Source organism: Eurosta solidaginis, chromosome 5 (assembly GCF_040869045.1).
Source record: "Eurosta solidaginis isolate ZX-2024a chromosome 5, ASM4086904v1, whole genome shotgun sequence".
Classification (NCBI taxonomy): Eukaryota; Metazoa; Arthropoda; class Insecta; order Diptera; family Tephritidae; genus Eurosta; species Eurosta solidaginis.
Window position 1 is genome coordinate 29,022,723 of NC_090323.1, and position 1,153,433 is coordinate 30,176,155.

At 38.4% G+C, this 1,153,433-nt stretch overlaps 11 protein-coding genes, 2 long non-coding RNA genes and 2 pseudogenes across 47 annotated transcripts in view; 4 read left to right on the top strand and 11 right to left on the bottom strand.

The window, feature by feature from the left end:
- Nucleotides 1-7,119: 7,119 nt before the first annotated feature.
- On the bottom strand, nt 7,120-744,853 carry fz (frizzled). 7 transcript variants are annotated; one of them, XR_010953993.1, is made up of 8 exons: nt 744,410-744,853; nt 740,560-742,082; nt 638,153-638,272; nt 613,958-614,152; nt 611,016-611,241; nt 424,342-424,739; nt 60,067-60,119; nt 13,327-13,379 (listed from the first exon to the last, which is right to left on the bottom strand). XR_010953993.1 is itself a non-coding variant. In XM_067792099.1 (6 exons), exons 2-6 carry the CDS (start codon nt 741,292-741,294, stop codon nt 12,847-12,849), a joined length of 1,809 nt encoding a protein of 602 aa, XP_067648200.1. In that variant the 5' UTR covers nt 741,295-742,082; nt 744,410-744,853; the 3' UTR covers nt 7,120-12,846. The 7 variants fall into 7 exon arrangements, 4 of the variants coding, with proteins under 4 accessions (XP_067648200.1, XP_067648201.1, XP_067648203.1 ...); XR_010953995.1 differs by having other exon boundaries at nt 13,328-13,379; nt 424,342-424,711; XR_010953994.1 differs by lacking the exon at nt 60,067-60,119 and having other exon boundaries at nt 13,363-13,379.
- Nucleotides 410,704-427,270, top strand: LOC137254451 (uncharacterized). Its single transcript, XR_010953998.1, has 3 exons — nt 410,704-414,569; nt 425,583-426,790; nt 426,856-427,270. It is a non-coding gene; the product is annotated as an uncharacterized lncRNA (long non-coding RNA).
- Nucleotides 418,764-425,572, top strand: LOC137252703 (uncharacterized; annotated as a pseudogene).
- LOC137254452 (uncharacterized) lies at nt 474,384-476,294 on the top strand. Its single transcript, XR_010953999.1, has 2 exons — nt 474,384-474,814; nt 474,879-476,294. It is a non-coding gene; the product is annotated as an uncharacterized lncRNA (long non-coding RNA).
- A 5,187-nt stretch (nt 744,854-750,040) lies between the features above and the next one.
- LOC137254449 (uncharacterized) overlaps nt 750,041-1,153,433 on the top strand; it is a 447,929-nt gene continuing 44,536 nt past the window's right edge. The window contains exons 1-3 of one of the 4 annotated variants that reach the window (XM_067792139.1): nt 750,041-750,367; nt 949,855-949,993; nt 1,048,318-1,048,815. In XM_067792139.1, the coding sequence (XP_067648240.1) occupies nt 750,359-750,367; nt 949,855-949,993; nt 1,048,318-1,048,553 (384 nt within the window). In that variant the 5' untranslated portion in view covers nt 750,041-750,358 and the 3' untranslated portion in view covers nt 1,048,554-1,048,815. Of the gene's footprint in view, nt 750,368-907,809; nt 908,267-949,787; nt 949,994-1,027,129; nt 1,027,264-1,027,343; nt 1,027,482-1,048,317; nt 1,048,816-1,115,150; nt 1,115,329-1,153,433 lie in introns of those variants that run through there. The other 3 variants (XM_067792138.1, XR_010953996.1, XR_010953997.1) reach the window with 3 other exon arrangements.
- Nucleotides 785,019-786,358, bottom strand: LOC137254448 (collagenase-like). The gene is made up of 2 exons (XM_067792137.1): nt 786,103-786,358; nt 785,019-785,976 (listed from the first exon to the last, which is right to left on the bottom strand). Exons 1-2 carry the CDS (start codon nt 786,273-786,275, stop codon nt 785,412-785,414), a joined length of 738 nt encoding a protein of 245 aa, XP_067648238.1. The 5' UTR covers nt 786,276-786,358; the 3' UTR covers nt 785,019-785,411.
- Nucleotides 812,456-813,439, bottom strand: LOC137252710 (collagenase-like). The gene is made up of 2 exons (XM_067788756.1): nt 813,171-813,439; nt 812,456-813,038 (listed from the first exon to the last, which is right to left on the bottom strand). Exons 1-2 carry the CDS (start codon nt 813,437-813,439, stop codon nt 812,456-812,458), a joined length of 852 nt encoding a protein of 283 aa, XP_067644857.1.
- Nucleotides 830,241-834,880, bottom strand: LOC137252711 (collagenase-like). Its single transcript, XM_067788758.1, has 4 exons — nt 834,858-834,880; nt 832,520-832,542; nt 832,365-832,461; nt 830,241-832,232 (listed from the first exon to the last, which is right to left on the bottom strand). The coding sequence occupies exons 1-4, from the start codon at nt 834,878-834,880 to the stop codon at nt 831,644-831,646; spliced, it is 732 nt and encodes a 243-aa protein (XP_067644859.1). The 3' UTR covers nt 830,241-831,643.
- On the bottom strand, nt 838,076-897,978 carry LOC137252714 (serine protease 3-like). Its single transcript, XM_067788765.1, has 6 exons — nt 897,769-897,978; nt 897,505-897,707; nt 866,132-866,218; nt 839,132-839,154; nt 838,977-839,073; nt 838,076-838,844 (listed from the first exon to the last, which is right to left on the bottom strand). The coding sequence occupies exons 1-6, from the start codon at nt 897,976-897,978 to the stop codon at nt 838,256-838,258; spliced, it is 1,209 nt and encodes a 402-aa protein (XP_067644866.1). The 3' UTR covers nt 838,076-838,255.
- LOC137252447 (collagenase-like) lies at nt 900,206-901,772 on the bottom strand. Its single transcript, XM_067788149.1, has 2 exons — nt 901,337-901,772; nt 900,206-901,204 (listed from the first exon to the last, which is right to left on the bottom strand). The coding sequence occupies exons 1-2, from the start codon at nt 901,594-901,596 to the stop codon at nt 900,616-900,618; spliced, it is 849 nt and encodes a 282-aa protein (XP_067644250.1). The 5' UTR covers nt 901,597-901,772; the 3' UTR covers nt 900,206-900,615.
- On the bottom strand, nt 916,489-917,727 carry LOC137254450 (collagenase-like; annotated as a pseudogene).
- On the bottom strand, nt 924,589-926,046 carry LOC137252169 (collagenase-like). 2 transcript variants are annotated; one of them, XM_067787514.1, is made up of 2 exons: nt 925,633-926,046; nt 924,589-925,508 (listed from the first exon to the last, which is right to left on the bottom strand). In XM_067787514.1, exons 1-2 carry the CDS (start codon nt 925,896-925,898, stop codon nt 924,929-924,931), a joined length of 846 nt encoding a protein of 281 aa, XP_067643615.1. In that variant the 5' UTR covers nt 925,899-926,046; the 3' UTR covers nt 924,589-924,928. The 2 variants fall into 2 exon arrangements, with proteins under 2 accessions (XP_067643615.1, XP_067643614.1); XM_067787513.1 differs by having other exon boundaries at nt 924,589-925,517.
- Nucleotides 943,510-945,118, bottom strand: LOC137254447 (collagenase-like). 2 transcript variants are annotated; one of them, XM_067792135.1, is made up of 3 exons: nt 944,996-945,118; nt 944,509-944,927; nt 943,510-944,398 (listed from the first exon to the last, which is right to left on the bottom strand). In XM_067792135.1, the coding sequence occupies exons 2-3, from the start codon at nt 944,775-944,777 to the stop codon at nt 943,816-943,818; spliced, it is 852 nt and encodes a 283-aa protein (XP_067648236.1). In that variant the 5' UTR covers nt 944,778-944,927; nt 944,996-945,118; the 3' UTR covers nt 943,510-943,815. The 2 variants fall into 2 exon arrangements, with proteins under 2 accessions (XP_067648236.1, XP_067648235.1); XM_067792134.1 differs by having other exon boundaries at nt 944,509-945,117.
- LOC137254137 (uncharacterized) lies at nt 1,056,937-1,065,214 on the bottom strand. The gene is made up of 4 exons (XM_067791877.1): nt 1,064,969-1,065,214; nt 1,064,438-1,064,896; nt 1,058,339-1,058,422; nt 1,056,937-1,058,279 (listed from the first exon to the last, which is right to left on the bottom strand). Exons 1-4 carry the CDS (start codon nt 1,064,994-1,064,996, stop codon nt 1,056,937-1,056,939), a joined length of 1,914 nt encoding a protein of 637 aa, XP_067647978.1. The 5' UTR covers nt 1,064,997-1,065,214.
- Nucleotides 1,085,095-1,153,433, bottom strand: part of nuf (rab11 family-interacting protein nuf) — a 268,745-nt gene continuing 200,406 nt past the window's right edge. For 11 of the 24 annotated variants that reach the window (XM_067792115.1, XM_067792114.1, XM_067792118.1 and 8 more), the window contains 5 exons: nt 1,092,380-1,092,514; nt 1,090,089-1,090,542; nt 1,089,896-1,090,023; nt 1,089,354-1,089,392; nt 1,085,095-1,085,366 (listed from right to left, as the gene is read on the bottom strand). In XM_067792115.1, the coding sequence (XP_067648216.1) occupies nt 1,085,241-1,085,366; nt 1,089,354-1,089,392; nt 1,089,896-1,090,023; nt 1,090,089-1,090,542; nt 1,092,380-1,092,514 (882 nt within the window). In that variant the 3' untranslated portion in view covers nt 1,085,095-1,085,240. Of the gene's footprint in view, nt 1,085,367-1,089,353; nt 1,089,393-1,089,895; nt 1,090,024-1,090,088; nt 1,090,543-1,092,379; nt 1,092,515-1,092,908; nt 1,093,282-1,101,036; nt 1,101,177-1,110,213; nt 1,111,298-1,151,666; nt 1,151,923-1,153,433 lie in introns of those variants that run through there. The other 13 variants (XM_067792109.1, XM_067792106.1, XM_067792105.1 and 10 more) reach the window with 10 other exon arrangements.

The window sequence follows — 1,153,433 nt, forward strand, 5'->3', positions numbered from 1 at the left end:
TTGTTGATAAAATAACCGACTAATCAAAAAAACTCTTGTTTCATAATAATATTAATAACGGCTAGATATTTCGATCTGTTATCAAGCACTATGTAAATATATGCAAATAAAAATTGCTTCTCGCCTAGCATAGCTTATAGCGAGCACTCTGCCGTGAGGCTAACACTTTCAAAACTTATACAAGGAAATTCTATGCATTACTTCTGGTTTGGCACGTTGATATTTAAATCTTTCTCACCCAGCTCAATGAGTTCAAGGAATTCCAGGACTACTGTGGTGGTTAGCCACGCAAGGTAATTGAAAACGAAGTATCTTGGCACAAGAAATATTTTAACTCGAAGACAGAAGGAATCAAATGCAAAGGAGATTTGATTTTGGAAGAAATGTTTTGTATAAAATTATTGCCGTAGGTGCTAGCAAAACCCCTGAGACCTGGGATCAAAACTCCCACTTACTGAATCTAGGCTCTGATATGAAGTTTAAACGTTAAGGGAAAAAGAAAGCATCTATAAAAATAGCACTAACAAAATTGCCTAGTTTCATTTATGATTTACTGAGTTTTCCACATACGTAGTTCGGCAACACCAGAACGCAAATTTTGAACAATTTCTTACTAAAACCTAACTGCACTATACATTTTATTGCATTGCAATCAAACATAATGCTAGACCCAAGAGCTTTGTGACCAAAACTTGACAACCAACTTTGGTTGGTGAAAGACATAGACTTATCCTATGTCAAAATATAGTACCATTTGTGGTTGCATCCACATATTATATAGAAACATCCTAAAATTTTGTATTTTATACTAGTAAAATAAAACAAAAATTTGGTCCTTTTTTTCGATGAATTTTGGTCCCAAATGAAAACATGGTGTGGAAACCGTGTTCGCTTTACCGAAAATGTCTCTCTTGTAGATACGAGGTTAACGAATAATCGGGACGATGTGTATATGCATATTGTGCATGATAAGTTTCTACATAGGTATATTGTAATTTATTCTGTGAAAGTACATAATGTAAACAAATATGTATAGCAAGAGGCAACACTTTTTTACTATTATCTTTACTTATTTGTGCTTACAATTCTTTATTTTTCAGTTCTGCCTTTTTCTAAGCAACAGCTGTTGTGTGGTTATTTCGATGTAACCGCCTGCTTTTGTGAGTAAAAAATTATCCGGCTATTTTAGCGGGTAGAATACCAAAAGGGTGTAAAAGTTACTACATGATTTCGTTACCGTGGTGAAGAATGTTGTTACCACACTAGAATCGGGGCGTTAATGGCCATAAGACTGTCAGTTTTATTTGCCGTTTGTGGATGCTGCTTATTCTTAAGAAGCCCTATACCTTCGGTTACGGTAGCAAAATAATTGCGCTTACAAAGCTGCGATATAAGCGGAATATATCCTACTAAAAATTCGCTAAGTCCACAATGAATCCGGAATGAGTCGCAAAGGAATATGCGGCTAAAAGCCAGCTTTGATCTCTTCATATGGGTTGGAGAGATCGCTTTGTTTGAGCATGTCCAATCAAGAGACCAATTGTACCTGTTTATGCCTGAACGGGTAGTCTCGGGTGGGTTCTCTTTATACCCTTAAGGGTACTGTCGGACAGACCCTTTTTTTTATTTCGACGCGTCCTCTTTATACCCCTACGGGAACTGTCGGAGGGACCCATTTGCCCGCCTTAGGTACAGTCGGGCAGGAATTTCTGCTGGGTAATTGATCTCACCAAGCTCGGTACCTCGGGGCAACTTGAGCGCCGACCATACGGCCATAGTAGTATAGCGTCATCAATCACAAGACGAACATACTACCTGATTCCTATCTGCGCTGCGAGGGAGATCTTAAGGCCACAATAGAGGTGGACGGTTGGCGCAAGGGTGCTCAAATGGCGGACGAGGTGATACATGTGTACACAGATGGTTCCAAAGTAGTGGATAGAGTAGGGTCTGTTGTATACTGTGCTGATCGGGAAAAATAAACAGACCCTACAGGCTGCCGGAATACTGTAGCGTTTTCCAACCGGAAATATTAGCCGCAACCACAGCAGCAGAAACACTGGAACGAATAGCTTAAGCTGCAACCATGTTAACTTTTATATCGACAGTCAAGCAGCAATTAAGGCAATAAGCTCGCATAGCACAGCATCTAAATGCGTGTAAACAAATAAATAAATAAATAAATAAATATTGGGTCCCAGGGCATATGGGAATAGATGGTAATGAAAAAGCAGATGAACTAGCTCAAAAGGTCGCATCCCTTGAAGCTTGCTCCGTAGATGTCCCAGTTAGAATGGGCGAGATTAAGCGAAGGCGAGAGGTGCACATGATCGACCAAGCAGGAAAGGCGTGGGTTCAAGCACTGGACTGTAAGGTGTCAAAGATTATGTGTACGTCTTACAACCTTAGACTAATAAAGTTGCTTCTATCATTAAAGAGAGAGGGCTGTAGACTCATGACGGGTATTATGACTGGACACTGCCTGCTGTCGTCACATGCCTTTAAACAAGGCTTGGTCAGTGATAGCAGATGTAGGAAGTGCGGGTTGGAGGAGGAAACAATCGAGCACGTTCTGTGCTCGTGCCCTGCACTTGCCAGGCTAAGACTCCAGCTATTAGGAGTGATATAGCTGTCAGATCAAGAAGCAGCAAGTGGCTTAAGTCCTAGGAAGCTTCTAGTATTTGTCAAGAGGACGGAGTTATTTTATAACATAGGTCCTGGTTTTTGATAGGGGTTTTCAGTTTGGTAGTTAAAACAAACTTCTGGCAGTACGACTGATTCATTCAGCCTATGTGAGGTCCTCATGTACCGGCGAGTTCAACCTAACCTAACCTAATTGGTGTCACTATAGATTTGCTGCTTAATAAAATTGTTTCGAGTAAAAATATTAAATACATGCATAAAGTATAAAATAAAATAAAGTAAATGACCTAACTGATAATAGTTTTGGATTCAAACTACTGCTTGAGTCGGATACTAGCGGTTAAGGGAGAATGGAGGTCCTTAGAGGTCTTTATGTAAATTAAAATGTTTTAAAATAAGACATAAAGCAATGTGTTAAGAGTGTTGGAGTTCGACCATCATACGATTTTCAGGTTAAATCAAATGATGTAAATGAAAACTATCCCGAAATAGGCGCTCATAACCAAATAATTATTTCGAAATGGCTGCTGAACGAAATCAAGACGATTCTATAAATAATAAATAGATTTCGAAGTAGTACCTAAAACAACGCCGATGTGATCTCAAAGCAGTACCGGAATAATTCCAACATTACCAAAAAAAAAAGTTTGAAAATGTTTCCAAAATTATCTTCGAACCGTCCAAAAATGAAGCGGCTCTAGGTTCGAAAAGAAAGTTCTTGGAACGATTTACGGACTTCTACGCGTTGGCGACGGCGAGTACCGTTAGTAAGTCCTGAACAAAGTTGTTTCCTTTTTTTTTGGAGAAGTATTGCGGGAGATTTAGCATATTCAAAGTGTTTACAAAAACCAACGAGAAAATTATAGTTGGAGTATTCATTCGTTTTGTTGGATGCAACAATGTCGTGTACTACTTCGTTATAGTTATTATAATAAAATAAAATATAACGAAATAACATAAAATTGAGAAAAAATACAATAAAGTAAAGTAAAGTAAATTAAAATTAAAAAAAAAAAAAAACTAAGTGAAATAAAATAGAATATAATAACATAAAACATAATTATGTAAAATTCAATAAAATGAGATTAAAAAAAAAAAAAAATAAAATAAAATAAATAAATATATAGCCTAAATGGAGTTAACAGAACGGAGTAAAATAAAATAAAATAAAACAAAGTGAAATAAATTACAATAAGGTAAAATAAATTTAAATAAAATCAAATACACCGAAAAAAATTAAATAAAACGAAATAAAACAAGTAAAGGTGTCTAAGTTCAGGTGTAACCGAACATTATATACTCAGCGTGAGCTTCAATTGAACATTTCATTTCAGATAAATTAATTTTCTACATAACACGTGGAACCACCCGTTTAAAAAATGTTTACCAATTTCCTCTTACAATAAAACTTGATAAGTGAAATATCATGGGTTCAAAACAATTTTTTTCTCAGTTAAAGCTCATTATTTTCGTCTACGACCCTTTTAAAAATCTTTTATATAGAAGTGGGCGTGGTCCTTAACCGATCTCGTCCATTTTTTCCAGAAATATTTCCTGCTACAGGGAATATATGTTTACCAAATTTCATTAAGATCCGTTAATTTTTCCTCGAGTTATGGCTCCCGAAACATAGAAAATTGCTTAGTCATAAAAGGGGCGGTGCCCCGCCCATTTTTTTAAATTTGAAGTCTTTCCTATTTATTGCTATAAATACACTTGGGAAATGAAATACCATTGATATAAAGCTCTTTTTGCAAAGATATAGCTTATTTTATTCGTCCACGACCCTTTTAAAAATCTTTTATATAAAAGTGGGCGTAGCCTTCAACCGATTTCGTTAATTTTATAAGCTTTTATTTAGTTTCACTTTTGTTGTCTGTAATGGAATCTTGCAAGTTAAATTTGATACACTTCCCGGTGTCCGATTGAGCTGAAATTTTGCACACATGTATAACTCAGATGACAATGCAATATTACTTTGTTAGAATTCGATAAATTAATCGATCACACAGTTATCGGTAAAGATTTGTATTTACTTTGGCATAACAGCCTAAGTCCCATACAAACCCGCCGGTACCTATCCGTGGATTCTGATATTTGGACGTGGTGAATCACGCGTGTCACGCGTGGTGAATCTCAACGCTTGCGAAAAGCGGAGACACAACCTTCTGTTGTATTTCTGTGTATAACCAACATAGCTGAATTTTTAAGGCTGTTTAACTCTGTAATCTTTTCTGTAATTTATTTTGCTTTTGGAAAAATTACCTATTTCAAAAAAGCTGGCTGAAAAATATTGGCATAACAGCTTAAGTTAAATCAAGAATGGAAAATCTTGGAAAATTTGAACAGATGTGGCAATTTCGCGCATCCGTTGAACGAAATATTGACAATCTGCTGATCATCGCTAGGAAATTAGCGACATTCCATCAACTAAGAAGCACTTTAGCAATACTACTGTTATTATTTGGCCGCTCAAACGCACACATATTAATTGTGCATTAAATCTAAAATATACAAATACACCATAATAATTTACACGGCCAAAGCCATAATAATTTACAGGGGGCATAAATTCTTTCTCTGATTCAAAATCTGAACTACCAGCGCTACCGTCAACAGCTCAGTGTCATCATTGCCAGTAGCGCCAATAACACCAAACTCGTGCCTGACACACAAAAGTCGTTTCACTCAATAGCGCAAGTAAAATGTACTACGCACTCACTATTAAGTAGCGTCAAAACTTCGCTTGGAGTCATTTCGTCAATGAGCTACCATTGAGCTGGCACCGCATTGGCGCTGGCGCCATGCAATTTACATCACTAAAATTGCGCGAATGCCCAGGCTCATGACTTCAATACTTATATTTACTATGCTTTAAACTTTGAATACACCTCTGAAGTTGCTGCGCATAAAATGTGTACTAATAAATTCCAATCCGCATTATACGCAGATGTAACTGAAATATGTGTTTTTAAAGAAAAAAAAAACTTTTTTAAAAATAAGCTTTTATTACTTTGGTTAATAAAATTAACTAAAAAGTAAACAATAAATTGACTCTAAAGAAATATAACACTTTATAAGTTCATTGTAAGCTTAAACGATAATTAGGCTTTTTCGTCTGCGACAAAAAAATTCTATATTGTACATAATTATATATTTTTAACATTAAAATTTTACACCTAAATTATTAAATCTTACAGTTTATATCACAGTCCTAATTGTTCTTATAAAAGCGTGTTACATTGCGATAGCAAGAAAATGAGATCCTAAATGTTCTTAATTATACCATCAAAATTTAACACGTTTTTTATTAGAACAACTAGGACTGTGATATAAACTCTAAGATTTAATAATTTAGGTGTAAAGTTTTAATGTTAAAAATATATAATTATGTATGTACAATATAGAATTTTTTTGTCGCAGACGAAAAAGCCTAATTATCGTTTAAGCTTACAATGAACTTATAAAGTGTTATATTTCTTTAGAGTCAATTTATTGTTTACTTTTTAGTTAATTTTATTAACCAAAGTAATAAAAGCTTATTTTTAAAAAAGTTTTTTTTTCTTTAATTTTATTTCTTCAAAGTATTCCTTATAGTAAAGGCAACCTCTCTGCTGAATATTGTTACGATAGGTTTAACGATTTTTGATTTATGACTAATAATATTTGTAAAAATTATTTTATCACAAGTGAGCGGTGACATGCCCATTTAAACAAATTTTCCAAATTTTTATCAAGGGTCTCAATATCAGTCCACAAATCTAATTTCAACATTCTAGGTTTATTATTTACTAAATAATCAGGTTTTTTGTGTTTTCCAAAATGTTATATATATAAAAATTGGGCGTGGTTATCATCCGATTTTGATCATTTTCAATACCAATCTATTCTGGGTACAGATAAGCTCGTGTACCAAATTTGGTGAAGATATCTCAATATTTTTTCATGTTATCGTGTTAACGGACAGACGGACGGACGGAAGGACACATGGTTCAATCAAATTTTTTTTCGATACTGATGATTTTGATGTATGGACGTCTATATCTATCTCGATTCGTTTGTACCTGTACAACCAACCGTTACCCAATCAAAGTATATACACTCTGAGTATAATAAAATAGAATTGCGAGGGAAAATGCATACTTAGTTTCCGTAAATTCTTTAAAATGAAACACTCTAGTTTTCAGTCTTTAACAATTAATATTTTTTATTCATTTATTTCCTTAATAGTACAATCTATTTAATTAAACTAATCTTAAACTTTTTGCATGCTTTACGAAAGTGTTAAGAAAGTACATTATTTTACAAATAGAGAAAAATATGTGTTTACGTAAAATTTTTAATTAAAATTTTTGATTTATAAGTAGTAAAAGATTTTCAAAATAGAAATTACTAAAATTATAAAGACTGCTTTTTAAAGGGTTTTAAAAAATGTATGAAGTTTTTGAATATAGTGAAAGGACTTAGGTTTTTAAATGCTTACTTAGCACGTTGAAGTTTGACGTGAGAAATGTCAAGCAGCTCCACTGCTTGGCTTCCATTAGGTCAAAATGACTGACATCAAAAACTGCGTCAATCTAACAAGCTTGTCAGTTGGGGTCAAAATTATTTCCATTATGTCGAATTATTCACTCGGAGTCGATAAAGCAGTGCGTGGTAAAACCCACGCAAACATTTTCCTGTTCATTTATTTCACAACCCATTTCATTATTTGTCGGTGTTTCATATGCTGTGGCATCATAAATTGATGAGATGCCTGTGGGCAAACGAAAAAAAAATATGCCAACTTGTTGACAAACAAAGTTTTAAGGTTTAGTTGTCCGTATCGTTGTGCAATTGTCGTTTTCACTTCTTGGTCAATTTAACTGTCGGTTTGTATTAACAAACGGACGACGAAGGCATTTGACATCGTATGACAAATCGTTTAATTGATCTACCCAAGTTTCCGGTAAAATTTGATCTAGTGAAAACCAAGCATAATATTAAACCCTTCCATGCTTTTATAAGTACGATTTATCAAGTCTAAAGTTTTGAACACTAATGCATGGTTTGCACTAGGTCAAATTTGACCACAAACTGGGTAGTATCAGTGAAAACGGCCTGTCATACAACGTGTAATGCGTTTACCATCCATTTTGACTATTATGTAAAAACGGCTATTGCTCAACAGCATCGCGAATTTTACATTCAAATTTCATTCGCTAACGTCTTGGCAACAAAGTATTGTTCGCCAACAGGCGTCCCATCAAAAAATAACGTCAGAGAGTGTGAAACAACGGCAAATTATGAAATGGATTGTGAAATAAAGGAACATACAATTTTAGCGTGGCTTTTCACCAAGTACTGCTTTATGAACTTCGAGTCTGTGATGTGACATAATGGAAACGCATTTGCCCATAACTGAAACCCAACGGGCAGTTTTTGATGAGTCCTTTTGAAAACTAAGGATTACTCTTTTTAACACGTTTATTTTGGCGTCACTTCTATGTATGTAACTCTCTTTTATACCAAAAAATAAAAATAAAATGTTACTTCTACACAGCGGTACCCGTCTTTTCTGGTGGCCCGGATACGTAATTGGTTAGCTTTTAATGAAATAGCGTGCTTATGCAAAGAAATTAGTATTTTTAAATTTTTAGATTTTACTTAGTTTGTTTATTTAATAACCGGCGGGAATTTGCGGTCCTGTGAAGGCATTTTTTGTTAATCAAATTTTGAATAGCAGTAAAAATTTTCAACTTGTTTATTTGACTAAAAAAGGTGTCAAAAGTTTGGTGTTCGCCATGATTCAATTACTAGAGGTTTGTTCTTCACTGACGGCAGATCTTTGATACTCCCAAATTGAAAAATCTGGACGGGTTGCTTTTAGGAAGTAAGAAAAACGGGGAATAATTCAATCCCCTTCAGTGAAATTGTAGTAGATAAGTATCTTTGGTAGTATATTAGTAGTGATAATTAATTTGTAAATGCCAAAAGTTTTTGGGGAAATAATTCATTTTCTACTAAATATTTCGTGAATTGATAAAGTTATGTTGGTTTGGTCATTCTTTCAGAAATTTTTTGAAGAATGCCGTACGTTAGAATTTTATTCAAAAATGCACTATCTCAAAATTTGTTTCCAAAACTCCCTACATGAGCATAAGTTCAATGCATTTTGTCATAAGAGGGAGTTAATGAATAGCATTCTGAGATGAAGCGTTCTTCAATCTAACTCTAATATAGCGCGGCTTTCCGACAAATCCTGAATTGGGAATATTTTGAAAAAGATTTTGAGATAGCATGATTTTGAACAGGCAGCCCACATGGGGCTACTCCGCAGCCGCAATGAACTGACAAAAACAAAAATAAAAGAAAATGGCTTATTGTCTTAGAACTTTATATTCCTACCTTGACTTTAACAGAAGAGTTAAGCTTTTGTGCGGTCCTGCTACTCAGGGAGTATTCACCTTTTTATTCTGAAATTTCGGAAAGCTCTTTTCCGTTAAGTATTCATGGAAGCGTTCCGGATAAACCGTTAATTTAGAATATTCGGAATACCTTCATTTGATACTACCTCAAAAGGTTCGAATATGCATAATATTCGAAATATAAACCGAGTCTCCAAATTCGTAAATGGAGACGAATGTTCAGAACATACGGAATTAATATAACAGAAGGTGACTTTTAATACGTGCCCAAAAATGTCGAGAGAAGTGTCAAAAGACGTGCATTGACCTCGGAAGTAAAAATTTTAGCTCGTTCAAAAGATATTGACGAAAAACAGAAAAATGACCCCGGGTTGTGATGGCGGGCTTTAGCGGAGCTTATAAAAAATTACCCTGGTCGGTCCATCAATGAGGTGGGATCACAATTAAATGCATGCAAAATCCCTTTGTACACAAAATCTTTTTCAGTGCACAAAAAAATTACAACAACCACATGAAACTTGCCAACTTCAACTGCAAATATCTCCGGACAGAGATACAATTTTTCTTTTCCGCCTTAGGATTATTGTTGTCGAAGTCACCTCTCTCGATATTTTTGGACTCGTATTAGCAGTAGACTCCTGTTCTAGACTTTTACCCGAATAAGTTAACATGCCCAATGAGTACATTTCGTTATGGCATCCCCATTGTTTACTAATGACATTTATACGTGAATCGATTTACTAGTCGAGGTTTTGACGTTGAACGATGAATTTTGAATTGGTTTAGGTTTCGTATGTTCATAGGCTTACGAAAGTGTGCGATTCCTTAGTGTCCGTACTTTTCATAAAACCTATGTTCAGCCACACTAATAGATCATGGCATAGTTAATAAATTCATCATAAAATTAAAATAACTGTTCTAAGAATTATACAGTTAAGTACTTATCGGGTATTTGTAAACTGATTGCATTCTGTTTCTACTACTAATATTTTTGGAAAATTCGCAAAGAAACAACACAGTTAACGGATGTCAATTCGGTTTTGGGGGAAAAATGGCTGCAGTTGTCAAAAAATGTGTCTGTCGAGCAAACCTCTTGTGATTGAATCATGGGTGTTCGCATCATTTCACTTTTCAATTTTGTTTAAAGAGGAAAACACTATAATATGACTATAACGTCATTTATATAAAAGTCCATTGCAATATTTTCTAAGGAAAAAAAATTTATAATTGTATTTTTTATTTTTAATTTGAGTTTTTTTATAATTAACTTTATGTGCTTAGTTTTTAACATGCATACATAACTATTTTTGTTGAAAAAGGGCTTAGTGCTATTCTTATTTTTACTTACACTTTATATATATTTTAACAAATAATACAAATTTTTACATTACACATTTTTTTTATAAATATTTAGCACATGGAGGACGTTTTTCTTGCGGTTCATTAGTGAAAGTAAAATTTTCATTTTTGTTTAATATAAATTTAAGGGATTATTGCTTCTTTTATAATTTGAACTCATTTTATATTGCTTGAAGAGGAAAAAGAATGAAAAAAGCTCAAGAGAGGTAACTAAAAAAGCAAAAGAAAGACAGGCGTTGAATTCTGGTTCTTTTAAGTAATAAAGTGAACGAAAATCACCATTACATTTGAGTATGATTTTTGTCTGAATTTAATTTTTTTGTTCATTTAACACTTCAATGAACAAGATTTTCTTCCCAGGATAGCACCACATTTATTGGAAAATGCCAAACTTCTAACGGAATTCAGAAAGGAGCAGTAATTTTCGGTATAATGCATGATGAGCATAGAGCAGAGATGCAGAACGCCAGCAGAGCTTCGAACACATATGCAATATTTTTTCTGGCGATAACATTGCGAATCGATCAAGTCCGCAAAGGATTCAGCAAGGCTTGCAAATATCCTAGCCAAACTTCATTCAAATAAGACACTTGTCAAGAGCGATGATGAACATTGGCAGGAATAGCAGCTGAAATCATGAACATCCTTATCGATGCTCACTTTCCTTATGGCCCCGGATAGACAGTACAAATAACAGAAACGGCACAGCAGGAAACAGTTGGCGGGCTAACAGGAAAGATCCTGTCAAAAAATGAAATTTCCTGGGGAATAAATAGCACTTCGCTATATAAATCACCGGGGACTGATGCTATTCCATTAAGCTCTAGGCACGAATATGAAAAAAGTTTTGGCATAGAACTGGCACATGAGAAGTTAACTGTTTGAAGTAAAAGCAAACACTGCGGTACTGTTTGCTTTGCTGAATCGCAGTCGCTGCGCTCTCACGAATGTAGGTGAATACCGAATAGTTTTTCCTTGCTTTAGGAATCTTTCAAGGGCCCGCCTTCTCTGGAGCAGCGTTCGCCAAAATTTAAACTATGGCTGTGTTGGTAAGGGTAACGCTACCGTATTGCTGGTGGTTTAGTCGTCGGTTAGCGTGCAACGTATGCACGCATGTTTGTTAAAATGTCACGTTCGTTTTGGCTTGGGCGTAACTTTTAAAATAGATATTATTTGCAGCGTTCATTGGCTGTATTCGTAGAGAAATATTGAAGACATTATTCGCAAAATAAGAGAAAGAAGCGATTATAGCACCTTAGGCATAAAAAGTGAGCGTTTGCTTATGCATTAGTTTCTGAGCTTATGTTCGCTTTTTATGCATAAGAGTAACAGTGTCTCTCCCTCGAAGCAATGAAAAATTTTATCCAAAACCAAAATTTAACTCACCGTTTCATATCCATTCTACAATTTTATAAAATGAGCTCAAATTCGTAATAAAAAATATTCATAATTTCACAACTACATAGTTTTAGGGCACATGTAAAGCTTTTTAAATTATAAACTAAAAACATAAATTATATCTACATTTACATAAAGTCGTCACTGCGATAAAAGCCGCTTTGTCCTTGAACCTAATTTTACAGTAGAATGAAAAACTCAACTGATTGGAAACTGCACCTAGCCTTGAAAATTTCCAAATGTATAGAATTTGTATAGAGATTTTTATAATTTTTTTTGGTGTTATCGAACTTTCATACTATATATCAAAATAAAAGCCCTAATTTCCTTAGTAGGCCGATTTTTCTAGTTCATGTCTTAAAATAACACAAAATTGCTCCAGATTTACATGGAGCTATTTTTCATTACTGATTTTTATAAAAACACGTTAATTTCAATTGTTTAATTTAAAATAGATAATTTTCTTTCAGTACTATGTTGAGAAATCCGCAGAAACGAAAAATCATTTTGAGCGAACAGTGAAATGTTGAGCTTTTATTGCCGTTATGACGATACATTTAAAAAAGTTTACGTAACCATTTACGTATACTTAACATATTTAATGCTTTTGTTTCTACACATAAATTTCACTTCAAAACTAATTTTAATTAATTCTATACATAAAATTTAGAAATCGCTGAGCTTATTTGACATTTGCACTCAAAGTTTGCGAAAAATCACTTAAAATAGTAATTAAACTCAATAAACACTCAATTAGCTTTGGGTGAATTAAAAAACACTCACTCATAACATGCGGTAATAAAATTGTTTAGACAAACGCACATTCATACATAGATAGCAACAAACTCCACTTCTAGGGTGGATCTCTCAATACATAAATTTTAAACGCAGATTAAATAAAATTGTAGCTCAAAAGTTTACATTTCTGAACGATTGCTAAACATCCACACATTCACAACTATACACCCTTTATTCTTAATAGCTAAGTAATATTAATCTAATATACATACATGAATACAAATATACACACACAACTAAACTAAACATAAGCTTGAGCACGCGCACTTCTCGGATCCTTCCCTTGCAGCCTTTCAACGAAATTACGCCAACTCACCATCGTTTTACCCGAATACAACCACACACTCGACGTTACGCCCACTAACATTGAACACAAATATTTTACCATATATATTTGAAATATAGGTCTCGCTTCTAGACCATCTTGTCGCATTTGTGGGCATGGTATTGAAAAAGGTTTACATATATCACGATGCCATTGTATCATCCATTCATCGAAAAAATAATATTCATAGAAGAGACAGCCAAGAAAGCCGAGCGCTGGTAATATAAATAGGCCGGAAAAGAAGCCAATGCGCATCATTAGACGTTCCAATTTATCTGTGCGTTTGCCATCTGTTTTCATAACGGTGCGTATGCGAAAGAGTGAGACAAAACCGGCTAGTAGAAAGAGTGCGCCAATCGAGAGATAAATGCACAGTGGTAGTATGAGGAAGATACCAAGTGAGTGTGTGTCCAATTGACCAACAAAACAAACGCCGGAGAGGATGTCACCTGAAAAGAGAAAAACATAAGAAATTCGTTTGTTAGTTTACTTTGAAAACGCAGATAAAAGCTTAAGGATAAAATAAATTTTATTGGTTTTAATTTTATCACAACTCGTGTCTCAGAACTAAAGGATTCCTTTAGAGTTAAAGACTTCAATTGTCAAGCTTAAACCACGGGTGCAAGAAAATTTTTAAACACAAATTCTTTTTTTGTGTTTTTTGTTTTTAAATTAATGTTTGGGAAGAAATTGAGAAAACGCGTTATGAGGACGGACAAGGTGACATCACTTTCGATAATAACAAGACTTGTCTCCCAAGAATTGTTTTCGAAACCGCACTTCTGCGTTTATTGAACTGTTGAGTTATTTAATTTACCTCCAGCTTCTATGTTTAGCTGTATCTCTGATATTTGGTCTGCAGTTTACTTCTTTTCACAACCCAAAGGATTCTGTAGTTTTGTTTCGAATATTGTCTGAAGAGAGACCTGTATAAACAAGCCTATATTTCCAAATTATTAGTTCTTACTTGTGAGCTAAGCAGAATGGCGACGGAATTAATATTTTGAACTAGTCCCAGACCTTAGTCCCAAGTTCGCAAGTTTCTTCATGTTTATTTCTTTCTAGTCTTATGAGTTTTACTTTTTGTAGTTGGCTTGATTTAGGTGTTGTTATTGTGGTCTAGTTCTTTTTGTCCTACTCGTGTTATCTTACTACTATTAAGTTGCGTTCATTGTCGTTCTCTTTTAGTTGTATCCTTATTCCCTAACTGTTGTTGTCCTACTTTCATTGCATTAATCTTTTTGCCTTACTCTTGTTGTTTTAATCTTATTGTCTTACTCTTGTTGTGTTACTCACGTTTCCTCACTCTTGTTGCCTTACTCCCGTTCCCACACTCTTGTTGTCTTACTCTTGTTAGAAACTGTACTTATGTTAAATTTAGTACACAATTCCAGTTTCCACTGATATCTCGCCACTAAAAGCCAGGAGAATGAGTTGCCATTTTGTTTATACTGAGCACCTAGGATTGAAACTCCAATTCTACTAACTATACATGCGATAAAACTTTGGAACATAGATAATAGTTCCATTTGTTTCTTTCCCTAAAGGGTTACGATACAAACTAGAACTATGTACTTACGCAGATGGCTCTGAAATTTCAGTTTAGGAAGGGTGGCTGAAGATATTGGGTTGGCAAACAAACAAAATGAATACATTTTCCTATGACCATAAGGAACTATCTCAAACTTCATCCATCCCAAACTCAAATACAGATGAGTGTTTGTAAATATGGTTGCGAAAGGCATACCTTTTAGTATCAGATAAAGGTTTCGCGTAGTCTTAAAACTCCGAGTCCATTATTTCTGGTTTCTTTCTACCGATATGCGTTCGGGAACCCCATGTTCGCAAATTTTTATTCTGAGGAGGCTTGCTTTTCACTTGATTTCTAACAGCTCTGTTTTGAATGCGATGCCTAGTTATCGAAAAGCCATCTTAAAGTAGTCGACGGTTTCTCAAAGTACATGTTCCTCTCTTTTTCATCTTCTTGCAGCAGTACGCTTCCCATGACAGCCGGTTCTATGTACTGGAGCGACTAAGTGCTGTCATTTCAGTGTAAACCCATTTTTTTTTGTAATTTTTACACACCACCAACGAGTTCTATATGTCACTTCATTCGATGACTGATAGTATAAAAACTACTTTAGAACCTATTTGGTATTTCAGTAAGACAATCTTGTACACTCAGCATAAACTGAAGAAGGATAATCCCAACCAAACCAAAATATCTCCCATAAAAATGACAGTAAACAACTCACCATACAATCTTATCTCAATTCGGGATTATTTAACATATTTAAGTACCTGAAATGCCTTAACACCTTTACGCCGCAAAGCGCTTTCACGCCTTGTGGTGTGTAGTCTCAAGGTGATGACGAGCTTTCTGCACAGCTTAACACTTTCATCATTCCTTAAATGGATGTTGCATATAATCGTCGAATGCATTTGACGTGAGTTCAAAGTGACAAGCGTTAAAAGTGTCACCTTAGTGACAAGTCGTTGTGAAGTGACGCGAATTAAATATACTACTTGTTGTTGGAATATCGGTATGTCAACTAACTGTGCGTGGATAGATGCCTAAGGTGATGAGTGCATGATATAAGTTAATGCAATTGACATATAGCAGAGAAATTTTGAGGCTTTAACGATGACACTGGATATCTTGAATATAGCTTTACTGTATGCAGCGTTGCCAGAAGGCGGATTTATGTTCAAAATTATGATTTGTGAAACATTTTATTGTGTTTTTGATGTGCAAACATCTTTGCTCAAGGTATGGGGGATCTAAAATTAAGGCGTTAAGTAAAGCCGTCGATGAGTTATCGATTCTTTATTGATTTCCTAACTAAATGATATCGACTTCCCAATATTTATCGAAAAGTTATGGATATGTTATCGAAAAGTTATTTATCGGTTATAAGGGTGTTACCAATTTGTTGGCGACGTGTTAGCGATTTTTATCGGTGGGAGGATTTCTTATTGAAGAGTTACCGATTCGTTACGAGGTATTACTAATTTGTTATCGACATGTTTTTTGTTTGCTAACGACGGCTCGTCGGTTTGTTATGAAATAGATACCATAAAACTTAAATATAAAATCGATAACACATATGCAACCTGTCGATAACAAGTCGACAAGAAACCAAAAAGAAACCGATTACTCTGCGATAGCAAGCCGATGATTAATCGATAGCTTGACGATAATAACTCGTTATATATAACTAGCCAATAATAATAAAATTATTATTATATTTATTTAGGTGTATCGTGCTTGACCTTTCAGCCAATTGCTGCATGTGGAGACTTTTCAATGTATTAAAGTACATATTCAGGCTTTCTGCTTCACATGACGTAGGGATTAAGAGTCACGACATCTAGATGGTGGAGTATCTGCCTTGTCAGAGCGAGGCATTCGCAAAGAATGTGAACCGCTGTTTCAGCCTCCAGCTCACAAAAGCGACAGATTTGTGCTTCCGATCGATTTAACTTGTTTAGATGATATCGTAGACTGCAGTGTCCCGTATACCACCCAGCGCGAAGTACGTACATCCTCTCTGCTTATAGATTAATGAGTTTGGCTGAAACTCTTGTTGCTGAGAGCATGATAAATTTGGCCTGTCTTTCCGCTGGGCATTCAATCCGGTATTTTCTTAGTTGTTTTATTTCCCAGTTGCTTACGGGCTTCATAGTGTGTGGCTTTGTTAGTCCAGAGAAGGCTTCTGGCCCATAGAATACTACCTTAGCACCTTACTTGGCTAGGTAGTCCGCTGTTCGTTGCCTTCATGCCTTTTATGTGCGGGGGCCAAATTTAACAAAACCTTTTTTTACTCCCATACTCATTTAAAATTCCAGTGTATTCATCCACTAGTCTAGTAGTAGTTGTGTAAGACTGCAAAGCACGCAAGGCTGTCTGGCTGTCTGGCTGTCTGACATAATGAGGGTACTCGTCGAGGATAAGTGTCTCTCTCTATTGCAATCTTCTATTGCTTGGAATTATGCATGGAAAATAGTGGAGTAGCATCGCGTCGGTATCGATTTCTTGAAACTCGGCTTATAGATACCAGCTCAAATTTTGATCCATCCGTGTACCACACCTCTATGTCAGGTATAAGGATTCCCTGTTTCCCAAAGAGTTTTGCCCACAGTGGACACACCACAACTTCGTGAGATACTGAGCGTAGTGGCCATTGCATCACGTAGTTGTAATGTGGAATTCCTTATGAATATTCTTTTCACTTTCATATGCGAATTCATGTCTCCGCTCTTTAGCTCAGAGATATTTTGAAATCTTGGTGCACCATTCTTTTAGAATAGAGAAGGAAGCTATTCTCGCAAAGCCACAATGTCCATCAGCAGGCGAAGTTCTCATTGCACCCGTTATGCCAATAAAAACTAGTCGATGTTGGTTTGCTTGACTTTGTTATTGACTTTCTTTGCGTGGTCTTCGGCCACCAAACTTAGGAAGCAGAGGTGACCTTTAATATTGATAAGGTATACTGATATAAATATGACCGACTTTCGGTTAGCCCTTCTCAAATTTGGTTTAGAGAAATCCCTTGTCGAATTTGCTTCTTACTTAGGCAAATCAGTTTTGGCGTCTTCAGGGTATTGTTTCCCGTTTCGATTATCCCCTCTGCCGCACTTCGTGATTACAGCCATATTAGCGCGCCCAAGTTGGGTTAAAGAGTTTCGAAACGAGTTAAGCCCATTTGAAATCAAAAGATGTTCATAAAGATATTGTTCTTAAAAAATGAAGATATTTAGACTTACTCCTCTGTTAAAACTCTCAGGACGTATATATGTATACATGTATGTGTGTGCGTATCATCTTGACAATTGAAGTGCTAGATATCGAGTGTTTTACTGATAACGTCAACAGTTAAGCAAATATTTGCGCCGCAAGTCAACAATACACAAAGTATAGATAAATATGTATGTATGCATGTAAAAAGATAAATATATACTTATGTTTGTTTAAGTATAAGAAAGCATTTCAGAAGTGTTGCAATCAGTAATACGAGTATGCTAAAGAAAAATGTGTATGTGCTTTGTTTACAGCAACTTGTCAACTAAATAAATAATATTTTATGTTGATCAAATAATAAAATGAAATATGAATAAGTGTAGTAAGTGTGCTTGTAAGTGTGCATACATAAACGTGTAGGTAAATATGACTTATATATAATTAAACTTCAAGAATAATTTGTATGTGCAACAATGTGTTTGACTTATCTCTACCCTTCTTGCGGCAACTTATAACTTAGACAGACGATGCATTTATTCGAACCGTATAAACAATTTGATTAAGAATCTCAAAAGTTTTTTTAGAATTGAGTGGTGTTCGAGAGGTGCGTTGACTTCGAATCGGGTTAAAAGAGTCGTTAATCTACATAAGTCGTTAATCTACGTCAGCAAGTTTACACCTGATACAGTTACTTCAGCTCAAGTGAAATTAAATATTTGTATTGCGGCATTAACTTAAATAATGTTTACTTTCAAGCGTTTGCTGTTGTTTTTACCATTTCTCTTACAATTCGTAAATGTTATCAGACTTTAAGCTTTTAATGTAGTAAGTACTAACACATAATCACTGGATTTGTCGAGCTCTTGTTTTTGTTTGAGTTGAAATAATCTTATATATTATTCTAATTGCTGTTTTTATGTACAGATCCCTTTTTCGCTCTTATTTGGAATCCAAATCTATAAATAAAGTTTTGGTTGTAAAGATGGACGTATGCAAATTTATAAATGTTTGATTGATAGAACAGCTGATTTCTGTTTATATTTGACATGACACTTTTATATTTGTTGCGCAAGATGCGCACGTGTCCGGCTCGTTTATAATAATAACAATTTGTCTCGACATATTTAGGAGAAGAGTTATGCTCAAAAGGCTTCTCAAAGTACTGCCAAGGGGCGACTCCATTTTTGAAAATTGTTTTCAAAAATATAGTTTATAGTTTATATTAGAGCTGATGTTGTTGTTTGTGTTCATGCTGCCAACAAGGGTGCCAACAAGGGTGTGGTTGGCAAGAGGCAAATGGGCTGAATCTTTGCTCAATGACAGCTGGTACGCCGTTTTGTCTTCATACAATAATAACCACCTTTACCGCTTCTTTTTCCAGTTTGCAGATTTCATCGTGTATGCTGAACTTTCCTACCGTGTGTCCAAAAACATCTTCTTTACCTACCCTAGCGCTAAAGTCGCGAAGCACGACTTTTATATCATGCCGGGGGCAGCGCTCGTATGTGCGTTCTAAGCGTTCCTAGAAAGCGTATTTCTCCTCTGTCAGTGCATGGACGCTGAAAAATGATATATGTATTAAAAAATTTTCCTTTTATTCGGATAGTCGCCAGACATTCGTTCACAAGCGTGAACGTCAGTACTTGAACACAAAGTCCATATCCCGAGAAGAATCCGACGCCTTATTTGCATGGCCACTCCAGTAAATGTCACAATTTAAAATTTTCCTTCCTTGATTCGTTCATTGCAGTTCTTGGATGGCAGTGATGTCGGCTTTTGCTTTCACGAAGACATCAAGAAACCAGGCATCTGCACCAATCATATTAAGGGAACCGACATTGCAGGTGCATGCCTTTAAATCATAGCCCTTAACCGGTTATGACAGCGTGACCTAGCTGGTGGCTACCCAGAGGTTACTTGGCTGCAAGCGGCCGGAAGTAGTGAACTGCAGGAAGCGCATGCAAAATAATCACCGGGCCATTCGCTGGTAAATGCAAGTCAGAGGCTTTCCCCACTTACGTGGAATTCGACACAATGCTCCCCCTTCCTTAAAAGTAACAAGATAAAATGTCAGTGCGAATTTCGATTTCAAATTAAGCTTTGTTTAAAAAGCAAACAATTTTCTCGCTTGCTTTGGCTAATAGCAGATTTCCTACTAAAAATCCCAAAGCAAGTCCCCTTGGGATATTGACAACTATTACAATTGCATAGGTAAAAGTCAAGGCGGAATGCCACAGCTGCAAAAGATCCGCAGCCGCAGTAGCAGCGACGATAAAAATCGCCGCTGATTGAAATTAAGTTTAAATTGTGTACAATAACATCATATTAAAGAAGTCACTTGATCAGATCGCAAAGAGCAAAGCTGCACGCCGTGACAGCAAAACAATGCGATTTATCTATAAATATGTATGTATTTTTGTGTGTGTGTGTGAGCGTTTCATGAAACGCGATCAATCGATTGACATTCAATGTTTTCGCATTGAATAAACAGCGTAGAAGAAGAAGATACCAGAGATACTTGCGCTGTAATAAGCTAAAAAAAAGGAAGAATGCATAACAAACAGAAACAAGAACAATTGAGCGTTTAAAAAGGACGCTAGAACCGGATTCATACGCATTGTGTAAAGCGAAATAGCAAACGAAGAGTTATTGCGACAGCACATTGAGTCCCAACGCACAAAACAAAATTTATCATTTCAATGAAAATTTTGATATTTTTCCAAATTGTCAACTGCTCTTACTGAAATGATATCATGTGCGCCTATAAGTATGCAAAATTTGTTAAATTGTCCCCTATACAGTGTTGATGTGGTCACATTTGGGTGCTTACTTGTCGTTGTTCTGGTAGCGACAATCCTTAGCTGAATATGATTGATATAAGCTCCGGTACTAGCAGCTTCTGGCACTAGAATGGCTGCACGGGAACGCTAACCTTCGGGTACTCTCGCCGTTTTTTTTTTTTTTTTTGTTTATAAAAGATGAGAATGAAAGTAAGGATTGCAAGTGAGCGGGGAAAATGAAGCCGACGTAAATCTCGGCACATTTTACAACAACACATCAGCTCAGCTCAGCTTTCTTTAGTGTGAGAGGCTTGCCGCTTAAACATTGCATACTTTTAGGCGCGTGTTATAGTTTTTTAAAGCAATTTTTTTTCTATACACGAAAACATTACGTTATTTATATATATGCAGAGTTGTATAGTTAACGATGTCGGGTTGTCGGGTTGGACGGGATTTCAAGCACCATAGTAGAAGTTTTTTGATAGGCTCGAAATAAGTTTTAAATCTATCATCCCCTACATATAGTAGAAAAAACCGATTGCCTTGTTGATGTTGCCGTGATGGACGGAATTTCGAGCACCATCGTACGAGTTTGTTGATTGGTTCGAAATGATTAGAATAGTGCTATCAGAATGGACCAGATTTCTAGAAGCAGATGCCCAATTATTACACATTAATTAGAGCTGCACTTTGTAGGAGGTTGAAAACGACGTATTTCCAAGCCACGCGTCGAGATTATTGCCTTGAATAATTTAGTTAGGCTATAAATGCTACTTTGGTCTAGGTAGGTAATTGAAAAGTAAAGCCCTCTCTCGGCAAACGAAAATCATACTCCACAAGTCACTTATCGTACCCGTCCTGCTATATGGTGCAGAAGCATGGACCATGACAACATCAGATGAAGCGGCTCTGGGAGTGTTCGAGAGAAAAGTTCTTCGAAAGATTTATGGACCTCTACGCGTTGGCGATGGCGAGTACCGAAGAAGATTTAACGATAAGCTGTACGAGCTCTAAGCAAACATCAACATAGTCCAGCGAATTAAAACGCAGTGGCTGCGCTGGCTAGGCCATGTTATGCGAACCAAGAAAGTGTTGCTATCGGAACCCGTCTATGGAAGCAGAAGTAGAAGGCGGCCCATACTCCGCTGGAAGGACCAGGTGGAAAACGATTTAAACTCCCCTGATGTGACCAATTGGCGCCGGTTGGCAGAGAAAAGAAGCAACTGGCGCGCCTTGTTGGACGGCCATATTTTATTTAGGCAAAGAGCCATTTTGTTTTATACTATTTCCAGAAGGGTGCGTGTTGATATATACTGAAACCATTAGCCGTATCCCCAAGGCAAGTATATTAAATGGCACGTACGGTGGCACAGCGACGAAACCGCTTTGCCAAGCCAATAGCTAAGACACTCTGTGTGATATATATTCGACCCACTACTTGGTGCAATTTTTCACTCAAACCAAACAGAGCTTAAATAACTATGTCAAAAATTATAAAGTATCTTTATCTCTTAACATACTGCAAGTGCCGTCAACATTTTTCTGCTTGTTGGGTTATTGTCGTCTGATAAAATTCTTTTTTTTTTTCAACCGTCACATTCCCCTCTACGGTATCATTGTACGAATTGCGCTAGACAAGCCATTTTTCTGTTGTTCATGAAAAGTATACAGCTCAAATGCTGTCCTATACAAATAGGGCTAAAACTAGATGACGAAGTATCTACTAATAGAGCTTGTAACTATGTACAAGTTAGTGAGCACTTTCTTTTAGACACAAGTGACTCATCGGAAACCACAGTGTGAGCTTGAATTGCTGCTCTTTTCTAATAAGCTCCGTTGCCGATAGCTACAGATTCAAGTAGTCAGACTCTTAGTATATAAGCAAACCGTTCACAGTAGTTTTAGATTTTCCTACAGGGTACATTGCTGACATACATATAAAAAATTCTTAAAGGCGGATCTGTTTAAGGTATGATCGTCTATAGTTTTGTTAAATGCTTGTTTTCCCGTCACCCATTGATCATTTTAAGCTCTAAATAATTAACTTGTTTATTAGTAAACTTATCACGCACAATCTCAGTTGTTGATATGAACTACGGGGTAAATTTTTATAAGTAGTTAAAAATAGAGTATGAGTAGCATAGTGCTGGAGAAATAAGGTATAATGTGATATGATGTTACTCAATTCTTAGCATAAATGAACCTTCCTTTTCTCTTCCTTTTTTATTAAGTTGCTCAGAGTCGAAGCATCTTCAACAGCTATGTTACAAAGGGTTGACATTGCCGCCGTGAGGTTTTGACTTGGTTGCGTCCACGTTATTTTATTGTGGAAACCGCTGATTTGAGACTATGAACATACTTAAGCTATGCTTTAAGAATATTTCATAAACCGGTTGAGAATTGCAGTTTTTTGCGTAAGCGAGTGAAAAAAATTTTTAAGGCGTATTTTGAAAACAAAATGCTAAGTGACTCACGTACACAGATACATGCAAAACTCTGACATGGAAACCCCTTTAAACAATCTTCTTATCGTAGGTGTGTGGCGGCTGTAGATGATTACAGGATACATCGTTAATAAAGGCTGAATTTATAAACATAGACTAACTGTGTTCCAAGATGGCCATAGGAGTGCCAAAAAAAGCTATTACTTATATAAGGGGTATATAAGGGGTCATAATCGCGTCATGGGTATGTTTGCAAAAGTAGACAGCACCACCTCCTCTCCCCCGTTTTATATCGCTATAACTCTTGGACCATTACTTTTATACCCAAAAAGTTTGATATCTAGGTTTCTTAGATACAATTCCAAGAAATTGTGGAAAAAGGAACAGCATCAAACTCTCCCTAAGTGTCCTCGCTACCTCTTCCCCGAATCCAATCCTTATATATCGAGCTCTAAGAAAATGAGAAAGTAAGCCAGTTTCATCTGCCCCTTCTTATTTATTCATCGCTTCGATGCCACTTCAGGATATTTCGGCATCGTTGTGCAATAACATGGAGAAGATTCCGGGATTTTTTTCAGAAGAGATCCGTATACATTTTGAGTTAGGTTTTGGCCTACTTACGCATAATTTCGAATTTGTTCTTGGGATAATTTAGCAATTTTTTTCGGATAATTTGTGGATTGGGACGGTTTATTGGAAATCGGTAAAGATCTTTTTGCACTTTGTCATAAATACGAATACTATGAAACTTCCTCAGTACTTTAGATGCTTGGCCAATTTATATTGCAGCGACAGCCGAGATAACAAACGGAAGCGGACAGATGGCTCGGCTAGTTATCTATACCTGGACCCTATTTCAAATATCCCTTTTCCAAGCGCTTGAAATAGTTGACTAATTTAGCCTCCTCAACAGTAGTAGAAGCTTCAACATCTAAGCCAGCTTCAACAAAACCAGCATGCAAAAAACATCTCAGTCCTAAAAGCAGCTCTTAGGCAACTGAGGTGGAGTCTAGAAACGAACTACCGATCAGCTTTTGTTCTACGGTTGATACTCTGATATCGTACGTTAACTATTGCGACTATTATAGCTGTTAGTTACTTTGTTATTATTGCTGTTGTCTACAGCTGCTTAGATGTTGCTGATCATGCGTCATCTAAACCTAAAATTACTCTCCGCTTTAGGCTTCTCCGTCCCTTCACACCCCATCGACCGGACCAAATTCGCTTTCTTAATTCCTGTATACGGAAAGCTGTCGTCCGTCTAACGACTCAGAGAGTGTTTTTACGTGTGTTCGATCACAGCACAGAAGTACCTAATTTTTATTCAATGGCGGTTTGTTGGACATCTGTTGTCTTAGTGAAGATTTGTTATCGTAAAAAAGGTCCCAAGTACTCGAGAAATTCGATGGGTAAACATACAAAAATACGTCTAGAAAACTGACGTTTTTAAGTGAACTAGAGCTCGCCCAGGGGTTGAAGTTAAACCATAACAGAGGTAGCTTTACCAGAAACAAACACTTTCAGGCGTTTTGAGAAGAGCTTCAAAGAATCATAAACGTCGAGCTATGCACAGCTGTGTTAACGATTTCATATTAAAGTTTTTTCTGTATCTGTTTCATTACAAACCGATGAGTCGCCGATAACAAGTCGATGACACGCAGATAGCAATCCTAACAGTGGGACAAGAAATCGCAAATTTTTCGATAACAAATTGGTAATACTCATATTACAAATGGATATCTTTTCTAAAAGCAATCGATTACTTTTTGATAGAATATCGATAACTTTTCGTTAAATAATCGATAAATTTTCAATGTTATTTCGACAAATTGTCGATAAGAAATCGGCAACTCATTCACATTTTTTGTTATCGATAGCAAATTTATAACATACCAATCGATAACTCTTCTGTACCTAGTCGATAACACACCTATAACAGACCGATAGATAGTCGCGTATACTATCCCCACTCACGCTTACATTCTATATTCCCCCGTATATCATACCACTTCCAAAAACTGAGCACAGAAACAACACCTATGCATATCGCACTCTATTTTCAGTAATCACGCACCTGTGACCAGAACAAAGATAAAATTAAAATCAACAGTTTTTACCTAACCAACCACAAACATCAAGGAGTTTAACGATCATATGCAAAATCTTTCTCCGATTATATCAAATCAAAAACACCTGCCTATTTTCACATGAGATAATAAATATTCGAATATGATAAATGTCGAATGGTTGTGGTTTAACAAACGATAAGTTACTTTGAAACGGCTAAAAAGGATGCAAAAAAGAAACAAAAAAATGCGCTGTTACGAAAGCATCAAAAATATATAAATAAAAATCAATTCAAAGCAAAAAAGGATTAGCAAGCAAAAAATTGCACCATCCAACAAACCATCGATTGATGAGAAGGCAAAGAACAATCGCATCAACTCAACAACCAACCATTGGCAACCAGTTAGTCTGCTAAACAACACAATCAACTAAGCTGCGAAACGGACTACCATACATGGAGCCACACAGTCCTAAAGCAAAAAGAATGTAAAGCCAAAAACTCGTTATAGCCATTTTGAATTGAAATTTGTGAAGATAAAATTGTATAGACAGACTGCTGGCGCATTGATTGTTGTAAAGGATGAGCAACAGAGAACCGGAGTGTTTTTGGTTTTGGGTGGGCGGAAGGAAGTGTAAGCGGATGCATGTGTCTACCGACAGACAAAAGCACAAGCGTACCTATGTAAGTACATCGCAATGTAGGAATCATTGGCAAACGCTACGGCAACTTTTGTGTGACAATTGCAATGCGCACAGCAGGCGATTGTCAATTGAACAATGAATTCAACAGAGAGGCGGGTGACACAGAGGCAGAGTGACAGGTGGAAGGAATAGCAATAGGAAAGGGGTGCGTTAAGCAGTAATAAACTAAATGACACACACATACACACATAAATATAGAAACCAACGATGTTACGTCGATGCTCTTATTCAGTGGTTACGACTAATACATTTACTATGATCGTGTACTTAGTCGTTCCTAAACCCTCCAAAAAATTCGATTAGTCTAGGATAAATCGCAAAGGAGTATGCGACTAATGCCAGTTTTGATATCTTTGTATAAGTTGAATTGTTTTCTTTTATTTGAGCGTGTCCTATGAAGCGACTTATTGTACCAAATTATACCCGAATGGGAACGATAGGACCAATCCCCTTTGTACCCACATGGGAACGAATGAATACTAATCCCTTTTCTAATAAAAAGTGTTATATGGTAAGAGGTTATGTACATGTTAAACGCAATATTAAAACTTGTAAAATATTGTTAGATACATCTATGTAAAAAAATTATTAAATCGCCAACTCATTCCAAGAGATATGGGTCGATAATAATGGAGCATATGGTTCAAGTCATTTACCTGTCATCACCTGCAATCTTTTGTATTTAACTCACTTCGTTGCCGCTTTTTTTATGTTTCTTAAAATGCGCCACATAGAATTCAACCTGACTAATCCCAACCGTACCCAAAAGGGAATAGAGGGGATCATTTATGCCCCAATGTAGACAAAAGAGATCAACAGGAGAGCGCTTTCTTTATGGACAAGTCGTACTATTTTTTGCAGGGAAGCATCATTACAAATATTTATAAGGGCCAGATTATGTATGACGCCGTGACAGTTTTCGTCGCAGTAATTCCCATTCATAGTCACCACTTTATTATATACAAAACTTTATAAAGGCATTCGGGTTTACTGTCACTCACTGTAGTGATCGAATGCTTTAAAGTTATAAGAGTTTTAGTACGCACGAGAAAAAACGACTCATTGCGTCACGTTAGGTTATAAGTACATAATTTGCCTCATTAACTCAATTTAGAATTTATCTCCAAGTGAAGTGGTTGGAGCACAATTTTGTAGCTCTTAAAATTTGGCTTGCCTCGGCCACCTAATCCTACTGGGGATACCCCCACATCTGGGATTAACAACACAAGCTGTGCCTTTATGGCATTTTATAAACTTGTTGAGAATTGGGAGCTAATGCCAAAGCGAGTTACATAAATTAAAGGATTTTTGATTTGTAAGCAACTTTGTCCACGGTATGGGGGGAACCAGTTTGCATGCCTAGGCGTAGCCGTTTGAAGTGGTATACTCTATGAGGCAATACAGAATATAAGCGTAAATGTAGTCATTACTCTCTAGCATAACAGGGGAACAATGTACGTATTAGAGTTGATATGAACATAATGAGACAACAAATTAGTAAATGGAGATGAATGTAGGCAGAAACACCAAACCGAATATATTTAACGTAGAAAGTGAAACGATAAAGTAAGATAAAGAAGACTATAATAAATATGTCGGTAATAACTGACTAAATTAATTGGCGCTTAACGGTTTAAACGATTATGGCTGTGCAACTAGACGCGTCAGTGCCTTCTTCATTGGGTTAACTGGCGTTAATTGGTCACACCAAGCGAATTTATATCGTTTTCTCCCTGGCGGAGTGGGGACCGCTCTTCCGGAATGAGGACCGCTGCTTCCATAGGTCAGTTTCGATAAAAATATTTTCTTAGCCGGAGCATAATCTTTCATTTGCATTGCCAAGCCAGCGCTATGTTGAAGCCTGCATAAAACTCGTACAGCTCATAATTAAATCTTCGTCGGTACTCACCGTCGCCGAAGCGTACACAGAGGTCCATAAATCTTTCGAAGAACTTTTCTCTCGTACCCCTCCAGAGCCGCCGCATCTGATGTTGTTATGGTCCATGCTTCTGAACCATAGAGCATGATCTTCGTTTGCCGAGGGAAGACTATCAAACCCATATTTTTCGTTTCCTTTTCAAGTTTGAAGTACGTAGAACTTGCGGTTTTCAGGCCTACGATGTCAATGTCTTCAGCATACGCCAGTAATTACACACCCTTATGTCGACAATGGCGCAGAAGGTAATAACGATGCTTCCAAGCTATGTTCACGGGTGCGGAAGCTAAGGCAAGGCAAGGAAAGGTAAAGAAAGTAGAGACATGAAGCCAAAAACCAAAGTCGGAATCGCAACAAGACCGCTTGTTGCCAATTTGTTATCAGAGTGTTAACGGTTTGTTATCGAAGTGTTGTAAAATATTCATCGCTAACAAACATTATAGATGAGTTATCGATCGATTTATAAACTAAAAATAGTCGATTAATATCGAAAGTGTTATAAGTAGGTCATCAAAATGCTACCGACTTATTATCGGAATGTTACCAACTTGTAATCGACAAGTTATTTATTTTGTATCGAAGAGTTATAAATGAATTGTCAAAAAGTTATCAACTATTTATCAAACGGTAAAAATTATAGACGTGTTCGAAATAATTCTCTTTTTATCGAAATCTATCGATTTTATATCAATTAAAAAGTTGTCGATTTGTTATCAGAGCGTTACCAATTTGGTATCGACGTATTATCGATTTAGATTTAGATTCATTAGCTCGTTCTGAAACAGGTACTGATAAAACATCAATATAACATCGATGACACATCTGTAACGCGGCAATTACAAGACGATAATAAATGATAATGACTCGAAGATAACAAACCGGTAACTCGATGAAACTTTCCCTTTTGTCAAGCATTGATGTTGGGATATTCAAGCTGTCACAGTAGCGAAAATTTTAAGGACAGCTGAAGGTTTAATGTGGTCATGTAAATCATTCCCGAGATGGTCGGGCTAGTACCTTAATGGTGCTTTATTACCGGAGCGTACCGGATCTATATCCGGAAAAGGCCCATCAACATCGTTAAAACTCCCCAGGATCTTCGGGGAGTGTCTTTATCGTTAATACAACAATAACAGGGACTTTTTGGGTAAGTTGAAACGATGAGCCTTGTCAACCTCTGCAGTTATTGGATAGTTAGGCGAAGAAAACTACTTAGATCGCAAACTCCAAGAGGCAGTACTATCTAAAGACAGTTATTAACTTTTGCCTTGATCCGGTACTTCACTACACATATGCCCAGCAATTCCTTACATAGCACTCAAATACTGTAACTCTTAGCACAAAAAGCAAAAACAACAGCGCATGACATCTGCTTATAGCTTTTGCCGCATAATAGCATACAAGGACGCACCTACACACACATATAAATATCGAAAAACACTAGCTTATAAAATTTTTATGTATGTACGTATGCACACACCTAGTTGCAACTTTGTTTTTGTTTTGCCATTGCGTTTTGCGGTGGCACCAAGAATGCGTGTTGCAAAGTTGCTTGTTTGCAAGTTTGCTGCTGGTTAACGCATTGTTGTAAATGCAATGGCAGTAGCAACAAATTTGTATTCTCATTGCGACTTCAAGTTGTTGTTTGCAATTTATTATGGATTGTTGTCTACTGCTTTATGTTTTTTACATTCTCTTAAGCGTTGTTGTTGTTGTGCTTCAGTTTATTGTTGTTTTTGTTGTAGGTATCACTACAATACCTTCTGCTTGCAATAAACTGGTCCTGGGTTGCCGCTATTTGACATTTGTTGTTGACATTACATATATTTTGTATTGTTATTGTTGTATTTTTATTTTTTGAAGTACCGAGAACACAGTTACCATTTTCGGTTTGGAAATATATGAAAAGGTTAAGCAAAGGACAGAAATGAAAGAAGACATAGAATAAGTTCCCAATGCAGTGAAAGTTTATGTGATTTATGTTTATGTGTTTCCCTATAAAATAAACGCAACAAACTTTACACACACTACGGACACATTCAGTCTATGCGAGATTCTTGCGTACCGGCCGGTATAACCTAACTTTTATAAACCAAAAACTCGAGTTGTGAGACATTAACATTACAGTCAGCAAAAAAATGCGATAACTCTACCGTTTTTGCAGTAAGTTGAGTTCTGACGAGAGATTTATATACCAACTTCAAAGTGGTAATAGAAAGCCAAGCCAAAGCCACTGAAATATACGCTGTATACAGACTAAGTATTTTATTATGACATATGATTTTTGATGGGTAAACATCATTCCTCACGATCTGGAGGAATCCAGAAAACATGAACCGAAACCCGACCCAAACTGAACCGAAAGCGGGACTGCAATTGGACCCAAACCGGATCCGAAATCGAAATCAGATCAAAACTAGAACCGTAATCGCAACAGAGACCAGAATCGGATCGAAACTGGAGCGGAAACGGTAAAAAAACCGGAACAGGTACCAGACGGAAACCGCAACAAAAACCTTGGCCGAAATCAAATCAGAACCGAAACTCAGACCGAAGCCAGGACCGCAACTGAAAACGAAATCGGAACAGAAACTGAAAACGGGACCATAATTGGGACAGAAAGGATACAGGTCTTAACGGATCAAAACCGGACTAAAACCGAAACACACACCGAACCAGAACTGAAACCGGAACAGAAACATTGACAGAAAATTCAGGCGGAGCCGAAAATGGACCGAAACCGGCATAGAAATCGGATCAAAACTTGAGCAGTAATGAGACCAAATCAGGTACAGAAAGCAGGTCGGAAGCCAATCGAAAATAGGTCCAAAAAGGAGTGAAACCGAAACAAAAAACAAACCAGAAGCGAAGCCGTAACAAACATGTTGACCGAAAAGGAACCGGAACCGGAAATTGAGACCCAAGTCCGACTGAAATGTGTATTCAGTGCTGAGAACTAAGTCGTAGCGTAAACCAGATAAAAGCCGTCGGAACCGAATAATAAACACAGCCCGAATCAAAATCGAAACCGGAAAATACATCCGAACTAAAACCGAAACTGAAATCGAAGCCTAAACAGAAACCGGAACGGCGATGACCCGCGGTAAGAATACTCTGCCCTATTCTTCCCAGAGTGTTTTTATTTTCAAGTTAAATATAAATGCCGAAATGTTTTATTAGGTACCTGGTTCTACAATTAGTCAGGAGAGCAGTTCAGCTAATATGACTCGCGTCTCGCTTTATTGTCTGCGTTTTTTGTATGTGACGATTTGCTATAATTATGGCTATACTCAGGTGAGTGTTTATAAAAGAGTTTACCGGCATACCTTCAGATCAAACTATCATCTACGCTTATCTATTTGTTATCGATTACTTATCCAAAATTTATCAATGTGTTATCAAAAAGTATTCGATTTGTTATCGGGGTGTTTAAAATTTGTTATCGGCATGTTATTGATTTGGTATCAAAAAGTTATAGATTTGACATCGAAAGGTTTTCGATTTGTTATCGGAGTGCTTAAAATTTGTTACCCGCGTGTTATCGATTTTTTGTCGATGACTCGTTTGTTTGAAACCGCTACCGGTAAAACTTCAATACAAAATCGATGATACATTCGTAAATCACCGATAAAAAACGAACAAGAAACCGAAGACTGAGCGATAACAAGCTGATAAGGAATTCGCTATCGATAATAGGACGATATCAAAACATTAACATGTCAGTATTGGTAGAGTTAGTTTAGATTAGGTTGAAATGGCTGGTCCGTGAGGATCTCACATAGACTGAGTGTTACATAGTGTTGCCACAAGTTTGCTTAACGACCAAACTGAAAAACCCCACCAAAAACCATGATCTATGTTATAAAATAACTCTTTATCCTCGACAAATACTAGAAGCTTTCTAGGACCTATGCTCCTTAAAGCTCCTAGTTCTCATAACTGTATCACTCCCAATAGCTGGAGTCTTAGCCCCGCACATGATTTTCGACATTTTACAATCCCGCGCCTCGGCCCGCTCCTTCCCTGCTTTCTCGACCATAAGCAACTCTCGCCTTCGGCATCGGCAGTTACCGATAAGAAGCCGACAAAACTCTTATCACAAACGCCGAAAAAGTTTCGGCCAAAGTTACCTGAGTTGTGGTTTAACTTCAATCTGTGGGCGAGCTCTAGTCAAAATAAAAATTTTAGTTTTCTGGAAGTATTACTATATACTATGTCTACTCATCCAACTTCACGAGTATTTGGTACTCACGCCTTTTTCAGCTAAAGTTTTATGAGGACTTTTACTTAATGACTGTTGGTGTGTCCTCACACAGGTCAATTTCGCCAAATTTTGTGGCATATGGTTCCAGATGCATAACTGCATACCTACAAATGAAAATATGTACATTGTTGGAAGATGTAGCTGTGCCTTAAACTCACTAAACTGTGCTTACAAATAAATAAGTGCACATGGTTACAGTTAGCATCAAGGATGAGCACGAAACGCAGTAAGCGAATATCAAACTCACGCAAGCCCAAATACTTCAGCTGGTAAGCAAGCATTACCAGTGTGGCGTGATAAGTAGGCAGAGGCGTAGGAGCATACGAAATAATTATTTAAGCTACTGTATGCGGGTGGGCGTTGTAAATGTAACACCTAAACTCGAGCAAGTAAATGAATTGTAGGGTTGAGTGAGTGCTTGTGTGTGGCTGTCTGTGTGACTGTCTGCCATATGCATGATAATCATTTTATTCATGTTGCTACGTCACTGAGTTCACAAGCGTCATGGTAACTTCATTTATGGCATGTTAAGGGTCAGTCAGTGGACACATTTATCAAACATGTTCATCCTTGGCTTTGGTTTGTTTTGCTTTGCTTTGCATGACTTGGTTATTGCGAGTATTATACAAAAACAAATAACTCTACATTTTGCTGCTATGCAAACAATTAAGCTGGTGGTTCATGTCAACTATATTTTAATCGCAATTAAGGCAGCAGAGTTTTGGTAAATCAAAAAAAAAAAAAAAAAAAAAATGGGAAATTTTAATTTGCATTTGTTGGAATTTTGCAGAATGCATGTACAGATAATTTTTATTCGCCATCCTATAACAATTCGAATATTTTTATAGAAAGAAGACGACCTCTTAACCCTCAGGCGGACTTCTTAAATAATCTCTACTAGGCTTTAATATTAAATAGGTCCGCCGCACCAATGATAGATTGGAAAAACAACAAGAACTCAAAATCTCAATCACCGAAACGCTTACCCTAAGTGGTCGCTAGGACATGCTCTGATAATCAAGCTACAAAACTACTTAATAGGTTGAAGGTAGCAATACATCGCACAAAGTAGGTAAACGAACGGTCCTTTCGGTGTACCACAGCGGTGGTGCGGGTACCGGTTTAGTGTAGTGCACCTAGGTGCTTTGCCTCTGAGAAAGGCACCGAAACAAGCCAGATCATACCGTTAGCAAACTTTGGTCCATCTATCGCTGCGCGCACTGGTGTGCCCATAAAAAGGACAGAACCGTGAATAAATCTTAATTTGCTGTGCTAAGATCCATTTATTGAGATATTAATCACTGCTATCTGAATGAATCTCCAGACGAATGTGAGGTAGAAAACTTTGTTGTTGTTGTTTTTGGAGGGACAAGGACACTCCCCGAAACCATCGTTGATGATCCTCTGTCGGATATAGATCCGGTACGTTCCAGTAACAGGCATGATTAAAATACATGCCCGGCCATATCGGGTACGTTTTAATATGACCACATTTAACCTTCTAGGCAATCAAACCCTCCACCCCCTAGTTCCGCTAGTAGCTTAGAATCGCCAGAGTCTCGCCTGCTAAATATGTGAATGAACAATTCATATTTGTAACAGGATATGTGTCTCATAGACAAGGTTGCGTATTGGGTTTCGGAGGCTGTGAATTGCGCTTATTAACCCCTAGAATCGCTGTGAAGTCCCTCTTTGGCCAGGTAACGAAGGGGGAACATAACATTTCACAAAGCTTATTTCTGCTGAAATCGATGGCATTCCGTGCTACATTATACCTTCTAATTAATTCACCTTTTTATATTTAAACGAGGCTGGGCTTTAGCTCATTGAGTAGTGCTACAACAGGCCAGTCATCCTAGAAGTGTGTCTTTGCCAGTTTCTAAAGCGCTAGACCTGAAACACTGGAGGTTGAATGACTACAACGGCCATATAATATCTAAAGATGATGAAGCCCTTCTATTGCGACCAAATCCATTGTCATTATTCAACTGGCTGGTTTCAGGTCAACGCGTCATAAGCTTTATAGCTCCAATGGCATCAGTTTCGAGTGGGACTGTATCCAATCGACATATTGGCAAATGAAGCAGTGATGATTTATAAGAAGGAAAGAGACATCAGCACACAAAACTTGCAGATGAAATGGAACAACTCGCCAAAATAACGCTGGACACATCGGCGCATCCCCGTTCTGAGGCGCTGGATGGCACGAATGCACGGCGAAGTAGATTTCTACCGAACTTAAGCCTTAACCGGCCATGGATCTTCAAAGCAGTACCTTCACCGGTTCAAACAGGAAGATACTAACATATGCGATCACTGCGGAGGTGAAACAATAAACATCTTTTTCGAGTGCCCAAGGCCTTATATCTTCAGATATATATAGCGCAGCATTTTTGGGGGAGATTACACTCCCGAAACAATCGTAGATCATATGTTCCAAGGTATCGTGAAACTGCCCCACGTAGTATACTATTTTAAAAACTACGTTTACAAGTACACTTTCCATACCATGAGCAAAGAAATTTAGAAAAAACAAGTAAGGAAGGCTAAGTTCGGATGTAACCGAACATTACATACTCAGCTGAGAGCTTTGGAGACAAAATAAGGGAAAATCACCATGTAGGAAAATTAACCTAGGGTAACCCTGGAATGTGTTTGTATGACATTGGAATCAAATGGAAGGTATTGAAGAGTATTTTAAAAGGGAGTGGGCCATAGTTCTATAGGTGGACGCCATTTCGGGATATCGCCATAAAGGTGGACCAGGGGTGACTCTAGAATGTGTTTGTACGATATGGGTATCAAATTAAAGGTATTAATGAGGGGTTTAAAAAGGGAGTGGCCCCTAGTTGTATATGTGAAGGCGTTTTCGAGATATCGACCAAAACGTGGACCAGGGTGACCCAGAACATCATCTGTCGGGTACCGCTAATTTATTTATATATGTAATACCACGAACAGTATTCCTGCCAAAATTCCAAGGGCTTTTGATTTCGCCCTGCAGAACTTTTTCATTTTATTCTACTTCATATGGAAGGTGTCACACCCATTTTACAAAGTTTTTTCTAAAGTTATATTTTGCGTCAATAAACCAATCCAATTACAATGTTTCATCCCTTTTTTCATATTTGGTATAGAATTATGGAATTTTTTTCATTTTTAGTAATTTTCGATATCGTAAAAGTGTGCGTGGTCATAGTCGGATTTCGGTCATTTTTTATACCAAGATAAAGTGAGTTCAGATAAGTACATGAACTAAGTTTAGTAAAGATATATCGATTTTTGCTCAAGTTATCGTGTTAACGGCCGAACGGAAGGACAGAAGGTCGACTGTGTATAAAAACTGGGCGTGGCTTCAACCGATTTCGCCCCTTTTTACAGAAAACAGTTATCGTCATAGAATCTATGTCCCTACCAAATTTCACAAGGATTGGTAAATTTTTTCGACTTATGGCATTAAAAGTATTCTAGACAAATTAAATTAAAAAGGGCGGAGCCACGCCCATTTCGAAATTTTCTTTTATTGTTGTATTTGGTTGCACCATATTATTACTGGAGTTGAATGTTGACATAATTTACGTATATACTGTAAAGATATTAAATTTTTTGTTAAAATTTGACTTAAAAAAAAAATTTTTTTTAAAGTGGGCGTGTTCGTCATCTGATTTCACCAATTTTAATTTGGGTCACATATAGGAATAGGAGTAACGCTCTTGCCAAATTTCATCATGATATCTTCAACGACTGCCAAATTAGAGCTTGAAAAACTTTCAAATTACCTTCTTTCAAAAGTAGGCGGTGCCACGCCCATTGTCCAAAATTTTACTAACTTTCCATTCTACGTCATAAGGTCAACCCACCTACCAAGTTTCATAGCTTTATCCGTCTTTGGTAATGAATTATCGCACTTTTTCGGTTTTTCGATATTGAAAAAGTGGGCATGGTTATAGTCCGATTTCGTTCCTTTTAAATAGCGATCTGAGATGAGTGCCTAGGAACCTACATACCAAATTTCATCAGGATACCTCAAAATTTACTCAAGTTATCGTGTTTACGGACAGACGGCCGGACGGTCGGACATGGCTAAATAAATTTCCTTTTTCGCCCAGATCATTTTGATATATAGAAGTCTATATCTATCTCGATTAGTTTATGCCGTTACGTATTACCGTTATGCGAAAAAAGTTAATATACTCTGTGAGCTCTAATAAAAGAAACGTTTTTTCGCCCTATCTAATATTTTGCATACTTGACCTGCAATTTTCACAAAAATCCTAGTTTGCAAACATAATAAGGCTTTTGGAAATTCCATTCACAACGCAAATTGACTACACTTTTCAAATATTTTCCTGAGTACCATTAAGCAAGCAAACCAGCACTATGCTCCGTGGTTACAATTAGTAAAATACCAAAACCAACAAAAGTATTAGTGGTTCATGTTTGTTGTGGTAATTTCAATAATGTTCCAACTACATTCAACACACTTTTTTTGCACCAATACACACAGGACGTACATGTAACGTAGTTATGTAATGCCATGCCTGTAAGCCTTTGGAATAAGTTACTCATACGTCATGGCATCGCACTCTCGTTGCATTCATATTCCGTGTACGTTGGCATGCAAAAAGGAATAAAAAAAATTTCAAAATATACTGTAACAAAAAAAAGCAGTATTTAAATCGTTTTAATTACTCTGTCACACAGTAGCTGTTATAGTTGTTGGTGTTGCAACACATCTACATATCTACTACTTATACGAATACGAGCGCATGTGAGCAGTTAGGAGTACGTACGTCAAGTGGCATTTGGCTGCAATCGGCTGTCGACTGTTGACTGCTGGCATGCATTTATGCTTGCAATGCTTGTGGCACGTACTTTCTACTCGTATTACATGCGCTCAAGTGAAACTCATAAACAATTACAGTTAGGTGTGGGTAATTCACACTTTTTCACTTTTCGCTTTTCATTTGTTTGTGCCACAAATAGTTTTGCGCTAGTTATTACTAAAAATTTTTCAGTTTGACGCGTTAAATTAGTGTGATGATTAAAAAAAAAGTTTCAGTTCGAAACTAAATAGTGAACACATTTCATTATACATACTTATTATTTGTTAAAAGCTAACAACAACAAAAGTAATCGCCATTAAATGGCGCTTAGCTACCTTCTGCGCTATATCTTAACTCAGTGCGGTGACCGTCCATTTCTACATAGCCAAAGTCGGCTTCAAATAGCAGTATTTTGTAACATAAATAGCGAAGCCTTTTCTACGTTTGCTAAACGGTAGGTAACATAAGTCTTCGGGAGAACTTATCACGAATACTGTAAAGGTAATTTCATCTGACGTTTAACAGAGTCAATGATTCCGAGCCTAACATCATAGTAGCTATGATGGAGAACTAAAAGAATACCCAGAAACCTGGGCATCCCAACATACATTTCTTTGAAGTGACCCCGCCTCCCAGAAACTTAACAAGTCATCTTCGTAAGCACTATGAACAAATGCGGATTTTAGGAGTTCGGGCATTTGAAAAAGAGGAGCATGACAAGGCTCTCAAAAACCTTGTTCCTAAAGGCAAATACCCTAAACTCGCAGTTGATGAAAGTAAGTTCCCCAGGGAAACGTACGTCACTCTAGCTCATCTTTGATCTGAACACTGCTATAGGTTAGACTCTGACTTACTCTCCCGTTTGTAATGTGGCATGACACCAACCATCTTTTCAATAGCAACGTGGAACTAACGCAACGCCTCTAACAGCTTTTTCTCTCTGGTCCAACCCTGCTTAAACTACAAGTTTCCTCGGACACTCATTAGAGAACATTAATTATAATCAGTGAAGACAGTTGGATAAGGAGAAGCACTGCAACAACAACAACAATAACATGAACTAAAAAAGTTTGATCAACATTTCCTGAGGAAGAAATTTACTTCTTCAATGTCTTCAAATATTTGCTGGAAAGAATAATTTTCGGTTGAGCTTCTAGATTACTTTGTTTTTACCTTTAATAATTTTAGGAATATACGAAGCACTCCACCATTTCGTTCACAACAAGACTCATCTCTTTCACCTTTTTATCAAGACTAGAGAAGGCAGAAGTTACGGTGGTTTGCTCAAGTCAATAATTTCGATTCCGTCAGCACACGCCGGCAAATGCGCGATCTTATGATGAACTATAGCATTAGGGCTGGGAATAATGCTGTGCATTATCGGATACCAATACTAAATTTGTGGAAATCAAACATTTGATTAATAAATGTGAAGAAACAAAAATGAAAGCCGTTGATATTAAACAGATAGTCGAGCAGATATTTTGTAATAAATTCTCCCAGATTAAAAGTAGCATTATTACGGACTTCAACTCCCTTTTAGAGCATAACATAGAAGTAAAATTGATTGCAATGAAGAATGAGATAGTAAAAGATTTATCTAATGAATTAAAAAAGAGCAATGAATTGCTTAACGATTTACGCGTGGCAAATGATCAGCCAGAAAAACTATCTTATGCTCAGGTCGCTTCTGTAAATGAGAATAAAATTGTCATTAAACCGAAAAAGAAGGGCAAAAAAGCTAAGGAAACCAAGGAAGCTCTAAAAAAGTTGTCGAACCTACCGAAGGTCTTGTTAAAAATGTTAAAGAAGTAAATAGTGGTGCGCTTATTGTAGAATGTAAAAATAAAGACGCCTGTGAAAAAGTCCAGCTAAAGGTAAGAGAAGGTATTGGAAACGATTACGAAGCAGAGAAAACAAAAAATAAGGATGAAATAAAAAAGAAAATAAAAATTGTTGGTTTAACTGAAAAAGTTAGCAATGAGCGTTTGGTAGAATGCTTAACTAAGCAAAATGACTCATGTAACGGAAAGGATTTTAAAGTGTTAAAACTGTATGAAAATACCAATCATAGAGAAGTAAGCTATATTGCGTTAGTGGAAACAGATGCAGTAACATTCGATAATGTGTTGCAACAAAAGAAAATATATATAGAGTGGGATACTTGCATCGCTTACGAGCATATAAGTGTTCTGAGGTGTTTTAAATGTCTGGGATATAAGCACAAAGCAGCTGAGTGCACGAATAAAGTAGCTTGCAGCAAATGTGCTGGACCCCATGATAGAAAAGAGTGCACATCTAATATTGTTAAATGTGTAAACTGTAGCGAACTTGTTCAAAAAAAAAGTTATTGACGTCGATGTTAGCCATTACGCCTTCAGCAAAGATTGTCCTGCGTATAAAAAATATTCGCAGCCAAGAAATAAGGCACGAGTTTAGCAACGAATATCAGAGGAGCTAAGTTGTATATATTTAAATATTAGTAGTATCGTCGCCAATAAAGCTGAACTAGAGCGTCTGATAGATGTACATAAACCACATTTAATATTTTGTTCGGAGACTTGTTCGACTGAAGAAATAACGAATCAAGAGCTACAGATACAAACATATAAACTTGTACGGTGCGATTCCCACAGCAGGCACACAGGTGGTGTGCTAATATATATAAATGAAACAATTGAATACTCAATAAGTTACAACAGAACATTAAACAAGAACATCTGGTGTATTATACTAAAAGTTAAAAATATTTTCCCCCAATATCAAATAGCTCTGATATATCACTCACGGAGCTCAAGTGATGCAGAATTTATAACGTACTTATACGACATTTTAAATAATAACTGCGTAACTCAGGATAATATTATCTTCGTGGGCGATTTCAATATAAACCTTTACAAGAGCACAACTTATAGTAAACAGTTAGTTGACTTATTTCGATCCTTTGCTATGGAGCAAAAAATAGATTTTTATACACGAAAGGGCGATAAGACAGATACATTGATCGACTTGTTATTTACAGATAGTAGCTCTATATCATGTTTAAAATTAGAAGAGTTTCAGATTTCAGATCATGAAACGATTAAATTCAAAATCAAATTACATAAGTTATTTCAGATGAGAACGAAGAGAGCAATAATTTCCTGGGAAAATTATACAAGCGACAGCCTTGTTGATGAATTACGCCAGCTTAACTACACTGACTTTGAAAATCTGAGCATCGAAAATAAGGCAACATTCCTATATAATACGCTATCAAGCGCAGTGACCACCCTGACATACTCTAAAGAAGTCAGTGTCAAACTTATGAACAAGTGGTATGATTTTGAGCTGGCTAACTTAAATAAACGTAAGCTAAATCTTTACAAGATCAGCCTATCCACTGGAGAATGGAGTGAATATTATAGTGCGAAAAGCCAATATAAACGGCTAATTAAGATAAAAAAAGCCAAGTACATGGAAAACAAAATCAACCATAGTGCTGGTGATAGTAAGGTCATGTGGAAAAACTTGAAAAATTCCATAAGCATGGCTAAAGAAAATAATGGTATTAAAAAAATTAAAATAAACGACCAACTCTACACAGAGGAAAATGAAATAGCGCAGTCTTTGAATGACTATTTCATTGATAGTATATTGGAGATTAGCATGAATATTCCTACTTCTTTTAGTAATGAAGGTACTATAGATGAGCAAAATGGCCCTAATGTTTTTAAGTTTCAGAAAGTATCCACTTCAGAGATAGTTGATATAGTAAGTAAGTTTAAAAATAAAATTGGAGGGAAGAAACTTGTGTCGGAAGGAGTCGTTAAATACTCCATAACGTATACAGGTTTCTTCTATTCTCAACTTGTTAATGAGAGCTTAGATAAAGGTCTCGTTCCTAGTTTATGGAAATCTTCTATAGTTGTGCCATTAGAAAAAGTTAAAAATACCATCAAAGCTGAGGAGATAAGACCTATTAACACGTTACAATGTGATGAAAAAATTTTGGAAACAGTGGTAAAAAATCAGCTGGTAAAATATTTAGAAGATAATGTAATTATTATACCTCAACAATCTGGTTTTCGAAAGAAACATTCATGTGAAAGTGCTTTGAATTTGGTTGTAGCTAACTGGAAAGAAGACTTAAGCAGGAAAAAACACATATTAGCTGTGTTTTTGGATTTAAAACGTGCATTCGAGACGATCGACCAAAACTTAATGCTGAAAAAGCTTTCTTGCATTGGCGTTTCTGGTATAGAACTAAAATGGTTTCAAGACTTCCTAATTAACAGATACCAAAGAACAGTGATTGGAACGTCCGTATCGGATAAAAGGGAGGTACCTGTTGGTCTACCTCAAGGGTCTGTGCTGGCACCCATACTGTTCAATATATATATTAATGATATAACTAGCTCCATTAAGCACTGTGAAATAAAATTGTTTGCTGATGATACATTGCTGATGATAAGTGGGAACAATATTACTGAAATATATGCTAAGCTGCAAGAAGATCTTAACAGCGTATATGGTTGGTTATGCGTAAACAGACTAAAAGTGAATGTCAATAAAACGAAATTTATGGTTATATCTAGACGCAATTTTCAAAACAGTGAGCTACAAAACTTAAATATAAATAACGAACTAATTGAAAAAGTCAGCACCTTAAAATACTTGGGAATAAAAATAGATGATAAGCTGAATTTCAACGAGCACGTGGATTATACGGTAGGAAAAATAGCGAAAAAGTTATATTTTACACAACGAACCTGCAAATATTTAAATAGAAGGTATAAAATCATCGTCTACAGATCTATAATCGAACCTCATTTTATTTATTGCCCAACTATATTTTTCATCTTGCGAGATAGTCAGATATACAAGCTACAAAAGCAACAGAACCGCGCTATGAGATTCATTCTCAAAAAACGGTATGACACACCTATCAGAGACATGCTATGCTCTCTTAATTGGCTTAGCATTAGACAGCAACTTTTTTATTATACCATAAAATTTATTAAAAACATAATAGAAGGAACTTTGCCTGCGTATTTGAGGACGAATATAAAATATGTAAAAGATATACACTCTGTAAATACTCGTAATAAAAATGATTTTAATCTGCCGGCTTATAAAACTGAAGCAGACAAATGTAATCTGTATTATAAAGGTCTTAAATCCTATAATGAACTACCGAATGATATTAAATCATGTCATTCCAATAAATTTAAACAAAAATTGTACAATTATTGCAGAACACTACCAATTTAGTGCTGGACAGGCGGACTTCCATAGCATCGATAGAAGTGCAGCGAAACTATACTCTATATTGCTATGTAGCGCCAAGACTTCCAAGCTCTTGTACGCATACAAAAAAGGTTGCCGAAGCACATACTGAAGCGCATCACTCGATTAACTCAGTGCATCGCCGTGCAGATGTTGCCTTCGCGCTTTACTAACATGCGTAAAATGCCTACATACTACACAAGCACAACGCTTTGTTCGCATGATCTGGAAGTCTCCCATCCATAGTACTCCAAGGTAGGACATAGATGTAACTATTCTAGATTGCATAGTCCAGAAGACAATTATAAACATGTAAAATAGATTTAAGTTAGGCTTAGGAAAGCCGTAATAAATAAATACATTACATTACATTACATTACATTATCATCCCCCAGCAAAGTTTTGAAAAAAATCGCACAATAGGGAGACGTTTTCTTCGAAGCCTCAATTGGCTTCGAATTGCTCGGAGATGGTGATGGGATTACTCAACGTAAAAGCTTTGAAGGAACTCTTAATCAGAGGAGTTACGTACAGACAGGTTCTTTTTGTGCTATAAAAAACCGCTTTGTAATCGTCAAAGGAATGATTCTCTTTCTCATATTATATGTCTTTTAAGGTACTGGGCGAACAAGTTTGTTACTGTTTCAGCTGCACATAGTCGTGTGCCTACGTTGGCATCCAGAAAGTAATGGACCGAGTCTTCGTTGAGTACTTTTAGAATGCGCACCTTAATGCCGTAGGTCACACCGCTATCAATTCATTTTGTTTTCTTTGGTAGCAGCAAATAGCTTGGTATTTCTCTTTTTTGCACTCTGGTTCCATAGTGAACATTATTTTTGGGGCAAGACGAAGACGATCAACTTCTACCAATTCATCTACTCTCATCATCTCTGGCATAAAATGGTGATTCTAATGTAACGACGCACGGTGGGGTATTCGATCAATCTAGCTGCCCAAAACTAAAACAGCATTTATTTCTGCTAAAAAAGTGGTTGTCTCACTTCATTGTTATGAATGGAAATTTTTGACAGTAAATTAACGGTGTTCCGCGCAGAATTACTTGGATCGAGCCCCCGGTTTCGGAGGGACGCAGGGTAATTTTTCGGCATTACATGAGATATGTATGTCAATATGGGTATCAAACGAAAGGTATTTTACTCCGCATTTCTATTGACACTTTGAGGGTTGCCACTTAGGGTTGCCTCACCTCCTTTTTTATATTTCTTTGTATATCCACTACCATCTCGAAAATGGCTCAACCGATTTGTATCAAATTTGGTACATCGATATAGTATTACATTTTAAGACTTTTCATCCAGGTTTTGCTACTGAGGATGTTTTCACAAGGTTGACACCTTTTGCCAATAGGGGTATCAGTCTCTTACAAAATTGATCACCACTAAAAAAATTGCGGTATGCGCAGCGGTTTTTGGTATTAAACTTTGAAACAAACATAAGCTAATGTATTGCACAAAAAATTACTGATATGATATGTCATGAAAAAAAGATATATCTTTTTGTTTGCAAAGGTTTTAAAAAATTTAATATTGAAAAGTAGTAGCATTAAAAGTGGAATAACTCAGTTAAAACATGCGGTATAAAAAATCTAACATATGAATTAAAAACACATTTACCAGTCCTAAAAGAAAATTTAACTATATTTGATTAAGGATAAACAAGTGTTCAGGTATTTAGGTTAAAACTGTATATTGCTTTTTAATCCAAAAATACATCGAACTGCAAACAATTTTTCTGTAACTTTAGATGTGCGCGGTTAGCTCCGTTGACGCTGCAGATGGGTTTTGGGGTATGTATACTATTCAGTGGACATTTAGGAACGCCAGTGAGAGTATTTAAAAAAATGGAATATTTTGAAAAATCGACTTTTGGCCAGCTAAATTGATCAAATACCTCACCGTGCGACGGGAGCAGCGATCAAATGTCGCTTATACAAGTGCTCGCCTCACCTTAGAGCGCATAGGCGCAGATGACAAATTGTCTGGATGCAGATAACGACGAAATGATCGTTTATAGGCGTCAACGATAATAGCTGGCAGCGAAGTCTCTGCCAAACCACAAAACCAATAATGTCGTCCTCTTTCCTTTTACTGGTCACGTGATAGATGTGGCAAGGCCTAACTATAGTACTGCTTTTTCCGTTCACAGAAATTTCTATATGGTGGTGCAGTCATCCTTTGCTATCAATTGGGATACTAACTAGCCAGGTATTTGCACGCTCGCGCACGGGCGTTGTGGAATCTGTAGCGATGACAATCGTATTGTATCTCTGTCTATGTTTTCCTACAGTTCCCGAAGATTTGGGGGAGTAGTGCGGATATGGGCAGTCCGCTCCTGGGTCTCATTATGATATTCTTTGGTACTAGCACCTACTGATAGAATAATTTTTCACCCCTTGAACCTTCGGGCTGTGAATGTTAGTTGCCACTAACGACAGACATGCCTATCGCGGGCATATGCGAGTGTAAGCAATCTCTGGAGAGAATTGGGACAGGGAGAAGCATATATCTATATTGGATCCCAGGGCATATGGAAATAGATGGGAATGAAAAAGGGGATGAACTAGCTAAAAAGGGTGCAGGTATGTGTAGGTCTTACAACCTTCGACTAACAAAGTTGCTTCTATCATTAAAACAGAGGACTGTACATTCATGACGGGTATTCTGACTGGACACTGCCTTCTGGCGTCACATGCCTTTAAATTAGGCTTGGTCAGTGATAGCAGGTTGTAGGAGGAAACGATCGAGCACGTTGTAGTGTTGCGTGGAATTCACATCACTTCGAATGCGCTTAACGTTACAAATATACATACACACCAATGTTCATATTTAACTGACCCAGATAACCACTATGAGTTCATTCGCATTTGCCAAACCGCCCAATATATTGATTCGTCATACCAACCAGCTTGTGCGCGGATCATATTGGCAATATGTAGGTCAATAAAATAAAATGCTGATAAACAATTATTCATTATGAAATCATGTTCTTTTTAGTATGTAATCATTAATGTAAGTATGTATGTATAGGTTAAGAACTTTTGTATAAATAGAAATGGATTTCTTTAATAAACAAGAATCACTATTTAACGCTACACATCGGCGTTCCTGTATTATTTATTTTAACGTTTTACATGGCGATCCTGCCAGTTTGGTCATTTTCTAGTGGAAAAATTTGCTAATAAGCGAAACTACTAAAAAAGACAATTCCAAAGGAAAACCAATATAAAAACCAGAAATAAATAATAAATCCTAAAAAGGATCTAAGTAATTTTCCTAAACATTTTTTTTTAAATCGGTCAAAAACAAAACTTTCATACATCTTAAATTAAAATGCATCAACTCTGAGGACGAAAGAGACTAGAATTTTTTACTGGCAAAAATGCAACTCACAAAATGGAAGGCTAAAAAGGCGTATAGCAGCAAAGGACACTAAGGAGATGCAGCAAAGCATAAACAAAGTGGAATAATCACAGCGAATTTCAGCCCGACGGACGGCATAATTGTAACTAACAAACTCCTTTTTCCTACTGTATGCATAAAAAGGGTGGAATATCTACAATATTGATGACAATAGATCAGCACTAAGATTGGCAGCGTAAAATATGAACATTGGTGACCGACAACATTCTGACTGGCAGCAAGTTTTATAAGTATATTTTTAGAATAAATTGAGCGACCGCATGGACGCTAAACCATTAGCAAAAACTTTTGTTTTTGTTTAGGAATTTTTTTTACATTAGGACTAGTTTAATTGAAATTTTAAATTGATTCTCTTTTACTAAAATTTTGTCTTGATTAAATATTAAAAATCAATTAAAAAATTAAACCAGTAAATTACAATGCTTAGTTAGAAGAATAAAATTTTCAAATAATTTGTCAAAAAGAAATCTAAACATTCCCTTGAGAGATGGCACAAATACAGCCTAATATAGCATCCAGCATAATATGGCATAGAAAAAATAAAAAGAAAAAAAATAGCATAGCAATTAAAATTTTTTAAATATTTTGAAAATTTTGTAAGAAAATTTTAAATATCTGAATTAGAAATGTTAAATTAAACAAACTTTTTCTTTAAGAATAAAGATTTTTTCTAAATAATAACAATGCTAACTAAATAAGAAAAAAAAGATAATAAAATAAAATGGAATGCACAGTATAAAGAATAAAATCCAAAAATTTTATAAAAAATTAAATTTAGTTCATTTCACACAGAAGCAGGCAAAATAATTATAGGAAAAATTCAACATGGCTTGGTGGACAAAGATTGCGCACGACATCCGGATAGCGATAGCCGGCTACGAATTAGGTAAAGAAAATTCTGAAGTACTAGAGAATAAAATGGTTAAATACGAACCAGCAGCCGAGATAGATACAAAAAATGTTCCAAACATTCCAGACGTTTGGTTAGCAGTCGTAATTTGCGCATTCATGCTATTGATCATCACAATAATTATATGAAGCACAAATATGGGCAGTTGAAAAGCGTACAGGACCGTATCTAAATTCTGTTTACCCAAACTGCGGAACAGCAATAGACAATTAGAAATACACCTTCAAATAATAACTCTCAAAATGTCGCAATCAACAGTAAAGGCAGACTCATTAACCCTGCCAAAGTTTAACAGCAAATCAAGAATTTGCATAATTTCTTTGAAAGCTCCTGATATCATTGAAGACAAAGATAATCAGGAAGCTTCACAATAGTAGTTCCTATGGAAGTTATCAAGGCCGTCAAAGTAGAAAATTTAGACCACAGCCCTGACAAAACAATAATTCTTCATCAGCATTGGTTGACTAAAAAGCTTTATAAGTGGAAATATGCAAAACATACGAAAAAAAAACTAAGAACGACAAAAAAACACCCAGCCCATAATATACAGCAAGAATGAAGAAACGTCACGAAGAGAACCTATAAATATAAATAAAGCGCTATATAAATTTGCAACAATGAGACATGTCGCGCTCCATTTCATAGAAAATGGTAGCGTAAGAAAAACAAGCAACTTGATTGTTAATGATAAAATTTACTTAGGACAATTACTTATCAGGCTGTGCCAGCAATCTAGGAGTTGTAAAGGATAAAAAAGACAGTTGTCCTGAGGGACAAATTGGTGATAAATAATTGAATATTTACTGCAGTAGGCAAATTTAAAATAATAAAAGTGGGTACCCACTTTCTCTAAGATCAAATAATTGCACAAACCCAAGAGGTTTTGCATGTGACGAATCCCGGAAAAAATTGAATAATTCTTCATAAAATCATGACAATTCTGTCCTGGTGGCCGCCGCAGAAATCGCATGACACACATAAGGTCAAAAAGATATTGCTGGAAAATAGGAAAAATATGACAAATATAAAATGAATATATAAAGATACGACAATTTTTGCACCATTCTTTTAACCATTAACTGAACTACTACTATTATACATTACCTTGCTCTTCCACCAACTACAGCTACTAAATTTTTCGTATAATTAATCGCAGATTTCCTACCTTATATGTTCTTAGTTTAGTAGAACTCAATAAACAACCAAAAGCGTTGTTTAATAAAAATAGTTAATATAAGAATCATTCATCTTTAGTTATTAGAAATACCACATTAAAGAAATAATTATAAATTCATTAGCCCGGGTCTCATTTAAGAAAACCTCACAACTAAAGAGGTCCTAATTTTACATAATAGGAAAAATATTTTAGAAAGTAGTAATAGGAAAATATTTTTACTTTAACCTATCTACAAATAAAGAAATAACAGTCCATAAGAATAGGCTAAAAACAATATAAGACACCTGCTAGTAACTCAAATAATCAAAAACAAAAAAGTCTCAACATAAGCATTCCACGATACTTACAATTATCAATAAACAAAAAAAAAAAAAAAAAAACAACACTAACGAAGGGTCCACTCAATATGTACACTTGAAAAAAAAAACTGATATGTACAAATGCAAGAATAGAAAAAAACCCAGAGTCAGCATATTTTGAAAAAAAAAACCAGAGTCAGCATAACGGGTACATATGTAAAGTAAATGCAAACGAATAGAAGCAAAAAGAAAACACATAAACAAACAACTCATTACTTATAGTATCAAGTTACCACTATGACATAAATTACAATTGAATGTGAAAGACAAAAAAGAAAAGAATGTAAAATTTGGTAACACCAAGCTGACCATTAAACGTAAAAGAACACAACACGGCACACTTATAACAGTGACATTAGAGTGACTGTCTATAATTAAGCGCGAAATAGTAGTGTTGCGTGGAATTCACCTCACTTCGAATTAATTAACGTTAAAAATATACATACACACCAACGTTCATATTTAACTGACCCAGGTAAGCACTATGAGTTCATTCGCATTTTCCAAACCGCCCAATATATTGATTCGTCATACCAACCAGCTTATGCGCGGATCGTATTGACAATATGTAGGTCAATACAATAAAATGCTGACAAACAATTATTCATTATGAAATCATGTACTTTTATGTAAGCATTAATGTAAGTATGTATGTGTAGGTTAAGAACTTTTGTATAAATAGAAATGGATTTCTTTAATAAACAAGAATCACTATTTAACGCTACACATCGGCGTTCCTCTATTATTTATTTTAACGTTTTACAATATTCTGTGCTCGTGCCCTGCGCTTGCCAAGCTAAGACTCCAGCTTTAGGAGTGATACAGCTGTCAGATCTAGAAGCAGCAAGTGGCTTAAGTCCTAGGAAGCTACTAGTATTTTCTAAGAGGACGTAGTTATTTTATAACATAGGTCCTGGTTTTTGATAGTATTTTTCAGTTTGGTCGTTAAAACAAACTTCTGGCAACACTACGGACTCATTCAGTCTATGCGAGGTCCTCATGCACCGGCCAGTTCAACCTAACCTAACCTAGTCCTTTAGGGTCATACGCCGGGGTGGGCGTGAGCTTAGCATCTGCTAAGCGACCTTATATGTATACGATAAGCGAGAGCACAATGGCTACTTCTCCAAAATCAACGACAGCTATTTTAGTTTGATTTCGATGGTCGTACAGTAAGGAAGTGTCGCACGCGCGCTTAAAACAGAGTACCAAAGAGTGCGTGTGACACGTGCTCACCGTTCAAGCATTGAAATCAAACTTAATAAATAATAGGTTTTGGTTTCGTACACGCTACGCGTTCGTGTATACTAACATATTATCAATTTGGTAACCGTGTAAATGTAGTGGTGCCCACCGCTGGTCATATCTCTGTCAATCGAACTCACATGTATACATTTGTAAACTGCCCTTGCCTTAAGGTAATCCATAGCTGCAGGCCGTGATCAAAAAAGTATAAAGCTTTCGCAAATATTTCCTCAAAAAGTCAACGAACGTGGTTGTCATTTCAAATGCAATCCGTTATTTTGTTTGAACAGCAAATCACTGTGTGCCACTTTTCAAACACAACTTAACATATTAAAATGTTGGCTTGTCGCTTAACGCCTGCAATGATTGGTTGTACAGCGTTTGCCCGAAGGGACAAATGTTAAATGCACATTTGTCTAAGTTCAAATATGTAGGCATCATTATGGTGTGTTTTAGACAAAAAGTTAAATACAATTATAATGTTGCCATAAATATGCGAAGCGAGTATGTTTCAAGCTCAGTATTCAGCAACAAGTTGAAAAAGTGAAAAATTCGTAAAATCAAAAAAAAGAAAACAACAACTAAAAGTCTGTACCACTTTGCTTGCTGCTCATATGTCGCCACGTTGCTTAGCGTAAATGAAATAAATTTGTACATTTTAAATTAAAAGACCACCCGACGCATTTCATGTATGTAGACACAGTGGCGTACATGAAAATAGCAGTTTTCGGAGAAGATCGAAAGTTGAAAAACTTAGAAAATATTTTACGAAAATTTTTAACTTTTTATTAAGACTTAAGATAAAAAAATCCATGAATTTTATCACTGAAACTTTGCAAGATAAACTCAAAAACGTTTTCGGAAAAGTTCGAAAATCCGAAAAAAGTTTACGAGAGAAAACTTAGAGAAAACTTAGAGAAAACAAGACCATGAATTTTATAACTGAAAATATCCAAATCAATCTCAAAATTAAATTAAAAAAAAAATTCAAAAATTCGGATAAATTTTTGTCGTAAATTTCGAACTTATTTTAGTTTTCTGAATTTTTTTGAGTATGCAGCTTTGTAGCAGCAGCAATTTTGGTCCGAAAAATAATAAGTTATAGGTCTCTCGAAATTCTATTGATTTAATATGAATAATACGAAGAGAATTTAACACACATTACAAAAAAAATTTTTTTAAATCAATACGAAGTTTAAGAGCCCTGTGAGACAACAATTTTAATCTATAAGACTGAATACACAAAAAATCAGAAAATTATAATAAAAAGTTCGAAATTTTCGAAAAGCTTTATGGATTTTTCGAAATTTTTTTTATATTTTTTTTTTGAGATTGGTTTGCATATTTCAGTTACAAAATTCATGGACCTGTTTTCTCTAAGCTCTGAATAAAATGTTTTAAATTTTTTCGGAGTTTCGAACTTTTCCGAAAACGTTTTGAGCCTATTTTGCATAGTTTCAGTGATAAAATTCATGGAAGTTTTATATTAGATTATCGAAAATAAAAAAATAAAAATTTATCTAACGAAATTTTGATAAAAATAACCACTACTATTTTCTTGTACGCTAGTGTATGTCCCACATAAGCAACATTTGGCTATTTCGCACATAACAAAACCCCAGATGTGGCATACAAAAACTAAAAAAGCTACTGGTGTTAACTGAATAAGGCGACGGAGGCACAAAAGCTTCTCTTAGCTGGAGACTATAACAATCATTAGACCATCGATCATAAGCAATGTCGGCTGCTAAAAGCAGTTGTTGCGCATGCGTACAAACAAAAATGAAATGAAAATATGTAAATTGTAATGTGTATTTAAAGTATTTTAGAAGTCTTAGAATATGTATGTATGATCATTGGGATTATATTCTTGCCAATCACAGCTTATTCGATAGGTTGATGTGTCATGCTATCGAAAATCTCTGATATATCAATAAAAGCACAGACTTCAGACTTCAAAGCCTCTTCAATTTTTTCCGTGAGGCTATGATAAGCTCTCTGTGGATTTTCCTAGCTGATAGGAAAATTGATTCCTAGACCAAGGGAGATTGTTTAGGTTGACATAGCTAATGCTATTTTCCAAAATTTTCTCTATTCCCTTTAGGGGAAAAGAACTGTGGCTAATTGGTCGCTACGAAAAAAGCAGTTGCTCGGGTTTCCATGGCTTTAGTATGAATATTACCTTAACCTCTGTCCACCTGCTTGGAATGTAGCCGAGCAGTAGAGATACCTTAGGTTAGATAAAGATGGCGCTATATGTTTTATTCCCTCCTATAACAGACAGGCATAGACCCTATTACGTCCTAGTGACTTGAATCGGCTGAAAGGAGATAAAGCTCATTGCACTCGCTTGACAGTGGTGAGCTTTGTTCCTAGGCTTTTTTTCTCTACCAATAGTGGTCAACAAGCCTCTCATTTTATGTGAGTGTAGATAGCCTGCTATACAGTCTGGAAAGTGGGTTTAAAGTAAGAGTTTACATGTCTCTTTAGGCTGCTTAGCATAGCTCCCTTCTGTCCTTTTCAGAGTACCAATTACATTCCTGTGACCGCTGTTGGAAGGTCAATAATCATTTTGCGATCTTCTCTCCAGGTAGCCCTCGCAGATCTTCTAAGTTCTTTTCTGTATGATGTTAGAGCAAGTCCGTACGGATCCCACTCAGCAGTAACAGTTAAAGAGCTTCCAGGCTTGGCATTTTAGCTGTCCCAATATTTTATTTAACCAAGGTATATCACGTTATATACGTATCTATCCTTGGGAGACAACTCTCATTGAAAACAGTTCTGTTTAGCCGCCTTCTCAAGCTTCTGCACCGTTATTATGGGTCTATGTGAGCTATTTATTGCTTCTTCAATGGTAAAGCGCAAGGGTTTCAAGTTTGTTTTTCTAGGAATTTTAAAATCTAGCCTGTGCTCGGGAGAGTGACCAATGCCGACTTAAATGTGTTTTTAGGGTCCGACATTGACTCCTTCCCTGAGACATGCCAGTTAGTGACAATGGTGACAATTTTATGGCTGCTCAGAATAGAAGTTCTCCTCTAATAGGATTTACAAACAGGGGGTCATTGTCCCGGTTAATAAAGTTTATGTTATTATTACTAATAAACACATAAAAGTACTCACCCCTAGTTTTTATGTTCATGCTCCCCCACAGTTTATGATGAATTTGCATTCGATGAGGCCCTTTTATTAAATTCGGGGCCATTTACTCCTCACACGGGAAGTTTGCGGAGGCTAGGCCTGCTACTTCTTCACTCTTTTGGGGTTAGAGTTCTTATCCACACTCAATAAGCCGTCATGAACTGTAAAAGCGGAAAAAATTTAGTTTATTTCTTAAAATAAGCTCGCCGCTCGGGTGCGAGAGCTGTTGATATAGATTAACTTACCATCAGTACTGTTCCAGCGTTCCTGGATGAAGGCTATCCCCAGACCTTCATGAATGAAAATATAACGTTCCAATTTTTTTGGTTAAAATTATCTTAAATTAACTCTGGGAAAATTTGATTAAAACCATGAACCGTATAAATGATCACATTTGTTTGCTCATACGCACCCATCCACACGTTTTTTTGTATGCCGTATTTAGCTATGACATATATACGCATATTTCTTGAGTGCATTCATTTGACTTGTGCTTTGGTGCTATTAAAGTGTCAAAGTGTTCTCACAGACTACGACGACAAACGAAGAAAACTATGGTCTGATCAGATAGGTACAATAACAATAGAGAGTCGCTGGCAATAAGACATTTACCAATATTTTCTTCCGTTGAGTAACAACAACAAAATTTAACTTTTTTACTAGATATTCGCACTGCCCTACGGTGTGGGGTCATTTCCGGCTTAACGATAGCAAAGCCTATCAATTCACATATGTAATCTTTGTAGCTACAACAGATAAACTAAAGATTTCATCGCGCCCTTCATCAACGTACGCAGATAGAACAATACCAACAATAAAAAAAAGTTTAAGAATACAAAAAGATTGAGAACATCATGTATAAGAATGGGGGTATATAGAAATGGGGTGGTTTGGCGAAATTTTCAAAATCTGCAGTCCGTATATGACGGGCTGACAACTATCTGATAACTTTTCTCTAAATGAAACGATGATACTAGCTTTTCGTTTATATACTTAAGAAAGAACTCTTTTTTAGTAGATAGTATTAGTAGTAAAAGATTGCTATTTACTCCAAAAGTTAGCTAAAATATTTCTTAAATGTTGGAGAATTAAATTCTACAATTGTACTGTACAGCATTGCTATAAGCGAACGAAGATTCAGTGCTGTTGCTCTTCATTTATTCGGCTAATGAACTGGTTTATTGCGTGTGTTGTGTATCATTGCTTAATTCATATTGTGGTGAATATTAGCATCACTATGCTGTTAGTAAAAAATCACAACAGCAACAAGTAAGGAAGGTTAAGTTCGGGTGTAACCGAACATTACATACTCAGCTGATAGCTTTGGAGACAAAATAAGGGAAAATCACCATGTAGGAAAAAGAACGTAGGGTAGCCCCGGAATGTGTTTGTATGACACGGGTATCAAATGGAAGGTATTAAAGAGTATTTTAGAAGGCAGTGGGCCATAGTTCTATAGGAGTGGGCCTTAGTTCTATAGGTGGACGCCTTTTCGAGATATCGCCATAAAGGTGGACCAGGGGTGACTCTATAATGTGTTTGACCGATATGGGTATAAAATTAAAGGTATTAGTGAGGGTTTTAAAAGGGAGTGGCCCTAAGTTGTATATGTGAAGGCGTTTTCCAGATATCTACCAAAATGTGGACCAGGGTGACCCAGAACATCATCTGTCGGGTGCCGCTAATTTATTTATATATGTAATACCACGAAAAGTATCCCAGCCATGATCCCAAGGGCTTTTGATTTCGCCCTGCAGAACTTTTTTCATTTTCTTCTACTTAATAAGTATGGTGGGCGTCACATCCATTTTACAAAATTTTTCCAAAGTTATATTTTGCGTCAAAAAACCAATCCAATCACCATGTGTCATCCGTTTTTTTCGTATTTGGTATAGAATTATGGCATTTTTTTCATTTGCGATATTGAAAAAGTGGGCGTGGTCATAGTCGGATTTCGCCGATTTTTAATACCAAGATAAAGTGAGTTCAGATAAGTAAGTGAACAAATTTTAGTAAACATATTGCGCTTATTGCTCAAGTTATCGTGTCAACGGCAAAGAGGAAGGACAGACGGTCGACTATGTATAAAAACTGGGCGTGGCTTCAACCGATTTCGCCCATTTTCACAGAAAACAGTTATCGGCATAGAAGCTTTGCCCTTACCAAATTTCACAAGGATTGGTCAATTTTTTTTCGACTTATGGCATTAAAAGTATTCTAGACAAATTAAATGAAAGAGGACGGAGCCACGCCCATTTTGAAATTTTCTTTTATTTTTGTATTTTGTTGCACCATATCATTACTGGAGTTGAATGTTGACATAAAGAATGTTGACATAATTTACTTATATACTGTAAAGACAATCTGACGACTATTAGCAACACTAAGGGATACTATCATCTCTAAGGCGATGCTAAGCAGTGACTTGTATGCACATCAATAGATCAATCATTATGTCTACACATATGTACGTACACGCAGCGGAGAAGAAATGCACAAGCATATGCAGATATCTTATCTGAGATGCTCCCAAAAGTATGCAATTATAATTGTGGAAGTGTCGCTCACAAATACACGCGCATATGAGAAGCTATACACGTGCATATGTAGTTATAATTTTATAGCAGTAACTAAGTAAATTCTGGAAGCGCCTAGAAGATGCAACGAGGAAATCACAGAGTATAAAAGGCAGCAACAGCAGAGGCGCTACAATCAGTTTAATTTAAGCAAGCTATTGGTTGTGAAGTATCAGTGTTATTGTGAAGTATTTTAATAAAGGCCATTTTGCATTATTAAATATTTGAGTTATTTATTCAACAGTTCAACGATACGAACGTTAGTAGAAGGTTGCAAATAAGAGGAATTGCAGAAAATTTGTTACAATATTAAATTTTTTGTTAAAATTTGACTTTTAAAGTTTTGTTTTTTAAGTGGGCGTGTTCGTCACCCGATTTTTTATTTAGCACACATATGGTAATAGGAGTAACATTCCTGCCAAATTTCATCATGATGTCTTCAACGACTGTCAAATTACAGCTTGTAAAGCTTTTAAATTACCTTCTTTTAAAAGTGGGCGGTGCCATGCCCATTGTTCAAAATTTTACTAATTTTCTATTCTGCGTCATAAGGACAATGCACCTACCAAGTTTCATCCCTTTATCCGTCTTTTGTAATGAATTATCGCACTTTTTCGGTTTTTCGAAATTTTCGATATCGAAAATGTGGGCGTGGTTACAGTCCGATTTCATTCATTTTAAATAGCGATCTGAGATGAGTGCCCAGAAACTTACATACCAAATTTCATTAATACCTCAAAATTTACTCAAGTTATCGTGTTTATGGACGGAGAGACGGACATGGCTAAATTAATTTTTTTTTTCGGCCAGATCATTTTTAATAGAAGTCTATATCTATCTCGATTAGTTAATGCCGTTACGGATTACCGTTATGCGAACAAAATTAATATACTCTGTGAGCTCTGATCAGCTGAGTATAAAAACAGCAATCAGCCACACTTACATATGTACAAGGCAACGAAGAATATCCCGTACACATAACCCGCAGCTTGAAGCAGAGAGATTATTTCACATACATATGTATATGTAGCCGGCAGCTAAGAGCAGAAGTTGTTACTCAAACATACACACGCATATAGCTAAATAACCAAGTATGAGATACAACTGTTCAAGAACACATGTTCGTGAGACGACTATACCTTAGGAGGAATGGGCGAACGAGGTAACCGAGAGCATACAAGTAGCGCAAGCTGAGGAATCAATAATCAGTTTGATTTAAACACGCTACTGGTGAAGTATGTATTATTGTGGAGGACTAATTCCAAAGTAGTCTAAATAAAGACCATTTTTCAATAATATTGTAGTTAATTATTCGACAGTTCAGCGAGTCGAACGTTAAAAGAAGGAGCAAAATAATTGGAATCCCCCAAAATTCGCTACAATATAAAGCATATGTGAGTGTTGTAGATTACAAGTGGGTTATCGAAGAAAAAAAAAATTTACTTTGCGCGAATGCTTTTCCTTGGAATGACTCGAAAGCTTTTAAATTTAAGTAGCTTATCATGCAGCTGCATAGTAAAAATGCGCCAAATGTGGCAACAGGAAGTCGATTGCAATTTAGCGATTGTTGTTGCCGTTGCTGCCACATATCATCATAATTTCTCTATGTTTTCTCCATAAATGCCAAATGCAAACAAAGCGATATGAGGAATGCAATCAGCAATGAAAACCAAAACAAAAAAAAAAAAAACTTTACAAATGACAACAACAAAATTCGTCTACAATAAAGATACAAAAACAACAGAAAAAGATCTGTAAAACACCGAAAAAGAAAACCAAAACCGCTTAACAACACATAAACATGCAAAAGTTGCACAAACAATTTTGAGACAAAAAACCAGCTATTGACGATACCAAACGCAATCGCTGTATAACATGCAAACAAACGACAACAAGCCTACAAACATATCTACATCTTAAATAACAGTAGCAAATGACAACAGCTGAATTGCCAAAATAAATGACAATAACAATGCTGCAACAACAAAAATTAAACAGCAAGCTGAAACAGTAAAACCATGAATAACGACAATTGTTGTTGTTGTCACAATAATAACCAACATGAAAGCATTAAAAAACAACAACAAAAACAGACAAAAGGTAGTAAGGTGGCAACACACATACAACACCCAAAAACTCAGAGAGTTTGGTAAGGCGTGCTAATAATTTTCGCACAACAAATGCATCAAATGCAACTCAAAAGCTCATAAGCCGATTGTTCGCACCAATAGCCGCAACGGCAAGCAGCTCACTGAACAACCTGACACACCCGCGCACCTTTCTTTACTATTGCAGTATTTTTTGGTCAGCTCTCAACTCTGCTGCTCGTGCTGTATGACTTTTGTTGCACTATGTTATCATTTATATGTAAAACTTGTTTTTGTTGTTGTGGTTTGTCGATAAAACAGTCGCCGAATTGCAATTGAGGACATAAACCCAATAAGATTATATTTTGCCTTTTTGTTGTTGTTAGAGCTCAACGAAGCTTACCGTGTTTATTTTGCATTAATGCGCTTACCACCGCTTATTTGTGTATTCGGTTGCAAAACGGATGTTGTGGCTAACGAATAGCGTCTTCCTGTATTTGGATAATATTTGTTGTTTCTGGTGTTGCATATTTAATGCCTAATTTACTATGTTTGCATGTTATTGGCATAGTTCGATACATAACGGCAGCGTGCAAATATAGAGAATATTCTAGCCTTTAGTATGGAGAAGGTAAAGTTCTAATCTTTAGAGCCTGCGAGGCCGTAAACTGGAGATGGCCAACCACTTATCCTTAGCGGTAAATAGCGCCAGCTCGGAACACCAAGGGATATCAGTTCCACTCGAAACGCAGAAAGGACTCTCCCCATCCTCTGCGGGCAAATTTATATCTAAATAATCTTGAGTACCCAGCAGGCGTTGCCCGTTTTTTTCCTACTTTATTTTCAATTTCTCCTTTTCATTCCGACATTCTATTTTACCCCTCCACGCCAAACCCTTTCACTCACTCACACTACCACTCTTACTCCCACTCCCATTCCTTCTTATACTTCCATTCCCATTACCGCTATCACCTCAACTCCCAATCCCATTCCAAATCTTACTATCAATCCAACTCCTAATCCCACTTCCATGCCAACTATCAGTCCCACTCAAACTCTTGCTCTGACTGCAGTACTTACTCCTACTCCAATTTCAACTTCCAATCCTACTCCAACTCCCAGGCTCACACCTACTCTAGCATCCACTTCTGCTCCCCCCAACAACGCCATCCCCAGTCCCACTCCCATTCCCACTTGCACTAATACTCCCGTTAAGTGCTAATCCCTTTGCGGTCTTTATATCTAATATGCTTTAAATTTCAACTCTCCAAAAACCTTTGCAATCGCCATCAAAGAAGTTAACTTCAAAAACACTTAAATTGTGAATCTAAACCATTCTTAAATCAAACACACATAGCTTATGTACGTCGGCACAAACCGCACTGATACTCAGAGAGTCTGAGTGCTGGAAGGATACTCATAGTGGGCAAAGCAGTATAATTTATTTGCTTTTGCCGGCATAATCTACACTGATGGCTCAAAAATGGAGATGGCACGTAGGGGCTCAGCATAAGGAAGGGAGGGAAAAACCAGCGTCGAGGGACACCTCAAGTTTTTACGTGAACAAAGCTGTGCAACAGTGGAAGCGCAGCACGGATTGTGCAATTTCAAGGGCTACATTCCCGGAATACAATTAAAGGAGGACAAAGTGACTACTGGGAGGATCTATGGCTGACACCCATTACCTCATAGCGTTCTGCAGCGGTCATTGGGTATTCCGTATAATGACCGTTGCAGAAAATATATAGTCTTAACTGCAATACAGACTGTCGAGCATTTTCTGTGTCAATGTCCGTCTTTAACTACAACACTTTGAGGATCTTTCGGAAGGCCTGTTTTCTTGAGGCAATAGCGATTCTAAATATTCTTGAACTTATAAAAAACTCGGGCAGATTGTAGTGCAAATCAGATGTACCACTCAATAGGCTCAGACGAGTTTTATAGCATCAACACGGCTATTCTAGGGCGAGTGTGTTACAGCCATTATACCTACCTACCTAACCACCTTTTAATGTAAAAGCAAAAAATAATAGAAAGAGTGATTCTGCGCTGAATTTTTAGGCTGGCAAGAGTTTAGATTGCACAGCTGGCTCCAAAGCCTTTCTCAGTCTCAAACTTGTATTGGTCAACACTATGGACTCATTCGGTCTACGTGAGGTCCTCACATTATTGGCCCGTTCAAACTATCTGTCAATATAGACTTCTTTTTGTAATGCAGGCAATTTATTCACCGCAAGCTTTATTTCTTTCTATTATTTATTTAGGATAGATAAAGCAGATATTTTTTTGCTGAGATGGAAACGCTTTGCATACAGGCATTTGATCCCCCGGCGGGTTATGGGGCTTAGAATATATCCGCGGCAGGTATGCCTGTCGTAAGAGGCGACTAAAATACTAAGCTGATTCAAGGGGTTGTGTAGCGCAACCCTCTCAAAAAGTTGCCAGCGCAATATATAGCTTCTCCAACCCAATTGTCAACCTTACCTACCCGTGGCGAATTCTGTTTCATTAACAGCCGAGGCGACCTCGAACTTCTGATGGGGGTGGAGGGCGGTATGGCCTAGAAGGTTTCATGTGGTCATACCAAATCGTTCCCGAGATGGTGGGGCTAGTACCTTTATGGTGCTTGTTACCCGAACGTACCGGATCTGCATCCGGCAAAGGACCACCAACATCGATAACACTCACCAAGGCCTTCGGGGAGTGCCCTTATCTCTACAACAACAACATGCATTTGCTTTTCGCGGTAGAGCCTGAGTCTTAGCAAATGCTGGCTTTTTATGCATACGGCCCATTGAATTTTCATCTCACTTATTTTGTAGTTTATTTTTATAAATCAGTAGAGCTCTATATTTTAGGCTTCAGGATTCGATTCTTGGTAGATATAATACTAAACTAATTTTAACGCGCCATAAGTGAATTTCGCGAGTAAATTAATTGCGCAGTCCTACTACCATAGTAGTGTTGTAAATAAAACGTTTCAAGAATATAAACCGACACAACTCTGCAAACGGCAGTCGAAACGACCATCTATCGGCAATCATACTTCTAATGGCTTATTCATTAAAAATTATGTTAATTTTCTTATGGCTCAAGCCTTATTATTTTTATGGCTTCAAGTTATGAATTTGTGTAGTCTTAAAACAACTTAAACAATGATCTTCGAAATTACTCACCCCTGCAGTAGTAGTATAATGTTTACAGTGTCAAATTTAAATGTTTTTATTACCTGAAAGACAAAAGATAAAATATATTAAAGACATGTACATAGCTATCTCATAAAATAATAAGTATGAATAAATACTTGACGAAACTTTCCTCCGAGGAGATTTAGGCCTAACTTTACTTCAATTTGAGTCATGCTCCTTTTAATTTTTTCTACAAATTAACGTCCCGTACATGTTCTATGTCGGCTCCGAACGTCATCTGCAAGGCAGATGAATTTTCACTGAAAAGCTTTTCATGTCCTAATCATTGCCGAGATGCGACCCCGCTTAGAAAAACTTTCTTCTAATTCTAAAAACTGGCTTCTTTATTCTTAATATTGCTTTGTCTAGGACTTGGACACAGGAGCTCGGTGCACGGAGCACGGAACGCGCTACCACCTTAGGTGTAAAAAAAAAGTTCGAAATTTTCATAATTTTTTTTGAAAACCCTTGAATTATCGAAAAAAATTTAATTCATAATATTTGATAAAACTGCTAATTTCGTGTTCGCTGGTGAGTATAATCATTCAATAACATATTTTTGTTACAACTTTAGCTGCAGATCATTAAGCAAATTGCATTATGAAGAGTTCGCTTGAGTTTGAAGTTTTTGGACAACTTTCAACTTTTCAATTGAGCTACAGAGTAATTTTTTTTATTTACTGCTGAGTTTATCAAAAAATAAAATAAAATAAAACAAGTAAGTACGGGACTGTCTTCGGCTGTGCCGAAGACTTCATACCTTTCATGAATGGGGCTGAACAATAATCTTATCCCGTTCGTAATCTCCAAATAATCGGATGCATAATATAAGAAATATATAGTGAACAAATGTACATACCTAAACGATTTTTAAGATAAATATAAAATAAAAAATGGCAAAAAGCCCCTTATCTGAACGATCGGGTGCATGGGATATATATTATATATAGCTCCGATCGAAATGATTTTTACAGGAAATCTTCTATGATATATTAGAATAAATATCACCAAGTTTAACGTTTTTATATTGGAAACTAAGGGAGAAATGGCCAAAAATCTTTCTATCTGAACGATCGGTTGCATGGGATAAGTATATACTATGTACATATAGCTCCGATCAAAGTGATTTTTTCAGGAAATCTTCTATGATATATTAGAATAAATATCACCAAGTTTAACGTTTTTATATTGGAAATTAAGGGAGAAATGGCTAAAAATCTTTCTATCTGAACGATCGGTTGTATGGGATATATAGAATATATATCTCCGATCGAAATCGAGTTTCACGTTTATACTTTCTAAATTAAGGGAGAAATGGCCAAAAATCTTTCTATCTGAATGATCGGTTGTATGGGATATAACTATATATAGCTCCGACCGAAGTGATTTTTTCAGGATATCTTCTATGATATATTAGAATATATATCACCGAGTTTCACGTTTATATATACTTTCTAAATTGCGGCAGGAATGACCAAAATCGTCTTATCTGAACGATCGGTTGTATGGGAGATATATGTTATAGTGATCCGATCCTACCGGATACGACAAATGTCTAATATAATACAAAAATACATCCTTGTGCCAAATTTCATTGAGATATCTCAAAATTTGAGGGACTAGTTTGCGTTCAAACAGACAGACGGACGGACAGACGGACATGGTTATATCAACTCAGTTCGTCGTCCTGATCAATTCGGTATACTTAATGGTGAGTCTATCTTCTATATTTCTCACTGTTACAAACATCGGCCAAAGCTAATATACCATTTCATGTTCATGAAAGGTATAAACAAACACGATTAAAAGTAGATGTCGTCGTAAGTTTTGTGCCATTCGTTTGTGCTGTAAACGAGGAGGTAATGGCAAGGGCAAACCAATGTATCTGCATTTGTGGCAAATAACAGCTGGACGATGATTTAAATTGATTACGCAAACTAACTGCAAGTTTTTTAATGTTCTTTAAGAAAGCTCATTATGTAGTTACTGTATCTTTTAATGCTCTGTTATATAATAATTGCTCTGTTTTATAATATTTGTTTTGAACGTTGTTTGGAACGAAAAACCATGTATGAATTTTGTAATGGTATTATGCAAGCACGGTTGCCACATCATGTTTTAATTTGGGACCAAAATTCATCAAAAAAAGGACCAAATCTCAAGGAAATGGACGAAATTTTTGAAGTTTTAATTGGTTTACACACAATTCGGCAATTCTCGAATGTGTCGATTTCTTTGTAAAAACTTTAATTTCAGGTTGTAGTGAAGTACAAAGTCACACACACTGTCATTCCAACAAAAAGCCTTATATAAATAATTGTTTTAACGAAAAACCTTGGAGTAAACCCCGTGCCGCAAGCCAAACTAGTTCTGTTTTACATAATAATCTTATTTTTAAACTAAATTTCTCCAGAGCTTGGTTGTATCAATTTTATTATAAAATCAGTCTAAAACTTAAAAGAAAAATTTTTTTCCAATAGCTGGGTGCTCCAGTTTCTTTTTTTAATTTAATTCTTTACTCTTCCAGTTCACCCTCATGCTTCAATTTTTTTATTTATGGCCTAGATTCAGTAAGTGCGAGTTTTGAAATGTACATTTGTTCCATATAATTTGTGTTAGGAAAATATGTACATTTCAAAACTCCCATTAATTGAATCTAGCCACAGTCCTCAGATTTACTATTCAAAAGCCTTAAAAGTTTGAAATGTGTAGTAATGGTCGAAATTCTATTTGACGAGATACGAGAAATAAGTTATAAGTAGCTGGGCGACAGAGCTTTGCGTGGCAATCTTCGAGTATGCCGCATAATATACTTTGTTCTACATGTCATCATTAATCAAACTCTACTTTTTTTATATGAACACTAGCAAACCCGGCAGACGTTGTTCTGCCCTAAATTTGGCCTATCTACATACATTTTAATAAGCTTTTTCCGTCTAACTCTGCCCTACCCCTCTACACTTTTTCCTAATCTTTTTATTCACTCCTCCCTCCGTCTTTTTCGCTTCATCACTATCTCTTTCTCGGTCTCTTTCTCTCTTTTCTCTTCTCCCAAGTTTTTCTCCTTCTTCTTCATCTCTTATTGCCAGTCATAGAGGGTGGTATGTATTTTGTTCCAGTCCCATTCCGAGTCTCAGTCCTGTCCCAGACCTAGTCCTAATCCCAGTCCCAGTCCGTCTCTGGTATACTTCCCGGAAAAAAGCATAGTAAATACTAATATAGGCAAATTTATATACGATATTTCAGGCAAATCGAATAGGACGTATGTAAATAGGTATGTGGGTATTATTAATTCTTGTCTTTATTTCGGCTTAGCATGCATATTTATCAGTTTTGCCAGGTTTATGCGACTAAATCGAATATCACAATGAATGCGGGTTAATGTTTTGGCCTATATCTCGAGACCGTAGTCACCCAGCGGTGTAAAACTTACTCTGTACTAAAGCACACATCACCAGCTTCAATTTGATACCCACAATTTAAAAACCTTGTCTAGGCGCTCACAGGCCCACGCTTGGCCCATATCTCCAGACCCTAGTCACCCAGGGGTATGAAAATTATCCTCTACTAAATCACTCATCAACAGCTTTCATTTGATATCCATATTGTATAAACACATTCTAAGGTAGACGTTGGCAGATCCTCAGACCTACCCAATATGTTCACAAAATTTCATGAGAATCGGTTCAGTCGTTTCGGTCGGGTGGTATGACTCGGATTTACCATTGGCTGAAGGCGTCAAGATGTCGAAGTATAATGGCTTGCTAATATAGTAAGGTTGTACTGCGAGCTCCACTCTCGCTGAAGCAGTCATCCGAGCATGTCATTGCTACCAGAAGTGTCCATTGGGTGTGGTCTTTATTGCAAATTTGTTTCCAAACCTCGGACCGGTACAGTCCCGACGTATCACGACGGAACGTTCCGAGAGTAATTCGTATTCATCCATGGAAGGGCAATGTTTTTGGGAAGTCAGGCGATGTTCATAACACAGCCCCATGATTGTGTCACCGTAATCTTTTTAGTGTACAACAAAATGCACTTACTTACTTACTTAATTGGCGCTTAACCGTTTAAACGGTTATGGCCGTCCAACAAGGCGCGCAAATCGCTCCTTCTCTCTGCAAACCGGTGCCAATTGGTCACATCAAGGGAGTTTAAATCGTTTTCCACCTGGTCCTTCCTACGGAGTGCGGGCCGCCCTCTACCTCTGCTTCCATAGGCGGGTTCCGATAGAAACACTTTCTTGGCCGGAGCGTCTTCTTTCATTCGCATAACATGGCCTAGCCAGTGCAGCCGCTGCGTTTTAATTCGCTGGACTATGTTGATGTCTGCGTATAACTCGTACAGCTCATCGTTAAATCTTCTTCGGTACTCGCCATCGCCAACGCGTAGAGGTCCATAAATCTTTCGAAGAACTTTTCTCTCGAACACTCCCAGAGCCGCTTCATCTGCTGTTGTCATGGTCCTTGCTTCTGCCCCATATAGCAGGACGGGTACAATAAGTGACTTGTAGAGTATGATTTTCGTTTGCCGAGGGAGGACTTTACTTTTCAATTGCCTACCTAGTCCAAAGTAGTTTTTATTGGCAGTATTGATTCTTCGCTGGATTTCAGAGCTGATGTTGTTGCTTGTGTTGATGCTGGTTCCCAAATAAACGAAGTCATTTACTATTTCGAAATTATGGCTGCCAACAGTAGCGTAGTTGCCAAGGCGCATATGCGCTGACTCTTTGCTCTATGACAGAAGGCACTTCGTTTTGTCCTCATTCGCCATCAAACCCATCTTTATCGCTTCTTTTTCCAGTTGGAGTAAATAGAACTAACGGCGCGGTTGTTTAGGCCGATGATAGCAATGTCATCAGCATACGCCAGTAATTGCACGCTTTTATAGAATATTGTTCCAGTGCGGTTAAGTTCTGCAGCTAGTATAATTTTCTCCAGCATCAAATTAAAGAAATCGCACGATAGGTGGTCACCCTGTCTGAAACCTCGTTTAGTTTCGAACGGCTCGGAGAGGTACTTCCCAATTCTGACTAAGCTGCTGGTGTTGCTCAACGTCAGTTTGCACAGCCGTATAAGTTTTGCGGGGAAACCAAATTCAGACATAGAGGCATATAGGCAGCTTCTTTTCGTGCTGTCGAAGGCGGCCTTAAAGTCGACGAAGAGGTGATGTGTGTCGATTCGCTTTTCACGGGTTTTCTACAATATTTGTGCATTGTGAAAATCTGGTCGATGGTAGATTTACCAGGTCTGAAGCCGCATTGATAAGGTCCAATCAGTTGATTCACGGTGGGCTTCAATCTTTCGCGCAACACACTTGACAGGACCTTATGTGCGATATTAAGAAGGCTGATTCCGCGATAGTTGGTGCAGTTTGCAGTATCCTCTTCTTGTGGACTGGGCAAAGAACACTTAGATTCCAATCGTCGGGCATGCACTCGTCCGCCCATATTGTGCGAAGAAGCTGATGCATGCGCCTTACCAACTCCTCGCCGCCGTATTTGAATAGTTCCGCAGGCAATCCATCAGCGCCCGCGGCCCTGTTGTTTTTTAATCTGGTTATTGCTATTCTGACTTCGTCATAACCAATAACCAGGGGGGGGGGGCTTTTATTCCATCATCATCGATTGCGGGATCTGGTTCATTATCTCTGTGCGGTAAATCGTTGTCTCCATTTGGGAGAGCAGAGAAGTGTTCCCTCCATAATCTAAGTACTCTCTGGACATCAGTTACAAGGTCGCTGTTTTCGTTCTTACCGGAGTTTGCCCCGGTCTTAAAACCTTTCGTCTGTCACCGAATTTTTTGGTAAAATTTTCGGGCGTTATTCCTGGTGGCTAGTAGCTCAAGCTCCTCGCACTCACGCCTTTCTGCCTCTGCTTTTTTCTACCTGAAAAGGCGTCTCGCTTCCCTTTTTAACTCTCGGTAGCGTTCACACACTTCTCGTGTTGCGCTCGCTTTTAACGTAGCCCTGTAGGCAGCATCTTTTCTTTCGGTTGCAACGCGGCATTCTTCATCGTACCAGTTGTTTTTCCCTGGCCGCCGGTAACCAATTTTTTCCTCGGCGGTAGTACGAAGTGCTTTGGAGATATGCTCCCACTGCTCCTGTATTACTTCAGGCTGAGTTGTGCTCTCAGAGAGCAGGTGTGACAGTCGAGTTGCGAAATCATTGGCAGTCTGTTGTGATTGCAGCCTTTCAACGTCTAGCTTTCGTTGTGTGTTGTTCCTTGGTTTTAGCCGCGCTGATGTGGGTGCGGATTTTGGCTGGGACTAGATAATGGTTCGAGTCGATGTTAGCTCTTCGGATCGTGCGCACATCTAAAACACTAGAGGCATGCCATCCGTATATCACAACGTGATCGATCTGATTGCGAGTATTTCGATCAGGGGAAATCCATGTAGCTTGATGTATCTTTTTATGCATGAACCTCGTGCTGGGTATGACCATGTTTCGAGTACCAGCAAAGTCAGTCCATTAGGAGAAGTTTCATTGTGTAGGCTGAACTTTCCGACTGTAGGGCCAAAACACCTTCTTTGCCCACCCTGATGTTAAAGTCGCCAAGCACGACTTTTATATCATGGCGGGGGCAGCGCTCGCATATGCGTTCTAATTGTTCATAAAAAGCGCCTTTCACCTCATCGTCTTTCTCCTCTGCCGGCGCATGGGCGCAGATGAATGATATAGTAAAAAATGTTGCTTTTATTCGGATAGTGGCGAGACGTTCGTCCACAGGCGTGAACGCCAATACTTGGCGACAAAGTCTCTCTCCCACCACAAATCCGACGCCGAAACTGCGTTTATTTGTATGGTCACTCCAACAGATGTCACAATTTTTAATCTTCTTTCTTCCTTGCTTCGTCCAACGCATTTCTTGAATGGCGGTAATGTCAAATTTTGCTTTGACGAGGACATTAACCAGCCGGGCATCTGCACCAATCCCATTCAGCGAGCGGACGTTCCACGTGCATGCCTTAGCTTGATGAGGAGTGTGATGACTAGTACCTAGGACCTACCTAATTATTTTCTAGCTTTTAGTATTATTATTACTTCATGTAAGTATTGTTTTCAATAAAACCGGTTAACTTAAAAATCTTTTTTAATTATTTTCCTTTTCTATATAGTTGGACAGTCTCATATTTATCGCCTGGGTACAATAATAGTTTTCCACCCGTGATCGTAAGTGACGATACGGTCCCAGAATTTTTTTTGAGTACGCAGTCTTGTAACCCAATTAGTTTTAGTCAAGGCGAATCCATACAAGGTGGTGACAAAGCGAATTCAACGAATTCGCTGTACAGAAGAACGTCAAGGCAAAAGAAAATTTCCATTGATTTCGATTAACTGACATGTTGTAGTAAAAGGCGATGTATGGAAAATTAACAAGAAGAAGCAATCAGCTGTTGGCATAACAACACCTGGTACTGAATTCTGCTTGGTTTTAGTCTAACAAATATGAGTTATAGATCTCTCAAAATCTGCGTTGATTTTTGACAATTTTTATACCTTTCATCAACATGAAATGGTTTATTAACTTTGGTCCGATGTTTGTAACGTTGAGAAATATAGAAGATAGACTCACCATTAAGTATACCGAATTGATCAGGGCGATGAACTGAGTTGATATAGCCATGTCCGTCTGTCTGTTTGAACGCAAACTAGTCCCTCAAATTTTTAGATATCTCAATGAAATTTGGCACAAGGATGTATTTTTGAATTATATTAGACATTTGTCGGATCCGGTAGGATCGGACCACTATAACATATATCTCCAATACAACCGACCGTTCAGACAGAAAGATTTTTGGCCATTTCTCCCTTAATTTAGAAAGTATAAACGTGAAACAAGGTAATATATTTTAATATATCATAGAAGATTTTCTGAAAAACTCACTTTGATTGGAGATCTATATAGTATATATCCTATACAGCCGATCGTTCAGATAGAAAGATTTTTGGCAATTTCTCCCTTAATTTCCAATATTAAAACGTTAAACTTGGTGATATTTTTTCAAATATATCATAGAAGATTTCATGAAAAAATCATTTCGGTCGGAGCTATATATAATATATATCCCATACAACCGATCGTTCAGATAAGACGATTTTGGTCATTCATGCCGCAATTTAGAAAGTATAAACGTGAAACTCGATGATATATATTCCAATATATCATAGAAGATTTCCTTTAAAAATCATTTCGATCGGAGCTACATATAATATATATCTCATACAACCGATCGTTCAGATAAGGGGGTTTTTTTGCCATTTTTTATTTTATATTTATCTTAAAATTCGTTTAGGTATGTACATCTGTTCACTATATATTTCTTATCTTATACATCCGATTTTTTGGAGATTACGAACGGGGGAAGATTGTTGTTCAGCTCCATTCAAGAAAGGTATGAAGTCTTCGGCACAGCCGAAGACAGTCCCGTTCCTACTCGTTTTTTTTTAAGGGTGTTACAGATTTTCTCTATCATATAAAAAATAAAGCTATGCGCCCTTCAGAAACAATATTTTCAAAAATGCATGCGAGTTTTGTGAGACCTATAAGTTTTATACTTACTACTAAAACATCTTCACAGCAAATTTCTATGCTCGCACTGATTATCTTAATTTAAGAGGTAAGTGCTTTCGCCGCTAAACCAAATTAGATAATTTTTTTAATTATACGCTAAAACATTTTTTCTAACTTTGTTTCATAGCATTTATTTAATTTTCTACTAAACCAAATTAGTAGCACAGTGGCAAATTATGATTAAGATATTCATATTAATTACAATTAACTCCAAAAATTTTATTGCCATATAATTGGCAGCTACTTATTTACAATAAATTGGTTATGAATAGAAACACAAACTAAAAGCAAATTTCGAAGATTAAGTGATTGAATGGAAATTAAATGAATTATTTATGGTTCGAGTGTGCTTAATGGAGCTTCTCACAGAAACAAATCACACATAGGTAAATACGAGTATGATGTGCATACAGTTAACTAATTTAAATTAATGATCACTCGTTTTAATAAAGATTTGCTAAACAGTATGTTCTCTACTTGAAAAGTTATAAAACGAAGCGTTAGTCATTAAAATAATTTGTTTCTTATGATTTTAAAATAATAAATTATCAAATAAGCGCAAAGCGAAGCGATGTTAAGTGTTAAGCTAACTCAGTAAGAATTTAGTTCGAGCATAGCTCTTATGCTTAATTTATATTAGTAAATGGTATTTATTATTAAATTTTTTCATGAGTTTTTCCATCCATCATCATCGAAATGATATTGTAACAAAACTTATAGATTCTCGATTCTTTCAGTCTTCAATTATCGTTCGACTCGCGTAACTGTCGAATGAATAACTCAAATCTTCGGCATACTAAAATTTTCTTTATGCACAGCACTACTATGGAAATAGAACTTCACAATTGAAATTATTCGCGTACTTCACTTACAACGTTTTAAAATCAAACTGTTTGACTATTTCCCAGACTGCGCTGCTTATATACTCTCAGCTGCCTCGTGCGCCTATTTCTCCCAGCGTCTAGTTGCTCATTTACCTTTCTCATATATCTGCATCTCATACATGCTGTTTTCTTCTATGCATCTGGGGAGTAATGTCGTCTGCGCTCCTTGTTGCTGTGTTCATGTGTGTGTAATGCCGTCTACAATCTTAGCTGCTGTGTAGGTGTTATTTGTTGACTCATCTGCTTATATTGCTCGTGTGGTAGTACAAATTATCCTTAACTAACTTTTTTTGCATATCTTTTTTAACTCATACCACCACCTAAGCGATCATCTTACTACTTATAAAAAAAAATCCTGACTCCTAAACTTTTAACACAATTACGTACAATTTTAAAGCACGTACACCGAAGGAAACTAAACTGATAAAATCAATAAATCAGGTTTGTTGTTCTTGAGTTAACATACATTCAGTTAAATTTTATCGCATACTGTTTGAACTCGCATCCATGTATATAAAAAAATTGATTGCGACGCCGCCAAAACTTATTTGAATATTTTCCAACTGCATGGGTCGCGTTTTTTCATGGTCGTAAAGCACTCGAACAAACATTTCGTGCGCAATTCGGAATGGGGTGGGCTAGTGGATGCCCATGATCTTTCTTAGTGTGTTGTCTCGAAAACATAAAGAGGTGTATTCTTTAGATCTACGGAGCCTTGTGAGCAAAAATTAACGATGCAGAGCTTTACGAGTGAAAATAAGCTCTCTTTGTTCTGAACGTTGATCAATACTCAAAACTTGGAAGGAAAGCATTGGGTAATGTCATCCCCCTTTCAAGGCGAATTCTATGCCTCGATAACAAAAAAAAAAAAATTTATGTAAGGCGCGGTAACCTCCGAAGAGATCTAAGGTCGAGCTTCTCTTCCAATTTGCGTCGGGCTCCTCTTGATTTTCCCTACAAATTGGCCGGACGGGACCTACATGTTTTATGCCGACTCCGAACGGCATCTGCAAGGCAGATGAGTTTTCACTGAGAGCTTTTCATGGCAGAAATACACCCGGAGCGCTTGCCAAACACTGCCGAGGGGCGACCCCGCTTAGAAAAATTTTCTTCTAATTGAAAAACCTTATTTCTAAAATTTTGATGTTGTCTCGATATAGGGTTTAAGAAAAAATTAACCCGAGCTAAGTTCTTTTGATAGTCACAAATATGAATTAAAAAGACAACAAAACAAGAAGCTTAGAGAAAAGATCAGAAAAAGATTCCAATGTACCTAACGATCAAAATGGAGTCTTAAAGTAAACCATAGTTTCCAATATAAAATGATAGAAAATTGTGCTGGAACGGCTCCAAAATCCATAAAAAACAAGTAAATGTGTCTAAGTTGGGGTGTAACCGAACATTATATACTCAGGGTGAGCTTCAATTGTACATTTTATTTCAGATAAATTACTTTTCTACAGAACACGTGGCACAGCCCATTTAAAAAAATGTTTCCCCATTTCCTCTTACAATAAAACTTGATAAGTGAAATATCATTGATTCAAAACAATTTTTGTGTGGTAAGTTATAGCTTATTATTCTAGCCTACGACCCTTTTAAACTTGTTTTATATCTAAGTTGCCGTGGTCTTTAACCGATCCCGTCCATTTTTACTAGAAATATTTTCTGGTATAGGGAAAATTTGTGTACCCAATTTTATGATGATCCGTTAATTTCTTCGAGTTATGGCTCCCGAAACATAGAAAATTGGTTAGTCATAAAAGGGGCGGTACCACGCCCATTTTTTAAAATTTGAAGTTTTTCCTATTTATTGTTATAAATCCACTTGGGAAGAGAAATACCATTGAAATAAAGCTCTTCTTTGCAAAGATATGTCTAATTTTTTTCGCCCACGACCCTTTTAAAAATCTTTTATATAAAAGTGGGCGTGGTCCTTAACCGATTTCGTTAATTTTTCTTCAAAGTATTCCTTATAGTAAAGACAACCTCTCTGCCGAATTTTGTTACGATAGGTCTAACGATTTTTGATTTATGATAAATAATATTTGTAAAATTGATTTTATCACAAGAGGGCGGTGCCACGCCCATTTAACAATTTTTTATTTTTTTTTATTTTTATCAAGAGTCTCAATATCAGTCCACATGTCAAATTTCAACATTCTAGGTGTATTATTTACTAAATTATCAGGTTTTTTGTGTTCTCCAAAATTTTATATATATAAAAAGTAGGCGTGGTTATCATCCGATTTCGCTTATTTTCAATACCAATCTATTCTGGGTCCAAATAAGCTCGTGTACCAAATTTGGTGAAGATATCTCATTATTTATTTAAGTTATCGGACATGGCTCAATCAAATTTTTTTTCGATACTAAAAATTTTGATATATGGAAGTCTATATCTATCTCGATTCCTTTATACCTGTACAAGCAACCGTTATCCAATCAAAGTTAATATAATCTGTGTGCAAAGCGCGCTGAGTATAAAAAGGGTCACAAATCGATCAAATTTCATAAGGCTCGGAGTATATGACCTCTAGGTCCTAGGCAAGACTGTTTTTAGGTCTCTTTTCAGAAAGCTTGTATAAAAAAAAATTCAAGCTCATCAGGACTGCAAAAAGAGCTCATTTCTGAGGGAATTTCTGTCAACCATAAGAGTTTTAAAGGCTTGAAAGGAATTTTTCTTTCGCTCGTTTTGGTTAGGTGGACATGCATTTTTATTTCGGCTAGCAATGTGTTTTAGGACTACTCGTTCTGGGTGTTTTGTTTTTTTTCCATAAATGTCTAGCTCTAATCACGCTATAAACTTTGATTTTATCTACTATTTTGCGGTATGCTACTTATTAATTTTCCGTAAAATAGAAAAACCTTCATGTTTTATGCCATGATTGCATGAACTTAGCTTTTGGTTCAGCAAAAAACTTTCGATGATAATTGAAATCAAGTTTTCTTCAAAGCTTTGTAGAAGATATTATATACATATACTAGCAGACCCGGCAGACATGGTTCTGCCCTAAATTTGGTCTATCTGCATACATTTTAATAAGCTTTTTCCGTCTAACTCTGCCCTCCCCCTCTTCACTTTTTCTTAATCCTTTTATTCACTCCTCCCTCCCTCTTTTTCGCTTCATCTATCTCTATCTTCGTCTCACTCTTTCTCAGTCTCCTTCTCCTTCCCTATTTTCTCTTCTCTCAAGTTCTTCTCATTCTTCTTCATCCCTTATTACCAGTCCCAGAGGGTGGTATCTATTTTGTTCCAGTCCCATTCCGAGTCCCAGTCCTAGTCTTAATCCCAGTCCCAGTCCGTTTCTGGTCCACTTTCCGCGGAAAAGGATCGTAAATACTAATATAGGCAAATTTATATATAAAATTTCAGGCAAATCGAATAGTACGTATGTAAATAGGTATGTGGGTATTATTAATTCATGTCATTATTTCGGCTTCGCATGCATATTTATCAGTATTGCCAGGTTGATGCGAATAAATCGAATATCACAATGAAAATTACTTTAAAGCTCTCAGCAGCAGCCTTCATTTGATATCCATATTACCCACACATTCTAGGGGTATCCGGGTTCACGTTTTGGCTTATATCTCGAGACCATAGTCACCAATAGGTAAGAAAACTACCCTGTAATAAATCACCCTGTACTAAAGCACTGCAAATTAACCTCTACTAAATCCATATTGTATAAACATATTCTAGGGGTACCCGGGTCCACATTGTGGCCTATATATCGAGACCCTGTCACCCAGGGGTACAAAAAATTTCCCGTATTAAAGTACTCATAAACAGCTTCCATTTGATAGCCATATTGTACAAACACATCCCAGGATTACCTTAGCATAAAAAATATATTGAAGAATTAAATTTCCTTAGTGCACATATATTAGCATATACATGCAAAAATACCAAAAAATAAAACTTTTGTTTAAGAATTTTAAGGAAATGTTCAATATTTTTAACGAAAGGGTATTTTTCAAGAGATGTTTGCATTCTTAACCATTTATGTTTCATTGACTTGGCAACAACGCATAAATATGTATGTACATACATATGTCAAGCTGATATGATAAGCATGAAAATACATACATACATCGATACATATAAATGTACTCCCGAAGTTAACGCAGCGAATGCTGTGTAGCCTCACTCAAAAGCAATTTGCGCGCATAGTTGACGGCGAACAACCACACACACGTATTTTTTGGTAAAAATGTTACTTTTGTTTAAAAAATTTGGCTGATATAAGAAAGGAATCAATTATTTTTTTTTTTGATGCGGAACGAAGGTAAATATTTCAAAGTTTTACTGAAAAGCAGAATTTTTTAAATCCATCCATCCGTTTATGAGTTATAGCTGTGTAAACAAAAATTTTATGATTTTTTACTACATTTTGGAAATTTGCCACGCCCCTATATTATACACCTTCAAATTATATTAACTGTACCATCTCACGTAGCTAAGCTTTCAAATGCAAAAAAACCGTTTTAAAATCGAAGCATTCTGTGTGAAGTTATGTGCGTACATGGCATTTAGCGACTTTATTTTATAAGATTTATAGATTAAGATATTGATAGATAGATAGATACATTCTAATGTTATCTCTTGAGGTAGATTACTATGATGACGCTTCGCCTTGGACATACCTCCAAGAGCTTTAAAGCGTTCTGGATTACGAGAAGAAATATATTATGCAGTCCCTAATTGAATACCAAACTCTTTGTTAAGTCGTCAAATAAGCACCTGAATTTTCCTTGGCTTCGAAGAGATATTGTTACCTTTTTGCCCTTTTTTTAAAACTTAACTACTTTCTGAAGACTTTCAACACTTAGACTAGCAAACTAAAGCGTCTGGCGCCTGATAGAACAATCATCAAGCCTTCAACCAGAATTACATGTTAAAGCTCACCGCAAAATACTATCTTTCTTATGGAATTTTCTTATTTTTTTTCGTATTTTCTATCATTTTCATTTAATGCCTTAATTAATTGCCTGTCACGTTTATTACGTACCTAGTAGAACGTATAAAACCACAAGCAAAGGAAAGCAAAACTATGTAGGCATTCCAAGTGTTGTTGAGTATTACGCTGTCGCACCGAATGAAATAAAAAGATTACGAAATTCACAACCCAAGAAACCATAGCCATAGCTCATTGCTAATTGCCCATGCAATTATTTCAACTACTGGCATTGAAATGAGATCGGAAAGGGAGGTAAGTATAACGAATCCAAATTGAAATTGTGCGGTGACGAGAAATTAAAAGTCATATTACAATGTTGCAAAGAAAATGCAATGAGAAAGGGAAACAGAAAAATATTCAATTAAAGAAAATAATGAAAAAATTGCAAATAATAAATGAGAAATTAAAGAGAATATAGAAAGGAAAGAAAATTGGAAAATTCTTGTCGCTAGCCATATGAAAGACCGTTGGCTTGGTAAACAATTCGTTTTCAAATTAAATCGAGCTGAAAGTGAAGGGTGACGTAAGAAGATCTTGGAAAGCAATGTAGAATGTGTGGAAATGCAGAAGTCACAAATGGCTGAGTTGGCAGAAGAAATGTTGTTGAGTCTTTTGTAAAAACATAAAAGCTTATGTATATAAAACTTAAGTACATAAGAGCATATGCTGCATTATATAAATAGAAATAATAATAAAACCGTATGGGAACTATAATGACAACTCCATTTATTGCAGACACATCAATGTTGCAATGAGCTCGAGATGATTGCAGCTTGCTTAGCAAACAAAACGCAATGTTGCAACCACTAAATATAGCAATTATTGTTAATGCTGACACAGCTACATGATTATGCAAGGGAAAGTGCAATGAAATAGCAATAATAAAAGGAAATATGTATGAAGGCACAAAAAAAATCACTTTCAAGAAAAAGTTAAGAAGACATCTAAAGTGTATTTTATATGCGAAAAGCGAAGTAGACAAAAACGAAACAAAATGCGCGAAGAAAGAAAAAGAAAAGAAACTCTATATCTAAGAGCTTAAATTCTATTTATGAGAACTATCTATATTATCGGTCACACAAACGAGCCAATAGTGAAGAAACACTTAAGAAAGTAATAAGCGAACATACAAATATTAACTCTGACAAAAAATGCGAACCCCTATACCTAGATAATCGTACTATGGGCCGAACTTCAAGAAATCGATACCATTGGGATGCTACACCACCATATTTCAGGCAGAAATCCATGCAATAGAAGTCTGTGGTAGAGAATGTCTGCGGAGAGGCTCAACATCGAAGAGCATCTACATTATGTCGCATAGCCAGGCGGCCCTGCGTGCCTTGCAAGTGGATGACTGCACTGAAATCCTCAAAGGCCTGGAGCCAAGAACAAGGTTTTGTTAGGATGGGTTCTCGGACATCAGGGACATGAAGGTAATGAACATGCAGATTACATAGCAAAGCAGGGTGTTATAGCAGAATTCTATGGTCCAGAGACCTTTTGTGGACTTACAAAAGCACACACCAGGGAAACTATAAGTAACTGGGAAACTAAACAATTCAGACGTCGCTGGATTGACTTCCCAGGGCAAAGACAGGCCAAACTTTTTTGTACTTCCGGCAACAAAAGTATCAGCCAAATTCATGAATCTAAGCAGGGAGGACCTAAGAACTCTCACTGGGTACTATACGGGACACTCTGGTATACGATATCAGCTAAGTAAATTAAATCTATACGATACTCAAATTTGTCGTCTCTGTGAGCTGGATGACGAAACGGCGGTTCACATTCTCTGCGAATGCGTACTCTGGCTAAGCAGAGACTCTCCCATCTAGGTGGTGTGACTATTAATCTCTATGCGATATGGAGTAAATACCTGAAGAGGTACTTAGATACATCAAAAGCCTCCACATACAAAATCTGGCTGAAAGATCATGCACAACAGATCTGCACAAAGGTCGCAGTGCTTCCAGGCCTAGTAATAAAAATAATAGATAATCGTACAAAGTGCCTTAGTAGCGTCAAACATCTAGAAATATATTTTAAAAAAATCATTAGACAAGGGATGGCGGAAAATCGTTCCATTATACATCAATTAATCATCCTGTTGGAAAATCAACACAACAAAACGAAACTAACAGTAAATCTGACGAAAAATTGTAATTTTTAAAAGTGGATAATCGTACAAAGCGCCTTGGTGGCATCAAACTTTTTCTTTCCAAGTTGAACATCTAGAAATATATTAAAAAAAAAAAAATCATTGGACCGCAGAGTAATAAACGAACAAACAAGCTTTAATTGTGACGAAAAATTTGAGCCTTTCAGACTGGCTATTTATAAAATGCACCTTGGTCGTCAAACCTAGGCATGCTAAGGAGAGCAGCTAGGAATCTTCTTATAACAAGTAAGGAAGGCTAAGTTCGGGTGTAACCGAATATTACATACTCAGCTGCCAAATTACAGCTTGCAAAACTTTTAAATTACCTTCTTTTAAAAGAGGGCGGTGCCACGCTCATTGTCCAAAATTTTACTAATTTTCTATTCTGCGTTACAGGTTTAACCCACCTACCAGGATTCATCGCTTAATCCGTCTTTGGTAATGAATTTCGCACTTTTTCGGTTTTTCGAAACTTTCAATATCAAAAAAGTGGACGGGGTTATAGTCCGATTTCGTTCATTTTAAATAGCGATCTGAGATGAGTACCCAGGAACTTACATACCAAATTTCATCAAGATACCTCAAAATTTACTCAAGTTATCATGTTAACGGGCGGACGGACGGACGGACATGGCTCAATCCAATTTTTTTTTCGATCCTGATGATTTTGATATATGGAAGTCTATATCTATCTCGATTCCTTTATACCTGTACAACCAAACGTTATCCAATCAAAGTTAATATACTCAAACATGTGCTTGATTCCTTTCTGATACGAGCAAAATTGTTTAAACAAAAGTAACGTTTTTACCAAAAAATGCAGAGCGTGTGTTTGTTCGCTGTAAACTATGCGAGCGGACTTGCGTTGAGAGGGACATTATGCAGGATGTTATGTGCAGGGTACGACCAAGCAGATTCTTTCTGACAAAGAACGATTGTCACATGCAAGCATAGGTTTAATTAGTAAAACAACCGTCAGAGCAACGAAGGATGGCTACAAACTCCCGGGTGTCTGACATTTAAGAAAACCATGCCAAAGTACCCATACTTGTTGTAGGTGTACTAAGGACATTGCTATATTGGCGCATTTTCGTCGTTGCTGTAGGAGTTGTAAAGATGACGAAGAGGCTGAAACAGTGAATCACCTCATATGCAACTGACGTGAGCGAGGTGCCGCCAAACTGCACTGCTTGGGAGTTCATTTTCTGGACCAGCCACAAAGAGGTTTGTGTCCTTGATGACCTGCTAGCCTTTATCAGGTCCTCAAATTGGTTCAAAGAGGATAGTTCATGATGTATCCATGCAACAGTCACTTAAACCAAACCTTAACTATCTCCGGTATCGAGATTAATGCAAAAAGAAATACATCAACTTCACTCAATGCTTCATTGAGCTTTATTCTAAAATCTCAAACTGTTTCATTATTCCAAAATCCAGACACTTTCAGTGTCGACCTCGCCATCTCAAATACCTATGTTCCTCCGCATTTTCGCATTGCATTCGGTGGTAGGTTGATGTGTGATAGCGACATTTGTAAAATATTCAAACGCCTGTCCATTCTTTTTACAGTGGAGGCCACACAATTAGCACTAATTTAATTTTACTGAAAACCCTAAACGGTAGTTAAAGATGTATAAGATTCTTTAAAGTTTGTGAGAAGCTTCTAGAGAGAGAAGACGTAATTATTAAAAGAGTCTTGTTACGATTTTTCTGTATTCTGTCTATGAGATATCCGCATAACTTCTATTTGACAAGGAGCCATCAGAAGCAAAGTCACAAAGCATTATTGAATCTTTGGTGTGTCAATGATTTCGTCAGACTGCCTCACATCCATTTACGGCCAAGCGGACCAAGCTTTGTCCGTCCTTACAGTCGAAATTCAAATCGACAGCAGCTTACCATAGCACTTTTTCAAGACAAAGGATGCACGTGATAGTCGCTTGGAATATGACTCAACCCTGATGATTCGACCTTCAAGTGATTCAAGACAATGGGCGTTTTCACACTAGCCGACACGACACCGACAACGACAACAGTGGGAACAGAAATTCATATAATTATATGGGCACGCTTTCACACTTGACGACACTACAGCTTTATTCCATTGGCGGCAACGACATGTGGGCGGGGAAGCAAGCATCCCGCTCGTGTCGTCGTCGACAAGCTGTTTTTATTTGTTACATTATTTGTTATTTTATGAGCAGTGTTGTTAAATCGTGTCGCGTCGTTTATAATGTGTAAGTACTTTGAAAAAATCGTATTGGTGTCGGTCAATGTGAAAACGCCCAATTGCGGGTGAGGTCTGGTACTCCCTGGATGGCTCTTCTTTCAACTCGAGGCTTCTTCCTCATCAAATTGGTTGCAGAACTGATTAATGTTCGTAGCAGTCTTTGTAGGAAAGCTGCCTTCGATATGCTTTCATTGTCTTACGCGCTCATGCCAAGCGCTAGTTTTCGCGGTCGATTGGATCGTATACTGCACTCAAACGCTGCAAAATTCTTAATGCTGACTGGTCTCGTGAGAGTGTTCTCTTAAAACGCGTCCGAATCATCGCTAATAGCGATTTCTTTTTCCCAGGCTTTTGCCTTTTCCTTCTCATACTTCCTTTGTTTTGAAACTTTTTAATTTATCTTGGTCTTACGACCATCTGCTCGACAATGTGAACTCAGTGCTCTAATGTTAAATAACCGTCCGACTCAGCAGCGCTACTTGATGTGGCATGGCCATCGTTACTTCCCGAGGCGGCAAAGGATCGGGTACCACCGACTCAGCTACACTTTTTCTTATTGCACACTTTTTGCTACCACCGGTGTATGTTTTCTGGCTTCGTAATTTGAAGTAGCATCAATGAAAACAAGCTAGGAATAAAGCAAGAACGACAGCTTACGCCTCAACGCTGTTGACAACGATAGTGACAGTCATGTGCATGTGATGTGGTGTTAGTGACCGAACACACCAGTTTTGAAAACTTGTCCTGTGTGGCAATCAAGCAATTAAATTGAAGACGAAGATTGGAGCCAACGAATACTTGGTAAAAGAAAACTACAAGTGGCAAGTATGAAGTCACCAATATGTATAACAAATGTACCTTGTAAATAGAAAAGAATCACGTTACAGCGATCAGTGATTGCACCCATATTACGTTTGTACGTTTGTATTCACAGAAAGGGCGTTGCACGACATTAGTGAAACCATTAACATAAAAAAAATTTAATAAAAAAAAAATCAGAGCAAACAAGAACTGAGCTTGTGGCGACAAAACTAAATCGCAGCAGGTTAAAAATTAATTAGCACGAATGTTGCAAGCACATGTACACACGCGCCATATCACCTTACATACGCCGTGCATAACATGAACGATTGACGGCGACTTACAACATTCAAATGAAAGTAGGCAAAAAAGAAGTTGCCGCAAAGTCAACAGAGATTAAATTAGAAGTAACACAGATATCAAACACATACATATAGCTGCGTACAAATACATATGCATATGATGTGGCAAGTTTGTGTCTATATGAAAAGGCCCGCTTCAATTTGTGACGCGCCTCTGCACCCGCTTTTGCGGCATCCGCTCTAAATACGTAAATTTTTTTGTTGTTGCTCTTCCTTCCTAACATATTTAGCATTGTTTAAGCAAAAAGAAGGAAATCTCAATGCATATCTCTATATCAAAACCAGTATTCAATAATAATTTATTAACCATGCTTTAGTTTTACTGCAGCTCGCATTCAAAGTAGTTCGACCTGGTTACGATGATGACGAGCTTGATTGCATCATATTTGTATGACAACTTTATCGTTGCATCAGCTAATTAAAAATTAATCAAAAAGTAATGATTTTTCATCGTAGATAATGCATTTTTGAAATGAGTTAGCACCGTCTATGTATATCAATTTTAAGCTTGAGGTAAATATCTGGCGGTAATCTGGAATCCCAGGATCAAGAAATGGTACTGTGGACAGTGCTCAAAAAAAAGCACTATTCACAGGTACAACTTGCTGCGATAATATATACCAACGAGGCGGTGCTCTTTACAGCGACCATAAACACACCATATACTGTGTCAGCACAGGTAACTTATGCGCTGATTCACATTGTTGCATGTAATGGTTATTCTGTAACGAGAGCAATGATTCTGATTATTGTGAACAGCGATTTATATTATGGACAAATCACGGGAAAAATCACAGCGACTTAAAAGTCAAATCACTTTTTCCAAAAAATCCACCAGTTCTTCAAACTTTAGCGCTTAGTAACACCTTATCAAAGATCGCAGTGCTTCCAGGCCTAGTAATAATAGTCCCTGAGACTTAAGAGTATAGCTAGAAAGGTTTAGTTGTGCTAAGTGGTACTGTGCTTGCAAACTTTGAGCAGTTGAGCATAAGACGTGATACAATTCCACTTTGTAAGTGCAGTGTTCTGCTATAAGACCACAAGTTCTATATAAAAGTGCTTGCGTAAATCATAAACTTATGACTGACCGCTTGGCGCTAACATTTACTCTCATGAACATCGCTACTTTCAAGAGCAGAGTCGTTTCAAAGCTCCTCGGCTTCCCTCAAAGCACATTTAAACATGGCTCTTATAGTTCCATGGTATCTTTCGCCTAGGCAACGTAAAAGCGAATTCGTTTGACTAACGCATTTTAAATCCATTTTACTAATGTCGCAATGCTTACTTTTGGCATAAATAAAATATAAATGAAAGGGGCGATAAGAGATTTAAGGCCGATCTTCTCTTCTAATTTGCGTTGTGCTCCCCTTAATTTTTCCTACAAATTGGCGGAACGGGACCTACTTGTTTTATGACGACGGCGGCCGTGATGGCATAAATTCAAGGCAGTAATTCGTTTTCGTCGTTTGTAATACCGCTGTATTTAATGCCACCGCAGCTGTTAAGCTCGCCGCATTGAAGATAAACTGGCCTTAACAGAGATCGGACTACTAATTCTATTATAATATAACAGGGAGAAAGGACAAAACATGGGTCTCTAGGTACATTTTTTGTGATTAAAGCTCCAAGTTTGAAAAATCAGATTTACTTATATGTTGACAGGGAGCCTTTGAGTATAAAGCCCTTAATCATATAATGTCTGATTTCAGAGAATTGAAGAGTCTCTGAGAGCACAACTCAGCCTTAAGGAATACAGGAGCAGTGGGAGCATATCTCCAAAGCACTTCGTTCTGCCACCGAGGAAAAAATTGCAGAAGCAGAAAGGCGTGAGTGCGAGGAGCTTGAGCTGCTAGCCACCAGGAATAACGACCGAAAATTTTACCAAAAAATACGGCGACATACGGAAGGTTTTAAGACCGGGGAATACTCCTGTAGGATCGAAAACGGCGACCTTGTAACCGATGTCCAGAGAGTGCCTAGATTATGGAGGGAACACTTCTCTGCTCTCCTAAATGGAGGCAGCGATTCACCGCGCAGAGGTGACGAACCCGATCCCGCAATCGATGATGATGCCCAGTCCACAAGAAGGGTGATACTGAAAAATGCACCAACTATCGTGGAATCAGCGTTCTTAATAACGTATATAAGGCCCTTTCATGTGTATTGTGGGCAAGATTGAAGCCCACCGTGAACGGGCTGATTGGACCTTATCAGTGCGGCTTCAGACCTGGTAAATCTACCATCGACCAGATTTTCACAATGCGCCAAATCTTGAAAAAAAAAAACCGTGAAAAGAGAATCGACACACATCACCTCTTCGCCGATTTTAAAGCCTCCTTCGACAGCACGAAAAGGAGCTGCCTATATTCCGCTATGTCTGAATTTGGTTTCCCCGCAAAACTTACACGGCTGTGCAAAATGACGTTGAGCAACACCATCAGCTCAGTCAGAATTGGGAAGGACCTCTGATGACTCTACAACTTTCTAAAATATTATTTTGAATTTATAATGAGTTTTTTTCCGTACGTTTATATGTACATTTTTTTCTACTCGAACTCCATCTCAATGGAGTTCCCAAAATAATTTAGTCACCAGCTCTGTTGATTTAAGTCAACAAAAAAAAAAAAAACAAAACAACAATAACAACAGCTGCAAGACAAAAGACTCAAATGTACGCGCTGGAACACAAATGAAGTAATTACGAGCTGCTGCTTTTAGAAAAATTACTTCTTACCCTCATTTGTGTTGCTTTACATTGACAAACATTCATTTCATTGCGCCTTTTTTCACATTTTTTCCAATTTTTCTCTTTCACTTAGACTTCACTTATAATTTCATTATTTTTTCTGCATTCAGCTGCCCGCGTAACTAAAGGCAAAAACGGTAATAATTGACAGTGCCACAAATACTTGACAAACTCAAGTGGAGCAAACGATTGTCCCAGACCCCATGAAGAAACTCGATATTTACAATACATAGCTACATATAATAAAACAACAATGCGGCGAGCAAACCAGTCTGAAGTGCACATTGAATGTGTCCAAGGAGTAGAAACATAAACAAAGGAAAAATTTAAACTCAAATAAATAAATATGTAGGAGCACTAGGGTGGGTTGGTTTTTTTGTGACATCGGTTTAAGAATTCTATGGCAAAAAATTTTAATTGTAAGGGCTGAAACTGTGACTGTATTAGTAGGAGTATTATGATGGTATGGGTAGTGGCTTAGTGGCTGATCAACTAGCAATGAAGTAGGACGAACGCACGCATTGTTTGCTAACATTCAGCGACGACTAAACGAAATGTGCTATGAAATGACGACCCCTGCTTTAAAGTCGGTTTCGAGTTCGCACTGTTTTGAGAGCAAATTGGCTTGGAATAGTGAGTATGAGCATAAGCTTTGATTCAGCACTATTCAAAGCTGAAACTGTGCCTGTGCTCGTAAGAGTATTATGATCATAGTGGTAGTGGGTAAGTCGTTGATTAGCGAGCGATGACGCAAGACGAACGCACACATTAGCCGTGTTTTTTTTCACACGCGTATAACGTATATAGAGGTAAAAAAAAACACAGCTTTTATTCGCTAACATTAAAAAAATATTTGGTAAATATACTATGAATCAACAATGGTCTCTTTCTCATATATGTATTTCCTCATCGCTGATTCAGCGAAGACAAAACGAAACATTCAATAATCGAACATTGTCACATCCAAACTGACCCATCCTAATATATACATAAGTACACTATGTATAACATGAAGTCGACATAAAGTCAAGTGGTAATATGTATGGCTACTGTGCAAAGTCAAAAGAGGATGACGATGTTATATATGAGATCGTATAAGTAGTATATTTCTTGTGTAGTGCGGTCTCTTTAAGCGGAAAGAAATTGAATGCTTAAAAAAAGAATAGAAAGAAAGAGGCAACTCTGGATTTCGGATCGATCCGATACTTATAATTTGTTTTAAGATTGGCATTATTATTTGAAATTTTTGTTCGTCTTGGGCAACACCAAGTTTTCCAGAATGATTATAACAACTGAAAGCGTGGATAGTACACTCTTGGCTGCTACAGGCATCCACTCAGAGAAGTTTAAGAATGCGTAAGGCCGAGAAATCTAAAGCCATAGTCTTTTGATATTTTATTATTAGCCACAGTAAAAAATATCATGGATCGAGCTCCTTTACTTTATAAACGACAAATCAACAGCTCTTATATTAGGCTTTATTTATTTAAAAAAGAAATCTCAAAAGGCTTCTTTGCACTCACTCACATAGACTGAATGAGTCTGTAGTATTTAAGCTCCTGCGTTCAGGAACGTTAAAACCTAATTAAGAACAGGGACTAAATAATCAAAAATGAACTCGAAGCGAGCTTGTTTGCTGTCACTTTGTCTAGCTTGAGCTATAGCTTTTAACTCAGTGGCCCAGTATTGCAAAATCTTGTTGGGAAAGCGTGATATATAACATGTCTAACAGGGCAAACATATTTAACAAGCTTTTTGAAATCACTTTAAGCTTTAAGCTCAATAGTACTTGTTGCAATACTTAAAAGCTGAAACAAAAATTCGCGGGCCAACGGGAGAGACTAGGCATGTTTTACTATGATAAGAACCTCAGAACCTTTTTTCATTTTGGCAAGCTTTAAGCTCGTAACTATCTCAATACTCTCTTGTACTCTTAAGTTAAACACTTAAGAGCTTTCAAAAGCTTTTTGCAACAAGTTTGATAAGTCTCCAGTCCCAACATTTTTAGAGCTTGGCATATGTTGTACTCTTAAGAGCTTTCGAAAGCTTTTAGCAATAACTTTGGCAAGCTTCAAGCTCTAGCCCTCAGTACGGTAAATAAATGTTGTTGATCTTGTTGGTAATATACTGTTACGAATATTAGCAACACTAAGGGGTACTGTCATCTCTAAGCGATGCTAAGCAGTGACTTGTATGCACATCAATAGATCAATGATTATGTCTACACATATGTATGCACACGCAGCGGAGAAGAGACGTATAAACACATGCAGATATCTTATCTGGGATGCTCCCAATAGTATGCAATTATAATTGTGGAAGTGTCGCTCACAAATACACGCGCATATGAGAAGCTATAGACGTGCATCTGTAGTTATAATTTTATAGTTTATAGCTAATTAGTAAGTTCTGGAAATGAAAGCGCCTAGAGGAAACCGCACAGTATAAAAGCAGCAACAGTAGAGGCGCGACAATCAGTTTGATTTAAGACGCTATCTGGCGAGCAATAGAAGTGTTATTTTGAAAGTAGTCTAATAAAGACCATTTTGCATTATCGAATATTGGAGTTATTTATTCAACAGTTTAGTGATTCGAACGTTAGCAGAAGGTTGCAAATAAGCAGAATTACAGTAAATTCGTTACAATACTATTAAGCAAACAGCTTTATATGGATGAAATAAGTTTAAGTACAGGCAAAATGCATCTTTTTCTGGACAAATTTTGTGCCATCATCAAAATTATTAAAGGTCTGCTCGTCAGAAATCTTTAGTCGGTTTTAGCTACAGAAAAAGTATTCCAAAATTGAGCTTGATTTGGTTATCAAGGAAACTCGTACAAGAATACTTTCCACTTATGTTTTGCTCCAATTTCTTGAAAGGTCATGTGTTCTTTTTCGTGATTGAGCTTTAAGCTTCAAGCATTCAAGTTTAAAACGTTTCGAAAAAAAATATAACTAATTTATTGAAACTGAACAATTTTCGGTCATTTAAGGACCAGTTTTTTAATGCAAACATGAATATAAATCGGAGTATCCTTGAATAAATTTAAGGAGCAGAATGGCCTAGCTCTCAGGAATTGGCTACCCTCATCTCTAGCCATATTACTGGCGTGTACATCTCCTGTATAGCAAAAAGTGTCCATTAATATGAAGGTGACGAAGCTCTGAGATAGTCTCCAATCTTCCGAAAAGTTCTGCCGAGCTTTTTCGATTGAATTTTTCTCTGGTATGATGTTTGATGTGCAAAATTTCATGACTCACTGTAAGTCTAAGACGAAAAAAAAGTTACCTACAGCGTGTTTGTGTGCCTCATCAATGTGAATAATGTATCTATTTTTAGATGATCTAAGACGAAGCGCTGTTTAACCAGCAAAAATGTTGACAATACATATTGACAGACAAATTCAAAAGCGGGGCCAAGAAACTACTTGAAGTAATTCGCTGGTATGAAACTTTATATGCAACTCATCGCATTTCTTTTCGCTTCACAGAATTGCGACGGAAAGCAAGCAAATAAAAAAAACGGAAATAGCGTTAAAGTCAATATTGCAACAGCAACAAGCCACAATATCGAAAGTATGATGCCAAAATGTCGATATAAGAAGGAAATACCATAAAAATTAAAAAGTAAAACAGCAGGACTCAAGATTCAAGATCCAAGAGTAACAGTTAAAAAAGAAAACTTCTTCGAAAATTATTGACTCCAAAAAAACTCTAACAAACACAAAAAGAAAAGCACTTCTTCATGATTTCTATAGAAAAAAGTAATAGTAAATGCAAATAAAGTAGGAGGTTGCTTTATACAACGAGTCAGCGCTAGCCCTGAAGCAGTGATGCACAATGTAGCCAGAGTCCATACGAATGTTTGAGCATAAAATCCATGCATGAGACGTTTACTGCTTGAAGTACAAGTTAAAACTGATAGACTGCTTGCTTCATGCAGGGGCGTAGCGAGGAAGGGTAGTTAAACCTTCCACCCTCCCCCCCCCCCCCCCCCTCTTGCCTCAGGATCCTTTGATTTTTTAGGTCTTTACAATTCAAATATTAGATGTTTTTATGTCTATGTTAATAAATTTCTTTATAATTCTGCACGTATTTTCTTTGTTGGTGATATTATATTTTTAATATGTAAGCATTTGTATGCACGAAATGCACGCTTATATATTTTAATCATATTCTGTTTCATAATAATTATGCAATTTATTAAATATACAAATGTACATGTTAACTTTCACTATAATTTCAAAAAGAAGTTTCCTTTTAAATTTACCTAACGACCATCTACATATATATCAGAGAACAGCAAAAATCGAACACAAAAACATTCGATTACATTCGGCAACATGATCGTGTAAAATTATCCAACTTGCTTAAATGAAAATAATCGACATTGATTTAAAATCAACCAACTTATTTATGTGTGAATATAATCAATTCAGGCGTTTGCTCGTTTGCCTCAACAGCGATTACATTCATCGGAATGAAAACGCAAATATTTTTAACATTTAAATAATGTTAAATTTACAGCATTTTTTTGAAGTACACATTTCCTATTTTGAAATATAATGCAAAATATAAAATTCAAATTATTTTATAAATGAAAAAATAATGTGTTTTTCACATTTTAAAATGTAAAAAACACATAAGTGTACGCTTCCAGTAACAACGGCAAGGAACGAGAGATCTTTTTCAACTCTTAGGCTGATTAAAACCTGTTTGAGAAATACGATGAGTTGGAATGGCTGTGCATCACTAAGCATCCACCGTGATCAAATTGTTACCGTTGATGAAGTTTTAGATGAAATGGCAAAGAAAAGCCGACGAATGCGCTTGAGTTTTTAATGTAACCTATTTCATTTTTGGTAATTTTTATAGCCTTATGCGTTTACGTTATGTTAATAATAATGAGCTTAAAGGCCGTGGATTAGTTTACACTTACTGTACTTTAAAATTGTATACATTTTTGATGTTTATTTTACTTTTGTTTTCCGAACATATGATCAGTCGATAAAGAATAACCACAAGTGTAAGTTGGGTCTCGTTTATATGTATACCTAGTTGCATAACGTAAATTTTAATGACCATGTATCTGAAATGAATGTCCCCTTTTTATACATTTGTGTTTACTTTCAGTCCTGAAGATGGCTTCAGACTGAAGCCGAAATATTGACAAATTAAAAAAACCAATGAAATTTTAAACATTGTGTTTTATTTAACCACGGCCTTTAAGCTCATTATTATTAACATAACGTAACCTTTTTCATATCTTATTCTAAATACTTGAGTTTTTAATGTAACCTTTTTCATATCATATTCTAATTAACGTACTTTAATGTTAAAGCTAAAGACAACATTTTTTTTTTTATTTATTTAACTGAAAAAAAAAATTTTTTTTTTTGAACACCCCAAGGAAATTTTCTGGCTACGCCCCTGCTTCACTGAATCTCTGTCGCTGCGCTCACACGACATGTAGATGAACGCCGACTAGTTCTCCGAAGCTCTACGAAGCCTCGAGTGCACCGCTGCAATAGATCAGCAATCAGTTTCAAAAACTTATAATGCATGAAAAAATCAAACAAAACTTAAACGAAAAGATACTTTAAATAGCGCACATTACCGGTTTTCAATGTAGCAAAGTGAATGTCCCCGCTCTTCTCCAAAATCTGTGTAGCAGCTCATCAGCGTTTCTTCGCTTTCAGAAACTAACAAAAATGAGTGGATGAATCTTCGATACAATTGTGGCACAATCTTCTGCTCTTAAGCGTGAATAGGCAAATATGACGCTAAAAAGTTGTTATGTAACCATACAAAATGATTTTATGGATAAAGCGTTAATGGTACTTAAGTCGACATCAAGAGGAATGAAGAAAGAACTGCCGGAAATATGATATTATCGAGGAAATTTGAATAGAAAGGAAATGATAAAAAAAAATGTTTCATTTGAGAAGCAGAAGAGGTGGGGAGTATGTACATATTTATACTACAGATTTGTTGATATTATTTTGTCTTTTAAAAAATGGATTCTTTTTGTGGGATAAGTTGCGAAATGTATTGTATTTGGAGAATAGGAAAGCCATAATTTTTAGGCAATTTTTTCAAACAGTCTTCCAATATGGGATACGGCGTCGCTTTCCGGCATATCTCTTTGTGGAACATCGAAGATTATAACAAAACCTCTGCTGCTACCACCCGACTCAGCGAATATCGAAATACTTAACTATGTCTAAAGTTGTAAATGAATGAAAAGCATAGACCAATGAAAATATAAAATTTTTAAGTGAGATCAAAGAACCTGAAGCACACCATGTTCCGATTCTAAACCCACCACAAGCATACCTCTAAGAATCGTATACACTTTCCAAAACAAAAACCATATCTTGTGCATTGAAGTAGCGGGATAAGGATCAATTATAAGCAAAGTTGTGCATCTGGAGGATCACATAGGGCGTACATCTTAGCGATCTACACGTCAGCTATTATCCAACGTAACCAGCTCGATAATATTATATGCAGCTCCAGTATGGCAAGGATCTAAAATGGTCCACCAAAAAGATATATTAGCAGCTTACCGTGTTATTGCTATACGAATAGCATGTGCGTATCGAACGGTGTCCGACGACGCGATCCATGTTTTGTCGAGGAAAATTCCAGTATATCTACTCTCAGGTGAAATGGCCGATCTGTATGGCATTGGAATCAGCCGACCATCTGAAGATGCTAAGAAAAGAACAACGTCACGAACAATAGTTAGGTGACAAGAACGGTGGGAAGAATCGAGAAAAGGGCGCTGGACCTTCAAGCTACTTCGGAATGCGGAGTTTTTGGAGAGGATCCTTCTATTAGGTATTTAGTTCGCCGAATGTGCGGACAAATAGATTGTTGGACTGCTGTGAGCAAGATGTTCTTTATAGTTATGACGAAATTGATGCATGCTAAAAGGGAGCGGCGAGATATGCGCATACGAAGTAGTGACGACTTAATCGCCTTTCGCCCCCGTGACGTTATGCTAACGGCGGTCCCGCGGGGTGCGGACACATGAACAGGATTAGCCTGGTTTCATTGGGCCACTTGAGGGTAGTGCGCTACCCCAACGTCCAATAAAAAAACGGGGCGTACATCTTGAAGCAAAGAATCGACACAACCATTATGCAGTTTTGACAGTTTTGTTTCTGGCGAAGTAGATGGAAGACTTGTTGGCCAATGAAGACAACAGAATTCTGCAGAAGGTGCCTAAAAGGTATCGAACATCAATTTTAGTATTGCCACTTCCAGTCCATGCTTGTAAATGCTCGTCAAAACTGGAAAAGAGGAAGACGAGTACAAGAATGAGGACAAAAAGATATATGAAAACAGTGAGTAAAAAGAAATTAAAAATGACGAGTACCAGAACGATAAAGAGAAAAAAAGAAAGCAACGACAAATATGAAACCAAAGACACCCAGCAGAGTATAACGGCGGATCGCGGAAAAGCTTGCCTATCGAAAAATACGACTATAATCTGAAGAACTGAAGATTCTAGGGTCAAAAAAATCGATTTCCACGACAAAAACAAAGAACTAGAAAATAAAGACCAGAGCGTAAGAGCACATTATCTTGGAATCAAGTGCTGTTGCTTCAAATAGGGCTAAGCTACTACGATCAAACCAATTGGTTCGATCAATGAACTTGCTAGGGAGTATTTAGCAACTTCCTGGAGGTTCGACAGTATATACATTCACAAATACCCATAGTTTGAAATATAGTGTGTACTAAAGCTGGGTATTTGTGCTCACATAGTGCGTGAATGTTTCTTTTCTGCTCTCCTCGCAGCTCCTGTAAATCCTATGAAAAGGGATTCACATTCTCAGCATGCAAGCGAAGCTGCCAGTGTCCCGTGATTGTGGCAGCAATATTAAAGATTTATTTTCTTGACCTAATTAGCAGATTCTCTGTTCTCCTACTATCGTAAGTTCGCCAAGTATACTTGGTTATCTTGCGGGTGTCCGATGATTAACAGCTATATATTTTCCTTTCTTTGCAAGTTTGTCTGCCTTCTCGTTTCCACCAATGAACCTGTCACCTGGAATCCATATTAGAGTGATGTGTTTCGATGTTAGTTGCGACATGAAGCGACCTCTTGTAGCTGCTGACAGCCTTAGATGAGAGGATGGGGAAGTGCTGCTTGGTCATCTAAGAAAATGCATACCTCGCGTCCTCCCATCGCGTCCTCCGATATGAGCGAAAAGTCCTTCTCTATATTTAGAACTTTTGCTTGGAATATAGTATCCGAGTTGGGAAAACGGACAGTCAGCGATCGGTTAAGCTGTTCAGAGAAGACAATAGCTCCAACCTCGCAGTCAAGTTTGAACCCGTCGATCTATAGCGTAATTGCGTCCTTTCTATGCACCACGTCCCCCTCCAGTACAAGACTAGTAAAAAAATATTTAAATCAAGACGAAAACAAGGAATAAATGAAGCCGAATGCAAAAAGGCGAAGATCAACACCAGGGCTAAGACAAAAACCAAGATTCCACTAATAGTGGAACACCAACAGTAATTTTCAACTCAATTTTGCCGCATCACTTATAAAAAGATAAAAAAAATTAAGTTATTTAATGGACATTTTTCGGAAAAATCCCAACAACAAGCAATCAGCTGTTCGTATGTCATCACCTTGAAAAAAATTTAAAATATGTTCAGTCAAGGCGAATTCAGCGCAAGGTGATTTTATCAGCTGATTGCTTGTTTTTGCGATTTTCCAGACAAAACTTGTACAGAAGTATGTCAGTAAAATTAAATCGAATTTTCTTCTATACGCTTTAGGAGGGTTGATTCGCTTTGCATCACCTTGTATAGGTTTGCCTTGATTCGAACAAAGCGAATTGAGTACGAGTTGATGGTATACCAACAGCAAGGCGAATCCATACAAAGGTGTTGGCAAAGCGAATTCAACCAATTCGCCGTGCAGAAGAATGTCAAGTCAAAAGAAAATTTTCATTCATTTCGATTAACTGACATATTATTGTACAAGGCGTTATATGGAAAATTATCAAGAAGAAGCAATCAGCTGTTGGCATAACAACACCTGGTGATGAATTCGCCTTGAGGCATTTTATGTGAAATAATCAGAAAACAGCAGTCAGCTGTTGGAATAACAACACCTGGTAGTAAATTCGCCTTGGCTAATTGGTAATTTGATTTTGCTGACAAACTCTGTATGTTTAAATGTGTTTTAAATTGACTATTAGAGGTACGGCGAATTGGGCATCAATATGATTTGCTATCACCTTGCATAACTTGCATGCCATAAAGCACAGAACTCGCCAAATTAGTTCACTTCACCCATGAACGGTTTAAGTTATTTATTATATAATGTGATTCATGGAATAGCAACAAAAATAGAATGTGATTACTACTTTTAAGCCACCTTATAAATTTCAACTACATATAAGCATATGCATAAATAGCTTTTCCTATACACACTTTTCCGACTAAACAGCCTAACTCCAAATGCCATCGCTAAAATATGTGCGATTTTAAACGCTTATAGCCCAATTTAGTCATCACTAAAATCGCTTGAATAACTTAACTGTTGATAACTTTATTCTTGTAAGTGTCAAACGCATACAAACAAATTCAAACATACATACATACAAATAAACGCATACAACATACTCGATCCCCAAGAAGGCAATACATTTGCAATGCTTTCTTTAGACACTTAATAGTGCAACGTCAATAGAAAAAACCAGCAAACAGAAGTGGGAACGAGTGGGAAGAAGCTGGAAAATTGCATATCGACAATTTGTTATCGGTGACTTCGTATCTAAACAAGCGTTTAACGGTAAACTGCCACACTTGCTGGTCAACAAGCGACGCGATTGGAAATGAGCAAGACGAAATAAAAATTGCATACAAAAAAAGTTTGAAAACACAGCAACTAAATTTGTTTGCAAATGCGTAGAGGCATGGCATGCACGCAATGCCGTAAAATGGGTGTTGCAAGTTGAGAAGTAAACCGAAAAAAAAACTAAAATTGCAAGCTGTGCGCAAATTTGAGCAAATAAGCAACCCGCTTTTAACAAAACTTAGTTTTTGGTCACAAACATGGTAAAATTACAGCACCAAACAACAACTGCAACACTTATAGACAACACAGATGTTGTAGAGCAAATAATTCTTGGAATTACTCACAGCAAAATGGCACTAAACAAGATTTATTATAGTCATAGTTCAATCGATATATGTATGTATATTCAAAGGCGTATAGGCAGGGCAGGGAGTGCTTGTCTTGGCGGCCACAGCTCAAGAATTTGTTTAGTTGAGGAAAGAAGTATATAATATAGAAAAACGAAGTGCAATCAATTATGTGGGCAGTTAATACGTGTTGCAAGTGCCAAAGAAAGGTGGCGGATGTGGCACGTATGGCTATGCGTCGAAAAAATGTAACAACGCTTGTAAATGTTGTACTTTTTAAGTTACATATTTGAATTTTACAACACTGTTGCTATTTACACTTCTAATTGCGATTTATCAGCGAATGAGTTAAAATTATTATTCAACTGCGTTTGCTGCTAATGTGCTGTAAATATACGAGAGAGTACTGATAAGTTTGTGATAGGTCTCTTAAGCTAACCCAACCTTTCCAGCCCAATCAAAAAACGAAAACGTACCTCATTACACCATTTTTAATGCTAATTTAATACGGGTTAATTAAATTTATTACACTTGTACTTTTTTTAAATAGCGAGCCTAATATATATGCCCATTAAAAAAACGAAAACGTATTAAACTTAAGCCAGCCCAACCCTCGTTTTCATTTTTGATTCGGCATATGGGTTGGGCTAGCTTAAGTTTAATTTTGAAAAAAAACAAGTGTTATAAATTTAATTAACCCATATTAAATTAGCATTTAATATGGTATAATTAAATACGTTTTCTTTTTTTAGTGAGCACATGGGTTGGGCTAGCTTAAATTTTTTTAAAAACAAGTGCAATAAATTTAATTAACCCGTATTAAATTAGCATTAAATTGATGTGGCACGTACATTAAAAAAAAAAAACAAGTGTATAAAATTGAATTAACCCGTATTAAACTTAAGCTAGCCCAACCCATGTGCCCAATCAAAAAAACGAAAACGTATTTAATCACAACATATTTAATGGCAATTTAATGCGGGTTAGCTCAATTTATTATACTTGTTTTTTTTTTTAAATAAAACTTAAGCTTTCAATAAATACATACATACATAAGCTAGCCCAACCCATATGCACATTATATTTAAAAAAAGTCGAATAAATCTAATTAACCCGTATTAAATTGGCATTAAATATGGTGTAATAAATACGTATATTAAAAGCGTATATAATAAGCGGCCACCGTGGTGTGATGATAGCGTGCTCCGCCTACCACACCGAAAGCCCTGAGTTCATATCCCGGGCAAAGCAACATCAAAACAAATTTTTTTTTTCAGTTAAATAAATAAAAAAAAAAATGTTGTCTTTAGCTTTAACATTAAAGTACGTGTATTTAGAATATGATATGAAAAAGATTACATTAAAAATTCAAGCGCATGCGTCGGCTTTTCTTAGCCATTTCATCTAAAACTTCATCAACGGAAACAATTTGATCACGGAGGATGTTTAGTGATGCACAGCCATTCCATCGATTTTCACTCATCGTATTTCTCAAATAGTTTTTAATCAGCCTAAGAGTTGAAAAAGATCTCTCGTTCGTTGCCGTTGTTACTGGAAGCGTACACAAGATTTTCAAAACATGTGAACATTAGGAAAAGCCACAGAATCGCATTCCTGTAATGTTAATCATAGATAAATTGATAAAAAAAACCGAAGTACCTCCTTCAGGAATAAGTAGACTTCATGCTTTTTGAGCATATGCATGAGATCTAAAGAATACGTATATAAAATTCAAATGAAAGAAACTGATCGAATAGAAAAAAATATAATTTAAAAAAGTCATGTCTACACGGAAAAAACACTTATGTGTTTTTTACATTTTAAAATGTGAAACACATTATTTTTTCATTTATAAAATAATTTGAATTTTACATTTTGCATTATATTTCAAAATAGGAAATGTGTACTTCAAAAAAATGCTGTAAATTTAACATTATTTAAATGTTAAAAATATTTGCCTTTTCATTCCGATGAATGTAATCGCGGTTGAGGCAAACGAGCAAACGCCTGAATTGATTATATTCACGCATGCAATAAGTTGGTTGATTTTAAATCAATGTCGATTATGTTCGTTTAAGCAAGTTGGATCATTGAACACGCTCATGTTGCCGAATGTAATCGAATGTTGTTGTGTTCGATTTTTGCTGTTCTCTGATATGAATGTAGATGGTCGTTAGACAAATTTACAAAGAAACTTCTTTATGAAATTATAGTGAAAGTTAACATGAAACATGGAAGCTCATATCTCACTTATTACATACCATTATTGCGGACAGTGTTGCCAGGTTAGCCTTTTCGAGGCTAGATTTAGCGTTTTTTTTTTGCCTTTAGCCTCGAAATTTTGGGTTTAGCTGCGTGACTTTTTTCTAGCCTTTTTTATTCCGAATGTATTTTTAATAATTTCTAAAATAAAATAATTTCAATAGTTCCTTAGAACACCTTATACATAAGCAACGCCAGGGAATATTTTATATAAATAATTACTTTGTAATATTTTTTTATGTATATACACATTTGCAATCATTTAAAGTAATTCCATGTGCTAGTCAAGGAAAATGTGCCTGATATATTTTAAAACAAGAAGTTATGTTTAAGTTGTGTTTATAAGTTTTTATTTAGAAATGTCTAAACTAAAATATAAAAAAAATTTAATGAATTTACCAAAAAAATGTCTGGCCTTTTTTTAGCTTCTTTTTTTTTAAATTTAGCCTTTTCTAACCTTTTTTTTTTGCCAATCTAGCCTCTTTTTTTCATCACCTGGCAACACTGATTGCGGACATCATAGAGTTTAAGCAAGTGCAAAAAAACAAATGGTTATGATGATGAACAATGTCACGCGGTCTCTTAAAAGAAGCAACACCACTTGCGCAGTATTAAAAAAATAAATGTAAGGCGCGATAACCTCCGAAGATATCTAATGCCGAGCTTCTCTCCAATTTGCGTCATTCTCCTCTTGATTTTCCCTACAAATTGGCCGGACGGGACCTACATGTTTTATGCCGACTCCGAACGGCATCTGCAAGGCAGATTAGTTTTCACTGAGAGCTTTTCATGGCAGAAATACACTCGGAGCGCTTGCCAAACACTGCCGAGGGGCGACCCCGCTTAGACAAATTTTCTTCTAATTGAAAAACCTTATTGCTAAAATGTTGATGTTGCTTTGTCCGGGAGTTGAACGCAGGGCTTACGGTGCGGTAGGCGGAGCACGCTACCATCACACCACTGCGGCTTGCGCAGTATTGGTGAGCGGTATAAACACGCGACGAGAGTAGAGCGATGCCCGGTAAGGAGAGAGAAATATGAAGGCAAATAGGATGAGTTTGTGGAGTGTTATTAGATGCTGGTTGATCGGAATAATTTTTCAGAAAATCCGGCAGATGACGCAGGATTTCAAGACAGTGAGTATCGTTCATACAAACAAAGTAACTGGGGTATAGAGCATGAATTTAGATAGAGATTAAGACCTACAGTTGATGGTTCGCATGGTGGTTGAAGTATGTCTACTGAAAGGCGGAAACAGTTTGCTTAATACTGCATGTAAGAGTCTATGTGGCGTACTGTGTGAAAAATTTAAGCTCAAAGTCGACAACGTGATTTCACCTTAACCTGATTAATCCCCACCGGACATTAAATGTGTTATTTAATAAAGAAATGCCAACACCTAAGCGTCCCAACTTGTCAACCGCCCCCTGTAGTTGCATATAATTATGTTGCTGTAGAATGTAGATACTCATACCTCACAATTTACCAAACTACTTCTTTGGAAAAACTATAAACAACGCTTATAAAATTATTTTTTATACCTTTTCTTTCTTTAAATTAAATGTCCTCAAGTTTATGGTTACGCCTATAAACCATCTAAGTAAAGTGCTTCTATGTATGCCCAACACATTTAAAGATCTTTCCTGGAATCATGCTAATCACAGTGATTGTGCGCTGGTAAAGCAATGGAAAAAGTCATCAAAACATTTAAGACATTTGTGCAAAACAGTTTAACGTTGGTTGTATGGTAGCTTTAATATGTCTAAGACACGTCGTCGACATTTTTAGTTTATTTAAAAAAAAATTTTTTTACGATGTCATTAACGTGATTTTTTACTTTAACTTCTTTAAAGCTCACAACCATTTAGAAACTAGAACAGTGAACTGAGCTGGAGTATTTGAAAGGTGCTCGTATTTCAATGTTGAATTCCAAAATTTTTCTTTCCTTGATTTATTTCGTAGGTCCTCTGTTCTCTTTCTTAACTAAACCAGGTTTAATTGCAGGTATCCGAGGAATACCAAAGGGGGGGGGGGGGGGGGGTGCTAACTCCTTGCATCTGCTGTGCATGTTTCTTTTGATTGATGTAAGTGAATGATGCATCTCGACCGCCTACGCAGCATCCTGCAGCGCCCTTGGCAAGTTCGTCTTCCTTCTCATTGGAATCAACATTGTTGTGACCAGGTACCCATATAAGAGTTATGTTTTCGAAGTAAACTGCGGCTTGTACCGCTTGCTGCTTTTGACAGCTGAAGCCGAATTTATGGAGGAGTGAAGTCCTCTAGCCATCCTCAAGGAGCGTACACGCCATCTCTACATCCAGAGCTTCATTGGAGAATTTTTACACCTCTACAAGGATCGAAACTAAGAGTCTCTAAAACTGTGTCTTTTCTAGACACAACCCAAACCAAATACTAAAGTTCATTAATCAAACTATAGTAGCTTAAGAGCCACAGGCTTTTGTAATTGTAGTTTTTGTGTACATCGGACCACATTTTGGAATCTAAGTATTTCGGAAATCGGTACAGATATTGAACTAAAGTTAAAGTAAAGTCATAGCCTATATTTTCTAACCTTTTACTTATCGAAACTTGCTAACTATGAAAGGAAAATTGATTCTCATATCGCACAAATAGAACAAATGAGACCTAACTCGACATTTTCGAGATCATAGATACTGCGAAGTTCCTACGGGGCTTATGATTAGGCAAGGTTAGATGGATGCTGCCCAGTTAGGGAACAGCTCACTTGGGCACTTTTATGGTCTGTTGTGCGCCCATTATTCAATCGGTGAAACTGTCTCACAGTAATTTAGCGTATGGTTTCACAGCAGGCTAACACCGATCTTGGAAAGTTAATCCGAAGTGTCGAGTACGTTCCGACCGAGATAAGTTTGCCTCATTCTCGCAGAGGCTCGACAGTTTAGCATACAGTGACTGGATGATTCTATTTTGTCGTCTTGCATACAGCTAACATAGCTGCGATTGTTCAGTATATTAAAGCATATGGCTTGGACTCTCAATAGAGAGTACCTGGTTAACAATCCAACAACTATGGATAGACTAACTCTTGTAAGTCCTACTACCTCCGCCGAGACCTCGACATAAGAATAGAAATGCTATCAGCTCAGAATTTTCTTAGGTGGCTCGATGCCCACCTGTCCAAAGCAGAGAGCAAGTGGCCAGCCTAATCCAAAATTCGCAAATGGCAGACACGTTTGATTCGCCTGTGCCTTCCCGGGTCAAGAGATCAGGCTGACAATTGCTAGGGATATCTCTTTCCCTGGCACCTAGCTAATTTGAATAAAAAAGTTGTCCGATGCCACCGAAAGTGAGATAAAGCAATCACACAGCGCCCTCGACCTCCCGATGGCAGCACTTAGGGCTTCTATAGCCGTTTGACTATCTGAATAGATGTTACAACGCCGGAAGTATTTCATCCACCGCATCTTTTAAAGCGGAGACCTCCGCCTGGAAGGCGCTGCATTGGGCAGACTAAGTTTCCGGCTAACGCCGAGCTCAGTCCCAATTTGATTTCACACTACACTCCTCCCATGAGGGAATATGACTGTCGAGCTCGGCCTATGTATTGAAATTCTCAGAGTTCACAAGCCAAATGCTAGCCGATCTGAGTAATGGGATCAATAATAATAATAAATTTGCTAATCGCTGAGAAAAGGTAGGTATGGAAAAAGCGAAAAGTTCCTTTAGTCTAATCTGCCAAATATTATGAAAATTTTAGTACAATACCTTTCATCAGTATCGAGATTTGTATGCTTAGGAGTAGGCAAATCACGCAATATCTGTGATTTGTGACTCTAACTTTTCAGTGGCAACAATTTCTATACAATTTTTTCAGAGAACAATGAATGCTCTATACGTACGCATTTGGTGAAATTTGAAGGTTCTAGCTGTTAAAATGAGAGAGTACAACCGGTTGTGGGGGATATATGCTATATATACCACCGACCTCATCCATTTTTTTCATACAACAATATGTGCAATATACGAAAGCATATGGTGAAGTTTGAAGCTTTAATGTGGTAAATTAAGGAAGATATGAGAAAAATCTTCTTTTCTGAAAAATCGGTTGTATGGGGGATATATGCTATAGTAGTCCGATGCGGCAGGTTCCGACAAATGTCTAATCGTATACCTATATATACTCGCTCACCAAATTTTATCAAGATATCTCAAAAATTGAGGGACAAGTTTGCATACAAACAGACAGACAGACATGACTAAATCAACTCAGCTCTTCATGCTGATCATTTCGATGTACTTATTTGTGAGTCTATCTATTTTCGTTTAAAGACTTACAATTATGAGATTCGTGACAAAGTTAATATACCATTAAATTTTCAAGAAATTGTGATGGAACGGAGATGACAGCTACTAAATTAAAAAAGCACTATAACTGTGTGGTTCTTAAAACCTTCCGAAAAAGGGTTCTCATCGACAAACATTTTTTGCTCTCTTGCCACACTGTATGACTTTTATATCCACCAAAACTGCCTGCATGTAACTCGTCAACCAACCAGATAAGCCATACATATAAATCATTAAAAATGATTTATGAAAATTTGTAGCAATTTTTCTGGTAGATTTGTCTAATGTCTATTACTTATGCTTAATGTACTGAGGCAGATATCCATATATACATTTATCTGCATAAATGCTTAACCTGCCTGTATATATGTACATACATTCGTAATGAAGTTTTGTGTAAAGTTTTTGGGTCATATTGGCCATCAGCACTTTGTTCATGACTTGGGGCTTGAAAATGACAAATGTTCATGCAATAATTGGAAGTGTTTGACTGAATGTACTTACATATAAACATACGGACATATATATGTACTGGTGTACATATATTTTATGCTAAAAACACGTTTATGCATTTATGAACATAATTAAAAATTTTTTCTTAAATTTAGTTTCTTTAATTTCCCCTCAAACGAACTTTGTCGGGTTTTCAACTCATTTGTCTAATTTACGTAAGATTAGCGTAGTGACATGAGGTACAAAACAAGGGTTAAGAAGTTTAATTAAAGCTAATATGTGAATAAAGCAGTAAGAAGTAAAAAGTTTGTTAATTACATTAACGGTCGTAAATTAACCACGTTTTGTGTGAGTTAGAGTTATGGCCAAATCGCAAATTTTATGTGAACTCATGTTATTTGATAAACGTCTAAAGGATTGTCTCTCAATCTAAACAAAACCTTCCCAGTGTCATTTACCAGAAGAAGAAGACTAACCATAGCAGAACCACCAAAATCAGATTTTCAATGGAACCAAATTACCTAGGACTTGCACCAGTCAGAACCCTTACGACGTATACTCATCTGGATGCTAACTTACACAAAGCAACAATAGCTTTCTTCGCCTGTACTTGAATCTGTGGCAAAACATGGGGAATATCTCCCAAAATGGTATACTGGATATTAAATACTGTTGTAAAGCCAATAGGCATCTATGTTTGCTTAGTTTGCTGGCCGAAGACCACACAAGGAGCAGCAATAGCAAAATTACTCCAACTGCATCGACAATTTTGTATTTGCGTAAATGATGCGATGAGAACGTGTCCTGCTGATGCACTTGCTGATCTAAAACTTCAAAATATCTCTGAGCAAAAGAGCGGAAACATGACAGTGCACAAAATAGTTATAAGGAAATCCCGTGTTGCAACTAGGGGATGCAATGATCGATACTACACCACTGTTTTTCAGACCGCAATTCATGCAATAGAAGTTTTGCAGTAGAGAAAGTTAAGGAAGAGGCTTAGTCTTAAGTCAGTAAGAAAGCTTGATAAATAAAAGTCTGTTTCTAGTTATGCAACGAAAATTTGATTGCAAAAAGGTCAACGATGAAATTAGAACAACGCAATGAAGACACAAAAAGGTCACATGAAATGATTCATTAAGTAACTTCCTTGTTCTTTAACAAAATAACTGCCGCCAACTAATCTGAGAAGCTTCAAACAAAACTTTCACCGAAAAAAGACAGAACATATAAAACAAGGCAAAAAGGTAGCTAAAGATATAGAGAACGAAAATTGTAGAAAAGTATAGCTCATTGAAGTGTACGAACCTTTTGATTGGAAAAAGTTGACAAAGGTATAAAATTAACTCTGCAATTCAGAAAAAAAAAACGAAAACATATGAAAAATTCAACTTGTCACTGAGTTGTACGAGTACAACAACAACATTCGCAAATTGCAAGCTATTTACAGACATTTCACTTTTGCTGTCAAATAAGAATTACAAAAAATTTAAAATGTAGATTAATGTGCCTGAGATGAGGAACGGTCGCGCATGCTTTAAGCGGGTTTTGCAAATTTAGCAAAAATTGCAATTAGAAATTTAAAATTGATTAGAGCACAATTGATGAATGAGGGCTATCCAGCAGTGCATAATTTGCAAGTGGAAAATAAAAAAAAATTTTAAAACAAAGTAAAATTTTTTCTAATAAAATTTAAATTTTTGGAAGTCAAATGAAACTTTTTCAAATCAATTGAAACTTTTTTGTAATCAAATGAAAATTTTTTGAAGTCAAATGATATTTTCGTCAAATCAAGTTTCAAATCATATAAAACTTCTTTCAAATCAAATGAAATTTTTTCAAGTCTGATGAAACTTTTTTAAATCAATTAAAATTTATTTTTAAATCGAATGAAACTGTTTTTAATGAATTTTTTTTTTCAAGACAAATAACTTTTTTCAAATCAAACAAACCTTTTTTCAAATCTAATTAAACTTTTTCAAAGAAAATGAAAATTTTTTTAAACCATACAAAACTTCTTTTCAAATCAAATCCAGTTTTTTTAAATAGAATAAAACTTTTTGCAAATGAAATTAAACTTTTTCAAATCAACTAAATTATAATTTTTTCAAGTCAAATAAAACTTTTTTCTAATCAAATAACATTAAACTTTTTTTTCAAAGCAAATGAAAGTTTTTTCAATTAAACAAAACTTTTTTTCAAATCAAATGAACTTTTAATTTGATCAAATGAAACTTTTTTCAAATCAAATTAAACTTTCTTGAAAATCAAAGGAGTGGCACAGTTATTCGATTTAAAAGCAGCTCGTAGGACCTCCTAGAAAGCTTTTAGTATTTGCCAAGAGGACGACGTAATTTTATAACAAAAGCAGGCCCTGCTTTTTAGTACGGCTTTTCAGTTTGATTTTTTTCAGCCGATATCGGCTGATATTCCACTCAGCAGTCGATTGGCTATAGTGAGAAAAAGTTCGATAAGTAGTACAAGTAGGATAGTTAATATGGGCTGTGTGGTCATCGTCATCGTTCAACGGCGTTTGGTGGCCCTCGCCAGTTCTTCATGTTATTAGTTGCAACCAAGAAAATAAAAAATTTTTCATTTCATGTTCCTTAGTTGTGTGCGGACTTTTTTAAGTCAATAACTCAAACGGTCCTTAACACTTAACTAGAACAATATGCTCTAAGCAGCTTAGCGATGACAAGATTTAAAAATATTTAGGTATGAGTATGAACATAATATAATTGAAGGTATGAAATATTATGCTTACTTACAAAATAGATGTAACAGGCAGAAAGAGAAAAATAAGTCTAAAGTAATAAGTTTGACGGAAGCCATATAAAGTAATATGCAGAAACAAATATGACAAGACTTCAGTTCAGTAGTCTAGCTAATTTTGTTGCGAAAGTACACCGAAAGATATGACGCTAGCAAAGTCAATAAATCGAGTTTGTTGATATTGAATTAACAGACATTCGCTAATATTGTTCGCATTGTGGTTAAGTCAATCGATTTTTTTTGTGACGAGAACAAAATTGGTTTAGTCATTTTAGCAGAAGAGAAACTGTTGGCTTCAAGTTAAGAATATTCTGAAAAAAATTGCAGATTATCCAACAATCTAATTGATTTTTCTGTAAAAAGAACTGTTTTCATTAATCATTTCAAAAACAAACAACTGTCAATATAATGTCGGCTAGTTTTAAAGAGAATCTTACTCACGTCGGTCGCTGCTTTTTTCTTATAGCCATCGTGCAATAGAAAGCTCTGTCACATCAAGAGCCTACACTGTTAATTTTATGTTGACAGATATCTGTTATTTTAACACTTTTCATTGGTATTCTTAGGGTGACAGTAACAATTGATAAGTTACCAGAGCTATGGCTAACGTATGATGACATTTCTTTGTTTGTTGATTTGATTGTTGAAATGAAATGGGAAATTCAGAATCAACAATTTGTGCTCAGTTGATTCAGAAACTATTTGAGAATTTCTGTTTGAACTGACCCAACTGAAATAGAATGGAAGATTCAGAATTAACAATTTGTGCTCAGTTGATTCATCACCTATTTGAGAATTTCTGGTTGAACTGACCCGTAATCCGATTGATTTTTTCTTTCAGTGTAGCAGAGGGAATTGCATAAATGTTATTGCACCGTACATAAAATAAAATTAGTATTTTCTCTCCTTTTACTACTAAACTACCGTATACATTAGCAAAATAATTGCTCTATTAGTTCCGCGTTTGGCGGGTTTTAAAACCTTACAACGTTTGAATGAGCTCGGACGTCTATATTATAACCACACAAACAGAATCCGTCTAATTAGGGAACACTTACTTACAATAGCGTACCTAATTATGAAAACATTAAGAAAAATGTGTGTAAGTATACTCAAAGTAATTATTGAAGCATTGTATCTCCTAAATTTTTTCGGTTGAGATATTTCTTCAGTATGGTCTCAATTGGCGCTACTGCCATTAAACCTGGTATTTGGATAGTCTATGAGTAAATCATAAAGACTAATCGGAATATATTCAAGGATGCCTGATTTGATGACTCCATCTCAAAAAGGAATTCATCTATGGCATTTTAGACATAGAGAGCATCTTCGTAACGTTGCATTTAGGTACGACTCTTAGCCGAGGTGTAGATGATGTGCCGGTCAATTGAAATCCACAAACGCCATCGGAAAAACTTATTGGGGTTCAGGCAAAAAAAATCTCAACACATAAAATGTTGGATCAGCAGGGGTTGTCTTAGGCTAACTGACGCTTGTTGAATGACTCACTTCTGCTGACGCTTACTAGGCCTACAACGTATGCCTCAACCCATGAAGATGGAGTAGCGGATACTACTTTAAGTATGATTGATAACTGACTTATAGAAGTCACAATTTAGATATCCTCCGAAGTTAAATACCTTGGAACAAATCTAGATATTTAGTAGAAAACTTCAAAAGTTAAAAACCGTAAAATTTATTGCCCTGCACATATATTTACTTTATGAACCTTCAATTCAAAGATTAGCCCATTATGAGCTATACATCTGAATATAATCTTAATCAATAGATTGTCAAACTGCAAAGGACGACCCCTGTTTGAGGCGCTAAGTTTCTACATAACATAAACTGTATTAGGCTTGGTAGTCAATTCAGGGGTTGCTGGACTGTTTAATAGGTAACTTGTAACTATGGGAAAGTTGCTCGAACACCATGCTACATATAAAGTCTTGCCTTGTTTTGGGCTGCATGTACATTGAGGACTCTAATGTATTTATCCAGTAGCTAAAAAACTAAGTTGTGTAAGACTGCAAGGCTATCTGGCTATTTGAATTAATGTATGTAGTGTTAAAGATAGGCGTGTGGCACCTCTTAGACCGGATGAGTATACGGATTTCTTGTTTCCTAGAGCACTCTGAGCGCTGTTGAAAAATACGAAACGATTCCAAAAATGTCCTGAAATATTCCCCAACTGATTTGAAAGACATTTTCGAAATTTTCCCTAAGCAAACACGAAATCGTCAGGAAAACAATCCCGCAACAGCTCTAAAGTGATTCGGAAATGGTCCGAATAGGTGAAACGTTATGTTTTGTTTTTTGCTGTTATAATGAACCACCTGACCATCTTTGAAACTTTATTCTGAAATATTTCAGAAATGCATGAGCTAGTCTTTATTATATGTAGATATGCTGTTCGAGTTAAATTGAAGAGTCTTTTTTTTTTGAAAGCAAGTTGCTTTTCAATGCGCTCAGTGGTAGTTGAGACTACTAAAATTTACAATTCCTGACTTTGATTTTTAATATGTGCGAGCGTAAAATTTTACGAAAATTGCTTGGTTTTTACTATAAAAGTCCTAACCCTGCTTGCGCTCTAAAGACTGGTTATGGCTTCGGCGGTAATTAGTGACTCTTGCAGGGCATCTTCGTGAATTTAAAGCTTCCTGCGAAAGTTCAAATGACGAGTATCAATACGGCTTATATGAAAAGATGGGTTTGCGCTTAGTTTTTCTAACCTTTGATGGAAGTGCTAAGCACGCAAAAAGCCTATTCATAAATACTTTTTTTTTTATTATCTGATTTATTAATATCCATCGTAATTAAATTATAAACGCGCTAGAGCGCGATCGCTATGATTAAGGCGAAAATAAAAAAAAACATGGTTTAGCAGATTTCTTTTTATAGAATTCTCCTCACAAGATCATGGCAACAAAGTTGCATAACCACAGGCTAAATCGATCCAATAATAGAAACAACCTCAACTAGTATTATGTATGTATAGCAACAACGTCCATCAAAGTAAAATTAAATCATATCACAATATCGTATAAAAATTCAAAACAGCTACAACGAATTTCCGCGCAAAAATTCTTTGCCTATAAAACAAATAAAAAAACAATAACAAAAATGCGTCTAGCGGCTAGCTCGTGCATTTAGCTATTAGTTTTAGTTTTCCTTTTCGAATTGCACCCAACTTCCAACAACCCGCCTTCAGCAATTTATCAAACTCACTGAGAAATTAGAGCAACATTCAACACTGCATGCTAATAAAAAATTATATTTGCTTACGAAGAATGTGTTTATATAATAAATTTGCACAGAAAATACATAAAAATAAATGTGAAAAGAAATTGACTTAGAAAGCGCAAAAAATGTTGCCAAAGCAGCAGGTGGATAAAGGAAAAGCGCAAATCGCGCAAACAACAGCAAAGAAGCTAAGTAAGTGAATACTAGCACTATTTGAGTTGAGTTCTTATGAGGAACAGAGGGAGGAGTGTTTTATACATAGATGAGCTAAGCATATAAGCTTTGTTAGCATAACGATAGCTTACTGCCGCATGGACTTCCCACCCTATTATTCACGTCAGCTTGCAACAAGAAACCCGTATACTCATCCGTCCTAAGAGGTTTAGTTCGCGGCTGGATCCAAATTTGGTGATTGTCAAGCTAAATCTCTTATCTATCAGCCGACCTTCAAAACGCACAATACCAATTACATGCCATACGCCTATCTTTCGGAGTACATCCATGTACTTAAACAGCCAGAAAACCTTGTAGTCTTATACAATTCAGCTACTAGATGAATGCAGTAGAGTCTTCAATACATCGGGATCCAAAAAGCAAGGTAGGCTTTTTGCCTTGAACGGGATGATCCAGCAGCATTTTATGGTCCACAGGCTTTTTAGAGGCTCACCAAAGCACTCATAGATAAAACAATCAGTAATTGGGAAACAAACCAATCAAGAAAACACTGGATTGACAGCCTAGGTCAAAAACATGCCAAGCTGTAAAGAAAATCAGTCAAAGTCATTTATTAAAACTGACAAGACATTCGTACCGCGTGACGGCGGCATAATGAGTTTAGCCCACTCACAGACTTTCGATGATTCACAGTTTCGAATTTTCAATAAATTCGAAAAGTTTCTGACCGTCGCCTGTTCTGGCCCCATCTTGGTCAAGAGATAAACCGCCGCATTCAGACGTGACCCTAAATGCACCGGGGATCTTGAATTTATCTCAAAATAGCCGTAAAATGTTTCCCAAGACAGTCTCACAACCTTTCTGAATTTAATGCGAAATACTGCCGGAAAAAAGCTCGAAATTCGCCCGACTAGATGGCAACCCATTTGTTTTTGAAAATTATTTATTTAAGTATGGAAAGTTTTGTTAGCAACCAGAACAGTTTAAAGAGGGACTAGGCTTTTTTCTTTATTGGCAACAAAGTTAATAATTAAATGTTCTCCATTTTATTCTTGAAATACATGAATAAGTGCACTGCAAGGCCTTAGCTGCTTTAACCTTCTGAACCGTCATAAGTTATCACAGCCTTCGTACTAAGGCTGCTTTCAGTAGCATCACTACTGTAATAAGCGTTTAGTAAGAAAACAGCACACGCACGTTTGATGCATACATACATAATGCAAGTGAACGCTTGCTCTCATTTCGTTCGGAAGGCAATTGCTTAAACTTCTCAAACACGTTGTCGTGTCTTATGTATAAGTACACTGATTATCGGGGGATGATTATGAGAAGCTGCTGTTTTGTACCATTTTGTACCGACTGTAGCCCATTGCACTTGGTGTATCGAGAACCACGTTAAGCATCTTGCATCATCTATAGAGCGTTGGCAGCCATTCATCTATCGAATATGTTTGATGTTATTGTTCGTTTCGTTTCGTTAATTTTGGCATCAGCACTGATCTACTTCGATTATAGCTCAGATGAACCTCTCGCGGTTTAATCATTCAACGCCCCCGTCTACCAGTCAGCGGCTTACCACTTACCACGCACAATTCTCTTAAATAATATCTCCTAATTCAAACAGTCATTATGAATACCAGAAAGCCGTTTAATGATTCATCGATTTCACTGATAATTTAGGGTACGCGACTATCGGTTCAGTATTACTTTTGCCTCAACTATAACTGCCCAGTTCACCTTTTACACCGGCGTTCTTGGCACTGTACACTGACTGCGCTGTTCAACGGTCAGCTTAGTCATCAAATCTAGATCTTAAAGTTTCATACTACTAAAAAAGCTACAAAATATAAAATGTCTCGCTCTCTCAGCTTCTGTCAGCCTTTGTTAGTGGTCTTCAATTATGAAAATCATTTATTCAATTGACTGATTTGAACTGAAGGTTTGACCGGAGCAGAAAGCAATAAATGGAGAGAGGAAGAGTTATTGAAAGAATAATCAATCATAATTGATGGAAATATTGAAATAATAGCTATCAAGTTATGTGAGTATCGGGTAAGCAAGAAGCCATACAACGACAAGTTACAGGCAATTTCACAGACATATGTGCAACATGTTGCAAGGCGTTGCAATTGTGAAATGTTGAAGATAGTACATGATTATTAACAATCATTTTTTATATCCTGATTTTTTTTGGAACTACATACATACATACATACAGAAAGTGTTGTTGTTACTTGTCGTACATATGCCATAACAACATTTTTTTTTTTAAGCATGCATGAATGATTTTTATGCTCACTAATATCATCACATGATTACTGCAAATGCCGGTCATGCAATATACTTACTCTTGCGTAATGCTACAGTCAGTAATTTTCTTGATTGTGTTGTATGTGCATACATACATGTACACTAACCTGGGTCGATTTGCATGGACGAAAGTTAACCGATATCGCGCCATATATTTTTCGATAGGATTTGGGTTCAGGAAAAAAAGTTCTACTACGCATACCCAAACAATTATTTTCGAGGCTGCGAAAAGAAATGGCGAAAGGGTAAATTTTTCGACCAAAACACAAAAAACTGCTGTAAAGACGTTGGCGATAACAGTTTTATGAAAAAAAGTCTTTTTTGGGTTTTGGGGAGTGTTTTGGTCGAACAATTGATCCTTTCGCCATTTTTTTTCGCAGGCTCGAAAATTATTTTTTGGGTATGCGTAGTGGAACTTTCTTTCCTGAACCCAAATCCTATCGAAAAATCGATGGCGCGATATCGGTTAATAAATCGACCCAGTCTAATGTATACTGTATATATGTATGTTCCTGTCTGCATGCTAATTCAATAAATCAACATATTGATAAAGTTCAATTTGTGGCCAATCAATCATGTTTTAATGAATGGCACAACAATAATAACACAAACATAAATATCGAACAATTTCAAACTTGCAACAAACGGCAGCAGCAACACTCGGCGCTATCACAACTCGCAGTTAATAATCTCTTACGTACGTATATATGCAATTATTTATAAATGTTTGTACATACAATCAGCAATACTTGCCACACTTGTTTGTTCTAGCCAGCAACAACTTCTTGGCTGTGCAAAAAAAAATCTTTGTAACGTTTTAAATATTGCTTGCAACAAGTTTCGGCTAACATAGCTAGCGCTTATGCTTCGATTGTTGTTGCATGTATCGCGTTTGCATCGCTACTAGCGACATCAATTATCTTTAACTGGTTTTGTGCATCATCCATTACGCTCATTCGTTGCTGCAATAAAATGTGGCAAGTAGTAGTTAGAATTCTATGTGGCGATTATATTTGCCACTCGCAGCAAAGGAGCTATATTTTTACTCAGACGCTACTCAATCAAATGGGTGAGATTCATTCAAAGCCTTTTACGTTGCCATGAAGCGATTGACTTTATAGGGGACCAAAGTACAATGGCTTCTTCCTTTCCCAAGTGCGCCTCTCGTATCAGAAACGTATTTAAAATAGATCTTGTTATAGGTGTTTTATCTAGATGGTGTAGGCGAGCTTTCGCTTTGTTAACGAAGTGTTATGCATTTGCTATCGATCACAAAGTTTATCGATGAGTTATCATTTTTATCGACGAATTTCGATTTGTTATCGATTTTTTTATAGAAAATTTCTCGATTTATTACCGAAAACTTATCGAGTTGTTATCGATATATTATAAAATCAAAGATTTTCTATTAAAAGGTTATCGATTTGTAATCGAAGTGTTTTCTGACAGCCAGAAGCAATAATCTCGAATAGCACAACATGAATCAAAATAGGGAGAAGCATTCATCTATGTTGGGTTCCAGGACGCATCCTTCGAAGCTTGTACCGTAGACGTCCTAACCAGATTGGGCGAGATTAAAAAATGCGAAAGTTGTTCATGACCGTCCAAGGAAGTGGCTGTAAGGTGTCGAAGATCATGTTACAACCTAAGACTGACAAAATTAATCTTATCTTTACAAAAATAGAAATGTAGGCTGACGGCGGGTATTGAAGATTGCCTTCTGGCGTCACATGTTTTCAAATTAGGCCTGAAAGAAGTGCGGGTTGAGGGAGGAAAGGGTTGAGCACGATTTGCTAGCGAGGCTAAGTCTTCAGCTATAAGGTCCTAGAAAGTTTCTGGTATTTGCCAAGAGGACGGAGTTATTTTATAACATAGGTCCTGATATTAAATCGGGTTTTTCAGTAACACTTTGAACTCATTCAGTCCATGTAAGGTCCGTGAGGGACCGACCAATTCAACCTAATCTAACCTAATGGGAGGGTTACGAATTTGTTATCGAATATCTTGTTTTCGAAAACTCATCGGTTGGTCATTAAAAATTTTTCGATCTCTTATCGAGAAATTGTCGATACATTATCAAAAAGTTATCGAAGCATTACCAAATTGCTATCGGAGAGTTAACGATTCCTTTTTGTTATCAAAAATGTATCGATTTCTGATCGAAAATATATCGATTAGTTATCGAAAAGTTATCGTTTAGTTATCAAAGTATTGTTAATTCGTTAACGACGTGATATCGATTTGTAAACAACGGCTCATCGGTTTCTTACGGAACATATACCGATAAAAATTCAATATACAATAGATGACACACCTGTAACGAAGTTCGGGCTTAGAACTTTGCAATGCTGCTGCTAAATAGATCTATTTGAACTTTAAAAAATTAATAAAAATCTTAGAAGCACTAGCGAAAATGGGAGCTTTGGAGCTTTGGAAGTGATAAAGACCAGTTTGCGGAACATTGAAGTTGTCTCCTTTCCAAAGCTTAAGGTATGTTTATATAAAACTTTTACCGATCCGTTTTAATGAAAGCTCGAATTTAGAAAAAAATCTTTGTAACGAAGCATATACCAATACAATTTCATTATAAAATCGATAACAAATCTGTAATGAATCTCGCAATAAAAACTTTACAAAACTGTTCGCAAATATGTTTTAACTTTGAAAAATAAATAAAAAGTTAAGAACTGCTGGCAAAGCCGAAAGTCGAAGAGAATATCAGTTTGCTGTATGAGGCCTTTATATCAATGAAAGCTTTAAGCCGCTGAGCTTTCACGTAAATACTAAAATCCACACTTTTGATATGCATTTTTTTCCAAACTCTTTTTAGATATTCTTCTTCTCACAAGTTTTGTTATCATTCCTTACCCTTGCATCCTTTTTTACCTCATTTTCCAGTCAGTAAATGCGAAATTAAAAAAAAAGCTTTAAGCTCCTATAAACGGTTCCTACACATTTACACTTTGTGATTTTTTATTGCTCGTAATCGAGCTTAGACAATCCATGACGGCACCATTAAAATACTTTTCGTCAGAGAGGGATTATAAAAGTAAATAAATATTATTAATACAAACAGATATGCAAGATACGCGAGGAATGAATTAGTACAATCGTTACTCCCTCCCGGAAATGCTTAATGTCTATGATGTTTTTTTTTTTTGTTAGAGTTGATGCGATTTACAAATGCTTTTCAGGAGATTTCAGTAACGGATTATAGCAAATGCCTAATAATAAACAAGAAGAAGAAGCATTTTGTACATTTCAATGGCCTCTTGTTCCCTACTTGCTAATGTTGATGTTGTTATTGTTGTTACACATTGGTGTTGGATACCTTGCCGGCTGGGAACCAATAAAGCAAAGCAAAGCAAAGCGCAAGCAATTTATTACCTCTGTCGAAAATATTAGCGTAAACAGACAGAAGAAGAAGTAGAAGCGAACAACATTGGCACATGAAGCCAAATTTGATTTGCCGGCAATGAATGTGTCGGTGAATGGTGTTTGTATAGAAGGTAAGCAACGCAGAAGAAGAAAGTAGGCAGGCATTTGAATTTACAGTTGAAAATCATGCACAATCGTTGTGTTGATTGCACGTGTATTGTTGCCACATTCACGACTTTAATTGGCTTTCATTGTTTTCGCAATCGCGACAGTCATTAATCAAAATAACAACAAAACAATTGATGCTGAGTGGGTGCGATGTGGAGGATGATACAATGCATGATGGATAAAGGAGTGAAGGATAAAGGTTTTTTCACGTTGGATTTATGCTTATTTATGGGTTGCTGATTACGGTAATATTTTGCACATTTGCAGCAATTGTTGGTTTAAATGTATGCATGTTTCAACAATTGACAAGCGGAAATGATAAGAGATTGAGGGAAAACTTATGGTGCGAGATGAATGAAACAAATGAGCAAAGCTGCAAGAGACGATAAAATAAAACAAACGCGATATCAGGACTTACAAGGCGACATATTTGTCGATTATACCTTGTAAGTCTCCAAAGCTTGGAAAAATTATCGATGGTATCGATTTTTTATAAAAATGTTATCGATATATTACCGAAAAATTATTTTATAAAAAATTTATCGATCTTTTATCAAAATGTTATAAAAATGTATCGATTTTTTATCTAAAAGTTATCCAATTATTATTATGTATCGATTTTTTATCGAAAGGTTATGGGATTATTATTGATGTACAGTAGACGCTCACAAATTAGAACCACTTTGTTTTTATGGTGATTCTAATTTCCGAAAAATTCTAATTCCTGGACGTTTTTTTATTTGTATAAAACCGTCAAAATTAAGTCAATTTGTATTAAAAAACTACAATGAAATTTTGTCTTATTCAATTTTATTCATAAAAACGAGAAAACATAAGATAACAATCCAGTACAATACATATCACATGTTTTTTTTATTAAATATACATTTATACATAAATACGCTAAACCAAAAAAGATCCAAAAAACAAATTACCTACAATAAATATATATTTTCATTAAAAATACATAAAAGATCGATAGAAACACATTAAAAAAGCCAAGAATGAAACAAAAACTTCACAACTATTATTCAGCGATGTGCAATGATTTTTCGTTAGCCTCATGATAGATATTAAAAATAACGTTTAAAATTAATGGTTTATTCGAGTTGATATAGCTGCTTGCAGATGGCGCCACGTCAAGTGCTAGGCCTAACCGCTTCCCTTGAATACCTTTGTCAAGTTTTTCCAAGGTCTGAACTCTGGTTTTCAAGGACAAAGTATTTTTCCTACGTTTGTTTGGCATTTCAGCGAATTACTTTTACTTTTAAACAAACAAAAATTCGTGCACGCGCATCAAATTTCACACAAAAACTAACAAAAACTGTACAGAACCGTGAAGAAAATCCAACGACTAACGAGCGTAGCATGAACAAATTTGGGATTCCCCTTTTTATATCCATTTTGCAACAAAAAGCAAAATACGTTCAGAAACTAGAATTTTCGATACTAATTTCAGATCGTGTAATGTATTGAAAAAGTTGAACATTCTAATTACTAAAGGTTCTAATTTGTGAGCGACTACTGTATTACAAATTTTTTATCAGTGTGTTATCGATTTCTTATAGAAAATTTATCGATTTTATAATTATTTATTTTATAATTTTTTATCAAAGTATTATCGATTAGTAATCGAAATATTATCAGTTAGTTTTTATCGAAAAATTATCAGCCATTTATCGAAGTCATCGATTTGCTAACGGCTTTTTATACCCAGCTGTACTTGTACAAAGGGTATTATAACTTTGATTGGATAACGGTTGGTTGCACAGGTATAAAGGATTCGAGATAGGTATAGACTTCCATATATCAAAATCATCAGTATCGAAAAAAAAATTGATTTAGCCATGTCCATCCGTCTGTCCGTTAACACGATAACTTGAGTAAATATTGAGATATCTTCACCAAATTTAGTACACGAACTTATATGGACCCAGAATAGATTGGTATTGAAAATGGGCGAAATCGGATGATAACCACGCCCACTTTCTTGATTATTTAGTAAATAATACACCTAGAATGTTGAAATTTGACGTGTGGACTGATATTGAGAATCTTGTTAAAAATTTGAAAAAAAAGGTTAAAATGGGCGTGCCACCGCCCACTTGTGATAAACTCAATTTTGCAAATATTATTAATCATAAATCAAAAATCGTTAAACCTACCGTAACAAAATTCGGCATGGAGGTTGCATTTACTATGAGGAATGCTTTGAAGAAAAATTAACGAAATCGATTAAGGACCACGCCCACTTTTATATAATAGATTTTTAAAAGGGTCATGGACGAATAAAAAAAGCTATATCTTTGCAAAAAGAGCTTTATATCAATGGTATTTCATTTCCTAAGCGGATTTATAACAATAAATAAGAAAAACTTCAAATTTTATAAAATAGGCGTGGCACCACACCTTTTATGACTAAGCAATCTTCTGTGTTTCGGGCGCCATAACTCGAAGAAAAATTAGTTCAGAATAGAACCATATGTATATGTATTATTGCGCAGCCTTGTAACACTAGCTGTGTTTTTTTTTTTTACTTCTATATACGTTTACGCTTAAACTTCATATGGACTGCTAAGCGACAAACTCTAAATACACCTCTGAAATTGCTGCGCATAAAATTTGACCTACTAAATTTCAATACGCATTATACTCAGATGTAACTGAAATATGTGTCTATGTTTCACCCTCTACACTAATTCTGTGTATTCTATGAGTGTCCACAATTCATCGCAACTGATTCAGCTATATGTTATACCCTATGGCCATCAGAGGGTTGTGTCTCCGCTTTTCGATACACCCTGTGCTGTAGCTGTTGTTATTTAACCACTACCGCTAGATGGGTATCCTCTCCATTATCTAAGCGAGGATAAGCGTTTTTTTTTTACGAGAAAAACGTGAAAAAAAACACGGCTACTATTAAGCACACAAAACAACAGCATTTCAAGTGTATAGTGTGTAATCGAAATATTATCAATTTGTTTTCAAAAAGTTGTCGATTTGTTATCGAAAAGTTATTAATTTGCTTTTAAACGTTGTTATATGTTTGTTACCAACTTGCTGCTTTAATTTTTTTCAGCGTTTTTTCAACTTGTTATCGATTTGTAATCGAAAATTTATCGATTTTTTATTTATGTATTCAAAATTTGTTATCAGCGTGTTTCCGCTTTTTTAATGAAAATATACCTATTTGTTACCAGCTTGCTATAGTTTTTTATCAGCATATTATCGATTGGTTATCCATTTGTAATCGAAAAACTAACAATTTTGTTTCAAAAATTGTCGATTTCTTATCGAAAACTTATCTACTTGCTCTTATACGTCGTTATATGTAAGTTACCTATTTTCTATCAAAGTTATCCATTTTTTTAACAAAATGTTATTAATTTTTTACGGAAAAATTTCGATTTCATTTCGGAACGTTACCAATTTCTTCCCGGCGTATTATCGTTTTATTAGCAGCTACTGATCGGATTTTTATAAAACAAATACCGATAAAACTTTGAACAAAAATCGATGAAACTACTGTAAACCTTCATTAACAACCCGTTAAGACACCTATAAGGAGCCGATAACTTGACGATAAGAAGCTGATAACAAGCCGATAACTCGACGAAACTTATGCGCTATCGATAGTAGGTAAGTAAGCCGATAATTAATTAATTACATGTAGGTATCAGTTGTTACCGAAGTTATTTGTTTATAGTAAAGTTGCCTCTGTTCAACTTCAACTGCCGAGCGAACTCTAGTCAATTTTAAAACATTCCTAAATCGGCTCTAACTGACGAGATCTTACTCATATGACCTTAGTAGTCAGTGTCTTGTTTGTATGCTCATAGTGTGCCTTAAGTATTCTCTCTTTAGGAGAAATGAGAAAATTTGTGAGTCTAGAGTAGTAGGATTTGAAGATGATGATTGAAAATTTTGTAGCCACTGTGCTTCTGTCAACGCCGTTCCTGCTTAATGGAACATATGCAGCTCCTGTCTACGAAACGGATGGGGACGTCTACCGTCGATTAAGGAAGTGCTGTACCACCATTTGCCAACTAATCGGCCTTTTTGTTGCCTGCTATATCTGTATAATCTGGAACCCAGTATAAATGTTAGGTCTGGCCTACCGAAGTCTTTCCAATACTACGGTTATGCTAATCATTGATAAGCTCAATATCCTCTCTATTTTTTTTTGGTTTAATGGTGTATTAATAATTCATTCTTTCAATGATCGAATGATGTTAACGAGTGAATCAATTTTTCTCATGTAACTAAAATTAATTAAAAAATTGATCAACGTTACTAGATAAAACATGTGAAACAATGAACTGTTTTTGTCGATGAATTATGCAATGAAAGATTTTTTCAAGTTTAAGGTTGTAGTGACATTTCCTTCTTTCAATTAATAAAAAACTAAAATTGATTGCAAAATTGATCAACGATCCTAATAAAATATGTTTAACACAATAGCTATTTACATTTATTTTGAAACCAATTTCTACAAAAATTTTAATAGTTTGGTGACTTTTCATTCTTTCATGCAACTGAAATCGATTGCAAAATTGATCCACGTTAACACCTCGAAAACAAAAAATTTGGGCTCTGAACCTCGGAGCAAAATCTCTAGCCGTCAGGGAAAAAATACATTGAAATATCAATGACTGTAAATTGGTTATGATTATTTCTAACCTTAAGTTTTCAATTTAATGAATTAAATTCACAATTAATTCAATAACAGTTAGTTAATTCACATCAAAATAACATCTTTCCAAACTACTAGTCCACTAGAAATAAATCTTCTTTTCAATCAAAAATCTCCTTCTATACACCCCGAAGATTGCATGACTCCTAGGCATTTATGCTGTGATTTATCTGCGATTGCAAAATAAATAAATCACACAGCGGAAATAAATGCTTGCAACAACAAAGTACATTCCAGCAAATATGCATACACATGCACATGCATAAAAAAAGTTTGACGGCAAACGAGCCAATCCTTTGTAGTGGCCTGAAGGGCAGAAATCGTCGTTGAGATCACATTAATGTGATTTCTGCTTGAATACGTTGCAAGTTGCACAGCCCTGCAAAAATCGCGAGTGCTCCATGCATGCATGTATGGAGTACTCGCTATGGGCCAACCGAGTACTCCAAAATTAACCACAATTCATACAAAAAATATGGTCCAATTAACATTGCGATGTCCTAGGAATGGACCATATACTCCAGCTCCGCATTACATCAGAGTAATCCATGGAGTACCTACAGTCCAATAAACATCGCGTAGTGATTACAATCGTTAAAAACGAGCAATGATCGGCTTACAATGTGTTCGTGTAGAAACATGAGTTGGTCCATTGCTGCATTACAGAGGAGTATAATGGTAAGTACTCCAGTGGACCACATGATCCAACGATTTTTGCAGGGAGACAACTAAGTACGGCGCGAAGACTGTGCAGTTAGTAAAATGTTTCATATTCGCACGTCATATTGTTGCATGTTTGCAATTAAAATAAAAGCGAAAACAAATAAGTCAATGACACAACGACTTCACTAAAAATATGTATGCAACATTTGCCAAATGCAATGGATGGGGGATTTGTATGTGGCATGCTGATTATTGCAAAGGCAATGAATGCAACAAAGGTGAGGTGTCTGATTATTATTATGGCGACATTTACCCACGTATGCCACATAAGCAAAGTAAATGGCAATTGTTAAGTAAGATCAATTTTCGAGAATGTTGCACGAGCGAGATTTCACGATTGTTATTGTAGGTGCAACATGCAATTTACACGCAAAACAAATTATATGCAATGATTTGGTGTTAACGGTGCAAGCAAATGAATAAATATATTGCCCACTCAAAAAAAAAAAAAAGGTTTCTGAAAACTAGGGAAATAGCTATCAACATAAGGAAAAATACTATAAGATATTTAATAATAATAATAATAATACCCAACGGATTAATACCCTCCAAAACCCACCCGACCGGCGCAAGGGGCGCATCCGCTTGACGCACGGATTGGTTTTTGTTTTTGCTGAGTTCTTGATAGGCGGAGGTTTGTTATGCGTTGAGATCTAAAACTGCTCAGCTACAGAATAAAAATCATTAGCTGAGTACTATACATAACAGTTAGAAATTATACTAACACATACTACATTGTTAAATTAGAGAACATTTTTAGTTTATTCGATTGTTTTTAATATACTCAGCTGAGCAGAGCTCACAGAGTGTAATAACTTTGTTCGCATAACGGCAATCCGTAACGGCATAAACTAATCGAGATAGATATAGAGTTCTATATATCAAAATTATCTGGGCGAAAAAAGAAATTCATTTAGCCATGTCCGTCCGTCCGTAAACACGATAACTTGAGTAGATTTTGAGGTATCTTGATGAAATTTGGTATGCGGGTTCCTGTGCGCTCATCTCAGATCGCTATTTAAAATGAACGAAATCGGACTGCAACCACGCCCACTTTTTCGATATCGAAAATTTCGAAAACCAGAAAAAGTGCGATAATTCATTACCAAAGACGACTAAAGCGATGAAACTTAAAAATATGAAAATAAAAGTAATTTTCAAAATGGGCGTGGTTCCGCCCTTTTTCATTTAATTCGTCTAGAATACTTTTAATGCCATAAGTCGAACAAAAATTTTACAATCCTTGTGAAATTTGGTAGGGGCATAGATTCTATGACGGTAACTGTTTTCTGTGAAAATGGGCGAAATCAGTTGAAGCCACGCCCAGTTTTTATACACAGTCGACCGTCTGTCCTTCCGCTTGGCCTTAACATGATAACTTGAGCAAAAATCGATATATCTTTACTAAACTTAATTCACGTACTTATCTGAACTCACTTTATCTTGGTATAAAAAATGGCCGAATGACAACGCCAACTTTTTCGATATCGAAAATTACGAAAAATTAAAAAATGCCATAATTCTATACCAAATATGAAAAAAGGGATGAAACATGGTAATTGGATTGGTTTATTGACGCAAAATATAACTTTAGAAAAAACTTTGTAAAATGGGTGTGACACCTACCATATTAAGTAGAAGAAAATGAAAAAGTTATGAAGGGCGAAATCAAAAGCCCTTAGAATCTTGGCAGGAATACTGTTCATGGTATTACATATATACAGTGTACTCTCTCATAACAGGACGCGGACACTTACTTTTTACCCCAAGGGCTTTTTAATTTCCTATAACCGGACAGCTTACAACACTTTTGTTCATTTACTCTTTACCATATTCATACGTGCATGGATGTAGGGGAATCCCCTAAATACGAAGGACCTGTTTTCAATACAGTAAAAAACATAAAAATGTATGTACCTATTGCATACACGTAGTTAGTATGTTCTTGTGTGTGTACGTACGTGAATCGCAATGCCTAAAGTAGTGTTGAGTATTAAGACAAAGTTAATGTCATTGAAATTCATAAGAAAGAAAAACTATGTGTACGAGAGTTGGCAAAGAATTGTAAAATCAGCAAAACGCAAGATGCTAGCATTATCAAACACAAGGATCAAATTTTAAGTTTATGGGACACTGACGTCAACCCGGAGAGAAAAAGGAGTCTGCTGAAGCCCAAAGGCCTTAATATTGATAAATTGTGCTACGAATGGTTTGTGAAGGCTCGAAATAAGAGCATTCCTCTGTCAGGCACACTTATAAGGAGCAAAGCTAAAGAAATTACAGTGAGACTCAATTACGACGATTTTAGTGCATCATCCGGCTGGCTGGAAAGGTGCAAAAAACGTCACAACATAACTTTCCGTACATTTCTGGAGAAGCTGGTAGTGTAAACCATGATGACGTCAAAAGTTTTTGCGCAAAAGTACCATATGATTCAAGAAATATTTATAATGAATATGAGACTGGCTTATTCTTCCGAGCATTACCCGATAAAGCATTGACATTAAAAGGTGAAAAATGCACGGGTGGAAAACTGGCTAAAGACAGGCTCACGATTTTATACTGCGCCAATATGGCTGGAGAAAAATAACGCCTTTTTGTTATTGGAAAATCTGCAAGGCCTAGAGCGTTTCGCAACATTAATTTAAACAATTTACTAGTTACATGGCGGTCAAACAAAAAGGCTTGGATGGCATCTGATGTGATGACAGGTTTTCTCGTGCAGTTCGATAGAAAAATGCAAGTTGAAGAACGAAACGTCGTGTTATTTCTAGATAATGCAGCTTCCCATCCTCGTGATCTAAAACTGAAGAATGTTAAAGTAATTTTTCTCCCTGAAAATACAACAGCGTTTTGTCAGCCGCTTGATCAAGGTGTTATAAAAAACTTAAAATTTATGTACAAATCGTTATTTTTAAAACATATTTTGGTACGGATGGAAGATTCAAATTCTGCTATGGAATTATCAAAATCAATAAATTTGTTAGACGTTGTTTATTTTATACACAAGGCGTGGGAGCAAGTGAGTCTGAAGACAATACAAAATTGTTTTATTAAAGCTGGGTTTGTGAAAACCGATTTGCCCAATGATGAAAGCGGGTGGACTGCAGAAGATGAGCTTCCTTTATCAGCACTTGCCCAGTTCTCTAGAGTTATTAATCGAGTTCAGAGCGAAATCCAAATTGACATGGAGGACTGTATTAATTTAGATAATAAAATCTCTATTAATGATGAAGACGTGGAAAATATCAATATTGAAATGTTACCTGACACAAGAATCGCTGGCCATCTTGTCTGAAGATGAAATAGAAAATGATATTGCTGACAAGATTACTTCTAATAAAGAGGCTTACTTAGCTATAAAAAAACTAAAGGATTTTTCTTTAAATCACAGCGACCTTAGGAGTATTGAACTGCTAACTGATATTCAACTACATACATCTTGAAGATATTGAAATTAAAGGAAAAATATTTCTGACTTTTTCAAATTATTTTTAATATTTTGTACACAAAACTTTATTCTTTAATTTATGAACAAAGCTTTATGGACCTCCTTACTAAGTCTTATTTGTATGTATTAATATTCTGGTTTTGGAAATAAAACTGTTTAAACATTCATCAATAATACTTTTCTTATAAGCAAATTTGGCAGTCCCTTAGATGTCCGTTTAAGAGAGAGTACACTGTAAATAAATTAGCGGTACCCAACAGATTATGTTCTGGGTCATCCTGGTCCAGATTTTGGTCGATATCTCGAAAATGCCTTCACATATAAAACTAAGGGCCACTCCCTTTTGAAACACTCATTAATACCTTTAATTTGATATCCATAACGTGCAAACCCATTCTAGAGTCACCCCTGGTCCACCTTTATGGCGATATCTCGAAAAGGCGTCCACCTATAGAACTAAGGCCCATTCCCTTTTAAAATACCCATTAACACCTTTCATTTGATACCCATATCGTAAAAACACATTCTAGAGTCACCCCTGGTCCACCTTATCTCGAAAAGGCGTTCACCTATAAAACTAAGGCCCATTCCCTTTTAAAATGCTCATTAGCACCTTTCATTTGATACCCATATCGTACAAACACATTCTAGAGTCATCTCGGGTCAACCTTTATGGCGATATCTCAAAAGGCGTTCACCTATAGAACTAAGGCCCACTCCCTTTTAAAATACACATTAACACCTTTTATTTGATACCCACATCGTACAAACACATTCTAGAGTTATCCCTGGTCCACCTTATCTCGAAAAGGCGTTCACCTATAAAACTAAGGCCCATTCCCTTTTAAAATGCTCATTAGCACCTTTCATTTGATACCCATATCGTACAAACACATTCTAGAGTCACCTCGGGTCAACCTTTATGGCGATATCTCAAAAGGCGTTCACCTATAGAACTAAGGCCCATTCCCTTTTAAAATACCCATTAACACCTTTCATTTGATACCCATATCGTAAAAACACATTCTAGAGTCACCCCTGGTCCACCTTATCCCGAAAAGGCGTTCACCTATAAAACTAAGGCCCACTCCCTTTTAAAATACACATTAACACCTTTTATTTGATACCCACATCGTACAAACACATTCTAGAGTTATCCCTGGTCCACTTTTAGGGCGATATCCCGAAATGGCGTCCACCTATAGAACTATGGCCCACTCCCTTTTAAAATACTCATTAACACCTTTCATTTGATACCCACATCGTACAAACTCATTCCAGAGTCACCCATGGTCCACCTTTATTGCGATATCCCGAAATGGCGTCCACCTATAGAACTATGACCCACTCCCGTTTAAAATACTCTTTAATACCTTCCACTTGATACCCATGTCATAGAAACACATTCCAGGGTTACCCTAGGTTCATTTTCCTAAATGGTGATTTTCCCTTATTTTGTCTCCAAAGCTCTGAGTATGTAATGTTCGGTTACACCCGAACTTAGCCTTCCTTATTTTTATACTCAGTTGAGCAGAGCTCACAGAGTATATTAAGTTTGATTGGATAACGGTTGGTTGTACATATATAAAGGAATCGAGATAGATATAGACTTCCATATATCAAAATAATCAGGATCGAAAAAAAATTTGATTGAGCCATGTCCGTCCGTCCGTCCGTCCGTCCGTCCGTCCGTTAACACGATAACTTGAGTAAATTTTGATGTATCTTGATGAAATTTGGTATGTAGGTTCCTGAGCACTCATCTCAGATCGCTATTTAAAATGAACGATATCGGACTATAACCACGCCCACTTTTTCGATATCGAAAATTTCGATAAACCGAAAAAGTGCAATAATTCATTACAAAAGACCGATAAAGCGACGAAACTTGGTAGATGAGTTGAACTTATGACGCAAAATAGAAAATTAGTAAAATTTTGGACAATGGGCGTGGCACCGCCCACTTTTAAAAGAAGGTAATTTAAAAGTTTTGCAAGCTGTAATTTGGCAGTCGTTGAAGATATCATGATGAAATTTGGCAGGAACGTTACTCTTATTACTATATGTACGCCTAATAAAAATTAGCAAAATCGGAGAGGGACCACGCCCACTTTTAAAAAAATTTTTTTTAAAGTAAAATTTTAACAAAAAATTTAATATCTTTACAGTATATAAGTAGATTATGTCAAGATTCAACTCCAGTAATGATATGGTGCAACAAAATACAAAAATAAAAGAAAATTTAAAAATGGGCGTGGCTCCGCCCTTTTTCATTTAATTTGTCTAGGATACTTTTAACGCCATAAATCGAACAAAAATTAACCAATCCTTTTGAAATTTGGTAGGGGCATAGATTTTATGGCGCTAACTGTTTTCTGTGAAAATGGGCGAAATCGGTAGATGTCGCGCCCAGTTTTTATACACAGTCGTGCGTCTGTCCTTCCGCTCGGCCGTTAACACGATAACTTGAGCAAAAATCGATATATCTTTACTAAACTCAGTTCACGTACTTATCTGAACTCACTTTATCTTGGTATGAAAAATGAACGAAATCCGACTATGACCACGCCCACTTTTTCGATATCGAAAATTACGAAAAATGAAAAAAATGCCATAATTCTATACCAAATACGAAAAAGGGGATGAAATATGTTAAGGTAATTGGATTGTTTTATTGACGCGAATTATAACTTTAGAAAAAACTTTATAAAATGGTTGTGACACCTACCATATTAAGTAGAAGAAAATGAAAAAGTTCTGCAGGGCGAAATAAAAAACCCTTAAAATCTTGGCAGGTATTACATATATAAATAAATTAGCGGTATCCAACAGATGATGTTCTGGGTCACCCTGGTCCACATTTTGGTAGATATCTGGAAAACGCCTTCACATATACAACTACCACCACTCCCTTTTAAAACTCTCATTAATACCTTTAATTTGATACCCATATCGTACAAACTCATTCTAGAGTCACCCCTGGTCCACCTTTGTGGCGATATTTCGAAAAGGCGAACACCTATAGAACGAAGGCCCACTCCCTTTTAAAAATACTCATTAACACCTTTCATTTGATACCCATATCATACAAACAAATTCTAGAGGCACCCCTGGTCCACCTTTATGGCGATATCTCGAAACGGCGTCCACATATGGAACTAAGGATTACTCCCTTTTAAAATACTCATTAACACCTTTCATTTGATACCCATATCGTACAAACGCATTCTAGAGTCACACCTGGTCCATCTTTATGGCGATATCTCGAAAAGGCGTCCAGCTATAGAACTAAGGCCCACTCCCTCTTAAAATACTAATTAACTCCTTTCGTTTGATACCCACATTGCACAAACAAATTCTAGAGTTACCCCTGGCCCACCTTTATGGCGATATCTCGAAACGGCGTCGACATATGGAACTCAGGATGACTCCCTTTTAAAATACTCATTAACACCTTTCATTTGATACCCATATCGTACAAACGCATTCTAGAGTCACACCTGGTCCATCTTTATGGCGATATCTCGAAAAGGCGTCCACCTATAGAACTAAGGCCCACTCCCTCTTAAAATACTAATTAACTCCTTTCGTTTGATACCCATATTGCACAAACAAATTCTAAAGTCACCCCTGGTCCACCTTTATGGCGATATCTCGAAAAGGCGAACACCTATAAAACGAAGGCCCACTCCCTTTTAAAAATACTCATTAAAACCTTTCATTTGATACCCATATCGTACAAACAAAGTCTAGAGTCACCCCTGGTCCACCTTTATTGCGATACCTCGAAAATGCGTCCACCTGTAGAACTAAGGCCCACTCCCTCTTAAAATACTCATTAACTCCTTTCATTTGATACCCATATCGTACAAACAAAGTCTAGAGTCACCCCTGGTCCACCTTTATGGCAATATCTCGAAACGGCGTCCACCTATAGAACTAAGGCTCACTCCCTTTTAAAATACTCATTAACACCTTTCGTTTGATGCCCATATTGTGCAAACAAATTCTATGGTCACCCCTGGTCCACCTTTATGGCGATATCTCGAAACGGCGTCCACCTATGGAACTAAGGATTACTCCCTTTTAAAATGCTCATTAACACCTTTCATTTGATACCCATATCGTACAAACGCATTCTAGAGTCACCCCTGGTCCATCTTTACGGCGATATCTCGAAAAGGCGTCCATCTACAGAACTTAGGTCCACGCCCTGTTAAAATACTCATTAATACCTTTCATTTGATACCCATATCGTACAAACGCATTCTAGAGTCAACCCTGATCCACCTTTATGGCTATATCCCTAAATGGCGTCCACCTATAGAACTATGGCCCACTCCTTCATAAAATACTCTTTAATGCCTTTCATTTGATACACATGTCATACAAACGCATTCCAGGGTTTCCTTCGGTTCATTTTCCTACATGGTTATTTTCCCTTATGTTGTCACCATAGCTCTCAACTGAGTATGTAATGTTCGGTTGCACCCGAACTTAACCTTCCTTACTTGTTTTATTTTTATTTTGTTACGAGTTAAGATAAGATAATATAGTTTTCTTTATGATAAAAAGTGAATCCTTTATATCAAATGAATTAGAATGGTGTTAAACTTATGACACCAACACCGAAAAGGTTCATTCAATTCGAAGTTAGCTCTACACTGCCTCAAAAGAAGAGGTTTGTAATGTCTTGACACTCGTGATGGCACGTTAAAGTTTACTTCGTTTAAATGAATTGACTAAAAATCAATCCATTCAGGAGCTTAGTCATAAATATAATGCCTAGCATTTCTCTACGACTTGCAAGAGTTGGAAGATTGATAAGCTTCAACCGACTAGTATAAGGCGGAAGATTAAACCCAGACTCCCACTGAAAATGTCTTTAAAGAAAAAAGTAGAAATTGCTTTTGTATTGATCTATGAGTCTATCTGCAGGAACTCGGTATTGTGGATTCCAGACTGTTGATCCGTATTCTAGTATCGGTCTAACTAAAGTGATGAAAAGAGCTTTAGTTACATAAGGGTTACTAAATTCTTTAGACCATCGTTTCAAGAATGATAGAACACCTCTAGCCTTATTGACAGTATCAAAAATATTATGGTTGAAACTAAGTTTAGCATTTATCGTGACTCCCAAGTCCACAAAATAATTTACTGATAGAAGACAAAAATTATTAATTACGTAAGAGGCGGCTGGCAAAGATCTTCAAGAGAGGGACATGAATTTGCATTTATTGAGGTTCAGCGGCATTGAATTTACGTTACGCCAATTAACTAGGCAGTTTAAATCCGCTTGCAGCAAGGGACGTTCTTCGATAGACGTATAAGACCTAAAAATTTGTACATCATCAGCATACATTAAGATTTTGGAATATTTTATAGTGGTACAAATATCATTAAAAAATAGCAAGAACACAATTGGACCAAGGTGACAGCCCTGTGGGACGCCAGAGGGAACATGGATGATATTTGATAGAGTATTTTTAAACATAACTTTTTGCGTTCGACCGCAGAGATACGACGAGATCCACTGGGTGGGACTAAGTTGGGAGCCAAGCCGATCCAGCTTGTAGATAAGTAAGGAGTGGGATACTTTGTCCAATGCTTTACAGAAATCAGTATAAATAACATCGGTGTGAAGATTTTCTCTATATACATTAGAAACTTGAGTTGTGAATTCAAGTAGATTTGTAATGGTAGACTTACCCTTACAGAATCCGTGTTGCGGTTCTGCAATCAAAGTAGAAATGGAAAATGTTAGCTCATTGGTAACGATAGCTTCAACCAACTTTGGGATGGCCGACAACTTTGCTATTCCTCGATAGTTTTCTACACACGACCTACTACCACTTTTGTGCAGGGGTATGAGAAAAGATTCCTTCCAAGCAGAAGGAAAAATTTCACGTTTTAGGGACAGATTAAACAAATCAATTAGAGGCTGATAAATGTGTTCAGCTCATTTTTTAAGAAAACAAGTGAGAATTAAATCAGGACCGTACTTGTAAGATTTTTTCAAAGACGTTAAATATGAAAAAACTTGATCGGGTGATCTGGAATATTAATTGTGTTAATTGAGTTAAGTTGAAATGGTTATTCACTTGAAAAAGAATTAAATTCCGTGGAATAGTTGGACTTGAAAAATTGTGCGAAGTAATTAGCAATATCTTGATCATCCTGGTATTTTAAAGCAGAGGGAAACCCTTTAACCCTACGTTTATAGTTCACGAATTCATAGAAGGCTTTCGGATTGCAAGTTATTTTCCTTTTGATCTTACAGATGTACGTATTATAGCACTTTTGTTTAATTCAAAATATTTATGACGCAAAACAGAGTACTGCAAGTAATCGGAGTGAGGGCCCGACCTTTTGAATGATTTGAAGAAGTGCGATTTTCAGAAAGAATATGAGATGCAGAGGTATGAGGGAAGTAACTAAGAAACTAAACGAGAAGGCTGTTCTAGACCCTGGGAGCAGAGCGAGGGAACTGAGAGTATAAAAACGCGGTACAAGTGATAGTCAATCAGTTTGATTTTAACCATATATGTAATACTTCTATATCACTACTACTGAACTGTGCAGCCTGTCAAACATTACAGTACAGATATAAAACGAGAGAAGGGGACAAGATCTCAAGGCTGTCGTTAAATTTTTGTAAAAAAGGGGCTTAAATATATGTATATTTCAATAGCCGTCTTGTTTCTATCAATATTGTACATTAGGATATTTCGTTCTCCAAATGAAAAAGTAAGCTTTTGTTTTCCATTAGTATTATAAAATTTTCAAATCATATTGCAATTTAAAGACGCACGCGCAGGGATTCTTGGAATATATATCTTCATTGCTAATGGCACCCTTCTGGTTCAATCTGACCGGCAAACAGGATTTGTTGGTATGATCGTTGCTTTAACAAATATTTTTGCACTATTTGAGAAGCTTAAAAATTTTGGCATGACATACCTTTTAACTTATAAGCGTTTACAAGACTTCCTGGAAACCTTTTTTGGTGCAGTTAGGGCAAGAGGAGATTTCAACAACAATCCCAACGCAGTTCAATTTAAAAAGGCATACAGACGACTCTTAGTAAGGCACGAGTTAAGTGCAATTGAAAGTGGAATTGTACCTTCGACGGCGAACCCATTCTAGAGGGATCATCAGCGTCTACTAGTATCCTTAAAAAAAAAATAGCGAGGTAATAGATTTCAAGTTAGGAAATGTTTATGTTAATACGATGTGGGATTGTATATGTGGACAATGTTGTTCGTTATATTGCTGGCTATGTTGCTTGGAAGGTACAAACGAAAATGAAATGTTCCACATGTCAAAGACAATTGATAGGTGAAGAAATGACTTTACTTTCAGCGCACAAAAATATAGGTCCGTTTGTTGCATCATCTGTGGACGTATGTAATATTTGTATAGTGCCAGAGAAAGCTTTAAGACAAGTTCTCAAGGCATTCCCAATTGGAAATGCAAAATTAAGTTTAATAAATAAAATTTTTCAAAATACAAGTGATGCATTCTCCAATAGTATCATGGACGATCACATAGCCATCGAAAATTTATTTAGCAATGACATCTTTAATAATCACCGGACACAGCTGTGTAAGGAAGTAATAAATTTTTATTTGGATATTCGTTTGTTTTTTGAAACGAAAAAAAAGGACGAAAAAAAGTTTGTTAGAAACAAATTTACAAAATTGATATTATTTCCACACCAATAGCAGCCATCCCAGTACTCATATTTTATTTATTTCATTTATAATTTACTTCATTAAAAACTCAAAATTAGTAAAATTTTGAAAACGTTTATATATCGTTTGTTCAAGTTAATTCACTTTAAATTATTTTTAAAAAAGTGTAAAGAAATGCTTCTTGGGATGTATGTATAAGTATATTTTTATACATGTACTAGCAGACCCGGCAGACATTGTTCTGCCTTAAATTTGGTCTATCTGCATATATATGTTAATAAGCTTTTTCCGTCTAACTCTGCCCTACCCCTCTACACTTTTTCCTAATCTTTTTATTCATTCTCACCCCGTCTTTCGCTTCTCTATCTCCATCTTCGTCTCATTCTATCTCTTTCTCAGTCTCCTTCTCTCTTTTCTCTTCTCTCAATTTTTTCTCATTCTTCTTCATCTCTTATTGTCAGTCCCAGAGGGTGGTATGTATTTTGTTCCAGTCCCATTCCGAGTCTCAGTCCCAGTCCCACTCCGAGTCTCAGTCTCAGTCCCAGTCCTAGTCTTAATCCCAGTCCCAGTCCGTTTTGTTTTGGCCTATATCTCGAGACCGTAGTCACCCAGCGGTGTAAAACTTACTCTGTACTAAAGCATACATCAACAGCTTCAATTTGATACTCATAATGTAAAAAGACATTCTAGGTGTATCCGGGTCCACGTTTTGGCTTACATCTCGAGACTTTAGCCTCCCAGTTGTATGAAAATTATCCTGTACTATAGCACTCATCAACAGTTTTCATTTGATATCCATATTGTGTAAACACATTCTAGGGGTACCAGGGTCAACGTTTTGGGCTATATCTCGAGACCCTAGCCTCCCAGTTGTATGAAAAATATCCTGTACTATAGCACTCATCAACAGCTTTCATTTGATATCCATATTGTATAAACACATTCTAGGGGTACCCGGGTCCACGTTTTGATCTCAAGACCCTAGGACTTAGTGAAAAAAAGGTAGACGTTGGCCGATTTTCAGACCTACCCAATATGCTCACAAAATTTCATGAGAATCGGTTCAGCCGTTTCGGAGGAGTTAAGCCTCTAACACCGTGACACAAGAATTTTTTATATTAGAAGATATTTAAATTTTTTTCATTTCAAAAATATGAATTCTTCGCCTAGTTTTTTTGTTTACTATTTATTTAAATAATGTACTTTGTATGGCTGCAGCTCATGTTTAAATATAAAATACATCAAGCTCTGTATTGTATTTGTTGGCCTTTTCGTTGTTTAATCGACTAAACTGAGATTTTATAACAATTGGTATGCAGAAGTTGGGTAAAGGGGATAGTGACCCGTTGTTACCCCTTTAATACTTTTTTTATACACGCTACAACAATTTACTAACACTAACAGAGCCCGCGCATGCCCAGAACATACATTTGCACAGTTTCAGCAAATAATGATTGACAGAAAGTTTGCGCATTAGGAAGATAGGAAGGTATTGATATAGAAGTATTATATATATGATTTTAACACGCTATAAGTGAGGTAAGCGAGTAATTTAATTACTAACCACTACTACTATAGTTGAGTTGTAAATAAAAAATATATTGCCATACTGAATTGTGTAGTTATTTATTCGACAGTTCGGCGATTTGAACGATAACAGGAGGCGCAGAATAATCGAGGATTGCTTAAAATTTGCAAAAATATGGTGATATATATTTGTTCAAGTATTCTTCATAAAAAATATGAAGAAAAATTTTCCCTGAAATTGATGAAAAGTTTTAAAATAAAAATTTTGAATTTCGTACTCATTAAATTAAAATTTTCCTCAATTTTAAGAAAATTTTTTTTAGATACAAATGTTTTTCTCATTTTTGGTAAGTGTTTTTTTTTTCTGAGTGCAGCTTAGAGAAATTTAATTTACTTATGATTTTTTCGCACAAAATTACAATAATACTTATTTATGCATTTCATTACAGCAACAATGCGCATTCATATTTTCATTCCACGTATAAATTCAATTCATCATAATTTCCACGCCAGCTTATTCACCTCACTTTCATTATTGTATCATTCCACTTATATTCATAAGTTGCACATATGTGCATGTTTGTGTTGCAATTGTTGCAATATCATTGTTGCATTTTCATTGCTTTAATGAATTGTTGTCTTAACAATTACTGCAATCACAGTTTTTATACTCAGTTGAGCAGAGCTCACAGAGTATATTAAGTTTGATTGGATAACGGTTGGTTGTACATATATAAAGGAATCGAGATAGATATAGACTTCCATATATCAAAATAATCAGGATCGAAAAAAAATTTGATTGAGCCATGTCCGTCCGTCCGTCCGTCCGTCCGTCCGTCCGTTAACACGATAACTTGAGTAAATTTTGAGGTATCTTGATGAAATTTGGTATGTAGGTTCCTGAGCACTCATCTCAGATCGCTATTTAAAATGAACGATATCGGACTATAACCACGCCCACTTTTTCGATATCGAAAATTTCGAAAAACCGAAAAAATGCGATAATTCATTGCCAAAGGCGGTTAAACTTGGTAGGTGGGTTGACGTTATGACGCAGAATAGAAAACTAGTAAGATTTTGGACAATGGGCGTGGCACCGCCCACTTTTACAAGAAGGTAATTTAAAAGTTTTGCAAGCTGTAATTTGGCAGTCGTTGAAGATATCATGATGAAATTTGGCAGGAACGTTACTACTATTACTATATATGTGCTAAATAAAAATTAGCAAAATTGGATGAAGAACACGCCCACTTTTTAAAAAAATTTTTTTTTAAATTCAAATTTTAACAAAAAAGTTAATATCTTTACTGTATATAAGTAAATTAAGTCAAAATTCAACTCCAGTAATGATATGATGCAACAAAATCCAAAAATAAAAGAAAATTTCAAAATGGGCGTGGCTCCGCCCATTTTCATTTAGTTTGTCTAGAATACTTTTAATGCCATAAGTCGAACAAAAATTTACCAATCCTTCTCAAATTTGGTAGGAGCATAGATTCTGTGACGGTAACTGTTCTCTGTGAAAATGGGCGAAATCGGTGGAAGCCACGCCCAGTTTTTATACACAGTCCACCGTCTGTCCTTCCGCTCGGCCGTTAACACAATAACTTGAGCAAAAACCGATATATCTTTACTAAACTTAGCCCACGTACTTATCTGAACTCACTTTATCTTGGTATTAAAAATGGCCGAAATCCGACCATAACCACGCCCACTTTATCGATATCGAAAATTACGAAAAATGAAAAAAATGCCATAATTCTATACCAACTACGAAAAAAGGGATGAAATATGGTAACTGGATTGGTTTATTGACGCAAACTATAACTTTGGAAAAAACTTTGTAAAATGGGTGTGACACCTACCATATTAAGTAGAAGAAAATGAAAAAGTTCTACAAGGCGAAATCAACTTTGTAAAATGGGTGTGACACCTACCATATTAAGTAGAAGAAAATGAAAAAGTTCTACAAGGCGAAATCAACAGCCCTTGGAATCTTGGCAGGAATACTGTTAGTGGTATTGCATATATAAATAAATTAGCAGTACCCGACAGATGATTTTCTGGATCACCTGGTCCACATTTTGGCCGATATCGCGAGAACGCCTTCACATATACATCTAAGGGCCACTCGCTTTTAAAACCCTCATTAATATTTTTAATTTGATATCAATATCGTACAAACACATTCTAGAATCACCCTGGCCCACCCTAATGGCGATATCTCGAAAAGGCGTCCACCTATAGACCTAATGCCCACTCCCTCTTAAAATGCTCAGTAACACCTTTCGTTTCATACCCATATCGTACAAACATTCTAGAGTCACCCCTGGCCCACCCTAATGGCGATATCTCGAAAAGGCGACCACCTATATACCTAATGTCCACTCCCTCTTAAAATGCTCAGTAACACCTTTCGTTTGATACCCATATCGTACAAACATTCTAGAGTCACCCCTGGCCCACCCTAATGGCGATATCTCGAAAAGGCGTCCACCTATAGACCTAATGCCCACTCCCTCTTAAAATGCTCAGTAACACCTTTCGTTTGATACCCATATCGTACAAACATTCTAGAGTCACCCCTGGCTCACCCTAATGGCGATATCTCGAAAAGGCGTCCACCTATACAACTAAGGATTACTCCCTTTTAAAATACTCATTACCACCTTTCATTTGATACCCATATCGTACAAACACATTCTAGAGTCACCCTGGCCCACCCTAATGGCGATATCTCGAAAAGGCGTCCACCTATAGACCTAATTCCCACTCCCTCTTAAAATGCTCAGTAACACCTTTCGTTTGATACCCATATCGTACAAACATTCTAGAGTCACCCCTGGCCCACCCTAATGGCGATATCTCGAAAAGGCGTCCACCTATAGACCTAATGCCCACTCCCTCTTAAAATGCTCAGTAACACCTTTCGTTTGATATCCATATCGTACAAACATTCTAGAGTCACCCCTGGCTCACCCTAATGGCGATATCTCGAAAAGGCGTCCACCTATAGACCTAATGCCACTCCATCTTAAAATGATCAGTAACACCTTTCGTTTGATACCCATATCGTACAAACACATTCTAGAGTCACCCCTGGCCCACCCTAATGATGATACCTCGAAAAGGCGTCCACCTATAGACCTCATGCCCACTTCCTCTTAAAATGCTCAGTAGCACCTTTCGTTTGATACCCATATCGTACAAACATTCTAGAGTCACCATTGGTCCACCTTTATGGCGATATCTCGAAAAGGCGTCCACCTATAGAACTAAGGATTACTCCCTTTTAAAATACTCATTACCATCTTTCATTTGATACCCATATCATACAAACACATTCTAGAGTCACCCCTGGCCCACCCTAATGGCGACATTTCGAAAAGGCGTGCACCTATAGACCTAATGCCCACTCCTCTTAAAATGCTCAGTAACACCTTTCATTTGATTCCCATATCGTACAACTAGAGACACCCCTGGTCCACCTTTATGGCGATATCTCGAAACGGCGTCCACCTATGGAACTAAGGATCACTGCTTTTCAAAATATTCATTAACAGCTTTCATTTGATACCCATATCGTACAAACATATTCTAGAGTCACCCCTGGTCCACCTTTATGGCGATTTCTCGAAAAGGCGTTCACCTATAGAACTAAAGCCCATTCCCTTTTAAAATACTCATTATCACCTTTCATTTGATACCCATATCGTACAAACACATTCTAGAGTCAGCCCTGGTCCACCTTTATGGCGATATCCCTAAATGGCGTCCATCCATAGAACTATGGCCTACTCTCTCTTAAAATACTCTTTAATACCTTCCATTTGATACACATGTCATACAACCACATTCCAGGGTTACCCTAGGTTCATTTTCCTACATGGTGATTTTCCTTATTTTGTCTCCATAGCTCTCAACTGAGTATGTAATGTTCGGTTACACCCGAACTTAGCCTTCCTTACTTGTTTTATTTTACTTTTGTTATTATTATGTAGCCAGGCAACAGACAGCTGTAAATCATTATTGTAGCTGTTGCCATGAAATAAGGAAAGATTAAGAAAAAATAAATATGAAATTGCTCAAACCCGATTAGCATTGCTATGATTTCTCGCGCAATTTGCCGCTGAACGAATGCAAAAGTGCCTCTGGCGCACGCGTGCAACACTTTTGTTTGCCACATTTCGCTCTCGATTGAATTGCAGTCATATATCATATATTGTTTAACATTGTTGTCTTTATTTTCTTACCATTATCTTTTTTCATTTTTATCTTTATTGTATTCATTGTCGGCATCCTCTGTTGTTTATTGGGATTTCCGTTGCCACTTGCCACTGATGATAATTTACATACAACATGCGAATTCAACATTAGTAATATGCCGCCTTTGTATGTGGATAATGGTAAATATTATTAAGTATGATTATTTATGTATGTTTGTAATGATGTATGTTTGTTATCATACGTTGCTGTTATCTTTATTATTCTAGAGGAAATAAATACTACATTCAGCGATATTTATGCTTAATACAGACACGGACAGTTGAGCAAAAAAAAAAAAAACAATATATAAATAAGTAAGGAAGGCTAAGTTCGGGTGTAACCGAACATACATACTCAGCTGATAGCTTCGGAGACAAAATAAGGGAAAATCACGATGTAGGAAAATTAACCAACGGTAACCCTGGAATGTGTTTGTATGAAATGGGTACCAAATGGAAGGTATTAAAGAGTATTTTAAAAGGGAGTGGGCCATAGTTCTATAGGTGGACGCCATTTGGGGATATCGCAATAAAGCTGGACCAGGAGTGATTCTAGAATGCGTTTGTACGATATGGGTATCAAATGAAAGGTGTTAATGAGTATTTTAAAAGGGAGTGGGGCTTAGTTCTATAGGTGGGCGCCATTTCGAGATATCGCCATAAAGGTGAACCCGGCGTGACTCTAGAATGCGTTTGTACGATATGGGCATCACATGAAAGCTGTTAATGAGTATTTTAAAAGGGAGTGGGCCATAGTTCTATAAGTGGACGCCATTTCGGGATATCGCCATAAAGGTGGCCCAGGGGTGACTCTAGAATGCGTTTGTATGATATGGGTATCAAATGAAAGGTGTTAATGAGTCTTTTAAAAGGGAGTGGGCCTTAGTTCTATAGGTGGACGCCTTTTCGAGATATCGCCAGAAAGGTGGACAAGGGGTGACTCTAGAATGTGTTTGTACGATAAGAGTATCAAATGAAAGGTGTTAATGAGTATTTTAAAAGGGAGTGGGCCTTAGTTCTATAGGTGGACGGCTTTTTCGAGATATCGCCATGAAGGTGAACAAGGGTTGACTCTGGAATGTGTTTGTACGATATGGGTATCAAATGAAAGGTGTTAATGAGTAGTTTAAAAGGGAGTGGGCCTTAGTTCTATAGGTGGACGCCTTTTCAGGACAACGCCATAAAGGTGGACCTAGGGTGACTCTAGAATGCGATTGTACGATATGGGTATCAAATTAAGGGTATTAATGAGGGTTTTAAAAGGGAGTGTCCCTTAGTTGTATATGTGAAGGCGTTTATCGTCCAAAATGTGGACCAGGGTGACCCAGAACATTACCTGTCGGGTACTGCTAATTTATTTATATATGTAATACCACGAACAGTATTCCTGCCAAGATTCAAAGGGCTTTTGATTTCGCCCTGTAAAACTTTTTCATTTTCTTCTACTTAATATGGTAGGTGTCACACCCATTTTACAAAGTTTTTTTCTAAATTAATATTTTGCGTCAATAGACCAATCCAATTACCATGTTTCATCCCTTTTTTCGTATTTGGTATATTATTATGGCATTTTTTCATTTTTCGTAATTTTCGATATCGAAAAAGTGGGCGTGGTCATAGTCGGATTTAGGCCATTTTTTATACCAAGATAAAGTGAGTCCAGGTAAGTATGTGAACTAAGTTTAGTAAAGATATATCGATTTTTGCTAAGGTTATCGTGTTAACGGCCGAACGTAAGGACAGACGGTAGACTGTGTATAAAAACCGGGCGTGGCTTCAACCGATTTCGCCCATTTTCACAAAAAACAGTTATCCTCATAGAATCAATGCTTCTACCAAATTTCACGAGGATTGGTAAATTTTTGTTCGACTTATGGCATTAAAAGTATTTTATACAAATTAAATGAAAAAAGGCGGAACCACGCCCATTTTGAAATTTTGTTTTATTTTTGTATTTTGTTGCACCATATCATTACTGGAGTTGAATGTTGACATAATTTACTTATATACAGTAAAGATATTAAATTTTTTGTTAAACTTTGGCTTTTAAAAAATATTTTTTTTTTAAAGTGGGCGTGTTCGTCATCCCATTTTGCTAATTTTTATTTAGCTCACATTAAGTAATAGGAGTAACGTTCCTGCTAAATTTCATTATGATATCTTCAACGACTGCCAAATTACAGAATGCAAAATTTTTAAATTACCTTCCTTTAAAAGTCCAAAATTTTACTAAGTTTCTATTTTGCGTCATAAGGTGAACCCACTTACCAAGTTTCATCACTTTATCCGTCTTTGGTAATAAATTATCACACTTTTTCGATTTTTCGAAATCTTCCATATCGAAAAAGTGGGCGTGGCTGTAGTCCGATTTCGTTCATTTCATCAACATACCTCAAGATTTACTCAAGTTATCGTGTTAACGGACAGACGGACGGACGGACATGGCTCAATCAAATTTTTTTTCGATACTGATGATTTTGATATATGGAAGCCTATATCGATCCCGACGCCTTTATACCTGTACAACCAACCGTTATCCACTCAAAGTTAATATACTCTGCGAGCTCTGCTCAACTGAGTATAAAATCGAAGAGCACATTCTCAAGCGAAACAACCCTGTAACAAATGCGATTAATCTAGGATGAATCCGGGATGAGTCAATGGAGCCAGACTTGCTTTACACATATTCTTAAGCTGCGTACGTACACAAATTTGAGCGAAATTTATGCCCATAGTGGCAACGAAAAAAATGTTGCCATTGACCTGTTTGAATGCATGCTTATGCAAACATTAACTTTTTCCAATTTAATTTTTGATATTGTAAAAGGCCGGAATAAATATTAAATAAGTATAAATAGATTACATATTTATAATCTGCACTTTTACATAATTATTTCGAATTATTTTCACATGTTTTAAAACTTTAATTAGGTGTTTTTGCATGAAACTGCAAACGGTCAAAAATTAGCGCACAAAAGTTTACTAGGCAACTCTGTCTAGTGAGAGAGCGATCAGCTGACACGTTCTTACGGAAAAAATCAAAATTGTTTTGATTTCTACGTTCCGGGCTACGTACGTACGGGCGTTGCACGTCGGTGAGTTTTCGTTTACATTGCACACTCATAAGATAGGTCGTGTCAGCTGACACGTTTTTTCTACGTACGTTCGTGAGTAACCACGGCTTTACTCTCCATCATCAGTCGTTAGCGAGACAGCAACGAATAAACACTGCGCACGACTAGAGAATTTAAACACAATGAGAAGGAGTTTTTTTGGCATCCACTGCTTACGATCCATTTGCATGTGACACGTCTTGCACTTCACCACTATTCCCCAAATTCATGTTAACTTAACAGGGTGCAAGACGTAACAGAAAATTCTCTTAACGATTTTCTCTGTTCGTCTGTTACCAAAAAATTCTCTGATCAGAGCAAGTATATTGCAAATTTAATTCTCTGATTTTTTGTAAATAAATTATGATGGTTGGAAGGTTGAAGTCTTCGGCACAGACGAAGACAGTCCTGTCCTTAGTTGTTTTTTTTATATTCAAAGTGTGAATTTGAATCTGTGCCTATGATTCAGGGCAAAACAAAAACAAAAGTGCTACAAGTGTATAGGGGTTGAGCAGCTCCGATGTAAAGAAATATTTTGACAAGTATAAAATACATTATTCAGTCAACAAATATAGTCAAAAAAGACTCAGAAAGCTGAATTAAAAATTATTATAAATTTTTGATCTCCTAAAGTAAACACATTTGATTCAAATATGATTCCAAAATGTGGTTGAAAAAATATATTCAGTGTTTGATCATCTAAAGTATTCATACTTGATTATTTCTTTTGTTCAATTGTATGGTAACTCATTATTTTGTCAGAAAGAGTAATCAAATTATATTGATATGTAGGGAAATTGAAAATTTAATCACCTAAATGGTGAGTGGGTATAAACAAACCTAGATTGGTATATATGTACACACATATATTCCTAAACTAAAGATCAGCCTACACCCCCATTTCCCACCCACTTCATTGATACCAATATATCCATGCATAAGCTAACAAATGTTTGTACATTCACATGTTCAAATAAAAGACAAACTGTTTCAATCAACCACTTCCTACAAAAACTATTCTTACGCACAATCATATGTACAAATCTATGTTCATATGTAAGCTAAGAAATATTTTTATATTCGCATGTTGACAAACAAAACAAAATTCACTTCAACCATCCAACCATACGCACAAGCACACATACATATTTACATATGTATGCTCATGTTTTGTATGTGAATCACAAAATCCTGAAAACTAGCTTCCTCTTGATTTTTCATTCATAAATTCTTCTTCTTAAGTTGTCCAAATTGATGATAGAATTTTGCAATTCGGCAACATGGCATTTGATAAAATCGTCAAAAGACAAATTTTTGCGATTTTATAAATTCCAACTTCGATGCATACCCCCAAGGTATTCATTATGACGAGCATAACTACTTTCATAACCCCGCACTTTTCCTTTGAAATAATACCAAACTATTTATAAGTCTGTATGAAAGTACTAATATGGTAGTAAAAAATACAAATAAACATGCACAGATATTGCATGCATATTTCAATTTGCATACATTTTCCTAACATTTTAATTTATTAACAAAAAGGGATGGGATAATTCATAAATGTATGATTAATTTACATACATTTCATGAAAGGGGATATTTTGGGTATATGAATAGGTTTTTGTTTGTAAAGAAATAAGCAAAATTTCTGCGATTTGCATCAACATAAAAGAAGCAAATATATTGCTATTATTATATCAATTAAGTTCAAATTCATATTAAATCATAAAACAAGCAAATATATTGCTACAAGTAATAAAATTTAAATTTAATTAATCCTACTAAATACCTATATTCCCACAAAGAAATCATATTAAGAGAAAATCCAGAGAATTTATACACCAGCTGAAACTGTTGACAGAGAAATTTCTGCTGTTAACTGGTTAACATTGAAATTAGATTGTGTGGTGAAGTGCAAGACGTGTTCACATGCAAAAAAGTTGGAATCTAGCAAAAACGCCTTCTCATTGTGTTTAAATTCTCTGGCACGACTGTCGCAAAAATGTTTAGGTTCCCTGTGAAAATATTACGATTGGGAAACGTAACTGGTATGACGGCGTTTCCATATGATGAATTTCATATCAAAACCTATAAAAAAAAGGCACATTTTCAACCCAATCCCCTCAGATCTTGATGAAATTTTGCATAGAGGTACACTTTACCTATACAAACAACACCACGTTAGAAATTGCATATTTGAAAAATTATGGGCGTGGCAAGGTGTCAAAGCTGTGAAAAATATAGGTACATTTGAGCTGTGATAACTACGGAATGGCTCAACCGATTTCAAAGATCTTGGCATCATTGGAAAGGTATTCAGATCCGCTTTCAAAAATATACACTGTAAAATATTTTTAATACACTGAACACATTTTTTTCTAAAATAAAATTTTAAACTTGAAAAAACTTCAAAGGCCAAGCGTTTTAAAATAAAACCAAATTTTTTTTAGAAAGGTCTATTTAATATATTTAACATATCCAAAAACTAAAGTGGCGTATTTTTTCTTTTTCTTTTTTTAAATTTGAAGTAAATGCATCTCTTTATTTTTATACTGAGCGTGCATTGCACACAGAGTATATTAGCTTTGATTGGATAACGGTTGATTGTACAGGTATAAAGGAATCGAGATAAATATAGACTTGCATATATAAAAATGCTGAGGATGAAAAAAAATTTGATTGAGCCATGTCCGTCCGTCCGTCTGTCCGTCTGTCCGTTAACACGATAACTTGAGTGAATATTGAGATATCTTCACCAAATTTGGTACACGAGCTTATAACTTAGCAAAAAATAGATTGGTATTGAAAATGAGCGAAATCGGATGATAACCACGCCCACTTTTTATATATATAACATTTTGGAAAACACAAAAAACCTGATTATTTAGTAAATAATACACCCAGAATGTTGAAATTTGACGTGTGGACTGATATTTAGACTCTTAATAAAAATTTGAAAAAAATTTTTAAAATGTGCGTGGGTGGCACTGCCCACGTGTGATAAAATCAATTTTACAAATATTATTAATCATAAATCAAAAGTCGTTAAACCTATCGTAACAAAATTCGGCAGAGAGGTTGGCTTTACTATAAGGAATGCGTTGAAGAAAAATTAAATAAATCGGTTAAGGACCACGCCCACTTTTATATAAAAGTTTTTTAAAAGGGTCGTGGACGAATAAAATAAGCTATATCTTAGCAAAAAAGAGCTCTATATCAATGGTATTTCTTTTCCCAAGTGGACTGATAAGAATAAATAGGAAAAACTTCAAATTTTAAAAAATGGGCTTGGCACCGCCCCTTTTATGACTAAGCAATTTTTTATGTTTCGGGAGCCATAACTCGAAAAAAAAATTAATATATCGTAATGAAATTATGTACACATATTTTCCTTATAGCAGGAAATATTTCTAGAAGAAGGGGACGAGATCGGTTAAATACCACGCCCACTTTTATATAAAAGATTTTTAAAAGGGTCGTAAACGGAAATAATAAGCTAAATCTTTGCATCAATAGAATTTTACTTTCTTAATTTAACTATAACATTAAATTGGAAAACACTAAAATTTTTGAAAATGGGTGTGGCACCGCCCCTTTTATGACTAAACAATTTTCTATGTTTCGGGAGCCATAACCCGAAGAAAAATTTATATATCGTAATAAATTGTGTACACATATTTTCCATATAGCAGAAAATATTTCTATTAAAAATGGGCGGGATCGGTTAAAGACCACGGCAACTTAGATATATCGTAGACTAGAATAACAAGTTATAACTTAGCAAAAAATAGTTTTGAATCAATGATATTTCACTTATCAAGTTTTACTGTAAAAGGAAATGAAGAGACATTTTTCTTTTAAACGGGCGGTGCCACGTGTTATGTAGAAAAGTATGTTATCTGAAATGAAATGTACAATTGAGGCTCACGCTGAGTATATAATGTTCGGTTACACCCGAACTTAGACAACTTTACTTGTTGATATTATGGTACTTTTGAGCTGTGATAGCTACGGAATGGCTCAACCGATTTCCAAGATCTTGGTACCATTGGAAAGGTATTCTAATCCGCTATCGAAATCGTACACTGAAAAAATTTTCATTACACTGAAAAACATTTTTTTGTTTTTAAATGCTTGATCTTTGTAATTTTTTCCAAGTTTAGTTTTTAAAAAACTTAAAAAAATGGGTTTCTTCTTTGTTCGCCTATAGATACAATCCTTCTACAAGTATAAGGATTCTTACCGATTTTGAAATTGACTCTTATACAATATTTTAAATTTTTGGAAAAAATTAAGTATTACTAAAATGGAACATATGATCCAAGTATTTTAGGTTCGGTATAAAGCCCCGCATTTTTTTAAATAATTCTTTTCAATTCTAAAAACTTTTTTATTTGACCTATTTCGTTGCCGGTTTTTATTGTTTCGTTTAAATCAAACCTCGCCAGAAACATCAGATGTAGAAAGTGCGAGCTGCAGGTTGAAACGGTTGAGCACGTTCTGTATTCGTGGTCTGCGCTCGCGATATCAAGGTTCTAGCTACTGGAGGCGGCAGAGTTGCCAAATCTCGAAGCAGCTATTAAGTTAGACCCTAAAAAACGTATAATATTTGCCAAAGGACGGAGTTATACTATAACATAAGTTTTGGTGCCTAATTGGTCCGTTTGGTGGTTGAACAATTTTTGGTAGCACTATGGACACAATCAGGTATAAGTAATGTCTTTATTGAACGACTAGTTCCACTTAGCTACATAAATTTCAAACTGGCTAATCACAACTATACGCAGAAGGGCCTAGAGGGAGGGGTTAGTTATGCTTCATTGTAGACAAAAGTGATCAATCGCAGACCACTATCTTTGGGGATTAGTTGCACGATTTTTGCAAAGTTTGGGCGTAATCAAATATTATATACTTAGATGTGAGCTTCAAGTGTACAGTTCATTTATCGAGCCTCAGAGAGATTTATTTTAAAAGCTCGCCCAACGCGAAATAAATTATTGAAAAAAATCATCGCTTCTTTATCGCCTCATTGTTATCCCATCGCCTAAATCAAATATCGTCACTGTGATCGTTGTGTTATCGACCTGCATTCTTTTTCGTCATCGTTATCATAAGAGCCTAGTCGTTATGTGTTCGTTTTCAACAAAATGCATCGTCGTTGCCACCCTCATCGTTATCATTGTCGTCATGTTGTTGTTGTATCAACGATAAAGACACTCCCTGAAGGTTTTGGATACATATCCGGTACGTTCCGGTAACAAGCACTATGAAGGCACTACCTCGACCATTTCGGTAACATAAATATGACCACATTAAACTTTCCAGCCCATCGCCCTCCTGCTAATTCCATGAGGCTGACGATTGGGTTTGCGTAAGCTCATCAGCGACGTCGGCATATGTATTGTCACTGCTATTATTATTTTCATTGTAATTGGCATTTTCATTCCTCACCCAATGTTCTTTGAAAACAATGTTTCTGTTAGTGAAATATTTTTACTTAATCCATTGGAATTTATTCCGTCAGATCGATAAAATGATATCACCCAAGTGGGCGCCGCCAGATTTGGTTACCCATATATCGCATTTTCAATCAACCTTACCATAACATCAGACCCGGGTTCTCGCATTCCTGGAGAAGTTTCTTAGTGGCTTCAAAGGCTTGCCAAATGGCAATCAGTTTCAATTTTCGGAGACCAATACTTTAGAAAAATCCAGAGTAAGACGATTTATGGCTCTTAGATTTTTACTATGCGTTTGCTTACTTCACAAATAGGGAAACTGGGGCTCAGTGAAACACACCACTCACATAAGTGTTTTAATCTTTCATTAGGCACTTATTTTACTTCTGACCTCTAAAAATTTGGTAGGTTTTTCGGAATGCCATACTGTTTTTATCAAATTTATATTTATGAACTGAAGCGAATGATTTCCTATAGCACTTTCCAAAGCTTTTATATTTTTCGTTACAACAACAGCAACAGGGTCAGGGAGCCGTAATATTGACCACGTCAGTTACTGACTTCTATATCTAGAAAAAACTAGACCGTAATAAAGGACAGTGATAAGTAGTAAATGGAACTAATTTAGCCTATATATTCTGCTGTAAAGGTCAATGAAACAACTGGACTCATTCAGAGCTCTACAAAGGGAAGTCTGCACCACAGGGAGGCTAGTGGATTTCTTCGATGAGGTAAACTAGCTACAACCAACATAAATATTTCAGTCTAAGGTTAGGTCACGTTGAAGACATAGTAGTCACAACTGATTAAATGCAGTCTTTCTGGCGTACATCTCTAGGTTGCTCTCTTCTGAATTCTCGCCAGTAGCAGTAATGAACGATATTGCTGATGAGTTGACCAAGCGATGATATTCACACAAACAAAGATTTTTCCAAAATAGAAGTGATTTGTGGCTATAGGAATTTTGCCCACAAAGGAACGGAATTTTTTCAAAAACCTTTTTATTGTAAACAAGTGAGGAAGGCTAAGTTCGGGTGTAACCGAACATTACGTACTCGGCTGCCAAATTACAGCTTGCAAAACTTTTAAATAACCTTCTTTTAAAAGTGGGCGGTGCCACGCGCATTGTCCAAAATTTTACTTATTTTCCATTCTGCGTCATAAGGTCAACCCACCTAGTTGGTAATGAATTATCGCACTTTTTCGGTTTTTCGAAATTTTCGATATTGAAAAAGTGGGCGTGGTTTTAGTCCGATTTCGTTCATTTTAAATAGCGAGTGCCCAAGAACTTACATACCAAATTTCATTAAGATACCTCAAAATTTACTCAAGTTACCGTGTTTACGGACAGAAGGACGGACGGACACCGAGATAATTTTGATATATAGAAGTCTATATCTATCTCGATTAGTTTATGCCGTTACGGGGTACCGTTATGCGAACAAAATGAATATACTCTGTGAGCTCCGATTAGCTGAGTATAAAAATGCCCATTGCCGAGTTTCAACGTGTTTGCTGTAAGAAAGATCTTTACTGAACGTAGTCTACGTTTAACTATTTATCAATTATTTATCGAAGCACAAAGCTTTGTTGAAATCGGTTCTATTTAACCGAAATTCTAAAACAATTGAGCAATAAACCTTTAACATAAACGATTTTAATGCGTCATTAAAATTCTCAACAAACAACAAAATTTAATTTAATTCTACAAAACTAACTCATCCTCAAAATCTTATGCAACAATGAAAAGACGTTCGTTCCACAACGATTACGTAGAATTCGTTCAAAGGTTGAACTGACAACGGCCATTGAATATTTTACATTTAACGGCTTGCTTGTCACAAAATGACTTGTGTAGTTTGGTTTTAGCTTAAGTGGCACAAAATTTAAAAATGTTTAAGTTTATGTTCGTTGTAGTTCCTTGTTGTTGTTATATAACAATAAAAAATATGCCAAAAGCATGTACTATTTGTTTGAAGATTTTGCATAAACGGCTTTGTTTGGATCTTTTCGAGATAGAGCGCGCTTAAAGAATGGCAAAGAATATGCAATGACATGAGGAATTCAAGTTTCTTTATTATTTTTAAATAGAAAATTTAAAAGCAGAGATACACAAAAGCTATGTCTGGTATTATTAATTTTAATGGTTTAAGGAGCATGCGGCAGAAGATTTGCCTGTTGCGAGTAAAATGTTTGCGGTCAGAAGGTGAATTTGAGAAACACGAAAAGCAACACAAATTAATGTCGATTATTAAAATACAAATTAAAGCAAAAATGGTCTTTGCTGAAGAAAGTTGATGTTTGGCTTAGACAGGAAACTCAGGAAATTGACCACTTCCTGAAAACGTCGTGTATCAATAATATTTATCGTTATAATACAATACATAAATACATCGATCATATGCCAGAAGAAATATTATCAACCGCTTTCCCTTATGCAAGCCAAAGTAAGCTTGAATTACGTGATTTATGTGCCAGGAAGAAAGCACGAATACATTAAATAAAAGAGTTACGAAATTAATAAGCAAACAGGAACGAGAAGCTTTACAAGTACCGTAACTCTGGCTTTTCATGCTTCAACAAAAGGGCATCATCCGAGCTCTGTGTTTGGAACCTACATGTGCGAGTAATTAAATAAACCAAATGTCATTCGTTTGTCCGTATTTTTTCCAGGAAAAATTTCGTTTGTCCACCATTTGCTAAAAAGTTATTACAAAAATATTTTTTTTTTCGAAACCCAAAATTTTTTTGTTTGCTTTATTGCGCTAAATCATATGTCCGTCGTTTGTCCAGCAAAAATTTCCGTTTTGTTCACGTTTTGTTAAAAAGTTATAGAAAAATTTTTTTTTCGAAAAATCCCAATATTTTTTCGCTATTTTGTCCAGGAAAAGTTTTTGTTTATCCACCTTTTGTTATAACATAAATATTATTTTTTTTTTCGAGAATACCTCAAATTTTTTTTCGCTTTATTGTGCTAAATCGTATGTCCGTCCTTTGCTCATCGTTTGTCCAGCAAACATTTTCATTTTTCCACCTTTTGTTTAAAAGTTATAACAAAAATATTTTTTTTTTACGTACTTACTTACTTACTTAATTGGTGCTTAACCGTCTAATCGGTTATGGCCGTCCAACAAGGCGCGCCAGTCGCTCCTTCGCTCCGCCAACCGGCGCCAATTGGTCACACCAAGGGAGTTTAAATCGTTTTCCACCTGCTTCCATAGGCGGGTTCCGATAGAAACACTTTCTTGGCTGGAGCAACACCTTTCATTCGCATAACATGGCATAGCCAGCGCAGCCGCTGCGCTTTAATTCGCTGGACTATGTTGATGTCTGCGTATAGCTCGTACAGCGCATCATTAAGTCTTCTTCGGTACTCACGATCGCCAACGCGTAGAGGTCCATAAATCTTTCGAAGAACTTTTCTCTCGAACACTCCCAGAGCCGCTTCATCTGCTGTTGTCATGGTCCATGCTTCTGCCCCATATAGCAGGACGGGTACGATAAGTGAATTGTAGAGTATGATTTTCGTTCGCCGAGAGAGGACTTTACTTTTACTTTTTTTTTACTGCATTTATATTAAGTCCCTTTCATGTTTGTCCCCTCATTTCCATATGAAATTTTGACCCACGCAAAACTCGTTTTCGGTAACTTCCCGTTGAGCTAGATACTTGATACTTAGTTCAGATCTGGGGGACATTACAATGCAAATGAATAGAAAATCCGCTAGGTGGCGCGTGGATCGAGATATACAAAAAATTTATTCTAAAATGGAAATCTTGCGATCGACTTTTAACTAACTTCTCGGCGATCCAGAGACTTGAAACTTAGCACATAGTTCGAGACCCGGTGACAATACAAGAGACTTGAAACTTCGCACTTAGTTAGAGGCCTGGTGACAATACAACGTATAGAAAACAAAGTTCCGCTATGTGGCGCGCTAGTCAAGATAACTGCAAATCCTTTAAAAACGGGAGGAATCTTGTGATCGATTTTCGAGTAACTTCCCGATGAGCTAGAAACATGAAACCTGGGCCGTAAGTCAGATCCCGGTGATAATGCAATATTTTATCAAAAAATTCCGCTAAGTGGCGCATGGATCGATATATTGAGAAAACTATCTAGAGACTTGAAACCTGAAATATAGTTTAAAATCGGTGATAGTGCAATGTTTGATCAAAAAATTTTAGCTACGTAACGCACAAGTCGAACTATTTAGAAGATTAGGCCATACCTTCATGGCTAGCCTCCTGCGTGATGCAGGCGTTGCAGAAATCCACCTCGTTGAAGGCCCAACTTAATGCACGTTCTTGCATACTTTTAGGCGTACGCGACTTTAACCACGATTCTTTTAGACTTTCAGGCGTATGCGAATTACACCACGATTTTCAGCTGTGCAAATTAAGTAGCTGACAAACGAGGTGGAATTCTGTTGTTTTAGCCAGTGTTGTCAGCAAAAATTCCACTAATTCTCTTAAATCTTGCTATTTTGAACAAATAAATAAAGATAAGAATTTTCACTTAGGAATTACTTAAATTACTAATCAAAGTTACAATTGCCTTTTTTGTAGGCAGTACTAAAATATTGAAAATAAAGAGATGATAAAACAATTTAGTTATATAAATGGACCAAAAAATAGAAGGCAATTTTTCCTTTAATACAGACATAGTCTTGTTGAATTTTGATTAAAAAACTTTAACAATAGCTCTTGTAAAAGAATTTTGGGATTTAAAATTATAAAGGTAATACCTCAAATTTTTTTTCGCTTTAATGTCCTAAATCTTATGTCCGTCGTTTGCTCATCGATTGTCCATGTTTGTCCAGGAAAATAATATAAAAAATTGCTAACACCGTAAATTTTATGTAAATTTTAAAAGTTTGACTTGGGTTGCACTAGCTTAAACTTAAACTTAAGCTAGCCCAACCCTCGATATTAAAAAAAAAAAACAAGTGTAATAAATTTAATTAACCCGTATTAAGTTAGCATTAAATATTGCGCAATTTAGTACGGTCTCGTTTCTTGATTGGGCTGGAAAGGTTGGGCTAGCTTAAGAGACCTCTTTTGCTTTACCGTTTTCAATCGTCTTGGGAAGGAGAACGCCTAACCTGGTAAATATATATGTGGTCATAGCAATAATCGCCTAAGTCCCATGTAAAAGGATATACTTAGGTGATTATTGCTTGTGACCACAGATATGCCTATACTCACATTTCTAACAAGGGCCATAACGTGTAGGTGATATTTGAACTTGTTTGATAGGCTTTAATCAATGCGATTCACTCCTAGATACTAGTTGGGGATAGGGACGCCAACTTTAATAAATGTCTATTCGGGAGGCTTGGGTGTTGAATGATGAAGTGTGAAACCCAAAATTAACATTTCAAACGCTATTTTATAGTTTCGGAAATAAACAATGGAGGTTTGAATATAAGGCCAACTGATTTTTCAAACCGTTATCATAGGTAGCTATGTACATATACCTTCAACTTATATAAGAAGTGAGAGTCTAGGCCTTATTTGGGAATGTGGGATTGGTCCACGTGTAAATAAACAAACAATTGCAAAAAAATTTTGTTTTCAAAAAGTATAGCAAAATGCGTCATTTCATTTCGTTAGAATATCAAAAAATTCATTTGATTTGTTATTTAGATAGAGCAAAATATGTTTGTTCAGCTAATTAAAACAAATAAAAAACGAGTAAGGGTGTCTAAGTTTGGGTGTAACCGAGTAACATATACTCAACGTGAGTTTGAATTGTACAGTTCATTTCAGATAAGTTATTTCGAATTTCGTTACGAGGAATTTATTGTTTCGAAGCATTCTTTATAGTAAAGGCAACCTATCGAATTTAGAGACTTAATATCAGTCCACACATCAAATTTTAATATCCTAGATGAATTATTTACGAAATAATCAGGTTTTATATGTTTTGCAAAATTATATATGTATATGTAAAAAGTGTGCGTGGTTACCATCCCATTTTTCTCATTTTTAATAGCGATGAGAAATGTGCGCCAAGGAACACAATACCAAATTTCAATATTTTATTCTGAATATGGACGGACATGGCTAATGCGTTTATGCACGTTACGAAAGTAAATACACTCTGTGTGCAAAGCACGCTGAGTATAACAAGCTTGACTTTGAGAAGTTTTAACTTAAATTTATATGTATTTTTGTTATTTAAAATTCCTGAAATATTGTTTTTTATTTACACGTCTCAAAACAGATAAAACTAATTAAGCGTATCCATTGTACTTTTCATAAAAAATACAGTAGAATATCGAAAAAGTTAACCAAAATGTCCCAAGGGTAGTTTACTTTTCCGAGATATTAACTTTTCCAAGCGATTTTCAAATTTTAAAACATGCAGTAATAAACATAATTTTTTGGATGTAACACATTGAATTTATTTAAATGACTTAGTTTTAATCATTACAGAGCATAAACTTAGATTTTATTTGTACTGGCTGATTTCAAGTTCACAGAACATTATTATTATTATTGTGACGAATATTAGCAACACTAAGGGGTACTGTCATCTCTAAGCCAATACTAAGCAGTGACTTGTATGCACATCAACAAATGAATCATTATGTCTACCCATATTTTCATACAAGCAGCGTAGAGAAAACGCACAAACACATGCATATATCTGAGATGCTCCCAAAAGTAGGCAATGGTTTGTGCAAGTATCGCTCACACATACACGCATATATGAGAACCTATACACGTGCATCTGTAGTTATAATTTTATATTAGAAACTAACTAGTAAATTCTAGAAATGGAAGCGTCTAGTAGTATGCGAACGAAAAATCACAGAGTATAAAAGGCGGCAACAGTAGAGAACTGATTGTCAGTTTGATTTAAGACGCTATCTGGCGAGCAATAGTAGTGTTATTCAGAAGTACTTTAATAAAGGCCATTTTGCATTATTGAATAGTGGAGTTAATTGTTCAACAGTTTAGTGATACGAACGTTAGCAGAAGGTTGCAAATAAAGGGAATTGCAGTAAAATCGTTACAATTCGTGTCAGAAGAGGAATTGTTGAATAAATTCCGAAGACTTAGAATACAACATGGACATGGCAAAGTGGAGTGAATTGAAGATCCAGCAACTGAAGAAGGAGTTGGAGAGCCGTGGATTGAATACAACCGGCAATAAACTCGAACTTCAGGCACGACTAAGAAAGACAATGGAATTAGAGGGAATTAACGTGGAAGAGTATGTCTTTCCTCCTGATGGCGAGTAGACAACAAAAATTGAAGAGAAAAATGAAACATCGCAGACAGTTACGAGCACAGACTTGAACATGATATTGGCTGCAATATCTGCACAAACATCGACAGTAACATCAATGTCGTCGCAAATGGCATCTCAACTAGAATCCCAGGAGAACCGTATAACATCCAAGATGGAAGAACAGAAGACACGTATTGCAGAAATGTCGTCAGAAATAACATCGAAGATTGAGCACAAGAAACGCGTATTTCAAAAATGTTGAGATAGATAACAGCCAAGATTGAAGCACAGGAAACACAAATTTCATCACAGCTGGAAGAGCAAAATACATATATGGCAACTCAACTGAAAAACAAGAGACACGCATTACAGTAAAACTAGAAGCATAAGAGGCGCGTATATCATCAAAACTCGAAGCGCGCATGGACAAAAAATAATGCAGTTTGAAGAAAAATTCGAGGCAGAGGTGGATGCTTTGAGAGGTCGTATACAGGAATTGCAACTTAATCGCCCGGCTGCTTCAGCGAGTAATACATAGGTAAAAACTCCATCTTTTGACGGTTCTGTTCCTTTCCAGGTCTTCAAGCTACAGTTTGAGAAGACCGCAGCTGTGAACAACTGGAATGCGGATGATGAAGTGGCTGCACTGTTCATGGCATTGAAAGGGCCTGCAGCTGAGATCTTACAAACAATTCCAGAGGGCGAACGGAACTGTTCTGAAGCAATGATGGGCGCTCTAGAGAGACGATACGGAACCCAGCATAGGAGACAGATATGCCAAATGGAGTTACTGAACCGCTTCCAGAGGCCTGGTGAAACATTGCAAGGGTTTGCGTCGGATGTTGAAAGGCTGGCACAGTTAGCGAATGCGGACGCACCCGTGGAATACACTGAAATGGTAAAGATTCAGAGCTTTATAAATGGCATACGGGACGTCGAAACAAAGCGAGCTACATACGAAAACCCAACGCCAACATTCGCAGAAACGGTATCACATACTCTGATTCAGGAAACAGCGTCGCTTCTGTGTAAGCCAGTTTTCAAAGCACGCCGTGTGGAAGTAGAAAGACCAGAGTGGGTAGACGCAATTTTAGAAGCTTTAAAAGGAACGCAACAGAAGAATAATGATTCAATCAAATGTTTCAAGTACGGTAACCCAGATCACATTGCTCGTTATTGCAGCACCTGTCCTGGTAGTTCCAACTTGGGTGGCCGTAAACGCAAAGCTGGAGGAGATGAGCAAGAGCGTGCCAGATGTAAAGATCGAGAGCTAGCTCCACCTGTTGAATGTCTTGTGATATCTATCTCAAAAATTGGAAGAAAATCGAGCAGTCTTGCCGTCAAACGAAAGATGGATGGCAAGGAGCGTGTACTGACTGTAGATACGGGCGCATCTCACTCCTTAATCCGATCTGATTTGGTCAATAGGAGAGTAAACCCATTACCTGGAGCAAGGTTGCGTACGGTCACTGGCGATTATAACCAAGTCCACGGAGAAGTGATCTGTGAAGTCTTAATTGGGAATGCCATGGTTCTACACAAATTCGCTGTGGCGGAGATCGTTGATGAAGTCATGTTGGGAGTAGACTTCTTAGTTGACCATGACATCAGGATCGATATGCCGAGAAAGATTATGCGCTATGAGAACCAGGATGTGCCACTTAACTTCAGTTTGGAAAAACGGTTCAGCAGTAATCGAGTGCTGGTGAAAGAGACTCGACAAAGACCACGAAAGTCAAAGGCAAAGGTTGATGGATCGAATGGGCCAAATAAAGCGAAATCAAAAGTACCTGCGAGAAAAACACTGGCATTGACAAACCCAAATGGACGCACAAAAACGAAGGAACGAATTTCCCTGAAAGAATGTGAGGGTAGTTTCAATTCGGGCGCACTACTGTTGTGAAACGTGGGAACGATACTGATTATGCGAAGCCAATCCGCCAAGCGCAAGCTCTACGAAGTAGTTTCGTTGGCCAAACAACAGAGTGTGAGGGAACGGCCCAGGGTAATGAGCAGTAAGATGAAACACAGGTACGACACGAAAGATAATTCGGAAGGTTTCCGGGAGGGAGATTTGGTACTGCTATACAACCCTCACCGGCGGAAAGGTGTTCCATCCGAATTTTGGTGCAGTTGAGAAGGCCCGTACAGAGTTCTGAAGAGGATCAGTGATGTCATCTACGGCATACAAACAATTGGGAAGCCACGAAATTGAAGAGTGGTACATTTGGAGATGCTAGCGGCGTTTAGATCAGGAAATTTGTCTGATCGGGACGATTAGACCTAGGTGGAGGGCAGTGTGACGAATATTAGCAACACTAAGGGGTACTGTCATCTCTAAGCCGATACTAAGCAGTGACTTGTATACACATCAACAAATGAATCATTATTTCTACCCATATGTCCTTACCAGCAGCGGATCGCTCACACATACACGCGCATATGAGAAGCTATACACGTGCATCTGTAGTTATAATTTTATAGTAGATAACTAACTAGTAAATTCTAGAAATGGAGCGCCTAGAAGTATGCGAACGAGAAATCACAGCGTATAAAAGGCGGCAACAGCAGAGGCACGACAATCAGTTTGACCTAAGGCGCTATCTGGCGAGCAATAATAGTGTTATTCAGAAGTACTTTAATTAAGGCCATTTGGCTTTATTGATAAGTGGAGTTATTTATTCAACAGCATAGTGATTCGAACGTTAGCAGAAAGTTGCAAATAAAGGGAATTGCAGTAAATTCGTTACATTATTATTATTATAATTATTATTATTATTATTATTACTAGGTCTGGAAGCACTTGGACCTTTGTCCATATCACATAGGGATTAAGAGTCCTACCACCGAAAATGTAAACCGGCGGTTGATCATGCAGTTCACAGAAACGACATATTTGGGTATCGGATAAATTTAACTTACTTAGGTGATATCGTAAACCGCAGTGTCCCGTAGTGTACCCAGTGAGAGTTCTTAGGTCCTCCCTGCTTAGATTAATGAGTTTGGTTGATACTTTCTTTCCGGAAGTATAAAAAGTTTGGCCTGTCTTTGTTCTGGACAGTCAATCCAGGCTCTGGACCATAGAATGCTGCACCCTGCTTTGCTGGTAATCTGCATGTTCATTACCTTCATGTCCCTGATGTCCGGGAACCCATTCTAACAAAACTTGTTTTGGCTCCCAGGGCATTGAGGATTTCAGTGCATTCATCCACTAGCTTAGATGTAACTGTGTAGGATTGCAGGGCACGCAGGGCCGCCTGGCTGTTCGACATAATGTAGATGCTCTTCGATCTTGAGCCTCTGCGCAGACATTCTCTACCACAGACTTCTATTGCATGAATTTCTGCCTGAAATATGGTTGGGTAGCGTCCCATAGGTTTCGATTTCTTGAAGTTCTGCCAATAGAACATACATATAAAATTTATTCACATTGTAAATATCGACGTGCCATACGCAAAGTAAAACTTTAAAATTTTTTTACAAAGAAATCCTATAAAAAAAATTTGCAAGTATTACTTTTCGTATGGCACGTCGATATGTACTTATTAATTTGTAAGAGCTGGTTTAAAGAAGCAGTTGAGACTTGTTTGGTTTTTTTTTGCAATAGCTCTTGACAATTTTCACCCGCATATTACTAAGATCTGATATCTGATTTGTATCATTATTGTTCTCATACCACTTTATCAAGGTTTTGATGCATCCAACTGCTTCCGAAAAACTCGCTTTCTGTTGTTGCGTATCTGGTTCGATATCGGATTCACCATTATCATTACCGTACACTCTGCAATCTTCGTCATCTTTCGTAATTTGAACGTCATTCCAACTTTCAATGTCATCAATGCTGACCTCAACACCACCCACCTTTGACAACAACACAGAAATAGGGGAATATCCGCACTTGTTTTTATTGGCAAACAAACTGTTGGATTTGAAAAAATTTATGAGATCAGAAAAGTTAACTATTTGGTTAACTTTTCTGAGCGGGACATGGACGCTCAAGTTTAGTCTAATTAGCCGAGCATTTAACTTTCTCGAGAGTTAACTTTTTCGCGATTCTACTGTACATTCATTGTACACGTGTAAACTTAATAACACGCTTTGCAAATACATATGGGCAAGTCCTTGGTAAAGCACGCATTTCAACCTGCATAAAAGAGAACATGAGTAGCGGACTGAGCGGATATTACAATATCTGAAGCACAAATTGTGGGTACCTCAAAAATGTAAGTACATACATATACATATATATCTGTGGCAATTTGAAAAAAAAAAACAGCCTAATTCGAGTTAGGATAATGGCGATACATAGACCTTTATCTGAAAAGCTAGCCACAATTACCCATTGTAACTTCATATATTTTATAGCAGCCATTCGACACTAAGGCTATGAGTAAATAACACAGGGAGATCTGTAACGTATTTCTGTTATGAAGCCAGAATATCACTTTTATCCTAACTCGAATTAAGTTGTTTTTTAAAATTGCCACAGATATATGACCATATATAAAGAGATTCGGACGCGACAAGAAATATAAGTACTAATTTTTTAATACGAAGCAAAGAGAAAAATAGAAGTTGAAATAAAGACCCAATGCCTGTATATTTTCGAAATCTGAAATATCTTTTTAAAACGCTTAAGTACGGTTACGGAATGTTTCTAAATGATTTACACTAAATGACATAGAAAATATATTATTTGCAAGCCATCAAGTTTTAGTTCTAGTAGAGTAAACAAAATGTGCATACCTGGAATTTCAAATACGCCCTAAAAGTCCTTAAAGTCCGGGATATGAGCCCAAAACCCCTTTTTCATAAGTGAAGACATATACTGGTATGTAACTATCCCTCTGTTTATTCATCGATAAATTTTTAAGTCATTCAATAGAGCACGTAAATCGAAGCTTTAAAGAGGCAATATATAATTTTGCGTTCAAAAACTCACGAATATAATAAATCCATTGAAATCTGGATAAGATATTCCCATTTAGCCATTTCTAGTCGACAAATCTACATATATATATATTTCAAGCAGATAAGATTCACAAGAAAAATGTATGCTAGTTTGTACTGCTTTCTTTTGTGTCTTCATATGAAATTGTTGAATACACCAATAAAATCTACTTTCATTTTTAAAATTCATACCTGGTTAAAATGAGAACTGATTTTAGATGTTCGTCAGATAATCCTTTGTATATAAGAAATAAAAAAGAGATACAACAATTTAAATGTTCGTTATATTTTGTAAGTTTTCTCTAACATCACCAAGAATCAATTAACAGTTTATACACTGCTGAAAGCGCAAAATGCCCACTTTCTAACAACATATAAGTTTTGTTTGTTGACTACACAGAAATAAAGTTAGAGGCCAATATATGGAAAAGAGATAATGGACAAATTTTAGACACCAATAAAAAATGTTACCCGAACTTTCCGGAAAAATTTTAGTAAACAGACCTATTTAACATCTGAACGCTTTTTTAATTTCAAGCACTAGCAAAATAATAAGGATAAGGGCAGTTTCAATTTATAAAACCACCGTTTTCCAAAGTTTTTCTTATACTAAATAATAAAAGTCTAGACAAAATTGTATTAAAAGCAAAAATATAGATCTGGGTTTAATATAAAGAAAGACGTTATATTTTGTTAGTAGAACATTTAAATTTGCAAAACCGATGACTTCTTTGAAATCATGTTTCGCTGTCCAGGATGAGGGGAAAGAACAAACTATTTGATTTCCACATCATACATATATTTGACATTTAATCCCAAGTCTGACCACTTTTGATTTTCGGTTCCTGATGGCCCTTATTTGGGATTTCGCCCACATTTAAATAAACAAACAATTGCAAAGAAATTTTGTTTTGAAAGAGTATAGCAAAATGCGTCATTTCATTTCGCTAGAATATTTGTTATTTTGATAGAGCAAAATCTGTTTGTTCAGCTAATTAAAACAAACAAAGGAACTACCCAATTAGGTATAAATAGCGCCCACAAAATTATTCTTGGTGTACTTTATACTTTAAAAGTGGTAGAAAAGGTTTAAACTAAAAAAAAAAATGAATCAAGGAAATCAGTTCGTGCTGCTGTTTTTACTGCTTATCTCGCTTTTAACTTATACGAAGGCGCATTTTCGCGTTATAGGTGGCCAAGAGATAGATATAGAGGAGAGCCCACACTCAGTGGCAATATTATATAAATTTAAGTATTGGTGCGTTGGTTCTATAGTCAGCCCTAAATCGGTTGTCACAGCTGCGAATTCCGTAGCATGTAGACCTAAGTTTCATTTCCGCGTTATAGCTGGTGAAACCGATATATACAAAGAAATCGTGCGTCCACACTTTGTGAAGGAAATATATATTCCTGATGATTATAATGCAGAACCAAATTTAATGGACATAGCCGTGCTTGCAGTAGATCCACCATTTGAATGGAGTGCTGCAGTAAAAATGATAGCAATTAGGAACGAGCCAATAAGGTCGGGCGATTGGTTAGAAATTAGTGGATGGGGTTGGGTAAATGCAATGACTCCTTCTGATCCTCTTCTCAATTCTACGCGCGTGCAAATAAAAGAACCTAAGGCTGAATATGAGAAATCACCAAGATCGCGAAATGTAGCAGAAACAACTTTGTATGCTGGAAAAACTGGAGGAGACGTATGGAAGGGAGATGGTGGAGCAGCCGGCGTTCTGAATAACCAACTTTGTGCAGTGGAAATACATCTGTGTAGAGACTTCAATGTTCCGTGTTTATATACGAATGTAACAAGTTCAAAAGTTCGTGACTTTATACGATCCAAGATTAGTATAATTGAAAATCCGCAATAGATTATATAAATTGACTGTTGATTGGAATATCACCCTAACTCGACTGAGCGCCGATTTCGAAACATTTTGAGATAGCGCGTTTTCGTAACAGCAGTTGACATATGCTGATATTCCGCTCAGCAGTCGAAAAAATTATATTGTTTTTCTTGTATTATGTACAAATAAATTGATATAATTGTGAGTAAATAAATATTTTTATTCCCAGTACAGGCAGCTGGGGTTATCAACCTTGCCCATTCTGTGCAGGTATTTGCGGAAGTAACCGTGTCCGGTTAGAAACTGGGTCAGGTAAAAGTCTACCTCTCCGGGTGGTCGCTTCAACCATGGACTCAGTTCAGGGATTAGTCCCCGAGACCGTCCGAAGCTATTCGCAGCACCCCCTCTTCGTTGGACCGAGGCGAGGGCGACTCGGTTCTTCCGATATTTCATTGCGTTCGCCCAGATTTCTGCCATTAATCTACTCAAATTCGCTGTTGTGCGCGCAGCTATTTCGCGGGCTCCTTGTATGTGATCCGAGAAGGTGAATTTGCTGTCTAACCTCACTCCCATATATTTCGGTGAAGTGAGTGCTTCTATTGGCTGGTCCCCAACCGTCATATTCCTGGTGTGGGAATCCGTCCTTTTGTGAGGATGACGACCTTCGTTTTTGCTGTTTCTAGCTGGAGACCGTGCTGAACCATACATTTATTTACATTACGCATGACCGGGTTTAATTTTAGCTGTGCCAGCTCGCGGTATGGTGCTGTTGTCACATCTGCCACTTCATCTGCAAAAGCAGCGAGGAAGGTGCTTTCCGACATGCGTAATCCAAGAAGACTGTCCTAAGTTATATTCCAGAGATCGGGACCTAGGACCGAACCCTGGGCTGCTCTACCTGTTATTTTTACCTTTTTTGACCGTGAGTGGTTTCATATAGTAGATACCTGTCTCTTAAGTAGTCCCTTAAAATTTCTAACAAATATTGCGGTACCCTGAAACTGCCTTCTAATGCTTCAAGCATGTCCTCCCACCTGGTCGAGTTAAACGCGTTTTAGAGTCCAACATGACCTGCAAAACTATAGGTCTTGCTCTGTGGCACGCTGTGTTGGGATCTCATTTCCCTTTTGGAATGAGAACCAGTCGAGCTGTGCTGTCTTCCATATGGTGGGAAAGTTCTTTCTTCGAGACATTTGTTGCACATGTGCAACAAAAGTTCTGGGTAGTTATTTGTAGCTAGCTTAATTGCCTCCGCGGGTATTCCATCGGCCCCAGGAGCTTTTCTAGATTTCATAGTTCGCACGGCAGTTTTAAGCTCTTCTTCTTGAAATGGTTCCACGTTGCGGTCTTCATGGGTAACGTGCCCGTCCTCCCTGGGCCGTTGGGTGGGTAACAGAGCATCCACAATGTTTTTTATTTGGTTCTCGTCCATCAGCTAGTTTGGAGGACGGAACTTCTTCTGCCCCCTGGGGTCTCGATTACTTCCTCGCAAAGCGCTATCCAGTACGTAAGCTTGCTTTGTTTAATGGCATCACTAAGACCATTCTTCGCTCCTTTGTTAGCTTCCGACTTTTCTAGAGTCTCAGGCCTGCCGCGCGCACGGTTTGCTTAGCAGCAGCTTACTATTGTGGTATTATTCGTAGTTACGTGGACGTAGCCTTGTCCGGCAACATTAATCACAATATTGGCGTTTGCATCTGCCATCCAGATTACAGCGGTGCAGGTTTCGTCTATGTGCCGATCATTTCGGGCTCTATAAAGTTCGCTGATGATAACGCAGTTAGTTTTATGGTCTAACCTCACCAGCAAGCCTGCTCCGGTTTAGGTTGCCTTGGATAAAACTAATCACTATTGAATTGAGAGTTTGGCCTTTGCAACAGCGAGTTCCGCCCTGAAAATGCTGCATGCTCCCAATCCAGGGTCATGATCGAGGTTCTGTGAATTACACAGGTAATATTTTGGAGCTGCAGTACAGGCCGAAGCTTTGTGGCCGCTTTGCCCGCACTTCCAGCAGGCGTTACTCCTGTCTGGACCCTTGCAGTCAGCCTTCCGGTGCCCGTAGTCGAGACACCTAAAGCAGCGTTGCACTTCTGCTTGCTGTCTGATTCGGCACTGTATCCACCCGATAGGAATTTTACTTCTTCTTTGTAGGACGTTACCAATATTCTCGTCCACTTCGACAACCGCCATTTCCTGTTCTCTTTGGTTCGCTGCGAACACAGAGACACGGAGGTGTAGACATGTACACATCTATCAGCCTCTCAAACGTTTTTAACAAGAATGGTGTTAAACTAGTAAGCCTGTGGTTTTTTGGATACATATGCCTATGCCTATTCCACATGCATATGGAATAGATTATTGAAAACTCCCTCGACGTCAAGAAATGTACGTGGTTGAACCTGCTTTACGCCCAATAATAGAGTAGAGTAGTATCAGTGAGTTTTCTGGGGAATATAATTTTTTCTCGTTATTAAATGTAAAAGTTATTTCAGCATAAGGTGTGCGAGTATACCACCCCATCCTCCTTCCTATGTATGTGCCCATGACGACCAAATAAAAAAAAAAAAATAATAATAAATGTAAGGCGCGATAACCTCCGAAGAGATCTAAGGCCGAGCTTCTCTTCCAATTTGCGTCGTGCTCCTCTTGATTTTCCCTACAAATTGGCCGGACGGGACCTACATGTTTTATGCCGACTCCGAACGGCATCTGCAAGGCAGATGAGTTTTCACTGAGAGCTTTTCATGGCAGAAATACACCCGGAGCGCTTGCCAAACACTGCCGAGGGGCGACCCCGCTTAGAAAAATTTTTTTATAATTGAAAAACATTATTTCTAAAATTTTGATGTTGCTTTGCCCGGGAGTTGAACCCAGGGCATACGGTGTGATAGGCGGAGCACGCTACCATCACACCACGGTGGCCGCCGACCAAATAAAAGAGCAAACATAAATTTCGGCTATGCTCACCTCAACACAAATACACAGAGATCGCAATGCAACTACAACTTTGTCAAATAAAAAGAGGAAGGCACAAAGCGAAAAAAATCAAATAAATGAGCGCGGAAGTCAATGCAGCGAAATCGCACGCAAAACCACCCACTTCGCTAATCAAAATATGCATTCAGTGAAGTCAGTGAGTAAAATGCAAGTAATCTAGATGGGTAGATCATTGTGGATAAGACAAGTGTGATATCTCCTGCATAGACGTCAAAATTACAAATAGAATGGATCCCCTGATTGTTTATTGCCTATCGCTGTCTCATTCTGTATCTCTTTCTATCAACCGCTGAAGATAGGCGGCCTTATGCGCCGCCATATTGAACACTCTGTCAAAATGCTTAAAAGTAGCCATATTGAACATCCTGTCCGGCACTTAACGGATAAGATATCACACTTGTTTTTTTTTGTTTTATCAATCGGGTAGATGATAGGCGCATGCAGCATAAGTACAGAGACGTATACGCGTTGGGTTTGATTTTTTACAATTTTTTGTTTGTTTTTTAACAACAGCGCGGCAATCTACGCTGTTGTAATCAGTATGGCCCCAGTTGATTGCATCAGTTTTATATAAAAGAAATCAGCGCCACCTCAACAAAGTCAAAGATGCGTCTTATTGTTGGTGAGTTAACGGTCGAAAAACGAATTTTACGGAGCAGTAGAAAATCGCGATTTCATGCCTGACTTGGTTGTGGCTTCTAATGGTTTGTTAAGTTTGTTTTTCATTTTTATACTCAGTTGAGCAGAGCTCAGAGAGTATATTAAGTTTGATTGGATAACGGTTGGTTGTACATATATAAAGGAATCGAGATAGATATAGACTTCCATATATCAAAATAATCAGGATCGAAAAAAAATTTGATTGAGCCATGTCCGTCCGTCCGTCCGTCCGTTAACACGATAACTTGAGTAAATTTTGAGGTATTTTGATGAAATTTGGTATGTAGGCTCCTGAGCACTCATCTCAGATCGCTAATTCAAATGAACGATATCGGACTATAACCACGCCCAATTTTTCGATATCGAAAATTTCGAAAAACCGAACAATTGCGATAATTCATTACAAAAGACAGATAAAGCGACGAAACTTGGTAGATGAGTTGAACTTGTGACGCAGAATATAAAATTAGTAAAATTTTGGACAATGGGCGTGGCACCGCCCACTTTTAAAAGAAGGTAATTTAAAAGTTTTACAAGCCTTAATTTGGCAGTCGTTGAAGATATCATGATGAAATTTGGCAGGAACGTTACTCCTATTACTATATGTACGCTAAATAAAAATTAGCAAAATCAGAGAAGGACCACGCCCACTTTAAAAAAAAAATTTTTTTAAAGTAAAATTTTAACAAAAAATTTAATATCTTTACAGTATATAAGTAAATTATGTCAACATTCAACTCCAGTAATGATATAGTGCAACAAAATACAAAAATAAAAGAAAATTTCAAAATGGGCGTGGCTCCGCCCTTTTTCATTTAATTTGTCTAGGATACTTTTAACGCCATAAGTCGAACAAAAATTAACCAATCCTTTTGAAATTTGGTAAGGGCATAGATTTTATGACTGTGAAAATGGGCGAAATCGGTTGATGCCACGCCCAGTTTTTATACACAGTCGTCCGTCTGTCCTTCCGCATGGCCGTTAACACGATAACTTGAGCAAAAATCGACATATCTTTAATGAACTTAGTTAGTTCACGTGCTTAATTGAACTCACTTTATCTTGGTATGAAAAATTAACGAAATCCGACTATGACCACGCCCACTTTTTCGATATCGAAAATTACGAAAAATGAAAAAAATGCCATAATTCTATACCAAATACTTAAAAAGGGATGAAACTTGGTAAGGTAATGGGATTGTTTTATTGAAGCGAAATATAACTTTAGAAAAAACTTTATAAAATGGTTGTGACACCTACCATATTAAGTAGAAGAAAATGAAAAAGTTCTGCAGGGCGAAATAAAAAGCCCTTGGAATCTTGGCAGGTATTACATATATAAATAAATTAGCGGTATCCAACAGATGATGTTCTGGGTCACCCTGGTCCACATTTTGGTCGGTATCTGGAAAACGCCTTCACATATACAACTACCACCACACCCTTTTAAAACTCTCATTAATACCTTTAATTTGATACCCATATCGTACAAACGCATTCTAGAGTCAACCCTGATCCACCTTTATGGCTATATCCCTAAATGGCGTCCACCTATAGAACTATGGCCCACTCCCTCATAAAATACTCTTTAATGCCTTTCATTTGATACACATGTCATACAAACACATTCCAGGTTTTCCCTCGGTTCATTTTCCTACATGGTTATTTTCCCTTATGTTGTCACCATAGCTCTCAACTGAGTATGTAATGTTCGGTTACACCCGAACTTAACCTTCCTTACTTGTTTGTGTTGGAATTTATTTATAACTGCTTGTATAATGTTTTTAACAGTGCTACCAAGAATTAGATAGGCATAGAACCAAAGTTCATGCTGTATGCGTTATAAGGAAGAGTGTTTTCAGATGTAGCTACATGAGACAAGATTTTGGCAAGCGCAAACGATAACAATAAGGAGATAAGTCACATACATGAAAAAGAAACAACAAAAAAAAAAAAAGGAGAAGGAATTAGAAAGAAAAACGTTTTTCGGTGCGGCTCATATCATACGTAAGTAAAAACAAAAAATAAGACTATAAAAGGAAAAAATTTTGCAGGAACTCAAGTTGCATAACAAGCAAAAAACGAGAAGCACGCTTCGAAGGAACAGTAAAAGTAGCTGCATAAAATTCTATTGCCGTTCCATGGCGAATGATGGGTACATGCGAGTAACAAACGGTCAGAAGTGTGGCTCGAAACATGGCCTACAACATGGTGCAGAAATTGGTTGCAAGTAACGAACTTGCGCTGCATATATAGTAAAAATTTGAATATACACAAAAAGGAATAAATAAACAAAAATATAAATAAAGAAAAGGACTACAAGACACAAACATTTTCAGAGTTAGTTACATAAGACATTGCAGTGACTTTAACTACATTTTGCCGTTTACGTAAGACAAAACCAATGTTTTATGGCTTGCATAACAAAGCCAAAGTCAAGTTTAAGTCAAAAGGCCTTGTCGTAGGTGTTTTACCACGAAAAATGGTTAGTGTCGCTTAACGAGGCGTTGGCTACGATTATGCAAAAAAAGTTTTGAAACTTCCTCAAATTCATACAATCTAAGATATTTGCGAATTTTTTTTTTGTGCAAACATCGGAAAGCACTGCGACAGTTGGTAGAAGCGTGATTATAAACGAAACAATTGGTGCAAAATCGGATTTGTTTTACGAAGTTGAAGCGCTCAGCTACACTGAGCTTTTGAAATTCAGGACAGGATTTTAAGGTGTGATTTTCTTTGCATAATTTGCAAGTCAACGCAAGTTTAACTCTCGAGCGATTAACTGAATCATAGGTGATGATTTTGTTGGTATCGATCTGGTGCTTTTGTACTCTTGTAGTCGTTCGACCACTTCGTAACGACTAGTTAGAAATTGGTTCATTTGGAACCAGTTAGGAAGTTCTTTTCTGGATTTTAGTGATTGCTCCCAGAGAGATAATGTTTCATCTGATAGTTTGGAAGAACATAAATAAATTAAGATAGGGTCCCAATCAGAAACTGAAATTCCTTGCGATTTTAAGATTACAAGACAAACGTTGATAGTGTTCTGCACCTTTTGAATTCCTTCGCTATTTTCCGAGGTAACGGGAGAGATATTGAAAAGCAATTTCAACTGCTTGTCTATTAGCATTAGTTTGTTTTCGAATCGGGCTTTTAGCGCTTCTCGGGCTAAAGAGAAATTGTCATCGGACAAAGGGTATTGCTTCACTATTACTCTCGCTTTTCCTCGAGTCTTATATCGCAAATGGCATAGTTCCTGTGCGAAAGTCAGTTTCGGATAGTAGAGGTAGACGGCCGTGAACATGTCACGAAAGGATGGCCACTTCTCATAGCTCCCGTAGAAAATTTCCATACGCACGGAGGCACCTTGACATATGGTATAGAATTTGGTTTCGAAGACAAGGGCTGACGTGAGGTATTATTTAGCTGGGCTGCATTCCCTCGGAAGAATTTTAGTTGGTCTAAGATGTTCGATTTACAGGTATAAAATGAATCGGCGCAAAGCTGAAATTTGTTATGGACTTCCTCTTTAAACTCCGTAGAAACAACGAATTCTGTTGCTATGAAGACGTTTACATAGACGGTTTTCAACGTGGTCCAACTTAACATCCAATAAAGATTTCGTTTGGTCATCCGGATCTTCTTTTTGAAAGTTTGTGCAAAACTTCATTATATTGTTGGAGTCGTAGATAAACTTGGACATGATTGATGTATATAACGGCATGATTGGATACTATGTAAAAGGTTTTATTTGAAGAGAAAAGGCAAAATGATTGGCTAGATGAGAAGAACTCTTGTCCATAAAAGTAGTATTGTGCACTGAAATTCGGATAAGGTGTGAAAGAAACGGGGAAATTTAACAACGTAGAAGCAAGCCGAAAAACACCGATCAGAAAATTTGCCTGCAACACGAAGAATTAAGGTGGATAATACCGAAATTCGGAAATAGAATGAGCACTTAGCCGGTTTTGCACCGTTAGTGAAGGGATTAACGACAAAAACCTTAGAAATTTTAATTAGGGAATGACCCACAGATTGCGAAGGGATTTCACAGAAAAAATAAGCACGGTTATTTAGGGAAAACTTACTGAAATATACGTGTGATATTTAATGTTTGTGTGATGTAATGTGTAGAATAGATGAACGATGATAGAAATGTGTATATAAGATTGGTATTGTCACGAATATTAGTGACACTAAGTGATACTCACATCACTAGTCTGATACTAAGTAAATGAAGCCACAACAACAATAAAGCAGGCAGTCACTTGTATCTACATAAACGAATCAATCATTATGTCTACATATATGTACGTACACGCAGCGTAGGGTAAACGCACAAACACATGCATATATCTTATCTTAGATGCGCTCAAAAGTAGGCAATAATTTGTGCAAATATAACTCACATAAACGCGTATATGAGAAGCTATAAACGTAGCTATAGTTGGTAATTTTATAGCTGCTAACTAACTAGTAAATTCTAGATTTATGAAGAGTGTGACGACTAGCACCTAGGACTTACCTAATTATTTTCTAGCTTTTAGTATTATTATTATTTCATCTAAGTATTGTTTTCAATAAAACCGTTTAACTAAACATGTTTATACACAGTTGAGCAGAGCTCACAGAGTATATTAAATTTGATTGGATAACGGTTGGTTGTACAGGTATAAAGGAATCGAGATAGATATATACTTTCATATATCAAAATCATCAGTATCGAAAACAATTTTGATTGAGGCATGTCCGTCCGTCCGTCCGTTAACACGATAACTGGAGTAAATTTTGAGGTATCTTGATGAAATCTGGTATGTAGGTTCCTGGGCACTCATCTCAGATCGCTATTTAAAATGAACAATATCGGACTATAACAACGCCCACTTTTTTCGATATCGAAAATTTCGAAAAACCGAAAAAGTGCGATAATTCATTACCAAAGACGGATAAAGTGATGAAACTTGGTAGGTGAGTTGCACTTATGCCGTAGAATAGAAAATTAGTAAAATTTTGGACAATGGGGGTGTCAGCGCCCACTTTTAAAAGAAGTTAATTTAAAAGTTTTGCAAGCTGTTATTTGGCAGTCTTTGAAGATATCATGATGAAATTTGGCAGGAACGTTACTCCTATTACTGTATGTATGCTTAATAAAAATTAGCAAAATCGGATAACGACCACGCCCACTTAAAAAAATTTTATAAAGTCAAATTTTAACGAAAAATTTAATATATTTACAGTATATAAGAAAATTATGTCAACATTCGACTCCAGTAATGATATGGTGCAACAAAATACAAAAATAAAAGAAAATTTCAAAATGGGCGTGGCTCCGCCCTTTTTCAATTAATTTGTCTAGGATACTTTTAATGCCATAAAATATAAAAATAAATGTAAGGCGCGAAAACCTCAGAAGAGATCTAAGGCCGAGCTTCTCTTCCAATTTGCGTCGTGCTCCTCTTGATTTTCCCTACAAATTGGCCGGACGGGACCTACATGTTTTATGCCGACTCCGAACGGCATCTGCAAGGCAGATGAGTTTTCACTGAGAACTTTTCATGGCAGAAATACACCCGGAGCGCTTGCCAAACACTGCCGAGGGGCGACCCCGCTTAGAAAAATTTTCTTCTAATTTAAAAACCATATTTCTAAAATTTTGATATTGCTTTGCCCGGGGTGCGAACTCAGGGCATACGGTGTGGTAGGTGGAGCACGCTACCATCACACCACTGTGGCCGCCATAATGCCATAAGTCGAACAAAAATTTACCAATCCTTGTGAAATTTGGTAGGGGCTTAGATTCTAGGACAATAACTGTTTTCTGTGAAAAAGGGTGAAATCGGTTGAAGCCACGCCCAGTTTTCATACACAGTCGACCGTCTGTCCTTCCGCTCAGCCGTTAATACGATAACTTGAGCAAAAATCGATATATCTTTAATAAACTCAGTTCATGAACTCACTTTGTATTGGTGTAAAAAATGAGGGTAATCCGACTATGACCACGCTCACTTTTTCGATATCGAAAGTTACGAAAAATGAAAAAAAATGCCATAATTCTATACCAAATACCAAAAAAGGGATGAAACATGGTACTAGGATTCGTTTATTGACGCAAAATATAACTTTAGAAAAAAACTTTGCAAAATGGGTGTGACACCTACCATATTAAGTAGAAGAAAATGAAAAAGTTCTGCAGAGCGAAATCAAAAGCCCTTGGAATCTTGGCAGGAATACTGTTCGTGGTATTACATATATAAATAAATTAGCGGTACCCGACAGATGATGTTCTGGGCCACCCTGGTCCACATTTTGGTCAATATCTTGAAAACGCCTTCACATATACAACTATGGGCCACTCCCTTTTAAAATACTCATTAACACCTTTCATTTGATACCAATATCGTACAAACACATTCTAGTGTCACCTCTGGTCCACCTTTATGGCGATATCCTGAAATGGCGTCCACCTATAAAACTATGGCCCACTCCCTTTTAAAATACTCTTTAATACCTTTCATTTGAAACCCATGCCATACAAACACATTAGAGGGTTACCCTATGTTAATTTAGCTAAATGGTGATTTTCCTTTATTTTGTCTCCGAAGCTCTCAGCTGAGTATGTAATGTTCGGTTACACCCGAGCTTAGCCTTTCTTACTTGTTTTATATATGTTTTTTCTCATTTTTGGTTTTTTTTCTGAATGCAGCTTACAGAAATTTAATTTACTTATGATTTTTTCGCACAAAATTACAATAATACTTGTTTGTGCATTTCATTACAGCAACAATGCGCATTCATATTTTCATTCCACGTATAAATTCAATTCATCATAATTTCCACGCCAGCTTATTCACCTCACTTTCATTATTGTATCATTCCACTTATATTCATAAGTTGCACATATGTGCATGTTTGTGTTGCAATTGTTGCAATATCATTGTTGCATTTTCATTGCTTTAATGAATTGTTGTCTTAACAATCACTGCAATCATAGTTTTTTTATTTTACTTTTGTTATTATTATGTAGCCAGGCAACAGATAGCTGTAAATCATTATTGTAGCTGTTGCCGTGAAATAAGGAAATATTAAGAAAAAATAAATATGAAATTGCTCAAGCCCGATTAGCATTGCTGTGATTTCTCGCGCAATTTGCCGCTGAACGAATGCAAAAGTGCCTCTGGCGCACGCGTGCAACACTTTTGTTTGCCACATTTCGCTCTCGGTTGAATTGCAGTCATATATCATATATTGTTTAACATTGTTGTTTTTATTTTCTTATTATTATCTTTTTTCATTTTTATCTTTATTGTATTCATTGTCGGCATCCTCTGTTGTTTATTGGGATTTCCGTTGCCACTTGCAACTGATGATAATTTACATACAACATGCGAATTCAACATTAGTAATATGCCGCCTTTGTATGTGGATAATGGTAAATATTATTAAGTATGATTATTTATGTATGTTTGTAATGATGTATGTTTGTTATTATACGTTGCTGTTATCTTTATTATTCTAGAGGAAATAAATACTACATTCAGCGATATTTATGCTTAATACAGACACGGACAGTTGAGCAAAAAAAAAAAACAATATATAAATAAGTAAGGAAGGCTAAGTTCGGGTGTAACCGAACATTACATACTCAGCTGATAGCTTCGGAGACAAAATAAGGGAAAATCACGATGTAGGAAAATTAACCAACGGTAACCCTGGAATGTGTTTTTATGAAATGGGTTCCAAAGGGAGTGGGCCATAGTTCTATAGGTGGACGCCATTTCGGGGTATCGCCATGAAGGTGGACCAGGGTTGACTCTGGAATGTGTTTGTACGATATGGGTATCAAATGAAAGGTGCTAATGAGTATTTTAAAAGGGAGTGGACCTTAGTTCCATAGTTCTATGCCTTTTCGAGATATCGCTATAAAGGTGGACCAGGGGTGACTCTAGAATGCGTTTGTATGATATGGGTATCAAATGAAAGGTGTTAATGAGTATTTTAAAAGGGAGTGGACCTTAGTTCTATAGTTCTATGTCTTTTCGAGATATCGCTATAAAGGTGGACCAGGGGTGACTCTAGAATGCGTTTGTACGATATGAGTATCAAATGAAAGGTGTTAATGAGTATTTTAAAAGGGAGTGGGCCTTAGTTCTATAGTTCTATGCCTTTTCGAGATATCGCTATAAAGGTGGACCAGGGGTGACTCTAGAACATGTTTGTATGAAATGGGTACCAAATGGAAGGTATTAAAGAGTATTTTGAAAGGGAGTGGGCCATAGTTTTATAAGTGGACGCCATTTCGGGATATCGCCATAACGGTGGCCCAGGGGTGACTCTAGAATGCGTTTGTATGATATGGGTATCAAATAAAAGGTGTTAATGAGTATTTTAAAAGGGAGTGGACCTTAGTTCTATAGTTCTATGCCTTTTCGAGATATCGCTATAAAGGTGGACCAGGGGTGACTCTAGAATGCGTTTGTACGATATGAGTATCAAATGAAAGGTGTTAATGAGTATTTTAAAAGGGAGTGGGCCTTAGTTCTATAGTTCTATGCCTTTTCGAGATATCGCTATAAAGGTGGACCAGGGGTGACTCTAGAACGTGTTTGTATGAAATGGGTACCAAATGGAAGGTATTAAAGAGTATTTTGAAAGGGAGTGGGCCATAGTTTTATAAGTGGACGCCATTTCGGGATATCGCCATAACGGTGGCCCAGGGGTGACTCTAGAATGCGTTTGTACGATATGAGTATCAAATGAAAGGTGTTAATGAGTATTTTAAAAGGGAGTGGGCCTTAGTTCTATAGTTCTATGCCTTTTCGAGATATCGCTATAAAGGTGGGCCAGGGGTGACTCTAGAATGTGTTTGTACGATATGAGTATCAAATGAAAGGTGTTAATGAGTATTTTAAAAGGGAGTGGGCCTTAGTTCTATAGGTGGAGGTATCAAATGAAAGGTGCTAATGAGTAGTTTAAAAGGGAGTGGGCCTTAGTTCTATAGGTGGACGCCTTTTCAAAATAACGCCATAAAGGTGGACCTAGGGTGACTCTAGAATGCGTTTGTACGATATGGGTATCAAATTAAAGGTATTACTGAGGGTTTTAAAAGGAAGTGACCCTTAGTTGTATATGTGAAGGCGTTTTCGAGATATCGACCAAAATGTGGAGCAGGGTGACCCAGAACATTATCTGCCGGGTACTGCTCCAAGATAAAGTGAGTTCAGATAAGTGCGTGAACTAAGTTTAGTTAAGATATATCGTTTTTTGATTGAGCCATGTCCGTCCGTCAGTCGTCCGTCTGTCCGTCTGTCTGTTAACACGTCAACTTGAGTAAATATTGAGATATCTTCACCAAATTTGGTACACGAGCTTATCTGGACCCAGAATAGATTGGTATTGAAAATGAGCGAAATCGGATGTGGTTATCATCCTACTTTTTATATATATAACATTTTGGAAAACACAAAAAACTGATTATTTAGTAAATAATACACCTACAATGTTGAAATTTAACGTGTGGACTTATATTGAGACTCTTGATAAAAATTTGAACAAATTTTTTAAAATGGGCGTGGCACCGCCCACTTGTGATAAAATCAATTGTACAAATATTATTAATCGTAACAAAATTCGGCAGAGAGGTTGCCTTTACTATAAGGAATGCTTTGAAGAAAAATTAACGAAATCGGTTAAGGACCACGCCCACTTTTATATAAAAGATTTTTAAAAGGGTCGTGGACGAATAAAATAAGCTATATCTTTGCAAAAAAGAGCTCTATATCAATGGTATTACATTTCCCAAGTGGATTGATAACAATGAATAGGAAAAACTTCAAATTTTAAAAAATGGGCTTGGCACCGCCCCTTTTATGACTAAACAATTTTCTATGTTTCGGGAGCCATAACTCGAAGAAAAATTGACATATCGTAACAAAATTGGGTACACATATTTTCTTTATAGCAGGAAATATTTTTAGAAGAAATGGACGAGATCGGTTAAAGACCACGCCCACTTTTATATAAAAGATTTTTAAAAGGGTCGTAAACGAAAATAATAAGCTATATCTTTGCATCAATAGAATTTTACTTTCTAAACTGAATTATAACATTAAATTGGAAAAAACTAAAATTATTGAAAATGGGTGTGGCACCGCCCCTTTTATGACTAAACAATTTTCTATGTTTCGGGAGCCATAACCCGAAGAAAAATTTATATATCGTAATAAATTGTGTACACATATTTTCCTTATAGCAGAAAATATTTCTAGTAGAAATGGGCGGGATCGGTTAAAGACCACGGCAACTTAGATATATCGTAGACTAGAATAACAAGTTATAACTTAGCAAAAAATAGTTTTGAATCAATGATATTTCACTTATCAAGTTTTACTGTAAAAGGAAGTGAAGAGACATGTTTCTTTTAAACGGGCGGTGCCACGTGTTATGCAGAAAAGTAATTTATCTGAAATGAAATGTACAATTGAAGCTCACGCTGAGTATATAATGTTCGGTTACACCGGAACTTAGACACCTTTACTTGTTGATATTATGGTACTTTTGAGCTGTGATAACTACGGAATGGCTCAACCGATTTCCAAGATCTTGGTACCATTGGCAATCGTACACTGAAAAAATTTTTATTACACTGAAAAGCATTTTTTTGTTTTTAAATGCTTGATCTTTGTAATTTTTTCCAAGTTTAGTTTTTAAAAAAACTTAAAAAAAATGGGTTTCCTCTTTGTTCGTCTATAGATACAGTCCTTCTACAAGTATAAGAATTTGTGGCGGTTTACTAACTAGCCTTTTTACAATAGTCAATGAGAGTCATTTTACTTCGCGACACGATTCACATGTCATTCAATGATAAATGTCAAAATGAGTTTTATACTCTTTCTTACTTTGTTCTTTGTTCGAGCGGCCGTGACAAGCGCACGCATTCATCATAAATTTGTAAAAACTAAATCGCAAACACTGTGGTTCATCCGCGAATAAAATCAAGAAATATTTATATAAAGTTATACAGTGTGTTTCCTTGATTCGGCAGCGATAAAGCGTTTCATTAGAAACCATCATTTGTTGGAATAATTCTGCCGACAAAGAAGCCCACATTGGTGACCCCGACATATAACAAATACAATACAGTGAACAAGGTGCAAATACATATTCGCATTGCCCTCATCGTTTATCGACTCGGGAATGGAATAAACTTACCAAAAACATTAAAGCATCGATATTTTCACAAAACCAAAAGTGAATTTAATCAGAAAAGTGCAATCAAAATCGTCTTTTTTGCAAAAGTCAAAAAATTAAAAACGCACAAATTTCACCAGCTGATTCACACATTACGTCACTTGTGCGCAACAAAATTAAATTGTTTGCAACACAAAAACATTATTATCCAAAAAATTGATTTGGGAAACGTGCCCAACAGAAGCCGAAGTGGAAGATAACCAGTATCTTGACGATTTCAACCAGAGCTTTCGGATGATATTCAAGATGGACGAATCGAACAATTCAAATGGACAATCAGCATCAAACGTAAGTACCGCTAGCAATTTTCCTTTACCTGAAATTAGTAGAATTACAATAAGGGCACCGACGTTCGTAAAAAATGAACCGGATTTATTTTTTATTCAAATGGAAGCTCAATTTACCAACGGTGGAATCACTAGAGATAACGCTAAATATAATCATGTCATTGCTGCACTCGATCCTCAATATTTGTCAATGGTTTCTGATTTGATTCGTAATCCGCCGGACGACGGCACAAAATATGAAACATTAAAAGCGCGTTTAATTAATGAATATACAGCATCTGATCAAAAGAAATTAAAAGTTTTGTTAACAGAAATCGAACTCGGTGATGACAAACCATCGCATTTATTGCGTAAAATGCGTGATTTAGCACGAAGTTCTATGAGTGATGAAGCATTAAAATCACTTTGGATCGATCGTCTGCCCGAAAATGTGAGAGCGGTTGTAGCCATTTCTAACGATAATTTGAACACATGCGCCACTCTGGCCGATAAAGTAGTGGAATTAACTTCTTCGAAACAAATCTCCGAAATCAAAACGGAAATAAACCCTTCTTTGTCACAATTAAAAGCACAAATTGATGAACTCACAAAATCGTTTAATGACTTTAGGGCAAGTCGAAGTAAAAGTCCCAACCGAAACAACAACAGTAACAGACGTTCTCGATCTAAATCAAATAGAAAACATCCATATTGCCGTTATCATTACAAATTCGGGGCACTTGCTCGCAAATGTGAACAACCTTGCCGGTTCAAAAAACCTGAAGGCAGTTCAAACGATAATTCGGAAAACTAAAAACCACTTCGCCACCGACGGTACACGAAGTGGAATCAAATCTCACTCGCCGTCTCTTCGTCACTGATCAATCAAATCATCGTAAATTTTTAGTCGACACTGGCGCAGACTTATCAATTTTGCCAAAAAATTTATTCAATAAATTAAATAAACCAAATTCCTATAAACTTTTCGCCGCAAACGGCACACCCCTAGAAACTTTCGGTAGCATTACTTGCAATGTCAATTTAGGACTAAGACGTGATTTCATTTGGACATTTTTGATAGCAAATGTGTCCAAACCCATTCTTGGCGCTGATTTTCTTGATGAATACGGATTGCTGGTTGATATAAAAAATAAACAATTGATCGATGTTCATACAAATTTACGAACTAAATGCAATTCTCATCTTACACATTATCAAAGAGTCTCTTCGGTTCATTGCAAATCTGATTTCAGCGAAATAATAAATGAATTTGTAGATCTCACTCTGCCTCCAACCTTCAATAAACGTGATAATTTGAAACCTAGTACGGTAAAACATCAAATTATTACAACGGGTCGTCCCACTTTTTCACGAGCACGTCGTTTAAACCCTGAAAAACTTAAACTAGCTAAAGTTGAGTTCGAAGCAATGCTAAAAGCGGGAATTTGTCAACCAAGTAAAAGTCCTTGGGCAAGCCCATTGCACATAGTACCCAAAAAAGGCGGCACATGGCGTTTTTGCGGTGATTATCGTGCTTTAAATGCCGTTACAATTCCTGATCGATATCCCTTACCTCACATCCAAGATGTAACACACATATTTGCAAACAAACAAATTTTTTCAAAAATCGATCTCGTTAGCGCATACAATCAAATCTCAATAGCAGAAGAAGACAAAGAGAAAACTGCAATCATTACACCCTTCGGCTTATTTGAATTCAATGTGATGACTTTTGGTCTCAGAAACGCATCTCAAACTTTTCAACGTTTCATGAACAGTATTTTTCACGATCTTGATTTCGTCGTTGTCTACATCGATGACATTTGCATAGCTTCAAATGACATGAGCGAACATTGAAAACATTTGAAAATTGTCTTACAACGTCTTAAAGAAAAAAACATTAAAATCAACCTTGCCAAATGCGAATTTGGACAACAAAAAATCACTTTTCTCAGTCACATCGTCACAAAAGATGGCATTTTACCAAAAACTGAAAAAGTTGATATCATTAAAAATTTCAAAAAACCTGAAAAAGCACACGAACTCCGTAGTTTTTTGGCAATCCTTAACTCATATCGTCGCTTTCTACCGAATGCTGCTCAAATCCAAGGCAAACTTCAGCTGCTAATAAAAGGCAACAAAAAAAAAGATAATTCGCAAATTGCTTGGAACGACGATGCATCTTTAGCATTTGAAAAATGTAAAGCTGATATCGCCAACGCTGTCCTGTTAGCTCACCCAATTCCCAATACAACTTTGGCATTACACGTGGATGCTAGTAATCACGCAATAGGGGCAGCCCTTCACCAAATCAACAATGGTCAACTTCAACCATTAAGTTTCTATTCCAAACGATTAACCGATACCCAAAAGCGTTATAGCACCTATGATCGTGAACTTTTGGCAATCTTTCAGGCAATCAAACACAACAAATTTATGATCGACGGACGCAATTGCATTGTGTATACTGACCATAAACCATTAACATTTGCCTTTCGACAAAATCCCGACAAAGCTTCACCCAGACAAGCACGTCAACTTGATTTCATTGGTCAATTCACAACGGACATTCGTCACATTTCCGGCAAAGATAACGTTGTTGCAGACTTATTGTCGCGCATTGAAGAAATCAAAGTTAACGATATCAGCTTAGAACTTCTAGCAAATTCTCAAATAAACGACAACGAACTAAATGACATTCTGGAAGGAAAAATCCCATGTTCTTTAAATTTGAACAAAATTTATCTTCCTGGTTCTAATCTGCACGTTTATTGCGACACATCTTCTAAGCAAATCAGACCCTTTATCGTCGGTAACATGCGAAAGAGAATTTTCAATCTGGTGCACAACATCTCGCATCCTGGTAAAAGGGCTTCTGTCAATTTATTAACCGAACGTTATGTATGGCCAAACATCAAATCGGATGTCTCTAAATGGTCAAGTGAATGTGTTAATTGCCAAAAAAGCAAAGTTCACAAACATAACAAAACTGCTTTAGCTAATTTCAATGCACCTGACGGTCGTTTCAAACACATAAATATTGATATCATTGGACCTTTGCCGTTATCCAAGGGATTCCGTTATTGCTTAACATGCATTGATCGTTTCTCACGCTGGCCAGTTACAATCCCCATCGAAAACATGACAGCTGAAACGGTAGCCAATGCACTCATTCGTGGATGGATTTCACACTATGGCGTACCATTATATGTCACAACCGATCAAGGTCGACAATTCGAATCGAATGTATTCAAAGAATTGAATCGTCTTCTTGGTTGTAAACACATCCGTACCACTCCCTATCATCCACAAGCCAACGGCTTGATTGAACGTTTCCATAGAACTCTGAAGGCATCAATCATGTGTCATCAAAACGAAACTTGGTATGACGTGTTACCTTTAATCATGCTCGCATTAAGAACGACAATTAAAAATGATTTACAAGCTTGTCCAGCTGAATTGTTATACGGCACAACTTTAAGATTGCCGGGCGATTTTCTCGATGACAAAACTACTGATCTCTCGACAGATTTTGTTAAAAATCTAAAAAACGTCATGAACCAAATCAAAACCATTGTCACTTCGAATCACTCTGTGAACCATTGTTTCATTCAAAAAGAACTTTCGAATTGCACACATGTATTCCTACGTGATGATTCCGTTAGAGCACCATTTAAACAGCCATATGATGGTCCATTTGAAGTTGTTAAACGAAAAGAAAAAAATTTCGACATTCGGGTAAATGGAAGATTGGTAACGGTATCATGTGACCGTTTAAAAGCAACTGTATCATATAAGGATAATAATGAAACGAATACCAAAAATTTTATTGTAAAAAATAATGTTAAAGAAAACAATGAACCTCTTAGTCAAAAATTTGAACATGCCAAAAAATCCAATAACGTTAACTGTGTACCCACAGAAGTTAGAACACGATCAGGAAGACTGATTAGAAAACCCAATCGTTTTGTAACTTTTTCAACGTGATCGGATCACTGGTGGAGGAGTATGTGGAGGTTTACTAACTAGCCTTTTTACAATAGTCAATGAGAGTCATTTTACTTCGCGACACGATTCACATGTCATTCAATGATAAATGTCAAAATGAGTTTTATACTCTTTCTTACTTTGTTCTTTGTTCGAGCGGCCGTGACAAGCGCACGCATTCATCATAAATTTGTAAAAACTAAATCGCAAACACTGTGGTTCATCCGCGAATAAAATCAAGAAATATTTATATAAAGTTATACAGTGTGTTTCCTTGATTCGGCAGCGATAAAGCGTTTCATTAGAAACCATCATTTGTTGGAATAATTCTGCCGACAAAGAATTTTTTTAGACTCTTATACAATATTTTAAATTTTTGGAAAAAAATTAAAATTAAGTATTACTAAAATGGAACATATGATCCAAGTATTTTTGGATCGGTATAGAGCTCCGCATTTTTTGAAATAATTCTTTTCAATTCTAAAACATTTTTTATTTGACCTATTTCGTTGCCGGTTTTTATTGTTTCGTTTAAATCAAACCTCGCCAGAAACATCAGATGTAGAAAGTGCGAGCTGCAGGTTGAAACGGTTGAGCACGTTCTGTATTCGTGGTCTGCGCTCGCGAGATCAAGGTTCTAGCTACTGGAGGCGGCAGAGTTGCCAAATCTCAAATCAGCGATTAAGTTAGGCCCTAAAAAACGTATAATATTTGCCAAAGGACGGAGTTATTCTATAACATAAGTTTTGGTGCCTAATTGGGATTTTTCCGTTTGGTGGTTGAACAATTTTTGGTAGCACTATGGACAAAATCAGGTATAAGTAATGTCTTTATTGAACGACCAGTTCCACTTAGCTACATAAATTTCAAACTGACTTATCACAACTATACGCAGAAGGGACTAGAGGGAGGGGTCAGTTATGCTTCATTGTAGACAAAAGTGATCAATCGCAGACCACTATCTTTGGGGATTAGTTGCACGATTTTTGCAAAGTTTGGGCGTAACCAAATATTATATACTTAGATGTGAGCTTCAAGTGTACAGTTCATTTATCGAGCCTCAGAGAGATTTATTTTCAAAGCTCGCCCAACGCGAAATAAATTATTGAAACAAATCATCGTAAGGATGGTATGGTCGCTTCTTTATCGCCTCATTGTTATCCCATCGCCTAAATCTCGTCACTGTGATCGTTGTGTTATCGACCTGCATTATTTTTCGTCATCGTTATCATAAGAGCCTAGTCATCGTTATGTCTTCGTTTTCAACCAAATGCATCGTCGTTGCCACCCTCATCGTTATCATTGTCGTCATGTTGTTGTTGTATCAACGATAAAGACACTCCCTGAAGGTTTTGGATACATATCCGGTACCCCGACCATTTCGGTAACATAAATATGACCACATTAAATCTTCCAGCCCATCGCCCACCCGCTAGTTCCATGAGGCTGACGATTGGGTTTGCGTAAGCTCGTCATCGGCGTCGGCATATTTATTGTCACTGCTATTATTATTTTCATTGTAATTGGCATTTTCATTCCTCACCCAATGTTCTTTGAAAAAGATGTTTCTGTGAAATATTTTTACTTAATCCATTGGAATTTATTCCGCCAGTTCGATAAAATGATATCACCCAAGTGGGCGCCGCCAGATTTACTTACTTACTTAATTGGCGCTTAACCGTCTAAACGGTTATGGCCGTCCAACAAGGCGCGCCAGTCGCCCCTCGCTCCGCCAACCGGCGCCAATTGGTCATACCAAGGGAGTTTAAATCGTTTTCCACCTGGTCCTTCCAACGGAGTGGGGCCGCCCTCTACCTCTGCTTCCATAGGCGGGTTCCGATAGAAACACTTTCTTGACCGGAGCATCATCTTTCATTCGCATAACATGGCCTAGCCAGCGCAGCCGCTGCGTTTTAATTCGCTGGACTATGTTGATGTCTGCGTATAGCTCGTACAGCTCATCATTAAATCTTCTTCGGTACGCCACCAGATTTGGTTACCCATATATTGCATTTTCGATCAACCTTACCAATACATCAGACCCGGGTTCTCGCATTCATGGAGAACTTTCTTAGTGGCTTCAAAGGCTTGCCAAATGGCAATCAGTTTCAATTTTCGGAGACCAATACTTTAGAATAATCCAGAGTAAGACGATTTATGGCTCTTAGATTTTTACTATGCGTTTGCTTACTTCACAAATAGGGAAACTGGGGCTCAGTGAAACACACCACTCACATAAGTGTTTTAATCTTTCATTATGCACTTATTTTACTTCTGACCTCTAAAAATTTGGTAGGTTTTTCGGAATGCCATACTGTTTTTATCAAATTTATATTTATGAACTGAAGCGAATGATTTCCTATAGCACTTTCCAAAGCTTTTATATTTTTCGTTACAATAACAGCAACAGGGCCAGGGAGCCGTAATATTGACCACGTCAGTTACTGACTTCTATATCTAGTAAAAACTAGACAGTAATAAAAGACAGTGATAAGTAGTAAATGGAACTAATTTAGCCTATATGTTCTGCTGTAAAGGTCAATGAAACAATTGGACTCATTCAGAGCTCTACAAAGGGAAGTCTGCACCACAGAGAGGCTAGTGGATTTCTTCGATGAGGTAAACTAGCTACAACCAACATAACTATTTCAGTCTAAGGTTAGGTCACGTTGAAGACATAGTAGTCACAACTGATTAAGTGCAGTCTTTCTGGCGTACATCTCTAGGTTGCTCCCTTCTGAATTCTCGCCAGTAGCAGTAATGAACGGTATTGCTGATGAGTTGACAAAGCGATGATATGCACAAAAACAAATATTTTTCCAAAATAGAAGTGATTTGTGGCTATAGGAATTTTGCCCACAAAAGAACGGAATTTTTTCAAAAACCGTTTTATTATAAACAAGTAAGGAAGGCTAAGTTCGGGTGTACTCAGCTGCCAAATTACAGCTTGCAAAACTTTTAAATTACCTTCTTTTAGAAGTGGGCGGTGCCACGCCCATTGTCCAAAATTTTACTTATTTTCCGTTCTGTGCCATAAGGTCAACTCATCTACCAAGTTTCATCGCTTTATCCGTCTTTGTAATGAATTATCGCACTTTTTTGGTTTTTCGAAATTTTCGATATCGAAAAAGTGGGCGTGGTTTTAGTCTGATTTCGTTCATTTTAAATAGCGATCTGAGATAAGTGCCCAGGAACTGCGCCATAAGGTCAACCCACCTTCATCGCTTTATCCGTCTTTGGTAATGAATTGTCGCACTTTTTCTCGAAATTTTCGATATCGAAAAAGTTGGCGTGGTTTTAGTCCGATTTCGTTCATTTTAAATGGCGATCTCAGATAAGTGCCCAAGAACTTACATACCAAATTTCATTAAGATACCTCTAACCGTCTAATCGGTTATGGCCGTCCAACAAGGCGCGCCAGTCGCTCCTTCGCTCCGCCAACCGGCGCCAATTGGTCACACCAAGGGAGTTTAAATCGTTTTCCACCTGCTTCCATAGGCGGGTTCCGATAGAAACACTTTCTTGGCTGGAGCAACACCTTTCATTCGCATAACATGGCATAGCCAGCGCAGCCGCTGCGCTTTAATTCGCTGGACTATGTTGATGTCTGCGTATAGCTCGTACAGCGCATCATTAAGTCTTCTTCGGTACTCACGATCGCCAACGCGTAGAGGTCCATAAATCTTTCGAAGAACTTTTCTCTCGAACACTCCCAGAGCCGCTTCATCTGCTGTTGTCATGGTCCATGCTTCTGCCCCATATAGCAGGACGGGTACGATAAGTGAATTGTAGAGTATGATTTTCGTTCGCCGAGAGAGGACTTTACTTTTACTTTTTTTTTACTGCATTTATATTAAGTCCCTTTCATGTTTGTCCCCTCATTTCCATATGAAATTTTGACCCACGCAAAACTCGTTTTCGGTAACTTCCCGTTGAGCTAGATACTTGATACTTAGTTCAGATCTGGGGGACATTACAATGCAAATGAATAGAAAATCCGCTAGGTGGCGCGTGGATCGAGATATACAAAAAATTTATTCTAAAATGGAAATCTTGCGATCGACTTTTAACTAACTTCTCGGCGATCCAGAGACTTGAAACTTAGCACATAGTTCGAGACCCGGTGACAATACAAGAGACTTGAAACTTCGCACTTAGTTAGAGGCCTGGTGACAATACAACGTATAGAAAACAAAGTTCCGCTAGGTGGCGCGCTAGTCAAGATAACTGCAAATCCTTTAAAAACGGGAGGAATCTTGTGATCGATTTTCGAGTAACTTCCCGATGAGCTAGAGACATGAAACCTGGGCCGTAAGTCAGATCCCGGTGATAATGCAATATTTTATCAAACAATTCCGCTAGGTGGCGCATGGATCGATATATTGAGAAAACTATCTAGAGACTTGAAACCTGAAATATAGTTTAAAATCGGTGATAGTGCAATGTTTGATCAAAAAATTTTAGCTACGTAACGCACAAGTCGAACTATTTAGAAGATTAGGCCATACCTTCATGGCTAGCCTCCTGCGTTATGCAGGCGTTGTAGAAATCCACCTTGTTGAAGGCCCAACTTAATGCACGTTCTTGCATACTTTTAGGCGTACGCGACTTTAACCACGATCCTTTTAGACTTTCAGGCGTATGCGAATTACACCACGATTTTCAGCTGTGCAAATTAAGTAGCTGACAAACGAGGTGGAATTCTGTTGTTTTAGCCAGTGTTGTCAGCAAAAATTCCACTAATTCTCTTAAATCTTGCTATTTTGAACAAATAAATAAAGATAAGAATTTTCACTTAGGAATTACTTAAATTACTAATCAAAGTTACAATTGCCTTTTTGTAGGCAGTACTAAAATATTGAAAATAAAGAGATGATAAAACAATTTAGTTATATAAATGGACCAAAAAATAGAAGGCAATTTTTCCTTTAATACAGACATAGTCTTGTTGAATTTTGACTAAAAAACTTTAACAATAGCTCTTGTAAAAGAATTTTGGGATTTAAAATTATAAAGGTAATACCTCAATTTTTTTTTCGCTTTAATGTCCTAAATCCTATGTCCGTCGTTTGCTCATCGATTGTCCATGTTTGTCCAGGAAAATAATATAAAAAATTGCTAACACCGTAAATTTTATGTAAATTTTAAAAGTTTGACTTGGGTTGCACTAGCTTAAACTTAAACTTAAGCTAGCCCAACCCTCGATATTAAAAAAAAAAAACAAGTGTAATAAATTTAATTAACCCGTATTAAGTTAGCATTAAATATTGCGCAATTTAGTACGGTCTCGTTTCTTGATTGGGCTGGAAAGGTTGGGCTAGCTTAAGAGACCTCTTTTGCTTTACCGTTTTCAATCGTCTTGGGAAGGAGAACGCCTAACCTGGTAAATATATATGTGGTCATAGCAATAATCGCCTAAGTCCCATGTAAAAGGATATACTTAGGTGATTATTGCTTGTGACCACAGATATGCCTATACTCACATTTCTAACAAGGGCCATAACGTGTAGGTGATATTTGAACTTGTTTGATAGGCTATAATCAATGCGATTCACTCCTAGATACTAGTTGGGGATAGGGACGCCAACTTTAATAAATGTCTATTCGGGAGGCTTGGGTGTTGAATGATGAAGTGTGAAACCCAAAATTAACATTTCAAACGCTATTTTATAGTTTCGGAAATAAACAATGAAGGTTTGAATATAAGGCCAACTGATTTTTCAAACCGTTATCATAGGTAGCTATGTACATATACCTTCAACTTATATAAGAAGTGAGAGTCTGGGCCTTATTTGGGAATGTGGGATTGGTCCACGTGTAAATAAACAAACAATTGCAAAAACATTTTGTTTTCAAAAAGTATAGCAAAATGCGTCATTTCATTTCGTTAGAATATCAAAAAATTCATTTGATTTGTTATTTAGATAGAGCAACATATGTTTGTTCAGCTAATTAAAACAAATAAAAAACGAGTAAGGGTGTCTAAGTTTGGGTGTAACCGAGTAACATATACTCAACGTGAGTTTGAATTGTACAGTTCATTTCAGATAAGTTATTTCGAATTTCGTTACGAGGAATTTATTGTTTCGAAGCATTCTTTATAGTAAAGGCAACCTATCGAATTTAGAGACTTAATATCAGTCCACACATCAAATTTTAATATCCTAGATGAATTATTTACGAAATAATCAGGTTTTATATGTTTTGCAAAATTATATATGTATATGTAAAAAGTGTGCGTGGTTACCATCCCATTTTTCTCATTTTTAATAGCGATGAGAAATGTGCGCCAAGGAACACAATACCAAATTTCAATATTTTATTCTGAATATGGACGGACATGGCTAATGCGTTTATGCACGTTACGAAAGTAAATACACTCTGTGCGCAAAGCACGCTGAGTATAACAAGCTTGACTTTGAGAAGTTTTAACTTAAATTTATATGTATTTTTGTTATTTAAAATTCCTGAAATATTGTTTTTTATTTACACGTCTCAAAACAGATAAAACTAATTAAGCGTATCCATTGTACTTTTCATAAAAAATACAGTAGAATATCGAAAAAGTTAACCAAAATGTCCCAAGGGTAGTTTACTTTTCCGAGATATTAACTTTTCCAAGCGATTTTCAAATTTTAAAACATGCAGTAATAAACATAATTTTTTGGATGTAACACATTGAATTTATTTAAATGACTTAGTTTTAATCATTACAGAGCATAAACTTAGATTTTATTTGTACTGGCTGATTTCAAGTTTACAGAACATTATTATTATTATTGTGACGAATATTAGCAACACTAAGGGGTACTGTCATCTCTAAGCCGATACTAAGCAGTGACTTGTATGCACATCAACAAATGAATCATTATGTCTACCCATATGTCCATACAAGCAGCGTAGAGAAAACGCACAAACACATGCATATATCTGAGATGCTCCCAAAAGTAGGCAATGGTTTGTGCAAGTATCGCTCACACATACACGCATATATGAGAACCTATACACGTGCATCTGTAGTTATAATTTTATATTAGATAACTAACTAGTAAATTCTAGAAATGGAAGCGTCTAGTAGTATGCGAACGAAAAATCACAGAGTATAAAAGGCGGCAACAGTAGAGAACTGATTGTCAGTTTGATTTAAGACGCTATCTGGCGAGCAATAGTAGTGTTATTCAGAAGTACTTTAATAAAGGCCATTTTGCATTATTGAATAGTGGAGTTAATTATTCAACAGTTTAGTGATTCGAACGTTAGCAGAAGGTTGCAAATAAAGGGAATTGCAGTAAAATCGTTACAATTGGTGTCAGAAGAGGAATTGTTGAATAAATTCCGAAGACTTAGAATACAACATGGACATGGCAAAGTGGAGTGAATTGAAGATCCAGCAACTGAAGAAGGAGTTGGAGAGCCGTGGATTGAATACAACCGGCAATAATCTCGAACTTCAGGCACGACTAAGAAAGACAATGGAATTAGAGGGAATTAACGTGGAAGAGTATGTCTTTCCTCCTGATGGCGAGTAGACAACAAAAATTGAAGAGAAAAATGAAACATCGCAGACAGTTACGAGCACAGACTTGAACATGATATTGGCTGCAATATCTGCACAAACATCGACAGTAACATCAATGTCGTCGCAAATGGCATCTCAACTAGAATCCCAGGAGAACCGTATAACATCCAAGATGGAAGAACAGAAGACACGTATTGCAGAAATGTCGTCAGAAATAACATCGAAGATTGAGCACAAGAAACGCGTATTTCAAAAATGTTGACACAGATAACAGCCAAGATTGAAGCACAGGAAACACAAATTTCATCACAGCTGGAAGAGCAAAATACATATATGGCAACTCAACTGAAAAACAAGAGACACGCATTACAGTAAAACTAGAAGCATAAGAGGCGCGTATATCATCAAAACTCGAAGCGCGCATGGACAAAAAATAATGCAGTTTGAATAAAAATTCGAGGCAGAGGTGGATGCTTTGAGAGGTCGTATACAGGAATTGCAACTTAATCGCCCGGCTGCTTCAGCGAGTAATACAAAGGTAAAAACTCCATCTTTTGACGGTTCTGTTCCTTTCCAGGTCTTCAAGCTACAGTTTGAGAAGACCGCAGCAGTGAACAACTGGAATGTGGATGATGAAGTGGCTGCACTGTTCATGGCATTGAAAGGGCCTGCAGCTGAGATCTTACAAACAATTCCAGAGGGCGAACGGAACTGTTCTGAAGCAATGATGGGCGCTCTAGAGAGACGATACGGAACCCAGCATAGGAGACAGATATGCCAAATGGAGTTACTGAACCGCTTCCAGAGGCCTGGTGAAACATTGCAAGGGTTTGCGTCGGATGTTGAAAGGCTGGCACAGTTAGCGAATGCGGACGCACCCGTGGAATACACTGAAATGGTAAAGATTCAGAGCTTTATAAATGGCATACGGGACGTCGAAACAAAGCGAGCTACATACGAAAACCCAACGCCAACATTCGCAGAAACGGTATCACATACTCTGATTCAGGAAACAGCGTCGCTTCTGTGTAAGCCAGTTTTCAAAGCACGCCGTGTGGAAGTAGAAAGACCAGAGTGGGTAGACGCAATTTTAGAAGCTTTAAAAGGAACGCAACAGAAGAATAATGATTCAATCAAATGTTTCAAGTACGGTAACCCAGATCACATTGCTCGTTATTGCAGCACCTGTCCTGGTAGTTCCAACTTGGGTGGCCGTAAACGCAAAGCTGGAGGAGATGAGCAAGAGCGTGCCAGATGTAAAGATCGAGAGCTAGCTCCACCTGTTGAATGTCTTGTGATATCTATCTCAAAAATTGGAAGAAAATCGAGCAGTCTTGCCGTCAAACGAAAGATGGATGGCAAGGAGCGTGTACTGACTGTAGATACGGGCGCATCTCACTCCTTAATCCGATCTGATTTGGTCAATAGGAGAGTAAACCCATTACCTGGAGCAAGGTTGCGTACGGTCACTGGCGATTATAACCAAGTCCACGGAGAAGTGATCTGTGAAGTCTTAATTGGGAATGCCATGGTTCTACACAAATTCGCTGTGGCGGAGATCGTTGATGAAGTCATGTTGGGAGTAGACTTCTTAGTTGACCATGACATCAGGATCGATATGCCGAGAAAGATTATGCGCTATGAGAACCAGGATGTGCCACTTAACTTCAGTTTGGAAAAACGGTTCAGCAGTAATCGAGTGCTGGTGAAAGAGACTCGACAAAGACCACGAAAGTCAAAGGCAAAGGTTGATGGATCGAATGGGCCAAATAAAGCGAAATCAAAAGTACCTGCGAGAAAAACACTGGCATTGACAAACCCAAATGGACGCACAAAAACGAAGGAACGAATTTCCCTGAAAGAATGTGAGGGTAGTTTCAATTCGGGCGCACTACTGTTGTGAAACGTGGGAACGATACTGATTATGCGAAGCCAATCCGCCAAGCGCAAGCTCTACGAAGTAGTTTCGTTGGCCAAACAACAGAGTGTGAGGGAACGGCCCAGGGTAATGAGCAGTAAGATGAAACACAGGTACGACACGAAAGATAATTCGGAAGGTTTCCGGGAGGGAGATTTGGTACTGCTATACAACCCTCACCGGCGGAAAGGTGTTCCATCCGAATTTTGGTGCAGTTGAGAAGGCCCGTACAGAGTTCTGAAGAGGATCAGTGATGTCATCTACGGCATACAAACAATTGGGAAGCCACGAAATTGAAGAGTGGTACATTTGGAGATGCTAGCGGCGTTTAGATCAGGAAATTTGTCTGATCGGGACGATTAGACCTAGGTGGAGGGCAGTGTGACGAATATTAGCAACACTAAGGGGTACTGTCATCTCTAAGCCGATACTAAGCAGTGACTTGTATACACATCAACAAATGAATCATTATTTCTACCCATATGTCCTTACCAGCAGCGGATCGCTCACACATACACGCGCATATGAGAAGCTATACACGTGCATCTGTAGTTATAATTTTATAGTAGATAACTAACTAGTAAATTCTAGAAATGGAGCGCCTAGAAGTATGCGAACGAGAAATCACAGCGTATAAAAGGCGGCAACAGCAGAGGCACGACAATCAGTTTGACCTAAGGCGCTATCTGGCGAGCAGTAGTAGTGTTATTCAGAAGTACTTTAATTAAGGCCATTTGGCTTTATTGATAAGTGGAGTTATTTATTCAACAGCATAGTGATTCGAACGTTAGCAGAAAGTTGCAAATAAAGGGAATTGCAGTAAATTCGTTACATTATTATTATTATAATTATTATTATTATTATTATTACTAGGTCTGGAAGCACTTGGACCTTTGTCCATATCACATAGGGATTAAGAGTCCTACCACCGAAAATGTGAACCGGCGGTTGATCATGCAGTTCACAGAAACGACATATTTGGGTATCGGATAAATTTAACTTACTTAGGTGATATCGTAAACCGCAGTGTCCCGTAGTGTACCCAGTGAGAGTTCTTAGGTCCTCCCTGCTTAGATTAATGAGTTTGGTTGATACTTTCTTTCCGGAAGTATAAAAAGTTTGGCCTGTCTTTGCTCTGGACAGTCAATCCAGGCTCTGGACCATAGAATGCTGCACCCTGCTTTGCTGGTAATCTGCATGTTCATTACCTTCATGTCCCTGATGTCCGGGAACCCATTCTAACAAAACTTGTTTTGGCTCCCAGGGCATTGAGGATTTCAGTGCATTCATCCACTAGCTTAGATGTAACTGTGTAGGATTGCAGGGCACGCAGGGCCGCCTGGCTGTTCGACATAATGTAGATGCTCTTCGATCTTGAGCCTCTGCGCAGACATTCTCTACCACAGACTTCTATTGCATGAATTTCTGCCTGAAATATGGTTGGGTAGCGTCCCATAGGTTTCGATTTCTTGAAGTTCAGCCAATAGAACATACATATAAAATTTATTCACATTGTAAATATCGACGTGCCATACGCAAAGTAAAACTTTAAAATTTTTTTACAAAGAAATCCTATAAAAAAAATTTGCAAGTATTACTTTTCGTATGGCACGTCGATATGTACTTATTAATTTGTAAGAGCTGGTTTAAAGAAGCAGTTGAGACTTGTTTGTTTTTTTTTTTTTGCAATAGCTCTTGACAATTTTCACCCGCATATTACTAAGATCTGATATCTGATTTGTATCATTATTGTTCTCATACCACTTTATCAAGGTTTTGATGCATCCAACTGCTTCCGAAATCTCGCTTTCTGTTGTTGCGTATCTGGTTCGATATCGGATTCACCATTATCATTACCGTACACTCTGCAATCTTCGTCATCTTTCGTAATTTGAACGTCATTCCAACTTTCAATGTCATCAATGCTGACCTCAACACCACCCACCTTTGACAACAACACAGAAATAGGGGAATACCCGCACTTGTTTTTATTGGCAAACAAACTGTTGGATTTGAAAAAATTTATGAGATCAGAAAAGTTAACCAAATAGTTAACTTTTCGGAGCGGGACATGGACGCTCAAGTTTAGTCTAATTAGCCGAGCATTTAACTTTCTCGAGAGTTAACTTTTTCGCGATTCTACTGTACATTCATTGTACACGTGTAAACTTAATAACACGCTTTGCAAATACATATGGGCAAGTCCTTGGTAAAGCACGCATTTCAACCTGCATAAAAGAGAACATGAGTAGCGGACTGAGCGGATATTAAAATATCTGAAGCACAAATTGTGGGTACCTCAAAAATGTAAGTACATACATATACATATATATCTGTGGCAATTTGAAAAAAAAAAAACAGCCTAATTCGAGTTAGGGTAATGGCGATACATAGACCTCTATCTGAAAAGCTAGCTACAATTACCCATTGTAACTTCATATATTTTATAGCAGCCATTCCACACTATGGCTATGAGTAAATAACACAGGAAGATCTGTAACGTATTTCTGTTATGAAGCCAGAATATCACTTTTATCCTAACTCGAATTAAGTTGTTTTTTAAAATTGCCACAGATATATGACCATATATAAAGAGATTCGGACGCGACAAGAAATATAAGTACTAATTTTTTAATACGAAGCAAAGAGAAAAATAGAAGTTGAAATAAAGACCCAATGCCTGTATATTTTCGAAATCTGAAATATCTTTTTAAAACGCTTTAGTACGGTTACGGAATGTTTCTAAATGATTTACACTAAATGACATAGAAAATATATTATTTGCAAGCCATTAAGTTTTAGTTCTAGTAGAGTAAACAAAATGTGCATACCTGGAATTTCAAATACGCCCTAAAAGTCCTTAAAGTCCGGGATATGAGCCCAAAACCCCTTTTTCATAAGTGAAGACATATACTGGTATGTAACTATCCCTCTGTTTATTCATCGATAAATTTTGAAGTCATTCAATAGAGCACGTAAATCGAAGCTTTAAAGAGGCAATATATAATTTTGCGTTCAAAAACTCACGAATATAATAAATCCATTGAAATCTGGATAAGATATTCCCATTTAGCCATTTCTAGTCGACAAATCTACATATATATATATTTTAAGCAGATAAGATTCACAAGAAAAATGTATGCTAGTTTGTACTGCTTTCTTTTGTGTCTTCATATGAAATTGTTGAATACACCAATAAAATCTACTTTCATCTTTAAAATTCATACCTGGTTAAAATGAGAACTGATTTTAGATGTTCGTCAGATAATCCTTTGTATATAAGAAATAAAAAAGAGATACAACAATTTAAATGTTCGTTATATTTTGTAAGTTTTCTCTAACATCACCAAGAATCAATTAACAGTTTATACACTGCTGAAAGCGCAAAATGCCCACTTTCTAACAACATATAAGTTTTGTTTGTTGACTACACAGAAATAAAGTTAGAGGCCAATATATGGAAAAGAGATAATGGACAAATTTTAGACACCAATAAAAAATGTTACCCGAACTTTCCGGAAAAATTTTAGTAAACAGACCTATTTAACATCTGAACGCTTTTTTAATTTCAAGCACTAGCAAAATAATAAGGATAAGGGCAGTTTCAATTTATAAAACCACCGTTTTCCAAAGTTTTTCTTATACTAAATAATAAAAGTCTAGACGAAATTGTATTAAAAGCAAAAATATAGATCTGGGTTTAATATAAAGAAAGACGTTATATTTTGTTAGTAGAACATTTAAATTTGCAAAACCGATGACTTCTTTGAAATCATGTTTCGCTGTCCAGGATGAGGGGAAAGAACAAACTATTTGATTTCCACATCATACATATATTTGACATTTAATCCCAAGTCTGACCACTTTTGATTTTCGGTTCCTGATGGCCCTTATTTGGGATTTCGCCCACATTTAAATAAACAAACAATTGCAAAGAAATTTTGTTTTGAAAGAGTATAGCAAAATGCGTCATTTCATTTCGCTAGAATATTTGTTATTTTGATAGAGCAAAATCTGTTTGTTCAGCTAATTAAAACAAACAAAGGAACTACCCAATTAGGTATAAATAGCGCCCACAAAATTATTCTTGGTGTACTTTATACTTTAAAAGTGGTAGAAAAGGTTTAAACTAAAAAAAAAAAATGAATCAAGGAAATCAGTTCGTGCTGCTGTTTTTACTGCTTATCTCGCTTTTAACTTATACGAAGGCGCATTTTCGCGTTATAGGTGGCCAAGAGATAGATATAGAGGAGAGCCCACACTCAGTGGCAATATTATATAAATTTAAGTATTGGTGCGTTGGTTCTATAGTCAGCCCTAAATCGGTTGTCACAGCTGCGAATTCCGTAGCATGTAGACCTAAGTTTCATTTCCGCGTTATAGCTGGTGAAACCGATATATACAAAGAAATCGTGCGTCCACACTTTGTGAAGGAAATATATATTCCTGATGATTATAATGCAGAACCAAATTTAATGGACATAGCCGTGCTTGCAGTAGATCCACCATTTGAATGGAGTGCTGCAGTAAAAATGATAGCAATTAGGAACGAGCCAATAAGGTCGGGCGATTGGTTAGAAATTAGTGGATGGGGTTGGGTAAATGCAATGACTCCTTCTGATCCTCTTCTCAAATCTACGCGCGTGCAAATAAAAGAACCTAAGGCTGAATATGAGAAATCACCAAGATCGCGAAATGTAGCAGAAACAACTTTGTATGCTGGAAAAACTGGAGGAGACGTATGGAAGGGAGATGGTGGAGCAGCCGGCGTTCTGAATAACCAACTTTGTGCAGTGGAAATACATCTGTGTAGAGACTTCAATGTTCCGTGTTTATATACGAATGTAACAAGTTCAAAAGTTCGTGACTTTATACGATCCAAGATTAGTATAATTGAAAATCCGCAATAGATTATATAAATTGACTGTTGATTGGAATATCACCCTAACTCGACTGAGCGCCGATTTCGAAACATTTTGAGATAGCGCGTTTTCGTAACAGCAGTTGACATATGCTGATATTCCGCTCAGCAGTCGAAATATTTATATTGTTTTTCTTGTATTATGTACAAATAAATTGATATAATTGTGAGTAAATAAATATTTTTATTCCCAGTACAGGCAGCTGGGGTTATCAACCTTGCCCATTCTGTGCAGGTATTTGCGGAAGTAACCGTGTCCGGTTAGAAACTGGGTCAGGTAAAAGAGTCTACCTCTCCGGGTGGTCGCTTCAACCATGGACTCAGTTCAGGGGTTAGTCCCCGAGACCGTCCGAAGCTATTCGCAGCACCCCCTCTTCGTTGGACCGAGGCGAGGGCGACTCGGTTCTTCCGACATTTCATTGCGTTCGCCCTGATTTCTGCCATTAATCTACTCAAATTCGCTGTTGTGCGCGCAGCTATTTCGCGGGCTCCTTGTATGTGATCCGAGAAGGTGAATTTGCTGTCTAACCTCACTCCCAGATATTTCGGTGAAGGGAGTGCTTCTATTGGCTGGTCCCCAACCGTCATATTCCTGGTGTGGGAATCCGTCCTTTTGTGAGAATGACGATCTTCGTTTTTGCTGTTTCTAGCTGGAGACTGTGCTGAACCATACATTTATTTACATTACGCATGACCGGGTTTAATTTTAGCTGTGCCAGCTCGCGGTTTGGTGCTGTTGTCACATCTGCCACTTCATCTGCAAAAGCAGCGAGGAAGGTGCTTTCTGACATGCCTAATCCAAGAAGACTGTCCTAAGTTATATTCCAGAGATCGGGACCTAGGACCGAACCCTGGGCTGCTCTACCTGTTATTTTTACCTTTTTTTGACCATGAGTGGTTTCATATAGTAGATACCTGTCTATCAGTAGTACCTTAAAATTTCTAACAAATATTGCGGTACCCTGGAACTGCCTTCTAATGCTTCAAGCATGTCCTCCCACCTGGCCGAGTTAAACGCGTTTTAGAGTCCAACATGACCTGCAAAACTATAGGTCTTGCTCTGTGGCACGCTGTGTTGGGATCTCATTTCCCTTTTGGAATGAGAACCAGTCGAGCTATGCTGTCTTCCATATGGTGGGAAAGTTCTTGCACATGTGCAACATAAGTTCTGGGTAGTTATTTGCAGCTAGCTTAATTGCCTCCGTGGGTATTCCATCGGCCCCAGGAGTTTTTCTAGATTTCATAGTTCGCACGGCAGTTTTAAGCTCTTCTTCTTGAAATGGTTCCACGTTGCGGTCTTCATGGGTAACGTGCCCGTCCTCCCTGGGCCTTTGGGTGGGTAACAGAGCATCCACAATGTTTTTTATTTGGTTCTCGTCCATCAGCTAGCTTGGAGGACGGAACTTCTTCTGCCCCCTGGGTTCTCGATTACTTCCTCGCAAAGCGCTATCCAGTACGTAAGCTTGCTTTGTTTAATGGCATCACTAAGACCATTCTTCGCTCCTTTGTTAGCTTCCGACTTTTCTAGAGCCTCAGGCCTGCCGCGCGCGCGGTTTGCTTAGCAGCAGCTTACTATTGTGGTATTATTCGTAGTTACGTGGACGTAGCCTTGTCCGGCAACATTAATCACAATATTGGCGTTTGCATCTGCCATTCAGATTACAGCGGTGCAGGTGTCGTCTATGTGCCAATCATTTCGGGCTCTATAAAGTTCGCTGATGATAACGGAGTTAGTTTTATGGCCTAACCTCACCAGCAAGCCTGCTCCGGTTTAGGTTGCCTTGGATAAAACTAATCACTATTGAATTGAGATTTTGGCCTTTGCAACAGCGAGTTCCGCCCTAAAAATGCTGCATGCTCCCAATCCAGGGTCATGATCGAGGTTCTGTGAATTACACAGGTAATATTTTGGAGCTGTAGTACAGGCCGAAGCTTTGTGGCCGCTTTGCCCGCACTTCCAGCAGGCGTTACTCCTGTCTGGACCCTTGCAGTCAGCCTTCCGGTGCCCGTAGCCGAGACACCTAAAGCAGCGTTGCACTTCTGCTTGCTGTCTGATTCGGCACTGTATCCATCCGATAGGAATTTTACTTCTTCTTTGTAGGAGGTTACCAATATTCTCGTCCACTTCGACAACGGCCATTTCCTGTTCTCTTTGGTTCGCTGCGAACACAGAAACACGGAGGTGTAGACATGTACACATCTATCAGCCTCTCAAACGTTTTTAACAAGAATGGTGTTAAACTAGTAAGCCTGTGGTTTTTTGGATACATATGCCTATGCCTATTCATATGCATATGGAATAGATTATTGAAAACTCCCTCGACGTCAAGAAATGTACGTGGTTGAACCTGCTTTACGCCCAATAATAGAGTAGAGTAGTATCAGTGAGTTTTCTGGGGAATATAATTTTTTCTCGTTATTAAATGTAAAAGTTATTTCAGCATAAATCCCGCCCCATCCTCCTTCCTATGTATGTGCCCATGACAACCAAATAAAAGAGCAAACATAAATTTCGGCTATGCTCACCTCAACACAAATACACAGAGATAGCAATGCAACTACAACTTTGTCAAATAAAAAGAGGAAGGCACAAAGCAAAAAAAATCAAATAAATGAGCGCGGAAGTTAATGCAGCGAAATCGCACAGGTCCGTCAAGCTGGACCTCCCCCCCCGATGGATTCGAAATTTGGTAGGCCAGGTATTATGTGCTATTTATGTGCTAATTTGTTCCCAAAATAAAAAATTTTGTGCTCAAAATTTAAGTACTTTTTTTTTAACCTCAAAATGCGGGGTCCAGCTAGACCCCCCCCCCCCCCTCATAAGCACTAGGTCAAACAAAAAAATTTAAATGTGGGAATTATGTGCTATTTATGTGCTCCAACATAAGCTACGGTCTGTCCATAAAAACAGAGGGGTGACAAGGGGGGAGCGGGGGCATATAACCCCAGACGGAAAAATCGAAACGGGATAGGTGCAGAATTTTGTGCTATTTATGGGCTCGATAGTTCCAAAAACGATTCGTTTTTTTGACAACTTTTAATGTTTTTTTTTAAAACATCAAAAGTGGTGGGTACAGCTGGACGTCCTGCTAGACCCCCCCTCGTAAGCCCTAGGCCTAACAAAACAATTTAAATGTGGGAATTATGTGCTATTTACGTGCTCAATAGTGCCAAAAAGAATTCGGGTTTTTGACAACTTTTAATGATTTTTTTAAAACTTCAAAGTGGGGGGTCCAGCTGTACGTCCAGTTATACCCCCCCTCGTAAGCACTAGGCCAAACAAAACAATTTAAATGTGGGAATTATGTGCTATTTACGTGCTCAATAGTGCCCAAAAGAATTCGGGTTTTTAACAACTTTTAATGATTTTTTTTAAACATCAAAAGTAGTGGGTCCAGCTGGACGTCCAGCTAGACCCCCCCTCCTAAGCACTAGGCCAAACAAAACAATTTAAATGTGGGAATTATGTGCTATTTACGTGCTCAATAGTGCCAAAAAGAATTCGGGTTTTTAACAACTTTTAATGATTTTTTTTAAACATCAAAAGTAGTGGGTCCAGCTGGACGTCCAGCTAGACCCCCCCTCGTAAGCGCTAGGCCCTACAAAACAATTTAAATGTGGGAATTATGTGCTATTTACGTGCTCAATAGTGCCAAAAAGAATTCGGTTTTTTGACAACTTTTAATGATTTTTTTAAAACTTCAAAGTGGGGGGTCTAGCTGGACGTCCCCCCCCTTAACAGTTCCAAAAACGATTCGTTTTTTTGACAACTTTTAATGTTTTTTTTTTTAACATCAAAAGTGGGGGGTCCAGCTGGACGTCCAGCTATACCCCCCCCCCCCCCCCCCCCCCTCATAAGCACTAGGTCAAACAAAAAAATTTAAATGTGGGAATTATGAGCTATTTACGTGCTCAATAGTGCCAAAAAGAATTCGGTTTTTTGACAACTTTTAATGATTTTTTTAAAATTTCTAAAGTGGGGGGTCCAGCTGTACGTCCAGTTAGACCCCCCCTCGTAAGCATTAGACCAAACAAAACAATTTAAATGTAGGAATTATGTGACGTCCAGCTAGACCCCCCACTTTTGAAGTTTTAAAAAAATCATTAAAAGTTGTCAAAAACCCGAATTCTTTTTGACACTATTGAGCACGTAAATAGCACATAATTCCCACATTTAAATTGTTTTGTTTGGCCTAGTGCTTACAAGGGGGGGGGGGGGGTCTAGCTGGACGTCCAGCTGCACCACCCACTTTAGAAGTTTTAAAAATATCATTAAAAGTTGTCAAAAAACCGAATTCTTTTTGGCACTGTTGAGCACGTAAATAGCACATAATTCCCACATTTAAATTTTTTTGTTTGACCTAGTGCTTATGAGGGGGGGGGGGGGGGGGGTATAGCTGGGCGTCCAGCTGGAAAAAACCGAATTCTTTTTGGCACTATTGAGCACGTAAATAGCACATAATTCCCACATTTAAATTGTTTTGTTTGGCCTCGTGCTTACGAGGGGGGGTCTAGCTGGACGACCAGCTGGACCCCCCACTTTTGAAGTTTTAAAAAAATCATTAAAAGTTGTCAAAAACCCGAATTCTTTTTGGCACTATTGAGCACGTAAAGAGCACATAATTCCCACATTTAAATTGTTTTGTTTGGCCTAGTGCTTACGAGGGGGGGGGGGGGCCTAGCTGGACGTCCAGCTGGACCCCCCTCTTTTGAAGTTTTAAAAAAATCATTAAAAGTTGTCAAAAACCCGAATTCTTTTTGGCACTATTGAGCACATAATTCCCACATTTCAATTGTTTTGTTTGGCCTAGTGCTTACGAGGAGGGGCCTAGCTGGACGTCCAGCTGGACCCCCCACATTTAAAGTTTTAAAAAAACCATTAAAAGTTGTCAAAAACCCGAATTCTTTTTGGCACTATTGAGCACGTAAATAGCACATAAATCCCACATTTAAATTGTTTTGTTTGGCCCAGTGCTTACGAGGGGGGTCTAGTTGGGCGTCCAGCTGGACCCCCACTTTTGAAGTTTTAAAAAATCATTAAAAGATGTCAAAAACCCGAATTCTTTTTGGCTTTATTGAGCACGTAAAGAGCACATAATTCCCACATTTAAATTGTTTTGTTTGGCCTAGTGCTTACGAGGGGGGGCCTAGCTGGACGTCCAGCTGGACCCCCCACTTTTAAAGTTTTAAAAAAACCATTAAAAGTAGTCAAAAACCCGAATTCTTTTTGGCACTATTGAGCACGTAAATAGCACTTAATTCCTACATTTAAATTGTTTTGTTTGGCCTAGTGCTTATGAGGGGGGGTCTAGCTGGACGTCCAGCTGGACCCACCACTTTTAATGTTTAAAAAAAAACATTAAAAGTTGTCAAAAAAACGAATCGTTTTTGGAACTATCGAGCCATTAATTGCACAAAATTCTGCACCTATCCCGTTTCGATTTTTACTCTGGATTTATATGCCCCCGCTCCCCCCCTTGTCACCCTCTGTTTTTCTGTACAGACCGCAGCTTATGTTGGAGCACATAAATAGCACATAATTCCCACATTTTAATTTTTTTGTTTGACCTAGTGTTTATGAGGGGGGGTCTAGCTGGACGTCCAGCTGGACCCCCCACTTTTGAAGTTTTAAAAAAATCATTAAAAGTTGTAAAAAAACCGAATTCTTTTTGGCACTATTGAGCACGTGAATAGCACATAATTCCCACATTTAAATTGTTTTGTTTGGTCTAGTGCTTACGAGGGGGGGGGGGGGGTCTAGCTGGACGTCCAGCTGCATCACCCACTTTAGAAGTTTTAAAAAAATCATTAAAAGTTGTAAAAAAACCGAATTCTTTTTGGCACTATTGAGCACGTAAATAGCACATAATTCCCACATTTAAATTTTTTTGTTTGACCTAGTGCTTATGAGGGGCGGGGGGGGGGGGGTATAGCTGGGCGTCCAGCTGGAAAAAACCGAATTCTTTTTGGCACTATTGAGCACGTAAATAGCACATAATTCCCACATTTAAATTGTTTTGTTTGGCCTCGTGCTTACGAGGGGGGGGGTCTAGCTGGACGTCCAGCTGGACCCCCCACTTTTAAAGTTTTTTGAAGTTTTAAAAAAAATCATTAAAAGTTGTCAAAAACCCGAATTCTTTTTGGCACTATTGAGCACGTAAAGAGCACATAATTCCCACATTTAAATTGTTTTGTTTGGCCTAGTGCTTACGAGGGGGGGGGCCTAGCTGGACGTCCAGCTGGACCCCCCTCTTTTGAAGTTTTAAAAAAATCATTAAAAGTTGTCAAAATCCCGAATTCTTTTTGGCACTATTGAGCACATAATTCCCACATTTCAATTGTTTTGTTTGACCTAGTGCTTATGAGGGGGGGGGGGGGGGGGGTATAGCTGGGCGTCCAGCTGGAAAAAACCGAATTCTTTTTGGCACTATTGAGCACGTAAATAGCACATAATTCCCACATTTAAATTGTTTTGTTTGGCCTAGTGCTTACGAGGAGGGGCCTAGCTGGACGTCCAGCTGGACCCCCCACTTTTAAAGTTTTAAAAAAACCATTAAAAGTTGTCAAAAACCCGAATTCTTTTTGGCACTATTGAGCACGTAAATAGCACATAAATCCCACATTTAAATTGTTTTGTTTGGCCCAGTGCTTACGAGGGGGGTCTAGTTGGGCGTCCAGCTGGACCCCCACTTTTGAAGTTTTAAAAAATCATTAAAAGATGTCAAAAACCTGAATTCTTTTTGGCTTTATTGAGCACGTAAAGAGAACATAATTCCCACATTTAAATTGTTTTGTTTGGCCTAGTGCTTACGAGGGGGGGCCTAGCTGGACGTCCAGCTGGACCCCCCACTTTTAAAGTTTTAAAAAAACCATTAAAAGTTGTCAAAAACCCGAATTCTTTTTTGGCACTATTGAGCACGTAAATAGCACATAATTCCCACATTTAAATTGTTTTGTTTGGCCTAGTGCTTATGAGGGGGGGTCTAGCTGGACGTCCAGATGGACCCACCACTTTTAATGTTTAAAAAAAAACATTAAAAGTTGTCAAAAAAAACGAATCGTTTTTGGAACTATCGAGCCATTAATTGCACAAAATTCTGGACCTATCCCGTTTCGATTTTTACTTTGGATTTATATGCCCCCGCTCCACCCCTTGTCTACATCTGTTTTTCTGGACAGACCGCAGCTTATGTTGGAGCACATAAATAGCACATAATTCCCACATTTTAATTTTTTTGTTTGACCTAGTGCTTATGAGGGGGGGTCTAGCTGGACGTCCAGCTGGACCCCCCCCTTTTGAAGTTTTAAAAAAATCATTAAAAGTTGTCAAAAAACCGAATTCTTTTTGGCACTATTGAGCACGTAAATAGCACATAATTCCCACATTTAAATTGTTTTGTTTGGCCTAGTGCTTACGATAGGGGGTCTAGCTGGACGTCCAGCTGAACCCCCACTTTTGAAATTTAAAAAAAATCATTAAAAGTTGTCAAAAAACCGAATTCTTTTTGGCACTATTGAGCACGTAAATAGCACATAATTTTCACATTTAAATTGTTTTGTTTGGTCTAGTGCTTACGAGGGGGGGTCTAGCTGGACGTCGAGCTGGACCCCCCACTTTAGAAGTTTTAAAAAAATCATTAAAAGTTGTCAAAAAACCGAATTCTTTTTGGCACTATTGAGCACGTAAATAGCTCATAATTCCCACATTTAAAATTTTTTGTTTGACCTAGTGCTTATGAGGGGGGGGGGGGGGGGGGTCTAGCTGTACGTCCAGCTAGACCCCCCACTTTTGAAGTTTTAAAAAAATCATTAAAAGTTGTCAAAACCCCGAATTCTTTTTGGCACTATTGAGCACGTAAATAGCACATAATTCCCACATTTAAATTGTTTTGTTTGGCCTAGTGCTTACGAGGGGGGGGGGGCCTAGCTGGACGTCCAGCTGGACCCCCCTCTTTTGAAGTTTTAAAAAAATCATTAAAAGTTGTCAAAATCCCGAATTCTTTTTGGCACTATTGAGCACATAATTCCCACATTTCAATTGTTTTGTTTGGCCTAGTGCTTACGAGGAGGGGCCTAGCTGGACGTCCAGCTGGACCCCCCACTTTTAAAGTTTTAAAAAAACCATTAAAAGTTGTCAAAACCCCGAATTCTTTTTGGCACTATTGAGCACGTAAATAGCACATAAATCCCACATTTAAATTGTTTTGTTTGGCCCAGTGCTTACGAGGGGGGTCTAGTTGGGCGTCCAGCTGGACCCCCACTTTTGAAGTTTTAAAAAATCATTAAAAGATGTCAAAAACCTGAATTCTTTTTGGCTTTATTGAGCACGTAAAGAGCACATAATTCCCACATTTAAATTGTTTTGTTTGGCCTAGTGCTTACGAGGGGGGGCCTAGCTGGACGTCCAGCTGGACCCCCCACTTTTAAAGTTTTAAAAAAAACCATTAAAAGTTGTCAAAAACCCGAATTCTTTTTGGCACTATTGAGCACGTAAATAGCACATAATTCCCACATTTAAATTGTTTTGTTTGGCCTAGTGCTTATGAGGGGGGGTCTAGCTGGACGTCCAGCTGGACCCACCACTTTTAATGTTTAAAAAAAAACATTAAAAGTTGTCAAAAACCCGAATTCTTTTTGGCACTATTGAGCACGTAAATAGCACATAATTTTCACATTTAAATTGTTTTGTTTGGTCTAGTGCTTACGAGGGGGGGGTCTAGCTGGACGTCGAGCTGGACCCCCCACTTTAGAAGTTTTAAAAAAATTATTAAAAGTTGTCAAAAAACCGAATTCTTTTTGGCACTATTTAGCACGTAAATAGCTCATAATTCCCACATTTAAAATTTTTTGTTTGACCTAGTGCTTATGAGGGGGGGGGGGGTCTAGCTGTACGTCCAGCTAGACCCCCCACTTTTGAAGTTTTAAAAAAATCATTAAAAGTTGTCAAAACCCCGAATTCTTTTTGGCACTATTGAGCACGTAAATAGCACATAATTCCCACATTTAAATTGTTTTGTTTGGCCTAGTGCTTACGAGGGGGGTCTAGCTGGACGTCCAGCTGGACCCCCCCCACTTTTGAAGTTTTAAAAAAATCATTAAAAGTTGTCAAAAACCCGAATTCTTTTTGGAACTATCGAGCCCATAAATAGCACAAAATTCTGCACCTATCCCGTTTCGATTTTTCCGCTCCTCCCTTGTCACCCCTCTGTTTTTCTGGACAGACCGTAGCTTATGTTGGAGCACATAAATAGCATATATTTCCCACATTTAAATTTTTTTGTTTGACCTAGTGCATTTTGAGGTTAAAAAAAAAAGTACTTAAAGTTTGAGCATTTTCGAATCCATTGTGGGGGGGGGGGGGGGGGTCCAGCTTGACGGACCTAAATCGTACGCAAAGCCACCCACTTCGCTAAGCAAAATATGCATTCAGTGAAGTCAGTGAGTAAAATGCAAGTAATCTAGATGGGTAGATCATTGCGGATAAGACAAGTGTGATATCTCCTGCATAGACGTCAAAATTACAAATAGAATGGATCACCTGATTATTTATTGCCTATCGCTGTCTCATTCTGTATCTCTTTCTATCAACCGCTGAAGATAGCCGGCCTTATGCGCCGCCATATTGAACACTCTGTCAAAATGCTTAAAAGTAGCCATATTGAACATCCTGTCCGGCACTTAACGGATAAGATATCACACTTGTTTTTTGTTTTTTTTTTTTTTTGTTTTATCCACAATCGGGTAGAGGATAGGCGAATGCAGCATAAGTACAGAGACTTATACGCGTTGGGTTTGATTTTTTACAATTTTTTTTTTGTTTTTTAACAACAGTGCGGCAATCTACGCTATTGTAATCAGTATGGCCCCAGTTGATTGCATCAGTTTTATATAAAAGAAATCAGCGCCACCTCAACAAAGTCAAAGATGCGTCTTATTGTTGGTGAGTTAACGAACGAAAAACCACTTTTTCGGAGCAGTAAAAAATCACGATTTCATGCCTGACTTCGTTGTGGCTGCTAATGGTTTGTTAAGTTTGTTTTTCATTTTTTGTGTTGGAATTTATTTATAACTGCTTGTATAATGTTTTTAACAGTGCTACCAAGAATTAGATAGGCATAGAACCAAAGATCATGCTGTATGCGTTGTAAGGAAGAGTGTTTTCAGATGTAGCTACATGAGACAAGATTTTGGCAAGCGCAAACGATAACAATAAGGAGATAAGTCACATACATGAAAAAGAAACAACAAAAAAAAAAAAAAGGAGAAGGAATTAGAAAGAAAAAAGTTTTTCGGTGCGGCTCATATCATACATAAGTAAAAACAAAAAATAAGACTATAAAAGGAAAAAATTTTGCAGGAACTCAAGTTGCATAACAAGCAAAAAAAGAGAAGCACTCTTCGAAGGAACAGTAAAAGTAGCTGCATAAAATTCTATTGCCGTTCCATGGCGAATGATGGGTACATGCGAGTAACAAACGGTCAGAAGTGTGGCTCGAAACATGGCCTACAACATGGTGCAGAAATTGGTTGCAAGTAACGAACTTGCGCTGCATATATAGTAAAAATTTGAATATACACAAAAAGGAATGAATACACAAAAATATAAATAAAGAAAAGGATTTAGAACTACAAGACAGAGTTAGTTACATAAGACATTGCAGTGACTTTAACTACATTTTGCCATTTACGTAAGACAAAACCAATGTTTTATGGCTTGCATAACAAAGCCAAACTCAAGTTTAAGTCAAAAGGCCTTGTCGTAGGTGTTTTACCACGAAAAATGGTTAGTGTCGCTTAACGAGGCGTTGGCTACGATTATGCAAAAAAAAAGTTTTGAAACTTCCTCAAATTCATAAAATCTAAGATATTTGCATTTTTTTTGTGTGCAAACATCGGAAAGCACTGCGACAGTTGGTAGAAGCGTGATTATAAACGAAACAATTGGTGCAAAATTGGATTTCTTTTACGAAGTTGAAGTGCTCATCTATATTGAGCTTTTGAAATTCGGGACAAGAGTGATAAGATTGAATCATAGGTAATGATTTTGTTGGTATAGATCTGGTGCTTTTGTACCCTTGTAGTCGTTCGACCACTTCGTAACGACTAGTTAGAAATTGGTTAATTTGGAACCAGTTAGGAAGTTCTTTTCTGGATTTTAGTGATTGCTCCCAGAGAGATAATGTTTCCTCTGATAGTTTGGAAGAACATAAATAAATTAAGATAGGGTCCCAATCAGAAACTGAAATTCCTTGCGATTTTAAGATTACAAGACTAACGTTGATAGTGTTCTGCACCTTTTGAATTCCTTCGCTATTTTCCGAGGTAACGGGAGAGATATTGAAAAGCAATTTCAACTGCTTGTCTATTAGCATTAGTTTGTTTTCGAATCGGGCTTTTAGCGCTTCTCAGGCTAAAGAGAAATTGTCATCGGACAAAGGGTATTGCTTCACTATTGCTCTCGCTTTTCCTCGAATCTTATATCGCAAATGGCATAGTTTCTGTGCGAAAGTCAGTTTCGGATGGTAGAGGTAGACGGCCGTGAACATGTCACGAAAGGATGGCCACTTCTCATAGCTCCCGTAGAAAATTTCCGTACGCACGGAGGCACCTTGACATATGGTATAGAATTTGGTTTCGAAGACAAGGGCTGACGTGAGGTATTATTTAGCTGGGCTGCATTCCCTCGGAAGAGTTTTAGTTGGTCAAAGATGTTCGATTTACAGGTATAAAATGAATCGGCGCAAAGCTGAAATTTGTTATGGACTTCCTATTTAAACTCCGTAGAAACTACGAATTCTGTTGCTATGAAGACGTTTACATAGACGGTTTTCAACGTGGTCGAACTTAACATCCAATAAAGATTTCGCTTGGTCATCCGGATCTTCTTTTTGAAAGTTTGTGCAAAACTTCATTATATTGTTGGAGTCGTAGATAAACTTGGACATGATTGATGTATCTTGTCCATTAAAGTAGTATTGTGCACTGAAATTCGGATAAGCAAGCCGAAAAACACCGATCAGAAAATTTGCCTGCAACACGAAGAATTAAGGTGGATAATACCGAAATTCGGAAATAGAATGAGCACTTAGCCGGTTTTGAACCGTTAGTGAAGGGATTAACGACAAAAACCTTAGAAATTTTAATTAGGGAATGACCCACAGATTGCGAAGGGATTTCACAGAAAAAATAAGCACGGTTATTTAGGGAAAACTTACTGAAATATACGTGTGATATTTAATGTTTGTGTGATGTAATGTGTAGAATAGATGAACGATGATAGAAATGTGTATATAAGATTGGTATTGTCACGAATATTAGTGACACTAAGTGATACTCACATCACTAGTCTGATACTAAGTAAATGAAGCCACAACAACAATAAAGCAGTCACTTGTATCTACATAAACGAATCAATCATTATGTCTACACATATGTACGTACACGCAGCGGAGGGAAAACGCACAAACACATGCATATATCTTATCTTAGATGCGTTCAAAAGTAGGCAATAATTTGTGCAAATATAACTCACATAAACGCGTATATGAGAAGCTATAAACGTAGTTATAGTTGGTAATTTTATAGCTGCTAACTAACTAGTAAATTCTAGATTTATGAAGAGTGTGACGACTAGCACCTAGGACCTACCTAATTATTTTCTATCTTTTAGTATTGTAACGAATTTTCTGCAAATCCTCTTATTTGCAATCCTCTGCTAAGTTCGAATCACTAAACGGTTGAATAAATAACTCCAATATTGAATAATGGAAAAATGGCCTTTATTAAAGTACTTCACAATAACACTTATACTTTGCTACTCGCTGGCTTAATAACCAAACTGATTGATAACTCAAATGAAACTCTACTATTGGCCGCCAGATCGCGTGCTTAATCAAACTGATTGATAGCTCAACTCAAACTGAATTACAGCGCCTCTACATCTGTTGCCTTTTATACCCTTTGGTTTCCTCGCTCGCATTTTTCCAGAATGTACTAGCATTGTCCATGAGCTCTCAAACTTCTCAGCTATAACTAAAATTGCACAATTTTATACATCTTTTAGGCGCTTCCAGAATCTACTAGTCCAGTAGCTCTCAAACTTCTCAGATATATGCATGTGTTTGCGCATTGACTCTCCGCTGCTCGTATTCGTACATGGTAGCTATGTGTAGACGCAATTATTTATTCGTTTATGTAGATACATAAAGATTGAATTATTGATGTGAATGTTTGTAGTTTACAGTCTCTCGCGCGCACATAGGCGTATAAGTAAATGCATCTGTGTGTGACATCTCTCTGGGCTGCCTTATATATGTGTATACTTGATTTGATTATTAACGTAAATACTGCTTGGCATGGCCTTAGCATCGCCTTAGTGATGGGATAACTTAGTGATGCTAATATCCGTGACAGTATTATTATTATTTCATCTAAGTATTGTTTTCAATAAAACCGTTTAACTAAACATTTTTATACACAGTTGAGCAGAGCTCACAGAGTATACTAACTTTGATTGGATAACGGTTGGTTGTACAGGTATAAAGGAATCGAGATAGATATATACTTTGATATATCAAAATCATCAGTATCGAAAACAATTTTGATTGAGGCATGTCCGTCCGTCCGTTAACACGATAACTTGAGTAAATTTTGAGGTATCTTGATGAAATTTGGTATGTAGGTTCCTGGGCACTCATCTCAGAACGCTATTTAAAATGAACGATATCGGACTATTAAAACGCCCACTTTTTTCGATATCGAAAATTTCGAAAAACCGAAAAAGTGCGATAATTCATTACCAAAGACGGATAAAGTGATGAAACTTGGTAGGTGAGTTGCACTTATGACGTAGAATAGAAAATTAGTAAAATTTTGGACAATGGGGGTGTCAGCGCCCACTTTTAAAAGAAGTTAATTTAAAAGTTTTGCAAGCTGTTATTTGGCAGTCGTTGAAGATATCATGATGAAATTTGGCAGGAACGTTACTCCTATTACTGTATGTATGTTTAATAAAAATTAGCAAAATTGGATAACGACCACGCCCACTTAAAAAAAAATTTTTATAAAGTCAAATTTTAACGAAAAATTTAATATATTTACAGTATATAAGTAAATTATGTCAACATTCGACTCCAGTAATGATATGGTACAGTAAAATACAAAAATAAAAGAAAATTTCAAAATGGACGTGGCTCCGCCCTTTTTCAATTAATTTGTCTAGGATACTTTTAATGCCATAAAATATAAAAATAAATTTAAGGCGCGATAACCTCCGAAGAGAGCTTCTCTTCCAATTTGCGTCGTGCTCCTCTTGATTTTCCCTACAAATTGGCCGGACGGGACCTACATGTTTTATGCCGACTCCGAACGGCATCTGCAAGGCAGATGAGTTTTCACTGAGAACTTTTCATGGCAGAAATACACCCGGAGCGCTTGCCAAACACTGCCGAGGGGCGACCCCGCTTAGAAAAATTTTCTTCTAATTTAAAAACCATATTTCTAAAATTTTAATGTTGCTTTGCCCGGGGTGCGAACCCAGGGCATACGGTGTGGTAGGCGGAGCACGCTACCATCACACCACGGTGGCCGCCATAATGCCATAAGTCGAACACAAATTTACCAATCCTTGTGAAATTTGGTAGGGGCTTAGATTCTAGGAGAATAACTGTTTTCTGTGAAAAAGGGTGAAATCGGTTGAAGCCACGCCCAGTTTTCATACACAGTCGACCGTCTGGCCTTCCGCTCGGCCGTTAATACGATAACTTGAGCAAAAATCGATATATCTTTACTAAACTCAGTTCACGTACTTATCTGAACTCACTTTGTATTGGTGTAAAAAATTACCGTAATCCGACTATGACCACGCCCACTTTTTCGATATCGAAAGTTACGAAAAATGAAAAAAAATGCCATAATTCTATACCAAATACCAAAAAAGGGATGAAACATGGTAATAGGATTCGTTTATTGACGCAAAATATAACTTTAGAAAAAAACTTTGCAAAATGGGTGTGACACCTACCATATTAAGTAGAAGAAAATGAAAAAGTTCTGCAGAGCGAAATCAAAAGCCCTTGGAATCTTGGCAGGAATACTGTTCGTGGTATTACATATATAAATAAATTAGCGGTACCCGACAGATGATGTTCTGGGCCACCCTGGTCCACATTTTGGTCAATATCTTGAAAACGCCTTCACATATACAACTATGGGCCACTCCCTTTTAAAATACTCATTAACACCTTTCATTTGATACCAATATCGTACAAACACATTCTAGTGTCACCTCTGGTCCACCTTTATGGCGATATCCTGAAATGGCGTCCACCTATAAAACTATGGCCCACTCCCTTTTAAAATACTCTTTAATACCTTTCATTTGAAACCCATGCCATACAAACACATTAGAGGGTTACCCTATGTTAATTTAGCTAAATGGTGATTTTCCCTTATTTTGTCTACAAAGCTCTCAGCTGAGTATGTAATGTTCGGTTACACCCGAACTTAGCCTTTCTTACTTGTTTTATATATGTTTTTTCTCATTTTTGGTTTTTTTCTGAATGCAGCTTACAGAAATTTAATTTACTTATGATTTTTTCGCACAAACAATAATACTTGTTTGTGCATTTCATTACAGCAACAATGCGCATTCATATTTTCATTCCACGTATAAATTCAATTCATCATAATTTCCACGCCAGCTTATTCACCTCACTTTCATTATTGTATCATTCCACTTATATTCATAAGTTGCACATATGTGCATGTTTGCGTTGCAATTGTTGCAATATCATTGTTGCATTTTCATTGCTTTAATGAATTGTTGTCTTAACAATCACTGCAATCATAGTTTTTTTTATTTTACTTTTGTTATTATTATTATGTAGCCAGGCAACAGACAGCTGTAAATCATTATTGTAGCTGTTGCCGCGAAATAAGAAAAGATTAAGAAAAAATAAATATGAAATTGCTCAAGCCCGATTAGCATTGCTATGATTTCTCGCGCAATTTGCCGCTGAACGAATGCAAAAGTGCCTCTGGCGCACGCGTGCAACACTTTTGTTTGCCACATTTCGCTCTCGGTTGAATTGCAGTCATATATCATATATTGTTTAACATTGTTGTTTTTATTTTCTTATTATTATCTTTTTTCATTTTTATCTTTATTGTATTCATTGTCGGCATCCTCTGTTGTTTATTGGGATTTCTGTTGCCACTTGCCACTGATGATAATTTACATACAACATGCGAATTCAACATTAGTAATATGCCGCCTTTGTATGTGGATAATGGTAAATATTATTAAGTATGATTATTTATGTATGTTTGTAATGATGTATGTTTGTTATCATACGTTGCTGTTATCTTTATTATTCTAGAGGAAATAAATACTACATTCAGCGATATTTATGCTTAATACAGACACGGACAGTTGAGCAAAAAAAAAAAAACAATATATAAATAAGTAAGGAAGGCTAAGTTCGGGTGTAACCGAACATTACATATTCAGCTGATAGCTTCGGAGACAAAATAAGGGAAAATCACCATGTAGGAAAATTAACCAACGGTAACCCTGGAATGTGTTTGTATGAAATGGGTTCCAAATGGGAGGTATTAAAGAGTATTTTGAAAGGGAGTGGGCCATAGTTCTATAGGTGGACGCCATTTCGGGATATCGCAATAAAGCTGGACCAGGAGTGATTCTAGAATGCGTTTGTACAATATGGGTATCAAATGAAAGGTGTTAATGAGTATTTTAAAAGGGAGTGGGACTTAGTTCTATAGGTGGACGGCTTTTTTGAGATATCGCTATGAAGGTGGACCAGGGTTGACTCTGGAATGTGTTTGTACGATATGGGTATCAAATGAAAGGTGCTAATGAGTATTTTAAAAGGGAGTGGGCCTTAGTTCTATAGATGGAGGTATCAAATGAAAGGTGCTAATGAGTAGTTTAAAAGGGAGTGGCTTTATAGGTGGACGCCTTTTCGAAATAACGCCATAAAGGTGGACCTAGGGTGACTCTAGAATGTACGATATGGGTATCAAATTAAAGGTATTAATGAGGGTTTTAAAAGGAAGTGACTCTTAGTTGTATATGTGAAGGCGTTTTCGAGATATCGACCAAAATGTGGAGCAGGGTGACCCAGAACATTATCTGTCGGGTACTGCTAATTTATTTATATATGTAATACCACGAACAGTATTCCTGCCATGATTCCAAGGGCTTTTGATTTCGCCCTGCAAAACTTTTTGATTTTCTTCTACTTAATATGGTAGGTGTCACGCCCATTTTACAAAGTTTTTTCTAAAGTTAAATTTTGCGTCAATAAACCAAACCAATTACCATGTTTCATCCCTTTTTTCATATTTAGTATAGAATTATGGCATTTTTTTTCATTTTTCGTCATAGTCGGATTTAGGTCATTTTTTATACCAAGATAAAGTGAGTTCAGATAAGTGCGTGAACTAAGTTTAGTTAAGATATATCGTTTTTTGCTAAGGTTATCGTGTTAACGGCCGAACGGAAGGACAGACGGTAGACTGTGTATAAAAACTGGGCGTGGCTTCAATCGATTTCGCCCATTTTCACAGAAAACAGTTATCCTCATAGAATCAATGCCTCTACCAAATTTCACGAGGATTGGTAAATTTTTGTTCGACTTATGACATTAAAAGTATTTTATACAAATTAAATGAAAAAAGGCGGAACCACGCCCATTTTGAAATTTTGTTTTATTTTTGTATTTTGTTGCACCATATTACTGGAGTTGAATGTTGACATAATTTACTTATATACTGTAAAGATATTAAATTTTTTGTTGAACTTTGACTTTTAAAAAATGTTTTTTTTTTTTAAGTGGGCGTGTTCGTCATCCCATTTTGTTAATTTTTATTCAGCTCACATTAAGTAATAGGAGTAACGTTCCTGCCAAATTTCATCATGATATCTTCAACGACTGCCAAATTAAAGACTGCAAAACTTTTAAATTACCTTCCTTTAAAAGTCCAAAATTTTACTAAGTTTCTATTTTGCGTCATAAGGTGAACCCACTTACCAAGTTTCATCACTTTATCCGTCTTTGGTAATGAATTATCACACTTTTTCGATTTTTCGAAATCTTCCATATCGAAAAAGTGGGCGTGGTTGTAGTCCGATTTCGTTCATTTCATCAACATACCTCAAGATTTACTCAAGTTATCGTGTTAACGGACAGACGGACGGACGGACATGGCTCAATCTAATTTTTTTCGATACTGATGATTTTGATATATGGAAGCCTATATCGATCCCGACGCCTTTATACCTGTACAACCAACCGTTATCCACTCAAAGTTAATATACTCTGTGAGCTCTGCTCAACTGAGTATAAAATCGACGAGCACATTCTCAAGCGAAACAACCCTGTAACAAATGCGATTAATCTAGGATGAATCCGGGATGAGTCAATGGAGCCAGACTTGCTTTACACATATTCTTAAGCTGCGTACGTACACTTATTTGAGCGAAATTTATGCCCATAGTGGCAACGAAAAAAATGTTGCCATTGACCTGTTTGAATGCATGTTTATGCAAACATTAACTTTTTCCAATTTAATTTTTGATATTGTAAAAGGCCGGAATAAATATTAAATAAGTATAAATAGATTACATATTTATAATCTGCACTTTTACATAATTATTTCGAATTATTTTCACAATTTTAAAAACTTTAATTAGGTGTTTTTGCATGAAACTGCAAACGGTCAAAAATTAGCGCACAAAAGTTTACTAGGCAACTCTGTCTAGTGAAAGAGCGATCAGCTGACACGTTCTTACGGAAAAAAATCAAAATTGTTTTGATTTCTACGTTCCGGGCTACGTACGCACGGGCGTTGCACGTCGGTGAGTTTTCGTTTACATTGAACACTCATAAGATAGGTCGTGTCAGCTGACACGTTTTTGGTACGTACGTTCGTGAGTAACTGCCGCAAGAGCGATCAGCTGAAACGTTCTTACGGAAAAAATTAAAATTGTTTTGATTTCTACGTTCCGGGCTACGTACGTACGGGCGTTGCACGTCGGTGAGTTTTCGTTTACATTGCACACTCATAAGATAGGTCATGTCAGCTGACACGTTTTTTCTACGTACGTTCGTAGTTAACTGCCGCATTACTCTCCATCATCAGTCGAGACAGCAACGAATAAACACTGCGCACGACTGTCGCAAAAATGTTTAGGTTCCCTGTGAAAATATTACGATTGGGAAACGTAACTGGTATGACGGCGTTTCCATATGATGAATTTCATATCAAAACCTATAAAAAAAGGCACATTTTCAACCCAATCCCCTCAGATCTTGATGAAATTTTGCATAGAGGTACACTATACCTATACAAACAACACCACGTTTTTAGAAATTGCATATTTGAAAAATTATGGGCGTGGCAAGGTGTCAAAGCTGTGAAAAATGCGTGAAAAATGACTGTAATAGGTACATTTGAGCTGTGATAACTACGGAATGGCTCAACCGATTTCAAAGATCTTGGCATCATTGGAAAGGTATTCAGATCCGCTTTCAAAAATATACACTGTAAAATATTTTTAATACACTGAACAAATATTTTCTAAAATAAAATTTTAAACTTGAAAAAACTTCAAAGGCCAAGCGTTTTAAAATAAAACCAAATTTTTTTTAGAAAGGTCTATTTAATATATTTAACATATCCAAAAACTAAAGTGGCGTATTTTTTCTTTTTCTTTTTTTAAATTTGAAGTAAATGCATCTCTTTATTTTTATACTGAGCGTGCATTGCACACAGAGTATATTAGCTTTGATTGGATAACGGTTGATTGTACAGGTATAAAGGAATCGAGATAAATATAGACTTGCATATATAAAAATGCTGAGGATGAAAAAAAATTTGATTGAGCCATGTCCGTCCGTCCGTCTGTCCGTCTGTCTGTTAACACGACAACTTGAGTAAATATTGAGATATCTTCACCAAATTTGGTACACGAGCTTGTCTGGACCCAGAATAGATTGGTATTGAAAATGAGCGAAATCGGATGTGGTTATCATCCTACTTTTTATATATATAACATTTTGGAAAACACAAAAAACTGATTATTTAGTAAATAATACACCTAGAATGTTGAAATTTAACGTGTGAACTTATATTGAGACTCTTGATAAAAATTTGAACAAATTTTTTAAAATGGGCGTGGCACCGCCCACTTGTGATAAAATCAATTGTACAAATATTATTAATCGTAACAAAATTCGGCAGAGAGGTTGCCTTTACTATAAGGAATGCTTTGAAGAAAAATTAACGAAATCGGTTAAGGACCACGCCCACTTTTATATAAAAGATTTTTAAAAGGGTCGTGGACGAATAAAATAAGCTATATCTTTGCAAAAAAGAGCTCTATATCAATGGTATTACATTTCCCAAGTGGATTGATAACAATGAATAGGAAAAACTTCAAATTTAAAAAAATGGGTGTGGCACCGCCCCTTTTATGACTAAACAATTTTCTATGTTTCGGGAGCCATAACCCGAAGAAAAATTTATATATCGTAATAAATTGTGTACACATATTTTCCTTATAGCAGAAAATATTTCTAGTAGAAATGGGCGGGATCGGTTAAAGACCACGGCAACTTAGATATATCGTAGACTAGAATAACAAGTTATAACTTAGCAAAAAATAGTTTTGAATCAATGATATTTCACTTATCAAGTTTTACTGTAAAAGGAAGTGAAGAGACATGTTTCTTTTAAACGGGCGGTGCCACGTGTTATGCAGAAAAGTAATTTATCTGAAATGAAATGTACAATTGAAGCTCACGCTGGGTATATAATGTTCGGTTACACCCGAACTTAGACACCTTTACTTGTTGATATTATGGTACTTTTGAGCTGTGATAACTACGGAATGGCTCAACCGATTTCCAAGATCTTGGTACCATTGGCAAGGTATTCTAATCGGCTATCGTACACTGAAAAAAATTTTATTACACTGAAAATCATTTTTTTGTTTTTAAATGCTTGATCTTTGTAATTTTTTCCAAGTTTAGTTTTTAAAAAAACTTAAAAAAATGGGTTTCCTCTTTGTTCGTCTATAGATACAGTCCTTCTACAAGTATAAGAATTCTTACCGATTTTGAAATTTTTTAGACTCTTATACAATATTTTAAATTTTTAGAAAAAAATTAAAATTAAGTATTACTAAAATGGAACATATGATCCAAGTATTTTTGGATCGGTATAGAGCTCCGCATTTTTTGAAATAATTCTTTTCAATTCTAAAACATTTTTTATTTGACCTATTTCGTTGCCGGTTTTTATTGTTTCGTTTAAATCAAGCCTCGCCAGAAACATCAGATGTAGAAAGTGCGAGCTGCAGGTTGAAACGGTTGAGCACGTTCTGTATTCGTGGTCTGCGCTCGCGAGATCAAGGTTCTAGCTACTGGAGGCGGCAGAGTTGCCAAATCTCAAATCAGCGATTAAGTTAGGCCCTAAAAAACGTATAATATTTGCCAAAGGACGGAGTTATTCTATAACATAAGTTTTGGTGCCTAATTGGGATTTTTCCGTTTGGTGGTTGAACAATTTTTGGTAGCACTATGGACACAATCAGGTATAAGTAATGTCTTTATTGAACGACCAGTTCCACTTAGCTACATAAATTTCAAACTGACTTATCACAACTATACGCAGAAGGGACTAGAGGGTCAGTTATGCTTAATTGTAGACAAAAGTGATCAATCGCAGACCACTATCTTTGGGGATTAGTTGCACGATTTTTGCAAAGTTTGGGCGTAACCAAATATTATATACTTAGATGTGAGCTTCAAGTGTACAGTTCATTTATCGAGCCTCAGAGAGATTTATTTTAAAAGCTCGCCCAACGCGAAATAAATTATTGAAACAAATCATCGTAAGGATGGTATGGTCGCTTCTTTATCGCCTCATTGTTATCCCATCGCCTAAATCTCGTCACTGTGATCGTTGTGTTATCGACCTGCATTCTTTTTCGTCATCGTTATCATAAGAGCCTAGTCATCGTTATGTCTTCGTTTTCAACCAAATGCATCGTCGTTGCCACCCTCATCGTTATCATTGTCGTCATGTTGTTGTTGTATCAACGATAAAGACACTCCCTGAAGGTTTTGGATACATATCCGGTACCCCGACCATTTCGGTAACATAAATATGACCACATTAAATCTTCCAGCCCATCGCCCACCCGCTAGTTCCATGAGGCTGACGATTGGGTTTGCGTAAGCTCGTCATCGCCGTCGGCATATTTATTGTCACTGCTATTATTATTTTCATTGTAATTGGCATTTTCATTCCTCACCCAATGTTCTTTGAAAAAAATGTTTCTGTGAAATATTTTTACTTAATCCATTGGAATTTATTCCGCCAGTTCGATAAAATGATATCACCCAAGTGGGCGCCGCCAGATTTACTTACTTACTTAATTGGCGCTTAACCGTCTAAACGGTTATGGCCGTCCAACAAGGCGCCCCAGTCGCTCCTTCGCTCCGCCAACCGGAGCCAATTGGTCACACCAAGGGAGTTTAAATCGTTTTCCACCTGGTCCTTCCAACGGAGTGGGGCCGCCCTCTACCTATGCTTCCATAGGCGGGTTCCGATAGAAACACTTTCTTGACCGGAGCATCATCTTTCATTCGCATAACATGGCATAGCCAGCGCAGCCGCTGCGTTTTAATTCGCTGGACTATGTTGATGTCTGCGTATAGCTCGTACAGCTCATCATTAAATCTTCTTCGGTACTCCGCCAGATTTGGTTACCCATATGTTGCATTTTCAATCAACCTTACCAATACATCAGACCCGGGTTCTCGCATTCATGGAGAACTTTCTTAGTGGCTTCAAAGGCTTGCCAAATGGAAATCAGTTTCAATTTTCGGAGACCAATACTTTAGAATAAGCCAGAGTAAGACGATTTATGGCTCTTAGATTTTTACTAAGCGTTTGCTTACTTCACAAATAGGGAAACTGGGGCTCAGTGAAACACACCACTCACATAAGTGTTTTAATCTTTCATTATGCACTTATTTTACTTCTGACCTCTAAAAATTTGGTAGGTTTTTCGGAATGCCATACTGTTTTTATCAAATTTATATTTATGAACTGAAGCGAATGATTTCCTATAGCACTTTCCAAAGCTTTTATATTTTTCGTTACAACAACAGCAACAGGGCCAGGGAGCCGTAATATTGACCACGTCAGTTACTGACTTCTATATCTAGTAAAAACTAGACAGTAATAAAAGACAGTGATAAGTAGTAAATGGAACTAATTTAGCCTATATATTCTGCTGTAAAGGTCAATGAAACAATTGGACTCTTGCAGAGCTCTACAAAGGGAAGTCTGCACCACAGAGAGGCTAGTGGATTTCTTCGATGAGGTAAACTAGCTACAACCAACATAACTATTTCAGTCTAAGGTTAGGTCACGTTGAAGTCATAGTAGTCACAACTGATTAAATGCAGTCTTTCTGGCGTACATCTCTAGGTTGCTCCCTTCTGAATTCTCGCCAGTAGCAGTAATGAACGGTATTGCTGATGAGTTGACAAAGCGATGATATGCACAAAAACAAATATTTTTCCAAAATAGAAGTGATTTGTGGCTATAGGAATTTTGCCCACAAAAGAACGGAATTTTTTCAAAAACCTTTTTATTATAAACAAGTAAGGAAGGCTAAGTTCGGGTGTACTCAGCTGCCAAATTACAGCTTGCAAAACTTTTAAATTACCTTCTTTTAAAAGTGGGCGGTGCCACGCCCATTGTCCAAAATTTTACTTATTTTCCGTTCTGTGCCATAAGGTCAACTCATCTACCAAGTTTCATCGCTTTATCCGTCTTTGGTAATGAATTATCGCACTTTTTTGGTTTTTCGAAATTTTCGATATCGAAAAAGTGGGCGTGCTTTTAGTCTGATTTCGTTCATTTTAAATAGCGATCTGAGATAAGTGCCCAGGAACTGCGCCATAAGGTCAACTCACCTTCATCGCTTTATCCGTCTTTGGTAATGAATTATCGCACTTTTTCTCGAAATTTTCGATATCGAAAAAGTTGGCGTGGTTTTAGTCCGATTTCGTTCATTTTAAATGGCGATCTCAGATAAGTGCCCAAGAACTCTGTGAGCTCCGATTAGCTGAGTATAAAAATGCCCATTGCCGAGTTTCAACGTGTTTGCTGTAAGAAAGATCTTTACTGAACGTAGTCTACGTTTAACTATTTATCAATTAGTTATCGAAGCACAAAGCTTTGTTGAAATCGGTTCTATTTAACCCAAATTCTAAAACAATTGAGCAATAAATCTTTAACATAAACGATTTTAATGCGTCATTAAAATTCTCAACAAACAACAAAATTTTATTTAATTCTACAAAACTAACTCATCCTCAAAATCTTATGCAACAATGAAAAGACGTTCGTTCCACAACGATTACGTAGAATTCGTTCAAAGGTTGAACTGACAACGGCCATTGAATATTTTACATTTAACGGCTTGCTTGTCACAAAATGACTTGTGTAGTTTGGTTTTAGCTTAAGTGGCACAAAATTTAAAAATGTTTAAGTTTATGTTCGTTGTAGTTCCTTGTTGTTGTTATATAACAATAAAAAATATGCCAAAAGCATGTACTATTTGTTTGAAGATTTTGCATAAACGGCTTTGTTTGGATCTTTTCGAGATAGAGCGCGCTTAAAGAATGGCAAAGAATATGCAATGACATGATGAATTCAAGTTTCTTTGTTATTTTTAAATAGAAAATTTAAAAGCAGAGATACACAAAAGCTATGTCTGGTATTATTAAATTTAATGGTTTAAGGAGCATGCGGCAGAAGATTTGCCTGTTGCGAGTAAAATGTTTGCGGTCAGAAGGTGAATTTGAGAAACACGAAAAGCAACACAAATTAATGTCGTTTATTGTAATACAAATTAAAGCAAAAATGGTCTTTGCTGAAGAAAGTTGATGTTTGGCTTAGACAGGAAAGTCAGGAAACTCAGGAAATTGACCACTTCCTGAAAACGTCGTGTATCAATAATATTTATCGTTATAATACAATACATAAATACATCGATCATATGCCAGAAGAAATATTATCAACCGCTTTCCCTTATGCAAGCCAAAGTAAGCTTGAATTACGTGATTTATGTGCCAGGAAAAAAGCACGAATACATTAAATAAAAGAGTTACGAAATTAATAAGCAAACAGGAACGAGAAGCTTTACAAGTACCGTAACTCTGGCTTTTCATGCTTTAACAAAAGGGCATCATCCGAGCTCTGTGTTTGGCACCTACATGTGCGAGTAATTAAAAAAACCAAATGTCATTCGTTTGTCCATGTTTGCCCAGGAAAAGTTTGTCCACCTTTTGTTAAAAAGTTTTTTTTTTCCAAAAAAAAACCCCCAAATATTTGTTTGCTTTATTGCGCTAAATCATATGTCCGTCGTTTGTCCGGCAAAAATTTCCGTTTTGTTCACCTTTTGTTAAAAAGTTGTAGAAAATATTTTTTTTTCGAAAAATCCCAATTTTTTTCGCTTTTTTGTCCAGGAAAAATTTTTGTTTATCCACCTTTTGTTATAACAAAAATTTTTTTTTGTCGAGAATACCTTTTTTTTTCGCTTTATTGTGCTAAATCGTATGTCCGTCGTAATGTCATTCGGTTGTCCATGTTTGTCCAGGAACATTTTCCGTTTTTCTACCTTCGTTAAAAAGTTATATCAAAAACAAAAAATTCTATGTGAAGTTGCCACCTCCATATGCGAGTAATTAAATAAACCAAATGTCATTCGTTTGTCCATATTTTTTCCAGAAAAATTTTCATTTGGCCACCTTTTGTTAAAAAGTTATTAAAAAAATATTTTTTTTTTTCGAAACCCAAAATTTTTTTGTTTGCTTTATTGCGCTAAATCGTATGTCCGTCGTTTGTCCAGCAAAAATATCCATTTGTTCACCTTGTGTTAAAAAGTTATAACAAACAATTTTGTTTTTCGAAAAATACCACATTTTTTCGCTTCTTTGTCCTGGAAAAATTTCGATTTATCCACCTGTTTACGCGGCGTAGGCTGCCACTCGCCCCATCTCCCCCTTGTACATACGTATATCGATGAATTTATAGATATTCCGTATCTTGTAATGTATTTTATTATGGAATTGTATTAGAGTGAATTACCCGCATAATCCATGAATTGTATTTACCCTTTAAATTCCCTATTGGGAACACTAATGGACGTGTGGCAGCCTCCACCGCGAAAATCCACCAAATGTAATTCGCCGCAAGGACAGGATGGCGATCTGGCATGATCGCCATCTGTCAAAAAACCACCACCTTTTTGGCCATTGCTTAATTTTCTTAGCTTGTTAAAAATTGCAAATTTTTATTTGTGCTCTGCAAATCCCCGGTTTCATTTTCTTTTATAATATTATAATCAAAAAAGTATTGTAATTCGACAATCCGCAGTTTATAATAAATCTAGCGCAAATACGCAAAGTTGTTATCTGATTTCTGTATCGAAGAGGTTCTCCGCAAACAATTGATTCTAGCATACATAGCTCCATAAAAGTGTTTAAGACAAACCAGTACCGAGCAAAATAAATAATTGGTGTTTCCGTTAAGTGCCATAAATTGGGGCAACCTACAAAGTGCTGAGTGTATTCATATACGAAGTACCTACCAAATCTTCAAAGCAGATCAATAAAGAGTTCAAATCAAGCTGTAAGCGAAAGTCACGCATCGCTAACCAGGATAAATCGACGCATTCAACACAGCGCCAGCGAAGTGTCCGCGTAGCAGCACAACACCACCAGAACATCATCACCAACCATTTACACAAAGCGGCAATCCACCGAAATACCCGGGTAAGTCTCGATTAACTAATGGTCCTTCGTCGCCATTGACGGAACCAGCGTTTTTCAATAATATAAAAAACACGTACATACATTACGTATATCCCCCGACTAAAATTTGGTGGCTCCCGCCAAATCCAAATTTCTCCCGCCAGAATTATAATTTCCCGCCAAAAATACATCTATATATATATATATATACAGTATCACCCCCATATACACCTGTACGTAAAAGCGGTGCATTAAAAAAGTTCGAGGCAAATCCCACACACACTTGCACAAAGTTAGCTCATTGCCCTGTAATACTTGAGTCCCTTGCGGTATAAATTAAATACATATCTCCACATTTACATTGTTGACGATACCCAGCAAAAAATTCGGCCACTTTCACATAGTCTGAAATACCCAGCAGCAAATTCTGCAGGTCATCCCAACTGGTCTCAGACTACTCCCAATTAATCTAACTGGTCCTAACCTACCCACTCTTGACCGATAGGAAAGCTTCTGCCTTTGGTATTCCCTCATAAATAAACACCAGGCAGTCCCAAAAAATTCCCAAAATAGCTAAAGTAAAACTAAGCAAGTCCTTTTTTAGAATGGCTACCGTGGTCGAAAATAAATTTATATCCGAAACGGATCTCTTTTCGGATTACTGCGCTCGGTTCGGCACAACCGAGATCCAAGATAACACCGAAGCATCCCTAAAAATAAAAGATAAAAATATAGATGTGTTCTGGGAAAGGGTACAGAGCGCATATGACGCCGTCGTAGAGTCAGATAACAACGACCTTCCCGAAAACTTTAAGGCCTCAGCCTTCAATAAATACCGCGCCTGTCTTATAGCATATGAAGACACAAAGGCAAGAATAGGCGATCAGCTCCAGCTAAGGGTACTAAGCAATACCGTCCCCACTACAACTACCACTCCCCAAGAAAGTTCCGGTATGCACCTCAAGGTACCCGCCTGTGACACCGAAGTATTTTACGGGAGTTATGATCAATGGCCGTCCTTCCGTGACATGTTCACGGCGGTCTATATCAACCACCCCAAACTCTCGAGCGCCCAAAAACTGTACCACCTCAGGTACAAAACCCAAGGAAAAGCCGGCCAGATAGTAAAACAATTTCCACTGAGTGATGACAACTTTGCACTGGCTTGGGAAGCTCTTAAATCCCGTTATGAAAATAAAAGAGTCCTGGTCGACAACCAAATCAAAGCCCTCATGACCCTCAAGCCCATTCCGACTGAAAACAGCGAAGACATCCAGCGATTGCAATCCTCCGTTAATAACTGTCTCCAGATATTAGCAACCCAACAAGTCTCGACAGACAGTTGGGACCCCATATTAATATATCTGGTAACCTCATAACTGTCGGAAAATACAGTTGCGCTTTGGGAGCAATCTTTAAGCTCCAGAAGAGACCTACCGAACTGGTCCCAAATGGATCAGTTTTTGACTACTCGCTACGAGATAGTGGAAAGGGTGGATCAATGGCGACCAGCCAAAACCCGATATAACCCACCCTCCACTAATTTCTCAAAGCCTCCCGCAAGTCAAAACAATCCCCAGTTCAGGCAGGCTCAAACCCCTAACCAAAGTCGCAACCCCCCGCAGAACAACAACTACTCTCAAACTCGCACAAATGCTCATATGGCCGAGCATCAAAAAGTATACGCCTGCAGAAAGTGCAAGCAGAACTCCCACAAGCTACAAAGCTGCTTGCATTATAAAAAGCTGGCAATCCCCGAACGGAAAAAATTCGTGAGAGAAAGCAATCTCTGCGAAAACTGCCTGTCACAGACCCACCTCGTAAAAGATTGCACAAGCACAGGAACGTGTCTATACTGCCAAGGTTGCCACAACTCCACCCTCCACGATACCGGAATATCACACCAAACCAATGGTCCTCGAAGAACGGCAGCCCAAGTAGCAACTACTCAGGACGTTACCATCCCAGATCCCAACGAGGAACTTCCAACCACCTCAAACGCTGCCCGCATCCAATCTTTGCATGCGGAAAATGATAGCAAGATCATTCTCCCCACAGCGATAGTGTCCATAGAACACCGAGGGGACTGCTTCAGGCTCAGAGCCTTAGTGGATCAAGGGTCAGAGCGTAGCTTCATCTCGTCGAAAGCTCAAATCAAGCTAGGCCTCCCATATACCCACTCCCTATTTGAAATATCGGGAATGGGAGGCGGAGTAGTACAAACCTCCAACAAGCTATGCTCACTGACCCTAGTCTCAAATGACCACAAGGTAAAAATAAAGGCCCAGGCAATCGTGCTACCTCGGCTCACTAGGCAACTCCCAACACTCACGCTAAATAACGACCAAATGCGTAAATGGTCCCATCTCAAGCTAGCAGACCAGAACACTCATAACCCCTCTCAAATTGATCTGGTATTAGGCAGTGATCTTATCCCTCAAATCATGCTAAATGGCATAGAAAAGATCTCGCCCACACTGCTAGCACAAAACACGATATTTGGCTGGATAATAAGTGGCCAAACCCCCGAAAAGGTCGGATCACACTCCTCTCAAGCGTGGGAAGTGACGAATGTCCAGCTGAATGAACAGCTAAGGCAATTCTGGGAAATCGAAGAAATACCCAGAGTGCGAGTGGAAACCCCAGAAGATAAAATGTGCGAAGACTTTTATCAAAGCACAACCACTCGCATGGATGACGGTCGATATATGGTTCGGCTCCCCTTTAAACCAACATTTCCGAACGATATCGACCTAGGTCAGTCCCGTACTGCAGCCCTACGACAGTTCCACGGCATGGAACGTTCCCTCTCAAAAAAGGGCGATCTCAAGCAGCAGTACGACCAGGTACTCGAAGAATATCTGTCCCTAGGCCACATGGAAGAATGCAGTCCCAACGAAATAGAATCCCTGGGTAAATACTGCTCATTTTATCTCCCTCACCATGCAGTCGTAAGGCCAGACAAAAAGACAACAAAAGTCAGAGTTGTGTTCAACGCCTCCAAAAAGTCGGGTTCCGGTCACTCCCTCAACGATGTTTTATGTACCGGACCAACCCTCCAACCCGATCTCCGACTTATGTTGCTGAAATGGCGAACATATAAATATGTGTTTAATGGCGACGTCGAGAAAATGTACCGCCAAATTCTCTTGCACCCCGAGGACCGAGACTATCAACGGATAATATTCCGAACCCCCGAACATAGTCCAATAAAGGAACACAAGTTAAAAACGGTCACCTTCGGGGTTAACTGCGCGCCCTTCCTGGCTATTCGCACTCTACACGAGCTGGCGAAAGACATAGCCGATTCCCATCCACGCGCAGCCCCAATACTAAAATCCGAGACGTATGTTGACGATATTTTATCTGGCAGTCATGATCTTCAATCAGCCGAGCAATCCCTAACAGAGACTATAGATGCTCTCAATTCAGCCGGCTTTCCCCTAATAAAGATCACGGCAAACCATCCCAACATCCTCCAAAAAATATCGAAAACTGATCTGCTGGAAACAAACTTTCTCGAGTTCGAAAAGACTAGCACAGCCAAGACCCTGGGCATCCAGTGGAACGCCCTAACGGATACATTCTCGTATACCGTCGACTCAAATCCGGCATCCACGGTAGCCACGAAGCGGCAAATCCTCTCCTCCATTGCGAAACTTTTCGATCCCGCAGGGTGGCTAACGCCAATTATGATCCAAGCAAAAGTCTTGATGCAAGAGCTATGGCTAGACGGGACTGACTGGGATGAGCCTGTGAAACCCCTCCGTCTCATCAAGTGGGCGCAGTTCGCCGACAATCTCCCAACGATCTCGGATATTCAAATACCACGCTGGATAAATTACCACCCCGATAAACCAGTTGAGCTCCATGGCTTCTGCGACGCTTCGGAAAAGGCTTATTGCGCGACACTTTACGTAAGAACCACCGTAGGAACTCAAGTATTCTCTCACCTTTTAGTCTCTAAAGGGAAAGTGGCCCCCCTAAAAACCGTAAGTTTGCCACGACTAGAGTTATGCGGCGCGGTCTTATTAGCCAAGTTAGTCGCAGTTGTCCAATCCCATCTCGGTCTCAATCAGCGAAAGTTAACCCTGTGGTCTGACTCCGAAATCGTTTTAGCCTGGCTTGAGAAACCACCTCATTCCTGGAAAACCTATGTCTCCAATCGAACTGCGCAGATCATCGACCTCATCGGCAATGCCACTTGGCGACATGTACGCAGCAAGGATAATCCCGCAGATATGGGCACCAGAGGATGCACCCCCCTCGAGCTAGCTAGCTCATCGCTATGGTGGAATGGCCCAGAGTGGCTTTCCCGACCCCCCGAGGACTGGCCAACACCAACGGCCAGGAATATTGTACCCCCCGAACTTCGCCGAGTCGAATCACTGCATGCAGCGGAAGAGTCGGAAGACTTCTTGGAACGGTTCTCCTCCTATCCCCGCGCCCTACGCGTAACAGCGTACATGCTGAAGTTTGTAATCCGGCTGAGAAATGCTGTAGGAGGCAATCGTACCCCTAACGATCCCGCCCTCTCTTACGCCGACGTCATGCGCGCGAAAAACCGTCTGCTAAGCTTGACTCAGTCGAGATTCTTCGCTTCCGAAAGAGCCTCCCTCGAAAATTCAAAACCAATCGGAAAGCGAAGTCCCCTACTGGCACTTGACCCCTTCCTGGATACAAACGGGATTCTCCGTGCCAACGGCAGATTGGTAACGCCGACATGACCTACAATGAGTGTCATCCTATCATTCTCCCCGAAAAGGCAAGATTTACTTCCCTCTATATAAGGTTTCTACACGAGAGCTTCCTCCATGCGGACCTCCGCCTCCTGCAACAAGCTATGAGGCAGGAATTCTATACCCCCCGACTCAAACCTCAGCTAAAAAAATGTATATTCCAATGTAAAGTCTGCACCATTCATAAGCGACAAACGCAATCCCAAATAATGGCAGCTTTACCCCCCCAACGATGCACTTTCGCGCCCCCCTTCACTACTACTGGCGTAGACTTCGCCGGCCCATTTCACATCAAAGCTTCGATGCTCCGATCTCCAACCCTCGTAAAAGGTTATGTGGCCGTTTTCGTTTGCTTCACTACCAAGGCGATCCACCTGGAATTGTGTTCGGATCTCACTAGCAAGGCTTTTCTCGCTGCCTTCGCCCGGTTTGTAGGGCGTCGAGGTTACCCGAAGCAAATGATGAGCGACAACGGCACAACATTCATTGGTGCTAAGCGAGCTACCGAAGTAGAGTTCGTCACCTTCCTCAACGAAGTTTCGACAGATATTGTCCAAAAGTATGCGCCACAAGGCATCGATTGGAAATTTATACCCCCCGGCGCACCCCACATGGGCGGATTAGGGGAATCCGCCGTCAAAAGCTTTAAAACCCATTTAAAAAAGGTTGCAGGAACACACAGCTTCACCTTTGAAGAATTCTCGACTCTATTAATTCGTGTCGAGGCCGTTCTCAATTCTCGCCCTATCTCCCCGCTTTCCCAGGACCCAGCGGATCTCACCGCCCTCACACCTGGCCACTTTCTCCGAGGCGCACCCCTCCTGGCCATCCCCGAGCCGAACTATGAGCACCTCTCTATGATCAACCGTTGGGACCGGTTGAAAGTTTTACATCACCAATTCAGCAAGCGCTGGAAGAATGACTATCTCATGGAGTTACATAAGCGTTATCGATGGCAAACCGCTCAACCTCCCCCTAAAATCGGCGATCTAGTCGTCATTAAGGAAGACAACCTACCCCCTACCGAATGGCGCCTAGGACGCGTGGAAGACACCCATATAGGAAGAGACGGCCATATCCGAGTAGTCGACGTACGCACGCAAAATGGTGTGCTCACCAGGCCTATCACAAAATTGTGTTTCCTGCCACCAGCGGAATTCGACTCAGAACCCCACGGTTCTTTACCATCTCCCCAACCAACTACAGTCCACTAAGCTTAACTATCGATACCATCTCAGAACAAACTGAATCATACCGCAACTCTCACAGGCAGTCCCTACCTTGATGTTCACCTCAATATACAACACACATTCACATACTCCTTTTTTCAACAGATGAATCGTCAACGTGCCCCGGTTCCTACACCGCGTCGCTCCTTGGCGTCCCAAGTGACAGTGCCAACGATCTCACCACGAAATGCCGATGCCGTCGCCGACTATCGACGATGCCGTTTGTGTATGCGGCACCACGCGCTCTCGACTTGCCCACTGTTTACGGCCATGGAACCCCAACAACGCGCCATGATTGCCAGGGCGCACAAATACTGCACCAACTGCCTGGCATTGTCCCATCACACGAGCGTGTGTACGTCCCGCGAGCGCTGTCACGTATGTGGGCTCCATCACCACATACTACTCCACCGCGAAACAGGGAGCCGCCAACCCCCGCAGCCGGGGCGCCATCATCGTCAGTCAGGCCGCCAAGCACCCACCGAAGAGGAGTCTCATCAACAATCACGCCGCCGCGTCGCTACACATCACGGTCGTCGTCGTCAACAGCAGCCTGCGAGGTCGCCTCAGCGCGCGCCTACCGCGCATCCAACCCCGCGACGCAGCATCGAAGAGCGTACCATCCGGTGCACCGCGACCGGCTTGCGCACCGCCACATACAAAACGAAGGTGGGAAAAATCCTGATCCAGGAAGCAGTACGCGCCTTGCAGGAACTGAAGCACACATTAGGCGCTTAGTGCGCCTAGGCGGCCCAGGATGTTTACGCGGCGTAGGCTGCCACTCGCCCCATCTCCCCCTTGTACATACGTATATCGATGAATTTATATATATTCCGTATCTTGTACTGTATTTTATTATGGAATTGTATTAGAGTGAATTACCCGCATAATCCATGAATTGTATTTACCCTTTAAATTCCCTATTGGGAACATGATCGCCATCTGTCAAAAAACCACCACCTTTTTGGCCATTGCTTAATTTTCTTAGCTTGTTAAAAATTGCAAATTTTCATTTGTGCTCTGCAAATCCCCGGTTTCATTTTCTTTTATAATATTATAATCAAAAAAGTATTGTAATTCGACAATCCGCAGTTTATAATAAATCTAGCGCAAATACGCAAAGTTGTTATCTGATTTCTGTATCGAAGAGGTTCTCCGCAAACAATTGATTCTAGCATACATAGCTCCATAAAAGTGTTTAAGACAAACCAGTACCGAGCAAAATAAATAATTGGTGTTTCCGTTAAGTGCCATAAATTGGGGCAACCTACAAAGTGCTGAGTGTATTCATATACGAAGTACCTACCAAATCTTCAAAGCAGATCAATAAAGAGTTCAAATCAAGCTGTAAGCGAAAGTCACGCATCGCTAACCAGGATAAATCGACGCATTCAACACAGCGCCAGCGAAGTGTCCGCGTAGCAGCACAACACCACCAGAACATCATCACCAACCATTTACACAAAGCGGCAATCCACCGAAATACCCGGGTAAGTCTCGATTAACTACACCTTTTGTTATAACAAAAACTTTTTTTTTTCGAGAATACCTCAAATTTTTTTTTCGCTTTATAGTGCTAAATCGTATGTCCGTCGTTTGATCATCGTTTGTCCAGCAAACATTTTCATTTTTCCACCTTTTGTTTAAAAGTTATAACAAAAATATTTTTTTTTTACGTACTTACTTACTTACTTAATTGGTGCTTAACCGTCTAAACGGTTATGGCCGTCCAACAAGGCGCGCCAGTCGCTCCTTCGCTCCGCCAACCGGAGCCAATTGGTCACACCAAGGGAGTTTAAATCGTTTTCCACCTGCTTCCATAGGCGGGTTCCAATAGAAACACTTTCTTAGCCGGAGCATCATCTTTCATTCGCATAACATGGCCTAGCCAGCGCAGCCGCTGCGCTTTAATTCGCTGGACTATGTTGATGTCTGCGTATAGCTCGTACAGCTCATCATTAAATCTTCTTCGGTACTCACCATCGCCAACGCGTAGAGGTCCATAAATCTTTCGAAGAACTTTTCTCTCGAACACTCCCAAAGCCGCTTCATCTGCTGTTGCCATGGTCCATGCTTCTGCCCCATATAGCAGGACGGGTACGATAAGTGAATTGTAGATTATGATTTTCGTTCGCCGAGAGAGGACTTTACTTTTACTTTTTTTACTGCATTTATATTAAGTCCCTTTTATGTTTGTCCCCTCATTTCCATACGAAATTTTGACCCACGCAAAACTCGTTTTCGGTAACTTCCCGTTGAGCTAGATACTTGATACTTAGTTCAGATCTGGGGGACATTACAATGCAAATGAATAGAAAATCCACTAGGTGGCGCATGGATCGAGATACACAGAAAATTTATTCTAAAATGGAAATCTTGCGATCGACTTTTAACTAACTTCTCGGCGATCCAGAGACTTGAAACTTAGCACATAGTTCGAAACCCGGTGACAATACAAGGGACTTGAAACTTGGCACTTAGTTAGAGGCCTGGTGACAATACAACGCAAAGAAAACAAAGTTCCGCTAGGTGGCGCTCTAGTCAAGATATATGCAAATCCTTTAAAAACGGGGGGGAATCTTGCGATCGATTTTCGAGTAACTTCCCGATGAGCTAGAGACATGAAACCTGGGCCGTAAGTCAGAACCCGTGGATAATGCAATATTTTATCAAAAAATTCCGCTAGGTGACGCATGCATCGAGATATTGAGAAAACTATCTAGCGACTTGAAACCTGAAATATAGTTTAAAACTCGGTGATAGTGCAATGTTTGATCAAAAAATTTTAACTACGTAACGCACAAGTCGAACTATTTAGAAGATTAGGCCATACCTTCATGGCTAGCCTCCTGCGTGCTGCAGGCGTTGTAGAATTCCACCTCGTTGAAGGCCCAACTCAATGCACGTTCTTGCATACTTTTAGGCGTACGCGACTTTAACCACGATTCTTTTAGACTTTCAGTCGTATGCGAATTACACCACGATTTTCAGCTGTGCAAATTAAGTAGCTGACAAACGAGGTGGAATTCTGTTGTTTTAGCCAGTGTTGTCAGCGAAAATTCCACTAATTCTCTTAAATCTTGCTATTTTGAACAAATAAATAAAGATAAGAATTTTCACTTAGGAATTACTTAAATTACTAATCAAAGTTACAATTGCCTTTTTGTAGGCAGTACTAAAATATTGAAAATAAAGAGATGATAAAACAATTTAGTTATATAAATGGACCAAAAAATAGAAGGCAATTTTTCCTTTAATACAGACATAGTCTTGTTGAATTTTGACTAAAAACTTTAACAATAGCTCTTGTAAAAGAATTTTGGGATTTAAAATTATAAAGGTAATACCTCAATTTTTTTTCGCTTTAATGTCCTAAATCCTATGTCCGTCGTTTGCTCATCGATTGTCCATGTTTGTCCAGGAAAATAATATAAAAAATTGCTAACACGTAAATTTTATGTAAATTTTAAAACTTTGAGTATAGTTTAAAAAAAATTGCGCTTTTTCATTGTATTGTAAAATTTTTTTGAATGGAGTTAGCAGCACAACATAACTTTCATTAGAGACCAATGGTAAAATATACTTTGCCAAATTGACTTTAGGCTGAAATGTTACGTTGTGACGTGGATATCCACAGTGTCTTTTCTCAGTTTTGGACAATTTTCTAAATCTTTAAGTTTTCACTTATATTGGCTTTGGCAACCTTTCTATATGGTTTTTTTTTTCAACCCACATTCCCGTGAAACTTCTGGAACAAGCTTTAAAAACAGTACCTCCTAAAATATATTTGATATTTTGAACCTCTATTCTTTCAGGAATTTCTAAAAGGAGAAACTGGTTGTGGTTTTAGACAAATTTTTTGTGTCTATGAAATTTTTGAAGCCTGCATAATTACGGTATTAATGGGTGACTATCTCCATAACTACTTTGACTATAGAATGGCAACGGATTACATTGGTTTCCGTTTTGTAAAACTTGGCATTTGGGCTTTCGCAAGGGCTTTTCGTAGCAAAAATTTAGGGAGTCACTATTGGGTCCAGGACGCCGCTGTCGAAATCATAAGCTTTTAAGTGGATATCATTGCGTATCTCGTGAGTGAAAATCGTATAATCCTCGGCGCGTCGACATAATTTTAATTTTATAAGGATACTGGAGACAATTTTTAAAATGTAGGCCAAAATTTGCACACGCTTGTGTTGGAAACGGCCTCCGTTAAACCAAAACGAAATTTTAGAATGAAAGTCAACGGATTTAAAATTGATAGATGTTAATGGTTATATGCCCAATCCAAACTGTATTTTACCGGCCCTATGATTTAAGAGTTGACTATGGATGACTGCGTAGCTTCAGTTTTGAGACTAGTACGACTGTCCACTACGCTATGGTAATAGCACACCCGGTCATTTGGTAGACTGTCTTGGAGAAGCTTTTGCTTAGATCCCTTAAGCTAGCCCAACCTTTCCAGCCCAATCAAAAAACGATACCGTTCTAAATTGCACAATATTTAATGCTAATTTAATACGGGTTAATTAAATTTATTACCCTTGTTTTATAAAAAATAACGAGGGTTGGGCTACTTTAAGTTTAAGCTTAAGTTAAGCTAGCCCACCCATATGCCCAATCAAAAAATGAAAACGTATTTAATTTCAGCATATTTAATGCTAATTTAATACGGGTTAATTAATTTTTCAATTAGAAGAAAATTTTTCTGCCGTAATTAAATACGTTTTCATTTTTTGATTGGGCATATGGGTTGGGCTAGCTTAAACTCGAAATTTTTTAAAAACCAAGTGTAATAAATTTAACTAACCCGTACTAAATTAGCATTAGATATGATGTAAATACGTTTTCAGTTTTCGATTGGGCGTATGGGTTGGGCTAGCTTAAACTTAAGCGAGCCCAACCCTTGATATTTTTTCAAAAACAAGTGTAATAAATTTAATTAACCCGTATTAAGTTAGCATTCAATATTGTGCAATTTAGTACGGTCTCGTTTTTTGATTGGGCTGGAAAGGTTGGGCTAGCTTAAGAGACCTCTTTTGCTTTACCGCTTTCAATCGTCTTGGGAAGGAGAAAGCCTAACCTGGAAAATATATATGTGGTCATAGCAATAATCGCCTAAGTCCCATGTAAAAGGATATACTTAGGTGATTATTGCTTGTGACCACAGATATGCCTATACTCACATTTCTAACAAGGGCCATAACGTGTAGGTGATATTTAAACTTGGTTGATAGGCTATAATCAATGCGATTCACTCCTAGATACTAGTTGGGGATAGGGACGCCAACTTTAATAAATGTCTATTCGGGAGGCTTGGGTATTGAATGATGAAGTGTGAAACCCAAAATTAACATTTCAAACGCTATTTTATAGTTTCGGAAATAAACAATGGAGGTTTGAATATAAGGCCAACTGATTTTTCAAACCGTTATCATAGGTAGCTATGTACATATACCTTCAACTTATATAAGAAGTGAGAGTCTGGGCCTTATTTGGGAATGTGGGATTGGTCCACGTGTAAATAAACAAACAATTGCAAAAACATTTTGTTTTCAAAAAGTATAGCAAAATGCGTCATTTCATTTCGTTAGAATATCAAAAAATTCATTTGATTTGTTATTTAGATAGAGCAAAATATGTTTGTTCAGCTAATTAAAACAAATAAAAAACGAGTAAGGGTGTCTAAGTTTGGGTGTAACCGAGTAACATATACTCAACGTGAGTTTGAATTGTACAGTTCATTTCAGATAAGTTATTTCGAATTTCGTTCCGAGGAATTTATTGTTTCGAAGCATTCTTTATAGTAAAGGCAACCTATCGAATTTAGAGACTTAATATCAGTCCACTCATCAAATTTTAATATCCTAGATGAATTATTTACTAAATAATCAGGTTTTATGTGGTTTGCAAAATTATATATGTATATGTAAAAAGTGGGCGTGGTTACCATCCCATTTTTCTCATTTTTAATAGCGATGAGGAATGAGCACCAAGGAACACAATACCAAATTTCAATATTTTATTCTCAATATTTACTCAAGTTATCGTGTGCACCGACAGATGGACGGACGGATGGACGGACATGGCTTATTCGTTTATGCCCGTTACCAAAGTAAATACACTCTGTGTCCAAAGCATGCTGAGTATAACAAGCTTGACTTTGAGTAGCTTTAACTTAAATTTATATGTATTTTTGTTATTTAAAATTCCTGAAATATTTTTTTTTATTTACACGTCTCAAAACAGATAAAACTAATTAAGCGTCATTGTACTTTTCATAAAAAATACAGTAGAATAGCGAAAAAGTTAACCAAAATGTACCAAGGGTAGTTTACTTTTCCGAAATATTAACTTTTCCAAGCGGTTTTCAAATTTTAAAAAATGCAGTAATAAACATAATTTTTTGGATGTAACACATTGCATTTATTTAAATGACTTAGTTCTAATCATTACATAGCATAAACTTAGATTTAGTTTGTACTGGCTGATTTCAAGTTCACAGAACATTATTATTATTATTGTGGCGAATATTAGGGGTACTGTCATCTCTAAGCCGATACTAAGCAGTGACGTGTATGCACTTCAACAAATGAATCATTATGTCTACCCATATATCCATACAAGCAGCGGAGAGAAAACGCACAAACACAAGGATATATCTGAGATGCTCCCAAAAGTAGGCAATGTTTTGTGCAAGTATCGCTCACACATAAACGCGCATATGAGAAGCTATACACGTGGGATTCAAGGGGTTGTGTAGCGCAATATATAGCTTCTCCAACCCAATTGTCAACCTCACCTTCGAGCGGCGAATCCCGTTTCACTAACAGACGAGGCTCTGGCGACCCCAAACTCCTCATGGAACTTGGGGGTGGGGAGGGAGGGATGACTTGAAGGTTTAATGTGGCCATATAAATCGTTCCCGAGATGGTCGGGCCAGCACCTTAATGGTGATGTGTTACCGGAGCGTATCGGATCTGTATCCGACAAAGGACCATCACATCGATAACACTCCCCAAAGCCTTCGAGGAGTAACCTAATCGCTACAACAACAACAACAGAAGCTATACACGTGCATCTGTAGTTATAATTTTATAGTAGATAACTAACTAGTAAATTCTAGAAATGGAAGCGCCTAGTAGTATGCGAACGAAAAATCACAAAGTATAAAAGGCGGCAACAGTAGAGAACTGATTGTCAGTTTGATTTAAGACGCTATCTGGCGAGCAATAGTAGTGTTATTCAGAAGTACTTTAATAAAGGCCATTTCGCATTATTCAATAGTGGAGTTATTTATTCAACAGTTTAGTGATTCGAACGTTAGCAGAAGGTTGCAAATAAAGGGAATTGCAGTAAAATCGTTACAATTGGTGTCAGATGAGGAATTGTTGAATAAATTCCGAAGACTTCGAATTCAACTTGGACATGGCAAAGTGGAGTGAATTGAAGATCCAGCAACTGAAGAAGGAGTTGGAGAGCCGTGGATTGAATACAACAGGCAATAAACTCGAACTTCAGGCACGACTAAGAAAGGCAATGGAATTAGAGGGAATTAACGTGGAAGAGTATGTTTTTCCTCTTGATGGCGAGTAGACAACAAAAACTGAAGAGAAAATGAAACATCGCAGACAGTTACGAGCACAGACTTGAACATGATATTGGCTGCAATATCTGCACAAACATCGACAGTAACATCAATGTCTTCGCAAATGGCGTCTCAAATAGAATCCCAGGAGAACCGTATAACATCCAAGATGGAAGAACAGAAGAATGTCGTCAGAAATAACATCGAAGATTGAGCACAAGAAACGCGTATTTCAGGAATGTCGACACAGATAACAGCCAAGATTGAAGCACAGGAAACACAAATCACATCACAGCTGGAAGAGCAAAAGACATATATGGCAACTCAAATGAAAGAACAAGAGACATTACATTACAGTAAAACTAGAAGCGCAAGAGGCGCGTATATCATCAAAACTCGAAGCGCGCATGGACAAAAAATAATGCAGTTTGAAGAAAAATTCGAGGCAGAGGTGGATACTTTGAGATGTCGTATACAGGAATTGCAACTTAATCGCCCGGCTGCTTCAGCGAGTAATACAAAGGTAAAAACTCCATCTTTTCACGGTTCTGTTCCTTTCCAGGTCTTCAAGCTACAGTTTGAGAAGACCGCAGCAGTGAACAACTGGAATGCGGATGATAAAGTAGCTGCACTGTTCATGGCATTGAAAGGGCCTGCAGCTGAGATCTTACAAACAATTCCAGAGGGCGAACGGAACTGTTATGAAGCAATGATCGGCGCTCTAGAGAGACGATACGGAACCCAGCATAGGAGAGAGATATGCCAAATGGAGTTACTGAACCGCTTCCAGAGGCCTGGTGAAACATTGCAAGGGTTTGCGTCGGATGTTGAAAGGCTGGCACATTTAGCGAATGCGGCCGCACCCGTGGAATACACTGAAAGGGTAAAGATTCAGAGCTTTATAAATGGCATGCGAGACGTCGAAACAAAGCGAGCTACATACGAAAACCCAAAGCCAACATTCGCAGAAACGGTATCACATGCTCTGATTCAGGAAACAGCGTCGCTTCTGTGTAAGCCAGTTTTCAAAGCACGCCGTGTGGAAGTAGAAAGACCAGAGTGGGTAGACGCAATTTTAGAAGCTTTAAAAGGAACGTAACAGGTGAATAATGGTGCAATCAAACCTTTCACGTACGGTAACCCAGGTCACATTCCTCGTCATTGCAGCACCGGTCCTGGTAGTTCCAACTTGGGTGGCCGTAAACGCAAAGCTGGAGGAGATGAGCAAGAGCGTGCCAGATGTAAAGATCGAGAGCTAGCTCCACCTGTTGAATGTCTTGTGATATCTATCTCACAAATTGGAAGAAAATCGAGCAGTCTTGCCGTCAAACGAAAGCTGGATGGCAAGGAGCGTGTACTGACTGTAGACACGGGCGCATCTCACTCCTTAATCCGATCTGATTTGGTCAATAGGAGAGTAAAGCCATTACCTGGAGCAAGGTTGCGTACGGTCACTGGTGATTATAACAAAGTCCAGGGAGAAGTGATCTGTGAAGTTGTTGTTGTTGTTGTTGTAGCGATTAGGTTACTCCCCGAAGGCTTTGGGGAGTGTTATCGATGTGAAGGTCCTTTGCCGGATACAGATCCGATACGCTCCGGTAACACAGCACCATTAAGGTGCTGGCCCGACCATCTCGGGAACGATGATCTGTGAAGTCTTAATTGGGAATGTCATGGTTCTACATAAATTCGTTGTGGCGGAGATCGTTGATGAAGTCATGTTGGGAGTAGACTTCTTAGTTGACCATGACATCAGGATCGATATGCCGAGAAAGATTATGCGCTATGAGAACCAGGATGTGCCACTTAACTTCAGTTTGGAAAAGGCTTCAGCAGTAATCGAGTGCTGGTGAAAGAGACTCGACAAAGACCACGAAAGTCAAGCAAAGGTTTATGGATCGAATGGGCTAAATAAAGTGAAATCAAAAGTACCTGCGAGAGAAAAACTGGCATTGACAAAACCAAATGGACGCACAAAAACGAAGGAACGAATTTCCTAGAAAGAATGCGAGGGTAGTTTCAAGCCGGGCGCACTAATGTTGTGAAACGTGGGAACGATACTGATTATACGAAGCCAATCTGTTAAGCGCAAGCTCTACGAAGTAGTTCATTGGCCAAACAGCAGAGTGTGAGAGAACGGCCCAGGGTAGTGAGTAGTAAGATGAAACACAGGTACGACAAGAAAGATAATTCGGAGGGTTTCTGGAAGGGAGATTTGGTACTGCTATACAACCCCCACCGGCGGAAAGGTGTTCCATACGAATTTTGGTGCAGTTGGGAAGGCCCGGCATACAAACAATTGGGAAGCCACGAAATAGAAGAGTGGTACAGTTGGGGATGCTAGCGGCGTTTAGATCAGAAAATTTATCTGATCGGGACGATTAGACTTAGGTGGAGGGCAGTGTGACGAATATTAGCAACACTAAGGGGTACTGTCATCACTAAGCCGATACTAAGCAGTGACTTGTATACACGTCAACAAATGAATCATTATGTCTACCCATATGTTCTTACAAGCAGCGGATCGCTTACACATACATGCGCATATGAGAAGCTATACACGTGCATCTGTAGTTATAATTTTATAGTAGATAACTAACTAGTAAATTCTGGAAATGGAAGCGCCTAGAAGTATGCGAACGAGAAATCACAGAGTATAAAAGGCGGCAACAGCAGAGGCACGACAATCAGCTTGATTTAAACGCTATCTAGTGAGCAATAGTAGTGTTATTCAGAAGTACTTTAATAAAGGCCATTTGGCATTATTGAATAGTGGAGTTAGTGATTCGAACGTTAGCAGAAGGTTGCAAATAAAGGGAATTGCAGTAAATTCGTTACATTATAATTATTATTATTATTATTATTACTAGGTCTGGAAGCACTTCGACCTTTGTGCAGATCTATTGTGCAAGACATTTCAGCCTGATTTTGTATCTGGAGGCTTTTGATGTATCTAAATACCACTTCACGCTTTTTACTCCATATCACATAGGGATTAAGAGTCCTACCACGGAAAATGTGAACCGGCGTTTCATCATGCAGTTCACAGAAACGACATATTTGGGTATCGGATAAATTTAACTTACTTAGGTGATAACGTAAACCGCAGTGTCCCATATAGTACCCAGTGAAAGTTCTTAGGACCTTCCTGCTTAGATTAATGAGTTTGGTTGATACATTCGTTGCCGGAAGTATATAAAGTTTGGCCTGTCTTTGCTCTGGGCAGTCAATGCAGTGACGTCTGAATTGTTTAGTTTCCCAGTTACTTATAGTTTCCCTGCTTTCCCTGTGCTTTTCTAAGTCCACAAAAGGCTCTGGACCATAGAATGCTGCACCCTGCTTTGCTAGGTAATCTGCATGTTCATTACCTTCATGTCCCTGATGTCCGGGAACCCATTCTAACAAAACTTGTTTTGGCTCCCAGGGCATTAAGGATTTCAGTGCATTCATCCACTAGCTTAAATGTAACTGTGTAGGATTGCAGGGCACGCAGGGCCGCCTGGCTGTTCGACGTAATGTAGATGCTCTTCGATCTTGAGCCTCTCCGCAGACATTTATTGCATGAATTTCTGCCTGAAATGGGGTAGCGTCCCATAGGTTTCGTTTCGTATGGCACGTCGATATGTACTTATTAATTTGAAAGAGCTGGTTTAAAGAAGCAGTCGAGACTTTCTTTTTTTTTTTTTTTTTTTTTTTTTTTTTTTGTAATAGCTCAATTTTCACCCGCATATTACTAAGATCTGATATCTGATTTGTATCATTATTGTTCTCATACCACTCAAGGTTTTGATGCATCCAACTGTTTCCGAAAAACTCGCTTTCTGTTGTTGCGTATCTTGTTCGATATCGGATTCTCCATTATCATTACCGGACACTCTGCAATCTTCGTCATCTTTCGTAATTTGAACGTCGTTCCAACTTTCAATGTCATCAATGCTGACCTCAACACCACCCACCTTTGACAACAACACAAAAATAGGGGAATACCCGCACTTGTTTTTATTGGCAAACAAACTGTTGGATTTGAAAAAATTTATAAGATCAGAAAAGTTAACCAAATAGTTAACTTTTCAGAGCGGGACGTGGACGCTCAAGTTTAGTTTACTTAGCCGAGCATTTAACTTTCTCGAGAGTTAACTTTTTCGCGGTACACGTGTCAACTTAATAATACGCTTTGCAAATACATATGGGCAAGTCCTTGGTAAAGCACGCATTTCAACCTGCATAAAAGAGAGCATGAGCAGCGGACTGAGCGGATACCTCAAAAATGTAAGTACATACATATACATACATATCTGTGGAAATTTGAAAAAAAAAAAACAACCTAATTCGAGTTAGGATAATGGCGATACATAGACCTTTATCTGAAAAGCTAGCCACAATTACTTCCTATATTTTATAGCAGCCATTCGGCACTAGGGCTATGAGTAAATAACACAGGGAGATATTTAACGGATTTCTTTTATGAAGCCAGAACATCACTTTTATCCTAACTCGAATTAAGTTGTTTTTTAAAATTGCCACAGATATATGGACATACATAAAGAGGTTCGGTGGCGACAAGAAATATAAGTACTAATTTTTTAATACGAAGTGAAGGGAAAAATAGAAGTTGAAATAAGACCCAATGCCTGTATATTTTCGAAATCTGAAATATCTTTTTAAAACGCTTAAGTACGGATACGGACGCGACAATTTTTTCTCAATGATTTACACTAAATGACATACTATGCGAGACATCAAGTTTTAGTTTTAGCAGAGTAAACAAAATCTGCATACCTGGAATTTCGAATACGAGCTTAAAGTCCGGGCTATGGGCCCAAAACCCCATTTTCATAAGCGGAGGCGTGTATAACTTTCCCTCTGTTTATTCATCGATTTTAAAGTCATTCAATAGAGTACGTTATTGTGCTTCTAACGATGCACAAATGTTAGTTTTATAGAAGAAATAGAACAAAAGTACAAAATAAGTCGAAGCTTTAAAGAGGCAATATATAATTTTGCGTTCAAAACCTCACGAATATAATAAATCCATTGAAATCTGGATAAGATATTCCCATTTAGCCATTTCTAGTCGACAAATCTACATATGTATATATATATTTCAAGCAGATAAGATTCACAAGAAAAATGTATGCTAGTTTGTACTGCTTTCTTTTGTGTCTTCATATGAAATTTTTTAATACACCAATAAAATCTACTTTCATCTTTAAAATTCAAACCTGGTTAAAATGAGAACTGATTTTAGATGTTCGTCAGATAATCCTTTGTATATAAGAAATAAAAAAGAGATACAACAATTTAAATGTTCGTTATATTTTGTAAGTTTTCTCTAACATCACCAAGAATCAATTAACAGTTTATACACTGCTGAAAGCGCAAAATGCCCTGTTTCTAACAACATATAAGTTTTGTTTGTTGACTACACAGAAATAAAGTTAGAGGCCAATATATGGAAAAGAGATAATGGACAAATTTTAGAAACCAATAAAAAATGTTACCCGAACTTTCCGGAAAAATTTTAGTAAACAGACCTATTTAACATCTGAACGCTTTTTTAATTTCAAGCACTAGCAAAATAATAAGGTTAAGGACGGTTTCAATTTATAAAACCACCGTTTTCCAAAGTTTTTCTTATACTAAATAATAAAAGTCTAGACAAAATTGTATTAAAAGCAAAAATATAGATCTGGGTTTAATATAAAGAAAGACGTTATATTTTGTTAGTAGAACATTGAAATTTGCAAAACCGATGACTTCTTTGAAATCATGTTTCGCTGTCCAGGATGAGGGGAAGAACAAACTATTTGATTTCCACATCATACACATATTTGACATTTAATCCCAAGTCTGACCACTTTTGATTTTCGGTTCGTGATGGACCTTATTTGGGATTCGCGCATATATAAGTAAACAAACAATTGCAAAGAAATTTTGTTTTGAAAAAATATAGCAAAATGCGTCATTTCATTTCGCTAGAACATCAATAAATACATTTTATTTATTAATTTGATAGAGCAAAATGTGTTTGTTCAGCTAATTAAAACAAACAAAGGAACGACTCAATTAGGTATAAATAACGCCCACAAAATTATTCTTGGTGTAATTTTACTTTAAAAGTGGTAGAAAAGGTTTAAACTAAAAAAAATGAATCAAGGAAATCAGTTCGTGCTGCTGTTTTTACTGCTTATTTCGCTTTTAACTTATACGAATGCTCATTTTCGGGTTATAGGTGGCGCAGAGATAGACATAAAGGATAGCCCACACTCAGTGGCAATATTCTATAAAAATAGGTATCTGTGCGTTGGTTCGATAGTCAGTCGTAAATCGGTTGTTACAGCGGCGAATTGCGTAGCATGTAAACCTAAGGGTGATTTCCGCATTGTAGCTGGTGAAACCGATATATCCAAAAGAAGCGTGCGTTCGCGCCGTGTGAAGGAAACATATATTCCTGATGATTATAATGACGAACCAAATTTAATGGACATAGCTGTGCTTCACGTGTATCCACGCTTTGCGTGGACTGCTCAAGTAAGAAGGATAGCAATTAGGACTGATCCAGTAATAGTGCGCCAATGGTTTCATATTAGTGGATGGGGTCGGACAAATGTACTCGAAAACACTCGTTCTTCTCTTTTTCTCAAACGTACGCGCGTGCAAATAAAGGAACGTACTGATGAATATGGGGAACCACCAACATCGGAAAGGGTAGCAGAAACAACCTTGTATGCTGGAGCAAGTGGATACGATATATGGAAGGGAGATGCTGGAGCAGCCGGCGTTCTGAGTGACGAACTTTGTGCGGTGGCAATACATATATGTAGCTACTTCAATGCTCCGTGTTTATATACGAATGTAACAAGTCCAAAAGTTCAGGACTTTATACGATCCAAGATTAATATAATTGAAAATTGATAATAGATTATGTAAATTGACTGTTGATTGGAATATCACCCTAACTCGACTGAGCGCCGAATTTCGAAACACTTTGCGATAGCGCGTTTTCGTAACAGCAGTTGACATATGCTGATATTCCGCTCAACAGTCGAAATAATTATATTGTTTTTCTTGTATTATGTACAAATAAATTGATATAATTGTGAGTAAATAAATATTTTTTATTCCCAGTACAGGCAGCTGGGGTTATCAACCTTGCCCATTCTCAGCAGGTATTTGCGGAAGTAAACGTATCCGGTTAGAAACTGGGTCAGGTAAAAGTCTACATCTCCGGGTGGTCGCTCCAACCATGGATTCAGTTCAGGGATTAGTTCCCGAGACCGCCCGAGGCTATTCGCAGCACCCCCTCTTCGTTGGACCGAGGTGAGGGCGACTCGGTTCTTCTCACATTTCTAGGAGATTCCTTGTGCATGACTTTGGACCACCTGTTTTTGCCATTATCCTACTCAAATTCGCTGTTGTGCGCGCAGCTATTTCGCGGGCTCCTAGATATGTCGTTGAAGTGAGTGCTTCTATTGGCTGGTCCGTCGTTTTGTGAGGATGATGATCTCCGTTTTTGCTGTTTATAGCTGGAGACCGTGTTGAACCATACATTTATTTACACTACGCACTACGTTTAATTTTAGCTGTGCCAGCTCGCAGTTTGGTGCTGTTATCACAGCTGCCATTTCATCTGCAAAAGCAACGAGGAAGATGCTTTCTGGCATGCCTAATCCAAGAAGACTGTCGTAAGATTCCAGAGATCGGGACCTAGAACCGAACCCGGCTGCTGTACCTGTTATTTTTACCTTTTTTGACCGTGAGTGGTTTCATACATTAGATACCTGTCTCTTAAGTAGTCCCTTAAAATTTCTAACAAATATTGCGGTACCCTGAAACTGCCTTCTAGTGCTTCAAGCATGTCCTCCCACCTGGCTGAGTTAAAAGCGTTTTAGAGTCCAACGTGACCTGCAAAACTATAGATCTTGCTCTGTGGCACGCTGTATTGGGATCTCATTTCCCTTTCGGAATGAGAACCAGTCGTGCTGTGCTGTCTTCCATATGGTGGGAAAGTTCTTGCACATGCGCAACATAAGTCCTGGGTAGTTATTTGCAGCTAGCCTAATTGCCTCCGCGGGTATTCCGTCGGGCCCAGGTGCTTTTCTAGGTTTCATAGTTCGCACGGCAGTTTTAAGCTCTTCTTCTTGAAATGATTCCACGTTGCGGTCTTCATGGGTAATGTGCCCGTCCTCCATGTGCCGCTGGGTGGGTAACAGAACATCCACAATGTTTTTTATTTGGTTCTCGTCCATCAACTAGCTTGGCGGAGGGAACTTTTTCTATACCATCTTATATCCTTGCCCCTGGGGTCTCGATTCACTTCCTCGCAAAGCGCTGTCCAGTATGTAAGCTTGCTTTCTTTAATGGTAGCACTAAGACCATTCTTCGCTCCTTTGTTCACTTCCGACTTTTCTAGAGCCTCAGACCTGCCGCGCGCGCGGTTTGCTTAGCAGCAGCTTACTATTGTGGTATTATTCGTAGTCACGTGGACGTAGCCTTGTCCGGCAACATTAATCACAATATTGGCGTTTGCATCTGCCATCCAGATTACAGCGGCGCCGTTGTCGTCTATGTGTCAATCATTTCGGGCTCTATAAGGTTCGCTGATGATAACGCAGTTAGCTTTATAGCCTAGCCTCACCAGCAAGCCTGCTCCTGTTTAGATTACTTACTTACCTACTTAATTGCCGCTTAACCGTCTAAACGGTTATGACCGTCCAACAAGGCACGCCAGTCGCTCCTTCGCTCCGCCAACCGGCGCCAGTTGGTAACACCAAGGGAGTTCAAATCGTTTTCCACCTGGTCCTTCCAAAGGAGTGGGGGCCGCCCTCTACCTCTGCTCCATAGGCGGGTTCTGATAGAAACACTTTCTTGGACGGAGCATCATCTTTCATTCGCATAACATGGCCTAGCCAGCGCACCCGCTGCGTTTTAGTTCGCTGGACTATGTAGATGCCCGCCAACGCGTAGAGGTCCATAAATCTTTAGAAGAACTCTTCTCTCGAACACTCCCAAAGCCGCTTCATCTGCTGTTGTCATGGTCCATGCTTCTGCCCCATATAGCAGGACGGGTACGATAAGTGACTTGTAGAGTATGATTTTCGTTCGCCGAGAGAGGACTTTACTCTTCAATTGCCTACCTAGTCCAAAGTAGCATTTATTGGCAAGATTGATTCTTCGCTGGATTTCAGTCCTGATGTTGTTGCTAGTGTTGATGCTGGTTCCCAAATAAACGAAGTCTTTTACTATTTCGAAATTATGGCTGCCAACAGTAGCGTGGTTGCCAAGCAGCGTATGCGCTGACTCTTTGCTCGATGACAGCAGGTACTTCGCTTTGTCCTCATTCACCATCAAACCCATCTTTACCGCTTCTCTTTCCAGTTTGGAGTAAGCAGAACTAACAGCTCGGGTGTTTAGGCCGATGATATCAATGTCATCAGCATATGCCAGTAATTGTACGCTTTTATAGAATATTGTTCCAGTGCGGTTAAGTTCTGCCGCTAGTATAATTTTCTCCAGCATCAAATTAAAGAAATCGCACGATAGTGGTCACCCTGTCTAAAACCTCGCTTAGTTTCGAAAAGCTCGGAGAGGTTCTTCCCAATTCTGACTGAGCTGATGGTGTTGCTCAACGTCATTTTGCACAGCCGTATAAGGTTTGCGGGGAAACCGAATTCAGACATAGCGGCATATAGGCAGCTCCTTTTCGTGCTGTCGAAGGCGGCCTTAAAGTCGACGAAGAGGTGATGTGTGTCGATTCTCTTTTCACGGGTGTTTTCCAAGATTTGGCGCATTGTGAAAATCTGGTCGATGGTAGATTTACTAGGTCTGAAGCCACAATGATAAGGTCCAACCAGCCGGCTCACGGTGGGCTTCAATCTTTCGCACAAACACTTGAAAGGACCTTATATGCGATATTAAGAAGGCTGATTCCACGACAGTTGGTGCATTTTGCAGTATCCTCCTTCTTGTGGACTGGGCAAAGAACACTTAGATTCCAATCGGCGGGCATGCACTCGTCCACCCATATTTCGCGAAGAAGCTGCTGCATGCGCCTTACCAACTCCTCGCCGCCGTACTTGAATAGCTCCGCAGGCAACCCATCAGCGCCCACGGCCTTGTTGTTTTTCAAACTGGTTATTGCTATTCTAACTTCATCATAATCGGGCCGCGGGACATACATTCCATCATCATCGATTGCGGGATCGGGTTCGTCATCTCTGCGCGGTGAATCGCTGCCTCCATTTAGAGAACAGAGAAGTGTTCCCTACATAATCTAAGCACTCTCTGGACATCAGTTACAAGGTCGCCGTTTTTGTTCCTACAGGAGTTTGCCCCGGTCTTAAAACATTCCGTCTGTCGCCGTATTTTTTGGTAAAATTTTGGGGCGTTATTCCTGGTGGCTAGCAGCTCAAGCTCCTCGCACTCACGCCTTTCTGCTTCTGCTTTTTTCTTCCTGAAAAGGCGTCTGGCTTCCCTTTTGTACTCACGATAGCGTTTACACACTCCTCTTGTTGCGCCCGCTTTTAACGTAGGCAGCGTCTTTTCTTTCGGTTGCAACGCGGCATTCTTCATCGTACCAGTTGTTTTTTCGTGGCCGCCGGTAACCAATTTTTTCCTCGGCAGCAGTACGAAGTGCTTTGGAGATATGCTCCCACTGCTCCTGTATTCCTTCAGGCTGAGTTGTGCTCTCAGAGAGCAGGTGTGAGAGTCGAGCTGCGAAATAGTTGGCAGTCTGTTGTGATTGAAGCTTTTCGACGTCTAGTTTTCCTTGTGTTTTTTGTTCCTTGGTTTTAGCCCTGTTTAGCTTGCCTTGTATAAAACTAATCACTATTGAATTGAGATTTTGGCCTTTGCAACAATGAAAATGCTGCATGCTCCCAATCCAGGGACATGATCCAGCTTCTGTGAATTACACAGGTAACATAATGGAGCTGCAGTACAGGGCGAAGCTTTGTGGCCGCTTTGCCCGCACTTTCAGCAGGCGCTACTCCTATATGAACCCTTGCAGTCAGCCTTCCGGTGCCCGTAGCCGAGACATCTAAAGCAGCGTTGCACTTCTGATCGCTCTCTGATTCGGCACTGTATTCATCCGATAGGAATTTTACTTCTTTTAATTAGGACGTTGCCAATATTCTCGTCCATTTCGACGACCGCCATTTTGTGTTCTCTTTGGTTCGCTGCCAACACAGAGACAGGGAGATATCTATGTACACATCTATCAGCCTCTCAAAAGGTTTTAGCAAAAATGGTGTTAAACTAGTAAGCCTGTAGTTTTTGGGATACATATACCCCACCTACCCCGCCTTAAATAGGAAAGATGCACGAGCAGTTTTCAGCTCATTGCTCCACCATAGCGGCTCTGCTTTTCTTCTGAAACTTCTTAAAAGGCAAGTTCTTTTCATTGGACTCCTACGGTTTTGTTTCTAGATGTTTTTGAAATCTCGCTCAGTTCGTTGACCTAGGCTCTTCAAAGGCTCCTTCCTTCTCTACCCTAGTTAGGGGTATGCTGAAGCTGATATACACATTGTCGGAGAAGGATGATTTAGCAAGGACAATCCATGCATACCTTGATATATCACGTTCAGAACTCAATGTAATATCAAGAACATTGCAGTATGTTGGACCAACATATGTATGTGGAGACACAGGGGACGTTGGCTATCTGCAAATTGGTTTACAATATGTTACGAAATAGAGACTGCGGTGCACATTTGCATCTCCGCCTATAACCAACCGTCCTTTGCACCTCTTGTACTTGCCGATAGCCCAAAATTATTATCTGAGGTATTGCAGTTTAGATAAAATTGGCTGGGTTGGTCTCAAGTAGCTGATCGAGTCCATAGCGCCATCTCTTGGCCACGTTGTAAGCAATAGATTTTTGAAAACTCCCTCGACGTCAAGAAATTTACCTGGTTGACCTTGCTTTACGCCCAATAATAGAGTATAGTAGTAGCAGTGAGATCTCTGGGGAATATAATTTTGTCTTTTTATTAAAGGTAAAAGTTATTTCAGCACAAGCTGCGCGAGTATCCCGCCCCATCCTCTTCCTATGTATGCGCCAATGACGACCCAATAAAAGAGCAGACATAAATTTCGCCTATTCTCACCTCAACACAAATACACAGTGGTCGCACTGCAACTAAAAGTTTGTCAAATAAAAAGAGGAAGGCACACAGCGAAAAAAAATGAAATAAATGAGCGCGGAAAACCTTCTACTAGCCTTGCTAATCAAAATATGCTTCAGTGAAGTCAGTGAGTAAAATGCAAGTAATCGAGTTGGGAAGATAAGTACGGAGACGTATACGCGTTGGCTTTGATTTTTATAAAATTTTTTGTTTGTTTTTTAACAACAGCGCGGCAATCTACGCTGTTGATTGCATCAGTTTTATACAAAAGAAATCAGCGCCACCTCAGCAAAGTCAAAGATGCGTCTTATTGTTGGTGAATTAACGAACGAAAAACGACTTTTACGGAGCAGTAAAAAATCACGATTTCATGCCTGACTTCGTTGTGGCTTCTAATGGTTTGTTAAGTCTCTTTTTCATTTTTTGTGTTGGAATTTATTTATAACTGCTTGTATGTTTTTTGTTGTTGTTGTTTCATTCTCAAACAGTGCTGCCAAGAATTAGATCGGCATAGAACCAAAGTTCATGCTGTATGGGTTGTAAGGAAGAGTGTTTTCAGATGTAGCTACATGAGACAAGATTTTGGCAAGCGCAAACGATAACAATAAGGAGATAAGTCACATACGTGAAGAAGAAAACAAAAAAAGAGAGAAGGGATTACCTAGAAAGAAAAAAGTTTTTCGGTGCGCATCATATCATACGTAAGTAAGAACAAAAAATAAGACTATAAAAAGAAAAAATTTTGCAGGAACTCAAGTTGCATAACAAGCAAAAAAAGAGAAGCACGCTTCGAAGGAACAGTAAAAGTAGCTGCATAAAATTCTATTGCCGTTCTATGGCGAATGTTGGGTACATGCGAGTAACAAACGGTCAGAAGTGTGGCTCGAAACATGGCCTACAACATGGTGTAGAAATTGGTTGCATGTAACGAACTTGCGCTGCATATATAGTAAAAATTTGAATATACACAAAAAGGAATGAATAAACAAGAAGTAAGGAAGGTTAAGTTCTGGTGTAACCAAACATTACATACTCAGTTGAGAGCTATGGTGACAACATAAGGGAAAATAACCATGTAGGAAAATGAACCGAGGGAAACCCTGGAATGTGTTAGTATGACATGCGTATCAAATGAAAGGCATTAAAGAGTATTTTATGAGGGAGTGGGCCATAGTTATATAGGTGGACGCCATTTATGGGTATCAAATGAAAGGTGTTAATGAGTATTTTAAAAGGGAGTAATCCTTAGTTCCATAGGTGGACGCCGTTTCGAGATATCGCCATAAAGGTGGACCAGAGGTGACCCTAGAATTTGTTTGTACAATATGGGTATCAAAAGAAAGGTGTTAATGAGTATTTTAAAAGGGAGTAATCCTTAGTTCCATAGGTGGACGCCGTTTCGAGATATCGCCATAAAGGTGGACCAGGGGTGACCCTAGAATTTGTTTGTACAATATGGGCATCAAACGAAAGGTGTTAATGAGTATTTTAAAAGGGAGTGGGCCTTAGTTCTATACTTGGACGCCGTTTCGAAATATCGCGACAAAGGTGGACCAGGGGTGACTCTAGAATGTGTTTGCACGATATGGGTATCAAATTAAAGGTATTAATGAGGGTTTTAAAAGGGTGTGGTGGTTGTTGTATAGGTGGTCGCATTTTCGAGATATCGCCATAAAGGTGGACCAGAGGTGACTCTAGAATGCGTTTGTACGATATGGGTATCAAATGAAAGGTGTTAATGAGTATTTTAAAAGGGAGTAATCCTTAGTTCCATAGGTGGACGCCATTTCGAGATATCGTCATAAAGGTGGACCAGGGGTGACCCTAGAATTTGTTTGTACAATATGGGCATCAAACGAATGGTGTTAATGAGTATTTTAAAAGGGAGTGGGCCTTAGTTCTATAGGTGGATGCCGTTTCGAAATACCGCCATAAAAGTGGACCAGGGGTGACTCTAGAATGTATTTTTAAGATATGGGTATCAAATTAAAGGTATTAATGAGGGTTTTAAAAGGGAGTGATGGTTGTTGTATAGGTGGTCGCCTTTTCGAGATATCGCCATAAAGGTGGACCAGGGGTGACCCTAGAATGCGTTTGTACGATATGGGTATCAAATTAAAGGTATTAATGAGGGTTTTAAAAGGGAGTGGTGGTTGTTGTATAGGTGGTCGCCTTTTCGAGATATCGCCTTAAAGGTGGACCAGGGGTGACTCTAGAATGCGTTTGTCCGATATGGGTATCAAATGAAAGGTGCTAATGAGTATTTTAAAAGGGAGTAATCCTTAGTTCCATAGGTGGACGCCGTTTCGAGATATCGCCATAAAGGTGGACCAGGGGTGACCCTAGAATTTGTTTGTACAATATGGGTATCAAAAGAAAGGTGTTAATGAGTATTTTAAAAGGGAGTAATCCTTAGTTCCATAGGTGGACGCCGTTTCGAGATATCGCCATAAAGGTGGACCAGGGGTGACCCTAGAATTTGTTTGTACAATATGGGCATCAAACGAAAGGTGTTAATGAGTATTTTAAAAGGGAGTGGGCCTTAGTTCTATAGGTGGACGCCGTTTCGAAATATCGCCACAAAGGTGGACCAGGGGTGACTCCAGAATGTGTTTGTACGATATGGGTATCAAATTGAAGGTATTAATGAGGGTTTTAAAAGTGAGTGGTGGTTGTTGTATAGGTGGTCGCATTTTCGAGATATCGCCATAAAGGTGGACCAGGGGTGACCCTAGAGTTTGTTTGTACAATATGGGTATCAAAAGAAAGGTGTTAATGAGTATTTTAAAAGGGAGTATTCCTTAGTTCCATAGGTGGACGCCGTTTCGAGATATCGCCATAAAGGTGGAGCAGGGGTGACCCTAGAATTTGTTTGTACAATATGGGTATCAAAAGAAAGGTGTTAATGAGTATTTTAAAAGGGCGTGGGGCTTAGTTCTATAGGTGGACGCCTTTTCGAGATATCGCCATAAAGGTGGACCAGGGGTGACTCTAGAATGAGTTTGTACGATATGGGTATCAAATTAAAGGTATTAATGAGAGTTTTAAAAGGGAGTGGTGGTAGTTGTATATGTGAAGGCGTTTTCCAGATATCGACCAAAATGTGGACCAGGGTGACCCAGAACATTATCTGTTGGCTACCGCTAATTTATTTATATATGTAATACCTGCCAAGATTTTAAGGGTTTTTTATTTCGTCCTGCAGAACTTTTTCATTTTCTTCTACTTAATATGGTAGGTGTCACAACCATTTTATAAAGTTTTTTCTAAAGTTATATTTCGCGTCAATAAAACAATTCAATTACCTTACCATATTTCATCCCTTGTTTCGTATTTGGTATAGAAATATGGCATATTTTCCATTTTTCGTAATTTTCGATATCGAAAAAGTTGGTGTGGTCATAGTCGGATTTCTTTCATTTTTTATACCAAGATAAAGTGAGTTCAAGTAAGCACGTGAACTAAGTTCATTAAAGATATGTCGATTTTTGCTCACGTTATCGTGTTAACGGCCATGCGGAAGGACAGACGGACGACTGTGTATAAAAACTGGGCGTGGCATCAAGCGATTCCGCCCATTTTCACAGAAAACAGTTAACGTCCTAAAATCTATGCCCCTACCAAATTTCAAAAGGAATGGTTAATTTTTGTTCGACTTATGGCGTTAAAAGTATCCTAGACAAATTAAATGAAAAAGGGCGGAGCCACGCCCATTTTGAAATTTTCTTTTCATCATTACTGGAGTTGAATGTTGACATTATTTACTTATATACTGCAAAGATATTAAATTTTTTGTTAAAATTTTACTTTAAAAAAATTTTTTTTTTAAAGTGGGCGTGGTCCTTCTCCGATTTTGCTAATTTTTGTTAAGCGTACATATAGTAATAGGAGTAATGTTCCTGCCATATTTCATCATGATATCTTCAACGACTGTCAAATTACAGCTTGCAAAAGTTTTAAATTACCTTCTTTTAAAAGTGGGCGGTGCCACGCCCATTGTCCAAAATTTTACTAATTTTCTATTCTGCGTCATAAGTTCAACTCATCTACCAAGTTTCGTCGCTTTATCTGTCTTTTGTAATGAATTATCGCACTTTTTCGGTTTTTCGAAATTTTCGATATCGAAAAAGTGGGCGTGGTTATAGTCCGATATCGTTCATTTTAAATAGCGATCTGAGATGAGTGCTCAGGAACCTACATACCAAATTTCATCAACATACCACAAAATTTACTCAAGTTTTCGTGTTAGCGGACGGACGGACGGACATGGCTCAATCAAATTTTTTTTCGATCCTGATTATTTTGATATATGGAAGTCTATATCTATCTCGATTCCTTTATATATGTACAACCAACCGTTATCCAATCAAACTTAATATACTCTGTGAGCTCTGCTCAACTGAGTATAAAAATATAAATAAAGAAAAGGATTTAGAACTACAAGACACCAACATTTTCAGAGTTAGTTACATAAGACATTGCATTGACTTTAACTACATTTTGCCATTTACGTAAGACAAAACCAATGTTTCATGGCTTGCATAACAAAGCCAAACTCAAGTTTAAGTCAAAAGGCCTTGTCGTAGGTGTTTTAGCACGAAAAATGGTTAGTGTCGCTTAACGAGGCGTTGGCTACGATTATGCAAAAAAGAAGTTTTGAAACTTCCTCAAATTCATAAAATCTAAGATATTTGCATTTTTTTTGTGTGCAAACATCGGAAAGCACTGCGACAGTTGGTAGAAGCGTGATTATAAACGAAACAATTGGTGCAAAATTGGATTTCTTTTACGAAGTTGAAGTGCTCATCTATATTGAGCTTTTGAAATTCGGGACAAGATTTTAAGGTGTGATTTTCTTTGCATAATTTGCAAGTCAACGCACGATAAGATTGAATCATAGGTGATGATTTTGTTGGTATAGATCTGGTGCTTTTGTACCCTTGTAGTCGTTCGACCACTTCGTAAAGACTAGTTAGAAATTGGTTTATTAGGAACCAGTTACGAAGTTCTTTTATGGATTTTAGTGATTGCTCCCAGAGAGATAATGTTTCCTCTGATAGTTTGGAAGAACATAAATAAATTAAGATAGGGTCCCAATCAGAAACTGAAATTCCTTGCGATTTTAAGATTACAAGACAATCGTTTATAGTGTTCTGCACCTTTTGAATTCCTTCGCTATTTTCCGAGGTAACGGGAGAGATATTGAAAAGCAATTTCAACTGGTTGTCTATTATCATTCCTTTGTTTTCGAATACGGCTTTTAGCAGCTCTGTGAAGTTGGCACCTACTTTGGCGAATAATTAAAAAAACCATATCTCATTCGTTTGTCCAACGTTTGTCCATGTTTGTCCAGGAAAATTTTTCGTTTGTCCACCTTTTGTTAAAAACTTATTTCAAAAAAAAAAATCCTATGTGAAGTTGGCACCTCCATTCGCGAGTATTTAAAAAAACCAAATGTCATTCGTTTGTTCATCGTTTGTCCACGTTTGTCCAGGAAAAATTTTCGTTTGTCCACCTTTTGTTAAAAACTTATTTCAAAAAAAAAAAAAAAAAATCCTGTGTGAAGTTGGCACCTCCATTCGCGAGTATTTAAAAAAACCAAATGTCATTCGTTTGTCCATCGTTTGTCCACGTTTGTCCAGGAAAAATTTTCGTTTCTCCATCTTTTGTTAAAAAGTTATAACAAAAACATTTTTTTTTCGAAAAAACCCAAAAAAATTTTTGTTTCGCTTTATTGTGCTAAATCGTATGTCCATCGTTTGCCCATCGTTTGTTCACGTTTGTCCAGGAAAAATTTTCGTTTGTCCACCTTTTGTTAAAAATTTATTTCAAAAAAACAAAAATCGTGTGTGAAGTTGGCACCTCCATTTACGAGTAATTAAAAAAACCAAATGCCATTCGTTTGTCCATCGTGTGTCCACGATTGTCCAGGAAAAATTTTCGTTTGTCCACTTTTTGTTAAAAAGTTATAAAAAAAAATTTTTTTTTTTCGAAAAAACCCAAAAAATTTTTGTTTCGCTTTATTGTGCTAAATCGTATGTCCGTCGTTTGCCCATCGTTTGTCCATGTTTGTCCATGTTTGTCCAGGAAAAATTTTCGTTTGTCCACCTTTTGTTAAAAAGTTATTTCAAAAAAACAAAAATCGTGTGTGAAGTTGGCATCTCTATTTACGAGTAATTAAAAAAACCAGATGCAATTCGCTTGTCCATCGTTTGTCCACGATTGTCCAGGAAAAATTTTCGTTTGTCCACCTTTTGTTAAAAAGTTATAACAAAAATATTTTCGAAAGATATTTCGAAAAAAATCCAAAAAATTTTTTGTTTTGCTTTATTGTGCTAAATCGCATGTCCGTCGTTTGCCCATCGTTTGTCCATGTTTGTCCAGGAAACATTTTCATTTGGCCACCTTTTGTTAAAAAGTTATAACAAAAACGATGGACAAACGAATGGCATTTGGTTTTTTTAATTACTCGTAAATGGAGGTGCCAACTTCACACAAGATTTTTGTTTTTTTGAAATAACTTTTTAACAAAAGGTGGACAAACGAAAATTTCTCCTGGACAAACATGGACAAACGATGGGCAAACGACGGACATACGATTTAGCACAATAAAGCGAAACAAAATTTTTTTTTGTTTTTTCGAAAAAAAAAATTTTTGTTATAACTTTTTAACAAAAGGTGGACAAACGAAAATTTTTCCTGGAAAAACGTGGACAAACGATGGACAAACGAATGGCATTTGTTTTTTTAATTACTCGTAAATGCAGGTGCCAACTTCACACACAATTTTTGTTTTTTTGAAATAACTTCATAAAAAAAGGTGGACAAACGAAAATTTTTCCTGGACAAACGATGGGCAAACGACGGACATACGATTTAGCGCAATAAAGCGAAACAAACAATTTTTTGGGTTTTTTCGAAAAAAAATGTTTTTGTAATAACTTTTTAACAAAAGGTGGACAAACGAAAATTTTTCCTGGACAAACGTGGACAAACGATGGACAAACGAATGGAATTTAGTTTTTTTAAATACTCGCAAATGGAGGTGCCAACTTCACACACGATTTTTTTTTTAAATAACTTTTTAACAAAAGGTGGACAAACGAAAATTTTTCCTGGACAAACATGGACAAACGGTGGACAAACGAATGAGATATGGTTTTTTTAATTATTGGTCCAAGTAGGTGCCACTTCACAGAGCTGCTTTTAGCGCTTCTCAGGCTAAAGAGAAATTGTCATCGGACAAAGGGTATTGCTTCACTATAGCACTCGCTATTCCTCGAGTCTTATATCGCAAATAGTATAGTTTCTGTGCGAGAGTCAGTTTCGAATGGTTGAGGTAGACGGCCGTGAACATGTCACGAAAGGATGGCCACTTCTCATAGCTCCCGTAGAAAATTTCCGTATAAAATTTCCGTACGCACGGAGGCAGCTTGATATATGGTATAGAATTTGGTTTCGAAGACAAGGACTGACGTGAGGTATTATTTAGCTGGACTGCATTCCCTCGGAAGAGTTTTAGTTGGTCTAAGATGTTCGATTTACAGGTATAAAATTAATCAGCGCAAAGCTGAAATTTGTTATGGACTTCCTCTTTAAACTCCGTAGGAACTACGAATTCTGTGGCTATAAGACGTTTTCATAGACGGTTTTCAACGTGGACCAACGTCCGTTGCGTTCTTCCAACTTAACATCCAATAAAGATTCCGTTTGGTCGTCCGCATCTTCTTTTTGAAAGTTTGTGCAAATCTTCATTATATTGTTGGAGTCGTAGATAAACTTGGACATGATTGATATATATAACATGGTTGGTTACTATGTAAAAGGTTTTATTTGAAAAGAAAAGGCAAAATGATTGGCTAGATGAGAACAACTCGTGTCCACAAAAGTAGTATTGTGCACTGAAATTCGGATAAGGTGTGAAAGAAACGGGGAAATTTAAGAACAAAGATGCAAGCCGAAAAACACCTATCAGAAAATTTGCCTGTAACAGGAAGAATTAAGGTGGATAATACCTAAATTCGGAAAAAGAGCCGGTTTTGCACCGTTCGTGAAGGGATTAACGACAAAAACTTTAGCATTGTTAATTAGGGAATGACCCACAGATTGCGAAGGGATTGCACAGAAAAAATAAGCACGGTTGATTAGGGAAAACTTACTGAAATATACGTGTGATATTTGATGTTTGTGTGATGCAATGTGTAGAATAGATGAATGATGATAGAAATGTGTGTATAAGATTGGTATTAAACACGTTATATGCAAAATAACGTGGGATATTTATAATTTGAGAAAACCAAGATACGCGATTTTTTTATGTTGCTGGTTAAACGTAAGCTAGGTAATAACGCATTTATTAACGTGCAGTAAAATTAGTATCAAGTTTTCCAATCAATTTAGTGATAATTTTGGTTTTACAACTTGTGGAAAAAACTTCTTGCAGCCTTGATTGGTTTTGGTTTTTCGCTATTTGGATATTGGAATGACTGAAGAAGAAAATCGACTAAAACGTTCAGACGTACATACATATGTACATATGTTTATATGTATATACGAATTTGCCTTGTAGGAAAAGATCACCAAATAATGAGAATTAAAATGACGTATTTTGTATAAATGTTTCGAAAATTTACTAAGTGAATGGTTAGTAAAGTAGATGAGATAATTTGATTGAGATTTTTAGAAAAAAATAATTAAAAAAATATGTAAAGTTAAACGGTTTTATTGAAAACAATACTTAGATGAAGGACTAATAATACTAAAAGCTAGAAAATAATTAGGTAGGCCCTAGGAACTAGCCATCACACTCCTCATCAACCTAGGGCGTTGATCTGAAAATTAAATAAAAGCGTTGGGCGCATGAAATTTCTAAAAATGTGACGCGTAGCATAACCTGATTATGGTTCAGTTGGTCTTACTTATGACTATCAATAGAAATTTACGCGTCTAACGCCTGTTTTTAATTGTCATATCAACGCCCTAGATTGATGAGGAGTGTGACGACTAGTACCTAGGACCTACCTAATTATTTTCTAGCTTTTAGTATTATTATTACTTAATGTAAGTAATGTTTTCAATAAAACCGTTTAACTTAAATTTTGTTTTTAAATATTTTATTTTCAAGTTGTTTGTCTTTATTTAATTGCCTGTTATTTCTCATTTTATTTAATTCATTTAGTGACTCATTGTTACAAAGACTCTTTCCTGAAAATTTGTTACAATCTAAGTCCTCAATACATGATCCTTCCAAAGACTTTACTAGACTCTGCGCCACGTATGCCTGTCCCTTCTCGAACTCCAAAATATTGTAACGAATTTGCTTGCAAATCCTCTTATTTGCCTTTTTTCTAAGTTCGTATCACTAAACTGTTGAATAAATAACTCCAATATTGAATAATGGAAAAATGGCCTTTATTAAAGTACTTCACAATAACACTTATACTTTGCAATTAGCTGGCTTAATAACCAAACTGATAGCTTAAATGAAACTGACTTTCAAAATAATACTGCTATTGCTCGCTAGATATCGTCTTAATCGAAACTGATTATAGCGCCTCTACCGCTGGTGCTTTTATACTCTTTGATTTCCTCGAGGCATCTTCAAGGCGCTTCCAGAATTTACTTAGTTGCCGCCATATAAATATAACTACAGATGCATGTATATAGCTTCTCATATGCGTGTATTTGTGAGCGACACTTCAACAATTACAATTGCATACTTTTGGGAGCATCTCTTCTCTGCTGCGTGTACGTACATATGTGTAGACATAATGTTTTATTCGTTTATGTAGATACAAGTGACTGTCTGCTTTATTGTTGTTGTGACTTCATTTACTTAGCATCAGACTAGGGATGTGAGTATCACCTGGTGTCACACATATTCGTCACACTGCCCTCCACCTAAGTCTGATAGTCCCGATCAGACAAATCTCTCGATCTAAACGCTGCCAGCCTTTCCAAATGTACCACTTTAATTTTGGTTCGTGGTTTGCCAATGGTTTGTATGCGGTACACTACATCCTTGATCCGTTTTACAACTTTGTATGGGCCTTCCCAATTACACTGCAATTTCGGGGACACACCTTTTTTTCGTTGTGGGTTGTATAACAGCACCAAATCTCCTTCCTGAAACCCTACCGAATTAATTGCTTTATCGTACCTCGCTTTCATCTTGTCACTTATAATTTTTGATCGTTGCCTTACAAGATCGTGTATCTCTCTCAGCTCTTCTTCCAAATCACTAGTGGATTTCTTAACATTTCTCTCCGCATTGGCATCTATCCCAAACTTCAAATCAGCTGGCAGTCTAAGGTCATTGCCAAAAATTACTTTTGCAGGGGTTTGGCCCGTTGTCTCATGCACGGCTGATCGGTAAGCCATCAAGAATAATGGTATGCGGGTATCCCACTCTTTATGGTACTTGTCTACTACTTTCCTTAAGTGCATCTCCAATGTTCTATTGAATCGTTCTACCATACCATCGGATTGAGGATGCAATGCAGTTGTCTGTGTTTTTCGAATGCCCAATGATTTACACATTTCCTGGAATACAGCTGATTCGAAATTCCTGCCTTGATCAGAATGTAACTCCATTGGTACACCATACCTTGCAACCCAATTGTTTATAAATACTTCTTCTACCGTTTCCGCTTTTTGATTTAGGATTGGGTATACCTCTGGCCGTTTGCTGAAATAATCCATAACTACCAGTACATATTTGTTTCCGCCGTTGCTAGTAGGAAATGGACCGGCGACATCCATAGCGATCCTTTCAAATGGCGCACCTGAGTTATATTGCTTCATCTGGCCATGACTTCGGGTTCTGGGCCCTTTTGCTCTGCTGCAAACCTCGCAGTTCACAATCCACTCAGTGACCGACTGACGGCAACCAACCCAATAGAATCTCTGTTTAATCTTCTCGAGCGTCTTCGTGATTCTAAGATGACCTCCGCTTGGAGCTCGCTGAGCACGTCAGGAATCCTCTTTCTGGGAACATATATCAGTTTCTTCTTGCATTTACCATCCTCGCTCTCCCATACTCGATGAAGGCAACCGGATATCAATTCTAAACTGTTCCACTGTGCCCAATATGACTTCGCAATGGGACTCTCTGCTGACATCTCTTCTCTGTTTGGTCTTTCGTTTCGTTCGAGCCCTTGCATAACACGTGACAGATCTGTATCTTCTAGCTGACACTTTCTTAGCTGTTCCTTGTCCCATTCATCTGTACATGTTATAGTCATTAGCCGGACATCTATAATGTCTTCTTTAGCCTCGGCTTTTGAACAGTGCTTGCATTCCAAACTACATGGTCTTCGTGACATTGCATCGGCATTTCCATGGGTACTACCTTTTCGATGCTCAATGGAAAAGTCATAGCTTTGTAGTCGCTCGATCCACCGTGCCAACTGTCCTTCCGGATTACGGAACTGCAGAAGCCATTTCAAAGCTGCGTGATCTGTCCTGACACGGAATCGCTGGCCGTAGAGGTATTTGTGAAAATGTTTAATGCACTCTACCAATGCCAACAGCTCTCTCCGCGTAACGCAGTAGTTCATCTCTAGTTTTCAAGTCGAACGGCTGTAATATGCAACTACCTTCTCCTGTCCATCGACCAGTTGTGATAAAACGTCTCCTATAGCATATCCGCTCGCATCTGTATCTAGAATAAACGTTGCTCCTGGAATTGGATATGCCAACATTGGGGCAGTGCACAAACGCTCTTTCAATGTTTGGAAAGCTACTTCTTGCTCCTTCTTCCATTCAAAAGCTTTATTTTTTCTAGTTAGCTCGTGGAGACTATGGGTTACGCTGGCAAAATTTGGTACAAATCGGCGGTAATATGTGCACAGCCCAAGGAAACTTCTCAATTCATGCAGATTCTGTGGTCTTGGCCAATCCTTTACTGCCTCTATCTTTTCATTCGCTGTACGGATACCTTCTGTCGTTACCTTGTGACCCAAATAATGTACTTCCTTTTTAAGCAGCGTACACTTTTTGGGACTTAACTTCAGACCAGCGCCAGCTATTCTCTGGAAAACTTCATCTAAGTTTTTAAGATGCTCATCAAAGTTCTTGCCCAATACGATGACGTCCAGGTACACCAAGCATGTTTTCCAATGTAGTCCTTTCAATATCTGATCCATGATTCTCTCGAAAGTAGCTGGTGCATTGCATAGTCCAAAGGGCATTACTGTAAATTGCCAAAGGCCATCTCCGACGCTGAAGGCTGTTTTCTCTTTGTCTTCCTCCTTCACCTCCACTTGCCAGTAGCCGCTTTTCAAGTCCAGTGTGGAAAACCATTTCGTATCAGAGAGCGAGTCCAGAGTGTCGTCATTTTTTGGCAATGGGTAGCTATCCTTTTTCGTAACGTCATTCAACTTCCGGTAGTCCACGCAAAACCTCATTTTTCCATCCTTCTTCTTTACAAGTACTACCCGTGAGCTCCACGGACTAGCTGATGGTTCGATGACGCCGCTGTCGCTCATTTCTTGTATAATTTGACTCGCCACTTCCCGCTTCGCCAGTGGAACACTACGTGGAGCTTGACGTATCGGCCTCGCGTCTCCAGTGTCAATTTGATGTTTCACAACATTGGTGCGGCCTGGTTTGGAACCATCTTGGTCAAATATGTTTGCGTACTTTAGGAGCAGTTGCTTTGCCTTACTCTGATAATCTTCCTCTAGCCCCTCCGTCCATTCCGTGATGTCATTTTAAAGATCAGTGTTACTAGATGAAACGTGTTCCTGGAGCTGTTCACAGTTAATAAATACTTCAGCCTCTTGGCATCTTCCCAAAATAGATCCTTTGGTCAGTTTGAGTGGTGACTTGAACTCATTGAGTACTCTTACCGGAATACGTCCATCTTGTTTTGTCATAGCTAGGGTTTTTCCTACAAGTATGTTCGGTGCTGATTTGTTTGCTGCTTCGACAACCCACAATTTGTTTGTCCCACAATCTCCATCAACCTTTGCCCAGATGACTGCTTCGGATTTTGGTGGTATTTGCTGACTCTCTTCCACCAGCACTCGTTTACTGCTGTAGCCTCTCTCGTAGCCAAAATTAAGTGGTACATCCATGTTCTTATATCGCATCGTCTTTCTTTGCATGTCGATCTTGATGCCTTGGTTGATTAAGAAGTCCACTCCAATTATGATTTCATCAACAATATCTGACACTATAAAATTGTGTAGTACCGTGATGTTCCCAATTGCTATTTCACATTCTACTTCTCCAATTACCTGGGTGTCCTCTCCCGTGGCTGTACGTAATCTTGCTCCAAGCTATGGTCTTATCTTTTTGTTGACTAAATCCGCTCGAATGATGGAATGAGATGCACCCGTATCTACAGTCAGTAAACATTCCTTTCCGTCCATATGTCCTCCAGCAGTAAGATTGCTCGATCTTCTTCCAATTGAGGGAGCCAGCTGTCGCCCCTTGCGACAGACTCTCTTTAGTTTAACGATTGAGTGGACTTGGAGATTTGCTCATCTCCTTCAGCTCTGCGTTTACGACCACCCACATTGTTAGAACTGTTAGGGTTGATGTTGCAATGTCGTGCAATATGACCTGGGTTGCCTCACTTGAAAGTTTAATAACTCCGGCATTTTTCTGTTGTGATCCCTTCAGTGCTTCCAAAATTGTGTCTACCCAATCTGGTCTTTCCACTTCCACACGATGGGCTTTGTATGCTGGTTTACTCAATAGTGAGGCAGTTTCCTGAGTCAATGCATGTGATACCGTCTCTGCAAATGTTGGCTTTGGGTTTGCGTATGTGGCTCGCTTCGTTTCGACGTCCTGTATGCCATTTATAAAGCTCTGAATTTTTACTCTTTCGGTGTATTCCACGGGTGCGTCGGCATTCGCCAAATGTGCCAGGTTTTCGACGTCTGACGCAAACTCCTGCAAAGTCTCATTAGCTTTTTGGTAGCGATTTTGCAACTCTATTTGGTGTATCTGCTTCCTGTGTTCGCTTCCGTATCGCCTCTCTAGAGCGCTCATCAATGTTTCGTAGTTTTTCCGCTCTCCCTCGGGAATAGTCTGTAGGATTTCAGCAGCAGATCTTTTCAATGCCACGAATAGTGCAGCAACTTTATCTTCAGCACTCCAGTTGTTCACTGCTGCGGTCTTCTCAAACTGAATCTTAAACACCTGGAAAGGAACAGACCCGTCAAAGGATGGTGTTTTTACCTTTGGATTACTCGCTGAAACAGCTGGGCGATTTAGTCGTAACTGCTCCATACGACCCTTCAAATCATCGACTTCTGCCTGAAATTGAGCGATTTTTGCATCCTGCGCTTCCAGCTTTGATGTTACCCTTGCTTCCTGTGCTTCTAACTGTGAAGACATTTGTGCCACCTGCAATGATAAGCGCTCCTCTTGTTCTTCCATCTTGGATGTTATGCGTGTCTCCTGCGATTCCAGTTGGGATGCCATATATGTCTTCTGTTCTTCCAGTTGAGTTTCCATCTTGGATGTTATGCGTGTCTCCTGCGATTCTAGTTGGGATGCCATATATGTCTTCTGTTCTTCCAGTTGAGTTTCCATCTTGGATGCTATTTCTGACGACATTTCTTTTACTGTCGATGTTTGTGCAGATATTGCAGCCAAAATCATGTTCAAGTCTGTGCTCGTAACTGTCTGCTATGTTTCGTTTTTCTCTTCAATTTTTGTTGTTGTCTCGTCCCCATCAGGATAAAAAACATACTCATCCACATCAATTCCTTCTGCTTCCATTGCCTCTCGTAGCCGTGCCTGAAGTTCGAGTTTAACGCCGCTTGTATTCAATCCACGGCTCTCCAACTCCTTCTTCAGTTGCTGGATCTTCAATTCACTGAACTTTGCCATGTCCTTGTTGTCCTCTGGAATTTATTCAACAATTCCTCTTCTGACACCAATTGTAACGAATTTGCTTGCAAATCCTCTTATTTGCCTTTTTTCTAAGTTCGTATCACTAAACTGTTGAATAGATAACTCCAATATTAAATAAATAAATGTAAGGCGCGATAACCTCCGAAGAGATCTAAGGCCGAGCTTCTCTTCCAATTTGCGTCGTGCTCCTCTTGATTTTTCCCTACAAATTGGCCGGACGGGACCTACATGTTTTATGCCGACTCCGAACGGCATCTGCAAGGCAGATGAGTTTTCACTGAGAGCTTTTCATGGCAGAAATACAATCGGAGCGCTTGCCAGACACTGCCGAGGGGCGACCCCGCTTAGAAAAATTTTCTTCTAATTGAAAAATCTTATTTCTAAAATTTTGATGTTGCTTTGCCCGGGAGTTGAACCCAGGGCATACGGTGTGATAGGCGGAGCACGCTACCATCACACCACGGTGGCCTCCAATATTGAATAATGGAAAAATGGCCTTTATTAAAGTACTTCACAATAACACTTATACTTTGCAATTAGCTGGCTTAATAACCAAACTGATAGCTTAAATGAAACTGACTTTCAAAATAATACTGCTATTGCTCGCTAGATATCGTCTTAATCGAAACTGATTATAGCGCCTCTACCGCTGGTGCTTTTATACTCTTTGATTTCCTCGTGGCATCTTCTAGGCGCTTCCAGAATTTACTTAGTTGCCGCCATATAATTATAACTACAGATGCATGTATATAGCTTCTCATATGCGTGTATTTGTGAGCGACACTTCAACAATTACAATTGCATACTTTTGGGAGCATCTCTTCTCTGCTGCGTGTACGTACATATGTGTAGACATAATGTTTTATTCGTTTATGTAGATACAAGTGACTGTCTGCTTTATTGTTGTTGTGACTTCATTTACTTAGTATCAGACTAGGGATGTGAGTATCACCTGGTGTCACTCATATTCGTCACAATATTTTGATTTCACTTCTACCGGACTGTATGTAATATTTGTTCCAAATATGAGCCAAATCGGATATCATGGGTCGTTTTCTATTCATGTATGTATTATGTGTTCCAAATATGGACCAAATCGGACCACAAATACGATTTTTTTAAATATATCGATCCATAGCGGCGATTTTTTCACAGGCTGTTTTCTATTCATGTATGTTATATGTGTTCCATATATGAACCAAATCAGACCACGATTTTTGTGAATATGTCGATCCTTGCGCCACCTAGCGGCGATTTTTGTCATAGGTCGCTTTATATTCTTGTTTGTATTATGTGTTCCATATATGAGCCAAATAGGACCACAAATACGATTTTTGTGAATATCTCGATCCTTGCGCCACCAAGCGGCGATTTTTTCATAGGTCGCTTTCTATTCTTGTATGTATTATGTGTTCCAAATGTGAGCCAAATCGGACCGCAAATACGATTTTTGTGAATATCTCGATCCTTGCGCCACCTAGCGGCGATTTTTTCTTATTATTGCATTGTCATCGGCTTCTGAACTATATTCGAAATTTCAAGCTTGTTGCTTATCGGGAAGTTACTTAAATTTCAATTACAAAATTCATTTCACTTATAATGTGTTAAAAACTGATTTACTCTTTTCTCAAACTGCGCTGCTAATATACACTCAGTTGCCTCGTTTGCCCATTTCTCCTAGGATCTACACTTTTTGCGAGCAGCTCTCTTGATTAGTTGTTTATTTATATCTCTCTTATCTCTGCATCTGTTAGCATTGGACCCAATGAACTGCCGAGTTAATAAACTCAAATTTTCTGTATATAAAATACTCCTTATTTATAACACTACTATGGCAATAGAACTTCGCAATATATTCGCCTACTTCACTTATAATGTGTTAAAAACTGATTTACTCTTTTCCCAGACTGCGCTGCTTATATACACTCAGTTGCCTCGTTTGCCCATTTCTCCTAGGATCTGGACTTTTGCGACCAGCTCTCTTGATTAGCTGTTTATTTACTTCTCTCATATCTCTGCATCACGGTTGCCACTTTGGTCTCTTTGGACACTAACCCTTAAAAAGAAGTCCTCTGTAAAAATTTTGAAAGTGTTACTTTTCGTTTGGGATGTCGATATTTCAATTTTTCGCACACAGCCCAAAAAAAAAATTGATGAAATTAATGAATTCGAAGACTACTGTGGAAAGTGTCTTCTTACGCACGCCTCACACTGCGATACGGCATTCAACAGCTTGGCGATTCGAAAGATAGCAGCAGGGCAGAATTATCGCGGATTTCTTAAAATACCCAGCAGTAGATATACAGAAAGCTGAGAAATTTTTGGAAGAATCAATTGATTTGACTACGAAGTTTGTTGATGAGCTAAGACGCGTGTGATCTTAAAATCAAAATAGCATATTTACTGTTTACTGCGGCCGCCGCACAGTGGCATTTTTGCTTCGTTTAGACGCGAAAAATTAAAAATTTTCAATAAATTTTTTTTAAATTTGAATGAAGTTTGTTTTCAAAACACAGTATATAACGGTAATTATCATTCTCATAATTATTGTTCCTCATTGCGTAATCTGCTGTCAAATTGTGAGTTGTTGATGACGCGCTAAGTAGTGCAATTTATAGAAGTGAAATAATGCGTAGTTTAAAATTAAATAAAACTTTGTGGTGAAATGAAAATATTTTTTTGTTATTTAAAATCAACACGTAATTATATTATTTTGCAAGTGTTCCAAAGTTTTTTGGTTGAGTATTTTTTACAAAATTATGAGTTTTTTAATGTGCATTATTTTTGTGCTGAAAATATATAAAACCGTGAAAAGAAAAGCCTGCCAAAATTTTGACAACGCTGAACCACAATAATTTTTGTATTTCTGCAATACTTTAATATTATTACATATAACTCAAATGCTTCTTCTTCCCTGTAGGCCCCCATTTTGATATAATGACGATATCAAAGAGGGAGTTGTATGAGATGTGGGTTACAGAACGTGGCCAAAAGCAAAAGGATAAGGCCGCTTTAGACCACGTGTGTACTGTTTTAGGGTGGGAGTAAATAGAGACGAGGGATTGTATGATGAATGCTGCAGTAAAGTTCGAATTTTTTTATCAAAGCTTCGTAAGAGATGGATTCAAGTGAATTACACCAAAGCTAATTTTCTTGGCAAGTTTACTTCATGGTTTGAAGACGATAAGAAATTTTAATTTAGGTATGTTCAATTGTGAACAAAACAACGAGATAAGGCTATAGGAAGTTTTTGTTTGAGCTAAATTTGAAATTTTTGGAGTGAGGTCCAACCCCCAAACCCCGCACGCCATCGCCTATCCTCACTGAGGGGGGGGGGGGGGGGGGGGGGGGGGGGTGGTAAGGCATACAAACATATACACTTGGTTGGAATGCAATATGTGGCAACCCTGCCATGCAAGCGAACGAGAATGTCAACGATGTGACAAGAGAGCGAGGGCGAATCAGCGGATATAGCGAAGTGACTTGTGGTTTTTGGTTATGAAATTGTTCTGTATAAAAGTTTATATTATAAAAGTAAATTTTATTAATGAATAAATAATAACCTGAGTTAATATAAATAATACGCGTTGTTACATTGGCGACGACCGGGAACACAAAACGAACTGGAAAAAAAAGCAAATTGCGAAGTGGAAATTCGGCAACAACAAAGTAAGGCACTTACAAGATTTTGAAGATGAATGTAATAGCAGGCAAACAAACTTAGCAGGGATACTAATGTACCAAAGCAAAACAAAAAGCGATATATGTACTCGTCGGAAACGGCATAGTTGGCCAGTGATACTAATGTATTATCATTGCTATAAGAAATTGACCTTGGGATACAAATGTATCACTATTGGCTTATGAAAATGTGTCGGGATATAAATGTATCACGATTGGCATATAAAATGACTTGGTACTGGTAAAATACTGTGAACATGTCAGAAATAAAACCATTTCTTTGTGATTCGATTGAAAAATCCATGCTGAGACACGAATGGGAGAAGTGGTTAACGTCTTTTTCGTTGTACGTAGAAGCGGAGGAGATAACACCAATTGTTAAGAAGAAAAATAAGTTCTTAAATTTGGGTGGCCCACAGCTGCAAGAAATCATTTACATTCCTGGGGCATTAATTGAATATAATGCAGCAGCGAAAAACGATGTTTACGCTATTTTAGTTGGTAAGCTTGATGAATATTTTGCTCCAGAAAGAAACTCAGTATTTGAAAGACATATTTTTCGTAGCTTGTCACCAACAGAGGGGGAATCTTTTAACAGATATTTAGTTAGGCTTAGGCAACAACTTGCGAAATGTTCGTATGTAACTACAAAAACGAAATTGAGGAAATTTGCATTGTTGACAAAATAATTGATTCGTGGGCTACGTCAGATCTGAAAAAGAGGTTCCTCGAGAAAGAGCAAACATTAGACGAAATAATTAATGCCTGCAAGGTCTCCGAACAAATAACTAAGCATTCACAGGGCATGTTGGGTACCGAGAGCTTTGCGGCTGTTAACAAGATTTTCGTTAAAAAGCGTTCAGGACACGACTCGAATAAAGTGTGTATTAGATGTGGGTATGATGATCATAGTTCTGATAGCAATAAATGTCCAGCTCGTAATAAACATTGCAAACGTTGCAATCTACTGGGGCACTTTGCTAAACAATGCAAAACTAGAAATCCAAAAAGACCACTAGACACAACCAATAAGCCCAATCCAAAAAAAAACGGAAATTTTCCAATGTGCGTAACATTGAAGACCAATCGGAAAGCGATGATGACTGTAGAGATTTAGAGTGTTTTAGAATTAATGGTAGATCCGAAACAGATGAGGATTTAATCTGTAACATCGGAGGCATACAAGTTGAAATGGTGGTTGACTCCGGGTCGCCAGCAAATTTGTTATGCGAAAATCACTGGAATTTACTTAACTGCAACAAAGCGGTTATGTGGAACGTAAGGTCTCAATCGCCGGATAGATTTAGGGCATACGCAACGGTTAAGCTACTGAATGTTTTGAAAAATTTTGAGACCCCTATTAGTGTGGGCAAAAATCGAGAAGTAATGGCTACATTTTATGTTGTCGAGAAAGGTAGTCAATCACTTTTGGGTAAGAAAAGAGCAATTCAACTCAACGTTTTAAAACTAGGGTTAGAAGCGTGTCGAGTTGAGACAGTACACCCTTTCCCAAAAATTAAAAATAGACAAATTAAACTATCTATCGACTTAAACGTAAGACCGGTCCAACAGCCAGTGCGACGTTTTCCAGTGGCCGTTGAAGAAAGAGTTGCGGCCAATTTGAAAGAAGCGTGCTGTCGCGATATAATGGAGACGGTAAAGGTTCCAAGCGCGTGGATTTCACCAATTGTAGTGGTTTTTAAAGAAAATGGGGAGATAAGGCTATGTATCGATATGCGTTTAGCAAACAAGGCAATTTTGCGCGAAAACTACCCTTTACCGACTTTTGAAATGTTCATGACTAAAGCGCGTGGAGCAAAATTTTTTTCAAGACTGGATTTAAAAGATGCATACCATCAGCTCGAATTACATGAATCGAGTCGAGAAATCACGACTTTTATCACTCATAAGGGGTTATTTCGATATAAGCGGCTACTTTTTGGTGCGAATTCAGCGCCGGAGATTTTTCAGCGTGTTCGGGCAGAAATACTAGCGACATGTAAGAACGCGCATAATTATTTGGATGATGTGATAATTTTTGCAAAAACCGAATTGAAACACGATGAAGCAGTTCGAGAAGTTTTAAAGATATTTAGGGACAACGAAGTGCTGTTGAACAAAAATAAATGTGTGTATAAAGCTACAGAACTTAAATTTTTGGGACACATATTATCAGGTAACGGCATCAAAGCACACCCAGAAAAAGTGAAATTAATTTTGAACTTTCGACCACCAGAAATAAAAGAGGAACTAAGAAGCTTCCTGGGGCTTGTAACTTATGTGGGAAAGTTTGCTACTCACAAACTGAAAAAGAGAGCCTCGCTTTAGTATGGGCAGTTGAGAAATTCTTTTATTACCTGGCCGGATTGGAATTTGACCTCGTCACTGATCATAAGCCCTTGGAGGCGATATTCAAGCCAACTCAAAGCCTCCAGTGAGAATTGAGCGATGGCTATTGAGATTACAGGCATTCAAATTCAAAGTCATTTATCGCTCCGATAAGGAAAATATTGCTGACTCAGTATCAAGACTTTGTAGAATTGGGAAGTGCAATTCGTTCGATGAAGGGGGTGAATACAGTATTTGTCATATAGTTTCCAGCGCTACCCCAATATCTATTCTCATAACAGAAATAGCTAAAGAGAGTGCGGCTGACCACGAGATATCTACTGCCATTACGCACATTAAAATAGATGGGTGGAAAACTAACACCTCCAACTGCTATTATCCATTTCGGCATGAGCTTTCATCAATAGGCACCGTGTTGTTGCGGAGTACCAGAATCGTGATACCCAAGGTATTACGAAAGAGGGCTCTTCATTTGGCACACGAAGGCCACCCCGGGGAGTCCGCGATGAAGCGTCGCTTGAGGGCAAAAGTATGGTGGCCAGGACTGGATAGAGAACCCGAACAACATGTGAAAATATGTAAAAGCTGTTTACTAGTATCAAATCCACCTCGTCCTTCCCCAATGCAGCGGCACTCTTTCCCAAATGGGCCATGTCAGTTTGTAGCAACGGATTTGTTGGGTCCTTTCCCAAATGGTGATAACATTGCGAATGTAATGGAATAACTCTGGTTACAACTCCTCCATACTGGCCACAGGCGAACGGGGAGGTCGAGAATATGAACCGGTCCTTGGTCAAACGTCTGAAAATTGCTAACTTGAATAAATCCAACCCCAAGGAAGAAATACAGAAGTTCATATTGACGTACAATGTAACGCCTCATGGAACTACGGGTCTCACACCATCAGAGCTGATGTTCAATAGGACGATCCGGGACAAACTTCCGGACATACGAAATCTGGCGGAAGAAGATATTGATTCGCCAGCGAGAGATAATGATCTCGTGAATAAACAGAAGGGGAAAATGATAGCCGATAGGAGAAGGGGCGCTAAAGAGTCCACCATAGATGTGGGAGATAAAATACTCGTGAAAAATGTCATATTTCCATCTAAGCTGACACCAAATTTTGACTTAACTGAATATGAAGTTGTTGGTAGGAATTGCAATGTAGCTGCTGGGTGAGGGAAGAAAGATAAAGCGGAACGTAAGTCACTGCAAGAAGATGTTATCAGCTCAATCACCAACGGATGACACCAGCGACCACCACTCAACTATCCTGGACCAATCTCAAGTGGAGCAGGCCGATCCATCGTCAACGAACCATGAACAATATAGCCAGCCGAACAAGAATGTCGACTAAGGGAATCCGTCTGCCGGTTTGAAGCTGAAACTGAAAAAGAAGGGAGAGATGTGGCAACCCTGCCATGCAAGCGAATGAGAATGTCAACGGTGTGACAAGAGAGCGAGGGCGAATCAGCGGATATAGCGAAGTGACTTGTGGTTTTTGGTTATGAAATTGTTCTGTATAAAAGTTTATATTATAAAAGTAAATTGAATTATAATAATAACCTGAGTTAATATAAATAATACGCGTTGTTACACAATATATATTAATTTTTTAGAGAGTTATTAAATATTCGCGCTTAAATTATGCAAAAATGCCACTGTGTGCCGTGGTATGATGGTAGGGTGCTCCGCCATCCACACCGAAGATTCTGGGTTCACGCCCCGGGCAAAGCAACATCAAAATTTTAGAAACAAGTTTTTTCAATTAGTAGAACATTTTTCTAAGCGAAGTCGCTCCTCGGCAGTGTTTGGCAAGCTCTCCGAGTGCATTTCTGCCATGAAAAGCTCTCAGTGAAAACTGATCTCCTTGCAGATGCCTTTCGGAGTCGGCATAAAACAAGTAGGTTCCGTCCCTCCAATTTGTAGGAAAAAATCAAGAGGAGTAGGACGCAAATTGGAAGAGAAGCTTGGCCTAAAACCTCTTCGGAGTTTATCGCGCCTTATATTTTTTATTTTTTATATTTACTGTCAATGATTCTTTTGAAGTCAGCTTTCTTATCTTATTGTTAAAGCTGTGTAGTTAAATCAAGTGTCTTTCTCTGTTGTAACTGTAAAGCAGCGTACGATCTCAATCACGCAAATACTCCAATTCTGGATTCGCTGAACCATTCTGGCGGGTGCTAATGTTTCAAATGTCACCGCAACATTAGCATTGACAATTTCTGAGCAGAAAAAGAATTGAGCAATTGCGAGTACTTCATGCTGTTGCAAACAATACACTTTCGTTGCATGCCACTTAAGTAGCAACAAAGTACTTCTCTATAGTTGTGCTACATAATGAAGGTGAATATGTCGAAGAGACATGAAAACAATTCACGACAATGAAAGCGACTTTACCGCTGAAGATAATGACCTTTTTTTTACAGAATTACATGCAAATGTCGTGAAGGTCTAAATGTGGCAAGATTATACAAAGTTAGCTATTCGAAAGGTATTGCATTTTGGTATAGCTGCCCACAGAAATCAGCAGGGATTACGCTCACTATTGGATATGTGTTGATTTTGTTTTAAATATTTCTTTGATTCACTGTAAAGTTAGACTGAGTTGGTCCCCATATGACATAAAAAGTTGCAACAGTCCGTCCTTAATTTGAAGCTCATACTGAGAGTGTCCAGAAAAAAGTTATTTTTTTGTGATCCTTGCAAATACAGTTTAATTATTTTTTTGTTGTAACTTGGTTACTTTCCGAAGATCTATAGTTACAATGTCCCTCTGGGCCTTGAAGGTGTTTTTTTAATACTCAGGCGAGATTTCTGATTACGATTCCACGGGACATTCAACCTGTGAAATCTCTATCTCATCCATATTCACATCATGCGTGGGGCTATTCAGCCACGGCATGCTACAACTGATTCGGCTTGCACCGAAAGGTCGAGATCGACTTTATCTTCTCCGTTCAGCTCGAGGTTTGGTATTTCAATTTGAATTAAAATTCATAAATGTACTCTCGCTCAGAAAATAAGTCAGCTGGGATATAGCCCCCAATATCCCAGAAGGACTAATTACAACCAGAGTGCGTCAGCTATCTGGAGGTCACTGTAATAAGACATACTAACGCAGTGCCATTCAACGCATGACCACGGTGCGGATAACACTAGGAATTGCGGGTTTTATCGCACTGTCCTGTCCACATCCTCCATATTCGATAAAATAAAACGTTGGACTCCTTATTCAGGGTGTGACTCTTCGCCACGTATCGCTGGTCTTGTGCAACTGAATTGCTCGATGAGAAACTTGGGCTTGAATGGAAGAGGAAACGGGTACCGATGGGAGCTAGGAGTAGTAAGGCCGAAGCGAGGCTGAATGTCATCACGAGGAGGCACCTACGAGTCGACCTTGGATTGAAACCGGTGTATACAAAGCGAGACATACCCATTAAAGACACTCGAACTAATAAAAAGTATCTTTCATGTGAATGCTGAATCAAACCGTACTTACTTAATTGGCGCTTAACCGACTGTTGGTATCTGCATAAAGCTCGTAAAGCTCATCATTAAATCTTATTCGGTACTCGCCATCGCCTCCGCATAGAGGGGCATATATCTTTCGAAGAACGGATACCAGGGTCGAGTGCGAACTTAAGGCCTATAACAATAATTTTTCTTATAAATTTTGTGTTTTTTATTAATTTTTCTATAATTGAAAAATTTGTATTTAATTTGGAATCGAAGATAGAAATAGCTGCGCTGCTAGATCTCTTTCGAAGACTGCTAAGCCTTCATCATTAGTAATCGTCGTCACGAGTGGACGTGTTTTTCGGTGTGTGTGGGGTGCGCGCATTTGATTATTTCGTTTCACTAAACTGATTTAGTTTTTTCTTTTACACTAAATAATTTACATAAATAATTATGAACTGTCAAGTTTGCAAGCAAAAAATTGACCGCGCAGATCCTGCCAAAGTCACCTGTGCAGACTGTAAGTGCATATTTCATTGTTTGTCCGCCAAGATGGACAAGGCTGATGTGGAATATATGAAAGCCAATAATCTTAACTATAGATATGAGGGATGTTCCATCCTCCGTCGCAAATCGATGCAGACGCAGTCCCTGGCACCAATGGAAGCTGTTTCCGATCCACCTGTCGCCTCCACAACTCCCACTGCGCTGTACACTAATTCGGTTACAGCAGGTCCAGAGGAACAAAAACAACGTGCAGCTCAGTGTAACACACATGCCAATACGATTAGCATGAAAAATAAAGGTAACAATCAAATAAAAAGTCAAATTCAGGCATCTACGAGTCAACAACCTTGCGGATTACCGAATAGCAGCAAAAAGCCAATAACTCTTCAGCTGCTATATGAAGAGATAGTTGCCCTCAGAAGTGTTAACTCTGAAATGTTTAGCACACTGAGTATGCTTGCTGATGAAAACAAAGCATTAAAAGAAAAGGTGACTACGTTAGAGAGCAAGCTTAACTAGAGAGACCAGGGAGACCTTAACAACGTGATTGAAATTGCTGGCATTCCACAAGAACACATCAACAATGCGGAAGAATGTATGCAGAAAATCGTGGACACTTTGGGCATCTCAGTAACACCATCTGAGATTGAAAAATGCGTAGTAAGAAGCATAAAGCAAAAAAATGACGCTTCGCTCACCCGCAGTGTTATACGCGTGCATTTGTTATGGCAGCGAGAAAAACAAAGGCACGTAAGCTGACAGCGCGAATGTTTGATGGAACTAGCAATAGCAAAATATATATTAATGATGCACTCACGGGTTTTAATCGAGCTTTGTTTACGGCAGCATATAAATTAAAGAAAGAGAAACACTACAAATATTTATGGTTAGGGAAATCGAGCTTCCTATTAAAAAGAGCAGAAAATGAGAGGGTTATCAACATCAGAACTTTTGAAGACATAAAATTTATTGTTGATTAGCTACTCTGTAGCTATACTCTTTGTTCTTTTTTTCTTCATTTATTTTTCTTCGATGTTTGTTGACGTTCTGATTGATGATAACCCAATCATCGCTAGCAAAAATTTTTTTCATAAAGCGCCCTCAGTAGGTTCTAACGATATAAAAGTTGTGCATCAGAATATACGTAGCCTTAGGCAGAATTTTGATTTATTTTTAAGTCATATCGATGCATTAGGTTGCCTACCAGATATTATATTTTTAACGGAAATTTGGATATATTCTTATGAAGTAAGTGACTACAGCATACCTCATTTCAATTTTTATGCCAATGCGAATGATAGATGCAGTGCGGGAGGTGTTGGAGCCTTTGTGCGCGATACTTATGAGTGTACCTCAGTAAGTAAAAATCTTTATAGTGCTGATATGCTACAACTTTCTCTTAATATAAAAGGCGAACAATTTGTTTTCCTAGGGGTATACAGACTACAATCTGTTCCTATTTCTGTATTTATTCAATAATACTCCAGTTTCGTGCTGTGTGAAGAAACTACAAACTTTTTCATACTGGGTGATTTTAATTTAGACCTTTTGCATCAACAACTGACGATTATTTGGCCTTGATGGCTGGAAATGGTTATACTTCCTATATTAATGAGCCGACGCGCTTAAGTTCGGGTACGTGTATTGATCATATTTTTTGCCGCTTTAATGCCGTACCATATAGATATTGTAATAGTTTTAACATTGACTTGCAAGTAACTGATCACACGATGACGGGTTTGCAAATATTTGGAATTGTTTTCGACAACCCAAAAGCAAATCGCGTTCAGAAATCATATACCAAAGTTAATTTCCCTATGCTGAACCATAAGCTATGTTTCGAAAGTTGGTCGAATGTCCTCGCTGAAAATGACATATCAGTAGCTTTTTACGTATTTTTAGATAAGCACATTCTCAACTCTTCGTATACTGTAAATAATCGTAAAAAAAAAATGTGAGACTTAAGCCTTGGATTACTCGGGATCTCCTACAGAAAATAAAGCTCAAAAACCAACTAAGAAAAAAGTGTGCTAAGTATCCTAGTAATAGAAGGCTCCGCACTAGATACCACAAAATAAGTAATAGCACCAATAAGGCCATACGACTGACGCGGGAAAACTTCTTTCGAAACAAGTTTAATTCAGCACTTGGTAATATTAGGAAAGAATGGGAAGTTGTCAATAATCTTCTTAATCGAAACGGTGAAAAAGATAATGAGCGAATAGCATTACAAGCTGGAAGTCAGTCGATTACGGATGCTGTGGAAGTAGCTAATAAACTTAACACGCTCTTTACAACGGTTGGGAACACAGTATTAACTAACTGCAATTGTCGGTTTGCGACCCATTTACCATCGGGCCAAGATGCTCGAAATAGCTTCTTTTTTGACCCTATCACAGGTTTCGAAATTATAAGCATTATAAAAACCTTAAAAAACTCTAGTTCATGCGGTGAGGATGGTATTTCCAATTTAATTTTAAAAAAGATATATTTTAATGTGGCTGATATACTGATATACTTATTCAACACCAGCATTACTCAGGGTATTTTTCCCGATGGTTTGAAATGTGCGATTGTAATTCCGATCTTGAAAAAAGGGGATAAAAAAGATGTTAATAATTACAGACCTATTTCACTACTCTCGGCCATATCTAAAGTTTTTGAAAAGGCTGTTAAAACCAGAATTGTTAATTTTCTAAATAAAGCGAGCTTTTTTAGCTCCATGCAGTTTGGCTTTCGTTCTGACCTTTCAACAGAAGACGCTTTGCAAGATTTTTGCACCAACGTCTACAAAGCTCTGGATGAAAAAAGAAGTTGTGCTGGTCTCTTTGTGGACATAACAAAAGCGTTTGATATGGTCGATAGGGGTGTACTATTGGATAAACTATATAGTGCAGGATTCCGTGGTGTTATGCATAAGTGGCTTAAATCGTATATATCGGGCAGAACACAAAAAGTTAAAGTAGAATGTGGCTACAGTAGCTTACAGCTCGTTAATCTGGGCGTTCCCCAAGGCTCAGTTCTTGGTCCACTATTGTTCTTGGTCTATATTAATTTAATATTTAAGCTTCCATTGAGAGGCAAGGCCACTGCCTTTGCAGACGATCTTGCAATTGCGTACAGTACACCGAATTACTTTGAATTAATATGTGACATTAACCATGATATACATTTGTTACGAACCTGGTTCGCTTCACACAAACTGATTGTAAGTAGTAAAACTAGACTTATGTATTTCAGTCATGTTCTCAAAGAACAACCAAGTTATGATGTCATATTTCACTCCGCAGTGTGCTCTCGCTTTAACATGCACCATATAGCGTGCACTCAAAGTGACGCGATGAGATCTTTTGATTGTAATAGAAACTGTAGTGAGAGCTGCTTCAGGGTTGTTGAGAATTTCAAGTACCTAGGAATTATAATAGACAAACGCTTGAGTTGGTCTGAGCACATTAATGCTCTAAAAAAATACTTTCTATATACCACTCGTCACTTTTATCGTCTGAAAAAGTTATGTTCAATATCCACTTTAAAAACAGTTTACTACGGAATATTTCAATCTAAACTGCAATATGGTATCACATGCTGGGGCGACGCTTCGGCTAATAAGCTGTCAGCAGTGGTAACAATTCAAAAGGGGGTTATAAGGCGAATCTGTAGTGCAAACTATAGGTCTCACTCTATGCTATATTTTAGGAAACTAGATATATTTCCGTGTCGACATCTCTATATTTACAAAGTTTTAAAAACATTCTTTATACGGTGTGGCTACCTGGAAAGCTTTCCTTCGGAAGTCTACAATTTACGAAGAAATCTACTTCCGATGGTACAAATTCCGCATACTAGGACGTCGCACTTTAGAAGTTTTTACACATACACGTCGTGCAAATTTTTCAACTCCCTTCCTGCCACTGCACAGGTAATAAGAAATGTCAACTTATTTAAAAAAGAAGTTAAGCTGTATCTTTTTGGTTATAATCACTTTGAATTAGAAACGATGCTGAGGATGACCCTATAAACCGTACATACCTTAGGAAGCTGCAAATATTTAGTATTGATTCTCTTTCATATCTTTGATGATTTAATTTAATGTCTAACTTAAACTCTTTATGAAATTTTTATTTTTGTACACCCTACACAAAACAATATACCAAAGCTAGGACTGGCATTTAGAACTATATTAAACTTTAATATAAAAAATGCCATATACTTTTCCTATGCTGCATAGTAATTTGAAATTATTTAATGTAATATTGTAATCTTAGGTTAATAAGTATGCATCTGGAAAATGTTTAATAAAATACAATAAAATACAATACAATACACTGCGCTAAACATTTATCTTCACAGCGTTGGTTTCTTTGGCTGATACGTCGTTGTAAGCCTTGAGCTCGAATTCGAGCCAGGGAATCCTTTATCAATAGGCCGACAAAATAAAAACTATTATTTGGAGAAACTTTTCTCTAGAACACTCTCAGAGCCGTCTCATCTGATATTGTCATGCATGGTTCATGCTTCAGCACGAGATACCAGGACGAGTACGATAAGTGAATTGCATGATTTTCGTTTGCCGAGAGAGAGAGGGAACTTTACTTTTCAATTGCTTACTCAGTTCAAAGTAGCATTTGTTCGCAAGGGTAAAAATAAATAAACCGCTGCATAAATCACTGTCTGTTTGCAAGATTTGATCTGTTGCAAGGCGCACATCTTTAGGTGAAGAGAAATATGCATCACTCATTTGGGAATGTAACTAACAAACAAATAAATACATACCCGAAAGCAACTGAAGCAAACTAGAAATATGGGTGCATTTTATGCGATATCACCTCCACTGCATGCCATATCACCTATGTATGTACCAATAAAATATTTGCTTAGAACTTTTAATTTTAAACATCCGAAGACCATCTAGCCACTATACTCGTATATATGGGCGTGCTACAGCACGATCGATGCATTTTGTCTCACTTTTGACAGCACATGCTTTTCAAGCACTCATTTGTTATTTTGTATGTGTAATGTGATTTTTTTGTTTTTCTAGATAAATCGGTACTTCTATTTTAGTTTGATTACCGCTAACACCAGCTGATCACTACTGATCTTCTGATCTGAACGTTGATCGACGTTAGATAGCTAGGATCTTTTAAATGCGCTAAAAATATATTTTAATTGTGTGCTATAATTATTTATGAAGTGTGGAAATGTTATGCAGTGATTTGAAGCAGCATGTTTTGAAAACTTTTTTCCATGGAAACGATGCAAGCGTAAGATTGAAACGATGATGTGGTAGTGATTTATTTTCGAAAGGAAACTTTTAGGGGTATCGTTCAAATTGCAAGCTACAAATTTGAGTGCTGAAGGGATACTTAGCTACCATTTTTTTAATATATTTATTCAAGTTAGCTCGAACTGTCATTGGATATGAATAAAAGCATGTAGAGTTCTCAGACTATCGGTATAAGTAGGTCACAGTGATCATATTGCACACCTAGATGAAAATAGCGATCAACTGGAAAAATGGAGAAAATGCGAAAGACTTGCTGCCTTGCCTCCCGATATACTCCAAGAGGATTTTTATTGCTTACAACGATATTTCTCGCTGATTGGTAGATATATTAATAAATCATTTACACAGTTACGTAGATTTGAATTGGGAAGCCCCATGGTACACTTAACTATGAAATTTCAGATTTTTTGGTTAGTCCCCTTTTGCTCTCTGGGGGCTAAGATACTTGGCTTGGATATCATAAGTGGTTTCAGGCTCTGGATCAGGGACTGATTTCAGACTTAGACCGGCCATAGTGACGAATGTCACGCGTGATTAGTTGTCACGTCCTGCACGAGGTGCCCCTGCTTCTACTGATAATGGCGGATCTAGAGAGGACAACTCGATAAAACCCGCACCCCCTGAGTCATTGTGCCGAGCTCAGGGGAGGGAGGACTCTTTAAAAGTCAAGATCGGTACACAACGGTGACGAACTGGACTGTTTTAGGGCTTTGATTTGACATTAAATTTGGACTTGATGACTTTGGGCTGGTAGGTGCGGTATTCTGCCACTTCAGTAGGTCGGGGTGAAACCCTACCGAAATGGGTGGTAGGCTAATGCTGCACCTGCCCACGTCCCGTTAAAACCGTGGCGGGCCTCAAGGTACGTTCCGGCTCCGTCATCGTTAAGTTGGTGGTGTAGGTGCGGTTGAAGATTTTCCCGCTTCGCGTCCGGTCTGGCTCTGTACGCATTACTCATAAGGTAATGCGTCAACCCTCGCGTGGCCTCCCTGCGTAGCATAGATAACCACGAGGCCGTTAAAGGGCGACTACACAATCGGCTCCGGATAGCGGCCTTGAGGGGGGGACTTTTTTGGAATGGACAAGACTAATACGAATCCGCCAAGGATGGGGTGCGGAAGGAGAGCGCTTTTGATGGAAATCCGTCAAATCAATCTTCAGCACTCTAAGGCGGCTTCCGCAAATTTGTTGCTCTGCCTTGAAAAAGGCGGAGTGGATATAGTCTTTGTCCAGGAGCCGTGGCTGAGTAGTAACGGCAGTAAGATTTCTGGATTAAGGACTGGAAAATTCAACACCTTGGTGCATGGGGAGGCAAGTAGGCCTAGATCCTGTGTGCTTGTTAAAAAAGAGATTAAAGCTTTTATTCTCTCTAATTTCAGCAATGCTGACGTAACCACGGCCTGCCTCGAGCGAGGAAGTAATGAAATGTGGGTGATCTCAGCGTACATGCCCCACGGGGACGTAGAGGGACCACCACCTGCGATACTGGGTGAAATCACCGCTGAAGCAAGGCGGAGAGGTGTTGGCGTGATCATCGGTGCCGATGCTAATGCCCATCATAGCCTGGTCCTGGACCTCACCCTGGTTAGTAGACAACTGGAAGGTCGGATATCTGGAGGGAGGGTTCTCAACGAGCACTCCTTCTCTGATCACCGATATATTCAGTTCTCAGTAAACGAAGAACGTCCCGGTAAAATATCTTTTAGGAACCCTAAAAGAACTAACTGGGACTTGTATTGTAGGAAGCTGGGAGAGCTACTGCCTGCGGTGCCTATCATTAGTTCGGGCCTGTCCGAATCTGAGATAGACGTTCTGGTGGAAAACTTCACCTCGGCGAGCAATAGCGCCTTTCAGCTGTCCTGCCCATTGAAAACTTACAGAGGGAAGGGCAAGCCGCCCTGGTAGTCGGATTCTTTTGACGACCTAAGAGCGTCCAGTCGTCGGCTCTTCAACAGAGCCAGGAGGAGTAAATTACCCTCGGACTGGGAGCTCTATAAGGTGAGTCTGGGGATTTATAAATATGAAATAAGGATAGCCAAGCGAGATGCATGGCGAAGCTTCTGCGAAAACGTAGAAGGCTGCAATGAATCCGCGAGATTTAGAAAAATACTCTCTAGGAACCCCGCTCCTCTGGGGTATCTGAGAGATGATGGTGGGGACTGGTCGATGAGTAGCGAGGAGTCCCTAAGGCTTTTACTGGACAATCATTTTCCCGATGTCCCAGTTGCGCAGGGATCTTCGCCTGCATGGTCGGCGGTCGTTGGCCATGCAGAAGTGCCTGCCATTCCAATACGGGAAAGTCAAATAACCTGGGCTATAGGGTCGTTCAAGCCCTATAAGTCTCCGGGCCCGGATGGAATCATTCCTGCGCAGCTTCAAAGGTCTTTGGGGATTTCCTGCCGCTGGTTGGCCATCATATATACTAACTGCCTCAGGCTTAACTATATCCCGAAGTATTGGCACATGGTTAGGGTTATTTTCATTCCGAAGGCCGGCAGAAGCTCTCATGTATCACCTAAGGATTTCAGGCCAATTAGTCTCTCGTCGTTTCTTCTTAAGACGTCTGAGCGGTTGATTGACCTGTACCTACGGGAAAGGATACCTCGGGGGCTAACTACTGTCGGCTTCACAGCATGCGTACTGCAAGGGCAGATCGACGGAAACGGCTCTCCATTCGATTGTAAAGCAAATAGAGGGGTCCCTAGAACACAAAGAGTATGCTCTGGGTGCCTTTCTAGACATCGAGGGAGCTTTTAACAATGTCTTACCGGGGGCAATCGAAAGAGCTCTGGTGGGTTTAGGAGTCGAGGCGGCTCTGGTTGAATTTATTAGCAAACTTCTATGCGGCAGAATTGTCGCAGCGGAGTGGGGAGGGGCCATAATTAAGAGGAAGGTGTGCAGGGGTACGCCACAGGGGGGTGTCCTATCTCCTCTCCTCTGGGTTGTGGTAGTCAACGAGTTTCTTGTGGAGCTGGAAGCCAATGGTTGTCGGGTGGTTGCCTATGCAGATGACCTCGCTATCCTAGTCAGAGGCAAATTTCTGGGCACCCTGCGCGATGTTCTGCAGGGCTACCTGGATACTGTGGCTAGGTGGGCTAAATTATGTGGATTGGCGGTCAACCCGGGAAAAACGGAATTGGTCCTTTTCACAAGGAGATATAAGATGCCCGATTTCAGAACTCCCTCGATTGGAGGGGTACCGTTGGTACTTTCTGATAGGGTTAAATATTTGGGGATTGTTTTGGACAAGAAACTGTCCTGGAGACCCAATGCGGAAGATCGGGCCAGGAAGGCCTCCATTGCCTTGTACTGCTGCAGAGGAGCTATCGGGAAGAGATGGGGACTCTCGCCAAGAATAGTACACTGGCTTTATGAGATGGTGGTCAAGCCGATTCTGCTATATGGGGTGCTGGTCTGGTGGAAAGCACTGGACACGGCGAGCACCTCCAAAATGTTAGTGTCAGTGCAACGGACGGCGCTGATCGGTATCAGTGGCGCTCTCAGAACAACATCTACCTTGGCACTGAACGTCATGCTGAACATATACCCAGTAGATATTGCGGGAAAGGCGGCCGCGGCAAGGTCGTTGGTCAGGCTTCGTGATATGGGATATAGACTTTCTGACCGCGGACACTTTAGCCTTCTTACCAGTTTCGACTTCATCCCGGACAGAACGGGCTACTGTATGCCGATAACTGCTCCCTATACAATCTTCACCCCAGTTATTCCAGAGAGACAGGATTGGGGAAGAGGAATTATCTGGGGCATGGGACCGGTTAACTTGTTCACGGATGGGTCAAAGCTGGATGGAAAGGTTGGGGGGGGGTCTTTTGTCAAGAGCTAAATTTAAGCCGCAAGTTTAAGTTGGCTGATCACTGCAGTGTATTCCAAGCGGAAATTGCTGCGATTAAGGATGGGGTGGATGGTATGCTATCCAGTGCTATCACGGTTGGGGAATTTAACATCTACTCTGATAGCCAAGCGGCTATCAAGGCCTTGAGCTCAACTACAGTGCGATCGAGGGTGGTCTGGGAGTGCCTGACCTCGCTTGCGATTGCATCGAATTATTTTACAATTAAGATTATCTGGGTCCCGGGCCATAGTGATATCCCGGGTAACTGTCAAGCGGATCTCTTAGCCCGCATCGGTAAAACTGAATCGGATGAAGATGGCTGTAGGGATTTCGGGATCCCGCTGGCCACCTGTGGATTGCTCCTCCATAGCTGGGCCTCGAATCAGCTCACAAAACGTTGGGCGGATACCACGTCTTGCAGGGTAGCAAGATCTTTCTGGCCAAAAGTGGATGGCAGGAGGTCTGCTGAAATAATTGGGTTCACTAAGGCTCACCTATCAATGGACATTGGGGTTTTGACAGGGCACTGTCCCATGGGTATCCATGCGGTACGTCTCAATATACTGGAAACTCCATCCTGCTGCAGCTGTATGGAGGATGATGAGGTGGAATCACCAAATCACTTTATGCTTGATTGTCCAGCTTTTGCCAGAACTAGGCGAAAGTACTTCGGTCGCGACTCACTTGGATCTCCCGAGGATATATCCAAAGTTGAGATCGGTATCATTCGGAGCTTTATCGTTGCTACCCAACGATTCTCTAAGTAGCTAGATGTAAGTCACCGTTATTTTTGGTGTATGTGGTATCACAACGGACCTTCGTGTTGTCCAAGTGAGCTATCCTTATCAGGGCAGCTACCACCTAACCTATCCTACCCTATCCTATCCCTTTTGTTCTGAATTGTATTTGTATTTTAAGAAAATTTTCAGATGCACCGAAACGTTTTGTTAATTCTAGATACATAACATTCCACAAAAGGATATCTTTAGTTCGCTGGCTTTTTTTGTACGAAGATCAACTCAAAACAAAATAGCGCACTTTTCGAATCTCTGAATATCATACCATAACCTTGTGGACTATAAACCGACAATCCCACGTGATACCACCAAAAGACATCATTATCTCTCCTCTCCGAATCATTTCGAGGGCTTATTGTCTTCTCAGTTTCATTAACGATAAAGAGCGGCATCCTAAAATCACTCCCAAGTTCAATGAATTCTGTGCCTAACCTTACTTTCTTGCCTTATCGGTAGTCGATTTTGAAGGAATTGAAAGAAAAAGAAAAACAGCCAGGCAGCACCACAGTAGTTAAACAGTAAAAATTGTTTCTCTTGAACTTTGGTGGAATCGCCAGTTCGCGTAGCCTAAGGCATTTTTTTTTTTCCTGGCCAATTTTTTCGACTCTAATAATCAACTGATTTGTTATTTTGGATGGAAGACAAAAATGTATACGAAAATCTACTCATGCAAAAAATTTCTCAGTCTCTTCTTGGGACCAAGATCTTATCTTCGGACCAAGGCCTTTCCGACTAATTACATTTAAAACCTTCAACTTTCAATGGTATAACCTAGAAAAATATGTGCTAGACAAGAGCCCTTGAATCTGCTTAGAATCTTGGAAGCAAATGTGGGGTAGAGTTTATGGACTTATCATGAGTAAGCAGTTAAAGAAAAATCATGACCCAATAAGCCACAGTCTCGTATAAGCTTACACTATCACACGAGCTTTAAATATGTACCAGAATATGTTTCTAGGCATAAAAGGACAAGGCAAGAAGAAGGTATGCGTTAGAGTACAACACCCCTTAGGGCCTTTTGATGAACTTTTTCAAATAGCCAGAACACAGCCCTATAGACTGCCAAGATCTGAATTCCGAAATTATTTGCATAGTAAGGCCAACGAACTCCCTGTAAGCAAACACAACCACATGCGCAGCATATTAAGGTTAGTTGTATCCACCGTAATCCTTCCAACAGTGAACTTTTAGAAGCCTATCCATCATACGGCTGTGTCTATGAGCCAGTATCCCATCATCTGTTTGTAGCGATGGATTTCTTTTGGAATCCTCATGTCCCTACCCTCATGCAGGTTCATCGATAACTAGAAAGTAGCCTATATAGCTCTAATATTTAAAAACGGTATTATTGGCCAGCTACAGTCCAATTTCCAAATTATCAAAGTTTTCCAAAATGTTTCAGTTATTTATTATTGAAAAACTTTTTTTCGCAGTAATCAGCAGAGTTCTTTTAAAAGGAGGTCCACAGTGTCTAATTTAGCAACCTTCGCATAACACTATTTTTCCAGGATTCCAAGAACTTTTGCAAGTCGATGGGATCTAAAAGTATTTTTAAAAGCGTTTACCAGAGTCTCACACGAGATCTTGAAAACTGAAGAACCTTGCCAACCCAATTGTTTACCTCACCCACCCGTGGCGAATCCTGTTACTATAACAGCCAAGGCTCTGGCGACCTCAAGTTCCACATGGATCTAGGGGCTGGAACGGCGGTGTGGCTTTGAAGGTTTAATGTGATCATATAAAAGGTTCCCAAGATGGTCGGACTAGAATTTAATGGTGATTTGTTACCGGAACGTGCCGAATCTATATCCGGCAAAGGACCATTAACATGGATAACACTCCCCAAGGCCTTCGGAGAGTGTCTATATGCTATTGTTTATAAATTTAAATAAAATTAAAAGTAGTAGCGAACATTTCAAAGAAAAAAGCATGATCATCGGTTAATTTTTGACAAAGCAATTGTGTCTAAGCTTCGGTGATTCGGCGGGCGAATTGGGTTTTTGTTGTTATTATATTATTTGTTATTTAATTGGACTATATATTATTTTATTGTTTAGAGAGAGGTCGCTATGCGCCTGTTACACCTTGTATGTATTCATTGGAGGCGAGCACTGGGGGCTCCAAGGTATTGGCTGCGGGTTAAGCCACCTTGTTTTGCTTTGAAAAAACCCCGCTTTGGGATAAAAAATTTAAACTATGTCTTGAGAATATTTCACTAACCAGTTGAGAATTACAACTATATGCTATTGTTTATAAAGTTGTATAAAAGAAAATATAATAACGAATATTTCAAAGAAAAATTCATGAGAATCGGTTAATTTTTGACAGTTATTGACAGTTGAGAAAATTGGTGAATAGGTGAAAATATCGATTGCATTTTATGGAATTCAATTGCCGATAAATCCGGAAAAAATTTTTGTGAGGCAAGAAAAAACACGTGTTTCATTATTTTGACCAAATAACAACATATTAAAATTTCATCAAAATCAAAAATCATGTCCTGCGCGGACCGGGTGTCCTGAAATGGAATGAGCCAACTACATTATGTCGAACATCTCGTATGGTGTGTTACGCTTGTTACTATTGTGTGTTAACAATGTTTCGCTCCATTCAATGGGTGCGACTAATTGTCTTCAAATACCTCTAATGGTAGTCCCGGGAAACATGGGTGGAGCGTTGGGAAGTTGCTTTTGAAGGCGTAGCTTCCGCGCTGCAATTGAAAAGATGGTGGATATCATGTGGGTACATATCGCATGCCCGACATACATATGCTAGGCTTCCCTTCCTTCTACGGCACTTCCTTCTCCGATCCATACACTATAAAAGCGATTTACGTTTCTCTAGTAAGATCCAGGTCCCACTATGCGTATTTCATCTGAAGGCCTTATCTTTCCTTCTTCAACTTAACTGAACCGACCCCATCGTATGAATAACGTTGTCTACTTCTCAATATTAAATTGCTACGAAGTAGTTTCTCATTTCTTGCATCCATTTCTGACGCCAATGTAGTCGCATGGTTCTGTGGAATTTCTAATCTCTTGGAAATATTATACATCAATTTCCCCATGCTTAATCTAAGCATAGAAGGTTCAATATGATCATATTAAAACGTTCCCGAGATGGTCGGGCTGGTACCCGAATGTTGTTATTGTTGTTGTATTAACGGTAAAGCACCATTAAGTTCTACCATATCGGGAACCATTTATATGACCACATTAAACCTTCTAGGCCATCCCGCCCTCCCCACCTCCTAGTTCCATGAGGAATTTGGGGTCGCCAGAGCCTTGGCTGTTAAAGTAACAGGATTCGCCGCGGGTGGGTGAGGTTGACAATTGGGTTGGAGAAGCTATATTTTGCGCTGGCAACCCCTTGAGAGGGTTGCGCTACACAACACCTTGAATCAATTTGGTAGTTTAGTCGCCTCTTACGAAGGCATACCTACCGCGGGTATATTCTTAGCCCCCTGACCCTCTGGGTCGCTGGTACCTTAATGGTGTTTGTTAACGGAACTTACCGGAACTATACCTGTCAAAGGACCATCTACATCGACAACACTCGCCAAAACCTTCGAGTAGCGACTTTATTGATGCAAGAAGAAGAATAATAACGGCCTCCTACTTAGACTTGCGATCACTGATCTACGTTACCAAAGACCTACACTAACAGCAGGCTGAACTCAAATTAAAATATAATAAGATAGAAATATATTAGGATTCGAGCATTCCTGGATAGGTTATGCGTATGCAGTCAACTCCGCAGCTCTGCTATGAAATACGACTACATTGAGTTGGAAAACTCTGAACTCAATAAATTGTCATTGCACTCATGGTGTTCAATAGGTCTCTCAAACCTATTTCTACTACTCGCTGACTAGTAGTAGTGGTAGTTCCTTTACAATGTAGATTTGCGACTCAGTTGACTGTTACTATTAGTTAATTACCTTAATTTATTATAAGAGACTATACGATCAAAAGCTTACCTGGAAAGAAAGAGAGAAAAAAAGAAAAATTCGTATAACAGTTAAGAGTTGTAAAATTTTATGAAATTAGGTTTTTTATGCAAAAAAATGTATATTTTAATAACTGATCACGAAAGTAGTTTAATGTAAGAAATTGAATTACTGCCTGATCAAACTAACCGCTTCAGACTTGATCGGCTGCTTTGGACGCGTTGTGTGGTATCACCAGAACTCAAAGCAATACATAGACGATGTAGAGAATATACACACCACCAAAACGTCCCATAAAATCACAACGATTTATGACTGGATACCGCCAATGTCGAAAACATTTCATCATTACAATAAAAACAAATTGCGTACAACAAGTAGCGGTAACACGCTATTTCTCAACGAGTACTCGTATGTAGTTCAGAGCCGCCCTCCTGCCAAGTTGGCGCGTAAGAGCCTAAATGTGCCGGTTTGAACGATTGCGACGAAACACGCAAACAGAAGAAATACCGACTGTGTATAGACGAACGATTTTTTACAAGAAACAACAAAGTAATTTGTGGTGATGACGCCAGATCACTTGAGATTTTGCGATCGCATGACTTGAAATTTAGAGAGAGTGAGATAGATCATCAAAAAGAAATCGTATTAAACCGTTGATTAAACGATAAAATCAAAATCAAACGCAAAAGGCTGAAGTTCAATGAAAGCTAGCAAGCCAAACTAAGCGTGTAAGACGTGATTAATGTGGCATCAATCGAATTAGTGACGCTAAATAAAAGAGTTATGAAAATAATGGAGCTAGTGATACAAAATGAATAAGCAAATAGGAACGAGAAGCTTTACAAGCACCGAAACTCTGGCTTTTCATGCTTCAACAAAACGGCATCATGCCAGCTCTGTGTAGTTGGCTCCAACATGTGCGAGTAATTAAAAAAACCAAATGTCATTCGTTTGTCATCGTTTTTCCATGTTTGTCCAGCAAAAATTTTCGTTTTTCCACCTTTTGTTTAAAAGTTCCATGAAAAACAAAAAATTCTTTGTGAATTTGGCACTTTCATATGCGAGTAATTAAAAAAACATGTTTGTCCAACAAACTACTACTTATTCCTTGAAAGTTATATCACAAACAAGTATGGAAGGCTAAGTTCGGGTGTAACCGAACATTACATACTCAGCTGAGAGCTTTGGAGACAAAATAAGGGAAAATAACCATGTAGGAAAATGGACCTAGGGTAACCCTGGAATGTGTTTGTATGACATGGGTATCAAATGGAAGGTATTAAAGAGTATTTTAGAAGCGAGTAGGCCATAGTGCTATAGGTGGATGCCTTTTCGAGATATCTCCATAAAGGTGGACCAGGGGTGACTCTATAATGTGTTTGTACACTGAAAGAAAAATACTGGTAAAATCAACCGAAATACAGGTCAATTCAACCGAAATATCTGTAAATTTTTATCCATCGCAACAAGATGTTGAATCAACTGCGCACAAATCGTTGATTCGTAATTGACCGTTTTAGTAGTCAAATGAACAAAAAAAGTTGTTGCGACAGCTTTGTACGAAAGTACCTATGTTGCCAAACAGTAAATAAATGTAAGGAGCGATAACCTCCGAAGAGATCTAAGGTCGAGCTTCTCTTCCAATTTGCGTCGTGCTCCTCTTGATTTTCCCTACAAATTGGGCGGACGGGACCTACATGTTTTATACCGACTCCGAGCGGCATCTGCGAGGCAGATGAGTTTCACTGAGAGCTTTTCATGGCCGAAATACACTCGGAGCGCTTGCCAAACACTGCCGAGGGGCGACCCCGCTTAGGAAAATTTTCTTCTAATTGAAAAACCTTATTTCTAAAATTTCGATGTTGCTTGGCAGGCGGAGCACGCTACCATCACACCACGGTGGCACTTACTAACCGAACGTCAATTGGGCTACATCAAATATGCTGGCACACATTAAACATTATACACTTTATTATTTTGTTTTTTTAAACGCACTTTCACCAAATTTTATATTTTATAATTTATAGTTTTGAACTTCGCTTTGCAAATAGAAATAAAAATTGTAGTCACAAAACTGATTCTCAATTCTTTCAGTTTCAGCCCAGCTCATTCTCAATTTCTTCTCTCGCATGTAGTTGCCACACTTGATTGTTTCGAACAAAACTTGTAGTAAAATGTTTGACGTAACATTTTAAATAGAGAACTTGTAAGTTATAGAAAAGTAAAGAATCAAATCACAGGAAGGTCATTCACCACTTGAGTAACTTTACATGTAATTCGGCAAGTTTAATTTTCGTAACACTTCGTAACATCAAAAGTAAAAAAGGATGTTTTTTATTATCTTATTAAATTCGTTCGCGTGAATGAAAATTCGTAAAAACTTGAACAAAATGGTACTAACTTTGGAAAAATTCCTGTTCGTTCAAACAAAACTTTTGCAACAAGAGGGCCTAATTTTGCATTTCGCTTGGAAGAGAAGTTGCAAAATTGTTCCCGATAGATAGGTGTCCCGGTATCTCATAATTTTTGCACAGTAAATTCAAAAAAGGGTTTTTTGTTTTGTATTGATAACTGAAAAACTAGTTTTTTGTTGTTTCCCCATTTTGTGTTTTTTCGATTTGATGGTTTTGGTGATTTGGTGTTTTTTTTTTAACAAGTGGCACCATCGTCATAAGTACAAAGTAGACAGCGCAACATAAAAATCAGTTAAATTGACCAGGAATCTGTCAATTTTACAGAATTTTGTTAACTTAAGAGCGGAGATTTCGCTTCTGTTGAAATGACTAAACTAATTTGTTCGTTTGACAAAGAACTCGGTCGAATTAACCATGATTCGATCAATTTCACCGAATCTCCGTTAAGTCAAGAACAACAGAACCGATTTGTTGATTTTACTAGCACCACTTCTTTCAGTGTACGATACGGGTATATTAAAGGTATTAATGAAGGTTTTAAAAGGGAGTGACCCTTAGTTGTATATATGAAGGCGTTTTCGAGATATCGACCAAAGTGTGGACCAGGGTGACCCAGAACATCATCTGTCGGGTACCGCTAATTTATTTATATATGTAATGCCACAATCAGTATTCCTGCCATGATTCCAAAGGCTTTCGATTTCGCCCTGCAAAACTTTTTCATTTTCTTCTACTTAATATGGTAGGTGTCACACCCATTTTATAAAGTTTTTTCTAAAGTTATATTTTGCGTCAATAAACCAATCCAATTACCATGTTTTATTACTTTTTTCATATTTGGTATAGAATTATGGCATTTTTTTCATTTTTCGTAATTTTCGAAAAAGTGGGCGTGGTCATAGTCGAATTTCGGCCATTTTTAATACCAAGATAAAGTGAGCTCAGATAAGTACGTGAACTAAGTTTAGTAAAGTTATATCGATTTTTGCTCAAGTTATCGTGTTAACGGCCGAGCGGAAGGACAGACGGACGACTGTGTAAAAAAAATGGGCGCGGCTTCAACCGATTTCGCCCTTTTTCACAGAAAACAGTTATCGTCCTAAAATCTAAGCCCCTACCAAATTTCACAAGGATTGGTAAATTTTTGTTCGACTTATGGCATCAAAAGTATTCTAGACGAATTAAATAAAAACGGGCGGTGCCACGCCCATTTTGAAATTTTCTTTTATTTTTGTATTTTGTTGCACCATACCATTACTGGAGTTTAATGTTGACATAATTTACTTATATAATGTAAAGATATTCAATTTTTTGTTAAAATTGGACTTAAACAATTTTTTTTTTAAGTGGGCGTGTAGGAGTATCGTAACTCGTAGCGTTCGTAACGTTCCTGCCATATTTCATCACGATATCTTCAACGACTGCCAAATTACAGCTTGTAAAACTTTTAAATTACCTTCTTTTAAAAGTGGGCGGTGCCACGCCCATCGTCCAACATTTTAATAATTTTCTATTCTGCGTCATAAGGTCAACCCATCTACCAAGTTTCATCGCTTTATCCGTCTTAGGTAATGAAAATTTTTCGATATCGAAAAAGTGAGCGTGGTTATCGTCCGATTTCGTTCATTTTAAATAGCGATCTGAGATGAGTGCCCAGAAACTAACATACCAAATTTCAACAAGATACCTCAAAATCTACTCAAGTTATCGTGTTTACGGACGGACGGACATGGCTAAATGAATTTCTTTTTTCGCCCAGATCATTTTGATATATAGAAGTCAATATCTATCTCGATTAGTTTATCCCGTTACGGATTACCGTTATGCGAACAAAATTAATATACTATGTGAGCTCTGCTCAGCTGAGTATAATAACAAATTCCATGTGTAAAATATTTTAATTACTCGCAAAAATTTTCGTTTTTCCACTTTTTTTTTTTCGAAAACCCAAAAATTTTTTTTTATTATTATTAATCATAATCAAAAAATCATAACAAAATTCAATAGGTTTCCTTTACTATAAAGAATGGTTCGAAGAAATTTTAGCGAAATCGGGTCGTGAACGAATAAAATAAGCTATATCTTTGCAAAAAAGAGCTTTACATAAATGGTGTTTCATGTTCCAAGTGAAATTATAACAAGAAAAAGGAAAATAATTTAATTTTGAAAATGGGCGTGGCATCGCCCCTTTTATGACCAATGTTTCGGGAGCCATAACTCGAAGAAAAATTAAAGGATCGTAATAAGTTTGGGTATAAAAATTTTCCTTATAGCAGGAAATATTTCAAGGAAAAATGGACGGGATCGGTTAAAAGCTACGCCCAATTTTATATAAAAGAAGTTTAAATTGGTCGTAGACTAGAATAATAAGCTATATCTTAGCGAAAAATAGTTTTGTATCAATGATATTTTACTTACCAAGATTTATTGTAAGAGGAAATTTTGAGAATTGTTTTTAATGGGCGGAGCCACGCTCCTATTCCGAACAAGCATTTCTAGAGCCTCGAACAAAAAATACGTCCCTGGTAACGAAATTCGAAAAAAAATTTATCTGGAATGAACTCTACAATTCAAACACACGCCGAGTATATCATATTCTGTTACACCCAAACTTAGACACCCTTACTTGTTATACCTTTCATGAAAATGAAATGCTATATTAATTTCGTCACGAAACCGAAAATTGTAAGTCCTTAAAGGAAAATAGATAGACCCACCATTAAGTATACCGAAATAATCAGGTTGAAGAGGTGAGTTGATTTAGCCATGTCCGTCTGTCCGTCTGTCCGTCTGTCTGTTTGTATGCAAACTAGTCCCTCAATTTTTGAGATATCTTGATAAAATTTGGTGAGCGGGTGTATTTGGGTGTCCGATTAGACATTTGTCGGAACCGACCGGATCGGACCACTATAGCATATATCCTCCATACAACCGATTTTTCAGAAAAAGAGGATTTTTGTAATATCTTACCCAATTTAACAGATTGAAGCTTCAAACTTCACCATATACTTTCGTATATTGCACGTATTGTTGCCTGAAAAAATTGATGAGATCGGTCGTATATATAATATATATCCCATACAACCGATTGTTCAGATAAAGAACTTTTCGTAATTACTGCCCTATTTTAAGAGCTAGAGGCTTCAAATTTCAACGAATGCTTACGTATATAGCATATATTGTTGTCTGAAAAAATCATAAAGATCGGTGGTATATATAGTATATATCTCATACAACCGATTGTTCAGATAAGAAACTTTTCGCAATTTCTACCCCATTTTAACAGTTATAAGCTTCAAATTTCACCGATTGCTTACGTATATAGTATGTATTGTTGTGTCAAAAAATCATAGAGATCGGTGATATATATAATATATATATGATGGTATATATAGTATATATATATTTTTTTACGATTTCGGCCTCATTTTAACAGCTAGAAGCTTCAAATTTCACCAACTGCTTACGTGTATAGCATATATTGATGTCTGAAAAAATCATTGAGATCGGTGGTATACATAGTATATATCTCATAAACCGATTGTTCAGATAAGAAACTTTGCGCAATTTCTACCCCATTTTAACAGTTATAAGCTTCAAATTTCACCGATTGCTTACGTATATAGTATGTATTGTTGTGTCAAAAAATCATAGAGATCGGTGATATATATAATATATATATGATGGTATATATAGTATATATATATATTTTTTACGATTTCGGCCTCATTTTAACAGCTAGAAGCTTCAAATTTCACCAACTGCTTACGTGTATAGCATATATTGTTGTCTGAAAAAATCATAAAGATCGGTGGTATATATAGTATATATCTCATACAACCGATTGTTCAGATAAGAAACTTTGCGCAATTTCTACCCCATTTTAACAGTTATAAGCTTCAAATTTCACCGATTGCTTACGTATATAGTATGTATTGTTGTGTCAAAAAATCATAGAGATCGGTGATATATATAATATATATATGATGGTATATATAGTATATATATATATTTTTTACGATTTCGGCCTCATTTTAACAGCTAGAAGCTTCAAATTTCACAAAATGCTTACGTATATAGCATATATTGTTGTCTGAAAAAATCATAGAGATCGGTGGTATATATATTATATACTTCATATAAACTGTCATTTTGACCCCTTTTTTACGGCTAGAAGCTTCAAAATTCATCAAATTTCATCAAATAGTTACGTTTACGTCATATATTTTTGAAATACGTGATTCGTAGTCATAGTTTTTACATGCAGACCACAAAAAACGTGAAGCTTTGCATCCTCACACAGATTACCTACCTATTTTTTATTTTATATTTATCTTAAAAATCGTTAAGGTATGTAGATCTGTTCACTATATATTTCTTATCTTATACATCCGATTATTCGGAGATTACGAACGGGATAAGATTATTGTTCAGCCCCATTCATGAAAGGTATGAAGTCTTCGGCACAGCCGAAGACAGTCCCGTTCTTACTTGTTTTTATTTGTTTTAATTAGACGAACAAACATATTTTGCTCTATCAAAATAAAAAATCAAATGTACATATTTTTTGATATTCTAACGAAATGAAATGACGCATATTGCTATACTTTTTCAAAACAAAATGTCTTTGCAATTGTTTGTTTAGTTATACGTGGACCAATCCCACATTCCCAAATAAGGTCCGGACTCTCACTTCTTATATAAGTTGAAGATATATGTATGTACCTATGATAACGGTTTGAAAAATCAGCTGGCCTTATATTCAAACCTCTGTTGTTTATTTGGGAAACTATGAAATAGCGTTTGAAATGTTAATTTTGGGTTTCACACTTCATCATTCAACACCCAAGCCTCCCGAATAGACATTTCTTAAAGTTGGCGTGCCTATCCCCAACTAGTATCTTGGAGTGAATCACATTTATTATAGCCTATCAACAAGTTTAAATATCACCTACACGTTACATGTGAGTATAGGTATATCTGTGGTCACAAGCAATAATCACCTAAGTATATCCTTTTACATGGCATTAGGCGATTATTGCTATAACCACATATATATTTACCAGGTTAGGCCTTTTCCTTCCCTAGACGATTGAAAGTGGTAAAGCAAATCTTTTCCAATACAGTCGAACAAATGGCCGGGTGTGCTACTACCCTAGCGTAGTGGACAGTCTTACTAGTCGGAAAACTGAAGCTACGCGGTGATTCATAGTCAACTCTTAAATCATAAGGCCGGGAAAATACATTTTGGACTGGCCATATAACCATTAACATCTTTCAATATTAAATCCGTCGACTATCATTCTAAAATATCGTTTTGATTTAGCGAAGACTGTTGAAATCAATGTTTCGAACACAAGCGTGTGCAAATTTCGCCCTACATTTTAAAAATCCTTGTTAAAATAAAATTATGTAGATGCGCCATTTATATGTATGGATGTATGTATGTATTTTCATATCATATCAGATTGACATATATATGTACATACATATTTATGTGTGTTGCCAAGTTAATGCAACATAAACGGCTGAGAATGCATACATCTCTTGGAAAATACTCTTTCGTTAAAAATATTGAACATTTCCTTAAAATTCTTAAACAAAGTTTTATTACATTCAGCGTGCTTTGTACACAGAGTATATTAACTTTGATTGGATAACGGTTGGTTGTACAGGTATAAAGGAATCGAGATAGATATATACTTCCATATATCAAAATCATCAGTATCAAAAAAAAATTTGATTGAGCCATGTCCGTCCGTCCGTCCGTCTGCCCGTTAACACGATAACTTGAGTAAATATTGAGATATCTTCACCAAATTTGGTACACGAGCTTATCTGGACCCAGAATAGACTGGTATTGAAAATGAGCGAAATCGGATGATAACCATGCCCACTTTTTATATAAAAGATTTTTAAAAGGGTCGTGGGCGAAAAAAATAAGACATATCTTTGCAAAGAAGAGCTTTATATCAATGGCATTTCTTTTCCCAAGTGGATTTATAACAATAAATAGGGAAATCTTTAAATTTAAAAAAATGAGCGTGGCACCGCCCCTTTTATGACTAAGCAATTTTCAATGTTTCGGGAGGCATAACTCGAAGAAAAATTAACCGATCGTAATAAAATTTGGTACACATATTTTCCCTATAGCAGGAAATATTTCTGGAAAAAATGGACGAGATCGGTTAAAGAACACGGCAACTTAGATATAAAACAAGTTTAAAAGGGTCGTAGACTAGAATAATAAGCTATAACTTAGCAAAAAATTGTTTTGAATCAATGGTATTTTACTTATGATATTTTATTGTAAGAGGAAATAGGGGGACAATTTTTAAACGGGTGGTGTCACGTGTTATGTAGAAAAGTAATTTATCTGAAATGAAATGTACAATTGAAGCTCACGCTGAGTATATAATGTTCGGTTACATCCGAACTTAGGACACCTTTACTTGGTTTTTGGTATGTTTGGATGTATATGCAATATTTGTGCACTAAGGAGATTCAATTCTTCAATATATTGTTTATGCTAATTTGTATGCTGATCGTAAAGACAAATTAAATGAGTATCCATTTTTAATGGTTTTTATGGCACCCCTAAAGGCGTTATTTTAGAGAGAACAGTTAGTTTTCACGAATTTTTTTATTAAATTTTTTAAATAAGTTGTTTAGGTGCTGATAATTTATTACATTTTATTTAAAATCAAAAGTGAGCTTTTTTAAACGGAATGGCAGGAATTTTGTAATTTAAATTTAAGTAACTTCCCGATAAGCTTCAAGCTTGAAACTTGGAATATAGTTCAGAACCCGATAACAATGCAATAATAAGGAAAAAACTCCGGTAGGTGGCGCATGGACCGAAATGTTTCACAAAATCGTATTTGCGGTCCGATTTGGTTTATATTTGGAACACATAATACATACGTGAATAGAAAGCGACCTATGATGTCCGATTTGAGTCATACTTGGAACAAATATTACATACAGTCCGGTAGAAGTGATATCAAAATATTTTGGAGTTGGAGGAAGGTTAAGCATACGTGGCGTAGAGTCGCGTAAAGTCTTTGGAAGGATTATGTATTGAGGACTTAGATTGTAACATATTGTCAGGAAAGAGTCCTTGTAACAATGAGTCACTAAATGAACTAAATAGAATGAGAAATAATAGGCAATTAAATAAAGACTAAAAGCTTGAAAATAAAATAATAGAAAAAAAAAATTTTAAGTTAAACGGTTTTATTGAAAACAATACTTACATGAAGTAATAATAATACTAAAAGCTAGAAAATAATTAGGTAGGTCCTAGGTACTAGTCATCACACTCCTCATCAATCTAGGGCGTTGATCAGACAATTAAATAAAAGCGCCATTTCTGTATTAGTATAATTTTTCGAATGGACAAATAAAAGAAAACAAAAGGAAGTATAGGAGAATGAAAGGGAAAGGAAAGGTAACAAGAGGAAAGGAAATACAAGGAAAGGAAATCACAGGGGAGGAAAGGAAGGAAGAAGACAGGACCGGACAGCGAACGAAGGTACAGGATATGAAAGAAATGGAAAAGAAACGAAAGAGAAAGAAAGGATAGGAGGAAAGAGGAGAAGAAAGTAGGAGAAATTAAAGGATAGGAAACGAAATCAGAAGAAAGGAAGGATGGGAAAGACGGAAACGAAAAAGAAAGGAAAGGAAAAAAGGAAAAAAGAAAGGGAAAAGAAAGGAAAGGGTATGAATTATTTTTATTTTTTAATTGAACCATTAATTCAAAATGCAACAACAAATTGCCGTTTTTAAACATTGCTACCTGTGTGAAACAAGGTGCCGGTTGCTAGTATCTGCATATATAAAAATCAAATTCTGTGTGTATGCTGGCAATGGAAACGTATTTCCCCCAATTCAATCATTACCAAAATTTGGCTATAGGTTCCTTCGATCAACGCGAAGGTTTTAGGCTAAAAATAATTACGATATATAAAAGAGGCGTGGCACCTCCCTTACAAATGGAATCTTTGGTACTGCATAACTCTGAAGGTACACATACTAGAACATTGAAATTCAGTAAGGAGTTATATGAGGTCAATCCCTAACACCACCAAGAAAATTTGGAATTGCGAAAAAGGGGGCGTGGCACCTCCCATACAAATGGAATATATCATACTGCATATCTCTGGATGTAGTAATGGTAGTAAAATGAAAATTGGTAAGGAGCTATATGACGTTAAGTCCTAACACCTCTAGTAAAATGTGGAATTGGGAAGAAAGGGGCATGGCACCTTCCCAAAAAATGAAATTTTTCAGAACTATGGCTGCCTTACAAACTTAGGCTATTTTAACACCTAAACTTTGACAGTATTGTTGAGTTTGGCTGTTATTCCTTTTGTATGTTTAGTAATCTGCCGCCGTTAAAAAAATTTGTTAGCTTCAGTCTATCTAAATATTCTATAAAAATCAAATTCTGTGTGTGTGTTCCCTACGGAAACGTCTTTCCCACACTTCAATCATCACCAAGTTTTTGCTGTAATTTCCTTCGATAAAGACGAAGGTTTTTCATATTTCATAAATAAGAATTTTAAATTTAAATTTTTTTTTTGGCTATGCGAACGAGCAGTCTTAGCTCGCTAAAATGATAATGTTAACAAAATAAATGATCGCATTCAAAACCAAATTCCTGGTGAAGTGAGGAAATATAAATCGATCGGGACAGTTACAGACGAAGATCAAATTGTGAGTTATCCAATTGAATTTCTAAACTCTTTAGAACCACCTGGAATGCCTGCGCATATATTAATTGTGGAAACTGGCTCATAAATCATGCTTTTTCGGAATTTAGACCCACAATTGTGCAATGGAACCAGACTTTGCGTTTAAAACATAATGCCCAATGTAATCGAAGCAACAATCATCAGCGGTAAAAGCAAAGGCGCAGGTGTGCTTATACCACGAGTCCCAATGATTTTTACAGATTTGCCATTCAATTTTAAGCGCTTACGGTTTTCTGTTTGCCTTGCTTTTGCAATTACAATCAACAAAGCACAAGGACAATCGCTTACTGTTGCTGTGTTAAATTTAGAGAGTCCGTGCTTTTCCCATGGCCAGCTATATGTTGCTTGCTCTACAGTTTGAATGCCAAAAAATTTGTTTTTCGTTGCACCGAACGAAAAAACCAAAAATATTGTGTACCCACATGAATTACAATAAGATACAATAATAAAATAATTTCAACAACTATGCGTACAAAATTCAATTCAATTTACAGAACAATAAACTAAATTATCAACAAACAAAACAGAAAAAATAACGCAACATTCATTCGATCTCGGGCGTTACAACGTACGCCGGGTAAAGCTAGTACATATATATATACATATATATATATATATACTAGCAGACCCAGCAGAATGTTGTTCTGCCCTAAATTTGGTCTATCTGCATACATTTTAATAAGCTTTTTCCGTCTAACTCTGCCCTCCCCCTCTTCACTTTATCCTAACCCTTTTATTCACTCCACCCTTCGTCTTTTCCGCTTCATCTTGCTCTATCTATCTATCAAGTTCCTCTCATTCTTCTTCATCCCTTATTGCCAGTCCCAGAGGGTGGTATGTATTTTGTTCCAGTCCTATTCCACGTCCCACTCCGAGTCTCAGTCCCAGTCCTAGTCCAAATCCCAGCCCCATTCCGTCTCTGGTCTACTTCCTGGAAAATGGATCCTAAATACTAATATAGGCAAATTTATATATCAAATTTCCGACAAATCAAATAGGAAGTATGTATCTAAATATGTATGTGGGATTATTAATTCATGTCTTAGTTTCGGCTTCGCATGCATGTTTATCAGTTTTGCTAAGTTGATGCGTCTAAATCGAAAATCACAATGAAAATTACTTAAAGCTCTCAGCAACAGCTTTCATTTGATATCCATATTACACGCACATTCTAGGGGTATCCGGGTTCACGTTTTGGCATATATCTCGGGACCCTAGTCACCCATTTTGAACATCCACGTCGATGACTATACGCTACCGACTTACACCCCTTACTTGGGTGTGACGTTCAATCAGGATCTACATTTTGGTGAGCATGCAGCCGCAATTTTACCGAAAATCCAGAGCCGTAATAAAATCTCAAATCTCTTGCTGACAGTACTTGGGGAAAAGATAAAGAAACGCTTATTACCACTTACAAAGCAATTGTCCAGCCGATTGCATGCTACGCGTCCCCGATATGGTCGCCAAGCCTAAAGACTACTCACTGGAAGAAGCTGCAGGCCTGCCAAAATACTGCCCTCAGAACCGCCACGAGTTGTCTTCTTATGTCCCCAGAACACCATCTATATCTAATGAGGCGAGAATACTCGCTATTAGGGAGAGAAATGAAATGCTAACCAAACAGTTGCTGTTGAATACCCAACAGACATCTGATTGATGAGCCAACACCGCCCAGGGGCTTAAGGAGTCATCTCCGTAAACATTATGAGGAAATACGGCACCTGAGAACAAAGCCGTATGAAACCAAAAAACATAAGCAGGTCCTCAGTGAACTCCACAAGCAACTCTCTTCAATTGTAATGTGGAACCAACGCCTCTAACACCCCTCTCATTATGGTCCACCCCAGTTGAAACAGCAAGTTTCCTTGGACTCCTGGTAGAGGATATTGATGACAATTTGTGATCGGTCAAACCCATTGGATGGGACGAAGCACTGCTACAACAACAGCAGCAACAACAGCAACAACAGGTATGCATATTTTGTTTACTCTACTAGAACTAAAACTTGATGTCTCGAAAAGTATATCATTTAGTGTAAATCATTGAAAAAAGATTGTCACGTCCGTAACCGCACTTAAGATTTCGAAAATATACATGCATTGGGTCTTTATTTCACCTTCTGTTCTTCCCTTCGCTTCGTTATGTTTTGCATACTTTCACAAGCATTAAAAAATTAGTACTTCTATTTCTTGCCGCGTCCGAAGCTCATTATATATGGTCATATATATGTATGTACTGACATTTTTTAAGTTTCCAACAATTGTTGCTTCAAATATTGTAATATCCGCTCAGTCTGCTGCTCATGTTATCTTTTATGCAGGTTGAAATACGTGCGTTACCAAGGACTTGCCCATACGTATTTGCAAAGCGTGTTATTAAGTTGACACGTGTATAGTGAATGTACATATTTTTTATTAAAAGTACAATGGATACGCTTAATTAGTTTTATCTGTTTTGAGACGTGTAAATAAAAAACAAGATTTCAGGAATTTTAAATAACAAATATACATATAAATTTAAGTTAAAGCTAGTCAAAGTCAATCTTGTTATACTCAGTGTGCGTTGTACACAGAGTGTATTAACTTTGGTAACATAACGGGCATAAACTTACTTTCTTACTTAATTGGCGCTTAACCGTTGAAACGGTTACGGCCGTCCAACAAGGCGCGACAGTCGCTTACTTCTCTGCAACCGGCGCCAATTGGTCGCACCAAGGGGTTTTAAATCGTTTTCCACCTGTTCCTTCCAGCGGAGTGGCGGCCGCCCTCTACCTCTGCTTCCATAGGCGGGTTCCGATAGAAACAATTTCTTGGCCGGAGCATCATCTTTCATTCGCATAACATGTCCTAGCCAGCATAGACGCTGCGTTTTAATTTGCTGGACTATGTTGATGCCTGCGTAGAGCTCATCGTTAAATCTTCTTCGGTACCCGTCATCGCCAACGCGTAGAGGTCCATAAATCTTTTTAAGAACTTTTCTCTCGCATACTCCCAGATCCGCTTGATCTGATGTTGTCATGGTTCGGGACATAAACAAATCGAGATAAATATAGACTTCAATATCAAAATGCTGAGGATGAAAAAAAAAATTGAGTTGGCCATGTCCGTCCACCCGTCCGTCCATCTGTCGGTGTACACGATAACTTGAGTAAATATTGAGAATAAAATATTAAAATTTGGTGTATGGGTTCCTTGGCGCTCATTTCTCATCGCTATTAAAAATGAGGGAAATCAGATGGTAACCACGCCCACTTTTTACATACATACATATATAACATTTTGGAAAACACATAAAGCGTAATTATTTAGTAAATAATTCATCTAGAATGTTAAAATTTTATACGTGGACTGATATTAAGACTTGATTTTTATTTTTGAAAATGGGCGCCCACTTGTGATAAGATCAATTTTTTTTATTATTAATCATAAATCTAAACGCGTTGAACCTATCATAATAAAATTCGATAGGTTGCCTTTACTATAAAGAATGCTTCGAAGAAATTGTAACGAAATCGGATCGGGGACAAACAAAATAAGCTATATCTTTGCAAAAAAGATATTTATATCAATGGTGTTTCATTTTCCTAGTGAAATTATAACAAGAAAAAAAAAATAAAAAATTAATGTTTGAAAATGGGCGTGGCACCGGCACTTTTATGACCAATAAATTTTCTATGTTTCGGGAGCAATAACTCGAAGAAAAATTAAAGGATCGTAATAAGATTAGGTACACATATAAGGGCGACTACACAATCGGCTCCGGATAGCGGGGGACTTTTTAGAATGAGCACGACTAACACGAATCCCCCAAGGATGGGGTGCGGAAGAAGAGCGCTTTTGATGGAAATCCGCCAAATGAATCGTCAGCACTCTAAGGCGGCTTTCGCAAATTTGTTGCTCTGACTTGAAAAAGGCGGAGTGGATATAATCCTTGTTCAAAAGCCGCGGCTGAGTAGTAACGGCAGAAATATTTCTGGATTAAGGACTGGAAAATTCAAAACCTTGGTGCATGGGGAGGCAGGTAGGCCTAGATCCTGTGTACTTGTTAAAAAAGAGATTAAAGCTTTTATTCTCTCTAATTTCAGCAATGCTGACGTAACCACGGTCTCAGTGCCGATGCTAATGCCCATCATAGCATCTGTGGAAGCTCGGCTACCAACACTAGAGGTGAGTCTTTATTTACTTGTATTGTAGATGAGGGACTTTGTATATGTAATAAGGGGAATGACCCGACTCTAATTACTGCAGTAAGGGAGGAGGTAGTGGACCCCACCCTGATTAGTAGAGAACTGGAAGGTCCGATATTTGGCTGGAGGGTTCTCAACGAGCACTCCTTCTCTGATCACCGATATATTCAGTTCTCGGTGAACGAAGAACGTTCCGGTAAAATATCTTTTAGGATCACTAAAAGTACTAACTGGGATCTGTATTGTAGGAAGCTGGGAGAGCTATTGCCAGCGGCGCCTACCGTTAGTTCGGACTGGTCCGAATCTGAGATAGACGTTCTGGTGGGAAACTTCTCCTACGCAAGCAATAGCGCCTTCAGCTGTCCTGTCCATTGAAAACTTACAGGTCGAAGGGCAAGCCGCCTTGGTGGTCTGATTCTCTTGACGACCTAAGAGTGTCCAGTCGGCGGCTGTTCAACAGAGCCAGGAGGAGTGAATTACCCTCGGACTGGGAGCTCTATAAGGTGAGTCTAGGGATTTATAAGGATGACCAAGCGAGATTCGTGGCGAAGCTTCTGCGAAAACGTAGAAGGCTGCAATGAATTTGCGAGGCTTATAAAAATACTCCCAAGGAATCCCGCCCCTCTGGGGTATCTGAGAGATGATGGTGGGGACTGGTCGATGAGTAGCGAGGAGTCCTTAAATCTTTTACTGGACTATCATTTTCCCTATGTCCTAGTTGCGCAGGGATCTTGGCGGCGGTCGTTGGCCAGGCGGAATTGCCTGCCATTCCACTACGGGAAAGTCAAATAACCTGGGATATAGGGTCGTTCAAGCCCTATAAGTCTCCGGGCGCGGATGGAATCATTCCTGCGCAACTTCAAAAGTCTTTAGGGATTTACTTCCGCTGGTTTGCCAGCATCTACACTAACTGCCTCAGGCTTAACTATATCCCGAAGTCTTGGCACACAGTCAGGGTCATATTCATTCCGAAGGCCAGCAGAAGCACTCACGTATGACCTAAGGATTTCAAGCCAATCAGTCTCTCGTCGTTTCTTCTTAATACGTTTGAGCGGTTGATTGGCCTGTACCTACGGGAAAGGATACTTCGGCGGTTACTGTCGGCTTCACAGCAAGATCGACGCAAACCGCTCTCCATTCGATTGTAAAGCAGGTTTCTTAAGCTAGCCCAACCTTTTCAGCCCAATCAAAAAACGAAACCGTATTTATATGAGTTTGCCGGGGATTGCCCGTATCGCTTTAAATGTATGAAAACATTTATTTCAAGCAATTTTTAATTTTATAATTTATTTAATAATTTGGGAAAAATTTAAACAACGTGACATCAGGACGGACAAGGCGACAGCTGTTTCGATTATACCTTGTAAATCTCTTCAAAGCCTTTTCTCCCGGGAGCGGGAGTCGAACCCGCACTCCTACGATAGTTGAAATGGTTATAAACGCATTCAGCTACGTCATGCCTTAGTTGTTGTGAAGTTTTTCCCAATTGCCTTCTTTCGCATATATTATCTTTCACACATCACATAACGTATTTAGTTACAGCATATTTAGTGCTTATTGAATACGGGTTAATTAAATTTATTACACTTGTTTTTTAAAAAATATCGAGACCGTACTAAATTGTACTTAAACTTAAGCTAGCCCAACCCATATTCACAATCAAAAAACGAAAACGTATTTAGTTACAGCATATTTAGTGCTTATTGAATACGGGTTAATTAAATTTATTACACTTGTTTTTTAAAAAATATCGAGACCGTGCTAAATTGTACTTAAACTTAAGCTAGTCCAACCCATATGCACAATCAAAAAACGAAAACGTATTTAGTTACAGCATATTTAGTGCTTATTTAAGACGGGTTAATTAAATTTATTACATTTGTTTTTTAAAAAATATCGAGACCGTACTAAATTGTACTTAAACTTTAGCTAGTCCAACCCATATGCACAATCAAAAAACGAAAACGTATTTAGTTACAGCATATTTAGTGCTTATTGAATACGGGTTAATTAAATTTATTACACTTGTTTTTTAAAAAATATCGAGACCGTACCAAATTGTACTTAAACTTAAGCTAGTCCAACCCATATGCACAATCAAAAAACGAAAACGTATTTAGTTACAGCATATTTAGTGCTTATTGAATACGGGTTAATTAAATTTATTACACTTGTTTTTTAAAAAATATCGAGACCGTACTAAATTGTACTTAAACTTAAGCTAGTCCAACCTATATGCACAATCAAAAAACGAAAACATATTTAGTTGCAGCATATTTAGTGCTTATTGAATACGGGTTAATTAAATTTATTACACTTGTTTTTTAAAAAATATCGAGACCGCACTAATTTGCACTTAAACTTAAGCTAGTCCAACCCTCGATATTTACTAAAATACAAGTGTAATAAATTTAGTTAACCCTTATTAAATTAGCATTAAATACGCTGTAACTAAATACGTTTTCGTTTTTTGATTTTTTTTAATTATTTTTTTTAATAATTAACCCGTATTAAATTAGCATTAAATATTGTGCAATTTAGTGTGGTCTCGTTTTTTGATTGGGCTGGAAAGGTTGGGCTAGCTTAAGAGACCTTTGTAAAGCAAATAGAGGGGTACATAAAACACAAAGAGTTTACTCTGCGTGCCTTTCTAGACATCGAGGGGGCTTTTAGCAATGTCTTACCGTGGGCAATCGAAAGAGCTCTGGTGGGTTTAGGAGTCGAGGCGTCTCTGGTTGAATTTATTAAGAGACTTCTATGCGGCAGAATTGTCGCAGCGGAGTGGGGAGGGGCATAATTGAGGGGAAGGTGTGCAGGGGCACGCCACAGGGGGGTGTCCTATCTCCTCTGCTCTGGGTTGTGGTAGTCAACGAGCTTCTTGTGGAGCGGGAAGCCAATGGTTGCCTATGCAGATGAGCTCGCTATCCTAGTCAGAGGCAAATTTCTGGGCACCCTGTGCGATGTTCTGCAGGGCTACCTGGCTGCTGTGGCTAGGTGGGCTGAATCATGAAAATTGGCGGTCAACCAGGGAAAAACCGAATTGGTTCTTTTTACAAGGAGATATAAGATGCCCGATTTCAGAACTCCCTCGATTGGAGGGGTGCCGTTGGTACTTTCTGATAGGGTGAAATATTTGGGGATTGTTTTGGACAAGAAACTATCCTGGATACCCAATGCGGATGATAGGACAAGGAAGGCGCCAGTTGAGGACCCTCGCCAGGAGTAGTACACTGGCTTTATGAAGGTAGTCAAACCGATTCTGCTATATGGGGTGCTAGTCTGGTGGAAAGCAGTCGACACGACGAGCACCTCCAAAATGTTAGTGTCAGTGCGGTCTCAGAACAACACCTACCATGGCACTGAACGTCATGCTGAACATATATCCAGTAGATATTCGTGATATGGGATACGGGCTTTCTGAATTCGGACACTCTAGCCTTCTTACCAGTTTCGACTTTATCCCGGACAGAAGGGACTATTGTATGCCGATAACTGCTCCCTATAGAACCTTCACCCCAGTCATTCCACCGAGAGTGGAGTGGGGAAGAGGAACTATCTGGGGCATGGGACCGGTTATTTTGTTCACGGATGGGTCGAAGTTGGACGGAAAGCTCGGTGGGGGGGGGGGGGGGGGGGGGGGGTCTTTTGTCAAGAGCTAAATGTAAGCCGCAAGTTTAAGTTGGCTGATCACTGCAGTTTATTCTAAGCGGAAGTTGGTGCGATTAAGGATGCGGTGGATGAAATGATATCCATTTCTACTACGGTTAGGGAATTTTATCAACCGGCTATCAAGGCCCTGAGCTCAACTACAGTGCGATAGAGGGTGGTCTGGGAGTGCCTGACCTCGCTTGCGATTACATCGAATTATTTTAAAATTAAGATTATCTGGGTCCGGGACCATAGTGATATACCGGGTAACTGTCAAGCGGATCTCTTAGCCGGATGAAGATGGCTGTAGGGATTTCGAAATTCCGCTGGCCACTTGTGGATTGCTCCTCCATAGCTGGGCCTTGAGTCAGCTCAGAAAACGTTGGGCGGACACCACGTATTGCCGGGTAGCAAGATCTTTCTGGCCGAAAGTTGATGGCAGGAGGTCTGTTGAAATAATTGGGTTCACTAAGGCTCACCTATCAATGGTCATTGGGGTTTTGACAGGGCACTGTAAACTCCATCCTGCTGCAGCTGTATGGAGGATGATGAGGTGGAACCACCAAATCACTTTATGCCTGATTGCCTAACTTTTGCCAGAGCTAGGCGAAAGTACTTCGGTCCCTACTGACTTGGATCTCCCGAGGATTTCTCCAAAGTTAAGATCGGATAAATCCTCGGTATCCTCTAAGTAGCTAGACCTAAGTCCCCGTTATTTTTGTTGTATGTGGTATCGCAACGGACCTTCCTGTTGGCCAAGTGAGCTTTCCTTATCAGGGCAGATACCACCTAACCTAATGATATTTTACCTACCAAGTTTTATTGTAAGAGGAAATTGGGAGACATTTTTTTAATGGGTGGTGCCACGCCCTTATTCCGATCAAACATTACAAAAAATTTCTAGAGCCTCAAAAAATGTACAATTCAAACTCACGCTGAGTATATAATTTTCGGTTACACCCAAACTTAGACACCCTTACTTGTTTTTTGTTTGTTTTAATTAGCTGAACAAACATATTTTGTTCTATCAAAAAAACAAATCAAATGTACATATTTTTTGATATTCTTGTAGTGATAAAATTCCCCATTTTAATACATAACGACACATCTGGCAACGCCATTGCTGACAATGCAAAATGTGACATTGTGAATGGTGCACTTTGTAAGAAAGAGTAGGAAACATGTTCATATCATATTCTAATAAGTAGACAGCTATTGTAATACCATGTGTTAGACAGTAGGCAAAGTATTTTGTATATAATGAAATATAAAAATGACGAATGGCAATAGTGCCATTCATATAATATACTTGTTGCATTAGCATATAATATAAATTTTGCATTTTGATATTACGGTGGTTTTCGAAAAACCAATTCAATTTTTATTACATGCGGTGGTTCCGTGGAAAACCAATTCAATTTTTAATACATGCGGTGCGTCCGTGAATACATTTTGAGAATTTTACCAATTAATACACATACTTTTGAGCCATTTTAAAATCAATAACTTTTGATAGATTTTTTCATACAAGTTTACTGCAGTTTTAATTAATTCTTCCGATACATGGTTAAATACCCCCTTAGTGACTATTCACGTGCAAATCAGCTCTCTTATACAAAATTTCCTTTTTCTTTTTCTCGACATTTCAAGTGCAAAAAAATTTTCAGACATTCAAATAAGTACTTCATTAATTTCATAGTTTGAACTGAATTATTGGTGCTATTCTGACAACTACATATGTACCTTAGAAGTGGTAAGCAAGTGCAAAAAAATTCAGACTCAGAATCCGATTCCGATAATTCAGCCTCAAGCTACGAAAGTTTAGCTTCATCCTCGACAGAAGCAGCCACAAACCAGGAAAATAGATTTTCTTTGTCAACAAATTTTCCAGGATTCGAAAATTCTTCCATTAAAAATTCAATTTCTAATTTAGATTCAAATCTTAACGATTCAAATAACGCAAAACTAATTTCAACTTCTTTTACTTCAAAATCAGATCTTAACGATCCAAATAGTACAAACGTGGCCTCACCTTCTGCTAATTCAGCTCCAGAACTTAACGATCAAATCATGGCAACACCTGAGGAAAAGAGAATTTTCATTAACACATGTGCTAATTCTATTAGAGAAAACTACAGTATTGATCCTCTAGCACTTGATTCTTGTATAGACAAAATTGCATTATTGGAACAATTCGCTACTGCAGATTTAACCGATACTTTTATAGCGTTCTTAAAATCAAAATTAGAGGGTAAAGCCCGTGAAGCAATACCAAGACAAGTAAATTCAGTTAACGAAATTAAAACAGCTCTACGTAGTAGGATCAAACCGGACAACTCGAAAGTGGTAGCAGGGAAAATTGCAGCGTTGCACGTTAATAACAATAATTATACAGATTTTGCGAAAAAAGTTGAAGATTTAGCTGACTCGAGTCGATTAAATGCAAAATCAAATTTAGTAAAACCATTTTAGCCTCAACGGCATTTACAGATCCGAAAGACGTAGTAGCAAAATTAATTGTAGAACAAAACAATGAAGTAACTGAACGTCAGGTTTTAGCTTTTCGATCACGTGGTAAGAACACATTCAGAAATTCACGTGGTAGAGGTTTTTACCCAAACCGCGGCTATACTGGTTATAGAAATAATAGTTCATTTTCATATAATAGTAACTATAACGGTAACAATAATCAGAGATATCGCTATGATAACAGAAATAGATACCAAAATAACAACAATAATAATATACGTCCAAATACCAATTCAAATACAAACAGCAATAACAATAGAGGTAACAATTCTAGATCATCCAACGGTAGAGGTAGAAACGCAAACGTTCGCGCTTTAAACGCCAGCGCCCCTCAGGAGCGAACACTGAGGGAGGACGAATTAAGCGAGTAAGCGAACTTCCCTCACCAATAGCCATCTATTGTTTAAATTTAAATTAATCAGATTTCATTGAATTACAACTTAACGAGTCGCAAAAATTTTGTTCTTTCCTAGTAGACACTCAAGCGGACATTTCTTTAATAGAGATATCATGTTTAGACAGAAATATTTCCTTAATACGAACGACATTATTAACATTACCGGTGCCACTTCTAATTCAGTTTCTACTTTAGGTAAAATTACAGCAAATTTAAATTTTTCTAACTTTTCTATTAAACATAATTTACATGTAGTAAATGAAGACTTTAATATCCCATCCGATGGCATACTGGGTAAAGATTTTCTGAAAATTAACAAATGCATTATTAATTATGAAAGAAACAGTATTTCCTTTTGGGTAGGTAATGAAAAAGTCGCGATATCAATCCTACGCGGAACAGAAGGCGACAGTTGTATCATTCCTCCAAGATGCGAAATATTCAGACTTTTTAATTTAGGAGATTCACCCGAGCCACTTTTCGTGGACTCGCAGGAAATTGAAAAAGGAGTTTTCACAGCTAGGTGCATTTTAATTCCAGTAACCCAATAATTAAAGTTATAAATACCACGGATGATATAAAGTATGTCAAAAGAAAAAGTATTCGGACAGAAAAACTTTCAAATTATAAAGTTTATACAATTAACAAGACAGAAACAGAAGACAAACGTACGAAAAAATAATTTCGATTTTAAAAAATCAAATACCTCAACATGCTCATAGTAAATTAATTGACCTTTGCATAGATTATGCCGACATTTTCACTCTTGACACGGACAAAATGACTTTAAATAACTTTTACGAGCAAAAATTAAGACTGACAGACAACGAACCGGTATATGTTAAAAACTATAGATTGCCATACTCTCAACGCGAAGAAATAAATCGCCAAGTAAATAAATTGTTAGACAATGATTTCATTGAACCCAGTTATTCGAATTACAATAGTCCTTTGATTGTCGCGTTTGCAAACTATTACAGACGGTTTATACCCAATTTTGCGTCTTTTTCAGCGCCTCTAAACCGATTAAGCAGAAAAAGAGTTGAATTTGTATGGGATGTAGAGTGCGAAAGAGCATTTTTATCTTTGAAAGCAGCGTTACTTTCACCAAAATTACTTCAATATCCAGATTTTACTAAACAATTCATTATTACCGTTGATGCTTCCACAACTGGATGTGGCGCTATTTTGAGTCAAGAACAACAAGGTAGTGATTTACCAATTTGTTTCGCTTCTAAAGCATTCAATATAGCAGAACAGAAAAAACCCATTATAGAATTAGAACTTTTAGCTATTTACTTTGCAATCAAGCAATTTCGACCATACGTTTATGGCACCCATTTCATTGTAAAATCAGACCATAGACCTCTAGTATACTTATTCAATATGAAAGACCCATCTTCAAAACTTTCAAGAATAAGACTGGAACTGTCTGAATATAACTTTACTATTGTATATATAAAAGTTAAATCAAACGTTTGTGCTGATGCACTGTCGCGTATAACAATCGATGAGATTAAAGAAGCTAACAAACAAATTTTGGCAGTACAGACAAGAGCCATGCCAAAAGAGGCAAACGACAAAAATTTACATAGGAAAACAGACAAAAACGATGAAAAGCAAATTACTTTACATGTCTACGACAAATTTTCATTTAATTTTTCTAAAAAAGTTCCACGAATAAGATCTGAATTACGTACGATAAATATAATAAAACAACAAATTTAAGAATTTTTGCGCATATTAAACATAAGAAACTCGAGTTACTTAGTTTTGAGGTTGTTAACGAAATAATGACTTTAGAGAAATTACTTTCGAGGATTGAATCAGAAGCCGGCAAACACAAGATTAAGAAAATTGAATGGCCTAAAAACGATATTATGTTCGAAAATTATACTATTACAAATTTCAAAAATATTGGAAATAAAATTTTAAAATCATTAGAAATTATACGAACAGATCCAGTGGAGACAGTAACAGACGAAGATACAAAATTAAAACTTATGAGAATTTACCATAATGATCCCATTTCTGGTGGACATTGCGGAATGAAAAGACTTTACGCAAAATTGCGAACAAAATTTTATTGGAAGAACATGACTCTTGATATATCGAAATATATCAAAAATTGTAAAGATTGTCTCTTAGACAAGGTTAAACCTAAAACAAAAAAAAACTTGTTTTAACACCAACTCCTCGTAAATCATTTGATATACTAGTAATTGACACAATAGGACCCCTACCTGAGTCCAAATATGGTAATAAGTTCGCACTTACCATGATTTGCGACATGACTAAATACCTGGTAACAGTCGCTGTACCAGACAAATCGGCAAAAACAATCGCTTCAGCTATTTTTGAAGGATTAATTTTAACTTACGGCACAATGAATGCCATAAAATCAGATTTAGGTACTGAATTTAAAAATGAATTATTCGAAGAGTTAACAAAGCTTTTAAATATTCAACATAATTTTTCAACTGCATACCATCATGAAACTGTTGGCACGATTGAACGTAATCATACAGTTTTTAATGAATACTTACGTACATATTTAAAAGACACTTTTTCTGATTGGGATGTTTATTTAAAATACTTTACTTTCCTACACAATACTACGAGTAGCACAGTTTTCGACAATCTATTTTCATCTTACGAGTTCGTCTTTGGGAAAAAGGCAACTTTGCCTAATGAATTAACAAAAGAAAAAATTTACCCAATTTATAACGTCGAAAAGTATGCCAAGGAAGTTAAGTTTAGGATGCAGAAAACGCACAAAATGGCACAAAATCTGATTAATAAAAATAAATTACAAAGCAAAAACCTTTACGATAAAACGGTACGACCTTTAATTGTAAAAATCGGAGATGAAGTACTTTTGCAAAAAGAACCACATCATAAACACGAAAATATTTATCAAGGTCCAAACAAAATTAACGAACCTAACGTAACTATTTTCAATGAAGTTAAAAACAAAGAAAAAGTGGTACATAAAAACCGCCTAAGTAAAGTAAATTAACATTACTCCAATTCTTTTACTTTAAATTTGATTAAAAAACAAATCCAAAATTTACTTACTAGCATTTAAGCAGCCACGAAGGCTTAAAAACTGTTAAAACAACAAAAAGCAAAAAAAGAAAATAACACAAATTTTATACTCTAAAAAAAAAAAAAAAATCATAAAAATTGTTTATGGCAAAAAAATACATATTCAATATGTAATACAAATGTAAAACTTTAAATTGAATATATAACCCACAAATATTTACAAAAAAACATTCAACATATTTTGTCATAAATTAAAATATTATTAATATTTATACCTTTTATTTAAGTTACAATGAACTATAAAAATGTAACTAAAATTTAACTATTCGATGTATAAAATCTTTTTTCAATTATTAATAAAAATGGTTCCGAACCAACGAATTAAAAAGGGGAGGTACACCCTAATATAAATATATATTCGTTTGTTCGCAACAATTTTTATAAGTTTATGGCCAAAGAAGAATGTGACAAAATTGATCACTTTGTCAATTCTTCTTTTCCCCAAAAAGGGTGATGTAGTGATAAAATTCCCCATTTTAATACATAACGACACATCTGGCAACGCCATTGCTGACAATGCAAAATGTGACATTGTGAATGGTGCACTCTGTAAGAAAGAGTAGGAAACATGTTCATATCATATTCTAATAAGTAGACAGCTATTGTAATACCATGTGTTAGACAGTAGGCAAAGTATGTTGTATATAATGAAAATAAAAATGACGAATGGCAATAGTGTCATCGGCATTTTTATGTTTCACGGCCATTATTATAATTTCGGCTACTCAGTGAATTCGACACGCTTTATAATTTGTTACGGAAAATAAAACATTGTAAAATTCAATAAAAGTATTTTTCCTTTTGCAATCGATGAGTTTCTGGCGTAGAAGACCGCCACGGGATTAATATAAACGTGACATGGCGTCGATATGGAGGCGGCGCCCTCCAAGATAATGGTAAGCCGTATCAGAACAACAAGGTGACGCCACATGGTAAAACGGGGCGAAGAAGCAGGTATCCTAACCTAGGTGAGTTGAATGGGTCAGCTAGCGAAGCCGTACCTTACATTCTAACGAAATGAAATGACGCATTTTGCTATAATTTTTCAAAACAAAATGTCTTTGCAATTGTTTGTTTATTTATACGTGGACCAATCCCACATTCCCAAATAAGGTCCGGAATCTCACTTCTTATATAAGTTGAAGATGTATGCACCTATGATAACGGTTTGAAAAATCAGTTGGGAAAACTATAAAATAGCCTTTGAAATGTTAATTTTGGTTTTCACACTTCATCATTCAACACCCTAGCCTCCCGAATAGACATTTCTTAAAGTTGGCGTCCCTATCCCCAACTAGTATCTCGGAGTGAATCGCATTGACTATAGCCTATCAACCAAGTTTAAATATCACCGCCCTTGTTAGAAATGTGCGTATAGGTATATCATGCGAATTAGGCGATTATTGCTATAACCACATATATATTTACCAGGTTAGGCCTTTTCCTTCCCAAGACGATTGAAAGTGGTAAAGCAAAAGCTTTTCCAAGACAGTCGAACAAATGACCGGGTGTGCCACTACCCTAGCGTAGTGGACAGTCGTACTAGTCTGAAAACTGAAGCTATGCCGTCATCCATAGTCAACTCTTAAATCATAAGGCCGGGAAAATACAGTTTGGAGTGGGCATATAACCATTCACATCTTTCAATATTAAATCCGTCGACATTCATTCTAAAATATCGTTTCGCTTTAACGAAGACTATCTGGACCCAAAAATGAGTGAAATCGGATGATAACCACGCCCACTTTTTATATATATAACATTTTGGAAAACGCAAAAAACTGATTATTTAGTAAATAATGCACCTAGAATGTTGAAATTTAACGTGTGGACTTATATTGACTCTTGATAAAAATTAAAAAAAAAAAAAATTTTAAAAGGGGCGTGGCACCGCCCACTTGTGATAAAATCAATTGTGCAAATATTATTAATCATAAATCAAAAATGGTTAACCCTATCGTAACAAAATTCGGCAGAGAGGTTGCCTTTACTATAAGAAATGCTTTGAAGAAAAATTACCACTTTTAGATTTTTAAAAGCGTCGTGGGCGAAAAAAAATAAGACATATCTTTGTAAAGAAGAGCTTTATATCAATGGTATTTCTTTTCCAAAGTGGATTTATAACAATAAATAGGAAAATCCTTAAATTTAAAAAAATGGGTGGCACCGCCCCTTTTATGACTAAGCAATTTTCAACGTTTCGGGAGCCATAACTCGAAGAAAAATTAATGGATCGTAATAAAATTTGGTACACATATTTTCCCTATAGCAGGAAATATTTCTGCAAAAAATGGACGAGATCGGTTAAAGACCACGGCAACTTAGATATAAAACAAGTTTAAAAGGGTCGTAGACTAGAATAATAAGCTATAACTTAGCAAAAAATAGTTTTGAATCAATGGTATTTCACTTATCATATTTTATTGTAAGAGGAAATGGGGAGACATTTTTTAAACGGGTGGTGCCACGTGTTATGTAGAAAAGTAATTTATCTGAAATGAAATGTACAATTGAAGCTCACGCTGAGTATATAATGTTCGGTTACATCCGAACTTAGACACCTTTACTTGTTTTTTGGTATGTTTGGATGTATATGCAATATTTCAGGCATGCTTAACCAACGAACCGATATCATTTCGTTACGATAATTAACGTTAATAAACGAAACAAAGTCATTTCGTTTCGTTTATTAACGTTAAAAACGTCAAATTAACGAAATGATTTCGTTTCGTTTTCTGCCATATCAAAACGGAATCAAATCGTTTATGTTGATTATTAATTTCAAACTATGCTGGCAAAGCTGATTGATGGCGGAGTCATTAAAGGTGAAAGCATTAGCCAAGCTGATTGCAACTTTTCTCATGAATTTTGACAGTACGAACATTTCTCAGAGTATTTTTGACATTACCACCAACGAATTACACAAACAAATTATATGGAGTTTGTGTGTGTATGTGCGCTCGTTGTTACCACCTTACGGCTTCACCATGGCTATAGCATTGCCAGCACAATTCAAACATAAAGTATCACGTTTTTGTTAACGTTTTTAACGTTAACGAAAGCTTTTCGTTTCGGATAAAAACGAGATACAATTTATCTTGATAATTTCTTTATCGATAATATTTTGAAGTGTTTCAACGGAAACGGTGGAAATTTTTTGATAAACGATTAGCTTAACGTTAAGGTGCATCCCTGCAATATTTGTGCACTAAGGAGATTCAATTCTTCAATATATTGTTTGTGCTAATTTGTATGCTGATCGTAAAGATAAATTAAATGAGTATCCATTTTTAATGGTGTTTCTGGCAGCCCTAAAGGAGTTATTTTAGAGAGAACAGTTAGTTTTAACGAATCTTCTTATTAAAATTTTTAAATAAGTTGTTTAGGTGCTGATAATTTATTATATTTTATTTAAAATCAAAAGTGAGCTTTTTTAAACGGTTTTATTTAGCTTGACTTGACAGGCTGATTGGTTGGCTGGCTGGCAGGAATTTTGTAATTTAAATTTAAGTAACTTCCCGATAAGCTTCAAGCTTGAAACTTGGAATATAGTTCAGAACCCGATAACAGTGGAATAATAAGGAAAAAACTTCGGTAGGTGGCGCATGGATCGAAATATTTCACAAAATCGTATTTGCGGTCCGATTTGGTTTATATTTGGAACACATAATACATACGTGAATAGAAAGCGACCCACGATGTCCGATTTGACTCATACTTGGAACAAATATTACATACAGTCCGGTAGAAGGTATATCAAAATATTTTGGAGTTCGAGGAGGGACAAGCAAACGTGGCGTAGAGTCGCGTAAAGTCTTTGGAATGATTATGTATTGAGGCCTTAGATTGTAACATATTGTCAGAAAGGAGTCCTTGTAACAATGAGTCACTAAATGAACTAAATAGAATGAGAAATAATAGGCAATTAAATAAAGACTAAAAGCTTGAAAATAAAATAATAAAAAAAAAAAATTTAAGTTAAACGGTTTTATTGAAAACAATACTTACATGAATTAATAATAATACTAGAAGCTAGAAAATAATTAGGTGGGTCCTAGGTCTAGTCATCACACTCCTCATCAATCTAGGCCAAAGCGCCATTTCTGTATTAGTATAATTTTTCGAATGGACAAATAAAAGAAAACAAAGGGAAGTATAGGAGAGGAATGGAACGGAAAGGAAAGGTAAAAAGAGGAAAGGAAATACAAGGAAAGGAAATCACAGGGGAGGAAAGGAAGGAAGAATACAGGACCGGACAGCGAACGAAGGCACAAGATATAAAAGAAAGGGAAAAGAAACGAAAGAGAAGGAAAGGATAGGAGAAAAGAGAAGAAAGTAGGAGAAATTAAAGGATAGGAAACGAAATCAAAAGAAAGGAAGGAAGGGAAAGAAGGAAAGGAAAAAGAAAGGAAAGGAAAAAAGGAAAAGATAAAGGGGAAAGAAAGGAAAGGGTATGAATTATTTTTATTTTTTAATTGAACCATTAATTCAAAATGCATTAACAAATTGCCATTTTTAAACATTGCTACCTGTGTGAAACTAGTATCTGCATATATAACAAGTAAGGAAGGTTAAGTTCGGGTGTAACCGAACATAACCATGTAGGAAAATGAACCGAGGGAAACCGTGGAATGTGTTTGTATGACATGTGTATCAAATGAAAGACATTAAAGAGTATTTTATGAGGGAGTGGGCCATAGTTCTATAGGTGGCCGCCTTTTCGAGATATCGCCATAAAGGTGGACCAGGGGTGACCCTAGAATTTGTTTGTACAATATGGGTATCAAAAAAAAACGGTGCTAATGAGTATTTTAAACGGGAGTGATCCTTAGTTCAATAGGTGGACGCCGTTTCGAGATATCGCCATAAAGATGGACCAGGGATGACCCTAGAATTTGTTTGTACAATATGGGTATCAAATTAAAGGTATTAATGAGGGTTTTAAAAGGGAGTGGTGGTAGTTGTATAGGTGGTCGCCTTTTCGAGATATCGCCATAAAGGTGGACCAGGGGTGACTCTAGAATGTGTTTGTACGATATTGGTATCAAATTAAAGGTATTAATGAGAGTTTTAAAAGGGAGTGGTGGTAGTTGTATATGTGAAGGCGTTTTACAGATATCGACCAAAATGTTGACCAGGGTGACCCAGAACATCATCTGTTGGATACCGTTAATTTATTTATATATGTAATACCTGCCAAGATTTCAAGGGTTTTTTATTTAGTCCTGCAGAACTTTTCCATTTTCTTCTACTTAATATGGTAGGTCACAACCATTTTACAAAGTTTTTTCTAAAGTTATATTTCGCGTCAATAAACCAATCCAATTACCATGTTTCATCCCTTTTTTCGTATTTGGTATAGAATTATGGCATTTTTTTCATTTTTCGGAATTTTCGATATCGAAAAAGTGGGCGTGATCATAGTCGGATCTCGTACATTTTTTACACCAAGATAAAGTGCGTTCAGGTAAGTACCTGAACTAAGTTCAGTAAAGATATGTCGATTTTTGCTGTAGTTATCGTGTTAACGGCCATGCGGAAGGACAGACGGACGACCGTGTATAAAAACTGGGCGTGGCTTCAACCGATTTCGCCCGTTTTCACAGAAAGCAGTTAAACCCATAAAATCTATGCCCCTACCAAATTTCAAAAGGATTGGTAAATTTTTGTTCGACTTATGGCATTAAAAGTATCCTAGACAAATTAAATGAAAAAGGGCGGAGCCACGCCCATTTTGAAATTTTCTTTTATTTTTGTATTTTGTTGCACCATATCATTATTACTGGAGTTGAATGTTGACATAATTTACTTATATACTGTAAAGATATTAAATTTTTTGTTAAAATTTTACTTTAAAAAAATTTTTTTTTAAAAGTGGGCGTGGTCCTTCCCCGATTTTGCTAATTTTTATTAAGCGTACATATAGTAATAGGAGTAACGTTCCTGCCAAATTTCATCATGATATCTTCAACGACTGCCAAATTACAGCTTGCAAAAGTTTTAAATTACCTTCTTTTAAAAGTGGGCGGTGCCACGCCCATTGTCCAAAATTTTACTAATTTTCAATTCTGCGTCATAAGTTCAACTCACCTACCAAATTTCATCGCTTTATCTGCCTTTGGTAATGAATTATTGCACTTTTTCGGTTTTTCGAAATTTTCGATATCGAAAAAGTGGGCGTGGTTATAGTCCGATATCGTTCATTTTAAATAGCGATCTGAGATGAGTGCTCAGGAACCTACATACCAAATTTCATCAAGATACCTCAAAATTTACTCAAGTTATCGTGTTAACGGACGGACGGACGGACGGACATGGCTAAATCAATTTTTTTTTCGATCCTGATGATTTTGATATATGGAAGTCTATATCTATCTCGATTCCTTTATACCTGTACAACCAACCGTTATGCAATCAAACTTAATATACTCTGTGAGCTCTGCTCAACTGAGTATAAAAATCAAATTCTGTGTGTATGCTGACAATGGAAACGTATTTCCCCCAATTAAATCATTACCAAAATTTGGCTATAGGTTCCTTCGATCAACGCGAAGGTTTTAGGCTAAAAATAATTACGATATATAAAAGGGCGTGGCACCTCCCATACAAATGGAATCTTTGATACTGCATAACTCTGAAGGTATACATACAAGAACATTGAAATTCAGTAAGGAGTTATATGAGGTCAATCCCTAACACCACCAAGAAAATTTGGAATTGCGAAAAAGGGGGCGTGGCACCTCCCATTCAAATGGAATATGTCATACTGCATATCTCTGGATGTAGTAATGGTAGTAAAATGAAAATTGGTAAGGAGCTATATGACGTTAAGTCCTAACACCTCCAGTAAAATGTGGAATTGGGAAAAAAGGGGCAAGGCACCTTCCCAACAAATGGAATTTTTCAGAACTATGGATGCCTTACAAACATAGGTTATTTTAACACCTAATCTTTGACTGTATTGTTGAGTTTGGCTGTTATTCCTTTTGGACGTTTAGTAATCTGCCGCCGTTAAAAAAATTTGTTAGCTTCAGTCTATCTAAATATTCTATAAAAATCAAATTCTGTGTGTATGTTCCCTACGGAAACGCCTTTCCCACACTTCAATCATCACCAAGTTTTGGCTGTAAGTTCCTTCGATCAAGACGAAGGTTTTTCATATTTCATAAATAAGAATTTTAAATTTAAAATTTTTTTGGCTATGCGAACGAGCAGTCAGTCTTAGCTCCCAAAAATGATAATGTTAACAAAATCAATGATCGCATTCAAAACCAAATTCCTGGTGAAGTGCAAAATATAAATCGATCGACACAGTTACAGATGGAGATCAAATTGTGAATTATCCAATTGAATTTCTAAACTTTTTAGAACCACCTGGAATGCCTGCGCATATATTAATTGTGGAAACTGTCTCATCAATCATGCTTCTTCGGAATTTAGACCCAAAATTGTGCAATGGAACCAGACTTTGTGTTTAAAAATTAATGCCGAATGTAATCGAAGCAACAATGATCAGCGATAAAAGCAAAGGTGGTGCAGGTGTGCTTATACCACGAATCCCAATGATTCCTACAGATTTGCCATTCAATTTTTTTTCTTTGCACCGAACGAAAAAACCAAAAATATTGTATACCCACATGCATTACAATAAGATACAATAATAAAATAATTTCACAAACGATGCGTACGAAATTCAATTCAATTTACAGAATAATAAACTATATTATCAACAAACAAAACAGAAAAAATAACGCAACATTCACTCGATCTCGGGCGTTACAACGTACGCCGGGTAAAGCTAGTACATATATATATATATATATATATATATATATATATACTAGCAGTACATATATATATATATATATATATAGATATATATATACTAGCAGACCTGGCAGAATGCTGTTCTGCCCTAAATTTGGGGTATCCGGGTTTACGTTTTGGCATATATCTTGAACCCTAGTCACCCAGCGGAATATACTTACTCTGTACTAAAGCACACATCAACAGCTTCAATTTGATACCCATAATGTAAAAACACTGTCTAGGCGTTCACGGGCCCACGTTTTGGCCTATATCTCGAGACCCTATGGTGGATCGTAACCAAACCTATGTGCAAACCACCGCGTGAGGTATACGCAACTTATCTGAAAGTTTGAACAAAATCGACCGGCGCATCTCTTCACACACCGGCTACAAACTAGCACGCATTTTAGGCTTTCTTTTTATATATAAGATTTCTCGACTAGAAATGGTTAAATGGCAATATCTGATCCAAATTTCAATGGATTTATTATATTCGTGAGTTTTTAAGCGCAAAATTATATATGGCCTCTTTAAAGCTTTGATTTATTTTGTAGTTTTGTTCTATTTCTTCTATAAAACTAACATTTGTGCATCGTTAAAAGCGCAAGAACGTACTCTATTATGTGACTTAAATATTTATCGAGGGATAGTTACATACCAGTATACGTCTCCGCTTCTGAAAAGGGTTTTTTGGGCCCATAGCCCGGACTATGAGGGCGTATTGGATGCTTCCCAAGGCAGCCGGTTCTATATACCCGAGCGACTCGGGATTTTTTCCCGACCAAGGACTGTCATTTCAGTGTAACCCCATTTAATTTGTTGTGCCCTCCCACAAATTGTCATCCTCCCAGCAGCTCCTCGCAGCGGAACTGCGCCATACTCTCGTGCTCCGGGAAGGTATCGAACCCAATCCGATTCCGTCACCTTACCCCGGTCCTGAGAAAAGGTTCTGCTACGTCAGCCGGAAGGAATCTTTTTATGGCGGTCATACTCTTGTCAGTGTGTCACGTGCAAGGAGTGGTTGCATCGGAGAGGATGTCCTGGGTTAGATCCCAAAACCAGACGTCCTCGTCACTTTTATAAATCTTTTGTGGCTCATTGCTGTTCACGCCAAAGGGCGTCCCGTACTATGCGAAATCAACAACATCTTCATCCCGCCTGCCACCTGTTGTCCGACTGGATACCGCCCTAATATCAGCGCCTTACTCACTGGCAATAATCGCATTATTCTAGGCGATTTCAATGGCCATCATCTATGGCATTCAAACTTGCAGGCAGACAATAGGGATGAGATTTTGGCGGATCAAATAGAAGAAACGACGTTCTGCACAATAAACGGAGACGCCCCCACTCGTATGGTAGGAAGCTGTCATAGTTCGCCAGATATATCAATCGTGAGCGCACCTGCGCACCCACCGACCACCTGCCAATATTTATTTCGCTCGAGCGTACCGCCGACTTCATCGTCACCGAAAAGCGCACTTTCATAAACTTAAAAAAAGGAAAGTGGGATGAATACAAATCCTTTACAGACAGCCGCTTTGCGGCCCTCCTTATCCCGACTGATTCTCGCGAAGGGGAGGATGCTTTCCGCAAGATCATTTAATCCGCCTCGGCTCGCTTTATTTCCGCCGGAAGAATTCCCGAAATTCGGCATCATTTTCCGGCGGAGGCCGCAAATTTAGCAAGAGAACGTGACGTTATAAGACAGCTTGATCCCGGCGACACGCAAATAAGGGATATAAATCAACGCATCAGATTGCTTGTGGATGAACACAAGCGGGCGAAATGGGAGGAGCATCTAAGTAGTTGTAACCTCTCTGCCTGTGTGGGTAAGCTTTGGTCCACCGTAAAGTCCCTATCGTATCCATCCAAGCACAACGACAAAATTTCCATCGCCTTTTGCGATGAAGTGCTGTCCGATGCGTAAAAATGCACTAGCGCTTTTTGCCGACAATATATAAAGCATTCTACGGTCGACAAAGGTAGACGGAGGGCCAACAGACACGCACGAAAACATATATTCAGCGCGTCCGCTATTATCATCACCGCCAAAGAGGTTGAGGATGCCATCGGTCAAGCTAAACCATCTAAAGCAGTGGGCTCAGACGGCATAGTCATGCCGATGTTTAAAAGCCTAGGTGTTTAAGCGACTTAAACTATGAACATTTTTCGTTCGATTGTTTCAGTAGCCATTGAGTGTGCTTGTAATTCTCAACTGTTTAGTGAAATATTCTAAAGACATAGTTTGAGTTTTTTAATTAAAATGGAGGTTCTTCGGATGGTGTGCTAATACATCAGAGCCCAGTGCTCGCCTCCATATCACACTTTGAAGGGGTTCTAGGTTTCAGATATTTAGCACATGTCTTTAACCTGTCTCTGTCCACCTTTGTCATCCCCGAAAAATGGAAAATGGCCAAGGTGGTCCCGGTACTAGAACCTGGGGAAACAGCTAACATAGGAGAGTCATATCGCTCGATATCTCTCCTATCCCCAGTAGCCAAGACACTTGAAGCCTTTTTGCTCCCTTATTTCAAAGCAAATTTGCAACTAGGCTGTCATCAGCATGGCTTTAGAAAAGTTCATAGCACAACCACGGCGCTAAATGCCATTAGCACCCGGATAAATTGCGGTTTAAATCAAAATCACCACCAAAAAACAGTACTCGTTGCGCTAGAGCTATCAAAAGATTTTGATACGGTCAACCATGGCGGATTACTGCAAGACCTGGAAGGGTCTACCCTTCCCTCAAGTCTTGAAAGATGGACTGCAAATTATCTGGGTGGCCGGCAGGCAATTTAGAAACGCAACATCAAAACCAAGAAGAATTAAACAAGGGGTGCCTCAGGGTTGTGTCCTATTCCCACTTTTGTTTAACTTCTACATATCAAAGCTACCTTCGCCACCAGAAGGAGTTACTATCGTTTCCTACGCCGATGACTGCACAAATAATGGCCACAGGCCCAGACCCACAGATCGGTGAGCTTTGCAACAGAATAAACGGCTACCTCCCTAATCTCTCTAGTTTTTTCGCCTCGCGAAACTTGATATTATCATCGACTATATCCTCCGCGACCTGATTTGCAACATGGACGTCCAAAATGTCGACCATTTTGAACATCCACGTCGATGGCTATACGCTACCGACTTACACCCCAAAATCTTGGGTGTGACGTTCAATCAGGATCTATGTTTTGGTGATCATGCAGCCGGAATTTTACCGAAAATCCAGAGCCGTAATAAAATCTCCAAATTTCTTGCTGGCAGTACTTGGGGAAAAGATAAAGGAACGCTTATTACCACTTACAAAGCAATTGTCCAGCTGATTGCATGTTAAGCGTCCCCGATATGGTCGCCAAGCCTAAAGACTACTCACTGGAAGAAGCTGCAGGCCTGCCAAAATACTGCCCTCAGAACCGCCACGGGTTGTCTTCTTATGTCCCCAGAATACCATCTACATCTAATGAGGCGAGAATACTCCCCATCAGGGAAAGAAACGAGATGCTGACCAAACAGTTCCTGGTGAATACCCAGAAACCTGGGCACCCCAACAGACATCTGATTAATGAGCCAACACCGCCCAGGAGCTTAAGGAGTCATCTCCGTAAACATTATGAGGAAATACGGCACCTGAGAACAAAGCCGTATGAAACCAAAAAACATAAGCAGGTCCTCAGTGAACTCCACAAGCAACTCTCTTCAATTGTAATGTGGAACCAACGCCTCTAACACCCCTCTCGTTATGGTCCACCCCAGTTGAAACAGCAAGTTTCCTTGGACTCCTGGTAGAGGATATTGATGACAATTTGTGATCGGTCAAACCTATTGGATGGGACGAAGCACTGCTACAACAACAACAGCAACAACAGCAACAACAGGTATGCATATTTTGTTTACTCTACTAGAACTAAAACTTGATGTCTCGAAAAGTATGTCATTTAGTGTAAATCATTGAGAAAAGATTTTAACGTCCGTAACCGCACTTAAGATTTCGAAAATATACATGCATTGGGTCCTTATTTCACCTTCTGGTCTTCCCTTCGCTTCGTTAAGTTTTGCATACTTTCACAAGCATTAAAAAATTAGTACTTCTATTTCTTGCCGCGTCCGAACCTCATAATATAAGGTCATATATATGTATGTACTGACATTTTTTAGGTACCAACAATTGTTGCTTCAAATATTGTAATATCCGCTCAGTCTGCTGCTCATGTTCTCTTCTATGCAGGTTACCAAGGACTTGCCCATATGTATTTGCAAAGCGTGTTATTAAGTTGACACGTGTATGGTGATTGTACATATTTTTTATTAAAAGTACAATGGATACGCTTAATTAGTTTTATCTGTTTTGAGACGTGTAAATAAAAAACAAGATTTCAGGAATTTTAAATAACAAAAATACATATAAATTTAAGTTAAAGCTGCTCAAAGTCAATCTTGTTATACTCAGCGTGCGTTGCACACAGAGTGTATTAACTTTGGTAACATAACGGGCATAAACTTACTTTCTTACTTAATTGGCGCTTAACCGTTGAAACGGTTACGGCCGTGCAACAAGGCGCGACATTCGCTTATTTCGCTGCGTGTTAATTCGCTGGACTATGTTGATGCCTGCGTAGAGCTCGTATAGCTCATCGTTAAATCTTCTTCGGTACTCGCCATCGCCAACGCGTAGAGGTCCATAAATCTTTTTAAGAACTTTTATCTAGCATACTCACAGATCCGCTTGATCTGATGTTGTCACGGTCCGAGGCATAAACAAATCGAGATAAATATAGACTTCAATATATCAAAATGCTGAGGATGAAAAAAGGAATTGATTTAGCCATGTCCGTCCACCCGTCCGTCCATCTGTAGGTGCACACGATAACTTGAGTAAGTATTGAGAAGAAAATATTGAAATTTGGTATATGGGTTCCTTGGCGCTCATTTTTCATCGCTATTAAAAATGGGGGAAATCAGATGGTAACCACGCCCACTTTTTACATACATACATATATAACATTTTGGAAAACACATAAAGCCTAATTGTTTAGTAAATAATTCATCTAGAATGTTAAAATTTTATATGTGGACTGATATTAAGACTTGATTTTTTTTTTTTTTTGAAAATGGACGCCCACTTGTGATAAGATCAATTTTTTTATTATTAATCATAAATCTAAACGCGTTGAGTCTATCATAACAAAATTGGATAGGCTGCCTTTACTATAAAGAATGCTTCGAAGAAATTGTAACGAAATCGGATCGGGGACAAACAAAATAAGCTATATCTTTGCAAAAAAGATATTTATATCAATGGTGTTTCATTTTCCTAGTGAAATTATAACAAGAAAAAAAAATAAAAAATTAATGTTTGAAAATGGGCGTGGCACCGGCACTTTTATGACCAATTAATTTTCTATGTTTCGGGAGCAATATCTCGAAGAAAAATTAAAGGATCGTAATAAGATTAGGTACACATATAAGGGCGACTACACAATCGGCTCCGGATAGCGGGGGACTTTTTAGAATGAGCACGACTAACACGAATCCCCCAAGGATGGGGTGCGGAAGAAGAGCGCTTTTGATGGAAATCCGCCAAATGAATCGTCAGCACTCTAAGGCGGCTTTCGCAAATTTGTTGCTCTGACTTGAAAAAGGCGGAGTGGATATAATCCTTGTTCAAAAGCCGCAGCTGAGTAGTAACGGCAGAAATATTTCTGGATTAAGGACTGGAAAATTCAAAACCTTGGTGCATGGGGAGGCAGGTAGGCCTAGATCCTGTGTACTTGTTAAAAAAGAGATTAAAGCTTTTATTCTCTCTAATTTCAGCAATGCTGACGTAACCACGGTCTCAGTGCCGATGCTAATGCCCATCATAGCATCTGTGGAAGCTCGGCTACCAACACTAGAGGTGAGTCTTTATTTACTTGTATTGTAGATGAGGGACTTTGTATATGTAATAAGGGGAATGACCCGACTCTAATTACTGCAGTAAGGAGGAGGACCCCACCCTGATTAGTAGAGAACTGGAAGGTCCGATATCTGGCTGGAGGGTTCTCAACGAGCACTCCTTCTCTGATCACCGATATATTCAGTTCTCGGTGAACGAAGAACGTTCCGGTAAAATATCTTTTAGGATCCCTGAAAGTACTAACTGGGATTTGTATTGTAGGAAGCTGGGAGAGCTATTGCCAGCGGCGCCTACCGTTAGTTCGGACTGGTCCGAATCTGAGATAGACGTTCTGGTGGGAAACTTCTCCTCCGCAAGCAATAGCGCCTTCAGCTGTCCTGTCCATTGAAAACTTACAGGTGGAAGGGCAAGCCGCCTTGGTGGTCTGATTCTCTTGACGACCTAAGAGTGTTCAGTCGGCGGCTGTTCAACAGAGCCAGGAGGAGTGAATTACCCTCGGACTGGGAGCTCTATAAGGTGAGTCTGGGGATTTATAAGGATGACCAAGCGAGATTCGTGGCGAAGCTTCTGCGAAAACGTAGAAGGCTGCAATGAATTTGCGAGGCTTATAAAAATACTCCCAAGGAATCCCGCCCCTCTGGGGTATCTGAGAGATGATGGTGGGGACTGGTCGATGAGTAGCGAGGAGTCCTTAAATCTTTTACTGGACTATCATTTTCCCTATGTCCCAGTTGCGCAGGGATCTTGGCGGCGGTCGTTGGCCAGGCGGAATTGCCTGCCATTCCACTACGGGAAAGTCAAATAACCTGGGATATAGGGTCGTTCAAGCCCTATAAGTCTCCGGGCGCGGATGGAATCATTCCTGCGCAACTTCAAAAGTCTTTAGGGATTTACTTCCGCTAGTTTGCCAGCATCTACACTAACTGCCTCAGGCTTAACTATATCCCGAAGTATTGGCACACAGTCAGGGTCATATTCATTCCGAAGGCCAGCAGAAGCACTCACGTATGACCTAAGGATTTCAAGCCAATCAGTCTCTCGTCGTTTCTTCTTAATACGTTTGAGCGGTTAATTGGCCTGTACCTACGGGAAAGGATACTTCGGCGGTTACTGTCGGCTTCACAGCAAGATCGACGCAAACCGCTCTCCATTCGATTGTAAAGCAGGTTTCTTAAGCTAGCCCAACCTTTTCAGCCCAATCAAAAAACGAAACCGTATTTATATGAGTTTGCCGGGGATTGCCCGTATCGCTTTAAATGTATGAAAACATTTATTTCAAGCAATTTTTAATTTTATAATTTATTTAATAATTTGGGAAAAATTTAAACAACGTGACATCAGGACGGACAAGGCGACAGCTGTTTCGATTATACCTTGTAAATCTCTTCAAAGCCTTTTCTCCCGGGAGCGGGAGTCGAACCCGCACTCCTACGATAGTTGAAATGGTTATAAACCCATTCAGCTACGTCATGCCTTAGTTGTTGTGAAGTTTTTCCCAATTGCCTTCTTTCGCATATATTATCTTTCACACATCACATAATTCGTATGTAGTTATGTATTAAAGTTATGCATGTTTGTAAGGCGGTTTTCAGAGAAACTTGGTATTTTGTTGTTGTTGTTGTTGTTGTTGTAGCAGTGCTTCGCCCCACCTAACAGACGCGACCGATCACAAACTGTCATCAATATCCACTAACGGGAGTCCAAGGAAACTTGCTGTTTCAACAGGGGTGGACCATAGGGAAGGGGTGTTAGAGGCGTTGGTTCCACATTACAATTAAAGAGATGGTTGGTGTCATGTGGGGACACATTGCAAGCGGGGCATACATTTTGTATGTCGGGGTTGATTCTGGATAGGTAAGAGTTTAACCTGTTACAGTATCCAGAACAAAGTTGAGCCAGAGTGACACGCGTTTCCCTGGGGAGTATGCGTTCCTCTTCCGCAAGTTTTGGATACTTTACTTTGAGTACTGGGTTCACCGGGCAATTCCCGGCATAAAGGTCCGACGCCTGTTTGTGGAGTTCACCAAGGACCTGCTTGTGTTTTTTCGCTTCATACGGCTGTGTTCTCAGATGCCGTATTTCCTCAAAATGCTTACGGAGATGACTCCTTAAGCCCCTAGGCGGTGCTGGCTCGTCAATCAGATGTCTGTTGGGATGCCCAGGTTTCTGGGTATTCAACAGGAACTGTTTGGTCAGCATCTCGTTTCTTTCCCTGATGGGGAGTATTCTCGCCTCATTATGTAGATGGTGTTCTGGGGACATAAGAAGACAGCCCGTGGCAATTCTGAGAGCAGTATTTTGGCAGGCCTGTAGCTTCTTCCAGTGGGTAATTTTTAGGCTTGGCGACCATATGGGTGACGCGTAGCACGTAATCGGCTGGCTAATTGCTTTGTATGTAGTCATGAGCGTTTCTTTATCTTTTCCCCAGGTACTGCCAGCAAGGGATTTGAGGATTTTGTTACGGCTCTGAATTCTCGGAACAATTGCGGCTGCGTGCTCACCAAAATGTAGATCCTGATCAAACGTCACACCCAAGATTTTGGGGTGTAGGACAGTCGGTAGCGTAGAGCCATCGACGTGGATGTTCAAAATGGTCGACATTTGGGACGTCCATGTTGTAAATAAGGTCGCGGAAGATTTAGTCGGTGATAATGCCAGGTTTCGCGAGGCGAAAAAACTGGAGAGATCAGGGAGGTAGCCGTTTATTTTATTGCATAGCTCATCGATCTGTGGGCCTGGGCCTGTGGCCATTACTGTGCAGTCATCGGCGTAGGAAACGATTGTGACTCCTTCCGGTGGTGAAGGTAGTTTAGATATGTAGAAATTAAACAAAAGTGGGGATAGGACACCACCCTGTGGCACCCCTTGTTTAATTCTCCTTGGCTTTGATGTTTCGTTTCTAAATAGCACCGATGCCTGCCGACCACCCAGATAATTTGCGGTCCACCTTTTAAGACATGGGGGAAGGGTAGACCCTTCCAGGTCTTGCAGTAACGAGCCGTGGTTGACCGTATCAAAAGCTTTTGATAGGTCTAGCGCTATGAGTACTGTTCTATGGTGGGGGTTTTGATTTAAACCGCAATTTATCTGGGTACTAATGGCATTTAGCGCGGAGGTAGTGCTATGGAGTTTTCTGAAGCCATGCTGATGGGAGGCTAGTTGCAAATTTGCTTGGAAATAAGGGAGCAAAATGGCTTCGAGCGTCTTTGCTACTGGCGATAGGAGAGATATCGGACGATACGACTCTCCTATGTTAGCTGGTTTACCAGGCTTTAGTAGCGGGACCACCTTGGCCATTCTCCATTTCTCGGGTATGACAAAGGTGGAAAGAGACAGGTTGAAGACCTGCGCTAAATATTTGAAACCCTCTTTCCCTAGGCTTTTAAGCATCGGCATGGCTATGCCGTCTGGGCCCACTGCTTTGGATGGTTTAGCGCGACCAATGGCGTCCTCAACCTCTTTAGCGGTGATGGTGATTGGTGACGCGCTGAATTTGTGTTTATGTGCGTGTCTGTTGGCCCTCCGTCTAACTTTGTCGACCGTAGAATGCATTATATATTGTCGGCAGAAAGCGCTCGCGCATTTTTTCGCATCCGACAGCACTTTGTCGCCAAAGGCGATGGAAACTTTGTCTTTGTGCTTAGTCGGATTCGATAGGGACTTTACGGTGGACCAAAGTTTACCCACACCGGTAGAGAGGTTACAACCTCTTAGGTGCTCCTCCCATTTCGCCCGCTTGTGTTCATCCACAAGCAATCTGATGCGTTGGTTTATATCCCTTATTTGGGGGTCGCCTGGATCAAGCTGCCTTATAAGGTCACGTTCTCTCGCTAAGTTTGCGGCCTCCGCCGGGAAGTGGGGCCGGATTTCGGGAATTCTCCCGGCGGGAATGAAACGTGCCGAGGCGGATTCAATGACCTTGCGAAAGGCACGCTCCCCTTGGCGGGCATCAGTCGGGATAGGGAGGGCAGCAAAGAGGTTGTCTGTAAAGGATTTATATTCTCCCCACTTTCCTTTTTTAAAGTTTATGAAAGTGCGTTTTTCGGTGACGATGAAGTCGGCGGTACGCTCGAGCGAAACAAGTATAGGCAGGTGGTCGGATGCCAATGATACCATCGGCTGCCAGTTGACGCAGTTTACGAGTTCTGCGCTCACGATTGAGATATCTGGCGAACTGTGACAGCTTCCTACCATACGTGTGGGGGCGTCTCCGTTTATTGTGCAGAACGTCGTTTCTTCTATTTGATCCGCCAACATCTCGCCCCTACTGTCCGCCCGCAAATTTGAATGCCATAGATCATGATGGGCATTGAAGTCGCCTAAAATAATGCGATTGTTTCCAGTGAGTAAGGCTCTAATATTAGGGTGGTATCCACCGGGGCAACAGGTGGCAGGGGGGATGTAGATGTTGATGATTTCTAGGTTTGCATCGCCTGACCGGACAGATAGGCCTTGACGTTCTAAGACGTTGTCCCTGCGGTCGATGCCAGGATCAAATATGTGATATTGCACAGAGTGGTGTATTATAAACGCGAGGCCGCCTCCATTTCCGCTCTCGCGATCTTTTCTGTGGACATTATACCCAGAGCAGGACTGCAATGCAGATCGTGCTGTGAGTTTAGTCTCTTGAATCGCAGCAATGCGGATGTTGTGCCGCTTCATGAAATTGACTATCTCCGTAATCTTCCCAGTTAGTCCATTACAGTTTAACTGCAGAATTCTGAAGTGCATGAGGGGAGACGTCGCCACTCTGGGGGTAAGTGACGGGTGACTACGCCTGGGTTCAGGAAGGCCAGGACGCAATTGCTGTTGTGGCCCTGGGACTGGGCGTCCTTGGGCAAGCATTGGGGTACCCGGATGATTTGGGTTTGCGACCTGGCAACATGGCGCGATGAAACCCGCCGAGGGGTTGCCGTCGCGGAGACCAGAACATCTAGGAAAGTGGCACCACCCGAGGCAGGAGCTGCATTGGGCGGATGTCGCAAACATATATATTCTGTGCTGGCAAACGGTGCAAACGGAGGTAGGGACTAAGAGTCTGTTTCCCTGACCTACACGATTGCTGCCGGAAAAGAGGGGGGGAGAAGACGGGGGCAGGGGCTGTTGCTCAGCATTGCTTCCGACTCTACTACGAAGATTGTAGTTATGAGTGGTAGCAGCTGTTTGAGTTGTTGGCGCCGTAAGGCGCGAGCAGCAGCGGGTACTTGTTGTGGCTTGCTGAGCAGCGGGGCTGCTGGAAGGTAATGGGGGGGCGCTTAGACGTAGACTACGGGACGCCCTTGGGCGTGAACAGCAAGGAGCCACAAAAGATTTATAAAAGTTACGTGGACGTCGGGTTTTGGGATCAAGCCCAGAACAACCTGTCCGATGCAACCATCCCTTACACGAGACACACTGAACAGAGTATGACCGTCCTAAAAAGATTCTTTTCCGGCAGATGCAGCAAAACCATTTCTCAGGACCGAGGTCAGGAGACGGACCCGGATTGGATTCGATACCTTCCCGGAGCAAGAGAATATGGAGCAGTCCTGCTGCAAGGAGCTGCTGGGAGGATGACAATTTGTGGGAGGGACGAAACAAATTAAATGGGGTTACACTGAAATGACAGTCCTTGGTCGGGAAAAATCCCGAGTCGCTCCGGTACATAGAACCGACTGCCTTGTTGTTGTTTTTGTTCTATTTATAGAACTACAACGAATTAACCAAATGTTGTCTACTTATATGAGTTTGCCGGGGATTGCCCGTATCGCTTTAAATGTATGAAAACATTTATTTCAAGCAATTTTTAATTTTATAATTTATTTAATAATTTGGGAAAAATGTAAACAACGTGACATCAGGACGGACAAGGCGACAGATGTTTCAATTATACCTTGTAAATCTCTTCAAAGCCTTTTCTCCCGGGAGTGGGAGTCGAACCCGCACTCCTACGATAGTTGAAATGGTTATAAACGCATTCAGCTACGTCATGCCTTAGTTGTTGTGAAGTTTTTCCCAATTGCCTTCTTTCGCATATATTATCTTTCACACATCACATAACGTATTTAGTTACAGCATATTTAGTGCTTATTTAATACGGGTTAATTAAATTTATTACACTTGTTTTTTTTTTTTAAAATATCGAGACCATACTAAATTGTACTTAAACTTAAGCTAGTCCAACCCATATGCACAATCAAAAAATGAAAACGTATTTAGTTACAGCATATTTAGTGCTTATTTAATACGGGTTAATTAAATTTATTACACTTGTTTTTTAAAAAATATCGAGACCGCACTAATTTGCACTTAAACTTAAGCTAGCCCAACCCTCGATATTTATTAAAATACAAGTGTAATAAATTTAATTAACCCTTATTAAATTAGCATTAAATATGCTGTAACTAAATACGTTTTCATTTTTTGATTGTGCATATGGGTTGGACTAGCTTAAGTTTAAGTACAATTTAGTATGGTCTCGATATTTATTAAAATACAAGTGTAATAAATTTAGTTAACCCTTATTAAATTAGCATTAAATACGCTGTAACTAAATACGTTTTCCTTTTTTGATTTTTTTAAATTATTTTTTTTAATAATTAACCCGTATTAAATTAGCATTAAATATTGTGCAATTTAGTGCGGTCTCGTTTTTTGATTGGGCTGGAAAGGTTGGGCTAGCTTAAGAGACCTTTGTAAAGCAAATAGAGGGGTACATAAAACACAAAGAGTTTACTCTGCGTGCCTTTCTAGACATCGAGGGGGCTTTTAGCAATGTCTTACCGTGGGCAATCGAAAGAGCTCTAGTGGGTTTAGGAGTCGAGGCGTCTCTGGTTGAATTTATTAAGAGACTTCTATGCGGCAGAATTGTCGCAGCGGAGTGGGGAGTGGCATAATTGAGGGGAAGGTGTGCAGGGGCACGCCACAGGGGGGTGTCCTATCTCCTCTGCTCTGGGTTGTGGTAGTCAACGAGCTTCTTGTGGAGCGGGAAGCCAATGGTTGCCTATGCAGATGAGCTCGCTATCCTAGTCAGAGGCAAATTTCTGGGCACCCTGTGCGATGTTCTGCAGGGCTACCTGGCTGCTGTGGCTAGGTGGGCTGAATCATGAGCATTGGCGGTCAACCAGGGAAAAACCGAATTGGTTCTTTTTACAAGGAGATATAAGATGCCCGATTTCAGAACTCCCTCGATTGGAGGGGTGCCGTTGGTACTCTCTGATAGGGTGAAATATTTGGGGATTGTTTTGGACAAGAAACTACCCTGGATACCCAATGCGGATGATAGGACAAGGAAGGCGCCAGTTGAGGACCCTCGCCAGGAGTAGTACACTGGCTTTATGAAGGTAGTCAAACCGATTCTGCTATATGGGGTGCTGGTCTGGTGGAAAGCAGTCGACACGGCGAGCACCTCCAAAATGTTAGTGTCAGTGCGGTCTCAGAACAACACCTACCATGGCACTGAACGTCATGCTGAACATATATCCAGTAGATATTCGTGATATGGGATACGGGCTTTCTGAATTCGGACACTCTAGCCTTCTTACCAGTTTCGACTTTATCCCGGACAGAACGGACTATTGTATGCCGATAACTGCTCCCTATAGAACCTTCACCCCAGTCATTCCACCGAGAGTGGAGTGGGGAAGAGGAATTATCTGGGGCATGGGACCGGTTATTTTGTTCACGGATGGGTCGAAGTTGGACGGAAAGCTCGGTGGGGGGGGGGGGGGGGGGTCTTTTGTCAAGAGCTAAATGTAAGCCGCAAGTTTAAGTTGGCTGATCACTGCAGTTTATTCTAAGCGGAAGTTGGTGCGATTAAGGATGCGGTGGATGAAATGATATCCATTTCTACTACGTTTAGGGAATTTTATCAACCGGCTATCAAGGCCCTGAGCTCAACTACAGTGCGATAGAGGGTGGTCTGGGAGTGCCTGACCTCGCTTGCGATTACATCGAATTATTTTAAAATTAAGATTATCTCGGTCCGGGACCATAGTGATATACCGGGTAACTGTCAAGCGGATCTCTTAGCCGGATGAAGATGGCTGTAGGGATTTCGAAATTCCGCTGGCCACTTGTGGATTGCTCCTCCATAGCTGGACCTTGAGTCAGCTCAGAAAACGTTGGGCGGACACCACGTATTGCAGGGTAGCAAGATCTTTCTGGCCGAAAGTTGATGGCAGGAGGTCTGTTGAAATAATTGGGTTCACTAAGGCTCACCTATCAATGGTCATTGGGTTTTGACAGGGCACTGTCCCATGTGTATCCATGCGTCTCAATATACTGACAACTCCATCCTGCTGCAGCTGTATGGAGGATGATGAGGTGGAACCACCAAATCACTTTATGCCTGATTGCCTAACTTTTGCCAGAGCTAGGCGAAAGTACTTCGGTCCCTACTGACTTGGATCTCCCGAGGATTTCTCCAAAGTTAAGATCGGATAAATCCTCGGTATCCTCTAAGTAGCTGGACCTAAGTCCCCATTATTTTTGTTGTATGTGGTATCGCAACGGACCTTCCTGTTGTCCAAGTGAGCTTTCCTTATCAGGGCAGCTACCACCAAACCTAATGATATTTTACCTACCAAGTTTTATTGTAAGAGGAAATTGGGAGACATTTTTTTAATGGGTGGTGCCACGCCCTTATTCCGATCAAACATTACAAAAAATTTCTAGAGCCTCAAAAAATGTACAATTCAAACTCACGCTGAGTATATAATTTTCGGTTACACCCAAACTTAGACACCCTTACTTGTTTTTTGTTTGTTTTAATTAGCTGTACAAACATATTTTGCTCTATCAAAATAACAAATCAAATGTACATATTTTTTGATATTCTTGTAGTGATAAAATTCCCCATTTTAATACATAACGACACATCTGGCAACGCCATTGCTGACAATGCAAAATGTGACATTGTGAATGGTGCACTTTGTAAGAAAGAGTAGGAAACATGTTCATATCATATTCTAATAAGTAGACAGCTATTGTAATACCATGTGTTAGACAGTAGGCAAAGTATTTTGTATATAATGAAATATAAAAATGACGAATGGCAATAGTGCCATTCATATAATATACTTGTTGCATTAGCATATAATATAAATTTTGCATTTTGATATTACGGTGGTTTTCGAAAAACCAATTCAATTTTTATTACATGCGGTGGTTCCGTGGAAAACCAATTCAATTTTTAATACATGCGGTGGTTCCGTGAAACACCAAATTGAGATTTTTTTGAATAAAGCGGTGCGTCCGTGAATACATTTTGAGAATTTTACCAGTTAATACACATACTTTTGAGCCATTTTAAAATCAATCACTTTTGATAGATTTTTTCATACAAGTTTACTGCAGTTTTAATTAGTTCTTCCGATACATGGTTAAATACCCCCTTAGTGACTATTCACGTGCAAATCAGTTCTCTTATACAAAATTTCCTTTTTCTTTTTCTCAACATTTCAAGTGCAAAAAAATTTTCAGACATTCAAATAAGTACTTCATTAATTTCATAGTTTAAACTGAATTATTGGTGCTATTCTGACAACTACATATGTACCTTAGAAGTGGTAAGCAAGTGCAAAAAAATTCAGACTCAGAATCCGATTCCGATAATTCAGCCTCAAGCTACGAAAGTTTAGCATCATCCTCGACAGAAGCAGCCACAAACCAGTAAAATATATTTTCTTTGTCAACAGATTTTCCAGGATTCGAAAATTCTTCCATTAAAAATTCAACTTCTAATTTAGATTCAAATCTTAACGATTCAAATAACGCAAAACTAATTTCAACTTCTGTTACTTCAAAATCAGATCTTCACGATCCAAAGAGTACAAACGTGGCCTCACCTTCTGCTAATTCAGCTCCAGAACTTAACGATCAAATCATGGCAACACCTGAGGAAAAGAGAATTTTCATTAACACATGTGCTAATTCTATTAGAGAAAACTACAGTATTGATCCTCTAGCACTTGATTCTTTTATAGACAAAATTGCATTATTGGAACAATTCGCTACTGCAGATTTAACCGATACTTTTATAGCGTTCTTAAAATCAAAATTAGAGGGTAAAGCCCGTGAAGCAATACCAAGACAAGTAAATTCAGTTAACGAAATTAAAACAGCTCTACGTAGTAGGATCAAACCGGACAACTCGAAAGTGGTAGCAGGGAAAATTGCAGCGTTGCACGTTAATAACAATAATTATACAGATTTTGCGAAAAAAGTTGAAGATTTAGCTGACTCGAGTCGATTAAACGCAAAATCAAATTTAGTAAAACCATTTTAGCCTCAACGGCATTTACAGATCCGAAAGACGTAGTAGCAAAATTAATTGTAGAACAAAACAACGAAGTAACTGAACGTCAGGTTTTAGCTTTTCGATCACGTGGTAAGAACACATTCAGAAATTCACGTGGTAGTTATCGAGGTTTTTACCCAAACCGCGGCTATACTGGTTATAGAAATAATAGTTCATTTTCATATAATAGTAACTATAACGGTAACAATAATCAGAGATATCGCTATGATAACAGAAATAGATACCAAAATAACAACAATAATAATATACGTCCAAATACCAATTCAAATACAAACAGCAATAACAATAGAGGTAACAATTCTAGATCATCCAACGGTAGAGGTAGAAACGCAAACGTTCGCGCTTTAAACGCCAGCGCCCCTCAGGAGCGAACACTGAGGGAGGACGAATTTAGCGAGTAAGCGAACTTCCCTCACCAATAGCCATCTATTGTTTAAATTTAAATTACTCAGATTTCATTGAATTACAACTTAACGAGTCGCAAAAATTTTGTTCTTTCCTAGTAGACACTCAAGCGGACATTTCTTTAATAAAGATATCATGTTTAGACAGAAATATTTCCTTAATACGAACGACATTATTAACATTACCGGTGTCACTTCTAATTCAGTTTCTACTTTAGGTAAAATTACAGCAAATTTAAATTTTTCTAACTTTTCTATTAAACATAATTTACATGTAGTAAATGAAGACTTTAATATCCCATCCGATGGCATACTGGGTAAAGATTTTCTGAAAATTAACAAATGCATTATTAATTATGAAAGAAACAGTATTTCCTTTTGGGTAGGTAATGAAAAAGTCGTGATACCAATCCTACGCGGAACAGAAGACGACAGTTGTATCATTCCTCCAAGATGCGAAATATTCAGACTTTTTAATTTAGGAGATTCACCCGAGCCACTTTTCGTGGACTCGCAGGAAATTGAAAAATGTGTTTTCACAGCTAGGTGCATTTTAATTCCAGTAACCCAATAATTAAAGTTATAAATACCACGGATGATATAAAGTATGTCAAAAGAAAAAGTATTCGGACAGAAAAACTCAACACCCCGGTCTCGTGATGGTGCGAGTCTACCGGAGGGCGATCCTACATCTTCTCTTTTTCTTGTTCTCTACCCCCGGTCTCGTGTCGAGTCTACCGGAGGGAATCCTACACCTGACTACTGGTGGGCAATGGGGAAAGGGAGCGAGACGCACGAAGACGCGGGAGAGCTTACCAAAAGCTCGCAAACAAAAAACATTTTTTTTCTAGGTTTTTTGACAATACTAACCGGGGGCCCCCTGAACACAAAACCACACGAATTCACTCGCTCACCCAGAGCGAGGACACCAGAAAACCCACAATTCACTCGCTCACCAAATCAAATTATAATGTTTATACAATTAACAAGACAGAAACAGAAGACAAACGTACGAAAAAATAATTTCGATTTTAAAAAATTAAATACCTCAACATGCTCATAGTAAATTAATTGACCTTTGCATAGATTATGCCGACATTTTCACTCTTGACACGGACAAAATGACTATAAATAACTTTTACGAGCAAAAATTAAGACTGACAGACAACGAACCGGTATATGTTAAAAACTATAGATTGCCATACTCTCAACGCGAAGAAATAAATCGCCAAGTAAATAAATTGTTAGACAATGATTTCATTGAACCCAGTTATTCGAATTACAATAGTCCTTTGATTGTAGTCCCAAAGAAAGATACAAATGGTCAAAAAGCTTATCGTATGTGCGTAGATTTTCGCGCAGAAAACAAAAAACTCATTGCTGATAAATTTCCACTAGCTAGAGTTGACGATATTTTAGACAATCTCGGTAGAGCAAAATATTACATTAGATCTTTTTTCAGGATTTCATCAACTCCCCTTGCATCCTGACTCTCGTGACATTACGTCTTTCAGCACTGACCGTGGCGCATTTAGATGGAAAGTGCTTCCATTTGGTTTAAATATAGCACCAAATTCATTCTCACGAATGATGGCTATAGCTTTTTCAGGTATACCACCCAATGTCGCATTTTTGTACGTCGACGATATTATCGTCATAGGGTGTAGTGAAGCACACCACATTAAAAATCTTTCAAAAGTTTTCGATACTTGTAGGTCTTTTAATCTCAAACTTAACCCAAATAAATGCAACTTTTTACGACCAGAAGTTACATTTTTAGGTCACAAATGTTCAGCCAAAGGTTTGTTGCCAGACAACTCTAAAATAAACGCAGTTAAAAAGTATACAAAACCGACTGACAAAGACGCGGTACGACGATTTGTCGCGTTTGCAAACTATTACAGACGGTTTATACCCAATTTTGCGTCTTTTTCAGCGCCTCTAAACCGATTAAGCAGAAAAAGAGTTGAATTTGTATGGGATGTAGAGTGCGAAAGAGCATTTTTATCTTTGAAAGCAGCGTTACTTTCACCAAAATTACTTCAATATCCAGATTTTACTAAACAATTCATTATTACCGTTGATGCTTCCACAACTGGATGTGGCGCTATTTTGAGTCAAGAACAACAAGGTAGTGATTTACCAATTTGTTTCGCTTCTAAAGCATTCAATAAAGCAGAACAGAAAAAACCCATTATAGAATTAGAACTTTTAGCTATTTACTTTGCAATCAAGCAATTTCGACCACACGTTTATGGCACCCATTTCATTGTAAAATCAGACCATAGACCTCTAGTATACTTATTCAATATGAAAGACCCATCTTCAAAACTTTCAAGAATAAGACTGGAACTGTCTGAATATAACTTTACTATTGTATATATAAAAGTTAAATCAAACGTTTGTGCTGATGCACTATCGCGTATAACAATCGATGAGATTAAAGAAGCTAACAAACAAATTTTGGCAGTACAGACAAGAGCCATGACAAAAGAGGCAAACGACAAAAATTTACATAGGAAAACAGACAAAAACGATGAAAAGCAAATTACTTTACATGTCTACGACAAATTTTCATTTAATTTTTCTAAAAAAGTTCCACGAATAAGATCTGAATTACGTACGATAAATATAATAAAACAACAAATTTAAGAATTTTTGCGCATATTAAACATAAGAAACTCGAGTTACTTAGTTTTGAGGTTGTTAACGAAATAATGACTTTAGAGAAATTACTTTCGAGGATTGAATCAGAAGCCGGCAAACACAAGATTAAGAAAATTGAACGGCCTAAAAACGATATTATGTTCGAACATTATACTATTACAAATTTCAAAAATATTGGAAATAAAATTTTAAAATCATTAGAAATTATACTAACAGATCCAGTGGAGACAGTAACAGACGAAGATACAAAATTAAAACTTATGAAAATTTACCATAATGGTCCCATTTCTGGTGGACATTGCGGAATGAAAAGACTTTACGCAAAATTGCGAACAAAATTTTATTGGAAGAACATGACTCTTGATATATCGAAATATATCAAAAATTGTAAAGATTGTCTCTTAAACAAGGTTAAACCTAAAACAAAAAAAAAACTTGTTTTAACACCAACTCCTCGTAAATCATTTGATATACTAGTAATTGACACAATAGGACCCCTACCTGAGTCCAAATGTAGTAATAAGTTCGCACTTACCATGATTTGCGACATGACTAAATACCTGGTAACAGTCGCTGTACCAGACAAATCGGCAAAAACAATCGCTTCAGCTATTTTCGAAGGATTAATTTTAACTTACGGCACAATGAATGCCATAAAATCAGATTTAGGTACTGAATTTAAAAATGAATTATTCGAAGAGTTAACAAAGCTTTTAAATATTCAACATAATTTTTCAACTGCATACCATCATGAAACTGTTGGCACGATTGAACGTAATCATACAGTTTTTAATGAATACTTACGTACATATTTAAAAGACACTTTTTCTGATTGGGATGTTTATTTAAAATACTTTACTTTCCTACACAATACTACGAGTAGCACAGTTTTTGACAATCTATTTTCATCTTACGAGTTAGTCTTTGGGAAAAAGGCAACTTTGCCTAATGAATTAACAAAAGAAAAAATTGACCCAATTTATAACGTCGAAAAGTATGCCAAGGAAGTTAAGTTTAGGATGCAGAAAACGCACAAAATGGCACAACAAAGCAAAAACCTGTACGATAAAACGGTACGACCTTTAATTGTAAAAATCGGAGATGAAGTACTTTTGCAAAAAGAACCACATCATAAACACGAAAATATTTATCAAGGTCCAAACAAAATTAACGAACCTAAGGTAACTATTTTCGATGAAGTTAAAAACAAAGAAAAAGTGGTACATAACAACCGCCTAAGTAAAGTAAATTAACATTACTCCAATTTTTTTACTTTAAATTTGATTAAAAAACAAATCCAAAATTTACTTACTAGCATTTAAGCAGCCACGAAGGCTTAAAAACTGTTAAAACAACAAAAAGCAAAAAGAGAAAATAACACAAATTTTATACTCTAAAAAAAAAAAAAAAATCATAAAAATTGTTTATGGCAAAAACATACATATTCAATATGTAATACAAATGTAAAACTTTAAATTGAATATATAACCCACAAATATTTACAAAAAAACATTCAACATATTTTGTCATAAATTAAAATATTATTAATATTTATACCTTTTATTTAAGTTACAATGAACTATAAAAATGTAACTAAAATTTAACTATTCGATGTATAAAATCTTTTTTCAATTATTAATAAAAATGGTTCCGAACCAACGAATTAAAAAGGGGAGGTACACCCTAATATAAATATATATTCGTTTGTTCGCAACAATTTTTATAAGTTTATGGCCAAAGAAGAATGTGACAAAATTGATCACTTTGTCAATTCTTCTTTTCCCCAAAAAGGGTGATGTAGTGATAAAATTCCCCATTTTAATACATAACGACACATCTGGCAACGCCATTGCTGACAATGCAAAATGTGACATTGTGAATGGTGCACTCTGTAAGAAAGAGTAGGAAACATGTTCATATCATATTCTAATAAGTAGACAGCTATTGTAATACCATGTGTTAGACAGTAGGCAAAGTATGTTGTATATAATGAAAATAAAAATGACGAATGGCAATAGTGTCATCGGCATTTTTATGTTTCACGGCCATTATTATAATTTCGGCTACTCAGTGAAGTGGACACGCTTTATAATTTGTTACGGAAAATAAAACATTGTAAAATTCAATAAAAGTATTTTTCCTTTTGCAATCGATGAGTTTCTGGCGTAGAAGACCGCCACGGGATTAATATAAACGTGACATGGCGTCGATATGGAGGCGGCGCCCTCCAAGATAATGGTAAGCCGTATCAGAACAGCAAGGTGACGCCACATGGTAAAACGGGGCGAAGAAGCAGGTAACCTAACCTAGGTGAGTTGAATGGGTCAGCTAGCGAAGCCGTACCTTACATTCTAACGAAATGAAATGACGCATTTTGCTATAATTTTTCAAAACAAAATGTCTTTGCAATTGTTTGTTTATTTATACGTGGACCAATCCCACATTCCCAAATAAGGTCCGGAATCTCACTTCTTATATAAGTTGAAGATGTATGCACCTATGATAACGGTTTGAAAAATCAGTTGGGAAAACTATAAAATAGCCTTTGAAATGTTAATTTTGGTTTTCACACTTCATCATTCAACACCCCAGCCTCCCGAATAGACATTTCTTAAAGTTGGCGTCCCTATCCCCAACTAGTATCTCGGAGTGAATCGCATTGACTATAGCCTATCAACCAAGTTTAAATATCACCTACACGTTATGGCCCTTGTTAGAAATGTGCGTATAGGTATATCATGCGACTTAGGCGATTATTGCTATAACCACATATATATTTACCAGGTTAGGCCTTTTCCTTCCCAAGACGATTGAAAGTGGTAAAGCAAAAGCTTTTCCAAGACAGTCGAACAAATGACCGGGTGTGCCACTACCCTAGCGTAGTGGACAGTCGTACTAGTCTGAAAACTGAAGCTATGCCGTCATCCATAGTCAACTCTTAAATCATAAGGCCGGGAAAATACAGTTTGGAGTGGGCATATAACCATTCACATCTTTCAATATTAAATCCGTCGACATTCATTCTAAAATATCGTTTCGCTTTAATGAAGACTATCTGGACCCAAAAATGAGTGAAATCGGATGATAACCACGCCCACTTTTTATATATATAACATTTTGGAAAACGCAAAAAACTGATTATTTAGTAAATAATGCACCTAGAATGTTGAAATTTAACGTGTGGACTTATATTGACTCTTGATAAAAATTAAAAAAAAAAATGTTTAAAAGGGGCGTGGCACCGCCCACTTGCGATAAAATCAATTGTGCAAATATTATTAATCATAAATCAAAAATGGTTAACCATATCGTAACAAAATTCGGCAGAGAGGTTGCCTTTACTATAAGAAATGCTTTGAAGAAAAATTAACGAAATCGGTTAAGGACCACGCCCACTTTTAGATTTTTAAAAGGGTCGTGGGCGAAAAAAAATAAGACATATCTTTGTAAAGAAGAGCTTTATATCAATGGTATTTCTTTTCCAAAGTGGATTTATAACAATAAATAGGGAAATCTTTAAATTTAAAAAAATGAGCGTGGCACCGCCCCTTTTATGACTAAGCAATTTTCAATGTTTCGGGAGCCATAACTCGAAGAAAAATTAATGGATCGTAATAAAATTTGGTACACATATTTTCCCTATAGCAGGAAATATTTCTGCAAAAAATGGACGAGATCGGTTAAAGACCACGGCAAATTAGATATAAAACAAGTTTAAAAGGGTCGTAGACTAGAATAATAAGCTATAACTTAGCAAAAAATAGTTTTGAATCAATGGTATTTCACTTATCAAGTTTTATTGTAAGAGGAAATGGGGAGACATTTTTTAAACGGGCGGTGCCACGTGTTATGTAGAAAAGTAATTTATCTGAAATGAAATGTACAATTGAAGCTCACGCTGAGTATATAATGTTCGGTTACATCCGAACTTGGACACCTTTACTTGTTTTTTGGTATGTTTGGATGTATATGCAATATTTGTGCACTAAGCAGATTCAATTCTCCAATATATTGTTTATGCTAATTTGTATGCCGATCGTAAAGATAAATTAAATGAGTATCCATTTTTAATGGTTTTTATGGCGGCCCTAAAGGAGTTATTTTGGAGTGAACAGTTACTTTTCACGAATCTTCTTATTAAAATTTTTAAATAAGTTGTTTAGGTGCTAACAATTAATTATATTTTATTTAAAATCAAAAGTGAGCTTTTTTAAACGGTTTCATTTAGCTTGACTTGACAGGCTGATTGGTTGGCTGACTGGTTGGCTGGCTGGTACGAATTTTGTAATTTAAATTTAAGTAACTTCCCGATAAGCTTCAAGCTTGAAACTTGGAATATAGTTCAGAACCCGATAACAATGCAATAATAAGGAAAAAATTCCGGTAAGTGGCGCATGGACCGAAATATTTCACAAAATCGTATTTGTGGCCGATTTGGTTTATATTTGGAACACATAATACATACGTGAATAGAAAGCGACCTATGATGTCCGATTTGACTCATACTTGGAACAAATATTACATATAGTGCGGTAGAAGTGATATCAAAATATTTTTGAGTTCGAGGAGGGACAAGCATACGTGGCGTAGAGTCGAGTAAAGTCTTTGGAAGGATTATGTATTGAGGACTTAGATTGTAACATATTGTCAGGGAAGAGTCCTTGTAATAATGAGTCACTAAATGAACTAAATAGAATGAGAAATAATAGGCATTTAAATAAAGACTAAAAATAAAATAATAAAAAAAAATTTTTAGTTAAACGGTTTTATTGAAAGCAATACTTAGATGAATTAATAATAATACTAGAAGCTAGAAAATAATTAGGTGTGTCCTAGGTCTAGTCATCACACTCCTCATCAATCTAGGCCAAAGCGCCATTTCTGTATTAGTATAATTTTTCGACTGGACAAATAAAAGAAAAGAAAGGGAAGTATAGGAGGGGAATGGAACGGAGAGGAAAGGAAAGGAAATACAAGGAGAGGAAATCACAGGGGATGAAAGTAAGGAAGAGGACAGGACCGGACAGCAAACGAAGGCACAGGAAATGAAAGAAAAGGAAAAGAAACGAAAGAGAAGGAAAGGATAGGAGAAAAGAGGAGAAGAAAGTAGGAGAACTTAAAGGATAGGAAACGAAATGAAAAGAAAGGAAGGAAGGGAAAGAAGGAAAGGAAAAAAGGAAAAGAGAAAAGAAAGGAAAGGGTATGAATTATTTTTATTTTTTAATTGAACCATTAATTCAAAATGCAACAACAAATTGCCATTTTTAAACATTGCTACCCGTGTGAAACAAGGTGCCTGTTGCTAGTATCTGCATATATAAAAATCAAATTCTGTGTGCATGCTGGCAATGGAGACGTATTTCCCCCAATTCAATCATTACCAAAATTTGGCTATAGGTTCCATCGATCAACACGAAGTTTTTAGGCTAAAAATAATTTCGATATATAAAAGGGGCGTGCCACCTCCCAAACAAATGGAATATATCATACTGCATACCTCTGGATGTAGTAATGTTCGGATAAGGAAAATTGGTAAGGAGCTATGTGACGTTAAGTCCTAACACCTCCAGTAAAATGTGGAATTGGAAAAAAGGGGCATGGCACCTTCCCTACAAATGGGATTTTTCATAACTATGGCCCCTTACAATCTTAGGTTATTTTAGCACCTAAACTTTGGCTTTATTGTTGAGTTTGCTGTTATTCCTTTTGGACGTTTAGTAATCTGCCGCCGTTAAAAAAATTTGTTAGCTTTAGTCTATCTAAATCTTCTATAAAAATCAAATTCAATTGAGTTATTATATTCGTGAGCGCAAAATTATATATGGCCTCTTTAAAGCTTTGATTTATTTTGTAGTTTTGTTCTATTTCTTCTATAGAACTAACATTTGTGCATCGTTAAAAGCACAAGAACGTACTCTATTGTGTGACTTAAAAATTTATCGAAGAATAAACAGAGGGATAGTTACAAACCAGTATACGTCTCCGTTTATGAAAAGGGTGTCTTGGGCCGTTAGCCCGGACTTTGAGGGCGTATTGGACGCTTCCCAAGGCAGTCGGTTCTATGTACCCGAGCGACTCGGGATTTTTTCCCGACCAAGGACTGTCATTTCAGTGTAACCCCATTTAATTTGTTGTGCCCTCCCACAAATTGTCATCCTCCCAGCAGCTCCTCGCAGCGGGACTGCGCCATACTCTCGTTCTCCGGGAAGGTATCGAACCCAATCCGATTCCGTCACCTTACCCCGGTTCTGAGAAATGGTTCTGTTACGTCAGCCGGAAAGGAATCTTTTTATGGCGGTCATACTCTTGTCAGTATGTCACGTGCAAGGGGTGGTTGCATCGGAGAAGATGTTCTGGGCTAGATCCCAAAACCAGACGTCCTCGTAACTTTTATAAATCTTTTGTGGCTCATTGCTGTTCACGCCCAAGGGCAAGGCTTATTTGTCCGGTCAGGCGATGCAAACCTAGAAATCATCAACATCTACTTCCCGCCTGCCACATGTTGTCCGACTGGATACCGCCCTAATATCAGCGCCTTACTCACTGGCAATAATCGCATTATTCTTGGCGATTTCAATGGCCATCATCTATGGCATTCAAACTTGCAGGCAGACAATAGGGGTGAGATGTTGGCGGATCAAGTAGTAGAAACGACGTTCTGCACAATAAACGGAGACGCCCCCACTCGTATGGTAGGAAGCTGTCATGGTTCGCCAGATATATCAATCGTGAGCGCACCTGTGCACCCACCGACCACCTGCCAATATTTATTTCGCTCGAGCGTACCGCCGACTTCATCGTCACCGAAAAACGCCCTTTCATAAACTTAAAAAAGGGAAAGTGGGATGAATACAAATCCTTTACAGACAGCCGCTTTGCGGCCCTCCCTATTCCGACTGATGCTCGCCATGGGGAGGGTGTTTTCCGCAAGATCATTGAATCCGCCTCGGCTCGCTTTATTTCCGCCGGAAGAATTTTACCGAAAATTCAGAGCCGTAATAAAATCCTCAAATCTTTTGCTGGCAGTACTTGGGGAAAAAATAAAGAAACGCTCATTACCACTTACAAAGCAATTGTCCAGCCAATTGCATGCTACGCGTCCCCTATATGGTCGCCAAGCCTAAAAATTACCCACTGGAAGAAGCTGCAGGCCTGCCAAAATACTGCCCTCAGAACCGACACGGGTTGTCTTCTTATGTCCCCAGAATACCATCTACATAATGAGGTGAGAAGAGAAATGAAATGCTAACCAAACAGTTCCTGCTGAATACCCAGAAACCTGGGCACCCCAACAGACATCTGATTAATGAGTCAACACACCGGCCAGGGGCTTAAGGAGACATCTCCGTAAACATTATTAGGAAATACGGCACCTGAGAATTCAGCCGTATGAAGCCAAAAAACATAAGCAGGTCCTCAGTGAACTCCACGAACAGGCTTCGGACCTTTGTGCCAGGAATTTCCCGGTGACTGCAGTACTCAAAGAACAGTACCCAAAACTTACGGAAGAGGAACGCATACTCCCCAGGGAAACATGAGTCACTCTAGCTCAACTTCGATGTGAATACTGTAACAGGTTAAACTGTTACCTATCCAGAATCAAACCCGTCCCCACATGACACCAACCATCTCTTCAATTGTAATGTGGAACCAACGCCTTTAACACCCCTCTCATTATGGTCCATCCCTGTTGAAACAGCAAGTTTCCATGGACTCCTGGTAGAGGATATTGATGACAATTTGTGATCGGTCAAACCTATTCCAAAGGACGAAGCACTGCTACAACAACAACAGCAATAACAACAACAACAACAGGGCGTATTCGAAATTTCAGGTATGCAGATTTTGTTTACTCTACTAGAACTAAAACTTGATGTCTCGCAAAGTATGCCATTTAGTGTAAATCATTGAGAAGAGATTGTCGCGTTCGCAACGGTACTTAAGATTTCGAAAATATGCATGCATTGGGTCTTTATTTCACCTTCTGTTCTTCCCTTCGTTAAGTTTTGCATATCTTCACAAGCATTAAAAAATTTGTACTTCTATTTCTTGTCGTGTCCGAAGCTCATTATATATGGTCATATATATGTATGTAATTACATTTTTGAGGTACCAACAATTGTTGCTTCAAATATTGTAATATCCGCTCAGTCCTGTTCTCTTTTATGTAGGTTGAAATGCGTGCGTTACCAGGGACTTGCCCATATGTATTTGCAAAGCGTGTTATTAAGTTGACACGTGTATAGTGAATGTACATATTTTTTATTAAAAGTACAATGGATACGCTTAATTAGTTTTATCTGTTTTGAGACGTGTAAATAAAAAACAAGATTTCAGGAATTTTAAATAACAAAAATACATATAAATTTAAGTTAAAGCTAGTCAAAGTCAATCTTGTTATACTCAGTGTGCGTTGTACACAGAGTGTATTAACTTTGGTAACATAACGGGCATAAACTTACTTTCTTATCTAACTGGCGCTTAACCGTTGAAACGGTTACGGCCGCCCAACAAGGCGCGACAGTCGCTTATTTCTCTGCAATCGGCGCCAATTGGTCGCACCAAGGGATTTTAAATCGTTTTCCACCTGTTCCTTCCAGCGGAGTGGCGGCCGCCCTCTGCCTCTGCTTCCATAGGCGGTTTCCGATAGAAACACTTTCTTCACCGGAGCGTCATTTTTCATTCGCATAGCATGGCCTAGCCAGCGTACCCGTTGAATTTTTAATTCGCTGGACTATGTTGATGCCTACGTAGAGTTCATAGTGCTCATCGTTAAATCTTTTTCGGTACTCGCCATCGCCAACGCGTAGAGGTCCATGAATCTTTTTAAGAACTTTTCTCTCGCATACTTCCAGATCCGCTTGATCTGTGTTGTCACGGTCCGGGGCATAAACGAATCGAGATAAATATAGACTTCAATATACCAAAATGCTGAGGATGAAAAAAGGAATTGAGTTGGCCATGTCCGTCCACCCGTCCGTCCATCTGTCGGTGTACACGATAACTTGAGTAAATATTGAGAATAAAATATTAAAATTTGGTGTATGGGTTCCTTGGCGCTCATTTCTCATCGCTATTAAAAATGAGGGAAATCAGATGGTAACCACGCCCACTTTTTACATACATACATATATAACATTTTGGGAAAACACATAAAGCCTAATTATTTAGTAAATAATTCATCTAGAATGTTAAAATTTTATACGTGGACTGATATTAAGACTTGATTTTTATTTTTGAAAATGGGCGCCCACTTGTGATAAGATCAATTTTTTTTATTATTAATCATAAATCTAAACGCGTTGAACCTATCATAATAAAATTGGATAGGCTGCCTTTACTATAAAGAATGCTTCGAAGAAATTGTAAAGAAATCGGATCGTGGACAAACAAAATAAGCTATATCTTTGCCAAAAGAGATTTATATCAATGGTGTTTCATTTTCCTAGTGAAATTATAACAAGAAAATTGAAAAAAAAAAAATAAAAAAATTAATGTTTGAAAATGGGCGTGGCACCGGCACTTTTATGACCAATCAATTTTCTATGTTTCGGGAGCCATTAAAGGATCGTAATAAAATTGGGTACACATATTTTCCTTATAGCAGGAAATATTGCTAGTAAAATGGACGGGATCGGTTGAAAACCACGCCCAATTTTATATAAAAGATGTTTAAACGGGTCGTAGACTAGAATAATAAGCTATACCTTAGCAAAAAAATTGTTTTATATCAATAATATGAGGCGGCTAAGATACTTGGTGCGGTTGAAAATTTTCCCGCCTTGCGTCCGGTCTGGCTCTAAACGCATTACCTTAAGGTAATGCGTCAACCCTCGCGTGGCCTTCCTGTGATAGATAACCACGAGGCCGTTGAAGGGCGACTACATAATCGCCTCCGGATAGCGGCCTTGAGGAGAGACTTTTTAGAATGGACACGACTAACACGAATCCGCCAAAGATGGGGTGCGAAAGAAGAGCGGTTTTGATGGAAATCCTTCAAATCAATCTTCAGCACATTAAGGCGGCTTCCGCAAATTCTTCCGTGGCTGAGTAGTAACGGCAGAAAGATTTCTGGATTAAGGATTGGAAAATTCAAAACCGTGGTGTATGGGGAGGCAGGTAGGTCTAGATCCTGTGTGCTTGTTAAAAAAGAGATTAAAGCTTTTATTCTTTCTAATTTCAGCAATGCTGACGTAACCGCGGTCTGCCTGGAGCGAGGCAGTAATGAAATGTGGGTGGTCTCAGCGTACATGCCCCATGGGGACGTAGCGAGAACACCACCTGCGATACTGGGCGAAATCACCGCTGAAGCAAGGCGGAGAGGTGTTGGTGGGATATTCAGTGCCGATGCTTGTGCTCATCATAGCATCTGGGGAAGCTCGGGTACCAGCACTAGAGGTGAGTCTTTATTTACTTGTATTGTAAATGAGGGACTTTGTATATGTAATAGGGGAATGACCCGACTCTTATTACAGCGGTAAGGGAGGAGGTCCTGGACCACACCCTGGTTAGTAGAGAACTGGATATCTGGCTTGAGGGTTCTCAACGAGCACTCCTTCTCTGATCACCAATATATTCAGTTCTCGGTGAACGAAGAACGTCCCGGTAAAATATCTTTTAAGAACCCTAAAAGTACTAACTGGGATTTGTATTGTAGGAAGCTGGGAGAGCTATTGCCTGCGGCGCCTACCGTTAGTTCGGACTGGTCCGAATCTGAGATAGACGTTCTGATGGGAAACTTCTCCTCCGCAAGCAATAGCGCCTTTCAACTGTCCTGTCCATTGAAAACTTACAGGTGGAAGGGCAAGCCGCCTTGGTGGTCTGATTCTCTTGACGACCTAAGAGTGTCCAGTCGGCGGCTGTTCAACAGAACCAGGACGAGTAAATTACCTTCGGACTGGAAGCTCTATAAGATGTGTCTGGGGATTTATAAGGATGGCCAAGCGAGATTCGTGGCGAAGCTTCTGCGAAAACGCAGAAGGCCGAAATGAATCCGCGAGGCTTATAAAAATACTCCCAAGGAATCCCGTCCCTATGGCGTATTTGAGAGATGATGGTGGGGACTGGTCGATGAGTAGCGAGGAGTCCTTAAATCTTTTACTGGACAATCATTTTCCCTATGTCCCAGTTCAGCAGGGATCTTGGCAGCGGTCGTTGGCCAGGTGGAAGTGCCTGCCATTCCACTACGGGAAAGACAAATAACCTGGGATATAGGGTCGTTCAAGCCCTATAAGTCTCCGGGCCCGGATGGAATCATTCCTGCGCAACTTCAAAAGTCTTTAGGAATTTCCTGCCGCTGGTTGGACAGCATCGACACTATATGCCTCAGGCTTAACTATATCCCGAAGTCTTGGCATACGGTCAGGGTCATATTCATTCCGAAGGCCGGCAGAAGCTCTCATGTATGACCTAAGGATTTCAATCCAATCAGTCTCTCGTCGTTTCTTCTTAATACGTTTGAGCGGTTGATTGACCTGTACCTACGGGAAAAGATACTTCGGGGTTTACTATCGGCTTCACAACAAGGGCAAATCGTCGCAAACGGCTCTCCATTCGTTTGTAAAGCAGGCCTCTTAAGCTAGCCCAACCTTTTCAGCACAATCAAAAAACGAAACCGTACTAAATTGTACAATATTTAATGCTAATTTAATACGGGTTAATTAAATTTATTACACTTGTATTTTATTAAATGTCGAGGGTTGGGCTAGCTTAAGTTTAATTTAAGTTTAAGGTAGCCCAACCCATATGCACAATCAAAAAAGGAAAACGTATTTAATTACAGCATATTTAATGCTAATTTAATACGGGTTAATTAAATTTATTACACTTGTTTTTTTTTTTTAAATATCGAGACCGTACTAAATTGCACTTAAACTTAAGCTAGCCCAACCGTCGATATTTATTAAAATACAAGTGTAATAAATTTAATTAACCCTTATTAAATTAGCATTAAATATTGTGCAATTTAGTGCGATCTCGTTTTTTGATTGGGCTGAAAAGGTTGGGCTAGCTTAAGAGACCTTTGTAAAGCAAATAGAGGGGTCCCTAAAACACAAAGAGCTTACTCTGGGTGCCTTTCTGGACATCGAGGGGGCTTTTAACAATGTCTTACCGTGGGCAATCGAAAGAGCTCTGGTGGGTTTAGGAGCCGAGGCGGCTCTGGTTGAATTTATTAAAAAACTCCTGTGCGGCAGAATTGTCGCAGCGGAGTGAGGAGGGGCCATAATTGACAGGAAGGTGTGCAGGGCACGCCACAGGGAGGTGTCGTATCTCGTCTGCTCTAAGTTGTGGTAGTCAACGAGCTTCTTGTGGAGCTGGAAGCCAATGGTTGCCTATGCAGATGACATCACTATCCTAGTCATGTGCGATGTTCTGCTGGGCTACCTGAATACTGTGGCTAGGTGGGCTGAATCATGATACCCAATGTGGATGATAGGGCCAGGAAGGCGCCAGTTGCCTTGTACTGCTGCAGAGAGGCTATGGGAAAGAAATGAGGACTCTCGCCGGGAGTAGTACACGGGCTTTATAAAATGGTGGACAAACCGATTCTGCTATATGGGGTGCTGGTCTGGTGGAAAGCATTGGACACGGCGAGCACCTCCAAAATGTTAGTGTCAGTGCAACGGACGGCGCTGATTGGTATCAGCGGCGCTCTCAGAACAACACCTACCTTGGCACTAAACATCATGCTGAACCCATATCCAGTAGATATTGCGGGAAAGGCAGCCGCGGCCCGGTGGCTGGTCAGGCTTCGTGATATGGGATATGGGCTTTCTGACTTCGAACACTCTAGCCTTCTTACCAGTTCTAGTTAAATATGTGAAAAAAATAAACGAACTGGATTTAAGTAAATTCGGTATATGTTGTGCTTCAATTTGTGAGTAATGTCCCTCTAAATTTATTAAGTGTGATTTTATTGTGTCAAAGAAACAACATTGTAATATAATTGCGTTGCTTTTCTCAGAAACAACCATGAATACAGTTGAAATGATCTTGTAAATTGCTGACCGACTGCGTACTTAATATTAAAATAACCGTCCGTCGTTTGCTCATCGTATGTCCATGTTTGTCCAGGAAAATTTTTCATTTGTCCACTTTTTGTTATAAAAAATTGCTAAAACCGTAAATTTTATGTAAATTTTAAATCTTTGAGCGTAGTTTAAAAAAAATTTAGCTTTCTCATTGTATTGTAAAATTTTATTGAATGGATTTAGCAGCACAACACAACTTTCACTATAGATCAATGGCATAATATACTTTGCCAAAATGACTTTAGGCCGAAATGTTACGTTGTGACGTGGATATCCACAAAGTGTATTTTCTCTGTTTTGGACAATTTTCTAAATCTTTAAGTTTTCACTTACATTGGTTTTGGCAACCTATCTATATCATTTTTTCAACCCACATTCCCGTGAAACTTCTGCAACAAGCTGTAAAAACAGTACCTCCTAAAATATATTAATATTATGAACCTCTATTCTTTCGGGAATTTCTAAAAGGAGAATCTGGTTGTGGTATTTAGACTAACTTACGGTTAAAAAAACGTGCGTATCAATTAAAAGAAAAAGACTGGATATTTTTTTGGGTTGAACATATTCTGCACTTTTCTATTCTTTTCCCTAAATTGTGACGAACATTTTTTTTACATGATTTCCAAAGCTCAATTCTTGATCACGCCCATTCACGTTCAGGACATTTAAATTTTTCCTCACATCCCCACATTTTTGAAAACAGTTATTTCAATATTAGGTGGGAGTACGCAACCTAGATATCCATTATCAATTTTAAACATCAACATTCGCATACTTTATGATAAAGGAGAAAATTACAATTTCTGATTTTGTGTCTATGAAATTTTTGAAGGCTGCATAATTACGGTATTAATGGGTGACTATCTCCATAACAGCGCCAATCGCGCAAGTATTTTACACGTACACCTTTTGACTATCTAATGGCACCGGATTACATTTGTTTCCGTTTAGTAAAACTTGGCATTTACGCTTTCGCAAGGGCTTTTCGTAGCAAAAATTTACGGAGTAAATATTCGGTCAAGGACGCTGCTCTCGAAATCATAAGCTTTTAAGTGGATATCATTGCGTAACTCGCGGGTGAAAATCGTATAATCCTCGGCGCATCTACATAATTTTAATTTTACAAGGATCCTGGAGACAATTTTCAAAATGTAGGGAAAAATTTGCACACGATTATGTTCAAAACATTGATTTCAACAGTTTTCGTTAAACCAAAACGATATTTTAGAAAGAAAGTAGACGGATTTAAAGTTGACAGATGTTAATGGTTATATGCCCACTCCAAACTGTATTTTCCCGGCCTTATGATTTAAGAGTTGACTATGGATGACGGCGTAGCTTCAGTTTTCAGACTAGTACGACTGTCCACTACGCTAGGGTAGTAGCACATCCGGTCATTTGTTCGACTGTCTTGGAAAAGCTTTTGCTTTACCACTTTCAATCGTCTTGGGAAGGAAAAAGCCTAATCTGGTAAATACATATGTGGTCATAGCAATAATCGCCTAAGTCGCATGTAAAAGGATATACTTAAGTGATTTTTGCTTTTGACCACAGATATACATATACTCGCATTCCTAACAAGGGCCATAACGTGTAGGTGATATTTAAACTTGGTTGATAGGCTATAATCAATGCGATTCACTCCGAGATACTAGTTGGGGATAGGGACGCCAACTTTAAGAAATGTCTATTCGGGAGGCTTGGGTGTTGAATGATGAGGTGTGAAAACCAAGATTAATATTTCAAACGCTATTTTATAGTTGCCCAAATAAACAACAGAGGTTTGAATATAAGGCCAACTGATTTTTCAAACCGTTATCATAGGTACATACATACATATTCAACTTATATAAGAAGTGAGAGTCCGAACCTTATTTGGGAATGTGGGATTGGTCCACGTATAAATAAACAAACAATGGCAAAGACATTTTGTTTTGAAAAAGTATAGCAAAATGCGTCATTTCATTTCGTTAGAATATCAAAAAATATGTACATTTGCTTTGTTATTTTGATAGAGCAAAATATGTTTGTTCAGCTAACTAAAACAAACAAAAAAGAAGTAAGCGTGTTTAGGTTTGGGTGTAACAGAATATTATATACTCAGCGTGAGTTTGAATTGCACATTTCATTCCAGATAAATTATTTTTTCGAATTTCGCTACGCGGGATTTTTTTTGATGCTGTAGAAAATGTTTTGTATTGCTTGATCGGAATAGGAGCGTGGCACCACCCATTAAAAAAAATTCCCCTAATTTGCTCTTACAATAAAACTTGGTAAGTAAAATATCATTGATACAAAACTATTTTTCGCTATGATATAGCTTATTATTCTAGTCTACGACCCGTTTAAACATCTTTTATATAAAATTGGGCGTGGTTTTCAACCGATCTCGTCCATTTTTCCTTGAAATATTTCCTGCTATAAGGAAAATATGTGCACCCAAACTTATTACGATCCTTTAACATTGGTCATAAAAGGGGCGATGTCATGCCATTAAGAGTCTTAATATCAGTTCACGCATCAAATTTTAACATTCTAGATGAATTTTTTACTAAATAATCAGGGTTTTTGTGTTTTCCAAAATGTTATATATGTAAAAAGTGGGCGTGCTTACTACACGATTTCCCTAATTTGTAATAGCGATGGGAGATGAGCGCCAATATTTTATTCTCAATATTTACTCAAGTTATTGTGTACACCGACAGATGGACGGACGGGTGGACTGACATGGCTAAATCAATTTTTTTTTCATCCTCAGCATTTCTATATATTCAAGTCTATATTTATCTCGATTCGTTTATGCCCCGGACCATGAAAACATCAGATGAAGCGGCTTTCGCGAATGAAAGATGACACTCCGGTGAAGAAAGTGTTTCTATCGGAATCCGCCTATGGAAGCAGAGGTAGGGGCCGCCCCCCCCCCCCCTCCGCCGGAAGGAACAAGTGGAAAACGATTTAAAATACCTTGGTATGACCAATTGGCGCCGGTTGGCAGATAAATAAAGCAAGTAAGTGAAATACCTTTCGTGTGATACCCATATCGGCATATCTCATGCATTTTTTTCTAATTTCGAATAGGTGGCAACCCTAAATGGCAACCCTACTCAAAAATGTCCCTATGGTAATGCGGAGTGAAATACGTTTCGTTTGATACCCATATCGGCATATCTCATGCAATTTTTTTTCGAATAGGTGGCAACCCTACTCAAAAATGCCCCTATTGTAATGCGGAGTCAAATACCTTCAGTTTGATACCCATATCGGCATATCTCATGCAATTTTTTTTTTAATTTCGATTAGGTGCAACCTTGTTGGACGGCCATAAACGTTTAAACGGTTATGCGCCAATTAAGAAAGTAAGTAAGTTTATGCCCGTTATGTTACCAAAGTTAATACACTCTGTGTGCAACGCACGCTGAGTATAACAAGATTGACTTTGAGTAGCTTTAACTTAAATTTATATGTATTTTTGTTCTTTAAAATTCCTGAAATATTGTTTTTTATTTACACGTCTCAAAACGGATAAAACTAATTAAGCGTATCCATTGTACTTTTAATAAAAAATATGTACATTCACTATACACGTGTCAACTTAATAACACGCTTTGCAAATACATATGGGCAAGTCCCTGGTAACGCACGCATTTCAAGCTGGATAAAAGAGAACATGAGCAGCGGACTGAGCGGATATTACAATATTTGAAGCAACAATTGTTGGTACCTAAAAAATGTCAGTACATACATATATATGACCATATATAATGAGGTTCCGACGCGACAAGAAATAGAGGTACTAATTTTTTAATACGACGAGAAAGGAAAAATAGAAGGTGAAATAAAGATCAAATGCCTGTATATTTTCGAAATTTGAACTATATGTATTTTAAAACGCTTAAGTACGGTTGCGAACGCGACAATTTTTTCTCAATGATTTACACTAAATGGCATACTTTGCGAGACATCAAGTTTTAGTTCTAGTAGAGCAAACAAAATCTTCATACCTTCGAATACGCCCTTAAAGTCAGGGCTATGGGCCCAAAACCCCCTTTTCATAAGCGGAGACGTACATATATGTATAACTTCCCTCCGTCTATTCTTCGATGGAGTACGATCTTGTGCTTCTAACGATGCGCAAATGTAAGTTTTATAGAAGAAATACAACAAAAGTACAAAATAAATCAAAACTTTAAGCGACCATATATAATTTTGCGTTCAAAAACTCACGAATGTAATAAAACCATTGAAATTTGGATAAGATATTCTCATTTAACCATTTCTAGTCGACAAATCTAATATATAAAATTCTTGTGTCGCGGTGTTAGAGGCTAAACTCCTCCGAAACGGCTGAACCGATTCTCATGAAATTTTGTGAGCATATTGGGTAGGTCTGAAAATCGGCCAACGTCTACCTTTTTTTCGCTACGTGCCTAGGATCGTGAGATCAAAATGTGGACCCGGGCACCCCTAGAATGTGTTTATACAATATGGATATCAAATGAAAGCTGTTGATGAGTGCTACAGTACAGGATAATTTTCATACAACTGGGAAGTTAGGGTCTCGAGATATAGCCGAAAACGTGGACCCGGGTACTCCTAGAATGTGTTTATACAATATGGATATCAAATGAAAGATGTTGATGAGTGCTATAGTACAGGATAATTTTCATACAACTGGGAGGCTAGGGTCTCGAGATATAGCCCAAAACGTGGACCCGGGTACCCCTAAAATATGTTTATACAATATGGATATCAAATTAAATCCGTTGATGAGTGCTATAGTACAGGATAATTTGCATACAACTGGGAGGCTAGGGTCACGAGATATAGCCCAAAACGTGGACCCGGGTACCCCCAGAATGTGTTTATACAATATGGATATCAAATAAAAGCTGTTGATGAGTGCTATGGTATAGGATAATTTTCATACCCCTGGGTGACTAGGGTCTCGAGATATAGGCCAAAACGTGGACCCGGGTACCCCTAGAATGTGTTTATACAATATGGATTACAAATGAAAGCTGTTGACGAGTGATTTAGTAGAGGATAATTTCCATATCCCTGGGAGACTAGGGTCTGGAGATATAGGCCAAACGTGGGCCCGTGATTGCCTAGACAATGTTTTTACATTGCGGGTATCAAATTGAAGCTGTTGATGAGTGCTTTAGTACAGGGTAGTTTTCATACCTATTGGTGACTAGGGTCTCGAGATGTAGGCCAAAACGTGGACCCGGATACACCTAGAACGTGTTTTTACATTATGGGTATCAAATTGAAGCTGTTGATGTATGCTTTAGTACAGAGTAAGTTTTACACCGCTGGGTGACTACGGTCACGAGATATAGGCCAAAACATGGACCCGGATACACCTAGAATGTGTTCTTATATTATGGGTATCAAATTGAGGCTGTTGCTGAGAGCTCTAAAGTTCATTGTGATATTCGATTTAGTCGCATCAACCTGGCAAACCTGATAAATATGCATGCGAAGCCGAAATAAAGACAAGAATTAATAATACCCACATACATATTTACATACGTCCTATTCGATTTGCCTGAAATTTCGTATATAAATTTGCCTATATTAGTATTTACGATGCTTTTTTCCGGGAAGTATACCGGAGGCGGACTGGGACTGGGATTAGGACTAGGACTGGGACTGCGACTGAAACTCGGAGTGGAACTGGGACTGAGACTCGGAATAGGACTTGAACAAAATACATACCACCCTCTGGGACAATAAGAGATCAAGAAGAATATAGAAGAATGAGAAAAAATTGAGAGAAAAGAAAAGAGAGGAGGCTGAGAAAGAGATAGACGAAGATGGAGATAGACGAAGCGAAAAAGACGGAGGGAGGAGTGAATAAAAAGATTAGGAAAAAGTGTAGAGGGGTAGGGCAGAGTTAGACGGAAAAAGCTTTTTAAAATGTATGCAGATAGACCAAATTTAGGGCAGAACAACGTCTGCCGGGTCTGCTTGTATATATATATAATTTTTTTTTTCAAGAAGATAAGATTCACAAGAAAAATTCAAGCTAGTGTGTACTGCTTTCTTTTGTGTCTTCATATGAAATTGTTGAATACACCAATAAAATCTACTTTCATCTTTATAATTCATATCTGGTTGAAACCAGAACTGATTTTAGATGTTCCTCAGATAATCCTTTGTATATATAAAATAAAAAAAGAGATACAACAATTTAAATTTTCGTCATATTTCGCAAGTTTTCCCTAACATTACCAAGAATCAATGTCCTCTTTCTGACAACATATAAGTTTTGTTTGTTGAATAAACAGAAATAAAGTTAGAGGCCAATATATGGATCAACTAATAGAAGAGAAGTAATGGACTTGACAAATTTTAGACACCAATAAAAATGTAACCCGAACTTTCCGGAAAAATTTAAGTAAACAGACCTATTTAACATCTGAACGCTTTTTTATCAAGTACTAGGAAAATAATAAGGTTAAGGACGGTTTAAATTTATAAAACCACCATTTTCCACTGTTTTTCTAATGCTAAATAATAAAAGTCTAGACAAAATTGTATTAAAAACAAAAATATAGTAGATCTGGGTTTAACAGCGCTACAGTATAAAGGAAGACGTTATATGTTGTTAGTAAAACATTCAAATTTGCAGAACCGATGATTTATTTGAAATCATGTTTCCCCGTCCAGGAAGAGGGGAAAGAATAAACTATTTGATTTCCACACTATACACATATTTGACATTTAATCCCAAGTGATAGGAAAAAAATCTGACCACTTTTGATTTTCTGTTCGTGATGGACCTTATTTGGGATTCGCCCATATATAAGTAAACAAACAATTGCAAAGAAATTTTGTTTTGAAAATATATAGCAAAATGCTTCATTTCATTTCGCTAGAATATCAATAAATACATTTGATTTGTTATTTTGATAGAGCAAAATGTGTTTGTTCAGCTAATTAAAACAAACAAAAGAACGACTCAATTAGGTATAAAAGCGCCCACAAAATTATTCTTGGTGTACCTTTACTTTAAAAGTGGTAGAAAAAGTTTAAACTAAAAAAAAAAATGAATCAGTTCGTGCTGCTGTTTTTACTGCTTATTTCGCTTTTAACTTATACGAATGCTCATTTTCGCGTTATAGGTGGCGAAGAGATAAGTATAAGGGATTGCCCACACTCAGTGGCAATATTCTATAAAAATAGGTATCTGTGCGTTGGCTCGATAGTCAGTCGTAAATCGGTTCTTACAGCGGCGAATTGCGTAGCATGTAAACCTAAGGATGATTTGCGCATTGTAGCTGGCGAAACCGATATATCCGTAGGAAGCGTGTGTTTCCGCCGTGTGAAGGAAACATATATTCCTGATGATTATGATGACGAACCAAATTTAATGGACATAGCTGTGCTTCACGCGTATCCAAGCTTTTCATGGACTCCTGAAATAAGAAGGATAGCAATTAGGACTGATCCAGTAATAGTGCGCCAATGGTTTCATATTAGTGGATGGGGTCGGACAAATGTACTCGAAAACACTCGTTCTTCTCTTTTTCTCAAACGTACGCTCGTGCAAATAAAGGAACGTACTGATGAATATGGGCAACCACCAACATCGGAAAGGGTAGCAGAAACAACCTTGTATGCTGGAGCAAGTGGATACGATATATGGAAGGGAGATGCTGGAGCAGCCGGCGTTCTGAGTAACGAACTTTGTGCGGTGGCAATACGTATATGTAGCAACGACAATGCTCCGTGTTTATATACGAATGTAACTAGTCCAAAAGTTTGGAACTTTATACGATCCAAGATTAATATAATTGAAAATTCATAATAGATTATATAAATTGACTGTTGATTGAAATATCAACCTAACTCGACTGAGCGCCGAATTTCGAAACACTTTGAGATAGCGCGTTTTCATAACAGCAGTTGACATATGCTGATATTCCGCTCAGCAGTCGAAATAATTATATTGTTTTTCTTGTATTATGTACAAATAAATTGATATAATTGTGAGTAAATAAATATTTTTTATTCCCAGTACAGGCAGCTGGGGTTATCAACCTTGCCCATTCTCAGCAGGTATTTGCGGAAGTAAACGTACCCGGTTAGAAACTGGGTCAGGTAATTCGCAGCACCCCCTCTTCGTTGGACCGAGGTGAGGGCGACTCGGTTCTTCTCACATTTCTAGCAGCTTCCTTGTGCATGACTTTGGACCACCTGTTTTTGCCATTATCCTACTCAAATTCGCTGTTGTGAGCGCAGCTATTTCGCGGGCTCCTAGATATGTCGTTGAAGTGAGTGCTTCTATTGGCTGGTCCGTCGTTTTGTGAGGATGATGATCTCCGTTTTTGCTGTTTATAGCTGGAGACCGTGTTGAACCATACATTTATTTACACTACGCATAACATGGTTTAATTTTAGCTGTGCCAGCTCGCAGTTTGGTGCTGTTATCACAGCTGCCATTTCATCTGCAAAAGCAACGAGGAAGATGCTTTCTGGCATGCCTAATCCAAGAAGACTGTCGTAAGATGCCAGAGATCGGGACCTAGAACCGAACCCGGCTGCTGTACCTGTTATTTTTACCTTTTTTGACCGTGAGTGGTTTCATACATTAGATACCTGTCTCTTAAGTAGTCCCTTAAAATTTCTAACAAATATTGCGGTACCCTGAAACTGCCTTCTAGTGCTTCAAGCATGTCCTCCCACCTGGCTGAGTTAAAAGCGTTTTAGAGTCCAACGTGACCTGCAAAACTATAGATCTTGCTCTGTGGCACGCTGTATTGGGATCTCATTTCCCTTTTGGAATGAGAACCAGTCGTGCTGTGCTGTCTTCCATATGGTGGGATAGTTCTTGCACATGTGCAACATAAGTCCTGGGTAGTTATTTGCAGCTAGCCTAATTGCCTCCGCGGGTATTCCGTCGGGCCCAGGTGCTTTTCTAGGTTTCATAGTTCGCACGGCAGTTTTAAGCTCTTCTTCTTGAAATGATTCCACGTTGCGGTCTTCATGGGTAATGTGCCCGTCCTCTATGTGCCGCTGGGTGGGAAACAGAACATCCACAATGTTTTTTATTTCCATCAGCTAGCTTGGCGGAGGGAACTTTTTCTATACCATCTTATATCCTTGCCCCTGGGGTCTCGATTCACTTCCTCGCAAAGCGCTGTCCAGTATGTACGCTTGCTTTCTTTAATGGTAGCACTAAGACCATTCTTCGCTCCTTTGTTCACTTCCGACTTTTCTAGAGCCTCAGACATGCCGCGCGCGCGGTTTGCTTAGCAGCAGCTTACTATTGTGGTATTATTCGTAGTCACGTGGCCATAGCATAATCCGGCAACATTAATCACAATATTGGCGTTTGCATCTGCCATCCAGATTGCAGCGGTGCCGTTGTCGTCTATGTGTCAATCATTTCGGGCTCTATAAGGTTCGCTGATGATAACGCAGTTAGCTTTATAGCCTAGCCTCACCAGCAAGCCTGCTCCTGTTTAGATTACTTACTTACCTACTTAATTGCCGCTTAACCGTCTAAACGGTTATGACCGTCCAACAAGGCACGCCAGTCGATCCTTCGTTCCGCCAACCGGCGCCAATTGGTAACACCAAGGGAGTTCAAATCGTTTTCCACCTGGTCCTTCCAAAGGAGTGGGGGCCGCCCTCTACCTCTGCTCCATAGGCGGGTTCCGATAGAAACACTTTCTTGGACGGAGCATCATCTTTCATTCGCATAACATGGCCTAGCCAGCGCACCCGCTGCGTTTTAGTTCGCTGGACTATGTAGATGCCCGCCAACGCGTAGAGGTCCATAAATCTTTAGAAGAACTCTTCTCTCGAACACTCCCAAAGCCGCTTCATCTGCTGTTGTCATGGTCCATGCTTCTGCCCCATATAGCAGGACGGGTACGATAAGTGACTTGTAGAGTATGATTTTCGTTCGCCGAGAGAGGACTTTACTCTTCAATTGCCTACCTAGTCCAAAGTAGCATTTATTGGCAAGATTGATTCTTCGCTGGATTTCAGTCCTGATGTTGTTGCTAGTGTTGATGCTGGTTCCCAAATAAACGAAGTCTTTTACTATTTCGAAATTATGGCTGCCAACAGTAGCGTGGTTGCCAAGCAGCGTATGCGCTGACTCTTTGCTCGATGACAGCAGGTACTTCGCTTTGTCCTCATTCACCATCAAACCCATCTTTACCGCTTCTCTTTCCAGTTTGGAGTAAGCAGAACTAACAGCTCGGGTGTTTAAGCCGATGATATCAATGTCATCAGCATATGCCAGTAATTGTACGCTTTTATAGAATATTGTTCCAGTGCGGTTAAGTTCTGCCGCTAGTATAATTTTCTCCAGCATCAAATTAAAGAAATCGCACGATAGTGGTCACCCTGTCTAAAACCTCGCTTAGTTTCGAAAAGCTCGGAGAGGTTCTTCCCAATTCTGACTGAGCTGATGGTGTTGCTCAACGTCATTTTGCACAGCCGTATAAGGTTTGCGGGGAAACCGAATTCAGACATAGCGGCATATAGGCAGCTCCTTTTCGTGCTGTCGAAGGCGGCCTTAAAGTCGACGAAGAGGTGATGTGTGTCGATTCTCTTTTCACGGGTTTTTTCCAAGATTTGGCGCATTGTGAAAATCTGGTCGATGGTAGATTTACTAGGTCTGAAGCCACACTGATAAGGTCCAACCAGCCGGCTCACGGTGGGCTTCAATCTTTCGCACAAACACTTGAAAGGACTTTATATGCGATATTAAGAAGGCTGATTCCACGATAGTTGGTGCATTTTGCAGTATCCTCCTTCTTGTGGACTGGGCAAAGAACACTTAGATTCCAATCGGCGGGCATGCACTCGTCCGCCCATATTTTGCGAAGAAGCTGCTGCATGCGCCTTACCAACTCCTCGCCGCCGTACTTGAATAGCTCCGCAGGCAACCCATCAGCGCCCACGGCCTTGTTGTTTTTCAAACTGGTTATTGCTATTCTAACTTCATCATAATCGGGCCGCGGGACATACATTCCATCATCATCGATTGCGGGATCGGGTTCGTCATCTCTGCGCGGTGAATCGCTGCCTCCATTTAGAGAACAGAGAAGTGTTCCCTACAAAATCTAAGCACTCTCTGGACATCAGTTACAAGGTCGCCGTTTTCGTTCCTACAGGAGTTTGCCCCGGTCTTAAAACATTCCGTCTGTCGCCGTATTTTTTGGTAAAATTTTGGGGCGTTATTCCTGGTGGCTAGCAGCTCAAGCTCCTCGCACTCACGCCTTTCTGCTTCTGCTTTTTTCTTCCTGAAAAGGCGTCTGGCTTCCCTTTTGTACTCACGATAGCGTTTACACACTCCTCTTGTTGCGCCCCCTTTTAACGTAATCCTGTAGGCAGCGTCTTTTCTTTCGGTTGCAACGCGGCATTCTTCATCGTACCAGTTGTCGCCGGTAACCAATTTTTTTTTCCTCGGCGGCAGTACGAAGTGCTTTGGAGATATGCTCCCACTGCTCCTGTATTCCATCAGGCTGAGTTGTGCTCTCAGAGAGCAGGTGTGAGAGTCGCGCTGCGAAATAGTTGGCAGTCTGTTGTGATTGAAGCTTTTCGACGTCTAGTTTTCCTTGTGTTTTTTGTTCCTTGGTTTTAGCCCTGTTTAGCTTGCCTTGGATAAAACTAATCACTATTGAATTGAGATTTTGGCCTTTGCAACAATGAAAATGCTGCATGCTCCCAATCCAGGGACATGATCCAGCTTCTGTGAATTACACAGGTAACATAATGGAGCTGCAGTACAGGACGAAGCTTTGTGGCCGCTTTGCCCGCACTTTCAGCAGGCGTTACTCCTATATGAACCCTTGCAGTCAGCCTTCCGGTGCCCGTAGCCGAGACATCTAAAGCAGCGTTGCACTTCTGATCGCTCTCTGATTCGGCACTGTATTCATCCGATAGGAATTTTACTTCTTTTAATTAGGACGTTGCCAATATTCTCGTCCATTTCGACGACCGCCATTTTGTGTTCTCTTTGGTTCGCTGCGAACACAGAGACAGGGAGATATCTATGTACACATCTATCAGCCTCTCAAAAGGTTTTAGCAAAAATGGTGTTAAACTAGTAAGCCTGTAGTTTTTGGGATACATATACCCCACCTACCCCGCCTTAGATAGGAAAGATGCACGAGCAGTTTTCAGCTCATTGCTCCACCATAGCGGCTCTGCTTTTCTTCTGAAACTTCTTAAAAGGCAAGTTCTTTTCATTGGACTCCTACGGTTTTGTTTCTAGATGTTTTTGAAATCTCGCTCAGTTCGTTGACCTAGGCTCTTCAAAGGCTCCTTCCTTCTCTACCCTAGTTAGGGGTATGCTGAAGCTGATATACACATCGTCGGAGAAGGGTGGTTTAGCAAGGACAATCCATGCATACCTTGATATATCACGTTCAGAACTCAATGTAATATCAAGAACATTGCAGTATGTTGGACCAACATATGTATGTGGAGACACAGGGACGTTGGCTATCTGCAAATTGGTTTACAATATGTTACGAAATAGAGACTGCGGTGCACATTTGCATCTCCGCCTATAACCAACCGTCCTTTGCACCTCTTGTACTTGCCGATAGCCCAAAATTATTATCTGAGGTATTGCAGTTTAGATAAAATTGGCTGGGTTGGTCTCAAGTAGCTGATCGAGTCCATAGCGCCATCTCTTGGCCACGTTGTAAGCAATAGATTTTTGAAAACTCCCTCGACGTCAAGAAATTTACCTGGTTGACCTTGCTTTACGCCCAATAATAGAGTATAGTAGTAGCAGTGAGATCTCTGGGGAATATAATTTTGTCTTTTTTATTAAAGGTAAAAGTTATTTCAGCACAAGGTGCGCGAGTATCCCGCCTCATCCCCATCCTATGTATGCGCCAATGACGACCCAATAAAAGAGCAGACATAAATTTCGCCTATTCTCACCTCAACACAAATACACAGTGGTCGCACTGTAACTAAAAGTTTGTCAAATAAAAAGAGGAAGGCACACAGCGAAAAAAAAATCAAATAAATAAGCGCGGAAAACCTTCTACTAGCCTTGCTAATCAAAATATGCTTCAGTGAAGTCAGTGAGTAAAATGCAAGTAATCGAGTTGGGAAGATAAGTACGGAGACGTATACGCGTTGGCTTTGATTTTTTATAAAATTTTTTGTTTGTTTTTTAACAGCAGCGCGGCAATCTACGCTGTTGATTGCATCAGTTTTATACAAAAGAAGTCAGCGCCACCTCAGCAAAGTCAAAGATGCGTCTTATTGTTGGTGAATTAACGAACGAAAAACGACTTTTACGGAGCAGTAAAAAATCACGATTTCATGCCTGACTTCGTTGTGGCTTCTAATGGTTTGTTAAGTCTCTTTTTCATTTTTTGTATTGGAATTTATTTATAACTGCTTGTATGTTTTTTGTTGTTGTTGTTTCATTCTCAAACAGTGCTGCCAAGAATTAGATCTGCAAAGAACCAAAGTTCATGCTGTATGGGTTGTAAGGAAGAGTGTTTTCAGATGTAGCTACATGAGACAAGATTTTGGCAAGCGCAAACGATAACAATAAGGAGATAAGTCACATACGTGAAGAAGAAAACAAAAAAGAGGAAGGGATTACCTAGAAAGAAAAAAGTTTTTCGGTGCGCATCATATCATACGTAAGTAAGAACAAAAAATAAGACTATAAAAAGAAAAAAATTTTGCAGGAACTCAAGTTGCATAACAAGCAAAAAAAGAGAAGCACGCTTCGAAGGAACAGTAAAAGTAGCTGCATAAAATTCTATTGCCGTTCCATGGCGAATGTTGGGTACATGCGAGTAACAAACGGTCAGAAGTGTGGCTCGAAACATGGCCTACAACATGGTGCAGAAATTGGTTGCAAGTAACGAACTTGCGCTGCATATATAGTAAAAATGTGAATATACACAAAAAGGAATGAATAAACAAAAATATAAATAAAGAAAAGGATTTAGAACTACAAGACACAAACATTTTCAGAGTTAGTTACATAAGACATTGCAGTGACTTTAACTACATTTTGCCATTTACGTAAGACAAAACCAATGTTTCATGGCTTGCATAACAAAGCCAAACTCAAGTTTAAGTCAAAAGGCCTTGTCGTAGGTGTTTTACCACGAAAAATGGTTAGTGTCGCTTAACGAGGCGTTGGCTTCGATTATGCAAAAAAAGTTTTGAAACTTCCTCAAATTCATACAATCTAAGATATTTGCGAATTTTTTTTGTTTTGTGCAAACATCGGAAGGCACTGCGACAGTTGGTAGAAGCGTGATTATAAGCGAAACAATTGGTGCAAAATCGGATTTGTTTTACGAAGTTGAAGCGCTCAGCTACACTGAGCTTTTGAAATTCAGGACAGGATTTTAAGGTGTGATTTTCTTTCATTATTTGCAAGTCAACGCAAGTTTAACTCTCGAGCGATTAACTGAATCATAGGTGATGATTTTGTTCGTATCGATCTGGTGCTTTTGTACTCTTGTAGGCGTTCGACCACTTCGTAGACTAGTTATAAGTTGGTTCATTTGGAACCAGTTAGGCAGTTCTTTTCTGGATTTTAGTGATTGCTCCCAGAGAGATAATGTTTCCTCTGGTAGTTTGGAAGAACATAAATAAATTAAGATAGGGTCCCAATCAGAAACTGAAATTCCTTGCGATTTTAAGATTACAAGGCAATTGTTGATAGTGTTCTACACCTTTTGAATTCCTTCGCTATTTTCCGAGGTAACTGGAGAGATATTGAAAAGCAATTTGAACTGCTTGTCTATTAGCAGTTTTCGAATCGGGCTTTTAGCGCTTCTCAGGCTAAAGAGAAATTGTCATCGGACAAAGCGTATTGCTTCACTATTGCACTCGCTTTTCCTCGAGTCTTATATCGCAAATGGTATAGTTTCTGTGCGAGAGTCAGTTTCGGATGGTTGAGGTAGACGGCCGTGAACATGTCACGAAAGGATGGCCACTTCTCATAGCTCCCGTAGAAAATTTCCGTACGCACGGAGGAACCTTGATATATTGTATAGAATTTGGTTTAGAAGACAAGGACTGACGTGAGGTATTATTTAGCTGGGCTGCATTCCCTCGGAAGAGTTTTAGTTGGTCTAAGATGTTCGATTTACAGGTATAAAATGAATCAGCGCAAAGCTGAAATTTGTTATGGACTTCCTCTTTAAACTCCGTGGAAACTACGAATTCTGTTGCTATGAAGACGTTTACATAGACGGTTTTTGCGTTCTTCCAACTTAACATTCAATAAAGATTTCGTTTGGTCATCCGGATCTTCTTTTTGAAAGTTTGTGCAAAACTTCATTATATTGTTGGAGTCGTAGATAAACTTGAACATGACTGATATATATAACGGCATGGTTGGATACTATGTAAAAGGTTTCATTTGAAGAGAAAAGGCAAAATGATTGGCTAGATGAGAACAACTCTTGTCCACAAAAGTAGTATTGTGCACTGAAATTCGGATAAGGTGTGAAAGAAACGGGGAAATTTAACAACGTAGAAGCAAGCCGAAAAACGCCGATCAGAAAATTTGCCTGCAACACGAAGAATTAAGGAGGATAATACCGAAATTCGGAAAAAGAATGAGCACTTAGCCGGTTTTGCACCGTTAGTGAAGGGATTAACGACAAAAACCTTAGAAATTTTAATTAGGGAATGACCCACAGATTGCGAAGGGATTTCAAAGAAAAAATAAGCACGGTTATTTAGGGAAAACTTACTGAAATATACGTGTGATATTTTATGTTTGTGTGATGTAATATGTAGAATAGATGAACGATGATAGAAATATGTATATAAGATTGGTATTGTGACGAATATTAGTGACACTAAGTGATACTCACATCACTAGTCTGATACTAAGTAAATGAAGCCACAACAACAATAAAGCAGGCAGTCACTTGTATCTACATCAGACATCGGCAAATAATGACACAATTGGGCACACTCAGTTCACACGTATTCTTATTCTCTTTAGTTTAGTAGTCACTGAGCATTTGGCGCAGCAACATCGATTGTGTTCGTCGCTTGTAATGTTGACGAATGTTATTAGCAAAGAACAAGCAAAGATCGTTTGTTAGTTTTTTTCAATGCGCACAAGGGAAATATTGTTAGATTTAGAGGTCGTTACCTTTTGGCGTAACCGCGAAATAAAAGTATTCGTAGAAGTAAATTCAAAGATGTTTATTATTATTAAAGTCTCATCGACTTGAGTGATCGTAACAACTAACTAGAAAAAAACTCTCTCATTACAATAGGAAAAATTTATATGATAAAGAGATAGAACAAAGACGTATAACAGCTATTCGAGTTGCCAGATTATTTCAACATTTCCTCTCAACACGAATATCTGTTTTAGCGAATTCGAAATAAAATTCAAATGTGCATATGTATTATGAAAGACCCATAAGCTTCACAAATTTAATGTGTTTATCCTTTGATAGATTTTTAGTGAGTACGTCTGCAATCATGTCACCAGATGCTATGTAAGCTAATTTGACAGTGCCCTTAGATATTTCATCACGTACATGATGAAAGCGTATGTCTATGTGTTTAGTACGCGGTCGGTATACTGGATTTTTCGCTAGCTGTTGAGTGCTTAAGTTGTCGCATTTTATTAAGATATGCTCATTTGCCGCATATTGTCCAATTTCCTCTAAAAGGCGTTTAAGGTAAATTCCTTCTTTTACTGCTGTAGACAGTGCATAGTATTCCGCTTCGGTTGTGCTTACTGCTACCGCACTCTGCTTCTTACTTTCCCAAGAAATTGCACCACCACTCATTAAAAACACGTATCCAGAGTACGATTTTCTATCTTTGATGTCACCACCCCAATCTGCGTCAGAGTAGCCTTCTATTTCTTTTATATTGCCATCGTATTTCAACTTCAGATCGATAGTTTTTGCCAGGTAGCGTAATATATGTTTCGCGCCAACTTCGTGCTTACGGGTTGGGTTTGAATTGCATTGTGCCAATTTACTTACAGAATGTTGTATATCAGGGCGTGTAGATATTGCCAAATATAGTAACTCACCAATCAACTGCTGGTATGATTTCTGTTCGATCTGTGTGTCAGATTCGTCTACATCACCCACCTTATACCCTGGGTCCAAAGGAGTTGATACAGGACGGCAATTGACCATATCGTATTGTTTTAATAGATTGCGTATATATTTAGACTGACATACTGTTATCGCACCAGTACTTCCACACCTGTCGATCTCCCAACCAAGGAAATATGAGATCGGTCCCTTATCAACGAGCTTAAACTCTTTTGCGAGGTCGGCTTTAAACATGTTTATGTCTTCTAAACTTTGGCTACCTACAATTAAATCGTCTACATAGACTGCAACGACACATAAATTTCCGCCAATGTAGCGTATGTATAGACACTGCTCGTTTTTGCTAGGCAAAAACCCCATTTTATTGAGGACGGCATCAAGCGTGAAGTTCCACTCACGTCCTGACTGTTTGAGCCCGTAGATTGCTTTGTGTAGCCGCAATACTCGATCTGGATATTTTTCATCTACAAAACCTTCAGGTTGTTGCATGTAACACTCTTCATTTAGAGAACTATTAAGGTAGGCTGCTGTGATATCCAACTGGTGAAGATGCATTTTATTTGCAGCTGCAAGCGCAAGCAACATTCTTATTGTTGCATATCTTATGACTGGCGAGAATGTTTCTTTATAATTAATCCCATATTTTTGGCTACATCCTTTCGCCACTAATCGGGCCTTAAAACGTTCGATGTTTCCATTTTTATCTGATTTTAAATCAAATACCCATTTACATGCGATTGGTTTTTGGTTTGGTGGTAATTCAGTTAGTGACCAAGTTTTGTTCATAATCAACGAGTCAATCTCTTGTTTCATGGCTGCTTTCCACTCTTGCTCATATTCTTTACCGTCAATATCTTTCACGCTCTCGGGTATGGTGATTTTATTAGATAAAAAATTAACGCTGTTGGGTATTTTTCGGGGTCGACCGGGCCTGCCTGTGCGAATAATTTTCGGACGTCCACGCTTTGGTTGGCATACTTCATCAGAACTTGGCTTTCTGCTTAAACTCTGTTCATCTCTTTCTGCTACATTTGTTTCTGTTAAATGTGTGGATACGGTATTTTCTGCCATCTCATTATCAAGGTTTTCGTACGATTCAAGTTGTCTTAAAATTTCACCGTCCGGCGTAGATTTACCCATTAGCATATCTTCTTGAAATTTGACATCTCTTCTAATAATAATCTTCTTCGCTTCTATGTCATACAACCGATACGCTTTTGACTCTTGTGAGTAGCCCACCATAATACAATTCCTTCCTTTAGCACGGAATTTACGATTTTCCGATTTATCCAACGCAATCGCTAAACACCCGAACACTCTGAGGTGTTGTATATTAGGCTTTTTCCGATACCATATTTCGTTTGGAGTTATATCACCAATTGATTTAGATGATATGCGATTTCGAAGGTCCACCGCGGTTGCTACTGCCTCCGCCCAAAATTTCTCACTGAGATTGGCTTGCACTAACATCGACCTTGCCATTTCAACCAATGTACGGTTGGCTCTCTCCGATACTCCGTTCTGTTGTGGGCTATAAGGAGTACTCAATTGGCGTGTAATACCATTTTCCTCCAGGTACTTATTAAAGGCATTGTTAATAAATTCGCCTCCATTATCACTTCTCAAAGAGCGTATCAACTTCCCTGTTTGACGCTCTACCATGTTTTTAAATGCTTTGAACTTATCAAGTACTTCTTCCTTCGATTTTATGAAGTAAACAAACATTTTTCTAGACCTATCGTCAATGAAGCTAATAAAATATCGTGAGCCACCAATTGATTGAACGTTGAAGGGGCCACATACGTCGGTGTGTATCAAGCCCAATATATTGTCAGCTTTACTTTCAGATTGTTGTGGGAACGGTTGCGTGTGAATTTTGCTGCGCATGCATGTAACACACGAATTATTTTCCTTAAAATGTGCTTTTTCTAATCCGCGCACTAATTGTTTTGTTTTCATTTGATGCAAACATCCGAAATTTACATGTCCAAGCCTCAAATGCCACATATTTTCTTGCAATACACACGAATACGCCGACTGCATTGTACTCTCAAACACAAACAAATCATTTTTGATATTTGCTTTCAAGGTTATACCATTGCAATGTTTATCTTTTACAACAACACCCTGGTCTGAAAATGTCACCTTCGCGCCGTTTTTAACACACTTTATAACTGAGAAAAAGTTATGTTGGAATGTGGGAGCATACAAGACATTTTTGAGCAGTAATTTGCCATTTGCCGTTGTCAATTTCACATCTCCCTTTCCTACTGCTGTGACGATTTGATTTCCAGGAATCGACACCATTTCCTCTACTTTTTCCATTGAAACAAAAAAATCTTTGTTGTTACACATATGTGATGTGGCACCACTATCCACAATCCACTCAGACCGGTTTTCGCAATTGTAGTAGTTGTTGATATTTGTGATTGCTGTGTTAGCTTGTGCATAATATGAGCTTTCCTTCGATTCTTTTTGTTCTTTTGGTTTTTTCGATTTACAGTTGTAAGCATAGTGCCCGCGTTTATGACAATGGTAGCATTTAACATTATTTTTCGCCTTACAGTTTCCATGCAAAGTGGAAGTAGAATCATTAGGGTTCTTATTTTTGTCCATTCGATGTTGAGCTCTATTATTGTTGTTGTTCTGAGCAGAAAATGCATGCTGAATGCTTTCTTTATTGTTTCGATTATTTCTTCGCTCGTATTCTTCTAGAAGTTTCACTTTAAATACGCTGTATTCCGGTAGTTCATCTCTTGTTTCCATGGCAATCACGAAGCTTTCAAAATGGTTTGGCAGACTCGATAGAAGTATGATGACCAACATCTCATTGTTTATGGCAATTCCGACCTCTGCTAATTTCTCAACAATGTCTTGAAATGAGTTTAAAAATTGTAGCATATTACCGTCATCCGACAAACGGAGATTCAACAGACTTTTATATAGGGTAACTTTTCTAGCAGGACCTTTGGGTTTATAGATGGACTCCAATTTTTCCCACGCTTCCTTGGATTGCTTGCAATTTTTAATGTGGTTCAGTTGTGTTGGTTTGACTGACAAAACCATTGTAGCGAGCGCTTTCTCATCTAACGTATACCACTCTTCAGCATTGTCATCAGTCCGTGCTAGTTTACCAGACACGACTTTCCACTGATCCGAATGAATTAGCACTCCACGCATTTGCACGCACCATGAGTCATAATTATGCTCATCGAGCTTTTCAATAGCGTATAGCCCATTTGCCATATCTGGGAGTTCACTTATAATATGCTCACGTGACACTTCTTCGGATTTTATCGACTCTGGTTGCAGTAAAGTGTCTTCAAACACGTCGTCATCCGTCGAACTTGATCCCTCAGCTATCTCTTGTTCTTCTACTTTACTTTGGCTTCGCGTCTTAGGTCCACCTGGGCCCATAACCTTTTGTTAGATTTAGAGGTCGTTACCTTTTGGCGTAACCGCGAAATAAAAGTATTCGTAGAAGTAAATTCAAAGATGTTTATTATTATTAAAGTCTCATCGACTTGAGTGATCGTAACAACTAACTAGAAAAAAACTGTCTCATTACAATAGGAAAAAATTATATGATAAAGAGATAGAACAAAGACGTATAACAGCTATTCGAGTTGCCAGATTATTTCAACAAATATATTTAATTTTTACCAGCCCTTTTGCGCAAATGAAATCCATTTTAATGTATAAAACTTTTCTTGCCATTGTGCGCATTAAAATAATAACAGCAACTTGTTGTTTGCTAATAAGCGAATGAAGAACGCAAAACGATGCATCAAGTGATGTGCGCGATCATCGGGCTCTCACTAACACATCTGCATTTTCATTTTGCCGATGCCTGATCTACATAAACGAATCAACCATTATGTCCACACATATGTACGTACACGCAGCGGAGAGAAAACGCACAAACACATGCATATATCTTATCTGAGATGCGCTCAAAAGTAGGCAATAATTTGTGCAAGTATAACTCACATATACACGCGCATATGAGAAGCTATAAACGTAGTTATAGTTGGTAATTTTATAGCTGCTAACTAACTAGTAAATTCTGGATTGATGAGGAGTGTACCTAATTATTTTCTAGCTTTTAGTATTATTATTATTTCATCTAACTATTGTTTTCAATAAAACCGTTTAACTAAACATTTTTATACTCAGTTGAGCAGAGCTCACAGAGTATATTAACTTTGATTGGATAACGGTTGGTTGTACAGGTATAAAGGAATCGAGATAGATATAGACTTCCATATATCAAAATCATCAGTATCGAAAAAAATTTTGATTGAGGCATGTCCGTCCGTCCGTCCGTTAACACGATAACTTGAGTAAATTATGAGGTATCTTGATGAAATTTGGTATGTAGGTTCCTGGGCACTCGTCTCAGATCGCTATTTAAAATGAACGATATCCGACTATGACCTCGCCCACTTTTTCGATATCGAAAATTTCGAAAAACCGAAAAAGTGCGATAATTCATTACCAAAGACGGATAAAGCGATGAAACTTGGTAGGTGAGTTGAACTTATGACGTAGAATAGAAAATTAGTAAAATTGTGGACAGTGGGCGTGGCACCGCCCACTTTTAAAAGAAGTTAATTTAAAAGTTTTGCAAGCTGTAATTTGGCAGTCGTTGAAGGTATCATGATGAAATTTGGCAGGAACGTTACTCCTATTAACTACTGTATGTATGCTTAATAAAAATTAGCAAAATCGGATAACGACCACGCCCACTTAAAAAAAATTTTATAAAGTCAAATTTTAACAAAAAATTTAATATATTTACAGTATATAAGTAAATTATGTCAACATTGGTACAGTAAAATACAAAAATAAAAGAAAATTTCAAAATGGGCGTGGCTCCGGCCTTTTTCAATTAATTTGTCTATGATACTTTTAATGCCGTTAATTGAACAAAAATTTACCAATCCTTGTGAAATTTGGTAGGGGTTTAGATTCTAGGACAATAACTGTTTTCTGTGAAAAAGGGCGGAATCGGTTGAAGCCACGCCCAGTTTTCATACACAGTCGACCGTCTGTCCATCCGCTCGGCCGTTAATACGATAACTTGAGCAAAAATCGATATATCTTTACTAAACTCAGTTCACCAGTTCACGTACTTATCTGAACTCACTTTGTATTGGTGTAAAAATGACCGTAATCCGACTATGACCACGCCCACTTTTACGATATCAAAAGTTACGAAAAATGAAAAAAAAAAATACCATAATTCTATACCAAATACGAAAAAAGGGATGAAACATGGTAAGTAATTGGATTCGTTTATTGACGCAAAATATAACTTTAGAAAAAAACTTTGCAAAATGGGTGTGACACCTACCATATTAGGTAGAAGAAAATGAAAAAGTTCTGCAGAGCGAAATCAAAAGCCCTTGGAATCTTGGCAGGAATACTGTTCGTGGTATTACATATATAAATAAATTAGCGGTACATATATAATAAACATATATAAATAAATTAGCGGCACCCGGCAGGTGATGTTCTGGGTCACTCTGGGCCACATTTTGGTCAATATCTTGAAAACGCCATCACATATACAACTACCACCACTCCCTTTTAAAATACTCATTAACACCTTTCGTTTGGTACCCATATCGTACAAACAAATTCTAGAGTCACCCCTGGTCCACCTTTATGGCGATATCTCGAAAAGACGTCCACCTATAGAACTAAGGCCGACCCCCTTTAAAATACTCATTAACACTTTTCATTTGATACACATATCGTACAAACAAATTCTAGAGTCACCCCTGGTCCACCTTTATGGCGATATCTCGAAAAGGCGTCCACCTATAGAACTAACAAACGCATTCTAGAGTCACCCCTGGTCCACCTTTATGGAGATATCTCGAAAAGGCGTCCACCTATAGAACTAAGGCCCACTCCCTTTTAAAATACTCATTAACATCTTTCATTTGATACCCATATAGTACAAACAAATTCTGGAGTCACCCCTAGTTCACCTTTATGTCGATATCTCGAAAAGGTGTCCACCTATAGAACTAAGGTCCACGCCCTTTTAAAATACTAATTAACACCTTTCATTTGATACCCATATCGTACAAACAAATTCTAGTGTCAGCCCTGGTCCACCTTTATGGCGATATCCCTAAATGGCGTCCACCTATAGAACTAAGACCACGCCCTTTTAGAATACTCTTTAATACCTTCCATTTGATACATATGTCATACAAACACATTCCAGGTTTGCCCTAGGTTCATTTTCCTTCATGGTGATTTTCCCTTATTTTGTCTCCATATCTCTCAACTGAGTATGTAATGTTCGGTTACACCCGAACTTAGCCTTCATTACTTGTCTTGTTTTTTAATATTTTATTTTCAAGTTGTTTGCCTATATTTAGTTGCCTGTTATTTCTCATTCTTTTTAGTTCATTTAGTGACTCATTGTTACAAGAACTCTTTCCTGAAAATTTGTTACAATCTAAGTCCTCAATATATAATCCTTCCAAAGACTTTACTCTGCGCCACGTATGCTTGTCCCTTCTCGAACTCCAAATTATTTTGATTTCACTTCTACCGGACTGTATGTAATATGTGTTCCAACCAAATCGGACCACAAATACGATTTTTTGAAATATATCGACCACGCGCCACCTATCGGAGTTATTTTCTTATTATTGCATTGTCATCGGGTTCTGAACTATATTCGAAATTTCAAGCTTGTAGCTTATCGGGAAGTTACTTAAATTTCAATTACAAAATTCATGCCGGCCAGCCAGACAGCCTGTCAAGTCAAGCTAAATAAGACCGGTTAAAAAGCGGAATGGAAGAACTATAATATATGTATTGTAACGAATTTGCTTGCAAATCCTCTTATTTGCAATCCTCTGCTAAGTTCGTATCGCTAAACTGTTGAATAAATAACTCCAATATTGAATAATGGAAAAATGGCCTTATTAAAGTACTTCACAATAACACTTATACTTTGCTACTCGCTGGCTTAATAACCAAACTGATTGATAACTCCAATTAAGCTCTACTATTGGCCGCCAGATCGCGTGCTTAATCAATAACTGATTGATTGCTCAACTCAAACTGAATTACTTCTTACTCGCCTGCTCCGCTTTTATAGTTTACGCTGCATACTTCTAGGCTCTTCGATTTCCAGAACTTACCAACTATTTCGTGTGTGTATAGTTCTCATATAGTTTCTACTTGTTTACAATTGTCTACTTTTCAGCGTCTCTCAGATGTATGTGAGTTTGTAGTTTACAGTCTCTCGCACACACATAGGCGTATAAGTAAATGCATCTGTGTGTGACATCTCTCGGCTGCCTTATATATGTGTATACATGATTTAATTTTTGACGTAAATACCGCTTATCATGGCCTTAGCATCGCCTTCGTGATGGTATAGCTTAGTGATGCTAATATCCGTGACACTGCCCTCCACCTAAGTCTGATCGTCCCGATCAGACGAATCTCTCGATCTAACCGCTGCTAGCCTCTCCAAATGAACCACCCTTCTATTTCGTGGTTTCCCAATTGTTTGTATGCGGTAGGTGACATCACTGATCCTTTTTACAAATTTGGAAGGTTCACCTTTCCGCCGGTGAGGGTTGTACAACAGTACCAAATCTCCCTCCAAGAAACCTTCCGAATTATTCTTGTTGTCGTACCTGTATTTAATTTTACTACTCATTATCCTGGATCGTTCCCTCGCACTCTGTTGCTTGGCTAATGAAGAACTACTTTGCAGAGCTTGATCTTGACGGATTGACTTTGCATCATCAGTATCGTCTTGACGTTTCACAACAGTAGTACGCGCTGGCTTGAAACCACCCTTGCATTCTTTCTGGAAAATTCTTTCAGTCGTTTTAGTGCGTCCATTAGTGTTTGTCAATGCCAGTGTTTTTCTCGCAGGTACTTTTGATTTCGCTTTATTTGGCCCATTCGATCCATCAACCATTGCTCGATCTACTTTCCTTGACTTTCGTCGTCTCTGTCGAATCTCCTCCACCAGCACTCGCTTACTGCTGAACCCTTTTTCCAAACTGAAGTTAAGTGGCACATTTTGGTTCTCATAATGCATCACCCTTCTCTGCATATCGATCTTGATGTCATGGTCAACCAAGAAATCCACTCCCAATATAACTTCATCAACAATCTCCGCCACAACGAATTTGTGTAAAACCATGACCTTCCCAATTAGGACTTCACATATCACTTCTCCCTGGACTTGGTTATACTCGCCAGTGACCGTACGCAACTTTGCTCCAGGTAACGGTTTTATTCTCCTGTTGACCAAGTCAGATCGGATCAAGGAATGAGATGCGCCCGTATCTGCAGTCAGTACACGTTCTTTACCATCCACATTCCCTCTGACGGTAAGACTGCTTGATTTCCTTCCAATCTGCAACGCAGATATAACAGGACATTCAATATCCGGGGCAAGTTTTCGTTCTTTACATCCGACACGCTCTTGCTCCTTTCCGCCAGCTCTGCGTTTACGGCCACCCACATTGTTGGAACTATTAGGACCAAGATCGCAATGACGTGCAATGTGACCTGGGTTGCCGCACTTGAAACATTTAATAACTCCGGCATTCTTCTGTTGAGATCCCTTCAGTGCTTCCAAAATTGTGTCTACCCACTCTGGCCTTTCTACTTCCACACGGCGTGCTTTGAAAACTGTCTTACACAGAAGCGACGCTGTTTCCTGAATCAGAGCTTGTGACACCGTTTCTGCGAATGTTGGCTTTGGGTTTGCGTATGTAGCTTGCTTTGTTTCGGCGTCCCGTATGCCATTTATAAAACTCTGGATTTTTACCCTTTCAGTATATTCCACGGGTGCGTCCGCATTTGCTAAATGTGCTAGCCTTTCAATATCCGACGCAAACTCTTGCAATGTTTCACCAGGTCTCTGGAAGCGGTTCAGCAACTCCATTTGGTATATCTGTCTCCTACGCTCAGTTCCGTATCGTCTCTCTAGAGCGCCCATCAATGCTTCATAACAGTTCCGTTCGCCCTCTGGAATGGTTTGTAAAATCTCAGCTGCAGGCCCTTTCAACGCCATGAACAGTGCAGCAACTTTATCTTCCACATTCCATTTGTTCACTGCTGCGGTCTTCTCAAACTGTAGCTTAAAGACCTGGAAAGGAACAGAACCGTCAAAGGATGGTGTTTTTACCTTTGGATTACTCGCAGAAACTGCTGGACGATTTAGTTGTAACTGATCGATACGTCCTCTCAAAGCATCCACCTCGGCCTCGATTTTATCCTGTCGACCACTGAAGCCTTCATGAAACTGGGTTAGTTTTTCTTCCATATGCGCTTCCAGTTTAGATGATATACGGACTTCCTGCTCTTCTAGTTGTTTGGAGATCTGAGATGATATCTGTGCTGAAATTTGTGCCGAGATTTCTGATATACGCGTTTCTTGTGCTTCAATCTTTGATGTTATTTCTGACGACATTTCTGCAATATGTGTCTTCTGTTCTTCCAATTGTGATGACATGTTGGTAGATATTTGTGATGACATTTCGGACATTTGTGCCGATATTGCAGCCAATATCATGTTCAGGTCTGTGTTCGCCATTGTCTGCGGTGTTTCATTTTTCTCTTCAATTTTTGTTGTTGTCTCGTCCTCATCAGGATCAATTCCTTCTGTTTCCATTGCCTCTCGTAGCCGTGCCTGAAGTTCGAGTTTAACGCCGCTTGTATTCAATCCACGACTCTCCAACTCCTTCTTTAGTTGCTGGATCTTCAATTCACTGAACTTTGCCATGTCCTTGTTGTCCTCTGGAATTTATTCAACAATTCCTCTTCTGACACCAATTGTAACGAATTTGCTTGCAAATCCTCTTATTTGCAATCCTCTGCTAAGTTCGTATCGCTAAACTGTTGAATAAATAACTCCAATATTGAATAATGGAAAAATGGCCTTATTAAAGTACTTCACAATAACACTTATACTTTGCTACTCGCTGGCTTAATAACCAAACTGATTGATAACTCCAATTAAACTCTACTATTGGCCGCCAGATCGCGTGCTTAATCAATAACTGATTGATTGCTCAACTCAAACTGAATTACTTCTTACTCGCCTGCTCCGCTTTTATAGTTTACGCTGCATACTTCTAGGCTCTTCGATTTCCAGAACTTACCAACTATTTCGTGTGTTTATAGTTCTCATATAGTTTCTACTTGTTTACAATTGTCTACTTTTCAGCGTCTCTCAGATGTATGTGAGTTTGTAGTTTACAGTCTCTCGCACACACATAGGCGTATAAGTAAATGCATCTGTGTGTGACATCTCTCGGCTGCCTTATATATGTGTATACACGATTTGATTATTGACGTAAATACCGCTTAGCATGGCCTTAGCATCGCCTTAGTGATGGTATAGCTTAGTGATGCTAATATCCGTGACAGTATGTTTGTTTGTTCATACATGAAATAATAACGGTGCCGTTAAATATTACGCCGATATACTATGTATATATGGAAAAATTAATATGGAAAAGACTTTGATTATGTTAGACTTTTTTTATAATTTGTTCAATTCGAACACATTTATAAAATTGGCAGAAAGATCACTTTGTTCACATTAAATGGTTATTTTTCAAAATGTCCATGTCCCTGGCAGTTCAAAGACAACTTTTCCTTTGTACAGTATTTATCGCCTTATTGTGTATACGTTGATAACAATTCACTTTAAACCGCTTTAAAGTTCGGGAGATTGTTTTTTTTTCTTATTTTCACTGATTTTAATTTAAAATAATTTATTGGAAATTTAAGGAAGCATGAAAACTTTTCGAGTACACACTCGCGTGAGAAGGAAAATTCGAATGAAGAAGAAGTATAGGGATAACAAAAGGGAACTGTGATAGCGATGCTGTGCCTTTGTTTTTGCGTTGCCACTGTTTCAAATTTGGCTAGCAAGGATCAGTGTTAAAGGCAGTGATGCAGAAGTGATTTACGTATATTCAATTATTCATTTATTGAATAATAACACTTAAAACTAACAATAGAAATTGATGTATTCAAGGTAGATATAGACAAATGATATTTGAAAGGTTTGAATCAAATATTTATATTAATTTAAATGAATTGAATGATGCGCTTCAGGCCTTCTTCCGCGATGGCACGTATACATATGTTCCGATAATTGTCGCGCAAGGATATTGGCACATGTAAACGCAAAATATACAAAGGGTTCACCGCAAGTGCGTGAGTTGATTAGTATAAATTAACAAACTTATGATACTGTTTGGAGTTACTTCCTGGTGGATGGTTTTGATTGGTGATATGTTGAATGGATTGAATCTGCTTGAAGATGGTTGCCCTTCGTTGGTAGACTTCGACTTTCTAGAAACTGATGATTGATTACAGATGAACGATATGCCCATGCGACTAGTTGATGATAACGAATAAGAAGAGAGCGAAAAGACGGATTGCACTTATATATAGAAGATCACGTCATTGGAAGGCAACTGCAATGATTGTTGATTGGAAGTAATGGATGGCAACTCCAGTCTACTTCACCTGCAGAGTTGTATGAGCGCATGTCATAAAACTGGTTAGGTGACCGAAAGTCACTTATGAAACGGATAGTGACCTAAGGAACGGAATACTATTTAAGTGAGCACAATTCACTTAAACACAAACAATCTAAGATATTTGCATTTTTTTTTTTTGTATAACGCTAACTCCTTGCAGCGATAATGGGGCACAGTCACGCCTAGCACCAGTTATGCACTACAGATTTCATGACTACTTTCGAACTGGAGGCAATCGAATGCAGAGCGGATAGTTGATAGTCACACTTGTACCAACAGCGCTTAAGTCTGAGCTAAATTAATTCAAAATGATTACTCAAAGGCAGCGACTCCTTCAGGACCAACTACAACTGAACCCGTTGATAATGAGTTAAACTGGTCTACAAAGAGAGGTAATTGAGAAAGATATACCACCAATAATTATATGGAAACTCCTTTCCTTTGTAGCAAAACTTTTCCTCCCCTACTCTCATTCGCAACTCAATTGCCTCTTCCATTTCCTTGTAGTGTTACACTAAAGCCACCATTACTGATACTTAGCATAGACTTGACTTGACTTGGCGTAAACTTGGCAACTTAGCCACGATTATACTCCACTTGGCGCATAAAATCTGGCATCATAATCAGCGTTGAAATTTATTTTTAAATAAATGTCAATTTGTACGACAAAATGTCAAAATGAAATGGAAACAAACAAATGGCATCTCAAAATGTAAACGTCACTTAGAACTTACATAGAAAATCAAAATTCAACAGACTTCTAAGTCAAGTTAAGTTTTGAGTAATCAGTAACATGCAATGTTCATTTAACAGAACTGTATGTGACAGTTCGCAAGCCAAGTCAAGTCTATGCTAAGTATCAGTAATGGAGCCTTAAAAGGCGAGTGATGGTGAGAACTCGCCTTTTATTTCCGCCCTTTTTTCGTCTTCGCATTCATTTTTTTTTTTTTTTTTATCTTTTCTCTTTTTGCCCTATCACTTGTAACGTAGCGTTACAATAATATAACCCCCCTGTACCTCTTTTCTTACTTGCGCCTGAAACTATGCCCATATAGTATATTCATCAACCAATAGATGATGGCAGGCAGCTACAACAATAAGGCAACCACTAGAGGTGGAAAACTATCGACGATAGTATCGATAGTTTTTACCTATCGATGTTTTATGACTATCGATACTATCGTTTAAAGTATTGCAGTAGAGGAATTGAATATAAAAACGCATTGGTAACTCTTGTTATGCTGGCAGGTTGGTAGCATTTATTTTGACTTTTTCAAATGACCGCCAATTTTACAAGCGATAGAAGTGACATTGAAGGCAGTCAAGATCGGACTACTAATTCTACTATAATATATACATTAGGGTGGTAATACTGCGATCAAAAATATGACATATAAATATTGGTCCCCATTAAACACTGTTAAAGGGTGTAGAAAGTTAAGATACTTTGATCTATGTGTTATACCCTTCAAATGTGTGCAATTGGGATCAAAATTTATATTTGGCATTTTCAACTGGAGTGCAATTGCTTTTAGGTTTAGAAAATAGAAAAATATATTCTATTTTTTTAGCCTCCGTAAAAAAAATTTGGCTCCGACCCCATGTGTGACACATTATATTAAATGTGTTCACACGGTACCAAATTTATATGTGATTTTCCTGAGCTTGATATTGCCGTTTGGGGGATAGAGACTGCAAAAACCTAAATTTTATTTACACGGAACACCCTTATATACGTACATAGAGAGCTTTCATGAAATTGATTTCTTACATAATGGGCCTTTTCGTTATAACTATGCTCCGTTCAACCTTTCAGCTAATGATTCAGACTGTAGAAATTTACAGAATAAACTTTCTATCTAAAACGTTAATAATATGAAATTTGGAAGGCAAGTAATTGTGATCGTATCGTAGCGAAATTATCGATAATACTGCGCTTTCTGTTATCATTCGAATCAATGAACTGCCGAGTTAATAAACTCAAATTTTCTGGATATAAAATACTCCTCATTTATAACACTACTATGGTAATAGAACTTCGCAATATATTCGCCTACTTCACTTATAATGTGTTAAAAACTGATTTACTCTTTTCCCAGACTGCGCTGCTTATATACACTCAGTTGCTTCGTTTGCCCATTTCTCCTAGGATCTGGACTTTTTGCGACCAGCTCTCTTGATTAGTTGTTTATTTACTTCTCTCATATCTCTGCATCACGGTTGCCACTTTGGTTCCTTTGGACCCTAACCCTTAAAAAGAAGTCCTCTGTAAAAATTTTTAAAGTGTTACTTTTCGTTTGGATGTGGATATTTCAATTTTTCGCACACAGCCCAAAACAAATTGATGAATTTAATGAATTCGAAGACTACTGTGGAAAGTGTCTTCTTGCGCACGCCTCACACTGCGATACGGCATTCAACAGCTTGGCGATTCGAAAGATAGTAGCAGGGCAGAATTATCGCGGATTTCTTAAAATACCCAGCAGTAGATATACAGAAAGCTGAGAAATTTTTGGAAGAATCAATTGATTTGACTACGAAGTTTGTTGATACTCCAGAGCTATGACGCGTGTATCTTAAAATCAAAATATCATATTTACTGCGGCCGCCGCACAGTGGCATTTTTGCTTCGTTTAGACGCGAAAAAGTAAAAATTTTCAAGCAATTTTTTTTAAATTTGAATGAAGTTTGTTTTCAAAACACAGTATATAACGGTAATTATCATTCTCATAATTATTGTTCCTCATTGCGTAATCTGCTGTCAAATTGTGAGTTGTTGATGACGCGCTAAGTAGTGCAATTTATAGAAGTGAAATAATGCGTAGTTTAAAATTAAATAAAACTTTGTGGTGAAATGAAAATATTTTTTTGTTATTTAAAATCAACACGTAATTATATTATTTTGCAAGTGTTCCAAAGTTTTTTGGTTGAGTATTTTTTACAAAATTATGAGTTTTTTAATGTGCATTATTTTTGTGCTGAAAATATATAAAACCGTGAAAAGAAAAGCCTGCCAAAATTTTGACAACGCTGAACCACAATAATTTTTGTATTTCTGCAATACTTTAATATTATTACATATAACTCAAATGCTTCTTCTTCCCTGTAGGCCCCCATTTTGATATAATGACGATATCAAAGAGGGAGTTGTATGAGATGTGGGTTACAGAACGTGGCCAAAAGCAAAATGATAAGGCCGCTTTAGACCACGTGTGTACTGTTTTAGGGTGGGAGTAAATAGAGACAAGGGATTGTATGATGAATGCTGCAGTAAAGTTCGAATTTTTATACTCAGTTGAGCAGAGCTCACAGAGTATATTAAGTTTGATTGGATAACGGTTGGTTGTACATATATAAAGGAATCGAGATAGATATAGACTTCCATATATCAAAATAATCAGGATCAAAAAAAAAATTTGATTGAGCCATGTCCGTCCGTCCGTCCGTCCGTTAACACGATAACTTGAGTAAATTTTGAGGTATCTTGATGAAATTTGGTATGTAGGTTCCTGAGCACTCATCTCAGATCGCTATTTAAAATGAACGATATCGGACTATAACCACGCCCACTTTTTCGATATCGAAAATTTCGAAAAATCGAAAAAGTGCGATAATTCATTACAAAAGACAGATAAAGCGACGAAACTTGGTAGATGAGTTGAACTTATGACGCAAAATATAAAATTAGTAAAATTTTGGACAATGGGCGTGGCACCGCCCACTTTTTAAAGAAGGTAATTTAAAACTTTTGCAAGCTGTAATTTGGCAGTCGTTGAAGATATCATGATGTAATTTGGCAGGAACGTTACCCTTATTACTGTATGTACGCTTAATAAAAATTAGCAAAATCGGAGAAGGACCACGCCCACTTTTAAAAAAAAATTTTTTTAAAGTAAAATTTTAACAAAAAATTTAATATCTTTACAGTATATAAGTAAATTATGTCAAGATTCAACTCCAGTAATGATATGGTGCAACAAAAAACAAAAATAAAAGAAAATTAAAAAATGGGCGTGGCTCCGCCCTTTTTCATTTAATTTGTCTAGGATACTTTTAATGCCATAAATCGAACAAAAATTAACCAATCCTTTTGAAATTTGGTAGGGGCATAGATTTTATGGCTTTAACTGTTTTCTGTGAAAATGGGCGAAATCGGTTGATGCCACGCCCAGTTTTTATACACAGTCGTCCGTCTGTCCTTCCGCATGGCCGTTAACACGATAACTTGAGCAAAAATCGATATATCTTTACTAAACTCAGTTAACGTACTTATCTGAACCCACTTTACCTTGGTATGAAAAATGTACGATATCGGACTATGACCACGCCCACTTTTTCGATATCGAAAATTGCGAAAAATGAAAAAAATGCCATAATTCTATACCAAATACGAAAAAAGGGGTGAAACATGGTAAGGTAATTGGATTGTTTTATTGACGCGAAATATAACTTTAGAAAAAACTTTATAAAATGGTTGTGACACCTACCATATTAAGTAGAAGAAAATGAAAAAGTTCTGCAGGGCGAAATAAAACACCCTTAAAATCTTGCCAGGTATTACATATATAAATAAATTAGCGGTATCCAACCGATAATGTTCTGGGTCACCCTAGTCCACATTTTGGTCGATATCTGGAAAACGCCTTCACATATACAACTACCACCACTCCCTTTTAAAACTCTCATTAATACCTTTATTTGATACCCATATCGTACAAACTCATTCTAGAGTCACCCCTGGTCCACCTTTATGGCGATATCTCGAAAAGGCGTCCACCTATAGAACTATGCCCTACACCCTTTTAAAATACTCATTAACACCTTTCTTTTGATACCCATATTGTACAAACAAATTCTAGGGTCACCCCTGCTCCACCTTTATGGCGATATCTCGAAACGGCGTCCACCTATGGAACTAAGGAATACTCCCTTTTAAAATACTCATTATCACCTTTCTTTTGATGCCCATATTGTACAAACAAATTCTAGGGTCACCCCTGGTCCACCTTTATGGCGATATCTCGAAAATGCGACCACCTATACAACAACCACCACTCCCTTTAAAAACCCTCATTACTACCTTTAATTTGATACCCATATCGTACAAACACATTCTAGAGTCACCCCTGGTCCACCTTTGTGGCGATATTCCGAAAAGGTGTCCACCTATAGAACTAAGCCCCACACCCTTTTAAAATACTCATTAACACCTTTCTTTTGATACCCATATTGTACAAACAAATTCTAGGGTCACCCCTGGTCCACCTTTATGGCGATATCTCGAAACGGCGTCCACCTATGGAACTAAGGATTACTCCCTTTTAAAATACTCATTAACACCTTTCTTTTGATACCCATATTGTACAAACAAATTCTAGGGTCACCCCTGGTCCACCTTTATGGCGATATCTCGAAACGGCGTCCACCTATGGAACTAAGGATTACTCCCTTTTAAAATACTCATTAATACCTTTAATTTGATATCCATATCGTACAAACGCATTCTAGAGTCACCCCTTGTCTACCTTTATGGCGATATTCCGAAAAGGCGACCACCTATACAACAACCACCACTCCCTTTTAAAATCCTCATTAATACCTTTAATTTGATATCCACATCGTACAAACACATTCTAGAGTCACCCCTGGTCCACTTTTATGGCGATATTTCGAAACGGCATCCACCTATAGAACTAAGGCCCACTCCCTTTTAAAATACTCATTAACACCTTTCTTTTGATACCCATATTGTACAAACAAATTCTAGGGTCACCCCTGGTCCACCTTTATGGCGATATCTCGAAACGGCGTCCACCTATGGAAATAAGGATTACTCCCTTTTAAAATACTCATTAACACCTTTCATTTGATACCCATATCATACAAACGCATTCTAGAGTCACCCCTGGTCCACCTTTATGACGATATCTCGAAACGGCGTCCACCTATAGAACTACGGCCCACTCCCTTTTAAAATACTCATTAACACCTTTCGTTTGATGCCCATATTGTGCAAACGCATTCTAGAGTCAACCCTGATCCACCTTTATGGCTATATCCCTAAATGGCGTCCACCTATAGAACTATGGTGCACTCCCTCATAAAATACTCTTTAATGCCTTTCATTTGATACACATGTCATACAAACACATTCCAGGGTTTCCCTCGGTTCATTTTCCTACATGGTTATTTTCCCTTATGTTGTCACCATAGCTCTCAACTGAGTATGTAATGTTCGGTTACACCCGAACTTAACCTTCCTTACTTGTTTGTTGTAACTTGGTTATTTTCCGAAGATCTATAGTTACTTTGAATGTCCCTCTGGGCCTTGAAGATGTTTTTCAATACTCAGGCGGGATTTCTGATTAAGATTCCACGGGACATTCATCCTGTGAAATCTCTATCTCAGCCATATTCACATCATGCGTGGGGCTATTCAGCCACGGCATGCTACAAGTGATTCGGCTAGCACCGAAAGGTCGAGATCGACCATATCTTCTCTGTTCAGCTCGAGGTTTGGTATTTCAATTTGAATTAAAATTCATAAATGTACTCTCGCTCAGAAAATAAGTCAGCTGGGATATAGCCCCCAATATCCCAGAAGGACTAATTGCAACCAGAGTGCGTCAGCTATCTGGAGGTCACTGTAATAATACATACTAACGCAGTGCCATTCAACGCATGACCACGGCGCGGATATTACTAAGAATTACGGGTTTTATCGCGCTGTCCTGTCCACATCCACCATATTCGATAAAAGAAAACGTTGGACTCCTTATTCAGGCTGTGACTCTTCGCCACGTATCGCTGGTCTTGTGCAACTGAATAGCCTATGCTCTATGAGAAATTTGGGGTTGAATGGAAAAGGAAACGGATACCGATGGGAGCTAGGAGTAGTAAGGCCGAAGCATTAACAAATGTCATCATGAGGAGGCACCTACGAGTCGACCTTGGATTGAAACCGGTGTATGCAAAGCGAGACATACCCATTAAAGACACTCAAACTAATAGAAAGTGTCTTTCATGTGAATTGCTGAATCAAACCGTACTTACTTAATTGGCGCTTAACCGACTGTTGGTGTACAGATACCAAGCTCATCATTAAATCTTATTCGGTACTCGCCATCGCCTCCGCATAGAGGGGCATATATCTTTCGAAGAACGGATACCAGGTTCGAGTGCGAACTCAAGGCCTATAGCAATAACTTTTCTGATAAATTTTGTGTTGTTTATTAATTTGTATTTAATTTGGAATCGAAGAAATAGCTGCCTGCTAGATCTCTTTCGAAGGTTGCTAAGCCTTCATCATCAGTACGCTTTAGGCACACTGCGCTAACCATTTAACTTCACAGCGTTTGTTTCTTTGGCTGATACATCGTTGTAAGCCTTGAGCTCGAATTCGAGCCAGGGAATCCTTTCCATTCTTTGGAGAAACTTTTCTCTCGCACACTCCCAGAGCCGCCTCATCTGTTGTTGTCATGCATGGTCCATGCTTTAGCACGATATTCCAGGACGAGTACGATAAGTGAATTGTAGAGCATGATTTTCGTTTGCTAAGAGGGAGGGAACTTTACTTTTCAATTGCTTGCTCAGTTCAAAGTAGCATTTGTTCGCAAGAGTAAAAATAAATAAACCGCTGCATAAATCACTGTCAGTTTGCAAGATTTGATCTGTTGCAAGGCGCACATCTTTAGGTGAAGAGAAATATGCATCACTCATTTGGGAATGTAACTAACAAACAAATAAATAAATACCCGAATGCAACTGAAGCAAACTAGAAATGTGGGTGCATTTTATGCGATATCACCTCCACTGCATGCCATATCACCTATGTATGTACCAATAAAATATTTGCTTAGAACTTTTAATTTTAAACATCCGAAGACCATCTAGCCACTATACTCGTATATATGGGCGTGCTACAGCACGATCGATGGATTTTGTCTCACTTTTGACAGCACATGCTTTTCAAGCACTCATTTGTTATTTTGTATGTGTGATGTGATTTTTTTGTTTTTCTAGATAAATCGCTGCTTCTATTTTAGTTTGATTACCGCTAACACCAGCTGATCACTACTGGTCTTCTGATCTGATTGTTGATCGACGTTAGATAGCTAGGCTTTTTTAAATGCGCTAAAAATATATTTTAATTGTGTGCTATAATTATTTATGAAGTGTGGAAATGTTATGCAATGATTTTTTCCGTGAAACCATGCAAGCGTAAGGTTGAAACGATGATGTGGCAGTGATTTATTTTCGAAAGGAAACTTTTAGGGGTATCGTTCAAATTGCAAGCTACAAATTTGAGTGCTGAAGGAATACTTAGCTACCATTTTTTTAATATATTTATTCAAGTTAGCTCGAACTGTCATTGGATATGAATAAAAGCATGTAGAGTTCTCAGACTATCGGTATAAGTAGGTCACAGTGATCATATTGCACACCTAGATGAAAATAGCGATCAACTGGAAAAATGGAGAAAATGCGAAAGACTGGCTGCCTTGCCTCCCGATATACTCCAAGAGGATTTTTATTGCTTACAACGATATTTCTCGCTGATTGGTAGAAATATTAATAAATCATTTACACAGTTATGTAGATTTGAATTGGGAAGCCCCATGGTACACTTAACTATGAAATTTCAGATTTTTTGGTTAGTCCCCTTTTGTTCTGAATTGTATTTGTATTTTAAGAAAATTTGCAGATGCACCGAAACGTTTTGTTAATTCTAGATACATAACATTCCACGAACTATACACAAAGGACATCTTTAGTTCGCTGGCTTTTTTTGTACGAAGATCAACTCGAAACAAAATAGCGCACTTTTCGAATCTCTGAATATCATACCATAACCTTGTGGACTATAAACCGACAATCCCACGTGATACCACCAAAAGACATCATTATCTCTCCTCTCCGAATCATTTCGAGGGCTTATTGTCTTCTCAGTTTCGTTAACGATAAAGAGCGGCATCCTAAAATCACTCCCAAGTTCAATGAATTCTGTGCCTAACCTTACTTTCTTGCCTTATCGTTAGTCGATTTTGAAGGAATTGAAAGTAAAAGAAAAACAGCCAGGCAACGCCACAGTAGTTAAACAGTAAAAATTGTTTCTCTTGAACTTTGGTGGAATCGCCAGTTCGCGTAGCCTAAGGCATTTTTCTTTTTCCTGGCCAATTTTTTCGACTCTAATAATCAACTGATTTGTTATTTTGGATGGAAGACAAAAATGTATACGAAAATCTACTCATGCAAAAAATTTCTCGGTCTCTTCTTGGGACCAAGATCTTATCTTCGGACCAAGGCCTTTCCGACTAATTACATTTAAAACCTTCAACTTTCGATGGTATAACCTAGAAAAATATGTGCTAGACAAGAGCCCTTGAATCTGCTTAGAATCTTGGAAGCAAATGTGGGGTAGAGTTTATGGACTTATCATGAGTAAGCAGTTAAAGAAAAATCATGACCCAATAAGCCACAGTCTCGTATAAGCTTACACTATCACACGAGCTTTAAATATGTACCAGAATATGTTTCTAGGCATAAAAGGACAAAGCAAGAAGAAGGTATGCGTTATAGTACAACACCCCTTAGGGCCTTTTGATGAACTTTTTCAAATAGCCGAAACACAGCCCTATAGACTGCCAAGATCTGAATTCCGAAATTATTTGCATAGTAAGGCCAACGAACTCCCTGTAAGCAAACACAACCACATGCGCAGCATATTAAGGTTAGTTGTATCCACCGTAATCCTTCCAACAGTGAACTTTTAGAAGCCAATCCATCATACGGCTGTGTCTATGAGCCAGTATCGCATCATCTGTTTGTAGCGATGGATTTCTTTTGGAATCCTCATGTCCCTACCCTCATGCAGATTCATCGATAACTAGAAAGTAGCCTATATAGCTCTAATATTTAAAAACGGTATTATTGGCCAGCTACAGTCCAATTTCCAAATTATCAAAGTTTTCCAAAATGTTTCAGTTATTTATTATTGAAAAACTTTTTTTCGCAGTAATCAGCAGAGTTCTTTTAAAAGGAGGTCCACAGTGTCTAATTTAGCAACCTTCGCATAACACTATTTTTCCAGGATTCCAAGAACTTTTGAAGTCGATGGGATCTAAAAGTATTTTTAAAAGCGTTCACCAGAGTCTCACACGAGATCTTGAAAACTGAAGAACCTTGCCAACCCAATTGTTTACCTCACCCACCCGTGGCGAATCCTGTTACTATAACAGCCAAGGCTCTGGCGACCTCAAGTTCCACATGGATCTAGCGGCTGGAACGGCGGTGTGGCCTTGAAGGTTTAATGTGATCATATAAAAGGTTCCCAAGATGGTCGGACTAGAATTTAATGGTGATTTGTTACCGGAACGTGCCGAATCTATATCCGGAAAAGGACCATTAACATGGATAACACTCCCCAAGGCCTTCGGAGAGTGTCTATATGCTATTGTTTATAAATTTAAATAAAATTAAAAGTAGTAGCGAACATTTCAAAGAAAAAAGCATGATAATCGGTTAATTTTTAACAAAGCAATTGTGTCTAAGCTTCGGTGATTCGGCGGGCGAATTGGGTTTTTGTTGTTGTTATATTATTTGTTATTTAATTGGACTATATATTATTTTATTGTTTAGAGAGAGGTCGCTATGCGCCTGTTACACCTTGTATGTATTCATTGGAGGCGAGCACTGGGGGCTCCAAGGTATTGGCTGCGGGTTGAGCCACCTTGTTTTGCTTTGAAAAAACCTCGCTTTGGGATAAAAAATTTAAACTATGTCTTTAGAATATTTCACTAACCAGTTGAGAATTACAACTATATGCTATTGTTTATAAAGTTATATAAAAGCAAATATAATAACGAATATTTCAAAGAAAAAATCATGAGAATCGGTTAATTTTTGACAGTTATTGACAGTTGAGAAAATTGGTGAATAGGTGAAAATATCGATTGCATTTTATGGAATTCAATTGCCGATAAATCCGGAAAAAATTTTTGTGAGGCAAGAAAAAAACACGTGTTTCATTATTTTGACCAAATAACAACATATTAAAATTTCATCAAAATCAAAAATCATGTCCTGCGCGGACCGGGTGTCCTGAAATGGAATGAGCCAACTACATTATGTCGAACATCTCGTATGGTGTGTTACGCTTGTTACTATTGTGTGTTAACAATGTTTCGCTCCATTCAATGGGTGCGACTAATTGTCTTCAAATACCTCTAATGGTAGTCCCGGGAAACATGGGTGGAGCGTTGGGAAGTTGCTTTTGAAGGCGTAGCTTCCGCGCTGCAATTGAAAAGATGGTGGATATCATGTGGGTACATATCGCATGCCCGACATACATATGCTAGGCTTCCCTTCCTTCTACGGCACTTCCTTCTCCGATCCATACACTATAAAAGCGATTTACGTTTCTCTAGTAAGATCCAGGTCCCACTATGCGTATTTCATCTGAAGGCCTTATCTTTCCTTCTTCAACTTAACTGAACCGACCCCATCGTATGAATAACGTTGTCTACTTCTCAATATTAAATTGCTACGAAGTAGTTTCTCATTTCTTGCATCCATTTCTGACGCCAATGTAGTCGCATGGTTCTGTGGAATTTCTAATCTCTTGGAAATATTATACATCAATTTCCCCATGCTTAATCTAAGCATAGAAGGTTCAATATGATCATATTACAACGTTCCCGAGATGGTCGGGCTGGTACCCGAATGTTGTTGTTGTTGTTGTATTAACCATAAAGCACCATTAAGTTCTACCATATCGGGAACCATTTATATGACCACATTAAACCTTCTAGGCCATCCCACCCTCCCCACCCCCTAGTTCCATGAGGAATTTGGGGTCGCCAGAGCCTTGGCTGTTAAAGTAACAGGATTCGCCGCGGGTGGGTGAGGTTGACAATTGGGTTGGAGAAGCTATATTTTGCGCTGGCAACCCCTTGAGAGGGTTGCGCTACATAACACCTTGAATCAATTTGGTAGTTTAGTCGCCTCTTACGAAGGCATACCTACCGCGGGTATATTCTAAGCCCCCTGACCCTCTGGGTCGCTGGTACCTTAATGGTGTTTGTTAACGGAACTTACCGGAACTATACCTGTCAAAGGACCATCTACATCGACAACACTCGCCAAAGCCTTCGAGTAGCGACTTTATTGATGCAAGAAGAATAATAATAACGGCCTCCTACTTAGACTTGCGATCACTGATCTACGTTACCAAAGACCTACACTAACAGCAGGCTGAACTCAAATTAAAATATAATAAGATAGAAATATATTAGGATTCGAGCATTCCTGGATAGGTTATGCGTATGCAGTCAACTCCGCAGCTCTGCTATGAAATACGACTACATTGAGTTGGAAAACTCTGAACTCAATAAATTGTCATTGCACTCATGGTGTTCAATAGGTCTCTCAAACCTATTTCTACTACTCGCTGACTAGTAGTAGTGGTAGTTCCTTTACAATGTAGATTTGCGACTCAGTTGACTGTTACTATTAGTTAATTACCTTAATTTATTATAAGAGACTATACGATCAAAAGCTTACCTGGAAAGAAAGAGAGAAAAAAAGAAAAATTCGTATAACAGTTAAGAGTTGTAAAATTTTATGAAATTAGGTTTTTTATGCAAAAAAATGTATATTTTAATAACTGATCACGAAAGTAGCTTAATGTAAGAAATTGAATTACTGCCTGATCAAACTAACCGCTTCAGACTTGATCGGCTGCTTTGGACGCGTTGTGTGGTATCACCAGAACTCAAAGCAATACACAGACGATGTAGAGAATATACACACCACCAAAACGTCCCATAAAATCACAACGATTTATGACTGGATACCGCCAATGTCGAAAACATTTCATCATTACAATAAAAACAAATTGCGTACAACAAGTAGCGGTAACACGCTATTTCTCAACGAGTACTCGTATGTAGTTCAGAGCCGCCCTCCTGCCAAGTTGGCGCGTAAGAGCCTAAATGTGCCGGTTTGAACGATTGCGACGAAACACGCAAACAGAAGAAATACCGACTGTGTATAGACGAACGATTTTTTACAAGAAACAACAAAGTAATTTGTGGTGATGACGCCAGATCACTTCAGCGGGCACAACATGAGATTTTGCGATCGCATGACTTGAAATTTAGAAAGAGTGAGATAGATCATCAAAAAGAAATCGTATTAAACCGTTGATTAAACGATAAAATCAAAATCAAACGCAAAAGGCTGAAGTTCAATGAAAGCTAGAAAGCAAGCCAAACTAAGCGTGTAAGACGTGATTAATGTGGCATCAATCGAATTAGTGACGCTAAATAAAAGAGTTATGAAAATAATGGAGCTAGTGATACAAAATGAATAAGCAAATAGGAACGAGAAGCTTTACAAGCACCGAAACTCTGGCTTTTCATGCTTCAACAAAACGGCATCATGCCAGCTCTGTGTAGTTGGCTCCAACATGTGCGAGTAATTAAAAAAACCAAATGTCATTCGTTTGTCATCGTTTGTCCATGTTTGTCCAGCAAAAATGTTCGTTTTTCCACCTTTTGTTAAAAAGTTCCATGAAAAACAAAAAATTCTTTATGAATTTGGCACTTTCATATGCGAGTAATTAAAAAAACATGTTTGTCCAGCAAACTACTACTTATTCCTTGAAAGTTATATCACAAACAAGTATGGAAGGCTAAGTTCGGGTGTAACCGAACATTACATACTCAGCTGAGAGCTTTGGAGACAAAATAAGGGAAAATAACCATGTAGGAAAATGGACCTAGGGTAACCCTGGAATGTGTTTGTAGGACATGGGTATCAAATGGAAGGTATTAAAGAGTATTTTAGAAGCGAGTAGGCCATAGTTCTATAGGTGGATGCCTTTTCGAGATATCTCCATAAAGGTGGACCAGGGGTGACTCTATAATGTGTTTGTACACTGAAAGAAAAAGATCGGTAAAATCAACCGAAATACAGGTCAATTCAACCGAACTTTCTGTAAATTTTTATCCATCGCAACAAGATGTTGAATCAACTGCGCACAAATCGTTGATTCGTAATTGACCGTTTTAGTAGTCAAATGAACAAAAAAAGTTGTTGCGACAGCTTTGTACGAAAGTACCTATGTTGCCAAACAGTAAATAAATGTAAGGCGCGATAACCTCCGAAGAGATCTAAGGTCGAGCTTCTCTTCCAATTTGCGTCGTGCTCCTCTTGATTTTCCCTACAAATTGGTTGGACGGGACCTACATGTTTTATGCCGACTCCGAGCGGCATCTGCGAGGCAGATGAGTTTTCACTGAGAGCTTTTCATGGCAGAAATACACTCGGAGCGCTTGCCAAACACTGCCGAGGGGCGACCCCGCTTAGGAAAATTTTCTTCTAATTGAAAAACCTTATTTCTAAAATTTCGATGTTGCTTTGCAGGCGGAGCACGCTACCATCACACCACGGTGGCACTTACTAACCGAACGTCAATTGGGCTACATCAAATATGCTGGCACACATTAAACATTATACACTTTATTATTTTGTTTTTTTAAACGCACTTTCACCAAATTTTATATTTTATAATTTATAGTTTTGAACTTCGCTTTGCAAATAGAAATAAAAATTGTAGTCACAAAACTGATTCTCAATTCTTTCAGTTTCAGCCCAGCTCATTCTCAATTTCTTCTCTCGCATGTAGTTGCCACACTTGATTGTTTCGAACAAAACTTGTAGTAAAACGTTTGACGTAACATTTTAAATAGAGAACTTGTAAGTTATAGAAAAGTAAAGAATCAAATCACAGGAAGGTCATTCACCACTTGAGTAACTTTACATGTAATTCGGCAAGTTTAATTTTCGTAACACTTCGTAACATCAAAAGTAAAAAAGGATGTTTTTTATTATCTTATTAAATTCGTTCGCGTGAATGAAAATTCGTAAAAACTTGAACAAAATGGTACTAACTTTGGAAAAATTCCTGTTCGTTCAAACAAAACTTTTGCAACAAGAGGGCCTAATTTTGCATTTCGCTTGGAAGAGAAGTTGCAAAATTGTTCCCGATAGATAGGTGTCCCGGTATCTCATAATTTTTGCACAGTAAATTCAAAAAAGGGTTTTTTGTTTTGTATTGATAACTGAAAAACTAGTTTTTTGTTGTTTCCCCATTTTGTGTTTTTTCGATTTGATGGTTTTGGTGATTTGGTGTTTTTTTTTTAACAAGTGGCACCATCGTCATAAGTACAAAGTAGACAGCGCAACATAAAAATCAGTTAAATTGACCAGGAATCTGTCAATTTTACAGAATTTTGTTAACTTAAGAGCGGAGATTTCGCTTCTGTTGAAATGACTAAACTAATTTGTTCGTTTGACAAAGAACTCGGTCGAATTAACCATGATTCGATCAATTTCACCGAATCTCCGTTAAGTCAAGAACAACAGAACCGATTTGTTGATTTTACTAGCACCACTTCTTTCAGTGTACGATACGGGTATATTAAAGGTATTAATGAAGGTTTTAAAAGGGAGTGACCCTTAGTTGTATATATGAAGGCGTTTTCGAGATATCGACCAAAGTGTGGACCAGGGTGACCCAGAACATCATCTGTCGGGTACCGCTAATTTATTTATATATGTAATGCCACAATCAGTATTCCTGCCATGATTCCAAAGGCTTTCGATTTCGCCCTGCAAAACTTTTTCATTTTCTTCTACTTAATATGGTAGGTGTCACACCCATTTTATAAAGTTTTTTCTAAAGTTATATTTTGCGTCAATAAACCAATCCAATTACCATGTTTTATTACTTTTTTCATATTTGGTATAGAATTATGGCATTTTTTTCATTTTTCGTAATTTTCGAAAAAGTGGGCGTGGTCATAGTCGAATTTCGGCCATTTTTAATACCAAGATAAAGTGAGCTCAGATAAGTACGTGAACTAAGTTTAGTAAAGTTATATCGATTTTTGCTCAAGTTATCGTGTTAACGGCGGAGCGGAAGGACAGACGGACGACTGTGTAAAAAAAATGGGCGCGGCTTCAACCGATTTCGCCCTTTTTCACAGAAAACAGTTATCGTCCTAAAATCTAAGCCCCTACCAAATTTCACAAGGATTGGTAAATTTTTGTTCGACTTATGGCATTAAAAGTATTCTAGACGAATTAAATAAAAACGGGCGGTGCCACGCCCATTTTGAAATTTTCTTTTATTTTTGTATTTTGTTGCACCATACCATTACTGGAGTTTAATGTTGACATAATTTACTTATATAATGTAAAGATATTCAATTTTTTGTTAAAATTGGACTTAAACAATTTTTTTTTTAAGTGGGCGTGTAGGAGTATCGTAACTCGTAGCGTTCGTAACGTTCCTGCCATATTTCATCACGATATCTTCAACGACTGCCAAATTACAGCTTGTAAAACTTTTAAATTACCTTCTTTTAAAAGTGGGCGGTGCCACGCCCATCGTCCAAAATTTTAATAATTTTCTATTCTGCGTCATAAGGTCAACCCATCTACCAAGTTTCATCGCTTTATCCGTCTTAGGTAATGAAAATTTTTCGATATCGAAAAAGTGAGCGTGGTTATCGTTCGATTTCGTTCATTTTAAATAGCGATCTGAGATGAGTGCCCAGAAACTAACATACCAAATTTCATCAAGATACCTCAAAATCTACTCAAGTTATCGTGTTTACGGACGGACGGACATGGCTAAATGAATTTCTTTTTTCGCCCAGATCATTTTGATATATAGAAGTCAATATCTATCTCGATTAGTTTATCCCGTTACGGATTACCGTTATGCGAACAAAATTAATATACTATGTGAGCTCTGCTCAGCTGAGTATAATAACAAATTCCATGTGTAAAATATTTTAATTACTCGCAATTTTTTTTTATTATTATTAATCATAATCAAAAAATCATAACAAAATTCAATAGGTTTCCTTTACTATAAAGAATGGTTCGAAGAAATTTTAGCGAAATCGGGTCGTGAACGAATAAAATAAGCTATATCTTTGCAAAAAAGAGCTTTACATAAATGGTGTTTCATGTTCCAAGTGAAATTATAACAAGAAAAAGGAAAATAATTTAATTTTGAAAATGGGCGTGGCATCGCCCCTTTTATGACCAATGTTTCGGGAGCCATAACTCGAAGAAAAATTAAAGGATCGTAATAAGTTTGGGTATAAAAATTTTCCTTATAGCAGGAAATATTTCAAGGAAAAATGGACGGGATCGGTTAAAAGCTACGCCCAATTTTATATAAAAGAAGTTTAAATTGGTCGTAGACTAGAATAATAAGCTATATCTTAGCGAAAAATAGTTTTGTATCAATGATATTTTACTTACCAAGATTTATTGTAAGAGGAAATTTTGAGAATTGTTTTTAATGGGCGGAGCCACGCTTCTATTCCGAACAAGCATTTCTAGAGCCTCGAACAAAAAATACGTCCCTGGTAACGAAATTCGAAAAAAAATTTATCTGGAATGAACTCTACAATTCAAACACACGCCGAGTATATCATATTCTGTTACACCCAAACTTAGACACCCTTACTTGTTATACCTTTCATGAAAATGAAATGGTATATTAATTTCGTCACGAAACCGAAAATTGTAAGTCCTTAAAGGAAAATAGATAGACCCACCATTAAGTATACCGAAATAATCAGGTTGAAGAGGTGAGTTGATTTAGCCATGTCCGTCTGTCCGTCTGTCCGTCTGTCTGTTTGTATGCAAACTAGTCCCTCAATTTTTGAGATATCTTGATAAAATTTGGTGAGCGGGTGTATTTGGGTGTCCGATTAGACATTTGTCGGAACCGACCGGATCGGACCACTATAGCATATATCCACCATACAACCGATTTTTCAGAAAAGGAGGATTTTTGTCATATCTTACTCAATTTAACAGATTGAAGCTTCAAACTTCACCATATAATTTCGTATATTGCACATATTGTTGCCTGAAAAAATTTATGAGATCGGTCGTATATATAGTATATATCCCCCACAACCGATTGTTCAGATAAGAAACTTTTCGCAATTTTTACCCCATTTTAACAGCTATAAGCTTCAAATTTCACCGATTGGTTACGTATATAGTATGTATTGTTGTGTCAAAAAATCATAGAGATCGGTGATATATATAATATATATATGATGGTATATATAGTATATATATATATTTTTTACGATTTCGGCCTCATTTTAACAGCTAGAAGCTTCAAATTTCACAAAATGCTTACGTATATAGCATATATTGTTGTCTGAAAAAATCATAGAGATCGGTGGTATATATATTATATACTTCATATAAACTGTCATTTTGACCCCTTTTTTACGGCTAGAAGCTTCAAAATTCATCAAATTTCATCAAATAGTTACGTTTACGTCATATATTTTTGAAATACGTGATTCGTAGTCATAGTTTTTACATGCAGACCACAAAAAAAGTGAAGCTTTGCATCCTCACACAGATTACCTACCTATTTTTATACCTTTCATGAAAATGAAATGGTATATTAATTTCGTCACGAAACCGAAAATTGTAAGTCCTTAAAGGAAAATAGATAGACCCACCATTAAGTATACCGAAATAATCAGGTTGAAGAGCTGAGTTGATTTAGCCATGTCCGTCTGTCCGTCTGTCTGTTTGTATGCAAACTAGTCCCTCAATTTTTGAGATATCTTGATAAAATTTGGTGAGCGGGTGTATTTGGGTGTCCGATTAGACATTTGTCGGAACCGACCGGATCGGACCACTATAGCATATATCCTCCATACAACCGATTTTTCAGAAAAAGAGGATTTTTGTAATATCTTACCCAATTTAACAGATTGAAGCTTCAAACTTCACCATATACTTTGGTATATTGCACGTATTGTTGCCTGAAAAAATTGATGAGATCGGTCGTATATATAGTATATATCCCAAACAACCGATTGTTCAGATAAGGAACTTTTCGCAATTACTGCCCTATTTTAAGAGCTAGAGGCTTCAAATTTCAAAGAATGCTTACGTATATAGCATATATTGTTTTCTGAAAAAATCATAAAGATCGGTGGTATATATAGTATATATCTCATACAACCGATTGTTCAGATAAGAAACTTTTCGCAATTTCTACCCCATTTTAACAGTTATAAGCTTCAAATTTCACCGATTGCTTACGTATATAGTATGTATTGTTGTGTCAAAAAATCATAGAGATCGGTGATATATATAATATATATATGATGGTATATATAGTATATATATATATTTTTTACGATTTCGGCCCCATTTTAACAGCTAGAAGCTTCAAATTTCACCCACTGCTTACGTGTATAGCATATATTGATGTCTGAAAAAATCATTGAGATCGATGGTATACATAGTATATATCTCATACAACCGATTGTTCAGATAAGAAACTTTGCGCAATTTCTGCCCCGTTTTAACAGCTAGAAGCTTCAAATTTCACAAAATGCTTACGTATATAGCATATATTGTTGTCTGAAAAAATCATAGAGATCGGTGGTATATATATTATATACTTCATATAAACTGTTATTTTGACCCCTTTTTTACGGCTAGAAGCTTCAAAATTCATCAAATTTCATCAAATAGTTACGTTTACGTCATATATTTTTGAAATACGTGATTCGTAGTCATAGTTTTTACATGCAGACCACAAAAAACGTGAAGCTTTGCATCCTCACACAGATTACCTACCTATTTTTTATTTTATATTTATCTTAAAAATCGTTAAGGTATGTAGATCTGTTCACTATATATTTCTTATCTTATACATCCGATTATTCGGAGATTACGAACGGGATAAGATTATTGTTCAGCCCCATTCATGAAAGGTATGAAGTCTTCGGCACAGCCGAAGACAGTCCCGTTCTTACTTGTTTTTATTTGTTTTAATTAGAAGAACAAACATATTTTGCTCTATCAAAATAAAAAAATCAAATGTACATATTTTTTGATATTTTAACGAAATGAAATGACGCATATTGCTATACTTTTTCAAAAAAAAAATGTCTTTGCAATTGTTTGTTTAGTTATACGTGGACCAATCCCACATTCCCAAATAAGGTCCGGACTCTCACTTCTTATATAAGTTGAAGATATATGTATGTACCTATGATAACGGTTTGAAAAATCAGCTGGCCTTATATTCAAACCTCTGTTGTTTATTTGGGAAACTCTAAAATAGCGTTTGAAATGTTAATTTTGGGTTTCACACTTCATCATTCAACACCCAAGCCTCCCGAATAGACATTTCTTAAAGTTGGCGTGCCTATCCCCAACTAGTATCTTGGAGTGAATCACATTTATTATAGCCTATCAACAAGTTTAAATATCACCTACACGTTACATGTGAGTATAGGTATATCTGTGGTCACAAGCAATAATCACCTAAGTATATCCTTTTACATGGCATTAGGCGATTATTGCTATAACCACATATATATTTACCAGGTTAGGCCTTTTCCTTCCCTAGACGATTGAAAGTGGTAAAGCAAATCTTTTCCAATACAGTCGAACAAATGGCCGGGTGTGCTACTACCCTAGCGTAGTGGACAGTCTTACTAGTCGGAAAACTGAAGCTACGCGGTGATTCATAGTCAACTCTTAAATCATAAGGCCGGGAAAATACATTTTGGACTGGCCATATAACCATTAACATCTTTCAATATTAAATCCGTCGACTATCATTCTAAAATATCGTTTTGATTTAGCGAAGACTGTTGAAATCAATGTTTCGAACACAAGCGTGTGCAAATTTCGCCCTACATTTTAAAAATCCTTGTTAAAATAAAATTATGTAGATGCGCCATTTATATGTATGGATGTATGTATGTATTTTCATATCATATCAGATTGACATATATATGTACATACATATTTATGTGTGTTGCCAAGTTAATGCAACATAAACGGCTGAGAATGCATACATCTCTTGGAAAATACTCTTTCGTTAAAAATATTGAACATTTCCTTAAAATTCTTAAACAAAGTTTTATTACACTCAGCGTGTTTTGTACACAGAGTATATTAACTTTGATTGGATAACGGTTGGTTGTACAGGTATAAAGGAATCGAGATAGATATAGACTTCCATATATCAAAATCATCAGTATCAAAAAAAAATTTGATTGAGCCATGTCCGTCCGTCCGTCCGTCTGCCCGTTAACACGATAACTTGAGTAAATATTGAGATCTCTTCACCAAATTTGGTACACGAGCTTATCTGGACCCAGAATAGACTGGTATTGAAAATGAGCGAAATCGGATGATAACCATGCCCACTTTTTATATAAAAGATTTTTAAAAGGGTCGTGGGCGAAAAAAATAAGACATATCTTTGCAAAGAAGAGCTTTATATCAATGGCATTTCTTTTCCCAAGTGGATTTATAACAATAAATAGGGAAATCTTTAAATTTAAAAAAATGAGCGTGGCACCGCCCCTTTTATGACTAAGCAATTTTCAATGTTTCGGGAGGCATAACTCGAAGAAAAATTAACCGATCGTAATAAAATTTGGTACACATATTTTCCCTATAGCAGGAAATATTTCTGGAAAAAATGGACGAGATCGGTTAAAGAACACGGCAACTTAGATATAAAACAAGTTTAAAAGGGTCGTAGACCAGAATAATAAGCTATAACTTAACAAAAAATAGTTTTGAATCAATGATATTTCACTTATCCAGTTTTATTGTAAGAGGAAATGGGGAGACATTTTTTAAACGGGCGGTGCCACGTGTTATGTAGAAAAGTAATTTATCTGAAATGAAATGTACAATTGAAGCTCACGCTGAGTATATAATGTTCGGTTACATCCGAACTTAGGACACCTTTACTTGGTTTTTGGTATGTTTGGATGTATATGCAATATTTGTGCACTAAGGAGATTCAATTCTTCAATATATTGTTTATGCTAATTTGTATGCTGATCGTAAAGATAAATTAAATGAGTATCCATTTTTAATGGTTTTTATGGCACCCCTAAAGGCGTTATTTTAGAGAGAACAGTTAGTTTTCACGAATTTTTTTATTAAATTTTTTAAATAAGTTGTTTAGGTGCTGATAATTTATTACATTTTATTTAAAATCAAAAGTGAGCTTTTTTAAACGGAATGGCAGGAATTTTGTAATTTAAATTTAAGTAACTTCCCGATAAGCTTCAAGCTTGAAACTTGGAATATAGTTCAGAACCCGATAACAATGCAATAATAAGGAAAAAACTCCGGTAGGTGGCGCATGGACCGAAATGTTTCACAAAATCGTATTTGCGGTCCGATTTGGTTTATATTTGGAACACATAATACATACGTGAATAGAAAGCGACCTATGATGTCCGATTTGAGTCATACTTGGAACAAATATTACATACAGTCCGGTAGAAGTGATATCAAAATATTTTGGAGTTGGAGGAAGGTTAAGCATACGTGGCGTAGAGTCGCGTAAAGTCTTTGGAAGGATTATGTATTGAGGACTTAGATTGTAACATATTGTCAGGAAAGAGTCCTTGTAACAATGAGTCACTAAATGAACTAAATAGAATGAGAAATAATAGGCAATTAAATAAAGACTAAAAGCTTGAAAATAAAATAATAAAAAAAAAAATTTTAAGTTAAACGGTTTTATTGAAAACAATACTTACATGAAGTAATAATAATACTAAAAGCTAGAAAATAATTAGGTAGGTCCTAGGTACTAGTCATCACACTCCTCATCAATCTAGGGCGTTGATCAGGCAATTAAATAAAAGCGCCATTTCTGTATTAGTATAATTTTTCGAATGGACAAATAAAAGAAAACAAAAGGAAGTATAGGAGAATGAAAGGGAAAGGAAAGGTAACAAGAGGAAAGGAAATACAAGGAAAGGAAATCACAGGGGAGGAAAGGAAGGAAGAAGACAGGGCCGGACAGCGAACGAAGGCACAGGATATGAAAGAAATGGAAAAGAAACGAAAGAGAAAGAAAGGATAGGAGGAAAGGGGAGAAGAAAGTAGGAGAAATTAAAGGATAGGAAACGAAATCAGAAGAAAGGAAGGATGGGAAAGACGGAAACGAAAAAGAAAGGAAAGGAAAAAAGGAAAAAAGAAAGGGAAAAGAAAGGAAAGGGTATGAATTATTTTTATTTTTTAATTGAACCATTAATTCAAAATGCAACAACAAATTGCCATTTTTAAACATTGCTACCTGTGTGAAACAAGTTGCCGGTTGCTAGTATCTGCATATATAAAAATCAAATTCTGTGTGTATGCTGGCAATGGAAACGTATTTCCCCCAATTCAATCATTACCAAAATTTGGCTATAGGTTCCTTCGATCAACGCGAAGGTTTTAGGCTAAAAATAATTACGATATATAAAAGGGGCGTGGCACCTCCCTTACAAATGGAATCTTTGGTACTGCATAACTCTGAAGGTATACATACTAGAACATTGAAATTCAGTAAGGAGTTATATGAGGTCAATCCCTAACACCACCAAGAAAATTTGGAATTGCGAAAAAGGGGGCGTGGCACCTCCCATACAAATGGAATATATCATACTGCATATCTCTGGATGTAGTAATGGTAGTAAAATGAAAATTGGTAAGGAGCTATATGACGTTAAGTCCTAACACCTCTAGTAAAATGTGGAATTGGGAAGAAAGGGGCATGGCACCTTCCCAAAAAATGAAATTTTTCAGAACTATGGCTGCCTTACAAACTTAGGTTATTTTAACACCTAAACTTTGACAGTATTGTTGAGTTTGGCTGTTATTCCTTTTGTATGTTTAGTAATCTGCCGCCGTTAAAAAAATTTGTTAGCTTCAGTCTATCTAAATATTCTATAAAAATCAAATTCTGTGTGTGTGTTCCCTACGGAAACGTCTTTCCCACACTTCAATCATCACCAAGTTTTTGCTGTAATTTCCTTCGATAAAGACGAAGGTTTTTCATATTTCATAAATAAGAATTTTAAATTTAAATTTTTTTTTTGGCTATGCGAACGAGCAGTCTTAGCTCGCAAAAATGATAATGTTAACAAAATAAATGATCGCATTCAAAACCAAATTCCTGGTGAAGTGAGGAAATATAAATCGATCGGGACAGTTACAGACGAAGATCAAATTGTGAGTTATCCAATTGAATTTCTAAACTCTTTAGAACCACCTGGAATGCCTGCGCATATATTAATTGTGAAAATTGGCTCATCAATCATGCTTCTTCGGAATTTAGACCCACAATTGTGCAATGGAACCAGATTTTGCGTTTAAAAATTAATGCCCAATGTAATCGAAGCAACAATCATCAGCGGTAAAAGCAAAGGCGCAGGTGTGCTTATACCACGAGTCCCAATGATTTCTACAGATTTGCCATTCAATTTTAAGCGCTTACGGTTTTCTGTTTGCCTTGCTTTTGCAATTACAATCAACAACGCACAAGGACAATCGCTTACTGTTGCTGTGTTAAATTTAGAGAGTCCGTGCTTTTCCCATGGCCAGCTATATGTTGCTTGCTCTAGAGTTTGAATGCCAAAAAATTTGTTTTTCGTTGCACCGAACGAAAAAACCAAAAATATTGTGTACCCACATGCATTACAATAAGATACAATAATAAAATAATTTCAATAACTATGCGTACAAAATTCAATTCAATTTACAGAACAATAAACTAAATTATCAACAAACAAAACAGAAAAAATAACGCAACATTCATTCGATCTCGGGCGTTACAACGTACGCCGGGGAAAGGTAGTACATATATATATATATATATATATATATATATATACTAGCAGACCCAGCAGAATGTTGTTCTGCCCTAAATTTGGTCTATCTGCATACATTTTAATAAGCTTTTTCCGTCTAACTCTGCCCTCCCCCTCTTCACTTTATCCTAACCCTTTTATTCACTCCACCCTTCGTCTTTTCCGCTTCATCTTGCTCTATCTATCTATCAAGTTCCTCTCATTCTTCTTCATCCCTTATTGCCAGTCCCAGAGGGTGGTATGTATTTTGTTCCAGTCCTATTCCACGTCCCACTCCGAGTCTCAGTCCCAGTCCTAGTCCAAATCCCAGTCCCATTCCGTCTATGGTCTACTTCCTGGAAAATGGATCCTAAATACTAATATAGGCAAATTTATATATCAAATTTCCTACAAATCAAATAGGAAGTATGTATCTAAATATGTATGTGGGTATTATTAATTCATGTCTTAGTTTCGGCTTCGCATGCATGTTTATCAGTTTTGCTAAGTTGATGTGTCTAAATCGAAAATCACAGTGAAAATTACTTAAAGCTCTCAGCAACAGCTTTCATTTGATATCCATATTACACGCACATTCTAGGGGTATCCGGGTTCACGTTTTGGCATATATCTCGGGACCCTAGTCACCCATTTTGAACATCCACGTCGATGACTATACGCTACCGACTTACACCCCAAAATCTTGGGTGTGACGTTCAAGCAGGATCTACATTTTGGTGAGCATGCAGCCGCAATTTTACCGAAAATCCAGAGCCGTAATAAAATCCTCAAATCTCTTGCTGACAGTACTTGGGGGAAAGATAAAGAAACGCTTATTACCACTTACAAAGCAATTGTCCAGCCGATTGCATGCTACGCGTCCCCGATATGGTCGCCAAGCCTAAAGACTACTCACTGGAAGAAGCTGCAGGCCTGCCAAAATACTGCCCTCATAACCGCCACGAGTTGTCTTCTTATGTCCCCAGAACACCATCTATATCTAATGAGGCGACAATACTCGCTATTAGGGAGAGAAATGAAATGCTAACCAAACAGTTGCTGTTGAATACCCAACAGACATCTGATTGATGAGCCAACACCGCCCAGGGGCTTAAGGAGTCATCTCCGTAAACATTATGAGGAAATACGGCACCTGAGAACAAAGCCGTATGAAACCAAAAAACATAAGCAGGTCCTCAGTGAACTCCACAAGCAACTCTCTTCAATTGTAATGTGGAACCAACGCCTCTAACACCCCTCTCATTATGGTCCACCCCTGTTGAAACAGCAAGTTTCCTTGGACTCCTGGTAGAGGGTATTGATGACAATTTGTGATCGGTCAAACCTATTGGATGGGAAGAAGCACTGCTACAACAACAACAGCAACAACAACAGGGCGTATTCGAAATTCCAGGTATTCAGATTTTGTTTACTCTACTAGAACTAAAACTTGATGTCTCGCAAAGTATGTCATTTAGTGTAAATCATTGAAAAAAGATTGTCACGTCCGTAACCGCACTTAAGATTTCGAAAATATACATGCATTGGGTCTTTATTTCACCTTCTGTTCTTCCCTTCGCTTCGTTATGTTTTGCATACTTTCACAAGCATTAAAAAATTAGTACTTCTATTTCTTGCCGCGTCCGAAGCTCATTATATATGGTCATATATATGTATGTACTGACATTTTTTAAGTTTCCAACAATTGTTGCTTCAAATATTGTAATATCCGCTCAGTCTGCTGCTCATGTTCTCTTTTATGCAGGTTGAAATACGTGCGTTACCAAGGACTTGCCCATATGTATTTGCAAAGCGTGTTATTAAGTTGACACGTGTATGGTGATTGTACATATTTTTTATTAAAAGTACAATGGATACGCTTAATTAGTTTTATCTGTTTTGAGACGTGTAAATAAAAAACAAGATTTCAGGAATTTTAAATAACAAATATACATATAAATTTAAGTTAAAGCTAGTCAAAGTCAATCTTGTTATACTCAGTGTGCGTTGTACACAGAGTGTATTAACTTTGGTAACATAACGGGCATAAACTTACTTTCTTACTTAATTGGCGCTTAACCGTTGAAACGGTTACGGCCGTCCAACAAGGCGCGACAGTCGCTTACTTCTCTGCAACCGGCGCCAATTGGTCGCACCAAGGGGTTTTAAATCGTTTTCCACCTGTTCCTTCCAGCGGAGTGGCGGCCGCCCTCTACCTCTGCTTCCATAGGCGGGTTCCGATAGAAACAATTTCTTGGCCGGAGCATCATCTTTCATTCGCATAACATGTTCTAGCCAGCATAGACGCTGCGTTTTAATTTGCTGGACTATGTTGATGCCTGCGTAGAGCTCGTAGAGCTCATCGTTAAATCTTCTTCGGTACCCGTCATCGCCAACGCGTAGAGGTCCATAAATCTTTTTAAGAACTTTTCTCTCGCATACTCCCAGATCCGCTTGATCTGATGTTGTCACGGTTCGGGGCATAAACAAATCGAGATAAATATAGACTTCAATATATCAAAATGCTGAGGATGAAAAAAGGAATTGAGTTGGCCATGTCCGTCCACCCGTCCGTCCATCTGTCGGTGTACACGATAACTTGAGTAAATATTGAGAATAAAATATTAAAATTTGGTGTATGGGTTCCTTGGCGCTCATTTCTCATCGCTATTAAAAATGAGGGAAATCAGATGGTAACCACGCCCACTTTTTACATACATACATATATAACATTTTGGAAAACACATAAAGCGTAATTATTTAGTAAATAATTCATCTAGAATGTTAAAATTTTATACGTGGACTGATATTAAGACTTGATTTTTATTTTTGAAAATGGGCGCCCACTTGTGATAAGATAAATTTTTTTTATTATTAGTCATAAATCTAAAAGCGTTGAACCTATCATAATAAAATTCGATAGGTTGCCTTTACTATAAAGAATGCTTCGAAGAAATTGTAACGAAATCGGATCGGGGACAAACAAAATAAGCTATATCTTTGCAAAAAAGATATTTATATCAATGGTGTTTCATTTTCCTAGTGAAATTATAACAAGAAAATTGAAAAAAAAAAAAATAAAAAATTAATGTTTGAAAATGGGCCTGGCACCGGCACTTTTATGACCAATCAATTTTCTATGTTTCGGGAGCCATAACTTGAAGAAAAATTAAAGGATCGTAATAAGATTGGGTACACATATGAGGGCGACTACGCAATCGGCTCCGGATAGCGGGGGACGACTAACACGAATCCCCCAAGGATGGGGTGCGGAAGAAGAGCGCTTTTGATGGAAATTCGTCAAATGAATCTTCATCACTCTAAGGCGGCTTTCGCAAATTTGGTGCTCTGACTTGAAAAAGACGGAGTGGATATAATCCTTGCCCAGGAGCCGCGGCTGAGTAGTACCGGCAGAAATATTTCTGGATTAAGGACTGGAAAATTCAAAACCTTGGTGCATGCGGAGGCAGGTAGGCTTAGATCCTGTGTACTTGTTAAAAAAGAGATTAAAGCTTTTATTCTCTCTAATTTCAGCAATGCTGACGTAACCACGGTCTCAGTGCCGATGCATCATAGCATCTGGGAAGCTCGGATACCAACACTAGAGGTGAGTCTTTATTTACTTGTATTGCAGATGAGGGACTTTGTATATGTAATAAAGGGAATGACCCGGCTCTAATTACTGCAGTGGTTAGTAGAGAACTGGAAGGTCCGATATCTGGCTGGAGGATTCTCAACGAGCACTCCTTCTCTGATCACCGATATATTCAGTTCTCGGTGAACGAAGAACGTTCCGGTAAAATATCTTTTAGGAACCCTAAAAGTACTAACTGGGATTTGTATTGTAGGAAGCTGGGAGAGCTATTGCCTGCGGCGCCTACCGTTAGTTCGGACTGGTCCGAATCTGAGATAGACGTTCTAATGGGAAACTTCTCGTCCGCAAGCAATAGCGCCTTTCAGCTGTCCTGTCCATTGAAAACTTACAGGTGGAAGGGCAAGCCGCCTTGGTGGTCTGATTCTCTTGACAGAGCCAGGAGAAGTGAATTACCCTCGGACTGGGAGCTCTATAAGGTGAGTCCGGGGATTTATAAGGAATGCCAGGTGATATTCGTGGCGAAGCTTCTGCGAAAACGTAGAAGGCTGCAGTGAATTATAAAAATACTCCCAAGGAATCCCCCCCTCTGGGGTATCTGAGAGATGATGGTGGGGACCGGTCGATGAGTAGCGAGGAGTCCTTAAATCTTTTACTGGACAATCATTTTCCCTATGTCCCAGTTGCGCAGGGATCTTGGCGGCGGTCGTTGGCCAGGCGGAATTGCCTGCCATTCCACTACGGGAAAGTCAAATAACCTGGGATATAGGGTCGTTCAAGCCCTATAAGTCTCCGGGCCCGGATGGAATCATTCTTGCGCAACTTCAAAAGTCTTTAGGGTTTTACTTCCGCTGGTTTGCCAGCATCTACACTAACTGCCTCAGGCTTAACTATATCCCGAAGTCTTGGCACACAGTCAGGGTCATATTCATTCCGAAGGCCAGCAGAAGCACTCATGTATGACCCAAGGATTTCAAGCCAATCAGTCTCTCGTCGTTTCTTCTTAATATGTTTGACCGGTTGATTGGCCTGTACTTACGGGAATGGATACTTCAGCGGTTTCTGTCGGCTTCACAGCAAGAGCGACGCAAACCGCTCTCCATTCGATTGTAATGTAGGTCTCTTAAGCTAGCCCAACCTTTTCAGCCCAATCAAAAAACGAAACGGTACTAAATTGCACAATATTTAATGCTAATTTAATACGGGTTAATTAAATTTATTACACTTATTTTTTAAAAAATATAGAGACCGTACTAAATTGCACTTAAGCTTAAGCTAGCCCAACCCTCGATATTTATTAAAATACAAGTGTAATAAATTTAATTAACCCTTATTAAATTAGCATTAAATACGCTGTAACTAAATACCTTTTCGTTTTTTGATTTTTTTTTTTTTTAATTAAAGTGTAATAAATTTAATTAACCCGTATTAAATTAGCATTAAATATTGTGCAATTTAGTGCGGTCTCGTTTTTTGATTGGGCTGAAAAGGTTGGGCTAGCTTAAGAGACCTTTGTAAAGCAAATAGAGGGGTCCCTAAAACACAAAGAGTTTACTCTGCGTGCCTTTCTAGACATCGAGGGGGCTTTCAACAATGTCTTACCGTGGGCAATCGAAAGAGCTCTGGTGGGTTTAGGAGTCGAGGCGTCTCTGGTTGAATTAATTAAGAGACTTCTATGCGGCAGAATTGTCGCAGCGGAGTGGGGAGGGGCATAATTGAGGGGAAGGTGTGCAGGGGCACGCCACAGGGGGGTCCTATCTCCTCTGATCTGGGTTGTGATAGTCAACGAGCTTCTTGTGGAGCCGGAAGCCAATGGTTGCCTATGCAGATGACCTCGCTATCCTAGTCAGAGGCAAATTTATGGGCACCCTGTGCGATGTTCTGCAGGGCTACTTGGCTACTGTGGCTAGGTGGGCTGAATCATGAGCATTGGCGGTCAACCAGGGAAAACCCGAATTGGTTCTTTTTACAAGGAGATATAAGATTTCAGAACTCCTTCGATTGGAGGGGTGCCGTTGGTACTTTCTGATAGGGTGAACTATTTGGGGATTGTTTTGGACAAGAAACTGCCCTGGAGACCCAATGTGGATGATAGGGCAAGGAAGGCGCCAGTTGAGGACTCTCGCCAGGAGTAGTACACTGGCTTTATGAAGGTGATCAAACCGATTCTGCTATATGGGGTGCTGGTCTGGTGGAAAGCACTCGACACGGCGAGCACCTCCAAAATGTTAGTGTCAGTGCAACGGACGGCGCTGATGGGTATCAGTGGCGGTCTCAGAACAACATCTACCATGGCACTGAACGTCATGCTGAACATATATCCAGTAGATATTCGTGATATGGGATATGGGCTTTCTTTTGTCAAGAGCTAAATGTAAGCCGCAAGTTTAAGTTGGCTGATCACTGCAGTTTATTCTAAGCGGAAGTTGGTGCGATTAAGGATGCGGTGGATGAAATGCTATCCATTTCTACTACGGCTAGGGAATTTAGCATCCACTCTGATAGCAAGCGGCTATCAAGGCCCTGAGCTCAACTACAGTGCGATCGAGGGTGGTCTGGGAGTGCCTGGCCTCGCTTGCGATTGCATCGAATTATTTTACAATTAAGATTATCTGGGTCCGGGGCCATAGTGATATCCCGGGTAACTGTCAAGCGGATCTCTTAGCCGGATGAAGATGGTTGTAGGGATTTCGAAATTCCGCTGGCTACATGTGTATAGCTCCTCCATAGCTGCGCCTTGAGTCAGCTCAGCAAACGTTGGGCGGACTCCACGGTAGCAAGATCTTTCTGGCCGAAAGTGGATGGCAGGAGGTCTTTTGAAATAATTGGGTTCACTAAGGCTCACCTATCAATGATCATTGGGGTTTTGACAGGGCACTGTCCCATGTGTATCCATGCGTCTCAATACTGAAAACTCCATCCTGCTGCAGCTGTATGGAGGATGAAGAGGTGGGATCACCACATCACTTTATGCCTAATTGCCTAACTTTTGCCAGAGCTAGGCGAAAGTACTTCGGTCCCGACTCACTTGGATCTCCCGAGGATTTATCCAAAGTTAAGATCGGAAATTTGACGTGTGGATTTATATTGAGAATCTTGATAAAAATTTGAAAAACAATTTTAAAAGGGGCGTGGCACCGCCCACTTGTGACAAAATTATCAAATATTATTAATCATAAATCAAAAATCGTTAACCCTATCGTAACAAAATTCGGCAGAGAGGTTGCCTTTACTATAAGGAATGCTTTGAAGAAAAATTTACGAAATCGGTTAAGGACCACACCCACTTTTATATAAAAGATTTTTAAAAGGGTCGTTGGCGAAAAAAATAAGACATATCTTTGTAAAGAAGAGCTTTATATCAATGATATTTCTTTTCCCAAGTGGATTTATAACAATAAATAGGGAAATCTTTAAATTTAAAAAAATGAGCCCCTTTTATGACTAAGCAATTTTCAATGTTTCGGGAGCCATAACTCGAAGAAAAATTAACGTATCGTAATAAAATTTGGTACGCATATTTTCCCTATAGCAGGAAATATTTTTGGAAAAAATGGGAGATCGGTTAAAGAACGAGGCAAATTAGATATAAAACAAGTTTAAAAGGGTCGTATACCAGAATAATAAGCTATAACTTAACAAAAAATAGTTTTGAATCAATGATATTTCACTTATCCAGTTTTATTGTAAGAGGAAATGGGGAGACATTTTTTAAACGGGCGGTGCCACGTGTTATGTAGAAAAGTAATTTATCTGAAATGAAATGTACAATTGAAGCTCACGCTGAGTATATAATGTTCGGTTACATCCGAACTTAGACACATTTACTTGTTTTTTGGTATGTTTGGATGTATATGCAATATTTGTGCACTAAGGAGATTCAATTCTTAAATATATTGTTTATGCTAATTTGTATGCCGATCGTAAAGATAAATTAAATGAGTATCCATTTTTAATGGTTTTTATGGCAGCCCTAAAGGCGTTATTTTAGAGAGAACAGTTAGTTTTCACGAATTTTTTTATTAAATTTTTTAAATAAGTTGTTTAGGTGCTGATAATTTATTACATTTTATTTAAAATCAAAAGTGAGCTTTTTTAAACGGAATGGCAGGAATTTTGTAATTTAAATGTAAGTAACTTCCCGATAAGCTTCAAGCTTGAAACTTGGAATATAGTTCAGAACCCGATAACAATGCAATAATAAGGAAAAAACTCCGGTAGGTGCCGCATGGACCAAAATATTTCACAAAATCGTATTTGCGGTCCGATTTAATTTATATTTGGAACACATAATACATACGTGAATAGAAAGCGACCCATGATGTCCGATTTGATTCATACTTGGAACAAATATTACATACAGTCCGGTAGAAGTGATATCAAAATATTTTGGAGTTCGAGGAGGGACAAGCATACGTGGTGTAGAGTCGCGTAAAGTCTTTGGAAGGATTATGTATTGAGGACTTAGATTGTAACATATTGTCAGGAAAGAGTCCTTGTAATAATGAGTCACTAAATGAACTAAATAGAATGAGAAATAATAGGCAATTAAATAAAGACAAACAACTTGAAAATAAAATATTTAAAACCAAAATTTAAGTTAAACGGTTTTATTGAAAACATTACTTACATTAAGTAATAATAATACTAAAAGCTAGAAAATAATTAGGTAGGTCCTAGGTACTAGCCATAATACTCCTCATCAATCTAGGGCGTTGATCAGACAATTAAATAAAAGCGCCATTTCTGTATTAGTATAATTTTTCGAATGGACAAATAAAAGAAAACAAAGGGAAGTATAGGAGAGGAATGGAACGGGAAGGAAAGGTAAAAAGAGGAAAGGAAATACAAGGAAAGGAAATCACAGGGGAGGAAAGGAAGGAAGAAGACAGGACCGGACAGCGACCGAAGGCACAGGATATGAAAGAAAAGGAAAAGAAAATGAAAAGAAACGAAAGAGAAGGAAAGGATAGGAGAAAAGAGAAGAAAGTAGGAGTAATAAAAGGATAGGAAACGAAATCAAAAGAAAGGAAGGAAGGGAAAAAAGGAAAGGAAAAAGAAAGGAAAGGCAAAAAGGAAAAGGAAAACATTGCTACCTGTGTGAAACAAGGTGCCGGTTGCTAGTATCTGCATATATAAAAATCAAATTCTGTGTGTATGCTGGCAATGCAAACGTATTTCGCCCAATTCAATCATTACCAAAATTTGGCTATAGGTTCCTTCGATCAACGCGAAGGTTTAAGGCTAAAAATAATTACGATATATAAAAGGGGCGTGGCACCTCCCATACAAATGGAATCTTTGGTACTGCATAACTCTGAAGGTATACATACAAGAACATTGAAATTCAGTAAGGAGTTATATGAGGTCAATCCCTAACACCACCAAGAAAATTTGGAATTGCGAAAAAGGGGGCGTGGCACCTCCCATACAAATGGAATATATCATACTGCATATCTCTGGATGTACTAATGGTAGTAAAATGAAAATTGGTAAGGATCTATATGACGTTAAGTCCTAGCACCTCCAGTAAAATGTGGAATTGGGGAAAAAGGGGCATGGCACCTTCCCAACAAATGGAATTTTTCAGAACTATGGCTGGTTTACAAACTTAGGTTATTTTAACACCTAAACTTTGACTGTATTGTTGAGTTTGGCTGTTATTCCTTTTGGACGTTTAGTAATCTGCCGCCGTTAAAAAAATGTTAGCTTCAGTCTATCTAAAAATTCTATAAAAATCAAATTATGTGTATGTGTTCCCTACGGAAACGTCTTTCCCACACTTTAATAAATTTTTTTTTTGTCTATGCGAATGAGCAGTCTTAGCTCGCTAAAATGATAATGTTAACAAAATCAATTATCACATTCATAATTAAATTTCTGGTGAAGTGACGAAATATAAATCGATCGACACAGTTACAGATTGAGATCAAATTGTGAGTTATCCAATTGAATTTCTAAACTCTTTAGAACCACCTGGAATGCCTGCGCATATATTAATTGTGAAAATTGGCTCATCAATCATGCTTCTTCGGAATTTAGACCCTCAATTGTGCAATGGAACCAGACTTTGCGTTTAAAAATTAATGCCCAATGTAATCGAAGCAACAATCATCAGCCGGTAAAAGCAAAGGCGCAGGTGTGCTTATACCATGAGTCCCAATGATTTCTACAGATTTGCCATTCAATTTTAAGCGCTTACGGTTTTCTGTTTGCCTTGCTTTTGCAATTACAATCAACAAAGCACAAGGACAATCGCTTACTGTTGCTGTGTTAAATTTAGAGAGTCCGTGCTTTTCCCATGGCCAGCCATATGTTGCTTGCTCTAGAGTTTGAATGCCAAAAAATTTGTTTTTCGTTGCACAGAACGAAAAAACCAAAAATATTGTGTACCCACATGCATTACAATAAGATACAATAATAAAATAATTTCACCAACTATGCGTACAAAATTCAATTCAATTTACAGAACAATAAACTAAATTACCAACAAACAAAACAGACAAAATAACGCAACATTCATTCGATCTCGGGCGCTAAAGCTAGTACATATATATATATATATATATACTAGCAGACTCGGCAGTATGTTGTTCTGCCCTAAATTTGGTCTATCTGCATATATTTTAATAAGCTTTTTCCGTCTAACTCTGCCCTCCCCCTCTTCACTTTATCCTAATCCTTTTATTCACTCCACCCTCCGTCTTTTCCGCTTCATCTTGCTCTATCTATCTATCAAGTTCTTCTCATTCTTCTTCATCCCTTATTGCCGGTCCCAGAGGGTGGTATGTATTTTGTTCCAGTCCCGTTCAGAGTCCCAGTCCCACTCTGAGTCTCAGTCCCAGTCCTAGTCCAAATCCCATTCCAAGTCCGTCTCTGGTCTACTTCCTGGAAAAAAGGATCGTAAATACTAATATAGGCAAATTTATATACCAAATTTCAGGCAAATGAAATAGGACGTATGTATGTAAATAGGTATGTGGGTATTATTAATTCATATATTAATTTCGGCTTCGCATGCATATTTATCAGTTTTGCTGGGTTGATGCGACTAAATCGCATATAACACAATAAAAATTACTTAAAACTCTCATCAACAGCTTTCATTTGATATCCATATTTTTTTTTTTTTTAATAATAAACCCAACGGATTAATACCCTCCAAAGCCCGCCCAACCGACACGAGGGGCGCACCCGCATGACGCACGGATTTGTTTTTGTTTTTGCCGAGTTGTTGATAGGCGGAGGTTTGTTAAGCGTCGAGATCTAAAACTGCTCAGCTACAGAATAAAAATCATCAGCTGAGTATTATATACATAACAGTAGAAAATTATACATATAGTAAATTGTTAAATAAGTTAACGATTTAGCATATAAAGATTTTAATTTTTTTATTTTTATTTTGTTACGAGTTAAGATAGGATAGGAGAGTTTTCCTTATAGTAAAAAGTGAATCCGTTATATCAAATGAATGCGAGTGAGAGTTAAAATCATAACATAAACACCGGAAAGGTTCATTTAATTCGAAATTAGTTCTGTACTGCCTAAAAAGAAGAGGTTTGTAATGTCTTGACGCTCGTGATGGGACATTGAAGTTTACTTCGTTCAAAAGAAAGGGGCTAGAAATTAGTCCATTCAGTAGTTTAGCCATAAATAATACGCCTAACATTTCTCTACGGCTAGCGAGAGTTGGAAGATTGATAAGCTGTAACCGACTAGTATAAGGTGGAAGATTATATGCAGAGTCCCAATGAAAATTCCTTAAAGAAAAAAGTAAAAATTGACTCAAGCCTATCTGCATGAGCGGATTCCAGACTTCTGATCCATATTCTAGTATTGGTCTAACTAATGTGGTAAAAAGGGCTTTGGTTACATAAGGGTCACTAAATTCTTTAGACCATCTCTTCACGAATGGCCTTATTGGCAGTAGTCATAATATGAAGGTTGAAACTAAGTTTAGCATCCATCGTGACTCCCAAGTCAACAAAATAATTTACTGATGCAAGATTATCAATTACGTAAGAGGCTGCTGGCAAAGATCTCCGAGAGAGGCACATGAACTTACATTTATTGATGTTCAGCGGCATTGAATTCGCGTTGCACCAAGCAACTAAGCAGTTTAAATCCGCTTGAAGCAATGGACGTTCTTCAATAGACGCATAAGACCTAAAAAGTTTTACATCATCAGCATACATTAAAATTTTTGAATATTTTATTATGGTACAGATATCATTAGTAAATAGCAAGAACAGAATTGGACCGAGATGACTGCCCTCTGGGACGCCAGAGGGAACATTAATGACCTCTGAAAGAGTATTTTTAAAAATTACGTGTTGCGTTCTACCGCAGAGATAAGAAGATATCCACTGAGTGAGACCTGGTTGGAAGCCAAGTCGATACAGCTTGTGGATAAGCAATGAATGGGAAACTTTGTCAAATGCTTTACTGAAATCAGTGTAAATAACATCGGTGTGAAGATTTTCTCTAAATCCATTAGAAACATGCGTTGTGAATTCAAGTAGGTTGGTAATGGTAGATTTGCCTCTACAGAATCCATATTGAGAGTCTGCAATCAATGCAGAAATGGAAAATGTTAGCTGATTAGTAACAATGGCTTCAAACACCTTTGGGATGGCAGACAATTTTGCAATTCCTCGATAATTTTCTACACATGACCTACTGCCGTTTTTGTGGAGGGGTATTAGAAAATATTCCTTCCAAGCAGAAGGAAAAACTCCATGTTTTAGGGACATGTTGAATAAATCAGTTAGGGGCAAATAAATGTGTTCTGCGCATCTTTTGAGAAAACATGTGGGAATTAGGTCAGGACCGTATTTATAAGATTCCTTCAAAGAAGTTAAATATGTAAGAACCTCTTCTGGAGATATTGATGGAATATTAATTGCGTTAAGTGAGTTAAGTTGATACGGGTATTCACTAGACAAAGAAGTTTAGTCAGCGGAATAGTTAGATTTGAAAAATTGTGCAAATAAGTTAGCAATAACTTGATCGTCGCTAGAGAAATCTTCACGGTATTTCATACCAGAAGGAAAGCCTTTAACCCTACGTTTAGAGTTCACGAAATTATAGAAAGCTTTCGGATTGCAAGTTATTTTCTTTTTCATGGCACATAGATAGGTATTGTAACACTTTTTATTTAATTCAAAATATTTATGACGCAATATAGAGTACTTCAAGTAGGGGTATCCGGGTTCACGTTTTGGCATATATCTCGAGACCCTAGTCACCCAGCGGCATACAACTTACTCTGTACTAAACCACACATCAACAGCTTCAATTTGATACCCATAATGTAAAAACACTGTGTTTGGCCTATATCTCGAGACCCTGTGCGTGGATCGCAACCAAACCTATGTGCAAACCACCGCGTGAGGTATACGCAACTTATCTGAAAGTTTGAACAAAATCGAAAGGCGCATCTCTTCACACACCAGCTACAAACTAACACACATTTTAGGCTTTCTTTTTATATATAAGATTTGTCGACTAGAAATGGTTAAATTGGAACATCTCATCCAAATTTCAATGGATTGATTATATTCGTGAGTTTTTAAGCGCAAAATTATATATGGCCTCTTTACAGCTTTGACTTATTTTGTAGTTTTGTTCTATTTCTTCTATAAAACTAACATTTGTGCATCGTTAAAAGCACAAGAACGTACTCTATTGTGTGACTTAAAAATTTATCGAAGAATAAACAGAGGGATAGTTACAAACCAGTATACGTCTCCGTTTATGAAAAGGGTGTCTTGGGCCGTGTTTAGGCCACAGGCCTAAATATATCTCCCCCCCCCCCCCCCCCCCTCGTAACATAATTTTCTTCGTTTACTACCACCCACATATGCTTGTGATTACTAATACACACAGGCATGTGTGAGTGGTGGTACGCATGTATCTTAGAGTTTTACCGCTGTGAGCCCGCGGTATAGCAACTTTGTTGCCGGGAAACCCAACGAAGGAGCTGTATCTCGGGTTCATCGGCTCATGTCGCAAAGAGGCTCGTCCTCTTTTGATCCAGCAGCCAGCAAAGGAACACGTAATCGCCCGTTCACGTAAGTTGTCAAATTCATAAAATAATTTCCGAAAATATCTTTACCATTTTCATTTTCACAACATCTGTTAATAAATTTCCTTAACACTTGTTGTATTTATACATATTGAATAAAAAACACTGTGAATTCTTTTGTATTAATACGAAACCCTTTTTGGTGTTTTTATTTTCTTATTTTTTCCGCCTTAACCTAATCTTTAACAAATACGTGGGTGCGCGCCGTTGCCACCACGCATTTGTTCATGGTCCTTCGTTGCCGAAAATAAGAGAACCAGATATTTACAATACAGTCCACTCCACTCCTTCACAGAACATCGAAGAAGCAGGAAAATCGTCATATAATCAAAGCGAAACTTCAGCATTAAGCCAAGGAAGCATAGAAAACAGTGGTGATAAAGTCAAGAAGCCCGCAATTATTATTCACACAGGAATACATTGTTATCAGCAATTTGCACACAACAACTCTCTTGGTGATACCAGCAAGTTCATATTGGAAACGACAACATCGAAAAATTTGAATCAGTACTCCGGATAGTCAATATAACGAAGGTACGTGGTTTTATAAACATTCCGTGCTAGGTAGGGTTTTCCCTTTCACTTGTTAATAAAAATTTCAAAATAAAATTATAAATCAGTGGAAAGTGTTTCCTAATACTAAAAACCGTGCAAGTGATTTTGTTGTGAAGTGAGATCTTATCTGTGCAAAATAGAAAAAAAGCGCTTAACGCAGTTATTTAAAGTTTGTGCATCACGCCTTGTGACTATCCGGAATAATCCCCCACCAGCGGTAAGATTTTCCGGACACAGCTCAAGGTAGCACAACACTGCTCTAAAAGGTTAACATAACCTCAACACCGCTTAGCGCCACCTTTCTAATTTCGCTTTTGCAAGATTTTCATTTTCAAAATATTCACCGAAATAAATTTTGATCTGTTAAGGTTATTTAAACAAAGAAATTAATCTAATTTGCACGCATTTGTTTCACATTGAATTAAACAAATTTTTCCACATAAAAATCACTTGCGCCTATTTACACCGGCAGTACGTTTGCAATTTAGTTTGTTGCTTTATCACAAAGTGCACTTAGTTTCATACACACATATTGACGTTGTTGTTTGGGTGGCCAATAGCCTTATTCCTTGCACAATTATTTGAAATATTGAAGAATTATTATTCTCATTTGCGGCAATACACAAATCAGTTTTTACTGATCTAATTTTGTGATACAAAAATTCACAGTCCTTGGTTAAATTACCAAAAGTCCATAACAAGCGTTCATATATTTTTATCTTCACTGACACAATTTTTTCACTAGCCATTACTTATTGGCTTACACAATTTGTTAACACAGCTGCATTAGCACATTCCTTAACATTTACGTGGGTGCGCGCCGTTGCCACCACGAATTGTACTTATCCCACTTGGCACATAAGCCTCTGTACAGTCCTTTTCACGTTAGCCATAACTTATCGGCTTACACAATCAATTGGTAAATTTGTGCACACATACGCATACACCAAATACTTTCACTTGTCACATTATCACTTCCAAGTTCTGTCCTTTGACGACATTTTCCACTCACTACTCTCTGCAAAGGCAATTTCTGTATAAACTTTTGGGTTTTTATTTTTATCCACAATGGAGACCTATACACGCCAAGCAGATGCAGTGACGGAGTATGAAAATGACTTCAACGACATGTCACCTTCACAACACAGTAAACACTCCCTAATATACCAAAGGGATGAGTTAAAAACTCTGTGGGAAGCTACGAAGGTGACATACGAAAAGCTCTTAGGTTCATCAGAGCTTGATTCAAAGGACTTATCGGCTATCAAGAAGAAGCATAAAATGTGCTATTTCAGCTTCCTAAAGTGTCAGGCGGCAATAGCTGAGCTTTTGGAAAATTTTGAAAAGAAAGATAAGAAAGTAGATGTCTCAGATAATATGGAATATCATGTGCGCCTGCCAGCATGTGATACGGATATTTTCAAAGATGACTATATTTCATGGCCGTCCTTTAGGGACATGTTCACTGCCATATATATTAACAATAGTAAACTCCATGCAGTGCAAAAACTATACTATCTGAGGCAAAAAACTCAAGGGGAGGCCAAAGAGATAGTGGAACGGTGTTCCTTAACAACAGACGGTTTCGATACAGCGTGGAAAAATTTATGTGACCGATACGAAAACAAACGTATCTTGGTCAATGCCCAATTAAAAATTCTTTTCAGTTTAAAAGCAGTTGAGAGCGAATGCGGTAGCTCCATTAAAAAACTGCAACGTGAAATAAACAATTGTATCTCAGCGCTTCAATGTCACAAGATTGACATATCAAACTGGGATGCAATTCTAACATATTTGTGCTCCACAAAACTGCCAGAAACCACACTGGCTCTATGGGAACAAACCATAGAAAATAAAACAGAAATTTCAAAATGGGCAGATATGGATAAATTCTTATCCAGCAGATTCCAAACGTTGGAAACTGTGGTAGATATAAGAGGGGATACGGTTTCAAAACCCTCTAAGCCACATGCTTCTCGTTCCTCGGCAGATACATCGTCGAAACGATTAGGGTCCTACCAGGCAAGTGCAGCAACAGCCAAACCTACGTGTAAGATGTGCAAAAGTCCTGCACATCGAATTTCAAAGTGTGAAAAGTTCTTACGTTTAACACCCAATAAACGGTTTGAACAAATTGAGAGCAGCCGTGGGTGTATAAACTGCCTTTCTGCTGGCCATTCGGTGACAAGGTGCACCAGCCAAATGAACTGTGCCACATGTCATTTAAGACATCATACGCTGCTTCATATTTCGAATCAGCCAAAACCAACAAATACTCCTGACACTATCGGAGCATCTACCTCACGGGAAGCTCAAATACGACGCAATGCTGAAAGAGAAAACGCTCCGATTAATAATGTGAACTCATGTTTCGCAAACACAAATAAAGGGGTATTACTAGGGACAGCTCAGGTCAATATTCGTTTTAATGGTGTTGACTATTCGGCGAGAGCCCTAATAGACTCGGGATCTGAATGTTCATTCATTACCGAGAAACTAAAGCGCAGAATTAATCTGCCATCCAAACACCTGCATGCCCAAGTTTCGGGCATCAGTAATACAATGTCTGCACAAGTAAAAGAAGCGTGCAACATACAATTGCGGTCACCAACAGACCCATTAATCGAGATCAATACGATCATGCTGGTTTTACCACAATTAACAGGGAATCTTCCAACTTGCCAAATAAACGCAATGACTAGGCAAGCATTCCCTGACTTAGTACTGGCTGACAAAAGATTCTTTGTCAATGAGCCAGTCGACTTAATTCTGGGCGGAGACATATACCCCCAAATTATGCTAGGCGGTATCAGGAAGGACGTGCTGAACACATTAATAGCACAGGAAACGGTGTTCGGCTGGATTTTGACAGGCCGGACAGATGCGGTTGATACAAATTAGACCCTAGTTTCGTATTTCAATGAGGTCACTTTAGATAAACAATTGGCGGCCTTTTGGGAGATAGAGGAAATTCCAAAGAAAAGGAGCATCAATAACGATGACACTTACTGCGAGGAGCTATACAAATCCACAACAGTTCGGAACAACGATGGCAAATACGTAGTCTCCTTACCCTTTAGGAAAGAGTTTAACTTAGGCCCCTCATTAAGAAGTGCGTGCTCTCAATTCTATCGCAACGAGACACGACTTGCGAAAAACCCAGTCCTTCAAACGGAATACAATAGAGTTGTATCCGAATATGAAACTTTAGAGCACATGAAACAAATAGGCAATATTTCGCCAGACTCAAATGACTGTTACTTCCTACCTCACCATGCTGTTATAAAGGAGGGAAGTACAACGACAAAACTCAGAGTCGTATTTAATGCATCTTGTCCGACCACTAATGGCAAAAGTCTAAATGATGCCTTATATCCAGGTCCGATTCTTCAATCCGACCTGACAATTCTTATACTACGTTGGCGGCTGTTCAAATACGTATTTAACAGCGACATAGAGAAAATGTATCGCCAAATATGGGTCAATGAAGACCAAACAAAATATCAGCGAATCATATTTCGCAAATGCCCCAAAAACCCAATTAATATTTATGAATTGAAAACGGTAACCTTTGGGGTTAATTGTGCTCCGTATCTTGCGATTCGAACGCTGCACCAACTAGCTGATGACGTGGAGACATCGCATCCAATGGCAGCAGATATACTGCGAAATTGCATGTACGTTGATGACGTACTCGCCGGTGGACACAGCATCGAAATTGCAATGAAGGCAAGGGACGAAATATCATTGGCATTGCAATCGGCAGGTTTCCCATTGCGAAAATGGACATCCAACTGCAAGAAAATCCTACAGGGTATACCAAAGCAACACCTATTAAGCGAGGATTTTCTTGAGTTTGAAGACACCAGCATGGTAAAAGCACTCGGTATCAGGTGGAACGCCCATTTCGACTACTTTTACTTCACAGCGAAACCCTTTGACAATAACCACGCCGTAACAAAAAGGTCAATACTTTCTGCGATCGCAAAACTTTTCGACCCTCTTGGCTGGCTGGCACCAGTCGTAATTGTAGCCAAAATAATAATGCAAAATATTTGGTTGGAAGGGACAGGCTGGGATGAAGATGTGTCTGAAACTACTCTACATCGGTGGCAATCATTCATGACGGACTACGAAAAGATCAACGATATACGCATACCGCGATGGGTTCACTACACATTGAAGGACAATGTCGAAATACATGGATTCAGCGATGCCTCGGAAAAAGCATATGCCGCCACTGTTTTCCTGAGGGTACAAACAAAGGATCAAGTCTTCACCAACCTGTTGATGGCCAAAACGAGAGTAGCCCCGGTCAAAACCATATCATTGCCACGACTGGAACTCTGCGGCGCAGTCCTACTTGCAGAAATTATAGAGTCGGCCATAGAAAATATGCAATTTTCAAACATTAAAGTAACCCTTTGGACAGATTCGACTATAGTACTGGCATGGATCCGAAAACCACCATGTTCGTGGTCAACGTTTGTGGCACATCGAATAACGAAAATCATCGATAAAGTAGGAGACAAAGTATGGCGGCACGTAGACTCCGCGTCAAATCCTGCAGATTTGGCGAGCAGAGGCCTCTACGCTTCGGACCTAATCAACAATTCTTTGTGGTGGCAGGGACCTTCTTGGTTACAAGAAGACAACGAAAATTGGCCAACACAAGAAGAAGATTACAATACGAATATGGAGGAAAAGAGGGTGAAAGTTCATACAACTTTGGTGAAAAATAACTTTGATATTCTAGATAGGTTTTCCGATTTACCAAGGGCTTTGCGGGTTATGTCCTATATTCTTCGGTTTTTCCAGAATACGCACCCAAAAACTAAAGCCTCCTTCAAAAGGGATTCTCATTCGATCGCTCCTGACGAAATAGAAAAAACAACGCGAAGATTGATAACAATATGCCAGAGGCAACATTATCAAGAAGAGTACGCAAACTTGAAGTCAGGAAATCTAATAAATGGGAAGAGTGAGATTCTACCCCTGAACCCATATATAGATGAAGAAGGCATCATTCGAACTGGGGGGCGGACTGGGCATCGAAAGACATGTCCCATAATGAAAGTCATCCCATTATTCTTCCTTATACTTGCAGGTTATCCAGACTTATCGTCCAATCCTCTCATGAGACCACCCTGCATGGAGGGAACCAGCTGATGCTACGTCATATCCGCACTCAGTACTGGATCCCACGCGTTAAAGTCATGATAAGGTCGGTTATCCACAACTGTAAAGTCTGCACTATTTACAGGAAGCGGACACAAACGCAACTTATGGGGATCCTTCCGAAAGAGCGCACCACCTTTACTAGGGCCTTCACTAACACTGGGGTAGATTTCGCGGGACCATTCGATATAAAATCCTACCGAGGGAGGGGATGTCGAGTTTCAAAAGGATATGTTTGCCTGTTCGTCTGCTTTTCGACGAAAGCCATCCATCTAGAAGCGACAAACGATCTTAGTACCGGGTCCTTCCTAGCTGCCTTCGCCAGATTCGTATCCAGACGAGGCTGTCCGAAAAACGTTTACTCCGACAATGGTACTAACTTTGTCGGAGCTTCTCGATCTTTACGATCCGAGTTTAAAGCATTTCTGCGTGAAGCAAGGGACGGAACGTTGACTAAATATAGCCATCACATTATAGAATGGCATTTTATACCGCCAAGCGCTCCTCACATGGGAGGTTTGTGGGAAGCGGGGGTAAAAAGTTTTAAGACCCACTTTAAAAAGATCGCGTCCGATCATAAATATACTCTCGAAGAGTTTACAACCCTCTTATGTCGAATTGAGGTCTGCCTCAACTCGAGACCTCTAAGTCCCTCATCCAACGACCCTTCCGACCTGGAGCCGCTTACTCCAGGCCATTTTCTCGTAGGTGGGCATCTTTTAGCTCCACCTGAACTCGACTGTAGTGAAAACCCTGCCTCCATTGTAAACCGATGGCAAAAGATGAAAGCCCTTCATCAGACCTTTTGCAAAAGATGGAAATCGGAATATCTCACCGAGATCCAGAAAAGGTATAAATGGAAACATCCACAATCCAACTTAAAACCCGGGGACCTAGTCGTCATCAAGGAGGATAACCTACAACCGAACGAGTGGAAAATGGGGAGAGTCGTCAACACACATCCAGGTTCCGATAACCGTGTACGTGTTGTTGACGTCAATACAATCAAAGGACAAATTACGAGACCAATAGCGAAATTGGTACTACTTCCGCCCAACGACAACGAAAATGAACTTTAATAGTCCATATTCCTTTATCCCAAAAAACCCAGCTCTCGTTCACCCCGAACGAGGCCAACACACAAATAACCCAGCTCTCGTTCCCCCGAACGAGGCCAACACACCCTAACGCAGATTCACTATCTGCCGCAGAATACAATTGAATCATTTCTTTTCTCATCATCATAAAAATTCAACTGCCTATTGCCAAATTCCTCAAACGGGCTTTTGGGTTTGCGATATCTGACACATTGCACCCGCAACCGCTTGGGCTTAAATGTAAAATAATTTTTTTTTTCAACTGTGATCACTTAAATGAGCATCCAAATGTATTATTTACATTTCTTTACAACAGTTAAATAAAAAGAACTACCTATGTATACTGAGCCTCGTCCGTCCGGATGTCACGTTGTTTAAAAGCTTTCCCAGATTATTGAACGAATTATTGAATTGCTTCACATGAATGTTTTCATACATTTAAAGCGATACGGGCAATCCCCGCTTAACTCATACAAATAGACAACATTGGGTAATTCGTTGTAGTTCCATAAATGGAACTAGTTCCATAAATGGAACACAAACAGCAACATTACCAAATTTCTCTGAAAACCGCCTTACCTACAAGCATAACTTTAACACATAATTACATACGATGTATGTAGTGTGTAAAAGAACAAAATATGCAAAGAAGGCAATTGGGAGAACTTTTCAACAGCTACGGCAAGACGCGGCTGAATACGCTGGTAACACTTCAGCCATCGCAGGAGTGCGGGTCCAAGTCTCACTCCTGGGATGAAGGGCTTCGAAGAGTCCTGACCAAAGCTCTCAGCTGAGTATGTAATGTTCGGTTACACCTGAACTTAGCCTTCCTTACTTGTTAACATTAAAACCCCTCACCCAAAAACCCTTCTTTTCGCTCTCTGAAATTTTCACAAATCTTGAGAAACGCCATTTCTGCGATCAATAATCATATTTACCCTAGTAATGTCTCGACAGACCTGCAACCAGCGCCTACTATTTAGCGCAGGTTCTTTCTTGAAAGTATCGTCCGATGAACCGCGGCGCACCCAATGGATACGAAATCGCGGAAATAAAACCTCGAAAAATCTTACAAACATCCAGCAACCGGCTGTTTCAAAAACACAAAATTTTAAGCAAAAATTTTCGGCAGAATAGATAAATAAATTCAGTGTGAAAATGCTGCAATGCGAGGAACTGAAGGAAGATGAAGTTCCCTCAAATACGCTGGAACAGTTTACGGAATTGGATCAAGTACTTGAAACGATCAATACAATGAAGTACTGCGATGTATCAGGCTCTGAACGGAATTACGAAAGATATACGGAAGTTTTGTCCAGATACCAAGAGCAGCCTCATTTACTTGATCCATATTTGGGATTTGTTGTTGGGGCGATTGTTGGCAAAAGTGCACGATAAAGCATTACCAGAAAATGCAATTCATACTGCATTTAAATATGTGTATATGCTTAGCAAAGTGCGTACATATAAAGTGGTGGTAAAATTCTTGCCACACGAATTGACTGACTTGGAATTCGCATTGGATTTGCTCGAACGCCAAAATCCGACAACATAATAACTGAGAAACGCGTTATATGTTATTACTGTGGATGTCAATACTGGTTTTGAATCCATCCCATATGTCACGTCTAGACGCCTATACCACAACTGCTAGTGATGCAGGCCACCCTGCAATTACTGATGGGAACGGCATAAATGATGTTAAAATATTAATGAATCACGCACAAACGAAATCTAAAATGGAACGCATTTTTGATATTTGTCAACTTTATTCGGCCAACAAATGATACATGCAGTAATATGCAGCATATTTAGCTGCGAAATACTTGGTACGCGCCGATATTAAAGAGATTTACTTGGAACGTTATTTGGACGAGATAACGTCGGCGCTGAGTGAATTGGATCACAAGGCAGAAGAACAGGGTGGCGCAGGAAAAAATATTGCTTTCAAATCAACTATTAACTGAATTCAATGAATTAATCCCAAAATATATTCAACGTGATCTCTATCGTGGTATGAGCGGTGAAATAATGAAAACTTGTAGTACTGATCTCATTAAGAATTGTAGTATGGCACGCATTGAGATATCGATCGCAAGTCTTGACTCTTGGCAATATATTGTGGATAAGTGTTTGCTAAATAAAGCTGCAGTTATACGTGAACGTGCCATAGCTGCTTTTGCCGAACTTTGTCGCGCCTTCTATAACATTGAAGATCATTCAGAAGCAAATGCTGAAATTATTCATGTTTATCTAAAGGGTGCCAATAATAATTTGGAAGAGCATATACATACGTATGGGTTATATAAGCGCAAGCATTGGACAGCTAACTGAATCTTTAATAAAATATTCTTCGGCAGCATTATTCGAATTTCTACGCACACACCCCGCAGAAGTGCCACGTTTGTGTAAGGAGGTGGTTACTAATTTCGAAGAGAATGTCATGCATGAGCGGGTCACGTATCCAATGTTGAACTTTTAGATATTTTAATAAGCTCAGGGACCATTAACGATGTATTATTGGACAACTCGAATGCATTTAGTGAAGTTGTCGCCTGTTGAACATCGAAACAAAAGGACACAAAAAAACAACAAACTAATATCTAGCATAAATGTCTATTGCCAGTTGGTGCAAGTGCCACATCTTTCCAAACGTATTCTATCTAAATTGGTCATATTCATTGGACTCGCTCATGTGCACGTACGCAAAACGAGTGCTACTAAATTATATGAATTTTTGGCATTCCGTGCTGACGCTTATGACATTCCCGAAGAGAATATGGATGCAATATTAAACTTACTATCGGAGACTAATTGGGGCTTGCCACTGGTTACAGTGCGGCCCATACGTAATCAATGGGTATTAAAGCACCAGTCAGCGGCGCTGTAGCGAGTACAAGCACTGCTCCAATAGGTACGGCGGCCAACTTTGCAATGTATCTTATTGATCAAGCGGGTGCAGATGTCAGGGCAGCGCAACGAATGCCACATTAAATTTATGTAAGAGGTCGTTGTATGACAACATATGGCATTTATTTTTTCAACAATGCGGTGTGCTTGTAGCAAACGCGTATCTTCTCTTATAAAGTATTTTAACATTTGATATTATTTAAACCTCAATTGTATTATTATGTAGGAATGAAGGCAATGGCCAACATTGCTAGTTGCACACAATTATGATATGATATGAATGCGTTGCCTTGGAATGGACAAATGTTGCCGCTTTCCTTTTGTTTCTTTGTAGTATTTATTAGTATATCATAATGCTGTTTGTGTGTTCGCCAAGCGCACATAGCCCGCGTATCTCTTACGCCTGCCCTACCGGTCTGAAATTGTTATACGATGTGTGTCGAAGATTCAAATTTCAAATCAATATCAGCGCCGCCAAAACGCGTCGCAGAAATTCACCAAAGAAGTCCAAAACTACAAAAACCCACGTTCCTACAAATAAGAGCATCAACAATAATGATACTTACCAAACTACAACAGAAACCGGGCAAACATCTGCTACAGAGGTTGACAAACATCCGGCTGGTAATGCAACAAATGTCAAAGGTAGTATAATCTCACCGCAAACAGATACCCATTATTTTGCATTTGTGATAATTGGCTCGATCGCCGGCTTTGGGCTGGTGACAGGGGTTATACTTTGGGTCATTTATCGTCATTGCAGCAGGCGTCCCACCTCTATAAATTTCGAAAATCCGCTATATCGTAAAACCACCAAAGATCATTTTAGTTTGGAAAAGAATAACCTGCCGCGCTTGTACCCAAGTACGGTAGATGAAGAGTCCAAAGAGCCGCTGAACGACGATTCGTGAGACAACACGTGTGTGTGAAATTTCTCTAATGAAGGAAGTGTAAGATTCGAGCACTGTTTAAATAAATATATGTTGTTCTCAAAAGTTAAACATGTCTAACATATTTCTCATACATATGCACAACACACGCTAATAAAAAACTATATTACGCATTATACATATATCTCACCACCGCGTGTTTTAACTCAATGATTTTTTTTTCATTCAGGAAATGGAAAAGCTTAGCAGATGTAAAAATCTCTACATTTAATGCTTGACTGTCAATAATTATTGCAATACAAACGTTAGGCCTCATGCGCAAGCATCTCGCGCACTACACGTCAGGCACTACACGCCGCACTACACGTCACGCATTACATGCCGCACGACATATCGAGCACAACACGCCACACATGTCGCGTATTACATATCTCGGCCAATCATTCATCTGGTCGAGATTTAAAATACCTAATTCAACATTATCGACAATACACGTCAAAAATAATGTTGAATGGTGGAAGTGCACTCTGTAATACCTTTTCAGCCAGGTCTCGAACCGTTCCGTGTGGTGGCAGGCCACTCGTCGTGAAAACAAAGTTCACCACAAACCAAAAAAATAAATTTTAGGACTACTTCGGTGACATCTACCGACATAAATCAAATTATAAAATGTACTAAAGGCGCTAAAGCGACAGCCACATCGCTTGGATGCGTGCTAAATCCATTCTTTCTTCCTTTCTTTGCGCGCATAAGTATTGACTTATGGCCTTTAATTTTTTATTTCAATTAAATTTTATTTCAATAAAATGTTTTTTTTTGATAATATCTTAGAGATAATTTTTCTTTGTTTACGCTACCCAAACAACATTCCGCCAACCTCAATTTGGGCATGATCAATGATACCAATATTCTTTCAGATCATGACCCGTTACCAAACCTTATTGGCCAAGGCAGAGGGAGGCGCAAAGCGTTTCGATGTCGCGTGCCAGCTCTGCGGCAGGGACCATAGTCTCCGACTCTGTGCCGAATACAGGAAAAAATCCCCGGAGGAGAGGTTGCGGGCCGTGCTGCTGTACTGTCCGAATTGTCTGTCGCCCTTTCATCGCGTGGACAAGTGCACTAGCAAATATCGCTGCAAACGGTGCCAGCAAAAGCACCACACCACGCTCCATCTAGATGAGCGTCTTTCTGAACGCGATGATGCAACAACCATTGGCGACGACAACCCGTCCGATGACACGTTGTCAATCCATCTAACGGGGCCGACAAAGTCCTGGGCTCAGCAGGTGGAAGAAGAAGAAATGGAGGAGGAGAGAGCAAAGGCGGAGGAAGAAAAAGGCAAAACAGAGACAACGAGACCGTCAACGGTCAACCATGGCATTCGCAGTTTCCGGCCGCAGTTACAGCATGAGAGAAGCGCGGCGAGAGCAAATAAACGTCGAAATGACCGAGACAACTGGCGGCACCGCGACATCGGACTCCAAGGAGGCCCGACCGAGTCATCAAAACGCGGAAGACAGCAGCGGCGAAAGAAATCAACGCCATACACTTCTGACGCCCTAGATCAAAAGGCACTATCGCGTGGTACACCGGAAGGCTTCCGAACCGGCCGGCTACTCCCAGCCACTCCAGCGCCCATCATGCGGTCTTTCGTGCCCATTGCGCCGACGGCCATCGTACGCGTCGAATCGCGTGGGCACCTACATCTGGTTCGTGCCATCATTGATCCCTGCGCCGCCAGCACCATCGTCGATGCAGAGCTGGTACGCGATTTGCAGTTAGAGCGCCAAGGACCAGGGCAATGCACACTTATTCTGCGCGGCAAGTTCGGTTCAACGACTCATGTCACTACCCAAGCCGCCGTGGTCAACGGCCACTATCGGTTGAGTCCGCCATCCAATGTGGATCCAAAGGTTGCCGTTCCATTCGAATTTATGCGGCTTGCAGATCCGCAGTTCTACCGCTCATCGCCAGTTCGTCTTACACTCGGCGCTGATCTATACGCCGAACTGATGGTGAGCGGAACGCCAGCAACAACAGTTGGCGGTCTCCTGACCCAACCAACCGTATTCGGGCTGGTAGTCTCAGGAGCCTGCCAAAAATAGGAGTTGTTTCACAAAAATAAGTAATTACAGCACGGGATTTAAAACCACGTACGTGTATTTAATAACATCTTTTCTTTTTCCACAGGAGAGCGAAACGTGAGGTCAACCATCTGGCGTGCAGTGCTTGCAGTCCGCATCTGCACTGCTTTCTTTCATTAGCGCCTTACTGGACGTGCGATCACGTGGCATCCCTTTTTTTTTAATGTTTTCTTTGTTGCTTACGGCAAGGGGGCCGGTATGTTTAGGCCACAGGCCTAAATATATCTCCCCCCCCCCCCCCCCCCTCGTAACATAATTTTCTTCGTTTACTACCACCCACATATGCTTGTGATTACTAATACACACAGGCATGTGTGAGTGGTGGTACGCATGTATCTTAGAGTTTTACCGCTGTGAGCCCGCGGTATAGCAACTTTGTTGCCGGGAAACCCAACGAAGGAGCTGTATCTCGGGTTCATCGGCTCATGTCGCAAAGAGGCTCGTCCTCTTTTGACCCAGCAGCCAGCAAAGGAACACGTAATCGCCCGTTCACGTAAGTTGTCAAATTCATAAAATAATTTCCGAAAATATCTTTACCATTTTCATTTTCACAACATCTGTTAATAAATTTCCTTAACACTTGTTGTATTTATACATATTGAATAAAAAACACTGTGAATTCTCTTGTATTAATACGAAACCCTTTTTGGTGTTTTTATTTTCTTATTTTTTCCGCCTTAACCTAATCTTTAACAAATACGTGGGTGCGCGCCGTTGCCACCACGCATTTGTTCAGGCCGTTAGCCCGGACTTTGCGGGCGTGTTGGACGCTTCCCAAGGCAGTCGGTTCTATGTACCCGAGCGACTCGGGATTTTTTCCCGACCACAAACTGTCATCCTCCCAGCAGCTCCTCGCTGCGGGACTGCGCTATACTCTCGTTCGCCGGGAAGGTATCGAACCCAATCCGATTCCGTCACCTTACCCCGGTTCTGAGAAATGGTTCTGTTACGTCAGCCGGAAAGGAATCTTTTTATGGCGGTCATACTCTTGTCAGTATGTCACGTTCAAGGGGTGGTTGCATCGGAGAGGATGGTCTGGGCTAGATCCCAAAACCAGACATCCTCGTAACTTTTATAAATCTTTTGTGGCTCATTTCTGTTCACGCCCAAGGGCGTTCCGTAATATGCGCACCCCCCCCCCCCCCCCCCCCCCCCCCAACACAACTATCCAGCAAGCCACAACAAGTACTCGCTGCGGCTCGCGCCCTGCGGCGCCACCAGCTCACACGCCGCTCCCACTCATAACTACAATCTCCGTAGTAGAGTGGGTAGCAATGCCGAGCAACAGCCCCAGCACCCGTCTTCTTCCCCCTTTTTTCCGAAAGCAATCATGTAGGTCAAGGAAACAGACTCTTAGTCCCTACCACCTTTTGTACCGTTTGCCAGCACAGAATATATATGTTTGCCACATCCGCCCAATTCAGCCCACGCCACTTTCCTAGATGTGCTGGTCTCCGCGGCGGAAACCCTTCTACGGGCTTCATTGCGCCATGTTGCCAGGCCGTAAACCCAAATACAACGGGTACACCAATGCTTTTCCAAGGGCGTCCAGTACCAGGGCCGCAACAGCAATAGCGTCCTGGCCTTCACAACCTAGGCGTAGTCGCCCGTCACTTACTCGCTAGAGTGACGATGTCTTCCCCGCTGCATTTCAGAATTCTGCAGTTAAATTGTAATGGATTAACGGGCAAGATCACAGAGATAGTCGATTTCATGAAGCGGCACACCAGCCACATTGCTGCGATTCAAGAGACTAAACTCACAGCACGATCTGCTCTGCAGACCTGTTCTGGGTCTACAGAAAATATCGCGAGAGCGGAAATGGAGGCGGTCTCTCGTTTATCATACACCACTTAGTGCAATATCATATATTTGATCCCGACATCGGCCGCAGGGACAGTGTCTTAGAACGTCAAGGCTTATTTGTCCGGGCAGGCGATGCAAACCTAGAAATCATCAACATCTACTTCCCGCCTGCCACATGTTGTCAGACTGGATACCGCCCTAATATCAGCGCCTTACTCACTGGCAATAATCGCATTATTCTAGGCGATTTCAATGGCCATCATCTATGGCATTCAAACTTGCAGGCAGACAATAGGGGTGAGATGTTGGCGGATCAAGTAGTAGAAACGACGTTCTGCACAATAAACGGAGACGCCCCCACTCGTATGGTAGGAAGCTGTCATAGTTCGCCAGATATATCAATCGTGAGAGCACCTGCGCACCCACCGACCACGCGCCAATATTTATTTCGCTCGAGCGTACCGCCGACTTCATCGTCGCCGAAAAACGCACTTTCATAAACTTAAAAAAAGGAAAGTGGGATTAATACAAATCCTTTACAGACAGCCGCTTTGCGGCCTTCCCTATCCCGACTGATGCTCGCCATGGGGAGGGTGTTTTCCGCAAGATAATTGAATCCGCCTCGGCTCACTTTATTTCCGCCGAGAGAATTTTACCGAAAATCCAGAGCCGTAATAAAATCCTCAAATCTTTTGCTGGCAGTACTTGGGGAAAAAATAAAGAAACGCTCATTACCACTTACAAAGCAATTGTCCAGCCGATTGCATGCTACGCGTCCCCTATATGGTCGCCAAGCCTAAAAATTACCCACTGGAAGAAGCTGCAGGCCTGCCAAAATACTGCCCTCAGAACCGACACGGGTTGTCTTCTTATGTCCCCAGAATACCATCTACATAATGAGGTGAGAATACTCCCCATCAGCGAGAGAAATGAAATGCTAACCAAACAGTTCCTGCTGAATACCCAGAAACCCGGGCGCCCCAACAGACATCTGATTAATGAGTCAACACCGCCCAGGGGCTTAAGGAGACATCTCCGTAAACATTATAAGGAAACACGACACCTGAGAATTCAGCCGTATGAAGCCAAAAGACATAAGCAGGTCCTCAGTGAACTCCACGAACAGGCTTCAGACCTTTATGCCAGGAATTTCCCGGTGACTGCAGTACTCAACGAACAGTACCCAAAACTTACGGAAGAGGAACGCATACTCCCCAGGGAACCATGAGTCACTCTAGCTCAACTTCGATATGAATACTGTAACAGGTTAAACTGTTACCAATCCAGAATCAAACCCGACATACAAAATGTGTGCCCTACTTGCAATGTGTCCCCACATGACACCAACCATCTCTTCAATTGTAATGTGGAACCAACGCCTCTAACACCCCTTTCATTATGGTCCATCCCTGTTGAAACAGCAAGTTTCCTTGGACTCCTGGTAGAGGATATTGATGACAATTTGTGATCGGTCAAACCTATTGCAAGGGACGAAGCACTGCTACAACAACAACAGCAACAACAACAACAACAACAACAGGCCGTATTCGAAATTTCAGGTATGCAGATTTTGTTTACTCTACTAGAACTAAAACTTGATGCCTCGCAAAGTATGCCATTTAGTGTAAATCATTGAGAAGAGATTGTCGCGTTCGCAACCGTACTTAAGATTTCGAAAATATGCATGCATTCGGTCTTTATTTCACCTTCTGTTCTTCCCTTCGTTAAGTTTTGCATATCTTCACAAGCATTAAAAAATTAGTACTTCTATTTCTTGTCGTGTCCGAAGCTTTTTATATATGGTCATATATATGTATGTAATTACATTTTTGAGGTACCAACAATTGTTGCTTCAAATATTGTAATATCCGCTCAGTCCTGTTCTCTTTTATGTAGGTTGAAATGCGTGCGTTACCAAGGACTTGCCCATATGTATTTGCAAAGCGTGTTATTAAGTTGACACGTGTATAGTGAATGTACATATTTTTTATTAAAAGTACAATGGATACGCTTAATTAGTTTTATCTGTTTTGAGACGTGTAAATAAAAAACAAGATTTCAGGAATTTTAAATAACAAAAATACATATAAATTTAAGTTAAAGCTAGTCAAAGTCAATCTTGTTATACTCAGCGTGCGTTGCACACAGAGTGTATTAACTTTGGTAACATAACGGGCATAAACTTACTTTCTTACTTAATTGGCGCTTAACCGTTGAAACGGTTACGGCCGTCCAACAAGGCGCGACAGTCGCTTATTTCTCTGCAATCGGCGCCAATTGGTCGCACCAAGGGATTTTAAATCGTTTTCCACCTGTTCCTTCCAGCGGAGTGGCGGCCGCCCTCTACCTCTGCTTCCATAGGCGGGTTCCGATAGAAACACTTCACCGGAGCGTCATCTTTCATTCGCATAGCATGGCCTAGCCAGCGTACCCGTTGGATTTTTAATTCGCTGGACTATGTTGATGCTTACGTAGAGTTCGTAGTGCTCATCGTTAAATCTTTTTCGGCACTCGCCATCGCCAACGTGTAGAGGTCCATAAATCTTTTTAAGAACTTTTCTCTCGTATACTCCCAGATCCGCTTGATCTGTGTTGTCACGGTCCGGGGCATAAACGAATCGAGATAAATACAGACTTCAATATATCAAAATGCTGAGGATGAAAAAAGGAATTGATTTGGCCATGTCCGTCCACCCGGCCGTCCATCTATCGGTGTACACGATAACTTGAGTAAATATTGAGAATAAAATATTAAAATTTGGTGTATGGGTTCCTTGGCGCTCATTTCTCATCGCTATTAAAAATGAGGGAAATCAGATGGTAACCACGCCCACTTTTTACATACATACATATATAACATTTTGGGGAAAACATATTAAGCCTAATTATTTAGTAAATAATTCATCTAGAATGTTAAAATTTTATATGTGGACTGATATTAAGACTTGATTTTTTTTTGAAAATGGGCGCCCACTTGTGATAAGATCAATTTTTTTATTATTAGTCATAAATCTAAAACCGTTGAACCTATCATAACAAAATTCGATAAGTTGCCTTTACTATAAAGAATGCTTCGAAGAAATTGTAACGAAATCGGATCGTGGACAAACAAAATAAGCTATATCTTTGCCAAAAAGAGATTTATATCAATGGTGTTTCATTTTCCAAATGAAATTATAACAAGAAAATTGAAAAAAAAAATAATAAAAAATTAATGTTTGAAAATGGGCGTGGCGCCGGCACTTTTATGACCAATCAATTTTCTATGTTTCGGGAGCCATAACTCGAAGAAAAATTAAAGGATCGTAATAAAATTGGGTAAACATATTTTCCTTATAGCAGGAAATATTTCTAGGAAAATGGACGGGATCGGTTGAAAACCACGCCCAATTTTATATAAGAGATGTTTAAACGGGTCGTAGACTAGAATAATAAGCTATACCTTAGCAAAAAAATTGTTTTATATCAATAATATGAGGCGGCTAAGATACTTGGTGCGGTTGAAAATTTTCCCGCCTTGCGTCCGGTCTGGCTCTGAACGCATTACCCTTAAGGTAATGCGTCAACCCTCGCGTGGCCTTCCTGTGTAGCATAGATAACCACGAGACCGTTGAAGGGCGACTACATAATCGCCTCCGGATAGCGGCCTTGGGGAGAGACTTTTTAGAATGGACACGACTAACACGAATCCGCCAAAGATGGGGTGCGAAAGAAGAGCGGTTTTGATGGAAGTCCTTCAAATCAATCTTCAGCACATTAAGGCGGCTTCCGCAAATTCTTCCGTGGCTGAGTAGTAACGGCAGAAAGATTTCTGAATTAAGGATTGGAAAATTCAAAACCGTGGTGCATGGGGAGGCAGGTAGGTCTAGATCCTGTGTGCTTGTTAAAAAGAGATTAAAGCTTTTATTCTTTCTAATTTCAGCAATGCTGACGTAACCGCGGTTTGCCTCGAGCGAGGCAGTAATGAAATGTGGGTGGTCTCAGCGTACATGCCCCATGGGGACGTAGCGAGAACACCACCTGCGATACTGGGCGAAATCACCGCTGAAGCAACGCTTCCCAAGGCAGTCGGTTCTATGTACCGGAGCGACTCGGGATTTTTCCCGACCAAGGACTGTCATTTCAATGTGACCCCATTTAATTTGTTTCGTCCCTCCCACAAATTGTCATCCTCCCAGCAGCTCCTTGCAGCAGGACTGCTATATATTCTCTTACTCCGGGAAGGTATCGAACCCAATCCGGGTCCGTCTCCTGACCCCGGTCATGAGAAATGGTTTTGCTGCATCTGCCAGAAAAGAATCTTTTTAGGACGGTCATACTCTGTTCAGTGTGTCTCGTGCAAGGGATGGTTGCATCGGACAGGTTGTTCTGGGCTTGATCCCAAAACCCGACGTCCACGTAACTTTTATAAATCTTTTGTGCCTCCTTGCTGCTCACGCCCAAGGGCGTCCCGTAGTCTACGCCTAAGCGTATCCCCACTACCTTCCAGCAGCTTCGCTGCTCAGCAAGCCACAACAAGTACCCGCTGCTGCTCGCGCCCCACGGCGCCAACAACTCAAACAGCTGATACCACTCATAACTACTACCTTCGTAGTAGAGCTGGTAGCAATGCTGAGCATCAGCCCCTGCCCCCGTCTTCTTCTCCCCCCTCTTTTCTGGCAGCAATCGTGCTGGTCAGGGAAACAGACTCTTAGTCCCTGCCTCCGTTTGCACCGTCTGCCAGCACAGAATATATAGGTTTGCGACATCCGCTCAATGCAGCTCCTGCCTTGGGTGGTGCCACTTTCCTAGATGTTCTGGTCTCCGCGACGGCAACCCCTCGACGGGTTTCATCGCGCCATGTTGCCAGGTCGCAAACCCAAATCATCCGGGTACCCCAATGCTTGCCCAAGGGCGCCAAGTCCCAAGGCCACAACAGCAATTGCGTCCTGGCCTTCCACAACCTAGGCGTAGTCACCCCTCACTTACCCCTAGAGTGGCGGCGTCACCCCTCATGCACTTCAGAATTCTGCAGTTCAACTGTAATGGACTAACTGGGAAGATTACGGAGATAGTCGATTTCATGAAGCGGCACAACATCCGCATTGCTGCGATTCAAGAGACTAAACTCACAGCAAGATCTGCATTGCAGACCTGCTCTGGTTATAATGTCCACAGGAAAGACCGCGAGAGCGGAAATGGAGGCGGCCTCGCGTTTATTATACACCACTCTGTGCAATATCATATATTTGATCCTGGCATCGACCGCAGTGACAATGTCTTAGAACGTCAAGGCCTATCTGTCCGGTCAGGCGATGCAAATCTAGAAATCATCAACATCTACATCCCTCCTGTCACCTGTTGCCCCAGTGGATACCGCCCTAATATCGAGGCCTTACTCACTGGCAATAATCGCATTATCTTAGGCGATTTCAATGTCCATCACGACCTATGGCATTCAAACTTGCGGGCGGACAGTAGGGGTGAGATGTTGGCGGATCAAATAGACGAAACGACGTTCTGCACAATAAACGGAGACGCCCCCACACGTATGGTAGGAAGCTGTCATAGCTCGCTAGATATCTCAATCGTAAGCGCAGAACTCGTAAACTGCGTCAACTGGCAGCCGATGGTAACATTGGCATCCGACCACCTGCCCATACTTATTTCGTTCGAGCGTACCGCCGACTTCATCGTCACCGAAAAACGCACTTTCATAAACTTCAAAAAAGGAAAGTGGGAAGAATATAAATCTGCAACAGACAGCAGCTTTGCTGCCCTCCCTATCCCGACTGATGCCCGCCAAGGGGAGCGTGCCTTCCGTAAGGTCATTAAATCCGCCTCGGCACATTTCATTCCCGCCGGGAGAATTCCCGAAATCCGGCCACACTTCCCGGCGGAGGCCGCGAGCTTAGCGAGGGAACGCGACCTTATAAGACAGCTTGATCCAGGCGACCCCCAAATAAGGGATATAAACCAACGCATCAGATTGCTTGTGGACGAACACAACCGGGCGAAATGGGAAGAGCACCTAAGAGGTTGTAACCTCTCTACCGGTGTAGGTAAACTTTGGTCCACCGTAAAGTCCCTATCGAATCCGACTAAGCACAAAGACAAAGTTTCGCCTTTGTCGATAAGGTGCTGTCGGATGCGAAAAAATGCGCGAGCGCTTTCTGCCGACAATATATAATGCATCCTACGGTCGACAAAGATAGACGGAGAGCCAATAGGCACGCGCATAAACACAAACTCAGCGCGTCACCAATTACCATCACCGCTAGAGAGGTTGAGGACGCCATTGGTCGCGCTAAACCATCCAAAGCAGTGGGCCCAGACGGCATAGCCATGCCGATGCTTAAAAACCTAGGGAAAGAGGGTTTCAAATATTTAGCGCATGTCTTCAACCTGTCTCTTTCCACCTTTGTCATACCCGAGAAATGGAAAATGGCCAAGGTGGTCCCGCTACTAAAACCTGGGAAACCAGCTAACGTAGGTGAGTCATATCGTCCGATATCTCTCCTATCGCCAGTGGCAAAGACGCTTGAAGCCATTTTGCTCCCTTATTTCCAAGCACATTTGCAGCTAGCCCCTCATCAGCATGGCTTCAGAAAACTCCATAGCACTACCTCCGCGCTAAATGTCATTAGCACCCAGATAAATTGCGGTTTGAATTAATATCCCCACCATAGAACAGTACTCGTAGCGTTAGACCTATCAAAAGCTTTTGATACGGTCAACCATGGCTCGTTACTGCAAGACCTGGAAGGGTCCACCCTTCCCCCATGTCTTAAAAGGTGGACCGCAAATTATCTGGGTGGTCGGCAGGCATCTGTGCAATTCAGAAACGAAACATCAAAACAAAGGAGAATTAAACAAGGGGTGCCACAGGGTGGTGTCCTATCCCCGCTTTTGTTTAATTTCTACATATCTAAGCTACCTTCACCACCGAAAGGAGTCACAATCGTTTCCTACGCCGATGACTGCACAATAATGGCCACAGGCCCAGGCCCAAAGATCGATGAGCTATGCAATAAAATAAACGGCTATCTCCCTGATCTCTCCAGTTTTTTCGCCTCGCGAAACCTGGCATTGTCACCGACTAAATCTTCCGCGACCTTGTTTACAACATGGACGCCCCAAATGTCGACCATATTGAACATCCACGTCGATGGCACTACGCTACCGACTGTCCTACACCCCAAAATCTTGGGTGTGACGTTTGATCAGGATCTACATTTTGGTGCGCACGCAACCGCAATTGTTCCAAGAATTCAGAGCCGTAATAAAATCCTCATATCCCTTGCTGGCAGTACCTGGGGAAAAGATAAAGAAACGCTCTTGACCACATACAAAGCAATTAGCCAGCCGATTACGTGCTACGCGTCACCCATATGGTCGCCAAGCCTAAAAACCACCCACTGGAAGAAACTACAGGCCTGTCAAAATACTCTTCTTATGTCCCCAGTACACCATCTGTATAATGAGGCGAGAATGTAAAAACACTGTGTTTGGCCTATATCTCGAGACCCTGTGCGTGGATCGCAACCAAACCTATGTGCAAACCACCGCGTGAGGTATACGCAACTTATCTGAAAGTTTGAACAAAATCGAAAGGCGCATCTCTTCACACACCAGCTACAAACTAACACGCATTTTAGGCTTTCTTTTTATATATAAGATTTGTCGACTAGAAATGGTTAAATTGGAACATCTCATCCAAATTTCAATGGATTGATTATATTCGTGAGTTATTAAGCGCAAAATTATATATGGCCTCTTTACAGCTTTGACTTATTTTGTAGTTTTGTTCTATTTCTTCTATAAAACTAACATTTGTGCATCGTTAAAAGCACAAGAACGTACTCTATTGTGTGACTTAAAAATTTATCGAAGAATAAACAGAGGGATAGTTACAAACCAGTATACGTCTCCGTTTATGAAAAGGGTGTCTTGGGCCGTTAGCCCGGACTTTGCGGGCGTATTGGACGCTTCCCAAGGCAGTCGGTTCTATGTAACCGAGCGACTCGGGATTTTTTCCCGACCACAAATTGTCATCCTCCCAGCAGCTCCTCGCAGCGGGACTGCGCTATACTCTCGTTCGCCGGGAAGGTATCGAACCCAATCCGATTCCGTCACCTTACCCCGGTTCTGAGAAATGGTTCTGTTACGTCAGCCGGAAAGGAATCTTTTTATGGCGGTCATACTCTTGTCAGTATGTCACGTTCAAGGGGTGGTTGCATCGGAGAGGATGGTCTGGGCTAGATCCCAAAACCAGACGTCCTCGTAACTTCTATAAATCTTTTGTGGCTCATTGCTGTTCACGCCCAAGGGCGTTCCGTAATATGCGCACAAATACAACGGGTACACCAATGCTTTTCCAAGGGCCCAGTACCAGGGCCGCAACAGCAATAGCGTCCTGGCCTTCACAACCCAGGCGTAGTCGCCCGTCACTTACTCGCTAGAGTGACGATGTCTCCCCCGCTGCATTTCAGAATTCAGCAGTTAAATTGTAATGGATTAACGGGCAAGATCACATAGATAGTCGATTTCATGAAGCGGCACAACAGCCACATTGCTGCGATTCAAGAGACTAAACTCACAGCACGATCTGCTCTGCAGACCTGTTCTGGGTATAATGTCTACAGAAAATATCGCGAGAGCGGAAATGGAGGCGGTCTCTCGTTTATCATACACCACTTAGTGCAATATCATATATTTGATCCCGACATCGGCCGCAGGGACAGTGTCTTAGAACGTCAAGGCTTATTTGTCCGGGCAGGCGATGCAAACCTAGAAATCATCAACATCTACTTCCCGCCTGCCACATGTTGTCAGACTGGATACCGCCCTAATATCAGCGCCTTACTCACTGGCAATAATCGCATTATTCTAGGCGATTTCAATGGCCATCATCTATGGCATTCAAACTTGCAGGCAGACAATAGGGGTGAGATGTTGGCGGATCAAGTAGTAGAAACGACGTTCTGCACAATAAACGGAGACGCCCCCACTCGTATGGTAGGAAGCTGTCATAGTTCGCCAGATATATCAATCGCGAGAGCACCTGCGCACCCACCGACCACGCGCCAATATTTATTTCGCTCGAGCGTACCGCCGACTTCATCGTCGCCGAAAAACGCACTTTCATAAACTTAAAAAAAGGAAAGTGGGATTAATACAAATCCTTTACAGACAGCCGCTTTGCGGCCTTCCCTATCCCGACTGATGCTCGCCATGGGGAGGGTGTTTTCCGCAAGATAATTGAATCCGCCTCGGCTCACTTTATTTCCGCCGGGAGAATTTTACCGAAAATCCAGAGCCGTAATAAAATCCTCAAATCTTTTGCTGGCAGTACTTGGGGAAAAAATAAAGAAACGCTCATTACCACTTACAAAGCAATTGTCCAGCCGATTGCATGCTACGCGTCCCCTATATGGTCGCCAAGCCCAAAAATTACCCACTGGAAGAAGCTGCAGGCCTGCCAAAATACTGCCCTCAGAACCGACAAGGGTTGTCTTCTTATGTCCCCAGAATACCATCTACATAATGAGGTGAGAATACTCCCCATCAGCGAGAGAAATGAAATGCTAACCAAACAGTTCCTGCTGAATACCCAGAAACCCGGGCGCCCCAACAGACATCTGATTAATGAGTCAACACCGCCCAGGGGCTTAAGGAGACATCTCCGTAAACATTATAAGGAAACACGACACCTGAGAATTCAGCCGTATGAAGCCAAAAGACATAAGCAGGTCCTCAGTGAACTCCACGAACAGGCTTCAGACCTTTATGCCAGGAATTTCCCGGTGACTGCAGTACTCAACGAACAGTACCCAAAACTTACGGAAGAGGAACGCATACTCCCCAGGGAACCATGAGTCACTCTAGCTCAACTTCGATATGAATACTGTAACAGGTTAAACTGTTACCTATCCAGAATCAAACCCGACATACAAAATGTGTGCCCTACTTGCAATGTGTCCCCACATGACACCAACCATCTCTTCAATTGTAATGTGGAACCAACGCCTCTAACACCCCTTTCATTATGGTCCATCCCTGTTGAAACAGCAAGTTTCCTTGGACTCCTGGTAGAGGATATTGATGACAATTTGTGATCGGTCAAACCTATTGCAAGGGACGAAGCACTGCTACAACAACAACAGCAACAACAACAACAACAACAACAGGGCGTATTCGAAATTTCAGGTATGCAGATTTTCTTTACTCTACTAGAACTAAAACTTGATGTCTCGCAAAGTATGCCATTTAGTGTAAATCATTGAGAAGAGATTGTCGCGTTCGCAACCGTACTTAAGATTTCGAAAATATGCATGCATTGGGTCTTTATTTCACCTTCTGTTCTTCCCTTCGTTAAGTTTTGCATATCTTCACAAGCATTAAAAAATTAGTACTTCTATTTCTTGTCGTGTCCGAAGCTTTTTATATATGGTCATATATATGTATGTAATTACATTTTTGAGGTACCAACAATTGTTGCTTCAAATATTGTAATATCCGCTCAGTCCTGTTCTCTTTTATGTAGGTTGAAATGCGTGCGTTACCAAGGACTTGCCCATATGTATTTGCAAAGCGTGTTATTAAGTTGACACGTGTATAGTGAATGTACATATTTTTTATTAAAAGTACAATGGATACGCTTAATTAGTTTTATCTGTTTTGAGACGTGTAAATAAAAAACAAGATTTCAGGAATTTTAAATAACAAAAATACATATAAATTTAAGTTAAAGCTAGTCAAAGTCAATCTTGTTATACTCAGCGTGCGTTGCACACAGAGTGTATTAACTTTGGTAACATAACGGGCATAAACTTACTTTCTTACTTAATTGGCGCTTAACCGTTGAAACGGTTACGGCCGTCCAACAAGGCGCGACAGTCGCTTATTTCTCTGCAATCGGCGCCAATTGGTCGCACCAAGGGATTTTAAATCGTTTTCCACCTGTTCCTTCCAGCGGAGTGGCGGCCGCCCTCTACCTCTGCTTCCATAGGCGGGTTCCGATAGAAACACTTCACCGGAGCGTCATCTTTCATTCGCATAGCATGGCCTAGCCAGCGTACCCGTTGGATTTTTAATTCGCTGGACTATGTTGATGCTTACGTAGAGTTCGTAGTGCTCATCGTTAAATCTTTTTCGGCACTCGCCATCGCCAACGCGTAGAGGTCCATAAATCTTTTTAAGAACTTTTCTCTCGTATACTCCCAGATCCGCTTGATCTGTGTTGTCACGGTCCGGGGCATAAACGAATCGAGATAAATACAGACTTCAATATATCAAAATGCTGAGGATGAAAAAAGGAATTGATTTGGCCATGTCCGTCCACCCGGCCGTCCATCTATCGGTGTACACGATAACTTGAGTAAATATTGAGAATAAAATATTAAAATTTGGTGTATGGGTTCCTTGGCGCTCATTTCTCATCGCTATTAAAAATGAGGGAAATCAGATGGTAACCACGCCCACTTTTTACATACATACATATATAACATTTTGGGGAAAACATATTAAGCCTAATTATTTAGTAAATAATTCATCTAGAATGTTAAAATTTTATATGTGGACTGATATTAAGACTTGATTTTTTTTTGAAAATGGGCGCCCACTTGTGATAAGATCAATTTTTTTATTATTAGTCATAAATCTAAAACCGTTGAACCTATCATAACAAAATTCGATAAGTTGCCTTTACTATAAAGAATGCTTCGAAGAAATTGTAACGAAATCGGATCGTGGACAAACAAAATAAGCTATATCTTTGCCAAAAAGAGATTTATATCAATGGTGTTTCATTTTCCAAATGAAATTATAACAAGAAAATTGAAAAAAAAAATAATAAAAAATTAATGTTTGAAAATGGGCGTGGCGCCGGCACTTTTATGACCAATCAATTTTCTATGTTTCGGGAGCCATAACTCGAAGAAAAATTAAAGGATCGTAATAAAATTGGGTAAACATATTTTCCTTATAGCAGGAAATATTTCTAGGAAAATGGACGGGATCGGTTGAAAACCACGCCCAATTTTATATAAGAGATGTTTAAACGGGTCGTAGACTAGAATAATAAGCTATACCTTAGCAAAAAAATTGTTTTATATCAATAATATGAGGCGGCTAAGATACTTGGTGCGGTTGAAAATTTTCCCGCCTTGCGACCGGTCTGGCTCTGAACGCATTACCCTTAAGGTAATGCGTCAACCCTCGCGTGGCCTTCCTGTGTAGCATAGATAACCACGAGACCGTTGAAGGGAGACTACATAATCGCCTCCGGATAGCGGCCTTGGGGAGAGACTTTTTAGAATGGACACGACTAACACGAATCCGCCAAAGATGGGGTGCGAAAGAAGAGCGGTTTTGATGGAAGTCCTTCAAATCAATCTTCAGCACATTAAGGCGGCTTCCGCAAATTCTTCCGTGGCTGAGTAGTAACGGCAGAAAGATTTCTGAATTAAGGATTGGAAAATTCAAAACCGTGGTGCATGGGGAGGCAGGTAGGTCTAGATCCTGTGTGCTTGTTAAAAAAGAGATTAAAGCTTTTATTCTTTCTAATTTCAGCAATGCTGACGTAACCGCGGTTTGCCTCGAGCGAGGCAGTAATGAAATGTGGGTGGTCTCAGCGTACATGCCCCATGGGGACGTAGCGAAAACACCACCTGCGATACTGGGCGAAATCACCGCTGAAGCAACGCTTCCCAAGGCAGTCGGTTCTATGTACCGGAGCGACTCGGGATTTTTCCCGACCAAGGACTGTCATTTCAATGTGACCCCATTTAATTTGTTTCGTCCCTCCCACAAATTGTCATCCTCCCAGCAGCTCCTTGCAGCAGGACTGCTACATATTCTCTTACTCCGGGAAGGTATCGAACCCAATCCGGGTCCGTCTCCTGACCCCGGTCATGAGAAATGGTTTTGCTGCATCTGCCAGAAAAGAATCTTTTTAGGACGGTCATACTCTGTTCAGTGTGTCTCGTGCAAGGGATGGTTGCATCGGACAGGTTGTTCTGGGCTTGATCCCAAAACCCGACGTCCACGTAACTTTTATAAATCTTTTGTGCCTCCTTGCTGCTCACGCCCCACGGCGCCAACAACTCAAACAGCTGATACCACTCATAACTACTACCTTCGTAGTAGAGCTGGTAGCAATGCTGAGCATCAGCCCCTGCCCCCGTCTTCTTCTCCCCCCTCTTTTCTGGCAGCAATCGTGCAGGTCAGGGAAACAGACTCTTAGTCCCTGCCTCCGTTTGCACCGTCTGCCAGCACAGAATATATAGGTTTGCGACATCCGCTCAATGCAGCTCCTGCCTTGGGTGGTGCCACTTTCCTAGATGTTCTGGTCTCCGCGACGGCAACCCCTCGACGGGTTTCATCGCGCCATGTTGCCAGGTCGCAAACCCAAATCATCCGGGTACCCCAATGCTTGCCCAAGGGCGCCAAGTCCCAAGGCCACAACAGCAATTGCGTCCTGGCCTTCCACAACCTAGGCGTAGTCACCCCTCACTTACCCCTAGAGTGGCGGCGTCACCCCTCATGCACTTCAGAATTCTGCAGTTCAACTGTAATGGACTAACTGGGAAGATTACGGAGATAGTCGATTTCATGAAGCGGCACAACATCCGCATTGCTGCGATTCAAGAGACTAAACTCACAGCAAGATCTGCATTGCAGACCTGCTCTGGTTATAATGTCCACAGGAAAGACCGCGAGAGCGGAAATGGAGGCGGCCTCGCGTTTATTATACACCACTCTGTGCAATATCATATATTTGATCCTGGCATCGACCGCAGTGACAATGTCTTAGAACGTCAAGGCCTATCTGTCCGGTCAGGCGATGCAAATCTAGAAATCATCAACATCTACATCCCTCCTGTCACCTGTTGCCCCAGTGGATACCGCCCTAATATCGAGGCCTTACTTACTGGCAATAATCGCATTATCTTAGGCGATTTCAATGCCCATCACGACCTATGGCATTCAAACTTGCGGGCGGACAGTAGGGGTGAGATGTTGGCGGATCAAATAGACGAAACGACGTTCTGCACAATAAACGGAGACGCCCCCACACGTATGGTAGGAAGCTGTCATAGCTCGCCAGATATCTCAATCGTAAGCGCAGAACTCGTAAACTGCGTCAACTGGCAGCCGATGGTAACATTGGCATCCGACCACCTGCCCATACTTATTTCGTTCGAGCGTACCGCCGACTTCATCGTCACCGAAAAACGCACTTTCATAAACTTCAAAAAAGGAAAGTGGGAAGAATATAAATCTGCAACAGACAGCAGCTTTGCTGCCCTCCCTATCTCGACTGATGCCCGCCAAGGGGAGCGTGCCTTCCGTAAGGTCATTAAATCCGCCTCGGCACATTTCATTCCCGCCGGGAGAATTCCCGAAATCCGGCCCCACTTCCCGGCGGAAGCCGCGAGCTTAGCGAGGGAACGCGACCTTATAAGACAGCTTGATCCAGGCGACCCCCAAATAAGGGATATAAACCAACGCATCAGATTGCTTGTGGACGAACACAACCGGGCGAAATGGGAAGAGCACCTAAGAGGTTGTAACCTCTCTACCGGTGTAGGTAAACTTTGGTCCACCGTAAAGTCCCTATCGAATCCGACTAAGCACAAAGACAAAGTTTCGCCTTTGTCGATAAGGTGCTGTCGGATGCGAAAAAATGCGCGAGCGCTTTCTGCCGACAATATATAATGCATCCTACGGTCGACAAAGATAGACGGAGAGCCAATAGGCACGCGCATAAACACAAACTCAGCGCGTCACCAATTACCATCACCGCTAGAGAGGTTGAGGACGCCATTGGTCGCGCTAAACCATCCAAAGCAGTGGGCCCAGACGGCATAGCCATGCCGATGCTTAAAAACCTAGGGAAAGAGGGTTTCAAATATTTAGCGCATGTCTTCAACCTGTCTCTTTCCACCTTTGTCATACCCGAGAAATGGAAAATGGCCAAGGTGGTCCCGCTACTAAAGCCTGGGAAACCAGCTAACGTAGGTGAGTCATATCGTCCGATATCTCTCCTATCGCCAGTGGCAAAGACGCTTGAAGCCATTTTGCTCCCTTATTTCCAAGCACATTTGCAGCTAGCCCCTCATCAGCATGGCTTCAGAAAACTCCATAGCACTACCTCCGCGCTAAATGTCATTAGCACCCAGATAAATTGCGGTTTGAATTAATATCCCCACCATAGAACAGTACTCGTAGCGTTAGACCTATCAAAAGCTTTTGATACGGTCAACCATGGCTCGTTACTGCAAGACCTGGAAGGGTCCACCCTTCCCCCATGTCTTAAAAGGTGGACCGCAAATTATCTGGGTGGTCGGCAGGCATCGGTGCAATTCAGAAACGAAACATCAAAACAAAGGAGAATTAAACAAGGGGTGCCACAGGGTGGTGTCCTATCCCCGCTTTTGTTTAATTCCTACATATCTAAGCTACCTTCACCACCGAAAGGAGTCACAATCGTTTCCTACGCCGATGACTGCACAATAATGGCCACAGGCCCAGGCCCAAAGATCGATGAGCTATGCAATAAAATAAACGGCTATCTCCCTGATCTCTCCAGTTTTTTCGCCTCGCGAAACCTGGCATTGTCACCGACTAAATCTTCCGCGACCTTGTTTACAACATGGACGCCCCAAATGTCGACCATATTGAACATCCACGTCGATGGCACTACGCTACCGACTGTCCTACACCCCAAAATCTTGGGTGTGACGTTTGATCAGGATCTACATTTTGGTGCGCACGCAACCGCAATTGTTCTAAGAATTCAGAGCCGTAATAAAATCCTCAAATCCCTTGCTGGCAGTACCTGGGGAAAAGATAAAGAAACGCTCTTGACCACATACAAAGCAATTAGCCAGCCGATTACGTGCTACGCGTCACCCATATGGTCGCCAAGCCTAAAAACCACCCACTGGAAGAAACTACAGGCCTGTCAAAATACTCGTCTTATGTTCCCAGTACACCATCTGCATAATGAGGCGAGAATGTAAAAACACTGTGTTTGGCCTATATCTCGAGACCCTGTGCGTAGATCGCAACCAAACCTATGTGCAAACCACCGCGTGAGGTATACGCAACTTATCTGAAAGTTTGAACAAAATCGAAAGGCGCATCTCTTCACACACCAGCTACAAACTAACACGCATTTTAGGCTTTCTTTTTATATATAAGATTTGTCGACTAGAAATGGTTAAATTGGAACATCTCATCCAAATTTCAATGGATTGATTATATTCGTGAGTTTTTAAGCGCAAAATTATATATGGCCTCTTTACAGCTTTGACTTATTTTGTAGTTTTGTTCTATTTCTTCTATAAAACTAACATTTGTGCATCGTTAAAAGCACAAGAACGTACTCTATTGTGTGACTTAAAAATTTATCGAAGAATAAACAGAGGGATAGTTACAAACCAGTATACGTCTCCGTTTATGAAAAGGGTGTCTTGGGCCGTTAGCCCGGACTTTGCGGGCGTATTGGACGCTTCCCAAGGCAGTCGGTTCTATGTACCCGAGCGACTCGGGATTTTTTCCCGACCACAAATTGTCATCCTCCCAGCAGCTCCTCGCAGCGGGACTGCGCTATACTCTCGTTCGCCGGGAAGGTATCGAACCCAATCCGATTCCGTCACCTTACCCCGGTTCTGAGAAATGGTTCTGTTACGTCAGCCGGAAAGGAATCTTTTTATGGCGGTCATACTCTTGTCAGTATGTCACGTTCAAGGGGTGGTTGCATCGGAGAGGATGGTCTGGGCTAGATCCCAAAACCAGACGTCCTCGTAACTTTTATAAATCTTTTGTGGCTCATTGCTGTTCACGCCCAAGGGCGTTCCGTAATATGCGCACCCCCCCCCCCCCCCCCCCCCCTCCCCCAACACAACTATCCAGCAAGCCACAACAAGTACTCGCTGCGGCTCGCGCCCTACGGCGCCACCAGCTCACACGCCGCTCCCACTCATAACTACAATCTCCGTAGTAGAGTGGGTAGCAATGCCGAGCATCAGCCCCAGCACCCGTCTTCTTCCCCCTTTTTTCCGAAAGCAATCATGTAGGTCAAGGAAACAGACTCTTAGTCCCTACCACCTTTTGTACCGTTTGCCAGCACAGAATATATATGTTTGCCACATCCGCCCAATTCAGCCCACGCCACTTTCCTAGATGTGCTGGTCTCCGCGGCGGAAACCCTCCTACGGGCTTCATTGCGCCATGTTGCCAGGCCGTAAACCCAAATACAACGGGTACACCAATGCTTTTCCAAGGGCGTCCAGTACCAGGGCCGCAACAGCAATAGCGTCCTGGCCTTCACAACCCAGGCGTAGTCGCCCGTCACTTACTCGCTAGAGTGACGATGTCTCCCCCGCTGCATTTCAGAATTCTGCAGTTAAATTGTAATGGATTAACGGGCAAGATCACAGAGATAGTCGATTTCATGAAGCGGCACAACAGCCACATTGCTGCGATTCAAGAGACTAAACTCACAGCACGATCTGCTCTGCAGACCTGTTCTGGGTATAATGTCTACAGAAAATATCGCGAGAGCGGAAATGGAGGCGGTCTCTCGTTTATCATACACCACTTAGTGCAATATCATATATTTGATCCCGACATCGGCCGCAGGGACAGTGTCTTAGAACGTCAAGGCTTATTTGTCCGGGCAGGCGATGCAAACCTAGAAATCATCAACATCTACTTCCCGCCTGCCACATGTTGTCAGACTGGATACCGCCCTAATATCAGCGCCTTACTCACTGGCAATAATCGCATTATTCTAGGCGATTTCAATGGCCATCATCTATGGCATTCAAACTTGCAGGCAGACAATAGGGGTGAGATGTTGGCGGATCAAGTAGTAGAAACGACGTTCTGCACAATAAACGGAGACGCCCCCACTCGTATGGTAGGAAGCTGTCATAGTTCGCCAGATATATCAATCGTGAGAGCACCTGCGCACCCACCGACCACGCGCCAATATTTATTTCGCTCGAGCGTACCGCCGACTTCATCGTCGCCGAAAAACGCACTTTCATAAACTTAAAAAAAGGAAAGTGGGATTAATACAAATCCTTTACAGACAGCCGCTTTGCGGCCTTCCCTACCCCGACTGATCTCGCCATGGGGAGGGTGTTTTCCGCAAGATAATTGAATCCGCCTCGGCTCACTTTATTTCCGCCGGGAGAATTTTACCGAAAATCCAGAGCCGTAATAAAATCCTCAAATCTTTTGCTGGCAGTACTTGGGGAAAAAATAAAGAAACGCTCATTACCACTTACAAAGCAATTGTCCAGCCGATTGCATGCTACGCGTCCCCTATATGGTCGCCAAGCCTAAAAATTACCCACTGGAAGAAGCTGCAGGCCTGCCAAAATACTGCCCTCAGAACCGACAAGGGTTGTCTTCTTATGTCCCCAGAATACCATCTACATAATGAGGTGAGAATACTCCCCATCAGCGAGAGAAATGAAATGCTAACCAAACAGTTCCTGCTGAATACCCAGAAACCCGGGCGCCCCAACAGACATCTGATTAATGAGTCAACACCGCCCAGGGGCTTAAGGAGACATCTCCGTAAACATTATAAGGAAACACGACACCTGAGAATTCAGCCGTATGAAGCCAAAAGACATAAGCAGGTCCTCAGTGAACTCCACGAACAGGCTTCAGACCTTTATGCCAGGAATTTCCCGGTGACTGCAGTACTCAACGAACAGTACCCAAAACTTACGGAAGAGGAACGCATACTCCCCAGGGAACCATGAGTCACTCTAGCTCAACTTCGATATGAATACTGTAACAGGTTAAACTGTTACCTATCCAGAATCAAACCCGACATACAAAATGTGTGCCCTACTTGCAATGTGTCCCCACATGACACCAACCATCTCTTCAATTGTAATGTGGAACCAACGCCTCTAACACCCCTTTCATTGTGGTCCATCCCTGTTGAAACAGCAAGTTTCCTTGGACTCCTGGTAGAGGATATTGATGACAATTTGTGATCGGTCAAACCTATTGCAAGGGACGAAGCACTGCTACAACAACAACAGCAACAACAACAACAACAACAACAGGGCGTATTCGAAATTTCAGGTATGCAGATTTTGTTTACTCTACTAGAACTAAAACTTGATGTCTCGCAAAGTATGCCATTTAGTGTAAATCATTGAGAAGAGATTGTCGCGTTCGCAACCGTACTTAAGATTTCGAAAATATGCATGCATTGGGTCTTTATTTCACCTTCTGTTCTTCCCTTCGTTAAGTTTTGCATATCTTCACAAGCATTAAAAAATTAGTACTTCTATTTCTTGTCGTGTCCGAAGCTTTTTATATATGGTCATATATATGTATGTAATTACATTTTTGAGGTACCAACAATTGTTGCTTCAAATATTGTAATATCCGCTCAGTCCTGTTCTCTTTTATGTAGGTTGAAATGCGTGCGTTACCAAGGACTTGCCCATATGTATTTGCAAAGCGTGTTATTAAGTTGACACGTGTATAGTGAATGTACATATTTTTTATTAAAAGTACAATGGATACGCTTAATTAGTTTTATCTGTTTTGAGACGTGTAAATAAAAAACAAGATTTCAGGAATTTTAAATAACAAAAATACATATAAATTTAAGTTAAAGCTAGTCAAAGTCAATCTTGTTATACTCAGCGTGCGTTGCACACAGAGTGTATTAACTTTGGTAACATAACGGGCATAAACTTACTTTCTTACTTAATTGGCGCTTAACCGTTGAAACGGTTACGGCCGTCCAACAAGGCGCGACAGTCGCTTATTTCTCTGCAATCCGCGCCAATTGGTCGCACCAAGGGATTTTAAATCGTTTTCCACCTGTTCCTTCCAGCGGAGTGGCGGCCGCCCTCTACCTCTGCTTCCATAGGCGGGTTCCGATAGAAACACTTCACCGGAGCGTCATCTTTCATTCGCATAGCATGGCCTAGCCAGCGTACCCGTTGGATTTTTAATTCGCTGGACTATGTTGATGCTTATGTAGAGTTCGTAGTGCTCATCGTTAAATCTTTTTCGGCACTCGCCATCGCCAACGCGTAGAGGTCCATAAATCTTTTTAAGAACTTTTCTCTCGTATACTCCCAGATCCGCTTGATCTGTGTTGTCACGGTCCGGGGCATAAACGAATCGAGATAAATACAGACTTCAATATATCAAAATGCTGAGGATGAAAAAAGGAATTGATTTGGCCATGTCCGTCCACCCGGCCGTCCATCTATCGGTGTACACGATAACTTGAGTAAATATTGAGAATAAAATATTAAAATTTGGTGTATGGGTTCCTTGGCGCTCATTTCTCATCGCTATTAAAAATGAGGGAAATCAGATGGTAACCACGCCCACTTTTTACATACATACATATATAACATTTTGGGGAAAACATATAAAGCCTAATTATTTAGTAAATAATTCATCTAGAATGTTAAAATTTTATATGTGGACTGATATTAAGACTTGATTTTTTTTTGAAAATGGGCGCCCACTTGTGATAAGATCAATTTTTTTATTATTAGTCATAAATCTAAAACCGTTGAACCTATCATAACAAAATTCGATAGGTTGCCTTTACTATAAAGAATGCTTCGAAGAAATTGTAACGAAATCGGATCGTGGACAAACAAAATAAGCTATATCTTTGCCAAAAAGAGATTTATATCAATGGTGTTTCATTTTCCAAATGAAATTATAACAAGAAAATTGAAAAAAAAAAATAATAAAAAATTAATGTTTGAAAATGGGCGTGGCGCCGGCACTTTTATGACCAATCAATTTTCTATGTTTCGGGAGCCATAACTCGAAGAAAAATTAAAGGATCGTAATAAAATTGGGTAAACATATTTTCCTTATAGCAGGAAATATTTCTAGGAAAATGGACGGGATCGGTTGAAAACCATGCCCAATTTTATATAAGAGATGTTTAAACGGGTCGTAGACTAGAATAATAAGCTATACCTTAGCAAAAAAAATTGTTTTATATCAATAATATGAGGCGGCTAAGATACTTGGTGCGGTTGAAAATTTTCCCGCCTTGCGACCGGTCTGGCTCTGAACGCATTACCCTTAAGGTAATGCGTCAACCCTCGCGTGGCCTTCCTGTGTAGCATAGATAACCACGAGACCGTTGAAGGGAGACTACATAATCGCCTCCGGATAGCGGCCTTGGGGAGAGACTTTTTAGAATGGACACGACTAACACGAATCCGCCAAAGATGGGGTGCGAAAGAAGAGCGGTTTTGATGGAAGTCCTTCAAATCAATCTTCAGCACATTAAGGCGGCTTCCGCAAATTCTTCCGTGGCTGAGTAGTAACGGCAGAAAGATTTCTGGATTAAGGATTGGAAAATTCAAAACCGTGGTGCATGGGGAGGCAGGTAGGTCTAGATCCTGTGTGCTTGTTAAAAAAGAGATTAAAGCTTTTATTCTTTCTAATTTCAGCAATGCTGACGTAACCGCGGTTTGCCTCGAGCGAGGCAGTAATGAAATGTGGGTGGTCTCAGCGTACATGCCCCATGGGGACGTAGCGAGAACACCACCTGCGATACTGGGCGAAATCACCGCTGAAGCAACGCTTCCCAAGGCAGTCGGTTCTATGTACCGGAGCGACTCGGGATTTTTCCCGACCAAGGACTGTCATTTCAGTGTGACCCCATTTAATTTGTTTCGTCCCTCCCACAAATTGTCATCCTCCCAGCAGCTCCTTGCAGCAGGACTGCTACATATTCTCTTACTCCGGGAAGGTATCGAACCCAATCCGGGTCCGTCTCCTGACCCCGGTCATGAGAAATGGTTTTGCTGCATCTGCCAGAAAAGAATCTTTTTAGGACGGTCATACTCTGTTCAGTGTGTCTCGTGCAAGGGATGGTTGCATCGGACAGGTTGTTCTGGGCTTGATCCCAAAACCCGACGTCCACGTAACTTTTATAAATCTTTTGTGGCTCCTTGCTGCTCACGCCCAAGGGCGTCCCGTAGTCTACGCCTAAGCGTATCCCCACTACCTTCCAGCAGCTTCGCTGCTCAGCAAGCCACAACAAGTACCCGCTGCTGCTCGCGCCCCACGGCGCCAACAACTCAAACAGCTGATACCACTCATAACTACTACCTTCGTAGTAGAGCTGGTAGCAATGCTGAGCATCAGCCCCTGCCCCCGTCTTCTTCTCCCCCCTCTTTTCTGGCAGCAATCGTGCAGGTCAGGGAAACAGACTCTTAGTCCCTGCCTCCGTTTGCACCGTCTGCCAGCACAGAATATATAGGTTTGCGACATCCGCTCAATGCAGCTCCTGCCTTGGGTGGTGCCACTTTCCTAGATGTTCTGGTCTCCGCGACGGCAACCCCTCGACGGGTTTCATCGCGCCATGTTGCCAGGTCGCAAACCCAAATCATCCGGGTACCCCAATGCTTGCCCAAGGGCGCCAAGTCCCAAGGCCACAACAGCAATTGCGTCCTGGCCTTCCACAACCTAGGCGTAGTCACCCCTCACTTACCCCTAGAGTGGCGGCGTCACCCCTCATGCACTTCAGAATTCTGCAGTTCAACTGTAATGGACTAACTGGGAAGATTACGGAGATAGTCGATTTCATGAAGCGGCACAACATCCGCATTGCTGCGATTCAAGAGACTAAACTCACAGCAAGATCTGCATTGCAGACCTGCTCTGGTTATAATGTCCACAGGAAAGACCGCGAGAGCGGAAATGGAGGCGGCCTCGCGTTTATTATACACCACTCTGTGCAATATCATATATTTGATCCTGGCATCGACCGCAGTGACAATGTCTTAGAACGTCAAGGCCTATCTGTCCGGTCAGGCGATGCAAATCTAGAAATCATCAACATCTACATCCCTCCTGTCACCTGTTGCCCCAGTGGATACCGCCCTAATATCGAGGCCTTACTCACTGGCAATAATCGCATTATCTTAGGCGATTTCAATGCCCATCACGACCTATGGCATTCAAACTTGCGGGCGGACAGTAGGGGTGAGATGTTGGCGGATCAAATAGACGAAACGACGTTCTGCACAATAAACGGAGACGCCCCCACACGTATGGTAGGAAGCTGTCATAGCTCGCCAGATATCTCAATCGTAAGCGCAGAACTCGTAAACTGCGTCAACTGGCAGCCGATGGTAACATTGGCATCCGACCACCTGCCCATACTTATTTCGTTCGAGCGTACCGCCGACTTCATCGTCACCGAAAAACGCACTTTCATAAACTTCAAAAAAGGAAAGTGGGAAGAATATAAATCTGCAACAGACAACAGCTTTGCTGCCCTCCCTATCCCGACTGATGCCCGCCAAGGGGAGCGTGCCTTCCGTAAGGTCATTAAATCCGCCTCGGCACATTTCATTCCCGCCGGGAGAATTCCCGAAATCCGGCCCCACTTCCCGGCGGAGGCCGCGAACTTAGCGAGGGAACGCGACCTTATAAGACAGCTTGATCCAGGCGACCCCCAAATAAGGGATATAAACCAACGCATCAGATTGCTTGTGGACGAACACAACCGGGCGAAATGGGAAGAGCACCTAAGAGGTTGTAACCTCTCTACCGGTGTAGGTAAACTTTGGTCCACCGTAAAGTCCCTATCGAATCCGACTAAGCACAAAGACAAAGTTTCGCCTTTGTCGATAAGGTGCTGTCGGATGCGAAAAAATGCGCGAGCGCTTTCTGCCGACAATATATAACGCATCCTACGGTCGACAAAGATAGACGGAGAGCCAATAGGCACGCGCATAAACACAAACTCAGCGCGTCACCAATTACCATCACCGCTAGAGAGGTTGAGGACGCCATTGGTCGCGCTAAACCATCCAAAGCAGTGGGCCCAGACGGCATAGCCATGCCGATGCTTAAAAACCTAGGGAAAGAGGGTTTCAAATATTTAGCGCATGTCTTCAACCTGTCTCTTTCCACCTTTGTCATACCCGAGAAATGGAAAATGGCCAAGGTGGTCCCGCTACTAAAGCCTGGGAAACCAGCTAACGTAGGTGAGTCATATCGTCCGATATCTCTCCTATCGCCAGTGGCAAAGACGCTTGAAGCCATTTTGCTCCCTTATTTCCAAGCACATTTGCAGCTAGCCCCTCATCAGCATGGCTTCAGAAAACTCCATAGCACTACCTCCGCGCTAAATGTCATTAGCACCCAGATAAATTGCGGTTTGAATTAATATCCCCACCATAGAACAGTACTCGTAGCGTTAGACCTATCAAAAGCTTTTGATACGGTCAACCATGGCTCGTTACTGCAAGACCTGGAAGGGTCCACCCTTCCCCCATGTCTTAAAAGGTGGACCGCAAATTATCTGGGTGGTCGGCAGGCATCGGTGCAATTCAGAAACGAAACATCAAAACAAAGGAGAATTAAACAAGGGGTGCCACAGGGTGGTGTCCTATCCCCGCTTTTGTTTAATTTCTACATATCTAAGCTACCTTCACCACCGAAAGGAGTCACAATCGTTTCCTACGCCGATGGCTGCACAATAATGGCCACAGGCCCAGGCCCAAAGATCGATGAGCTATGCAATAAAATAAACGGCTATCTCCCTGATCTCTCCAGTTTTTTCGCCTCGCGAAACCTGGCATTGTCACCGACTAAATCTTCCGCGACCTTGTTTACAACATGGACGCCCCAAATGTCGACCATATTGAACATCCACGTATATGGCACTACGCTACCGACTGTCCTACATCCCAAAATCTTGGGTGTGACGTTTGATCAGGATCTACATTTTGGTGCGCACGCAACCGCAATTGTTCCAAGAATTCAGAGCCGTAATAAAATCCTCAAATCCCTTGCTGGCAGTACCTGGGGAAAAGATAAAGAAACGCTCTTGACCACATACAAAGCAATTAGCCAGCCGATTACGTGCTACGCGTCACCCATATGGTCGCCAAGCCTAAAAACCACCCACTGGCGGAAACTACAGGCCTGTCAAAATACTCTTCTTATGTCCCCAGTACACCATCTGCATAATGAGGCGAGAATGTAAAAACACTGTGTTTGGCCTATATCTCGAGACCCTGTGCGTAGATCGCAACCAAACCTATGTGCAAACCACCGCGTGAGGTATACGCAACTTATCTGAAAGTTTGAACAAAATCGAAAGGCGCATCTCTTCACACACCAGCTACAAACTAACACGCATTTTAGGCTTTCTTTTTATATATAAGATTTGTCGACTAGAAATGGTTAAATTGGAACATCTCATCCAAATTTCAATGGATTGATTATATTCGTGAGTTTTTAAGCGCAAAATTATATATGGCCTCTTTACAGCTTTGACTTATTTTGTAGTTTTGTTCTATTTCTTCTATAAAACTAACATTTGTGCATCGTTAAAAGCACAAGAACGTACTCTATTGTGTGACTTAAAAATTTATCGAAGAATAAACAGAGGGATAGTTACAAACCAGTATACGTCTCCGTTTATGAAAAGGGTGTCTTGGGCCGTTAGCCCGGACTTTGCGGGCGTATTGGACGCTTCCCAAGGCAGTCGGTTCTATGTACCCGAGCGACTCGGGATTTTTTCCCGACCACAAATTGTCATCCTCCCAGCAGCTCCTCGCAGCGGGACTGCGCTATACTCTCGTTCGCCGGGAAGGTATCGAACCCAATCCGATTCCGTCACCTTACCCCGGTTCTGAGAAATGGTTCTGTTACGTCAGCCGGAAAGGAATCTTTTTATGGCGGTCATACTCTTGTCAGTATGTCACGTTCAAGGGGTGGTTGCATCGGAGAGGATGGTCTGGGCTAGATCCCAAAACCAGACGTCCTCGTAACTTTTATAAATCTTTTGTGGCTCATTGCTGTTCACGCCCAAGGGCGTTCCGTAATATGCGCATACACCCCCCCCCCCCCCCCCCCCCCCCCTCCCCCAACACAACTATCCAGCAAGCCACAACAAGTACTCGCTGCGGCTCGCGCCCTACGGCGCCACCAGCTCACACGCCGCTCCCACTCATAACTACAATCTCCGTAGTAGAGTGGGTAGCAATGCCGAGCATCAGCCCCAGCACCCGTCTTCTTCCCCCTTTTTTCCGAAAGCAATCATGTAGGTCAAGGAAACAGACTCTTAGTCCCTACCACCTTTTGTACCGTTTGCCAGCACAGAATATATATGTTTGCCACATCCGCCCAATTCAGCCCACGCCACTTTCCTAGATGTGCTGGTCTCCGCGGCGGAAACCCTCCTACGGGCTTCATTGCGCCATGTTGCCAGGCCGTAAACCCAAATACAACGGGTACACCAATGCTTTTCCAAGGGCGTCCAGTACCAGGGCCGCAACAGCAATAGCGTCCTGGCCTTCACAACCCAGGCGTAGTCGCCCGTCACTTACTCGCTAGAGTGACGATGTCTCCCCCGCTGCATTTCAGAATTCTGCAGTTAAATTGTAATGGATTAACGGGCAAGATCACAGAGATAGTCGATTTCATGAAGCGGCACAACAGCCACATTGCTGCGATTCAAGAGACTAAACTCACAGCACGATCTGCTCTGCAGACCTGTTCTGGGTATAATGTCTACAGAAAATATCGCGAGAGCGGAAATGGAGGCGGTCTCTCGTTTATCATACACCACTTAGTGCAATATCATATATTTGATCCCGACATCGGCCGCAGGGACAGTGTCTTAGAACGTCAAGGCTTATTTGTCCGGGCAGGCGATGCAAACCTAGAAATCATCAACATCTACTTCCCGCCTGCCACATGTTGTCAGACTGGATACCGCCCTAATATCAGCGCCTTACTCACTGGCAATAATCGCATTATTCTAGGCGATTTCAATGGCCATCATCTATGGCATTCAAACTTGCAGGCAGACAATAGGGGTGAGATGTTGGCGGATCAAGTAGTAGAAACGACGTTCTGCACAATAAACGGAGACGCCCCCACTCGTATGGTAGGAAGCTGTCATAGTTCGCCAGATATATCAATCGTGAGAGCACCTGCGCACCCACCGACCACGCGCCAATATTTATTTCGCTCGAGCGTACCGCCGACTTCATCGTCGCCGAAAAACGCACTTTCATAAACTTAAAAAAAGGAAAGTGGGATTAATACAAATCCTTTACAGACAGCCGCTTTGCGGCCTTCCCTATCCCGACTGATGCTCGCCATGGGGAGGGTGTTTTCCGCAAGATAATTGAATCCGCCTCGGCTCACTTTATTTCCGCCGGGAGAATTTTACCGAAAATCCAGAGCCGTAATAAAATCCTCAAATCTTTTGCTGGCAGTACTTGGGGAAAAAATAAAGAAACGCTCATTACCACTTACAAAGCAATTGTCCAGCCGATTGCATGCTACGCGTCCCCTATATGGTCGCCAAGCCTAAAAATTACCCACTGGAAGAAGCTGCAGGCCTGCCAAAATACTGCCCTAAGAACCGACAAGGGTTGTCTTCTTATGTCCCCAGAATACCATCTACATAATGAGGTGAGAATACTCCCCATCAGCAAGAGAAATGAAATGCTAACCAAACAGTTCCTGCTGAATACCCAGAAACCCGGGCGCCCCAACAGACATCTGATTAATGAGTCAACACCGCCCAGGGGCTTAAGGAGACATCTCCGTAAACATTATAAGGAAACACGACACCTGAGAATTCAGCCGTATGAAGCCAAAAGACATAAGCAGGTCCTCAGTGAACTCCACAAACAGGCTTCAGACCTTTATGCCAGGAATTTCCCGGTGACTGCAGTACTCAACGAACAGTACCCAAAACTTACGGAAGAGGAACGCATACTCCCCAGGGAACCATGAGTCACTCTAGCTCAACTTCGATATGAATACTGTAACAGGTTAAACTGTTACCTATCCAGAATCAAACCCGACATACAAAATGTGTGCCCTACTTGCAATGTGTCCCCACATGACACCAACCATCTCTTCAATTGTAATGTGGAACCAACGCCTCTAACACCCCTTTCATTATGGTCCATCCCTGTTGAAACAGCAAGTTTCCTTGGACTCCTGGTAGAGGATATTGATGACAATTTGTGATCGGTCAAACCTATTGCAAGGGACGAAGCACTGCTACAACAACAACAGCAACAACAACAACAACAACAACAGGGCGTATTCGAAATTTCAGGTATGCAGATTTTGTTTACTCTACTAGAACTAAAACTTGATGTCTCGCAAAGTATGCCATTTAGTGTAAATCATTGAGAAGAGATTGTCGCGTTCGCAACCGTACTTAAGATTTCGAAAATATGCATGCATTGGGTCTTTATTTCACCTTCTGTTCTTCCCTTCGTTAAGTTTTGCATATCTTCACAAGCATTAAAAAATTAGTACTTCTATTTCTTGTCGTGTCCGAAGCTTTTTATATATGGTCATATATATGTATGTAATTACATTTTTGAGGTACCAACAATTGTTGCTTCAAATATTGTAATATCCGCTCAGTCCTGTTCTCTTTTATGTAGGTTGAAATGCGTGCGTTACCAAGGACTTGCCCATATGTATTTGCAAAGCGTGTTATTAAGTTGACACGTGTATAGTGAATGTACATATTTTTTATTAAAAGTACAATGGATACGCTTAATTAGTTTTATCTGTTTTGAGACGTGTAAATAAAAAACAAGATTTCAGGAATTTTAAATAACAAAAATACATATAAATTTAAGTTAAAGCTAGTCAAAGTCAATCTTGTTATACTCAGCGTGCGTTGCACACAGAGTGTATTATTTCTCTGCAATCGGCGCCAATTGGTCGCACCAAGGGATTTTAAATCGTTTTCCACCTGTTCCTTCCAGCGGAGTGGCGGCCGCCCTCTACCTCTGCTTCCATAGGCGGGTTCCGATAGAAACACTTCACCGGAGCGTCATCTTTCATTCGCATAGCATGGCCTAGCCAGCGTACCCGTTGGATTTTTAATTCGCTGGACTATGTTGATGCTTACGTAGAGTTCGTAGTGCTCATCGTTAAATCTTTATCGGCACTCGCCATCGCCAACGCGTAGAGGTCCATAAATCTTTTTAAGAACTTTTCTCTCGTATACTCCCAGACCCGCTTGATCTGTGTTGTCACGGTCGGGGGCATAAACGAATCGAGATAAATACAGACTTCAATATATCAAAATGCTGAGGATGAAAAAAGGAATTGATTTGGCCATGTCCGTCCACCCGGCCGTCCATCTATCGGTGTACACGATAACTTGAGTAAATATTGAGAATAAAATATTAAAATTTGGTGTATGGGTTCCTTGGCGCTCATTTCTCATCGCTATTAAAAATGAGGGAAATCAGATGGTAACCACGCCCACTTTTTACATACATACATATATAACATTTTGGGGAAAACATATAAAGCCTAATTATTTAGTAAATAATTCATCTAGAATGTTAAAATTTTATATGTGGACTGATATTAAGACTTGATTTTTTTTTGAAAATGGGCGCCCACTTGTGATAAGATTAATTTTTTTATTATTAGTCATAAATCTAAAACCGTTGAACCTATCATAACAAAATTCGATAGGTTGCCTTTACTATAAAGAATGCTTCGAAGAAATTGTAACGAAATCGGATCGTGGACAAACAAAATAAGCTATATCTTTGCCAAAAAGAGATTTATATCAATGGTGTTTCATTTTCCAAATGAAATTATAACAAGAAAATTGAAAAAAAAAAATAATAAAAAATTAATGTTTGAAAATGGGCGTGGCGCCGGCACTTTTATGACCAATCAATTTTCTATGTTTCGGGAGCCATAACTCGAAGAAAAATTAAAGGATCGTAATAAAATTGGGTAAACATATTTTCCTTATAGCAGGAAATATTTCTAGGAAAATGGACGGGATCGGTTGAAAACCCCGCCCAATTTTATATAAAAGATGTTTAAACGGGTCGTAGACTAGAATAATAAGCTATACCTTAGCAAAAAAATTGTTTTATATCAATAATATGAGGCGGCTAAGATACTTGGTGCGGTTGAAAATTTTCCCGCCTTGCGTCCGGTCTGGCTCTGAACGCATTACCCTTAAGGTAATGCGTCAACCCTCGCGTGGCCTTCCTGTGTAGCATAGATAACCACGAGACCGTTGAAGGGCGACTACATAATCGCCTCCGGATAGCGACCTTGAGGAGAGACTTTTTAGAATGGACACGACTAACACGAATCCGCCAAAGATGGGGTGCGAAAGAAGAGCGGTTTTGATGGAAGTCCTTCAAATCAATCTTCAGCACATTAAGGCGGCTTCCGCAAATTCTTCCGTGGCTGAGTAGTAACGGCAGAAAGATTTCTAGATTAAGGATTGGAAAATTCAAAACCGTGGTGCATGGGGAGGCAGGTAGGTCTAGATCCTGTGTGCTTGTTAAAAAAGAGATTAAAGCTTTTATTCTTTCTAATTTCAGCAATGCTGACGTAACCGCGGTTTGCCTCGAGCGAGGCAGTAATGAAATGTGGGTGGTCTCAGCGTACATGCCCCATGGGGACGTAGCGAGAACACCACCTGCGATACTGGGCGAAATCACCGCTGAAGCAACGCTTCCCAAGGCAGTCGGTTCTATGTACCGGAGCGACTGGGGATTTTTCCCGACCAAGGACTGTCATTTCAGTGTGACCCCATTTAATTTGTTTCGTCCCTCCCACAAATTGTCATCCTCCCAGCAGCTCCTTGCAGCAGGACTGCTACATATTCTCTTACTCCGGGAAGGTATCGAACCCAATCCGGATCCGTCTCCTGACCCCGGTCATGAGAAATGGTTTTGCTGCATCTGCCAGAAAAGAATCTTTTTAGGACGGTCATACTCTGTTCAGTGTGTCTCGTGCAAGGGATGGTTGCATCGGACAGGTTGTTCTGGGCTTGATCCCAAAACCCGACGTCCACGTAACTTTTATAAATCTTTTGTGGCTCCTTGCTGCTCACGCCCAAGGGCGTCCCGTAGTCAACGCCTAAGCGTATCCCCACTACCTTCCAGCAGCTTCGCTGCTCAGCAAGCCACAACAAGTACCCGCTGCTGCTCGCGCCCCACGGCGCCAACAACTCAAACAGCTGATACCACTCATAACTACTACCTTCGTAGTAGAGCTGGTAGCAATGCTGAGCATCAGCCCCTGCCCCCGTCTTCTTCTCCCCCCCTCTTTTCTGGCAGCAATCGTGCAGGTCAGGGAAACAGACTCTTAGTCCCTGCCTCCGTTTGCACCGTCTGCCAGCACAGAATATATAGGTTTGCGACATCCGCTCAATGCAGCTCCTGCCTTGGGTGGTGCCACTTTCCTAGATGTTCTGGTCTCCGCGACGGCAACCCCTCGACGGGTTTCATCGCGCCATGTTGCCAGGTCGCAAACCCAAATCATCCGGGTACCCCAATGCTTGCCCAAGGGCGCCCAGTCCCAAGGCCACAACAGCAATTGCGTCCTGGCCTTCCACAACCTAGGCGTAGTCACCCCTCACTTACCCCTAGAGTGGCGGCGTCACCCCTCATGCACTTCAGAATTCTGCAGTTCAACTGTAATGGACTAACTGGGAAGATTACGGAGATAGTCGATTTCATGAAGCGGCACAACATCCGCATTGCTGCGATTCAAGAGACTAAACTCACAGCAAGATCTGCATTGCAGACCTGCTCTGGTTATAATGTCCACAGGAAAGACCGCGAGAGCGGAAATGGAGGCAGCCTCGCGTTTATTATACACCACTCTGTGCAATATCATATATTTGATCTTGGCATCGACCGCAGTGACAATGTCTTAGAACGTCAAGGCCTATCTGTCCGGTCAGGCGATGCAAATCTAGAAATCATCAACATCTACATCCCTCCTGTCACCTGTTGCCCCAGTGGATACCGCCCTAATATCGAGGCCTTACTCACTGGCAACAATCGCATTATCTTAGGCGATTTCAATGCCCATCACGACCTATGGCATTCAAACTTGCGGGCGGACAGTAGGGGTGAGATGTTGGCGGATCAAATAGACGAAACGACGTTCTGCACAATAAACGGAGACGCCCCCACACTTATGGTAGGAAGCTGTCATAGCTCGCCAGATATCTCAATCGTAACCGCAGAACTCGTAAACTGCGTCAACTGGCAGCCGATGGTAACATTGGCATCCGAACACCTGCCCATACTTATTTCGTTCGAGCGTACCGCCGACTTCATCGTCACCGAAAAACGCACTTTCATAAACTTCAAAAAAGGAAAGTGGGAAGAATATAAATCTGCAACAGACAGCAGCTTTGCTGCCCTCCCTATCCCGACTGATGCCCGCCAAGGGGAGCATGCCTTCCGTAAGGTCATTAAATCCGCCTCGGCACATTTCATTCCCGCCGGGAGAATTCCCGAAATCCGGCCCCACTTCCCGGCGGAGGCCGCGAGCTTAGCGAGGGAACGCGACCTTATAAGACAGCTTGATCCAGGCGACCCCCAAATAAGGGATATAAACCAACGCATCAGATTGCTTGTGGACGAACACAACCGGGCGAAATGGGAAGAGCACCTAAGAGGTTGTAACCTCTCTACCGGTGTAGGTAAACTTTGGTCCACCGTAAAGTCCCTATCGAATCCGACTAAGCACAAAGACAAAGTTTCGCCTTTGTCGATAAGGTGCTGTCGGATGCGAAAAAATGCGCGAGCGCTTTCTGCCGACAATATATAATGCATCCTACGGTCGACAAAGATAGACGGAGAGCCAATAGGCACGCGCATAAACACAAACTCAGCGCGTCACCAATTACCATCACCGCTAGAGAGGTTGAGGACGCCATTGGTCGCGCTAAACCATCCAAAGCAGTGGGCCCAGACGGCATAGCCATGCCGATGCTTAAAAACCTAGGGAAAGAGGGTTTCAAATATTTAGCGCATGTCTTCAACCTGTCTCTTTCCACCTTTGTCATACCCGAGAAATGGAAAATGGCCAAGGTGGTCCCGCTACTAAAGCCTGGGAAACCAGCTAACGTAGGTGAGTCATATCGTCCGATATCTCTCCTATCGCCAGTGGCAAAGACGCTTGAAGCCATTTTGCTCCCTTATTTCCAAGCACATTTGCAGCTAGCCCCTCATCAGCATGGCTTCAGAAAACTCCATAGCACTACCTCCGCGCTAAATGTCATTAGCACCCAGATAAATTGCGGTTTGAATTAATATCCCCACCATAGAACAGTACTCGTAGCGTTAGACCTATCAAAAGCTTTTGATACGGTCAACCATGGCTCGTTACTGCAAGACCTGGAAGGGTCCACCCTTCCCCCATGTCTTAAAAGGTGGACCGCAAATTATCTGGGTGGTCGGCAGGCATCGGTGCAATTCAGAAACGAAACATCAAAACAAAGGAGAATTAAACAAGGGGTGCCACAGGGTGGTGTCCTATCCCCGCTTTTGTTTAATTTCTACATATCTAAGCTACCTTCACCACCGAAAGGAGTCACAATCGTTTCTACGCCGATGACTGCACAATAATGGCCACAGGCCCAGGCCCAAAGATCGATGAGCTATGCAATAAAATAAACGGCTATCTCCCTGATCTCTCCAGTTTTTTCGCCTCGCGAAACCTGGCATTGTCACCGACTAAATCTTCCGCGACCTTGTTTACAACATGGACGCCCCAAATGTCGACCATATTGAACATCCACGTCGATGGCACTACGCTACCGACTGTCCTACACCCCAAAATCTTGGGTGTGACGTTTGATCAGGATCTACATTTTGGTGCGCACGCAACCGCAATTGTTCCAAGAATTCAGAGCCGTAATAAAATCCTCAAATCCCTTGCTGGCAGTACCTGGGGAAAAGATAAAGAAACGCTCTTGACCACATACAAAGCAATTAGCCAGCCGATTACGTGCTACGCGTCACCCATATGGTCGCCAAGCCTAAAAACCACCCACTGGAAGAAACTACAGGCCTGCCAAAATACTGCTCTCAGAATCGCCACGGGCTGTCTTCTTATGTCCCCAGTACACCATCTGCATAATGAGGCGAGAATACTCCCTATCAGGGAGAGAAATGAGATGCTGACCAAACAGTTTCTGTTGAATACCCAGAAACCTGGGCATCCCAACAGACATCTGATTGACGAACCAGCACCGCCTAGGGGCCTAAGGAGTCATCTCCGTAAGCATTTTGAGGAAATACGGCACCTGAGAACCCAGCCGTATGAAGCGGAAAAACACAAGCAGGTCCTTGGTGAACTCCATAGACAGGCGTCGGACCTTTATGTCGGGAATTGCCCGGTGAATCCAGTACTTGAAGAAAAATATCCAGAACTCGCAGAAGAGGAACGCATACTCCCCAGGGAAACGCGTGTCACTCTTGCTCAACTTCGTTCTGGATACTGTAACAGGTTAAACTCTTACCTATCCAGAATCAACCCCGATATACAAAATGTATGCCCTGCTTGCAATGTGTCCCCACATGACACCAACCATCTCTTTAATTGTAATGTGGAACCAACGCCTCTAACACCCCTTTCCTTATGGTCCACCCCTGCTGAAACGGCAAGTTTCCTTGGACTCCCGTTAGAGGATATTGATGACAATTTGTGATCGGTCGCGGCTATTAGGTGGGGCGAGCATTGCTACAACAACAACAACCGCTGAAGCAAGGCGGAGAAGTGTTGATGGGATATTCAGTGCCGATGCTTGTGAACATCATAGCATCTGGGGAAGCTCGGGTACCAGCACTAGAGGTAAGTCTTTATTTACTTGTATTGTAATAATAGGGGAATGACCCGACTCTTATTACAGCGGTAAGGGAGGAGGTCCTGGACCACACCCTGGTTAGTAGAGAACTGGAAGGTCGCATATCTGGCTTGAGGGTTCTCAACGAGCACTCCTTCTCTGATCACCAATATATTCAGTTCTCGGTGAACGAAGAACGTCCCAGTAAAATATCTTTTAAGAACCCAAAAAGTACTAACTGGGATTTGTATTGTAGGAAGCTGGGAGAGCTATTGCCTGCGGCGCCCACCGTTAGTTCGGACTGGTCCGAATCTGAGATAGATGTTCTGATGGGAAACTTCTCCTCCGCAAGCAATAACGCCTTTCAACTGTCCTGTCCATTGAAAACTTACAGGTGGAAGGGCAAGCCGCCTTGGTGGTCTGATTCTCTTGACGACCTAAGAGTGTCCAGTCGGCGGCTGTTCAACAGAGCCAGGACGAGTAAATTACCTTCGGACTGGAAGCTATATAAGGTGTGTCTGGGGATTTATAAGGATGGCCAAGCGAGATTCGTGGCGAAGCTTCTGCGAAAACGTAGAAGGCCGCAATGAATCCGCGAGGCTTATAAAAATACTCCCAAGGAATCCCGTCCCTATGGCGTATCTGAGAGATGATGGTGGGGACTGGTCGATGAGTAGCGAGGAGTCCTTAAATCGTTTACTGGACAATCATTTTCCCTATGTCCCAGTTCAGCAGGGATCTTGGCAGCGGTCGTTGGCCAGGCGGAAGTGCCTGCCATTCCACTACGGGAAAGTCAAATAACCTGGGATATAGGGTCGTTCAAGCCCTATAAGTCTCCGGGCCCGGATGGAATCATTCCTGCGCAACTTCAAAAGTCTTTAGGAATTTCCTGCCGCTGGTTGGACAGCATCGACACTAAATGCCTCAGGCTTAACTATATCCCGAAGTCTTGGCACACGGTCAGGGTCATATTCATTCCGAAGGCCTGCAGAAGCTCTCATGTATGAGCTAAGGATTTCAATCCAATCAGTCTCACGTCGTTTCTTCTTAATACGTTTGAGCGGCTGATTGACCTGTACCTACGGGAAAAGATACTTCGGGGGTTACTATCGGCTTCACAGCAAGGGTAGATCGACGCAAACGGCTCTCAATTCGTTTGTAAAGCAGGCCTCTTAAGCTAGCCCAACCTTTTCAGCACAATCAAAAAACGAAACCGTACTAAATTGTACAATATTTAATGCTAATTTAATACGGGTTAATTAAATTTATTACACTCGTATTTTAATAAACATCGAGGGTTGCGCTAGCTTAAGTTTAATTTAAGTTTAAGCTAGCCCAACCCATATGCACAATCAAAAAAGGAAAACATATTTAATTACAGCATATCTAATGCCAATTTAATACGGGTTAATTAAATTTATTACACTTGTTTTTTTTTAAATATCGAGACCGTACTAAATTGCACTTAAACTTAAGCTAGCCCAACCCTCGATATTTATTAAAATACAAGTGTAATAAATTTAATTAACCCTTATTAAATTAGCATTAAATATTGTGCAATTTAGTGCGATCTCGTTTTTTGATTGGGCTGAAAAGGTTGGGCTAGCTTAAGAGACCTTTGTAAAGCAAATAGGAGGGTCCCTAAAACACAAAGAGCTTACTCTGGGTGCCTTTCTGGACATCGAGGGGGCTTTTAACAATGTCTTACCGTGGGCAATCGAAAGAGCTCTGGTGGGTTTAGGAGCCGAGGCGGCTCTGGTTGAATTTATTAAAAAAACTCCTGTGCGGCAGATTTGTCGCAGCGGAGTGAGGAGGAGCCATAATTGACAGGAAGGTGTGCAGGGGCACGCCACAGGGATGTGTCGTATCTCGTCTGCTCTAAGTTGTGGTAGTCAACGAGCTTCTTGTGGAGCTGGAAGCCCATGGTTGCCTATGCAGATGACATCACTATCCTAGTCATGTGCGATGTTCTGCTGGGCTATCTGGATACTGTGACTAGGTGGGCTGAATCATGAGGATTGGCGGTCCACCCGGGAAACGGAATAGGTCCTTTTTGCAAGGAGATATAAGATGCCTGATTTCAGAACTCCCTCGATTGGAGGGGTACCGTTGGTACTTTCTGATAGGGTTAAATATTTGGGGATTGTTTTGGGCAAGAAACTGTCCTTGATACCCAATGTGGATGATAGGGCCAGGAAGGCGCCAGTTGCCTTGTACTGCTGCAGAGAGGCTATGGGAAAGAGATGAGGACTCTCGCCAGGAGTAGTACACGGGCTTTATAAAATGGTGGACAAACCGATTCTGCTATATGGGGTGCTGGTCTGGTGGAAAGCATTTGACACGGCGAGCATCTCCAAAATGTTAGTGTCAGTGCAACGGACGGCGCTGATTGCTATCAGCGGCGCTCTCAGAACAACACCTACCTTGGCACTAAACATCATGCTGAACCCATATCCAGTAGATATTGCGGGAAAGGCAGCCGCGGCCCGGTGGCTGGTCAGGCTTCGTGATATGGGATATGGGCTTTCTGACTTCGAACACTCTAGCCTTCTTACCAGTTCTAGTTAAATATGTGAAAAAAAATAAACGAACTGGATTTAAGTAAATTCGGTATATGCTGTGCTTCAATTTGTGAGTAATGTCCCTCTAAATTTATTAAGTGTGATTTTGTTGTGTCAAAGAAACAACATTGTAATAGAATTGCGTTGCTTTTATTCAGAAACAACCATGAATACAGTTGAAATAATCTTGTAAATTGCTGACCGACTGCTTACCTAATATTAAAATAACCGTCCGTCGTTTGCTCATCGTTTGTCCATGTTTGTCCAGGAAAATTTTTCATTTGTCCACTTTTTGTTATAAAAAATTGCTAAAAGCGTAAATTTTATGTAAATTTTAAATCTTTGAGTGTAGTTTAAAAAAATTTAGCTTTCTCATTGTATTGTAAAATTTTATTGAATGGAGTTAGCAGCACAACACAACTTTCACTACAGATCAATGGCATAATATACTTTGCCAAAATGACTTTAGGCTGAAATGTTACGTTGTGACGTGGATATCCACAAAGTGTATTTTCTCTGTTTTGGACAGTTTTCTAAATCTTTAAGTTTTCACTTACATTGGTTTTGGCAACCTATCTATATCGTTTTTTTAACCCTCATTCCCGTGAAACTTCTGCAACAAGCTGTAAAAACAGTACCTCGTAAAATATATTCGATATTATGAACCTCTATTCTTTCAGGAATTTCTAAAAGGAGAATCTGGTTGTGGTATTTAGACTAACTTACGGTTAAAAAAACGTGCGTATCAATTAAAAGAAAAAGACTGGATATTTTTTTGGGTTGAACATATTCTGCACTTTTCTATTCTTTTCCCTAAATTGTGACGAACATTTTTTTTACATGTGTTCCAAAGCTCAATTCTTGATCACGCCCATTCACGTTCAGGACATTTAAATTTTTCATCACATCCCCACATTTTTGAAAACAGTTATTTCAATATTAGGTACGTACTCCCATAGCAATCTAGATATCCATTATCAATTTTAAACATCAACATTCGCATACTTTATGATAAAGGAGAAAACTACAATTTCTGATTTTGTGTCTATGAAATTTTTGAAGGCTGCATAATTACGGTATTAATGGGTGACTATCTCCATAACAGCGCCAATCGCGCAAGTATTTTACACGTACACCTTTTGACTATCTAATGGCACCGGATTACATTTGTTTCCGTTTAGTAAAACTTGGCATTTACGCTTTCGCAAGGGCTTTTCGTAGCAAAAATTTACGGAGTAAATATTCGGTCAAGGACGCTGCTCTGTTGTTGTTGTTGTAGCAATGCTCGCCCCACCTAATAGCCGCGACCGATCACAAATTGTCATCAATATCCTCTAACGGGAGTCCAAGGAAACTTGCCGTTTCAACAGGGGTGGACCATAAGGAAAGGGGTGTTAGAGGCGGTGGTTCCACATTACAATTGAAGAGATGGTTGGTGTCATGTGGGGACACATTGCAAGCGGGGCATACATTTTGTATGTCGGGGTTGATTCTGGATAGGTAAGAGTTTAACCTGTTACAGTATCCAGAACGAAGTTGAGCAAGAGTGACACGCGTTTCCCTGGGGAGTATGCGTTCCTCTTCCGCAAGTTTTGGATAATTTTCGTTAAGTACTGGATTCACCGGGCAATTCCCGGCATAAAGGTCCGACGCCTGTTTATGGAGTTCACCAAGGACCTGCTTGTGTTTTTTCACTTCATACGGCTGGGTTCTCAGGTGCCGTATTTCCTCAAAATACTTACGGAGATTACTCGTTAAGCCCCTAGGCGGTGCTGGTTCATCAATCAGATGTCTGTTGGGATGCCCAGGTTTCTGGGTATTCAACAGGAACTGTTTGGTCAGCATCTCATTTCTCTCCCTGACGGGGAGTATTCTCGCCTCATTATGCAGATGGTGTTCTGGGGACATAAGAAGACAGCCCGTGAGATTCTGAGAGCAGTATTTTGGCAGGCCTGTAGTTTCTTCCAGTGGGTGATTTTTAGGCTTGGCGACCATATGGGTGACGCGTAGCACGTAATCGGCTGGCTAATTGCTTTGTATGTGGTCATGAGCGTTTCTTTATCTTTTCCCCAAGTACTGTCAGCGAGGGATTTGAGGATTTTATTACGGCTCTGAATTCTCGGAACAATTGCGGCTGCGTGCGCACCAAAATGTAGATCCTGATCAAACGTCACACCCAAAATTTTGGGGTGTCGGACAGTCGGTAGCGTAGTGCCATCGACGTGAATGTTCAAAATGGTCGACATTTGGGGCGTCCATGGAGAGATCAGGGAGGTAGCCGTTTATTTTATTGCAGAGCGCATCGATCTTTGGGCCTGGGCCTGTGGCCATTATTGTGCAGTCATCGGCGTAGGAAACGATTGTGACTCCTTCCGGTGGTGAAGGTAGCTTAGATATATAGAAATTAAACAAAAGTTGAGATAGGACACCACCCTGCGGCACCCCCTGTTTAATTCTCCTTGGTTTTGATGTTTCGTTTCTAAATTGCACCGATGCCTGCCGACCACCCAGATAATTTGCGGTCCACCTTTTAAGACATGGGGGAAGGGTAGACCCTTCCAGGTCCTGCAGTAACGAGCCATGGTTGACCGTGTCAAAAGCTTTTGATAGGTCTAGCGCTACGAGTACTGTTCTATGGTGGGGGTATTGATTTAAACCGCAATTTATCTGGGTGCCAATGGCATTCAGCGCGGTGGTAGTGCTATGGAGTTTTCTGAAGCCATGCTGATGAGGGGCTAGCTGCAAATTTGCCTGGAAATAAGGGAGCAGAGTGGCTTCAAGCGTCTTTGCCACTGGCGATAGGAGAGATATCGGATGATACGACTCACCTATGTTAGCTGGTTTCCCAGGCTTTAGTAGCGGGACCACCTTGGCCATTTTCCATTTCTCAGGTATGACAAAGGTGGAAAGAGACATATTGAAGACATGTGCTAAATATTTGAACCCCTCTTTCCCTAGGTTTTTAAGCATCGGCATGGCTATGCCGTCTGGGCCCACTGCTTTGGATGGTTTAGCACGACCAATGGCGTCCTCAACCTCTTTAGCGGTGATGGTGATTGGTGACGCGCTGAATTTGTGTTTATGTGCGCGTCTATTGGCTCTCCGTCTATCTTTGTCGACCGTAGGATGCATTATATATTGTCGGCAGAAAGCGCTCGCGCATTTTTTCGCGTCCAACAGCACTTTGTCGCCAAAGGCGATGGAAACTTTGTCTTTGTGCTTAGTCGGATTCGATAGGGACTTTACGGTGGACCAAAGTTTACCCACACCGGTAGAGAGGTTACAACCTCTTAGGTGCTCCTCCCATTTCGCCCGCTTGTGTTCATCTACAAGCAATCTGATGCGTTGGTTTATATCCCTTATTTGGGGGTCACCTGGGTCAAGCTGTCTTATAAGGTCACGTTCTCTCGCTAAGTTTGCGGCCTCCGCCGGGAAGTGGGGCCGGATTTCGGGAACTCTCCCGGCGGGAATGAAATGTGCCGAGGCGGATTTAATGACCTTACGGAAGGCACGCTCCCCTTGGCGGGCATCAGTCGGGATAGGGAGGGCAGCAAGGCGGCCGTCTGTAAAGGATTTATATTCTTCCCACTTTCCTTTTTTGAAGTTTATGAAAGTGCGTTTTTCAGTGACGATGAAGTCGGCGTTACGCTCAAGCGAAATAAGTATGGGCAGGTGGTCGGATGCCAATGTTACCATCGGCTGCCATTTGACGCAGTTTACGAGTTCTGCGCTCACGATTGAGATATCGGGCGAGCTGTGACAGCTTCCTACCATACGTGTGGGGGCGTCTCCGTTTATTGTGCAGAACGTCGTTTCTTCTATTTGATCCGCCAACATCTCACCCCTACTGTCTGCCCGCAAGTTTGAATGCCATAGATCATGATGGACATTGAAATCGCCTAAGATAATGCGATTGTTGCCAGTGAGTAACAGGTGGCAGGAGGGATGTAGATGTTGATGATTTCTAGGTTTGCATAGCCTGACCGGACAGATAGGCCTTGACGTTCTAAGACATTGTCCCTGCGGTCGATGCCAGGATCAAATATACAATATTGCACATAGTGGTGTATGATAAACGCGAGACCGCCTTCATTTCCGCTCTCGCGGTCTTTCCTGTGGACGTTATACCCAGAGCAGGTCTGCAATGCAGATCTTGCTGTCAGTTTAGTCTCTTGAATCGCAGCAATGCGGATGTTGTGCCGCTTCATGAAATCGACTATCTCCGTAATCTTCCCAGTTAGTCCATTACAGTTTAACTGCAGAATTCTGAAGTGCATAAGGGGAGACGTCGCCACTCTGGGGGTAAGTGATGGGTGACTACGCCTGGGTTTGGGAAGGCCAGGACGCAATTGCTGTTGTGGCCCTAGGACTGGGCGTCCTTGGGCAAGCATTGGGGTACCCGGATGATTTGGGTTTGCGGCCTGGCAACAAGGCGCGATGAAACCCTTCGGGGGGTTGCCGTCGCGGAGACCAGAACATCTAGGGAAGTGGCACCACCCAAGGCAGGAGCTGCATTGGGCGGATGTCGCAAACATATATATTCTGTGCTGGCAAACGGTGCAAACGGAGGTAGGGACTAAGAGTCTGTTTCCCTGACCTACACGATTGCTGCCGGAAAAGAGGGGGGGGGGGGGGAGAAGACGGGGGCAGGGGCTGCTGTTCAGCATTGCTTCCGACTCTACAACGAAGATTGTAGTTATGAGTGGTAGCAGCTGTTTGAGTTGTTGGCGCCGTGAGGCGCGAGCAGCAGCGGGTACTTGTTGTGGCTTGCTGAGCAGCGGGGCTGCTGGAAGGTAGTGGGGGGGGGGGGGGCGCTTAGACGTAGACTACGGGACGCCCTTGGGCGTGAACAGCAAGGAGCCACAAAAGATTTATAAAAGTTACGTGGACGTCGGGTTTTGGAATCAAGCCCAGAACAACCTGTCCGATGCAACCATCCCTTGCACGAGACACACTGAACAGAGTATGACCGTCCTAAAACGATTCTTTTCCGGCAGATGCGGCAAAACCATTTCTCAGGACCGGGGTCAGGAGACGGACCCGGATTGGATTCGATGCCTTCCCGGAGTAAGAGAATATGGAGCATTCCTGCTGCAAGGAGCTGCTGGGAGGATGACAATTTGTGGGAGGGACGAAACAAATTAGATGGGGTCACACTGAAATGACAGTCCTTGGTCGGGAAAAATCCCGAGTCGCTCCGGTACATAGAACCGACTGCCTTGGGAAGCGCTTGGGGACGCTGCTCTCGAAATCATAAGCTTTTAAGTGGATATCATTGCGTAACTCGCGGGTGAAAATCGTATAATCCTCGGCGCATCTACATAATTTTAATTTTACAAGGATCCTGGAGACAATTTTCAAAATGTAGGGCAAAATTTGCAAATGCTTATGTTCAAAACATTGATTTCAACAGTTTTCTTTAAACCAAAACGATATTTTAGAAAGAAAGTAGACGGATTTAATATTGAAAGATGTTAATGGTTATATGGCCAGTCCAAAATGTATTTTCCTGGCCTTATGATTTAAGAGTTGACTATGGATGACGGCGTAGCTTCAGTTTTCAGACTAGTACGACTGTCCACTACGCTAGGGTAGTAGCACACCCGGCCATTTGTTCGAATGTCTTGGAAAGGCTTGTGCTTTACCACTTTCAATCGTCTTGGGAAGAAAAAGGCCTAACCTGGTAAATATACATATATGTATGTGGTTATAGCAATAATCGCCTAAGTCGCATGATATACCTATACGCACATTTCTAACAAGGGCCATAACGTGTAGGTGATATTTAAACTTGGTTGATAGGCTATAGTGATTCACTCCAAGATACTAGTTGGGGATAGGGACGCCAACTTTAACAAATGTCTACTCGGGAGGCTTGGGTGTTGAATGATGAAGTGTGAAAGCCAAAATTAACATTTCAAACGCTATTTTATAGTTGCCCAAATAAACAACAGAGGTTTGAATATAAGGCCAACTGATTTTTCAAACCGTTATCATAGGTACATACATATATCTTCAACTTATGTAAGAAGTGAGAGTCCGGAACTTATTTGGGATTGTGCGATTGGTCCACGTATAAATAAACAAACAATGGCAAAGACATTTTGTTTTGAAAAAGTTTAGCAAAATGCGTCATTTCATTTCGTTAGAATATCAAAAAATATGTACATTTGCTTTGTTATTTTTATAGAGCAAAATATGTTTGTTCAGCTAATTAAAACAAACAAAAAACAAGTAAGGGTGTCTAAGTTTGGGTGCAACAGAATATTATATAGTCAGCGTGAGTTTGAATTGTACAGTTCATTCCAGATAAATTATTTTTTCGAATTTCGCTACGCGGAATTTTTTTTTTGATGCTGTAGAAAATGTTTTGTATTACTTGATCGGAATAGGAGCGTGGCACCGCCCATTCAAAAAAAATTCTCCTCTTACAATAAAACTTGGTAAGTAAAATATCATTGAAACTAAACTATTTTTCGCTATGATATAGCTTATTATTCTAGTCTACGACCCGTTTAAACATCTTTTATATAAAATTGGGCGTGGTTTTCAACCGATCTCGTCCATTTTTCCTTGAAATATTTCCTGCTATAAGGAAAATATGTGCACCCAAACTTATTACGATCCTTTAACATTGGTCATAAAAGGGGCGATGCCATGCCATTAAGAGTCTTAATATCAGTTCACGCATCAAATTTTAACATTCTAAATGAATTTTTTTACTAAACAATCAGGTTTTATGTGTTTTCCAAAATGTTATATATGTAAAAAGTGGGCGTGCTTACTACACGATTTCACTAATTTGTAATAGCGATGGGAGATGAGCGCCAAGGAGCCCATATACCAAATTTCAATATTTTATTCTCAATATTTACTCAAGTTATTGTGTTCACCGACAGATGGACGGACGGGTGGACTGACATGGCTAAATCAATTCCTTTTTTCATCCTCAGCATTTTTATATTTTCAAGTCTATATTTATCTTGATTCGTTTATGCCCCGGACCATGAAAACATCAGATGAAGCGGCTTTCGCGAATGAAAGATGACGCTCAGGTGAAGAAAGTGTTTCTATCGGAATCCGCCTATGGAAGCAGAGGTAGGGGCCCCCCCCCTCCCCACTCCACCGGAAGGAACAAGGGGAAAACGATTTAAAATACCTTGGTATGACCAATTGGCGCCGGTTGGCAGATAAATAAAGCAAGTAAGTGAAATACCTTTCGTTTGATACCCATATCGGCATATCTCATGCATTTTTTTTCTAATTTCGAATGGCAACCCTACTCAACCCTAAATAAATACCTTGGTATGACCAATTGGCGCCGGTTGGCAGATAAATAAAGCAAGTTTGATACCCATATCGGCATATCTCATGCAATTTTTTTTTCGAATAGGTGGCAACCCTAATCGGCAACCCTACTCAAAAATGTCCCTATTGTAATGCGAATTGAAATACCTTTCGTTTGATACCAACTAGCTTTGACTAGCTTTAACTTGGGACGCTCGTAGACCTATCATACTGCCACGTCTCCACCGTGTTTCATATCTCATAACAGAATTTTACCACCGAAAATTTCATCATCACCACAACGAAATTGTAGTTAATGAAATGAGACAGCGGTATTTCGTGCATGGCTTGAGAGCCTTGGTCAGAGAAACGGCAAAGAATTGTCAACTATGCCGAAACTGCAAAGCTCTACCAGCTTTCCCGGAAATGGGAAATATTCCACCAGAGAGATTTGCAGCGTACGAAAGGCCATTTACAAATACTGGTGTAGACTTTTTTGGGCCCTAGGAAATAGTGTTTGGCAGGCGACGAGAGAAACGCTGGGGGGTTGTGTTTACCTGTTTGATTATCAGAGCAGTGCATATTGAGGTTTGCAACTCGTTGTCCACAGATTCGTTCCTGCTCGTGTTGAAACAGTTTATGTCTCGCCGTGGTGTACCAAAGTGCATATGGTCAGACAATGGAACTAATTTTCGCGGGGCTAGTCGTATACTGCAAAACGAAATGGAACGGATGATATCCGGAGACCTGGAGAGGCATCATCCTGAAATAAAATGGCACTTCATTCCGCCTATAACCCCTCATATGGGCGGTGCCTGGGAGCGCATAGTCCGATCAATCAAATCCATTTTGATGGATATTCTCCCAAAAATGGATATTCGAGAAGAGGTGCTCAGGGCAGCTTTGGCCGACGTCGAGTATACTTTGAATTCTCGCCCATTAACTTACATACCTTTGGATTACCCCGAAATGGAGGCACTAACTCCAAATAATTTTCTCTTGGACAATTCTAGCGGCATACGAGAAAACGGCGAGCATAGCCCGTGTGTAAAAGATTTGGGTAAACATTTTAGAATATCCAGTCAAATTTCAGATCAGTTTTGGAAGAGATGGATCCGTGAGTATCTACCCTGCTTAACCAGACGAACAAAGTGGTTCCAAAAGACACCACAACCTATTGCAATGGGCGATGTGGTTATAATCGCAGATGGCAACTGAAAGAGGAATACTTGGCTGAAAGGAGTGGTAATCGATGTTCACGCTTCCAAAAACGGGCAAGTACGAAGCGCTGTAGTGAAAACCGAGGCAGGGCTGCTCACTCGACCTGCTGTAAAACTCGCATGATTGGACGTGAAGGGTAAACCTTGCACAGAGAACTGCTCAAAGTTTACGGAGGAGGGGATGTTGCGGCGCCCGTAAAACAATACGCCGGCGTTAGTGTCATCGCAAACCGGCTGTGCCTTTCGCTTACTTCTATTCCCATTCATTCGTTGTCAAGTTACTGCGCTCTCACACGATACTTATATTTACGTTCAATAGCGGCAAAACAGCGAGTTCCGCTAATTTCTATATATTTTGTTATATTAAATTCATTTTAAAGGAATAGTTCCGCTAGTTGCTGTTTTCGATATATAAGTCAAGTAAACTTAAAATTGTATTCTTTTAAGCGTTCGGGTGTTAAGCTATACACAAGTGTAAGTTTATTCATTAAATTAAATGTGAGCCTTGTATATAAATAATCGCTGAATAAATTTGCAGATTTTAGTGTGTTTGTATCATCACTGAAAATACGTTTATTTATTTCACACCTGGCGCTACAATCATGTTTCCCCGTCCAGGAAGAGGGGAAAGAACAAAAAATTTGATTACCACACCATACACATATTTGATATTTAATCCCAAGTGATCGGAAAAAAATCTGACCACTTTTGATTTTCGGTTCGTGATGGACCTTATTTGGGATTCGCCCATATATAAGTAAACAAACAATTGCAAAGAAATTTTGTTTAGAAAAAATATAGCAAAATGCGTCATTTCATTTCGTTAGAACATCAATAAATACATATGATTTGTTATTTTGATAGAGCAAAATCTGTTTGTTCAGCTAATTAAAACAAACAAAAGAACGACTCAATTAGGTATAAAAGTGCCCAAAAAATTTTTCTTGGTGTACTTTATACTTTAAAAGTGGTAGAAAAGGTTTAAACTAAAAAAAAATGAATCAAGGAAATGAGTTCGTGCTGCTTTTTTTACTGCTTATCTCGCTTTTGACTTATACGAGTGCTCATTTTCGGGTTATAGGTGGCGAAGTGATAGAGATAAAGGATAGCCCACACTCTGTGGCAATATTCTATAAAAATAGCTATCGATGCGTTGGTTCGATAGTCAGTCGTAAATCGGTTGTTACAGCGGCGAATTGCGTAGCATTTCGACCTAAGGGTGATTTCCACATTGTAGCTGGTAAAACCGATATATTCCGAGGAAACCCGCGTCCACACTTTGTGGAGGAAATATATATTCCTGATGATTATAATGACGAACCAAATTTAATGGACATAGCTGTGCTTCACGTGTATCGATGCTTTGCACAGACTCGTGAAGTAAAAAGGATATCAATTAGGACTGATCCAGTAATAGTGCGCCAATCGTTTGAAATTAGTGGATGGGGTCGGACAAATATACTCGAAAACACTCGCTCTTTGCTTGTTCTCAAACGTACGCGCGTGCAAATAAAAGAACGTACTGACGTATATGGGGAACCACCAATATCGGAAAGGGTAGCAGAAACAACCTTATATGCTGGAGCAAGTGGATACGATATATGGAAGGGAGATGCTGGAGCAGCCGGCGTTCTGAGTAACGAACTTTGTGCGGTGGCAATACGTATATGTAGCAACGACAATGCTCCGTGTTTATATACGAATGTAACTAGTCCAAAAGTTTGGAACTTTATACAATCCAAGATAATTATAATTGAAAATTCATAATAGATTATATAAATTGACTGTTGATTGGAATATCAACCTAACTCGACTGAGCGCCGAATTTCGAAACATTTTGAGATAGCGCATTTTCGTAACAGCAGTTGACATATGCTGATATTCCGCTCGAAATAATTATATTGTTTTTCTTGTATTATTTACAAATAAATTGATATAATTGTGAGTAAATAAATATTTTTTATTCCCAGTACAGGCAGCTGGGGTTATCAACCTTGCCCATTCTGTGCAGGTATTTGCGGAAGTAACCGTGTCCGGTTAGAAACTGGGTCAGGTAAAAGTCTACCTCTCGCTTCAACCATGGATTCAGACCTAGTAACGAACCTTGGGCTGCTCCACCTGTTCTTTTTACTTTTTTTTTTTTGACCCACTCATGGTAATATATAAGATGTAAGAGACAGGTAGTTACTTAAAATTTCTAACAAATATTGCGGTACCTTGAAAGTGCCTTCTAGTGTCTCAAGTATGTCCTCGCACCTGGCTGAGTTAAAAGCGTTTTTGGCGTCCAACGTGACCAGCAACACTATAGATCTTGCTCTGTGGCACACTGTCTTGGGATCTCATTTCGCTTTTGGAATGAGAAACAGAACCATATGGTGGGAAAGTTCTTTCTTCGAGACATTTGTTGTACATGTGCAACATAAGTTCTGGGCAGTTATTTGCAGTTAGCCTAGTTGCCTCTGCAGGTATTTCATCGGTGCTTTTCTAGGTGCCCTCAGGGGTCTCCATCCACTTCCTCGCAAAGCGCTTTCCCGCACGTAAGCTTGCTTTGTTTAATGGCAGCACTAAGACCTTTCGTCGCTCCTTTGTACGCTTCCAACTTTTCTAGAGCCCAAGGCCTGCCGCGCGCGCGGGTTACTAGCCTTTGCATCCTATGGCATATTTTCCGCGGCTCCACGATTTCGCATTCCCACCAATATACCTGATTTTACCCCTCCTCATACCTCTCAGTGGCTTAGAGAGATTGCAAGCGTAGCAAATGTCTTTTCAACCGTCTCTTCCGTCACACTGGAGTTGTTGATTATCCATCGGGCGTCCGCCAGTACTGATGAGGAAAATGTGGCACAGTCGACCTTGGATGCGTCCCATGCTATTTTTACGGGATAAGTAAGGTAGAACGTGATGTAGTTGTGATCGCTGCCAGTCACCTCCTCTATAACTTTCCGTCCAGAAGCGGTAAACAGCAGGCTTTCTGATAATAGTGTTATATCGGAGGTCGAGTATCCAAAGCCTGGCTCTCGGTATGTAGGGGTCTTGCCAGTGTTGAGCACGTTCAAACCGAGCTTGGCTGCCATCTCAAGGACTAACTTTCCACGGGTGCTAGTTTGCGGCACTCCCCATTCGAATGCTATTGCGTTAAAGTCTCCCGCCACAACCAAGTTACTAGTTAAGTTCCTCAGGTCGTCTTCAATAAGTTCAAGCTTGTCCCTGAACGTTTGTCATTCGGGGACAAGTAGCAGCTTACTATTGTGGTATTATTCGTAGTTACGCGGACGTAGCCTTGTCCGGTAACATGAATCACAATATTGGCGTTTGCATCTGCCATCCAGATTGCGGCGGTGCCGGTGTCGTCTATGTGCCAATCTTTTCGGGCTCTATAAGGTTCATTGATGATAACGCAGTTAGATTTATGGTCTAGGCCAACTGTTGTAGTAGCTCATCATCAAGCCTGCTTCGGTTTAGGTTGCCTAGGATAAAACTAATCTGAAAATTGAAAATACTGCATGGTACCAATCCAGGAACCTGATCCAGCTTCTGTGAATTACACAGGTAACATTTTGGAGCTGCAGTACTGGCCGAAGCTTTGTGGCTGCTTTACCCGCACTTTCAGCAGGCGTTACTCCTATCGGAACCCTCGCAGTCAGCCTTCCGGTGCCCGTAGCCGAGACACCTAAAGCAGCGTTGCACTTCTGCTCGCTCTCTGATCCGGAATTGTAACCATCCGATAGGAATTTTACTTCTTTTACGTAGGACGTTGCCAATATTCTCGTCCACTTCGACGACCGCCATTTTGTGTTCTCTTTGGTTCGCTGCGAACACAGAGACACGGAAGTGTCTATGTACACATCTCTCAGCGTCTCAAACGTTTTTAGCAAAAGTGGTGTTAAATTAGCAAGCCTGTAGTTTTTGGGATACATATGCCCGACCTACCCCGCCTTAGGTAGGTAAGATGCAAGAGCAGTTTTCAGCTCATTGCTCCACCATGGCGGCTCTACTTTTTTTCTGAAACTTCTTAAAAGGCAAGTTCTTTTCATTGGACTCCTACGGTTTTGTTTCTAGATGTTTCTGAAATTTCGCTCAGTTCGTTGACCTAGACTCTTCAAAAGCTCCTCCCTTCTCTACCCTAGTTAGGGGGATGCTGAGGCTTATATACACATCGTCGGAGAAGGATGGTTTTGCAAGGACAATCCATGCATACCTTGATATATCACGTTCAGAACTCAATGTAATATTAAGAACATTGCGTATGTTGGACAAACATATGTATGTGGAGACACGTCCCCTGTTGGCTACACTAGTCAACAAGAGAAATTACTTTGAAGTCTAGCTATTTAATTTCGATGTATTATGGCCCCCTAAGTACAAAAACACCCAAAATTTTAAATTCTATTGATACGATTTTTTTTTTCCTTTTTCTAAAATCACGAATTTTCACAGAGGTCTTTCCTTTTATTTTCAGACCAAATCTAAATTTTCTCGCGGAATTTTGTTTTCGCGGTTTTTTTTATTCCCGCGGAAAAATTCCTCCAATTCTTTTCTCCTAGGGAGAAAAATAATTGGGGAATAGGAATTTCGAATTTTCGAAGTCAGCTGTTTTGTCACTTGAAATTTCGTTGCGCATTTCTTATTTTGTTTAAAAAATTGAAAAGTTTAATTATTGTTGCGAATTTGTTTGAAATTAAGAAATAATAAACAATGCACATTATTGTATTTCATGTGGTATTCACTGGAATAAGTAATGAATTGGTGCCACAGCAACATCAACAGAGGAGCATAAGAAGAAGAAGACGGCGGGATAGCACAAATCCGCCGGAGTTGCATGCATTCATTCTGCAAAGCAATTTTCTGGCGGCCAAGTCGAGTTGGGTTCGCCTTTCGCCATATACCAAAATCTATTTAAGCCTTCTTAAAAATCCTTGCGCAATTTCTGCATGGCTGCATCAAATATACGAAGAGCTCTTCCGTTGCTTATGATATACTTTTCGACTTAAAATAATGAATATAGTGGTTGTTGTTGTATTAACAGTGGAAATATTGTGGTAGAATGTAAATACATATTTTAGCACAAATTTGTACAAATAAGTGTTTTTTCTTAAAAGAACCAATTTCCTTTAACTCTTTTGATGCATTCCCTTTAATTTGCCTAGTGAAAAAACTCCTATGACACGGCAGAGAAATCTCCCTCTCCCTCACATTCATAATACCTACTTTCCTCGCATAACCGGTTTCCGCTTTTTCGAACATTGTTCAGAATAGGAGGAAAGAGAGAAGTGAAAAAACTCACAAGGAATTTTTATTTAGAATACGAGGAATGGGAGAAGGGAAAAAACTCGCACGGAATTTTGTTTAGAATCGGGCTGTTTATCATATCTTGGAAATTACTTATCTGAATTCGTTGAGAGAAACACCAGTGGATTCACCGCAAAATTTTCTCTTGACAAGAAAATTTTTTTATATGATCGACGGTTGTGGAGTTATTCACATAAAAATGTAAAAATTTTTTTTTTGCAAAATCGAACATTTTTTTATTTTTCAAAAATTCATAAAAAATTGAACGTTTTAAAAACTTACCATTTTTATTTCACGGTCTTAAAACTGTAAACATTATAAATAGTTGAAACCTTATTTCGTGAAAATACATGAACAAATGTTGATTTTATTGACAATAAAGTGAAAATACCCAATTTAGCGAAAATTTTGCATATCAAGTCTATTATTGTTTTTGACAAACAGATTATTTAGGTATGACATTTTGCGCAACTTTGTCTTTTTAAAGCTTACTACGGGCATCGCCAGAAATGAGAAAATTCCATAATGACACTCTAGAAATTTTTCCCCGTCAATTTTTCTTAAGCACAATGGCAATCAGAAGTCATCAATACCCATCGCACACGCCGTAAATATGAAGGAGACTTATGAAGCCATGTCCAATCTTTTAAAATATATTCATTATGAAAAACACGATTGGAAAATATGTTGCGACTTGAAAGTGGTAGCTTTACTAACTGGACTACAAGGTGGTTACACAAAACATTGTTGTTTCCTTTGCCTTTGGGATAGCCGAGATCGAAGCGCACATTATGTAAGGAAGGACTGGCCAGCAAGAACCAATCACGAAGTAGGCACACACAATATAAAATATGCTGCTCTAATAAAAAAGGATAATGTGATTTTTCCGCCATTACACATCAAGCTTGGGTTAGTCAAGAATTTTGTTAATGCGCTAAACAAAAATGAAAAAGCATTCAAACATATTCAAACAATATTTCCAAAATTATCCGCTTCAAAAATTTCTGAAGGTGTTTTTGATGGTCCACAAATCCGAAAACTACTACAGAGCTCAACATTCGAGACGTTACTATCACCCGATGAAAACGCTGCTTGGAACTCATTTAGGCTGATTGTTTCAAACTTTTTAGGAAATAATCGAGGTCCAAATTATAAGGAAATAATTTCTGATTTACTACCAACTATTAGGAAATCGGTAAGTAGGAATATGATATGATTTTTGTATATTCATCATAATTGCAACCTCTAAATTACATATACATATAATTTCAGGTGCAAACATGTCTCTAAAAATGCATTTCTTACACTCCCATTTTGATTTTTACCCTTCAAATCTTGGTGATGTCAGTGACGAGCATGGAGAACGATTTCACCAACAACTTAAGTCAATGGAGGAGCGTTATCAAGGATTCTGGAACGAAAATATGAAGGGGGATTATAATTGGTTTCTTATACGAGAATCAAATTCAGAAAATTACAGTAGACAAGTAAAAGGTAGAAACTATTTTTAAATATTTCAAGTACTAAATTTTGTAGAATTTCTTTAATAAAGGTATCTTAAATAGCTAAATAAACAAAAATATTAAAAATACGTTTTTTCCCTTCATTCACTTAATTGTTAATAATATTACCGTTTATCCATGGCCCTCACTAGGGTAGGCACCTTGTCGTTGGTGTGAGGGCTTAGCCGAACTCCATAGCGCCCGACTATGAGGCGGAGCTGTTTAGGACTGACATCTACGCCGTTTCGCCTCATACGAGGGCGGCGGGATGTCGGTGACGGGGTACGGAGCAGAGGAAGTAAAAGAGCTCTCTCGCAGTACCGTGCAGCACTAAGAATTGTACAACGCTTGGGAGCAGTGGTCGACACAACAGAAGTGGAGATCGAGCGCTTGGAATGGGCCCATGAAGCGGTAGAAGTAGGTCGAAGGCAGTTCAAAAGGTTTGCTGCGAGAAACCCTCGGTTCTGCAACCGGTACGAGGAGGAAGAAGCGTCGAATGACAGAATGAAAAGGCAATGTTCGGCGGAAGGCGACAAGCCTGCTTTCAAGAGGCAGAAAGGACCCAGTCCTAGAGCCGCGAGGCAGGGCAGTCGCATAGACAAGACAAGTAGGCCCAAAGCTGTAAGACAGATGGGCTCCAATAGCGAGGTAGCAACTACTTCGAGTCAGAGGGAAGTTCCAATTAAGGAAGTAGGAGATAAGCCAAAGGGAGATAACGCTAAGACTCCGGCTTTCTCGGAGGCGCTAAAGGGAGTTAACGCTAAGACTCCGGATTTGTCGGAGGTGCCAAAGGGAGATAACACTAAGACTCCTGCTTTTCCCGAGAAGATGAGTGATGTGGCATAGCAGTCACTGACTGTGGCGCTGGTTGATCGTAGCAGACCTTTCGGACAAATGACTACTGAAAGGTGGAGATCTGTGGAAAGGGAGTTGATTAGCTTAATGCTTAAGATGATGCGGGAACAACCAAGTAAGCCCCTTCCAACCTTTGATTCGGGGGGATGGTATAATGGTGTGAAGATGATAGCGTGCGACAACATCGCGAGCTTGTGGTGGCTGGAGGAAGTGGTTCCAAACCTCCAAAGGTAAGGCACGAACGCGCGGTTTGAGGTAGTGGATAAAGCGCAAATCCCCACGGTACCCAAAGTTAAGGTATGGATACCATGCGTGATGAAGTCGGAGGATACACTGCGACTTCTGCAGAATCAGAATCTGAACATACCGACACAGGATTGGAAGGTACTTACTGTATCTCGGCCTACCGAGGATGGTCAGTTCTACATCTTCCAAATAAACAAGCAGGCGGAGGATATTTTGTACACGCAGCCTGGTAAAATGTCCTTTGGCACTGGCAAAATTTACATGGACTCAGGAAAAGAAGTCCCGAGGATAAAAACCCTAACACGCTAGAGGTGGGCGAAGTCAAAAAGGACCTCAAAAGCCTAAGGGAAAAAAGACAGGTGGTGGTGGAGGTCCCCGACGTTACCACGAACGTGCTAGAAGATGACCAACCGCTAAATGGTGCTGTGACTCGCAGATAGGAACACCCTGCACAACAGTCACGAGAGGCTGAAGGGGACTCGAATACTCTAAACCAAAAGGGAAAGGGGAGGACGACGAAGGTGCTGGAGGGGGACAAACAGCCCAATGGTGCTGCAAGTCCTACAGATAAACCTCCAACACAGTAAAGTGGCGTCGAGCGAACTCCTAACCCTTGAGGAGGGTTCGTTTGACGTGGCGCTGATCCAGGAGCCGTGGCTCTCATCGGGAGGAAAGGTTTCTGGACTTAGCGCGCGCGGGTTTGGCGTTTACTACGCGCAAACGGAAGGACGGGTGCGAGCTGTAATAATGGTAAGGAAACATCTGCATTCATATATGCTGCCTAAATACACTACTGAGGATCTCGTAGCGGTGGCCGTTGAGCAAAAGAACAAGCAGGCATTTATCCTGGCATCCTGCTACATGGCCCATATTGCGGAGGTCCCACCGATGGAGTGCAAAAGGCTAGTACAGGAGGAAGGGCGCAAAGGGCGGTTGGTTGGAGAAAGGCGAATCCCTGTTTTGTTACATCCTGCAAACCAATTTGCAGATAGCCAACAGGGGAAATGTCCCTACATACAGTCGTCCAACATCCAGCAATGTTCTGGATATTACATTGAGCTCCGAGCGTGAGATATCAAGGTGTGATTGGATGGTTCTTGATAGACCATCCTTCTCCGACCATGCGTATATCAGCTTCAACATCCCCCTAAAGAGGGTAGAGAAGGGAGGAACCTTTAGAAACCCTAGGTCAACGAACTGGACTAAATTCCAGAAACATGTGGAAACAAAACTGGGACAACCCAAAGAGGTTGCTAATGTAGAGGAACTGGAGGAGTCGAATGAATTCCTAACAAGGACCCTTATGACTGCGTATAACAAAGCTTGCCCTCTAAGAAGATTCAGAGGAAAAGCAAAGACGCCATGGTGGAGCAATGACCTGAGTCTTCTAAGAAGACAGGTAAAAGAAATGTTTAAGCTCGCAACGACCGCGGAAAGCGAAGCGTGTCGGGACGAGTACAGGGATCTACTGAGGATCTACAAGCGTGAAATTACCAGGTCGAAGAGAAACTCATGGAAAAGTTTCTGTACGGACATAGAGTGCTCCAGCGAAACAGCACGGTTGAAAAAGTCCTAGCAAGGGGAAACATAGTCCAGGGACTAATAAAGAAAGAGAACGGGGAATGGTCACGTAATAGTGAGGAATCCCTTGAGGTGCTTCTCGATACACATTTCCCATCGGGAGACGGTTTAGAGGAGCCAGCAGACATCACTCACACTTCGATCACGGAGCTAGTAGTGCCGGGCTTGGTGACCAATACCAAGATCGAGTGGGCAGTGAAGACGTTTTCTAAGTTTAAATCGCCGGGCCCAGATGGTATATTCCGGGCCATGCTACAAGTCTCAAGTAGGGCGGTCGTGGAATGGCTTAAAATAATATTCGATGGGTGCATACGACTGAATCATGTACCGCACTCTTGGAGAACAGCTCGTGTAGCTTTTCTACCAAAGGAGGGGAAGATCGGTCACGTGTATCCCAAAGATTATAGACCCATTAGCTTAACATCGTTTCTGCTCAAAACCTTTGAGAGGCTGATAGATGTGTACATAAAGTCCAACGTGGATGAAAAGCTGCTCTCCACAACACAGCATGCGTACACCAAAGGCAAGTCGGTAGACACCGCATTGCATAGGGTCGTAATAAGCATAGAGAAATCCCTGGAATATAAGGAGTATGCTCTAGGAGTCTTCTTGGACATTGCCGGGGCTTTCAATAATGTTGCAAAATGGGCGCTTATGGATGGTCTTAATAACTTTAAAGTACATCCTGCCTTAATCAGATGGATCGGCTGCATGTTAAATTGCAAGAAGATTACATCACATTGGGGATTATACGAGGCCACGAAATCAGTGGACAGGGGCACTCCACAGGGAGGGGTGCTATCACCTCTGCTGTGGACGCTGGTCATCAACCAACTGCTCAGGCAATTCGATGAGGGACCCGTAAAACTTACGGCTTACGCAGATGACGTTGCAATTGTCATAAGTGGAAAGTGCCTTCCAACGATTAGTTCTTTGATGGATCGGGCGCTTCGCGATATTCATACCTGGGCATCTAATGTCGGATTGAAAGTCAATGCGGAGAAGACGGATATGGTCTTGTTTACAAAGAGGTACAAGGTCCCAAATTGGACCAGGCCTTAGGAAGTTTGACCTTACAGGAGAGCCTTGCACAAAATATTTAGGAATCCTCCTAGACAGTAAGCTGTCATGGAAGCTCAACGTGGAGGAGAGGGTCAAGAAGGCCTCAACGGCACTCTATGCATGTAAAAGAATGCTGGGGTGTACGTGGGGCCTATCGCCCTCTCTTTCTCATTGGGTTTTTACAGCGATTGTAAGCCCTATTCTATACTATGGAGTTCTTGTTTGGTGGAAAGCCACACAAAAAACAACATACCTCAAAAAATTAGAGGGGGTATGCAGACTACCGATGCTTAGCATTACGGGACCCCTGAAAACAACCCCGACGGCTGCACTGTATGCCATTTTCCATCCCACCTGTAGAAAGAACAAAGCGTTAACGACCGCAACCAGGCTCGGTGCTTCGGGGCAGCTTGAGCGCCGACCATATGGTCATAGTAGTATAGCGTCATCAATCACAAGACGAACAGACTACATGATTCCCTATCTGCGCTTCGAGGGAGATCTTAAGGCCACAATAGAGGTGGACGGTTGGCGCAAGGGTGCGCAAATGGCGGACGAGGCGATACATGTGTACACCGATGGTTCCAAAGTAGTGGAAGGAGTAGGGTCTGCGGTATACTGCGCTGATCCGGAAATAAGCAGATCATACAGGCTGCCGGATTACTGTAGCGTTTTCCAAGCGGAAATATTAGCCGTAACCAAAGCAGTAGAAACCTTGGAAGAGAATAGCTTAAGCTGCAACCGTGTTAACTTTTATATTGACAGTCAAGCAGCAATTAAGGCAATAATCTCGCATAGCACAGCATCTAAATGCATGTTAGAGTGTAAGCAGTCTCTGGAGAGAATCGGGACAGGGAGAAGCATACATCTATATTGGGTCCCAGGGCATATGGGAATAGATGGGAATGAAAAAGCGGACGAACTAGCTAAAAGGGGCGCATCCCTTGCAGCTTGCTCCGTAGATGTCCCAATTAGATTGGGCGAGATTGAGCGAAGTCGAGAGGTGCACATGATCGACCAAGCGGGAAAGGCGTGGGTTCAAGCGCGGAGCTGTAAAGTGTCGAAGATTATGTGTAGGTCTTACAACCTTAGACTAACACAGTTGCTCCTATCATTAAAAAGAGAGGACTGTAGACTCATGACGGGTATTCTGACTGGACACTGCCTGCTGTCGTCACATGCCTTTAAACAAGGCTTGGTCAGTGATAGCAGATGTAGGAAGTGCGGGTTGGAGGAGGAAACAATCGAGCACGTTCTGTGCTCGTGCCCTGCACTTGCCAGGCTAAGACTCCAGCTATTAGGAGTGATACAGCTGTCAGATCTAGAAGCAGCAAGTGGCTTAAGTCCTAGGAAGCTTTTAGTATTTGCCAGGAGGACGGAGTTATTTTATAACATAAGTCCTGGTTTTTGATAGGGTTTTTCAGTTTGGTCGTTAAAACAAACTTCTGGTAACACTACGGACTCAATCAGTCTATGTGAGGTCCTCATGGACCGGCCAGTTCAACCTACCTACCGTTTATCCATGGATTTTCTAGAAATAAAGCTTGCCTTATTTGGAATGTTCACAGTTTTACGATCATCTCATAAAAGTTGTAAGTTTTTGTCTCTTTCGATTTTTTACGAATTAAAGAAGAAAAAAAATTGGAAAATTTTAATACAAAAAATCGATTTTTTTATAATGCGATGCAAATAACTCTGAAACCACTAAGTATTTAAAAAAATTGTATTTAAACAATTTTAAGGTAATTTCATTTGCTATAATAAGCTGTTTTCTCCAACAAAATCGGACAACCCGTTCCCGAGATATGATAAAATCAATGGATCTCCCTTTTCAAAAAAGGAAAATTTTAGACAACAAAAAAACAAACAAAAAAACATGTATCCATAGAATTTTAAATTTCGACCATTTTTATAATTAGGGGACTATAGCAAATAAAAAAAAAATAGTGGTGATCCAGGGTAATGAAAAAAGTTTATTATTAGTGATTTTGGGCCAGAGTATAGTTTTTATTAATTTTTCCAAAAGGAGCTTTTCGGCCGATAAATAAAAAGACAAAAACTTTTGTTTTTTCTTATTCTCCTACGCGTTTCGATGTTTTTTATAACATCTTCATCAGGGAGTCTGGTTTATTCTAATAAAACATAAAACGAAAAAACAAACATTAAAAAGTTATTAATAACTAACATCATTTATCGGCCGAAAAGCTCCTTTTGGAAAAATTAATAAAAACTATACTCTGGCCCAAAATCACTAATAATAAAATAATCGGAGAGCTAAACCGAAGCACCTGTAGAACATAAAACTAATAAAATGAAGCACTTTTTCAAACATATGAAATTTAAGTACGATGAGACCACGAAACATAAAATGTTTCCACGAACTATATCATAAAAACAACAAAAAACTTACGAAGCAACAACAAAGACTAAAATTTTTACTCCGATGTAAAGATTTCGGAATTATGCCTGCACACTTAAAGGGTAAGACAAACAAAATTGTTAATGGGTTTAAATTGGATAAGACAAGGAAAGAAATGGAGACAATACAAAAACAATTTATATGGAAAATTTTAAATCTAGAAATAAAGGAAGCAAACATCCAAATAAAAATTGTAAGTACAGACATTTGGCACATTAGAGAGGACCTCAAAAAGAGATTAGAAAAAGAAGATTTTAGTTCGGTATTGGCGAACCAAAAACAGATCACAGAAAAAATAGCCATCAGCACAGAGAAACAGCTCAGTTCAAAATTACAAAATCATGTTAAGAAAAATTTTGGAATGTTCGGCTTACGAACCAATGAGGACTGGCTGGTAAACAAAACCAACATAATAGTACCCCCAGAGAGCCGTTGGTTATTGTCAATGGGGAAAAAATTCGCACTGCCAGTTTCTAGGCAAACGTTTTCACCCATACACCTGATCGCTGACATTGAACAAGGCATTCAAAGGATTGAAGATGAGAGACAAAAAGACGCACTGAGATGCACTGTGGCTACAAAAATAAATACCTACAAGAACAAACTCCATAACACTCCGAAGGATAAGCTTATATTGAAGGTTTTCGAGGACACTAAGAACTTCGTGAAACAACATAAAGACAATATAATAATTACAACCGCAGACAAAGGACACAAAACAGTACTAATGTACAAGGTAGACTATAAACAAAAAATGGAACAACTACTAAGCGACAAAAACACATACAAAACAATAAGAACTGATCCTACACAACAACTAGTACGGAAAAACAACAACATCATAAATGACATTTACAAGCAGAGAAACATATCTTTAAAATTTAAGAAGCAACTTACTTGCACTGCGGCTACAGCGCCAAGATTGTATGGACTACCCAAGATCCATAAAGAACAAACTCCACTTAGACCGATTTCATCTTCTGTAGGTGTACCATGCTACAAACTTTCAAAACACATTGGACAGACCTTAAAAAACATAATATGTGGTACCCTCAATGTCAAAAATTCCCTCCAATTAAAACACAACCTCCAAGAAGTTAACATAGCGGAAGATGAAATTCTAATATCGTTTGATGTAGTTTCCCTCTTCACAAACATTCCCATACTATTAGCCATTCGAACAATAATGAGAAAATGGGAAAAACTAAAAGAACACACTACTTTATCAAATAAACAGTTCCAAACTTGCCTGGAATTCTGCTTGAGGGACAACAATTATTTCACATACGACGGCAAATTCTACCAACAAGTATACGGAATGCCTATGGGAAACCCCCTATCACCTACAGTAGCAGATATAGTGCTAGACAAAATACTTGACGACAGCATCACCGAGCTCAAATCCAGGGATATATATATCAAATACATAAATAAGTATGTAGACGATATATTTGCAATAATTAAAACAAAGGACGCGGAAGAAATTTTAAAAACTTTTAACGCACAACACCCAAAAATCCAATTCACGGTAGAAAAAGAGAAAGAAAATAAATTGGCCTTCCTAGATATGGAAATAATAAAATCGGATAAAAAGTTGAAAACGAATTGGTATGCAAAAGCTGTAGCATCGTCGCGAATAATTAACTATCATTCTAATCAACCATGGATACAAAAAAGAAACACGGCAATCAACTTTATAAGGAAAGTACGCGATTTAAGTGATCAGGAGTTCATAACTGAAAACAACCGAAAAATTAAAAATATTTTATACAAAAATGCGTACCCTAATAAATTAATAGACACATGGCTGGCAACAATAAAAACAATCAGCACTAACAATGTAACCAACAATGCAAATTTGAATAATGAAAACAATAAGAGACTATATACAGGTGTAACATACATACCAGGACTAACGGACAACAAATCAATGGAAAATTTTATGCGAAACAACAACATAACATTAGCACATAAACCAAACCAAACACTAAATAAAATATTTACACAAACAAAAGACAAAATTAACAAGGAACAACAACACGATGTAGTCTACGAAATAAAATGCAACGGAAAGGAAGGAGAAGTGTGCGAAAAAGTTTATATTGGTACAACGAAGAGATCATTGGGCATCCGAATTAGTGAGCACAAATCAGATGCGAAAAATATGAAAACGACTACTGCTATTGCTGAGCACCTAACCAACAAATGCCATACAGCGGACTTCGATAATGTTAAGATTTTAGATATAGAGAGGAGAGAGAGGACGCGACTAACACTCGAAGGGTTACGCATACAACAAAAAATAGAGAAGACGGTAAACTTCAAAGAAGACGTAAATAATATAAACGGCGCATACACAACTGCCATCAAATGCAATGGACGAGGCAATGGACGCAGTCGAAAATTTTAATTGTGCTAGTTTGTATATATATGTATGTTGTTGAATGAACGTTTTTGTTAATAAATGTTACATGTAAAAAGGAAACATTTTATGTTAAAGGTAAACGTTTTATGTTAAATGTTACGTCTAAAGACTAAATTGCAGTTCAAATGTTATTGTATTATGTTAAATTTAAGTGAACTGTTGGAAAATATGTTATTGCTTGATGTTAGTTATTAATAACTTTTTAATGTTTGTTTTTTCGTTTTATGTTTTATTAGAATAAACCAGACTCCCTGATGAAGATGTTATAAAAAACATCGAAACGCGTAGGAGAATAAGAAAAAACAAAAGTTTTTGTCTTTTTATTTATCGGCCGAAAAGCTCCTTTTGGAAAAATTAGAAAAAAGTTTAATTTTGTAGAGCAGTGCTATCTGCAAATTGGTTTACAATATGTTACGAAATAGAGACTGCGGTGCACATTTGCATCTCCGCCTATAACCAACCGTCCTTTGCACCTCTTGTACTTCCCGATAGCCCGAAATTATTATCTGAGGTATTGCGGTTTAGATAAAATTGGCTGGGTCGGTCTCAAGTAGCTGCTCGAGTCTATAGCGCCATCTCTTGGACACGTTGTAAGCAATAGATTATTGAAAACTCCCTCGACGTCAAGAAATGTACGTGGTTGACCCTGCTTTACGCCCAGTAATAGAGTAGAGTGTTATCAGTGAGTTTTCTGGGGAATATAATCTTGTCTCGTTATTAAATGTAAAAGTTATTTCAGCACAAGGTCTGCGAGTATCCCGCCCCGTCCCCCTTCCAATGTATGCGTCAATGACGACCAAATAAAAGAGCAAACATAAATTTCGGCTATGCTCACCTCAACACAAATACACAGAGGTCGCAATGCAACTACAACTTTGCCAAATAAAAAGAGCAAGGCACAAAGCGAAAAAAATCAAATAAATGAGCGCGGAAGTCAATGCAGTGAATTCGCACCAGTGTTGCCATTTTGGTGCTTTTGGAGTTAGATCTAGCCCTTTTTTTTTGCGTCTAGCTCCAAAAATTGCGGTTTAGTTCCTAGCTCTTTTTTGGCCCTTTTTAAAATGTTTACCTCTTTTTGGTTCCAAATCTTTTTCGGCAATACGTGTTGTGAAATTTGTAATGTGTTTTATGTGTGCCGAAGTTTTATTTTATTTGTTTCGTTATGATGTATGATATTGCACTTTGGTACTCAATTGATAACAAAAACTTTAATCGATAAACTGTGTCATGAGGTTGTACATTTGCTTTCCCAGCTTGTGCAACAGCATAGTGTCATCTTCTAAGAGTTTCGACCCTTTAACTTCAGATTATAATTTATTATTGTAAAAAGATTATAATAAATTTTTTTCTCCCATACCTTATTTTCATTATACCTTTGAAGAATATATACGAATTAAAAAAGAAGATAAATGTATAGACGAATTTATTGAAAGAAAAATACGTAATATATGTCGCGATTTCATAATTAAATTAAAAGAGCAATTAAGGCAACGTTTGCCGCAAAATATAGAATTGTGAAACCTCAATTGTTTTCATATTTCACAAATGAAAAAAACAAGTATAGCACTGATGAAATAACTAGGTTAGAAATGCAGTGGAAGAATATCTATCTCCAAAATTGGAAAAATGACTATAAAAACAGTATTATTTATGTTCTTCTATTGTACCTAATTTTTTTTTTTTTTTTTTTTTGTTAGTTTACTGTACCTTTTTTATATTTTTGTTTAAGTTTGATTTGAAATAAATGTGAAAACTTACATTGAAAAATATACATATACTTTTAGTTTCCTTTGCAAAGGGTTTCGGATTTTCTTGAAGAAATTTAGTTCTTTCTAGCCCTTTTTTTCTAGATTCTAGCCCCAAAGAAATTGTTTTCCTTCCAATAATAGTTTAAAACAAATAAGGAAGGCTAAGTTCGGGTGTAACCGAACATTACATACTCAGTTGAGAGCTATGGAGACAAAATAAGGAAAATCACCATGTAGGAAAATGAACCTAGGGTAACCCTGGAATGTGGTTGTATGACATGTGTATCAAATGGAAGGTATTAAAGAGTATTTTAAGAGAGAGTAGGCCATAGTTCTATGGATGGACGCCATTTAGGGATATCGCCATAAAGGTGGACCAGGGCTGACTCTAGAATGTGTTTGTACGATGTGGGTATCAAATGAAAGGTGATAATGAGTATTTTAAAAGGGAATGGGCTTTAGTTCTATAGGTGAACGCCTTTTCGAGAAATCTCCATAAAGGTGGACCAGGGGTGACTCTAGAATATGTTTGTACGATATGGGTATCAAATGAAAGCTGTTAATGAGTATTTTGAAAAGGAGTTATCCTTAGTTCCCTAGGTGGACGCCGTTTCGAGATATCGTCATAAAGGTGGACCAGGGGTGTCTCTAGTTGTACGATATGGGAATCAAATGAAAGGTGTTACTGAGCGTTTTAAGAGGGAGTGGGCATTAGGTCTATAGGTGGACGCCTTTTCGAAATGTCGCCATTAGGGTGGGCCAGGGGTGACTCTAGAATGTTTGTACGATATGGGTATCAAACGAAAGGTGTTACTGAGAATTTTAAGAGAAAGTGGGCATTAGGTCTATAGGTGGGCGCCTTTTCGAGATATCGCCATTAGGGTGGGCCAGGGTGACTCTAGAATGTGTTTGTACGATATGGGTATCAAATGAAAGGTGGTAATGAGTATTTTAAAAGGGAGTAATCCTCAGTTCTATAGGTGGACGCCTTTTCGAGATATCGCCATAAAGGTTGACCAAGGGTGACTCTAGAATGTTTGTACGATATGGGTATCAAACGAAAGGTGTTACTCAGCATTTTAAGAGGGAGTGGGCATTAGGTCTATAGGTGGACGCCTTTTCGAGATATCGCCATTAGGGTGGGCCAGGGGTGACTCTAGAATGTTTGTACGATATGGGTATCAAACGAAAGGTGTTACTGAGCATTTTAAGAGGGAGTGGGCATTAGGTCTATAGGTGGACGCCTTTTCGAGATATCGCCATTAGGGTGGGCCAGGGGTGACTCTAGAATGTTTGTACGATATGGGTATCAAAGGAAAGGTGTTACTGAGCATTTTAAGAGGGAGTGGACATTAGGTCTATAGGTGGACGCCTTTTCGAGATATCGCCATTAGGGTGGGCCAGGGGTGACTCTAGAATGTTTTTACGATATGGGTATCAAACGAAAGGTGTTACTGAGCATTTTAAGAGGGAGTGGGCATTAGGTCTATAGGTGCACGCCTTTTCGAGATATCGCCATTAGGGTGGGCCAGGGTTGACTCTAGAATGTGTTTGTACGATATGGATATCAAATTAAAGGTATTAATGAGGGTTTTAAAAGTGAGTGGCCCTTAGATGTATATGTCAAGGCGTTCTCGCGATATCGACCAAATGTGGATCAGGTGATCCAGAAAATCATCTGTCGGGTACTGCTAATTTATTTATATATTCAATAACACTAACAGTATTCCTGCCAAGATTCCAAGGGCTGTTGATTTCGCCTTGTAGAACTTTTTCATTTTCTTCTACTTAATATGGTAGGTGTCACACCCATTTTACAAAGTTTTTTCCAAAGTTATATTTTGCGTAAATAAACCAATCCAGTTACCATGTTTCATCCCTTTTTTCGTATTTGGTATAGAATTATGGCATTTTTTTAATTTTTCTTAATTCTCGATATCGATAAAGTGGGCGTGGTTATGGTCGGATTTCGGCCATTTTTTATACCAAGATAAAGTGAGTTCAGATAAGTACGTGGGCTAAGTTTAGTAAAGATATATCGGTTTTTGCTCAAGTTATTGTGTTAACGGCCGAGCGGAAGGACAGACGGTGGACTGTGTATAAAAACTGGGCGTGGCTTCCACCGATTTCGCCCATTTTCACAGAGAACAGTTAGCGTCATATAATCTATGCTCATACCAAATTTCAAAAGGATTGGTAAATTTTTGTTCGACTTATGGCATTAAAAGTATTCTAGACACACTAAACTAAAATGGGCGGAGCCACGCTCATCTTGATATTTTCTTTTATTTTTGTATTTTGTTGCACCATATCATTACTGGAGTTGAATTTTGACTTAATTTACTTATATACAGTAAAGATATTAAATTTTTTGTTAAAATTTGAATTTAAAAAAAAATTTTTTTAAAAAGTGGGCGTGTTCTTCATCCAATTTTGCTAATTTTTATTTAGCACATATATAGTAATAGTAGTAACGTTCCTGCCAAATTTCATCATGATATCTTCAACGACTGCCAAATTACAGCTTGCAAAACTTTTAAATTACCTTCTTGTAAAAGTGGGCGGTACCACGCCCATTGTCCAAAATCTTACTAATTTTCTATTCTGCGTCATAACGTCAACCCATCTACCAAGTTTCATCGCTTTAACCGCCTTTGGCAATGAATTATCGCATTTTTTCGGTTTTTCGAAATTTTCGATATCGAAAAAGTGGGCGTGGTTATAGTCCGATATCGTTCATTTTAAATAGCGATCTGAGATGAGTGCTCAGGAACCTACGTACCAAATTTCATCAAGATACCTCAAAATTTACTCAAGTTATCGTGTTAACGGACGGACGGACGGACGGACATGGCTCAATCAAATTTTTTTTGGATCCTGATTATTTTGATATATGGAAGTCTATATCTATCTCGATTCCTTTATATATGTACAACCCACCGTTATCCAATCAAACTTAATATACTCTGTGAGCTCTGCTCAACTGAGTATAAAAAGAGCAAGGCACAAAGCGAAAAAAATCAAATAAATGAGCGCGGAAGTCAATGCAGCGAAATCGCACGCAAAACCTTCTACTAGCCTTGCTAATCAAAATATGTATTCAGTGAAGTCAGTGAGTAAAATTCAAGTCATGGTTCAACTATATACAGGTTGGCTGATCTGTAAAGCAACAAAATATGTCTGTTCAAATTGTCAAAATCTGTGTATTGGTGTTGGTGCGAATGGTATGGAATGGAAACATAAAGCTTAGCAGTTTTTGTATGTTAAGTAAAATGTTGCCAATGTGTTGGTTTCATTTTGAGTTTGCCATCTCCTTTTGGCAATCCTTTCGACCATGCAATGACATAAATAAAATCAGCTGATGAGATGAGCCAACCTGTACATAATTGAACCATGAATGCAAGTAATCTAGATGGGTAGATGATAGGCGCATGCAGTATAAGTACGGAGACGTATACGCGTTGGATTTGATTTAAAAAAAATTGTTTTTTGTTTTTTATGGTCCCAGTTGATTGCACCAGTTTTATACAAAAGAAATCAGCGCTAACTCACCAAAGTTAAAGATGCATCTTATTGTTGGTGAGTCAACGAACTAAAAATGACTTTTACGGAGCAGTAGAAAATCATGATTTCATGCCTGACTTGGTTGTGGCTTCTAATGGTTTGTTAAGTTTGTTTTTCATTTTTTGTGTTAGAATTTATTTATAACTGCTTGTATAATGTTTTTTGTTGTTGTTGTTTCATTCTCAAACAGTGCTGCCAAGAATTAGATCGGCGTAGAACCAAAGTTCATGCTGTATGGGTTGTAAGGAAGAGTGTTTTCAGATGTAGCTAGATGAGACAAGATTTTGGCAAGCGCAAACGATAACAATAAGGAGACAAGTCACATACATAAAGAAGAAGACAAAAAAAAAAGGACGTAGAAAGTAAAAAGTTTTTCGATGTGGCTCATAAAATACGTAAGTAAAAATAAAAAATAAGACTATAAAAAGAAAAAACTCAAGTTACATAACAAGCAAAAAAAGAGAAGAATGCTTCGAAGGAGCAGTAAAAGTAGCTGCTATTGCCCTTCTATAAACGGTTTTATTGAAAACAATACTTACATTAAGTGATAGTAATACTAAAAGCTAGAAAGTAATAAGGTAGGTCCTAGTCATCACACTCCTCATAATTCTAGGGCGTTGATCAGAAAATTAAATAAAATCGTTGGGCGCGTCAAATATAATGCTAGATGTCTCCTTATTAACCTGAAGACGTTGGATAACAGAAGAATCTTGCTTTCGCTTAGCTTTGTGTTTGACACCATTCAAGGCATAGTAGACGCTCCAACTCTTACAACGAATTAACTTCTTGGTTCCACAGAGGAACCTAAGAAGTAATGATTTGTTTTTTATTGAATGTGTGAGGACTAACTATGCATATTATGCTCCTCCCATCAGAACCTTACGAGAGTTTAATTTGTTCTCAAACTAGCAGACCCGGCAGACATTGTTCTGCCCTAAATTTGGTCTATCTGCATACATTTTAATAAGCTTTTTCTGTCTAACTCTGCCCTCCCCCTCTTCACTTTTTCTTAATCCTTTTATTCACTCCTCCCTCCGTCTTTTTCGCTTCATCTATCTCTATCTTCGTATCACTCTTTCTCAGTCTCCTTCTCCTTCCCTCTTTTTTCTTATCTCAAATTCTTCTCATTCTTCTTCATCATTTATTGACATTCCAAGAGGGAGGTATCTATTTTGTTCCAGTCCCATTCCGAATCCCAGTCCTATTCCGAGTTTCAGTCCCAGTCCGTCTCTGGTCTACTTCCCGGAAAAAAGGATCGCAAATACTAATATAGGCAAATTTATATTGCAAATTTCAGGCAAATCGAATAGTACGTATGTAAATAGGTATGTGTGTATTATTAGTTCATGTCTTTATTTCGGCTTCGGATGCATATTTATCAGTATTAACAGGTTGACGCGACTAAATCGAATATCACAATGAAAATTACTTTAAAGCTCTCAGCAACAGCTTTCATTTGATATCCATATTACACACACATTCTAGGGGTATCCGGGTCCACGTTTAGGCATATATCTCGATACGCTAGTCACAAATAGGTATGAAAACTACCCTTTACTAAATCAGACATCAACAGCTTTCATTTGATATCCAATTGTATAAACTCTGTCTAGGTGTAAACAGGCCCAGGTTGTGGCCTATATCTCGAGACCCTAGTCTCCCAGGGGTATGCAAATTACCCTCTACTAAAGCACTCATCAACAGCTTTCATTTGTTATCCATATTGTATAAACACATTCTAGGGGTACCGGGCTTCACGTTTTGGCCTATATCTCGAGACCCTACTCACCCAGGGGTATGTAAATTACCCTCTACCAAAGCACTCAACAATAGCTTTCATTTGTTATCCATATTATCCATTCTAGGGACACCCGCGTCCACGTTTTCGCTTATATCTCGAGACCCTAGTTACCCGCGGGTACGAAGAATACCCCGTATCAAAGTACTCATAAACAGCCTCCATTTGATACCCATATTGTACAAACATATCCCAGGATTACCCAGGTCGACGTTTTGGTCTCAAGACCCTAGCCAGAACGGGATAAAAATTATCCTATGTCTGTCTCCTCGTTCTAAGCTACCCCTCCACCAATTTTCAGCCATATTGGGTCCATGTTTTGGCCTATATCTCGAGACCCTAGTCACCAATATGTATGAAAACTACCCTTTACTAAAGCACTCATCAACAGCTTTCATTTGATATCCATATTGTATAAACTCTGTCTATGGGTACACGGGCCCACGTTTTGGCCTATATATCGAGACCCTAGTCACCCAGGGTTATGCAAATTACCCTCTACTAAAGCACTCATCAACAGCTTTCATTTGTTATCCATATTGTATAAACACATTCTATGGGTACCCGGGTCCACGTTTTGCCCTATATCTCGAGACCCTAGTCACCAATAGATATGAAAACTACCCTTTACTAAAGCACTCATCAACAGCTTTCATTTGATATCCATATTGTATAAACTCTGTCTAGGAGTACACGGGCCAACGGTTTGGCCTATATCTCGAGACCCTAGTCACCCAGGGGTATGCAAAGTACCCTATACTAAAGCACTCATGAACAGCTTTCATTTGTTATCCATATTCTATAAACACATTCTAGGGACACCCGCGTCCACGTTTTCGCTTATATCTCGAGACCCTAGTTACCCGCGGGTACGAAGAATACCCCGTATCAAAGTACTCATAAACAGCCTCCATTTGATACCCATATTGTACAAACATATCCCAGGATTACCCAGGTCGACGTTTTGGTCTCAAGACCCTAGCCAGAACGGGATAAAAATTATCCTATGTCTGTCTCCTCGTTCTAAGCTACCCCTCCACCAATTTTCAGCCATATATGTTCATCCGTTCCTCCCACTTCAATAACTCTTTATCTATTAAAAAAAAAAACGCATCAAAATCCGTTGCGTATTTTTAAAGATTTAAGCATTCAAAGGGACATAGGGACAGGAAAAGCGACTTTGTTTTATACTATGTAGTGATCTACATCCATACATACCTATAAACATACGCCCGAAGTTAAATAGCGCAGCGAATGCTGTATATGTACGTATGTATGTATGTGTCGCATCATCCTCACTCAAAAGCAATTAGCGCGCACAGTTCACAGCGAACAAGCACACAAACACATTTTTTGGTAAAAATGTTACTTTTGTTTAAACAATTTGGCTGATATGAGATAGGAATCAAGTTTTTTTTTTTTTTGATGCAGATCGAAGGTAAATTTTTCAAAGTTTTACAGAAAAGTAGAATTTTTTAAATCCATCCATCCGTTTATGAGTTATAGCTGTGTAAACAAAAATTTTATGATTTTTTACTACATTTTGGCAATTTGCCACGCCCCCATAATATATATCTTCAAATTATATTAACTGTACCATCTCACGTAGCTAAGCTTTCAAATGCAAAAAACCGTTTTAAAATCGGATCATTCTGTGTGAAGTTATGTGCATACATGGCATTTAACGACTTTATTTTATAAGATTTATAGATTCTTTGAATATAGATTTCTCAATTGGAAAATCTAAACTCAAATTACAATTAAATGTATTGTTAACTTAAACAATTATTTTGTAAATATATTTAATTCATTATGTAGTCTGTAAGAAACATTGTATTTCAAAGATTACTATATATTTGAATAAATAAATAAAATAAAATAAAAAATAAATTTCTATTGATAGTCATATATAAGATCAACTGAACCTTAATCAGGTGATGCTACGCTTCACATTTTTAGAGGAAATTTCACGCGCCCAACGCTTTTATTTAATTATCTGATCAACTCCCTAGATTGATGAGGAGTGGCATGACTAGTGTCTAGGACCTACTTACTATTATTACTTAATGTAAGTATTGTTTTCAATAAAATTGTTTAACTTAAACTTTTTTTTTAGCTATTTTATTTTCAAGTTTTTTGTCTTTATTTAATTGCCTATTAATTCGCATTCTATTTAGTTCATTTAGTGACTCAGTATTACAATGACTCTTTCCTGACAATTTGTTACAATCTAAGTCCTCTATACATAATCCTTCCAAAGACTTTACTCGACTCGGCACCACGTATGCTTGTCCCTCCTCGAACACCAAAGTATTTTGATGTCACCTCTACCGGACTGTGTAATATGTAATATTTGTTCCAAATATGAGCCAAATCGGACAACAAATACGATTTTTTGAGATATTTCGATCCATGGCCCACCTATCGGAGTTTTTTTTTCTTATTGTTGCATTGTCATCGGGTTCTGAACTATATTCAAAGTCTCAAGCTTGTAGCTTACCGGCCGCTACCCAAAGTCAAGCTAAATAAAACCGTTTAAATAAACTTGTTGTTCTCTACAAACGGAGAGTGTGAGACGACGCTATCTTTTTCCCCAATTTCACGCTTTACGTATCAGAACCTTCGCCGGCCATTTTAACGCTCTAGATCCTTTCTATATTGTTATGCCTGGGAACCCAGCACTATTAAAATGCAAAGAGGTTCGACACTTTCGCCTAGAAGGTTCCATTTGGTCATACTAAACATTCCTGTGTTGGTCGGGCTCGTACTCTAATGGGCTTGTTATCGAATCTGTATCCGGCAACATCGATAACACTACCTAAAACTACTGCGTAATATTTTCGTGCGCCGATTTCTCCCCATTCGCCTCTTTCTTTTCTTTGAAGCAAAACTCTTACTCTCATTTGCTAGTCATCTGCCTCTTAATTTTCTTTCTAGCGTTATACTGGCCCTTTCCCTCACTCGTCTTTTCTTCCCGCCTCGTTCTCCTTACCAGATCCTGCTTTAATTTTTTTCTTTTCTTACCTTCTCTCTCTTTTCCCCTATCATTATAACCATTGTAAATCTTACAAAGTAGCGGAACTAACAGCTGATCGGTGAAAATTCGCACATTCACACGCACAATTCTCGACTCAGTTTCAAAAAAAAAAAACTTTAGATTATTTAGCTTAAATTTTAAAGTAAGATAATCCTTACGAATTTATGTATATATAGAATATATAAGGCGTTTTTTTGTTATTAAAATAATCTTTTTATTTATATTAAACTTTTTATCATTTTTTTTTTTTTTCAACTTTATTTTAAGAATTTCATGCGTTTTTAAAGCATTTTCGTGCATATAAATACAACCATGTGCATATACATTTTGACATTACATTTCATACACGTTCGTATTTACCATTCTCATTGTTTCTAAATTCGTAAAGAATTGCTGCAGTTATTCGGTGTGATTTTTCGAAAAAATTTATTATTTTTGTGAAATTTTATACTTAATCTGTGGTATTGTGGGGGTCAAAAGGGTTTTATGAAACAATACTTTGCCTCACAACGCGACAATGTATTGCGTAATGTCGAAGTACTTATATGTATATGTATTTGATGTGGAAGCTTGTATTTGAGAACACGGTTGCCACTTCATTCCATTTGGAACAAAAATGGCCACTTCCAACCCCATATGGTCCGCTGGTCCCTTTTTCTCAATTTTGGTTTTTTCGGCACGGTTTTGGTACGTTTATTTCTTTTTCAGTTAAACTGAAACAAAAATTCAAATACTGCTAATAAAATTTTCCGCAAATCTATTATCCACATATAATTTTCAATTTACTTCAATGGAATTCTTACCACGAAAATTGCTCCATCAATAAAACGAAGCAAAACAATGACGTTTTACTTGGGAGATAATTTAGGCGAGGCATTAAAACGGGAAGTGCTGAATGTTCGGGCAAACACATTGTCATTCATTTTTGATGAAACAACGGACTTATCAGAAAAAAAACTTGTTTTAGTGGTTAGATATTACGATCGGTATTCAGTTATTATACAGTTGAAACTTTTACTTTAGTTTATTCAATTCGCCACAACGCAAATTTTTTAACCGTTGCTTACTAAAACGAAACTGGGCTATACATTTTATTTCATTGCAATCAAGCAAAATTAGGTTCATAACGTTTTATCGATGAAAGACATAGACTTATCCTAGAAATTTGAAAATGTTTTACCTAAAGGTACAATTTATTTTTGTTTGTGCAGTTTGAACAAATGTTTCCTTTAATTTTAATTTTATATAGCAAACTAGGGAAACATCCTGACACTCTAGTAACTTGCCGAATAGTTTATATACCAATAAAATAAAACTAAAATTGGGTCCTTTTTTGAGGTCTGGTCCATTTTTCGATGAATTTTGGTCCCAAATGAAATCTTGGTGTGGCAACCATGTTTGAGAATGCATGTGGCAAGGTTGCATTTATCAGAACTAAATATTTTTTTTTTAAATAATGAAATAGTAGTATGCAAGCGACTGCCATAGTAGTAGACATGTACATTAATATTGTAACGAAATTGCTTGCAAATCCTCTTATTTGTAATCCTCTGCTAAGTTCGAATCACTAAACTGTTGAATAAATAACTCCAATATTGAATAATGGAAAAATGGCCTTTATTAAAGTACTTCACAATACACTTATACTTTGCTACTCGCTGGCTTAATAACCAAACTGATTGATAACTCAAATGAAACTCTACTATTGGCCGCCAGATCGCGTGCTTAATCAAACTGATTGATAGCTCAACTCAAACTGAATTACAGCACCTCTTCATCTGTTGCCTTTTATACCCTTTGGTTTCCTCGTTCGCATTTTTCCAGAATGTACTAGCATTGTCCAAGAGCTCTCAAACTTCTCAGCTATAACTAAAATTGCACAATTTTATACATATTTGAGGCGCTTCCAGAATCTACTAGTCCAGTAGCTCTCAAACTTCTCAGATATATGCATGTGTTTGCGCATTGACTCTCCGCTGCTCGTATTCGTACATGGTACATATGTGTAGACGCAATTATTTATTCGTTTATGTAGATACATAAAGATTGAATTATTGATGTGAATGTTTGTAGTTTACAGTCTCTCGCGCGCACATAGGCGTATAAGTAAATGCATCTGTGTGTGACATCTCTCTGGGCTGCCTTATATATGTGTATACTTGATTTGATTATTAACGTAAATACTGCTGGCATGGCCTTAGCATCGCCTTAGTGATGGGATAACTTAGTGATGCTAATATCCGTGACAATATTATGAACAAAGTTTAACACTAAAAACTTGTCTTTGAAATATAATCTAACAGAATATGGACACGAGGCGTAGCTTCATAGATGCGTATTAGGCACAGTATAAGAAATCTTGAGGCGTAGAGAGAACTTAGCTGCATGCCATATTTTGTACGCTTCTAGGAAGGTATGCCACGTGTTTATCTTGCCTAAGTTTAAATTTGTACAAGATCCACCGTTTTTAATTAATAATAAATAACACGTAAAGCAACTACGCTTAACTTGACTTTTGCGTCCTTTTGGCACTTGCGTTGCGTCTACATCTGACGCACTTTAATTGATTCAATCCATAAGCAACGCAACGCCCGCGTCGAAGCAACACACAAATCATTAAAAACTTACGTTCTTCTTGAAGTTTCTTGCATTTTAGAAAAAAAACGAGTTTCTATCGCCGTTCAACTAAATAAAAACATAATTTTTTATTCATGGCGACAGACCAATGGTCGCAGTACAATCCTCAATAAATTTTCGATCAATCTGTGGTAGGGAAACTTTTAACGTGCTTTATTTCAAAGTGACACTTTATTTGAGAAATCACTGAACGATTTCTTCCAAATAAATTGCTTGTTAGCGTTAACCGAAGACGGTGAAAACGCTCCCTGGAATTATTACCTTATATAGCGAGAAGGTTAAGATATAATGCATAGGTATAAAATGCTTGCATGCATAAAATCATTTTTATTATATAAAAGTAGTAGTACATTGAGATTTTAGTTCTGCTGTTTTTAACACAGAGCTATTTTTTTAACATAAAGTAAGAAGTAAAACACATGACTAATGACGTGTTTCATTTATTTTCATTGAGGAATAAATCGTAAAAATAAAAATCCTGTTATTATAAAGTATATGCGAAGCCCCATAGATAAAATGTGTAATAGAATGAACATTGGCTTATATATTACATTTTTAAAATGAAAATCTCGTGCTAAAAAAGTAATAGAATGAACATTGGTTTGTATATAACATTTTTAAAAAGAATATCTCCTGCTAAAAAGGAGCAAAACTTAACTAAATTTTTTCATTTTCGTACTTAACTACACTCCCTTTTGTAATTCAGGATTTCGGGCATATTTTGAAAAAACTCCAAACATCATTCCTTCATTATACGTCATTCGACTGCCTTCTTTCACTGCCTTCCACTCTATTCGCAACATAACCTCAATTTAAGCTGTATTTCGTTGCTAACTATTACAATTAAAACACTAGCTAGCTTACCGAATTGCATGGAAAGCAACAATAAATAGTAATCGAGTTGAGTTGGCTAAGCGGTTTTAGTTGAAATAATTGTCGACCTGATTGATAGTGTCATATAGTGTTGCATATTCAACAAGTAAGGTAGGTTAAGTTTGGGTACAACCGAACATTACATACTCAGTTGAGGGCTATGGTGACAACATAAGGGAAAATAACCATGTAGGAAAATAAACCGAGGGTAACCCTGGAATGTGTTTGTATGACATGTGTATCAAATGAAAGGTATTAAAGAGTATTTTATGAGGGAGTGGGCCATAGTTCTACAGGTGGACGCCATTTAAGGATATCGCCATAAAGGTGGCCCAGGACTGACTCTAGAATTTGTTTGTACGATATGGGTATCAAAAGAAAGATGTTAATGAGAATTTTAAAAGGCGTGGGCTTAGTTCTATAGGTGGACGCCTTTTCGAGATATCGCACATAAAGGTGGATCAGGGTTCACTCTAGAATTTGTTTGTACGATATGGGTATCAAATGAAAGGTGTTAATGAGTATTTTAAAAGGGAGTGATCCTTAGTTCCATAGGTGGACGCCTTTTCGAGATATCGCCATAAAGGTGGACATGGGGTGACTCTAGAATGCGTTCGTACAATATGGGTATCAAACGAAAAGTGTTAATGAGTATTTTAAAAGCGAGTAGGCCTTAGTTCTATAGGTGGACGCCTTTTCGAGATATCGCCATAAAGGTGGGCCAGGGGTGACTCTAGAACTTTTGTGTACGATATGGGTATCAAATTAAAGGTGTTAATGAGTATTTTAAAAGCGAGTAGGCCTTAGTTATATAGGTGGACGCCTTTTCGAGATATCGACATAAAGTTGGACTAGGGGTGACTCTAGAATGCGTTTGTACAATATGGGTATCAAACGAAAAGTGTTAATGAGTATTTTAAAAGCGAGTAGGCCTTAGTTCTATAGGTGGACGCCTTTTCGAGATATCGCCATAAAGGCGGACCAGAGGTGACTCTAGACTTTGTGTGTACGATATGGGTATCAAATTAAAGGTAATAATGAGGGTTTTAAAAGGGAGTGGTGGTAGTTGTATATGTGAAGGCGTTTTCCAGATATCGACCAAAATGTGGACCAGGGTGACCCAGAACATCATCTGTTGGATACCGCTAATTTATTTATATATGTAATACCACGAACAGTATTCCTGCCAAGATTTCAAGGGTTTTTTATTTCGCCCTGCAGAACTTTTTCATTTTCTTCTACTTAATATGGTAGGTGTCACACCTATTTTACAAAGTTTTTTTCTAAAGTTATATTTTGCGTCAATGAACCAATCCAATTACAATGTTTCATCCCTTTTTTCGTATTTGGCATAGAATTATGGCATTTTTTTATTTTTCGTAGTTTTCGATATCGAAAAAATGGGCGTGGTCATAGTCGTATTTCGGCAATTTTTTATACCAATACAAAGTGAGTTCAGATAAGTACGTGAACTTAGTTTAGTAAAGATATATCGATTTTTGCTCAAGTTATCGTGTTAGCGGCCGAGCGGAAGGACAGACGGTCGACTGTATATAAAAACTGGGCGTGGCTTCAACCGATTTCGCCCTTTTTCACAGAAATAAATTATCGTCCTAGAATATAAGCCCCTACCAAATTTCACAAGGATTGGTAAATTTTTGTTCGACTTATGGCATTAAAAGTATCCTAGACAAATTAAACGAAAAAGGGCGGAGCCACGCCCATTTTGAAATTTTCTTTTATTTTTATATTTTGTTGCACCATATCATTACTGGAGCTGAATGACTTATATACTGTAAAGATATTAAATTTTTTGTTAAAATTTTACTTAAAAAAAATTTATTTTTAAAAGTGGGCGTGGTTGTTCTCTGATTTTGCTAATTTTTATTGGGCATACATATAGTAATAGGATTAACGTTTCTGCCTAATTTCATCATGATATCTTCAACGACTGCCAAATTACAGCTTGCAAAAGTATTAAATTACCTTCTTTTAAAAGTGGGCGGTGCCACGCCCATTGTCCAAAATTTTACTAATTTTATATTCTGCTTCATAAGGTCAACTCACCTACCAAGTATCATCGCTTTATCCGTCTTTGGTAATGAATTATCGCACTTTTTCGGTTTTTCGAAATTTTCGATATCGAAAAAGTGGGCGTGGTTATGGTCCGTGATGATTAATTTTAAATAGCGATCTGAGATGAGTACTCAGGAACCTATATACAAAATTTCATTAAGATACCTCAAAATTTACTGAAGTTATCGTGTAAACGGACGGACGGACGGACGGACATGGCTCAATCCAATTTTTTTTTTTTTTTTTCGATCCTGATGATTTTGATATATGGAAGTCTATATCTATCTCGATTCCTTTATACCTGTACAACCAACCGTTATCCAATCAAAGTTAATATACTCTGTGGGGGTTAAGATACTTGGCTTGGATATCATACGTGGTTCCAGGCTCTGGATCAGGGACTGGTATCAGTCTTAGACCGGCCATAGTGACGAATTGTCACACGTGATTGGTTGTCACGTCCTGCACGAGGTGCCCCTGCTTCTACTGATAATGGCGGATCTAGAGAGGACAACTCGATAAAACCCGCACCCCTGAGTCATTGTACCGAGCTCAGGGGAGGGAGGACCCTGTTAAGGGTCAAGATCGGTACTCAACGGTGACGAACCGGATTGTTAGGGACTTGATTTTGACTATGGATAGGAATTGATGACTTTGGGCTGGTAGGTGCAGTATTCTGCCACCTTAGTAGGTCGGGGTGAAACCCTATCGAAATGGCTGGTAGGCTAATGCTGCACCTGCCCACGTCCCGTTAAAACCGTGGCGGGCCTCAAGGTACGTTCCGGCTCCGTCGCCGTTAAGTTGGTGGTGTAGGTGCGGTTGAAGATTTTCCCGCTTTGCGTCCGGTCTGGCTCTGAACGCATTACTCATAAGGTAATGCGTCAACCCTCGCGTGGCCTCCCTGCGCAGCATAGATAACCACGGGACCGTTGAAGGGCGACTACACAATCGGCTCCGGATAGCGGCCTTGAGGGGGGACTTCTTAGAATGGACACGAAGACGAATAAAAAGGAGGGTAGGAGTGACGGCGAAAGTCGTCATGGTGCGAGGGACGCGACAGGTGCGGAGAGTGCTCCGAAGCAGGTCGCCGCCAGCCGGGAAAGCTCCCGGCGGGTCAAAAGGGCTGATCAGACGGATCAGCGCAGGGGTTTGGTTTCAAACCCCGTAGGTACGGGTAGTTCGGGTAGTGGAGGGGTGTCGAAACCGACACCCAATGTAGGCCCATATGGGGCTGTGACAGCGAAAGGCAGAGGTCCGGCGAATGCGACGGACCAGCCCAGTACTAGTAAGGAAGCCCTGTCACGAGGAGCTTTCCCAACGGGAGCCCTGGGGTCGAAGCCTGCCGGGAAAGGTAGGCGATCGACGCCGCGTAGGAAAGCTCTGGGTGATCGGCGCCTAGCTGAGAAGATCTTGGAGCGCTACGGCGGAAGGGATGCAGCTTAGATGTCTGAGAAACATTCCCGGACGCTGGAGTGGGCCAGGAGCGTCGTAGCTTGCGACGACCACACACCGGTGTCGAACGATGCGGGTGAGCAGCAGGGTTTGGGGGCCATGAAGCGGCAAAGGTCGGATGAGCGGAATGCCTCAACGACAAAAAGGGCCCCAGGAGGTGGGGACGCAATTTCGTTTAGCGAAATCGCTAAACGTGCAGGCTCCATCACCCTCGGGGTCCTGGATAGGAGTAGGGAGGATGGTGCCATCTCCCGAGAGGAGTGGCCGTGGGTCACCAGCGCCATATCAGCGGCCTATATGACCGCTGTTATGGAGAGCCCAGGTACGCGGCCATGCTTCGAATACTCGGGGTGGTATCATGGTTTTAGACTGATTACTTGTGCTGACGAGCGGTCGGCCTGTATCTTTAAGAAAATAATTTCTTTGGTAGGGGAGGTCTGGAGGGGGGCCAGACTCGAGGCCGTGGAACGGAGGGATCTCCCCCTTCGACCGAGGGCTCGGGTGTGGTTGCCTGCCGGGCCATCTCAGCCGGAGAAAATACTCGAATTAATGCGTTACTGCAACCCGAACCTTCCGACGCATAACTGGAGGGTCCTCAGAGTAGAGGAGGCTGTTGGGCCACGTCGGAAAGTGCTGATTCTGCTAAACGCAGGGTCCACCGGTCCTCTCTCTGACACGAGGGGGGTTATCTCCTATGGCCTCGAGCGTGTGGTTCTCAAAATCTACCACGCCGATTCCAGGGGGGATGGTTCCTCTCCCACAGAGACTGTTCGGGAGGTGGAGGCGTCCGCAGGGGAGCCAGTACCCATGGTTGTGGATGCTGAATCCGCTAATTTGGACAGCGAAAGCACTGTTGACGTCCCGTCAATAGCGGGATCTGTCATCAGTGCTAGTCGTCTGGCTGATTGGGCGGAGGAGGAGCTCCTGGCCTCCGAGGGCGAACCATCGATGGCGGGATCCGTCATCAGTGTAAGTCGTCTGTTGGGGGAGGAGGATCTCCTAGTCTCCGAGGGCGAAGCCGCCAAGGATGGGGTGCAGAAGAAGAAGAGTGGTGTTGATGGAAATCCGTCAAATCAATCTTCAGCATTCTAAGGCGGCTTCCGCAAACTTGTTGCTCTGTCTTGAGAAAGGCGGAGTGGATATTGTCCTTGTCCAGGAGCCGTGGCTGAGTAGTAACGGCGGAAAAATTTCTGGATTAAGGACGGGAAAATTCAACACCTTGGTGCATGGGGAGGCAGGTAGGCCTAGATCCTGTGTGCTTATTAAAAAGGAATTTAAAGCTTTTATTCTCTCTAATTTCAGCAATGCTGACGTAACCACGGTCTGCCTCGAGCGAGGCAGTAGCGAATTGTGGGTGGTCTCAGCGTATATGCCCCATGGGGACGTAACGGGACCACCGCCTGTGATACTGGGCGAAATCACCGCTGAAGCAAGGCGGAGAGGTGTTGGCGTAATCATAGGTGCCGATGCTAATGCACACCATAGCATATGGGGGAGCTCGGATACGAACACCAGAGGTGAGTCTTTATTTACTTTTATTGTAGATGAGGGACTTTATATATTTAATAGGGGGAATGACCCGACTTTTATTACTGCGGTAAGGGAGGAGGTCCTGGACCTCACCCTGGTTAGTAGAGAACTGGAAGATCGGATATCTGGATGGAGGGTTCTCAACGAGCACTCTTTCTCTGATCACCGATATATTCAGTTCTCGGTGAATGAAGAACGTCCCGGTAAAATATCTTTTAGGAACCCTAAAAGTACCAACTGGGACTTGTATTGTAGGAAGTTGGGAGAGCTATTGCCTGATGCGCCTATCGTTGGTTCGGACCTGTCCGAATCTGAAATAGACGGTCTGGTGGAAAACTTCACCTTGGCAAGCAATAGCGCCTTTCAACAGTCCTGCCCACTGAAAACTTACAGGGGGAAGGGCAAGCCGCCCTGGTGGTCTGATTCCCTTGACGACCTAAGAGCGTCCAGTAGGCGGCTCTTTAATAGAGCCAGGAGGAGTAAACTACCCTCGGACTGGGAGCTCTATAAGGTGAGTCTGGGGATTTATAAATATGAAATAAGGTTAGCCAAGCGAGATTCATGGCGAAGCTTCTGCGAAAACGTAGAGGGCTGCAATGAATCCGCGAGGCTTAGAAAAATACTCTCTAGGAATCCCGCCCCTCGGGGTTATCTGAGAGATGATGGTGGGGACTGGTCGATGAGTAGCGAGGAGTCCCTGAGACTTTTACTGGACAATCATTTTCCCGATGTCCCAGTTGCGCAGGGATCTTCGCTTGCGTGGTCGGCGGTTGCTGGCCATGCAGAAATGCCTGCCATCCCACTACGGGAAAGTCAAATATCCTGGGCTATAAATTCGTTCAAGCCCTATAAGTCACCCGGTCCGGATGGCATCATTCCTGCGCAACTTCAAAGGTCTTTAGGGATTTCCTGCCGCTGGTTGGCCATCATCTACACTAACTGCCTCAGGCTTAACTATATCCCTAAGTCGTGGCACACGGTTAGGGTCATCTTCATTCCGAAGGCCGGCAGGGGCTCTCATGTGTCACCTAAGGATTTCAGGCCAATCAGTCTCTCGTCGTTTCTTCTTAAGACGTTTGAGAGGCTGATTGACCTGTACCTACGAGAAAGGATACCTGGGGGGTTACTCTCGGCTTCACAGCATGCGTAATGCAAAGGCAGATCGACGGAAACGGCTCTCCATTCGATTGTAAAGCAAATAGAGGGGTCTCTAGAACATAAAGAGTATGCTCTGGGTGCCTTTCTAGACATCGAGGGGGCTTTTAACAATGTTCTACCGGGGGCAATCGAAAGAGCTCTGGTGGGTTTAGGAGTCGAAGCGGCTCTGGTTGAATTTATTAGCAAACTTTTATGCGGCAGAATTGTCGCAGCGGAGTGGGGAGGAGCCATAATAAGGAGGAAGGTGTGCAGGGGCACGCCACAGGGAGGTGTCCTATCTCCTCTGCTCTGGGTTGTGGTAGTCAACGAGCTTCTTGTGGAGCTGGAAGCCAATGGCAGTCGTGTGGTTGCCTATGCAGATGACCTCGCTATCCTAGTCAGGGGCAAATTTCTGGGCACCCTGCGCGATGTTCTGCAGGGATACCTGGATACTGTGGCTAGGTGGGCTGAATCATGTGGAGTGGCGGTCAACCCGGGAAAAACAGAATTGGTTCTTTTTACAAGGAGATATAAGATACCCGACTTCAGAACTCCTTCGATTGGAGGGGTACCGTTGGTACTTACTGACAGGGTTAAATATTTGGGAATTGTTCTGGACAAGAAGCTGTCCTGGAAGCCCAATGTGGAAGATAGGGCCAGGAAGGCCGCGGTTGCCTTGTACTGCTGCAGGGGGGCTATCGGAAAGAGATGGGGGCTCTCGCCAGGAGTAGTACACTGGCTTTATGAGATGGTGGTCAAACCGATTCTGCTATATGGGGTGCTGGTCTGGTGGAAAGCACTGGACACGGCGAGCACCTCCAAAATGCTAGTGTCAGTGCAACGGACGGCGCTTATCGGTATCAGTGGCGCTATGAGAACAACACCTACCTGGGCACCGAATGTCATGCTGAATATACATCCAGTAGATATTGCGGGAAAGGCAGCCGCGGCCCGGTCGTTGGTCAGGCTTCGTGATATGGGTTATAAGCTTTCTGATTTCGGACACTCTAGCCTTCTTACTAGTTTCGACTTTATCCCGGACAGGACGGACTATTGCATGCCGGTGGCCGCTCCCTATACAACCTTCACCCCAGTCATTCCCCCGAGGGAGGAGTGGAGAAGAGGAATTATCTGGGGCATGGGACCGGTTAACTTGTTCACGGATGGGTCGAAGTTGGATGGAAAGGTTGGCGGGGGGTCTTTTGTCAAGAGCTAAATGTAAGCCGCAAGTTTAAGTTGGCTGATTACTGCAGTGTATTCCAAGCGGAAGTTGCTGCGATTAAGAATGCGGTGGATGAAATGCTATCCAGCGCTACTACGGTTAGGGAATTTAACATCTACTCTGATAGCCAAGCGGCTATAAAGGCCTTGAGCTCAACTACAGTGCGATCGAGGGTGGTCTGGGAGTGCCTGACCACACTTGCGATTGCATCGAATTATTTTACAATTAAGATTATCTGGGTCCCGGGCCATAGTGATATTCCGGGTAACTGTCAAGCGGATCTCTTAGCCCGAATCGGTACAACTGAACCGGATGAAGATGGCTGTAGGGATTTCGGGATTCCGCTAGCCACCTGTGGATTGCTCTTCCATAGCTGGGCCTCGAGTCAGCTCAGCAAACGTTGGGCGGACACTACGTCTTGTAGGATATCAAGATCTTTCTGGCCGAAAGTGGATGGCAGGAGGTCTGCTGAAATAATTGGGTTCACTAAGGTTCACCTATCAATGGTCATTGGGGTTTTGACAGGGCACTGTCCCATGGGTATCCATGCGGTACGTCTCAATGTATTGGAAACTCCATCCTGCTGCAGCTGTATGGAGGATGATGAGGTGGAATCACCAAATCACTTTATGCTTGACTGCCCAGCTTTTGCCAGAACTAGGCGAAAGTATTTTGGTCGTGACTCACTTGGATCTCCCGATGAGCTATCCAAGGTTGAGATCGGGATCATTCGGAACTTTATCGTTGCTACCCAACGATTCTCTAAGTAGTTATATCTACGTCACCGTTAGTTTAGTTTATTATATGTGGTATCACAACGGACCGTCATGTTGTCCAAGTGAGCTTCCTCTCATCAGGGAAGCTACCACCCAACCTAACCTAACCTAACCTAATATACTCTGTGACCTCTGCTCAACTGAGTATAAAAATAGGGGACTATTGTGAACGAGCGAATGTGCAGATAAACAAAAATAACAAAACAACAGCGTGGCGGCAGGGTGGTATGCATACAAACAAACACACGCATTTCATGAATTTTGTTTTTGTAATTCTCTGGTTGGGTGTAAAAAATAATACTGCGCTAGAAGTAGAAATGTCATAGTAGCTAAAAAAAAGTAACAATTAGCTGATAAACTTCCACCATCTGTATGGTTTTGCCATAATGAAACTGTTTAGCTAGTTGAAGCGTTTTTTCAAGCTCGCTTGCAAAAAAAGGGCCTTTAGGGAAACAATGATTATAACTACCCCTTAACTTTGACTTTCTTACCGTTTATCGTAGTCTTGCTCTTCTTCTCGCTCTCCTCCTCTCTTTTTTCGGCTTCCTTCCCCCGCTATCTTGCTCTTCGCCTTCATCTACTTCTCAGCATTTTTCGCAAGTCACTCTTACTACATCTCCCATTATGTAAATTTTCTCACCTTCTGTTATGTATGAAACGAGATGGCAGCGCCACGACAATAAATTATTTATATATACATTCCTTATCTTCTTCTTTATTACACTTTTTTATCTTTCAATTGATATACTTTTACGAGTTAACTTTAAAATGTAACAATTAACTTATTTCATTAATTAAATAAACACTCATATATAAAAGTGGTGTCAGAAGTGTATTTAAAAATGAGCCTTACACCGGAGGATTTAAAAACAGTGTTGGATGCGCTAGCAGGAGCAATCCGAGGAGCTGTGGAGGGGGCTGCACAGAATGCTGCGGCAAATACAAAGGTAAATCGTTCGTTGTCACCCAAACCGCCACAGATAAATCCTCAGTATAGGATTATTTCACACGTGTAGATTGGGCATTACAGTTGAACAAGGTTCCAGAAGCGGAACAACACAAATTCGTACGTGTACACATGGGGACAGAGCTTAATACAGCGCTAAAAATTCTTTTTAGCCCAAAAACACCAGACTTGCACAACTACAGCGAAACAAAAATATCTTGATTCGCCATTTTGATGGCTGTAGGAATAAGTATGCAGAAAGTATCAAGTTCCGGCAAAATAAACAAGAAAAGGGAGAGCCGATTTGCAAGTTCGCACTTTGGTTAAGAGAAGCTGCTGTACACTGTGAGTATGGAAAATTCTTAGATAGAATGCTACTAGATCAATTGTTGTATGGCATAGAATCAAGGGTTATTTGTAATGAAGTTATTGCAAAGAAACCAAAAAATTTTGCTGAAGCATACGAAATTGCGCATACAATCGAATTAACACAAAACGCCATAACAGACCTAAAGTGCACAGAAGTGATACAAACAAGCGAGCCAACGTATAAACTGGGAAAAAAAGAAATACAAATTCGAAAAACCCGAGTGGCAAAGAACCGATGCAGAGGGCAAAAGAGAAAGGGTCCCATTGTTACGGATGTGGGGGGCAGCACCTAGAAAAGACTGCAAATTTAACAATTCCAAATGCTTTGCATGTGGAAGAGTGGGCCACATCGCCAAAGTGTGTAAGACCAAATTAGATCAGATTTCAAAGGATGAATGTGAATCAGTTCAAAAACTAAACAGTGTTAATGCATGCAATGCAGTAGATAGAAAAATGGTTCCTATATATATAGATGGGAAACAAATTCAGATGGAATTAGATACGGGTGCACCATGTGCAGTAATGAATTGCAAAACGTCGCGTTCGATTAAACCAAATTTTAGGTTGTTAAAGACAGATCGACGATTTACAAGCTATACGAGCCACAAGGTGAACTGCATTGGACGGGTCGTAGTAACTGCGACAATGGGGAAAACTTCAATTTGTATGTCGTTCAAGGAGATTGTGATACACTTTGCGGCCGAGAATGGATATCGCAATTCGCACGAGAAGTAAACTTCACTGAACTGTTTTCATCGTCTAACCGAATCAATACTATAAATTCAACAGCATCAAAACTATCAATAAACCAACAAACGCGACTGCAACATCTCATTACACGTTTTGAGGGCATCTTCAGTACGACAGCTGGGAAGTTGAGTGGGCCACCTGCAAAAGTAAAGCTCAAAGCTGGAGCAACACCAGTTTTCGCGCGAGCGCGCGATGTAGCGATGGCGCTGAGAGAGGAGTATGCCCAGGAAATAGATCGTAAAATTCAGTCAGGTTTTTACAAGAGAGTGGAGCATTCAGAATGGGCCTCAACAACACACGTAGTAGCAAAAAAGAATGGGGGTATTCGCATTACCGGTAATTATAAGCCCACTGTCAATCCAAAAATGATCATCGACGAACACCCGATTCCAAAAGCAGAAGATTTGTTTAATAAAATGAAAAACGCTACAATATTTTGTCACTTAGATATAACAGATGCATATACGCATTTAACAATTGACGATGAGTTTGCGCATGTATTGACATTAAATACAGTGACGCATGGGTTAATACGACCTACTCGTGCGGTATATGGAGCAGCAAATATTCCAGCTATATGGCAAAAAAAATGGAGACTATGTTACAGGGAGTCCCAAATGTTTTAAATTTTTTTGATGATATCTTGGTGTTTGCTGAAAACTTCGAGCAGCCACTGATAGTTTTGGAAACGACGCTAAATCGCATTAAATCACATGGTTTGCATTTGAACAAGTCAAAGTGTGTCTTTGCGACACCATCGGTGGAGTTCCTTGGCCACCGCATCGACGAACAGGGCATACATAAATCCGAAAAACACATTGAAGCGGTACTAAACGCTCCCAAGCCAACGAGAGTCAACTAGAGTTATATTCTGCTTCTTTATCCAAAAACTGTTTTTAGTCAGGAAACTTTCTAACGCAAATTAAAGGTAGTATAACAGGGAAATATGATTTATGAAGAAATACTTTTCCAGTAAAAATGCTAAAAGAAGTTCACCGATTAAAGCGTACAAGTATAAATATCTATAATATAAAAATAAGTCGGGTTTTCCTTCCTGACACTATAACTCCAGAACGCACGAACCGATTTCCACGGTTTTGCATTCGTTGCAAGGTCTCGGGCTCCTTGAGGCTTATAGCAAAGAAAATTCAGGATCGACGGACAGGGTCCCGAGATATAGGCCAAAACGGGTACCAATATAATGTGTTTATGGAATATGAATATCAAATGAAAGCTGTCCATGAGTGCTTTAGTAGAGGGTAATTTTCATACCCCTGGGTGACTAAGGTCTCGAGATATAGGCCAAAACGGGGGACCGTGAACGCCTAGACAGTGTTTTTACATTATGGATATCAAATTGAAGCTGTTTATGTGTGCTTTAGTACAGAGTCAGTTTTATACCGCTGGGTGACTAGGGTCTCGAGATATAGGCCAAAACATTGACCCGGATACCCCTAGAATGTGTGTGTATTATGGTTATCAGATGAAAGCTGTTGCTGAGGGCTTTAAAGTAATTTTCATTGTGATATTCGATTTAGCCGCATCAACATCAACACGACTGGACAAAATACAGACCACCCTCTGGGACTGGCAATAAGATATGAAGAATGCGAAGAACTTGAGAGAAGAGAAAAATGAGAAGGAGACTGAGAAAGAGATAGAATGAGACGAAGATGGAGATAGATGGAGCGAAAAATACGGAGGGAGGAGTGAATACAAAGATTAGGAAAAGGTGTAGAGGTGCGAGGACGGAAAAAGCTTATTGAAATGTATGCAGATAGATCAAATTTAGGGCAGAACAACGTCTGCCGGGTCAGCTAGTACATATATAAATACATTTCGTTACTGAGTAACAGTAAGGAACATTGTTTGGTCCATTTATATAAAGGTAGTCCTTAAAATTTTTTTATCATCTGCCTACAAAAAGGCAATTGCAACTTTGATTACTAATTTAAGTAATTCCTAAGTAAAAATTCTTATCTTTATTTATTTGTTCAAAATAGCAAGATTTAATAGAATTACGGCCCGATTCTTAGCGTTACCGGTAAAATAGTACCCAGAACATTATGTAACCGAAAATCGTTACCAGTTGTTTTATTCGCGATTCCGGCCAAAGTGGTAACGCTGTCATCACCGAAAAACTCACCAGTGTCTGTGGTGAAATTTAAGTTGCTTTTATTCGCTTTACCCATGACTGAACGATACAAGGTGGCAGCATGGTACAGCTGAATATAAACTTTTTTATTTAATTTGATACATCAACTTCCGGCGCAGTACGATTTTGACATTTGTCCATCGAATTTACAAAAACGAAGTACATGGAATTTTTATTTATGTTTGTAAGTATGTCACCATGCTGCCACCGTGTATGGTTCCGCCATGGCTTTACCGAAAATGTGTCACTCGTAGATACGATGTTAACGAATAAACGGGACGATGTTTTTACATAGCTATATTGTTATATATACTGTGAAAGTACATGGAAACAAATATGTATAGCAAGAGGCAACACTTTTTTACTATTATTTTTACTTATTTGCGCTAACAATTCTTTATTTTTTAGTATTGCCTTTTTCTAAACAACAGCTTTTGTGTGGTTACATCGATGTTACCACCTATTTTAGTGGGTAAACAATTATCCGGGTACTTTCGTGGGCAGAATACCAAAAGGATACAAAAGTTACCACATGAAGAAAGTTGCCGTGGTGAAGAAAGTTGTTACCACATTAGAATCAGGCTGTTAGTGGCATTTTCGATGACAAGACTGGCGAAAACAACAGAATTCTACCTCGCATCATAACAAGAGAATTCCACCTCGTTTTTCAGCTACTTAATTTGCACAGCTGAATCGTGGTGAAATTCACATACGCCGGAAAGTCTAAAAGAATCGTGGTGAAAGTCGCGTACGCCTAAAAGTATGCAAGGACGCGCATTGAGTTGGGCCTTCAACGAGGTGGAATTCTACAACGGCTGGAACACTCAGGAGGCTAGCCATGAAGGTATGGCCTAATCTTCTAAATAGTTCCGCTTCTGCGTTACCTAGCTAAAATTTTTTGCTCAAATATTACACTGTCACCGAGTTTTAAACTATATTTCAGGTTTCAAGTCTCTAGATATCCAGGAAGTCCCAATTTAAAACTAGTTTTCTCAATATCTCGATCAATACGCCACCTGCCCGAATTTTTTTGATCAAATATTGCATTGTCACCGGGTTCTGACTTACGGCCCAAGTTTCAAGGCTCACCGGAAAGTTACTCAAAAATCGATCGCAAGATTCCCCTCGTTATTCAGGGATTTGTAGTTATCTCAATTAGCACGCCACTTAGCGGAATTTTGTTTTCTGTAAATTGTATTGCCACCAAGCCTCGAACTGTGTGCTAAGTTACAAGTCTCCAGGTAACCGGGAAGTTAGTTAAAAATGGATTGAAATATTCCCAAATTAAAATTAATTTTCCTAATATCATGATCCATGCGCAACCTAGCGAAATTGTTTGATCAAATATTGCATTGTCACCGGGTTCTGACTTACGGCTCAAGTTTCAAGTCTCTAGCTCACCGGAAAGTTACTCAAAAATCGATCGCAAGATTCCCCTCGTTATTCAGGGATTTGTAGTTATCTCAATTAGCACGCCACCTAGCGGAATTTTGTTTTCTGTAAATTGCATTGTCACAAAGCTTCGAACTGTGTGCCAAGTTTCAAGTCTCTAGGTCACCGGTAAGCTAGTTAAAAATGGATTGAAAGATTCTTAAATTAAAATTAATTTTCCTAATATCTCGATCCATGCGCGACCTAGCGAAATTTTTTGATCAAATATTGCATTGTCACCGGGTTCTGACTTACGGCTCAAGTTTCAAGTCTCACCGGAAAGTTACTCAAAAATCGATCGCAAGATTCCCCTCGATATTCAGGGATTTGTAGTTATCTCAATTAGCACGCCACCTAGCGGAATTTTGTTTTCTGTAAATTGTATTGTCATCAAGCCTTGAAAATTTTCCAAATCAAAATTAATTTTCTTAATATCTCGATCCATGCGCCACCTAGCGAAATTTTTTTGATCAAATGTTGCATCGTCACCGGGTCAGACCCACGGTCTCTAGCTCACCGGGAAGTTACTCGAAAATCGATCGAAAGATTCCCCTCGTTTTTTAGGGATTTGTAGTTATCTCAATTAGCACGCCACTTAGCGGAATTTTGTTTTCTGTAAATTGTATTGTCACCAAGCCTCGAACTGTGTGCCAAGTTACAAGTCTCTAGGTCACCGAGAAGTTAGTTAAAAATGGATTGAAAAATTCCCAAATCAAAACTAATTTTCTTAATATCTCGATCCATGCGCCACCTAGCGAATTTTTTTTTATCAAATGTTGCATCGTCACCGGGTTCTGACCCACGGTCTCTAGCTCACCGGGAAGTTACTCGAAAATCGATCGCAGGATTCCCCTCGTTTTTCATGGATTTGTAGTTATCTCAAGTAGCACGCCACCTAGCGGAACTTTGTTTGCTACAAATTGTATTGTCACCGGGTCTCGAACTATGTGCTAAGCTACAAGTCTCTAGGTAACCGGGAAGTTAGTTAAAAATGGATTGAAAGATTCCCAAATTAAAATTACTTTTCCTAATATCTCGATCCATGCGCCACTTAACAAAAGTGTTTTGATAAAATATTGCATTGTCACAGGGTTCTGACTTACGGCACAAGTTTCAAGTCTCTAGCTCACCGGGAAGTTACTAAAAAATCGATCAAAAGATTCCCCTCGTTTTTCAAGCATTTGTAGTTATCTCAATTAGCACGCCACCTAGCGGAATTCTGTTTTCTGTAAATTGTATTGTCACCAAACCTCGAGCTGTGTGCTAAGTTTCAAGTCTTTAGCTCACCGGGAAGTTACTCAAAAATCGATAGCAAGATTCCCCTCGTTTTTCAGGGATTTGTAGTTATCTCAATTAGCACGTCACCTAGCGGAATTTTGCTTTCTGTAAATTGTATTGCCACCAAGCCTTGCACTGTGTGCTAAGTTTCAAGTCTCTAGGTCACCGGGACGCTAGTTAAAAAGGGATTGAAAAATTCCCAAATCAAAAATAATTTTCTTAATATCTCGATCCATACGCGACCTAGCGAATTTTTTTTTTATCAAATATTGCATTGTCACCGGGTTCTGATTCAGGGCCCAAGTTTCAAGTCTCTAGCTCACCGGGAAGTGACTTAAAAATCGATCGCAAGATTCCCTGCGTTTTTTGAGGGATTTTCGTTTATATCGATTCATCTGCCACCTGGCGGCATTTTGTTTTCCACGAACTGTAGTGCCATCGACTCGCAAACTATGTGCTAAGTTTCAAGTCTCTGGATCACCGAGAAGTTAGTTAAAAGTCGATCGCAACATTTCCATTTTAAAATCAATTGTCTGTATATCTCGATCCGTGCGCCACCTAGCGGATTTTTGTAATGTCTCCCAGGTCTGAACTATGTTCTAAGTATCAAGTGTCTAGCTCAACGCGAAGTTACCGAAAAGGACTTTACCGTGGACCAAAAATTCGTATGAAAATGAGGGGACACACATGAAAGAGACTTAATATAAAGGTATATGAAAGATAACAGCTGCATTCAATGCAAAAACATTTCATAAAAACATTTTAGGTACAAAAGATTTAGATTCAGGTATAAAACTTGACAAATTGTCGCCTATATCTATACTAATAGCTCATTCGCAAATGTGTTTATTTGAAATCTATTTCTACACTTCGATTTAATTAAATTTTGCACGTTTGCGGATGAATGTGGAATCGAAAATATGCCTTGAACTATTCTATAAATATTGGAAAAGATTGGCGCATTTAATTCATTTTTCACTGATCTTATTTCTTCCCAAAAGCTGCACATATTTCAATTCTTGAATTTTTTAAGACTCTCATGCTCTACTAAAGCCCTAAATTCAGAATTCATTTGCTCTATTTTATCAAATTCAGATTTGGGAAACAAGTCCATAACTAAAGGCACAATACTATTTGTTTCGCCGCTTAAAATACTTTCTGGTGAAAGCTTTGTAGCCGACAACAAAGTTTTATCATTTAAATTTACTTTCTTTAATAAAGTACTATAAAATTGTATATACAATTGTTTAGCACAGCTCTTAAATATGTGTAGGTCATGTTTTTCGAAAAGGTTGTTTGATAGAATAATATCCACATTAACACCGCAATAAACTTCATAAGATTTTTTTATAAAATTTCTCTCCATTTGATAAACTAAACTTTTTAATTTGGGAGTAAGTAAATGTATGCGAATATCTTCAGACTGCATTTCTATATTCACATTATTTATTTCATTTAATATATAAGAAAGAAATGTAACATATACTTTTTAAATAGGATTTTGAAAAATTTCAGATATAAGATTAGTATTTCGATTACTGCTTTTATTTTCAAATACTTAAAGATTAAAGTAGTACTTGAGGGCATTCCATTGCTCAACTTGACTGCTTGTCTAGAAAGCCACCTTGTGAGGGCGTACTTTAGTATAATATGCATTTCTGTACCGAAATGTTCTTGAAAACTCTGAAAGTCTGCCCTCTTAAGGGGACTGTTACAAAAATGATAGTTTACCTCATTTCCCATCGGGAGACGGTTTAGAAGAGCCAGCAGACATCACTCACACTTCGATCACGGAGCTAGTAGTGCCGGGCTTGGTGACCGATACCAAGATCGAGTGGGCGGTGAAGACGTTTTCTAAGCTCGGGGCTCGACGCAGGGGGGGATGCTATTACCTCTGCTGTGGACGCTGGTCATCAACTAACTGCTCAGGCAATTCGATGAGGGACCCGAAAAACTTACTGCTTACGCAGATGACGTTGCAATTGTCATAAGTGGAAAGGAGAAGACGGATATGGTCTTGTTTACAAAGAGGTACAAGGTCCCAAATTGGGCCAGGCCTAAGTTAGGAGGGGTGACCTTACAGGAGAAACCTTGCACAAAATATCTAGGAGTCATCCTAGACAGTAAGCTGTCATGGAAGCTCAACGTGGAGGAGAGGGTCAAGAAGGCCTCAACGGCACTCTATGCATGTAAAAGAATGCTGGGGTGTACGTGGGGCCTATCGCCCTCTCTTTCTCATTGGGTTTTTACAGCGATTGTAAGCCCTATTATATACTATGGAGTTCTTGTTTGGTGGAAAGCCACACAAAAAACAACATACCTCAAAAAATTAGAGGGGGTATGCAGACTATCGATGCTTAGCATTACGGGAGCCTTGAAAACCACCCCGACGGCTGCACTGTATGCCATTCTGCACATCCCACCTGTAGACCGGGTAGCAAAGGACAAAGCGTTAACGACCGCAACCAGGCTCGGTGCTTCGGGGCAGCTTGAGCGCCGACCATATGGCTATAGTAGTATAGCGTCATCAATCACAAGACGAACAGACTACATGATTCCCTATCTGCGCTTCGAGGGAGATCTTAAGGCCACAATAGAGGTGGACGGTTGGCGCAAGGGTGCGCAAATGGCGGACGAGGCGACACATGTGTACACCGATGGTTTCAAAGTAGTGGAAGGAGTAGGGTCTGCGGTGTACTGCGCTGATCCGGCGTACGCAGATCGTACAGGCTGCCGGATTACTGTAGCGTTTTCCAAGCGGAAATAATAGCCGTAACCAAAGCAGTAGGAACCCTGGAAGAGAATAGCTTAAGCTGCAACCGTGTTAACTTTTATATTGACAGTCAAGCAGCAATTAAGGCAATAAGCTCGCATAGTACAGCATCAAAATGCGTGTTAGAGTGTAAGCAGTCCCTGGAGAGAATCGGGACAGGGAGAAGCATACATCTATATTGGGTCCCAGGGCATATTAGAATAGATGGGAATGAAAAAGCGGACGAACTAACTAAAAAGGGCGCATCCCTTGAAGCTTGCTCCGTAGATGTCCCAATTAGATTGGGCGAGATTAAGCGAAGGCGAGAGGTGCACATGATGGACCAAGCGGGAAAAACGTGGGTTCAAGCGTGGGGCTGTAAAGTGTCGAAGATTATGTGTAGGTCTTACAACCTTAGACTAACACAGTTGCTCCTATCATTAAAAAGAGAGGACTATAGACTCATGACGGGTATTCTGACTGGACACTGCCTTCTGGCGTCACATGCCTTTAAATTAGCCTTGGTCAGTAATAGCAGATGTAGGAAGTGAGGGTTGGAGGAGGAAACGATCGAGCACGTTCTGTGCTCGTGTCCTGCACCTGCCAGGCTAAGACTCCAGCTATTAGGAGTGATACAGCTGTCAGATCTAGAAGCAGCAAGTGGCTTAAGACCTAGGAAGCTTGTAGTATTTGCCAAGAGGACGGAGTTATTTTATAACATAGGTCCTGCTTTTTGATAGGGTTTTTCAGTTTGGTCATTAAAACAAACTTCTGGTAACACTACGGACTCAATCAGTCTATGTGAGGTCCTCATGGACCGGCCAGTTCAACCTACCTACCTTACCTCTTTTAAAAATTTATAAATTTTGTTGGGAAATGCATCACAAATGGCCAATGAAGCTAAATTTAAAATGTGACAAACACATCCATTAACATGCAGATTTGGAGCAACTTGCTTCAGCCTTGCTTGCACTCCGTTTTTTGCTCCCATCATAACCGAGCAATTATCGGCAGTGAAACCAATCATATTTTCAAGTGGTATTGAATGGTCTTTCAAAGATTTAATATGGCATTAAAAATACCCTCCGCGCTACTATCGGTCAAAGGTACCAAATCTAAAAATCCATCAATGCACTTTTTATAAAAAATTCGAATAAAATTTTATGTTGGACAATGACTTACCGTTACAAAAGCCATGTTGTGAAAAATCAATTAATGAGGATACTCTAAAAGCAATCTGTTTTGTGATAATCGATCCAAATAGCTTAGGAATAGTAGCTGTGTTTTTTTACATCTATAGACGTCTACGCTTAAACTTTATATGGACTGCTAAGCGTCAAACTTTAAATACAACTCTGAAATTGACACTCATAAAATTAGTACTACTAAATTTCAATACGCATTTTGTACCTCTACCCTAATTCTATATATCACTTCTAAAAATGGTGTGTGCCCACTATTCATCGCGACTGATTCAGCTATATGTTATACGCAGCCATAGAACAGAGGTTTGTGTCTCCGCTTTTCGGTACAACATATTGTGTAGCTAGTTGCCGCTAGATGAGCTTTCTAAATAGCTATTTGCCGCCAGATGGCAAGCGTCTTTTTTACGCGTAAACGTAAACTTGCTTTTGGCTATTCCTCTATAATTTATAACACACGTTCTACTTCCATTTTTATGCAGTGGTATTATGAATGATTCTTTCCACTTCTTGGGAAATATCCCTTGCTTCAGGGACGCATTGAACAAACAGGCTAGAGGTCGATATAAGTATCGAGCACAAGATTTCAGCACAACCGACGGAATTTGATCCGGAGCATTAGAGTAAGACATTTTTAGATATTCCAGATGAGTTAAAACATCATCAGTACATATATATGGGACTGCCTGGGAATTCAGAGGAGACAATCTGAAAGGATAATTCGATGGCGAGTAATCATAGGTATTTGAATAATTAGATTCGAAGAAATCGCCAAACATATTAGCAATTTCGGAGCTGTCGGTGGAAATCTGATTATTTAGCTTCATCGTAGAAGGAAACCGTTTTATATTCCTTTTAGAATTAACGAAGTTGTAAAACGACTTAAATAAATAAATAAATGTAAGGCGCGATAACCTCCGAAGAGATCTAAGGCCGAGCTTCTCTTCCAATTTGCGTCGTTTTATGCCGACTCCGAACGGCATCTGCAAGGCAGATGAGTTTTCGCTAAGAGCTTTTCATGGCAGAAATACACCTGGAGCGCTTGCCAATCACTGCCGAGGGGCGACCCCGCTTAGAAAAATTTTCTTCTAATTGAAAAACCTTATTTCTAAAATTTTGATGTTGCTTTGCCCGGGGTGTGAACCCAGGGCATAAGGTGTGGTAGGCGGAACACGCTACCATAACACCACGGTGGCCGCGACTTAGGATTGTCAAAAAATTAGGTTCTTAATCCTACTGATATAGTTCTTGTAACAAATTCTGTTTGAGTGTTTATATACACTCAGTTGCCTCATTTGCCCATTTCTCCTAGGATCTAGACTCTTTGCGAATAGCTCTTTCGATTAGTTGTTTATTTACTTCTCTTATATCTCTGCATCTTATATTTGCTGTTGGCTTCTTTGCATATTTGTGAGTAACGTCGTCTGCGCTCTTAGTTGCTCTGTACATGTATGCGTAATGTCGTCTACTCTCTTAGCTACTTGTATATGTGTATGCGACTATTTTCTATTTCATCTGCAGCATTTATTTACTAGGATTCCCCTATGTTTTATCTAAAAATTTGGTTTAGTAAGCAAATAATAGTTTATTACTAACATGCACGCTTTAAAAAATAATTAATGCAAAACCCGCATTAGTTGCTATAAAACAATAATTTTTAAATAATTTTAACTGCGATTGCTTGATTTGTTTTATATCCAACTCATAAAGTAAAAATAATAGAAGAGAATAATGCAAAAATATAGCAAACATGAGTGTTATTGGATTTATGAGATTTTTATGATTGTTTATTTAAATTTTTATTATAACTTGAATAGCTTTATGGTGTTTTGATGCCTAATAACTGTTGTAGAACTGTTAAATGATGATATACTTCTAGCGTGGTGAACTTTAAAATTTTAATGAATGCAATCAGTTGACTATTAAAAAGCACTTAGCATTATTTGCAGTATTTAGTGAATACTGCTAATCTCATCACTAGAACTTGTGTTAAGCGTCGACCAAGCAACAAAAAATCATTGGTTGTAACTGTTTAATGAATTACATGTTGTAAAGCAAAAAAACAGTTACTTACATACTTTACCTACGTCGTGTAATCAAATCTAGAAGCGTAACTAAAAATCTGCATTCAAATCCAATACACAATAGACATAAAATAGATGAATGGTGAAGCACATCAATCATTTTGAGGAAATATGTTACCAAAGAACAAACGACGCGTCATCTAACTGTATTAGCATAATTAAAGATAGATAAAAGAATAAAAATCAACTGAACAGTGCTGGAAGCTAACGTTTGCGCCTTTCGGTACATACTCGTATGTGCTAATGTGTATTAAGGCAGTAAACTTTGATTGCTGTAATCTTCGACTATTGTTCTAAAAATTATATATGAAAATAAGAATAAATAGCATTGTTGTAATAACAGTTTCGTACAGGTAGAATGCGTATTAGTTTATAACTTCTAAACAATATTCTATAGCTACATCATTGATACAGAGAACTCGCGTATTACGTCTTCAATGGGTTTAGAATAAATAGCAAAATATTTATGCCTCATTTCAATGTCAATGCAGAAAGAAACATCGTCGAGATTACACTTTGTATAAGAATTGTTGCAGAACAAATCCGAAACAAATGCAAAAACTTTATGTTCTAAGAAGTTGCTTTTTTATTCAACATTTTTTAGGTGATGTAATCATACAATTTATTGAAGCTATTTTGAGATTGTAACCAAATTCTTGGATTTTATAAAGTATATATACATACAATACAAAGCATTGCAACACTGTCGAGCACAAAACAAACGTCATTAACACACAGATAAATTGTGGACTGAATGAAAAAAATAGAACAGTATTCGTAGCGCTAGACTTATCAAAAGCCTTTGATATGGTCAACCACGGCACGTTACTGCAAGACTTGGAATTGTCCTTCCTTCCTCCAATTCTCCAAAGGTGGACCGCAAATTATCTGTCTGGTCGGCAAGCATCGGTGCAATTCAGGAACATAATATCTAAACCAAGAAGGACTAAACAAGGGATGGTCCTAAGCCGACTGTTACAAAAATGATAGTTTACGTCTTTTAAAAATGTATAAATTTTGTTGGGAAATGCTTGACAAACGGCCATTGAAGCTAAATTTAAAATGTGACAAACACATCCATTAACATGCAGTTTTTGAACAATTTTCTTCAGCCTGGGATGCTGTCCTATCCCAGCTTTTGTTCGAATTTCACATATCGAAGCTACTTTCACCACCAGAAAGATTCACCATTGTATCCTATGCCGACGACTGCATAGCAATGACCACAAGGCCAGGACCCCCCATATCGAACAGCTATGTAATAAAATAAACAGCTATCTTTCTGATCTTTCCAGTTTTTTTCGCAACGCGAAACCTGAAATTGTCAACGAACAAATCATCGGCGACCTTTTTAACAACATGGACACGGTAAATGTCGACCATATTGGACATCCACGTCGATGGCACTACGCTACTGACTCTCTAACTTCCAAAAACACTGGGTGTGACGTTCGATCAGGACCTACATTTTGGTGAGCATACAGCCGCAATTGTTCCAAACTCCAGAGCCGCAACAATATCTTCGAGTCTCTTGCCGGCAGCACATGGGGTAAATATAAAAAAACGCTCTTAACTGACTGGTCGCTTTTACCTATGCTACGCGTTCGCCCGAGTCCAAGCGAAACAGACTGGATGAAACTCCCGGCCCATCAAAACACCGCGTTTAGAGCTGCGGGATGTCTTCTTAAGTGAGGCGAGAATACTTCCCATAAAGGAGAGGAATGATATCCTGAAGAAAAAGTTTCTGCTGAAACCTAGGCATCCCAACAGACATCTGATTGAAGAGGCTCCGCCTCGCAAGAACTTCAGAAGTCATCTCCGTAAGTACTATGAAGAAATCCGGTACTTAAGAGCTCAGCCATTTAAAAAAGAGGAACATGTCAAGGCCCTCAGTAACATAAACAAAAAGGCGGCGGACCACTATGTCAGGGATTGCGAGGTGTACCGCATTCTTAAAGACAAATATCGTAAAGTCAAAGTAAATTGAGGAAAGCAAACTCCCTGGGAGACGTGCGTTATTCCAGCTCAACTTCGATCTCGATACTGTAAAAGGTTAAACTCTCACTTGCAGGCATACTCAATGTATATGCCGCTTATAATGTGTCCCCACAACCACCTTTTCAATTGCAGTGTGGAATTAACGCCTTTAACAAACCTATCTCCCTGGTACAACCCCATTGAAATTGCAAGACTCCCTGGACTACCGTTAGTGGAAATTGATGAAACTATTAAACTATACAACAACAACAAAAAGAAGGGAAACGCAATTCCAAGGTAAAAATTTTGTGACGGGAAAAAGACTTCGCCGTACTGTCGTTCAAGCCTCAACCTCGATCCATATCAAGACGAGGTATCTGAATCACATTAGCTTGCCCCTATTCACCAATAAATGATGCGTCCGATTTGAATAATTACACGTTTTATGACGTTCAAAATATACTTACGTTGACTGCCTGGCGGCATAACATCGAAATCATGCTTAATGGCTTAAACGCCAGGGTGGGTAAAGAAGCGGTCTTATCAGCAAGTATCAACAGAGTTTCGAAGCATTGGTCCTACAGTCCAAAAACTCAGCTCATACGATATAGCGTCTCCCAACATATAAAGGGTTCAGATGACAATCAGTATAAGTCAGTGTTTTCTTGAAATTTACTTGTGTTCTGAAAGTCATTGATTCCAGATGTAAGTAAGAGATAGCACCCTCTATTTTTAAAATTTGTTGGTTAATTGGCGTATGAAGCACAAAAATATACACTAAGCTGCTGAATGTCTCCTGATAGACGGAAATCGATCACATGCTGATTGACGTCATGCATAGCGTCAATATCACGGAACTCTTGTCATAGACTTGTGGCAGCCAATATACATACAGGCGTGCGGCAAAGTAATTGCAGGCAAAGAAAGTTTATCCTCAAGCAGTAACTCACTATGCAGACAGCTGATGATTACTGCAGTCGGTCCTCACTCCTGCTCATTGAGATCAATCTTCAATCCTCGGAGATGTAGCCCAGCAGTATGATCACATTTCTCTTTCACTTCGCACCATTTCTTCCCGCAAAAGCAACTAGTCCCCAACGACTAATGGCGGAATATACCTTCCCCCCAAATATGACGAATTGAGGATGACAATATCCTGACTGAAGAGTAACAAAATGCCGGGTAATGACGGATTACATCGCAGAGCTGGTAAAGCGCATACACTTACTCCTAAGCAAAATATGGTCGGATAACTCCAGATTGCGTGAAGGACCGAAGTGCCAAGTCCATTAACTGACCAATAGCCTACATCTTCGCTACACCCCAAATGCTGGGAGGACTTTGTCGACTTTGAAGCAGCAGTAGAAAAAATTTATGAAATTAAATAAGAAATTTACTTCATTCATGACTAAGTGCGGCTAATCCTTCCAACAATCCTAAAGTTAATTACTAACACACACAATTCGCATTATCTCATCAAATATTAAGTGACATAATAAATGCTGGTGTCAACCACTCATGTATGCATAACTTTTACAATGAACTTAGGATACAACTAATAGTTATTGTTTCCCGCCATACAAAACATAAACCTTAAGCGCAAATGAAGGAAGTATATACAACACGACCGACTTATGGCATAAACCACAGCAGCTACAAACAACAAGTAAGGAAGGTTAAGTTCGGGTGTAACCGAACATTACATACTCAGTTGAGACACCATAAGGGAAAATAACCATGTAGGAAAAAGAACCGAGGGAAACCCTGGAATGTGTTTGTATGACATGTGTATCAAATGAAAGGCATTAAAGAGTATTTTATGAGGGAGTGGGCCATAGTTCTATAGGTGGACGCCATTTAGGGATATAGCCATAAAGGTGGATCAGGGTTGACTCTAGAATGCGTTTGTACAATATGGGTATCAAATGAAAGGTGTTAATAAGTATTTTAAAAGGGAGTAATCCTTAGTTCCATAGGTGGACGCAGTTTCGAGATATCGCCACAAAGGTGTACCAGGGGCGACCCTAGAATTTGTTTGTACAATATGGGCATCAAACGAATGGTGTTAATGAGTATTTTAAAAGGGAGTGGACCTTAGTTCTATAGGTGGATGCCGTTTCGAAATATCGCCATATAGGTGGACCAGGGGTGACTCTAGAATGTGTTTGTACGATATCGGTATCAAATTAAAGGTATTAATAAGGGTTTTAAAAGGGAGTGGTGGTTGTTGTATAGGTGGTCGCATTTTCGAGATATCGCCATAAAGGTGGACCAGGGGTGACCCTAGAATTTGTTTGTACAATATGGGTATCAAATGAAAGGTGTTAATGAGAGTCTTAAAAGGGAGTGGTGTGAAGGCGTTTTCCAGATATCGACCAAAATGTGGACCAGGGTGACCCAGAACATCATCAGTTGGATACCGCTAATTTATTTATATATGTAATACCTGTCAAGATTTTAAGGGTTTTTTATTTCGCCCTGCAGAACTTTTTCATTTTCTTCTACTTAATATGGTAGGTGTCACAACCATTTTATAAAGTTTTTTCTAAAGTTATATTTCGCGTCAATAAAACAATCCAATTACCTTACCATGTTTCATCCCTTTTTTCATATTTGGTATAGAATTATGGCATTTTTTTAATTTTTCGATATCGAAAAGGTGGGCGTGGTCATAGTTAAGTGGTCACAGTCAAATTATCGTGTTAACGGCCATGCGGAAGGACAGACGGACGACTGTGTATAAAAACTGGGCGTGGCATCAACCGATTTCGCCCATTTTCACAGAAAACAGTTAACGTCATAAAATCTATGCCCCTACCAAATTTCAAAAGGATTGGTTAATTTTTGTTCGACTTATGGCGTTAAAAGTATCCTAGACAAATTAAATGAAAAAGGGCGGAGCCACGCCCATTTTAAAATTTTCTTTTATTTTTATATTTTGTTGCACCATATCATTATTGGAGTTGAATGTTGACATAATTTACTTATATATGAAGTTAAAGTGGTATAAGAAATCAACATCAACAGGCCGAATCATCAACTTTTACTCAAAGCATCCAAAGACGATGATAATGAATACAGCAATGGGCTGTATAAGAAGAATGTTAGAAATTACGGACGACACTTACCACGAGGAAATTAAAAATGAAATAAAATTTTTGTTAAGAAGAAATGATTTTCCTGAAAACATAATTAAAACACTTTTAAATAAATATCAAGAAGAAAAGAATCAAGAAAAAGAAAAAGAAAAACCGCAGAAAATATTTAAGTCAGTAGCTTATGTGCCAAAATTGTCGGAACGATTGGCCAAATCAGACTGCTACAACAAAGATGAAGTAAAAATAGCCCATAAGCCGATAAATACATTAAAAAACATATATAATCAAACAAAATCAAAAATTCCACATACAGAAAAAAGCAATATAGTTTACGAAATTCCTTGCAATGGAAAAAACAACCAACCATGCCACAGCGTATATATTGGAACAACAAAAGGCAAACTTAAAACTAGACTAGCGCAACACAAATCGGATTACAAATATTGCCAACATACTGCAAACCAAAAAACTGCACTTATGACCCACTGTACTGAAAACTCCCACTCACCAAATTTTGACAAAGCTACTATTCTTCAACAAGAACAACATTACAGAAAACAATTTACTCTGGAAATGCTTCACAATATTAACACACCAACCCGTAAACGAATGAACTATAAAACGGACGTAGATAACTCTGCTAGCTTCTATAGATATTTGTTGACAAACAAACGATCAGTGATAAACTCCACGTCAAGTGATACACACGTGTAAAAAATGTATGTTATAATTTTTTTAAATTTGTATGTTAGGAAATTTGTTATTTATTTATTTATTTTGTTGTTTTTATGTTTTGTAGTGTTCACCCTGAAGACGATTACCGTGTGTAATCGAAATATATTGGTAATATATAAAAAACCCTTGTGTTTTTATTTCAACTCCGACCTCAAGCCAGCTAGAAAAAAAGTGATATACTGTAAAGATATTCAATTTTCAAATTCAATTTTAAAATTTTACTTAAAAAAAAATTTTTTTTAAAAAGTGGGCGTGGTCATTCTCCGATTTTGCTAATTTTTATCAAGCGTACATATAGTAATAGGAGTAACGTTCCTGCCAAATTTCATCATGATATCTTCAACGACTGCCAAATTACAGCTTGCAAAAGTTTTAAATTACCTTCTTTTAAAAGTGGGCGGTGCCACGCCCATTGTCCAAAATTTTACTAATTTTCTATTCTGCGTCATAAGTTCAACTCATCTACCAAGTTTCGTCGCTTTAGCTGTCTTCTGTAATGAATTATCGCACTTTTTCGGTTTTTCGAAATTTTCGATATCGAAAAAGTGGGCGTGCTTATAGTCCGATATCGTTCATTTTAAATAGCGATTTGAGATGAGTGCTCAGGAACCTACATACCAAATTTCATCAAGATACCTCAAAATTTACTCAAGTTATCGTGTTAACGGACGGACGGACGGACGGACATGGCTCAATCAAATTTTTTTTCGATCCTGATTATTTTGATATATGGAAGTCTATATCTATCTCGATTCCTTTATATATGTACAACCAACCGTTATCCAATCAAACTTAATATACTCTGTGAGCTCTGCTCAACTGAGTATAAAAAGAGATGGTGCAATAACAACAAAGATACATTGACAGCATGGATAACGATGCTTAAAACTTCGATGAAGTGTGGATCTTTTGTAAAACTTGAAACTTTATTATGAAATCGACAACAACATTTACATGTTGCGGCATACAAAATAACTATCAAACAAAAAAAAAAAAAAACAAAAAAAAAATGGAGTGCAGAAGAGGCGCGTGAAGATTGCTGGTGAAGTCTTCAGCGCATAAAACGAGTTACGGAGTACGTAGGGATGTGTGAGTATATTAATATGAGCCGCTTGAATGCAGCCAACCATAATGCCTGGCTCTTGTGTTAAATATAGTGGCTGCAGTTTCTCATATGACGCGTAGTGCAAAAGTGTTGCAACTTTGTGTGCCAAATTAGTGTTGCTGGTGGTGTTGTAGCTGTTGGCGACCCGCTGGCAACGTAAAACACGCAAAACCACTAACTAAGCTGTAAAATTAATAGTCAATATAATAAGTGGAATTATATGACAGTCCAAAGAGGACGCGACCCATACTTCCTTTCCGCAACATGCCACACATATGTACATAAGCGCAGATATATGTGTGTGCTTGGCAAAAAACATTGAGTTCCTAGTTTCTGTTTTTCGTTTTTGTTTTTGTTAAAACACAGTCACACCTTTTGACTTTTACCTTCCACACGCCTTCAGTGCAATGTGAGAAATTGCAATACGCTATTAGCAAAGTATTGTCGAAGTCTTGTGGTCGCGCGTGCAACATATTTAAATTACTTGCCACAAAGATTCGAAGCATTCAAGCAAGCAACAAGCAAATCGTTTTCAAAATGACTTCGATCATGTATGCCAATATGAATAAGTGAAATTGTGGAGCACAGTATGCCAATTTGGAGTGCGAATAAGGAAAGATAAATAAAATTTCTTCTGTTTCTTACTGATTAGAAGCTTAGATATTACCCGTTTAGCCCGAACCCAAAGAATTCTACCAAGCGCTACTCCATCCTTGCTGTTGTTATTGCTGCAGCTGCGGTAAAGATATTCCTCTCAGATTTAGGGGATTGTATTTATGTTGAAAGTCCTTTGCTCGAAATGGATGGATATGTGTAAGATACATTCATAATTGTGACAGGATTCCCCTCGCAAAAGTGAGGTTTACAATTGGGTTGCGGAAGCTATAAAGCTTTGTATTGCGCTCATCGAGCCCTTGAATCCCATCTGTTCAAGGTCAAACAAGCTTACGGAAAGGTTGACCTTCAATCGCACACTCAACAATGTTCTAATAATTGGAGATGCAAGCCAGTGTTGGCGAATGCTGTGGGTATTAATCAATCTAAGATACGAATGACTAGTATTTGTTTTCTTAGCTGGTTCGTGTCCCATACCTGGGTTTTCCGCTATGTTTTGCACTTTCGAGTTAAAGACCATCACCAATGCAAACTCTAGATAGAACGCATCGGATAAGATATCTTGTTTTTAACGACGATAACAGTAAAACTTTTAAGGACTACAATTAAGGGGCATGTATACCGTGAACTGGATTTTGATCGATTTATTCTCATGAAGCACCCTTACTCATCCCACCTCCTCTTTCCCCAAGAAAAATCTCCTAACTTGAGCATAGTAAAAAGTGATTCTTCCAAGGTAAACTGGTCCAAATGAAGAGAAAAGAGTCGCCGTCACCTCCTCAAGTCTGAGAGAGTGCATACTTGCATCCTCTTCAAAGGCGGAGTAGACCCGCGGAAAATGTGCAACCGCATGATCCTTTGTAGGTGGGGAAGTGCAGTAATGAGACAGAATTAAGTGCCAGTTGAGTGTTGGGTAAGTTACCTTTTATGAAAGAAAAACCATACTGTGCGCAATTCTAAGCCCTCACCTGAGTATTAGTCCGTGCTGTATGTTAACTTGTTTCGTGTTGCACAACTTCTGACGGAGAGGGTTGTATTGCTCAATGTTCTTGAGCAGACGAATTAGGTTAACTTGAATGGTAGTACAAACTCACTTAGACTAAGTGAGTGTCTGCTGTAATATCACTTAAGCTTTATTTTCAAAGACAATGTTAGCTATAATTTAGTTGCGAATGTGAATGATCTCGAACCTGGATGAATCCTATGGAGATTCCAGTGAACTAAGGCCGAAATACTTTCTTGTAGTTGTGATAAATACACATCATCGTCCTCCATGCAGATGCTCCTGGAACCACAATCACTAATGATAATTGGGTTCTTGCCCGCTTCTGCTACAAGAGAAAGTGTCCGCTAAGAATTTGTTTAGCTGAATCGATGTCTGTCAGTACAGGGAAAGGCTTTAGGTGGCTACAGGCTCTCAGAATTTTCTACAGCCATCTACATCAGATTCAATTGTACCCATTCACTATACGCCGAAGCCTCGACGGTCCTAAATAGTCCTGATGTTATAAAGAAGAAATTACTTGAGCGCTTTTTATAAATCTTGTACAGGGCCGGCGAACAGGTTTTAACTTATATTAAATACTGCTAGGTGCCTAGGTTCCTGAGACCAAAACGGGGAACCGGGTAACCCTAGAGGGAGAGGGAGATGGAGAAGGAAAGGCAGATGAAGAAGGAGCAGAAGTGTTAGAGGAACAGATAAAGGGAGATATAGAATAAGAATATAAGAAATAATTTTAATCATTCGAGACAATCGCAAGCCCTGTACTGTCCAGACAAGATAGTACAAGGCTGCTACAAGATAATACAAGTTTTTTTCGCCAAACTGAATGACATGATTGCTTTTTTTCAGTCACCAGATAGCAGTGATTCTGCGGGCACATTCTCAGTCTATCAGCTCTCCAAGCCTTGAGGCCTTGTCTTAGAACATAATTTGTATGTTGGCCATTTTAATGACATTCACTTTCGTAGTATTGTTGTTAGGCCTCTAAGTTAGGCTTTGGTATATTGAAGATTCCACTAAGCTTAACTCAAGCGATTCATTAAAGGATCCTTTGCCGCATAAGCCTATGATTTCGAACGATATCTTGCAGAGGCTTGCAAGGAAACTATACTTTATGGCTAAGCCTCTGTCACAACATAGATTAGCAGCAGAATCTCCTCTCCGCTAAAGCGAGGCCCAAAGGTCCAACACCTATAGCCGAATATGTTGAAGTGTTTCTTAGTTGAAGTGTTATCTTTTCTTCTTAATGAAAAGCTACAAAACCGACTGGTTACCACAGTTGGTACATGAGTTTACCACTTGGCAAATCAGAGTCATACACTGTGCAGCAAATACAACTCAGTTGGGTGTGAAAGTCTCATTGTGTGCATATATTTCCAGAAGTAGAACTTCTTCTTGTGTAATTTGTAAAAGTCAAAAAGTCATTAAGTTTCCAGATCATCGAGGTAGAAACGCCTCCTCTGGCGGCATCCTATTTATTTGGCATTATTGTTAATGATGCTGCAAACGGACACGTGCAATGGGCAATGGGAAATTAACTTTGGCAACAAAATTAGTCGATTTCACACAGAGCGTATAAATGCCTCCGCTGCTCTGCTAAGTGATTGTCTCAAAGGAATTTGCATGTTTTGAGCATGTCTGTATATATGTACATTAAGCTGGGTTGATTTGTATGTTAACCCATATCGCGCCATCGATTTTTCGATGGGTTTTGGGCTCAGGAAAAAAAGTTCCACTAAGCATACCCAAAAAAATAATTTTTGAGCCTGCAAAATTTGAGTTTTTTGACTTTTTTTTATTTTTAAGGTTTTTTTCATGACCTACTTAAAAAAATATCATTTGATTTCAAAATTTGCATGTATACCCTTTCCAACTCAAATATTTCCGCTAAAAACTTTGGCGATAACAGTTTTTTGAAAAAAAAAAATGTTTTTTTTTGGGGTTTGAGGAGTGTTTTGGTGAAACAATTTATTTTTCGCCATTTTTTAAGGGTTTCTTCAGAAACGCGCAAAAGTGTTGCCGATGAAAACGAATTTATCTCATAGTTCCTATCCCACTTAAAATTATGCGATAAAAACAGTTTTAACAGTTTGAAACAGGCATTAACAGTTTAAAAAAAAAACTTTTTGGTTTTTGGGACTTGTTTTGGTCGAAATCGATTTTTTTCATTTTCAAGGCTCCAAATCATTTTTTATGTATATGTTTCCGTTAGACCCACCAATAAGTATACCAAAATGATCAGGGGACGAGCTAAGTTGATTTAGCCATGTCCGTCTGTCCGTTTGTTTGAACGCAAACTAGTCCCTCAATTTTTGAGATATCTTAATGAAAATTGGTAAGCAGGCATATTTTGATGAGGGATTTTTTTTTAGTCCCAAGTGAATTCATGCGCTGAAGAAGTGCAGTTAAAAATAAAATTAAAGAAAAAAAAACTTTTTTAAAAATAAGCTTTTATTATTTTGGTTAATAAAATTAACTAAAAAGTAAACAATAAATTGACTAAAGAAATATAACACTTTATAAGTTCATTGTAAGCTTAAACGATAATTAGGCTTTTTCGTCTGCGACAAAAAAATTCTATATCGTACATAATTATATATTTTTAACATTAAAACTTTACACCTAGATTATTAAATCTTACAGTTTATATCACAGTCCAAATTGTTCTAATAAAAATGATGGTATAATTAAGAACATTTAGGATCTCATTTTCTTGCTATCGCAATGTAACACGCTTTTATTAAAACAATTAGGACTGTGATATAAACTGTAAGGTTTAATAATTTAGGTGTAAAGTTGTAATGTTAAAAATATATAATTATGTACAATATAGAATTTTTTTGTCGCAGACGAAAAAGCCTAATTATCGTTTAAGCTTACAATGAACTTATAAAGTGTTATATTTCTTTAGAGTCAATTTATTGTTTACTTTTTAGTTAATTTTATTAACCAAAGAAATAGAAGCTTATTTTTAAAAAAGTTTTTTTTTTTTTTAGCCTTTTTCTTAAATTTAATTTAAATATGATTTTTTTTATTTTTAGTAGGGCAAAATATTGTTTAAATTAGTTACGTAAACTTTACTTAGTTATTTGTAACGTTTCTCATTCTATCCATTTCTTTTAATGCATCAACATTACAGGGTTTCTTCGAAGTCAACTTTGAACAGTCAAGTTCTTCGATTCGAATACCTGCTAAACACCTAACTCGGCTTTTGACAGAGAGCACATATAAAATTGTGTCAAACAGTGTTAACTAACTTAAAATCATATTTTATTGTGACTTGGCCTATGTGGCGTTCAGTTTACAACTACTCATTGCAGATCTCTGCTCTGTGTGTTAAATCTGTTTTAAAATAATAGCCGTATTTTTTTTTTTAACGTAAACGTCTATACGCTTATAATTTATATGGACTGCTAAGCGCCAAACTTTAAATACACCTCTGAAGTTGCTGCGCATAAAATGTGTACTAATAAATTCCAATACGCATTATACGTAGATGTAACTGAAATATGTGTTTTTGTTTCACCACCTACACTAATTCTATGTATTCTATGTGTGTCCATAATTTATCGCAACTGATTTAGCTATATGTTATACACAGGCATACAACAGAGGGTCGTGTATCCGCTTTTCGGTACACGCTGTAGCTGTAGCTAGTTGTTTAACCACTGCTGCTAGATGGGTCTCCTAAGCATTATGTAAGCGAGGATAGGCGTTTTTTTTCACGCGCAAACGTAAACCTATACGCCTGTATAAAAAAACACGGCTAATATTCCAACTTTCGCTTAGCTAAAATTCCATCGCCAAAAATCTGTAAAACAAAATCAAGTGCGCAGAAAAGTATGCAACACTTACCGATAAGAGCCTAATAACTACTAGGTTCAAACACACACCAAATTGGCAATTTATACTATTTGGGCAATTTATTACGCAATTTGTCATATAATAAATTGTAATAATAAATTGCCAATTTAAAAAAAATTGCGTAATAAATTGTTTGAAACTGCAAATGCAACATTGTAAAGTGTGTTTATTGAGTATATTTAAACGTCAGTTACGCATGGCTGAACTATATGGTTGGCTCATCTCATCAGCTGATTTTATGTCTTTCATTTCACTGGAGTAGGTATTGTCAAAAGAAGATGGCAAACTCAAAATGAAACCAAAACATTGAACACATTTTGTTACAACACACAAAAATTTCAAAGTTTTATGTTTTCATTCCATTTCATTCGCCTAATATCAACACGCACATTTTGACAGTCTGAACAAAGCTATGTTCTTGCTGTAGAGATGAGCCGACCAGCTATCAAACTACTATTGTGTAAGTTAAATCGAGTTGTATGAACAGCACTCAATTCAAATCAAAATTTCCTCAATTTATTTATCTGTTTGAACATAGTATAACCGCGTTAGCGTTCGTTGTATCACAGAATTTTTACACTTTGAAAATGACGGCTGTTGTTTGCAAGGTTGCATTCCTTTGAGTGTTCGTTTTCACCATCTGGATTAACAAAGTCATGAGCCTGGGCATTCGCGCAATTTTAGTGATGTAAATTGCATGGCGCCAGCGCCAATGCGGTGCCAGCTCAATGGTAGCTCATTGACGAAATGACTCCAACCGAATTTTTGACGCTACTTAGTAGTGAGTGCGTAGTACATTTTACTTGCGCTATTGAGTGAAACGACTTTTGTGTGTCAGGCACGAGTTTGGTGTTATTGGCGCTACTGGCAATGATGACACTGAGCTGTTAATGGTAGCGCTGGTAGTTCAGATTTTGAATCAGAGAAAGGATTGATGACCCATGTAAATTAGTATGGCTTTGGCCGTGTAAATTATTATTGTGTATTTGTATATTTTAGATTTAATGCACAATTAATATGTGTGTGTTTGAGCGGCCAAATAATAACAGTAGTATTGCTAAGGTGCTGCTTAGTTGATGGAATGTCGCTAATTTCCTATCGATGATCAGCAGATTGTCAATATTTCGTTCAACGGACGCGCGAAATTGCCACATCTGCTCAAATTTTCCAAGATTTTCCATTCTTGATTTAACTTAAACTGTTATGCCAATATTTTTCAGCCAGCTTTTTTCAAATAGGTAATTTTTCCAAAAGCAAAATAAATTACAGAAAAGATTACAGAGTTAAACAGCCTTAAAAATTCAGCTATGTTGGTTATACACAGAAATACAACAGAGGGTTGTGTCTCCGCTTTTCGCAAGCGTTGAGATTCACCACGCGTGACACGCGTGATTCACCACGTCCAAATATCACAATCCACGGATAGGTACCGGCGGGCGGCGGGTTTGTATGGGACTTAGGCTGTTATGCCAAAGTAAATACAAATCTTTACCGATAACTGTGTTATCGATTAATTTATCGAATTCTAACAAAGTAATATTGCATTGTCATCGGAGCTATACATGTCTGCAAAATTTCAGCTCAATCGGACACCGGGAAGTGTATCAAATTTAACTTGCAAGATTCCATTACAGACAACAAAAGTGAAACTAAATAAAAAAAAATTATAAAAACTTATAAAAAATATGTCCGATCTTGATGATTTTTTCGGACAACCATCTATGCCCAAACATAAGCTTGTGGTAAAATGTGATGTTGCTAGCTGTTAAAATGAGGCAGAAATGGGGCAGAGGGTTTTCGCCATCCTCTAATTGAACAATCGATTGTATGGGAGGTATCCGATCCAGTCGATTCCGACAAATGTCAAATCCCTCATCAAAATATGCCCGCTTACCAAATTTCATGAAGATATCTCAGAAATTGAGGGAATAGTTTGCGTTCAAACAGACGGACAGACGTACGGACAGACGGACATGGCTAAATCAACTTAGCTCGTCCCCTGATCATTTTGGTATACTTATTGGTGGGTCTAACGGAAACATATACATAAAAAATGATTTGGAGCCTTGAAAATGAAAAAATCGATTTCGACCAAAACAAGTTCCAAAAACCAAAAAAAAATTTTTTTTAAACTGTTAATGCCAACGTTTTTATCGCATAATTTTAAGTGGGATAGGAACTATGACACAAATTCGTTTTCATCGGCAACACTTTTGCACGTTTCTGAAGAAACCCTTAAAAAAAATGGCGAAAAAATACATTTTTTTACAAAAACACTCCGCAAAACCCAAAAAATATATATTTTTTTTTCAAACAACTGTTATCGCCAAAGTTTTTAGCGGACAATTTTGAGTCGGAAGGGTATACATGAAAGTTTTAAAATCAAATGAAAATTGTTTAAGTAGGTCATGAAAAAAACCTTAAAAATCAAAGAAAAAAAGTAAAAAACTCAAATTTTGCAGGCTCGAAAATTATTTTTTTGGGTATGCTTAGAGGGACTTTTTTCCTGAGCCCACAACTTATCGAAAAATCGATGGCGCGATATAGGTTAATAAATCGACCCAGCTTAATGTACGTATATACTACTTAGTGGAAATGTGAATAGTGTTTGATAATTAAGGCGGCTTTTGTGCTTTGTATGCCTGAGAAGTGTCCGTGAATGGCTATGACTATTTACGCGTCGGCATATTTTTTCTTAGCAAAGCTGGTGTTACTAAAGAAGATGCTTTCTCATTAATTAACTGGGTATTTGTAGTTGGACTAATTGTAGCTTTTAGCAATAGCTTTTAAGTGTCACATTGTGCATGGAATTTGAATAGTGATTATGGGGTGCGGCAGATGTGTCTACCCATAAACTTATGAGCATTTGGTGGGTAGGGTTTTCAACAGAATGAAGTCATAAACTTTTACAAAAGTGTAAAAAAGGCCGAAGGACTCTCTTAAACTCAACCAATTATCTTAGAAGAAGCTTTTGTGATGAGTTAGACAACCAAAGTACCCTAAATCAAACAGAGCAAGGCCTTCCGCATAAAGCCAACCCAAACGAGAAGATATATATATATTTAAGAGGAGCTTATAGCTCCCATTATACACTCACCATGAATCAGCTGTTTAGACCTCATCAGTGCGGCTACAGATTTGGTAGATCTAGGATTGACCAGATTTTCACTATGCGCGTTGGGTGTTGGAAAAAACCCGCGAAAAAGGAGTTGACACACATGACCTCTGCGGCGATTTTAATGCCACCTTGGAGAGCACGAAAAGGGGCTGCCTATATGCCGCTATATCTGAAAATGACGTTTAGCAAGACCATCGGCTGAGTCTTGGATTTCTTCGGCTTCGTCGAGCCGTTCGAAACAAAAAGAGGTTTCAGAGATGGTGACCCCCTACCGTATGATTTCTTTAATTTGATGATGGAGAAAGTTATACTAGCTGAAGAACTTAACCGCTCTGGAAAAATATTATATAAAACCGTGAAATTACTGGCATTTGCTGATGATATTGATATCAACGGCCTAAACACCCGCACCGTAATTTCTGCTAACTCCAAACCACAGCGTTAATCTAGAAAATGCAAATCACTATTGGAAAAAAATGATATTTTGTTTTTCGGCAAATAAAAATCTTGCTCTATAAGTCAGCTATGGTGCAGAAGCATGGACCGTGACAAAATCAGATGAGGCGACTTAGGGAGTGCTCGAGAGAAAAGCACTTCGAAAGCCTTTCGAAAGCCCTTACGCAGACATCAATATGGTCGAAAGAATTAACCCACAGCGGCTAGGCTATGCTGGATAGGCCGTGTTACGCGAATCAAAGAGGTTTCTCCGAATAAGAAGGTATTTCTATCGAAACACGCCCATAGAAGCAGAGGAAGAGGGCGGCCCAACTCAGCTGGAAGGACCAAGAGGAAAACGATTTAAATTTCCTTGGTGTGAAAAGTTGCCGCAAAGCAACACAGCGAAGAAGGGGCTGGCGTGCATTGTTGGAAAGCCTTAACCGTTTGAACGCTTAAGCGCCAAACCCTCTGAGGTTTGACCCTTAATTATAACTGAAGTCAGTCAACTATCGGTGAGCATTTCTTAGACAGGTTTCCCAAAATGTGGAGAGTACCGTTTGACTGCTGAGTGGAAGTACCACCCAACCACCAGCGTGGGGTTGAAATAGTCTTAGCTTAGCAAAGATTGAATAACGCACTGTCCGACCCTTTCAAAGGAATTTTCTAACTTAAACCAAAATATAATCAACATATGTTTGGCTGAAGCATTTTGAAATGCCCTCCAAGGATAGGGGTTCGTAAAAAAATTTTCAAAATCTTCAAAACTTTCTGAATCTTCAACTTATTACTGAGAAAATGCGATAAAGACAATCTCATTATTGCTGTCACAGTAGTAGACCTTATACCTATTTTGTGCATATGGCTTTTTAGTCTGCAGTCACCTTTACGTATGTTTGTTAAAATACATACTAAGGCTGCTTTTTGGGAGGTTAGTCATGGCTTTATAACGCTTTGTGTTGTATTCTCCTATTAGTGCTTTTGCCTGCCACAGTCCTCGACTTTTACGTCAGTGTTGTTCTTTGAGGCATGCCTTAACTCTTGCTTTAATGTGCGTGACCCTATCGCAATGACGAGTTAGGGCCTTATTGGTCATTCGGCCGCTTCGGTCCGTTTTCTCGTTTCCAATTACATGCTTACTTGACGTGGTCACTGACTACAACTATTATCTTATTAGTGTAGCCTCGTTGCAGGTTGATATCTGCACATTGGCTTATGGATGTAGCCTCGACCTGGAAAATACCCCGATATTTTCCAAATGGTTTTGAAATTTTTGTTCTCCGGCTAAAGATCACCGATCCGATGCCCTTTGAAGTCCTCGAGCCATCGGTGTACCACATGTGAGTCTGGAAGTGTCCAACGTACCTTTGTTCCCAAGCTCTATTCTGAAACACTTTTTAAACTAAATCATTTTTCTGGTGTCATCTCTGGGAAGTTGGATGAGTCGAATTTGCTTTTTTAGTCCATACTCAAAAAATTCAGTGACCTGCGAATAAAAAGTACAATGTTCTCGAAAAAGTTGCGCGAATTTTCGATTTTTTTCAAATTATTTTTTTAGTTGGTTTGCATAGTTTCAGTTAGTAAACTCAAAGACGATTTTCCGGAGAAAGCTAAAAAAAATTTTAAAATTCTCAAACAATTTCAAAACCTTCGAAAAATTTGGTAATTTTCGAAAATTTTCTGGAGCTCTCATATTTTTTCGAAAAAGTTTTTGAGATTGCATTGCATTGTTTTAGTAACACAATTCAATGAAGCGTTTTCATAGAACGCAAACTAAAAATTTCCTAATTTCGAAAATTTTCAAAACTTTCGAAAAACTTCAAAATTTTCGAAAAAATTTCTGGAGCTCTCAAATTTTGTCAAAACATTTTTGAGATTGCTTTGTGTTGTTTTAGTTACGAAATTCATAGAAAATTTTTCAGAGATCTCTTAATAAAAAGTTCGAAATTTTCGAAAACATTTCTCGAATTTTAGAATTTTTTCGAAAACGTTTTAAAAATGATTTGCATAATTAGAGTTACGAAATTCGTAGAAGTTCTTTCTTAAAATATCGAAAAACTATATAAAATTTAATGTACGAAATATAATATTCAATTAGCAAGTTAATTTACATTCGATTGCTGTGGAATCAACCATTAATTATATATATCAGTATGTGTATATGTATATATTTTGCTCGACGTTTAATTAGATTTTTATGATGGATTTCTTATCGGAAACATGACCCAACTCAAGCACAAATAACACAATATTCGAATTGAACGTTATGTATGCCGATTTTGTCGCACGCTTGGCTCTTGTTCTACTAATTTACTGTATTATAAATATTAGACTAGTAAACCAATTAATTCGCCGCGACATTTACTAAGGCCTTACAATTTGATTGCTTACCAGCTTGAATAAATATAAATTTTAATTATAATTTTTTTAGAAATGATGAAAAAAGAATTTTAAGTAAATTCAAAGATTCATAATTTTCGAACAATTTCAAAACTTTCGAAAATTTTCTGGACCTCTCAAATTTTTTCGAAAACGTTTTTGATTGCTTTGCATTGTTTTAGTTCAATGAAGCTTTTCAGAGAATGCAAAATAAATATTTCAAAATTTTCGAACAATTTCAAAACTTTCGAAAAATTTCAAAGTTTTCAAAAAATTCTATGGAGCTCTCAATTTTTTTCGAAAACGTTTTTGATTGCTTTGCATTGTTTTAGTAACAAAATTTAATGAAGGTTTTTCAGAGAACGCAAAATAAAATTTCAAAATTTTCAAAACTTTCGAATAATTGCAAAGTTTTCAAAAAATTCTCTGGAGCTCTCAAATTTTTTCGAAAACGTTTTTGAGCTAGCTTTGCATTGTTTTAGTTACGAAATTCATAGAAACTTTTCCAGAGATAAAAGGTTCGAAATTCCGAAAACATTTCTCTATTTTTTCGAAAACGTTTTTAAAAATGGTTTGCATAATTAGAATTCAAAAAATTCATAGAAGGTCTTTTTTAAGATATTAAAAATATATAAAATTTTGTGTACGAAATTTATTAAAAATTTACACTGCTATTTTTCGGGAGCGTGTCATTATTCTGTATTACAAAATTCTTTCTAAAATTCTGCATGTTTAATTCTGGAAGTCAAAATTCCGGAATCATGGCATGGCGTAGCCGGATCGGATAAGGGTAATTTTTTTAAAGCGCGGCCGAAGGCCGCCTACGCAGAAGGACATCACCGTGGCGGTAGCCACGGTTATACCACACACCCGGACTTGGCATGGCGTAGCCCAGGGTTATTTTTTATAAGCGCGGCCGAAGGCCGCCTATGCAGAAAGGTGTTCTACGAAGAATTACTGTGCATGGCGCACTTTTTCAAAATAATTACATGACCTCTTTAACATTGTTAACATTATATTTTAATACAGAATTTTGTAATACAGAATTTTGAAAGTAGAATTTTAGAAAGCAGAATTTAAAAAAAGCAGAATTTTAAAAAGCAGAATTGGGTTTTTAGAATTTGTACATACAGTATTTCGACACCAACCCCTAATTTTCTGTGCTATGCTGTAATTTGTTTAACAATATTCACTCAGCAAGTTTCCTTACATTCCATAGCTGTGGAATCAACCCTTAATTATATATATTAGTATGTGTATATGTATACAATTTTCACAACATTTAATTAGAATTTTATGATGGATTTCTTATCGGAAACATTATCACTCAATCACAAATAAGACAATATTCGAATTGAACGTTGTATATGCCGACATAAGCTCGCACGCTTGTCTCTTGTTCTACTAAATTACTGTCTTATAAATATTAGACAAATAAACCAATTAATTCGCCGCGACATTTACTAACGCCTTACAATTTGATTGCTTATCAGCTTGAATAAATATTAATTTTAATTATAATTTTTTTTAGAAATAATGAAAAAAATAGGACTTTAAAAAAAGTTGTTTACAACATGTTTTTGCAATTTATACTTGCACTTTTAGTCTTATGCTAGAACGTGTATACACCTATAGAATACATTTACAAACAAATGTATATACCCTGAAAAAAATTTTGCGATTAATCCCTAAAGAGATTGGTCTGCGATTGATCCCTTTTGTTGTTTGAAGTATAATTGATCCCCTCTAATCCCTTTTGGGTAGAGTTAGGATCAGTTTGAAATTTATAAATTAAAAATTTTAAGAAATAACAAAAAACAAGTAAAGAATGTTAAGTTCGGGTGTAACCGAACATTACATACTCAGTTGAGAGTTATGGTGACAACATAAGGTAAAATAACCATGTAGCAAAATGAACCGGGGGAAACCCTGGAATGTGTTTGTATGACATGTGTATCAAATGAAAGGCATTAAAGAGTATTTTATGAGGGAGTGGGCCATAGTTCTATAGGTTGACGCCATTTAGGGATATCGCCATAAAGGTGGATCAGGGTTGACTTTAGAATTTGTTTGTACGATATGGGTATCAAACGAAAGGTGCTAATGAGTATTTTAAAAGGGAGTGGGCCTTAGTTCTATAGGTGGACGCCGTTTCGAAATATCGCCATAAAGGTGGACCAGGGGTCACTCTAGAATACGTTTGTACAATATGGGTATCAAACGAAAGGTGTTAATGAGTATTTTAAAAGGGAGTGGGCCTTAGTTCTATATGTGGACGCCGTTTCGAAATATCGCCATAAAGGTGGACCAGGGGTGACTCTAGATCGTGTTTACACGATATGGGTATCAAATTAAAGGTATAATGAGGGTTTTAAAAGGGAGTGGTGGTAGTTGTATAGGTGGTCGCCTTTTCGAGATATCGCCATAAAGGTGGACCAGGGGTGACTCTAGAATGTGTTTGTACGATATTGGTATCAAATTAAAGGTATAAACGAGAGTTTTAAAAGGGAGTGGTGGTAGTTGTATATGTGAAGGCGTTTTCCAGATATCGACCAAAATGTGGACCAGGGTGACCCAGAACATCATCTGTTGGATACCGCTAATTTATTTATATATGTAATACCTGCAAAGATTTCAAGGGTTTTTTATTTCCCCCTGCAGAACTTTTTCATTTTCTTCTACTTAATATGGTAGGTGTCACAACCATTTTACAAAATTTTTTCTAAAGTTATATTTCGCGTCAATAAAACAATCGAATTACCATGTTTCATCCCTTTTTTCGCATTTTGTATAGAATTATGTCATTTTTTTCATTTTTCGTAATTTTCGATATCGAAAAAGTGGGCGTGGTCATAGTCGGATTTCATTCCTTTTTTATACCAAGATAAAGTGCGTTCAGATAAGTACGTGAACTAAGTTCAGTAAAGATATGTCGATTTTTGCTCTAGTTATCGTGTTAACGGTCATGCGGAAGGACAGACGGACGACTGTGTATAAAAACTGGGCGTGGCTTCAACCGATTTCGCCCATTTTCACAGAAAACAGTTAACGTCATAAAATCTATGCTCCTACCAAATTTCAAAAGGATTGGTAAAGTTTTGTTCGACTTATGGCGTTAAAAGTATCCTAGACAAATTAAATGAAAAAGGGCGGAGCCACGCCCATTTTGAAATTTTCTTTTATTTTGTATTTTGTTGCACCACATCATTACTGGAGTTGAATGTTGACATAATTTACTTATACACTGTAAAGATATTAAATTTTTTGTTAAAATTTTACTTAAAAAAAATTTTTTTTTAAGTGGGCGTGGTCCTTCTCCGATTTTGGTCATTTTTATTAAGCGTACATATAGTAATAGGAGTAACGTTCCTGCCAAATTTGATCATGATATCTTCAACAACTGCCAAATTACAGCTTGAAAATTTTTTAAATTACCTTCTTTTAAAAGTGGGCGGTGCCACGCCCATTGTCCAAAATTTTACTAATTTTCTATTCTGCGTCATAAGTTCAACTCAGCTACCAAATTTCATCGCTTTATCTGTCTTTGGTAGTGAATTATTGCACTTTTTCGGTGTTTCGAAATTTTCGATATCGAAAAAGTGGGCGTGGTTATAGTCCGATATCGTTCATTTTAAACAGCGATTTGAAATGAGTGCTCAGGAACCTACATACAAAATTTCATCAATATACCTCAAAATTTACTCAAGTTATCGTGTTAACGGACGGACGGACGGACATGGATCAATCAAACTTTTTTTCGATCCTGATGATTTTATCTCGATTCCTTTATACCTGTACAACCAACCGTTATCCAATCAAACTTAATATACTCTGTGAGCTCTGCTCAACTGAGTATAATTAACGGCAACGGAATGGGTAAAATAAAAAACTTTTATGGAATTAAAACGAGTTACTTATTTAAGAAAAATGCGGAGCCCCATAATGAGCCTAGTACCCTATGTTCCAAAATTGTAGAAGTTGCTTCTGTTTTAATTTTCATTATTTTGCACCTTCTTCTATCGTTCGAGTCGCTGAACTATCGAATAAATAAAAATCAAGTATTCAGTATAGCAAAATGTACTTTAATTACAACACTACTATGGTAGCAGTACTTCACAATTAAATTACTCGTATACTTTACTTACAGCGTGTTAGAACCAAACTGATTGATTATTTCTAAGCTTGCGTTGCTTTTATAATATCATTTGCCTCGGTCACCTATTTGCCCGAAGGCCTAGAACTGTCGCTAGCAGCCTTCTCGATTAATAGCTTAGTTACTTCTCACTGTTGCCTTCTATGTGGGTGTGTGTGTGTGTGTAGATATGTCTGAGTAATATGCTCTCTTTATTGGCGTGTTCATTTATGTGTACCCGTAGGCGAAGAAAGAGTACCTGCCCGACAGTACCCGAAGGGATGCTTAGAGAACTTGTCGAACTTGTTGAGAGGTACGAATATGCCCGCGGTAAGTATACCGTTTGCAAAAAGCGAACAAAATACCAAAAAGGATATCAAAGGGAACAATCATACTTAACGAAGCTATCCAGTCTCTTACTGAAATTGGCAATGCATCATTTTCTTCGGAGTATTACGGTCAATTCAGCCTTCGTTTTCCCTTGGTTCGCCAACAAGGGTAAAGCAGGTTCTTTACTTATTCTAACACAAGCATACATTTTTCAATGATTCTTCTGCGGAAAGTAAAAGAAAAGGTTGAAAACATGCCAAAATTGTTCGTTGTATCCTGGGTGTAAATGGTGACCAGAAGATGTCTTTCATTTGTGGAGAACAATTGATAATTGTGAGAGTGGGTAGTGCTCACTGTTTTTGTTTTGAATCTGCGTTAGGCTATGCTGAACGGTTAGCATCTGTATAAAGCCCCTTATTGTACAGCAAATGAACATTTCAACTCGATGTGGCGGAAAAATTTTAATCACATCTCTTAGTGTGGTGCAGGATATCCTGGCGGCCAGAAAAGGTTTTTCACATCCCTTAATATTTGTATGAAATTTGTTCATGTATCTATATTGTTTCATGAATCTAATGAGCCATGCATTATAACCCGATAGTCGGGTCATGCAGTTAGATCTGTTATTTTTTGACACAGCGAGGTTGAGCCTTAAGGCAGGTACTCATGTTAAAAGCATAGTAGCAGTACCCATCAAGCCATAAAGAAGTACAATTTGTCTCTCGAGAGGACAGGTTCACACAAAAAAGGATCACTCCAAGATATCAAAACTGGCTATAGTCGCATACTCCGTTGCGTCTCTTCCCGGATGACTAGTCGGCTTAAAGGCTTTAAAATATAGCAAAGAAAATTGTGTCGTATTTATGAGCAGCAAACAAAATTAAAGGCAGCTTAGAAACAATTTTTTACTAAATACAAACATTTTAATAGCATAAAAAACCAACAACAATTTATTAAATTAAATAACGCGAACTGGTGTTGAACGACATGTCGGGCTGGCTGGCGAGTTAACTACTTCACAAGTGTGGATTAAATGCAAAATAATTGCTCAAATTCTATTAAATGAAAATTAAAAAAAGATTGACATACAAAAAACCATGTTGTAAAGCGCCACTAACACCGCTTATGGCACTTACAAAATGCAGTAATTAAATGTAAGTTTTTTTAGTTAATTTATATGAGCACGAGTGTTGGTAAAATTTATTTGCAAGCAAAATAAATTTGTTGAACGGTATGCGAATATATATGTATGAGTGCATATATCTGTGGGTGAATGGGTGATTTAGTGAATGCACAAAAGAGTGAGTAAATGAATCGCAGCAATAATACTTATTAGGCAGTTGTAACAACTGTCACGCATGCGCAACATTTTGAACTGAGCGAAACCTGTCAACAAGTCGAGTGAGTAACTGTCGAAATCAATGAATGCCTTATATGCGCAAATGCCCAAAAAATTTGACGAACTAAAAGCCACATGAAGTCGTCAGTTTTGACAAGACAACCGATTTGTCTGTAACCTAAATTTGACAAGGGATGACGGAAAATCCCTAGAAATCAAACATAGATAGCTTTTAATCTACTAGTTCCTCTAACTTAAACTAGCTATCAGTAGCAAAGGTTATCTATGAGTTACAAATTTACAACCTACACTGTTCTCTATAGAAAGTTTATCGACCTATTACCGTGAAGTTTTCGGCTATTTAACGAATATTACCGATATGACTACAAAAATGTTACGCATTCGTTTTTGGAAGTTAACGATTTGTTATCGGAGTTCTATCAATATGTCATCGGTGTGTTAATGAAAACATATTATTATAAAATTATTATCGAAAGGTTATTGAACATCGATAACACATCTGCAATCCGCAGATAAAAAGCCAATAACAGACCAATAAAAGATATCGATTATTAGGCGAAATTATCGATATGTTATCATAAATTATCGATTTGTTATCAGAAAGTTATAGATTTGTTATCGAAAAGTTATTGATTTGTTATCGACGTGTTTCTAATTTCTTATCAACGTGTTATAGATTTTCTATAGACGATTCGTCGGCTTCTTGTAAAACAGATACCGATAAAACTTCAGTGTAAAATCGATGATAGATTTGTAACCCGTCCATAAAAAACCCGATAAGAAACCAATAAGCATCCGATGATGCAGAGATAATAAGCCGGTAACAAGTCGACGATATGCGTTGTTGCCATTACGAAGCCGACGAAGTCCGAAATTAGTTTTTTTCTGGTAAAGTTACCTTTGTTGTGGTTAATCTTCAACCCCTATTGAGCTGTAGTTAATTTAAAAACATTAGTTTTCCAGACGTACACTTGTGTGTTTACATATCGAGCTTCACGAGTACTTGGTACATTTCTTGAGAATAGCTCCTGAATCAATTCCCACTCATTCAGTCAAACTTCTGTGAGATAACGAATACCGGCTGCTTAGAACCTAAAGAAACTTTTGAAATTTGTTTTGTAAAACTTCAAGTTCTAAATTTTAGTTGAAGTTTAAGAGGATGATTGGACATGCGCCCACTTCAGCAATGGATTCATAACACAAAGGGGAGTGACAATAAGCAGCGGAAGCATTGTTAATAACGCAGTGCTGATCAAGTTCTGTTCAGCGAGCCTAAAAATATTCCCCACAATTTAGGTTCAAAAACATATAGCAAATATGTAATAAAAGGCAATACTTAGAGATAAATTAGTGGATAAAGGCATCTGCCATAACACCAGTATAAATGCAGCTGATTTGGTTTCCAAAACTCAGCCGAAACGCTAGCTGTTGTAGAAGTGAAACCTGCCGTGTGCTAAGTTTGTAAATTTTTCTAATATGAATACACTTTAGAGAAAAATTCTACTGAAATATAAGTACGCAATCAATACCAGCCACTTTAGTAGGATATAAAGGTCCGGATTTATCGGTCAAAAACTTTCATTCAAAGTAAGGATCCCAAACTATTTTAGAAAATAAATGTAAACCCAAGCGAGAGATCCCCTACGTGTTTAACTTTTATTTCTGCTGTAAAGTTCTCCTATCTCAAAGCACGTCTTACCATCACAACGGATATCCCAAGTCAACGATTGCTCGATGTCAATGTCAAGTAAAAGTACTGCTGGAACGTGCTTGTGACGGAATGATAGACTCTCCGATCCCTAGCAAATCCTAGAACACAACCTGAATGTGGTTGGCCACTCATTATCACGAGTCTTAATTTTCTTTCATGAAGAAAAACGAAACTAAAAAAAATTACACTGAAGAAGCGGTTTGCTTCCAAATCAAATTCGACAAGTTAGGTTGTCATATCATACCCCCTGTTAAAAAATTTGCAAAACATCAATCTTTTCAAATTTCCGTAATAAAAAATATATAAAAAATAAAAAATTTTATTAGCAGTGTTCCCTTCATAAATATTTTCAATTAATAAATATTTGCTCATTTATGCCTTAATTAGTTGTGACAATATTGACAATTATGCAACGTGTATGGCAAAATTTCTTAATTGCGCTGAAATATCAACACATAGCGGCATTTGAAATAAAAATAATTAAGCAAAAATTTAAATAATTTGAACAAAAGCCTTCGCATGACCACTTTACGGTAGCAATGTGCCAATAATTACACAAATATGATAGCAATCATAAATTTTTTTTACGCAAATGTGTGTGTATGTACATATGCATACACACGGGGGCGCTATCAAAAGTTCGCATAATTAACCAGGGTCTGAGTTCCGTTATACGATCTGCGATAGAATTCAATTTGTCAAATCACAATAGCTCGTAATTGGTTAATCGGATTAATGACATACGCGAACTAGTGACCACGTGTACTCAGTAGATCCAGAATGTTGAAGAGACCGTCCGTGACTTCGCACCATGTTGAATGATGGAAACATATCACATGACAGTTGCTTTCACCTTCCTGTATGACAAAGCGTAAGAAAGGTAAGAACCGAACTAAAATGATAAGGAATACCTTTCCCAGGCGAAACCGCTAAGGCACGATTCGTTCGTCTGAGCAATGGTTGGCAATACAGAATGGTGCTCTAACGTCGGCTAGGTCCGAGTCTATCCTGTTGTGTTTGGTGCTGTGATGTTTACCACCATAGGAAATCATATCATTGATTACTTCCATTTATGTGATGACAATTTTAAGATATTGGGTCCTCACCGTGAGTTTTGGTTAAAAGTCAGAAATCACAGCCGTTCTGAACTGCTACACTTCTATCGCATACGGGAACTAGTTCGCCCTTAATCCCTTTTATATGCTCTCAACCGCTGCTTTGCCTTATCTATAGTTCCGAATTTGGGAAAACCTAGTTGCTACTTTATGTCTGGTCTGAATCAGAAGATTGTATCGCTAGTTCCTGATTACCTTAGCTATCAAGCTAGAGCTAGAGCTCACACAGGAGCTGAAGTTAAACCACTACAGCGGTATTTATAAAAAAGAAATAATTTCGACAACTTCACAACAGAAACAGCCGCTTCTGCCAAGCTTTTGTGTTAATATCGGCTCATTATCAATAGCGAATTTTTTTCGTCGATTAACTGTTTGCTATCGGCTTTAAATGGTCCAACCAGCTGCTTCTTATAGATTTTTTATCAGCTTGTTAGCGATGTGATACAAATGTGCCATCGATTTTATATTGAAGTTTTTCGATGAGCCGTAAAAAAATCGATAACACGCCGATAACAAATTGTTTACACTCCGCTAAGAAATCGATATTTTCTCGAGTACTTTTTAACAATATATCGACAAGTTTTCGATAACATATCGATAAAGTTTCGTAACATATTCCACTATAAATCGGTAATTAATAATAACAAGTTAATAACTTTTTGATATAAATGGGCAGCTTTTTGATAACAAAATCTATAAACTTTTGATACTAAAATGGAAAGCTTTTCCATAGCAAAATGGTAACACTCCGTTAGCAAATGCATAGCTTTTCGATAGCAAATCGATCACTTTGTGATAACATACCGATAACTTTTTGATGAATATCCGAACTTTTTGATTACGTATTGAACATTTTCGGATACAAAATCTATAACTCTTCGATACAGTTTCGATAACTTTTCGATAAAAATCGTTTAATTCTTCATGACAAATCGATAACATTGTGATAACTAACCGATAACTTTTCGATAAATTATAGATGACTTTTAAATTAAAAGATCGATAACCCTTATTATCGAAAGCAAATTTATGACGCTTCGATAACTTGTCTATACCTTGTCTATCTATAACAAACCTTTCCGGTACATTCATTATACTCAGTTGAGCAGAGCCCACAGAGTATATTAATTTAAATAACGGTACCCCGTAACAGCATAAACTAATAGAGATAGATTTAGACTTCTATATATCAAAATGATCTAGGCGAAAAAAGAAATTCATTTAGCCATGTCCGTCCGTCCGTCTGTCCGTAAACACGATAACTTTGAGGTATCTTAATGAAATTTGGTATGTAAGTTCCTGGGCACTCATCTCAGATCGCTGCTTAAAATAAACGAAATCGGACTATAACCACGCCCACTTTTTCGATATCGAATATTTCAAAAAACCGAAAAAGTGCGATAATTCATTACCAAAGACGGACAAAGCGATGAAACTTGGTAGGTGGGTTGACCTTTTGACGTAGAATAGAAAATTAGTAAAATTTTTGACAATGTACATATGTAGCTAAATTTTTTTCAAATAGGTATGTTAATTAGGAGAACTTTTGTTAGTTACCCCAGCTATATTACATACATACATATTAGTAACTCAACAGCTGCACAAAATAATTAATTTTTATAATTACAAGCAGGCGTTAAACATAAAAATGCCATTTATGTCAATATTGAGGAAATAATTGAAGTAAAAAGTTGAAAAAAAATGTTTTTTTCCAAATACTTAAATTTTTATAAATTTACAGACCCTTATTTGCTTCATGCTAATCAACATTTCATTACAAGCTAACCGTTATTTGTGACATTAAATAAACGCCCAAAATTGGCAAGCGTTTACATACAGTCTGAGAGTTAATTTGTTGTATGGCAGCAGCAAGCTTGCTACTCAATCACCTCAATAACAACAACAACAACAACACACTTCATTATAAATACCAAATGAATTAAGACATTAATTGTTGCAACAAGTGTACAGACTTTGTCATAATTGTTGCAATTTTACCGGCAGTTGTTATTATGTTACAGCAAAACGCGCAAGCTTTGCGGCAAAACAAGTGCTTGAAAACGACAAAAAAATGTCTACATATCTTTCAAAAATTGTATCTCCCTTGCACATTTGTTGCAGCAATCGATCTTTGCTACGCCAATCGGTTGCTAATAGCAAAGTGTTTGTTGCAACAGTTTGATTTCATACATTGTTGTTGTTAGTATTTTTTTGGTTGTTTTATGTTGTTGTTGTAACAGCACGACAAAAGTCGTTTTTAATTATCCATTTTCATTTATTTTTTCTGTCAATTCGCATGCTGTTGACGACTTTCAAGCTGTCAACTGAGAGCCGCCATTTGACGGTGTAAATCATAGGAAATTGACATTTGAAATCGAATTGTATTCGAAGGCCGCGGATTTTGTTGCGAAAGCTACTACCTCTTTTCATGTATTATGAGATAAATTTAAGCAACCATTTTACATATAAATTAACAAGTCTTACCAAGCCGACATACTAGCTAACGTCTGTAAAAAACTCCAACCATCGAGATATTGTCCGTTCAATCGAGAATAGTGTTTTGTAGAATGAAGACCGCTGGACCTGCCGCAGTAGCATGGAAAATACCTTTTCCGCTGAATTGGCTAAGCTTTTACATCTCTTGCCAACAAGTGTTACTTTGGACTGAGTAAGCAATTGAATAATAAAGGCATTTTTTGACAAACACAAATTATGCTCTATAAGTCTATGCACATCTGTTCTAATGCAGTGTGTTGGATGAATGAAGGATGGCGCTGATAGAGAAAGGTTCTCCAAAAGATTTATGGTCCTTCCCGTAATGTGGCATTTATCGAAGGAAGTTTGCTAATTCGCTGTAAAAGCTTTACGTTTTTGAGTTGATCGCTGTTTTGACCTAGGTGTGCGATTGGAACGAAAAATTACACTGAAGATGGCACAACGTCAAACCCGGGTCGTCCTCAATCCAAGTTTTACAAGGGATGACGGAATTTCCCAAAACGAAAAATCAGCAAATACAAGCTATTATAAAAACTTTTAGCTCAAAAAATATTCCTATTTGAATATGGCAATAGATGACGTCGCGTCTCCGCACAGGTTAAGAACTGGAAAACTCAGTCTGCTTGCTGTTCCGAGTTGGCGTGTGATATCACGAAGCTGGCGCCAAAATCGTCGAGTCGGTTAAGCACCAATTAATGAATAAATACATGAACTTGGTTGGTATTCAGCTTAAAATAGTCACTTTAAGTCATATAAACTTTATCAATGGGGAGTTGCTCAGCGCATTTTATAGCTGTCTTAAGTCAATTGCCGACCTCATCTCACGTATGGAAAATCCGGTTATAAATATGAACACACATATCATGCACATATTTAACAGGAAAGGCTCTGGGAACCCTAGAGATGGGATGACTTAGAGGATTCAACGCGTCATTTTTAATTGGACGGAAGAATTTGCTTCAAGCTTTCGATCAGACACTGATGTTCAGATTTTCTTTCTACAACAAACGCTTAAGTTCAATTGTAGCGTCTTTTCGAGCCTTGCTTCTTGCTATCGAAAAAACTGCTGAATTTCAAAATAAAATTGTATTACATTAATCAAATATTAAAAAAAAAGTCAACTTAATTATCTTTACGCTGCAAAATTAAATGGCAAAGCTCGAAGATAAAGCGCCATTTGAAAAACAAAGTGATACGTGACCATATATTTTCAGTCACAGCGATTTTCACTCGTGAAAATTTGACTTAAGCAAATAAAAATTGAAAATTCAGCATAATTCATATTCCAAGCCTTAAAATTTTGAACAGTCTTTAAAAGGCATTATGTTGCTGAACATTTGCTTTAAGTTCAGTCGCTTAAAAAAATAAAACGGTTTGAAACTAGAGTTGGCAGATCCCGTGATTTTAGAGGAACAACGTGATTGTGTCGTCTATGTCACATGGATTTTATCCGCGACTCTGAACAATGATAGGAACAGCATTCTGTTTCAAACTCCATTTCATACTAGCCACTACTAGATCTTGCATTAATTTTTACATAATATTACTGTTACTGCGAGATGATTATTCATAATTATTCAGGTCAGGAATGTTTAAATCGATACTTGCACTCTGTAGTATTTTACTGCGACATGTAGTGTTATTCAGTCGCGGTTTCATTTACTGTGACGTTTCAGTCGCTGCGGCAAAATCACAGGTATACGAATAATTACCAGTACAAAACTTAAACCTGTGACTAAATCAGTGATATGAGACACAGTTCTTAACATTTACTTCCATATTCAAAACAAGTATTTACTTACTATTAACGCCCAGTTTTTAGTGGTAGTTAAACATCTGTTAAAATTAACTCAAGTTTAAGCTAAACACTTTAATGGAAACATAAAGTTTAGTTTTGCTCAACTTAATTTAAGTTAAAGTGCCAGCTAGTAAATTTTAACTGGTGTTTAAGAACGCACTGAAAAATCGGACCTAAATAAGACTTGAGTCTATTCGAATCTTCAATTGCGTAGGGTGAACATTCTACACTCTAACAAACATTGATACTTAGTCAAAATCGCAGTTCCTTAGCAATAACTGAGATTAAAATATTTCATACTTCTATCGGTCGCTGTGAATGTAACTGTAACTGTCAGCGGTGACTGCAACCATGTTTCATATAGGTTTTTCTGCCATAGTCTGTCACGGTGATTTCGTAAAAACGGTAGCTGCAGAATACTGCAACTTTGAGTCGACAAATTCACAGGTTGTAGCATGTAGATTTTGCTCTAAAAATTTGTTGGCAGGAAAAATATTGTTTAGAATTAAGCGAAATAGTGAAACATTAGAGAAAATTCATAAATTGCACCAATTTTATGAGGAAATAATTTATTTGATTTGTTTACAAATTTGGATTAAGTATTTCTACAAAGCGCAGGCGTTTTTAAGCCCATTTAATAATAAACCATAGTAAGTATATATGTGCATACATACGTTTGGTATTTTTATTTTGTAATAAGCTAGTGTACATTAATCGTATCACGTATACACGTAACTTTTTATACTCAGTTGAGCAGAGCTCACAGAGTATATTAAGTTTGATTGGATAACGGTTGGTTGTACATATATAAAGGAATCGAGATAGATATAGACTTCCATATATCAAAATAATCAGGATCGAAAAAAAATTTGATTGAGCCATGTCCGTCCGTCCGTCCATCCGTCCGTCCGTCCGTCCGTCCGTCCGTTAACACGATAACTTGAGTAAATTTTGAGGTATCTTGATGAAATTTGGCATGTAGGTTCCTGAGCACTCATCTCAGATCGCTATTTAAAATGAACGATATCGGACTATAACCACACCCACTTTTTCGATATCGAAAATTTCGAAAAACCGAAAAAGTGCGATAATTCATTACAAAAGAACGATAAAGCGACGAAACTTGGTAGATGAGTTGAAATTATGACGCAAAATAGAAAATTAGTAAAATTTTGGACAACGGGCGTGGCACCGCCCACTTTTAAAAGAAGGTAATTTAAAACTTTTGCAAGCTGTAATTTGGCAGTCGTTGAAGATATCATGATGAAATTTGGCAGGAGCGTTACTCTTATTACTATATGTACGCTTAATAAAAATTAACAAAATCGGAGAAGGACCACGCCCACTTTTAAAAAAAAAATTTTTTTAAAGTAAAATTTTAACAAAAAATTTAATATCTTTACAGTATATAAGTAAATTATGTCAAGATTCAACTCCAGTAATGATATGGTGCAACAAAATACAAAAATAAAAGAAAATTTAAAAACGGGCGTGGCTCCGCCCTTTTTCATTTAATTTGTCTAGGATACTTTTAACGCCATAAGTCGAACAAATTTAACCAATCCTTTTGAAATTTGGTAGGGGCATAGATTTTATGGTGCTAACTGTTTTCTGTGAAAATGGGCGAAATCGGTTGATGTCACGCCCAGTTTTTATACACAGTCGTCCGTCTGTCCTTCCGCATGGCCGTTAACACGATAACTTGAGCAAAAATCGATATATCTTTACTAAACTCAGTTCACGTACTTATCTGAACTCACTTTATCTTGGTATGAAAAATGAACGAAATCCGACTATGACCACGCCCACTTTTTCGATATCGAAAATTACGAAAAATGAAAAAATGCCATAATTCTATACCAAATACGAAAAAAGGGATGAAATATGGTAAGGTAATTGGATTGTTTTATTGACGCGAAATATAAGTTTAGAAACAACTTTATAAAATGGTTGTGACACCTACCATATTAAGTAGAAGAAAATGAAAAAGTTCTGCAGGGCGAAATAAAAAAACCTTAAAATCTTGGCAGGTATTACATATATAAATAAATTAGCGGTATCCAACAGATGATGTTCTGGGTCACCCTGGTCCACATTTTGGTCGATATCTGGAAAACGCCTTCACATATACAACTACCACCACTCCCTTTTAAAACTCTCGTTTATACCTTTAATTTGATACCAATATCGTACAAACAAATTCTAGAGTGAACCCTGATCCACCTTTATGGCGATATCCCTAAATGGCGTCCACCTATAGAACTATGGCCCACTCCCTCATAAAATACTCTTTAATGCCTTTCATTTGATACACATGTCATACAAACACATTCCAGGGTTTCCCTCGGTTCATTTTCCTACATCGTTATTTTCCCTTATGTTGTCACCATAGCTCTCAACTGAGTATGTAATGTTCGGTTACACCCGAACTTAACCTTCCTTACTTGTTATTTATACACATGTTTAGGTAGTGAATGGTGGTTTTTCCTATGTTTGATATATTAAATTTTCGGCTGCCGCAAAATTTCAAAGAAGCCACAAAATGCTATAAACAATTTTATTACCAACCGTAAAATAAAACTTGCGCCTCAAAAGTTTAAAAAAAAAATAAAAAAAGTTTTACCAAGTAAATATGTTGTACATATAGACTATGTGTAATAAGCCGCCCTGTAGGAAAACTGAAATATTTAACTTTCAAATTGCTAAAGGCAGTGAAGTTTTCATATTGATGCGGTAAACGCAATCTTATGCATGACAGTAACATCGCCTCAATCACGCAAGATGTTGCGTTTGTAAATAAATATAAAAGAACTTCATACTTAGCAATTGAAACTTATTTGGCCTTGCCTTGTTGCTTGCAATTAAAGTTGCAAGTCTGCTACTCTTTCATGTCAGATGGCGCTAGCGTCGCTCGATCTGCCGTTCGTGCGTCTACCAACTGTCCTACTCAGCATCCGATTAGCAACAGTTGGGAGGTAATCATTGAATTTGTAGTGCGAAACTTTTGCTTGACTGTCCCAAATATTTTATGCAGTGAATAAAATGATGGAGGGAAGTCCTTTCCAATGTTCTATGTTCTTATGAAGTTATTTTCGGGGTAAGTAATTTAATTTAGCTTCACCAGCATTTATGCTTCCTATCGGGTGGGTTCAAAAAGTGCCGAATATGTGGAAAAATTCATATGTTTTCCTCGAAGTAATCTCTCTCAACGACACTTGCTTGCGTTTTGTTTACATCAAACATGCGCCAGTGTAATTTTTTTCATTTATATATATACTTACTTAAACAAGAAAAAAAATTATTAACACATTTATAGTATAAGATCCGCATGCCACTTTTGAAGACCAGTTGACGGAAAGCTTAAATATTGCTTCATGTCTTAACGGACTTTAACAATAGTCAGAGACGTCAGCTGCTGACTAAGCATTGAAACTAAGAATGCCGAAAAACCCGAGCTTACTTCTAGACTGTATTCTGAATTTGCGGATGTAAAAATAAGATTTTTTAGTATCAAACTGAGGAGCTTTTAGCATTTTAACCGACCATACTTGGTGAAGAGATGGAGCCGTGTGTAGAAGTCCACGAAAGTGGGGAAAGCTTCTGACCGCCATTCACCTGGGAATGGCCAGAGCGATTCTTTTGCATGCAGTTCAAGCAGCTCACTACTGCCGGTCGCTTGCGGCCAAGTATCCTCTGGGTAGCCGCTAAACATCCGTTTAGCGGTGAGCTAATGTGAGAAGGCGACAACCTGGCTAGGCCACTCTGACATAATCGGTTTAAGGGCTAGCTGGGGAGATTTCATCGGCAGCGTCTGAACACCTCGAGGTGCGGCTGCAAACGGGCGTCTGTCTTGGAGCAAGCGGCTCGCTATATAAACGTGCAAGTAATATTTTCACCCCCGCTGAGCGGGTTGTGCGCTGGGCTTAGGACCCGCCACGTAAAACCATACTCCAATGAAATATAACAACAAGCCTCGGATAAATACACTCTCTATTGATGACGACCATGGCAAACATTTGAAGGACAATGAATTGAGGGCATGCACCTGGAACGTCCGCTCCCTCAATGGGGTTGGTGCAGATGCCCAGCTGGTTGATGTCCTCGTTAAAGCAAAATCTGACATCACAGGCAAATTTCAGGCAAATCGAATAGGACGTACATATGTACATATATAGGTATGTGGGTATTATTAATTCTTGTCTTTATTTCGGCTTCGCATGCTTATTTATCAGTTTTGCCAGGTTGATGCTACTAAATCGAATATTACAATGGAAATTACTTTAAAGCTCTCAGCAATAGCTTTCATTTGATATCCATAATACACACACATTGTACAGGTATCCGGGTCAACGTTTTGGCCTATATCTCAAGACCCTTGTCACACAGCGATATAAAAATTACTCTGCACTAAAGCACACATCAACAGCTTCAATTTGATACCCATAATATAAAAACACATCCTAGTATTACCCTGATCCACATTTTGGCCTTTATCTCGAGACCCTAGTCACCCAGGGATATGAAAATAACCCTGTACTAAAGCACTCATCAACAGCTTTCATTTGATATCCATTTTGTATAAACACATGTTAGGGGTGCCCGGGTCCACGTTTTGGCCTATATCTCGAGACCCTAGTCACCAATAGGTATGAAAACTACACTGTACTAAAGCACTCATCAACAGCTTTCATTTGATATCCATATTATATAAACACATTCTAGGGGTGCCCGGGTCCACGTTTTGGCCTTATATCTCGATACCTTAGTCACCAATAGGTATGCAAACTACCCTGCACTAAAGCACTCATCAACATTCATGGTATTCAGCAATTTATTAAAAAAAAAAAAATAAAGTAAACAACGATTTTTTAATATTGTAATGAATTTACTGCAAATCTTCTTATTTGCCCTTTTGCTAAGTTCGAATCACTAAACTGTTGAATAGTTAAATAATGGAAAAATGGCCTTTATTAAAGTACTACACAATAACACTTATACTTTGCAACTAGCTGGCTTAATAACCAAACTGACTGATAGCTTAAATGAAAACTAAACTCTCGTGCCGCTACTGTCGCCTTGTTATACTGTATGATTTCCTCGTTGTATACTTCTAGGCTTTTCCATTCCAGAACTTACTAGTTAGTTACAGCTACAAAATCACCAGCCACAACTATGTTTATTGCTTCTCATAACACTTGCACAAATTATTGTCCTCTCTTGTGAGCACCTTAGATAAGATATATGCATGTGTTTGTGCGTTGCTTCTCAGCTGCGTATACGTACATATGTGTAGACATAATGATTGATTCGTTTATGTAGATACAAGTGACTGTCTGCTTTATTGTTGTTGTGACTTTATTTACTTAGCATCAGACTAGGGATGTGAGTATCACGTAGTGTCACTCATATTCGTCACAATATTATTCTGACATTTTTATTCTGGAACTCTTTTTTTTAATATTTTCAAATTTCAATATTTTCCATGCAATTTATATATATGTAAATGTAAATCAATAACTCAGCTTTGAACTATATATAAAATTAAACAAATTTTTTACTTTTTTAGAATTTTAACTTTACGACGGAATTATTGAAAATTTTTATGTTTTCAGTTTTTGAATATTTTAATTTTTAGATTTTCAAGATTTTTAATTCGAAGAACTTAAGAATTGTATAATGAATTTAATTAGAATATATAGAAATTCTTTAAATTTTTTCAATTGTGGGGAATGTTTGGAATGTTTTCCTAAATCGGAAAATTCACAATTTTTAATTATATTTTTTTTCGAACAAGGACAAATTTAGATTTCGTATTAAAACAGCTTTTTCACCTTTTTCTCGGAAAATTATTATTATTATTATTTTTTTAAAAAACATTGTAGTTTTATTCGGTTATTATTTTTTATAACCTTTTTTATGTTTTTAATACTTTTTTGAATAAAAGGTTTCTATTTATAAATTCTCAATGGTATTATATTAAACAAGTAACGAAGGTTAAGTTCGGGTGTAACCGAACATTACATACTCAGTTGAGAGCTATGGTGACAACATAAGGGAAAATAACGATGTAGGAAAATGAACCGAGGGAAACCCTGGTATGTGTTTGTATGACATGTGTATCAAATGAAAGGCATTAAAGAGTATTTTATGAGGGAGTGGGCCATAGTTCTATAGGTGGACGCCATTTAGGGATATAGCCATAAAGGTGGATCAGGGTTGACTCTAGAATGCGTTTGTACGATATGGGTATCAAATGAAAGGTATTAATGAGTATTTTAAAATGGCGTGGACCTAAGTTCTATAGATGGACGCCTTTTCGAGATATCGCCGTAAAGATGGACCAGGGGTGACTCTAGAATGCGTTTGTACGATATGGGTATCAAATGAAAGGTGTTAATGAGTATTTTTAAAAGGGAGTGGGCCTTCGTGTTATAGGTGTTCGCCTTTTCGAGATATCGCCATAAAGGTGGACCAGGGGTGACTTTAGAATTTGTTTGTATGATATGGGTATCAAATGAAAGGTGTTAATGATTATTTTAAAAGGGAGTAATCCTTAGTTCCATAGGTGGACGCCGTTTCGAGATATCGCCATAAAGGTGGGCCAGAGGTGACTCTAGAATTCGTTTGTGAAAGATGGGTATCAAACGAAAGGAGTTAATGAGTATTTTAAGAGGGAGTGGGCCTTAGTTCTATAGGTGGACGCATTTTCGAGGTATCGCAATAAAGGTGGACCAGGGGTGACTCTAGACTTTGTTTGTACGATATGGGTATCAAATGAAAGGTGTTAATCATTATTTTCAAAGGGCGTGGGCTTAGTTCTATAGGTGGACCCCTTTTCGAGATTACGCCATAAAGGTGGACCAGGGGTGACTCTAGAATTCGTTTGTGCAATATGGGTATCAAACGAAAGGAGTTAATGAGTATTTTAAGAGGGAGTGGGCCTTAGTTCTATAGGTGGACGCATTTTCGAGGTATCGCAATAAAGGTGGACCAGGGGTGACTCTAGACTTTGTTTGTACGATATGGGTATCAAATGAAAGGTGTTAATGAGTATTTTTAAAAGGGAGTGGGCCTTCGTGTTATAGGTGTTCGCCTTTTCGAGATATCGCCATAAAGGTGGACCAGGGGTGACTTTAGAATTTGTTTCTATGATATGGGTATCAAATGAAAGGTGTTAATGATTATTTTAAAAGGGCCTGGGGCTTAGTTCCATAGGTGGACGCCGTTTCGAGATATCGCCATAAAGGTGGGCCAGGGGTGACTCTAGAATTCGTTTGTGCAATATGGGTATCAAACGAAAGGAGTTAATGAGTATTTTAAGAGGGAGTGGGCCTTTCTGGACCAGGGGTGACTCTAGACTTTGTTTGTACGATATGGGTATCAAATGAAAGGTGTTAATGAGTATTTTTAAAAGGGAGTGGACCTTCGTTCTATAGGTGTTCGCCTTTTCGAAATATCGCCATAAAGGTGGACCAGGGGTGACTCTAGAATGAGTTTGTACGATATGGGTATCAAATTAAAGGTATTAATGAGAGTTTTAAAAGGGAGTGGTGTGAAGGCGTTTTCCAGATATAGACCAAAATGTGGACCAGGGTGACCCAGAACATCATCTGTTGGATACAGCTAATTTATTTATATATGTAATACCTGCCAAGATTTTAAGGGTTTTTTATTTCGCCCTGCAGAACTTTTTTAATTTTCTTCTACTTAATATGGTAGGTGTCACAACCATTTTATAAAGTTTTTTCTAAACTTATATTTCGCGTCAATAAAACAATCCAATTACCTTACCATATTTCATCCCTTTTTTCGTATTTGGTATAGAATTATGGCATTTTTTCATTTTTCGTAATTTTCGATATCGAAAAAGTGGGCGTGGTCATAGTCGGATTTCGTTCATTTTTCATACCAAGATAAAGTGAGTTCAGATAAGTACGTGAACTGAGTTTAGTAAAGATATATCGATTTTTGCTCAAGTTATCGTGTTAACGGCCATGCGGAAGGACAGACGGACGACTGTGTATAAAAACTGGGCGTGACATCAACCGATTTCGCCCATTTTCACAGAAAACAGTTAGCACCATAAAATCTATGCCCCTACCAAATTTCAAAAGGATTGGTTAATTTTTGTTCGACTTATGGCGTTAAAAGTATCCTAGACAAATTAAATGAAAAAGGGCGGAGCCACGCCCGTTTTTAAATTTTCTTTTATTTTTGTATTTTGTTGCACCATATCATTACTGGAGTTGAATCTTGACATAATTTACTTATATACTGTAAAGATATTAAATTTTTTGTTAAAATTTTACTTTAAAAAAAATTTTTTTTAAAAGTGGGCGTGGTCCTTCTCCGATTTTGTTAATTTTTATTAAGCGTACATATAGTAATAAGAGTAACGTTCCTGCCAAATTTCATCATGATATCTTCAACGACTGCCAAATTACAGCTTGCAAAAGTTTTAAATTACCTTCTTTTAAAAGTGGGCGGTGCCACACCCGTTGTCCAAAATTTTAATAATTTTCTATTTTGCGTCATAATTTCAACTCATCTACCAAGTTTCGTCGCTTTATCGTTCTTTTGTAATGAATTATCGCACTTTTTCGGTTTTTCGAAATTTTCGATATCGAAAAAGTGGGCGTGGTTATAGTCCGATATCGTTCATTTTAAATAGCGATCTGAGATGAGTGCTCAGGAATCTACATACCAAATTTCATCAAGATACCTCAAAATTTACTCAAGTTATCGTGTTAACGGACGGGCGGACGGACATGGCTCAATCAAATTTTTTTTCGATCCTGATTATTTTGATATATGGAAGTCTATATCTATCTCGATTCCTTTATATATGTACAACCAACCGTTATCCAATCAAACTTAATATACTCTGTGAGCTCTGCTCAACTGAGTATAAAAATAGTTGGAAATATTTAATTATGTTTTTTTTAGAAGCTTTTGGTTGATAAAATCTTTTTAAATATTTTTTAAGAAAATTCAAATATTTTATTGCTCAGAAGAACTGATTTTTCAGTGAGGCTTTAGAACTTTGTTTATAAATATTTATTTTCATTTGATGCTTCAAAAACTTGAAACTTGAAGTATGTCACGAGTACTATTTCTTATTAATTTGAAAACAGTCTCCATATCTAATTTTTTTATACTCAGCTGAGCAGAGCTCACAGAGGATATTAATTTTGCTCGCATAACGGTACCCCGTAACGGCATAAACTAATCGAGATAGATATAGACTTCTAGATATCAAAATTATCTCGGCGAAAAAAGAAATTCATTTGGCCATGTCCGTCCGTCCGTCCGTAAAAAAGATAACTTGAGTAAATTTTGAGGTATCTTAATGAAATTTGGTATGTAAGTTCCTGGGAACCCTATATTAAATGAACAAAATCGGACTATAACCGAGCCCACTTTTTCGATATCGAAAAAGTACGATAATTCATTACCAAAGACGGAAAAAGCGATGAAACTTGGTAGGTGGGTTGAACTTATGACGCAGAATAGAAAATTAGTAAAATTTTGGACAACGGGCGTGGCACCGCCCACTTTTAAAAGAAGGTAGTTTAGAAGTTTTGCAAGCTGTAATTTGGCAGCTGTTTATGTAATGTTCGGTTACACCCGAACTTAGCCTTCCTTTCTTGTTTAAAACTATTTTCATTAAAGAAAATTTTAATTCCGGTAAAATTTGTAAATAATTTACCAAATTAATTTTTTTTTTTTCATAAATATTAATGTAAACTTTTTTAGAAAATAGTTGTTTGACTAGTAATTTTTTTTTTTGTATTCATAAAAACCATTTTTTTTTCATTGCTGAAGAATTAAAAAAAAAACTTACAATTTCAAGTCTGTGTAAAAACCTTTCACAGTTATATTTTTTGGGCTAAACTAATTTGCCGCCACCCTGTACTTACTGAGGGCACTCACAAGGCACAAAATGTCTCCGGGTGGAAGTGTGGGTATCACCCACGCACGCCCTCTTAACCTAACCTAACCTATATTTTTCGTGCATTATCTCCCACCTTCTTCTTATCCTCAACATTCTTGTGCAATTAACTTGTGCAATTCTTGCGCTTCGCGCATACTTTCTAATCGACATAGATATAAACTTCTATATATCAAAATGATCTGGGCGAAAAAAGAAATTCATTTAGCCATGTCCGTCCGTCCGTCCGTGAACACGATAACTTGAGTAAATTTTGAGGTATCTTGATGAGATTTGGTATGTAGGTTCCTGGGCACTCATCTCAGATCGTTATTTAAAATGAACGGACTATAACCACGGCCACTTTTTCGATATCGAAAATTTAGAAAAACGGAAAAAGTGCGATAATTCATTACCAAAGATGGCTAAAGCGATGAAGCTTGGTAAGTGCGTTGAACTTATGACGCAGAATAGAAAACTAGTAAAATTTTGTACAATGGGCGTGGCACCGCCCACTTTTAAAAGAAGGTAATTTGAAAGTTTTGCAAGCTGTAATTTGGCAGTCGTTGAAGATATCATGATGAAGTTTGGCAGGAACGTTACTCCTGTTACTATATGTGTGCTAAACAAATATTAGCAAAATCGGATGACGAACACGCCCACTTTTTAAAAAAAAAATTTTTTTAAGTCAAATTTTAACAAAAAATTTAATATCTTTACAGTATATAAGTAAATTATGTCAAAATTCAACTCCAGTAATGATATCGTGCAAGAAAATACAAAAATAAAAGAAAATTTCAAAATGGGTGTGGCACCGCCCTTTTTAATTTAATTTGTCTAGAATACTTTTAATACCATAAGTCGAACAAAAATTTACCAATCCATGTGAAATTTGGTAGGGGCATTGCTTCTATAATGAAAACTGTTTTCTGTGATATTGGGCGAAATCGGTTGAAGCCACGCACAGTTTTTATACACAGTTGACCGTCTGCCGTTTCGCTCGGCCGTTATCACGATAACTTGAGCAAAAATCGATATATCTTTACTAAACTCAGTTCACGTACTTATCTGAACTCACTTTATCATGGTGATGAAAATGGGCGAAATCCGACTATGGCCACGCCCACTTTTCCGATATCGAAAATTTCGAAAAATGAAAATAATGCCATAATTCTATACCAGATACGAAAAAAGGGATGAAAAATGGTGATTGGATTGGTTTTTTTTACGCAAAGTATACACTACTTTATAAAAAAACTTTGTAAAATGGGTGTTACACCTACCATATTAATTAGAGGAAATTGTAAAAGTTCTGCAGAGCGAAATCAAAAGCCCTTGGAATTATGGCAGGAATACTGTTCGGGGTTTTGTAAATATAAATAAATTAGCGGTACCCGACGGATGATGTTCTGGGTCACCCTGGTCCACATTTTGGTCGATATCTCGAAACCGCCTTCCCATATCGTACAAACACATTCTAGAGTCACCCTTGGCCCACCTTTATGGCGATATCCCGAAATGGCGTCCACGTCTAGAACTATGGCCCACTCCCTTTTAAAATACTCTTTAATACCTTCCATTTAATACCCATGTCATACAAACACATTCCAGGGTTACCCTAGGTTCATTTTCCTAAATGGTGATTTTCCCTAATTTTGGTTACGGAAAAAACCAAGATACATGTAAAATTCACATGTAAGGTAATTAAACTCTGCCAGACTAAAAAAGACGACTTAGAAGCAAGTTTGAAGTTAGTAATTGGGAAATTAAAAAGCTTAGTATGGAGGCTTAACGCAAACCATGACCTATTGTTCTATACACCACCACTGACATGGTTACTCATGATCCTTACCTTAATATTTTCTGCAGACACATTAGAAGTTTAAAGACATTTTCTTATGTAGATCAAAGATGTTAAGGTTAAATAACACATTTTATTCTACTTCCCACTAATTTTAAAGCCGTAAATTTCTTGCAGAAAAAATTCATCCCCGCAGCATTAGCTTTACTGCAATTTATTTTTTTCTTAAGCTCATCCAATAACCTCTTTCAACTTGAATCCCCTTCAGTTTTATATTCGCGTTCTGTGACACGCGAACAACTTCGGTAATACGCTTTGTGGCAAAGAGGGTTGTCATTGTGGAAATCAATTCCGTGCGCTATTCTTTTAAATCTCATTCGTTTCTTTTGTTATTCCCTCAAATTTTGTTTTCTTTCTCTTTCCAATGCAAATTTCTGTCATTATTTTCATACAAATTCGAATCAAAGCTGCTTTAAATAAGTCTCGTTTGGTCCACCCCTTTAGAGGCGGTATTATATGGGTGAGTTAGATGTTAGCGACATATTGCAATCTGATTATAAATTTCTTGAATATTTGCATGAGGAAGTACTTGGCGCACGACTATGTCAATAGCTAAGACAGATAATAGGAGATGTAAATAAACTGGATTTGCATTTTTTTTTATAAAACATACGTAATTTCGGCTCTTTGTTAAATGTCGAATATTTGGATACGGGAAATTTAGGACCTTCGAAGGGGTAAGTTAGAACAGCTGTCTACACACTTAGGCCGGCTTCCATTTTTTACACTAATGGGTGAACAAGAGGCGTTCCTTCTTAATATTGGAAACTTACCCAACTACCCTACTCCGATTCCTCAGAAACAATCTCCCCTTTATAGTCAATGAAGTGCCTATGATATTCCTTATGCCTCCTGGCCCGCACGTGGAATCTGCAAAGAAAGAGCTCAACATTGCTATTCCCTCTTGGTCCCTACAACCCATGCTATCGCCATGTACTTTCTTCAGACAGCGGCCTACTAATATCCCAAATAATGTACCTTAGGATAGACGATTAAGATTAATTTTGTGCATAGCTGTGTATTCCAGTGTATATCTGGTATTCTTTCTCGGTAAAATGAAAAGAGTCAGTATCTGCACGGGGTTAGGGGAGATTAATGTCACTCTAGTTCGTTGGCAACACATCTCCCTGACTTACCACTGTAGCCTGCGGCTCATATCACTCAAAAAGTTTCGGCGAGTGTCTTTATCGCTACAACAACAACAACAAACGCTTGGACGGTACGAGAGCCTAATTCGATTAACGACCATCTGCAACCTATTGCTAACCGAGGTTTCTGTCTTTTACTATGCTACCAATCCTAGTTGAGTAGTCCTACGTCTGAATATTTCCAAGAACTGCCTCTTATTCCTGTTGCGATACGTACACTCCCCAAAGGTTTCGGGAAGTATTATCGATGATTTATGACCCAGTACGGGCCAGACTTTAACACCATTAAAGTACTAGCCCAACTCTCTCCGCAACGATTTCTTATGACTATGTCAAACCTTCTAGATCTGTGGATTTTAGTCGCCCCTTTCCGACAGAAATGTCTGTCGCAGGAACATTCAAAGCCTTTTAACCCTCTGACCTCCGGCGTTGTTGTAAGGGCTCTCGCCTGTTCACTGTCATCAAGCCTGCCCCAAACTATTGCATTGGTACAGCACGAACTAGCGTTCGTCGGCACAATAAACAAACTTTAACCGTCTTTGATGCCAGCCGTCAGCGAGCATAACGGTTGTAGGGACCAAAAACTTGTCCAGCACATCCTCGTAAATTCTACACAGACCTATAAGCCCTGATTTCCAGCCGGGTGTCGGCTATTCAGTACAACAAGACTGAGAAAGTATTTAACCTCCTCATTTAATGGCCTGTACGGACTATGTTCCGAAGTTTTAAGGGCTCTAGCGAAACACTTCTTGGGTCTACTCAAGGCATTTTTTTAAGACGCTGCCTCTTAAAGATAATTGCCCTAGGCTAAGAAGCTGCTTTTACATAGGTACACCGCGCTCCAGACTCTATAAGTTTCCTAGACAAATCTTCTACCCAGTCTTGAATTACCTTTGGCAGCAGATCGCCCGGGTTGTGCTCTGACCGACTGAAAAATGTCTTAACCTGTCTCGCAGAGGGGTTGCCGTGCATACCCTACATTTTGTTGAAATTTTTACCGGCCATGCGCCTATTGAGTCGTACGCTATCTGCTTGCTAATCTGGTTTGGAATTTTTGGTTTCGTGTGCTCTCGACTTTCCCTCAAACAGCTTAGCTACGGACATTCGCTTGCGAAAAACCGAATTGGATTTATTATTTTCCCTGAAAGCCTTGTTGGCAACGCCGATGCCCGGCAGATAGTTTAACGACATGGTTAGTGTGAAGAAGCTAGACTTTTTTTGCTAGTATCCTTATTTTGGCACTTTATACTACGTTTCCACTTAATCCAAACTCCCTGTTTGCCAGTTTTATACGACTGTTTAAACATATCTAAAAATATCGCGCGAGGTATCGAAAGACGCGTTTTAACCTTGTACGAAGTTTGGGTTTGGTGGAAATGTAGTATTAGTCACCTACCCAGGCATAGCCCTTCGGTGACACAACTAATTGAATTGGGGAAAAGAGCGGTCGACAACGGCAAAAAGCCCATGCCGTAGCAAGCCCACTGTTACCGCCTGACTTGGACCGTATATAAAGAGGATAGAGCGATGGCTTTCAGAAGCCATGTACACAATTTAATTTACACCATGGAAACCCCGTTTCGAGGCATCGCAGCACTGATCAGGGACAACTCTGTCAGGCTTTCCTGAAATATTGAAAGTATTTAGCGTTATAGAAAAAACAAAACCCAAAACCTGATATGTATTTCTTGAAGGAGTCAGAGTTTCCTTCCCTCCATTTTCATAAAAAAGGAAGTACAAAAGTAGCAGAACAGAACTACTCTAACGAAATTTTTCTTAAACATGAGGACATCAATCTTTAAAAACTGAAAATGTGTGCTGATAGACTGTAGGCTGAAGGTAGGTACATAGGTAAGTAGGTGAAATGGCTGCGACCCTGGTCGCACAAGTAGCTATTTAAAGCCGTTTTGATGCCATGTAACTCGTCTAAAAGGCTACGGAATGTTACGGTCAATGTATTACAACCAGCCTGAGTTGTTGATAAAATTAAGAATATTCGGGATTGCTATCACAGATAACCCTCTGAAGGTAGTAGATATAGATTTCCTTTGATTTCTCTAGTGTAGTTTTTTTTTTGCTTTTAAACTAAATTAAATTAGAATTCAGTTACGCCAACTTAGAACTAAAAAGGATGAAATATGGAAAATTGAGGGGATTATTGAAACGTGTGCCTAGTGGATAAGAGCGAAGTGTGAGGATTTTTTATAGATACAACTGCATTAGGCCAATGAAGTGTAGTTGAAGAAGGAAGAAATGGCAGGAAAGTAGATGTAAGAGACGCTCAAAGGAAGAGAAAAAGAGCAGTGAGGATAAGCATTGGAGCAGTAAAAACGATTTCAAGCAAAAAAAAAACGTGCTTTGAATGTGAAATGAGTAGGAATGACTATATCTATGCGAGTTAAAAGTGGGAGGAGAAAAAAAGGAACGAAAAGGTACCAAATAACGACGTTTGCTTGTATGTATGTACTTACGGTTGTTGCTACTCGTACTCGTTGTTGGAGACTGGTTAAGCTATTGATCTCAGTACTTGAATTGACGTCTCTTTATACAAAGTTTTCTTTTGTTTTATTTTCAGAAAGGAAATAAATTTACTTCTATTACAATTCTCCCCATCTCTATTAATATATTGTCTATGATTGGAATTTTCCGCTTTTTTTCTATTAAGTAGTAAAGACGATCACAAACCTTGAGTGACAGTTGCAGACCACTAAAGGCTGCTACTAAGTAGACAAGGGAGGGAGAGATGTGTGCTATATATGAGGGGCAAATAGTACAAACAAATTTCTACACAAATACATTTTATTGATTTCCACTTGTAAATGGGGTTTTTATGCGAAATTTCCGGGTTGAATTCACTTTGAAGAAGCGCAAAAGACAACGAGGAAATTGCAATGCGATCTAAAGCTCACAAAAAGCAACAACACTTAACTATAACGATGCTTTTTCTAAAATTGAAACTTACATGAGTAGAATGAAAAGGAAATGATGACCAAAATCGTACGCACACTTTTGATACATAAAAAAAAATTTTCGACAAATAAAAATAAATTAAATAAGCAGAAACAAAATAATTTTGTAAAAGGAAGTGATTTTCATGACTTCATCCTTATTGACCGCCTCCCATTTGCTGCTGATTCAGCAAAACCATAAATCTTTGAAAGGGTTTCTTCTTGAAATTTCTGGCTGTTTACATCCGCACAAAGGTTGGTCTAGCGGATGCAGCTACCAGTACTTTTTTTTTGAGATACAAGGTGTAGCCAAAGCGAAATATACTTTAGGCGAAACGCCTTTGGAAAAAGTTTATATTGTATTGTCTGTTGTTGTTAGAGTAGCGATAAAGACAGTCTTCAAAGGTTTTAGGGCGTGTTATCGATGAATCATGCAAACGTCAAGCTGTATAGTTGATTTGTATCTGTGCTCTTGACTTTTTTAAACGGTTTTATTTAGGTTGACTTGACAGGCTGCACGGCCAGCGCGAATTTTGTAATTAAAATTTAAGTAACTTCCCGATAAGCTACAAGCTTGAAGCTTGGAATATAGTTCACAACCCGATGACAATGCAATAATAAGAAAAAATCGCCTCTATGTGGCGCAAGGATCGAGATATTCACAAAAATCGTATTTGTGGTCCGATTTCGCTCATATTTGGAACACATAATACATACAAATACACACAACGCTTGAAAGATGATGCTCCGGCCAAGAAAGTGTTTCTATCGGAAACCACCTACGGAACCAGAGGTAGAGGGCGGCCCCCACTCCGTTGGAAGGACCAGATGGAAAACGATTTAAACTCCCTTGGTGTGACCAATTGGCGCCGGTTGGTGGAGCGAAGGAGCGACTAACGCGCTTTGTTGCCATAACCGTTTAGGCGGTTAAGCGTCAATTAAGTAAGTAAGTAAGTTATACATTCAAGAATAGAAAGCAACCTATGAAAAAAATCGCCGCTAGGTGGCGCATGGATCAAGATATTCACAAAAATCGTATTTGTGGTCCGATTTGGCTCATATTTGGAACACTTAATACATACATAAAGAAAGCGACCTATGAAAACAAATCGCCGCTAGGTGGCGCAAGTATTGAGATATTCACAAAAATCGTATTTGTGGTCGGATTTGGCTCATATTTGGAGATCATATTTGACATACAGAAATAGAAACAGCTTTAGTAAAAAAAATTCACGCTAGGTGTCGCAAAAATTGAGATATTCAAAAAACTCGTACTTGTCTGTCCGATTTGGCTGTTTGAACAAATATTATATACATTCCGGTAGAAGTGACGTCGGAATACTTTGGAGGACATATATTCAAATTTTGCTAGTGAAATTTCAGTACAATAAAATAAATTTTAAGTTAACAGTTTTATTGAAAACAATACTTACATTAAGTAGTAATAATACTAAAAGATAGAAAATAATTAGGTAGGTCCTAGGTATGAGTCATCACACTCCTCATCAATCTAGGGCGTTGATCAGACAATTAAACAAAAGCGTTGGGCGCGTAAAATTTCTAAAAATGTGAGGCGTATCATAACCTGATTAAGGTTCAGTTGGTCTTACTTATGACTATAAATAGAAATTTGACGCGTCCAACGCTTTTGTTTAATTGTCTGATCAACGCCCTAGATTGATGAGGAGTGTGATGACTCATACCTAGGACCTACCTAATTATTTTCTATCTTTTAGTATTATTACTACTTAATATAATTATTGCTTTCAATAAAACCGTTTAACTTAACAATTTTTTTTTTAATATTTTATTTCTTAAAATGTTTTGCCTATATGCGAACTGCTTGATAAAAAGTGAATCCCATCCCTTCGTGTCATGTTGGCTTTGCGATGGACTCGCCCATATGAAGTGTGCCGGTTTGTCAGCAAGAGTGGTTGACGCACTCAACGATAGTGATAAGGGAGTTCGTTGGGCCTGTTTGAAATGTAGACCAACTGAGATTGATCTCTTCAAAGTTTTCAAACAGGTTCGCGATGGGTTCTCTGAAATAGGCAGAGAAATTGACGCACTGTCCAAGAAATTCATCCAGTATGAAAACTTATTTAATGCTTTCAAATATACGGATGACTTAACTAACGTAAACATTCCACAAAGAAATTGTAATGCTTCCTCTAGTGCTCCGACAGTCAATGCCGTTGCTGAAGTTCCTCATCCGTAGTTACTTCACCACCAACTATCGAAGTGATAAATCTGGCATCCCCAAGTCCCTTACCAGCTCAGCCATTTTCATCCAAGGTTTCTTTAACAAAACCTAAAAAATATTCTACAAAAAGTAATCAGGATCCACAAAACCCTTCTACGGAATCCGAACGGCCGTCTAGCAATCTTGTTATTATCCCTATTAAAAAATCTCTTTTTTGTCAAGATTTGATAAAGACACCACAGAAGAGGACCTAAAGTCGTACATATCGCTAAGCTTTAATTTGAAAACGTGACAGTTCGAAAATTCAATTTTAACTATCCTAGAGATATTTCGTATTTTAGGATTGATGTATCCGCACAACATTTTGATACTATATTAAATAATTCTTTTTGGCCGCCCGGAGCTTTAATATTTCAAATCTTGCTACACTTCCACATAACAATATTGCATCAAAAAACTGAATGTTAAAAGGGCCCTAAATTTGTTTTATCAAAGTGTTAGAGCTTTAAACACTAAACTAACTGAATTGTATTTGAAATCGTTTAACTGAAATTACAACATTATCGCTTTAACTGAAACTTGGCTAAAACCTCATATATTTAACACCGAGATTCTTTGCCATGATTACCAAATATACAGAAATCACCGCTTGAACAGGTGGAGTTCTGCTTGCGGTACATTCTCCTGTACCTTCAGCTGAGGTTAATTTACCCATTATTAATTCTGCAGAATTCAAATGCATTAGAATCAAGCTGGGAATGGATTGTGTCTATATCGCCGTTTGCTATATCCCACCATCTTCTGATCCTTCGGTGTATATGGATCATATTTTTCTCCTCAAAATTGTTAATTCAATGCTGAAGGCCATTGATGCCATGATAGTCCTGGGTGATTTTAATCTGCCGCATATATTATGGACCATATCTGACCAGGATATTGTACCTGATTCTTCAAAACTGTCCTACAATGCATTTTTAGCAGAAAAAACTGAACTTTGCCTTAAACAGATAATTCCTAACATGTTCGGGAGGACCCTTGAATTGGTATTTGTTGACGATACATCAAAATGTACTCTAAGCCGGGGTGAACATCTTACTGTACCTGAAGACCCTTACCATCCTTCCCTGGAAATAGCATACGAATTCGAAAGAAATTCTCCGAGCAGCATTGCTACTAAATACGATTATAGTTTCAGATTTGAATTTGCGAAGGCTAATTTTAGTAAACTTAATCAAACTTTATCTATAGTGGCTTGGCCCAAATATGGTATAGATATTGAGAAAAATGTTTTTGACTTTTATACCACCATTTACGGTATTTTGAAAAACACGTGCCTAAGCGAAAACGTGTGTCTACCGAACCAATCCACTTCAAATTATTCAGAAGGTCGGGCTCTCACTCCGATTACTTGCAGTACTCTGTTTTGCGTCATAAATATTTTGAATTAAACAAAAAGTGCTACGTACATCTGTAAGATGAAAAGGAAAATAACTTGCAATCCGAAAGCCTTCTATGATTTCGTGAACTCTAAACGTAGGGTTAAAGGGTTTTTAAAATACCAGGTTAATTTGTCTAGCGACGATCAGGATATTGCTAACTTCTTTGCATAATTTTTCAAGTCCAACTATTCCACTTAATTTAATACTTTTTCAAATGAATATCCATTTCAACTTAACTCACTTAACATAATTAATATTCCAGAAATATCTCCAGATGAAGTTTTTTCATATTTAACGTCTTTGAAAGAATCTTACAAGTACGATCCTGATTAATCCCATTAAAAAATGCGCTGAACACATTTATCAGCCTCTAACTGATTTATTCAATATGTCCCTAAAACGTGGAGTCTTTTTTTCTGCTTGGAAGGAATCTTTTCTCATACCTCTTCACAAAAGTGGTAGTAAGTCGTGTGTAGAGAACTATCGAGGAATAGCAAAGTTCTCGGCAGCCCAAAGTTGCTTGAAGCTATCGTTACCAATAAGCTAACATTTTCCATTTCTACTTTGATTGCAGAACCGCAACACGGATTCTTTAAAGGAAAATATACCATTACTAATCTACTTGAATTCACAACTCATGTTTCTAATGGATTTAGAGAAAATCTTCTCACCGATGTTATTTATACTGATTTCAGTAAAGCATTTGACAAAGGATCCCACTCCTTACTTATCTCGTCGTATCTCTGCGGTCGAACGCAAAAAGTTATTTTAAAAAATACTTTTCAAATATCATCGATGTTCTCTCTGGCGTCCCACAAGGCAGTCACCTTGGTCCAATTCTGTTCTTGCTATTTATTAATAATATCTGTACCACTATAAAATATTCCAAAATCTTAATGTATGCTGATTATGTAAAACTGTTTAGGTCTTATGCGTCTATCGAAGAACATCCCTTGCTTCAAGCGGATTTAACTGCCTAGTTACTTACTTACTTACTTAATTGGCGCTTAACCGTCTAAACGGTTATGGCCGTCCAACAAGGCGCGCCAGTCGCTCCTTCGCTCCGCCAACCGGCGCCAATTGGTCACACCAAGGGAGTTTAAATCGTTTTCCACCTAGTCCTTCCAACCGAGTGGGGGCCGCCCTCTACCTCTGCTTCCATAGGCGGGTTCCGATAGAAACACTTTCTTGGCGGGAGCATCATCTTTCATTCGCATAACATGGCCTAGCCAGCGCAGCCGCTGCGTTTTAATTCGCTGGACTATGTTGATGTCTGCGTATAGCTCGTATAGCTCATCATTAAATCTTCTTCGGTACTCGCCATCGCCAACGCGTAGAGGTCCATAAATCTTTCGAAGAACTTTTCTCTCGAACACTCCCAAAGCCTAGTTACTTGGTGCAACGTTAATTCAATGCCGCTGAACCTCAGTAAAAGCAAATTCATGAGCCTCTCTCGAAGATCTTTGCCAGCAGCCTTACGTATTTTAATAGAATAAATAATTTTTGTCTTCTATCAGTAAACTATATTGTGAACTTAGGAGTCACGATAGATGCTGAACTTAGTTTCAACCTTCATATTAATGCTACTGTCAATAAGGCTAGAGGTGTTCTTTCATTCGTGAAACGGTGGTCCAAAGAATTTTGTGACCCTTATGTAACTAAAGTTCTTTAACATCACTTTAGTTAGACCGAGACTAGAATACGGATCAATAGTCTGGAATCCACAATTCCGAGTTCATGCAGATAGAGTTGAATCAATACAAAAGCAATTTCTACTTTTATCTTTAAGGAATTTTCAGACTCTGCGTATAATCTTCCACCTTATACAAGTCGGTTGAAGCTTATCAATCTTCCAACTCTTGCAAGTCGTAGAGAAATGCTAGGCGCTATATTTATGGCTAAACTCCTAAATGGATTGATTTCTAGTCCAATTCTTTTGAACGAAGTAAACTTTAACGTCCCATCACGGGTGTCAAGACATTAGAAACCTCTTCTTTTGAGGCAGTTAGAACTAATTTTGAATTAAATGAACCTTCTCGGTGTTTGTGTCAGGATTTTAACACTCATTATAATTCATTTGATATAACGGATTCACTTTTTACTATAAAAATATATTTATAAGCTAAAAGTGCTCACTTATTTCACAATGTACTATATGTATAATTTCTAACTGTTATGTATAGTACTTAGCTGAACAGTTTTAGATATCGATGCTTAACAAACCTCCGCCTATCAACAACTCAGCAAAAACAAAAACAAATCCGTGCGTCATGCGGATGCGCCCCTCGCGCCAGTCGGTCGGGCTTTGGAGGGTATTAATCCGTTGGGTATTATTATTATTATTATTATTGATGGTCCTTTGCCGGTACGTTTTGGCAACTTTAAGTTATAAGGCCGACCATCGCGAGAATGATTCAATATGATCTCATTAAAGCATCTAGGCCATCCCGCCCATCACCTCCTAGCTCGATGACGAACTTGTAATCGCCAGAGCATCGGCTGCTGAAGAAACAGAGTTCGCCACGGGTAGTTCAGGTTTACAGGAACTTTTATCTTTAAGGAATAAGTCTCCACTGGTCACTGAACTAAAATCATACATGCGGAAAATGAGGGATTCTGTATAATGACTTCTATCTAGGCTACTAAGCAAAAGACTGAAGCCCATAAAAAAACAAATTGATTGGACCTTATCAGTGCTGCTTTAGAACTGGTTAATCCACTATCGAGCAGATCTTCACGATGTACCATATCCTGGAGAAGACTCACGTCAAGAGTATCGACCGTCACCATCTTTTCGTTGACTTCAAAGCAGCCTCTGACAGTGCTGATTGTATGCTGATATGTCTGAATTTTCAGACAAGGCGACCGCCTTTCGGGCGATTTCTTTGACACAAGGCTGGAGAAGATAATTCTAGCAGAACTAAACCACGATTGTACAATTTATTATAAGAGCGTACAATTACTGGCGTATGCTGATGAGACGCCCTGGACAAGAAAGTATTTTAGAAGCAGAAGAAGGGGGAGATCTCAGCTGAGTGCAGAGAGTAGGCAATTGAAAGATATAGTCCTCTCTCGACGAACAAAAATTACGCCCTACAAGACGCTCATCATACCTGTCCTGATGCATGTCACGGAATCATGGGAGGTGGCGAGAGAAGATGAAATGGCTCTTGTCCGTGATGCCGACGCCGAGTACCGAAGGAGGTATCATGAAGAGCTGTCTGAGCTATACGCAGATATGACGATAGTGCAGCGAATAAAAACCGAAAGGCTTCGCTGGCTAGGTCATGTTATGCGAATGAACAAAAAAGCTCCGAGCAAGAAAGTATTTTAGTAGACACCGCAATTTGGAAGCAGAAGAAGGGGGATATCTCAGCTGAATGTGGAGAGGCAGGTGGCATATGACTTGACCTCCCTTGGTGCATCCAATTGGCGTCAGTTATCCCGAAACAATGATAGCTGGAGTGACTTGTTACGAAAGGGTTAGAATCGCTTAGGCGGTTAAGCGCCAATTAATGATGATGATGATGTATGATGACTTCTATAGAAGATGTAAGGACATACTTACCAGAAAATGAGTCAGATTTTTCGGAAGCCACGTTGTGAAAAATTTAGGGCAAATATCAGAATTCGTTATTCCAAATATTTTTGACTTTAATGACTTTTTTTAGGAGGTTTTGGACCAACATACATTTTTTTCTATTCTCCTACGCGTTTTGATGCTTTATATACATCTTCATCAGGGAGTCTCTGTAACTCTGCAAAGTACATTCTATTAGAGGTTTACGCCGATCGCTTTATCGGCGGCGGCGGCGTAGGCTCTATTATATACCGGCGGCGTAGGCGGCGCGCCGGCGTACTCCGGTGGTCTTACTTTAAAAAGCTTGATTTTTCTATTTAAAAAAATAATATTTAGGAAAGGTTTTGTTTGTATGTATTTAAGGAAATCAACGTGTTGGCCATTTCGCAAAGATCCGGGGTTTTTGCCTCAAGATCTCGCAGACCGTTCAAAAATTTTCAGGAGTAACTCCTTGCGGAGGGATTATCCCTAGTTCACTTACTCCAGAGAGGCTTCGAACCTAACCCCGGTCTTTGGAATTGGTTCTGCTGCGTCTGCTGAAAAGTAATAGAGATACATAAAATAGCCACACTTTTGTCTGCATATCTCGTGCAAAGCGTAGTTTCACCTAGGGTTAACTCCTAATAATCGTCGTGAACACAATTTCTTTAAATCGTTTGTGGCTCCTTGGCGGTCACGCACAAAGGCGACTTACGGTTGCTATTAATGGTCTATTAATACTCATGACTCTCGTAGCACAGGGCGCCTCCAGTGTTTTCAGCTATTTTTAAGAGCTACAATTCCCGATGTGCGAACAGTAGCAATCCCTACAACCAGTCGCTACAACGCCTCCTGACCCTCACACCATATGCCAGTACAGAAGCTATAGGACTGCGACTTCGAACTCATACCTTCGTCGACTTCACTTTCCTAGAAGCTCTAGGTGAAGCCCCGAAGACTTTCCAACGGATGCTTTTGTCGCGCTATACTGCCGAGCTACACCAGAAAAACGCCCTGAAACGTTAGGGAGTGACTATTCGGCCAAGGATACCGCCTTCGAAATCATAAGCAATCTAAGTGGAAGTCATTGCGTAATGGGTGAAAATCGTATAATCCTCGGCGCATCTGCATGATTAAAATTTTACAAGGACCCTGGATAAAATTTTTAAAATGTAGACCAAAGTTTGCATACGTTTGTGTTCACAACATTGATTTCAATAGTCTTCCTTAAATCAAAACGATATTTCAGAATGAGAGTCGACCGATTTTAAGTTGAAAATGTTTACTGCTGTTTTCCGGCCTTATGATATAAGAGCTTATTATGGATGACCGCCTAGCTTCAGTTTTCAGACTAGTTCGAAAGTCCACTACGTTAGGGTAGTAACACACACGGTCATTAGTTCGACTGTCTTCGGAAAGCTTTTGCTTCACCACTTTGAGTGTTCTTGCGAAGGAAAAAGCCTCACCTGGTAAATATATGTGCCTACGTATTCACATTTGTCAAACCGGGAGACTTTGGTGTTGAAGGATGAAGTGTGAAAATCAAAATTAAAATTTCAGACGCTATTGTATAATTTCGCAAATAAACAACAGATGTTTGAATGTAAGCCCAAGCGATTTTTCAAACCCTTCTCATACATACATATATCCTCAACTTAAGTATGAGGAAAGAATCATTTCAATGGACTGTTTATGCCCCTAGAACCTGCTAAAGGATTTTGCATCACTGATTTCGATTATACTTTCAGCCAATCGCCATATAATATTAAAAAAAAAAATCGGCACCTTTAGCTTTTGGTTTTTTTTACAACTTGAGGACAATTTGAAAACAATTTGAAACGCCTTGGGTCATTTTATTTGAATTCATTTTTCATTATTAATTTTTTGAAAAAAATATGCAAAGTGAGCATATAAATTTATTATATAACTTTTCTTTTAGTGTTTTGTTTTAATAACTTGGTGAATTGGGTGATGGAAAGTCCGCGTTAAGCTGACATCGAAAACGCCTGTTTTTTTAAATAACTTTTGAACATTTAGAACGAGTTAAATTTCGCAATTAGTTTCTTATAACTGGCAGTTATGCGCATCCGTTGATACCACTTTCGACCATATCCGACCAATTTTCGACATGAACAATAAATGGCATAAACAGTCTTAAACGAGTAGAAAATATAGTAACGCGTCGGACGCCGCAGCCGACGCCGCCGCGCCGATATTTTTGACTTTCGGCGGCGGCGTGCGAAAAATGACCCCAATCGGCGGCGGCGGCGGCGTTTATAAGCGGCGTATATCTCTACATTCTATCTAACATGCAGCAGATTAATACGAATTGTAGTGCACTAAACTGGCGTACCTACTAAGGAACCTTCAAAATGGTGATTCAATACAATTTGGCTTTCTTTCATTTAGACATTAAGATGACATTTGCGCCACCTTGTATGTGCAAACATAAATTTTTCTAAAGCATCTCAATTTAGACCGAATAAAGCGCCAAGAGGGTTGACCGCTTCTGAAGAAAAATTATTCTTACAAATTTTGTTTCGTTTTCAATTTAAGCGAATTTCCTGTCAAATGTTTCACCCCAGCATTTGCAACAAAAAAAAAAAAACTGATGACTCACTCTATCGCTTGTGGCAAGCTCATCACGCGGTTGATTTTATTTTGAAATCTTAAGGGGAAGTGAAAACCCTCGTCTAGTGCACCAGCATCATCATCTTCGTCATCGTCATCATCATCAGCACCATGATCATCATCATTAAATCATCCTCATCATCATTATCGTCATCACTCAAGAAGCTACAATTTTCTTTTTTTTGGTAACGCGGGACATTTTCTTAGGGTAAATGGATTATTTTTCATCTGTTCATTTAAAATATTTTGATTTTCTTCACACCCCAGCTACTTTGCCATCCTGCTCGCTTTCTTATACTCACTTTCACTTAGTTCACTTGTCAAATTTGTAGATCCCTTTTAGTTTAGTCTTGCTTGGGGCTGTTTTGATATTTTGTTTTCATAATTTCTTTTCCTCCACCTCACTGCACGTTTATTCTAAATTTTCTCTGCAGCGCTGGTCACACTTCACTTTACAAATTTTCCCTGTGGCAGCATCAATACATTTGTGCCAATTTCATGATTTTTTCTTCTTCTTCTATTAACTAAGCCTAAGTATTTTCTAGTATCCTCCCCTGACATGGCGTGGGAGTTTCATTTATGCTTGAGCACATGGCATAATTGCGTTTCAATTTTATTATATTTCTTCTGCAGACATTCCTGCAATCTGATGAGGGTTCACTTTTATCTTATAGCAAATCTCATATATCAACCCCATCTCATAACTTTAAAATGAAAGCGATATGAAGATAAGCAACTTGGGGTTAGGACGTTGTTAGTTAGTATTAATGATGAGAGAAGTTCTAAAGCGTTAAAGAATGCATCTAGAGCTTTCGAATGAAAAGTGAAAGTGACAGTTAAAGGATACACACTGGAAGAAACTACAGGCCTATTGGGTTGTTTTTTTATATCCCCAGAATACCATTTACACAAGGATACGAGAGTATTCCCCATAAGGGAAGAAGAGGCCTCGCCTCCCAGGGATTTAAGAAGTCATTTCCGCAAGTATTATCAAGATATGTGGCACCTGAGAACTCAGCGGTATGTAGAAGAAAAGCACACAGAGATTCCAAGTGATATCTACAAAAACTTTTCTTTACCAAGAATTTCCCGGCGAATTCCGTTCTTTAAGTCAAATACCCTAAACTCGAAGTAGAGAAAAGCATCCTCTCAACTACAATCTGGATACTGTAATAGGTTAAACTCTTACCTATCCAAAATCAACCCGACATACATAATCTATGCCTGTAACGTGTCCCCACATGACGTTAACAATCTCTTCAATTGCAATGTAGAACAAACGCCTCTAACCCCCTTCCTTTTTCGACCACCCTTGTTGAAGCTGCATGTTTTCTCGGACTCCCGTTAGAGGATATTGTATGTCAATTTGAGAAAAGTCGCAAAACAAAACACAACACAAAACACTGCTGCAACAACAACAAGCCGATTTAATAGGGTTATAGGAGTTATCAAGTAATTTTGGTGTTATGTTTGCATTCAAGGGTTGGGGAGTGCAACACTCTCAAGATGTTACCAACGGAAATCAAGGCCCCCCAACTCAAATATCAACCTCACCTACCTGTGTAAAATTTTTCTATTACGTAGGCGAGGCTCGGGCGACCACAAGTTCTTCACGGAAGGAGAGGCTTGGATGACGGATAACTGTCCGGCAAAATACCATCAACATCGATAAAACTTTTCAAAAGCTGCGGGTGATCTTCTTATTGTTGCCATTCTTCTTTACATCCAATCCGAAAAAACAAATTTCCTTAAGATTACGTGCACTTAAGCTTGGATTGTTAAGGGAAACCTGCTCGCGAGGAAAGTGAATTCGGGATCTCTGACGTTGGCTTCGTAAGTCTCTTTTTGGAGGTGCTACAAAAGTTTTCAAGATGTTTAGGGACAATATCGCTATTGCAAACTAGCTGTTTTTCTTTGTTACAATATTGTGGAGATTTCCTTAAGAATACCTCCTTAAGAAAACTAGCGATTGACCTGTGGCAAAAGTATCGATATGGTATCTCATCTGTCCACCTTATAAACACCACATAGCCGAGAACACCAAGGGAGACCAAGTTTTCTTCACCTAGTTTTCCAAACGCTGTGAACGTATCGCCTTCTTCTCTTGTCGAATTCTGGTACCTCTGGGGCAAGTTTCTGGGCGGGCATTACATAGCTTTGCCAGCGAAACATTTGGCGTTGATTAGCTTTTTTCTTTTCTCCTACGCGTTTTGATGCTTTTTCACATATTCATCAGGGAGTCTGGTTTTCTTGTACATTAACTCTTAAATAAAATCATGTTCTAGGGATGCAGATAAGGAAGTACAATTAAGTACTCAGATTTTCACGTGAAATGTAATACTTAAAACGCCCTCCTCCGTCACTAACCTCCTGTTCTTCGGGATCAACTACAGAGCCTCAAATATACCTAGACCAAGGAAGTAATTATAAGCTTCGCAGGCGAAAAGTTGTACGTTGGGTTGGTCTTGGCAAGATTAGAAACAATTTATCTCATGTTTTATCTTGCTTTATCGCCGAAAACTGCACTTTCCTTAATCTTTGAGTTAAGGTTTGGCCACAAACAAAAAAATACTTTCCATATCCCTTTTGGAAGTATCATATAAGGCACTCCCCAAGCTTTGGACTAGCCAATTAAAAATACACAGCCATTTCTATCTTCTTTATAAATATCAAAAATCATCTTATAAAGGTCATCAAACGTTAATAATCAACTCGCACGCACGAAGATTGCAAAATGCAACGGTACTGCAGGCGTATGAGAAGCATTGATGGGGGACGCAGATATCAGTAGTTGCTGCTGGTGTTACGCGCCGTTTGCGTGATTTGTTTACTACGAAGCCAAAGCTTTAGAGAGAAAACTCATGGAGTAAACATATACATAGACTGAATGGAGAGAAGGGACAAGGTATAGCAACTTCTACTTTATAGACAAAGAGTACTGTAGAGAAGAAAGCAAGAACAAAACGTAAGACCAGCAAGCATACCAGATACGTCAGATGAGCGCATCAGCGGCGGGCCATAAACAACGCATAGACATCAGAGGCGCCATAACATACACATAGATGAAGACTGAGACACTGTCGTTACAGCCAAGAGACTCTAAAACCTTTACTTAGTTGCTGCTTTTAAATTTTTGAACTACTGCATTAAAGTTGCGGTTGTTATAAGTAATTTTGTTTGGCTATTTTGTTGTTATTATTATGTGTAACTGTTCTATCAGCTGGTAACGTGCGAGCTAGTCAAGCACTTAAGCAGTTATTGAACCAACAACTGTATAGCCTCATAAGCAACGTATAGAAAGTAGATATGAGCGCGCAACTAAATCTTAAGTCCCGACCTTGTCCCTGTTTAGGGCACAAGTCGCTATTAGGATGCACCTTTTCCCAAAACCCTCATTTGTTGTACTTTATTCGCCATCTTATGTACGATGTCCAAGCCTTTGCTGATTTGCCATCTATATATCTGTAAATAGGAAGCCAGATGAGAGTGGTAGGAGCTAGCTGATGTATGAAGAAACTTCTTCCACTTATCGACGGCTGACAAGAAGCTGCGTGATCTCTCGATATCAACTACTTTCGCTTGGATGATTTTAGTTTGGTTTGGAGTGCGGTAAAGTGGGACTTTGCTGCTCTGTGAAGATCACTTACCTCGTTTCAATATACTCTGACGCTTCTCCAGCGGAACCTTATTTTAAAGCTCTTGTAACAGTGCAGAGCGGCCGGAAAGTCATATGCTGTCACGCTTGCATTGATACACGCTAAACCTTATGGCTGAACTTACTGTACTACAGAGCTGGTAGACGTCCAATATTTTGTCAAAGATTACATTTTGAGTGTACAATAAAGTAGACCAACATGAGTGGGGTGAGACTCAACTTCGCGCTGCGTTCTTCTTCTTACAATGTGGGTTGTTGCTACCGAACATCTGTTTTCCTGTGTAATACCTCTATCCAGCATTGAGTGCGTCCATTCGCCGATTTAGCACTACTGCAGTCCACTTTAGGGATTGCTGACTTAACGATAAGTCGTTCAACAAGGCGGCAGTCGCTTCTTCTTTAATGATTAACATCTATTTTGTTGAAGGTATTCTTGTTATCAATTATTGCTGCTGGTCCACCCATGAAACCCTTCCTGTTTACGAAGAATTAGATCATCTTGTTCTTGCAGCACTGCCGGGGTAAGCCATCGAGACCACACTCAGTTCTAGATTTTTAAACTTTTAAGCATGCCGATATATTTACGTCATCCTATGAGCATCATGAACTGACGCTTAACCTCCTAGGCGATTTTGGACGTTGTGTTGCCAATTGTGAGCACCAAGGGGGATAAAGTCGTCCTATGCCTTACTCACTTACTTAATTGGCGTTTAACCGTTTAAACGGTTATGGCCGTCCAACAAGGTGAGCCAGTCGCTCCTCTGCCAACCGGCGCCAATTGGTCACACCAAGGGAGTATAAATCGTTTTCCACCTGGTCCTTCCAACGGAGAGGGGGCCGCCGTCCTATGCCTATCTCTTCTAAGTCTGTGGAGGTCTCCCTCTTCCTCAGACAGGTGCAGATGGGAATATTTTCTGTCGTTCTGTCAAATAAGCACCGCGAGTCTCATCACTATCAGCAAGTTGGTAAGCTTTTCACTTCGGCATATGACAGCTAGAGGTTGACGTTTGTAGCATCTTCAGCCTTGACTGAGCATTCTTGTGCATTGTGGCACGTATTCGCATGCCACGAAAATACCTATAGAAAGTACATTTTCTTGCGCAAGCAGATGCCTACACTCACACACATGGCTGTGAAGTAGGAAACGGAATATGACGAAGACTATAGTAGATAAGCGCAGTGTTGCAATTTGGCGCGGTTACTTGCTACTTGTTTGCAAACATTCACAGAGTTATGTACATACATACATACATACTTACGTGTATGTGTCACAAAACATCACATTTCGCGTACGCAAGACTCGTATGTCAGGAGCGTCTGCCATTGCGAAGGCGCAACGCCAAGAATTGTGACTCGACTACCAAAAGTTGTTGCTGCTGTTGCAATGCGTTGCCGACTTATTTTTATACTCATCTGAGCAGAGCTCACAGAGTATATTAATTTTGTTCGCATAACAGTAATCCGTAACGGCATAGACTAATCGAGATAGATATAGACTTCTATATATCAAAATGATCTGGGCGAAAAAATAAATTCATTTAGCCATGTCCGTCCGCCGTTCGTCTGTTCGTAAACACGATAACTTGAGTAAATTTTGAGGTATCTTGATGAAATTTGGTATATATGTAAGCACTCATCTCAGATCGCTATTTAATGAACGAAATCGGACTATAACCACGCCCACTTTTTCGATATCGAAAATTTCGAAAAACCGAAAAAGTACTATAATTCATTACCAAAGACGGGTAAAGCGATGAAACTTGGTAGGTGGGTTGGCCTTATGGCGTAGAATAGAAAATTTGTAAAATTTTAGACAGTGGGCGTGGCACCGCCTACTTTTAAAAGAAGGTAATTTAAAAGTTTTGCAAGTTGTAATTTGGCAGTCGTTGAAAAAATCATGATGAAATTTGGCAGGAACGTTACTCCTATATGTCTGCTAAATAAAAATTAGCAAAATCGGATGACGAACACGCCACTTAAAAAAAAAATTGTTTAAGTAAAATTTTAACAAAAAAATTAATAGCTTTACAGCATATAAGTAAATTATGTCAGCATTCAACTCCAGTAATGATATGGTGCAACAAATCCGAAATACGACTATGACCACGCCCACTTTTTCGATATCGAAAATTACGAAAATAGAAAAAAAGCCATAATTCTGTACCAAATATGAAAAAGAGATGAAACATGGTAATTGGATTGGTTTATTGGCGCAAAATATAACTTTAGAAAAAACTTTGTAAAATGGGTGTGAAGTAGTAAGTAGAAGAAAATGAAAAAGTTCTGCAGAGCAGAGCTCACAGAGTATATTAATTTTGTTCGCATAACGGTAATCCGTAACAGCATAGACTAATCGAGATAGATATAGACTTCTATATATCAAAATGATCTGGGCGAAAAAAGAAATTCATTTAGCCATGTCCGTCCGTCGTCCGCCGTCTGTCTGTCCGTAAACACGATAAATTTAATTTTAAATTTAAATTTTAAGGTATCTTGATGAAATTTGGTATGTAGGTTCTTGGACACTCATCTCAGATCGCTATTTAAAATGAACGAAATCGGACTTTAACCACGCCCACTTTTTCGATATCGAAAATTTCGAAAAACCGAAAAAGTGCGATAATTCATTATCAAAGACGGATAAAGCGATGAAACTTGGTATGTGGGTTGACCTTATGACGAAGAATAGAAAATTAGTAAAATTTTAGACAATGGGCGTGGCACCGCCTAGTTATAAAAGAAGGTAATTTAAAAGTTTTGCAAGCTGTAATTTGGCAGTCGTTGAAGATATCATGATGAAATTTGGCAGGAACGTAACTTCTACTACTATATGTCTGCTAAATAAAAATTAGTAAAATCGGATGACGAACACGCCAATTTAAAAAAAAACTTTTTTTTTAAGTAAAGTTTTCTAGAATACTTTTAAAGCCATAATTCGAAAAAAAAAATTACCAATCCTTGTGAAATTTGGTAGGGGCATAGATTCTATGACGATAGCTGTTTCCTGTGAAAATGGGCGAAAGAGGTTGAAGCCACGGCCAGGTTTTATACACAGTCGACCGTCTGTCCTTCCGCTCGGCCGTTAACACGATAACTTGAGCAAAAATCGATATATCTTTACTAAACCTAGCTCACGTACTTATCTGAGCTCACTTTATCTTGGTATAAAAAATGGCTGAAATCCAACTATGACCACGCCCACTTTTTCGATATCGAAAATTACGAAAAATTAAAAAAATGCCATAATTATATACCAAATATGAAAAAAGGAATGAAACATGGTAATTGGATTGGTTTATTGACTCAAAATTTAACTTTTGAAAAAACTTTGTACAATGGGTGTGACACCTACCATATTAAGTAGAAGAAAATGAAAAAGTTCTGCTGGGCGAAATCAAAAGCACTTGGAATCTTGGCAGGAATACTGTTCGTGGTATGACATATATAAATAAATTAGCGGTACCCGACAGATGATGTTCTGGGTCACCGTGGTCCACATTTTGGTCGATATCTCGAAAACGCCTTCACATATACAACTAAGGGCCACTCCCTTTTAAAACCATCATTAATACCTTCAATTTGATACCCATATTGTACAAACACATTATAGAGTCACCCCTGGTCCACCTTTATGGCGATATCTCGAAACGGCGTCCACCTATAGACAGGGCCGCGGAGAGGGGGTGGGACAGCCAGGACAATTGCCCTAGGGCCCGGAAGGCAAGGCAAAGCAGTATTGACAGTAGTCTAACTAGGATTTCATATACATATTTTGTTGCTACAAAAAATCGTTTTAAAATTTAAAATCACTAAACTAAAATGATAAGCATCCAATCAAATACTATGGGGCATAGTCATAGTCGAAATAAAATGTGATTTTAAGTTAGATAAACGTTTTTGACACAATTTTTAAGCGCTATCTGTCAAAAATGCTTCAACTAACTTAAAATCACATTTCATTTCGACTATAACTATGCCCCTATCGGTTTGGTCGTATTACTTTTTCATTTTTGTAAAAGCCAGCGACATCTGTAAATACAGGCTGATAATAAAATAGAGCGTTAATTTGAAAGAAACTAGTACACTTGACTTGTTTTCCGAAGCGCAAATTTGTGCAAACATATGAGTATGCCGTGGATAAGCTTACGTCAAAGCCATCCACTTAGCAAATTTGGGATGTGATTCACTGCCACCATTTCAACTTCTGAACAAATTTCATGACTTGAAGATGGAGGTATTATTCCCTAACATCTGCATAGCATTAAGAATATTTTGAACACTTCCAGTCAGTGTGGCTGAAGGGGAGCGTTCTTTTAGTCTATTGTCTCGCGTGAAAAATATTTTACATTCTACTATGAGCCAAAATCGCTTGACAAACCTTGAAACATTGGCGTTGGAATCCAGCTTTGCTCACAGCATTAGTTTTGAATCGGTATTTTCCATATTCGCAGACCAAAAAGCACGGAAGGGTTTCCTTGGCTGATTCAAACTCTTAAAATGTACATATTTAGAAAAAGTTAATGTAAGCAAATCAAAAAATTAAATCTAAAATTTCATTTATGTATGTATGTGCTCCAGTAAATCTTATTTTATATGAAACTAGCAGACCCGGCAGACGTTGTTCTGCCCTAAATTTGGCCTATTTGCATACATTTTAATAAGCTTTTTCCGTCTAACTCTGCCCTACCCCTCTAAACTTTTTCCTAACCTTTTTATTCACTTCTTCCTCCGCGTTTTTCGCTTCACCTCCATCTTCGTCTCATTCTATCTCTTTTTCAGTCTCCTTCTCTCTTTTCTCTTCTCTCAAGTTTTTCTCCTTCTTCTTCATCTCTTATTGCCAGCCCCAGCGCCGTGGTATGTATTTTGTTCCAGTCCCACTCCGAGTCTCATTCCCAGTCCTAGTCCTAATCCTAGTCCCAGTCCGTCTCTGGTATACTTCCCGGAAAAAAGCATCGCAAATACTAATATAGGCAAAATTATATATGAAATTTCAGGCAAATCGAATAGGACGTATGTAAATAGGTATGTGGGTATTATTAATTATTGTCTTTGTTTCGGCTTCGCATGCATATTTATCAGTTTTGCCAGGTTGATGCGACTAAATCGAATATCACAATGAAATTTAGAGCTCTCAGCAACAGCTTTCATTTGATATCCATAATACACACACATTCTAGGGGTATCCCGGTCCATGTTTTGGCCTATATCCCGAGACCCTACCCACTCAGTAGTGTAAAACTTACTCTGTATTATAGCACACATCAACAGCTTTCATTTGATATCCATAATACACACACATTCTAGGTGTATCCGGGTCCATGTTTTGGCCTATATCTCGAGACCGTAGTCACCCAGCGGCGTAAAACTTACTCTGTACTAAAGCGCACATCAACAGCTTCAATTTGATACCCATAATGTAAAAACACATTCTAGGTGTATCCGGGTCCACGTTTTGGCCTACATTTCGAGACCCTATTCACCCAGCGGCATAAAACTTACTCTGTACTAAAGCGCACATCAACAGCTTCAATTTGATACCCATAATGTAAAAACACATCCAGGTGTTACCCTGATCCACGTTTTGGCCTATATCTCGAGACCCTAATCACCAATAGGTATGAATACTACCCTGTACTAAAGCATACATCAGCAGCTTCAATTTGATACCCACAATGTAAAAATATTGTCTAGGCGTTCATGGGCCCACGTTTGGCCTATATCTCCAGACCCTAGTCACCCAGGGGTATACAAATTATCCTGTACTATAGCACTCATCAACAGCCTTCATTTGATATCCATATTGTATAAACACATTCTAGGGGTACCCGCGTCCACGTTTTGGGATATATCTCGAGACCCTAGCTCCCAGTTGTATGAAAATTATCCTGTACTATAGCACTCATCAACTGCTTTCATTTGATATCCATATTGTATAAACACATTCTAGGGGTACCCGGGTCCACGTTTTGGGCTATATCTCGAGACCCTAGCCTCCCAGTTGTATGAAAAGTATCCTGTACAATAGCACTCATCAACAGCTTTCATTTTTATATCCATATTGTATAAACACATTCTAGGGGTACCCGGGTCCACGTTTTGGTCTATATCTCGAGACCCTAGCCTCCCAGTTGTATGAAAAGTATCCTGTACAATAGCACTCATCAACAGCTTTCATTTGATATCCATATTGTATAAACACATTCTAGGGGTACCCGGGTCCACGTTTTAGTCTATATCTCGAGACCCTAGTCACCCACGGTAATGAAAATTATCCTGTAATATAGCACTCATCAACAGCTTTCATTTGATATCCATATTGTATAAACACATTCTAGGGGTACCGGGTCCACGTTTTGGTCTATATCTCGAGACCCTAGTCACCCACGGTAATGAAAATTATCCTGTAATATAGCACTCATCAACAGCTTTCATTTGATATCCATATTGTATAAACACATTCTAGGGGTACCCGGGTCCACGTTTTGGTCTATATCTCGAGACCCTAGTCACCCACGGTAATGAAAATTATCCTGTAATATAGCACTCATCAACAGCTTTCATTTGATATCCATATTGTATAAAAACATTCTAGGGGTACCCGGGTCCACGTTTTGATCTCAAGACCCTAGGCACGTAGCGAAAAAGAGGTAGACGTTGGCCGATTCTCAGACCTACCCAATATGCTCACAAAATTTCATGAGAATCGGTTCAGCCATTTCGGAGGAGTTCAGCCTCTAAAACCGTGACAGAAGAATTTTATATATTATGTATGTTATGTTATTTTTTTTACTGGATTGAGTTTATTTTTTAGGGGGGTACGTAAACGCGAACTGTCGCAGGGGCCCGGCTCGGCTCTCTGCGGCCCTGCCTATAGAACGAAGGATCACTCCCTAGTGAAATACTCATTAACACCTTTCATTTGATACCCATATCGTACAAACACATTCCAGGGTTACCTAGGTTCATTTTCCTACATGGTGATTTTCCCTTATTTGTCTCCAAAGCTCTCAACTGAGTATGTAATGTTCGGTTACACCCGAACTTAGCCTTCCTTACTTGTTGCTATTAAAAAAGTTTCTTCATTTCATACGTAAACTTGCCGTTGCATGTTACTATTCCATCATTTGTTGCACACACATGTTCTTGTTGCATTGTTTTGTTGGCATGCATACTTTTTTTTTTTTTGTTGAAGCGCTTCACAGATTTGTTATTCTTAAATTGAGTTCTTTGTTGTTTAAGAAATTTGGTGTTGTTGCATGAAACATTCCTTGATATTTGTTGTTCTACAAAAAGATTGCTTGATTTTGAAAGGAATTGCTTTACAACAAAATGTGTGCAAACTATTGTGTGAAATTAAAATTTTTTGGCCGTTTTGCTTTTGTGTGTCTTCTTCTTCTTCCTCTTCATATCTTGTTACACATAATGAACGTGCAACATTTACAAAGTTGTCGCGCCCGCATTTTTGCGGCGATTACCTAATCAAACTTACTGCATTCACGCGTAACTTTTGTTGCAACAATGTTGTGATTTTGTTTTCTACTTTCAACACTGTGCTTAATGCATCGCTTTTCTTTAGGTGCCACAATCACATTCTTCGCCATTTACTGTGTTTGTTGTTGCCACATTTTGCTGCATGTTGATGAAATTCGTTAATTGTGCTATGTTTTCTTTGTTGCTAGTTTTAATTTGATTGATGAGGAGCAAATTGGTGTTGCATGCAAGTGAATTGTGAGTAATTATTTAGAAACTGCAGCTTGGATTTTCTGAGGCGAGAAGCTCTTTGATTAAGTTCGATTTGATTGATCGATGTAAAACGAGGCTACATCGGATGTATAAAGCCTAGACAGACTGTACGCCCCTAAACTGGAAACAGTAGCTTAATCCAAACTCATTTGAGCGTTGATTTTCGGTTATCCCGATTTAGTTTCACTATGGAAGTGTAAATGGATGTGGGAGTGGGAAAAGGGGTGTTAGTGAATGTGGGAGTGATGGTGGGACTGGGAGTGGCAGTGAGAGTGAGAGTGGGACTGAGAGTGCGAGCGGCGGTGTAAGTGGCAATGAAAGAAAAAAGGGAGGGGGAAATCGAAAGTGGCATAGGGTGAATAAGAATGAAACAAAGAGATGGAAGAGTGAGGAAAGGGCCTAAAAATTGTTAACACTTCGAATTTACAAAAGTCGGGCGGGTCCACTCTTAGCTACAGATCTATTGTGCCTTTAGCTTCTCTAGCACCTAATCTAGGCTTTGAAAGTTAACAATCTTCAAGCTTTTTCGAGACTTGTTGCCTCATTCAAGATTACAGTTCTTTTTAGACTATTATGGCCCTCGAGTTTGCTCATTCAGAGCGCTTGCACGATTTACCAAGATTACTCCTGAATGTATTTATTTCTTCTTTGTACTGCTCGTTGTTTTATTCTTACATGTTTTTCTTGAAACATCTTTATCAGCTGATGGTGTCCTCCGGTAAGCGCCGGTGTGCACCTTATAGTCAAAAAGTGTTCACTTCGTGAAAGCGTTTGAGCTGCTCTCCTTCAAACCGTACTATCTATTTCGAAGTTTTTCTTTACCGCAGATTTGCCGGTATGCCCAACAGATAACAGAGAGTACCAATGCGACGGATGAGATATTCGAAGAGGCGATACATCAGGCTGGCAATATTCCAATGCCAATGAGCATGTGACACACGTGAAGTGGAACGAAACAAGCAAACTGCTGGAACATCCAAATGCCGAAGCTTTGGAAATATTCTACAATATGTAAGGATTATAAACCAGTGCGCTTGGCAGTCCTGAGGCTGTGGAAAAGTCTCAAGCTTACATAAGGGTGAAGGATGCTCTCTCAAATGCGAAAGAGGGTAGAAGAGACACTTTGTGACCTACTCCCAGGCAATTTCATCAATAACATGACCAGCAGAAAGGACAGATGGGATATAGTGAGCAGATATCTAAGGCACATACTTTGCACCAAAGGGGGAGGTGCTTGCCTAACCCATTAGCAAGAGAGTGCAGCTCACATAGAACGTACCCGTATTCAAAGCAACGTTAAATACGGTCCCACGTACGGATAATTGCACGGGTCGTGGAAGGCAAGGTTCAAGTGTATAGCTCCTTAAAAGTGAAGGGGAGCTCTTCATTAGGAGAAAAGACGCATGGAATAGAACTCAGGTGAGCTGGAAAATGTTGCGCTCTTCAATTCTTTCTGACATCATGAAGTAGTGCCTTTTACCATACACAAATATGGTTTAGCTGTGGTGGAAAATTTTTTATTGGCATATTACTTATTGACATTCTCATTATTGGTGAACATTGGGAAAATTTAGATAGATTTGGAGGTGATCTTTTAATTTCTCTACATTCGAGAGACTTCATATTCACTATTTCAGTAACTCAAAACAAACTTTAAATTGAACGACCGGAATAGAAATCAATCTTATCCGTCCGTTAGCACCTAATCATTACATTTCCTTACAATAACTTCTATTTCCCTGCTGTCTTTCCGTTCTCTCATTATTTTATTCCATAATTTACAAACTTTTTGTTTTACAGCTTCTTACATTGTTGTTGTTGGGGCAAGTAGGGTGTGTGTGTGTGTGGCGCATAAGCGCGTGCATTTCGAAATATGCAAATTAACAATTCGTCATGCTTGCGGCAACAGCCCATCACAATACCTTCCTTTACCGCATACGCTTCCTCTCCTTCTTCTGCACCAAAGCATTAACACTTCATTTATTCATCAATATTTTCTCACTTCTTTTTATCAACCTTCATTAATTCAACGCTACCTTTTTATTTGTTTACACAATTTTTAAATTCTTGGTATCTACATTTGAAGAAAAATATTAAAATGCAGCACACCAAGGCGATACGTTGAAAAATTCAACAGAATTCATGAATCACGTTGAACTCTTGTCATTCAAAAGACTTTTGCTGTTATCGATTTCAGATACAAAGGAGGAAGGCGCGGCCTGAAATGGGCTTGGTAAACTGTGAGAATATATACAATTTCGCAAGTGAGGTTTAACAGAATTTCCATAACATATTCAAGTCTTTATAAATATGGAAAATACTGTTTGTGCCTAAATTTAATTAACAGGCAGAACTTATATAAATCCTCTGTTGATTAAAGGAAAGGAAAGGCCAGTATAAGAGAAGTAACGAAACATAAGGTGATATCAATTTGCTTTTGGAGAGTTAACGATTTGTTATCGGTGTTTTATGAATGTGTTATCCATTTCTTATCGACAGTTATAGCTTTGTTATCGGCGAGGTATGCACGAGCTATCGATTTATTGTCAAAAAGTTATAAATTATTAAACGAAAAGTTATCAATTTTTAATGAAAAATTTATGGATTTCTTATAGAAAAGTTAGAGATTTTTTATCGATAAGCTATCTATTATTTATAGAAAAATTATCAATGTGGTATCAAAAAGTTGCTGATTTGTTATCGAAAAGTTATCAATTTGTTTTCGAGAAATTATCGATTTATTGTTGGAAAATTATTATATTCGTTTTCCAAAAGTTATCAATCGAAGTTATACTGAAAGGTAGTCGATATATTATCTAAAATATATCGATTATTTATCGTAAAGTTATCAAATTGTTATCAAAAGTTATCGATTTATTATCAGATATTTTAGTAAATATATCGATTATTATTGTCTTACTATCGAATGGTTATCGATTCTTTATCGAAAATTTACCAATTTTTAAAAAGAATTAACTTAATTCTTATCGTAGTGTTACAAAGTTTTTATCGACGTCTTATCGGTTTGTTTAGAAAGAGATGCCGATAAGATTTCAAACTACAATTAATAACATATCTGTAACCCCTCGATAACAAGATACCAATAAGAGGCCTCTCTTTTACTTACCTCTCTTTAACTTTAACCCCTAGACTAGCTATGTTTACAAACATTAGTTTTCTAAGCATACATCTTTATGTCACGATTACTTGGTACTTGGGCAGTTCGAGACAACTTAGTGGCATTTTATTCGTTACAAGGTGTTCTCGTTGTTTATACCTACCAGAATGCAGTGCAGTATCTACCGACTTGCCTGTGATGCACGTGCGTTGTGCTAAGAAGAATAGCTTTTCGTTCATGTTCGGCGTTATAGACACATTTTTTAGCGCTCCTGAAGAACTATTTTTAACGCTTACTTCATTTTGGTATTCGCAACCAACCGTGGCAGTACACGCTCAGACCTCGCCATGCAAGTACTGTCTATAGGCTCTTCCGCATTATCCCTCCAAGTAAAATGCTCGTCAATAAGCAGCTTAAGGGACTCTTCACTACGTTCATGTACATTTGGCTACATCAATAAACCGCCTAATGTACTTTATTGAGCATTTTGACACAGCCCATAGGTCGGGCATCACAAAACTGCCTAGAGCTCGGGATCGCATCTTCGGTAGGGCTGGGCACTCGTACATGAAAAGGGTGACTGTCTTCTTACAACCGTCCACATCTTAGTTCCTGCAATTGTCGGAGGATTGCCATTTTTCCGAGTTTGGTCCAAATGGCAAGTGTCCTGTTATAGTGATGTCCATGTGATCTTGATTATTTTTTCCCTAGTCATGTTTAGTAGAGGCTCTGTCTTCTCTGGTTGTAGTCAGTCCGTGTTTACTTGGTGATTGTGTCGGTATCTGGAGAGTACCAATTTCCAGTTAATCCGCTTTTCTTATTGCCGCCAAAGTTGCTGTGACCGTGATCGGAGCAAGCTTTGCTGCTTCGCGTCCCTCTAAGAGTTATCGACGACCTTAAAGAACGTATATGATGAATCTAACATTTTGAGCGCTGCTTGGCTTTCCGAGTATATGCATACCTCGCTGTTGCTTACGCAATTTTTTAAGAAGAAAATACAGGCCCTATCTATACCTCGCTTATCTGCAGATACCGAGTTTGGAAGACATATTGATATTGCGAATTTAGCTGATCGGAGAAAGCCCCCGCACCAACACCGCAGATCAGTGTAGAGTGAGGTTGCGCCCGTTTAGTAATATTTTTCGGCTGACCAATCTTTTCTTGAAAGAAACCTCGCCTTGAAATTCTTTTCAAAGTTCAAATGCTGAATGATAGATAATCTATTTTCATATCCACGTTGGGGAGCATTTTTGGGGTATCGCTGTGGCCATACAGCTTTTGATTCCAGCTTCTAGACTCACTAAGTCTGATGGCCGAGCATGTAGCTGTCAGGCGTATGTGGATGGATGTCCAATGGCAGGTGTTTAATGCTAACATTTGGCGCCTCCATTAGACTGGACCTAAGTGCTCCTGTTACCCCTGCGCATGCTGCCCGCTGTATCTTGTTTAGTTTCTTAAAGTTGTTTTGCTTGTTGTTTAAGCCGCTGTTCTTGATAACTTTTCTCTTAAACGAGTAGTATGCATTCTATACAATTCTATTAATATTGCCTTTCCAGTTCAGCTTGTTGTATATTTTGACGCCAACGTACCTGACGCTCGTTTAGAGGGAGAGTTCAGTGCAATTTAGTGAAGGCATTCGAAATTGAAGTACTTTGGTAGATCGATATTAACAGTCGTTTGTCAGATATTTATCACCATCATCTGGGGAATGATTTGATATGGCTACATTGAATCTCTAGTGCTTCAACTAGCATACAATTCGATAGATTGCACATTCCTAGATCCCCGCTGCTGGCCTCTGCACGTAGCAAGCTTTTCAGACTTTGCTATTAAAGCTTATCTTGATAGCAAGTTATTGTGATATTTTCTGCGACTTGAGTTTCAACTCACAGCTGCAATGCTTTTATGAGTATCGCAAGGAATTTCCATAAATGGCCCACAAATTTTGGAATGTGCCATAAAAATAAGGTAGCTTTCTTTAAGCTTTTCATAGACTGCGCTAGACAAAACGCTCTAAAATTGGTATAAAATTTTATCAGCAGCCTCAAGTATGTATTCCCAAATGCCATTAAACACAAAAAATATTCATTCCCTCCCCTTGAAATAACAAAACTCTTTTTGCAAATCATTAGTCATTAAAATCTCTGCGGCCATTCTAGACACTTGACGACTTAGCAAAAAGTCAGGTCTACTCCATTGAGACCGCAATAAACCCAAATTTATTATGACTTGCGTATAAAACATGCCCCTGCATTGCAGTATTTAATTTTGCAAATGCTCCATTTGGGCATGTGAATGTGTTTGTATTCATGCATTTGTAGACTTTTATATGTGTTCAGAAAAGTTTTCCAACAACAACCCTCTAATGCATATATATTGTACAATAAATATTTTCGTCTGCGTTGCCAAAAAGTTTGCATGTATAAAGCAAAATATCGCGCAGTCATATACCCCAAGTAATGAAAATGAAAAAAAAAACAGGACGAAGTAGAGCAAATGTTGGAATCTTCGAAAGCATCATAAAACGCCTTCAATTACAAAAACTATTTATTTAGTTATGTTTGGGCTTACATTCATAAATGTTTTCTATGTGGGCTGCAGTAGCGCAGTCTAAATCTTCACATATACATTTGATTTCTACATAAGGGTAATCCAAAAACAGAGCACCCTAAAACACCCTGAATGCAGGTACATGCACTTTACATAACACAATTTGCAGGTTGATATGTAATACTCCTATATTGCTACAAAAGGCTAGGTACATTCCCAAATATCAGAGTGCCGTTATATTGCTGTTTAAACGTTTTGATTTCGTATTCAAAACACATTGAGAGAATTTTCTATTAGCAATATAGGAGTACATATTACATATATGGGTTGACATCATATTGTTTTTAAATCATCGAAGTTAAAATCACAACGACAATTTCATACCGCTGTACCAGTGTGCAAGTTTCGCTCTCTCTGTTTTTTTTTTTTTGTCAATATGTATTTAGCTGTTTGGGTATGTGTTAAATAAAAGTTCTTTATGAACGTGAATTTAGCGAAGCAGCTTCGGCGGATCAAAAAATTAATAAGTCGGTATTTTTCCGCGTATAATACGGTAATTAGTTTCGCAGAGAAAAACTTTGTTGCGCTTTCCTTAGCCCATTTTTTTGGGTTCTCCGATGAGTTCACACGAAGATAGTGAAGCAGCCTCGTAAAAGCTGACTTATATTATTATTTATTATTACGGCGTTTTAAGCCTAAAACTTATATTATTACAATTTATAAGTACATTTTAATAATAATAGGATTTCTAAAATTTGGGCTGTCGGAATGCATGCAATTCCGATCAGCACGGGAACTGGCGGTTCCAACGGGCGAGTCTAGGACTCATCTCATTGGGAGGTTGGAAGGAAAGTCTTCTCAATCCTGCCCTACTCCAAGACTTATGATTACATAGTTTAATTATTTATGTTGTCGGAATGCAATAGATTCCGATCAACACGTATGACTCGGATCTCAGAGTTATAAGGCACTTTTATTGGGAGGTTGGAAAGAACGTATTTCCAATCCTGTCCTGTTCCAAAACTTAAGATTACACAGTTTTGTTATTTATGCTGTCGGAATGCATTTGATTTCGATCAACACAAAGCCTAGCAGCTCAGCAGAATGAGCCACTCTTACCGGACGGTTGGAAGGAACGTGTTTCCAATCCTCCCTGCACCAGGTTTTATATAAACATAATTAATTATAATATATTATTGTTTTATTATTTTTGTTGGAATAGACGTGACGTTTGATATTACAATGATGAAAATTCGGCTTAGCTGGTATATTGTTGCGTATAAGTTGGTTATTGGGTGTCACTATTTTTAAGTGTTTCGTGAACTGAGCAACGGACCTTCGTAAAAACGGACAGCCTTGACGGATCGGAATGTGATTTAGCTTGTATTATTTTGCATATTATTCGCTAACCATTTACGAAAAGAAAACTGTTGCCACTTTTTTCTAAGTTCACTTTGTTTTGGGTGTCTGGCTAAAAATATGTGAACTTAGCGAAGCACATTCGTAAAACCGGACACAGTTCTCTGATTTAAATGCGACTTTGCTGGTATTTTGGTGCTTATTAGTCGCTAATAAGTTGCATAAAGAAACATGTTGAGCGAAACACTAGAGAAGAATGACCAAATTTAGCTTTTCGCCACTAATTAGCGCCTAATACGCGACAAAATATAAACTTAGTCGCATTTCGCTCAATTTAATATCAGACATTAATTGTATATTCCGATCAGTTCTCTTTTTAAAATAAAATTTATCAATAACAGGCTACAACCTACTTCTTCTGGACGACTAATAAATTATTTATCATCACAACCCATAAAATATAAGATCAATACAGCCAAAAATTTAATACACAAGATACTGACCATAAGCCACGAAAAATTCCACGACGCTAATAAAGACAAAATATATAGAATCCTAAGAAAAAACAATTACCCGATTAATTTAATACGCGAACTTATAGACCAGGAGACCATGAAAAGCAACAACCAACCCGATAAAAGAGCAAGTACTGAAGTACAAACACAAAAGAAATTCTACAGCGTTACATACATTCCAAAGTTGACAGAAAATATTCATCACAATATAGCAACAACACAACACACAACCCTTGCTTACAAATCAAACCACACCGTCTCTACAATATATACAAAAACAAAACATCCTATACAGCCTCAACAACAAAACAACGTTATATACGAGATAAAATGCAAAGGAAGAGAACATGAAAAATGCGATAAAATATATATTGGCACAACAAAGCGAGCCTTAGCTGTTAGACTGGGAGAACATGAAGCTGACATAAAAAAACAAAAGACCAGCACAGCGTTATCACAGCATATGTTGACAAGTGGTCATACAGCTGATTTTAAAAATGCGAAAATTATAGACAAAGAAAAGAGAACAACAACAAGATACACATTGGAAAGCCTGAGAATAATGGAAAGACGAGAAAAGACAATGAACAAACGCGAGGATACAGAAAACATTGCTGCCGCCTACATAGCATGTTTACAAATATAAAAATAAGAATATTTAGTATTGACAAGACTACCATGATGGTTAGATGGTACGGATTATAGTTTATTCATGTATGTATATGTTTAAGTGACTAATGCTTTTGTTGTTTTATGTTCATGTTTTCGATACGAAATCCAATAGTGTAAGTGTTTCTTGTTAAAAATTTTTACTCATTTAACTATCTTGTAATTTTAACCTTTGTTTGTGGCAGGGATTTTTTAAAATAAATACCCCCTGAAGATGCTAACAAAGATTAGCGAAACGTTGGGATAATAGTGGAATAATCTAGTTTTATTTGCACGCTGGAATTAGATCAGAAAAGCCTGTTATTGATAAATTTTATTTTAATATCAGACAGTTTTCACGAGGGTGCTTCGCTAACTTCGCGTGAGCTAAGCGAAGCACCCAAAAAAAAAACCGCCAAATTTTCTCTCTTCACACCAATTAGCGGATAATTTGCTGCAAAATACTGACCTATTCGCTTTTAGATCCGCCGAAAACGCTACGCTAACTTCATGTTCATAAGATTAATAGATTTCCTAAGTGCTAAAAGATTTCAAGTTTTTCAGCAAAATACTATGCTTACGGCCCAAAGGAAAATAAACTCGGTCGTTGCAACTTGTCGCCATATACATACATAGTTGGAATTCAGTATTCTCACCCAATATTTGCTCCGCTGATCGTAAACACTTGAATTCCAACAGCATTAAAATAACATTATGAGAATATTACTACATGAATATAAGGCCAACAAAAAACAAAAATGGAACAGGGGAGGATGGGAAACACGTTCTTTTCCACCTCCCAAAAGATGTTGAGCTTAGTTAATCGAAATCTTCAGGCATTCCGACAGCATTATGACTAAAACTAATTGTCGACCCAGGAGACGAAAGAGGGTTTTCCGAAACACATTTGGGGTTTTCCGAATTTTACTCAAATTTTCTGAAATACATTTAATGAAATGAATTTTATTTTGCTTTACATGAATTTTATTTGGGTTCATCAGAAATACACTGGTGTTTATCTGAATATAATTTCGACTATTCTGAAATACATCTGAGCTTTGCTGAAACACATTTAAGTTTTTCTGAAATACTTTTGGACAATGTGTAGAAGTAAAATCTGTTTACTTTTTGGACTACCCTAGTGTAGAGTGCACATTTACTTAAAGCTTTTACAAATATAGATGTATCTAAGTACTGGTAGACCGAAGTTTTGTAAACTCTGCCAAAATTAGTAGCTCACTTTCATTTTCTGTATGTATGTGAGTGAATAGCAAAAGTACTTAGAATATTTGAAATCTTGAATGCCTTATTTGGTAAGCGAACATCTTCGATAGAAAGTAGAGTAGGCAAACTAAATTAGACATTTTTTAAGTATGAAAAGAAAAAAACTAAGCAGCAAACTTCTACAATCTTTATCGGGTAGATTTTGCTTGTGCAATAGTAATTTTGCTTTGGTAAAGTAATGGAAAGGAACTGTGCTCATAGCTGACGAGAATAGATTATATGTTTAATTTTAAAACAAACTACCTCCAGATGTTGAGGGGTCCCAAGGTAACCCTTTAAAATGAAATTTAATACCGAAGGATAATGGAACACTATAGAATCTTTTTTTGGGTGACTGTGGGTGCTATATTTTCGGTAAGCGACAGTTTTTTTTGTTGTGTTTCGTGGAGGGAGAAAATGCTTAATGCACTGACCGGGATATTTAAGCCTCACTGCGACACTCTACGAGTGTAGAACTCCCTTCTTTCTCCCGCGCAAATCACCGCAACTGGGACCGCGTTTAGCATTACTTCGGGTACGGGTGCGCGCTACGTGAGCTCTATGGCTACTCTCACGCTAATGGGCTAAGCATCCGCCTTCTCTTTTACTGATAAGTATATGCCTCGAAGTTGAAGCAAATGTTATTTTCTGAAGTGATAAAGAGTTCTTAATTTTCTTGTCTACAGTAAGTACCTCACGACTTCTCATAGCATCTAATTTCCATACGTATAGCTTTTATTTTCTCAAATTTAGTTCTGTCAGCAATTAAATATCGTGGCTCAGCTATTAAAAATAAGCATTCAGTTGAAATGAAGAAAATATAAGAGGAAAACGTGTCAAAATTAAAAATTCTTAACACGCACAAAACGTTTTTAAAGGTTTATTTACATGCAATAGGCCAACAGGGAAGTGATGTTAGGCTCTGCGTTACGCAATGCTCAACGTGCCAGACGTGACGGTGGATTTGTCAAAATGAGTAATGTGAGTAAGGTCTGAGAATTTAAAGCAGCATGTATAGAAAGCTTTTGTACATGTTATTGTTGTTGCAACAATTTTCTAAATTGTACTCGTTTCATTAACAGGAAAATTGAACAACGACTTTAAAACAATAAGATCACATAGACACATCGAGTGATATCTTATCAAAATATCTAAATTGTATCACTTCTAAACATAAAATTTCATATCGTACTATATCGATTTATATCTTGCCAAATGTAATACAGTCACTCTATGCACAATCACATTACGTTTGATAAATCACATTAAATAGCTAACTTCAAATTTGGTCGCTTGACATCATAACACTCGAGAATATTTTAGATCAAATCAAGTAATACTATGTCACATCGACTACAATGATTTTGTTTTAGTTACGACTCCTTCTTAGCGACTATACAATATTGTGTGTCATCGAACTAGCTAGGCCCATATAAGAACAAATCCATCATCTGATCTTTATTATATCGTATGATAAATAAATATGACTCGACAAAATATTAGATCAAATGAAGTCATACCATGTCACATCATATCAATGCTATTGTTGTTTGGAGATCATGTGTTATCCAAGTAGTTAGGGCTAAATGAGATCAAATCCATCATATCACGTGACATCACATATGAATTTTGGCCAGATTAGGCCAAATCACCCCATACCGTATTAAATTAATACAATGTCACGTGATATCGCGTTACGTCGCCGCTATAAGTTTTAAGTTATGCATAGTGTGTTGGTTAAATCATATGATAACAAAGTAGCCAGATTTTATAAGATCCTATTCATATCATATCATACTAACTGAACACCATATCATATTCCATCAGATTGCGTGACGTTTGTAAATCGTATTTAGTACGATCACGTTATACCACACCACAGCAAATTAAATAAAATAAGGCTATATCATCTCAAATTATATTAAAAAAATTTCCCGGATATATGATTTTAGGTTTGTCGCGCAATGCACGTCATAAGGTAGATATGTTTCAAAGATTTAAGATCTTGTAAAATCACATGTCAACTATACATCATATATGATCTTATCATCATGTGACACCACATTAATCTAAATGAAATAAATCATCAGTCCAAAGCAAATAAATTCGATATAATCAAATGAGTTTGCCATGCATATCAGTTTAGCCATTCGATATGATCTGTTGTTTGGGTTATTTGTCACATGGCATCATATGATATTTAAGCATAACTTAAAAATTTTTTTACAATCAATTTCTATCAAATCAAATCAAATTATCTCACACCATTTAAATTACATTGAAAGAATTCACTTCAAATAACCATGCTCTGACAGATCACATACATAACATTACTGCCGAAAACGTGATTCCCCTTTCACATCATGTCGAGTGATGCCATGTTTTCGGTAAAGGGTTTTTTCCTTTATAAAAAATATATTGCCGATTTCGATAAGTTGTTGAGTAACTCAGCAGCTTACTAATTTGGACTATATTTTCGTAACAAAACAAAAAACGGGTTAACAACAAAAATCAAACGACTATTTAATGCGTGTCATAACACAACATTTTTAATTAGAGTATGGTATTTCATGGGTATAGAAAAGTTTTAAAACATAGCTGTATGAAATTAACGCTCATCAAAACTTTTTCCCAGATAACCATTACAATAAATATGATGGATTGTCTTAAAATTGGTTATATAAAATTGTTTGGTTTATCAGCAACGAAACTAATATTTTAGCCTGTTTAATTACTATGTCGGTTATTAAGAACATTTAAAAATTTTCTTTGGTATTAGCATTTAAAAAGATCATTTATTTACTTATTATTAATTTGCTTCCTACTTTTTTCAGTCCCAGTTGGTTTACGGCCGTTTGAAGTTCATTAATAGCAGCATGCCGTTAAGCATTAAACGCTGCAGGAATCAGTTAGAGTAATATATAGAGCAGTGGTGCACAACGCCGGCAGAGCTACGAACACAAACCGCAAATTTTTTTGAAGTAGTATGTGTTTACATGGAGAACTTTTTAGCATAGCATTCACGCTGAGATGTTTACTGATTGATGTTCAAACTAAAACTGACGACTCCTTGCTTTACTGAATCGGTGTCGCTGTGCTCACACGACATGTAGATGAACGCCGAATAGTTTTTCGAAGCTCTACGAAGCTCTCGAGTGCACCACTGCCTAAGAAAGTTAGCGGCAGTAAGCAGAAAGTTATAACAACTTGAAAGCAAAAAAAAAAAAAGAAAATATTAACTGTATTAGAGATGAAAGCAATTTAAGAAGCAAGAACGAAAGAAAAATTAGAGAACACACTTCTGGAATTTTTTCGCTCAATATGTGCTTAAGTGAAGTACAGATGGATGGATTTGACTGAAGACAACGGCATCGAATTAAATTCTCCAATATGAACACTGCATCAATATCAGTGAAATAGAGATCACGCTGTCATCTTGGCTAGATAAATAAATCTCCGAAAATAATGTCTCATGCAAAATACTTTAAAAAAGTACTTTTAACAAATTACTGACGATCTAAATATGTATATCTCTAATAGTTTTCAAACATCTTAATACTGTCTACCCAAGCATCCACCTACGCCATCGCTACAAAATAAAACTCTCATATTACCATAACAGTCTTGCAAACAATTGAGTCATAAAAAATTGACATCACTTGCCATCACCTCGCCTATGTAATTATCATAAAAACGTAATCTCTGGGTCGTCATTATAATTCGCTATAAACATAGTGGCGTAAATACTTTTAAAGATTTGAACTCGTTTGTTCGTATATAGACAAAAGCAACAAGCGGGTGAATATTGAGTCACAACGGGCTAAAGCCGTAAGTATGATTATAGTTGGTTGACCATGCGTTGGCATTTAAGGCCTTAAAAGTCAGATACTCAAATAATCACCAGCTTGTAATGATATGGATTGTTGTTATTGTGTTTCTTTGTTTGCGCCGATGCACAGTGAATTCATCGTAAATGTAAGCTATATAAAATACTGCCAAATACACCTATTAAATTGAATGTCGAGAAGCTCGCAGACCTAACGAGAATCGAGAGTCTCGCGATAAGCCGACTGTTGTCAGAAATTTTAGTGTTAGTTACAATTTTCTTAACTGAAATTGGAAGGTTGGGTTACGTTGAACTGGCTGGCCGTGAGTGGCAGATCCTCAAAAATTTCTAGGATCTATACTACCTGTTGCTTCTACATCACCGCTCCATATCGCTGAAGTCTTAGCCTTGTAAGTGTAGGGCACGTGCATAAAACGTGTTCGGTCGTTTTCTCTTACAACCAGCTATTTCTACGTCTGCTCCCACTGATTGAACACTTACGGTACAAACTTCGGGTGATGCGCCCAGTTTAGCCAGCTCATCAGATTTTCCGTTTCCGTTTATTCCCATATGCCCAGGAACTCAATACAGATGTATATTTCTCCCTATGCCGATTCTTCTCGGGTATTTCTTACACTCGAACACACTTTTAGATGCTCTGCTATGTGAGATTATAGCCGTAATTGCTGCTTGGTTGTCAATGTAAAAATTAATGCGTCTGCAGTTCAAGCTATTTTACTCCAGTATTTCTAATTTTTTAGTCACGGATACCACTTCCGCCTGAAAAGTACTACAGTGCTCTGTCAGTTTGTGGAATTTGTTTATTTCTCGATCTGCACAGTATACCGCATACACTACTCCTTTAACTACTTTGGGACCATTGGAACATACGTATTTCGTCCCGTCTGCCATTTGAGCGCCCTTGCGTCCTTCCACCTGTATCGGGACTCTAAGAGACACATCGAAGCGCAGGTAGTAGGTAACCTGTCCGTCCAATATTTGATGACGCTATACTTTTATAGCATTGAGTCTCGTTGTAGTTGCTAACGCAATGTTCTTATCCCAGTGCAGCCGTTGTGATTGTTTTCAAGGCTCCCGTTAAGAAGAACTTCATAGTTTAGGATGGGCTTTACAACTGCTGTAAATATCCAATGCGTGAGAGAAAACTTACTCTCAAGAATAACTCATAGATACAAGGATGGTACAAGGTCTATCCTGCAGGCTCAGAACTTCTAGCTTAGGCCTAGACGAATTCGGAGCTTTCTCCCTCTAGATAAACAAGACCATATCCGTCTTCTCTGAAGGTTTTCTGTTCCAAATGTTTTAATTTTTGTTTATTTTTTTTTTTTTTTTGTTTTATGGACGTTGTGACAGCGCACTGCCCTCAAGTAGCCCAATGAAACTAGGCTAATCCTGGACTAAAAAAAAGCAAACGTCAAACGTTTTGTCTAGACATTTCTCTAAACTATCCCACTGTGCGGCTTTGACGATGACGGCAGTCGTGTCGTCCATATTATATTTTCTTTACCTACAAAACTTTTGTTTACAATTTTTGTTATTGCATCTTTAAATTTTTGTTGTTATTATTGCTTTAGCTTAATAACTCAACTGTTCGTTTTAAAATTTACTCGATTTCCACGGTATTTTTGTGTTTATAGCCGGAGCTCTGGCGTGCGCTCGAACTCTGTAAGCTGAGTCTATTTTTTTGTGATTTCATTTTTTCCTTATTAAGCTTTCTTGTTGTTGTTTTTATGTTTTTTTTTATGCTTTTACGGGTTTCTTTGGCTTTTTGCTATTGTTGTTTGAGTCCTTTGCTGCGGTTTTCATTTATATTCTTTTTGTTCTTTTCGTTTTGGTTTGCGGACAAAAAGCTAAAAGTCATTAATTTACCACATTGCGTTATGTTCTAGCCGCCATATTATAAATAAATTGCTTAATGTGGTTTAAATGAGCTTAATATGGCCTAAAGTGTGGCTTTAAGTTGACGAGTATTGGTCTGACATTGGATTTAATTTATGAAAAAACAAAAAAAATAAAATAAAATAAAAATGACACGATTTTATGGCAACATAATCTTTTAATTCATATTCTGCACAATTTCATATTATACGCGACAGGGCAACCCCAATACAAGAAATTTCTCCACCCTCGATATTAAATCGTTAACAGTGAAATCTCGAAAAAAAATATCTGGCAACCCTATAGCTTAGAGCACACTTAGACACAGTTTAGACAGGTACATCTATCTTAAACTAAACAACACATCTGAGTGATTTAAACAAAACCATCAATAGCAGTTCAAAAGCAAACTTCAAGATCCTACGAGCCAAAAGTAACAAAGTATTTACTATCCAACCCAAGTGGCAATCTCAAATGCTCTATAGGTTAAAGTATCCTATAAGATGGCAAACTAGCAGGATAAGATCAGGCATCATTACAATACATCCCGTAGCAGTCCTGAGTGCAGTTGTACCACAGGAATGCAACTTATTTGGATCCGACTACATAGTAGCTTGCCTTGTATGTTTCCAGCAAAGTGTCTTTCTTGTTATTATTGCAGTTGCTGTTTCATAATAGAATCAACATCAAAAACGCTTCCAAACGCTAGGAGATATTGTGGGACGGATGTTTATAATTCCATTGTGGCTATGAATTCGATAAGCAGCTGTACCAGAACCTTCCCGTATTTTCCTCAAATTGCCAGCACCACCTTAGAGACAATCTGTACCCTAGTGACACTCTCTACCTTAATGACACTGTATCTAAGTAGCACTATGTATCAGTGACGGCAGCGTTTGCGAGAGCAGCGACGATGAGATCAGTATTGTTATTTAGAGTTATTAAAGAAGCGCGGCGTTATTTACAATGTCGAAGTCTTTCGACGCTTCGATTCACAAAAGTACCGCCCTAAATTTACGGAAATTTATATAACATCCGAAACTTATTTCAATTCCTCTAGCAAAAAATGCAGCAGCATTTCAGGATAGGCCAAAAAGTATTTTCCGTGAGTTTCACAAAAACCGAGTTAGTGCTGCTTACTAGAAATTATTATCCTTCTTTAACTTGTCTAAACTGAACAGATTTACCATAAATCTCATCCATGGCATGTACAACACAGTTATTCGACAGATACTAACGTATGGTTTTCTAAGCTGGTGGAAGGATTATCAGGCTGAGTGAGCAGTGCACCTTAGGAAGGGTTAAATGTCATCCTTGGGCGTATACATGTGTTCTAAAATGGATCTTAAACTGGGAGAGTCCAATATGTGAAAATCAGCCGACCATTAGTACGCGACAACATTAGATGAAATGGCAGGATGGTGATTAAAAGGTGTCTTAACTGAGCTATCAACTGACTTCCTGTCTTCCCCACTCTTGCGTGTCTTCCAGGCGGAGATCTATGCAATGAAGAGAACAGCTATGATTCTCTAGAATCTTAGAAATGAATATTTTTTCAAAGGCAGGCTACTTTAAAGGCTTTACACAATCCAACTTGATAGAAACGTAACTCCCACGCACTTTAGGTATTTGTTTCCATTTAGGAATCTACTAGCCATCTAATTTCTGCATTCAGAACACTAATTGGGGATTCCCTGGAGATAGTTGGACACTGCTGCAACCTTTATAACCACATGTCACCCTTTCCTCATGTCGGACTTGGACTGTTAACTGGCTAGGGTGTATATTTTATGCAGAGAAAGGCAGCATAAGCCACCAATGGTATTCGGTCACTTTAAACTGCAGCCTATTGTTGTTGTTATGTTGTTGTTGATGTAAAGTAAGCTCAATTACTCCAGACATTGTCATAAAACTCTAAAAAAGTTTGCGTTTCAACAAAGTTGGATAATACAGAAACAGTAGCAACAGTCACGCTCTTTAGTGGTAGCTCAGCTGCTGCCCAATCGCTGTCGCTCTAAATTTGCGCCACCACCTAGAACTACCTAACTTTTGCTGCCAAAATCCATCTCTCCGAACTACAACTCCACCATTACCCAACTGTCGCTGCCTCTGCCCGTAGGAGCATCGCTTCTTCCACTCTTTGGTACTGAACTTTGCTGCCTAAGTGCTATCACACTCTCTGATAAACCCGACCTCATAAAGGGCGCCCGAGCAGTACAAATTTCAACGCACGTTGAATAGTAATTCCCTTAACTTGATTTACCTACTGAAAAAAGTGATTAGTCTTTTTAAATCTTACAGTAATGCCTCGTAGCAATCACTAAGCACGTAGGACCACAAAGCACGTTAAAGAGAGTTAAGTCTAAAATTGGAAATTTTGAAGTTATTTATACCAATGAATTTTCTATACTCCATAGCTTCCGACTTGTAATTTAACAGCTTTAAAATTTTCGCAGCAAGTTTAAAACTAAATAACTATGCAGGGATACAGATGAAAAACACCATTCAATAAGCAAGTTAAACAATTTATGACAATTTATCATTTTGCACCAAATAAGTACAGTGAAAAATACTAAAAAAACAAAGAACCTAAAAATGTATGAGCAAACAGCAGTAAATGCAATTTCGAAATTGCACAACACCAAATATCGACACAAATAAAGCAATTTGCAAATTGATTGCCATCAAATTTTGTCCATAAAAATGCATTGCCATTTGTCTTTCCATTTATGTAAGCAACTCACTTTGAACTTTTTTCAATAATCGATTTTGCAATGATTTGATTTTATTCAAGATTTTCTTTTATTTAGTTCATATTTCCCACATCAATTTAATCAAATTACATTGTAGATATGTAGACACGTTTTTTTATATACATACATATATATATATCAATTTGTCCGTGTACTCACCTTCAACTTTGGCCAATGCCAGCACCGAAATTGTCTGTAACGCTGGTATCGCCCATGCGACCAAATGAAATAAATGCGATTTATTTTCGATCGCCTCGTGACCCCATTTAAGGCCGGCGGCCAAAAACCAAGCAAACGCCAAACATGACCACCAAGCAAATGCGGCCATGCAACAAAAGTAGAGCGCCATAAATAAAACGGTACATGCGGTGGTTTGACGATGGCCCTGGGGAGGTGAGAACAACAAAAAATTATGAAAAATTACCAAAGTGATGAAAAATTATGCAAAAATAGAAATTAATAAAATAAAATAAAAACTATTTTTATTGGCATGAAAATTTTGCTAACTTTAATCATTTGAATTGTTACGAAATATTTTTGATTAGCGTGGAATTAAATTGGCACAAAAGACTTACAAAATTATTTGATGTAATGGGAAAAAAGTACTAACATTTACTATCGGCTTCTTTCCATGTAGAAAATATAACATAAGGCTGGTCACTCAAATCGACTCAGAGTTTAAACGATTTAAGAAAACTGTTCTAGGCGAAAACGAACAGCCTCCTTAACCAAAGTGGCTCAGACCTCGATCCAGCCAAGGATCGGTGAGCCTCTGCTGCCCAAGAGGAGACTAACGTAGGCCATTGTGGCCCGTTGTGATATGTCCTTCGTGGTTTCTTTTCTGTAGAAAATGGTACATACACCCATATGAAGCTAAAACAGCGCGTTGTAGCACAGAATGTCGGCGATAGTTGCGGATTCTATCTCCGCGAGGCACCCAAAGGATTGTCTATGGGGACATCGGTTCCTGGTGCTCGACAGAGTGAGACAATGGCATAGATAATCTTTTACGCTTTCTATCTCCTCCTCGTCCCTTCAGCTGCGGCAGTAGTCATTTGTTTGCAGGCCCATATGAGCACCATGGGCGCCCATAAAACAGTGACTTCTTAGAAGACCCACTTAGGCGCTTGGTCGGAAGTAAGGGCATTACGTACTTTACAGAAATTTCTCAGACCTCGATATATATGATCCTTATACCAAATATCATTGATCTGAGGAATGAAAGCACTGCCTATTTTACAAGACATGAGCAGAACTCGATATATATGGCCTCCATACTGAACATTATTGGTAAAATTTACTCAGAATTATGAGGATTTAAAACAAACTGTTCACAGTGAATATGAATGCCCCTTTTTTCGCTAGTACATCCTCTCTGACTATTAGTTTTCTGTGTCCGTCCAGCTGTTATGGAGTGGATACTTTCCAAGGGGATTTCCAAAAGTGCTTAAACACTACCCTATAGGGTTTATAAATTAGTTGCAATGAATTGAAAGCAACTGCTAGACAGAAGCTTCTGCTAACAAGTCATGGTTATTTTAATGCATTTGAGAACGCTGAGCGAGGGGTATGTATGTGGGTGATTGTGTGAAGATTTGTTGCACGTGTTGTGTGTATGTTCAGCTTTTCGGACATAAGGAATTTAAGTATTAGGAGTAAATGGATTCAATGTAAGTAGGGCTCTTTCCACTAGTCTGGCACTTGGGATGTATTTCAACGGAGAAGGCGTGGGATGGCAATTGGTCGTCAAAGTGGCTGGGGTGTATGGGGTTTTATATCCACCTCATTTTTCTGTTCATTTTTATTTTTATTTTTCTACGCCGCGAGTGGCCGGCCCAACCTCACGATGCACACTGGTCCAAGAAGCGTTTGACCAGCGCCAAAGACTCGTTTACCTTAGCGTGAACACACCATCATTATAGTGGGGTTGGAGGCCTACCTATAACCTCTTCCAATATATGGGTCATGACTCCACATATGAGTTAAACAACTCGTTCGCATTCTGATAACAATCACAGCCACAACAATACTCCCGAAGGGCCTGTTCCAAATGCGCGGAAACGGAGCAGGCTTCGCAGGCTCCGCTCCGTGTAGAAATTAAGATAAAAATACAAAGAAAAATGAGAAAGGCTTAAATCCCCACACACCACTTTGACCACAAACTGCAATCCTCCGTGTTTTCTGCCTAAAAATATCCAAAGCAAACTTATTTAATAATTCCACCGGCGGACTAGGGAAAGAGCCTCACTTGCGTCAAACACCTTAAAAAAAAAAGATGTAAATGCTTGGCGTTTTTTACCCCAGAAGAGATTTAGGTCGATCTTCTCTTTCAATTTGCGCGGTGCATCTTTTTTTAATTTTCCCTAAATTGGCGGTACGGGTTGTTTTGTGCCAACTCCAAAAGGCAGCTGCAAGGCAGACGAGTTTTCATGGTAGAAATACAGAATCAGTGTAAAAAACTTGTTTCTAAGTTTTTAATATTGTTTTGCGCTTGAATCCATTTACGCCAACTACTTAAATACCTTATGTCTGAGTACTCCGAACATACACACAACACAGGTATCCGACCTTTACAAAAACCTGAAGTGCCAACAAGGTGTACCAGCAAGCAATGTGAGATGACTAAGAAGAATTAACATGGTCAAATCAAGTCGTTCGGCAGGCACTCGAGCTAGTACCTGAACGTAGGAGCTTCATTTAAGTACATGATGATAAATACTTTCACACCGCCAGTACCCTCCGAAGTACTACTGATGTAGGCACCCAACAAAACCCCCACGTTACTATTAGATCCGTCCTCAATATTACAGCGACTCTTTCCCCATGAAAATTCGAAGGTTTTCAATTCTCCCTTCTCTTTATATTGATTCGAACTCCGTACGACAATTGGCCACCATGCATACGGAACCAACATTCACACAAAAAGGTTGGTTAGTGTTTGTGCTGTAGCTTAAACAAAAAAAAAAACTACGCTATTTGTGGAACAAAGAATAAACTCAGTATCACTTGTGATTGATCAGACAGAAAACATAATTTTGAATATTGTTTTGTTATTTTCTTTTTAATATTCAGCAATTCTTAAAGAAATTTCTATTACTCACCTGCGTTATAGTCGACATCATTTGCAGTCGCCCTAGACGCACTGGTGGCGGAAATGGTTCGCGACACGCAACCGAATCGCCGGCTCCTAAACCGGCTACATACGCGCAACCCACAACGAGATAACAAACAGCGAGAAAAACTATAGCACGCTCCGGATAACGAAAACGCGACGAGTCAATGAGAAAAGTTAGCACCTGCAAAGGAAAGAAGAATTCATAGAAAATTATTATTTAAATATTTGTATGCAATTAATTTAGATGTTCAACTAATGCTAATAAATTACGAACAACATAATTGTTGAAGGTGAGACAACTTATTTATAAAGAAACTAAAGTAAATCAGTTCTACAGTGAGTGATTGCAATCAAATAAACGTTTTAAACTTTAAATCAGGCACGCTTAACCAACGAACCGATATCATTTCGTTACGATAATTAACGTTAATAAACGAAACAAAGTCATTTCGTTTCGTTTATTAACGTTAAGAACGTCAAATTAACGAAGTGATTTTGTTTCGTTTTCTGCCATATCAAAACCAAATCAAATCGTTTATGTTGATTATTAATTTCAAACTATGATGGCAAAGCTGATTGAAGGCGGAGTCATTAAAGGTGAAAGCATTAGCCAAGCTGATTGCAACTTTTCTCATGAATTTTGACAGTACGAACATTTCTCAGAGTATTTTTGACATTACCACCAACGAATTACACAAACAAATTACATGGAGTTTGTGTGTGTATGTCCGCTCGCTGTTGCCACCTTACGGCTTCACCATGGCTATAGCATTGCCAGCACAATTCAAACATAAAGTATCACGTTTTTGTTAACGTTTTTAACATTAACGAAAGCTTTTCGTTTCGGTTAAAAACGAGATACAATTTATCTTGATAACTTCTTTATCGATAATATTTCGAAGTGTTTCAACGGAAACGGTGGAAATTTTTTGATAAACGATTAGCTTAACGTTAAGGTGCATCCCTGGTATAAACATATGAATGAAAATATTTATGCCACACTTATGTATTTTCCAATGGTATCACGCGAATTCTATGCCCAGGCTCAGAAAGCATAGCAGGAAAGAGTTCAAATAAGGTTAAACTTCATACTTACATCACTACATAAGCATAAGCATTTTTAGGAGCAATGAAAGTGCACATACGTAGGTATTTGAGTACTCTTTTTAAATCCTCGACTTCTAAAATTATTAATATTAACATAGTAGAGTTCATACTGGTACATCGCACCTATCATCGCACCTTCTCCATATCAATACTTCATATGAAAACCACTAACAGGTTTTTACTTGAAAGCATCAACTTCGCTGAGTAATCAGTTCATGCAAAAAGCTTTTACAAACAGCATATACGTTTTTTTTTTTATACCTTTCATGAAAATGAAATGGTATATTAATTTCGTCACGAAACCGAAAATTGTAAGTCCTTAAAGGAAAATAGATAGACCCACCATTAAGTATACCGAAATAATCAGGTTGAAGAGCTGAGTTGATTTAGCCATGTCCGTCTGTCCGTCTGTCCGTCTGTCCGTCTGTCTGTTTGTATGCAAACTAGTCCCTCAATTTTTGAGATATCTTGATAAAATTTGGTGAGCAGGTGTATTTGGGTGTCCGATTAGACATTTGTCGGAACCGACCGGATCGGACCACTATAGCATATATCCTCCATACAACCGATTTTTCAGAAAAAGAGGATTTTTGTAATATCTTACCCAATTTAACAGATTGAAGCTTCAAACTTCACCATATACTTTCGTATATTGCACATATTGTTGCCTGAAAGAATTTATGAGATCGGTCGTATATATAGTATATATCCCCCACAACCGATTGTTCAGATAAGGAACTTTTCGTAATTACTGCCCTATTTTAAGAGCTAGAGGCTTCAAATTTCAGCGAATGCTTACGTATATAGCATATATTGTTGTCTGAAAAAATCATAAAGATCGGTGGTATATATAGTATATATATGGTGGTATATATAGTATATATATAGTATATATATATATATTTTCGCAAATTTTAGCCCCATTTTAACAGCTAGAAGCTTCAAATTTCACCGAATATTTACTTATATAGCATATATTGTTGTCGTATATATAGTATATATATAGTATATATATAGTATATATCTCATACAACCGATTGTTCAGATAAGAAACTTTTCGCAATTTCTACCCCATTTTAACAGCTATAAGCTTCAAATTTCACTGATTGCTTACGTATATAGCATATATTGATGTCTGAAAAAATCATTGAGATCGGTGGTATAAATAGTATATATCTCATACAACCGATTGTTCAGATAAGAAACTTTGCGCAATTTCTGCCCCGTTTTAACAGTTAGAAGCTTCAAATTTCACAAAATGCTTTCGTATATAGCATATATTGTTGTCTGAAAAAATCATAGAGATCGGTGGTATATATATTATATACTTCATATAAACTGTCATATTGACCCCTTTTTTACGGCTAGAAGCTTCAAGATTCATCAAATTTCATCAAATAGTTACGTTTACGTCATATATTTTTGAAATACGTGATTCGTAGCCATAGTTTTTACATGCAGACCACAAAAAACGTGAAGCATTGCATCCTCACACAGATTACCTACCTATTTTTATACCTTTCATGAAAATGAAATGGTATATTAATTTCGTCACGAAACCGAAAATTGTAAGTCCTTAAAGGAAAATAGATAGACCCACCATTAAGTATACCGAAATAATCAGGTTGAAGAGCTGAGTTGATTTAGCCATGTCCGTCTGTCCGTCTGTCCGTCTGTCCGTCTGTCTGTTTGTATGCAAACTAGTCCCTCAATTTTTGAGATATCTTGATAAAATTTGGTGAGCAGGTGTATTTGGGTGTCCGATTAGACATTTGTCGGAACCGACCGGATCGGACCACTATAGCATATATCCTCCATACAACCGATTTTTCAGAAAAAGAGGATTTTTGTAATATCTTACCCAATTTAACAGATTGAAGCTTCAAACTTCACCATATACTTTCGTATATTGCACATATTGTTGCCTGAAAGAATTTATGAGATCGGTCGTATATATAGTATATATCCCCCACAACCGATTGTTCAGATAAGGAACTTTTCGTAATTACTGCCCTATTTTAAGAGCTAGAGGCTTCAAATTTCAGCGAATGCTTACGTATATAGCATATATTGTTGTCTGAAAAAATCATAAAGATCGGTGGTATATATAGTATATATATGGTGGTATATATAGTATATATATATAGTATATATATATATATTTTCGCAAATTTTAGCCCCATTTTAACAGCTAGAAGCTTCAAATTTCACCGAATATTTACTTATATAGCATATATTGTTGTCGTATATATAGTATATATATAGTATATATATAGTATATATCTCATACAACCGATTGTTCAGATAAGAAACTTTTCGCAATTTCTACCCCATTTTAACAGCTATAAGCTTCAAATTTCACTGATTGCTTACGTATATAGCATATATTGATGTCTGAAAAAATCATTGAGATCGGTGGTATAAATAGTATATATCTCATACAACCGATTGTTCAGATAAGAAACTTTGCGCAATTTCTGCCCCGTTTTAACAGTTAGAAGCTTCAAATTTCACAAAATGCTTTCGTATATAGCATATATTGTTGTCTGAAAAAATCATAGAGATCGGTGGTATATATATTATATACTTCATATAAACTGTCATATTGACCCCTTTTTTACGGCTAGAAGCTTCAAGATTCATCAAATTTCATCAAATAGTTACGTTTACGTCATATATTTTTGAAATACGTGATTCGTAGCCATAGTTTTTACATGCAGACCACAAAAAACGTGAATCATTGCATCCTCACACAGATTACCTACCTATTTTTTATTTTATATTTATCTTAAAAATCGTTTAGATATGTTCAAATTTCACCAAATGCTTACGTGTATAGCATATATTGTTGTCTGAGAAAATCATAGATACCGGTGGTATATATAGTATATATCCCATACAACCGATTGTTCAGATAAGAAACTTTGCGCAATTTCTTCCCCATTTTAACAGTTATAAGCTTCAAATTTCATAGAGATCGGTGATATATATAATATATATATGATGGTATATATAGTATATATATAGTATATATATATTTTTTTTACGATTTCGGCCCCATTTTAACAGCTAGAAGCTTCAAATTTCACCAACTGCTTACGTGTATAGCATATATTGATGTCTGAAAAAATCATTGAGATCGGTGGTACACATAGTATATATCTCATACAACCGATTGTTCAGATAAGAAACTTTGCGCAATTTCTGCCCCGTTTTAACAGTTAGAAGCTTCAAATTTCACAAAATGCTTACGTATATAGCATATATTGTTGTCTGAAAAAATCATAGAGATCGGTCGTATATATATTATATACTTCATATAAACTTTCATTTTGACCCCTTTTTTACGGCTAGAATCTTCAAAATTCATCAAATTTCATCAAATAGTTACGTTTTCGTCATATATTTTTGAAATACGTGATTCGTAGTCATAGTTTTTACACGCAGACCACAAAAAACCTGAAACTTTGCATCCTCACACAAAGTACCTACCTGTTTTTTATTTTATATTTATCTTAAAAATCGTTAAGGTATGTAGATCTGTTCACTATATAGTTCTTATCTTATACATCCGATTATTCGGAGATTACGAACGGGATAAGATTATTGTTCAGCCCCATTCATGAAAGGTATGAAGTCTTCGGCACAGCCGAAGACAGTCCCGTTCTTACTTGTTTTTTTTTGTATTTAAACAGCAAAGTGTTAGAGTTGTCATTTCACTGATTAGTGACAAAGTTGACATTTGTTGCATGCAACACAGCGTATACTCCCTGCATTAGTAGTGTTTTAATTATGTTGTTGTTGTTGAAATGTAGTTAATGTTTGTCAGTATGGTTTTTCAAATAGTTATCTATTAATTTCTGTATAATAATCTTAACGTGATGTGTTGATGTGATGTTCCTGTCATGCTGTGACGCTTTGCCCAATACGTTTGCTATCCGTTATTGTTTTGTTGTTACGAGAATAGCGTCGGCAGTTGTTGTTCAGCGACGGTATGCGGTAGCTCATAAACATAGCCTGTAGAAGGGGTTTCTGTCTGCAGCTGTGTATTAAGTTTAAGTTTTCACAAAAATTACACCAATGCCAGTGGAAAAAATTTTCTTGGAAAAGTCATGTCGTTTAAGCTCTGAGCTGAATCTAACTCCTTGGCTCGTCTTCTTCCTCTTCTTCTTGTAGCTATAAAGACACTCTCAGCGCGTTTTGGGCTCTGTTGTCGATTTTGATGATCTTGTGCCGGTGAAATTGTAATAATTCTTTTAAATCAAAGTGGGTTAGTACAGCGTTTTTCAAAATCGTATCCTGTCTCCCTCTTAAGTTGATATTTCTACAATTAATGAAGTCATCGACATCTTTTGAAAAATGAATTAGTTTTTAATCGTTTGATAAGCAGTGCACTCATTCCATTGCTAATTGGGCTACTCTAGAATTTAAAATATATAGCTGACTACTAGAGGCGGCAGAAGCTCTCCAGCCTGGAAACCATCTTGCCAATAATTTGAAAACAAAAATGTAATCTTGTTGCTCCTCATCCCTTTCTTTCTCTCCGCCCTTCCATCTCCATGTTATTCTTCTTAATCCCTTTTTTTCTCACCTCATCCCCATTTTTTTCTTTCTTCATTTCCTCTCCCTCGTCCTTCTTTTTGGACTCTTACCTTTCATATTCTCTGACCCATTCTAATTTTTTCCATTTTCTCTTCTTTTTTATTTTTATAATTCCCTTCTGCCTATACTTCCTCCGTTAGGGTTTGCTCTCCTATTTCTTTATTCATCTTTCTTGCCATCTTGTGCTTCCGTTAACTTTACCCTTTGCCTCTTCCTCTCTTTCACTTCTCCCTTATTATATCCCTTTCCCTCTCACTTTCCCTATCCCTTTCTAGCCACTTCAACTCCCTCTCAATTTTCATATCTATTTCCAACTCCACCTATATCTCAATCCCCTTCTGTATCACTATTTTTATCACTATCACCATCCCAATTTTCTTCCTTAATATTTCTCACACACTCCATTGTCATGACCATATCCACCTCCCAGTCTTTCTCTCTCTCTTAAACTCTCCTCCTCTTCCTAAATTAATTTGGCCAATGATTTAGATCTATTCCGGCCATGATTTAGATCTATGGATATTCGAAATCGCCCTTCTCTTTTTTTCGAAATCACTTATTTTACTGTAGTCTCACTCTTGTCGGTTTCCCTGTTCAATTCTTCGGCCAGAGTATTGCGTTGTGCTCGCAGATAGCGTTCAGAGAAAAAGAGGGTATGTTTACCTCTCGCTTGTACCTTTGATATTATCTGATCTAGCATTGGTACGTCCTTAGGAAGAGGATCCAACAAATGGATTTTTTATACACAACAACATAACTGGCTTTAGACTCCAAGTCGTCAGCAGTCTGGAAAGATCGTTAGCAGTCTAGAAAACAATCAACTTTTCCGTCATGTTAAGCCTTACTTAAAGCGACAAGCTCCCAGCTAATGAAAACTGATGCCATTGCTAATACATCCCGCAAACTTTTGCGCATACTCCAAGAGATAATGCAATAGGAACCTAGGCAAGAGTTCTGCCTGTGCTTTAAGTTTTCGTAGTTTTATAAGCGTGAGACAAGCAGAACCAATGCGCCATAAATTGCGTGCGACCCACAGCAAATTACGCACCATCACCATAAGATTGACCTCAGCTGCCTTTACATACGTTTTAGATGTCTGGTGAAAGTAAGATGCCTTGTATGTGGATATGTTTATGTGTGTTATGTTGTTAACTTTGTTATTGAATCTGTTGAAGAAACGGCCATCACACAAAAGTAACGGCAAAGCGCAGTAGCAACAGCTTCAACATCATCTACACCAGCAACATCACATCATCATCACTAACGAAGTGAAGTCATCAAATTATGCTTTTGTTTGTGAGTTATGCTCCTTGTTATGTTTTTTGTGTGCATATTAATTTACAATGAACATGCAGTATGACGGGTGGTAAGTGGTAAGTGGCAACGGACAACCGCATATTCAGTATTATTTCAAAAGAATATGACATCGTTAGTGTTTTCATAAGCAAAAAGCTTGTTAGTTGTTCATTTTTCAATTTGTAAGTTTGACAATTCATACCACATTTGCCTTTTGCTGAGTGCTGCTTTGGACATATGAAAATAAATAAAAATACATAAACATGTTTCAAAGAATTGCTAGTCAAGTAAGCGTAAACTTACGAAATGTTGACAAGGATTAATGATTGAATTTGCCTAGAAAGCAGCTGAAACTCTACATATATGCAAAAATTGCTTGTTTTTGCTAGTTGAAGTTTTGTGCAAACCACTTGAGTCGAGTGACTTTTTAATTTTTACTTATTTCTAAACTTTTATTTTTTGTTCAGCTGTGTATGACATTTCACTGTTATGACAATTGATATGTTGTGTAATATTTGTGACAATGGAAGTGTACTAACTCTGTGCATTTTCAGTCATTTGCTTTATGCAAGGCAATTTGACAGCTGTCAACGTTAGAGGTATGTCATTTTTCATTTGTCAATAGTACACAATTCACAAACGCTTTATGCTAATTTATATTTAAATGTCAAAATACACTTACATATTATGTAGATGATAATATGTATACGTACGCTGTCGCCGATCTCTTTGGGAGGTGGCCGAACAGAACCGTATACACTTCACATGAGACATTGAGGGAAACTGTATTGCAGACGAACTTGCTACGCAGGGCACGACAAAGTAGATTCCTCATGACAAAAAACGATTAAGTATACCTTTTGGTACATGCAAGCTTATGCTAAAAAAGTACAGCTATCGTCAAACGAACGCTAGATGGCTACAAGCCCCAAGGGGTCGCACATCTAAGCAAGCCTGGTCAGAATGCGATATTAAGTGGTCCCGTCACATTTACATCCTATGTAGGGGACAAAATAGTCACACTTGCAGGAGTACAACAGGGCACTGAACTAAAGGTACCCTTGTGTCAATGCTGCAGGAGTTGTAAACGTGGCGAAGAGTAGGAAACGGTGCACCACCTCATGTGCAACTGCTCGGTGTTGAGTGGTGTCAAACAATGGGTCTGGGAGCTCTTTCGTCGTCGTGAAGTACGATATCGAGGACTTGGTTGCCTTTAACAGGCCCTAGTAATGGTTCGAATATGAAAGGTATTGTTGCCTTTTTGTGGTATCACAATGGGCCTCCTGACACTGGCCTATGTGGGCTCCGCGGCAGCAACTTCATCCTATTCTAACCTAAGCGTTCTTTATTGGCTTTGGGTTGTCTTCTTGCGAGTGCAACCATGTATTATCCCGGACTTTTACTCAGTGTAAAACAGTTCTTGTTATTGTAGCGATAAAAAACACTATCCCAAGCTTTTGGGGAGTGTTATCGATGTTGACGCTTCTTCGTCGGTTATAAATCCATTTAGCTGGGGTCAACTTATGTTGGTGAAAACGAAAATGTCAAATCAGGCTACCTGAGGAATTGCTATTCCCAGCTAAATTTTAACTTAGAGATGATGAAAGCAGCCCTTAATCTGTTTGCCAGGATAAAGCTTGGGGAATCTGGCCTCTGAACAGGAATGAAATGAATGAATCAGCCAGATTCAGTATATCTGGCAACCATAGAACCGAGTGTACGCAATATATATCTTTTGTGGGCCAAATATGGCAACCACTGAACTGGTTATGACATTAAGCGAGATAATTACAAAAAAAAATGCACCGAATGCGTGAGTTTGTTTGTATGTATGTCGCGCCTCCGCCACCATGTATGGTTAGGCGAAATTACAACCACTGCTACAACAACAGGCGATATTGCAACCTGCAAAAAATGCGATTAGTCTAGGATGAATCCGGGATGAGTCGAAAAGAAATGGCAGTTTTTATCACTTTATATGAGTTAAACTGTTCCCTTTTGTTTGAGCATGTGACATGTGACATGTGAAGAGACTAATTGTACCCATTTATACCCGAAAGCAATCGATAGGATCAATCCCCTGTGTATACATATGGGAACATATGAAGACTAGTCCCTTTTCGGCTCAATAAGGACTCAAATAAAAAAAAAACTGACTAATCCCAACTGTACCCAAAAGGGACTAAAGTGATCAATTATTCCCAAATGTAGACAAAAGATATCAATCGGAGACCAATATATTCAATGCTTAATCGCACAATTTTTTGCAGGGAATAGTTGAATTTAGCTTACTTAAATAACGTACAAATTCACGCCTCATACGCTTTACATATATTTCGGATTAAAAAACAAAATAAAAATTTTAACACATTAAAAAGAGGTAAATGAAACGTTTTGAAGTAATTTCTTCATTTATATGCTAATGTTTTGCTTTTTAGATATTTGTTTTAATTTAATTTTTTATGCTTTCAGCGCGCCAACAAATTTATAGCTACACAGCAAATGCGACAATTAATTTTAATTTATGTGCTAAGCGACGCCACGACGAACCAAAATAGTGGTGCACAGCGCCGCAGAGCATCGAATACAAATGCAACTTCTTTTGAAATAGTATATGTGCTTTAAATGGAGAATTTTTGAGCATAGCATTCACGCATGAGATGTTAACTGCTTGAAGTACAAGCTAAAGGCCGCGGCACAATGAAATTTTTCATACAAATGCGTTTAACACAAGCTTATGCATTCCAGTAACATCGCCATAATCAACCAAAATGTTGCGTTTATAAATATGAAGAAACTTCAGACTTGGAAATTGCATTTTATTTCGCCTTGCCCATTCACATACAACATTTTGCAAAGCACTGTTATAAACATTCTCGCTATAAAACAAAAATACTTGCTAACATATTTTCTGTTGTTGTTGTTGTAGCGATGGTGTCCGGGGGGGGGGGGGGGGGGGGGGGGGGTGTAGCGGGGAGTGTCCTTTCCCCGAAGGCCTTAGGGCGTGTTATCGATTTTGATGGTCCTTTGCCGGATGCAGATCCGATACGTTCCGATAACAAGCACCATTAAGGTACTGCATTAAGCGCGACTATCTAGGGAACGATTTGGTATGACGACATGAAACCAACCAGCCCTCCCACCCCTAGATCCATAAGGAACTTGGGGTCTCCAGAGCCACGGCTGTTAAAGAAACAGGATTCGCCACGGGTAGGTGAGGTTGACAATTGGGTTGGAGAAGCTATACATTGCTGGCAACCACTTGAAAGGGTTGCGCTACACAACCCTTGAATCAATTTGGTATTTTAGTCGCCTCTTACGACAGGCATTCCTACCGCGGGTATATATGTTATGTTGCAGTTTTTAATTGCGAAAAATGTTAGAAAAGTTACCAACGAGGGGAAAAAAAAATTTATCTTGCAAAGTGCAACACCCTTAGCCAAAGCAAATGTCAAATTCTTCTTTTATGCTTTGCGTGCAACAGAAGTTGCAAGTTGGCTACTTTTTCATGTCAGATTGCGCTAGTGTCGCTCAATCTGCCTTGCTCCATAAAAATACGTGCAATCTACTCATCGTGCATAAGATTGAGTTAAACGTATCTATATGAAAAACTGCTTATGCGACGGGGCTTTAAAACTGATTGACTGCTTGCTTGACATGAAGCTGAACGCTGAATAGTTTTCCGAAGCTCTCGAGTGCACCACTGGACTTGAATTGTGCGGGCGTTGCTGACATTTGTAAATTTAGCGTGTACGAGTATACACTAGTGAGTAAATTTCCTACCGCGGGTATATATGTTATATTACAGTTTTTAATTGCGAAAAATGTTAGAAAAGTTACCAACGAGTGGAAAAAATAATTTCTCTTGCAAAGTGCAACACCCTTAGCCAAAGCAAATGTCAAATTCTTCTTTTATGCTTGGCGTGCAACAGAAGTTGCAAGTTGGCTACTTTTTCATGTAAGATTGCGCTAGTGTCGCTCAATCTGCCTTGCTCCATAAAAATACGTGCAATCTACTCATCGGGCATAAGATTGAGTTAAACGTATCTATATGAAAAACTGCTTATGCGACGGGGCTTTAAAACTGATTGACTGCTGCTTGACATGAAGCTGAACGCTGAATAGTTTTCCGAAGCTCTCGAGTGCACCACTGGACTAGAATTGTGCGGGCGTTGCTGACATTTGTAAATTTAGCGTGTACGAGTATGCACTAGTGAGTAAATTTTTATACTCAGTTGAGCAGAGCTCACAGAGTATATTAAGTTTGATTGGATAACGGTTGGTTGTACATATATAAAGGAATCGAGATGGATATAGACTTCCATATATCAAAATAATCAGGATCGAAAAAAAATTTGATTGAGCCATGTCCGTCCGTCCGTCCGTCCGTCCGTCCGTCCGTTAACACGATAACTTGAGTAAATTTTGAGGTATCTTGATGAAATTTGGTATGTAGGTTCCTGAGCACTCATCTCAGATCGCTATTTAAAATGAACGATATCGGACTATAACCACGCCCACTTTTTCGATATCGAAAATTTCAAAAATCGAAAAAATGCGATAATTCATTGCCAAAAGCGGCTAAAGCGATGAAACTTGGTAGATGGGTTGACGTTATGACGCAGAATAGAAAATTAGTAAGATTTTGGACAATGGGCGTGGCACCGCCCACTTTTACAAGAAGGTAATTTAAAAGTTTTGCAAGCTGTAATTTGGCAGTCGTTGAAGATATCATGATGAAATTTGGCAGGAACGTTACTACTATTACTATATATGTGCTAAATAAAAATTAGCAAAATTGGACGAAGAACACGCCCACTTTTTAAAAAAAATTTTTTTTTAATTCAAATTTTAACAAAAAATTTAATATCTTTACTGTATATAAGTAAATTAAGTCAAAATTGAACTCCAGTAATGACATGATGCAACAAAATACAAAAATAAAAGAAAATTTCAAAATGGGTGTGGCTCCGCCCATTTTCATTTAGTTTGTCTAGAATACTTTTAATGCCATAAGTCGAACAAAAATTTACCAATCCTTCTCAACTTTGGTAGGAGCATAGATTCTCTGACGCTAACTGCTCTCTGTGAAAATGGGCGAAATCGGTGGAAGCCACGCCCAGTTTTTATACACAGTCCACCGTCTGTCCTTCCGCTCGGCCGTTAACACAATAACTTGAGCAAAAACCGATATATCTTTACTAAACTTAGCCCACGTACTTATCTGAACTCACTTTATCTTGGTATAAAAAATGGCCGAAATCCGACCATAACCACGCCCACTTTATCGATATCGAAAATTACGAAAAATGAAAAAAATGCCATAATTCTATACCAACTACGAAAAAAGGGATGAAACATGGTAACTGGATTGGTTTATTGACGCAAAATATAACTTTGGAAAAAACTTTGTAAAATGGGTATGACACCTACCATATTATGTAGAAGAAAATGAAAAAGTTCTACAAGTCAAAATCAACAGCCCTTGGAATCTTGGCAGGAATACTGTTAGTGGTATTGCATATATAAATAAATTAGCAGTACCCGACAGATGATTTTCTGGATCACCTGGTCCACATTTTGGTCGATATCGCGAGAACGCCTTCACATATACATCTAAGGGAAACTCGCTTTTAAAACCCTCATTAATACTTTTAATTTGATATCCATATCGTACAAACACATTCTAGAGTCACCCTGGCCCACCCTAATGGCGATATCTCGAAAAGGCGTCCACCTATAGACCTAATGCCCACTCCCTCTTAAAATGCTCAGTAACACCTTTCGTTTGATACCCATATCGTACAAACATTCTAGAGTCACCCCTGGCCCACCCTAATGGCGATATCTCGAAAAGGCGTCCACCTATATACCTAATGTCCACTCCCTCTTAAAATGCTCAGTAACACCTTTCGTTTGATACCCATATCGTACAAACATTCTAGAGTCACCCCTGGCCCACCCTAAAGGCGATATCTCGAAAAGGCGTCCACCTATAGACCTAATGCCCACTCCCTCTTAAAATGCTCAGTAACACCTTTCGTTTGATACCCATATCGTACAAACATTCTAGAGTCACCCCTGGCCCACCCTAATGGCGATATCTCGAAAAGGCGTCAACCTATAGACCTAATGCCCACTCCCTCTTAAAATGCTCAGTAACGCCTTTCGTTTGATACCCATATCGTACAAACATTCTAGAGTCACCCTTGGTCCACCTTTATGGCGATATCTCGAAAAGGCGTCCACCTATAGAACTAAGGATTACTCCCTTTTAAAATACTCATTACCACCTTTCATTTGATACCCATATCGTACAAACACATTCTAGAGTCACCCTGGCCCACCCTAATGGCGATATCTCGAAAAGGCGTCCACCTATAGACCTAATGCCCACTCCCTCTTAAAATGCTCAGTAACACCTTTCGTTTGATACCCATATCGTACAAACATTCTAGAGTCACCCCTGGCCCACCCTAATGACGATATCTCGAAAAGGCGTCCACCTATAGACCTAATGCCCACTCCCTCTTAAAATGCTCAGTAACACCTTTCGTTTGATACCCATATCGTACAAACATTCTAGAGTCACCCTTGGTCCACCTTTATGGCGATATCTCGAAAAGGCGTCCACCTATAGAACTAAGGATTACTACCTTTTAAAATACTCATTACCACCTTTGATTTGATACCCATATCGTACAAAAACATTCTAGAGTCACCCCTGGCCCACCCTAATGGCGATATCTCTAAAAGGCGTCCACCTATAGACCTAATGCCCACTCCCTCTTAAAATGCTCAGTAACACCTTTCGTTTGATACCCATATCGTACAAACATTCTAGAGTCACCCCTGGCCCACCCTAATGGCGATATCTCGAAAAGGCGTCCACCTATAGACCTAATGCTCACTCCCTCTTAAAATGCTCAGTAACACCTTTCGTTTGATACCCATATCGTACAAACACATTCTAGAGTCACCCCTGGCCCATCCTAATGACGATATCTCGAAAAGGCGTCCACCTATAGACCTCATGCCCACTCCCTCTTAAAATGCTCAGTAGCACCTTTCGTTTGATACCCATATCGTACAAACATTCTAGAGTCACCCTTGGTCCACCTTTATGGCGATATCTCGAAAAGGCGTCCACCTATAGAACTAAGGATTACTCCCTTTTAAAATACTCATTACCATCTTTCATTTGATACCCATATCATACAAACACATTCTAGAGTCACCCCTGGCCCACCCTAATGGCGACATTTCGAAAAGGCGTCCACCTATAGGCCTAATGCCCACTCCCTCTTAAAATGCTCAGTAACACCTTTCATTTGATTCCGATATCGTACAACTAGAGACACCCCTGGTCCACCTTTATGGCGATATCTCGAAACAGCGTCCACCTATGGAACTAAGGATCACTCCTTTTCAAAATACCCATTAACAGCTTTCATTTGATACCCATATCGTACAAACATATTCTAGAGTCACCCCTGGTCCACCTTTATGGCGATTTCTCGAAAAGGCGTTCACCTATAGAACTAAAGCCCATTCCCTTTTAAAATACTCATTATCACCTTTCGTTTGATACCCATATCGTACAAACACATTCTAGAGTCAGCCCTGTCCACCTTTATGGCGATATCCCTAAATGGCGTCCATCCATAGAACTATGGCCTACTCTCTCTTAAAATACTCTTTAATACCTTCCATTTGATACACATGTCATACAACCACATTCCAGGGTTACCCTAGGTTCATTTTCCTACATGGTGATTTTCCTTATTTTGTCTCCATAGCTCTCAACTGAGTATGTAATGTTCGGTTACACCCGAACTTAGCCTTCCTTACTTGTTTTTTTTTTCAATTATAATTTTTTAATTTAAAACAAAGGATAATTTGTGGTTTTAATAGCTTAGCCATGGCTATTCTACAAAGCAATCAGTGGCAGAAAAATGAAACAAAAATATAAATTTTAATAGATAACCAAAATTTCCCTGTACTATAATTTAACAATTTTTTTGAGTACTCCCAAAGCGTCACCAGCAAGTCAAAGACCACGGCAAATACACGAGCATGTAGCGAGTTTAGAGAAAATGGAATGTATGTGTGAAAATTGGAGATAAGTACATGAAAAAAAGAACAAAACAGTACAAATAAACCAAATTGTTTAGCCACAAGTTGTGGTGCGTATGGAATAACAAATTTGTTGCAGTTGTGCAAGCAACTCTTTGGGAATCATAAATATTGACAGAGCAACAGAATGTGGTTGTAATGCAATACATCGGTGGAAAGAGAAGTAACGCGGCAATCGTATATGGGGTATTCCATCCCATTTCGACCAATTTTGAACCCGACCCCTTTAGAATTGGCTGAAAGTTTTTCTTCTTTTTCTATCTTACGAAAGACGTTTTTCAGAATTTTTTCAAATTTTTTCATCCAACTCAAAAAAAGTTATGAATTTAAAAAAAAAAACGGTGTTTTTTTCAAAATGCTATAACTTTTTCAAAAACTGACCGTTTGGGATCTTTGTGTTTTTTTTTTTTAATTTGTTTTTAAATGTACTTTTCGGAAAAAATACAAAAAAATTTTTAAAGTTTCAATTAAATAAAAAAAAAAAAATCGGCCCACTCCGGGATTAGTGGGGATGATTGCAGGATTGATTGAAGTTTTTTATGAGAAAAAAAAAAAAAAATGGCGAAATTCGAAAAATCTCGAAAAACTGAAAAATTACAAAAAAAAAAAATTTAAAAATTTTTTTGTATTTTTTCTGAAAAGTACATTTAAAAACAAATTTAAAAAAAAAAAAGATCCCAAACGGAAAATTTATAGCATTTTGAAAACAAAAACCGTGTTTTTTTTTTAAATTCATAACTTTTTTTGAGTTGGATGAAAAAATTCTGAAAAACGTCTTTCGTAAGCTAGAAAAAGAAGAAAAACTTTCAGCCAATTCTAAAGGGGTCGGGTTCAAAATTGGTCGAAATGGGATGGAATACCCCATATACATACATATGTAAAATTAAATGAAGTATAAAAACTCAAAGTCCATGTAAGTTTTGAATATCAATGAAGCTAGTAAAATTGGTGCATATATAGAATTCAATTTGTTTTACAGTAAAAAGCAACTAAAAACTTTATAAAACATTTTTCACGGATGCGCTCGGAACGGTAGCGTACGAAAAAAAAACAAATAACTACGAATGCTATGAGTAAGCGAACAGGCATAACAGCAAACAGATTTATGTGCGATGATATGGAACCACAGTTGACTTTGTGACAGGCGATGAAGCATTGACAAATAAAACTTAAATTGGAGAGCACGAAAGGTTGAAAAAATTGTCAACATATAAAAGGAAACAAAAAGAAAAAACATACAAGTGAATTCAGCAAAGAATATGGATAAAAGGTGCAAAGAAACAATACGAAAAAAAACCTACCGATAACTACCCACGGCTGCCACCTTCGTTCATTTGGAGCCGGAGTTGGTTGGCTGGTTGGTAAATGACACTCTAGGCGCCATTGTGATGCACATTTTCCTAGAACCAATTATTTAATATTTGTTTAGATAAATATACGAGCCGATGTCTCTTATAGACACCGCCTCTAGATCGAACAGCACGAAATTGCCCAAGCCTCAGAAAAATTATATACGCTAGGGCTGGGCACTCGCAGAGGAAATGGACCTGAATTAGTCATTACACTTAGAAACATGAAAATATATATTAAATTTTTTATGATGTTTAAAACCAATAGAAGTTTTCAATTACAAGCTGAATAAATACGTTCGTCTTTATGCCTGTTTGATCGCAACTTGATCTCACTATTTTTGAGATATCTCGATGAAGCTTGATATATAGTAGACATGGTTTAACGTCACATTCCATACATTAGTACAGATAGGACCAGACCCTAAATCATATATTCCAATACAACCGGTGCTTATGAATGTGCTTCAATTTCGTCATTACTCCCTAATGGAGGCAGTTGCAACCTTGTGCGAGGACTGCCAGTCATTTCCAAGTCCAATGTTCGTTTTCATAATACTGATTTTGTAAGAGCGTTAAACCTATATAACCAAATGAGGAAACATATTTTCAGAATAGATTACAATTGAATACTGTAACTAGTGAAGCCACAGCCAAACAACTTATCAAAACCTACATAGAAATACCAGCATATCCAGCAGACGTTGATCTGCTTTTTTCTAGCTGCACAACTTTTAATACGTTTTTATATCTAACTCTCTTTCCCTCTCTTTCTAGCGCTTTTTTCATCCTTTTATTCACTAATCTCTCTTCTTCTCTTTCTACCTCTCCCCCTTTTCCATTCATTCTTTTCTCTCTAGCCCCTCTCCTTCTATTTCCCCCGCTCCATCTATCCCTATCTCTCTATCTTCGTCTAACCCTATCTCTTTCTCAGTCCCCTTACCCTTCCCGCGATTTTTATCTCTAGTTATTTTAATTCTTCTCCATCCCTTATTCCCAGTCTGTTTAGGCAGGATGTCTAACTTTTTCGCATCTGATTGCGATCCCCCTAATGCAACTCTGCAGTTCGATACTCGATACTCGATTTAATTTATATCCACCCACACCATCACCGCCATATGCGTGTGCGTTCATGTATATGCACGTGTATGGGTGCATTTTGTCAGCACTCATGCATATGCATGTCGGGGTCGATGTTTGGGTGCTTTTCCTCTCCAAAACGGAGGACTTTGCGGGTCAACGGTTGCCGCTTTCGATACAACCGGCCACTTGGATTTTAGCCGCCAACCAGCTCACATCTGCCGCCAGCGATCTTTGCCGTTTTTCCTGCCAATATATTCAGGTAATATTGTAACCAGGTTATTTTATATATTCACCCAATAAATCACATCCATTATAACGAGAAATCTCGTATTCTCTTATTTATTTGCAAATACACCCGCTTATTGAGATCGACCCCGGTGCGCCCACCTACCTCCAGGAGCAGACGCACCCCAGCCGAACACAGTCCCGGTCCCTTTTCAACTCACATTCCTACTCCCACCCTCCATAAGGGCGTATGTATTTTTGAAATTGTTTGAAATAAAAACAAAAAATTATGTACAGTTATGTTCATATTAATAGCAGTGCTTTCTTTGAACCCTAATAAAGTGGATTTATCTAAAGTAAATCAAACCAAATTTAAAAACGTTTGTGTTATGTAATAACGCATTAAGGCTAATTATGTTAAGAGCAAAAAATATTTCTTCTACACCACGCCAAGTAGTTGTAAATTTGAAAAAGATTACACAAGTGTCAGAAAAGAATGTTCATAAAAATAGCAGTTTGAAAAGATTTTTATTAAAAAGTCATTATAACTAAAGATATATAGCGAATTAACTCAAAAAACACAAATAGTTGACTAATATTTCGTTGTATAACCCCCATTTCGGATGACGGCGGCACATCTACGAGGCATGGAGTCCACTAAGCGCTTACATCGGCCCACTGATATATTTGGCGAAATATTTTATGGACAGATGAAAGTAAGGTGGTACTTTTAATTCCAAATGTCGGCGGCAGTATATAAGAAGACCACAAAATACTTATATATAATGACTTTTTAATAAAAATCTTTTCAAACTGCTATTTTTATGAACATTCTTTTCTGACACTTGTGTAATCTTTTTCAAATTTACAACAACTTGGCGTAAGGTAGAAAAATATTGTTTGTTCTTAATATAATTAGCATTAATGCGTTATTACATTACGCAAACGTTTTTAAATTTGGTTTGATTTACTTTACATAAATCCACTTTATTAGGGTTCTCAGAAAGCACTGCTATTAATATGAACATAACTGTATGTCTGAAAAAAATTACCATTTGGGATACGGGAAATAGATAATATGCGATTCTCGGATCTACTCAATTTGCTCACAAAACTTCATGAGAATCGGTTGGGTCGTTTCGAAGAAGTTCAACCACTAACACTGTGACAAGTTTTTAGTTCCCGTACCCTGGTGTGTTCCCCAAGACTCATTATCGTCTTTCGCTTCTACTCTTATCTTTACTGACAAAAGTTCGTCAAAGCGATAAACAAGCATGACTGAGCCTAGATCAGGAGACCTAAAGCTGTCCTTGAGCTACAAATACCATACGAAGTCTAAGACAATTGAGACCACTCTCTGTGACTTTTCGCAAAAAATAATATGAGTGACTAAAGTGGTTTTCTTTAAAAGCGAGGTTGGCTTAACACGGGATGCAGTCCGAGCTGTTTTCTTTTATATAGGTTAGGTTAGGTTCGAAGAAACAAATTAGGGATTATCTCACCTCTTAAAAGTAACATAATGCCAACTTTTTTCCCGTGAATTGTGCCACTTGGATCTATGCCGTGGCACTTTTAAGACCTTCTCATGTGGTTTTTTTCTCTTTTGGTTGCTCTAAAATTGCTTTTAGGGCTAGATATGGGAGCCATGTAAATCGGTTTCCAAAAACAATTTGGACATAGCGATCGTGCAAAGAGTCTACCACTGTAGAGGAAAATAATACACAAATCTGAGTAAAAAATAGAAACACGAACAGAGAAGAAATAAATAGAAAAAAAAAAAAAATAATTTAATACTTTAGTAATTGTCCACATCAAAAAATGCAAATTATTGTCATTTAATATTATTAAGCATCCATCAAAATGCCGTTGGTAAGCTATAATTTAACAAATCATTTCAACACAAAACATTTTTAAGGTGTGAGTCGCTCACACTCAACTTACATACAGCATATTACTCATTGTTGTTGTACGAATCAAGTCTTGCATCAAATTTATGTACAACGAACAAAAAAAACAAAAAACGTTGTAAAAAAAATTGGATTTTTTCTGTCGGCTTGTCGGTGGAAATTTAGTCGCATTAAAATGCGGTAAATTACAGTTTAGAAATCGACCAAGCGGAAAGCCGTTTTCTTTCACAGTCTTAGCGCGTAGGCAGTAATTTCCGTGAACAAATCTAAAATACATTTCTTTGGTGTACTTTATAATTGTAATCTTTTTTAAGTAGTACGTATTAGTTAAAAGTTGGGTGTGCTAATTTGTTGCAGCAATTATTAGTAGATTGTGTTCACGCGATTGAAGTTAGAATTTTTAATGTGAAACTTAGAAGATACTAATTAAATGGAAATTAGTATGCGACATTAATTCGGCAGATAACAGGTGTAAAGTTTATATTGCGGCGAATCTTAGCATCACTATGCTGTTAGCAAATAAATGCACAACAACAACAAAGCACACAGCCACACTTGTGTACATGAACACATCAAAGTAATCCATTTACACACGTACATAGAAGGCGACGAAGAATATCTCACATACACATAATATGTAGTCATCAGCTAAGAGCAGAAGTTGTTACTGAGATACAACTGTTCCTGAAGGCATGCACGTGAATAGTCTAGACCTTAGGAGAAAAATGCGAACGATGCAACAGAGAGTATAAAAACAGCGCAAGCTGAGGAATAATCAGTCAGTTTGATTTAAACACGCTATTTGTGAAGTATAATTATAAATGTGAAGTACTGCTCCCAAAGTAGTCTAATAAAGGCCATTTTGCAATACTGAATATTGGAGTTATTTATTCGACAGTCCAACGATTCGAACAATAGTAGAAGGTGTATAATTATCAGAAATTCCCAAAATTCGTTACAGTATCAAAACATTAGGGACTTGAAGAAGAACACTCTGTGCATGGCATCTGTGTGGACTTCTATATATGACTTATAGCGTTCTTGATTGTTATGTGGGGCAGTTTTGGGACATACGTTCCTGAGTTCGCATGGTATAGGACTGACTAAATTATGACACCCTACGCAATTACATGCAATGAAGATTGTTGAAGAATGCCTTACCATAAAATAGAATGGGAAGGAATCAGGCACATGATAGAAAATCAATGAGCTCCTAAATCGAAGCTGCATGGCACAACTCCCTCCTGCATAAGCAAATTCATATCTAATGAACATCACACGTCTCTTTTCCTTGAAAAAACTTTCTTCACCTTTATAGGATTTAAAATTTTTGTCTTGCTTTTCTCTGCGAATTTTTATTAGAATTTTTGCACAATTACTTAATTACTTACTTAATTGGCGCTTAACCGTCTAAACGGTTATGCCCGTCCAACAAGGCGCGCCAGTCGCTCCTTCGCTCCGCCAACCGGCGCCAATTGGTCACACCAAGGGAGTTTAAATCGTTTTCCACCTGGTCCTTCCAACGGAGTGGGGGCCGCCCTCTACCACTTTCTTGGCCGGAGCATCATCTTTCATTCGCATAACATGGCCTAGCCAGCGCAGCCGGTGCGTTTTAATTCGCTGGACTATGTTGATGTCTGCGTATAGCTCGTACAGCTCATCATTAAATCTTCTTCGGTACTCGCCATCGCCAACGCGTAGAGGTCCATAAATCTTTCGAAGAACTTTTCTCTCGAACACGCCCAAAACCGCTTCATCTGCTGTTGTCATGGTCCATGCTTCTGCCCCATATAGCAGGAGGGGTACGATAAGTGACTTGTAGAGTATGATTTTCGTTCGCCGAGAGAGGACTTTACTTTTCAATTGCCTACCTAGTCCAAAGTAGCATTTATTGGCAAGATTGATTCTTCGCTGGATTTCAGTGCTGATGTTGTTGCTAGTGTTGATCCTGGTTCCCAAATAAACGAAGTCATTTACTATTTCGAAATTATGGCGGCCAACAGTAGCGTGGTTGCCAAGGCGCGTATGCGCTGATTATTTGCTGGATGACAGCAGGTACTTCTTTTTGTCCTCATTCACCATCAAACCCATCTTTACCGCTTCTTTTTCCAGTTTGGAGTAAGCAGAACTAACAGCGCGGGTGTTTAGGCCGATGATATCATTTTCAGCATATGCCAGTAATTGCACGCTTTTATAGAATAATGTTCCAGTGCGGTTAAGTTCTGCAGCTAGTATAATTTTCTCCAGCATCAAATTAAAGAAATCGCACGATAGGGGGTCACCCTGTCTGAAACCTCGTTTAGTTTCGAACGGCTCGGAGAGGTCCTTCCCAATTCTGACTGAGCTGATGGTGTTGCTCAACGTCATTTTGCACAGCCGTATAAGTTTCGCGGGGAAACCAAATTCAGACATAGCGGCATATAGGCAGTTCCTTTTCGTGCTGTCGAAGGCGGCTTTAAAGTCGACGAAGAGGTGATGTGTGTCGATTCTCTTTTCACGGGTTTTTTTCCAAGATTTGGCGCATTGTGAAAATCTGGTCGATGGTAGATTTACCAGGTCTGAAGCCGCACTGATAAGGTCCAATCAACCGATTCACGGTGGGCTTCAATCTTTCGCACAATACACTTGAAAGGACCTTATATGCGATATTAAGAAGGCTGATTCCACGATAGTTGGTGCATTTTGCAGTATCCCCCTTCTTGTGGACTGGGCAAAGAACACTTAGATTCCAACCGTCGGGCATGCACTCGTCCACCCATATTTTGCTAAGAAGCTGCTGCATGCGCCTTACCAACTCCTCGCCGCCGTACTTAAATAGCTCCGCAGGCAATCCATCAGCGCCCACGGCCTTGTTGATTTTCTATCTGGTTATTGCTATTCTAACTTCGTCATAATCGGGCGGGGGGACATATATTCCATCATCATCGATTGCGGGATCGGGTTCTTCATCTGTGCGCAGTGAATTGCTGCCTCCATTTAGGAGAGCAGAGAAGTATTCCCTCCATAATCTAAGCACTCTCTGGACATCAGTTACAAGGTCGCAGTTTTCATTCCTACAGGAGTTTGCCCCGGTCTTAAAACCTTCCGTCTGTCGCCGTATTTTTTGGTAGAATTTTCGGCGTTATTCCTGGTGGCTAGCAGCTCAAGCTCCTCGCACTCACGCCTTTCTGCTTCTGCGTTTTTCTTCCTGAAAAGGCGTCTCGATTCCCTTTTCAACTCACGATAGCGCTCACACACTCCTCTTGTCGCGCTCGCTTTTAACGTAGCCCTGTAGGCAGCGTCTTTTCTTTCGGTTGCAACGCGGCATTTTTCATCGTACCAGTTGTTTTTTTCGTGGCCGCCGGTAACCAATTTTTTCCTCGGCGGCAGTACGAAGTGCTTTGGAGATATGCTCCCACTGCTCCTGTATTCCTTCAGGATGAGTTGTGCTCTCAGAGAGCAGGTGTGAGAGTCGAGTTGCGAAAGCATTGGCAGTCTGTTGTGATTGAAGCTTTTCGACATCTAGCTTTCCTTGTGTTTTTTGTTCCTTGGTTTTAGCCGCGTTGAGGCGGGTGCGTATTTTGGCTGCAACGAGATAATGGTCCGAGTCGATGTTAGGTCCTCGGATCGTGCCCACATCTAAAACACTGGAGGCATGCCGTCCGTCTATCACAACGTGATCGATCTGATTGGGAGTCTTTTGATCAGGAGACAGCCATGTAACTTGATGTATCTTTTTATGCATGAACCTCGTGCTGGATATGACCATGTTTCGAGCACCGGCAAAGTCAATCAGCCTCAGTCCGTTAGGAGAGGTTTCATTGTGTAGGCTGAACTTTCCGACTGTAGGGCCAAAAACACCTTCTTTGCCCACCCTGGCGTTAAAGTCGCCAAGCACGACTTTTATATCGTGACGGGGGCAGCGCTCGTGTGTGCTCGTGAAAATATATTTATGAATACACCTTTATAAATTTAACATTATTTTACATATCCACTTCTCGTTACGAAACTCAACGCCATGCAATGTCGACAGCGTGTTGACGTATGGTCTTCAGCTGTCTCACGTTCTTGCCATTCAACTGCTGTTATTGAACCAAAAAAAAACAACAAAAACCGTATTTACAGGTAATATGTCAAGTTAGCTTCTTTACTTACTTGCCGCCAAGATTGAGCTTTTAGGCTGCATCTATAAAATGCTGTTAGCTTGTTTATTTTAAATTTTTATTTTTTGACAGGATGTTTGTGCAAGTGAGAACTTTTGATATTTCTGTTATCCTGTATACAACTAACATACATACATACATCCTTTTCCGTTATTGAACGACTTAAAGTTGAACATTGATTTATGACTCTTTTAAGATGGAAAATCAGGACGATTTCGTATAAGACTTAAGCTGCCCGTATGATATTAATCATAATTACTGCTAATAACTAAATTAACTTTTGGCACTTACTCTGAATAAGTATTGTGTAATAAATAAGGGATTAAACACTTACCGTAAAAAGGCAACTTGCCACACATACAGCTGCCCATGAGCCTACCCAATAGCGAAGCACTGTGCGCTCTTTTTCTGGAAAGAACATGGCATGACATGGCGCACCACAATCACGTAATTCCTAAAAAAGAAAGAAAGGGATTGAGGTTAGATATTTGAGGTTTTAAAAGAAAAATTTTGCAGTTTTTAACTTAAACTCTCCAAAAGAAAATTCAAGGCTTAAAGGCCGTATTGGTTAGGTATGGTTAAAGTGGCTGCCCGCAGCCACACCTAGGCTAGTAACATTATGCCCGTTGTGATACCATGAAAAGACACGCTTACCTTTGCTCTTCGAACCATTTTGAGGACTTGATAAAAGCTCCCAAAGCTTTGATGTCATACTCCACGACCTGATGCAGACTATCCATAAAGGAAGAAAGCGCTGCCTTGCACCACTAAAAACGCTCCTAGCTTTTATGCATGCCTCCTTATAAGGAAGAACCCCGCTAGTACTCCTAGAAGTGTGGAAGCTTTATCCCTGCTAAGGGTGTAAACGTGATAGGATCATTTAGGAACCCATTGACCAGGCCCGTTTTCCCTCGATGTCGGCCATCCCGGTGTTTGTAGCCATCTTGACGGGGGGTATGCTCTTTAAGCATTAACTTGCTGCATGTGACAAGAGTCATACCTAAGCGTTCTTCGTCAAGAAAAATTTGCATGGTCGTACCCTGCCTATTGAGTTCCTCTGCAATGCAGTTTACCTCGAGGACCAAGCGCCACGGGACCCATGCGAGGTGTACAGGTTATGTTGGTCCATACATAGAAGAGATTGGCAACAATGTAGTGTTAGATCGGAATCGAACGAGTAAGAGCCAAGAGCGATAAATGATTATGTCATAGCGACTGAAAGTGCGAAATTAGTTGCAGCAACAGCTTTGAAGAAATCGATGTGGCTCATTGGCCGTGAGGGTATCTGCGACTCGCTCGCAATAAATGTTACCAATAACAACGAACGTGAGTTCTGTAGAAGGTTGTTGTTGCTTCGCACAATAACATACGAAATCGCAGTATCGTATATCCCGCAGCGGAACGTACCGGCACTGCATCCGGCAAAGGACCTACAAGATCGATAACACTCAAGGACTTCGGGGAGTGTATCGCTGCAACAACAAACCGCAGTATGTGATAACAAAGTATAGCTGAAGCCAATCTTCTACTGAAATCTGAATTACATGAACTCTTCTGACTACTCACAAGCCACAAGCGATGTAATCTGCTCGTAATGTTGCATTATTAGAGTAAGAGCAAAGTAAATATAAAAGCTAGCTCTGCTCCAAAGAGCAATACGTAGTGTAGGCATTAAGACACTCAAGACGATCATATACTTTCCACTAGAAATAAGGCTGTTGTCTTCAAAAGGCACATGAAAGAAGTAGAAAAAATTTATAATTATTATGGTTAGTTTTTATGGCGGACACGTGCCACAAATCTTGAGCAAATGAGGCAAAAATGCAATCTTCAGACGTTGAATGGGACACACTGCATGACAGTAAGGACTTAGTGTGTTTGTGGAGCAGAATTCTGGACACCAATAGGAGCTAGGTATGTCGAAGATTACTTAGCTCACAATGCTCAAAATCCCATGAGTGAATCGGACCCGCAACCTGAAGCGGAGTTTATGCAACTCTACCGCGATTGTAAACCAACCACAGGCTTCATTAAACTACCTGAAGAATTTTCCCACCATGATTAGGTTTGGACGGAGTACACGATTTCCTCATTACCGTATGACCGGATTTAAAACGCCTTTTCGGAACTCTTTATTTAATCCGATGCCATCTGGGAATCCACAAAAAACTTTCAAAAATATTTTAATGTTACTTTTCCCAGCACTTGCATTCCATGGCGGCTCTTAGATAAGACATGAAGTCCGGGGGTGCTCTCTCAAACAAAACCACCCGAATATACTTGTCTAAACGGCACATATTGGCACTAAACGGCGAATCAAAACTCTCACAAGGGTGATACAATGAGAGACAATGTTAGACAATCATTCGTGCCTTAGATAGGGCACACGAATCTTACTACTAAAGACTCAACATTGTCATCAAAGTCCTCTAACTGAAGTCCAAGCAAACTAGCAGCTTCCACAGAGGTGGGCCATAGAAGTTGATGTTAGAGCCGTAGGTTCCACATTACAATTAAAAATATGGTTCGTATCATGTGGGGACAAGTTACAAGCGGGCGATACATTGGGTATGTCGGGGTTGATTCTGAATAAGTAAGAGTTTAACCTATTACAGTATTCAGATCGAGGTTGAGCTAGAGTAACGCGCGTCTTCCTGGGGAGATTGCTTTCTTCTTCTGCAAGGATTGGATAGTGTATACTGATAACCGAGTTCAACGGGCGCGACCTAGCAAAGGTGTTTACTGACTCTGTGTGGATTAGTGCCGTATCTCAACATAGTGCGTTTTGAGATGCATACTTATCCCTCTTGAAGGCGGGGCTAGATAATGCAACGGTTAGCCTGGTTTGTGACAATTTAGCAAAAACTGCCTGTCTAGCATTTCGTTATGCTATTCAATATTGAGGTTTTTTGTCTCACTATGTAGATGATTTTCAGGGGACTTAAGAAAAAAGCCCGTGGCAGTTCTAAGTGCAGCATTTTGGCAGGCTTGCAGCCTTTTCCAGTGTGTGTTTTTTAGACCATCCGTCCAGGCTTCAACTCTCACTACAATCTTCAGGTAGCTACAATCTGTTAAGTGGTAAGCAAATGGAAACCAGAGTATGGTTGCCACAAGATACCAATTTCAGTAGATGTGCAGATTTAATATTTCCACCTTCAGCAAGCAAACAAACGCCTGACTTATAGATGAAGCGGCTGTGGATGATTGCCAAAAGATGAGCTCATTAAAAATTCAAAATTTATCGACAAGCAACTTAAGGCAATGCTGAGAAGATAAAAGCAAATGTGGTTGCATTCAACAGGACCGCCGGGTAAATTGAATGCGTTCAGGATGATGAAACTGAGCCAAGAGACCGAAAATGTTTGAGTGGTAGTATAAACCATATACCACCCTGGAGTGTGATTTAGAATGAAATTAAACGTAGTTAAATATTAAAGATGGCAACAAGCGCCTAAAGGGCAATACGATGCAGAGTAGAGTTGGACAGATGCTTAAACGAGTAGGAAGATGTGTTTGGTAAGATAGCCAAAGAAAAAAAAAAAATAAAAATAGCAGAAGAAAACTGAAAAAAGAGGAGTATGACTAAAAAAATTGTAGGTGGGCACAAGTAAATTATATCAGCATTTATGTAGCCAAAGGCGTCGAAGCTACAGCTGTTCGTGAGCAAATGAAGCCAAGGCGTAATGCATATGACTCAAAATGAAATATGTTCGCTATATAACCACAGGTCGTAAGCCAATAGATGGTAAATGAAATATTTTAATTTTGTAAAGAGTGCGTACATGTGTGTATATAATAGTGGTGCACAATGGAGACAGGGCTCCCAGGTAAGGACTCACTTGAACAGGTACGAACTTTGTACATAAACTCTTACTGTTTAAAGTGAGAACAAACTGACTCCCGTCCCTTGCATCGTCCACTTAACTTGCGAATATAAGCTATTATTATTATTATCAGGTCTAGATACATAAAAATAAAAAAATTAAAAAAATTTAAGGCGTGATAACCTCCGAACAGATTTTAGGCAGAGCTTCTCTTCCAATTTGCGCTGTGCTCCTCTTGATTTTTTCCTCCAATTTGCCGCGACGGGACCTACTTGTATTATGCCGACTCCGAACAGCATCTGGAAGGCAGATGAGTTTTCACTGAGAGCTTTTCATGGCAGAAATACGCTCAGAGTGCTTGCTAAACACTGCCGAGGGCGGCACCGCTTAGAAAAATTTTCTTCTAATTGAAAAAACTTGTTTCTAAAATTTTGATATTGCTTTGCCCGAGGCGTGAACCCAGGATCTTCGGTGTAGATGGCGGAGCAAGCTACCATCACATCACGACGGCCGCCAATACATAGGGGTCTTTATTTAGATCTATTATGCTTTACCTCACAGCCTATAACTGTTAAGTAGCACCTCTAAGAGTCAAGAATGTGACTCGGTGTTTTATCCTTTAGCTCACAAAAGCAACAGATGTTGTTGTTGTTGCAGCGATAAGGACACTCCCCGAAGGTTTTGTGAAATGTAATTGATGTTGATGGTTCTTTTTCGGATATTGATCCGGTACGGTTCGGTAACAAGCAAAATTAAGGTACAAGCCCGATCATTTCGGGAACGATTTAATATGACCACTTCCCGTCCCCACCCTTAATTCCATTAGGAGCTTGGGGTCGCCAGAGCCTCGCTTGGCAAAGAAACAGGAAACGCTTAGGGTAGGTGAGGTTGACAGTTGGGTCGGAGAAGGTAAACATTGCGCTGGCAACCCCTTGATATGGGTATTTTAGTCGCCTCCTCCGACAGGCATAACTGCCACCGGTATATTCTAGATCCCCTAACCCGCTGGAGCTTAGATGATATCGTGGACTGCAGTGTCCCGTATAGAACCCAGTGGAGGTTCGTGGGTCCACCCTGCTTAGGTTAATGAAGTTGGCTGATACTCTCGCTGCTGGGAGAATAAACCATTGGTCTGTCTTTGCTCGAGGCTTTTAATCCAGTTTTGTCTGAACTGCTTTGTTTCCCAGTTATTTATGGTTTCCCTGAGTTCGCAGAAGAGCCCTGCTATAAAACCCTAATATGTAAGGGTCCTCCGTAGCACCAGAGTGCACCACTGCCATTTGATTATAAAACATCTAATAAAGTATCAGTAAGTATGAAAATATTTTTTGATTCGCTTATCATTAATAGTATTTGTGTTTTGTTTTCCTCTCAGATCACTTGTGCAGGGGAGCCGTTGTATGGTGCATTCTATTGAAGCTCTTGGCAGACCGAAGACAAAACGTTTTGTTACCATCAGAGCGGTATTGCTTTAAGTGCAATTTTTTATTACTTGGTTGTTGTTTTCTTATTGTGCTCGCATAATTTATATACGCAATTCAACGTTCATATATTTTCCTTCTCAAGTGCAATTGTTGTGCGCCTCTAAAATGTGCGCGATTGAGAGGGATGTGTGAGGAAATAAAATGTTATAAAAAGAAGAAAAAGAAATGCAGGAGATAAAATTTGAAGAAGAACAACAACACCAAAGTCAAATCTAAGCAAGTGTGTAAAATGTGCGTTCGTTAGCTGACACAAATATACCCTTGAAACTCTCATACCCGATGCACATGAAGTTACTCATTTGTATTGTCTCACCATATAATGACTCTCGAGTTGCTTTGTGGCACACGGTTACTCTGGCTGCATTGGCTGCTTAGCTATGATATTCCCCCGGGGAATCAAAAATGTTGAAACGTGTCCATTGACGGTGTTATACCAAATGAATGAGAATGCACAATGAATGTGGCGTAACGAGTACATTGCATGTGATATGAAAAAAGAGATGGGAAGTATGACAAGGCGAGCGCACAGAGGCAAAGCAAATGAGATGCGATGCTATGTTGGCAAAGTTCAGTTTGGGCCTGCAGAAGCTACATTGCTGCTGTATTATTTGAACCTTCCTGTGGGCACTGCTTCGTCACAGCTCTCTCTAATAACGCTGTGATGTAGAACGTAGAGAGACAGATACTAGAACGGTGGGCACCAAAGTTGAAACTGTGACTGTGTTGGCAAGAGTAAAAACAGCGCAGCGTTAGTTGGTTAGTCGTTGATTAACGAGCAACGAGGCAAGATAACTAACATTAACAGAAGCCTATATCGATGTTGCTACTCTGCTTGTTCAGCGACTACTAAACGAAAGCGAATAATTATATGAGTGAAGTGAGCGCAAATAATTATTTCACTAGCTGAAGTCATCTGATCTAGAAAAATTCCCCTGTTGGAAGGGACTGCATAGGCCAGGAGTCGGTAAGATTGATTCACCTGCAGACGCTTTGAATACATTCCAGCGCTAATTCCTTTTCCATTTTCGAGCCATCCATGTTAATTAGCCGTGTTTTTTTCACACGCGTATACGTTTACGTTTGCGCGTAAAAAAAAACGCTTATCCTCGCTTAGATAATGCTTAGGAGACCCATCTAGCGGCAGTGATTAAATAACTACAGCTACAGCACAGGGTGTACCGCAAAGCGGAGACACAACCCTCTGATGGCCATAGGGTATAACATACAGCTGAATCATTTGCGATGAATTGTGGACACACATAGAATACATAGAATTAGTGTAGAGGCAAAGAGAGTAGATTACTTTTTAAAATCTTTGGTAGAGGGTGAAAGAAAGACACACATTTCAGTTACATCTGAGTATAATGCGCATTGAAATTTAGTAGGACAAATTTTATACGCAGCAATTTCAGAGGTGATTTTAAAGTTTGTCGCGTAGCAGTCCATATAAAGTTCAAGGGTAAACGTATATAGAAGTAAAAAAAAAACACAGCTATTGTTATGCCCCTAACATCGTCCAGGCCTTTCTTGCATTCCTACCTTGTAGGATATCTTATGTTCTGCACATGGAAGTCAAAAACGACCATGATATGGGCGGTGTCGAACGTTGGGTCCAATCCCTGCAAGTATACTTATAGAGACATCAAGGGAAAAATTACGTTCAACTCTTCCTGAGATGCGGTGTTCACTGCGGCTGACGTTCCCAGGCATGCTTGCCTTAGCGCCTTCGCAACGCTATGTTGGTTGCTCTGTTTTTAGCGCCTTTCACCAGACAAGAGCTCCATATGTTAGCACCGGTCGAATGACTGTGTTGAATATGCCATGGTTGATATGCGGTAAGAGTCCCCAGTTCCTTCCGAAAGCCTTCTTGCTGCCAGAGTTTATGCATAGGTATAGCATCTCCAAAAGCTGAAAACGTCTGATGTAATTTAGATGAGAATCAAATAAGTACAAAATGTGTAATGCAGAAGTTGATGCTTTACTAAAAAAAAAATCTTCTAGGTATTCGAAGGCCGGAAAGTCTATAAAATCATACAGTTGCAGTATCATTTCATAACACCGTAGCAACTTACTAACAAATACTGACGGTTGGGCAGCAAACAGCTAATGCCAGATTAAATTAATCGCTTGAAGTCCGTTCTTTGGCCCTATCGTCAAATCGGCTGATAGGGCCGTGCACCCTAGTTGTTAGAGGTTTGGTCAAATATAAACTTTTAGGAAACATGGAGGAGTTTTTCAAAGTTAGATGTATGGTCTGATGGGCTGTACAGAGGCCAAATAAGTTTGAAGTCTGTTCTCTGGGACCTATTATCAAATCAGCTGATGGTATAGTCCGCCCTAGGTGTTAGAGGTTGGGCACAAAGATATATGGCTAAAGAGAATTTAGATTCTTTTGTTGTGGATATTCGGTGTATGGTGTGATGAGCTAGAAATATGGCAAAAAGTATACGGTACACTGTCTTATTCGCCCTGTTGCTCAATTGCACTCCCTTTTTGTTGTTGTTGTTGTAGCGATAAGGACACTCCTCGAAGGCCTTGGGGAGTGTTATCGATGTTGATGCCTTTTCTGGATGCAGATCCGGTACGTTCCGGTAACAAGCACCATAAAGGTACTAGCCCGACCATCTCGGGAACGATTTGGGATGACCACATGAAACCTTTTAGGACATACCGCCCTCCCACCCCCTAGATCCATCAGGAGTTCGGGGTCGCCAGAGCGTCGGTTGTTAATGAAACAGGATTTGCCACGGGTAGGTGAGGTTGACAATTGGGTTGGAGAAGCTATATATTGCGCTGGCAACCCCTTGAATCAATTTGGTATTTTAGTCGTCTCTTACGACAGGCATACCTACCGTGGGTATATTCTAAGCCCTCTAACCCGCTGGGGCAATTCCCTAAGATGGTTCCCTTTTCGGCATTTGGACACATGGAACTCAAACTTTCATTATCTCTCTTTAAATATTCACCTTCGTTGATACTGCCTTTCCTAAACAGAGCATGCATGCTACCCTCGATCTTTGAGGTCTTAATGTGATTATTTTTATAGTCCCCTATAGACATAAGAGAGGTGTTTGGAGTATCAGTCCAGAGGAGTCAGTAAAGCTCATTAGCTACCTGATTACTTCCTACGGCTTATTATTCAATCTCTTACCATTATAACTCATGCAAAAAAACTGCATGCCACCTTGAAAAAAATAATGCACAAGCATCAAACTGTCAGTCATCAATGATGCCAAACTGAGCTTGAAGGACGTTAACATTAAACGCCAAGAGAAGTCAAACAAAAAACAGGAGTAACCATAAATATCAAGTCTTCTATAGAAAAGCAGAAAACAAAACACATTAAAAGCAAGCATTGAAGTTATATCTTTGAATTGCTTAAAAACACCCGCTGGCATTTTAAACTATAAAAACATCTCAGGATGAATAACAACAAACTACGGAATGCATCAATGCAGCAGTTAACTTGGGGAAATAAATGTGAGGTTAGATCATTGCTATCAGAAGTGTTGTTGTTGTTGTGGCTGTTTTTGAACCTTGGCAGGCCTACAGCCTGGCATTTAAGCAAAATTTTAATTTATTGTAGATAAAAGTGCTCGGGCGTCGATCTTCTCTAGTCGCATATTGGTGTAAAGCACGCATACAGCAAAAACACACTCGCACCCATGGGCACCCACTAATATGAAACTACACGAAGCAGTCTGGGTATGAACAACAATTTTGTTGCTATTTTTTATACTCAGTTGAGTATAGCACATCTATGAGTATATACAAAACAACAACTTTCAAATTGTTTTTGAAGCGATTTAAGCCTAAAGCTAAGTGAGCGAGTTGTTTTGAGTTTAGTTCTTTGCAGTAAGCGTTATGATGCAGAGTCAGTTTCAATGGTTGCTCTACAGGTTGATGATTGTAAAGAGAGATGAGGTGGTAGGGAAACAAATGCTTGCATTAAGTTCAAGTACTTACTTTAAGTTGAGCACATAGAGGTTGTTGAAGGTTTATGATAGGTATTAAGTTTGCTGTTGCCGGGTGGGAATGTCTGGGTAGACAAACAGATAGATGCTTGGCATACGGTGTATGGATGAATGGCTGCATGGATTGGTGGGTGATTTTGATAAAATGAAAAACATCTAACTTCTAATAGTGAAGAACAGCTCTAACATCATTCAGAAGTGGAATCGGTGGAGTATTGACATATTGACGTCCTAGAAATAAGGGGCTTCAAAATACGAGAAAGTTATAAAGAAATTTGTTGCAAGGTTGTGGTAGAAAGTGTTATTATAACTATAGACCTGAAAGTACTGAGAAAATATCAGCAATGCTGCAAAAAAGTGCTAAACATTTTGGAAAATAGCTAAACGAGCATTAACTCTGACAGACTTTAGGGAAATGCGCCTCTTTTTGAATTTTAATTGCTTTGTTTGTAGTACCAAAGCCGGAAGTTTTTGGCATACGCCATCATCGAGGCATAGGTTCAAAATCAAAGGTTTAGATGGGAACTTCGAAATAATTTCATTTGATCTCTAACAGGTCTGGATGACATTGATATGCAGCGGTGGGCAAAATAAATAATTTGTTTAGTTTGATATCAGCGCTTCTACAGTGAGCATGTGTCACACGCACTATTTGGTGCTTTGCTTTCGCAATAGAACCGGATTATCGGATTAACTACGCGTCTCCGATATAGCCGCCGAACACACTGAAAGAAGTTGCAAGGCTGTTACAACACCACGCCTATAACTGCCACGGGATGGATTCTTATTTCGTCAGAACATCATTTGCACAGTAAGGCAGATGACGACCGCCCCTCGAATTAAAAACAGCCTCCTCCATAAATCGGCAACAGAGTCTTAGCTGATCAATGCCCGGCGAACACCATTCTCATTGTCCCATACCCGAAAGTAGCGGTTGGGGAAAAGCAGACTTACCAGGAAAAAGCGCGGCACAACTTCGAGCTGGCTGTTGTAATAGGTTAAACTCTGACTTATCCAGAATCAACCCAGAGATATCCAATGTATATCCAGCATTTATCCCCATATGAGACCCACCAATTTTTCAATTGCAATGTGGAACCCACGCCCTTCACACTCAAGTATCTTTGGTTCCATCCTATTGAAACTGCATGTTTTCTTGGACTTCCATTAAAAAATATTGTTGACAATTTGTGGGTGATAACATATTGCATGAGGCGAAGCACTGCTACGAGAAGTAGAAGATTTGCGGATAGGCCATTGCAGTATCAAAGAACACAAGGCTGTTGGAAACTATAAGCATGTATCATTACCGAAAAGGTGTGATAAGAGCGGTGTGTATGACCGTTTCAGCATAATAATGAAGCCATAGCTTTTCCCAAGCACCTTCAACTAGAAGTTGCAGCGATAGTGAACAAAATCGACTTTACTTTATGTGAGCTCCTGGACTTTTGAAGACGTTGGTTAAGGCAAGATGCGGCGGAAAAAATAGGAGGTAGATAAGTCCTTTAATGCTGTATATGTCCATCTCTCTCACTTTCGACGTACATACATATTTTAGAAACTGTATCGACTGACAGAAATTTTGTATTCCGCACTTGGGACTTTTCTATTTTGTGTTTTTTGTCTCTAAGCATTCACAGCACTAAATTCAAGTCCCATCCTTAAGTTACATGTGCAGTGCACTAAGGATTCAACATATATAACAAGAGTCAAAAATTATCGTCGTCTGGCAAACTCATGCGAAGCCAAAGACAGCCTAAACGAGGGTTGAAATATATTCGTATAAATAACTTCATGCACTTTAAGTACAAACATGCGTTGAATTTCGTCCTTTTACTTCCACTACCTTCTTTCGTTCAGATCAACTTATTGTGTTTATTTACGATTGCAGTAATTTTTGTTAGTATTACAGTTAAGGAACATGTTAGTTAACAGTCGTCTCGTGTGTATATGGAGGGTCAGCCAAGCACGCATACCCTAAGGACAGGTCATGCATTTGGTGGAGGATAGTTGAAGTCTGGAAATTTTGGGATAATTTGCGAGCTGTCAGTGGGGTGTTTGTTGAAGTATTTCAGCAAATATATATGTATAAGAGAATGGATATTTTTACGCATACAAATGTAATGTAAATATATGTGCCTACATAGTAATGTTTATGTTTACTCATTTGTAAAAATGTTTACCACTTATTTTTCTTATTCAATGTCACTAGCAACCCTAATTAACGCGCCTCTTGTGTCAAATGGTCGCAAACTATTGTTGGAAGGTTAAAGTGCTAGACTTTCTATGTGACTTCTTAACAGTAATGAAAAATTTCGTTAACTTTAAGGTCTTCAAGTTTGGTCTTTAAAAAATGAGGATTAGTATTACTTTAGGAAGATCTAATTTCACTTGAGGCTATGAGGCGTTTTTCTGTTGAAGTAATTGCCTTTTTAAAGCAAAATATATAAAACGCATGTCGTGGCTCAGAACTTCAAGATACAGGATTTCGAAAAGAAAGTTAATAGCAAAAGTTTAACTCGAAAAATATTATGCAATTAAATCAGGTGCATCTGAAAGTATGCCACATGTAGATAATGCTGTCACAAGTACTGCTGATTTCCCTCCACATAAAAAGTTGTATACTTTTAGGCGAAGGTTTTCTGAAACTTGTCTTATCGTCAGTGCAATTGATGAGCGGCAAGATGTTACCGAAAAGAAATGGCTTTGAAAAAGGGAGCAGTACTTTTTCAAGGGCTTTCCAGCGCAATTTATAGCTTCGCCAACCCAATTGTCAACCTGATCTTCAGGTAGAGAATCCTTTTTACTTAGCAGGCGAAGCATTGGCGACCCTAAATTAATCAGTGTTGGAAGACCAAGAAGGTAAAAAAAAATGATAATATCACATAGTTCCCGAGATGGTCAGACTATGGCCTTAATAAAGTTATTTTCCGTAACGTATGAAGTTCCCTGATTGCTACAAGAAAAAGAGAAGAATACTTGACTGGGAGGACTGAGGTGTGAAACAGCAAATTCATTTCTTTTTCACTTACTCCATTATAATCGAGTTGAGAAAAGAACTTCCTTTTTTGGCACCTAAGTGAATTTGGCCGTTTGATCGTCGTCTGCCGTGTACTTTGCTATTGTTGGTCAGCTGTGAGATGTTTGCCGTATATCAGTTGTTGTCCGGTGAACTGCGGTATATTTTGAGGTGCAGATGAAGTTACAGTGAATGTTGTTTTCTCAGATAGTAACACTACATTGCAGGTTCTTCAACTTCTATAACATGCTTGGCTGAAAATGTAGGACACTTCGGATCCGACGTTACACAGTCAATCGCGGCAGATACGATGTAGTTGTATTAAGCCTATAGAGGTCTCATTTTATACTTTGGCTCACACCTAAAACCTGTTTTATTTTTCGCAAATTGCACTGCTTTGATATATTAGATATCAAAAGGTTAAGGTAGCACCTGAAGCAAACAGTTAACAGCGGAAAGTTTCGGATTCTTTCCTATTTTGAATTAATACATTTACTGTTTTGATACACCCTTTGCGCTAAAAGCTAATCACAATTTCTTTAGAATTTTTGTTTAACTGTAGAGGGTTTATTATTGCCAAACAATTAATTATGTTAAATAAGCTGCCGCTGACAGTTTTATCAAACAAACTAAATTAGTACAATGCAACATAAAGGTTAGTCGAAATAGGTATCATGTTCCCAAAAGCTTTCAAGTAATCCTTAAAAAATAAAACCAACAAACAATGCTTTTGTATGCAACAAAAATGAATAATTTGCCTACCAACAAAGGTCAAAAAGCCCAAAGGATATATCATATAACGAAATGAATACAAAAAGACAGTCAACTAAAGGGTCACGGGTCAAGCAAGGAGCTAAAAAACAGTAAAAACAAAAACACATAAATAATAGCAAAGAAGACGGACTACAGCATGTATATCAATGAAGCATAACACAAAAAGAAAGACAACAAAATAAAACCGGAAAAAGGTCGTTGATGGACAGAGCAAAAAAAAATGTTAACATTCATTGGGTTATAATTTAGTACCAGTAATAAAAGCAAACAACAAAGATATAGGAGACGTGCCTTCAACATAAATTATGAAACATTGCGGTGTTGTTGTTATTCTGGTTTCCTTTTCATTTAAACCAAAAACACATGCTGCTCTTTACAACGCGCAGATAATGAACCGAATAACCAACAAAGCAGACGAAGAAAAAAATCTCATTAAAAGCTTTAAGGAGTTGAGATTAAAGGAAGAGAAAGGAGTTGTTTTCTGTTGATTTTCTTTTGTTTTGTTATCAAAAAAAGGAGGTGCAATAATTACACTTGTCGACACTTGATTAAAGTGGAATGCCGAGTATTTTGTGTATACGATTTTTCGATTCTTTGAGATATTTTTTGTTCTGTTGTAGCGTCAATTTTCCATGCTCTTCGTGAAACTCGTTGTCAATATTACGCGTAGAGATGAGCGCAGGACTAAGTATTTATGACCATTAACTTAGACCTACAATATTTACGAACCGAACCCATTCATTCCACTTTCCACTTTTATCTTGAACCTCATCCTTTCTCGTGATGTACGGTCTTACGAATGCGTTGGAGCCATTTACCTTTCTATCGTCTTTATCTCGTCTTCTATACCATCCATACCATCGATTTTGATTTTGTATTACAGGTCCAATGAATCCCGCTATTCTACAACCATCTCTAAAGAACGAAGCAACATATTTATTTGCTATTCATTGTGTTTCGTTCTTAGCTTGCGGCTGCTTTTTTGCTTGACCGCATCAAAAGGCCTTAAAATTTCGTTTACCACAACACAAAGGCGCATACCTAGAGGTAGAATGTGTGGCAAGAAGGTATTAATTTTTGTTGCAAAAGGGATTTCGTAGTCAGCAAAGTAATGGTATTGTGTGAAATTCAAAGTACACTAAAAGACTGCAACGTCTGCATGAAAAAGGAAATTACATAGCTTCCTTCATATTCATGTAGTTTGAGGTTAGAGCCGACGGCATGAATAAAAAAAGAGCTCTGAACATTAAAATTTAAAATATTCCATTCGAAATGTATTTCAGTCATATCGTAGGGCTTTTGGGAAAAGAAAAAGGCAATTGGTTAATGTTGCACTGGCCAAACAAGGGGGCTTTAGCAACAATATGTGTTAATATAAACTTGCAGTGAAGTGAAGGGGCTTGCTTTGGTCAAAGAGTGTGTTTCTGCAACTTTAAGCAAAGGCAATTATAGACTCACTGTCGAGAATGAATATACAAACGATAATTGGGAATTATTATTTAACCTCGTCACAGTCCGTCTTTCCTACAGGGCTAGTATCTTTCACGCTTCTGTCGGAGGATCCGATGAGAGAGCGCCAGCTTAGCATTTTCTCCGATAGCCTAACAGCACTCATGTCGCTTAACCAGCTCATCACTCCATCTAAAGCCGACAGCAGTTGCAAGAGGTCGCTTCATGTTGCAGCTAACTTCGCCAATATCACGATGATTGGTACGGGTTCCTGGTCTCAGGAACATTGAGACTAACGAGAAGAGCGGACACTGATGAATGATTCGGAGTCCGCGTCGAGATGTATCATCCACTTACATCAATCAAAAATAACATACATAACATTTTCTAGGAGATAACGATGCCCAACTGGTACTTCTGGGACACTTGAAAGATAACCAACCAAACTAGGCCAAATGGTATGAACGGTGCACCGCTTAGCCCTACAAAAAATAACAGCAATTGTTTCTAGGAAAAAGGGTACCGGGTATTTAGTATCCGGGCAGAACAGCAACCATCCAACCAACGGCTCCCTCCGTTGTTCTGGTAGGGTAGCTTAAACTCAATAGTGAGACTAAATGCAAGAAATGTGAGAAAAAATATGGGGAATACTTACAGAAGTAGGAAGAGAATGGGGCGGGAAACATACAAATAAAAGTGATATTGAAAAGTAAACTGAAAACAATCAGAGGGAATGGAAGAAAAAAAGAAAGCACAGTTTGATACACAGAAAGTTGTAGGTGAAGCGATAGAAAGTTAGGTTTTTGCTTTCAGATTCGATTAGATCTGACTATTTCTCCTCGAACACAAGCCAGAACTTCGAGATATGGAGAACCCGACTTCTAGCGGGATTACCGAATCTCGATATTCAATTTAAGCGCTACAATGATGGTATAATTTTCACTCTTTTATTTTTAACATATGGTTTTGTAGGATTTCCCCACTGTGCTTGAGAAGAAATCGATTAAATTGAATGTCGAGAAGCTCGCGAGCCTTACGAGTATTTCGAAATCGGAAGCTCAAGTTTTGATATTTAATAAACGTTCGAATAAAACTACGTATGTCGGGCTTGATCATTAGTTATCGGTTTGCTATATGTGTGTTATCAACAAAATATAGACGATTTATCGATTTGTCGAAATTTATCGATTCGTTATCGAAAAGTCATCGATTACTATGAAAAATCTATCAATTTGTATTAAATGATTATGGAAAAATTTCCAATTTTGTATCGATACGTTAACAAAAATGTATTGACTTGTTATCAAGAGTTATCGATTTGCTTCTCGAAAATGTATCGATTATTTGGCGAAAATTTGTCGATGATTTTTTTTTTTTTGAAAAATAATCTTTATGTTACGAAAATTGGACCGACTTAAAATCGGAGTGTTACAAGATTGTAAACGAAAATTTATCGAATTCTTATCAAAAAGTTGTCGATTTAATATCTAAAAGTTATCCGCTTCTTATCGGAGTGTCACTTATTTGTTATCGGCGTGTTATCGATTTCTCGAGGACAACTTATCGCTTTATTATGAAACAGATATCTATCAAAGTTCCATACAAAGTCGACGAAATATCTGTAACTCATCGATAAAAAGCCGATAATAAACCAACAACTTGTCGGTATCAGTTCGTACTAATAACCTATGCGGTTAAGGTTAGGTAAGGTTGACCTGACCGGTCAATATAGACCTCACATAGACTATGTGCCTATAGTGTTACCAGAATTGATTTGACGAACAAACGGAAAACCCCCAATTGGGTACGAGGACTTACATTATAAAATAACTTCGTCCATTTGGCAAAAACTAAAAGTTCTCTAGGGCCTAACTTAACCACTGCTTCGAGATCTGAACACTCTGCCGCCGCTAGTAGCCGGAGCCTTGGCCTGGCGCGCGCAGAACACGAACACAGAACGTGCTCAACAGTTTCTGCCCGCAGCCTAACTTATAAGCGTGTGACGCCAGAAAGGTAGTATCCAGTTAGTATGCCAATCGTGAGCCTTAAATCTTATCTCTGCAGTGATATGAGCAGCTCCTTGAGTTTAACGCCGTAGGATTTGCGCATGATTTTAGAAATTTTGCAGCCCCACGCTTCCGTCCATGCCTTTTCTGCATGATGGATCATATGCCACTACTGTTTCCTTTTGATTTATCCCAAATCGATTGGGACGTCTAACGTCGGTTCATCGAGTGCTGCACTCTCCTTTGCCAAGTAATCGACATTTTCGTTCCTTCAATCCTCAGTAAGGATGCACGGTCCGGGTTGCACAAAGTCTCTCAAATGTTTCTTTGCATTCCAGGACACTTCTTGAAGAAGTACTGTGTGAGTTTAGAGAAGCACACTAATCTCTTATCAAAATGCGTGAACAAATTTTTTCCACTGAATAAGAAAAAAGGGGTCTCAGAGGCGCCAGGTAATCGAATTCCAAAGTTAGAACTTCAGTGAGCATCACTTGGATTTCATCATCAACGCTGCATGTTGTCTAATATGAATAGCGATCCACTTTATGTGATCATGCATTGTTAATGGCGATTGTTATGCATCAACAGTAAATATGCAAATATTAAATTTAAGTGTCTATTTGCAAAAAAATGTTAGCGACAATTGCACTTTATGTAATGCAATCAATGCGCGGTATGGTGTAAATTTCAATACTCATACCCTTACACAACGTTCACGCGTGCGCGCATTTCAAAGTGCAGCGCAGCAATTTATCTCGCTGCATGTAACAAAACCATGTTTAATGGTAGATACTACGCTGGAATGACTTCTTGTTCGCAAATCGCTTTAACCGCTTTTCAATATTTTTTGTCTGCTCAATGCGCGCATTTGCTTTGTTGTTATTGTAATCTCTAGAGAGATTTACGTCAATTCGGCAAGTGCTAATCTCTTCACTGAATAATTTAAATTTTTTACATCAACTTCGCTTAGCATTTGAAATATGCATGCACTTTTTTTCTGTGCATAGCCACGCCCACTTATTCCAGCAACTGCAATGCTTGCATTGAAGAACTTAAAGTTTTAATGCTGATTTGTTTTTTGCTTCTGAACACTCAGCTAAAGCAACGACAGCGCTAAATGATAATATTGCGAAGTTCGCATGCCAGCAACAAAAACAAATGGAAATAAACACTGCATTGGGAAATGAAATTTGCGGCGGCACCTGTGAAATGGTAGTCGAAAAATTTTTAACAAATGTGTGCAAATTTATTTACATTTTTTCACAATGTTGTGTCGGCGTAAACAGCGTGACACAAAAGATTACAACATTATAGCTTTGTTGTTGTTTTTTTAATGGTTAAGCTCTTGGCGTTGCTATCAAGCTAATAATTGGAGAAAGAAAAAAATGCGGATTAAACTACTGTGTGGATTGCAGTAATAAAAGGTTCCTTAAGCTAGCCCAACCTCTCCAGCACAATCAAAAAACGAGACCGTACTAAATTGCACAATATTTAATGCTAATTTAACACGCGTTAATTAAATATATTATACTTGTTTTTTTTTAAATACCGAGTGTTGGGCTAGCTTAAACTTAAGTATATGCCCTATCAAAAACTGAAAACGTATTTAATTAAAGCAAGCTAGCCCAACCTTCGATATTTAAAAAAAAACAAGTGTTTTAAATTTAATAAACCCGTATTAAATTATCATTAGACATGCTGTAATTAAATACGTTTTCGTTTTTTGATTGGACATATGGGTTGGGCTAGCTTAAATTAAATTTGAAAAAACAAGTGTAATAAATTTAATTAACCTGTATTAAATTGGAATTAAATATGCTGTAATTAAATACGTTTTCAGTTTATGACTGGGCATATGGGTTGGGCTAGCTTAAGTTTAAGCTCGATATTTAAAAAAAACAAGTGCAATAAATTTAATTAACCCGTATTATATTAGCATTAAATATTGTGCAATTTATTATGGTCTTCTGATTGGGCTGGAAAGGTTGGGCTAGCTTAAGGGACCAAGTAATAAATCACCTACGAAAAAATGGCGTAGGCGATATAAGCATTGAATGTACAGCAACAGATTTCTCTACTTTGTTAGCCGATGAACCTTATATTGATGATATACAGGCGTTCTACCAACTCAAGCAGGCTGCTATATCAGCATTCTATGGTCCAGAGCTCCGATGTGGACTCGCAAAGGCACACACTAGGGAAAGTATAAGTAACTGTGAAACAAAGCCGGTTTGCACTGTACTGCCCTGGGTAAAGACAAAGCAAATTGGTTATACTCCCAGCAACGGAACTATCAGCCAAACTCATTAATCTAAGCAGAGAGGGTCTACGAACTCTCACTTTGGGATACTGTCGTCTATGTAACCTAAGTAAGTAAGTTAAATCTATCTTATAAACAAATATGTCGCTTTTGTGAGCTAGAGGATGTGACATTCTCAGCGAATGCGTCGCTCTGGCAGTTCAGATACTCTCCCAACTAGGTGCTCAGACATCGGTTTCCAAGAAATTTGATTAGACGCATAATACCTGCATCATAGCTCATCATCATCAACACTAACACTGGCGCTTAACCGCCTAAGCGATTTTGGTTGTTTCGTAATAAGCCACGCCAGCTATCCTTGACGTCAATTGGGAGCACCAAGGTAGGTCAAGTCTTCCTCCACCTGCCTCTCCCAATTCAGTGGAGGTCTCTCCCTTCCTCTGCTTCCAAACTGCAGTGTCGACTAAAATACTTTCTTGGCTGGAGCGTCTTCGTCCATTAGCATAACATGACCTAGCCAGCGAAGCCTTTGGGTTTTTATTTCGGCTTATTATGATACCATAGGGGACCACAAAACCTTCCGGAGAACTATTCTCTCGAACACTCCAAGAGACATTTCATCTTCTCTCGACACAGTCCACGATTCCGAGCGACTTTTAGAGCGTGACTTTTGTTCGTCGAGAGATGACTTCCAATCGATAGCGAAATGTTACCGTCGAGTTATCGGATTGTTATTGGTTTGTTATCGATTTTTTTTTTTAATTTTTATCGGCATCTGTTTCATAACAAACCGATTAGTCCTCGATAACAATCGCTAAATAATCGCTAACTTTGCGACACAAAATCTATATATTATCGTAAATAATGAGGAAACTTTTGGATAACATATCGATAAGTCTCTGATAGTAAATCAATAATTTTCGATATCAAATCGATAGCTTTCCAATACCAAATCTATAACAAGCCAATAAGAAATTGGTAGCACTTCGATAAAAAATCGATTGGAAATTTTTTTTTTACATATGACTTAAGTTTTTGTTAACATATGACTCACCTGCCGATCATAAATAGATACATTTGCTATAATAGAGCGATAACATTTTGATGACAAAATGATAACTTTTTGATATAAAGTCGATAGCATTTCAATAATATAACAAATTCGTAAATTCGTCGATGAGAAATGGATAACACACTTTAATCAGTCGATAACAAACCGATAACTCGTCTTTAACAAACTGATAACTCGATACCGAACCGTGAGTAAAAATATTAGCATATGAATAGAATGGAAATTAAATTAATTAATGCTATTGCTTATGTGAAAATGGAAGTAAAAAAGGGTATCCTTGAACTCATATTGTTTGCAATGAATGATTACATTTGTTTTTCTCTGAATCAATTAATTTCATTTAACATACATGCAAACATGTTTATAACAAAAAATGTTCACATGACTGGTTTTTCTCACTGTTTTCAAAATTAAATAATTGCATTGCAAAAAGGAAGAAAAAATTAATGTTTTTCATTTAATGACCGACAGTTGATTTATTGCATAAAGGAAACTGTTGCATTTCGCCTGAATTAATTCAATGTTGATAAAGAAGAAGTTGACATTGTAGTTGTTGTATATTTGCTTTTTACAAATGTGAGTATGCATGTAAATATATATACTTCTGCGGCTAAGGGCACTGTTTTTCAATCACAGATTCATAAACAAAAAGGTACAAACAGGCATCATGAGCCATTTCAAGTAAATTGTTACATTGACAGCAAAAAACTTTGACTGAGCAATTCCATTGAAATATATCGAAATGGGTTCAGTATAATAACTTTCATGTACATATGTTTCGTCTCAAACAAGTCTATCCTACGAGCATTAATAATTTGATCTACTTTGTATCATTGCATGATGTCACATCATACTATCACACATCACAGCATGATACCAAGTCTCACAGTAATTTAGATCCACCTATTTTCACAGATTAAAGCACAGTCTATGCTGTACTGCTACATATTTCTTTCGAAACCGTATCATGTTTCCGATTTACTTCAATTAAACTCACCATGCAAAACTATTGCGGTTTGGATTAAATAAGTCATATCGCATCATATCAGCTAATGATATCATATTAACTACAGCAATCACATCATAGGACATTTTATGATTTATAGCATTTGTCATGGGTTCCGCAAATCATGGCTTCTTCAAAACCGCGTTCCTATCCAATGCAAATCTGTTCCAATATCTAACCAAATGCCAATGCAGCATTCCTCCTTCACTTGTCTGCGAAATCGCTCTATGTAAAGGTCAACCAATGCACTTGGTGTCCGGTTTTACTTCTGACTTGGTCAATTATTGGTATATTTGACTGCTTACCTTTCCCCTACAGCCTCATCGGTTACCATGCTTCTTCTTCTTTTAATAGAAAAATTGCGCACGACATGTTATCGTCACGGCTAATCTTCTATTTAAATAAAATACCTACTTTGAATTTGCAATTCGTTTTATTTTTCTTCTTTAAATTGTTTAACCAAAATCAAGATGCAAAATTCTATTAGAAAATACTCAATTCAACTGCATGCAAGTTGTATACGTCTATGTATGTGTGAGTGATTAGTGTGTAGCCCCTGTAGGAAATTTTGTGTTGAACCAAGAAAAGTCATAACTTTAAACAAGGAAAACTATTCACACGCATGTCGTGTGAGCGCAGGAGAAAATCTCATTAAGCAACTTGAAAGTATTATTCCGATTTGATTTTGTTACTTTGAACGTTTCAGCTCGCCTCTACTTGCCTGCTCTATGAGAGTTGTTTGGTGTTAACAATGTTACCAATCGTGAATGAAGAACAGATGACTCAAAGTGAGTTCTCATATTGGTAGATTAGACATCGAAGTGACTCATCTTAACTTTAGTAAACCAATACCAATGTAGCTTCATTTAACAATTTCGTTTTTACCAACACAGGGTGACCCACCCATAGCTAAATCAATGTGAGAATTTTGTAGTACAAATCGTAAAAATCTATTGTCAATACACAACAACCAGCAAAACAGCTGACTTTTGTTTACACTTTTTCCTTGCACTTAACTGACTGTCAATGTTTCTGTTGGCGTGGAGAAAAGGAGAACTTCGATAGATTCAATAAAAGAAAACGGACTTTAGTGGCACTTTTTCACTTTGCTCTGGTACAGCGAGTGGTTCTATGAACAAATATTTTCAGCACTGTTTTTGAAAGAATATTTATATACCAACACACACCGACATTTGAAAGAAACGAGGTTTTAAGTCAAGGTCTTTTAATTGGGTATTTTTTTTTTTAATAATATGGGAATTCATTACGAAAAAAAGGATTGATGGTTCGATTCGAGCTGAAGGCCAGAACAATAATTTTTTTTATAGTGATAATTATTGTTGTTTTTTTTAATTAATTTATTTTTATTTATTATTATTATTTTATTTTATTTATTTATTAAACCTTTTCTTAATGAATATTTTAAATAAATGACATTATTTAAAGAGCACATTCTATTACTACATAGATTGTTTTTCTATAATTGAAAAATTGTATTTTGTTATAGGAATAGTAAGTAGAAAAATTTTCAGACAACCTTCCATAGCTGCGCAGATAGATCCATTTCGAAAGGTGCTAAGCCTGTATCATCTGTACGCTTTAGGCACGCTGCGCTAACCATTTAGCTATATAGCGAAAAAAAGGCAAAGTAATGAACTGAAGTAGTCTGTCCTGCAGGGTGTATACGCAGATATGAAAATCAGGTATATATTTCAAGGCTCCAAAATAAGACTCGACAGAATCATGACTAGCTTCTTACTGAAAAAAGTCTCTTTCATACATAAACAAACGTTGCCCACCGAGATTTATTAATATTTATTTTGTTTCATTTTATTTATTTTTTTGTTTTATTTTATTTTGTTTTGTTTTATTTTCTTTTTATTTTTATTTTTATTTTATTTTATTTTATTTTATTTTATTTTTATTTTTTATTTATTTATTTTATTTTATTTTTTAATATTTATGTATTTTTAATATTTTTTAATATTTTTTTAACTTCATTTTTAATTTTTTTTATAATATTTAAAACCATTTTGCTTTTGTTTTTTTTTTTATTAAAATTTTTTATATGTATTTGATTTTATTTTAATTTATTGTTATTATTATTTTTATTTCATGTTGTACTATTTTATTTCTTTTTCTTTTATTTATTTTATAAATATACATCCCTATACAAAACTTAACTGTTCATATCAACACTTCAGCTCTTGACCGTTAGACCTTGCATAGTTCTTTTACACCAGATGTGAAAATCCCGAGTAAGTCTTCAGCAACATGTTGCATCAACATTTAGCAACTACCTTTTTCGGAAAAATGTATCTGTGTGATGTCACCTTTACCATGGTTTCCTTATTGAAAAATTGCTGCTGTACAGTATATTGGAAGCATGTTGCAGCAACAAGTTGCAACATCATGCTGCTTGGTAAAGAAATGAAAAGAATGGAGGAAATAAAAAGGTTTAAAGGGTTGTTACGAGAACCAATAAATTAATTTTGTTTTACTGATTTTCCGACAGGGTAGATAACTGATGTTTATTGGAACGATTTTCTGTCCGGGAAAGAAAAATAGCACTGAAGATGGCAAAACGCCGAAACCGGTTAGTTTACAGGCCAAATTTTACAAGTTATGACGGAAAATCGTTCCAATATACATTAACAAATAACTTTTCCGGCTTATAATACAAAAGGAATTATTTGAAATTATCCCTCCTTCACATTTAAGTTATTCTGGAGCTCTGATTTCTTCGCAAGTCAGTAAGCCATATGCAGATATATTATGATCATGCAGTAAGTCAAACTTGTTTGCTTGTATACCTCAATTCTTGTTTTTAGTTTTGTCTATGCGTTGCAACGGCTTTAACCGGTTTTAAACGGTTCAATATTCGTTCCTTTTGTTTACATGTTTCTGTCTTCGATTTCAAACGGTGAAGGAGACGTCTTTGTGACGCCAAAAAGTTAATGTTGCAAGCAATGATGACTGGGCAAAAGAGTCAGCAGATAATACACAAAAAACTAAAAAGAAGAAGCGATAGCGCAACAAAAAGTTGTTGACCGATTTTGCATATGCAACTTGTTGCAGCAACTATTATTTGTGAATGTGACAGCTACAGCTCTGGCTATGTTTGTGTGTAACTGAACAACTGTATTTAATATATCTAACTGTTTCAATGCACTTTATCATGTGGCAGTTGGCAAATTTGGGTGCTTGTGTAACTTTTTACTTTAAACTTGCGGGATGCGCATTATTCACAAAAAATATATATAAATTTTTTTTTGCTATCATTTGCAATTTAAATTCGCTACATTTTTAAATATATTTTAAGTGGCAAGTAGCGAAGATTTAGTGAATCGGCATATAATTTTGATTTGTAAATGAATGCCAGAGATAGTCCGAAAAGACCGTTAACTTAAGCAAGTTATACTGAGATTTGATAGCTGTAGCGCTTACTTATCTGCGGCTGCAAGATCAGCAATTACGGTTAAGTGTACGGTGTACATGAGCACTAAAGTTGGTTAGAGTGAATGACTCTTGCATAATTTGCGTGCGTCTCTATTTGCGAATATGCCACAATGACCGGGCAAATGTTATTTCGTTGTCTAATTGACACGATGACTTGCAACAATTTGCACTTTTTAAATTGAAGATTTATATTCAGACAACGAGACATACATATTTTATTGATAAAACACAAATAAATCGCAATAGCGCACAATTTGCTTTTTGGCATGAAATTCTGCAAGTAAATCGTAAAGTCTAATGAGCTTTTATTTGTATGCTACAATACGTTATGTTATGTTGTGCTATGTTTTATTATGTTATGTTAAGGCTTGTGATTACATTTGATTGTATATTTTTTCTAATGCTTTATAAGCTATTTAAATATGTAAGGTGATGTACGATATGAAGGTTATGTTATGCTAACTTTCGTTATGTGAAGTTATGCCATGTTAACTTGTATAACTAACCTTTATGCTATTTTACATTATTATTATATAACTAGTTGAATATTTTTCAACATTATGTTATTTTGTGCCTTGCTGTGTTGCGTTCTCATATCATGGTAAGTTATGTAATGCTATGTTATGATATGCTATGTTATGTTATGTGATGTTATGTTGTATTATGTGATGTTATGTTATGTTATGTGTTAGTTATGGTATGGTATGTCATGTGATATTATTTCATGTTATTTTGTTTTGTAACGCTATGCAACATGTTATTTATGCCGTACTACGCCTTGACATGTTACATAGTGTTCTTTTAAGTCAGTTTGCTATGTTTTGGAATCCAACGTGACGTTTTCTTATGTTAAAATAAATTCAAAATCATATTACGCTGCTCTAAACTAAGATAATTTTATGTAACATAATTTTATATAATGTAAAATTAGTATGTTGCTAAGTTTATTTACACTATACAACAGGAATTTTACACCAAAGTAACCATGATACTTTTCTGAAAGGTCACATCGCACACAAAAATTTGTCGAATTAATATTCCAGCGCTTTTAAGTAATTTTCTTCTGCATTCAAATTGGAAACTGGTCACAAGAAGTCCTTCGGCCATTCGTGCGAAATCCTGAAGAGCTTTGGCTTAGGCTCCTAACGAATATTGGTTCGTATTAAATTAGTAACATTTCACAGTAACACTTGGAAACACCACCCTTTCTACTACGACGAGTTTTCCACCAACTTCCGAAGCTATCAGGAAATGTTATACGTGTTGATGCTACATGTTGCTATTATTATTATTATTAAAAAAAAAAGTATGCAGGCACTAATCGTTTAGAGTTAAAGTGTTAGTATGAAATGTTACGTTATTTTTTAGAGCATCAAAGTTGTAACTCTTCCAGATTTTCTACAATCTGACCAAAGACCCCCTTTTACACCGTTTTATAAAAAATTAAGGCTATTTGCTGCAAGAAAACTTAGTTTGTTGTACTGTGTAATTCGTTAAAAGTATTCGGCTATCCAGCAGTTTTATCCAGAGTGTGAGTACTTAATGGAGGAATTATACATGCAATAAGTCGGCTCGTCATATTTTAGGTGCTTTGAAATTCGAAGGCTTTTGATAGTTTTTGCTACAGGCCTTTTTCGATGTAGATGCCCATTTAAGAACGTGGTACCTATCTTAGTCTCTACTGGCATGTATATGACCTTGATGGTAATTAACCAATGTATGCCAGTTGGTTCAGCAAGGCTTTATCAACTACGATATGGGCAAATCTCATTAAGGCCGTTTTCGCCATCTTCAGTTAGTCTCTTATCTATATGTTATCGCAATTTTCGTTTTTTTCATGCTAACTGAAGCTTCGTGCAAGGAAAAATTGTAAACAAAAGTCAGCTGTTTGGCCAGTTTTCGTGCATTCACAATAGATTTTTGCGATTTATTCTAAAAAATATTTACAATTAACATTGTAACTGGAGGTTGATCACCCTGTGTTGGTAAAAATGATATGGTCAATTGAAGTTATCTGAAAGATAGCTATCCTCCAGGTAAAATCTAACCTAACTGGAGATGCTAACCCGGCTCTCAATCATCAACTGAAAAAGAAGCTAGGTACCTATTACCGAGACAAGTAACAATGGTGGTTGACTATGGGCTATTTTCACCATCTCTAGTTAAGTTAGAACTAAGCTGCAGGATATAAGGCCTTCAGATAGCTTCATTTGACATTTTCTATTTCACCAACACAGTTTGACCCCCAGTTAAACCGATAATTATAAATTATGCAGTACAAAACATCTATTGTGAATGCACGAAAATCAACAAAACAGCTGTCGTTTGTTTACAAATTTTGCTTTGCGCAAACTCGCAGTTTTAGAAGAATGAAAACCTACCAAATGAAACCTCTTTTCATATAAATTTTCGAAAATTATAAGGTTTACGATTTTTTCGAGGGGTTTGCGTGCTTTCATGAGCTCTTCTTATATAAACTTTAATGTATTGTAACGATTTTAGAGAAATTCCGCTTATTTCGAACCTTCTGCTAACGTTGGAATCGCTATATTGTCGAATAAATAACTTCATAATTCAATAATTCAAAATGGTCTTTATTAGACTACTTTAAGGTACTTCACAATAACACTTATACTTCACACCTAATTGCGAGTTTAAATCAAACTGATTACTGACTACTCAGCTTGTGCTGCTCTTATACTCTCTGTTTCCTTGTCCGCATATTACTCCAAATGTCTAGACGTCTCTCCTTCTAGAATCTACTACTTGGTTACCAGCTATATGCATATGTATTTGTAGCTTATAGCCTCTCGCATATGCATGTGCATATGTGAGTACAACTTCGGCTGATGATTACATGTGTTTATGAGTATCTCTCCGTTGCCTTGTATGTATGTGTGTAGATGATTATTGATTTATTTACGTACATACGAGTTGCTTAGTATCGGCTTAGTGATGGTAGTATCGCTTAGTTATACTAATATTCGTCACAGTATTAATTTTTAGTATGAACAAATGAAAACTATCCCTCAAAACTTTCCCAATCACAACCAAATAACCACAAACTTGTTGCGCCCACTTTCGAACATGTTGCATGCTTGCAATACACAGTTGGTGGCAATTAATTTTACTGACATCCCATATGTTGCCATATGCTGCAAATCATTCTCGATCAGATTTCTTGCAACCTGCGTGTGGCAAGCTTACAACAACCAAAACTTGTTGCATTAAGTTTGCCGAAATTATATCAATATATTTTGTGTGCCAGTTGCAACATAACTAAACGGATACTTGATACTTACACATGAACAAATGATGGAGATTTCATATATAACATAAACATATCTACGCTGGTTTCGCGTTCTTGCAACATTAACGACATTTTACTAGCATTGAACATAAAAATTAGTTTAAGCATTTAATTTGCATACAAAAAGCACAACTGCTACTATTGAACGTATAGTGTGTTTTCCTTTAAGAAAAATAAATTTTGTTTTTGCTTTAATAGCAAGATTTATTTCGGCGCACTAATTTTCATTTTCTTGTTTAGCGCTTCAAGTTGTCAATTATATATAAATATGGTCAAAAACATATATATTTACACGTATCTGCACCTTGCAAAGAAGAAAGCGAAAAGTTGATACTATCTAGCAATAAATGAGCTGGCTTAAGCGGCTCTGGCTTTCAATTCATTCTAATGGGCGTTCCTGGGAATCAAATTTCATGTACTTACATATGTATGCAAATGTGATTAATTTTATAAATTTATGTGCCTCAAAATACTAGCCATAATTCAACTTTAAACAGCTCTCTTAACAAATAATAATTTATTGCTAAAGAAACTTATTACTTATTTAGAACAATCAAATTGAAAAAGTTACCTAGAAAGTTGTCAGATATGTTTGTATTGGGGCGATTAATAGCATCGCTATGCTGTTAGTAAATAATCACAACAACAAAAACAGCAAGCAGCCTAAGAGTGGCTGCACACATTAAAGCAAGCAACACGTATGTACAATAGACTGGGTCGATTTATTAACGGATATCGCGCCATCGATTTTTCGATAGGATTTGGGCTCAGGAAAAAAAGTTCCACTATGCATACCCAAAAAAATAATTTTCGAGCCTGCGAAAATTACACTGCCTCGATTTGTATAGGGAAAATAATGTAAGCGCAGCGCTTTAAGCCTAACTTTGGTGAAATACTCCACTCAGAACAGCTACTAAATAGCTACCTTTTGTACTCCTGCACCAAGTTCAAATCTTACTAGTCCACATTAAACAAAAAAAAAACAAACGGCGCGACATACCTCCGAAGATATTTATTAAATTTTCGTGCAACTTTTAAAGTTTTATTCCGATTTGTCGACTTCGAGCGTAGTCTGCATGCAGATGAATTTTCGCCGAGAAGAATTTCATGGCTGAAATGCATTCGGAATGCTTGATATGTCTCTGCCGAGGAGCAACCCGCTTAGAAAGTTTTTTTAAAATTGAAAAAACTTTTTTATACAGACTTTAGTGTTGCTTTTCTCGAGGCTTGAATCCAGTAGCTTCGGTGTGGTGGCTGCGGCGGCCGCCTATTAGTCCACACTAGGCCTTGATATTGTGGGGGATGTTGACATCACTGTGCTGTTAGTAAATAATCACAACAACAAAAACGCAACAAGCAGCCACACTTATGTACAAGGCAACGAAGAATATTCCACAAACATAACCATAGCAGTTCGAAGTGAAGAGATATCTCACACACATACACATGTAGTCATCAGCCGAAGGTGTTATTCACACATACACACGCATATAGCTAAATAACTAAGTATGCGATACAACTGTTCCATCTTCGTGAAAAGTCGAGACCTTAGAAGAGATATGCGAACGAAGCAACAGAGAGTATAAAAGCAGCGCAAGTTGAGGAGTGACGAATAAGTTTGATTTAAACAAGTTTCTGTGAAGTACGTGATAGTGAAGTATAATTGCACTACCCCAAAGTAGTCTACAAAGAGACCATTTTGAAATACTGAATATTGGAGTTATTTATTCGACAGTTCAGCAATTCGAACGTTAGCAGAAGGAATATAATTATCAGAAATCCCCAAAATTCTTTACAATATATTCATATAATTGGAAGAAGATCTCCATAACTTAAGCAAACCTGCGCAATATATTTTCACGCCATATGCTATAATGACGACTTATTTGTCGGCTGGCAAAATGAACAAGGAAAAGTGTGCGAATGATTGTTAGGTGATTGAAATTGATTGTGTGCTAGCAAATCAGTCACATCGTCTGAATGCTAAACACATATATAAAGGAGGTTAAGAGAGATATCGACATCTGAGCCCAATACAGTATAGTTCAAGGAATAGTGGATATTTCGATAGAAACTATTTCACTCTTTACACCGAAAAAAAAAGCGCCTAGCAAGTTCAGTGAGAGATTCTTCAGCGACATTCTTTACGATTTCTTTTAGGAGATTTTTGGAACCAAATTGCACAAAATGGAAGGCCTACTATTTGTTGGTACAGGTCACACACATTTCTCAATAACCAATAAACAAAATTCATAAAAAAACGTTCCGCATTTTCCGCAAGGTAGCTATGTCAATGAGTTTAGTAAAATGTCTCAAAATCCATAAAACCTAATAGTCTGTAAAATAGCTATATTTATATGCCGAAATAAGTGATTCATATCCTTAGCTATGTTCTACATATGTCCTCGTAGATGTGTACTTTTAAGTACTTAGCACAGTCATGTGGTGTGATTTAGTGCTTCGCAACACACAAATCGAGCTCGTCCTCGAAAGTGGCTATACGTTTTAAGCTTCATTCGACATCCTTGCTTATATTAAAAGCCTAAAGCACAAAAAGGGTTCAAATGAAAGGCAAATAAGTAGACAAGTGTGCAAATATACATGCCTAGAAATAAATAAATAAAATCATTTGCTCAGCACGATTTGCCATATTTATGCATAAAACAGCACATGTACACTGAAAAAAAGAATAATAAAAATCAATGAAATAGCCTTACATATGTTCATATGCATGACGAATAGACCATACCAAAGAAAGTCACCGTATCTCCCTTTATAAAAAATTATTGAAATAAAGTAAAAAAGTATGCGGAAAGCTTAAGCGTCGTAGGCTGGGTTAAGTTGAACTGGCTAATTCGCATGAATCTCCAAAAGTATACGGAAATATTATGTGTCGTACGTAGTACTGGATGATTCGGATGAATTTCCAGTGTGTTTCCGGAATATTGGGCGATGAGAAAACTTAAAAACCCTGTCAACAGCCATAATTTATTATATTAACTTGGTTGGAAAAATTCATAATTTGCATTTTGCTTTGATGGAGCTTTACGCCTGAGAAAGCAAAATAAGATTTTCCTTTTTCCCTACTACGCGTTTCGATGCCTTCACGTGTTCTTCAGAGAGTCTGACCTATGTTATAAAATACCTATCTACACTTCTCAAATACTTGAGCTTTTCTAATATCCACTCTTACTGACCAAAATATGGAGAGAAAGTAAAAAAGTATGCGGAAATATTATGTGTCGTATGTTGTACTGGATGATTGGGATGAATGTCCAGAGTGTGTTGGTCGATGAGCAAACTTAAAAACCCTGTCAATAGCCAGAATTTATTATATTAACTTGCTTGACCAAATTCATACTTTGCATTTGGCTTTGATGAAGCTTTGCGCCTGAGAAAGCAAAATAAGATTTTATTTTTTTCCCTACTACGCGTTTCGACGCTTTCACGTCTTCTTCAGAGAGTCTGACCAATGTTATAATCTATATCTATATATAAAATATATCTACTCTTGTCAAATACTTCAGCTTTTCTAGGTCCCACTCTTATTGACCAAAATATCAAATATCGCTCTGTAAATGTTGATCATAGGAAAAAACTTTAATAAGGAACATAACAGAGACCAGAAAATTTTTAACCGAAAGTGCTTCATGTGAACTCTTTTCGTTTCGATATGGTCTAATATAAGAACAAATTTAAGTTGGCTGATCACTGCAGTGTATTCCAAGCGGAAGTTGCTGCGATTAAGGATGCGATGGATGAGATGCTATTCAGTTGCTACTATGGTTAGGGAATTTAACATCTACTCTGATAGACAAGCGCCTATAAAGGCTTTGAGCTCAACTACAGTGCGATCGAGAACGGTCTGGGAGTGCATGACCTCACTTTCGATTGCATCGTATTATTTTACAATTAAGATTATCTGGGTCCCGGGCCATAGCGATATTCCGGGTAATTGTGAAGCGGATCTCTTAGCCCGAACCGGTACAACTGAACCGCATGCAGATGCCTGTAGGGATTTCGGGATTCCTCTAGCCACCTGTGGATTGCTCCTCCATAGCAGGGCCTCGAGTCAGCTCAGCAAACGTAGGGCGGACACTACGTCTTGCAGGGTAGCAAGATCTTTCTGGCCGAAAGTGAATGGCAGGAGGTCTGCTGAAATAATTGGATTCACTAAGGCGCACCTATCAATGGTCATTGGGTTTTGACAGGGCACTGTCCCATGGGTATCCATGCGGTACGTCTCAATATATTGGAAACTCCATCCTGCTGCAGCTGTATGGAGGATGATGAAGTGGAATCACCAAATCACTTTATGCTTGATTGCCCAGCTTTTGCCAGAACTAGGCGAAAGCTATCCAAGGTTGAGATCGAGATCATTCGGAACTTTATCGTTGCTACCCAACGATTCTCTAAGTAGTTATATCTACGTCACCGTTAGTTTGTTATATGTGGTATCACAACGGAACTTCATGTTGTCCAAGTGAGCTTCCCCTATCAGGGAAGCTACCACCCAACCTAACCTAATATAAGAACACATATAATCACATTTGTTTTTAATTTTCTCGACTTTTGCCTCACCCTCATTTGCATTGCTTGCAGCGAATAATTTTTAATCCTTTTTCATTTGTTTTTCATTTTCTTTGTTTTTGTTTTGTTACACTTTCTATTCATGCTTTTTTTCTTCTTCTTCACCCTCTTCACTATTCTTTGCCGCACCATGCTTCCTTTGCCATGCTTTGAAATCGTTTAATGGGTGTGCCAGCATTGGTGATGCGCCCCACAGGCAGACAGTCATTTATTGGTGCAGTCATCAATTTTGATGTAGGCCATTGATTTTTATGATTATTTGCTTGGTTGGAATTTTTCCGACAGAGACATATATGCAAGCATACTTATATGTATGTATGCTTAGTTATGGTCCCTCTTTGTTCTATGGCATAAGAGGCCCCATTGTGGTGACTCAGAAATATGAATTGAAAATTGTGTTGTTTTGCAAAGGAGGATTCCCTTGCATAGATTTTATTGGCACCAAGTGACATCGTTTTTCGTACAATGAGCATACTTGTTACAATCTAAAATCCAACTGCATGTGTTGTCAGCTTGTAAATATTATTGATCCTACTTATGTGACCCACCGCCGCACATGCAAGTGAACAGATGTTACAGAGTGCCTTTGGATCGAACGAAGTATTGTTCTACTAGAGCTATTAGTGCGCTTGAGAGAACGCGAGGTCAGCGGCCTTTCCGAATATGAATAGATGCAAGGTATCAGAAACAAGAATATCCGAAACCTCAATATAGAATCTTGCATTATAATTCGATAGAAAACCAGTCCAAATAAGACGTTTATCAATCCTTTGGCCAGAAGGAGATCCCTCAGAGGAATGAGAGCCGTCGACGTGAGCAGAGTGTAGTTGGAAAATCTGCGAAAGCTACATCCCAAAAATTATGAGATGGATGTATACCAAGATATCCTTTAATGTGGATATTTCCGACAGTTAAGATATATAGATAAATAAATGTTGAGGATTGCACTGCGGCCATTGATCTATTGGTCTAGCCATGGCGAACCCAAGAACTTAGCCCTGCATCTTAAAATTGCATCGCACTCGCAAGTATATTTGAAAGGCCTATGATCGCCTTGTACTATAAGCCCCAACAGTAACTTAGACTGTCTGAAGCCAGTTTGTCCTCTCTTATCCCTCACTTATAGTAATATATCCCTCTAATTTCCTGTGCGCTTCTGCTAGCGGCTCGGCTCGGCCGCTGTGGCCAGGAACCTAGGGTAGCAGTGCTACATTGCCACTTGATGCTCTCTACTCTGGCTGAGTTTCTTGTTATTCCCGAAGGGAAGGAATTATAACTATTTTTCATCGAATATCCGCCTTCCCTTAACAATCTTGGTTTGGAGACAAACCGGTTTCGGTGGTGCAACATCTTCAGTGCTCAATCCCAAGATACTCAGACCCATTATAATATATGGAGCGGTTTTCTGAGCATCTATAAAAACTTTGGTAAGAGTTGTGGTGGAAGTGGGAGTGAGATTGGAGTGGACCTGGAGATAGGAGTTGGAGCCTGAATCTCTTTCGAACCATTCATTTGTGGCTCATTGAATCGTCGGATCTGTTAATTTTAGTCGTCTTTTACAATAGACTTGCCTACCAAGTAAATATTCTAACCTTCTTAACGCGCTAGGTTCAAAGATTATGTTTAGCCATTCCATGATCGGCCTCTCCAGCATTTGTAGCGCGGCGCAGATAATACTTCATCCAGACACCGCATTAGACATTTATTAACACCTTGGTCACGATGTTATTGCACTCCACACATTCTCCACCCAAGCTTGTGTGGAATTTGGTCCACTTCATCGTCCTAGGGTTTGTAAAAGGTTTCCCCTCCTCGCCTTCCTCTTACGGACGTTGAGGGTGATATGTGCATGATCCTAGAAATATGACACATCAAGTACCATCCAGTCATGGCATAGTAAGTTACCCTCAGAGCTCAACGTGATATCCTGCACTCGCACATAGTTACATGCAAGGCCAACTGGAGTGGGAAGAATAACATTGTTCGCTTTTTTCAAATTCCTTTGCAGTTATAAAAAATGGACTCGCCTATATCATACCACACATAGACTGAATTTGTCCGTAATGTTATCATTGTGAAGTACCGCCTCCTGCTTTTTCACAAGCATCTTGGACTCTCAATGTGGTCTTCGCTCCCAACTTGATTTCCGAAATCTTTCCTCAGGAAGAGAGCCATAGGTCATGGATCAGTACCACGTCAAATTAAGTAGGACGAGCTTCCTTAATAGTACTTTAGTGTACTGAAAATTTATTTGATGGACGTTCAGCATCGTTATTTGTCTACCTCCAACAACTTCGTACCTCGCGTGCTTCTAGTTTTGGTTGTGGCTATGGAACTTAACTTGTAGAAGTTTATATAAATATTGGTTTGCCCTAAGCATATTTCGCAAGGTCCGTGTCTCTATGGCGAGAGACGAGGTACCGTCATATCCATACGCATCCTTCGACTTCACCACGCAAGTGATATATACCTTGGCCTTTTGGCAATCAGCTATCTTTTCTCATTCTCAATTCAACTTCTTCTCATTAATATATTTTGATAGAGTCATCAAAACTTCCAGTCTATAGCTAAACCAAAACTTGCTTCCCTATTGCAATAAGTGATCAGCTCCAATACTTTCACAAACTTAAAACTCGTATAAGTAAGTGAAAACAAACTCTTCAGACACATTAAAAAGTCATCAAAAATGTAATCAACGTCTGATTGTAAACTTAATAAAAATAGTGTTTGAGTAGGTACTAATTTTATATCTCGAAAAAGATAAGAAATGACAATGAAATAGCTATAAAATTTTACAACACAGTTACAATTACTGAGCTTTTTTTTATTATGACTACGTTCATTAATTAATGTAGCCCTTCAGAGCAACGAAAACGAGCGAACGTTTATTTACCTACACACCTAGGCATATACTCAACGACGAATTGTAGGATGCTGCGAAAACTCGCATAAAAATTGGTTACAATTTATTACCACCATCGATTCATACACAATTTGGATAGTTAAGATTTTTATGACGCGGGCTCTAGCACATACTTGTCTCCATTTACAAGTGCCAGAGCGTGCGTTGTGCTCTGTTCATTATTTTATTTCATTTTGGGCAGTGGTGCACTCAAGAGTTTTCTCGGACAAGTTGGGCTTCCGAGAGCAAGCCATCACTATTAATACACAAGAGCCTACGATACACTGAGATCAAGTGGTGACGCCATTAAATTATTTCCTCTTACTTATGTACCTGAAAGTTCTAGCGAAGCATAGTAGACATCCACAGAAATAGTGGTTAATCTCTTCGTTTTATCTAATCGGTATATCGAGTATACGAGTTATCGATTTGCTATCGAAGTGTAATAAATTTGCTATCGACAACGAAGGTTATTCATTGGTTATCAATTTTTTATAGACGAGTTATCGGTTTGTAATATAAAGTTGGTCGATTATTTATCGATATGGTATCAAAAATGTTTCAATTTCTTATTAAAAAGTTATCTATTTGTTATCGGGCGTGACCTGTTGGTTGTCGACGTGTTTTCGATGTATTACCGAAAATTATCGTTTTTTTATCGACTTTACATCAAAAATGTATCCAGTTTTTTATCAAAAAGTTATCGATATAGTATCAAAAATTTATCGATTTCTTATTAAAATGTTATCTATTTGTTATCGTGGTGTCACCTATTGGTTATCGGGTTGTTTTCGATGTATTACCGAAAACCATCGGTTTTTTTTATCGATTTTTCATCGAAAATTTATCGATTCACTATCGAAAACATATCAATTTCTTTTCAAAATGTTATTGATTTTTTATCAAAAAGTTATTTATTAATAATCGAAAAGCTATATATTTGTTATCGATTTATAATTGAAAAGTTATCGCTTTGTGAACGATATTTCAACGAATTTTTTTAAATCAATATGTAATCGATGGCGCATCTGTAACCCGTCGATAACAGGAAGATACCATTCTCATTGGATTTGAGCCAGAGACGCTAGACTGCAGCTTTACTGCTGTATATGACAACACTCATCAGGGATTTATGGATTCATATTGACGCAGCTTGACATCCAACTTAAGGGCAAGCCATTAGTCCTTCGCATTAGGTCCTATATACATGAGCATGCTATTCATTGTGTTAAAAATAGAGTTAAAGCTGGTTACCCTGCTTAAGACACAATTATGTTACACGTGCATTGAAAGCTCCCCAACATTGTGCATCACTGACTTCATACTCAACTCGTATTAGAAGCTTATAAAAATTACAGTCACAAAAATGCAGAAGAAATAAAATAAACGACGAAGCAATCAGAGTCAAATTATATGTTGGCAGCAGCAACGCAACAACGGTTGCTGTTGCCTGCCAAAATGTCTGCATATCCGGCAACTGTCCGCCTCTCTGCCAGCCGCCGCGCGCCTTTCCGTTAGCTGCAGGAGAACAAAAAAATGGGTAAATTTGTACGTTTCAGGTTTTTTTGTAAAATTTTCTTGTTTCTTTTTTAACTGAATTTTTTAGCGATTCTGTTGCATGTGGCACTTCTGTGTGGAGGCGATAGGCAACCGTTGCTTTTTATACCTTTCATGAAAATGAAATGGTATATTAATTTCGTCACGAAACCGAAAATTGTAAGTCCTTAAAGGAAAATAGATAGACCCACCATTAAGTATACCGAAATAATGAGGTTGAAGAGCTGAGTTGATTTAGCCATGTCCGTCTGTCCGTCTGTCTGTTTGTATGCAAACTAGTCCCTCAATTTTTGAGATATCTTGATAAAATTTGGTGAGCGGGTGTATTTGGGTGTCCGATTAGACATTTGTCGGAACCGACCGGATCGGACCACTATAGCATATATCCTCCATACAACCGATTTTTCAGAAAAAGAGGATTTTTGTAATATCTTACCCAATTTAACAGATTGAAGCTTCAAACTTCACCATATACTTTCGTATATTGCACGTATTGTTGCCTGAAAAAATTGATGAGATCGGTCGTATATATAGTATATATCCCATACAACCGATTGTTCAGATAAGGAACTTTTCGTAATTACTGCCCTATTTTAAGAGCTAGAGGCTTCAAATTTCAACGAATGCTTACGTATGTAGCATATATTGTTGTCTGAAAAAATCATAAAGATCGGTGGTATATATAGTTTATATATGGTGGTATATATAGTATATATATATATATATATATTTTTTGCAAATTTTAGCCCCATTTTAACAGCTAGAAGCTTCAAATTTCACAGAATACTTACGTATATAGCATATATTGTTGTCTGAAAAAATCATAGAGATCGGTTGTATATATTGTATATATCTCATACAACCGATTGTTCAGATAAGAAACTTTTCGCAATTTCTACCCCATTTTAATAGCTATAAGCTTCAAATTTCACCGATTGCTTGCGTATATAGCATACATTGTTGTCTAAAAAAATCATAGAGATCGGTTGTATATGTAGTATATATCTCATACAACCGATTGTTCAGATAAGAAACTTTTCGCAATTTCTACCCCATTTTAACAGCTATAAGCTTCAAATTTCACCGATAGCTTACGTATATAGCATACATTGTTGTCTGAAAAAATCATAGAGATCGGTTGTATATATAGTATATATCTCATACAACCGATTGTTCAGATAAGAAACTTTTCGCAATTTCTACCCCATTTTAAGAGCTAGAAGCTTCAAATTTCACCGAATACTTACGTATATAGCATATATTGTTGTCTGAAAAAATCATAGAGATCGGTTGTATATATAGTATATATCTCATACAACCGATTGTTCAGATAAGAAACTTTTCGCAATTTCTACCCCATTTTAACAGCTATAAGCTTCAAATTTCACCGATTGCTTACGTATATAGCATATATTGTTGTCTGAAAAAATCATAGAGATCGGTGGTATATATTTTATATACCCCATATAAACTCTAATTTTTGCCCCCTTTTTACGGCTAGAAGCTTCAAAATTCATAAAATTTCATCAAATAGTTACGTTTACGTCATATATTGTTGAAATACGTGATTCGTAGTCATAGTTTTTACACGCAGACCACAAAAAACCTGAAACTTTGCATCCTCACACAAATTACCTACCTGTTTTTTATTTTATATTTATCTTAAAAATCGTTAAGGTATGTAGATCTGTTCACTATATATTTCTTATCTTATACATCCGATTATTCGGAGATTACGAACGGGATAAGATTATTGTTCAGCCCCATTCATGAAAGGTATGAAGTCTTCGGCACAGCCGAAGACAGTCCCGTTCTTACTTGTTTTATATACCAACAATGACCGTAGGCATATTGAGGCCATACGGAATACACTTACCGAAATGAAAAGAGGAAAGAAACAAAAATAAACTGGCAAACTGAAAATTACTAGCTTTAGATCCTGTCACTTTTGCCTGCTGTCCATCAACAATAGCAATGTCTACCAACCTGCCAACCAACCAAAAAGTCATGTAGTAATTCGGTGCTGCCACACAAAACAATTTGCAAAGCGCAAAATATTGAACGACAGCCGCAGTTAAATGGTTTGATTAGCAAAATGCTATATTTAAAGTAACGTTTCCAACTTGAGGTTTTCGTAATAAATAAGAATCAAAAAAAAAAAAAAAAAACGCTCCCCACACAAAAATTACTTCATCTCACGTAAAATTGGCAACATTGCATGCATCACGTCCGCTTAAATGCAACACTGTCAATATATGCGAATGCGTTATGCACGCACTGTTGTTTTATACGAGCGCACCACTGCCTCCTTTGCATAGTTCGTTCGAAATGCAGTCGGTTTTCAAGGCAGGGGAATCGTATTACGAAAAATGATAAACATCTTGCATGCAGCGACGAATTTGCTAACAAACAACTGCTCTCTGCTGACTACACTTCGTTTAAAGGTTTCATTACAACAACGACTTTTTGTGTTGTTATTTTTTCCTTTTTTGTAAATTTTCTTAGTGAAACTTGATTATGATTAGTTGATGTTGGACCCTCCGGTTGTATTGTACATGCTTAATGAGTTTGATATACCCTATGGTACTTGTATACTTTTTACAGCATGTTTACTAATTTATTGATCGGTAGCCGGTACTGGTTTATGGAGCAGTTGGTCAGCTGAGCAAATACATGCAATTTTTTCGCAGCCACTTAAAAAGAGAAATAGGCCATGCATTGAAAAATTTAATGTAGTAAAAAAGACATGCAAATGAGACTCTAAATTTACTAGAGCTACTGAAAAAAATAAAATAAATTTAAACATGATACCGAGTAATGCGATGTTTTAGGAACCCAAACTGCGGGAAGCTATCGTAAACACAGCAGCCTTCAATGGCTACTTCTTACTTGAGCCTCGTAGAATTCAGAAGTGGGATAGGAAGCAAAGGTCGACTGGTGTTAACTGTGATGGAGGTTAAAAAGAGAGGAGGAAAGTATGATTATTAGAGCATTGGATAGTGTTATAATAATGCAGCCAAAAAGTCCATAAAAGCATTGAAATGTGGTTTTTCTCGACGTAAGGTCCAGGGGCAAGTAGAGTACCCGCGCACTCCTAGTAAAAAATAACACAATCAATTGCTGTATTGACTCCGAACAGAGACAATACAGACAGACCTAGAACCCAGACAGCGAGAGGAGAGAGAAAACGAAATAGAAGAGAGGGAGAGCGGTCTACGAATAACGGCGATAAGGGTTTTCACGGAGCAAAGTGGTACCCAAAGTAGAATGCTTGGGGTACGGCGGTTCTCCTGCGGCTTACAATAGACGGATACGGCAGCCAAAAGTGATTTCACCTAAGAGGAATGTATCTGATTAACAGTACCAACTTATTATGGTACTGAAATTGAGGCTGAGGAGATTTAGTATTACCCGCAGGGAGCCGCGGACTAGAGATCTAGCGTACCTGTGTGGTGTACGTGGAGTTCCAACGAGGTTTGTGGGTGCTGTTCCTTGGCTATTCTTGGTGAAATGCCCGAGTTTCATAGTATTTGCTGGGGAGACTCAGTACTCCCGTCAGTGAGCTTCTAAGTAGTGTCCTAGCGCCCAGTAAGGCTGCGGGGGAGGGAGGTTCTCGGCGGTTAATCTGAGTGAAATGCCAGCATCCTATGCCACCTCTACCGGGTTTGGTATTTCCTCCAAGGGAGAGTTTCCGACAAGTTCTGAACCCACCCTGAGAGAAACACTTATGCCCAACCTATATTCGATGTAGTACAGGGGGTAACCCCTTCTATCCCGATGGCCTCTCAGCAAAATAAAGGGTTTCTCATCGGTATGGAAAGCTAGAATTATAAGCTTGAAGAGCTCGTTGGGTGTCTCCCCCGCTTACCATTGGGACTTTGTATATCTTTTGTAAGGAAAGAAAATGCCAACAAATAATGAGATAAGTTGTGAGGGAGGTATATAATTGTGTCGTGGTGTTTCGCTACATTACAGCACTAGCAAAGCCAAGGCTTCCAAATTTACAGGTTCTGCTTTAAATACCTTTTTTAATGCTTATGTATCTCAGATACGCGTGGCCATAATAGTGACTACTCTGTGAACTTATTCTTCTAATTTCTTCAGCTAGAATGACATTAAAGACCGAAGTCAGTGGCAATTTCAGTGTGGCCATATAATATTTGCCGAACTCTGTATGTATAAGAAAAAAGAAAGGCACTGGCGATATTGAAGTCCTGTTTATAGTCGAATATTCTAAATTTCTTAACGATTTTAATATTAAGAGATCTCACTGTATGATATCTCGCTAATAAATTAATGAAAGAGGCAATAAAGGTGATTAGCACAGAGGAAATGCGAGTAATCGCTTGTAAGCAGTTCTTTCATGAAACACTGACTCTACGCTAGGGCATAAACTTCTCAAAGTGTTTATCTTACGTTAGGTTTAAAGGTAAATATTTTTATTTCTTTTTTTTTTGATCTGATAATACCCTCCAATTTTGATAATACCTTTGGTGATCACGTTTAATGTGTCGGGAGACTGCGTGTGAATAAACTTGGTGCTGGGTCACGGATTAAATCAGTTGGTTAAATTGATCCACCGGCTATGTTGGGCACTATGCACTAACGCACCGATTACTCGGCATCGACTTATCCGCCGATTGTTGAGCATTGGTTCACCACTCACCAGCTCACCAGTCAACGATAAATCCATTTGATACATCATATCGGTATCATCTAATATCATTTTCTATATGTATCTTATTTGTCTGAATATATTAGGCTTTACCACAAAACCAATTACCCAACTAATCTTTTGTAATTCCTAAAATATATATTTCTCCTTCTTTCTTTCAAATTCGTATACTATGCATTATCGCACTTGAAATAAATTAGGCTCAATAAAAATCAATGTATGAACAAACCGTCCCGCAGATCCACTCAAGTGTTCTGTGACACATAAATAAACCAATTTTCGTAATTAAAAATTTAAAACGAACGAAGATACATAATTACTAAAAGACGGTAAAGAAAGTAAATAATTATCAATAGAAAGTCACTAAGATGACGCAGCAACCAATTCAGGCAGCTGGGGAATTGGAACAGTGATATATTTAAGGTAGAAAAGGTCGATCGTATTGACAAATACCAAGTGATAAATAAACAATATCTTTACAATTATAATAAAAACTCAAACAGCGATGACAAAACATAACAACACTTACTTAAGTGAAACTTAAAAATTTCAGGTAAGTAAATCGAAACCATGTGAAGCAGAAGGAACTAAAGAAAGTATCAATTTAAGACAAAGAAGCCTTCGAAGCGTCATACACCAAAAGTTGACGCGTCACATCGCGCAACTCATCACATGTAGTTGTGCTGCCAAGTAATATAGTTAGGTCTCATGCGACATACACGCTTGCGCTCAAATCTATTGCTTTGGCTAGCTTTTTCAATGACATATCATGAAATCTCTTTTTTAATTGCGCTGTCATGCAGCATCATTAAGTGGATTTTTTTAATTTTTGTCATGCGGGTCTTTAAGTTAACCACCACATCAGTAAATGGTGTCAACCATTGCACTGTTATTATGGGATATTTAAGATAAACATAAATGTAGCTTTATTTTATTTACCTTTTTTTTCTTGGGGTACCTTTGCGTTAATTTATGCATGACTGCATTTCGTAAAAGCATTTGTATGTTGCGTGTAATTCTCAAGTTATTTATATAAGGGACCATTATTAACTTTTGTAAGAGGTTCGCTAGTCGTTTATTGATAGTTGTCACAAAATTGGTAGATACTTGTGGTTTAATGCATACCGGCGAGCACGCGTGTTGATATCACTTTTCGACCCACTATAATGTGCGTCTGTTCGCACGCTAAGTACATTAGCGCGCCGTCATATAAGTATTTCCCCACCTTTCCTCTACACAACTTTTATTTTATTTCTATGTCATTTAATCAAAGCGAAATGTGTCAATTTACATGAAAAGCGTTTTGGTCCCATTTCAGCCGGTCTCTCCTCACACAATGTACAAAATGATCTCAATCGCAGTAGTATTTTGCATTGAAACTTGCCTTACTTATGACGTCTGTTGACTTATGCATCAAGTTGAGATTCGTTTGAAGTAGAAGAAATCAATAAAAATATCACGACTATCCATTGATGAGGTTGTCAAAGCATATCCAAATGCTAGTTGTCTTGGGGTTCTGCTGGATTCTTAATAATTTATGTCGGAGAAACGGTTGTTTCTACATCTGATAAAGAGAGTCGGTCCTAAGTGCGTCTTTAAATAAGAGTCATATTTAGGTTTGAAAGTCCCATTCGATGGGGATTGGATTATGGAAATATAATTGAATATTTAATTGAGAAATACGGCCATTTGATATTTCAGTAATTGTATTTTTTTATTCATTAAATACAAAATAAACTTTGAACTATGCTGCCAAGTTCTGTTGGATTATATCTCTATCATCAACGACGATAATGCCACATGCCAACCTAAAGACTGACATACTTACAGCATGATGGAACGCAATGAGTTAGCGGTTATGCTCACAAATGCGATATTAAATTTTAATTAAATTAAAATTTCTGCAAGATTCAACCGCAATGCTACGCGCCAGTGAAATAACGTAGAGAGGGGAGCAGGAATAAAATGTAAAGGTTGCGGCATGCCCTACAAGCAAAAGATAATAACAAATCCCCAGCGCATGTAGGGAGATACCACATATGTATATGTGTAATGTGTACATGCCACGCATAGCGTTGCCAGAGAAAAACGGCAAAAAATTTGGAATTTTTTAGAAAAAAGGCCTTTAGCAAAAAAATTTTACACTAACAAAATCTGCTTTGGAAAATTGTATTATACTGATTTAGACATCCCTCTATTAATTGGTAATACATTTTCTCATATGCCATCCATTTTCGGTGTTGCTTTGTAAAACTATGTCTTCTTTACAAAACGCCTCACTTACTCTATATGCGATGTAGAAATGACGCCCAATGTGGGGCTCACTAATAATGCCTCGGTCAAAGAGCGTTACTCCTATAATTAGGTAGATAATGCGACAAGATTCGAAGATTGTGATGAAATCGGTTTTCAAGGAATGAGCGGCCTAGAATTTCGAAACTTTACATACGTAGTAGAAATGGCGCCCAACGTTGGTCTCACTAATAATGCTTTAATCACAGAGCGTAGCTACTATAGTTAAATTGATATTGCGAAAAATGTTTAAGGTTGAAATGTAGTTTGTATTGAAAAATATAGCGACTTCGAATTGTGATGCTTATTCGTCGTCGAATAGAAGAAGCCTCTCTTGGTATTTTTAGAAATCTAAGGGATATTCAATTGAAGATTCGTTATGATGTAAATGCCAAACAAAAAATATTTGAAAATAAATCTTTAGCTATGGCAACGCTGTCAACAAGGTATAAATGTATTGTATTTGGCAGGTGGCAGTATTGCCATTTGTAGCAAGCAACTGCGCGTCTGTTGCATCTATCAAAGTCTGCATCCGCATGATGTGCGATTTGTTGCATGTCTCGTTACAGCGGCGAGCATACGAATATATAGCGTGTTTGTATGTGGTCAACGTATTTTTTTTTTGCTTTTTGCAAATGCATTTTTTTGCGCATGACATCAATGCAGGTGCGAAGCAAAAATGCCTTGAATATGTATGGGTGTAAAGAAAATGTTTTGATTGCACAATTCGCACGTTCAATCACTCAAGCGACCGCGCAGCAATAACAAAGAATGAATGCTGCGTGCCGCAAAACATACTTGCAACAGCAACAACTCGATTGCATGCCTCATAGAAGCCAGAGTTGCAGCAGCAGCAGCAATCATAGCGCCCTTTTTAAATCAACAACTACCATCGCTGACGTGCTGTGTTGCATGTTGCTGGGCTTTCGTTGTATGTACGGTTTGTGGTCAACTAGCAACCGTCCATTCATTTTGCTGCAAAACCACAAAGAGCCAAGGCGCGCAAACAGCTGCTTTACAGTAAAATAGTTTTAAGGGCTAGAGGTTGGTTTGGTTATTGAGGCATGTTGCATGTTACAGGTTATCTGCCAATGTCGTTTATTGTTTGCTTGTTGCCACAATAATAACTATAACAGCTCCTGCTATGCACTTGTGCGCGCTCTTGTCATCGTTGCCACCATTTTGTCACAAGTAACTACTTATTGGTCATATTATGGTGACTTTAAAATGGCAGCAAGTTTTTATTTGGTGTGTGAAGAAATAAGAGCTGAGTACATTTTGAGCCATCTTCGTCCCTAGAGTACAGTGAGTGATAGCTGGTTTTAAAGTCTTTTCGAATGCCATGTAGGTAGAGATCATGTGACCGAGTACAAATGATAACTTCAAAGAGGGGAAGCTGGCTACACCAAAATTTTAGAAGTAACTTCTACTCATTATTGAAATCAATAAGCAACCAACAATGACTATCGTATATATCTGTCTAGAGAAATGCAATTGCGTAGCATGCGGAGAAAACAACACCGTAAATATCACTGGATGACCCAGAGTAAATGACAGTTCCTCGAAATGCCAAATTAGCGACTTCTTTCTTGAACTCATCATAAACGAACTCGTACAAAAGAAACGCATTTGCAGTTGGTACTTCAGTCCTATCAATGGCTTATTTCAGTGCGCCTGCTAGCCAGCTGATTGGAAGGGGCGCTTTCACAGCGCGGGACGGGAGGGAAGCTTTTGGGCTACTTACCTTCCACAGCCTACTTGTGCAGAGAACAATCCTCTGCCTTTTTAATACATAACTCCCTTCCCTCAACTATGGTTTCGGCCGTGGATTATATCGGGAGCATCAGCGGCTAGCGCTGTACCTTTAAGGTGTACTACGCTTGAGATAATGGGGCGGTCTACATGGTCTCGGCCGGTAAAACCCCGCCCTTTATTACCAGCTTCTATATAGCGAGTCCTAGCAGTTCTCTTTTAGGTCACCACACCGTCTAACATCGCGTCTACCGTCGACGACTACCACCGAAAAAGCAACCGCTGTACAAGGTAAAGCCGGAACTACAACGACCGTGCATCACCGGTAGCAAATCGCCATTCAGCCACTGTGGTGCTGAATATTGACCGACCGGTACTATAAGACCGTTAAGCTGTTACGTGCTGATACATCCCGTCCATCGCCACGACTCTTGGCCGACAGCCAACCATCTCATCGGCCGCTAAGCAAGGCCACCTAGCTCTCTCGCTCCCCACTTTGCTGGTACTGAAAGCCGTCCTAATACTACAAGTTGCGTGTGCGTGTGTGTATTCGTACCCAGCACATAAATTCGATGCCTTTATTAAGTGGGTGTTTGTGGGACCTCTGCTTGAACCAGGATTGACTCGATTGGCTTCGACAAAACCCACCTTTTTATCTAACCACAAAAGGTCGACCGTAATGAAAAATCTGGTAGAATGTGAAGTGGTTGAGAAAATCTATCTCACTTTTGGAAGATAGAGATAAACCTCACCAAGGACTCTTACCACAAAACGGTAAATAAAGTAAAGAACAGCTCTCACACAACAACAACAACAATATGTGAATTACACCCAAACATGCAACATGTTTGTGTTTACCACAATCGCGTGTTGAGCTTGTTGGGTGATCAAAACATTGCTACAGGTTCATACTTATGAGGTAAACATATGCGGCAGAAAAAGTCAACGCAAAAACTTAGCAAAATATGCAGTAAAGCGCTTCTATATAGAAAATGTGACAAACAAGGCAAAGATGCAGCTTAGAAAATCTAACAATTTATTAACTAAATGCAGGCAAGCGTATTCATTAGCGATTTGAAGGAGGGGACAGCTAGCCGCAGGGATCAGGGTGCAATCCAAGAGGTGCAACAAAAAACAGCTAGCGAGCGCTGCAACTGGAACTGCGCTACAACTTCAAAGTGACACAAAATATGTGCGTGTTGCACGTTTTGAATATTTCATGATCGCTCTAAAAAGTGTAGCAGTGCTCCACATAACAGCAAATGCATATTTATACAAAAAAAAATAATCATGTAGATATGTGTGAGTATGTGTCACACAGTTAACCACCAATTTTGGCGCGAGCTATGCTGTTAGCTATTTTAATGTAACACAAAATGCACCGCTCTGTTGCATGCCACAAACCGATAGCAGGAACATGTTTCGATATTAGAAAAAACGCGCATGGAAAGCGATTTTCATCGGAATTATTTTGCGTTGTCACATATGAAATGCGGTAACTGTATTTAGCATTGAATTTGGATGATGTGGAATTGAAATTTGTTGGTGTAGTTTTAAACTACAAAACGTCTTAATTAGTTTAGTGTAACATATTACACAGCCCCTAAGGAATTTAAATGTTGAAATGGTGTTGCTTTGTATGGAAAACGCTTAAGGGCATATTTCGTAAAATATATACCACGCAGTAGAACGTTGGACTACCCTAACTTAAAATAGTAGTATGTTTCGAGCTGGCTTAAATTCACAAACTTCACCACAGCAGTTCTCTCCAAAACGTCGACTTTGAACTCCACACTCCCAATACAAGAACAACTGACGCGTAAAGGAAATACATAGCGGTTGGCCAAAGGACAAACGGCAAGAAGCAGAGAGCAAATGGCCAGCGGAATCCCAAAGTCTCCACTGGTCTTCATCACATTCTACGTCCTCACGATGGCAGAGCTTAGCGCTTTTATATCCTGAATATGTGAGTAGATGTTAAGCCCCTTAACAGTTAGAGCGGCTGATAACATCCCATCCACAGCAATCTTTATAGCGGCGACCTCCACCTGAAAGACGCCGCTGTGATCGTACAGCCTAATTTCTGGCTGTCACTGAGGTCTAGCATAAAATTTCACCCCCAACGCTCCCTTCTACGTTTATCAAACCGTGAACAGGTTAATCACACTCCCGTCCCATATTAATTTCCCACGCCATTCCTTGAGAGAATATGAGTAGTGGATGTGGCGACAGGAACGGAAGACGGCATAATGATATGTCCTGCCAGGAATGAAGTCGAAGTCGGTCATAATTCACCAGCTGATATCCCGCGTCACAAAGCCGTATTGCCACGACCCAAATCAGGAGACAAAGAACACACCGCGTTTCTAAACTTTTTCTGAGCCGTTGCTAAAGTTCTGCCACTCAACAATCAGCTGATAAATTCTAACATATTCGACTCGACTCCGAGTGTTGAGAGGTCCCTTTCAACTGCCGCGGGTGGGACATTGTTGAAGGATCATTCTAGACAACTCAATGAAGATCTGTTTTCGTAGACTGACCTGTACAATAGACGTCTTGGGTTGCCGAAAATCGATCAACCAGGAATACCAGCATTTTTAAAAGAAACGAGAACAGACTGATTGGTTGAAAGTATTTGGCAAACACGTGAGAGCTTTTGCCAGTGTATGAAAGAATAAAGTTGACTTTGTACATATTCCATGACTTGGAAACATAGCCCAACTGGAAATAGTTGTCTTAAATGGGAACCAGTCGCCTGGAAGAAACCTATAAAAATATCCAAAGTTGCGCAGAAATTATTCTAACCAGCTCCGGAGACTTGTACGGCTTAAAAGAGCTAATGGCCCTTGCAAGTTGGCTTTACCAAAATAGGATGGATAGCCGTTTCCTTAGACTGGCAGTCACCGGCAGCGAAATATATTGCAATTTTATCGCCCAATTTTCATTCACATCTTTCAAGGAGGAGGATCACTCGAGCCTTCTTAAGCCTCTGAGATTTGTTCCACGTTATGTTCTTGTTGTTGTTGTTGTAGCGATAAGGACACTCCCCGAAGGCCTTGGGGAGTGTTATCGATGCTGATGGTCCTTTGCCGGATACAGATCCGGTACGTCCCGGTACCAAGCCCGACCATCTCGGGAACGCTTTGGTATGACCACATGCGACCTTCTAGGCCATAACGCGCACCCGCCCCCTAGATCCACGAGGTATTCGGGGTCGCCAGAGCCTCGGCTGTTAATGAAACAGGATTCGTCACGCATAGGTGAGGTTGACAATTGGGTTGGAGCAGCTATATATTGCGCTGACAGCCCCTTGTAAGGGTTACGCTACACAACACCTTGAATCTATTTGGTATTTTAGTCGCCTCTTACGACAGGCATACCTACCGAGGGTATATTCTAACCCCCTAACCCGCTGGGGGTGTGTTCACTCCACGTTCTCTTAGAAGCTTACGCAGGATATTAACTGGTGCTGGCTACTCTACTGCAACTTCTGTCATTGAAGATACCTACACTTTTCTCCCCAAGTTGATCGAATGGCCGGTGTCCCAGAGTTTTCCCTGTTATCGATCAATTTGAGTCCAGGTACCCAAGTTGGGCGATGTTCTCGAAACTGACTATTGTTTGCGGCATCTTTAAGCATATACCTACAGTCTTTGAAGTCGTATTTGGAGAAGTCACCGAAAAGAGTTATGCCTGAGACTCATTTTGTTTTCTAACTAGAATCCGCAGGTCTCATGAATTCTGATAGGAATTTATGCTTTGATATTAAAAGATAAGTGCGACATACAAATGGATGCTGCTCCGATACCGCAGTGAATGTGAGAGTGGGAATGAAAGTGAGGGTGGGAGTTAAAGTGGGAAAGGATGTGGGAGCGATAATAGGGGTATTATTTGCAGTTATAATAGGCGTGGGAGTGATATTGGCAGTGGGAATGGGTGTAGTAGGGTGAGTGAGAGTTGTAGTGGTAGTGGGGAGAGAGTGTAACTGACGGTTCAGTTTTTATTTATACAGAAACGTGGGCTTGAACCTACGTACAAGTTAGCTTTCTATATAATCTTTGCAAAATCGGCATGGTTTTCACCTTGCAACCTTGCTACTGGGTGCACTGTACTCATCTGTTTCCCATTCCTAATACACTTTACATGTTTTTTTGTTTATTACTTAAGGCATGAATTGTAAGAGACACAAAAATTTTATGCAGCAGCGTTAATGCCTTATGGCAATTGAAATTGGTGATCATTGCTTGTGCCACCTGCCGACTGGCTTTCGCAAATTGCTTCATTTAAAATCTACTTATGCTAGTAATTCTATCCTTCACATGCAACAGCAAAATTTTGCAAGCGCCATAAAGTGATCTATTTTATAGTTAGGCGCATGGCCGGATTAACCCTCAACGGGGCCCTAGGCAACCATCAATTTGGGGGCCCTTTTTTCACGTCTGTTCCCTTCTTTTTGCGATTAAAAAATAAAAACTTATATCTTTCATAAAAATTTTATTGTCACAGTGTAATAATATCAATAAAATGACTATCTACATTTGTGTCGTTTTCTACATTTTTTTCGACAAATTCATCAATTATGATTTTGTTCAATAAATCAGACTCAATGCAAAATATACTTAACATCTCGAGTCGCTCTTGTCGTGTTGTAGCTATTTCAGCAGCTTTGATTCTTTTTAATTGCGAGAAGGATCGTTCGGCAGAACAATTTGTGATCATTAATGTTAAAAAAATCCGAAGAGCTAGGAAATACATCGGCTAGTTGATCTACCATTAGAATCTTATACAAATGACTATGAGTTTTTTGTGCATCAGTGTATCTGGAGTTCACGTAACTTTGGAATTGTTTCATTTCAATGAAAAATTCTTCCAAATTTCTAGACTAAAAAGGAACTAAGTTATTTATAGCTTTGTGGAGGTCTCCATCACTTAGAGACAAGTTGATGAGAAATGCAAATCTCTCTGAAACTTCCATATACACTTTTGCACGTCGTTTGTTTTCAATGTGAAGATTGTCGTTGACTTCGAGGAAACCTTTTGTCCTAAAATCATCGCGAGGCGAAAATTCTACTTCTGGACTTCTGGAGCATTTCCGTCATTAGTTTGGTTTTTTCTACGACGAGTACGTTTTACGATTTCTGTATAACCTACACCAGGTAATAATTGTTTTGTTTTTTCCTCGAAATCATTGAACTTTTCACGGAATGAAACTAAACTCTCTTCTAACAATCCGTACTAAAAACCGTTTGCAATCTGCTTTTTCACTTTGCAATGGCTTACTCACTGAACGCATAGCAGTCAAAATAGAGTACCATAAAATCAACATGAAACCAAATTCGAATTTTTGTAATTTATTCGCGATACACGTCGCCTCATAACGAGTATCAGTATTTTGTGATTCATCATCAGCAATGATTTCTAGAGCCTCTAATATGATATCAAATGAATCGTAAACTGCATTCGTCGCATTCGAATGTGCTTCCCAGCGTGTAGTTGACAATGTCTTCAAAGTTTTCTCATTGTTTATTTAATTTTTTAATACGCAACAACGATAGGTGGAAGCGGAAAAAAATTATATAATCAGGGCTGTCATGGAATCCAATTGTTGTCGGAATCGCATTTAAAAACGACAAAATAATTACTTTGATGTCATGAAATCCAATGTTATCGGCTTAATGTTCGAATAGGAATTAGTTTCGGTTTTAGGTGTCACAGAATCCGATAATATCGATTTTGCTATCGGAAGCAATCCAATCAGTTAAATGCTGTTGGATTTCATTTTTTCCTAGTTGTATTTCCTTGCAGTTGAGTATTTTCTAAAAATGTAAGTAAATAAGGGTTTACTTTATAAAAATAAATGTAAATTTACATATATTTTCATTCTTAATAGGAGAAAACATAAAAATTCAATGCAAAACAGTATTTGACTGAATTTATGGAGAAACATCCAGATATTGCGAAGGGCTTCACGAAGCACATCATCTAAATTCGTTGACACCGTGCTTCTACCTACACTCATGCTAGGATCCTTGCTAACTGATCTTTGATAGGGCCCATCAGCTAAAAATCGTAACGTAGCTGCTAGTTGCAGCACTGGCAGAACTTTCGAGCGAGTTAAGCGTCCTTCAATGGTGTCCAACACCATTCGGAAAGCCTCTTTGTTTATGCGATAGTATGCAAGGTAACTGCAAATACACTATAAATATTTAGAAACTCTGAGCTGAATGTCTGCATAATGGCGAAAAAATTTACTCCATAAAAACAGCACTTCACAGCATGCTCTCCAACCAAATTAAGGGAAAGCGCGGAACAGGGAACATAGATCGCATACTCAGTCAAACTCAATATTCCTACTTGCACACATTTATACTTCCTGAACATGTTTAATGTGTTGTTATATTATTGTCCTCTACACTTTTGAATATCTAAACCACAGTCTTCAGTAAGAAACTTTAAAGTTTGATTCACTAGATTTTCACCTTCCAACTGAAGAAATGTTATAAACCTTTTTCATTATTCAATATACTCGCCTTTCACTTCGATACACTTCTTTGCACGCTCATACAATTTGTCAAATGTGTCGGAAATGTCCTTTTTAGGAACCTTGTCTAGTTTGTCGGTCGTCGCCTTTTGAATGCGGCCAATTGAGTTTTATTTATTTGAGTAAAATTTATTTTCAGTTGTGATTATATTTTCCTTTCGCTCTCTAGAATTTTATGTTTGTACGAAAATTTTAGATGTCTCTTTCATTTACGGGCCCCCCTGAAATCGGGGGCCCCAGGCAACTGCCTATTCTACTTACCTGTTAGTCGGGCCTGGTTAGGCGGCATCGTTAGTTTGTGAGAATGTGGCAAATTGTGTGAAATGACAATGAAGTTGCAATGCAAAGACAAGTTTTCTTGTTGTTTTGCGAGTATTTTTAATTATCATGCTAACATGCCACAAATCTATCAAGCTCATTAACGGCATGTTGTCCAAACAAAAAAAAAAAGATATTTCTTTAAGTTTTTTCAATGTCGGAAAAATGCTTAGCGCGTGCAATGCTTTATGTCATGTCAAGGGTGTCACATAACCGCGCTTGTTGCATGCAACATACCTAGAGCCTTGTAATTCATATGCTTACAATTTTGTGTGCATATGCCACCAACACTAAATCAATTTATCGCGTGATTTGTCATTGCATTCGTTTGCTGGCGCAATGATGTGACAAGGTCGGGCAGCGGTTGCACGTTATGCTAATGCAGGCAGGAAAAAGAGAGATAGCGCACACAAGTGTCAAGATCTACACACACACACACACACATACATATTCTCAAGCTGACACATACACTCACACACAAGAAAAATCCACGAAATAGCGCCGTTTGTGACTCTGATGATCTATGGCACGCGGAAAATTTCCTTCTGCTCCGCTTAGTTCGCATACTTTCTATAGCTCGTTTTACATGCCGCATACGCACTTGACTGGCTGGTATTTATTGCCAATATAATTAACAGTTAATTTAATTAGAATTGCATACCTGTCATACTAATTGCCACACACGCACTTATCCGCTATTTCCTATTTTTTTGTAGTTGTTGTACTAACTTGAAACTATCTTGCCACACTATCAACTACACCAGATTTATGAGCTGACATTTGCTGCAAGCGGCATACCTTGGCCTTCCGCTTATGATTGCCACACATTTGATGTGCCAGCAAAAAAATCTGGTTATAAAAAGTTGTTAGAAAGCGAGTTCGCATTTACATTACAACTTTTTTTTTGCGCTGATCATAAACACTCAGATTTTATTATTAGGTTTATTGCCTTCTTTTTTTATGCAGCGGGCTTTTTCAGTGCTACACGAGTTCAGCGAAAGTGTTCTAGTTTAGAGGCTTATATGCTGCTCATGTTTTTGCCGGAACTAAGGAAAATGCTGGAGACGAAGTTACAGCTACATCGCTCTCAGAGCTGCCAAAAGACAAACCGTTCCTGTTCGGGCGTCAACAGAAAACTGCCAGCAACGTAAGAAGGCATCTTCAGGAATAGGGCAACGAGATTCGAAATATATAAAATCGCAGCTTCAAATGTCTTTTTACGAAAAGCCATGAACAACATTCATATGAGAACTGCTGGTTGCTTCGGCAACTCACTGCTGGTCAATACCCTAACTTCAGCCCAATCTCTGCTAATTGCCAAGTAAAAACATAAATGGCTACAGAAGATTTATGTTTTTCAGCAACGACTCTGAACTGGATACTGTAAGAGTCTAACCTTTTCACAGACTTGTCCAAAATAAACCCCAATTTATAAACATCTTTGGATTTTCTCTAAGGCACAAAACACCGCTTGAGAAAGTCATTTAAATCCAACAATATTCTCATTAGCTTGTAAAACGGCATGCTTCGTAGAATTATCACAAGATGATGTCGCTGTCGGCTGATCAGCGTTGGTGCAGGGCTGCTAAGGGCATAAGACTATCCTGCTGTTGATATACTAACGACGAAAGCCCTTCCAGGATTCTGACAGCCCTTTGACGCATATGGATCCGTTATACGGCTGCACTAGCCCCGTCTGATTGTAGAGCCACAATAGTCCAGTAAATATAACCTGCTTATTCATTCTCGAAAAGACGTTCGGAGTTGACAGTGCTTTTTAGTCATGAAGACGAGAACACATAGAATCAATCTCATGGAAGATCGAACCTGTCTGAAAACAGTGAGCCCTTCGTACAACTACAACAATGACACTGAATGCAGTGCTGAATATGACCTCCGGTGGTATTGTTGGTAAAATAGATGCAGCGATATAAACTTGCAAACAATGTGTACTTCAGCATTCCCACTTGATTCGACTGTATCTCTAGCGAAACAGACTTCTGTGCAAAGATTTCTAACCCACCTGTCCGGTTTAGAACTTTTTAGCTCTGAGCGAGATGTGAGGTGGGTAGGTCATTTGAGATAAGACTCTAGTGAACTTGTTTACGGATGCATCAAAACTGGATATTAATTTTAAGATCATAGGGGAGAAGCAGAAGTATACATGATACCGTCTATTTATTAGAAAAACTCGGATATTTTGGTTACTCGATCATTTCAGCACATTTAAAGCTAAGGGCGGTACCATGGGCGATTCTGTAGTTATTTGAAATATCTGACTCTTTGACGTTTAGGGGATTAAATACTTAAACAATTAAGCGCAATCAAAGTGCTCAACCCACGTGTGGTCAAAGTTGGACGACAAAAGCCTAACCTGCCACGCGGTTGCATTTAACTACCTAACGATCAAAACTGTCAGTTAATCCGGACGTAATGGCAGCCTTCACCACAGCCACGTGGATCTCTTGATCCAAAAAGGAATTTGCGAAGTTGAGGTGGCTACCAGGAGGGAGATTGGATTTCCGGTGTCAACTGGTCATCTTTTTATGGAGAGGTTGGCCCCGGATCAGTTAAACAACACAACACCACGTTTTGATATCAGTGCTAGCGGTTGTTGACGGCAAACATTGAGCCCAACTACTAGCGTTCCCTAACGCATGCAGAGTTGCATGTAGACTCGATGAAAGTCCAAGAGTTGCTTTCGAATTTTGTGTTACATGTATGGAAGATAGCGTGGTACAATTAGCTTATAAATTTTCAGCATGGACCTTTTTTGGATCTTCGCGAGAATTGAAATTTGTTAGAGTGTAAGCAATCGTGGGAAAGAATCGGGATAGGAAGAAACATACATCTATATATGCAAATGAGAAGAGATGGAAATGAAACAGCGCAGTAGCTAGCTAAAAAGGGCGTATCCTTCGAAGCTTGCTCAGTAGACGCTCCAATCAGATTGGGAGAGAGTTGCGGGAAATACGTGGACCTAAGGACCTAAAAGTGTTGAAGACTAACTAAGTTAGGGCTGTAGACGCAAGAAGGGTATTCTGAGTTGACACTACCTTCTGGCCTCACAGGCCTCTAAATTAGGCCTCGTCAGTGATAGCAGATGTAGAAAGGGCAGATTGGAGGTGAAAACGATCGAGCACGTTTTGTGTTCGTGACCAACCTTTGCCAGGCTAACACTCCAGCTATAAGAAGTGATACAGCTATCAAATTTAGAAGCAGCAAGAAGCATAGTTTCTAGAAAGCTTCTAGTATATGCCAAGAGAACGGTGTTATTTCATAACATAGGGCACAACTCGGGCGAATTATCAAGGAGCGATGTTGTCCTTGTTCGAGCTTATGTCGCTGCTACTCAGCTATTCTTTAAATAACTAGGCATCCGCCTCGCCATACCCACACAGCGCTCAGCGGCCTTTGGCTCCATAATATCTTTATAAAGATGACCTCGCCAATCCGGCCAATCACATTCCGCCAAGACAGGGGTGTACTAACAGTGCCTACCTTTAAGCGCGAGGGTTAATTAGTCCTTCCAGACATTACGACATGAATTAAATCAAGCTGATTATTCTGAAACTAATGAATTAAGGCACTGATCATATCTTTCGTATCTTCTCCTTCTTCTTTTTGCAATAGCGCTTCGTCCCATTCAATAGGTGAGAACACTCACAAATCACAAGTCGTTAACGATACCGTCTAATATCTAATAGGGTTGGACCAAAAAGTCTTAGGTATGTTTAAGAGGCATTCTATTCACATTCTAAATAAAAAGATGGTTGGTGTCATGTGAAGTCCCATTAAATGCATACATAGATTGCGTATGTCGGTGTTCATTCTGGGTAAGTAAGAATTTAACCTATTACAGTATCCAGGTCGAAGTGACTCGAGCCTCCCCGAAAAGTCGAATGGAAGTTTCGGGTATTGAACTCTGAGAATAGGGTTCATCTGACATTTATAAGCATAAGGCCGTGCCGACTTTTTTTGAATGAGGCTGAGGGGCTGCTTATGCTCATCTGGTCCAAGCGGCTGGATGCTTGTATGCCGTATTTCTTCGTAGTGCTTGCAGAAACGCGCACCTATATCTCTGGCAGGCTGGGCCTCATCAATCATTTGTAGGTTAGGATGCCAAGGTTTCGGAGTATCGTTGTTTATACGATGTTCTGGGGCCATAATAAGGCATTCCGTGGCAGGTGTGAGCGCGGTATGTTGATAAGCCTACAGCTTCCTCAAATTTGTTGCTTCTAAGCTCGGCGACCATATCGACGACGTGTAGCACACAAGCGGCTAGCCAATTGCTTTACAAGTAGCCGTGAGCGTTTTTTTCTGCTTACCTCCAAGTGCTGCCAGTGAGGGGCTTGAGAATTTCGTAACGACTCTGTATTAATCCGCATTAAAGCTTTTAGACAATACATTTTACTGACCGAACTTGTTACTTACATCATTATTGTCTATGAAATCCGATTTTCTTCAACCTACGCCCACTCATGCGTACAATGACATCTCTCTTTCTAGCATTTGCTTAGCACAACGTGAAGTTGGCTGCTGTTAAAGCTTTATAGTGCGTCCCCAGCATCAACGCTGTATGTATGTGCGTGCAAATGCGCCATCACTAGCTAGTTACCAGATTCTGTCAATCAGGTTTTTCAGTCTACATACATTTTTTTGATTGAAAGCCCAACGTTTGAATCATTTAAATATTGATTTATGTTGGCGTACAATGCGGAAACCCGTTTGAAGTGCTTGAAACTTTCTTGTAACCTATTTTTGTTTTTACTATGCTATTCATTTCGTTGCTTTGATTTTTCATTAAATTTTTCTCTTGTTAGTTACCCGCGCTGTATTGGAACTAAAATGTCAATTATTTTGTGATTAGTTAGTTAGTAATAATGAGCAATCAAATATGGTCTGAAGCTGCGTAACTAACTTTGTTGGCGCACACGATTTGTTTTAGTGCTATTGGGATTTGTACGCAACGTACACCGTACTGGTGAGCTTCAGTTTCCTAAAGGAAAGCCGCGCTGAGCTTTCTTACTATGGGCTTATGCTGAGAAGTTTTGTGTTCTTTAAACGCATACTTTTTTGTATTGTTGATTATAAATATCTTGGCGTTCGTTTATTTAGCTCAGTACCTTTTCGGGGTATGTTTTATGTGAAAATGAAGTTCGGGAAATTGGAACAATGATATCGTTCAACGATGTGATTTTATAACAGTGGGAACAGTGGACATGACATGACACACTTTTATGAAATAAAAACTTCAGCGACAAAGGACCAATCGACTTTGTTGCGTACTCCGTAGCCAATGGCAGCAGCTGTTAGAGTCAGTAGATAGTCTGCAACATAATAATTAGGAGTTTCCCGCTGCCTCGGAAAAGAAAAGCGATGCCAACTAATCAAAAATCGACAGAGCGCAAAGCTGCGCGGATTAAGCAAGCGCCGCTGAGAAAAACGATGGCCGGAAATTCTACCGGCGAATAACGGCAGGTTATAAGACCAGCGTAAAATTTCTATAGGAACAATAATGGCAACTTTGTTATCGGATTCAAGGAATTGTGCAGAGTAAACCGTTCAAGGGATAGACAACGCAGTTTATATCTTCTCCAACACGTTTGCAAACCACACCTACCCGTGAAGAATCCTAATTATTAAGTCATGAGGCTCCTGCAGCCCCGCAGCATTCCATTGGGGGGAGGGTGTTGGATGATGTAGATGGTTTAACGTGGTCATATAAAATATCTCCACAGATGGTCGAGTCAGTATCTTAATGGTGGTATTTTCCGGAATGTACCGCATCTGTAGCCGACAGAGAATCATCAAGATCGATAAAACTCCACATAATCGTCTGATAGTCACCTTATTGCTACAAGCAGAATAAGAAGGCTTGGTTATAGGTAATGAGGGAATATTTCTCCACAGAGTGCAGTAATGATATGAAAACCCCGATACCCCGTACCTGCAGACGGCATAACGTTCTACCACTCTACTATGATAAAGTAGGAATAGCAATATGCGGAGCTTTTGAAAGACTCAGTCAAAAAGTTGGTGAAATACGTACAACAACCCTTATGAAAATATAAACGGGCGAGCAACTGTACAATCCACAAACCAGTTTACTCAATATCGCATAAAAGGCCCTATCTAGCGTATTGTGGGAAATATGGAAGCTTAAAGTCAATGAACTGATTATCTACGCAGCATTAGACTTACTTAATTTACCAAGGACACGATTTTCATGCACGCCTAGTTCTGAAGAAGTTGCACCGAGTTTAGCAACACCAGCATCTTTGCCCGCATTGGGAAGGACCTCTCTCAGCCATTCGAGCTAACCGAGGAAAAGATAGCGAGTCTCTCACAATAGATGCTTGACCCCGTCGGCTCTTGGTATAGCATATCTCGTTCATCGAGCAAGCTACTCCCCTTGCTATCAGAACAATATACTCGCGGCAGGTATGTCCGTCATAAAAGGCGACCTAAATCCAAATCTTGTTCCTGGGTTGCGTGCTACACTTGGGACCTGCCACCAAAAAGCGATCCAATGAAACATAAATATAACAAACCTCGAATGAAAACTTTTTTTGGACGACAGATGACGAGAACAGCAAACGCTCAACGGACTACGATTTCAGGGACCACTATAACGAAGGCATGTGTCTGGAATGTCCAAACTCATTTAGGATAAGGTTCCGATGGCTGTTTCCGTTGGTTGATGTCCTTGTAAAGGCAAAGGCCGACATCACCGCCATACAGGAAGCGTGATGGTCGGGTTAAGGCAGGAGAACTATAGGGCCTCGCGACATCTTATACAGTGGTCATATGAAAAACCGCGCCTTGACTTTCTGGTAGGAGAAAAACTTCGCCGCCAAGTATTGCCGTTCACGGATGTGAACAAGCATCTCGCCGCAATTTAAAGAAGACGAAGGAGAAGAATAACAAGAAGACAGAGAAGGAGAAGTGGAAGTAGAAGAAAAAGAAGAAATATAAAAAGAAGAAGTAGAAGGAGACGGCCAAGGTGAGGGACGAGAAGGTAAAGGAGGTGGTGAAGGAGAAGAATAAAGAGAAGGCGAAGGAGAAGAAGAGGACGAAGATGAGGATAAGGAAAAGAAAGAGGGAAGAAATGGGAAGAAAAGGGGAAGAGGAAGGATAATCCCTAGTAGGGTTAGGGGCTTAGGTTATAAGTAAAGCATGTCCGTCGCTAGAGGCAACTACGATCCGAAGTTTCGAGAGCTAACAACTTCCCCGCGGCTGTCGGATAGCATTAGGTGTAAGTACAGAATTCATATCCGGCATAGGACCGGCAGTAACTGAGGGCAAGGCGAGGTACCGATAGAAAGGTAGTTAGGTTCAGGAAATGGAAAAAAGCCGTAGTCGGGGAAAGAAGGTTGGCGGTGAGAGTGGAGAGAGATGAGAGAAGAGGGTAGCAGCCGATAGAAGCTTCTTAAATAATTTTAAAATTAGTCTGAAACCTCATATTCTAACTAGAAGGTTATCAAATATATATACAAATATGTAAGTATGTAGTTCCTCTTTTCCACGCTGGGCCTGCGCAGTCAAAATCAAACCGATAAACTGCATTCAAACAATTTTTCATCAACAAGATGATCAACGATTTACCACACGCTTAAATTTGTAAATATGTATAAAGCATATGTTCATTTATAAATTCTTTAAAAAGGGCTCCGAAACACGCATCCTACTCATGGCATGCAACCAATCAACCAGTTTAACAACTACTTCTTTCGCCATCTCCCCCTCACACATACAAAAGGCCCTTCGCCATCTTCTGCCAATTTTAACTATATATTTATATTCATCTTCGTTTAAAACATGGCTAAGCATAATTTATGGCTTCTACATGCAACTAGTACCAACTACGGCCAGTAGCTATCAATTCTCATCGAAACTGGTTTGTTGTTTGGCACTTGAGCGGCTTGAATGTGAAACTCGATCATGATTTAGGCTACAAAGTAAGCAAGTAGCCACCAAAAAAATGGATCGTATAGAAGATTTTCAATATGAGACCTCAAAATTTGCAAAGAGTTTAGTTGTCTGCCATATTCCTTGTACTACACCTTATCACACGTAGAGAGTAATTGTCTCTCTCTGAAATTCAGCCATAGATCTGAGGCTGGTGGGAATTGTGGAGGAAAGGCTCAACAAGGCTTTATTGTGAAACCTTAAATGAGATACATATAATAAACTTCTATCAAGCTTCTTTCTTCGCTTAATCGCTTACAACCTTTTTTGTTGCGTTCATTCTTACACACACACAAACAAATCGTGCGCATCAGTTGCAACCATACAATGGGCTCCAAAGATCGGTGGTTTTGCATGCCAAACGACGTGAGACAACGCGTATGCGCAATAGCATTTCAACAAAAGAAACTGACTGGGCTTTGAACTCGTAGGTAAGTATGTATGCATGTGCGTATAGTTAGAATCCAAGAGCCTTTTTTAGTACCGAAGCGCTGAAGCGTGCGCCGCTTAAGTAGCTAAGGTGACCAGCAGCACTTACTTATTGTAGTTTGAGGATGTAAATACATTTGAGTATTAATAAAATACTTTACGAACACCTACTCCCTCTGATAGTTTTGGTATTTATGTACCAAGAGCGGTATACATACATACATACATACATATGTAAATTTGTATTTACACTGTAGTTTCCTTTAACTGTTTCCTTTCGTTAGTCATTTGACTGGTTGATTGCCTCTGTAGCTGGGGACTGTTTAGGTGCCTGCCACAACACGACTCTTCAGTTGTCTGCTCAATGCATATATATCTACGTATATATGTATGTATGCATTTCAAGTTGCATGCAACAATTGCATGTTCACTACGCTGGCGGTGCATCCGCCCATCTTTTGTTTAGTTATTTTGACTTTTGACGTTGAGCAGTTAAGCCGTCACCGCCATAGCGTCGTTTGTTGTTGCAAATGTTGCGTTTAATTAAGGCCCTTTTGTCATTGGCAATTTATGAGGAACACGATCTTACGATTATACATTTTTAGTTGCATATGTATTATGTTTACTTATGCGAGTACCTTTTTGCGTTCATTCATATGTTCTTGTCTATTTATAAAACACGTCTCGTGTGTGTCCTCTTGTACACACATACTTACAAAAAGTTAATTTCAATCTATATTGACAATGGTATCGGTGGCAAAACATGCAGCGCTGATGGTGGTAGGTGGATCTCATATGGATAAATAAATAAATGCGCATGCGCAAAAGCTGCTTACTAGGAGGGTGTTGAGCGTAGTGCATATATCTTTGGAAATGTGTTGCTGTTTGTTAATGGGGCTACCAACAAGAGTTCGATTTGTCAATTGAGCTGCAAAAGCTTTCAGTAGACTGCATAATGCCTAAAGCAGTTTCAGATATAGGCTGTCGTCACGAAGACTTTGGTGGTCTCCTTAGCGCGGGATTTCAAAATTTGTTAGACTATACTCAGACTTAGGCTCACAAATTTGAAATTTGGTCATATCTCTGAAGATAGAAGACTCAAGGCTCACGATATGCAAACTAGCTGGACACTGCCTTCTGACATCAAATGCTTATAAGTTTGGCTTTGTCAGTAACAGCAGATATAGATTGTGTAGGAAAAACGACTCATTAATTAAGCTGGGTCCTAGAAAACTGCTAGTAATTGCCAAGATGAAGGAGTTATTCTATAATATATGACCTGATTTGGGTTGTTCCGTTTTGTCGTCAAACAAATTCTGGTAACACTATGGACACTTTCAGTCTATCTGAAGTCTTTATTGGCCGGCCAGTTCAACCTAACCTAACAGTTCAATCTAAGCCAACTTGCTGTTTTGTTTCAGTTTTAAGCCACGTTTCGATTTCACTTCCGATTTTATGTTAAGTTCCAGTTGCACTGTTAATTTGTGTTTCGGTTTCGTTTTCGGTTCTGCTTTTAGCTTTAGTTGCAGTTTTAGTTTCGTATTCGAACTTAATTTTTTGCTCAAGCTCCCGTTTTGTTTTATGTTCGGGGTTCAGTTATGACTTAATCTCTACTTTTGTTTTCAGTTTGGGCTCTAGTTCAAGCTTTAGTTTCGTTTACGATTCATATTTCGGTTTCAGTTTCAGTTTCGGTTTTGGTTTTAGATCGATTTTTGTTAGATTATGGTTCTTGTCCGTTTCTATTTGGTCTTAGGTTCTGTTTCAGTTTCAGTGTTGGTTTTCGTTTCTATTTCACTTTGAATTAGTTCTGGTTTCTGTTTTTATTTTCGTCACTGTTGCAGTTACAGGTTTTCTTTTCTCTTCTTTACATGTTCTTAGATCTTGTTTCGAAATTTGTCTTCGGTTTCCCATACAATTTCTAGTTCGCCTTCAGTTTCTTTTTAATTTTTTGTTTCCTTTCCGCATCGTCTGCAATTTCATTTTCCGTTTCTGTTTCTCTTTCGTTTACATCTTCTGTTTCGATTCCAGTTTCTTTTTATTTTTTGTTTCCTTTCCGCATCGTCTGCAGTTTCATTTTCCGTTTCTCTTTCGTTTACATTTTCTGTTTCGATTCTGCTTCAGTTTTTCTTCGGTACTGGTCTCAGCTTCTATTTCTGGTTCGCTTTTGTTTGGTTCTGCTTACAGTTTCGTTCTGATGTTAGTTCAAGATTCAGTTTAAGTTTTGGTTTAGGTTCCAGTTTCTCTTTGGCTTTTGCTTTTGATTTTCCTTTCGGGTTTTATTGTTAGTTTTAGTGGTTTTTTTCTGTTTCAGTTCCTGTTCCGGGTCCAGCTTAAGGTCTAATTAAGGCACCAATTTCGGTCTGATTTCTGCTTCTGCTTCTGTTTCTATTTCTTTGTTCTTTTTACAGTTTCACATTCGTTTTCGGTCCGAATACAGTTGCGCTTTCGATTCCGGTTTCAGTTTCAGCTTTGTTTCTGGTTTCGATCTTTGTTTCTGTTCCGATATCGGTTTCAGTTTTTTATTTAACTTTCGGTTCAGTTTTGTTCATTGCTCTGGTTCCAGCATCATTTCCCGTTCCAGACTTTGCTTCGGTTTCTGCTTCCGTTTCGTCTCCAGTATTAGCTTCGGTTTCGTCCTCTGTTCTATATCCAGCATCTGTTTCAGTTCCAGTTTTTGCACCGATTTACCCTTCTGTTTTGGTTTCAGCTTTAGTTGCGATTTCCGCATTTGCTCCAATGACAGTATCAGTTTTCGGTTACAGTTTTTTATACGTTTTTTGCCTCTGTTTCGGTTTCGACATCAGCTTAAGTTTCGGTTTCGGTCCCTGTTCCAATTCCAGTATCAGTTTCGGTTCAGTTTTTACGACGGTTTTTGTTTCTGATTCGGTTTCAGTTTTAGTTCGATTTTTCTTTTTTCTTTAGGGTTCCAGTTTCATTGCGTTCCCATTTCAGTTTTATTTCTTTTTTATCACGTAGGGATAGCCCTCTTCCTTCTCCAGTTTTGTTATTCCTTCCGAATTTCGTAAGTGCTTCAAACGCCAATCAATTTTCTTTACATTTTTGTCTATTGTTGAATTATCATAATCCACTTCTTTCTTTCTTCCTCCTGTATTGCTTCCTACTTTCTTAGATTACTCGGTCTTCTATTCTATACCCACCTACAACTTGCATATGTAACAAAACCATCACTACAGCACTTCATTGCCTTAAAATGCTAATCCAAACGCCCGGCCAACGCTATTAACTTCCTGTCATTTAGATTGCCAATCAACTGGCAGTTTCTTGACACCAAGTAGTGCTTACAGCAAGACCAACGCACATGCTTAGAAAGTGCGCTCTTACTACTTGTACTTAGTACTTGGCTTGACAACCACGACTACTAGTAAGAACAAAATGGTCAATGCTTAAGTTGGCTTTGTATTCTTATTTTCAACGTGTAAGAATTACTTAAAGACTTTTCTAAAATTTAAATAAGCAAAAATTGGAAAAAAGCATAAAAGTTATAAAAAAATATATGAACCGCGCAACAGAAGCCTATCCAAAATTAAATACCCCTTAAAATAATCGAATAAGATTAGCAACTCTATAAAGAAAAAAACCAGTTACAAAACTAATTACAACTACAACGCTGGTCATACAGCGTCTCTGTGTCATGTAGTAAAGTAGCTTGTAATGGCCAAAGGCGACGGCACAACAAAATAGCAAGGCAACGCCAGTTGTTATATCAAAACAATAAAAAAAAACAGCAACAAAAAAAGTTTTGCCATCACATAGCTATTAACAAAAGCAATAACAAGTAATAATATTACAAGTCAACAGCTTTAATAACAACAATGACAAAGTGTCAACATTGCTTTGCTGTGTCCGCCCAAAAAACTCTCCAGCAGCCAGTCAATGTTGGCAATCATAAAAAATAAATATCAAAAAATAAAAATTTATTTGGTTCCCCTTAAAAAGCACTGTCCATTGGTTTTTCTAGCGCTCCTTTCTTCCCACTTCACGCAATCAACACACTGATTACATTTCATGAGCAGCAAACTTTTCAAGTAACATTTCAAATTTGTTTTATTATTATTATTTTTTTTTCGACTTTACTGGCGCCACATTTGTTCTGTTATTGTATTTCATGTTCTTCGCAATTTTTTTGGATATTTTTGAATAGCGCTGGAAAACTCAACGCAACTGTCAAATGTCAAAACAAAGCAAAGCAGGAAATGTTAACAAGCCGAAACTTTTGTGGCGCCGCAAGGGTTGAGTAGGGAATAGACAAGGCGTTGAAATTTATGAAGGAGGGTAACAAATGAGGGAGGAAAATATTGAAAATACTTTACATTAAATTCTATGAGGAATTCAGACTACGTTTTGAGCTTTAATGAGCTGAAAGTCAAGGCAGCGGCGAATGTGACTTAAACAAAAATCAAAGGAAAGTCAAGATGTCAAGCAAAGGCTCTAGAAAAATTGGATTCATGCTGGTTTTTAGGAAAATTGCTGTGGAAAATTTTAGTTGCAGTTTATTTTTAGTTTAAAATTAAAACCACGTTTGGTTTAAGCAGTTTTTAAACATTTTTGCTGTATTTCAAACTTTTAACTCATCACTACATTTTTTAAACTCTTACGGTTTTAACTGAAAACTTATTCTACAAAAAGGCTAAAATCTTTACATAGTTTTAAAAGAAAACCATAAAGTTTAAAGCACATCGACTAAAAATCTGCCAGCGGTTAGATTTTTTTTTTTTTTAATTGTGAGTAAAGATTTCCTTGGTTTGAAATTGAATCTCAGTTTTGAGCAGTCCCTTTCGCGAAACATGGATTCGTTCAAATTTTAAATGAAATTTGTTTAGTCACATATCGTCGGTACAATGCGAAAGTCACGAATATGCCATTTTTGTTTTAACGAAATATTATATATGTCAAATTTTGCAAAGCCAAAACAACAAATGTGCATTTTTTTGAAAAACAAAATTTAAAAATCATTTTTCAATTAACATTACTTAGTTGTTTACAAAAGTAAACCTTCCCATAGTGGTCGAAAAGGGAAAATTTTAGAATAGCACCCCCCGAGTTCGGGGTTAAACTTGGTATCAAATGAAAGAGGGAGTTCTCCCGATCACAAATATATATAACTTAAAGTGCGCAGACTTATATTTTACGAGTTATTTGATATTAAAGTTTGCAAATTTAGCAAATTTCTATAGCACTTTCACTTACAATTTACACATCTTTCAAAACCTTTATGCACATAAATATCTATATAAATTGGCAAAGATACACTTAAATTTCATTTTAATATATTTCACATATAATTCTTGCATTGTTTTTACTTAATATACAAGTTTTTATTAAATCAATCGCGCTTTTGTAGCAACATTCACATTTATGTATATATATATTTTATTGATGACATTACAAAGCTGTGCTGCCACATCTAAAAAACGGAAACGGTGCAGAATCGAAAAATAACTTATAAAAATATCTTTCATCTGATGTATATATATCTTTAACTTTTCTAGTCTTTATTTACCAATAATTTGAAAAAGCTCTTTTTTGCATTCGTGAACGAGCTGATATTACCTTACAACTCTTATGTTTATTGTTATGTTAGCCGATCCAACACCGGCTGCGCCATGCACAATAATTCTGCGTAGAACACCTTTCCGCGTAGGCGGCCTTCGGCCGCGCTTATTTAAAATAACCCTGGGCTACGCCATGCCAAGTCCGGGTGTGTGGTATAACCGTGGCTACCGCCACGGTGATATTCTTCCGCATATTACCTTATAACTCTTATGTTTATTGTTATGTTAGCCGATCCAACACCGGCTGCGCCATGCACAGTTATTCTGCGTAGAACACCTTTCCGCGTAGGCGGCCTTCGGCCGCGCTTATTTAAAATAACCCTGGGCTACGCCATGCCAAGTCCGGGTGTGTGGTATAACCGTGGCTACCGCCACGGTGATGTCCTTCCGCATATTACCTTATAACTCTTATGTTTATTGTTATGTTAGCCGATCCAACACCGGCTGCGCTATGCACAGTTATTCTGCCTAGAACACCTTTCCGCGTAGGCGGCCTTCGGCCGCGCTTATTTAAAATAACCCTGGGCTACGCCATGCCAAGTCCGGGTGTGTGGTATAACCGTGGCTACCGCCACGGTGATGTCCTTCCGCATATTACCTTATAACTCTTATGTTTATTGTTATGTTAGCCGATCCAACACCGGCTGCGCCATGCACAGTAATTCTGCGTAGAACACCTTTCCGCGTAGGCGGCCTTCGGCCGCGCTTATTTACAATAACCCTGGGCTACGCCATGCCAAGTCCGGGTGTGTGGTATAACCGTGGCTACCGCCACGGTGATATTCTTCCGCATATTACCTTATAACTCTTATGTTTATTGTTATGTTAGCCGATCCAACACCGGCTGCGCTATGCACAGTTATTCTGCCTAGAACACCTTTCCGCGTAGGCGGCCTTCGGCCGCGCTTATTTAAAATAACCCTGGGCTACGCCAAGCCAAGTCCGGGTGTGTGGTATAACCGTGGCTACCGCCACGGTGATGTCCTTCCGCATATTACCTTATAACTCTTATGTTTATTGTTATGTTAGCCGATGCAACACCGGCTGCGCCATGCACAGTAATTCTGCGTAGAACACCTTTCCGCGTAGGCGGCCTTCGGCCGCGCTTATTTACAATAACCCTGGGCTACGCCATGCCAAGTCCGGGTGTGTGGTATAACCGTGGCTACCGCCACGGTGATATTCTTCCGCATATTACCTTATAACTCTTATGTTTATTGTTATGTTAGCCGATCCAACACCGGCTGCGCTATGCACAGTTATTCTGCCTAGAACACCTTTCCGCGTAGGCGGCCTTCGGGCGCGCTTATTTAAAATAACCCTGGGCTACGCCATGCCAAGTCCGGGTGTGTGGTATAACCGTGGCTACCGCCACGGTGATGTCCTTCCGCATATTACCTTATAACTCTTATGTTTATTGTTATGTTAGCCGATCCAACACCGGCTGCGCCATGCACAGTAATTCTGCGTAGAACACCTTTCCGCGTAGGCGGCCTTCGGCCGCGCTTATTTACAATAACCCTGGGCTACGCCATGCCAAGTCCGGGTGTGTGGTATAACCGTGGCTACCGCCACGGTGATATTCTTCCGCATATTACCTTATAACTCTTATGTTTATTGTTATGTTAGCCGATCCAACACCGGCTGCGCCATGCACAGTAATTCTGCGTAGAACACCTTTCCGCGTAGGCGGCCTTCGGCCGCGCTTATTTACAATAACCCTGGGCTACGCCATGCCAAGTCCGGGTGTGTGGTATAACCGTGGCTACCGCCACGGTGATGTCCTTCCGCATATTACCTTATAACTCTTATGTTTATTGTTATGTTAGCCGATCCAACACCGGCTGCGCTATGCACAGTTATTCTGCCTAGAACACCTTTCCGCGTAGGCGGCCTTCGGCCGCGCTTATTTAAAATAACCCTGGGCTACGCCATGCCAAGTCCGGGTGTGTGGTATAACCGTGGCTACCGCCACGGTGATGTCCTTCCGCATATTACCTTATAACTCTTATGTTTATTGTTATGTTAGCCGATCCAACACCGGCTGCGCCATGCACAGTAATTCTGCGTAGAACACCTTTCCGCGTAGGCGGCCTTCGGCCGCGCTTATTTACAATAACCCTGGGCTACGCCATGCCAAGTCCGGGTGTGTGGTATAACCGTGGCTACCGCCACGGTGATATTCTTCCGCATATTACCTTATAACTCTTATGTTTATTGTTATGTTAGCCGATCCAACACCGGCTGCGCTATGCACAGTTATTCTGCCTAGAACACCTTTCCGCGTAGGCGGCCTTCGGGCGCGCTTATTTAAAATAACCCTGGGCTACGCCATGCCAAGTCCGGGTGTGTGGTATAACCGTGGCTACCGCCACGGTGATGTCCTTCCGCATATTACCTTATAACTCTTATGTTTATTGTTATGTTAGCCGATCCAACACCGGCTGCGCTATGCACAGTTATTCTGCCTAGAACACCTTTCCGCGTAGGCGGCCTTCGGCCGCGCTTATTTAAAATAACCCTGGGCTACGCCATGCCAAGTCCGGGTGTGTGGTATAACCGTGGCTACCGCCACGGTGATATTCTTCCGCATATTACCTTATAACTCTTATGTTTATTGTTATGTTAGCCGATCCAACACCGGCTGCGCTATGCACAGTTATTCTGCCTAGAACACCTTTCCGCGTAGGCGGCCTTCGGCCGCGCTTATTTAAAATAACCCTGGGCTACGCCAAGCCAAGTCCGGGTGTGTGGTATAACCGTGGCTACCGCCACGGTGATGTCCTTCCGCATATTACCTTATAACTCTTATGTTTATTGTTATGTTAGCCGATCCAACACCGGCTGCGCCATGCACAGTAATTCTGCGTAGAACACCTTTCCGCGTAGGCGGCCTTCGGCCGCGCTTATTTACAATAACCCTGGGCTACGCCATGCCAAGTCCGGGTGTGTGGTATAACCGTGGCTACCGCCACGGTGATGTCCTTCCGCATATTACCTTATAACTCTTATGTTTATTGTTATGTTAGCCGATCCAACACCGGCTGCGCTATGCACAGTTATTCTGCGTAGAACACATTTCCGCGTAGGCGGCCTTCGGCCGCGCTTATTTAAAATAACCCTGGGCTACGCCATGCCAAGTCCGGGTGTGTGGTATAACCGTGGCTACCGCCACGGTGATGTCTTTCCGCATATTACCTTATAACTCTTATGTTTATTGTTATGTTAGCCGATCCAACACCGACTGCGCTATGCACAGTTATTCTGCGTAGAACACCTTTCCGCGTAGGCGGCCTTCGGCCGCGCTTATTTAAAATAACCCTGGGCTACGCCATGCCAAGTCCGGGTGTGTGGTATAACCGTGGCTACCGCCACGGTGATGTCCTTCCGCATAGTAGTAAAAATATATATTTTCCTTTTTCTTTATTAACTGAAAGGTGGCACGTTAATATTTATATTTGTTTTTTCTTTGTTGATGTGGCAGCACAGCTTTGTAATGTCATCGATAAAATATATACATACATAAATGTGAATGTTGCTACAAAAGCGCGATTTATTTAATAAAAACATTTAAATTAAGTAAAAACAATGCAAGAATTATATGTGAAATATACTAAAATGAAATTTAAGTGTATCGTTGCCAATTTATATAGATATTTATGTGCATAAAGGTTTTGAAAGATGTGTAAATTGTAAGTGAAAGTGCTATAGAAATTTGCTAAATTTGCAAACTTTAACATCAAATAACTCGTAAACTATAAGTCCGCGCACTTTAAGTTATATATATTTGTGATCGGGAGAACTCCCTCTTTCATTTGATACCAAGTTTAACCCCGAACTCGGGGGGTGCTAAACTAAATCGCTGCCGTCGAAAAATACAAAATTAAATCTCTATTAATTAAATCTCTATTTTTAACAATGTCTTACGCCTTTGTCTCAAAACATCAAATATGCACATTCGTGAATTTTGCATTGGACCGACGATATGTATAAAGCTCAGAAAGTTTTGAATTTAAACCTAAGGCATTGAAAGTTCGTTTATAGTAAAGAGTAAAGCTTTCTAAGTAATTTCTTTCTCATTTTAAGCAGGTTTTACCTCTTACTCTCCCTTCCCCTCTCTCCGCCTTTTCCTTATATTTTTATTCACTCTTCCCTCTACCTTTCTCTTTTTCTGCGCCTCTTTTTCACTCTAAGTCTTTTCCTCAATTCTTTTCCGTTCCATCTATCCATATCGCTCTATCTTCGTCTAACTCTATCTCTTTCACCTTCCTTCTTTTCTCTTCTCTCTAGTTCTTCTCCATCCCTTTCCCAGTCCCAGTCCCGGTCCCAGTTCCAGTCCCAGTCGCAGTCCCAGTACCAGCCCCACTCCCAGTCCCAGTCAAGTGCCAGTCTCCCTGCCGGTCCCAGTCCCAGTCGGTCACTGCTCCATTTCCCGAAAAAAGTGTCATAACTACTAATCTAAGCAAGAGCTATGTACCCATATGCCCAAATTTAAGTAAATCGACCCAATAATTTGTTCGAAAAGATCGGTCCCTGGTCCTCTTCCTCGAAAAAAAAGTATCGTAAATAGTAATCTAGGCAAAGGGCTACCTATGTATATACCAAATTTCAAGAAAATCGAGCGCTGAATAGAATTTGTTCGAATAGATCGGTCCCTGGTCCACTGCCCAGAAGGAAACTTCACAGGAACGCTATCGTTTCTTTCAAGTTGAATCAAACTGCACACCGTGTTCAAATTTTATTAAAATCTATTAAGTAGGTTAGGAGTCCATCGCGAACAAACAACGTGACACGAAATTTATATGTATATATTGAGACATAACACTTCCTATAACCCGTCGGAAGCAAGGAAAAACTCACTTGAGCAGAGGAGTCTATTGCGATACAGTTGACACCAGCTTCAACTACTCCTAAAGTCCTTGTAACTGTGCAACGATCCAGAAAGAATAACGGTATTTCGCAACGTTTGTACACCTGACGAAAGGTCCGTCTGTAGAAAAACCGATTGAAAGTACTTCGGCTTACTTATAAATTCCTCAAGGTGCATTACTATGGACTGACTTGTACCCATTTGGCTCAGCATATTCGAGCGAAAAGTATGTGGAATGTTACCCGAGACCTAGATGATAAAAATAAAAATAAATGTAAGGCGCGATAACCTCCGAAGAGATCTAAGGCCGAGCTTCTCTTCCAATTTGCGTCGTGCTCTTCTTGATTTTTCCCTACAAATTGGCCGGACGGGACCTACATGTTTTATGCCGACTCCGAACGGCATCTGCAAGGCAGATGAGTTTTCACTGAGAGCTTTTCATAGCAGAAATACAATCGGAGCGCTTGCCAGACACTGCCGAGGGCCGACCCCGCTTAGAAAAATTTTCTTCTAATTGAAAAATCTTATTTCTAAAATTTTGATGTTGCTTTGCCCGGGAGTTGAACCCAGGGCATACGGTGTGATAGGCGGAGCACGCTACCATCACACCACGGTGGCCCTAGATGATATGTATTCTAAAATATTTCGAGCGCGAGGGCAGACATTGGCAAGTTATACTAAACCACACTACCTTTGAGCTTAGGGCGCTAATTTCCAGTTAAATTACACTTCGATTATGTAAATAAGTAACTCATAACACAAAGCCCTACTTAAACGCTCTATAACTAAGCACGAAATACCTATTTAGGATTACATTTAGGGCCAAGTTGAGTGTCGTTCGAGAGCTCCACTCCGTGTAAAACGTCAAACCGGCCATGGGAAAACCCTCTGCTTTTTTTTATTTTTACGGGGAAGTCGTCGTCAACCCGGTTGTGAGAGATGGTAGCATGCGCCTTCGTGGAATAAATGTAAGTCGCGTGTACTGTTATCGCTTTGGGACAGTGTTGGGTGGTGGGGCATTAGCTCCATATTTCAATTGAAATGAGGGTAAGTGCCATGTGGTAAGACACATAACATGCAGGACATTGATTGAGGACCCAATACCGCATGGCATTTCGGCACTCACTGGGTAAGTGGCACTTACCCTCATTTCAATTGAAATATGGAGCTAATGCCCCACCACCCAACACTCTTTGGTCTAACCAATTTTTGAAACTGCAAGTTTACTTGGACTTCCGTTAGGGGGTATCGATGACAATTTGTGAGTGATCGCACATAGGGCAAAGCACTGCTACAAGATGAAGAAGACGACTGATGCTTTACAGCGCTTTCCTTCACAATAAGTCTCGAATACACTTTCCATTCTAGTGTAATCCTGAGATATACAATATAGATATATATGACAGCCCAACAATGCTAGCAGTACTTCCCTAATTTAGAGCTGCGTGTTACCAGGAACATTATATCCTTTCATAAAAAGGTTGATTCTCATTTCGGTAGAGTTAGCAGGGAGTTTGAGTGACTCTGACCATTGCTCTAGCGCATTACTTAGATGTGCTTTAATCAAATTCTGCTCCATTAACATCAATTTTCAAAGCCTTGTGCTTCATCGTGATGTTTTTTGAGGAAATACTTGAAACCGGATTGTTATTAACGGATATTTTTTTACGTTTTTCTCGCCTGTGTAGCTTCAATACTCCTATCAAGCCCATAAGGGACTACTTATACTTAACTTTGATATTTGCTTAATAATTATAGGCATGATTTTCGTCAAGCCATACCTGCCCTCAAATTCCAAATTTCGCTAACGCCAAAACTCCATCGCCAAAAATATATAAAACCGTATCAATTGCACAAAAAGTATGCAAAATTTAGTATCATGTGATGATAAGGAATAATCGCCTAAATCCTATATATAAGCATTGCAGTTAGGCTGTTATTCCTATGTAAAAAAATGTATAAGCATACTACATATCATGATTCAATCACTAGAGGTTTGTTCTCCAATGATGACAGAGCTTTGACACTCCTAAATTGTAAAATCTGAACGGGTTGCTTTTACGAAGTAAGGAAAACGGGGAATAATTCAATCCCCTTCAGTGAAAATTGTAGTAGAAAAGTACCTTTACGCCCCGATTCTAGTGTGGTAACAATATTCTTCACCACGGTAACGAAATCATGTGGCAACTTTTACCCCCTTTTGATATTCTACCAGCGAAAGTAGCCGGATAGTTTTTTACCCACAAAAGTAGGTGGTTACATCGAAATAACCACCCAACAGCTGTTGTTTAGAAAAAGGCAAAACTGAAAAATAAAGAATTGTAAGCGAAAATAAGTAAAAATAATAGTAAAAAAGTGTTGCCTATTGCTATACATATTTGTTTACATTATGTACTTTCACAGAATAAATTACAATATACCTATGTAGAAACTTATCATGCACATAATATGCATATACACATCGTCCCGTTTATTCGTTAACCTCGTATCTACAAGCGAGACATTTTCTGTAAAGCGAACACGGTTGCCACACCATGTTTTCATTTGGGACCAAAATTCATCGAAAAAAAGGACAAAGTATTTTGTTTTATTTTATTAGTATAAAATTCAAAATTTTAGGATGTTTCCATATGAAATTTTACTAAACATAGTGAAGACTTTCCTTTAATTAAAGCTGAGCAAACAAATATATGTGCATGCAACCAAAAATGGTACTATATTTTGACATAGGATAAGTCTATGTCTTTCACCAACCAAACATTGTGAACCTAGTTTTGGTCACAAAGCTCTTGGTTCTAGCATTATGTTGTTGATTGCAATGAAATAAATGTATGTATGTGTAGTTAGGTTTTAGTAAGAAACGGTTCAAAATTTGCGTTCTGGTGTTGCCGAACTATGTATGTGGAAAACTCAGAAAATCGTAAATGAAACTAGGCAATTTTGTTTGTGATATTTTTATAGATGCATACTTTTTCCTTTAACGTTTAAACTCCATATCAGAGCCTAGATTCAGTAAATGTGAGTTTTGATCCCAGGCCTCAGGGGTTCTGCTAGCACCTACGTGAATAATTTTATACAAAACTTTTCTTCCGAAATCAAATCTCTTCCTTCTGTCTTCGAGTTAAAATATTTCTTGTGCCAAGATACTTAGTTTCCAATTACCTTGGGTGGCTTAATACCACAATAGTCCTGGAATTCCTTGAACTGTTGTTGTTGTTGTAGTGATAAGGTTGCTCCCCGAAGGCTTTTGGGAGTGTTATCGATGTGATGGTCCTTTGCCAGATACAGATCCGGTGCGCTCCGGTAACACAGCACCATTAAGGTGCTAGCCCGACCATCTCGGGAACGATTTATATGGCCACATTAAACCTTCAGGCCATCATCCCTCCCTCCCCACCCGCAAGTTCCATGAGGAGCTTGGGTCGCCAGAGCCTCGTCTGTTAGTGAAACAGGATTCGCCGCGGATAGGTGAGGTTGACAATTGGGTTTGGATAAGATGTATATTGCGCTGGCAACCTGAAGGGTTGCGCTACACAGCCCCTTGAATCTGGTATTTTAGTCGCCTCTTACGACAGGCATACCTACCGCGGGTATATTCTGACCCCCTAACCCGCTGGGGTGCTGGGTGAGAAAGATTTAAATATCAACGTGCCAAACGAGAAGTAATGCATAGAATTTCTTTGTATAAGCTTTGAAAGTGTTAGGCTCACGGCAGAGTCCTCGCTATAAGCTATGCTAGGCGAGAAGCAATTTTTATTTTCATATATTTTACATAGTGTTGTATAACCGATCGAAATATCTAGCCGTTATTAATATTATTATAAAAAAAGAGTTTTTTTGATTAGTCGGTTATTTCATCAACAATTAACGACAATGTGTTTGCCAACACTTTTCTTTTTAATGCCTGGCATAAATTATATATTAGGTGAAATGTTATTGTTCTGGTACATTTTATTGACTGAGCAATTTTTTATGGTGAGAGTTCCATTGAAGTAAATTCAAAATTATATGGGGGCTAACGTAAGTGTGGCGAATTTTTGGACAATATTGTGAATTTTTACCTGAGTGAAAAGAAAGAAAAGTACCAATCGTGGCTACTGCCTAAACGGACTAAAATTGAACAAAAGGGACCATCGGACCAAACGGGGTTGAAAGGGACCATTTGTGGTCCAAATGGTCCAAAGTGGCAACCGTGAAAGCGAAGAAAACTACCTTTCAAATTTCTCCACAGACACTGGTGAGTTTTTCGGTGATGACAGCGTTACCACTTTGGCCAGAATCGCGGATAAAAGAACTGGTAACGATATTCGGTTACATAATGTTCTAGCTACTATTTTACCGGTAATGCTGAGAATCGGGGCGTTAGTAGTACATTAGTAGTGCTAATCAATTTGTAAATGCCAAGAGGTTTTGGGGAAAACAATTCAGTTTCTACTAAATATTTCGTTAATTGATAAAGAGCTATGTTGGTTTGGTCATTCTTTCAGAATTTGCTTGAAGAATGCCGTACGTTAGAATTTTATTCAAAAATTCACTATCTCAAAATTTGTTTCAAAAAATCCTTATATGAGCATAAGTTCAATGCATTTTGACATAAGAGGGAGTTAATGAAAAGCATTCTGAGATAAGGTGTTCTTCAATCTAATTATAATATAGGGTTTTTTTGTGACAAATCCTGAAATGAAAAATTTTTTAAAAATATTTTGAGATAGGACGATTTTGAACAGGCAGTCGACATGGGGTGATACTCTACTCAGCAGCCGCAATGAACTGACCAAAAAAATAAAAGAAAATTGCTTATTGTCTTAGAACTTTATATTCCGGCCTTGACTTTGACAGAAGAGTTATACGTTTGTGCAGTCCTGCTACAAAGGGAATATTCATCTTTTTATTCTGAAATTTCGGAAAGCCCTTTTCCGTTAAGTATTCATCGAAGTGTTTCGGATAAACCGTTAATTTAGAATATTCGGAACACCTTCGTTTGATACTAGCTCACGAGGTCCGAAAATATCAAATATGTATATACATAATATTCCAAATATAAACCGATTCCTCAAATTCTTAAATGGAGAATGAATGAGTACCTTTCGTTATTGCATCTCCATAACTTACTAATGACATTTTTACGTGAATCGATTTACTACTAAATTTTTTGACGTTGAACGATGAATTTTGAATTGGCTTAGATTTCGTATGTCCACGATTCCTTGGTGTCCGTCCTTTCATAAAACCTATGTTCAGCCACACTAATAGATCGTGGCACAGTTAATTAATTCATTGTAAAATTAAAAGAAATGTTCTACGGAATTATTCAGTTCAGTACTTATCGGGTATTAGTAAGCCGATTGCTTCCTATTTCTAATACTAATATTTTTCGAAAAAGTGCAAAGAAACAACACAGTTAACGGATGTCAGTTCGATTTGGGAGCAAAATGGCTGCAATTGTCAAAACATTTTTCTGTCGAGCAAACCTCTTGTGATTGAATTATGACTACATACTACGTAAGTATTTTGAAAATCATGGATGCCCGATTACACCGTTCTAATTAAGTTTTGTCGTTTTTCAATCAAAAAACTCAATATCGATTTATTTATAGCGGCCGTTAATTACTTGTTGTACTTAAAATGTCATTTATGGCTTTTTGTGCCGTAACCACAAGAAAATTTATTATTATTGGTTTTATTTTTTGTAAATATTATTTTCACATAAAAAATGTACGCACATTAGCCAAATCACCACGCTAATGTCGCACAATCACTCACAGCATTGTGAATGATGACAAAGTGTGATCTCTTATATGTCAACTGCCTGAGAGGCTGTTCAATATGGCTACTTTTCAACGTTTTGACAGGCTGTTCAATATGGCGGCGCCTATCTTCAGCGGGTGATAGAAAGAGATACAGAATGAGACAGCGATAGTCAAATACGAATCAGGTGATCCAATCACTTTGGAATTTTGACGTTTATGCAGAAGAGATCACACTTTGTCATCATTCACAATGACTCACAGCTGGTGGTACTTGATGGTGGCAGTTAAGCTTTGACGTTTACAGCGATCGGCGTACAGTGACTAAACATTTTAGGCTAACTGCGCGATAATCTAACCAAATGTAAGCTTTAAGTTAGCCAATCTAGCTAGTTTAACGTGTTGCAAGAAAAATAAAAAAAGTTATTGAAATTAAATTTCGATTACGCATAAAAATTGCAAAATTTTAATTAAAATATAAATAAAACAAGTAAGAAGGGGATTGTCTTCGGCTGTGCCGAAGACTTCATACCTTTCATGAATGGGGCTGAACAATAATCTTATCCCGTTCGTAATCTCCGAATAATCGGATGTATAAGATAAGGAATATATAGTGAACAGATCTACATACGTAAACGATTTTTAAGATAAATATAAAATAAAAAATAGGTAGATACTTTGTGTGAGGATGCAAAGCTTCACGTTTTTTGTGGTCTGCATGTAAAAACTATGACTACGAATCACGTATTGCAACAATGTATGACGTAAACGTAACTATTTGATGAAATTTAATGAATTTTGAAGCTACTAGCCGTAAAAAAGGGGCAAAAATGACAGTTTATATGAAGTATATAATATATATACCACCGATCTCTATGATTTTTTACAGACAACAATATATGCTATATACGTAAGCATTTGGTGAAATTTGAAGCTTCTAGCTGTTAAAACGGGGTAGAAATTGCGCAAAGTTTTTATCTGAACAATCGGTTGTATGAGATATATACTATGTATACCACCGATCTCAATGATTTTTTCAGACATCAATATATGCTATACACGTAAGCATTTGGTGAAATTTGAAGCTTCTAGCTGTTAAAATGGGGCCGAAATCGCAAAAAAAAAATATATATACTATATATATATACTATATATACCATCATATTGAATATATATATTATATATATCACCGATCTCTATGATTTTTTGACACAACAATATATACTATATACGTAAGCAATCGGTGAAATTTGAAGCTTATAGCTGTTAAAATGGGGTAAAAATTGCGAAAAGTTTCTTATCTGAACAATCGGTTGTGGGGGATATATACTATATATACGACCGATCTCATAAATTTTTTCAGGCAACAATATGTGCAATATACGAAATTATATGGTGAAGTTTGAAGCTTCAATCTGTTAAATTGAGTAAGATATGACAAAAATCCTCCTTTTCTGAAAAATCGGTTGTATGGTGGATATATGCTATAGTGGTCCGATCCGTTCGGTTCCGACAAATGTCTAATCGGGCACCCAAATACACCCGCTCACCAAATTTTATCAAGATATCTCAAAAATTGAGAGACTAGTTTGCATACAAACAGACAGACGGACATGGCTAAATCAACTAAGCTCTTCATCCTGATTATTTCGATATACTTAATGGTGGGTCTATCTATTTTCTTTTAAAGACTTAAAATTTTGGGTTTCGTGACGAAATTAATATACCATTTCATTTTCATGAAAGGTATAATTATACAACACAGTCAGCTGGAAAGGAGCCACCTTTCGCATTATTGATAACAATTTGACAGCTAAGCGGTTTGTCAATGTATAGTTTGACAGTTGTTAATGTCGTAAGCGACACGCCTTTTGCACTGCATGAAATGTGTCTGTGTGTGTGCTATACTTAACTAATAAAGCATTCGTACCGCGCGGGCTACTCCTATTTTCCAGCTTTTTTTATAAAACCGTACGCTTTGAAGAGATTATTTACTAAATTTTATCTTTGTACACATCAAAGGCAGTTTGTAAATTGGTTAACCGTTGACTTGCACAGATACACAAAAGATTTTTTGTTTTAAAAATTGTCATGGCATTTTCGCTGTCACTATGTCAGCAGGCTTGCAAAAGTTTCTAAATATTTGACACATTAAAATGACAGTTTTATTTTATTTTTCGAACATTTTATTTGTTTCAAAAATTTTCTCAGAAATAGAGCGAGGTTGGATATTTATAGTATAACGTTATGGCATATAAAAATTGCGTTAAACACAGTTGTCTTATGTAATTATATAACATTTGTTACGTAGCGTCACAAAAGAAGCTTTCAGCCAACACAATTTTTGCTGAAAAGGTTTCCTTAAATTATTTCTTACACTTCACAATAATATGAACAGAACAAAATTTAATAAGCAATCCTTTAAAACAGAGCCAGCCAAAAGTTGCACATTGTGCAATTTGAGTTCGTATTTTCACACAGCCACTAACGATGTACGATCACAATCGTTTGCTTTCGCTGGTCACTAACTAAAATCAACAGTGAATGCAAAAGCAAAAGTCCAGGCTACTTTTTGGGCACATAATAAAAACAATATGCTGCAATGTTAAAGTGACTTTTAATACGTTTTAGTTAGTATTATTAAGTTCCTTTGAACATACATATTAATATTGACAATTTAAATATTAATAATTAATAATAATTAATTATTAATAAATATTGACAATTTAATATAAGTAACTTTTTATACATTCTACTTAGCTTTATTAATTTTTATACATTTTTTATATTGAATAACTTTATGTTGTGAAAATATATATTTCTATCTTTACATTTACTTTGTTTTGTAGTTCTTTCTTAATGAACAAGTGATTTTTTTAAGTAAATTTTGCATTGAAGAAACACCATACCTACTTTTATAAAAATTTTTATCTGGCTAGCTCGACCTCCACGTTCTTAGTTATATGAATATAAGTAAATATTGTTAGGATTAGCTTGAAATCAAATAACCAGAGCCGTTTTTAATTTCGAACTTCACAGTCCACATTTTCTTTTAGCACACTATGGGGAGTTGTCACTCAATTTTTACACACACTTATGCCATTAATTTTAATTTTAATTTATTTGGATTAAAGTCGACACAGACACAATGCGGTCGACTACTAAGATATATAAAACATAAAATTAATGTTATAATTAAAAATATTTAAATTCAACCATACATAGGAAAGAAAGTACAAAATATCAGGCCAGACGTGACAGTATTAAATTATGCAACTCGGAAAACGAACATTCAAAACTGATGCAGTTATACAAGTTGTTGTAGTGCGAACACCAACTTCGCAGTGGATTATTTTTGGCAAAATTTTGCCGGCAAAGTGGTAAATAAAAAGGCACAAAGTGCCTGGACGTTCTACCAGGAACAGCAAAATTTAGTCGACTAACAAGATCAGATGAGTCGATCTCGCCCATAATGAGCTTGTGAATGAACATTACCCCGAGTAAAGTTCTTCGATTTTCTAAAGTTGGCAGATTTATAAGGAGAAGCCTATTTCTATATGGTGGCATATGCACACTAGAATCCCAGTTAAGACCACGTAGTGCAAATATAATGAATTGCTTCTGTACTGACTCAATACGCTTTATAAAGTTTTGATACCCTGGGCACCAGACACACGAACAATACTCTAAGATTGGTCGTACCAACGATGTGTAGACGGTCTTAGTCAGATACGGATCATTAAACTCCTTAGCCCATCGCTTCACAAAACCGAGTATACCCGTTGCTTTGCTTACCATTGTTGAGATATGCGTATTAAAAGTCAGTTTAGGATCAAAAAGAACGCCTAGATCACTTACGACAGATATACGCTCCAAAGGCGTGCTGTTTAACGTATACGATGTCAAACTTGGCTTCACTCGGTGGAATGTCATTAGTTTACACTTCGAGCAATTCAAAACTAGTAAATTTGCAGTACACCAACATTGAAATGAGTCCAAGTCTGCCTGAAGAAACTCCACACGGGAAGACTCCGAAGGCAAGTATGAGTAACAAAGTTTAACATCATCTGCATACATAAGAGTTCGGGAATGTATGAGAGTTTGTGGTAAGTCATTTATAAACAAGGTAAAAAGTAACGGACCCAAATGACTACCCTGAGGCACACCAGACGTTACATCAAACAACCTAGAAAAGCTGTTTTTAAACAAAACTTGTTGAGTCCGATTCGCGAGATAGCTTTCGAGCCATGCAAGCAAATGCTTTGGAAATCCAAGTAAATCAAGTTTGTAAACTAAAAGCTCATGATTGACAGAGTCAAACGCTTTACTGAAGTCGGTATAGATCACATCCGTTTGCCTATTGTTTAAAAATCCATCCATTACAAAAGAAGTCAACTCTAGCAAGTTGGTAGTAGTTGATCTACGCGGCACAAACCCATGCTGGCAGGGCGATAATATGGAGCTACACATGTGTTGAAGTTGACATGTAATTATTCGCTCAAATGTTTTGGGAATAGCTGAAAGCTTAGCTATACCTCTATAGTTCTCGATACTAGACCTACTACCTTTTTTGTGTAAAGGTATAATAAATGATTTCTTCTAAATCAATGGAAAAGTGGCAGATTCCACAGATAATTGGAATAATTTATGTATCGGCTCAGATAAGTTAACTGCACAGTATTTGAGTACACAACTAGGAACACCATCTGGACCCGGAGAAAAAATCGGTTTCAAACCGAGAAGGCTCTGAAGAACAGTATTCTTATCAATTACTGGATTAGGAATGCAATTAAAACTTTCCAAGTTGTAGGAGTGTTGACCGGGTTGAAAACGTTTAGATGAGTAGGTCGACCTGAAGAATTCTTCAAATAATTCCGCAATATCATTATCAGAACTAGCATTCTTGCAACCAAAAGAAAAAGTAGCTGGAAAACCAGATGTTTTCCTCTTGGAATTAACAAAACTGTAAAATCTTTTCGGATTCTTGAAAAATTGAAATTTACAACTGCTTAAGTACAATTTATAACATTGTTGGTTTAGACAATGAAAGTTGCAACGAGCAACCGAATATTTAGAAAAATCGGCAGACGATCCTGATCTCTTGAAACGTTTATAAAGCCTAGATTTAACATTATTGAGTCTAATAAGTTGTCTTGTGAACCAAGGTGGTTTACTTGTTCCAGCACTAACACATCGAAGGGGGACACAGCTTTCAAAGAAGCCATCAAGAATACCGTAAAATAATGAAGTCGCTGAGTTGACGTCCTTACTCGAATAAAGATCTGACCAGTCATGAGTAGCAATCAATTCGTTGAGTTTTATGAAGTCCGCCTTATAAAAACATCTTGAGCGGGATCGAGATTTTAATTTTGTAAAGCACAGCTCCATAGGAGGCTGAATAATATCAATTTCTATTTCAAGCGTAGGATGTAAGGGATCTTCTGGAAAAGATAAAGGAGAAATACGATTGAGAGCAATACCCACTGATTCATCCACAAATACCAGGTCAAGAATCTTGTTTTTACAATTTAAAACATTGTTGATCTGTACGAGAGATGTATCTAAAATATTCTTAACGAAATCATGCTGACAGGTGGGATTCAAAGTGTTTGAGTCGCTCAGGCTAATCCAATTTACCGAGGGTAAGTTGAAATCACCAAGAACGACTAAGCGATCTTTGTCTCGCAACTGAGAGTACAAGTTTCGAATAGCTAAATTATGGCAATTGTAAACATACATATCCGACCTGGGCGGAATATATGAGCAACAAATATATAAGTTAAAACATCGCATTGAAATCTTTACTGCTATAAACTCAATATCAAATGCGTTGTCCGACAACAGCAACTCTGATGAAAGACTTGAGTCCACAGCAATAAGAACACCGCCTGCTCTAGATATACGATCACGCCGGTAAACGACGTAGTTACTTGAAAAAAGCTCGGCGTTAAAATTGTCAGGTTTTAACCAGGTCTGGGTGAAAGCAACAACCTGCGCTGTAAAAGCGAAACTGTTAAGAAAAAAGGTATTTAATTTAGATCGTAAACCATTATTTTAGTATTTGTGTGGCCGGCTCTGCTTTAAAATGTCAAAGAACTGCCTGAGAGCCGAATAAACACGTTGAGTGAATCTAGCGAAAAAAAAGTTTTGCTCAGTAGTTTGACGTAAAATTCGAACCGTTGAGTGGATAAAAAAATACTCGACGGTGCGTTCAGAAAGTTATCACTCAACAACTGATGAACAGTTCTGTTAAGCGCCAAATACACGACACGAACATTTCCGCGAACATTCCGCAATCTTGTTCGCAGCTTTGGCCATACACCATACGAACTTTTGGCCGAACATTAGTTCTCTTTTATTGTCCATTTTACTTTTCCGCGCACGTCTGTTCCGTTCAGAAATTACTACGATTATGAGCTATTTCGCCATACACGCACGAACAGTTCGCGCAAATGTTCGCCAAAAATTAAAATATTTTGATTTTTGGCGAACATTTGCGCGAACTGGCAAACACCACCATACACGACAGAAAAGGTCGCAGAAACATGACATAACGGGAATGTTCGCGGAAATGTTCGTGTCGTGTATTTGGCGCTTTAGCTGAAATTGCCCAATAGCACTTAAAGCCTTCCGCGATTTACAACCAGATTGACTGAATTTTGTGTGTGTTAGTGCAGTCGGGTGGCTTCGTGACACACGTATTTGTTGTCGGCTATACGTTGATGAAAATCAAAAATTTTTGATTTTTTCATTTGACGCTAGCTTATTTGATAGTCGCGGGGTGTGATTGACAAAACGCAGTGTTGTATTTAGTTTGTGTCGACATTCAAAATGAACAAGTGCGCGGAAGAACTGCAATTCATATTAAAATTTATTGAAAATTATCAATGTTTACCAGCTTTATGGAATGTAAAGCTTTTATTATTATTTAATAAAATGTTTATAAATTTTTTTATTATTTAATAAAACTGCTGTAGTTGCAAGTAAAAAAAGTCATCATCCGATGACGACATATTCACGTCCGAACGCTACGGTTTCTCAATGCAAATGTTGATTGATGGCTTTTTATTTGATAGTCGCGGGGCAAGCGTCAAATACCCGACACGCACACATACAAAAATTCGGTCAATCTGGTTGTAAATCGCGGAAGGCTTTTAGCTTTGCCTGCGCCTCAAAGCATACCATAGTACAACAGGCAGCAGACAACAGCTGTTACCTACTCGGCAAACGTCTCATAGCTAAGCAAGAACAGCAAAGCAAACCGCTTTTCGCGGCCAAACGACAAAATCCACTGAAGTGACAATAACAGGAAGTGCATTTCTCAACTCGATTATAACGACACACGGGCAAAAGAAATCAATTTGTTATTTGCACCACTACGAATTGCTTGAGCACCCAGCCGTGGTATGGGATTTATCGGATTTATACACGCCAAAGGACAGTGTCCTTCGGTAGCACCCCCCAAAACCTTCGGAGAATAGCTTTTTTTTTTTTTTGTTACAATAACGACGCTGTAGCGAAAGGCATTTTCGTTGCTTTTATAACTGAGCTAGAGACGTGACTGAAGTGGCCTTATTGCAGAATTTGTCTTAAATAAGAACACCCAACTTCAAATCCGTTTTCAAAAAGACCCTATCTTGGAAATTACATCATTACCTACTTTTTATAAAAGCAATTCTGTAATAGGGCGTTTTTGAAAAAAAAATAAAAAATGTTGATATAAGACCTTTTTCAAGGGTTTGCAGGGATCGGACGTTTTCGATGCCGCAGCTGAGATAATTCCTCGAAATAAAATGATATTTTTGAAACCATTATCAAGATTTCCTTATATTTTGTTACTTGATATTTGATAATATCTCGTCCGGATACCAGACAGCTACGTCTTGGAATTCCTTTAAATCGATATGATATACTCAATCTTTAACCATATAATAACAAAACTTTTAACAGGCTGTCACGATCTGCCCGAATTCAGCATCTTGACCGCACTTATTTTCGCATTAGCCATGGTAAGCTTCGGGAAAATTCAGAAGAAGAGTGACAATGGAAAATATTTTTTTAAATTTACTTCATCCACTTTCCTTTTTTTTGTTTACAAACTCATTGGCCCGTAATCATAGTCGCTGACTAAAATACTCTTTAGTTAAAATCTTGCATAAATTAAAAATGGGATTTAAAATGTTGGTCTGTCATAGTCATATTAAACACAGCTTTCGACTAAAATAAGCATGGACATGGTATCCGCATGAAAAAAAGGTATTGATTGGCGCTATGAAGAAATTTTTTAGAAATTTTAAAAGTTCACCCTGTTCCTTACAACCGTGGTTACTTGACTCCATGTATAAAAAAAGGTAATTTTTTACTTGACACAAACTCTTACAATAGCACAAAAATTGTCAAAGGAGTACCTGAAAACGCGTTTTGATCATAATCCGGTGGCGGATAATTATCACTCAATTCTATTTAAAAGTTATTAGCAAACGTTTTATAAAAATTCGCTGTTCAGCCGTCAATTTAAAATTGAGTGCACAATCTTTTAATTGAACATGAACATACTTATTTAAAGAAAATTTCCTTAATTCCGTTCTTAAAACATTATTTAAATTTCGCAACATAAACGAATAAGTAGTTAAAGCAGATTTGGGCTCCTTAAAGCAAAGAAAGCAACGAGGCTATCCACTCATACACTCGTATTCATGTTGAATAGTTTATATAGTTTGTAAGAATGTTGTAAAGATAAGTTGTTTTCATTAAGACAGATGTGACGGCCAAAATGATGCAAACTTTAAATGTTAGGTGGTCCTAACCGTTAAAGCCGTTTAATTTAACATATCCGAAACCGAATATCTCTAACTTCGATACTTATAAGTATGCAGGACATTCAATGATAATCAGGTTAAATCAAATTTAGGTTTCCATACGAAAGAAGTGACCTAGAATGTTGAGCCATTGTACATGGACCTGCAAAGTGTAAGTCCCTTTTACATTAGAAAATCATTGAACTCAAGTCGATCATGACATAGACTAAGAGGGTGGTAAAAGGGGGAAGTAGTTCAGCAGCGCCCGTACCAAGCAGTTCTTACAATTTTTGTTGCTAATTCTTGTTGTATTCCGTGTTTTATTTCACGCTTTCTTTTGAGAGGAGTGGGCACATGTAAAGGGGAATAGAAGACACAAAAGGAAATGCCAGCAGAATTGAATTCAAGAATTCTGTAATGTAATTCAATAATTAGAAGTAGGAAATAATAAATTGTTCCTTTATTAATAGATATTCACAAAAAAACCGAATAATTACCCTCAAACGGGTGCGTAACTGATGAAAATTGTATCAGCGTAAAACACCTTTTTAGTTAATTCTTTTCTGTGTACAACAATATCACCAAAATTACATCAACCATATGAAAGTCTTAAACTTTTTTTTTGCAAAAATATCTTGACGGAGTAAAAGTATTACTTTGCCGCTTTCGGATTATTGGTTCCGAAATTAAAACGCGTCATTTGACACCTCTCCCGAAATTTTTTGACATGTATTCAAAATCGACGCCTGTGGTAAATAATTCCTTCCATTGAATATTTATTTCTAAATTTAATGCCAAAATCCGTATAGGATGCTCCTTTTTCCTCAAAAGATACTAAAATGTCAAAACTCACAAATATTTTTGAATGCGGAATAGTCTTAATTAAAGATTTCGCATATGTGGAGCCAAGTAACCATCGCCCATTTTAAGATTTTGTAATTTTCGTCACAAACATATTAATACGCATTCTAGGTATAATAAATTAGCTCCTGACGTATATTTGCTTATAGAGGAAGCCTTTTTTCACTTCCATTTAAGTTCATGGCGTTTAAATAGCAAATTGTTTAATTTCTCGCAACTTTTGATACCAGACCACCAACTTAAAACCTATTTTAAAAACCTAAAATCGCTCTCATGTCATTTTAAATTTAAAATACTTTTTTAGAGATAAAATAGTGTTTAAGTGGACTATAACAGACCTAAAATGATATTTAATTTAGAACCATGTTTAAACCAATAAAACTCTATTTTATTTCGACTATGATTACGGGCCATTTTATTTCCGCATATTAACAGTTCTATACATAACTATGCTGCTATTAATAAATAAATGCACAACAACAATAAAGCACAGCCACACTTGTGTAGATGAACACGTCAACACGTACATAGAAGGCTACGAAGAATATCTCACATACACATACATATGTAGTCATTGGCTAAGAGCGGAAGTTGTTACTTCCACATACATGTATATAGCTAACTAACCAAGAATGAGACACAACTGTTCCAGTGTATTCAATCAGTTTGATTTAAACACGCTATTGTTTTTGAAGTGAAGTATAATTGTGAAGTACTACGCCCAAAGTAGTCTAATGAAGACCACTTTGCAATACTGAATATTGGAGTTATTTTTTCGACAGTTCAGTGATTCGAACGTTAGCAGAAGGTGTATAATTATCAGGAATTTTCTAGAATTCGTTACAATGTTATAATTGTGGATGCATGTCTTGTGATTCTGAAAATTGAACAATAAATTGACAAAGTGCGCATGCATAAAACGCCCTATATTTTATATATAGCAATCAGTTGCCGCTATACAGTGCTGGCCATCCTTGTACAACCAGTCTTGCGTTAGGGGGTTGTGTGTATTTAGTTTATTTAATGTTTTACTCAATGTATGATGTTATTACTGTTAAAATAATGCAAATTAATCCTAAATTTACAACGTGAAAAAAAGCGCATGCTTTGAGCTTTAGAAAATGCGCATTTGCAAAATGTAGTCGACCAATTCTTCGAATCATATGCTCGAAAAACTAAAGTTAGCTGAGCACTAGATAAATTCGATATTGATATGTTAGTAAATAGAAATTTGTGGCGCTATACAGCACAACGTTTGGAGCAACGGTGCTCACAAACACAGCCTTTCCCTCCTTGATTCACCCCACTCTGACACAGTGCTGCCACAACGCACGTTTTTAGCAATAAATGTTTTTTACGCAACATTGTCATTTAAGCCTTGTAATTAAACATTTTACATGCATTTTCGACAATATACACCTAATAAATAGAAATACATAAACCCAAAAACAATCGTACATAAATAAAAACAAGTAAGGAAGGCTAAGTTCGGGTGTAACTGAACATTACATACTCAGTTGAGAGCTATGGAGACAAAATAGGGAAAATCACCATGTAGGAAAATGAACCTAGGGTAACCCTGGAATGAAGTTGTATTACATGTGTATCAAATGAAAGGTATTAAAGAGTATTTTAAGAGAGAGTAGGCCATAGTTCTATGGATGGACGCCTTTTCGAGATATCGCCATTAGGGTGGGCCAGGGGTGACTCTAGAATTTTTGTACGATATGGGTATCAAACGAAAGGTGTTACTGAGCATTTTAAGAGGGAGTAGGCGTCAGGTCTATAGGTGGACGCCTTTTCGAGATATCGCCATAAAGGTGGACCAGAGGTGACTCTAGAATGTGTTTGTACGATATGGGTATCAAATTAAAGGTATTAATGAGGGTTTTAAAAGGGAGTGGTGGTTGTTGTATAGGTGGTCGCATTTTCGAGATATCGCCATAAAGGTGGATCAGGGGTGACCCTAGAATTTGTTTGTACAACATGGGTATCAAAAGAAAGGTGTTAATGAGTTTTTTAAAAGGGAGTAATCCTTAGTTCCATAGGTGGATGCCGTTTCGAGATATCGCCATAAAGGTGGGCCAGGGATGACTCTAGAATTCGTTTGTGCAATATGGGTATCAAACGAAAGGAGTTAATGAGTATTTTAAAAGGGAGTGGGCCTTAGTTCTATAGGTGGACGCCTTTTCGAGGTATCGCAATAAAGGTGGGCCAGGGGTGACTCTAGACTTTGTTTGTGCGATATGGGTATCAAATGAAAGGTGTTAATGAGTATTTTTAAAAGGGAGTGGGCCTTCGTTCTATAGGTGTTCGCCTTTTCGTGATATCGCCATAAAGGTGGACCAGGGGTGACTTTAGAATATGTTTGTACGATATGGGTATCAAATGAAAGGTGTTAATGAGTATTTTAAAAGGGCGTGGGGCTTAGTTCTATAGGTGGACACCTTTTCGAGATATCGCCATAAAGGTGGACCAGGGTGACTCTAGAATGAGTTTGTACGATATGGGTATCAAATTAAAGGCATTAATGAGAGTTTTAAAAGGGAGTGGTGGTAGTTGTATATGTGAAGGCGTTTTCCAGATATCGACCAAAATGTGGACCAGGGTGACCCAGAACATTATCTGTTGGATACCGCTAATTTATTTATATATGTAATACCTGCCAAGATTTTAAGGGTTTTTTATTTCGCCCTGCAGAACTTTTTCATTTTCTTCTACATAATATGGTAGGTGTCACAACCATTTTATAAGGTTTTTTCTAAAGTTATATTTCGCGTCTATAAAACAATCCAATTACCTTACCATGTTTCATCCCTTTTTAGTATTTGGTATAGAATTATGGCATTTTTTTCATTTTTCGTAATTTTCGATATCGAAAAAGTGGGCGTGGTCATAGTCGGATTTCGTTCATTTTTCATACCAAGATAAAGTGAGTTCAAGTAAGCACGTGAACTAAGTTCATTAAAGATATGTCGATTTTTGCTCAAGTTATCGTGTTAACGGCCATGCGGAAGGACAGACGGACGACTGTGTATAAAAACTGGGCGTGGCATTAACCGATTCCGCCCATTTTCACAGAAAACATTTAGCGTCATAAAATCTATGCACCTGACAAATTTCAAAAGGATTGGTTAATTTTTGTTCGACTTATGGCGTTAAAAGTATCCTAGACAAATTAAATGAAAAAGGGCGGAGCCACGCCCATTTTGAAATTTTCTTTTATTTTTGTATTTTGTTGCACCACATCATTACTGGAGTTGAATGTTGACATAATTTACTTATATACTGTAAAGATATTAAATTTTTTGTTAAAATTTTACTTTAAAAATATTTTTTTTTTAAAGTGGGCGTGGTCCTTCTCCGATTTTGCTAATTTTTAATAAGCGTACATATAGTAATAGCAGTAACGTTCCTGCCAAATTTCATCATGATATCTTCAACGACTGCCAAATTACAGCTTGCACAAGTTTTAAATTTCCTTCTTTTAAAAGTGGGCGGTGCCACGCCCATTGTCCAAAATTTTACTAATTTTCTATTCTGCGTCATAAGTTCAACTCATCTACCAAGTTTCGTTGCCTTATCATTCTTTTGTAATGAATTATCGCACTTTTTCGGTTTTTCGAAATATTCGATATCGAAAAAGTGGGCGTGGTTATAGTCCGATATCGTTCATTTTAAATAGCGATCTGAGATGAGTGCTCAGGAACCTACATACCAAATTTCATCAAGATACCTCAAAATTTACTCAAGTTATCGTGTTAACGGACGGACGGACGGACGGACGGACATGGCTCAACTAAATTTTTTTTCGATCCTGATTATTTTGATATATGGAAGTCTATATCTATTCCGATTCCTTTATATATGTACAACCAACCGTTATCCAATCAAACTTAATATACTCTGTGAGCTCTGCTCAACTGAGTATAATAATAAATGATAGTGAAGGTTGTTGATAAGACATATATTTCTGCGACAGCATGGGTATAAGAAAATAGTAGCCATCATCCCGTTGCAAAGATCCTGAGCCAGATAAATAATTTTGCATGTAAATGCAGCAACAACGATTTGAGCCATATAAATCCAGATAGAAGTCTGGTTCAGTTTGTGAGCCAGATAATTTGTTAATTACTTATCTTTAGTTTGGCAACGCTGCTTTTAATAAACCTACTTTTTCAAAAATAGATGTCGCTGCTTAGCCTTTCGCCATATGAGATAAAAGAAAAACAGGCGACATCTGCCTATCACATTTCATGACCTCTGCTTCTCAAGTCGCTCAATGATCCAGAGCATTCCCATGAGAATGGAGCGTGATACGGAGCTAGAAAACTCACTGGATGATGGCTAGTAAGTACTGTGAGTATAAATATCTCTTTAAAATTAGGTAATGCAGTTGCATAATATTGACAGTTGTTTGTTGTTAAAACGACCAATTAAATTAGTTCTTTTAACAGAAAAATCAGTCAGATTGATTGAGAATCGTTCATTTTTACAGAGTAATATTAACTGTTAAAATGATCAAACAATATATCTAAACAAAATATATATTACTCGAAGAATAATAAACCCAATTTTATTATTTGACTAGCGTTATTTCTATCGGTAAACGCATAATACTGTTTTCACACAGACGGCTTATTGAATAATGAAGGCAGTTTTCTACATTAAGACGCTTATTGAGCTCAATCTTCCCTACAAAATTCAAATCTATAATTATTTCATTAGTAGCTAATCGAATGCCTAATGAAGTCAAAAGCACAATGCAACTCTGTTGGCAGCCTTCCGCTTCTTAGTTTGTGGTATGTTCAGTGCTTAAAAATGTCATTTGTCAAAGTAAATGTCATTGGCTGCATGTCGGAACGATACAAGGTGGCCGCATCGAACAGCTGATTATAACCTTTTTTATTTGATTTCATAAATCAACTACCGGCGCAGTACGATTTTGACATTTGTCCATCGAATTTACAAGTACATGGGATTTTTTTGTTTGTAGGAATGTCACCATGCTGCCACCTTGTATCGTTCCGCCATGATTGTCTGTCATATAGCATTGTCATTTTATTCGCTTGACATTTCATCCTTTATACTAATCGAGCAGTTACTTCTGTGTGAAAGCAAAAAATTTACGATTTCATTAGAAGGTGAAATGAGATCATTAAGTTTATGTGCGAAAACAGTATAAGATTAAATATTCCGATGCTATTAGAGTTTGTTCACACATACATATAATGCAGCAATTTTTTAATATCTGTTGACATGTTTCATTGTACACTCAGAGAAAAAAGCCGTTCTAAAATCCAGCACCACCGGACTCAATTCAAGCTGTTCATGTTCTTACTTTTTGGTTCTTGAAAAACGAACGAACAGTTCTTAAAACAACAACCTTATGCTTGAACTGACACCATTTTCTTAAAATATGAACAAATGTTCTATTAATGAAAACAATGTTCTTAAATTAAGTACAATGTTCTTAAATTAAGTTAAAGAAAAAAAACGGTAGAATTCGTGTACAATACAATGTTAAATACAATACTTGGCACAAGCTATTAAGCAGTCGTAGTGGTCAAGCGGTTATGATGTTGCGGTTGCGATCGCGAGTTTGATCACCTTCAGACTCAAACATTTTTAAAAACAATTTTTTTAACTTTAATTTTTTGTTCAATTGGATTTTCCATTTATTTAGGCGCTTTTTAGGGCCATAAAAGGTAATTTAGGTTTTCATTTACTTTTCGAATATCTTTTCCTGAGGAACTACCGTGCGGTAAACATCTGGTGCAGAAATTTAAGTCCGGGTCGAGTGTTGAATTTAAAGTTAAGTCTAGTAAGGCGTCTAAATTCGCGAGTGTTTTCGTAGGACGTTACCCACGGTAGATCGAACACACCAAAACAAAATCCTCAATTCCTGCAAAAGATCCGGCCCAGAAATTAGACAAATACCTACTGCGTATAAACTGGAGAAGATTAGCGAGCGGAACGCTGGAAGACGGGTGCAGGAGCCCCCACCGAGTTGCATGCAGCTAACCCCGCCAGACCCGATCCAACTAGGCGCGCTTAAAATACATCAAGTTGTATAGTCGCAAATTATAAAATCCATTCACACATAAAAAAATTAAATTAAATTTAGTTCCCATAATTCAATGTACTAGCAATGCGTGGTCGCCAGAAAAGAAGATAGGGCAGTAAATAGATTTAAAAGTGGATATGCATCTAAAAATATGGTTAGCAAGCTGATCTAAAATGATCCTAACCTAATTTAATTTAGTAATACCTACCTTTGAACCTAAAGTCTGCGTTCCCTTGTGTAAAGCTAGCTGAAAAGACCTATTATTTTGTAACTATGTTACTGCATGTTAATTACACAGGTGGATAGGTATACCCGTACATATATCAAAAAAAAAAGGAAAAAATTATTATAATTTTACTTAAGCTGAAATGAATTTGAAAGCAAATATACGGTTAATACGTTAGATTAATACTTACCCTTAAGATATGCAAAGTATCTTCATACTTCCAGTTAAGCTACTCCTTATACTTACCTTCAACCTAGTTCTCAAATTTGCCGTCGGATATTTAGTTTGATTAAGAACATTTTTTTTATGCAAATATGTTAAACAACCTGTTATTAACGGAGTTATTCTATGTACGTTTACATAGAATACCAGATGATCGCTGCTAAAGCAGACCTAGTTCCACAAAATGTAATACATTTTCATTCCATTTACCCCATGGCGCAACGATACAAGGTGGCAGCATGGGACAGCTGATTTTAAACTTTTTTTATTTGATTTGATACATCAACTTCCGGCGTAGTACGATTTTGACATTTGTCCATCGAATTTACAAAAACAAAGTACATGAAATTTTTATTTATATTTGTAGGTATGTCACCATGCTGCCACCTTGTATCGTTCCGCTATGATTTACCCACTTTCTGTTTACTTTTTCGAGAGAAAACCGAAAAGCACATTAAACTTACTAAAACTCTTACTTTGACAAAGTTTGGAGATTCTCTTAGAATCTCTTAAGCGCCAAATACATGACACGAACATTTCCGCGAACATTCCGCAATCTTGTTCGCAGCTTTGGCCATACACCATACGAACTTTTGGCCGAACATTAGTTCTCTTTCAGACAGCGATGAATACGGACAACAATTGTGCTGCAGCAATATTGCTCGCTTTTTTTTGATTCACGCCGGTATTGCGCCCGCAAACTACTTATTTTTTTTATAACTGTATCCTTTGTGGCATCAGGATCTACTTCTTTTAATTTTTCGATTAAAGTCGCATAATCATTATTCTTTTTAATTCTATTACAATAATCTTTGCTTTTTACTTGCCACAATGATGGCAAAGATTTATACATTTCAATAAATTCACTCAGAAATTTTTTATTGTCCATTTTACTTTTCCGCGCACGTCTGTTCCGTTCAGAAATTACTACGATTATGAGCTATTTCGCCATACACGCACGAACAGTTCGCGCAAATGTTCGCCAAAAATTAAAATATGTTGATTTTTGGCGAACATTTACGCGAACTGGCAAACACCACCATACACGACAGATAAGGTCGCAGAAACATGACATAACGGGAATGTTCGCGGAAATGTTCGTGTCGTGTATTTGGCGCTTTAGTTTTTTGTTTGTTGGCGCTCATGCCGGTGGCGATTAATCGTTGATCCTTTTTAAGCGACCTTCGCACACCAGTAATACAATGCATGACCTAAAAATAGCCCCAGTCGGTTTTTAAGATTACTTATATCGCAGGAGTTTTTTTTGTTGGTTGGATGAAATCTTCCCTAGCCCTAACGATTTTTCCATAGGGTTAAGCATATGATCGCGTACCAGCCGCTTCATACAAAGCAAGGAAGGCCTTCTTCGCTTCGTGGGACAGCGTTGGACTAAGCAAATGGGTACATAACGACAAAAGCATGTAAGTGAATTTAATTCATTTTGTCCACCAACTATTTTAGTATAACTAGAGAAGGTGCCTAGTCACACATGTACTTACTTACAGATAAGTTATGTATCTACGTAGATGCATTATATCTGTTTGTTTGCGTGCGCTAAAGTTGCACATAAGTCCATACATATATATAGGCACCTCTTCTTTGCTTTTTTGGTATCATTAATTTCTATTTACGAATGGATTTTTGAGAGCTCTGATTTGCAATAAGAGAGTTAGAGTTGGTCTTTTCTTCTCGAAAACTAAATGAAAACCTAAATTATCTTTTGTGGCCCTAAATAGCACCTAAAAAGCACTTAATTCAACCAACATGAATACAAAATGCATATTATACTTTTGGATTCTAATAAAAATAGTTTTATTATAAATATTTTTGTTGTTGTTATTGTTGAGCTCAAGGCCGGATTAAATAAAACGCTTTTATTTTGTTTTTATTTAATTTAATGTCAATATTTCGACCTCAGTCTGAAGTCATCATCAGGATTGCTCAACAATAACAACAACAATAACAGTATATACTAACGGCCAAAAAAGAAAATAAATCATAAATATTTTTTTATGACAGAGCTAAGTCCTTCTCGAAGCATGATAACGAAAGATCTTATTCCAAGCACAAAAATAGTACTTGAAATGAGCACAGAAGGTTCACACATCAATACCAAACTGGCCACAAAATACGAACGGTGTGCATGGAAAAATTGTTCTTAAAACGAGCCCATCGGTCACGAGTTAAGAAAAAACTTACTTAACAGACTTTTGTGAACGTTTCTCTTAATTTTGAACTTGTACCGTTCGTCTTAGAACTATTTTTTCTCTGAGTGTACTGCTACGATGCTACTTTACTGTATATTTCTGATGAGAACTTTAATGCGGTTTTGTGATCCTCACAAAATATTACACATCTTTTGAATATATGCGTCGTTTCGTTTTTCCCCTTTTGCACCCCCGATTGCCTTTTAACTTTGCTCACTTTTCCTTTCATGTGTTTTAAATATTGTTTCTAGCATTTCTCAACTTCCTCACATTATGCTATCCTCATGTTGTTCTTAATCCCTGTTGTGCTGATATTGATTATTTCTTCATTTTATCTTACCATATGTGCTGACACATCAGTTATAACAGCCCTCAACCAATCTATGTAACTCATTATATTCCCCATTGAGTCTGTATGCATTGAATTCGTTTTACGTTTCTATGTCGTCTATTTTCGAAATTCGTCGTCTTTATTTGCTTTTATATGTTTTTCGGAAATGTGTTATGTAATCTATGAGTTTGTACACTGAGTGAGTACACTGCTTAATTTTAGTTTATTTTGGGATTTTAGATTTATGTGTATGTTGCAATGCTGCCAGACCCAGACAAGTTAAAATTTGTTACCAGTACTTGTTTAGTAAGGGGTTGTACCTTTTGATATTGATTCACTCTAATTTTTTTTGCTTCAATTAAGCGCATTTTTTGCTGTCCTGTGGTATACATATGTACTTTTGATAGTTACGTTCCAATAACGCGTGAAACAGATACAGATAGAAATTTAACATGCAAATGCAACAACATTGTGATCCTGATATTTATCTGGTTCAATTTCTGATCCGTATAGCAGTTCTGTTCATGGCTAACTATATGGTTGTCTCATCTCTGCAGCAACCAAATACCTTTGTTCAGATTGTCAAAATCAGCGTGTTGGTGTTATACTGTTTTCACACAGAAACTTAATGATCTCATTTCACCTTCTAATGAAATCGTAAATTTTTTGCTTTCACACAGAAATAACTGCTCGATTAGTATGAAGGATGAAATGTCAAGCGAATAAAATGACAATGCTATATGACAGACATACATACATAAATAAGAATTCCATGTACTTTGTTTTTGTAAATTCGATGGACAAATGTCAAAATCGTACTGCGCCGGAAGTTGATGTATCAAATCAAATAAAAAAAGATTATAATCAGCTGTTCGATGCGGCCACCTTGTATCGTTCCGCTATGCAGACAATGACATTTACTTTGACAAATGACATTTTTAAGCACTGAACACACCAAAAACTAAGAAACTGAACGCTCCCAACAGAGTTGCATTGTGCTGTTGACTTCATTAGGCATTCGGTTAGCTACTAATGAAATAATTATAGATTCGAATTGTGTAGGGAAGATTGAGCTCAATAAGCGTCTTAATGTAGAAAACTGCATTTATTATTCAATAAGCCGTCTGTCAAAATATTTTAATTTTTGGCGAACATTTGCGCGAACTGTTCGTGCGTGTATGGCGAAATAGCTTATAATCGTAGTAATTTCTGAACGGAACAGACGTGCGCGGAAAAGTAAAATGGACAATAAAAAATTTCTGAGTGAATTTATTGAAATGTATCAATTTTTTTTACGCTTAATTGCCACAGCGAGCAATATTGCTGCAGCACAATTGTTGTCCGTATTCATCGCTGTCTGAAAGAGAACTAATGTTCGGCCAAAAGTTCGTATGGTGTATGGCCAAAGCTGCGAACAAGATTGCGGAATGCTCGCGGAAATGTTCGTGTCGCGTATTTGGCGCTTAAGGTCGTAACCGTATCGTAGCCAACCAATTGGGTTTTGGTTTACCGTCGTAACGATAAACAGCTGATTACGTTAGGGATACGACTACAGCGATACGACATACGGCACCAATGACTCCCGCTTTAATTAGTGCTACCAGCTCTCATTAAGTTCATCCAGTTGGTTCCAATAAGATTTGATCTGATATATACATGTTGAAGTAGTATCAATGACTACACTGTTGTTGTTGCATATTTTTAATACCATCATATTTGAAGGTTTTATTTTTTTAGGGAATTTAGTTCTTTATTTTTTGTATTTCTACCTTTACCACGTACCTATCTTTCCCTTACTACAATCATATCTCTTTTTCGTTTGCTTGTCGTTTGAGCGGTGTGTGAAAATTGACAGGTTTTGTCAACTTCACGGTTTGCTAAGTATTTGTTGTTAATTTGTTTGACATTGTCAAAAAATGTTTTGTGTAATTTTTAATGATGATATTTAATGTGTCGACACATGTGATTAGTGTACTCATTTGCCGGCGAAATTACTAAACGTACTAAAATTTGTTGAAAGTAATTGATGTTTCAGAATTTGTAAGCCCTGATAACGTTTATGGATAGATTTCACTGATAATTTGGAAATTTTGAGGTTTTTTGCGTTTCCCAGTATGCGGAGCGTCAAGGAGCGTTTGGGGTTCTATTAGTTAAATTGATATTACTCTGACTTTTTTAACACTACTTTCCGATTCACTTTGGACACACATAAGGCCTGGTACAAAAAGTTCTACAAATTGAAAAATGCTCACAAAGTGCTAACAGTTACTTGGTTTGTGCTTTTTTTTATTACATGGAAATACAATTATTATCAAAAGGTAAAGACTTTTATGTATTTATTCGTTCTGTATGACCGAACTTTTCTGGACAGACCCGACATCAAATTTTGTACAACTGTTTTATCCAATTTTAGCGACAATGTTCATCACATTCTTTTTACTTCTGTAACGGTAATTTGGTTTCTTTATTCTTAAAAGTGTTGCTTTCATCTGAGCCCAATATCGCTAAATCGCGTTTTTAAACGGTTTTATTTAGCTTGACTTGACAGGCCGGCAGGCTGGCTGGCCGGCACGAATTTTGTAATTGAAATTTAAGTAACTTCCCGATAAGCTACAAGCCTAAAACTTGGAATATAGTTCAGAACCCGATGACAATGCAATAGTAAGAAAAAACTTCGATAGGAGGCGCATAGATTGAAATATTTCAAAAAATCGTATTTTTGGTCCGATTTGGTTCATATTTGGATCACATAATACATACATGAATAGAAAGCGATGTAAGATGTCTGATTTGGCTCATATTTGGAACAAATATTACATACAATCCGGTAGAAGTGACATCAAAATATTTTGAAGTTCGAGGAGGGACAAGCATACGTGGCGCAGAGTCGAGTAAAGTCTTTGGAAGGATTATGTATTGAGGACTTAGATTGTAACAAATTGTCAGGAAAGAGTCCTTGTAATAATGAGTTACTAAATGAACTAAATAGAATGAGAAATAATTTTCAATTAAATAAAGACTAAAAACTTGAAAAAAAAAATGTAAGCAAACATTTTAAGTTAAACCGTTTTATTGAAAACAATACTTAAATGAAGTAATAATAATACTAAAAGCCAGAAAATAATTAGGTAGGTCCTAGGTACTAGTCATCACACTCCTCATCAATATATGACGTTGATCAGACAATTAAATAAAAGCGTTGGACGCGTGAAATTTCTAAAAATGTGATGCGTAACATAACCTGATTAAGGTTCAGTTGGTCTTACTTATGACTATCAACGGAAATTTGACGCATCAAACGCTTTTATTTAATTGTCTGATCAGCTCCCTAGATTGATGAGGAGTGTGATAACTAGTACCTAGGGCCTATCTAATTATTTTCTAGCTTTTAGTATTATTATTACTTAATGTAAGTATTGTTTTCAATAAAACCGTTTAAACTAAAAAATTTTTTTTAATTATTTTATTTAAGGCACTCTTTCTGCTTTAATGGTTTTCATCGTAGAGAATGGCGTGGATTTATGCCCACATTCTCAAATAGTTTGCCAAACCAGACCTTTCTGCTAAACTTTTGTATCAAGGTGTTTCTTTGTCCGAATAGGAATGTTCTCTCCAGACTGTACGTGGTAGTCACTACTATGCTATTATGACCGTAGTGCCACTGTAATATGTGTCCTATCAACAGTATTTACTGGCATTCTAACATTGATGGAATTCTGTCATTTTCACAGTTTTCATTAGTATCTTAAGGCCCGGTTTTTCAGTAGCTGGTTAAGCTAAGCTTAAACTAAGTTTTCTGAAACTCAAGTAAAATTTAAACTCCAGTTAAACTGCTGAGCAATTTTTCGCTCACAGTTTACGGCCGCCTTTGGGGCAATCAACATGGAAAAAATATTTCTCCAGAAAAATATGTCTAGTTCTGGTGTTGATATCCAACATCATTCTCAAATTATTATCCAACCTTTTAGATATTTTGCAAAATTTATAGTGCTCGACTTGATCTGCAAAGTCATTCTCAAATTATTATCCAATCTTTGAGATATCCTTGTAAATATATAGTTCTCAAACTAATATTCAGCACATTTCTTCAGTTGATAACCTACATTGGATATCGAGTTCAAGTGGAGTACAAAACAAAAAGTTCTCCAAAATAATACCACCAAATCCAAAACAGCTGTTTAAATACAGTAGTATTGGAATCTTACATTTGAAACCCATTAGAGATCGAAACTTCAGTACAATTCGAAAGCTATCTTTTTTCAACTTAAGTAAGAGCATTTTTGTTTCATATAGCATTCCCTTTTTGTGGAAAACGCTATGATTCTCAAGTTGAGTAACTTGTTTGAAACAACGCTTAAGATTTTAGAAGTATGCTAGTTATCAATATGAGCTTAAATGGTACTCAAGCCCAAATGCTTTTTTGGTATACTCAACGTCATTGCGAACGAACGTAAATAACTGATGGTTAACTAAAGTTTAAGCCTGTTGCCGCTTAAGCTAAGCTTAGATTTCAGTTAATGTAGGCTGAAAAACTGCAGATTAAGTTTAAGCGTAGTTCAACTGACAAACTGTTTTGAGCTTGTACTGAAAAACCGGGCCTTAGGGTGGGAGAAACTTTTGTAAAATGAAAAGAGCAATGGCTTACGTATGGAGAAGTTTTTTTTTATTGATTTGACTGTTGCAACGGTCAATTCAGAACCCACAATTTGTGCGAAGTTGATTCAACAGATATTTGCTTAAGAAAGGAAAAAGAGTATTGAAAAGGCGAAAAAATCAGGTAAATATCTTAAAAATATATCAAACATTAATCGTTTTGAGGATAATAAAAACAAAGTAAATGCGAAGAAAACTATTTAACCCAGATACACAAAGTAAAACGAAACGTGAAAATCAAAGAAGAAAGAAATAAAGCGAATGCCAGTTTCAAAAATTCAACACGAAATAATTACAAAGGCACTTTTGTATGGATAGAAAGCACATGGATTTTTTTAGGAGGTGCCGAAATTTGGAATTTTTGTGTTCAATAGAAATAGCACTCGACTTCAAAAGTCGCTCAACATAGCGAAGAGTATGTGCATACATATGTTAACGTAAGTAAGTATTTGCATGATGTAAATATTTAATTTAAATGCGCTGCAAACAATTGCACCACCAAAGGCATATTGCATGATGTACCAAGGACTTAAAACAGGAATGCATGAGTATGCGCATATACAGCAAACAAGAAGTATATATGTAATTAGGGGTTGAAACCAGCTTTAACGCTTCCTACGTCTCACTTTTCAACCTTACACAACACACACAACATATACACTACTTACAGGATACATTCATTGATGCTTATAAATACTAACGCAGGTAACTGTGGAAAGTCACATAAATAGAATATTTAAGTATCTATATATCTGAGGATATGAGTATGAGTCAGGTCAAAAGCAGGTAGTTTTTAGCTTGTATTGACTCTGTAGTTATGCGATGTTTGATATCTTTGAAACAAACTTGTTGAATCTTTTATAATCTGAAATATGTATGGTTATATGGGTATATGTATCTATATTCTGTTTAGTTGAGAAAAGGAATTGAGGTCAAACCGAAGGTTTTATGCAACGAATGAAAAAAAGTGAATAATGTTTGGCATATACAAAAGCGAGGAAAATGGGTATTAAATTTCTGATTAGTGATTCGAGTATGGACTTGATTGCATGTACAGATATATGTGTATAAATCTATACTTATAGGATGTTTCTAGGTAGTTATGAGGATGTTCCTCATAGTCTTGCTATGAAATGTATTGGAATTTTTTGTTTTATAGTTTTTCCTTTGTTCGAACCATATAAAGAACTTTAGTGTTGATAATGAGGTTAATCTTTGGCATTGCAGGATTATGTTGCTCTGGATTGGAAACGCTTCGTTTGTTACGTGCTAGTGATGAATGAAATGAGTGAAATGTGGATATGAAATGAGTGAAATGTGGATATGAAATTGAAATTTTAATGGATTAAACGTGAAAACCTTGCAGACGATTTTCTTGATCGTCTGTTCACTTTCCACATTTTAGTAAATTGGTTTTGAAGTGTTAGATGCGTTTTACAATACTTTTGGATATGTAAAGATATGAAGGTTGTGCTCCTTGGGACTACAGAATGTAATCGTAGCACAAGACTGTAGCATAATTTGTTGTACGTTCTAGAGTTGATATAAGCGCAATCAGACAGCAAATTAAGAGGAAAGGAAAGATCAGAAGTCAAAGCGCAAGTCGGCACCTAAAACGAAATATGTGTTATCAATTTGCTTTATCCATTTTTTGGCGACGAGTTATCTGTTTGTTATAGGCGTCTTATCGACGAGATATAGACGAGTTATCGAAGTGTTTTTGAAATTCTATCGATAATTAATCGAAATTTGTAAAATAATTAATATAAGTTTATCGATTTACTCGAAACGTATTTATTATTTGCCGAAAAGTTATCGATAAGTTATCAAAAAGAAAGCATCGTGTATTTATCCCAATGTTATCGATATGTTATCAACAAGTTATCGATTGGTATGGGGGTATTTGCAATTTGTTATCGGCATGCTATCAATTTGTTTTTTGTTTGGTGTTATCGCTATTTCTATTCTGCAAGGATCTCCTACAGAAGATTTTAAATTTAAGTTGAGTTTTTATTTAAAGTGATTGTCTTTTCAAAGTTTGGACAGCCCAGGAGAGGAAGTACAGATATAGCGATATACTCAATAACTAATCGAATTACCATTGCGAAAAAATTGGGTATTAAAGTAAAAGGTTGGTTAAGTAAGTCGAAGATTCTCTTCCTAAGGGAATTTGAAGTCGGCGGGCTCCTCACACAACTGGGTCAATTACTGTATACCTATTGATTGATTTAAATAAGACGGCTTTAACTTCCCGATAAAGGTAGATTTTTCGGAGATATCCAAGTATTTTCATTGAGAAAGTTAGCGAGGCTCCGAAACTGCTTCTTAATTCCCCCAGCACAGACCTAGCGATGACTTAAGTTCAATACCGGCAAGAAAAGGTAAAAAAAATGTCTAGAATTACAAAAGTGTGGCAACTCTTAGACTGATATAAGTAGTTTAGATTATAATCAATATCCCAGAATGGTATTTAAATTATCTTACAATGACTTAAAATATTTATAGAATATTCTGAAACTTACCTTTCCGCCAACTTTGAGACCATAACCCATTCCTTGCGGCGTCTTCAGCTGCACTGGGCAAACAAACCCTATATTTCGATGTGGACTGTCCGCATAATTTTTACGTGTCGTCACCTTCGGTATGGTGCGCGTTGGTGTCGGCGTAGACGAAGTTGTATTCTCAGCCACACACAAAGCCTCTCCACCATTCACGGGAAATTTGGAACATTCCAAATTTTCAGGCCAATTAAAATTATATGTTTTCATGAGCGTTTCACATATGCGCGCCGATTCACATAACGAACGACACGGCGGTATTGGTTGTTCGAGTATCGTGCAAACGGGTACGTATAACGAACACAAGAAGAGTTGCAAATCGGGGCTGCAACCAATTTTCACGAGTGGTGCAAATTGATGCACTTCAAGACCGGCTTCCTCTTGCTTAGTATGACCGATTAAATTTGGCATTATTGTCATATTGTAAGGTATATTTTTACAAATTGAAATAGTGATGGGTTCACAGCGATTGTGATGCGGAAATGCATCGCTAGTCATTGCTGATGAACTAATCATTTCACCTGAAGCGGAAGTGCGATAGTAAGGACTCGCTTCTACTGGCATCTGATCGTAACGCTGCACTGCGACAACCGACGGCGCGTATAGGGCGATTGAAGCGAACGCGACGATTATGCCAGAAATCAGCGCATTGCAACTGCTTACCGACGGCAGTTGATGTTTTCGTTGGTGAGCGTACATTTTTACGGATTTGTTGATTGATTTGTTTTTATTTTTACGTTTGATGGCGCGCTCATCAATATCATGGAAAATTGTGCTATGGTGACTTTTTTGTGATAATTCGTACAAACGTATACTTTTCTGTTTTTGTATTTTCACTAATTTATTTCCAATAGCTGAACACTTTTTATGAATTACGTAAGATTTTTTGCTTATTTCGGATTACGTTTGCAAATTTTTTTGTATCATAGACCATAATTTGTTATAGAAAAGTAAAAACATTTTTATTATTCAAATAACTTGTTTAAGATGAAGATTTTTTTTGTTAATATTTTGTAAATTAAAAATCTATTTACTTCACTAAAATTATTCATTAAATCTTTTTTAAAACTATTTTTACTTGGGAATTTGTTTTCATAATTTATTATAATAAATTCTTTTCATTTTTACACTTCTCCTGTAGTAAATATTTTGAAAATTTTGTTGGATATTTTTTTTTTTATATTTTTTTTAATTTGCTTTGTTTCACTTTTTGTTCACACTTGATTTATGTGATCTTACATTCGCACTTAATTTGGCACCGTATTTAAACTTTTTTATAATTTTTTTTCTTTTATTTTATAAATATTTTTTTTCAATATTTTAACCTTCAAATATTTTTTAAATTCTTAAAAAAATGTTCACATCTTTTTCAATAAATTTACCATTTTAACTTTTTTTACTTCCTTTATTTAAGTCGGTTTCGTGTTTAAATTTTTTTTTTTTTTTAATATCTCTTATTTAATGTTTTAAATGTTACCAGCGGTTATCTGAAATGTAAGAAATATTTTATTTTTAACAAAAAAAATGTATAAATTTTTTGAAATATTTTTTTTAATATTTTAAAATTTGAAAAATTAAGTATTACTTTTGTTAATTTTTGAAAATTTTGAGCATTTTTGTACGTTTTTAATTTTTCAGCGTACTTTTTGTATCTTTATGGGGAAAAACAAAGTTAAATTCACTAAAATTAAATAAATATTGAAATAATTTAATTTTTTTTTTTTTTCAAATGTACAAATAATTATTGATTTAAAATAATTGATTTTCTTTTAATTTTTTCTCAGCACAATTTTTTTAATGTTTGGCCGAGGTTTAGGCAGAGCGTTTTTTTCCAATATGTCATGATTGACTTTACATTTTTTTCCAAATATTAGCGAGGCCTACAGTTTTAAACCAAAATGGTATCTACCAAGGCAATCAATTACCCGTCCTCGTCTGAAGGTAGTACGCTACCAAAAATCGTTATCGATATTATAAAATCCCTGAATTAACACCCAGTTTCTTAAGCAAAAAGAACAGAAAACTGAGTTTAGAAAGGTAGATTAGCCCCTGCATCGGGCAGCAGATGGTCACAGAAAGCCGATAAATCGGTTGTTGTTGTTGTTGTTGTAGCGATAAGGTTGCTCCCCGAAAGCTTTGGGGAGTGTTATCGATGTAATGGTCCTTTGCCGGATACAGATCCGGTACGCTCCGGTACCACAGCACCATTAAGGTGCTAGCCCGACCATCTCGGGGACGATTTATGTGGCCACATTAAAGCTTCAGGCAATCCCCTCCCTCCCCACCCCAAGTTCCATGAGGAGCTTGGGGTCGCCAGAGCCTCGTCTGTTAGTGAAACAGGATTCGCCGCGGAAAGGTGAGGTTGACAATTGGGTTTGGAGAAGCTATATATTGCGCTGGCAACCTGAAGGGTTGCGCTACACAGTCCCTTGAATATGGTATTTTAGTCGCCTCTTACGACAGGCATACCTACCGCGGGAATATTCTGACCCCCTAACCCGCTGGGGTCCGATAAATCGGTCTAATCAGTCCCTGGATACAACACGTAAAGTATGTCAGAAATATGAATGAGAAAAAATTCATTGATTCAAAATTTATGGGCTAAGTGGCACAAATTGGGAGGACCAGGGAGAGCTTCCTCATACATTTTCCTTTGAAAACTCCAAGGGCCATTCCATCGGATCTGGACACCATCCATTATTTAGAGCCTGACATAAGAACATGTATGACGAAAGATCTTTTTGTTTTTTTGTCTCAATGATGAAAGTCTGCCGGAAAATATGTTACACATATTGCCTTTGTCTACAGCGCTCAAGGATGTACAGTACAAAAACATTTATATAAGAAGTTATTTTAAATGCTTTAGGTATGTAAACTTTTCAAGGGGTTGATAAGCGCAATACTAAGCTTTATAGCTTCAGAGCTTCCGTAACGCAATTATCAACCTCACCTACGCGACGGTAATCCTGTTACAAATATGAATGTATCATATACATATTTAGCAGGCGACGATCTCAAGGTACTCATGGAAAGGAGGTTGAGTGGCGGGATGACCTAGAAGATGTAATGTGGTTAAGTTAATCGTTTCCGAGATGGTCGGGTTAGTACCATAATGGTGCTTTGTTACCGGAACGTACCGCATCTTTATCCAAAACGTCCGAGGAGTGTCTTTATCGGTAATACAACAACAACAAAAGACTAAATGATAATTAGTTTTCGTGGCCAAATTACTTATATAAGAATATCACGAAAACAAGAACGAGAATAAAAAATCTGATTAGGAATTCAGATATAAAGAACCGAAGACCGTTCAAAAGCATTCATTTCAAGGTCTGGACTTTTTTTGAATTTTGTCGACCTGTGTAATCCGGGGGCCATAATACAGCCTACTGCAAGTATTTAAGTGTTGAATGGTTGGGACGGGTGTGGCCTTAAGATTCGATAGCTACTTTCGCCGTACAATTTTCACTCAGCTTGTTAAACAAATTGAAAAGGCACAATAGTTTAATGGAATTTTTACAAAGATAATCTCAATCTCTTTAAAGACATGAGAAGCTTAGAAAGTGTCCGACCAGAATTTAACTCTTCGATAATAGAAACTTTTGCACACAGGACATATTTTAAAGCCCCATTATTTTGGATATGTTTGTTATGGCGGCCTACATGTTGAAGATGCAGTGTGCTGAAGTAGGATCCACCAATTTGTAAAATAATTTAAAATGCATCACTCCACATATTGGAATAATAGCTCGGCCTAAATCTGTTTGGAATTACAACATAAAATATAATTATTATGACATCAAAGCGGTTATACCTCAATTGGAAAGAATTTCTTTTTCACCAACACAAGTTTCTGCTCTATTGCTTATTTTCACGTACATCCATGCACGCACTCTGTAGCAGGTAGGTATTATCGTGCTGTTAGCGCAGCATTTTTACAGATTGATATTTGTTTGTACATATTCTATTCTTTTAATAACTATACTTTTGTTCACTTTTAAATTAAATTTGCGATTCTGCACTCTCTAGTAATCTTAGCCACTTTCATTTTTTATTTAGCTTTTGAGAATCGAAAATTTTTTTCAAAATGGCACTTCTTTCAAATAAAACTCCCACTCTTCTTCACACATGCACTTTGCTTGCGCACACACACACAAACAATCCAAATAAACCGGCGGCAAATATATTCGTACTCAACTCTTTGTACTCAACACCACGCATAAAATACTACCGAATACGTTAAAAGTCAACAACGAACTAAATGCACAAGTCAAATGCGCGCCCAACCGAAGGCAAAGTGGGTGAATGGTGCATGTGCACGTGGAGAATGATAGTAAGTGGAATTGATCTAATTGTGAAGTGTGTGCGGCCGAGAAATTATATTGACAAGAATTTATATTGAAAATGCATTTGAATTACCAATAAAAACGCTTAAAAGCAAATGTGCTTACGTCTCTATTAAAAAAATATTTAAAATTTGCTATAGACTTTTATTAAATTCATACAGTTCCTTATATTATTATTTTTCAACTTGTGTATTTATGCACTTCTAACACAAACATCATCCACTTATTACATTGTTTTAGCGCTGAATATGAAGAGCACATAAACAGGTTTTCCACTTGTCCAACGTTCTCTTTTGTAAAATTAATTCATGTGGAGCAAAATACTCTTAAAAATAGCTGAGTGTTCAGCTCTGTGACCTTGAATTAGGGGTTACTGTGGAGAGGCAAGCAGGTGGTAGTAGGTAGTCGGTCGGTTGTTGTTATTTGGTGGTGCGTGGTTGAATTTGGCCAAACACTTGTTGTTTATAAAATAAAAAAGTTTTAATGTTGAATATGACGACCTACAGTCGGCCGTTGGACATTTTTAGAATTTAAGTTCAGATTACTGTGAGAATATAAACTGTGAGCTACCTACATCCATACGCAATAAAACCAGACAGGTCATCTCAGTAGTAAAGCAACAAAAATTGACGGACCTCTTAAGCCGGTCATGAATTTTAAAGTAGTAGGAAGGGAAAATATTCGGTACCGTTTCAGATGAAGTTGGAGGGGAAGTAAAAAGAACAATAGAAATATGGAAAGTGAGAGTAAAAGTGAGAATAAGGATAATGGATTGACACAAAGTAGTAAAAAGAGACTAACAGGCAGATTATGATTAAGGATAAGACAATTGTCAACCTCACCTACGCGAGGGGAATCCTGTTACACATATGAGTGTATCATACACATATTTAGCAGACGAGTCTCTGGTGACCCCAAGTTCCTCATGGAACTAGGAGTTGGGCGGGCGTGATGGCTTAGAAGGTTTAATGTGGTCATATTTATCTTTCCCGAGATGGTCGGGCTAGTACCTTAATGGTGCTTTTCTATCGGAACGTACCGGATCTGTATCCGACAAAGGACCATCAACACCGATAACAGTGTCTTTATCGTTAATACAACAACAACATAGGGTTGTGGTGAGAGATAGAATTGGCTAGAAGCAAGAGTAGGACGAAAAGCGGAAGAATGAAAGGGATAGGAAAATTGAATGAGCAAAATAAGGTAAACTAGAAAATGCAGAGGGTAGAGGAAATAAGAGAGGAAGAGGGTTAGACTGAGGGGAAGCAGGTGGATATAAATATAGAGAATTTCAGGACAATGTCTGGGTTTGAACATACGGCTGGGAGTATTTCATGTTTGTCTTAATGTTTCCAGAGAAAGCCAGAGCTGCTTAAAATAAATTTCTGATAAGCCAATTTTTTTTTTCCCATCAGTTAAATCAATAGCCAACTTTTTCTGCTCAATGAGCCTACTTCAACACATCATTTATATAGATAAGTGTTGAGTATTGGAACCGTATACAGTCAGTCCCGCGTTTTCGTATTACAAACCTATATATCAGGACGGATACGATAAGTGACTTGTAGAGCATGAGTTTCGTTTGCCCATAGAGGACTTTATTTTTTATTTGTCCACCTATACCAAAGCAGACAAGAGAGACTTTTGTTGTTTGTGTTAATGCTGCTTCCCAAATAAACGAGGACTTTTGCTGTTTCGAAATTAAAGCTGCCAACCAGTGTTGCCAGGTTAGCCTTTTCGAGGCTAGATTTAGCCTTTTTTTTTGCCTTTAGCCTCGAAATTTTGTATTTAGCTTCGTGACTTTTTTCTAGCCTTTTTTACTCCGAATGTATTTTTAAAAATTTCTAAAATAAAATAATTTCAATAGTTCCTGTGAACACCTAATACCTAATAATATGTGTTCTCTACAAAAGATTAATTCTTTTTCTGCTGAAAATTCGTTGAAAATTTCAAAGCCAAATGTATTTTCTTACTTTGAAAAAGAGAAGTATAGTTATTCTTTAAGTCAAATAGCATTAATAGAGCTGCAGTGGCGAAAACTTATAACTATACAATGGAAAAATGTACACTACGCCATGGAATTTTGGTCGGAAGTCCGAGAACATAAAAATGCATTAAACGAACCTCCTTTTTTAGAACTTGTCGAATTAATATTTAGTTTTTTAGTATTACCACTCAGTAACGCGGAAGTTGAAAAAATTTTTAGTGGCATGAAAAGTCTAAAACTAAATTAAGGAACAAACTAAAAATTAAAATGCTTAATGCGCTGCTTAATATTAGATGATCGTTAAAACGCTTATCTAAATGTTGTAATGACTTTGAAATTACCGATGATCTCATATCTATGGTAAATAGCCAAACTTTATACCCAGACTTAAGCTCTTCTCATTCTTCAGACGGGGAATATTTTATATAAATAATTAGTTTGTAATATATTTTTTATGTATATACACATATTCAATCATTTAAAGTAATTCCATGTGCTAGTCAAGGAAAATGTGCCTGATATGTTTTGAAACAAGAAGTTATGTTTAAGTTATGTTTATAAGTTTTTATTTACAAATGTGTAAACTAAAATATAAAAAAAATTTAATGTATTAACAAAAAAATTTCTGGGCTTTTTTTAGCTTCCTTTTTTACTAAATTTACCCTTTTCAACCTTTTTTTTTTTTTGCCAATCTAGCTTCTTTTTTTTTGCATCACCTGGCAACACTGCTGCCAACAGTGATGTGGTAATCGTGCTGATTCCTTGCTTGATGACCGCAGGTACTCTGGGCGGTACATCGTGACATACATCACTAAAATATTACCTAATGCGGAAATGATTTTGAAAACCTTCATATTAATCATAGCAAGAGTAGGTGGCGGCGCTAAATGTTCTGCACTCGCGTCAGCATGGTCGCCATTCCAATATCTGCGTTCATTACATACACTCACTTCGTTTATATGGATTTAGCACGTTTTCCATCTCTCTTCCTTCCTATTTTCCCTTTCACTTCATTTATTACTTAGCTCCTCCCCTTACTCCGCACAAGACTGTAAGTTTATTTCAAATCCTTTCAAATACGAAGTACATAAGATCGCGCTCCACCTGTCGGGTATATTTTAAATTTAATTTAAATAACATTTTGTCAAGTTATTAATAAATACAATTCTTAACTTTTTTCACCAATTTGCTTCTTTCGTAAAAACCATATTCTGATTAACAAAAACTATGTATGAGCATGAAAATATACAGTTGTTCTCGAGAAATTCGATAAGTCTCAAGCCCATGAAAGATGGTATGGTGTTGCCCACGACGGAAATCCATGTACTTTGTACTTGTAAACCGATGGAATTATGTCAAAATCGTACTGCGTGGGAAGATGTAGTGTCCAACTATATTAAAAAAGTACCAATCAGCAGATTGATCAGGTATGCCTGTCATAAGAGGCATCTAAAATACCAGTATCCATGGAGAATCCTGTTTCTTTAACACTGAGGCTCTGGCGACCCCAAGTTCCTTATGGATCTAGGGGGTGGGAAGGCGGAATGACCTAGAAGGTTTCTTGTGGTCATAACAAATTGTTCCAGAGATGACCGGGCTAGAACCTTAGTCGATAACACTCCCCAAGGCCTTCGGGGAGTGCCCTTATCGCTACAACAACAACAACATGTAGTGTCAAACCATATTAAAAAAGTACCAATCAAGTGATTTTCAGCCGCCACCTGTTCTTGGTTACGCCATAGTGATGTCGAAAGTATGTTTCATTCTTATTTCGGAAAAGCAAATATTATCGTCTCTAGATATTTAAAAGCTAAGTACTAGTCATACATATTCCACATCTTAATATTTGGCTGTGTTTTATTTTACATCTACATATATACGTTTACGCTTAAACTTTATATGGACTGCTAAGCGACAAACTTTAAATACACCTCTGAAATTGCTACGCATAAAATTATAAATTTCAATACGCATTATACTCAGATGTAAATGAAATATGTGTATATTTTTGACCCTCTACACTAATTCTATTTATTCTATGCGTGTCCACTATTCCAAGGTGAATTCAGTACCAAGTGTTGTTATCCCATCAGCTGATTAATTCTTCTTGATAATTTTCCATACAAAGCCTTGTACAACAAAATGTCAGTTAATCGAAATCTAGGAAAATTTTCTTTTGATTTGACATTCCCCTTCACTTCTGCACGGCGAATTGATTGAATTCGTTTTGCCACCACCTGGTATAGATTCGCCTTGCCACTATTCATCACAACTGATTCAGCCAAGGCGAATCCATACCAGGTGGTGGCAAAGCGAAATCAACCAATTCGCTGTGCAGAAGAATGTCAAGTGAAAAGAAAATTTTCATTGATTCCGATTAACTGACATGTTGTAGTACAAGGCGTCGTATGGAAAATAATCAAGAAAAAGCAATCAGCTGTTGGGATAACACCACCTGGTACTGAATTCGCCTTGGATTCAGCTTAGACACAGACATACAACAGAGAGTTGTGCCTCCGCATTGCGGTACACCCTGTGCTGTAGTTAGTTGTTTAACCACTGCCGCTAGATGGGTCTCCTGAGCATTATCTAAGCTAGGATAGGCGTTTTTTTTACGCGTAAACGTAAACGTGTAAAAAAAACACGGCTATTAGGTAGTTTCTGAAGATCGATTCTTCTCTCTTTTTGATTCCATCGCTCTTAAAAAAATATGTTGGTCTCAAAAGTTTGCCAACTCAGTTGCTTTTCTTAAAGAAAAGTGTATTTTCTTAACCACCCGCTCTCATAATAACCTTTTGATGCACCGAGCTTAAACATACCAACAAAATTAAAACCCACAACAAAACAGCCAACAAAATGCCAAAAGTTCGTTAACACTCGCTCAAACAATAGATAGGAAAAAAGCAAACATAACAAAAAGAAAAAAAAACAAGTCAAACAATTCAAAAGGCAAGGTAAGTAACACAAAAAGAGGGAGTACCAACTTCTAACACACATCCATACATTAAAAACAAAACAAAAACAAAAGCAATACGTTACACGAGAGCCCCAAGTCATGCCAAGCCTCAATCAAACAATTGAGAGACGTTAGTAGAAGTTGGAGTGAGTATAAGTGTTGTGGTATTTTCAGTGCGCGTCTATTGTTACTTATTTTTTTATATTATTTATAGTGTTTTTATTACTTTTTGTGTGCTCCATTGGAACTCTGGCTTGTGAGTGAAACAATGCTTAAAGTGAATAAGTGAAAAAAAGTTAAATTTGAACTCAAATAGGCAGTGAAGAAGTGATATCAATATGTAATATAGTAGAAGACGCGCAAAACGCCGGCAAACCGGTCCACACAAATACGTTCCACATTACAGTGCAGTTATTGGAGAAGAGTGAGTTTAGTGTGCTGAATAAAGAGAAAGAATTGAAAATAAAATTACATATGGAGGTGGTAAGTTTTTGCGTTGTTTGTTTACATTTGTTTTATTATTGAGTTTGTTTATATGTACATATTTATTTGTTGTTATGTAAGCAAGTTTGTTTACTGTTTGTTTATTAATTTCAGTGTTATTTCATTATCTTTTATTTGAAGTCAAACTTTGTTAAATTATATTGTTACTAAAGCACCCGGATTACTTTGTTCTGCCCGATATCTAGTTGCTTTGCAAAAATTTAAAAACTGAGCCTCGGTCTCACTCTTCACTCTTATTCTCTCTACTTTGTCTTTAATTTTTCTTCTATTTATGTCCATCGCTTAGTCCATCAATCTCCCTTTCACTCCCAAACACATTCTACTCCCACTACCTTTTTTCTTCCCACTCCCATCAACACTCCCAATGCAAGTCCCAGCCCAATTGTCATTCCAACTTCCACTATCACTCCCATTGCCATTCCCACTCCCATTAACACTCCCACTGCCACTCCTAGCCCAAATCCCATTCCAACTTCCACTATTACTCCCATTGCCAATTCTAGTTCACTCCTATCGCATTCTAACACTCTCATTGCCATTCCCACTCCCACTACCACTCCCGATACCTCTCTGACCTCAATTTCCTCAATCTCTATACAAAACATTGAATACTTCACCAGACCGACCTATTTCAATATGAAATTAACAAAGTTAGCATTTTAAAAATAATTGAGACGTTCTCCTGCCCGATAATATTCCTCCGTACTCTCCCAGTGAGCAGCAGCATATGTCATATTGTATCTTCTTTCCCCTTTCTCGTTTTTCTCCCCTCTACTCTCACTTTTTTTCCTCTGCCTAAACCTGCCACTATTTTTTTAATCTCATTTCCTTCCCTTCGCTTGCCTCCTCTCCTCCTGAGTATCTCCTCGCAATTTTCCCATTTCCTACTCCCATTTTCTTTTCTCTCCCTCAATATACTTGATACCCCTATACAAAATTTCAGGCAAATCCCACCATAAATAAATTTTTTTCGAATATGTCAGCCACTGGTTCACATTGCGAAAAATAAAGTTCCGTAAATATTAAACTAGGCAAAAACGTACTCATGTAACGACGCACAGGGTCGAGCCTTATTCCACTTTCCCAAAATATAAAAATTTTCTCAAATAATAAGCCTGCCAAGGAGGTACCCTTGTACCGACTTTCAAGCCTAACGCACCATAAACCGGGTTTTCGGAATAGGTCGGCCACTGAGCCACTTACCAGAATGAAAATTTTATCAAATAATAACTTGATCAAAGAGGTGTTCCTGTACTAAATTTCAAGGAAACCGCCCAAAAACTAGTTTTCTTTGGAACAAGTCGGCTCTTTGTTCATTTCTCAGAAACTTAAGAAGGAAAAGGGACAAAATTGTGAATCTTAAGCATACTCAAATACACTCGAACACACACACACACAATTTCATCAAAAACGATCCAGACGCCTTTGCAGGTTTCTCCCTTTTCAGGGTTTCCCTAGGGATGAAAGGATACCAGTAACAATAATTTTCATCCGATACCAAGATAATTTGTATTCAATACTTTTTCACTGAGTACTTAGGTATCGTATAAAAGTAGTTGTATCGAAATTCGATTTAGCGAAAAACTCATTATTACTCACATTTCCTTCGTGGAAAGCGCGATTCGTTCGCATTAATAAATTTGATTATTACTTATTACGGAAACGCACTTAACACTTGGAATTGTTTCACAAATCTCCTGCATATACTCTGGAACAGGTTATATCTACATGCTTCGACGTTTTCAGCGCATTCGTATTGTTGTTTCCTTCATTCAATGAATCGTTCAGGGTATTAACGAAAAGCCAGGTTTATATGGAACACTCGCCACGTTGCTTGCCTTTGACAGCGCCATATGTAAAGAATACATTGAACTCGTCTCTCAGGCTAAGGAACACAACAACGTACTGTATTGGGTTTACATCCGCCTTTATGGTGCTGTAAAGGCAAAGCAACGCGCCAAGAGTTCTATGTAAATCCGACCCATGTGTGTTCAATATAAGCATGAAAAATATAACAACCACAAAACAACTTGCTAGAATTTTTGAGTTTACCGTCTTTGGGTTATTAATACCGAGATCATATGGGTCAATTCGTTTTTGCATTCACATGTTTAATTTTTTATCGGTATCTGGATCACCATCCGTTGGAACGCGTGGTATGTATTAAAAAAGAATACCGATTTCGGAAAAAATCGATGCTTTCGATCCGATACTTAGTAGAAATCGATAGTTTTTTTTATGCTTCTTACAAGTACAGTTAACGATACTTTCATAGTATCGTTTCATCCCTAGGTCTCCCAGATCTAAATAACGCAATGACAAGACAGTACCGGTATCTGGAATCTTCTACATGAAAGTTGAAAAAAGTGACTGAAACCGTACGTAGATATTGAAAGGTCAACAGTTGTCTATTTGCTGACAGTTGGAAAATTTATGGTGTTTCAAAATAATCACACGTCGTGGGTTGGTTTATAGTCGGATGCATTACGGTTGCCTACACTATTCTAACGAATTTAATGCAATTCCTCTTATTTGCAACCTGCTGCTAACGTTCGAATCACTAAACTGTTGAATAAATAACTCCACTTTTCAATAATGCAAAATGGCCTTTATTAAAGTACTTCACAATAACACTACTATTGCTCGCCAGATAGCGTCTTAAATCGAACTGATTGTCGTGCCTCTACTGTTGCTGCCTTTTATACTGTCTGGTTTCCTCGCCGGCATATTTCTAGGCGCTTCTATTTACAGAACTTACTAGTTAGTTATCAGCTATAATTTTTCTCAGCTATAACTTCGGATGCACGGTTTTTTATAGCTTCTCTCATAGCCCATACGCGTGTATATGTGAGTAATACTTGCAAAATTACTGCATACTTTCAGGAGTATCTCAGATATATGCATGTGGTTGTGCGTTGCTTCTCCGCTGCGTGTACGTACATATGTGTAGACATAATGATTAATTTGGTTATGTGCATACAAGTCACTGCTTAGCATCGGCTTAGAGATGATAGTATCCCTTAGTGTTGCTAATATTCGTCACACTATTTTAGTAAAAAAAAACTTTTTTCGCTGAGTATCTTTTAAGCTACTCTTAGAATTTTTTGCGGATTATTTTACTCACATTTTGTGATCATGGTGAATGATTTGAGAAACATCACTGAAAACAAGTAATTTATTTTTAGAATATAAGAATTGTCAAACATTCTTAAAATTTTGTTGAAAATAAATAAATTACTAGGAAAGGTCAGACTTGCGGATGGTTTATTGAAACCCTTCTGCGATCTTATAATGAAACTTTTAGATTTATTTTTTAAAGTTGTACGAATACCGTAATGGGCTAATGGAGTGATGCAAAAACTTTTTCAATAAGTTCACAAATAGTAAGGACCCTGAACCTTTTGAGAACCGGCTATCTAAACTGAGATTCACAAATTCAAAATTGACAAAGAAAGGGTAAACAATATATACTCTGCTAGACAGGAGCTTGTACAATAGAGACATGACTCAATAGTTGCTAGGAAGGACCAAGAGTTCTCAGCACACACTTTATAGTGAACAGAAATGGCATAGCTCAGCGAGCTTCTTAGCAATGTACCTATACTTACTTACATACATGCGTACATAATTTAAACAGGTTTTTGTTATCCATCATAGGTCACCACGCTATCTACAACAATTTAACTTCTCCATTTTTATCTGCTAACCAGCAGCTACTTACGTACAAAGATTAAACAAACTAAATAAATACATATTTATCTATTTGAAAGTGTTCAACGTTTTAGAGCTCAGTATTTATGGGTTCGTTTGCCTTTGAGCGAGATCACTTTATTGTCACCTTTTAATATCATTATTGACAGCCCAAACAAGTTTATTATCGCTTAGTCGCTATGGTTAGTTACTTGACATTAGCGCGGCCTAAACGATTAAGAGAGTGAAAACGAATAACAGATCGAGTTAGTTGGAGACGACTTTCAAAGTAAATGATGTTATTTAAGTCCACACAGGAAGTGTCCGCCTTAAATCATTAGGCAATTAAGTGTAATTTTACTTTTCATCAAATGAAGTTATCAACAAGAATTGCGTTTAAAGTTTTTGTTTTGCTTGAAGAGTAAGGTTTTATATTTGAAGAGCTTCAAAATGGGCAATCTTCCAGTTGATTGTTGTATGAGGCGTACTGTTTGAGTATTTAATTGTTGAGCATGACATTGGAATTTAGAAGGTCATAGAATGGTGATTGACGTAGCTGGAACAGGTTCGTCATCGTCAAGCCATTAACCAATGGTCTATTGATGATATAAGGCCTCAATGTACTGCAACCTTTATATCGATCCATTATTCTTGTCCTTAAAAAAAAAATAAATGTAAGGCGCGATAACCTCCGAAGAGATCTAAGGCCGAGCTTCTCTTCCAATTTGCGTCGTGCTCCTCTTGATTTTCCCTACAAATTGGCCGGACGGGACCTACATGATTTTATGCCGACTCCGAACGGCATCTGCAAGTTTTCACTGAGAGCTTTTCATGGCAGAAATACACCCGGAGCGGTTGCCAAACACTGCCGAGGGGCGACCCCGCTTAGAACAATTTTCTTCTAATTGAGAAACCTTATTTCTAAAATTTTTGATGTTGCTTTGCCCGGGGTTTGAACCCAGGGCATCCGGTGTGGTAGGCGGAGCGCGCTACCATCACACCACGGTGGCCGCCCATTGCAGCCCATTAATATATGTGAAGCACATCTTCACGCTTTTTACTCCATATCAGGAAGAGATTAAGAGTCACACCACATATATGGTAGTATATCTGCCTCTCCAGATCGACGCATTCGCAGAGAATGTGAACCAACATTTCATCCGTCAGTTGACAAAAACGACAGGTTTGTGTATCCGATAGATTTAACTAACTTAGGTGATATCATGGAGTACAGTCCGTATAGTATCCAGTGAGAGTTCGTGGATCCTCTCTGCTTACATTTATTAGTTTGGCTAATACTTTTGTTAAATAAGTGTAAGGCGCGAAGAGATTTTAGGCCGAGCTTCTCTTCCAATTTTCGTCGTGCTCCTTTTAATGTTTCCTACAAATGGGCGGGACGGGACCTGCTTGTTTTATGCCGCCTCCGAACGGCATCTGCAAGGCAGATGAGCTTTCACTGAGAGCTTTTCATGGCAGAAATACACTCGAGTGCTTGCCCAACACTGCCGAGGGGCGACCCCGCTTAGACAAAATTTCTTCTAATTGAAAAAACTTGTCTCTAAAGTTTTGATGAAGAAGTATAAATAAGTTGGCCTGTCTTTCCCCGGGCCATTCAATCCAGTCTTGCCTGAACTGCTTTATTTCCCATGGTTATGGTTTCCCTAGTGTGTGTCTTTAAGAGCTTACAGAAGTGGATTTAGGACCCTGCTTTTATAGATAATCTGCCTGTTCCTTCATGTACCTGTTTCCCTGGAATCCACACTAACAAAACCTGGATTTGGCTACCAAAACATTCATACAGTAGCTTAGAAGTAGTAGTGTAACATTTCAAGGCACTTGAGGAGCCTGGTTGTCTGACACAATGAGGGTACACCTCGAGGATAAGCGTATCCGTAGATATTCTCTACCGCAAACTCCTTTGCATTGATTTCCGCCTGAAAAATAGCGGGGTAGCATCACATTGGTATCAGTTTCCTGAAGTTTGACCCATAGATACCAGCTCCCGTTTTTCCATTACCAAATTTGGATCCATCCACGAACCCGACCTCTAAGTCAGGGTCAAAACATGGATTCCCTATTTTCCGAGAAGTTCTATACACAATGATCACCTCAAAATTCCATAAAATTGGGACTCTGTAAATTTTCTTATTACTTCCATATGCCCTGTCATTTCTCCGATCTTTATCTCATAAATCTTTTTAAATCTTAGTGCAGCAGGTGTTTCCTAGAATAGGGAAGGTATATTTCGCACTAAGGCACTCAGTGCATCAGCAAGGCACGTTCTCATCGCACCCGTGATGCCAATAGAAATCAGCAGTTGCAGTTTTTTTGATTTTGTTTTTCCTGTTCTTTAGGACAGTAACATCTAAAGTACTTAAGAAATTTTAAAGAGAGAGGCACCAAAATTATCACTGGCAAGATGTCGGTTGGTATGTCTTCAAACCAAATTCGACAAAAAATGACGGCAAATCGTTCCAATGTAGGTACATCAAAACTTTAAAGATTTGTACATAGCCTTCGAACAGGATTTGGTATATTTGATTTCAAGCATATTATTTCCCTTTAGGTGACGAATAATACTTCTCAAAACCCTTCGGGATGTGTCGCGGTCACTACAACAACAAACGAACACATGGTGCTGTGGACGATTCGTTCAAAACTAACTAACATCAAACATCCACCACAATAGTAGATAAAACTAGTAACTTGGATACACGGATCCAATTTCCTTCAGGGTAGTTTCAGCCGCTGCCAAAATTAAAGTCTGTCCCTATGCTATAGAACTCTGTTTCGAGTTTACAATAGCATATCTACCTTAAGAAGCAGCTGTTTCCAATTTCGAAAAACTTTTGCTTTAGTGAACACAATTTCCTAAGTCAGTATTTGATTTAACTGACTCAAACGAAATTTCGATAACAGTCAATATACCTCAAAATTTACTCAAGTTATCGTGTTAACGGACAGACGGACGGACGGTCATGGCTCAATAAATTTTTTTTCGATACTGATGATTTTGATATATGGAAGTCTATATCTATCTCGATTCCTTTATACCTGTACAATCAACCGTTATCCAATCAAAGTTAATATACTCTGTGAGCTCTGCTCAACTGAGTATAAAAAATAGGAAAAGAGAGAATTAAAAAATTGCGCCAGTCAACGACTTTGTAGGGCGCCGCAAGCGACCGCGGCCACAATGCATCTTCAAATGATTTGAGAATGAAAACAAACAATAAGAAAGTCAAGAGGGTACACGCAGGAATAAAAAAAATCGTTTGATCATTGGAAGTGTAGAAAAAAAATGCAACACACACAAAGTGAACTCCAAAATGACTGAAGGTAAGGGGCTCTGCAGCGAAATGCCAAAGTAGGCCGAAAGATTCTAGTTCACAACTAGTTGCGATAGAACCGAAACCAATTAGTCTGAAAAATTAACACCGACTGTACAGAGATCGAGTCTTAACAAAATGTAGAGATAGTTTCTACTGACAAGTCACAAGAAATCCACTGTCTTTAAATAACTTAAGTTGGGTAAATTGGCTGCCGCAGAGGCACTCATAGACCCCTTGATAAGAGGCCTGTTGTGATATCAAAAAAAGACAACATTATTTCTCCTTTTCGAACAATTTCGAGGACCTGATAAAGGCTCCAAAGTCTTTGATTTCGTGAAGTTAACTCCTAGGCAGCGCTGTCTGGGAACTCTTAACGCCGGGCACATGAGCTGTCCCGACGCCTCCTCCTCGTATTATTTAAGCGTTCTGTATTCTGAAAGAGAGTTGAACGTCCCGGTGCTTTGAATAGACAGCTCCTCCAACAATCCTATTTTACTTAATACCGTCGGAGTGTATATGGAAATGCTGCCGTCAACAATTATCCTCCAATCATGCCTTCTGGTAATGCTTACCATAAAGTTGCTCGACAACTCGTAGGCCTTACTACTTTCGAAGCATATGGTAAAGTCTGTCAACAAATTTTATGACGCAGTATGACGCCTCCTGATCATATGTCGCACTGATTTCGGAAAATGGTTCTTTTTGAATTTATTAGCTTAATAAGTTCCGTTGTAAACTATTTTCTGGATGTCTTTCATACAAATGTTTTAAACTATGATCTGTTCAATCCCAGAATTCCTCGCTTGTGTACGAACACGTATGACATCGAAATAAAGAATATAGTTCCAAAGAAGTGAAAACTTTTTAAGTAACTTTCAGTAGTCTAAGCAGTTCCGGCCTAACCCGTCTACAGTGTGTGCGATACAGAGGGAGAGTTTGATAAAAGCTATGAGATAATGATCGGATGATAACCACACCCACTTTTTAGATATATAAAATATTGGAAAGCAGAAAAAAAACTGATTATTTAGTAAATAATATACGTAGAATGTTGAAACTTGATGATTGGAATGATATTGCGACTTGATAAAAATTTGAACAACTTTTTGAAAATGGGCGTTTCACCGCACACTTGCAATAAAATCAATTTTACAAATATTGTTAATCATAAATCAAAAACCGTTAAACCTATCATAACGAAATTCGACTGAGAGGTTGCCTTTACCATAAAGAATGCTTGGAAGAAATACTAACGAAATCGGCTAAGAACCACGACGCCCACTTTTATGTACAAGATTTTTAAATGGGCCTTGGATGAATGAAAGAAGCTATATCTTTGCAATCAATAGTGTTTCATTTCCCAAGTGGAATTATAACAAGAAAAAGGAAAAAATTAAAATTTTTGAAGATGGGCGTGTCACTGCCCCTTTTTTGATGAAAGAAGTTTCTATGTTTCCAGAGCCATAACTCGAAGAAAAATTAATGAATCGTAATAAGATTGGGTGCACATATTTTCCTTATAGCCGGTAATATTCTAGTAAAAATGGACGGGATCGGTTAAGTACCACGCCTACTTTTATATATAAAGGTTGTTTAAAAGGGTCGCAGGCTAGAATAATAAGCTATATCTCAGCGAAAAATAGTTTTGTATGGATTATATTTCACTTTATTGTAAGAAGAAATTGGGAGAAATTTTTTAATGGGCGGTGCCACGCCCCTATTCCGATAACAACATTTCCATAGCCTCAAAAAAAAAAACAAAATATATAAATAAATCCATTGTAACAAAATTCGAAAAAGTAATTTATCTGAATTGAATTGTATAATTGAAACTCACGTTGAGTATATAATGTTCGGTTACACCCGAACTTAGACACCCTTACTTGTTTTACCAATATTTTTAGCCATTTTAGCCAAATTTTAACGCAAAAACAACAAGTACAGCTGATTAGCTCATAAAAGGCAAATCCATACACCCAAAATTTCAACCAACACACACTCAATAGAAACAATAACAATAAGCTTAAGCGAAATATGTTGCCAAAGCGGCAAGAAGCGCTCAAGCGTCAACTTCCTGTCACACACAATATAACAACAACAAAAGAGATATTTTCATTGTGAATGTGGATGTGCATGAATAGATGCAAACACTTGAGTGTTGTTGCTCTTTAGAAAATTTGCATTATCTACGCCCACCGCAGTGGTAGACACTAAAGTTGGTTTGTTGTAGACAGCACCCACGCATTGCTGTCGCAAAAATACCTCATACACATATACCTCATACACATATGTGTAAGAGTATCCCTGTAGGAAATTTGAGGTTAAAGACTATGGCATGTTTGGAATAATCATCTAGATGTTTTATATTTATACGGATATGGCAAGCATGCCACAGCTGCTGCGTTTGTTTCATTTTATCAACGTGAGCTAATCAGAACCACAGGAAAGTTTATCCAGAGATTATGGATTATCGACGCAAAGTTGTTTGCTATTACAAATGCGTAGAAGTACTGATGATTTTTCTATTGGCATTTCCTTCAGGGCTACACGCGACTTTTCGTCTTCGCGATTATGTGTAAATGCAAATAAAATTCCACAACAAAGCCTAACATTAACAAGTTGCGAACTTGCAGGCAACATGCGAAACTCAAAATATTACATTGGCTTGTCTCCGGGTGAAGCTGCTTACGATTACTGTACCTTAGGTGGGAGTAACCAAGCTGCAGTTAATAGGCTGTGGCCGCGCTGCAATGTAAATTGATTGCATAAATGGATACCAGCCATGCTGTATTAGCATGTTGTTAGAAAACCTGTCAGATGGTGTTAAGCACTAGAGGACAAGCGATTAAGAATGGGATATGTGCTAGAGGTGCATGCGCGGATATCGATGAATAATAAATGGGAAATATGCAAAAAATTTAGCTATGGATTTTTTGTTAATGTGCTAGTCGCATATTTTTATCGGTTAATGGAAGCATTTTTCTGACGATCTAAGAGGCACTGTTTATATTATGAGTTTTCCAGTTATTCAATCATGCTGATATATAATTTAAAGCTTTAAAAAAAAGCTAGCCGAGAAGGGTTTTTATGACAAATATTTACATAACTCGAAGAGTTGCAGCGACGATTCTTCACTATACCATAGCACTAATGACGAGTCTGATTGTTGCCGCCTTGTATTTAGACAGATCTAAGTTTCATATCATTAGTGCAATGGGCACGACTTACCTCTAAGGAGATTTAGGGCCGGCTTCTTTTCCAATTTATGTCGTATTTTTTTAATGCCGACTCCGAGGGGCATCTAAGTTTCCAATGATAAGTTTTTCATGGCAGATATACACTCGGAATGCTTGCCAAAACAACTTAGAAAAACTTCCAATTGAGTTTAGATTTTTTCGATGTGGACCCAAGACCTTCGGTGTGCGGCCGCTAATTACATTAGCCGATTTTCGTAAAAATTTCAGAAGTGACGGAGCTCATCATTCAGAGTTTAATTCAGTGCCCAACGTTGGGAGCTACCATGATTACTCTTTGACTGACTGATTGGTTCGGCCTGTTTAAAATATAAAATATTAGAATCAATAAGACTTGCGCAGAGACTACAAAAATTCGTGAAAGAGAATCCTTTTGTTAAAGCGAATATGTTGCCTCTTTAGACTAAGCATGTCGGATTAACACAGATGACTTAGTCTCATCTATAACTAGTCCATCTATGCTTGTTGCTGCAGCGAGTTTTTGTTTACTTCCAGCCAATATTTTATTATTACTTGAAAAACTAATGATTTATAGCTTAAAATCATTAAACACGAAAAGAAAGATATTTGCTTTACTTCGCTCTTGATTGTATCGGCATGTTTTATGTCGATTCTGAACGGAATTTACAAGGCAGATGAATTTTCACTGAGAAGATTTTCACGAAAGAAATAGAAGCAGTTACAATCATTTCCATGCCGACGACTGCACGATTGTGGCAACGGGACCTGACCCTTCAAAAGATGAATTAGTTTTTAAAATAAACAGCTATCTCTCCGGTCTTTCTAGTTTCTTCACCTCGCGCAACCTGGCCTTATCACCGACAAATTCCACAGCCACACTGTTTACGACGTACAGGGAACAGTTGGAGCAGATATTGGTCGTTCACGTCGATGTTGTTACGTTACCGACTATATACTACCCAAATATCTTAGGCGTAACGTTCGATAGTACTCTCACCTTCAATTAAATAGGGTTACGAATTGGATGAGGCGAAGCATTGCTACTACAACAACACCAACGACTCTCGCCTTCAAGCCGCATACCACCGAAATTGTATCTAAAGTACAAAGCCGCAACAAAATCTTCAAGTCGCTTGCCGGCAATACCTGGAGAAAAGATAAAGAAACGTTGCTAACCACGTACGCAGCCGGCCGCTCATGTACTAAGCGTCACTAGCTTGATCGCCTGGTCTTAAAAACACATACTGGAAAAGGCTTCAGGCCTGTCCTAATGCTGCATCAGAACTGACACGAGATTCTCGATATGTTCAGAGGCCAGCTACATAGTGAGAGCAAAGTGTTCAACATCAAAGAGCACAACGAAATGCTGAACCGGCAGTTTTTGCCAAACTGTTACAAACCAGGACACCGTCGCAAACAGCTGCTTGATGTTATGTATCTTGTATGTACCTACAATGTATCTTGTATGCCTACCAAACTAGTTTTTCCCAACATCTTCATATCAATTTCGCTTGGAAGAAAATTTTGCTGCATAGCCTACGAGTTTCTCGTCTACAAAGTTTTCGGCAAATATCCAGAAATAAACAAACTATACAATATATATAAGAGGAAAAAAGTCTGTATTGGGGTTAACTTAGTTAAGAACGTCAATATTTGCGTCCATGTGCTAATGAATAATGGAAAGGCGAAGAATTTTATTTTGTGCACCTGAATTCAACTCATTTCCCATACAAGCTTGCGAACAAATTTAACACATGACTAGATTTAATTAAAGCAATGAGGACTAAAAGATGTTTACATGAGATTGCGAGGGGGGAATACTAATTTTTTTTTCGTTGGCCAAGAGTATGTATATTTATACAACTCTATTGGGCTTGTTAGAAAAAACAACCAAACACATGAGGTTGATTTTTGGGTATATATTATGTTATAAAACCTAAAAAGCGAATATTCCTGCAGAAAATAATGAAAATTGTGCTTGGGCTGTACCTAACGCAGACTAGAAGTGAAGCTTCTTTCGCGTGCATTTCATATAAAAAAATGTGTTTACATCCTAGTTGTTACTTCATTACTAGGCTTACCCACTGTTCGGTACGCAGAAAGAAAAGAACACTCTGGCGACCCGAAGTTCCTCATGGGATTAGGAGCGGGGACGGAATGGCCTAGAAGATTCAATCAAAAACAGTCCCGAAATTTATCGGAAATTTATTCAGAGAATTCCCAAAATGATGCTTCTATAGTTAAGAAAATGATCCCCTAAACAATGGCGACTCCAAGTTCCTCATAGTATTAGAGGTGGGTGCGGGATGGCCTAGAATGTTCATTTGCAAATTGTTCTCATATTAAATCGTTCCCGAAATGGTCGGGCTAGTGCCTTAATGGTGCATGTTATCGTAACGTACCTATGCCCGGCAAAAGACCATCAACATCGATAACACTCCCCAAAACCTTCGGGAAGTGCCTTTAGCGATACAACAAAAAAACATCCAGTAAACAATAAACTCACGGGTTAGTCCTGTAACATTCACGAAATAGTCCTGATTCCGAAATTATTCAGAACTTTTCTCGAATTAGACGAAAGGATAATAACATTGTTCCGAAAATTATCTTGCAATGATTCCGTAAACATTCATGAAATAGTTCCGATTCTGAAAATAGTTCCGAATTAGTACTGATACGATTCCGAAAGCATTTAAAATATTCCCACACAATCCAGAAAAGGTTCCGCAATAGTCCCGAATCAGTACTAAATTTGTTATCCCGAAAGCGTTCGAAAGATTCCCACAGAATTCCGAAGCCGTTCCGAAACTATCCCGATGATTGTACTCAATTAATTATAAAATGATCCCGAGAGTATTCGAAATATTTCCACAAACCCCGAAAAGGAAAGTAATCCCGAATCTATCTCAAAATGTTCCAAAAAGTATTTAAACTATTTCCACAAAATCCATAATCGGTTCTAAAATCATGCAGAAAATAATCTCACAACGAAACAGCTTCCAAAACAATCGCGAAATAATACCAAAATTATGCCGAGAAAGTCTAGAAGTAGTTCATAAATTGCTCCTAAATATCATCGAAATGATCCCCAAATCAAAGTCGTGCAATAATCCCGAGATGATCCGAAAAATTATTTCCCAATTGTCCCCAAATAGTTCCAAAATCATCTTGAAATACTGTCAGAATAATCACGAAAACAACCCCGATATGGTCGGATAGTTTTCCAAATTCAACCCTAAAAGATCCCGAAATAGCACGAAATGATACCGAGAATGTTACGAAATCTTCCCGAAATAATGCCGAGAATATCGCAAAAGATATCTCCAAACGTTTCCGGAATAATTCCGAGAACAGTCACGAATGAGTACTTAAATGGCTCCAAAAGCATCCAAACTCCAAAGCCATACAATTCCGAAACGGCTCTTGAGAATCCCGAATATGATTGCGAATTAGTATTAAAATGATGTCAAAAGCATTCCAAATGTTACCACAAAATTCCGAAATAGTTCAAAAATATTTCCATACAATACCGAAGTAACCACGAAATACCGAAATTATCCTTACATAGCACCGAAATGATCCCAAAGCAATCCCGAAATGATCTCGAATAGGTAACGTAGTCGTCCCGAAGCCTACCTACTAGGAATTCATTACTAAAAGGTCTCGAAATAGCCACAAAATTCCGAACTACAGTAGAAACGCGAAAAAGTTAACTCTCGAGAAAGTTAAACGCTCGGCTAAGCTGACCGAGCTTGAGCGTCCACGTAGCGCTCGAAAAAGTTAAGTATTGGTTAACTTTTCTGAACTTTTTTTAAATTCAAAAGTTTGTTTGGCAAAGGTGGGTATTGTTGACGTCAGCATCGACGACATTGAAATTTGGAACGACGTTAAAATTACAGAATATGACGAAGATTGCAAAGTGTCCGCTAATGGTAATTAGCTATCGAGCAAGATATGCAACAACAGAAAGTGAGTTTTTCGGAAGCAGTTGGATGTATCAATACCTTGATAAAGTGGTATGAGAACAATACTGATACAAATCCGATATCAGATCTTACTAATATGCGGGCGAAAATTGTCAACAGCTGTGACACAAAAGAAAATAAAAAACAAACAAGTCTCGACTTCTCTTACAAATTAATAAGTACATATCGACATGCCATACGAAATGTAACACTTACAAATTTTTTTCATAGGATATCTTTGTAAAAAAATTTTAAAGTGTTACTTTTCATATGGCATGTCGATATTTACAATGTGAATAAATCAATGTGTATGTATGTTCTGTGAACTTGAAATCAGCCAGTACAAATTAAATATAAGTTTATGCTCGGTAATGATTAAAACTAAGTCATTTAAATAAATTCAATGTGTTATATCCCAAAAATTATGTTTATTACTGCATTTTTTCGAATTTGAAAACCGTTTGGAAAAGTTAATATTTCGGAAAAGTAAACTACCCTTGGGACATTTTGGTTAACTTTTTCGGGATTCTACTGTAGTACCGAAAGATCACGAAAGCCAAATTATATGGGGACGGGACAGTCATAAAATGGCATCTTTTTCGCTACACTTCAACTCTTTCTTTCCCTTAACTTTTCGAAGTTTTCTAAAACAATTTAGATTTTTCAAATTTGGAATTGCGTGCCACCTTCGGTTGAATATAAATACATATATTGGGCCACCTTTTTTTCGAACAAAATGGAAATATATGTAGTAAGACTTTCGTAGGATACTGCACCACCTATCGATTAAAATTTGAAAGTCCAGCAATCAGTTATCAAGAGCCTTCTCTGAATGCGTGGTGTCACTTCGTTTCATTTGGACGGATGAACTACCAACAAGAGATTGAAGTTTTCACTTCAAAAATTTCAAAAACTTATATACCCTTTAAAAACGTATAATATATTGCTCTCGGCAGCTAAGACCTCTCTTCCACATGACGGTAGATGCTTGTAAGGCTTAGTAAATGTATTTCCAACTGCAGAAAGTGAGAGAAAAACAATATTTGAAAAAATACACACCATAAAGAGGGTTGTTTGTTATGCTTTCGAGTGTTTGTTTAATAATTTTAATTTCAGTTCGCCTAAAATTCTGCAATATGACTGCTTTGATGTAACCACAGCTGTGACTTGCAACCACAACATGTCAAACAAAAATAAACTGATGCTTTAAACACAATGCCCTGACACCGCGAAGTAAAAGCGACGAATTTCGCCGTGTCAAAAATAGAACCCCGTAATTACATGAAGGTGAGCACAATGAAAGCGAAGAGCGAAATTTACGCGACGTCATTTTGCGACGATAGATTGATTTCTATCGTCGCCGCCGGGCGATGACGACAAACATCCCAAGGGTTGCTGATGTTCATTTGTGACCCGGTCTATGAAAAGGTGGCTTATGACTCAAAAAAGAAATTGCGAGAAACAGCTGTTAACAACAGTTTTTTTTTTTGGCGAGAAACAACTGTTTTTTGAGTCATAAGCACCCTTTTCATAGACCGCGTCACATTTGTTTTAAGTATAAAAAAAGAAAACATAATATCCAAAAACAATTTTTTTTTTTTTTACATATATTTCTTAATTTTACTGCCAAATACGTTCTTTATACGTTGTTTTCAACTAACCGGGTACGTGCGCTGTCAAAACTTTAAACACATTAGAGATATACGCCGCCGATAAACGCCGCCGCCGCCGCCGATTTTGGTCGTTTTTCGCACGCCGCCGCCGTATGTCAAAAATATCGGCGTGGCGGCGCGGCGTCCGGCGCGTTACTATATTTTCTACTCATTTAAGACTGTTTAGGCCATTTATTGTTCATGTCGAAAATTTGTCGGATATGGTCGAAAGTGGTATCAACGGATGCGCATCACTGCCAGTTATAAGAAACTAATTGCGAAATTTAACTCTTTATAACTATTCAAAAGTTATTTAAAATAACAGGCGCTTTCGATGTCATCTTAACACGGACTTTCCATCACCCAATTCAGCAAGTTATTAAAACAAAATACTAAAATAAAAGTTATATAATAAATTTATATGCTCACTTTGCATTTTTGAAAAAATTAATAATGAAAAATTTATTCAAATAAAATGACCCAAGGCGATCATGTTTTTAAACTGTCCTCAAGAATAAGCGATATCGGTGATGCAAACTCCTTTAGTAGGTTCTAGGGGCATAAACACTCCTTTGAAATTATTCTTACCTCATACTTAAGTTGAGGATATATGTACATATGAGAAGGGTTTGAAAAATCGCTTGGGCTTACATTCAAACATCTGTTGTTTATTTGCGAAACTATACAATAGCGTCTGAAATGTTAATTTTGAGTTTCACACTTCATCCTTCAACACCCAAGTCTCCCGGTTTGACATTTCCTAAAGTTGGCGGCCCTATCCAAAACTAGTCCCTTGGAGTGAATCACATTGATTATAGCCTATCAACCAAGTTTAAATATCACCTACACGTTACGGCTCCTTTTACAATTGTGAATACGTAGGCACATATATCTACCAGGTGAGGCTTTGTCCTTCGCAAGAACACTCAAAGTGGTGAAGCAAAAGCTTTCCCAAGACAGTGGAACTAATGACCGTGTGTGATACTACCCTAACGTAGTGGACAGTCGAACTTGTCTGAAAAATGAAGCTACGCGGTCATCCATAATGAGCTCCTATATCGTAAGGCCGGAAAACAGTAGTTAACAACTTTCAACTTAAAATCCGTCGACTTTCATTCTAAATTTGATTTAACGAAGACTATTGAAATCAATGTTGTGAACTCAAACGTCTGCAATCTTTGGTCTACATTTTAAACATTTTATCCAGGGTCCTTGTAAAATTTTAATTATGTAGATGCGCCGACATCCACTTAGACTGCTTATGATTTCGAGGGCGGCATCTTTGGCCGAATAGTCACTCCCTAACGTTTCAAAGTGTAGCTCGGCAGCATAGCGCAACAAAAGCATTCGTTGGAAAGTCTTCGGAGCTACACCTAGAGCTTCTAGGAAAGTGACGTCGATGAAGGTATGAGTTCGAAGTCGCAGTCGTATAGCTTCTGTACTGGCATATGGTATGAGGTTCAGGAGGCGTGGTAGCGACTGGTGGTAGGGATTCCTACTGTTCGCACATCGGAAATTTTAGCTCTTAAAAACAGCCGAAAAAAATGGAGGCACCCTGTGCCACGATAGTCATGAGTATTAATAGACCATTCATAGCAACCCTAAGTCGCCTTTATGTGTGACCGCCAAGGAGCGACAAATGATTTAAAGAAATTGTGTTCGCGACGATTATTAGGAGTTACACTAGGTGAAACTACGCTTTGCACGAGATATACAGGCAAAAGTGTGACTATTTTATGTATCTCTATTTCTTTTCAGCAGACGCAGCAGTATCAATTCCAAAGACCGGGGTTAGGTTCGAAGCCTCTCTGGAGCATGCGAACGAGGGACAATCCCTTCGCAAGGACCTACTCCTGAAAATTTTTGAGCGGTCTGCGAGATTTTGATGCAAAAACCCCGGATCTTTCCGAAATGGCCAACACGTTGATTTCCTTAAATACATACAAACAAAACCTTTCCTAAATATTATTTTTTTAAATAGAAAAATCAAGCTTTTAAAGTAAGAACACCGGCGTACGCCGGCGCGCCGCCTATGTTGCCGCCGCCGGTATATAACAGAGCCTACGCCGCCGCCGCCGATAAAGTGATCGGCGTAAACCTCTAAAACACATGCAATCTTATGGAAACGTACGCAACATGCGCCGTATACATGTAGACTGTATTTTTTAAATTAAAGGGTTATAATATTGTGACGAATAGTAACATCACTAAGTGATACTCATATCACTAAGATTATTAATTAAAGGCATAACAACAATAAAGCAAGATGACACTCTTGTGTACATAAAATCAATCATCATCCGGGGTGGGCGTGAGCTTAGCACCTGCTAAGCGACCATATATGTATACGATAAGCGAGAGCACAACGGCCACTTCGTCAAAATCAACGAAAGCTGTTTTAGTTTGATTTCGATGGTCCAACAGTAAGGAAGTGTCGCACGCGCGCTTAAAACAGAGTACCAAAGAATGCGTGCGACACGTGCTCACCGTTCAAGCATTGAAATCAAACTAAATAAATAATTGATTTTGCTTTCGTGCTCGCTACGCGTTCGTGTTTACTAACACATTCTCAATTTGGTAACTGTGTAAATGTAGTGGTGCCCACCGCTGATCATCATTTACACACATACATACAAGGCGACGGGGAGATACTCACAAGCGCATGTAGTCATCGGCCGAAGTAGTACTCACACATACACACACACGCAGATTCTAGAAGGCGAAACGTCTAGACTTTGGTAGAAATATGCGAATGAAGCAACAGAGAGTATAAAAGCAGCGCAAGCTGAGTAGTGAGTAATCAGTTTTGGTTTAAGAACATTATTGGTTGTGAAGTATAAACGTTATTGTGGAGTACTCTCAAAGTAGTCTAATAAAGACCATTTTGCATTATTGAATATTGGAGTTATTTATTCAACAATTTAGCGAGTCGAACGTTAGCAGAAGGTTTAGAATAGGCGGAATTCCCTTAATTCCTTACAGTATTAATGTTCGCCCTCCGAATTAACATAGCTCTTAACATTGTGGGCGTGTTTTAGCAGTCAAGTGCTAAAGCAAAGAATTAAAAACGTTTTTCTAAATAATGGCCACTCTGAATAAACAGCGTCAATTGCGCCCGGCAATGTGTTTTAAGTAGACGAAATGTTTGGGCGTAATTTAAAAAATGTCATCGCACGACGCGGCGTATGTCGTCGTCGCTCGGCATTGTGTTTCAAGCATTACTCTTGTAATTCGGTATATACCGTTAACTCAGTTTGCACTTCTTTGAGCAGGTGAGATAGGGAGAGTGTAAGTCCATGCCCTTTGACTTCCTTTACACACACTTCAAGCTATTCGTTTACGTGGAAAATTTAAAGCATATACATAATATAAACAAGTAAGGAAGGCTAAGTTTGGGTGTAACCGAACATTACATACTCAGTTGAGTGCTATGGAGACAAAATAAGGGAAAATCACCATGTAGGAAAATGAACCTCGGGTAACCCTGGAATGTGTTTGTATGACATGCGTATCAAATGGCAGGTATTAAAGAGTATTTTAAGAGGGAGTGGGCCATAGTTCTATAGGTGGACACCTTTTCGAGATATCGCCATAAAGGTGGACCAGGGCTGACTCTATAATGTGTTTGTACAATATGGGTGTCAAATTAAAGGTATTAATAAGAATTTTAAAAGGGAGTGTTGGTAGTTGTATATGTGAAGGCGTTTTCGAGATATCGACCAAAATGTGGACCAGGGTGACCCAGAACATCATCTGTCGGGTACCGCTAATTTATTTATATATGTAATACCACGAATAGTAATCCTGCCATGATTCCAAGGGCTTTTGATTTCGCCCTGCAGAACTTTTTCATTTTCTTTTACTTAATACGGTAAGTGTCACACCTATTTTACAAAGTTTTTTTCTAAAGTTATATTTTGCGTCAATAAACCAATCCAATTGCCATGTTTCAACCCTTTTTTCGTAGTTGGTATAGAATTATGGCACTTTTTTCATTTTTCGTAATTTTCGATATCGAAAAAGTGGGCGGGGTCATAGTCAGATTTCAGCCATTTTTTATACCAATAGAAAGTGAGTTCAGGTAATTATGTGAACTGAGTTTAGTAAAGATATATCGATTTTTGCTCAAGTTATCGTGTTAATGGCCGAGCGGAAGGACAGACGGTCGACTGTGTATAAAAACTGGGCGTGGCTTCAACCGATTTCGCCCTTTTTCACAGAAAACAGTTATCGTCCTAGAATCTAAGCCGCTACCAAATTTCACAAGGATTGGTAAATTTTTGTTCGACTTATGGCATTAAATGTATCCTAGACAAATCAAATGAAAAAGGGCGGAGCCACGCCCATTTTGAAATTTTCTTTTATTTTTGTATTTTGTTGCACCATATCATTACTGGAGTTGAATGTTGACATAATTTACTTATATACTGTAAAGATATTAAATTTTTTGTAAAAATTTCACTAAAAAAAAATTTTTTTTTAAAAGTGTGCGTGGTCGTTCTCCGATTTTGCTAATTTTTATTAAACATACATATAGTAATAGGAGTAACGTTCCTGCCAAATTTCATCATGATATCTTCAACGACTGCCAAATTACAGCTTGCAAAACTTCTAAATTACCTTCTTTTAAAAGTGGGCGGTGCCATGCCCATTGTCCAAAATTTTACTTATTTTCTATTCTGCGTCATAAGTTCAACGCACCTACCAAGTTTCATCGCTCTATCCCTCTTTGGTAATGAATTATCGCAATTTTTCGAAATTTTCGATATCGAAAAAGTGGGCGTGGTTATAGTCCCATATCGTTCATTTTAAATAGCGATCTGAGATGAGCGCCCAGGAATCTACATACCAAATTTCGTCAAGATATCTCAAAATTTACTCAAGTTATCGTGTTAACGGACAGACGGACGGACGGACGGACATGGCTTAATCAAATTTTTTTTCGATACTGATGATTTTGGTATATGGAAGTCTATATCTATCTCGATTCCTTTATATCTGTACAACCAACCGTTATCCAATCAAAGTTAATATACTCTGTCAACTGAGTATAAAAACAAAACAACAACTTCATTGTGTGTTTGAAGTCAACCAAGCACTTGACTGCATGAAATTCATGACAAGCGTGAATTCATTTACATTAGCGTTTAAAGCGCCTAAAGGTATGCAACGATGTTTTGCTATATTCTCTGAGCTGTGAGGAAACATGAATTAAATGAATTTCTGCGCGCAAAAAATTAATTGATTTTAAAGTAATGGAAGTGACTGGTAAACTGACGTCTAAGTTGACTACTGCAATATGTTGACTGACTGTAAATCGTTTGTAATCGTTGTTTAAAATATTTGTAGAAACCTTTAAAACTCAGCCAGGAGTATAACCGTGTAAAGGAATAAGTAAAAGTGATGTGTGAAAGTTGGGAAGGTAGTTCGTTAACTGGAAGTTTTAAAAATGAAAACAAAAACTTAGAATCAAATAGATGGGCATGGCTTGGTGTTTTGCTACCTACAATGACTCGGGAAGCAAGTGAATGTCACGCAAATAATTAGAGCAGTTGAATTAACTAACAGGAGCACCCCCCAGGGAGGCATGCTATTACCTCTCCAATGGATAATGGTAGTTAACCAAATCCTGCAGACCTTCAGAGCAGATAGAGGATGGTATTGTTAATGTTGTTGTTTAAACTCAAGATAAAGGAAAAGTTATGGACAATTCCTACTACGAACTATAAATACAGGACAAATGACAACAACAGATCAGAACGAAAATCGACACTGATGATGGCACAACGCCGAAACCGGTTTGTCTCAAAACCAAATTTGACAAGGGATGACGGAAAATCGTTCCAATATACATCATTTATCCACCCTGTCGGAAAATCAACCAAACAAGATAAGACAATTCTTTTGTTGGATGGAATCCAGTACGCCCCGGAACTTGATCCTTTTGGTATTAGCCTGACTGCTTCGAGAGCGCTTTAAGCCCTTTACTCGTTGTATAGCTAACTACGTAGCAAGCGATCGAAGAAAGCTCGGAGTGCTTTTGGGAAGAACTGTAAATAGCAGTCATCCGCCATTACTAACATATGCACTAGTTTGGTTGAAGGTGCTCCATAAAAAGACCAATCAATTGAAAGTGTAAGTAGAATCGCAATTGAGGCTAACTCAATTTTTTTCATTTTGTGCATGTATTGGAGGAACTAAACTTTGACTAAACGCATGTGACGTGTGATTTTCTGATTCGAGGAAGGAATGGGAAAATTGGTGTAACTTCCCGTGGGGATAGAGTCTGAAGACTTGGAAAGTATTTTAGAACCAATTGCGACATGGGGGTAAAACTTCCGCCAGATGGCACAGGGATCATGATATATAAAAAACTTGTCCGAATTTGAAAATTATGGTATCGAGTTTTAAGTGACTTCCCAGTGTGATATAGATTTGAAACTTTGAACACAAATTATAGCTCTATTAAAATACAAATGGAGATAATTGCAGATCAGAAAATGTATCCACAGCATTTTTAACCAGCAGTTTTAACCAAAACAGTAGAAACACTGGAGGAAAATAGTTCAAACCGCAGCCGCGTCGACTTTTATATTGGCAGCAAAGTAGCGATTACGGCGATAATCTCGCAAAGCACAACATTCAAAAGCGTGTTAAAGTGTAAGCGACCTCTGGTAAGAATCGAGACAGGGATAGGTATACATATATATATTGGGTGCCTGGGCACCTTGTACGAGAGACGTCCCAATCAGGTTAGGCAAGTTTAAGACAAGGCGAGAGTTGCACATGATGGGCCAAGCAAGAGAGGCGTGAAACCAAGCGTGGGACAGCAAAGTGTCGAAAGTCTTACCACCTTAGACAGGCCTTACCACCTTAGACAGGCCTTACCACCTTAGACTAACAAAGTTACACTTATCATAAAAAAGGGGACTGTAGGAATACAAAATGGGTACTGTAACTAGACACTGCCTTCTATCGTCACATAATTTAAATTAGGCCTCGCCAGTGGTAGCAGATGTAGGAAGTACGGTTTGGAGGAGAAAACGGTCGAGCACGTTTTGTGCTCGTGCCCTGCGCCAGGCTAAGACACAAGCTATTAAAAGTGGCACAGCTAGCAGATCTTTCAGCAGCAAATAGCATAGGTAATTGAAAAGCTTTTAGTATTTGCCAAGAGAACGAAGTTATATTAGAACATAGGTCCTACTTTCTGATAGATGTTTTCAGTTTGGTCACTTAGCAAACTGCTGGTAACACTGGATTCATTCAGTCTATGTAAGGTCCTCACGGACCGGCCAATTCAACCTAATCTAACCTTCCAGGCGGAAAAGTCTTAGCTACAGAAAAATGTGCTAAACTGGCCATACAGCTCTAGGCTCAATTTAAATACAGTATTGAAAATGAAAAGGTGTAAGTTCGATGTATACACGTGTTGGTGTACGTCTAGAAAACTAATGTTTCAAAATTAAGGCGCAACTTATGAATAACGGAACGAGTAATTTTTTCTCGTGTAAATTTCTTATCATATAAAAGCATTCATTAATTTCAGTGATTGGCAGTAAACCTGAATGTCTTTATGAAATATTTGGTATTATATAGTGGTGACTGTGAGTGAGTGCGACGCAATATGGCACGGTGTCATGCATAATCTGGCCCTAACTACAGCTCACTCAAGGGTTGAAGTTAAACTCCAACAGATGTAACTTTACCAGAAACAAATAATTTCGAGAAATGATTCTTTATTCCTCGGCTTCTTGTCGGTAACCGCCGATATCGGCAGTTATTGTTTCTTTTCGGCTTGTTATCAATTGCGTACAAATGTGTCATCGCTTTAAATCGATAGTAAATTAGTCACCCCGATAACAAGTCGATAATTTTTCGCAAGCAAATCGACAACTGCCTGAGAACATATCAATAAATTTTCGATAAATAATCAATATTTTTGCCATAATAAATCGACAATCTGCCGTTAACAACACAATACATTTTTCGTAACACTTGACTACATCTCGATAGCAAATCGATAAATTTGCGATGACAAATCGATAACTTTTCGATAGCAAATTAATAACTGTTTGATAAAAAAATCGATATTTTTTTCGATAAAAACCGATAACTGTTTGATACTAAATGAGAACAAATCAGTAGCAAATCAACAACTCGCCGATAGCAAATTGTAACCAGTCGATTTCTTTTCTATAACAAATCGATAACTTTTTCATGTCAAATTCGAAAGCATGCCGTTAACAGTCCGAGCACAAATCGATAATTTTTTGATAACTTTTCGATAAATAATCGATAACTTTTCAAAAATCAATCCAAAATTTTTCAATAACAAACAACTTATTAAATAAACAAATGCAAGGCGCGATAACTTCCAAAGAGCTTTAAGGACGAGCTTCTTCTTCCAATTTTCATCATGCTCCTTTTAATTTGTTCTTCAAATTGGCTGGACCTACATTTAAGTCAACTCCGCAGGTAGATGAAGCTTTGCACACGGAGTGTTTTCCAAATCACTGGCGAGGGCCGACTCCGCTTATAAAAACTTTGCTCTAATTGGAACTGTTTTCTAAATTTTGGATGTTGCATTGCTCGGGGCTCGAACCTAGAATCTTCGGTGTGGTAGTTATTAGGTAATGAAAATCGATAACCTTTATTGTGAACAGCAAGTTTATACCTCGCTGTTAACATATCTAAAACAAACCCTTCCTTTCAATTAATTTGCTTTCCATGCCTTGCCTAGAATTGCTCCCATAATATGTTACAGCATAGTGACTACACTCACGCTTATATGTTGTATTCCTCCATACCATAAGCAAATACGTTTACATATCGAAAAGCTGACTGCATGGCTCCTTATTGATCGATATCTTGAATCCCTTTAAGAAATGCCGAAATTTACAGTACGAATATTGTCAAATACACATGATTAAGCTATCGGATAGATTCATTATGAAGTGGTGGAAAGTGTCTCAGACGAAGTTCTTTACAACTCGAATACAAATCAAGTACAATTTGGAAAAAAGTCTTCAGGCGCATTAAAAGTAATAGTATAGCGGGTATTTCAATCATTCCCAAAGTAGTATTTAAAGTTCCTGATATTCATTACCAAATAACTACGTTTAGCGTACGTGCTTACAGAAACAGTGCTCCGTATTAGCATCATCTAATTACAAAAGCAACACTGGAAAATGTAATGATGCTCATACGACCAGTGTTGCCATTTTAACTTTTTTCAAGCTAGATTTAGTTTTTTCTCTGTTTGGCTTGAAAAGTTGCGATTTAGCTTTAAGCTTTTTCAGCTTTTTTCAGAAATGTTTTAGCTCTTTTTAGCTTGTTTTGAAATTTAGAAAATCTCGATAAACAGTTTAGCGTAGATTCAATTTTAAGCATATTGGATGAATTTGGGTTAAATACTGGCATTTTGGTAGGCAGAAATCGAGGCGTAGTAACTTTACTAAGGCAACATAAACCCAATATCATTTTCCACTCGATTCGATTGGCTGTTTCATCTGCTTCGAAACCGCTTTCGAGGCGAAATTGAATTTTTGACTTCAGAAACATTTAACTGGTTTTCTTAGTCCACATGTAGAGAAATAAGCTATGCTATGATACAAATATGCCGCGTTAAACGACGGAATCGACCCATTGCAAATCGTATCCACACAAATGGGAAAACTGCTTGTTTTTCTGTACTTATGTCAACAGGCATAAAATTTATTTCAAAGATACCATTGTGTGTAGTACCTATATGACACTAATTTATTTTGTCTTGGAATCTAAGCTAGAAATACTGACAAATTTTATTTTTCCATTAAGATTTTTAACAATAAAAACAATGCAAATAACACGGGAAATTATTCACTTTTTTCACAAGAAAGCTAATTTTAGTTATGTTTTTATGAACAAATTTTTTAAACTAAAAACCAAATTTTTATTTGTCAGAAAAAATAAAGAAAAAACGGCCGAATGTCAAAAAAAAACTATCGAAACACAAACTGGCTGGTTTGTTTTTAATGAATTAGGTTGTATTTTTCTTGTATATCGTTAGTTTTTTGAAATATAGTTTACAAACTTACACCAGTACTGAAACCGTATTAGGAGGGAGGGTGACAAAAATATAAGAGAAAATACAAGAAAAATATAGAGAAAATAAAGTAGTGTCATATATGTAGTTATAGGGCTTATAGCCCACATAAAATAAAACTAACGTAAGGCATTTTTATAAGCCAGAAGACAGAATATAATGTAACGAATTTAGGGCAATTCCTCTTCTTTGCAACCTTCTGCTAACGTTTGTATCGCTAAATTGTTGAATAAATAACTCCAATATTCAATAATGCAAAATGGTCTTTATTAGACAACTTTGAAAGTACTTCACAATAACACTTATACTTCGCAACCAATAGCGTGCTTAAATCAAACTGATTGCTGCTTACTCAGCTTTCACTCCTTTTATACCCTCTGCTATCTCGTGCGCATACTTCTAGGCGTTTCTTCTTCTAGAATTTACTACTTAGCTACCAGCTATAAACTTACTAGCCATAAACGTGCATCTGTAGTTTATAACTCCCTTTTAAAAATACTCATTAACACCTTTCATTTGATACCCATATCGTACATACAAAGTCTAGAGTCACCCCTGGTCCACCTTTATTGCGATACCTCGAAAATGCGTCCACCTATAGAACTAAGGCCCACTCCCTCTTAAAATACTCATTAACTCCTTTCGTTTGATACCCATATCGTACAAACGCATTCTAGATTCACCCCTGGTCCATCTTTACGGCGATATCTCGAAAAGGCGTCCATCTATAGAACTTAGGTCCACGCCCTTTTAAAATACTCATTAATACCTTTCATTTGATACCCATATCGTACAAACGCATTCTAGAGTCAACCCTGATCCACCTTTATGGCTATATCCCTAAATGGCGTCCACCTATAGAACTATGGCCCACTCCCTCATAAAATACTCTTTAATGCCTTTCATTTGATACACATGTCATACAAACACATTCCAGGGTTTCCCTCGGTTCATTTTCCTACATGGTTATTTTCCCTTATGTTGTCACCTTAGCTCTCAACTGAGTATGTAATGTTCGGTTACACCCGAACTTAACCTTCCTTACTTGTTATATTCCCTTTTGCTTTTATGTGTCACCCAAATCTGTGAATCTCTGCAACCTGCCACTTCAGTCTCAACTCAAACACTCAGAACTCAATTGTGTGAAGTTTTTCTTTTCACACTCGTAATATAATCGCCTTACATATGTAACAACTAAGCAAGTATTATGAAAGTAAGTGCTTGTATCAAGAGAGGTGTTTTATTGCTGTTGTTGTTTTTGCGCAAAAAATGCATATTGAACTTTTTCCTTAGTTTCCTCAATTTTGGGTAGGCGGCATAAGTGCTGTAATTGGCAACTTATTTTTTTTCTTTTTGCTAAATTTGTTGAAATATATCGATGGAAGAGGAGTCACACTAAGAATCCTTGTAATAAGAGACATGATTTTGAACTTTTACTTGGTTTTTGTTGAAGCCTAAACGTAAAAGAAAATGCCTGCATGTAAATGTGTGTCTCATGTCAGCCGTTATGTTAGACTAAAGGAAATCCGATTGTGGAGCTTAAGTGTCATTCAACCATCACATAATCCTCTCAGCTTTTGTTATTGCGTAATAACTGATTTAGATTCATCGTCTTTTTTTCTGTGCCATAGTTGTCTCAAATATTTTATGTATATTTTAAAGACAAAACTTTGGTTGTTGTTGATGTTGTTGTAGCGATAAGGACGGCCTTGGGGAGTGTTGTCGATGTTGATGGTCCTTTGCCGTATGCAGAGCCGATAAGTTACGGGAAGGTACTAGCCCGACTATATCGGCAACAATTGAGTATGACCACATGAAACCTTCTAGGCCATCTAGACCTCCCACCCCCTAGATCCATGAGGAACTTGGGGTAGTCAGAAACACAGCATTTAAAGAAACCGGGTTCGCCACAGGTAGGCGAGGTTGAGAATTTGGTTGCAGAAGCTATATACAACCCCTTGAATAAATTTGGTATTTTAGTCGCCTCTTACGACAGGCAATTCTGCCGTGGGTATTCTCTAAGCTCCATTACCCGCTGAGGATGCATACTATTGGTAAGCGGTTTGAAGTATGATAAAAACGAATATGAGACATCAAAAAAAAAATTTAAACAAGCAAGGAAGGCTAAGTTCGGCTGTAACCGAGCAACATTACATACTCAGCTGAGAGCTTTGGAGATAAAATTGTCTTTTTCATTGATACATACAAATGGTAATACTAAAAAGCGGAGCAACTTGCCTTTGCTATCTTTCTTCAGCTAACAATTCGTTTCATTTGAATATTGTTTTAAATACGAAAATTTGGTTAAATTTGACCGCATTTCCTTATCATTTTGTTTTTAATCAGCGATTTTAGGGAGATAAAAGGGAGTGGCCCTAAGTTTTATATGTGAAGGCGTTTTCGAAATATCGACCAAGATGTGCACCAGGGTGACCCAGAATATCATCTGTTAATTTATTTATATATGTAATACCACGAACAGTATTCCTTGCACGGTTCCAGGGGCTTTTGATTTCGCCATGCAGGACTTTTTCATTTTCTTCTACTTAATATGGTAGGTGTAACACCCATTTTACAAAGTTTTTTCTCAAGTCATATTTTGCGTCAAAAACCCAATCCAATCACCATGTTTCCACCCGGCGAAATCGGTTTGAAGCCACGCCCAGTTTTTATACACAGTCGACCGTCTGTCCTTCCGCTCGGCCGTTAACACGATAAATTGAGCAAAAATCGATATATATTTACTAAACTTAGTTCACGTACTTATCTGCACTCACTTTATATTGGTATAAAAAATGGCCGAAATCCGACTGTGACTACGCCCAGTTTTTCGATATCGAAAATTACGAAAAATGAAAAAAATGCTATAATTCTATACCAAATGTGAAAAAAGTAATGAAACATGGTAATTGGATTGGTTTATTGAGGCAAAATATAACTTTAGAAAAAACTTTGTAAAATGGGTGTGAAACCTACCATATTAAGTAGAAGAAAATGAAAAAGTTTTCATTTGATATCCATATCGTACAAACACATTCTAGAGTCACCCCTGATCAGCCTGTTTGGCGATATCTCGAAAAGGCGTCCACCTATATAACTAAAGACCACTCCCTTTTAAAATACTCATTAACACCTTTCATTTGATATCCATATCGTACAAACGCATTCTAGAGTCACCCCTATGGGCGTGGTTATTCGATTCGTTCATTCTAAATAGCGTTCTGAGATGAGTGCCCAGGAACTTACATACCAAATTTCGTTAAGACACCTCAAAATTTACTCAAGTTATCGTGTTTACGGACAAACGGGCGGACGGACGGACGGATTTGGCTAAATGAATTTATTTTTTCGCCCAGATCATTTTGATATATAGAAGTCTATATCTATCTCGATTAGTTTATGCCGTTACGAGGTACTCTATAAGCTCTGCTCAGCTCTATAGCCATGTTCTACTTTCTTGCTAGTATCATAAATTAAAGCGTACACTCAATATTTTAAAGCCTAACAATACTGTAAGGTTCAAAGCTTGGTATAACCTAAATGTATTAATGATAAAAAAAAATATTCACATACAGTTTCGAGCACGAAAATAGCAGTGGAAGTCTCAGCAAACTTCATCTCCCTCATTTTATTTCCGATATTTTAAGCAAAAACTTCCGTTCATTTTAAGGGCATACTTTAAAAAGATTTTCGAAAAATTTTGAGAAGTCGACAAAAATTTTCGAAAATTTCGAAGTTTTTATTTGGAGTTTTTGGCATTTTTTTGATTATGCAGTTTTTTAGTCCAATCAATTTTAGTCCGAACAATTACAAGTTATAGGTCTCTTAAAATTGGCGCCGATTTTGGAAAAATGTTTGTCCAAAAGGTGTTTTAAATTATTTTCCATACAAATTGGAAGAAAAGCGATTGGACAACAAAACTCAAAAATATTCTGAAATTTCTAAAATTTTCATGAAGACTGCGACTTTTTTCAAAAACGTTTTTGATATTGGTTTGCATAGGTCCAGCTTTACAATTTATGACATTTTTTTCTTAAAGGTAAAAGTAGCTGCCCGAGGGCACACATCGACCTCCTCTAACTATTTTGAGAACTTGATAAAAGCTATTCTTGAAATAATACTCCATGAACTGTCGTAGATTATTTAGAGGGAGCTCACAGATAGCGCTTAATTGTCGTCGGGCAGTTGCAGATGAGATTAACCAACGTTTCTTCCTCTTCATCATATTTGTAACTCCTGCAGTAACGGCAATAAGGCGCTCCTAGCTTTTCTGCATGCGTAAATGTGTGACGATTTTATCCCTACACTGAATGTAAACGTTACGGGGTCTTAAAGGATCCAATTTTGCTTAGATGTTCGATGTAAGTAGCCCTTTTTCGTCGACTTGACTATAAATGTGTTCCTTTAGCATTCGCTTGCATGTGGCAAAGCATACCTAAGAACTATTTCTCAGGAAGAATTCGCCAGCCTAGAGAGCTCCTCTGTGAGGCAGTTTCCCTCGATGTCCCAGGGAACTGTAACCCATGTTAAGCCTTCTCTTGAAGAGATCGGTGACGCCTCTGTGTTAGTTCAGAATTGGACGAGTAAAGGCCAATGGATTTGATACCCGCAATGCTGTCGCTGAAAATAATGATTTGTTTCCGATATTGTGTGTCCCTTGTCCCTGTCTTTACTGTGGCTTACAAAATAGCTGATATATCTGCCTGACACCTGCAAGGCACCCATTCGACTCCGCTCAATAATCACTGCTGCGAATGTTATGGTGACACAACGAACTGTTGTGGTCACAGAACGACCTGTGCAAGGAGGAAGAAAACTGTATGTGTTTAATGGGCAACTCTATAACTCTCTAAATCTAACGATATTCAGAGCTTCGTTGGGCGTTGTTCTTAGAGCAACACCTATGCTGATCATACTAGATCTGTAGACTTTACCCAACAAGTTTAAGTTTGATACCTTCATCAAGGCTGGCCATTATACGACTATCCCACACAACAGCCGCGGTATAAATCCATCTGCATATATTGGTGGTGAGCACCCCTTTTGCGCCAATGACTTTTGCACGTATATAATGCAATGTATGCTTTCTTTTAACGCTGAATGACGTTGTCCTTCCAGTTGAGCTTTTTGTCCAGAGCTACGCCTTAGGCATGTGGTCGTATCTGCTGTTTGGTTTATAAGACAAGCTCAACCTTATTGGAACTCAATGCGGAAGTTGCCTCTGGTATAATTGCTAAAATTAGGTAAAAATTGGCACTGCTATTTTCGTACTCGCAATTGTACTGCTTATACTTCTGTTTTTATGAAAATATACCTGTTTGTGCGTTTCTGATAAATTGGATTATTACCAACGTATTACTCCTCCCTTTCTCTTCTCTTCCTTTGGTTCGTTATATTAAACTTCAGCTTCACTTAAACAGTTCACCACAACAAACTGCTTTAGTAAGCCTCCCACGTTCTCATCGTCTTCTATCTTTGTTCGTTTTCCTCACTTCTCCCACAAACATAACTACCCAGCTTGCTTTGAATGGCTTCATCAATTGTGGTACACATAAATTTGGCTAAACCATTGATGAATGTTTTTTAGACGACCGTCAAGTTGGCTGCCCTAAACCAGATCACCATATTGTGGCGAATAAACAACAACAAAAACGGCAAGCAGCCAAACTTACATACCAGGCAGCGAAGAATATCTCACATACACATATGTAACCATCAGCTAAGAGCAGAAATTGATACTCACACATACACACGCATATGGCTAGTACAAAAGCATAAACTACAAATATACATGTACAATGTACATTGTTCATAGAGCTGACAACCAAGCATGAGATACAACTGTTCTCGGAACACATTTTCGCGAAATGAATAGACTTAGCAGAAATGGGCGAACGAGAAACCCGAGAGTATAAAAGCAGCGCAAGCTGAGGAATCAGTAATCAGTTTGATTTAAACACGCTATTAGTTGTGAAGTACTTGATAGTGAAGTGTAATTGTACTATTCCAAAGCAGTCTAAATAAAGACCATTTGGCAATACTGAATATTGGAGTTATTTTTTCGATAGAATTAGCGATGGGAATTTACAAATAAGTATTGATATATCTTAAAATTTACTCAAGCTGTCATGTTTGTAGTTCGATAGACGGATGGATGTGGCTTAGTGAATTTTTTTTTTATATCCCAAAAATGAGCAACCCACTAAACGCGTGTGAGAGCTCTATCACATACAGCCTCACACAGATATTAAAAAAGCTGGTTTACACGCAAGCAAATTTCGCTTGCTCGAATAATAATTTGTTCAACGTTCAGCATCTAAGCAAGCAGGAAAAGCGTAGACTGAAAGATTTAAGGCTCACGATTGGCATACTAAGTATATAAGTTAGGCCTCGTCAGTAAAAGTAGATGTACGAAGGGCGAACTGCAGGAAGAAACAATTGAGCACGTTCTGTGTGTCATGCGCTCGAAAGGCCAAGGCTCCAGTTACTAGAGGCGACAGAATTGCCAGATATCGAAGCAGCAATTAAGCTGGGTCCTAGAAACTTTGAGTATTTGCCAAAGGGACCGAGTTATTCCTTAGGATAGGTCCTGTTACCTAATTGGGGATTCTTCGTTTGGTCGTCAAACAAATTCTGGTAACCCTAAGGACACTTTCAAGCTATGAGGGGTCTTTATTCATCGTCCAGTTCGACCTAATCCAACCAGCATCTAAGTCAGAAACTACGTTGTTGTTGCTGCTTTCATCGCTGGATAGTTGTTTATGTGTCCGCCCAATTTTTTTCAGGTATGGCGAATATTTACCACATTCTCATTTTGTAAATGTATATGTGTGCTCATCACTGATCTATCTCGATAAGTTACTGCCCTCAGAAGCTAACATTATGGAGACAAAATTTTATACTCTGAAAGCTTTTCTCATCTGAGTATAAAAATAATCAAAAAAGGATATTCAGTATCATGTAGCCTTGCGGGTCTGCCGTTAGGGATGAGAATTCTGATATTAGATATAGCAGAGGCGATCCCCGTCTATTATATGCCCTTTCTACATTGGCCTGTTATTTTAGGTGGCGTCCAGCAATACGTTCCAAACTAAAGACCTTGAGAAATATCACGCCTTCTCAATATCCCCAACATTATAAAATAAATGCCTTGAGCAAATTTTCCCGAAAGACTTCATAAGTGGCGTGGTAAAAAGATCATGAGAAAATGATTATCTTACTGGGTATCTTGCCAGTGTTCACACGACTGGGGAATGTGTTTGCTTTGTGAAACGTGTTACTTTCGAAACTTTTGGTATGTTTAAAAAAGTTATAAAAAGCTCAAACTACTGACGTGGTCTTACTTAATATTTCTTTCTATACTAATACCAAACATGTAAGGACGGCACTGTCTTCGGCTGTGCCATAACTTTAATCGGTAACATCGGTTGTATGTGGGATATATGCTTTAGTGGTCCGATCTGGTCAGTTCCGACAAATGATTAATTTGTCACCCAAATATACAAGCTCACCAAATTTCATCGAGATATCTCAAAAGTTGAGGGACTAGTTTGCGTTCAAACAGACAGACAGGCGGACGAACAGACGGGCGGACGGACAGACGGACATGGCTAAATTAACTCAGCTCGCAATCCTGATCATTTCGGTATACTTATTGATGTGTCTATCGCGTCCTTTTTAAGGACTTACAATTTTGAGATTCGTGACAAACTAAATATACCAAATAATTTTCATGAAAGGTATAAAAACGACAAATATAAGATTTATAATATATTAACTCATGAAACTTGCAATGTGGACATAATTTCAACAATTAATAACAGTCACTTGAACTCGGGCAAATATTTATTTAAGCACAGCTGAAAATTAGACAATAGTACAAATTTGCCTCTAGCAAAAAACAAAACTTAAAAAATTGAAATTTTTTCAATTCTGCGTAAAATTTTTAAGATCTGATGGTAAAGTAATTTTTAAACGTTTTTTTGGTAGATATTTTTGCCAGATTTGAATATAGCAGACAATTATTTTCGTAACATATATATGTACATATGTAGATGTACACACAAAAATTTAATGCAGTGTTAACACTTTTCGGAGAAATATCAAAACTTATTTGTATTCGTTGTATTGAGTAAGGGTAGATGTGAACAGCAAGTCGCAGTGGTGTGGTGGTAGCGTTATCCGCCTTTCGCACCGAATGTCCTAAGTTGAAGTCCCGGCCGAGTCAACTTAAACATTTTTTCTTTATTATTCTAGCTTTCATGAAATGGTATATTTAGTTTGTCACGAATCCCAAAATTGTAAGTCCATAAAGGAGAAGAAATGGACCCACCAATAAGTATACTGAATTGATCAGGATGACGTTCTAAGTTGATTTAGCCATGCCCGTCTGTCAATTTGAACGCAAACTTGTCCCTAAATTTTTGAGATATCTTGATGAAATTTGGTGAGCGGGTATGTATTTCATTCCGATCAGACATTTGTCGGAACCGAGCGGATCGGACCCCTATATCATATTTCCTCCATATAACCAGTTTTTCAGAAAAGAGGTTTTTGTAATATCTTCCTGAAAACCCTTTATCCTCCTTTAGAACTTACAAACCATAAACCGCGTTGCAAATAATTTTCTTTCTCATTTTACAGAAGTAAGCTTTATAGCACTTTTTATTAATTTCAAAATACTTATGACGCAGTTTTGCATAACGGACGTTATCCGAATGTAAACCAATATTCTTATATAATTAGAAGTAACATGACTTTTTGTTACGCGAAGACTTTAGTTCTTTTTAGGGATCCAGGCTTGCTTTGATTCATCGTATGAACAATTATGTTTGGACACATACTTTTCATATAAAATATGAATGATACCATTAAAATATAAAACGTTCTAATCGACGTCCGCATTATGTTGGGGCCAAGTGGCTAAGTTATTTTAGAAGCTATCGCGCACTAAGTACTGAAATTTCGAGAAAAATGTGACTTTTTCGGTTATGCCAAGAATCCAGATATATATGCAAGGGTGATGACTCATATTTATAATTAATAATTTTGAGGTCGATATGTTTTAGAAACACAAGCACTTTTTTTAATTAAGCCTAAGCCTCGTATTTGCTTGAATCCAATTCAAGTAGGAAGTGACACGAGTATGTCCAGCTGGTAAACCATCTCCACATCCATCCTGTGAATGAAAAGATATAATACCAATTTGAAGGTTGGAATTTGCCAAAACCAATGGACCACCAGAATCACCATCACAATGTCCAACACGATTGACGGTGGAAGTACACAGCATTCCGTTATCGATATCAGAATATTTTTCAGCACATACTTCGTTCGAGATCACTTTCAAATTGGCAAACTTTAAAACAGGTGAACACAATGTGGATGTATCAGAGGTACGACCCCATCCAGAAGCCACTACAGTTTCATCAACGTAAGTGGGATAGCTTGAAGCACATTTTGATTGAAAGGTAGCCGGTTGAATGGCAGCTGAATATGTTACAGCTGGAATTTTTATCAAAGCTATATCATTTATAAAAGTTTCCTTATCGAATTCGGGATGACCTTTAATGTCACTGTTGTCCACCTCCAGGCGGACAATGGCATCTAACCGAGTGATGCTGCCTAAGTATACGATCACACTAATAGCACTGAAATTGGAAGGATTGACTAGATCTGATACAATGCTTTGTTGGGTGATTATTAACTTATTAATTTTTCTTTTCGTCAATTGTCTGACACCATAAAACATACAGTACATATAATTCAAGACTTACTCTAAAGTACAATGAGCAGCCGTCAGCACCCACTCATTGCTTATTAGAGATCCACCACAAAAGCTCCAAATTTCACCATCAAATAACTCCAAACCAGCTTGATAAGGAAATTGATTAGCAGCAGCCGTTTGACCATTTAATATACGTGGCCTTACAGCTACCTTTTGCACCATAGAACCCAAGCGTTCACGTTGTGTATTTCTGCATCCCCGATTTTCAAACGCCGAGGCAATGCATAGTAGGAGCGACAAAGCTATCAACAGTTTCATGTTGGTGCTGTTCAAGCAAATTTAAACTGAGTAAAGCATAGACTGTTTTGCTTTATTTGTAGTATAGTTTAATAGCGTACTATGGGATAGCTTGCAATATTTCGGCAATTCGCAGTATATGGGTATTTGGTTGCGCAACAAGCGAGATTTTTATTTTCTATCGATTATGGATATTTCGGATAGAATTTAACTTTTCAATCGGTCAAGAAAGAACAGAACAGTGATCTTATATATTGTAATGAATTTTAATTATACACCTTATGCTAACGTTCGAATCGCTGAACTGTCGAATAAATAACTCCAATATTCAGTATTGAAAAATGGTCTTTATTTAGTCTACTTTGGGAGTAGTACAATTAAACTTACAACAGCGTGTTTAAATCAAACTGCTTAGTTATTCCTCAGCTTGCGCTGCTTTTATACTCTCTGTTGCCTCGTTCGCCCATTTCTCCTAAGGTATAGACGTTTCACCTTCTAGAACAGTTGTAATTGAGCTATAATCGTGTGTATGTGTGAGTAATAACTTCGGCCGATGACTACATGTGTGTGTATGTGATATCTCTTCACTTCGAATTGCTAGTTATGTGTGTGCATGTACATAAGGTTGGCTGCTTACTGTATTTGTTGTTGTGATTATTTACTAACAGCATGGTGATGCTAATATTCGTCACACTGCCCTCCACCTAAGTCTGATCGTCCCGATCAGACAAATCTATCGATCCAACCGCTGCTAGCCTTTCCAAATGAACCACCCTTCTATTTCGTGGTTTCTTTTTCACAACTTTGTACGGGCCATCCCAGCTACATTGAAATTTTTATGGAACACATGTCCGCCGGTGAGGGTTGTATAACAGTACCAAATCTTTCTCTAAGAAACCTCCCGAAGGGTCTTTCTGGACGTACCTGTGTTTCATTTTACTACTCATAATCCTAGTACGTTGCCTCACACTCTGTTGTTTGGCCACTGGACTACTTCGAAGAGCTTGAGTTTGACGGATTGCTTTTGCATAAACAGTATCGTTCTGACGTTTCACAACAGTAGTGCGCTTGAAACCACCCTTGCATTCTTTCTGGGAAATCCTTTCCTTCGTTTTAGTGCGTCCATTAGGGTTTGTCAATGCCAGTGTTTTTCTCGCATATACATTCGGTTTTGATTTGTTAGGCCCATTCGTTCCATCAACCTTTGCCCGATTTACTGCCTTTGACTTTTGTGGTCTTTTGTAGCTTACTGCTGAACCCTTTCACCAAACTGAAGTTAAGTGGTACATCCTTGTTCTTATAGCGATTAATCCGTCTTTGCATGTCGATCCTGATGCCATGGTCAATTAAGAAGTCCACTCCCAATATGAGTTCATCAACAATCTCTGCCACAACTAATTTGTTTAGAACCGCGACCTTTCCAAGTAAGACTTCACATACCACTTCGTACTGGACTCTCTCTGGACTTGGTTATACTCGCCAGTGACCGTACGCAATCTTGCTCCATGTAATGGCTTTACTCTCCTGTTGACCACATCAGATCGAATTATGGAATGAGATGTGCCCGTATCTACAGTCACTAAATGCTCCTCGCCATCCACATATCCTCCAACGGTATGACTGCTTTATTTCCTTCCGCATTGTGATACAAATATCACAGGACATTCAATAGCTGGAGCAAGTTCTCGCTCCTCTGGCTCGCTTTAGCTCATCTCCCTCAGCTTTGTGCTTGAGATCACCTGTACCACTAGGATCAAGACCGCAATGGCTTGTAATGTGACCTGGCTTTTCGCATTTGAAGCATTTGATAACTCTTTCACTCCGCTTTTGCGATCCTTTCAGTGACTCCAATATTGCGTTCACCCAGTCTGGCCTTTCCACTTTAACACGACGTGCTGTGAAAGCTGGCTTACACAGAAGCGAAGCTCTTTCCTGAATCAGAGCATGTGATACCGTTCAGGAGGCAGAGATTTTCTTGTAGGAAGAAAGTTTCCAATGTTTTTCCAGAGAACAGCTACTGCGTTACTCGGAGAGAGCTGTGGGCACTGGTGGAGTGCATTAAATATTTAAGTACTTCTGCGGGCAGTATAGAAGGCATGTTCGTGAAACGTCTAGACCTTAGGAGAAATGGGACGAAGTAACCGAGAGTATAAAAGCAGCGTAAACACGCTATTACTGCAGTATAATTGTGAAGTACTACTCCCAAAGTAGTCTAAATAAAGACCATTTTGCAATACTGAATATTTGAGTTATTTATTCGACAGTTCAACGATTCGAACGTTTGCAGAAGGTGTATAATTATCAGGAATTTCCAAAAATTCGTTACAGTAGTTTCGAGTAAAAGACAATTTTCATGATGACCAGTGTTATTCGATCGGATAATTTTTTTTGTACGAAATGAAAAATAATAGGAAAAAAATAAAAAATAATATGCTAATGGTAACAGTCTAAAAACAAACATTTCGTACACCTATTTTAAAATAATCTTTTCGATGACGTGATTTTTAACTTAGGCTGTTATGATTTGTGACCACAGATATATAAGCCATTGAGAACTGCCATGTTTTAAACATTTATGTTATTTCGTTTAAGTTACAATATATTTCACATAGAAAACAATATAAATCCTCTAGCTCTCGATCCAAATATGTTTCATAACTTTTAAGTGTTGGAAGTTTTTTTCAAAAATTTAGTGCACCCTGCCCGGTGAATTATATAAATAATTTTTACATTCCTAGAGTAAATACTTTAGGCTCTCTAGGATTTGTTTCGAATTATATGATTTAAGATGTGGGAAATTTAGGAAATTTGTTCGAATTTATATGGGTAATTTCAAAAAGACTGGGAATCACTAGACCCAGATAAGTAGCTCCAAAACGTCCTTCAAAATTAGCGGCAAAATGAAACTGTTTGAAAAAAGCTTAGTATTGACACCAGCCCAGGAAATATGTCTATCAATATTGAAAATTCTAAATTCTATGTTAGTATGCATAGTGAAAATAAGTAGCGGAACATTCACTATCAGGCCGCTTTGTATAGCGTAAGGGCCGTGTTCACCATATTCAGCTAGTTACTTCTGTGTAAGTTATTGACATTTTGGCTATTTTCATGCTAACTGAAGCTTCGCGTCTCAGTTAAGTGCAAGGAAAATGTGTAAAAGAAGGCAGCTGTTTCGCTACTTTTCATGTATTCTCGAAGGATTTTTCCGACGTGTGCTACGAATTATCCACAATATCGATTAAACCCGGGGTTGATGTCACTGTGGCGAGTGTGGGGGAGGGCCCCTCCTCTATCCAAGAATACCACCCCATCCACCAGATGCTTATAGTTTGCTTAGAATTTAATGTAAAAATTGCTTATCAAATGTATGAAAATTGCCACGAAGTTACCAAAAATAGTGCCACCGGGTGGTAAAATATTTGTAAATAAAAAAGTACAAAATTAATTTTCAGCTTATTTATTCCTATAAATATATTCCTAATTTTCAGTTTTTATGAAATCTAAATTTCTTTATGAACAAAAACTGCGCGAACGAACTTACATTTCCTATGATAGGTTTTTTGCTGGTTCAGTCCGTAATTTATCTGAGTGTTTATGGCGTTTAGCTCGATGGTAGTGCTACCAATTTTGCGGAAGCCATGCTGATGGGCCGCTAAGCGAATATTCGCAGTGAAATGGGGGAACAGGACGGTTTCGCCTTTGTTACTGGCGACAGGAGTGCTATCGGTTGATATGACTCACCTGCATTAGATAGTTTTCCAGGCTTTATTAGTGGAACTATCCTTGCTATTTTCCATTGTTCGGGAAACGTGCGTTAGATAGCTTACTCCGTTATCGCTAAGGCGTTTCAGCACTGGCATGTCTATACCGTCTTGGCTTGCTTGTTCAGAGGACTTGGCCTTTTTAACGACTTCTTCAACCCCTGTTGGGGGTGATGGTAATAGTTGGCACGTCGTATTTGTGTTTATGTGCCCATCTGTTGGTAGGACGTCTAGCCTTGTCGACTAGAAGATGGATTACAGATTGCCGGCAAAAGGCGCTCGCTTGCCCCATTACCGATTTTGTTCTTTTTTTAGATTCCTTATGAAAAGGTTAACAAATTGCCCTAGTATTGTAATGATATTACAAAATTGATTTGTTGAAGCTGCATTATTTACACAAATATGTATTTCTTCAGCGACCTATTTATTCCTATAGAACACAATTTGTAAAAACTGGCTCAAGGTGCGGTGTATTAAAAACCTAAACATCTGAGGAACATGATAGTTAACACGGCCAAAAACTTTATCGCAAGCGTATTAGACACTAGCGCTAAAATGTTCCACCCGGAAAACAAAACGTGGATAACACGAATCCTAAAAATTAACGATTTCCCACTAGGATTAATACAAAGAATGATAGACGCATATCATCAAAGAAAAAGTCAAGAATACGTTGAAAAAACTGTAACATATAAATCAATGATATACATTCCAGGCTTATCCGAAAGAATAAAATACTCGGATATATATGATAAAGAAAACACCAAAATAGCACATAAACCGGCCTACACTACTAACATGTTCTTTATTTATTTATTTATTTATTTATTTAAGCCAATTAAAAAAGAATCTTATATGCTAATTATAAAAGTGTAAAGTAGTTGACAATGTTAATATAAATTACCTTACTTATAAAAACTATTTAAAATACTCAGAAAGCCATCTTTCGAACAAGAAAAATCTATCTCACAAAATTTATAAATTCTATTGAACTCAATTAAGGCTCTAGTAATTGGAGCATTCCGCGCATAAAGAGCCCTAAGAACACCAATATGAAAAAAACTCAGAAGCACGAAGAGCTCTAGCCGGTATATTAATGAAAATGCTCTCCAAGAGCACAGGGCAATCAACAACCCCACGTACCAAATCGAAAACGAACGACAGCGATAAAATTGTCCTCCTGTCTTGCAATGATTTTAAGTTAATCAATAAGCAACGAGCTTTATAAGTCGGGATAGGATCCGAGAAGCGCAGACTGCGTATTGCAAAGTGTACGAATACTTTTTGGATTCGTTCAATTCTTGCAACATGGCAGGAGTAATACGGAGGCCAGATGAAATAAGCGTACTCAAGTTTGGATCGCACAAACGCGGAATATAAAAGCTTTAGCGTATATGGGTCACTGAAATCCAAACTATGACGCCTAACAAAAGCTAGCAAAGCATACGACTTAGCAATGCACACATTAATATGACTTGAAAACGAAAACTTCGAGTCAAATATTACTCCCAAGTCCTTAATTTCACTAACCCGCAACAGGGGCGAGTTTGATATTTGATACACGGTATCAATCAAGTTGACACGCTTCGAAAAAGCTATTTGAAAGCACTTTTTTAGGTTAAGTGATAACCCATTATTATTACACCAGTTACTAAGTTTATCCAAAGCTTCTTGCAACAATACCGCATCATGAAGGCTATGAATAGGCAAGTATATCTTAAGGTCATCTGCATACAGCAAGAATCTTACTTTAGAGAAGCAAGAGCGAATGTCATTAATAAACATGACAAAAAACAGTGGACCCAGGATACTACCTTGTGGAACACCGGAGGAAGCAACGAATGGATGAGACCTAACACCATCAACTACAACCATGCAACGACGATTAAATAAGTAGGATTCAATCCAACTCAAAAATACTGAGTGAAAGCCCAAACAGGCTAACTTTTTTATCAAAATAACATGGGAGACCCGATCGAATGCCTTGGAAAAGTCAGTATACACAGCGTCAACCTGATATCCTGCCTGAAAAGCTGCTAGAGGCAGTCATCCGAGAAAATAGTCAAAATAGACACAGTTGAACGTCCTGGAAAAAATCCATGATGTTCTGAACACACAAAATTCTTAACACAGAAATGTAATTTATCTTGGATGATACATTCAAAGAGCTTCGCAATGGTGGAAAGTTTTGAAATAGGCCTATAATTAGTAATATCATTTTTATTGCCGCTCTTGAAAATAGGTGTAATGAACGCTAATTTCCACGCATCAATAAAAGTACCTGTAGATAACGAATTATTAAAAATTAAAAACAGTGGATAGACTAGGGAATCACATTGTTTAAGCAAAATTGCAGACCCATCGATATCGGTACTCGTCTACGTCTTAAGCCGAATAAGCCCATTAAGAACATCTTCCTTAGACAGTACTACATTACCGAAGTCAATAGAAGCCTGAATATTAAAAGTAATATTATCATGATTGACAGAATCAGACGTGAAATTGTTCATAAAGTATTCAGCAAAAAGATTTGCAGCGTCCTCCGGAGTATCGACAGCTTTTTGAGCAAGAAAAAGAGAGGACGGAATATTCGAAACTGATTTCTTCGAGTTGACAAAGTTCCAAAAAGATTTTGGGTTAGATTTAAGGTTTTCTTCAAAATTTAAAATATAATTTCTGTAAGAATTTATCCAGACACGCGAATTTCTTATCATACTCTTTATACAAGTTGAAAAACGTTGGATTTTGAGTTCTTTTAAATTTACGGAAAAATTTATTTTTCAAATTCCGGAGTTTCATCAAGGCTCTATTATGCCAGGGCACCTTGTATTTCTTTTTGGAAGCCAAGGGAATGACATTTCTACAAATTTGAAGAACAGTAGACTTAAATATCTCAAACCTTTTAGTGGTATCAAGACTGCAAAACAAATTATCCCAATTTATTTCCAGCAAAAGATTGTTCAAGTTCGAAAAATCGCATCTCTTAAAATTAAAAGAAAAATTATAGCTGGTAGTACTAGCTTCGGCAAATTTATAAAATTCCAGATCAAGAACTAATGGAACATGATGCAAATCGGATTTCTCAATAGGAGAAATACATTAAAAAGTGAAAAATTTAGATTATTAGATAAAAATATCAAATCCAAAGTACGACCTAGTCTATTTGAAAAACGATTAATTTGTTTAATATCAATACTTAAAAAACTATCTATTAAATATATTTCACTGGAGCCAATGACCTCACATGCTATTAAAGCCGAGTTTGATAGAGTCTGTGACCATATAACATTACCCAGATTAAAATCACCCAGCACGCAGAGATAATCACCATCAACTTTGTTCAATGCCAGTGATGTAATATTATCGATATGTGCATTGTATAAGTCGTGGCTACTATTGGGCGATATATATGAAGAACAACCAAAAACAGGGTCTGATGAGCCTCGAATGCATACACATAGCTGGTCAAGTAGCGCACTATTATTTTCCCGTATGATTTCAGAAGCATGATGTTTGGAATGTACTGCAATGAGAACTCCACCACCTCAACCCTGCAATGAGAACTCCACCGCACAACCAGTAAGGTTTGAATTTATATCTTTCCGAAAAACATTATATAACATAGGATCAAAATATTCCTCGCTGAAAAATTTTTCATTTAGCCACGTCTCAATGAAGACGAAAACATCATATTCTTCATGGGAGCTAAATAGCCGCACCAGCTGGGATTTTGTTCTAACACCAGCCATATTCTGCATATATAATCTTAACAATATGAAAAGTAAAGAGGCAATCTTTGACAAAAATAACAATATCCCGTGTGCTGTTGACGAAAACAAACAATACATGTGATAAGATATATGTATGTACAACAAAAAAACAAACTTAAAACAAGAATAGCAGGACATCGATCAGACATAAAATGTAGAACATCCGGTAATACACAAAAAACGGCACTAGCGACAGATTACATTGGAAATGCTACATATTACTAATACACCATCAAATAAGAGACTAGATTACTAGTATTAGTGATTTATTTATTTTCTTTCAACTAGTAATTACAAAAGTGAAGCAAAATGAATTCAACTTCAATTCAACTATAAATATATAAAAATAAATAAAGATTCCAGGCAATAACAATAAATGTTGTGTGTCTTAATATCACTTATAACTAAACAACTCATTTATGAAAATTCGTTGACAATAAGTTCTCTATACTTAAGGCAATTTCTTATATAAACAAAGAGTGAATTATATTTATAACCCCACCACCCACAATTACCACCTTCTGCAGATCTAAAACTTTCTCACCAAAACAATTAAACGGTATGTCTTTATATATAGGACATATCCCAATGAAGTGATAGGTGTCTTCAGCTACACCTAAACTGCATATAGAACAGTTTTTGGGGGAAAAAAATGTTTAAAGCATCGAGCATTAAGATTTAGCAAGCCACCCTTTGCTCGGAAAATCAGACTTATGGCGTATGCAGAATACTCATCGTTAAAATAGGTAGAGTACATAGGGAGCAAATCGGAGTAAATATCATGTGACGACTGAAAAGAACTAACGGCATAGTCTGCAAACTCTTTTTTAATCAATTTCTCTAGTAAAATTGGTATGCTCATATTAAGCGATGCGGAAGAAAAGTCAGACAGAGGCACCATGTCGACACTTTCATAAACGTTTATTCACTTTTTGACCCAGTAGGGCCCTTGTCTCTCTGTCTCCTCTGCTACAACTCGGGGCAGTCTTTTTGCTGGCTAACTTTAACAGCGCGCAATATAAATCATGTGAATGCGTAAGGTGTGACTGAATAACGACGATAAATTTGATTCGAGGTGCAACATATAGTTTGGTATATTAGCTGGTAAAAAAAATTAACTTTTTTAAAAAGAAGCGAAGAAGTTTCTCTACGCATTCAAACTTATCAACACCCCACATTTGCGCACCCTAAAACATAGTGGACCTACATGCTGCCTCGAAAATTTTCATCTTATTTGAGATACAAATGCGAGGGTTATTTTAACCTCAGCTAGTTTTGTCTCGAGGTGCTTTGTAAAGGATAGTTTGTAATTCAAGAGAACTCCCAGATACTTGTAGTCATTTACAATCTCAATAAACTCGCTACCATATGACCAACGAAAAGAAGGACACCTGCTACATTCCCTGAACACTAATATTTTAGATTTGGTCAGGTTAACTCTCAAACCCCACTTCGTACTATAGACGTAAAGCTCATTTATCATTTTCTGTAAAACAGTGGCAGAGTCAGCCAAAAGAACAATATCGTCGGCATACATAAGTACTTTTACTGTTGTGTCAGCAACCTTTACACCGCCGGAGAGACTGCCACTTAAATCGTTGATGTATAATGAGAACAGAGTTGGACTCAGCAAAAAACCTTGCCGTACACCGTGATTAACAGTAAACAGATCTGAAAGCACTCCATCCATCCATACCTGCCTGGTTGTTTCCTCATAAATGGAGGCCAAAACCTCTATAATGTGCCTGGAGAGGCCGAGCTGTGCTAACTTATAGAAAAGCATATTCCGTGGAACTGTGTCAAAAGCACAAGAAAAATCAACAAAAAAGGCGAAAGTTTTCTTCTTCGCGCCAAAGTTTAACTGAACTATACTAGTTAAATTAAACAAATTGTCGATTGTAGAATAGCCTTTACGGAAACCCGCCTCGTATTGTGAAATTATATTGTTACAATCAAGCCCAGCATTGATGCGGCTCAGAAGCAAACCAGCGAAAATTTTGTATATTGAAACAAGCAGTGATAGTTCCCTTTAATTGGATGGAAGATCGGGATCACCGTTTTTGAAAAGGGCAACTATGATAGAGTTACGAAACGATTGAGGAATTTGCTGCTTTAAAAATATTATGTTGAAAAAAGCAAGAGCAAGAGCAATTAAGAGACACTCTGGTGTGTACTTGCAAAACTCATAACAGATACGACCTTGACCGGGAGCCTTGTTGTCTTTTAAACCTTTTAGAACCAGCTGCAGCTCACGGGGCTCAAAAGGAGCATCGAGAAATGGATCGATCACCACGCCCAGTGCATGCAAGGAACTTCATTTATATCCGACAGCAGAATCTTAAAATAGCTGCAAAAATCGCCTAACGCCAAATTGCCAGTCACACTGAGAAGACGGTTTTTTAACGAGTTAGCAACCACCACTAGTCTCCCGAGTTTCTGACAGTATTTAATGAGTCAATTTCCTTACATTTATATTCTAACTTTTTCTTAGCGCAGAGCTTGAAATAACTAGAACGTAGTGCGATATATAACCCACGAGCCTCTTCAGTACCACTTGACCTAATTTCATTTAAGTGTTTCAACATGTTTTTGCGCGCCTTAAAACATGGGCTGTCAAACCACACCTGCTCCGGAATAAAGTTAGATTTCTTGCAACAATGTGCTGCAGCAGTTTTTATTTTATTTGTCAAAGTATATACCATAGGGGGCATCTATTAGCAGAAGAAAAGGAAAAGAGGGAAGAACACTGGCGTAATATGCCAGGCCTGAGACAATCTAAGCTACTGTTAGGGGGTTACTGCACAACTCGATACAGGGCATTTATAGGCCTCTCGAAAAATAACCTAAGAATTCTAACATCTATTCTTACAGGACACTGTAGACTGAACAGCCACATGCAAAAGCTGGGTATAATATCGAACAACACATGCCGATTTTGTGATCGGTCAGCGGAGACGTCGGACCATATCCTCCTGGAGTGTGATGCAATCTCAAGACGTAGAGCTAAGTTTATGGGCTCACCATGTCCAGAGCATTCTCACATCAAATCCCTCAAGCCAGGTGAACTGCTAGGGTTCATCAGTGATGTCGGCTTGGATGAGGTGTTGTGAAGCAGATGAGGGCACAATAGACCAATGGTCGCAGTGCGATCCTCAATTAATTATCTATCTTATCTAAGTATATACCATAACGTCAATTTCATCATCTGTATTAGAAAAAAGTAGAAAACTGTGCACACATATATCGCCACTTAGTAGACGCTTGAAAAGCTAAGTTCAAAATTGCATGGCTAACTGAGCGGTTGCGAATAAAAAATTACATTTGAACTCATATATATATGTATATATGTATATGTTATTTCTATTTGTTCAATATATTTATTAAAAATACTGTTGTACAATATTTGATGTAGCCCCTGAAGACGATCTCCGAAGGAGGTTGAAATATATCGGAAAAAAACTAAAAACTTTGGGCTTTTAATACACCGGACATCGAGCCAGTCTTTACAAATTATGCATTATTTACTGTATAATCAAAGTGGGCCTGGTTATCGTTCCATTTCGCTCATTTTAATTAGCGATGGAAATTCATAAATAAGTATTGAGATATCTCAAAATTTACTCAACCTGTCGTATTTGCAGTTGGATAGACGGATGCACGTGGCTTAGTGAATTTATTTTCACTCCGATCATTTTGTCATGTATGTATGTATCTATCCCGAAAATGAACAACCCACTAAACGTGTGTGAGAGCTTTATTGAGCTTTATCACATACAGCCTAACACAGATATTAAAGAAGCTTGTTTACACGCAAACAAATTTCGCTTGCTCGAATAATTTGTTCGACGTTCAGCATCTAAGAAACTCGCCCAGCTATGGCAACTTGCGCAGCTATGGCAGGTTGTCTGAAAAATTTTCTACTTACTATTCCAAAAACAAAATACAATTTTTCAAATTTAGAAAAATAAAAAAATAACAATAATTAGAAAAAAATTATTGTTCTGGCCTTGAGCTCGAATCGAACATTGAATAATTTATCAATAGGCCGATAAAAACAAAAACAATTGTTAATAAACCATGAGCACTTGGGAATGTCAAACAAAGTAATTGACAATAAACAAAAATCCAGCATTATCAGTGATTTGCACCAGATGGCGCAACACTGAATAAATATAGTTGGTAAAAAGGAATAGAAGTAGCGAATTTGCCAGTCAAACAAACCACCGCTGTATAGCTAAATGGTTAGCACAGCATGCCTAAAGCGTACTGATGATGAAGGCTTAGCACCCTTCGAAATGGATCTATCTGCGCAGCTATGGCAGGTTGTCTGAAAATTTTTCTACTTACTATTCCAAAAACAAAATACAATTTTTCAAATTTAGAAAAATTAAAAAATAACAATAATTAGAAAAAAATTATTGTTCTGGCCTTGAGCTCGAATGGAACCTTGAATCATTTATCAATAGGCCGATAAAAACAAAAACAATTGTTAATACACCATGATCACTTGGGAATGTCAAACAAAGTAATTGACAATAAACAAAAATCCAGCATTATCAGTGATTTGCACCAGATGGCGCAACACTGAATAAATATAGTTGGTAACAAGTAAGGAAGGCTAAGTTCGGGTGTAACCGAACATTACATACTCAGTTGAGAGCTGTGGAGACAAAGTAGGGTAACCCTGGAATTTGTTTGTATGACATGTGTATCAAATGGAAGGTATTAAAGAGTATTTTAAGAGAAAGTGGGCCATTTAGGGATATCGCCATAAAGGTGGACCAGGCCTGACTCGAGAATTTGTTTTTACGATATGGGTATCAAATGAAATGTGTTAATGAGTATTTTAAAAGGGCGTGGGTCTTAGTTCTATAGGTGGACGCCTTTTCGAGATATCGCCATAAACGTGGACCAGGGGTGACTCTAGAATTTGTTTGTACTATATGGGTATCAAATGAAAGGTGTTAATGAGTATTTTAGAAGGGAGTGGGCCTTAGTTCTATAGGTGGACGCCTTTTCGGAATATCGTTATAAAAGTGGACCTGGGTTGACTCTAGAATTTGTTTGTACGATATGGGTATCAAATGAAAGGTGTTAATAAGTATTTTAAAAGGGCGTGGGTATTAGTTCTATAGGTGGACGCCTTTTCGAGATATCGCCATAAAGTGGACCAGGGGTGACTCTAGAATTTGTTTGTACGATATGGGTATCAAATGAAAGTCGTTAATGAGTATTTTAAAAGGGCGTGCGTCTTAGTTCTATAGGTGGACGCCTTTTCGAGATATCTCCATAAAGGTAGACCAGGGGTGACTCTAGAATTTGTTTGTACGATATGGGTATCAAATGTAAGGTGTTAATGAGTATTTTAAAAGGGAGTGGGCCTTAGTTCTATAGGTGGATGCCTTTTCGAAATATCGCCATAAAGGTGGGCCAGGGGTGACTCTAGAGTTTTTCTGTACGATATGGGTATCAAATGAAAGCTGTTAATGAGTATTTTAAAAGGGTGTGGGCCTTAGTTCTATAGGTGGACGCCTTTTCGAGATATCGCCATAAAGGTGGACCAGGGGTGACTCTAGAATTTGTTTGTACGATATGGGTATCAAATGAAAGGTGTTAATGAGTATTTTAAAAGGGCGCGGGCCTTAGTTCTATAGGTGGACGCCCTTTCGAGATATCGACATAAAGGTGGACCAGGGGAGACTCTAGAATTTGTTTATACGATATGGGTATCAAATGAAAGGTGTTAAAGAGTATTTTAAAAGGGAGTAGGCCTTAGTTCTATAGGTGGATGCCTTTTCGAGACATCGCCATAAAGGTGGGCCAGGGGTGACTCTAGAATTTTTGTGTACGATATGGGTATCAAATGAAAGGTGTTAATGAGTATTTTAAAAAGGCGTGGGCCTTATTTCTATAGGTGGACGCCTTTTCGAGATATCGACATAAAGGTGGACCAGGGGTGACTCAAGAATTTATTTGTACAATATGGGTATCAAATGAAAGATGTTAATGAGTATTTTAAAAAGGAGTGGGCCTTAGTTCTATATGTGGACGCCTTTTCGAGATATCGCCATAATCGTGGACCAGGGGTGACTCTAGAATGTGTTTGTACGATATGGGTATCAAATTAAAGGTATTAATGAGGGTTTTAAAAAGGAGTGGCCCTTAGTTGTATATGCGAAGGCGTTTTCGTGATATCTACCAAAATGTGGACCAGGGTGATCCAGAACATCATCTGTCGGGTACCGCTAATTTATTTATATATGTAATACCACGTACAGTATTCTTCCAAAATTCCAAGGGCTTTTGATTTCGCCCTGCAAAACTTTTTCATTTTCTTCTACTTAATATGGTAGGTGTCACACCCATTTTACCAAGTTTTTTTCTAAAGTTATATTTTGCGTCAATAGACCAATACAATTACCATCTTTCATCCCTTTTTTCGTATTTGGTATATAATTATGGCATTTTTTTTATTTTTCGTAATTTTCGATATCGAAAAAGTGGGCGTGCTCACAGTCGGATTTCGGCCATTTTTTACACCAATACAAAGTGAGTTCAGATAAGTACCTGAACTGAGTTTAGTAAAGATATATCGATTTTTGCTCAAGTTATCGTGTTAACGGCCGAGCGGAAGGACAGACGGTCGACTATGTATAAAAACTGGGCGTGGCTTCAACCGATTTCGCCCTTTTTCACAGAAAACAGTTATCGTCCTAGAAGCTAAGCCTCTACCAAATTTCACAAGGATTGGTTCATTTTTGTTCGACTTATGGCATTAAAAGCATCCTAGACAAATTAAATGAAAAGGGCGGAGCCACGCCCATTTTGAAATTTTCTTTTATTTTTGTATTTTGTTGCACCATATCATTACTGGAGTTGAATGTTGGCATAATTTACTTATATGCTGTAAAGATATTAACTTTTCTTTTAAAATTTGAATTTAAAAAATTTTTTTTTAAAAAAGTGGGCGTGGTCGTTTTCCGATTTTGCTAATGTTTATTAAGCAGACATAAAGTAATAAGAGTAACGTTCCTGCCAAATTTCATCATGATATCTTCAACGACTACCAAATTACAGCTTGCAAAACTTCTAAATTACCTTCATTTAAAAGTGGGCGGTGCCACGCCCATTGTCCAAAATTTTACTGGTTTTCTATTCTGCGTCATAAGCTCAACTGACCCACCAAGTTTCATCGCTTAATGCGTATTTGGTAATGAATTATCGCACTTTTTCGATTTTTTGGAATTTTGGATATCGAAAAAGTGGGCGTGATTATTGTCCGATATCGTTCATTTTAAATAGCGATCTGAGATGAGTGCCCAGGAACCTACATACCAAATTTCATCACGATACCTCAAAATTTACTCAAGTTATCGTGTTAACGGACGGACGGACGGACGGACGGACGGACATGGCTCAATCGAATTTTTTTTTGATACTGATGATTTTGATATATGGAAGTCTATAGCTATCTCGATTCCTTTATACCTGTACAACCAACCGTTATGCAATCAAAGTTAATATACTCTGTGAGCTCTGCTCAACTGAGTATAAAAAGGAATAGAAGTAGCGAATTTGCCAGTCAAACAAACCGCCGCTGTATAGCTAAATGGTTAGCGCAGCATGCCTAAAGCGTACTGATGATGAAGGCTTAGCACCCTTCGAAATGGATCTATCTGCGCAGCTATGGCAGGTTGTCTGAAAAATTTTCTACTTACTATTCCAAAAACAAAATACAATTTTTCAAATTTAGAAAAATTAAAAAATAACAATAATTAGAAAAAAATTATTGTTCTGGCCTTGAGCTCGAATCGAACCTTGAATCATTTATCAATAGGCCGATAAAAACAAAAACAATTGTTAATAAACCATGAGCACTTGGGAATGTCAAACAAAGTAATTGACAATAAACAAAAATCCAGCATTATCAGTGATTTGCACCAGATGGCGCAACACTGAATAAATATAGTTGGTAAAAAGGAATAGAAGTAGCAAATTTGCCAGTCAAACAAACCGCCGCTGTATAGCTAATGGTTAGCGCAGCATGCCTAAAGCGTACTGATGATGAAGGCTTAGCACCCTTCGAAATGGATCTATCTGCGCAGCTATGGCAGGTTGTCTGAAAAATTTTCTACTTACTATTCCAAAAACAAAATACAATTTTTCAGATTTAGAAAAATAACAATATTTAGAAAAAAATTATTGTTCTGGCCTTATAGCTCGAATCGAACTTTGAATCATTGATGAAATTTGGTGAGCGGGTATGTATTTGTTTCCGATTAGACATTTGTCGGAACCGAGCGGGTCGGGTTACTATAGCACATATCCTCCATATAATCCATTTTTCATAAAAGAGGTTTTTGTAATATCTTCCTGAATTTATCAGACAGAAGCTCAAAATTTACTAGATGCTTTTATATATGGGACATACTAATTTCTGGAAAAATCGTAGAGACCGGTCGTATATATAGTATATATTCGATAGAACTGGCTGTTCAAGTGAGAGGTTTTCGCAAATTCTGCCCCACTTAACAAGCTTCAAATTTTGTTTTTTTTTTTTTTGTTTTGTTTATATCCAATATATTTTGCCAATTGTATACATAGAATACATCTATCAGATTTGTGGTTTTTTTTAAAGTAATTCATAATTATTAAAACTTAATAAACTTGGTGGGCATGGATGGATTGCTCTCAGTATTGCATCAATTTTTTTTTTTAAGAATTCATCAGTGTTGAAGATCTGTGATTGACTTTCTTTTCAGGCGCGTGAAATTAGTCGGTCTTGCTGACAGGGCTGGAATGAATGAGTTGGGGTGAAACAGTATAATTTTTGATTTCTTCAGCTATAGTTGGAACCTTCAGATCCCGGTGTAGCTGGTTGTTAGTCACATAGTAGGGTGCGTATACAATCATTCTAAGTATTTTCGATTGGAATCTTTGGAGAATTTCTATGTTTGAGTTTGCTGCAGCTCCCCACAGTTGTATTCCATATGTCCAAATAGGTTTTATGATGGCTGAGTAAAGCAGGACTTTGTTATCAACTGATAATTGTCAATTTCGGTTCATAAGCCAATACAGATTTCTTAGTTTGATACCAAGGGCTTTTCTTTTGTTGAATATGTGGGTCCTCCAAATTAATTTTCTGTCGAGGTGCATGCCAAGGTACTTTGTTTCGTTGCTTAGTGGTATATTAATATTGTCCAGTTTAACGGGTGGGCAAGTGTTACGTCTGGTAGTAAACGTCACTTGAACGCATTTTCATTCATTGGATTTGATCCTCCATTCCTTCAGCCAACGGGTAATTTTATTTAAACTTCCTTAGAGCTTGAATGAAGCCACGCTAGGGTTAGGGTCAACGGCCAGCACCGCAGTATCATCTGCAAACGTGCCTATAATGGCGTCTTCTGCTATTGGAGTTCATACATGTAAAGTATTGGGCCCATTAGAATGCGTTGCGGGACGCCTGCTAAGCACTCATTAAGGGTAGTCTCCTCCACACCTTGTTTAAAGAAGAAATAACGTTCTTCTGGATATGATTGTATAAATATGAAGTAGTGTATTTTACTTATAAAGTAATCCGTCATGCCATACGTGATCAAAAGCTTGTGAAATATCTAGAAAAGCAGCTGTGCAGTATTTTTTCTTCTCAAAAGCGTCGTATATTTGCTCGGTGCGTCGGTTCATATTTAATCAAATACTTACGTATGCGTCATATATTGTACAGATAAGTGGTTCATGGTAATAGCTATCATATTTACACAACGTCGAAAACGACGCTTACGTACATCTCTTCTCTTTATATTACACATCTTATACAATCTTATCTTATATTCGGATATAACGAAGTTGCAATAAAATATCCTCAGATCATAAATGTGGAGCAGATATTGAGTTATTTGAATGCAGTTTATAAGGATATTTCCCAGGCGAAGCAGCCTACACGGAATAGTAAGAAATGTTATCTTTAAACCTTATAGCGTAAGGAAATCCCTTTATCCTCCTTTAAAATTTACAAACCAAAAAACGCGTTGCAATCGTTCTCATTAAACTTCATAGCACTTTTATTAAGTTCAATATAGTTATGACGCAGTTTTGCATAACGAACGTTAATACATATGTAATCCGAATGTAAGCTAGTCTTCTATACTAATTATACAAAAAATGCTTATATGGGCAATGTTTGTAACTGCTAATCTCAAGAAGTACCAAACCGATTTTTATGATTTTTTTAAAGAAAGTATTGGCGCAAATAAACACCCTGCGCTTTTTATTTTTTCCATTTTCATAAACTAAAGCCCTTTATTTATAGGATAAAATTGATGAAAACACCCAACTAATGCAAGCATAAGACTTTTCGGTGGCCAAACCCAAGCTACAGCGGGCCAACAAAAACGACTTTGTATATACTCACATCCAAAGAGAGTGCGTCATTTTACTCTTGGCAAAGCGTGCTTTCACACAGAGTATATTAACTTTGATTGCATAACGGTTGGTTGTACAGGTATAAAGGAATCGAATAGATATATACTTCCATATCAAAATCATCAGTATCGAAAAAAAATTTGATTGAACCATGTCCGTCCGTCCGACCGTCTGTCCGTTAACACGATAACTTGAGTAACTATTGAGATTTCTTCACTAAATTTGGTACACGAGCTTACCTGCCCCCAGAATAGATTGGTATTGAAAACGAGCGAAATCGGATGATAACCACGCCCCTTTTTATATATATAACATTTTGGAAAACACAAAAAAGCTGATTATTTATAAAACAACACACCTAGAATTTTGAAATTTTATGGGCGTGGCACCGCCCACTTGTGATAAAATCAATTTTACAAATATTATTTATCATGCTTTTACTATAAGGAATGCTTTGAAGAAAAATTAACGAAATCGGGTATGGACCACGCCCACTTTTATTTAAAATATTTTTAAAAGGGTCGTGGACGAATAAAATAAGCTATAGCTTTGCAAAAAACAGCTTTATATCAATGGCATTTCGTTTCACAAGTAGATTTATAACAATAAATAGGAAAAACTTCAAATTTTAAAAAATGGGCGTGCCACTGCCCCTTTTATGACTAAGCAATTTTCTGTTTCGGGAGCCATAACTCGAAGAAAAATTAACGGATCGTAATAAAATTGGGTAAACAAATTTTCCCTATAGCATGAAATATTTCTAGAAATAAATAATAGTTTAAAAAAACTAAAAAAAACCCGCTTTTATAGCAAACCGAACTAAAAAAATAGAAAATAAATTTCAATTAAAAAGAGTTTATATAACAGTAGTAGAAGGTCAAACAATCGTTTGTAGTTAATCACCTCAAAATAAAATTATAATAAAATTTAAGTTATTAACAGAATAATTTAATTCAGAGTAAAAAGCGTGGGGTGCATTTGACTACATTTCATATCTTTCCTCTCAGATAGTTGCTAATAGAATGATTGTAACATTCAATATCAAGCACCCCACGCTTTTTACTGTGAATTAAATTATTCTGTTAATAACTTAAATTTTATTATAATTTTATTTTGAGGTGATTAACTATAAACGATTGTTTGACCTTTTACTACTGTTATATAAACTCTTTTTAATTGAAATTTATTTTCAATTTTTTTAGTTCGGTTTGCTATAAAAGCGTGTTTTTTTAGTTTTTTTAAACTATTATTTATTTTTAATTTTTTAGTTCAAGTAATTTTAAAAGTTTTAGTCGAGAGTGATGAAACGTCGAAACACCAGCGGTCCATGGATGAATCCAACCCCACGGCACCGAAAGACGCAGGGAGGCTGGACGCGGTCTTTCGCCGAAATTGCCAAGGGTCGGCAGATCATTGGCATTATAGACGAGAGCAGCGAAGATGGCCGGATCCCGAAACAACAGTGGAAGTGGATCGAGGCCGCGCTCGCTACGGTGCATTCAAAGTGGTAGTAAGGCCAATTGACCTTATGGCCGTTGACCTTATGTCACCACACCATCACATTAATGAATTGTCATCGAGCCTTGATACGTGTGCAAAGTTTCAAACAAACTTATGGTCATTCAAAGTGGTAATAAGGCCAATTGACCTTATGGCCGTTGACCTTATGTCACTACACCATCACACTAATGCATTGTCATCGAGCCTTGATACGTGTGCAAAGTTTCAATCAAACTTATCGTCCTTCAAAGTGGTAATAAGGCCAATTGACCTTATGGCCGTTGACCTTATGTCACCACTCCATCACATTAATGCATTGTCATCAAGCCTTGATACGTGTGCAAAGTTTCAATCAAACTTATGGTCCTTCAAAGTGGTAATAAGGCCAATTGACCTTCTGGCCGTTGACCTTATGTCACCACACCATCACATTAATGCACTGTCATCGAGCCTTGATACGTGTGCAAAGTTTCAAACAAACTTATGGCCATTCAAAGTGGTAATAAGGCCAGCTGACCTTATGGCCGTTGACCTTATGTCACCACACCATCACATTAATGCATTGTCATACGTATGCAAAGTTTCAAGTTAATCAGACTTCTAGAAACCGGTGAAAATTAAGCTCAAAGATTCCGTTACATACAGGCCAAGGTAATAAAAGCGTGTTAAAAAGGACCAGATCGGTTAAAGACCACGCCCACCTTTATATAAAAGATTTTTAAAAGGGTCGTAGACGAAAATAATAAGCTATATCTTAGCGAAAATGAGCATTGTGTCAATAGAATTTTACTTTCTTAATTTAATTATAGATAACATTAAATTGGAAAACACTAAAATTTTTGAAAATGGGTGTGGCACCTCCCATTTTATGACTAAGCAATTTTCTATGTTTCGGGAGCCATAACTCGAAGAAAAATTAACATATCGTAATGAAATTGCGTACACATATTTTCCTAATAGTAGAAAATATTTTTAGTAAAAATGGACGGGATCGGTTAAAGACCTTGGTAACTTAGATATAAAACAAGTTTAAAAGGGTCGTAGAGTAGAATAATAAGCTATAATTTAGCAAAAAATAGTTTTGAATCAATAATATTTCACTTATCAAGTTTTATTGTAAGAGGAAATGGGGAGACATTTTTTTTTAAACGGGCGGTGCCACGTGTTATGTAAAAAAAAATAATTTATCCGAAATGAAATGTACAGTTAAAGTTCACGCTGATTATATAATGTTCGGTTACACCCGAACTTAGACACCTTTACTTGTTTGCTTTGTTATTGTTTTGCGACATCCACTGAAAATCAAAATAGTCAATTCCCTAAAAAGCAGCAGATACATATGTACCTATGTATGTAGTAGAGTTGATTAGAAACACACATTAAATGCAAATCCGAAATGTTATTTGCTTTGATATTGTTTTGCTACAAACAAAGCAACACATATGTATGTTGCTTAAAAAAATAATAAACCTGCTCTTTCTGTCATTTCCTCCCTTTACCCTATTTTCAATTATGATATTTATTAGCGAAGTATGATGCTTTTTGAAAAAAAAGGGGAGAGTTAAAATGAAAGGTTGCGAGTATTGAACAACAGGCAAAGGGCGATTGGTCTGAAGTCAGTATTTAACTACAGACCACATCTGAATTATATGGAAATTTCTCCACTTTTTATTGGCCGTGTAAGTGAAATTTTCGTTTTTGTTAGGCTAGGAAGTGGCCAAATGAAACACCAGGTATGTGCTGTAGTAAGAGTCATGTCAAATTAAGTGATGACCTCTTCAAAGAGATATTTTGAAATTACATCAAGAAATTCTGCTTGAAAATAATGTATATGGTCGAAGTTTTGTGACTTCTATGGAGCGCATGCTATCTAATTCGAATAACTGTGGGGTTGTAATCCATGGCGACAAACGCCATGTTAATGAACACCTTGGTCAATATAATATCCCGACTACATGCGAGGTCACTGTATTGATAGTTAGCAAAAATGCTGGTCGATAACACGATAACACACTCCATCGTGTGTCAGAAATTCATCCTTCATATGGCCCCTTGCAATACCCTATCATATTTTTAAATGGTGAGGACGGTTACAGCATAAATATACCGCAAACTTCTCCAAGCAGTGGGGCACCTAACCCACAAAAAACAGTTTCATGTATGCAATTTATGCACATAAAATTAAGATTAGAGAAAATAGATTTAATGCGCTTCATAGATATGGATATCTCTTTAACCGATACTGTGTGGACATGGCTGCTTAAATGACGACCAAAAGGTTGCATTTTATAAGAGAACACCAAAAGACGTTGCACGCAAATAGTTATATACATCCAAGGGATGCTGTTAACGAGGATTGCAATCCTGAAAATATTGGTCAGTTAGTAATTTTGCCGTCTTCATTTAATGGATCGCCTGGATATTTGCATGAACGTTCACAAGACGCCCTCTTATGAGGAAATCTGCCAAACTTTGGTTTTTTTGGAGAAAAAAAAATTGTTTTTGAAACATGGTATCACGCAAATACATATCTTTTTGTTAGGAACATTGAGGGGTAAATTGGAGCAATAGTGCATCGCTGTTACTCGTCTTACATAAAGCCCTAAAAAGATATAGTCAAAAGATCTAGCAAAATATATATAAATTGAGGTCGCAATGTTAAATATACATTTATTTCAACACTTCTGTACCGATTATATCGAAATTTTATCAAAATATGGAAATATATACTGCTGTTAGCTATGTAAAATTGTTTTGATACACGAGACCCGGTTTTGTAGATATTGGTAAAAATATAAAACCGAATAACCGCCAAATATTTTTTACTGCAAAGTTTGCAACACATTTATTTTAACACCTTTCTACCGATTCTTTTGAAACTGTAAAAACATATAGATATGTGAACGAAGTATGTTTAGGTAAAAAAGTTTTAATACCCGAGATCCGGTTTTGGAGATATTGATAAAAATATAAACCCGGAAAACCTTAAAATTGTTTACTTATTTAAACACTTCTTAACCGATTGTGTTGAAATTTTATCAGGATGTACATATCTATGTGGGGTTTATTTAGGTAAAGTTTTGTTGATACCCGAAACTCGGTTTTAGAGATATCGGCAGAAATATGAAACCGGGTAACCGTCAAATATTTCATACCCGTTTGTTAATTTTTTCTCTACACCACAGTAGTATACCATCAATTGCCTCATCTTGGAATATTCACGCAAGGAAAGTTATTGATGTTTGTATATGGGGCAAATATACGAAATTTCCGACAAAAATTGGCAATCGTCAAAAATTGTAGACATTTTTCTGTTTTTTTTTTTAATTTTTGTACCAAATTTGTGTTTCTTTTCATTTACTTTTAAATAAAACCTGGTTAAAAAAAAAAAAAAAATGTCTACACTTTTTGACGATTGCCAATTTTTGTCGGAAATTTCGTATATTTGCCCCATATACAAACATCAATAACTTTCCTTAAGTGAATATTCCAAAATGAGGCAATTGATGGTATACTACTGTGGTGTAGAGAAAAAATTAACAAACGGGTATGTAGTGATAAAAGTAAAATTGTAGCTGTCCTCACAAAAAACATGCTCCTGAAAAAAATTTACGCAACCACGTGCTTCCACTTTTCTGCCTCTACCTTCAAAACTGAATGGCGCACATCGAATTTGAAGCCCCAGGTATTTTTAGTCTCTGATAGGCTATTATCGTGCATAATCCAAATTTCAATACTCAGTTGCCTCAAAAAGCTATAGGCCAAAAACTGCCAATATTGAGAATGACAAAAAAAAAAAAGTATCGCTACTTTGATTGATGATAGTTTTGAGTATTGTAGGGGCATATTAATTTTGCTCATACTTTTAGAATCTCCGTCTCAAAAACAACATTCAGTTTAAATTCCATAGCATTTCAGCAATGCCTCAAAATTTCATCGAAAAAATTTAAAAAAAAAATCGAGGGTATCGCTTGAAAAAGTGTAAAAATCGACGTTTTTTACGTTTCGAAGCTCTGCAAAAAATCACTATCAACTTTCTTGATTTTTAAAATCATCAGATCGGATAGTCAAAAGGTCAAACTTAATGTCCTTGTACTTTTTTCTGGCCTTAAGTTTTTTGCCCGTGTGTAAAACCCAAGTATCAAAAAAAGTAAAAGTTTTTGGGATTTGCCCTTATATGTCCGTCATTAAGGACGAATTGTTCCCAAGCGAGCGCCATGGCATTATGTCAAGAGTATTCCATATCAAACTACAATTACAAACCAAGATTTTTTGGAAAAGTTAGATGCCATATGTTTACTGTTGAATGGCAAAAGCGAGGTTTACCTCACGCGCATATGTATTTTAATTTGGCTAATAGATAAACTTCTTCCCGATGACATGGATCGCATTATATCAGCGGAAATTCCAAATAAGGACGAAGATCCGATGCTGTATGATATAATTATATAATATATGGGGTTGATAATTTATCATGCAGGGCGATGAATGGACGACGCTCAAAACGATACCCACAGCATACGCAGATCGGGGAAGATGGATATGCAAAATATAGACGAAGGGCGAAAGCAACATCAAAATTTTAGAAATAAGGTTTTTCAATTAGAAGAACATTTTTCTAAGCGGGGTCGCCCCTCGGCAGTGTCTGGAAAGCGCTCCGGGTGTATTTCTGCCATGAAAAGCTCTCAGTGAAAACTCATCTGCCTTGCAGATGCCGCTCGGAGTCGGCATAAAACATGTAGGTCCTGTCCGGCCAATTTGTAGGGAAAATCAAGAGGAGCACGACGCAAATTGGAAGAGAAGCTCGGCCTTAGATCTCTTCGGAGGTTATCGCGCCTTACATTTATTTTTATTTTTTTTTTTATTCAGCGGGCGATGGCTATACCCATGTACTTTCTAATGGGACAACGTCGACAACCGATGGATCGTTCGATATTGTCCCATTTTTTCCAGATGTTTCTCCGCTCACATAAATGTAAAGTACTGTCATTCAGTGCAAGCAATAAAATATATTTGTAAGTATGTCAACAAAGGTAGCGACGCAGCGACATTTTCCTTTCAAGATAATAAGGACGAAATGCAAAATTGTTTGAATGGCAGATACTTAAGCACATCAGTAAGTATTTGGAGATTACTGAGATATTCTATTCATTACCGATTCCCAACGCCTGTACATCTATCTGTTCACTTAGAAAATGGACAAAGGAATTATGGTACTGCAGGAACCACTACAAACCACTTTGACAACATTTTTTCCCTTTTTTTTAGTTAACGATTTCGCAAAGACTTTTCTTTACTCCGAAGTACCCCCCTATTACACTTATAGCGTTTTCTTTTCTGAAATAAATTGTTGCCTAATTAAATGGTAAAGCCTTAATTGAGTTACTCCTACCCCAGAAAATGTTCAACATTTATAGTGCATACAAGGAACATTTCAACTCACCATATTCACTCATATTAACAGAGTATATGTGGAATTTAAGAGCGAATTGATAGTTTCACAGAGTTGCACTGCCACACCGCCATTTTATACAGGGTAAAAGTGTAACGCTTTTGCGTTATATTTTACGAAATATGCCGTAAAGGCGTTGCCTGTTTTTTAGAATAGAAAAGCAACCCTTGCGCGGCGTACAAAAAGCGTAACACTTTAGCCAGAAAAGAAAACGCGATTAGGCTAACACAATTACAATTAGTAAGTTGCAAGGATAAACATTTAGTTATGACGGCGTAGACCTTCGTAGTGAAGTGTTTTCTCACGGTGAACTGTATGTCACTATTTCAAGAACTTATTCCCAACAGAACCCAAGTTTTCTCATTCCTGGAAATGATAATAAAACAAAGAATGTTATATTCCCGGAAGTTTTTAATTAATGAAAAAATTCACCTTTTTTTACGTATTCATTTTTTACGTGCTACAATCGAATGTCGACTGCTGAGTGGAATAGCACCCTATTCAAAATTCTTTTCATAAACGCTCTACCTGAGAATTTGGCTCAAAAATCTCCTACCGCAAAATTTGATTGAAGCTAATTTCAAAATTTGTTTGATCTCGGTATAAATTCAAGCGTTTGAAATAGAGTGATATTAGACTCAGCAGTCGATTTAGTTAAGTGCCTAATGCTATTTGAATTGTTAAAAGTGTTTGCATTTCATTATATATTATTATATATATATATTATTATACTATTACCTTCGTAGCAGAAAAAATACGTGACATATGTATGTGTATCTCTTCTCTTAAACTATATCCAAATAGCAAAAACTCAATAGAATTACTTTTTGCGGCGTAACGACGTAAGCCGGGTATTTGCTAGTCTTATATAATTCGAAGTAACATGACTTTTTGTTATGCAAAGGCTTTAGTTCTTTTTAGGGATCCAGGCTTGCATTGATTCATCGTATGAATAAATACGTTTGGACACATACTTTTCATATAAAGTATGAATGATACCATTAAAATATAAAACGTTCTAGTTGACGTCCGCGTAACGTTGAGGCCAAGTGGCCAAGTTATTTTAGAAGCTATTGCGCACTTAGTACTTAAATTTCGAGAAAAATTTGACTTTTTCGGTTATGCCCAGAATCCAGATATATATGCAAGCGTGCCGTGATGACTCATACTTATAGTTAATAATTTTGAAGTCAATATGTTTTAGAAACACAAGCACTTTTTTTTATTAAGCTTAAGCCCCGTATTTTCTTGAATCCAATCCAAGTAGAAAGTAACACGAGTATGTCCAGCTGGTAAACCATCTTCACATCCATCCAGTGAATGAAAAGATATAATACCAATTTGAAGCTTTGTATTTGCCAACACCAATGGACCACCAGAATCACCATCACAATGTCCAATACGATTGACAGTGGAAGTACACAACATTCCGGTAACGATATCAGGATATTCTTCAGCACATACTTTGTTCGAGATCACTTTCAAATTAGCGTACTGTAAAACAGGTGGACACGATGTGGATGTATCAGAGGTATGACCCCATCCAGAAGCCACTACAGTTTTACCAACGTAAGTGGGAAAGCTTATAACACATTTTGGTAGGGACACCGGTTGAATGGCAGCTGAATATGTTACAGCTGGAATTTTTATCAAAGCTATATCATTTATAAAAGTTTCCATATCGTATTCGGGATGATCTTTAATGTCACATTTGTCCACCTCCAGGCGTACAATGGAATCTAAGTGATTGATGCTGCCTAAGTATACGATCACAATAACAGCACTGAAATTAAAAGGAACGACTAGATCTGATTGCGTATGGACAGTACGTTGTTGGGTGATTAACTTATTAATTTTTCTTTTCGCCAATTGTCTCACACCCTAAAACATACAGTACATATAATTCAAAACTTACTCTAAAGTACAATGAGCAGCCGTCAGCACCCATTCATGATTTATTAGAGATCCACCACAAAATCCCCAAATTTCACCATCAAATAACTCCAAACCAGCTTGATAAGGAAATTGATTTGCAACAGCCGTTTGACCATTTGCTATACGTGGACTTGCAGCTACCTTTTGCACCATAGACCCTAAGCGTTCACGTTGTTTATTTCTAGATCCACAATTTTCAAACCACGAGGCGATGCATAGTAGGAGCGACAAAGCTATCAAGAATTTCATGTTGCTGGCGTTGAAGCAAATTTAGACTGACTAAAACATAGCCTATTTTGGTTTATTTGTAGTATAGTTCAATAGCGTACTATGAGAAAGTTTGCAATAAAAAAAATAAATGTAAGGCGCGATAACCTCCGAAGAGATCTAAGGCCGAGCTTCTCTTCCAATTTGCGTCGTGCTCCTCTTGATTTTCCCTACAAATTGGCCGGGCGGGACCTACATCTTTTATGCCGACTCCGAACGGCATCTGCAAGGAAGATAAGTTTTCACTGAGAGCTTTTCATGGCAGAAATACACCCGGAGCGCTTGCCAAACACTGCCGAGGGGCGACCCCGCTTAGAAAAATTTTCTTCTAAGTGAAAAACCTTATTTCTAAAATTTTGATGTTGTTTTGCCCGGGGTGTGAACTCAGGGCATACGGTGTGGTAGGCGGAGCACGCTACCATCACACCACGGTGGCCATGTTTAAATCAAACTGGTTACTTATTCCTCAGCTTGTGATGCTTTTATACTCTCTTAGAACAGTTGTATCTCATGTTTGTTTATTTAGCTATATACATGTATATCTGTAGTTTATGCTTTTTTTCTAACCATATACGTATGTATGTGTGAGTAACAACTTCTGCTCTTAGCTGCCGACTCTATATATGTATGTGAATGGAATATTCTTCGTTGCCTTGCACATAAGTGTGGCATCTTGCTTTAATGTGTACATGTACATAAGTGTGGCTGCTTGCTGTTTTTGTTATTGTGATTATTTACTAACAGCATAGTGATGGCATATATGCTATAGTGGTCCGATCTGGTTAGTTCCGACAAATAATTAATTGGTCACCGAAATATATATACCAGCTGACAAAATTTCATCGAGATGTCTCAAAAATTGAGGGACTAGTTTGCGTTCAAACGGATGGACAGATAGATATGGCTAAATGAACTCAGCTCGTCATCCTAATAATTTCGGTATTATTATTCGATATATTTATTATTCATGAAACTACAATCAATAACAGTCACTTGAACTCGGCAAAATATTTATTTAAGCACATCTGAAAATTAGACAATGGAACAAATTTGCCTCTAACAAAAAAAAAAAAAACTTATAGAATTGAAAATTTTTCAACCCTACGTCAAATTTTTAAGATCTGAACATACTCGTAAAATAACTTTTAAAGGTTTTTTTGTAAATATTTATGTCAGATTTGAATATAGCACACAATTAGTTTCATAACATATATATACATGTATATGCACACACAAATATTTTTTAATGCAGTGTTAACACTTTTCGGAGAAATATCAAAACTTATTTGTATTCGTTGTATTGAGTAAGGTTAGATGTGAGCAACAAATCGCAGTGGTGTGGTGATAGCGTTATCCGCCTTTCGCACCGACTGTCCTAAGTTCAAGTCCCGGCCAAGTCAACTTAAACATTTTTTCCTTATTATTATAGCTTTCATGAAATGGTATATTTAGTTTGTCATGAATCTCAAAATTGTAATTCCATAAAGGAGAAGAGATGGACCCACCAATAAGTATACCAAAATGATCAGAATGACGATCTAAGTTGTTCAATTGAAGCTCACGCTGACTATATAATGTTCTGTTACACCCTAAATTAGACACCTTTAGGAAAACGGCGCTGACGTCTCGGTTTATTGTACATAAATCTTATTTTCTTATGATATTTAATTTTCCAAATTTTCATTTCTTTTTTATTTCTAATTTTCACTTTTTATGAAATTTACATTTTTTTATGAACAATAACTGCGCAGACGAACTGATGGGATTTTTTTCTGGTAAGTCCGTAATTTATCTGAGTGTTTATGGCGTTATGCTCGGTGGTAGCGCTATGAATTTTGCGGAAGCCATGCTGATGGGCCGCTAATCGAAGATTCGCAGTGAAAGGGGGGAACAGGACGGTTTCGCCTTTGTTACTGGCGATAGGAGTGTAATCGGTTGATATGACTCACCTTCGTTAGATAGTTTTGCAGGCTTTACTAGTGGAACTATCCTTGCTATTTTCCATTGTTCGGGAATGATAAAGGTCTTCAATGAAATGTTGGAAACGTGCGTTAGATAGCTTACTCCGTTATCGCTAAAGCGTTTGAGCACTGGCATGGCTATACCGTCTTGGCTTATTTATTCAGAGGACTTGGCCTTTTTATTGGCTTCTTCAACCTCTGTGGGGGTGATGGTAATAGTTGACACGTCGTATTTGTGTTTATGTGCATTACCGATTTTGTTCTTTTTTTAGATTCCCTATGAAAAGGTTAACAAATTTCCCGAGTTTTGTAATGATAACTTAAACCATATTTGATTAATGAGCCATAATATTGCAAAATTGATTTGTTGAAGCTGCATTAGTTACTGAATAATCAAAGTGGGCCTGGTTATCGTTCCATTTCGCTCATTTTAATTAGCGATGGAAATTCACAAATAAGTATTGAGATATCTCAAAATTTACCCAAGCTGTCTTTTTTACCGTTGGATAGACGGATGGGCGTGGCTTAGTGAATTTTTTTTTTACTATGACGATCTTGTCATGTATGTATTTATCTATCCCAAAAATGAGCAACCCATTAAACACGTGTGTGAGCTTTATTGAGCTTTATCACATACAGCCTCACACAGATATTAAAAAAGCTCGCTTACACGCAAGCAAATTTCGGTTGCTCGAATAATAATTTGTTCGGCGTTCAGCATCTAAGCAAGCAGGAAAAGCGTGAACTGAAAGATTGGCCTCAAAATAACTAATATCATGTGCAAATATTACAACGTTAGACTCACAAGGTTGCTCATATCGCCACAGAGACAAGACTTAATGCTCACGATTGTCATACTAAGCATATAAGTTAGGCCTCGTCAGTAAAAGCAGATATAGGAAGGACGAACTGCAGGAAGAAACAATTGAGTACATTCTGTGCGTCTTGCGGTCGAGAGGTCAAGGGTCCAGCAATTGCCAGATCCACAGAATTGCCAGATCTCGAAGCAGCAATTAAGCTGGGTTGTAGAAACTTTGAGTATTTGCCAAAGAGACGGAGTTATTCCTTAAGTCCTTTTGGCTACTTGGGGGTTTTCCGTTTGGTCGTCATACAAATTGTGGTAACACTATGTATACTTTCAAACTATGAGGAGTCGTTATTGCCCGGCCAGTTCAACCGGCACCTAAGTCGGAAATTACGTTGTTGTTGCTGCTTTAATCGCTGGATAGTTGTTTATGTGTCCGCCTAGGGATGTTTTTGTTCTTCTTGTTTCGAACTTACCTTTTCAATCTTAAATGGTAAAGATAAAGTCGTTAGTTCAAATCCTAAAACACTTCGGTATCAAGAATTCAAATTTTTTCAGGTATGGCGAAGATTTTACCACATTCTCGTTTTGTATATGTATATGTGTACTCATCACTCATTTATCTCTATAAGTTACTGCAATTAGAAGCTACCATTATGGTGACAAAATTTTTATACTTTGAAAGCTTTTCTCAACTGAGAATAAAAATAATCAAAAGGCTATTCAGAACCCTGTAGCCTTGCAGTCCTGTCGTTAGGGATGAGAATTCTGATATCCGATATAGCAGGGGCGATCTCTGTCTATACACATTATATGCCCTTTCTATATTGGCCTGTTATTGGAGGTGGCCACACGTTCCAAACTAAAGACCTTGAGAAATATCACGCCTTTGCTTAAATGTTTTTGCTTGGTGAAACGTGTTTCTTTCGAAACTTTTTGTATGCTTAAAAAATTTATAAAAAGTTCAAATTGCTGACGTGGTCCTCTTAATATTTCTTTCTATATAAATAAAAAACACTTAAGGACGGGACTGTCTTCAGCTGTGCCATAACTATAATGAATGTAGCTGAACAAAAATGTGTTGAATTTTAAAAAATTCACAAAGTCTGAACAATCATTTGCATGGGATATATACTATATATATGACCGATCTTAATGATTTTTTCAGACAACAGTGTATGCCTTATTTTAAACATCCTAAGAAATTTCAAGCTTCTAGCTATTAAAATGAGGAAGAAATTACGTTAAACCATTTATCTGAACAATCGGTTTTATGGTATACTAGCTTATGCCCGTGGGCTTCACCCCACGTTTCTATAAAAATATGCTAAATAAATAACACAAATTTTAAACTTATTTTAGGGTTGTGTATTTGCCAATTTAGGTATAGCTGAAAATCATAGGATATACAATATTTTTTGTAATATTATTTGGAGTATAAATAAAAAGATTTTTCGATGGGCCAACTCTGGAGCAGGCTACGTATAATTGGCCATGGGTGAAACATGAGTTGGTAAGATTGACTCCTACTACAGCTAATGACTGTCCTTGATCTTTATTGATAGACATTGCGAAAGCCAACCTAATAGGAAATTGGAGGCGATTAAAATTGAAAGGTATATCTGGCGGTATTAATGGAATCCTTGGTATGAAAACTTTGTTGCTTTCGAAATCTTGAATTTTATATAGATATAGAAGATGTAGATATACTGAAGTTAACAAAAAATTTTAACGGCGGAAGATTATTAAACATCGAAAAGGAGCAACAGCCAAACAACTCTGTAGTCAAACTTTAGCTGTTATAATAACCTAAGTTTGTACGGCAGCCATATTTCTGAAAAATCCTATTTGTTGGGAAGGTGCCACGCCCCCTTTTCGCCAATTCCACATTTTAATGGAGGTGTTAGGACTTAACCTCATATAGCTCCTTACCAATTTTCATTATCCTACCATTACTACATCCAGAGATATGCAGTTTGATAAATTCCATTTATATGGGAGGTGCCATGCCCTCTTCTCCCCCACCTTACATTTTCTTGGGGGTGTTAGGGATTGACCTCATATAACTCCTTACTGAATTTCAATGTTCTAGCATGAATACCTTCAGAGTAATGTAGTACCAAATATTCATTTTGCATGGGAGGTGCCACGCCCCTTTTATATATCGATATTATTTTTAGCCTATGACCATCCTTGGAAGGTTTCTAGTGGGTCGTGCAAATTTGGTTGTGATCGGTCAATCCGTTTAGGACGCAACTCGATCTATACCTACATACATACATACATACATACATAATTTGAATTTTATATATATGGGTATTTCATCCCATTTCGACCAGTTTTGAACCCGACCCCTTTAGAATTGGCTGAAAGTTTTTCTTCTTTTTCTAGCTTACGAAAGACGTTTTTCAGAATTTTTTCAAATTTTTTCATCCAACTCAAAAAAAGTTATAAATTTAAAAAAACCACCGTTTTTGTTTTCAAAATGCTATAACTTTTTCAAAAATTGACCGCTTGGGATCTTTTTTTTTTTTTAATTTGTTTTTAAATGTAATTTTCGGAAAAAATACAAAAAATTTTTAAGGTCTTTTTTTTTGTAATTTTTCAGTTTTTCGAGATTTTTCGAATTTCGCCATTTTTTTTCTCATAAAAAACTTCAATCAATTCTGCAATTATCCCCACTAACCCTGGAGTGGGCCGATATTTTGTTTTTTATTTAATTGAAAAAAAAAATTTTCAAAAAAAAATTTTTTTTTTATCAATTTTATTTATAGAACAAAAAAATGTAAGAAAATGATTTTTAAGTATTCTTTTCTTTATATATTATGGTAATCTACGATAAAAATAACCAGGATTAATGACTGACATAGAAAGCGAGTCATTTTAATCGTAGATTAGCATAATATATAAAGAAAAGAATACTTAAAAATCATTTTCTTACATTTTTTTTATATAAATAAAATTGATAAAAAAAAAAATTTTATTTTTGAAAATTTTTTTTTCAATTAAATAAAAAAAAAATAAAAAAAAAAAATCGGCTCACTCTGGGATTAGTGAGGATGATTGCAGAATTGATTGAAGTTTTTCATGAGAAAAAAAAAAATGGCGAAATTCGAAAAATCTCGAAAAACTGAAAAATTATAAAAAAAACTTAAAAAATTTTTTTGAACTTTTTCCGAAAAGTACATTTAAAAACAAATTTTTTAAAAAGAAAAAAGATCCCAAACGGTCAATTTTTGAAAAAGTTATAGCATTTTGAAAACAAAAACGGTGTTTTTTTTAAATTTATAACTTTTTTTGAGTTGGATGAAAAAATTAGAAAAAATTCTGAAAAACGTCTTTCGTAAGCTGGAAAAAGAAAAAAAAACTTTCAGCCAATTCTAAAGGAGTCGGGTTCAAAATTGGTCGAAATGGGATGGAATACCCCATATATAGATAGATAGAAGATAGATTATTGGCTTAATTGCTGCTTAACTGTCAATATAAAAGTTAACAGGATTGCAGCTTGGGCTATTTTCTTCCAGGGTTTCTACTGCTTTGGTTACGGCTACTATTTCCGCTTGGAAAACGCTACAGTAATCCGGCAGCCTGTAGGATGTGCTTATTTCCGGATCAGCACAGTATACCGCAGACCCTACTCCTTCCACTACTTTGGAACCATCTGTGTACACATTAGGCCGGGTCGATTTGTGGGGAGGCAAAAAAATCGCCCATTACTCTGTCAAAATCATATTCTAGGGATCAAAATAAGAAACTTTTCCGAAGGAACCCTACCTCTAAAACGAATTCTGATGTCCCCCCCTTTGGGTCGTAGGGGCGAATTTTGAAAAATCCCACTTTGAAATGCCTATGTTTTTTCTTTCTGTAGATTATTTTTCTCTTTAGGAATTTATTTAGTCAGAACATGTGTAAATGAAAAAATGAATTTAACTCGTAAACATAGTTGTGTGGGTTTTTTATTCAAACGTTTTAAAAAATTAATGTAACACTATGATACAATTGTTTTTTTAAGCCACCACAAGACACAGCAGGTAGAATTGAAATTGTCCCTACCCAAAAGTTCGACCCAAAGGGGGACATCAGAATTCGTTTTAGAGGTATGGTTCCTTCGGCAAAGTTTCTTTATTTTGATCCCTAGAATACTATTTTCACAGAGCAATGAGCGATTTTTAAATCGACCCGCCCTAGTACACATGTATCGCCTCGTCCGCTATTTGAGCACCCTTGCGCCAACCGTCCACCTCTATTGTGGCCTTAAGATCGCCCTCGAAGCGCAGATAGGGAATCAGGTAGTCTGTTCGTCTTGTGATTGGTGACGCTATACTACTATGGCCATATGGTCGGCGCTCAAGCTGCCCCGAGGCACCAAGCCTGGCTGCAGTTGTTAATGCTATGTTCTTTGCTACGAGGTCTACAGGTGGAATGTGCAGAATAGCATACAGTGCAGCTGTCGGGGTTGTTTTCAGGGCTCCCGTAATGCTAAGCATCGATAGTCTCCATACCCCCCCCCCCCCCCCCCCCCTTAATTTTTTGAGGTATGTTGCTTTTTGTGTTGCTTTTTGTAAGGCTTACAATCGCTGTAAAAACCCAATGAGAAAGAGAAGGCGATAAGCCCCACGTACACCCCAGCATTATTTTTATGCATAAAGTGCCGTTGAAGCCTTCTTCACCCTCTCCTCCACGTTGAGCTTCCATGACAGCGTACTGTCTAGGATGATTCCTAGATACTTTGTGCAAGGTTTCTCCTGTAGGGTCACCCCTCCTAACTTAGGCATGATCCAATTTGGGACCTTGTACCTCTTTGTAAACAAGACCATATCCGTCTTATCCGCTTTGACTTTCAACCCTACATTTGATGCCCAGGTATGAATATCCCGAAGCGCCCGATCCATCAAAGAGCTAATCGTTGGAAGGCACTTTCCACTTATGAGAATTGCAACGTCATCCGCGTAAGTCGTAAGTTTTACGGGTCCCTCATCAAATCGCCTGAGCAGCTGGTTGATAACCAGCGTCCACAGCAGAGGTGATAGCACCCCTCCTTTCGGCGTTCCCCTGTCCTCTGATTTCGTGGCCTCGTACAATCCTCATTGTGATGTTATCTTCCTGCAATTTAACATGCATCCGATCTATCTGGTTAAGGCTGGATGTACTTTAATGTAATTAAGACCATCCACAATCGCCCATTTAGAAACATTATTCAAAGCCCCGGCAATGTCTAAGAAGACTCCTAGAGCATATTCCTTATATTCCAGGGCCTTCTCTACGCTTATTACCACCCTATGCAATGCAGTGTCTACCGACTTGCCTTTGGTGTACGTATGTTGTGTTGTGGAGAGCAGCTTTTCATCCACGTTGGACTTTATGTACACATCTATCAGCCTCTCAAAGGGTTTGAACAGAAATTATGTTAAGCTAATGGGTCTGTAATCTTTGGGATACACGTGACCGATCTTCCCCGCCTTTGGTAGGAAAGCTACACGAGCAGTTCTTCAAGAGTGCGGTACATGATTCAGTCGTATGCACCCATCGAATATTATTTTAAGCCATTCCACGACCGCCCTGCTTGAAACTTGTAGCATGGCCGGGAATATACCATCTGGGCCCGGCGATTTAAACTTAGAAAACGTCTTCACTGCCCATTCGATCTTGGTATCGGTCACCAAGCCCGGCACTACCCGCTCCGTGATCGAGGTGTGAGTGCTGTCTGCTGGCTTTCTAAACCATCTCCCGATGGGAAATGTGTATCGAGAAGCACCTCAAGGGATTCCTCACTATTACGTGACCAGTCCCCGTTATCTTTCTTTATTAGTCCCTGGACTATATTTCCCATTACTAGGACTTTTCTCAACCGTGCTGTTTCGCCGGAGCACTCTATGTCCGTACAGAAACTTTTACATGAGATTCTCCTCGCCCTGGAAATTTCACGCTTGTAGATCCTCAGTAGATCCCTGTACTCGCCCGACACGCTTCGCTTTCCGCGGTCTTTGCGAGCTTAAACATTTCTTTTACCTGTCTCTTAGAAGACTCAGCTCATTGCTCCACCATGGCGTCTTTGCTTTTCTTCTGAATCTTCTTAGAGGGCAAGCTTTGTTATACGCAGTCATAAGCGTCTTTGTTAGGAATTCATAAGACTCCTCCAGTTCGTCCACATTGGCAACCTCTATGGGTTGTCCCAGTTTCGTTTTTACCTGTTTCTGGAATTTAGTCCAGTTTGTTGATCTAGGGTTTCTAAAGGTTCCTCCGCTCTCTACCCTCTTTAGGGGGATGCTGAAGCTGATATACGCATGATCGGAGAAGGATGGTCTATCAAGAACCACCCAATCATACCTTGATATATCACGTTCGCAGCTCAGTGTAATATCCCAAACATTGCTGGATGTTGGACCAATGTATGTAGGGACATTTCCCCTGTTGCCTATCTGCAAATTGGTTTGCAGGATGTAACAAAATAGAGATTCGCCTCTCTCGTTCGTATCTGCTCCTCCCCACGCATTGTGGTGCGCATTTGCATCCGCGCCTATGACCAACCGCCCTTTGCGTCCTTCGTCCTATACTAGCCTCTTGCACTCCATCGGTGGAACCTCCGCAGCATAGGCCATGTAGCAGGATGCCAGGATAAGTGCCTGCTTATTCCTTTGCTCAACGGCCACCACTACGAGGTCCTCAGTAGTGTAATTAGGCAGCATATATGAATGCAGCTGTTTCCTTACCATTACTACAGCTCGCACCCGTCCTTCCGTTTGCGCATAGTAAACGCCTAATCCGCGGGCGCTAAGCCCAGAAACCTTTCCTCCCGATGAGAGCCACGGCTCCTGGATCAGTGCCACGTCAAACGAACCCTCCTCAAAGGTTAGCAGGAGTTCGCTCGATGCCACTTTACTGTGTTGGAGGTTTATCTGTAGGACTCGTAGCATCTTCGTCGTGACGTCGTCGTCCTCCCCTGCCCCTTTGGTTTAGAGTGTTTGAAGCCCCCTTCAGCCTCTTGTAACTGTTGTGCCGGGTGTTCCTCTATGCGACTCGCAGCACCATCTGGCTCTTGGTCCTCTTCTAACACCTTCGTGGTTACGTCGGCTACCTCCACCTGTCTTTTTTCCCTTAGCCTTTTGAGGTCCAGCGTGTTAAAATTTTTATCCTCGGGACTCCTTTTCCTGAGTCGCATATAAATTTTGCCTGTACCAAAGGACCTTTTTCCTCGGCCTGCTTGTTTATTATGTAGAACTGACCTTCCTCCGTAGGCCGAGATACAGTAAGTACCTTCCAATCCTGTGTCGGTATGTTCGGATTCTGATTCTGCAGAAGTCTCAGTGTATCTTCCGACTTCATCACGCATGGTATCCATACCTTAACTTTTGGTACTGTGGAGATTTGCGCTTTATCCACCACCTCAAACCGCGCGTTCGTGTTTTGCCTTTGGAGGTTTGGAACCTCTTCCTCCAGCCACCGCAAGCTCGCGGTGTTGTCGCACGCTATCATCTTCACACCATTATACCATCCTCCCGATTCAAAGGTTGCATGGGGCTTACTTGGTTGTTCCCGCATCATCTTAAGCATTAAGCTAATAAGCTCCCTTTCTACAGATCTCCACCTTTCACTTGTCATCTGTCCGAAAGGACAGCTACGATCAACCAGCGCCACAGTCAGTGACTGCTTTGCCACATCACTCATCTTCTCGTGAAAAGCCGGCGCCTAAGTGTTAACTCCCTTTGGCACCTCCGAGAAAGCCGGAGTCTTAGCATTAACTCCATTTAGCACCTCCGAGAAAGTCGGAGTCTTAGCGTTATCTCCCTTTGGCTTATCTCCTACTTCCGTAGTTGGAACTTCCCTCTGACTCGCAGCTTTCGAGGTAGTTTCTACCTCGCTATTGGGACCCATCTGTCTTACAGCTTTGGGCTTAATTGTCTTGTCTATGCGACTGCCCTGCCTCGTGGCTCTGGGACTGGGTCCTTTCTGCCTCTCGAAGGTTTACTAGCGGAGCAAATTGGCACAGACGTGCTTAAACATAACTTATTATCTCCGTGTCAGTCCGGATTCAGATCTGGACATAGCTGCTCAACTGCCCTAATAAAAATTTTGGATGACATACGCGTGCCCTTTGACAAAGGCCAACTAACGCTTCTATGCTTACTCGACTTTTCCAAGGCATTCGACTCTGTTAACCACTCATTGTTATGTTACAAGTTGCAACGATACTTTAGATTCGGTAACAACGCTCACAACTTGATAAAAAGTTACCTATTCGGCCGGTCACAATTCGTGAGCAACGGTGCTGATGTATCGCAGCCAAAGGAGTTAACAGCTGGTGTTCCTCAAGGGTCTATACTTGGTCCTTTGCTATTTAGTCTCTTTATAAACGATGTGTTTAATGTGTGTAAATTTGTTAATGTGCATGCGTACGCTGACGATATTCAGTTGTATTTGTCTAGTGAGTTTACTGATATATGTGACTTAGGTTGTCGAGTAAATAGTGATTTGTCATCCATATTATGCCTACGTCTCAATGTTTCAAAATCATACATGTTACCTATTGCTAAGAAAAACATATCGAGCCTTCAAATACCTGCAATAATTATTGGCAACTCTAACGTGAAGACCGTCAATAAAGTAAAGAATCTTGGTATAGTGATTAATTCCAGTCTTAATGGCAGCGACCATATTAACGCCGTGATGGGTAAAGTTTATGGCACTTTGCGTAATCTGAGGCAGTTCTCGCCCTACACTCCCTTTCAAATTAGGAGAAAGCTAGCCGTACAGCTCATTATGCCAATAATAACATACTCAGAGTTGGTATACAATGCATTAGACTCGCGCTCTGCCCATAAAATGGATGTTGCTTTCAACCACGTCACTCGGTATGTGTATGGCTTGCACAAATTTTACCATGTATCTGCATGGAGATCTCGTCTATTAGGTTGCCACATAACTGAGTACCAAAGGGCAATGAGTTGCATATTTTTATTCAGACTAATCTTAACGAAGTCTCCGCCATACTTGTATGACAAACTTGCGTTTAATAGGTCCACCAGGTCATGTACTATGAATATACCCAGTTTTAATTATGTGGCATCGGCTAGGCTGTTCTTCGTAAACACCATACGTCTCTGGAACTCAATACCGTCTACTGTGAGAAACTCTTTAAACCAAAAAAACTATAGACGTGTTCTTTATAGTTTTTTTTTTTCTAATAAAACATAAACCAACTATCAGCATAATGCAACCTATCCTCTACTGACTTCTTACCTTCCTTTTTCTATGATTTTTATACTTAAGCTATTTATTCTGTTTTAAAATTTGTTAAATTAATTATATGTATGTATATTTATAAATGAATACGATTCACTTGACTTGTAACAATTTTGTGTTGTACGATAAAAGATTATGTTATCTTACTGTACTAATAACGAACTCTTAAATAAATGATGATGAGGATGATGATGAAAGCAGGCTTGTCGCCTTCCGCCGAATGTTGCCTCTTCATTCTGCCATTTGACGCTTCTTCCTCCTCGAACCGAGGGTTTCTAGCAGCAAACGTTTTTAACTGCCTTCGACTTACTTCTCCCGCCTCATGGGCCCAGTCCAAGCGCTAGATCTCCACTTCTGTTGGCTCGACCACTGCTCCCAGGCGTTGGACAATTCTTACTGCTGCACGGTACTGCTCTTTTACTTCCTCTGCTCCGTACCCTTCTCCGCTCTTCTACTCCGTTTTCATTTGTGTGCTTTTTCAACACGGAGTTCATTGAATCAGCACTACTCTCGCTCCCCGAGTCCGATGCATCGCTTAATGCGTATTTGTCCTCCTTGGCTTGCAACTCAGTCCTCCTCTTATCATCCTCGTCATTACAATTTGGCAATGAGTCGTTCATCTTGGTCGTTCGACCACCTGCCCGATAAGGCGGGCTCAGGGGTCCAGTATTATATACGGGGAAAGAACCATCAGCCACAGCAGCACCCCTTACTGTGGTAGGGCCATCAATACTTCCAGAGGTGGCCCGGTATCGGGAAGGCTCCGTTCGAATACAGCCGAATTTATCCCTTGGCTGCAAATCGTCCAATAGGCACGGTCCGCATAACACCCTGGATTAGGGGGTTGGCAGTTCTTGTTCACCGACATCCCGCCGCCCTCCTATAAGGCGAAACGGCATAGACGCCAGTCCTAAACAGCTCCGCATCACAGTCGGTCGCTGTGAAGATCGGCTAAGCCGTCACACCAACGACAAGGTGCCTACCCTAGTGAGGGGAAACCAGGCTAATCCTGATAAGTTTTTTTTGCCACCTTTTGTCATTCAAATTTTTTCAGCTACAGCAAAAATGTCACCAGAGAACGAGCTAGCGAAAAAAATCCGATTTTTTCGGTAGCCACTATCGGCTTAATCGGTGGTAGAGCCTAGCGATTTGTTTTATATCCTACTTAAGTCAACCGGAAAAATCGGTAGTAGCAACCCAAAAAAAAATTTCATGTTGGCATTGCTCATCCATTCATCGGTCTATTCGTCACCCTGTTTGTCCGTGAGGTCATCATCACACGTTTTTTTATACTCAGCTGAGCAGAGCTCACAGAGTATATTAACTATGTTCGCATAACGGTAATCCGTAACGGCATAACCCAATCGAGATAGATATAGACTTCTATATATCAAAATTATCTGGGCGAAAAAATAAATTCATTTAGCCATGTCCGTCCGTCCGTCCGTAAACACGATAACTTGAGTAAATTTTGAGGTATCTTAATGAAATTTGGCGTGTATGTTCCTGGTCACTCATCTCAGATCACTATTTAAAATGAACGAAATGACTACAATCACGCCCACTTTTTCGATATCGAAAATTTCGAAAAATGGAAAAAGTGCGATAATTCACTACCAAAGACGGATAAAGCGATGCAACTTGGTAGGTGGGTTGACCTTATGACGCAGAATAGAAAATTAGTAATATTTTGGAAAATGGGCATGGCACCGCCCACTTTTAAAAGAAGGTACTTTAAAAGTTTTGCAAGCTGTAATTTGGCAGTCGTTGAAGATATCGTGATGAAATTTGGCAGGAAGATTACTCCTATTACTATATGTGTGCTTAATAAAAATTAGCACAATCGAATGAAGAACACGCTTACTTAAAAAAAAAAAATTTTTTTTAAGTAAAATTTTAAGAAAAAATTCAATATCTTTACAGTATATAAGTAAATTATGTCAACATTCAAATCCAGTAATTATATGGTGCAACAAAATACAAAAAAATTTTTCATTTAATTCGAGAATATAATACTTTTAATGCCATAAGACGAACATAATTATACCAATCCTTGGGAAATTTGGTAGGGGCATAGATAACCGTTTTCTGTGAAAATGGACAAAATCGGTTGAAGCCACGCCCAGTTTTTATACACAGTCGACCGTCTCTCCTTCCGTTCGGCCGCTAACACGATAACTTGAGCAAAAATGTATGTATCTATACTAAACTTAGTTCACATACTTACCTGAACTCACTTTATCTTGGTATAAAATATGGCCGAAATCCGACTATGACCACGCCCACTTTTTCGATATTGAAAGTTACGAAAAATGAAAAAAATGCCATAATTCTATACCAAATACGAAAAAGGTATGAAGCATGGTAATTGGATTGGTTTATTGACGCAAAATATAACTTTAGAAAAAAATTTGCAAAATGGGTGTGACACCTACCATATTAAGTAGAAGAAAATGAAAAAATTCTGCAGGGCGGTATCAAAAGCCCTTGGAATCTTGGCAGGAATACTGTTCGTGGTATTACATATATAAATAAATTAGCGGTACCCGACAGATGATGTTCTGGGTCACCCTGGTCCACATTTTGGTCGATATCTCGAAAACGCCTATGCATATAAAACTAAGGGCCACTCCCTTTTAAAACCCTCATTAATACCTTTATTTTGATACCCATATCGTAAAGACACATTCTAGAGTCACCCCTGGTTCACCTTTATGGCGATATCTCGAAATGACGTCCACCTATAGAAGTATGGCCAACTCCCTTTTAAAATACTCTTTAATACCTTCCATTTAAAACCCATGTCATACAAACTCATTCCAGGGTTACCCTTGGTTCATTTTCCTTCATGGTGATTTTCCCTTATTTTGTCTCCATATCTCTCAGCTGAGTATGTAATGTTCGGTTACACCCGAACTTAGCCTTCCTTACTTGTTTTAAATAACTGTCGTTTAAAGAAATGTATTGTAATGAAATTCAAAACACTACTTTTTCTCACCGCGACTGATACTTCTGTACAAAATAAATACTATTTCAAAATAAAATATATGTAATTCTGTGGTAATTCAATACTTAACGAGACATTTCCGTCATTTATAAAGCTACACTGCTTAAATTTTATATGATCAACTTCATAAGGTTGAATTAGAAACTGTATTTGACCAACCTTTGACTACTAAGGCCACTCGAAAATCTTTGCATTTTCTTCAAAATCGGTTAAAGATGTTGTGATATTATTTATAACGGTCTTTACTTTTCAAAACACAATTGCACTAGACAAGAATCACAAAATCGGTTGCCACGCCTACTTTCTATATAAAAATAAATAATACACATATAGAACACACACACATGTAGACTACAGAATCTGTACCGGATCTTTCCATATATTAGACGATGGAAAAATTTAGATTGTTCACAAAAATACATTTACACAGCGATTTCAGATAATAATAAATGGAGTGGGGTTCATGAACTTCGCTATTTCCCGAAATATTTTCATATCCAGCTCAAAGTTTAGACATTTAAAAATCCATCAACCTACATGGCTACCACACGAACGAAAAATACGGCACAGGGTATAGGAAACAATTTAAAATATTACCGAAAATTGGCGAAAGACGGAAGGTTTCAAACCCGGGTCTAATTTTTGCCAGAACGAAAAAACGATCTGGCAACTAATGTTCAGAGAGTGCTCAGATTGTATAGAGAAGTCATCTACGTCTTCTTAAATAGAGGCAGCGATATTGATAATATTAAACCCGCTTTTCACAATAATTGCTACTGGAGCATTCCACGGTTGGTACGGGGCATATCGTACATATTTTTCATACTCAGGTGAGCAGAGCTAATTTTGTTCGCATAACGCTACCCCTTATCGGCATAAACTAATCGAAATAGATATAGACTTCTATATATCAAAATGATCTGGGCGGCGAAAAAAGAAGTTATTTTAGTCATGTTCGTCCGTCCTTACGTCTGTTCGTAAACACGATAAGTTGAGTAAATTTTGAGGTATCTTGATGAAATTTGGTGTGTAAGTTCCTGGTCACTCATCTCAGATCACTATTTAAAATGAACGAAATGACTACAATCACGCCCACTTTTTCGATATCGAAAATTTCGAAAAATCGAAAAAGTGCGATAATTCATTACCAAAGACCGATAAAGCGATAAAACTTGGTAGGTGGGTTGACCTTATGACGCAGAATAGAAAATTAGTAATATTTTGGAAAATGGGCATGGCACCGCCCACTTTTAAAAGAAGGCTGAGTATGTAATGTTCGGTTACACCCGAACTTAACCTTCCTTACTTGTTTCATTTTTAGGTCTTAGCCAAAGAAAAACTATAGCTTTTTCAGACAAACTCTTTAGTGCATTAGGATTGCATGGTACATGTGCAAATAAAAATAGAAAACAGCTCTTGAAATATTTCTATATGTGCGTGAAAAATAGCAGAAAGCATCCGTTTGTACGGGACACCAGTAAGTCAGGTGAAACTTCAGGGAAATTATTAATACTAGTATCGCCTGTGGTGGAAATTCGACCAATTTGTATTTTTTTCAATTTTCGATTCACTCAAGTTGCATTTAAATAATAATAAACAAAGTTCAAGTAAAAGAATATATAATAAAATAAAATAAATTAGCATAAAAAAACGATATAAAAAATTTAATGTTATATTTTTGTAGCAAATTTTTTTTTTTTTTGTTAATTGTTATAAATAAATAAACTTAGTGAGTTTGAACAAAAGTTGACTCATTATTTGTGATTTCATGTTTTTTTTGAAAACAATTAAAATAAAAAACAAAGAATCTGTTAAATAAAGACCTATGCATTTACGTGTAAGTAAAATTTGTCCAAAAAAATTGGCCGGCTAAGTTATTACTTCTCTTTAAAGTTTTTTTGTGCGCTAACAATTATTTTAAAACAATTTTTTAAAGATTTGGGTACATACCAATATATGTATGTAAGTGGCAACAATGGGAAACAATATTTTATTTGAACTGAAAATGAGTGAGGCAGTAGTTCTCTCACCGTTTGGCGCGTACGAATATGTACATATGTAGATGAAACATTTGAGCACCGCGACAATACGGCTTTCGGAATTTCGAATTCAGGGTGTTTGTGAACATAATGGGTCCTACAGATGGCAATTTCGATATTTGCACAGATTTTCGAATTTTCAAAAAACTGTCTATTAATTATAAACAAATAGAGTAATATTTGTTAACAAAAATAGGTCTATGCACTGCGGCTGATCAATAAGAATCGATTCATATAACTTTTATATGATTTTACGTACGCTAACTATGCGAAACAGCCTGTCAATTGATTGTATGGAAATTTTGTTAGCGTATTAATATATAGATTAACAAAAAACAATAGCAAACATATTTGGTAATAGTTGTACCAAGGTTTGTTAAAATAGCAAACTAAATCCAAAAACGTTTATTCGAAAAAAGAATAAATAAAGAAACAATTTTTAAAAGTGCACTTTTCAGACGTAAATTAGAAGAAAAACTAGGCCTAAATTCTCTTCTGGCAATTTACTCCAGTTTACTTACATATATTCACATACATATTCCAGGTACAGGCTAAGTCCATGTACAGAAATAAAGTGTTAATTTTTTCAGCTAATTAATATGAAGGTATAGTAATAGGGTTAGAGTTGCTACGGAGTTTTTGAGAACTATTTGATTTTTCAATTAAATTTTCTATACCATTTTTGTTTTTAATTTAAAAAAATACAAATTTTAAATTGTTCCATTTAAGTACACATTTAAAATATATTAGCATTGAAAATTAATAAGATCAGTTCAAAAATCGACGAAAATTAACGATTTTCCATGGAATGTCCCTTACTATTGACTTTGTCATTGTACTTCTAAGCGAGATTTTTATTCGCCACACGTAAGCACATCGTGCCCACCAATGTGCCAAATATGAAATAAACACTAAAAAACAATTTCTGAGAAGATAAACACTGGAGGAATTTTTTCTCTCCACCATTTAGTTTGCTATCGCGCACTAAGTACTTCAATTTCGAGAAAAATGTGGCTTTTTCGGTTATGCCGAGAAGCCAGATATATATGCAAGGGTGCCGTGATGACTCAACCCTGTCATTAATTATTTTTTATAATTTCTACTTATAATTAATAATTTTGAGGTCAATATTTTTTAGAAACACAACCACTTATTTTTATTAAGCTTGATCCCCGTATTTGCCTGAATCCAATCCAAGTAGGAAGTGACACGAGTATGTCCAGCTGGTGAATCACTTTCACATCCTTTGTGTGAATGAAAAGACATAATACCAATTTGAAGCTTTGAAGATGCCAACACCAATGGACCACCAGAATCACCACGACAAGCTGCAATACGATTGACAGTGGAAGTACACAAATTTCCGGTATCGATCTTAGATGAACCGTATTCTTCAGCACATACTTCGTTCGAGATCACTTTCAAATTGGCGAACTGTAAAACAGGTGAACACGATGTGGATGCATCAGAGGTACGACCCCATCCAGAAGCCACTACAGTTTCATCAACGTAAGCGGGACAGCTTGGAGCACATTTTGGTAGAGACACCGGTTTAATGGCAGCTGAATATTTTACAGCTGGAATTTTGATCAAAGCTATATCATTTATCTTAGTTTCCACATCGAATGCGGGATGAACTTTAATGTCACATTTCTCCACCTTCAGGCGTACAATGGGATCTAACCGAGTGATGCTGCCTAAGAATAGGATCACGCTAATAGCACTGAAATTAAAACGATTGACTAGATCTGATTGCGTATGGACAGTGCGTTGTTGGGTGATTAACTTATTAACTTTTCTTTTCGCCAATTGTCTCACACCCTAAAACATACAGTACATATAATTAAAAACTTACTTTAAAGTACAATGAGCAGCCGTCAGTACCCATTCTTCGCTTATTAGAGATCCACCACAAAAGCGAGCATTTTCACCATCAAAGAACGACAAACCAGCTTGATAAGGAAATTGATTAGCAGAAGCCGTTTGACCATTTGCTATACGTAGACTTACAGCTACCTTTTGCACCATAGACCCTAAGCGTTCACGTTGTGTATTTCTAGATCCCCGATTTTCAAGCCCCGAGGCGATGCATAGTAGGAGCGACGAAGCTATCAACAATTTCATGTTGCTGACGTTCAAGCAAATTCAGACTGACTAAAGCATAGGCTATTTTGGTTTATTTGTAGTATAGTTCAATAACGTACTATGGGATAGTTTGCAATATTTTGTCATAAATGCATATATTTCGGCAATTCACAGTATATGGGGTTTTGGCTGCGCAACAAGCGAGATTTTTATTTTCTATCGATTAAGGACACTTCGGATAGATTTTAACTTTTCACCTTAACTTCAAAGTTTCAATCGGTCTAGAAAGAACAGAATAGTGATCTTATATATAAAATTCTCGTTTCACCGTGTTTGTTGTTGAATTCCCTTGAAACGGTTCGAACCGTTTTCATGAATTTTTGCGAACAGCGAACTCTTAATTTTATTTTGACAAAACTTTTTATACCTACCACCCTCTGGGACTGAAAATAACTCTGGGACTTGGGCTGGGACTAGTACCCGGACTGGGAATAAGGGATGGAGAAGCATAAAAAGGGCTAAGCAGAAGAAAAACGGTGGAAGGAGAAAAAGACTGAGAAATAGGTAGAGCTTTGAGAAGTTAGAAAGATGGATATAGATGGAGGGAGGGAAGAAGAAGGACAGGGAGCTAGAAAGAAAAAAAGGATGAAAGGGACGGAAAGGAAGAAAGAGACGCAGAGAGGGGAGTGAATGTAGGGATAAAGAAAAAAAGGAGAGAGTGGGAGGGAGGTTAGGTTAGGTTGTACTGGCCGGACCTCACATATACTGAATGATTCGGTAGTGTGGCAAGAAGTTTATTTTACGAGCAAACTGAAAGAGTCTATCAAAAACCAGGACCTATATTATAAATTAACTCTGTCCGCTTGGCAAATACTAGAAGCTTTCTAGGACTTATGGCACTTTCTGCTTCAAGATATGACAGCTATATCACTCTAAAAGCTGGAGTCTTAGCCTGGCAAGCGCAGGGCATGAGCACAATACGTGCTCGATCGTCTCATCCTCCAACCCGCACTTCCTACATCTGCTAGCTTAATTTGAAGGTGACGCCAAGAGGCAGTGTCCGGTCGGAATGAGACACAGTCCTCTGCTTTCAATGATAGGAATAACTTTGTTACAGCCTTGCACTGGGTTCCCTTTCCCGCTTGGTTGATCATGTGCAACTCACGCCTTCTCTTAATATCGGTCAATCTAAGTGGGACGACTGCGGAGCAACCTTCGGGGCCTTTTTTAGTTGGTTCATCTGCTTTTTCATTCCTATCTATTCTCATATGCCCTAGGACCCAATATAGATATATGTGATTCTCCTTGTGCCGATTCTTTCCAGGGATGGCTTACATTCTAACAGACCTTTTGATGCTGTGCTATGCGAAATTATTGCCTTAATTGCTGATTGGCTGTCAATGTAAAAGTTGACACGGCTGCAGTTTAAGCTATTTTCTACTGTGTTTCTACTGCTTTGCCTACAGCTACTACTGCTGCTTGGAAACCGCTGCAGGAATCTGGCAGCTTGTGAACCTGTTTATTACGGTATCAACACAGTATACCGCAGGGTAAGGCAGGAGCTAGGGACATTAATGTGATTGGATTTCTGGAATATAGAAACCATCAATTTAAGGACCGGAGTAGGAGTTGAAAAATGTTAGATTTTCATTATTCCCTCTGTACTGTTTGTATGTAGTACATACATACATATGTATATCTATATGTATTGTAATGAGTTTTGGGAATTTCCTGATAATTACACCCCTTCTGCAAACGTTCGTATCGCCGAACTGTGTTTATTTAGTCTACTTTGGGAGTAGTACAATTATACTTCAATATCATGTACTTCACAACAGCGTATTTAAATCAAACTGCTCATTCATTCCTCAGCTTCCGCTGCTTTTATACTCTCTGTTGCCTCGTCCGCATATTTCGACTAAGGTCTAGACGTTTTGCTTTCTAGAACAGTTATATCTCCTGCTTGGTAATTGAGCTATATGCGTGTGTATGTGTGAGTAACAACTTCGGCTGATGACAACATGTGTGCATGTGAGATATCTCTTCATTTCGAGCTGCTAGTTATGTGTGTGCATGTACATAAGTTTGGCTGCTTACTGTATTTGTTGATGTGATTATCTATTAACAGCATGTTGGTACTAATATTCGTGACAGTGCCCTCCACCGAAGTCTGATCGCCCCGATCACACAAATCTCTAAACGATTGTATAACAGTACCAAATCTTTCTCCAAGAGACCTCCCGAATTTTTGTTCTCATTGTACCTGTGTTTTATCTTAATTCTCATTATCCTAGTTCGTTGCCTCGCACTCTGTTGTTTGGCCACTGGACTACTTCGCAGAGCTTGAGCTTGACGGATTCCTTTTGCATAATCAGTATCGTTCTGAGGTTCACAACAGTAGTGCGCCCTGGCTTGGAACCACCCTTGCATTCTTTCTGGGAAATTCTTTCCTTCGTTTTAGTGCGTCCATTAGGGTTTTTCTCGCAGATACATTCGGTTTTGATTTGTTGGGCCCATTCGTTCCATCAACCTTTGCCCGATTTACTGCCTTTGAATTTTGTGGCCTTTGTCGAATCTCCTTCACCAGCACTCGCTTACAGCTGAGCCCTTTCTCCAAACTGAAGTTAAGTTGTACATCCTTGTTCTTATACCTCATAATCCTTCTTTGCAAGTCGATCCTGATGCCATGGTCAATTAAGAAGTTCGTATCGCCGAACTGTGTTTATTTAGTCTACTTTGGGAGTAGTACAATTATACTTCAATATCATGTACTTCACAACAGCGTATTTAAATCAAACTGCTCATTCATTCCTCAGCTTCCGCTGCTTTTATACTCTCTGTTGCCTCGTCCGCATATTTCGACTAAGGTCTAGACGTTTTGCTTTCTAGAACAGTTATATCTCCTGCTTGGTAATCGAGCTATATGCGTGTGTATGTGTGAGTAACAACTTCGGCTGATGACAACATGTGTGCGTGTGAGATATCTCTTCATTTCGAGCTGCTAGTTATGTGTGTGCATGTACATAAGTTTGGCTGCTTACTGTATTTGTTGATGTGATTATCTATTAACAGCATGTTGGTACTAATATTCGTGACAGTGCCCTCCACCGAAGTCTGATCGCCCCGATCACACAAATCTCTAAACGATTGTATAACAGTACCAAATCTTTCTCCAAGAGACCTCCCGAATTTTTGTTCTCATTGTACCTGTGTTTTATCTTAATTCTCATTATCCTAGTTCGTTGCCTCGCACTCTGTTGTTTGGCCACTGGACTACTTCGCAGAGCTTGAGCTTGACGGATTCCTTTTGCATAATCAGTATTGTTCTGAGGTTCACAACAGTAGTGCGCCCTGGCTTGGAACCACCCTTGCATTCTTTCTGGGAAATTCTTTCCTTCGTTTTAGTGCGTCCATTAGGGTTTTTCTCGCAGATACATTCGGTTTTGATTTGTTGGGCCCATACGTTCCATCAACCTTTGCCCGATTTACTGCCTTTGAATTTTGTGGCCTTTGTCGAATCTCCTTCACCAGCACTCGCTTACAGCTGAGCCCTTTCTCCAAACTGAAGTTAAGTTGTACATCCTTGTTCTTATACCTCATAATCCTTCTTTGCAAGTCGATCCTGATGCCATGGTCAATTAAGAAGTCCACTCCCAATATGACTTCATCAACGATATCTGCCACAACGAATTTGTGTAGAACCGTGACCTCCCAATTAAAACTTCACATATCACTTCTCTCTGGGCTTGGTTATACTCGCCAGTGACCGTACGCAATCTTGCTCGATGTAATGGCTTTACTCTCCTGTTGACCAAATCAGATCGGATTATGCAATGTTATGCGCCCGTATCTACAGTCAGTAAACGCCTCTCGCTATACGCATATTCTCGAACGGTAATACAGCAGGATTTTCTTCCAATTTGTGATACAGATATCACAGGACATTCACTAGCTGGAGGAAGTTCTCGCTCCTTGAATGTGGCTTGCTTTAGCTCATATCCTTCAGATTTGTGCTTAAGACCACCTATGCTGTTAGATGTTAGAACCACTAGGGTCAAGACCGCAATGGCGTGTGATGTGACCTGGCTTCCCGCATTTGATAACTCTTTCACTCCGCTTTTACGACCCTTTCAGTGCCTCCAATATTGTGCTCACCCAATCTGGCCTTTCCACTTCCACACGGCGTGTTTTGAAAGCCGGCTTACACAGAAGGGACGCTTTCCTGAATCAGATCATGTGATACCGTTCAGGAGGCAAAAATTTTCTTGTAGAAGAAAGTTTCCAATTTTTTTTTCAGAGAGAAGATATTGCGTTACTCGGAAAGAGCTGTTGGCACTGCTGGAGTGCATTAAACATTTTCACAAGTACAGAAAGGTAACACCTAAAAACAAATATTTCGTACACCCATTTTAATATAGTCTTTTCGTTGGCGTGATTTTTGACTAACGCTGTGTAACGTAGCGTTACAATAACGTAACCCCCTGTATTTCCTTATTCACTTAAGCCTGAACCTCCCTGTACTTATTTTTCTATAGCATAACCAACAACCACTTGTACTTATTCTTTTATAGCATAGTCAACAACCACTGATAGCAAACCAATGAAAATCACAATAATGGTGTGTTGACTTCTCAACCAGTTTGCGGCACCACCAATATAAACATCAAATTTGCATTTTTGCAATTCAGTCCTCACAGGTGAGCCAGCGGGAGTGGTTGTCTTTTTAAAGACAAAATAACCACTTCGGCTAGCTAGCTGAGTGGAAGGGGCGCTGTAATGGCGCGGGTCACCCTCCACCAGGGCTGCACGACGCGAGTGGTGTCTTCGGACTACTTTTCCCTCCGTCGCCCACCTTGGTGCTTGAGCGGCCCGCTGCCTCAATGACCAAATACCCCCTTCCATCCTCAGCTCGGGCTGCGTGGCAGGGGTGCCGCCATGGCGCGGGTCACCCTCCACCAGGGCTGGACGACGCGAGTGGTGTCTTCGGACTACTTTTCCCTCCGTCGCCCACCTTGGTGCTTGAGCGGCCCGCCGCCTCAATGACCCAAAGCACCCCTCCCCCTCAGCTCTGGTTTAATAGGCTGGCCGGAGCGGTGGGACCACAACCACTAGTTAGCTAGGGAGAAGAGGGTGCGGCCGTGGCGCGAGTCATCCCTTGCTGCACCAGGACGACGAGAGTGGTGTCTTCGGGCTACTTTTCCCTCCGTCGCCCTGGTCTGGTAAGGAATGACCCGCTGCCCGAACGACCGCACGACCCCTCTCCATAGTTCTGGTTTCAGCCGTGAGCCGATGCGTGCACACAGGGGCTACCGCTGTGCCGTTAAGGTGCACTTCCCCTCCGCCCACGGGTCGACCAACGGTGCCTCGGCTGGTACAACTCCGCCCCCCTTACGCACCTTCTACTAGTGCCCACCAATGTGCCAAATATGAAATAAACACTAAAAAACAATTTCTGAGAAGATAAACACTGGAGGAATTTTTTCTCTCCACCATTTAGTTTGCTATCGCGCACTAAGTACTTCAATTTCGAGAAAAATGTGGCTTTTTCGGTTATGCCGAGAAGCCAGATATATATGCAAGGGTGCCGTGATGACTCAACCCTGTCATTAATTATTTTTTATAATTTCTACTTATAATTAATAATTTTGAGGTCAATATTTTTTAGAAACACAACCACTTATTTTTATTAAGCTTGATCCCCGTATTTGCCTGAATCCAATCCAAGTAGGAAGTGACACGAGTATGTCCAGCTGGTGAATCACTTTCACATCCTTTGTGTGAATGAAAAGACATAATACCAATTTGAAGCTTTGAAGATGCCAACACCAATGGACCACCAGAATCACCACGACAAGCTGCAATACGATTGACAGTGGAAGTACACAAATTTCCGGTATCGATCTTAGATGAACCGTATTCTTCAGCACATACTTCGTTCGAGATCACTTTCAAATTGGCGAACTGTAAAACAGGTGAACACGATGTGGATGCATCAGAGGTACGACCCCATCCAGAAGCCACTACAGTTTCATCAACGTAAGCGGGACAGCTTGGAGCACATTTTGGTAGAGACACCGGTTTAATGGCAGCTGAATATTTTACAGCTGGAATTTTGATCAAAGCTATATCATTTATCTTAGTTTCCACATCGAATGCGGGATGAACTTTAATGTCACATTTCTCCACCTTCAGGCGTACAATGGGATCTAACCGAGTGATGCTGCCTAAGAATAGGATCACGCTAATAGCACTGAAATTAAAACGATTGACTAGATCTGATTGCGTATGGACAGTGCGTTGTTGGGTGATTAACTTATTAACTTTTCTTTTCGCCAATTGTCTCACACCCTAAAACATACAGTACATATAATTAAAAACTTACTTTAAAGTACAATGAGCAGCCGTCAGTACCCATTCTTCGCTTATTAGAGATCCACCACAAAAGCGAGCATTTTCACCATCAAAGAACGACAAACCAGCTTGATAAGGAAATTGATTAGCAGAAGCCGTTTGACCATTTGCTATACGTAGACTTACAGCTACCTTTTGCACCATAGACCCTAAGCGTTCACGTTGTGTATTTCTAGATCCCCGATTTTCAAGCCCCGAGGCGATGCATAGTAGGAGCGACGAAGCTATCAACAATTTCATGTTGCTGACGTTCAAGCAAATTCAGACTGACTAAAGCATAGGCTATTTTGGTTTATTTGTAGTATAGTTCAATAACGTACTATGGGATAGTTTGCAATATTTTGTCATAAATGCATATATTTCGGCAATTCACAGTATATGGGGTTTTGGCTGCGCAACAAGCGAGATTTTTATTTTCTATCGATTAAGGACACTTCGGATAGATTTTAACTTTTCACCTTAACTTCAAAGTTTCAATCGGTCTAGAAAGAACAGAATAGTGATCTTATATATAAAATTCTCGTTTCACCGTGTTTGTTGTTGAATTCCCTTGAAACGGTTCGAACCGTTTTCATGAATTTTTGCGAACAGCGAACTCTTAATTTTATTTTGACAAAACTTTTTATACCTACCACCCTCTGGGACTGAAAATAACTCTGGGACTTGGGCTGGGACTAGTACCCGGACTGGGAATAAGGGATGGAGAAGCATAAAAAGGGCTAAGCAGAAGAAAAACGGTGGAAGGAGAAAAAGACTGAGAAATAGGTAGAGCTTTGAGAAGTTAGAAAGATGGATATAGATGGAGGGAGGGAAGAAGAAGGACAGGGAGCTAGAAAGAAAAAAAGGATGAAAGGGACGGAAAGGAAGAAAGAGACGCAGAGAGGGGAGTGAATGTAGGGATAAAGAAAAAAAGGAGAGAGTGGGAGGGAGGTTAGGTTAGGTTGTACTGGCCGGACCTCACATATACTGAATGATTCGGTAGTGTGGCAAGAAGTTTATTTTACGAGCAAACTGAAAGAGTCTATCAAAAACCAGGACCTATATTATAAATTAACTCTGTCCGCTTGGCAAATACTAGAAGCTTTCTAGGACTTATGGCACTTTCTGCTTCAAGATATGACAGCTATATCACTCTAAAAGCTGGAGTCTTAGCCTGGCAAGCGCAGGGCATGAGCACAATACGTGCTCGATCGTCTCATCCTCCAACCCGCACTTCCTACATCTGCTAGCTTAATTTGAAGGTGACGCCAAGAGGCAGTGTCCGGTCGGAATGAGACACAGTCCTCTGCTTTCAATGATAGGAATAACTTTGTTACAGCCTTGCACTGGGTTCCCTTTCCCGCTTGGTTGATCATGTGCAACTCACGCCTTCTCTTAATATCGGTCAATCTAAGTGGGACGACTGCGGAGCAACCTTCGGGGCCTTTTTTAGTTGGTTCATCTGCTTTTTCATTCCTATCTATTCTCATATGCCCTAGGACCCAATATAGATATATGTGATTCTCCTTGTGCCGATTCTTTCCAGGGATGGCTTACATTCTAACAGACCTTTTGATGCTGTGCTATGCGAAATTATTGCCTTAATTGCTGATTGGCTGTCAATGTAAAAGTTGACACGGCTGCAGTTTAAGCTATTTTCTACTGTGTTTCTACTGCTTTGCCTACAGCTACTACTGCTGCTTGGAAACCGCTGCAGGAATCTGGCAGCTTGTGAACCTGTTTATTACGGTATCAACACAGTATACCGCAGGGTAAGGCAGGAGCTAGGGACATTAATGTGATTGGATTTCTGGAATATAGAAACCATCAATTTAAGGACCGGAGTAGGAGTTGAAAAATGTTAGATTTTCATTATTCCCTCTGTACTGTTTGTATGTAGTACATACATACATATGTATATCTATATGTATTGTAATGAGTTTTGGGAATTTCCTGATAATTACACCCCTTCTGCAAACGTTCGTATCGCCGAACTGTGTTTATTTAGTCTACTTTGGGAGTAGTACAATTATACTTCAATATCATGTACTTCACAACAGCGTATTTAAATCAAACTGCTCATTCATTCCTCAGCTTCCGCTGCTTTTATACTCTCTGTTGCCTCGTCCGCATATTTCGACTAAGGTCTAGACGTTTTGCTTTCTAGAACAGTTATATCTCCTGCTTGGTAATTGAGCTATATGCGTGTGTATGTGTGAGTAACAACTTCGGCTGATGACAACATGTGTGCATGTGAGATATCTCTTCATTTCGAGCTGCTAGTTATGTGTGTGCATGTACATAAGTTTGGCTGCTTACTGTATTTGTTGATGTGATTATCTATTAACAGCATGTTGGTACTAATATTCGTGACAGTGCCCTCCACCGAAGTCTGATCGCCCCGATCACACAAATCTCTAAACGATTGTATAACAGTACCAAATCTTTCTCCAAGAGACCTCCCGAATTTTTGTTCTCATTGTACCTGTGTTTTATCTTAATTCTCATTATCCTAGTTCGTTGCCTCGCACTCTGTTGTTTGGCCACTGGACTACTTCGCAGAGCTTGAGCTTGACGGATTCCTTTTGCATAATCAGTATCGTTCTGAGGTTCACAACAGTAGTGCGCCCTGGCTTGGAACCACCCTTGCATTCTTTCTGGGAAATTCTTTCCTTCGTTTTAGTGCGTCCATTAGGGTTTTTCTCGCAGATACATTCGGTTTTGATTTGTTGGGCCCATTCGTTCCATCAACCTTTGCCCGATTTACTGCCTTTGAATTTTGTGGCCTTTGTCGAATCTCCTTCACCAGCACTCGCTTACAGCTGAGCCCTTTCTCCAAACTGAAGTTAAGTTGTACATCCTTGTTCTTATACCTCATAATCCTTCTTTGCAAGTCGATCCTGATGCCATGGTCAATTAAGAAGTTCGTATCGCCGAACTGTGTTTATTTAGTCTACTTTGGGAGTAGTACAATTATACTTCAATATCATGTACTTCACAACAGCGTATTTAAATCAAACTGCTCATTCATTCCTCAGCTTCCGCTGCTTTTATACTCTCTGTTGCCTCGTCCGCATATTTCGACTAAGGTCTAGACGTTTTGCTTTCTAGAACAGTTATATCTCCTGCTTGGTAATCGAGCTATATGCGTGTGTATGTGTGAGTAACAACTTCGGCTGATGACAACATGTGTGCGTGTGAGATATCTCTTCATTTCGAGCTGCTAGTTATGTGTGTGCATGTACATAAGTTTGGCTGCTTACTGTATTTGTTGATGTGATTATCTATTAACAGCATGTTGGTACTAATATTCGTGACAGTGCCCTCCACCGAAGTCTGATCGCCCCGATCACACAAATCTCTAAACGATTGTATAACAGTACCAAATCTTTCTCCAAGAGACCTCCCGAATTTTTGTTCTCATTGTACCTGTGTTTTATCTTAATTCTCATTATCCTAGTTCGTTGCCTCGCACTCTGTTGTTTGGCCACTGGACTACTTCGCAGAGCTTGAGCTTGACGGATTCCTTTTGCATAATCAGTATTGTTCTGAGGTTCACAACAGTAGTGCGCCCTGGCTTGGAACCACCCTTGCATTCTTTCTGGGAAATTCTTTCCTTCGTTTTAGTGCGTCCATTAGGGTTTTTCTCGCAGATACATTCGGTTTTGATTTGTTGGGCCCATTCGTTCCATCAACCTTTGCCCGATTTACTGCCTTTGAATTTTGTGGCCTTTGTCGAATCTCCTTCACCAGCACTCGCTTACAGCTGAGCCCTTTCTCCAAACTGAAGTTAAGTTGTACATCCTTGTTCTTATACCTCATAATCCTTCTTTGCAAGTCGATCCTGATGCCATGGTCAATTAAGAAGTCCACTCCCAATATGACTTCATCAACGATATCTGCCACAACGAATTTGTGTAGAACCGTGACCTCCCAATTAAAACTTCACATATCACTTCTCTCTGGGCTTGGTTATACTCGCCAGTGACCGTACGCAATCTTGCTCGATGTAATGGCTTTACTCTCCTGTTGACCAAATCAGATCGGATTATGCAATGTTATGCGCCCGTATCTACAGTCAGTAAACGCCTCTCGCTATACGCATATTCTCGAACGGTAATACAGCAGGATTTTCTTCCAATTTGTGATACAGATATCACAGGACATTCACTAGCTGGAGGAAGTTCTCGCTCCTTGAATGTGGCTTGCTTTAGCTCATATCCTTCAGATTTGTGCTTAAGACCACCTATGCTGTTAGATGTTAGAACCACTAGGGTCAAGACCGCAATGGCGTGTGATGTGACCTGGCTTCCCGCATTTGATAACTCTTTCACTCCGCTTTTACGACCCTTTCAGTGCCTCCAATATTGTGCTCACCCAATCTGGCCTTTCCACTTCCACACGGCGTGTTTTGAAAGCCGGCTTACACAGAAGGGACGCTTTCCTGAATCAGATCATGTGATACCGTTCAGGAGGCAAAAATTTTCTTGTAGAAGAAAGTTTCCAATTTTTTTTTCAGAGAGAAGATATTGCGTTACTCGGAAAGAGCTGTTGGCACTGCTGGAGTGCATTAAACATTTTCACAAGTACAGAAAGGTAACACCTAAAAACAAATATTTCGTACACCCATTTTAATATAGTCTTTTCGTTGGCGTGATTTTTGACTAACGCTGTGTAACGTAGCGTTACAATAACGTAACCCCCTGTATTTCCTTATTCACTTAAGCCTGAACCTCCCTGTACTTATTTTTCTATAGCATAACCAACAACCACTTGTACTTATTCTTTTATAGCATAGTCAACAACCACTGATAGCAAACCAATGAAAATCACAATAATGGTGTGTTGACTTCTCAACCAGTTTGCGGCACCACCAATATAAACATCAAATTTGCATTTTTGCAATTCAGTCCTCACAGGTGAGCCAGCGGGAGTGGTTGTCTTTTTAAAGACAAAATAACCACTTCGGCTAGCTAGCTGAGTGGAAGGGGCGCTGTAATGGCGCGGGTCACCCTCCACCAGGGCTGCACGACGCGAGTGGTGTCTTCGGACTACTTTTCCCTCCGTCGCCCACCTTGGTGCTTGAGCGGCCCGCTGCCTCAATGACCAAATACCCCCTTCCATCCTCAGCTCGGGCTGCGTGGCAGGGGTGCCGCCATGGCGCGGGTCACCCTCCACCAGGGCTGGACGACGCGAGTGGTGTCTTCGGACTACTTTTCCCTCCGTCGCCCACCTTGGTGCTTGAGCGGCCCGCCGCCTCAATGACCCAAAGCACCCCTCCCCCTCAGCTCTGGTTTAATAGGCTGGCCGGAGCGGTGGGACCACAACCACTAGTTAGCTAGGGAGAAGAGGGTGCGGCCGTGGCGCGAGTCATCCCTTGCTGCACCAGGACGACGAGAGTGGTGTCTTCGGGCTACTTTTCCCTCCGTCGCCCTGGTCTGGTAAGGAATGACCCGCTGCCCGAACGACCGCACGACCCCTCTCCATAGTTCTGGTTTCAGCCGTGAGCCGATGCGTGCACACAGGGGCTACCGCTGTGCCGTTAAGGTGCACTTCCCCTCCGCCCACGGGTCGACCAACGGTGCCTCGGCTGGTACAACTCCGCCCCCCTTACGCACCTTCTACTAGTGTGCAAGTAGGGAGGCGGGGTGTCCAGCGGTGAAACCAGCACTAACGAGTCCTCATAGTCTCGTCCCCAGGTGACCGACCCCGCGGACTACCGATCCTGCCGAAGGCTACCGATCAATCCCATCCCGCCGATACCGTCAACCAAGCCGCCGCTGTCCAGGTAAACACCATCGCCAGCCCGTTGGCCGTCTGCCATCCTACCGCCGTTAAGCCGCTGCATCCGTCCCGCCGCTGCCACGACGACCATTGGTCGTTCGCCATCCTACCGCCGTTAAGCCGCTGCTTACGTCCCGCCGCTGCTACGACGACCGTTGGCCGTTCGCCATCCTACCGACGTTAAGCCGCTGCTACGACGACCGTTGGCCGTCTGCCGTCCTACCGCCGTTAAGCTGCTGCATCCGTCCCGCCGCTGCTTCCGTACCGCCGTACCAGTCCGTCCGTTACCCGACCGTTCAACCGCCCTACCGAACCTCCTCAACTCCAACGACCGTTATTCAGTAGGGGTTTGTGGGACCTTTACTCGACTCTGGATTGATTGAGCGTTACCCCAGCCTTAGACAAAACCCACCTCATAAATGGCGCCCGAGCAGGGACCCTCCTCCGCAGATGACCGTGGAAAAACAAATACACCAACCACCAACACTGCCGGGGCGGGTTCGACGAACACACCATCAGAAACAACAAACACACCGGCCCCCGAAGTTACGATCCTGAATACCGACTCACTCAATTGCATCTATTTACTGAAAAGGGAGAGGCTGATAGAGGAGTGTAAGAAGCATAGCATTCCCGTGGAAGGCCAAACCATAGCCGATCTACGCCGCGCACTGAGCACGTACGTGCAAGCAAAACGCACGAGGAAATCAAGTGAAGACCTACTGAAGGAGCTGGAGAAGGAAGTAAAAGAGGACGAAGGGAAACCAGTTAAACTACCAACACCGACAGTAACTGTAACGAATATCGCCCCAACATCACCGAACAAGTCAATACCCGCCATCCAGGGACAAAATCCCCCTCGCATGCGCATGAGAGAGAACGTGCTAAACCGGAACGAGACGAAATGAGCACCGGTGAGCTAATGAATACCGTCCGCCACTGGGATCTGCATTTTTCGGGGGAGGAGTCGCTGCACGAATTTCTGGAGAGGGTAGAGGAGCTCGCCGAATGTTACCGCATCCCCGTCGACCGGCTGCTCCTAACGCTGCTGGAACTGCTACGTGCCAAAGCACTCCAATGGTACCGCATCTGTAAGCAACAAATCAAACACTGGAGCGATTTTCGAAGGGAGGTGAAATTTTTTTGTCTGCTTAAGCGTCATCTTCAACATTTAGAAGAGGCCATCCGAAAACGCAGGCAACAAGGCCGAGAAAAAGCCAAGGACTACGTCCTCGCATTGGAAACGCTGATCCGCCAGCATCCGACAATGTGCAAGGAAAACCACCTCGAGCGAATATACGATGGCCTACGCGTTGAATACCGCCTCTTCGTCAAACGCAGCGAGTTTAAGACGATCGATGGAAATCCTGGAAATAACGGAAGAATATGAGCTGCTAAAAGGCGAGGAAGCGAAACAGAACAAAGAGGCGATCCACAGCCTGTATCATCTTCAAAAGGAGTACAATAGCAAGGAGTGCTGCTGGCGCTGCAAGGAACGCGGACACCACCGCTTCCAATGCAGGGGCCGCTAGAGAATGTTCTGCTCCAGGTGTGGACAAGACAACATCCTCTCCAGGGACTGCTCATGCCCTTCGACCAACCAATCCACCGACAACAACACATCCACGATGCCGTCAAGGTATGTGAAAGGAAGCCGCCAAGCATTATTTGTGCGGCCACAGAAGCCTATTGAACCACCAGCCTGCGATCCCGCTGCCGAAATGAAAGTAGATGACCGTTTCTACATACCGATAACCATCGAGGGCATGGGCGTGCGCGCGCTAGTGGACACCGGCGCCACCCTCTCATACGTCGATGAGTCAATACGGAACCACCTGGAGAGGAACAATATCAAACCACATCTTAACAGGCGGAGCGTCCAATTGGCAGACCAGACGTATGTCTATAGTTCGAATTCCTACCCAGCAAGGATTACGTACCAAGGACGAACGACCAACACAATGATGTCCGTCATCCCGAACCTGGCAGAACGGATGATCTTAGGAATGGACTTTTTACGGGAAAGGGGAATCACCCTCACGTTAGATGGCCAGCCGTTAGAAGTCACCTTGACCAGAAGATCCGCCGAGTTAGGCACACTATGTGCAATGACCAGCTGGGAACACGTGAATAATGGCCAAAATTCGGAGCAGGAAACTTTTTCAGCGCACCACCAGAAGCGATTGAGTAAAACCGTTAGCCCAATTACCGCAGCCGAACATTCGACCATCCGTAAACATAACCGACCGCTGAAGCAACGCTTCCACCCACGTTGCCCGGATATACAAAAATACAACCGCAATAAAGTGTACCGAAAAAGAGCGCCGAACGCGATATTCAATACGCTCTCCCGCCGCCCTTACAAAACACCGACACACCGATACAAAAACCACCAGACATATTTTACACAATAAAAAGCGACAGAGAAGAGCCCGGTGAGATTATTGGCAACCATGCAATAGACGCAGCCATGGGAAATAGTAACCATCGACTTCGTGCCACCACTACCACGTTCCAAGCAAGGAAGCAATTACCTCCTCGCCATGATCTACAAATTCTACAAGTGGGTGGAGTTAATCCCGGCGCGCCAAGCAAAAACGGCAAGCGTGCTCAAAGCGCTACAAGAAAAGGTCATATACTTACTTGGTTGTCCGAAAACTTTCCTCACCGACAATGGGAAGCAGTTTGGCGGAAAAGCGTTAGCACCGTTCCTGAGCGACCACGGCACATGGGATTAGGAGATTCCACAAATGGAACTTACAATAAACATGGTCAGAAAACATGGAATAAACATGGAAATAAAACAACGTCAGAGCGGGTGCACGCGGAGGGAGCAGTACCAGTGGCCAGCCAACCGAACAAAAACACGAAGGGGACCTATTTTTTTTTGGGCCACATTTTACCGAATACCTGATAGCCATGATGAAATCACAACCTGAGGAAGATGGAAACGAAGAAGAAGAATATTATGTATTATAATGAATTATATGAAAAATACTCTGTTAGTTTTAAGAACAATGAAATGTAATTATTCTTACGTTACACAAATGAATAAAAACATAAACTCTGTTAGATATAAGTGGAATGACTCTGTATATTTTTGAGTAAAAAAAAAATAATAATTAATAAAGTGCTTCGCCCACATGCACACCGGCATAAGACCTAGGCCATGCCTGGAGATCCATCTTTCCCCACCGCAGCTTTCCGTCAACCGAAGTGGGAGGGGGACTGTAACGTAGCGTTACAATAACGTAACCCCCTGTATTTCCTTATTCACTTAAACCTGAACCTCCCTGTACTTATTTTTCTATAGCATAACCAACAACCACTTGTACTTATTCTTTTATAGCATAGTCAACAACCACTGATAGCAAACCAATGAAAATAACAATAATGTTGTGTTGACTTCTCAACCAGTTTGCGGCACCACCAATATAAACATCAAATTTGCATTTTTGCAATTCGGTCCTCACAGGTGAGCCAGCGGGAGTGGTTGTCTTTTTAAAGACAAAATAACCACTTCGGCTAGCTAGCTGAGTGGAAGGGCGCTGTAATGGCGCGGGTCACCCTCCACCAGGGCTGGACGACGCGAGTGGTGTCTTCGGACTACTTTTCCCTCCGTCGCCCACCTTGGTGCTTGAGCGGCCCGCTGCCTCAATGACCAAATACCCCCTTCTCTCCTCAGCTCGGGCTGCGTGGCAGGGGCGCCGTCATGGCGCGGGTCACCCTCCACCAGGGCTGGACGACGCGAGTGGTGTCTTCGGACTACTTTTCCCTCCGTCGCCCACCTTGGTGCTTGAGCGGCCCGCCGCCTCATGACCCAAAGCACCCCTCCCCCTCAGCTCTGGTTTAATAGGCTGGCCGGAGCGGTGGGACCACTCCCACTAGTTAGCTAGGGAGAAGAGGGTGCGGCAGCCTCACAGTCTCTTCCCCAGGTGACCGACCCCGCGGACTACCGATCCTGCCGAAGGCTACCGATCAATCCCATCTCGCCGATACCGTCAACCGAGCCGCCGCTGTCCAGGTAAACACCATCGCCAGCCTACTTCCCCCCTCTCCCCGGCCCTGGTACGCGCTCCGTAGCCCACCGCCGCTGCCGTCGCATCGTCGCCCCTTTGGTGCCGCCGGTGCTACGCCGACCGTTGGCCGTCCGCCATATTACCGCCGTGCCCCTGCCGCCTTGCTGGCACACTAACCGTTGGCCGTCCGCCATCCTACCGCCGTTAAGCCGCTGCATCCGTCACGCCGCTGCTACGACGGCCGTTGGCCCTTCGCCATCCTACCGCCGTTAAGCCGCTGCATCCGTCCCGCCGCTGCTACGACGACCATTGGTCGTTCGCCATCCTACCGCCGTTAAGCCCCTGCTTCCGTCCCGCCGCTGCTACGATGACCGTTGGCCGCCCGCCGTCCTACCGCCGTTAAGCTGCTGCATCCGTCACGCCGCTGCTACACCAGCCACTGGCCGTTCACCATCCTACCGCCGTTAAGCCGCGGCATCCGTCCCGCCGCTGCTACACCAGCCACTGGCCGCTTGCCATCCTACCGCCGTTAAGCCGCTGCTTCTATCCCGCCGCTGTTTCCGTACCGCCGTACCAGTCCGTCCGTTACCCGACCGTTCAACCGCCCTACCGAACCTCCTCTGCTCGCCATCTTGCGATGGAAAGCTGCTGCCCGCCTAATATCTCCATCCGTGTGTGCGTGTGTTCGTAACACATAAATATCGTGTATTTATTCAGTAGGGGTTTGTGGGACCTTTACTCGACTCTGGATTGACTGAGCGTTACCCCAGCCTTAGACAAAACCCACCTCATAGCTGTTATGATTTATATATAACAAGCCTCGGATAAATATACTCTCTATTGATGACGACCATGGCAATCGTTTGAAGGACAATGAATTGAGGGCATGCACCTGGAACGTGCGCTCCCTGAATGGGATTGGTGCAGATGCCCGGCTGGTTGATGTCCTCGTCAGAGCAAAATCTGACATCACCGCCATCCAAGAAATGCGTTGGACGAAGCAAGGAAGAATGAAGATTAAAGATTGTGACATCTATTGGAGTGGCCGTACGAATAAGCGCAGTTTCGGCGTCGGATCCGTGGTGGGAGAGAGACTTTGTCGCCAAGTTCTGGAGTGCACCCCTGTGGACAAGCGTCTCGCCGCTATCCAAAATTTTTTAATATATCATTCATCTGCGCCCATGCGCCGACAGAGGAGAAAGACGATGAGGTGAAAGACACTTTTTATGAACAATTAGAACGCACATACGAGCGATGCCCCCGTCTTGATATAAAAGTCGTGCTTGGCGACTTTAACGCCAGGGTGGGCAAAGAAGATGTTTTTGGCCATACAGTCGGAAAGTTCAGCCTACACAATGAAACTTCTCCTAACGGACTGAGGCTGATTGACTTTGCCGGTGCTCGAGACAAGGTCATATCCAGCACGAGGTTCATGCATAAAAAGATACATCAAGCTACATGGCTGTCTCGTGATCGAAATACTCGCAATCATATCGATCACGTTGTGATAGACGGACGGCATGCCTCCAGATGTGCGCACGATCCGAGGACCTAACATCGACTCGGACCATTATCTCGTTGCAGCCAAAATACGCACCCGCGTCAGCGTGGCTAAAACCAAGGAACAAAAAACACAAGGAAAGCTAGACGTCGAAAAGCTTCAATCACAACAGACCGCCAATGATTTCGCAACTCGACTCTCACACCTGCTTCTTGAAAGCACAACCCATCCTGAAGGTATAAAGGAGCAGTTGGAGCATATCTCCAAAGCAATTCGTACTGCCGCCGAGGAAAAAATTGGTTACCGGCGGCCACGAAAAAACAACTGGTACGAGAATGCCGCGTTGCAACCGAAAGAAAAACGCTGCCTACAGGGCTACGTTAAAAGCGAGCGCAACAAGAGGAGTGTGTGAACGCTATCGTGAGTTGAAAAGGGAAGCGAGACGCCTTTTCAGGAAGAAAAAAGCAGAAGCAGAAAGGCGTGAGTGCGAAGAGATTGAGCTGCTAGCCACTAGCAATAACGCTAGAAAATTTTACCAAAAAATACGGCGACAGACGGAAGGCATTAAGACCGGGGCATATTCCTGTAGGAACGAAAACGGCGACCTTATAACTGATGTCCAGAGAGTGCTTAGATTATGGAGGGAACATTTCTCTGCTCTTCTAAATGGAGCAAGCAATTTTTATTTATTTATTTATTTATTTAAAATACACATATCAGACATAGTCTTTTACAGTGCCATATTTGTTATTATTCTTATTACTAGTACAAAGTAAGTTTAAAAGCTAGAAACAAAAATAGAAGTAACATTCAAACCATACAGCATATGTTCCATGGAGGTAAGTGAAAAAGGAAAAGAAAAAGTAAAACACATAAGAATGTTCAAGAACAAAGGGTGCGATGTACAGCTAATTTGAAGCGCTTAGGATCTGATTCTAACTTTACTTTATTAGGCAAAGCATTCCACAACTGCACAGCCCTAACGAAAAACATTCTCGATGTTACTGAATACTTAAAATGCGGTACAATTAGATTGCAAGTACGGGATGATTGTGCGAAAGTAAGTTTTACAAAAAGGCATTCCGGCGTACGAGAAAAGATAATCTTATGTATAAATATTAGTAAACGACGGTCAAAGAATGCTGATAAACTGCATTCAAGAATAGTTTTTGAGAAGTTCGAAATATGATCATATTTCCGTTTAAGATAGATATATCTGGCACAATTATTAATCAGTAGTTGATATTTGTTCATGGAAGCTTTATCCAGGCAACCGTATATCAATTCATGGTAAGATATTATTGGTATTAATAGACTTTTGACAAGTTTAAGTTTTATATCTTCTCGAATAAAATAAGCCGTTTTCCATAAATGCCTTAACATATAATATAACCTACTAATTGAGGAATTCACATGATCTACACAGGTTAGGGGCTTATTTAAGATAAATCCAAGAGTTTTGACATTCTTCTCACATTCTTGACATTCAATTCACCGCGCAGAGATGACGAACGCTATCCCGCAATCGATGATGATAGAATATATGTCCCCCCGCCCGATTATGGCGAAGTTAGAATAGGAATAACTAGATTGAAAAACGACAAGGCCGTGGGCGCTGATGGATACTGGCGGAGCTATTCAAGTACGGCGGCGAGGAGTTGGTAAGGTGCATGCAGCAGCTTTTTAGCAAAATATGGGCGGACGAGTTCATGCCCGACGATTGGAATCTAAGTGTTCTTTGCCCAGCCCACAAGAAGGGGGATACTGCAAAATGCACCAACTATCGTGGAATCAGCCTTCTTAATATCGCATATAAGGTCCTTTCAAGTGTATTGTGCGAAAGATTGAAGCCCACCGTGAACCGGCTGATTGGACCTTATTAGTGCGGCTTCAGACCTGGTAAATCTACCATCGACCAGATTTTCACAATGCACCAAATCTTGGAAAAACCCGTGGAAAGAGAATCGACACACATCACCTCTTCGTCGACTTTAAAGCCGCCTTCAACAGCACGAAAAGGAGCTGCCTATATTCCGCTATTGGTGACCAATTGGCGCCGGTTGGCGGAGCGAAGTAGCGACTGGCGCGTCTTGTTGGACGGCCATAACCGTTTAGACGGTTAAGCGCCAATTAAGTAAGTAAGTGTTAGGATTTATGACCACTGATATATGTATAAGCCATTGAGAGCTGGCATGTTTTAACTATTTATATTATTTCGTTTAAGTTACAATATATTTCACATAAAAAAAAAATAAATGTAAGGCGCGATAACCTCCGAAGAGATCTAAGGCCGAGCTTCTCTTTCACATAGAAAACAATATAAATCCTCCAGCTCTCGATCCAAATGTGTTTCAAAACTTTTAAGGGTTCGACGTTCGACTTAGAGCACCCTGCCCGGTGAATTATATAAATAACTTTTACATTACTAGAGTAAATACTTTAGGCGCTCTAGAATTTATTTCGAATTATTTGATTTAAGATTTGGGAAATCGAGGAAAATTTCTAGAATTTATATGGGCAATTTCAAAAGGACTATAGGGAATCACTAGTAACACGATTAGTAGCTCTAAAACGTCCTTCAAAAGTTGCGGCAAAATGAAACGGTTTTTAAAATGCTTAGTATTGACACCAGCCCAGGAAATATGTCTATCAATTTTATAAATTTAAATTCTATATTAGTATGCATAGTGAAAATGTCGATGTTTCTAACTGTACGGGAACACAAGGAATTTAAAGCGAAAATATAATGATGAAAACTATTAAGGGCCGTGTTCACTATCTTCAGCTAGCTACTTAGTTATTGACATTTGGCTATTTTCATGCTAACTGAAGCTTCGCGTCTCAGTTAAGTGCAAGGAAAAAGTGTAAAAAAAAGTCAGCTCTTTCCTTAGTTTTCGTGTATTCTCAATGGATTTTTCCGATTTGTGCTATGAAATATTCACAATATCGATTAAACCCGGGGTTGATCACACTGTAGCGAGTGAGGAAGGGCCCCTCCTCTTTCTAAGAATACCCCCCCCCCCCCAGAGGCTTATAGCTTTCCTAGAATTTAATATAAAAATTGCTTATAAAATGTATGAAAATTGCAGTGAATTACCAAAAATGGTGCCACCAGGTGGTAAAATATTTGTAAATAAAAAAGTACAAAATTAATTTTACAGCTTATTTATTGGCAATTTAATTTTATATGCACAAAAGCGCAAATCCCAATTTTTAATTTCTTTAATTTTAATTTTAATCTTTTAGGAAAACAGCGCTGCAGTCTCGGTTGATTATAAATCTTATTTTCTTATGATATTTAATTTTTCTATGCAGAGCCGCAGGCGGAAATTCCCAAATTTTCATTTCTTAGTTCTTTTTTATTCCTAATTTTCAGTTTTTATGAAATCAAAATTTTTTTATGAAGAAAAACTGCGGAGACGAACTGATGGGCTTTTTCCTTGTTCAGTCCGTAATTTATCTGAGTGTTTATGGCGTTTAGCTCGGTGCTAGCGCTATGAATTTTGTGGAAGCCATGCTGATGGGCCGCTAATCGAAGATTCGCAGTGAAATGAGGGAATAGGACGGTTTCGCCTTTGTTATTGGCGATAGGAGTGCTATCGGTTGATATGACTAACCATCGGTAGATGGTTTTCCAGGCTTTACTAGTGGAACTATCCTTGCTATTTTCCATTGTTCGGGAATGATAAAGGTCTTCAACGAAATGTTGGAAACTTACGTTAGATAGCTTACTCCGTTATCGCTAAGGCCTTTAGCACTGGCATGGCTATACCGTCTTTGTTATTTATTCAGAGGACTTGGCCTTTTTAATAACTTCTTCAACCTCTGTGGGGGGGGGGGGGGGGTGGGGTGATGGTAATTAGCGTTGGGAATTCATAAATAAGTATTAAGTTATCTCAAAATTTACTCAAGCTGTCGTGTTTGCAGTTGGATAGACGGATGAACGTGGCTTAGTGAATTGTTTTTCACCATGATCATTTCGTCATGTATGAATGTATCTATCCCGACAATGAGCAACTCATTAAACGCGTGTGAAAACTTTATTGAGCTTTATCACATACAGCCTCACACGGATATTAAAAAAGCTCGTTTACACGCAAGCAAATTTCGCTTGCAAGCAGGAAAAGAAAGATTTAAGGATCACGATTGGCATACTATGGACACTTTCAGTTTATGAGGGGTCTTTATTGACCGACCCGTTCAACCTAACCAACCGGCACCCAAGTCAGAAATTACGTTGTTGTTGCTGCTTTAATAGCTAGATAGTTGTGTATGTGTCCGCCTAGTGATGTGTTTGTTCTTCTTGTTTCAAACTTACCTTTTCAGTCTTAAATGAAAAAATGTTTATACTTTGAAAGCTTTTCTCAACTGAGAATAAAAATAATAAGAAAAGGCTATTCAGAAACCTGTAACCTTGCAGTTCTGCCGTTAGGGATGAGAATTCTAATATCCGATACAGCAGGGGCGATCCCCGTCTATACATATTATATGCCCTTTCTATATTGACCTGTTATTGGAAGTGGCGTCCAGCGTTGCAAACTAAAAGCCTTGAGAAATATCACGCCTTTGCGCTTACAACAAGGGCAGCCAGTCACACAGTGCAGACTTTAGCGTATACATTTTCTCAATATCCCCAACATCAGAAACTAAATGCTTTGAGAAAACTCGCCCGAAAGGCTTCATAAGTGGCATGGTAAAAAGATCATGATAAAATGCTTGTTCTACTGGGTATCTTGCCAGTGATCACACGACTGGGAAATGTTTTTGCTTTGTGAAACGTGTTCCTTTCGAAACTTTTTGTATGTTTAAAAGATTTATAAAACGTTCCAACTGGTGACGTGGTCTTACTTAATATTTATTTATATATTAATACAAGTAAGGACGGCACTGTCTTCGGCTGTGCCATAACTTTAATGAATGGAGCTGAACAATGATGTGTTGAATTTTAAAAAATTCACGAAATCTTTACAATCAGTTGTATGGGATATATACTATATATACGACCGATCTTAACGATTTTTTTCAGACAACAATGTATCCCTTCTTGTAAACATCCTAGAAATTTCAAGCTTCTAGCTGTTAAAATGACGAAGAAATTACGTTAAACCCTTCCTTTATCTGAACAATCGGTTTTATTGTATATTTTCAGGCAACAACATATGCTGTATTTGTGAGCATCTGAGCGAATTTGAAGCTTTTACCGGTTAACGTGAAGAAGAAATTTTGTTAAACCTCCTGCCTGAACAATAGGTTGTATGAGATATATATTATAATATGACCGATCTAACACATTAAAAAAAAAACAATGTATGCATTATATGTAAACATCCTGTGAACCTTCAGTCTTTTAGCAGTTAAAAAGAGAAATAAATGACAAAAACCCTATTATTTGAGAAAGCGGTTGTATGTGGGATATATGCTATAGTGATCCGATCTGATCAGTTCCGACAAATGAGTAATTGGTCACCCAAATATACAAGCTCACCAAATTTCATCGAGATATCTCAAAAATTGAGGGAATAGTGTCCGTTCAAACAGACAGACAGGCGGACGGACATGACTAAATGAGCTGAGCTCACAATCCTGATCATTTCGGTATACTTATTGATGGGTCTATCGCGTCCTTTTTAAGGACTTACAATTTTCAGATTCGTGACAAACTAAATATACCAATCCATTTTCATGAAAGGTATAAAAACGTCAAATATAAGATTTATAATATCTTAAGTCAAGAAATTTGCAATGTGGACATAATTTCAACAACAATAACAGTCACTTGAACTCGGGAAAATATTTATTTAAGCACAGCTGAAAATTAGACAATGGTACAAATTTGCCTCTAACAAAAAATAAAACTTATAAAATTGAAATTTTTTCAATTCTGCGTCAAATTTTTAAGATCTCGTAAAATAACTTTTAACAGTTTTTTGTAAATATTTATGTGAGATTTGAATATAGCAGGCAATTATTTTCATAACATATATATGTGCATATGTATATGCACACACAAAAATTTAATGCAGTGTTAACACTTTTCGGAGAAATATTTAATTAAATTTAATTTGGTGTGGTGGTAGCGTTATCCGCACCGAATGTCCTAAGTCCAAGTCCCGGCCGAGTGAACTTAAACATTTTCTTTTTATTATTCTAACTTTCATGAAATGGTATATTTAGTTTGTCACGAATCTCCAGAGTCCATTAAGGAGAAGAAATGGACCCACCAATAAGTATACTGAATTGATCAGGATGGCGTTCTAAGTTAATTTAGCCATACCCGTCTGTCTATTTGAACGCAAACTTGTCCCTCAATTTTTGAGATATCTTGATGAAATTTGGTGAGCGGGTATGTATTTGTTTCCGATCAGACATATGTATGTCGGAGCCGAGCGGATCGGACCACTAAAGCTTATGGTTGGTTGGTTGGTTGTTGTGCTGCCCGGCTATGGAGTCGGGCCCAAGTAGCGCTCTAGGCGCCATTTTGATGCACTTCCTCCTGGAACCAATTACGTTTTGGATTGATGTACCCTGCGTGTATTTTTACTCAAACCACTTGGTTAGATCAATATACCTACTGATGTCCTTGATTCGGCAGTTTGACACCGCCCTTAAGTCCGGTAATACGTAATTGCCTAGAGTTCGGGACCGAAAATTCGCAAGGGCTGGGCACTCGCAGAGAAAGTGAGTAACCGATTCCTCGGCACCCTCCTGTCTACAGCTCCTACACCTCTCATTGTAGGGGATACCCATTCTATTCGCGTGTATGCCAAATGGCCAGTGCCCTGTAATAGTGACCGTGATTCTGTATATTTCTTTCGTAGACCTATTTAGTAGGTCATCGGTTCTTTTCTGGTTGTAGTCTTTCCATATTAATTTGGTGATTCTACAGGTGTCGTAGAGTACCAATCGGGGATTGATATTTTCCTTAGATAGGTGAGAATGTCTCTTTGAACTGATGTGAGTGGTCGATGCACCGCGACTGCTTCCGTGATGTCTAACGATGCTCCTTCCTTTGCTATTTTATCTGCTTTTTCGTTGCCGTCAATATTCCTGTGGCCGGGTATCCAGCTGAGAGTGACAGCTGCCTGGTTGGCTGCTTCACGTAGCACCCTCTTACAGTTATCGACTACTTAAGAGGATGTGTACGGTGATTCTAGCGCTTTGAATTCCGCTTGGCTGTCGGAGTATATAACTACCTCACCGTCTATCCGGTTCTGCAAAAGGAAGATACAGGCCCTCTCTATTCCTTGCAGTTCTGCTTGGAAGATGCTGACAGTGTTTGGAAGACGGATGGGGATTGCGACTTTTAGTTGGTTGGAGTAGACACCTGCACCGACGCCGCAGTCCATTTTGGACCCGTAAGTGTAGATGGAGGTGGCACCCTCCCTGCCAACTCTGTCGTCCGCCCAATCCGTTCTAGAGGGTATCTGCACCTTGTAATTTCTGTCGAAATTCAGTGTTTTTGAGAGGTAATCTGTTGTCGAATCCACATCGGTGAGCCTTGTTAGGATGTCAGTGTGACCGTAACCTTTTTCTTTCCAGCATTTAGACTCCCTTAGTCTGATGGCTGTGCTGATCGCTGTATATCTGATGTGAAGGGTCAGTGGCAGCAGGTTAAGTATAACGTTTAGTGCATCCGTGGGGCACGATCTAAATGCACCTGTTACCCCTGCGCATGCTGCCCTCTGTATTTTGTCTAGTTTTTTAGTGTTGTATAGCTTGTTCAGGGCAGGCTACCATGCTATGGCTCCGTACGCCGGGATGGGTCTTATGACCGCCGTGTAGAGCCACATTATAAGTTTTGGCTTTAGCCCCCAATTTCTGCTGACTATTCTCTTGCACGAGTAGTATGCGATATACGCCTTCTTTACTCTTTTTCCGATATTGGTTTTCCAATTTAACTTGTTGTCTATTTCGACGCCTAGGTACTTAACTCTAGTAGAGAGCGAGAGTTCCGTTCCATCTATTGAAGGTAGTCGAAAAGTTGGTATTTTTGTCTGTTACTGAACAGTATCAGTTCTGTTTTGCTAGGGTTGATGTTGACGCCGCACGATGTTGCCCAGGTGTGCAGTCCCTTAGCGCGCCCTGAAGGATGTCGCTTAGCGTGGAGGGAAAAGCCCCCGAGACTGCAATGACCACATCGTCTGCGTATGCTACTGCCTTAACACCATTTTTGTCGAGTTCGAGTAGTATCTCGTTCTGTGCAATGACCCAGAGTAGTGGCGAGAGGACCCCGCCCTGGGGTGTACCGCTACTCACTTTGCGGGTCATTGTAACTGAGCCCATATCCGCTTGTATGGTTCTGTTTTCCAGCATTGATTGAGTCGATCCACAGATGTGGTTGTCAACTCCGGCCCTTTGCAGGGCTTCCACAATTGTGCCGGTTTCGATGTTGTTGAAGGCGCCTTCTATATCTAAGAAAGCTAGTGTGAATTGTTTGTAGTGTAGTGATCTTTCCACAAAACCCGTTAGCTCATGGAGGGCGGTCTCCGTAGATCTACCCTTCATGTAGGCGTGCTGTGCCTTTGACAGATTTGGTCCTGTTATTATTGATCTAATATAGATATCCAGAAGCCTCGCAAGGACCTTGAGCACGAAGGATGTGAGGCTGTTTGGCCTGTAGTCTTTGGCGTTTTCGTGTGTGCGTCTGCCCGCTTTTGGTAGAAAGATTACTTTTATTTTTTTCCAGCTTTGTGGAATATACGTCAGGGAGATACTCGCTCTGTATACCGTTTCCAGCCAGAGGATCATTGGATCACCTAGTTTTTGTAGCATTACCGGGATAACGCCATCCAGACCGGGCGATTTGAATGGAGAGAAGCCATTGATAGCAAACCTGATATCTTCGCTGTCTATTATCCTGTCCAATAAGCCCGCTGAGGGCTGAGAGTCCCTGCAGAGAGATTCTTTTACTGGTGCTAGATCGCATCCGGGCAAGTGAGTATTGATGAGTGTGCCCAGGGAGTCCTCTGCTGAGTTTGTCCATATGCCTACCTCGCTTCTTACGAAGTAATTTTTTTGGTGTTCTGTGGACAGAACTTTACTCAGTCTAGAGGACTCGCGGGTGTTTTCTATTGAGGAGCAGAAGGATTGCCAGGATACAGCATTCGCTACCCTTATAGCTTTTTTATATGCTTTGAGCGCCTCCCTATATGGCTGCCACTCCTTGATTGTAAGGCACTCATTAAATGCCTTCCATATTGTCGTTGTAAGTTTCCTAAGGTCCCCCCTCCACCAGGGTGGGGACTTCTTCTTACGAATACTAAATGTGGTGCACTTGTTGTAAGAAGTAGTTATTGCGAGCTCTACCTTGCCGACTAGCTCATCGAGCTTTTGAGGACAGTTTATGTTTGGTTCGCTTATTTCTAAAGCTGGCGTAGTTAGCCTTACAAATTTATCCCACTTTGTTCTTCTTGCGGTGAGTTCTATAGCGGTGAGTCTGACCAGATCCAAATCTGATGTCGAAGAAGATCCAGAGAGAGGCTTCGTCTGACACTCTCCAGTTTTCCACTACCGCCGGGTCATCGTCGGTTGTCAAAGTTAGATCTAGGACTTCCTCCCAGCCCTGAAACCTGTCTGAACTAGGGAATATAAAAGTGGGTTTTTTGCCGCTGTTGCAAATACTGAGGTTGGAATTAAGAATAAAATGTAGAAGTGACTCACCCCTCTCGTTGGTTAACCCTTTCGCTATATTGTTGCCATATGGCAACATCAAGCTTTGGGACGGCGTAGTTTGCACCATTTAAAAAAAACTAGTAATTTTATGAACAATTATGCGTTTTAAACCTTTAAGTAAAATACAAAATTACAAAAAACCAATTTTTAGTGAATTGTAGTTCATAGAGTGATTTGAAAGAAGGTAGTCTCTTCGTTGCGATTTTTTTCAATAAAAGGCACTTTTTTGTTTTCCGGCTGGAAAAAATATTTTATAACTTTTTGAAAAATTTTTGATTAAAATATAACCATAAATATTTGCTTTAGAGACTGCTGTTGAAATTTTGGATTATAAAGCTTTGTGTCGAGCGCTATAATTGGCAACATATGCCTTGTAAGGTGTTCAAAATCTCAATAACGTGCGGCCAATTTTTAAATTGCATACATTCATTTGCGCTAGTAACTCATAGCGATCAGCCGTTTTATTGAGCTTGAGCCAACATTTTTTAGCCATGTCACGGAAAATGAAAGAAGCTGATATCGAAAAAATTCTGGTAAATTTTTGCGACTCGGATATATCCGACACAGAGCACTCCCAAGAAACAGAAACTTTTGATAATTTAGTAAATGCATTTCACGAAAATTAAACTTTTTCGATCCCGGCAAGATCAATATGAAATTAATATTTCAAATATTGACGTCGAATAAAACGTAGGTTTGGGTGAAGCTACAATAGCTGAACCTAGCTCTATTTCACGTCAAGTTTCAAAGTTCATTCCGAAAAAAAAATTTGAGTTTCGATGGAAGAAAGCACCAATGACGCCTCTAAATATGAGTTTTACTTAGACCTACCCAAATTCTAATACGAAAGTCCCCGTGGTTTACTTCTTGGAGTATTTTTCTGAAAATTTCCTTGACCAAGTTGTGCAAGCCACTAATCAAACATCTTTATTGCAAAGTGGCAAATCTGTAAATCTCTCTAAGGAAGAGGTTCTGAAAATTCTTGCTTTAGAGATAGCAATTGGAACATTGGGCTACCCTAGATTGGATATATACTGGTCAAAGGCCACAGCAATTCCGGTCTTCTCTCAATGCATGGCAAGACCGCGATTTCATTCCATACGAAATAATTTAAAATTTACAACAGTCACAATCAATAGTGATAAACTGTTTAAAATTCGACCACTCCGGGATGCTTTTACGCAAAAACTTTACACTATCCCCAAAGACGAAAATCTTTGTGTTGATGAAATGATGATTCCATTTAAAGGAAAGACTGCATTAAGGCAATATATGCCTAAAAAACCTATAAAATGGGGTATTAAAGTATTTTGTCTTTGCAGTTCGAAAGGCATAATTTACGATTTTGAAATATATCAGGGTAAGGGAACTCTTTCAATTAGTCAAAATCTAGGGTTTTGCTCTGATATTGTAATGCATTTAACGAAAACTATATCTGACAACTATTTTTCTTCTCTGAATTTGTTATTATGTTTAAGATAAAAGGAAATGTGGGCCACTGGTACCATACGAGTAAATAGGATTGGTAAAGTACCTCTCAAATCTGAGGAGTTGAAAAAAAGGGGCGGGGAAATTTCGACTTTCGTATAGAAAGAGAAGACAATATCTTTGTAATGAAATGGCTTGATAGTGGTACCGTTCAACTTGTGTCTTCAATTTATGGTGATGAACCTTTAAACAAGGTTACAAGATTTTGTTCTGAACAGAAGAAAAAGATTGAAGTAACTCAGCCTAACATTGTCAAAGTGTATAATAAAAACATGGGTGGAGTGGACAAAATTTACTATCTTTTGTCACTATACCGTATATCAATTCGATCGCGAAAATGGACACTCAAGGTGTTTGACCACTTTATAGACATGGCTATATGCAATTCATGGCTTGTTCAGCATTGACCCAAATACTCAAAAGCATATGGACCTTTTAGAATTCCGACAAGATGTTTCTGATGGGCTAATTTCTCTGTCCAACAAAAATGAGTGTTCTGGAAAACGTGGGCGACCAAAAGGGGCATTGAGCGAAGAACGTGTAGCTAAATCAAGACGTACGAATGAAACAGCATCTGCTGTTTCCATACGATATGATGGAAACCAACATTGGTCGGAGCATACAGAAGAGAAAAGCAAAAGCAAAAGGCCAGATTCACCTATGCCTCCCTAATGGAGCTCGGGATTGCTTCAAGGACTACCATTATATAAGCTAAATATCTATAACTATCGTAATAAAAATATGAATTCTTATTACTATTTTTAATATTATTATTTTTATTATTATAATTATTGTTATTATCACTATTATTTATAGTATTATTATTCATTATCTGCATTACTTTTTGATTTGTTTTTAGTAATATCTTAAATTGAAGTGTTAATAAAAATATTATATATATGTATTCATGTTTATATGAATATTTTTGAATTTCTGATTTTATATTTTCATTTCCAGCATTGTATGTCATAAATAAAACAAAATAAATTGAATAAAACATCTTTGTTTCAAATATTACATATGTGTGTTTTTCTGTACCTTTAACGAAATTTGTTGCCATATGGCAACATTGAAAAGAACTGTTTTCCGAAAATAATTTTTTTTTTTTTATTTATTATTGCTAACGGAACCAATAAGAGTTCTCGCGTAAAATTTCAGATTTTTTTGACTGCTCTATAAAAAGTTGGACTGAAAGGGTTGAGGATCTGCCCCATATCGTGTTTCTTGCATTGGCGTCACAGCCGATAATTATGATGCACCCGCCGCTATTATTTATGAAGTTTTCCAGCTCTGGAGGTGGAGCCATCCTGTCATGGGCCATGTAGGCCGAAACCACGTAGATGGTCTGGTTGGACACGCCCTCTAGCTTTACCACTGGTAGGTCTGATGTGCTGTAATTTCAACATAAGAAAGCATTTATACCTTTTTTGATTAAAATGCCTGCTCTTGGCTTACCTGCATCCGTTTTGTAGAACAGATTGTGTGTGCTGATGTTTAGCCCCCTGATTTCCTGATTGTGGGCCCAGGGCTCTTGGATTAGGCTGATGTTGATATCCTCCTCACCGAGAACGATTTTAAGATTATCTGTAGCACTTTTAGAGTGCTGCAGATTAATCTGTATACACTTAGTGTTTTGTTGTGTCCCCGTCCTTTATGTTGACACCCTGCAGCAGATTACCTGCGCGCACGAGGAACATCTGAGGCAGGTATTACCTTTAGCTGGAGGTTGTTTACCTGTCCACTAATTTGTGTTACACACCTTGTCAGAAATTCCGACGAATTAATATGTAGATAGTGGGTAATATACTGCCTATGCAATAAGGCCGCTATGATGCCGGTTGCCGTTTTGACCTAAAATCAAAAACGTTTTTGGGACGTTTTTTTGTTTCGTTTAATATAAAACGTGAAATTTTCCGATTCAGTCAAGTTGCATTTAAATAATAACAAACCAATTTGAAATAAGAGAATATATAATAAAATAAAATAAGAACTAAAATAAATTAGCATAAAAGGCAATATAAAAAATGTAATGTTATATTCTTGTAACTTTTTTTTTTTTCAGTATACGACGTACTTTATCTAAAATAAGGATTAAATCTGCAAATGCAAAATGGGCCGGTCAAAAATTAATTCTATTTAAGATTTTTTGGTACGCTAAAAAAAATTTGGAAACATTTTTTAGGATTTTGGTAGATACTATTATAGGTAAGCGGCAACAATGGGGAACCATATTTGAATGTAGGTGAAACATTTGTGCTTTCGAATTTAGCGAGTATACATAAAATTTTAAATTCACATTAGAAAACTTAGATAATTGTTCCCAAAGACGGCGCGCTTGTGTATAAAGGTTTAGGTCTTTGAAATTCGCATTAGAACACTTAGATACTTGTTCACAAAGATGGCGCGCTTGTGCACGAAAATGACTTACGATATTTGTATGAATTGTTCGAATTTACAAAAAACTTTTTATATTAATTATAAACAAATAGTGTAATATTTGTTACCAAAAATAGGCCTATGCACTGCGGCTGATCAATACGAATCGATTCATATAACTTTTATATGATTTTACATATGCTAAGTATTCGAAACAGCCTGTCAATTGATTGTATGGAAATTTTGTTAGCGTATTAATATATAGATAGTAAAAACGAAGAAATTTGCTAAAGGAATTTAGCCTATTTCACGCCACCCGTTTAATTTTGTATAAATACATATATAATATGTAAGTGTGACACAAAACAAAAATTTCGAGTAGAATAGCGGATACCTTCATAAAAAATAAAATTAAAATATAAAAAAATTATGTAATGAGAAAGAAAGCAGAGTTTACTAAAAAATGTTTAATTAAAGAAAAAAATAAAGTACTTAAATTGCGAAAAAATTAAGTGAAGTGAACAAACAGTTCCATATAAAAACGCAATAAGTGCGCTTAGACTTTTTCCGGGGTTTAAGTGATCATTGTGGAAATATGTAGATTCTAATGTTCGGATATTTAATGTTGGGATTCCCATTGAGATCTATGTACGTAATTAATTTGTATTAAATTTGTAAACACTCCATTTCATGAATATATATGACCATATCTACGATAAAATATCGTCTGTGAACAATACAATACTAAGATATAACAAAGCAGAATAAATTAGAAAGAAAAGAAAAACAAACAAAAACATTAAAGTTATTCACGCAAACATATTTACTAAAATAAAATTGATTTCATAACTTTAAGCGACATAAAAAATTAGGGTTATGGGATCTAAGCATCCGATTAATGGATATATAATCCAACAAAGTTAGCATAATAATAAATATAGTGGGTAATATACGGACTATGCACGCTATGATGCCGGTTGCCGTTTTGACCTAAAATCAAAAACGTTTTTGGGACGTTTTTTTGTTTCGTTTAATATACAATGTGAAATTTTCCGATTCAGTCATGTTTCAGTTAAATAATAATAAACCAATTTGAAATAAGAGAATATATAATAAAATAAGAACTTAAATAAATTAGCATAAAAGGCAATATAAAAAATTTAATGTTATATTTTTGTAACTTTTTTTTTCGTTCAGTATAAGACGTACTTTATCTAAAATGAGGATTAAATCTGCAAATGCAAAAACATTTTCGGGAAAATTTGCCATTAATTGTTATAAATAAATTAGTTAGTTTCAACTAAAGTTAACTCGTTATTTGCGATTTCATGTTTTTTTTGAAAACAACTAAAATAAAAACAAAGAATCTGTTAAATAAAGACTTATGTATTTACGTGTAAGTGAAATTTGCCACAAAAAATGCGCCGGTCAATAGGCCGGTTAAGTTATTGTTGGATTGACCAAAAAACTTTTTCTATTAATTATAAACAAATAGAGTAATATTTGTTAACAAAAATAGGCCTATGCACTGCGGCTGATCTATACGAATCGATTCATATCACTTTTATATGATTTTACGTAGGCTAACTATGCGAAACCGCCTGTCAATTGTTTGTATGGAAATTTTGTTAGCGAATTAATATATAGATAGTGGGTAATATACTGACTATGCACGCTATGATGCCGGTTGCCGTTTTGACCTAAAATCAAAGACATTTTTCGGACGTTTTTTTGTTTCGTTTAATATACAATATGAAATTTTCCGATTCAGTCAAGTTGCAGCTAAATAATAATAAACCAATTTGAAATAAGAGAATATATAATAAAATAAGAACTTAAATAAATTAGCATAAAAGGCAATATAAAAAATTTAATGTTATATTTTTGTAACTTTTTTTCGTTCAGTATAAGACGTACTTTATCTAAAATGAGGATTAAATCTGCAAATGCAAAAACATTTTCGGGCAAATTTGCCATTAATTGTTATAAATAAATTAGTTAGTTTCAACTAAAGTTAACTCGTTATTTGCGATTTCATGTTTTTTTGAAAACAGCTAAAATAAAAACAAAGAATCTGTTAAATAAAGACTTATCTATTTACGTGTAAGTGAAATTTGCCACAAAAGATGGGCCGGTCAAAAATAAATTCTATTTAAGCTTTTTGGTACGCTACAAATTATTTTGGAACAATTTTTTAGGATTTCGGTAGAGGCTATTATAGGTAAGTGGCAACAATGGGAAACCATGTTTTAATCTTTCACCGTGTAGCGCGTACGCTTATGTAGGTTTGTGTCTTAGAGCACTTACATAATTTGTCCAATGATGGTGCGCTCTTGTGCAAGAAAGTAAATATCCATATTTGGAGAGATTTTTGGATTGACCAAAAAACTTTTTCTATTAATTAACAAATAGAGTAATATTTGTTAACAAAAATAGGCCTATGCACTGCGGCTGATCAATACGAATCGATTCATATAACTTTTATATGATTTTACATATATCGAAACAGCCTGTCAATTGATTGTATGGAAATTTTGTTAGCGTATTAATATATAGATAGTAGAGTAATATACGGCCTATACAATATTTCGACCTAAAATCGAAAACGTTTTTGGGTCGTTTTTTTCGTTTAATATACAACGTGAAATTTTCCGATTCAATCAAGTTGCATTTAAATAATAATAAACTAAGTTGAAATAAAAGATAATATAATAAAATAAAATAAGAAATATCAAAATAAATTAGCATAAAAGACAATCTACAAATTTTAATGTAATATCTTTGTAGCAAATTTATTTATTTTTTGTTCACTAAAGACGTGCTATATATAAAATGAGCATAAAATCTGGAAATGCAAAAAACATTTGGGTCAAATTTGCAATTAATTGTTATAAATAAATAAATTTAGTGAGTTTGAACAAAAGTTGACTCATTATTTGTGATTTCATGTTTTTTTTTTGAAAACAATTAAAATAAAAAACAAAGAATCTGTTAAATAAAGACCTATGCTTTTATGTGTAAGTAAAATTTGTCCAAAAAATAGGCCGGTTAAGTTATTACTTCTCTTTAAAGTTTTTTTGTGCGCTAACAATTATTTTAGAACAATTTTTTAAAGATTTTGGTACAAACCAATATAGGTAATTGGAAACAATGGGAAACAATATTTTTTTCAACAGAAAATGAGCGAAGCAGTAGTTCTCTCACCGTTTGGCGTGTACAAATATATACATATGTAGAGATGAAACATTTGAGCAACAGAACAATTGAGAATTTGGAGCTATGTACTCAGGGGGGTTTGTGAACATAATGCGTCCTACAGATGGCAATTTCGATAGTTGCACAGATTTTCGAATTTACAAAAAACTTTTTCTATTAATTATAAACAAATAGAGTAATATTTGTTAACAAAGATATGCCTATGGACTGCGGCTGATCAATACGAATCGATTCATATAACTTTTATATGATTTTACGTATGCTAAGTATGCGAGACAGCCTGTCAATTGATTGTATGGAAATTATGTTAGCGTATTAATATATAAATAGTGGGTAATATACTAAAAAAAAAAAAAAAAAAAAATAAATGTAAGGCGCGATAACCTCCGAAGAGATCTAAGGCCGAGCTTCTCTTCCAATTTGCGTCGTGCTCCTCTTGATTTTTCCCTACAAATTGGCCGGACGGGACCTACATGTTTTTATGCCGACTCCGAACGGCATCTGCAAGGCAGATGAGTTTTCACTGAGAGCTTTTCATGGCAGAAATACAATCGGAGCGCTTGCCAGACACTGCCGATGGGCGACCCCGCTTAGAAAAATTTTCTTCTAATTGAAAAATCTTATTTCTAAAATTTTGATGTTGCTTTGCCCGGGAGTTGAACCCAGGGCATACGGTGTGATAGGCGGAGCACGCTACCATCACACCACGGTGGCCGCCGTTAGCGTATTAATATATAGATAGTAGAGTAATATACTGCCTATGCAATATTTCGACCTAAAATCGAAAACTTTTTTGGGTCGTTTTTTTTCGTTTAATATACAACGTGAAATTTTCCGATTCAATCAAGTTGCATTTAAATAATAATAAACTAAGTTGAAATAAAAGATAATATAATAAAATAAAATAAGAAATATCAAAATAAATTAGCATAAAAGACAATATACAAATTTTAATGTAATATCTTTGTAGCAAATTTATTTATTTTTTGTTCACTATAAGACGTGCTATATCTAAAATGAGCATAAAATCTGGAAATGCAAAAAACATTTGGGTCAAATTTGCAATTAATTGTTATATATAAATAAATTTAGTGAGTTTGAACAAAAGTTGACTCATTATTTCTGATTTCATTTTTTTTAAAGCACCCAAAATGAAAAACAAAGAATCTGTTAAATAAAGACCTATGCTTTTACGTGTTAGTAAAATTTGTCCAAAAAAATAAGCCGGTTAAGTTATTACTTCTCTTTAAAGTTTTTTTGTCCGCTAACAATTATTTTAGAACAATTTTTTAAAGATTTTGGTACAAACCAATATAGGTAATTGGAAACAATGGGAAACAATATTATATTTCAACAGAAAATTAGCGAAGCAGTAGTTCTCTCGCCGTTTGGCGTGTACAAATATATACATATGTAGAGATGAAACATTTGAGCAACGGAAGAATTGAGAATTTGGGGCTATGTACTCAGGGGGGTTTGTGAACATAATGCGTCCTACAGATGGCAATTTCAATAGTTGCACAGATTTTCGAATTTAATTATAAACAAATAGAGTAATATTTGTTAACAAAGATAGGCCTATGCACTGCGGCTGGTCAATACGAATCGATTCATATAACTTTTATATGATTTTACGTATGCTAAGTATGCGAAACAGCCTGTCAATTGATTGTATGGAAATTTTGTTAGCGTATTAATATATAGATAGTTGGTAATATACTGCCTATGCAAGACGGCCGCTATGATGCCGGTTGCCGCTCTGACCTAAAATCAAAAAAGTTTTTGGGACGTTTTTTTTTCATAATTACCATAAAAGGCAATATAAAAAATGTAATGTTATATTTTTGTAACTTTTTCTTTTTTGTTCAGTAAAGACGTACTTTATCTAAAATGAGTATTAAATCTGCAAATGCAACATCATTTTCGAGCAAATTTGCCATTAATTGTTATAAATAAATTAGTTAGTTTCAACAAAAGTTAACTCATTATTTGTGATTTCATGTTTTTTTGAAAACATCTAAAATAAAAAACAAAGAATCTGTTAAATAAAGACTTATGTATTTACGTGTAGGTAAAATTTGGCACAAAAAATGGGCCGGTCAAAAATTAATTCTATTTAAGGTTTTTGGTACGCTATAAATTATTTTGGAACAATTTTTTAGGATTTTGGTAGAGGCTATTATAGGTAAGTGGCAACAATGGGAAACCATATTTGTATGTAGGTGAAACATTTGTGCCTTCGAATTTAGCGGGGATACATAAAATTTGAAATTCACATTAAACACTTAGATAATTGTTCCCAAAGATGGCGTTAATGAGGGTTTTAAAAGGGAGTGGTGGTAGTTGTATAGGTGGTCGCCTTTTCGAGATATCGCCATAAAGGTGGACCAGGGGTGACTCTAGACTTTGTTTGTACGATATGGGTATCAAATGAAAGGTGCTAATGAGTATTTTTAAAAGGGAGTGGGCCTTAGTTCTATAGGTGGTCGCCTTTTCGAGATATCGCTATAAAGGTGACTCTAGAATTTGTTTGTACGATATGGGTATCAAACGAAAGGTGCTAATAAGTATTTTAAAAGGGTGTGGCCTTAGTTCTATAGGTGGACGACTTTTCGGGATATCGCCATAAAGGTGGACAAGGGGTGACTCTAGAATTTGTTTGTACGATATGGGTATCAAATAAAAGGTGTTAATGAGTATTTTAAAAGCGAGTGGGCCTTAGTTCTATGGGTGGACGCCTTTTCGAGATATCGGCATAAAGGTGGACGAGGGGTGGAATTTGTTTGTACGATATGGGCATCAAATGAAAGGTGTTAATGAGTATTTTAAAAAGGAGTGGGCTTTAGTTCTGTAGGTGGACGCCTTTTCAGGATATCGTTATAAAGGTGGGCTAGGGTTGACTCTAGAATGCGTTTGTGCAATATGGGTATCAAACGAAAGGTGATAATGAGTATTTTAAAAGGGAGTTGGCCTTAGTTCTATAGGTGGACGCCTTTTCAAGATATCGAGATAAAGGTGGAACAGGGGTGACTCTATAATGTGTTTGTACGATATGGGTATCAAATTAAAGTTATTAAGAGGGTTTTAAAAGGGAGTGGTGATAGTTGTATATGTGAAGGCGTTTTCGAGATAGCGACCAGAATGTGGACCAGGGTGACCCAGACCCTCATCTTACAAAGTTTTTTTCTAAAGTTATATTTTGCGTCAATAAACCAATCCAATTACCATGTTTCATCCCTTTTTTCGTATTTGGTATAGAATTATGGCATTTTGTTTTCATTTTTCGTAATTTTCGATATCGAAAAAGTGGGCGTGGTCATTGTCGGATTTCGGCCATTTTTTATACCAATACAAAGTGAGTTCAGATAATTACGTGAACTGAGTTTAGTAAAAATATATCGATTTTTGTTCAAGTTATCGTGTTAACGGCCAAGAGGAATGACAGACGGTCGACTGGGTATAAAAACTGGACGTGGGTTCAACCGATTTCGCCCTTTTTCACATAAAACAGTTATCGTCCTAGAATCTAAGCCCCTACCAAATTTCACAAGGATTGGTAAATTTTTGTTCGACTTATGGCGTTAAAAGTATCAGAGACAAATTAAATGAAAAAGGGCGGAGCCATGTTTGTAATTTGTTGCACCATATCATTACTGGAGTCGAATGTTGACATAATTTACTTATATACTGTAAAGATATTAATTTTTTTTTTTTAATTTGACTTTAAAATAATTTTTTTTTTAAAGTGGGCGTGGCCGTTCTCCGATTTTGCAAATTTTTATTAAGTATACATATAGTAATAGGAGTAACGTTCCTGCCAAACTTCATCATGATATCTTCAGCGACTGCCAAATTATAGCTTGCAAAACTTCTAAATTACCTTCTTTTAAAAGTGGGTGGTGCCACGCCCATTGTCCAAAATTTTACTAATTTTCTATTCTACGTCAAAGGTTCAACTCACCTACCAAGTTACATCGCTTTATCCATCTTTGGTAATGAATTATCGCACTTTTCCGATTTTTCGAAATCTTCGATATCGAAAAAGTGGGCGTGGTTATTGTCGTTCATTTTAAGTAGCGATCTGAGATGAGTGCCCAGGAACCTACACACCATATTTCATCAAGATACCTCAAAATTTACTCAAGTTATCGTGTTAACGGACGGCCGGACGGACATGGCTCAATCAAATTTTTTTTCGATACTGATGATTTTGATATATGGAAATATATATCTATCTCGATTCCTTTATACCTGTACAACCAACCGTTATCCAATCAAAGTTAATATACTCTGTGAGCCCTGCTCAACTGAGTATAAAAACCAATAACACAAAGTATGCTATTGAGTCACAGTATGTTGATGAGGGTAATAAAGGCAAACGCACAGGTGTTAGCAAACGTCGTAAGAAGTCGAGCACAGTGGGTTCGTCAGCTGCATCTACGTCAACTTCTGCATCTACATCAACTTCAACATCAATTTCTGCTTCGACAGTGGGTTCGTCAGCTGCATCGACGTCAACTTCTGCATCTACATCAACCTCAACATCAATTTCTGCTTCGACAGTTTCCGTGGTGCAACCTGTTGGTCCTAGAGAGGTGACTGCCGTTCCGCCTCGCAGAGCAATTTTTGTTTCTCGGTTGCATGCTTCATTGACTGTCGACGATATTTCAAATTATATATGCTCTAAACTTAATATTAATAACTCTGGTGTAAAAGTTTTCAAATTTAACTTTAAATATGAGAGGGAAATTTTTATCTTTTAAAATAACTATGCCACACCTTTATGTTGATATTCTTGATCCTTCTTTTTGGCCGGAGCATTATGTGGTGCATTTGTACAAGAAAAATACCAATATAGTGCCAAAAAACTCTATGACCTTCACCGCGAGTACAGCAAAAAAGTAGTCACCGACTCACTCTCCATATCCGTTCATTACCAAAATGTTCGTGGTTTGCGATCTAAATTAAATACCTTTTTCTTAACAGTTTCGCTTTTACAGCGCAGGTTGTTGCTTTCACCGAGACCTGGTTAAAACCTGACAATTTTAACGCTGAGCTTTTTTCAAGTAACTACGTCGTTTACCGGCGTGATCGTATATCTAGAGCAGATGGTGTTCTTATTGCTGTGGACTCAAGCCTTTCATCAGAGTTGTTGTTGTCGGACAACGCATTTGATATTGAATTTATAGCAGTAAAGATTTCACTGCGATGTTTTAGCTTATATATTTGTTGCTCATATATTCCGCCCCGGTCGGATATGTATGTTTACAATTGCCATAATTTAGCTATTCGCAACTTGTACTCTCAGTTGCGAGACAAAGATCGCTTAGTTGTTCTTGGTGATTTCAATTTGCCCTCGGTAAATTGGATTAGCTTGAGCGACTCAAACACTTTGACTCCCACCTGTCAGCATGATTTCGTTAAGAATATTTTAGATACTTCACTCGTACAGATCAACAATGTTTTAAATTGTTAAAACAAGATTATTGACCTGATATTTGTGGATTAATCAGTTGGTATTGCTCTCAATCGTATTTCTCCCTTATCTTTTCCAGAAGATCCCTTACATCCTACGCTTGAAATAGCAATTGATATTGTTCAGCCTCCTAAGGAGCTGTGCTTTACAAAATTAAAATCTCGATCCCGCTCAAGATGTTTTTATAAAGCAGACTTCATAAAGCTCAACGAATTGATTGCTACCCATGACTGGTCAGATATTTTTTAAAGTAATGACGTCAACTCAGCGACTTCATTATTTTACGGTATTCTTGATGGCTTCTTTGAGAGCTGTGTTCTCCTTCGATGTGTTAGTGCTGGAACAAGTAAACCACCTTGGTTCACAAGACAACTTATAAGACTCAATAATATTAAATCTAGGCTTTAAAAACGTTTCAAGAGATCGGGACCTTCTGCCGATTTTTCTAAATATTCGGTTGCTCGTTGCAACTTTCATTGTCTAAACCAACAATGTTATAAGTTGCACTTAAGCATTTGTAAATTTCAATTTTTCAACAATCCAAAAAGATTTTACAGTTTTGTTAGTTCCAAGAGGAAAACATCTGGTTTTCCAGCTACCTTTTCTTTTGGTTGCAAGAACGCTAGTTCTGATAATGATATTGCGGAATTATTTGCAGAATTCTTCAAGTCGACTTACTCATCTAAACGTTTTCAACCCGGGCAACACTCCTACAACTTGGTAAGTTTTAATAGCATTCCTAATCCAGTAATTGATACGAATACAGTTCTTCAGAGCCTTCTCGGTTTGAAACCGATTTTTTCTCCGGGTCCAGATGGTGTTCCTAGTTGTAACGGCAGCCCTTGTGATTTCCCTAAAATAATTTCCAATCACGTGCAAGCGGGTATATGCACAGATCTATGCAACGGCAGTAACGATCTTTCCCCTTTCAGCACTTCATATACTAAGGTAAATGCATACATGTGGTAATTAGATAACTAGAGGGATGCGTATACGTGCATACACGCCCGCTATGACATTCAGCTAAACAGGGGCAGAAAGGCTTTGCTGTACGGTGACAAATATAAGTTCCGCAAGATACATTTTGGTATATGAGGGGGTCCGCTTAGCATTCGGTATCACAAAAATCGAAAGTCGTGGTCTTAGTGTTGCTTTGCCGAAAGCAGTGAAGCAAAAGGTGTACAGTACTAAAAAACAAAGTTTGCAAAAAAAGTTTTATTTTAGAAGTGCGGGTTCCACGCAAAGTGTAGCGCGTTAAGTGAAGTGCGAGTGAACGATCAAGTCCCTGGGAATTTTGCCCAGGACCATCAAAATCCTGGAACCAGGAAGAAACACAACCCGTCAGTTTCCTTATTTCCCTCATATTGGTGATTTTTCGGTAAGTAAAATGTAATTTTTTTAGTGATTTTTTTATGTTAAGTGAGAAATTCTTTTTTGTGAAATGTGAATTGTAAGGCTGTACAACAATTTTAATGTTTTATCAATTTGCATTCCCATTTTTTTTGCATTAATTTTAATAATTCTAATTTTTAATTTTTATGATAGAAGTTTTTTTCTTTTGTTTGGGAATTAAAATTTTTTATTAAAGTTTTTAACTTCGGAAATTTAAGGAAAACCAAAATTCCTTCGATTTAGTTGAAATAAAAATCCTTTTTCTTTTAATTCCTTTTTATACTCAGTTGAGCAGAGCTCAAAGAGTATATTAACTTTGATTGCATAACGGTTGGTTGTACAGGTATAAAGGAATCGAGATAGATATAGACTTCCATATATCAAAATAATCAGTATCGAAAAAAAATTTGATTGAGCCATGTCCGTCCGTCCGTCCGTCCGTCTGTCCGTTAACACGATAACTTGAGTAAATTTTGAGCTATCTTGATGAAATTTGGTATGTAGGTTCCTGGGCACTCATCTCAGATGGCTTTTTAAAATGAACGATATCGGAGTATAACCACGCCCACTTTTTCGATATCGAAAATTTCGAAAAATCGAAAAAGTGCGATAATTCAATACCAAAGATGGATAAAGCGATGAAACTTTTTAGGTGAGTTGAACTTATGCCGCAGAATTTAAAATTAGTAAAGTTTTGGACAATGGGCTTGACACCGCCCACTTTTAAAAGAAGGTAGAAGTTTTGCAAGCTGTAATTTGGCAGTCGTTGAAGATATCATTATGAAATTTGGCAGGAACATTGCTCCTATTACTATATGTATGCATAATAAAAACTAGCAAAATCGGAGAACGACCACGCCCACTTTAAAAAAAAAATTGTTTAAAGTCAAATTTAAAAAAACAGTTAATATCTTTATAGTATATAGGTAAATTATGTCAACATTCAACTCCAGTAATGATATGGTGCAACAAAATACAAAAATAAAAGAAAATTTCAAAATGGGCGGGGCTCCGCCCTTTTTCATTTAATTTGTCTAGAATACTTTTAATGCCATAAGTCGAACAAAAATTTACCGATCCTTCTGAAATTTGGTAGGGGCATAGATTCTATGACGGTAACTATTTTCTGTGAAAATGGGCGAAATCGGTTGAAGCCACGCCCAGTTTTTATACACAGTCGTCCGTCTGTCCTTCTCCTCGGCCGTTAACATGATAACTTGAGCAAAAACCGATACATCTTTACTAAACTTAGTCCACTTACTTATCTGAACTCACTTTATCTTGGTACAAAAATGGACGAAATCCGACTATAACCGCGCCCACTTTTTCGAAATCGAAAATTACTAAAAATGAAAAAAATTCCATAATTCTATATAAAAATGCGAAAAAAGGGATGAAACATGGTAATTTGATTGGTTTACTGACGCAAAAATAACTTTAGAAAAAACTTTGTAAAATGGGTGTGACACCTACCATATTAAGTAGAAGAAAATGAAAAAGTTCTGCAAGGTGAAATCAAAAGCCCTTGGAATCTTGGCAGGAATACTGGTATTACATATATAAATAAATTAGCGGTACCCGACAGATGATGTTCTGGGTCACCCTGGTCCACATTTTGGTCGATATCTCGAAAACGCCTTCACATATACAACTACCACCACCCCTTTTAAAACCCTCATTAATACCTTTAATTTGATACCCATATCGTACAAACACATTATAGAGTCACCCCTGGTCCACATTTATGGCGATATCTCGAAAAGGCGTCCACCCATAGAACTAAGGTCCACTCTCTTTTAAAATACTCTTTAATACTTTCCATTTGATACCCATGTCATACAAACACATTCCAGGGTTACCCTAGGTTAATTTTCCCACATGGTGATTTTCCCTTATTTTGTCTCCAAAGCTCTCAGCTGAGTACGTAATGTTCGGTTACACCCGAACTTAGCCTTCCTTACTTGTTTTTGTTAAATTTTTTTTTATAATGTTGTGCAGGCTTGATAATTTTAACGCAGTGAAATAAATGCAAGTATTACAAAAAAATTAAATTTCTAGTGTGTGGTTACTTTTGAATAAAAAGTGAATTAAAAATCAAAACTTTTTATAAAAATGTATGTGAAATCGTCTGTTTTGTTTTTTTTTTTTATTGTGTTGCATTTTCTTATTTGCACATTCTTGCATTTATGAACCGACTATGTGTTTGTGTGCTTATGATTTTAGTGTTAATGTTGTGTGTGTTCTTCCATTTTTTCCAGGAACGAGAAGCAGTCGTAGGCCGCGACTTAGACGAATTTTAAGAAAGACTAAAACTGCCCAGGAGCAGAAGGAGATACTTGGTAGAGGACGTCGTCCACCAGCCCGGAGAAAAGTCCACAAAGCATTTTAAAGGGGGTAGCAATAAGGCGGCAATTTTCGCGGAGATACACGCAACACAACATAACTACTGTTTCCAACAAATTGCACCAAAACGAATCACACCATTAGGGCGCACCACAATTTTCATAATGTTATTTCATCGAAAATAAAAAATTTTTAATTTTTAGATTTAAACATTTTTTACCTAATTTTTATACACAAATTTTTTTTTTTTTGAATCAAATACGAATTGAGAATTTTTTTGAATTAATGAAATTTTTTTTTTAGACATTAATTTTTTTCGAATTTTCAATTTCAAATAATCCTTCTAATCTTATGAGAAGGCAAACACATCATATCCATATTTTCGATCTTTGGTTTTGGTTCTTCTTTTCCGTAAAAAAAATTACAAAATTTTTTTACTGAATTTGATTTTTTGATATATTTTTTTTTTTTTTTGAATTTATAATTTTTATTAATTGTGCTCAATTCGAGGGAAAGGAGAAACTTGGAATATTTTGCGATATTTAGTTATTTGCACCCTTGAATTTTTTTATATACTTTTTCATCTTGTATTTCACTTAGTTGACGCATGCTTGGGGTTTATGTGTAAAAACACATAACTTCAATAAAATCCATTTAGATTTCTTTCCTTAAATTTTTTTAAGTTGCCTAACTACTACTCGACAGTAGTAACAAACTTACCATGTTTTTATACCTTTCATGAAAATGAAATGGTATATTAATTTCGTCACGAAACCGAAAATTGTAAGTCCTTAAAGGAAAATAGATAGACCCACCATTAAGTATACCGAAATAATCAGGTTGAAGAGCTGAGTTGATTTAGCCATGTCCGTCCGTCCGTCTGTCCGTCTGTCTGTTTGTATGCAAACTAGTCCCTCAATTTTTGAGATATCTTGATAAAATTTGGTGAGCGGGTGTATTTGGGTGTCCGATTAGACATTTGTCGGAACCGACCGGATCGGACCACTATAGCATATATCCTCCATACAACCGATTTTTCAGAAAAAGGGGTTTTTTGTAATATCTTACCCAATTTAACAGATTGAAGCTTCAAACTTCACCATATACTTTCGTATATTGCACATATTGTTGCCTGAAAAAATTGATGAGATCGGTCGTATATATAGTATATATCCCCCACAACCGATTGTTCAGATAAGGAACTTTTCGTAATTTCTACCCCATTTTAACAGCTATAAGCTTCAAATTTCACCGATTGCTTACGTATATAGCATATATTGTTGTCTGAAAAAATCATAGAGATCGGTTGTATATATAGTATATATCTCATACAACCGATTGTTCAGATAAGAAACTTTGCGCAATTTCTGCCCCGTTTTAACAGCTATAAGCTTAAAATTTCACCGATTGCTTACGTATATAGCATATATTGTTGTCTGAAAAAATCATAGAGATCGGTTGTATATATAGTATATATCTCACACAACCGATTGTTCAGATAAGAAACTTTTCGCAATTTCTACCCCATTTTAACAGCTAGAAGCTTCAAATTTCACAAAATGCTTACGTATATAGCATATATTGTTGTCTGAAAAAATCATAGAGATCGGTGGTATATATATTATATACTTCATATAAACTCTCATTTTTGCCCCTTTTTTACGGCTAGAAGCTTCAAAATTCATCAAATTTCATCAAATAGTTACGTTTACGTCATATATTTTTGAAATACGTGATTCGTAGTCATACTTTTTACATGCAGACCACAAAAAACGTGAAGCTTTGCATCCTCACACAGATTACCTACCTATTTTTATACCTTTCATGGAAATGAAATGGTATATTAATTTCGTCACGAAACCGAAAATTGTAAGTCCTTAAAGGAAAATAGATAGACCCACCATTAAGTATACCGAAATAATCAGGTTGAAGAGCTGAGTTGATTTAGCCATGTCCGTCTGTCCGTCTGTCTGTTTGTATGCAAACTAGTCCCTCAATTTTTGAGATATCTTGATAAAATTTGGTGAGCGGGTGTATTTGGGTGTCCGATTAGACATTTGTCGGAACCGACCGGATCGGACCACATAGCATATATCCTCCATACAACCGATTTTTCAGAAAAAGGGGTTTTTTGTAATATCTTACCCAATTTAACAGATTGAAGCTTCAAACTTCACCATATACTTTCGCATATTGCACATATTGTTGCCTGAAAAAATTGATGAGATCGGTCGTATATATAGTATATATCCCCCACAACCGATTGTTCAGATAAGGAACTTTTCGTAATTTCTACCCCATTTTAACAGCTATAAGCTTAAAATTTCACCGATTGCCTACGTATATAGCATATTATGTTGTCTGAAAAAATCATAGAGATCGGTTGTATATATAGTATATATCTCACACAACCGATTGCTCAGATAAGAAACTTTTCGCAATTTCTACCCCATTTTAACAGCTAGAAGCTTCAAATTTCAGCAAATGCTTAAGTATATAGCATATATTGTTGTCTGAAAAAATCATAGAGATCGGTTGTATATATAGTATATATCTCACACAACCGATTGTTCAGATAAGAAACTTTTCGCAATTTCTACCCCATTTTAACAGCTAGAAGCTTCAAATTTCAGCAAATGCTTAAGTATATAGCATATTCTGTTGTCTGAAAAAATCATAGAGATCGGTTGTATATATAGTATATATCTCATACAACCGATTGTTCAGATAAGAAACTTTTCGCAATTTCTACCCCATTTTAACAGCTATAAGCTTAAAATTTCACCGATTGCTTACGTATATAGCATATATTGTTGTCTGAAAAAATCATAGAGATCGGTTGTATATATAGTATATATCTCACACAACCGATTGTTCAGATAAGAAACTTTTCGCAATTTCTACCCCATTTTAACAGCTAGAAGCTTCAAATTTCACAAAATGCTTACGTATATAGCATATATTGTTGTCTGAAAAAATCATAGAGATCGGTGGTATATATATTATATACTTCATATAAACTCTCATTTTTGCCCCTTTTTTACGGCTAGAAGCTTCAAAATTCATCAAATTTCATCAAATAGTTACGTTTACGTCATATATTTTTGAAATACGTGATTCGTAGTCATACTTTTTACATGCAGACCACAAAAAACGTGAAGCTTTGCATCCTCACACAGATTACCTACCTATTTTTATACCTTTCATGGAAATGAAATGGTATATTAATTTCGTCACGAAACCGAAAATTGTAAGTCCTTAAAGGAAAATAGATAGACCCACCATTAAGTATACCGAAATAATCAGGTTGAAGAGCTGAGTTGATTTAGCCATGTCCGTCTGTCCGTCTGTCTGTTTGTATGCAAACTAGTCCCTCAATTTTTGAGATATCTTGATAAAATTTGGTGAGCGGGTGTATTTGGGTGTCCGATTAGACATTTGTCGGAACCGACCGGATCGGACCACATAGCATATATCCTCCATACAACCGATTTTTCAGAAAAAGGGGTTTTTTGTAATATCTTACCCAATTTAACAGATTGAAGCTTCAAACTTCACCATATACTTTCGCATATTGCACATATTGTTGCCTGAAAAAATTGATGAGATCGGTCGTATATATAGTATATATCCCCCACAACCGATTGTTCAGATAAGGAACTTTTCGTAATTTCTACCCCATTTTAACAGCTATAAGCTTAAAATTTCACCGATTGCCTACGTATATAGCATATTATGTTGTCTGAAAAAATCATAGAGATCGGTTGTATATATAGTATATATCTCACACAACCGATTGTTCAGATAAGAAACTTTTCGCAATTTCTACCCCATTTTAACAGCTAGAAGCTTCAAATTTCAGCAAATGCTTAAGTATATAGCATATATTGTTGTCTGAAAAAATCATAGAGATCGGTTGTATATATAGTATATATCTCATACAACCAAATGTTCAGATAAGAAACTTTGCGCAATTTCTGCCCCGTTTTAACAGCTAGAAGCTTCAAATTTCACAAAATGCTTACGTATATAGCATATATTGTTGTCTGAAAAAATCATAGAGATCGGTGGTATATATATTATATACTTCACATAAACTCTCATTTTTGCCCCTTTTTTACGGCTAGAAGCTTCAAAATTCATCAAATTTCATCAAATAGTTACGGTTACGTCATATATTTTTGAAATACGTGATTCGTAGTCATACTTTTTACATGCAGACCACAAAAAACGTGAAGCTTTGCATCCTCACACAGATTACCTACCTATTTTTTATTTTATATTTATCTTAAAAATCGTTTAGATATGTTCAAATTTCACTAAATACTTACGTGTATAGCATATATTGTTGTCTGAGAAAATCATAGATACCGGTGGTATATATAGTATATATCCCATACAACCGATTGTTCAGATAAGAAACTTTGCGCAATTTCTTCCCCATTTTAACAGCTAGAAGCTTCAACTTTCACCAAATGCTTACGTGTATAGCATATATTGTTGTCTGAAAAAATCATTGAGATCGATGGTATATATAGTATATATCTCATACAACCGATTGTTCAGTTAAGAAACTTTGCGCAATTTCTGCCCCTTTTTAACAGCTAGACGCTTCAAATTTCACCATATGCTTACGTATATAGCATATATTGTTGTCTGAAAAAATCATAGAGATCGGTGGTATATATATTATATACTTCATATAAACTGTCATTTTTGCCCCTTTTTTACGGCTAGAAGCTTCAAAATTCATCAAATTTCATCAAATAGTTACGTTTACGTCATATATTTTTGAAATACGTGATTCGTAGTCATAGTTTTTACATGCAGACCACAAAAAACGTGAAGCTTTGCATCCTCACACAGATTACCTACCTATTTTTTATTTTATATTTATCTTAAAAATTGTTTAGATATGTTCAAATTTCACTAAATGCTTACGTGTATAGCATATATTGTTGTCTGAAAAAATCATAGAGATCGGTGGTATATACATATATTATATACCCCATATAAACTCAATTTTTGCCCCCTTTTTACGGCTAGAAGCTTCAAAATTCATCAAATTTCATCAAATAGTTACGTTTACGCAATATATTGTTGAAATAAGTGATTCGCAGTCATAGTTTTTACACGCAGACCACAAAAAACCAGAAACTTTGCATCCTCACACAAAGTACCTTCCTGTTTTTAATTTTATATTTATCTTAAAAATCGTTAAGGTATGCAGATCTGTTCACTATATATTTCTTATCTTATACATCCGATTATTCGGAGATTACGAACGGGATAAGATCATTGTTCAGCCCCATTCATGAAAGGTATGAAGTCTTCGGCACAGCCGAAGACAGTCCCGTTCTTACTTGTTAAATTTTTTTTTGCACTTTTAGGCCAAGGGCCAAACCAAAGTTTTTTTTATTACTTTTTAATTTTTTTGTTCACGCCACGTTGTTCGAAATCAAGGCAAATATTGTCCTTGATCGCGGTCACACGGCCAAAGCCCTACTCACTGATCAAATAAGTACATATACTAATTTTGCTTTGTAGCTTTGTATGTTTTTTTTTTGTCCTCCACTTTCAGCTATACGCCGCATTTGGTACCAAACACGGTTGACAAAGCGAGGTGAGTTTGAACAACAATCCACATACTTATATACAAATTTTACTTGTTTTCAATAGATATGCGAGTACACACGTATGTACATATTTTAAGAAGTTAATAGGGTTTTTGCGAAAGCTTGCCTTAGAGCAAGTGCAAGGAAAATATCTGAATAGGCGTTAGGGCGTACCAATTTTTGAGGTTTTTCTTTTGCTGGAAAAATAATGCATAAAGATTTTGAGATAAAATAAATTACCTTATTATTAATTTTATTAATCGAATTTAATAAAATTTTTTTATTGAGAAGAAAAAGATATATATATATATATATATATATATATATATATATATATAAACAGATTAATAATAATAATGAAAAGAAAATAAATTTAGTAATAGAGTAGCTGCAAGACTTTATGGATAACATTTTGGAAGATAATTAAAACTTGGTAATAAACTAAAATTACTTTAAAGGTTAAATTGATTGAATTTTAAGTTTTAATAGAAGTACCTATTAATAGTTCTATGTTTGATTTTCTTTGGAAATAAAATTGTGAATAAAGAAGTTATTGTAAATTTGTAGAGAAATCCTCAGAATATTTATTTATATGGGTTGAGTCTATAGGGAAATGACAACAGGTATGCCAGGCAGTTTCTTTTCTTTGTTGGTGCAGGTGTTGCCCTTGTGGCAAGTGTTGCAGGTGAGTTGAGATAGTTGTAGGAGTGATGGACAGGGACTGAAGACTTAGTGACGGACGATGTCAGGAAATAGGGGACTCCACTCGGATGACGGAGCCATAGTGGAGTCCAAGGCTGTTCACACTTTTGTGAACAGAAGGGGTGGGAAAGCTCCACACCTGACAAGGGCTGGCCATTTCTCCCGCTTTCCTATTTCTTTTCCTTTTTTTTGCACAAACACCCACATCTAGGCATGAACCCTTTTTGCTATGTAACTGAGGCAAAGAGACGTGGCAAAAACCGCGCCCCTAAGCCGACGAGCCTCAGCCGGGCTAAAACCATGCCGAGCCGCCAATCCTCCTCTCCCCAACACAAGCAGTTATATATATAGTTGTGCACTCAAATACTGTGCAGTTAACTTATCTGAGCCGATACATAAATTATTCCAATTATCTATGGTATCTGCCACTTTTCCATCGATTTGGAAGAAATCATTTATTATACCTTTGCACAAAAAAGGTAGTAGGTCTAGTATCGAGAACTATAGAGGTATAGCTAAGCTTTCAGCTATTGTCAAAACATTTGAGCGAATAATTACATGTCGACTTCAACACATATGTAGCTCCATATTATCGCACTGCCAGCATGGTTATGTGCAGCGTAGATCAACTACTACCAACTTGCTAGAGTTTACTTCTTTTGTAATGGATGGATTTTTAAACAATAGGCAAACGGATGTGATCTATACCGACTTCAGTAAAACGTTTGACTCTGTCAATCATGAGCTCTTAGTTTACAAACTTGATTTACTTGGATTTCCGAAACATTTACTTGTATGGCTAGAAAACTATCTCGCGAATCGGACTCAACAAGTTTTGTCTAAAAACAGTCTTTCTAGGTTGCTTAATGTAACGTCTGGTGTGCCTCAGGGTAGTCATTTGGGTCCGTTACTTTTTACTTACTTACTTAATTGGCGCTTAACCGTCTAAACGGTTATGGCCGTCCAACAAGGCGCGCCAGTCGCTCCTTTGCTCCGCCAACCGGCGCCAATTGGTCACACCAAGGGAGTTTAAATCGTTTTCCACCTCTGCTTCCATAGGCGGATTCCGATAGAAACACTTTCTTGGCCGGAGCATCATCATTCATTCGCATAACATGGCCTAGCCAGCGCAGCCGCTGCGTTTTAATTCGCTGGACTATGTTGATGTCTGCGTATAGCTCGTACAGCTCATCATTAAATCTTCTTCGGTACTCGCCATCGCCAACGCGTAGAGGTCCATAAATCTTTCGAAGAACTTTTCTCTCGAACACTCCCAACGCCGCTTCATCGCTGTTGTCATGGTCCATGCTTCTGCCCATATAGCAGGACTGGTACCATAAGTGACTTGTAGAGTGTGATTTTCGTTCGCCGAGAGAGGACTTTACTTTTCAATTGCCTACCTAGTCCAAAGTAGCATTTATTGGCAAGATTGATTCTTCGCTGGATTTCAGTGCTGATGTTGTTGCTAGTGTTGATGCTGGTTCCCAAATAAACGAAGTCTTTTACTATTTCGAAATTATGGCTGCCAACAGTAGCGTGGTTGCCAAGGCGCGTATGCGCTGACTCTTTGCTCGATGACAGCAGGTACTTCGTTTTGTCCTCATTCACCATCAAACCCATCTTTACCGCTTTCTTTACCAGTTTGGAGTAAGCAGAACTAACAGCGCGGGTGTTTAGGCCGATGATATCAATGTCATCAGCATATGCCAGTAATTGCACGCTTTTATAGTATATTTTTCCAGTGCGGTTAAGTTCTGCAGCTAGTATAATTTTCTCCAGCATCCAATTAAAGAAATCGCACGATAGGGGGTCACCCTGTCTGAAACCTCGTTTAGTTTCGAACGGCTCGGAGAGGTCCTTCCCAATTCTGACTGAGCTCATGGTGTTGCTCAACGTCATTTTGCACAGCCGTATAAGTTTTGCGGGGAAACCAAATTCAGACTTAGCGGCATATAGGCAGCTCCTTTTCGTGCTGTCGAAGGCGGCTTTAAAGTCGACGAAGAGCTGATGTGTGTCGATTCTCTTTTCACGGGTTTTTTCCAAGATTTGGCGCATTGTGAAAATCTGGTCGATGGTAGATTTACCAGGTCTGAAGCCGCACTAATAAGGTCCAATCAGCCGGTTCACGGTGGGCTTCAATCTTTCGCACAATACACTTGAAAGGACCTTATATGCGATATTAAGAAGGCTGATTCCACGATAGTTGGTGCATTTTGCAGTATCCCCCTTCTTGTGGACTGGGCAAAGAACACTTAGATTCCAACCGTCGGGCATGCTTTCGTCCGCCCATATTTTGCTAAGAAGCTGCTGCATGCGCCTTACCAACTCCTCGCCGCCGTACTTAAATAGCTCCGCAGGCAATCCATGAGCGCCCACGGCCTTGTTGTTTGTCTGGTTATTGCTATTCTAACTTCCTCATAATCGGGAGGGGGGATATATATTCCATCATCATCGATTGCGGGATCGGGTTCTCCATCTCTGCGCGGTGAATTGCTGCCTCCATTTAGGAGAGCAGAGAAGTATTCCCTCCATAATCTAAGCACTCTCTGGACATCAGTTACAAGGTCGCCGTTTTCGTTCCTACAGGAGTTTGCCCCGGTCTTAAAACCTTCCGTCTGTCGCCGTATTTTTTGGTAAAATTTTCGGGCGTTCCTGAAAAGGCGTCTCGCTTCCCTTTTCAACTCGCGATAGCGTAGCCCTGTAGGCAGCGTCTTTTCTTTCGGTTGCAACGCGGCATTCTTCATCATACCAGTTGTTGTTTCAAGGCCGCCGGTAACCAATTTTTTCCTCGGCGGCAGTACGAAGTGCTTTGGGGATATGCTCCCACTGCTCCTGTATTCCTTCAGGATGAGATGTGCTCTCAGAGAGCAGGTGTGAGAGTCGAGTTGCGAAATCATTGGCAGTCTGTTGTGATTGAAGCCTTCCGACGTCTAGCTTTCCTTGTGTTTTTTGTTCCTTGATTTTTACCTTGTTTATAACTGACTTACCACAAACTCTCATACATTCCCGAACTCTTATTTATGCGGATGATGTTAAACTTTGTTACTCATACTTGCCTTCGGAGTCTTCCTGTGTGGAGTCTCTTCAGGCAGACTTGGACTCATTTCAATGCTGATGTACTGCAAATTTACTAGTTTTGAATTGCTCGAAGTGCAAACTAATGACATTTCACCTAGTGAAGCCAAGTTTGACATCGTATACGTTAAACAGCACGCCTTTGAAGCGTATATCTGTCGTAAGTGATCTAGGCGTTCTTTTTGATCCTAAACTGACTTTTAATACGCAGATTTCATCAGTGGTAAGCAAAGCAACGGGTAAACTCGGTTTTGTGAAGCGATGGCTAAGGAGTTTAATGATCCGTATCTGACTAAGACCCTCTACAGATCGTTGGTACGACCAGTCTTAGAGTATTGTTCGTGTGTCTTGTGCCCAGGGTATCAAAACTTTATAAAGCCTATTGAGTCAGTACAGAAGCAATTCATTATATTTGCACTACGTGGTCTTAACTGGGATTCTAGAGTGCATTTGCCACCATATAGAAATAGGCTTCTCCTTATAAATCTGCTAACTTTAGAAAATCGAAGAACTTTACTCAGGCAATGTTCATTCACAAGCTCATTATGGGCGAGATCGACTCATCTGATCTTGTTAGTCGACTAAATTTTGTTGTTCCTGGTAGAACGTCTAGGCACTTTGTGCCTTTTTATTTACCACTTTGCCGGCAAAATGTTGCCAAAAATAATCCACTGCGAAGCTGGTGTTCGCAATACAACAACTTGTATAACTGCATCAGTTTTGAATGATCGTTTTCCGCGTTGCATAATTCAATACTGTCACGTCTGGCCTAATATTTTGTACTTTCTTTCATATGTATGGTTGAATTTAATTATTTTTAATTGTAACATTAATTTTATGTTTTATATATCTTAGTAGTCGACCGCATTGTGTCTGTGTCGACTTTAATCCAAATAAATAAATAAATAACCGAGTGAGGCTGCCTAAGTATACGATCACACTAACAGAACTGAAATTGAAAGAATTTACTAGATGTGATTGCGTATGGACAGTACGTTATTGGGTGACTAACTTATTAATTTTTCTTTTCGCCAATTATCTCACACCTTAAAATATACAGTACATATTATTCAAAACCTACTTTAAAGTACAATGAGCAGCCGTCAGCACCCATTCATTGCTTATTAGAGATCCACCACTAAAGCCCCAATTTTCACCATCAAATGACGACAAACCAGCTTGATAAGGAAATTCATTAGCAGCAGCCGTTCCAACTTTTGCTATACATGGACTTACAGCTACCTTTTGCTCCATAGACCCCAAGCGTCCACGTTGTGTATTTCTAGATCCCCGAATTTCAAACGCCGAGGCGATGCGTAGTAGGAGCGACAGAGCTATCAACAATTTCATGTTGCTGCTGTTCAAGCAAATTTAGACTGACTAAAGTCGGAGTCATTGGTGCCGTATGTCGTATCGCTGTATCCGTATCCCTAACGTAATCAGCTGTTTATCGTTACGACGGTAAACCAAAATCCAATTGGTTGGCTACGATACGGTTACGACCTTAGCGGCACCAATAATCGATTGCATTGATTCTCATAAGATAGGTCGAATCAGCTGTTATAAGGTTACCGATACGGTTACCGATAAAGCACCAATGTCTCCAGCTTAAAGCATAGCCTGTTTTGGTTTATTTGTAGTAGAGTTCAATAGCGTACTATGGGATAGTTTGCAATATTTTGTCATAAATGCATATATTTCGGCAATTCACAGTACATGAGTTTTTTGGCTGCGCAACAAGCGAGATTTTTGTTTTCTATCGATTATGGGTACTTCGGATAGATTTTAACTTTTCAACTTAACTTCGGTCTAGAAAGAACAGAACAGTGACCTTATATATAAAATTCCCGTGTCACTGTGTTTGTGGTTGTATTCCTTCGAAACGGCTCAACATATTTTCATGAATTTTTGTGAACACCGAACTCTTAATTTTTTTTGGCAAAACTTTTTATACCTACAACCCTCCGGGACTGGGACTGGAACTAACACTGGGACTTGGGCTGTGATTGAGACTGGGTCTGTGGTAGCGTTGCCAAATGTCACGTATTGGCCGGGACATCCCTATTTTTGACAAATTTTAAAGTGTCCCGTCGGGAAATGCTATGTTCCGGCATTTTCACAATAGCCGTGTTTTTTTACGTACGCGTATACGTTTACGTTGGCGCGTAAAAAAACGCTTATCCTCGCTTAGATAATGCTTAGCAGACCCATCTAGCAGCAGAGGTTAAATAACTAGCTACATCACAGGGTTTACCGAAAAGCTGAGACACAACCCTCTGATGGCCATAGGGTATAACATTTAGAATTAGTGTAGAGGGTGAAACATAAACACATTTTTCAGTTACATCTGAGTATAATGCGTATTGAAATTTAGTAGGACAAATTTTATGCGCAGCAATTTCAGAGGTGTATTTAAAGTTTGTCGCTTAGCAGTCCATATAAAGTTTAAGCGTAAACGTATACAGAAGTAAAATAAAACACAGCTAATATCAAAATTAATAAACTGTAATCTGCTACGAAACATGGCCATATTTGCGGCTTCGATTGTATTCACGTCATTAGCATATTGCATGCAACTCTGTAAAGAAGAAAAATTCATCCCTACTGTGGTTCTGAATATTGTCAATGTTTGACATATCGCACAACTAAATATTCATTTTTTTTTTTTTTATTTATAAGTGTTGTGTTTCAAAAATAAACTTAGCAAAATGAATCCATAGAATATTGAATTCGCATTAAACACAGTAAGCGTATTAATTATTAGCCTGTTTCATAAAAATATTTGTTTGAGTTTAAAGAGTTTAATTCTATCTAAAAATTATTTCGCCGAAATGAGCAACCCATACAAATATATAGGTGTTTCTTATTTTTCAAATTTCCCGGGAAATTTTAAAAAATCCCGGGAATTTGGCTCAAATTTGAGGCTTGTCCCGGGAACCCGAAATAAAAATCTGGCAACCCTAGTCTGTGGCCGGGAATAAGGGATGGATAAGCATAAAACAAGTAAGGAAGGTTAAGTTCGGGTGTAACCGAACATTACATACTCAGTTGAGGGCTATAGTGACAACATAAGGGAAAATAACCATGTAGGAATATGAACCGAGGGTAACCTTGGAATGTGTTTGTCTGACATGTGTATCAAATGAAAGGCATTAAAGAGTATTTTATGAGGGAGTGGGCCATAGTTATATAGGTGGACGCCGTTTCGAGATATCGCCATAAAGGTGGACCAGGGATGACCCTAGAATTTGTTTGTACGATATGGGTGTCAAATGAAAGGTGTTAATGAGTATTTTAAAAGGGAGTGGTCCTTAGTTCCATAGGTGGACGCCTTTTCGAGATATCGCCATAAAGGTGGATCAGGGGTGACTCTAGAATGTGTTTATACGATATGGGTATCAAATTAAAGGTTAATGAGAGTTTTTAAAGGGAAGGGTGGTAGTTGTATATGTGAAGGCGTTTTCCAGATATAGACCAAAATGTGGACCAGGGTGACCCAGAACTTCATTTGTTGGATACCGCTAATTTATTTATATATGCAATACCATGAACTGTATTCCTGCCAAGATTTCAAGTGTTTTTATTTCGCCCTGCAGAACTTTTTCATTTTTTTCTACTTAATATGGTAGGTGTCACACCCATTTTACAAAGTTTTTTCTAAAGTTATATTTTGCGTCAATAAACCAATCCAATTACCATGTTTCATTCCTTTTTTCGTATTTGGTATAGAATTATGGATTTTTTTTCATTTTTCGTAATTTTCGATATCGAAAAAGTGGGCGTGGTCATAGTCGGATTTCGGCCATTTTTATACCAATTCAAAGTGAGTTCGGATAAGTACGTGAACTGAGTTTAGTAAAGATATATCGATTTTTGCACAAGTTATCGGCCGAGCGGAAGGACAGACAGTCGAATGTGTATAAAAACTGGGCGTGACTTCAACCGATTTCGGCCTTTTTCACAGGAATAAGGTATCGTCCTAGAATCTAAGCCCCTACCAAATTTCACAAGGATTGGTAAATTTTTGTTCGACTTATGGCATTAAAAGTATCCTAGAAAAATTAAATGAAAAAGGGCGGAGCCGCGCCCATTTTGAAATTTTCTTTTATTTTTGTATTTTGTTGCACATATCATTACTGGAGTTGAATGTTGACATAATTTACTTATCTACTGTAAAGATATTCAACTTTTTGTTAAAATTTTACTTAAAAAAAATTTTTTTTTTAAATTGGGCGTGGTCGTTCTCCGATTTTGCTAATTTTTATTAAGCATACATATACTAATAGGGGTAACGTTCCTGCCAAATTTCAACATGATATCTTCAACGACTGCCAAATTACAGCTTGCAAAACTTTTAAATTACCTTCTTTGAGGAGTGGGCCGCGGCACGCCCATTGTCAAAAATTTTACTAATTTTCTAATTTGCGTCATAGTTTCAACTCACCTACCAAGTTTCATATCTTTATCCGTCTTTGGTAATGAATTATCGCACTTTTTCGGTTTTTCAAAATTTTCGATATCGAAAAATTGGGCGTGGTTATAGTTCGATATCGTTCATTTTAAATAGCGATCTGAGATGAGTGCTCAGGAAACTACGATTTCATCAAGATATCTCAAAATTTACTCAAGTTATCGTGTTAACGGACGGACGGACGGACATGGCTCAATCAAATTTTTTTCGATCCTGATGATTTTGATATATGGAAGTCTATATCTATCTCGATTCCTTTATACCTGTACAAGCAACCGTTATCAAATCAAAGTTAATATACTCTGTGAGCTCTGCTCAACTGAGTATAATGAGCTAGAGAGAAGAAAAACGATGGAAGGAGAAATAGACTGAGAAATAGATAGAGCTAGATGAAGCTTGAAAGACGGAGTATAGATAATGATAAAGAAAAGGGGAAGAGAGTGGGATGGAGGTTAGGTTTGGTTGAACTGGCCGTCCATGAGGACCTGGCTTAGACTGAATGAGTCCGTAGTGTTGCTAGAAGTTTATTTTACGACCAAACTGAAAAAGCCAATCAAAAACGAGAACCTATGTTATAAATTAACTCCGTCCCCTTGGAAAATACTAGCAGCTTTCAAGGACTTATGTCACTTCCTGCTTCTAAATCTGATGGCTGTAACACTCCTAATAGCTGAATCTTAGCCTGGCAAGTGCAGGGCACGAGCGCAAAACGTGCTCAATCGTTTTCTTCTCCAACCCGCACTTTTTACATTTGCTATCACTGACCAAGCCTAATTTAAAGGCATGTGACGCCAAAAGGCAGTATCCGGTCGGAATACCCGTCATGAGACACAGTCCTCTGCTTTTATTGATAGGAGTAACTTTGTTAGTCTAATGTTGTAAGACCTACACATGGTCTTCGAGACTTTACAGCCATGGGCTTGGGCCCACGCCTTTTCCGTTTGGTTGATCATGTGCAACTATCGCCTTCTCTTAATCTCGCTCAATCTAAGTGGGACGACTACGGGGTAAACTTCGGCGCCCTTTTTACTACCTTTATGTCAAGTCCCTTTCATGTTTGTCCCCTCATTTCCATACGAATTTTTTACCCACGGAGAACTCTTTTTCGGTAACTTCCCGTTGAGCTAGACACTTGATACTTAGAACATAGTTCAGATCTGGGGGACTTTAAAATGCAAGTGAAAAAATCCGCTAGGTGGCTCACGGATAGAGATATACAGAAAATTAGTTTTGAAATGGAAATTTTGCTTCTCGGTGATCCAGAGACTTGAAACTTAGCACATGGTTTGCCAGTCGATGGCACTACAATTCGTGGTAGCAGACGAATCGAGATAAACGAAAATCCCTGAAAGTCCCTGAAAAAATACAGGGAATCTTGCGATCGATTTTTAAGTAACTTCCCGGTGAGCCAGATACTTGAAACTTGGGCCGGAGTCTGAACCCGGTGACAATGTAATATTCTATCAAAAAAAATCCGCTAGGTGGCGCATGGATCGAGATATTAGGAAAATTACTTTTAATTTGGGAAATTTTCAATCCACTTTTAACTAACTTCCCGGTTACCTAGAGACTTGAAACTTGGCACATAGTTCGGGACCCGGTGACAATAAAATTTATAGGAAACAAAGTTCCGCTAGGTGGCGTGCTAATTGAGATAACTACAAATCCCTGAAGAACGAGGGGAATCTTGCGGTCGATTTTTGAGTAACTTGCCGGTGAGCTAGAGACTTGAAACTTGGGCCGTGTGTCAGAACCCGCTTACAATGCAACATTTCATCAAAGAAAGCTAGGTGGCACGCGGATCGAGATAGTAAGAAAACAAATTTTAATTTGGGAATCTTTCAATCCATTTTTAAGTAACTTTCCGGTTACCTAGAGACTTGAAACTTGGCACTTAGTTAGAGGCCCGGTGACAATACAACTTATAGAAAACAAAGTTCCGCCAGGTGGCGCGCTAGTCAAGATAACTGCAAATCCTTTAAAAATGGGGGGAATCTTGCGATCGATTTTTAGGTAACTTCCCCATGAGCTAGAGACATGAAACTTGGGCGTAAGTCAGAACCCGGTGAAAATGCAATATTTTATCAAAAAAATTCCGCTAGGTGGCACATGGATCGAGTTATTGAGAAAACTAGTTTTAAATTGGGAATCTTCCAATCGATTTTTAACTATCTTCCTGGATATCTAGAGACTTGAAACCTGAAATATAGTTTAAAAATCGGTGACAGTGCAATGTTTGATCAAAAAATTTGAGCTACGTAGCGCACAAGTCGAACTATTTAGAAGATTAGGCCATACCTTCATGGCTAGCCTCCTGAGTGTTGCAGGCACTGTAGAATTCCACCTCGTTGAAGGCCCAACTCAATGCACGTCCTTGCATACTTTTAGGCGTACGCGACTTTCACCACGATTCTTTTAGACTTTCAGGCGTATGCGAATTTCACCACGGTTTTCAGCTGTGCAAACTATGTAGCTGACAAACGAGGGGGAATTCTCTTGTTATGATGCGAGGTGCAATTCTGTTGTTTTCGCCAGTGTTGTTAGCGAAAATTCCACTAATTCTCTTAGATCTTAAGAATTAACTATGGGGATTATCTTCAAATTAATTGCGATCGAGGCAGTTAATTTCGGACTTTCGTTCGTCTATCAGCAGTTTAACCCACTATTCTTTATCATGAAGCTTCTTATACTTTGATTTTCTTTGGTGAATTTTTGGGAGCAATGACCTAACAAGTGGTGAATAACGGGTTCTGGTGAATGAACTGTTAGTGGTGGTGATGCACCACAGCCAAGAAGTAATTCTCAAACAAATTATTTTGTTACTAGACTTTACAATTTTCTAAAATCTACCGGCACAAAATTGTTATGCTTATTGAGGTAAGCCAGAACTCCTTGTATACCCCTTTAAGGCACAAGTCCTTTCAGGCGTTCGCAACTTTCACCACACGTAAGGAAATCTATGGCTCGATCACCCACAACTATTGATACTGCATTAAATAAAAATTGTTAATCCTGTCCCATCAATAAATATAGATATGCTATCACTGTACGAATGACGAATCAGTATTGAACTGGTATCCAAACAAATTCTTTTACAAGAGCTATTTTTGAAGCTTTTTAGTCAGAATTCGACAAGACTAAATCTGTATTAATGCGAGATTATTGCCTTAATTGTTGATTGGCTGTCAATGTAAAAGCTGACGCGGTTGCAGTGGCCGCAAACCGCTACAGGGATCTGAAAGTTTGTGGATCTGTTTGTTACCGGATCAACACTGTATACCGCAGGGAAAGGCAGGAGGTACGGACATTAATGAGATAGGATTTCTGGAGTAGGAGTTAAAAAATGTTGGATTTTCACTACTCCCTCTATACTTTTTGTTACTCTTACGTGTGGGTATGTAGTACATCTCTATATGTATTGTAATGAATTTGGGAAATTCCTGATAATTATACACCTTCTGCTAACGTTCGAATCACTGAACTGTCGAATAAACAACTCCAATATTCAATATTGCTTAATGGTCTGTAACTATTTAGACTACTTTGGGAATAGTACCTCACAATTATACTTCACTAATAGCGTGTTTAAATCAAACCGATTACTGATTCTTCAGTTTGCGCTGCTTTTATACTCTCGGTTACCTCCTTCGCTCGTCTCAGCTTAGGACGCTTCTCGAGCACGCCTTCTAGAACGATTGTAACTCATTCTTAGTTATTTAGCTATATACATGTATATCTGTAGTTTATGATTTTTTTCTAGCCATATGGATATGTATGTGTGAGTAACAACTTCTGCTCTTAGCTGCCGGCTACATATATGTTTGTGAATATACTATTTTTCGTTGCCTTGCACATAAGTGTGGCTGCTTGCTGTAATGTGTATATGTACATAAGTGTGGCTGCTTGCTGTTTTTGTTGTTAGGATTATTTACTAACAGCATAGTGATGGGATATATGCTATAGTGGTTCGATCTGGTTAGTTCCGATACCGACAGACAGACGGACGAACTGATGGACGGATGGACAGACGGATATGGCTAAATTAACTCAGCTCGTCATCCTGATCATTTCGGTATACTTATTGATGGGTCTATCGCGTCTTTTTTAAAGACTTACAATTTTGAGAATCGTTGAAAACTAAATATACCAATTCATTTTCATGAAAGGTATAGAAACGACAAACATAAGATTTATAATATCTGAACTCATGAAACTTGCAATGTAGACATAATTTCAACAATCAATAACAGTCACTTGAACTCGGGAAAATATTTATTTAAGCACAGCTGAAAATTAGAAGTCATCTACGTCTTCTTAAATAGAGGCAGCGTTGAGCACCTAGCGATGTTGATAACATTAAACCCGCTCTTCACAATAATTGATACTGGAGCCTTCCACGGTTGGTAGGGGACAAATCGTACAAATTTTTTTTAATTTTTGGGTCTTAAGTAAAGAAAAACTATAACTTTTTCAGACAATGTTTTTAGTGCATTAGAATTGCATATTACATGTGCAAATAAAAATAGAAACCTGCTCTTGAAATATTTATATTTGTGCGTGAAAAATAGCAAAAAGCATCCGTTTGTACGGGACACCAGTAAGTCATGTGAAACTTCAGCAAAATTATTAATATTAACAAAAAACAATAGCAACATAGTAGTTATATCAGATTGTTAGGTTAGGTTAGGTTACAGTGGCCATCGGTGCGAGTACCAGAGCACTTAGGCCCGAAAGGTCCCATTGTGGTACCACGTGGATCTCTGCCCTACTCAAAACAACAGGTCGATTCACCAAATGTCAGGAATTTCTTAGGTTCCAACTTAGCCAGATCACAAAGATCGTCAAAGAAAGGAGATCCCAGAGATTGCTTCCTCTTGCGCCAAAGCGCAGGACAGTCGCGCAGAAAATGCTTGACTGTTTCTATCTCCTCTTCGTCTTTGCAGCTCCTGCAGTAATCATCATAAGGAGCACCCAGCCGTTGTGCATGCTTCCCGATTGCTATGTGGCCGGTTAAAAGTCCAACCACCAGAGATATGTCCCCCCTTCTAAGAAGAAGGAGACTTCTTGTACGTCTCGCGTCCCATTCAGGCCACACGAGCTTAGTGTGGTAGCAGGATACGAGATTGCTCCATCTCACACCCGCTTCCCTAAGGAAAATTCCTTTCAAAGTGAGCTTGCAGGTAGGGAGCGGCATGCTCAACCCCTTCTAGGACGAAGAAAGCAGAACGAATGTGCCCCCTCTTGCAAGTTTGTCAGCCATCTCATTGCCCGGTATTTCCGAGTGTCCAGGCACCCATACCAGACTGAGGGAAGTTTGCTCAGCGATCTCGTTAAGAGATTTGCGGCACTTCCTCACTATCTTAGACTTACATGTGACCGATACAAGCGCTTTTAGTGCAGCCTGGCTGTCAGAGTAAATACAAATTTTATTATAGCCGTCAACAGCATTCCTCAGGTGATCAACGGCCTCAGTTATAGCAGCCACCTCCGCCTGGAAGACGTTGCAATGATCGGGTAGGCTAAAGGATATGTTCCACCCCAGTTGAGGTGCAAAGACCCCGCTGCCCACCTTTTTATCCAGTTTGGAGCCGTCAGTATAAATCTGCAGCCTATCGCTTAGGTGCGGCGGCTCCTTCGACCAATAATCCCTATCCGGGATAACAACCTCGTACTTCATATCGAAAAATGCAGTCGGAGCGCAATAGTCCGACGAAGGCGAATCCAGATTCTTAAGGATGGCTGCATGGCCAACCACATTATCTCTCCAGCCGGATAACTCCCGGAGCCGTAGAGCGGAAAAGGCCGCACATTGCTTGGCCATTAAATCTATTGGCAACACATTAAAAAGAGTATCTAGCGCCTCCGCAGGGGTGGTGCGTAGAGCGCCCGCCACGCAGACTAGAGCACTTCTTTGTACCTTCTGGAATACTCGTAGGTTCGATTTTGTATCTAAGATCGTCCACCAGACCAAAGCCCCATATAGAAGGATTGGTCTAACCACAGCAGTGTAGAGCCACAGGGTAATATCCGGCGATAGTCCCCATCTTCGTGCAATAGCTCCCTTACATCTGTACAGTGCCACCTATCAAAAATTGCTCCTAGGTATTTGGCAGAGTCCCTAAGCGTCAGGGTCGTACCCGCTAGCACCGGCAGCTGCAACACAGGAATATTATATTTCCTAGTGAACAAAACCAGTTCAGTTTTGGCTGAATTTACCAATAGACTTTTACTCCTGGTCCAGTCCCCCACCAGTCTCAGCTTAGTTTGCATTACATCGCATAGTGTCTGCGGAAACTTCCCACTAAAAGCGCGACGTCATCTGCATATGCGATTGCCTTGCTGCATCCGTCCTTCTCAAGAAAAACCAAGAGCTCATTAAGTTTGGCAACCCATAGAAGTGGAGAAAGTCTGTCTCTTCAATCGTTCCAACCCCGTGGAATATGGTTAAGAGCACAAACTCCTTTGAAGATGTTACACAACCACAAAGAGCTCATCTCGATTATTTGCTGGAGTTGTACCAGGGCCAATCACTCCAGCCCTGGTGCTTTGAAGGGCTTGAACGGCATTATAGCCCATTTAACTTCATAGTCATTTAACCTCATAGTAATGAGCTTCCCCTCAAACGGTTCACCTGTATGAGTTTCCCTCCAATTCATTTCTTGATCATTACCGCCTGGAAAGTGCGTACTCAGGAGCAGGCGTAGAGTGCTCACTGCCGAATCCGTCCATGTCCCATCAGATCCTTGCAGGCATCCAGGGACACTTTGGAGTACCAGATAGCACCTTTCTGAGCCTGGATCCCTCAGACACCGTCTCACAGGAGCTCCTCTACGACGACCTTAGCAGTTTCTTATAATCCCCGAGCATCATTTTGTATGCATCGCATTTTTCAGCCTCCCTGGAGGCTTTAGCAAGATTGAGTGCTTTCCGACAAGCCTTGCATAAATTGTAAAGGTCCGCGTTCCACCATGGTGGTTTGGTTTTACCCCTAGATTTCTTCCTAGGGCAGGCTCTATTAAGAGCCTCCCCGCAAGCCTTCGTATACAAGTAAACCATATTATCCAGCTCTGCAGAGTTCTGGGGAATATGAAAACTAGATCCTGAGAAGCTCTTTTGAAGCTCCTCACTATAAATACGCCAATTGGCGTTTTTTAGGTTTCTGTGCCAACCAGTTCTGAGCGCCACCCCGCCAAGGTCGAAGCGAACAAATCTATGATCTGAAAAAGAGTGGTCTTCAAGCACCATCCAGTTTTTTATCAAGGATTCCCCGCTGCCCGAGATCAGGGTGACGTCTAGAACCTCCTGTCTGCTCCTAGTAACAAACGTGGGTACCGAACCCCCATTGCAATCTTAAAGTTATGATAAATAACAAAATCAAAGAGTGACTCACCCCTCTCGTTCGTGTCCTCTGCCCCACGCTTCGTGGTGCGCATTGGCATCTCCCGCTAGTAATAGTGAATCCTTCGCATCCCGAGCTATCTGGCAGGCTAGCTCCGTCGGAGCCGACACCTCATGGGGGAAGTAGAAAGACGTCAGTGTAACATCCGTACCACCGACCGTCAACATCAAATTTGTAGCATCCTCGTCGCTGAACTGGGGAAGAAAAAGAAAATTTATATTAGATCTTACCAAGATGCAAGCTCTCTCCACTTACCAACGTCAGTCCTGCTGCCTTCAGCCCGCACATCTTGTGCCCTACTACCCAAGGCTCCTGTATAAGGGCTATGTCAGCCGCCCCACTGGAAAACTGGAGCAGCAGCGCAGCAGATGCTGCTTTACAGTAGTGGAGGCTTATTTGTAGGACACGCACTAAGCCGGCACCGACCACCTCCACCACTGTCGAATCGCCGTCTTCATCAGACATTGGCTTCTCTCCAGTGTAAGCACTGAGCCTGTCCAGCGTTTGCGAGGAGAGCGAAGACGCACCCAGCGTGTCATCTGTCGTACTGAACCTGTTAGGTTTTGCGTCCTCTTCCTTCTCGCTCTCCGCTTTTTCAGGCTCTATCTCCAGCTCCGGATCATAGGCCGCCTTTAATCATTGGAGTACACCTTGACCTTCACCGTGTCAAAACCAAATTTATAGCGCCATCCGCGCGCTGCAAAAAAGGGAGTGACTCCTTGTTGAGCAGGAGTATCGCCTGACGCGTCAGAACTCTCCAACCAGAGCAAGGTAGCTCCGGGTTGAAGGTCGTTATGACCTCAAGGACTCCCTTGGATCATCCGGCTTCGATGGAATCCAGACCGTAGCTCTCGGCCTAGAGGGGATGTCCTTAAAGTCTGCAGCCCTGAGCATCGCACGGGGGTAGAACTCACCCAACCTAGCCACAGCCTTTTTATATAAGGCGGCTGACCTCTGGTCATAGCAGGCCACCAACTTAACTTGCCCCTGGTACCAACCCACCTTTTTGCAAGCAGGTGGAGGTCCAGGGTTCTCCCTTACCAAGGTGACTGCAAAACTGGCCATTTCGGCCCTTATCCAGTCCCATTTGTCTTTGAAGACCTGCGCCTTCTCAGGATTAGGTTCAAAGACCCCCACAAGGATGCTACTTTTAGCAACATCAGCGAATGAGGGGCCTTTGACTCTAAACCTCTTGGGAGCGTTCTGCGCAACCTCCATCGAATGGTTGCGCTTACCGGAGGCCTGTTCCTTCACCGGAGCAGTCTTCTTAAAATCGGGCACTATGGATTTCGCCCACTCAATTTCCGCCCTTAACTCATCAAACCCCCGGCAACGCCATAGAGAGCAAATTGGGGACGTTTGCCATCCTTTTCAGGATTCTTATAGCCACCTGCCTATGCCTACAGCGTATCTGTGAGGGAGGTGGCCTATCCTTCTTCTGGGTGTACGCCATTGGCGTAGCCGGAGGCAGGCGGCGGGCCGCTCACCCGTGCTACCAGCTCCTCCTACCTACCGAGAAGATTACTAGCAGAGGCAGCGGGTCCAGTCGCCGCCCCCAAAGCTCCCCTAGAGGATGGGCGATATGAAAGACTCCGGCGCCGCCTGAAGTCTTTGCGCACCACCCGCAATAGCCGCGCCGCCTGGTAGAGGGGCCCTGCATCGCACGAGCTCCCAGATTGATGGGTGTTACCCCTTCCGTCTTTTTATGAGTTCCGGCTTCGTTACATTTGTTTTTGTTTTTACAATTCATAAGTGAATCCCACGATTTGCGGAGAACGGGGTCGTCCACCACAGGCAGAGATCCGCAGTACCTGGGGTAATGCCTAAATTACAACTGGGTGTGGCCTGCCTCCCAGAGGGCTCCGTTAGCGACTGGGCTATTTGAGGGGGCCCCAGCCAGGCTGGCCATCGGCACGGCAATTCATAACACCACCGGTCCGGCCCCCACATTGAGGCTACGTTCAAGAGCCACTACCATATGCCAGAGCTATTAAGGAACTAAGGCACTAATGGCACTGATTCTTGAGCTTAGCTAGCACTCCCGTAGCGGGGTACTGTAGTGACTATACCAGTCGGCACCCTCGAGCAGGGTTCAGCCCAAAGATTTTCGCCAGCCTAGTAGTTTGTTAAAATAACAAACAAAATTTAAAAACGTTTATTCGAACAAAAAAAAAATTAATACAAAATTTTTAAAAGTAAATTGTTTTTACGGGACAGATGTGCACTTTTCCAATTTCCATTTCCTCTAAACTATATATTGTAGTGTGCTTCACCTCCTCCAAAAATCCTGGGTTCAATCCCAGGGTCAAGCAATTTCAAAAATTCAGAATCAAGTTTTCTCAACTAGAAAACTTTTTCTAAGCGGAATCGCCCCTCGGCAGTGATTTCGAGTATATTTCAGCAATAAAAATTTTCTCAGTGAAAATTCATCTGTAGGACCAGTCCCATCAATGTTTAGGAAACATTAAAAGGAGCACGACGTAAATCAGAAGAGAAACTGGGCCTAAATTCTCTTCTGGCCATTTACTCCAGTTTACTTATCTTCATATACATATTCCAGGTACAGGCTTGGTCCATGTACAGAAATAAAGTTCATTTTTTCAGTTAATTAATATGAAGGTATAGTAAAAAGGTTGCTAAGGAGTTTTTGAGAACTATTTGATTTTTCAATTAAATTTTCTATACCGTTTTTTTTTATTTAAAAAAATATTAATTTTAAATTCTTCCACTTAAGTACACATTTAAAATATATTAATAAGGAAAGCAGTTCGGCGAAAATTAATGATTTTCCATGGAATGCCCCTTACTACTGAATTTGTCATTGTACTTCTAAGCCATATTTTTATTCGCCACACGCAAGCAAAATATGAAATAAACACTAAAAAAAAATTTCTCAGAAGATAAACATTGGAGGGATTTTTTCTCTCCACCATTTAGTTAACGACCGCGCACTAAGTACTTCAATTTCGAGAAAAATGTGACTTTTTCGGTTACGCCGAGAAGCCAGATATATATGCAAGGGTGCCGTGATGACTCAACCCTGTCAGATTAATTATTTTTTATAATTTATACTTATAATTAATAATTTTGAGATCATATTTTTTAGAAACACAACCACTTATTTTTATTAAGCCTGAGCCCCGTATTTGCTTGAATCCAATCCAAGTAGGAAGTGACACGAGTATGTCCAGCTGGTGAATCACTTTCACATCCTTTGTGTGAATAAAAAGATATAATACCAATTTGACGCTTTGAAGATGCCAACACCAATGGGCCACCAGAATCACCAACACAAATTCCAATACGATTGACAGTGGAAGTACAGACCATTCCGGAACCGATCTTAATTGAACCGTATTCTTCAGCGCATACTTCGTTCGGGATCACTTTTAAATTGGCGAACTGTAAAACAGGTGAACACGATGTGGATGTATCAGAGGTACGACCCCATCCAGAAGCCACTACAGTTTCATCAACGTAAGTCGGATAGCTTGCAGAACATTTTGGTAGGGACACTGGTTTAATGGCAGCTGAATATTTTACAGCTGGAATTTTGATCAAAGCTATATCATTTATCTTAGTTTCCATATCGTATTCGGGATGACCTTTAATGTCACATTTGTCCACCTCCAGGCGGACAGTGCGATCAAACCGAGTGATGCTGCCTAAGTATACGAGCCCACGAACAGCACTGAAATTAAAAAGATTGACTAGATCTGATTGCATATGGACAGTACGTTGTTGGGTGATTAACTTATTAATTTTTCTTTTCGCCAATTGTCTCAAACCCTAAAACATACAGTACATATAATTCAAAACTTACTTTAAAGTACAATGAGCAGCCGTCAGAACCCATTCTTTGCTTATTAGAGATCCACCACAAAAGCCCCAATTTTCACCATCAAATAACAACAAACCAGCTTGATAAGGAAATTGATTAGCAGCAGCCGTTTGACCATTTCCTATACGTGGACTTACAGCTACCATAGACCCCAAGAGTTCACGTTGTGTATTTCTAGATACCCGGTTTTCAAACGCCGAGGCGATGCATAGTAGGAGCGGTAAAGCTATCAACAATTTCATGTTGTTGCTGTTCAAGCAATTTTAGACTGAGTAAAGCGCGGGCTATTTTGGTTAATTTGTAGTATAGTTCAATAGCGTACTATGGGATAGTTTGCAATATTGTGTCATAAATGCGTATTTTGGGAATTCATAGTATATGGGTATTTGGCTGCGCAAAACGCGAGATTTTTATTTTCTATCAATTAAGGATACTTCGGATAGATTTTAACTTTTCACCTTAATTCCAAAGTTTCAATCGGTCAAGAAAGAATAGAACAGTGACCTTATTGTGACGAATATTAACATCACTATGCTGTAAGTAAATAATCACAACAACAAAAACAGCAAGCAGCCTTACTTATGTACATGTACACATTAAAACAAGCAGCCACACTTATGTGCAAGGCAACAAAGAATATTCCATTCACATACATATATGTAGCCGGCAGCTTAGTCCAGAAGTTCTTACTTACACATACACACGCATATGGCTATAAGAAAGGCATAAGCTACAGATATACATGTAAGCTAAGACGAGGGTTAATATGCTTATTAGTGAGAACAAGCGAATGATGCATTTCTTCAAGTTAACGATCTGCGCTGCAAGCAATATCGAATTGCTTCAGGTAACGAAATTGCAATTCATGGGAAGCGCCTCGTCAGCAATTAATAATTAAGTCAATGAAAATTTTAGGTTTAGTTTTAGCATTAGTTGTTTGAGATTGTCACTCTGTTTTTCTTAATTATTGTATTATTAATTTATTGGCCTTTAGGCTATCAGGATAGGACATAGTAAAATTATAAAATTTTTTCACTTTACGTGTTTTTTTTTTTAATTTTCGTATTATTCCTGTATTAGCGCTCCGGCTATTAGGATAGGACGTAGTAAAATTTAACTTCTCCTAGGGAGAGGAGCTTTTATACCCTGGAGAGTCCCGAAGGGAATCGCAGAATTAAGCTAATATTATAAACCGGAGGGTCCACGCGGTTTCGCAAATATTTTTTATCGGCTGTACAAGCCTTAAATTGTTTTTTAATTTTGTTTAGTTCCTCACTACACACCACACTACACAATTCCTTATTGTTTTTTACACTATCACTTTTTCAGGACCTCTTTTTTGAGGAGGTCCTTTTTTCCACTGTAAGTAAATAAAACAACAGATTTCAAGTTTCTTAATAGTATAATTACCATGAGTAGTCCAGCGTAACCAAAAACAGAATGACAATCTCAAACAACTAATGCTAAAACTAAACCTAAAATTTTCATTGACTTAATTATTAATTGCTGACGAGGCGCTTCCCATGAATTGCAATTTCGTTACCTGAAGCAATTCGATATTGCTTGCAGCGCAGATTGTTTACCTGCGCTGGCTATGCGCGCGTGTGTGAAAGTGCGTCATCAGCTTATTCTCACTAATAAGCATATTAACCCTCGTCTTAACTTGTATATAGCTAAATAAGTAAGAATGATATACAATTGTTCTAGAAGCGTGTTCACGAAGCATCCTAAAGAGAAACGCGCAAACGAGGTAACCGAGAGTATACAAGCAGCGCAAGCTGAAGAATCAGTAATCCGTTTGATTTAAATCCGCTATTAGTGAGGTATAATTATGAAGTACTACACCCAAAATAGTCTAAATAAAGACCATTTGGCAATACTGAATATTTGAGTTATTTATTCGACAGTTCATCGATTCGAACATTAGCAGAAGGTGTCTAATTATGAAGAATTTCCAAAAATTCGTTACAATAGTTTCGAGTAAAAGGAAAATTTCATGTTGGCCAGTGTTATTCATTCGGATAATTTTTATTTTGTACGAAAATGAAGAATAATAGGAAAAAATAAAAAGATATGCGAATGGTAACAGCCTAAAAACAAACATTTCGTACACCCATTTTCATATATTTTATCCTTGGCGTGATTTTTGACTTAGGATGTTATGATTTATGACCACTGATATATAAGCCATTGAGAACTGGCATGGTTTAACCATTTATATTAGCATAAGTTACAATATATTTCACATAGAAAGCAATATAAATCCTCCAGCTCTCGATTCAAATGTATTTCATAACTTCTAAGAGTTCGAAGTTTTTTCAAATATTTAGTGCACCCTTCCCAACTGTGTAGGTCGATTAATAAATAATTTTTATATTACTACAACAAATATTTTAGGTTTCCTAAGATTTGTTTCGAATTATTTGATTTAAGATATGGGAAATTGAGGAAATTTTTTAGAATTTATATGGGTAATTTCAAAGAGCCTATTGGGAATCACTAGTACCACGATAAGTAGCTCTAAAACGTCCTTCAAAATTAGCGGCAAAATGAAACGGTTTTTAAAAAGCTTAGTATTGACACCAGCCCAGCAAATATGTCTATCAATATTATAAATTTAAATTCTATGTTAGTATGCATAATGAAAATGTTGATGTTTCTAACTGTACGGGAACACAAGGAATTTAAAGCGAAAATATAATGATAAAAACTAGTAAGTAGCGGAACATTCACTATCAGGGCCCTTTGTATAGCATGAGGGCCGGGTTCACCATCTTCAGCTAGCTACTTAGTTATTGACATTTGGCTATTTTCATGCTAACTGAAGCTTCGCGTCTCAGTTAAGTGCAAGGAAAATGTGTAAAAAAAAAGTCAGCTCTTTCGTTAGGTTTCGTGTATTCTCAATGGATTTTTCCGATTTGTGCTATGAAATATTCACAATATCGATTAAACCCGGGGTTGATCACACTGTAGCGAGTGGGGAAGGGCCCCTTCTCTTTCCAAGAATGCCACCCCACCAGAGGCTTATAGCTTTCTTAGAATTTAATATAAAAATTACTTATAAAATGTATGAAAATTGCCATGAACTACCAAAAATGGTGCCACCAGTGGTAAAATATTTGTAAATAAAAAAGTACAAAATTAATTTTACAGCTTATTTATTGGCAATTTTAGTTTTATATGTACTAACTGCCTCAGGCTTATCTATATCCCGAAGTCTTGGCACACGGTTAGGGTTATTTTCATTCCGAAGGCCGGCAGAAGCTCTCATGTATCACCTAAGGATTTCAGGCCAATCAGTCTCTCGTCGTTTCTTCTTAAGACGTTTGAGCGGTTGATTGACCTGTACCTACGGGAAAGGATACCTCGGGGGTTACTGTCGGCTTCACAACATGCGTACTGCAAGGGCAGATCGACGGAAACGGCTCTCCATTCGATTGTAAAGCAAATAGAGGGGTCCCTAGAACACAAAGAGTATGCTCTGGGTGCCTTTCTAGACATCGAGGGAGCTTTTAACAATGTCTTACCGGGGTCAATCGAAAGAGCTCTGGTGGGTTTAGGAGTCGAGGCGGCTCTGGTTGAATTTATTAGCAAACTTCTATGCGGCAGAATTGTCGCAGCGGAGTGGGGAGGGGCCATAATTAAGAGGAAGGTGTGCAGGGGCACGCCACAGGGGGGGTGTCCTATCTCCTCTCCTCTGGGTTGTGGTGGTCAACGAGCTTCTTGTGGAGCTGGAAGCCAATGGTTGTCGGGTGGTTGCCTATGCGGATGACCTCGCTATCCTAGTCAGAGACAAATTTCTGGGCGCCCTGCGCGATGTTCTTCAGGGCTACCTGGATACTGTGGCTAGGTGGGCTGAATCATGTGGATTGGCGGTCAACCCGGGAAAAACGGAATTGGTCCTTTTCACAAGAAGATATAAGGTGCCCGATTTCAGAACTCCCTCGATTGGAGGGTACCGTTGGTACTTTCTGATAGGGTGAAATATTTGGGGATTGTTTTGGACAAGAAACTGTCCTGGAGACCCAATGTGGAAGATCGGGCCAGGAAGGCCGCCATTGCCTTGTACTGCTGCAGAGGAGCTATCGGAAAGAGATGGGGACTCTCGCCAAGAATAGTACACTGGCTTTATGAGATGGTGGTCAAACCGATTCTGCTATATGGGGTGCTGGTCTGGTGGAAAGCACTGGACACGGCGAGCACCTCCAAAATGTTAGTGTCAGTGCAACGGACGGCGCTGATCGGTATCAGTGGCGCTCTCAGAACAACGCCTACCTTGGCACTGAACGTCATGCTGAACATATACCCAGTAGATATTGCGGGAAAGGCGGCCGCGGCAAGGTCGTTGGTCAGGCTTCGTGATATGGGATATAGACTTTCTGACCGCGGACACTCTAGCCTTCTTACCAGTTTCGACTTCATCCCGGACAGAACGGACTACTGTATGCCGATAACAGCTCCCTATACAACCTTCACCCCAGTTATTCCAGAGAGAGAGGATTGGGGAAGAGGAATTATCTGGGGCATGGGACCGGTTAACTTGTTCACGGATGGGTCAAAGCTGGATGGAAAGGTTGGTGGGGGGGTCTTTTGTCAAGAGCTAAATTTAAGCCGCAAGTTTAAGTTGGCTGATCACTGCAGTGTATTCCAAGCGGAAATTGCTGCGATTAAGGATGCGGTGGATGGAATGCTATCCAGTGCTACCACGGTTAGGGAATTTAACATCTACTCTGATAGCCAATCGGCTATCAAGGCCTTGAGCTCAACTACAGTGCGATCGAGGGTGGTCTGGGAGTGCCTGACCTCGCTTGCGATTGCATCGAATTATTTTACAATTAAGATTATCTGGGTCCCGGGCCATAGTGATATCCCGGGTAACTGTCAAGCGGATCTCTTAGCCCGCATCGGTACAACTGAACCGGATGAAGATGGCTGTAGGGACTTCGGGATCCCGCTGGCCACCTGTGGATTGCTCCTCCATAGCTGGGCCTCGAATCAGCTCAGCAAACGTTGGGCGGATACCACGTCTTGCAGGGTAGCAAGATCTTTCTGGCCGAAAGTGGATGGCAGGAGGTCTGCTGAAATAATTGGGTTCACTAAGGCTCACCTATCAATGGTCATTGGGGTTTTGACAGGGCACTGTCCCATGGGTATCCATGCGGTACGTCTCAATATACTGGAAACTCCATCCTGCTGCAGCTGTATGGAGGATGATGAGGTGGAATCACCAAATCACTTTATGCTTGATTGTCCAGCTTTTGCCAGAATTAGGCGAAAGTACTTCGGTCGCGACTCACTTGGATCTCCCGAGGATATATCCAAAGTTGAGATCGGTATCATTCGGAGCTTTATCGTTGCTACCCAACGATTCTCTAAGTAGCTGGATCTAGGTCACCGTTATTTTTGGTGTATGTGGTATCACAACGGACCCTCGTGTTGTCCAAGTGAGCTATCCTTATCAGGGCAGCTACCACCTAACCTATCCTATCCTATGTACAAAAGCGCCACTCACCCAATTTTTTATTTTTTTTTTCAATTAAAATATTTTAGGAAAACAGCGCCTCAGTCTCGGTTTATTATAAATCCTATTTTGTTACGATATTTAATTTTTCTCTGAACAAAAGAGCTACAGGCGAAAATTTCCAAATTTTCATTTCTTATTTATTTTTTATTCCTAATTTTCAGTTGTTATGGAATTAAAATTTTTTTATGAAGGCAACCTGCGCAGACGAATTGATGGGCTTTTCCTGGTCAGTCCGGGGGCTAAGATACTTGGCTTGGATATCATAAGTGGTTTCAGGCTCTGGATCAGGGACTGATATCAGTCTTAGACCGGCCATAGTGACGAATGTCACGCGTGATTAGTTATCACGTCCTGCACGAGGTGCCCTTGCTTCTACTGATAATGGCGGATCTAGAGAGGACAACTCGATAAAACCCGCGCCCCTTGAGTCATTGTGCCGAGCTCAGGGGAGGGAGAGTCAAGATCGGTACACAACGGTGACGAACTGGACTGTTTTAGGACTTTGATTTCACATCACATTTTGACTTGATGACATTGGGCTGGTAGGTGCGGTATTCTGCCACTTTAGTAGGTCGGGGTGAAACCCTACCAAAATGGCTGGTAGGCTAATGCTGCACCTGCCCACGTCCCGTTAAAACCGTGGCGGGCCTCAAGGTACGTTCCGGCTCCGTCGCCGTTAAGTTGGTGGTGTAGGTGCGGTTGAAGATTTTCCCGCTTCGCGTCCGGTCTGGCTCTGAACGCATTACTCATAAGGTAATGCGTCAACCCTCGCGTGGCCTCCCTGCGTAGCATAGATAACCACGAGATCGTTAAAGGGCGACTACACAATCGGCTCCGGATAGCGGCCTTGAGGGGGGACTTTTTTTTTAGAATGGACAATACTAATACGAATCCGCCAAGGATGGGGTGCGGAAGAAGAGCGCTTTTGATGGAAATCCGTCAAATCAATCTTCAGCACTCTAAGGCGGCTTCCGCAAATTTGTTGCTCTGCCTTGAAAAAGGCGGAGTGGATATAGTCCTTGTCCAGGAGCCGTGGCTGAGTAGTAACGGCAGTAAGATTTCTGGATTAAGGACTGGAAAATTCAACACCTTGGTGCATGGGGAGGCAAGTAGGCCTAGATCCTGTGTGCTTGTTAAAAAAGAGATTAAAGCTTTTATTCTCTCTAATTTCAGCAATGCTGACGTAACCACGGTCTGCCTCGAGCGAGGAAGTAATGAAATGTGGGTGGTCTCAGCGTACATGCCCCACGGGGACGTAGTGGGACCACCACCTGCGATACTGGGTGAAATCACCGCTGAAGCAAGGCGGAGAGGTGTTGGCGTGATCATCGGTGCCGATGCAAATGCCCATCATAGCATTTGGGGAAGCTCGGATACCAACACTAGAGGTGAGTCTTTATTTACTTTTATTGTAGATGAGGGACTTTGTATATGTAATAGGGGGAATGACCCGACTTTTATTACTGCGTTAAGGGAGGAGGTCCTGGACCTCACCCTGGTTAGTAGAGAACTGGAAGGTCGGATATCTGGATGGAGGGTTCTCAACGAGCACTCCTTCTCTGATCACCGATATATTCAGTTCTCAGTGAACGAAGAACGTCCCGGTAAAATATCTTATAGGAACCCTAAAAGTACTAACTGGGACTTGTATTGTAGGAAGCTGGGAGAGCTACTGCCTGCGGTGCCTATCATTAGTTCGGGCCTGTCCGAATCTGAGATAGACGTTCTGGTGGAAAACTTCACCTCGGCAAGCAATAGCGCCTTTCAGCTGTCCTGCCCATTGAAAACTTACAGGGGGAAGGGCAAGCCGCCCTGGTGGTCGGATTCTCTTGACGACCTAAGAGCGTCCAGTCGGCGGCTCTTCAACAGAGCCAGGAGGAGTAAATTACCCTCGGACTGGGAGCTCTATAAGGTGAGTCTGGGGATTTATAAATATGAAATAAGGATAGCCAAGCGAGATGCATGGCGAAGCTTCTGCGAAAACGTAGAAGGCTGCAATGAATCCGCGAGATTTAGAAAAATACTCTCTAGGAACCCCGCTCCTCTGGGGTATCTGAGAGATGATGGTGGGGACTGGTCGATGAGTAGCGAGGAGTCCCTAAGGCTTTTACTGGACAATCATTTTCCCGATGTCCCAGTTGCGCAGGGATCTTCGCCTGCATGGTCGGCGGTCGTTGGCCATGCAGAAGTGCCTGCCATTCCAATACGGGAAAGTCAGATAACCTGGGCTATAGGGTCGTTCAAGCCCTATAAGTCTCCGGGCCCGGATGGAATCATTCCTGCGCAGCTTCAAAGGTCTTTGGGGATTTCCTGCCGCTGGTTGGCCATCATATATACTAACTGCCTCAGGCTTAACTATATCCCGAAGTCTTGGCACACGGTTAGGGTTATTTTCATTCCGAAGGCCGGCAGAAGCTCTCATGTATCACCTAAGGATTTCAGGCCAATCAGTCTCTCGTCGTTTCTTCTTAAGACGTTTGAGCGGTTGATTGACCTGTACCTACGGGAAAGGATACCTCGGGGGTTACTGTCGGCTTCACAACATGCGTACTGCAAGGGCAGATCGACGGAAACGGCTCTCCATTCGATTGTAAAGCAAATAGAGGGGTCCCTAGAACACAAAGAGTATGCTCTGGGTGCCTTTCTAGACATCGAGGGAGCTTTTAACAATGTCTTACCGGGGTCAATCGAAAGAGCTCTGGTGGGTTTAGGAGTCGAGGCGGCTCTGGTTGAATTTATTAGCAAACTTCTATGCGGCAGAATTGTCGCAGCGGAGTGGGGAGGGGCCATAATTAAGAGGAAGGTGTGCAGGGGCACGCCACAGGGGGGTGTCCTATCTCCTCTCCTCTGGGTTGTGGTAGTCAACGAGCTTCTTGTGGAGCTGGAAGCCAATGGTTGTCGGGTGGTTGCCTATGCAGATGACCTCGCTATCCTAGTCAGAGGCAAATTTCTGGGCGCCCTGCGCGATGTTCTTCAGGGCTACCTGGATACTGTGGCTAGGTGGGCTGAATCATGTGGATTGGCGGTCAACCCGGGAAAAACGGAATTGGTCCTTTTCACAAGAAGATATAAGGTGCCCGATTTCAGAACTCCCTTGATTGGAGGGGTACCGTTGGTACTTTCTGATAGGGTTAAATATTTGGGGATTGTTTTGGACAAGAAACTGTCCTGGAGACCCAATGTGGAAGATCGGGCCAGGAAGTCCGCCATTGCCTTGTACTGCTGCAGAGGAGCTATCGGAAAGAGATGGGGACTCTCGCCAAGAATAGTACACTGGCTTTATGAGATGGTGGTCAATCCGATTCTGCTATATGGGGTGCTGGTCTGGTGGAAAGCACTGGACACGGCGAGCACCTCCAAAATGTTAGTGTCAGTGCAACGGACGGCGCTGATCGGTATCAGTGGCGCTCTCAGAACAACGCCTACCTTGGCACTGAACGTCATGCTGAACATATACCCAGTAGATATTGCGGGAAAGGCGGCCGCGGCAAGGTCGTTGGTCAGGCTTCGTGATATGGGATATAGACTTTCTGACCGCGGACACTCTAGCCTTCTTACCAGTTTCGACTTCATCCCGGACAGAACGGACTACTGTATGCCGATAACAGCTCCCTATACAACCTTCACCCCAGTTATTCCAGAGAGAGAGGATTGGGGAAGAGGAATTATCTGGGGCATGGGACCGGTTAACTTGTGCACGGATGGGTCAAAGCTGGATGGAAAGGTTGGTGGGGGGGTCTTTTGTCAAGAGCTAAATTTAAGCCGCAAGTTTAAGTTGGCTGATCACTGCAGTGTATTCCAAGCGGAAATTGCTGCGATTAAGGATGCGGTGGATGGAATGCTATCCAGTGCTACCACGGTTAGGGAATTTAACATCTACTCTGATAGCCAATCGGCTATCAAGGCCTTGAGCTCAACTACAGTGCAATCGAGGGTGGTCTGGGAGTGCCTGACCTCGCTTGCGATTGCATCGAATTATTTTACAATTAAGATTATCTGGGTCCCGGGCCATAGTGATATCCCGGGTAACTGTCAAGCGGATCTCTTAGCCCGCATCGGTACAACTGAACCGGATGAAGATGGCTGTAGGGACTTCGGGATCCCGCTGGCCACCTGTGGATTGCTCCTCCATAGCTGGGCCTCGAATCAGCTCAGCAAACGTTGGGCGGATACCACGTCTTGCAGGGTAGCAAGATCTTTCTGGCCGAAAGTGGATGGCAGGAGGTCTGCTGAAATAATTGGGTTCACTAAGGCTCACCTATCAATGGTCATTGGGGTTTTGACAGGGCACTGTCCCATGGGTATCCATGCGGTACGTCTCAATATACTGGAAACTCCATCCTGCTGCAGCTGTATGGAGGATGATGAGGTGGAATCACCTAATCACTTTATGCTTGATTGTCCAGCTTTTGCCAGAATTAGGCGAAAGTACTTCGGTCGCGACTCACTTGGATCTCCCGAGGATATATCCAAAGTTGAGATCGGTATCATTCGGAGCTTTATCGTTGCTACCCAACGATTCTCTAAGTAGCTGGATCTAGGTCACCGTTATTTTTGGTGTATGTGGTATCACAACGGACCTTCGTGTTGTCCAAGTGAGCTATCCTTATCAGGGCAGCTACCACCTAACCTATCCTATCCTATCCTATCCTGGTCAGTCCGTAATTTAGCTGAGTGTTTATGGCGTTTAGCTCGGTGGTAGCGCTATGAGTTTTGCGGAAGCCATGCTGCAAATATTCGCAGTGAAATGGGGGAGCAGGACGGTTTCGCCTTTGTTACTAGAGATAGGAGTGCTATCGGTTGATATGACTATCGTTAGATGGTTTTCCAGGCTTTACTAGTGGAACTATCCTTGCTATTTTCCATTGTTCGGGAATGATAAAGCTCTTCAACGAAATGTTGGAAACGTGCGGTAGATAGCTTATTCCGTTATCCCTAAGGCGTTTGAGCACTGGCATGGCTATACCGTCTTGGCTTATTTATTCAGAGGACTTGGCCTTTTTAATGACTTCTTCAACCTCTGTGGAGGTGATGGTAATAGTTGGCACGCCGTATTTGTGTTTATGTGCCCATCTATTGGCACGACGTCTAGCCTTGTCGACTAAAAGATGCATTACAGATTGCCGGCAAAATGCGCTCGCTTGCCCCATTACCGATTTTGTTCTTTGTTTAGATTCCCTATGAAAAGGTTAACAAATTTCCCGAGTTTTGTTTTGATAACTTAAACCATATTTGATTAATCAGCCATAATATTGCAAAATTTATTTGTTGAAGCTGCATTATTTACTGAATAATCAAAGTGGGCCTGGTTATCTTTCCATTTCACTCATTTTAATTAGCGATGGAAATTCACAAATAAGTATTGAGATATCTCAAAATTTACTCAAGCTGTCGTTTTTGCCGCTGGATAGACGGATGGACGTGGCTTAGTGAATTTTTTTTTTTTTCAATATGATGGTCTTGTCATGTATGTATTTATCTATCCCGAAAATGAGTAACCCATTAAACGCGTTTGAGAGCTTTATTGAGCTTTATAACATACAGCCTCACACAGATATTAAAAAAGGTCGTTTACCCCCAAACAAATTTCGCGTGCTCGAATAATAATTTGTTCGACGTTCAGCATCTAAGCAAGCAGGAAAAGCGTGGACTGAAAGATTTAAGGCTCACGATTGGCATACTAAGCATATAAGTTAGGCCTCGTCAGTAAAAGTAGATGTAGGAAGGGCGAACTGCAGGAAGAAACAATTGAGTACATTCTGTGCGTCTTGCGGTCGAGATGTCAAGGGTCCAGCTACTAGAAGCCACAGAATTGCCAGATCTCGAAGCAGCAATTAAGCTGGGTTGTAGAAACTTTGAGTATTTGCCAAAGAGGCGGAGTTATTCCTTAAGTCCTTTTGGCTACTTGGGGGTTTTCCGTTTGGTCGTCATACAAATTGTGGTAACACTATGTATACTTTCAAACTATGAGGAGTCGTTATTGCCCGGCCAGTTCAACCGGCACCTAAGTCGGAAATTACGTTGTTGTTGCTGCTTTAATCTCTGGATAGATGTCTATGTATCCGCCTAGGGATGTTATTGTTCTTCTTGTTTCGAACTTACCTTACATGGTAAAGCTAAAGTCGTTATTTCAAATCCCAAAACACTTCGGTATCAAGAATTCAAATTTTTTCAGGTATGGCGAAGATTTTACCACATTCTCATTTTGTAAATGTATATGTGTGCTCATCACTGATCTATCTCGATAAGTTACTTCCATCAGAGGCTACCATTATGGGGACAAAATTTTTATACTTTGAAAGCTTTTCTCAACTGAGAATAAAAATAATCAAAAAAGGATATTCAGAACCCTGTAGCCTTGCAGGTCTGCCGGTAGGGATGAGCATTCTGATATCCGATATAGCAGGGGCGATCCCGGTGTATACACATTATATGCCCTTTCTATATTGACCTGTTATTGGAGGTGGCGTCCAGCCGCACGTTGCAAACTAAAGACCATGAGAAATATCACGCCTTTTGCGCTTACAACAAGGGCAACCAGTCACACAGTGCAGACTTTAGCGTATACTTTTTCTCAATATCCCCAACATTATAAACTAAATGCCTTGAGAAAACTCGCCCGAAAGACTTCATAAGTGGCATGGTAAAAGATCATGGAAAATGCTTGTCTTACTGGGTATCTTGCCAGTATTCACACGACTGGGGAATGTGTTTGCTTTGTGAAACATGTGAAAATATACGTGTTACTTTCGAAGCTTTTTGCATGTTTAAAAAAATTATAAAAAATTCAAACTACTGACGTGGTCCTACTTAATATTTCTTTCTATATTAATAAAAACCATGTAAGGACGGCACTGTCTTCGGCTGTGCCATAACTTTAGTCGGTAAAATCGGTTGTATGTGGGATATATGCTATTGTGGTCCGAACTGGTCAGTTCCGACAAATGATTAATTTGTCACCCAAATAGACAAGCTCACCAAATTTCATCGAGATATCTCAAAAATTGAGGGACTAGTTTGCGTTCAAACAGACAGAGAGGCGGAAGAACAGACGGGCTGACGGACAGACGGACATGGCTAAATTAACTCAGCTCGCCATCCTGATCATTTCGGTATATTTATTGATGTGTCTATCTTTTTTAAGGACTTACAATTTTGAGATTCGTGACAAACTAAATATACCAAATAATTTTCGTGAAAGGTATAAACACGACAAATATAAGATTTATAATATCTTAACTAATGAAACTTGCAATGTGGACATAATTTCAACAATTAATAACAGTCACTTGAACTCGAGCAAATATTTACTTAAGCACAGCTGAAAATTAGACAATGGTACAAATTTGCCTCTAGCAAAAAAAAAACTTAAAAAATTGAAATTTTTTCAATTCTGCGTAAAATTTTTAAGATCTGATGGTAAAGTAATTTTTAAACGTTTTTTTTTGGTAGATATTTTTGCCAGATTTGAATATAGCAGACAATTATTTTCGTAACATATATATGTACATATGTAGATGTACACACAAAAATTTAATGCAGTGTTAACACTTTTCGGAGAAATATCAAAACTTATTTGTATTCATTGTATTGAGTAAGGGTAGATGTGAGCAGCAAGTCGCAGTGGTGTGGTGGTAGCGTTATCCGCTTTTCGCACTGAATGTTCAAGTCCCGGCCGAGTCAACTTAAACAGTTTTTCTCTATTATTCTAGCTTACATTAAATGGTACATTTAGTTTGTCACGAATCTCAAAATTGTAAGTGCATAAAAGAGAAGAGATGGACCCACCAATAAGTATACCGAAATGATCAGGATGACGATCTAAGTTGATTTAGCCATGACCGTCTGTCTATTTGAACGCAAACTTGTCCCTCAGTTTTTGAGATATCTTGATGAAGTTTGGTGAGCGGGTATCTATTTCATTCCGATCTGACATTTGTTGGAACCGAGCCGGTCGGACCACTATAGCATGTATCCTCCATATAACCGATTTTTCAGAAAAGAAATTTTTTGTAAAATCTTTCTGAATTTATCAGACAAAAGCTCAAAATTTACTAGATGCTTTCATATATGGGACATACTATTTTCTGATAAAATCGTAGAGACCGGTCGTATATCTATAATATAAAAATAAGTCGGGTTTTCCTTCCTGACGCTATAACTCCAGAACGCACGAACTTATTTCCACGGTTTTGGATTCGTTGGAAAACTCTCGGGTTCCGTGAGGTTTATAGTACAGGGTCTCGAGATATAGGCCAAAACGTGGACCCGGGTATCTACCCCTAAAATGTGTTTATAGAATATGGATATCAAATGAAAGCTGTTGATGAGTGCTTTAGTAGAGGGTAATTTTCATATCCCTGGGTGACTAGGGTCTCGAAATATAGGCCAAAACGGGGACCCGAGTACCCCTAGAATATGTTTATAGAATATGGATATCAAATGAAAGCTGTTGCTGAGAGCTCTAAAGTTCATTGTCGCATCAACCTGTCAAAACTGATAAATATGTATGCGAAGCCGATATAAAGACATGAATTAATAATACCCACATACCTATTTACATATGTACGTGTTATTCTATTTGCCTGAAATTTGGTATATAAATTTGCCTATATTAGTATTTACGATGCTTTTTTCCGGGAAGTAGACCAGAGACGGACTGGGACTGGGATTAGGACTAGGACTGGGACTGAGACTGAGACTGAGACTCGGAGTGGGACTGGGACTGAGACTAGGAATGGGACTGGAACAAAATACATACCACCCTCTGGGACTGGCAATAAGATATGAAGAAGAATGAGAAAAACTTGAGAGAAGAGAGAAGGAGACTGAGAAAGAGATAGAATGAGACGAAGATGGAGATAGATGAAGCGAAAAATACGGAGGGAGGAGTGAATACAAAGATTAGTAAAAAGCGTAGAGGGGCGAGGGCAGAGTTAGACGGAAAAAGCTTATTGAAATGTATGCATATAGACCAAATTTAGGGCAGAACAACGTCTGCCGGGTTTGCTAGTATATCATATAGCCAATACAACTAATTCTTCAAACGAGAAGCTTTTAGTAAATTCTGCCCCACTTAACAAGCTTCAAATTTAATCAAATACTTAGGTATGCGTCATATATTGTACAGATGAGTGGTTCGTGGTCATAGCTATCGTATGTACACAACAACAACAACATAGATTAGCGATTTTCTTATTTTATATTTATCGAAAATTACGCCCTGTTCTCTATATATTACACATCTTATACAACTGTTTATTCAGACATAACGAAGTTGCAATAAAATATCCTCAGGTCATAACTGTGGAGCAGAGGTTGAGTTATTTGAATGCAGTTTATAAGGATATTTCCCAGGCGAAGCAGCCTACACGGAATAGTAAGAAATGTTATCTTTAAACTTCACTACTTCACAACTTTACCCTCCTTTAGAATTTACAAATAATTTTCTTTCTCATTTTACAGAAGTAAGCTTTATAGCACTTTTTATTAAGTTCAATATATTTATCACACAGTTTTGCTTAACAAAGGTTTTCCGAATGTAAACCAATCTTCTTATATAATTTGAAGTAACATGACTTTTTGTTATGCAAAGACTTTAGTTCTTTAGTGATCAAGGCTTGCATTGATTCATCGTATGAACAAATACGTTTGGACATACTTTTCATATAAAATATGAATGATACCATTAAAATATAAAACGTTCTAATCGACGTCCGCATTATGTTGAGGTCAAGTGGTCAAGTTATTTTAGACGCTATCGCGCACTAAGTACTTCAATTTCGAGAAAAACGTAACTTTTTCGGTTAGGCCGAGAAGCCAGATATATATGCAAGGGTGCCGTGATGACTCATACTTATAGTTAATAATTTTGAGGTCAATATGTTTTAGAAACAAAAGCACTTTTTTTGATTAAGCTCAAGCTCCTTATTTTCTTGAATCCAATCCAAGTAGGAAGAGACACGAGCATGTCCACCTGGGTAACCATCTTCACATCCATTCGGTGAATGAAAAGATATAATACCAATTTGTTGGTTTGAAGCTGCTAACACCAAGGGACCACCAGAATCACCATGGCAAATTCCAATACGATTGACAGAGGAAGTACACAACATTCCGGTATCGATATCAAATTATTTTTCAGCACATTCTTCGTTCGAGATCACTTTCAAATTTGCAAACTGTAAAACAGGTGAACACGTTGTGGATGTATCAGAGGTACGACCCCATCCAGAAGCCACTACAGTTTCATCAACGTAAGTGGGATAGCTTGAAGCACATTTTGGTAGGGACACCGGTTTAATGGCAGCTGGAATTTTTATCAAAGCTATATCATTTATATAAGTTTCCATATCGAATTCGGGATGACCTTTAATGTCACATTTGTCCACCTCCAGACTTACAATGGGATCTAACCGAGTGATGCTGCCTAAGAATACGATCCCACTAACAGCTCTGAAATTGAAAGAATTTACTAGATGTGATTGCGTATGGACAGTACGTTATTGGGTGACTAACTTATTAATTTTTCTTTTCGCCAATTATCTCACACCCTAAAATATACAGTACATATATTTCAAAACTTACTTTAAAGTACAATGAGCAGCCGTCAGCACCCATTCATTGCTTATTAGAGATCCACCACAAAAGCCCAAAATTTCACCGTCAAATAACAACAAACCAGCTTGATAAGGAATTTGATTATCAGGAGCCGGTTGACCATTTAATATACGTGGGCTTACAGCTACCTTTTGCACCATAGACCACAAGCGTGTTGTGTATTTCTAGATCCCCGATTTTCAAACGCCGAGGCGATGCGTAGTAGGAGCGACAAAGCTATCACCAATTTCATGTTGCTACTGTCCACGCAAATTTAGACTGACTAAAGCATAGGCTGTTTTGCTTTATTTGTAGTATAGTTCAATGGCATACTATGGGATAGTTTGCAATATTTTGTCATACATGCATATATATCGGCAATTCGCAGTATATGGGTTTTTGGCTGCGCAACAAACGAGATTTTTATTTTCTATCGATTATGGATACTTCGGATAGATTTTAACTTTTCACCTTAACTCCAAGGTTTCAATCGGTCAAGAAAGAATAGAACGGTGATCTTATCGTGGCGAATATTAGCAACACTATGCTGTAAGTAAATAATCACAACAACAAAAACAGCAAGCAGCTACACTTATGTACAAGGCAACGAAGAATATTCAATACACATAGCCAGCAGCTTGAAGCAGAGAGATTATTTCTCATACATACATATATGTAGCCGGCAGCTAAGACCAGAAGTTGTTACTCACACATACACGCATATTGTACTACCCCCAAAGCAGTCTAAATAAAGACCATTTTACAATACTGAATATTGGAGTTATTTATTCGTCAGTTCAGTGATTCGAACGTTAGCAAAAGGTGCACAATTATCAGCAACTCCCCAAAATTCGTTACAATTGAAGTCAGGAGAGGAATTGTTGAATAAATGACCAAGTTAAGTGATTTGAAGATCCAGCAACTGAAAAACGAGTTTGAAGCCCGTGGATTGAATACTACTGGCAATAAATCCGAGCTAGAAACACGACTGAATGAACCTATGGAATTGGAAGGAATCGGCGTTGTGAACACACATTTCATCCAGATGTGGAAGAGTCAGCGACTAAAATGGAGGAGAAGATAGAGAATCCATTGGTAAGTGTTGACTAACGCGATACTAGCAGTGCTGAAGCAAATGTCGTTGCAAATATTAACCGATATGTCATCACAGCTAGAAGTACAGGAGACACATTTACCATCCCAGATGGAAGACACGGATAACATCGAAGATTGAAGTACAAGAAACGCGTATTTCAGATATTTGGGCACAAATTACATCCAAGATGGAAACACAACTAGACGAAGAGAAGATATATATGGCAGTTAAAAGCACGGGAGGATGACATATTCTGGCAGCTGTCAGAACAGGAAGCAAGGGTGTCATCAAATCTTGAAGCGCAGGATGCAAAAATCGCTCAATTTCAGACAGAAGTCGATAATTTAAAAGGGCGAGTGCGGGAGTTCCAGCCAAATCGCCCAGCAGTTTCAGCGAGTAATGCAAAGGTAAAAACACCATCCTTTGGCGGTTCTGTTCCTTTCCTCGTTTTTAAGCTACAGTATGAGAATACCACAGCAGCGAACAACTTGGATGCTGAAGATAAAGTTTCTGCTCTATTCGTAGCATTGAAGGGCCAGCAGCCGAAATCCTACTAACGATTCCTGAAGGAGAGCGAAATAATTATGAAGCCTTGATGGCTTCTGTAGAACGACCACACAAGAAGCAGATATACCAAATAGAATTGAAAAACCGTTACCAAAAAGCTAATGAGACTTTGCAGAAGTTTTCGTCAGAAGTCGATTGGCTTGCACATTTGGCAAATGCCGACGCGCCCGTGGAATACACCGAAAGGGCCAAAATTCAGACCTTTATCCATGGAATACGGTCGTTAAAACCGTATCACATGCATTGACCCAGGAAACTGCCTCGCTATTAAGTAAACCAGGATACAAAGCTCATCGTGTGGAAGTAGAAAGGCCAGATTGGGTAGACCAATTTTGGAAGCCCTAAAGGGATCACAACAGAAAAATGCCGGAGTTATGAAATGTTTCAAGTGCGGCAACCCAGGTGTCATTGCACGTCATTACAGCACCGGTCGTAATAGTTCCCACAATGTGGGCGGCCGCAAACGCAGAGTCGAAGGAGGTGAGTAAATCTCCGAATCCACTCAATCGTTAAACTAAAGCGAGTCAGCCTCAAGGGGCGGCAGCTGGCTCCCGCAATTGAATGCCCCATAATCTCTATCTCACAAATTGGAAGTAGGTCAAGCAATGTTATTGTCGGTGGACATGTGGATGGAAAGGAACGTTTACTGACTTTACATGCAGGTGCATCTGATTCCATAGTCCGATATGATTTGGTCAACAGGAGAGTAAAGCCATTACTCGGAGCAAGATTACGTACAGCCACTGGAGAGGACACACAGGTAAATGGAGAAGTAGCATGTGAAGTCGCAATTGGGAACGACACGGTAGTACACAATTTTATAGTGGCAGAGATTGTTGATGAAATCATAATTGGAGTGGACTTCTTGATCGACCAAGGCATCAAGATCGAAACGCAAAGCAAGACGATGCGATGTAAGAACATGGATGTACAACTTAATTTCGGCTACGAGAAAGACTACATCAGTAAACGAGTGCTGGTGGTGGAGAATCAGCAAATACCACCAAAATCGGAGGCAGTCATCGGGCCAAAGGTTGGTGGAGATTTTGGGACAAACAAATTGTGGATTTTCGAAGCAGCACAGAAATCAAAACCGAGCGTACTTGAAGGAAAAATCCTAGCTATGACAAAACAGGATGGACGTATTTCGGTAAGAGTTCTCAATGAGTTCAAGTAAGCACACAAACTGACCAATGGAGCTATATTGGGAATATTCGCAAATTTCATTTGCTCGAACAATAATTTGTTCGACGTTCAGCATCTAAGAAAACAGGAAAAGTGTGGACTGAAAGATGTGCCTCAAAATATCTTATACCATGTGCAAATCCTATGACGTTAGACTCACAAAGTTGCTCATATGTCTAAGGAAAAAAGACTTAATGCTCACGGTTGGCATACTAGGCATATAAGTTAGGCGTCGTCAGTAAAATGTACATGCAGGAAGGGCGAACTGCAGGAGGAAACAGTTGACCATGTTCTGTGTGTCATGCGCTCCAGAGGTCTAGACTCCAGCTACTAAAGGCGACAGAGTTGTCAGATCTCAAAGCAGCAATTAAGCTGGGTACTAGAAACTTTGAGTATTTACCAAAGGGACGGAGTTATTTCTTGGCATAAGTCTTGTTGCCTACTTGGGGGTTTTCCGTTTGGTGGTCAAACAAAGTCTGGTAACACTATTGACACTTTCAAACTATGAGGGGTCTTTATTGACCGGCCAGTTTAAAGTAACCCAACCAGCACCTAAGTCAGAAATTACGTTGTTGTTGCTGCTTTAATCGCTGGATAGTTGTTTATGTGTCCGCCTAGGGAAGTTTTTTTCTTCTTTCGAACTTACCTGTTCACTCTTAATTGGTAAAGCTAAAATCGTTATTTCAAATCCCAAAACATTTCGGTATTAAGAATTCAAATTTTTTCAGCTGGGACGAATATTTTACCACATTCTCATTTTGTAAATGTATATGTGTGCTCATCACTGATCTATCTCGATAAGTTACTGCCATCAGAAGCTACCATTATGGAGACAACATTTTTATATCCTGAAAGCTTTTCTCAACTGAGTATAAAAACAAGTAAGGAAGTCTAAGTTCGGGTGAAACCGAGCATTACATACCCAGCTGTACACTTGAAATGCTGTTGTTGTTTGTTTTGTGTACTTCATAGTGTTACAAGGCTGCGCAATAATAAAAGAATCATAAAGGATACAGAGGCTAACACCAATAACCTGGAGCGGGTAATAATGCAGTTTTCCTTCAGATATGGGGACTTCCCTACTGTTTATTTTAAAATAAAGATATAACAGAACAATAAAAATACGCTTGGTACAAAACTATTTTTCGCTAAGATTTAACATATTGTAACGAATTTAGGAAATTCCGCTTATTTGCAACTGTTGAGGGATAAATAGAAACAACGTTGTCGTTTGAGAATATTTTTAATTCTGCCTTGTAAAGTTATTTACAATAGCTTATAAAGAAAATCTTAAAAATATGTTCCTAAAACTAATTATATGTGTATGTGTGATTGTTTATGTGTATGATAGGGATTCATTTATTATTTGATTAATGCTAGCCTCTTGATTTTTATAACATTTACAAGTAGGCAAACATTTTAAAACTAAGATAAGAAACGTATCTTGTGTTTGTAAAACTAAGATAAGAAACGTATCTTGTGTTTGGCTATAAATGTCAGACAGTAAAATGATTTAGGTATTTTTGTATATGTATGTAAACATTTGTTATTTTTATGTGTTGTGAACGAAGTGATCGTTTGCTAAATATATGTATGTACATGTGTTTGTTGGAAATATCAGTTTACTTGTCAATATTACTTCTCAAAAATATCTACTGATTATATTACTAATATTTGTTCACATGTGTATATGCATGTTCAATTTTTATTTGAACAGCAACCTTCTACTAACGTTCGTATCGCTAAATTGTTGAGTAAATAACTCCAATATTCAATAATGCAAAATGGTCTTTATTAGATTACTTTGAAAATACTTCACAATAACACTTATACTTCGCAACTGATAGCGTGCGAACGGACTGACTCTTACTCAGCTTTTTCTCCTTTTGTACTCTCTGCTGTCTCGTTCGCATACTTCTAGGCGTTTCTTCCTCTAGAATGTACTACTTAGTTAGCAGCTATAAACTTACTATCAATAAACTACATATGCACGTTTATAGCTTCTCGCATAGCAATATGCGCGTGTATATGTGAGTTATACTTCCACCGATGATTGCTTACTTTTGTGAGTATCTCTCCGCTGCTGTATGTACATATGTGTAGACATAATGATTGATTTGTTTATGGAGATATAAGTGGCTGCTTAGTATCGGCTTAGAGACGATAGTATCCCTTAGTGCTGCTAATATTCGTCACAATATTATTTTTGCCTACAACACTCTTTAAAATCATTTATATAAAAGTGGGCGTGGTCCTTAACCAATCTTATCCATTTTTATTGGAAATAATTCCTGCTATAGGGAAAATTTGTGTACCCAATTTTGTTACGATATGTAAATTTTTCTTCGAGTTACGGCTCCCGAAACATAGAAAATTGCTTAGTATTAAAAGGGGCGGTGCCACGCCCATTTTTTAAAATTTGAAGTGTTTCCTATTTATTGTTATAAATCCACTTGGGAAATTAAATACCATTGCTATAAAGCTCTTTTTTGCAAAGATATAGTTTTTTTTATTCGTCCACGACCCTTTTAAAATTCTTTTATATAAAATTGGGCGTGGTCCTTAACCGATTTCGTTAATTTTTCTTCAAAGCATTCCTTATAGTAAAGGCAACCTCTCTGCCAAATTTTGTTACGATAGGTTTAACGATTTTTGATTTATGATTAATAATATTTGTAAAATTGATTTTATCACATGTGGCGGTGCCACACCCATTTTAAAAAATTTTTTTAAATATATATCAAGAGTCTCAAGATGAGTCCACACGTAAAATTTCAACACCTATATTTACGAAATAATCAGGTTTTTTGTGTTTTCCAAAATGTTATATATACAAAAGGTGGGCGTGGTTATCATCCGATTTCGTTCATTTTCAATATCAATCTATTCTGGGTCTATATAAGCTCGTGTACCAAATTTGGTGAAAATACCTCAATATTTATTTATTCTGTGTGCAAAGCACGCTGAGTATAATAAGAAGTCATCTACGTCTTCTTAAATAGAGGCAGCTTTGAGCACCTAGCGTTGTTGATAATATTAAACCCGCTCTTCACAATAATTGATACTGGAGCATTCCACGGTTGTCACGGGACAAATCGTACACATTTTTTTCATTTTTAGGTCTTAACTAAAGAAAAACTATAACAAAGTTTTTAGTGTATTAGGATTGCATGGTTCATGTGCAAATAAAAATAGAAACCTGCTCTTGAAACATTTGTATATGTGCGTGAAAAATAGCAAAAAGAATCCATTTGTACGGGACACCAGTAAGTCAGGTGAAACTTCAGCGAAATTATTAATAATACCAAAAAAACTAGCAAACATATTTGGTACTAGTTGTATCAAGGTTTGTTAAAATAACAAACAAAATTTAAAAACGTTTATTCGAAAAAAAAAAATAAATTTTTTTTAAAGTAAATTGTTTTTACGGGACACATGTGCACTTTTCAAATTTCGATTTCCTCTACACTATATATCGTAGTGTGCTCTACCTCCTCGAAAAATCCTGGGTTCAAGCCCCAGGCCAAGCAACTTTAAAAATTCAGAAACAAGTTTTCTCAATTAGAAAGCTTTTTCTAAGCGGTATCGCCCCTCGGCAGTGATTTCGAGTGTATTTAAGCAATAAAAAATTTCTTAGTGAAAATTCGAAAATTTGTAGGAAAAATTAAGAATAGAAGAGAAACTAGGACTAAATTTGCTTCCGGCAATTTACTCCAGTTTACTTACATATATTCACATACATATTCTAGGTACAGGCTAAGTCCATGTACAGAAATAAAGTGTTAATTTTTTCTTCTAATTAATATGAAGGTATAGTAAAAGGGTTGCTAACGAGTTTTTGAGAACTATTTGATTTTTCAATTAAATTTTCTATACCATTTTTTTTTTAATTAAAAAAAATACTAATTTAAAATTCTTCCACTAAAGTACACATTTAAACATATATGTAATACTCTATTGCTACAAAAGCCCAGGTACATTCCCAAACATCAGAGTGCCGATATATTGCTGTTTAAACGTTTTTGTTTTTGTATTCAATAATCGAATGTACCTAAATTTAAATTTTTTCTTGTCAAACTTATGCTGCTACAATCACAAAAATGTATAGGCTGTCTTGTTTTGATTTCGAATTCAAAACACATTGCGAGCATTTTCTATTAGCAATATAGGAGTATTACATATATGCATTAACATTGAAAATTAATAAGGAGAGCAGTTCAAAAATCTTCGAAAATTAACGATTTTCCATGGAATGCCCCTTACTATTGACTATGTCATTTTACTTCTAAGCCATATTTTTATTCGCCACACGTAAGCAAAATACGTTTAAGCACTAGCGGTCGTGTCTACCAATGTGCCAAATATGAAATTAAAGCTCAAAAAAAAAAAAATTTCTCAGAAGATAAACATTGGAGGGATTTTTTCTTTCCACCATATAGTTAACTATCGCGCACTAAGTACTTCAATTTTGAGAAAAACGTGACTTTTTCGGCTATGCTGAGAAGCCAGATATATATGCAAGGGCGCCGTGATGACTCAACCCTATCAGATTATTTATTTTTATAATTTATACTTATAGTTAATAATTTTGAGATCATATTTTTTACAAACACAAGCACTTTTTTTTATTAAGCCTAAGCCCCGTATTTTCTTGAATCCAACCCAAGTAGGAAGTGACACGAGTATGTCCAGCTGGGTAACCATCTTCGCATCCATTCTGTGAATGAAAAGAAATAATACCAATTTGTAGCATTGAAGATGTCAACACCAATGGACCACCAGAATCACCAACACAAGTTCCAATACGATTGACTGTGGAAGTACACAAATGTCTGATATTGATCTTAGATAAACCATATTCTTCAGCACATAGTTCGTTGGAGATCACTTTCAAATTGGCAAACTGTAAAACAGGTGAACTCGATGTGGCTCTATCAGAGGTAAGACCCCATCCAGAAGCCACTACAGTTTCATCAACGTAAGTGGGATAGCTTGAAGCACATTTTGGTAGGGACACTGGTTTAATGGCTGCTGAATATTTTACAGCTGGAATTTTGATCAAAGCTATGTCATTTATTCTAGTTTCCCCATCGAATTCGGGATGAACTTTAATGTCACATTTGTCCACCTCCAGGCGTACAATGGGATCTAAGCGAGTGATGCTGCCTAAGGATACGATCACACTAACAGCACTGAAATTAAAAGGAATGACTAAATCTGATTGCGTATGGACAGTACGTTGCTGGGTGATTAACTTATTAATTTTTCAAACCCTAAAACATACAGTACATATAATTCAAAACTTACTTTAAAGTACAATGAGCAGCTGTCAACACCCAGTCTTTTTTTATTAGAGATCCACCACAAAGGCCCCAATTTTCACCATCAAATAACGACAAACCAGCTTGATAAGGAAATTGATTACCAGCAGTTTGACCATTTGTTATACGTGGACTTGCAGCTATCTTTTGCACCATAGACCCCAAGCGCTCACGTTGCGTATTTTTAGATACCCGATTTTCAAACGCCGAGGCGATGCATAGTAGGAGCGACAAAGCTATCAAGAAGTTCATGTTGCTCGCGTTCAAGCAAATTCAGACTGACTAAAGCATAGGCTATTTTGGTTGATTTGTAGTATAGTTCAATAACGTACTATGGGATAGTTTGTCATAAATGCATATATATGCATATATATCGGTAATTCGCAGTATATGGGTTTTTGGCTGCGCAACAAGCGAGATTTTTATTTTCTATCGATTATGGATACTTCGGAAAGATTTTAACTTTTCACGTTAACTCCAAGGTTTCAATCGGTGTACAAAGAACCGAGCAGTGATCTTATATATGAAATTCTCGTGTCACTGTGTTTGTGGTTGTATTCCTTCGAAACGGCTCGACCGATTCTCATGAATTTTTGTGAACAGACTCTTAATTGACAAAACTTTAGGGTAGGTATTACCACCCTCTGGGACTGGGACTGAAACTAACACTGGGACTTGGGCTGGGACTGAGACAGCGACTAGTACCCGGACTGGGACAGGGCATTAGGGATGTAGAAGGCTAAAAAGAGCTAGATAGAAGAAAAACGGTGGAAGGAGAAAGTGACTGAGAAACAGGAAGAGTTAGATGAAGCTAGAAAGATGGTGATAGATGGAGCGAGGGAAGAAGAAGGACAGGGAGCTAGAAAGAAAAAAGTCTAAGTAGGACGACTACGGAGCAAGCGTCGGGCCCTTTTTAGCTAGTTCTCCCGCTTTTTCATTCCTATCTATTTTGATATACCCTGGGGTCCAATATAGATATATATGATTCTCCTTATACCGATTCTTTCCAGGGATGGCTTACATTCGAACTGGCTTTTTGATGCTGTGCTATGCTAGATTGTTGCCTTAATTGAAAAAATGACTCGGCTGCAGTTTAAGCTATTTTCTTCCAGTGTTTCTACTGCTTTGGCTACAGCTACTACTGCCACCTGGAAACCGCTACAGGGATCTGGCAGCTTGTGGATCTGTTTGTTACCGGATCAACACAGTATACCGCAGGGCAAGGTAGGAGGTAGGGACATTAATGTGATTGGATTTCTGGAATATCGAAACCATCAATTTAAGGAATGGAGTAGGAGTTGAAAAATGTTAGATTTTCAATATTCCCTCTTTATTTTTTGTTACTCTTACGTGTATGTAGTACATACATTTGTATATCTATATGTATTGTAACGAATTTACTGCAATTTCGCTTATTATAAAGCTTCTGCTAACGTTCGTATCGCTAAACTGTTGAATAAATAGCTCCAATATTCAATAATGCAAAATGGCCTTTATTAAAGTACTTCACAATAACACTGATACTTCACAACCAATAGCTTGCTTAAATCGAACTGATTGTCGCGCCTCCACTGTTGCTGCCTTTTTATACTCTGTGATTACTCGTTCACATCTTCTAGGCGCTTCCATTTCCAGAATCTACTAGTTGGCCATCAGTTATAAAATTACTACGTTTTTAGCTTCTCATATGCGCGTGTATGTGTGAACACAATTATAATTGCATACTTTTGGGAGCATCTCAGATACGATATCTGCATGTGTTTGTATGTGTGAGCGACACTTGCACAACCATTGCATACTTTCGGGAGTATCTCAGATTTATGCATGTGGTTGTGCGTTGCTTCTCCGCTGCGTGTATGTACATATGTGTAGACATAATGATTGAATTATTGATGTGCATGCCAGTGTCTACTTACCATCGGCTTAGAGATGATAGTATTCCTTAGTGCTGCTAATATTCGTTACAGTATTGTATCGAATTTTGGGAAATTCCTGATAATTTTACACCCTCTGCTAACGTTAGAATCGCTGAACTGTCGAATAAATAACTCCAATATTCAATATTGCAAAATGGTCTTTAACTATTTAGACTACTTTGGGAGCAGTACTTCACAATTATACTTCACTAATAGCATGTTTAAATCAAACTGATTACTGAGTCCTCAGCTTGTACTGCTCTAATACTCTCGGTTACCTCGTTCGCCCATTTCTCCTAAGGTCTAGTCGCGAACATGTGTTCTAGAACAGTTGTATCTCATGCTTGGTTATTTAGCTATATACATGTATATGTGTAGTTTATGCTTCTTTTTTTTAGCCATATGCATATGATGTGTGAGTAACAACTTCTGCTCTTAGCTTCCGGCTACGTATATGTATGTGAATGGAATATTCTTCGTTGCCTTGCACATGAGTGTGGCTGTTTGCTTTAATGTGTATATATTAGAGATATACGCCGCCGCCGAATGTCAAAAATATCAGCGCGGCGGCGGCGGCGGCGTCCGGCGCGTTACTATATTTTCTACTCGTTTAAGACTGCTTAGGCCGTTTGAGAGTCGAAATTATATCCATTTAAAAAATAGCAATGACCTTTGCCATATCTAAAGTTCTTTCCCCAAAATAGAGCAAACGGATATTGTTATATAAAGGGCATGAACCAATAAGGTGATAAGCGTCTTCTGCCACCTGCAAGTTACACACTGTGCAAAATGGATACGATATGTTTTTGTAAGTTCTTGCGTTTAGGTTCAGTAAACCTCCCCTTGCACGTAGAATTAAGCTAACGGCATAAGCGGTGAAATCATCCGTGAAATATGAACTCTCTAATGGCACTAACATAGGGTACAGATCGTGGGTAGTAGACTTTTGAGCCATTTCTAGGAACATACTCGTATTACTCTCAGCAAGGTGATCTAAAAGCGAAGACGTGAAAACCTGAATATTAGATATTGAAAATTCCGCAATGAAAGGTAAATTAACTCTGTTAGCGAGTTCTTTCCAAACGTTTGCCCTAGAGATCCCCAACTTAGCTGTCTCCACTGCCAGGATGCGAGGTAGTCTGTCATGAGTAAGTCTGAGACAACTAGCAATATAAAGCATGTGTAGACGGAGCGTGTGTAAATATAGGGGTTGCAAACTGTTTCCAGATGCAGCATGTAATTTGGCGTGTTAGAGGGAAGGAAAATCAGCTTTTTTATAAAAAATCTAAAGAGTTTCTCGACTTTGTCGAAATGGGCGACTCCCCATACTTGTGCGCCATAAAACATGATGGACTGGAAGCAGCCTCAAAGATTTTTATTTTCTGGCTCAAACAGATACGGGGGTTGTTAATGTAGCCCAACCACGTTGCGTTAATAGAGTTTTTAGCATCCACCAACTTTGAATCTAAGTGCTTAGTAAAAAATAACTGACAAGTGAGGAGAACACCTAAGTATTTGTATTCGTTAACTATTTCAATGTCTCCGCTGCCAAAAGACCATTTCCAGGATCCAGGCATCCTACCACCTTTCCTAAATATCATGATTTTCGACTTGCTCAGGTTGACAGTTAGTGCCCATTGGCTACAGTATTCGCAAAAGGATTTTATCATTTCCTGAAGCTGTTCAGGAGATTCAGCAAGTAGGACCAAATCATTCGCATACATAAGTACCTTTACCTTACTGTTATCAACCATGACGCCCCCGCACAGAGAATCATTCAAGTCATTTAAGTATAAGGAAAATAAAATCGGACTTACAAGACAGCCTTGACGGACCCCGCAATTTACAGGGAAAGATTCGGATAGAGCCACGCCCATTTTAAAATTTTCTTTTATTTTTGTATTTTGTTGCACCATATCATTACTGGAGTTGAATGTTGACATAATTTACTTATATACTGTAAAGATATAAAATTTGACTTAAAAAAAAAATTTTTTTTTAAAGTGGGCGTGCTCGTCTTCCGATTTTGCTAATTTTTATTTATCACGCATATGGTAATAGGTGTAACGCGCCTGCCAAATTTCATCATGATATCTTCAACGACTGCGAAATTACAGCTTGCAAAACTTTTAAATTACCTTCTTTCAAAAGTGAGCGGTGCGACGGCCATAGTCCAAAATTTTACTATTTTGCGTCATAAGGTCAGCGCACCTACCAAGTTTTATCGCTTTATCCGTCTATGGTAATGAATTATCGCACTTTTTCGGTTTTTCGAAATTTTCGATATCGAAAAAGTGGGCGTGGTTGTAGTCCGATTTCGTTCATTTTAAATAGCGATCTGAGATGAGCGCCCAGGAACCTACATTACCTCGGTCGGACGGACCGACAGACGGACGGACGGATGGACGGACGGACGGACGGACATGGCTAAATGAATTTCATTTTTCTCCCAGATCATTTTGATATATAGAAGTCTATATCTATCTCGATAAGGATTACCGTTATGCGAACAAAGTTAATATACTCTGTGAACTCTGCTCAGCTGAGTATGAAAATACTAATTTAAAATTCTTCCACTTATATTAACGATTTTCCGTGGAATGCCCCTTGCCTTTGACTTTGTCATTGTACTACTAAGCCATATTTTTATTCGCCACACGTAAGCAAAATACGTTTAAGCAGTCGTGGCTACCAATGTGCCAAATATGAAATAAAAATTAAAAAAAAAAAAAAAAAACTTTCTCAGAAGATAAACATTGGAGGGATTTTTTCTCCACCATTTAGTTAACTATCGCGCTCTAAGTACCTAAATTTCGAGAAAAACGTGACTTTCTCGGTTATGCCGAGAAGGCAGAGAATGCAAGGGTGCCGTGATGATTCATACTTATAATTCATACTTATAATTATCAAAATTATTGAGGTCAATATGGTTTAGAAACACAAGCACTTTTTTTAATTAAGCCTCAGCCGTGCATTTTCTTGAATCCAATCCAAGTGACACGAGCATGTCCAGCTGGTAAACCATCTTCACATCCATGCTCTCAATGAAAAGATATAACACCAGTTTTTAGCTTTGATGATGCCAACACCAGTGGACCACCAGAATCACCATCACAATGTCCAATACGATTGACAGTTGAAGTACACAACATTCCGGTAACGATATCAGAATATTCTACAGCACATACTTCGTTCGAGATCACTTTCAAATTGGCGAACTGTAAAAAAGGCGAACACGATGTGGATGTATCAGAGGTACCCCCATCCAGAAGCCACTACAGTTTCATCAACGTAAGTGGGATAGATTGAAGCACATTTGGTAGCGACATCGGTTGTATGGCAGCTGAATATGTTACAGCTGGAATTTTGATCAAAGCTATATCATTTATCTTAGTTTCCATATCGTATTCGGGATGACGTTTAATGTTACATTTGTCCACCTCCAAGCATACAATGGGATCTAAGTGATTGATGTTGCCTAAGAGCACGATTACACTAATAGGACTGAAATTAAAAGGATTGACTAGATCTGATTGTGTGTGGACAGTACGTTGTTGGGTGATTAACTCATTCATTTTTATTTTCGCTAATTGTCTCACACCCGAATATTAGTTTCACCATGCTGTTAGTAAATTATCGCAAGAACAAATACAGTAAGCAGCTAAATGTATGTACATGCACACACATAACTAGCAGCTCGAAGTGAAGAGATATCACACACACACACACACATGTAGTCATCAGCCGACATTGTTACTCACACATACACACGTACATAGCTCGATTACAACTGTTCTGGAAGGCGTAACGTCTAGACCTTAGGAGAAATATGCCGGCGAGACAACAGAGAGTATAAAAGCAGCGCAACCCGAGGAATGACTACGCAGTTTGATTTAAACACGCTGTTGTGAAGTATAATTGTACTACTCCTATCTATCCGAAGTATAAAAATCTCGCTTGTTGTGCAGCCAAATACCTATATACTGTGAATTGTCGAAATATGTGCATTTATGACAAAATATTGCAAACTATCCCATAGTACGCTATTGAACTATACTACAAATTAACCAAAATAGCCAATGCTTTAGTCAGTCTAAATTTGCTTGAACAGCAGCAACATGAAATTGTTGATAGCTTTGTCGCTCCTACTATGCATCGCCTCGGCGTTTGAAAATCGGGGATCTAGAAATACACAACATGAACGCTTGGGGTTTAAAAAAAAAACAGTTATCGCCAACGATTTTAGCGGACATTTTTGGTTCGGACAGGGTATACATGAAAATTTTACAATGAAATGAACATTTTTTTAATAAATCATGAAAAAACCTTAAAAATCAAAGTCGAAAAAAATAAAAAATCATCGGCTAATTTTAGAAAAATTTTTAGTTTTACTGTTAAGATTAAAAATTATTTTTATACTCAGCTGAGCAGAGCTCACAGAGTATATTAACTTTGTTCGCATAACGGTAATCCGTAACGGCATAAACTAATCAATATAGATATAAACTTCTATATATCAAATTGATCTGCGCGAAAAAAGAAATTCATTTAGCCATGTCCTTCCGTCCGTCCGTCCTTAAACACGATAACTTGAGTAAATTTTGATGTATCTTGATGAAATTTGGTATGTAGGTTCCAGGGTACTCATCTCAGATCGCTATTTAAAACGAAATCGGACTACAACCACGCCCACTTTTTCGATATCGAAAATTTCGAAAAACCGAAAAAGTGATATAATTCATTACCAAAAACGGATATAGCGATGAAACTTGGTAGGTGCGTTGACCTTATGACGCAAAATAGAAAGTTAGTAAAATTTTGGACAATGGGCGTGGCACCGCCAACTTTTAAAAGAAGGTAATTGAAAAGTTTTGCAAGCTGTAATTTCGCAGTCCTTGAAGATATCATGATGAAATTTAGCGAGCACGTTCCTCCTATTACTATATGTGCGCTAAATAAAAATTAGCGAAATCGGATGACGAACACGCCCACTTTAAAAAAAAAAAAATTTTAAGTCAAATTTTAACAAATATCTTTACAGTATATAAGTAGATTATGTCAACATTCAACTCCAGTAATGATATGGTGCAACGAAATACAAAAATAAAAAATATTTCAAAATGGGCGTGGCTCCGCCCTTTTTCATTTAATTCGTCTATAATACTTTTAAGGCCATAAGTAGGTGCATAGATTCTATGACGATAATTGTTTTCTGTGAAAATGGGCGAAATCGGTTGAAGCCACGCCCAGTTTTTATACAAAGTCGACTGTCTGTCCTTCCGCTCGGCCGTTAACACGATAACTTGAGCAAAAATCGATATATCTTTACTAAACTTAGTTCGCGTTCTTATCTGAACTCACTTTATCTTGGCATAAAAAATGGTCGAAATCCGACTTTGACCACGCCCACTTTTTCGATATCGAAATTACGAAAAATGAAAAAATGCCATAATTCTTTACCAAATAGGAAAAAAGAGATGAAACATGGTAATTGGATTGGTTTATTGTGGCAAAATATAACTTAAAAAAAATTTTGTAAAATAGTCGTGACACCTACCATATTAAGGAGAAGAAAATGAAAAAGTTCTGCAGGGCGAAATCAAAAGCCCTTGGAATCTTGGCAGGAATACTGTTCGTGGTATGACATATATAAATAAATTAGCGGTACCCGATAGATGATGTTCTGGGTCACCCTGGTCCACATTTTGGTCAGTATCTCGAAAACGCCTTCACATATACAACTAAGGGCCACTCCATTTTAAAACCCTCATTAATACCTTTCATTTGATACCCAAACACATTCTAGAGTTACCCCTGGTCCACCTTTATGGCGATATCTCGAAACGGCGTCCACCTATAGAACTAAGGCCCACACCCTTTTAAAATACTCATTAAGACCTTTCATTTGATACCGATATCGTACAAACGCATTCCAGGTTTACCCTATGTTCATTTTCCTACATTGTGATTTTCCCTTATTTTGTCTCCGAAGCTCTCAGCTGAGTATGTAATGTTCGGTTACATCCGAACTTAGCCTTCCTTACTTGTTTTGGGTATGCATAGTGGAATTTTTTTCTGAGCTCAAATCCTATCGAAAAATCGAAAAATCGATGACGCGATATCGGTTAATAAATCGACCCACCCTATTATATACACCTTTGAATATTATATATCCCTCGATCCAACCGCTGCTAGCCTCTCCAAATGAACCACCCTTCTATTTCATGTTTTCCCAACTGTTCGTGTGCGGTAGATGACATCACTGATCCGCTTCACAACTTTGTACGGGCTTTCCCAGCTACATTGAAATTTTCATGGAACACCTGTCCGCCGGTGAGGGTGGTATAACAGTACCAAATCTTTCTCCAAAAAACCTCCCGAATTGTTGTTCTTGTCGTTGTTGTTGTTGTTGTAGCAGTGCTTCGCCCCATCCAATAGGTGCGACTGATCACAAATTGTCATCAATATCCTCTAACAGGAGTCCATGGAAACTTGCTGTTTCAACAGGAGTGGACCATAATGAGAGGGGAGTTAGAGGCTTTGGTTCCATATTACAATTAAAGAGATGGTTGGTGTCATGTGGGGACACATTGCAAGCAGGGCATACATTTTGTATGTCGGGGTTGATTCTGGATAGGTAAGAGTTTAACCTGTTACAGTATCCAGATCGAAGTTGAGCTAGAGTGACTCGCGTTTCCCTGGGGAGTGTGCGTTCCTCTTCCGAAAATTTTGGGTACTGTTCTTTGAGTACTGGATTCACCGGGCAATTCCTGGCATAAAGGTCCGACGCCTGTTTGTGGAATTCACTGAGGACCTGCTTGTATTTTTTGGCTTTATACGGCTGAGTTCTCAGGTGCCGTATTTCCTCATAATGCTTACGGAGATTACTCCTTAAGCCCATATGTTCAAAGTGGTCGACATTTGGGACGTCCATGTTGTAAATAAGGGCGCGGAGGATTTAGTCGGTGATAATGCCAGGTTTAGAACGGCGAAAAAACTGGGAGGCCGTTTATTCTGTTGCAAAGCTCATTTGTGAGTCTGGGCCTGTGGCCATTATTGTACAGTCATCGGCGTTGGAAACGATAGTGACTCCTTCTGGTGGCGAAGGTAGCTTTGATATGTAGAAGTTAAACAAAGTGGGGATAGCACACCACCCTGTGGCACCCCTTGTTTAATTCTTCTTGGTTTTGATGTTTCGTTTCTAAATTGCACCGTATCCTGCCGACTACCCAGATAATTTGCGGACCACCTTTTAAGACATGAGGGAAGGGTATACCCTTCCAGGTCTTGCAGTAACGTGCCATGGTTGACCGTATCAAAAACTTCTAATAGGTCTAGCGCAACGAATACTGTTCTAGGGTGGGGGTTTTGATTTAAACCGCAACTTATCTGGGTGCTAATGGCATTTAGCGACGTGGTGGTGCTATGGAGTTTTCTAAAGCCATGCTGATGACAGGCTAGCTGCAAATTTGCTTTGAAGTAGGGGAGCAAAATGGCTTCAAGCGTCTTGGCTACTGGCGATAGGAGAGATATCAGTCGATATGACTCTCCTATGTTAGCTGGTTTCCCAGGCTTTAGTAGCGGGACCACCCTGGCCATTTTCCATTTTTCGGGAATGACAAAGGTGGAAAGAGACAGGTTGAAGATATATGCTAAATATTTGAAACCGCGCTGAACTATGTTTATATGCGTGTCTGTTGGCCCTCCGTCGATCTTTGTCGAACGTTGAATGCATTATATATTATCGGCAAAAAGCGCACGTGAATTTTTTCGCATCCGACAGCACTTTATTGCCAAAGGCGATGGAAATTTTGTCATTGTGTTTAGAGGGATTAGATAGGGACTTTACGGTGGACCAAAGCTTTCCTACACCGGAAGGGAGGTTACAACCGCTTAGGTGGTCCGCCTATATCGCGCGCTTGTGTTCATCCACAAGCAATCTTATGCGTTGGTTTATATCCCTTAATTGGGGGTCGCCGGGATCGAGCAGTTTTATAAGATCACGTTCTCTCGCTAAAGTTGCGGCCTCCGCCGGAAAGTGGGGCCGAATTTCGGGAATTCTACTGGCGGAAATGAAGCGAGCCGAGGCGGATTCAATGACCTTGCGGAAAGAACGCCCCCCCCTTGGCGAGCATCAGTCGGGATAGGGAGGGCAGCAAAGCGGTTGTCTGTAAAGGATTTGTATTCGTCCCACTTTCCTTTTTTAAAGTTTATGAAAGTGCGTTTTTCTGTGACGACGAAGTCGGCGGTACGCTCGAGCGAAATAAGTATAGGCAGGTGGTCGGATACCAATGTTACCACCGGCTGCCAGTTGACGCAGCTTACGAGTCCTGCGCTCACGATTGATATATCCACCGAACTGTGACAGCTTCCTACCATACGTGTGGTGGGCGTCTCCGTTTATTGTGGAGAACGTTGTTTCTTCTATTTGATACGCCAAGATCTCACCCCTACTGTCCGCCTACAAGTTTGAATGCCATAGATCGTGATGGGTATTGAAATCGCCTAAGATAATGCGAGTATTGCCAGTGAGTAAGGCGGTATCCGCTGGGGCAACAGGTGTCAGGAGGAATGTAGATGTTGATGATTTCTAGGTTTGCATCGCCTGACCGGACAGATATGTCTTAACGTTCTAACGGCCGATGTCGGGATCAAATATATGATATTGAACTGAGTGGTGTATGATAAACGCGAGACCGTCTCCATTTCCGCTCTCGCGATATTTTCTGTGGACATTATACCCACAACAGGTCTGCAGAGCAGATCGTGTTGTGAGTTTAGTCTCTTCAATCGCAGCAATGCGGATGTTGTGCCGCTTCATGAAATGGACTATCTCCGTGATCTTCCCAGTTAATCCAATACAGTTTAACTTCAGAATTCTGAAGTGCAACGGGGGAGACGTCGCCACTCTGGGAGTAAGTGACGGGTGAATGCGCCTGGGTTGTGAAAGGCTAGGACGCAACTGCTGTTGTGGCCCTGGGACTGGACGTCCTTGGGTAAGCATTGTGGTACCCTGTGTATTTGGGTTTGCGGCCTGGCAACATGGCGCAATGAAACCCGGCGGGCGGTTGCCGTCGCGGAGACCAGAATATCTAGGAAAGTGGCACCATCCAAGGCAGGAGCTGCTTTGGGCGGATGTCGCAAAGATATATATTCTGTGCTGTCAAACGGTGCAAAAGGAGGTAGGGACTAAGACTCTGTTTCCCTGACCTACACGATTGCTGCCGAAAGGGTGGGGGGGGGGGGGGGGGGGGGAAGACGGGGGCAGGGGCTGATCCTCTGCATTGCTACCGACTCTACTACGAAGATTGTAGGTATGAGTGGGAACGAGCGTATGAGTTGGAGGCGCCGTGGGGCGCGAGCAGCCGCGGGTACTTATTGTAGCAGATACATTCGGTTTTCATTTGTTTGGCCCAAACATTCCATCAATCTTTGCCCGATCTACTGCCTTTGACTTTTGTGGCCTTTGTCGAATCTCCTTCACCAGCACTCGCTTACTGCTGAACTCTTTCTCCAAACTGACGTTAAGTTGTACATCCTTGTTCTTATAGCGCATAATCCTTCTTTGCATGTCGATCCTGATGCCATTGACACGAGTGAAGCAAGCAGAATTAAAACGACGATATTAAGATTTGATGACTTCTTCATTTGCTTATTCAAGTTCAACTACAATGATTATTACAATTTAACATTTCATGACATGATACTGCTAGGATACTCTCTAACTGTATACAAATTGTGCTCTCTTACTTAAGATGCATGAAAATGTAAATGTACATAGGTATAGCTAGTATGCAAAAGTATGATTGTGGTTACAATTATTACCATGATTATTAAATACATACTTTCGCTTAATGTACCACACCAACAGCCATGGTGTATTAAGAAGTCCACTCCCAATATGACTTCATCAACAATCTCTGCCACAACGAATTTGTGTAGAACCGTGACATTCCCTATTAAGACTTCACATACCATTTCCTCCTGGACTGGGTTATACTCGCCAGTAACCGTACGCAATCGTGCTCCATGTAATGGCTTTACTCTCCTGTTGACCAAATTAGATCGGATTATGGAATGAGATGCGCCCGTATCAGTACAGTCAGTAAACGTTTCTCGCCATCCATATATCCTCCAACGGTTAGACTGCTCGATTTTCTTCCGGTTTGTGATACAGATATATAAAAGGACATTCAATAGCTGGAGCAAGTTCTCGTTTCTTGCATCCGGCTCGCTTTAGCTCATCATCTTCAGCTTTGTGCTTAAGCCACGCATGCTGTTAGAACCACTAGGATCAAGATCGCAATGACGTGTAATGTGACCTGGCTTCCCGCATCTGAAGCATTTGATAACTCTTTCACTCCGCTTTTGCTATCCATTCAGTACCTGCAATATTGTGTTCACCCAGTCTGGGCTTTCCACTTCGACACGGCGTGCTTTGAAAGCTGGCTTACACAGAAGCGAAGCTGTTTCCTGAATCAGAGCATGTGATGCCTTTGAGGAGGCAGAGATTTTCTTGTAGGAAGAAAGTTTCCAATGTTTTTCCAGAGAGGAGCTACTGCGTTACACGGAGAGAGCTGTTGGCACTGGTGGAGTGCATTAAACATTTTCACAAGTGCAGAAAGGTAACAGCCTAAAAACAAACATTTCGTACACCCATTTTCATATATCTTTTCGGTGGCGCGATTTTTGACTTAGGCTGTTATGATTTATGACCACAGATATATTAGCCATTGGGAAGTGGCATGTTTTAACCATTTATATTATTTCGTTTAAGTTACAATATATTTCGGCGACCACCGTGGTGTGATAGTAGCGTGCTCCGCCTATCACACCACATGCCCTGGGTTCACACCCGGGCAAAGCAACATCAAAATTTTAGAAATAAGGTTTTTAAATTAGAAGAAAATTTTTCTAAGCGGGGACGCCCCTCGGCAGTGTTTGGTAAGCGCTTCGGGTGTATTTCTGCCATGAAAAGCTCTCAGTGAAAACTCATCTGCCTTGCAGATGCCGTTCGGAGTCGGCATAAAACATGTAGGTCCCGTCCGGCCAATTTGTAGGGAAAATCAAGAGAAGCAAGACGCAAATTGGAAGAGAAGCTCGGCCTTAGATCTCTTCGGAGCTTATCGCGGCTTACATTTATTTTTTATTTACAATATATTTCATATAGAAAGCAATATAAATCCTCCAGCTCTCGATTCAAGTGTGTTTCACCTGTGCAGGGTGCAGGGTCCGGTGAATCATATAAATAATTTTTACATTACTAGAGTATATACTTTAGGCTCTCTAGGATGTGTTTCGAATTATTTGATTTAAGATATGGGAAATTGGGGAAATTTTTTCGAATTTATATGGGTAATTTCAAAGAGACTATTGCGAGTCACTAGTACCACGATAAGTAGCTCTAAAACGTCCTTCAAAATTTGCGGCAAAATGAAACGGTTTTTAAAAAGCTTAGCATTGACAACAGCCCAGGAAGTCTATCTATCAATATTATAAATTTAAATTCTATGTTGAAATGTCTAGGTGTGACTGTTTCTAACTGTACGGGAACACAAGGATTTTAAAGTGAAAATATAATGATAAAACTACTAAGTAGCGGAACATTCACTAGCTCAGGACCCTTTGTATAGCGTGAGGGCCGGGTTCACCATCTTCAGCTATCTACTTAGTTATTGAAATTTTGGCTATTTTCATGCTAACTGAAGTTTCGCGCCGCAGTTAAGTGCAAGGAGAAAAGTGTAAAAAAAAGTCAGCTCTTGCGTTAGTTTTAGTGTATTCTCAATGACATTTCGAAGGGTGCTAAGCCTTCATCATCAGCACGCTTTAGGCACGCTGCGCTACTGGGCCGCTAAGCCATTATTCGCAGTGAGATGGGGGAACAGGATGGTTTCGCCTTTGTTACTGGTGGTAGGAGTGCTATTGGTTGAGTGTGAGTCATAGCGTGAGGTGAGTCATAGCGTTAGATGGGTTCACAGGATTTATTAGTGGCACTATCCTTGCTATATTGCATTGTTCGGGAACGATAAAAGTGTTCAACGAAATGTTGGAAAAATGCGTTAGATAGCTTACTCCGTTATCGCTAAGGCGTTTGAGCACTGGCATGGCTATACCCTCTTGGCTTATTTATTCAGAGGAATTGGCCTTTTTAATGACTTCTTCAACCTCTGTGGGGGTGATGGTAATAGTTGGCACGTCGTATTTGTGTTTATGGGCGCATCTGTTGGCATGACGTCTAGCCTTTTCGACTAAAAGATGCATTACAAAATTGCCGGCAATAGGCGCTCACCTGCCGCATTAACGATTTTGTTCTTTTTTAGATTCTTATATATTATTCCTATTCCTATGAAAAGGTTAACAAGTTTCCCGAGTTTTGTAATGATAACTTAAATGATATTTGATTAATCAGCCATAATATTGCAAAATTGATTTGTTGAAGCTGCATTATTTACTGTATAATCAAAGTGGTTCCAGGTTCCATTTGGATCATTATAATTAGCGATGGGAATTTACAAGTAAGTATTGAGACATCTCAAAATTTACTCAAGCTGTCGTGTTTGCAATTGGGTAGACGGATGAACGTGGCTTAGTGAATTTTTTTTCACCATGATCATTTCGTCATGTATGAATGTATCTATCCCGAAAATGAGCAACCCATTAAACGCGTGTGAGAACTTTACTGAGCTTTATAACATACAGCCTCACACAGATATTAAAAAAGCTCGTTTAAGCGCAAGCAAATTTCGCTTGCTCGAATAATAATTTGTTCGACGTTTAGCATATGTATAAGCAAGCAGGAAAAGCTAGAACTGAAATATTTAAGGCTCACGATTGGCATACTAAGCATATTAGTTAGGCCTCGTCAGTAAAATGTGGGAAGGGCGAACTGCAGGAAGAAAGAATTGAGCATGTTCTGTGTGTCATGCGCTAGAGATGTCATGGTTCCAGCTACTAGAGGCGGCAGAGTTGAAGGATCTCGAAACAGCAATTAAGCTGGGTTGTATAAACTTTGAGTATTTGCCAAAGGTACGGAGTTATTCCTTGGCATAAGTTCTGTTGCCTACTTGGGGGTTTTCCGTTTGGTCGTCAAACAAATTCTTGTCTTTATTGACCGGCCAGTTCAACCTAATCTAACCAGTATCTAAGTCAGAAATTACGTTGTTGTTGCTGATTTAATCGCTGGATAGTTGTTCATGTGTCCGCCTAGGGATGTGTTTGTGTTTCTGGTTTCGACTTACCTTTTCAGTCTTAAATGGTAAAGTTAAAGTCGTTATTTCAAATCCCAAAACACTTCGGTATTAAGAATTCAAAGCATTTCAGGTATGGCGAAGATTTTATCACATGTATGTAAATTTATTGTGACGAATACTAGCAACACTAAGGGGTACTATCATCTCTAAGCCGATACTAAGCAGTGACTCGTATGCACATCAACAAATCAGTCAGTTTGGTTTAAGCAAGCTATTAGTTGCGAAGTATAAGTGTTATTGTGAAGTACTTTAATAAAGGCCATATTTGCATTATTCAATATTGGAGTTATTTATTCAACATTTTAGCGAATCGAACGTTAGCAGAAGATTTGGAATAAGCGGAATTTCAGTAAATTCGTTACAGTATTGAAGTTACTGCCATCAGAAGCTACCATTATGGAGACAAAATTTTTATACTCTGAATGCTTTTCTCAACTGAGTATAAAAATAATCAAAAAAGGATATTCAGAATCCTGTAGCCTTGCAGGTCTGCCGTTAGGAATGAGCATTCTGATATCCGATATAGCAGGGGCGATACACATTATATGCCCTTTCTATATTGACCTGTTATTGGAGGTGGCGTCCAGCCACACGTTCCAAACTAAAGACCTTGAGAAATATCACGCTTTTTGCGCTGACAACAAGGGCATCCAGTCACACAGTGCAGACTTTAGGGTATACTTTTTCTCAATATCCCCAACATTATAAACTAAATGCCTTGAGAAAACTCGCCCGAAAGACTTCATAAGTGGCGTGATAAAAGATCATGGAAAATGTTTGTCTTACTGGGTATCTTGCCAGTGTTCACACGACTGGGGAATGTGTTTGCTTTGTGAAACATGTGAAAATATACGTTTTACTTTCGAAACTTTTCGTATGTTTAAAAAATGTATAAAAGGTTCAAACTACTGACGTGGTCTTACTTAATATTTCTTTCTATATTAATAAAAAAACAAGTAAGGATGGTACTGTCTTCGGCTGTGCATTACTTTAATAAATGGAGCTGAACAATTATGTATTGAATTTTAAAAAACTCACAAAATCTGAACAATCAGTTGTATGGGATATATATATATTTAAGACCGATCTTAACGATTTTTACAGACAACAATGTATGCCTTATTGTAAACATCCTAAGAAATTTCAAACTTCTAGCTGTTAAAATGAGGAAGAAATTACTCTAAACCCTTTATCTGATATATATTACATATACAATAAAACCTATTGTTATTGTATATATAATATATATATATGATCGATGTTAATGATTTTTTTAGACAACAACATATGCTGTATTTGTGAGCATCTGGGAAAATATGAAGCTTTTAGCGGTTAACATGAAGAACAAATTTTCTTAAACCTCCTGTCTGAACAATCGGTTTTATGAGATATATATTATATATATGACCGATCTAACACATTAAAAAAAATAATGTATGCATCATATGTAAACATCCTGTGAAGCTTCAGTCTTCTAGCAGTTAAAAAGAGAAATAAATGACATAATCCTATTATTTGAAAAATCGGTTGTATGGGTGATATATGCTATAGTGATACGAACAAATGATTAATTAGTCACCCAAATATACCAGCTCACCAAATTTCATCGAGATATCTCAAAAATTGAGGGACTAGTTTGCGTTCAAACACATAGACAGTTGGACGGACAGACGGACATGGTTAAATGAACTCAGCTCGACATCCTGATCATTTCGGTATACTTATTGATGGGTCTTTTTTAAGGACTTACAATTTTGAGATTCGCAACAAACTAAATATATCAATACATTTTAATCAAAGGTATAAAAACATCAAATATAAGATTTATGATATCTTAACTCGTGAAACTTGCAATGTAGACATAATTTCAACAACAATAACAGTCACTTGAACTCGGGAAAATATTTCTTTAAGCACAGCTGAAAATTAGACAATGGTACCTGGTAAAAATTTGCCTTTAACAAAAAATAGAACTTATAAAATTGAAATTTTTTCAATTCTGCGTCAAATTTTACTCGTAAAATAACTTTTAAAGGTTTTTTGTAAATATTTATGTGAGATTTGAATATAGCACACAATTAGTTTCATAACATATATGTACATATATATGCACGTACAAAAATTTGACAACACTTTTCGGAGAAATATCAAAACTTATTTGTATTCGTTGTATTGAGTAAGGGTAGATGTGAGCAACAAATCGCAGTGGTGTGGTGGTAGCGTTATCCGCCTTTCCCACCGAATGTCCTAAGTTCAAGTCCCGGCCGAGTCAACTTAAACATTTTTTCTTTATTATTCTAGGTTTCATGAAATGGTATATTTAGTTTGTCACGAATCTCAAAATTGTAAGTCCATAAAGGAGAACAGATGGGCCCACCAATAAGTATACTGAATTGATCAGGTTGACGTTCTAAGTTGATTTACCCATGCCGTATGTCCCTCAATTTTTGAGATATCTTGATGAAATTTGGTGAGCGGCCTAAATGGAATAGTATGAAAGGTTATGTTTAAACTTCATAGCGTAAGGAAAACCCTTTATCCTCCTTTAGAATTTACAAATAATATTCTCATTTTGCAGAAGTAAGCTTTATAGCACTTTTTATTAAGTTCAATATACTTATGACCCAGTTTTGCATAACGAACGTAATCCGAATGTAAACCAATCTTCTTATATAATTTGAAGTAGCATGACTTTTTGTTATGCAAAGTCTTTAGTTGTTTAGTGCTTCAGGCTTGCATTTATTCATCGTATGAACAAATATACTACTGGATACATGCTTTTCATATAAGTTTTGAATGATACCATTAAATATAAAGCATTGTAATCTACGTCCGCATCATGTTGAGGCCAAGTCACCAAATTATTTTAGAAGCTATCGCGCATTAAGTACTTCAATTTCGAGAGAAACGTGACTTTTTCGGTTATGCCGAGAATCCAGATATATATGCAAGCGTGCCGTGATGTCTCATACTTATAGTTAATAATTTTGAGGTCAATATGTTTTAGAAACACAAGCACTTTTTTTTATTAAGCTCAAGCCCCGTATTTTCTTGAACCCAATCCATGTAGGAAGAGATACGAGTATGTCCATCTGGGTAACCATCTTCACATCCATTCTGTGAATGAAAAGATATAATACCAATTAGTAGCTTTGAATTTGCCAACACCAATGGACCACCAGAATCACCATAACAATGTCCAATACGATTGACAGAGGAAGTACACAACATTCCGGTATCTATGTTAAAATATTTTTTAGCACATTCCTCGTTCGAGATCACTTTCAATTTGGCAAACTGTAAAACAGGTGAAAACGATGGGGCGGTATCAGAAGTAAGACCCCATCCAGAAGCCACTACAGTTTTATCAACGTAAGAGGAATAGCTTGAAACGCATTTTGGTAGGGACACCGGTTGAATGGCAGCTGTATATGTTACAGCTGGAATTTTGATCAAAGCTATATCATTTATAGTAGTTTCCATATCGTATTCGGGATGACCTTTAATGTCACATTTGTCCACCTCCAGGCGTACAATGGGATCTAAGCGAGTGATGCTGCCTAAGAATACGATCACACTAACAGCACTGAAATTAAAAGGAATGACGTACGCTAGTGGGTTATTAACTTATTCATTTTTCTTTTCGCCAATTGTCTCACACCCTAAAACATACAGTACATGTAATTCAAAACTTACTTTAAAGTACAATGAGCAGCCGTCAGCACCCATTCTTCGCTTATTAGTGATCCACCACAAAAGAGAGAATTTTCACCATCAAATAACGACAAACCAGCTTGATAAGGAAATCGATTAGCCACAGCCGTTTGACCATTTGCTATACGTGGACTCACAGCTACCTTTTGCACCATAGATCCTAAGCGTTCACGTTGTTTATTTCTAGGTCCCCGATTTTCAAACCCCGAGGCGATGCATAGTAGGAGCGACAAAGCTATCAAAAATTTCATGTTGCTGCTGTCCAAGCAAATTTAGACTGACTAAAGCATTGGCTGTTTTGATTTATTTGTAGTATAGTTCAATAGCGTACTATGGGATAGTTTGCAATATTTTGTCATAAATGCATATATATCGGCAATTCGCAGTATATGGGTTGTTGGCTGTGCAAAAAGCGAGATTTTTATTTTCTATCAATTACGGATACTTCGAATAGATTTTAACTTTTCACCTTAACTCCAAAGTTTCAATCAGTCAAGAATATAAGCATCACTATGCTGTAAGTAAATAATCACAACAACAAAAACAACAAAGCAGCGAAGAATATCCCATACACATAACCAGCAGCTTGCAGCAGAGAGATTATTTCACTAACATACATATATGCAGCCGGCAGCTAAGACCAAAAGTTGTTACTCACACATACACACGCATATGGCTAGAAGAAAGGCATAAACTACAGATATACATATATATAGCTAAATAACTAAGAATGAGATACAAATGTTTTAGAAGGCGTGCTCGCGAAGCGTCCTAATCAGAAACGGGCGAACAACGTAACCGAGAGTATACAAGCAGCGCAAGCTGAAGAATCAGTAATCAGTTTGATTTAAACACGCTATTAATTGTGAAGTGAAGTGATCAACTGAAGTATAATTGTACTACTCCCAAAGCAGTCTAAATAAAGATCATTTTACAATACTGAATATTGGAGTTATTTATTCGTCAGTTCAGCGATTCGAACGTTAGCAAAAGGTGCATAATTATCAGGAACACCCCAAAATCCGTTATAGTTGATGTCAGGAGAGGAATTGCTGAATAAATGGCCAAGTTAAGTGATTTGAAGATCCAGCAACTGAAAAAGGAGTTTGAAGCCCCTGGATTGAATACTACTAGCAATAAATCCGAGCTAGAAATACGACTAAATTAATCTATGGAATTGGAAGGAATCGACGTTGATAAACACACTTTTCATTCAGATATGGAAGAGTCGGCGACTAAAATGGAGGATAAGATAGAGAATCAATTGGCAAGTGTTGACACTAACGCGATTCTAGCAGTGCTGAAGCAAATATCGTTACAAATATCAACCAATATGTCAGCGCAGCTCGAAGTACAGGAGACACGCTTACCATCCAAGATGGAAGATACGTATAATATCGAAGATTGAAGCACAAGAAACGCGTCTTTCAGATATTTCGACACAAATTACATCCAAGGTGGAAACACAACTAGAAGAACAAAAGAAATATATGGCAGTTGAAAGCACAGGAGGATGGCATATTCTGGCAGCTGTCAGAATAGGAAGCAAGGGTAGGTTAGGTTAGAGTGGCTGCCTCCGCTGTCCGAGCGGAGACTCACGTAGGCCGTTGTGGCCCGTTGTGCTACCACGCTGGGGGCCCCTATTTCCTGTTACCTTACTTTCGAAGAAGAAGAAAGTTTAGACCCCAGTGAGGCTAAACCAGCGCGTTTGCCTAATGAAACGCAAGATGCCGTTTGGGTTTATAGATTCAAGCTCCGCAAGGCACCCAAAAGAGTGTCTGTGGAGGCATTGGTACCTGGTTTTTGACAGTGCGGGACAGTGGCACAGATAGTGCTCAACGCTTCCTATCTCCTCCTCGTCCCTACAGCTGCGGCAGAAGTCATTTGTGTGCAGGCCCATATAGGCACCGTGAGTGCCCATGAGACAGTGACCTGTAAGAAGGCCCACTAGTGGGCTTATAGAGATACGGTTTAACAATATCACCGATCGCGATTTCTTTTCATCCAGCTTAGGCCAGATTTGCTTGGATATACTACACGTAGGTTCCTTTGCCCATCTGGCGTTTGCCTGATCCGTGAAAAGAGATCGCAGGTAGTATTTTCAAGTGTTTAGAGGAGGGCTGGCCCAACCAGCGGAGGTTATTGTTTGCAGGTTGGTGCCTTCCCTAGCTAGCTCATCCGCGGCGCAGTTTCCTGAGATTTCACAGTGGCCAGGAACCCATATTATGCTTAGGTTGCAATTTTCAGCTAGTTTGTTGAGGGTTTCTCTGCACTTCAATGCCACTAGTGACGAGGTGTTACTGCATTGCAGGGATTTTATGGCAGCTTGGCTGTCAGAGAAAATTGAAATAGAATTGGTCACCTGCAGGTTAGCAAGATAGAGGGCTGCTTCCCAGATAGCTATGAGTTCAACCTGAAAAACACTGCAGTGATCGAGTAAGCGAAAGCTCTCGCTTAGATTGAGCTTCTCCGATAATATTCCGCTGCCGACTCTGTTGTTTAGTTTAGAGCCACCTGTAGAAACGGAGATTTCATGTGATGCCGGCTCCACGCCGTTTGTCTACTCGTTCCTCTCTGGGATTCTTGTGGAAAATGTGTTGTCCCAGCAAGGGGACTATGTTGTATGGTCCAATTTCAAGAAGGTTTCGGGGACTTGCTTCAGGATCCGGGTGTGACCAAACCTGCAGTACCTCCATGGTTCGATAGTGTTGAGCCTTGCCGCTTTGCAGGAGGCACAGTATCTACCATATAGATCAGTTGGGAGAAGGAATAATATGGTTTCAAGAGCTTTGGTGGGAGTGGAGGGAAGGGCACCGCTGGTTAGCTTTGCCGCCATTCTCTGCACTCTCGTTACTTTGCTCTTGTTAGATTCGATATCGAGTGCCGTCCACCATACGGTTAAGAAGAGTATGACGGCGTAGAATAGTATGGGTCTCACCACTGCCGTATAGATCCAATGGACTATGCGTAGCTGGAAACCCCACCTTTTTCCGATTGCCGACTTACAAGCGTAGAGAGCCATTGTGGCTTTCCTGGATCGTTCCCCCACATTTCGCTTCCAGTCAAGCTTCCTGTCTAGAATAACTCCGAGATATTTAACCTCGGTAGAGAGTTTGATTTCCCTCCCGTTTAGGGAGGGGAGGGTAAATTCCGGTATAATGCGTTTGCGGGTAAAAAGCACCATCTCAATTTTTTCACTGCTGATGCTGAGTCCGCATTCCATAGACCAAGTGTTTGTTAGATTAAGAGCATTTTGCAAGAGTTCGCCAAGCACCGGAAGGTGCTCTAATATAGGCGTTCAGCAATCGTTCTAGAACTTTTAGGAGGAAGGAGGTCAGACTTATTGGTCTGAAATCCTTTGGACTGTTGCCCGATATCCTGCCTCCTTTGGGTATGAAGACTACCTTTGCCTTGGTCCATTCCGTGGGGATATAGACCAGGTTGAGGCAAGCCTTGTAGATTTTAGCTAGCAGCGGGCTTATAAGATCGCTTGCAGCTTGCAATTCAGCGGGAAATATTCCATCCGTTCCCGGAGATTTGAAGGGTTTAAATGACTTGATTGCCCAGATAACTCCTTTTTCGCTTACAATGTGGTCCAGGGGTTGAAACGGCCCTGGGTTAGATTCCGTGTTTAAGAGGTATGGTTGAGATCTGCAGCCTGGAAAGTGAGTGCTGATCAGGGTTTCCAGAATTTCCGTACTAGAAGTGGCCCATTCTCCGCTCGTTGTGCGAATGCAGCTTGGAGGTATGGGGTTCTTGGAGAGGACCTTTCGTAGGCAATTGGCCCCTGAGACTTCTTCGATGTCATTGGTGAAGTTCTTCCAGGAGTCCCTTTTGGCCTTCTGGATTAACTTCTTAAAAGATTTTAAGGCGTCCCTATAATGGGACCAGATTCCCGTGCGCTTAGCCTCGTTAAAAAGTTTTCTGCTGTTTTTCCTCTGCTCGGAGATTTATTGGTTCCACCAATAGGGTTTCTTTTTACCCCTTACCTTAATCTCCGGGCAGGCTACTGTGAAGGCAGCGGTATCATCAGCAAGGGTATCATCAAACCTTGAAGCGCAGGATGCAAAAATCGCCCAATTTCAGGCAGAAGTCGATAATTTAAAAGAACGAGTGCAGGAGTTGCAGCTAAATCGCCAAAGGGTAAAAATTCAGAGCTTTAGCCATGGAATGCGGGATGTTGAAACGAAGCAAGTGACATACGCAATAAACGGTATCACGCATAGAAACGGTATCACATGCATTGACTCAGGAAACTGCCTCACTATTGAGTAAAGCAGGACACAAAGATCATTGAAGTAGAAAGGCCAGATTGGGTAGACACAATTTTGGAAGGACTGAAGGAATCACAACAGAAAAATGCTGGAGCTGTTTCGCTAGTTTTCGTGCATTCTCAATGGATTTTTCCGACGTGTGCTACGAAATATTCACAATATCGATTAAACCCGGGGTTGATCACCCTTTCTAAGAATACCACCCCACCCACGAGAGGCTTATAGTTTGCTTAAAAATTGCCACGAAGTTACCAAAAATGGTGTCACCTGGTGGAAATATATTTCAAATAAAAAAGTACAAAATTAATTTTACAAAGCGCCAATCATCCAAATTTTCATTTCTTTTTTATTCCTAGATTTCAGTTTTTATGAAATTAAAATTTTTTTATGAACAAAAACTGGGCGGACGAACTTGCATTTCTTATGATGGGCTTTTTCCTGGTTCAGTCCGTAATTGAGGGGATGTGTGGAATAATGGTATAAGTCGAGTTACACCGTTTTTCCATAAATCAACTAAATAAAAAGAGCACAATTACATACATATACCATATTAATCTTAGAAAATAATAGTGATATTTAAACAAAGATATGAGCTCCATTTATGGAAAAACGGTATAACTCTCTAATAAAATTTTGCAGTAGTGAAGGATCGAAATGGAATGAAAATATATTCAATGTCGTAGACCAGAAAGAACTGAAAAATAAAAGAATTGAAGTGGTTTAAAAAACGACTAAGCAGACAGAGAACTCCATTGTTAAAAATAGAAAAAAGGTTAATAATGATAAAAGTAGTAATATTGCTAAAAATAACAAAAAGAAAAAGCAAATAGTTATAAGCATTCCTAAATAACCATAATGGCACCTTAAGTCAACCAATTTCCCCACATCAAATATTCAAAAACACAACCATGCGTTAAGCATCAGGTGATGATCAATAATACGACCCTGTACAAAAATATGCAGATACAGAATTTTTCAAGACACGAGACTGTTCAGTCATATCTTTTCCCCAAGTACTAATTAAATTGGAAAATAACATACGCCCCTTCCACAGCCACTCATACATACAACGAGCCGGCGTGCTCCTGAGTCAAGTTGGACAAGATGGCAGATTTGTAAACCCAGAATCCACCCTTGGGAATCCAGTTTGGAAATCAACAACTATATACCACACAAGTCGGGATACTTTTCTGGTAATTTATTTATAACTACATGCAATAGTTTACAGTTATTAATGTACCTATTATTTTGTTTAATAAAGTATCTCAATCAAAATATTTGACATTCGATCTATGGAATAACGGTATAACTCAATAAAAAAGAAATCATCCATTCTCTAATAAAATTATGTATATATAAAATTTATTACTTTTTCTTATCAAAGAATCATACTATCTAAAATCTTACCAAGTAGGATTATTATAAATTTATTTTTACCTGTATTTTTCACTTTTCTCAAAAGGTTGATTTTTGAGTTATACCGTTATTCCACACATCTCCTCAATTTATCTGAGTGTTTATGACGTTTAACTCGGTGGTAGCGCTATGAATTTTGTGGAAGCCATGCTGATGGGCCGCTAATCGAAAATTCGCAGTGAAATGGGCGAACAGTATGGTTTCGCCTTTGTTACTGGCGATAGGAGTGCTATCGGTTGATATTACTCACCTGCGTTAGATGGTTTTCCAGGCTTTACAAGTGGAACTATCCTTGCTATTTTCCATTGTTCGGGAATGATAAAGGTCTTCAACGAAATGTTGGAAACGTGCGTTAGATCGCTTACCCCGTTATCGCTAAGGCGTTTCAGTACTGCCATTGCTATACCGTCTTGGCTTATTTATTCAGAGGACATGGCCTTTTTAACCGCTTCTTCAACCTCTGTGGGGGTGATGGTAATAGTTGGTACGTCGTATTTGTGTTTATGTGCATTACCGATTTTGTTCTTTGTTTAGATTCCGTATAAAAAGGTAAACAAGTTTTGCGAGTTGTGTAATGATAACTTAAACCATATTTGATTAATGAACCATAATATTGCAAAATTGATTTGTTGAACCTGCATTATTTACTATATAATCAAAGTGGGCCTGGTTATCCTTCCATTGAACTTTTTCATTTTCTTCTACTTGATATGGTAGATGTCACACCCATTTTACAAAGTTTTTTTCTAAAGTTATATTTTGCGTCAATAACAATCCAATTACCATGTTTTATCCCTTTCTTCGTATTTGGTATAGAATTATGGCATTTTTTTAATTTTTCGTAATTTTCGAAAACGAAAAAGTGGGCGTGGTCATAGTCGGATTTCGGCCATTTTTTACACCAATACAAAGTGAGTTCAGATAAGTACGTGAACTGAGTTTAGTAAAGATATATCGATTTTTGCTCAAGTTATCGTGTTAACGGCCGAGCGGAAGGACAGACGGTCGACTATGTATAAAAACGGGGCGTGGCTTCAACCGATTCCGCCCTTTTTCACCAATTTCCAATTAGAAAACTTTTTCTAAGCAATAAAAAAGGTCTCAGGGAAAATTTATTTGTAGGACCAGCCCTCCAATTTTTGGGAAAAATTAAAAGGAGCACGCCGTAAATTAGAAGAGAAACTAGGCCTAAATTCTCTCCTGCAAATTTACTCCAGTTTACTTATATTCACATACATTTTCCATGTACATGCTTAGTCCATGTACAGAAATAAAGTTTTAATTTTTCAGCTAATTAATATGAAGGTATAGTAAAAGGGTTGCTAAGGAGTTTTTTATACCTATTTGATTTGTCAATTAAATTTTGTATACCTTTTTTTTATTTCAAAAACACCTAATTTAAAATTGTTCCACTTAAGTACACATTTAAAATATATTAGCATTGAAAATAGCATTCGAAAATCGGCGAAAATTAACGATTTTCCATGGAATGCCCCTTACTATTGACTTTGTCATTGTACTTATAAGCCAGATTTTTATTCGCCACACGTAAGCAAAATACGTTTAAGCACTAGCGGTCGTGGCTACCAATGTGCCAAATATGAAATAAACACTCAAACAACTTTCTCAGAAGATAAACATTGGAGGGATTTTTTCTCTCCACCATTTAGTTAACGACCGCGCACTAAGTACTGAAATTTGGAGAAAAACGTGGCTTTTTCGGTTATGCCGAGAAGCCAGATATATATGCAAGGGTGCCGTGATGACTCAACCCTGTCAGATTAATTATTTTTTATAATTATAATTAATAATTTTGAGGTCAATATGTTTTAGAAACACAAGCACTTTTTTTATTAAGCCACGTATTTGCTTGAATCCAATTAGGAAGTAGGAAGTGACACGTACATGTCCAGCTGGGTAACCATCTTCACATCTATTCTGAAATAGAAAAGATATAATACCAATTTGAAGCTTTGAAGATGCCAGCACCGATTAATAGTGGCAGTACACAACATTCCGGTATCGATCTTAATTGAACCATATTCTTCAGCACATACTTCGTTCAAGATCACTTTCAAATTAACAATCTGTAAAACGGTTGAATGGCAGCTGAGTATGTTACAGCTGGAATTTTGATCAAAGCTATATCATTTATAGTAGGTTCCATATCCTGGATGACCTTTAATGTCACATTTGTCCACCTCCAGGGGTACACAAATAGCACTGATATTAAAAGGATTGACTAGATCTGATTGCGTATGGACAGTACGTTGTTGGGTGATTAACTTATTAATTTTTCTTTTCGCCAATTGTCTCACACCCTAAAACATACAGTACATATAATTCAAAACTTACTTAAAAGTACAATGAGCAGCCGTCAGCACCCATTCTTTGTTTATTACAGATCCACCACAAAAGCCCCAATTTTCACCATCAAATAACAACAAACCAGCTTGATAAGGAAATTGATTAGCAGCAGCCGTTTGACCATTTGCTATACGTGGACTTACAGCTACCTTTTGCTCCATATACCCCAAGTTCACGTTTTGTATTTCTAAATCCCCCGATGCATAGTAGGAGAAACAAAGCTATCAACAATTTCATGTTGCTGCTGTTCAAGCAAATTTAGACTGACTAAAGCATAGGCTATTTTGGTTTATTTGTAGTATAGTTCAATAATGTACTATGGGATAGTTTGCAATATTTTGTCATAAATGCATATATTTCGGCAATCTAGGGTATATGGGTATTTGGCTGCGTAGCAAGCTATATTTTTATTTTCTATCGATTATGGATACTTCGGAAAGATTTTAACTTTTCACCTTAACTCCAAGGTTTCAATCGATCAAGAAAGAACAGAACAGTGATCTTATATATAAAATTCTCGTATCACAGTGTTTGTGGTTGAATTCCGTCCAAACCGCTTGACCGATTCTCATGAACTTTTGTGAACAGTGAACTCTTAATTTTCTTTTTTTGACAAAACTTTTATACCTGTCACCCTCTGGGACTGGGACTGAAACTAACACCGGGACTTGGGCTGGGACTGAGACTGGACTAGTACCCGGACTGGGCATAAGGGATGGAGAAGCATAAAGAGAGCTGGAGGGAAGAAAGATGGTGATAAATGGAGCGATAAAAGAAGAAGGACGCTGAGAGGGGAGTGAATAAAAGGATAAAGAAAAGGAGGAGAGAGTGGGAGGGAGGTTAGGTTAGGTTGTACTGGCCGGTCCATTAGGACCTCGCATAGACTGAATGATTCCGTAGTGTTAAAAAAAAAATAAATGTAAGGCGCGATAACCTCCGAAGAGATCTAAGGCCGAGCTTCTCTTCCAATTTACGTCGTGCTCCTCTTGCTTTTCCCTACAAATTGGACGGACGGGACATACATGTTTTATGTCGACTCCGAGCGGCATCTGCAAGGCAGATGAGTTTTCACTGAGAGCTTTTCATGGCAGAAATACACCCGGAGCGCTTGCCAAACACTGCCGAGGGGCGACCCCGCTTAGAAAAATTTTCTTCTAATTGAAAAACCTTATTTCTAAAATTTTGATGTTGCTTTGCCCGGGGTGTGAACCCAGGGCATACGGCGTGGTAGGCGGAGCACGCTACCATCACACCACGGTGGCCGCCAGTGTTACTTGAAGTTTATTTTACGACCAAACTGAAAAAGCCCATCAAAAACCATAACCTATGTTATAAATTAACTCCGTCTCCTTAGAAAATACTAGCAGCTTTCTAGGACTTATGTTACTTTCTGCTTCTAAATCTGAGAGCTGTATCGCTCCTAATAGCTGGAGTCTTAGCCTGGCAAGCACAGCGCTCGAGCACAAAACGTGCTCGATCGTTTCCTCCTCCAACCCGCACTTTCTACATCTGCTAAAACTTACCAAGCCTAATTTAAATGCATGTAACGCCAAAAGGCAATGTCCGTTCGGAATACCCGTCATGAGAGACAGTCCTTTCCTTTTAGTGATAGGAATAACTTTGTTAGTCTAATGTTGTACGACCTACACATAATCTTCTGCACTTTACAGTCCTGTGCTTGGGTCCCGCCTTTCCCGCTTGGTTGATCATGTGCAATTCACGCCTTATCTTAATCTCGCTCAATCTTAGTGGGACGACTACGGAGCAAGCTTCAAAGGAAGCGCCCTTTTTAGCTAGTTCATCAGCCTTTTCATTCCTATCTGTTCTCTTATGCCTTGGGATCCAATATAGATATATATGATTCTCCTTATGCCGATTCTTTCCAGGGATGGCTTACATTCTAACTGACTTTTTGATGTTGTGCTACTGCTTTGATTACAGCTAATAATGCCACCTGGAAACCGCTAAAGAGATCTGACAGCTTGTTGATCTGTTTGTTACCGGATCAGCACAGTATACCGCAGGGTAAGGGTGAGGTAGGGTTATTAATTCGTGATAATTAAACACCACCTGCTAACGTTCGAATCGCTGACTGGCGAATAAATAATTCCAATATTCAGTATAGCAAAATGGTCTTTAGGAGCAATACTTTACAATTATACTTCAATAATAGCGTCTTTAAATCAAACTGATTACTGATTCCTCAGCTTTCGCTGTTTTTATACTCTCGTTTACCTCGTTCGCCCATTTCCCCTCAGGTTTAGTCGTTTCACGAACATGTGTTCTCGAACAGTTGTATACCATGCTTGGTTATTTAGCTAAATACATGTATATCTGTATTTTATGCTTTTCTTGTAGATGCGTGTGTATGTGTGAGTAACAACTTTTGCTCTGAGCTGCCGGCTATGTTTATTGAATATTCTTCGTACATGAGTGAGACTGCTTGTTGTTCTTGTTATTGTGATTATTTACTAACAGCATAGTGATGCTAATATTCGCAACACTGCCTTCCACAAATTATCCGATCTAAACGTTGCCAGCATTTCCAAATCCACCACTTTCATTTTGTTTCGTGGTTTACCGATGGTTTGTATGCGGTACACTACATCGTTGATCCGTTTTACAACTTTGTATGGACCTTCCCAGTTATTCTGTAATTTCGGTAACAAACATTTTTTCGTTGTGGATTGAATAAAAGCAGCAAATTTCGTTCCCGAAAACCTTCTGAATTAATAGCTTTATCATATCTGGCTTTCATCTTGTCACTCATAATCTTGGTTCGTTGTCTTACAAAATCGTGTATTTCCCTCATCTCTTCCTCCAAGACACCAGTGGATTTCCTGGCATTTCTTTCCGCATCGGCATTTATTCCGGCCGAAATTAAGTGACAAATCCATTTTCTTAAATCGCATCGTCTTGCTTTGCATGTCGATCTTGATGCCTTGGTCGATTAAGAAGTCCACTCCAATTATGATATCATCAACAATCTCCGGCACCATAAAATTGTGTAATACCGTGACGTTTCCAATTGCTACTCCACATGATGCTTCTTCAATTACCTGGGTGTCCTCTCCAGTTGCCGTACGCAATATTGCTCCATGCAATGGTATTATCTTCTTGTTGGCTAAATCCGATCGAATGATGGAATGAAATGCACCCGTATCTACAGTCAGTAATCGTTCCTTTCCATCCACATGTCCTATGACAGAAGATTGCTCGACCTTCTTCCAATTTGCGAGATAGAGATTAAGGGGCATTCAACTGAAGGAGCCAGCTGCCCCCCCCTTGCGGCTGAATCGCTTTAGTTTAACGATTGAGTGGACTTGGTCATCTCCTTTTTGCTCTGAGTTTACGACCACTCACATTGTTGAAACTATTAGGGTTGGTGTTGCACTAACGTGCAATGTGCCCTGGCTTTCCACACTTAGTGCATTTGACGGCACGATCGTTTTTTTGCTGCGTTCCTTTTAATGCTTCCAAAATTTTATCTACCCAGTCTGGCCTTTCCACATGTGCAAGCCTTTCGATATCTGAAGCAAACTCCTGAAAAGTCTCATTCGCTTTTTGGTAGCGGTTTCCTATGCTCGCTTCCGTAACGTCTCTCGACAGCGGCCATCAATGCTTCATAACTGTTCCGTTCGTACTCTGGAATTGTCTGTAAGATTTCAGCTGGAGGCGCTTTCAATGCCACGAGCAGTGCAGTAACTTTATCTTCGGCATTCCAGTTTTTCGCTGCTCACGTCTTCCCAAATTGGAGCTTAAATACCTGGAAAGGAACAGAGCCGTCAAAGGATGGAGTTTTTACCTTCTGATTGCTTTCTGGAATAGCTGGACGATTTAGTTGCAACTCCTGTATACGACCTCTCAATGTGTCAATCTCGGCATCCATTTTGTCCTACACACACTGCTACAACAACAACAATATTTTGTCCTGTGCCTCCAGCTGCGAGGATATGCCGGCCTCTTGTGCTTTTAACTGCTCAGCCAACTGAGATGTCATATATATGTATGTCTTCTGTTCTTCCAGTTAAGATGTTATACTTTCTGTTATACGTGTTCCCTGGGTTTCCATTTTGTCGACATCTGTGATAACAAAGCCAATATCGCATTATTCTCGCCGCTTGCGACTAGATTCCGACTACCGTTCTTCTCTTCCAATTTTGTTAATGTCTCGTCCCCATCAGGATGAAAGACATACTCGTCCACATTAATTCCTTCCGACTCCATAACCTCTCGTAGTCGTGTTCGAAGTTCGGTTTTATTACCGGTTGTCGTCAAGTCACGGTTCTCCAACTCCTTTTCCGGTTGCTGGGTCTTTAATTCACTTAACTTTGCCATGTCCAAGTTGTATTCGAAATCTTCGGAATTTATTCAATAATCCCATTTCTGACACCAATTGTAACGAGTTTTGGAAATTTCTAATAGTTACAATGCTCAAACTTTTGGGAGCGGCACAATAATCGGATTTGAGTGCCACGAATAGGGTAGGACATAGAAAACTTTCAGTATTGGCTAAGAGAACAAAGTTATTTTATAACCCAAACATTGGTAAAGGTTTTCAAAGTTCTAGAAACACTACAGAACCATGGAGTAGTGTGTAACATCCTTATGGCGGCAGTTCATATCTGGACAAACGATTTTTCAGGAACAAGAAAATTAAGGAAAACAAGAAAAAGTTTGAACTATAAGGGGTGCCTGGATAACCTCAAATAAACGAAGCTTCAAAAGTGCACCAAAGACTTAAAACCCCACCTTACGTTTCATTCCACGACCTAGATATTCCGGATTCAAGGTGCTGATAAGGTCAATATAAAGTTTTATAGCTTCAGAGCTTCCGCAACCCAATTGTCAAACTCACCTACGCGAGGGAAATCCTGTTACAAATATGAATGTATCATACACATATTTAGCAGGTGAGGCTCTGGCGACCCCAAGTTCCTCATGGCACTAAGCAGTGGGAGGCGGTATGGCCTAGAAGGTTGAATGCGGCCATTTTAATCGTTCCCGCGTTCGGGTCGGGCTAGTACCTTAATGGTGCTTGTTATCGTTACGTACCGGATCTATATCAGGCAAAGAACCATCAACATCGATAATACTCCCTAAAATCTTCCAGGAGTATATTTAACGTTAATACAACAACCACAACAAGAACCTGGATATTCCTTCAGAACTCTTACTTAAAAATTAAATATTTCATTACTTGTTCGTCATTGTTCTTGTTGGTCTTTTTAGTTTGACGTCTTGATACCATTTTAATGTCCCATTTTCACCTCTTTAACGAAACTTCTACGCAATCACAGCTTTAACTGTAATTTTGTTTAAAGCTCCTAGTACAGTTTTATCACTTTTCGCCCTCTTGACAGATGAGAATTTTAGTGTCATCTCTATGTCCTTTTTAGTTGCCTCTTGTGGGATACTGTATAAATGTTTATTTATGTATGTATGCGTGTACATTTACATTCAAGCATAATAAATGAATGTGACACGTAAAAAGACGGTAAAATGGCAGTCGTTGTGTGTTAAATGATGCTAGTGATGAGTGAATAAGTGAAAACGGTAAAATGTGAAGAAAGTGATTTTATGTGGAAAATTGACGTCATAAAGGATATACACAAAGTTATTAATAATAAAACCTTAACTGCTCTCAGGTGTAGGTTTTTACAGCTATCAACTTTCACTTGGAAGCAAAGAAGATTAGGTTAGGTTAGGTTAAAGTGGCTGCCACCCAGCAATGTGAGGTACACACTTAGGCCGGCTGGCCTATTGTGATACCACTGTGTGGTAATGTGTATAAATGTGAACCAATTTGTCCTTCTGATGTAGCGTAGAATATTTTCGATTTCCGCAGAACCAAGTTCTGCTAAGCAGTCGATGAAATACTTATTCAGATATTCCATACGTATACTGGCTAGAGCAAGGCATCTACAAAGGAAGTGCTCGACGCTTTCTATGTCCTCCCTGCAGCTCCGAAAAAAATCGTTGGGATTCCCATGCGTTCGCCGTGTATCAGGCAGTGGCCCGTTAGTATCCCGATCAGTGGACCTAAGGAGAGGCGGTTGAGGTTAATGAGGAACCTAGTTCGATTCTCATTTATGCGAGGCCAGGTTTGTTTGGATATCGCATGTGGGTTCCAGCATCCATGTGGAATTTGCCTTCTTGGTGAAAAATGACGTTAGCCAGTATTTGCACGCAGCAATAGGGGAGCAGTGTCCTTCAGCTGGCTTAGCTCTGTCTGTTCAGTAGCCTTCGTCGCTAGTTCATCGGCAGCACAGTTCCCGGGTACACCGCTGTGACCTGGGACCCATACAACAGCTGTCTCGCACGACGATGCAAGTTCGTTTAGGGTCTGTCTGCATTCTATTGAGCATTGCTGCTGACCGCTGCACCCTGGCCATCCTCGAAACTAAGCTGTTCCTTTCACGTACCGGCCACCATTTTGTGATGCCGTAGATTAAAAGAGGTGTTACGACCGCGGTGTATAGCCAGTGTTATTAACTGGGCTTCAGACCCCACGGCTGCCTTAGAAGCATAAAGGGCGGTTATCGTCTTCCTGGTTCTGTCCTCGACGTATTTGTTCCAGTTTAGCTTGCTGTCTAAGATGATGCTAAGTTATTTTACCTACGTTGATACTTTGAGGCTAACTTTATTTAACAAAGGCGGTCTAAAAGGTGGTATTTTGTAGCGCCGGGTAAATAAAACTATTTCGGTTTTCGACGGGTTTACTCTGAGACCACTGTACCTCGTCCAGTCTTCCACAGGGTTCAGCGCGCTCTGCAGTAGCTCGCTTAGAGTTTGTAGGTATTTACCGGTTGCTGTGAGTGTGATATCATCTGCGTAGGAGATGACTTGACAGCCAGCTCTTTCAAGTATCTTTAGTTGGGTGTTCACCGTTAGGTTCCACAGAAGAGGAGATAGCACGCATCCTTGTGGTGTGCCTCTGCATGCATATCGCGTAATGGAAGATTATCCCAGCCTTGATTGGATGGTCCTTCTCCTTAGAAGCTACCTCACGAATTCCACAATCGGCGGTTCCACCCCCAGATTCGGTAAAGAGTCGTGGATATATATTATTAAATGCTCCTTCTATGTCCAGAAAGACACCCAGAAACAAAGACAGCAAAGACGAGTTGAACTTAAAACGAAAATTATATGTTATGCGGAAACTTGGATAATTTTCTTTGTCAATGCAATTAAGTATTATAGCAGCTTTTACGTGTTCTTCTTATTTCCATACATTTTAAATGCTGCTGACACTTCAACGCTCAAAAGCTTAACCGATAATCGATTTCGGAATGATGTTTTCTCCAGAATTCCAATTTGGCGGCCACCGTGGTGTGAGGGTAGCGTGCTCCGCCTACCACACCGTATGCCCTGGGTTCACACCCCGGGCAAGCAACATCAAAATTTTAGAAATATGGTTTTTCAATTAGAAGAAAATTTTTCTAAGCGGGGTCGCCCCTCAGCAGTGTTTGGCAAGCGCTCCGGGTGTATTTCTGCCATGAAAAGCTCTCAGTGAAAACTCATCTGCCTTGCAGATGCCGTTCGGAGTCGGCATAAAACATGTAGGTCCCGTCCGGCCAATTTGTAGGGAAAATCAAGAGAAGCACGACGCAAATTGGAAGAGAAGCTCGGCCTTAGAACTCTTCGGAGGTTATCGCGCCTTACATTTATTTATTTTTTATTTAACCAAGCAACATTAAGCAGAGATGCCGCTAGGTTAGGTTGAACTGGCCGGTCCATGAGGACCTCACATAGACTGATTGAGTCCGTAGTGTTAGCAAAAGTTTGTTTTAACGACCAAACTGAAAAACCCTATTTAAAACCAGGACCTGTGTTATAAAATAACTCCATCCTCTTGGCAAATACTAGAAGCTTCCTAGGACTTAAGCCACTTGCTGCTTCTAGATCTGATAGCTTTATCACTCCAAATAGCTGGAGTCTTAGCCTGGCAAGTGCAGGACATGAGCACAGAACGTGCTCGATCGTTTCCTCCTCCAACCCGCACTTCCTACATATGCTATCACTGACCAAGCCGAATTTAAAGGCATGTGGCGCCAGAAGGCAGTCTGAGTCTACAGTCCTCCCTTTTTAATGATAGAAGCAACTTTGTTAGTCTAAGGTTGTAAGACCTACATACAATCTTCGACACTTTACAGCCCCGCGCTTGAACCCACGCCTTTCCCGCTTGGTCGATCATGTGCACCTCTCGCCTTCGCTTAATCTTGCCCAGTATAATTGGGACCTCTACGGAGCAAGCTTCAAGGGATGCGCCTTTTTTAGCTAGTTCATCCGCTTTTTCATTCAAGAGATGCCGTTAAAAACGACCACATTTTTTTACGACGAAACTGTAAGCATCTCACAGTCACTGAGAGAACAATGAATCTAATGAAAGAATCAAGCACAGGTCTCACATGTCTTTGGTATTTTGATAATGAGACGTCACGCTCAGCGTGCAATTCAGCATACGCTTGAGGAGAGTAAAACGTGTGGTTCATAGATAGATGCCCTCAAGAGTAGGCGGGGTTTTTAGCCCGATGCTAACCTAAGACTTTTTGGCCTGCTGTTTTTTGCTGTTGCCAGTTATTCTATTCGTCTACAGCACAAAGGTTTATTCGATTTTTTCGAGCTAACTTTAAGCCCCACAGTTCTTTTAAACAATATTTGTAAATGTTTTCATGTTGGGTCCAACTGGTATGAATTATTTAGAACCAAATATTGGTGCACCTGTCATCTGAACTATAGGCAAAGGGAAAATAATGTTAAATATGCACCCGGTAAGCATTGTTGAGAGGGCGGCCGCGGCATCGGCTGTAATTAGATTTCGACACGCCGGATTTAGACTAAGTGACAATGTGCACTCCAGCATTCTTATTAGCTTCGACTTCATCCTTAGCAGGAAAGGTTACTTGGCTCCAGGTTTTGCCGATGGAGGAGTGGGATAGGGGACACACTTGGGGTACAGGCGTGATGAACTTATTTAGCAATGTCAGCAGGGACTTTGATATATTCGTCGGCACTTGCAGTGTGCGCCTAGAAGGGTGGGCCTCGGTCCAGCCAAGCAAGAGCTGAGTCACCTTTTGCCAGGTGTCGAAATCCTTGTGGCTGGTTGTTGATAACAAACGCTCAGGGACATCAATTTGGTAGCGGAGTTTTGCCAATATTATAGATTTGTTACTCTTTCTGTTTATATATATAACTTCACGAGTACTTGCCACTCACGCCTTTTTTGATCATCGAATGGCTCCTTCATCTATATACATATGTATATATAGAAGGATGTGTTTTTATATGCAGCTCACGAACTCCGCTGATTTTTTTCAAATTTTCAGAATAGCTTCACAGCAACCCGGAGTGTATTCATGTGTTTCTACTGAGAGTTTCATTCCGGCAATTGGACCAGGGACCGATCTTTTCGAACAAATTCTATTCATAGTTCGATTTGCCTGAAGTTTGGTATATAGGTAGCTCTTTGCCTAGATATTTGTATTAACGACACTTTCATTTCCGGGAAATGGACCAGGGACCGACTGAGAATGGGACTGGGCCTGGAACTAGAACTGGAACTGGGATTGGACTTTGGCTGGGAGTGAAACTTGGACTTGGGCCGGGACTGTAACTGAAACTGGGACTGGGAATAAGGAATGGAGGACAATAAGAGGTACTAGAGAGAAGAGAAAAGAGGGAACGAAAAAGAGACTGAGAGCGAGGGAGAGTAAGGAATAAAAACTTCTTATACGTTATGCATATAGACAAAAGTTAGGGCAGAACGACGTCTGCCGGGTCTGTTAGTCTCTTAGATACAAAGAGTTTATCAAATACTTTACAACAAACCAGTCACATCGGCGTCATTCACGGTAACTCAAATATCATAACAAGGAAATATAAAGGTTGGCTGTTAAATCGTCATCAAAGTTATTTAACAATTCCATGCGCAACCAATCATAAAGACGGAAGACAGAAATGTCTCAAGGTACAATTTGCTTTAAAACAAAAATTTAAAAAAACAAATCCTTTAAGAAGCGCACGATTTTAACGGAATCAGGCAATATTTTAAAAGTTCACTACTTTTTGTTGCTATAACTTGAACACGGTTTACGAGCAAAAAAAAAAAATTGCGACGAAAATTCGTCGCGCTAGAACGTTGTTAAGCACATAAGTAACAGATGTCATCCGCCAATTTTGCCAAGTATGAAGGAAGCGTACATACATACATACATACATACATACATACAACGTATGCATATGTATGTCACTAATGTACAAGCATGCAAGTAATCTTAACCGAAAACAGGCGACGAATAAAAAGGCTTCGAAGAAACCAAAAACGAACCAAATAATGCAATTAAAGAAAGCTCGTAATAGAAATATCTGTTGAAGAAGAAGAAGACTACACTTTTCGTCTGCAGTGCAGACTCTGCACTGGCATGAACACGTGAATATATACACTTTAAAAAGTGCATAATATATGTAAAAGGGTGCCTCGACCAGGTCAGATACTTCATTTTTTCCAATGAGAGTTTCAACAACTCAACAACTTTCTGGAAGGTTTCTAGATATACATACATACCGCTGCTGCGTGGAACAAACAGGAGTACCGCAACTTAAACAAAAAATGCATTTTGAACCTAGTCAAGGACATCCTCTCTAGCGCAGAAGCAGCACTGCAAGTTAATATCAAATAGAGGCGAGTCGTCTGCCTCGCAATTTTATATGAACGAAGCTTTTTAGACAGCTTTAGATGAAGCTACTATTCGAAATCGCAGGCTGCCTAGAGCGTTTTATTAGAAACCATCTTGGATATAACGGCCGCATTTAGCAAACCTCAGGTGGTTCGCCGACAAAATTTACAAATGTTCTAATGTACATTGCCAGTTTCCAAAGCGAGCTAACACGTCAAGAGAAGAAACCCCACTAGATCATGATGAACACAAAGAGGGAGCTAGACTGGCACATACTATAAGTATGAAAAAATAATTTTAAAAAATTTTAAGTTAAACGGTTTTATTGAAAGCAATACTTACATTAAGTAATAATAATACTAAAAGCTGGAAAATAATTAGGTACATAGGTCCTAGGTACTAGTCATCACACTCCTCCTCAAACTATGGTGTTGATCGGACAATTAAATAAAAGTGTTTGACGTGTTCTTCAATAAATGCTCACTATGGAGCCGGACTCTAAACATACTAACAGTTCAAGATTCTACTATTGCGTCTTATAACTATATCTCGCGAAGACAATAAATGCAGTCATTAAACAAGAAATCAGGAAGGAAACGTCTTGAAGGCGGCCAGAGTTCTGAAAAATTTAACAAAGGCGATGGACAGCAAGATTACTGAACACTTCGTACGATAAGGAAATCCGGCACACAGCGAGTTAATGGGCTCATAATTTCCCCTGGTAGACTTGCATGTCGTAAGATGCAACGAAAATTTATAGACCTTGAAGGTTAGTTTATTAAGGGATCAATATCCGGCAAAAGACCATCAACATCGATAAAAGTCATCAAAAATTTCGAAGAATTGGAACAGCTTCGTGGGTGATAGGTGGCCACGTATTATTCTTCAGACGTGATAAAGCCATTCTCAATTCGTCTCAATTGATGTATCGGTGTCGTCTTATCTTTCATTAAGTATATAGCATTGAGGTGAAGTGCTGCCTTAAAATTGTAAGTGATTAGGTTGCCGTTACATACATACATACGTTTAACGTAGTAACAAATGTTATCGGTTTGTTACCGCCAAGTCATCGGTTTTTTATTGTCTTCTTATTAGCTTGGTATTAAAGTTTATCAGTATCTGTTTCATAAAAACCGATGAGTCGTCGGTAAGAAGTCGATAAAAAAAATGTAACACTTCAAAAGCAAATCGTTAACTTTTATATAACAAATCCATAACTAATCGACAATGACTTCAACTAATAATAGATATATTTTTTCAATAACAAATCGATAACTTTTTGATAGCTAATCGACAATTTTTGTATAACATGTCGATAATTTTTTGACAACAAACCGATAACTTGTTGATAAAAAATTGGTTGCTCATTGATTACCTTTGTTATCGATAGCAGCTTACTTAGCCTTTCTTTACTTTCCGTTCCTTTGCCTTTTAGCACCCTTATGTATATTAGCTTCACCTGTATGTTTGTATGTACTCAACTCCTTTGGACTCGATTTTGACCCACTTTAAACGGACAGATTTAAGCTTGATAGCTTCAAAGCTTTCGCAACCCAATTGTCAACCTCACCTACGCGAGGGGAATCCTGTTACAAATATCAATGTAGCATACACATATTTAGCAGGCGAGGCTCTGGCGACCCTAAGTTCCTCATGGAACAAGGGGAGGGGGAGTTATGGCCTAGAAGGTTTAATGTGGTCATATTAATCGTTTCCGAGATGGTCGGGCTAGTACCTTAATTGTACTTTTTTTACCGGAACGTAGCGGTTTTATATCCGGCAAAGGACCACCAACATCGACAGCACTCCCCAAAACCTGATGGTGAGGTGATTTAAATTCAACGGAAATAAGGTCAATTGACTTCATGAACACTTCTAATGGCATTAAGGTCAGTCGAAACTTTATACATGTATCAAGGACCACTGACACTGCAATAATTTAATGCCGGAGTGACGTAAGGTCAACAGACAAAAGGTCACTTGACCTTATGACCACTTAAAACATAAAGTCAAGTGAAACTTTTCACACGTATCAGGGACAAATGTAATAATTTGATGGTAGGGTGACATGAAGTCAAAGGACATAAGCTCAATTTAGCTTATGAGCTTATGAATTGGTCATAAGGTCAATTGGACATTTAAAGTGGCCATAAGGTCAACTGACTTTGTGACTTTTCAAAATTTGGTGTAGTGGCCATTTAGGAAATTTCCAAACATGTTTACACATGAAAAAAAATGTAACCTTATTAAGACACCCTTTTGAAAATAACATGTCAGTTGCTAAATATCCAAGCAAACTCACATATGAATATGTATGCACGTTTGAGCTTAAAACAGCGCTTGGCAGGCATTCATTAATCCGACAGTGGAAATGCGAATCCACAACAGCAACATTAAGCTCTGCATTCATTGCTAAAGGATGAACAACAACAAAATAGTGAATTCTGTGGGCCGACTTTGTAGTGTCCAAAGTGTTAGTGCATGGCTAATGTGATTTCGTAGTGGACTTTCATTTGTATGAGTTTGCTTTTTTATTGTATAGCAAATGTAGAAATGTTTAAACTTTTTGTAATTTTTTCTTACTTTAACACGTTGCAGTTAGTTTTTGTTGTTGTTTGCTATTATTGTTGTAATATGTAGTTGTAATGCTGCCATTGTTGTGCGACAAGTATTGCTTAATCGTGGCATTCGAGTGCGATAACTTAATTATAAACATGACATTTGGTGCAACCGAGAAAAGGCGCTTCTTCACTTCATATTCTGTAAGGAGATCTGAGGTGTTGTTGTTTTTTGGCATTGCCTTTTGCTTACTTCTCTTCTTTTTGTTGCTTTTTCACTTTCTTTTGTTGCTCTACAATTTTTTTTTTTACTTTGTATTGCTTTTAGTTTTTACTGCCAATTAGAATTTATGACAGTGACATTAGCCCGTAGCCAGTAATACATTTTTCAAATCACTTCCGCTTGTCTAAAAGGTGTTCAATGGCTATTTTTTGTTGCATGCAAATATACCGTTAATTGCATGCAACATATGAATGTAATAGATTGACAAGCATAAAATGTGTTAGATGGAAACTTGGTGCTTGAACATAATGGAATGGATAGGAAAAATTTATGGCAGGAATTCGTCTGCGATATTTTTTTTAACGAATCATTCTCTGAAATAAAACAATTTGTAGGTATTTGCTTATTTCATTCTTTTAGAGCTGCTTACAATTCTTAACAACTTTATGATAAATTTTAAATAGACATAAAATGTGACCTTTCTCGTTTTTGTTCAGCTTATTTTCACTTCAAAACACCCGTGAGACTACTGCAAGGAATCATAAATTCTGCCTAGGGATGACGATAACTCCTTCCTATACAACCTTCACCCCAGCCATTCCCACGAGATAGGAGTGGGTAAGAGGATTCATCTGGGGCAGGGGACCGGTTAACTTGTTCACGGATTGGTCATAGTTGGACGGAAATGTTGGTGGGGGATCTTTTGTCAAGAGCTAAATGTAAGCTGCAAGTTTAAATTGGCTGATCACTGCCGCGTATTCCAAGCTGGAGTTGCTGCGATTAATAATTCGGTGGAGGAAATGCTATCCAGTACTACGGTTAGGGAATTCAACATCTACTCTGATAGCCAAGCGGCTATCAAGGCCTTGAGTTCAACTACAGTGAGATCGAGTGTGGTCTGGGAGTGCCTGACCTCGCTTGCGATTGCATCGAACTATTTTGTAATTAAAGTTATCTGGGTCCCGGGCTATAGTGATATCCCGGGCAACTGTCAAGCGGATCTCTTAGCTCGCATCGGTACAACTGAACCGGATGAAGATGGCTGTATGGATTTTGGGATTCCGCTGGCCACCTGTGGTTTGCTACTCCTCCTGCTGTACCTCGAGTCAGTTCAGAAAACGTTGAGCGGACACCACCTATGGCAGGGAGCAAGATCATTCTGGCCGAAAGTGGATGGCAGGAGGTCTGCCGAAATAATTGGGTTCACTAAGGCTCACCTATTAATGTAAAAGGGGGTTTGACAGGGCACTGTCCCATGGGTAGCTATGTCTACGTCACCGTTATTTTACTGTACGTGGTATCACAATGGACCTTCATGTTGTCCAAGTGAGCTTCCCCTATCAGGGCAGCTACCACCTAACCTTACCTAACCTAACCTAAAAGGGATGACGAAAGGTTTCAAGATCGGTGCAGATTCCTGCAGGAATGACTTTGTAATCGACATAGTGGGAACATATAGAGGGAAAACATCGCCGCATTGTGAGGTAGCAAAGGAGATACCAAAATCCCTGACTACAGAATATACCTTCCAGACCCCACCATGACGTAGGGCCTGCCTAATATTGCGTATAAGAATTTATTAGCCTACTATGTGAAAGACCGAAGTCCGAATTCGACTAACTGATAAGGTCTTAAAAGTGCGGCTTAATTTCTGGTACATCTACTATCGAGCAGCTCTACGCGTTATCCGAAAAACTTGGAGAAGACCCGCGTCAAATCAAACGCGTTAGCATCTTTTGTTGACTTTAGAACAGCACTGAAGAGAAGGAAAGGAAGATGTTTAATGCAGGTATGTCTAAATTTGAGTTACCTGTCAAGCTAATACAGTTTTGAAAAATACCGTTAAGCAACATCACCCACTTCATAAAAAATGACAAAAACGCTTTCGAGCCAAACGAAACCACACCAGACTTCAGACAAATGGACTTCCTACAGAGTGATTTCTTTAAACCGTATACTGGAAAAGATTGTTTTAGAAACAGATTTAACTTGCGATGTTACCTTTTTAACATGCTGTGAGTTGGCCTTCTCTAGATTGAAGAAAGAAAGAATAAGTGGACAAGACTAAGTACTTGCTGTCATCAAAGAAATAATAACGCATTCGCACCTGGGCAGCTATGTCAATAAATTTCAGACTGTGAGAAACTCTATCTACGTGGGTAACAGCACTAACAGCGCAAACAATTTCAGCTTAGAAATCAAACCTCAATAATTTTTGGCATGCAACTTTAAACTGAGCAGGCAATTGGAAACTAAAGTCCTTTCATGATTAACAAAAGTTACGCTCTATAAGTCTCTTATTATACCTACATATATAGCTCGGAATAATGGACGGTGTCAAAAGTATTGGAGTATTCGAGGAAAAATTGCTTCGCAAGGTTTATGGTCAGAATACAGAAGGAAACCTAACGCTAATGAGCTCTAGCAGCTTAGTGCAACGAACAGAAACCCAATAACTGCATTGGCACACACAGAAAAGAATACGCTCCTGATCAGGCATTTTTAGCAGCAGAGCAAACAAGAGTCCGACACTGAGTTAAAAAACAAAAATAGGTGAAGAAAGAGTTGACCTCTCCTAGTGCTTCCAATAAGTGTAAGACAATGCGAAGCAGGTTTGCCCGGCATACACTGCAATGGAACAACCAAAAGCCACCAGAAGATTAAGTGCAAAACCCACGTTATTTGTCTCCTTAACCAAGCTGGAGAAGAAAGGAACAGTAAAATACTTTGTTTATCTGGTTACCAGTATTAACACAGAACACAACAAGTAAGGAAGGCTAAGTTCGGGTGTAACCGAACATTACATACTCAGTTGAGAGCTATGGAGACAAAATAAGGGAAAATTGCCATGTAGGAAAATGAACCTAGGATAACCCTGGAATGTGTTTGTATAACATATGTATCAAACGAAAGGTGTTAATGAGTATTTTAAAAGGGAGAGGGCCTTAGTTCTATAGGTGGCGCCTTTTCGAGATATCGCCATAAAGGTGGACCAGGGGTGACTCTAGAATGCGTTTGTACGATATGGGTATCAAATGAAAGGTGTTAATGAGTATTTTAAAAGGGAGTGGGCCTTAGTTCTATAGGTGGACGCCTTTTCGAGATATCGCCATAAAGGTGGACGAGGGGTGACTCTAGGATTTGTTTGTACGATATGGGTATCAAACGAAAGGTGTTAATGAGTATTTTAAAAGGGAGTGGGCCTTAGTTGTATATGTGGACGCCTTTTCGAGATATCGCCATAAAGGTGGACCAGGGGTGACTCTAGAATTCGTTTGTGCGATATGGGTATCAAATAAAAGGTGTTAATGAGTATTTTAAAAGGGAGTGGGCCTTAGTTGTATAGGTGAACGCCTTTTCGAGATATCGCCATAAAGGTGGACCAGGGGTGACTCTAGAATTTGTTTGTACGATATGGGTATCAAACGAAAGGTGTTAATGAGTATTTTAAAAGGGAGTGGGCTTAGTTCTATAGGTGGACGCCTTTTCGGGATATCGTTATAAAGGTGAACCAGGGTTGACTCTAGAATGCGTTTGTACAATATGGGTATCAAACGAAAGGTGTTAATGAGTATTTTAAAAGGGAGTGGGGCTTAGTTCTATAGGTGGACGCCTTTTCGTTGACTCTAGAATGCGTTTGTACAATATGGGTATCAAACGAAAGGTGTTAATGAGTATTTTAAAAGGGAGTGGGCCTTAGTTTTATAGGTGGACGCCTTTTCGAGATATCGCCATAAAGGTGAACCAGGGTTGACTCTAGAATGCGTTTGCACGATATGGGTATCAAACGAAAGGTGTTAATGAGTATTTTAAAAGGGAGTGGGGCTTAGTTCTATAGGTGGACGCCTTTTCGAGATATCGCCATAAAGGTGGACCAGGGGTGACTCTAGAATGCGTTTGCACGATATGGGTATCAAATGAAAGGTGTTAATGAGTATTTTAAAAGGGAGTGGGCCTTAGTTGTATAGGTGGACGCCTTTTCGAGATATCGCCATAAAGGTGGACCAGGGGTGACTCTGTAATGTGTTTGAACGATATGGGAATCAAATTAAAGGTATTAATGAGGGTTTTAAAACGGAGTGGTGGTATTTGTATATGTGAAGGCGTTTTCGATATATCGACCAAAATGTGGACCAGGGTGACCAAGACCATCATCTGTCGGGTACTGCTAATTTATTTATATATGTAATACCACGAACAGTATTCCTGCCAAGATTCCAGGGGCTTTTGATTTCGCCCTGCAGAACTTTTTCATTTTCTTCTACTTAATATGGTAGGTGTCACACCCGTTTTACAAAGTTATATTTTGCTTCAATAAACCAATCCAATTACCATGTTGCTTCCCTTTTTTCGTATTTGATATAGAATTATGAAATTTTTTTCGTTTTTCGTAATTTTCGATATCGAAAAAGTGGGTGTGGTCATAGTCTGATTTCGGCCATTTTTTATACCAATACAAAGTGATTTCAGATAATTACGTGAACTGAGTTTTGTAAAGATATATCGATTTTTGCTCAAGTTATCGTGTTAACGGCCGAGCGGAAGGACAGGCGATCGACTGGGTATAAAAACTGGGCGTGACTTCAACCGATTTCGCCCTTTTTCACAGAAAACAGTTATCGTCCTAGAATCTAAGCCCCTACCAAATTTCACAAGGATTGGTAAATTTTTGTTCGACTTATGGCATTAAAAGTATCCTAGACAAATTAAATGAAAAAGGGCGGAGCCACGCCCATTTCGAAACTTTCTTTTATTTTTGTATTTTGTTGCAGCATATCATTACTGGAGTTGAATGTTGACATAATTTACTTATATACTGTAAAGATATTAACTTTTTTTTTAAATATGAATTAAAAAAAATTTTTTTTAAGTGGGCGTGGTCGTTCTCCGATTTTGGTAATTTTTACTAAGCGTACATATAGTAATAAGAGTAACGTTCCTGCCAAATTTCATCATGATATCTTCAACGACTGCCAAATTACAGCTTGCAAAACTTCTAAATTACCTTCTTTTAAAAGTGGGCAGTGCCACGCCCATTGTCCAAAATTTTACTAATTTTCTATTCTGCGTCATAAGTTCAACTCACCTACCAAGTTTCATCGCTTTATCCGTCTTTGGTAATGAATTATCGCACCTTTTCAATTTTTCGAAATTTTCGATATCGAAAAAGTGGGCGTGGTTATAGTCCGATATCGTTCATTTTAAATAGCGATCTGAGATGAGTGCCCAGGAACCTACGTACCAAATTTCATCAAGTTATCGTGTTAACGGACGGTCGGACGGACGGACGGACGGACGGACGGACATGGCTCAATCAAATTTTTTTTTCGACACTGATGATTTTGATATATGGAAGTCTATATCTATCTCGATTCCTTTATACCTGTACAACCAACCGTTATCCAATCAAAGTTAATATACTCTGTGAGCTGTGCTCAACTGAGTATAAAGAGCAATACCAGCCCAGAAATCACGCGGAGAATTAGTCTTGCCAACAAATATGGGCGTTGGCGACGACGATTACCCATACGCAGACGTTGACATTCATATAAAGACCCAGCAGCGGCATTGGCAAGGCCATTCTGTGTCCACGGTTGAAGATTCTCTTCACGAGAAGTTATGCTTATAGAAACCCACTCTCATGCTTGGTTATTTAGCTATATACATGTATATCTGTAGTTTATGCTTTTCTTCTAGCCATATGCGTGTGTATGTGTTAGTAACAACTTCTGCTCTTAGCAGCCCGCTACATAGTCTCTCTGCTTCAAGCTGCTGGTTATGTGTATGGAATATTCTTCGTAGCCTTATACATAAGTGTGCTGCTTGCTTTTTTAATACTCAGCTGAGCAGAGCTCACAGAGTATATTAATTTTGTTCGCATAACGGTACCCCGTAACGACATAAACTAATCGAGATAGATATATACTTCTATATGTCAAAATGATCTGGGCGAAAAAAGAAATTCATTTAGCCATGTCCGTCCGTCCGTCTGTCCGTGAACACGATAACTTGAATAAATTTTGAGGTACTTCAATGAAATTTGGTATGTAGGTTCCTGGTCGAATATTTCGAAAAACAGAAAAAGTGCGATAATTCATTACCAAAGACGTATAAAGCCATGAAACTTTGTGGGTGGGTTGACCTTATGACGCAGAATAGAAATCTAGTAAAATGTTGGACAATGGCGTTGCACTGCCCAATTTTAAAAGAAGGTAATTTAAAAGTTTTGCAAGCTGAAATTTGCCAGCTGAGTATGTAATGTTCGGTTACACCCGAACTTCGGCTTCCTTACTTGTTGTTGTTGTGGTTATTGACTAACAGCATAGTAATGCTAATATTCGCCACAATAGTAACGTCGATAAAAATGTTGAAGATAGCAACGATGAATATGGTTATCGGCGCGTTGTCGATTTGTTGTCGAATTTTAAACGGTTTGTTATCGAAAGTTCACTATGAATTACAGATTTTTATCGACCGATTTAATGGTTTACTGTAGAAAAGTATTCGATATGAAAAAGGTATCGAAAACGTATCGATTTATTATTGAATAGTTGTTGATTATTTATCGAAAAGTTATCGACATGTGTTCGATTTTTTTTGAAAAGCTATCAATTTGATATTAAAAGGTTATCGATTTGTTATCGAAGTGTTGCCAGTTTGTTATAAGCTTGTTATCGATTTGTCACTCTTTATGTTTATATATAGAACTTCACGAGTTCTTGCAACTCACGCCTTTGTTTGATCGTCGTATGGCTTCTTCATCTATATATGTGTATAAAGTAAGATGTATGTTTAGATGCAGCCCATGGACTCCGAAACCACTCCGCCGGTTTTATTCAAATTTGCAGGATAGCTTCACAGCAACGCGAAGAGTATTCCTATGAAGTTTCTTTCCGGGAAGTGGACCTGGTACCGATCTATCCAAAAAGCTTTATTTATGGCTTGATTTGATTTAAATTTGATATATAGTTAGGCCTTTGTCTAGATTAGTCTTTACGAATAGGATTAGGACTGGGACTAAGACTGGGAATAAGAGGTTGAGAAAACAAAGAACTAGAGAGAAGAGAAATAAGGAAGGATAAACAGACTGAAAAAGTGACGACGGATGGATGGAGCGGGAAAAAAGTGAGGCAAAAAGGCGGAGAGAGAGAGAAAGAGAGAACAACGTCTGTCGGGACTGCTTAGGTTAGGTTAGGTTGAGGTGGCTGCCCGACGGCACACTTAGGACAGTGATATTGGGCCCGCTGTAATACCACGAAAAAAAAAATATAAATAATAAAAGCTACCAGGTCCTTGACATCATGCTCCACAACCTGGCTCAGATTATTTAGAAATGGAGCACCCAGAAAGCGCTGCCGTGCTCCGCTTAATGCCGGGCAGTTGCAGATGAGGTGAACCACCGTTTTCTCCTCGTCATCCTCTTCAAAACTCCTGCAACATCGACGATACGGCGCTCATAACCTTATTGCATGCCTACCTATAAGACAATGACAAATTAATACCCCCACAAATGTAGAAATTGTATCCCTACTTGGGTACAACTCCACGTGACCGGGATCTTTTAGGATCCCATTTTTGCCAGGTTTCCTTCGATATTCGACATCCCGGTGTTTGTAGCCATATTTCGCCTGCTTGGCGGTGGATGAGTTCTTTTAGCATTAGCTTGCATGTGGCCAGGGGCATACCTAAGCGTTCTTGGTCTGGAAATATCTGCTTGTGTGTACCCAGCCTAGCGAGTTCATCAGCAATGCAGTTTTCCTCGATTTCCATATATCCAGGAACCCATGTGAGGTGCGTACGGTTCTGTTGGGCCATCTCTTGAAGAGATCGGCGACAGTTTAGTGCTAGTTCAGAATTGAACAAGTAGGAGCCAAGATATTTTATGGCAGCCTGGCTGTCGCTGAAAAGAAAACTTTGTTGCCCGCATTGTGTGTCCTTATCCTAGCTGCGGCTCCATGATGGCTTAAACCTTCTGCCTGTAATACACTACAGTGGTCGGGTAGTCTGAAGGAGAGCTGCAGGTCAAAGTCCCTTGTGTATACTCCACCTCCAACTATACCGTGTATATGGAAATGCTGCTGTCAATAGAAGGGCACCTATCCGACTCCACCCAGTTATCATCCCTACTGGGAATTTTTATCTTAAAGTTGGTTTGGTTGGTTGGTTGGCGATCCGTGCTAGGATGAAGAAAACTGTATAAGTTTATTATACTAGAGTGCCCTGTGGTGTTGTTGTCGGGTCTGCTAGTACTTTGACAAATGTGTTCATGTCTCCTAGTATGTCATCGGAGATTTATCAGTTATCCGCACACCTTCTGTTTTGTTCAATAAAATCTCTAGCTTTTCAATTCAAATAAAGTAATATATTTCCAGCTGCCGTTGGACGATTAAAGCGTAATAGTAAATCATTTTTAAAAAGTTCAAAAGGTGTAAAAAAATATATAGACACATACACAGTCAAGGAAACAAAGCGACCTCCATCAACAACTTTTCACGATTTTTTTTTTTAATCATCATAAATGTCGTCAACATATGAAACAAATTATTTTTTTTTTGCAGCTGTAACTGACAACCCAGAACAATGTGCTGTAATGTTAACTTTCAATTTACGTATGTGACCATATAAAGTCGCGCAACAAAATCATTTTTCAATCACAATGCAACATAATTGCCATTGAAAGTGCCCTGTTGTAGAGCTTTGCAAGGAGGAGGCACTTATAGGCTTGCGAATATCCAACACATAACTCAAAAAACTGGTTCGACATTGTTGGTCGGAAAAAAAATATTCCAAATAACATCAAAGGTGGATTACCGTCTCTTCGATAGCGCGTCCTATCATTGTCCTGTTACGCTTATTGAATGGAACACCTTTTTTTACTTAAAAATATTGATATTTATTGCTACAGAAACCAGTTTATGACGTACTTATGGCACAGCTTTCGTAAAGTGTACAAGGTGATTAGTGACACTGATGCGTTAATAGATCTGATGTCTTGCAGCAAGTTAAAACAGAAATTGAAAGTGTATGGTTGACAGGGTTTCTGTGTTTGAACGGTGATTATTGAAGTTGGATTCTTACACCGTGCAGAAATCTGGACGGACGCAATTGCCGCTAGAACCGAATTGCTCTAACCTCGATCTATCGCAGGGGGGTTTTGGCTTACCGCACGGTTTCGGCTGAAGCTTTACTGTTTGTTGCGGGAACCATATCGATATATCTTTTCGCTAAGGAAAGAAAAGCAATATACGGCAGCGGGTCAGAAGCGAGTAAATCTGCTGTTGCCATATAGGCGCAAGAAGAATTGATTCGACGCTGGCAAGAACAGTGTAGCAACAGGAATTAAGAGTCCGTACACATAGCAAGTGCAACTCTGCGTTTTTACCATTCCATCGTCCAGTTCATAAAACCAACAGATTTGTAAATCTGATAGGTTGAACCCACCTGCACGGCGGCTGTTACATAAGTGCTTGTTCTCCACTATGGCTCCGTCAACCGAGTGGAGTTTCCTAGGCTGGTCACTGCTTGTGAACAAATGCGGTGGAAGGCTCCAACCTGACACGAACAATTTATTTCTCCCGCTTTTAGCCTATGAGGGGACGTGGCAGGAACCGCGCCCCAAAGCCGACGAACCTCAGCCGAGCTACAACCATGCCAAGCCGCCACTTCTTTCCCAGAACAAGCAGTTATTTAACAACGGCGCCCAACGCGGGGCTCGAACCCACGACCGTGTGGCTAAGAGTCTCATGCTCTACCGACTGAGCTAGCCGGGCTACAACCATGCCAAGTCGCCACTTCTCCACTCCCAGAACAAGCAGTTATGTAGACGGTATGTTATCTTTTAAACTCAAAGTTAATATCAAAATATTTAAAAAAAAATACTACCAAAGGAGACAGGAGTCACCCTGGCTCCCGTTAGAGGATTTTGATGGTTTCATCCAAAGCACTGTTACGCCAGCAACATAATGACCACTTCACTGTCTTCGGGATGAAATCTGCGATGCTTTTATGACCCTACACTTTTGAAGCTCCAACTGAAAATGCAAACATGGGCAGTTCCCATGTCTCTAATTTCCCATTGACTGGAATCTGTAAAAGGGGACAACTTATTAGAACTCCTAGTTCTTACATGGTTGCATGTTTGTACCCCATGCTTTAGCATGTATCTCAGCATTCGTTTTCAAAGTCTTGTATGACCAGTTTTCTCACTTGAAGCCTCTATAAATATAAGTATACAAACATACTTACCTCCTTCTGTATAAAAACATATACATATTGTAACGAATTTTGGAGGATTCCGATTATTTTCCACCTTCTGCTAACGTCCGAATCGCTGAACTGTCGAATAAATAACTCCAATATTATATATTGCAAAATGGTCTTTGTTTAGATTACTTTGGGAGCAGTACAATTATACTTCACTAATAGCGTGTTTAAATCAAATGGATTAATGATTCCTCAGCTTGCGCTGCTTTTATACTCTCGGTTACCTCATTCGCCCATTTCTCCTAAGGTCTACACATTTCATGCCTTCTAGAACAGTTTTATCTCATGCTTGGTTATTTAGCTATAGTTTATGCTGTTCTTCTAGCCATATGCGTGTGTATGTGTGAGTAAGAACTTCTGCTATTAGCTGCCGGCTACATATATGTATGTCAAATAATCTCTGCTTCAAGCTGCTGGTTATGTGTACGGAATATTCTTCGTTGCCTTGTACATAAGTGTGGCTACTTTCTGTTTTTGTTATTGTGATTGTTTATTAACAACATAGTGATGCTAAAATTCGCCACAATATGTCAGCGTACTCCTTACTCCAAATATCCGACTTCTTATGCCCAAAAACAGGTTCGGTCAGCGCCACATCCGAATACTTATTGCTCAAAAAGTTCAGCTTTAGAACTATGATAATTATCTCACCACAATGCCTAATGGTTTGTTTTCATTGCTATGCTCAGCGGATCTTTATGTTTGTGAGGATACCAGTTATACGGGCATCTTCCTTATAATTGCCATTTCAGCATCTCTGGTTAAGTTATAAATTCAATGGATGGATCATAGCAACCCACGTGATGTGGTGGTAGCGTGATCCTCCTACTACACCGAAGATCCTAGATTCAAGCCCCGGGCAAAGCAGAAAGAAAAAAATTTCAATTGGAAAAAAGTTTTTCTAAGGGGGCCGCCCCTCGGCAGTGTTTGGCCAACACTCCGAGTGTATTTCTACCATCAAAAGCTTTTCAGTGAAAATTCATCTACCTTACAACTGCTGTTGGGAGTCGGCATAAAACAAGTACCGCCAATTTGTAGGAAAAAGTACAAAAAACACGAAGCAAATTGGAATAGAAGCGCGGCTTAAATCTACGCGAAGGTAAATCGCACCTTCAATTCAGGAAAGATTGCTCTATTGCGATCTTTTCTTGACAATAACAACCAATGAGGAAAATATGTCGTTTACAAAATATTTTTATAAAAGGATATCCATTGATTTCACTAATGCTGTACCTTCCAAACTCGGAATGATGAGTAGAGTTGATTTCGCCAAGTTCATCTGTCTGTTTTAAGGTCAACTACATATTTCCTTATTCGATGGGATAGAATGGCTATATCATAGATCCCCTATAATAACTATTGATCAGATAAAGGGTTATTTGCTATTTCTTCCACATTTTAGCAGTTAGAATCTTGACGCACATGTCATACAAAGTTTTATACACAACAGATAAGAGGATCATCGTCATAACTCCCTCATGCCGATAGATATAACCTTACAGATTTGTTGAAAAGATCGGTAATATCTTTTTCAACTGATTGTTCAGATGTTAGATATTAAAAAAAATTGATGAGATTATTGTTCAACTGCATTCGTGAAAGTTATGTGGTCAGGCGAAGACAGTGCCATCCTTAGTTGTTTTTTTTTATATTTTCCTTCTATGAACGCCATAATACTGTAACTCTAATAATTATAGACTGTAAAAATTTATGTGGCTATATATTTTAAAAATCACCAATCAGCAGTTACGCTTGCACATCAAGTGCATCGAAATGTCTGCAGTTGCTGACACAAAGGCTAGCCAACTATTTTGAGTTCGTATTTGTGTATGTTAATTGTACCTGATCTATTCACCATCGTCAAAAGTTTGGCTCCAACTCCTGTTCCTGGTTTTAAAATGACGACATGTTTTTGTTATTGTTGTTGTGAGCAAACCAAGCTCGCACATGCAGGCATATGTTCATATGTGCATTAAGGTGTGCATAGTTTTGAATGATGCGATTTAAACAAATTTGTCAGTTTTTGTTCTTTGGTGACCGTGACTGGCTAGGCTATGTTATGCGAATCAAAGATGACGCTCCGGCCAAGAAAGTGTTTCTATCGGAACCCGCCTATGGAAGAAGAGGTAGATGGCGGCCCCCACTCCGTTGGAAGGACCAGGTGGAAAATGATTTAAACTCCCTTGGTGTGACCAATTGGCGCCGGTTGGCAGAGAGAAGGAGCGTTAACCGTTTAAACGGTTAAGCGCCAATTAAGTAAGTAAGTAAGTAAGTGGCCGTACATTTGAAAATATATGGGTATGGAAAATAATTGCAATTTAAGATATACTGCGACCTCTTTTGAAAAAAAAAACATAAAGATTTAACTGCGAACTAATCACCCTGCAGGAAGTAATACTGCTTTTATATCGGGACACCTAACCTTACCCCACTCTACCCATTTCAGTGCAATAGTGTACCTACCTGCTGCGCACCTTTGACTATCGCTTGAGCTCAAAATAACACTGAAATAGCAGGCAACATAGTGTAGCTACATTTAGGAAATTCTCAATAATTTTGTCCCTGCGTTATCGTTTGAATGACTGAACTGTCGAATAAATAAACGCATATATCCTATAAGTAAAATGCTCTTTATAAACAGCACTGCTGTGGTAGTAGAGCTTGACACTTTAATTTATGCGCATACTTCACTTATAGCATTTAAAATCAAACCGTTTGATTAATCCTTACAATGCACTATTTTTATTACGCTAAGTTGTCTTGTCTACCTATCTCTCCCGGGATCTAGACTAGTGGTCGGCGCGCCCTAGCTCAATTGAGCCAGGCTTACTTCACACATATTCTTACTCACCACCGTTAAGTCGTTAGCGAGACAGCAACGAATAAGCACTGCGCGCTGCTATCGCACAAATGTCAAGATTCCCTGTGAGAAATATTATAATGGGGAAACGCAACTGGTTATACGTAATTTAAACATGTTTAGGGATTAGATCTTTACCTTTTTAGATTTCTTATAATCAATATGAGTTTTTTTTTATTATTATTTTAACAAAAAAGTTGAAGCGGTCTCATTCTGGACTAATTTTTTTATGAGTTGAAATTGAAATTCTGTTCTGCAAAAATTACTATAGCATGATTAAAGTAACTTAGCAAAATAGTCAAAAAATTAAATCTTCATGTTTTTTAAGTCAAATATATATTTCTAAAACATTCTGCACTACTCTGGCTGCGGCATCCATGTTAGTTTCGTAAATATGATGTTTTAAACGAGCGCTATTTGCTGTGTCAAGCCGCTTTGACAAGCCAAGTATCATGTGCATTTAAATGTAAAAATATCGAAGCGACTACAACTTGATGAATTGAGGAACTTGTGAATCTTTCAAACTATTTCTGAGTCAAACATCAAATTTTCCATAAAGTGATTTTAATCAATGCACGTTGATATTTCAACTTTAATTTCCTTCTGGAATGCTCATGCTCTCACTCTAACTAAGACACTTTTATTTCAGTTATAGCCGACCATATTCCTGAAAGTAACAAACATCACAGAATCGGCATGAAGCATAAAACACAAATATGTACATGGAATGTACGAACTCTCTACGAGAGTGGTAAGCTTGAACAGCTACGGAGGGAAATGCACCGATACAAAATAGACATATTAGCCATACAAGAGTGCAGATGGACAGGATATGGCCGAATAAATGACCAAGGAACAACGTTCCTATACTCGGGCCGAAATGAAGGAGAGAGTCACACCAGCGGCGTAGGTTTTTTAATAACAAATACAATAGCGAAAAGTATTATTGAATGGGTGCCGATAAGCCCCAGAATTATTATACTTAAACTCCGCACTAGAGCAAGGAAACTAGTCATCATCAATGTTTATGGACCAACAGAAAGCCAAAATGACGAAATCAAAAACGAATTTTTCGATACGCTCAACAGCTGCGTAAACTCACACGTTAATCAAGGGGACATATGTGTTATTCTAGGCGACTTTAATGCTAAAGTTGGATCTGACAATGATGGTCTAGATATATACATGGGTAAACACAGCCCTGGTACCCGGAATGACAATGGTAGTAGGTTTATAGAATTTTGTTGTGAAAACGGTCTGGTGATCGGTGGAAGCTTATTCCCACATAAATTAGTCCACAAAACAACATGGACGTCTCCGGATCAACGCACTAATAACCAAATTGATCACGTACTAATAAACAGCAGATGGAGGTCATCCTTGCTAGATGTGCGCGTTAAAAGAGGAGCAGATATTGGTAGCGATCACTACCTTGTAGCTGGTAGTTTCAGATTTAAGGTAGCCGCAGTACAGAAAAACCTTCAAAAAATTAGCAAGAAAATTGATATTGAGAAACTAAAGCATGAAGAATATCAAAATGCCTTTAATGCCGCAGTACGCGAACGTGTTGAACAGGTAAACATGAGTGGTAGTACAGGTGACAGGCTAGACTCCGTTAATAATATCTACCAAGAACTTGGTAGCAGTATCCTTGGACACAAAAACAAAGCAAAGAAAGTATGGCTAACAAATAATACGTGGACACTTATTGAACAGCGGCGGAAAATTAAAGAATCGCTTCTCAGACGGACGAACAACAATGACACGGAGGAAGCAAGGCAGTTAGCCGCAAGGTATAAAGAAAAATGCAAGCAAATTAAGAAGTCTGCTAGAAAAGACAAGAGGGAATGGGCTGACACATTAGCAAGTCGAGCTGAAACGGCAGCCAGATTAAATAATATGAGGGAACTCTATGAGATTAGTAGGGAACTCACCGGAAAATACAGGAGTGGTCAAAAACCAGTAAAAGACTTAAACGGAAATCTTATTACTGAAAGCGAACAACAAATGAGTGTATGGGTGGAACACTTCAAGAAAGTATTAAATAATCCTGTAGGTGAAGCGACCTTAAATTCCAACACTATTGCTGCAAACTACAACAGCCAACCCCACTTCAATGGGGTAAACAGCGCGCCCCCTACGAAAAATGAAATAATTTCAGCAATCAAGTCCTTAAAAAAGGGCAAGGCCCCAGGAACTGATGACATATATGCTGAATACCTCATAGCAGATCCAGATACCGCAGCTGAAACCTTACTTCCAATCTTCCGTCAGGTATGGGAAGAAGAATCCTACCCTCGTCAGTGGAATGAAGGCATACTTGTAAAAGTCGCAAAAAAGGGAGATACCTCTGATTGTAACAACTACAGAGGTATCACCTTACTCTCGATTCCTAGCAAAGTGTTCTCCACGATCTTACTGTCCCGAATTGAAGAGGCGGTGTATCGAACTCTAAGAGAAAATCAGTTTGGCTTTAGACAAAACCGATCCTGTGTTGATCTAATAAATACCGTCCGAATCATTGTTGAACAATGCTGTGAATACAGAACATCAGCTTATTTACTTTTTATCGACTTTAAAAAGGCTTTTGATAGTCTCGACAGGAAATATATTTGGGAAATACTACGAAAACGAGGGATGCCCAATAAAATAATCAACATTATAAAGGCAATGTATGCCGAATTTAAGTGCCGGGTCAGTCACGATGGGCGCCTCTCAGAACCCTTCGAAATTAAAAGCGGGGTGCGACAGGGATGCATACTCTCCCCGCTCTTGTTTATCTTGGCATTAGACGAGATTATGAGGAACGCAGAAAATGGTGGACACGGTGTACAGTGGACGCCTTTCACTCAGCTAGGGGATTTAGAATATGCAGACGATGTCTGTCTGCTAAGCCACAGAAGTACTGACCTTCAACACAATGTAGAAGCTGTCAACACACATGCAAAGGAGGCTGGACTAAGCATCAATACAGCGAAAACCAAAGTCATAAGATGCGGCTATAGTATTTCATCAAGGCCATTGACGCTTACGGTTGACGAAAATGAAATCGAAGGTGTAGAGTCCGTTGTTTATCTTGGTAGTATTGTCTCAAATAAGAGCGGTGCAGATGAGGACGTTCAGTCTCGCATAAACAAAGCAAGAATGGTTTTTGGGCAACTGGCAAACGTGTGGAGGTCCAGCCAAATATCTTTAAAAACGAAGCTTCGACTGTTTAATTCGAATGTTAAATCAGTACTGTTTTATGCTTGCGAGACGTGGAAAAGCTCAACTTCAATTCAGAAACGTCTACAAGTTTTTATTAATAAATGTCTGCGCCGAATCCTGAAAATTCGATGGCCGGAAAGAATTTCAAATGACGACTTATGGTCTAGAACAAATCAACCTAAGGCTACCACAGAAATAACCAAGCGTAAATGGTCGTGGATTGGTCACACTCTCAGAAGACCTCCAGTAAATATAGCCAGACAAGCATTGCGATGGAATCCACAAGGAAGCCGACGACCTGGTGCACCTGCGAAAACTTGGCGCAGAACTGTGGATAAAGAACTCGAAGACGCAGGATATACGTGGAATGACATCACAAGAACTGCACCTAACAGAATAAGATTTAAGTCGGTGGTCGAGGCCCTATGCTCCAATAGGAGTTGAGGAGGATGATGATGATGATAGCCGACCACTGGTTTACAATTTTCGCGAACAGCCTACTCGAATAGTTGCTTATTTATTGCTCATTGCTGTATCTCATATTCTCTGTTGCCTTCCATGTATACGTATGTGTGTATGTGCCTGAGTAAAATTCGCTCTTTATTGCTGCGTACATCTATGTGTAGCTGTTCTATATTTCAGCTGCTTGCCTTGCTGTTGTTGTTCAGCATTAAGTACTATGGGGCATACTGACATATCGAAACTGCTAATCGTGGAATCGATGAGTTTTAGGTATCTGGGTTTAAATTTTTTCATGTGCCATTTTTTTCTACATAATTTGTGTAGGGAGTTGAATTTCGTATTGAGATATGAAAATATCGCGTAAAAGTGGCACAACCTAATACATATACGATCTTACATATCGTGCACACGTCTATGTGTGTTCCTCAATGATCGTCATAAAACTTGTTGCATTCGCACTACTAATAGATTGCTTCTGGATATTGGTCTAGTGAAAATTGTTTTTTGTGTGTGTATTTGTTGGATGCTGTTTTATAAAGTTGTTGTTGTTGCTATTGTTGTTATTAATTGAATATCATGCAATATAATTTGCTATTTGTCGCTGTTAAGCGTCACTACAAGTATGCTTAGACCAGGAAATTTTTCAATTAAATTTTAATACAGTTGTGGAATTTTGATATGAGATTTATGAATATCTGAAGAGTGAGATCTTTATATGCTATTAAGGATAGATTTGATCTTATACAGAGGTTATAGTTAATGAGCAGTGTGAAAGAGGAGAGGAGTAATCTGGAATTCAAATAATACAGTTAATGAGTTTTACTTCTTTTTAGGACAGTCCATAAGATACATGCTTAATACTTATGAGGCTTCGATGAACAAATGGAAGAAAGAAAGGACGTTTCTAAGTACATACTTTGGAAATGTTAGCAGACGAAAGTTAAAAAACCAAATCAATGAAAATAAGTATCATACCCGGCAGGCGTTTTCCTGACCGAAAACTGACTTCCTAAATTTGAAAATTGGTCCCCGTTCCCCTCCTTCCACTCCTTATCATTCTTACCCACCCACTCCTACTTTATCTTCCATTTTTTCGTCCTATTCCTGTACTTCCTTAATTATATCTCATTCAGCTACGTTCTTACTATCGCACCGTTTAACTTCCACTCTCACACAAACTTTCACTCTCACTCTTTCCAATCCCTCTTCGACTCAAGCCAGCGCATTCTCACAGTCCCATTTCAACTAACACTCCACTCCCACCCCCACTTAGTAACCCTTTCCCATTCCTATTATAGTTCCCACCCCTACTCCCACTTACATCTACCTGAAAACCATGATTTTGAGCCAAACAGGTACGTGTTGTTGGCAAAATGAATTTTGTATTGTCTGGAGGCATGGCCGGTGGGGCCATTATTTAACACTAAAATGACCAAGTGTTATCTTTGTCGACAGTACTATCCCATGTAAAGATCCTGTAAGCTCTGGAAAGAGCACCTTCCAACAATTTTATAATGCCACGTGCAACTTTGTAAGTTGTGCCACCACAACAGTTGCAAGGAACTTTTTGCATTCATCCATACAACAGAAAAGTTTGTCGAACCTTAGAACTTCCACCTTCTTTTTTATTGACTTAAGTCTGTTGTGATTGCACCAATGAAAAGTTTAAAGCCGGACCAGCAAGCTCGTTCTAATACAACATTTTTACTGAGTTTTTTTGTATAATAATTTGAGCTCCTAAACGATAAGTTTACAAGGTATTTGGGTCCATTTCAGCACCCAAATTAATGAAATGATATGTCAGGGTCGCTTGTCATACATCACTCACTAATTGCTCGCGAATAGTGTTTATGAGCCGGTTGCGAAAGGAGGGACTCGACTTTGTTAGAAAATAATAAGAATCCCACTTTTTGAGCCCTTGTAACTATTGAAAAACATTGCTTCAGACTACACCCTAGAAAAAGTCAATCAGTACTACTTTCAGGTCGATACCTGATCTGCATTCATGTATGCGTTTTAATTGCCCAAGGAATGAACTTCTGAGGGAACCTGCATTACAGCCGGGTATACGACCTTAAGTTATACAAACTGGAATGGTGTAGCTGGTTTGTAGACAAAACCCGTTGCTGCTTTGAGCCATCTTCAGAATGAAAATGCTTGCAACAATTGGTACATACCCATTTTAATATACTACTAAAAGCCAGGTCACCCAACTCAGAGCATGGTCGACTACTCAAATGAAAAGAGAGAAGCTTTCTAGGATTATGCCAATTGCTGCTTCTAGATTTGACAGCTGCATCATTCCTAATAGGTGGAGTCTTAGCCTGGCAAGCGCAGGGCACGAGCACAAAATGTGCTCGCTCGTTTCCTCCTCCAACCCGCTCTTTCTACATCTGCTATTACTGATCAACCTAATATAAAGGCATGTGGCGCCAGAATGCAGTGTAGAATCACAATACCCATCTTGTGTCTCAGTCCTCTCTATTTAATGATAGGCGAAATTTTGTTAGTCTAAGGTTGTAAGACTTACACATATTTTTCGAGACTTTACAGCACCGCGCTTGAGCCCACGCATTTCTCGCCTTCTCTTAATCTCGCCCAATCTAATTGGCACGTCTACGGAGAAAGCTTCAATGGATGCGCCCTTTTAGCTAGTTCATCCAATTTTTCATTCCCATATATTCCCATATACCCTGGGGCCCAATATAGATCTATGCTTTTCCCCGTCCCCTCTTATAACATGTGCAGTTTGATTTTAGTTTGCCGAATGAGTTTGTTTTCTAGAAAAAGAAAGAGTGCATATTTTCCATCCTTACATGTCTATGCCAACGTGGTGTAATGGTAGCGTGTTCCGCATACCATACCGAAGATCCTTGGGTCACACCCCGGGCAAAGCAACATCAGAATTTTAGAAACAAGTTTTTTCGATTAGAAGAAATTTTTCTCGCCAGTATTTGGCATGCACTGATCTGCCTTGCAGATGCCGTTCGGAGTCGGCATAAAACAAGTATGCAGGTCCCATCCCGCCAATTTGTAGGAAAAACCAATAGGAGCACGATGCAAATTGGAAGAGCAGCTCGGCCTAAATTCTTTTCGGAGGTTGTCCGCCTTACATTTATTTATTTTTTAAATGTCTAGACATTGGCGCGTTTGTCATGGTCACTACCTAAAAGCAAAGAGCACCTCTGCATCCAGTGTCATACACGGACTCTCATATCCGTTCTTAAATGTGATGCGCTCTATTTAAACTCTAATTTTCGTAATGAACATATTAATCGCACAAAAGTGCAAAGGGGCCAATTACTGGTGTGTATACAAATAACTTGACGCGTTCGAAGCAAGAAGGAGAAACAGAGATTATTCAAAGACGGCAGCAAATAAGCGGCGTCTAAAGCGACTAATCAACTGACTGACAGACAAGTGCACAAGTGAACCAATAAAAGTTGGCACGTTTTCTGCGAAATGTTGTTGTGTGCGCCATTGTTCAAAAATCTGTGTATTTTGCTACGACTGAGCATCTTATTTTTTTAACCTTTTACTTTCTTGGCATGGATCACCTTTTAGAGCTTCCGATAGCTTGGCAATTTTTTATATCATAATTGCATAATTTCAAACTTGTTGGCAACTTAATTGTGTATATATATGTTGTTGTTTGGTTTAAATGCAGTCATGACTTAAGTGCCACTCATCAAGTAAGACAGCAAGGCAGGCCACAGACAAAGAGAGTCATAGAGAGCGGAAGAAAGGGAGAGAGATGTATAGAGCGAAAATGAGAGTCTAGAGATGGTTTATGTTGAGAAAATAGCTGGGAAGGGTAGTAACTAAGTTTAAAGTCCCGATTCCACTGACCACGAATCCGTTGTTGTTGTTTTAGCAAGGCGTCGCCACATCGGTGCGATCACTTATTGTCATCGATATCCTCTAATGGAAGTCCAAGGAAACTTGCAGTTTCAACAGGGTTGAATGTGAGTGTTCCAGGCGTTGTCTCCACATTCCAATTGAAAAGAAGGTTAGTGTTATGTGGAAACACGTTACAGGCCGGACATACATTGCGTATGTAGAGGTTCATTCTTGTGATTTTTTCAACTGTGAGTGGATGAGGGCATTTTTGTGCTGTTCAAACTGCAGAGCTCGTGTGTACCGCACTTCTTCGTAGTGCTTTGCGGAGATGACTCCTTATGTGCCTGGGAGACGGGGCCCTTTCAATCAGATGTCTATTAGGAAGACCAGGCTTCTGAGTATTCAACAAAAACTGTTTGTTGAGCATTTCCTTTCTCTCCCTAATGGGGAGTACTCCCACCTCACAGTTTAGGGTGCGGTGTTTAAGCCGGCCAGCAGTTTCGTTCAGTGTGTTTCTTTTAAACTCGGCGACCATATCGGAGACGCATAGCATTTAAGCAGCTTGTCATTTTCTTTATAGGTAGCTACGAGCGTTCCGATGCCCTTGGCTCAAGTATTTCTAGCGTGTAACTTGAGTGTTTTGTAACGACTCTGGTACAGTTGCGGCTACATGCTCGCCGCGATCCATTCGCAAAGGCTAGTGATGTTCAATTATTTGGCTGATATGTTTTTACTAATAACAGCGATCAGTCAATGGTTTCCGGCGAAGTTCTCTTTTGGAAATCCAAGTAAACTGCTCGGTGAAAATGCCAATCGCAGAAGGCAAAGAACTGTAAATTCTATGGAAATAGTCGTTGATTGTGCAATCTAGCTTTTCAATGGAAGCGACGATGCCATTGTTGTGCAGTCATTTGCTGAGTCTAAATTATTAGCTCCTTCTGTTGTGGAAGGGAGCTTCTAAATGTAAAAACTAAAGAAAAGAGGGGATATGTCGTCACACTGTGGAACTCGCCGTTTAATTATACTACCCTTGTTTGCTTCCTTCCTAAATAGCGTTCGAACTTTCTAGCCTGAGAGAAATGGATGACCCTTTCATATCATGAAATGTTTCCTTACGGCTTATCGAAGATTTGCGGTGAAATAAAGGAGCAAAGTGGTTTCATATGTCTCACTACTGGCGAGGGGAGTGATATCGGCCAATACGACTATTCTTGGTGAGCTCGTTACCCAGGCTTCAGCGGCCAGATAACCTTTGCCGATTTCATCTTTCCTCCTCTTGTGGCTGATCTAAGGAGACAACATCGTTCACTTCTCCGTACCAATCTTCACTTTTCCGTCACCTAAGGTGGCAAAATTAGATTCACATATGTTTTGGCGAAAAGATAAGCAAGACGAGTCGTCTCGAAAGTTCGAAGGGTCAAACTATTCGGTGTACCTACAGTCAGGCTTCCCATTTTTCCAACACTCCCATAAACCTATGAGTGCCTTCATGGTTACAATGTCCCGAAATGTCGCTGAATGTTATCTCAGAGCATATCCGACATATTTACAATAAGCACCGCTGGCTCCGTTGGTTTCCATATCGACCACTGAATGTGAAATATAAATATTGGCTTGACTCGATTACTGAGCCTGCCTTTTCATTTTCTAAAATGTTTTCTGGTTGAAGAAAATAGTGAAGAATATGAATTTGCCCTTGGACTTCATGTTTTGCTTAATCATGTAGTCAGACTTACGGGCTTAGTCTTCTGCACTCAATTCCAAGAGACATTGCGAATGCATCGCCTAGATGCCTTGAAGGACTGCTAAACTCATGCCACCGTTTTAGTGTCTTAGCCATTTTAAAATGGTGTCATTAATTCCGCTCATCCCTATACATGTACCGATCACATCTCTACTTTAGAATTATAAACAAGTTAGAAAGCTTCCGTACCCTCACTTAACTTCGTGTTTTTGCAAGCCTTTCGCTTAGGTACTTTCTTGCAAAGACCAACATAAGCAATGTGTACATACATTTTTCTCCTCACACGCCTTCTGCGTAAACGCCAAATCGTTGTGGCAGCCATTCTAATATCCGCCTTAACATGTGGCATGCAATGCGCTTCCTACTCATATGCGTTTAAGACGATTTTAAGTGCTTGTCATGTTCCCACTGCCAACGGCCACTGTCCACTCACCGCCAAGTCAATTCAATCCACCAACTAAGCGTATTTGGGCAGCAATTTCACTGTAAATGCAGTTAGCTTGTTCAGCACCCTCAATGCTGCCTTGTTCGGTGCATTTTTTTTTTTCCTCTTTCTTTCAATGAAGTTTAATAAAACGCTATGCCTCTTAGCTATTAGCGCGTCTAACATTTGTTCTTGCAAAGCGCTTTAAATCTTATGTGAAACTCTATAGAAGAATGCATGAACAACCAACTGCGAGCCAATTGAGCGTATCTTGTACGATTTTCACAAGATGCAAGGCAGTTCGGATAATTCTTCCTGCTCCCCTTTGTATTAATACATTCAGCGGCTCAGACATGGATTCCGAGTTAAGTCTTTCTGAAAATCTAAGCAGAAGACCCACGAGACAGATTCCTTGGACGAAAACAGCCTGCATATTTATACCAGAGGTAAAATAGCAATGGAGTACTAGGGCTACTAGGATATTAATCGGAGCCCGATATTAAATCAGATCAAGTATTTTTATATCCATAAACAAGCTTGGGAAAGGCAGTGACCCAAGAGCTCCCTGTTGTTGTTGTTGTTGTAGCAGTGCTTCGCCCCACCTAACAGACGCGACCGATCACAAACTGTCATCAATATCCTCTAACGGGAGTCCAAGGAAACTTGCTGTTTCAACAGGGGTGGACCATAGGGAAAGGGGTGTTAGAGGCGTTGGTTCCACATTACAATTAAAGAGATGGTTGGTGTCATGTGGGGACACATTGCAAGCGGGGCATACATTTTGTATGTCGGGGTTGATTCTGGATAGGTAAGAGTTTAACCTGTTACAGTATCCAGAACGAAGTTGAGCCAGAGTGACACGCGTTTCCCTGGGGAGTATGCATTCCTCTTCCGCAAGTTTTGGATACTTTACTTTGAGTACTGGGTTCACCGGGCAATTCCCGGCATAAAGGTCCGACGCCTGTTTGTGGAGTTCACCAAGGACCTGCTTGTGTTTTTCCGCTACATACGGCTGTGTTCTCAGATGCCGTATTTCCTCAAAATGCTTACGGAGATGACTCCTTAAGCCCCTAGGCGGTGCTGGCTCGTCAATCAGATGTCTGTTGGGATGCCCAGGTTTCTGGGTATTCAACAGGAACTGTTTGGTCAGCATCTCGTTTCTTTCCCTGATGGGGAGTATTCTCGCCTCATTATGTAGATGGTGTTCTGGGGACATAAGAAGACAGCCCGTGGCAATTCTGAGAGCAGTATTTTGGCAGGCCTGTAGCTTCTTCCAGTGGGTAATTTTTAGGCTTGGCGACCATATGGGTGACGCGTAGCACGTAATCGGCTGGCTAATTGCTTTGTATGTAGTCATGAGCGTTTCTTTATCTTTTCCCCAGGTACTGCCAGCAAGGGATTTGAGGATTTTGTTACGGCTCTGAATTCTCGGAACAATTGCGGCTGCGTGCTCACCAAAATGTAGATCCTGATCAAACGTCACACCCAAAATTTTGGGGTGTCGGACAGTCGGTAGCGTAGTGCCATCGACGTGAATGTTCAAAATGGTCGACATTTGGGGCGTCCATGGAGAGATCAGGGAGGTAGCCGTTTATTTTATTGCAGAGCGCATCGATCTTTGGGCCTGGGCCTGTGGCCATTATTGTGCAGTCATCGGCGTAGGAAACGATTGTGACTCCTTCCGGTGGTGAAGGTAGCTTAGATATATAGAAATTAAACAAAAGTTGAGATAGGACACCACCCTTAAAATCTTAGGCGTGGTATTCAACTGTAGCCTCTATTTTAGCACAGAAAGTAGATTCCAAAGTAGAAAATCGCAACGAAATTATTAAGTCACTTCTGACGGCACTTTGTCTATGTGTTACGAGTTGTCGGTATTGGGTACCGTCTTCTATCACGTCCAATGAGGAAAAGTTGCTTTCCTCTCAGAATATGACACTCAAAACTGCGACGGAATATCTTCTTATGACAGCTGCTGAATTTCACAAAGCATGACATCCCAGCCGACAACTAAATGTAACATTTTCTCCACTGGAAGATAAAGGATCATTTCCGTAAGCATTTTGAATAGATCCGTCAACACATTCTCAGCCGGTAGATCTAAGGAACTTGAAAGGCATGCTTCCTCATCTTCACAGAATCGTCGAGTCATGTTATTAGAGACAAATACCTAAGACTAGCAGAAGAATAAAGCAACTCCACCTGTCCAGACTTAACTCCTACCTTTACAATGTTTGTTTCTCATGCGATGTGTACTCACATGAAAAAAACTATATTTTAAAAAGCTGCAGGAAACCAAAGCATCTTACCGTAATTTGTAACCCTGTGTATACTCAACGTTCCTTGGGCTGCCGATGGATGATTTAGATGAAAATGTTCACTAGTACTACTAGCACAACAACAATAACACCAAAATAATCTAGAGTCACACAAACACAAACAAAGTGTAAAACAGCATACTCTTCATCCCATACTATATAAATTCCCTACTCTACAGCGCAAACCAACCACCGCAGTGCAACAATTACTTCTCGCCATAGCTGCCAGCCATTGTCGCTGCTAGGCGCATCCCACGTTCCATCGCATTGGCATATTTGCATACAAAATTGTTGCTCCCTCTTGAAGGAATGCGCGATGCATACAATTGAATGCATGTCGACGTTTTTGTATCGCTTGTGTAATTTTTCTGCGTTCTTGCATATTAATTTGTTTTGCACTTCTTGGCTGCTTGACTTCGCCCTCGTCATCCAATTACGTTTTTATGTTTGTGCACATTTGATTTAGCATGTAGCTGAATTACTTATATTAAATAGTTTGCGCTTTCCCTTTTCCTTTCAATTTTCGCATCGCGAATTGCTTGCAAATTGCTCAATTAAATTTGAGTGAAATTGGTAATTTTTCAAAAAATATTACGTAATTGTTTATTAAATCTACATAAGTTTATATGTTCACTTGTGGGACCGTAGACTAGAGGGACGACTTGTTGATAGGATATTTACCAAACTACGATAATGGCACCGTTATTGAAATAATATCAGTGCTTAAATTGCCCTCAGTTCTAGATACAATGAATAGTTGTATGAAAAGCTGAACAGATGTCAAAATAAGCCACACGCGGTTGGGCTCCATTAATTATTCTACAAAAATATAAAGAAGAGATAACTACAAAAGCTGGGTAGTCTTGGAGGAATGCAAATGATGTGAGAAACCTAATGCTCTTTCTCTTTCTTGAACGCTAATAAGCACTGTCGCAAAGGCGGAAGAGACCTAGAGACCCTGTCGCATGTACCTAACAGCACTATTCGGCTCGATAGCAACGCCAAAGCAACATCTACACTGAAGGAAAAGGTGTTAGTAAAATCAACAAATGGGTTCTGTTGTTCTTGACTTAACGGAGATGCGGTGAAATTGATCGAATAATGGTTAATTCGACCGAGTTCTTTGTCAAACGAACAAATTAGTTTAGTTATTTCAACAGAAAAGAAATTGTCGCTCTTAAGTTAGCAAAATTCTGTAAAAATTGGCAGCTTCCTGGTCAATCTAACTCATTTTTCTGTTAACACAACAGATCTCACTGGTCATTTAACAGCGATCAACAATCAATACATGAGCAAATTTCAAAGAGAATTTTACGCTCACTGCGCTCTCTACTTTGTACTTATGACGATGGTGCCAAAATACCAAAATAAGAAAACCACCAAATCGAAAAACACACAAAATTGGAAAACAACAAAAAACTAGTTTTTCAGTTATCCATACAAAACGAAAAACCCTTTTTTGAATTTACTGTGCAAAAAATTATGAGATACCGGGACACCTTTTTATCGGGTACAATTTTACTACTTCTCCTCCAAGCGAAATGCAAAATTGCGCCCTCTTGTTGCAAAAGTTTGAACGAACAGGATTTTCCAAAGTTAGCAACATTTTGTTCAAGTTTTTACGAATTTTCACTCACGCGAACGAATTTAATAAGATAATAAAAAACATCCTTTCTCAATGTTGATGTTTCCGACAACATAAAAGTTTGAGTTGTTTTGGAATCGTTTCAACTTAAAGTGTTACGAAAATTAAACTTGCCGAATTACATGTAAAGTTACTCCAGTGGTGAATTACCTTCTAGCGATTTGATTCTTGGAGGCCACCGTAGTGTAATGGTAGCGTGCTCCGCCTACCACACCGTATGCCCTGGGTTCACACCCCCGGCAAAGCAACATCAAAATTCTAGAAATAAGGTTTTTCAATTAGACGAAAATTTTTCTAAGCGGGGTCGCCCCTCGGCAGTGTTTGGCAAGCGCTCCGAGTGTATTTCTGCCATGAAAAGTCTCAGTGAAAACTCATCTGCCTTGCAGATGTCGTTCGGAGTCGACATAAAACATGTAGATCCCGTCCGGCCAATTTGTAGGGAAAATCAAGAGGAGCACGACGCAAATTGAAAGAGAAGCTCGGCCTTAGTTCCCTCCGGAGGTGATCGCGCCTTAAATTTATTTTTTTATTTTTATTTGATTCTTTGCTTTTCCATAACTTACAAGTTCTCTATTTAAAATTTTACGTCAAACATTTATACTACAAGTTTTGTTCGAAACAATCAAGTGTGGCAACTACTTGCGAGAGAAGAAATTGAGAATGAGCTGAGCTGCAACTGAAAGAATTGAGAATCAGTTTTGTGACTACTATTTTCATTTCTATTTGCAAAGCGAAGTTCAAAACTATAAATTAAATAAATTATAAAATATAAAATTTGGTGAAAGTGCGTTTAATAAAACAAAATAATAAAGTGTATAATGTTTAATGTGGGCCAGCATATTTGATGTAAGCCCAATTGACGTTCGGTTAGTAAGTGCCACCGTGGTGTGATGCTCTGCCTGCCACACTTTATGCCGTGGGTTCGCACCCCTCAAAATTTTAGAAATAAGGTTTTTCAATTAGAAGACAATTTTTCTAAGCGGGGTCGCCCCTCGGCAGTGTTTGGCAAGCGCTCCGAGTGTATTTCTGCCATGAAAAGCTCTCAGTGAAAACTCATTGGCCTTGCAGATGCCGTTCGGAGTCGGCATAAAACATGTAGATCCCGTCCGGCCAATTTGTATGGAAAATTAGGAGGACCACTACGCAAATTGGAAGAGAAGCCGGCCTTAGATCTCTTCGGAGGTTATCGCGCCTTACATTTATTTATTTAATTATGTATATGACAACATAGGTACTTTCGTACAAAGCTGTCGCAACAACTTTTTTGTTCATTTGACTACTAAAACGGTCAATTAAGAATCAACGATTTGTGCGCAGTTGATTCAACATCTTGTTGCGATGGATAAAAATTAACAGAAATTTCGGTTGAATTGACACGTATTTCGGTTGATTTTACCAGTCTCTTTCTTTCAGTGTAAGATAGACTGGCCTAAGCTGTGAGATATCCCGCCAACGTGAGAGTAAACAAAACAAGAGAAGGCAGCCACGGAATGTGAGTAAGTTAAGGTCTGGCATCATCATATGTGACGAAATTAGCTGGCGCACTAATTGAGAATATAGTGCAATCCATGAAGGCCACATAAGCTAGATAAATATCAGTGCCTAGCTGACGGCGCTTGGTTTCGTTGTCAGATGAAGGCGACCGTTGGGGGCCACTAGGCGAATGAAATCTAGCAAAAAAAAACTCCTCAACTTTTCGCTATACTACGCAAGACTCATGGGGAGATTCATGGTAAGCGAAACCATCCGTTGCTCCCAAAACATCTACATGGAAGATGTAAGCGGCACTAGGCAGTTCCACTCCAAATCCGCATAAAGACAGCACAAGTTATAGGGTGTAGCCAGTAAACATTTTGCTGTGTTTTATACGATTTTTTATTTTCTGTGCATATAAGCGCTATGACTTCGTGAAGTAAGAAACTTTTTATGGGTACCATTTGGACCTTCACTAAATTGTTACGGTGCACGTCTTGTCAGCCTTATTTCAAGTTCATGTGGGAAGCATCCTTCGCCCTTGAAATACTATACTAGATATCATGGTGCTCTCACTACTTGAAGGGCATAAGAAGCCATTAAAAAAGCCTTTGACTTTTCAATATCTCATAGTGTCCAGTTTTTTTGGGGTGGGGATGAAAAACGCCTTACGCACCATATTTAATACCGGCGCAACTGTGTGTCTAACTCGTGGACTAAAAAACATTCGCATTTTGGAACCGTCGCTGAAGCCGGCACCGTTTTGGGAATACTTTAGAGTTTTAAGAGCCTTCCGTTGTTTCTGTGAGCAGATCACGCCTTTTTGCTCTGAGTGTGGTTTCCACGAGGTTAGTAATTTGTTGCTACTATTCTGAGCAGCTAAGCATTTTTGCTGTAACATTATCGACAGTGATTTGGCCAACTCCTTGCTCGAGCAGTTTCGGTTCTGGCTCCGTCGCGAACATTTGAAGAAGTTTTGTTGAGCGATGATGATAGTCGGCATCGATTTAAACGTTTTTACGATTGTCGGCCTTTTTTTATCCTGTAGAGGTATTTTTGGTAGCACCTATGTCCAGAAAGCATTTGGGTAACGTAGTAAAGCACCTCAAGGAACCTTCTGGTGTTCCATGCTTCAATATCTGTGATCAATTTCGCTATTCCTCTGCCTCGTTGTTCATTTTGCCAGCGTTCCTTACACAGTCTAAACGTTTCTTCCCTGCACTCTTGGCTGACTTATCGATGGGGAATGCTCCAGTGAGCACATGTACGACTGGTCCTGATACAGCACAATAAGCGGAGGCTATTGTCAGAGCTGCGATGCGATGTACAGATGTTCCCAGCTTGTAGCGATTCTTCAACTGAAGTGCGTTTGCCCACAGTCCTGAGCCGTATAATAACATGGAAAGGCTGATGCCCTTCAGGAGCTCCCTATCGCGTTTTGTTGGTCCGCCTTTGTTCGCCATAAACCTGCCTACCAAAGATATCAGTTTAGATACCTTCTCAGTCACATGTTCACCGTGAATCCAGTATGTTATTTGGGAGCTTAACCTTAACGTCCAAATAGTTACCTTCTTTATTGGTGCCATATTTCTAAAGAAAGTTTTACAGCCAACTTTAAGCGCATGTGCTTCTTTAGCAGGATAATGAATTCTTTTTTTCTGCTGCGAGCTGGGGTCCGCAAGAGTCTAACGGCGCCTTTGTGGATATCATGTCCAGATTGAGCTCACTGTGCGCTTCGGGTTCTAAATGACTCGTACAGCAGTCGTAGTTAGTTTTGTAGTTAGGTTGAAAGCAGCAGTAGGGGTTCTAGAGTATATAGCGCTGAAAACAATCGATGCATGAGCTGTGGATAATCACACTTATTCCAACCTCCACACCAAATCCTCTCACATTGAGCACTGTGTCATAGTTCACCCTTACTTTTACTGTTATTATTTGTACTCCGTTTCCTTCCTTTCAACTACGATAGCTCGTGAAAAGCATTTAGTGTGGCTGAGTTCCTGAAAACGCTCCATTGGCGGTGGGGCTGTCTTACCGAACTCCCACTAATGTTCTTAATAATCTTCTTCTGAACTTTAGTCAGGGATGCACAACACAAAAACCTCCAAACCTCTCTTAACCAACCTGGGTCCAAATAATTTGAACTTACCAAAGGTAAATAAGCGGCGCTTGGAATAAACACTTAGCTCCCGTTACAACTCTATTTTGTAAGAACAAATGTGAAGATTCTTTTCATAACAACCGTTCTACCACGTCAATCTCACAGAGTTCAATCGATTAATTTTGCATTCTATTCACACACACATATTCACAATAGTGAAGCAATAGTAACAAGCTTCTCAACTTCATGACAGATCACACATTAGCGCCAATAGTGAAAAGGTTGGCTGTCTCTCACCTCCAAAACGCACTTGCAAAAATTGTAAGCGTGGAAACGAGCACCTCGCTTGACAGGCTGGCATTTGGTGTGGCGTAGGCCAATGGCATTACTAAAAAACATTTTGTTGTTTCGATAGCTAAGCGAGAAAAAGAAGAAGAGAGTCGGTAAGTCAACAAGTGTCAATACCGATCAATCGATGGTAGAAAAGACTATTTGCCGGCATTGGTACAGCTCACAGTCTGTCTAACGTTTTTAGTTGTTGTTTTTGTTATTTGTATGTTCGTGTAGCTGCTTCTTCTTCATGTCAAAAGGAGCAGAAGTTGTTACTATATTTATGTTGTCATGCATTTTAATATATTTCTAGTTGTTGTTGTTCTTCACATTGTCATTCAATGTTTGGCTACCATTTGCCAGTTGCTGAAATTTTTTTCATAATGACATTTTGTGGGAAATAATTTCAGTCTATCGATTAAGTATGTTTTACCGCAATTCAAAGTCGTAACAGTAGCAGCATAACGTGTATATTGTTGTTGTTTTTCTAATTTTATTGCAAAATGCTGCTAACTGCGCCAAGGATTATAAGTCCTGCAAGCTTCTCAGTTGCACATGTATGTCTATCCGGCCAATTTTGTGGATAAATTAAAAAGGCGGAAAATTGGAAGAAAAGCTCGTCGCAAATCTCTTCGAGGGTAAATCGCTTGTTGTTGATGAGATGCTTACTGCTTGAAGTACATACGAAATCTGATTGACTGCTTACTTTGCTGAATTTCCGTTGCGCTCACACGGCATGTAGGTGAATGCCACATAGTTTTCCGAGGCTCTACGAAGCTCTACAGGACATATCTGACGTAGACTCATACATATACATACATATCACAATTATGTACTTATTTTATAGTTTGCTCTTGTTTGACCTTTGAAGATCGAGATGATTCGGGCCGAGTAAAGACGTAGTACTCCAAAAGAAACGATAGACTCACGTCTTGGCAGCCGCACCACTGTTGGTGGATATAAATTCGTGACTGTAAGGACTTCGTCCATCTGGGAACCCTTATTAGCAGCGAATACAATGTGACCCCAGCGGGTCAGGGGGTTAGAATATACCCGCGGTAGGTATGCCTGTCGTAAGAGGCGACTAAAATACCGGATTGGCCTGAAGGTTTAATGTGGCCATATAAATCGTTCCCGAGATGGTCGGGCCAGCACCTTAATGATGCTGTGTTACCGGAGCGTACCGGATCTGTAAACGGCAAAGGACCATCACATCGATCACTCCCTAAACCTTCGGGGAGCAACCGTATCGCTACAACAACAACAACAACAACAACAGGAGTCAAACGAAGAATAACTTCTGAAGAAAAGAGTTAGCTCCTCTCTTGATGAAAAAAAATCGTCGTAGCTGTTCTGATGTATGGCTCGGAATCATAGATGATGTCAAGAGCAGATGGGATGACCTTCGGAGTGCTCGAGAGGAGAGCAGTATTCACGTCGGCATCTGTACTTGGAAGCAGAGAAAAGGGAAGACTTCCACTGAGTTGAGAGAGGTAGTTGCAAGAAGATTCGACCTCCCTAGGTGCTTCCATTTGTAGGCAGTTATCGAGAAACAGGGATAGCTGGCGGACATGATACGCAACGACCGAAATCGTCTAGGTGGCTAACCGCCAATTAATGAGTATCAACAACTCCTTAAGACTGACGTGTTAAATTTCCTTTCCTTTCCTTTTTCGACTTAGCTTTCGGCCTTTTCTTCTTATTCGCCTATTCCGCTTTCAAATCATAATTGTATGTTGTTTCTTTTTTGATTAACTTTGAAAAGCTTAGAAGTCACAAACGAAGCCAGAATCGAAACCGAACGGCGTGTTGTCAATTTGTTATTCAAGAGTTAGCGGTTTGTTATCCGTGAACTATGGTTTGTTATCGACGAGTTATTGGCTTATTAAAGGCAAACTACCGACGAGATATTGATTTCTGATCGAAGTGTTATTAATTTGTTATCCATAAAAGAGGACACCGATGAGTTATCAATTTTTTATCGGTGAGTTGTCTGTTTGTAATTTGTTTGCTATCGAAAAATCAGCAATTTATTAAGAAAAAGTTTTCAATTTGTTATCGGAGTGTCACCAATTTTTCATTGGCTTCTTGTCAATTTGTTTTAAAAAAGTTATCAGTTTGTTATGAGCAAGTTATCGATGCGTTCTCGAAAAGTTATCGATTTATTATATTTGGAGTGCTACCAATTTATTCTCCGCGTATTATATATTTGTTATCGAAATGTCATCGATTTGCGTTTGAAAAAGTATCGACTTGTCATCAAAAATTATTAGATACGAATCAAAAAGTTATTGATTTCTAATCAAGTACTACCAAAGTGTCATCGACGACTCTTCAGTTTGCTGTGAAACAGATGCCGATAAAACTTCAATATAAAATCGAAAACATGTCTTTAATCCGTTGATAACAAGCCAATTAGAAGCCGATGACTCGGCGATAGTAAGCTGATAACAAACCTATAACCCCGCAATAGTTACTCGATATAGATAATAAGCCGATGGTATAAGAAAAACTTGTCGGTATGAACATTTATCGATAAGAAGCCGACGAAGCTTTTCTTAAAAAGCTCAAAGCTTATTTGTTTCTGGTAAAGTTACTTCTGCTGTGGTTTAACTTCAACTAGCGAGAGAGAGATTTACTTATTGTAAGAACTGCAATTTTCTAGACCTACACCTCAATGGCTTCAACGTGAAGGTAGGTCTGATCCACGAATCGACTATGCAGAACTAAAACTGTAAAGCCTTGCGACCTTGCGATAATACTCGTAGTAACATTGAATCACCGTCACTAGTCTTTCCACATTTTTCAGTTCCTGAAATTGTACAACTTTCTCATTTTTACTTATTCTCATCACTTGATTACAGCCTTTCAGCACATTGAAGACTTGTAGTATCGATAATAATTGCTGCTAAGAGTAAGTGTGAATATGCAACATGTTTGATGCCTGTTGATGGCTTTTAATCAATTTCATATCAACTCCTTTTTATGATCACTACTTTGTTGTTGTAGCTCTAGTACAAAAAAATTCTTAATAATTTACCACTTGCATAATGTGGACATAGATTTTTATACTCAGTTGAGCAGAGCTCACAGAGTATATTAACTTTGATTGGATAACGGTTGGTTGTACAGGTATAAAGGAATCGAGATAGATATAGAATTCCATATATCAAAATCATCAGGATCGAAAAAAAATTTGATTGATCCATGTCCGTCCGTCCGTCCGTACGCCCGTCTGTCCGTTAACACGATAACTTGAGTAAATTTTGAGGTATCTTGATGAAATTTGGTATGTAGGTTCCTGAGCACTCATCTCAGATCGCTATTTAAAATGAACAATATCGGACTATAACCACGCCCACTTTTTCGATATCGAAAATTTCGAAAAACCGAAAAAGTGCGATAATTCATTACCAAAGACGAATAAAGCGATGAAACTTGGTAGGTGAGTTGAACTTATGACGCAGAATAGAAAACTAGTAAAATTTTGGACAATGGGCGTGGCACCGCCCACTTTCAAAAGAAGGTAATTTAACAGTTTTACAAGCTGTAATTTGGCAGTCGTTGAAGATATCATTATGAAATTTGGCAGGAACGTTACTCATATTACTATATGTATGCTTAATAAAAATTAGCAAAATCGGAGAACGACCACGCCCACTTTTAAAAAAAACTTTTTTTAAGTCAAATTTTAACAAAAAATTTAATATCTTTACAGTATATAAGTAAATTATGTCAACATTCAACTCCAGTAATGATATGGTGAAACAAAATGCAAAAATAAAAGAAAATTTCAAAATGGGCATGGCTCCGCCCTTTTTCATTTAATTTGCTAGGATGCTTGTAATGCCATAAGTCGAACAAAGATTTACCAATCCTTGTGAAATTTGATAGGGGCTTAGATTCTGGGACGATAACTTATTTTTGTGAAAAAGGGCAAAATCGGTTGAAGCCACGCCCAGTTTTTATACACAGTCGACGGTCTGTCTTTCCGCTCGGCCGTTAACACGATAACTTGGGCAAAAATCGATATATCTTTACTAAACTCAGTTCACGTACTTATCTGAACTCACTTTGTATTGGTATAAAAAATGGCCGAAATCGGACTATGACCACGCCCACTTTTTCGATATCGAAAATTACGAAAAACGAAAAAGGGCCATAATTCTATACCAAATAAGAAAAAAGGGATGAATCATGGTATTTGGATTAGTTTATTGACGCAAAATATAACTTTAGAAAAAAACTTTGTAAAATGGGTGTGACACCTAGCATATTAAGTAGAATGAAATGAAAAAGTTCTGCAGGGCGAAATAAAAAACCCTTGAAATCTTGTCAGGAATACTGTTCGTGGTATTTTATATATAAATAAATTAGCGCTATCCAACAGATGATGTTCTGGGTAAGAGTCACCCCTGGTCCACCTTTATGGCGATATCTCGAAAAGGCATCCGCCTATAGAACTAAGGCCCACTCCCTTTTAAAATGTTCATTAACCCCTTTAGTTTGATACCCATATCGTACAAACAAATTCTAGGATCACCCCTGGTCCACCTTTATGGCGATATCTCGAAACGGCGACCACCTGTACAACTACCACCACTCCCTTTTAAAACCTTCATTAATACCTTTAATTTTATACTCATATCGTACAAACGCATTCTAGAGTCACCCCTGGTCCACCTTTATGCCGATATCTCGAAAAGGCGACCACCTGTACAACTACCATCACTCCCTTTTAAAACCTTCACTAATACCTTTAATTTTATACCCATATCGTACAAACACATTCTAGAGTCACCCCTGGTCCACCTTTATGATGATATGTCGAAAAGGCGTCCACCTATAGAACTAAGCCCCACGCCCTTTTAAAATACTCATTAACACCTTTCATTTGAAACCCATATTGTACAAACGCATTCTAGAGTCACCCCTGGTCCACCTTTATGGCGATATCTCGAAAAGGCATCCACCTATAGAACTAAGGCCCACTCCCTTTTAAAATGTTCATTAACCCCTTTCGTTTGATACCCATATCGTACAAACAAATTCTAGAGTCAACCCTTATCCACCTTTATGGCGATATCCCTAAATGGCGGCCACCTATAGAACTATGGCCCACTCCCTCTTAAAATACTCTTTAATACCTTTCATTTGATACACATGTCATACAAACACATTCCAGGGTTACCCTCGGTTCATTTTCCTACATGGTTATTTTCCCTTATGTTGCCACCATAGCTCTCAACTGAGTATGTAATGTTCGGTTACACCCGAATTTAACCTTCCTTACATGTTAATTTTATGCTGATGCCTCGTTGCTAGGTTTGAAGTAGTTAGACGGTGGCTTGGTAATGGTGTACTAACTAGCAGTTGTTATGGGACTTTTTTCTATATTTTTATACAGTTTTTCCATTACAGTCTTGGATATGTGCAGAGATTGATTCACAATTGTAAAAAAATCGTACTCCAGCGAATCATCTTTAGAATATCTTAAAGAGCTACGACAGATTGAGGAACCCATCTGACTTCTAATGGGAAATATGGTGGATTTTGAGAGTTTAGTTTATTTGACATCCTGCATCGTCCGTTTAAGAGTAAACACAATACCATAGTTTTTACTTTCAAAAGCCTAAACCTACCAAACGTCCGTCCCTTGATGATAAAACATTTCGCCTTACTGAAATATGAAAATATGCTAAAACGTTTCTCCTATCATAAAGCTGCACAAACGAAGAAGCGCAGTATTACTCAATTCTGCTTCGATCATAAATTCCATGTAATACCATGATGCTTGTTTAATTGAAAGACGAGGTCCTCTTTAGCCTTCATATGTATGCTTTTATATTATCAAAATTTTACTTTAACACCTATCTGCCAATCGAGTTTTTGACTGCAAAATATCTTACCGAACATGCGAGATGATTATGCCCATATGACAGTCCTTTGTTGGGTATGAATCTACATACATTACCTTAAGATACGCATACATTACCTTAAGATACCAGGCCGTCATCAGTCAGAGGTGCATAGCACGAAACTCAAAGGCACCCACTCAAAACATTTCTGATGTAAAGGAAAAAAAGTAAAAGATGGGTGAGGAATGGAAAGATTAAAAGTAAAAATTGAAGCCGGACTTAGAACCCAACGGCATACTATCGAAATATTAACGCCTTGTTATCGATGAGTTACTGGTTTGATATTGACGGGTGTATTATCCCGTTCTTACCGACGAGTTAGCGGTGTGTTATTGACGAATAATGGGGAAGATTTAGAAATTATTTATTATTGAAGTGTTATACAGATGATGTCGATAATGCAGGTTATATAGCTATCGATTTTTTATCGATGAGCTATCGTTATGTTATCGAAAGTTATTGGTTTACTATCGAACTATTGTCAATTGTTTACCGAAAGGTTAAAGATATATTGTCAATAAGGTATCGAAAAGTTGCTAATTCATTATCGTAGTGCTTCCAATATTTTTTTGGGGTGTTATCAATTTGTTACAGATTTTTTATGGAAAAGTTATTGGGTATTCATCGAAAGGTTATCGATATGTTATCAAAAAACTGTCGAATTTTGATCGGATTGTTACGAATTTGTTATCGATTTGCTATCGTAAAGTTATCGAATTGTTACCAAAAAGTTACAGATTTGCTATATAAAAGTTATCGTATTGTTCCTGAAAAGTTACAGACTTTTCTATAGAAAAGTAATCGATTTGTTATCGCAGTGTTACCAGTTTGTTATCGAAAAGTTATCGATTTGTTTCAGATTTGTTATCTGAGTGTTGGTATTTGGTTATTGGCGTTTGATTAATTTGTTATCGACGACTCACCCGTTTGTTTTGAAACAGATACCGATACAACTTCAATATAAAATCGATCACACTTCTGTAATCAGCCGATAACAAGCGGATAAGAAACCAATAAGAAGGCGATAACTCGACGATGATAATTCGCTATCGCTAACAAGTCGATAATGTCACACAAACTTTGGGCCCGCTGTGGTGTAGTGGTAGCATGTTCCGTCTACCAAACCGAAGATCCTGGTTTCAAGTCCCGGGCAAAGCAACATCAAAAATTTAGAACCAAGTTTTTTCAATTAGAAAAAAGTTTTCCTAAGCAGGGTCGGCTTCCGCCAGTGATTTGGCCATGAAAAGCTTCTTGGTGTAAACTTATCCGCGTTGCCTTTCGGATTCGTAGTAAATCATGTAAGGGACCTGTAAGGGTTTCGCCAATTTGTAGGATAAATCAACATCAGCACGACACAAATTTGAAGAGAAGCTCGGCCTAAATTCCTTGTACTATTTTATACCCAGCTGTACTTGTACAGGGTATTATAACTTTGATTGGATAACGGTTGGTTTTACAGGTATAAAGGAATCGAGATAGATATAGACTTCCATATATCAAAATAATCAGTATCGAAAAAAAAAATGTGATTGAGCCATGTCCGTACGTCCGTCTGTCCGTTAACACGATAACTTCAGTAACTATTGAGATATCTTCACCAAATTTGGTACACGAGCTTATTTGGACCCAAAATATATTGGTATTGAAAGTGAGCGAAATCAGATAATAACCACGCCCACTTTTTATATATATAACATTTGGGAAAACACGAAAAACCTGATTATTTAGTAATAATACACCTAGAATGTTGAAATTTGACGTGTGGGCTGATATTGAGACTCTTGATACAAATTTTTAAAATGGGCGTACAATCGCCCACTTGTGATAAAATCAATTTTACAAATATTATTAATCATAAATTAAAAATCGTTAAACCTATCGTAACAAAATTCGGCAGAGAGGTAGCCTTTACTATAGGGAATGTTTTGAAGAAAAATTAACGAAATCGGTTAAGGACCACGCCCACTTTTATATACAAGATTTTTAAAAGGGCCGTGGACGAATAAAATAAGCTATATCTTTGCAAAAAAAAGAGCTTTATATCAGTGGTATTTCATTTCCCAAGTGGATTTATAACAATAAATAGGAAAAACTTCAAATGTTAGAAAATAGGCGTGGCACCACCCCTTTTATGACTAAGCAGGTAGTTGCTGATAAGGAGCCGACGCAGCTCTTATCTCTGTTGTGGTTTAACTTCAACCCCTGGGCAAGCTGTAGTTATCTTAAGAGCATCAGTTTTCTCGACGTACATCTGCATGTTTAAACATTGAACTTCACGAGTATTTGGTACTCACGCCTATTTTTCTTACAGCCCCGCCTCTAGTCTGAGAACCTTGCAAAAGATTTGCAGTTAGAATACAATAGGCAAAATTCTGATGAGAATTTAGAGATTAGGATAAATAGAAGAGTTGATCTCGCCATGTTCCTCCGTACGTTCGTCCCCTGTGATTTTTATTATGTTTTTGCGCTCATTGAATGTACAACCGGAGTTCAAGCTTAAGTCGACCAAAAACCTCACACCGTATCACATGCCTTCTTCAATAGTCACCCGTTTTTTCTCAGCTTATTCGACACATCATTTATTCAAAGCATTTACCGTTTGAAAGACCCTTTAAATTGATATTAAGTACTTCTCATTAAATCTTTGCATGCACGCGCTTCTCACTCTTGATTACATTCACACAACTTAACCACCCATTTAAAGTAAAAAATTTACCTTCAGCTTTGCAAGAAATGAAAACTAAGCGTAATTAATATGCGCCATTCTTTAGAACGTACAACAGATTGTTACGCTTAAATCATGACATTATGATTGGTCGATCGCTGCTCAATTTACGAATGAAAAAAATATGTATATATAATATTTTCTTCCATATCAGATGGCTTTTGTGAACTTCGTTTATGCATAAAGAAATTGTCATATCCTGCAGTCAAGAAATAAAAATATATGCGCCTAATGCTCATACATGGAGTTTGCGCATGCGCCTGCCCGAGCAAAACTTAGATTACAACATACATAAGAAGTCAAGTTAATTTATATGTAAGCTTATTATTTTCGATGATCAAGTTGATTTTAGCATGCACTCGTAACAGCATTCAAGTAGAAGCTTTAAATGGCAAAAAAATGCAAATCAAAGCTTAGAGTGCAAGTGTTTCTGGATGGGTTTGAGTTTGTAAAGAATTCTTTTAAGGCTTGCGCTGTAATGAAGCAATTACAGTTGAAACAAGTAAGGAAGGCTATGTTCGGGTGTAACCGAACATTAAATACTCAGCTGCCAAATTACAGCTTGCAAAACTTTTAAATTATATTTTTTTAAAAGTGGGCGGTACCACGCTCATTCTCCAAAATTTTACTATATTTCTATTCTGCGTCATAAGGTCAACACACCTATCAAATTTTATCGCTTTATCCGTCGTTAGTAATGAATTATCGGTTTTCGAAATTTTTGATATCGAAAAAGCGGACTATAACCGATTTGATTCATTTTAAATAGCGACCTGAGATGAGTGCCCAGGAACTTACATACAAAATTTCATTAAGATACCTCAAAATTTACTAAAGTTATCGTGTTTACGGGCAGACGGACGGACATGGCTAAATGAATTTCTTCTTTCGCCCAGATTATTTTGATATATAGAAGTCTATATCTATCTTGATTAGTCTTGATTAACAAAATTAATATACGCTGTGCGCTTTGCTCAGCTGAGTATAAAAACTATAGAAGAACAAATTGTTGAGCAATAAGCAAAGAAAATTGAGCGTATGCAGTATAATTTGACAATTGCTGTGTAGTTGAATAATAAAGCTTATAACTCGCTGATTGAGAAATCATGTCTGGAGAAGCTAAACTTTTGCACTAACGAGTTTTTTCTTGATTACAGTTAGGGAGCTATCATGGCAATGAAGCTAAGCATATTGCTTTACACCGATCTCCACTTCTCGGTATACAATCACACAAAGAAATTGCCACGTTCAATTAGCGCTGCTTTACCACGTCGTTCATCCTCTCGGGGATGGTCAAAGTCACAGAGTTATCTTCCTTTGAGCTCTCCTTACGGTCCTGGGACTAAGTTCTTTTTGCCTTTTCAAAGTTGGTTTATCGCTTCTGCGTATGCTGCCTTTTCATTACGCCCGAAGCCCCTTTCATCTCATCCCCGCTGAGGAAAAGGGTGTGTCACTGCGAAGCTCTTGTTCACGAACTGCAATTCTCCTGCCTTTACTACATCGCAAGCTCATGTCAGGTACTCGATCTCGGTCGGTTATGTCGGAACAATTCTTAATGCTGCCCTTTACTGTGAGAGGAATATCTTAACCCCTCGACTTCGTAACCTTCTCCAACCATTTTGTCCACCGCTTTCTCATCGAGCTTATTGAATCTTCGTTACTATCTTCTCTAGGCTTGACTCACCGTTTGTAGCGCTATTAACTTCCCTGGCTTACAGCCACATTTTCCCTATCTCCCTCCCTTCTTACCTACGTTAGCTTTGAGCCACCTGACCAACAAAGCATGCTTAGGGGTATATTATTAGTTATGGCGATGAAAAACCAACTTCCACAGTAGTACCTCTACCGCTGTTAATTTTAGAAGCGAGCCGCTATCGGAAAGAATAATGCATATGCCTCTAACATAACATCATCTAATAGGTACGATTCGTATAGATCAATTGATTGGGGGTTGCAGTTCTTGGCCTTTCTATGTCGCTGACACAAAATAGAGGTCGCCCTCGCACCAGCGATGTCTGCCCCTAACTAGAGCTGTCTGCAACAGAGTATGCACATTTTTAATTGGAAAGTATCTTAATTTCAAAAAACAACGCGGGAAAGATTCTGGCCCGCGACCTATTCACCGCGAGTTGAGCGCTCTAACCCCTACACCATAGACATGAAAACGCGTCGAAATGAATTAGAAGTTATCGCAGTTGCGAACAACATTAGGTAATGGACTCAGAGATTATGCTAGGAACAATCAGCCAACCGGTTAGGATCAGCCCGTCTATAGTGCGGAGTGGACGCTGCTATAACGCTGCTCTTACCACCAGCCCGGGCGACCTTTAAAATGACAAGAAATAAGTCAGTCGCTTCCCAAGGCAGTCGGTTCTATGTACCGGAGCGACTCGGGATTTTCCCCGACCAAGGACTGTAATTTCAGTGTGACCCCATTTAATTTGTTTCGTCCCTCCCACAAATTGTCATCCTCCCAGCAGCTCCTTGCAGCAGGACTGCTACATATTCTCTTACTCCGGGAAGTTATCGAACCCAATCCGGGTCCGTCTCCTGACCCCGGTCATGAGAAATGGTTTTGCTGCATTTGCCAGAAAAGAATCTTTTTAGGACGGTCATACTCTGTTCAGTGTGTCTCGTGCAAGGGATGGTTGCATCGGACAGGTTGTTCTGGGCTTGATCCCAAAACCCGACGTCCACGTAACTTTTATAAATCTTTTGTAGCTCCTTGCTGCTCACACCCAAGGGCGTCCCGTAGTCTACGCCTAAGCGTATCCCCACTACCTTCCAGCAGCTTCGCTGCTCAGCAAGCCACAACAAGTACCCGCTGCTGCTCGCGCCCCACGGCGCCAACAACTCAAACAGCTGATACCACTCATAACTACTACCTTCGTAGTAGAGCTGGTAGCAATGCTGAGCATCAGCCCCTGCCCCCGTCTTTTTCTCCCCCCTCTTTTCTGGCAGCAATCGTGCATGTCAGGGAAACAGACTCTTAGTCCCTGCCTCCGTTTGCACCGTCTGCCAGCACAGAATATATAGGTTTGCGACATCCGCTCAATGCAGCTCCTGCCTTGGGTGGTGCCACTTTCCTAGATGTTCTGGTCTCCGCGACGGCAACCCCCCGACGGGTTTCATCGCGCCATGTTGCCAGGTCGCAAACCCAAATCCTCCGGGTACCCCAATCCTTGCCCAAGGGAGCCCAGTCCCAAGGCCACAACAGCAATGGCGTCCTGGCCTTCCACAATCTAGGCGTAGTCACCCCTCACTTACCCCTAGAGTGGCGGCGTCACCCCTCATGCACTTCAGAATTCTGCAGTTCAACTGTAATGGACTAACTGGGAAGATTACGGAGATAGTCGATTTCATGAAGCGGCACAACATCCGCATTGCTGCGATTCAAGAGACTAAACTCACGGCAAGATCTGCATTGCAGACCTGCTCTGGTTATAATGTCCACAGGAAAGACCGCGAGAGCGGAAATGGAGGCGGCCTCGCGTTTATTATACACCACTCTGTGCAATATCATATATTTGATCCTGGCATCGATCGCAGTGACAATGTCTTAGAACGTCAAGGCCTATCTGTCCGGTCAGGCGATGCAAATCTAGAAATCATCAACATCTACATCCCTCCTGTCACCTGTTGCCCCAGTGGATACCGCCCTAATATCGAGGCCTTACTCACTGGCAACAATCGCATTATCTTAGGCGATTTCAATGCCCATCACGACCTATGGCATTCAAACTTGCGGGCGGACAATAGGGGTGAGATGTTGGCGGATCAAATAGACGAAACGACGTTCTGCACAATAAACGGAGACGCCCCCACACGTATGGTAGGAAGCTGTCATAGCTCGCCAGATGTCTCAATCGTAAGCGCAGAACTCGTAAACTGCGTCAACTGGCAGCCGATGGTAACATTGGCATCCGACCACCTGCCCATACTTATTTCGTTCGAGCGTACCGCCGACTTCATCGTCACCGAAAAACGCACTTTCATAAACTTCAAAAAAGGAAAGTGGGAAGAATATAAATCTGCAACAGACAGCAGCTTTGCTGCCCTCCCTATCCCGACTGATGCCCGCCAAGGGGAGCGTGCCTTCCGTAAGGTCATTGAATCCGCCTCGGCACATTTCATTCCCGCCGGGAGAATTCCCGAAATCCGGCCCCACTTCCCGGCGGAGGCCGCGAGCTTAGCGAGGGAACGCGACCTTATAAGACAGCTTGATCCAGGCGACCCCCAAATAAGGGATATAAACCAACGCATCAGATTGCTTGTGGATGAACACAAGCGGGCGAAATGGGAAGAGCACCTAAGAGGTTGTAACCTCTCTACCGGTGTAGGTAAACTTTGGTCCACCGTAAAGTCCCTATCGAATCCGACTAAGCACAAAGACAAAGTTTCCATCGCCTTTGGCGATAAGGTGCTGTCGGATGCGAAAAAATGCGCGAGCGCTTTCTGCCGACAATATATAATGCATCCTACGGTCGACAAAGATAGACGGAGAGCCAATAGACACGCACATAAACACAAACTCAGCGCGTCACCAATTACCATCACCGCTAGAGAGGTTGAGGACGCCATTGGTCACGCTAAACCATCCAAAGAAGTAGGCCCAGACGGCATAGCCATGCCGATGCTTAAAAACCTAGGGAAAGAGGGTTTCAACACCTTGGCGCATGTCTTCAACCTGTCTCTTTCCACCTTTGTCATACCCGAGAAATGGAAAATGGCCAAGGTGGTCCCGCTACTAAAGCCTGTGAAACTAGCTAATGTAGGTGAGTCATATCGTCCGATATCTCTCCTATCGCCAGTGGCAAAGACGCTTGAAGCCGCTAAATGTCATTAGCACCCAGATAAATTGCGGTTTGAATCAATATCCCCACCATAGAACAGTACTCGTAGCGTTAGACCTATCAAAAGCTTTTGATACGGTCAACCATGGCTCGTTACTGCAGGACCTGGAAGGGTCCACCCTTCCCCCATGTCTTAAAAGGTGGACCGCAAATTATCTGGGTGGTCGGCAGGCATCGGTGCAATTCAGAAACGAAACATCAAAACAAAGGAGAATTAAACAAGGGGTGCCACAGGGTGGTGTCCTATCCCCGCTTTTGTTTAATTTCTACATATCTAAGCTACCTTCACCACCGGAAGGAGTCACAATCGTTTCCTACGCCGATGACTGCACAATAATGGCCACAGGCCCAGGCCCAAAGATCGATGAGCTATGCAATAAAATAAACGGCTATCTCCCTGATCTCTCCAGTTTTTTCGCCTCGCGAAACCTGGCATTGTCACCGACTAAATCTTCCGCGACCTTATTTACAACATGGACGCCCCAAATGTCGACCATATTGAACATCCACGTCTATGGCACTACGCGACTGTCCTACACCCCAAAATCTTGGGTGTGACGTTTGATCAGGATCTACATTTTGGTGCGCACGCAACCGCAATTGTTCCAAGAATTCAGAGCCGTAATAAAATCCTCAAATCCCTTGCTGGCAGTACCTGGGGAAAAGATAAAGAAACGCTCTTGACCACATACAAAGCAATTAGCCAGCCGATTACGTGCTACGCGTCACCCATATGGTCGCCAAGCCTAAAAACCACCCACTGGAAGAAACTACAGGCCTGCCAAAATACTGCTCTCAGAATCGCCACGGGCTGTCTTCTTATGTCCCCAGAACACCATCTGCATAATGAGGCGAGAATACTCCCCATCAGGGAGAGAAGAGAGATGCTGACCAAACAGTTTCTGTTGAATACCCAGAAACCTGGGCATCCCAACAGACATCTGATTGACGAACCAGCACCGCCTAGGGGCCTAAGGAGTCATCTCCGTAAGCATTTTGAGGAAATACGGCACCTGAGAACTCAGCCGTACGAAGCGGAAAAACACAAGCAGGTCCTTGGTGAACTCCATAGACAGGCGTCGGACCTTTATGTCGGGAATTGCCCGGTGAATCCAGTACTTGAAGAAAAATATCCAGAACTCGCAGAAGAGGAACGCATACTCCCCAGGGAAACGCGTGTCACTCTTGCTCAACTTCGTTCTGGATACTGTAACAGGTTAAACTCTTACCTATCCAGAATCAACCCCGACATACAAAATGTATGCCCTGCTTGCAATGTGTCCCCACATGACACCAACCATCTCTTTAATTGTAATGTGGAACTAACGCCTCTAACACCCCTTTCCATATGGTCCACCCCTGTTGAAACGGCAAGTTTCCTTGGACTCCCGTTAGAGGATATTGATGACAATTTGTGATCGGCCGCGGCTATTAGGTGGGGCGAGCATTGCTACAACAACAACAACAACAACACGAAATAAGTGCTTGATATAAAATTTACTAACAGGCAAATATGGAGGCATCTCTTTGAGATATGGCGAAGTAGTTGACAACTGTTTTATCAGACAGTATCCTGACAGCCACTGCACGATAGGTATAAGCAAAAAGTCACCCCAGCGGGTTGGAGGGATTAGAATATACCCGCCGCAGGTATGCCTGTCGTAAGAGGCGACCAAGAGGGTTGCCAGCACAATTTATAACTTCTTCAACCCTATTGTCAACCTCACGTACGCGTTGCGAATCCTCTCTCTTTAGCAACCGCGATCTGGCTACCCCAAGTGCCATGGAACCTAGGGGGATATGAGGGATAGCCTAGCAGGTTAAATATTGTCATACTAAATTGTTCCCGAGATGATGGTGCTTGTTACCGGATCTGCATCCGGCAAAGAATCATCAAAACCGATAACACTCTCCAAAAACCTTCGTTGCTACTGAAAACCAACTCACATAACATCAAAATCACTTTGGGCCACCCCTATTGAAACCTCATGTTTCCCAACATTCCCTAGACTTAGATAATCCTAATAACTATTTATGATTGGATATATCAAGTAAAAATTTTGAAATGCTGCTACAACAGCAAAACTATCTGATTGCTTCGAAAATGCATATAGTATAGTAGAAAAATTTTAGCCTATATTCCCCAGGCTTAAAACATAAACCCTTATTTGCGCTAATTGCTTATTGAAGTAAGGCTTAGGTGGCCTATAACCTCGAGCTTGTGCATTCGAGTCCATCGTTGGGCTCTATTGATATATAAATGTTAAGTGAGGCGAGTTCGAGGTAATGGACTTACACTTACTTCAAGCGCTGCTAAATCATCGAAGTCAGATTACTCCCAAGATTTCTCCGAAGTTTGCGGAATCGAGCCAAATATTGGGTGTCATTATTGTACAACTGAAGTAAAAGAGGATTTGGTGCTCCGTGTGTTCTCTAGTGGAGACTTGTTGACGATAACACAAGGTTAAAACGTCGAATCACGTACGATGCGCAATGCTGCAACGGAATTTTACTCAGAAGCGAAGGGATGGCTGGCTCTACATGCATTGGATCGATTTTTCTTTTGTTTTTTATAAAAATTTTATGTTTTCATTAAAAATGAAATTGGAATTTTCTTTGTATGATTGTTGGTAAGGCTAGTGGGCGAAAACATATCATCTTATTCAACGTGTTAGGTGGGCATTGCCATCATGGGCCAACTCTGCCTCGCCCTAAAGTCAATTATGCCACCCGAATAAATTCCATACTTTGTAATTTAAAGCTTTACACATTTTCAATATATTTTCGATATTTCTTATCCTTGTATCCTGTACTTGGAATTTGGCCTACTTCGACTTTTGCAAAATTCCTTTGACTGCACAAATATTTTGTGTCGAGTTTTTTAACAATTACATAAAGGTCAAATAAATATGTATGTATAGCTGTGTTTTCATATTTCATATTTGGCAAAATTATGAACATTTGTATGTATGTCCAACTTACCTTTCAAAATCTATTCAACTGTGAAATTGCGAATATGTTCTTTGTTCCTTAACTTTGAAGTTAAATAGCTTGTAAAATTCTTATTGCCACTTAAATAACTTTTTTACTACTACACGTATTTGTTAATACACACATATACATAAATATATACATATGTATGCATGTAAGTATGTAAGCATGCGCCTAATCAAGTGTTTATACCACCTTGACTGAACATCATACCACACCTGAATGCCTTTCTGTAATTTTTGTTACAAAATCTTTTTTCAGTGGATATTGGTAAATTTTTTAGTGTGCGTGTGTGGGTAGGCAAGCGCAAAATTCCCGTTTTTAATTTTAGAAAACATTTTTCAATAATAAAATTGTGAAAAAGGCGCAGTGCTTCTTCATATTCATACAAATATCAAATATAATCGAAATTTTTGAGAATAATTTAAGATTGGAAATATGTAGCTTCCATTTGATTGACATATGGACCATTGCAAAGTGACGGATGGGACATTTTGGCTCGATTTCGACTGAAATTTTAAGTAATTTTTCTTTGACTATTATTCTGGAATTTTTAGAACTTTATCACTCAAAGGTGAATCCGGTTGATACAAATCTAATTACATATAAAACTCGGGTTTTGTAATTTAAACGGAAAATTTCGATTTTCAGCAAGTGGCAGGTGGGACCATCACATCCACCTATGGAAGAGGATGACTTCTCTTTCGAATCTCAGGCAAAGCATTAAATCTTTTCAAAATGATTATCTTAAATGAGAAGCTAATATGTATATTATGTATAACGCAACGAGTCGTATTTTCTCGTGAGCAAGTATTCTTATGATAGAAGTCCATTCATTCACCTCAGTTACCAGTGCCACGGCGTCATACATAATCTTGCCTTAAGATCCAATTTTCACTTTAACTTCTTTTTTAGATTCCGCAAAGAAAAAATTTTAGCTCATTTTAGCTTGTTGCAGGTGGGACAAGAGACATTGAAAGCATACAATGTGTGAATGAATTTCAACTGACTGCTTCGATGAAAATATTTATATTTCCTATCACAGAACAAAAAAAAAACTTTACAAAAGTGGATTTCTAGAGGATTAGTATATTTTCGATAGATTCAAACATATCTAAATGAAATTCAAATAGGTGGCAACTTTCTCATACTTTTTAATTGGCAAAGACCGAGGCAAGTATGTTATGAATGTAGCACACACAGTTTCATCCATTTTTCGATTCGAAAAGCCATCGGTTTGTATCGAAAAGTTATCGATTTCCTATCAGAAAGTTGTCGACTCATCGAAGTTACTAGTTTGTTATCAACAAGTTATCGATTTTATATCTAAAAGTTATCGACTTACTATTGAAAAGCTAACGGTTTGTAATCGAAAAGTTGTCAACTCAGAGAAGCTACCGATTTGTTATCAAAGAGTTATCGATTTGATACCCAAAAGTTATCGATTTCTTATCGGACTACATACTTCTTATCGGTGTGCTATCGATTATGTCACCCGAAAGGATTATCAGTCCTTCCTAATAAAATTGTATTTTTGCGTTTTATGCCGAGAAAAAAGCTATCCGTGTTGATCCTATACCTGAGAGGCACTCAATTCAGTTTTTGCACGGGACCAATTGGCAGAATCCTCACGTAGAGTGAAAACCTAGACTCTACCTTCGGCAAAACAACAGAGGTTTCTTCTTACTTACTTACTTAATTGGCGCTTAACCGTTTCAACGGTTATGGCCGTACAATAAGGACAAGGTCGTCACTGTGCCAACTAACGCCAAATTGTAACACTGAGAGGCTTCAAATCGTTATCCACCGCGCCCCTTCAGCGTAATAGAAGCTTCGAATAAAAATATTTTTTGGCCCGAGCATCATCTCTCATTCGCATAGCATGACCCAGCCGACGATGGACTATGGTCTTGAATACATAAAGCTGGTTAAGCTCATCAATAAAATCTTCTTCGGTACACGCCGTCCCGAACCAAAGGGGCCCAGAAATCTTTTGAAGAACTTTTCTTTCGAACCCTTCCAGATTCGTCTCATCAGCATGACGGGTACAATAAGTGACTTGTAGGGCATGATCTTCGTTTGCCGAGAGAGGAATTGGTTTTTCAACTGCTTAATCAGTCCAATCAGTCCTGGCGGCCACCGCGGTGTGATGGTAGCGTGCTCCGCCTGCCACACCGTATGCCCTGGGTTCGCACCCCGGGCAAAGCAACATCAAAATTTTAGAAATAAGATTTTTCAATTAGAAGAAACTTTTTCTAAGTGGGGTCGCCCCTCGGCAGTGTTTGACAAGCACTCCGAGTGTATGTCTACCATGAAAAGCTCTCAGTGAAAACTCATCTGCCTCGCACATGCCGCTCGGAGTCGGCATAAAACAAGTAGGCCCCGTCCAGCCAATTTGTAAGAAAAATTAAAAAGGAGTACGACGCAAATTGGAAGAGAAGCTCGGTCTTAGGTCCCTTCGGAGGTTATCGCGCCTTACATTTTTTTTATTTAATCAGTCCAAAGTAACAATTGTTCGCAAAGGGGCGTCTTCACCTACACTGTGAATATGTCCCTTTTTTAAGAGGCCAAGATGCATTGAAACTAGAAAATATATCTAAGCTAAAGATCCAAAATATTACAAGACAAGTGAAGTTAATAACGACCTTCATAGACAATCCTATATTGCTGGGAACTAAAGGCGGCCAATGTGAACAGTATGATGTGGGACACAATAAACTCACACAATGACGCTGAATCAGAGGCACATGGCTCAAAATTTCATGAAAGCAAAAAAGGAGCTAGTACCTATGAGCCGAAGCTCAAGAAATCGATACGAGTGGGATGTTGCCCTATGGCATTCTGTCAATCAGGCAATGTTGCGTGCCTTTCCATCTTTCACAACTTCTTCCAAACCGGTACATAAATGCATTAGAGTGCTTAATGATCTGGAAGCCGAAGTCAAAGTTTTTTTAGGAGTGCTTCCGGCGTATACTATAATGATCATGTGTTTTTTAAGCTGGCTAAAGAATTTCCTACCTCGTCGTAGCCACTTTGGGGAGCACCAATTCAACATCTTCGCCGCTTGTTTCATCGCTGTTTTATTGAGGAGGTCATAAAGGTATTCCTTCTAGGTATAGTCTTGGTACTCTCTGCACATCGGTAACCTGGTCGCCGTTTTCGGTCTTATAGGAATTTATAGGCGTTGGTCCCACTTGCTAGCAGATCAAGCTTTTCGCATTGACGCCTTTCTGTCTCTACTTCATTTTTCCAGAAATGGTGCCCCGATACTCTTTTGAACCGTGTTAGCATTCACACACTCTTCGTTTATTCCAGAGCCTGTCTGTGGAAAATACAATGAGAAAAACAAGTAAGGAAGGCTTAATTCGGGTGTAACCGAACATTACATACTCAGCTGCCAAATTACAGCTTGCAAAACTTTTAAATTACATCCTTTTAAAAGTGGACGATGTGAAGCCCATTGTCCAAAATTTTACTAATTTTCAATTTTACATCATAAGGTCAACCCACCTACCAAATTTCATCGCTTTATCCGTCTTTGGTAATAGATTATCGCACTTTTTTGGGTTTTCGACACTTTCGATATCGAAAAAGTGGGCGTGGTTATAGTCCGATTTCGCTCATTTTTAATAGCGAACTGAGATGAGTGCCCGGGAACCTCCATACCAAATTTCCTTAAGATAACTCAAAATTTACTCAAGTTATCGTGTTTACGGTTAGACGAGCGGACATGGCTAAATGAATTTCTTTTTTCGCCCAAATCATTTTGATATATAGAAGTCTATATCTATCTCGATTAGTTTATGCCGTTACGGGGTACCGTTATGCGAACAAAATTAATAAACTCTGTGAGCTCTGCTCAGCTGAGTATAACTAGAACAAGAAACCATAATCCTTGGAAGAGCACTACTATAAAAGCGACCAGAACGAGCAATTTTCTAAGATCCATCCAAAATATTTTGTAACCCTGGATTCGTCTCTTATCTTCACTTCTGTACTTCTTCTTCTTCCTTAGCGATAAAGATAGTCCCCGAAGTTTTCGGGGAGTGTATCAGTGTTGATGGTCCTTTGCCGGATAATTCTCCGGTACGCTCTGTGAAGTAAGACCGTTAAGGTACTAGCCCGGCGATCTCGGGTGCGATTTCGTATGACCACGTAAAGCCTTCTAGGTCATCAAACCCAATCCTTTCGTGTGGAACTTGGCGTAGCCAGAGCCTCGCCTGGTACCAAGGTAAATAGTATTCGCCACGGGTATATGAGGTTGACAGTTGGGTTGGAGACGCCATAAATTGCGCTGGCAACTTCTTGAAAGGACTGCGCTGCACAACCCCTTGAAGGTTTGTTCCTTTAACACGATAACTTTAAACTTTCCTTGGGTCATTACTTTAAGCGGGTATTACAGTACTTTCTACCTTCCCTAATTTATTTATGACACAAAGAGGAAAAGATTTTGTATTTGCGGCCGCCGTTCTCTGTATTTAAAAGTGGCCTCTGGCCTTCTGCACCCCGAACTGTAAAATTCTAAGTCCGACATAAATTCTGTGATATGCAGGGTTAACAAGGTCAGTAGTAGCTACATTTGTAAAATAGATTGCAAACATTTTTTCGGATATCTTCGTAAAAATTATGTGCCACAACAAAGTGCCTTTAAGTTTTATATTGCTGCCACGCAATACAAGTACAACAAATCTTCGATTGCATGTAAACACTTTTCATAGATGAGAAAGAAGCAAGAACTGAAAATGATGTTGCTGTTAGATTTGCTAAAGAAAGATTAAGCACTTAGTTTGCTTTCCGCTAGTAGCCGAAAATCATGAAAATCCTGTTTGAAGGTGGATAAAAGTTTGACTGAGGCATGCAACATGCGTGTCGTACTATCAATTTGTGTTCGCGTTAATTTTCATTGCTGCTACACGCATACGCATTTTTCACTATGTCACCGTTACACATTTTTTACTATGAAAAATGTCCATAGCGAAGAGGAGACGTTTGCAAAAAAATGTAAACTACCTTACGCCCGAAACATGCAAATATATTAGAGAAGCATTAATCGTTTACATGGGTGTGGTTAACAAAAAAATACAACAAAAAGTTGAATGCAATTGCGCAAGTTTTAGTAAATATTTGTGACAGAGTAGAGGAAAGACTGTGCGTAGCAAATATAGAAATTCCAAATGAGGCAAAACCCAAAATTAAGAGGATCGTAACTCATGATCCTGTTTTTATTTTAAGTAGTCAAAATCGTTACCGTAACCATAATGGTTCCGTGGGCGTGGCTATAAGAGTAGCTATAACCATAACCGGACCAGGAACTTTAACCGTAACCATAGCATATAACCTTAACCATAAACACAACCATAACCATAAACATAACCGTAACCATAACCATAACCGTAGACATAACCTTAACCATAACCGTTATCATATACGTAACCATAACCTTGACCGTATTCGTAACCATAACCGTAACCACAACAGTCACCAAATACATCACCGTGACCGTCACCATAACCATAATCCTTTGTTATCGTAACCAGAAGCCTCAATAAGTATACAAGTTTCTAAATACTAAGGATAACCATTAACGGTGCCACAAAACCGGCACCATAACTGTAAACTAAAAAACTTAAGCCGTAACTGCAACCGTAGTTTTGAGCGCAACCGAAAACCATATGAACCTCCGACGTGTAATAAAAAAAAATAAAATAAATGTAAGACGCCTTAACCTCAGAAGAGATCTAATCTCTTCCAATTTGCGTCGTGCTCCTCTTGAATTTCCCTACAAATTGGCCGGACGGGACCTACATGTTTTATGCCGACTCCGAACGGCATCTGCAAGGCAGATGAGTTTTCACTGAGAGCTTTTCATGGTAGAAATACACCCGGAGCGCTTGCCAAACCCTGCCGAGGGGCGACCGCGCTCAGAAAAATTTTCTTCTAATTGAAAAACTTTATTTCTATAATTTTGACGTTGCTTTGCCCGGGGTGTGAACCCAGGGCATATGGTGTGGTAGGCGGAGCACGTACCATCACACCACGGTGGCCGCCAGGGTGTAATAGGTTATAGTAATATTACTACTTTACAGGCCTCTACTCGTTGGCGACGGCGGGTACCGAAGACGTTTTAACGATGAGCTGTACGAGCTTTACGCAGACATCAACATAGGCCAGCGAATTAAAACGCAGTGGCTACACTGGCTAGGCCATATTATGCGAATGAAAGATAATGCTTTGGCTAAGAGAGTATTTTTTTATCGGAACCCATCTATGGAAGCAGATGAGGAGGGTGGTTCCCACTCCGCTGGAAGTACCAGGTGGAAAACAATTCAAATTCCCTTGACCAATTGCCGTTCGCTTAAAGAAGAAGCGACTGGTGCGCATTGTTGGACGGCCATAACCGCTTAAACGGTTAAGCGCCAATTAAGTAAGTAGGTATTTCTACTCAAGAAAGCCTAGTTCGGCGGCCGTGTTCAGTTGTTACTCTTATGCCCTCATGAGTGAGCCCCACCAAGACCACCAAGACCATCCTGGCATATTGGACTTAAGAACTCAACGGCTATAGGTTTACTGCGTTTATTCAACACGAGATGCGGCTACAAGCTGACTTCTGTCTTGGATAAATCGTCACGCCATTAATCTTGCAGTCGGGTTGTACTATTTGATGGGACCTTCATTAAAAGCATCTTCTTTGGATCTGTAGTGCCAGGTTCCATCAACATACTGAATCTGCAAACGGGAAAATCAGACAGACTTAGCCCAATTCATTACTTACTAGAAGTTCATGGTACTTCAAATCATAAAGGTGGAGTACGATAAAAAAAAATTCGGCAAGCACCATGTTTCAGTCAAGTTCAAAGTAGCTTTTAAAAGCTTTCTTTTAATTGAAAAAACTTGTTTCTAAAATTTTGATGTTGCTTTGCTTGGGGCGTGAACACAGGATCCTCGGTGTGGTAGGCGGAGCACGCTAACACCACAACAAAGCTCCCTTCTAGTTTATTATATGGCTTTCCGAATTAAGCAACTCCAGCTGCTCTGCGAGAAATGGGAAGGACCTCATCAAATAATTCGAAATTAAGTGATGCTCCGAGCATGAGGAATGCTTATCAGCGATTGTTTTGACTGATGCTGCAGAAGTTGATTCGTGCAGCAGTTTGGTATCACTCGTCCTTTCATAGCAACGACACTGCTGAAAGATATAAACTCGAAAGGGTGACCGACTTCGTCTAACGGCGTACCAGCGCACAGTGATAGGTCTTATATGGAGTTGGTGTTCAAAAATACTTTCAGCAGAGATATCAACGTGAAACTTTGGTCACGGCTTTACACATATGTGAGAAGTATTTTTTCATAAAATCGGTGCTGGTGATACCTTTATACCGACCCACAACCACTCATTTTCTTCGCATGCATACAAAAAGTAAGTAGATGTGGGGGGAAAGTGGTAAGACGTGTCTCTCGCAAATACAATATTTAATAGCATTAAATAAAGAAATTAAAGTTATTAAAAGATCTTGTATACATAACAATAACAAAACAACAAAGGAACACAAAAGTTTACATTTTCATACCGTCGATTGGATAAAATAATGTTGTATGTTACATGTGAGCACATATAACATACGACAATAATTTATCAGGGTGACGCTATCAGAAAATTGTCGCAAACCATAGTTAGTGGCAGTAAGTGGCAGCTGATATTAACACTTTAGAATTCCAAAACTTTAACTAATAATAAGATATAAGTCCCAACGTGAGGATCCCAACTAAAACTTAAGCTGAAATTGAAATATTTGTGCAAATAAACACTAATAAAGGCACTGGTGAAATTTTAAATAACAAAAAAAACACAACAAGCTAAACACACTCAAATTATTTCAAAATGAAGTAAATGCCTTCGACTTCAATATTCATTTCCATTTACATATTTCATTACAATGATATTTTGTGTATTTTTAAATAGCTTAAACTTGCACTTCATTTTAAACTTGCTCCCACTGCAAACACCAACTAATATAATAACCTCACTTTTGAGGCTAATCTTAAAGAATACAGTTCGAATACAACATAAACAAATTTACCTTTTAAAAGGTTGTTCTAATAAGATATAATAACGACACATTTGGTGATAAACTTTTCACTTTGATTTTTGGCCTATGGTACCAACCACTGTGCAGCGTTAACTTCAAGAAAAATGTCAGCCTAGAAATCAACGTAGAGTCATTATTGCTAAAGACGGCTATATTGGATTCAATTGTCTATTGAAAAGTAAAGTCTCCTCTCCATGAACACAAATCATTGCAGAAGAAAGAAAGACTCTTGAAGTATTTGAGGGGAAAGCTATCCGGCGGTCTTGTGGTCCTTCTCGTTATCCCAAGGGCATGTACTTGGGTAGGTTGGTTGCTGTGCAACGCGGTAGCAGAAAAAAAAATAACACTGCCCGTTTAGTGCCGTGGACGCTATTTGATGGATGGTTTCTAGCATTCATACATTGATGTTCTTTCTCGTTCGAGGAACAATGGCAAGCTATCAGGACCCTGCTATTAGGTAGAGTTAGCCACTCACAAACAAGATAAGTGAACATTTCTATGCAACTCACTTGGTAATAATTTCTGCGCCTAACTTTGAAGGGGATCGCCATCTTCCCTGTTTGTCCAGTTATAAACAGTTCATATTCCGTCATAGGCGGTTTGTGTTTGCTTGTGACTGTGGAGCTATTTCTAGGGTACCTAGTTGTTTATGCGCAATCATATTACCCTCAACATTAGTGTGGACTTTATTCAAAACCGAACATCTTTTCAACGGAACATTTTCTGCGATCTGAGTACAAAGTGGTCGACGAAAATTATGTCAATACAAAATTTATAGTATTTATTTACAAACATGGTAACACTCTTAATTCTACAAGGTTTATATATTTTTTGTTCAAACTTATTTTCTCCAGCAATATACCTCTAGAGTTTGTGTTCTAATGTACATTTTTGTCTCTACCTCTCCTTCGTGTTTTATCGGTTGTTCTTATGTTCTTTTAACTTATATTTACTACATAGATTTCGATTAGATAAATATACTCCATACCGGTCTCCACTTTTTCATAGCATCATTTCCAACAGACTACATTTGATTACTGCCCACCATAGTTACCAAAAAGTATACACACTGGTGCCACATTTCCTAGATCACCATCTTGTCTCGCTGTGAGCGCAGCAATACTTTGTGCTAATCGACTTCTCTCGCTATTGTCACTACTCTCCACCCTATTGCGACTCTTCTTATTACTGCCAAGTTTCTCACCACTGCTATTACGGTCGTCATCGCTGTCGCGTTCCTCTCCGCTAAGAGGATTTTTATTACTGCGCCGATCTTTATCGGAACTACCATCCTCGCTGCTGCCGTCACCTTTACGGTTTTTACGATCTTTGCTGGTTTTGCGATTCTTACTACTACTACTACTGATATCCCTACTTCCCCGATCTTCACTGCTGTTTTGAACATTATCACTAGTACGATCCTCGCCGCTACCGTGATCTCCATCATTGCGCCGTTTATCAACTTTGCGATTAGTATCAATGCCACGGCGATCATCTCCCCTTCGTCGATCCTTTCCACTTTGCCGATCGTCTCCTTTTGCACGATCTTTCGCACTACTACCATCCTCACCACTGCCACCTTCTTTTCGATCAATGGGTTCATCTCGTTTATCACTTTCAACACTTTTATCCTCGTTCACACTTTGCCCTGCAGCATCTCGTGCAGCTAAAGCTTGTGCTAACAAACGTTGAAGCTCCAAATTACTTCCATAGTCCGGTTGTCTTACCAGAACTGCCTGTAATATTGGTTGTGTGACTGTACCCACTCCTGGATGTGACGCTTGCCGTGGCTCATATGGGATCCCGTTAGGCGCTGGTGGCCAATTCGAGTATGGTATTCCATATGCTTGGATGCATATTAGCACTTATAGAAAGAAGAATATTCATTAAATCTGGAATTGTTCCAGCGAATCTTCAATTATTTTACTTACTAGCACCGAATATAACCATAAATTTCATCATCTTTGCTTAAAGTCCAAAACGAAACTACTTATCTCACAACCTGTTATACCCTTTTTATATTTAGCGCCGAATATATTTGGTTCCGCCAAAAAATGCATACAAACTCTTTCTTGCAGAGAACTTCTTTCGCTTTTCGCTACTTTTTTGGTTTATATTCTCATTAGCAAAGGCTGCAACAAGAACTGACGTCCGATATTACATATAGATGCCTGCATATTAGGGCGGTTCAAAAAAAAAAGTACCCGTATCCGAAAAAGTACCCGGTTCTAAAAAATATCATAAAAGTACCCGGTTCCAAAAAAGTACCCGGGTCTACAAAAGAAGCTGGAGCCGAAAAGTATACGATTATGAAAAAGTACCCGTATACGAAAAAGTAGCCTAATCAGAAAAGTACCCGGTTCTAAAAGGTACCAATATCCGAAAAAGTACCCGGTTCTTAAAAAGATGCCGGATCCGAAAAAGGAAACGGTTCTGAAAAAGTACCCAGATCAGAAAAGGAACCGGTTTCAAAAAGCACCCATTTCTTTAAAAACAGCTTGGTTGCGCTCATTTACTTCAACGGTGTGAAAAGTTTGCTTTCTAAGTGTTTGTTTGCTTGTTTGTTCGTTTGTTTGTTTGTAGTTTTAAGTTGCTTCCATTCATTTATTTGAATGAAAGGCTACCTTGGCCCGGCTTACTTAGAAGCTATAACGCCATAACTAATTCTTGTTTTGTGAAACCTTTCTCATAAGTTTGCTGTCTTTAGCTTGCTGTACAGTTACTCCACCAACACACAGGTAATACAGTAAGGCCAGAAACATGTGCGTAGGTTGCTGCGTAATTGAGGATATTACATATTTAGATATATTCCGATCTAATAGTTTACTCCAAGTACTATAATCATTTATCATTTCGACTCCCGCACTATCCGCCATTTTATAATCAACCACTTGAATAGCGTCCTTTTATAGCTGGCGTTTCGATAACGTCATATTTAAGATCTTATTTTCGTGGGATGCCATAATTTCAATACATTTTGACATGAGGTGGGACGTTTATGAAAAAATTCTGAGTTAAGGCGTTTTTAAAGCAATCACCTATAAAGATGTGAAAAATATTTATAAATAAGGCGTTATCGATCTCGTAGCCAAGATATCCCATACTGCTCTGAGCCGTATATAAATTTTTCAACTTCACTTGCTTTTGTACCATCCTAATGTATAAATATGTATAAATGATTTGTCTAATTACATATTCCTTTCCGTTCTTGGCTAATTTGCGCCAACAAATGTATAACCAGTGCTTTCACACATTTGTTGTTATTTTTTTTTTTTTTTTTTGTAAATCCTTTTACTAACTGGTTTCTTATTATATTAGTCAGTCACATTCCATAACTTTTATTGGCAGCTACACTTAGCCATAATTATAATTGTCACAAACAAGGCGAATGAACTCATTAATGAATTTTTGGTTTGAAAAACAAAGATACGGAAGTAAGAATATCAAGACGAGCCTTTTTATTTGGTTTTATTTTTAGCTTGAGTTTATATTGCCTTAGTGTTTAGGTAGAAATGATTTCCGCTTAATATAGGATTTAGCCTCATTCATTTTTCACAATATTAACCCTTTATTGCAAAAAGTAATCGTTTATCAGATTCACTATCTACGAAGAGTTAAAAATTTGATATCGATAACAAAAGTTTCGCTCTTCTATCGACGTGTTATCGATTCATTTTCGAAAGTTATCGATTATTTATCGAAACTTATTTTTCGATTTGTTACTGAAAAGTTGTCGACTTGCTATCGAAAAGTCAATTATCGGCAAAAGTAATAGTTTTTTAATAGAAATCTTATCGATTTGTTTGGGGCGTGTTATCGACGACTCATCGGTTTGTTGTGAAACAGATACCGATAAAACTGCGGTGACACTTCTGTAACCCGTCGATAAAAAGCCACAGGCTTCACTAACTATGTCATGTTATACGAGTGGACGAAGACGCTCCGGTCGAGAAAGTATTTCAGTCGGCACCGCAGTTTGAAATCAGAGGAAGGGGAAGACCTCAACTAAGTTGGGAGCGAAAGACGGGGGAGGCCTTGACCTATCTTAGTGCTCACTATTGGCGTCAGCGAAACTGGCAATTACCTCTGTTGTGGTTTAAATTCAACCCTGGACGAGATTTGATTAATTTAATAACATTAGGTTTCTTGACGTAGACCTCGATTTTCATGAGGACTTGCTACTCACGCCCTTTTTAACACGCTTTTATTAGCTTGGCCTGTATCTATGTAACGGAATTTTTGAGCTTAATTTTCACCGGTTTCTAGAAGTCTGATTAATTTGAAACTTTGCATACGGATCAATGACAATGCATTAATGTGATGGTGTGGTGACATAAGTTCAACGGCCATAAGGTCAGTTGGTCTTATTACCACTTTGAATGGCCATAAGTTTGATTAAAACGTTGCACACGTATCAATGCTCGATGACAATGCATTAATGTGATGGTGTGGTGACATAAGGTCAACGGCCATAAGGTCATTTGGCCTTATTCCCACTTTGAATGCCCATAAGTTTGACCAAAACTTTGCACACGTATCAAGGCTCGATGACAATGCATTAATGTGATGGTGTGGCGACATAAGGTCAACGGCCATAAGGTAAATTGGCCTTATTACCGCTTTGAATGGCCATAGGTTTGATTGAAACTTTGCACACGTATCAAGGCTCGATGACAATGCAATATTGTGATGGTGGGGTGACATAAGGTTAACGATAGTTAATTAAGTTATTAATAAAATTTAATTAAATTTTTCGGGATCCTGCCATCTTCGCTGCTCTCGTCTATAATGCCAATGATCTGCCGACCCTTGGCAATTTCGGCGAAAGACCGCGTCCAGCCTCCCTGCGTCTTGGCCCTTTTCGATGCGGTGGGGTTGGATTCATCCATGGACCGCTGGCGTTTCGAGGTTTCAACACTCTCGACTAAAACTTTTAAAATTACTTGAACTAAAAAATTTAAAATAAATAATAGTTTAAAAAAACTAAAAAAAACACGCTTTTATAGCTAACCGAACTAAAAAATAGAAAATAATTTTCAATTAAAAAGAGTTTATATAACAGTAGTGGAAGGTCATACAATAATTTATAGTTAATCACCTCAAAATAAAATTATAATAAAATTTAAGCTATTAACAGAATAATTTAATTCACAGTAAAAAGCGTGGGGTGCTTGATATTGAATGTTACAATCATTCTATTGGCAACTATCTGAGAGGAAAGATATGAAATCTAGTCAAATGCGACCCAAGCTTTTTAATCTGAATTAAATTATTCTGTTAATAACTCAAATTTTATTATAATTTTATTTTGAGGTGATTAACTATAAATTATTGTTTGACCTTCTACTACTGTTATATAAACTCTTTTTAATTGAAAATTATTTTCTATTTTTTAGTTCGGTTAGCTATAAAAGCGTGTTTTTTAGTCTTTTCAACTATTATTTATTTTTTATTTCGAAATTGCTCAAGTGTGACGTCACATTATCAAAATAAAAAAGTGTTTGATTTGGGTTAATTCACAGAGTTATGAGTATATGTACGCTAAACAAAATGATATACATAAGTCTGAAGGAGTATCACAATGCAAAGGTATTAGAGGGGATGCACCTATTATCTGCAGCTTCCTTGAGCGCGAGATATACTTTTTGGCTTTTTATCTTTTCTTTGGCTTGTCAACTTTACCCACACTACCTTGAGCAAAACATTTCGGTCTCCATGAAAGGAAGTAAATATAAATTCACATATATGTACCTTTGTTGCAGGACACATTCAAGAAAATTTTCGTTAAGAAAACAAAATTTAAATTTTTTTAATTAAAAAACTAAGTAAATTTATGTACATTTAGGTGCGGTCAAGAAAGACTGCGTAGAAGGTGCAAATGGTATGCATATAAAAGACATTAACTACACCAAAACCTACAGTAAAGAACTGACCTTAAAAGAAGAAAGATGCAGACATTTCTAATTGTTTTTGTGGCGAGTAAGTTTAAAAATTTGCTGTTCTAATTTAAGGCTAAAAAATCTTATATATGTAGGTATATTCGAAATTCTCATCCACAGCGCTTTTAAGCTTGCACGTTGCCCTCATTGACTCAAAATACTCCGATTCCAGCGTAGAGACCTATTACTCGTATGATCAAAGGCAACAAATATCGCTACCAGGTGTAGGCGTGGTCACACAACCCATTTTGCAGGCGGTTACAGTGCAACACCCAAATTATGGAAGCGATTCAAGCATAAGCCGTTTGCTGAGTCAGGTCGCAGCCCAAAGAGATGCCAGTAGCAAGGCCTTAAGAGATGATAAAAGCGAAGAAGACGATGATGAGGACGAGGATAGTAAAGAGGACAGTGATAGCGATGATGATGAACGTAAGAGCAAAAACGATGATTCTGACAGCAATGATGACGATAGCGTAGAGAGTGACAGTAGAGTTCTTAAAGATACGCGAGATATTAAAACAGGAAATAATCCTTTGTGTATACTCTTCGCAGGCTATGGACCTGGAAAATTTTGAAATCCAATAAAAAATTAAGTAATCTTAATAGACTTAATAGGTTAGATGTAATGAATGTACGCAAATGTAAAAACAAGAATGTTCCTGGAGAGAAACAGACTTAGAAAATCTCAAAGCTTTTAACCTACCTGAGCATAGAACTTGGAGCTTTGTATTAAAAAGAAACAATAAGTCTTCTTAAAAAGTCACAGTGTAATTTTAAGGATTTCGTAAATGTATCTGAAAATAAAAAGGTCGTAAGTTGTAAAAATTTTGTTCTATATTTTCATACCCATAATAATCAAAAAAGGCCACAAATAGACGGGCGATAAGGAATCCAGGTGTTGTATAGTGCACACGCACTCAACGGGTTGCCAGCGAAATGTGTAGCTTCTCTTACCATATTATTAACTACACCTCCCCGTGGCGAATCCTTTTTTTTCAGCCAAGGCTTTGGAAACTCAAAGTTCCTCACGGAAGGAGAGAGTCGGATGACCGAGAAGCTTCAATGTGGTCATGTCAAAGCGTTCGCCAGATGGTCGGCCTAGTACTTTGAAAATGCTATTTACCTGCGCCTACCGGATAAATACCCTGTAAAGGACTCTCATCATCGACTTTTTCCTTTAAACCATTTGTGAACTGCTCTGACATAGTTAGACTATTACCTGCCTCATGGAAAGGCTATTTCGTGCCTCTGATCAGCTCCCTAAAGGATTTAGAAAGCTGTTTATGAATGCTGTAACATTAGATTGAGGTAGTTTGCTCTAAAAGTAGAAAAATAGCTGTTTAACGCATTGTGATATCTTTTTTTGATCTTAAGTAATTTCTCATTTTGCTAGCAACTCAACTCCACGTTATAGTCAATGAAGCTCTTATTTGGTAATTGGATAAGTGCTCTGGCCAAATCAATGTATGTATCTGTAAAAGTTGTTTACAGCTTTTCATACCTCCTCCTTAACCCGTCATCCAACACAGAAGCCTTTTGTTAGGTTTCCTGTGTGACGACTAAGATATTCTCCTTTCGTTGCGGCGCGGCACAAAATTTTCCCGCACACCCATTATGTGGGCCCATTTGATATGCAGGTCAGAGTTTGTTTATATGTTCGCTTACGAACATTGGATGTTTTCTAACTGGCTCCAGCCCATCTGAATCATGTAGCACGATTTCCAAGTATGCCGCCATTGCGTGGATCGCAAGCCACTTCTGTGGTGCACAGAGAAACGCATATATTTAGTTGCTGCTTCTCTCTCAAATAGGTCGGTTTCCTTTTTAATTTTGAAAAATAATGAACATGATTATGGAATTTTTAAAGGGCAGTCCGAATTTTTTTGCAATGGATGGTTGCTTTACGATTAAGATGAGTATATGTCTTCCGAGAATATACCATAGGCCAGCCAACCAAACTGGTAGGAATCATAGGTGAAGATGGCTGTAGTCCAGAAATGCCCTTGAGAGCTTCGTTGAGCAACAAAAAACTATTCGCTATTCACCTATTTGTCTTCTTCTTCTTGTAACTATGGTTCGCCGCATCCAATAGGTGGTATCACTCACAAATTCTCATCGATATCCTCTAACAGAAGTCCTAGGAAACCTGCAGTTTCATTAAAGTTGGATCAAATGGACATGGGTGTTAGAGGGGTTGGCTCGCCATTGCAGTTGAAAAGATGGTTGATGTAATGTGGAGACACAGCGAATAAAGCGAACCGACGCGTAATCAATGACTTTGCGAAAAGCACGTTGCAAATTGTTCATGCATACTTTATAGTCAGCCGAGTTTGCTTTTTGTAGAAATTGATGAATCTGCGGGGTTCAGATGTCATAAAATCGTCTGATAGCTACAGAGTGTGGAGTATGGGCTGGCGGTTGGATGTCATGTGAGCATGGGCTTCCAGTTGATGAAGTTGTCAAGCCCTGCACTAACGATGGAAGTGTATGGCGAGCCACAAAAATGTCCTACCACGTCTCGTAGGCGTCCCCGTTTATTTCTCCCTTGTTGTATGCTTGCAAGGTGGAACACCACGGTTCGTGATGAGCGTTGGAATCTCCTCAATGAGATTGCCATCCACTAGTATAAACCAATCCATTCTATCCACTCTCCATTCCGTCTTATTATATTTCAACTTGTCAGTAAGTAGTTCCCCTATTATAAGCGGCTGGCTGTAGATCCTATGAAGCATGTTTCTTTAGGGTGAAGACCATTATACCAGTATACTGAATTCTCGGCCTTAGGCTGCTTCTTTGCAAAAGTTTGTTTCAGAAGTATACATAGTAGCTGGATTCAATATCGTCATATTTGTTGTAGGTAAACAATACCTTCAATACGGGATCGAGTTATTCAGAACTAAATTCATTTTGTTCTGACAGCGTCGACTTTGAGCTCTAGTATAGTCCCCTCTAGGGGTAGCCAGCACAGTTCATAGCTTCTCCAGCCAATTTATATTCTCGCCCGTAGCGAACTGGTAGCCTCCTTATCACTACAAGAAGAAGCCCTCTTTCACAAAATCAGTTCACCACGAGGTTCAATGTGGTAGGTGAAAACCACCTCACCGTTTTAAAATTGTTTTTTTTTTTTGGCATTTAATGAAAATAAGGGATTGGTTGCCCAACTTTGCTACTGTTGCAATGCTGCCAGCATCTTCTCTTTAGATCTTTCTAAGTTTGAATATTCTTAAGTCTCCTTCTGCAAGGGATAGTGGCATTGCCTATAATATACTTAAACGTGATTATGGCATTGAGATCGATCCTTGGAAAGGGTTATGTGCATCATAGCCGCTACACCTCTGGCTGTGTCATACCTTGACAATTCTTTACCGATATCACTCCACTTTGAAGCTGAATTACCTCTAGCAGCATGGTTGGTCCTGAGTTGATTGATCTCTCTACCAGTTTAGAGTAGTGCAAACATCGTGCGCATGGTCCCCAAAATGCTACCTTCAATGTTCTTTAATGGGAAAGCTTAGGGGAGTGCTAGGGATATGTGCAGCTTTTTGCATTATTACGTTCTGCTACTAGCCCTAGCGCCGCGCAAGTGATTTTTTTAACCCAACCAACCTTCCGCTTCTTCCAAGTCAAAGAAAAACTAAAGTAAACTCTATATAAACTTTTGTATTAATATATTTAAGACCTCAAAATATACATTATAAATACATTAAGATTCGAAATATTCGATTTAACTTTCAGGCTTGACCAATTTTTCGGACACCCTGTACCAACTCGACATGTTGTTGGACGAGCATGATGAATGGCGCTACGTTATTGTTGCTTTACTTGACGTGTATGCAGTCTCACTTCATTGACGGCATGTGCAATATGTTGGTGTAATTAATCAACCACAATACGTTGAGCTTGCTGACCTTGCTTGTTGCTGTCCTGCTGTTGTTGTTGTTCTTGTTGCTTGTGTGTTTCTACTTGATTGATCACTTGTGGAATTTGTTGTATATGTTGGTGGACATTGTGTACAACATTTTGCACTTTAGGAGGAATCGCACCGCTTTGAATTTGGTCGCCAACACCCTGTTGTGGGCTCTGTACTTGTTGTTTGTGCTGATTGACTTGATTGATCACTTGTGGAATGTGTTGGTGAATTTTGTCGACAACCGCTTGCGCATGCTGAGAAACCACAACACCTTCAACTTGTTGATTTGGCTTCTTAACGCCTACTTGTTGTGCGTTGTTCACTTCTTGTGGAATATTTTGGTGTGCTTTGTCTACCACACCTTGTATTTTAGAAGGAACCACAACACCTTGCACATGATGCGCTGTCTTGTTAACCCCACGTTGCTGTTCGTGATTGACCGCTTGTGGAACATGTTGCTCGAGCACACCTTGTGCTTTCGAGGCAACCACAACGCCTTGTTGCTGGTCGACGACGTGGTGCTGTTTTTGCACTTGTCGTTTATGCTGATTAACCTGATTGATGACTTGTGGAATATGTTGGTGCATTTGGCCTACGATATGTGGCACATTAGCAGGCTGGACTGAGTTACCACTTAGAACGGCATTTTGCTGTTGTTGTTGCACTTGATTGATTACATGTGGAATGTGCTCATGCACTTGACCAACTACGTGCTGTACACTTGGTGGTACCACAACTCCTTGTTCTTGTTTCTGCACATTACCATCGACTTGTGGAACATGATGATGTACTTGATTGACAACGTGTTGCACATTGGAACTAACTACCGGTTTAACTCCAACAACACCTTGTTGATGATGCACTTGATTGGACACATGTGAAACATGTTGATGTACTTCATTAACGTTAGTACCAACTTTTGGTGGCACAACAACAACAACACCCTGCTGCTGTTTATGCGTATGATTAACGCTATGTGGAACTTGCTCGTCGATTCGTGGAACATGTGTTCGCACCTGATCAACAACTTCTTGAACTTTAGCGGGTACTGGCGATACTTCTTGTGCAATTGGACGTTGAAAATTGCCAATAAGTTGCTGTAGTTGTTGTGCTTGCTGTGTTAAAAAGGAAATAACTGTTGGAATAAACTGACGCTCTTCGTTGATAGCTTGTTGTACTTGTGCTGACGTAGCGGTGGAGTTGTTTGCTGTTACAACACCAACCGCTGGTACTTGTGGGTGGTGTAGTTGATTAGTATTACCAATTTGTGGAACATGTACAGCAGGAATTTTTGAGTGGGAATTTTTGTCGACAACCACTGCACTTTGTACGTCTTGCTGTTCCTTTTGTTGCTGCAAATTATTGTTGGTCACTTGTGGAATGTGTGTGTGAATATTTCGTACATTTTCTGGCACTGCCGGTATCGTCACATCATTATCCACGGTCCTGCCTTTCCCTTGATTTTTTTGTGTCGCGTGATGTTTCAAAAGTTGTGGAATGTGTTGGTGTACCTTATCGAGGATATGTTGTACATTATTGGGCAACTCATAGTCGTCATGTGGTATTGGAACGTGCTGTACAACACCAGTGACAGTGATTTTGGGCACAGCGGTGGATTTGTGTTGGTTTGATACGGGTTTGTGTTGTATATGTTGTGAAACATCTTGCCCAACATGCTGTTGACCCTGTGGTATATGCTGCTGCCCGTGTGATTGATGTTGCTGACCATGTGAAAAATGCTGTTGACCCTGCTGAACTTGATGGGGACTATGAGAAATATGTTGTTTATTTTGTGTAACATGTTGCTGACCCTGCTCAACTTGTTGTTCACCATGTTGGTGAGCATGTGGAGCATGTTGCTGACCATGTTGAGCATGTGTGACATGTTTTTGACCTTGTTGATAATTTTGCTGATTTTGATCAACATTTTGTTGTTCATGAAGTTGCAAGTTATTTGATACAACTTCTTGTTCCTGGTGATGATGTGCAACATGTTGATGGCCATGTACAATATGTTGTTGAACATGTTGCTGAATTTCTTGTGCATGCTGATCTTTCTGATTGATATCACTACGTTGATCGGGCCGATTGTACAAGTATTGTTGAGTTTGTTGCTGTAGACTTCTGCCAAAATCTGCAGAAATCTCATTCACACAAACGCCAGCAAGAAGAGCTGAAATTAAGAAACATTTATTTAACAATTTTAGTTTCGAGAATATTTATAAAAACTGAGTTTTAAATTTAATATAATTTTGATTAAAATATTTTTTTTATATTAAAATTTATTTAATTTGTTTTAATGGAAAAAACTCCTCTTCTACCCACCAATCAGCAGAAAAGCCTTCATCTTCAAATATTTACAAATACTTTTCAGCGAACGTTCAAAGCCGTTCTGTACCACGCATAAACCACGTCAGGTGCCTTATATACCTTAGAAAGTTTGTATTTCTTTTTCTTGTGTATTTATATAAAGTGTCTCAGCTCATCACACCTGCATACTTGCAACTTATGTTCACTGCATTTCCTTTGTCTGGTACATTATTTTTATCTTAATTTTTTAATGCAGATTTATTCTGATTTTATTGCGGTTCTAAATATATTTAAGTTTATATTTGAAAACTGCTTGTTCGTCTGGTAGTATATACTAAATTAAATGTGCTTATATCCATAATCTGCTTCGATTTGTGCAAAAACTGGATTTTTAAGTGATTTTGTATGATTGTTGTATGGAAGAAGTACGGTTTCCATATGCGATTATCAGTACTTGGCTGATATCGCATGAACATGCTATGAAAAATGTGTCGATATAATAAGTAAATATTTATGTAAGGGTGTTTATACCTGCAGTATTATGTAACACCAGTATGACCTTTAGCAACACAAAAACTACAAAAATAAAATAAACATAAAAAGTTCAAACGCTTTCGGTATATTCCGAAGGAAGTTACCAACATTATATCAATGAACGCGCCTCAAGATCTTTGTCCGATATCACATCACGAGCATTGTTGTAGCTGTAATAACAAAATGATATCACTCTTCGCACATAGTTTTTTTTGCTTTAATGATAAAACTTCGCTACTGTTATTACCGAAGTAAGAGTCCTTTACAAGATTAAATCCAGTAGTTACACGCAGGTGCTGTCGCAACAATTTCTTTGCCCTCTGAAGATGACATTACGCCGAAAACGCCTTGTCTCCTAACCAAGGGATGACGTAAAATCCTTACAAAATACAGCTTTGAACAGAAAAATAGCATTGGCAATTTTTATCAAATTTTTTCTAATTAATTGTTATTTTTTTATTTTCAATATTTAAGCAAAAGCTGCCATAAATTTCGTAACTATGCAAACCTATCTCAAACACTTTCTCGAAAAATTTGAAAATTCGAGAAAATTTAACGAAAATTTCAAACTTTTTATTTAATGTTTACTGAATTTCTTTGAGAATGCAGTTTCGTAACCCCATCAATTTTAGTCAAACAAAGTGCAAGTTAAAAGTCACTCAAAATTCCCACTGCTTTTTGACAATGCTTTTCCGATTGGGGTTTAAGAGTTTCTTCCCAAAGAAAGGGCGCATAGCTTTATTATTTATAATAAAGATCAGCAAAAAATTTTCAAAATTCAATACGAATTTGAGATACCTTTAACTTGCACTTTGTTGTACTAAAACTGATTTAGGTACAAAAGTGCATACTTCAAAACTCAGAAAACTCGATTAAAAAAATAGGATGTAAAACGTTTTAGAAATTGGTTTGCACATTTTCAGTAATAAAACTCGTAAAATTTTCGAAGAAATGAAGAATTTCATTGACTAAATTTAATAAAAACGTACTTAATTGGCGCTTAAACGTATAAAAAGTTATGGCTGTCCAAAAAGGCGCGCCAGCCGCTTCTTCGCTCTGCCAACTAGCGCCAATCGGTCACACCAAGGGAGCTTAGATCGCTTTCCACCTAGTTCTTCTAGCGGAGTGGAGCCGCCTTATTCCTTTGCTTCCACAGGCGGCTTCCGATAAAAAATATTTTCTTAGCCGGACCGTCATCTTTCTTTCGAATAACACGGCCCAGCCAACGTAGCCGCTGCGTTTTAATTCGCTAGACTATGTTGATGTCTGCGTAAAACTCGTACAGCATTAAATCTTCATAAGTACTCGCCTTCACCAACGCGTAGAGGTCCGTCACTCTTTCGAAGAAAATTTATCTCAAACACTTCCTGAGCCGCTGCATCTGATGTTGTCATGGTCCATGCTTCTGCACCGTATAGCCGGATGGGTAGGATAAGTTACTTGAAGAGCATGATTTTCGTTTGCCGAGAGAGAACTTTAATTTTAAATGCCAAAAGTAGCGTGGTAGCCAAGGCGCAAATGATCTGATTCTTTGCTATTTTAGTGTTCAATTTGTACATTATAGCTGAGGAGAACCAGTGCTGCAAAAGCAGCCAGATCTAAAAAGTAGTCGGGTGTTAAAAAAGGACTCGGTTCTTATACAAACATTCATACTTGTACACCCTATGCATATTTTTACTATTATCTATACACTAAGCCGATGTTTGTGACTTTTCGTAGACCGATTTTTCTGTCAAGAGCGTAAACGCATGCCAAATTTCATCACTATAGCTTTGACCATTCTCGAGATAACGCTACCGAAAGTCGTTGCCAAGCTTTTTTAAAATCTTTGATCTGCTCAAGTAGGCATTTTCAAGTCTGTTTTTTAATTTGTTTAATATGTAATTTTAATTCTTCCTAACGAGATAGCTTCGCTAAAGTGTTAGCATTTTCGTAATTCCATCTGGACGAGATCATCTTTAAATTACAACTACTCATACCAAATGTCAACACTCTATCTTTAACGTGTTTCATGATATTGCCACAGCAAAAGCTTTTTAAATAAGTAGGTGTTGCCACGCCCATTTTGTAAGGTTTGTATGCAGATCACGTCAGCTCTATACGGGGTGTCAAATATGAAGAGAATAGCTTTTCCTGATATGAAATATCAAAGAATTATATTTATAGGATATATGTGATACATAAAACGGGCGTACGGTTATAATCCGATCACGTCTCTTTTTAGTGGGAACATTACTCATGGTAAGGAGAAATTTTATGTAAAATTTCGTTACGATACCTTTACTTAAATAAAAGTGTATGCAAAAATACATATGAAGATAACTCTAAGGTGTATATTGGAACGATTTTCCGTCATCCCTTTTCAAATTAGGTTTTGAGACAAACCGGTTTCGGCGTTGTTCCATCATCAGTGTCAATTTTTGTTTTCACTCTTAGGGAGGATAGGCTGACGGAGGGATGAATGAAGGCTTTTATTTGGGTCACCGCCTTAGAATTCAAACACATTCGAGTTACACGGGTAATGCTACTCGGGTATATCCTAACCCGGGCAAATCATCAGCGCTACTGTATTCTTTATAGATTTTTACTTTTTTTTTCATTCTAATCTCTTTCTCTTTTCACATTATCCTTTATTTTCCGTTTTTTCGTATTATTTTCCCTTTAATATTTTTTTTCGTTTCCCCTTTGCCAACATGCTGGCAAATCTGTCATTAAACGAACGTTTCACAAGGTTGCCACCTATTCGAAATTTAAAAAAAATAATTGCATGACATATACCGATATAGGTATCAAACGAAAGGTATTTCACTCCGCATTACAATAGGGACATTTTTGAGTAGGGCTACCATTTAGGGTTGCCACCTATTCGAAATTTTAAAAAAATGCATGAAATATGCCGATATGGGTATCAAACGAAAGGTTTTTCACTCCGCATTACAATAGGAACATTTTTGAGTAGGGTTGCCATTTAGGGTTGCCACCTATTCCAAATTAAAAAAAATTGCATGAGATATGCCGATATGGGTATCAAACGAAAGGTATTTCACTCCGCATTACATTAGGAACATTTTTGAGTAGGGTTGCCGTTTAGGGTTGCCACCTATTCGAAATAAAAAAAATTTCATGAGATATGCCGATATGGGTATCAAACGAAAGGTATTTCACTCCGCATTACATTAGGGACATTTTTGAGTAGGGTTACCAATTAGGGTTGCCACCTATTCGAAATTTAAAAAATTGCATGAGATATGCCGATATGGGTATCAAACGAAAGGTATTTCGCTCCGCATTACAATAGGGACATTTTTGAGTAGGGTTGCCAATTAGGGTTGCCACCTATTCGAAATTTAAAAAAATTGCATGTAATATGCCGATATTGGTATCCAACGAAAGGTATTTCACTCCGCATTACAATAGGGACATTTTTGAGTAGGGTTGCCGTTTGCGGTTGAGGTAGTTGGAGGACGTAATGGATGAGTCAGCTTCAAATTCTGCAATTTTCGTTCACCCAGTCGGTAGTACCACTGAAAAAAGGAAGCGGGTGAGAAAACTGACTGAAAAATGGACAGCAGAGCAAACGAAGAGGCTATTGCAGGAAGTAGAGGTCAAGGAGGGCGCCTTGAATTTTCTTTCGCCTCAATACAGGGACCGGAATTTGAGGGAGGCTTAATGGCAAGATGTGGCGGATATTTTAAAGATGTCGCAATTTGAGGTATCTGCCAAGTGGAACAGCCTACGCTGCTCTTTCCGCCTGAGTTCTTTTTTCTTTATAAATATCTTAGCCTTTACCCGCGGCCCCTTCCGCAAGGAGAATTTGAAATATATGGGCTATTCACGTTAGCCTGCTTATCAAGTTATCTGTTTAAATATTTTTTTCTGTCTAATGCACTTTATTTTTGTAATTGAGTAAAAAAAGATCTATATGAGCTTATAAGCTGATAGGATCCAGCAAATGATCCCGAATTTATCCAGAAAAAGCCACGAATTTACCACGACGATATCGCGGACGGATCCCGGAAACCATCCAGAAATAACCCGGAAGGGTTTCCAAAAGTTCCCGGAATAGTCCCAAAAAAACCCGAAATGACAACGACACAATTCTAGACTTATCCAGAGAACCACACAGAAATAATGCAGGAAGGGTCCCCAAATGATCCCGTATTAGTCGAGAAAAAGTGCCAAAATGACCCCGATGGGATCTCGGACGGATACCCAAAACCATCTAGAAATGATGCCGGAAGGTACCCCAAATGATCCCGAAAAAGTCCCGAAATGACCCTGATGGGAGCCCGGACGGATCCCTAAAACCCTCCAGAATTGATGGAGAAAGGGTCCCCAAATGATCCTGTATTAGTCGCGAAAAATTCCCGAAATGACCCCGACACCCAAAAACATCTAGAAATGCTGCCGGAAGGTACCCCAAATGATCCCGAAAAAGTCCCGAAATGACCCCGATGGGATCCCGGACGGAACCCGAAAACCATTTAGAAATGATGCCGGAAGGTACCCCAAATGATCCCGAATACGTCCCGAAATTACCCCAATGGGATCCCGGACGGAACCCGAAAACCAACCAGAAATGATGCCGGTAGGTACCCCAAATGATCCCGAAATAGTCCCGAAATGACCCCGTCGCTGTCAAAAATACTTACTTAACGTTTGACGTCAATGGTGAAAACTGGATGTCAATCGACTGACACCACAATTTGATGACAGTCTTTGGCACACACTGCTATATCGACTTCATGCAAGTTTTTAATATGTAATGAAAACACATTTAACACCAAATCGCCATGGTGACAGTTATGTCTGTATTTAATGTCAGTGATTTTGACATAGTGAAAACAAAGCATAAGAAACGTCGGGGATTATCTTCTCCGCCTTTCAGTTAAAGGATTTATTTGATGGTGAGTCGCTTTTTCTAAAATACCGTTTGGCTTAAAGGAAATTAGAGACGTTCTTCTGAATACTTGCAGAGCTGATTGCTTTTCGACAAAGCAATAAAAACCTTGCAGGGAATTAAAATTCCAACGAAGTAGCTAGATACAGGAAAAACTTTTTCGCGCTGCCAAAGCTGTAGAAAAAGAAATGGGGCTTGCAGAATGTCTTACCTTCTTAGCCTTCTCCAAGATTTGGTCGGTAGTAGCAATTGCAAGTCTGAAGCTGTACGGTCCAATCAGTTCGTCCAAATTGGTCCTCATTCTTTCGCGCAACGCGTCAGATAGCAACTTATATGTGTTAATTGGCTAATTTAACGGAATTTGGCGGCGCCCATTTCTCTGCGGCCCCATTATTCGATTCCATCGTTAGGCCGAAGCTTGCTATAATGGTGCAGGAGTGAGAGCAGAGTGGGGAAATCATCAGTTTTATGTTCTGCGAAAAACTTCTCTGTAGCAAACTTATCTCGCGTCCCTGTGCGCGCACTTTTGGTAGCATAGAGAAGAGGCACTATAGGCTTAAGGGCCCATTACTGGCCACTTAGCCACGATTATACTCCACTTAGCGCATACAATCTGGCATCATAATCAATAAATGTTAATTTGTATGACAAAATGTCAAAATGAAATGGAAACAAACAAATGGCATCTCAAAATGTAAACGTCACTTAGAACTTACATAGAAAACTAAAATTCAACAGACTTCTAAGTCAAGTTAAGTGTTGCTAAGTTTTGAGTAATCAGTAACATGCAATGTTCATTTAACAGAACTGTAAGTGACAGTTCTCAAGTCAAGTCAAGTCTATGCTAAGTATCAGTAATGGGCCCTTTAGGTTAGCTGATCTCTTTTCTGACATTTAATAACAAAGAGCGCTTATACTAGAGTTTTTTATTTGTTGCGCTTTATATTAAGTTGGAAGTATTAAGCTCTTATACATGTTAAGAAAAAATATGTTACAGTTATACTTTTGTATGTGGATGCAATTTCCAAAAAGATATCAAATAAAGCAATATATTATCCAGTTATTCACACAATTGACTATTTTGACAAAATTTATTAACGTCAAAGAAATTTCAGATCAAAATTGGTATTGATTGAAATTTGATATATATGCTGAATTGTATACAGCCGGAAAAACTGAATCATGTACATTTCTCATCCGTGTCAAAAATCAACGTCGTTAATTATGACTTAATTAGTCGTAAATCAAGAAGTGGGCTTGAAATAAAATCAGTACACTGAGTGGCAAACAAATAACAAAAGATACAAAAAAAGGAGGTATCATTGACAGTACATACTTAGCATTTTCTTTTAGTAAATTTATGCAAATTCCTTTATGGTCTTTTATTCAACAAGTTTTTAAAATGTACAAGAGGTACTTATATATATATATATATATCTACTTACATATATACATTACTTAATATGCATATATTATATATATGTATCAAAAGTATTTGCGACTGGCATATTTTTAGGCGCTTTTAAAATAAAACCTGTTTACATAAAGGAAGTCCAAGTGATGATTAACCTACCACCTCATAAAACATTGTTGCCAGATTTACGAATTTAACTACTAAGAGCGTGCGCACAATACAAAGTTAAATGCAGACTTTTGTGTCACTCTCTTTTTATTTGTATTGTAACGAATTTTGGGAAATCCTGGTTATTATACAGCTTCTGCTAACGTTCGAATCGCTGAACTGTCGAATAAATAACTCCAATATTCAATATTGCAAAGTGGTGTTTATATAGATTACTTTGGGAGCACTTCACAATTATACTTCACTTCACAACTAATAGCGTGACTAAATCAAACTGATTACTGATTCCTCAGCTTGCGCCGCTTTTATACTCTCGGTTTTCTCGTTCACCCATTTCTCCTAAAGTATAGTCATTTCGCGAAAATGTGTTCGAGAACAGTTGTATCTCATGCTTGGTTACCAGCTATATATATGTATATTTGTAGTTTATGCTTTTCTACTAGCCATATGCGTGTGTATGTGTATCAAAGTTCTGCTATTAGCTGATGAATATATACATATGTGTATGTGGATATTCTTCGTCGCCTTCTAGGTAATTTTGGCTCGTTGCTGTTTTTGTTGATGTGATTATGTACTGACAGCATAGTGATGCTAATATTAGACACAGTATGAAAGGCCGCTATAAGGGATAGCAAGAAGCAAAAAGGGGGGAGCTTCGCGAACAGAAACCCATGAAGGTAGGGATACTAAAAAAGAGGGTTAGCGTATATGTGCCTTACACTTAAAATGGTACCTATAGTGCTACTTGAACCCAATTTTACAGAGCGTGACACTTTGAAATCGTATCCTCATCACAGTCCGAAACTTAGAAGAAGCACGCATAAAGCTTAGTCAGTCATGATATGCACAAAAAACTAACTTGACCCGTGAGGATTTCAGTTCGTGGCCGCGGCTTCCACCCACCACACCGAAGTTTTTGGTTTTCAATCCCGGGCAAAGCAATATCGAAAATTTAGGTAAAAGTGATTTCAATTAAAAAAAGTTTCCAAACTAGGCCGCCCTTTCGGCAGTGGGAAATTTTATCTACCTTGCAGCTGCCGTCTGGGACTGGCATAAAACATATACATAGTTTCCGCCCTGCCAATTTGTTAGGTACACAATGCAAATAAGAAGAGAAGCTCGGCCTAAGTTATTAAAGCCAATTATTTATTTGAACTGATTCTCTTAGCAAAAAAAGTTCTTACTGCTAGAGGTTGTCTGCGGAACTTTCTCTGTAATTGTTGTTTTTGTAGTGATAAAGACACTCCCCGACGGTTTTGATGGTCATTTGCTGGATATAGATCCGGTACGTTCCTGTAACAAGCACCGCTGAAGCACTAGCCCAACCATCTCGGGAACGATTTAATATGACTACATTGAAACTTCTAGACCATCACGCACTCTAATTCCACGAGGAACTTGGGGTCGCCATAACTTCACCTGCTAAATATGCGTATGATACATTCATATTTGTAACAGGGTTTGCTCGCTTAGGTGAGATTCACAATTGGGTTGCGGAAGCTCTGAATTGCGCTTATCAACCCCTTGAATCCCAGAGAAGGCTTCTATACAGATATTGTTGCAAATATCGACTAATTGGCGATTGAAAGCGGAAAGCTATGGCAATCAAAAAAGCAAACGCATCAAGATTGCAACTTTGAGGCTGTATAAAGATACTTGGAGAAAAATTACATGGAGGCAAATTGACAGATGTTAAACCATGTAGCACTAGTAGTTGGCAATGTCAGTGCTAAGCTTAACTTCGTCAGATGTTCGCGATGTAGCCAGAAGTGACAAATGGTTCAACAAAGAGTTCGCCAAATCAATGTAGATTATCTTATTTAATGACTAAGATTTAAGGATATGCAATTGAAATCTACCTAGACTTTATAGCAGAGGTGGTTGCATCCGGCTAGTTGATATCCAAACGAATCCAACGGCAAACACCACATCAAAGTGCTTGTGAAGTTCAATGTGTAAAATTATAAATGTATGTCTGTAAAACTAATGTTTTAGATTAACAAGAGTCCGCCAAGGGGTTGAAGTTAAACCACAACAGAAGCGACGTTACCAGAAACATATAGTTTTGGGCTTTTGGAAAAGAGCTTCTTCTGCTTCTCATTGGTAACAAGTTATTGTTTTGTTTTCGGCTTGTTATCGATAGCGAATTTCTATCGTCGGGCTATCGGTTTTTAGCGCCTTGTTATAGGTGTGTCCTCGATTGAATTTTTAAAAGTATCTATTTCATAACCAACCGATGAGTCGTCCATATCAAATCGATAACATGCCGATATCAAATTGGTAACATTCCGAAAAGAAACCGATAACGTTTCGATATCTACTCTATACATTTTCATAACAGATCGATAAATTTTCGCTAACTAGATAACTTTGTTATAATTTTTCGTTAAATAACCGATAGCTCTTCGTTAATAAATGGATACTTTTTTTGATAAATTTCTGATGCTTTGAATGTGACAGACGATGCCACCAATGGTGTTGGTAAATATGTGCAGTGTGCTAACATGGAATAACTTATGAAACTGTCGCCCCTCGTTGGTGTTTTGACAATCCCTCCGTGTTTCATCTGCCGTGCAAAAGTCGGCATTTAGTCTTATAGGAGGTACATATAGTGCGCCAAGTCATTACTATTATTACTCAAATAGATGTCTGCTTTCGATATGATATGAAATTATTGCTTACTGACTTTTAAAAGGAGGAAAAATCTGCATTCTGCCTCCACTTGGATTATATGAACGTTTTTTCGAACATAAACTGCTTTTTCCAAAATCGATTTTTTTGTTGTTGCTGTGGGTTATAGGAGCCATTAGACGCCATTATGCAAGGCGGAGAAAAAAATACACCGAAAATTTTATCAGAAACTCTGGTGATTGACAGAAGAGTACAAGTCGGCCAAAATTTCTGCAATAGCAATAAAAACGAACTGGTTACGTGTCCAGCCCATTAGAGACGTGGAGGCAACATTTGAGCCCGTTTATGGACTTTGGGAGCAGAAAAAAGGTCATTGGAAGATGCGAACATGCTTTACCAAGACATCTACAGAAATAAACGAAAGGGAGTTCAAACCCTTAATTCGTTAAATGGCAATGAAAAAGACTTCCCTGAAGCAGAAATTATTTCTTTCAGTTCTGGTGAACATTTGGGGTAAATAAAACTTAGCTTTTTAATTCGCATCAACGAAGAAGACTTGACTGATGCGCTTTATTGCCATCGTGCACGCAATTATGTATGTGTCTTTAAAGAAGAATATCTGAACCAATTAGAACTAACCTTACAATGGTTTTGTTATTGTTTATGTTTTTGGTTTTATCAATTTCAATCGGGTATTGTAATTACATACTGTTATTTCATCATCATCAAAGCTACAGACAAAAATGCAACTCTAAGATATTTTTAAAATATTTTAATTTATGAATGTTACTTTCCAGCACTTTTTTGGCACAGTGTTTATGCAAATTCGATTTATTTTTAGACATACGAAAATAAACGGTGCAGCATTATTTTTACGAAAGTATTCCTCAATAGCAATTTTCTTCTTTCGATTTACATTTATTAACGTCAACCGGGTTAACTATACAAGCGCACCAATAATATAGTAATAACATTTATCTACACATTCGCATACCTACATATGGAGTTTGTGCTTTGGGGTGTCCCTTATTTTTTGAAATAAGCCGTTTTCTGGCTGGCGCGGTCTCAATGCATATCATACTCGAAAAACATCAATACTTTCAAATCTTTAATGTGATATATTATAAAGTTATATATATATACTTTATGAGTATATATAAGAGCACGTTTTTGCTGCGAAGATAAATCGATCACATGGTTTGTAGATATGTTAGCAGTTATCAAGGTTTCCAATAAAAAATTTGTATTAAAACTTAGCACATATGCCGAATAGGAGACTTTGTTACTGCTTAATTTTTATTATAATATTTCGTGTTTAGCAAATGTACTTTTTTTATAGGATGTGATACATATTTACATGTTAGGATGGAGTTCGTTTGAGTATTTAATAAGAAATTACACCTGTCCCATGATGTGAAGTTACTTGGTGTGATTGTACGATCTTGAGATGATTTACGATAATTTGAAGAAATAGCTTGTAGAAAATATATATGGTATGATAAATAATGGCATAATATGAAGTGTGCACTTTCTCTGCACTAATAATATCTGGGATAGTTTGATATCCCTTAATTTCAAATGATATGATGTGATATTTTGATAAATATGTGTTCATATGATATATGTACTTCCTTTACACAATCACATAATTTCCGGATATTGGGATTGTTTGTTAATTTCGCATGGTATGATGTGGTATATGTTGTTATATGCTAGACATTTTTTTTTAGAATATGAATTGAAATGAATTATATGATATATTTTATGATAAAATTCATTTATGCTATCACGTGATGATAAGATACATGTTTAGATGTGGTGATCGGATTCGTTTGACCTTTGATATTACCTGAATTTGATGATTTTCTTAGCGATGCGATTTAATATGATATAAATTGATTTGGAATAGTTTGATGTGATATCAGTTGATCATTCATTTCTACTTGATTAGAGATGAAATACGTTTATGAGGAAAAATAACTTGTGATATATTTATATGGTATTATAAATAACTACTTCACTTGATATATGTACTTCCTTTACACTATCATGTGATTTGAAAACATCCGGCATTGTTTGATATGTCTTAATTTCACATGATGTAATGTGATATATTTTGACATATATGTAAACAATTTCGCGAGTTTGAATCGAGCTCAAGGCCTAACAATAATTATTTTATCATTATTATTGTTATAATATATTTTTTCTTAATTGAAAAAAATTTTAAATTAGAATAGAAGAAAGACTGCCAAAGTTCGTTGTATAGATCCATTTCGGGAACTGCTCAATTCCTTCATCGGCAACGTTTAGGCGCCGCTGCTATAACCATTCAGCCACCACAGCGGTTTTTTGTTTGTCTTCATTAGGGGGACTCATGATAGCATATAAACTTATAAGGTGTAAAATTATATCCATTTACACACGCGGTTATATGAACGCACCTAGTAATACTCTTGATAAACTTGATTGTTTTTCAGCTGTATTATTTCCAAAAAAATTTTTTTGATTGTTATACAAACTAAAAAATACCAAGATTAAGTGAAAAATCAAAACTATAACGCCTTTACTTGCTGATGTTGGATATTTTTGATGAAAATGCCGTCTGTAATGTCTGCAAGGTTGCATTCCTTTGAGTTTACCGCGTTTACACAATGAAATGTGCGCGTAAATTTATACAAATCGTGTAAATGATTTTTCATACAAAATTTGACAGCTCCTGCGTAAACTAGATAAATTTATACGTTTACACACTTTATAAGGCATTTATACGGTTACATGAGTCCCCCTATTATTCCTACTTCAATTCTGGTTCTTGCCAATTGATATTCACAGCACTGCGACATCTGTTACAGAATAGTTGTGAAAATTGGACTTTGTTTATGGCGATGATGCCATAGTGTCATATTTTATTGACACTTTTTCCCCGTGCTCTGGGATGTATTAACAATTTTTGTTGTTATATCAGTAGGCCGATATAACAACAAAAATTGTAAACAATTTCTTTAGAAATTTTATATTTCATTACCGTATTATTTTGTATAAAAGAATATGTTATATATTTCGATACTGAATTATGAATTCCTTCACCATATGCCTTGAAATACAATAATTTTTAATACAATCGATTATTAAGGAAATATATGTTTTGTTATGCAAACATCTAAATCAAATTATGCATCATCAAAATCGGGGGATATTGCTTGGTGCGTTATAATAATATGATTTGACTGATTCATATTATACAAATCACATGATATCATAAAATATAACATCACATTTTTTTATAAAAAATAATGATATAATTTGACACTTTCTGTAACTCTATGATTTGATAAAATGTCTTAGATAGCTTAGCACGCTATGGAGAGTCATGGGCGATACTGGAACTAACCGCACTTCTATGTGATTAAAATTCGTTTCGACAACAGTTTCATAGAGTATTTTTTGTCTGAGTAATATTTCTTCCGAACTATGAATTAGGTTATGATTTGTTGTCATAACCGTGTGTAATATCAAATAATATCTGTGATATGTGATATCAAAAGAAAATAATGGCATGGTTTGCGATTTCATACGGTTATGATTAAGCTTCATTTTTTTAGTCATATGATTCGGTATGATATTTATATTTAGGCTTAATCTGATATAGCAACATATAGTACGATGTCAAATTTTTTTCATATAAGAGCAAATTGAGCAAGCATCAGACATTTACGATCTGCGGATATGATGTGCTCTTAAATGGTTTGATATTTCCTGATATGATGTGATGTACCATATGATGATGTTGTATACTTTGGTGTGCCATGATTTCTTAACATGGCATAATAACATATCAAAATATGGTGATTATAATGGTACACAATGTAATATGACAACATATCATACATACTAAATTATGTGATGATATCATATGATAAGAAACAGAAGAAAAAACATCACAAAGAAAGAATCTATATAATATTAAAAAACTTGAGACTATCCGAAACGATGAAATTGTATAATTGTACTAATTAATACTCTTTTTCAATAAATGATAATGAAATGAGTTGCTTGGCGCGATTTTGATATGAAGAGACATCACACATATCGCTCGTACGACCATCGGTTGAAAGCACAAGAACGTGCTGTATTCAAGGGTATACATATGTAGTACTTTTGCTTTTACTTTTACTACAACAAAAACAACAACAACAAGAGCAACATTTAATGGCATAGCATTTTGATAATATGATATGACATTTTATCATATTTTGCGATCTGACAACACGATTGTACAAAATAATTATACTCTAGAATTATATCATAAGACAAAAGATATACATATACTAATAAGATCTGCGGATATAATGTATTCTCCGATGCTTTGATATTACCTGATATGATGCATATGATCATTGTATGCATTGGTGTGAAAAAGCGCCTAGCTTATTTTCAAGCAAACTTGGTTAAAAAAAGATGTGCCATTCACATTCATAAACAAGCAAAAACTTTGATGCAAGGCACTTCAAGAGCCGATTTTCTGTGACAACAATGACAACAACTATAGCATGATATCATGATTAAACTTGAGGCAACTTAAGCAAATTATTATTAAATTGCAAGTGACTGTTTATTTGAAATTTTTATCCTATTTTATGGCAACTTAATATTGTGCAGAAATTTCGAGCAAACTTACAGACACTCTAATGTTTAAACTTCTTAACAGCTATAGGTATTTAAAAATTACAGTATCAAACTTAGGACCAACAGGAAAAATTTTAGTGATATTTACTCGATTTATATTGTGTTAAATAAATGACATTTAAAAATTGTGTACCACGCGCACACACTCGAGCCCAAAACAATATAAAAAAACAAATATTTAAAATAAAATATAAAAACAAATATCTCAACCAAATTTACAAACAAAAAAACAAAAAAAAAAAAAAAACGCGCAACCAAATAAGGCCCGTCACCAAATATAAAAGCGCACAAATGTTAACAAATCGTTCACATTTACATTGCAATCATCGAAGTGAAAAAGTAACACGCCCATATCAACATAAATACTCAGTAAATGACAAAATTGCCAATATTACAACAATTCTATATAACACGTAGAAAACAATCAAAAATAATGAAATACTTCACCGCTTTCCTATGCCTAAGTAATTATCTTTTTTTTTTTTTTTGTTCATACAAGTTTTATTTTTACTAATCAACTCCTCATTCATTCTTGTAGCACTCTTCCACGTTGCTCTTACCAAAACGACGAGCTGGGCTCTAGTGAGCAATCATCAAAAACAACAGGACAATAATCAGCAACAACAGCGTTATGAACAATATTTTCATAACGATTTTCTATATGAGCAAGAACGTGAAGAGAATGAGGAGCATAAGTCTGACTACAACAATAATTACAAAAATCCTAATGCACATTGCATTGACTGCGGCGCAGAAGCAGACAGAGAGATTTGAGCAGTGAATTTGTTGAAGATAATTCGAAATTTTTTTTCGATTTTAGAAAAATCTAAATTTTTGCTACTTTAATGTCAATAAGAGTGACTGATCATCCAAGATTTGCTGGTCAAATCAATTTGTAGGTTTAAGTTGTTGCTAAATTTGTAAATAAATATTTTAGTTAACTAGCTTAATTAAAACATTTTAGAAATATAATTTTTCCATTATTGAAAAATGTAACGTTTTTATCTTTACGTTGAAAAAGCGCTTACCAAAGAAATATTTGCCTCAAGTTTTGTACGACAACTAGAAGTTAAATGTTGTTTAATTTATAAGTTTCGTTTTATATGAATAAATAATTTGTTTACTAATGATTTAAGTACTTGAAGTTTTCACTAAAGTGATAGAAGTAGAAATTTAGCAATGCTCTCTCTGTGTCGCCCTTTTTTTGGAAAAATTTAAACAACGCGACATCAGGATGGATAAGGAGAGAGCTGTTTCGAATATAAGTACCTGGTAAATATCCATGATTCATTTACTAGAGGTTTGTTCTCCAATGATGACATAGCTTTGACACTCCCAAATTTAAAAATCTGGCCGGGTTCAATTCCGGAAAATTGTACCAGAAAACTACCTTTAGTAGTATATAAGTAGTGATAATAAATTTGTAATTGCAAAAGGTTTTGGAGGAAATAATTGATTTCCTATTAATTATTTCGCTAATTGATAAAGAGTTATGTTGGTTTGGTCATTCTTTCAGAATTTGTTTGAAGAATACTGTACTTCAGAATTTTATTCAAAAATACACTATCTCAAAATTTGTTTCAAAAACTCCCTATCTGAGCATAAGTTCAATCCACTTTGACATAAGTGGGAGTTTGATAAAGGACGCTTTTGTGACAAATCCTGAAATGGGAAATTTTTGAAAAATTTTTGATAGGACGATTTTGAACTGGCAGCCGACATGGGCTGATACTCTCCTCAGAAGTCGCAATGAACTGACAAAAAAAAATAAAATAAAAATAGCTTATTGTCCTAGAACTTTATTTTGCGGCTTTGATTTTGGCAGACGAGTTAAGCTTTTGTGTGGTCCTGCTACACAGGCAGTATTCACCTTTTTATTCTGAAATTTCGGAAGGCTCTTTTCCGTTAAGTATTCATGGAAGTGTTCCGGATAAACCGTTAATTTAGATTATTCGTTCGTTTGATACTACCTCACGAGGTCCGAATATTCCAAATATAAACCGATTCCAAAAATTCTTAAATGGAGGTGAATGTAACGAACATACGGAATGAATAAGTTAACATGCTCAATGGTTATTTACTAATGACATTTTTACATGAATCAATTTACTAGTCAAGTTTTTGACGTGGAACTATGAGTTTTAAATTGGTTTAGGTTTCGTATGTTCATAGGTTTACGACAGTGCACTATTCCTTGGTGACCGTACTTTCCTTAAATCTCCCCTTGTTCAGCCACACTAAAAGATCATGGCATAGTTAATAAACTCATCATAAAACTAAAAGAATTTTTCTAAGTAATTATCTATTTTTTTTTTTTTTGTTCATACAAGTTTTATTTTTACTAATCAACTCCTCATTCATTCTTGTAACACTCTTCCACGTTGCTCTTACCAAAACGACGAGTTGGGTTAGCAATCTAGTGAGCAATCAACAAAAACAACAAGACTGCAACAACAGCGTTATCAGCAATATTTTCTATTTGAGGAAGAACGTGGATAGGATGAGGAGCATAATCGCCAAACTGTCGAATAAATAACTCCAATATTCAGTATTGCAAACTGGTCTTTATTTAGTTTACTTTAGGAGTACTTCACAATTATACTTTACTTAACAAGTGCGTTTTTAAATCCAACTGATTACTGATTCCTCCAAAGAGAATAAATTATGACTGTCGCTGCTGGCTGCTTTTGTTGTTGTAATTATTTACTAACAGCATAGTGATGTCAACATTCGCCACAAAACTTTTTTTTTGCAAAAAATTTAAGCAGAGAGGAAAGGCGACTGCTGCTCCGATTATATCTTTTAAATCTCTTCAAAATCTGTTCTCCTGAGAATGGTATTCAACAATTCCTACTGACAAATGCTAGCTTTTCGAGATGAAACATATAAATATGGTGACAACCTCTGACATTTTATGAGACCAAATAAAAAGGAGATAACAAATTTTTAAATACTTTCTTTGTATAAATAGATCAAAACGCTGCGGAATTTAGGCCCCATTTCAAAGACATTGTGTTTATGTACTTTGATTTTGAAATTTTAAAAATAGGTTTTGTCACTGAACCAAAGCTATAGAGGCAGGAAGCAAATTTATAGACAGTTTAATATATTCTTTACTGCGAAATTTCCAATCTAGATCGACTTAAGGTAACTGTTCACCCAAGTGTTATCTCTGAATTTAGGAATACAATTTCCGCAGCATCTTTAAACGAAAAACAAGTAAGGAAGGCTAAGTTCGGGTGGAACCGAACATTACATGCTCAGCTGCCAAATTACAGCTTGCGAAACTTTTAAATTGCCTTCTTTTAAAAGTGGGCGGGTCCACTCCCATTGTCCGACATTTTACAAAATTTCTATTCTGCGTCATAAGGTCCACCCTCCTACCAAGCTGCATCGCTTTATCCGTCTTTGGTAATGAATTATCGCACTTTTTCGGTTTTTCGAAATTTTCGTTATTGAAAAAGCGGGCGTGGTTATAGTCCGATTTCGATCATTTTAAATAGTGATCTGGGATGAGTGCCCAGAAACTTACATACCAAATTTCATTAATATACCTCAAAATTTACTCAAGTTATCGTGTTTACGGACAGACGGACGGACGGACATGGCTAAATGAATTTCTTTTTTCGCCCAGACCATTTTGATATATAGTCTATATCTATTTCGATCAGTTTATGCCGTTACGGGGTAACGTTATGCGAACAAAATTAATATACTCTGCAGGGCCGCAGAGAGCCGAGCCAGGCCCCTGGGACAGTTCGCGTTTATGGGCGCCCCTAAAAATAAACTCAATCCAGTAAAAAAAATAACACAACATACATAAATTTTTCAATTCACATTGTCACTTTTATCTAATATATAAAATTCTTCTGTCACGGTTTTAGAGGCTGAACTCCTCCGAAACGGCTGAACCGATTCTCATGAAATTTTGTGAGCATATTGGGTAGGTCTGATAATCGGCCAACGTCTACCCTTTTTTTCGCTACGTGCCTAGGGTATTGAGATCAAAACGTGGACCAGGGTACCCCTAGAATGTGTTTATACAATATGGATATCAAATTAAAGCTGTTGATGAGCGCTATAGTACAGGATAATTTTCATACCCCTGGGTGACTAGGGTCTCGAGATATAGGCCAAAACGTGGGCCCGTGTACCCCTAGACAGAGTTTATACAATATGGATATCAAATGAAAGCTGTTGGTGAGTGCTATAGCACAGGATAATTTTCATACTCCTGGCTGACTAGGGTCTCGAGATATAGGCCAAAACGTGGACCCGGGTACCCCTAGAATGTGCTTATACAATATGGATATCAAATGAAAGCTGTTGATGAGTGCTATAGCACAGGATAATTTTCATACCCCTGGGTGACTAGGGTCTCGAGATATAGCCCAAAACGTGGCCCCGGATACCCCTAGAATGTGTTTATACAATATGGATATCAAATGAAAGCTGTTGATGAGTGATATAGTACAGGATAATTTTCATACAACTGGGAGGCTAGGGTCTCGAGATATAGCCCAAAACGTGGACCCGGTTACCCCTAGAATGTGTTTATACAATATGGGTATCAAATGAAAGCTGTTGATGAGTGATATAGTACAGGATAATTTTCATACAACTGGGAGGCTAGGGTCTCGAGATATAGCCCAAAACGTGGACCCGGATACACCTAGAATATGTTTTTTATATTATGGGTATCAAATTGAAGCTGTAGATGTATGCTTTAGTACAGAGTAAGTTTTACACCGCTGGGTTACCACGGTCTCGAGATATAGGCCAAAACATGGACCCGGATATACCTAGAATGTGTTTTTATATTATGGGTATCAAATTGAAGCTGTTGATGTGTGCTATAATACAGAGTAAGTTTTACGCCGCTGGGTGACTAGGGTCTCAAGATAGAGGCCAAAACATGGCCCCAGATACACCTAGAATGTTTTTTTATATTATGGGTATCAAATTGAAGCTGTTGATGTGTGCTATAATACAGAGTAAGTTTTACGCCGCTTGGTGACTAGGGTCTCGAGATATAGGCCAAAACAATATGGATATCAAATACCCCTAGAATGTTTGTGTATTATGGATATCAAATTAAAGCTGTTGCTGAGAGCTCTAAAGTTCATTGTGATATTCGATTTAGTCGCATCAACCAGGCAAAACTGATTAATATACCTGCGAAGCCGAAATAAAGACAAGAATTAAAAATACCCACATACCTATTTACATACGTCCTATTCGATTTGCCTGAAATTTCATATATAAATTTGCCTATATTAGTATTTACGATGCTTTTTTTCGGGAAGTATAACAGAGGCGGACAGGGACTGGGATTAGGACTAGGACTGGGACTGAGACTGAGACTCGGGGTGGGACTGGGACTGAGACTCGGAATGGGACTGGAACAAAATACATACCACCCTCTGGGACTGGCAATAAGAGATGAAGAAGAAGGAGAAAACCTTGAGAAAAGAGAGAAGGAGACTGAAAAAGAGATAGAATGAGACGAAGATGGAGATGACGGAGGGAGGAGTGAATAAAAAGATTAGTAAAAAGTGTAGAGGAGTAGGGCAGATAGGCCAAATTTAGGGCAGAGCAACGTCTGCTGGGTCTGCTAGTTTCATATGAAATAAGATTTACTGGAGCACTTACATAAATTGTTTGATTTACTTACATTAACTTTTTCTAAATATCTACATTTTAAGAGCTTGAATCAGCCAAGGAAAACCTTCCGTGCTTTTTGGTCTGCGAATATGGAAATTACCGATTCAAAACTAATGCTGCAAGCAAGGCTCGACTCCAGCGTCAATGTTCCAAGGCTTGTCAAGCGATTTTGGCTCATAGTAGAACGTAAAAAACTTTTTACGCGAGACAATAGACTAAAGAACGATCCCCTTCATCCACGCTGACTGGAAGTGTGCAAAATATTCTTAATGCTATGCAGATGTTAGGAAATTATACTTCCATCTTCAAGTCATGAAATTTGTTCAGAAGTTGAAATGGTGGCAGCGAATCACATCCCAAATTTGCTAAGTGGATGGCTTTGAGATGAATGATTTTATCTATTAGATCCGTATAAATATCGATGCCATAAATCGTTCAGAATGCCGCTGCCTTTTCTCTGAGCTCTTCTTCCGTCAGATCCTGATACTTCCACAAAAAACTAAATTTAATCGCAATGTCATTTACGGCCTGTCATGGTACCAATCAAGCAGTCCAAGAGAACGTAAAAAACTTGCTATTTGAATTGAGTTTCGGAATCACACTCGGGCGATTCGCCAGGTAATTCATCGAACTGGCGCTTTCTTATCTTCCTTCTTTCTCTGCGAAGGTATTCACAACTCCTATACTACCTGCCAGAACCTTTCATTCTTGAAGTATGATCGACCATTGATCCCTGAACTTCTTCAACTCATCAATGAACTATGTAAGCTTATCCACGGCATACTCATATGTTTGCACAAATTTGCGCTTCGCAAAACTAGTCAAGTGTACTAATTTTTTCAAATTAACGCTCTAGTTTATTATCAGCCTGTATTTACAGATATCGCTGGCTTTTACAAAAATGAAAAAGCAATACGACCAAACCGATAGTTATAGTCGAAATAAAATGTGATTTTAAGTTAGTTGAAGCATTTTTGACAGATAGCGCTTATAAAATTGTGTCAAAAACGTTTATCTAACTTAAAATCACATTTTATTTCGACTATGAATATGCCCCATAGTATTTTATTGGCGGCTTATGATTTTAGTTTAGTCATTTTCAATTTTAAAACAATTTTTTATAGCAACAAAATATGTATGTATCTATCAAATCCTAGTTAGAGTACTGTCAATACTGCTTTGCCTTTCCGGGCCCCCAAAAGCCTTCCGGGCCCCAGGGCAATTGGCCTGGGGGCCGTCCACCCCCCTCTCCGCGGCCCTGATACTCTGTGTGCTCTGAATGGCAAACTGAATGGCCAAAAATATCGCCTTAGCAACGGCAAGAAGGCTTAAGGCGTCGGGCAGCTTGAATGTAGGCCATATGGCCATAGTAGGCGCCATGTAATATCGGGCAGACGGAATACATGGTGCAGTGTCTGTGCTTCGGAAGAGATCTTGGGGCCAGAATTGAGCCAAAGGATTGGTGGCAGGATGCAGAAATGGATGGATGTATGGTTCCAAATTACTGCGAAAGGGTCGGGTCTGCTGTTTACTGCGTCGATCCAGAAAAAGGTAGATCCTACAGATTACTGCAGCGTCTTTCAGGCAGAAATTAAAGACGTGAATAACGCAGCAGTAGCTCTGGAGAAAGCGTGCTCAAGCTGCAGTCGCGTCAATATATATATATATTGATAGTCAGGCGGCGATTAAGGCAATAATTTCACACAGTGCTTCATCAAGGAGTGTTCTGGAATGCAAATAAACATTGGAAAAACTTCGCTCAGGCCGGACCATACATCTATACTGGTAACGAAAAGGCCGAAGAGTTGACAAAGGCGGGTGCAACACTCGCTGAATCGATGATGGACGCCTCAATCCGTTTGGGAGATATCAAAAGGTGACAGAAGTTGCATATGATCCATCAAGCAGAAAAGACGTGGACAAAAGCGCGTGACAGCAAAATGTCTGAGATCATGTGCAAAGCCTACGATATTAGGCTCACAAAGTGACTCATATCTCTGAAGAGAGAAGATTTAAGGCTAAGACGATGGGCATACTAACTGGACACTGTCTTCTGGCGTCACATGCCTTGGCGTTAGGCCACGTCAGTAATAGCAGGTGTAGGAAGTGCGAGCTGCAGAAGAAACGATTGAGTACGTTCTGTGTTCGTTTCCTGTGCTTGTCAGGTCAAGGCCTCTGTTATTGGGGCGTCAGAGTTGCCAGATATCGAGGTAGCAATTAAGCTAGGTCCTACAAAACTTCTAGTATTTTTCAGGAGGAGGGAGTTATTCTATAACATAAGTCTTGGCAACTGATTGGGGTTTTCCGTTTGTTCATCAAACAAATTCAGGTAACACTATGGGCACACTTTCAGTCCATGTGAGGTAATTATTGACCGGCCAGTTCAATCTAACCTATTATACTAGGTTTATGGGTGTGATTATTTTTGTAATAAGCCGCTATGGTGTGGTGGTAACGTGCTCCACCTACCACACCGAAGATTCTCGGTTCACGATCCAGGAATAACAACATAAAAATTTTAGAAACAAGTTTTTTCAATTAGCAGAAACATTTTCTAAGCATAGTCGCTCCGCGGCAGTGATTTGACAAATACTTCCAGTGTATTTTCTCCATAAAAAGCTCAGTGAAAACTTATCTGCCTTGCTGATGCCGTTTGGAAGATGCGCAAATTGGAAGAGAAGCTCGGCCAAAAAGCTCTTCGGAGGTTATTGCGTCTTACACTTACTTTATTTTTTTAATTTAATATTTAATTAGTATGACTTGACGAATCAAACTACATACATTCAAAAGTGATTCACATGCCTAAAAGTATATTTGAATTTGCAAAATTTTTTTACATGGACAAAATTACCTAAAACTACCTACACAAATAATAAAATCTAAAATTTCTAGAAAGACCTGTACAATAACCTGGGTCGATTTGTATGGACGAAAGTTGATCTATATCGCGCCATTGATATTTCTATAGGATTTGGGCTCAGGAAAAAAAGTTCCACTACGCATACCCAAAAAAATAATTTTCGAGCCTGCAAAAAAAATGCAAACATTTCGTCCAAAACACTCCCCAAAACCCAAAAAATATTTTTTTTTTTCAAAAAACTGTTATCGCCAACGTTTTTACAACGGTTTTTTGAAAAAAAAAACTATATTTCGGGTTTTGGGGAGTGTTTTGGTCGAAAAACTTACCCTTTCGCCATTTTTTTTTTGCAGGCTCGAAAATTATTTTTTTGGGTACAGTGTACAATCTTAAGACTTATATTCAGCTTGCCTCAAATTTTTCTGCCCATGTAATCGAAATTTGGTTTCGCCGAGTACGTTGTTCGTCTTAACGTACCTGTGTCGCATTTCAAATTTAAAGCATTTTTTTTAATTCTTTTTTATAGTTTTATTACAATAAAGCAAATCAAGTTCATTAGAAAAAACAACAAAGAACTTATTTTTTTGAAAACCCCATAAAAGGACAATAAACCATTTTCTCAATTTTTACCAAAAATTAATCAGTTTTGAGCTGCACTTCACTGCAACGATGGAGCCAATTCTCTTCGCATTGTTCTCTAGGCGTAAGCTTAAAGCCCAAATCGGGACGTTTGCACACAAAAGTATCCATAACACACTGATTGGGAAATTCATGATAGCACTCGCCATTGAAGGCGCAAACGGGATTATATTGCAATTTCGTACACTCAATATCACAATTCTTCTGCGTGGTTGACGCCAGCTCCACCTTCTTCGTGCTACTCTCTACTCCAGACTTGCCAACACTAGCAACAGGATGTGTATGCAAACGCGGAAAATCGGTTATTTTTGGGGCACGCGTATCTATTTGAGGTACTGGTGGCACGGGAGTCACCTTTGTTATTTCCTTATTACCTTTAACATTGAAAGAAGATTTGTCGCTCGATCTCTTAGCATACAATTTAGATGGTGCTTCGGTGGTTGGGGTGCTGATTGCGATTGTCGCTGAAGAGCTGAGTGGAATACGCGGTGCAAAGCCTACGCGCGAGATTTCTGCGGGCCAAAAAGAGCCGAATCCGAAAAGTGGAATGAAAGGTTCGTTACTGGTTTCACGTTTATTATTTGCTTTGGTGTCACTTTGTGTGTTATCGGAATCTGAAGTCTTATTATCATTCTCTTTTTCCGGTAACTCCGTTATTGTTGTTGTTATTTCGGTTACATCAGGTACTGTAGTAGTGTCTAAAGTTGCTGCGGTGGTGCTTGTCTCCCATTTCCCCTCCTCCACATGGCGTCGACTACGCAATTCTATGCTTTGTACGATAGCATTTGGCACATCTATATTGAGATATCCCCAACCTTGATTTTTAGGGTTTTGTAAGAGCAAGTTACGTACCAGCAAGTCTTGTGCTGCCAAATTTTGGGCACTTGCGCTACTTGTGTTTAAATTTGGTATATTCAAGCTCTGTGCGTGTAGTCCTTGTGTAGACGGTACTTGTGCGGATGATGCTTGTGGGCCCAAACCGTGTGTTGTAATGCCTTGTAGGCCGTGGTTTTGCGCACTAAAATCTTGCACGGGCTGCCTATGTGTACCAAAACTTTGTGCTCGCACACTGTGTCCGCTCAGTGTTTGTCTGCTCACTTCTTGTAAAGTCAGTCCATGTGGCGCTAAGAATTGTTGAATGAGCTGCCGCTTGAGCCAGGGATCGGCATAACGTGGCACTTTCACCTTAACCGCTTGCAATATAGGGTTTTTAATTAAACCTAAACCAGTTAAATCCAGTTGTTCTTGTGTACTATGCGTCGGCAAGAGCACGTGATATTCCTCCTCACTGGAATCTGGTATGATATAGGGCACACGAACTGCCTGCACCAAGAGCAGCGCTGAAAATAAAATATCTTTAATATTTATGCTTCCTGTGTTTAACAAAATCTGGTATTACCTGCCACAAATATCAGTAAAACCTGCATGCTCCTTTCCTTCGTAGGTTCGGTTCGAAATTGTTGCTTTACATTCAACTGTGCTCCTTTATATAAATTTAAATTTAAATAAATATTTTGACTCATTTTTTTTATCTAACGAAACCGGCATATAATTAGCTTCCCTTGTATGTATGCGTGCACACATAAATTTCCAATTTTGTGTGTTTTTTATTCCCATCACTGAAAACCCTTTACAAGAGATCAATAAAATGTATATTTGTTTTGGTAGATTTGCGTGTGCTGCTTAATTCAATTAATTATTAACTCGGCTTGTTTTATTTTTAGTATATTTTTCTGCTTCAGTTTAACGTTAGTATAAAACAAGTAAGGACGGGACTGTCTTCGGCTGTGCCGAAGACTTCATACCTTTCATGAATGAGGCTGAACAATAATCTTATCCCGTTCGTAATCTCCAAATAATCGGATGTATAAGATAAGAAATATATAGTGAAAAGATGTACATACCTAAATGATTGTTAAGATAAATATAAAATAAAAAATGGCAAAAAACCCCTTATCTGAACGATCGGTATGGGATATATATTATATATAGCTCCATCGAAATGATTTTTACAGGAAATCTTCTATGATATATTAGAATATATATCACCAAGTTTCACGTTTTTATATTCGAAACTAAGGGAGAAATGGCCAAAAATCTTTCTATCTGAACGATCGGTTGTATGGGATATATACTATATATAGCTCCGATCAAAGTGATTTTTTCAGAAAATGTTCTGTGATATATTAAAATATGTATGTATCACCAAGTTTCACGTTTATACTTTCTAAATTAAGGGAGAAATGTCCAAAAATCTTTCTATCTGAACGATCGGTTGTATGGGATATATATTATATATAGCTCCGATCGAAATGATTTTTTCATTAAATCTTCTATGATTTATTAGAATAAATATCACCAAGTTTAACGTTTTTATATTGGAAATTAATGGAGAAAATGCCAAAAATCTTTCTATCTGAACGATCGGTTGTATGGGATATATATATATAGCTCCGATCGATGTGATTTTTTCATGAAATCTTCTATGATATATTAGAATAAATATCACCAAGTTTAACGTTTTTTTATTGGAAATTAATGGAGAAAATACCAAAAATCTTTCTATCTGAACGATCGGTTGTATGGGATATATACATATAGCTCCGATCAAAGCGATTTTTTCAGGAAATCTTCTATGATATATTAGAATAAATATCACCAAGTTTAACGTTTTATATTGGAAATTAAGGGAGAAATTGCCAAAAATCTTTCTATCTGAACGATCGGTTGTATGGGATATATACTATATATAGCTACGATCAATTGATTTTTTCAGAAAATGTTCTGTGATATATTAAAATATATATTTATCACCACGTTTCACGTTTATACTTTCTAAATTAAGGGAGAAATGTCCAAAAATCTTTCTATCTGAACGATCGGTTCTATGGGATATATATTATATATAGCTCCGATCGAAATGATTTTTTCATGAAATCTTCTATGATTTATTAGAATAAATATCACCAAGTTTAACGTTTTTATATTAGAAATTAATGGAGAAAATGCCAAAAATCTTTCTATCTGAACGATCGGTTGTATGGGATATATATATATAGCTCCGATCGAAGTGATTTTTTCATGAAATCTTTTATGATATATTAGAATAAATATCACCAAGTTTAACGTTTTTTTATTGGAAATTAATGGAGAAAATGCCAAAAATCTTTCTATCTGAATGATCGGTTGTATGGGATATATATATATAGCTCCGATCAAAGTGGTTTTTTCAGGATATCTTCTGAGATATATTAGAACATATATCACCGAGTTTCACGTTTATAATTTCTAAATTGCGGCAGAAATGACCAAAATCGTCTTATTTGAACGATCGGTTGTATGGGAGATATATGTTATAGTGGTCCGATCCTACCGGATCCGACAAGTGTCAAATATAATAAAAAAATACATCCTTGTGCCAAATTTCTTTGAGATATCTCAAAGGAGGGACTAGTTTGCGTTCAAACAGACAGACGGACGGACAGACGGACATGGCTATATAAACTCAGTTCGTCGCCCTGATCACTTCGGCATACTTAATGATGAGTCTATCTTTTATATTTCTCAACGTTACAAACATCGGACCAAAGTTAATATACCATTTCATGATAATGAAAGGTATAAAAACAGACCCAGCCCTTCTTTTAATATCATTTGTGCTCATTCCAGTTTCCTCATATATATTCAGGCTTGTATATATTCAACAGAAACCATATCAAGATTCGAGTCAATATTTTTGGTACACGGTTAAAAGTTTGGTCCTAAATCTGAATTTTTTTTGCAGAACGCACAGAATTTGGTTTAAATTTTAAACCAAACAAATCTGCGCTTGAATTAAAAAAAAAAAAACAAGTAAGGAAGGCTAAGTTCGGGTGTAACCGAACATTACATACTCAGCTGCCAAATTACAGCTTGCAAAACATTTAAATTACATTCTTTTAAAAGTAGGCGGTGCCACGCCCATTGCCCAAAATTTTACCAATTTTCTATTCTGCGTCATAAGTTCAACCCACCTACCAAGTTTCATCGCACTTTTTCGGTTTTTCGAAATTTTCGATATCGAAAGAGTGGGCGATTTCGTTAATTTTAAATAGCGATCTGAGATGAGTGCCCAGGAACTTACATACCAAATTTCATTAAGATACCTCAAAATTTCCTCAAGTTATCGTGATTACGGCAAGACGGACACACGGATATGGCTAAAGAATTTCTTTTTTCGCCCAGAACATTTTTATATATAGAAGTCTATATCTATCTCGATTAGTTTATACCGTTAAGGGGTACCGTTATGCGAACAAAATTAATATACTCTGTGAGCTCTGCTCACCTGAGTATAAAAAAATATACGGGACGTCGTTATGCTTCGTGTCGAAATCCTCTGAATCATCGTCGTGCGTTTTACCCACTGAGCACAATATAAAACAGTATTTAGTCTTCGAGACTGAGCAAAATTCTGTCTAAAAATCACTACAACGACCACTTCGTAAGAAGCAAGAACGGGGTGTGGATGGACTCGGCAGAGGACTCCCGGAACACCCTCAGTAATACACACTTCCCTGGATGTGAGCATCCACTAGAGAAAAAATCTTCCTGTTGGCGCTCTCGCCCTTGGACTTCTGTGTTGATAGTACACAAAAACAATAAAGGGTTTTGTAGTCCACAGTTTTTCCGCATGTAAATCGCCTGGCCTAGATGGCATTACCCCGTTGATGCTTCAACAGCTAGGCGGCACAATCGTCGTCTGGCTGTAAAGGGTGTATAGAGCGTGTATTGGAAAACGAGCTCATTGGAAAAATCACACCACTACAAACATTGCAACCCAGCTCCCTTTCTAGACATAGAGAGCGCATTCATGAATATAGAATCCAGAGTCATTGGTAAAGCCTCGGTGACAAACACCCGAAACGTGGGAAGTAGAACCATCTAGGGTGGTGTTCTCCCCCACTACTGTGAGTTGTAGCACTGATCAACAACAACCCCAAAAAATGCGCTAAAACCCAGGCTTATAGCTCATATCGTCGGTTCAATGCCAAAGTCACGAATGTGCATATTTGATATGTTAAGAAGAACGCATTGTTAAATAGAGTTTAATTAATTGTTAAAAATAGAGATTTAATTAATAGAGATTTAGTTTTGTATTTTTCAACCACTACTCGAAGGTTTACTTTTGTAAACCACTAAGTGATGTTAATTGACAAATGATTTATAATTTTTTTTTTTGCAAAAAAATGCACATTTGTTGTTGTGGCTTTGCAAAATTTGACATATATAATATTTCGTTTAAACAATAATGGCACATTCGTGACTTTGGCATTGTACCGACGATATGATCTGTTAAATACCCCATATCCTACCCCTTCCAATAGTTTAGATCCATCGATAGAACCTTTCGGAATAACTGAAAATACTGAATGAGATTGGGAGGGTAATAGACCCCACTTGCACCCCAGCATTCTTAAATATGCATATAATGCCGTGCAGGCTTTCTTTACTCTCTCCTCCATATTGACCTTTCTCGACAGCTTGCTGTTTAGAGTGATTCTTTTCATATTTTGTTATGTGTCCCTTATGCGAGACTTCACCAAGAGATTTTGCCAACTAGCAAAGTTTTTTTCCTGTGTAACTGTTCACAAGGTGAGGTCTAACGAAGGCATTTTTAGTCATGCAGTACTGAGTATTGGTATAGCTATGTGGTATAAATATTCCGGTTTTTATTATTAGACGTTGGGGTACTACCCTCAAGTGACCCAACGAAATCAGGCTAACACTGTTCATGCATCAGTCGCTTCATAACTAAAAAGGTCATTTTTCTCACAGCAGTCCAAGAATCTAAATTGCTTATAGAAGATTCATTTCCAAAAACTTTGTGCACAGAGAGTATTTCACTGAGAAAACGAGGACAACGCAACAGTACGTGTTCTGCGTTTTCCAATTCAGTAGGGTAGTATGGACTGAAAGGATCCTCCTCTATCCTGAGCTTATGTAAATACTCCTTGAAACCGCCGTCACCACTCAATATCTGCGTGAGGTTTTGGTTTTATTCGCCGTGCTTCCGCTCATACCATTCCTCTATATTGCGAACCATAGTGAGGGTCCAGCGCACTTTCCTCGATTCTTCCCACTGTTCTTTACTCCTAACTATTGTTTCGGATCTTGCACTTTTCTTGGCATTTTCAGATGGTCGCCCGATTGCAATGTCATACAAATCTCCCAATTCCCTTGACAGCTGATCTTTTGGAATTTTTTCGAGATAAAACAAGGATCGCGTCGTCGCATACCGCCCAATAAGCGCTTGCTATTCGTATAGCAGTAATTTGGTAGGCTGTAGTATTTCGCATATCCAAGCACTGTTTTCTCTAGTTTCGATATCCCCGTAGGTAGACCAGCGCCACGCTCTTACAGAGCTTTGAACTCACGAAGTGATATCAGTCATTCAGAAGCTCTGGAGATCCTGTTTAAACAAGACACGAATTGTTTACCTAAATAGAGGACTGTTCTGCTCACTCCCTATGCAATAATGTCATTCCAGACAAGCTTCATGTCTAAGAATTATACGTTTGTAGTCGATTTACCTAAGTTCTAGGTTCCTGTTGCCAAGTTTAATTGGTAAGAGATGTAGTATTTTCTACTTTCTTGTGAACAGGACTAATTTGGTTTTTTCCCGACTTACCGGGAGACCTGAATATCTAGCCCCACTTGCATATTATTCATGTCGCTGTCTCCGTTACGGAGGGTTTGAGCACATTTTCTTAGCATAATTACTGAAATATCATCCGCTTAAGATGCAATGCAACCTCAATATCCATCAGTCGTAGAAGTTGGTTAACAGTCACCACACAGTGTGATGAAGAAAAAACACTCCTACATGCGGGTTGCTTCTCTTCCCCAGTCTATACGGGTTTGCTTTCAAGCTCTGTATTATTTCTCCTATTAATTAGCGGAAGAACTTTATCAAGCGCGTCTCAATCCGCAGGGGTAGCTTTATAGCGCTCTTACACTACAAACAAGGAACAGAAAACCAGCCCACTGCGGATTAGGGGGCTCAGAATATACGAGCGGCATCTAGGGTGCTGGAGGGCGGGATGCCCTTGAAGGTTTCATGTGGTCATACTAAATCGTTCCCGAGATGGCTGGTCCCTTAATGGTCCGGACCGGAACGTACCGGATCTGCATCCGGCAAAGGACCGTCAACATTGATATCACTCCCCAAGGCTTTCGGGGACTGTCCTTATAACTAAAACAACAACAACAGAAAAACAGGTTACACACTGAGAGAAAAAACTCAAAAATAAGCACGCACACTTTAGAACGAAAACGGACACTGAGGTTAAAGCAACTCCGAAAATGATTTGACATCACGCCCACCCAAATCCACCCAACAACAATATCTACCTAAGAAAACTAACAGCAATGTTTTCTTCTTATTTATTATATTTATTTATTTCATTCAACAAATACAATTTATCTTCAAAATTAAACAAACTAGAGAACATTTAACCCGATTTATTGACACCAGCTATTGGCGCCGCCACCACAGACTTATTTGTCACGCCTAGTAAACCTACTACCGCTGGGACCGGTGTTGTTGTTGTTGATCCAGTCGCAGAAACAACAGCTAATGTATTCACCGTTGATACTATTTGACGTTGTCCACGCGCCACCGTAACAGGAGAGTGCGTTACACTTCCTACATCTCGAGGAGCAAAATCTTGTAGAGTTAAACCGCGTGCAGCTAAAGCTTGCGTGAGTAATAATTTTTTAACTTCTGGACTTGCATAGCGTGGCACCTTAATCTTAACCGCCTCTATAATAGGTTGCTGAACCCCACCAACACCAAATGGAGCAAATGTACGTTGATCGCGATTTGGTATATATATGCGATATTCCTCTTCGCTGGATTCGTAGGAATCGCCGATTATGGTGTAGGGGACTTGAATGGCTTGCGCACATAAGATGGCTGTGAGGAAAAGTTAAAAATATAACTATTACCTTAAATGTCTTTAAGCGTAATTAAGAATAAGTAACTTACCTGAAGCAAATATCACCAGCAACTTCATATTGATCTCTTAACGTTCTGTTCAGCTTTGTGACCGCACTGTTGGTGGAAGGTTTTTATATACAAATATTATTGGGAATAAACAGGCCTTTCGCCAAGCTATGGTAGTGAAATGTCACATGCAATTAGTTTTAAAATTGTCTCGATTGATAATGAACTTATCTGCATCTTTTGTAATCAAGCTGGTCTTTGGCGTAATCATAATTTAGGCTTCCTGAGGAATACAAAAGCAGGGAGGATTACGAGGCGTGCATTCTTTGCATTCAATGAATCAACAGCTTGCAGATTGCATTTGAATATCTTCTGATTTCGTAATTATAATTTTTTATGTGTAAATACAAAGGCGTGAGGGAACTAACAAAAGTTCGCCAAATCAATGATTAAAAGTAAAAAAAAAAAACAAGTAAGGAAGGCTAAGTTCGGGTGTAACCGAACATTACATACTCAGCTGAGAGCTTTGGAGACAAAATAAGGGAAAATCACCATTTAGCAACATGAACCTAGGGTAACCCTGGAATGTGTTTGTATGACATGGGTTTCAAATGGAAGGTACTAAAGAGTATTTCAAAAGCGAGTGGGCCATAGCTCTATAGGTGGACGCCATTTCGGGATATCGCCATAAAGGTGGACCAGGGGTGACTCCAGAATGTGCTTGTACGGTATGGGAATCAAATGAAAGGCGTTAATGAGTATTTTAAAAGGTAGTGGGCCTTAGTTCTATGGGTTGACGCTTTTTCGAGATATAGCCATAAAGGTGGACCAGGGGTGACTCTAGAATGTGTTTGTACGATATGGAAATCAAATGAAAGGTGTTAATGAGTATTTTAATAGGGCGTGGGCTTAGTTCTATAGGTGGACGCCCTTTCGAGATATCGCCATAAAGGTGGACCGGGGGTGACTCTAGAATTTGTTTGTACGATATGGGTATCAAATGAAAGGTGTTAATGAGTATTTTAAAAGGGAGTCCGCCTTAGTTCTATAGGTGGACGCCTTTTCGAGATATCGCCATAAAGGTGGACCAGGAGTAACTCTAGAATGCGTTTGTACAATATGGGTATCAAATGAAAGGTGTTAATGAGTATTTTAAAAGGGAGTAGGCCTTAGTTCTATAGGTGGACGCCTTTTCGAGATATCGCCATAAAGGTGGACCAGGGGTGACTAGAATGCGTTTGTACAATATGGGTATCAAATTAAAGGTATTAATGAGGGTTTTAAAAGGGAGTGGCCCTTAGTTGTATATGTGAAGGCGTTTTCGAGATATCGATGAAAATGTGTACCAGGGTGACCCAGAACATCATCTGTCGGGTACCGCTAATTTATTTATATATGTAATACCACGAACAGTATACCTGCCAAGATTCAAAGGGCTTTTGATTTCGCCCTGCAGAACTTTTTCATTTTCTTCTACTTAATATGGTAGATGTCACACCCATTTTACAAGGTTTTTTTCTAAAGTTATATTTCGCGTCAATAAACCAATCGAATTACCATGTTTCATCCCTTTTTTCGTATTTGGTATAGAATTATGGAATTTTTTTCATTTTTCGTAATTTTCGATATCGGAAAAGTGGGCGTGGTCATAGTCAGATTTCGGCCATTTTTTATACCAAGATAAAGTGAGTTCAGATAAGTAGGTGAACTAAGTTTAGTAAAGATATATCGATTTTTGCTCAAGTTATCGTGGTAAAGGCCAAGCGGAAGGACAGAAGGTCGACTGTGTATAAAAACTGGGCGTGGCTTCAACCGATTTCGCCCATTTTCACAGAAAAAAGTTATCGTCATAGAATCTATGTCGTACCAAATTTCACAAGGATTGGTAAATTTTTGTTCGACTTATGGCATTAAAAGTATTCTAGACGAATTAAATGAAAAAGAGCGGAGCCACCCCCATTTTGAAATTTTCTTTTATTTTTATTTTTGTTGCACCATGTCATTACTGGAGTTGAATGTTGACATAATTTACTTATATACTGTAAAGATATTAAATTTCTTGTTAAAATTTGACTTAAAAAAAAAATGTTTTTAAAGTGGGCGTGTTCGTCATCTAATTTTGCTTATTTTTATTTAATACACATATAGTAATAGCAGTAACGTGCCTGCCAAATTTCATCATGATACCTTCAACGACTGCCAAATTACAGCGTGCAAAACTTTTAAATTACCTTCTTTTAAAAGTGGGCGCTACCACGCCCATTGTCAAAAATTTTACGAATTTTCTATTTTGCGTCATAAGGTCAATGCACCTACCAAGTGTCATCGCTTTATCCGTCTTTGGTATGAATTATCGCACTTTTTCGGTTTTTCGAAATTTTCGATATCGAAAAAGTGGGCGTGGTTGTCGTCCGATTTCGTTCATTTTAAAAAGCGATCTGAGATGGGCGCCCAGGAACCTACATACAAAATTTCATCAAGATACCTCAAAATTTACTCAAGTTATCGTGTTTACGGACGGACGGACGGACTTGGCTAAATGAATTTCTTTTTTCGCCCAGATCATTTTGATATATAGAAGTCTATATCTATCTCGATTAGTTTATGCCGTTACGGATTACCGTTATGCGAACAAAGTTAATATACTCTGTGAGCTCTGCTCAGCTGAGTATAAAAAAACAAATTACCAAATTCATTAAGGGAGTATTTTGTGTATTTGATGTTGGAAACGTAGCTATAGTAAATTAAAGCAACGTTTCGTGAACAACTTTTTTCATTTTCAACTTTTTCTTTGCATATTTTGTTTTGTTTTGACTATTTTTGTTATGAAAATGAATTGCGTTTTGGCCATGACGTAGCAAATTCATAGCCGTGTATTTGGTAAGTGTATTGTAAACAGTATGCTACAGCAGTTTACAATGCAATGATATTAGACCATTTGCACAAAATCCTGCACTCCCTTATTGCATTTTTTTAGACTTCATTAAAATTTTAAGAATGGTTTGTTAAATGGAAGCGAACATACGTGTAGAATCCAGCTGATGAAAGGTTGAGGGATTTGAAGGAAAATGGCGATTATCGTATTTAACGCCATTTTCCACAAAACCTGATTTTTGCAGATCACACCATTAGTATTGCCCTTATATTACTCCGACGCCAAATTTACTTAAAATGATTCTGTATTGTCCGGAAGTTGTTCCGACATGATACCTTACCTAACCCCAAAGATTTATGAAATTGTTCCAAAATAATCTGGAGGTGCTCCTAAAGTGATCCTGTAGGTGTCCCCAAATGAATTCAAAGTAGTCCTGTAATAATCCAGAAGTTGCCCCAAAATACTACCTAAACTAATCCCGATGTGATACTCTAGCTGTCCCGAAATGAGCTAACAATAGTCTCGAAATAAGCCGGTTGGCCGAAAAGTGATATCTACAAACAATCGTGAAATGATCCTGTACACGCCCCGAAATGAGTTTGAAATAGTATCGTAATGATTCGGAAGTTGTCCCGAAGAGATGCCGAAGTGATTCTGAAATTGTACGAAATTGGTTCCGAAATAGTCTAGAAGTAATTCAAAACAAAATCCCGAAGTGATCCTAAAATAATGTTGTAGGTGTACGAAATTAATTCAAAATATACGCGGAATAATAAAAAAGTTGTCCCGGAACGAAATCTAATATAATCCTGAAGCTTTGCTGACATTTTTAAAAATAGTCTTGGAATAATCCAGAAAGTTTTTCCGAAGTGATACTAAAATGATCCTGTAATTGTTCCGAAATGTATTCGAAACAACGACGAAAGATTCAGAAGTTGTCCCGAAATTAAGCCTTAACTAAACCCAAAGGGGTGCTGAAGTTGTACAAAATTGGTTCCGTAATAGTATCGAAGTAATTCAAAAAATAATCCCGATATGATCTTTAAATAATGTTGCAGGTGTCCCGCTTCAAAATAGTGCCAAATTATGCAGAAGTTGTTCCGAAAAAAAAATAAAATAATACTGAAGCGATCCCGTAATTTTCCGAAATTGCTTCGAAAATGGTATCGAAGTAATTCAAAACAAAATCCCGAAGTGATCCTAAAAGTATCCTGTTGGTGTTCGAAATATTCCCAAAATGATACCTTAAATAATTCCGAAGTGATCCTTCTACTGTACCGCAATGAGTTCAGTAATAACTTCCAAATGATCCGGAAGTTTCTCCCGAAATGATACCTTAACTAATCCCAATGTAATGCTGAAATTGTTCTAAAATAATCCCGATATGATCCTGTAGGTGTCCCTTAATGAATGGAGCCGTTATCCCAAAAAGATGACTAAAATAATCCTGAAGTGACCCTGATATTGACCCATTACTCTCGAATTGGTCTTAATTCGAAAATAGTCCCAAAGTGATCCTATAAAAGTCCCAAAAAAGTTTCCAAATAGTCTCCAAATTATTCTTAAATAATCCCGAAGTGATCTGGAAAATGCTCCAAATTGGTCTCGAGACATGTAGTCTCAAAAATTTTCCAAAATGAATCCAAAAATAAACCTGAAGCAGCCCCAAAATTCCATCGAAATATATTAGAAATTATCATTGAAATAATAACGTAGTGTTCCTGAAATCATCCCTAAATCCACACGCAACAGTCGGGAAATGGTCGAAGAATACCCATTATAATTCAATCCCCTTCATAATTTGATCAAAGTTCATCCATCCGTTACGCATAGACAAAGATGACACTTAAATCTATATTAGTTGATATGCAAGCGCAGATTTATGGGCTTAAAAATGCATTAAAATCAATCTCGATTATTTCGACAGTCCAAAACAAAGTTGAAAATTAAAATTAAAAGAAATAAAAAAGTTTTACGACCTAAGCGAACTTTTGTTAGAACATTTTCGTTTAATTTGCTAATTTATTCGTTAATGCAAGGCACTTTTGCGATTGCATAATACTTATTGAAAAGCGGGTTAATTAATTACGAGACCTACCATTTTTTGCTGTTGTTGTTGTTGTTGCTGTTGTTGTTGTAGCAGTGCTTTGCCCCACCTAATAGGTGCGACCGATCACAAATTGTCATCAATATCCTCTAATGGGAGTCCAAGAAAACTTGCAGTTTCAACAGGGGTGGGCCATAATGAGAGGGGCGTTAGAGGCGTTGGTTCCACATTACCATTAAAGAGATTTTTGGTGTCATGTGGGGACACATTGCAATCGTGACATACATTTTGTATGTCGCGGTTGATTCTGGATAGGTAAGAGTTTAGCCTGTTACAGTATCCAGAACGAAGTTGAGCTAGAGTGACTCGCGTTTCTCTGGGGAGTATGCGTTCCTCTTCCGGAAGTTTTGGGTACTGTTCTTTGAGTACTGGATTCACCGGGCAATTCTTGGCATAAGGTCCGACGCCTGTTTGTGGAGTTCACTGAAGACCTGCTTGTGTTTTTTGCTTCATACGGCTGTGTTCTCAGGTGCCGTATTTCCTCATAATGCTTACAGAGATGACTCCTTAAGCTCCTAGGAGGTGTAGGCTCATCAATCAGATGTCTGTTGGGATGCACAGGCTGCTGGATATTCAACAGGAACTGTTTGGTTGGCATCTCATTTCTCTCCCTGATGTGAAGTTTTCTCGCCTCATTATGTAGATGGTGTTCTGGGGACATAGGAAGACAGCCCGTGGCGGTTCTGAGAGCAGTATTTTGGCATACCTGTAGCTTCTTCCAGTGAGTAGTTTTTAGGCTTGGCGACCATATAGGGGACGCGTAGCATGCAATCGGCTGGCCAATTGCTTTGTAAGTGGTAATGAGCGTTTCTTTGTCTTTTCCCCAATACTGCCAGCAAGGGATTTGAAGATTTTATTACGGCTCTGGATTTTCGGTACAATTGCGGCTGCATGCTCACCAAAATGTAGATTCTGATCAAACGTCACACCCAAGATTTTGGTGTGTAGGGCAGTCGGTAGCGTAGTGCCATCGACGTGGATGTTCAAAATGATCGACATTTGGGACGTCCATGTTATAAATAAGGTCGCGGAGGATTTAGTCGGTGATAATGCCAGATTTCACGAGGCGAAAAAACTGGAGAGATCAGGGAGGTAGCCGTTTATTCTGTTGCAAAGCTCATCGATCTGTGGGACTTGGCCTGTGGCCATTATTGTGCAGTCATTGGCGTAGAAAACGATAGTAACTCCTTCTGGTGGCGAAGGTAGTTGAGATATGTAGAAATTAAACAAAAGTGGGGATAGGACACCACCCTGTGGCACCCTTGTTCCATTTTTTGCTCTTTTTTGCTTGCTAAGGCAATTTTTTTCAAACAAAAATACTCAGACCATATAATATGTTGGCAATTTGGATCGTTTTCTGCATGTTAAAATATGTGAAATTGATTCCCAAAAAGGTTGAGAATTGCTGGACCGACTGTGCGCAGAAAGGTAGACGTGATTAATCATGCTTATCCATCGTTTCAGCTGTATTTCAGTTTGACTCCTCTTTAAAGATTTTAAGGGGATTCACAAGTTATCGTAACACGTCAGATTTGTTTGTTCGTTTGTGTATAAGCTGGGTGTCTTGCAAAGGTCCTCGATCTGAAAGTGTCACCTAAGAGTAGTGAGGACACCTGAGATGCCGTTTTAGGAACTTTTACTCCTCCGCCTATAATTATGGCTTTCGAAACGATGTTAACATGTGCACATGGCTTGACACCATACAAATGTAGGAAGCTTACTATGAAAATCAAGACAAGTCCTGAAAGCTGAACTTATGTATAAGTGGCACATATGAATATAAATTATGCTTTACCATTTCAGCTTAAAACATACCAGGTTTTCTAATTTCAGTAAGATCTCCAAGCTAAAACACGCACTAAAGAGATATTTTTGTGATCTCTGTGACCTCTCTGATTTGCGAACTTTTTACTGCAAAGAAAACTTGTACGACCAGAATGGTGCAAGTCAAGCGATAATCAACTATTAACGATTACATTATTTCGGGTGAAAAAGTTCGTAATTCTAAACACTGCGGCTTGAACAAAATTTAACGCAAGAGAGTTAGAACCTACCTTAAGTGTCGTCTAGTAAAGTAGTTAATCTTAATATATATTAATCACGTGTCACTATGTTTGTTCCCGATGTACTCGTAAACCACTGAACCGATTTTGAATTTGTTTTGCACCCCGTGTGTATTTTGATCTAACTTGAAATATAGGATAGGTTATATCTCAGTATATAGTCGCAATATTATTTTATTGAAAATTTTTTTATTTGTTTATACGTAATAATAAAATGTTACGTATACGCACCGGCACTCACATTTTCAGGTGGTGCGGATATACTTCTGTGTAATTGGTTGGTGTTTAATTAAACAAAGTGCTTATCAATAAAAAATATTATAGCGAATGATATCAAGTATAGTACATCACCAGGCCCGCCGAGAAGGTGGGGGGGGCATGGGCCAGTGAATGCCCAGACAGTGTTTATACAATATGGATATCAAATGAAACCTATTGATGAGTGCTTTAGTACAGAGTAATATATTATCCAGAGACGGGCTGGGACTAAGACTCGGACTAGGACTGGGACTGGGATTGGAATAAAATACATACCACCCTCTGGGACAGGCAATAAGGGATGCAGAAGAATGAGAAGAAATTGAGAGGAGTAATAAGAGAGAAGGAGATTGAGAAAGAGATAGAATGAGACGAAGATGGAGATAGATGAAGCAAAACGGACGGGGGGAGGAGTAAATAAAAGGATTAGGAGAAACTGAAGACTGGGGGGAGACGGAAAAAGCTTATTTAAATGTATGCAGATAGGCCATATTTAGGGCAGAACAACGTCTGCCGTGTCTACTAGTAAGTTAATAAATATTCCGCATACAGCGCTTGAACTTATCCTTATAGAAGAATTCCCTTCTGTGAATCGTTCTACTTTGGCAAATTCTTTAAAATGACATCCAGTGTAAGTTCTGAGCGCAATGTTTTGATATGCCTGCAGCTTCTCCCAGTGAATTTCTTCTAAGCGAGTATGCGAGACAGTCACGCAAAACTACAGTTTCGCACTACTTTTACCTGACTACCTCCGAACTGGCGCTAATAGGATGCAGAGCGGGACAGTTGGTAGCCACACTTGAACCAACAGCTCATAAGTTTCAGTTGAGCAATTGCAATTTCGTAGGACATCACAATCAAGGTACGCGAGGGGAAAATTGGATGCTATGCGCCCTCATATGGTCGCCAAGCCTAAAGGTTACTCACTGGAAGAAAATACAGGCCTACCAAAATACTGCCCTCAGAACCGCTACGGGCTGTTTTCTTATGTCCCCAGAACATCATCTACACAATGAATCGAGAGTACTCCATTAGGATTGTCCCGATGTCCCAATTGCGCAGGGATCTTTGCCTGCATGGTCGGCGCTGGCCATGCAGAAGTGCCTGCCATTCCAATACGGGAAAGTCAAATAACCTGGGCTATAGAGTCGTTCAAACCCTATAAGTCTCCGGGCCCGGACGGAATCATTCCTGCGCAACTTCAAAAGTCTTTGGCGATTTCCTGCCGATGGTTAGCCATCATCTACACAAACTGCCTCAGGCTTAACTATATCCCGAAGTCTTAGCACACGGTTGGGGTTATTTTCATTTCGAAGGCCGGCAGAAGCTCTCATGTATCACCTAAGGATTTCAGGCCAATCAGTCCCTCGTCGTTTCTTCTTAAGACGTTTGAGCGGTTGATTGACCTGTACCAACGGGAAAGGATATCTCGGGGGTTACTGTCGGCTTCACAGCATGCGTACTGCAAGGGCAGATCGACGGAAACGGCTGTCCATTCGATTGTAAAGCAAATAGAACACAAAGATGCTCTGGGTGCCTTTCTAGACATCGAGGGGGCTTTTAACAATGTCTTACCGGGTGCAATCGAAAGAGCTCTGGTGGGTTTTAAGTCGAGGCAGCTCTGGTTGAAGTTTTTAGCAAACTTCTATGCGGCAGAATTGTCGCATCGGAGTGGGCAGGGGCCATAATTAAGAGGAAGGTGTGCAGGGGCACGCCACAGGGTAGTGTCCTATCTCCTCTGCTCTGGGTTGTGGTAGTCAATCAGCTTCTTGTGGAGCTGGAAGCCAATGGTTGTCGGGTAGTTGTCTATGCAGATGACCTCGCTATCCTAATCAGAGGCAAATTTCTGGGCACCGTGCGCGATGTTCTGCAGGGCTACCTGGATAATGTGGCTAGGTAGGCTGAATCATGTGGATTGGTGGTCAACCCGGGAAAACGGAATTGGTTCTTTTTACAAGGAGATATAAGATGCCAGATTTCAGAACTCCCTCTATTGGAGGGGCACTGATGGTACTTTCTGATAGGGTTAAATATTTGGGGATTGTTTTGGACAAGAAACTGTCCTAGAGACCCAATGTGGAAGATCGGGCCACGAAGGCCGCCGTTGCGTTGTACTGCTGCAGAGGGGCTATCGGAAAGAGATGGGAACTCTCGCCAGGAGTAGTACACTGGCTTTATGAGATGGTGGTCAAACCGATTCTGCTATATGGGGTGCTGGTCTGGTGGAAATCACTGAACACGGAGAGCACCTCCAAAATGTTAACGTCCGTGCAACGGACGGCGCTGATCGGTATCAGTGGCGCTCTCAGGACAACACCTACCTTGGCACTGAACGTCATGCTGAACATATACCCGCGAAATATTGCGGGAAAGGCGGGCGCGGCAAGGTCGTTGGTCTGGCTTCGTGATATGGGCTATGGGCTTTCTGCCTGCGGACACTCTAGCCTTCTTACCAGTTTCGACTTTATCCCGGACAGAACGGACTATTGTATGCCGATAAATGCTCCCTATACAACCTTCACCCAAGTCATTCCACTGAGAGAGGAGTGGGGAGGAAGAATTATCTGGGGCATGGGACCGGTTAACTTGTCCACGGATGGGTCGAAGCTGGACGGAAAGGTTGGTGAGGGGGCCCTTTGTCAAGAGCTAAATGTAAGCCGCAAGTTTAAGTTGGCTGATCACTGCAGTGTATTCCAAGCGGAAGTTGCTGCGATTAAGGATGCGGTGGATGGAATGCTATCCAGTGCTACTACGGTTAGGGAATTTAACATCTACTCTGATAGCCAAGCGGCTATCAAGGCCTTGAGCTCAACTACAGTGCGATCGAGGGTGGTCTGGGAGTGCCTGACCTCGCTGGCGATTGCATCGACTTATTTTACAATTAAGATTATCTGGGTCCCGGGCCATACTGATATCCCGGGTAACTGTCAAGCGCCTCTCTTAGCCCACAACGGTACAACTGAACCGGATGAAGATGGCTGTAGGGATTTCGGGATTCCGCTGGCCACCTGTGATTTGCTCCTCCATAGCTGGGCCTCGAGTCAGCTCAGCAAACGTTGGTCGGACACCACGTCTTGCAGGGTAGCAAGACCTTTCTGACCGAAAGTGGATAACAGGAGGTCTGCTGAAATAATTGGGTTCACTAAGGCTCACCTATCATGGTCATTGGGGTTTTGACAGGGCACTGCCCCATGGGTATCCATGCGGTACGTCTCAATATACTGTAAACTCCATCCTGCTGCAGCTGTATGGAGGATGATGAGGTGGAATCACCAAAGCACTTTATGCTTGATTGCACAGCTTTTGCCAGAACTAGGCGAAAGTACTTCGGTCGCGACTCACTTGGATCTCCCAAAGTTGAGATCGATATCATTCGGAGCTTTATCGTTGCTACCCAACGATTCTCTAAGTAGCTTGATCTGAGTCACCGTTATTTTTGGTGTATGTGGTATCACAACGGACCTTCGTGTTGTCCAAGTGAGCTATCCTTAGCAGTGCAGCTACCACCTAACCTAACCTAACCTAACTCCATTAGGGAGAGAAATGAAATGCTAACCAAACAGTTTTTGTTGAATACCCAGAAACCTGGCATCCCAACAGAGATCTGATTAATATGGCTAAACCGCACAGGGGCTTAAGGGGTCATCTCCGTAAGCATTATGAGGAAATACGGCACCTGAGAACACAGCCGTATGAAGCAAAAAAAAAAACCAAAAACAGGTCTTCAGTGATATCCACAAACAGGCGTCGGACCTCTGTAGCAGAAATTGCCCGGCAAATCTGCTACTCAAAGAAAAATACCCAGAACTAGCAGAGGAAAAAAGCACTCTTCCTAGGGAAGCGCGCGACACTCTAGCTCAACTTCGATCTGGATACTGTAACAGGATAAACTCTTACCAATACAGAATGAACCCCGACATACAAAATGTGGGTCCTACTTGCAATGTCATAATAGTCCACCCCTGTAGAAACAGCAAGTTTCCTTGGACTCCCGTTAGAGGTCATTGATTACAATTTGTGATTGGTCGCACCTATTGGATGGTGCGAAGCACTGCTACAACAACAACAACAGGGAAAAAACTCGAATGTTCCTCTGAGATACTGCAATTGGTTCGCCTATTCAAACAATGGGCAATCTTTATATAATTGGACATACTTTTTATTAGTTTTTTTTTTTTATTTAAAAAATTTACAGGACTAATATTAACATTTATATATTTTTTTATTATTATTAATTAAAATGTTGTAAGTTGTTTAGTTTAACTATAAATATATTTATTTTTTATTTTTTCTATTGTTTGTTTGTCATAGTTGTGTTTTTCGGTTTTTAAACCTTAATTAGGCCGATTGTATGTTAAAATTAAAATCTTTTAATATTAGAAAGGGACAGTGAATATCCCAATAGTTTTTTGTCCTATATTAACATGTTTGTAATAATTTAAAAATATTTGTTTTGTACTATTTCATAATGATAAGTATACAGGATTTGGAAGATCTATGGTGTGTTTGGTCTTATGTATTAAATTTTGATGTTCGTTCCAAGTATGGACAGTATTATTATTATTATTATTAGGCTTGGAAGCCCTTCGACCTTTATGCAGATCTATTGTGTTTGACCTTTGAGCCAAATTTTATATGAGGGGGCTTTTGATGTATCTAAGTACCTCTTCAAGCACACCTCCTAGATGGAAGAGTGTCTGCCTTGCAAGAGCGACGCATTCGCAGAGAATATAACCGGCGTTTCATCCTCCAGCTCAGAATGGATTAATTAAAATGTTGTAAGTTGTTTAGTTTAACTATAAATATATTTATTTTTTATTTTTTCTATTGTTTGTTTGTCATAGTTGTGTTTTTCGGTTTTTAAACCTTAATTAGGCCGATTGTATGTTAAAATTAAAATCTTTTAATATTAGAAAGGGACAGTGAATATCCCAATAGTTTTTTGTCCTATATTAACATGTTTGTAATAATTTAAAAATATTTGTTTTGTACTATTTCATAATGATAAGTATACAGGATTTGGAAGATCTATGGTGTGTTTGGTCTTATGTATTAAATTTTGATGTTCGTTCCAAGTATGGACAGTATTATTATTATTATTATTAGGCTTGGAAGCCCTTCGACCTTTGTGCAGATCTATTGTGTTTGACCTTTGAGCCAAATTTTATATGAGGGGGCTTTTGATGTATCTAAGTACCTCTTCAAGCACACCTCCTAGATGGAAGAGTGTCTGCCTTGCAAGAGCGACGCATTCGCAGAGAATATAACCGGCGTTTCATCCTCCAGCTCAGAAAAACGGCAAATTTGGGTATCGGATAGATTTAACTTACTTAGGTGTGCTTTTATAAGTCCACAAAGAGACTCTGGACCATAGAATGCTGCTGTAGCACCCTGATTTGCTAGGTAATCTGCATGTTCATTACCTTCATGTCCCTGATGTCCGGGAACCCATTCTAACAAAACCTTGTTTTTGGCTCCAATGGCATTAAGGATTTTAGTGCATTCATCCACTAGCTTAGATGTAACTGTGTAGGATTGCAAGGCACGCAGGGCCGCCTGAGTGCCCGACATGATGTAGATGCTCTTCTCCGTAGACACTCTCTACCGCAGGCTTCTATTGCATGGAGTTCTGCCTGAAATATGGTGGGTTCGCATCCAATTGGTATCGATTTCTTGAAGTTCGGCCCATAGATGCCAGCTGCCCTTCTTCCGTCATCGAATTTCGATTCGTCCGTGAACCATACCTTTGAGTCAGGGTCATTATAAGGATTCCTTTTTTTTCCAGTGGGTCCTGTCCACAATGGACACTTCAAAGTTCCGTACGATTCTGAATTTAGGGGGCTTTACGTCACGCAGTTGTTATGTGGGAATTCCTATGTATGGACAGTAGATATGGTTTTAGTTTATACTAGCTTATACCCGTGGGTTTTACCCCACGTTTCTGTAAAAATATGTAGGCTACGCGTAACTGGCCATGGGTAAAACTTGGTAAGATTGACTTCTGCTACAGCTAATGACTGTTGTTGTATGATATATTCATATTTGTAACAGGATTCCCCTCGCGTAGGTGAGGTTGACAATTGAGTTGCAGAAGCTCTGAAGCTATAAAGGTTTGTATTGCCCCCATCAATCCCTTGATTCGCAGCTAATGATCGTCCTTGCACTTCATTGAATAGGAAATTTGAGGCATTTAAAATTGAAAAGACAAATCTATCGCTATCAATGGAATCCTTGGTTTAAACTTTTTTGTTTCCTAAATTTTCCAATAAAATTAATAGCTTCAATGACATTCGTAAAAGTTTTGTGATGAAAAGCCTTGTCCCAATACATAAGCGTGGAGAATCGAAATAACGAAGCATAAATATTATATAATGGGCCCTTTTTTAAGGATCAATCGATGAGGAGAAATTTCTGATTGCTCAAAAGAGCTAATAAACTCAATCGGATATCCACAGCTTGGGACTCTTCCACGACTGTGTTAATAGAGTGATAAGTTGTCTTGGTTCTAGTGATATTGACTTCCTCATTTTAAGTTGGCTAAAATTCCTTTTCTCAAAGCCATTTATACTTTGTAAAGATAGATTCGATATTTGGAAGGAACATTAGCTATTAAAGCTTCAGGTGATGCCATAATTTCTCAAAAACTTACAGGAAAATAAATTAAATCTGTTAGTAAAGAAATAGAAATTTTGCCATAATTAATTTCAAGAAGTTGCAAAAGCTGCTGCTGAAGTGTTTCCGCCAAAAGGCCCTCTCATATTTCTAAAGAGAGTAAATTGTTGTACGTAAAGCTGTCTATAGACGAAAAAGCACGCATTTACTTCAACTGTGGCTGTTCCAGCAGGTAACAGGAAAGCACCACCTTTGGGATGATCATTACACCTTAAATTCTTAAGGGTTCGGTCTAAAACTTGCAGCGACTGTTTATGAGTCATGGTGCACACATCGCACACCCACACTTTGACCTGACCGTTTGCTTATGTTGCACTTCGGTGTATCAGATGTTTGCAGACAGTGGTCATTTAAATGCGGAGGTGTACGTCCACCACATAAAGGGTATCCGCGGTATCTGAGAAAGCAACTTCCATAGTGATTTCTCTTTTTGCTCTTACATCAATTAGTATCAAATTAAACAGAAATGTTTTTTTCCGGTTCCTCCAGGCGTATGCAAAAATACCTACCCTAAAGATAACATAAAAGAATACTAAAGGAATAACAGCCAAACCCAACTCGGCAATCAAACGTGTTGAAATAACCTAAGTTTTTAAGGCAGCCATAGTTCTGAAAGTCCCATTTTTTGTTTTTTCAATTCCATATATTATTGGTGCTGTTAGGGCTTATCGCCATATAGCTCCTTACCAATTTTCATTATTCCTTTGGGTGGGAGGTGCCATGCCCCTTCTTACTGACCCCTTATTTTCTGAGTGGTGTTAGGGATTGATCCAATTTAACTCTTTACTGGATTTCAATATTCTTGCATGAATACTTCCAGAGTTATGCTGTATCAAATATTCCATTGGTATGGTAGGTGCCGCCCCCTTTTTTATATTGAGGTTATCTTTAGTCTATGACCATCTTTGGAAGGTTTCTAGTGGGTGATTCAAATTTAGTTGAGATCGGCCGATCCGTTTAGAGCGCAACCCGATTTATACCTACATACAAACATTCATAATATTAACTTTATATATATATATATATATATGTAGATAGAAGATGTTGATAGACTGAATTAAAAAAATATTGAAATATAATACAATAAACATCCAAAGGAATAACAGCCAAACAACTTTGTAGTGAAACATTAGCTGTTATAATGACCTAAGTTTGTACGGCAGCCATAGTTCTGGAAAATTCCATTTGTAGGGGAGGTGCCACGCCCCCTTTTCCCCAATTCCACATTTTACTGGAGGTGTTAGGACTTAACCTCATATAGCTCCTTACCAATTTTTATTATCCTTCTATTACTACATCCAGAGATATGCAGTATGATAAATTCCATTTATATGGGAGGTGACAGGCCTCCTTCTCCCTTACCCCACATTTTATTGGGGGTGTTAGGGATTGACCTCATATAACTCCTTATTCAATTTCAATGTTCTAGCATGAATACCTTCAGAGTTATGTAGTACCAAATATTCATTTTGCAATGGAGGTGCCACGCCCCTTTTATAAATCGATATTATTTTTAGCCTGTGACCATCCTTGGAAGGTTTCTAGTGGGTTGTGCAAATTTGGTTGTGATCGGTCAATCCGTTTAGGACGCAACTCGATCTATACCTACATACATACATAATTTGAATTTTATATATATAGATTTATTTTGTCAAATTATTGGAAACCACCCTAAATCTGGGCCATTTCGTGTTATACAATTCGTGATGAAAATATATTTTTTAAATCGCAATAACTCTGAAACAGTGAATTGCATTGAGGAATATGGGAAATGGTGACTACGAGTGCGCATTACTTAGACTATGTGCCTCCACAAATTTTTTAGAGATATCCCTTTCGCCTAAGCAATAAGAGCACAATTGTGCTATGGAATGCACACCCCTGCATTGGACCCATAATTAAATATCGTTTTTACAAATAGTTTGCTGGGTTATCGTTTGAGTGAATTTTTTTTCCATACATGATCGCATAACACGTTGTTAGCTCGAACAAGTATGTATCTATTAAAAAGAGCAAAGGGACCTTTCCAAACAGCAGTTAAGATAGGGTATTCGTAAACGCAGATGCCGAAAAAATTTTTATTTTTAATTCTACTGTTATTTAATTATTATTTTTATTAATAATTTTTTATTACTTAACTACATTAAACTCAACTGCCAGGTATAAACTTATAAATAGATATAATATTTTTTGGAGCGATTGTCCGTTCATAAGCAACGCAAATTTTTTCACCTTCTCGTTTTCCGCTCTATGATTTTCATATTCATTTTGCCGTACAACAAAGTGCCTACATTCATTTTTTATAAATATTTCTAAATATTTAATATATTATTGATTATAAATAGAAGCGCAGTTTCCGAAACGGTACAGATCCTATAATGTTTACTGCATCCAGTTTGAAAATGTTACCTAAAATTTAATGCCAGTAAGTGTCTGTGGAATTCCTCCCAAATTTTAAATTTAACTTTTAATGTTACTGGAAACTGCCCATCTATGTACTTGCATATATATTATAGTTATAATGTTTAACTATAACCTAAATTATTTTGCATATATTTAGCTTAATTTTAAAATACTAAAATTGTTTACATTAAAATCTAATGGTGTCACAAAAACAATTGCATGCATCTTTTTTCTTAAAAACTATTATATTTCGCTTATTAATTCACAGATATTTACAAGTTTTCACTTAGTTTAAAATTAAAATGTTTACTTCTAAAAATGTTTTCTAACAACATTGGACTTATTTTATATGAATTATTTGGTTTTTGTCGTCACGGCGATAAAAGCTGCTTAATCCAAAATTTTAAAATATTTACAGCTGCGAGCACAAAAACAGTAGGCGAGATTAGAACAAAGTTTGGCAGCCATTTTCTATTGAAAAAGCTTACACTAGCTTCACTTCTATGTTTGTATTTATGTAACTCTACTCTTATTACCAAATACCAAAAACTAAAATGTTACGTATACGCATCGGTACCCGTCTTTTCAGTTGGTGAGATTGTTGATGCTTACGTGTTATTGTTAAGTTTTTAATAAAACAACGTGCTTATTTCTTTTGTTTGAAAGAAAGATGTAGATAACGAATACTTTTTAGTAAACCATTTTCAAAAACGTTTTCGAAAAAATTGGACACATTATTTTCTTTAATATAACTCGCCTCCTTTCCATCACTATCAAAGTTATTTTGAGTGAAAAGGGAACTAAACAACTTTTACCTCAGTGGCAACAATTTATATAGATTTTTATACATTTTGAAAATAATTCTTAAAAGTATTAAGGCTTCTTAATAAATACACAATATTTTATTATCAGTTGGACTTTCCTTTTTTTTAAGTTTTATGTTGTAATAAGACACTGAACCGAAACAGACGAAATCTTAGGTTGATGGCTGAACTGGCAACATTAAATTAATTACCTTGCCTAAACTTTTTGAAAACGCGACATATTGGACATCCACGTCGATGGCATTACGCTACCGACTGTCTGTACCCAGAACACCACCTACACAATGAGGCGAGAGTACCCCCATTAAGGAGAGAAATGAAATGCTGAACAAGAAACTTAGCATCCCAACAGACATCTGATTGAAGAGGCCACACCTCCCAGGTGCTTAAGAGGTTATCTCCGTAAACATTACGAAGAAACACGGCACCTTAGAACACAGTCGTGTGAAGCAAAAAACACAAACAGGTCCTCAGTAATATCCACAAACAGGCTTCGGACCTCTATGCCAGGAATTGCCCGGCGAATCCAATTCTTAAAGAAAAATACCCAGAACTCGCAGAAGAGGAACGTTCTCTCCCTAAGGAAACGCGCGTCTCTCTAGCCCAACTTCTATCTGGGTACTGTAACAGGTTAACCTCTTACCAATCCAGAATCAACCCCGACATACATACATAATGTATGTCCTGCTTGCAATGTGTCCCCACATGACACCAACCATCTCTTCAATTGCAACCGACTCTAATACCCATCTCACTATGATCTACCCTTGTTGAAACTGCAAGTTTCCTTGGACCCCAGTTAGAAGATATTGAAGACAATTTGTGATTCGTCGCGCCTATTGCATTGGGCGAAGCACTGCTACAACAACAACATGGGACCGACACAATTGGCTCCAGAATTCTGTTAATTAGACAATTCGACTATTCAAACAGTTAACACTTTTGAACCTTTCATAAAGTTCCAATAATAGCAAGAAATACTTTTAATTTAATATTCTCTAACTAGGGCAAAATTATAACTTTTGTTTTGGTGGCTAAGATCCACTTTTTTCTTCTACGTGTTTTTACGCTTTCGTGTCTACTTCAGAGAGTCAGCACTGTAAAACTGTTAAGTTAGTCCAGTTCATCTAGTTTACTTTTAAATTACAATTAAAGGTGTCCGTCGGACGTGTTTGCAAAACCCTGAAGAATTGGAAAGCTTTGATTCGGAAGGAATATTGGTCCTTATAAAATAAGTAGCATTTTATACCAGAACTTGGAAATTCCTCCATTTATCCTTTTATCACTTTTTCATATTTTTATCGGAAGCATCAGGAAGGTGCTGTGTTTTGATGCAACATGTTGCTATACGCTCGGAATTCGAGCTAAACAAAACTGAGAGAACTTATTGTGGAGAGTTCAAGTGTTCGTATGAAATGTTAAAATTTGTAAGAAGTTGAAACGTTAAAAATTGTTTACAACTTGACCGAAGACCTCTTGCCATCCCCTGATTTTCAAGTGTAAGTAAAAAATAACGCAGACGTGCTGGCTTAACAGTATGCCCGCGAAAATGATATATGCGAAGTCCGTGAGAAATGAAAAATATTTCTGTGGAAAGAAAAAGTTCTTATCGTTTTTGTGTACAGTGTAATTTTACTAGAAAATATAACTTTAAATTCGATTCATACGAAAGTGCCTGACATTCATATGAAAGTGCAAAGAAAAAGCACTTCCATATGCAGCCAACGCACTTCGGTATGATATTCAAATTTACACTATAATATTTGACAACAAAAAATGTTTCAAAAATATCCACTGTGAAAATTTTTAATTTAAAATTTATTTATTAAGGAACCATCAAAATTCTTTAAATATTTAAAAAAAATTTTTTTTTTGCAATTTAAAAAAGTTTCAGTGTACATATAATTTTGTATAGGTATTGCGATTTGCACTTCCATATAAAAATTTTTGAACAGCCCTGATCTTAACAGTGAACTTTAAAATTTTTTTTTATATTACTTTTATAATATTTCGAATTTGATTGTAAGCTCTTTATACATATGTATGTAGTAAAATTATAATTTAACGTTGAGCTCGAAGCCTACTTAAAATAAAACAAGATTGTTCTCTTCAACTTTAGGCCAACTAAACAACTCTTATCATATGAGCACACACAGGAGAGTGTTCCTGAAGATACTCCAGGATTGAAGACACGAATCTGCGTTCGAAATTTTGACAAAGGAAAAGAGGCACCAAAAATAACATTTATTTTCGATTTACTACATTTTTTGTTTTGCTGTTAATTTTTATAATTTTTTTAGTGTGCCCTATAATTTATGCAACAAGTAACAATCAGTCACAGTTTTTCGCTTTAAAATTTTTCCTGGTTTTAGCGTGAACTTAAAGTAAAAATACATATTTTTGTGTTTAATATTTTGTTAACAAGAAATTGTTAATAAAATTAGCAAAATATATTTAACATAAAACTAAAATTTTAGTTATAACTTGTTTGGCATACAACAATTTTTGAATACTAGAATATATACATATTTTTTAATTTTAGTTATACGAGTTTAAGTCTATTTGCTTAATTTTCTTATCTAATTTATTTATACTTAACTAATTTATATATACTACTTAAGGCCATGCATATTTTTATAAATTTTTAATTTTTTTTTTTTTTTTTGTATGCATAAAATTTGTTCTTCATCAGCGTCCGGTGACTCCGGTAATATTGTGTTTTTTTTTTATATAAAAAGGCGTTTATAAAACAGCTGCGAGGCAACGCGAAGATTATTCACAGTGTAAAGAGAATAGTCTGAGCAAGAAAGATGTTGAGGGCTCTAAGTGTTCATACATTGGAGTTATTTAACCGATTTAAGCTTAGTTTTTCTACATCAGTGTCGAAGAAAATAAGAGGAGGAAAAAAATGTAATAACTCTCCTATTTTTTCTTTAAATCTTTGCATAGCTGTATAACTTTCTTACATGATTTTCTTTTCAGTTTCTTACACTGCATGCCAGCAAAAATTGGTGTACTGCACTTTCTCAGAGAAATCAGTGAGACTTCTTCTCTGTGTTTGCCTTCTTTCTTATTTGCTCATTGTTTCTCCCACTCTTCTGCTCTCGCTGCTTTACTTCGTAACCGGCTTTACTTCTAAAAGTTGCGGGTAATTTTCTACGATATTCAAAAGTATCGTATCGATGTAATGTTTTAGGCGGGTATTCTCATCTTCCTTCTCTTGAAAGGCTTGTTGCAACTGCAAATATATAAAAAAGAAACGAGTTTATAAAAAGTCTGAATATATCACTTATACAATTTGAAAGAGAACAAGTTATGGAACATTAGTCAAAGTAAGATATCCCGAAATCCAGAATTAAAAAGAAAAGCTTAATTATAAAAGGATCACTTATTATCTGTATTAGATATTTTCTCTTAATTTTTATTTTTCGTATATGAAAATAAATATTGTGAGGCAATATTGTAATTCACCTCATTACTCATAAGTCTTAAAGTTGTTATATGCTCAAATCTTTAAATTCCATTACAGCATGTTTCTAATGAATATTGTAACGAATATTAGCAGCACTAAGGGATATTATCATCTCTAAGCCTGTGCTAAGCAGTGACTTGTATGAACACCAATAATTCAATCATTATGTTTACACATATGTACGTACACGCAGCGGAGAAGCAACGCACAACCACGTGCATAAATCTGAGATACTCCCGAAAGTATGCAATGGTTGTGCAAGTGTCGCTCACACATACAAGCGCATGGGGTTTGAGAGAAGATATAAAATCATGCATCTGCAGTTACAGCTGAGTAATTTTATAGCTGATAACTAACTAGTAAGTTCTGGAAATAAAAAAGCCGAGAAATATGCAACGAGGAAATCAGACAGTATAAAAGACAGCAACAGTAGAGGCACGACAATCAGTTTTGATTTAAGACGCTATCTGGCGAGCAATAGTAGGGTTAATTGTGAAGTACTTTAATAAAGTCCATTTTGCATTATTGAATAGTGGAGTTATTTATTCAACATTTTAGTGATTCGAACGTTATTAGAAGGTTGCAAATAAGAGGAATTTCAGTAAATTCGTTACAATATAATATTATACCGATTTCACACAAATGTTTAAGGTAGTCACATTTTTTTAAATGAAAGAACTAATCTTTTCTCTCCACAGCGCCACTGCTCATAAACGAGCTTATTTAAGCAGCCTTTTAAAAATAACGAGCCGGACCCGTGCGCAGCTTGCGCGACCAATATAAAAGTCTCTTATCAAATATAAACAAAAATCAGCTGTTCTATTGCGCTGCAATATAGCGTATGATAACAACTGCCAGTAATGCAGTGCAAATATTCACAATAGTGCCATAGTACAAAAATACTTCTTTGAGTGCTCACAATAGTTTATTTTTAAGAAATTATTTAATAAAATATAGCTAAACAAAAGCTCTACGACTAAAATTGCACAAAGCTCGCCAATATCCCGAATCTCCATCTTTACGACCAAAACCTTATTTATAGATTTGGATTCCAAATAAGAGCGAAAAAGGGACCCGTACATAAAAACAGCAATTAAAAATAATTTTACACAAATCGTTAAAATAATTTATTGTTTGGAAATTGTTCCATCGACCGTAAAATTCTCAGCAATAAGCAAAGCTGACAAGATTTTTGACGCCATTAGACAATAGAGCTATAATGAAATATTTAGGAATTAGTAAGCTGTAGAAAACTTGACTAATTATTTCATTAAGTCTCTGTGTGAAATTGGTATGCGATTTGAAACAGTTTTGCTAATCTATTGTAACGAATTTTGGAGAATTCCTGATAATTATACACCTTCTGCTAACGTTCGAATCGCTGAACTGACGAATAAATAACTCCAATATTCAGTATTGTAAAATGGTCTGTATTTAGACTGCTTCGGGAGTAGTACTTCACAATTATACTTCACTTCACAACTAATACCGTATTTAAATCAAACTGATTAGTTATTCCTCAGCTTGCGCTGCTTTTATACTCTCGGTTACCTCGCTCGGCCGTTTTTCCGCGAGCACGGCCTCTAGAATAATTGGATCTCATTCTTAGTTATTTATCTATATACATGTATATCTGTAGTTTATGCCTTTCTTCTAGCCATATGCATGTGCATGTGTAAGTAACAACTTCTGCTCTTAGCTGCCGGCTACATATATGTATGTGAAATAATCTCTCTGCTTCAAGCTGCTGGTTATCTGAATGGAATATTCGTCCTTGCCTTGCACATGTGTTTGGTTGCTTTCTTCAATGTATACATGTACATAAGTGTGGCTACTTACTGTTTTAGTGTTGCTGGCATAGTGTTGCTAATATTCGCCACCCTATGTTCATGGGTATGATACAGAGTGTAATCTAGTTATACGTGGGTACCTGTCATGGTCTACTAAAACACAGATCAATATCCGTTGATGCCAGTACTAATAGATTGAGATTGTGTGTTCAATGTTAATTAACCTTGGTGAGGCACGGGAGGTCAACTTCACCACGAGTTCCGATCTTGTCTCGTTATCTATCTTATTGATTTATATTATCTCCTCAGTATCTAATTAAATTAATAATCAGTATGAGATTTGCGTGCATGTATCACAATTAAGGAATGTGACCAACCTTTTCTTTACGGATCGTGCAGCAATATGTTTGCACACTATATTGTTGAAAACAAACTACTTTTCGATTCGGCATTGTTTCTACTAAAACTTCTTCTAACTTCATTACGCACCGTTCACCTTCAAGCCACAATTAAAAGCAATGGACATCTTTTTCTATCACAGACCTGAAACAACGTCCTTTCGCTTCAACAATGTCCTCTTGGCAAATACTAGAAGCTTTCTAGGACGTATGCCACTTGCTGCTTCTAGATTACTCCTTATATCTGGAGTCTTAGCCTGGCAAGCGCAGGGCACGAGCATAAGCCGTGCTCGATCGTTTCCTCCTCCAACCCGCACTTCTTACATCTTCTATCACTGACCAAGCCTAATTTAAAGGCATGTAACTCCAAAAGAAAATCGGCCATAACCGTTTAAACGGTTAAGCACCAATTGAGCACCATAAGACAGTGTCCAGTCAGAATACTCGTCCTGATTCTACAGTCCTCTCTTCTTAATGATAGAAGCAAATTTGTTAGTCTAAGGTTGTAAGACCTACACATAATATTCGCTTGAACGCACGCCTTTCCCGCTTGGTCGAACATGTGCACCTCTCGCCTCCTCTTAATCTCGCCCAATCTAATTGGGACGTCTACGAAACAAGCTTCAGGGGATACGCCCTTTTTAGCTAGTTCATCTGCTTTTTCAATCCCATCTCCTACCATATGCCCTGGGACCGAATATAGATATATGCTTCTCCCTCTCCCGATTTTTTCCAGAGACTGTTTACACTCTAACACACTTTTAGATGCTGTGCTATGCGAGATTATTGCCCTAATTGCTGCTTGGCTGTCAATATAATAGTTAACATGACTGCAGTTTAAGCTGTTTCTATTGCTTTGGTTATGGCTAATACTTCCGCTTGGAAAACGCTACAGTAATCTGGCAGCTTGTAGGATACCGCAGTATACCGCAGACCTTACTCCTTCCACTACTTTGGAACCATCTGTGTACACATACATATATCGCCTCGTCCGCCATTTGAGCACCCTTGCGCCAACCATCCACCTTTATTGTGGCTTTAATATCTCCCTCGAAGCGCAGATATGGAATCAGGTAGTCTGTTCGTCCTGTAATTGAAGGAGCTAATGCTTACTTCGACACCATTTACTGGTGGCACCAGTTCCACTGCAGCGGAGCCTTTCGTCGCATACGTTGCTTGGGCGAAACACAATGATGTCAAACAAGTACTCATACTTAGTGTTGCGAAAAACGATACGGAACGTATGCAACGATTCCGAATTGGAGACACGGCAAACGTCAATTACATTACCCTTGCTTAGCTATTAAGAACGTATCTCTTAATTAATATTAAGAAACTGTAAAACCCTCGTGTCTCACCGCTCTTACTTCTTTCTTGCTTGCATGAGAACAAAAGTACATAATCTATGCTTTTATTGATAACCCAGCACCAATCCCAAAACCGAAAAATTTATAAATGTTTATGTATAACTATATAAAACTATTCCATTAAATATTAACACTAAAAGTGCATGAATTTTTGTGTTTTAGGGAATTTATCTGTTTTTGCTTGGTGATGATTATTACCTGACTTAGAGATGCTAATGTGGCTGAATCCACAGAATCCTGTAATAGAGATAAATAAAAAGGAGAATACAAAATAATAATTAAAATATAAATACATACTTATTTATGCATACCTAATGTGAGCGAAATAACTGTATAAACGGGGATGAGCAAGCACGAAAAAAATAAACCAAACTAAAAAATTGGAATTAGCAAAAAAGACAAGCTTTAAGCTTTGTTTAATAACAATTTTGTTGTGCGAAATTAAAAAAAAATAGTTAATCTCTAACTAAATATTAGCTATTTATACTAAAAACTGTAAAAGCTCTACGAAAGCTCGATAGAAAAAAAAGCTGTGCTGCAATGTGCGTGTGTTTGTAGTACGTGTGTGTAAGCTTTCAAGCTTTGCTGAGCTAAAGATGGGAGCTGTTTTTCTATGCAAAAGCATCAGCGCAATGGTTAGAGCGATAAAAGCTTGAAAAAAGCTTATAAAAGTGCGCTAATTCAGTTAATACTTCGAAACAGTTCTCGTCGTTGCATAATAACTTCAAAACCACACCCACCTGTGCTTGTGACATTTCCTCTAGCTCTTGCGCTAAACTGTTTAGCGTGCCATTGAGCAGATTCCGGCCCTCCTCGACTCCACGTGTGAGCACTTGTGCTTGCAGCTCTTCGTTTTGCTCCTCCAAAGCTGGAGCGCATGAAAAAAGACAAAATTTAGCTCGGTTTGACAACAGGAATTTATTTAAAACTTACATTTATTCTTTTGTCGCATCTCTTCCAACTCTTGATGCAGCTCCTCCAGTCTTATTGTCTCTGGCGAGGTGGTTGGCAACGCTGGTCCTGTTTCTGCACGCAGCCGCTCCAATTCTTTACTCAAAGCAACCATCAAATCTTCAGCAGCTTTCTTTTCTTCCTCATATTTGCGTTCGCGTTGCGTAGCTTCATCGATATCTTGTTGTAGCGCCGCAATTTGATCGCGCGCTATTTCATATTTTTCTTCAGTCCGATGCAGATCATTGGCTTGTTTGTCGCATAGCACACGTAGGCGTTGCGCTTCTTCGCGCAATGAGTTGGCTTCCAGCTCTATTGTTTTGACTTTTATCTGGCAATTTTCATTTTGAAGTGCTGCTTCTCGTTCGACGCGTGCCAATAGTTCACGATAGCGTTTTTGTTCCTCCGCCAGTCGCTCTTCGGCGCGTAGCTCGGACTGAAAGAAGAAATGGAATTTTGTTGAACCCAATGAAGTTGATAGAAGACCTAATATGATTTTAAATATTTCGAGATTTTCACCCGATGCAAAACATAAGCGATATCTAAAAGCCATTTAGAGTTTTAGAGCTCAAAGGGTACTTCGAAACTATGCAATAGAAGTTGATTCCTAGAAACTTCCACTGCACCCCGAGCTTCGAGCCAAAAATTGTCTTGGTAGCGTGACCCTTATTGAGATTGTTTCCTTTTTCAGGTTTTTAATGTACTCAGATCTCCCAGCAGTTTCGTCTTGGGGATAAGCGTATAGGATAACGATTCAGAGTTGATTAATGAGAAATAAGCGGCCTATAAACACACACACGACAACTGCTTCCATCCGCCTTAGATTCCCTCGTCTTGTATGCTTCACAAGCCAGAATGGATGATATCAAATACTGGAAGTATAGAGCAGCTTTCATATCGGTCCAGCACAGAGAAGCGCTATGATTTACCCCAGCTAACCACACACTATAAGCAGACACCGCTTTGCTCGTAACGTGGACCATACCGATGCATTTCCTCGCTACGGAAATGAAAGCAATTTATCATCTCTTCGCACAAGTAGAGACAGAGTTGTGGCCTTTTAAAGACGAATATAAAATCCGCCGTCCTGCATTAAATTGGACTTGGGTAATAATCCCTGAGTTAGAGCCACGGCTGGAGCGGCTAAATGGAGGCTAGATGGAAGCTCTTACTTTTTCGAATATCTCCATTGAAGGGACAATATTGAAAATCCAAATTGGACGCTGCGCCTTTTTCGAATGCGATCACTTCGCTCAACATCAAAGAAGCTGTGTCCGATATTTGGGCCCACTGTTTCATTCATAAGATATGATATGGTCAGCAGATATCCAAAAAATATTCTCCTCTTGAAACGGGACAGGTGGTAAGAGTAGTCAAAGGGTTCGCATTCGTAAGAGGGTTGGTTTAAGAGGGTAGTCCTTCAGTCGAGGAAAAATATTCTACAATCGTAGAATCTTTATGCAAGGAAAACTTTTTCCCTAACGCTTTTAATACTTTTTGGCCTGTCTCGTGGGGGGGGATCCCAAAGTCTAGTTAGATTCAATATCTATACACATATAATTTCCATTTCGAAAAGAGCGAAGTCCTCTGCGTAATGCGCGCAACGTAAAAGAAGTTCTTTGCAGAGGAGGCAATACGACATTCGAAGGGAGTCGCGCGTTGCTCCAGTTCTTCGTCCATCTGGATACTCAGCAGTCTTGCATACCCAAAATCAACCCAGCATGCAGTGTGTCCACACATGACGCACATCTTTTATTAAATTGAAATGTGGAACCAATGATTCTAACGGCAACATTTCCTGGTCCAAAGCTATTGGAACTGACAGTTTGTTTGGACTCCCACCAGAGAGCTTTGAAGACATTTTTTAAGTGTTCGCGGCCGTTGGATAGGCTATTACTCTTGCAGGGAACTAGCTTCTTGCGTAATATCTTATAAATTATGCCTATTCTGTGACAGAAATAGGAAGTGCGCATTGCAGAAAAAAAAGTTTAACAGCTTCTAAGTTCGTGTTCTGCGATTGCCAGGTAAAGGCATCAGCTCTTGCGTCACAGCAATCAGATTACTGGGCAGTAATAAGGCTTGATTCTAGAAAACTTCTAGCATTTAACAATAACCACTTTACTCAACTTAACCGTTTTGTATTACCTAGGCAAATGGTCAATATCGAATCTCTCATAGCTACTAGAACAACTTCCTTGCTTTTGACACAAATATTTGAACTATTATTTCTCGTAGTGTCCTCAGAGGTCTTATTTCCAAAATCGTTCACTTACCTCCCGATATTGCTCCTCGAGCATGTGATAGCGCGTCTGCAGTACAGCATATTCGGTTTTTGTGCGTGTCGTGCGATCTTCGGCGATATTCTGTGTGTCAGCTAAATCTGTAACTTGACGCTGCAGCAGTTCCAGCTAGAAATAGAGAAAAAGAGAGATTCAGCATGAGTATGTGTATAAATACCAGTGCAAATAAAGTACATGCTCTTCACTCTGTTATTTTTAAAAGAGCAAAGAAAGATATGAATTTATAGCAGCTGGCTGATAAGCTGCATTGCTCGTAATTACAATAACGTGGTCATAAACGATAAACGCCTAAGTTACATGTACAAGTATTGGACTTAGGCTGTTATTGCTTGTTGTCGCTTCTGATACCTATAGGTGTATATGTTTTGATTAAAATAAAAGAAATTCTTTTTATCTTCGTGATTGTTAACGCCGCTGAGAGGGCAAATGTTAAATTCATTTAGTTCATTAACGCTTAGTACAATAAAATTGTGTGTTATTTTTAATTAACAAAAATACTAACACAATTGCCTTTAAGTAAACGTAAATCACCAAGAAGATCATCGAATAACAGCACATCCGCCATTGATGTTTTCAAATGCATTTGTTCAATATTTTTTTGTTTTTTTATGAATTTAAAAAAAAATTTTAATTTTTTTTTTTAATTTTTTCTTTTACTTATGTTTGCTCCAAATATGCAATTTTGAATGTATATGTGTTTGCGTGTGCTTGCATAAATTCTTTATATGATTCACTATAGATAAGTTTCTCAATTTTAGGTCACGATTTCCCTCATTTCTATAATGTTTTCAACGTCTCAATAACATTGATAAACATAAAAATTCTTGTTAAAAAAATTTGCATTTATTTTCGATTTACATTTATTTACACACGTCTTATGCGCTAACACACTCATCGTCAACTGAGCTTTGTCGCATACAAAAATCTGTGTAAAAAACATTTGCTGTTAATTAATCACTTCTTAGAGTCGGGAGAGGCGCTGCCCAAAAGGAGTTGCATACATCGTAATTTTATTGACGATTATTGACGCCTGCAGTATGTTTAATATTTAGCGTTGGTGTAAACCAAACCCCACTTTTGGCTATAAGCATCTAAAAAATCTTAGCATTTACTACGCTTCGCAAATTTTTAACTAAATGTGTAAAATTAAGAAGCGATAGAAAAAGGTCCGAAAATTAAATAATTAATATTCCCAAAAAAAAAGGAATATATAAGAACTGAACTGCTCAACCAATAGCATTCTTGTTTTTGATTTGCACAGATACAAATTCACACTTTGAATATAAAAAAAGTTTTCAGAGCACTCCCATATACCCTCACATATAAATTCAATTCATGTGAAAGTGCCTGAATTTCATATGAAAGTGCAAAGAAAAAGCACTTCCATATGAAGCGAAGGTACTTCGGTATGATATTCAAATGTACACTAACAAATTGCCAACAAGCAATTTTTCAAAAACATTGTATCTGGGCTCTGAGAAAAACATTAATTCAAAATTTTTTTCGTTAAGGGAACATTTAAAATTCTAATTTACAAATGACTAAGTGTACATATAATTTTGTATACATATGTATTGTGATTTGCACTTCTATATAAACATTTTCCAAAAGCTCTGTATAAAAACGATTTAATTTTTACTCATATATTTGAGTTTTTTATAAAAATTAAGCTTCGAATTTTGTTCTAAATATTTTTCCATTATTTAACCCAAATATTTTAAACAATTCAAAAGCTGCAATGACTTTTTTTGCACACACATACACATACAAAAAAATTGCAATAAAAAAGATAAATTTTAAAGCATACTAAGGTTTTTCCAAATACATATTGACGTATATAGTAAAATAAAAGTTTTATAAATATTTCGAAAACGCGCAAGTTTCCAACAACGTTAAAGGCACACACTTGACTGTCGCTAATAAAAATCATTCGCTGCTGCTGCCCAAATTTACAATAAGTACATGTGAAATATTTATGTATTAAATAAAGAAAAAATAAATGTAAAGCGTGATAACCTCCAAAGAGATTTTGGGCCGAGCTTCTCTTCCGGTTTGCGTCGTGCTCCTTCTTAATTTTTCCTCCAAATTGGCGGAACGGGACCTACTTGGTTTATGCCGACTCCGAACGGCATTTACAAGGCAGATGAGTTTTCACTGGCAGAAATACACTCGGAGTGCTTGCCAAACACTGAAGTGGGATGACCCCGCTTAGAAAAATTTGCTTCTAATTGAAAAAATGTGTTTCTAAAATTTTGATGTTGCTTTGCCCGGCGCGTGAACCCAGGATCTTCGGGGTGGTAGGCGGAGCACGCTACCATCACAACACGGCGGCCACCTTTATGTATATCACACACACAAAAACAACCACAGTTGCTAAACATAGACAATGTGCTTGACAAATGTTTGCATTCAGAAAGCACTTAGAACTAACAGCTAAAAAAGAATTGAAAACCATTTTTGAGAACTATCACACCAAGTGGCTTGCATACTTTCTCACCACCAAAATCAGCGCAGAGGGAGGGCTCCCAATAGCCTAGTGGCGATGTGAGCATGTCGGACGCTGATGTTTGTCAAAATAGAATAAAATGTGGCCTGAATGACAGCAACTGCCAAAAATGCCTCTACTATGTACGTATTTTTGTTTTTATTTTCATCAAAAGTGTTGTTGGCAAAACAGTCGCAGCTCAAAATATGTAAAACATCAAGTTTATATGTAAGTGATCTATGCGTATGTCTGCCTGTATCAGGGAACTGCATAAGTGTCCAGAAACATTTCAAGCAACTTGAAGAAATATAAGGGCAGGTATGCATAATGTCGTCCTGAACGAAAATGCAGTAAAGGGCACGAGCCTTAAGCAGAAAAAACTGTAGTGAAATTTTGAGGGTTTTTTGAAGAAATCACGAAAAAAAAACAAGTAAGGACGGGACCGACTGGATTTTTCACTCGATTAGGCATTCAATAAAGCAATAATGGGATAATTAAGAATTTGTATTTTGTATGGAAGATTGAGTTAAATTAGGGCTTTAATGTAGAAAACTTGACTAATTATTTCATTAAGCCTCTGTGTGAAATTGGCATAAGCTTACGTAAAAAATTTCACTTGAATTTGAAAGCTGCATATTGGGATTCTTGGCAGGTTTTAGATACATACATATATACATTTACTAAAAATTATATGCACAAATTATAATATTGTAACGAATTTAGTGAAATTCCGCTTATTCCAAACCTTCTACTAACATTCGTATTGCTAAATTGTTGAATTAATAACTCAAATATTCAATAATGCAAAATGGTCTTTATTAGACTACTTTGAAAGTACTTCACAATAACACTTATATTTCCCAACCAATAGCGTGCTTAAATCAAACTGATTACTGACTACTCAACTTGCTCTGCTTTTATACTCTCTGTTGCCTTGTCAAAATGTCTAGACGTTTCCTCTTCTAGAATCCTCTACCTGGTCACCAGCTATACGCGCGTGTATTTTTAGTGTGTAACCATATGCGTGGTGTGTATATGTGAGTACTACTTCGGCTGATGACATGCGTTTGTGAGTATCTCTCTGCTGCTTATATGTATGTGTGTACATGATGATTAATGTGTTTATGTAGCTTGTTTTAAGGTTTTTGTTGTTGTGCATTTATTTAGTGATGTGAGTAATCGTCACAATATATATTTTCGAAGTATAATCGAAATTTGCAAAACATTTTCAAAGTCTATTGCAACTGAAAATACGAGATGCGTCATTGACTGCTGTTTATGGAAGACCGACAATGCGTCCTGAGTTTTTTTTATATGATTTGCATGTGTTTGATTTTTGCAAATTTTTGGACATTTGATTTTTGAAGTTGAACGTAATTTTAAACAAATATAGTATTTTAAAAGGTCAAGCAATTTCTTAAAATAAAAAATTATGTATTTAGTAAATGCCATCATTTTAAATCCATGGACCGGCCAGTTCAACCTAACCTAACCTAACCTAAATCCAAAAAGCTTTTTTTATCAGTTCTCTGGTTTTTGCCGTGAACTAATTTATTATTTCAAAAATGATGTTTTCATTAAAAACATAATACAGCAAACATCCAGTCAAAATAATCTTAATGCGCATTTCCGTTGACTAATCAGAAGGAAACTTTGTGCACAACATCTACACATATAACTGATATTGTATATGGTGCATATGGGGTATTCCATCCCATTTCGACCAATTTTGAACCCGACCCCTTTAGAATTGACTGAAAGTTTTTCTTCTTTTTCTAGCTTACGAAAGACGTTTTTCAGAATTTTTTCAAATTTGTCATCCAACTCAAAAAAAGTTATGAATTTTTAAAAAACACCGTTTTTGTTTTCAAAATTCTATAACTTTTTCAAAAATTGACCGTTTGGGATCTTTTTTTTTTTTAAATTTGCTTTTAAATGTACTTTTCGGAAAAAATACAAAAAAATTTTTAAAGTTTTTTTTTTAATTTTTCAGTTTTTCGAGATTTTTCGAATTTCGCCATTTTTTTTTTCTCATAAAAAAACTTCAATCAATTCTGCAATCATCCCCACTAATCCCGGAGTGGGCCGATTTTTTTTTTATATTTTTTTTTTTATTTAATTGAAAAAAAATTTTCAAAAATAAATATTATCATTGGAAAAAAATTATTGTTCTGGCTTTGAGCTCGAATCGAACCTTAAAAAAAAAAACTTTAAAAAGTTTTTTGTATTTTTTCCGAAAAGTACATTTAAAAACAAATTAAAAAAAAAAAAAGATTCCAAACGGTCAATTTTTGAAAAAGTTATAGCATATTGAAAACAAAAGCGGTGTTTTTTTTAAAATTCATAACTTCTTTTGAGTTGGATGAAAAAATTTGAAAAAATTCTGAAAAACGTCTTTCGTAAGCTAGAAAAAGAAGAAACACTTTCAGCCAATTCTAAAGGCGTCGGGTTCAAAATTGGTCGAAATGGGATGGAATACCCCATATGTAAGTATATAGTTTGTATGGAATATGAAGAATATAGCCCCTGCGATATGCACTTGTAATACATAGTTTTTTGATTATTTCTCTCATTTCCACTATTTCCGCCTGTTAGCTTGACGATAAAAATCCCAGCTCAATTGAATAGCATTGTTGTAATTTGTAATCAAAATCATATTTAATTATACACACATAAATATTTGTGATTTCGAAAGGCAAAGTGGCACTAATTAAATGATGTGCTGCAGGCTAACAGCTGATAGACTATGTAACAACAATTAGCTGTAAAGTGAAATCATGAACCGCAATCACAAATTGTCTTCAACGACAATGTGGACTAATACTTATGTTCCAAGGAACAAACAGAACGAAGCTTCTTGGAACCTCTCAGTGGGTTAGGAGGTTAGAATATAACCGCGCATGGTATGCCTGTCGTAAGAGGCGACTAAAATACCAAATAGATTCAAGGGGTTGTGTATATAGCTTCTCCAAACCCAATTGTCAACCTCACCTATCCGTGGCGAATCCTGTTTCATTAACAGCCGAGGTTTTGGCTACCCCGAGCTCCTCGTGGATCTAGGTGGTGGGAGGGCGGTATGGTCTAGAAGGTCGCATGTTCGTAACAAATCTTTCCCGAGATGGTCGGGCTTGGTACCGGAACGTACCGGATCTGCATCCGTCAAAGGACCATCAACATCGATGGCACTCCCCAAGGCCTTCGGGTAGTGTCCTTATCGCTACAACAACAACAACAAGCTTCTTGGAATTAACTTATTTATTTCACTGAGACCTGTGTACTCTTCTCAAAATAAATTCGCTACTTTGTATAGTAAGCAGCGCCTGAACTGATTTAATGAGTGCTGGACTTTACAGAAGGCTAATTACGAACACCCTACTCAAAGTAAATTAAACCTTTTAAGTAAGCCAGTTCTTTACCACAAACAATTTTTCAAGCACAAATTTTCTGTAGGTAGTGTATATTCGCTAGCGTGTACAAATTTACACGGTTTGTCGGGGCGTATGAGTAACCTTGTCTAGTTTTACGGTACCTTACTAAGCTTTCTTTGGAAAACTACTTTTTAAGGCAATGCACAAAGAAATGGTGGAGATACAAAATTTATTCCCTACTATATATTTGTGAACTAATTATTAAGGCAACTAAGGTCAGTCAAAAAGTAGTTTAGCAATACTGACTTAAATCCAATCATAGATGGCAAAAAATGGGAAAACGGAGCAATATTTCATTTCAATTTTGGTGGAAGTTTTTAAAACTTTAACGTTTTATAAAATTTTGTATTTTAGGTATGAATTATAGATTGAAAATTAAAAAGGTACTTGCTTCCGATTCGTATAGAAAACTAAATATGCAAATGTGTTTACAGCAGTGTAAAAAAACATAAAAAAACACACATTTCAGAGTTTTTGTTTTTTGTTTTCTGTGTTTGCTCATTTTCTTCATTATTTCTCATATGGAATGCAACTTTTTTTTTTTGAAAATAGAAATATTTTTTTTAACTATCATGTTTTATAAAAGTACCTTTTAATGAAAAAGCAGGATATAAACGCAAAGATTAGTGACGTGCTCGATGGCTGCTCAACTGAAAACAACACTTTGCCGTTCGCTATGTAAATAAGACCAAAAATTAAGAGCGGAGTTACATTAATTCCCATCGAGCTGAAAGTAAGCTCCAAAGCACAATAAAAATAAAATATACAATGTCAAGATTCCCCATCGTTAAGGCCAGAACCATTTCGACTTTTACGTCCTTTGGGGCTTACGTCAACAGCTTGGTCCTCATGGACCGGCCAGTTCAACCTACCTACCTACGTCAACAGCTGATTTTGAACTCACGTCTTATTTGCTATGTTCTTAATGTACAGGCCACGCAACGCCAACACCAAAGCAACATAAAGGATTCAAAAACTTACTCTTCCACATGCTATTTTTAAGATACTTCCCGATTTATAAAATTTCTTTTTATTTTCTTTTAGTTATTAAAATGATCCCTCTTCTTCTTATAATAATAAAAAAATATATATACATATGTATTATATTAATTTTTTCCTAATACCGAAAAATCAAAATAGTGGTATTCTCTCTGTCTAGAATCCACAGAAAGCTTTCCATTTTAGGGTCAAAAGTTTTCTACACGCAACAACAAAATACATTTGTGGACAACTTTCTACGGTTTCTACATTTTCTATACTCAAATAAATTTATAATTTTGAAAATATTTTTGAAAACTGAATTTTTGTGCGCGGCAGTTTCTAAATATGTCTGTTCCATTGCAGAAAATATGCATTTTATATTTCATCTTCGCCGCAAATAATATCGAAAGGAAAGTGCTTGTGTAAATTGTGCTCTCTGTGTGTGTTAAATTTCGCCTAGAAAATTTAATTGAATTGGAAAATATTCTACACTTTGTACGGATACTAGATTGAGAGAATTGCCATAATGAAAATTTAAAGCATTTATTGTGCCAGGATAACTTTTAACGTGCGTTGCCAGCGCCAAAACGACGCAAAAGTCGTATGCGTACGGGCATTTACGGTTAATAAAAATAGTTACTGCAGCTCTTAGGTCGAAAAAACTGTTTTTGTTTTTTTTGGAACTTTTTTCAATCGTTTTATCTCTGAAACGTTGGTCTTAAGGAACAGAGAAGATTGATACCTTTGTTTATAAATATACAATGTTTCTCTGCGTTAATTTTGCGATAAAAGTTACCGCTTTGAACGAAATAGCGATAACCCAATTTTTTCACTTATGACTCGGACTAATTTTTTTCGATTTACTACAATGATGGGAGATTTTGAAATGTTTTTTTAAATAATTTTTTTGAACAATTTCACTCACTCAGAGCACTTTCAGCTTGACAGAAATTTATGTTACTTAAAATGTCTAAATTTTCCGGACTATATGTGCAATGGCTGAGGAATACTTTTAGGCGCGAACAACAGAATTCTTTAATAACACCAGTTTTCAGAAATTTTATTAATAATTTTTTTGTGTAGATAAAAATATATTAAAAAAAAAATTAATAAAGAGCATGAAAAAAAAAGATTATTTTTAAGCAATACTGTTCTGAATTATTAGTCAATGTTTCTTTTTCGTCAATTGTACAGCTGCGATCGAAATAATAATTTTTTTTCAGCAATTATACCTGAAAATATAGTTCGTTGTATTACAGAAAAAGCAAACAAAAACAAAAATTTTAAACATACACAATGCAAACAAAAAAATAAGCCGAACTTAATAAAATTCTGTTGAAAATATCAGAGTTGTATCAAAAATTCAAAAATATGTTCAAATACGCTGTTGTGCAGCCCTTCAATACCACTACAACAACAAGTGTTTCAACCTCATATGTATTTGCCGTATTAAAGTTATTCACTTATGACCTATTAAAATATAAACGTTGCTAAGAACTTTCTGCTCAAACTGTTGCGCTTTATCGATTTTTAAAATTTTTGTGCACCATCAGTTGCGTGTTTATATTTTCGTATCTCGGTCAACTGAAATTTAGATTATATTCATAAACTTTTTTATAGTCAATAAAATTAAGTTTTTTAGTTTTTCTTTTCACTTTTTCTGTTCTTGTGTGCGCTTATAAAGGAATTAAATTATTTGAATTTTTTTTTTATATTTTTTTTTAAGTTTCTATTACCTCACTTTCTTCATCCATATTCAACATTTGTATTTTTTCCGTTAAATTCCAATCGATTGACGTCTTTATGCGCTAACTTGTGTTTTATTAATAATTTCACAGCGTACATTTGTGCTCAACTAAATTTGCGAGCGGTCAAAGTTGTCAGTTTTAATATGAAACCGTTATAAGGCACGAAAAAATAGGGTGGCGTCTAACATGACATTACTGTCAGTGTTACATATATAGAAGCGCACGGGCACATATTATCACAACGTCCCTATAGGAAATGAAATTTAATGAGAGTGGCTATTGGCACTTCAAGTACATATTTGCTGAGCTGATTTCCATTGCTGGGATAGATTTTATTGATGATTAGTAGTGATTTAATTTTGTTACAAATTTTAAGGTTCATATCTTCTTATTTAATAAAGCCAAAATAAAGGGAGAGGGTATAAGTCTATCATCCATTTATTTGATTTATCTCTCTGTCCTTTATCTCTCTGTTCTCTACGAAGCAGTCACTTCCCTGCGAGACACCGAAAGCAGACTCAACAATGCATTAAGGGAACTGCAAATGCACTTAAGTCGTAACAAGAGCAAAAGAACACTTGTGTGGGATTCAAGGGGGATAAGCGCAATACAAAGCTTTGAGCTTCCGCAGCCTATATAATTATCAACCCTTCGGAAAGTGTCTATAGTTAATACAACAACAAGAACACATGTGAGCAAAAAAAAAAACTGCACTTTCCATTCAATAAATTCATAAATACAGCCACTGCTATCCCTGGCATCTAACCGAATGTGTTCTTACAGGGTCGTTTCTCAAGAAAAAAATGCGACGCATATATATTTCTTGGCGAATCCAGGGAACTCCTGTGCACGTTTGCAAAAAAATTTTTAGAAAGCGTATGAGTTGCCTTGAATACTACTTGGCAAACGAAATTTTTCTTGAGCATTACTTCAGCCGTTTTTTGTATAGAACTTTTCATTTCTTGTTTATAGAGCAAAGAACTTCAAAAGGATACATGGAACCCCCTTATCTATATATCAAATTCCAGCAGGGATTTTTTTAAATAAAACCTGCAAGCTTGATTAGACTCCGGTTTCATCCTTTATTCATATATCTCATTATCCTTTTCAATAAAATTTCTTTCTAAAACGTTTGGTCAGAATTCACTTTAATATTCCAGTTCGATGTCGCCAATTTTCCTAAAGAGCATTCATTATTACTTGTGGGGATGTACATAAATTTGTTTCAATAAACTGTTATACTTACAGCAGCGACCAGTTAAATAGCAGTGGTATTTTTAATCCAAGTTCGTCAATTAAATTCTTCTTTTTATGCATTCGATAATTAATAAAAAAAAACATCAAAACTTTAACTATGCAACCCAATCTCAAAAACGTTTTCGAAAAAATTCAAAATAAATGTATTTAAATTTTTCAAACTTTTTTGAATACGTTTTGTAACCAATCAGTTTTAGCATCAAAATGCAATTTGTAAGTGTCTCCGAAATTCACATTGATTTTTGATAATTTTTTCCGAAGAAATCTTGAGCGTTTCTTACATAAAAAAAATTTAACTATGCGGTCTTTGTATGCAAGAAAATATGAAGCACCCTACGAAAAAAAAAAATTGCCCAAAATCAATGCAAATTTTCAGAGACATACAACTTGCACTTCGAGAGAGTAAAACTGATTGTGTTACCAAACTGCAAAGTCAAAAAAACTCTGAAAACTCAAAAAAAAATTCAAATTTGATGAATTTCATATCAAAGGCTGAAAAAAACGTACATTTTGAACCCGACACCCTCAGAATTTGGTGAAATTTTGCATGGGGTTACATCTTACCCACCCAAACACAACCTCATTTTTAGAAATTGCATTTTCGAAAAATTGTGGGCGTGGCAAGGTATCGAAATATCCGAAAATATTAGAAAAATGACGATAATAGGTACTTTTAAAGTGTTATTACTACGGAATGGCTTTACCGATTTCAAAGATCTTCATACCATTAGAAAGGTATTGAAATAAGCTTTAAAAAAAATACACTGTAAAAATTTTTTAGTACACTGAAAAAAAATTTTTTTTTTTTTTAATAAAATTTAAAACTGAAAAAACACTTCAAAGATCAAGTGATTTTGAAAAATAAAATTTTATTTTAGAAAGGTCTATTTAATATATATAACATATCTGAAAACTAAAATGGGGTTTTTTTTTAAATTTATTTAAGTAAATGCATCTCTTGGTTACTTTCTCATATTTGGATATCACGCGTAAATTAATCAACCAATTTGAAAAATTTTTATACCCTTAGAAAGGTATTAAAATCACCTTTGAAAACATATACTGTAAAGATTCTATATTACACTGAAAGAAAAAAAAATTTTTAATTTTTGTCTACATTTTTTTTTTCAAACTGGGAAATCACTTCCAAGACCAAGCGATTTAAAAAAAAAAATTTTAAAAAGGTCGATTTAATATAAAAGCTAGAATGGTGTTTTTTTTTTTTCTTTTAAAAAAATTTATAAGTAAAACCATCTCTTGTTAACTTTTTTTTTATTTTGCTATTATGGTGTGACAAAAAAGGTACCTAGCTATACTTTGGAAGTTATACAGATACAGACTAAGTATTCTAATAGATTCGAACAAGAATCGTATTATCAAATTTTTCAGATACGCACAATAAATAGACATACACTTAATAAAGTTAATTTTTTATTTTTATTTATTTAGATTTAATATACAACTTTGCGCAGCTCATACTGCTGACTTTCGGAATATTTGCTTACTTTTAGTGATGTTTCATCTAAAGGTACAAAAGAATGGAAGCTTTGAGTTCCCGTAATAGTTTTGTATCTTGAAAGTAGCTCTTCTTTTGTTTTGTTGTATTCATCAGCGTCTGCGTAAGCAACTTCTATGGAGGTGTTATACGTTTGTGAAGCCCAATGATAAAGGTCCTTCGCCGTTTGAATTTAATTTTTGTTTGCCATGCTATAATTCCGAGCGCCTCTTTTTAATGTCCCACCTATACCATCACATGCAGATTTTCCATGGCTAGTTGCGTAAAAGTGCCACTCAGCGAATATTTCGAAACCAATTTTATCATGACATAAATTAATTAAGTTGTATTTGTTTTTTTACTGTGCTCCTGCACCATCTGACACGTAGATAATTTTCGTAATTGAATTGCTTATATTAGTCTTAACAAAATTAATCATTTTTGAAATATATAGATGAACTGCTATGCTATCATGGATATTACAATCGGATATTATGGCAAGGGTTCTATGAATTAAATTATCGTTATCTTTGTAATAAATAACGAACGGATGTATGGTGGCTTGATTATTATTCCAATGATATCCTTGAATGGCATCTTGTATAACAAACGCATAGTTTTCAGCGAAATCCATTTGAATTAGCAGTTCTCCTGGCAGCAGTGTCATTTTTCGTTCACTTACGAAGCGGGACTGGCGCTTAGCTGTGAAATGATGTGACACCAGCTTATTGATGTGTTGTACAAAATCGTCAACAAATTTGTTTATAGTAGAGGAAATGGTTTCGAGATTACATCTGAATGTTGTGTTCCATTTTTTGTAAATGACTTCTTGAATCGAATTTTTTTCGTAATATTCCAACATCATCGTTCTAAGGTTCGTTAAATTATCGTAGCACCGACCACACATTGATACGCAACACTCCCTGTTTTCTATATTACCATTACAGACAACGAATTTAATAACATCTTTATAGCTTCTGAAATTATGTTGACCTTCCATCGATTTCAAACCGGATTTTTCGAACATCAGTTTTACATTCTGATGCAATGTGCACACACAAACATTTTGCTGGTTTCCAACCCCAAGTTTGATACAATTCTCTGGTCGCAACATGGTAAATTTTGTAAATCCTAATTGAAGTGAAGGATGTATTTTTCTAAATTCATAGTAAGTTTCACGAATTGATGACAGCATTAGTCTTTTTTGAACTTTCTCGCGTATGTTTCCTTGTCTTACTACAATTGAGCCCTGTGACCCAGGCATGATTCGGCTGATTTCATCATCTTCATAAAACAATTTTACTGTGTTACAGTTTGTTCAGGTAAACTACGCCTGTCCATGCTAGAGCGTTTGACGTCCGAAAACTTTGTTTTATTTTTTTGTATATCTTTGCTAATTTTTATCAATTCGTAAGATAAATCATGCCCAAAAATGTTTCGTAATAGAGATAATATTTTTTGCTTATCCAAATTATTTGGGCAGTTTTCGATTTGATATTTCATGTTCTCCAAAATTTGTTCGTAGTAAGCTTTGATCTTCTGATAAAGTTGACAGTGAACCACCTCCAAGTGAATCCGAAATACTTTGTGTAATTTGCTGTTTTTTTTTTTTGCAGTATGAATCCCTTTCTAAATATTTTCGCTTCATTGGCGATGGATGGCTTCCAAGATGAGGAATAACATGCTTATTTATATTGTCGACGAGTTCGTTGCGTTCGAGTGATTTAGTATAGCTGCTGCATGTTGGAACTTCCTTATATTCTTGATACAATTCACCGCTAGTCAAGATTTCTTGTGCCTCCTCACTTTCCGTTTCAGTAGAACGCTGATTATCAGCAATCTTGATAGCATCCTTAAGTTTAAAGCGACAACTTTCGCAAATACGGCAACGATGAATGTCGGAGACTGCTCAGATATCAGCGCTGCTTCATTTAAGCTAATGTTTCGAAGTTGAGAGGAACATTTTCTTGATAGCTGCACACATCTGTATTTATTAGTTGATTCCATATCAATGCCTAGTTTCGTTCTGGTCTGTGTCTATCCGTTGTGTTGTTTTTTATAGTCCATGGGTGCTGTGGCAGGTAATGTCAATCTATGTGTCCGTGGTAGGTAACGTTAATATGCGTGTGTGTGTGCGCGGTATTGATACGTCCGAATTGTTACCTTTTCCAGGGGTTGTTTTTGTAGGTATCTAGACATACCGCTTGTTAGCTAAGCGGTAGGTTGAGGTAGGTAGAAATCGGTGAATTTAGCCGTTTGGTAAATTTTTCGTTTTTGCTTGTTCATTGTTACGTGTTGGGTTGCTGTACCTTCTGGCTTGTGTCGTTTTTTGTAAACTAGTTTTAAGGGTTCAACTATTTTGTCAGAGATAGTCTTGGTTTGTTCGTTTATTATCCTGCCGTCAAATGTTTTTAACTTGTATAGCTCCATGTTCTCAAGTTCATTGAGCCGCCGACCTTTTCCTTGTACGTGAAGTATTCGAGCCGTTGTTTTGATGTTAGCTGGAGCACACCCCACTGGAATAAAAATTTTTTACAGTGAATTTTTTCAAAAGGTGATTTTAATACCTTTCTAACGGTATAAAAATTTTTAAAATTGGTTGATTAGTTTACACGTCAAAATATCAGAAAGTAACCAAGAGATGCATTTACTTAAATAAATTAAAAAAAAAAACCCCATTTTAGTTTTCAGATATGTTATATATATTAAATAGACCTTTCTAAAATAAAATTTTATTTTTCAAAATCGCTTGATCTTTGAAGTGTTTTTTCAGTTTTAAATTTTATTTAAAAAACATTTTTTTATCAGTGTACTAAAAAATTTTTACAGTGTATTTTTTTGAAATCTTATTTCAATACCTTTCTAATTGTATGAAGGTCTTTGAAATCGGTAAAGCCATTCCGTAGTAATCACACTTTAAAAGTACCTATTATCGTCATTTTTCTAATATTTTCGGATATTTCGATACCTTGCCACGCCCACAATTTTTCGAAAATGCAATTTCTAAAAATGAGGTTGTGTTTGAGTGGGTAAGATGTAACCCCATGCAAAATTTCATCAAATTCTGAGGGGGTCGGGTTCAACGCATATTGGATTTGATATGAAATTCATCATTTTGGTTAAATTTTCTCGAATTTTCGCAAATGTTTTTGAGATTGGTTTGCATTTCAGTTACAAAATTCATGATTTTTTTTTTAAATAAACAAAAATAAAAAAAGAAGGATTTAATTGACGAAGTTTGATAAAAATTACCTCTGCTATTTTATTGGTCGCTGCTGTATATGTCCAAATGAAAGAATTTTTATTTATTAAGCTCTAAATATGGGAAGGTAGTTACAATGCAATTACGAATGAAAATATTTGAAGCAAATAAAACCTTGAGCGTAAATAATAGGGATAAGAAAAAAATATAATTGTTTATAAATATATTCCAAGAAGGCATATAAAGTATACCAACAGGATAGACAAAGTGTATGAAGTATAAGAAAAACCGAAGGTATTTTAAACTTTCACCTAGACACCATGTTAGTGATATTCTATTCTTATATTTTTATGCTACTCGTATATGTAAGTATGCACTCATAACACTAGTCTTCATATGTCGAATTATTATATTTATAAATTTACAACAGGGCTGTCGTGCTTGTCGTTAATCAATTCCAATCAAATGCGCTTATGTATGAGTATGAATGTAAGTATGAATGTGCCATCTGATGGGTCACAATTAATTGCCCACAACAACAAGAGGGCAACATAAAGCTCTGGATGCAATTAATAGCTAGAAAATAAAATTTTTAACTCATAATTAATTGACCAATAGCGTTCAAATAATTTCAACGCCGCTCAAAGAGCAAGTATCCCTGCAGCGCCTTCCAAATATGCAGTATTAAAGGATCTGCAGAAAACAGGGTACCAATACATATAGTACAAGGATTGTCTAGGAGATAGAACTAGGTTGGTAAAATATGCGTACCATGTAGTTTTCATACCTATGATTAACTCGCGATCTTGGGCGATCAGAATGTCTAGTGTTATATACCAGTGATCATCACTTAGTGATATTATCTACACAAAACCCGATTTTGCATAGAATATGCCTTGCAACAAAATTTTTATTTCTATGAAAACAGGGTTACAAAATATTACAAAGCATTTTAAAAACCTATTCATGAAATTTACATAGTTCAGTGAAGGCAATACATAGTGATTTTATCAGATCAAATAGCACTGAGTGGCTTTAAACCAATCGAGTTTTATTAAAAGTTGGGCAGAGTGGAATGGGAATCGACAGATCGCAGTTTAAGCAAAGAGGATAGAAATAATAAGAGACATCAGTTTGTACTTTTTGCGAAATTCATTTTTAATGTCCCATTTGCGGGGTAATTTTAAATTGCTTCTACACATTATTTGTATTTTTATTTGTTTTAAGGGATTGTATTAATTAAATAATTCATCCTCTGTCCAACAATCGCAATACGTATTAATATAAAATTTTTAAAAATGTGTAGAAGGTAATTTTCTAATACCCGCCAAGTTGGTACATTACCAAAAAATATCGAACTGACGCCTCTTATTATTTCAATCCTCTTTGGTTTAAGGCTGTTGATGCTCCAATAAAGGCCAATTTTCTTTCCATACTGGAGTTCATATATGGGGAATTCTTCCAGAATTACTCTTTAGTGCAGGGGATTTTTTTTGTGATGCGTGTTTTTAGCTTCCGACAGTTCATCCATGGCTCCATTCGCAAGTGGAACACGCATTTGTATGCGCTTACCTTATATATTGCATCAATAATAAACAATTGCGCAATATTTATGATAATTGAATGACAAAGAAGAATTTATTATTTGTTTTGTTCGCAATGTTTGCGTTGTAAATATTTTGAAAATTACACTCATGGACTATTTGTATGAATCTATGAGTGTTTGGTATGTAGACAACGATTGTTCGGAGAGGGAACATAAACCAGGCCAGAAAAATTAAATGAGAGAATAAAGAGAACAAGCATAAAGCAAGGGCAGGAAACTTAAAGAAGATTTTTTTAAATTATACGATGCACGCTAATATGGGTATTTTCCTCAATACTTCAATTCGAACATTTTTAAGTAGCGTTGCCACCTAGAGTTGTGACCTGGTCTTATTATACATATTTCCTTATTTGTACATTTCTATCTCGGAAATGGCTCAGCCGATTGGGATGAAATTTAGTACACATATTTTGACGGGCTTGGAAAATGACACCGGCTACATGAAATTTCAATGTATCATTTTGGATATGGATAGAAAGGTGACGCAGGGAACCTTAAAATTTGTTTCTGCTTAACATGAGCATTAGAGACATATGAAAATGTGTACGGTAGTAGTTGGAAAATATGGCTAATTCCGAATTATTGCTGAACCAAGTAGTTTCTTCCGCACCTATCTAGGGTTTTTGTGACAATTTGAGGTACTCCGGGCCAAGATCGTACACTTTTGGGACCATGGCGGGAATATTTTCTGACCTATTTTTGAATCATTCGAAGATTGTAAGCAAAATCAGCCCGAGATCACTTTGCCAACTTTTCGGACCCATTTCGTGATGATTTCGAAACCATTTCTAGTCGAGGGCGCACACTCAAAGTGGGAGGGAGACACCTAGGTTGTTTTTCTGGGTTGGGCGCGCGCAAGTATTGAAAGCCAAAAACTTTTTTATATACATGTATGGGATATAATAAGTCCAAGGATATTAAATAAATGATAAAATAAAAAATATCTGTTAAATCCATTAGCTTTTTTCTTCCATGCGTACGGAGCCGCGGGTAAAAGCTAGTGTAATGTATCGACTGCTGAGCGGAATAGGGTGACAATCCTGGCTGCCAGTTCAAAAAAATAAAATATAATACCTCCGGAGACATTTAATCCGAGCTTCTCTTCCAATTTGTGTCGTGCCCCGAGGTGGGACCTACATGTTTTACGAAGACTCCGAACGGCATCTGCAAGGCAAATGAGTTTTCACAAACAATCTTTTAATGACAGAAAAATACTTGGAGTGTTTTCAAAATCCCTGCAGAGGAGTGACTCCGCTTAAAACCCCTGTTTTGTAATTAAAAAAAAAGTGTCTAAATCTTTTGATATTGCTTTGCCTTGGACTTAAACCCAGGATCTTCGGTGTGGTAAACCACGGTGGAAGGCTTCATTTCAGAATTTGTTTCAAAAAGCGTAAAAGCGTGAAAAAGGTAGTTTTCTTATAAACGCCCTATCTAACGTCAAAATGTACTGAATTAGTGCTCCAATAGAGCGTTTTTCAAAAATGTCCCGACAATGGGAGTTTTTGAAAATAGGGTAATATTCCACTCAGCAGTCTATATATGCTCGATAGTACTTATAATTACAAATAAAATTGTTTTCAAAAAAAAAAAAATCGAAATGCTTACTTGTTCATTAAGATTATCGCATATTTCAGCACTCAGTCCATTCATTTTGTTGTTGCAACAACGATGTGACTGTATATCAGCAATATCCATTGGACTACCAATGCCAACAACACCAACACTATTATTATTCACTACAACCGCACTAACACCATTCACCATTGACGTTGTTTTATCTTCAAAATCACAAAGTAATTTATTTTTAAAATTTTTCAAATTTTCCAATTTAAAACCATTTGTATTTGTATTATTTGTTTTATTTGAATTAAATTTACTAGTTAATGTTTCTAAATCCAATAATTTGCTACTATTGTTGTTATTATTATTTACATTATTGATTTGTTCACTTTCTACACAATCATCATCACTTAATTTATTTTCAATATAAACCAATGAATTTGGACCCGATGGCACAATATCTTCAAAATCGGCAGGATTTAAACTTAAAAATTGTTCTTGATCTATTAGTATTGGTTGTTTACCAAAATTGTATGTACCCAGCGTATATGCGCTATTGCTAAGCGTTGATTGTGTTGGTGTTGTATCGAAATTAAGATTTAAATCTTCTAAACTTTCTGTTGAGCCTTTATGTTTGGTGATGTTTTTATCATTACCAAAACGTATATTGTTGTTGTTGTTATTGTTATTGCTGTTGTTGTTGTTGAGTGTTATTGTGCTGCTGCTGGTGCTGTTGCTGTTACTGCTACCGTTGGTGTTTGTGGCGGGTCCGACAAATTCGAATTGGCCAGCCCACATGTCATAGGCTAAATCGATGCTGTCGGGCTGACTGGCCGGTTCACTATTCATTATGAAGAGCGACACAAATTTCGTATTGCAAATATCTTTTGTTTATTTATTGTTGTGAAGGCATGTGGTGAGTTATTTTCTTTCATAAGCGTTGATATGTTGTGTCATTTTTTTTATTCAGGCACGCAGGTGTGGCACTTTTTTTTTGTTATTTTGCGTTTATTCAGTTATTTCATTTTTTTGTTAACCCTTTTCAATTTTGTTCTCTCTTCATGGGCTTTTCAAAAATCATGTGATGTGCATGATAATCTGTATAATTGTATTAACTACATATAAATACCTATATTAAATACGTTATCAAATTAAAAAAAAATTATATTTTTAAATATTTCATTAACAAATTGTGTGCATACGAGTAGGTGCTAATGATATTTCTTCATCTTATTGTAAGGTTGCACGTTTTAAGAATTATTTTGCGAAAATTTGCTAAGAAATTAGAATCTTCTCAAAAGTTCATAGTAAAAAAATAAAAAAATTCAAATTTTTCAAATAAGTGGAAAATAGAATCTTTTGTGGCGTGGCCTGTTTTTATACTCAGTTGAGCAGAGCTCCGACCTAATGTCCACTCCCTCTTAAAATGCTCAGTAACACCTTTCGTTTGATACCCATATCGTACAAACATTCTAGAGTCACCCCTGGCCCACCCTAATGGTGATATCTCGAAAAGGCGTCCACCTATAGACCTAATGCCCACTCCCTCTTAAAATGCTCAGTAACACTTTTCGTTTGATACCCATATCGTACAAACATTCTAGAGTCACCCCTGGCCCACCCTAATGGCAATATCTCGAAAAGGCGTCCACCTATAGACCTAATGCCCACTCCCTCTTAAAATGCTCAGTAACACCTTTCGTTTGATACCCATATCGTACAAACATTCTAGAGTCACCCTTGGTCCACCTTTATGGCGATATCTCGAAAAGGCGTCCAACTATAGAACTAAGGATTACTCCCTTTTAAAATACTCATTACCACCTTTCATTTGATACCCATATCGTACAAACACATTCTAGAGTCACCCTGGCTTACCCTAATGGCGATATCTCGAAAAGGCGTCCACATATAGATCTAATGCCCACTCCCTCTTAAAATGCTCAGTAACACCTTTCGTTTGATACCCAGATCGTACAAACATTCTAGAGTCACCCTTGGTCCACCTTTATGGCGATATCTCGAAAAGGCGTCCACCTATAGAACTAAGGATTACTCCCTTTTAAAATACTCATTACCATCTTTCATTTGATACCCGTATCATACAAACACATTCTAGAGTCACCCCTGGCCCACCCTAATGGCGACATTTCTAAAAGGCGTCCACCTATAGACCTAATGCCCACTCCCTCTTAAAATGCTCAGTAACACTTTTCGTTTGATACCCATATCGTACAAATATTCTAGAGTCACCCTTGGTCCACCTTTATGGCGATATCTCGAAAAGGCGTCCACCTATAGAACTAAGGATTACTCCCTTTTAAAATACTCATTACCATCTTTCATTTGATACCCGTATCATACAAACACATTCTAGAGTCACCCCTGGCCCACCCTAATGGCGATATTTCGAAAAGGCGTCCACCTATAGACCTAATGCCCACTCCCTCTTAAAATGCTCAGTAACACTTTTCGTTTGATACCCATATCGTACAAATATTCTAGAGTCACCCTTGGTCCACCTTTATGGCGATATCTCGAAAAGGCGTCCACCTATAGAACTAAGGATTACTCCCTTTTAAAATACTCATTACCATCTTTCATTTGATACCCGTATCATACAAACACATTCTAGAGACACCCCTGGTCCACCTTTATGGCAAAATCTCGAAACGGCATCCACCTATGGAACTAAGGATCACTCCTTTTCAAAATACTCATTAACAGCTTTCATTTGATACCCATATCGTACAAACATATTCTAGAGTCACCCCTGGTCCACCTTTATGGCGATTTCTCGAAAAGGCGTTCACCTATAGAACTAAAGCCCATTCCCTTTTAAAATAATCATTACCACCTTTCATTTGATACCCATATCGTACAAACAAATTCTAGAGTCAGCCCTGGTCCACTTTTATGGCGATATCCCTAAATGGCGTCCATCCATAGAACTATGGCCTACTCTCTCTTAAAATACTCTTTAATACCTTCCATTTGATACACATGTCATACAACCACATTCTAGGGTTACCCTAGGTTCATTTTCCTACATGGTGATTTTCCTTATTTTGTCTCCATAGCTCTCAACTGAGTATGTAATGTTCGGTTACACCCGAACTTAGCCTTCCTTGCTTGTTCTGCTATTTATTTGTGGAAGTGCGCTCCTTCTAAAGAACCTATTTTAAAATTCACGCAAAAACGCCAAAAAATATATTTTTGTACTTTATCTCCTGCATTTTTAGATCATTTTACTATCGAAATATTACATTTATTTTCTACAAGGGCCCAAAGTACTTAAAAAGTTCCATATGAGACCTTAGAAACCTAAATTTTCGGGCCTTTCCATGTAAATTTAAGACGGACACAATGCCAGCCATGAATTAATATGATTCGCAAAAATGTGTTGTGTGATACGTCAGCAGTTTTAGAGCTTTTGTACCTTTTAAAACTGAAATTCTGCATTACAATAATAGAAAGAAGCATAATAATAGCAGGATGCCTGTTAGTCAATCTGGTTTAATTGGATGAATGAAATAGATGGGTCGTGCGGACGGGCACGCTTCCACTCATAGGCATTCTAAATACCCCCTCTTGCTTTCGAGTTCGCCTTAAAACTCGCGGGTTTCCTGCATTTAGGATGGTTATCCTCTGGGCTTATCTGTGTTGAAGGTTTATCACTGCGGCTCGCAACACTATTTGGCTTTGCCCCCCTCCAATACCTGATGTCTACGTCCCTTTTTCTATTTGTTTTAAGGCTATTGAGGTTGCTTTCAACCTCGACCGCTTTACGGTTATTGTCCTTGGGATTTATTTTCCTGTGTCCCAGAACATTTCGAAAGCTGCGTCCACCGTCAGCTAGTCAACTTGGAAGATGTAGTACTGACCTCCTCCCGTAGACCGCGATACATTAAGTACCCTCCAATTGTTGTGTATTTATATTCGGTATCCAAACTTTGACTTTTGGTAACGTTGGGATCTGCGCCCTACCCAGCACTTCAATCTACACGCTCGTGTCTTCCCTTAGGAGGTTTGGAACAGCGTGCTCTGGCCATCTCAAGCTTTCAATGTTGTCACACGCTTTCATCTTTACATCATTGTACCACCCTGTCAAATCAAGGCATAGAAGCGGCATACTACGTTCTTCTCGCATCATCTAGAGTGTTGCGCTAAAAAGCTTTTCTAGAGATCACCGTCTTTCAGTGGACAACTGTACGAAAGGATTGGCTATGATCAACCAGTGCCACAGTCGATGATAGCTACCGTTGACTCTTCACTACTTCCGCTCCCGGAGTTCACCGCAAAGCTTGTAGCGCTTTTGTTTTCTTTTGCTTGCGACTCCATTCTCCGGTATCGCTACACCTATCCCTATTCTGCCACACTTCCTTATCTTGTTACTAATTATATTAAGATTCCCATTTTTACTCTTATCCTTACTCCTATCCTAATCGTAATAAATCTTACGGAGAACTTTTTCCTCGAACACTCCAAGAGCCATCTCATCTTCTCTCGACGCCGTCCATTATTACGAGCCATACATTCAGGGAGATTCTCGACATTCAATTAAGTCTGTGCATTGCCTATATTACATGTATGAGGAGCTTTATTATATGTGTGTAGAGATTACGATTTTTTCTTGAAATTTTCGCTTGTATTCCAGAAGATATCGTAAGCTCTATATAATATTGCCAATGTACCTATTAAATTGCAAGTAGCCGCTGCTCGCGAGAAATTTCTTCCGGAAGGAATTCTAGAAATCGTGAGCTCTAGTCCAAATTTGTCAAGGTTACTTAAAGCAAATTTACGTCCTTTTCTTGGGCCCTTTTTTAAAATTTTTGTATCTATTATATTTTTTTTTTTTTGTAAAATTTATTGTTATATCTGTTAAAAAAAATTCTATGAGCACAATATTTCCATAATTATGCGACCTAAGCGTCTCTGTTATTATCAATTATGTAATTACACATAATTTCTGCTTTCCACAGGTGATCGCATCAAGAGTTACAAACATACCATTGAACGAGTTGAGTCAAAAAGAGCAGTATCAGTCAAAATTGCGAAAATCTAAGACTCTGTGGGGAAAACCTTTTAACCAACTAAAAAAGACATATTTAATGATATAAAGTAAACATTGCAAAAAAATCAAAAAATTAAATATCACAGGTAACTCAACTTTGCTTAACTACGTAACTACAAATTTTATTTCCCTTTACACCCAAACAAAGACACACTAATGGCAAATTAAGTCTCCAATTAACCCACAATCAATTTGAATTTATGTCAATTCATGTGCATGTGCGTTCACTCAGTTTTCGAGTTAAAGTAGACTCAAATCACAGAAAAGCGTTTAGTGCGCATGCGCGTTGGCGTCAGGGTTAAGAAGGAATGGCAGTTTGCAAAAAAGTTACGACAAATTTATGACATTATAAAATTTGTACATTTGTATGTCTGGCTGCTAGTGAACATATAAATTAAAGCACCTACTTGCAAATAAGTACTGTTAAATGAGCGGAGAGCTTATAGGGTGTGTGTGTTTGTGCAGTAAATGCTGTTCAGGTGGCAGCAGGGTGGTGAAGTATTGGAAACATTTGTCAACATAAAAGCTTAATTAAATTTGCTGGTTGGTTGCCTTGAAAGACAACCCACAACCATAAGTGTTGAAGACAAAACGTTGAACATTTTGCAGTGCTGTTTTTTTTTTTTCTTTGTTTGCAAACTTTTACATGTCTTGGAGTAGTATGCAACAAATTTGTTATATTCAATTGGTATGCAATTAACTTTTTTTAATTTTTTGTTAAATATAGTAATGAATTTATTTTGAGCTAAAAGGCGGAAGTGAATGCTGGATAAGTGACAATTTACAGCTTGTACATCAATTTTAATTTGGAGAAAATTATAAGAAATTAAAGTAAAGTATTTTTTCCCATAAGGTTTATCCATACTTTTGCAGTCACTAATGCTTCAGCTAGTAGTAATTAACCCTTTTCTTCAATTTTAGTTATTTCATAAGTTTTGATTATGTAAGTGATTTGTAAGCTTCAAAAGAAAAAATTTGAATTATAAAAAAAGTATTGCATTAAATGTGTTAGTGGTCGCCAGAAGCATGTAATTTTTATGGAAAAAATTAAGTATTTCGTCACGAATAAATTAGCGTTACCGCGATATTCAATGCACTTAATTACACGTCCACGCTCAATATGGGTCATATACATATATGTATGAACAACTCAACTCAAATAGTGTTTGAATTCAACTCCTTAGGATGTGAATAAGTATATATGTGTCTATATTTTAATATATTAAAACTGTTTATACAACAGACTATTAATGTGATTTCCATAAGAAAAATATTCTGAAATCATATCAACAGGAACTTGTAGTGCTATACATATCCATCATAATAAATACGCTCTCCTCATCTCACAATATGATTTAAATGGTTAAGGGCTGATTAAGTAATAAACTCTTTATACAATACACACACTCAAAACAGCTGTGTCTCTCCTGTTAACAAACGCAGTTTAAATTACTGTTCCATTACTAACTATTTTCCGCTTAAAGTATGTCAATAGAAATACTGCTGAAAAACGATGTTATGGTAAGAGAATAATCGATTGGTATTATATGACCTTAGAACTTCCATTTTTTTAGCCATGTATGTATGTATGTAGGTAATATTCAATTTTTGCAAAGAAATACCTAGACAAATTGATGCATTCAAAAATGTTCGAAGAAAAATTCCCAAAAAAATATAAACAAAATTTGCAGGGCAAGGCACACCCTGTTCATCATACCACATGGTGTACCAAATATTGCATGTAAGGCTACGTTTATGATCGAGCGTAATCGCAACACGCGATGCGACGAGAAACTCTCCATAGCTTATTACATTTTAGCTAGCGTTATCGCTGGCGATTGAGGTGTTTATAGTACAGCGAAATCGCAAGCGATGGAATGCTCTACAATAAAACTCAATATTATTAGAAAATAGCTATTTATTACGAAAAAATATTCAAAAAGTATACATAACAAACAAAATTTATAGTGCATCCAATCGCCAAGGAAAGAAAATATTGTCGTGAATTCCATCTTTTACATGTACGCCTCTTACAATTTCCTGAAAAATTTAAAGAGTATTATCGCATGAGCAAGGAAACTTTTGAGAACATTTTGAAATTTCTTTCATCGTCAATGATTGCAAAAAAAAAAAAACACCAGAAACCAGAAAATACCAATTGATGCTGCGGAAAGACTGTCACTGATGATTGTGGTAATCTGCATGACGCAAATTCCACAAACACTGCTTGTCACGTACCTTTTCAATAAACACATCCATATTGTTTCGCTAATTTCGCTCAACTGATTCAAAATATTTTGGTTGCAAATTTTCGTCGCTTTTGTCGCTTGTGATCGCTCAATTCGCTTTACGCTAAATCGCTTTGTCATAAACGTCTCCATATGCACTAATATAATTTATCGCTAACAGCGATTCTCGTCGCATCGCGTGATGCAATTACGCTCGATCATAAACGTACCCTAAAGAGGCTGAAGGATATGAAGTTCATCATACGCCGTGTCACTCACAGCAATCATAATTTGCAAAGTAAATTATTAAACAATTGAGGGGTTACGTGCCTACATTCAATATGTCGCGATTAGTTGTAGTCTTATCAATAATATCTAGACAGTTTAAATTTATCAGCGCGTTCAATATTAATTGACTTAAGGTTCGATGCGAGCGCAAGGCCAGAAAAATAATTTTTTTCTAATAATAATTATTGTTATTTTTTATTTTTTCTAAATTTGAAAAATTGTATTTTGGTTTTGGAATAGTAAGTAGAAAATTTTTTATTTCAATTGACTTATTCGGCAGATATTTCAGATCTTTTTATTACTCGTTTGCAGAGCTGCTACCCCTATACACTTGTAGCACTTTTGTTTTTGTTTTGCCCTGAATCCTAGGTACATATACAAATCTACACTTCAAATATTAATCCCATTTTCACGCAGAAACTTAAACGGATCACAATTCTATTTAATGAAATAATTAAGCTTCCCTTTTCATACAGGGCCTTTTGCTGCATTAAGCGAACATCTGTCAACAGCCCCAAAAAAATATTTCGTTTTTACAAAAAATAGTTAAAATGGAAAGCAGCCGTTTCCTTCTTAAAAGCCTTCGTAAAAGCCATATTATCTTTTGCAGCAAATGTAGCGAAATTTAAATTTTGAATTTTTTCATGTTTTTTCTATTTTTCGTAAATTATTGAAAATAAGTTATTTTTGATTGTCATTTCTTACATTCACAATAAAATTCGAAGCACCAAACAAAACCGACTGGATTTCTCACTCGATTAGGCATTCAATAAAGCAATAATGAAATAATTAAGAATTTGTAGTTTGTATGGAAGATTGACTTCAATTAGGGCTTTAATGTAGAAAACTTGATTAATTATTTCATTTAGCCTCTGTGTGAAATAGGCATAAAAAAATATATTTTCCGCACTCTTATATGGCCTCACATATATGTAATTACGATTCATTACAAAGTCACTGCCTTTCTTATGAAAGTGTAAAGAAATTTTTGTTACAGCACTTCCATATGAAGCTCACGCACTGGGTATGAAAAAAAATGTACATATACTAACAAATCGACAACTAAATATTATTAAAAATATTATGGCACTGAAAAAAATTTGAAATGAAAATTGATTTCTGCGGAAAATAGGAAATGAATATAACGAACGAATCACGGAACCGAAATATTTTAAATATTTAAAACTTTGCTTTGTATTTTTTCAAATACAAAAAATTTCCAGTGTACATACGATTTTGTACATGAATTGTGACTTGCACTTCCATAGAAAAAAAACTTTGAACAGCACTGCTCATTTGGGAGACATGTGGGAGAGTATTCCCCATCGCTTGATTCCGTATGAAGTTTTATGGAAAAAATTCCATTTGTTTAATTTATTTATAACATTAAATTCGAATAAATAAAATTCCAAGAAGTTTATCTTTACATTGTGGCTCAAATGCTAGAGCGCTCCACTGTAATATCCAATACCACCGGGACACATCTGTTTGAAATGTGTTGAGGGAGCTTCACTTGTTTGTATGTATCTAACTTTCTTTTATGCCAAATAATAAAAAGCTATGCTATGTATACGGAACGGATATGTTGGTGTGTAACGTTAGTTTTTAAAAAACCAGTGAGTGATTATTTTTCTTATCTTTAAACATATATATATATTTCTTCTAAAAGCGTATTTGTGACTGACTCCTCCTAAGCGACTGGACTGATTTTTATGAAATTTTGTATGTGTGTTCCAAGGGGTTTTAGGATGCTTCAGATTAACAATTTGGTCCGTTTTCTTTTTTTCTTCCAGGAAGTTAACCAGGGCTAACCTGTTCTAAAAAAATTAACTTTTAGTACTATTTCCTTGAAATTTGGTATTGGAGTACTTCCCTGACTAGCTTATTATTTGAGAAGTGAACGAGGGACCGTCTTCTTTCAAAAAATCTAGTTGAAAAACTTTTCCTTCCGGGTAGTGGACCATGGGCCTACCTGTTCTAAAAAATCGTATATGTGGTGCGATTTGGTCACAGGGGTACCTCCTTGACTGGCTTATTATTTCAGAAGCTATACCAAACAATCGAATTAATGGTGCGACTGTCTTACAATTCGATATAGAGGTATCTCTTTCCCCAAGTAAATATTTGAGAAACTTTAGAAAGACAAGACGGAGAGAACCTTGAGAAGGAAAAGAAATGAAGAAAATTGTAGGGAGCTTGAGGGAGAGGAATTCGGTGGGAGTAGAAACGGGGAAATCGAGAAAGTGAAAGGGGAAAATACGGAGCACATCTTAATGACCTATATATGTATATCTTATATGTAAAGATAATGCGATTTCATTGTACCTGAATTAGTTTCATATAGTTTTGTAGTGCTTCATAAAAACAAAGATATTGAAATCGGCCGGAAAGATGAAGTAGAGTGGGAGTGGGACAAGAAGTGTGAGTGGGAGCGGAAATGGGAGTGGGAGTGAGTGTGGGTGTAGGAATGGGAGTGACAGTGGCAGTGCATAAGGGGTAAGAGTCGGAGTGGGATTCGTAGTGGGAGTGGGCGTGGGAGTTAGAATGTGTTCGGGAGAGGGAGTTAAAAATAATAAGGGTTGGACAAGAAAAAATTTACGATAAAAAGAATATAGGATAGAGAGTGAAGAGGTGAATCGAGGCTTATTTTTAAAATGTAGGCAAATCAATTTTCGCGCTGTCGGGTACTCAAGTTTTTAATACAAAACTAAATTACTTTCTGAGGCGAAATTTCACTTCAACTATTTCTTATTTTAGTCCCTATTTTTCTAAATTTTTATTTTTTTTCTTGTGTATAATTTTTATAACGAAGAAAAGCTGTCGGAATCTCATGTAAATAATAACTCAGTTCTAAGTGGAAAACCTACTCAAATACTTATCTACCTAATTTGACCCTCAAAAGCATGATGCCAACAATAAAAATACGAACTGTATTTCTCTTAAGAACTTAAAATCAATATTCCATTAAAACTGGTCATTACAATGATTGTAAAGACTAAACTGTAATTTCAAAATCCTATAATTGCATTTCAACTGCTGACAACAATTTCTTCAAATCAACAAATCGCTATACGATGTCGATGACAATGGTTGTTAAATGAATAGTGATTTTGAATTTCAAGCACCTGAGCTTAAACTGAAAACATACCTTTCCTACTTTGGCATTTTCACAAATTCCTTTTATACTCAGCTGAGCAGAGTAAATTTCGAGGTATCTTGATGAAATTTGGTATGTATGTTCCTGGCACTCATCCCAGGTCGATATTTAAAATGAACGAAATCGGGCTATAACCACGCCCACTTTGTCGATACCGAAATTTTCGAAAAACCGAAAAAGTGCGATAATTCATTACCAAATGCGGATAAAGCGATGAAACTTGGCAGATGGGTTGACCTTATGACGTAGTATAGAAAATTAGTAAAATTTTGGACAATGGGCATGGAACCGCCCACTTTTAAAAGAAGGTAATTTAAATGTTTTGCAAGCTGTAATTTGGCAGTCGTTAAAGATATCACGATAAAATTTGGCAGGAACATTACGCCTATTACTATATGTGTGTTAAATAAAAATAAGCAAAATCGAATGACGAACACGCCCACTTTTAAATAAAAAAATTTGAAGTCAAATTTTAACAAAAAATTTAATACCTGTACGGTATATAAGTAAATTATGTCAATATTCAACCCCAGTAAAGATATGGCGCAACAAAAAACAAAAATAAAAGAAAATTTTATAATGGGCGTGCCTTCGCCCTTTTTCATTTAATTTGTCTAGAATACCTTTAATGCCATAAGTCGAACAAAAATTTACCAATCCTTGTGAAATTTGGTAGGGGCATAATCGGTTGAAACCACACCCAGTTTTTATACACATAGTAGACCGTCTGTCGTTCCGGTCGGCCGCTAACACGATAACTTGCGCAAAAATCGATATATCCTTACTAAACTTAGTTCACGTAGATACTTATCTGAACTCACTTTATCTTGGTATAAAAAATGGCCGAAATCCGACTATGATGACGCCCACTTTTTAAAAAAATTCAATAATTCTATACCAAGTATGAAAAAAAAGAGATGAAACAAGGTAAATGGATTGGTTTATTGACGCAAAATATAACTTTAGAAAAAACTTTGTAAAATGGGTGTCACACTTACCATATTAAGTAGAAGAAAATGAAAAAGTTCTGCAGGGCGAAATCAAAAGCCCTTGATATATTGGCAGGAATACTGTTCGTGGTATTACATATATAAATAAATTAGCGGTACCCGACAGATGATTTTCTGGGTCACCCTGGTCCACATTTTGTTCGATATCTCGAAAAGGCGTCCACCTATAGAACATAGACCCACTCCCTTTTAAAATACTCTTTAATGCCTTTCAGTTGATACCCATGTCATACAAACAAATTCCAGGGTTACCCTAGGTTCATTTCCCTACTTGGTGATTTTCCCTTATTTTGTCTCCAATGCTCTCAGCTGAGTATGTAATGTTCGGTTACACCCGAACTTAGCCTTCCTTACTTTTTTTTAGTTATTCAGTTAGTGATATTAGCCATATTAAGGGTCTTTAATAATATAATGGGTAAAAACTAAAAATTTGCAAAAGAAATGGGAAACTATAAATATTTACGAAGGAATTCAAATGGCAGGCATTTAATGCGGAATGACTTTCTGCGCATGCGTATTTGTTTGCCACATAAACATACCAGGCGCGAAAAAAAAGTATCAAAAATAAAAATCAATATCTCAAAGCGCATGCGTGAGAAGTCATTGCTGCACATATTTATTGCACAAAAGATACCAAGAAAAAATCGAGAAAAACCAAACCACAAAACTCCCAGCGCCGGTAAGGTGTAAATAAAAACCAGCCGCAAAACAAGAGATCGCCTAACGCTTAAATTAACCGAGCGTATGAATGAGCTAATCAAGCGCCTAACAGGCCAAATTAAGATAAACCAAATGGCCAACATGCACACACACACATGCTCACATAACAATAAATGTGTATATTAAAGAGTCATAGTTGTTGCCGCAATAAAGTCGCATACAAAATCAAGCAAACGCGTTTTATTGTCAACAAAATGCACTTGCCAATTTTTATACAAAAAAATATAAAAATATATAAATATTTATTTTATTTTGCTGCAGTTAAATTTTTTTTTTTTTTTTTGCATATTTATTTGTTTACTTGGGATCTTTTATTTATTTTCCAAGCTAATTCGCATGCCACAAAAGCGTCATTGTGACTGAAATCGAGACTAAATAAAATTGCAGATTAACTAGCGGTTGCAGTCGCTCTGAAGAAGCTAGTGAAAGTTGTCTCAACCACATTTCACACACACACGCACACACACATATGCACGCAACTGCACATGTAAACATACATATATGTTTTTTTCGCGCATGCGTGTTCGTTGCAAACATAAAATATGCGCGCGCAGAAAAATGTGGCTGGGTTGCGCGCATCACAAACATTCATTCACATATTTCTGCCAACATTTGCGCATGCGCAGTCATTTAATTGCTTAATGTTGCTGCTCTTGCCTATCACATCATGTGCACTAAACAATAGCACTTGTAATACGTCACATGTGTGAATATGGTCTAGTGTTATACCAAAAACAAAAACAAAAAAGTTGGCAGCTCACCACCATTGGCGCTTATTTGCGTCGAAACTGATTGACAGCTGATTTAATTTTTAAAGTTTATGCGAATTTTTAAAAAAGAAAGATAAATTATTCACATTTTGCTAAATATATTGGCGATTTCAAATGAAAGGGAAATTGACTTTGACAGACAACTTTCAATCTTCATTATGGAATTGTATGCGTATTTTTGAAGTTTTTTTTAAAGGTGGAGGAAGGTATAAGTATGAGCATAAGTAAGGGTATGAAGCTAGGTCCCATTATATCTGTGGGTATTTATGAAAGTGCTAAGTGCTGATTGTTGCAATGCAGTACGTTAGGAGGCCTGCATTGGAGTTCTAGTTTTGGATGAGGATCTTTCGATTTTAACTGCAAAAGCTTTAAAACTATACGCGCCTAAAAGCATACTATAATTTCGTGAGTGTGTATGAACTTCACTTTTGCAGTCTGAAGTTCGGTCATTTAAACCGAGGTTGCCAGCAATGTCTAATGGTAAATACTTGGGTGCAGGGTTAACACAAACTTACTTTGAACTTGATTTAAACTTATACTGAATAATTCAAAAGGTAATCAGCCGATTTTACTAGTAATAAAGGTATGTGACAAATACGCAGCATTCTTTCAGGCGCAACTGGTAATATTTTTACATGAGCTCGGTGTTAGACGGAAATTTAGACTGGCTGATCACTGCAGCGTCTTGCAGGCCGAGGTCACTTCTATAAATAAGGTGGTACATGGGATGCAATTCACCGCTGTAACTGATTGGGACATCTTAACTCTACCACCGTGAAGTGGAGGGCTGTGAGGGATTGTTTGGTCGCGCATGTGTTGACATCGAACTAATTTTTGATACAAGTTTTATTAGTGCAGGGCCATTAGGACAACCAGGACAACTGTCAGGCTGATCTCCTGGGCCCGGCAGGCACGGGCGAATTAAACGTGTCTGTCAGTGTAGACTTTGAGACTCCGCTGCCCAATAGCTTTCTGCTTCTGTGCAGTTGCTCCTCAATTCAGGTTAGCAAACGGTGGGCTGACTCCACTACTTGCCGTGTGTCGAGGTCTTTATGGTCCGATGTTGACTTCAAGCTGTAGGCGGAACTATTATGTGTTAAAAAAGCTCATCTAGTGAAGGTTATTGGAGTATTAGGAGTGCACTGTCTAGTGGGACTTCATGCTGTACGCCTTATTATAATGGACAGCTATGTTAGCGGTTCTGCCATGAAAAGCTTTCAGTGAAAACTCATCGGCCTTGCAGATGCCGTTCGGAGTCGGCATAAAACATGTGGGTCCCGTCCGGCTAATTTGTAGGGAAAATCAAGAGGAGCACGACGCAAATTGGAAGAAAAGCTCAGCCTTAGATCTCTTCGGAGGTTATCGCGCCTTATATTTATTTATTTATTTATTTATATTTATGTTAGCGGTATGGAAGACGGCGAGGTGGAATCATCCAGCCACTCTACGTGTGGACGAGCCGAAATATCTCGGTCGGGAGGTATTCGAATCTTCGAAGGAGATTTCCAAGATCGATGTATGCCTCATTCGTAGCTTTATCCTTGCCACGCACCGATTCACTAAATAATTGAAAGCCAGTTTCACCGTAAGAGCATGTGGTAATACAACGAACCAACATAACAGTATCCAAGTAAACTGGAATGCAGCTAAATTTTACAGCCGACAGCCAAACTAACCTTACTTAAGGTGTGGAACTTGAAAAGGAGAGGAACAAAGCATTTAAGAACTCTTTTTATAAGAGCTTAGAAAAAAAAATTATTATAATTGTTAGGATTTTAATAGAGCAACGTACGAGTATTTTTCAGTGAAAGCATCATCTATTTTTAAGCATAATTTCTTTGAACATAGACAAATTTTCCGCTGAAAAAGGCTAAAGCAAATTGACAAGTGTGCCTGCCAAAGATGTCTACAAATGAGGCGCCGAGCAGCTGTGACAAAAAAAAAATATTAATAAATAAATTTGCAAAAACATGACTAACATTGTCACTGTGATGCGAAAGAGTCAACAAATTACAATAGAATTTAATATTAAATAAAAATTTATTTATAGTTAGAACAGCCGAAAGCATTTAAGTGAGTTAGAGCTCAAAACATACTTGCAACACATTATTTTTTACTCTAGACTGAGTCGAAAAAGAGGCTGCAAATGCCCCCATGCCACTACCAAATGGATGCCAAATTCAAGCATTTGCCGATGATGTGCTCCTTACCGTGGGCGCAAAAACACGCGCGGCGCTCGAATGTATAGCTAATGCTGCTTTATGCCAAATACATCAATGGGGAAACGATGTCAAACTACAATTTGGTGATGATAAAACGAAGGCAATAGCGTTTACACAAAAATCAAGAACAGCAAAAATTTACTTAAATGGAACTAACTTGCCGTTCGTAGAGTCTATAAAACTTCTCGGAGTTATAATAGATAACAATTTAAATTTTATCAGCCATGCACGCTATATCATTGGAAAAACGCAACGAATTTTTAATAATATATGCAAATATGTGAGACCTACATGGGGAATTCATGCCGAAAATGTTGCGACAAGTTGTCGAGCCCATGACTACTTACGCATCAAGTGTCTGGGGAGGAGCAACTAACTACTACTGCGTCCGTAAGCTTCTCCGATCTTTTCAAAGAAGTTTTGCTATAAGAGCGATACGTGGCTTTCACACTGTGTCCGCAACTTCTGCACTAGCACTAGCTGCGTTCACGCCACTCCATCTTAAAGTTGCAGAAATAAGCAAAGTATACGAGGTCAGAAAACAAGGCGGAAAACCTGGGTTACCAGTAGAAGTTGATTTAGATAGAGATATACATCCGAAAGACTTGCTACACCCAGCCGATCGGCAAACCATTGAATATAGCAAAATCAGTAGACAGGTCGAAATTGATAGCTTAATAGCACATCATACCACACAGGTCTTTACAGACGGAAGCAAACTAGAAACGGGAGAATGCGGGTCGGCCTTTGTTATCATCCATCCAGATGGAACTTCTGAAAAAGAAATATTTAAGCTTCACAATGTATGCAGCGTGTTCCAAGCTGAAGCGTACGCAATCGATTCTGCGCTATTCTGGGCTCAAAGGTACTTGGCAACACAAAACCTACACATTTTTAGTGATAGCCAATCATGTCTTGAAGCTATCAAAAATAGAAGCAGTACGACGCCATTAATAGCGTCAATACATAAGCGGTTGTTCTTTCTACGTCAAAAAAACAAAATTAATTTCTCTTGGGTAAAAGCTCATACTGGTATCGACGGAAATGAGCAAGCAGATAAAGCAGCCAAGGAAGCGGGAGGTCTGACAACAAGTCCTGTTTACAAAAAGTTTCCAATGAGCTATACTAAAGCAATTATACAACAAGAAACGCAAGAAGCATGGCATCGCGAATACACAGACGAATCGACAGGCAGTACCACAGAGATGTTCTTCCAGGCACCAAAAGAAGCAGAGATATATAGTGAAAGATTTGGAATTTCATTCGAGATGACGCAGTGCTTAACTGGTCACAGTTTCTGCAAAGCCTACTTGAAGCGCTTCCATATTATTGATACAGACTTATGTCCATGCAACGAAGGAGAAGCACAGTCAATTAGTCACTTAATCTACTCTTGTCCCAGATACCAGAATGCGAGAAGAATTCATGAAACCCTTTGCAAGGAGCTCAACAAACAACCATACATCATAATAGATATTTCACGGAATCAAGAATTGATCGAGTCTTTCAAGAAATTTATTAGTAATATATTTAGTACACTAAAAATCTTTAATTCATTGCAATAACAAATATTCATTACTGTATGCTAAGTTAAATACCTGAAATTTAAACTCACGTCTGTATCCAGTTGCAGACAGTATTGTTTCATAAAATCATATCACCAACTATACTCACATGCATGTATATATTAAGTTATAATAATTTTAAATTAAAGTTATGTACATGAAAAGATACAAGAAAAGAAATAATACATTTTCTCGAAGCGCGGCTAGCGTGTAGAGACCTAAGGAAAAAAAAATGCCCCCCCCCCTTAAACTAGAAGTTTATGTTGAGAGAGTCTCAGAAAATAAAAGCCTAAAATGTTTTGAGAGGCCTGCAAATACCCCCGAAGACGACCATAACAAAATGGCGGCTAGAAAGGGCATTAGAAGGAGTTATACAGGCTTTAAAAAACAAAAATAATTACAAATAAATTTTTAAAATTTTATACCAAATAACCAAGTTATAAAGTTATAAAAAAAACCGAATTCGACCGTTTTGCAAGAACCAAAAAAAATATAAATTTCTCCGAGGTCCTCTCAACATAAGCGTCAAATTTAGATGCGGACTTTTACAACTTTTCTATTTTGTATGGGGACCAACCCAGTCTAATGTCTTCGCATTCTTTATAATTAAAAGGAAAATGTTGCCTCTTCACTCGATAAATTGAATGAATAACTTTTTTTTAAGAAAAATTAAGCGACCGCACACAAGAACCCCCCTCAACATCAGATGCTCGTTTTGCGCTATAGTGCCCCGTATCTCTCTGATAAATTAGTCAACAGCAATAATGATGCGCTCGCGCGTCAATTGGTGAATTGGCCCGTGACTCAGTGAACGAGTCAATTACTCACAAACAAATTTGGTTTTGCACTACTTTTTCCATTTTTGTGTATGTATTTAATTTACAAAGCAATAAAGTAATATAATAAAATTTCTGCTCATCTTTAGCATCTGTGACTGTAGCGAAAAGAGTGATTGTATAAATGAATAAGGAAATATTTTGCAGAAAAGTAAGCATAAGTCACTGGTTGACTAATTTTGTACGAAATAAAATGAAAAAACTTAAATTTTCTATATAAGCAACGGGAACAGCGCACTGCTCGATTCAACAATAAATTGATTTGAATATTTTTCCCCCTCATTTATGCATGCAAACGATGAGTGCTTAATTTGAAGAACATATGTGTGGCACATTTTCATAAATTGAATCAAGGTAATTGGCATGAATAAAAAAGCTGCAACAACAATGGGTAGGGAAATCAGAAAATTTTGTAAATAAAAGTGTAGCCACATTAGCACAACAATGGAAAACGCGCGCTTGAAAGCGCTGAGATTTGAAAACAAAGAGAGCTTCATAGAAGTAGTTCAAGGTAGAGAATTTCCAAAACCGTAAAACATTCTAGACAAAATCAACTTCAGCGCTATATTCTAGAGCTTACGATTTCTTCTCGAACACAAGCGAGATTTTCTTGACCCGGGAAATCGAGAACACGGCTTCTCGCGAGATCTCAAATTACTCGTAAGGCTCGCGAGATGTTCGAATCTCGAACTACGCGTAAGGTTCGCGAGATTCTCTAATCCCGAATTACTCGTAATACTCGCGATCTTCTCGACTTTCAATTCAGTCGCTGCATTGGCAATATTCTATACATTTCGGGGTTTTTTACTTGTGGTTTTGCGGACATTTTGGCTTGTGCTCCAGAGGAAATCGTAAGCTCTATATAAAACAGCCAATGAATCGATTAATTTGAATGTCGAGAAGCTCGCGAGCTTTACGAGTAATTCGAGATTCGCGAATCTTGCGAGAAGGCGAGATTCGCGAGAAATCTCTTATCGAACATGTTCGAAAAATCGTAAGCTCTACTGTATTCTACTTGTCATAAATTAATATATATAGGCAAACTATTTTCATGACCCTATATATGTATATTAGAGAAATTCAGAAACATGTCCTAGTAACCATCGCTGTTTGTAAACTTTGTAATTTTTCTCTAATATCAATAAAAAAAACACAATTGTATAAAGCAATAAGAGCATGTCTCGCTAATTAAATACATATAATAATATTGATATAATAGTGAACATCGGAAGTACTGCTTATAAAAGCAATGCTATAAACCCAATATTACTAAGATCTTGGAGCGCACCTATAATTATTCCTCCCCCCCCCCCCTCAATTAGGTTTAAAAATGAATTTAAAATAAGTATGTACATAAATGGTGTATAAACGGAATAGCAACAAAACACTTAGAGACCAATTGCAAAGCGAGTAGCGAGACATTCATATGGCTGAGTGGATAAACGCATCTGCTTTTACACTAGTATAAGGTATGAATGTTGGAGATTTCGAGTTCAATACTCAACTCCCGAGAAGCTAGCTGATGAAGAATTGACATATCCATACCAACGAAAAGACTGGTACCGCTGCGTATACGTTGCATTTTTTTTTTTTATTATTCGATTATTCGGCTTATACCGAGCTTCTCTTCCGATTTGCGTCGTGCTCCTTTTAATTTTTCCTACAAATTGGCGGGATGGGACCTACTTGTTTTATGCCGACTCCGAACGGCATCTGCTTGGCAGATGAGTTTTCACAGAGGCGTGATAACCTCCGAAGATATTTTAGGCCGAGCTTCTCTTCCAATTTGCGTCGCGCACCTTTTAATTTTTCCTACAAATTGGCGGGCCGGGACCTACTTGTTTTATGCCGACTCTGAATGGCATCTGCTTGGCAGATCAGTTTTCATTGAGAGCTTTTCATGGCAGAAATACACTCGGAGTGCTTGCCAAAATATGCCGAGGAGAAAAGTTTTCTTCTAGTTGAAAAGACTTATTTCTAAAATTTAGATGTTGCTTTGTCCGGGGCGTGAACCCAGGATCTTCGATGTACTAGGCGCAGCCCGCTACCATCACACCACGGCGGACGCCATTATTTGGTATAAAAGAGAGCTATTTACATGCAACTATAGAAGTGAAGTTGAAGTAAGCGATAAAAAAGCTACTCGTTAACTTTTCTATAAATGTACAGCTTAGACGTCTTCTATACTGTATTACATCTCTTTTCACTTACTAGCACAAGTGAGCTTCTTCTAGTTCTTACAAAAAAACCTTATAGTAACTTATGATTAACATCCTGATCTCCTGAAAAAATTTTCAGTGAAAGGCACGGTAGAAAGAAGAGCGATAGGCAATCTTGAAACAATTTGGACGAACAAGTTAAGGAATTCGAAAAAAGCTACGTTACATAGGTAAAAAGATAGGTATCCAATATCGACGACCAAGATGGCCCTCGTTTTATAGTAGAATTAGAACCTTGGCGACTCAGGGTCAACTCACGAATAGGTCTTCAGTGATGAAATAAGTAAGGCGATGTTTCTTACTCCGAAAGTCATGCCATGCTTTTTCCAGCACAATAGCTTTAGATTACATCTTAAACCTGCTGCCGATCGACTTGAACAAGGGTTATGGAGGGATTTGACTAAGGAAGCTAAACGACAACAACCAATAAAAAGTACAACAACTTCCTTGTCGGAGCTACGATGCTATTTAACAAGCAACAATATATAATTTAACAGCAGCAGGTCCATACCGTCCAGCCTTGAATGAATGTTGATCGCGTTTCGTATCGTTCGTTTGATTGTGTTATATGCCGCCACCAACGAAATTCAAAACTTGAAATTCTTTCGCATTTCACAGTATGCTGTGATTATTTTAAGTGTTATTCCACCATAATAGATTTCGTTGCTGTTGCGAGCCAGCGGGAGCCAAAGCGATGTTGTTGAGAGCCACACAGAGCCAATCTAGCTATTTCATGAGCATTCATGGTATTGAACATACTACTACGTACAACGGTTGCTAGGTGCTGAAGAGATATTTCTACTATACCTTATAAGTCTCTTCAAAGCCTTTTCTCGCGGAGTGGGATTCACACCCGCATTCTTACGGTGGTTGAAGTGTTAAAAATGCTTTGAGCCACGTCATGCCTTAGCTGTTAATATCGTCTGAAGTTTGAGCAGTATAAATACTAGTATTATTTGTAACGGCCAGGGTTGCTGTTCAAATAACTGAGTCATCGGCTTCTTATTGGTTTCTGATCTTCTAGTTATCGATGGTTACATTCTACTGTTATCGATTTTGAATCGAAGTTGTATAGCATCTGTTTCATACAAACCGATGAGTCGTCGATAACAAATTGGTAACAACGCCGATAATTAACTGGAAACTCTCCGATCAGAAATCTATAATATTTTGATATCAAATCTATAAATTTTTGAAAACAAATCGAAAAATTGTTGATAGCAAATCAATCACTTTTTGGTAATTCAACGATAAGTTATCGGTATCTTTTCGATATTTAATTGAAAGATTTTCGTTAACAAACCGATATCTATTCAATAAAAAGAGCGGTAACTCATTGATAACCTGTGTTATTGATAGAAAATGTATATCAAATCGATAACCACATAACCAGATAATCTGTTAAGCACGTCTACGTGAAAAGCCTTAAAGAATTCATCTGCTTTGCAGATGCAGTTCCGAGTCGACATAGAACATGTAGGTCTCATCCCACAAATTGGAAGGGAAATTTAAGAAGCACGATGCAAAGAGGAGAAGCCTAAAACTTCTTGGAGATAAATCCCGGCAAATGTTTATTTTTTAACACAAAATGTGCAAAGCACAGATAATAATCCAAAAATAGTAACTGTGTAATTTGTAATGACTTCCTCATAGCTTTGTATTATTCTTGGTATCCGCTAACGAATCTTGGCAATAATTTACAATGCATTGTATAATTAAAAGAATTGTTGCTTTAAGCCTTTTTAACCTGCTCCAATTTTGTTTCGCTGTAATATAATCTAAGATCATTTCATTTCAATTTTTTTTTTTCATAATTTATACTAAATATTCATACTTATTCTTCCCTTTGTATTAGTACTAATGTAATTGTAATGAATGTTTCATTTTATTACAGCTTCCGCAATTTGAGTCTGCTGGTCTGCTTTCTTCAATCTGCTAGCTTACTTTTTCTGTTTTCTTATATCTTTGCCTCTTATGTTTATCTTCGCTAGAATATCAATGAATATGAGCGGGTAGTATTGAGTGTTGAGAATAAGTCGAAACCATAATCTGATAGAAGTATGACTTGTTTCATTGTTTTATTCGTTTGTTTTCTTTCGCTTATAGAAAAATTGTAAGACTCTTAATATGGCCAGCAGTCACAAGCGCACCTACCTTTATTTGATATCAAATTTTTGCTAAACCATTATTTGAATTCGCAAATCTTACTAAATATGGCGAATGCGGCAGTGAGTACGGCCAGCTAGGTTTTTTTTGTATATTTTTTAAGCCACAATCAAAGTAAGCTTCAAGTTCATTAGAATTATTATTATATATAAAAAATATCTGATTTCAATATTAAATATACAACGACAGTTATGTTATTCGATATTTGTTGTGTATAGAGGGTGCTTCAATTGGATTAGTTTGAGAGAAGGTAAACTTGATTAGCGAAATAATCGCTGGCAAAAAGCTCGGGCTTTTCATCTAATTTAAGCTTTTTACGTCTACGAAAGGTTTTTTTTGCATCTTTGACAATCACGAATATCAACATTCAGTTCTGTCCTATGCCCGAAAACTATAGTGAGCGATTTAGCCATATCCGTCATTGCCGCTGTGCGCAGGTACGCAGACTAGTCTCTCAGGTCTTTAAATACCTCGGCAAAATGTGGTATACGGATTCTATTTTAGACTTTTTTCGTAACCGATGGCATCTGATGACTATAGCATAGACAACCCAAACTACGGATTGTTCAGTTACGATGTGAACTTCGTTTACTCTTTGTTTCTTTCTTTTATCTAATAGCTTGATTCGGCACATGACTAAGAACGTTTCATGTAAGATTTTTTGAAAAATCACTAAGACTTGTCATATTTTTAGTATAGTCAATCGATTTCGAAATTAACTGTGCCATTTGCTATAAATCTTATACGAAGGTGCACTATGATCCTTTAATAGTATACTTTTTACCCGGGAAGTAGATGAAATTGCATTCATGGTGTACATGTTTGAATTTTTTTCGTAACAGTACACCAGGGAACAATCTACTCAAAAAAAATCTTTATTATAGAGCGGGATTTCTAAGAAATTTTGTACCATTAGCCTTTTGACAATATCTACATACATAAGCAAAGATTTATGACGCTTAATTCTTGGTAATGCACAAAAAAAAACGACTAATTCATTGAAATGATATTTATGCTGTGAAGCGGAGAGTTGTATAGTGAAGGGAGAGGGATGGGAGGACGCGAGACAGAAGTAGAGGAGGAAGGAGAGTATAAGTAATAACAAAACCGCTAGAATCAGCCAAAGAATCTAATAAAACTAAGACAAAGATTGGCGACAGGGATTTAAGTTTACTGATAAACTTGCTTCTTAGAAATTCAATCAGATTATAGCTTATTTATTAAGCAAAACTGATTGTGCGCCAGTTTCTGCCCTGGCTGTAAGTTTCTCAACTCATATACCCTCGGGGGAGAGTTGGCGAGGAGAACTTATCTCAGGCATGGGGGTCTGGTGAATTTGTTTACAGATATATCTGAGCTAGATGGGAGTGTCGGTGGGAGTATTATGTTAAGAACTCGGAATTGCCTAAAATTAAGGCTGCACATGTTTCAAGCGGGAGATGCCGGTATGAAGAAAGCTATGGACGGAATGCTATCCAGTGACTGCTATGGCTCTGGGCTCTATAGTCTCCCTAAGCTCTGGAACTGTTACTACGGGAGTGTCTCGAAGTAGTGGCTTACTAAAGGTTATATGTGCCCCGAAATTAGTCGACATTACCGGCAATAGTTATGCGGGTCTATTAGCCTGAGCAGATACAGCTAGCCGGTGGTGGATGCCAATAGGGACTACGGAACAACACCAACAACACCGCAGTCCACTTGCAGCCTGTTGAACTTCAGATAAGTTAGATAAGCGCAAGGTTGACAAGCTTTAACATTTTATGTCACCGAGAAAAGTTGGGACTGAGCTTAGCTTTAACTTTACCGTAAGTTTTTTTTTTTTGTTATTTTCCATTATATAAGAAAAAAGATTCATGAATTTGGAATTGAAATATTTTTGAAAAAATTCGAAAATTTTACAATAACTTTTTTTTAATTTCCCATAATTTAAGAAAAAATATTAATGAATTTGAAATGAAACATTTTCGAAAAAATTCGAAAATTTTACAATAAGTTTTTTTTTAATTTCCCATAATTTAAGAAAACAGATTCATGAATTTGGAATTGAAACATTTTCGAAAAAATTGTACAATAATTTCGAACTTTGTATTTTAAGTTTTCGAAATTTTTTCGAGTATGGAGTTATTTTGTAGCCTAATTAATTTTTGTCTAATGAAGTATAAGAAATAGGTCTCTTAAAATTCATACCGATTTTCGAAATTTTTTTGGAAATTTTTTTCTCTATATAAAAAAAGTTGTGTCTTGCTCCTATTTAGGAAAATATGAAACATCCTTAGGAAGAAAAACTGTCCAAAATCAATAAGAGTTTTGAAAGACCTACAACTTGTACTGTGCTAAGGCTATTAAACTGCATACACAAAAAAATTCATAAAACTCTAAATAAAAAGTTCAAAATTTTTGTAAAATTTTCTCTTATTTTAAATTTTTTTCGAAAACGTGTTTGGGATTGGTTTGCATTGCTTTAGTAACAAAGTTTGTAAAAGTGGTTTTCTTAAATATTGAAAATATTTGACGGAAATTGAAAAAAAAAATGCCACTGCTATTACTTGCACCTCAAGCCGTATTTTTTGGTGGTTTTACAAAAACTACATATTCAGAATAATCTCAAAATCTAGAATTAGCGCTAAAACCCCTTTTTTCAAAGGTTGGGTTTTTATAGTGTCAGAAAGCGGATGGTTATGCGCTTTAAATGGTGTACAGGAGATGCGGAAGTAATACGAAATATATCGGAGTTTTTAAAGAAGAATGGCTTTTTGGCGCCTAAGACATTATTTTCCGGGTGCATTCCGAATTCTCAATTAGCAGTTTTTGTATGCCACTATGCCTGTGACTTGAAATATAATATTATAATCTATAGATATTTCATCCTTTATCTGCATGATACAATGAGTACAAGATAGCGCAATGTGAAATCTCTTGAGCTAAGTATAATGGGAACATAGAAACTTTTCAAAGTACAAAGAAGCCAGTGGATCAACTCCCTTTCAAACTTCATATCGGAAAAGCGATATGTAAATTTTCAGACCATTATACGGAAAAACATTATACACTCTCATAATATACATATATATTTGTATTAAGATAGTCAACATGCAACTTGGTCTTAAATATGAATAAAAGAAAATAATAATTTATAAAATTTTATTACGCTTATCAACTCGATAAGTTGACCGCAAAATGCTTGGTAAGCAAAGAAGACAAACATAATTAATTAAAATTTTGTTAATTATCTTCCCACCCCACATAAAGCATGCTTTAATAGCAAATTATTTAAACAAAAATTAGAATTTGTAATAATAAAAAAAATAATAATCTCACATTTAATCGCTTTTTAATTTTTGTTGTTAAAATACCCACGCTCCAAATAAATCTAAAACAAGTAAGGACGGGACTGTCGTCGGCTGTGCCGAAGACTTCATACTTTTCATGAATGGGGCTGAACAATAATCTTATACCATTCGTAAACTCCAAATAATGCGCTGAATAAGGTAAGAAATATATAGTGAACAGGTTTACATACCTAAACGATTTTAAGATAAATATAAAAAAATGGCAAAAAACCCCCTTATCTGAATGATCGGTTGTATGGGATATATACTATATATAGCTCCGATCAAAGTGATTTTTTTCAGAAAATCTTCTATGATATATTAGAATATATATCACCGAGTTTCACGCTTATACTTTCTAAATTAAGGGAGAAATGGCCAAAAATCTTTCTATCTGAACAATCGGTTTTATGGGATATAACTATATATAGCTCCGATCAAAGTGATTTTTTCAGGATATCTTCTACGATATATTAGAATATATATTACCGAGTTTCACGCTTATACTTTCTAAATTGCGGCAGGAATGACCAAAGTCGTCTTATCTGAACGATCGGTTGTATGGGAGATATATGTTATAGTGGTCCGATCCTACCGGATCCGACAAATGTCTAATATAATACAAATATACGTCCTTCTGCCAAATTTGATTGAGATACCTCAAAATTTGAGGACTAGTTTGCATTCAAACAGACAGACGGACGGACGGACAGACGGACGTATATCAACTCAGTTCGTCGCCCGGATCAATTCGGTATACTTAATGGTGAGTCTATCTTCTACGTTACAAACATCGGACCAAAGTTAATATACCATTTCATGTTCATGAAAGGTATAAACATAACTTCACATCACCAAGCATAGATGCTTGCTGCAAAAGGTTAAGAACACCATTAACGTACGACATTAGAGTGTCACTCTGTTGCTAATTGCTTTTGACGTTATTATGACTTTTGTTATGTTACAGCTTGCTGGGATTACAAATGTTGTTCTTAACATAGCAAAGTGTCACTACGAAAAATAAAGGGCAAAGCATAATTATTTGAACTGCTTGTTAACTTTAAAAAAATTAAACTAAAAAGCATTTACAGCAACGAAGAATAATAATACATAATAAGAGTGGCGACAAATGGCATTTAGAATAGCGTATACTTGACACCTTAGACATGACATAACAATTGTCTTTGCGCTGCAGAGGAATGCAAAGTGTTAAACGCTATCTGCTTTTGTCATCAACGAAAAACACGAGGGTGCTAAAGACAACAGTTGCGTTACAATATAATACAAACATTTGTTTCCTTTCAAGGTTGCTAAATACTTCAAAAAACGGCGTGGCTGGAATCAGTGGTTCGAAGTATTTGGCAAAAACTTCTGTCTGTGCTTGAACCGGTTCGTCAAATGATTCATTCAAACAGTGCGAGGTCCAACATTTCATGATACAGATTTCAGAGCGTAAGGTCTTAGAATGATCGCATACGTGGTTCCTTTTAGGAAAGTTAAATGTTTCGTCGTAACAACGGTGTCTACTTTTATTCCACGATCATCTAACTTAGAAGTTAGGAGCTTCAGTTCTCCAGAAGAAGAAGAAGTGTGGAGAGCACAATTCTTATTACTTACGTTTCCTGCACACTATTTTAAGAGAATAACGAATCTTCACTCCGGCGTGGCTTAAAGAAAGATAGACTGAGATCGTTTACATCCTGTCACAAGATAAATATATAAATGTAAGGCGCGATAACATCCGAAGAGATTTTAGGCCGAGCTTCTCTTCCAATTTGCGTCGTGGTCCTGTAATTTTTTCTACATATTGGCGGGACGGGACCGACTTGTTTTATGCCGACTCCGAACGGCAGAAATACACTCGGAGTGCTTGCCAAACACTGACGAGGGACGACCCCGCTTAGAATAATTTTCTTCTAATTGAAAAACCTTGTTTCTAAAATTTTGATGTCGCTTTGGCCGGGGCGTGAACCCAGGATCTTCGGTGTGGTAGGCGGAGCACGCTACCATCACACCACGGCGGCCGTCAAGACACAAGATCAGTCCCACTAAAATAACCAAAATCTTGGAGGAGTATCCTTATCGCTACAAGGGGATGAAGAAGAAGAGACATTCATATCAGACAAAGGATAGGTAAACTGCAAACTGTAAACTGTAAACCTTGAGCTAAACCAAGTTTCCACTAGAAACCCACTTTACGAAAGCACCAACCCTTCTCTAGGAGCCAAATCAATAATTTTAAGATTTGTCTGTTTGTCGCTCTGTGTTTAACCCCAAAGCTTTTAGAAGCTCCAAATTCACCTATGTTGTAATTAGGCCAAATTTTTCAATAAAGAAGTGGTTTATGGATTTGAACCTAGTTTAATGTATTTCCGTTTATTTATTGCATTCTTATTCATTGATGAATCATCTTTAAGCTTTTATTTTGAAACTATTGCCCTGAAAATGATTCCATAATTTCCTGAGTTACTTATTTCGCCTTCCGCAATTTTCATTAATGTGCAATTACTCTTATTCTGCAAAGTATTACGTCGTTCTTGTTGTTAGTCTAGATTTTCCTGAACGACTTTGCTTATTGAGTTTGTGCAGCAAAGTGGAAAATTATTACACCGACCATTCACTGTCTGTTGTTGTAGGTACCTTGTAGTTAGCACAAGCACAAAAATGTAAACATTGTATCTGCTTGTAAATATGTACTTGAACACTTACAGTTGCGAGCACCAGAATAGCAGTTGCAATTTTTAGCAATTTTCATAAAACTCTTATATTCTATTTTGGTTTTTGTTTGTTTTCGATAACACAAGAAACAAATTTCATGAATTTTGTAGCTAAAACATACCAATCAATTTCGAAAACTCAGTTCAATCTAACAAAGTACAAGTTATAAGTCACTCAAAAGTCAAAATGATTTTAGAAAATTGTTTGTTTCGAACCGTTTTATATTTTCTGCCATTTTTTTCGTATGAAAGAAAAGTTAAACACCCCATGGAGAAAAAAATTGTCAAAAATCGAAATTGATTGGGCTAAAAAATTATTAATAAAAACTTCGAAATCTTCATGAAAACTTCTCGATTTTCGAAATTTTTCGAAAAAGATTATGGGATTGATTAGGCTACAAAACTGCACACTCAAAAATAATTCTGAAAATTTTAAATAAAAGATTCGAAATTTTCATAAAAATGATCTTCGAAATTTTTCGAAAAATATTATGAGATTTATTAGGCTAAAAACTGCATATTCCAAAGAACTTTAAAAGGTTCTAAATAAAAAAATTTGAAAGATCGCGGGTTCGAATCGAGCTCAAGGCCTAACAATAATTATTTTATCATTATTATTGTTATGATAAATTTTTTCTTAATTGAAAAAATTATTAAATTAGAATAGAAGAAAGAAAAAAATTAGACAACTGCCAAAGCTCGTTGTATAGATCCATTTCGGGAACTGCTAAATTCCTTCATCGGCAACGTTTAGGCGCCGCTGCTATAACCATTCAGCCATCACAGCGGTTTGGCGGAATGGTTATAGCTGAATGTAATGGCTGAATGGTTTTAGCAGCGGCGCCTAAACGTTGCCGATGAAGGAATTTAACAGTTCCCGAAATGGATCTATACAACGAGCTTTGGCAGTTGTCTAAATTTTTTCTTTCTTCTATTCTAATTTAATAATTTTTTTCAATTAAGAAAAAGTTATCATAACAATAATAATGATAAAATAATTATTGTTAGGCCTTGAGCTCGATTCGAACCCGCGATCTTACAAATCAGTAGGCCGATATAACAACAAAAATTTGAAATTTTCAAAAACCATTTCAAAGTTTCCAAATTTTTCGAAAATATTTTCGATATTGGTTTGCTTCAGTTACAAAATTCATTAAATTTTATTCTCAAATTATCGACTATAAAAAAAGAATATAATTGGCGAAATTTGCTAAAAATGCCCACTGCTATTTTCATACACCAAAGAAATTTAAAAAGTTCTAAATTAAAAATTGAAAATTTCAAAAATCCATCTCGGATTTTCGGGGTTTTTCGAAAACGTTTTCAAGATTGGTTTGCTTCAATTACAAAATTCATTGAATTTTTTCCTTCAATTAAATTAACATAAAAAAAGAATATATTTAGTGAAAAATGCTAAAAATTTCTACTGCTATTTTCATGCTCCAAAGAATTCTAAAAAATTTAAATAAAAAATTTTTAATTTCAAAAAACCATTTCGTATTTTCGAAATTTTTGAAAACATTTCAGGATTGGTTTGCTTCAGTTACAAAATTCATTAAAATTTTTTCTTAAATTACCGAAAATAAAAAAAGAAATAGAATTGGTGAAATTTACTAAAAATCCCCGCTGCTATATTTCATACTCCAATGAACTCTAAAAAGTTTCAAATAAAAAATTTTAAATTTCAAAAAACCATTTCATATTTTCGAAATTTTTCGAAAACGTTTTCGAGATTGATTTGCTTCAGTTACAAAATTCACAAATTTTTTTTACTCGATAATTTGAGAAAAAAATTAATGAACTTTGTAACTAGAATATAATTGGTGAAATTTTTTTAAAATTTTCACTGCTATTTTCATGCTCGCAGCTGTAGCTAAACTTAACTTTATGGCAGACCAACCGCACACAGCAGCTGGCGGCTAAAGCCACAGGCCAGCTGTTCTTAATATTCAGTGACTAGTTAGCCAACCGCCTAGTTCTTTAAATGCTGTTTATTGGCTTTTTGCTTCTATTTTTTTCTTCTTGTTGTGTTTTTTCAGTTCCGCTCCAGGCGCAATTTTCTTTCAAACTAATTTATTCTAAGTACATACAATGATATTGCGCGAAATCAAATTGCGCCACTTTAAACTAAATCGGAAACGAACTAGTTCGTCAAAAATGATGAGCCTCGTGCATTGTTTGTCGCGTTTAGTGTCGATACCCAAAGAATGACTCCTTTAGATACCCAAGCTAAAACGCTCCCGTCCGTCCTATGCATCCAATTGTACTGAATTCCATGCTTGGCCGCACAAGACAACACTTCCCTATTATCGCACGTTGTCCAACTGACAGCTGGCGCAGTTACTCACAGACTTTTGTAAATATTGGCGTAGCGGTGGCGTACTGGAGGAAGATGGTGTGTTGTAGCATTCCTTTCCTTTTTAGTGTCGGTTCAAAAAATTATGCATATAAATTAAAATTAGTAGGCGTGTTCAGCTCAAAGAAAGAAATATAAACTATAACAAAATCACATTAAAAGAAAATGAGGAGTAAAGTTTTATTAAGCGCGGTTACGCTCAACTGATTATGACAAAAGAAAAGCGGCGGCTTAGTACAGCATGACGGTTGGAAACTTCTGGACAAGTCATCAGCGCGTTTGGTGAGTTGGGGATGTCAATCAATTGAAGTGTAAAATTATGACAGTTTTGAAATGTGAAACATATAAAACATAGACAGGAAAAGATTTTATTTTCACATTGTCTCGGCTGCGTGAATTATTGCCCTATGTTGTTGTTGTTGTAGGAGTGCTTCGCCCCATCCAATAGGTGCGGCCGATCACAATTGTCATCAATATCCTTCAACGGGAGTCCAAGGAAACTTGCTGTTTAAACTGGTGTGGAACATAATGAGAGGGGTGTTAGAGGCGTTGGTTCCACAATACAGTTGAAAAGATGGTTGGTGTCATGTGGGGACACGTGACAAGCAGGACATATGTTTTGTATGTCGGGGTTGATTCTGCATAGGTAAGAGTTTAACCTGCTACAGTATCCAGATCGAAGTTGAACTAGAGCGACTCGCGTTTCCCTAGGGTGTGTGCGTTCCTCTTCTGCAAGTTTTGGGTATTGTTCTTTGAGTACAGGATTCACGGGCAATTCCTGGCATAGAGGTCCTGTTTGTGGACTTCACTGAGGATTGCCCTATCTCTGTTTTCTGGTGGTTCAAGAATTGATGCAATTGTTGGTGCTGTAAGAACAAAACACTCACCGAAGGTATACAGTGCCGACGGCGTGACGGACACAAATCGGTTGCTTCAGGTTCTTTGAATTTTCTGGCTAGCTCTTGGATTTTGGTTGAATAACAGCCTATTTGATAAGTTGGTACAAAAACGACTTATCTCAAAACAAATTAATTAGATTTGAAAGTAGAATAAAATCCGTGTCAATTCAACAATGAAAAAAACAATTTCGAGAACGAAAAATTACACTGATGACGGCGCAACGCTGAAACCGGTTTGTCTCCAAACCAAATTTGACAAGCGGTAACGAAAAATCGTTCCAATATACATCAATTATCCACCCTGTCGGAAGATCAACGAAACAAAACGAATCAATTCTAAAATGCTTTGTTGTTCGAACAAATAACCGATATAGGGAGATGGTCCACTAAGCAGATAGCTCAAATCAATGCGAGTATACCAAGAGTTCATCACAGTTACCGGAGGAGACACAACAAATGCTTTGCAACTATATAATTCGAAATAAGGCTGTCCACGAACATGGATCATTCTCCGCTGGGAATCCGAGAAAACCGAGATAGAGGTACTTTTATCTAAGCTTGAACTTGTACCTAAACTAAAACTGTCACGTTTGGACTTCCCCATTGGAGAATGGCAAGCCAAAATACCAATCAGCATGCCTTAATGAGTTTTTGTGAATCTGATGAGTTTAGCTGAGCAGGCTGTCAGATCAGAAGTAACGTGTTTTTTGTTTGAGATAGAGCGCTATTGAATTACACTCTGAAAACAGTTGTTAGATAGAGAGTATTCGAATCAGCAATCGAGATGGGGTGATGTTTCTACAATCTCACGAAAGCAAAGGGCAAATTGAAATGATTATACGAAAAGTTCATTACAAGCCAAAAGCGTTACGCAGATATAATTTCAGATACAACTGCCCTCGGCCTTGGATAAATCCTCTGTGGAAACACATGAACTTAGGCAATGTCGAGTCGGAACATCAAGAATCAAATGTAAGTGGACCTTCGTGTATACAATGGCATGGGAAGAATAGGAAGAACTGACTGCCTTCATGAGATAGTGTCTAGCCAGCGTTTGCTACAACCTCATAGTTCAATTACGATATTGAGTTCATTTTTAAAAAATAACAACACTTTTATGTCAAGAAGCATAAATTAACGCATTCTTCGGCTTTGTGTTATTTGCTATATTTTGTCTAAAAAATTATTTTACACCAAATACAAAGCTTTTTATAGCACCTTTAATTTAAAAAATGAACTTGCTTTGCTGGAGATCATTAACATTTTTTATGATCTTCTTTAGTTGTTTGCTTTCAATTGTTTTCCTCTTTTGACTTTTTTTTTATGCTTGACATTTTCAGCAATATCTTCTCAATTATCACATAATTAACAATTTGCAGCTTTTGTTTACAGTTACCGTATTTTATTATTATTTCTAATTAGTTTTAAAGTTTGAGGAGTCATAGAGCAGTGGAACGTTTGAGTACGATTCTTAATATTAGCTTTTTTCTGTTTGTTTTTTATAACAGCTTTATTCTTTCTTTTCTTTTTGGTAATTTTGTTCTCCTGAGAGTATCCCTGTACCTGTCTGATTGCTTTGTTTTTTGCAAACTAATTATAAAGGTTCGAATATTTCGCCAGAGTTTTTGTTTGTTTGTTGTTGTTGTTGTTGTTGTCGTTGTAGGAGTGCTTGGCCCCATCCAAAAGTGCGACCGATAACAAATTGTCATCAATATCCTCTAGTCGAGTCCAAGGAAACTTGCTGTTTCAACAGGGCGGGCCCATAGTGAGAGGGGTGTTAGAGGCGTTGGTTCCACATTACAATTGAAGAAATGGTTGGTGTAATGTGAGCAGGACTTACATTTTGTATGTCGGGGTAGATTCTGGATATGTAAGAGTTTAACCTGTTACAGTACCCAGCTCGAAGTTGAGCTAGAGTGACGCGCGTTCTTTTCTCCCTGTAAGGTGCAGCCTCATCAATCAGATGTCTGTTGGGATGCCCAGGTTTGTGGGTATTCAACACAAACTGTTTTTTTTTAGCATTTCTCTCGCTAATGGGGAGTACTCTCGCCTCGTTGTGTAGGTGGGATATAAGAAGGCAGCCCGTAGCGGTTCTGAGAGCAGTATTTTTTCAGGCCTGTATTTTCTTCCAGTGAGTAACCTTTAGGCTTGGCGGCCATATCGGGGATGCGTAGCATGCAATCCACCAGCCAATTGCTTTGTAAGTGGCAAGGAGCGTTTCTTTGTCTTTACTCCAAGTGCTTCCGGCAAGAGATTTGTGGATTTTTTAAGGCTCTGGATTTTAGGAACAATTGCGGTTCGAACGTCACACCCCAGATTTTTGGGTGTGAGACAGTCGGCCATCGACGTGGATGTTCAATAAGGTCGACACTTGGCGCGTCCATGTTGTAAATCGCAGATGATTTGGTCGGTGACAATGTCAGGTTTCGCGAGGCGAAGAAACTGGAGAGATCAGGGAGATATTGTTTGTTTGTTCGTTTACTATTGTACCGTCGAACGTTTTTTCTCGAAGATAGACACTCAACAGTGACTTGGCAAGCCTTCCGAGTGTATTTCTGGCAAGAAAAGCTTCTCAGCAAGAATTTGACATGAAGTGAATGCTAAAAATTGTATTTCCAAGAGAAAGAGTGAATCGTTGCGTGGCACCGTGTTTTACATAATAAGTGCCCTAACAAAGTGCCAAGTCATACGAACGATTGTTTTTATTAACACCATTAAATCCATTCCTGGAGCTATATTTTCCGTTCGTGTGAGCAAAAATCCCAAGTTCAAATATAAATATCTTTTTTAATTAATTTTCATATTTTGGCCCTCCTACAACTTCTGGTCAACGAACTTTTCTCTTACAATTTCCTTCTCATCTGCACACGCCAGACACAAAACACCAACCGCCAAGCAAAATGTTGTAGGTACCACTAATTAGCATTTCAAATTGCATACGACACAGGGTTGCATGACAATCGTTTGAAATTAGAAAAGATGCATTTTTAAAAACTAAACACTGAAAAGGAAAAGAAAGTAAACTCAAACAGCTCTTACACCCACACCACAAATTACAGCAGCGTTCAGCCGCACCTGCTATTAGTTATAATTAAAATTGAACAAATGAAAAAATTTTACTAAGTAGTAAAAAAATTACTTTCATTTTCATTTGCATACATTGTCGGACAGACATTTGATTGGCAGCACCAACATTTTTTCCATGTTTTTGCTCATAATTGTATGCAACAAAAAATTATTGGCGAAAACCATGAAATTGATATGCAATACAAAAAACTATGGCAGGTGTTGGAAAAAGGCACAGTTTCAATTAGCAACAAATAAGAAAAAACTACATATTTCATACCAATATTAGCTGATGAAGTTGAAAACACGCCAAAGACATGCAACTCTTTTTTAAACTAAAACAAAATTTTAGAAGCAAAAATATGCATGCTATTCACAAAGTCACGTAAATGCGGCTTGTAAGTTGTAATTGTAAGGTATAAAATTTATTCATTAATTAGCAAACTGTGTGGAAAGTGGGAGAAATAAAATCAAAATATTTGTGGAAATGTTTTAAAAAAGTTTCTACAAATGATTTATTACTTTAAGTTTTTTTTTTTATAATTAACTTTTTATATAAAAGTCATTAGCAAAAAAGAAAAAAATTATAATGAGGTTAAAAATTTAACACCAAAGCCTTAATTGCAAACGCCCACTCTTTTCTTGCCCTCTAAAAGTCCATATATTCCCACAAAGCGTCATAGCCAGTAGTAAGAGAGATGCTATTTCAACTACGTGGACGTAGAAGTCCCTCAGCAAATTCTGATTTTCTCAGCGAAAACAGCACACGACGTTAGAACTGTTTTTCACTGTTGAATTTAAATATTGATGTAGTAGTACTCGCTTAGAGACAATTTCCAACAACACTATCTCATTTTTCACTGATAAGTTATTTTGCACTGCTCAAGCCTAGAACAATGATGGCTTTTTACTTGTTGCTATGTCAATGACTAAGTTTTCGGCCAAGCCATGGGGTGCCAATGTTCACTGGCGAAATTGGCAATATAACTAACAAAACCTACGGCCACCCCACCCTATATGCGGCTTGGACAGTGTAAAAGAGATCATACTTACATTTGAACGTAGATGGCACGACCATAATCCATCGTTGTCTTTAACAACCTTCTTCAAAATCTGAACGGTAGGGGCTACCAGGTGAAGACTATTTCAAATAACCTGGCGTTCAGTGAGGAGATAGCTGGATTAACTGTCAAGCCAATCAAAACTACTGGATAATACAGCAGATACTGTTATTACGATGTTAACCAGAAATGTAGGCTCCCCGATTAGTGCAATGTCTTTAAAACGGAGGGCTTCATTTTTAAAAATGCGACGTATGTGATGCCATCGGACGCTTGTAATATTAGGCAATTTAATTTTTACACGTACAGTCAAGCGTCTTTCAAAGCTCAAAGCTCTGTCACGTTCAGAACAACGACTATCAAAGATTGTCTTCCCGCGCTCACAAAATGATACTTGCAAAGAACATGGCTTTAGAACAGGGATATGCATTCCATAGCACAAATGTGCTATCATTTTGTATGCGAAACGGCAATCACTTTGAATTTTTGAAGACCCATGCTTTGGTATACTAAACTGACTGCTTGACCACTGCTTCTGGATATGTAGGCCTCGAGTCAGCTAAGAAAGCACTGGGGTGACATCACCTCTTTCCAAATGTAAAGGTTCTTCTGTGTAGTTGCTTCTAATCTCGTGTTAGAGAATACTAAAGCTCATCTAAACTGACAGTTGGAAACGGACTCTCGCCCATCCGGCCACTCAACCTAACCTAACAGTTGGTAAACATTGGACTTCCCGAAATTCGCTTGCCTGCATTGGAGACTGGTACTTTCCCTCACCCCTCCCTCCCTTTGCCGATCCTGTCACCCGACCATTCTTTCTTTCTTTTTATCTCTATCTCTCTCTTTCCCCATCTCTATATTTCTTTCTAGCTCTCTTTCTTCTTTTCAATCGTCCTCTATTATATTTCTTATGCCTCTTATTCTCTTTCTTTCTCTTTTTTATACTCAGCTTAGCAGAGCTCACAGATTATATTAATTTTGTTCGCATAACGGTACCCCGTAACGGCATAAGCTAATCGAGATAGATATAGACTTCTATATATCAAAATGATCTGGGCGAAAAAAGAAATTCACTTAGCCATGTCCGTCCGTCCGTATGTCCGTAAACACGATAAATTGAGCAAATTTTGAATTTTGAGGTATCTTAATGAAATTTGGTCAGATCGCTATTTAAAATGAACGAAATCGGACTATAACCACGCCCACTTTTTCGATATCGAAAATTTCGAAAAACCGAAAAAGTGCGATAATTAATTACCAAAGACGGATAAAGCGATGAACCTTGGTATGCGGGTTGACCTTATGATGCAGAATAAAAAATTAGTAAAATTTTGGGCAGTGGGCGCGGCACCGCCCACTTTTAAAAGAAAGTAATTTAAAAGTTTTGCAAGCTGTAATTTGGCAGATGATTATGTAATGTTCGGTTACACCCGAACTTAGTCTTCCTTACTTGTTTTGTTTGTTTTTCATTTTAGTTTTTAAGAAATAGCAAATAACTATTATTGCGTATGTTTCACTGCAGTTTAGGATACTTTTAACTCTTATCCATCAACTTCCTTCACACATAAGTCAGACTTTCATAACACCTTTGACTAAGGTCATTCAATCAGCGTTTACGATAACAGCTTTTGAATGGCCTTTGATGATCGCAATCAATTATAAGCACCACTACCATAGTAATAATAACAAAAATAAAAGCAGTAATAACATCCTCTAACTATGGCTTACAACTTTTGCAAAACAATCTTTCCATTTCACACCGCCTCTTATAATTGAAAAATAGCAACAAATGCACTTCCTTACATTCACTTCAGTTGGCTTAGTTGCCAATGTTAGTTTAACTTGTTATAATTTGCAGTGTTATGAGTGTTGACAGCTGCTATAAGTCCGATTCCAAGCAGTACATGGGTCAACATTTGACCTCACTCATCGCTGTTGCATTCTCTATATCGTTTTCTCATCCTATCCACAATTTTTACGCTCCATATTGCAGTTTATAATTCATAGACTGTTTTGTATATGAAATCACTTGCCGGCTATTAATGGGCTCATCAATTAATAGCTATTTGAGTAGCAATTACGCAAGACCAACCATTTGAAAAAACAACAAACACATTATCTATCATTTGTTTTAATATAGTATATGAGTGCATTTGATATACTCAATTAATGACAGCGCTTACATTGATGTGTTGTATGTATATGAAGCATTGTTAGCTTTGAAATTAATTTTATTTATAAATACTTTGTTGCTGTTAAGTAATCAAATGCAGATTGTGAGTGTAAAAGCATTCGAATGTTAGGAAGTGCATTCGGTGTACAATTTTTAAATCAATTTTTGTTTACCCCAATTTGTTTAGCTGTAATTTCGAAGCTTTTAAATAACAAAAGCATAGTAGGATAAATGAAGCTACTTATTACTTTACTCCCATTTTTCAAGTGCTTCACCTCAATTTGCTCTAATTGTAAGTAATCGCTCACATTTGCCTAGGAGGTGCTTTTGGTTATGTAAATAAAATATATATTTTTCTGTAGAAAGGCATACATACCTACAAATATACATAAAACCAAAAATTGCTTATCTCATCAATTCAAAATTTTAAAATTATTTATTAAGTGGAATTATATTTCAGATGGAGAGTGTAACACAAGATAAGAGGAATAATTATAAATTTTTTTTATTAATTTGAGATAACAAAATTAAATGAGTTAACAAATTATATTCACTTTTCTTCTTTTATGGTACATTTTTAGTTTGGTAAATTTTTAGCTAATAACATTGCTTCGATCTTAGACAGGGTTATTTTTTATTAAGCTTGACTTGACAGGCAGGCCGCACGGCCGCATGCACGGCCGTTGTGAACGAATTTTGTAAATGAAATTTAAGTAACTTTCCGATAAGCTACAAGCGCGAAACTTGGAATATAGTTCAGAACCCGATGACAATTCAATAATAGGAAAAAAATCGCCGCTAGGTGGCGCAAGGTTCGAGATATTCACAAAAATCGTATTTGTGGTCCGATTTGGCTCATATTTGGAACACATAATACATACATGAATAGAAAGCGACCTATGATGCCCGGTTTGGCTCATATTTCGAACATATATTACATACAGTCCGGTAGAAGTGACATCAAAATATTTTGGAGTTGGAGGGGGACAAGCATACGTGGCGCAGAGTCGAGTAAAGTCTTTGGAAGGATTATGTATTGAGGACTTAGATTGTAACAAATTGTCAGGAAAGAGTCCTTGTAATAATGTGTCACTAAATGAACTAAACAGAATGGGAAATAATAGGCAATTAAATAAAGACTAAAAACTTGAAAATAAAATATTTAAAAAAAAAAATTTTTAGTTAAACGGTTATATTGAAAACAACACTTACATGAAATAATAATAATACTAAAAGCTAGGAAATAATTAGGTAGGTTCTAGGTACTAGTCATCACACTCCTCATCAATCTAGGGCGAAATTTCACGCGCCCAACGCTTTTATTTAATTGTCTGATCAACGCCCTAGATTGATGAGGAGTGTGATGACTAGTACCTAGGACCTACCTAATTATTTTCCAGCTTTTAACTTAAACATATTTTTTTAATTATTTTATTTATTATATACTTTCGACGAACATGTGAATAATGCTTCGAGATCAATGTCAGATTTCATAATTCCCTACTTAGTTTTTGATTCAAGTTACTCAAACAGCTACTGTACAATTTGTACGATACTGTTGGTTTTTGTCGTTGTTGTTCAGCAAGTAAATACTTATTTACCTAAAAAATTAGTATTAGTGTTAGAACTATGGAATGGCTGCCACCTTTACCCAAAAGTGTATCGTTGACGTCATAGAAAACAAAACTGGTGTCTATATTTGGTAAATACTTGTGTACCTCAAACTTTGTCACAGTGATTGAAAAGTCACAGGTCAACACATCGTTAACTTTGAAAAATCCCCGTGACTTACTTATTGTGAGAACATCTACATACGTCTCGTTCCCAATCACACTTAACAATATTTATAAACAAAAGCTCAGTCACATCTCTAGTCACAGGAGCAAGTGGTAGCGATAATACACACCTTTGTAAGAGTGATTGTAAACTTTGATTTGGATCATATTTCTCTTTTATCACTTTTCAGGTCCCTGTCACGTTTAAAAATCGCAAACTCCCTCCCTAGTCGTGTGATTTGCGAAGGTTTTTACAAAATTGGAGGTCAAAGATATTTTTAAACCATGCGCTATGAAATATATTTAACCCTTTTGCGCTGAAGTTTTATCTCGTTGAAAAAATATGTAGAATGCTTAAAAACTCAACCAATGAGATATATATTTCCCAGTTACATACGTAAGAATAACAGCGAAGTAGCTGGACATTTTATTTTTTTATTATTTAAAGAATAAACGTAGACATAACTGATAAAATGTGGTTTAGCGGATTAATAAAACCAAAAATTTGTGCTGAGAAATTTAGATAGGAATTTTCATAAATTAAAAAATGTTTTGAATGAAGGTGGGACACACTGTCCCAGCAGGCACGAAAGGTTACAGGTTTATTTCAGTAATTGTCCTTTCTTTCATATTAAAATTTACAAATTTGTTGCAGGCTTTCCTTGGAATTACAGTAACAGCAGTTGTAGGAAATGTGAGCTGCAGGGGATAGATTCAGTAAGTGTGAGTTTTAAAATGTACACGTTTTCTTCATATAATTTATGTATGAAAAAATTATATTAAAACAAAATAGGGAAAACATTTTACATATAAATTAAAAACAAAAACTGTATTTAATTAGCGATACATGCTCATATTGCTTTATACAATTCGTCGCTGCGCTAACGAAAACAGTTATGTGTTGTTTTTTTTAATTTTTTTACTGCATATTTTATTATCTTTATAGAGCCCACATTCCTGCATATGCCGTTTTTTATATCTCTTTTGGTTTAGAAGTGATCGAAAACAGCTATGTGCTCACAGTACTAGAAGTACTCTGAAAAACGGTTATATACTTACTTATAATTTTTTTAATAGCTGGCGAAAATTCTTTGATTTCAATGTAAAAAATAATTACATACAATCTCGCTTCCCAAGGCAACCGGTTCTATAAACCGGAGCGACTCGGGATTTTTCCCGACCAAGGGCTGTCATTTCAGTGTAACCCCATTTAATTTGTTGCGTCCCTCGTCATCCGATTTTGCTAATTTTTATTTAGCGCACATATGGTAATAGGAGCAACGTGCCTGCCAAATTTCACCAATATATCTTCCACGACTGCGAAATTACAGCTTGCAAAACTTTTAAATTACTTTCTTTTAAAAGTGGGCGGTGCAACGCCCATTGTCGAAAAATTGACTAATTTTCTGTTTTTCGTCATAAAGTCAACGCACCTACCAAGTTTCATCGCTTTACCCGTCTTTGGTAATGAATTATCGTACTTTTTCGGTTTTTCGAAATTTTCGATATCGAAACAGTGGGCGCGGTTATAGTCCGATTTCGTTCATTTAAATAGCGACCTGAGATGAGCGCCCAGGAACCTACATACCAAATTTCATCAAGATACCTCAAAATTTACTCAAGTTATCGTGTTTACAGACGAACGGACAGACGGACGGACGGACGGACATGGCTAAATGAATTTCTTTTTTCACCCAGATCATTTTGATATATAGAAGTCTATATCTATCTCGATTAGTTTATGCCGTTACGGTTTACCTTTATGCGAAAAAAGTTAATATACTCTGTGAGCTCTGCTCAGCTGAGTATAATAAAAAAAAAACAGAAAATATTAAATGCACACAAGGGCGTGCACAAATAAACTTACAGTTTACTGTTTTCTTTCACACTATACTTAATTTTCTTTAGAGATTAATTTTCAGAGATTTGTTTTCGTTACACTGTTCCAATGATTATGCATTTGTATAAATATGTGATAATTATTTATTAGTAGTTAATATTTCTAAGTTATTGTTAGCATTGTTTTGTTTTTTGTTATGTATAATTGGCTTATTTTTTTATTGTTATATCACTTCAAAATTTTTTTTTATTGTATGACATTCTTTAAACTTTTAGTTGAATTGTTTACGTTTTTTGTGCATTTCATCTCTACCTTCCAGTGAGCATATTAACTTAACACAATTATATTCATAGAACTTGTATCTCAGTACAGTAATAATTTTCTATTACATATTCTATTTTGTATTTTAAATCACTTTGCGATGATCTGCATGTTTGATCTTCGAAAATGCGATCTCAAAACTGATTCACGGTCGCACGGACGAAGCGTTGAGCGTGCGAGCGTAAACAAAATGCTACTAGCGATTCGACAATAAAAGTACAGAAAATACACAATTATATTTGAGTATAAAGAAAAGAAAACCAGCTGTGTGTCAATAAGACAGAATAAATTCAGGCGCAGCTACCCAGCCACACACAAACGGAGGCATCATCACTCCCTACTAAGTGTAGAAGATTTGCAGAAACGGAAGGAAAGACATTATGATTAATATATCGAACTATGGCAACCCCTCAAAGCTGACGTTAAATCCCAACGAACACCACATGAATAGTTCAGCCTTGAAGAAATTGACAAATTGACAGAACAACAACTCAATAAAACAAACAAAAAAAACAATAACTCTCAAACATTGTGGAGAAAATGTTAATATTCAATTTGATTTACAGCATTGTTTATCATTTGAGATAAAAAACATTTTCTTAAATGTTAAATTTTCAGTAGTGTACTAGTTGGAAAACATTAAAGAACAGCATTTCGATTCCCTTCCGTTCCAGTCACTCACGTTTGAGATGGGTTTGAAAATATAAGACCTCTTTGAGAACTAAGATTCGACAATTGAGAATAGGGTCAGTTCTCAAATGCATCTCAAATCCAGTTTGAACAAATTGATCACTGAGAGTCATTCGCCAACTATTCTCAAACCTGCCGAACAGATGTTTGCTCAACATGAGAATCATAACCACAGACGTACAAAGAAATGCACTTTTTGTGCATTATTATGATACTCAATTGACTTAACCTTAAACTTAAAATGTTTATTGGGATATCTACTTTGAATGGGTGGCGATGCTTATACGCGATAGTGAGCTTGTGTGTATGAGTGAGTTCAGTACATATTTGTTTATATGCAACTTGTGCTCATAAAATGTTTTCAAGGGAGAGGCGTTAAAAGAATAATTTCTTTGTATATATATTCTTTATGAATACAGTACGATCGCTTTTGACGATCGGTGAAAAAATAAACAAAAGCATTTTCCAAGCATCCGCTTGTTAGAGAATTTTCCAATAAAAAAAAATAGTGTATATTTTTATAGAAATAAATAATCTCAAGCGAAAATTTTAAAAATAAAATGGTGTTGATATTGAAAATTTTCAACTTTGTGCAGAGTGCTGAATTGTTCCAAGGTAAACGATGGGGGCCATAGATAGAATGATCGATTTGAAATAATAAATATTTAAAGAAATGGGTTCAAGGAAATGTTAAGTTTCTTAAACCCCTACAAGTTTATAATTTTCCAAAAACAAACATAACCAAATCAGACAACGAATAAATTATGTTTCTTTAAAGCCGAA

What these genes read in the sequence shown, in the direction of transcription:
- fz (XM_067792099.1), bottom strand. Translation starts at nt 741,294, where the DNA reads ATGTACGCTCACCAACGAAAACATCAACTGCCGTCGGTAAGCAGTTGC. An exon ending in GTCTCAAAGTTGGCGGAAAG is followed by an intron (nt 638,273 to 740,559) that starts GTAAGTTTCAGA and finishes TTTCTTTTTTAG; the next exon opens with GAATTACGTGATTGTGGTGC. An exon ending in GGCATTGGCCAAAGTTGAAG is followed by an intron (nt 13,380 to 611,015) that starts GTGAGTACACGG and finishes TTCTCTTTTCAG; the next exon opens with GTGACATCCTCTCCGGCGTT.
- LOC137252447 (XM_067788149.1), bottom strand. Translation starts at nt 901,596, where the DNA reads ATGAAATTGTTGATAGCTTTACCGCTCCTACTATGCATCGCCTCGGCG. An exon ending in GCTGCTCATTGTACTTTAAA is followed by an intron (nt 901,205 to 901,336) that starts GTAAGTTTTGAA and finishes TTTTAATTTCAG; the next exon opens with TGCTGTTCGTGGGCTCGTAT.
- LOC137252710 (XM_067788756.1), bottom strand. Translation starts at nt 813,439, where the DNA reads ATGAAATTCTTGATAGCTTTGTCGCTCCTACTATGCATCGCCTCGTGG. An exon ending in GCTGCTCATTGTACTTTAGA is followed by an intron (nt 813,039 to 813,170) that starts GTAAGTTTTGAA and finishes TTTTAATTTCAG; the next exon opens with TGCTGTTATTGTGATCGTAT.
- LOC137252714 (XM_067788765.1), bottom strand. Translation starts at nt 897,978, where the DNA reads ATGTCTGATGAAGACGGCGATTCGACAGTGGTGGAGGTGGTCGGTGCC. An exon ending in CTATGGTGCAAAAGGTAGCT is followed by an intron (nt 839,074 to 839,131) that starts GTAAGTCTACGT and finishes TTCCTTATCAAG; the next exon opens with CTGGTTTGTCGTTCTTTGAT. An exon ending in GCTGCTCATTGTACTTTAAA is followed by an intron (nt 838,845 to 838,976) that starts GTAAGTTTTTAA and finishes TTTTAATTTCAG; the next exon opens with TGCTATTAGCGTGATCCTAT.
- LOC137254447 (XM_067792135.1), bottom strand. Translation starts at nt 944,777, where the DNA reads ATGAAATTTTTGATAGCTTTGTCGCTCCTACTATGCATCGCCTCGGGG. An exon ending in GCTGCTCATTGTACTTTAAA is followed by an intron (nt 944,399 to 944,508) that starts GTAAGTTTTGAA and finishes TTTTAATTTCAG; the next exon opens with TGCTGTTAGTGTGATCGTAT.
- LOC137252711 (XM_067788758.1), bottom strand. Translation starts at nt 834,880, where the DNA reads ATGAGAATTAAGATAAAACACAG. An exon ending in CTATGGTGCAAAAGGTAGCT is followed by an intron (nt 832,462 to 832,519) that starts GTAAGTCTACGT and finishes TTCCTTATCAAG; the next exon opens with CTGGTTTGTCGTTCTTTGAT. An exon ending in GCTGCTCATTGTACTTTAAA is followed by an intron (nt 832,233 to 832,364) that starts GTAAGTTTTTAA and finishes TTTTAATTTCAG; the next exon opens with TGCTATTAGCGTGATCCTAT.
- LOC137254137 (XM_067791877.1), bottom strand. Translation starts at nt 1,064,996, where the DNA reads ATGAAGTTGCTGGTGATATTTGCTTCAG. An exon ending in AGCTGGTGTCAATAAATCGG is followed by an intron (nt 1,058,423 to 1,064,437) that starts GTTAAATGTTCT and finishes ATTTATATAAAG; the next exon opens with GAGCACAGTTGAATGTAAAG. An exon ending in TTTACTGATATTTGTGGCAG is followed by an intron (nt 1,058,280 to 1,058,338) that starts GTAATACCAGAT and finishes TTTTATTTTCAG; the next exon opens with CGCTGCTCTTGGTGCAGGCA.
- LOC137254448 (XM_067792137.1), bottom strand. Translation starts at nt 786,275, where the DNA reads ATGGTGCAAAAGGTAGCTGTAAGGCCACGTATATTAAATGGTCAAACG. An exon ending in GCTGCTCATTGTACTTTAGA is followed by an intron (nt 785,977 to 786,102) that starts GTAAGTCTTGAA and finishes TTCCAATTTCAG; the next exon opens with TGCTATTAGTGTGATCGTAT.
- LOC137252169 (XM_067787513.1), bottom strand. Translation starts at nt 925,898, where the DNA reads ATGAACTTCTTGATAGCTTTGTCGCTCCTACTATGCATCGCCTCGGCG. An exon ending in GCTGCTCATTGTACTTTAAA is followed by an intron (nt 925,518 to 925,632) that starts GTAAGTTTTGAA and finishes TTTTAATTTCAG; the next exon opens with TGCTGTTAGTGTGATCGTAT.